Source organism: Balaenoptera musculus, chromosome 13 (genome assembly GCF_009873245.2).
Source record: "Balaenoptera musculus isolate JJ_BM4_2016_0621 chromosome 13, mBalMus1.pri.v3, whole genome shotgun sequence".
NCBI classification, from domain to species: Eukaryota; Metazoa; Chordata; class Mammalia; order Artiodactyla; family Balaenopteridae; genus Balaenoptera; species Balaenoptera musculus.
In genome coordinates this window covers 43,900,573-45,029,999 of record NC_045797.1, presented here as the reverse complement: position 1 = coordinate 45,029,999, position 1,129,427 = coordinate 43,900,573, and the positions used below count along the sequence as shown (strand labels likewise).

Below are 1,129,427 nucleotides of genomic sequence, written 5' to 3'. Positions count from 1 at the left end.
AGGAGCCAGGGGAAAGACTTAAATAAAGAAGGTGCAGAAGCAAAGAAAGGAAATTATTTAATTGGCTACAGCTTAAAGCCTAGTTAGCTGTTTGTGATTAGTTGTCCTTAATGTTTAGATTTCATAATCTTGAGGCATTTACACACTTAGACTTTGGTTTGCTTAAGTAGGCCACCAAAGCATTAGAGCCGCCTTAGTTCAATGGCCTCCTTGTTTAATTAGTTTAACAGTATGAAAAGAATAGGGCCCTGAACCAAACTCTAAAAGAACTCCATATTTAGGGATGGATAAAGAAAGAGAGAGACCACAAAGAATACTCACAAGAAGCAGTCTGAGAGGTAGGCGTTCTAGAAAAGTGGGCTTTTTACAAAAGAGTTTTCAGATGGAGGAATTGATTAACTATACCAAAGGTGACTGAGCGGTCAAATGAGATAAGACCAGAGAAGGGTTTATTGGAGTTATTGATAAAGCAGATAAGAACAGTTTCAGTGGAGTGTAGGGATGGAAACCAGATTACAGTGACAAAGGATGAGTGGGAAGTAAATAAATAGAGACATTAAAAGTGGACAACATTTTTTGATAGTTTGAGTGGGAAGAACAAGAGAAAAATGTTAGCTGAAATGAAAAGAGGAATTTTTGAAGGTGGGATATGTTATTTTTTATTTATTTATTTATTTATTTATGGCTGCTTTGGGTCTTCTTTGCTTCGCGCGGGCTTTCTCTAGTTGCGGTGAGCGGGGACTACTCTTCATTGCGGTGCGCGGGCTTCTCATTGTGGTGGCTTCTCTTGTGGAGCACGGGCTCTAGGCGCACGGGCTTCAGTAGTTGTGTGAAGGTGGGATATGTTTAAATATTGATGAGAAGGCACCAGTGGAGAGACAGGTTGAAGATATGTGGATGAAGATGACAGAGAGTGGGAGAGAGTGTGGAGTCATTGGCCCTTAGCAGTAAACCATACTCTCCTTCCGTTGTCAGAGGAGGAAAGCAGGGGAGAAGAGATGCAAAAGCAGAAAGGTTTGCAGGTGAAGTGCCTGGAAGTTGGAGTTCTTTCTGATGGTTTCTTTTTTTTTTTTTTTTCCCTGTGAACCAAGAGAATGAGAATGGTGCAAGGACATGGTGGATAGGAGATCTGAGGAGATTGGAGAAGGTTTAGAATAGTCTCAAAATTCAGAAAACTGATTAGAGAAACAGAATGCTTGGCAGTTAAGGCCAGAAGCATGAATTTACCATCATCTGTCTGTACAACTTAGTGACTTTCTCCAGTAATGTTTAGCAGCCCAGGATTGTATGATGTACAGGCTGATATGATAGACTGACAAAGAAGCTAGAGAATGTTATGTATGTTAGTGGTAGTGATGATAGTGGTTTTAGCTACCATTTCTTGAGCACTTCTCTCAGCCTGTGCTTTATCTACATTATCTCATTGAACAAGTGGAGATCATGGAGTTGAGAGTATTTGAAAGAGAATAGTTAACATCTAAATTGGTTGAAGTCTAAGAAGAGAGAAGAGGGCTGATAGAGAGTAGAGAGGTCAGGGGACTCAGATCCTGATGAGGTACAATAACAACATGAAAGGAGTAGCCTGAGCAAAGGATATGGAAGAACAGGAATGTTTAGATTTAAGATTTCAAAGAAGCAGTTCCAGGTGATCTCAGTTTCCCTGTGAATGGAGGTCCGAACTGGAAAAATCGAAAGAATTGTTGGAGCAAAAGGGATGAAGTCTCTTTCTGTTATTCTATATGAAGTTTAATAGCAAACACTATTCATACCTCTTCAGGGGAGATAGGTGGGAGACCTTAAATTTCTCTGGAAGACCTAGGCTACTCATCATTAGAGACGGTACCCAAAGTCTGGGGTTAATTTTCTCTTCTCAGACCAACTCCCAAGCATTTTTTAATCTCTTATGCTCAGGATACTCTGCCAAAGAACAACAACCCAGTAGGCTTTCAGTCAGACCCTGAGGGAGACATTGACTTCTTATCAGACTCCTCTAGGAAACAGACTATAATCACTTTTCTTGGAAGCCCCAGAAAGTGCAATAGCCCTTCATGGAAAATGTTCTGAAGAGAGAGGTTTCTCCTCAAGCTGGAGGAATTGGCAGAGATAATTATCAATCAAATATTTATGTCATTGATATACTTATTGGCCCACTACTTGATAAACCACTTATTAGTAGTGAACAAAAATGACAGGTTGTTAGTTTCATGCCTTCCCCTGCCTTAGTTTTTTCTGTATATGATGTATTTGGGATGGGGGCAGGGTGGGGTGGGGGAGCAGGGAGGTATATTGACAAGTAGATGAATCTCTGTTGTCAGAGCATAATATTTAGAAGTATTTGAATTATATTAGAATGACTAATATAATCAAATATCTAAACTCCTGTTGTGCTGCAGTTATTGAAGTCACAAGAATATTGGATCTGAGAAATGAGGATTTTTTTCCCTAGTTCCTATATGATTTTTTTTTTTAATAAATTTATTTATTTATTTTTGGCTGCGTTGGGTCTTCGTTGCTGCGCGCGGGCTTTCTCTAGTTGCCGTGAGCGGGGCAGGGGCTATTCTTCGTTGCGGTATGTGGGCTTCTCATTGCGGTGGCTTCTCTTGTTGCGGAGCACGGGCTCTAGGCACACAGGCTTCAGTAGTTGTGGCTCACAGGCTGTAGAGCGCAGGCTCAGTAGTTGTGGTGCACGGGCTTAGTTGCTCCGCGGCTTGTGGGATCTTCCCGGACCAGGGCTCGAACCCGTGTCCCCTGCATTGGCAGGCAGATTCTTAACCACTGCGCCACCAGGGAAGCCCCCCCATATGACTTTTAAGTTTTGAATTTTTCAGCCAAAAACCCTCCTCATCCAGCCATAGTATCCACTTCACCAATTAAACTAGAGTATATTTAGAGCTCAATTTTTAATAAGAAGGAAATCACAGCTAACAGAATGAACTTTTCTGTGATTATTTTACACTTTTTCCCTTTCTTGGGCATTTTGCCATTTCACTACAATGCAGCCAGGTGTAGGCTTCTTTTTATTTATCTTGCAGTGGATTTGTGTTTCTTAAATTGAAGATTCATATCATTCATCAGTCATGCAAAATTTTCAGCTATTTTCACAATTTTTTTTGTTCCTCTTCTCTCCTTGTAGAATTCCCATTAGACATATGTTGTACTTTCTCATTCTAGTCTAGATATTTCTTGATATTTTGCAAGTCTTTGTCTCTCTGCCTCATTCCAGATAACTTTACCATATCTATTTCTAATTCTTAGAATTCTTAGTTCATTTGTATTGATCTGCTGTTTAACTTGTCCATTGAGCTTCTAAGTCCAATGATTATGTTTTTAAGTTTGGAAGTTCTACTAAGTTTTTTTCAAATATCCCTATTCTATTTTTCATTGTGTTTTGTTCTTTACGGTCCCAATGACTTCTTTAATCATTTTAGACATACTTATTTAATTATTTTAGACAATCATATTTAGACATTCTATTATTTCAAATAATGTGCTATGTGTTTGTTGACTTTTGTTCATGATGGATCATTGTGTTTTATAACTTTTTATATTGTGAGGTCATCTTCACATGGCTTTTTTTCCCCTGTGGGCATCCCATGTGACCCAGAGCAATGTCTTTGTTTGCTTGTACCAGGTCCACAGAAATATCATAGGTATAGTACTAACCAATATTTATGTTCATTTTTCAGCTAGTGTAAACTTGGATTTCTATCCTATGCAAGTTACAGGCCTGGGAATTCAACCTATGGAGAGTTGTGTTTTTATGCAATATTTTATCAATACTTCCAACTCCCTTAGGTCCAGGGTTTCAACTTCTATCCTGGAGTAGATACTAAAGCCCAATTCACTTGCTGTTTCCAGATCAAATAACACTACCACAAAGCTGATGCAGAATTAACTAACACGCTTATCACTCTGGATTTCCTTTCCTCTTTGTTTCTAGGAGATATTCCTTTTCTGTGTGTGAGCTCATCTATGGTTATCTCTTGCTTTCATGTTTAACGTAGCATTCCTGTGTAAAAGGGTTTCTGCATTAACTCAGTCTGCCATGCTACTGGAACTGGAGACCTTTAAGGAAAAAACTTCTAACTCTAAGATATTAGACATCATGGGAGCAAAAGGGAGTGATTATGGGTAATTAAGAGCTTTTTTAGAATCCTCATATCACATAAGTGGCCATTGATGATGTCTATTCATCAAGCTGTAAAAATGAGTGATGATGATTAAAAAATAATTTACTTTTTATTATTTGTAAAACACCTATTTGATATTTAAAAGCAGAAGGGGTTTTTCAACACAACTGAAGCTCGCTCTTTTTGACAAGCTGTGAATAATGTAGGAGGTCACAGCTTCCCTCATAATCAAATATAGTAAAGAGATGTATTTTTTAACAGTAGTTGAAGAAATTAACAATAGAGTCATTGGAGAGATAATAACTAATGCACAAAGGGGATGTACACTCTTTCCACCTACCCTCAGTTTTTATATGTATAAATAGAACAGGCCTTGTTCATAGGCAGAGAATGGAATTGTCTGCATGAATAATATGAATACCAGCAAGACACTCACACATTATCAGGTACTTGAAATGCTACCCTTTTCAGCCTTTTACTTTGTACTAAGGAGAATCACTTTTGAAATTTACAGACTCATGAGAGGGATAATATATCAGATCCCTAATTCTCCATAGTGAATTATATATTCAGTAATTCAACAAACATTTATTGAGTGCCTCCTGAGTGCCAAGTGTGAGATCATAAGATGGATGACGCAGTACTTGTCCTTAAGGGGTTCACTGTCTAGTGGGGTGACAGACAAGTAAACAGATAAAATTGTAACCAAATGTCATCTGTGGTCTTTCTACCTCTTAAGATCTCTAGAAAAAAGTAATTTAAACTTCCTTCCATAGACTGTGAGAAGTCCAATGCCTCATCCAATAGTTCTGTCAGTTTTGGAGGATGGGGGCTTATGTTTTTATGGTCACTTCCAGCTCTAAACTTTCCTTCTGCTAAACTAGTTCAGTTTACAAAGCTTCTGTTGTCCCTGTTCCAGTACCACTTTAACCCAAACATGGAACCTGGCTTTTTTCCTTACTTTCCACCATTTCCATAAAATAAACCATTCACACAAGGCTCTGTGTGTGTGTGTGTGTGTGTGTGTGTGTGTGTGTTGCTTGTGTCAATAAAATGGAAACAGGTTCAAGGAGACCAAGGGATTTATATGATAGAAATAAAAACAACTTAAAATTTAACATAAAATATTTCCCTAAAAGATGTATTTCTGTGTGGTCCACGACATTATCGAGCTCACTATCTAATGGGGCAGTCAAACATTAAACAACTCATTCTGTAGGTATTTAATTATACTTTTCTTAGATGCTTTAGTAGAATAAAAGATGCTCTGATTGTATAAAACAGAGGGACCTAGCCTAGACTGGGAGGCCTAGAAAGATTACTTTGAGGAAGTAGTATTAGATGAATGAAGAGTTGGGGAGAAGGATATAGAAATGATCTGGCTAAGAAAACAGTATGAATGGAAGCTTGAGGTGGGGGAAGAACTTGGCTTGAGAAGCTCAGAAAAGACCAGTGTGCTCAGGGAGAGAAAGTAAGAGTGGCAGATGTGGCTGAGAAGGCAAGCAGAGTTAGATCATGGAATGCCTTGTAAGTTGGGTTAAGAATTCTGGAGTTTATCCTAAAAGCTATTTCAGATATACAAATACAGTGCTGCAGGCAGTAACCAAATACTTGGGGGAGCTGAAGGGGTGCTATTAGGGTCTTGAAGTCAACTGTATAGGTATACCCCGGGCAGAGACATCAGTATGTGGAAAGCTGTGGAGTTTTCAGTGGGCCCAGTTAGGCCAGGGAGCATTAAGTACATTGAGGTAGGAGCACAGAAAGTGTGGATAATGGCAAGAGAAGAGGCAAGACAGAGAATAGGTAACAAATAGTCATGTATCTATGTATGGTGGTATTGATGGTAGTAGTGTTAGCTCATACCTACCCATAGAGACTGGGCTGCCTTTCTGGACTCATAACCTAATTCATTTTTTCAGTTGCTGCTTTGTTTTGTAAATTAATCTTTTTCTTTTCTTTTTTTTTTTTTTTTGTGCACAGTGCGGCTTGCAGGATCTTAGTTCCCCGACCAAGGATCGAACCCTGGCCCCTGGCAGTGAGAACGCTGAGTCCTAACCACTGGTCCGCCCTGGAATTCCCGTAAATTAATCTTTTTATTTTGAGATAATTGTAGATTCACATGTAGTTGTAGAAATAATACAGAGAGATCCCTTATACTCTTTACCCAGTTTCCCAAAATTGGTATTATTTGTAGTCCAATATCACAATCAGGATATTTACATTGATACAGTCAAGCAAGATAAGAACATTTCCATCACCACAAGGATCCCTCCTGTTGCCCTTTATGGTCACATTCACTTTCCTGACCCCTCCCATGTCCTTAATACCTGGAAAATTACTAATCTGTTCTTTATATAATTTTATCATTTCAAGACGGTTATATAAATGGAATCATACAGGATGTAACTTTGTGGGATTGGCTCTTTTCTTTCACCATAATTCCATAAAGATTCATCCAAGTTGTTGCGTGTACCAATAGTTTGTTCCCTTTTATTGCTGAATAGCATTCCATGGTATAGATGTACCATAGTTTGTTTAGCCATTCACCGTTGAAGGACATCTGGGCTGTTTTTGCCTATTCCAAATAAAGCTGCTATGAACGTTCATCTACAGGTTTTTGTGTGAACATAAGCTTTAATTTCTCTGGGATAAATGCCCAGGAGTGCAATTGCTGGGTCATGCTGTGTTGCATGTTTAGTTTTAAACCTAAAAAACTACCCAACTGTTTTCCAGAGGGGCTGTACCATATTACATTCTCACCAGCAATATATGAGTAATCCAGTTTCTCTGCATCCTTTCTAACATTTGATGTTGTTACTGTTTATTTTAACCATTCTGATTAGTGTGAATGATATCTCATTATGGATTTAGTTTGCATTTTCCTTATGGCTAATATTGTTAATCATGTTTTCATGTGCTCGTGTGCTTATGAGCTACCTGAATGTCTTCTTTAGTGAAATCTCTGCTCGTGTTTTTTGCCTGCTTTCTAATTGGATTGCTTGGGTTTTTACTGTTGAGTTTTGAGCATTCTTTATGTATTCCAGTTGCTACTCCTTCATCAGATATGTGGCTTGCAAATATTTTCTCCTTGTTTGTAGCTTGTCTTTTCATCCTCTTAATAGGGTCTTTTGCAGAGTAAAAGTTTTTAATTTTGATGAGGTCCAATTTGTCAATTTTTCCTTTCATGGGTTAAACTTCTGGTGTCAAATCTAAGAACTCTGCCTAGTCCTAGAGTCAAAGATTTTTTTTCTATAAGTTTTATAGTTTTATGTTTTGCATGTAAGTCCATGATCCATTTTGAATTAACTTTTGTGTGAGGTGTGACATTTAGGTCAAAGTTAATATTTTTGCCTACGAATGTCCAATTAAGTCAGTTTTAAATAACACCACTTGAAGGCCGCCAAGAACCCAGTCATTTCATTTCATAGTCTTTACTCAAACATGCTGTGGAAAGGCGCATACTGGCACCATCCACTCTTGTGATCCACTGTGAGCCAATACTTGTATGAAAAGACATATCTTTCAAGAAAAAAGAGAAAATTTTATGGACAGTTCTTTTTTTTTTTTTTTTTTTAATTTTTGTCTGCGTTGCGTCTTTGTTGCTGCGCTCGGGCTTTCTCTAGTTGCGGCGAGCAGGGGCTACTCTTCGTTGCAGTGCGCAGGCTTCTCATTGCAGTGGCTTCTCTTCTTGTGGAGCATGGGCTCTAGGCATGCAGGCTTCAGTAGTTGTGGCACTTGGGCTCAGTAGTTGTCACTTGCGGGCTCTAGAGCACAGGCTCAGTAGTTGTGGCACGCGGGCTCAGTAGTTGTGCCTCGCGGGCTTAGTTGTTCCACGGCATGTGGGATCTTCCCAGACCAGGGCTCGAACCCGTGTCCCCTGCATTGGCAGGCGGATTCTTAACCACTGTGCCACCAGGGAAGTATGGGCAGTTCTTAAGTCCATAATTAGTAATACAAAGAATACATTTGACTAATTCTGCTAGAATATGGTCCTGCTAAAAATACACCCAATTTACTTTATTCAGAACACTTAAAGTAATGGGCATCTGTAATTGTCTTTGACTACTCAGCATCTGAACCCAGTTGCTAGATTTGGGAAATCCCCCGTTGTGTAAGTCTGGGTGAGAAGTAAGCTCCTACCTCTAACTTCAGAAGCCTAAGGAGTCACCCTCTAATCACTCCCCTGACAACCTTGTGATCCAGGTTTGGTCACCAGGTACTTTGAATCTTGAGCAAGTAGTGCCAAGATGAGGGGCTGATGGATGATATTGGATCTGTGGTAGCTATGGCATAGGCAGTCTGGCATTCATGGCTGTGTTATCAGGAGCAGTGGTTGCCTACAGTGACCACTGTGTCAAATAGAAGATATGGCGTACATTGGTGGTGGCAGCAGCATCTTAATCAGACTGTTTCGCTACCCTGACTCCCTTGATTCTAACCTCTTGTCTGATAATGTTTCTTATCATTTCTCATCAGGTCTGTGAGTTACCTGATACTTTCCAATAAATTTACCTTCAATTTAAGTTAGCCAGAGATGGTTACTGACAATAAAGAACCCTAGCTGATACTTTTAGCAAATGAGACTAAGGCAGTGGTCTCCCACCCCCAGAGTTTCTGATTCAGTAGATGTAAAGTGAGGCCTGAGAATTTGTACTCTAACAAATTCCCAGATGATGCTGATGGTCAAATGACCACACAATCTTCATCAAGTTTGGTGTGATTTTATTTTTCTCTCAAACACCTGCTGATTAGTGTTTCATTGTTTGAATATACCGCAAGGTTCTTATCCATTCATCAGATGATGGACATTTCAGTTATTTCCAGTTTCTGGCTATTACAAATAAAGCTGCTGTGAATGTTAATATACAAGTCTTTGTATGGACATATATTTCCTTTCCTTTGGGGTAAATACCTGGGAGTTGAATGTCTGGATCATATGATAGGTATATGTATAACTTTTTAAGAAACTGCAAGCTGTTTTCCAACGTAGTTATGCCATTTTACATTTTTGCCAACAGTGTATGATCAGTCTTTTTAACTTTAGCCTTTCTAGTAGGTGTGTAGTAATGCCTCATTGTGCTTCCAATTTGCATTTTCCTAATGACTAATAATGATGAGCATCTTTTTGAGTGCTAATTTAGCATCCATATATCTTTTTTGGTGAAGCATCTATTAAAATATTTTGTCCCCTTTTGGGGGCCTTGTTTTCTCATTATTGAGTTTTGAGAGTTCTCTATGTATTCTGGGGATAAATCCTGTACCATATATGTGATTTGCAAATCTTTTCTCCCAGTCTGTGGCCCTTTTTTTCCTTCATTCTCTTCACAGGCAGAGAGTCATTTTTGCAAAAATTATCAACAGCCTCATCAATTTTCCTAATGACCTCCCTTAACTGTTTGATATTCAAATGATTCCTTCTGGAAACACATTCCTTTTCTATTTTCTCTGCTTCTACTGTTAACCGGTATGATTGCAGAGCCTCAGTTGCCAACAGCATTGTATGTGATTTGAAGAATTCTCTAATATCACTTTCATAAACTTCATGAAATCTTGTACCTACTGCAAAATCTGTGGTTAAATTCTTTTTGATTCATATGATTTGGATTTGTTTGGTAGATATTTTTGGATGTTTACCATAATCTCAAAGTTCAAACCAATGAGGATGTCAACTGAAGGGCCACTGAATGATATAGAGTGGGGAAAATAAGCACTAGTGTTTAGTATGGAAAAATATTTAAGTAGGGGCTCATTTTATAAATTATCAAGTTCATTAGAGAACATTTTAGTGTTATATGACTTTTGCTTCCATATGCCACCACAGATTTGTGTAACAAATACTCAAAAACAAGGCCCTGAAAGAAAAGACCCCTTCCTCTCTTAATATTTTATCTCATATCTTGATCCCCTCTTCCCCCCTCATTCTGCTCCAGGTTCTCTGACCTTCTCTCAGTTCCTTGATCAAGCCAAGCTTTTTCACAATGCAAGAGAACCTACTCTTTCTTCTAATCTAATAAGTGGGCCAAGAATTTAGGTTTACTCTAAGTGCAGTAGAAATCTATAGACAAGTTTTTAATCAGGAAAGTAACATCATTTGATTTAAACTTTCCAAGGATGTCTCTGACTCTGAATAGAGTCAGATTATTCACAGATAAGAATGGGAATAAGGAGATGAATTAGGAGGCTATTTCAGCAGTCCAGTGAGAGATGATGATGGCTTGTATCAGGGTGAGAAAATGAGAAATGGTCAGATTTGAGAAATATCAATATTTTGGAGGTAGAACTAATGAGATTTGGTGATAGAATGTGGTGTGAGAGAAAGGAAAGAGTCACAGATGACTCCAAAATTTCTGCCTTTGGTAATAGCATGTATGGTAGGGTCATTCATTAAGATGGGAAAAACAGGATAGGACCAGGTTTGAGAAAAATCAATCATGAGTTCCATGCTGGCCATTTAAGTTTGCCTCCAAGATCCTATATGAAGATTCAAGCAGGCTTTTGGATATCAGTTTCTAGAGTTAGTGGCAGGAACTAGGCTGGAGCTATAAATTTGGAAGTAGTTAGCATATACATGATATTATATTTAATGTTAAGAGACCAAATAAGATCACCTAGAAAATAGTATAGATAGAAAAGAGAGTAAAACCTTGTGGCTCCAAGTGGGACAGAGCAAGAGAAACCAGTTGAGCCTGAGAAAAGGAAAAACCCATGTGTGATATTTCTGCCCAGGAAAGCCCATTAGAGAGTTGGTATCCAAGATTTTTACTGGGGTCTGATCATATAGGCACCCTCTACTTATAAAATTCCAGAGTTCCAGAAGGAAAGCAGGTGTTCAGTGTAAACCACATTGTTTATACAGTGTAGGCTCAGTGAGCCATCATTTTTCACTTAGGGAACAATGGGAACACTCCTCAAAATGAAGCTCCCAATTGCTAGCAAAGGGCCAACCTTGCAAACCCGTTCAAAAGCTAGCAGTCTCAGGGCTGCTATGTTAACTTTTTTCTGTACAGAACGGCATCACAGAAGCTAAGAGAAGAGAATGTTTCTAGGGAGAGACATGCTGCTAAGACTCCAGTAAGATAAGGACCAAAGTGGCCAGTGGAGCTGGCAATATAGAGGTCATTTTTGACCTTGACACACACAATTTCGGAGACATGCTAGGACAGGGAAGCTGGAGGGGGGAGGATTCAAGAGTGACTTGTTGGTGAAGGAGTGGAAACAGCATGTAGAGACAAGATATTTCAAAAAGTTTTCCGTGAGGGGAAGCAAAAGAAAGAAAGCTAGCTTAAAGAAGACACAAGTCAAAAAAGTTTTTTCACAGATGAAAGGTACTCGTACATGTTTGTTTGGGATCAAAATAATTCATTAGAAAGGGAGAGATGATGAAATGGAGAGAGAGGGATTAGGTCCAGAGCGGGAGTGAAATGATGGGAGGAGATCCTTCAGTGAAACGGGAGGGAAGGAGGAGAAAATTTTGTACAGGTGCAGGTAGAATAATAGATTGAGAATCAGAAGATGAGCAACTTCTGATGGCTTCTATTTTCTCAGAGAAGTATGAGGCAATGTCCTCATTTGAAAGTACAGGCTTGTGGAAAAGATGTGAAAGGTGTGAGGTTAAAGTAGAAAGTTGGGGATTTGTAGAGGAAGGAGGAAAACAATTTGGGAAAGAATGTAGAAGTTGGGAAGCTGGCAGGAGAGAGGTCATGCTAGGGGTTAAGGAGGACTCTAGAATTATATTTTAAATGTTTTATTAATGAAAAGCAATAAATTGAATTTATATCATTGAAATGTTTCAACCTCTACCAAGATCTACTTCAAAAGGAAACTATTGTATTAGGTAGCAGTTAAAAATAAGAATGAAATAATCAGGCCTTCAACCAAATAGTTCTTATTTATTAGTCTAAAACTACTTTAATGTAACAGTTTCATTCCTAAATTACCAGTGAACAACTAAAACTCAATGACTAACTAATCTCCCCCAGGTTCACACAAAGTATACCTCTAACATAATGCTATGACTTCCCCCATCAAACAAAACAGGAAGAATGGTTATGTTTAGCTGATAGTGTTAGATGGTGTGTCATGTAGAGTTTCCATTACATTCTGAATATCAAGTTGGTGAATTATGTGGAAGTTATTTATATATATGTATTTTTTTTTTCAACACTGCCATTACAGGAGTGTCTTTTCACTTTCACAGAAGTGTGTCATGAACACAAGACATAAAGTATATTCATAAGAAACTTCAAGAGGATTGACGTATACACACTACTATATATAAAATAGATAACTAATAAGAATCTACTGTATAGCACAGGGAACTCTACTCAATACTCTGTAATGACCTATATGGGAATAGAATCTAAAAAAGAGTGGATATATGTATATGTATAACTGATTCACTTTGCTGTAGAGCAGAAACTAACACAACATTGTAAATCAACTATACTCCAATAAAAATTAATTTAAAAAAAAGAAGCTTCAAGAACCTTTGCTATAATATGTCCTTCTAAGGACATATTATAGTGCATATACTGACTCTCATATTTGCTGAACCCCAGCTGCTGCACTTGTCTCAGAGAACTACTCCGCTCCTCCCATTTATCCTATTGTTACTTACAGTTGTGAGATGAAAATTTTCTCTTTAAAATAAATTGGCTTCTCTAAGTAAAGAAATGTCCAAATAGCTACTTTAGTCACTCATTTAATCTCAGGTTAAATCAGAAAAAAGATTTCAGTATGTAAAAAACTCATTTAAGCCTGCAGTGACCTTGGTGTTTTTCTCAATACATAAATCATTATTATCACATTTCTCATTTTTCTAGCTCATAAAATAATCAAACTCAGAATCTGCCTTTCCTAGACACAATTAATTCAGGGCTATAATTTTTACTTGTATGAATTTTATAATGTGTAACTCTGCGTATATTTCCAAAGTATTTTTATATTAATTGGGGAGTGGGTTGTAACACTTTGAGAGATAAAGGGGAAAGGAGAATTGAGTAGGGAAAGCCTTCAGAGCTGGTTGCTGATCTGACACTTGTGAAAGAAAAGTGGGGAGGAAACAGCATTGGACAGGGAGAGCAACAGACTTTGATGCAGATCTAGCAAAGTCTCAGTCAACCCAATGGGGAGCTCCAGAGCAAAGATCGCCTGATAGAGAAGTTCTGCACTTGGTAGAAACGGCGAGGTCTGGTAACACTGCTATGCTCAGTCATTGGTGGGTTGCTGCACTGAGAAGATGATGACCTCAGCTTGAATGTTGCTGTGGTAGGTCCCAAAGGTGCTGCAGCTGAAAGCTATTTGCTAACTGCATTCTTCCAGCTGAAGGGAGATCCAAGCAATGCATCTTCATGCCTGCTACACCAGCTGCGCCCCTTTTGCTAATGTTGCTCTCCTCCAACAGTTCAGTTCTGTAGTTCAAAAGCTCAGATCATGGGTTGTTGCAAGTCTCCAACTCTCCTCCTTTTGGGCAATCCCTCATCTCTCAATTAAGCACTCTTAACAGATTAATCTTCCTAAGAGACCATTTTTATCCTACCAGTCTTTTGCTCAAAAATATTCAGTGTCTCTCTATTTTTAACAAAATTAAGCCCAGACTCTTTAGCCTGGTACTCAAGGCTAACACAAGATTGGCCCCAACCTACCATTCTGTTTTTATCTAACTTTGTGTCCTCTCTAGTCATTCCATGGGGGGCCTACTTGTGATCTCCCCAGAATTTCATTTATATTTGCATATTTCTTGTTGCTCACATAATACTTTCTATTCCCTTTGACACACCATTCTCCCTTCTATCTGCCTATCAAAACCCAGCTCATCTTTCAAGGTCCAGTTTACACTCCCTGTCCAACAGAAAGCAGTGTCTGACCCTTCCTTGGAAACAGTTCAATATGTCTCCCACTTATTCATATTCTTCCTTATTTTATTACTTATGTTTTAATGTTAGTATGTCTCTTTCCACCTATACTGTCATTTCCTTTGGGATAAGAGGAGCATAATGTTGTTTTTTACTCTGCAAGTAGTTCATGATTTAATGAAGAGAGAGATGAATGAGGGAATATAGATAGATGGTAAGAAGCCACTACAGAAATGCGAACAATAGAAGAGAGACAGAACTTTAGCGTGATATAGAAAAATACACTGTCAAGTGAAAGAATACTCTGTGTAACTGTTTGGTGGGAATGGATGACCCTCTTTCTTAGGTATAAACCAGGGCAGAATTCTTTACCTAAGAGACAGAGATCTTTAGGCTATTGTGGATGGGCTTTGGGGGAGCTTGCTGATCAAAAACTCTGAAATTTATAAAAATTTGTATACATGTGTATGTAACTTTTCTGGGAGTAGGATCCACAGCTTTTATCTGATTTGATTTTCAAAGGGGTCATAAAAAGATTTAAAACCACTTGACTAGGGTTTGGGGCCATGGTAGGAGAGAGGTCAAACAGGATTGAGTGTGATGTGGCAAGTAGGAGATCATTGGTAATCTTAAAAAAAAAACAAACAGTTTCTAAAGAGTGAAGAAGGCAAAAGCCAGATTCCCTGGAATTAAGGAGTGAGTGGGTGATGAGGAAGTGGAGGTAGCATACATAGCTTTTCCTTCCAGAAATGTATCAGCGAATGAGAAGGGAGATCTATGATAATTTGAGGAACAGGAGAGTCAGGAGAAGGTGTTTTTGAAGGGGATAGGAGATACGTGAGCATATCTACAGAGGAAGAGGTGAAAAGGGAATAAATATTAGAGGAAGTAGGTGGGGAAGTGTCTTGGTAGTCTGGGTTTATGCTGTGGCAGCAGTCCCAAAAGAATAGTTACTCAAAACATAAAAGTTTATTTCTTGCTAATGCAAACTCTACTGTAGGTTTCTGTCCTCTGTGCCGAGACCCACTGATCCAGGTTGCTTCAGTCTTTGGGCTGCATGCCCATGACCAGAGGAGAAGAGAAAGGCAAGAGAGTGATACAGAGGGATCTCGCTGCCACTACTGCGAAGTGACACCTGTTACTTCTACTCATGTTTCACTAGCCAGAACTAGTCGCATGGTCACACGTAATGCCGGGGTTGGGGGGGGGCGGGAATGTAAAACAAATATGAAAAGGGATTTGGTGAGCATATAATTATCTTTGCTACATGAACGGATCAAGAAAAAAGCAAAAGGAATTCTGGGAAGTTGGAAATGGCATAGTTTGTGAATATCCCCATATCTTCCTACAAAAACAGGCCAAGTTGGGTAGCAAAACCTAAACCCCACAAACATCAATAACAAGTTTATGTAGCAAGCTATAAGCTCCCGCATATACACATCATGATAGCAACAAGATTCACATGAGGGAAGAAGCAGAAGGAGCCAAAACAAAACAAAACATCAAATTACCAAAAGATGCCCCTGAAAGAAGGAGTCCCACTTGGTGTATAAAGCTTAGAGAGTTCATTTGAGGGTAGAAGTCAAAATTGATGAGAAGCTTTGTGGACTCCATTTCTCAGGTGACAAAGGGAACCATGAGAAGATCAGATGGTGCTAGAATGGTCTAGGCCCTATGGGATGGTACGAGAATGGTCTAGGCTATACACACTCTCAAAACCAAACTGAGTTTCCTTCCAGGACCAAGACCTGCATGAGAGAGAAACTGCTAGGACAGGACTTAAAACAGGCCACATTTTATAACTACCACAAATAGTATTAATTATAGAAACTCCAAATCTGAAAATTCATCCCTTCATCTATTTCCATACCAATTATATTCAGTAATATTATCCAGTCTTACATATAAGAGGGCTTGCAATGAGATACATGGTACCATTAAGATACTTCAATAATAAAATGCAGTCATCACAGCAACCCTCCAAATTTGATCATAAATTCTCTCCCATTATCAAATGCCCAGGAAAAATTAAAGTCTGAAGATGAAAATTCCTTACACATTAAAGCCCAAAGAAATTAATGCCTGAAGTCAAATTCTCTTGCCTTTGAGATTTAAACTTCAAAGAAATTTATGTCCAGAATTCATTCTTTTCACTTCATATTTTACTCAGTCTTAATTAGAAGAGTACTTAAGGCTTAAATAGGTTTGGAATTTTTTGTAAGCAGTTGTAGCTTGTACAGAAATTGTATTAGTTTAACATTGTCTCCCACTGAGTTTCCAGAGAGTCAAAAAAGTCAGTGAGACACAAAATTATTACAGCACAGGCCCAACACCCATCAAATTTAGAAAGAGCTATTCCTCAGTCTCTGGTGTAGTTATTCCAGGCAAATTTGTGTTCCCAAAGCCCATTAATCAGTGTTGTCAAATACCAGGTCAGAGGGGTCAAGGATGAGAGGAAGAGAAATTCTGACTTTTAGCTTTACCAAGATAGTTGATCTGATATAAGGTTCTGGAATCCATGTCCTGTGAACATAAACTGAATTTGGAGATGTTAAATTTGGCACTTGGAATTTTCCATTTCTAGGGGGATAATTTGCTATCCATATTAACTCTTCTTTCAGAGAGTAATATTTGAGATAGATATTGTTGTCTTCTTGTGAAGCTTAGAAATTTATATAGCTTGAAGACTGTATTAGTCATGATAGGCTGGATTATGCTGCCATGACAAAGAAGCTCAAAATTTTAGTGGCTTGAAGCAACAACAGTTTATTTTTCACTCATACTATGTGTCCATCATGAATTGGCAGGGAGTTCTGTTCACATTGTATTCACTTAAGGAACTAGGATGACACAATCGCCGCAAGTTTTTCCATGATCTCCACAACAGGGACAAGGAAATGTGACTAATCGTTGTTCCCTGGCTCTTAAAATTCCTGCCCAGAAGTAGCACACATCTCTGCGACTCAGTCTTCCATTCACATACCATTGGCCAAAGCATATTGGAACATGGAAGGATAATCTTGCCTTTGAACTCCAAGTTCTTGCCCCTTCATTGCCACATTGAGAGTGAACTCTGTTTACTAATACTGCTTGTGTAATACCTTGTGAGCCGAAAAGTTAAGTCCTTGGCCATCAGTTGCTGTGACTGCTTCCAACTATAGAATAGTTTAAACCAATGTTTCCCAAACTTGTCTGACCAAAATAATCACCTGGGTGCTTATAATTAGTTAATAACTGGGTATAGTTATTAAAAATACTGATTCCTATGTCCTATTCCTGCAGAAATGATTCAGTAGATTTGGAATGAAGCCTAAGAATTTTAAAAAATACCCTCTGTTAGGCAAGGAAACCTTCTTCCTAGCATAGGTACTTTTAAAAGATTTTATTTTTGGAGTAGTTTTAAGTTCACAGAAAAATTGAGTGGAAAGTACAGAGAGTTCCCATATACCCCCTAACCCCACACATGCACAACTTGCCCCACTATCAACATCCTACACCAGAGTGATACATTCGTTATAATGCATGAACTCACACTGACACATCATTCCCACCCAAAGTCCATAGTTTACCTTAGGGTTCCCTTTTGGTGTTGTACATTCTATAGGTTTATCCACCATTATAGTATCATACAGAATTGTTTCACTCCTCTAAAAATCCTCTGTGCTCTGCCTATTCATTCCTTTCTTCTCCCTAACTCCCAGCAACCATTGATCTTTTAGTTGTCTCTACAACTTTGCCTCTTCCAGAATGTCATAGTTGGAATCATACAATATGTACCCTTTTTAGATGGGCTTCTTTCAGTTAGTATTATGCACTTAAGATACCTATATGTCTTTTCATGGCTTAATAACTCATTTATTTTTAGTGCTGAATAATATTCCATTGACTGGACCATAGTTTGTTTATCCATTCACCTACTGAAGGATATCCTGCTTGCTTTCAAGTTTTGGTCATTATGAATAAAGCTGCTCTAAACATCTGTGTACAGGTTTTTGTGTGAACATAAAGCTTTCAACTCCTTTGGGTAAATACTAATACCAAGTATGACTGCTGGATCATATGATAAGAGTATGCTTAGTTTTGGAAAGAAACTACCAAATAGTCTTCCAAAATGGAGAGATCATCTTGCATTCCCAACAGCAATGAAAGAGATTTCTGTTGCTCCACATCCTTGCCAGCATTTTGTGTTGTCAGTGTCCTGGATTTTGGCCTTTCTAATAGGTGTGTAGTGGATGTCATTGTTGTTTTAATTTACAGTTCCCTAATGATGTATTATGTTGAACAGTTTTTCATAAGCTTTTTTGCCATCTGTATATTTTCTTTGCGAGGTGTCCTTTCAGGTCCTTTACCCTTTTTTTTTTTTTGCTGCATAGTGCGGCTTGTGGGATCTTAGTTCCCCAACCAGGGATTGAATCCGCGCCCTCAGCAGTGAAAGCGCAGAGTCCTAACCACTGGACCGCCAGGGAATTCCCTCTTTTACCCATTTTTAATCAGGTTGTTTACTTTCTTATTTTTTAGTTTTTAGAGTTCTTTGTGTATTTTGGATAATGATCTTTTATCAGAGGTGTCTTTTGCAAGTATTTTCTCCCAGTCTGGGGCTTGCCTTCTCATTCTCTTACAGTGTCTTTCATAGAGCAGAAGTTTTTAATTTTAATGAGGTACAGCTTATCAATTTTTTCTTTCATGGATCATGCCTTTGATACTGTATCGAAGAAGTCACCACCATATCCAAGGTCACTTATGTTTTCCCCTAGGTTATCTTCTAGGAGTTTTATCATTTTACATTTTACATTTAGGTTTATAATCCATTTTGAGTTAATTTTTATGAGAGGTGTTAAATCTGTGTCTAGATTCACTGTTTTAGATGTGGCTATTAAGTTGTTCCAGCACCATTTGTTGAAAAGGCTATCTTTTCTCTATTGTATTGTCTTTGCCCTTTTGTCAAAGCTCAATTGACTTTATTTATATGGTCTATTTCTGTTTTCTCTATTCTGTTTCATTGATCTGTTTTTAAAATTCTTTCGCCAGTACCACACTGTCTTTTTTTCCTTCTAATTTTGTTGAGATATAATTGACATATAACCTGGGACTTCCCTGGTGGTCCAGTGGTTAAGACTGCGCTTCCAATGCAGGGGGTGCGGGTTCAATCCCTGGTCGGGGAACTAAGATCCCACATGCTGTGCAGGGCAGCCAAAAAAAATTTTTTTTAAATTGGCATATAACCACACTGTCTTGATTATTCTAGCTTTATAGTAAGTCTTGAAATCAGGTAGTATCAGTCCTCTGACTTTGTTCTTCTCCTTCAATATTGAATTGGCTATTCTGGGTCTTTTGCCTCCATATGAACTCCAGAATCAGCTTGTCAATATCCACAAAATAACTTGCTGGGGTTTTGATTAGGATTGTGTTGAATATATAAATCAAGTAGGGAAGAACTGACACCTTGACAATATTGAGTCTTCCTACCTATGATCATGGTATATCTCATTTATTTCTTTGTTTAATTTCATCAGAATTCTGTAGTTTTACTTACACAGGTATTGTACATATTTTGTTAGGTTTATATATAAGTATTTTATATCTTTTGGATGCTAATGTAAATAATATTATGTTTTTAATTTCATATTTCACTTTTTCTTTGCTGGTAAATAGGAAAGCAATTGACTTTTATATATTAATCTTGTATTGTACAACCTTGCTATAATTGCTTATCAGTTCCAGGACCTATTTTATTGACTCTTTTGGATTTTCTACATAGATAATCATGTCATTTGTGAACCAAGAATATTTTATTTCATCCTTCTCAATCTGTATACTTTTTATTTCCTTTTCTTGTTTTATTACATTAGCTAGGACTTCCAGTATGATGTTGAAAAGGAGTAGTAAGAAGGCACATCCTCGACTTGCTCCTGATCTTAGTGGGAAAGCTTCTAGCTTCTCACTTTTATTTTATTTTATTTTTTAAAATTATTTATTTTTATTTTATTATTTATTCTTTGGCTGCATCGGGTCTTAGTTGCAGCATGTGGGATCTTTAGCTGTGGTGCGCGGGCCTTGTTGCCCTGTGGCACGTGAGATCTTAGTTCCCTGACCAGGGATTGAACCCACGTCCCTGCATTGGAAGGTGGATTTTTAACCATTGGACCACCAGGGAAGTCCCTAGTTTCTCACTTTTAAGTATGATGTTACCTGTAGGTTTTTTGTAGATGTTCTTTATCAAGTTGAGGAAGTTCACCTCTATTCCTAGTTTGCTGAGAGTAGCATAGGTTTTTGTCTTATTCAGCTGAATAATCAGCAATAGTAGACTCCAAAATTGCTGTTCATGTTTCGAAAACCTGTACCCCTAGGACTCTAGACTCTAGTGAGGGTCAATACTTTTGCCAGGTGCTCTGTGAGACACTCTGTTTCTTCTGTTTTTGAATTTCATAAACTTCTCAGGTGTGTTCCCACAAGGCACAAAAATTCCTGCATGCCCATCTATAACTACCAAGTTGCCAGTAATTCTTACTGTATTTTCTACTCCTGAGTCTGTGGACAAGCCAAGTTCATAAAGTTTAGCCCCTTTAATTTTGTCCTTTGCCCTGAATGCCACTAACAACTGAAAGTTAGAACTTGTTTTGTTCTCTGAAAGGCATCCAGGACTTGGATTATATCAATAGTTTAAAAAACAACAAAGGCCTAAAAGGGTCTAATCCTGCCACCATCTAGCATTTGCAAGTTCACAGTGTTTACCTGTGTGGCCTCACCTTTCAGAGGGTGCAGAGGCCACTTACAGGTCATGTGCCCAAGACAAGGGTCTTGAGGTTCTGAAACCATGGAACTCAGATTGGGACTTGAACCCACATGCTGGGACTCAAACCCAGCCAAAACCCAGATTGGGACTTGAACCTGTGGTCTTTTAACTGAGATCACACACCTGGTCTCAGGACTTAATGAAGCTCAGGTTCTTGATGTCTCATCACAGAAAGGATTCAGTGGAGACAAAGTGGATTTATTTAGAGAGAAACACACTCCACAGACACAGCGTGGGCCATCTCAGAAGGCAAGAGTGACACCAGGGTATGGGGTTGTCAGTTTTTATAGGGGTGGATAATTTCATAGGCTAATGAGTGGGAGGAATATTACAGCTATTTTGGGGAAGGGGTGGGGATTTCCAGGAATTGGGCCACTGCCCACTTTTTGACCTTTATGGTCGGCCTTGGAACTGTCATGGCACCTGTGGGTGTGTCATTTAGCGTGCTGATGTGTTACAGTGAACATATACTGAGGCTCAAAGTCTAGTGGAAATCGACTCTTGGACCTATTTGGTTCTAATCAGTTTATGTCGTGTCCTCGGGCTATGTCATTCTTTTAAAGGTTGTGTCCTGCCTGAGCCTTTGCTCAGGCCTGCCTTTAAAAAAATACCCACTCGGTTGGACTTCCCTGGTGGTTGGACTTCCCTGGCGGCGCAGTGTTGAGAATCTGCCTGCCAATGCAGTGGGCATGGGTTCGAGCCCTGGTCCGGGAAGATCCCACATGCCGCGGAGCAACTAAGCCCTTGCATCACAGCTACTGACCCTGCGCTCTAGAGCCTGTGAGCCACAACTACTGAGCCCGCATAAAACAACTATTGAAGCCTGCATGCCTAGAGCCCATGCTCCGCAACAAGAGAAACCCCTACTCGCCACAACTAGAGAAAGTGCATGCGTAGCAAGGAAGACCCAACGCAGTCAAAAATAAATAAATAAATAAATAAATTTATAAAAAATAAAATAAACTAATAAAAAAAATTACCCACTTGGGGACACACTTGGGGACACATGGCAGGAGCCCTCTGTCTCCCCCTTTACCTGGCAAAGAAATAAAGCTATTCTTTTCTACTTCACCCCCCCAATAAAATAAAATAAATAAAAATTTTAAAATACAAAAATACCCACTCACCTATGGACCAAGCCTCCATAAACTACAGTCCCTTCCTATGATTAGAGTACTACATGCTCTGAGACTTACAGCCTCTTTCCCAGACTACAGCTGTTAAAAGCTCATACAACCGCCAAGGTCAAAACATTCTGTCCACACACTAAAGTCCACTCATACCACTAACTTTATATAGCTCTTCTATGTTCCCAGTTTGGGTCTTGATTTTTCAGTATTCCTCAACATCTGTCTGATTGGAGGTCTTCAAACTTTAGGGTTATACTCCCTTTTAAACTCCCTTGGGCAGATTTGCCCAAGCCCTACAGGCGTAGAGCTGATCTCCTGAGCACCTTGTATCCAGGGAGAGAGCAATTGGTTCAGGCCGTGTGGGCTGGCTGGCTACCTAGTGATCTAAAGGCTGGTTAGAGAATGCTGGTTTATTTGCACAAATTTACCAATCAGCTAAGTCATTGCACTTTCCCTAAGATAGAGTGAGTTCAGAGGCAAAGAAGCCAAGAGTTAGATTCTTTGGGTTCTCTCTGCATGGGAAGAAACAAAAGTATAGGAGAAGCATTTTCTGCTGAAAGGGTGGCCTCTTTCTTCTCAGTGAATTAGGAGACAACCTCATGTCATAAAAATATTTCAGGCAGGGGAAGATATGGGGCCTTGAGGAAAGTAGAGGTGGTTTAGAATAACTATTGTGAGGAGTGGAATAAGGACTCAGGAGAGATTATTTAAAAAATTCCTGAGTATCCCTGATGGTCCTACAAGATCCCAGAAGTAATCAAAGTTTGAATCAAGGAACTGAGATGAAAAAAGGTGACTAATGGAGGAGAGATAGCCAGGATGACTATGGTGATCAGGCGCTACAGAGGACAGTAAAGACAAATGAAATACTGATACTACTGGCTAATGTTCATCATGTATTTAATATGTGCCAGGTTTATGTGGATTATCTCATTTAACCTTCACAGGAATCCTGTGAGAAATTTAGAGCCTAGAGGGATTAAATAACTCATCCCTTATCACTCAAGTAGTGAACGGCAGAGTCAGGATTTAAACGTAGGCAGTTTGACTCTAAAATCTGTAGCCTTGAATATAAATAAAAATAATAAACAAACAAACTAATTAATTAAATCTATAGACATAACCACAACTACTGGTTGAGGGTTGATGGAATACATGTTACTCTGATTACAAATACCAGGTTCAATAGAATGGGAGAAGTAACAAGGCAAGAGGTGATGGCTGGGGATGGGCATTTCAGTTTAAAATCTTGGAGGTTGAGCAGATTCCATATCCAAGGAAGGCAGAGGGAAAGAAGTCAATAAGGCTGAGAAAATGTGAGGTCAGGCTGTGAAAAAGTCATGGACAGAAATGTTGAAGTTGTCAAGGATGATATCGTTGGAGAGAAAGAGGGAAGTTCCTAAAGCTATCGAGGAACATAAGGCATAGCCCCAAGGCTGGTAGACAAATTTGATAGGGAAGAGGGTATGTAAACATTTCAAAGGAAAGTATGTAATCTATTGTTCATTCTCTCTCTTTCAGTCTCTCTCTGTCTTCCTCTCAAACCGGGGAGGAAACCCCCTTTATTTTACTTTGGAGAAAAGTGAGGAACAAACAAAGGCTGAAAGATGTGTTGCATTGCTAATAATTATGGCTAGTTGATGACAAAGTCAAATATAAGATCTCGATAAATTGTTAAATCTTTGTTGTTTGGCTTGTCTCATTTTAACATTGAGAATCAAGCTATTAAATACCTAAGTAGTCATTTATTATGAGAATATACATAGTATAACATTTTATTCCCAGAATAGAAATATAACGCTTATTCCCACAAGCTGCTTTTCTGTTTTTCATTAAAATTTTTGTATGTATCTGACACAAGTGCCATTTAAATGTAATTTTTATTTCCTTGGATATTCTTTTTTTTTTTTGGCCAAGCTGCGTGACATGTGGGATCTTAGTTCCCCCACCAGGGACCGAACCGGTGCCCCCTGCAGTGGGAGCGCAGAGTCTTACCCACTGGACCACCAGGGAAGTCCCTGCTTGGATATTCTTGAATAAAACATTCTTGTGCTGTTCCCTGGCAGAAATAATATTCATTGGCACTGTTGGATGACATTTCAAAAATGTTTCCTTCTTCTCCGTTCTCAGATTTGTATAATCTTATCCTTCATGAATACATAGCATTTTTCGTAGTTTCCCTCTGGCATGCTCTCTCTCTCTCATAGTAATAATAATAATAATAATAATAGGAAGACCTCTGCTATGAAGTTCTTAATCTCTTTTAAAGTCACAAACATTTAATGCTGTAGTTTGCTTTTCTGTGTCCCTCTTTATTTCTGCTGATTCTCCTTTTCTCATTGGAAATGGTCTGTGTCATTTAACAATGAGCTAGCTTATGAGCTTTTATACTTTTGGTACTAGATCTTTATTGGAAACATCAGATGATAATCTGACACATTGTGACATCTAGCTGTATTTTCAGCTCTTTTCTATGTGTATCTGCTTTGATGTGGTTTTTTTTTTTTTAATCTAATCTCTAAATTCTGGGGCATTTTCTCTTTGAGTAAGATACTGTGTCAAATTTGTAAACACTTTCAGAGAATTTGATCTGAGTTTTAAATGGTTTCAAGGCTCTTCTGGTTTTCAGAATATCTACTCCTGAAAGTTTTTGTACTTGAAAAGTACCTAAAAGGCTTTACTGATTTAAAATACTCCTGAAATAAACAGTCCAATTCCCCTTAATAGATCAGTTTGTTGAATTTAAATTTGTTTTGCATTTGCCTTTCTGTTTTTCCCACGCCAAATTAAAGCATAACACTGTACCTCTTACTATAGTATTCAGAGAGTTATCAGAATCTGGTTACTCCTCCTATTCTCATGTTACCCTAAAACGGGGTTGGTCTCTTGGTGGGGTTGAGCCAAAGGACATAACCAAGCCAAAGATCAGGAGAAGGAAGGATTTATTACTTGCAGCAAGTAAGGAGAACACCAGGAATCTTTCCTAAAGCAGTATCTCCCCAAATTGCAAAACTGGGGAAGTTTTAAGCTAAGGGTACATGCATATTTATGAAGGGGCTTGGGAAGTCAGACAGAGTCCAAGCTTTAGTTGATTGAAGTCTGGAGAGTCAGAAAAGATCAACATCATCATCCCTAGGTTCCAATGGATCTGGTTGTTGAGGGCTTCAGGCTAATCTTTACCGTTGAAACAGAACTGGGAGTCTTTACAACTTGATATTTTATCTTTGCTGTTGTTAGTTCTCTTGCCTGATAAGTCATTTGTTTCTGCATTCTTTTGTTCCCTTAAGATCATTAATTACTGAGACCTGTTCAAGGGCGAGCATTGCTGCCAGGCTTAAATAACAAATTAGCTTAGGTCAAAAATGGTTTCTGTTATGTCAAGAAAGCCATGCCCGGTTCTCTTTCTCCGGGGACCCCCTACCCTATCTGCTTACACTCATTTCCTCTGCTGCCACCCTGACCCACAGTCCTTGTGTTGCAGGTATGGGGACCCCTTCCAGGGCCCAAGAGTGGGCTCTTGTCTAACACTCGGAAATGAATTGTCCGAGGAGACACATGTGCTGACAAAGCAAGAGACTTTATTGGCAAGGGGCGCCCCGGTGGAGAGCAGCAGGGTAAGGGAACTCAGGAGAACTGCTCTGCCACGTGGCTTGCATTCTCAGGTTTTACGGTAAATGGGTTAGTTTCCGGGTTGTCTCTGACTCAGGGTCTTCCCTGGTGGTGCGAGCATCACTCAGCCAAGATGGATTCCAGCGAGAAGGATTCTGGGAGGTTGATTGGACGTATGGACTGGCGTCTCCTCTCTCCTTTTGACCTTTCCCGAATTCTTCTGGTTGGTGGTAGCTTGTTAGTTCCTCATCCCTTACCAAGACCTCCTGTTTAAGATAACTCATGAAAGTGGTTACTATGGTGCCTGGCCAGGGCAGGCGGTTTCAGTCATGGTTCCCCTAACAATTGCCTCCATCATCTCTGGCCTGGACTGTTTCAAGAGCCTCCCAGCTAGTAGACTGCCCCGGCACTCCATCCCCTATCATCTTTCTTAAACAGCAGCCAGAATGATCCTGTTGAAATATGTCAGGTCATGTCACATCTTGGGCCTTGAATGGCTTCCCATCTCATTCAGAGTGAAAGCCAAAGTCCTCACAGTAGCCTACAAGGCCTGAAGTGATCTGGTCCTTCTTCCCTCTCAGACCTCACCTCTCTCTTTCTCCCTCTGCTCCAGCTACATTAACTCCTTACTGTCCCTTGACTATGCCAAGTTGCTCCTACCTCAAGACTTGTGCTGTCTTTGGAAAGATTTCCCCAAATATGTCTGCATGGCATGGGCCCTCAACTCTTTCACATCTTTGCTCAAAATGTCACCTTTAGGAGACCTTCTCTGACCCCCTATTTTATTTCTTTTTTAAATTTCTTTTTTTTTTGCCCGCACTGCGCAGCTTGTGGGATCTTAGTACCCATGCCCCCTGCAGTGGAAGCACGGAGTCCTAATCACTGGACCACCAGGGAATTCCCGGACCCCCTATTTTAAATCCCCCCCCAAGCACTCTCTGTTCCTTTCCCCTGCAATTGTTTTGTTAATGTAACATTTACCATCATCTGATATATTTTAATGGATATATTATTTATTACCTGCACTGCCACATGCTCAAATCTAAGTTTCATGAGGAGTTTGAGTTTATTGATTGAACAGTGCCAGACACAGGGAAGGCTCTACAAGAAAAAAAAAAAAAAGAATGAATTAATTTAACAGTTAACATGAGAAATGAGAATTGTTTACTAAACAAAGTAACACCTGGGACACTGGGTAAGAATCTGTGATTGTGCTTACAGTGGAACCTTTAAGAAGCTCAGTGGAATCCAGGCAGGTGGGACACGCTGGGGAACGCAAACCTTTGGTTTGTGTGGCTGGCTTCCCTCCTCAGCTTTTGGACTCCTTTGTTGAAGATAAGGATGGGGCTGGTGTCATGTTCATCTTTACTTAGTTTAGCTTAGGTAAATTGAGGCTGCAGGTATTGCATTTTACATGATTATATCAAAGTATGTGATACTATTCAGCTAGCTTCTCCATTATCCAGTCTGTCATAAACTTTCAGTAAGGAATCTTGTGTGGCTTTTACTGAAGTGAGAATATTTATATCTCTCCCTCACCTCCTGTCATTCTTTCTTGATTCATATATCCCTTTCCTAAAGATCTAATTCATTGGAGCATCTAGAGAGCTTTTTGTTGGGTTTTATACTCCAAATGAAGCACAGTTTTATCTCAAGAGAAAAATAGAAGTTGAAAAATGAACAAATCTTTAACTCCAAGTTCTGTTTTTAGGCTGCTAGACTGTTCTCCAGTTAATCAGTGCCTGGAATCTGCAGCCATCATTGGGATGACATAATTTTGCAAATGTAGTTGTTTCAAAGAACATGTTGTACTTAGTAGGGTGCAGGCAGGACCCTTCCCCACAATTCTCCATTTAAACCAGCTCTGAAGATTTACCCTTCTTCATACCTTGGGTCCCATACCTTTTAGGTAATTCTTGGATAGCAAAAAGTCTAGTCCATATTAGAGATTCACATTTGGATAGCATTACTCTTAAAAGGGGTGAGGATCTTTTTAATATAGGGCAGTTTCCTCCTGCAGGATCCCACTTTGTTCAAGTCCCACTCCCCCCTCCACATCAGTATGAATGTAGTTTACTCCTGGGACTGCATCTCTCTGTCCTTCTGTCCTTCCCTCCCTTCCTCTGCTCTGTCATCGCTAGATGATACAGCCACAGTCTTTCACTTTTAGGCTTTCCAAAGTGCAACTGCAATTCCCATGTACCCCCAAATTCTAGGAGACACAAGTCAAGTTCTCCAAATGAGTCTCTGGAAAACTCCCTCATTTGAGGGGTAGGAACTCCCCTCTCCAGTCTCTTGTGGGGGGGGTCGGGGGACGAATGAACAGATGCTGGGAGCAGACCTCACCACCTGCTTATTCAGCCTCAGTGAATTTTTCACCAACTCATGTAGTCTGGAGGTGGGTCATAACTTAAGGCTGATAAAACTGGTTTTTCAATGTTTTTAACATGTTCAGAAAAACATGGAAAATACTTGACATCTTGTGCAAACAATAGAGGCCTCAGCTGAACCCGAGATTCTCTCCCACCAGTCATTTTAGATCTGTTGATCAATTTGCCTGCCATCCCCAAGTCTCCCTCTTCATTTCACTCACAGTCCCTGAAATGTTATATGAAAGACTCTCTCTCTGTCCAGGTAACAGATGACTGAACTAGAGATGGACTCCTGACCTTGGGACCAATCCAAAGACTGGTCCAATCTGGTTCTCTCCTGAGAATATATACTGAGATTTAAGAGCCTGCAGTAAGATGGTGTTGGGTGCTTGAACTTAAAGTTATTTAGAGTCAGGACTGAGAGTCCTAATGGGCAAACTGCTGAATAAGCAGGAGAAGGAAGCAGACGGAGACAGGAAAGCATATAGCCAGAGACATGGAGAGAGCAGTGTCTATTCTCTTTCCATTTCCTGGAGACATTCTACCATACTGTCTGCATTTGTTTCTATGAATTTCTCCTATGTTCTTTTTTTATAGTCTCCCTTTTTATGTCAGCTGGTTGAGTGAGAAATGACTGCTCCTTGCAAAGAAATTGAACAGACTATAATAATAAACTTGTAAAAAATTATTTTTTTCTTTATGGCATGCTTTCTCTCCCTATTTCAATATTATGCCTCAATGGATAGCTTGAATTTAAAACCCTATCATGATCCCCCGCTACTCCAAGTACTGTCTGAGGACCAGCAGTCTAGGCCTCACTAGGAGTGTGTTAGAAATGCAGGATCTCAGCCTTCCCAGACCTACTGAATCAGAGGATCCCAGGTGATTTCATATTCATCTGATAGCTTGAGAAGCCCAACTGTAATTTACTCTACACATTTAGTCAAATCAGTCTTCCTAAAATACTGCTTTCATCATGTCCCTAGAATTTTAAATGGTTCCCCATTGCTCTCAGAAAAGTCAGATGCCCCGGCCTGACACTTAAGACCACAGTAAAATGGACCTAATCTACCTCTCCAATCTTTCTTATATCGATGTCCCACTCCAGCTAAATCAGTCTATTCAATTATTCTCCAAATGTGCCAAGTGTATTCAGGGTCTTTGCTCATGGCATTTGCCTGTCTGGAATTTTCATTCCCATCCCCCTACACATCCCTCCTTCAAAGACCAGTTCAGTTTCTACATCTCATCTCAGCTCACACTGTTGTTTCATCCTCTGAATATCTGTAAATCTACAGTGGCTATTCTAGGGTTGTGGGGGTTTTTTGTTTTTGTTTTTTTAATTTATAGCCTCTCCTCCTCATCAGTGCTTATCACAGTGCAGTGCATATAGCAGTGTTTTGATTCATTGGTTACATCTTTATTATTTAAAATGGTTTTTAATTGGGAAGAGACTTGTTACTTTATACAGCTCTAATTTTTCTAATTTCTTTGACCAAGCAGGGGTTAAGTCCAAACAGAAAGAAACTGAAAGCAGTGTGCTCATGTGCTTCAGTATTTGTAGGTGAAGTTTCATCACACTCTGAGAGTGCACTTATTTCCATGGCATTTTATTCCCCATCATTATACAAAGATGTGTTCTATTGATATATTAGCAAATGTTCTATAAGTGAAGGTTCTAATGGATCTCTTTTTAAAATATATTTAAGATATTATTGCAACTGATATTATACATACACATAGTTTAGGAGTCAATTGCTCTGTAATTCTTCTTGTGAAAAATAGTATCCCTCTCCATTCTCATCCTGCAATATCAGTCCTTGAGCTTTAGCTGAGTGAGGACTACATGAGTAGATGGCTCATGTGCTACTATGTTAAGTCCACATATGGGTTAGGCAGTTGGTCATGAGCCGGAGGAGTAGCAGATATGAGTGATTATAGGATTCCATTTGTAAGCCATTTTCACTCTCCCCTCCTTTAGATCTAAATTAGTAGAACATGGAAAAGCTGAGGAGACTTGAGATGGACCTGTACTAGGATCCAACAACCGAGAGTATGGTTCTCAAACCTGTGTGTGCATCAGTACCGCTTGGAGAGTTGTTACTGGGCCCTAACCCCAGTGATTCTGATTCAGGAGGTCTTGAGGTAAGGTCCCCAAATTTGCCTTTCTTTCTTCCTTCCTTCCTTCCTTCCTTTCTTTCTTAGCTAAGTTTTTCATTTGTTCATTTCTTGCATTTGAAGTACTCCTCAATGGCATCCTTTGCCTGAGACTCTTTGCCATAGTCCTTAACCAACATACAACTTCAGCCAACCACTTTATTGGGTTTTCCCTCTCAGTGAGTTTTACAGAGGCCTACTCATTCCTCTAGTTTCTTGTTGTCATCAACCTCAGTTAGGCTGGTTTGGTGTTAAGCACAAAGGGCCTCCACCAACTTGACATACATAGGCTCATCACAGTCGGATGCAAGCACACAAAGATGGACTTGGCACTTGTCTAAGGCTTTGGCAGCTTTGTGAGTTCCATGTGCTAGGCCATCATGGATGTAGATGGTCTTCAACACCTCTTGTAAAGCAGTATTAACGTCCATTATACCTCCAGCAGCAATGCCTTCCTTGACCATGGTGGTGGGTTATGGGTGCTGCCAATCTTGAATGCACCCGAGCCTCTGCCTCCACAGTGGTGGCAGGGAAACAGCAAGGGTTTTCCTTTCTAACAGATTCCTAGATGATTCCTAGCTGATGCTACTGCATCAGGAATCACTAGGACTGCATTTGAGACTGCATTTGAGAATGCAGGACTGCAAATGCAAGACTGCATTTGAGAATCACTAGTATAGTGGGGAGAAAAATATCAAAAGGGAAAAAGAGCCAAACTAGTATGATTTGTTAGTCCAGGTCCCTCTTGATATCTATTTTTTTGAAGGTGTGAAAATTGTAACATTAATTCAAATAACAGCATTTAATTTAACAAAGAGAAAAGGCATAGTTTGTTTAAATAGAGCTAGTTATGGTTTTTGCTCTTTACATCAAACATTTGCAAACATCAATCTCTATCTGTAGAAAGATTTTAGTTTTATTTATTAAAATTTGTGAATGTGAAGGAAATATGTTTTGATTTCATATGACAGTGAAATTAGTAAACAATGATATAAGTAGTCTACAGATTGCCTTCATCTTGTGTTCTCTTTGATGTTTTGGATAAACTGATTTTTTACCCACTAATTATTGGTCATGTTATCATTTTGCCATTGAATTTTTTGTGCTTGCTGTGTTTTATCTTTACTGGGTTTTTTTTTCCTTTTTACAAAGATTATATTGATACTAAGTGAGTTGCCCTCAGATTACTTCCTAAAGAATGGAATCTACAACGGTGCTCTTAGAGCAGTAGGATGATACATTGTGTTTTTATTTTTAATGATCATCTTAAAAATCAAGATACAGCTCCTGCTGAATAATGATAAAACTGTACTTGTTTTGTGATTGCTTCCCCTCTGGGAGAGGAAATATCAATGCAATACTTTCCTCAAATACAGTTTAAAAATATTGCTTTTATTTTTTTTTCTTTCCAGTTTTATAGAGATATAATTGACATATAGCACTGTATAAGTTTAAGGTATACAGCATAATGATTTGATTTACATATAATACATCATGAAGTTATTATCACAGTAAGTTTAGTGAACATCCATCATCTCATATAGGTACAAAATTTTAAAAATAGAAAAAAATTTTTTTCTCATGATGAGAACTCTTAGGATTTAGTTTTTAACAATTTTCATATATAAGAGGCAGCAGTGTTAATTATCATTGTACATTACATCCCTAGTACTTATTTGTCTTATAACTGGAATTTTGTACCTTTTGACTGCCTTCCTTCCTTCAACCAATTCCGCTTTCCCCACCCTCCACCTCTGCTAACCATAAATCTGATCTCCTTTTTTATGAGTTTGTTTGCTAATTTTTGAAATATGATTGACCTACAACACTATATTAGTTCCTGTTATGCAACAGAATGATTAGATATTTCTACATTTCAAACTCATCACCACAATGTCTAGTTACAATATGTTACCATACAAAGATATTACATAGTTATTGACTATATTCCCCACACTGTACATTTCATACCCATGACTCATTTATTTTGCAACTGGAAGTTTGTACCTGATAATCTCCCTCATTTCTTTCCTGCCCCTCCCCTTTGGCAAACACCTGATTGTTCTCTGTATCTGTAACTCTGTTTATGTTTTGTTATGTTTGTTCATTTGTTTTGTTTTTTGAGATTCCACTCATAAGTGAAGTCATATGGTATTTGTCTTTCTCTGTCTGACTTATTTCACTTAGCATAATAACCCTCTGGCTCCCTCCATGATGTCAAAAATGGCAAGATTTCATTCTTTTTTGTGGCTGAGTAATATTCCATTGTACACACACACACACACACACACACACACACAGATCTTTATCAATTCACCTATTGATGGGAACCTGTTGACGTTGCTTCCATGTTTTGGCTATTGTAAATAACGCTTCAATGAACATAGGGGTGCATATATCTTTTTTAATTAGTATTTTTGTTTTCTTCAGATAAATACCCAGGAGTGGTATTGCTGGATTGTATGATAGTTCTATTTTTAATGTTTTGAGGAATCTCCATACTGTTTTCCATAGTGGCTGCACCAATTTACATTCCCACCAACATTGTACAAGGATTCCCTTTTCTCCACATCCTTGCCAATATTTGTTATTTGTGGTCTTTTTTTTTTTTTTTTTTAAATAATTATTTATTTATGGCTGTGTTGGGTCTTCGTTTCTGTGCGAGGGCTTTCTCCAGTTGCGGCAAGCGGGGGCCACTCTTCATCGCGGTGCGCGGGCCTCTCACTATTGCGGCCTCTCTTGTTGCGGAGCACAGGCTCCAGGCGCACAGGCTCAGCTGTTGTGGCTCACGGGCCTAGTTGCTCCGCAGCATGCGGGATCTTCCCAGACCAGGGATCGAACCCGCGTCCCCTGCATTAGCAGGAAGATTCTCAACCACTGCACCACCAGGGAAGCCCTATTTGTGGTCTTTTTGATGATAGCCTTTCTCACAGGAGTGAGATGATATCTCATTGTGATTTTTAATTTGCATTTCTCTGATGATTAACAATGTTGAGTGTCTTTTCATGTGCCTGTTGGCCATTTGCATGTCTTCTTTGGAAAAATGTCTATTCAGATCTTTTGCCCGCTTTTAAATAAGGTTGTTTGTTTTTTTGACATTGAATTGCATGGGCTATTTATATATTTTGGATATTAACTCCTTATTGGTCATATCATTTGCAAATATTTTCTCCCATTCAGTAGGTTGTCTTTTTGTTTTGTTGATGGTTTCCTTTGCTGTGCCAAAGCTTTAAAGTTTAATTAGGTCCCATTTGTTTATTTTTGCTTTTGTTTCCTTTGCCTTAGGAAACAGATCTGAAAAAATATTGCTATGATTTATGTTAAAGAGTGTTCTGCCTATGTTTTCTTATAGGAATTTTATGGTTTAAGGTCTTACATTTAACTCTTTAATCTATTTTAAATTTATTTTTGTGCATGGTGTGAGAGAGTAGTCCAGTTTGATTCTTTTCCATGTAGCTATCCAGTTTTACCAGCACCATTTGTTGTTGAAGAGGCTGTCTTTTCCCCATTGTATATTCTTGCCTCCTTTGTCATAGATTAATTGACCATAAGTGTGTTGGTTTATTTCTGGGTTCTCTATTCTGTTCCACTGATCTATGTGTCTGTTTTTGTGCCAATACCACACTGTTCTGATGACTGTAGCTTTGTAGTATACTCTGAAGTCAGGGAGTGTAATCCCTCCAGCTCTGTTCTTCCTTCTCAAGATTGTTTTGGCTATTTGGGATCTTTTGTGGTTCCATACAAATTTTAGAATTATTTGTTCTAGTTCTGTGAAAAACGCCATTGGTATTTTGATAGGAATTGCATTGAATCTGTAGATTGCCTTGGATAGTATGGTCATTTTAACAATATTAATTCTTACAATCCATGAGCATAGTATATCTTTCCATCTGTTTGTGTTGTCTTCAGTTTCTTTCATCAGTGTCTTATAGTTTTCTGAGTACATGTCTTTTATGTCCTTTGTTAGATTTATTCCTGTGTATTTTATTCTTTTTGATGTGATGGTAAATAAAAATATTGCTTTTAAACAAGGTTTTAAAATACCTTACTAGTGACTATAAAACAGTAGGTGAAAAAAATTTTTAAGCCAAAAACTATATATCCCAGTAATTGCCGTCAATTTAGAAGGCAATATAGTTACTTCAGTTATTCTGTCATTACCTAAAACCAAGATCAACAAACTAGGGCCTGTGGACCAAATGTGTTCCACCAACTGTTTTTGTAAATAAACTTTATTGTAATACAGGTAAGTTCATTCATTTTAGTAGTGTCTTTTGCTGCTTTCACACTATAACAGGAGAGTTGATTTGTTGTGACAGAGACCATATGACCCACAAAGCCTAAAATGTTTACTATCTGAACCTTTACAGAAAATGTTTACCAACTCCTGGCCTACCATGTAGTTTTGGGGCCCTTATTTTGTTTTTTATTTTAGAGACATGGAAAGTTTTTTTGAATAGCATTTATGATGGCAATTTTTGATTTGTTAAGGTAGACTTGATATTTCAAAAATACCATTAGTCATTTGAGTTAAAGAAAGGTAAATAACTTGAGTGATCACATGTTCTGATGCCATTTTGTCCAAAATATAATGAGGATATATTTTAAATAACCACACTGATTTCATTAGCAGGTTTGTAAGTAGGCTCTGAAGAACCAAAGTGGGATTCCTAGAATGTTTGAACAACAGTAGCATTATTGAAATAAACAACAGGTTCCCAAGGGGATTATCCTTTTAAATTAACAATTAGTTGGCTTATCTTTATTGCCTATTTTGCTTTCTTTTTAAAAAATCAATCCTGAATAAAAATGTCTACATGATTCCAAAACAACTGGACAAATAAGTTGCGCATTATCTAGAGTACAAAAGAAGTTGTAGGATGGAACTTTTTATTTTACAGCTGGGTTGTACTGGTGTTAAGTGTATAACCCTAATTTAGTTGAACCATCTGAGCAAATTTTAATAAACAGTTCACAGTTTAATAAACAGTTCATGGTTCACAGACTATTCTGTGAAGACAGTCACATTTTAAGTGCTCAGGCTACATAAATACTTTGGCTAGCCTTTGCAATGAGCAAAGTAAAAAATAAAAATTGACCCCTAGAGAAATTCCTATCATCTTACCAGTGCTATTACTGAGTTTGCTTTTCCCCACAACTTTTTATTCTGAAAAATTTCAAATCTATAGAAAAGTTACAAGAATAACAGGACTCATATACTCTTTTTCTTGATTCACCAATTTTTAATATTTTGTCAATTCGCTTCTCTCTCTCCTTTCGTTCCTTCCTTCCTCCCTTCCTTTTTTCTTTTGCTGAATCATTTGAGAATAAGATGCAGACACAACATTTTACCCTTAAATATTTTAGCATAACCTAAGAGTATAAACCTATGGTTATTTCAAAAAGTTTTCATGAATTTCCAAGTGATTATGCTTTTTTGTTGTGTTGTTATTTTTGTGGTTGATGATATCATTTTACATCTTATGTATGTAGGTGTGAACATGTATTTTATTATTCTTGAGTAAATACCTAGGAGTGGAATTGCTGGATCCAGTGAAAAGTGTATGTTTAACTTTACAAAAAATCACCACACTTTTTTAAAGATTAAGTATCATTTTTGCATTCCCATAATCAATGTTGGAGAATTTCAGTTGCTCTGTATCCACAAGAACACTTGATTTTGCCAGTCTTTTGCATTTTAACCATTCTAATATGTTTGTAGTGGTATTGCATTATGAGAATTTGCATTTTTCTTATGACTAAACATGTTGAATTTTTTCATATTGCATTTATACACCATTTTGGGGGTGTATGGTGTCTATTTAAATATTTTGCCCATTAAAAAAAAAACTTTTAATTTTAGAACAGTTTTAGATTTACAGAAAAATTGCAAAGATTGTACCGAGAGTTCCCATATGCTCTGTACCCAGTTTCCTCTATTATTAACATCTTACATTAGCATGGTAACATTTGTTACAATGAATGAATCAATATTTATACATTATTATTAATGAATGTACATACATTATTCATATTTCCTTAGGTTTTACCTAATATCCTTTTTCTGTTTCAGAATCCGATCTAGGATATCAGATTACATTAGTCATCATGTCCTTTTGGCTCTTCTTGGCTACGACAGTTTCTCAGACTTTCCTTGTTTTTGATGACCTTAATAATTTTGAGGAGTACTCATTAGGTATTTTGTAGAATGTGGAATGCCCCTCCATTGGGATTTGTCTTATATTTTTCTTTTGATTAGACTGGGATTATGGTTTTGGGGAGGAATACTGCAGAGGTAAAGTGCCATTTTTATCACAATATAACAAGGATACATACTATCAAATGACATCACTGTTGATGTTGACCTTAATAACCTGGCTGAGGTGATGTTTGTCAGGTTTCTTATATTTTTTTTCTCAAAATGTGTTTTGTATTTTTCATTTTTATACATTTCCAAAATAATAGCTGATCATAATACTCCCAACCTCATTATTTCTTTCTCAAAAGTGTCCTTCAGTATAAACATGACAGTTCAGCTAATTTAGTCTTCGATGCTCTCCAACTTCCTTTTCCTCTAACAAGTCTAACAAGCTGTAACAGCGACCACAACACAGTCTGTGCCCTCAAGAAACTCATCGTTCAGGGAGTGGCTAGAGAAGTAAATCATTGCAATGCTATGGGACTGACATGTGCTATAATAGAGGAAATTTCGGGATGCTGTGGAGGATGCCATGTCTCATTGGTGTATAAAGAGGAGGCTTTATGGAGGAAATTATTTCTAGGCAGAGACCTGAATGAGAAGGAATTAGCCAGATAAAGCTGGAGAGGGGATGAGGAAGAGTTCCAGTTAGAGAAAGTGGCTTCTACAGACCAGTAAGCTACATAGACCATTGTGTGTATTGGATATTCAGGTAGTTTATGAGGATTAAAGTCCAAGGCAAACTGACCAGTGACAGTATTGGCTGGAGAGTGAAGAGAGTCCAGAATGCAAATACTTTACAAATCACATTAAAGAGTTTAGACCAGCAAGGGTGGGGGATAGGAGGAGGGCAGTACTGTCTCCACTCCCCAACAATTTATAGGATTTCTTGCTTCTAATGTAATCATGGCCAAGCATTTAAAAATTGAACTAATGTTGCTTATGTTAATTATTTTTATTTCCTCTTTATATTAAAGTTAGAGTGTTAGATTAAAATTATTTAAAAATTGTGTATATAGATAGGTTACTTTCTCTATGAGTTTCCTTTCAGGATAGTAAGGGGGGGGATAGTAAATTTGATGAAAATTATGTGTTATATAAAATTTTTCCTAATAGGTTGAGAGCCACTGGTATAGACCATGCTGAAGACATTGAAGAGTCCCTGAAAGGGTTTAAGTAGGGGAATGACATGATCAGATGTACATTTGGGTAAGATCATTCTGGCTATAATGTGGAGAACAGATTGGAAGGGGCCATCTTGGGAGAATGTAGGCCAGTGGGATGGCTATTGTGGTAATCCAGGTGAGAGTTGATGGTGGCCTGAAATAAGGTATTGGTCATGGAGACAGAAAGAACATAATTATGTTTTCCCCTGGATTCTCTAAAGAGTTAGCTTTACTTTTGCCATTATATTTGCTTTCAAGACCAAAAGAATATTTGAAATTTCAGGTATTTAAAAAAATAATGGGGAAATACTTTGCAGCAGAGATATTCCCCAAATTTCTTGAATCATATCAATAGTGTAATAATTTGGAGTCAGACTCTGGTTAAGAAGTCTGAGTCCTCACTGTGACATTGAATAGCCTTAGCCTTGGGCAAATTGCTTAACTTCTCTAGGCCTCAGTTTCTTCATCAGCAAAATGGGGATATTAATTATGTCTGCCATGTTGTAATTCCATGAGCATCAGTATTCACTTCACCTACTTATTAGACCAGCCCTGACTCTAGCTAAAAATAATTTCAGAGGCAAATTGCATAGTTATCTTTCAAGCAGTTGTATTGGACTTAACTATCTACATGGTCACATTTTTGTTCCATATTGGAACAAATTTCAGACAATTCTAAGATTGGAATGGCTGACCATGATTAGCAGCCATGAAAGAGTGAAACTTGTCTGTTGGCACCAGGCTTTAACCCAATGCCAGATGTTTCCCCTTTATAATTTGCTATCATCCTTTGGGGCCATGGAGAAGTATCTTCTAAGGACTTGTAAAGGAGGAAATAAAACTGCCCTCTGAGAATAAGCTGTAGGATCATGGCAGAAAAACATATAATTACCTGAAAGAGACACACTTGGGCCAGCTCTCAATAAAACGTCAATAACCTAATTGAAGATATTTTAATATGTCTAAAGATATCAGTCAATAAAGGATTGATTAGCCTTCAATCTCTAGATTTAAAAAAAACACACAGGCAAAACTGTCAGTACCCATCCAAGCTCAGATTAGGAAAGGAAATCTTAGCTTGCACGTTTCTGGTTCTGATTAGAGGTGGATGTAGGGATTACAGCTAATGGATTATTGAGGACTTTGATTCTTTTTGTAATATAATCTCAACTGAGATTGATGCTGTAGTAGGTATTGTAAGTTGTCATTATTTCTTTTCTTCTTTTTCCTTAGGAATAGGACCCTTTATTTTTCAATGAGCACAAAGTCACCCAGAATAAGGACCATATTTCCAGCTTCCTTTGAAACTAGGTGTGTCTATATGACCAATTGTTTGTCTATGGGATGCAAGCTGACATGGTGTGTGCAACATTCAGTAAGTTTCCATAAGAAAAGGGCATGCTTTCCTTTACCTTTTCCTTCTTCTGCCTGGTTAGAATGTGTATGTGATGGCTGGAGATTAAGCAGCTATCTTGAACTATGAAGTTGAAACCTTGTGTTGAGTATAGCCGAGCAACAAGGTAGAGGGAGCCTGGGAACCTGATAATGGTGGATCTGCTACATCAGTCTTGGACTATTTAATCTGGACTTTATTTTTATGAGAGATCATAACTTGTTCAAGCGTACTTTGTTCAAGCTCCTTATATTGATATTTGGGGATTTCTACTACTCACAGCTGAATCTAATCTTAACTAATACAGATGCCTCAGAGTCAGTATTTGTTTCCTTTTGCTGAATGAATTACCACAACCTAATGGCTTAAAATAATACATATTTATTCTATTATAATTCTGCAGGTCAGGAATCTAAAATGAGTCTCACTAAGCTAAAATCAAAGTGACAGCAGTGCTGCACTCCTTCTTGGAGACTTCAAGGGGAAATCCATTTCCTTGCCTTTGTAAGCTTCTTTAAGCTGCCTGTATTCTTTGGCTCATAGACCCCTCCCGGCATCACCCAAAGCTCTCGTTTCCATAGTCACATCTCTTCCTACTGCCTTTGACCTTCTTTTCTCTCTCTCATAAGGGTGCTTGCAATTATACTGGGCCTACCTCAATAATCAAGGATAATCCTCCCATCGCAAGATCCTTCATGTAATCACACCTGCAAAATCCTTTTGCTGTGTAAGGTAACATATTCACAGGTTCTGAGTATTAGGATGTAGACATCTTTGGGGGGGCCCAGAGATGTCTACATCCTATTCTGTCTGCCACAGAGTCTTTTAGTCTAGTTCCATATGTTTACCTATCTTTATTCTTATTACTGAGCAACATTTTGATTATGATTTGACTTCCCACTTAGGCTATCCCTGGGGAGAAAATATACACATCATACAGACACTGAGGTTTCTGTCCCTATGCAGAGATTTCTCATGGCAAATTAGTAAAGTACCTTCTGAGTATGAATTGTCTCTCTTTGCCTTGACTTCAAGGAGAAAATGCACTAATTATGCCAATGAGAGCATTCTGGTCCATGTGAGAGTTTAATTTCTCACTGCAAATGAATAAACTGGCATTTGGATGTCTACCTCTATCTCTTGTGCATGAGTCAACCTCTTGGAGCCTGTACCCAGCACACTGCCAGGAGTGAGTTTCTGGGTCAGATCCTGAAAACTGGCCAGATCTAATTGTGGTGCTTCTATGAATCCTGCCCAGCTCCTGCTGCCTTCCCTGGATGACCCCTTGACCACTTCCCTTTAATGTCCTTCTCCACTGATTTCTAGATCATTCAGTTAAAAGGAGTTAGTCAAAGGTGTGTGAAGTAATGTTGTCCTTATATAATGTTTTTTAATATAGAAAAAATATTAGAAAATATTTTAATGGACATTTGATTTGTTTTATTTTTTAAAAAATACTATTAGCTAGTATTTCTGACAATGTAACAATAAATAAAACATACTTTTAGTTAACTAATAAATGAATAGAGCATATGGAAAAATTGAAATTCATTAAACAAATGAATTCTAATGTAACATTTTAAAGTAAAACGGTTATCAGGGATCATATCAGCAGATAAGGTATTGTAAATACCAATCAACTATAAGAAACTTGAAGATTCTTTCAAGAATATTGATGTGACTTAGAACTAGCAGATTCTTTTCACCCAGTGCATCAGATTGGGATAAACATTTCCCAAGAGTGTAACAATCTCTAAAACTTTCTCTCCTACACAGTGAAATGACTATAATTTAATATTCAATGTTACCAACACCTTCGCTTACATAATAAAGAAATTAAAGAGTAAAGTAGGAAAAACAAGCTGGATTTATTGAGACAACTCCAGATCATCACTTCCTGGAAGGTGGGAGGACAGAGTTATTCTTATCTCTGAGCCTCCTGATTTAAACATTTGTTCTGTGTCCTTGGCCTGGAATGCCCTTCTTGTTGGTCTAGTAAACAGTTCTTCAGTCTCCAAGATTCACATTAAATATTACCTTCTCTGTGAAGGTTTCCTTGTGTCTAAGGGGAAATTAACCCTTCCCATCTTTGGTGCTACCACTATATACTCTGTACTTTTGGCAGATATGTGTATATATACATATAATTTAGTTTACTTAATATAGCACTTACTATAATACTATACTAGGCATTCTTCCAAGCACTGCATAAATATTCAGTCATTTAATCCCCATAACAGTCCCATGAGGTATATTATCTATCTATCTATTCAATATCTGTCTATCTATCTATCTATCTATCATTACATATATATATGATTTATTATAAGGAATTGGCTCATGTGATTATGGAGGCTGAGAAGGGGGCCCATAGGGGGGCTGAGAAGTCCCAGGATCTGCACTTGGCAAGCCGGAGACCTAGCAAAGCCAGTAGTGTGGTTCCAGTCCTAGTCTGAAAGCCAGCATAATGTTTGACCAAATGTCTGGGCACCCATGGCAGAGTCAAGTTGACACATAAAATGAGCCATCACAGACGTGTAAACAGAGAAGGGCTCGGGGCTTCCCTGGTGGTCCAGTGGGTAAGTCTCTGTGCTCCCAATGCAGGGGACCCAGGTTTGATCCTTGGTCAGGGAACTAGATCCTGCACGCATGCCGCAACTAAGAAGTCCGCAAGCTGCAAGGAAGATCCTGCGTGCCACAACGAAGACCCGGTGCAACCAAAATAAATAAATAAAAATAAATAAATGTTAAAAAAAAAAAAACAGAGAAGGGCTCAATGAGAAGGTGACATCTGAGGGAAGGAGGTGAGTGAGTGAGTCATGTCTTGGGGAAGAACATCCAGGATCAGCAAGTACAAGGGTCTTGAGATGCCTGTAAGTTTTAAGGAACGGAAACGCGTAGAGAGAGTCCTACTAGAATGGAACAGGCAGGGGAGAAGGAAGCTGGAGAAGCAATGGGCCAGGGCAGAGCATGAAGGGCTTTATAGGAATTTTAGGAGTTGAGCTTTTACTAAAAATGTCATTGGAAGGTTTTTGAGCAGAAGGGTGACCCTCTCTGATTTATGTTTTATCAGCATCACTCTGACTTGCGTGTTGAGAATAGTCTGAATGGTGTCAAAGATGGAAGATGGGAGGCTAGTTGGGAGGCTCCTGCAGTAATTTAGGTGAGAAACAGTGGTAGTGATAGTGGAAGTGATGAGAAGTGGTCAGATTCTGGACATATGTTGATGGTTAAGCTGACAAGTAAGATGTGGGGAATGAGAGGAAGAAAAGCATCAGGGATGACCTTCATGTCTTGGCTTGAGCAACTGGGGAAAAGTAGAAGAGGCACAGGGTTTGGCAGTAGGGAGGTAGCAAGAGGAGGTCAGGAGTTCAGTTTTGGACTTGTTAAATTGAGATGTCTATCAGTCATCCAAGTGGAGATTTAAGGAGGCAGCTGGATATGTGAGTCTGGAGTTCAGGGGAGAAATGCAGGCTGGACACACATATATTGGATCATATTTAAGACCATAAGACTAGATGAAATCACCAAATAAGTGAAGAAAATAAAGAGAAGAGGTCCAAGGACTGAATTTTGGAATACTCCAAGTTTTGGAGGTCAGAGACTTGAAGAGAACCCAACAAAGAAGACCGAGGAGGAACCAGAGATATAAGCGGAAGACCAGCCATAGTAAAGAAGCCCAGGACTTGGGCACTGATACAGGTGGTGGGTGTTTGTGGGAGCTCTCTTCTGACTCATTCTATTTCCTCAGTGAAATAGGAAGCAAGGTCATCAACAGAGAATGAAAGTGGGTGGTGAGTAGGTATTTGAGGTTTGAGGACAGAGGTAAAGGTATGAAATACCACCTGAGAGAGAGGGATAATAAAAGGATTCGAGAAATATAGTATGATTGCTGGCAGGATTAAGGGCCAACTCAAGGTTTATGATCATAAATTTAAAGTGGGATCTCTGCATGGTTTGGTTCTTCACCAGGCACATTTCGCTGCACAGGTGTAAGCATGGACTACAGGGAGCATTGCCTGTAACAAGGATCATTGTTTAGTCAAGTGAGCTTCTCAAAAGTGTCAGAAGGGGCAAGGGAGCTACGGGTACATGCAATGTATTTTAAGTGAAATTAAGCTGGGAAAGGAAACAAATGAATGTATGCATGAATGAATGAATGGTTTCCTTAGTTGGAACACATTTTTTTCTCTCCCATGGATTGATTCAAACTCGCTTTCTTCTTCTTCTTTTTTTTTTTTAATAAATTTATTTATTTATTTATTTTTGGCTGTGTTGGGTCTTCGTTTCTGTGCGAGGGCTTTCTCCAGTTGCGGCAAGCGGGGGCCACTCTTCATCGCGGTGCACGGGCCTCTTACTGTTGCGGCCTCTCCCGTTGCGGAGCACAGGCTACAGACGTGCAGGCTCAGTAGTTGTGGCTCACAGGCCTAGCCGCTCCACGGCATGTGGGATCTTCCCGGACCGGGGCACGAACCCGTGTCCCCTGCATTGGCAGGCGGATTCCTAACCACTGCGCCACCAGGGAAGCCCCCGCTTTCTTCTTAATGGCCCATGTAAGAACTGTACCACCCAGAAACCATGCTTGTGGTTAAACATGCTCTTGGATGAGCATAATCTAAGAGGGGCAAATGTTATATCATGGGTCATAGTGTAGAGGGATTTTGCTGTTTAAGTTTTCCCTTAGGTTGTTTAGAATTTTTCTTCCATTCAAATATTAGCTTGTTCTGGCAGCAAAACACTGAACTCTGGTAAATGCTAGAGGGTGAGTCACAGAAGTTTCCACAGACATTCAATTTTTTTTCCTTTTTCTTTTTGGCCATATCTCAGTATCTTTCTAAGTGTCTGGTGAATGATATTTGAATTGATCCTAATTAGGGGTGTATGTCAAGGGGCATGAGGATGAAGGGACTCTTATTCCCTTTGGGTCCCTGTTTGGCTTCAATTTTGTATTCAGCAGGCAGAGAGACAGCCTTTGTTTACAATGCAGAGTCTCCTTTAATCCAAGGTAAGTGTCAGAGAGGACCAAGAAACAAGGTACAAGGCCAACCAACGTATTACATCGACACACCCATCAATTCCACCTCCCTAAGTTTTAAATATGGCACAAAATAAATGCTCTTTCTACTTCACTCTACATAACCATCAGTCTATACATAGCATGGCCACTCCCTAACCAAAGCATCGTCACTGTTCGTGGTCAGAGACCTTGGTGTATGTGGCGTGTGTGTGTGTGTACTATTTTAAAACTGGTGTCCTAAAAATAGTTGTGTACAAATAGAAAATGCATGCTTGTTGAGTTCAGGCTTGTTAAGCCCTGGATCTCTTAGCCTGGGAGTATGGCAAGTATATCTTGTTCTATTACGTAGAAATCCTAACCAAGGGAGAATCCAAAGGAATCCAATACCCAGGCGCTCCTGCTTAGACCGGTGGTTCTCAACAGGGGCAGTACCACCTTTTAGGATGTGTTATGGGAAATGTGGGTGCATTTTTGGTTATTACAGTGATTGAAGACATGCTAACTGGTATTTGGTGGCTGAGGGCCAGGATTGACAGATGTTTGGAACAGTTCCATGGGACACAGAAATTGTCCTGCCCAACTATCAAATGTCCTTTAAGGCATTGGTGTGGGTGAAAAACCTATTTATAATTATCTGAACATAACCCTAACTCTAATTTTTATTTCTCCTTTATATCACACTTGGAGCATTATGTTAATTTTAAAAAGTTTTTTTTTTTTTTTTTTCTGTATGTTGGTAGGTTATATCATCTATGAATTCCCTTTGAGGACCATGAAGGGATATTTCATTATAAAAAGGGGGTAGTGGGTCTGATACAATTGAGAACTACTCTTCTAGATATTTTCTTGTGCCTTATTCTTTCCATGCAGAATTTATAAGTTATCTATAATCTCATTCAGCTTTATCCATGAGAGGTAGGGAGGCACCAATTTCAGGAGCCCATATTTAAGTCCTAAAGTATGAAGAGTCTCAGGTGGAGGCTGCCTGTGATTCCTCCCTTCTTACCCCGTATTAAGAAGAAAGATAGGAATAGTCAAAATTTCTTGTAGAGGGACTTCCCTGGTGGCGCAGTGGTTAAGAATCCACCTGCCAATGCAGCGGACACGGGTTCAAGCCCTGGTCTGGGAAGATCCCACATGCCGCGGCGCAACTAAGCCTGTGCACCACAACCACTGAGCCTGTGCTCTGGAGCTCGCGAGCCACAACTACTGAAGCCCGCATGCCACACTACTGGCGTCTGCGTGCCTAGAGCCCATGCTCCGCAACAAGAGAAGCCACCGCAATGAGAAGCCCGCGCACTGCAACAAAGAGTAGCCCCCTCTTGTCGCAACAAGAGAAAGCCCGCACACAGCAACGAAGACCCAACGCAGCCAAAAATAAATGAATAAAAATAAATTAATTAAATAATTTTAGAAAATTTCTTGTAGAAAAAGAAATCACAGTAAAAAGGTGTGTGAGCATGGGGTAGTCTGGGGCTAGGCATCAGATTAGGTGGAAAGCCCCACCAGGGGCAGGGATTATGCCTTCTCTGTCTTCTAGTCCTCAGGCTCCAAACTCTCCTCCACCACAGATATCCACACACAACCAGTTCCTTTCCCTAGAAATGTAACTTGCATGTCCCAGTTACTCTATAAACTCTGCAAACAGATTTCCTTTGTTCTCAAGATATGTGTTGGACGGTAAAAGGTTTACACTAAAACATGCCATCCACCAAGCTCCAGACATTCCACTTGAATGAAGGTGCCAAGTGAAAGGTTTGGAAAGATCTTCAAAAGGAGATCCAGAGAGGCAAAGAGCTCATTAATCAGGACCCTACAATTACGAGGATCTGAGGCCTTTTCCCATCATTAGGGTGAAGCAGCTGCAAATAATCACAGTGGGAAGGAGCAGTACATGACACTGTGATATTATATGCTTAAAATTGCAATGGAAATGGCTAAATTACTTATTTATTTTTTAAAAGAGGGAAGCAGACTAATTAAAAAGGAGGTGTTAGCTATGGAGAACAGTATGGAGGTTCCTTAAAAAACTAAAAATAGAACTACCATATGACCCAGCAATCCCACTATTGGGCATATACCCTGAGAAAACCATAATTCAAAAAGAGACATGTACCACAATGTTCATTGCAGCTCTATTTCCAGTAGCCAGGACATGGAAACAACCTAAGTGTCCATCGACAGATGAATGGATCAAGAAGATGTGGCACATATATACAATGGAATATTACTTAGCCATAAAAAGAAACAAAATTCAGTTATTTGTTGTTAGGTGGATGGACCTAGAGTCTGTCATACAGAGTGAAGTAAGTCAGAAAGAGAAAAACAAATACCGTATGCTATGGAATCTAAAAAAAATGGTTCTGATGAACCTAGGGGTAGGACAGGAATAAAGACGCAGACATAGAGAATGGATTGAGGACATGGGGGTGAGGGGAAGGAGAAGCTAGGACGAAGTGAGAGAGTAGCATTGACATATATACACTACCAAGTATAAAATTGATAGCTAGTGGAAAGCAGCTGCATAGCACAGGGAGATCAGCTCGGTGCTTTGTGACCACCTAGAGGGGTGGGATAAGGGAGGGTGGGAGGGAGGGGATATGGGGATATATGTGTGCATATAGCTGATTCACTTTGTTATACAGCAGAAACTAACACAACGTTGTAAAGCAACCATACTCCAATAAAGAAGTAAAATTAAAAAATTTTTTTAAAAAGGGAGGTGTTAGGGACCAACCAAAGAGAAGGTTGATATTCAAAACTCATAAAATTATGGGATACTTTCTGCTGTTGAGCATAATGTGAAATCTCAGCAAATAAAAGGATTGACTGAGAAATAAATGTTTGTCTCCAGCCTGGACATGTGTCTCTTAGGAATCCATGCAGGACCTGCAGGACCTCTTACAGTGGAGTTCTGTGTTGGACAAAATATTTGCTTAATTTGGTTGAGGCATGGGGATGAAGGACACGGCGGAGGGAAGTGATATGATTAAGAGCACTGCCAGCTCATGGGTGTATAACATGTGAAATCACACAGGGCCCTGTGCTTATTAATAATTTTTGAACAGGGATCCCCACATTTTCATTTTGTACTGGGCTTTTCAAATTATGTAACTGGTCCTGATCAAAAGACAACATCTGAGTCAGAGAGATCTGGTTTCAAATCCAAGCTCTACCACTGGCTAAGAGTATGATCTTGGGCAACTTATTTAACCTCTCTTCATCTGTAAAATAGGAACCATCATAGTATCTACCTCATAGGGCTGTTCTGATGACTACAAGAAACAACATAACAGTATTTAGTAAATATTATTAATGTTGTTATTAATGACAAAAATTTAGATGACATGGCAAAGGCACCAAGACACCAGCCATTGCTGGAGTAGACTGTTTTCTAAACTCATTTTTGCTAACATATTTATGCTCTGGATGTGTATATTGATGTCACCATCCTTGTGGCAAGACAGGCTAATATAACTTTCTTAATTGCAGGCTTCTCCAACACATTTTGTGCCAGAACCGAAGGAGAGTAGGTGTTACTTCAAATCTGTGAATCATCATATGCACTCATGCATCACATATTTCTTATAGATTTAAAAGTGTTGAACTCTAACCAAGATAATGGAGACATAATTTTAGAATGTAGAAAGATGCCCATATAAAGGCAACTTGCTATTGAGAATACTCCCTTCTCTGCGTGGGCCTGCCGAGTCATTTTATTTGCCATACAGTTATTTAAGGCAATATTCCCAAACAAAGAATGTGCAAATCAAAAAACTCACCAGGCCCACTTTGCTAGGACTACATACTAATGATCAACTTGTCATGATTAAACTGATTGTATTGTATTAGAAAATGGTTTGGGCTAAGTGAGGAATGAAATGTGGAAATAGGGCTGAGTGGAAGCATTTTCTTCCATTTTAACTGAATACCCCCTATTAGTTCCTTACTTATTACTATAATTAAAAGTAGTCTTTGGCAGTCCTTTTAAAATTATTTCTGAAATTGAGAATAAATTTTTAAAATGTGAAATGGATTTCTTAAAAAAGGTTTAATATATTAAATATGTCATGACCATTCTACTTAGTGGAAATACCTCAGCTACCATACCATGATAAGGAACTCTCCCCCAAAGAGTTGAGTCATAGTTCTAGAAGAAAACTCTTCAACTGTTAGGAAGACAAATTTGCCCCTGTGATGTGGGAAGTGAGTTCTTTCTTTCCAACCAAGGCTAGTTTCATAGTTGCAAGTGAAGGAAAAATTGGACTTCCACCTTTCCAAACATTTTAACCTTGGGGTTCACTCCATCACTAAAGATAATCTGATGAATACAGTGTCGTAGATTTAGGAACAACTCTCCTTTGTTTCATTTCATTTCGTTTTGTTTCATTTCATTTTATTTTTTGGCCATGTGCCTCACAGCTTGCAGGATTTTAGTTCCCTGACCAGGGATTGAACCCATGCCCTTGGCAGTGAAAGCATGGAGTCCTAACCACTGGACCAGCAGGGAATTCCCTCTCCCTAATTTTTTTTTTTTAATCAGTCATCAATTTTATACACATCACTTTATACATGTAAATCCCAATCGCCCAATTCAGCACACCACCATCCCCACCCCACCACAGTTTTCCCCCCTTGGTGTCCATACGTTTGTTCTCTACATCTGTGTCTCAACTTCTGCCCTGCAACCCGGTTCATCTGTACCATTTTTCTAGGTTCCACATACATGCGTTAATATACGATATTTGTTTTTCTCTTTCTGACTTACTTCACTCTGGATGACAGTCTCTAGATCCATCCACGTCTCAACAAATGACTCAATTTCGTTCCTTTTTATGGCTGAGTAATATTCCATTGTATATATGTACCACTACTTCTTTATCCATTCGTCTGTTGATGGGCATTTAGGTTGCTTCCATGACCTGGCTATTGTAAATAGTGCTGCAATGAACATTCAGGTGCATGTGTCTTTTTGAATTACGGTTTTCTCTGGGTCTATGCCCAGTAGTGGGATTGCTGGGTCATATGGTAATTCTATTTTTAGTTTTTTAAGGAACCTCCATATTGTTCTCCATAGTGGCTGTATCAATTTACATTCCCACCAACAGTGCAAGAGGGTTCCCTTTTCTCCACACCCTCTTCAGCATTTGTTGTTTGTAGATTTTCTGATGATGCCCATTCTAACTGGTGTGAGGTGATACCTCATTGTAGTTTTGATTTGCATTTCTCTAATAATTAGTGATGTTGAGCATCTTTTCATGTGCTTCTTGGCCATCTGTATGTCTTCTTTGGAGAAATGTCTATTTAGGTCTTCTGCCCATTTTTTGGATTGGGGTGTTTGTTTCTTTAATATTGACCTGAATGAGCTGTTTATATATTTTGGAGATTAATCCTTTTTCCGTTGATTCGTTTGCAAATATTTTCTCCCATTCTGAGGGTTGTCTTTTCGTCTTGTTTATGGTTTCCTTTGCTGTGCAAAAGCTTTTAAGTTTCATTAGGTCCCATTTGTTTATTTTTGTTTTTATTTCCATTACTCTAGGAGGTGGATCAAAAAAGATTTTGCTGTGATTTATGTCAAAGAGTGTTCTTCCTATGTTTTCCGCTAAGAGTTTTATAGTGTCCAGTCTTACATTTAGGTCTCTAATCCATTTTGAGTTTATTTTTGTGTATGGTGTTAGGGAGTATTCTAATTTCATTCTTTTACATGTAGCTGTCCAGTTTTCCCAGCACCACTTATTGAAGAGACTGTCTTTTCTCCATTGTATATCTTTGCCTCCTTTGTCATAGATTAGTTGACCATAGGTGTGTGGGTTTATCTCTGGGCTTTCTATCTTGTTCCATTGATCTATGTTTCTGTTTTTGTGCCAGTACCATATTGTCTTGATTACTGTAGCTTTGTAGTATAGTCTGAAGTCAGGGAGTCTGATTGCTCCAGCTCCGTTTTTTTCCCTCAAGACTGCTTTGGCTATTCGGGGTCTTTTATGTCTCCATACAAATTTTAAGATGATTTGTTCTACTTCCATAAAAAATTCCATTGGTAATTTGATAGGGATTGCATTGAATCTGTAGATTGCTTTGGGTAGTATAGTCATTTTCACAATGTTGATTCTTCCAATCCAAGAAAATGGTGTATCTCTCCATCTGTTGGTATCATCTTTAATTTCTTTCATCAGTATCTTATAGTTTTCTGAGTACAGGTCTTTTGTCTCCCTAGGTAGGTTTATTCCTAGGTATTTTATTCTTTTTGTTGCGATGGTAAATGGGAGTGTTTCCATAATTTCTCTTTCAGATTTTTCATCATTACTGTATAGGAATGCAAGCGATTTCTGTGCATTAATTTTGTATCCTACAACTTTACCAAACTCATTAATTAGCTCTAGCAGTTTTCTGGTGGCTGTTTTAGGGTTCTCTATGTATAGTATCATGTCATATGCAAACAGTGACAGTTTTACTTCTTCTTTTCCAATTTGTATTCTTTTTATTTCTTTTTCTTCTCTGATTGCCGTGGCTAGGACTTCCAGAACTATGTTGAATAATAGTGGTGAGAGTGGACATCCTTGTCTCGTTCCTGATCTTAGAGGAAATGCTTTCAGTTTTTCACCGTTGAGAATGATGTTTGCTGTGGGTTTGTCATATATGGCCTTTATTATGTTGAGGTAGGTTCCCTCTATGCCCACTTTCTGGAGAGTTTTTATCATAAATGGGTGTTGAATTTTGTCAAAAGCTTTTTCTGCATCTATTGAGATGATCATATGGTTTTTCTTCTTCAATTTGTTAATATGGTGTATCACATTGATTGATTTGTGTATATTGAAGAATCCTGTATCCCTGGGATAAATCCCACTTGATCGTGGTGTATGATCCTTTTAATGTGTTGTTGGATTCTGTTTGCTAGTATTTTGTTGAGGATTTTTGCATCTATATTCATCAGTGATATTGGTCTGTAATTTTCTTTTTTGTAGTGTCTTTGTCTGGTTTTGGTGTCAGGGTGATGGTGGCCTCATAGAATGAGTTTGGGTGTGTTCCTTCCTCTGCAATTTTTTGGAAGAGTCTGAGAAGGATAGGTGTTAGCTCTTCTCTAAATGTTTGATAGAATTCACCTGTGAAGCCATCTGGTCCTGGACTTTTGTTTGTTGGAAGATTTTTAATCACAGTTTCAATTTCATTACTTGTGATTGGTCTGTTCATAGTTTCTGTTTCTTCCTGGTTCAGTCTTGGAAGGTTATCCCTTTCTAAGAATTTGTCCATTTCTTCCAGGTTGTCCATTTTATTGGCATAGAGTTGCTTGTAGTAGTCTCTTAGGATGCTTTATATTTCTGCAGTGTCTGTTGTAACTTCTCCTTTTTCATTTCTGATTTTATTGATTTGAGTCCTCTCCCTCTTTTTCTTGATGAGTCTGGCTAATGGCTTATCAATTTTGTTTATCTTCTCAAAGAACCAGCTTTTAGTTTTATTGACCTTTGCTATTGTTTTCTTTGTTTCTATTTCATTTATTTCTGCTCTGATCTTTATGATTTCTTTCCTTCTGCTAACTTTGGGTTTTGTTTGTTCTTGTTTCTCTTGTTTCTTTAGGTGTAAGGTTAGATTGTTTACTTGAGATTTTTCTTGTTTCTTTAGGTAGGCTTTTATAACTATAAACTTCCCTCTTAGAACTGCTTTTGCTGCATCCCATAGGTTTTGGGTCGTCGTGTTTTCATTGTCATTTGTCTCTAGGTATTTTTTGATTTCCTCTTTGATTTCTTCAGTCATCTCTTGGTTATTTAGTAACGTATTATTTAGCCTCCATGTGTTTGTGTTTTTTACATATTTTTCCCTGTAATTCATTTCTAATCTCATAGCGTTGTGGTCAGAAAAGATGCTTGGTATGATTTCAATTTTCTTAAATTTACTGAGGCTTGATTTGTGACCCAAGATGTGATCTATCCTGGAGAATGTTCCGTGCGCACTTGAGAAGAACGTGTAATCTGCTGTTTTTGGATGGAATGTCCTATAAATATCAATTAAATCTATCTGGTCTATTGTGTCATTTAAAGCTTCTGTTTCCTTATTTATATTCATTTTGGATGATCTGTCCATTGGTGTAAGTGAGGTGTTAAAGTCCCCCACTATTATTGTGTTACTGTCGATTTCCTCTTTTATAGCTGTTAGCAGTTGCCTTATGTATTAAGGTGCTCCTATGTTGGGTGCATATATATTTATAATTGTTATATCTTCTTCTTGGATTGATCCCTTGATCATTATGTAGTGTCCTTCCTTGTCTCTTGTAACATTCTTTATTTTAAAGTCTATTTTATCTGATATGAGTATAGCTACTCCAGCTTTCTTTTGATTTCCATTTGCATGGAATATCTTTTTCCATCCCCTCACTTTCAGTCTGTATGTGTCCCTAGGTCTAAAGTGGGTCTCTTGTAGACAGCATATATATGGGTCTTGTTTTTGTATCCATTCAGCAAGCCTGTGTCTTTTGGTTGGAGCATTTAATCCATTCATGTTTGAGGTAATTATCGATATGTATGTTCCTGTGACCATTTTCTTAATTGTTTTGGGTTTGTGTTTGTAGGTCCTTTTCTTCTCTTGTGTTTCCCACTTAGAGAAGTCCCTTTAGCATTTGTTGTAGAGCTGGTTTGGTGGTGCTGAATTCTCTTAGCTTTTGCTTGTCTGTAAAGCTTTTGTTTTCTCCATCGAATCTGAATGAGATCCTTGCCGGGTAGAGTAATGTTGGTTGTAGGTTCTTCCCTTTCATCACTTTAAGTATATCATGCCATTCCCTTCTGGCTTGTAGAGTTTCTGCTGAGAAATCAGCTGTTAACCTTCTGGGAGTTCCCTTGTATGTTATTTGTCGTTTTTCCCTTGCTGCTTTCAATAATTTTTCTTTGTCTTTAATTTTTGCCACTTTGATTACTATGTGTCTCGGTGTGTTTCTCCTTGGGTTTATCCTGTATGGGACTCTCTTCGCTTCCTGGACTTGGGTGGCTATTTCCTTTCCCATGTTAGGGAAGTTTTCGACTATAATCTCTTCAAATATTTTCTCTGGTCCTTTCTCTCTCTCTCCTTCTTCTGGGACCCCTGTAATGCAAATGTTGTTGTGTTTAATGTTGTCCCACAGGTCTCTTAGGCTGTCTTCATTTCTTTTCATTCTTTTTTCTTTAGTCTGTTCCACAGCAGTGAATTCCACCATTCTGTCTTCCAGGTCACTTATCCGTTCTTCTGCCTCAGTTATTCTGCTATTGATTCCTTGTAGTGTAGTTTTCATTTCACTTATTGTATTGTTCATCTCTGTTTGTTTGTTCTTTAATTCTTCTAGGTCTTTGTTAATCATTTCTTGCATCTTCTCAATCTTTGCTTCCATTCTTATTCCGAGGTCCTGGATCATCTTCACTATCATTATTCTGAATTCTTTTTCTGGAAGGTTGCCTATCTCCACTTCATTTAGTTGTTTTTCCGGGGTTTTTTCTTGTTCCTTCATCTGGTACATAGCCCTCTGCCTTTTCATCTTGTCTATCTTTCTGTAAATGTGGTTTTTGTTCCACAGGCTGCAGGACTGTAGTTTTTCTTGCTTCTGCTGTCTGCCCTCTGGTAGTTGAGGCTATCTGAGAGGCTTGATGGGAGGCTCTGGTGGTGGGCAGAGCTGACTGTTGCTGTGGCGGTCAGAGCTCCGTAAAACTTTAATCCACTTGACTGTTGATGGTTGGGGCTGGGTTCCCTCCCTGTTGGTTGTTCGGCCTGAGGCAACCCAACACTGGAGCCTACCTGGGCTCTTTGGTGGGGCTAATGACAGACTCTGGGAGGGCTTACGCCAAGGAGTACTTCCCAGAACCTCCGCTGCCAGTGTCCTTGTCCCCACGGTGAAAGAGAGCCAGCCCCCGCCTCTGCAGGAGACCCTCCAACACTAGCAGGTAGGTCTGGTTCAGTCTCCCCCAGAGTCACTGCTCTTCCCCCCGGGTCCCAATGCGCACACTATTCCATGTTCGCCCTCCAAGAGTGGGGTCTCTGGTTCCCCCAGTCCTGTCGAAGTCCTGCAATCAATTCCCACTAGGCTTCAAAGTCTGATTCTCTAGGAATTCCTCCTCCCGGTGCCGGACCCCCTGGTTGGGAAGCCTGATTTGGGGCTCAGAACCTTCACTCCAGTGGGTGGACTTCTGTGGTATAAGTGTTCACCAGTCTGTGAGTCACCCACCCAGCAGTTATGGGATTTGATTTTACTGTGATTGCGCCCCTCCTACCGTCTCACTGTGGCTTCTCCTCTGTCCTTGGACGTGGGGTATCCTCCTTGGTGAAGTCCAGTGTCTTCCTGTCGATGATTGTCCAGCAGCCAGTTGTGATTCTGGTGTTCTCGCCCCTCTCCTTAACTTTATATCTTGCTTAAAAGAACCTTTTTTTTGTGGTAAAACCTATATAACATAAAATTTACCACTGCAACCATTTTTAAGTGTACAGTTCAGTGGCATTAAGTATATTCACATATCTTGCTTTTCTTTAAAAGAGGTCTTCAGCTTAAATCTGCAGAGTTGTTGCCAAATCTCTGTAGATAATTAGTGTAGACACTGACAAGGAAGTGACAGACTTGCCTATGACATTTTCAGGGAGTACACCCTTGTGGTTTATGAGAGAGCACCCCATACCAGGCAAGGGTGGGTGCACCTCAAGCTTCAGCAAGAAGCAAGAGGGAAACTGGACAGAGGTTTTCTGGGATTCTGCATGTGTCAGTCTCTGTCCTGGGGTAGGTTAGAAATAATGAGCTGACTAGTGCTATCCCCAGTCCTCTGTAAATCCTTCCAACAAACTTCAAGATTGCCTCCCCTCCTCAGACACTTACCTTAATCAATTGTTTCTTTCTCTTCCCTGTAGTTTTATTCTTTACCTCTATTGACTTTCTATCCACATGTAAACTAGCTAAGTGTCTTCCATTTTAATAAAACATAGAAACCAAACCAACCAAACAAAACCCTCTCTTGTCAAAATCTTCCCTTGTTAACCCCACATTCTTTTTGTTTGTTTGTTCTTTTCAGTATAGTTAAAAGTTTTCTTTCAAAGCTATATAAGCCAACATGGACATGGTTTAAAGTGTCAAATCATTTTCTAAGGCCTTTGACAGCAAACAACAGTCCCTGCCCCTCTGCTGCTTCTTACTCATCAGGAGCAACCACTTTCCACTATTAAAGGTATATTTCTTAAAAAAATTCATCTCCACATCTCAGAATAACATGCTTGTACAGATTTTTCCATCTTTGGCCATTGGGAGCTCTTTCAGGTTGGTTCCAGTGTCCCTTTTGTTGTCTGAGCACTTCCTTTCTTTCTGGCACTATACTTATCTTTCTCCAAGCTCATCTTATATCTTCCCTGCCTGCACCCTAGAATCAGCCATTTCTCTAAGGAGCCCTGGTTCCTTCTATTGGAAAATGGTTTTTAGAAACCAAGATCTGGGCACAGGTGTGCTCGTTGCTATTGGGGGAACACTGCTTCCCGGCTTTCTCAGTGGACAGAGCTAGGAAACATATGCACGTATTCCCATGTATACACAGATTATCTATAATTATCTATTTCTCTACTATCTATCCAAAGTATATAAAGTAAACATGTTATTTATACTGACGTCCCCAACTCTAACTTAGTATCACAGGGTTTAGTCTAGCTTCTCCCTTGTTTATTTGTAACTTTTTCCTCTAACTTTGAGGAACCTGGTTCCTATTATCTATTATTTATCATTTGTTCAACCCTAGTATAGATGTAAAGTACTTTCAGAATTCTTAACCTGTAACCCTGAAAGAAACTAATTTACAGACCAGAGCATTTATATACAGTTCTTTTTATCTTTAGCTTTATAGTATCTAGTCAAGATACCGTTTTCCAAAGTTACTTTAAGTCAGCTCCTTCCCCACCCTTCAAAAAGTCATGTCATGCATTTGTGATACAGTTGATTCATTCTCATAGTCTGTATTGCATTCTGTGATCCTCTAACATCCTAGTTAATTTTAAAAATTTGCAAACATTAAAGTCCACACTTGGTAGAGTTCTATGGGTTTTGAAAAATGCATAGAGTCATATATATACACCATGCCAGGGCCATACAGAACAATCCCATCACTCTAAAAATTGCCTAATCTTTAATTCAAATTTTGATTGCTCTTATCAAATTGCTTTAAAGAGCTGTGCAATACTGCATCTTCCTCTTGAGGGCTCCACTGGCTCACAATTATGAGCTACCCTCAACAGGGGCTGTAGAGAGATTTCTGATATATCTAACTGTAAATGGCTAGAGGGGCAGGTTAGAAGATCAGAGTTATTGGGGAGTTGATGGAAGCAGGTGGCACATAGGGACAAGTTAAATTCTAGGGGAAAGCAGAGAGAGCAATTAACTGGGCAGATCTGATTGCATGGAGGGCTTCAGCCAGAGGGAGAAAGTGCTCATTTTTAATTCATTGCTTGTCAGCTCCCTTCATTGACTAACCTGTTTAAATGGGTCTGGGCCCTGTAAATATTTTTCCTTTGGCATCTGGCCCAATATCTTATCAGTAGAGGGTGCTGGAGAGAGACATTGAAGGAGAAAGAGAGGTTTTCCTTCTTGGTTCTGATGGCTTGGTAGCCTCAAGAGCATGCTTCCTTTTTCACTGCTCAGCTCAGTGCTAAGGTCCTGTAGTGTGTAGCTTTTGCTGTATGTTTTATTCAGCTCTTGTGATAAACAGCAGCAGTGTGGCTGGGAGCTCCAGACAGCATAACCTTCACCCTAGCCCAGGTTGCTGCTCTGCATGGGCATGCTGGGACTCAGGCTGGCTGTCTAGTGAGCAAGATGCTCAATCTTTGTCCTGTTCAGTGGGTCAGAGCTGCTCTGTCCCAAGCCATACGCAGAGGTGCGCTAGGTTCCTGTAGAGGGAGGCTTCTCTAGGTCCCGGTCCCAGAAGTGCCCACAGTGGCAGCCCAGCTCCCTCTGTGTACCCACCCATTAGCTTCATCTCATCTGTGCCCCATAGAATTGTTTGCTGTGGCTGTCCTGACACGGACTCTGAGCATCCCAGGCCTCACACCTGCAGTGGCCATCTGACTCATCTGCCCCCTGACCCTCTCTGCGCCTCTTTCCCTCTGCACACACAGCCTGCCAATGAGCTCTGGCTGACCTGTGTCCAGAGGGTTGTTTCTGCTTTCCTGGCAACTCTGGGCCATGTCTGGCCTAGGCAACTTATCTGCATCAAGTGGGCTTTAACCATACCTTCTTCAGCAGACTTTGAAGCTTGATCTCCTCCAGGTTCCTCTTTTTTAGTTCTTTCCCTCAGTTCTTCAGCACCCTTTAGAGCTCTCATTCCATCTTTATAGTTACTCTCCTATCATTGCTCAATAATTCTTTATAGTGAGCTCCCCCTGTTTAGATTACTCTGTGGTTTCTGCTCTTGATTTGACTGTGGCTAATTAAAGTCTACTCTCACAGGGAGAGGGCAGAGGTGTTCTTGCTCTTTTATTAAATCTCATTTCAAGAAAGAGAAGAAAGCAATTTCCTGTCAGGAAACTTGATGATTATACTGGCCCAGGCTCTCTAAGTAGAGGATCAAGTCAACATAGAAACCCTAACCAGTAACTCAGGCCCTAGACCTTAGATCCTAGCTCGTAGCTCAAGGTTGAGTTCTGAGAAAGGGAGTTGCCTATATGACGAAGGGACTGCTACTGAGTGCATGTTATAACCTGGAACTGGTAAAGGTTCAAAATGTTTGTTGGACTTTTGCCTACAGTGGAATAAGATGAATTATTCTGGGAACAGTATACTGAGATGTAAAATTCGGCTTCTTTACTTTGAGCTTGGCACTTAAAAATGGCGTAATAGCCACATAGTTTCTAGATTAGGCATGTATTAACTTAAAAAAAAAAAGTTTCTTCTTTGCTTCTTTCTAATTCCTGCCAACAATGCATTTCTAAGTTTCTCTTTTAAAGAAAATTTCCTGGGTCTGAAAAGGAAGTTTGAAGTTCTTAAGAAATTCTGCTGACAGACTGATCTTACTTTAAATTTCTTGAATGTTCTATTTCTCTTATTCAGCAGATAATGGGTCACTTTAGTTTCTGGGTTTTACTTGGCTATGGTTTGAACAGTCTTCTTAACATAACAGTACTTTTTTTTTTTTTTTTGAGCAAGAAACTTCCTTTTAATGACAAAACTCAAAAATAAGCACACAACACTTTCCTTTACATCCCATTGGTCACAATCTAGTCACATGATCACACTTAGGGTGTCCTGGTGCTCAGCGAAAAGAATTCCATTACTAAAAGGAAGAAGTGGAGAATTGATTAGCATTAGCTTTAGACACAATGCTATGTTGTTTCACTAAGCAATTGAGTGGGAGGGGGTGGTGGTGTTGGGTGGAATTGGTGAGGTTAGAAAGGTAGCCTGAGTTAGAATATAAAGGAGGCTGTTTTGCAGGTTAAGGAATTCTGGCTTTCTTTGGGGGTGGTGGAGGGGTCACTGTTTTCATCAGACGTGTAACTTGTCTGATGGAGTTAATTTTTTAAAAAGAGCCCTCTGTTGACAGCAAGGAGTTGGGTTGATCAGGAAGGACTGGAGATCAGGTGGGCAGGTGGCTGACTTTTGCTGGTATCCAGCTGAGAGCCAGTGGGGGCCTGACCTGGGGCATTGGCATTGGAGACGGAGATGAAGTGACTAATTCAAGATATGTTAAATCAGTATTGAGATGAGAGTTCAGGAAAGTGTTGAGGATGACACTCCAGTTTCAAGCTAGACTCCTGGGTTTTGTGTTCAGAGGTCCAGGACACTGTGGAACTCTTCCAGCTCAGCCTAGAGGCAGTTTCTACACAAGAGAATGTATAACAGTACTATCTGTTAACCACGCTCTAATTAAAGAGTGAAGCTGAGGTCCTCGAATGTTTCTTAAAGATTTCCTTGGTTAACTCTGCCACATCCATAAATCTCTGATGATTATATCTGTAGCAGTTTTGCTCATAAAACAAGGTGTGTAAACAAGATGAGATGATTGTCCACATACCTAAAGAAAGAAGGAACAAATAACTCATCTGAATACAGGAGACTTTTGTTTAAAGCATTTGACATCTCTACCATTGTTTTTCTTTCTTTTTTTTTTTAATAAATTTATTTATTTTATTTTATTTTTATTTTTAGCTGCGTTGGGTCTTTGTTGTTGTGCATGGGCTTTCTCTAGTTGTGGCGAGCAGGGGCTACTCTTTGTTGCAGTGCGTGGGCTTATTGCGGTGCCTTCTCTTGTTGCAGAGCACAGTCTCTAGGCACACAGGCTCAGTAGTTGTGGCACATGGGCTTAGTTGCTCCACAGCATGTGGGATCTTCCCGGACCAGGGATCGAACCCATGTCCCCTGCATTGGCAGGCGGATTCTTAACCACTGCACCACCAGGGAAGTCCTCCCATTGTTTTTCTATATGTGTCCATAGTAATCTAGTGAGGCAGGAATTCTCTAGAGATAAGAAAACCAAGCTAAATAAATTAGGGAAAGAAATTGTTAGTGTTGGCACTCAGACTAGAAGAAGTCAAGTAGAAAAAGAGTGGCACAAACTAAAATTGAATATGTATTCTACAGCATGTATTGTGAGAAGCACACAGGCTTATAATGTAGATATAGTACCCTCAAGATATAGTACCATATATATATAATATAGATATTATTATTTCTCTCACTTTCTAGACATAGAAACTGAAGCTCAAGGGAGTTAAGTAAATTACCTAAATCTAGATCCCTCTGATTCCAAAATGTGTGCTCTTTTTGGATTAACGTAATTGAACTCAAGAGAGAAATCCATTTGGCAGTGTTCTTCAGGGAACAGGAAAAAGAGTTGGCCTTCTACCAGCTTGACCACAAAATGAGGCCCTCCTTTGAAAAGGATTATTGTATTATTAGATAGTGGAACCAACGTATTAGTAGAGAGTTCCACTGGTTGAACTAGTCATCTGTAAATCTGATAGGCAGCAAAGAAGACATCACTACTCATGGCCTGGTGACATGGGCAATGCTTCTGAGTTCTTTACCCATGGTCAAGGATACCCTTCAAATAAAATCATACATTCTCTTCACAAGTTTGTCAACATCAGTAGAACAGTTTAGGTTTGATCATATCCATTAGTAAGGGCATACGTTCATTGAGTTTAACAGAAGCATAATTGCCTGTACTACTTACATTTTTATTTCCCTTTTAAAAAAAAAATTTGCTGAGAATATGCAGTTGAATTCTAGATGGATAAATGAGTATTGAATGGACCCTCACTGTATTCTTTGATTGAATGGTGTCTCTCCCTGTGTTTATAATGATGTGTACTTCCAGTGACACATTTTGGATTTTCTGGGACAGTTTTGGGTTTCAAGTTATTTATTATTTTCCTCCCAAAGCATTTCTGCTTATCTGGGTCTAGATTTTTTATTCAGAAAATAGTAAGTATGTTGCATGTTGTGCCTGAAGGCATTTTAGTTGCCATCTGTCACCTGTACTTTGTTTTCTACTATATTACCTGTTGATTCCTACCTTAAGAATACACGGGAGTGGGACTTCCCTGGTGGTGCAGTGGTTAAGAATCCGCCTGCCAATGCAGGGGACACTGCGTCAAGCCCTGGTCCGGGAAGATCCCAATGCCGCGGAACAACTAAGCCCGTGTGCCACAACTACTGAGCCTGCACACCACAACTACTGAAGCCCACGTGCCTAGAGCTTGTGCTCCGCAACAAAGAGAAGCCACTGCAATGAGAAGCCCGCACACCGCAACAAAGAGTAGCCCCCACTCACCGCAACTAGAGAAAGCCCGTGCACAGCAACGAAGACCCAACGCAGCCAAAAAATAAATAAATTTATTTTTAAAAAAAGAGTACACGGGAGTAGTGTCTGACACATAATTTACCAAAACCTTCCTTACATTGAAAAATTAATTCCATTTATAAAATTAAATGGAAATTATAGCAATTATCCAAATAATTCAGGTAAAATTGCTTTCTAGTATATCCCTCTTGTCCCCTCAATATATAGGTTGCCAGGAAAGGCATATGAACTTCAAACTTGAACCATAAACTACACTACTTGATTAATTGATTTCATGAGATAACTAAGCAACCTGACCCTTGGGGTTTCCTGGTGTTGAAATTTTTCTTACTCTTCTTACATTTGGTTTTCCAGCTATACATTTCATGTATTATTTTCCAGCTACAAATCCATACAGTACCAGAGTTTGTTTCTTTGCCAAGTCATAATCATGAGCGAAGAACCATGGACGGAGAACGTTTTATTTGCTCCTCAACTGCTTTCTTAAAATCGCCAGTTTGCTACAGTGAGTCTTCAATATAAACACTAAATTTTAATGAATATGTCAACTTTATAGTTCCTCAGAAGGCTTTGGTATATAAAATTATCCTCAGTATGGCAGAATTTATCAGTTAGAAACATTCTGGGGAGAATACCCTCGTAAAATTTTTGGTTTTTTTTTTTTGGCAGTGCTGTGCGGTTTATGGGATCTTAGTTCCCTGACCAGGGATTGAACCCATACCCCAGCAGTGAAGTTGCCAAGTCCTAACCACAGGACCACCAGGGAATTCCCTAGAATATTTTTAAAAATTAAAAAAAAAAGAATATTGAGTCTATGTTTGATTAATTCAATTCTATGATAGTTATTTACTGTCACATAGTCTTCAGAAAAATACATTTTATTATGCTAAAAGTGTATTTACTCTAGATTGTTAATAGGTTCTGAATTTATAAACTTCTTTACTGTAATACATGTATATTTGTTGTTAGCAAAAATATGCACAATACTGTTGTTTATAAAACACTGAATGTTTGGCAATTTTTAAGGTGAAATGTAGGAATTACATAAATTAGGAGTTAGAGCAGAGAAGACCCTAAATGATGTAATGGAGTCATGACCTTAGAGGGGATTGAGGGAGAACCAGGCTAAGGCAAAGCAGAGTAAGGGAGGCTTTCATTTGGTTATCAAATGCCATGCAGAGGTGATGTAGTAAATATGAAGAATAAATGAACATTCAGAGAACAAATATTTTTAAATCATATTTCATGCTTTGGGATAGTCACTAATCACACACAGGAACTAGAAGAGAATGTTTTTTTTATCCACTGTGAGTAATTCAAATGTTGAATTACTTCAATATTTGAAGTAATTCAAATATCGAAATACTTCAATATTTAAAGTATTTCAAATACAATCTTTGAAAATTCAAATATTGGTCGCTGAAGGAGACAGGACATATGGAGCAATGAGCTTTTTTTAAATTCAGCAAATGTTGGATCTCCAAAGAGAATTTGAACCAAGTAGAGTGTTGGCATTAATGCATGGTACAAGCTAAAATATGAATAGTCTCTGGATTTATTCTCATTGGTTCTTTTCTTGGAGGGCAGTATAAATATTTTAAAAATCAAAATTATACAAAATGTTAAATAATACTACAAAGCTTATATTAAAAAATTTAAAAAGCAGTGCTTTCTCTCTCCCCTCAGCTGAGGCTTTTAAATCTTTGGCAGTTTTTCCTGATATAATATGCCTGTAGCTATACTGCTGTTTCTTGATTTATAAATTCTAGACTTTATTAATGCCACACCCACATATACTTCCCTTTCCCTATCCTCTTAATATAACCCTAATCTAATTTCTAGGTAATTCAGTATTTAGTATTTACATTATTATGTAAGTGTTGGTCATTAGTAAGCCAATTAAGCATACTTTCATTATTTTTCCTTCATTGTACAGCTGTTCGTTTTCTTTGGTGTTAAGAACTGCCTAGTTTTTCATCTTACCAGTTTTCTGTTACTCTAACCAAATGTTTAATTAGATTTTCAGAAGCTTATCAACACTACATTTACTATTTCAGATAATCTATTGATTATCTCTGTCCTCCTGCTCCTGTCTGGATTGGTTGCTACCTGGATTTTCATCCCAGGACTGAAGTCCCTCTAGTAGTTTTATGTATGACATTCTTTGTTTCCCAGCTTTCGTGTTTTCTTCTTTTTTGTTAGGTCCCTCATTTTACCGGGACCCATCTTCAGTAGTTTTCTGAGAAAGGGTGCACAGATGTCCTTCCATATTTACCCTCATAGTTGATTGTTACTTAATTCTAGGATGAAAATATCTTCTGCTCCAAACCAGAAAGGCTTTGCTTCATTGTTTTGTGAACTCCATTGCTATCAAGAAGTTTGATGCCTTTTCTGATTACTGATACGTTTTATGTAATTATCTCCTCCCCCAATCCCTTAGAAGTTTTAAGTTTATTCTTAGTACAGTAAGTCCCCCTACATACAAACCTTCAAGTTGCAAACTTTCAAAGATACGAATGTGCATTTGCATGTCCAATCATGTAAGTTAGTTCATGTGTCTGGCGTACATTGGCATGTGCATGCATCCTCTACAAATGGTTGTGCTTTTGTGTACTTCACAGAGTACAGTAGTACAGTATCTTTATTTCAAGCCCAGGATGCCCAGAAGCAAATGTAAAAGCAGCAGTGATGTAGCTGGTACTGCTAAGAAGTACTAACCGATAACACTGGAAACAAAGGTGAACATAATTGAGAGTGGAGCAAGGCTAAAAGATGGTAGATGTCACTCGTTCTTATAACATGAATTGTTCAACCATCGGCACGATTCTAAAGAACAAGGACAAGAGCGTGGAACATGTGAAGTCTGCTGTGCTAATGATGTTGACAATAATATCGAAGAAATGTGGAAAAGTGATGGAGGAGATAAATTTCTCAGTGTGTGGATGCAGGATCAGCATCAGCGTCAAGTCCTGCTCAGCTTAATGCTGATTCAAGAGAAAGCTAAAAGCCTTTATGAAGACTTGAAGAAGAAACACAGTGAAGAATCAGAGGGCGCATCTTTTAATGCCAGCCATGGCTGGTTTCATCAGTTCAAGGCTAGAGCCAACCTTCACAATGTAAAAGTAAGTGGCAAGGCAGTGAGTACAGATACGGTAGCTGCCTGGGAATTTCCTGAAACACTTTGAGAAATTATTGATGAAGGCACGTGTTTACCCGAGCAGGTTTTTAATGTGGATGAGACAGGACTGTACTGGAGGAGGATGCCAGACCAAAGTTATATCAGTAAGGAGGAGAACTTGATGCCAGGCTATAAAGCAGCAAAGGATAGGCTAACTTTGTAGTTTGGTGGCAATGCTTCCGGCGATATGAAGCTGAAGCCTCAGTTTACCATTCAGAGAACCCAAGAGCCCTTAGAAACATAGCCAAGAGCTCTCATTCTGTTATGTGGAAGGTAACCCCAAAGCCTGGGTTACACAGACCATTTTCCAGGACTGGTTTTTCCACCACTTTATGCCGGAGGTAGAGAAATATTGCTTGGAGAAGGACATCCCATTCAACATTTTTTGCTGCTCGACAGTGCTCCAGGCCACCCCCATTCATGGACAACTTTCATCCCAATGTCAAAATAGTGTATCTGCCACCAAATACTATGTCGCTCATGCAACCTATGGACTAGGGAGTTATAGCGACTTTCAAGAAATATTATTTACGTCACACTTTTTGTGAGGCAGTAAAGGCGAGTGACGAATCAGGAACAACCTTGTGACAATTTTGGAAGGACTATAATATCTACAAGGCCATAAAAACATTGACTCTGCTTGGCATGAGGTTACAATCGTCACCATGAATGGGGTTTGGAAGAACCTTTGCCCCCAGTTTGTTCACGATTTTTGTGGATTTGAGAAGGTGGATGAGGAGTCCAAAAAGGTCTTCAGCAACTTAGTGACCCTCAGCAAGAAGCTGGAGGTAGATCTGCAAGAGGATGGCTTTATTGAACTCCCTGCTGTGTAACATGAGGAGCTTACTAATGAAGACCTGATGGAATTGGAGGCCCAGAGAAAGGACGAAGAGAGACAAGAGGAAGAAGTAACTGAAGAACCGAAGAGAGTCACGACACAGAAAATGTCAAGGGGATTTTCTTTATTTGAGGAGGCACTGTTAGTGTTTGAGGCCCAGGACCCGAATGTGGAACGGTACACAAAAGTTGCAGCAGCCGTTCAGAATGCAATCCAGTGTTACCGTGTCATCTATGATGGGAAAAAAAGAGCTACTATCCAGACATCACTGGATCGTTTTTTCAAGAGGGTAGATAGAATTGAATCCACCAAGGAACCAGAACCTGTGCCATCAACGTCAGGTGTGAGTGAAATTGCAGCTTGCTTTCCATCTCCCATTGCTGACAATCCTTCAGCTCTACCATCTCCCACCTCCTCTCCCTCCTCCAGTCAGTAACGCTTCTTGCCTGTTCACTCGAATGCAAGCCCCTGCATGCCAGCTGTTGTACTGTACTACTGTCCTTTTCAAGGTACTGTACTGTAAGATTAAAAATGTTTTCTTTATTTGTTTGTTTGTTTTTTTATGTATTATTTGTGTGAAAAGTATTATAAACCTATTACAGTACAGCACTATATAGCCGATTGTGTTAGTTGGGTACCTAGGCTAACTTTGTGGACTTACGAACAAACTGGACTTACAATGGTGCGCTTGGAATGGAACTCAGTCGTGTGTAGGGGACTTACTGTATCCTGAAATTTCATTCTGTGACTTGGTGTCATTTTTTATTCATTGAGCTGGCATTTAGTGGGGCTTTTAGATCTGAGATTGCATGTCTAAATTGCATGTTTTTTAGTCCTTGGATATTTTCTTTGATTTATTTCCTGATTTCTTTCCATCCTTTTTTTTTTTTTTCTGTTTTCTCTTTCTGGAAATCCTATCAGTCAGATGTTGGACATTCTGTAATGATTCTTTAAGTGTCTTATTTTTCCCCTCTTATTGTCCATCTTTTTACCTTTTGATTTTACTTTTTATTTTTTTAACAGATTTTTATTGGAGTATAATTGCTTCACAATACTGTGTTAGTTTCTGTTGCACAACAAATCGAATCAGTCATATGCATACACATGTCCCCATACCCCTCCCTCTTGAGCCTCCATCCCATTCTCCCTATCCCACCCCTCCAGGTCATCGCAAAGCATTGAGGCGATCTCCCTGTGCTATGCTGCTGCTTCCCACCAGCCAACTATTTTACATTCGGTAGTGTATATATGTCGATACTAGTCTCACTTCGCCCCAGCTTTGCCCTAGCTTCGCCCTCCCACCCCATGTCCTCAAGTCCATTTTCTACATCTATCTCTTATTTATTTATTTATTTTTGGCTGCATTGGGTCTTCGTTGCTACACGCGGGCTTTCTTTAGTTGTGGTGAGCCGGGGCTACTCTACTTTGTGGTGCGTGGGCTTCTCATTGCGGTGGCTTCTTTTGTTGTGGAGCATGGGCCCTAGAGCATGTGGGCTTCAGTAGTTGTGGCACACAGGCTCAGTATTTGTGGCTCGTAGGGTCTAGAGTGCAGGCTCAGTAGTTGTGGCGCATGGGCTTAGTTGCTCCGCGGCATGTGGGATCTTCCCAGACCATGGCTCGAACCCACGTCCCCTGCATTGGCAGGTGGATTCTTAACCACTGTGCCACCAGGGAGGTCCCATATGTCTACCTCTTTATTCCTGCCCTGCAACTACGTTCATCAGTACCTTTTTTTTTTTTTTTTAGGATTCCATATATATGCGTTAGCACACTGTATTTGTTTTTCTCTTTCTCACTTACTTCACTCTGTATGACAGACTCTAGGTCCATCCACCTCACTACAAATAACTCAGTTTAGTTTCTTTTTATGGCTGAGTAATAGTCCATTGTATATATGTACCACATCTTCTTCTTTTTTTAATCTTCTTGATCCATTCATCTGTCAATTGACATTTAGGTTGGTTCCATGTCCTGGCTATTGTAAATAGTGCTGCAATGGACACTGTGGTACATGACTCTTTTTGAATTATGGTTTTCTCAGGGTATATGCCCAGTAGTGGGACTGCTAGGTCATAAGGTAGTTCTATTTTCAGTTTTTTAAGGAACCTCCATACTGTTTTCCATAGTAGTTGTATCAATTTACATTCCCACCAACAGTGCAGGAGGGTTCCCTTTTCTCCACACCCTCTCCAGCATTTATTGTTTGTAGATTTTTTGATGATGGCCATTCTGACCGGTGTGAGGTGATACCTCATTGTAGTTTTGATTTGCATTTCTCTAATGATTAGTGATGTTGAGCATCCTTTCATGTGTTTGTTGGCAGTCTGTATATCTTCTTTGGAGAAATGTCTATTTAGGTCTTCTGCCCATTTTTTGACTAGGTTGTTTGTTTTTTTGATATTGAGCTCCATGAGCTGTTTGTATATTTTGGAGATAAATCCTTTGTCTGTTGTTTCATTTGCAAATATTTTCTCCCATTCTGAGGGTTGTCTTTTCATCTTGTTTACAGTTTCCTTTGCTGTGCAAAAGCTTTTAAGTTTCATTAAGTCCCATTTGTTTATTTTTGTTTTTATTTCCATTACTCTAGGAGGTGGGTCAAAAAAGATCTTGCTGTGGTTTATGTCAAAGAGTGTTTTTCCCATGTTTTCCTGTAAGAATTTTATAGTGTCTGGTCTTATATTTAAGCCTTTAATCCATTTGGGGTTTATTTTTGTGTGTGGTGTTAGGTAGTTTTCTAATTTCATTCTTTTACATGTAGCTGTCCAGTTTTCCCAGCACCACTTATTGAAGAGGCTATCTTTTCCCCATTGTATGTTCTTGCCTCCTTTGTCATAAATTAGGTGCCTATATGTGTGTGGGTTTATCTCTGGGCTTTCTATCCTGTTCCATTGATCTATATTTCTGTTTTTGTACCAGTACCATACTGTCTTGATTACTGTAGCTTTGTGGTATAGTTTGAAGTCAGGGATCCTGATTCTTCCAACTCCGTTTTTCTTTCTCAAGATTGCTTTGGCTATTTGGGGTCTTTTGTGTTTCCATACGAATTGTAAAATTTTTTGTTCTAATTCTGTGAAGAATGCCATTGGTAGTTTGATAGGGATTGCATTGAATCTGTAGATTGCTTTGGGTAGTATAGTCATTTTCACAATATTGATTCTTCCAATCCAAGAACATGGTATATTTCTCCATCTGTTTATGTCATCTTTGATTTCTTTCATCAGTGTTTTATAGTTTTCTGAGTACAAGTCTTTCACCTCCTTAGGCAGGTTTATTCCTAGGTATTTTATTCTTTCTGTTGCAAGGGTAAATGGGAGTGTTTCTTTATTTTCTCTTTCTGATTTTTCATTGTTTGTGTATAGGAATGCCAGAGATTTCTGTGCATTAATTTTGTATCCTGCAACCTTAGCAACTTCATTGATTAGTTCTAGTAGTTTTCTGGTAGCATGTTTAGGATTTTCTATGTATAGTATCATGTCATCGGCAAACAGTGACAGTTTTACTTCTTTTCCAATATGTATTCCTTTTATTTCTGTTTCTTTTCTGATTGCTGTGCCTAGGACTTCCAAAACTATGTTGAATAAGAGAGGTGAGAGTGGACCTCCTTGTCTTGTTCCTGATCTTAGTGGAAATGCTTTCAGTTTTTCACCATTGAATATGATGCTTGCTGTGGGTTTGTCATATATGGCCTTTATTATGTTGAGGTAGGTTCCCTCTATTCCCATTTTCTGGAGAGTTTTTATCAAAAATTGGTGTTGAATTTTGTCAAAAGCTTTTTCTGCAACTATTGAGATGATCATATGGTTTTTATTCCTTAATTTGTTAATGTGGTGTATCACATTGACTGATTTGAGTATATTGAAGAATCACTGGGATAAATCCCACTTGATCATGGTGTATGATCCTTTTAATGTGCTGTTGGTTTCTGTTTGCTAGTATTTTGTTGAGGATTTTTGTATCTATGTTCATCAGTGATATTGGTCTATAATTTTCTTTTTTTGTGATATCTTTTCCTGGTTTTGGTATCAGGGTGATGGTGGCTTTGTAGGACGAATTTGGGAGTGTTTCTCTCTCTGCAACTTTTTGGAAGAGCTTGAGAAGGATGGGTGTTAGCTCTTCTCTAAATGTTTGATAGAATTCACCTGTGAAGCCCTCTGGTCCTGGACTTTTGTTTGTTGGAAAATTTTAGATTACGGTTTCAATTTCATTACTTGTGATAGGTCTGTTTGTATTTTCTAATTCTTCCCAGTTCAGTCTTGGAAAATTGTACCTTTCCAAGAATTTGTCCATTTCTTCCTGGTTGTCCATTTTATTGGCATATACTTCTTTGTAGTAGTCTCTTTTAATCCTTTGTATTTCTGCAGCGTCAGTTGTGATTTCTCCTTTTCTTTTCTAATTTTATTGATTTATGCCCTCTCCCTTTTTTTCTTGATGAGTCTGGCTAAGGGTTTGTCAATTTTGTTTATCTTCTCAAAGAACCAGCTTTTAGTTTTATTGCTCTTTGCTATTGTTTTCTTTGTTTCTATTTCATTTATTTCTGCTCTGATCTTTATGATTTCTTTCCTTCTACTAACTTTGTGTTTTCTTTGTTCTTCTTTCTCTAGTTGTTTTAAGTGTAGAGTTAGATTGTTTATTTGAGATTTTTCTTGTTTCTTGAGGTGAGATTGTATTGCTATAAACTTCCCTCTTAGAACTGCTTTTGCTGCATCTCATAGGTTTTGGGTCGTCGTGTTTTCATTGTCATTTGTTTCTATGTATTTTTTTATTTCTTCTTTGATTTCTTCAGTGATCTCTTGATCATTTAGTAACACACTGTTTAACCTACATGTATTTGTGTTTTTTACAGTTTTTTTCCTGTAACTGATTTCCAATCTCATAGTGTTGTGGTCAGAAAAGATGCTTGATACAATTTCATTTTTCTTAAATTTTCCAAGGCTTGATTTGTGACCCAAGATGTGATCTATCCTGGAGAATGTTCCATGGGCACTTGAGAAGAAAGTGTATTCTGCCACTTTTGGGTGGAATGTTCTATAAATATCAATTAGATCTATCTGATCTATTGTGTCATTTAAAGCTTGTGTTTCCTTATTTATTTTCTCTTTGGATGATCTGTCCATTGGTATGAGTGGGGTGTTAAAGACCCATACTATTATTGTGTTACTGTCGACTTCTCCTTTCACGGTTTTTAGCATTTGCCTTATGTATTGAGGTGCTCCTATGTTGGGTGCATAAATATTTATAATTGTTATATCTTCTTCTTGGATTGATCCTTTGATCATTATGTAGTGTCCCTCCTTATCTCTTGTAACAGTCTTTATTTTGAAGTCTATTTTATCTGATATGAATATTGCTACCCCAGCTTTCTTTTGATTTCCATTTGTATGGAATATCTTTTTCCATCCCTTCACTTTTAGTCTGTATGTGTCCTTAGGTCTGAAGTGGGTCTCTTGTAGATGGCATATATATGGGTCTTGTTTTTGTATCCATTCAGCCAGTCTGTGTCTTTTGGTTGGGGCATTTAATCCATTTACATTCAAGGTTATTATCAATATGTATGTTCCTATTACCATTTTCTTAATTGTTTTGGGTTTGTTTTTGTGGATCTTTTTCTTCTCTTGTGTTTCCTGCTTAGAGAAGTTTCTTTAGCATTTGTTGTAAAGCTTGTTTGGTGGTGCTGAATTCTCTTAGCTTTTGCTTGTCTGAAAAGCTCTTGACTTCTCCATCGAATCTGAATGAGATCCTTGCTGGGTGGAGTAATCTTGATTGTAGGTTTTTCTCTTTCATCACTTTAAGAATATCCTGCCACTCCCTTCTGGCCTGCAGAGTTTCCACTGAAAAATCAGCTGATAACCTTATGGGGATTCCTTTGTATGTTATTTTTTGTTTTTCCCTTGCTGCTTTTAATATTTTTTCTTTGAATTTAATTTTTATTAGTTTGATTAATATGTGTCTTGGTGTGTTTTTCCTAGGGTTTATCATGTATGGTACTCTCTGTGCTTCCTGGACTTGGGTGGCTATTTCCTTTCCCACGTTAGGGAAGTTTTCCACTATAATCTCTTCACATATTTTCTCAGACCCTTTCTTTTTCTCTTCTTCTTTTGGGACCCCTATAATTCGAATGTAGGTGCATTTAGTGTTGTTCCAGAGGACTCTGAGATTGTCTTCAATTCTTTTCATTCTTTTTTCTTTATCCTGCTCCTCGGCTGTTTTTTCCACCATTTTGTCTTCCAGCTGACGTATTCGTTCCTCTGCCTCAGTTATTCTGTTATTGATTCCTTCTAGTGTATTTTTCATTTCAGTTATTGTGTTATTCATCTCTGTTTGTTTGTTCTTTAGTTCTTCTAGATCTTTGTTAAACATTTCTTGTATTTTCTCAATCCTTGCCTCCATTCTATTTCCGAGTTTCTGGATCATCTTTACTATCATTACTCTGATTTCTTTTTCAGGTAGATTGCCTACTTCCTCTTCATTTATTTGGTCTTATAGGTTTTTACCTTGCTCCTTCATCTGTGACATATTTTTTTGCCATCTCGGTTTTTGTTTGTTTGTTTGTTTGTTTTTATTAATGGGATTGTGTTCCTGTCTTACTGATGGTTTGGCCTGAGGCTTCCAGCACTGGAGTTTGTAGGCTATTGGGTAGAGCTGGGTATTTGTGCTGAGATGAGGAACTCTGTGAGACCTCACTCTGATGAATATTCCCTGGGGTCTGAGGTTCTCTGTTACTCCAGTGGTTTGGACTCAGAGCTCCCACTGCAGGAGCTTTGGTCCCACCCTGGGCTCATGAACCAAGATCCCGCAAGCTGCCTGGGGTGGCAAAAAAAAAAAAAAAAGGAACAATAACAAAGTAACAAATAAAATTAGACTAAGAAACTAACAGATATGTTAGGAAGAATATAAAAATAAAAATATAGATGAATCAACCACAGGAAGGTACATCAGTACCACAATAGTAAAAGAGAGGAGGAGGGAAAAGAAAAAAAAAAGGGGAGGGGAAAGGCCTTGGCTGTGGAGGGCGGGACCTAAGCAAGGGCGAGGTTTGGGCAGTGGGCGGGGCCAATGCTCAGGACCCACAGGGCTGGAAAAGGTCCTGGGGGCTGTTGGGGGTGGGGCTTTGGCTCAAGGAACAGAAGGGGCCCAGGCATGCTCCCCACTCTGGTCTCAGAGGGCAGGGACCTCACCTGAGAGCCCAGAAGTCTTCGTGAGCTCGAGTGGGCGGGGCAAATGTCCTCCTCTCCTCTCCTGCTCCTCGGATCTGGGAAGGCCCCTCCCACCTGCCTCTCCTGATCTCCCCGGCCTCTGTCCTGTGCCCCCAAGGACCCATGCAGTGTGGAGGGGGCTTTGGGGGGGGGTACCAGCTTGGGAGCTCAGCAGGCTCCCTGGCCCATGTGGACCAGGCGATCGCCCTCTGCTCCTCTCCCGCTCTTCCTGGACAGTCCCTCCCTCCTGCCCCTCCTGATCTCCCTGGCCTCAGGAGCACCGATCCTGTCTGGCCTCCACTTCTCCCCACTCAGTCCCCCTACATTCTACCGGTTCACCTTGGGGTTCCTCCCATCTCCTTGGGTGTCAGAGTCCCCCATCAGTGGCCGGCAGGCACTCTAGTTGTGGGGAGATGCTAACTCTGCATCTTCCCACACTGACATCTTGACTCCACCTCCTGATTCTACTTTTTAGAAGATTTCCTGCTTTTATCTTCTAACCTTTTAATGGAGCATTTTTGTTTATTTCACAGCCATATATATATATATATATACATTTTTATTTTTTTTTCCTGCTGCGTTTGGTCTTCCTTGATGCACACAGGCTTTCTCTTGTGGTGAGTCTGAGTCGTGGCTTCTCTTGTTGTGGAGCACGGGATCTAGATGCTCGGGCTCCAGTAGTTGCAGCATGCAGACTCAGTAGTTGTGGCTTGTGGGCTCTAGAGTGCAGGCTCAGTAGTTGTGGTGCATGGGCTTAGTTGCTCCAAGGCATGTGGGATCTTCCTGGACCAGGACTCGAACCTATGTCCCCTGAATTGGCAGGCGGATTCTTAACCACTGCGTCACCAGGGAAGTCCCTCACAGCCATATTTTCAATTTCTATAAACTTATTCTTATTCTGATAATTTCTTTGTTAAAACAATCATCCTCCTCTTGTTTCATGAATATAATACATTCTTTTATCTCTCTGATGATATCAATTACAATTTTTAACAAAGTTTTGTTCTGTTCCTTGCATTATCTTTGTCTCCTCTGGGATTTGTTGTTGATATTGGAGGTTTTCCTCAAATATCTTGTAGTCATTGGTTAAATACTTATATTTTTAATAATCTAACAATTTTTTCCAGAGGTGAGTAGAGTATATGAATTTATTTGTTCAAATATCTTTTATATTTACATGACAGAATTTTATCAAATTCTCTATACACCCACATTTAATAATGAGGCACGAAATGCTTATTTTTATGCACAGGAAGTACTCATGCTTCTCAGCCCTTAGCCTTTCTGAATGTCTGAAGGGTAAACTGACTGTATGCTTTTTGGTATCTATTTTTTGGATACTTAGGCTTTACCTTCTTTTGCTTAGCAATGTCTTTACCATTCTTCCATCTGTTTCCTAGCTTTAAAAAATGTGTTGTTTTTTGTCTGCTAATGTTCATTACCAATTTGCTGTTAAGATTTTTACCATTTTTTTGGTGGAATTTCAGAAAAGAGACAAATACATGTAATTAATCTGCCATATTTAACTGGATGTTTTGTATTGGTTTTTGATTTTAACAATCTGACTTACTAGATATGAAGATCTCTTTTATGTCTCTGAAATATTAAACTAATAAAAATATGTTGGTTTTGACTGGCCAGTGTTATTTTCCTCCTTCCTCTGGTAAAAGCAGTTTCCTCATTACTTTGAGTGAATCCCCAACCCAAGTGGTTCTGGTGGGGCTGCCAATCATAGGTCCTCCACCCCCTGATTACAGGGATGGACGTGTGATCTAATCTGGAAAATTGGTTTTGCTCTCTTGAGAATATGACTCCTGAGAAGAGGCAAATAGAGACAGCATGCCTATATTGCTGAGTTTTCTTATTGGTAACCCCTAGAGGAATGGTCTCTGATTGTACAAGCCTGGGTCCTTTGTTGGGCAGAGTAGAAACCGACTCTGATTAGCTTCAGCAGGAAAGAGTTTTAATGGGAGTATATTGGGTAGTTTGTGAAGTTTATGAGAAGTTTTTCAACCTGATTTAGAGCCTGATCAGAAAATAATAAGTTACCAAGTGTATTAGTTTCCTAATGCTGCTGTAACAAATTACCACAAATGTAGTGGTTTAAAACAACACACATTTATTTTCTTATAGTTCTGGATGTTGAAAGTGTAAAATCAAGGTCTGTTCTTTCTGGAGTCTTCAGGAAATAATCTGTTTTCTTGCCTTTTTTCAGCTTCTAGGGGCTATCTTTCCTCGCATCCCTCTAGCCTCCTGCTTTTGTCGACATGTTTCCTCTCTCTCTGATCTCCTGCCTCCCTCTTATGAGGATTCTTGAAATTACATTAGGCCCACCCAGATAATCCTGGATAATCTCTCCATTTCAAGAACCTTAATTTAAGGTTCACATCTTCAAATTTCCTTGTACAATGTAAGGTAATATATTCATAGGTCCCAGGGAGTAGGACATGGCCATTATTCAGCCCACCACACCAAGGAAGACTAAACAGCCAAGAACACAGCTGTATTACAGCACAGCCCAGTCATAAATCCTCACTGCTACCAACACTGAATATACACACACAGTGCTGTCAACTGAAACCCCAGAGCTGCCCTGATTCGTCTTCTCCCCAAGCGGGGCACTGGTTATTGTTAGTTTATCATCCAGTGTCCATTCTCGTCTATTCTTCAGTAATTGGATTTTCATCTGGTCACGTAACCACCCAGAATAAACACTTTCTCAGTCTTCCTGCAGCTAGGAGTGGCCATATGACTAAGTTTTGGACAATGAGGTGTAAGTGAAATTTCTTGTGGCAGCTTCTGAGAACCTTCCTTAGGAGATAGTTGGGATTTGCCTGGTTCTTCATTCCTTCTTGCATTCTGCTGCCTCCTTGGACCATGAGAACCAGGGCCACACCCTAAGGATGGCAGAGAGTGAATAGAATGAGCTTGGGTCCCTGGGGACTTCATGGAGCAGAGCTGCTGTACCAACTCTGGACTTCTTGTCTCCAGGCTCAGTTTATGTGAGAGAGGATTAAAATTTTATCTGTTTAAACCACTGTTATTTTGGGTTTTCTATTATGTTTAGTGGAACTTAATTTTAAATGATACACTGAGGCTTTCTTATTCAGCTCTTCCTTCTACTGGGTGAACTGCTCCAGTATCTTGCTCACAAACTTTTTTTGCCTTAAGTTAGAAGGATTTTGTTTCTGGGCCTGCTGGAAGGAATTGTACCAGCCAAAGGAAGGTTTAGAATGTCACATACTGATAGCATCACAGTGATACTATCATAGTCAGAAAACTGATTACTGAATCCTCTAGCCCAGTAAGTCTCTGTAACAGAGGAGATACTATATACCCTTATGGCATTTTGGAAACTTGTAGACCCATTTTGGCTTGTTAAAATGATTGGAGGATGCACTGGCATTTCGTGGGCTGGAGCCAGAGGTATTTTGCAATGTAAAAGACTAACCCATACATCGAAAAATTGTTCCGTGAATTGAATGAGACTTCAAATGTTCTATAGAACTTTCATGTAAGTATAAAACTTATTTTCAAGTATCTGTGCCTAGAACTCAACTCCATTTTATATAAAGTTCTAAGTAGTTTTTACATATTTTTAAGATCGCTGAATTTTCCAGGAATGTAACTACTCTGTAAGCCAAGAGAAAATTGTACATTGTTTGCTGGGGAACTTTACTAAGAGGCATTCACTATTTTGAAAATACATGTGTGTGACAACAATGCCGCTCATGGCATTTGAGTCTCCAGTACAGATGAAATGCATTTGTGCTTGTTGCATTCACAGTGATTCTACCCATAGGTGTAAGTCTCTGAGTGCCTAGGAGTTTACATTCTGAGATATATATTACTTTATTATAAATATATTTTATTTATCCTTTATTTTATAGTTAGAGCATTACATTGGTTTAAAAAATGTTTTGTATAAATAATATTACCTATGAGTCCATTTCAGGATAGCAGAGGCAGCATTATAAATCTTTGTTATAAAAAGGGAGCATTGGGTCTGGTAGAGCTCCGGGCAATAAAAACAAGCACAATCCACTAGTGGAAGCAATGTCTGGGGGATGCTGAGTCTGTTTCCCAAAGGTTGGCATGAGTTCTTTGGACCTGGGAAAGAGCTGAGACTTGAAGGACTCCCTTGATAAGGCTCAGGGGCTTCTCTAAACATCTCTTACTAGCCCTCAATATTACCTTGACTCTGACCACCAAATCATGTATTATTCCTTTCTTCCTCCAGTGGATTACTTTGTAACTGACCTTGAACACCAGCCATCTCTGTTCAGCCTCCTTATCATTTCCTCTGTGACACTGGAAATCAGTATTTTTAGTTGCTGGATGCAGATAAACCTATACAGAGAAAGTAAATCTGGTTCCACTTTTACTTCCTGTACGGGATATCATTAGCATATTTTCCATATGAATAGGGACTGTCGGGAACCATATGTTATTTACCATATGGCATTATGCCTGTTTCAAGGCACATTTTAATATAGCACAAAGGCAAAGAGGTTTAAATTGAAATGCTTGCTGTGCATTATGGTTTAAAGTTTTTGATTATCGTGAAGCCTGAGTAAGTTAGCTCTCTTCATCTATTTCATAGAATGAGCTCTCAATAAATTACTTAGAAAATCAACTGAGCAGGAGAAACTTTGGGCAAAATAAAAGTAAATTATTAGCCTTTTAGCTCAATTTAAGGCAGGGATTCATAGATTTTGTGATTACATGCCATTTTATGAGGTGGACAAAGAAGACACTGGGAAAGAGTCTGGTTGACAAGGAAGAAGGAAGGCATGATTTCCCTATTCATGTTATTAAAGGCTCAAGAATTAGGCTATTTCCCATATTAAAGATACTTTCAATATATCCCATATTGAAGATACTTTCTTTAATTCAAGAAATATTAGGACTTCCCTGATGGCACAGCGGTTAAGAATCCGCCTGCCAATGTAGGGGACATGGGTTCGAGCCCTGGTCTGGGAAGATCCCACATGTCACAGAGCAACTAAGCCCATGTGCTACAACTACTGAGCCTGCGCTCTAGAGCCCGCAAGCCACAACTACTGAGCCCACATGCCACAACTACTGAAGCCGGTGCGCCTAGAGCACTCTTGTTGCTCCCCAACAAGAGAAGCCATCACAATGAGGAGCCTGCGCACCACAACGAGGGTAGCCCCCGCTTGCCACAACTAGAGAAATCCTGCACGCAGCAACAAAGACCCAACACAGCTAAAAAATAAATAAATTTATTTTTTAAAAAAAGAAATATTTTTTGAGGCCCTTTTGTGTTTTAGGTACTATGCTAGTTTCTGAGGAAACGGTGGTGAGCAAAGACACAATCCCTGACCTCAAGGAATTTAAAATTGTTATTAATACCTATTAATAATAATTTTAAAACCACTTATGATTATATAGTTACACATAGAGGTAAATACTGTTAAGGACTTTGTAACATATACAAATAGCCAATCATTATGTTGTACACCTGAAACCAATAAAATGTTGTATGTCAATTATACTGCAATAAAAAAAATTTTTTTTAAGTACTGTTAAGAAAAGGAACCTAAAACAGGAAACTGACTACCCTGGATTTTTTTCCAGTAGCCCTTCCGAATCCAACCTCCATCTTTCTTGACCCTGCCCTGTGTTCCAGGAGATTGCCTTGGTGGCCTCCAACAACAGGCGACTTGTCCCTCTGGCTTCAGTTTGGGTTTGGCCAATAAGAGGCATCAGCAGGAGGTTAGAGAGTGGGAGCAGAGTGAAATCAGGCTATTAACTCCCCCTCCCTGCCAGTATAAATTGACTTCGTTTCTTTGTTGGAGGCCACAGCTATTCGCTCTGGTTCCAGGAACACCCTCAGCATCCCCCAGAACACCTCATCCCTTACCCCTGTAATTGAGGGGTGATAGGGCTTCCTACTATTGCTAGCCAAGGATGCTTTACTACAGCTGGTGTGGCTGGCTTCCCTTAACAGGGCCCACATCTTTGTAAATGATCTCATTGAACTCACCTGTGAGTGTGCCATCGTTTTCCTAACAGTACCCGAACCTATACACTAGCCTGGACCAGAGTGAGGTAGGACTGCTGATAGATAAGGGAGCATTCTAGGCAGAGGGAAGAGCCATATGGGAGAAATGTTTGAAGGAAGGACAGTGTAGCTGGAGTACAGAGAGAGAGTGGGTGAGATGGTGCTGGAGGGGGAGACAAAGCCAAATCATAGGCCATAGGTTGTAGTGGACGTTACTCTTTCTTTCTTTCTCTTTATTTTGACCACTCAGCATTTGAAACTCCTTCTTGTGTTTGGGGAATTCCCCACTTAATGGTAGGTAGGGCCGACTTCCTGCTACAGAAGCTCAGCTCCAGGTGGCTAGGTATGGTCACATGACCTAGCCTCAGCCAATCAAGTGCACCCACTCAGTATTTGGGTCAGGAGCCAGATGCAAAGCAGTGAAGAATTCCCTTCTTGTTTTGGTAAGTGTGGCAGTGGCTCCAGCGATGGTTTCCAGGATATTGGCAGTACAAGCTGCAGCACCCATTTCCTCAGCTTGGCCCCCAGCCTTATGGGTGGCTCACATTTCTTTATAAGTTTCTCTCTTGTCTGAGTCAATTTCTTCCTAGTGGCAATATCCTTTTAATAAATTTCTTTGCTCTTTAAATCAGCCAGAGATAATTTCTGTTATTGGTAACTAAGGAACACTGTGGTAACTAAGACCATTATACTTTAATGACCACGACAAGTGTTTTGACCTTTATCATAGGAACAATGGGAAGCTATTGAAGCAGTAGGAATGGAGTGGTGGCAGTGACAGGATCAAGTTCACATTTTGGAGAAATCTGTCGGACTGTATCCAAGAAGATCTAACTTAAATGTAGGGAGACCAAGAAATGGGTGCTGTTGGCTTAGACTAATAGGGGTTGCAGTGGAGACAGAGAGAAGTCCATGGATGTAAGGGTAATTTAGCAGGTGAACTTGTTGTGATTGGATGTGGGGGAGGTTAAGGAAAGGTGAGGCATCAAGGTTAGTCCTCCATTTTCTGATCCCTGAACTTGGATTGACTGACTACATGCATTCAACTACTTTGTTTAAAGCCTTGATTGCTACCCAGGACTTAATGGCTAATCAAAATGATTTTTCCATCCTTTTATGCTTTATGTACACGCATAAACTCGTTGGAGTTGGATGCCAAATTGCACATAAATTGTCTTCAGATCCAGACTCTGAATTCAGGCCATGTTTCAAAGCTTGGCTATCACCAATGAGGAGAAACACAGTCAGTCTGAGTCACACTGTGAAGTAGTATTTTGTGCTGAAGATTCATCTGCAACACTTGAATCAACACATCCTTGGGCTCTTATGAGTAGGAGGCAAACCATTTAGAGAATCCAGAATTGGGCTGCCATCTGTTGTTCATGGGCTTTGCTTCTCGTGCATAACTGGGGAATAAAACATTTAACAGGCGGTATCTAGAAAGTGATGTACAGCATCTCCATTCATGAGAAAACTCTAAATTGTGTTTTCTGTTTAAGGACATTGTTTAAATATCCTTCTGGGCTTGTGTATGCATCCTCAGTTGAATGAATTATTGCCCGAAGTCCACTATCATCAACATGTACACCATGACCTAATATCCAGGAATTGTGAAACTAATATTTGTTGCTTACTGGTATTCACAGCCTCCTCAGTGTGAGTCAAGCCATGTTTAAGACCTCTTCCAAATTTGACTTATTTACAACTTTCCCCAACCAAGGCATAAAATTTCCATTTATTGTACACTTATTTTGTACCAATTACTCTGCCAACCACTAATAAATATATATTTATACACCCTCACACACACCATGTATTTATTTAACTCTCACTCTAACCATGTGAAGTAGGTATTATTGAGCATATTTTACACATAAGGGAATTGAGGTCCACATTTTGAAATCCTGATCTGAACCCAGATATGTATTACTGGGCCCATGCCAAATCACTGGGCCACAAAATCATCTGACTTATCATTTGTTACTCTCCTTTATTCTGTGTTCCCTCAACTGGTATCAATCCCGAATGTATTATATTATTTTGAAGTTGAAGACATCATGTAATGCATGTAATGCATTCTAATTGAGATAAAAGCATAGACAAATAAATTAATGGAGAAGTAAGGTGAGAAGATATATGCACCCCAATGTTCATTGCAGCATTATTTAAAATAGCCAAGATTTGGGAGCAACCTAAGTACTCATCAGTAGATGAGTGGATGAAGAAGATGTGGTGTGTGTATATACACACACACATATATACACAATGGAATATTACTCAGCCATAAAAAGCATGAAATCTTGCTATTTGCAACAATGTGAGTGGACCTAGAGTGTACTATGCTAAGTGAAATAAGTCAGAGAAAGACAAATACCATATGGTTTCATTTATATGTGGAATCTAAAAAAACCAAAAACAAATGAACAAATACAACTAAATAGAAACAGAGTCATAGATACAGAGAACAAACAGGTGGTTTCCAGAGGGGAGGTGGGGTGGGGGGGAGGAGAGAAATAGGTGAGGGAGATTATGAGGTACATAATCTATTAAAATAATTATTAAATTATTTTATTTAAGTTTAAATTAAAAATAAACCTAAAGTAATTTATTTTAAGTTACAAAATAAATGAGTTATGGGTATGAAATGTACAGTGTGGGGAATATAATCAACAATTATGTAATTTTTATATGGTGATGGCTGTAACTAGATTTATCATGGTGATCATTTTGAAAAGTATTGAAATAGTGAGTCACTGTGTTGTACACTAACATAGTGTTGTAGGTCAATTATACTTCAAAAACAAATAAACAAACAAATAAACATACTCAGAAAAACAGATCAGATTTGATCAGAGGCAGGAGGGGGAATCCGATGAAGGTGATCAAAAGGTACAAACTTCCAGTTGTAAGATAAATAAGTACTAGGGATGTAATATAAAACATGATAGGTATAATTAACACTGCTATATGCTATATATGAAAGTTTTAAACGGAGTAAATCCTAAGAGTTCTCATCACGAGGGAAAACATTTTTTTCTATTCCTTTAATTTTGTATCTATATGAGATGATAGATGTTCACTAAACTTGCTGTGGTGATTATTTCATGATGTATGTAAGTCAAATCATTGTACAGTACAACTTAAACTTATACAGTGCTGTATATCAATTGTATCGCAATAAAACTGGAAGAAGGAAAAAAGTAAGTAGGGTGAGGAGTTAAAGAAGTAGTTAAAAGAAGTCATCAGGATCTCTGATCAGTCCAGGAAAATTAGTGGAACACTTTTCAATTGATTCCTCCGTATGACACCTATGTTATAAGTTAAGGTGAGAAATAGAATCAGAAGATTTTTTAAAAAACATCAGACAAGCTCCACTACAATAAAGGGAAAATACTAGACCTGGAGTCAAAAGACAGGGTTTGAATTCCAGCTTTGAATTCTACGTTTACTACCAGTTGTGTGAACTTGGGTAAATCACTTGACATCTCAGAGTCTCTGTCTCCTCGGATGATAACACCTCTATTATGCAACATTTGTGAGGATTAAATGTTGCTCATTTCTGAAATTATTTATAAACTATAAAGCATTATACAAATGCAGATATTATTGTTAACCTACTTGAGACCTTAAAAGTTAAATTTCTGGAAGTCAAGTCAAGGGCAAATGATGTCCGTGTTTCTATAAGCAGGGCAACATCACTAGCAGCAATACCGACCATCATGGCAATGCTTATACTTGCTCAATTTTCACATTTTACTTCCTTCCTACAACAGCACTGTGAAGCATTGCAGTGTTATAACATTTACAGAACAGGAAGCTGAAATAGGAAGACCTCCAGTGTCAGAGAGAGAATAAGAAATAAAATTAGGATTTAATTCCACCTTACACTGTATTTCTCCTCTTTAGAATACCTTTGCTTAACACCATTTATGGAAAAAATTGTCACTACGCATCTGTGATTAAATTTAGCAGATACTGTTGAAAGGTGAGACTAAGAGAGCCTACTTAATATGAACTGTTATCTGCTAGGGGAAAAAATGGGTTTCAGGTATTCCTAGAGCTCAGTCTAGCAAATTATTCATCATTAAGGGGGGAAATCTGTGATAACTGTACCTACAATTCTTTTTTCAACATCTCAACTTTGAATTTATACCTGAAAGTGATTTATTTTTTCCTATGCAAGATGTCCCATACTTACTATGGCCATGTAGTGGACTAGCAAACCTTCAGGGGAAAGTAAAACTTAACAAAACAATAGATAATTATCAGTTCAGTGACTCTTTATAGTTAACATTTAAATCATTTGCCTTTTCCAAATAGAAGCTGTAGGCACAACCTGTTTTATTATTATCCTAAGTGCTTTGGTTATCTTTAGCATGAAGTATTTTTAGCTCTGTTTGTATAACCCATAGGATTTAAGTAAAACATTGAAGAAAGGAGACTGAATGCACATTGTTCAGTGTACGTTTCATTTTATAGGTTTATTTTGGCATGGAAGTTGTCTGGTTGAATGTTTCACTGATAGGCTGGCTTAGCTTCTTCTTACACTGTAACTGATATTTCTATGTGGAGGGACATTGATTTTTTTTTTTTAAATAAATTTATTTATTTATTTTTGGCTGTGTTGGGTCTTAGTTTCTGTGCGAGGGCTTTCTCTAGTTGTGGCAAGCGGGGGCCACTCTTCATCGCGGTGCGCGGGCCTCACTGTCGCGGCCTCTCCCGTTGCGGAGCACAGGCTCCAGACGCGCAGGCTCAGTAGTTGTGGCTCACGGGCCCAGTTGCTATGCGGCATGTGGGATCTTCCCAGACCAGGGCTCGAACCCGTGTCCCCTGCATCGACAGGCAGATTCCTAACCACTGCGCCACCAGGGAAGCCCCGGACATTGATTTTTTTTTAATAATATTGGGCCTTTCTCTGCTCCTTCAGTCACTTCATTCCAGGAGAGGAGGGATGACATTGTTTTGTTGAATTTGAGAGAGGAACGGAGTTTGCATAGTCTTATCCATCTGCAGTATACACTATTTGGTATGTCTTCCTAGCTTACAAGGAACCCTCAATACTTCCTTGCTTCCAGGGATGGACTGCACACAGCAGGATGATCACCTCCAGCCACAGGTGGAGGTGGGTGAATTTGGGCCAATGAGATTTCCTCTCTAGGGACTGATTAAAGAGAGTCAGTCAGTCTGGCCATGATACACATGTAAACTCAGGAGTTTGGGCGTGGCCATTGCTTTCCTCTGTAAAAATTAATAAAGGGAAACCTCACTAAAACGGAGTCAGGAGGCCAGAAGGGGGAGCTCTCCCTCCCATACCACTCTTCAGTACAGGTCCCAGCAGAAAGGGATGCACAATATTTTGCATCTCCAGCGGAAAGTGCCCTCACTTTACCACTGCCAGCTGGAGGAAGAAAGAATTCTCCTTGCCTGGCAACAGCTAAGCCAATGAGAGACTGTTGCACCTCAGCCAGTGAAAAGCCACTATGCTTCAAACTCCCAGTTTCATCCAATGGACTTTTTGTTTATAATAGCCCCTCCCAACTTTCTCTTCTCCTCTATAAAAGAGCTTTCTTTCTTTCGTTTTACCAGACTTGCATGTGGTTCACTATAGCTGCATGTCTCAAATTGCAATTCTTTCTATTCCCAAATAAAACCATTTTGTTGGTAAAGTAACTGGCTGTTTTGTTTTAGGTTAACACGTCCTATGTGGACGGAGAAGCAAAAACTACTCTGCTGAAAAAGGAAGATAAACTAGGTCCAAAGAAGATAACTGCTTGGATTCTGATGGCTTTTTAGTTCTTACTTCCAGTTCTTTTCTGGGGCCTGGTTGAATTCCTGACGTGGGTTCTATGAGATGCCTGTATCCTTATAATTATAAAATCCTCTTTTTGCTTTTGCTAAAGGTAGCACTAGTTGTTTTCTGTTACGTGTACCCAAAGTATCTTAATAAATACATTATTTAGTTGTGGTTAATAGAATAAATAATCATATACAGGCTGTTTGAGGAAGAGTCTCTACATGTATTTATTGGTACAGCCATTGTAGGTGGTGTAATGAAATTTTATTCTAACTATCCTTGTTTAGTTTAATTTATTAAATATTATAATATGTAAAGAGAGCATAAAATATAGTCATGTGAATGGGGCACTTTTAAGCAAACCTGGCTAGTTTTAGAAAGTAAGAATATATTTCTAACTAAAGAGAGTTTTGTTGTTGTTTTGTTTTGTGGAAGAAAACAATTGGGTTAGAACAATTAACCAAATAGTAAACTTCTTTTTTAAAATAAATAAATTTATTTATTTATTTATTTATTTATGGCTGCACTGGGTCTTTATTGCTGCGCATGGGCTTTTCTCTAGTGGAGGAGAGCGGGGGCTACTCTTTGTTGCAGCATGTGGGCTTCTCATTGCGGTGGCTTCTCTTGTTGTGGAGCATGGGGTCTAGGTGCGCAAGCTCAGTAGTTGTGGCTCGCGGGCTGTAGAGCGCAAGCTCAGTAGTTGTGGCGCATGGGCTTAGTTGCTCTGCAGTATGTGGAATCTTCCCGGACCAGGGCTCGAACCCGTGTCCCCTGCATTGGCATTGGCAGGCAGATTCTTAACCACTGCACCACCAGGGAAGTCCTTAACAAATATTGATAGATGGCACACACAGGGGATCAGAAGTAATCTGTTCAACATCGTCAGGAATATCTATGAAATACTTAAAGTAAGGAAATAAATGTGGTATTTAATAATGGTTTTTCTTATTAGCTACAGAATTATACAAAATGGCAATTCTTATTGAGTCAATAATATAATTCATTTTATGTTATAAACAAATAGGTGATCTTTGTCTCTTCATTCATTAACATGAGTTGTATTTGTCCAGGGGATATAGGGGTCATGAAGATGTAGTCCCTGCTCCAGAGTCACATGGAGATTCAGAAGTTGCAAATCAGCTAAATTCTGACTTGGGATTCCATTTAGCTGTATTTGCCATTGCCAGCCTATAGAATCCTTGATAGTAAATGGTCAGCCTCAAAATGTGCCCAATGACAGTAACCAAAGGGATGAAATATTTATATAACCCAACTGGAAGATAATGTGATTCAGCTTTTCCATACATGGGGATAATTTGCCTGATGTCCCCCACCTCCATTTCCCCAAGAACTTGCATAAATATCTCCCACTGCCCAAATGAAGCAAAAAATAGAATGAATAGTAGTTTGTATTTCTTAATCCTCTACCCCTATCCTGCCCCTCCTTCCTTCCCTCTCTGATTTGTTATAATCATTTGTTTGTTTTATTTTTGAGAGTCCACATATAAGTGATAATGTACAGTATTTGTCTTTCTCTGTCTGACTTATTTCACTAGACATAATACCCTCCAGGTCCATCTATGTTGTTGCAAATGGCAAAATTTCATTCTTCTTTATGGCTGAGTAGTTTTCCATGCATATATATACCACATCTTCTTTATCCATTCATCTGTTGATGGACACTTAGGTTGCTTCCATACCTTGGCTATTATAAATAATGCTACTATGAACATTTTGGGTACATGCATCTTTTCAAATTAGTGTTTTCATTGTCTTCGATACCCAGGAGTGGAATTGCTGGATCACATGGTAGTTCTAGTTTTAATTTTTTGAGGAACCTTCATGCAGTTTTCCATAGGGGCTGCACCAATTTACATTCCCACTAACAGTTTACAAGGGTTACCTTTTCTCCACATCCTCACCAACATTTGTAATTTGTGGTCTTTAAAAAAAAAAAAAAAAAAAATATATATATATATATATATATATATATATATATATATATATATATACTTTAAATATTTATTTATTTATTTATTTCGGTTGTGCCCGGTCTTAGTTGTGGCACGTGGGATCTTCGCTGCAGCATGTGGACTCTTAGTTGTGGCATGCGTGCAGGATCTAGTTCCCCGACCAGGGATGGAACCCGGGCCCACTGCACTGGGAGTGCGGAGTCCTACCCACAGGACCACCATGGAAGTCCCATAATTTGTGGTCTTTTTGATGATAGCCACTCTGACAGGGGTGAGATGATGTCTCATCACGGTTTTGATTTGCATTTCTCTGATGATTAGCAATGTTGAGGATCTTTTCATGTGCCTGTTGGCTATCTGTATGTCTTCTTTGGAAAAATGTCTATTCAGGTGTTCTATGCATTTTTTTTTTAATTTTTGGCTGTGTTGGGTCTTAGTTGCTGCGCGAGGGCTTTCTCTAGTTGTGGTGAGCAGGGGCTACTCATCATTGTGGTGTGTGGGCTTCTCATTGGGGTGGCTTCTCGTTGTGAAGCATGGGCTCTAGGCACGTGGGCTTCAGTAGTTGTGGCGCATGGGCTCAGTAGCTGTGGCTCACGGGTTCTAGAGTGCAGGCTCAGTAGTTGTGGTGCACAGGTTTAGTTGCTCTGCAGCATGTGGGATCTTCCCGGACCAGGGCTCGAACAAACCTGTGTCCCCTGCATTGGCAGGTGGATTCTTAACCACTGCACCACCAGGGAAGTCCCTCCATGCATTTTTTAATTGGGGATTTTTTTTTTTTTGAGACTGAGTTGTATGAGTTGTTTATATATTTTAGATGTTAACCCTTAATCAGGCATATCATTTGCAAATATTTTCTCCCATTCTGTCTTTTCGTTTTGCTGATGGTTTCCTTGATGTGCAAAAGCTCTTAAGTTTAATTAGGTCCAATCTGTTTATTTTTGCTTTTGTTTTCTTTGCCTTAGGAGACAGATCCAAAAACATTGCTACACCTTATGTCAAAGAGTGTTTTACCTATATTTTCTTCTAGGAATTTGATGGCTTCCAGTATTACATTTAGGACTTTAATCCATTTTGAGTTTATTTTAGTATATGGTGTGAGAAAATGCTCTAATTTCATTCTTTTACATGCAGTTGTCCAGTTTTTCCAGCACTGTTATTGAAGAGACTATCTTTTCCCTTGTATATTCTTGCCTCTTTTGTCATAGATTAATTGACCATAAGTGTGTTGGTTTATTTCTGGGTTCTCTATTCTGTTCCATTGATCTCTGTGTCTGTTTTTGTGTCTATACTATACTGTTTTGATTACTGTAACTTTGTAGTATACTCTAAAGTCAGGGAGTGTGATACCTCCAGCTCTGTTCTTTCTCAAGATTGTTTTGGATATTTGGGATCTTTAGTGTTTCCATACAGATTTAAAAGTTATTTGTTCCAGTTCTGTGGCAAATGCCATTGGTATTTTGATAGGGATTGCATTAAATCTGTAGATTGCCTTGGGTAGTATGGTCATTTTAACAATGTTAATTCTTTCAGTCCATGAACATGGAAATCTTACCATCTGTTTTTGTATCATCTTCAGTTTCTTTCATCAGTGTCAGTGTCCTACAGTTTTCTGAGTACAGGTCTTTTATCTCCTCGGTTAAGTTTATTCCTAGGTATTTTATTCTTTTAGATGTGATTGTAAATGGGATTGTTTCCTTTATCTCTCTTTCTGATAGTTCATTGTTATTGTATAGGAATGCAACAGATATTTCTGTATCTTAATTTTGCATCCTGCCACTCTACTGAATTCACTGATGAACTCTAGTAGTTTTTTGGTGGTGTCTTTAGGATCTTCTATGTATAGTATTATGACATCTGCAAACAGTGACAGTTTTACTTCTTCCTTTACAATTTGGATTCCTTATACTTCTTTTTCTTGTCTGATTTCTGTGTTTAGGATTTCCAATACTATGTTGAATAAAAGCACTGTGTGGGCATTCTTGTCTTGTTCCAGATCTTAGAGGAAATGCTTTCAGCTTTTCACTCTGAGTATGATGTTAGCTCTGGGCTTACCATATGTGGCCTTTATTATGTTAAGGTATGTTCCCTCTATGCCCACTTTGTGGAGAATTTGTTTCATAAATTGAAGTTGAATTCTGTCAAAAGCTTTTCTCCATTTATTGAGATGATCATATGATTTTTATTCTTCAGTTTGTTAATGTGTTATATCACAATGATCAGTTTGTTGATACTAGACCATCCTTGCCTACCTGGGATAAATCCCACTTGATCATGGTTTATGATCCTTTAAATGTATTGTTGGATTCAGATTGCTAATATTTTATTGAGGATTTTTGCATCTATGTTCATCAGTGATATTGGCCTGTGGTTTTCTTTTTTTGAAGTATCTTTGTCTGATTTTGGTATCAGGTTGATGCTGGCCTCATAGAATGAGTTTGGAAGTACTCCTTCCTCTGCAAATTTTTGGAATAGTTTGAGAAGGATAGGTGTTAACTCTCCTCTAAATGTTTGGCAGAATTCACCTATAAATTCACCTGGTCCTGGACTTTTCTTTGATAGGTTTTTTTAAAATTACTGATTAAATTTTATTACTGGTAATTGGTCTATTCATATTTTTTATTCCTGGAGCAGTCTTGGGAGATTGTATGTTTCTAGGAATTTTTCCATTTCTTCTAGATTGTCCATTTTATTGACATATAGTTGTTCTTAGTAATCTCTTATGATTCTTTGTATTTCTGTGACGTCAGTAATAACTTCTTCTCTTTCATTTCTGATTTTATTGATTTGTGCCCTCTCCCTTTTTCTCTTGATGAGTCTGGCTAAAGGTTTATCAATTTTGTTTATCTTTTCAAAGAAGCAGCTATTAGTTTCATTGATCTTTTCTGCTTTTTTTTTTTTAGTCTTTATTTCATTTATTTCTGTTCTAATCTTTGTGATTTCTTTCCTTCTACTACCTTTGGGTTTTGTTTGTTCTTCTTTTTCCAGTTCCTTTAGGTGTATGGTTAGGTTGTTTATTTGAGATTTTTCCTGTTTCCTGAGGTAGGCTTGTATCACTATAAACTTCCTTCTTAGAATTAGAACTGATTTTGCTGTGTCCCATTGATTGTGAAACATTGTGTTTTCATTTTCATTTGTCCCCAGGTATTTTTTATTACTTCTTTGATTTCTTTAGTGATCCATTGGTTGTTTAGTAGCATATAGTTTAGTCTCTATGTGTTTGAGTTTTTTGCATTTTTTTTCCTTATAGCTAATTTCTAGTCTCATAGTGTTGTGGTCAGAAAATATGCTTGATATGATTTCGATTTTCTTAAATTTACTGAGACTTTGTTTTATGACCTAGCATATGATCTATCCTGGAGAATGGTCCAAGTGCACTTGATGAGAATGTGTATTCTGCTGCTTTTGGATAGAATATTCTCTCTCTCTCTCTCTCTCTCTCTATATATATATATATAGAGAGAGAGAGAGAGAGAGAGAGGGTCCATCTGGTCTAATGTGTCATTTAAGGCCAGTGTTTTCTAATTGATTTTCAATCTGGATGATATAAGTGGGGTGTTAAAGTCCTCTGCTATTATTGTATTACTGTCAATTCGCACTTTATGTCTGCTTGTATTTGCTCTATATATTTAGGTGCTCCTATGTTGGGTGCCTATAATTGTTATATCTTCTTCTTGGATTTATCCCCTAACCGTTATGTAATGTTCTTCTTTGTCTCTTTTTACAATTTTTTTGTCTAAGTATTGCCACACTGCCTTTATTCCATTTTCATGGAGTAACTTTTTTCATCCCCTCACTTTCAGTCTGTGTGTATCTTTAGATCTGAAGTGAGTCTCTTTTTTTTTTTTTTAATTTATTTATGACTGTGTTGGGTCTTTGTTTCTACGCGAGGGCTTTCTCTACGCGCGGCAAGTGGGGGCCCCTCTTCATCGCACTGCGCGGGCCTCTCATTATCGTGGCCTCTCTTGTTGCGGAGCACAGGCTCCAGACACGCAGACTCAGTAATTGTGGCTCACCGGCCTAGTTGCTCTGCGGCATGTGGGATCTTCCCAGACCAGGGCTCGAATCTGTGACCCCTGCATTGGCAGGCAGATTCTCAACCACTGCACCACCAGGGAAGCCCTGAAGTGATTCTCTTGTAGGCAGCTTATATATGGGTCTTGTTTTGTATCCACTCAGCCAGTCTGTGTCTTTTGATTGGGGCATTTAGTCCATTTACATTTAAAGTAATTATAGAATTAACACAATATTGTAAGTCAACTATACTTCAATAAAAAATATAATTATTGATAGGTCTGCACTTACTGCCAGTTTGTTAGCTGTTTTGGGGCTTGTTTCTATAGTTCTTTTTTGTTCCTTTCTTCTTCTTTTGCTTTCTTCCAGTGTGATTTGATGGCTGTCTCTAGTGTTTGGATTACTTTCTCTTTTTTTTGTGTGTCTATCTATTATGGATTTCTGGTTTTTGCTGACCATGAGGTTAATATATAGTAATCTCTATATATACATGATTATTATTTTTTAATTTTTTTATACAGCAGGTTCTTATTAGTTATCCATTTTATACATATTAGTGTATATATGTCAATCCTTATCTCCCAATGCATGACACACACACACACACACACCTCACTCCCCCCGCCGCTTTCCCCCCTTGGTGTACATACGTTTGTTCTCTACATCTGTGTCTCAGTTTCTGCCCTGCAAACCGGTTCATCTGTACCATTTTTCTAGGTTCCACATATATGCGTTAATATATGATATTTGTTTTTCTCTTTCTGACTTACTTCACTCTGTATGACAGTCTCTAGGTTCATCCATGTCTCTACAAATGACCCAATTTCTTTCCTTTTTATGGCTGAGTAATACTCCATTGTATATATGTACCACATCTTCTTTATCCACTTGTCTGTCGATGGACATTTAGGTTGCTTCCATGACCTGGCTATTGTAAATAGTACTACAATGAATATTGGGGTGCATGTGTCTTTTTGAATTATGGTTTTCTCTGGGTATATGCCCAGTAGTGGGATTGTTGGGTCATATGATACTTCTTTTTTTAGTTTTTTAAGGAACCCCCATACTGTTCCCCATAGTGGCTGTATCAATTTACATTCCCACCAACAGTGCAAGAGGGTTCCCTTTTCTCCACACCCTCTCCAGCATTTGTTGTTTGTAGATTTTCTGACGATACCCATTCTAACTGGTGTGAGGTGATACCTCATTGTAGTTTTGATTTGCATTTCTCTTATAATTAGTGATGTTGACGAGCTTTTCATGTGCTTCTTGGCCATCTGTATGTCTTCTTTGGAGAAATGTCTATTTAGGTCTTCTGCCCATTTTTGGATTGGGTTGTTTGTTTTTCTAATATTCAGCTGCAGGAGCTGTTTATATATTTTGGAGATTAATCCTTTGTCCGTTGATTCATTTGCAAACATTTTCTCCCATTCGGAGGGTTGTCTTATTGTCTTGTTTGTAGTTTCCTTTGCTTTGCAAAAAGTATTAAGCTTCATTAGGTCCCATTTGTTTATTTTTGTTTTTATTTCCATTACTCTAGGAGGTGGATCAAAAAAGATCTTGCTGTGATTTATGTCAAAGAGTGTTCTTCCTATGTTTTCCTCTAAGAGTTTTATAGTGTCTGTTGTTATATTTAGGTCTCGAATCCATTTTGAGTTTATTTTTGTGTATGGTGTTAGGGAGTGTTCTAATTTCATTCTTTTACATGTAGCTGTCCAGTTTTCCCAGCACCACTTATTGAAGAGACTGTCTTTTCTCCATTGTATATCCTTATTTTCTTTGTCATAGATTAGTTGACCACAGGTGTGTGGGTTTATCTCTGGGCTTTCTATTTTGTTCCACTGATCTATATTTCTGTTTTTGTGCCAGTACCATATTGTCTTGATTAGTGTAGCTTTGTAGTATAGTCTGAAGTCAGGGAGTCTGATTCCTCCAGCTCCGTTTTTTTTCCCTCAAGACTGCTTTGCCTATTCAGAGTCTTTTGTGTCTCCTTACAAATTAAAAATTTTTTTCTTCTAGTTCTGTAAAAAATGCCATTGGTAATTTGATAGGGATTGCATTGAATCTGTAGATTGCTTTGGGTAGTATAGTCATTTTCACAATATTGATTCTTCCAATCCAAGAACATGGTATATCTCTCCATCTGTTTGTATCATCTTTAATTTCTTTCATCAGTTTCTTATAGTTTTCTGCATACAGGTCTTTTATCTCCCTAGGTAGGTTTATTCCTAGGTATTTTATTCTTTTTGTTGCAATGGTAAATGGGAGTGTTTCCTTAATTTCTCTTTCAGATTTTTCATCATTAGTGTATAGGAATGCAAGAGATTTCTGTGTATTAATTTTGTATCCTGCAAATTTACCAAATTCATTGATTAGCTCTAGTAGTTTTCTGATGGCATCTTTAGGATTCTCTATGTATAGTATCATGTCATCTGCAAACAGTGACAGTTTTACTTCTTCTTTTCCACTTTGTATTCCTTTTATTTCTTTTTCTTCTCTGATTACCGTGGCTAGGACTTCCAAAAGTATGTTGAATAAGAGTGGTGAGAGTGGGCTTCCTTGTTTTGTTCCTGACTTAGAGGAAATGCTTTCAGTTTTTCACCATTGAGAATGATGTTTGCTGTGGGTTTGTCATATATGGCCTTTATTATGTTGAGGTAGGTTCCCTCTATGCCCACTTTCTGGAGAGTTTTTATAATAAATGGGTGTTGAATTTTGTCAAAAGCTTTTTCTGCATCTATTGAGATGATCATATGGTTTTTCTTCTTCAATTTCTTAATGTGGTGTATCGCATTGATTGATTTGCATATATTGAAGAATCCTTGCATCCCTGGGATAAATCCCATTTGATCATGGTGTATGATCCTTTTAATGTGTTGTTGGATTTTGTTTGCTAGTATTTTGTTGAGGATTTTTGCATCTATATTCATCAGTGATATTGGTCTGTAATTTTCTTTCTTTGTAGTATCTCTGTCTGGTTTTGGTGTAAGGGTGATAGTGGCCTCATAGAATGAGTTTGGGAGTGTTCCTTCCTCTGCAATTTTTTGGAAGATATTGAAAAGAATGGGTGTTAGCTCTTCAGAATTCACCTGTGAAGCCATCTGGTCCTGGACTTTTTTTTGTTAGAAGATTTTAAATCACAGTTTCAATTTCATTACTTGTGATTGGTCCTCTCCCTCTTTTTCTTGTTGAGTTTGGCTAATGGTTCATCAATTTTGTTTATTTTCTCAAAGAACCAGCTTTTAGTTTTATTGATCTTTGCTATTGTTTTGTTTCTATTTCATTTATTTCTGCTCTGATCTTTATGATTTCTTTCCTTCTGCTAATTTTGTGTTTTGTTTATTCTTCTTTCTCTACTTCCTTTAGGTGTAAGGTTAGCTTGTTTGAGATTTTTCTTGTTTCTTGAGGTAGGTTTGTATTGCTATAAACTTCCCTCTTAGAACTGCTTTTGTTGCATCCCATAGGTTTTGGATCATCGTGTTTTCATTGTCATTTGTCTCTAGGTATTTTTTGATTTCCTCTTTGATTTCTTCAGTGATCTCTTGGTTATTTAGTAACGTATTGTTTATCATCCATGTGTTTGTGTTTTTTACTTTTTTTTCCCTGTAATTGATTTCTAATCTCATAGCTTTGAGGTCAGAAAAGATGCTTGGTATGATTTCAACTTTCTTAAATTTACTGAGGCTTGGTTTGTGACCCAAGATATGATCTATCCTGGAGAATGTTTTGTGCGCACTTGAGAAGAAAGTGTAATCTGCTGTTTGTTGATGGAATGTCCTATAAATATCAGTTAAGTCTATCTGGTCTATTGTGTCATTTAAAGCTTGTGTTTCCTTATTTATTTTCTGTTTGGATGATCTGTCCATTGGTGTAATTGAGGTTTTAAAGTCCCCCACTATTATTGTGTTACTGTTGATTTCCTCTTTTATAGCTGTTAACAATTGCTTTATGTATTGAGGTGCTCCTATGTTGGGTGCATATATATTTAGAATTGTTATATCTTCTTCTTGGATTGATCCCTTGATCATTATGTAGTGTCCTTCCTTGTCTCTTGTAACATTCTTTACTTTTTTTTTTTAATAGGAATTATTTATTTATTTATTTTTTTGGCTGTGTTGGGTCTTCATTTCTGTGCGAGGGCTTTCTCTAGTTCTGGCAAGCGGGGGCCACTCTTCATCGTGGTGTGTGGGCCTCTCACCATCACGGCCTCTCTTGTTGCGGATCACAGGCTCCAGTCGCGCAGGCTCAGTAGCTGTGGCTCACGGGCCCAGTTGCTCCGCGGCATGTGGGATCCTCCCAGACCAGGGCTCGAACCCGTGTCCCCTGCATTGGCAGGCAGATTCTCAACCACTGCGCCACCAGGGAAGCCCACATTCTTTACTTTTAAAGTCAGTTTTATCTGATATGAGTCTTGCTACTCCAGGTTTCTTTTGATATCCATTTGCATGGAATATCTTTTTCAATCCCCTCACTTTCAGTCTCTATGTGTCCCTAGGCCTGAATTGGGTCTCTTGTAGACAGCATATATATGGATCTTGTTTTTGTATTCATTCAGTGAGCCTGTATCTTTTGGTTGGAGCATTTAATCCATTCATGTTTAAGGTAATTATCGATATGTACATTCCTATTACCATTTTGTTAATTGTTTTGGGTTTGTGTTTGTAGGTCCTTTTCTTCTCTTGTGTTTCCCACTTAGGGAAGTTCCTTTAGCATTTGTTGTAGAGCTGGTTTGGTGGTGCTGAATTCTCTTAGCTTTTGCTTGTCTGTAAAGCTTTTGATTTCTCCATCGAATCTGAATGAGATTCTTGCCGGGTAGAGTAATCTTGGTTGTAGGTTCTTCCCTTTCATCACTTTAAATATGTCATACCACTCCTCTCTGACTTGTAGAGTTTCTGCTGAGAAATCAGCTGTTAACCTTATGGGAGTTCCCTTGTATGTTATTTGTCGTTTATCCCTTGCTGCTTTCAATAATTTTTCTTTGTCTTTAATTTTTGCCAATTTGATTACTATGTGTCTCGGCATGTTTCTCCTTGTGTTTCTCCTGTATGGGACTCTCTGCACTTCCTTGACTTGGGTGACTATTTCCTTTCCCATGTTAGGGAAGTTTTTGACTATAATCTCTTCAGATATTTTCTCGGGTCTTTTCTCTCTCTCTTCTCCTTCTGGGACCTCTATAATGTGAATGTTGTTGCATTTAATGTTGTCCCAGAGGTCTCTTAGGCTGTCTTCATTTCTTTTCATTCGTTTTTCTTTATTCTGTTCCACAGCAGTGAACTCAACCATTCTGTCTTCCAGCTCACTTATCCGTACTTCTGCCTCAGTTATTCTGCTATTGATTACTTCTAGTGTAGTTTTCATCTCAGTTATTGTATTGTTCATCTCTGTTTGTTTGTTCTTTAATTCTTCTATGTCTTTGTTAAACATTTCTTACAGCTTCTCGATCTTTGCCTCCATTCTTTTTCCGAGGTCCTGGATCATCTTCACTATCATTATTCTGAATTCTTTTTCTGGAAGGTTTCCTATCTCCACTTCATTTAGTTGTTTTTCTGTGGTTTTATCTTGTTCCTTCATCTGATACATAGCCCTCTGCCTTTTCATCTTGTCTATCTTTCTGTGAATGTGGTTTTTGTTCCACAGGCTGCAGGATTGTAGTTCTTCTTGCTTCTGCTGTCTGCCCTCTGGTGGATGAGGCTATCTAAGAGGCTTGTGCAAGTGTCCTGATGGGAGGGACTGGTGGGATTTTTAAAGCTGCTGATCTCTTAATTACAAGTGCACTTTAACAACCCTGCATTTTTTTTACTCCCCTGCCCCCATGATTACTCGTTTTTGACATCATACTTTACAACTTTTTCTTTTGTGTATACATTAACTACTTATTGTGGATAAAGATGTATGTCGTTGTATGTGGTTTACTTACTGTCTCTACTGGATTTCTGTCTTTACCAGTGAGAAAGAAAAAGAAGGAAGAAATAAAACCATCTGTTTACAGATGACATGATCTTGTATGTAGATAATCCAAAGGAATCTACAAATAACTCTTAGAGCTAATGAACAAGTTCAGCAAGTTTGTAGGATAGAAGTTTAGTATACAGAAATCAACTATATTTCTATACACTAGCAATGAGCAATCAAAAAATAATGTTAGAAAAATAAATCCATTTACAATAAAATCAAAAAAGAATACTTAGGAATGAAAATAACAAAAGAAGCACAAACTTTGTACTCTGAAAACTATAAAACATTGTTGAAAAGAATTAAAGAAGACCTAAATACATGAAATGACATCCATGTTCATAGATCAGAAGATTTAATATTGTTAAAATGGCAGTACTTTCCAAATGGATCTACAAATTCAATCCAATCCCTTTCACAATCCCTGCTGTTTTTTAAAAATGATAATTGAAGTTGATCCATGTATCAAAATTTATGTAGTAATGCAATGGATCAAAATAATCTTGAAAAAGGACAAAGTTGAAGAATTCACATTTTCTGGTTTCTAGGCTTACTACAAAGCTACATTAATCAAGAGAGTGGGGTACTAGCAAAAGGCTAAACATATAGCTCAATGGAATGAAATTGAGATTGTATAAATAAACTCTTATATTTACAGTTGATTGAATTTTTAAAATTAATTAATTAATTTGTTTATTTTGGCTGTGCCGGGTCTTAGTTGTGGCATGTGGGATGTTCTTTGTGGCGTGCAAGATCTTTAGTTGTGGCACGCAGACTTCTTAGTTGTGGCATGCGAACTCTTAGTTGTCGCATGTAGGCTTCTTAGTTTTGACATGCATGCAGGATCTAGTTCCCCGACCAGGGGTTGAACTCAGGTCCCCTGCATTGGGAGCGTGGAGTCTTACCCACTGGACCACCCGGGAAGTCCCTATGGTTGGTTGAATTTTGAGAAGTCTCCCAAGATAATTCCATGGAGAAAGAATATTCTTTTTAACAAATGATGCTGGGACAACTAGATATTGACATACCTCACACCATATACAAAAATTAATCCAAAATGGATCAAAGACCTAACTATCACAGCAAAAAGTATAAAACTCTTAGAAAAAAATAAACAGGTGTGAAAATTTATGACATTGGAATAGGCAGTGTTTTCTTAGATATGACAACAAAACCATAAGCAAGAAATTTTAAAGAATACTTTGGATTTCATAAAAATTGAAAACATTTGTGCTTCAAAAGACAACATCAAGAAACTGTAAAGACACCTTTTGGATTGGGAGAAAAATTTTGCAAATCTTATGTCTGATAAGGAATTTGTATTTAGAATATGTAAAGAATTTTTACAACTCAAAAATAAAAAGACAAATAACCCAAATAAAAGTGGGCAAAAGATCATAATAGACATTTGTGTAAAGTACTTGTACAGATGGCCAATAAACACATGAAAAGCTGCTTGATGTCATTAGCTATCAGGAAAATGAAAATCAAAACCACAGTGGGATACGATTGAACACCCACTAGGATGACTATAATCAAAATGACAGTCAATAACAATTGCTGGTGTGGATGTGGAGAAATTGGGACCCTCATACATAGCCAGTGGGAATGTAAAATGGTACAACTATATCTATATCTGTATTAGTCAGGATTTTCCAAAGAAACAGAACCAATGGAATGTGTATATCTCTCTATATTTATTATTAGGAATTGGCTCACATGATTATGGAGGCTGGAAAATCCAAAACCTACAGGGATGGGCAGACATTGCAGTCCAAGTCTGAAGGTCTCTGCTATAATTCCCTCTTGTTTGGGGAGGTCAGTCTTTTGTTCTACCCAGGCTTTCAACTGACTGAATGAGGCCCACCCACATTATGGAGGGTAATCTGCTTTACTCAAAGTCCATCAACTTAAATTTTAGTCTCATCCAAAAAATACCCCCATAGAAATATCCAGAGTAGTATTTGACCATATATTTTGGCATCATGGCTCAGTCAAGTTGACACATAAATGTTTCACAAAGGCCTATTTTTTCCCAGGTTCTCATTGGTCCCAGAGACTGGATAACTTTAGGGAATGGCATTATTAATTTGCCTAAAAAGCAGTTCTATATATAGCTTGCTGTGCACAATAAAAGTACCATGGACAGTATGAGCCTGACAGACTAATTAGGCTATTAATAGAGTTAATAATGGGGTGACAAAAATAATTCCTAGTAACAAACTGACATAATATCTACCTCTAGAAGTTTTCTTTTTCCTAAACTTCTTACACAACTAAAGGTTTTAAACTGTTATTCATGTTGACATTTCTTTTTAGTAACATTTATATTTTGTGAGTTCCTTGTAGCAGATAGTGTAAGTTTTACACTTTTAAAAGTGTTTTGATTTTAGATTTAACATTGCTTCTTCAACATTCACTAGAGCCCAGAAATGAAAATGTTCCCATCTGCAAAATTATACCTTTGAACACAAGTTAAGCTCTTATTTCTTTGTACAAAGGCTGCTTAGTTTTTTATATATAAAATATTAAACCTGGTAGAGAGCTTATGTAAATGCAAGGAAAGAGTTCTGGAAGAAGATATAGCAAAGTGATAATAATGGAGAGATGAAAAGAGAAATGGGATTGAGAAAATGCAGGGAGTACAAAGGGGACTTTAAACTCATTTGCATTATATTAAAAATTGATATGAAAAATATATACATTATCACTTTTGTAATTAGCAATGAAAAAATAATGTATCTGATCTGATTCCCATATTTTGCAGATTGTGTAATGAAGGCTTAGAGGTTGAGAGGCTCAAGAAAGGTTGCGCTGCTAGTTAATGGTAGAGACAGGACTAGGAGCCAGGTTTCCTGGCGCTCAGTCCCATGCTCTATTTAAATGATCTACCTAACCAGTAATGTACTAAAAAGATCAAAAATGACTTTCATACCTCAGAGAGATCATGGGTTTTTTTCCAGACCACTGTATTAAAGTGAATATCGCAATAAAGCAAGTCACACAAATTTTTTGGTTTCCTAATGCATATAAAAGTTATGTTTACACTATATTGTAGTATATTAAATATGCAATAGACTTATGCCTAAAAAATACACATACATTAAATAAAAAATACATTATTGCTGAAAAATGCTAACCATCATCTAAGCCTTCAGCAAGTTGTAGTAGTAACATCAAAGATCACTGATCACAGATCTCTGTAACAAATATAATAATAATGAAAAAGTTAGAAGTATTGTGAGAATTACCAAAATGTGACACAAAGAAATGAAGTGAGCACATGCTATTGGAAAAATGGTGCCAATAAACTTACTCAATTCAGGGCTGCCACCAACCTTCAATTTGCAAAAAAAAAAATGCATTATCTGCAATGTGCTATAAAATGAGATATGCCTTGTATTGAATATAGAAAATATTAACTAGTCAAGAAATTTAGTAGATTTTTAGGTAGAAACTCAATTGGAGGATTTAAATTAAATTAAATTTTATTAATTATTAAAAAAATTTTACAATATTATTTTATTTCTAAATTATACATTTCATTAATTTTATTAAGATTGTATTGTTTTATAAATATACTTAAAATTTATTTTTTATAATTTACAACAGATCCCTAGTAGCAGCACTCCATGCTTGTCTTTTGTAAAGCAGTTTCCCAATTTTTGAGTTCTTAATGTTAATTTGTACTACAGGGAACTGAAATATGTATTCAGGTATCTTTTTTCCAGGATGGTTATCATGCAATATATTTTTGACACCTTGTATTTCAGAGAATATCAATATGAAGATTTCAAATACATTTAATTTTATTTTTCAGAGCCAGCAGGAAAAAGACCAGATTTCCTTGGAGAAGGGACTTTGAAGAACTGGTGGGCCTGGAGATGGGCAAGGAGAGAGAGAAAGAGGGTACAGCAGGCATCTGGCTAAGCCTGGAGTGGAGGTGGGGCACAGACCAGGATCCCTTACAAGTGATCAAATATGGCTTCCATGAAGTGTAAGTAGGTAAGTAGAGGGTAAGTAAGATAGTGCTTAGCAGTCGCCTATACTGAATCTTGAAATTTCTCTTAGTAATTTCACCTCTGTGGACATGAAGATTTAAGTATTTCTGTTTAGCTCTAAACCTGAACCTTCGTTTTCAGGGTCTTCAAGTTAAGTGTTATTTGGAAATAAAACAGTATTTGAAGACACACTGACTAAAAGTGAAGGGATGGAAAAAGATGTTCCATGCAAATGGAAACCAAAAGAAAGCTAGGGTAGTTATACTCATATCAGACAAAATAGACTTTATTTATTTATTTATTTTAAATAGATTTATTTATTTATTTAAAATAAATCTATTTTAAATAAATTTATTTATTTTAAAATAAATAAATTTATTATTTATTAATTTTAAAGAAATCTATTTATTTATTATTTTATTTTTTAAAAATTTATTTATTTATTTATTTATCTTTGGCTGCATTGGGTCTTTGTTGCGGTGTGTGGGCTCCTCATTGCGGTGGCTTCTCTTGTTTGTGGAGCACAGGCTCTAGGCACACGGGCTTCAGTAGTTGCAGCTCATGGGCTCAGTAGTTGTGGCTCATGAGCTTAGTTGCTCCGTGGCATGTGGGTTCTTCCCGGACCAGGGCTCGAACCCATGTCACCTGCATTGGCAGGTGGATTCTTAGCCACTGTGCCACCAGGGAAGCCCCTATTTATTTATTTTTAAATAAATCTATTTATTTATTTTTAAATAAATCTATTTATTTATTTTTAAATAAATCTATTTTTAAATAAATCTATTTATTTTTAAATACATCTATTTGTTTATCTATTTTAAAATAAATTTATTTGTTTATTTATTTTTGGCTGCATTGGGTCTTCATTGCTGTTTGTGGGCTTTCTCTAGCTGCGGTGAGCGGGGAGCTACTCTTCATTGTGGTGCGCGGGCTTCTCATTGCGGTGGCTTCTCTTGTTGTGGAGCACGGGCTCTAGGCACATGGGCTTCAGTAGCTGTGGCACGTGGGCTCAGTAGTTGTGGCTCACAGGCTCTAGAGAGCCTGCTCAGTAGTTGCGGTGCATGGGCTTACTTGCTCTGTGGCATGTGGGATCTTCCCAGACCAGAGCTAAAACCTGTGCCCCCTGAATAGGAGGTGGATTCTTAACCACTGTGCCACCAAGTAAGTCCCGAAATAGACTTTAAAACAAAGACCGTAATAAGAAAAAAGAGCATTACATAATCATAAAGGGATCAATTCAATAAGAGGATATAACATTTGTAAATATTTTTGCACCCAATGTGGAAGCTCTAAATATATAAAGCAAATATTAACAGACCTAAAGGGAGAAATACTTAGCAATAGAATAATAGTAGGGAACTTTAATATCCCACTCATATCAATAGATACATCATCTAGACAGAATACCAATAAGGAAACATCAGCCTTAAACAACTCATTGGATCATATGAACTTAACAGATATGTACAGAACATTCCATCCAAAAGCAACAGAATAAACATTCTTCTCAAGTGCACGGAACATTCTCCAGGAGATCATATTTTGGCCTCAAGACAAGTCTTAACAAATTCACAAATACTGAAATCATATGAAGCATCTTTTCTTATCACTATAATATGAAACTAGAAATCAACTACAAGAAGAAAACTAGAAAATTCACAAATATGTGGGGATTAAACAGCATGCTACTGAATAACCAATGGGTCAATAAAGAAATCAAAAGAGAAATTTAAAATTACCTTGGGACAAATGAAAATGGAAATACAACATACCAAAGTTCATGGGATGCAGCAAAAGCAGTTCTAAGAGGGAAGTTCACAGCAATAAACACCTACATCAAGAAATAAGAAAGTTTTCTGAACAACCTAACTTTACACCCCAAGGAACTAGAAAAAGAAGAACAAATGAAGTCCAAAGTTAGAGGAAGGAAGGAAATAACAAAAATCAGATCAGGGGCTTCCCTGGTGGCACAGTGGTTGAGAATCTGCCTGCCAATGCAGGGGACACGGGTTCGAGCCCCGGTCAGGGAATATCCCACATGCCGTGGAGCGGCTGGTCCCGTGAGCCACAATTACTGAACCTGTGCGTCTGGAGCTTGTGCTCCACAATAAGAGAGGCTGTGATAGTGAGAGGCCACGATAGTGAGAGGCCCGTGCACCACAATGAAGAGTGGCCCCCACTTGCTGCAACTAGAGAAAGCCCTCGCACAGAAACGAAGACCCAACACAGCCAAAATAAATAAATTAATTAATTAATATTTAAAAAAATCAGATCAGAAATAAATGAAATACAAGACGTCCCCTACATACGATCCTGCAAGGTGCAAACTTTCAAAGATGTAAACATGTGTTTGCATGTCCAATCATGTAAGTTAGTTTGAGTGTCTGGCGTACATTGTCATGTGCGTGCATCCTCTACAAATGGTTGTGTTTTTGTGTACTTTACACAGTACAGTAGTACAGTATCTTTATTTCAAGCCCAGATGTCCAGAAGCAAGCGTAAATGCAGCAGTGATGTAGCTGGTACTGCTAAGAAGTGCCAAGCGATAACAATTGAAAGAAAAGTGAATACAATTGAGAGAGTGGAGCAAGGCGAAAAGATGGTAGACATCGCTTGTTCTTATAACATGAATCTTTCAACCATTGGCACGATTCTAAAGAACAAGGACAAGATCATGTAACATATGAAGTCTCCTGTGCCAATGATGTAGACAATAAAATTGAAGAAGCGTGGAAAAGTGATGGGGAAGATGGAGAAATTTCTCAGTTTTTGGATCAGGATCAGGATCAGCATCAGCATCAAGTCTTGCTCAGCTTAATGCTGATTCAAGAGAAAGCTAAAAGGCTGTATGAAGACGTAAAGAAGAAACATGGCGAAGAATCAGAGAGCGCATCTTTTAATGCCATCCATGGCTGGTTTCATTGGTTCCAGGCTAGAGCCAACCTTCACAACGTAAAAGTAAGTGGCGAGGCAGTGAGTGCAGATACCGTAGCTGCCCGGGAATTTCCTGAAACTCTTTGAGAAATTATTGATGAAGGCACATATTTACCCGAGCAGGTTTTTAATGTGGATGAGGCTGGACTGTACTGGAGGAGGATGCCAGACCAAAGTTACATCAGTAAGGAGGAGAACTTGATGCCAGGCTATAAAGCAGCAAAGGATAGGCTAACTCTGTTGTTTGGTGGCAATGCTTCTGGCGATATGAAGCTAAAGCCTCAGTTTATCATTCAGAGAACACAAGAGCCCTTAGAAACATAGCCAAGAGCTCTTTTCTTGTCATGTGGAAGGTAACCCCAAAGCCTGCGTTACACGGGCCGTTTTCCAGGACTGGTTTTTCCACCACTTTATCCCAGAGGTAGAGAAATATTGCTTGGAGAAGGACATCCCATTCAACATTCTTTTGCTGTTCGACAGTGCTCCAGGCCACCCCTATTCATGGACGACTTTCATCCCAACATCAAAATGGTGCATCTGCCACCAAAAACTACGTCACTCGTGCAACCTATGGATTAGGGAGTTATAGCGACTTTGAAGAAATATTATTTTTTTAACATCTTTATTGGAGTATAATTGCTTCACAATGATGTGTTAGTTTCTGCTGTATAAAAAAACGAATCAGCTATATGTGTCCATATATCCCCATATCTCCTCCCTCTTGCGTCTCCCTCCCACCCTCCTTATCCTACCCTTCTAGGTGGTCACAAAGCACTGAGCTGATCTCTCTGTGCTATGAGGCTGCTTCCCACTAGCTATCTATTTTACATTTGGTACTGTATATGTGTCCATGCCACTCTCTCACTTCGTCCCAACTTACTCTCCCCCCTCCCCGTGTCCTTAAGTCCACTCTCTACGTCTGCGTCTTTATTCCTGTCCTGCCCCTAGTTTCTTCAGAACAATTTTTTTTCTTTTTTTAGATTCCATATATATGTGTTAGCATACGATATTTGTTTTTCTCTTTCTGACTTACTTCACTCTGTGTGACAGACTCTAGGTCCATCACCCTACTACAAATAACTCAATTTCGTTTCATTTTATGGCTGAGTAATATTCCATTGTATATACGTGCCACGTCTTCTTTATCCATTCATCTGTCGATGGACACAGGTTGCTTCCATGTCCTGGCTACCATAAATAGGACTGCAATGAACACTGGTACATGACCCTTTTTGAATTATGGTTTTCTCAGGGTATGCCCAGTAGTGGGATTGCTGGGTCGTATGGTAGTTCTATTTTTAGTTTTTTAAGGAACCTCCATACTATTCTCCATAGTGGCTTTATCAATTTACATTCCCACCAACAGTGCAAGAGGGTTCCCTTTTCTCCACACCCTCTCCAACATTTATTGTTTGTAAATTTTTTGATGATGGCCATTCTGACCGGTGTGAGGTGATACCTCATTGTAGTTTTGATTTGCATTTCTCTAATAATTAGTGATGTTGAGCATCCTTTCATGTGTTTATTGGCAATCTGTATATCTTCCTTGGAGAAATGTCTATTTAGGTCTTCTGCCCATTTTTGGATTGGGTTGCTTGTTTTTTTTGATAGTGAGCTGCATGAGCTGCTTGTATATTTTGGAGATTAATCCTTTGTCAGTTGCTTCATTTGCAAATATTGTCTCCCATTCTGAGCATTGTCTTTTCATCTTGTTTATGGTTTCCTTTGCTGTGCAAAAGCTTTTAAGTTTCATTAGGTCCCATTTGTTTATTTTTGATTTTATTTCCCTTTCTCTAGGAGGTGGGTCAAAAAGGATCTTGCTGTGATTTATGTCATAGAGTTTTCTGCCTATGTTTTCCTCAAAGAGTTTTATAGTGTCTGGCCTTACATTTAGGTCTTTAATCCATTTTGAGTTTATTTTTGTGTATCATGTTAGGGAGTGTTCTAATTTCATTCTTTTACATGTAGCTGTCCAGTTTTCCCAGCACCATTTATTGAAGAGGCTGCCTTTTCTCCATTGTATATTCTTGCCTCCTTTATCAAAGATAAGGTGACCATATGTACGTGAGTTTATCTCTGGGCTTTCCGTTTTTCTTTCTCAAGATTGCTTTGGCTATTCAGGGTCTTTTGTGTTTCCATGCAAATTGTGAGATTTTTTGTTCAAATTCTGTGAAAAATGCCATTGGTAGTTTGATAGGGATTGCACTGAATCTGTAGATTGCTTTGGGTAGTATAGTCATTTTCACAATGTTGAATCTTCCAATCCAAGAACATGGTATATCTCTCCATTTGTTTGTATCATCTTTAATTTCTTTCATCAGTGTCTTATAGTTTTCTGCATACAGGTCTTTTGTCTCCTTAGGTAGGTTTATTCCTAGGTACTTTATTCTTTTTATTGCAGTGGTAAATGGGAGTGTTTCCTTAATTTTTCTTTCAGATTTTTCAGCATTAGTGTATAGGAATGCAAGAGATTTCTGTGCATTAATTTTGTATCCTGCAACTTTACGACATTCATTGATTAGCTCTAGTAGTTTTCTGGTAGCATCTTTAGGATTCTCTATGTGTAGTATCATGTCATCTGAAAACAGTGACAGTTTTACTTCTTCTTTTCCAATTAGGATTACTTTATTTCTTTTTCTTCTCCGATTGTTGTGGCGAAAACTTCTAAAACTATGTTGAATAACAGTGGTGAGAGTGGGCGACCTTGTCTTGTTCCTGATCTTAGTGGAAATGGTTTCAGTTTTTCACCATTGATAATGATGTTGGCTGTGGATTTGTCATATATGACCTTTATTATGCTGAGGAAATTTCCTTCTATGCCTACTTTCTGGATGGTTTTTCTCCAATTTGTTAATATTGTTTATCACATTGACTGATTTGTGTATATTGAACGATACTTTATCCTGGGATAAGCCCCACTTGATCATGGTGTATGATCCTTTTAATGTGCTGTTGGATTCTGTTTGCTAGTATTTTGTTGAAGATTTTTGCATCTATGTTCATCAGTGATATTGGCCTGTAGTTTTCTTTCTTTGTGACATCTTTGTCTGGTTTTGGTATCAGGGTGATTGTGGCCTCATAGAATGAGTTTGGACATGTTCCTCCCTCTGCTATATTTTGGAAGAGTTTGAGAAGAATAGGTGTTAGATCTTCTCTAAATGTTTGATAGAATTCACCTGTGAAGCCCTCTGGTCTTGGGCTTTTGTTTATTGGAAGATTTTTAATCACAGTTTCAATTTCGGTGCCTGTGATTGGTCTGTTTATATTTTCTATTTCTTCCTGGTTCAGTCTCAGAAGGTTGTGCTTTTCTAATTTGTCCATTTCTTCCAGGTTGTCCATTTTATTGGCATACAGTTGCTTGTAGTAATCTCTCATGATCCTTTGTATTTCTGCAGTGTCACTTGTTACTTCTCCATTTTCATTTCTAATTCTATTGATTTGAGTCTTCTCCCTTTTTTCTTGATGAGTCTGGCTAATGGTTTATCATTTTGTTTATCTTCTCAAAGAACCAGCTTTTAGTTTTATTGATCTTTGCTATTGTTTCCTTCATTTCTTTTTCATTTATTTCTGATCTGACTTTATGATTTCTTTCCTTCTGCTAACCTTGGGGTTTTTTTGTTCTCCTTTCTCTAATTGCTTTAGGTGTAAGTTTAGGTTGTTTATTTGAGGTTTTTCTTGTTTCTTGAGGTAGGCTTGTATTGCTGTAAACTTCCCTCTTAGAACTGCTTTTGCTGCATCCCATAGGTTTTGGGTTGTCGTGTTTTCATTGTCATTTGTTTCTAGGTAGTTTTTGATTTCCTCTTTGATTTCTTCAGTGATCTCTTGGTTATTTAGTAACGTATTGTTTAGCCTCCATGTGTTTGTGTTTTTTACGTTTTTTTCCCCTGTAATTGATTTCTAATCTCATAGTGTTGTGGTCAGAAAAGATGCTTGATATGATTCCGATTTTCTTAAATTTACCAAGGTTTGATTTGTGACCGAAGTTATGATCTATGCTGGAGGATGTTCCATGAGCACTTGAAAAGGAAGTGTATTCTCTTGTTTTTGAATGGCATGTCCTATAAATATCAATTAAGTCCATCTTGTTTAATGTATCATTTAAAGCTTGTGTTTCCTTATTTATTTTCATTTTGCTTGCTCTGTCCACTGGTGAAAGTGGGGTGTTAAAGTCCCCTACTATTGTTGTGTTACTGTCGATTTCTGCTTTCATGGCTGTTAGCATTTGCCTTATGTATTGAGGTGCTCCTGTGTTGGGTGCATAAGTATTTACAATTGTTATGTCTTCTTCTTGGATTGATCCCTTGATCATTATGTAGTGTCCTTCTTTGTCTCTTGTAACAGTCTTTATTTTAAAGTCTATTTTATCTGATATGAGAATTGCTACTCCAGCTTTCTTTTGATTTCCATTTGCATCGAATATCTTTTTCCATCCCCTCACTTTCAGTCTGTATGTGTCCCTAGGTCTGAAGTGGGTTTCTTGTAGACAGCATATATGTGGGTGTTGTTTTTGTATCCATTCAGCCAGTCTCTGTCTTTTGGTTGGAGGATTTAAACCATTTACATTAAAGGTAATTATCGATATGTATGTTCCTATTACCATTTTCTTAATTGTTTTGGGTTTGTAATTGTAAGTCTTTTCCTTCTCTTGTGTTTCCTGCCTTTAGCATTTGTTGTAAAGCTTGGTTGGTGGTGCTGAATTCTCTTAGCTTTTGCTTGTCTGTAAAGATTTTAATATCTCCATCAAATCTGAATGAGATCCTTGCTGGGTAGGGTAATCTTGGTTGTAGGTTTTTCCCTTTCATCACTTTAAATTTGTCCTGCTACTCCCTTCTGCCTTGCAGAGTTTCTGCTGAGAAATCAGCTGTTAACCTTATGGTGATTCCCTTGTATGTTATTTGTTGCTTTCCCTTGCTGCTTTTAATATTTTTTCTTTGTATTTAATTGTTGATAGTTTGATTAATATGTGTCTTGTTGTGTTTCTCCTTGGATTTGTCCTGGCTGGGACTCTCTGTGCTTCCTGGAGTTGTTGGACTATTTCCTTTCCCATATTAAGGAAGTTTTCAACTATAATCTCTTCAAATATTTTCTCAGACCCTTTCTTTTCCTCTTCTTCTTCGGGACCCCTATAATTCCAATGTTAGTGCATTTAATGTTGTCCCAGAGGTCTCTCACACTGTCCTCAATTCTTTTCATTCTTTTTTCTTTATTCTGCTCTGTGGTAGTTATTTCCACTATTTTATCTTCCAGGTCACTTATCAGTTCTTCTGCCTCAGTTATTCTGCTATTGATTCCTTCTAGAGAATTTTTAATTTCATTTATTGTGTTGTTCATCATTGTTTGTTTGCACTTTAGTTCTTCTAGGTCCTTGTTAAACGTTTCTTGTATTTTCTCCATTCTATTTCCAAAATTTTGGATCATCTTTGCTATCATTACTCTGAAGTCTTTTTCAGGTAGACTGCCTATTTCCTCATCATTTGTTTGGTCTGGTGGGTTTTTACCTTGCTCCTTCATCTGCTGTGTATTTCTCTGTCTTCTCATTTTGCTTAAGTTACTGTGTTTGGGGTCTTAGTTTCCCAGGCTGCTGGTTCATAGTTCCCGTTGTTTTTGGAGTCTGCCCCCAGTGGGTAAGGTTGGTTCAGTGCGTTGTGTAGTCTTCCTGGTGGAGCGTACTGGTGCCTGTTTTCTGGTGGGTGAGGCTGTATCTTGTCTTTCTGGTGGGCAAGACTGTGTCCTGTGGTGTGTTTTGGGGTGTCTGTGCACTTATGATGATTTTCGGCAGCCTGTCTGCCAATGGGTGGGGTTGTGTTCCTGTCTTGCTAGTTGTTTGGTATGAGGTGTCCAGCACTGTAGCTTGCTGGTTGTTGAGTGGAGCAGAGTCTTAGCATTTAGATGGAGATCTCTGGGAGATCTTTTGCCATTTGATATTACATGGGGCCGGGAGGTCTCTTGTGGTCCAATGTCCTGAATTTGGCTCTCCCACCTAAACGGTTCAGGCCTGACACCCGGCCAGAATACCAAGACCCTGTCAGCCACATGGCTCAGAAGAAAAGGGAGAAAAAATAAAAAAGAAAGAAAAATAAATAAATAAAATAAAGTTATTAAAATAAAAAATAAAAAATATTATTTAATAAATTAAAAGTAAAAAAAAATAAAAGTAAAGAAAAAGAAAGCGAGAAGAGAGCAACCAAATCAATAAACAAATCCACCAATGATAACAAGCACTAAAAACTGTACTACAAAACAATAAACAAAACAAAGAAACGGACAGAAAGAACCCTAGGACAAATGGTAAAAGCAAAGGTTTTGGGAAGTCTGAGGTCTTCTGCCAACTTTCAGTAGGTGTTCTGTAGGAGTTGTTCCACTTGTAGATGTATTTTTGATGTATTTTGGGGGAGGAAGGTGATCTCCACATCTTACTCCTCCACCATCTTGAAGGTCCTCCAAGAAATATTATTTATGTCACACTTTTCATCAGGCAATAAAGGCGAGTGACAAATCAGGAACAACCTTGTGACAATTTTGGAAGGACTGTAATATCTACAAGGCCATAAAAACTTTGACTCTGCTTGGAGTGAGGTTACAGCCGTCACCATGAATGGGGTTTGGAAGAACCTTTGCCCCCAGTTTGTTCACGATTTTTGTGGATTTGAGAAGGTGGATGAAGAGTCCAAAGAGGTCTTCAGCAACTTAGTGACCCTCAGCAAGAAGCTGGGGCTAGATCTGCAAGAGGATGGCTTTATTGAACTCCCTGCTGTGTAACATGAGGAGCTTACTAATGAAGACCTGATGGAATTGGAGGCCCAGGGAAAGGACAAAGAGAGACAAGAAGAAGAAGTAACTGAAGAACCGAAGAGAGTCACAACACAGGAAATGGCAAGGGGATTTTCTTTATTTGAGGAGGCACTGTTAGTGTTTGAGGCCCAGGACCCGAATGTGGAATGGTACACAAAGGTTGAAGCAGCCATTCAGAATGCAATCCAGTGCTACCGTGTCATCCATGATGGGAAAAAAAGAGCTACTACCCAGACATCACTGGATCGTTTTTCAAGAAGGTAGATAGAATTGAATCCAGCAAGGAACCAGAACCTGTGCCGTCAACTTTAGGTGTGAGAGAAATTGCAGCTTGCCTTCCATCTCCCATTGCTGACAATCCTTCAGCTCTACCATCTCCCATCTCCTCTTCCTCTTCCAGTCAGTAAGTCTTCTTGCCTGTTCACTCGAATGCCAACCCCTGTATGCCAGCTCTTGTACTGTACCACTGTACTTTTCAAGGTACTGTACCGTAAGATTAAAAATGTTTTCTTTATTTTTTTGTTTGTTTTTTATGTATTATTTGCTTGAAAAGTATGATAAACCTATTACAGTACAGTACTATATAGCCAGTTATCTTAGTTGGGTACCTAGGCTAATTTTGTTGGGCTTACGAAGAAATTGGACTTACAAATGCACTTTCGGAATGAAACTCATTCATATATCAGCGACTTACTGTAGAGACTGAAAAGACAATAGAAAAGATTAATGGAACCAACAGCTGTTTCTTTGAAAAGATAAACAAAATTGACAAACCTCTAGCTAGACTCATCAAGAAAAAAGAGAGAGGACTCAAATAAATAAAATCAGAAATGAAAGATGAAACATTACAACTGGTAACAAAGAAATACAAAGTATTATAAGTGACTACTATGAACAATTATACACCAACAAATTCGACAACCTAGAAGAAATGGATAAATTTCTAGAAACATACAACCTTCCAAGACTGAATCATGAAGAAATAGAAAATCTGAATAGCTTGATTACTAGGATGATTTTGAATCAGTAATCAAAAACTTCCCAAAAAACAAAAGTCCAGGACCAGACAGCTTAACAGATGAATTCTATGAAACATTCAAAGAAGAATTAATACCAATCCCTCTCAAACTCTTCCAAAACACGGAAGAAGAGGGAACTCTTCCAATCTCATTTTATGAGACCAGCATTGCCTTAATACCAAAACCAGACAAGGACACCACAAGAAAAGGAAAATACAGACCAATATCCCTGATGAACATAGATGCGAAAATTCTCAACAAAATTTTAGCAAACCAAATTCAACAATACATTAAAAGGATCATACACCATAATCAAGTGAAATTTATTCCATGGATGCAAGGATGGTCCAGTATCCATAAATCAATCAATGTGATACACCACATTAATAAAAGGAAGGATAAAAATGATCATCTCAATATATGCAGAAAAAGCATTTGACAAAATTCAAAATCGATGTATGATAAAAACTCTCAACAATCTGGTTATAGAGGCAACGTATACAGGCAACATAATATAGGCCATATATGGCAAGCCCACAGATAACACCATACTCAACAGTGAAAAGCTGAAAGCTTTTCCTCTAAGATCAGGAACAAGACAAGGATGCCCATCTTGCACTTCCATTCAACATAGTGTTGGAAGTCTGAGCCACAGCAATGAGGAGGAAAAAGTAATAAAAAGCATTCAAATTGGAAGGGAAGAAGTAAAACTGTCACTATTTGTAAATGACTTGATATTATATATAAAAAACCATAAAGACTACACCAAAAACCTGTGGGAACAGACAAAGGAATTCAGTAAAGTTGCAGGATACAAAATCAGTATAAAAAATCAGTTTTGCTTCTATACATTAATAATGAACTATTAGAAAGAGGAATTAAGAAAATTTTATTTACAAGTGCATCAAAACAGAATAAAATACCTAGGGATAAATTTAACCAGGGAGATGAAAAACCTGTACACTGAAAACTATGACATTGATGAAAGAAATAGAACCAACAATCCTAAAATTTGTATGGTACCACAAAAGATCTTGAATAACTAAAGCAATCTTGAGAAAGGAGAACAAACCTGGAAGCATGATGCTACTTTATTTCAAACTATATTACATAGCTATAGTAATCAAAACAGATATTACTGGTATTAAAAACCGACATATAGATCAATAAAACAGAATAGAGAACCCAAAAATAAACCATGCATATATGGTCAATTGATTTACAAAAAACGAGCGAAGAATATACAGTGGGGAAAGGACAGTCTCTTCAAGAAATGGTGTTGGGAAAACTGGACAACCACATGCAAAAGAATGAAAGTAGACTACTATATGACACCATACACAAAAATTAACTCTTACAGACTTGAACGTAAGACCTAAAACCATAAAACTCTTAAAAGAAAACATAAGCAGTAAGTTCCTTGACATCAGTCTTGGTGATGATTTTTTGGATCTGACTCCAAAAGCAAAGGCAACAAAGCAAAAATAAACAAGTGGGAGTACATCAAACTGAAAAGCTTCTGCACAGCAAAGGAAATCATTAATAAAATGAAAAGGCAACCTACGGAATGAGAGAAAATATTTGCAAATCATATATCTGATAAGGGTTAATATCCAAAATATATAACGAACTCATACAACTCAACATCAAAAAAACAAAACAAAACAAAAACAATATGAGTAAAAAAATGGGCAGATGATCTGAATAGACATTTTTCCAAAGAAGACATACCAACAAGTATATGAAAAGATGCTCACAACATCATTAATCATCAAAGAAATGCAAGGCAAAACCGCAATGAGATATCACCTCATACCTGTTAGAATGGCTATTATCAAAAAGACAAGAAATAACAGGTGTTGGTGAGGATGTGTAGAAAAAGGAACACGTGTGCCCTATTGGTGGGAATGTGAATTGGTGCAGTCATTATGGAAAACACTATGGAGGTTCCTCATGACTCAGCAATTTCACTTCCGGGTATTTGTCAAAAGAAAACAAAACTACTAAAACTAAAACTAAAACAAAACTACTAAAGATATATGCACTCCAGTGTTCATTGTAGCATTATTTACAATAGCCAAGATATAGAAGCAACCTAAGTGTCCATCGATAGATGAATGGATAAAGAAGATGTGGTTTATATATACAATTGAATACTATTCAGATGTAAAAAAAGAATGAAATCTCGCCATTTGCGACAACATGGATGAATCTAGAGGGTATTATGCTAAGTGAAATAAGTCAGACAGCGAAAGACAAATACTATATGATCTCACTTATATGCGGAATATAAAACAAACAAACAAGCTCATAGGTACAGAGAACAGATTGGTGGTTGCCTGAAGCAGGAAGTGCGGAATGGGTAAAATGGGTGAAAGGGGGGTGGGTCAGAGGGTACAAACTTCCAGTTATAAAATAAATGTCATGGGGATTTAATGTACAATATGATGTCTATAGTTAATAATACTGTATTGCATGTTTGAAAGTTGCTAAGAGAGTAGATGTTTAAAAGCCCTCATCAGAAGAAGAAAAAAAAATTTTTAACTATGTATGGGGACAGATGTTAACTGGACTTATTGTAGTGATCATTTTGTGATATATAATAATATCATCTCATTATGTTATATACCTGAAATTAATATAATGTTATATGTTAATTAGACCTCAATCAAAACAAAACAAAACAAACCAGTATTTAATTTTATTAAGCACACACACATATATATAAATTAAGTTTTCAATAACACAACCTATCCTCACTTTCAGTTACTTTTTTTTTTTGGCCGCCCAATGAGTATCTGTGCAATGAATGAATACAGAGGCTAAATGCAAAGCTAGGGATGGAGATTAAACAATTCTCAGTGCATGGAGCATGACTGATGGAAGTGGGCAAATAGTTACCAACAATTGCAAAACCAACCAATACAAGGAAGAGGGCTTCTGAGTAGAGGAAGTGGCAGTTACACAGAGAAATGGCTTGTGAATTGAGTGTCAGAGTGTCCAGCAAAATGATCCTACAAGGCAAGCAGCCCTTTAAGGCACCTATAAAGTATAGAACAGGGGAATGATCTGAATAGAAAATTGGTTTATGTTCTGAGTAAACTAAGGCTCAGAAAGATTATGACTTGCCCAGGGTGTTAGGTAAATTAGCAGAGTTGGGAATAGAAACCAAGTCTTCTAGCTCCTGGACTAATGTTCTTTCCATTGTACCACTTCACCTTCTTTAGAGACTAAGAGACAAAGTCATGAAATGCTAGACTCGGACTGTGTTCTATGCAAATCCCTCTTAGCCTACTGAAGTAGCAACTGTTGTGTTTTCTGTCTGATCTCTGACTTGGGGAAGTATGATCTCAACAAGAGAACTGAGTACTGATAATAACACAGCAGGTCAAAGTGCATGCTTGTATCTGCTTCCTATTTATCACCTAGCTTGGGAGTAATCACTAATAACAATCCCTGGTTGAAAGTGAAAATTCAAGTATATACTTTAGGCCAATGCCTGTCATCTACTTTCTCAGTAAGAATTAATAGCTTCCTTAAATATATATATATATATATATCCATACATAAATTTTTTTAACTCCTGTAGCTTTATTACCATCTGTACCAATCATCAGAAGCTATTCTCGTACTATCTTGAATCATTTCTTCTGTTGCCATCTTGAACAGATATTTATTTATTTTAGCTATTTAACCATTTTATACTTTAAATTTTTCATTTGTTTAAGACATCTCAACAAGTGTTTTAACTCATGATGTCAGAAACTGCATTTTGTGTCCCACTCCATGATGAGTATGCAGTTAGGCATGTGTTGTGTGTTTATTGAATAAGTGGAGACTTAAAAGTGGAATTTATTGAAGTTTCTAAATTCATTTTATAGTAGTATTAGAATCAGAGGTCCCAAATCCAATTTTTTTTTAAAAATGAAGAGTCTGCTTCAATTAAGAGGATCCAGGAAGTATCTATTTCTTATTCATCTTTATCATCCTGATATCTGACACTTGACACAGAATTGAGTCCATGGTATGTTCTAGGGGGATGGTTGTTGAATAAATGAATAACCATCTTACCCTTCTCATGTCTTCTCTCCACTGGACATGTATCATCTCCTCAGCATCATTTTTACCTTCACTGTGCACCAGCCAGAAGTTTTTGACAGGGGGTTGACCCCATTGCTATAATTCCATCCACCTTACTACAGTGAGTTGTTCAGGTAATCCAAACCTAAGCCAATTTGATTCAGGAAGGGGCAAGTAACCAATTCAGGCTAATGAATGGGGGCCTCTGTTTCAGAAGGTTCTCATTTGAGAGAACAGTGGAAAGTCAGTTGTCACTTTCCTTCTGAATAGAGTAGAATACAGAGGAAGGTTGGAACTCCTACAGCCATTTCATCACCATGAAGGAAGCAAGCATTAAGATTATGCTGACATCATAGATGTCAAAGCAGAGGGATGGAATGAAAGAAAATCCTTGGTGACATTGTTGAGTCTATATCAAGTGATACCCATCAAACTATCCTTGCATCTGGACCAGGCAGATCCAGGTCTAGGTTTGGAGTGGCTTGAAGCTTATACAATTTTGAGAGTTCTCTTGAAGAAAAGGAATACAAGATTACAAATGCGGAATTAGGTACAAATGTGAATATTTAATTAGAATGAGAAAAGAAATCACACAAATCACAAATGTTGAAAAGCTGACAAATATCACAAATATTCCCAAATCTAAAAGAACAATATTTTTGTCTTATTACCTGTCTGACACATCTCTATGGAACTTTTTCCTCCTACTTTTTGGGATCCACTTTCTTTGATATCCTTTTCATAAGACAATGTGCTCTTCATAAGACAATTGCATTAGAGAGATTTTGTAATCTTGGAGAGAATCCAGTGTTGATCAAAATTTGTTTTGTTTTGTTTCAATAACTTAAAAGAGTTTATTTTGGTTTTATACCATATATACTTTTTTGGCCATGCCCAGCTTGTGGGATCTCAGTTCCCTGACCAGGGATTGAACCTGGACCATGGCAGTGAAAGCCCAAAATCCTAACCACTAGGCCACCAGGGAACTCCCTATACCATATTTGTAATGACACACAAATTGTGCAGGTTTGTCAAATTTGGGAATCCCTCTATCACGTTTCATACATGATTTATAAGATTTCAGGACATTTCAAGTTTTCTTGAGCAACGATACTCTTAAATTGTAAATCTCAAAGTGTAAACCCTAGTGCACTTTGAGTTGATCACATATAATTTCCAATTGTCCTCAATGTCCTCTTTGTAGTGGCAGATTATGAATTTTATCTTATCCTCATTGATGTCAGAATCTTGGGGGGCTTGCATATGTGTGGCTTCCCTCACTTCTGTTTATAGTACTGCTCTGGTTTGGGCCCTGTAAGCACAGGGATTCTGATAAATTCTGTCTCAAATGATTCCCATCAAAAAGAAAAAAAAAAGCCTGGTGCCTTTTAAATTATATATGCTGCATCATCAAGTATATACCTGACAGGAGAGAGTTTCTGTCTTGACTAGGTATCTGCTTACGCTTTCATTCCTCTGATGGTCTGATCAACGAGGTGGTTCCCCTGTCATGAGTCAGCTCAGTTGTTCATTCATCAGTGCTGGATTGACTGGCCACTGTGTGCTGACTTGTGGTTGCCTGCTATCAGCTGGAGCAACAGGGATGATTAGAACCGTGTCTCTCGTCTTCCAGGAAACTTGCTTGGGCTTGTTCATGGGGCAGTCTCATTTCCAAGAGTCATAAGAGAGAGCAAGCTCTAATGCACAAGCAGTTTTCAAGTCTGCTTTCTTCTCGGATAGGACCACAAGAGCCTCACAAACCCTTTCCAATATTTGAGCCCTGCTCTGCTGCAGCCTGAAGCTGTTCTCCCTGAGTCCTAACCCCAATCCTAAAGGTGCATTACAGTAACTAGGTGGAGGGATATGAATTTAAAGGATCTCTAATGATGGAGCCAAATTTGAAAATATAAATCAGTTTTCAGTCAGAATACATAATTTACACACATATACACTTCTTTTTTTTAAAATAAATTTATTTATTTATTTATTTATTTTTGGCTGCATTGGGTCTTTGTTGCTGCACGTGGTCTTCTCATTGTGGTGGCTTCTCTTGTTACGAAGCATGGGCTCTAGGCGCGCAGGCTTCAGTAGTTGTGGCACGTGGGCTCAGTAGTTGTGGCTCACGGACTCTAGAGCTCGGGCTCAGTAGTTGTGGCTCATGGGCTTAGTTGTTCCGTGGCATGTGGGATCTTCCCGGACCAGGGCTCGAACCTGTGTCCCCTACATTGGCAGGTGGCTTCTTAACCACTGTACCACCAGGGAAACCCTACACTTCTTTTTTTAAACCATTTTTAAAATTGAAGTATAGTTAATTTACAATGTTGAGTTAGTTTCAGGTGTACAGCAAGGTGATTCAGTTATACATATATATATTCTTTTTCAGATTCTTTTCCATTATAAATTACTATAATATATTGAATATATTTCCCATGCTATATAGTAGGTCCTTGTTGTTTATCTGTTTTGTATGTAGTAATGTGTATGTGTTAATCTCAAACTCCTTATTTATCTACCTCCTCTCTCCCGCTATCTATCCCCTTTGGTAACCATAGTTTGTTTTCTATGTCTGTGAGTCTATTTCTGTTTTGTAAATAAGTTCATTTGTATCATTCTTTTAGATTCCACATTTAAGTGATATCGTATAATATTTGTCTTTCTCCATCTGACTTACTTCACTTAGTATGATAATCTCTAGGTCCATCCAGGTTGCTGCAAATGGCATTACTTCATTCTTTTTTATGGCTGAGTAATATTCCATTATATATATATATATATATATATATATCTCACATCTTCTTTATGCATTCATATGTCGATGGGCATTTAGGTTGCTTCCATCTCTTGGTTATTGTAAATAGTGCTGCTATGAACATTGGGGTGCATGTATCTTTTCAAATTAGAGTTTTCTCTGGATATACACCCAGAAGTAAGATTGCAGGATCATATGGTAACTCTACTTTTGGTTTTTAAGGAAACTTCATACTGTTCTCCATAGTGCTGAACCAATTTACATTCCCACCAACAGTGTAGGAGGGTTCCCTTTTCTCCTCACCCTCTCCAGCATTTATCGTTTGTAGAGGTTTGTTTTTTTAAAATTAATTAATTTATTTTTTGGCTGCATTGGGTTTTTGTTGCTGTGCACGGGCATTCTCTAGTTGCGGCAAGCAGGGGCTACTCTTCATTGCAGTGCGCAGGCTTCTCATTGCAGTGGCTTCTCTTGCTGTGGAGCACAGGCTCTAGGTGCACAGGCTTCAGTAGTTGTGGCTCATGGGCTCTACAGCACAGGCTCAGTAGTTGTGGCACATGAGCTTAGTTGCTCCACGGCATGTGGGATCTTCCCGGACTAGGGCTCGAACCCCTGTCCCCTGCACTGGCAGGCGGATTCTTAACCACTGCACCATCAGGAAAGTCCTGTTTGTAGAGTTTTTAATGATGGCCATTCTGACTGGTGTGAGGTGATACCTCACTGTAGTTTTGATTTACATTTCTCTAATAATTAGTGATATTGAGCATCGTTTCATGTGCTTGTTGGCCATCAGTATGTCTTATTTGGAAAAAATTCTATTTAGATCTTCTGCCCATTTTTTGTTTAGGTTGTTTACTTTTTTGATATTAAGCTATATGAGCTGTTTGTATATTTTGGAAATTAATCCCTTGTTGGAAGCATTGTTGGCAAATATTTTCTCCTAGTGCATAGGTTGTCTTTTTGTTTTGTTTATGGTTTCCTTTGCTGTGCAAAAGCTTTTAAACTTAATTAGGTCCCATTTGTTTATTTTTGTTTTTATTTCCATTCCTTTAGGAGAGAGATCCAAAAAAAATATTGCTGCAATTTATGTCAATGAGTGTTCTGCCTATATTTTCCTCTAGGAGTTTTATAGTATCTGGTCTTACATTTAGATCTTTAATCCATTTTGAGTTTATTTTTGTGTATGGTGTTAGAGAATGTTCTAATTTCATTCTTTTACATGTAGCTGTCCAGTTTTCCCAGCACCAGTTATTGAAGGGGCTGTCTTTTCTCCATTGTATATTCTTGCCTCCTTTGTTGTAGATTAATTGACCACAAGTGTGTGGGTTTATTTCTGGGCTTTCTATCCTATTCCACTGATCTATATGCCTGTTGTATGCCTGTATGTATTGTGCCAGCACCATACTGTTTTGATTACGGTAGCCTTGTAGTATAGCCTGAAGTCAGGGAATGTGATTCCTCCAGCTCTGTTCTTCTTTCTCAAGATTGTTTTGGCAGTTATGGGTCTTTTGTGTTTCCATACAAATTTTACAAATTTTTCTTCTAGTTCTATGGAAAATGCCATTGGTAATTTGATAAGGGTTGCACTGAATCAGTAGATTGCCTTGGGTAGTATGGTCACTTTAACAATATTGATTCTTCCAATCCAAGAATACAGTATATCTTTTCATCTGTTTGTGTTGTCTTCAGTTTCTTTCATCAATGTCTTATAGTTTTTGGAGTACACGTCTTTTGCCTTCTTAGGTAGGTTTATTCCTAGATATTTTATTCTTTTTGATGTGATGGTAAATGGGATTGTTTCTTTCATTTCTCTTTCTGATCTTTCATTGTTAGTGTATATAAATGCAAGAGATTTCTCTGTATTAATTTTGTATACAGCAACTTTACCGAATTCACTGGTAAATTCACTCATTTACTGATGAGCTCTAGTAATTTTCTGGTAGCATCTTTAGGATTTTTCTATGTATAACAACAAGTCCTCTTCAAACAGTGACGGTTTTACTTCTTCTTTTCCAATTTGGATTCCTTTTATTTCTTTCTCTTCTCTGATTGCTGTGGCTAGGACTTCCAGAACTATGTTGAATAAAAGTGATGAGAGTGGGCATTCTTTTTTTTTTCTTTCTTTTTAATTTTTGAATTTTATTTTATTTACTTTTTTATACAGAGTGGGCATTCTTCTTCCAGATCTTAGAGGAAATACTTTCAGCTTTTCACCATTGAGTATGATGTTAGCTGTGGATTTATCATATATGGCCTCTATTATGTTGAGGTATGTTCCCTATATGACCACTTTCTGTAGAGTTTTTATCATAAATGGATGTTGAATTTTATCAAAGGCTTTTTCTGCATTTATTGAGATGATCCTATGGTTTTTATTCTTCAATTTGTTAATGTGGTGTATCACCTTGATTGATTTGCAGATATTGAAAAATCCTTGCACCCCTGGAATAAATCCCATTTGATCATGATGAATGATCCTTTTAATGTATTGTTGGAGTCAGTTTGCTAGTATCTTGTTGAGGATTTTTGTATCTATGTTCATCAGTGATATTGGGCTGTAGTTCTCTTTTTTTGTGACATCTTTTTCTGGCTTTCATATTAGGGTGATGGTGGCCTCATAGAATGAGTTTGGAAGTGTTCCTTCCTCTGCAACTCTTTGGAATAGTTTGAGAAGGATAGGTGTTAACTGTTCTCTGAATGTTTGATAGAATTCACCTGTGAAGTCATCTGGTCCTGGACTTCTGTTTGTTGGAAATTTTTAAATTACTGATTCAATTTCAGTACTGGTAATTGGTCTGTTCATATTTTCTATTTCTTCCTGGTTCAGTCTTGGGAGATTTTACCTTTTTAGGAATTTGTTCATTTCTTCTAGGTTGTCCATTTTATTGGCATATAGTTGCTCATAGTAGTCTCTTATGATCCTTTGTATTTCTGTGGTGTCGGTTATAACTTCTTCTTTTTTGTTTCTGATTTTATTGATTTGGGCCTTCTCCCTTTTTGATGAGTCTGGCTAAAGGTTTATCAATTTTGTTTATCTTTTCAAAGAAGCAGCTGTTAGTTTCATTGATCTTTTCTGTTTTTTTTTAGTCTCTATTTCATTTATTTCTGTTCTGATCTTTATGATTTCTTTCCTTCTACTAACTTTGGGTTTTGTTTGTTCTTTCTCTAGTTGCTTTAGGTGTAAGGTTAGGTTGTTTATTTGAGATTTTTCTGTTTCCTGAGATAAACTCTTATCGCTATGAACTTCCCTCTTTTTTATTTTTTGGCTGTGCTGCGTGGCTTGTGGGATCTTATTTCCCTGACCAGAGATTGAACCTGGGCCCTCAGCGGTGAAAGCACAGAGTCCTAACCACTGGACTGCCAGGGAATTCCCTATAAACTTCCCTCTTAGAACTGCTTTAGCTGTGTGCCATAGGTTTTGGATTGTCATGTTTTCATTTTCATTTGTCTCTAGGTATTTTTAAATTTCCTGTTGATTTCTTCAGTTATCCATTGGTTGTTTAGCAGCATATTGTTTCACCTTTCTAGGTGAAAGGTGCACTTGATGAATAAAACTCTCCTACTGCGAAAAATACAAGAATGGTTTATATGCCAGCATCTTTAAAAGCCTGGAGAATATATCCATTTAAGGACTTGTCTATCCAAGGATTAGATCAAATCTTAGTATTTGGTTTAGCTCTTATTTTATAAATAATTCAGATTTGACTTCCTTCTTATGGGTTGCTGGAAGTACAAGTAACAGTCACAATCATTTAAGAGAGAAGTTTAATTACTCCTAACCATTTAATTGTATTAATTCCTAGGAAAGGAATACTACAAGAGTCAGCCAAAATGAGCTTCAGCTTCCAGGGCCTTCGCCACACAGTCAGTTGCTTGCCTTGCACTGCCCTCTTCCTGTCATCTGTGTACACCTTGAGGGGTGGTATTCAGAGAATCCCTCATTGAGAAAATTTAAATATAGACAGTATATTAGATGATACTATTAAATTTATGTCAGTTTTCTTAGATGTGATAATGCTATTGTGATTATGTAGGTGAATGTTCTTATTCTTAGATGAGGCATGTGGAATATTTAGGGGTGAAATTTTCCGATGTGTGCAACTTACTTTCAAAAAAACATAAATGGGGGGGCGGGGAAGAGAGAGAGAGTGACAGGGGTCAGGGGAGACAGGCAAATGCTGGAAAAGTTAACAATGATTTGATCTCAGTGAAGAATGTATGGCTATTAATTGTACTACTCTTTGCATTTTTTGGACAGTTTGAAAAATTTCAAAATAAATGTTGTGAAAAAAATTATGAAACGAATATGTAGTCCCTGACCTCTGGTGACTCTAGAAGTTTCTTTGAATTACTTCTCTACGTTCTTCAGAGCTGGAAGACTGACACTCATAAAGGCCTTTACAGCAGGCATCTGGTGATCCAGGCATTAGTTAGTTCAGGCATTGTTCTTCTAAAAACTGGAAAATAAAGGGGCAAGAGAGTCAGCGATAGACAGGACTCTGGGTAGCAGAGGGAGAGCCTGGAAAGGTTGTTTCATAGGCTCACTGGTCTCACAGGTGGACGTGGGAGGTGATGTTTAAGCACAAAGAATTATCCAAAGACGTAACCTGTTTAGGAGGTTAATATATTTCTCTTTTCTATATTTTGCTGCATCATTAATTATCACTTTGGTCTGAGAACCCAATCTGTCTTCCTGGTTTCAAAGAGCAACTTGTCACACCTAAAAGCAGGAAGTGCCATCCTAGGAGTTTCTGATAGGAGAGACAGGGAGTGTGTGTGTGTGTGCGAGCATGCGCACATGTGTGCACGTGCATGAACATTTGTTAGACATTTGAAACAAGTGGAGACTCCTTCAAGGGAGTGGATGAAATCACTGTTTCCTAAACTATGTTTCCATTTTTTTAAAAAAGGATTTTGTGATCAAATAAGTTTGGAAACACTGCATATTATATTATCCTTTTCAGATTCAAAATGCATTAGTTTATTAAAGATTCTAAGAAGAATTTAGTACAAGATTTTCCAAATTCACCAGGATATCTATATAACATTTTGCTACAGGCACAATTATGCAACTAGGAGAGCAACTGAAAACAATCATACAGCAATGTTTTCTAAGAAATTCTATTACTTTTAAATAAAAATTTAGAAATAATCATTTTCTTAGAAGCAGGCTTTGTACACACTACATTATGTAAAGTACAGGAAAGAATGGCCATTTAGAGTTCTGGGAGCCAATGCGACTCTTCAATGAAAGTGAGGCATTTAAAAATAATGATATATCTAACTTAAGAACGCACACTTGTGCACATTTCAAGACATATTTTAGAAGTCAAAGTATACCTCTGTTATTTTCCAATGCTAAATATTCTTAATCTTACTGGTATTGACATGCTAATTTCATTCTTTAACACTTTTCTTTCTGCTACTTTCTCCCACTCCATTCTTGCTCCCCTTTCCCTTTTTCAATGTAAGAATTTAATCTTACTAGTAATGTCACTTTAATATGTTCATGAAATCACCTAATAATTCAGCATTTTTTCCCACTGAATTGAACTATCAAATGTTTGTGGATCCATTCATCATTGCTTATTAACCTTAATAAACCACATGATGGGAAATGTCAGGAATTCTCTTCTTGGCATTCAAACCTATTTACACTCTGCTCTCACCTTGCTTTGCCCCCATATTTCCTGCTATTCTTCTCCATGAACCTCTTTTGCACTCAAACTGGGCTACTTGGCATTCTTAAAAATGCAGTATTTTCTCCCTTCCTGCCTTTGCTAATGCAATTTTCTCCTGTTTGGAGTGTTCTTCCTCTTCCTCTTTGCCCTTTGCCCTACCTACTCTTGCAACTTAAGGATATTTCTCAACCTCTGCCATCTCCTCTTCTGTGTTGTCCTGGACCAGGCCAGTGTGCAAGTACTTCTTCCTCTGACTCTTGTGGAATCTACCAGCCTGTATCACTAAGGAGGTATTCACTTGTTAACTTTTTGTGTGTATTTGCATGATTTCACCATCTAGATTTTGATATTTTGAAGGTAGGGATTCTATTTTAGACATCTTGGTCTCCCTAACATTGCCTTGGACGTAATGAGCACTGACATAATTTGTTGATTGATTTTAAATTGATTATTATATTTTAAAATAGGCAGGCAAATTGTACTAATGTTTCTCAAAAGGCAACACCCAGAAGAGGCTGTCTGGAATTACTGAAAATACAAGTGTTATCATATACCCTGATTAAAATTTTCAAAGTAATTCAAAGCCATATTTATTGGATGAATGAATGAAAAAAGCAAACACTGAGTATTTATTTAGTACATTTGTAATAGAACTATATTGGAGGATGGGGGAAAGAATGTGTGCATCAGTGTGGGGGACACAGAAAGAAAGCAGTATCTTTATCCTCCATAGTAGTGGGAAGTCAATGTATAATTTCTAAAATGTAAAAAAGTCAACAAAATAGCAGTGTAAATCTATTATTTAGGATAATGAAGGTAAATAGCAGAAGAGATAAAAAAGTACACAAAATGGTTGCCTCTGTAGACCCTTATCTTTTTCCTTTAAGCCTCCCTGGGAGTACATTTCAGGCTCCTGGTTTTAAATAGATAGATTTCCAATTCTGGATCTCTTAGTTTGTCTTTCTTTCTATACCTTTAGGATGTGTCCAGCTTAAAACTTAAGTGTAAACAGCTTACAAGTTAATGGTTTAAAAACTGAGGTCACCTCTCTCCCTTCTGTCATCCTAACAGTTTCCTACAACTTCTGTATCACTCCCAAAGGCATCATTTGTTGTTCCTTTCTCACCTTTCTCTAGTCATTCAACATATATTTATTGAATGCCTACCATATTTCAGCCACCGTGCTAGACCTTGGACAGTAAGTAGTAGATGAGTGAGCCCTCGTTAACTGGATGATTCTTTCTCCAGTGTTCCTTCAGTCTGCCTGTTTTGTTTCAATTTTTGCGTCCCTTCCCTAAAACAGATTCACAGCCATTGATTCATTGTTCAGGAAGAACATTTAGAATTGTGCATTCTCAGGCTATGATCATAAAATCTTGGCAGTTATCCTGAGGTCAGGCTAGGGAATATGGGTCAGTCAGCACACATCAGTTAACACTATTGGGAAACAATGCGAAGTATATGCTCAGCCACTGATGGTGGGTCAGATGCATCATGCCCTGAACAACATTTGTATATTTCATTCATTCATTTGACATTTTTTGATTATCTACTGTTTCTAGGAACTGTGAAAGTAATACAATGCATTGGGATCACAACCGAATATAGTACAAAACCATTGCAATTTAAAAAATATATTTCAGCCAGTTGTGTGTGTAAGGCAAATAAGCGAACATAATGTGATAAGAGTCTTAATAAAGGTATGGAAGAATTGCAGTGTGACCATGGGGCGAGAAGCAGCCAATCCTACCTATCAGGAAGGGTCAAAGGTGGAGTGAAGTAAATCTCCAAAGAGAAGTAGAGTCTGTCAGGAGACACGTGGGACAAGAGGTAGAACGGGCAAAGGCATGAGGCATGAAGGGAGCTTGTTACCTTTGAGCAGCTGCAAGCAACAAGCAGGTGCAGAGGGGAATGGAAGAGGAGTGAGTGGAGAAGTAGGAAGGAGCCAATTTGTGAAAAGCCTTTACACTGAAAGAGTTTTAAGCAAGGAAATGGTATACTTCTTAAAAGATGTGGTGTAATGTGGGTGGGAGGAGTGTGGGGGAGATTGGAGAAAGGAAGAGCAATTGGGAGGTTTTTGTAATAGTTCAGGTGAGAAATGATGAGCCCCTGAATAAGGATAGTGACTGTAGGGAGGGAGAATGAGGGAGACTTTAGAAGCTATTTAGGGGGTAGAATTTACAGAACTTGGTAGATTTAGAGGGTGAAGGAGGTAGAGGACCCAGAGATGAACCTGGTTTCCAGCACAGGAGCTGGATAGATGAAGGACGAAGAACGTGTGTATGAATGAAGAAAAAAAATCAGTTTAGTTTTGAAGATGTTGAACTTGCTGTGCTGAGGAACAGTGGGTTAGAGCTGTCTTACAGGCACTTGTTAAGTATGTGAGATGTGAAGGAGAGAAGAGTAGGGAAAGGAACCACATCCCGGCAGGAATAATGGATGCTGATCATCAGGAGAGGATGAGATTTCAGCTTCATGGTGGGGCAGAGAAGAATATGTTTGGTACTCAACTTATCCAGCAGAGCATCTATTCTTTCTCACCTGCCCAATTTTGACGGTAAGTGGGCAATGTAGCCAACCTAACCTGAGGAGGGCTTGGTGACCACAGACTTAGACTCCTCAGGAGTGGAGATTAGGGTTCCCCTACCCCCACCCCAGCTAAGACCAGCAGATGTGCTAGTTGAGGGTGAAGGGAATCTGAAATTGGTAGTAGAGGAGGGAGATAGTGAGTCTCAGATGTAGATTTGAGAGCATGTGCAGAGGCAAGGGCTGTAATTTGTCTCACCAACGTTCTTGTAAGGTTCTCCAAACGAAGGAACCAAACAGAAATCTGGGGGGTTAATTCCAAATAGAGTGAATCTACTGTAAGAAGTAAGTGGATCTGAGCCATGTAGGGGGTGGCCTGTGGTGGATGCAGTGGTGCTCTCCTCAAATTTCCATGCCAGGACTGACACTCATTCTCCACTTGTCAGAAGTATTGGCTGCTGGCAACTTACCTCCAAGTCCTTTTTCTGGAATTGGTCTCAGCTGAGGAGAAGTACCTTGTCTAATTTTATGTTCCCCAGCTTGCGTCAAATGACAGGTTGATGGTCAATGTTGGGATACAAAGGCGCAGCCCCCTTGTCTCAATTCATGACAACTATGAAGGGCTTTCCCAGCCACAGAGCTTCGGGGATGGGCTGAGACTTCTGTTGCAATTGCACAGGAGGTCACCTCCTCCCGCAGCTCAATCCTGCTGCTTTCACTTCTCCAGGGTTGTCCCCAAAGCCCCTGCCTACAAATCACTGGCTCAGAGTCAAGTGTCCTAACCTAAGACATTAGGGCAATTCAGATGGCTAAGTCCTCCCCTTTTATGGGAGACAGCAGAGAACATCTAAAGGTGATAAGATCGATGCATGGAGGTGTAAACGTATTATCTACAGTTACACAGACAACCACCAGAAGAGCTAAAAATGAAAATGATGAAAAAGTATTGTCCTTATAAAGTGACTGGGGATTGATTAGGTGGGAGACTTTCTTTTCCTCCTAAGATTTTCTGAAGTACCTGATTTAATATCATTTGGTAAGAGTACTTTGATTCAAATCTAATTTTAACATAGAAGAAGACTCTTAGAAACAACTAACTATGGAGAGGTAGTGGAGGTAACGTTTGTATTTGGAGAACGTGACCTAGAGTTCAGATGCTTTCTGATGTAGGTCACTTATTCTTTCAGATCCCTAGCTTTCTCATCTGGTAAGTGGAAATAATAATGATATTGAAATAAAAAACCACTCAAGTGGTGACCTGGATGGGAGAGAAATCCAAAAGGGAGGGGATATATGTATCCATAGGGCTGGTTCACTTTGCTGTGCAGCAGGAGCTAGCACAACATTGTAAAGCAACTATACCCCAATAAAAAAGAAAAAGAAAAAAAACAAAAAAACCCACTCAAGGTTATTGTAAATATGAATAAAATAATGAAAGTAAAAATGTTTAGTAAAGCTATAAAGAGCCATATTATATGAAGACAATAAAATGCATGTTAGAGTGACTAGAGATGTACAAGAAAACACACAAAAAAGCAGCTAATTCTAGCTGTGGCTGAAGAAGACCTCATGAAAGCTGATCACTTGAAGTTGGCCTGAAGAATAAAGGAGAATTTTGATAGGTAGAGAAGGAGGGAGATTTTTGTTTTAATTTTTAAAGTAATCTCTTTCAATTCTTTTTATCAAAGTAATCCATGGGTATAATCAAACAACCACAATTCAGAAGGGTTTATAATCTTCACCTTTTCCAAGTCTGTTCAAATGTTAAATTTTTCAATGAGACCTTTCTGACCCTGTTATTTAAAACTGCAGTGCAACCCTGGCCCCACTCCTGACCCTTCTTACCCTGCTTTATTCTTTCCTCATAGCACTAATTCACTTCTAACATATCAAAATTTATTTATGTCTACGTCTATGTTTTATTGTCTCTTTTCCCTGACTGGAATGTGAGCCCCACTAAAAAAGAAATTTTGATCTGTTCTGTTCATGTCCCCAAAGTGCCTGAACAGTGCCTCACATTGTAGGGACTCAACAAATATTCATTAAATAAATGAAAAATATAAAACAGTCTTGCCAGCACCACTGCTCCCCAAGCCCCATGCCACAACCCAGAGGCACCAGCTTTTTTAAAAAAATAAAACAAAAACAAAACAGTCTATTATTTTTAAAATTTTCAAACATACATAAAAGCAGAAAGTATGGTACAGTGAACCCCATGAACCCAGCTTTTACAATTATCACCCTTTGGCCAGTCTTGTTTCTCTATTCCCCCTATATTTTAAGGGTAGGAGGGATTGGCACTAAAGTATTTTAAAAGCAGATCCCAGACATCACGTTATTTTACCTAGAAACACTTCACTATGCTTCTAACTGCAAAAGATATTTTAAAATCTAATGTACATGCCAGTATCATACCTAACAAAATTAACAGTTTCTTATATCATCGTTTTATATCCAGCTGATAATCAGATTTTTCTGATTGTTTCAAAACTGGCCTAATAGGGATCCCAAATGAAGTCTCTACATTGAATTCGATTGTTTTGTTTCCTAAGTGTGATTTACTCTGTAACTCACGTTTTCCCCCACGCCATTGATTTATTAGAGAATCTAGGTCAGCCATCTCGTAGAACGTCCTATATTCTGGATCTGACTGATTGCTTCCTCGTGGTGTCCTTTTAACTTGTTCTCCAGAGGTAACTACTTTTAGCAGTTTCTGTTTTTAGTTCTTTTTGTGATTACCTTGATATCTCTACACGTGTTGTTTCTTGATGTAGCTGTCTTAATGGGTGCAAATTTATCTCACTTGCCTTGGCTCCCTCCTCTGCCGTCTCCCTCCTCCCAGCATAATTTTGTCACTAATCTCTGCTTCCTCCACCAGTCACCTCTTAGATTTCAGACAATATCCTTGAACCTCTCTCTGCTATTCCTTCAACCAAGAGAGCATCTTTTGTTGAGGACGTTTGTGCTTGGATGTTCCCCTTCATCTGCTCTTCTCCCTTTTTACTTCCCAAACTCTGCCAGCTGCAAATTTAAGTTTTCCAAGTGGATAACATATTCTTTTCTGTAATAACAATTTAGTCTTCTGTGATTTGTCTGTGAGTTTATTCTAAAATTGTAAAAAATGATATATGAAGATTTACATTGTTGTGGCTTTTCAAATTTAGTTCACTGTAGAACCAAAAAATACCCTTTGGTTTTCTCTTTATGGGGTCAATGTTAGAACCCCTGTTCCAGTCAGAGGAAAATGTCTCTAGTGTCACATTAAAATTTTTAACACTCCTCCAATTGTACAAAATCATGCCACGTTTTAACTTTCTTTATATTTGGTTCATGCCAGGAATGATATTCGAAACTGTGGTTTGACTTGACCATTCCATCATCACACTATTCATAAGAGACTACATTTTTGAACAATGACAGAGGAAAGTACCTAGTATTAAAAAAAATAGTTCCCTTTGAGTGAGAAATGAGGCTGGAACAATCAACTCAAACCACGTAATAGAAGGCCTTGAATACCATGCCAAGAAATTTAGACTTTGTAGGTCCTAGGAGGTGCTCGAGGGTTTTTAAGGAGTGCAAGGTATTTGGCCCTAAGCCTTCTTGAAAAGAATTTCCCAAAGAGGGTGACCTGCAGGGCAAGGGGATTCCAGAGTCCCACTGGTTGTGCCTATAGTACTCACCATGTCTGGGAGCTATGTGGTCAGAAGACCCCATAGGTCATCCAAGGAACCCACAGATGGCTCCCATGAGAGACCCAGCATTTGAACCCCTGAAGCTCATCCCTGGACCCTAGGTAAGAAGCCCCAATCAACATCAAAGACTTCATTCTCAAAGACTGCATATGAATCATCATTTATTTAACCTTTTTTTGGAAAACTGATGGATATTTGAGTAGATTCCAGTTCTAATTTTTTACTATAACAAACAACCTTGTCATGACAATTGTTTTATTTATATTCTTTGCATCCTTGCCCATTTTCTTCCCTTGGGAAAAATTTATAATTGCAGAACTGCTGGATAAACCATGTGTATTCCCCCCTTCCTTCCTCCCTCCCTCCCTCTCTCTCTCTCTCTCTTTCTTTCTTTCTTTCTTCCTTTCTTCCTTTATTTCTTTTTAATTAATAAACTTTATTTCTCAGAGCAGTTTTAGGTCAACAGAAAAGCTGAGAAAGTATAGAGAGCTCCCATCCATACCTCTGTGCCCACGCAGCTTCTCCTATTATTAATATCTTACATTGGTGTGGTACCTTTGTGGTTACAATAGATTAATGAATACTGATACATTATTATTAACTAAAGTCCATAGTTTATATCAGGGTTCACTCTTTGTATTATACAGGTTTATGGGTTTTGACAAATGTATAATGTCATGTTTTCACCATTATAGCATCATACAGAATAGTTCACTGACGTAAAAATACCTTAGTTTCTACTTATTCATCTCTTTCTCCCTCCTCCAACTATGTATAATTTTTAAGGCTTTTCAGGTCTATAGTCAAATTACTCTACAAAATGTTTGTATTCAAACACTAGCAGTGTGTGAGAATCCCTATTTTGGCACATTATCAATAAAATTGGGTATTATTATTTTCAATTTTAGGGTAATTGATACCTCATTTTTTTAGGACAAATACAAGTAAGATATTATTGTGTTAGGACTCTTGCCTACAATGACAGAGAATTAATACAAGCTGGCTTAAGCAAAATATGAGATTTATTGCCTCATTCATCAGGATGTTGGCCTCAGGGTTGACTTGGTTCAGGAACTCAGTTGATGTCAGAGAATGTGCCATCCTCATTGCTCTCCTATTACACACAGGCTTTTTCTAAAGAGGGAGATGTTGTTACAGGCAGCTCTGGGCTTACATCATTTCAGTCCAGGAGGTCTGGAGGAAAGAGAAATCTTTGTTCTCTTTGATTTAATTTTACAATAATCAGAGCTATTTGATCTCTTTGATAGAGACCCAACTTAAGTTGATTAAAGCAAAACATGTGAATATGTTGCCTCATGTAACTGAAAAGTCTAGGAAAGAATGCTGCTTTCAGGAACAACTAGATCCAGGGACTCAGGCAATGCCATTAGGACTTGCTGTTTATCTCTCGTCCCACTCTCTTTGTTGGCTTCATTCTCAGTAAACTTTCTCTGCCTGTTGAAAAAATGGTTCCTGGCAGCTTCAGGCTTAAATGACTCAGAAGCCTCATGACTCTCAAAGACAGTACCATTGTCCCTTGGTATCCGAGGAGGATTAGTTCCAGGACCCCCTGCAGGTAGCAAAATTGAGGATATTCAAGTCCCTTATATAAAATGGTACATATAACCTATGTGCCTCCTCCGGTGTATTTAAATCATCTCTAGATTACTTACAATACCTATTATAATGTAAATGCTATGTAATAGTTGCCTGCATGCATGCAGGAAATTCAAGTTTTGCTTTTTGGAACATCCTGGAATTTTTTTCCCCCAAATATCTTTGATCCACAGTTGGTTGAATCCCTGGGTGTGGAACTCAGTTACTGAGGGCCGACTGTACCTCATTTTTGATGTTTGAAGCAAAGATTCTAATGAAGACTTTGGTTGGCCTGGCTTGGATATTGTGTTCATCCCTGAGCCAATCATGGTGACAGGGGGGATGAGATAATCCGATCAGTTAGGACTGAGTCGTGTGTCACCCAGGCACAAGAACAGAGGCAGATATTAGCTCCAACAACAAGACCACAGGGACTCACAGGGGAGGCAGAGGATTTGTAAAAGAAAAAGGGAGGGTGGATGATACACCAACAGAAAGAACAGATGTCTATTACAAGTGTCATCAGCTCTCCCAGAACCACAGAGTTGGTATTTAGGAGAAAGATGTTTCATATCAAAAAAGGGGGAGAAGGAATAATGCATAGATAAAAAGTGACAGATATCCACCAAATCATGGTTTTAAATTTGTATTCACTAATAAACATTAGTTCATATATTTGTTGGCCATTTGTACTTGTTCTTCTTTGAGTTTCCTGACCGTTTTGCTGTGAAGGCAGCACTTTTATCTTACTGATTTGCAGGAGTTCCTAACATACTGATGTTAAGCCTCTCCAGTTATACATGCTGTGAATATTTCCCCCAGTTCATCATTTGTTTCTTAATTCTGTTATGTACCTTTTTACACAAATAAACAATTAAAAATTGCATATGGATCCACACAATGGTTATTGTACTTTTTATTCATCCTAATTCTAGCACTAAATAGTTCTGTGACTTACTCTGATTTAGCTTCTGTGGCCCAGTTTCCTCATCTGTAAAATGAGCAATAACTTTTCTTCCTTTACTTATAACATTGTATGACTATCAAATAGCATTAATTTATTTCAAAGTACAGATCTCAATATAGTGGATATGAAATATAAGAGAACAACACTCTGAGTCTATGCTGCCAGAGGATATTTAATGGTATCCCATAGGAAGTACCACGAGTGGTCCATTTACAGCTTGAAGTTACTCCTCTTGGCAAATAGAGCAGAATAAACTCTCTCCCCTTTCCCTAGCCAGCCAGGGCATGCAGCAGGCAGAGGAAATGCTTTCAGCTACAGAGAACACAGATGCCAGAGCCTGCAGGTTAGAGAGTTACGGGGCTACAGGGCTAAGCTGAACAGACCAAAGCTGGGTCCAGATGGAACAAGAAAGCAGGTAGCAAGTCTTTCCTGAGTATAACTGTGGGGACAGCCCCTATTTGTGGTAAAGACTTGGCACTAAAAATGAACTTTGAGCAGTTCCAAACATACAGATTAAGAACTGTCTGCAAGTAGAATTAGGATTCTGATACAAGATGCATCCTCACACAGTCTGCTGTGAGACAAGAGTAGCTTGATGCATGGATGAAAATCAGCAGAGTCTTGGAGGACAGAATCAGGACTGGATGAGAAAGAAACTATTCCTTTGATCATGATGACCAAGAGTTTTCATACATTCCTTCATGAGGAAGAACTGGAAATTGTTATCAGATTCCCCTACTATGTACCTTTGGTAGTTTATCACATATCTTTATTTTTAAATTAATGTATAGTGAAATGTAGATACCACAAAAGGTGAGCTTAGTCATGTTCCATAAGTTCTTTTATCATCTTTGTATAGAACTTTTCCATATATTGTCATAGAGCGATTTCTGAAGTGGTTAGATTCTGGGGCCTGAGTGGCAAACCAGATACACTGTTTACTGTGCAGACCACTGTGGCTTATTTTAGTTTGAGTATGTTGCACTTTATGAATATCACTTTGAAAAGGAGAAACTTTACATAAACATCATTTATCACAGTCCCTTAGATCTGTGGTTCACAACCGTGGCTAAACATTAGAACTGTCTGTGGGGTTTTTAAGAAAATGCTGAAGTCTGGCCCAACCCCACATTAATTAAATTAAAATCTCTGGAGGTGATAAAAAACTTCTGCAATTGATTATAACGTGCAGTTAGATTAAAAGGGCTGATAGGGCATTGCATAAAATGTGAGATCTTAAAGTCAGGTATTAGAGAATATTTGTATACACAGTGTAATACGCCAAACTGAGGCATAATTGAAGCATTCCCTTCCGAAATAATTCAATGATTATTTCAGTGAATAATTCAAGCATTCCCTTCCGAAACCATACAATTGTTGGTATATTATCTAGTTGTCTCTGGAAGAATTTTTTTTCTCTATTCAGACATTTTTGAATGTTGTTTTTAAAAATTCAGATATCTTGCAGGTGTTGAGATGGTCTGAGTTGGCAATGGGGGTGAATAGAGGGCATTTTATAAGAGGGGAAAGTCATATGGAACTTGGATATATCCAATGAGATTTTCTACTTTTTTTCTTTTTTCTTCTTTTCCCCAAGTTTGCGTTAAATTTATAATAATGCTCCTTTGCCCCTCCCTCTCTCTGTTGTACTTAACTGGCAAAACTCCAACTCTGGACATATTTATTTATGCTTGCACCTGTACATGTGAGAGCTTAAGTTTTGATTCTCTCAGAAGCAGACATTGAAACGAGGATTTGGGTTAAAAGAGTTCATTCGGGAAGTATAGATTATACTGGTTGAGAAATGGGGAAGTAACAAAGGAGGGAACACATCCAGCAGAGGATGTACTATTAAGCCAGCTACCCCAGTAGTTTCCATGGGGAAACTCTGGGAAACAGTGCAAAACACACACCTCAGAATTGTCTTACTTTGGCCTGTATTCACCATCTCCTGAGAATCATTATTTGAAGCACTTTGGGCCTGTTGTGAGCCCAAGCAGTAGAGGTTTTGAAAGTTCTGGAATAAATAATTCTTAAGCACAGGGCTAGAGATTCTGTTAGGAGTGGGCTAAGGCACACTGAAAGTCCAAGGGATAGGATGGCATTGTTGGTGGGGGGTGGGAGGAATCACACTGCTGAGCAGATTGGCATCAACAGAAATTCATCGTTTTCCAACCTCAGATAAACATTTCACATAGCTGGTAATCCCACAATATTTTTCTCATAAGCTTATACTCCTACTTAAAAAAAAAATCAATGTCTGATAACTGCCATATCTGGATTACTTGTGGGTCTGTTTCTATTGTCAGTTTTTCTCTTGCTTTTCTGTCTTTTGGTCCTATTTCCTGATGATGAAATAAAATTTATATTTTAAGGCAGGACAAGAAAATTCAAACATAAAATTCTCTCTGTCTGTCTGTTTGGGCCTCCTTCCTCTCTCCCTAGTGTGCAGTGTGCATCTGAATTATACAGTAACCAGACCTCCTCAAAGATGGGAGTGCCTGCTCGACCATAAAGATAAATTTTTTTTCCCCTTTCTTCGGACACTAGTAATGTAACTTCTTAAAAGATTGGCATTCTTTCCTAAGTCTGTAGGGGTCATGGTGGCTTGCTGCTCTCTTTGTTTGTGCTTACCTGGACTATATATCTTTGGTGAACCTTAAGTAAAAGGTCAGTATGTCATTTTGATGTTTGAGCCTTTGTCTCAAAAATGTGTATGACTGTGCCTTCGATTTCTAATAGGTGGAACAGTTCTCAGAACTTCTGAGAGTCTGTCTCCTGGGTTATAATCCCCAGTTTTGCTCAAATAAAATTCTCTTTTTTATCCTAACTTGATGGTTAATCAAATTTTCACCAAGACTAGCACGCCTGGTATTATTTTTAACTCCAATTTTTGAAAATTTGTTTGTTTATTTATTTATTTATTTATTTATATAGAGTCTGGTTGATGCTATCTTCCCCTAAAAGGATTTAACTTTCTTTTTGTCAGCAGTTAGAGTGGGGCCAGATCATATTGATGCTCTTGGGGATGGAGATAACTTTAGGCTGTTACAGGCTTTGTGAGAGTTGGTCTACTTTTACTTGCCCTTATTCCTAGAGTGTCTTGAGGAGTATCCTCAGAAATCTGGAGAGTTTATCAAGGTCCGTCTTCCTTGGTGGGCCCTAAACTATAATTTTTCTCTACTCAGTACCATGAAATCACCAAAAGCTCTGCTCATCTTTTTAGCAGATGATTTCTGCTTGGTTTCTTGCCTTCTCACCATTGTACAGCTTGAGACCTGGTAAATGTCCTAAGGGCAAAAGCCACATCAAATGTAGGGCTCACTTCTCAAGTGCTGTCTGCGTTTGTTTCCCTGAAGTCTAATTTTTGTTTTCCTGGATCTGTGGGACTGCTGAGAGCTCTACTTTGCCATATCTGCTACAAGCTAGCAGTGGGTTTCGTGGATTTTATTTTTTCCTTGAGGAGTTTGGCAAGGTCATCAGCTTAGAGAAGGAAGGACAATAAAGGAGGTGAGAGTGTTGAGGTAACTGAAGACAATGTAATACAGGCACTTGTTTATTGCACTTCACTTTATCTCACTTTGCAAATACTGTGTTTTTACAAATTGAAGTTTTGTGGCCCACAGGTGTTGAGCAAGTCTACTGGTGCCATTTTTCCAGCACCATTATTATTTTTTTCTTCCAGTTTTATTGAGATACAATTGACATGCAGCACTGTATAAGTTTAAGGTGTACAGCATAATGATTTGACTTACACTTGCACAATGAAATGATTACCGCAGTAAGTTTAGTGAACATCCATTATCTCATGTAGATACAACATGAAAAACATAGAGGACTTCCCTGGTGGCGCAGTGGTTAAGAATCCACCTGCCAATGCAGGGGACATGGGTTCGAGACCTGGTCTGGGAAGATCCTACATGCTGTGGAGCAACTAAGCCCATGCGCCACAACTACTGAGCCTGAGCTCTATAGCCTGCAAGCCACAACTACTGAAGCCTGCGCTCTAGAGCCTGTGAGCCACAACTACTGAGCCCATGTGACACAACTACTGAAGCCCACGTGCCACAACTACTGAAGCCCACGTGCCTAGAGCCCATTGCTCTGCAACAAGAGAAGCCACCGCAATGAGAAGCCTGCTCACCGCAACTAGAGATAGCCCTCGCGCAGCAACGAAGACCCAACGCAGACAAAAATAAATAAATAAATAAATAAATTTTAAAAAACCATTTTTTCCTTGTGATGAGAACTCCTAGTATTTGCTCTCTTAATAATTTTCATATATAATGCATAGCAGTGTTAATTATATTTATCATGTTGTACATTACATCCCTAGTACTTATTACTCCTATAACTGGAAGTTTATACCTTTTGACTACTTGCATCCAATTCCCCCTCTCCCCACCCCCCACCTCTGGTAACCACAAATCTGATCTCTTTTTCTATGAGTTTGTTTGTTTGTTTGTTTTTGAAGTATAACTGATCTACCACACTATATTAGTTCCTGGTACACAGCATAGTGATTCAATATTTCTATACATTTCAAAATGATCACCATGGTAAGTCTAGTTACCATCTGTTACCACACAATGATATTACTTAATTTTTGAATATATTCCCCACACTGCATATTTCATACCTGTGATTCATTTATCTTGTAACTGAAAGTTTGTACCTCATAATCTCCCTCACCTATTTTTCTCCTCCCCTGCCCCCAGCAAACCACCTGTTTGTTCTCTGTACCTGTGTTTTGTTTCTGTTTAGTTATGTTTGTCCATTTGTTTTGTTTCTTAGATTCTACATATAAGTGAAATCATAAAGTATTTGCCTTTGTCTGACATTTCACTTAACATAATACTCTCTAGGTCCATCCATGTTGTCACAAATGTCAAGATTTTGTTCTTTTTTATGGCTGGGTAATATTCCATTGTATATTTATACCGGATCTTCTTTATCCATTCATCTGTTGATGGGCACTTAGGTTGCTTCCATATCTTGGCTGTTGTAAATAGTGCTGCAATGAACACGGGAGTGCATATATCTTTTTGAATCAGTGTTTTCATTTTCTTTGAATAAATACCCAGGAGTGGAATTGCTGGATTGTATGGTAGTTCTATTTTTAATTTTTTAAGGAGTCCATTTACATTTAAAGTAATATTTGATAGGTATTTATTCCTTTCTTCTTCTTTTGCTCTTTTCCCTTGTGATTAGATGACTATCTTTAGTGTTATGTTTGGATTCCTCTCTCTTTTTTGTGTGTGTATCTATTGTTTTTGGTTTGTGGTTACCACGAGGTTTATATATAGCAATCTATATACATATGTCACTATTTTAATTTGCTGATCTCTTAAATTCAAATGCATTTTAACAACCCTGAATTTTTACTACCCCCCACCATGATTACTGTTTTTAACATCGTATTTTACATTCTTTTGTTTTGTGTATCCCTTAACTCTTTATTGTGGATATAGATAATTTTACTGCTTTTGTCTTTTAACCTTCCTACTAGCTTTATTAAGTGGTTAATCTACTGCCTTTGTTGTATATTTGCCTTTAAAAATGAGATTTTACCTTTTGTAATTTTCGTGTTTCTAGTTGTGGCCTTTTCTTTTTCACATAGAGAAATCTGTTTAACATTTCTTGTAAAGCTGGTTTTGTGGTGCTAAACTCTTTTAGCTTTTGCTTGTCTGTAAAACTTTTGATCTCTCCTTCAAATCTCAATGAAAACCTTGCCAGGTAGCATAATCTTGGTTGTAGGTTTTTTCCCTTTCATCATTTTAAATATTTCATGCCACTCTCTTTTGTCTCGCAGAGTTTCTGCTGACAAGTCAGTTGATAGCTTTATGGGAGTTCCTTTGGACATAGCTTTTTGCTTTTCCCTTGCTGCTTTTAATATTCTCTCTTTATCTTTAATTTTTGCCTTCTTAATTACAATGTGTCTTGTGTCCTCTTTGGGTTGATCCTGTTTAGGACTCTCTTGCTTCCTGCACCTGGATGTCTGTTTCCTTTCTCAGGTTAGGGAAGGTTTCAGCTATTCTGTATTCAAATATGTTCTCTGCCCCTTTCTGTCTCTTTTCTCCTTTTGCGACCTCTATAATGTAAATATTAGTGTGCTTGATGTTTGTCCCAAAGGTCTCTGAAACTGACTTTATTTTTTTTAAATTCTTTTTTCTTTTTTCTGGTCAGCTTGAGTGATTTCCACTACTCTGTCTTCCAGTTTACTGATAGATTCCTCTGTATCACCTAATCTACTGTTGAGTCCTTCTAGTTTTTAAATTTCAGTTATTGTATTCTTCAGCTCTGTTTGACTCTTCTTTATATCTTCTAACTTTTTGTTAAACTTCTCACTCTGTTCATCCATTCTTCTGAGTTCTTTGAACAACTTTATATCATTACCTTGAATTCTTTTTTTTTTTTTTTAAATTATTTATTTATTTATTTATTTTTGGCTGTGTTGGATCTTCGTTTCTGTGCGAGGGCCTTCTCTAGTTGTGGCAAGCGGGGGCCACTCTTCATCGCGGTGCGCGGGTCTCTCACCATCGCGGGCTCTCTTGTTGCGGAGCACAGGCTCCAGACGCGCAGGCTCAGTAGTTGTGGCTCACGGGCCTAGTTGCTCCGCGGCATGTGGGATCCTCCCAGACCAGGGCTCGAACCCGTGTCCCCTGCATCGGCAGGCAGATTCTCAACCACTGCGCCACCAGGGAAGCCCCATTACCTTGAATTCTTTATCAGGTACATTGCTTATCTCCACTTCACTTAGTTGTTTTGTTTGTTTGTTTCTTTGTTTTGCAGGGGCGGGTTATCTTGTTCCTTCATTTGGAACATATTCCTCTGTCACCTCATTTTGCCAAATTTGCTGTTTTTATTTTTATTTTTATTTTTTTTTATTTATTTATTTTTTATAAGGCATCTTTGAGAAGTTATCTTTTAAAATTTTTATTTATTTATTTTTTATTTATTTATGGCTGTGTCGGGTCTTCGTTTCTGTGCGAGGGCTTTCTCTAGTTGCGGCAAGTGGGGGCCACTCTTCATCGCGGTGCGTGGGCCTCTCATTATTGCGGCCTCTCTTGTTGCGGAGCACGGGCTCCAGATGCGCAGGCTCAGTAGTTGTGGCTCACGGGCCCAGTTGCTCTGCGGCATGTGGGATCTTCCCAGACCAGGGCTCGAACCCGTGTCCCCTGCATTGGCAGGCAGATTCTCAACCACTGCGCCACCAGGGAAGCCCTGCTGTTTTTATTTTTGTGTACCTGGTAGGTTGGTTAGGTTTCCCTATCTTGGAAAAGCATCCTAGGGAGGAATTATCTTATGGGGCCCAGCAATGCACTCTCCTCTGGTCACCAGAGCTATCTGCTCTAGGGATGCCCTCTGTGTGGACTGCATGGGTCCTTCTGTTGTGGTGGGCTGACTACTGTGGGCACACTGGGAGGTGTGGCTGGTCCCTGGTCCAGTTGGTTACCAGGCCCTGCCTTGTGTAGAGGCTACCAGCTGCTGGTGAGCAGGGCTTGGTCCTGGCATGGCTGGTTACATGGCCAGGGGAGTCCCGGTCCTGGTCCCAGCCCAGTGGTGGTGGGGCTGGGTCATGAGGTAGCTTGCTATGGAGCCCTGGGGGTACCCAGGGCTAGTGCTGGTCCATTGGTGGGTCGAGCCAGGTCCTGGGGTGGCTGGCTGTGGGGCTGGGAGTCTTGAAGTTAGTGCTGGCTGCTGATGCAGGGCCCTGTGGGTACCACGGCTAGTGCCAGCCCACTGGTGGGTGGGGTCGTGTCTAGGGGCAGCTAGGGGCTCAGGGACTTCAAGGCAGCCAGGCTGCTGGTGGGTGAGCCTGGGCCCCAGCACTGATAAGCTAGAGGGAGGATTCCAAAATGCTGCTTCCCAGCACCAGTGTCCTTGTGGTGGAATGAACGCCCCAAAATGGCTGCTGCCAGTGTCTGTGACTCCAGGGTGAGTCCCAGTTGCCTCCTGCCTCTCCACAAGGCTCTCCAAGATCAGCAAGTGTCTCTGATCCAGGTTCCTTTTGACTTACTGCTTCTGTCCTGGGTCCTGGAGCATGTGAGATTTTGTGTGTGCTCTTTAAGAGTGGTGTATTAAAGTAAACCCTCTGTCTCTCTTGAAAGTAAGCCCCACTGGCCTTCAAAACCAAACATTGTGGGAACTCATCTTCCTAGTGCAGGACCCTTTGTCTGGGCAGCCCATTGTGGGGCTTGGGCCCTTGCTTATTGGGGAGAAATTCTGCAATTGTAATTATCCTCCCATTTGTGGGTCGCCTACCTGGCGGTTTGGGTCTTGACTGTACTGCGTCTCCACCCCTTCTACCTGTCCTATGGTTCCGCCTTTAGATTTTTAGCTATAGAAAACCTTTACTGCTATTCTTCCTCATCAATAGTTGCTCTATTTTGGCGTGTCTGTGGGAGGATGTGAGCTCTAGGTCTTCCTACTCCACCATCTTGGCCACTTACCCTCCACATTTAAAAAAATTAAAGTATGTATATTGTTTGTTTAGACATAATGCTATTGCACACTTAATAGAATACAGCATAGTGTAAACATATTTTTTATATACTCTGGGAAACCAAAAAATTTGTGTGACTCAGTTTATTGCGATATTCGCCTTACTGCAGTGGTCTGGAGCCCACACTATCTCTGAGGTATGCCTGTAGTCTTCAGAGAAAGTGAGAGAAGACTTTTGCTTCAGGTTAGCTTATATCAGACCAAACACCAGCTGAGGACAGCTACCAAAACTGGATAAAAGCCAAACCAAACCAAATATCCAGATATTTGAAGAATTGGAAAGGAACTAAAGCATCCAGGACTTTATGTGACAAGATCTTGGGAGAGAATGGAAATGCACTGAAGTGAGCTGAACGGTTTATGCTGATGTCTCCCACTTTGGGAAATTTTCTGACTTGTAGCATGGGGCATAGAGCCTGAGCACCCTTCCCTGGCTTCCCACTATACTCAGAACAGAAACCAGCCTCTTTACCATGGCTTACGTAGCCTGGCACATATGGTTTCTTCTTGCCTGGACTGACAGCCCTATTTAATGCCACCTTCCCCCTTTTTAACAATACTTCACCACAATGGCCTTTCAATTCTTCCTTCTTGGGAAGCTCAGGCATTCTCCATCCTATTCCCTCTGCCTGGATTAAATTCTCCCACTTCCTTCCTGGCTCATTCCTTGTACATTTTTCAGGTATTACTTCCTTAGAGACCTTCCATGACAATCTCTCTATGCCCTATCCCACCCTGTCTCTGAATTAGAGACCACCTTCTCCCCAGCACCAACACATAGCACACAGTAAGCACTTGAGAGATATTTATTGAATGAGTGAACGAAAGACTACTTGAAGGTAGTGTGGCATAGTGGAAACAACTCTGAATTTTACCTAAGAAGGTCAGATTCTAGAGGGGGTCTCTTCCTGGGTGATCTTGGTCAGTCCCTTCAATGTTCTGAGGCTATTTCCTTGCCTCTGAAGTACAGATGGCACCTGGCCTACATAATTCACAGGTAACTGTAAACATCAAATTGGAGTTGGTATCTAAAAGGGTCTTAGTAATTGTAAAATGCTACTGCAAATGTGAGTTAGTATACTATTCACTGACTCAAAAGGAAATCACATATATTCAATCAGCAAAATATGTTTTAAGTGCTGAATTACTGACACTTTACTACACTCATCATCATTATCAACCTTTTTAAGACAAGATTTTATAAATGGTAGTGAAAAGTAAATAATTCTAGATGAAAATTTTTTGTATTGCAAAACAATCACAAATCAATAAATATAACAGATACCTTGTTATATTTATGTAACAAGATATCTCTGAAACACGTGATTTTTAAACAAGGCTAACTTTAAAGGATGCAGTAGATGAGTATACTGTAAACCATAACACTTAGTAGGAGTTCAACCAGCATTTACTGGATGACTTTTCTAGTAACTTTTGCTTTTCCTATACCATCCATATCTGATAGTAATTCATGGTCAAGATACTTTCATATTTAGTAATCTGTTGAGTGATGAGCCCTAACAAAACTTAAAAGGCTTATTATTTAAGGGTTTAGCACACACCTCAAAGGATTCTAGAAGTGTGACACTGAAATGAGAGAGAACTTAGGTGGCACTAACAACACTCCTGGAAGATTGGAATAGCAATCACATCCACATGACCTGCATTACCTTGGGTAGTTGGTAGGTGGCAGCAACAGACCAGAAATTATAGTTCATTTAACCAATCAGGGCATTGGAAGGTTTTTTTTTTTAATTAATTAATTAATTAATTTTTGGCTGCTTTGGGTCTTCATTGCTGTGCACCGGCTTTCTCTAGTTGCGGCGAGCAGGGTCTACTCTTTGTTGCAGTGAGCGGTCTTCTCATTGCCGTGGCTTCTCTTGTTGCAGAGCACAGGCTCTAGGTGCATGGGCTTCAGTACTTGTGGCTCGCAGGCTCAGTAGTTGTGGCTCACGGGCTTCAGTAGTTGCGGCGCACGGGCTCTACAGCGCAGGCTCAGTACTTGTGGCACACGGGCTTAGTTCCTCCGTGGCATGTGGGATCTTCCCGGACCAGGGCTTGAACCTGTGTCCCCTGCATTGGCAGGCAGATTCTTAACCAGTGCGCCACGAGAGAAGTCCTATAATCTTTCAATGGCAATTTATTTTTCAGAATTCTACGCTTTATTACCATTCTTGGCTTGCTTTTTCTTTTTTTTTATTTTTATAAATTTACTTATTTATTTATTTTTGGCTGCATTGCGTCTTCGTTGCTGTGCACGGGCTTTTCCTAGTTGTGGCGAGCGGGGGCTCCTCTTCCTTGAGGAGCACAGGCTTCTCATGGCGGTGGCTTCTCTTGTTGCGGAGCACAGGCTCTAGGCGCGTGGGCTTCAGTAGTTGTGGCACGCGGGCTTCAGTAGTTGTGGTTCGCGGCTCTAGAGTGCAGGCTCAGTAGCTGTGGCGCACGGGCTTAGTTGCTCTGCAGCATGTGGGACCTTCCCGGACCAGGGCTCGAACCCCTGTCCCCTGCATTGGCAGGCGGATTCTTAACCACTGCGCCACCAGGGAAGTCCCTTGGCTTGTTTCTTCTTACAGTCTTTATTTCTTCTGTTTGTAAACACTGAAAAAAAAAATTTTTTTTTGGCTGCACGTCGCAGCTTGCGGGATCTTAGTTCCCCGACCAGGGATTGAACCTGGGCCTACAGCAGTGAAAGTGCAGAATCCTAGCCACTGGACTGCCAGGGAATTCCTAGCACTGAAAATTTTAATGCTTCTTTATGGACAGGAGGAGGATGGCATATTTGAACTTTCATTCTGCTTAAACTTTGACCTACTCCTGTTGTGAAGATTTTGCTCCCAGACATTGCATTTGGTCAAGGTTTAGTTACAAAAAAACAACCAAAAACAACAACAACAAAACCCTTCTGGACAGTTAAAACAGACATAGATTTAACACTGGGTATTAAATAGCTTATGGAGTTGTTGGGAGGACTAATGAAAGAAAGAATCTCTGGGTCAGTGGTTCTCAACCTTAGCTTTGTGTCCCAAGCATCTGGGTTGTTTTTAAGAATATAGATTCTGGAATCCACTGCAGACATATTGAATCAAAACCTCAGGGCATGTGTATGTGTAGAATTAATAAGGTCCCCTGGTGATTTTAATATGTAGCCAGGGTTGAAAACCACTTTGAGGCTGAGGTTTCAGGATCAATCTCAAGCAGAACTGGGCCACCACGGGAGCTATGATTCTTCTGCAATCAGGAAACCATGTACTGAATTGGGAAGCTGCTGGCTTTAAAATTATGTCTTTCCTGCCACCATCAGGAAGCTGCCATGTTCTGGAAACTGCCACATCCTGGAAGCTGCTACTCCAGAATCCGGTACATGATACTAACTAGTAAAATGCACGTCCTGCACCCTGCCTCTCAGTGCCAAGAGACCGCAGTCATGGTGACCTCAGTTAATGCCACAGAAAAACTAAGCTCCTCCATTGTGCCTGTCATGGAACCAGCAGCAGAGGGCTCCGGCCTCGGTCACGCCCTCCCTCCACATCTAGCATGGTGTTTCTGATGGTGGATCCTCTATCACAGAAGGAATCCTAATTGCAAGGATGTAGCTTTAACCTCTCCAGCTCTACAGAATAGGAAAGCAAGCTAGAAGGAGATTGGAATGGATGTTGTATACCCATCCTGTGATCTAGCAAAGGCATCATGAAGTAGATGAGTTGTTTTAAACACTGGAGAAGGCTTGATGTCACACTAGCCCAGATCTAAGGGTAAATGTTATTCATACCTTTCAGGGAATAAGTGTGTGCGTGTGCATGTGTGTAGGTATGTACACTAAGGAGGAATCGGAAGGGATGTCTCCCCCCGATAGGCTCCTTGCTTCCGTAGGAAAAGCAGACCTGAGACTGGCTCAACTCTGTAAGTCTGTGCTTGGGAGAGGTTAGGAGGGGAAGGGCCTACGTTGCCTAATTTTTTGAGTTAGTGTCTGTTCCTTTCTCCTCTTCTCTGTCTTGCAGCTATAGCACAGAGCCTGGGCACATTCTGTTTAAAACTTGGCTTTGCTATTTGTTGCCTTTGTGATGTGTCCAAGTAGCAGTATCTGTCATTTTGTCCCCTCTTTAGCTAATCTTAACTTTATCCTTCCCTTATCAAGACCTCTAGATGCATATTTCATGTTTTCTAAAGCACACAGTGCTAAGCATAATGATATTTTCCCATAGTTTCCTCGCTTCTGGATATGTTGTTATTCCTTTTATATATTTTCTTCTTTTGGAAATGAATTATGTTTCCATAACACATTCTTTTCATTAATTGAGGTATGATTATATTTAATTATTTATTTGTGCTTCTTTATCCAGTTAAGATCTGCTTTAATGCTTTGAAAATCAACTGTTTAATCCTTAGTGTGAGTATGACTTACAAGTTCACTAAAAATTTAAATTATGTCCCATGTACTGAAATAGTTTAAAAATATTTTAAAATTAATAATGCTGTTCATGCACTACAGTGAGAAATCATTTTGAAATGTTATTATGTGAATATATAACAGGATATTAAAATGGACCTTTGAAAAATAAACTTTTTATTTTAGGACAGTTTTAAATTTATGAAAGTATTATGAGGGACTTCCCTGGTGGTCCAGTGGGTAAGACTCCACACTCCCAATGCAGGGGGCCCAGGTTTAGTCCCTGGTGGGGGAACTAGATCCCACATGCATGCCGCAACTAAGAGCCTGCATGCCGCAACAAAAGATCCTGCATGCTGCAACTAAAACATGCCGCAACTATTATGAAGCTAGTACAGAGAGTTCCTGTATACCCTACACCCAGTTTCCCCTATTATTAATGTCTTACATTAGTATGGTACATCATTTGTCACAGTTAATGAACCAACACTGAAACCTTACTATTAACTAAAGTTCATACTTTATTCAGATTTCATCAGTTTTTACCTAGTCCTTTTTCTGTTCCAGAATCCCATCCAGAATACACATTACATTTGGTCATCATGTCTCCTTTGGCTCCTCTTGGTTGTTTCTCAGGACATCCTTGTTTTTCTTGACCTTGATAGTTTTGAGTATTATTGGTCACATATTTTGCAGAATGAAATGGACCCTTACATTTTAAATTTTATTTTAAAATTTTACATAAAAATTTCAAACATACACAAAATTAGAGAATAGTATAATGAATCCCCATGTACCCCTGATGCAGCTTCAATAATTATCTCCAATTTACTAAGGTTGTTCTATCTACACTGTCGTACTCCCAACCCCGAGGGTTTTAAAGCAAGTGCCAAATATAACTTCATAGCACACATATATTTCAGTACATACCTCTAACAGGTAAGGCCATTTTAAAAAATACACCCTCAATGAATAATCACACAACAAATTTAAAGATAATTCTGTAATATTGAATTGTCAACCTGTGGTCAAATTTCCCCAGTGGTCTCACAAATGTGTTGAACTTATAAATTCAAATCAGGATCCAAAGGAGGTTTATATTGAATTCTGTTGATTTGAAAAATGGGACTTCTGTCTCAGTTTTAGCTGAGACCTGAGACTCAAAACAAATCAATAGTTATACCCACATTACAATCTGGGGTGCTAAACTAGCTATGTTGTCCAAAAGGGGTGTTTAAAGCTGGTTTTAAAATCCTGAGCCCAACACCCTCCTCAGGCTCAAGAGGATTTCATTGGGGAAAGCTTAGGGGAGCTGTGGCTTTTCCCTCTTTGCCCCTCTCCCACGATGGGATAGAGAAACGGGGTGTTTTCCCTTCACTGCATGCCTAGTGAGAGGGTCTTTAAAGGAACCACTTTGAGAGCTTGGCTTTTACTCCTTGAAGCTAGAAGGGACTGGTATTTGACCCAGACCCGTGGCAAGTAAAAAGGACAGGCTGTGGCTGGAGATACCTGAATAAAGCCTACCAAGTGGAGCAAAAAGAGGTGGTCAAATTCAGAGCAAACTGTGACTTCTATCAGTGGTAGGGCAGAAATATGAGTTCCCACAATTAGATGTGATGGGAAGGAGGGATCTGGTCTTGTGGTCATTTTAAAAGAAATCCCACCCATGCAGCCTTCTACCTGGGGGCTAGTCTCTCAGGGGAAACAGGTTGGAGGTATAGCCTTCAGTACTGAAGCTAGGACAGGGGTGTGAGTGCACAACTAAAGTGCAGGCATTGTCTATCAAGGGAGCAAAAGTCAGGAATTCCTCATGGAGAAAAGCTCTGAGTCCCTCCACCAGAAAGGATCCTGCAAAAGAATTAATCCGTTTTGAATATCTCCCAATCCTGGAAAGCCCCAAAGTACCTACCTGTTCCTTCCAATTCTCATCTAGGAAGAAGGAAACGTAAGGCGAGGGAAGGAATCAACCATGCCCTCTCCTACCCTAGCCTAAGCAGTACCAAGCTGGAAGAGGAATATCCTCCTGAGTTTGGAATATCAAACGGGACTGTGATAAAGAAAAAATTGTTTCAAACCCAGGACAGGATTTCCTTCTGGGAAGAAACATGCATTCCTGAGAAAAAGCTTAAGCAATTTTCTGATAAACTGTAATGAGATTAAAGGCTCTTCTGGGAAACCAGCTACTTCCTCGGCTGACTGACAGTCTGGTGTCTAATGATCTTGAATCCAGTATAGTTAATAATTATTTAACCATTTCTTTACCTGTAAAGTGTTCCCTCCACGAGGGAATCATTGAATATTTTTGTTTAATCCTCTTCAATTGTGGAAGTTAATGATTTGTATCCTGTTGAGTCCTGCTCTTTCAACAAAATAATTACAAAAATATTTCAGGGGTAGAAATATGTTGATGGATAAAATAATTTTCATTGTCCCTGGCATCAGTTATACCTCAATGTCAAATTTCTGAGAATCACTCTAGGAATTACTCTCAACTGACTGTCGTGACAAATTATAGAGATTTACAGGTGATACCACGTCAGTTCAAATGTCATTTGGACATAGAGACTGTATTGTCTGTCCCTGTTTCACAGGTTCTGGGACCTGGTCATTTTTCACACACATATCATATAGGCAGGATTTTCCTTTTCTATGTATTACCTTAAACATGATCCTGCATCACACACAAATTATTTTAAAGGGTTCAAGGAAGGGAATGCTATGACTAGGTTTTAATTTCAACCAGCAGTAACACAAAGCCAAAGTTATTGCTCAGGTTTCAAAATTAAAACTTTTCACCTAATTTAATCATGTATTGTATGTGAAGAGCTTGCTTACATCTGTTTGCATCAAAAGCCAAATAATCATATACTTATACAGTGTTGGTAATTGAATGTTTAAATTGGTACAGCTCTTTGAAAAATGATTTGGTAATGTGTATCAGAAACAATACACACTTATACGCTTTGATTTGGTATTCTAAATTCTACCCTAAATGATTTTTAAATATGGGAAAGAAGCTATATAAAGGAATATTTCCTTCACAATATTTTTTATGGTAGTGAAAAATTAGAGGCAACCTGAGTACGTAACAACAGGGACTTATTAGTAGGTAAACTTATGGTTATATCTACTTAATAGAGTATCATGAAATTACTAAAATATTCATTACAAAAAACTATAACATGGAAAAAGAAAGAATAAAAGTTGAATTTATACAACGATATTAACTACTTAAAACATATATATAAGAGAATACACAAAAAAGATATAAGTTGTGTTAGGGTTATGGATTTTTTTTTCTATTTTAAAAAATTTCTCTAATTATGCACAAATGTTTTTGTTGTTTAAAATTAGCTGAAGCATTAGCAACATTTGCTTAAAATTTTTAGTCTTAGAATCACATATATTGGCAATTCATGCTGAAATCGTACATAAAAATTTGTTTGCTAATTTCACCTGTTGGCAGACACAGTCAATTTTTTAGCTACGCAAATGTCAATTGTTGCCATTGTGCTTCTAAAATTACAATAAAGCTACATAATAATTGGCAGGAGTACTCTTGGGTAAATGTGGAGAAAAGTCAAAGATTGATTAAAAAAAGGAAAATGTCAACCTTCCCAGTCAGTGACAGGATCTTTGATAGGCAGGGACAGGACCCAGTTTGAGATCTTACTTCTTGGAAGGCACAGTACTAGTAGGGAAGACAGTAAATAATTAGGATGAAATCTGGTAAGCACTTGCACAGGCAACTGAACAGGATATGGGAAGATTTGGGAACTGGAACAGGTATTCCAGATAAAGTAGATCCAAGAGCAAAGATTTTTTTTAAAGTCAGGGTGTGTTCAGAGAGCTGAATAACTCAAAGTGTATTGACAATAGGTTACCTATAACCTATAGGATGGGTAGAAGCAGGTAATAAGAGGTTAGTGGAGGCTGAAGACCTTCAGTTTTATTTGGAATGCAGTGTAGAGACTTTGAAGATAAATCATTGAAAAGAATGACATAAGATCTATGTTGATTCTAGGGTCTGCATGGAGTGAACTGGAAGGGAGATGAGAGGAAGATGTAAGTTGTGAGGATTCTGCAATAAACCAGGATCTTCATTACATAAAATTACCGGATTAGCGCTTCCAGAATATATTTTACTGTAAATGATTTAACCACATTCCAAGAAAGTTTTAGATGATTTTTGGTGCTAATAGAATTGGCACATAATATTGAATCAGATTGCAGAGGATTATTTTAATTATATGGCCAGATGCAGAGAAATATGTAAGGATATCGAAGCCAACAAATATGTTGAGAAAGGCAAATTCTCACAAGTAAAAGGATTTTGATTTCTAGAAGGCAGCAGATTATCAATAACTGTATACAGATTCTCTGGAGTTGTGGGTTGCTTTAAGACTTCGTAACAGCTCACCAGGGAGTAAAATTTTCTAAAGTATAAACTGCTTTAACCTTCTAGGCAATTGGGGGCATTGCTGAACAATGATCAAGATCATAAAAAAGCTATATGAGTTCACAGCAGACAAGATTTTTTTGTTTCCATTAAAGTTTCTTGTCCCAGAATATATCACAATCCATTTAGAATATGGATTCAGGCCCAAAGCTTTTCTGACTCAATAGAAAAGAGGATGCAGATGGCACCTTAAGAACGGCTCAAAATCGCCTGATAGATTTAGCAGTTACCTAAACGTTTAATAAAAATTTACTCACTAACCAAATACTCTCAGTCATCGAGCTAGCAGGTCTTTCATTTCAAAAGAATCATTTTGGGGTACCAAACTATTGACATCTGGGCCAAGCCTCCGCTTTTATTTAAATACAAACACTGACAAAGAAGCGCAGCGGTTCGTTAAATCGCAGGGACGCGTAGCTGACATCCCTCCCGGGAAGCGAGTCTGGTTCCACCACGAGGGAGAGGCAGGGAAAGGAGACCTCGGGCGCCAGGCACCTAGCGGCTTCTTCCTTCCAGGCGTCCCGGGCTGCCCTCACTACCAGTCCCCGCCGTCTCATTTGCCGCCTTCCGACGCGTGACCCCGGCGCGCTCGCGTCCCGGGCCGGTGACAGGCGCGGGGTGCGCCGATCGGTCCCATGTGCGCCCTCCCTCTCGCGGCCGCTGCAGTCGCCGCGCCCCGAACCCAGCTCCGGCTCCTCGGCAGAGGCCTCGCCGCCGCCATGTCTACCGCCAGGCCACTCAAATCCGTGGACTACGAAGTGTTCGGGAGAGTGCAGGGTAGGGGACCCCCTTACAGTGGGAGATCAAAGAGGTGTTGGGGAGGAAGAGTAGAAAGCTTCGACAAGCACACCCCATCTTAAGGACGCCCTGCCCCGTAGCGGCTGGGACTTCCGCTCGGCCATGACACAGCAGCCACGGGTGGGAAGGAGGCGAAGGGCGCATGCGCAGCAGAAGAGCTGGGTGATGGGGGAGGGGAGCGGAGCCGGGGAAAGACTGGGAGAAGGAGGAACAGCGGGACGCAGGGAGTGGGCCACCTAAGGGGGTCCGGGGAGTGCGGACCGAGAGGACAAAATGAAGCGGGGGAAGGAATGAAGAGAGGGTCTTTGAACTAGTGGTCCCCGTTACTTACCACTGAAACTACTGCGCTTGACTTGAGTTCAGGATGGACATCTAAGATGGTGTTTGAGGGTTCTCTTTGTAGGAGATTAGACTTTTTTTTTTTTTTTTCCTGTATAGCTCCTAAGAGAATTATTAAGTTGTTATCTAATTTTTGTTTCATTATAAGTTTAAATCGTTGCAGAAGATGTCATGTCTGGCTTATTGTAACTATCGTTATTTCTAACTTAAAATGTTAAATCACTGAAATTTATCCAATGGAATATAAATATGGTAGTGATTTAATATTTGCCATCATTCATTCAAAGTAAAGCTTTTTAACAGTGGGAAATTTTGCATCATACCTTTTCCTCTTTGAATTTGATTTCCATTCCATTTCCCCCACAGAATTTTATCCCATTGTTATGCTTGAGCAATTTCTAATTGGTCACCTACCAAACTTTTCTGCAGTATGTATGTACATATGTATGTGTATATATATACACACATACATATATTTTCTTAATTTCCTTTGACCATAAAACTCTATTTTTTTTTCTTTTGGCTTGAGTTACTATTGTGACTATTATTAGAATACACTTGATGAAAATAATATAAATACATTTAAAAGTGTGATAAACATTATTAAAATTAAAAAGGTAAATTTGTTTTGGAAATTTATTTCTTAAGGGGAAAGCTGGGGGTTTTATGGAACATTGATTAAAGGGTTGAGTTATCTTTGTATTTTGGTATTCTAGAGGTTTTTACACTTTGGGGCAGCATACCAGGATAAGATAAAGGATGGTTGAGTGTATGCCTTTTGTAAAGAAATAGCTCTTTCTTTCAAAGGGTAACTGTGGAAAGGGAGGTAGGAAAGGAGAATCATGGCGGATTACAGGTGTCTCCTCAGACAAGTCAGTTTTAGGGAAAAAAAAAATATGGAAGTTCTAGATACAGAAATTGATTATTTAAAATTATTCATGCTTTGTACCCTTTAGAATGTCTTCGGTACACCCAGGGGTATGGTATTCTAGATTGAAAACTACCCCAAAAAGTCACTGAAACATGTATATAAAAATGAAAATGGTGGCAAAGATCACTTGACAAACTATTTGGTCTACTGGACAGAGACGGGAGTAGTTAAGGAGCGTGTGTGTGTGCGCGTGTGCACGCACATGTGTGACGTTTACTGAGGGTGTACCATGTGCTGAGCATCCTACTATTATTTACTTAATCTTCATCACAATTTTGTGAGATATATGTCTTAGTACTGTTTTAACAATGATAAAATAGGTAGAGTGTCAGTAACTTGGACAAGCCGTTAGTCGACAAATGGGATTTGATCCTGCATCTCTCTAACTCTAAAACCTGCACTTTCCCATTAGATGAGGTTGTCTGATAACACATAATGTATTTCTATTAATTTTAACTATGTAATTGCACTTTGTCCATCTGGTGGTCACATGGTGTATGAAGATCAATTTGGGGCAACAGTATACATAATAGGAAAGAGAAATGTAAGATATATAAACAGTGGGGTTTAAAAATCAGCTTTAGGGCAATAACTCTGTTGTTTACAGTATGCTAAATGGAAGAGAGTACATGCATACTATTGATTTATGAAGACCTAGTATGTGGGACAAATTCACAATCACATATTTGCACACATATACACCAACATTTGCTGAAAATTTAGGATGTGCCAAACTCTGTACTCATTTAATCGTCAACCCTATGACCTCAACCATTTTCCTCATTTAACAAATGGAGAAATTAAGGCATTAAGGTAACTTTCCCGGGTTATAGAGTGAGTTAAGTGGTGGCGCTGGGATTTGAACCTTGACAGTTTTATACCAGGGCCCATGCTTTTAATCACTATATCCTACTGATCCTCCTCTCAATACCTTTTCCACCTTTATTTTGCCTTCCTCCAAACCTGTGAACCGAACACATACATACACTGATGCAGGACATTTGGACCTGGCCATCTAGACCATTCCAGATGATTCTGAGGATGTTTTTATGGTCTTTTTGGCTCCAAGGAAGTTTGACCTTGTCAGTAGGCAGTCAGTACATTCAAAACTGCAGCCTCTGACTCTCTCTCTGTTGCTTGCTGGCACTGGCACTGTTGCTGTATATCAGTCTGCATCTCTCTGTGTCTCAGAACTGCTCACAATTTTTTAGTGGATTACCTAAGAAATAAATACAAACCACTAGCTTTTTGTCTGAGTCATAATGATAGTGTAGAAATAATTGACAATAAATGATAAAAAATTTTAATTTTATTTTAATAATGTAAAATGGAGAATGATTAAAGCGATCTTTAAAAAGTGTGGAATAATAAAATCTTAGTGAATACTCACTTGTTAGAAATAATGGCTATGAAGGTAAATTTACAATGGAGGAAGCTATAATTAGGAACATTGAGTATGGACAATATATAGATTGGTAAATAAAATTGTCATTAAAATATTTAAATGAAAAATATTCTTAATGAAAATTGCTTCAATGATATAAAAATTAATATGGAAAATGATTTAACTGTCTTGTTCTGATGGAAAATTGATCAGTGAATTGAATTAGCTTGACGGAGCTTATGACAGAAAATATTTTCTAACCAAAAACGGGGTATGCTGTTATATTTGTATTTAGAATGTTTGAATTTAAATCATCCTTGATGTCAAAATGGTATACTCTGCCTTGTTCTCCAATACACACACCCTAATTTGCATACAGATTGCATTTCAAGAACTAGTTTATAAATTGGTTGTTTGAAATTCAGGAAAATACATTTATAGAAATAATATTACAAATAGTGGGTTTATTTCTCAGGCCCTTCTGCAAAGTCCACTCATAGAGCTATAGGCTTGTTGACAGAAATAATCAATAAACAATTTATAATTGGAATAGAAAAGAGTTTTATTTCAGCCAAACTGAGGACTATAGCCGGGGAGACAGTCTCTCAGATAATTCTGAGGAACTGCTCTGGAGAAGCATGGTTTCCAGTACAGTTTTGTATCTTGTCAGAACAAAGAACCTCTAACAAATCAGTGATTCATTCCTTCAAGATTTCAAAAAAACAGATCAGCATGTACACAGTGAGCCAATATGTCCTTGGCACCTGGGAAGAGAGTCCTATCATCAAAGAAGTACCAGCATTGGCATCCCAGAAAGGGAGGCATTTAATCTTTATTTTTAACATGGACATTCTTTACTTCTGGTTAAGGTGCCCTTTTCTTTAACAGTTAAAGCAGATGTACAGTGTTTGATAAGCCACAAACAGGCTGTTTTAGTTAGCATAAAAGTCAAGTTAATTCCTGGATAAGCCAGAATGACTTCCCCATACCTCAATATGTGAACATTTCTTCCATCAGGCTGCTGCTGCTCTCCATTGCTGCTTCCTTCCCTCTATTTTTTTTAAAATAATTTTGTTTGTTTGTTTTAGAACAATTTTAGAATTATAGAAAAGTTAGAAAGATACTATAGAGAGTTCGTGTATACTCCACATCCAGTTTCCCCTACTGTAAACATCTTACATTAGTATGGTACATTTGTCACAACTGGTGAGCCAATATTGATACATTATTTTTAACTAAAGTCTATACTTTATTCAGATTTCCTTAGTTTTTACCTAAAGTCCTCTTCTGTTCAGGATTCATCTAGGCTATCACATTAGATTGGGTCATCTTGTCCCCTTAGGCTCCTTTACACTGTGATAGTTTCTCAAACTTGCCTTGTTTTCCATGACCTTGGCAGTTTGAAGGAGTACTTTGCTGCTAGGTACCTTGTAGAATGCTCCCACACTGGTATTTGTCTGGTATTTTTGTTGTAAGACTGAGGTTGTGGGTTATCAGGAAGAAGACCACAGAGGTAAAGTGCCATTCTCATCAGCATATCAAGGGTACATGACTTATCACTGTTGATGTTAACCTTGATCACCTGGCTGAGATAGTGTTTGTCCACTGTTAAGTTACTCTTTTTTTCCCCTCCCTTTCCATCCTCTACTTTATCTCCATATTCTCAAGAAGCTCCATGTTTTTTTCCCACCAACTTCTGTTACATTGGGGGCTTTGGGATGAGGGATAGGGGAGTAGGGAACTGACCTCCTGGGTTTTTAGAGCATTTGTAACTATGGCATGGCTTATAATGTTCCTATAAATGTTTAATTACAATTACATCAAGAATAATCTGAAAATTTGAAAGAGAAATTGATTAAGCTGTGTATAGATGCTTTACCAACTCTCAGGTAAATACTGACGACACCTGTAGAAATGGACTGTGGCAATCTGTTGGTTTACCTGTGCATTAGAAATTTAACAGTTTGTTTTTGATGGGATTGACTCAGATTTAGAATGGGAGTAACTTATTAGACTACAGAAATAAATAGCGATTTTCTTTAAGATTGCTTAAAATGAAAATTAGGATAATTACTAAATAGCTTTGTCAGACACCACATAATTTAGGTGTATACTTTTTTCCTTACGTAGACAGGTAAGTGGAAAAGTTATGTTTTAGAGGTTGAAAATTTTAGTACATTAAAGTCAAGAAATACGATTAACTCTAATTCCCTTTCTCATCTTTCTTCCTATAGCATTTCATTTGTAGTTCTGTTCTACTTCTTGTTTTTACTTCTCCAAATCCATCCTCCCTTTTTAAAAAAAATATTTATTTATTTGGTTATGCCGGCTCTTAGTTGTGGCACGTGGGCTCTTTAGTTGTGGCATGTGGGATCTTTAGTTGTGGCATGTGGGATCTAGTTCCCTGACCAGGGATCGAACCCGGGCCCCCTGCATTGGGAGCATGGAGTCTTACCCACTGGACCACCAGGGAAGTCCCTCTCCTTTCAACTATAGTTATTTGTATACACCTATCTGTGTCTCTCACTAGACAATAAGGATAGTATTGGGTGGGCCAAAAAGAGCCTTTGGTTTTTTAAGTAAAAATAAAAGACACATTTTTTTTATTTTCACCAAGAACTTTATTGAACAACGTATTCACCCTTTTGTTCCACTACCTTCTGCCATTTTTCAGGCAACTTCATGATTCCATCTTCCTAAAACTTTTTATCTTTTTGAGCAAAGAACTATTCCAGGTACCTTTTACAGTCTTCCAGGGAATTGAAATTTTTTCCATTAAGAGAATTTTGTAAAGACCGAAATAAAGGGAAATCTGAAGGTGCAATGTCTGGTGAATACGGTGGATGAATCAGAACTTCCCAGCCAAGCTGTAACAGTTTTTACCTGGTCATCAAAAAAACATGCGGTCTTGCGCTATCCTGATGGAAGATTATGCGTTTTCTGTTGACTAATTCTGGACACTTTTCGTCAGGTGCCACTTTCAGTTGGTCTAATTGGGAGCAGTACTTGTTGGAATTAATCGTTTGGTTTTCCAGAAGGAGCTCATATTAGAGGACTCCCTTCCAATCCCACCATATACACAACATCACCTTCTTTGGATGAAGGCCGGCCTTTGGTGTGGTTGGTGGTGGTTCATTTCGCTTGCCCCACGATCTCTTCCAGTCCATATTGTTGTGCAGTATCCACTTTTCATCGCCTGTCACAATTTGTTTTAAAAACAGAACGTTTTCATTACATTTAAGTAGAGAATCGCATGCGGAAATATGGTCAAGAAGGTTTTTTTTGCTTAGCTTATGTGGAACCCAAACATCAAAGCGATTCACATAACCAAGCTGGGGCAAATGATTTTCAGTGCTTGATTTGGATATTTTGAGTGTGTCGGCTATCTCCCGCGTGGTATAACATTGATTGTTCTCAATTATTGTTTCAATTTGATTGCTATCAACTTCAACTTGTCTATGCGACTGTGGAGCATCGTCCAGCGAGAAATCCCCAGCACGAAACTTCGCAAACCACTTTTGACACGTTCGATCTGTCATAGCACCTTCTCCACACACCACACAAATCTTTTTTGGCATTTCAGTTGCGTTTTTACCTTTCTTGAAATAATAAAGCATAATATGCTAAAAATGTTGCTTTTTTCTTCCATCTCCAATATTAAAATGGGTACACAAAAATTCACCAATTTTGATGTCTTTTTTTAAATGCTCGCTGATATGACAAATGTCACATACAATCTAACAAAATTGTTTTGAATGAAGTTAAAGATAACTAAGTGCTACTAGGGCCATCTTATGGAAAAAACTGAACTAACCTTTTGGCCCACCCAATATTTTAAAGGTCAAGCTAGCTTGTTTTTTTATCCCCTACAGGCTGTGCTTCTGGTGGGAACTTCCAAAGTATCTCAAATTAAATTCAAGTGCTTGGGGTAGTTGGCTTGGAGAAGAAACAGTAGTATATTTGCTGTTTCGACTGTTTGAAAGATGCCATGGTGTGTGGCTCCAGGGGACAGATCCTGGATGGATGTTGAAAGGTTAAAGTGAGGCAGAATTTTATTACATAGAAGGAAGGTCTTTCTAACAATTAAAGATGTTTAAAGTCATTAAGGGCTGCTTTGTAAGGTAGTGACTTGATGACTTCCTGCATTCAAAATTGACACATGCAGTTCGAGCCCAGGATGAAGGATTACAGTTTAATATGAAAATTTGATTTTACATGAAAGGATCCTGATGTTTAGAATTCATCGTATGGTTTCTTTAAACATCAATACTTCTTTGTAGATTTAAAGTATGATTTGCTTTGCAAATATTCACCTCAGAGTTTCTCCCTGACACATCTTTTCACAAAGCAAGCTCAAGTTGCAGCTGACTGAGCCTTGATCGAGTGGCATATTTTGTTTGAGTCTCTCATAACTGAAGCGGCTGATGTCTGGCCCAGTTTCCAGAGCAGTGTGTCTGTAAAAAAACTGCATGTGTCATATCAGCTTCCCTTCTCTTTAGCAAGCAGGGTGAAAGCAGTGCAGAGAGGCCATGGAAGCCCATGGAAGCAACTTCCCCAGTACAGGCCCTGTCCTGAGAGGGCTCAGTTCCAGTCAGTGCTACTCAACTGCAGAAAATCTGTGTCCACATTCACTTTTTTTTCTATATGGACCTCCCTCTGTTGCACAGAATGCTTCAAACTAGGGATGGGGACTCTCAGAAAGACTCTGAGAAAATTCCAGAGCTTTGAACAGTTAATTCCTGCATGGTTCACTGCTTCACAAAGTCAATGGGCTGGAGGTCCTGACACCTCTTGATACACATTCCTTCGAAGGCTTTAAAATATGGGTTGTGGTTGAGGGACCCAGTAAACAACACCCCTCTTCATTATGTGAGTTATTGACAAGTAAGACAATGAGTAAAGCAGAGTTTGGGGGATGTGTCTCAATCTTCAGGTAAGTAGACTTTGTAATAATCTGTACTGCAGAATTAAACACACCAACCAAGGCACCAGCAGGGCTCCCTCAACAGAACAGAAGGGATGATTCCTTGGAGTAACTAGTTCCCAGAAGGAAGAAGAGGAAGCACCTGGACTATGTATGTTTCTCCTTCCAAACTTAACCATTAGATAAGTCACTGCCTGTCCCCGAGGAGTTAGGAACAGGTAGAGAGAGGCTAGGAGTGACACACTAGTGGATATTTCTCCCCGTTAAAGGAACTATCACAAGGGCAAAGAAACTTTCTCTCCCAGAAATAAGCAATGACATCTAGAGGGAGCTCAACTATTTAGTTCTGGTTGTAGTACTTCAAGATGATCTGCAGAGCAGAGTTTTTTGGTGTGGAATGATAGAAGTCAGGGATGTTGTATGGAGAGCAAATTGGGGAATGACTGTCCTTGTTCTACAGAGAGAAATAGGAAGGATGACGTCACAGTCCTGTTTCCTGCTTTCCTTTTGTGTGTGTGTGACATAAAAAAAAATGAGATCTAATTCACATAATATTAAATTCACTCTTGTAACACGTTCAAACATACTAAATATACAGTGTTTTTTTACTGTATTCACAATGTTTTGCAGCTATCATCACTAATTTAGAATATTTCCATCACCCCAAAAAGAATCCCTGCCCCACAGTTCCCTTTACCAGTCATTCCCCATCCCCTACTTCCCCCATCCCTCAGGGATGTCGCCGCCAAGGTCTCTGTGATTTCCTTGGACTTTCCTTCATGGTTTCAAGATGGCTGCTATCGCTCCAATCATTACATTCACCCTACAGTCAGGAAGAGAGAGGGAAAAAGGATGAAACCACTGGCTGAGACAGCCCCTGTCAAAGAACTTTCTTGAAAGCTTCAACCAGTGACTTGGCTGAACCACTTGACATGGACCACCCCTTATAAAGAAGATCGGTAAATATAGAAGAGCATGTTGCTGCCTCAAGTAAAATCAGAATTCTGTTAGAAAAGCAGAAGGGGAAAATGGATTTTGTGTAGGCAGCTAACAGTGTCTGTCACAGATATTCATATATTAAATACATTTAACAGCATAGTAATTACATTTGGTAGTCTTTCCCAAGTAGTGATGCAAAAGGACATACTACAGAAAGACTTTGATCTCCCTGGTCTCAATCTCAAAATATTTGGTTTATAACCAAGACAACCTAAATTTCTGTTAAGTACATATTGAATCTTTCACATATGATTTATCTCAGTCTTATTTTTTTTCCATTTATCACTGCTTAAAGCAATGGGCAACACTTGTATTATCTACCCAATTTGTCAAGCAGTATGAACTTAGCCTAAAATTAAGTCTCTTAAACTTAAAGGACAATCCTTTAGTTATACTGTTTTAAGATCTGTTTAATAAATGTGTGTGTGCCCTTACCATTCATAGTTACAAATACAGCCACCATGTCCTGCTCTAGTCTTCTATCCCAAGTCCTCTAAGTTCTGTAAGACAACCAATTTAATCATTTCTTTTTTCAGTTCTTATGGTTGTTAAGCCATTATTTATAAACAACATGCTCATATTAATATTTCCTGATTTGTCAACTTAGGCATTATGTAGTGACTTCTTGCTACCCTTTGTAGTATATAGTATATTATATATAAATACACACATACACACATCAAACTATATATTATCATTTAGATAAAGCAGTAAAGTTCTGCTAGAATCAACACAGAAGTCTTATGATTCTTTCCAGCTTTGAGTGCAGTAAATTTATCATCATCACTTTGAAATTAAACTCTAATCAGTATGGTTGCATGTATATTTACAATGTTAATAATGAATTACTACAGGACAGTAAAACAGTTCACTTAAATATTTATCAACTGGTTTTTCTTTCATTCATTTATTCAACAACTATGTGCCAAGCTCTGGTCTAGGTGCTGGGGACACAGTGTTGAACAAGACAGAAAAAAAAAAAAAACAAATAAATACATAGTAATATCATATGGTAATCGGTTATGCATATCCAGGAAACATATAAGGATGCAGTGCTGTTTTAGATAAATTGGTCAGGGACTATTTCTCTATGGAGATGACATTGGTGCAGAGACATGAATGATGAGAAGGAGCCAGCCATGAGACGATCAGGGGGAAGAGCATTTCAGACAGAGGGAATAGTAAATGCAAAGGCCATGAGGCAGGAATATGCTTGGCATGTTGAGGGACACGAAGGAGAAAAATTTGGCTGGAATGGAATGAGCAGAGAGGAGTCCTAAGAGATGAGACAGAGCATTAGAAAGGGGCCTGGAGGCTGTGGTAACCAGAATGTATTTTATTTTGAGTGTGATAGGAAACCACCAGAGGGTTTTAGCTGGGAAAGGAAGTGATTTGATTTTACTTAAGGAAAGAAAACCACCTTGGCTGCTTTGTGGAGACTAGACTGTAGGAGGGCAGAACTAGACATAGGGAGACTAGTGAAGGGGCCATTGCTGTGGATTAGTTGAGAGATTATGATAACTTGGACTAGGGTGTAAAAACATTTTTACCCATTTTTCTAGAAACAGTTGAAACAGAATTAAACTATTTTTTAGCAAGTCTTGAAAATGAAGCTTGGGGCTAGAAATAATTGGTAAAATGAGTGCAATGACATGGTTTTGACTATTTAACTATGTGTGGTGTCGAAATAGGTCATGATCCTGATTTGGGGACTTTGCACATGCTCTTCCATCTTTAATGTTATTCCATTCTCATCATACTAATTTTTGCTCATCATTGAAGTATCAATGTCCCGTTTTCAATAAGCCTGCCCTAAAATTACTCAAGACTGGGTGGGTCATTTGTTTGTCCTGTGAACTCCCACTTGCATCCTGGTTTATGCATCTTTCAACTCATAATTGTTCTATGTTTTATTTACTTTTAAAGTTTTATTTATTATTCTTTTTTCCCCAGTTTTATTGAGATATAATTGCCATACAGCACTATATAAATTTAAGGTGTACAGCATGATTTGACTTACATCATGAAATGATTATCACAGTAAGTTTAGTGAATATCCATTATCTCATATAGATACAAAATAAAAGAAAAAGAAATATTTTTCCTTGTGATGAGAACTCTTATGAGTTACTCTCTTCCCAACTTTCGTATGTAACATAAGCATAAGTTAATTTTATTTATCATGTTGTACATCACATCCCTAGTACTTATGTATCTTATAACTGGAAGTTTGTACCTGTTGTCTTCTACATTTTAATTGCCATTTTACTTGTCTATCTTCCTCACTATACTGTAAGCTCCTAGATGGCAGGACTGTCTTATTTACTCATCTCATTCTCTGCAGAATTAGACAATGAATATTTGTTAAGTGAATAATCAGAATGTCTAAAAGTGTGCTTATTTTTTAAAAAAATATTTATTTATATATTTGGTTGCACCAGGTCTTAGTTGTGGCAGGTGGGCTCCTTAGTTGTGGCAGGTGGGCTCCTTAGTTGTGGCATGTGGGCTCCTTAGTTGTGGCATGCGAACTCTTAGTTGCCGCATGCATGTGGGACCTAGTTCCCTGACCAGGGATTGAACCCAGGCCCCCTGCATAGGGAGCGCGGAGACTTATCCGCTGCGCCACCAGGGAAGTCCCTAGCGTGCTTATTAAGTATATGAGTTGCCTGATTCTTAGATTATGTCTGTGTGAAAAGAACATTTCATTAGCAGACTGGAGTAGGTAATTTCCTTAACCCTGCAATGTGTTGGATAACTCTTTTAAAAATTCCTCAAATCCTGTCACCTTAAGCAAATGGCCTTTTTGTCATCAGTAAATAGATGGTGGAAGGGCTGCTGGGAATTCATAAATGTTGAAAGGATGTCGCTCTTCACCGGGGGTGGGGTGGGGTGGAGTGGGCAGCTTGTTGTTCACTTCTCTTTGTGGCAGCCCCGGTGTTTCTGGCAGTAAGTAGTGAGGGTGGAGGGAGCAACCTAAGCGACAGGCTGCCTGCCCTGCTCCAGCACCAAATCCCGTTAGAGTGCAGGACAGGGTTTTTTGTCTTTTCATTGTCCATGGTTCCTTTCAAGTAGCCCTGTTGACTTGTAAAATAGCTGAGGCAATATTGACATGCAAGTACATTATTTATTACCAACACGAATTTGAACAGCATGAGTGAGAAATGCATCAGACCTGCAGTACCCTACAAGAGTAGAGTTTTCCCCTTTGCGATGCAATCCTTCACCTGAAATATAAATCCTTTTCAAAGCTTTCCCAGACCTTCCTTTAAGGTGGAGCCAACCGTTGATTCTAAACTTCAGCGGGCATAAAAATCACCTGGAGAGCATGTTAAAATTGGATTCCTAGATGCAACCTGCAGAGTTTCTGTTTCTTTAGTCCTGGGGAGGAGCTTGACAATTTGATTTTCTAAAAACCTCTCAGGTGATGCTGGTGCCTCTGGTTCATGGACTGCTCTGAATAGGAAAGAGCTGGACCATATGTTTCCAATTTCTGTTTACTTCAGTTGCATGTGCTTTCTTTTCTTAATGCTAACATCATTTGGGGCTGTTCACTGTTGAGAAACTCAGAGGGGAATATGCACAATAGGCCTGGACCCAAACCTTCAACTCTGCTTAGTCAGTGTCTTCTGGGATCCCCTCACTCCAGGAAAAAATGACTGCACACTTCTCCACAGTTCTGCCTGTTTTGTCTCTTCTACATGGTCTGGTTAACCTGAAGTTTCTCTTGAATTTTCTGCCCATTCCTTTTATATCTACTGACTCATGTCTTTCCCTCCATCTATATAACAGATTACCTTTCTGGTTCTTCTTCAGATCAATACTCCCCACTCATCATTCCTCCACATTTATAGGTATCTTTTAAAATATTCTTTATAGCCCCATAAGAATTTCATTTGTGATACTATCCTGTCTTTGTTGCTCCACTACTCTTTTTTTCTTCATATTCATTTGGTACCACAATACACTACCCTCACGAAACAAATGATACTCCTTGTTATTATAAATCCGCTTACAAAACTACATAAAATTACCCAAGCCACTGATCTTGTCTTCTGTATTCTCTTAACCAGGCTCAATTGCTGTTTGGAGAAGCAGTATCTTTTGACCTCTCTGAGATTGATTTGATCTATCCCCTGTGATTTGCCTATTTTTTTTTTCTAATTTTTAAAAATTGAGGTATAATTTACATTCAGTAATATTCACCCTTTTTAGTATACAGTTCAATGAGTTTTGATAAATGCATACAGTCATGTAAACACCACCACTACCAGCACAATTGAGACATAAAATAGTCCAATCACCCCCAAAATTTCCCTCGTGCTCCTTTTCGGCACCCCACTCCTTCCCACTCCCGCCCTTGGCAATCACAGATCAGTTTCCTGTCCCTGTAGTTTTGCCTTTTCCAGAATGTGGAATTAAAATAGAAATGTTTTATTACATTTAAACTTGAATTTAGTCCTTGTATTTAAAGAAGACATTCTATTTATTTATTTATTTTATTTATTTATTTTTGGCTGCGTTGGGTCTTCGTTGCTGCACATGGGATTTCTCTAGTTGCAGCGAGTGGGGGCTACTCTTCGTTGCAGTGTGCGGGCTTCTTATTGCCATGGCGTCTCTTGTTGCGGAGCGTGGGCTGTAGGCACATGGGCTTCAGTAGTTGTGGCACGTGGGCTTCAGTAGTTGTGGCTCACGGGCTCTAGAGTGCAGGCTCAGTACTTGTGGTGCACGGGCTTAGTTGCTCTGTGGCAAGTGGGATCTTTCCAGATCAGGGCTTGAACCCATGTCCCCTGCATTGGCAGGTGGATTCTTAACCACTGTGCCACCAGGGAAGCCCCTAAAGAAGACATTCTAAAAGCTGAGGGTGGGTAAGTTTTATGCCAGCACACTCAACTGTTCTTGTAGTAATTATTTTGTTTTATTTAGCATTTTAAAATAGAAGGAATATGCAGTTTGGCGTTTCATTATACTTTGGTTTCAGAATATTATTCTTTTTCTCCAAAAATAATCTTCCTTTTCTCTTTTTGTTTTAAAAGAAATTTTAAAAAACACTTTCTGAATACATTCAGATATTAAAGGTTTTGTTCATTTCATTTACTATTTAATAAACTAGATGAAAGCTAAGTCAGGAAATATATAATTTTTTTAAAACTAGACAACCTGACATTTCTCTTCATCTTTCTCTTATACAGGTGTTTGCTTCAGGATGGTAAGTCAACAATCTGTTTATTATTTTTTGCCATCTCCCTCCCACCCCCACTGTTATTTAGTCACAGAGACAGAGCAGTTATCTACTTAGTGCTAATCTATTGCTAATTTCCTGTCCTTGACAGTGAATGAAGAAATATTTGTGTTTCTTTCAAGTTACTGGTTGAGATTTTTATTAAGGATGTCTTTTAAAAGTAGCCTATTAAAAACATTACAGCCTTCCTAGTTTTCCGTTAATATTTCTATGAATTTCGAAAGTACCTCTCTTGGGGTGATCCAATTAAACATTTTGATTAGGTATATTTAATACACAGTGTGGGGTCTTCCACTTGTTCTGGATGGAAGAATCTCTCCAGGCAAGGGTACATATCTTGAATTGCAAAATGAGAAAAGCCCATTGTTGCATAAGGAAGTGGTTCCTAGGTTTTTAAAGTTAAAACCCCTTGCTGCCTTTTAGATATTTATTTTAAAATATATATTTATTTTAAAATACTTTAAAAATATCTATTTTTAAAATATAGTACTCCTTTCCTAAAAGTTAAACGTGGCATGTATTCTCACCTACTGTTTGAGCTGGGAATCACTAGCTAGGTCTCTGTTCCTAACCTCTAAAAGTTCTAACAGGTTCCCACAAGTCAAGTCTCTGCCTTTTGAGATAGTCGCATCCCCTGGAGTTCAGATTGTCTCCTTTTTCATTATTATCTGTGAAGGCATGACATTTTCAGAACCCAGCCCTTCCAGCAATCCTAGCTGTAATCACCTTGGTTTGTGCTGCTTCATTTAGTTGGGGACGTGGAGTGTAGAGCTCTTGGTCACCCTGGCCTCCAAACAGGAGAAGAGCATGTTTCTAAAAAATGCTAGTATTCTGGCTCCGCAAGAATTTTACTGTGATGTAGTTAAAGTAATTCAAAATAAAAATGTTTCTAGGTCTGCATGTGCTGGTAGCATAATTGAATTTGGAATCAGGAAAAGGAATTTTTAAAAACTATTACGAATAATAGGAGAAATAAATTTACTCATAGGCAATTATAATATTTGCGTGGCAAGTCCAGAGTCAACAGAAAACATTGAAATCTTTTAATCCAATACTTTATATTGATCATAACTGGATATTTTTGCTCAGTGATTAAGAATCTTGGAGTGATCATCATTTGAAACCCAGATTGACTGTGTAATTTAGCATTAGCAGGTTGTAAGGGCAATGCAACTGAGTTTTATGGATTCCAAAACACATCGTGGAAATTGTTTTCTGAAATAATTCCCACCATCAGTTTATTTTCTCATAACATGCTTGTCTTTACTGAATGTGGAATTTAGCACACACACACAAAATACCATTTAAATGAAAGTTTTTGTAAATATAGGTATTACTATAGGTCAGCTACACAATCTTTGGCATAGACTATATTTTAAAGTAATCAGCTTTTTTGTGACCATACCTTTTTAAATGTTGGAATCAAGTATGTTGTAAATTCAGGCCTTTGACGATGGACTTCATCTCTCTTGTTTTCTCCTGAAACCAGTACACCGAAGATGAGGCCAGGAAAATAGGTGTGGTTGGCTGGGTGAAGAATACCAGCAAAGGCACTGTGACAGGCCAAGTGCAAGGCCCCGAAGAGAAAGTCAATTCCATGTAAGTAATAAGACGAATAACACACTCATGCAACTTATGAACTTATTTCAATGTTTGGTTGTACAATAAGAATAGAATTGATGGACCAAATTTAGTTTGTAGATTATCACTAAACCAACATGCTTTTAGGCAGACCAGCAAAGAAATTTTCAGAGTTGAGAGTGGAATTTCTACGTCTAGGAATGGATTTCCCACTTGGGCAGGCCCTCAGAAAGAGCAATGGCATCACTCTCCAATCTGTGCGAAATGTGTTCTGTTCAGTCTTCTCTAATACGAGGGAAACATCCAGGGTCAAGTATTTCTCATCTGAAGTGCCTGTGACAGAAGCATAGTGCTTTAGGATGCTTCTTGAAGTTCTTAAAGAGCCTGCAAGGCAAAAAGTTGCCATTTCCTTTGTATTGTTGAAGTATCTTATTTATCTAATTGTAGTTTTATTTTTACTGTCAATGAAAGTGTGTTTGATGAGCTGTATAGTTACCGTAATATGAGTCCTTGCAGCGCAAAGGAGATCAGATTCAGTTATAGGGAAAAAAGTGCCTTGTGTACACAGTATCATTTTCAAAGACATTATCTTTTCAGCTTCCTAATTTCCACTGCTCTCGGTAGTCTTTTTTTTTTTTTTAAATAAAACTTGCTCCTATTTATCGAGCATTTGCAACATGTTAGGTAATGTGCTAAACGCTTTACATGGATTATCTCATTTAATCTTCACAACAGGTCTTACGAGGTAACTACTCGTTAATACCCAATTTATTTTATTATTTGCAATTTATCTTTGTTTTCTTTACTTAATGTTTTCAGATTTCAAGAGCAATACTTTTTTACTTGTTGTAATAAGTGAAGTAATAAAATGTAGAGAGGTATGAAAGCAAAGTTAGTCATCGGCCCCTCCTTTCTACTTCCTTCCCCTTTGTGTAACCTGAGCCAGTGGCTTTGTGAATCCTATCCAAAACTTTCTTTTTCACTTAAAAATACTTAATTGTACGTTTAAAATTAGGGTTTTGTGTGTTTTTACTGAAATAGAATACTTCATGCGTATTTTTCTGTAACTGGTATTTTTTACTTTATGGACGTTCAACAATGAAGAAATATATAAGTACCAATTCCTTATTTTTTCTAATTTCTTTATGTATAGGTACATATTTGCATTTGTGCATAAACCGTACCCCAACTTGAAGAGTGGGGTCCAAAATTCAATTTCATAAAATGTGGGGTAACAATTAATGGAAAAATTATATTTTTCAGTAGGATGGTCACAAAATGCACAAATGAGAGGACTGTGAGACTTAACATTATACAGAACTAATAGTTCAATGGATGAGAAAATGCCAGATGACTATGATATAGTTTGAGAATGGGGACCACATGGAGGATGGACGCTCATGCCAATCATGTTAGACCCTAATCCATGTTGTAGCAAGTTTTTGATTAATTTCCTTAACATAATCATATCATACATTCTGCCCATTTTTCCTTTGCAACCCCTGCACACCCTTCTTCCCTGCCACGCTGCCAGTCATCTATGTTAGCAACCTGTGTGTGTTTCCTTCCATGTTTGTCTCCGTGTTTGCCTTTACACAGCACACACACACACACACACACACACACACACTCGAGTGCACATATATTTTGGGGTTTTGTTCAATGTTTGCTTTTTAAAAATGGGATTCTGGTGTATGCACCTCTCTACATCTCACTTTTATTTTTTTTTAATTTTTTAATTTTTATAAATTTATTTATTTATTTTTGGCTGTGTTGGGTCTTCGTTGCTGCGAGCGGGCTTTCCCTAGCCGGCTTTCACTGTGGCAAGCGGGGCTACTCTTTGTTGAGGTGCGTAGTCTTCTCATTGCGGTGGCTTCTCTTGCTGTGGAGCACGGGTTCTAGGCACGTGGGCTCTGTAGCTGTGGCTCGCGGGCTCCAGAGCACAGGCTCAGTAGTTGTGGCTCACGAGCTTAGTTGCTCTGCGGCATGTGAGATCTTCCCAGACCAGGGCTTGAACCCGTGTCCCCTGCATTGGCAGGCAGATTCTTAACCACTGCGCCACCAGGGAAGTCCCTGCATCTCACTTTTATCATTCAAAAATACATCCAGGAAAATCCCTCCAAGTCAAATGGTGTAACACTAATTCAATCTTTTTAATGGCTGCTTAATATTCTACAGTATAGATGTACCATTATTTATTACCTTATTGCTGGGAACTCATTTTGTTACTTTTTATTTTTATTTTTTTCCGCAGTAAGAGCAATGATGCAATAAACATTTTATTGGTGATTTTATTTTTATGGGATAGACTTCTAGGAGTGTGATTTGTTGGTTGAAGTGTCTTGTGTACTTTTAATTTAAAAATATTTGCCTGACTGCTTTTCAGAACAGCTGTAAACAATTACACTTTTTTCTATTCATCCTGTTGGCAATTGGTACTGTTGCGCTCTCATTTTTCTTTTATCTGATTTGGTGTAGAGTGATGTATTATCTTTTTTACTGTAGTTTGCATTTCTCTAATTGATAGTTAGTTGGAGCATCTTCATGCTATGTGGATTTGTTCTCATGGATTCCCTTTTCACATCCTTTACCAATTTTCTCACTGGATTGCTTGTGTCTTGCCAATTTTAAGAGCACTTTGTATATTGGTGATGACTACTAACTCATTATCTGTTATCTCTTTTTCAAGTATTCCCCAAATCTATCATTTGCCTATTAGTTTTGTTTATGGTAGCTTTTGCAACATAAATTGTTTTTCACTTTTATAAACTTAGATATGGCTATCTTTTCTTTCTGTTTAAAAAACAGATTGTGTGTTGTTTCCTAGCTTTCCTTCTTACTTTTTGATGCTTTATTTATTACATTAGGCATCTACTCCATCTGGAATTTGTTTCTTATTTATAATATGAGATTGAAGACTATTTTCTACCAGATGGATAGCAAGTTGTGCCAGCACCATTTATTAAATAGTCACTCTTTCCCCATTGAATTGAGATACATTTTTGTCATATATTAAAATCTCATATAAACTGGATTTTATTTCTGGATTTTCTGTTCTGGTCCACTGATTGATATATCTATTCTTATACTAATACTCCATATTGATTTAATTATAGTGGCTTTATAGTATATTTTCTGTCATTATTCTTTTTCATTCACTTTTTTGCTTTCTTGGGCATTTATTTTCTCTCTAAACTTTAAGATAATTTTATCTATTTAATTGGAATAATATTTGTTTGTTTTTTAAAATTTATTTATTTATTTATATTTATTTTTGACTGTGTTGGGTCTTCGTTTCTGCACGAGGGCTTTCTCCAGTTGCGGCGAGTGGGGGCCACTCTTCATCGCGGTGCGCGGGCCTCTCACCGTCACGGCCTCTCCCATTGCAGAGCACAGGCTCCAGACACGCAGGCTCAGTAGTTGTGGCTCACGGGCTTAGTCGGTCTGCGGCATGTGGGATCTTCCCAGACCAGGGCTCGAACCCGTGTCCCCTGCATTGGCAGGCAGACTCCTAACCACTGCGCCACCAGGGAAGCCCTGTTTTTTTAAACTTCCCTAATTGTCTTACAAATATGTTTTTTTAAAAAAGAAAACTTTCTTTTTTAAAACAGTTTTAGAGTTACAGAAGAATTGTGACAATAGTACAGAGGGTTTCCGTATACTCCTCACCCTTTCCCCATTAACATTTTACATTAGTATGATACATATGGTACAATTAATGAACCAGTACTGATGTACTGGGCATTAAGTAAAGTCCATAGTTTATTCAGATTTCCTCAGCTTTTACCTAATGTCTCTTTTCTCTTTTAGGAGCCCATATTTTACTTGCTTTTTAATTGCACATTTTTATGATATAAGAGAATTGTTATTAAATCTTTCCATATAAGAATATGGATATCTTTTCATTTGTTCAGATTTTAAAATTTATACTTCAATGTGATTTTATGGTTGTCGTCATATAAGTTTTGTGCTTTTCTTGCAGAGTTTATTCCTAAGTATTTGCCTTAGTCAGTTTGGGCTTCAGTAACAAAGCACCGTATAGAATAGGTGGTTTATAAACAACAGAAATTCTCAGAGTTATGGAGGATAGAAGTGCAAGATCAGGGTGCAAGCATGATCACGTTCTGGTGAGGGCCCTCTTCTGGGTTGCAGACTGTTGACTTCTCATTGTATTCTCCCATGGCACAAAGAGAGCTAGTTAGCTCTCTGGCGTGTTCTTATAAGGACACTAATCTCATTCATGAGAGTTCTATCCTCATGACCTAATTACCTCTCAAAGACCCCACCTCCAAATACCATCACATTGGAGATGAAGCATCAAGCTATAAATTTGGGGAGGACCCAAACATTCATTCCATAACAATATTTTATTGCTTTTTTTCACAATTATGTATGGAATATTTTTCCCATTTTTGTTTCTGGGTATTTATGCTAGAATAAGGAAAGCCTAATGATGTTTGTATATTTATCTTATATCATAGAGTTACCTTATCAAATATTCTCATTAATTGTACTAGATTTGATTGTTTGTTGTTTTTTTTGTAAACTATAGTCTATTAGATTTCCTAAGTATATAATTCTGTAATTAGCCAAAATAGTGTATCTTTTATCCAGTTTACTTCATTTGCTAGACCTCCTCACAGCAATGTTGAATAGTAATAGCCATAGCAAGCATTCCTGTCTGGTTTCTGATTTTATTTGAAATGGCTTTATTTTTTCACCATGATGATGAAGAATGATGTTTGCTGTTGATTTTTGGTAAATAAACTTCATTACATTGAATTTCACTCTTGCATTCCTTGAATTAAGCTCTGGTTGGTCACAGTGTGTTATTCTCTTGAGTCATTGCTGAATACTGCTTCCCGATGTTTTATTTAGAAATTTTGCATCTGTACTTATAAGTGAGATTATGGTTTCCTTTTTTTTGTGGGGGAGGGGTGTTACTGTATCAAGTTTTGGTGTTAAAAGTTCTGCTGGTTCATGAAATGTATTAGGAAGTTTCCCTTTTCATTCATTCTGGAATAATTTAAATAATACTGAGATTACTGTTCTTAGGTTAGCTGAAATAAGTTATGAAATCACTTGGTCCTGGTGCTTTCTTAATGATAGGCCTTTAATCACCTTTCCAATCTGGTCTATTGTAATTGGTGTATTTGGGTTTACCACTTGTTCCCAGATTCATTTATATTTTGCTAGGAAATTATCCAATTCTTTTTTGAAATTATCCCCTTGTCCTAGGGTTTCAAATTTGTGGTTATAGATTTTATAATTTTTAAAATCTCTTCTGTATCTGTGTTTATATCTCCTTTGAAAATTCCTAATCTTACATAGTTTATTCTCTCCTCATTTTTCTTTAATCAGTCTTAGAAGAGATTTATCTATTTTATTGGTATATCTTAAAAAGCAGCTTTTGGGTTTATTGATCATTTCTACTTTTTTGGTTTTCCATTTCCTTAATTTCAACTTTTATCTTTATTAATTCCCTCTTTTTTATTTCTTTGCTGCTTGGTCTCTAAGTCTTCAACATGAGTGGTAGTTGCCTTTAATTTTAGTCTTTTTACATTAAAGATGGTGATTTGGCATTTACCCTGAACACATCTTTTGAGTTGTTCCATAGGTTTTGGTAAAAAGTGTTCTTTTCATTGCTTTCTGGAGAGTTTGTATTTTCATGTTTTATTTCCTCTTTGAGCAAATATCCAATGGTATTCTGTGTATGTGTTTTTTAAGTTTCCAGCGGTTATGTTTTTTTAGTCACCTTTTATTACTTATTTCTATTTTTATTTGATGATGATCAGAGAATGGGGCCTAGAAGATCTCTACTTTAAAAAAATTGTTAAACCCTTCTGATGACATGATTTATTTTGGACAGATCAATTAGGATGGGTGATCCAATTAGGATGCTTTAGGTTGCAAGAAATAGAATATCTGTTAAAAGTAGCTTAATGAAGGGGCTGATTTTTCTCACTTTCCAAAAAGACTGTGGCAGGTAGTTCCCGGGTTGGTCCAGTTGCTCCATTATATTAGGGTTCTGGGGTCAGTTTCTCTGGGACCCTCCTGACTTTCTATCTCTTCTGCTTGCCTGCAAGTCCTTCACACCCTCACAGGATCAATTCAAAGCAGGAAGAATGTGAGACTTTTTCCCTTCTCTTCTAATAGAGGAAATTCTTAAAAGACCCTGGCAGATTGCTCTACAGGTTCCACTGGACAGAGCAAGGTCTCAAGCCTATGCCCTGGCTTCAAGTGATATTAGGGAAGTATCTGGCATTTTTAGCTTTCCTTCTAACAAGTGGGATTTGGCATCAAGAAGGAAGAAAGAGAGAGGAATGGCTGTTAGGGAGACACCCAACGATGTTTGCTGTAAAAGAGACCCGAAAGGAGCATATGTTCTCTTTCTGAGGCATATGAGATTTCATATCTATCTATCTTTCTATCTATCTATCTATCTATCTATCTATCTATCTATCTATCTATCTATCTATCTATCTATCTATCTACCTACCTATCTGTCTTTGAATGTGTTGATTATATTATTCCATTCTAGTATTTTTTGACAACTATATAATTTAATTATGAAAGAGGTGTATTTTGTTTTTGTTTTTGTTTTTCGGGGTTTTTTTGGCCGTGCCACACCACACCCAGCTTGTGGGATTTTAGTTCTCCGACCAGGGACTGAACCCAGACCCTCGGCAGGGAAAGCACGGAGTCTGAACCACTGGACCGCCAGGGAATTCCCATGAAAGAGGTGTATTGAAGTCTTTCTGTATAACTGTATTTTCATCGTTATCATTGCAGTTTAATTTTTCTTTACATTTCTTACTGTTGTGTTGTTTGATACTACAGATATATGACTTGTGTCATCTTCATAAACAGTGTCTTTTTTCATTACATAGTGTTTGTCTTTATACATTTTAATGCTTTTAAATTTAATTTCTACCTTGCTACTCCCTCTTTCTTTTAAATTTACATTTCATTGGTATTTCTATGTTTACCTTTATATTTTTATCCATTCTTGATCATTTTAGGGTGCTTTTAATAAACAACATAGAGCTATGTTTTGTTCTTTAGCACATTTTGAAAGTTTTTCTCTTAATGGCAGAGTTCAATCTTTTCAAATTTAGTGTAATAATTGGTTTGTACACTAACTTGGTTTCTTCATATTTAGTATAATAGTAGTTTGTAACAATTTTATTCTTCTATGTTACTTTACTATTATTACTTTTAGTTTTAATCATCAATACACTTTTTTTATAGTGAACTATAACACATATATAGAAAAATGCATAAGATATTAATGTGCAGGTTGATGAATTAGTATAAAGCAAAGATCTTTCTCCTGCAGTATCACCTTGGATCAAGTGTCCATGGACCATATGCATGGGTCTGTTTTTCTGGATTCTCTGTTCTGTTTCATTGGTCTGTTTGTCTATCCTTGCACCACTACCATCCCACGTTAATTATTGTAGCTTTATCATAAGTCCTGGCATCCGGTAGACAAGTTATTCTAACTTACTCTTTGTCAAAGTTGTGTTGGCTATTACAGTACCTTTCATTACCACGTAGATTTTAGATCAAGTTGTCAAGTTCCACGAAACAACCTGTTGACTTTTGACTGGGATTGCATTGAATGTAAAGATAAATTTAGGGAGAATTTTTGTCGTAAATGTGATAATCTCTCATTTATTTTGTTCTTGAATTCTCTCAATAGTATATTATAATTTTCTGCATAAAGGTCTTGCATATTTCCTCCCGAGGTATTTGATAGTTTTGATGCTATTATAAATGCTATCTTCTTAAGCATTTTTCCTGTTTATTGCTAATATATAGAAAATCAATTCAGTTTTGTGTATTGCCTTATATCCAGCGACTATGCTAGACTGACTTGTTGATTCTAATAATTTGCATGAAGATTCTTTTGAATTTTATTTTTTTGAATATTATCTGAGGATAATGAGAGTTTTATTTTTTCCTTTCCTACTCTTTCACCTTTTATTTCTTTTCCTTGCTCACTACACTGATTAGGACTTTAAATATAATATTGTGCAGAAGTAGCAGTAATAATTGGCATCCATGTCTTGTTACTGATCTCAAACTTTCAACATTTTACTTGTAAATAGTATACTTGGTAAAAGTTTTTCTGTAGGTACTATTTATCAGATTATTAAAATTTCCTTCTACTTTTAAAATCACAAATGGATACTGCATCCTAACAAATACTTTTTCTATATCAATTAATATGATGATATGATTTTTATCCTTTATTCTGTTATTGGGACAAATTATATTGATTGATATTCTAATATAATCAGTACTATATTCCTGGAATAAACTCAAATTAATCATGACTGATTTTCCTTTTTATATATCACTAGATATTGTTTGCTCACATTTTATTTAAGATTCTTACATGTATGTTCACATGAGAGATGGGTCTGTAATTTTCCTTTCTTATAATGTCAAAGTTAAGTTATGTTTGTCTAGAATTTTTATAATATTGATATTATTCTGTAAATAGTAGAATTCATCACCAATTAGTTCTGGGCCTGGAGTTTTCTTTGTCCCAGTGTTTTAAATTACAGATTGAATTCCTTTAACACTTATTATAAGACTTTTCATATTTTCTTTTCCTTTTGTCAATTTTGGTAAGTTGTATTTTAAAAAAAATTTGTCCATATTTTCTAAAATTTCCAATCTATTGGCATAAAATCTTATTATCTTTTTAATATTGCAGTATAAATAGTGCTGTTGACCTTTAATTTCTGACATTAGTTGTCTGTGCTTTTTTGTTTGTTTGTTTTTTGTTTTTTTTCTCCCTAGGCCTTTATCAGTCAATATTCTTAGTCTTTCAAAGAATCAACCTCTGCCTTTGTTGATCCTTTCTACATATGATGTTTCCTGTTTCATTAATTTTGTTGTTATAATTTTGCTGCAATTATTTTCTTCCTTCAATTTTCTTTGTAGTTAGTTTGCTGCTCTTTTTTTAACTTCTTGAGATGGATGCTTAGTGAATTGATTTTTTAGCTTTTCTTTTTAAAATATATAGCATTTTAAAAGCCATAATTTGCTTTCTAAGCAGTTTTAGCTGTATCTCATAAGTGTTTATATACAATTTAAAAATTATTTTGTTCAAGATACATTCTAATTTTCAGTGTAATTTTCTGTTTGACCTATCAATTATGTAGAAATATATTTATTAGTTTCTAAATATATCTAGCTTTTCTAGGTATCTTTTTGTTATTGATTTCTACCTAATTACCTTATAATCAGAGAACATCCTGTATATAATTTCAATCCTTTGAAGTTTGTTGAGACTGTTTTTATGGCCCAGTATATGATCATTTTTATAAAACTTCTCTATGCCTTACAAAGAATGTATATTCTGTAATCATTGGATATAGAGTTCTATATGTTCATTAAATCAAATTTGCCATATCATATTGTCTAAAACCCGTACTGGTTTTGTTTTTGACTGCTTGTCCAGTTATGATTGTGGACTTGCTTCTTTTTTCTGGTAGATTTGTCATATATCTTTTGAGTCCATGTTATTTGATGCATGCAAATTTAGAGTTGTTGTAGTCTCCTGGTGACTTAAGCCTTGTATCATTGTAAAGTGTTTCTCTCCATCTTTAATAATGCTTTTTGCCTTTAAGTTACTTTATCTGATATTAATAGAGTTATACAAGCTTAATTTATGAATGTGTTTGAATAGAATTATTTCCCGTTGTTTCATTTTCAATGTTTCTTTCTCATTATGTTTTATATGTGTCCATTTTAAACAGCATATAGTTGGGTTTTTTTTTCTTTATGTAGTCATATAACCTTTGTTTTTAAATTAGACTATTTAGTTCATTTAAGCTTAATGGAATTACTGGTATACTTAGAATTAAATTTATATCTTACTGTGTTCTTTCCACTTGTTTTATCAGTTCTATGTTGTTTCCTCTTTCTAGCCTTCATTCGGATTGACTATTTTTTATTATTCTTTTTTTTCTCTATTCGTTTAAAAGTTGTATATTCTTTTATTTCTCTTACTAGTGCTTTTCCTGGAGACACAACATACAACCATAACATATCCAAATTTGATATTAATTTAGGCCTTTATTCTTTTTTCCAACAATGCAAGATCTATAGCACCTTGTAAGGCCATTTATCTCCCTATTTACTTAGATGCTATTGTGGTGTATTTTAATTATCTATTTTAAAGTTCATAAGACATTATTTTTAAAAGTCAGTATTTGGCAGTTTTCCTATACATTTGCCATTTTTGTTGCTCTTTTCCCTCCTAAATTCTCTGGGCTTCTGTGTAGGAATATTTCCATTCTGCCAAAAGAATGTTCTTTAGTATTTTCTTTAATTTGGGCCTGCTGGTGATGTGTTACCTAAGAACTGTGGTTCAGTTTTTGTCTCTATGTGTTTTTATTTTACCTTCATTCTTGAAAAATATCTTTGTTGTGAGTAGAATTCTAACATGCCATTTATTTTTTTAAGTTCCTTGTGGATACCATGAGAGTGTCTGGCATCCATTGCTTTGCTGTGAAGCTGGCTGTTGGTTTTACACTTTGCTTCTTTAAAGTAACTTAGCTGCATTTAAGACAGCAACAATAGTAAAATTGCCAGTTAACAATTTGCAATAATAAATATAACATTAAGACTGTCAGGTTTAGGTTATTTTCTCCAGTAATATTTAGTTCTCTGGGTACAGATGCAGAGAAGGCAGGAGGTAGGGTTCATTCCAGAGCTGGTTGTTGCCAGCTACAAAGTGCAGAAGTCATAGAGCAGGGGCTTAAGGATATTTACAAGGGTGTGAATAGAATGATGAATCCCGGAATCTAGTTCGGACAAGAAGAGAAATGAACTGGGAGGTAACTGATGGGCAGTGAGAAATGATTGCCTTATTCAGTTTTGGATCTAAGCATTTGGAACAGCTGTCAGTAGTGTTTTGTTGCGCAATGCAATCCTAGAACAGTGGAATCAATATAAAGGAAGGGATGGAATGGGGGATGTGAAACATCCCTGATGTTGCTTAACCCACTGTGACTGATGATCCAGGGTAGATGAGCTCTTTCAAAAACTGACTTTTTCTGTGTCCAGTGGTTCTATAACTTAATCGGAGCATTGCTAAGTGGAAATTCCTCCAGGTGTTTGAAAGATTACTGAAATTTTGCCCATTTCTATGTTGTCATGACTTTCTTTTTCTTTCTTTTTTTTTTTTACTGCTTTTTACTATGGGATGGTCAAACATATACAGGACAATGAACCAACCCCATGTGTCTATTACCCAGTTTCAATAACAATATCTGACATCCTTGTTTCACATATTCCTCCAACTTTTCTTTTGTTTTTGTTATTGTTAGAGTTCTTGATGCAGATTTCCTGCATCATATTATTCACTGGTAGGTTACATTGAAAGGTATGAAACAGCCAATGTTGGACAAAATTTTGAGCTCTAAAACAGCAATTTCATATTGTTCAATCTAATACTTTACTATTTTTCTCTAAAAGAAACTCTATATACCTATCAATCTATTTTTCTAACCCCCACAGATGATCTACCTCCAAATGTCAAAGTGCATCTCATAACCTATCAGTTATACTTTTCCCTGGAAGCTTGTCTTCCTCCCAGTCTGGGTCTAGACCTGCTGAACAGCATTCATTCTGATGTTTAGCCTCTTGCCCCTTTCCTGGAGCAGGTTTCTGTTTCCTCAATTACATGTTTTCATTCCCTTGATTTAGTCCCTTATTTTGTTGACACATAATTCTCCATAAGCTTCCCCCAAAAAGGTGCCTTAGAGACAAAAAGTTCGTATCCTTCATCTGCCTGCCTTCATCTGTCCTCATACTTGATTGTTGGAGCTGTAAAATTTTATGCCGAAAATTATCTTCCACTGAGAACTTTGAAGGCATAATTCCATGACTTGCGTTGCTGTTGAGAGATTTGATGTCATTCTCATACAAAGGTTTGGGAGCTATACCTGTTTGTTCCTCTCAGAAAGCTTTTTAGATGTTCAGTTTCTCCCTCTTTTTCTGCATTTTCACAATCATCTGCCTTCATGCATGTTTTAATTTCACTTTAGATGTTGGGCTCTTGGAGGAGGAGAATTAATGTCTTCCTTTGACAATTTCTTTCTCTCTCTCTTCTTGGCTCTCCTCTTTTGAAATTTCTATGTCACCCTGATTCTCTAATTTTCAACTTTTCTCACCTAGTCTCCAAACTTTATTTCCTGGGAAATTGCCTCAACTTCATCTTCCAGCCTTCCTTTAATTTTGTTTGTTTCTGCTACAATATTTTGATTGTTTCTACTTTATAGCACCTTGTTCTTATTTTTTTTTTCCATATTTCTCTGAGGATAATGTGTTTTTCTTTTTGCTGTTTTCTTCTGATTTTTGCATTGTTTTTGTTTCCTTTAAGTTTTTTTTTTTTTCCTTTCACCCCTCCTTGTCTTTTCTTTTTTTCTGTTTGTTTTGCTTCTCTCTTTCATACCCAGGCTTTCCCTACAATCATATTTTCACTGACTTACTCATAAATATGAACAGACAGCCAAGAATAAACAGACTTTTAAGGAAATTTTCCAACATGTAATAGTAGACTTGTTGGCTTGAGGAATGGTGGTGACTGATGGAGAGCTGGCTTTTTGTTGGGGAAGCTCCAAATGCTAAATCTATAGGTCTTGTCTTCTGCAGTCCTTGGTGCCTCCAAATCCTGAGTCTACTGTGGGTTCCATGAGGTGAGCTGACTTGCTTCTCATTGTTTTTGCTTCTGCAAGTACTTGGGTTGTAGCATCCTTTGTTTTTCTGTGTAGTTACTCCTCCATCTGCTTTCCTTCTAATTTGTTGAAATCTGTTGTTCATATTATAGTTTTGTATCCAGTAGGAATGTTTTCAGCTGCAGGTTAGTAGAAAACCATACTGAAAATGGATATGACAAATAGGAGTTCATTTTTCTCAGTAACAAGAAGTCTGGAGGTAGATGGTTACTGGCCTTGATTCAGTAGCTCAGTGATATGAGTGCCAATGTCTCTGTGATTCTCTTGGCCTTTCCCTGACGGTCAAAATAATGAAAAGTGCAGCTGCACATAATATCCACTATTAAGTCAGGAAGAAGGCAGGAAAGGATAAGGATTGTGTTGCATTTCCTGAAATTCCCAAAACAGATATCTCCTTATGTTTCACTGGCTCCTATAGAGTCATGTTGTTGCTCCTTGCTGCAAAGAAAACTGAGATATCAGTTTGACGTATTGATACCCTGAACAAAATTGGTGTTCTCTTTGCCAGGAGGAAGGGCAGGGGAATGGGTACTAGGTAGTTAATGAATGATGTCTGTTACATATTTCATATTCTGATGCTATCATTTGAATGGGGTTTCAGGTAAAAGGAAACGAACCTGCCATGTTTAATGGCACTGTAAAGATTAAGTGAGAAAATCCATGTGAAGCACTCAGCACAGTGTGTGGAACATAACGAATAATCAATAAACATTCCCTATCATGAGATGACCCAGGGTGTTCCATCTTTGCACACGTTGTTTTAGTGGCAGTTAGAGTGTCCAGGTGGATGTGCCACTAGGCTCTTAGATATATGGGTCATCCCTGCAGAGAAACCGGGCTAGAGAAACAAATTTGGTTGTCATCAGTATGTGGATAGTGTTTGAAATCACGTACATGGATGAGATTACCCAGGGAGAGCTTTTGTGATGACAAGCAAGCAGGAAGCAGACACCAAGAGATTGTAAGTCAAGCTCAACAAACATTATGAATTGGGATGTCATTACAAATAAAAATATTTATACTTTAAAGAATGAATTTATTCCTGTAGTATCTACTATGTACAATATACTGTTTAAGGTACTGAATTATCCAAAAAATTAAACTACGGTAAGTTACAGAAACGGGTTGTAAAGTCAGACCAAATGTGGTGCATTTATAGCTATATAAATATGGACCTTTTTCTTCTTGTTATTAAAAAAAATTTTTTTAGGATGCTATGACAATAAGTCATGGAAATTAGAGCTAAATTGTCTTTAAAAACATGGATGTGGTTTCTTCCCAAGTTATTGAAATGTGGAATACAATAAGGAACATCATTTAGAGGTAGCCTGGCTATGACTGTAGCAGCCATGCTCTGTTCTTGCTAACAGGCCAGCAGCATCAAAGGACACACTGCAGATGTGTGTGTGTTTTCTTCCCCTTCTGTGCTTCATTTTCTCTGAAAAAATGACTGATGGTTTTCTTTTGTAATTTGCAGTATATGATTCCAATTGTAGAGGTAAATTCTGCCAACATTTTTTGATGTGTAGGAACCATTTTGAATTTATTGTTTTATTAAGACTACTTTTTTTTTTCAAAATGAAACAAAAAAGATTCTCTATATCTTGGTAATCATTTTAAATTAATGTATAGAGTTATGACACTGGGAATAAACCGTTGGCTATATCTACACAAAATATATTTTTCTTAAAGACTAAATGGTAATTTTGTCAAAACAAAAACCCCAGAAAACTAAAAACATTTGTATTTGGAGACAGTGAGCCAAATTCTAAAATTAAAATTCCATCTTGATTACTACATATTTTGAAAACCATATGTCATGTATCTGTATTCTGCACTTCAAAGGATAGTTAATGGACTGGAGTATGTATACAACAGGATGATCAGTTGGTCACATAGTCTGGAAAACTATGTCATAACAGGAGGAATGCTTGAAGGCGTGGGGGATATTTAGACTGGAGAGAGTACTACTTGAGGGAATCATGATTGTTTACTTCAAGTATTTGAAGGGCTGATACATGGCAAGGGATAAATGTTCTCTTGTTTCAGAATGCAATATTTTGTTTATAGCAATGGGTGAATTTGCTTATTTCAGTCCCCCCGACAAAGAATTTTCCTGTAAAGGTGTCTAATGTATCTAATGGAATTTTATAAATAACTGGGAGGGGTCTATATCAGCGGTTGGCATACTGTGGCCTTCTGGCCAGACCTGGCCTACTTCCTGTTTTGTAAATAAAGGTTTATTGGAGCACAGCCATGCCCATTTGTTCCTGTTTTGTCTGCTGTTGCTTTTGAGCTACAATGGCAAAGTATTTGCAACAGAGACTGGATGGGCACAAAATCTAAAGTATTTACTGTCTGGCCTTTTACAGAAAAAATTTTCAGACTTCTGGTGTAGATAACAGGCAAAGGTGTTATAGAAGATCTAACTCATTGGATAGTAAGTTAGTATAGGTGACCTCAAAGATCCTGTCCATAAGATTCTATGGATCTATACAGAGACAATATATATGTACTTAAAATGTGTTCATAGTTTGAGTCAGAAGTAGAATAGATGTGTTCACCAATATAGTTGTATTTATCTCTTCCAAAGATAACATTTGTATGAAATGTGAAATTTTAACAGCATTTTGCTTTACCTATGAAATGCCATTGTTTTAAATTTCCAGCTGTTACAGTAGTGGATTGGAATGAAGTAATGGATTTCATGAATAATTAGGTAGTGTCTTATTCAAAGTTATTTAATATTTGTAAAAATAACTTTTCTCTGACAGACCATTAGTGGCATGAATTTCTATGTTACCAGACTTGCTAGTTTTTCCTAACTTTTTCATCTGAGAATCTCAAAGCACTTTGCTAATATTTTTATACCTTATTCATTGAAGTCCTTCTTACACAAATAGTGTTATTAAGAAAGTTCCATTAGATGTTCTATTTGTGTGTATGTATGTGTGTGTGTGTGTGTGTGTGCGTGTATGTTTTCCATTGGATGTTCTATGGAAATAGAGAAGACTTGGACATTTTTCAGGAGAACAAAAATTCATTGAGGAGATGTAATTTTGGAAAAAAAGTTTAGTATAACCTATTTGACGTAAATTACTCTAATGGAAAACTAGAAACTGAAAAATATCTATAGTAGAGTCAGAGGTCTAATACCAGGTTTTAGACCTCAAATTCTAAGTCATTTATTTTCTTTTGGAATATAACATCTTTATTAAAAGTACTTAAATGCATGACTTTTGCTTTAAAGTTTACATTTTAAATATGTTAATTTAGTAAATCATATTTAATAAAGTAAATGCATAATGCAACACATTTTAAAAAAACTAATGGACTTTATTTTTTAGAGTGGTTTTAGGTTTACAGAAAAATTGAGCAGAAAGTACAGAGAGTTCCCATATATCTGTCCCCAGCTCATTTCCTCTATTATTAATATCTTGCATGAGTGTGATACATTTGCTGCAGTTGATGAGCCAATATTGATACACTATATTAACTAAAGCCCATAGTTTACATTAGGGTTCATTCTTCATGTTGTATATTCTATGGGTTTTGATAAATATATGATGACTTCTATCCATCATTACAGTGTCATACAGAATAATACTTCCACTGTCCCCCAAATCCCCTGTGCTCCATCTATTCATCCCTCCCTGCCTCTCCCATAACCCCTGGCAACTACTAATGTTTTTACTGTCTCCATAGTTTTGCCTTTTTTGGGGATGTCATATAGCTGGAATCATACAGTATATAGCCTTTTCAGATAGGCTTCCTTCATTTAGAAATACGCCTTCAAGATTCCTCCATGTCTTTCCATGACTTCATAGTTTATTTCTTTTCTGTGTGTGTGTGTGTGTGATTTTGAAATTTATTTCAAAAACAGATTTTGGTTAGACGATAATTGTATAGCTTTAGTTTAAAAAGTTACAGGAACATTTTTTTAACATTTCTTTTTTTAAAGACTTTGCTATTTTTAGAACAATTTTAGGTTTATAATAAAATTGAGAGGAAGGCATAGAAATTTTCCTGCCTCCACACATGCATTGCCTCCCCCATTATCAACATCACTCACCAGAGTGGTATATATATATTTTTTTTTACCAAGGGTGAACCTACATTGACACATCACAATCATCCAAAGTCCATAGTGTACCTTAGGGCTCGCTCTTGGTGTTGTACATTCTCTGGGTTTTGCTCATTTCTTTTAATTGCTGAGTAATAGTCCATTGTATAGTTATATTGCAGTTGGTTTATCCATTCACCTGTTGAAGGAGGTGCTTCCAAGTTCTGGCAGTTGTGAGGCTAATTCATTTTATAAAAGTTAATACTGTAAATAAAATAAACTTCTTAGTATTTATTTTTCTTTATTTTAAAGTTAATCTACAATTTTAAAATGTGAACATAAAATATTTTTGAAAAATATATCTCATATTTCCAAAAGCTTGAAACTCATTTCAGTCACCTCACTACAAAACAAACGTGGTAAATATTTTTTTAATTTGCAAAAGGTTTACATGGGTGTTCCAAAAATTCAAATGATACAGAATTGTATGGAGTAAGAGATGTAACCCCTGCCTGTCCTCCTAATACCATAGTCCTCCACGTCTTTTTCCCTATGTGTATAAAAACATGTATATATGTTAAAAAAAAATACATATAGTATAATATGGTATAATCTTTCATTGTAAAAAAAAACCCAACTATATATACCCATATAATTACATTTATCTCTATCATTTATAAAGATGGGATGATGCTACACATATTGTTCTGAAACTTTAAAAAATTTCACAGTACTATATATTGTCAGTATATTTTCATGGCAGTCAGTGTTCTTTTAAATCACTGCAGAGTATTCCATTGTATAGATAAATCATAATTTATTTAATCACTCATCTATTATTGGCCATTCAGGTCATTGCAGCTTTTTGCTATTATGAATCTCGTTACATGAGCATTCTTGTACATATGAATATGGAAATATTTTTCATTTATTCCACACTTATTTATTTGGAACCTATTCTGTATGCCAGGCACAGTCCAGGTGCTGGGATTCAGCAGTGAGCCAGAGATGATGTTCAATTTCTTGTGTGGGGATCCCCACAGAAAACACTAAATAAACTGGATATTTTCAGATAGTGGTAAATGCCGTGAAGAGAGTGGTGGTTTTCTTACTTTAGATGGACTGGTCAGGGAAGAGCTTTCCAGGGAGGTGACATCTGAGCTGAGGGCTGTTTGGTGAAAAAGAGGCTGCCAGTGCCCTGAATCTGCGTGGCAGGAACAGCATGCAGGGTGGAGTGCAGGCAATAAGGGTGCGTGTGTGCAGGGAACCTGAAAACAACCAACTGAAATCAGTCCACTTTTTATTACCATCATGTGCCACAATTCAGACCAATAAAATACTGCTCCCTGCTGCCGCCTCCACCACGACTCTGACATTAAGTGTTTGCCTTGCCCAGTATTTTTGAAGTGTTGATTCCTGGACGTGAGTTAAAGGCTATGTGCATTTTAAATTTAAACTTGGTGATTCACTTTTCATTATAAAATCTATGAAGTATTTTTCAAACAAATGCTGAGTAAAATAAGGACTCATGGATGAGGAAGTTTTGTTCTCCTTTGTAATTTGTAAGCAAGCAATTGGACTGATTTAGATAATTTAAGTGAATCAAGTCAATTATAAAAAAATTAAGAAATGGAAATTAAATAACCCACAACCTGCTGCTTAAAAACAAATATGGATAATATTTCAATGCATAATAGAACTATTTCTGCCTCTCTCTTTTGCTGGGGTGATAACATCAAGCTCCTTGTGATTTTAAAAAATACTCAAAAATCAGGAAATTGTAGAGCTGACAGGCTCATCAAAGGTCACCTAATATTTTAACCCCCATAAGGCTCTAATGGAGCAAGCATCTCATCCAATCATGTAAAGATGGCATACTGAGTGGGTGGTGGGACTCAATTGCAGAACTGGGCCTCAAAAACAGTCATGAGTTAGCCCCGTTATTGGATTAAATAGTTAAAATAGCCTATCATGATAATTTTTTCATTCGGTGAATATTTATTAGGTGTCTTTCCACGTCCCTTCGCTAGATGCTGGGGGTACAGAGATGATTAAAGGTATTGTGAAAAGTCCAAGCAGTCTAACTGGGGGAAAAGAGGGAAACAGGTGAATTCAGCACAGGATGGGAGGTACAAGGGTGGAGGCTGGGAATGGAGAGCTGAGCTGCACAGTGGAAGGTTCTCCCTCCTGCTTTGGGGAGCAGGCCAGGCCTTGCCTCTCTTTCTGGCCTCTTCTGCTGCTCTCCCTCTCATGGGCCTTTCAGTCCCCTTGCCACACCATGCGCTTCCTCTCTTAGGACTCTTGCGGAAGCTCTCCCCTCTGCCTGCTTTATCTCCAGGCCTCTCCCAACTCACCTGTTATCCCCTCTCACCACATGCTCTGCTTCTTCAAGTCACTTAGCACAGCTGTGTTGAAGAATTACTTGCTTACTATCTCCCACCTCCATCCCCAGAGATTGCTGTCAGCTGTAAGCAAGGGTATAAAGCTAGTGGCTCAAACAAACGGGGATTTGTTCTTCTCAGATATAAAGGGGCCTGGAGGTCAGTGGATGTTGTGCTTAGCTAGCTGATCCTCAATGTCAGGACCTGGGTCTGTGGGATTTTCTTGTTCTTTCCTTTGTGGTTGTAAAAGGACTGCTCCAACTTCCAACATTGCGACCACACTCAGGGCTGGAGGAAGGAATGGCTCTGGGTCTGTTCCCTTTTATTTGGGAAGCAAACTTTCCCACAAGCCTGCAGCACACTTCCATGTATATGCCATTGGCCATCTCTAGCTGAATCAGCATTCCCGGCCACTGGTAAGGAAGGTGAGTGTTTTGTGTTCTTTTATGAGATGGTCAGCCACCTAACTGAGGTAGCCTCACTGAAGCTCAGGAAAAAAAGCTTACTATGCTCACAGGTCCTAGAGACAGAAGGCATGGCATGCCATGCAGGGTCAAGGGGACAACACCAGGGAAGTCAGGATGGAGTGAGGGGAAGGGTTAGGCCAGAGCCTTTGTTGGGGTGTCTGTGGGGAGGGTAAGGCAAGGCAGGGCAGGTGAACAGTTTAGGATTGGCAAGTAGGAATTATTCTGGAGGGCTTTGGACTATAGGGGTGGTCCCCAGTTGCCTGAAATCTGACCCTGGGAAATTTAAAGGAGAGGACAATTGCCTCCTGGGATGCAGGGCCCCATGAAGGAGGTAGGGCTCTGGATTGGTTAGTTTGCATATTAAAGGCAGGCTCAGGGCTGAGCTCTTTGCTGTCTCTAAGAATTGACAAGTGCCCAGGAGGGGCAGTCTCTCTCCAGCTAGAAAGGCTTTTTAAGATGTCAAAACCTCATAATATATAGAAAATAAAAATATGTATTATACAGTGAGGAGGGTAATGGTGTTGGGTTCACTGCTCAACAATGCCTACCACACATCTCAAGACTCCTGAAGGGAAGGGGTTGTCCTGTTTGTCCTTGAATTGCCCAATTGAGGCTGGGAAGGAAGTTTGGGGTCAAACTGTGAAAAGCCTTGCGTGTCATGTTAGTTGGTCTTGTCTTCTGTCAGTGTTGGGGAGTCATTGAAAAGTTTTAGGCCGGGAGTAGCACAGGATTTTGGGGGCTAGGATGTTAACTTGGTAGGGTGGGCTAAGAACTGGAGGAAGAGAGCTTGGAATCAGGGAGACTAATTAACAATGCCATACTGTGGTTTGATAAAGTAGAGGGAAAGTAATACAAGGAATTCAGAAAATCTAATTTTGAGGTCACCATCTAGAACAGTGATTCTCAAAGTATGACTCTGGACCAGTAGCATCAGCATTACTGGCAACTTGTTGGAAATGCAAATTCTTGGGCCCCTACAGAATCAGAAGCCCTGGGGGTGAGTCCAGCAATCTGTGTTTTAACAAGACTTCCAGGTGACTCTGAAGTACCTAAAGCTGAAGAACCACTAACTAGAATAATAGGCTTGGGGGTGGAAGAGAGCTTGGCGAGTCACTGATCCAAAGCAGCCTAGCTGCATATTAGAATCACCTGGGGAGCTTTTTCATGGCAACTAGGTTGGGCCCCATAGTAGAACAACTAAATCGCAATCTCTGGGGTTGGGACCCAGGCATCAATTTCTTTCTATTGCTCCCAGATGCTTCCAATGTGCAGTCAGGGCTGAGAACCACTGATCTTATTTAACCCTCATTGATGAGACAACTCAGAGCTGGAAGGTGAGTTGCTCAAGTTCATACAGCAAGTTCAGGTAAGAATCCATTTTTTAAGCTTCTCCTTGATGCTTTAGACACTATCCCAACTTTTAAATAATTTGCTTTAAGACAATGGCTTCTAGATCATCCACAGTAACAAATATTACTGCCAAATTTTTAGAAGAAACATAGGTTACAGCATTATTAAAAACTCAGTTCTTTAGTTAACAATATTTCACACTTCAGAAAGTTATCCTTTTTATAAAGATTTCATAAAAATAGATATTTTCACCATAAACAAAAAAGAGTATAGATAAGATATGGGTAAATAGTGCTCTGTTATTTGTATTTGTGTGTGTTAAGTAATAACACTTTCTTCCAACTCTAGGTGGAGCTCTTTGGTTTATACATACATATATTGTTTTATTTATAATTTTGAGAGTCTTAGATTTAAAAAAAGAGGTATTTGAGATTATTTTTTTTTAATTTAAAAGTTTATGACATTCGCAACATTGCTCTGCTTTCCTTTTCTTCTTGTTTTAGAGTCATAGATCTAAAAACTCATTTTTATTTCACTGCTTGACCAAAGAATCCAAATCCAGGCCTCAGAGAGTCATTTTCAAAACCATCTTAAATCTGTATGGTTTTCCCATAGTCCTTAACGAATGGAATATGTTTCCTATAGCTTTTGTTTTTTATAAGTCTCAGTGTTGAAATAGAATTTCTGTAAGATGGGCTTCCTTTTCTGAATAATGTCAGTAGGAAAAAATCTGGTGGATAACATAGCTGTTGCTATAGTAATTTCTTCAACTATTTTTACCCCATTGTGTACAAAGGAATGTTAACAGCTACCTTCCTGTAACATAAATGAAACATTTTGCTGCCACTTCTTTTGCTCTTTCCTCTTTGCTATCTCAGTATTCTCCCTTCTACTGGGAGTGCACTTGAAGCAAAATTCCCAGAATATGCCGCATGTTATTTTTAGGTGATGTGAGCCAGTGGTTGTGGTTCCTGGACCAGCAGCATCACCATTGGCATCACCTGGAAGTTGGTTAGAAATGCAGATTCTGGGGTCCCACCCCAGAACTAGTGAGTGAGAAACCCTGGGGGTGGGGTCCCGCAAGTGTTGAACCACTGGTATATGCTATTTTGAAAGGAGAGAAATCCTATACTCACTGGTGCCAACATAAAAAAAAAAAACCCAAAAAACTCCTGTGCAATAATCTATGCCCATTTTGGGATTGTTCAAGGCTCTTAAAATCATCTAGGGATTTTGTTAAAAGGCAGAATTCTCATTCAGTAAGTTTGAGGTGGAGCCTGATACTCTGCATTTCTAACCCAAGCTCCCAAGTGATGTAGGTTTTGCTTATCCATGGAGCACATCTGGAGTATGGAGGATATTGACCAGACACGTAGCACGTGTTAAGACCATACTCATGCCCACATATCAAAGTTACCTATGATTTCTGAGTATATATTTTTGGTTTAATATATCTAAGGTCAATGAGTTTTTCCTTTTCAATCACAGTGGAAAGAGACAATTTCTGGAATATAGTGCTCATTTGTCTATAAAGTGACTCACCTTTATTAAATGCTACAAGAGGGTTTGTTTGCCAGGTTCTGTCTCTGAGACCCTCTACTGTATCAGAAGCAGGCACACTTGAGGAGTGCGTTATTTTTTAATTGAGAAACTTATTCATGGCATGATGAAGCTAGAAAGAAAGTCCTGAAGTTAGGTGATGTTTTCAGACAAAAAGAAGTGGTTCACAAATGTTTGGAATCATTCATTTATGTATTTATTTTTTTTATTGACGTGTAGTTGAATTACAATGTTGTATTACTTACTGCTGTACAGCAAAGTAACTCAGTTATACGTATATATACATTCTTTCTCATATTCTTTTCCATTATGGTTTATCACAAGATATTGAATATAGTTTCCTGTGCTATACAGTAGGACCTTGTTTTTTACCCATTCTGCATATACCAGTTTGCATCTGCTAATCCCAAACTCCCAATCTAACCCCTCTCACACCCCTCACCCCCTTGGCAACCATCATTCTCTTCTCTATGTCCCTGTGGAATCATTCATTGAGTGCTCCATATTTATTTAGCACCTGCCATGTGAAGCATTGTGCGAGGCACCTTGGGAAATTAAAAAAAAAAAAGTCCTTGACATTGAGATTATAATCTACCCAAGGAAGTAAAACCTATGCCTGTGAAAGTTAATTACCAGTATAGAGAGCATGCTGTCCAATGGTAAAGAAGTGTGGTAGAACCTCAGGAGACCAAAAGATAGTTATTGGCTGAAGAGGTTAAAACTACGGAGTCTGATTTGGACTTTGGGGTGGGTAGAATTAGGATATTCAGAGCAGAGTGAAGGAGGGGACTCCATAAAAGACAGGGTGGTAGGGCCAGGATGCAACTTCCAGAAGTGAACCACATGGGAATACAGGAATAGTTCAGACTACATGGAGTTTAGACTTTCTGTCTGGGAGAGATTTTAAAAGTGAGCTGGAGCCAGATTGGTCAGGATTTAACTGCCAGGCTTATGAGTTTACACTTAATCCCTTGTGCAGCAAGGAGACATTGAAGACTTTGAGCTGGGTGTGTGTATGTGTGTGTGTGTGTGTGTGTGTGAGAGAGAGAATGACCCAATCATAATGATTTAGAAAGAGTCATTAATGGAATGTGCAGGGTTAATTGAGATGACAGACTGGAGGCAGAAATTCTTGTTGGAAGGCCATTGCCTTGGGTGGCCTTGGCAGTACGCATGAGAGAACAATGCAGAAAATAAGAGATTTGGCAAAGGGGCAATATAAACTGAAAATATCAATGGATTAAAGAGAAGTTAAGATAATTTGATCAATATAAATGGAAACTAGGGGTTTTGCGACTATGTTTATTCTTCTGAAGTGCCCCTTGGGACAAACAGCCTTACTTTCCAACTAACAATCTTGTAGACACCGTATAGACAAATTGGGTTAAATGGTATTGCCTTTTTAATGGTTTGAAATTTATATATTTCACTCACATCTTTTTGGTTTTTTATCTCCTTATATGGTCCTTTGCCTTATTTTCTGCAATCAAGAGTATGTTTTGAATACTGCTAGTCATCACAAATTCCAAAGCTGGAATAGCATTGTTAGGTAGTACTATCAAAACAATCATTCTAAAACTTTAGATCTAGAAGGGACCTGAGAAGTTATCTAGTATCATACACACGTACAAACTCTATCTCTCACATACTCTTACACTTCAGAGACAACAAAAGTTTTCTAGGACTTGAGGCAGAAGGAAACTACACTTAAAGGCAATGCCAGGTATCACCATGCCCTATCCATGATAAGACGGTTCAGAGCTGTGTCACATCTGATCACCAGTGCCTCAGGCAAGAGAGGAGGGTTGGTACCAGGAGAGCACTCTGAACAAAAGCGTTTCCCTCCTACTCTGCCCCATGGGAAAGCTGATGCACCTTGGACGCTGGATGAAGAAATCTGGCAGGATATCTGGGTGGCTCTTTATCGACACTTACTGGCCATTTTGCAAAAAATTATAGCTCCCCAAATCCTTGGAACACAAGTAAGAGCACTGAGTCTGAACTACCCAGCCTAAATTGTTATAGAAAACACAGTGTCTTAATACGCCAAAACACACTCACATGACCCTCTCTCCTGAGATGTTTGCCGCTTTACATTCCAGTTTAGACAGTCATCTGGCAAAAGTGGAGCCTAGTCCATTGGTCCAGTGATGCCGCATTGTTGATGCTCTTATCTGGGGGCAGCCTCAATTATTGACATCATGCTGTTTGGTTGGCCAGGCAAAGAGACCCAAAGTATGTATATTCCATGTGGTCATGGTGTTGCCTTAGAGCATCCAGAGGACTGTAAGTCTTCAATACATCAGCTGATGCATAGATTATTGCCTGTAGCCTGTAGGAAAGAATTCATTCATTCCATGAACATTGTGAAGTATCTGCTATATGTCAGGTAGAGTGCTGGGAACTGTGGACACAAAGATGAGTAATACAGTCTCTGCCTTCCATAACAATGGAAACTTAAATCAAGATTCTACGACAATTTGGTTTTCGTAGTCCCACCTCCCATACCACTCCCTCTCCTTCCCTAGTTGCACATTTACCACCCCAGTGCCCATGGTAATAGTGCCCATGGTAATATCTTCTGACAAAGCTGACAGATGCAGCTCATAAGCAGGGAGAGCAACAGCTCCTCTTAATAATAAAAAACAAAACAAAAACCCTATTTTGTTTTCTTAATGCTTCCAACAGTTCCATTTGCTCTAGCTGTCACAAAAGCTAGATGGTAATCCTGAGGTCCCTTCTTCATTACTACATCTATTGACCTGTGACCTTCTGCTTCCAGCTCTTGTTGAACACTGGATATATTTTTATGTATCACCACTCATTTCTTTACCAGTTCTTGTTACATTTTTGGATCTTGATTCAGCTATCTAACACACTCATTGTTTCTCCCAGCTCATCAACTGAGAAATATTATAAATATCCTTTCTATATAATTGTCCAAATAATTATGACAATGTCAAACAGGACAGGGCTCAGTAGCATGAGTTAGAAACTTCCCACCTCTTTCACATATATAGACATATTTGCACAGATACAATGTCCAAAAGAATTACATCATTATATTATAAAAATTTTCAAATGCATAGAAAAGTAAGGGAAGAGCACAATGAACATCTACATCTAGATCTTATATTTGTAATATTTTTCCATATTTCTGTCACAAAAATAGACTGATTTCTTCTTCCCTAATTGGGACAAACCAGCTGTAAAAGACATTTGAGGTACTGATAGGGGACATTTGAATATGGCTTAGGTATTAAAGAATATTAAGGAATTAGTGCTAAATTTGTTAGGTCTGATAGTAACATCATGGTTATGTAGGAAAATGTCTTTATTTTTCAAAGCTGTGTTCTGAAGTATTTGGGTGAAAAGTCATGATGTCCGTAATCTTATTTATAGTACTTAAGACTGGCATGAAAATCCAATAGGAAGAGAGTTGGGTAGGAGATATATAAAGAGTCAGAATAATGGCTTAATGGTCTTCGTCACTCTATACTGATGAAATTGTTTTGAGTCTAGAATATTTTGATAAGTTCTAAATAAGAAACCAACTTTAAAAATTACCATATAATGTGCAAAAAAGAAATCCTCATCCTGTTCCTGGGCCCCATGCCATCCCAGAGCCTCACTCCATCCCATTTCTCCACTGCTGGTGTTATTGTAATTTATAATAAAAATTGTTTCTATATTTTGGTGTAGATTGCTCAAAACTGTTCTGTCAAAATGTTCACTTTGCCCCTTGGCTCCATCAGAACATGCCCCAGACAAAACCACTGTGTCAAATCTACATCAGAATGTCCGTTAAAGGAAAAAAGCAACACAAATGGTCAATTAGGGACCATAAAAAGTAATTGGATATTACCAAGGGAAGAGTTATTAATATAATTTTAGACACATTACTAGGATGATATTTAGACAGGTATAGAAGTCAACTATTGTTATATATTAGCTGAGTTATTTAAAAATATATATATGGTAATCATTGAATTAAAGTAAGAGAAACTCAAGATAATGAAGAGGAAGAGCTATGAAAATGAATATAAAGTATTTCTTTGGAAAGTATAAAATGGATAAGACACTACTAATTTAGAGGATGATTATTATAGATAATGCATTAACTCTAGTCTGGGTGTGTCTATTAGAAATACAGTTTTATGTATTGCCATTTTCTGGATAGCTAAGGATGATAAAGGCAAAATTTGTATTGCATACCAGAACCATAAATGCCATATAAAATGGTCAACCAAGATGACCAACATTGGTAAGATAAGCAAAAGCTCTGTTTTTGGCAGCAGTTTCCATTCCTTTAAATTTGATTTGTAAAACTTGATTTTGCTGCTGAAGAGCCAAATAGGAATGTTACAGAATTTCTTTTTTTAACCTAAACTATTTTAGATGGTATTCTTTCTAAAGTATATTACACTCATCCCTTACTTTTTCTCCTTCTAATTGGAAGCTATTTAACAAAAGTTAACCTTCTCCTGATGATGATTTCTGTCTATAATTTCAGCAGTGAATCTCCCAGGGCCAATTAACATGTGTAGTGCCATTTGTGCCAACACCAAAGGGCCACTGTGTTCTTGTGTCCCTGAATGTTATGCTTCTCTACTTTGTTCGGTGGGTCTACCTGGCTTTTATCTGCTTCTGTGACTTTGGGGCCTGCCCATGAGAGCCTTCCACTCTCCAGCCCCAAAACCCCTACTTTAATTTCTAATCTATGGGCTTTACTGACATACATACACATATACTCCCCTTTCTTTGGCCCTCACATTAGAATACTCACTAAACTGTAGGAATTTAAGACCAGTAGGAATTTAAGACCAGCTATTATCTATCAGCTATACCCATGTTACCCTAGGCATTTTTGACAAACAGCTCACAGAAAAGGTCCACAAAAATTATTAGGTTTTATCCCTAAATAAAAATATTGTCTTCTGTTTTTATGTTAATTTTGTTTTTTAAACAAAATAATACCTGCATATGTTTAAAAAGTCTAATAGTGCTAAAATATATTTTTTTAAAAAGGCAGGCACCCCTTTCCAACCCATCCCATCTCATTCCTCAGTCCTGTTTTAGTGATTTCTTTGGGCATTCCTCCCAATTTCAAAATAATATACTCAAACTGGTATGTCTTAAATCATTAATTTTAGCTATTATCTATTGACTTTCTATTATGATAGGTGAAGTCATAACTCTTATAGTACTTATACCACATATTCCTTCCCTCATTTCCCCAGTATGGTTGCATCTGACTTTTAGTTAAATGAATCAGCAGTCGGTTTTTATATTCTTAGCACTTTGTGTTCACCATTAAGCAAGGCAGTGTATTCCCCAAGAACATGGCACTTACCAAGCTGCCCTTGCAGGTGCCTGTGACTTGCCTCTCCCTTCTCAGATTCTTTTAAAGCTCGGAAGTTAGGTGTAGCTGTTCATCTTCCTCCTCAGAAGCCCCTGGCTCTAATTGTTCATTTCTCCTTTTAGAATTTGGTGATAATAATACTTGGTTGTCAATTCTGGGTACTAGGAAAACTTTTATTCCCAAATCCCTTTACACTTTATTAAAACATTTTGTCAGAATAGACACAATCTCTTAGATGGTTGGAAGCATGTTCATATCTCTGTCTAGACTGTGAAGAGTCTTGAGAGCAGGGATTGTGAATGTGGCTTCACAAAAAAGAGGGAGTTTGAGAAACAAAGGTTAGAATTGAGACAGGCAAAAGGAAGGAGAATATGCTTTATACTCTTGGTCTCCTGACCTCTTTATCTGAAGCCCTGGAGCTTCTGGAATGGAATGTAGTTAGGTAGTCAAAGGTGGGAGGAGGGTTCTCACTCAGGTCTAACCTTTAACTGCCCCTCTTCTATAGCTTAATCGTGGGGGGAGTGTTGGGAGCATGTGATTTTTGAGGCTCCTGAATTGATCGTATATTCCCAGAGTTTCCTGATGGTCTTCTTTCATGTCTGCTCTGTCTAGCCCCAAATGTGGACATTTTCCTCTCATACAACTACTTAGGACTTTATATATGAGCTCAATTTTCAATCACATGTTCCTTCCTCATACTGAAGATACTGAGTGGAATACAATGATGTTACAGAAGAATGACTTTACTGTTGTCTCTCTACTAAGTTTTAATTCCTAGTGACTGAAATTAGTTTTCTTTATTAAGTAAATTTTGGTGCCAGGAAATTATTATTTGCACAATTTCAGCAGACTATGGTGGCATTTCTGGTTATATAAGACTCACAATGTGTTGTTGGTTGCAAAATGCGGTATCAACTTGTTTGAGAGCAGCCCTGGCAATTTCTTTGTTCATGAAGGTAAATTTTCACTAATAAAAGAATCACAAACACAATTAACTGGGGAATTTAATTTTATCTCATATAAGAGGGTTTTTTTACCCCTTAAATTAGTTATTCTAAAAAATTGGAACTGGAAATTTTAATAATAGAGTAAGTAGATCTAAGCTTCTTTGGAAGTTGTACTTGTCAGTTCTATTTTTGGTTTCTTAGGAAATACGTTAAAAACAGCTTTTTAAACCTTACTACATTTCTTTCTCCCCTTTTGAGAGGCTTGTTTTTCTTTAAAAAGGTACTGACTTCTTTGCTTGTACTAATAGGATTATCGATTTTAAAAATTCATATTCCCTCCAACCATAGTCATTAAATATATATATAAATGCTCACAAAGGGAGAGCACAAAAGTCAGGTGCTTTATGTAAAGCTTTTGAAGTTGCTCAGAGTGATCACGTGTTATTATTTGTGAACACGTTTGTAACAACTGAAGTGACGGCCTGGGTTGAATTTCCTTCATGTCCCCGGACCATCAACCACACAACAGTGTGTATAACCCATGACAGTGAATGAGTGTGGAGACAAAGCTGGCTTCCCCACCTGGAGTAGGAGCAGTGTGAGAATGGGGGGAGCGGAGTGGGGGGAATTGAACCGCAGTGATCTCTCAGCTCCTATGTCTCTAGTTTGTAGCTCATGGACCTGGCATGTTGCAAGGTTTATGTGTTACTTTGACTGATTTCCACTCCTTTACTCACATCTTTTTTCAGATGCTTCAGAGATGAAAAGTGGGAGGAGAGAGGGGAATTTTGCAGATGATTTGCTGCCTCTTCTGGAGGTGTGAACTGAGGGAAATGGTAGAATCTCTTAGCCTGTCTGCCCTTTTGACACTGTCTTTTACATTGACCAAGTGGTTATGAACGACTCTTCAGCTGCTGTCACCACATTCCAGGGAGATTCTTATTGTTGCTGACAATCTTTAGAAAGAAGGGGAGCACATGAACTCTTGTATCACTCTTCCCTTGTTGTCCATACACCTGCCCCACTGGCCATCTTTTTACTTCCCTAATACTTAAAGCTTGAGGGGTCCCCGTCTTCACGTGGCTGTCTTCTTGTCATTCCGTTCCCCACTCAAATATCACTTCCTCAGAGAGGACCTTGTTGGACTCCATCTCAGTAGACCTGGCGTCAGTTGCTATCACATCATCCTTATTTTCCATAGCGCTTACTGCCGTTGGGTATTTCTGTGTGTGTTTGTTCTCTTATCTCCCTCCAGAAACTAAGCTCATATGAGAACTGAGCCTGTATCCTGACTTGTTCAGTGGTATATCCCATCAAGAGGAGAGGTTCAGCAAACTTTTTTTCTATAAAGGACCAGATAGCAAATAGTTTAGGCTTCATGGGCCTAATAGTCTCATTCACAATTATTCAATTCTATCATCATAGTATAAACGCAGCCATAGATGATGCGTAAACTAATGAATGAAGCTGTGTTCCAATAAAACTTTATTCATGGATGCTGAAATCTGAATTTCACATAACTTTTACGTGTCATGAACATTATTCCTTTTTCCTAACCGTTGTAATACATCAAAACTGTGCTTAGCTGTGGGCTGTACAAAAACAGATGGCTGGCCAGATTTGGCCAGATTTGGGCTGTAGCTCGTGGACTCCTGATGAGGAACACTGATTGGCCAGTAGTTACTACCAGCTGATAATGAATTAACTAATAGAGTGAAAGGGAGGAATTATTACATGAAGACATCAATATATTTACTCCTAAAAATAGAATGTGACAATATTCTTGAATCAGTAGATTGTTCCGGAAGGATAAGAATAATATCCTCTTTTGATGTCCCCTGTATTTGGCCTGGCTAGCGGAGTGCATGTTGCAAAATGAGCCTAAGCCAGTTTAGACATGCACGACTCTATTATTATTATTATTAAGGAGGTGGTGTGTTTAGCTACTCTGTCACAGACTTGCTACCAGGTAATAATAAAAGCAGGTTTCAAGCAAAATTCAGGGACACAAAAGGCAATTATTAACCAAGCATTTATTAGCAAGTGGCCCAAAGCAGTTCATTCAAACTTTCTGTAAACTCAGAGGAATCCTGCTGCTCTGTGGGATTCTTTTAAGTGCTTACACTTCATCTTGTATGCAAAACTCACTGAAGAAAGACGTGGCATCATTCAGTCAGAACTCCTCTGAAACCAGTAGCTAACTGTGGGACCAATTAAAGAATCAAACCCCTAATGTTGTCTCTAATAGTGCATGTTATGATTTGCTGGATTCTTATGTTTGTACAAGGACTGAGGGGTGTTTCTAAGTCATTCAAGCCAATCCACATATGTTGAATACTTTTAATTTCACCAGTGATAATATATATTTTGAACATAGGTTGACAAATAACTCACTAATTCGCCAATAAAATCCCATTAATAAAATACCCTAATAGTTAGCAGAGTGTCATTTCTTGATCTGAATGGTAGAAAGATTTGTAGAAGTTGCCCCTGGAATGTTGCCTTTTTTATGTAATGCCAGCTGATCACTCTGCATTGTGATTCTTGATAGCAAGTTACCTGACCAACCCCAGCATTAAAAGTTAAACTAACTGGCATGTACTTAACATCACACTAATAACACTGAAGTTATTAACAGACAATGTGTAACAGTGGCCTCTGACTTAAGCCCTTAATCCATGCTGTGGAATGTGTAGCCGAGGACACCAACCTTCTCTCATATGTATCTGCAACGCAGTGGGGATTATAAAAATCACAAGGGAAGAGAAAGTTTTGTTCTAAATCTTCTAGGAGTGTACAGATTACCAAACAGCAACAACTCTTACTTCCTTTTCTTTTCTTTTTTTTTTTTTACTGTAAATTTACTGATTATCAATACATATTGTGATAGATTGCCAGTTGTCTCCTAATATATTTTAGAACATTTGGAACAACATAAAAGTATTAAAGAACCCAAAAAACAAAGCAGGAAAATAACTCAACCATCAGCCGTTAGTAACTGCTATCTTAGTGGACATTGCGGCGTTCCCTCCTGCCCCGCCCTCCCCACCGCAGCACACACACCCGCTTGGGGATGATGCACTCAGTCACTGAGTGCTGGCAGTGTAGCTGCTAATGGCTCTACCTGATCTCGGGTGACCTTGGCCTGCAGCGGCTTGAAGCAGGATTTCGGTTCCCCGGCCAGAGATTGAAGTGAGGCTGTGGCAGTGAGAGCGCTGAATCCTAGCCACTAGACCACCAGGGGCCAGTGGCCAGTGACAAGGCCCTGGCCCGTCAGCTTTGTAGAAATAAATTTCCACAAGGAGAAAGTAGTGAAACCAGTAAAGTGTTTATTAGGAGGAAAAAGAGTACGTGTGAATAGACTCACACGGGCTGGCTCAGAGAGAGAGTCGTGCCCTCATGGTAGTTTGAATCACTTATATGGGGCATTTCTTCTGCGTTTCCTTTGGCCAATCATCTTGCTTTGCCTGGTTCTGAGTCCGTATTTGGTTTATCTCAGGGTCCTCCCATGTGTGTGCGCCCATCTCTTAGCCAAGATGGATTCCAGTGAAGAATCCTATGAGTAGGTTGACATGACTCCCTTTTTACCTCCAAGGAGCCTCTCTGCACATGTATAGTTGGGAAGGTCTCCTTGACCTCGAGAATGAGAAATATGTGGTCTCTTATCTGGGCAGGACTCATCTCCTCTTCATCTTGGAGTATCTGTCCAGAGGGGACAAACTCCAGATGCTCAGCCTGGGGCCCATCTATCTCCTGCCTCATACCCAGGCATTGCCCTTGGCCTCATGGGGCATCCTGCATTCAATAACCAGTTGTTCAGGGACTACCAAAGCCCACCCTTCTTGCCTCAATTGGGACAACTCTGAAGGGCCATCCCAGTTTCAGAGTTCCTTGTAGGAATGGCCAAGGCCTCTGTTATAACTGCGTTAAAGTTTAACCTCTTTCTCTGCCCAACCTGATTCTCTTCCCACTCACAGCCACCTTTCCCAGGAGCACTCCACAACAGACTTCCCACATGCAAATCTTAGTCTTTTTTTTTTTTTAATGTATTCTTTAGTATTGTACACAATTCATACTTTCACGTTCATTTATACATTAACATGTTCAAAAGCTATTTTTTTTAAACACCTTTGTTGGAGCATAATTGCTTTACATTGTTGTGTTAGTTCCTGCTGTATAACAAAGTGAATCAGCTATACGTATACGTATATCCCCATAAACCCTCCTGCTTGCGTCTCCCTCTCACCCTCCCTATCCCACCCCTCTAGGTGGTCACAAAGCACCGAGCTGATCTCCCAGTGCTATGTGGCTGCTTCCCACTAGCTATCTATTTTACATTTGGTAGTATATGTATGTCCATCCCACGCTCGCACTTCTTCCCAGCTTACCCTTCCTCCTCCCCGTATCCTCAAGTCCATTCTCTATGTCTGCGTCTTTATTCCTCTTCTGCCCCATGTTCTTCAGAAGCATTTTTTTTTTTAGATTCCATATATATGTGTTAGCATACGGTATTTGTTTTTCTCTTTCTGACTTCACTCTGAATGACAGACTCTAGGTCCATCCACCTCACTACAAATAACTCAATTTTGTTTCTTTTTATGGCTGAGTAATATTCCATTGTATATATGTGCCACATCTTCTTTATTCATTTATCTGTCAATGGACACTTAGGTTGCTTCCATGTCCTGGCTGTTGTAAATAGTGCTGCAGTGAACATTGTGGTACATGACTCTTTTTGAATTATGGTTTTCTCAGGGTATATGCCCAGTAGTGGGATTGCTGGGGCATATGGTAGTTCTATTTGTAGTTTTTTAAGGAACCTCCATACTGTTCTCCACAGTGACTGTATAAATTTACATTCCCACCAACAGTGCAAGAAGGTTCCCTTTTCTCCACACCCTTTCCAGCATTTATTGTTTGTACATTTTGTGATGATGGCCATTCTGACTGGTGTGAGGTGATACCTCATTGTTGTTTAGATTTGCATTTCTCTAATAATTAGTGATGTTGAGCATCCTTTCATGTGTTTGTTGGAAATCTGTATACCTTCTTTGTAGAAATGTCTATTTAGGTCTTCTGCCCATTTTTGGATTGGGTTGTTTGTTTTTTGGATATTGAGCTGCACGAGCTGCTTGTAAATTTTGGAGATTAATCCTTTGTCAGTTGCTTCATGTGCAAATATTTTCTCCCATTCTGAGGGTTGTCTTTTCATCTTGTTTACAGTTTCCTTTGCTGTGCAAAAGTTTTTAAGTTTCATTAGGTCCCATTTGTTTATTTTTGTTTTGATTTCCATTTCTCTAGGAGGTGGGTCAAAAAGGATCTTGCTGTGATTTATGTCATAGAGTGAGTGTTCTGCCTATGTTTTCCTCTAAGAGTTTTATAGTGTTTGGCTTACAGTTAGGTCTTTAATCCATTTTGAGTTTATTTTTGTGTATGGTGTTAGGGAGTGTTCTAATTTCATTCTTTTACATGTAGCTGTCCAGTTTTCCCAGCACTACTTATTGAAGAGGCTGTTTTTTCTCCACTGTGTATTCTTGCCTCCTTTATCAAAGATAAGGTGACCATATGTGCGTGGGTTTATCTTGGGCATTCTATCCTGTTCTGTTGATGTCTATTTCTGTTTTTGTGCCGGTACCATACTGTCTTGATTACTGTAGCTTTGTAGTATAGTCTGAAGTCCAGGAGCCTGATTCCTCCAGCTCCGTTTTTCTTTCTCAAAATTGCTTTGGCTACTTGGGGTCTTTTGTGTTTCCATACAAATTGTGAAATTTTTTGTTCTACTTCTGTGAAAAATGCCATTGGTAGTTTCTTAGGGATTGCATTGAATCTGAAGATTGCCTTGGGTAGTATAGTCATTTTCACAATGTTGATTCTTCCAATCCAAGAACATGGTATATCTCTCCATCTGTTTGTATCATCTTTAATTTCTTTCATCAGTGTCTTATAGTTTTCTGCATACAGGTCTTTTGTCTCCTTAGGTAGGTTTATTCCGAGGTATTTTATTATTTTTCTTGCAACGGTAAATGGGAGTGTTTCCTTAATTTCTCTTTCAGATTTTTCATCATTGGTGTATAGGAATGCAAGAGATTTCTGTGCATTAATTCTGTATCCTGATACTTTACTAAATTCATTGATTAGCTCTAGTAGTTTTCTGGTAGCATCTTTAGGATTCTGTACGTATAGTATCATGTCATCTGCAAACAGTGACAGTTTTACTTCTTTTCTGATTTGGATTCCTTTTATTTCTTTTTCTTCTCTGATTGCTGTGGCTAAAACTTCCAAAACTGTATTGAATAATAGTGGTGAGAGTGGGCAACCTTGTCTTCTTCCTGATCTTAGTGGAAATGGTTTCAGTTTTTCACCATTGAGAACGATGTTGCCTGTGGGTTTGTCATATGTGGACTTTATTATGTTGAGGTAATTTCCCTTTAGCCCTACTTTCTGCAGAGTTTTTATCACAAATGGGTGTTGGATTTTGTCGAAAGGTTTTTCTGCATCTACTGAGATTATCATATGGTTTTTATCCTTCAGTTTGTTAATATGGTTTATCACATTGATTGATTTGCATATATTGAAGAATCCTTGCATTCCTGGGATAAACCCCACTTGATCATGGTGTATGGTCCTTTTAATGTGCTGCTGGATTCTGCTTGCTAGTATTTTGTTGATGATTTTCGCATCTATGTTCATCAGTGATATTGGCCTGTAGTTTTCTTTTTTTGTGACATCTTTGTCTGCTTTTGGTATCAGGGTGATGGTGGCCTTGTAGAATAAGTTTGGGTGTGTTCCTCCCTCTACTATATTTTGGAAGAGTTTGAGAAGGTTAGGTGTTAGCTCTTCTCTAAATGTTTGATAGAATTCGCCTGTGAACCAGCTGGTCCTGACCTTTTGTTTATTGGAAGATTTTTAATCACAGTTTCAATTTCAGTGCTTGTGATTGGTCTGTTTATATTTTCTGTTTCTTCCTGGTTCAGTCTCGGAAGGTTTTGCTTTTCTAAGAATTTGTCCATTTCTTCCAGGTTGTCCATTTTACTGGCATATAGTTGCTTGTAGTAATCTCTCATGATTCTTTGTATTTCTGCAGTGTCAGTTGTTACTTCTCCTTTTTCATTTCCAAATCTATTGATTTGAGTCCTCTCCCTTTTTTTTCTTGATGAGTCTGGCTAATGGTTTATCAATTTTGTTTATCTTCTCAAAGAACCAGCTTTTAGTTGTATTGATCTTTGCTATTTCCTTCATTTATTTTTCATTTATTTTTGATCTGAACTTTATGATTTCTTTCCTTCTGCTAACTTTGGGTTTTGTTTGTTCTTCTTTCTGTAATTGCTTTACGTGTAAGATTAGGTTGTTTATTTGAGATGTTTCTTGTTTCTTGAGGTAGGATTGTATTGCTATAAAATTCCCTGTTAGAACTGCTTTTGCTTCATCCCATAGGTTTTGGGCTGTCGTGTTTTCATTGCCATTTGTTTCTAGGTAGTTTTTGATTTCCTCTTTGGTTTCTTCAGTGATCTCTTGGTTATTTAGTAGTGTATTGTTTAGCCTCCATGTGTTTGTATTTTTTGCAGTTTTTTTCCTGTAATTGATACCTAGTCTTATAGCGTTGCGGTTGGAAAAGATACTTGATACGATTTCAATTTTCTTAAATTTACCAAGGCTTGATGTGTGACCCAAGATATGATCTATCATGGAGAATGTTCCATGAACACTTGAGAAGAAAGTGTATTCTGTTGTTTTTGGATGGATTGTCCTATAAATATCAATGAAGTCCATCTTGTTTAATGTGTCATTTAAAGCTTGTGTTTCCTTATTTATTTTCATTTTGGTTGATCTGTCCATTGGTGAAAGTGGGGTGTTAAAGTCCCCTACTTTTATCGTGTTACTGTTGACTTCCCCTTTTATGGCTGTTAGCATTTGCTTTTTGTTGAGGTGCTGATGTATGGGGTGTATATATATTTATAATTGTTATATCTTCTTCTTGGGTTGATCCCTTGATCATTATGTAGTGTCTTCCCTTGTCTTTTGTAACATTCTTTATTTTAAAGTCTATTTTGTCTGATATGAGAATTGCTACTCCAGCTTTCTTTTTTTTTTTTTTTTTTTACACACACACACTGTATTTTATTTTTACAAGAGATAAATAGACTGACACCAAGCATTGTACATGGATGACCACAACAAAAGCAACAATGATTGCAATTACCAAACATGAAACACACTCATACTATGTCATAATATTGACATTCAGCCCAGCTACTCCAGCTTTCTTTTGATTTCCATTTGCATGGAATATCTTTTTCCATCCCCTCACTTTCAGTCTGTATGTGTCCCTAGGTCTGAAGTGGGTCTCTTGTAGACAGCATATATATGGGTCTTGTTTTTGTATCCATTCAGCCAGTCTGTGTCTTTTGGTGGGAGCATTTAAACCATTTACATTTAAGGTAATTATCGATATGTATATTCCTATTACCATTTTATTAATTGTTTTGGGTTTGTTATTGTAGGTCTTTTCCTTCCCTTGTGTTTCCTGCCTAGCGAACTTCCTTTAGCATTTGTTGTAAAGCTGGTTTGGTGGTGCTGAATTCTTTTAGCTTTTGCTTCTCTATAAAAGTTTTAATTTCTCCATCACATCTGAATGAGATCCTTGCTGGGTAGAGTAATCTTGGTTGAAGGTTTTTCCCTTTCATCACTTTAAATATGTCCTGCCACTCCCTTCTGGGTTGCAGAGTTTCTGCTGAAAGATCAGCTGTTAACCTTATGGGGATTCCCTTGTATGTTATTTGTTGCTTTTCCCTTGCTGCTTTTAATATTTTTTCTTTGTATTTAATTTTTGATAGTTTGATTAATATGTGTCTTGGCATGTTTCTCCTTGGATTTATCCTGTAAGGGATGCTCTGTGCTTCCTGGACTTGATTGACTATTTCCTTTCCCATATTAGGGAAGTTTTCAACTATAATCTCTTCAAATATTTTCTCAGTCCCTTTCTTTTTCTCTTCTTCTGGGACTCCTACAATTTGAATGTTGGTGTGTTTAATGTTGTCCCAGAGGTCTCTGAGACTGTCCTCAGTCCTTTTTATTCTTTTTTCTTTATTCTGCTCTGCTGTAGTTATTTCCACTGTTTCATCTTGCAGGTCACTTATCTGTTCTTCTGCCTCAGTTATTCTGCTATTGATTCCTTCTAGAGAATTTTTAATTTCATTTATTGTGTTGTTCATCATTGTTTGTTTGCACTTTAGTTCTTCTAGGTCCTTGTTAAACGTTTCTTGTATTTTCTCCATTCTATTTCCAAAATTTTGGATCATCTTTGCTATCATTACTCTGAAGTCTTTTTCAGGTAGACTGCCTATTTCCTCATCATTTGTTTGGTCTGGTGGGTTTTTACCTTGCTCCTTCATCTGCTGTGTATTTCTCTGTCTTCTCATTTTGCTTAACTTACTGTGTTTTGGGTCTCCTTTTCGCAGGCTGCAAGTTCGTAGTTCCCATTGTTTTTGGGGTCTGCCCCCAGTGGGTAAGGTTGGTTCAGTGGGTTGTGTAGGCTTCCTGGTGGAAGAGACTGGTGCCTGTGTTCTGGTGGATGAGGTTGAATCATGCCTTTCTGGTGGGTAGGACCGAGTCCGGTGGTGTGTTTTGGGGTCTCTGTGAACTTACTTTGATTTTAGGGAGCCTCTCTGCTAAAGGGTGGGGTTGTGTTCCTGTCTTGCTAGTTGTTTGGCATGGGGTGTCCAGTACTGTAGCTTGCTGGTCGTTGAGTGGAGCTGGTTCTTAGCATTGAGACGGAGATCTCTGGGAGAGCTCTCACCGACTGATATTACGTGTGGCCAGGAGGTCTCTGGTGGTCCAATGTCCTGAACTTGGCTCGCCCACCTCCGAGGCTCAGGCCTGACACCTGGCCGGAGCCCCAAGACCTTGTCAGCCACACGGCTCAGAAGAAAAGGGAGAAAAAGAAAGAAAGAAAAAAAATCATAAAATAAAATAAAGTTTTTAAAATAAAAAATATTATTAAAAGAAAAAATTTAAAAAGTGATTAAAAAAAACAAAGAGAGCATCCAAACCAATAAACAAACCCACCAATGATAACAAGCACTAAAAACTAAACAAATATAACCATATAAATCAGAAACTAGTCAGTTTCATACAGCAAACCCCAAGTCTACGGTTGCTCCCAAAGTCCACTGCCCCAATTTTGGGGTGATTCATCGTCTCTTCAGGTATTCCACAGATGCAGGGTACTGCAAGTTGATTGTGGGGATTCAATCCGCTGCTCCTGAGGCTGCACGGAGAAATTTCCCTTTGTCTCCTTTGTTCTCACAGCTCCTGGGGTTCATCTTTGGATTTTGCCCTGCCTCTGCATGTAGGTTGACCTCTGGCATCTCTTCTTCGCCCAGACAGGAGGGAGTTAAAGGAGCGGCTGATTAGGAGGCTCTGTCTCACTCAGGCCGGGGGGAGGGAGGGGTATGGAATGCGGGGCGAGCCTGCCGCGCGGCCAAGGCCAGCGTGACATTGCAACAGCCTGAGGTGTGCTGTGTGCTTTCCCAGGGAACTTGTCCCTGGATCACGGGACCCTGGCAGTGGTGGGCTTCACAGGCTCCTGGGAGGGGAGGTGTGGATAGTGACCTGTGCTTGCACATAGGATTCCTGGTGGCTGCAGCAGCAACGTTAGCATTTCATGCCCATCTCTGGTGTCTGCACTGATAGCCGTGGTTCACACCCATCTCTGAAGCTCGTTTGGGCGGTGCTCTGAATCTCCTCTCCTCACACACCCTGAAACAATGGTCTCTTGCCTCTTAGGCAGTTCCAGACTTTTTCCCGGACTCCCTCCCAGCTAACTGTGGCACACTAGCCCCCTTCAGGCTGTGTTCCCGCAGCCAACCCCAGTCCTCTCCTTGGGATCTGACTGCCGAAGCCAGAGCCTCAGCTCTCAGCCCCCGCCCGCCCCGGCGGGTGTGCAGACAAGCCTCTCAGCCTGGTGAGTGCTGGTCAGCACCGATCCTCTGTGTGGAAATCTCTCCACTTTTCCCTCTGCGTCCCTGTTGCTGTGCTCTCCTCTGTGGCTCCGAAGCTTCCCCCCCACTCCCCCCGTCTCCGCCAGTGAAGCGGCTTCCTAGTGCTTGGAACCTTTTCCTCCTTCACAGCTCCCTCCCAGAGGTACAGGTCCCGTCCCTATTCTTTTGTCTCTGTTTTTTCTTTTTTCTTTTGCCCTACCCAAGTACGTGGGGAGTTTCTTGCTTTTTGAGAAGTCAGAGGTCTTCTGCCAGCGTCCAGTAAGTGTTCTGTAGGAGCTGTTCCACATGTAGATGATGTATTTTTGATGTGTTTGTGGGGAGGAAGGTGATCTCCAGGTCTTACTCCTCTACCATCTTGAAGGTCCTCTCAATCTTAGTCTATTTGCTGCGGAACCTGACCTATGTATATTATTACAAATTTGGAATTATATTGTAATACTATATTGCAATCTGATTTTTCACTAAATATTGTGCTGGGTATTCTCCATTTGCTCCTTCAGATCCACACTCCACCCTCCTCCATCCAGCTCTGTTCTGGGAAGGTGACCTCTGTGGACTCCATCAGTGGGCTCCCTCACTCTTTGCCTTCCATTTGCGTTCTGCCAGCTGCAGGGGTTGGGGGATAGAAAGACTTGGGTATTTATTCTCCAGATCCCTCCTTGCCAGGCTTTGTGTTGGAAGGGGCATCATTTCTCTACCTAAGGCCATAGGTCCTGCCATGAGGCCCTCTTTTACAGCTACAGGTGTTACTGTGTTGTGTTCAGGTAATTGCTCCCTCCCTGCCCTTCCAGGCTGTTGATGGTAATGACTCCCCAGTGATGCTAGCACCCTGGGGTGTTTCTCATTTGTTTCCTTTATCCTTGCCCAATCCTTGGTAAATAGCCACTCTTCTCCATCACCCCATTTGAGTGTGCCATCTACTTCCTGGCAGGACCATGACTGATCGCAAAGATGAACTGAAAGCATTTCCCCCTTCTTTAAGTGTTCTCCTGAAACATGATTTTTATTGGCCACATAAAATTCCATCATGTAGACTTACTAGTGTTTTGTTCTTTAACAATTCCCTATCGTTGGAATATACATACAATTTTATACTGATTTTTTAATAACATATCAAAGCATTTATAATGCCATTAAAAACTCCCAATAAACACCTTATAAAATGACTGCTGTATTATGGGTAGAGCATGTTCCTTGAGTTGTTTATTCAGTAGTGATGGAGATTTTTTTCTAATTCATCTAATTTATTTTATACAGTGTCTATATTGACATAGGAAATGTATTTTCAAGGTGGTTGGCTGGCTGTGCTCTGTAGCTACCAGAGACTAAAGTAAGGCTATGGCCCAAACCCACAACGTGAAGGTCCTTAGTTCTGGGCTCTTAAAATAGTTGAATTGCTGTAAACAACACTTTTACTTGAATCTGGGATCTTTTCCATTTTCTGGTCGAGGCTTTGCTTGGATGTTGGATAATAGACTAGGTGACCCTTTTATATTCCTCATGTGTGCATAATTCTAGAATAATATAAAGCATTTAGTGGAAAGAATTTGAAAGGGAATGTAGGCTTTTTTTAAGTTTAATTTAATTTATTTTTTATACAGCAAGTTCTTATTGGTTATCTATTTTATACATATTAGTGTATATATGTCAATCCCAATTTCCCAATTCATCCCACCACTACCACCCCCCACCACCACTTTCCCCGCTTGGTGTCCATACGTTTGTTCTCTACAACTGTGTCTCAATTTCTGCCCGCATACTGGTTCATCTGTACCATTTTTCTAGTTTCCACATACATGCCTTAATATATATTGTATTAATATACAAATATATAATATTTGTTTTTCTCTTTCTAACTTACTTCACTCTGTATGACAGTCTCTAGATCCATCCACGTCTCAACAAATGACCCAATTTCATTCCTTTTTATGGCTGAGTAATATTCCATTGTATATATGTACCACTTCTTCTTTATCCATTCGTCTGTTGATGGGCATTTAGGTTGCTTCCATGACCTGGCTATTGTAAATAGTGCTGCAGTGAACATTGGGGTGCATGTGTCTTTTTGAATTATGGTTTTCTCTGGGTATATGCCCAGTAGTGGGATTGCTGGATCATATGGTAATTCTATTTTTAGTTTTTTAAGGAAGCTCCATACTGTTCTCCATAGTGGCTGTATCAAATTACATTCCCACCAACAGTGCAAGAGGGTTCCCTTTTCTCCACACCCTCTCCAGCATTTGTTGTTTGTAGATTTTCTGATGATGCCCATTCTAACTGGTGTGAGGTGATACTTCATTGTAGTTTTGATTTGCATTTCTCTAATAATTAGTGATGTTGAGCAGCTTTTCATGTGGTTCTTGGCCATCTGTATATCTTCTTTGGAGAAATGTCCATTTAGGTCTTCTGCCCATTTTTGGATTGTGTTGTTTGTTTTTTTGTTATTGAGCTGCATGGGCTGCTTGTAAATCTTGGAGATTAATCCTTTGTCAGTTGCTTCATTTGCAAATATTTTCTCCCATTCTGAGGGTTGTCTTTTGGTCTTGTTTATGGTTTCCTTTGCTGTGCAAAAGCTTTTAAGTTTCATTAGGTCCCATTTGTTTATTTTTGTTTTTATTTCCATTACTCTAGGAGGTGGATCAAAAAACGTCTTCCTGTGATTTATGTCAAAGAGTGTTCTTCCTATGTTTTCTTCTAAGGGTTTTATAGTGTCTGGTCTTACATTTAGGTCTCAATCCAATTTGAGTATGTTTTTGTATATGGTGTTAGGGAGCTTTCTAATTTCATTCTTTTAAATGTAGCTGTCCAGTTTTCCCAGCACCACTTATTGAAGAGGCTGTCTTTTCTCCATTGTATATCCTTGCCTCCTTTGTCATAGATTAGTTGACCATAGGTGCATGGGTTTATCTCTGGGCTTTCTATCTTGTTCCATTGATCTATGTTTCTGTTTTTGTGCCAGTACCATATTGTCTTGATTACTGTAGCTTTGTAGTATAGTCTGAAGTCAGGGAGTCTGATTCCTCCAGCTCCATTTTTTTCCCTCAAGACTGCTTTTGCTATTCGGGTTCTTTGTGTCTCCATACAAATTTTAAGATTTTTTGTTCTAGTTCTGTAAAAAATCCCACTGGTAATTTGATAGGGATTGCATTGAATCTGTGGATTGCATTGAATCTGTAGATTGCTTTGGGTAGTATAGTCATTTTCACAATGATTATTCTTCCAATTCAAGAACATGGTATATCTCTCCATCTGTTTGTGTCATCTTTGATTTCTTTTTTTTTTTTTTAATTGGGGTATAGTTGTTTTACAATGTTGTGTTAGCTTCTACTGTACAGCAAAGTGAAGTAAAGTTCCCTGTGCTTTACAGCAGGTTCTCATTAGTTATCTCATCTTTGATTTCTTTCATCAGTATCTTATAGTTTTCTGAGTACAGGTCTTTTGCCTCCTTAGGTAGGTTTATTCCTAGGTATTTTATTCTTTTTGATGTGATGGTAAATGGGATTGTTTCCTTAAGCTCTCTTTCTGATCTTTCATTGTTAGTGTATAGGAAGAGAGAAGTTTTTTCAACCATCAACTTGGCAAAGATTAAAAAGAATACCAGCATAACGTTGTGACTGTTCTAAATGCCACTGAATTCTTCACTTTAAAATGGTTGACTTTATGTTATGTGAAATTCAACTCAGTTTTGAAAGGGCGAAAAAAAGAATGATAATATCTAGTGTGGGAAGTATATGGGGAAATAGCCAGTCTCAGCCACTACAGTTTGTATTAAGAATTGGTATAAAAATTTCTGGAAGACAAACTAGCAGTATGTAGCAAAAAACCTTGAAAGTGTTTGTACCCTTTCTTTTCACTCTGTAATGCCACTTACAGGAATATACACCTAGGAAATAATTAGATGTGCTTAGATTTATGTATAAGCAAGTTATTTTTAATGGTGAAAATTACAGTTAATTACAGTGTTCAGTCATAGAGAATTGATTAAATTATAATATCCATATAATGAAATGTTCATTCATTAAAAATCATATAACCGAGTAATATTTTTGAGATGCTACACTATGGAAGGAGGAGGACGAAGGAACTGTTTAAATTTCAAATTATTTTTTAATCCATGGGGAAACATCTTAAAAGTCAGTCTTTGTTTCTAAATTCCAAAAGCTCCTCTTTGTTTCAGGAGGAAAATGCGGCAGTCTGAGTGTATAGTTTTATTGTAAGCCAAAATATAGGAGGGCTCTCGATCTGATGTACGCGTTCTTCCTGTCCCAAGGAAGGAAGGAAGCCTTTTAGGTCAGTCTGGGTACAGACAGCAGCAAGAGTTCAGATTGGAAAGTGTCTGTATTGCCCTCTTGTTAAAAATCTCAAAGAAGACGTGGGGTTTCTGAGAGCATAGGAGTGATACTTGACTTCCCTAACCCAGTCCACATGGCTTCGGGGCACAGAGCGGTGTTGCTGGAGGGAAATGTCTGGGTGGATGGCTCGAGATGTGCCTTGTGGGGGCCTACAGCCTGTGCACACAATGCTGGACGGCGGCTTCCTACAAAAAAAGCTGAGGGAATAAGTAACAGAAAGAGACCTGAGGAGGGATGAGGAAGGTGTAGACCAGAAACAAAAAGCAAGGTCCAAAGACTGGCATGTGTCCACCTAGTCCTGAAAGCAGCTGCTCTACAGCAGGTAGCACTGCCTGGTGCCTGGTGAGCCAGAGGGTCAAGGGGCATCTCAGCGGAGGCTGGTGAGGACCCAGAGGGTCACACCTGGAGAAGAGACTTTCCACCCCATCACCAGGATAGGACAAGCTCTCCCTTGCGCTCAGATGCCATCTTGGGGGGAAAAAGGAATGGAAAGGGAGCTTTTTGGAAGGGAAAAACACAGTCCTGATAGTCTGAACATTAAAATGATAGCATTTACCTAAAACACACTCTAAAATATTTTGAAAATATTTAAATGCCTCTTTTCAAAATGTTACTTATTTTAAAAAGGAACATTCCCCACCCCCCCACCATTACTAGGGATGGGAGCTGTAAAGCAAGATGTGGTCTGGTACAGAAACTCAATAAAGTTATATATTTTTTCCATATCAGTTTGTATATTTTGATCTCATTGAAATCATAGTTTAAAAATGTTTAAGGAAACTAGAAGGTTCTCAGTATATTTAAAAAGCAAGCAGTGAGATATAATGGGATTCTAATTTTCTAGAAAATAATAGAAAATAGAAAATAATATTTTCTATTATATACATAAACATTTAAACACATCAAAAAGCCTGGGAAGATGTACAGTTAAATATTAACAGTATTTCTGGGTATAGAATTATCTTATGTGGTAATTTTCATATTTATAAGATGAACATATATTTCTTCTTATAATCAGAAAGAAAGTATTTAAAAAAAACAAAGTGTAGAGCCTTGTTCACAAGTGTGGTCCATGGACAGCAGTGTCTGTATCACCTGGGATCATGTAAGAAATGCAGATTTTTGGGCCTCACTCTGACCTCCTGAATCAGCATCTTCATTTTAACCTGTTCCTTAGCCAGTATTTCCTATACAAGCAACACCGGCTCCTTTCTTACAGTTACTTGCTCAGGTCACAACCTTGGTCATCCATGACTCCTCTGTTTCTTTGACTTCCCATCTCCTATCCATCACTAAATTCTCTTCTACTTTCAAAATATACCCAGAATCATCCCCCCACCACAATGATCACCTAAGTCCAAACCACCATTTTTCTTCTGGGACCATTGCAGAGCCGTCAGACTTGGCTTCTGCTTTTATCTGTGTCCCCAATAGTCTATCCTCTGCACAGCAGCCAAAGGGATCCTTTTGAGACACAAATTGGGTCTTGATTCTCCTCTGCTCAGAATAGTTCAGTGACTGCCCATCTCACTCAGAATAAAACCCAAAGTCCTTACCGTGTATTTCAAGACCCATGTAAGCTGGCCCGCTTCTCCACGGTACCATCATCTCTCTGATCTGATCTTCTATTCCTGTCTCCCTTGCTCCACCCACTCCAGCCACAGTGGGCCCTCCTTGCTGTTTCTTGAGCATCCCAAGCACAGGCACTACCACTTAGGGTCTTTGCCCCTGTTGTTCCCTGAGAGGCAGTAGAGCATAGTGATGGTGGTTAAGAGCAAGACTTTGGAGCCAAACCCAATTCACCTCTGCTATTTACTAGCTGTGTGACTTATACAAGTTACCTTAACTCTCTGAGCCTCAGTTTCCTCATCTGTAAAATGGGGATCATAATAGTACCTACACGCAGTTGTTAAGGGGATTAAATGAGTTTACCTGTGTAAAGCAGTTAGAATACTGACTGGCACAGGAGAAAATGCTTCATGACTATTAACCATTATTATTCCCACAGGTATGCAAATGACTCACTCCCTCATTTTATTAACATCTCTGATCAAATGTGCCCTAGTTGAAGACTTCTCTGAATACCCTCCCTCCCCCCCATATCTCTCTGTCGTAACCTGCTTCATTTTTCTTCTTAGCACTAATCAATATCTGAACATGTTTGTTAATTTGTTTGGTATTGATCTCTACCCACTAGAATGTGGGTTCCAATGAGATCTGGGTATTGTTCTGGTTAATAGTGTCTGGCATGTGCAATTAAAGATATAAGATCTTAAATTTGTCAAATCTTGTTTGTATTTGAATCAGAGATTCCCAAATGTAAATCTAAGAACTAATCCGTGGAGAAATGAGACAAATTAGGATATACACTCAGAGAATAAATAAATATGGCCTCCCTATAAATCAGTATAGGGAGGCCAGCTATTCTTGCTTGGGAAAGAACTTTTTTTCTTAATCTGAAAGTATGTTTTTCCTCTTAGAGTGTCAAAATATTCTTTCTTTAATTAAATGCTTTAGATACTAGATTATAGTTTAAAAATTCCCCTATTATTCCTATTTTTATGCTCTATTTAAAAATATTCCAATTATCCCTGTTCTTAATTTTTTTAAATTTTGAAATATAAAAAGTTGTCAAACTTATGGTACTTTGGCAATATTTTTAAAATTTTGAACTCTGTGAAATCTAAAAATCTGAGAATGGCTCAAAATAAAAATGTAGATAACATATCCAATTTTATTGATACAAAGTTCTAACTCCAGCAAAAACCTGAGAAGTTGTTTTATTAATCAAAAAACCTTGGTGCCATTTTATTCATTGTATTTTGCCTGTTATTTTTAAAAAAATAGAGGATTGGAATATTTTTTAAATGAAAGAAGAAATCTGGGTGTCAATTATTATGCCTTATTATGAATAAAAGTATTAGGGATATGACTTAGGCATGAAACAAAAAATCTTCCCCATAATCTACACTTGGCTTCAGGTTAAAAGACTTGGTTTAAGTTATTTTAAGATCTATTGAGGTCTTTGCTGTCCTTAAAAGAAGGAAAAGGGTCTACATTCTCTGTTTATCAAATAATGCACATTTAAGCTTTATTATAACATAGAAGATAATAGCAGTATAGAAATAATAGGTACCATTTGCTGAATGCTTATGTATCTGTTATAACATTAATATATTTATTATTTCATTTAATTCCAAGACTAGCTTTATAAAATGGTAATTATTAAACTTTGTTGAGGAAACAGAAGTTTAGGGACGGTGAAGGAAATTGTTGAGACAGACATCATTTGTAGATGGTAGGGCTGGGATGAGCTCCCAGGGCTGACTCTACCATGGGTCTGAATCATGTACATAATTCCTGAACTGGCACACACTTATCCCACACTGATAAGTGCTCAAAGATAAAATGAAACTTTGTTTTCTCTTTGCTTTCTTTCAGGTGTGTTCTTGTTTTGCTTAAAAGGTCAAATTTTCATTTAATAATAATTATGTGGATTTATACTAATGATAAAAATCAACCTTATATTTTTTAGCCTACAATATTGTCTGGAATGTAGCCTGGAATGATTGACAACTATTGTCACACAAATAGCACATTCTAGTGGAATAATGGCAGCAATTTGTGTGTTTTGTAATTAGGATATTATTGTCTTTGTATTTGCAAGTGATAAATAATAATATATTAGAAAGTAGTTGACATTATGAATTGGGAGAAAATAGAAACATTCCCTTTTATGATTGATTTAAAGTTTGCTTTAAAATTATACAGTAAAATAATTCATTCATTTGGTTTTATTGGTACTTTGTTCAAAAAGATTTAAAAACCAGAGTTTTAAATAGGCATGACATGTGAATCCTCAAGACTGAAATCCTTCATCCCATCAGCATTTTCCTTGGGGAATGCTGTAAAATGGTGAAAAGACTTCCTGGACCCAATTCCAAAATGTAGGTATGGAGGCTTCCCCACACCAGCAAGCAATTCTCCGATGCCAGCAGAGTGTCTGAGAATTCAGCTCAATTCTGACACTATCTACTGGGATAGAATCAGGTTCCACAGGTAAAGGGCTCAGTCCCACAACATCACCCTCCATTCCAGAGGCCAGTTGCAAGCCCAGGTTACTACCTGTGCTTCTAACTGACTGGCTACAAACTGGAGGTTCCATTGATCTCCTCCAACTCAGTATGCCAGTTGCAAGTCCAGGTTGTTACCAGTACTTCTGACTGACTAGCTATGAAACAGAGGTTCCCATGACCCCCTCGTCAGGTTTGGTTAACTTTCCAGAAGGGCTCTCAGAACTCAGGAAAATCTGTTTACTCAATACATTACTGATTTATTATAAAAGGATATTAAAGGATACAAATCAATAGCCAGATGAAGAGATACACAGGGTGAGGTCTCAAACAATGGTGCTTCTGTCCTCATGGAGCTTGGGGCCGGGCATGGTTGCACATGGAAGTGTTCTGTTTCCCCCATGTGGAAGCACTCTGAAAAAGGGCCAGAAAACTGTCCTTTTGAGTTTTTATGGAGAATTCATTATATAATCATGATTGACTAAACTGTTAGGCAATGGTGATCAATTCAACCTCAAGCCCCTTTCCCCTCCTTGGATATCAGGGGATAGGACTGAAAGTTCACCCTCAAATCACGTGGTTGAGCCTCCTAGCAACCAGCCCCCACCCTGGGGGTGGGATCCAAAAGTCACCTTCATTAACGTAAACCCAATTGTGATGGATACTCCCATTGCTCTTATAGATCAGAAAATTCCTGGGGTTTTGGGAGTTGTGAGTCAGAAACTATGTATGAACACCAAATATATCTGAGAAATATATTTTGGTCATCTGAATGACCAAACGTATATATTTCTTATAAATCACAATATTGCAAATGGGTTTTAGTCAATTCTACAAGAAGACATCAACAATTAGAAATGAAAAAAAAATTAACCACATTTTTATTGAGTTAAAGCTTTTGTTCAACCTAGCTTTTTATCCATGAGGCATGCTATTCAAATCTTAAAAGCATTGATTGATATTTTCTTTTATCAGGAAGTTCATATAATATTATATGAGCACATAGTAAGTACAAATCATATTTGTAGAGTAGTAAGTACCATCAGTATTAAAGAAACATTAAAGATTTATTTTCTCAGCATTTAACTTAGTTTTTTCTTTCTATATCTTATCTATTTACAAGTTCTAACATTTTTTTCCTTCTTTTCTGTTGCTTTGTAACATTAAAATCAATTTCTTTCTAAGTGTAATTTTTGATATCCCTAGCTAGATATGAAAACTATTGAGGAATGAATTATCTTCTTCTTTTATACACCTTTACACCCAATTAAAATGCTATTCATGCAGTGGATGGTCATTCAACTATGATGTTACTTAAAGTATAAATATTCAGTTGGTATCACTAGTGAAAACTCTAGGAGCTATCTTAGGATGTTTTGCTTTCTGATAATGAATATTCAAGTGGAAGCAGGAAAAGAGAACCACATGCATTTGCCTGTTTGGGGGACCTCACCAAACTAAATCAGACTATAGACCTCAAAACTCAGTGACTAAACTGTATCACTTTCTTCTTTTTATTTAAATTTTCAGTGGCAGGTTTTTATCTTCACAAACAATGTGTGCATCTTCCTACAAGTTGGCATTTCTCTTCTGTTAGCTTTATTAGTTCCTCTGGGAATGTTGCTATTGTCAGGGGTGGAGTGTTAGGTTCCTATAGTGCTTCTAACATATATCTTCTTGACATTTAGTCATCTTTCATGACTGTGGTTCACAGATTTAATTTCTTGAGTAAGTGTTAGGAATAAGTTTAGCCGTATGTTACATAAAACCCAAGTAATATTGGCTGAAAGAAATATTGGCTGTTTTTCTCTTACGTAAGGGAAGTCCTGAGAATGCAGTTAAGGCTCACATGGCAGTTCTCTAGTCACAAGGATCCGGACTCCATCCTCCACGTCTCCTCATAGTTGCACGGTGGCCTCCACAGCTCCAGCTTTAGCATCCACAGTCCAGGCAGCAAGAAGGAAGGAGGAAAAAAGGCAAAAGGGTGTGCTTCCTGGCTGGGTCAACTGCCTTAAAAGCGATTTCTTAGGAGCCCCATTCAGTGACTTGTGCTTCATTAGCCACAGGAAAGATGGTAAATAAATTCTTTTAGCTGGGCATACTGCTGTGTCAATTAAAACTGGGGTTCTTTTACTACAGAAAAAGGGCTGAATGTGTATTATATGGGCATCTAGAAACTTCTGCCACACCTTGATATTTAACGCATTTTATTTTTAAGATTTGTCCTTTTTCTCCAACTGAGCCATGTTTCATATGGTTGTGTTTTTATGGTCAACATAAACAGACATTTTGTCAATTATGTCTTGACATAACCTTTTGAAATAATCACATCAGAAGAAGAAACTTATTTTTTAAAAAGCTTTGATTAATAACATTAAATAAACATTAAGCTCCTATCGTAACCAGGATATTGTGCTAGACAAGCTTTCTCAACCATGGCACTATTGCATTTGGACAGGATAATTCTTTATTGTGGGGAGCTGTCCTTTGCTGTAGGAGGTTTAGCAGTATCCCTGTAGCAACTGCCAGTTGTGACAACCAAAGTTGTCTCCACACATTGCCACATGTCACCTGGGAGACAGTCAACCCCACTGAGAACCACTTTGCTGGAAGGTAACCCCACATTTAATTGAATTGCCTGTTCGGTTTCCTGTAAAAGTATATCCCTGAGATTAAGTGTTACTTTAAGTGCCACTCACTCTCAGTGTTATGAACACAGTATTTGTTGAATTTTTGTTGTGTGCCAGACGCTGTGATGAGAACTTTACATATGTTACCTGATTTAATCCTTATAACAGCACTGCATTAGTAGAAGGTACTAATGATATTAGGTAGTATTATTACCCTCATGTTAGAGATGGGAAAATGAAACTTAGAGGTTATTTTCGCTGAATTCCCCTGAGAGCAGAGTCTGTGACCCAGGCTTGAGTGTGGGCCATTTATCTGGGAGGTGATCCCAGGAAGCAGAGTGATGCAGAAGGGAGAGTGAAACAGGGAAGGAAGAAAAGTCAGTGAAGGGTTGATGCTGAGCCGGGATCTGTTACCACAGGGCCACGGGCACTGTACCTCTGAGGACCCTCTGAACAGCCATGAAGAATGCATCTCTGAACAATTTCCCTCTCCCCACTCCATAGGTTGGGAAGAAGCTGGGAAACTTCTCCACTGACTCTCCCATTGGTTTTCCCCAGGGGGATTAAACCCCCTTCCCTTCACTGATAAAAGTGATGAACAATGTTCACAAAGACCCAGCCACTTTTCCCGTAGGGAGTGTTAGTTTTCTATCCCTATGTAACAAATTACTACAAAACTAATGTCTTAAAACAGCACCCATTTATTAATTCAGTGTTGTGGTCACATGTCTGACATGGTGTTGGGCTGCACCCTGCAGGCCTGCAAGTCCCGTACTTGCCCAGCCTTAAGACTGAAGAAAAAGCCCGGAATCAGTGACAGAGACATCAATAGTTTAATGGATGGGGGAGCTAACATGCCTGAAGCAAGGTCCTGGAGCACTGTGTGCTACAGATGGTAGGCAGGACATGGGGCAGCAGGTCGGGGTAGGAGGTTACCAGTTATAGGGGGAATTGACATCATCAGGTTGGCTCATCAGTTACCAGGGAAACCAGAGGACAACACTCCCCAACACCCCTTTGATAAGCTATCATAGGGGAGATGTTCTCATCTAAAGATTAGAACAATCACTAGCTGGGGTTGAGGGTAAGTATGTAGGCACTTACTGATTAGGCTCTATGATTAAGAAGGAAGGTCAGTCATGTGAGTAGGGTGTAGGTGGAGTAGGGACTGGTCGAGCAGGGGATGTACAGAGAGCAAGAGAACAGCCATCTTGGGTGGCCTGACCATACACATGGCATTGCTGGGTTCTCTGCTCAGGGTAAAACAAAGCTGAAAACAAGGTGTTGACTGGACTGAGTTCTCATCAGAAGGCACTGGGGAAAAACCCACCTCCAAGCACTTTCAAGTTGTTGGCAGAATTCAGTTTCCTGTGGTTGTAGGACCGGGGTTTCCACTTACTTGCTGGCTATTTTCTAGGGGTAACTCTTTTCTCCTAGGAGCCATGTGGTCCCCTCCATCTTTAAGCCAACAACCATGCATTGAATCCATTTTGTGCTTCAAATCTCTGACTTCCTCTTCTGCCATTTACAGAGAACAATTCAATGGTTTTTAGTATATTCACAAGATTGTACAACCATTATCTAATTCCAGAATATTTTCTTCACCCCATAAAGAAACCTTATACCCATTAGCAGTCACTCCCCCTTTCCTTGTACCCTCAATTCCTGGCAACCACTAACCTGCTTTCTGTCTCTATGGAATTGCCTGTTCATATAAATGTTATTTTATAATATGTGGTCCTTTGTGACTGCCTTCTTTCACTTAGCATAATGTTTTCCAAGATTTATCCATGTTGTGGCATGTATCAATACTTCATTCTTTTTTATGGCTGAATAATATTCCATCCTATAAATATACCACATCTTGTTTATCCATTCATCACTGCTTAGACATTTAGATCATTTCTACTTTTTGGTTATTATGAATAATGATGGTATGAACATTCATATTCACAGTTTTGTGTGGACATGTTTTTAGTTCTCTTGGGTATACTCCTAGGATTAGAATTGCTGTGTCCTTTGGTAACTCTATGTTGAACTTTTTGAGGAGTAGCAAGACTGTTTCCCAAAGTGAATGCACCATTTTACAAAGCAGTGTATGAGATTTTTTTTCTCCACATCCTCACCAATGCTTGTTATTGTCTTTTTTATTATATCAATAGCATCCTAGTGGGTATGTAGTGATATCTCATTGTGGTTTTGATTTGCATTTCCCTGATGGCTAATGATGCTGCACATTTTTCATGTGTTTATTAGCCATTCGTATATACGCTTAGGCGAAATTTCTGTCCAAATCCTTTGACTATTTTTAAAACATTTGGGTTATTTGTCTTTTTAATTGTTGAGTTGTTAGAGTTATTTTTACATTCCACATACTAAACCCCTATCAGATATAGAATTTGCAAATATTTTCTCCCTTTGTATGGATTCCTTTCATTTTCTTGATGGTGTCTTTGTAGCACAGCAGTCTTTTAATTTGATGATGTTCATGTTTCTTTTGCTGCTTATGTGCTTGTTGTCATACGTAAGAAATCTTGCTTAATCCAAAGTCATGAAAATTTACACCTATTTTTTTCTGAGTTTATATGTTAAGCTCTTATATTTGGGTCTTTAATTCATTTTGAGTTAATTTTTACATATGGTGTAAGGTTAGGGGTCCAACTTCATCCTTTTGCATTTAGATATCCAGTTGTCCCAGCACCATTTGTTAAAGAGACTATTCTTTCCCCATTAAATAATCTTGATACCCATGTAGAAAATCAGTTAACCATAGATACATAGGCATATTTCTGAACTTTCAATTCTATTCCATTGATCCATATATTTGTTCGTATGCCAGTACCACATAGTCTTGATTACTGGTTATAGTAAGTTTTGAAATCGGAAACTGTGAGTCTTCCAACTTTAGTCTTCTTTTTCAAGACATTTTTGGCTATTTGTAGTTCCTTGCAATTCTGTATGAGTTTTAGGACCAACTTGTCCATTTCTGCAAAAAAGAAAGTTGGAATTTTAATAGGGATTTCACTGAAACTGTAGATCAATTTGGGAGTATTGACATCTTAACAATATTGTCTTGGAATTCATAAACATGGGATTTCTTTTCATTGATTTAGTTAGGTCTTCTTTAATTTCTTTCAACAATGTTTTGTAGTTTTGCACTTCTTTTGTTAAATTTATTCCGAAGTATTTTATTCCTTTTGATTCTATTGTTAATAGAATTGTCTTCTTAATTTTGTTTTCAGATTTTTTCATTGCCAAGTATATAGAAATACAATTGATTTTGGGATTTGATCTTACATCCTGCAACCTTGCTGAACCCATTTATTGGTTCTGATAGTTTTTTAGGGGATTTCTTATGATTGTCTATATACAGGATCATGTCATCTGCAAATAGAAATAGTTTTACTTCTTCCTTTCCAATCTGGGTGCCTTTTATTTCTATTTCGTGCATAATTGCCCTGGCTAGACCCTCCAGTACAAGGTTGTATGAAGTAGTGAGGGCAGACATCTTGTCTTGTTCCTGATCTTAGGGGGAAGTCTTTCACCATTAAGTATAATGTTGGCTGTGGGTTTCTTGTAAATGTCTTTCGTAAGGTTGAGAAAGTTCCTTTTTATTCCTAGTTTGTTGAGTGGTTTTTAGTCATGAAAGGGTGCAAGATTTTGTCAAATGTTTTCTTTGCATCTGTTGAACTGGTCAGATGGTTGGTTTTTCCTTCTTTCTATTAATATGTATTAATTTTTTTATATGTTGAACGTAGTGTATTCTTCCAATACTTTTTTCTTCAAAAAAGGGTAAAAGAATGATTTGTTTTACAAGTCATTATAAGTCTGAAAATTTTCATTTCAGTTATGGATTATATCTTGCCTGGACATGAGGTTCTTGGAATGCAGTTCTGTTTTCTTTAAAGTCTGTATACATCTTTCAGGTTCCAGTTGTGGTATAAGAAAGATCCAGTGGCAGTCTGTTTATTTTACCTTTGTAAGTACTCTTTTCTTGCTCTCTATAAGACTTGATTTTTACTCTTAAAGTTCAAAAACTTCATCATAATTTGTCAATTGTGTGTTCCCCCCCCCCCTCCCCGCCACCCCTGCCCATTATAACTGCCTGGCATTTGGTGAACTCCTTTGATCTGAAAATTCAATAATTTCTTCAGCACAGAAGTTTTCCTATGTGATCATTGCTTCTTTTCGCTTTTTCTGAATATCCTAGTATTTGCATATTTGGCTTTCTGGATCTGTCTTGCATGCCTCCTATTTTTACCAATAATTTACATTTCTTTGTAATTTTTCCTTTATGATATGATAGTTCTTTTACTTCATTTTCCAGTTTACTAATTTGGTTTTCATTACTAGCCATTTTTTTCCCTCTACTGTAATTTTAACCCCAGGTTTCATGTTTGTTTTAGCCCCTCCCCTCCAAAATTTTTGTGGTTATTCTCTATGTGTATCCCCTGAAACATTCTTATTACCTTGTCATTGTTTCTTCCATTTACTTGGCCTTCGTAGAAGGTGACTATTCTGTCCATTCAGGTTTCCCTAGTTTGAACTGCTGCATAGTCCGTTAGATGTCTATGAGGTTTCTTTGCTTTCTTAGGTCAGGGGAGTGTGTTCTCCCAAACACCTGTAGAGGTGTGGTGGGTGAAGTCTGTCGGGCCATAGTGGATATTGCCAGTAACCTGCAGGAACTGAGCTCAAAAACTGTGAGACAGCATCTGGGTGTAGAGAGGCTATTTTAGTCAAAGGCAAGATGAAGAACAAGAAGAAACTAGTCAGCGTTGAAGAGGTAACACCCAGAGAGAAGAAGACAGGCCATGTGAGGATCAGAAACCTGTTCTTGACAGGGAGGCCTGCTGTTTTTTATTGTCCTTGGTTTCTCACGAAACCTTTGCGTATCCTCTTATGATACCAGTTATGTATCTCCTCTTCCTACCCACTCCTACTATACACCCACCCTCCACCCCTTTCCTGAGGTGGCTTGAGTTGATGTCTCTTCCCAGACCAGGCAGCAGTCACACCACTGTGGCTGTGAGATGCTTTCATCTTCACACAGGGCTCGGGAGAGGGTGGAGATCCATCTCTTCAACATCCTTTCTGTAGTGACTTAGACTTACTTCACCAGCTATCTCCTTTTAGTAATCTCTTCCAAACAATTTCATTCCTTTCCTAAATCCCTTTTCTGAAATTCTCCTTCAGTTCCTGAAGTTTAACTCTCTTCTTAGAGCCTTTTATCTGTACAGATTTACTAAAGTATCTCACATAATTGGGTCAGGGATACTCCTCTGCAGCTAATTTTGCACCTTTCACGTGATACAGGCTTTGCTTTAGGGTTAAATACATATCAGTAATTATGAGTAATGTACTAATCAAACAGAAATTCCCTTTTAGAGTATATTTCCTAGATATTTATGGTTATATCCTCTTTTACTAATTAATGTATTTACTGTTCTAATTTACTTCTTTATACTTCCCAGGTTTTTGTTAAGTCTCCTGACCTTGAAGGCATTTGGCTTTTAAGTCTGGGACCTTGGGCTCAAGATGTCATTGTAACTTATTTGCTTGCAAATATTTTTCTTAAATATTTATGATGGATAACATTGTGAATTAGAGGCACATGTCATGAATTGCAATTTAGATCTGTTATTTATTGTCATTGCTGGCTATGCTTACAGAATGACTTTGAATTGTTTTCCTATTCAATTAAAAAGTTTCTTTTTTCAAGTCTTGTGATGTTTCTAAAATGTTTATATCCCAAACATGTTATTATATGTTTTCATTTAATTAGGTTGTCTGTCACTTTGCTAAAGGTATAATTAGTAAATTCTATCTCTATTGTTTTTGATTCAAAACTAATCTACTAAAAGACACTTTGAAAACAGGATAATTTATCCTCCGTGCTTTGACAGACCTAAGACTTGTAGTTTTCACAAATGACATCCTTTATTTATATCAGGTGCCTATTAGTGTTATATAAATTCTCCATGATATTGGTGTCTCTGTTTCCTGAAACAGGTGTACCAATCCATTTCACTTTAGTTCAATTGAATCCTCTTTGTGATCTTTTCCATAATTACAGAGTAAGTGAAATTCACTTACTCCAAAATATAATTTGGAAATGCAAACTAAATGTTCCCCTGTAGGGGGTGCAATCTGTTTTAAACTCTTAATATGTGTAATAAAAGCTATAAACCATAGGGGGAACATTCGTAGGCTTTCTCCATGTTAACTCAGGTTATTTAAATGATTTGAAAACCTTGTATATTTTATGATAGCCAATGTTTTCCTCAAGTTATAAAATCTGCATAATGTTAGGATAAATGCAGTAAACTTACTCTTTGTTATGGTTTTGGGCATTATATTAATCAGTGTTCTTCAGAGAAGCAGAATCAATAGTATGTGTATATAGTATATTAATATATATATATGCACACAGTACACACACATACACACACCATATATTGATATCCATATGTGTATATGTATATGGAAAGAGAGAAAGAGTTTTTTATTGTGGGAGCTGGCAAATCTGAAATCTGTAGGGCAGGCTGGCTGACTGGAAATGTCTAAGTTGCAGGCTGGAGACAGAATTCCTTCTCTCAGAAATTTTAGTCTTTTCTCTTAAGGCCTTTAACTGATCAGATGAGGCTCACTCACATTATGGAGGATAATCTGCTTTACTTAAAGTCAACTGATTATAAATGTTAATCAAATCTAAAAAATAACTTTACAGCAACATTTAATCTAGTGTTTAACCAAACAACTGAGCACCATAGTCTAGCCATGTTGACACATAAAATTAATCATCACTGGCATCTTGCATACATTTTTGTCAATGCAGGTATGAATCACAATTAAAGATGATGGTAGCTAGATTTTCTGAGGTAGCTTGGAGTCAATATTTAGTACAACTCTGCAGTAATAAAGATGCAAATGTACACTTTAGTACTCCAAAGTTGAGTGGGTGGGACATAAAACATATAAACCATAAACTATCCTTTTTTAAATTTAATTTTTATTTTATATTAGAGTATAGTTGATTTACAATATTGTATTAGTTTCAGGTGTACAGCAAAGTGCTTCAGTTATGCACATATATACATCCATTCTTTTTTAGATTTATTTCCCGTAGAGGTTATTACATAATATTGAATAGAGTTCCCTGTGCTATATAGTAGGTCCTTGTTGATTATAAACCATCCTTCTTATCAGTTTGGACTTCTTCCATAATATTTTTTTGGGTAATCTATAATGGTATTGCTCCAGTTTTCCCTCTGAAACTTAACTTTCAAGTTCTTTGCGTACATTCAATATTGGGCATTTTTGAACACATAATTAGAATAGTGGCCAAAGTGTGGATTAGAGAAAGAAGGTTAATGAACTTGCTATCCTGTGGAATTTCTGAAATCCTAAAATTGTTACCACACAGAATGTTCCAGGACCTCCCACATACCCATAAAATGTATCTTCTGGGCTACGTTCCTCATGTGGTTTGTGTAAGCTTCCAGCGCAGGGAGATGTCAAGCTTACTTTTCCTTTGACCTCAGTTGGAGGTCTTCTAGTTGCATTCGCCCTCTAGTTTTTTTTGACTCTAAGTTTTTGTCTACTGTAGTTCAATTCACATTAAAAATATTTTTAGTTATTTTTTCCCCTGCAGTCCTGAAGTGGTTTCTCCCTCTGTCCATCTGTCTCCTTCCTCTCTTCTCTCTTTTTCTCTTTCAGTTCTGATCCTGATGTTAATAATATACTGTCCTTAATCTTGGACTTCTTATTTTCAACTTATGTGACAGTCTTCATCTATATTGTTTTTCCTAAGGTTACTACAATGTACTTTTAAAATCCTATAATGTTGAATGGAAGTGAGGGGTGTGTGTGTGTGTGTGTGTGTGTGTGTGTGTGTGTGTGTGTGTGTCTTTTTAATTGTTGGAGTTTAATCTCTAGATGACTTTCCATTAGCTTGGTATCATGTGACCCCCCCCAGGGTTGGGCAGGAGATTAGTTTTTGTCCAGAATAGCAGGATACAACAGAAATGATTTTCTTAGCTCCAAAGCCTTCTTTGCTGCAGAAGCACAAATTGAAATAGTGGCTTAGTGATTGACTTAACTCATTAGATAGCCTGCTGATAAGAATTTATGTTTAGACTTCAGAAGGAAAGGAGAGGTTTTTTGTTTGTTTGTTTTGTTTTTTTCAGGGCTTGCTATAGGTCCCAGTTACAGAGAACAGTAAAAAGAAAAAATGTGACTTTCATATAGTATTGAGCAATATTCCGTGTCATAAATCAAATTTTATAGGATTAGTCATTTGTCAGATTTTGTCCTTACACCCTATTGTGTGACTGTGTATGTGATTAGGTTTTACTTTGATTTCTCCATTATTAAAGAAAAATATTGAGGAAATTACAAAAACAAGTTTTGGGTTTTATTTATTAATTTTTTTGGCAAGCTCAGCTTTTTCAAGCTGTTTATTTTTGCAGATGTATTTCATAAGTTCTTAAGAATGAAACAAGGAATGTTTGTTGGCTTCCAGGTTAGTACCACCCAGAAATGTTTTTAAAATCTGTTTTCTTAAAATATAATTTTTTGTGGGGGATATGGATCTTTTCATTTTTATGAACTAGTGGATTTGAGAAAATATATTTAAATGATGCATTTTAAACACTACTTTTGAATATACTGCTTATTTTCATTCCATATTGGCTTTCTGACTTCTTTGGGGTATTCATTATTTCATAGTTAATGATTTTTATGGAAAGGAGGTGAAAGTTACTAATGTTTTTATTTTCTCTGGAAAATTTGAATGTACTGTTCGTGTCATTTTAGAATTGTTTCTTATCATCCAGAGAGCCTCCTACAGAGGTCAGTCTCCAAGGATATTGATAATTGCTAGTAGATTGTGACTATTTGATTCATCAACAACAACTATACACTTCTTGTAGAGTATTTCTTACACAGTTAAAATAACTATATTAAGACATTGTTCTGACGCACTTTGTTCGAACCAGACTGGAGTAAGAAGAGTTGAGAAAATGACCTTCATTTGGCAAACGTTTATTAAGCCTCCCAGTTGTGACAGGCTTTGACGCCATCCTGTCTCTACAGAAACTGACAGTTTAGACAAAAAATGAAAGCAATTATATTCAGTATAGTGACTGTTAGTATAGTATAGTGACTTTTCCTGAGGGTGTCCATTTCTGGCCATCTCCAGATGGCCTGCCACTTTGAGCTTTGAAGTTGGGGAACAAAGCAGAAGCAACAATGCAGAGCAGCTTACTTTGAAATAAAAAAGTAAAATTTAAGCTGCCATAGAGAAACATGGTGCTATGCTCTCTTTCTCTTAAATCCTAGATAAAATTAATGTACATCATGAAGCAGAGTTCCTCAAGTTGAGGGATGTATCCCACCCTCTTGAAGAAAAATAAAATAAAATCCCTGTGAACTTCCAGTATTGACTGAAATTGTTATTATAATATTACTTAAATTACTCATTTTACTTATTACTTATTATGTTAATTAGTATTCACAAACATAAAACTACATATTTTATGCTTATAACTCTTATTCTAAATAAAACCAAGACAAATGTACAAATTAAATAAGACTACAAAATCATTATAATTCAAATGAACATTACAATTCAGTTTAAATCAACATGGATTTAATGGGATGGGTGACACTGCTTTGCTGAAATAGCATTGATTTGGAGAATTATAGCTGAAAGATGTCACCCCAAGTCTAGTGTTGTGGTTCATCTGTTTTCTGTGTTTGGATTTTGATAATACTTACTCAGCAAATGCCTGTTTACATAAGTATGTTATTCAAACAATATTAATACCTTTATGTCTCTGATTGGAACTTGGGCAAATCAAACTTCAGTGAGTAGTCTTGAAACAGCACATTAAAGACATATCACTTGGCAACTCTGTAAAGTTTTATTACTGATACTTGGAGAAAAAGTTAGCCTAATTGATATCTTCATTAAATAGGTATCTAATGCAACTATTGCTAGGATCAGGGATAGAAGAACTCTTTTTGGAAAATTTAGACCATACTTATTTCCAATAAATTGATATGAGTTGGCACAGTCAAAAATGATATTGGGCTCTCCCACCACTTTGTTTATATAGAGCCTTCCAGTCAGCTATCCCTAGTGTTAATCAACAAACTCAGTTGCACATACAAACTACTGCATAAAAATCTTACAGCAATACACAGTTGCACGGGGTCATCCAAAAGATGCATACTATCTTTAAATTTCTTTTTAAAAGATGGTCGTCACCTAGAGGAGTGGGATAGGGAGGGTGGGAGGGAGAGAGACGCAAGAGGGAGGAGATATGGGGATATATGTATATGTATAGCTGATTCACTTTGTTATAAAGCAGAAACTAACACACCATTGTAAAGCAATTATACTCCAATAAAGATGTTCAAAAAAAAAAGATGGTCGTAAAAATTAAAAGAAAAAATTTTTTTAAAACATCGTCAAGAATTTGAAGACCTTTAATAATATATTCATAGATCTGAGCTTGAGAAATACTGCTATAGAGTACTCAGCAGTTCCTGATGGTGGAAAAAAAAGACTTTCACATCCTGATTTCTATCTGTTTAAGTAAGTTGGTAAATAGTTTCTCAATTCTAGATCCACTATTAAAGTATAGTATTACAATGATATTTAAATCTGATGTCCAGGACCTGACGTGAAATACAAAGAATTTAGGTATGTCCTAGGTTTTGAGACAAACCTAACTACTGTTAGCCCTAGTCCTGTGGAGGCTATGAGCATCCTGATCTACTTAGCTGGGGTGAAAGACTGACTATGAAGAACAGCTTTGATGCCTTCTATAACCAGACCTGGCTATGGGCAGTGTTGTTATTTCTATGTTTGAGTGTAGAATTTTTTTTTTTTAAACTTTGGGTTTGTTTGTTTGTTTGTTTGTTTGTTTGTTTATTTATTTATTTATTTATTTATGGCTGTGTTGGGTCTTCGTTTCTGCGCTAGGGCTTTCTCTAGTTGCGGCAAGCGGGGGCCACTCTTCATCGCGGTGCGCGGGCCTCTTACTATCGCGGCCTCTCACTATCGCCGCCTCTCACTATCGCGGCCTCTCTTGTTGCGGAGCACAGGCTCCAGACGCGCAGGCTCAGTAATCGTGGCTCACGGGCCTAGTTGCTCCGCGGCATGTGGGATCCTCAGAGACCAGGGCTCGAACCCGCGTCCCCCGCATTGGCAGGCAGACTCCCAACCACTGCGCCACCAGGGAAGCCCTAGAATTTTTATTTTACTTTGAGGACTATGATGTTCAATTTTCAGGTATTACTGGTTATATTTAATTCCTAAATATTATAAGTGATTCACTTACTAAAGAATAAATTTAACTCTAGTCTCACCAGCTTTTTTCCCTGCCCTTTCTGTGTTTCAGATATCTAAATGACATCTACCATTTCTCTATGTATTGCATTACAGTGCTCTCTTTCTTCTCAACTTTAAAACTCATTATTTCCATCTCAAATTGATCAGAAAGGTAGGATAATCAGAGCTTGAAAATTTAGTCAGAGCAAACCTGTATCTCTCATGATGCCAGGAATTCTGCTTTATTCCTTTTTTTTTTCCCCTCTCATTTATTTTTAGCTAATTTATATCTGGCAGGATTTTAATCAGGGGCATAACGTGTTTACATTTGATAAGGGGATGATTGTAAGCTCCACCTACTGCCTGCTTTAGTGCTTGGCACATAGTAGGTACTCATTGTAGGTGAATGAAGGAATAAACAAATGAAATGAATGAATTTGGTGTAGTAGTAGGGGTGATGGTGTGGCCGTATTAGATTTTTAGCAGGGCATACTTTAGATTGTTTTTCCATTTGAAGCTGGAGACTTTGTCTTCACTGATCTTCATATTGCCTGAGCTTTTACTTATTTTTGGAGATGCAGGAATCTTTTGGAAAAGTTGTTAATTCCTCTGGCTAATGACACTTAGGGTGAGCATGATCTTTGGATAACCATAGTGGATGGATTGCCTTTCACATTACAGGAAACAGTTGCCATAGATTACACATCAAACTGCACATAGAATTTCTACTGTTTTGCTTTTTAATTTTAGTTTGAGTTCATCTGCCATCCTGGAGCCTTAGATGTTATCTCCTTTTCCCTGAACTGCTGACTGAATGCATTTCTCTGTGCTTTACTGAGGCTGGAATAACCCAGTTATGATCATGCTAATAGTGGTCTGTCATGTAGGCCTTTACTATCTGCTTCCCTGCTCCCAGCATCAAAATAGGAGTGAAAACACAAGAAGAGTACAAAGAAAATGGCTTTATTTCTGACATTGCACACACAGCTTATTACATATGACCTTGGTGATAAGTATGAAAATGAGGAACGCAACTGCATTCTTCATTAGTCAATTCACCAACTGGGTTAGCAGATTTCCTTTTATAAAGTAGTTGTGTAATTTATAGCTGCACAGTAGCCAGATGCATTTGATAAATCAAGTTCATTTTGTTTTGACTAAAAGAGTAAATATATTCCTGTACAAAAATATTAAAAAACTTTATGTACAGAAGAAAATTTGTCACCTATAATCCTACCACCTGGAAATAACCACATTTTAATAGAAGCTATCTTTTTTTTTTGATGTGGACCATTTTTAAAGTCTTTCTTGAATTTGTTACAATATTGCTTCTGTTTTATGTTTTGGTTTTTTGGCTGTGAGGCATGTGGGATGTTAGCTCCCCGTCAGGGATCGAACCCACACCCCCTGCATTAGAAGGTAAAGTCTCAATGACTGGATGGCCAGGGAAGTCTCAAAGCTACCTTTTTTTTTTTTATGTCTTGGCTATTTTCACCACAAGAATTTAAAAATATATCTATTTTTTTTACTTTTTCTAAAAGTAAATTTATTTATTATAGATTTACTTTTAGAAAAATTAGAAGATATAGATTAAATAAAAAGAATACCCATTATAATACCACCTAGACATAACTGATATTAAGATTTTGTTACATATTCTTCCAGACTTTCAATTACATAATAAAATATGTAAATTTATGACTAGGTACATAATTTCTTATAAAAAGGAAGCACACCATACATACTTAGGTATAATTTATTTTTCAAATATCTTTCCATGTCAGTAAATATATATATCCCCATGATCATTACTATTGGCTATATGACATGCCATTTTTTTGATGTATAAAATAAATAAATATATTTAGCAAAGCTCACGATGATTACAAATTAGGCCATTAAAAAATTCTTTGATAATTGTTTATGGCAGAGTTTGTGCCATACATAATTCTTACATCTTTATGAATCCAATCTGTCAGTCTCATTATGGTTTCTGCCTTTGGGATCATGCTTAGGAATTCCTTCCCAATACAAATATTTTAAAATTATTCAGCTCTGTGTTCTTCTAGTACTTTGGTGTTTTCTATTTTAAAACTAAAAACTTCAACCAATATAGAATTTATCTTACATATTACGGGACAGGAATCTACTTTATTTTTTTTCTAAAATGCTTAAATAATCTATCCCTCTGCTAATTTAAACAATGATCTTTATAAATAAATGGATCTGTTCCTAGGCTTTAAAGTTTTGTTTCATTGATCTATTTCCATTCCTGTGCAAGATCCATACTATTTTAATTATTTTTTTTAATCCTATTTTTTTTTCCACACACACACACACTGCATTTTATTTTTACAAGAGATAAATAAACTGGCACCAAGCATTGTAAATGGATGACCACAACAAAAGCAAAAATGATTGCAATTACCAAACACGAAACACACTCATACTATGTCATAGTATTCACATTCAGTCCAGTAATCCTCCACTGTAACAGCTCCTTTACTTTGCAGTGAAAATTGATTTGTGTATTTTTTGCCTCTGAGTCCTTGTGGGATTTTTTTTTTATTCAAACAGAAAGTCACAAAAATTATAATCATCCTCATCAGTTCACTCAGTCCCATGTAATTAATTATTTTTTTTGTCTTGATCTTTTGTTAGCACTTTTAAGAATTCATCAGCTTTCCATTAGAGTTCTGAAAATGCTTATTCATTCAGTTCAGCAGTATAGTCAGTTACCAGAAACCTGTACTTGTCAGAGTCTTTTCCATGAATTCCTTGAAGATGAAACCCTTTTATAGGAACATTTTTGCAAAAGTATCAGAGTACACCTAGAACTGTCTGTAAATGACAAAAGACTTTAAAATGACCACAGTTAAAGATTTGATGAAAGTTCATAATAATGCAATTGACAAGGAAATTTAGTTATTTCTGAGATATACGTTTTAAAGTAATAACTAGAATTATGACTTATAACATTATACCAGAACATATAAGATTTTTAGAAATTTCATGTAATGTCTGAAATATTTATATTAACATATTTCCATACAAATAACCCAAAGAAAGTTTAGTATTAGTTGTTTTTTTGTTTGTTTATTTGTTTTTTTATACTGCAGGTTCTTATTAGTCATCAGTTTTATACAAATCAGTGTATACATGTCAATCCCAATCGCCCAATTCAGCACACCACCATCCCCACCCCACCGCGGTTTTCCCCCTTGGTGTCCATACGTGTGTTCTCTACATCTGTGTCTCAACTTCTGCCCTGCGAACCGGTTCATCTGTACCATTTTTCTAGGTTCCACATACATGCGTTAATATACGATATTTTTTTTTCTCCTTCTGACTTACTTCACTCTGTATGACAGTCTCTAGATCCATCCACGTCTCAAAAAATGACTCAATTTCGTTCCTTTTTATGGCTGAGTAATATTCCATTGTATATATGTACCACATCTTCTTTATCCATTCGTCTGTCGATGGGCATTTAGGTTGCTTCCATGACCTGGCTATTGTAAATAGTGCTGCAATGAACATTGGGGTGCATGTGTCTTTTTGAATTATGGTTTTCTCTGGGTATATGCCCAGTAGTGGGATTGCTGTATCATATGGTAATTCTATTTTTAGTTTTTTAAAGAACCTCCATACTGTTCTCCATAGTGACTGTATCAATTTACATTCCTACCAACAGTGCAAGAGGGTTCCCTTTTCTCCACACCCTCTCCAGCATTTGTTGTTTGTAGATTTTCTGATGATGCCCATTCTAACTGGTGTGAGGTGATACCTCAATGTAGTTTTGATTTGCATTTCTCTAATAATTAGTGATGTTGAGCAGCTTTTCGTGTGCTTCTTGGCCATCTATATGTCTTCTTTGGAGAAATGCCTATATAGGTCTTCTGCCCATTTTTGGATTGGGTTGTTTGTTTCGTTAATATTGAGCTGAATGACCTGTTTATATATTTTGGAGATTAATCCTTTGTCTGTTGATTCGTTTGCAAATATTTTCTCCCATTCTGAGAGTTGTCTTTTCGTCTTGTTTATGGTTTCCTTTTCTGTGCAAAAGCTTTGAACTTTCATTAGGTCCCATTTGTTTATTTCTGTTTTTATTTCCGTTACTCTAGGAGGTGGATCAAAAAAGATCTTGCTGTGATTTATGTCAAAGAGTGTTCTTCCCATGTTTTCCTCTAAGAGTTTTATAGTGTCCAGTCTCACATTTAGGCCTTAATCCATTTTGAGTTTATTTTTGTGTATGGTGTTAGGGAGCTTTCTAATTTCATTCTTTTACATGTAGCTGTCCAGTTTTCCCAGCACCACTTATTGAAGAGGCTGTCTTTTCTCCATTGTATATCTTTGCCTCCTTTGTCATAGATTAGTTGACCATAGGGGCGTAGGTTTATCTCTTGGCTTTCTATCTTGTTCCATTGATCTATGTTTCTGTTTTTGTGCCAGTACCGTATTGTCTTGATTACTGTAGCTTTGTAGTACAGTCTGAAGTCAGGGAGTCTGATTCCTCCAGCTCTGTTTCTTCCCTCAGTAACTTCCAGCTATTTGGGGTCTTTTGTGTCTCCATACAAATTTTAAGATTTTTTTTCTAGTTCGGTAAAAAATACCATTGGTAATTTGATAGGGATTGCATTGAATCTGTAGATTGCTTTGGGTAGTATAGTCATTTTCTCACTATTGATTCTTCCAATCCAAGAACATGGTATATCTCTCCATCTGTTGGTATCATCTTTAATTTCTTTCATCAGTGTCTGATAGTTTTCTGCATACAGGTCTTTTGTCTCCCTAGGTAGGTTTATTCCTAGGTATTTTATTCTTTTTGTTGCAATGGTAAATGGGAGTGTTTCCATAATTTCTCTTTCAGATTTCTCATCATTAGTGTATAGGAAGGCAAGAGATTTCTGTGCATTAATTTTGTATCCTGCAACTTTACCAAATTCATTGATTAGCCCTAGTAGTTTTCTGGTGGCATTTTTAGGATTCTCTATGTATAGTATCATGTCATCTGCAAACAGTGACAGTTTTACTTCTTTTCCAATTTGTATTCCTTTTATTTCTTTTTCTTCTCTGATTGCCGTGGCTAGGACTTCCAAAACTATGTTGAATAATAGTGGTGAGAGTGGACATCCTTGTCTCGTTCCTGATCTTAGAGGAAATGCTTTCAGTTTTTCACCATTGAGAATGATGTTTGCTGTGGGTTTGTCGTATATGGCCTTTATTATGTTGAGGTAGTTTCACTCTATGCCCATTTTCTGGAGAGTTTTTATCATAAATGGGTGTTGAATTTTGTCAAAAGCTTCATCTGCATCTATTGAGATGATCATATGGTTTTTCTTCTTCAGTTTGTTAATATGGTGTATCACATTGATTGATTTGCATATATTGAAGAATCTTTGCATCCCTGGGATAAATCCCACTTGATCATGGTGTACGATCCTTTTAATGTGTTGTTGGATTCTGTTTGCTAGTATTTTGTTGAGGATTTTGCATCTATATTCATCAGTGATATTGGTCTGTAATTTTCTTTTTTTGTAGTATCTTTGGTTTTGGTATCAGGGTGATGGTGGCCTCATAGAATGAGTTTGGGAGTGTTCCTTCCTCTGCAATTTTTTGGAAGAGTTTGAGAAGGATGGGTGGTAGCTCTTCTCTAAATGTTTGATAGAATTCACCTGTGAAGCCATCTGGTCCTGGACTTTATTTTGTTGGAAGATTTTAAATCACAGTTTCAATTTCATTACTTGTGATTGGTCTGTTCATATTTTCCATTTCTTCCTGGTTCATTCTTGGAAGGTTATACCTTTCTAAGAATTTGTCCATTTCTTCCAGGTTGTCCATTTTATTGGCATAAAGTTGCTTGTAGTAGTCTCTTAGGATGCTTTGTATTTCCGTGGTGTGTGTTGTAACTTCTCCTTTTTCATTTCTAATTTTATTGATTTGAGTCTTCTCCCTCTTTTTGTTGATGAGTCTGGCTAATGGTTTATCAGTTTTGTTTATCTTCTCAAAGAACCAGCTTTTAGTTTTATTGATCTTTGCTCTTGTTTTCTTTGTTTCTGTTTCATTTATTTCTGCTCTGATCTTTATGATTTCTTTCCTTCTGCTAACTTTAGGTTTTGTTTTTTCTTTTTTCTCTAGTTCTTTTAGGTGTAAGGTTAGATTGTTTACATGAGATTTTTTTGGTTTCTTGAGGTAGGCTTGTATAGCTATAAACTTCCCTCTTAGAACTGCTTTTGCTGCATCCCACAGGTTTTGGATCGTCGTGTTTTCACTGTCATTTGTCCCTAGCTATTCTTTGATTTCCTCTTTGATTTCTTCAGTGATCTCTTGGTTATTTAGTAAGATATTGTTTAGCCTCCATGTGTTTGTATTTTTTATGTTTTTTTCCCTGTAATTCACTTCTAATCTCATAGCATTGTGGTCAGAAAAGATGCTTGATATGATTTCAGTTTTCTTAAATTTACTGAGGCTTGATTTGTGACCCAAGATGTGATCTATCCTGGAGAATGTTCCGTGTGCACTTGAGAAGAAAGTGTAATCTGCTGTTTTTGGATGGAATGTCCTATAAATATCAATTAAATCTATCTGGTCTATTGTGTCACTCAAAACTTCTGTTTCCTTAGAAATTTTCTGTCTGGATGATCTGTCCATTGGTGTAAGTGAGGTGTTAAAGTCCCCCACTATTATTGTGTTACTGTTGATTTCCTCTTTTAGAGCTGTTAGCAATTGCCTTATGCATTGAGGTTCTCCTATGTTGGGTGCATATATATTTATAATTGTTTTATCTTCTTCTTGGATTGATCCCTTGATCATTATGCAGTGTCCTTCCTTGTCTCTTGTAACATTCTTTATTTTAAAGTTTATTTTATCTGATGTGAGTATAACTACTCCAGCTTTCTTTTGATTTCCATTTGCATGGAATATCTTTTTCCATCCCCTCACTTTCAGTCTGTATGTGTCCCTAGGTCTGAAGTGGGTCTCCTGTAGACAGCATATATATGGGTCTTGTTTTTGTATCCATTCAACAAGCCTGTGTCTTTTGGTTGGAGCATTTAATCCATTCACGTTTAAGGTAATTATCGATATGTATGTTCCTATGACCATTTTCTTAATTGTTTTGGGTTTGTTTTTGTAGGTCCTTTTCTTCTCTTGTGTTTCCCACTTAGAGAAGTTCCTTTAGCATTTGTTGTAGAGCTGGTTTGGTGGTGCTGAATTCTCTTAGCTTTTGCTTGTCTGTAAAGCTTTTGTTTTCTCCATCGAATCTGAATGAGATCCTTGCCGTGTAGAATAATCTTGGTTGTAGGTTCTTCCCTTTCATCACCTTAATTATATCATGCCACTCCCTTCTGGCTTGTAGAGTTTCTGCTGAGAAATCAGCTGTTAACCTTATGGGAGTTCCCTTGTATGTTATTTGTCGTTTTTCCCTTGCTGCTTTCAATAATTTTTCTGTGTCTTTAATTTTTGTCAACTTGATTACTATGTGTCTCGGCGTGTTTCTCCTTGGGTTTATCCTGTATGGGACTCTCTGCGCTTCCTGGACTTGGGTGGCTATTTCCTTTCCCATGCTAGTGAAGTTTTCGACTATAATCTCTTCAAATATTTTTTCTGGTCCTTTCTCTCTCTCTTCTCCTTCTGGGACCCGTATAATGTGAATGTTGTTGCATTTAATGTTGTCCCAGAGGTCTCTTAGGCTGTCTTCATTTCTTTTCGTTCTTTTTTCTTTATTCTGTTCTGCAGCAGTGAATTCCACCATTCTGTCTTCCAGGTCACTTATCCGTTCTTCTGCCTCAGTTATTCTGCTATTGATTCCTTCTAGTGTAGTTTTCATTTCAGTTATTGTATTGGTCATCTCTGTTTGTTTGTTCTTTAATTCTTCTAGGTCTTTGTTAAACGTTTCTTGCATCTTCTCGATCTTTGCCTCCACTCTTTTTCCGAGGTCCTGGATCATCTTCGCTATCATTATTCTGAATTCTTTTTCTGAAAGGTTGCCTATCTCCACTTCATTTAGTTTTTTGGGGGTTTTTTATCTTGTTCCTTCATCTGGTACATAGCCCTCTGCCTTTTCATCTTGTCTATCTTTCTGTAAATGTGGTTTTTGTTCCACAGGCTGCAGGACTGTAGTTTTTCTTGCTTCTGCTGTCTGCCCTCTGGTCTATTTTAATTATTGAATGTCTATAGTATGTGTCAATTGATGTCTGCTTGACCAAAACCTCTTAAAGTTTTTTGGCTAGTCTAACAGCTGGTCATCTTCCAGATAAATATGAGAATAATCTGTCAAGTTGCAAACATTCTTTGCAACTTGAATTTTTTATTAAAATTATGTTAAATGTAAAGATTAATTTGGGGAGATTGACATATTTATAATATCTTCTGATCAAATAATATAAAATATGGTGTCTATAGTTAACAGTACTGTATTCTATACTTGAAAGTTGCTGAGAGAGTAGATCTTAAATGTTCTTACCACACACACAAAATGGTAACAATATGAGGTGATGGATGTGTTATCTAACTTTATTGTGGTAATCATTGCACAATATATACATATACCAAATCATCATGTCGTATACCTTAAACTTACACAATGTTGTATGTCAATTATTTCTCAATAAATCTGGCAAAACATAAAATATATCTATTTATCTTTCTTTTTACTTCCTAATTATATTTTTAATTTTATTCATATAGCTATAGCACATTTTTGTTAAGGTGATTTCAAAATACTTTATCCTTTGTTGCAATTGTGAATAAGAGCTTTCTCTCTTATTTTCTGATTATTGCTAGTGCAGATATATATGAATTGATTACATTTGTTTTATCTTATTTTTAAAATCATTTATTCTACTAGACTTTTATTTTATTTTCCTGGGTTTTCCATTATTTAGATCTTATTTTCCTTTCTTGAACCATTGCATAGGCTCAAACCTACTCTAGAAAACTGTTGAAAATTTTGATGATAGCAGTGCTTTCTTGCCTTTTCCCTAACTTCAAAGGAAGGTTCCAGGTCATCACTATCCAATAGAACTTTCTGCAGGATAATTCTCCAATTGATCAATACATGTGGCCCTTGAGCACTTAAAATGTTGCTAATGATATTGAAAAACTGAATTTTAATTTAATTTTATTTTAATTAATTTAAATATAAACAGTCAACAGGCTTTAGTAGGGCCAATAGAGGCTACCATACTGGACAGCACAGCTCTAGGTTTTCATTGTTAATTATGTTGGGTGTTTATTTCAGATGGATTTTTAACTTGTTAAAGCTGACTTAGAGTAAAGATGATGGGGTAAAAGTGAGATTATCATGTATAATAGATAATTGCCAAACACATGCCTTTAGCAGGATGTGAAAGGGAGTAGAGGATTGAATGATAGGTGGAGTGAGATGAGGGTTGAAGCAAAGCTTGTTTTCCATATGTTGATTTTGTTATTAACATAAGTGTGGTCCCAAATCCAACCCTTTTTTATCCTCCCAAATACGTACTTTCTTCTATTTTCGTTATTTCTATTAATATTGTCACCATGATCTTAGCCCAAAACCTTGTTATAACTTTTTTGATTTTTCTCTCTTCCTTGTGCCCTAAAACTCAAATATTCCTTCACCCCACCTACATTTCCATGAGCCTACATCTTACCCATTCTTCAAGGTCTTCACAAGTGTACCTTCTGTATGAAATAACCCTTTCTTGATCTCATAAATTAAAAGTCGTTTTGGGCTTCCCTGGTGGTACAGTGGTTAAGAATACACCTGCCAATGTAGGGGACACAGGTTCGAGCCCTGGTCCGGGAAGATCCCACATGCCACGGAGCAACTAAGCCCGTGCGCCACAACTACTGAGCCTGCGCTCCACAACTACTGAAGCCTGCTCACCTAGAGCCCATACTCCACAACAAGAGAAGCCACTGCAATGGGAAGACTGCGCACCGCAACGAAGAGTTGCCCCCACTCGCCGCAACTAGAGAAAGCCCACGCGCAGAAACGAAGACCCAATGCAGCCAAAAATAAATATAAATAAAATAAATAAATTTATTTTTAAAAAAGTAGTTTTGTCTTCCTTGAAACTAGGATTTAATTTGTGCTTCCTTTTTATAGTGATTAGTCCTGCACATTTCCTTATAGCTTTTTATGAACATATCAGATACATATCTATGTCTATTGTATAGATATATTTTACAATTGATATTGTAAATGTTACAGTACATATCCATTGTAAGCTCTTTGAGGAAATAATCCTTGACTGATTTACCTTTCTGTCCTGAAGGGTCCCTCTGCTGGTATGCTGCGTAGCTATACATGCACTCAGTAAATATTTATTAAATGAGTCACATCCAACTTGTATTAATCATATGTTTTGTATGTCTTTTCTTCAATTAGTAACTTTTGTAGAGAAAGGCTCATATGTATTTATTTTTGTAGTCTGCAGACTAGCACAATGCTAAGCTTTGAATAATTGATAATTATTTAAAATCTTATTTATAAAAATAGTGTTAAGACATATCACTTAGAATTGCCGTTTGGCTGTATGTAATGGAAATCCAATTAGAGTAGCTTAACCAAACAGTTATTTTTCTCAAATAACAAGAAAGCTAGAGGTAGACAGTCTAGGACTGGTACAGTGGTGTCATGATATCATCAATGCCCCAGAATTTTTCTGTCCTTACGTTATAGCTCTTGTCTTTGTGGTCATATAAGGCTCTTCCACCTCCAAGCATCATATTCATGTTTCTGTCCCTTTCTATCAGGAAAACAGTAACTTTTCTGGAGGTTTCTACAAATAGACTTCTGCTCATTTTACAGAATTTGGGTCACATGGGCATTTTTCCACCTGCCAGGGGATTTTGGAAGGTATTTTTAAACAGGTGCATTGCCATACAAGCAAAATTTGTATTCTATTCATAAGGAAGAAAAAGAGAATGTATCTTGGATGGGTATGTATCTTGGATATAGAATTTACACGTAAAGCCATTATAATCTACAAAGGGGTGATAAGATACACGTGACAGGTTCAACAATTCGAGACAATTATATGATAAATTACATATACACAGTCAGACAATAAATGTTATCAAAGGTTAGAGGTAGAAGAGCTCCCTTGAAGATGGAGTTGACTAGGAAATCTTCAATGTAAGAGGTGGGAGTTGAACAGAGCCTTAAAAGATGGGTCAAATATTATACAGAGGTACTGGATGCCTATTTTGCAAGTGAGGAATTACATGCTTAAAGTGTGTTTTTGAATTACTAGACCAGCTTAGCAAGAATAATGCACTCATATCATAGGGCAATCGAAAATAAGTTGGGACAACATAATGGAGGATTATGTATGCCACCATGAGGAGTTTGGATTTGAGACTTGTTCAGATCAACAGATCTATTGGAGATTTCTGAAAAGAGGAATAATGAGGGAAAGTAGAATAGAAATGGTAACATGTTAGAGTTTAAAAGACTAATTCACAGATTAGTTCATTAAAATTAATTAATATCAAATGCTGTACCTCCTATCCAGTAGTTAAGATAGTTCATAGCATTTTCCACCAAAGCAGTTGGTCCTAAGGGGTCTCCAATACCTAAAATGGATATTTAATACTATCTCACTTGAAGCCCCGAATGTAGAACAATGGCACTCTAGAATTCAAATTTTCTATTAAACTTATTTTTTTTTATATTGCCAAGGAGTTCTTTGTTTCTGTTATCACCATAGGGATTTGAAATATTATGTCAGAATATTTTATCATATTAATACCTAAGTGTAATCTTTCTTAATTAAATCATTTCTCTAAACTTGCACTGAATAATTAATAAAATGATGATTGAAAACAGATTGGTGCTCCTTTGACTAAGTGTACTTTTTGTTGTCTATTTTCTCAACCAAGAATTTTAAGTCTGTTGAAAACGCTTAAACTTCAAAGCACTTACATTGAGCCAATGTTTTATTTTCCTTTTAAAATCAATCTTAATACATTTTGCAAAGTTTTTTTTTTTTTTTTTTTAAGATAATTGAGGTGTGTTAGAGCTTTCCCCAGATATACTTACGGATTTTTTTTAAATGACAGATATTTATTCTAAAAAATGACAGATATTTATTCAACTGTAAATCTCACTAAATAGTAAGGATTTCTTATCTTCTACTTTAATAATGATATCAATTACATTTGATGCTTTGACATAGCAGTTTGAGTAAAAAGACTGATTCAATCAAAACGTGTAAAACATGCTTGAAATTATTTCCTATATAATTTCAAATGAGCATCTGAAGCCTGAATTACCTCATTTATTTTGTAATTGGAATACCAGAAATTTTCATCTTCATTAGTGCCTCATCTCTCTCCTCCTTAATTACCATAAGATCTTTACTTTTAGAGTCCCATTAATATGAATTTAACTCCATGTAGAAATACAGATATAATGCAATTACACAAAACTAGTTAAAATTTCAGCATTCATTGTTGGGTACTTTTTTTTTTTTAATGTATATATGGGCTGTTTATGCAGCTTTATTTGTAATAACAAAAAAAGAGGAAAATTTCATTAAAAAAAACTAGAGCAATTAAATTAATTATGGTTCATTCAACTAGTGGAATACTTGTAGCTTTTAAAATAATTATCTAAATTTCAATTGATTAACACAAAAATTTGGTCACAACATAACTAAGTAAAAAAGGCAAAAGGCATAAAAGGTACCTCTGTATGTTGTATGTGTGTGTGTTAGCTCATGTCTCCCTAAGAAAATCTGGGAGGACTTATTCCAGTATGAAACTAATAATAAGGTTTACCTCTGGGTGGTATCTATGAATAATCTTTACTTCTATTGTTTTCCATATTGTAAAACTGTCTGTAATGACCATATATTACTTTTTTTTTTTTTTTAATAAATTTATTTATTTATTTATTTATTTTGGCTGTGTTGGGTCTTTGTTTCTGTGCGAGGGCTTTCTCCAGTTGCGGCGAGCGGGGGCCACTCCTCATCGCAGTGCGCGGGCCTCTCACTATTGCGGCCTCTCTTGTTGTGGAGCACAGGCTCCAGACGCGCAGGCTCAGTAGTTGTGGCTCATGGGCTTAGTTGCTCCGCAGCATGTGGGATCTTCCCAGACCAGGGCTCGAAGTTGGGTACTTTTTGACTATTGTTCAGCTCCCATAATTATATATGACTAAATTATCAGCTCCCTGCTTTATTAGTTGAAAAATAATAGCATGTAACACCAATCGAGAGATTCTCATGGTTAGTGACCATTGCAAATTTTAAGTAAAATGCCTGATATGAAGCACTTTCTTTTTTACAAACCTGGTTGGTACTTCAAATAATCACAAAATGGAGTGACCATAGGAGCCACGGCTAACATTTGTTGAGGGCCTGGCCACACATGTGCTTGGCATTCATGTCACATATTCTTTCACAGCAAACCTGTCAGTCGGTAAACACATATTTATTGAGCACTTGTTATATGCCAGATATTGCAAGGTGTATTGTGCTATTTTTGTTGAATGAAGAAACTGAGGCTCAGAAAAGTTAAGTGACTAGATCTAATCTCACAGCTAGGAAAGGGCAGAGCTAGGATTTGACTTGAGGTCTGATTTCAGAGATCATACGATTATCATCATTGGGTTCTTCATGTTTGGAAGAGTGGAAGTATGAGAAAAGATAGAATTTACAAACTGATTTCACTAATATGTGTTGGTGTGCGATTCCTAATAATCATTTGCTATATGACCCAGATATCACCTGGAATTGTCTCAGCATTTAGAGATCTGTGTATAATTAGCTTAGACCCCTGTCGTTTTATAGCCTTTGGAAGCCTGAAGCTCTCTCCACAATTTCTAATTCCCAGGTCTTACACTCTTATGGTCCCCCTCCTGTGTTTGTCTGGAGGCCACCTCGATTTGCCATGTCAATTGACATTTGCATGTCAATCTGGGTGTAAAGCTCCATCCTTTCAAGTTTTTATAGCACATGCCTTCACCAAGCATTTTATGAGTATTGGGAAGGATCCCCTTACAAACCACAAAGTCTTCCACCATCCCTTCCCTCTCAGCCTTGCCCCTTAATTGCAATGCCCTGCCTCTCTCCCCAAATTCTTCTCCTTCTGTTTTGCAGAATAGGTTTCCCTTTCCTTTGAAGCCAGGATATTCCAGGTACCTGACAACTTTGGGAGTCACATCTCTACCCCCAAGCTGGAGTGTCAGTGTGTGCCTTCCTTGTTTCTATCTCATTAAAAGCAAAAATCGTGAGATTCTCTTAGAAAACAGCAAAATTTGGAATTAGTCTCATCAGTCTGACAGCCCTCGTTTAGCTCAGTTTTAATTTGAATTTCATGGAATTTTCAACATCAACAATTTTGTTCAACTAACCTTAAATGGTGAGAACTGGAAACATCTAATACAAGAAAGAGCTACTCTTCTTAGATTAGATATAAAATACTTTACATAACTAAGAAAAAGCCTATCTTTAGATTTTTACTTACTTCCTACCTCTTTCCAAAAATGTGATTTACAAAATTACAGAATAAATTTGGATGTAAGCTTTTTCTGTACTTTTTTCCAGACCACTTTTTCTATTCAGAGTGAATTTCAGGAGTTTGAGAGCTTGGTTTGTTTATGAGCCCAGAATATAGAGGCTGGTATAAATTTAAATAGTCTGAAGCACTTGGTTCTACAACACTGTGTTAGAAGTGGTTGAAGAACTGCTTTCTACTTCCGGATAAGCCCAGACTGTTGTCTCATCTTACATGATTTGCCACTAAAATTTTAATTCCTGTCAGAATTATTTTATATGGAAGAAAGCTGAAAACACGTTGACCAAAAGAACTTTAGTTCTCACTCATTTCTAATATAATTTTAATTGGTTCATCTTTAATTTAGGAAGCAATTTCTCTAGTAATTAGGCAAACATTAATTCCTTTAAGTCAAACTATACTGAAGAAACTGCCTTAATGGTTTTTTGAGGAGCTCATGTTTTTTCATATTCCATGATTTACTGGCACTGTTTTTTATTTAACAAACATTATTTTCTTTATTAAAAATGTATTGCATTAGGATGTGTTTCTAACATGTAAGCAATAATAAGGGAGAGTAAGTGAAAAACGGGGCAGATCCTGAATGTGAGGTGCCTTTGGAAGTGGGATGTCTCAAGAATATTGGTGTTAAGATTCTGTTACTGTTAGTCTGGTCTTAATACTAAGATTGCAAAAAGAGCATTTTATCATTGTGTGACCTTGACCAAATTCTTTAACCTTCCTAAACTTTTCATTCCTTACGTGTTAAGTGGGGAGTATGTCTGCCTTACCTACCTCAAAAGATTGTTGTAAGCATTAAATGAAAACACTGTATGTGAAAGTACTTTGTATTGTGCGGAACCTACAGACATTAGGGATTATGTTTTTATTTTATTTTTTATACAGCAGGTTCTTATTAGTTATCTATTTTATACATATTAGTGTATATATGTCAATCCCAATATCCCAGTTCATCAAACCACCACCACCACCACCCCCCAACCCGCTTTCCCCCCTTGGTGTCCATATGTTTCTTCTCTACATCTCTGTCTCTATTTGTGCCCTGCAAACCGGTTCATCTGTACCATTTCTCTAGGTTCCACATATATGCGTTAATATACGATATTTGTTTTTCTCTTTCTGACTTACTTCAATCTGTATGACAGTCTCTAGATCCACCCACGTCTCTACAAATGACCCAATTTCGTTCCTTTTTATGGCTGAGTAATATTCCATTGTATATATGGAATATATACCACAACTTCCTTAACCATTCATCTGTTGATGGGCATTTAGGTTGCTTCCATGTCCTGGCTATTGTAAATAGTGCTGCAGTGAACATTGGGGTGCATGTGTCTTTTTGAATTATGGTTTCCTATGGGTATATGCCCAGTAGTGGGATTGCTGGGTCATATGGTAATTCTATTTTTAGTTTTTTAAGGAACCTCCGTACTGTTCTCCATAGTGGCTGTATCAATTTACATTCCCACCAACAGTGCAAGAGGGTTCCCTTTTCTCCACACCCTCTCCAGCATTTGTTGTTTGTAGATTTTCTGATGATGCCCAGTCTAACCGGTATGGATACCACATTGTAGTTTTGATTTGCATTTCTCTGATAATTAGAGATGTTGAGCAGCTTTTCATGTGCTTCTTGGCCATCTGTATGTCTTCTTTGGAGAAATGTCTATTTAGGTCTTCTGCCCATTTTTGGATTGGGTTGTTTGTTTTTTTAATATTGAGCTGCATGAGCTGTTTATATACTTTGGAGATTAATCCTTTGTCCATTGATTCGTTTGCAAATATTTTCTCCCATTCTGAGGGTTTTCTTTTCATCTTGTTTATGGTTTACTTTGCTGCGCAAAAGCTTTTAAGTTTCATTAAGTCCCATTTGTTTATTTTTGTTTTTATTTCCATTACTCTAGGAGTTGGGTCAAAAAAGATCTTGCTGTGATTTATGTAAAAGAGTGTTCTTGCTATGTTTTCCTTGAAGAGTTTTATAGTGTCTGGTCTTAATTTAGGTCTTTAACCCATTTGGAGTTTATTTTTGTGTATCGTATTAGGGAGTGTTCTAACTTCATTCTTTTACATGTAGCTGTCCAGTTTTCCCTGCACCACTTATTGAAGAGACTGTCTTTTCTCCATTGTATATCCTTCTTTCCTTTGTCATAGATTAGTTGACCATGGGTGCGTGGGTTTATCTCTGGGCTTTCTATCCTGTTCCATTGATACAGATCTCTGTTTTTGTGCCAGTACCATATTGTCTTGATTACTGTAGCTTTGTAGTATAGTCTGAAGTCAGGGAGTCTGATTCCTTCAGCTCTGTTTCTTCCCTCAGTAACTTCCAGCTATTTGGGATCTTGTGTGTCTCCATACAAATTTTAAGATTTTTTGTTCTAGTTCTGTAAAAAATGCCATTGGTTATTTGATAGGGATTGCATTAAATCTATAGATTGGTTTGGGTAGTATTAGTCATTTTCACAATATTGATTCTCCCAATCCAAGAACATTATATATCTCTCCATCTGTTTGTGTCACCTTTGATTTCTTTCATCAGTGTCTTATAGTTTTCTGAGTACAGGTCTTTTAACTCCTTAGTAGGTTTATTCCTAGGTATTTTATTCTTTTTGTAGCAATGGTGAATGGGATTGTTTCCTTAATTTCTCTTTCTGATCTTTCATTGTTAGTGTATAGGAATGCAAGAGATTTCTGTGCATTAATTTTGTATCCTGCAACTTTACCGAATTCATTGATTAGCTCTAGTAGTTTTCTGGTGGCATCTTTAGGATTATCTATGTATAGTATCATGTCATCTGCAAACAGTGACGATTTTACTTCTTTTCCAATTTGTATTCCTTTTTTTCTTTTTCTTCTCTGATTGCCATGGCTAGGACTTCCAAAAGTATGTTGAATAATAGTGGCGAGAGTGGACATCCTTGTCTCGTTCCTGATCTTAGAGGAAATGCTTTCAGCTTTTCACCATTGAGAATGATGTTTGTTGTGGGTTTGTCATATATGGCCTTTATTATGTTGAGGTAGGTTCCCTCTATGCCCACTTTCTGGAGAGTTTTTATCATAAATGGGTGTTGAATTTTGTCAAAAGCTTTATCTGCATCTATTGAGATGATCATATGGTTTTTCTTCTTCAATTTGTTAATATGGTTTATCACATTGATTGATTTGCATATATTGAAGAATCCTTGCATCCCTGGGATAAATCCCACTTGATCGTGGTGTATGATCCTTTTAATGTGTTGTTGGATTCTGTTTGCTAATATTTTGTTGAGGATTTTTGCATCTATATTCATCAGTGATATTGGTCTGTAATTTTCTTTTTTTGTAGTATCTTTGTCTGGTTTTGGTACCAGGGTGATGGTGGCCTCATAGAATGAGTTTGGGAGCGTTCCTTCCTCTGCAATTTTTTGGAAGAGTTTGAGAAGGATGGGTGGTAGCTCTTCTCTAAATGTTTGATAGAATTCACCTGTGAAGCCATCTGGTCCTGGACTTTTGTTTGTTGGAAGATTTTTAATCACAGTTTCAATTTCATTACTTGTGATTGGTCTGTTCATATTTTCCATTTCTTCCTGGTTCATTCTTGGAAGGTTATACCTTTCTAAGAATTTGTCCATTTCTTCCAGGTTGTCCATTTTACTGGCACAGAGTTGCTTGTAGTAGTCTCTTATGATGCTTTGTATTTCTGTGATGCCTGTTGTGACTTCTCCTTTTTCATTTCTAATTTTATTGATTTGAGTCTTCTCCCTCTTTTTCTTGATGAGTCTGGCTAAAGTTTTATCAATTTTGTTTATGTTCTCAAAGAACCAGCTTTCAGTTTTATTGATCTTTGCTATTGTTTTCTATCTTTCTATTTCAGTTATTTCTGCTATGATTTTTATGGTGTCTTTCCTTCTACTAACTTTGAGTTTTGTTTGTTCTTCTTTCTCTAGTTCCTTTTGGTGTAAGGTTAGGTTGTTTATTTGAGATTTTTCTTGTTTCTTGAGATAGGATTGTACTGCTATAAACTTCCCTCTTAGAACTGCTTTTGCTGCATCCCATAGGTTTTGGATTGTCATGTTTTCATTGTCATTGGTCTCTAGGTATTTTTTGATTTCCTCTTTGATTTCTTCAGTGATCTCTTGTTTATTTAGTAACGTATTGTTTAGCCTTCATGTGTTTGTGTTTTTTACGTTTTTTTCCCTGTAATTCACTTCTAATATCATAGCATTGTGGTTGGAAAGATGCTTGATGTGATTTCAATTTTCTTAAATTCACTGAGGCTTGATTTGTGACCCAAGATGTGATCTATCCTGGAGAATGTTCCATGTGCACTTGAAAATCTGCTGATTTGGGATGGAATGTCCTATAATATCAATTAAATCTACCTGGTCTATTGTGTCATTTAAAGTTTCTGTTTCCTTATTTATTTTCATTTTGGGTGATCTGTCCATTGGTGTAAGTGAGGTGTTAAAGTCCCCCACTATTACTGTGTTACTGTCGATTTCCTCTTTTAGAGCTGTTAACAGTTGCCTTATGTATTGAGGTGTTCCTATGTTGGGTACATATATATTTATAATTGTTATATGTTCTTCTTGGATTGATCCTTTGACCATTATGTAGTGTCCTTCCTTGTCTCTTGTAACATTCTTTATTTTAAAGTCTATTTTATCTGATGTGAGTATTGCTACTCCAGCTTTCTTTTGATTTCCATTTGCATGGAATATCTTTTTCCATCCCCTCACTTTCAGTCTGTATGTGTCCCTAGGTCTGAAGTGAGTCTCTTGTAGACAGCATATGTATGGGTCTTGTTTTTGTATCGATTCAGCGAGCCTGTGCCTTTTGGTTGGAGCATTTAATCCATTCACGTTTAAGGTAATTATCAATATGTATGTTCCTATGACCATTTTCTTAATTGTCTTGGGTTTGTTTTTGTAGGTTCTTTTCTTCTCTTGTGTTTCCCACTTAGAGAAGTTCCTTTAGCATTTATTGTAGAGCTGGTTTGGTGGTGCTGAATTCTCTTAGCTTTTGCTTGTCTGTAAAGCTTTTGATTTCTCCATCGAATTTGAATGAGATCCTTGCTGGGTAGAGCAATCTTGGTTGTAGGTTCTTCCCTTTCACCACTTTATATATATATTGTGCCACTCCCTTCTGGCTTGTAGAGTTTCTGCTGAGAAATCAGCTGTTAACTTTATGGGAGTTCCCTTGTATGTTATTTGTCGTTTTTCCCTTATTGCTTTTAATAATTTTTCTTTGTCTTTAAGTTTTGTCAACTTGATTACTATGTGTCTTGGCATGTTTCTCCTTGGGTTTATCCTGCCTGGGACTCTCTGCACTTCCTGGACTTGGGTGGCTATTTCTTTTCCCATGGTAGGAAAGTTTTCGACTATAATCTCTTCAAATATTTTCTCGGACCCTTTCTGTCTCTCTTCTCCTTCTGGGACCCCTATAATGTGAATGTTGGTGCATTTAATGTTGTCCCAGACGTCGCTTAGGCTGCCTTCATTTCTTTTCATTGTTTTCTCTTTATTCTGTTCTGCAGCAGTGAATTCCACCATTCTGTCTTCCAGGTCACATATCCATTCTTTTGCCTCCATTATTCTGCTTCTGGTTCCTTCTAGTGTATTTTTCATTTCATTTATTGTACTGTTCATCTCTGTTTGTTCTTTAATTCTTCTAGGTGTTTGTTCTTTAATTCTTCTAGGTCTTTATTAAACATTTCTTGCATCTTCTTCATCTTTGCCTCCATTCTTTTCCCAAGGTCCTGGATCATCTTCACTATCATTATTCTGAATTCCTTTTCTGGAAGGTTGCATATCTCCACTTCATTTAATTGTTTCTCTGGGGTTTTATCTTGTTCCTTCATCTGGTACATAGTCGTCTGCCTTTTCATTTTGTCTGTCTTTCTGTGAATGTTGTTTTCCTTCCACAGGCTGCAGGATTGTAGCTCTTCTTGCTTCTGCTGTCTGCCCTCTGCTGGTTGAGGCTTGTGCAAGCTTCCTGATGGGAGGGACTGGTGGTGGGTAGACCTGGGTGTTGCTCTGGTGGGCAGTGCTCAGTAAAACTTTAGTCCACTTGTCTGCTGATGGGTGGGGCTGAGTTCCCTTCCTGTTGGTTGTTTGGCCTGAGGTGACCCAGCACTGGAGCCTACAGTCTCTTTGGTGGGGCTATGGCAGACTCCGGGGGGGCTCATGCCAATGAGAACTTCCCAGAACTTCTGCTGCCAGTTTCCTTGTCCTGGCAGTGAGCCACAGCTGTCCCCCACCTCTGCAGGAGACCCTCCAACCCTAGCAGGTAGGTCTGGTTCAGTCTCCTACGGGGTCACTGCTCCTTACCCCTAGGTCCTGATGCGCACACTACTTTGTGTGTGCCCTCCACGAGTGGAGTCTCTGTTTCCCCCAGTCCTGGCAAAGTCCTGCAATCAAATCCCACTAGCTTTCAAAGTCTGATTCTCTAGGAATTCCTCCTCCTTTTGCTGGACCTCCAGGTTGGGAAGCCTGACGTGGGGCACAGAACCTTCACTCCAGTCGGTGGACCTCTGTGGTATAATTGTTCTCCAGTTTGTGAGTCACCCACCCAGCAGTTATGGGATTTGATTTTATTGTGTTTGTGTCCCTCCTACCGTCTCACTGTGGCTTTTCCTTTGTCTTTGGATGTGGGGTATCTTTTTTGGTGAGTTCCAGTGTCTTCCTGTCAATGATCATTCAGCAGTTAGTTCTGATTCTGGCACTCTCACAAGAGGGAGTGAGCACAGGTCCTTCTACTCTGCCATCTTGAACCAATCTCCCATTAGTGATTATGTTTGTGGGGCAAAAGAGTTGGCAGGATGGAGGAAGAGAAATAAGGTTGCTATTACATTTTTTCTGCAGTGTGTCTGAAAATGAATAGTCCTCAAATCCTAAATGGTTGAAAGATTGCTGGGGAAGGGACTATCAGCCAGGGGGGAAGCAATGACAGGGCTTGTTAACTGGTCCTCATGAAAGCCAATTCCAATCATTTCAGGTAATATTTGAGTATCTACAGTGTACCATGTTAGTTATTAGGGATACACACTATGACAAGATAAAGTCCTTGCCTTCCAAAAATTTCCAGTCCAGCTGTGGACAGCACAGCTGTGCATCTCTAGCTGAACTGGAAGAAGGGCTGGGCAGAGTGTGATTGGAACAGAAAAGGAGCTGGTTCTTGTAACTGGGTCTTGCATGTTTTTTCCATCATTTGATAGGATGATTTGAAAATAATTCATATTTTTAACTCTTTATATCACAAAGAAAAGAAAAATACTAAGGGTGTTTTAAACAGTTGGTTACAAACAAAATCCTGTAATAACATTTTTTTTCTTTTAATAGATGAGGAGTGATAGGTCTAGCTGCTTCTTTACAGTTTCATCACATTTCAGGTTTCTTGAATGCTCCTTTTAGGTTCCAGGGACATTATTGTCACCATGAGGTACAGCTGTCTTGCTTGTTTGTATTCTTCTTAAGGGACACTAACTCTTTGGGCATCATTTTTATTTCATCTTTTGTATTCAAAAGTTAAATTGCTAGTGATCTTTATCTTTGACAGTGTCCACAGGAAATAAGTGGATATTACATTATTCATACTACTGAGGCTCCAATGACAAAGATTCCTCCCAATTAGCGGTAATTATTTTTGACTCTGGAATGCCTTAAGGATTTTTTTTCCTATTTATTTCTTTCTTAGACAAATAATAAAATAGAACATTTTCTGAGTATAGAACAATGGAGGAGTGGGGCATTCCAGAAGATGCCAGGCAATACAAGGAAGCTAACCTAGGATTAAAAACTCATTGCAGAAAATCCAGAGGCTGAGAGGGTGGTTGGGGTGGGGGGGATTTGGTGTTGAATTAAATCCTCTACTGTATCTAATTAATGTTTTATTTCAGTAGAGTTGTCACTTTGGTGAGTACTTTAACTTAAATATTTAGAGAAAATATGGAAAGTTTGTGAGAAAATGAAGTCTTGTATAAACACAATGGTCTTAATTGTTTATATTTACTGCAGAAATCCCAGAGTCACATCAGTATGACCCAAGTACTCACCATCACCATTAATTCACATGGTATCCTGGATGCTTTGGGAGATGGTAGCCACATTCAGTATTCAAGACCAAAAATATTTAAATACCCAAGTCAGTAAAAACCGATTCTCCTGGATAAGTCTGGAGCCATCATTTAAAGATGTTGAGCGCCTGGAATTTTTATGTGCATTGGTGAGGCCGCAGTTTCCTCTAACAGATAATCTGCTGTTATTACTGGCTGTAGGCAGTAATAAAGGGCAGAGTCAGGAAGGACAAAGAATTTACAGTACAGAATTTTCAATAATGTGTTGATGTCAGGAAAAGAGTGGAGCCATTTCTGATAAGAAGGAAGTGTTAATTTTAAACAGCTGTGAATGTACTTTCTGTGATCTTCTCCTGAAAAGTAACAGCAGAGTAATTCATAGGCCGCAGGTCACAAGATGAGTTTGAGTAATCAATCCCTAAGTGAAACCAAAGAGAGGAGAAGTAAATACTGGAGGAGGTGACAGAGTTCAGCCCTGGAATGGAACACAGAGTCTTTTATGATTCCATGTTCTTGCCCCAGGTTGACATTTGGCAGTGGCCACTTCCCTCCTCTAAGCCTTTGCCACTCCCTTACAGTGAATCAACACTTATCAGTAACTATGAAAGCACAGGATAAAAATTACTCCTAAATTAGTTTCAGAAATGACATAGAATTTTTTTTTATATTGGCTAAAACTGTATACATTTTTTGAAATTGGCTAAAACTGCATGTATATATATATTTTTTGCATACATATGTCTATCTTTTTCTTTCTTTTTACTTTTTTTTAAAAAAATTTATTTATTTATTTTGTGCTGGGTCTTAGTTGCGACACACGGGATCTTCCTTTCAACATGTGGGATCTTTAGTTGCGGCATGCGGGAGCTTTTTTTAGTTGTGGCTTGTGGACTCTGAGTTGCAGCATGTATGAGGGATCTAGTTCCCCGACCAGGGATCGAACCCAGGCCCCCTGCATTGGGAGAGTAGAGTCTTACTCACTGGACCACCAGGGAAATCCCTCTATTCTTTTTCAAATTCTTTTCCCATTTAGGTTATTAAAGAATATTGAGCAGCATTCCCTGTGCTATACAGTAGGTCCTTGTTGGTTATCAATTTTAAATATAGCAGTGTGTACATGCCAATCCCAAACTCCCAATCTAGCCCTCCCCCTTCCCTTTCCCCTAGGTAACCATAAATTCGTTCTCTAAGTCTGTGAGTCTGTTTCTGTTTTGTAAATAAGTTCATTTGTATCATTTTTTTTTTAGGTTCCACATATAAGCGATATTGTATGATACTTGTCTTTCTATGTCTGACTTACTTCACTTAGTATGATAATCTACAGGTCCATCCATGTTGCTGCAAATGGCATTATTTCATTCTTTTTAATGGCTGAGTAATATTCAATTGTATATATACCACATCTTCTTATCCGTTCATCTGTCAATGGACATTGACATGTCTTGACTATTGTAAACAGTGCTGCAATGAACATTGGGGTGCATGTATCCTTTCGAACCATGTTTTTCTCTGGATATATGCCTAGGACTGGAATTGCTGAATCATATGGTAGCTCTATTTTTAGTTTCTAAAGGAGCCTCCATACTGTTCTCTATAGTGGCTGTACCAATTTACATTCCCACCAACAGTGTAAGAGGGTTCCCTTTTCTCCACACCCTTTCCAGCATTTATTGTTTGTAGATGTTTCAATGATGGCCATTCTGACTGGTGTGAGGTGATGTCTCATTGTAGTTTGGGTTTGCATTTCTCTAATAATTAGCAATGTTGAGCATCTTTTCATGTGCCTCTTGGCCATCCGTATGTCTTCTTTGGAGAAATGTCTATTTAGGTCTTCTGCCCTTTTTTTTTTTGGCCACACTGTGTGGCTTATGGGATCTTAGTTCCCCAACCAGGGATCGAACCAAGGCCCATGGCAGTGAAAGCACTGAGTCCTAACCACTGGACTGCCAGGGAATTCCTAGTCTTCTACCCATTTGTTGATTGGGTTGTTTGTTTTTTTTATATTGAGCCACATGAGCTGCTTGTAAATCTTGGAGACTAATCCCTTGTTGGTTGCATCATTTGCAAATATTTTCTCCCATTCTGTGGGTTGTCTTTTCATCTTGTTTATGGTTTCCTTTGCTGTACAAAAGCTTTGGAGTTTAATTAGGTCCCATTTGTTTATTTTTGCTTTTATTCCCATTACTCTAGGAGTTGGGTCAAAAAAGATCTTGCTGTGATTTATGTCAAAGAGTGTTCTGCCTATGTTTTCCTCTATGAGTTTTATAGTATCAGGTCTTACATTTAGGTCTTTAATCCATTTTGAGTTTATTTTTGTGTATGGTGTTAAAGAATGTTCTAATTTCATTTTTTTACATGTAGCTGTCCAGTTTTCCCAGCACCACTTATTGAAGAGACTGTCTTTCCTCTATTGTACAGTCTTGCCTCCTTTGTTGTAGATTAATTGACCATAGGTGCGAGGGTTTATTTCTGGGCTTTCTATCCTGTTCCATTGATATATATTTCTGTTTTTGTGCCAGTACCATACTCTTTTGATGACTGTAGCTTCGTAGTATAGTGTGAAGTCAGGAAGCCTGATTTCTCCAACCAGGTTGTTCTTTCTGAAGATTGCTTTGGTTATTTGGGGTCTTTTGTGTCTCCATACAAATTTTAAGACTTTTCTAGTTCTGTGAAAAAAGGCCATTGGTAATTTGATAAGGATTGCATTGAATCTGTAGATTGCCTTGGGTAGTATAGTCGTCATTTTGACAATATTGATTCTTCCAATCCAAGAACATGGTATATCTTTTCATCTGTTTGTGTTATGTTCAGTTTCTTTCATCAGTGTCTTATAGTTTTTGGATTACAGGTCTTTTGTCTCATTAGGTAGGTTTATTCCTAGGTATTTTATTCTTTTTGATGTGATGGTAAATGGGGTTGTTTCTTTAATTTCTCTTTGTGAGCTTACATTGTTAGTGTATAGAAATGCAAGAGATTTCTGTGTATTAATTTTGTATGCTGCAACTTTACCAAATTCATTGATGAGCTCTAGTAGTTTTCTGGTAGCATCTTTAGGATTTTCTATGAATAGTATCATGTTGTCTGCAAACAGTGACAGTTTTACATCTTTTCCAATTTTCATTCCTTTTCTTTTTCTTCTCTGATTGCCATGGCTAGGACTTCCAAAACTATGTTGAATAAAAGTGGTGAGAGTGGACATCCTTGTGTTGTTCCTGATCTTAGAGGAAATGCTTTCAGCTTTTCGCTGTTGAGAATGATGTTAGCTGTAGGTTTGTCATATATGGCCTTTATTATGTTGAAGTATGTTCCCTCTATGCCCACTGACATTGAAAATTATACAGCATTCCTACTACCCCAGCTAACTCTTAGGAGTACACTCATTTTGATCCTTAAAGAAATGTGATACAGTTTTTCTACACTGATTGAGAATTTTTATCAATACATTTTGCTGGAATAATGATAAGCTGCCTGAGTCTGTGAAATTGGGTAAGAGCTTGTTATTTTGGTGAAGGCGTATGTATTTTGAAGATCTATCTTCAAGCCACTAGGTACAAATACTGAATATGGTTTGAATTTGGAAGTTGAGTGCTTCATGGTTTCAAATTGGACCACTATTGTTAGGATACATTCACTTTTAAATCCAGCCTTAATACCTGTGTGTGTTTAGAGTATCTTTTTTCAAAGAATGAGTAACAATCCTCCCCCAGCCCCCTACCCCGGGGAAATTTACCTAAGTGCTAGGTGTTTAGGGACTGGGTTTTTTGTTTGATTCTTCTTTAGGAGTTTGGAGTAAATCCCTTTTTCTATCTCTCATTTCTTTGACTTGACTTAAATCAATAGAATATGCACAGTAATTCTGGCTCCCCTGCTTCTGAACTGTCACACATGTAACATTCTTTGTGATAAAGCCTTAAAATATCATGAATAAATAGTGATATTTTAAGACTTTATTAACCTAAGGTGTTGTTATGTGTATGAATAGTGGTACCAACATTGCATAGAATAAGAACAGAATCATGTAAATGGATGTTATATCATTTAATCTTTATTCTTATTCACATTTTATAAAAATTCCACAAATATTTGGGATTATGAAATGAGATGCAAAGTTCCACACATGACTATTTGCAAATTTCACCTCTGAGCTCACAGCTTAGAAATTCCAGGATTGAGGATCTAAGTGGCCTTGTAGGAATGGAACAGGCTGGTACTCAAAGCTGCCACCATTTTGGTTTGATTTTGCAAAACTTCCAAATCATCTGTTCAGAAAGCTTAGCTGCTTAGCTGAAACCCCAGCTGCTCTTCAAGATAAGCCATGATGACAGAGTGACTATAAAAGTAGCATCTCATAGATAAAGAGAAGCATGGACAAGCTCAGGCTGGTTGAACAATAGCTCCTTCCTCTTTGAAAGGAAAGGAAGATAGATGGAAATAATGAATTTCAGTGCCTTATTACTTTCTTTTGGGAAAGTGATCACATTTACTATAAATTAGGAAGGAGGAATTTACATAAAGTATGGAACAGGTCAGAAATGAGTAGACATATGGAATCAGGCAGTTCTCCAGCATTAAGCAAGGACTAAAGATAGTAATACAGACTATAATTCTGTAAATGGGTAGATAAAAACCATAATAATAACAGCAACAGCTAACATTTAAGGAGTGCTCAATATTTATTAGACACAGTAGTATGTATTACCTATAGGTTATTCGTGTGCAAGGCAGGTGCTATCTTTATCCCTGTTTTGGAGATGAGGAAATCAAGATATACAGAAATTAAGAATGTTACTCAAGGTCATTTGTAGCTCTGCTAGCTTTTAGACCCAGGGTACCTGATTGCAGAAACCATACTCTTAAACAGTATGCCATACTGCCTCCCATGAATTTGATAGTAGATTCAGAGTCCATCCATTGGTAGTGTTAATGGGGGAGGGGATGGTGCGGATTGGTGGAATATGGCCCTAACAGAGGCCAAGTTCTAGATCAGTGGTTCCCAACCTTTTTGACATCAGGGACTAGTTTCATGGAAGACCATTTTTCCACGGACAGGGTGGGGGGGATGGTTCACGCGGTAATGCGAGTGATGAGGGGGATAGTTCAGGCAGTAATGCGAGTGATGGGGAGCAGCAGAGGAAGCTTGGCTCGCTCGCCTGCTGCTCACCTCCTGCTGTGCAGCCCGATTCCTAACAGGATGGGGGCCAGTCCTGGTCCAGGGCCCGGGGGTTGGGGACCCCTGTTCTAGATTATTTAGGAAGTGGCACAAATACCTTAAATATCAAGGTAATCCTTAAAAAAAAAAAAAAAAAGGTTCATTCCAACAGACATTGGGTATTGTGGGAGTCTCCCTTTAAGTATTAGGGACCCAAAACAAGGAGACTGAGACTTCACAGTGAGAAACCCAGCCATGGGAAACTGGGATACAAGGCAAGGAACCCAGTCATGGTAGACTGGAGTAAAAATCAGAGGAACAATAATTCAGGGCAGAGGCAGGAAGATCTTGACAGAGGATTTCTTATGTTATCTCCCCTGCTGAGGGTGGAGCTGGTCCCAGAGTCAGATGCATAGCTGTGAGTCTGGTTAATTTAATATATTCAGCTCAGAGGGAAAGAGAAGCAGGGGCATGGAGACAGGTAGGCCATTACAAATGAACCCAAATGGGTTAGAGTTCCAGGCAAGAGGCTACTTTTACTAACATTACTTCTCCACCACGTCAGCTCCTGCCTCTATGGGAGATGGTGGGAAGTTGTGTGGCAGTGACATTTAAATACCCAAGGGCTGTGGAACAGGGAGATGAATTTTCATGCTATAATTACAAAATTCAATAGAATCCTTTCACATATGTCTTATGGCCTAATCTAAGTTGTTATTCTCTTATTTATTATTTTTTAAGAACCATAGTATGTTATGTAATATGTTGACTGTAGAGTTTGCTAAGCCATTTGGGAGATTATTAGAAAGAATAATTAGATACGAAATTGTTATTTAATTATTCATATCACTTGTTTATGCTGTTTTATAATAAGTTTTGGAGAATGTATATGATTTGGGGAGCTCTTGATTTGTATCCTTAAAGGATAGAGTGAACATTCAAGATAGTAGTACTTTGGAAAATCATTTATTTAAATAGTTTCCATTTGCTAGACTTGTCCTCTATTCCGTGGAAGAAAAAAGTAAAAAGCAAATAGTGTTTCTCCAACTCCCTCCATATTTTATCTCATAACAGCCCTAAAAACTATACAACTATCTGTTCTTTCTAAAGCTTATGATTTCCTAGATCTAATTGTAAGTGCTGTTAAAAATTGCCCCCAAAATTTGTTTAAGAGCCCAGTTTAGTTTCATTTGTGCTAGGAAGCTGTTTTCCAGATGACTGGCATGATAGAGGGCTGTTTCTATCCAAAAATATTTCTCTTGCTTAATCTGTGCATTTGTCACGTTCTGTCCAGTAAATAGCTTTGTTATAAAATGGGTCTGAGATGTATAAAAGGAAAAATGTTAAAATATAGAATGCTTCCAGGAAATGCAGTTACCTTCTGTTACGTAAATTCTCTAAATTGATAAGGTTCATATGCATTTTTGAGTCTCATCTCGCATTAGAGAGTTGGCCTGAGATGGAGAATGAGCATTGGTTTGAGTTGAGACCTGTGCTAAATGCCAGCATCACCTGTTTAAGGAGCCACCAAGTCAGTTCACCTCTGAGTTTGTTTCCTGCTGTGTCAGTTGGCAATAATACCTATCTTGCAGGGTCCTTGTGAAGAAACAAATGTATATAAAGTTGCAAATGTAGACTTTCAGTAAAAGCTAACTGTTACCACTCATTGGCACCCAAACTATTCACTCGAGAGTATCCACTCAAGACTATCTACTCAAGAGAGTTATATAATTTCAAATTAAAAGAAAATGCTTTTGATATAAAAGGCAGTTTCCTGTCTCCCTGGGCACTCCACACAGCCTGCTGCACCATTAGCTGTTGCTATCTGCAGTTAATGATGACAGTTTGGTATGCATCCGGTACTATGCTGAGTGATTTACATACATTATTTCATTTAATCATAACAGCAATCCTTTCAGGAAATTTTTGGTCTCTGACTTTCTGCCATGACTTTGACCTATGTGTGTTTTCTTTTAGAACATGTATTCTTTTGACTTTTATCTGCCTTAGTCTATGCATACTTTGCACTAATGACTTTATGCAACCAAACTATATCGGTTAGGAGGCTTTGGGATGCAAATAGAGAATCAGAACTGATCTGGCTCAAAAAAAATAAAGGGAATTTTTTTCACACACACAACTGAATAATTCTTCACTGGGCTCTATTTCTCTGTGATTCTTTTCACTCTGTCTCCCGTCATGGCTTCCCGCATTGTATTAGAAATGGCCGAAGCAGTTCCTGACATGACATCTTTATGCTACATTTTCCATGGGACTGGAGAGTTTCCATTCTCCCAGACAAAACTCTTGACTTACTTTGACTGGATCAGTTTCGACCTTGTGTTGCATTTGACATAATCACTGGGGCAGTGGGTGTTGGAGTGCATTGACTGGCTTATCCCTGCCCTTCCTTCAGTCAATCACTGGACAAGAGGAATAATGTTAATCTGCTTAGTTCAAGCCTAGACCTGAGGTTGTGGTCAGTGTCACCCAAATCACAGAGGGGCATGATGAAGCAGGGGGTGAAGTGGTACTGGGAAGATGGGAAGATAGATGTCTTTATCTTGTTTCTAATCTCACATGGAAAGCTTTCAACATTTTACCTTGAGTTATGATACTTTGCTATAGGTGCTTTTTTTTTTAATAAAGATATTCTTTATCAGTTTAAGGAAATTACCAACACAGTTAGCTAAGACTTATTTTTTAAAATCATGAATGAAAGTTGACTTTTATTAAATGTTTTTTCTAAATCTGTTCATGTGGATTCTTTATTCTGTTAATGTGATAGATTACACTGATCAGTTTTTAAAACAGCTTTAATAGGGTATAATAACATAAACTGCACGTGTTTGTAGTATATAGTTTGATCATTTTTCACATATATATATATACTTGTGAGACCATCACTGAAATCAAAATAATGAACATTTTTGTCACTCCCCTCCAAAACTTTCCTTAGGCCACTCTGTAACCCCTCTCTCCAGTCCCCTTCCTCTCATGCACCCCTCCTCACAGGCCCCCAGGCAACTGCTGATCTATCTTCTGTCACTGTAGATTAGTTGCATTACTGATTGAATTTTGAATGTTAAACTAACCTTCCATTTCTGAAGTAAACCAAATGTAATCATTATGTATTAACTCTTTTTCTTACATATTTCTGTGTTCCTTTACCTAAAATTTTGCTTCGGATTTTTGCATCTATGTTTATAAATGTGATCGGACTGTAATTTTTTCTTTCTACTAACACCCTCATCAAACTTTGGTATCAAAGTGAAGCTGGTTTCATAAAATGAACTGGCGGATGTTTTTCATTCTCTTTTCTATTCTCTGGGAGAATTTGTATAAGATAGATATTATTTTTTCCTTAAGTATTTGGTTTGAATCAACCAGAGAAACCAACCAGACCTACAGTTTTCATTGTGGGAATGTTTTTAAATAACGATTTGATTTTAAAACAGAGAACTGTTTGCATTTTGTTTCTTATGCTGTCAGTTTTTGTAAGATGCATGTTTTCTTGACCTTTTTATTGAAATATACACACAGTAATGTGTATAATATTAAGCATAAAGCTTGATGATTTTTTTACAAATGCACAATTTAAGATGTAAAGTTGTTCATAATAGTCTCTTATCATTTAATATCTGTAGGCTCTGTAATGATATCCCCTCCTTTATTCCTGATACTGATTATTTAAACTTACCCACTGTATTTCCTCATTTTTCTCCATCGGGGGTTTATAAACTTACTTGTCATTTCAAAGAACCAAGTTGTATCTTTGTTGATCTTCTCTATTGTATGTTTGTCTTCTATTTTATTTATTGCTGTTTTTATCTTTTTATTTCTGTCCTCTTATTTCTTTAGATATAAGTTGTTCTTTTTATAACTTCTTATAATTTTTAAGCTCATTGCCTTTCACCTTTCTTCTTCTCTAATATATGTATTTGGGAACAAATTTTCATCTTAAAGTGGGTTTAATGCGACTCATAAATTTTCATGAACATTCACTTCAAAATATGTTTTATTTTCATTGTGATTTCTTCTTTGACCCAGGGGTTATTAGGAGGTGTATTTCTTAATTTACAAGCATTATAGATTTTTCTAAGAATATTTTTGTCATTGATTTCTAGTCTTGATTCCTAAATGGTCAAAGAATTTACTTTGTATGAATTTGATTTGTTGGAATTTGTGACAATTTGCTTTCGCATATGGTTGATTTTTATAATGATCCATGTATATTGATTTATTTTATTTATTTAAATTTTTATTTTATTTTTGGCTGTGTTGGGTCTTTTGCTGCACGTGGGCTTTCTCTAGTTGTGGCGAGCGGGGGCTACTCTTTGTTGTGGTGCACAGTCTTCTCATTGCGGTGGCTTCTCTTCTGTTGTGGAGCATGGGCTCTAGGCGCACAGGCTTCAGTAGTTGTGGCACATGAGCTCAGTAGTTGTGGCTCACGGGCTCTAGAGCACAGGCTCAGTAGTTGTGGCACATGGGCTTAGTTGCTCTGTGGCATGTGGGATCTTCCCAGACCAGGGCTCGAACCTGTGCCCCTTGCATTGGCAGGCGGATTCTTAACCACTGTGCCACCAGGGAAGCCCAATCCACGTATATTTAAAAGCAATGTGTATTCTGCAGTTTGGGGGTACAGTGTAGTATGTGTGACTATTAGGTCACATATACAAATTGTGTTTTTCAAATCTTGTGTACCCTTATAAATTATTTTGTCTGATGTACGTGAAAAAGGTATGTTAAAATCTCTCTGATTTGTTTTTTTATTCCTCTATTTTGTTTTCTCAATATTTGCTTAATATATAATTTTGGGCTATGTTATTAGGTACATAAAATGTAGAATTATTATCTTTTACTAAAGAACTTAAACTTTTATCATTTTGAAGCATACCTATTTCTAATAATGGTTTTTGCCTTAAAGTCTCCTATGCTTGATACAAATATGGTTTATATGCTACGGTTTATGCATTTTCTTTTTATATATAAAATCCCCAAATATATTATCATATACTTAAAATCCCCTAATATATTATTATAACTATTGTTATATTCAGTTAATCAAAATTAAATCAAAATTCATTTAGATTTATCCACATTTGTCCTTTTTATCATTCTTTATTCCTTCCTGCATCTTTGAGCTCCCATCTGGGAGCTGAATACAGCCTTTAGTATTGTCTTTAAAGTAGGTGGTTGGTGAAAAACTCTACATCCCCCCCACCACGCCACAACATGAAAAATATCTTTTGTTCACTTCATTATTGAAGGGTAGCTTGTAGGGAATTCTAGATTTACAGTTATGTTCTTTCAGCACTTTGAAGCTACCATTTCATTTTCTTCTGGCTTCCCTCAGTTCTTTTGAGAGATGAGCTATTAGTCTAATATTTGCTCCTTTGAAGTTAATCTTTTTTTCTCTCAGTTTTCTTTTAATATTCTCTCTTTAACTTAATTTTCAACATTTTTACTATGATGTGCCACAGTGTGCTTTTCTTTTTATTTATCTTGCTTTAGGTTCAGAGAACTACTCGAATCTATGACTTTTGTCAGTTTGGGGAAAGTCTCAGCCATTATCTTCTCAAGTACTGCTTCTTTCTCATTCTCTCTTCCCTCCCTTCTGGAGACTTTCTCACTAACTTTCTGGTCAGACCTGAATGGATCCCTGGCAACCTATTTGATCCCATCCCCTGCCACACTCTATCTTGTTCACTTACTTGTTTCTAACTACCTTGCTGTTTTTCTAATAAGCCAAGCATACTGCTGCCTCAGGACTTTTGAAAATATTGCTTCCTTAGCCTGGAACACTTTTCCAGACATGTCCAAGACTCATTCCCTTACATGATTCAGGTCTCTGCTCAAATGTGGTCTTATCAGAGAGGCTTTCCCTGACCACGTTTTCAAAATTATTACCCAGACTCCTCCTCTTCTACTCACACTGTGCTCTAACCCTTTACCTGGTTTATGTTTCTTCATAACACTTATTAAATATGACACATTATATATTTAATATGTATTTGCTTATTCTCTGTCTCCTTTCATTAGAATATAAACTTCATGAGAGGGGAGACTTCTTTGCTCACAGCTATATCCCAATACCTGGAATTAGTATCTGGAGCAGAGTTAGGTGCTCAATAAATATCTATGGGATGAATGAATGACTAATAGATGATGGATATAGGAAGATAGAGTTCTCTATAGAAAGTGAAGAAAGCAGACAAGGAGAAATAAGCTAAGCAAGGATTTTAATTTTTGTAATCTATATTTTGTTCTTTTGCATGTAAAGATAGTATCTTTGATCACATTTCTTTCCATGATTCTTACCTAAAAGAGTAAAATGAAATATTAATATGTTCAAAAGTATTTCTTTCATTAGTTTAAATTAACTGGCATCTCATCATTTAGTTTCGACATGTACTCCATAAATTTTTAAAGGCTTTTAATTAAAAAAAAATTAAACCTGCTGCATTAGTTAGTTTGGACTGCCATAACAAAATACCATAGACCAGGTGGCTTAAACAACAGAAAATTATTTTCTCACGGTTCTGGAAGCTAGAAATCCAAGATCTGGGTGCCAGCATGGTCAGGTTCTGGTGAGGACTGTCCTCCTGGCTTACAGATGGCTCTTTTCTTACAGTGTTCTCATATGGCAGAGAGAGCGAGCTCTGGTGTCTCTTCCTCCTCTTGTAAGGGCACTAATCCCATCATTAGGGACCCAGCTCATGACCTCGTCTCAAACTAATTATCTCCCAGAGGCCCCATCTCCAAATACCATCACATTGGAGTTAGGGTTTCAACATACAAATTTTGGGAGTGTACAATTCAGTTCATAGCACCTACCAAATAATATGCATTATTTTCCAGTGAATTAATGAATAGGTATATTTGACTCTTCCAGTGTTTTTCATAGTGTGAAATTATTATGAGTGCACATAAAAACTGATTCAATTACTTTTGCAAAATATTGTGAATGCTTATAAGTACAAAGGCTAAATTGGCCAGCACCTGGGTAATGCCTGGTCTATTTCATTTGTGGTTTGTAGGGATATCTATTTATTACATAGCTCTCTAGGGACTCACATGAATACATCATTTTTTTATGGGCAAAAAAACTTAACTCTGATTTTCTACATGTCTTTTGTGCATTTATTTCCCTAAGTAAATCATAAATCCACCTCTAATGCCTAGACCTACACATAGTATGCAGGCATTATAGCTACTCAGAAAGAATCTGTCGTGTAGGTCAAAGCTCCTTGGCTGGAGAACTGACTCCTCTGATAGTAATGATTTTGCCTCACTGGCACCTACAGTATTTTTCTAGCTTGCCTGAGGTCAGCATGTCTTCCCGATGTTCATGGATTATGCTGCTTTTCCAAGAATGTCTCAAAGGGATCCTGCCTGAAAGAAAAGATGCCATACTCTCACATTTCACTGCCTATAAAGAGAGCAAGAATGGCCTCTGTCTTGTGCTTTTAGTCAGCTTCAAAACAGAAATGGAACTGACAGTCATCAACTCAGAGTCTCCCCCACCGCCCATGTATTTTCTAGTCTAGAATGAAGCTAATGAGGTAAATAAAATGAAGCTTCCTAGAAAAGTGAAGGAGGAGAGCATCCACCACCTCACTGCTCCTCCCATTCCTCACCCCTGAAACAGGATTGTTAGCATCTGCTATGATCTAGAGGAGTATTTGGGGCTGTGCCATCTGTCCTCATTAGAAGCACTGAGCTCATAATGACTAAGAAGCTCCAGGGGGTTGTCTAAGCCACCAAGGTTAGAAAGGGGCACAGCATTATCACAGCTGAGCTAAAATTTAATATGATTCTTACTTTACCACCTATGGCGACCTAAGAAGGTGAGATGGCAGACAAATAGAGGAGCTTAGTCATGGCTCACCAAAAAGCTAAAAAGCTGTCTTCATGATGGAATAGGGAAGAAGAAACTGGTAAATATTTCTAAATGTCATATGTTTACATACGAATTTATTTTTAGAATTCTTCTCTTGTGAGAACTATGTACTTTAAAAATAATCCCTAAATTTAAAGTATTTATATCAAAAATTGTACATATACTCACCAATTAAAACTTAGCAGTGTTCCCTAGAAGGAAGTGTAAACCCGGTGGTCCAGGGGCTGAGAATTCTGTCATTAGAGGTGGGGATTTCTTCTCAGAATGAAGTTAATGTGGTGTTCCTACCTGTGTGACCCCCTGGATGGTTGAGGGGGTCTGGGGTTATTCTTTATTTTTTATTTTTTCATTTTTAAAAAATAAATTTATTTATTTATTTATTTTTGTCTGTGTTGGGTCTTTGTTGCTGTGCGTGGGCTTTCTCTAGTTGCGGCGAGTGGGGGATACTCTTCTTTGCGGTGCACGGGCTTCTTATTGTGGTGGCTTCTCTTGTTGCAGAGCATGGGCTCTAGGTGCACAGGCATCAGTAGTTGTGGCTCACGGGCTCAGTAGTTGTGGTGCACGGGCTCAGTAGTTGTGGCTTGTGGGCTCTAGAGCGCAGGCTCAGTAGTTGTGGTTCACGGGCTTAGTTACTCCATGGCATGTGGGATCTTCCCGGACCAGGGCTCAAACCCGTGTCCCCTGCATTGGCAGGCAGATTCTTAAGCACTGCGCCACCAGGGAAGCCCTAAAAATCTCATTATTGATTAAGTTAGATCTTTACAGATTAATACAGTTGAGTATCTCTCCATATGTTTATTAGCCATCTGTATCTCTTCTATGAGTTTCCTATTATGTACTTTGTCCTTGTTGTGGTATTTTACTTTTTTGTTCTTGATTCGTAGGAGTTTTCATTTATTTTGGATAATGATTTTATCTATTACATATGTGGCAAATATTTCTTCCCAGTCTGTTGCTTGACTTTAATTTATTCATTAGTATTATTACTTTAAGTTGCAGAAATTTAACATTTTTACCTAGTTATATCTGCTAGTGGGTGGAGTAACTGTGGGGAGTTAAAAGTTGTTGTGCATGTGAATAAGGTCTCTTTGGACAATTCCATGGTTAGGTAAGATGTTGGTCTGGGGTTATTCTAATGAAGGTGGGTAGGATTGAGCGTCTCCACAGAAGTGTTGGGGGAAGGGAGTATCACCATATCTCAGTAGTGTATTTTTAGAAACTAAATTTTAGATGAGGAATGAAGTCACAATACTTGAACTAAGAAGAGAGTGAAAAACTAGGTATCAGTTGATTAATTCATGGTGGAAAACACACCTCATTCAGGAATCAGTCTACATGTGTACTGAAACATGGCAAGCAGAGAATCATAAAAGAAAATTGCCTTTTCCCAAAAAAGTAAAACTTGAAAACTTTTGTGGCCTAGAGAACTCACTCTCCTGTTCCAAAAAAGATATTTCTTTTTCCGACTAATAACTTGAAAAAGTTGTCTCTCATCAGAGCTCCTGTAGCACACCTGAAGACATCAGTACCTTTCTCATTCTCTAACTTTTAGTTTTCCCATTTTTATTGGTCCTCAGCAGTTTGTCGTTGCAGCATCCCCTGCCTCATCAATACCATAACAAGTGAAAATTCCCAAGACTGAGGCTTATATTACAAAGGGTGCAATTTAGACGAGCAACTCTGAGATGAGCAGCCCTCCCGCACATGGAGTGAGGAACACAATGATGTAGGAGTGAGAAACCCTGAGGGCTAGACCTAGGGCTTTTATTACCAAGCAGCCTGTGTTTTTCCGGCTTCAGTGGCTTAGGCTGCAAAATAAGATACCTTTTACTTTTGCCATGGAACCCAGATCTAGCACTTTATTTTATTTTAGTAATTCTGGAAAGAAAACATTTAGGCTGAAGGGATGCATTTCTGTTCTCACTGAGGTAAAGAGGTTTTGTACCTTTTTATTTTTCTTGGTAAAATCTTCACTTTTAATCTGGTAGCCTTTATTTTTGTTCTTTTCTCTTCCTTTGGCTAGCTGGAGAGCAAGTGCCATAGATGTGGCCCAAAGAATATATTCTTTTCACCCTTGGAGCAAGGAGTACCAGAGTGAAGCACCCTATCCCCTCTGGGCAAATGCCTGCGAGTAAAAACATTTTTAATTAAATCAGTTCAGTTATTATAAGTTGAATTAATCTGTAATTGTGGCATATCATGGGAAACTATTTATGACATAAGCCAGCTGACCCTTATCCAAGTTTCCATGGAAATAACAAGTATGTTCTTGGACTGTTCTAAAATTTCCAGCTGCTTTAAATGTGATATTGAAGCTAAGAAAGAAACCTTCTATTAATAACATGTATTTGAAATGTATTCTCAGGTACTCAAGAGGTAGGCCTAACTTGAAAAAAATTGACTGAAAAGATTCAAGGTGCAATAACCATGGGCTTTCCCTCAAACTTCTTTAATTGAAACCTCTGATATTATTGTGTTGTTTCTATCTGAAGTCAAATGGGGGAAGAGATTGCAAAAAAGTTTTGTTGTTTTGTATTTTTTCCTCTATGAGATAGAGACTTATCTATGTCAGGAGAAGAAGAAGTAGTCATAGTCTTCTCTTGAATGATCAAATAAAGTTTTTGTTCAAGAGATAAACCATATTCCATAGTACCAGATTTATTAATCAAATGTATTGCTGTTAAGAGTGTGAAAATGTTTCAGATGAAATGATAGTATATGGGAGAAATTACCTATGTATTTATACCAGGCCTAACAAAAGTGCAGACACCATGACTACATTGCATGCTTGGTGAAGGTAACGGCAGGTTTGCCGTATTCATAACATTTGAGTTAATCTGTGCAAATCCATGCACACCACTACAGAAATGACTTTCACAGTGAGGTCACTGCTGTCTGCAGCAATTACAGCAGAGCATCAAACAGGATGGAAACCACCAGGTTTGGTAAACAGGATATGCTTACAGAATTTAGTAATCCTGAGGTGATCCAGCCCATCACTGATGTCCTTGAGACAATTGCAGGCTTGTCTACTCATTTTGCCCCAGTGGTGGTGTGGTTATTGATTTCCTCCGTTAAAATGGAAAATAGGATTGTATTTGACATATACTTGGTGCTTTAGGTAAAGTATACAGTCATCCGTCAGTACTCGAGTGAGATTGGCTCCAGGACCACCCCCCTCCCCCATGGATACCAAAATCCGAGGATGCTCAAGGCACTTATATAAAATGGTGTACTGTTTGCATATAATCTATGTGCGTCCTCCTGTATACTTTAAATCATCTCTACATTACTTATAATACCTATTACAATGTAAATGCTATGTAAATAGTTGCTGGCATGTGGCAAATTCAAGTTTTGCTTTTTAGAACTTCCTAGAATTAAAAATATATATATATTTTCAATCTGTGATTGGTTGAATCTTTGGATGTGGAACCCATGGATACAGACGGCCAACTGTATAATCCAAAGTTAGCTTCCTTCTTTGGCAAATCCCTGAATCAGTGATTTGCAGCCCTTTAGTATACATCCTTTCTCACCATTCTAAAATTTGCTTGTTATGAATTTATGTATTTCCAGTTTGTGATTTTTCTTTTGACTTTCTTATGGGTTTTATTTTTACCATGTAGATTAAAAACTTTTTTCAAGTAGTTGTATTTATCAATATTTTCCTTTATGCCTCCAGATTTTAAATAATAGAAAGGCCTCCCCACTCCAAGTTAATAAAGAAGTTCTCCTTTGTGTTCTTATAGTATTTTTACTATTTTGTATTTTTAAAATTTAAATCTTTGCTCCTGTGGAATTTACCTGGTGTACAGCATGAGGCATGAATCCAACTTAATTTTATTAAAAATGTCTCTCCAGTTGTCTAGACAATTTTTTGAGTTGTCCATCTTTTCCTCACTTTCAGATGCCATGTTTATCATGCCATGTTTATACGCCAAATTCTGTATGCATTGGGGTCTATTTCTAGACTTCCTGTTCCATCCTATTGATTCATTTGTTTATTCTTGTGTCAGGACTACACTTTTAATTACTGTAGCTTTATATTATAATAAGTGTTAGAAATAGCCCCCTTGATTTGTATTTATTTTTGGAGGCTTGGCTTCGTTGACATCCTTTTTTTAATGTATTTTGGAATTTGCTTGTCTCTCCCCCACCCCTTCCTCAAGTTTTGGCCTTGTTATTGTAATTACAATACATTTCTAAGTTAGCTTAGGAAGAACAACTTTATGAGATTGAGACTTCCTATCTAAGAACTTGGCATGCTGTTCCGTTTGTCTCCTTCAGGAATGCTTTAAAATTGTATTCATAAATCTTACACATTTCTAAAGTATTTTTTATTAGATATTTCATCTTTCATTATTGCTATTGTAAATGGAGTCTTTCCCCATTTCACTTTAAACTCACTATGTTTGTTCATCTGAAATGTATTGATATCTATATAGTAATTCTGTATCATGCTACCTTACTAAATTTTCTTGTTTACAGTACTTTTTCAGTTGAATATCTCAGGTTTTCCATAATGATCACAAATTGTGATAGTTTTCATTTCCTTCTCTGAATTTCTGTACTTCTGGTTCCTTTCTCTTATTAACCATATTGTCTAACATCCAGTACTGTTAAGTAATAGTGGTGACAAGTGAACATCCTTCTTTGTTCCTGACTTTAGTGGGGATGCCTCTACTGTTGCCCCAGTAAGCTTGATGGTCACTTTAGGACCAGGGTATATTTTATCAAGTTAAGAAGGTATCCATCTATTTCTTAAGTTTAAACGTATTTCTAAATAATGAAGCCCCAGGCGTGTGTATCTGCAGCCTCCCTAGCATGATAAGATCAAAGCTCTAAAAGGAAACTTAAGACTTTCTAGTCCACCTCACTCCCATCATGAGTAATAAACTCCAGTCACAGTAATAAATTCCAATCACTTCCCCCCAGAAGTCCCAAAATTACATTGGAAAACAAGCTGGAGCTAAAAATCATTGTATCTTAGGTCTCACACCAGTGTTCTTTTGGGTACACAAAATTAACACTGAAAACTTATGATTATTTTTCTCTTCCATTGTGCATTTTCCTTGAGATTTTCCCATTTTATCCCTTTCTTTTCATCACATTGTTGGGACCTCACATGTGTGGCTTAGCTCTACATTCTTCCCCACTGCCGAGGAGCCAAGTTTATTAAGGATTTTTAGACAGTGACATAATCCCTTCCCCACCCCGAAGACCTCTGCGAGTTGGTCTTCTTGGACAAAGTGCATTGTCTTCCAAATACTGCTGGTTACTCCTGGAATTAAAGCCGAAAGCTTGCTGGAGCCACTTGAACACCTGAAAATATGCTTTAGCTGTGACAGTGCCTTTAGCAAAGGGATGTGAACTAACAGTAGATGTGTCATAAATGCCATTGTGTCTTATATTCATTTGTGAGTGGTATTCAGATATCAAAAGAAATTAGGTCATAATATGTTTACAATCGTCAAAGGAAAAAAACAATTATATTGTTAGTACTGTACTTCTGATTTTGATGTGTCATAACTTTAATAAACATAGAAATTAGTAAAACATTTTATATGCTAAGAAAATTTGTATACAAATGGGAAAAATCGTAACCATTTGGCAAATTATTTTCTACGGAAAAACAAGATAGTATTTCTATCCATGTATAGTTACTAGACTCTGGAGTCAGACCTGGGTTTGAGTCCTGGCTTTACCACTGCCTGGCTGACTGACTGAACACAAGTAACATAATCTCAACTGAGTCCTGTTTTCCTAATCTGCAAATGGAGTCAGGAATACCTTGTAGAGTTGTATAAGAAGAGAATAATGCACATGAAGTGCTTAGCACAGTGGTACCATGATGTAAGCCCTTAATAAATGAGAGCTATTATTAGTATAGCCTATTGTTAAGGGCCATAATACAGCCTGTTGTTTTTCTTTAAATTACATGAAGTTAGAGGTCAAGGAACAAATATCACAATTTTTACTCAGTTTGGATCTATAATTGCAAAACAGCTCAGTTACCGACATAGCCTCCTTTCTGAGACTTAGAACTAAGGTACTTGTAAGGATTTGACTGAAGTCTGCCCTGGCTCCTCTTTCTTGGGAATTATTTGGGCAGGCATGGCAATTAACACTTACCTAAAACCTCAAGCCTAAAAATATGTTATTACCTTTTTTAAATTAGGTTTTCAGTAGCCAATTATTTTTTGACCATTTTCCACCAATAAGTGGAATAAACCACTACAAAAGACTAATATGATTCATACTCTACACATTTAAAGCTATAAAGGACTCAGGCATCTTTTACTTACACATTCATTAAGTAATTTTGGAGCGCCTAATTTGTACTAGACATAAAATATATATCCTTAAAGATATATTAGAAGAAAAAATAGATTCCATACTGTGAAGAAGCTTACAGTCTAGTATGGTGTCTAGAGAGGAACTTAAAAGCCACCTTTTATAATATATGCCTTCCTTAATATTCCTAACTTCGGGGTGGGGGGGGGGCAGGATAGTCCTCTTATATGGTCCCATAGCACTCTATGCTTGCACTTATTTTACCATTTCTTACACTGTACATTGGCTCCCAAGCAAGACTGTAGGCTACTTGAAGACAGGGACTGTGTCTTACTCATCACAGAAGAAAAAGATACCTAAACATGATCTTGGCCCTTAAATAACTTAAAATTGGGAGACAAAGGCTTATCTACACTACTAACACATATAAAGAACTAACTTAAATATAAACTTGTATGAAATAAAATGCTATGGGAAGTAGGAGGTTTTAGAGGTTATTTAGAGGAGATGACATTTGAATTGAATTTAGAAGGAATGGTAGGATTTCCAAAGATAAGGATGTAGGGAAGAGAATCCAAGATGAGGGAACATCATGAGCAAAGGCACGGAGGCAAGACAGTGCATGGGCTGCTTGAGGAATAGCAAGGACTCCAACGTGAGTAGACACTGGCAAGAATGTTAGGGAGGGACTTGGCTGTAGCTGACCTTGAATGCAATAGTAGGGTGTTAGGACTTCCTTTTGCAGGGAGTGGTGTGTTGACAAGGATATTTGTACAAAAGGGATTAGATCACTTTGTCAGTAGTGTGAATGATGGGAAGAGAAAGATCAGATTCAGGAACAGAAGCCTAGAGATTTTTAGTAATGTAGACAAGAGATGTTGAAGTAAAAATAGATACGGAAAGGAAGAGAGCAATTCTGGAAACATTGTGCAAAAGGACATGTCAAACCCTGATCTTAGAGTAAGAGTTGGAGATTCCAATTTGAGTCATTTTCTCAAAGGTGATGGCAGAAGCTCTGGAAGTGGCTAAGGTCACCCAGGAAGAGCAGAGATAAAGTAAGCCAGGGGGAGGCCACAGAACCTTGGGGAAAGCTTATATTTAAGGGGTAAGTAAATCTTCAGATTTAGAAGAAATGATGCTTCAAACTTGTTACTAAAAAGATGAGGAAAACTGTGTCTTTAGAATTAATTGGTTTGCCTAGTTTACAGCAGAGCCCTTTAGAACCCAGGTGCCCCAACTTATAACTCAGTGCACTATTAGTTTAATGCTCTAGACTCTAGTTTAATGCTAAATTTAAAAATCCCACCTACCACCTTTCCCATCCTCATCTGTTTTGGTAAGACAGACTAAACTTGAATTTTAGACTCCTTTACATAAAGTATCCTGCATCTCTTATGCTTCTAGCTACCAATAGCAAAGAGAAAATTTTGCTATTGGAAAATTCAGGGCAAGCCATCCATATGGATGCCATTTAAAATTATAATGTGTGATATGAATTGATAGTAAGAATTGTAAAAAGCCTAATTAAATCTACCTTATGTTTCAAAGGCAATAAGTTAATCTTACATATTATTACATGTTTTTATATTCCTTATGTTAAAAAAAACAAACCTGCTGCCATTTTCAACACTGAATTATCCTTATTGTCCCCAGATACCTTGTTATATACAGAAATGGAAAGGTTTTGCTCAAATAAGCCAAACCAAATGATTTCTTTAGTTTTACAGAAGATTTTGTTGCTATTAGTACTGCAGTCTTCTATGGCATGTGCCAAAGGTGTAGTTTGAAATTCTGTTTTTAACTCAGTGAAATATTTATACCTCAAAGAGGGAGGGCTAAAAAGAAAGGATATGAAACTTTGATGCAGACCATCTTAAGAAGCAAGAATGTGATGGGGCCATCTCAGAAATAGCATCATCCTTGCTGAACAACAGAACTAAATAATATTTGGCTTTTATCATTTATTTAGCTGGAAGAACTAAGCTTTGAAAATGAACCATCACAAACCATAATTAAACTGTTTACAACTCAACTCTGATAAAAGTCAGTTGATAAAAAGATCAGGAGCAATATAAATACTAAAGGTTGATGGCCCATACCTAGATAAAAATTCCCCGCCCCCCAGGAAATGGATTTTAACCATTTGTGGTATAGTAAATGATCCTATTAGAATTCTAATATATGGACCTACAGCCTACCCCCCAAAAATCTGAGACATACTTTTAAATTGGCCAGTCATTTTCTAGCATTGAAGTTCCAGAAAGATGGTGGGGTTTTTTTTGTTGTTTTTGTTGTTTTATTTTTCTTTGCTTACTTTGGGTTTCTTTTAATTTTTGTTTTTCTTTTTTTGTTGTTGTATTGTGCTTTTTTTTTTTCTTTAATTTATTTTTTTTAATATTTATTTTTGGCTGTGTTGGGTCTTCGTTTCTGTGCGAGGGCTTTCTCTAGTTGTGGCAAGCGGGGGCCACTCTTCATCGCGGTGCGCGGGCCTCTCACTATCGCGGCCTCTCTTGTTGCAGAGCACAGGCTCCAGATGCGCAGGCTCAGTAGTTGTGGCTCACGGGCCCAGTTGCTCCATGGCATGTGGGATCCTCCCAGACCAGGGCTCGAACCCGTGTCCCCTGCATTGGCAGACAGATTCTCAACCACTGCACCACCAGGTAATCCCCTAATTTTTGTTTTCCTTAAGCAAGCATATTTTATTAAATATACATATAGAAAAATATGTTTCACAAATGTACAACTCAATGAAGTGTTGCAAATTGAATACACCCATGTATGTAGCATCCAGATCAAGACAGACATCCCCAGCCCTTCAGAATCCACCATCATCCTCCCTTCCAGCCAGTAGGTACCGCCCCCACCCCACAACTGTTGGGAGACAATTATCATGGGTCTCTGATACTTCTGCACATCTTGTGAGCAGAGATACCACCTGCCTTTGTTCAGAGTACCCTTTCAAGCTTATTTGAATAGCCTTGGAAGACAAGAGAGAGTGTTTTTCTCCAGAGAAAAGGGCAGTTTTGCTTAAGTCTTGAAAAAATAGAGATTGTGTCTCTTATTACTGTCTTTTATTATACTGTTTAGTATGTTAAAGATGTCTCCCTTCAAAGCAAAGGGTAGGCATGTTTACTTCCCATTATAAAACTGAGGTTACCCAAACTCAGGGTTCCTCTCCTGTAATGCAACCCAGCGTGTGTGCAGGTGTCACCTGACTTTCTTCATGTTGCATAATTAGGAAGTAGGGCTCAAGAAGCTGCTGCAATACTGACACTGGCTATTGAGTTGTAAGGTTCTTTGTCTCTTGACTCAGCAGCTGTTAACTAGGCAGGGAACATAATAGTTTGTAAGCAGGGTAAAATCTCAGACTCTTCACTGTTCTTGGTAGTAACCACTATTCCAACTTCTACCACTATAGACTAGTTTTACCTGTTCTTAAAATTCATATATAAATGGAATTACACAGCATGTACTCTTGTGACCGGCTTCCTTCATCCAACCTCATGTTTGTGAGATTCATTCACATTATTGCACGTAGGCAGTTTTTTTATTTCTCATAGTATTCCATTGTGTGAGTATTTCAAAACTTATTTTTCCTACTGTTGATGGATGCTGGGGCAGTCCCTGCTCTTAGAATTGTGCTGTTATAAACACTTTTATGCATGTCTTTGTGAATATATGCAATGCATGTATTTCTGTTGGGTATATTCCCAGAACTGGATCAGAGGGTGTGTACAGATACTGCCAAACAATTTTCTAAAGTATCTGTACTAAGCTACTCTTCCACTAGCAGCGTATGAGCATTCTGGTTTCTCTGTGTATTTTTCCACCCTTGTTATTTTTCATCCTTTTAGTTTAGTTTTGTTTTTTTTCCACACTGACGTGCATTTATTTTACCAAGGTGCATATAAGGAAAGATAAATATGCCAATGGTACACTTCCAATTTTACAGAGCAATCTCACAAGTATTTTTGCCATTTAGGAAAAGAGATACATCAATTACTAAGTTGTTACCAGGGTGGATTGTCAAGACAATCAGAGCCACAATTTTTTTGTAGGTTATTTTTCCATAAAGACAACAGTTCCCAAAGTCTTCAGAGTCTGATAAGACCAAGTTATTCAAATTATACTTCTAAAGATACAGTTTTAACAGAAACGAGTTGAAAACTGTGTGAATATTCACAAAAAGTCTCCATATTGTACCAGAAAGAAATTAACATTCTTCCAAATGTTCCTAACTGAAAGCAAAAGAAAATCTATACAACCACATCTTCCCAGTAAACAGAAACAGAGAAAGTAATAAGGTTTTACTAAATACTAGTGAAATTAAGGGCATGGTATTAATTTTCTACATAAAACACACAAAGTTGCATTGGTTGTATTTCTTTAAAAAAAATCATCTTTCGGCAACATAGTTAGCACTTCAACCACCTTCAATTCTCCCATCCCAATCCTGAGAAAAGTACTTCTCCTCCTATCACCACTGACAAGAGAAGGTATCCCTTCCTTGCAGGCTCTCAGTCAATCCTGTGTTTATTCTAGGCCCATATTTCCCCTGGCTCATTTCTGTCTCTGGCCGTCTGTTCAGTTTTCCTTCTCAAGGCTGGCATCCATCACAATATCTTTAGTTCTTCCATCCATTCATTCCATGTATGTCTTTCTTTAAACCAACTAGGCATTGCTATAGATGGGTGAGGGCTGGGAAGAAGGCAGAGAGGGACTAAGAGCTCTGGTAGTCTCCTTTACAGGATCATCTCTCTGCCTCTGGAAATGATAAAGAGCCAAGTTAAACCGAAAAGCCTGCTTCTGCAGATGCTTCTGAGCTACCACTTTTTAAAAAGAGATAGAAGTGATATGAGAAAGAGAGGGAGATGAGAAATAGAAGAGAAACTGTACACCTACCCTGGCACTGCTGGCACTTCTTCATATTCAGGATGAGGAAGGGAGACAAATAAAAGTACCTAACTTTTGTATGGCTTCACTGGTTGAGGCTGAGAAAGCCTGGTACTTAGCAAGGACACCATCATTATCCTTGCCATGCAAATAGGGTCTAACTTGTCACCTCAACCACTTGCCTGACAGTCAGTAGGGTTCCTGAGTGATGGTGAGGAATTGAGGTCTTTTAGGGGAGAAACAGAAAGGTCTTTTGTATGATGGCAGGAAGCCAGGGTCTACCACCAGTTCTGAAGATCCTTGTTTACCAAAAACCAGAAAGTGGAGCTGACAGTGGTCTAGAAAATGTTCATCCAGCAGGCGGCAGCCTAAGGGGGTGGGTGTAGCCAGTAGCAGGCAGCATTAGGTGATCGGAGAAGCAGGAAGAGCAACAGAGTGGCATAAACCGGAGACCAAGCAGCCCAATGCTTCTCTCTCTTGACTTTATTAATGCCCAGCAATTGTCCACACGCCATGTGCGGAGCAGAATGAGTAAAACGGGCTCTTAAAAATAGCTGGAGGGGCTTCCCTGGTGGCGCAGTGGTTGAGAGTCTGCCTGCCAATGCAGGGGACACGGGTTCGAGCCCTGGTCTGGGAGGATCCCACATGCCGCGGAGCAACTGGGCCCGTGAGCCACAACTACTGAGCCTGCGCGTCTGGAGCCTGTGCTCCCCAACAGGAGAGGCCGCGATAGTGAGAGGCCCGCGCACCGCGATGAAGAGTGGCCCCCGCTTGCCTCAGCTGGAGAAAGCCCTCGCACAGAAACGAAGACCCAACACAGCCAAAAAAAAAAAAAAAAAAAAGATTGTTTAAAAAAAAAAAAAATAGCTGGAAATCCAGATGGTAGTAACTAGACCAGAAGCCTTGGGAACAAACAGGGTCCAAGCGGTGCAGACAAAGGCAGTGCCATCTGTAGCATCATCTATTTGGCTTAGAAGAGTGTGAACTACCGCCATGCAGCATGTGATGTTAATGCACAACAGCACGCCACGGGGAAGTGGAGCAGCATAGCCACGAAGGTCTCAATCTTGAAAGCTGGGAGAGCTGAATGTCCAGTGGAGGGAAGGTGCAGAAAGGTGAGCACAAAATCAGCCAAAGGCACACCCTTGCAGTTGCTAAGGCCTAGGTCCGGCAGGAGGTGGTAGGGGACCTGTGTGGGAGTATTTCCAAGAGCAAAGGTTAACCAGATTGGAATCCAAAGGGCCTGGGTATCTCCACTGGCTCCCTTGTCTGGAGAAGTCTAGCCCTATGGGCTCCTTCATCCCATAGGTAGTATTGCAGTGGACTTGGCCAGAGGTCCTCTTTGATAATCTCAGCAATCCTGTCAGACTCTGGAAGGCTGTGGTCTGAAAACCAGGCAAAGAAGCTGCACATGAGGTCTTGGTTCCTACGAAGGAAGGCCTGGGGTTCATGGCCCGGGTGCCATATGATCGGAGTGGAAAGAAACACCACGTGCCCAGAGGATCTGACCTCGTATTCCTTCACAGTCCAGTTGTTTCTTCGAAAGAAGAATTATGGGTTTCTTCGAAAGAAGAACTTGAACTTGCACCCCATCCTAAGATGTCTGAGTTCCTTCACCTCCTAATTCGCTACTTACCTGAACATCTCTGCATCTCTGCCTCTAATCAGGGCAGATAGCTGTGGGTGGTTCCGAACGGTAGTGACTCAGAAGCCCGGGATGTTCCTCCACTGTAGGTAGTGTTGACGCATGCGCCCAAAATTGCGCCTGAACTGGAGGAAGGCCCGGTCAGCCTGAGGGGGTACAGTTCCAGCTGGATGGCCTCCAGGGGATTCAGGTGGAGACCCTCATTCTGGGCCGGGGCCTTGCCTCGTCCTTCACCTCGTTTACCCCTCTGTGCTCCTCCACCACTTCCATTTCTTCACCCACTGGCTTCTCCTCCACTTCAACCCTCTCCTCCTCGTCCACTGCTTCTGAGAAGATGGTGCCCCTTTCAGTCTTCGCTTCCGTGGCCTTCGCCCCAGTCATCATCAGCTCAGACCCCGACCGCTCTGGGCCACAGGCTTCTAGGGCCTTCTCCCCACCAGTTGCACGCTGAAAGCCATTTTTCAGGCTGCTGTCTGCTGCCGCAGAGGCAGAGGCTGCTTCCACATCCTCCCCGGGTGGCACGACCTCCTCCCGCCCCGCTTCGGCCGCTCCGTGGTCGCGACCCCCAGCGACTGGGATCTGGGGAGTACAGCCGCAGCCCGTGGGGCTCTGGGGGGCGGGGTGCTCCCCCCTCCACCGGAAGCTGGGGCGGTGGGAGTGCTTTGATCTCCAAGTTGCCCTCACTCGTCTCCACCATCACCTGCGTCATCTTGCTTTCCTCTAGAAGCTTCTGGCGCTGCTGTGGGTCCAGGTCACCCGGGGCATGGTCGGGAGTAGTGAGGTTGCGGGTTTGGGGGAGAGGGATCCCCTGGGCCCCATTAGGGACGCTTATGTTGGTAGCAGCCTGACCAGCTGTTTGTTGGCATCTGTTTTCCTAACCAAAGACTTACTCATGCAAACCAGCCTGTCGCGCAGCCCACCCTTCAATTCCCGATACTCACCCCTCAGTCTCTAGGCACCTGCTCTCGGTCTCAGAGAGTCTCTTTCTGTGGCTTCTGCCATCCTTTTTATTCGGATTATTCTGGTGTATGTGTGATGGTGTTACACGTGTGGTTTTAATTTGCATTTACCCAATGTCTAAGAAATTGGGAAGTTTTTCATGTGGTTTTGATTTTGCCATTTGGATATTCTCTTTTTGTGAAGTATCGGAGTCTTCTCCCCATTGCGTGTTCTATATTTTTCATGTTGATTTGTAGGAATGCATTATACATGCTAGATACAAGTCCTTTTTCAGATCTGTGTATTGCATATATCCTCTCCCTCTGTGAGTTGCTTTTTCACTATCTTAATGATGCCTTTTAATGAACAAAAGTTTTTAATCTTCATATATTCCAATTTATCATTTTCCCCTTTAAATTAGTGCTCTTTGTGTCCTGTTTAAGAAATCTTGCCTTTCTATCATCGTTCACATTTATATCTGCAATCCATTTGGAGTTGCTTTTTGTGAATGGTGTGAGGGGAGTCAAGATTCATTTTTCCTCCCATATGATTATCTGATTGACCAAGCAGTATTTATTGAAGAAACCATCCTTTCCCCATGCATAGGTTTTCAGATGTTTCCATTAAAAGTGACATATGTCATTGGCCAGAGCTAGTCAGATGGCCTTGCCTAGCTTCAAGGGGTCAGGGAAATATAATCCTCCTCTGAGATTGGAAGGTGAAGGAAACTGAAAATATTGGTGAGCACTGTATCACTCACTCATCATAGACTGTAACTTGAGTAGTGTGTACAAGACCAGCAGAGTTAAGCCAAAGAAAGTAGAGGTAATGATGAATAGAAGAGGAGAAATTAATGAAAGACAATAGAGAGTATCAACCAAAGGTTAATAATAAAAGGAGAGAGAATAAACAATATTTGGAATGAAAAATACAGTCACAATAGTGATTTAAGGAAATAGAACATGTTGGACAGACTTGTGCCAGTACATTTTCTTTTCTTTTTTTTTTTAATTTTTATTGGAGTATAGTTGATTTACAATGTTGTGTTAGTTTCAGGTGTACAGCAAAGTGAGTCAGTTTTATATATATATATATATATCCACTTTTTTTTTTAGATTCTTTTCCCATATAGGCCATTACAGAGTATTGAGTAGAGTTCCCTGTGCTATACAGCAGGTTCTTATTAGTTATCTATTTTATATATAGTAGTGTGTATATGTCAGTCCCAATGCCGGTACATTTTCAAACTTGGATGAAATATATGAATTCAAGGAAATGTATAACTCGTCAACACTGAAATTCAGTGAAAGGCCTAAATAGACATAGAAATAATAAATAGAATCAAGAATTTAAAAAGAATCTTTCTACAAAGTTAGCATGAGGCTAAATGATTTTGAGACAGATACTACCTAACCTTCAAGGAACATATAATCTATTTCTTTTTTTTATTAAACATTCAATAAATATTTATTGTGTGCCTGTAGCATGCCTGCTACTGTTCTAGGCCCTTAGGATACATTGTTAAACAGAACAAAGATTTCTTCCCTCTTGGAGTTTCTAGCAGAGGAGAAAGACAATAAATAATAATAATAATAAGTAAACGAAACATATTAGAAAGTGATAAGTGCTATGGATGAAACAATAGGTAGAGGTGAGTAAGGGGATTGAGAGTCCTGGGGGTAGGGAGTGGGGAGCAGATTGTCGTTTCAAATAGGGTAAGCAGAGGAAACTTCATTGAAAAGATAAAATTTTGGCAAAGATTCAAATAAGATGAGGGATTTAGCTAAGTGGATATTCTGAAGAAGAGCATTCTAGGAAGAGAGAAGAGCTAAGCAGAGGCCCTAGGACAGGAGCATGCTTAGGGTGTTCAAGGACTAAAAAGGAGATCAGTGTGACTGGAGCAGGGTGAATGAGAGAGGCCAGATCAAGTAGGATCTTACATGATATTGTAAGAAGTTTGGCTTTTATTCGTAGTGAAATGGGAAACCACTACAGGATCTTGAACAGAGGACTCAAAATTTGATTCATGTTTTGCATGGATCACTCTGGCTCCTGGGTGAAGAATAGACTGTGTGGGGCCAGTGGTAGATGTAGGGAGATCTTTTAGGAGTCTATCAAAGTAATACAGGTGAAAGATGATATTTCTTAGACCAGGTGGTAGCAGTGGAGGTGGATAGTGGTTACAGTATGATGGTAGAGCCAGCATGATTTCATGGTGAATTGGATGTGGGGTATAAGAGAAGGAAAGAAATCAAGGATGACTCTGTGGATTTTGACCTGAGCAGCTGATAGGATGGAGTTGCCAGAAGCAGAGATAGGGAAGGTTATGATAGAGCAGATCTTTGCAGGAAAATTAGACGTTTGCTTTTGGACATGTTAAGTTTGAGATGACTGTTGGACAACAGAGTTGAGATACCAAGTGGGTATTAGGAGTTTGGAGCACAGGAAAGGTCTGGGATGGGGATACATATTTGGAAATAATCAGCATACATGATATTTAAAGCTGTATTTAAAGCTTGCTGAAATCACCAAGGATGTGAGCAGCGATAGACCAAGCCCTGAGGCCTCCAAAATTACAAGGTCAGGGAGAAGAGGAAGAAACAGTAAGAGACTAAGGAGAGACCAGTGAAGTAGGAGGGAATCTGAAAATGTGCAGTACGCTGAAAGCCAAATGTATAAAGGAAAGTGTTCAACTGTGTGACGTGGTGCTGATAGGCCAAGTAAAACGAGAATTGACCAATGGATTTTACAACAAAAGTGATGGAGGTCAGAACAGGTTTTAAAGGGAATGGGAGGAAGGAAATTGGAGACAGTGAATATTGATAATTCTTTTGAGGAATTTGCCAAAAAGGGAAATAAATGGAGTCATCACTTGACAAGAACAGTTTTAGAGGAGTGGTAGGGTGACAGCTTGACTGTAATGGGTTTAAGAGAAAATCCATAAGGGAGAAAGTGGAAATAGCAAGTATATACGACTCTTGATGTTTTGCTCCAAAGAAATGGGATGGTGGCTGGTGGGGAGAGTGGGTCAAAGAAAACGTCTTTAAAATGGGAGAAAAAGAAGTATGTGTGCATGCTGATGCGAATGATTCAGCAGGGAGCAAAAATTAATAATGTAGGAGAGAGAAAGGAGAATCATTGGAGGGATGTCCTTGAATAGGTAAAAGCAGATGGAATCTAGTGCCTATGTAGGGGAGAAGGAGTCAGCCTTTAATAGGAGCATGACAAGTTCACCTATGGGAACCAGAAGGCAAAGTATGAGGGTGTAGTTGCTGGTTGGTGGGTAGAAGTGATGACGGAGTCTATGAAATTCTCTACTGTTTCCTTCAGTGTTCTCAGTAAAGGAGAAAGCAAGATTCAACTCATGTGAGAGGGAGAGAGGATGAGGCAGTGGGAATCTGGGGAGAGAGGGGTAGGAAATAGTTTTCTAGAGAATCAAAGAGTGACTGGACTACGACATATGGTATGATTGTCACACAGCATTAAGATCATGAATTTGAAGTGAGGCACATCGGCATGGTTGTGAATTTCTCTTCAGCCACATTCAGTTTACAGGTGCAGCATGAGTAAGCAGAGTTGGATTTAGTCAGAGCTGAAGCAAGAAGGGAAAGAGAATGATTATAATCTTGATCTTAGAATCTAAGCTAGAGGAGTAAAGGACATATAGGGATGGGGGGCAGTGAAAAGGTGGCCTGGTCAATGGATTGGAAGACCCAGGGAATTGAAGGGTCCCTGGGTTCAAGTACCAGAGTGAGCTAGAAGGATGAGAGATAGTGGTCTGAGAGTGGACTGCAGGGGATTGGTTAGAACCCTACTCCTCCATCCAACTTGGGCTCCAATGAGGCATAGTGAGGACGAGGTCATTGCAGGGGAGGTCAGTGTACCAAGAGGCCTGGGTGGGAAGGATCACCTATGTGTATATTGAAATCACTGAGAGATAAGATGAGAAAGAAGTGAGAATAAGCCAGGAGCTAAAATCCTTGAGAAATGAGGGAGAAATGACATGAGAATAGCAAGAATGCAGGGTATTAGGTGATTTAAACTGATGCCAGGAGATTTAAAGCTGGGTCTGTATTCTAGGGCTAAAGTTAATTATATAACACCACCTCCTTTGGCTAAATTAGTTAGTCAAAAGGCAAACACTTTTAGAATTTGATATTACTTAATGTCACAGAGCCTGTATTTTACTATTTTTTTCTTAAAGTGTGCAGAAGAAAATCACACATATGTTAGCTGATCAAAAACAAGGAATGTATATGTTTTTGAAAATTGGAAAGTGAGTAGTGATAATACTTTTTGAGTTCAGTGCGAAATGTTATTCTCTTTCGGAGTCTTTCATTCTGCTTGTGTCCTAGAGTATGGACGAGAAACTACTGAAAAGAACAAAATATGATTTTAACTTTGGGCTTGAAACATTCTGGCTATAAAAAAATGTTTTAAGGGGAGTAAGGGGAGCTACTACAAAATCTCAGAAATATCTAGTCAACCAGAGGCAGAAAGAGGGAAGGGGGAGGGAGAGAAAGAGAAAGAAAAAGGGAAGAAAAGAAGAAATATGAGTAAAGAAAGAAGATGGCTTTTGGGGAAGAGTACAGTTTAGCCACAAATCCGCACATCACAGAATTGTGAAGTGTTTAAATTCTCTGGGAAACAGAAACAGCATGATGTTTTAAAAGATAAACTTAATATAAGATGAATGAAGAGAGCCTGTGAATTGTATAGTCTTATTTTTCTTTGACTCCTCAAATATTGTTCGGTTCTTACTTGTTTTGAAAGGAATCTCTCATTCTTGACCTAAATTCTTTAAACAAGTGTGTTTGTTTAGTGACTTAGCATACAGAAATATTGTTCTTTGGGCTAGGCCACCCAGTTTAGAAAGCTGAGGGCCTCCGTATGTAAGACTCAAAAGAATGTTGGTAGACAAGAGAAGGAGATGTACACATTGTTAATTTCCTTTGTTTCCCATAGAAAGACCATTAAGCTGTGTTTGCAAAGGAAATGGTAAAAAAAGAAGCTTTGAGTGATTAACCAAGCAGCTTTATAGCTGCAGTCATCTCTATTGCCTCTTAGAAATAGCATATAAATATAGAAGTAGGGAGAAAATATTTGAGTTACCAGGGTGTGGGTAATGAGTTACTCTGGGAAAGTTAATAATTATGATTTAATCATTTTCTACCACTACAGCACTCATAGAGAGCAAATATACTTTATTGTGCCTAATGAAACTGTTAAGAGGCTGAGGTCTGTGTAGGGTGGGGGTACAGCCAGGTGACAGGGGTGACCAAATCAGCCAGGGATACACAGAGCCATCACAAAAATTCAGAATATAGGTCAAAACACTATGTAAAATGTTTATAATGTCTAAATGTTAAACATACATTATCATTCTAGCCTAATTGAGATAAAATTAATTATTAAAAATAATGAAATTGATACTGTAGCAAATGAATAAAATTTAGTTAATCATGAAAAATCAAAATAATATTATTGGATCTTTTAAAAAATAGTGTGATCTTAAAAAACAAAGTGCATTGATGGTGTCATCATTGCAGTATGAGCATAGTTTGGGGTCAGAAATTTCCAGCATCTTTAAAAACTCAGGCTCTACATTAGTAGCAGAATGGTGAACAGAGTTTTGCTCTAATTCTTAGTATTTTCTTCTTAGCTGTCATTTTAAAATAATTTCTCTTTTTGATCTTTTTTTCTTTAGAAACAGCAATATTTTTATGTTTTAGCACATTACATCCTCACTGCACCCTATGAACTAGCAGGTAGGAAAACTGAGGCACAGAAATAATAAGTAATTTGCTCGTGGACACATAGAAAATCGCAAAGTCAAGAAATGAACCCAGATAATCAGACTCCAAAGCTCTTCCTGTTAAACACTGCAGGGTACACTCTGAGCCTTTCTCAGCCTCAACTCTCTCATCTATAAAATATGGTCTATAATTCTTATTTCTCATGGTGGTTGCAACAATTAAATAAGATGTGGAGCATGGGCAGGGGAGATGTTCTTTATCTGTTTCTGTATTGCTGTCTTTATCTGTTTCTGTATTGTTTGATTTGTTATAATGAGCATGAATTATTCATGTATTTTTTAATCAAGAAAAAAAAATGTTAAGGCCTATAAGAGTGTCTGGCACAGAGAGGCACCCAATAAAGTCATTACTATGTCTGAGAGCAAAGTCAGAGTTTCCATTTGAATCAATAGGGATTTGTCATCTCTGGAAGCTTGGGTGCAAAGAGAAGAAATAAGATAGGGGAACAGCTAGAATAGAATTCAGGGTAGAGGTTTTTACTTGCCAGTGAGAGGGGCTTGTTCATATTAAAGTGAGGGGTGGGAACCATTGGGAGGGAGATCACACTGGTTTAGGCAAGTGGGAATTAACCAATGGAGCAAAGTTCCAAGGAATTTGGGGTTGGGGGAAGTCCTAGAACCTTGGATGAATTAACTTATTTTGGAGAAGATTAACAGTGACTTGTTAGTCAATAAGGCCCATTTTCTAAGGTAACAAAAATATCTATCATTTTGGAAAATGAGAAAGGAATTAAAAGAACTCTATGGTTTTCTTTATTTATCTGCCTGGTTCTGGGGGATGTGAGGATAGGTTTTCTGAAGAGGAGCCATCAGTTTATTTTTCCATTTGTGGATTACAATGGTAAAACGATTGTTGGCAAAAGAACATCTTTTCAAGCGGCTTCCCTTGGTGTAGGTCAGAGGGGCAACAAGAGGAGTTATTTCTGCAGCTGGAAAAAAGGTTCAGAGCTGTCTTCCTGGAGACAGCTCTCATTTCAGAGTCTAAAATAGATTTGAATTACTGTGCTATTGGGGAATCAGGGCCTATTCATTCTAAGCACATCTGTTGGTAACTGTTGAAATTCAAATAAATTCAAATAAAGTCCAAGTAATGCTCGTTTTACACTTATTGATTTCAAGGAGTGCTAAAAAACACATATACAGAAAACCTACACTCCAGTCACTGACACTGCCTAAGACACAACATGCAAAGCCTTGATTTTCTGCCAACCAGTTACTTTTAATCTGAGCCACCACATTTTAATTCCTTTAAAATGCTCCTTCCTCCCTACCTGAACTTTTCAACTGAGATTCATTTTCATTTCAAAAGTTTAAATATGAACTATATCAAACAGTTCTGTATTTTGATTTTGATCATTCCACAGCCTTCAGTAGTGAAATGAGGAGGTTAGACTATTAAACTCACAAAGCCAGGATTGAATAAATGCATTTTTCTCTTTGTCTCCTCTCCAGTTTTAGTAAATAAAAGATTTCAGTTAGGTGTTGTGATTAAGGAAACTTGGTATATCTATTTATTTATATATGACTCCAGTCCATAAAGGATTCAAGGCATCTTTAAGAAGGCAAACACAGGACAGAAGAATAAGGGAAATTCCTTTTTTTCAATTAAGCCATGACTCTCTTATAAGGAAATTTGATCTATCTAATGTATAGAAAGAAATAGAACCATTTTAAGGTTGTGAGTTTTAATTTTTTTCTTTATAGTTAAAATTTTGAATAGTGTTTCAAGTACCATATTTATGTCATTACCTTGGAGTTTACAGTGTTACAAGTAGATACCACACCAAGTACATTACGTGAATTATCTCCTTTAGTTTAAACCTCATAATTACCCTATGAAGTATTATTATTTCCATCTTATAGATAAAAGTATCCAAGTCCTACAAATAAATAATTTGCTCGAAGTCACATAACGAGTCAGGATTCAAATCCATGTCTGTTATTCTGAGTTATTAACTCCTAATCTAAATTATGCCTTATACATGGGAGGCAGTGAAAGAGAAGATCAAGGACCATAAAAGTAAATAGAAATATATTAGAAATTACAGAAAAGAAATTTACATGTAAAAGGAGACATTTGTCTAAATCCAGGCAAACATTTAAAGAAAGTATTATGGTAAAAATAAAGCATCAGGAAGGAAGAAGACAAACATGGTACCAACAGCCCAGAACAAGTCTCCACAGACAAAGGTGTGGCAAAATCACACACTCAGTTCTCAAGGTGTGTGCTTGCATTCTCTAGTGCCTTTGGGAAATGAGTGCTCTCTGTAAGGTTCTGGAGGGTTAAAGATCCTTACTCTAGGAAACTTAATAACTTACCAGCTGACACTAATATTTCTGGTTTCTTCTAACTCTTTGCTTTCATCTGTATGTTGAAAAATACAATCAATATTACAGTCTGTTTAATAACTAGTATTGTTCAACTGGTAATATCGGGGTTTCCTGCTTCCTTCCCAATCTTATTTACAGAAAAAATATTATCCATGATTCCACTATTCTTTGTCAATAGTGATATTCATTTTTGCCTTTTTTGATGTGCATAATAAGTAGAATTATTATTTGGCTCCCTTCCACCATTAAATAATAACATTTTTTCAGTTTTCATAATTACAATTCTAATGGCTATATAATAGTCTACTGAATTGATATAGTGTAATTATATTGGGCATTTTTTGTTTGTTTCCAGTATTTTGCTATTATAAATATCCTTCCAAGAACTGATTAATGTATATAATTTAATTGTATTTCTTCATAAGTGAATTGTATGTTTATATCCTTTGATCATTTATCTCTTGAGGTTTTAACATTTTTGAAAATTTGAGTAAGTTCTTTACATATTATATATACTACTTTTCTACCATGATCAATACAAATGTTTCCCAATTATGTTTCCCTTCTTTTAATTTTGTTAGTTGTTTATGACAACCATTTTTTTACTTGATGTTTTTGAGCTATTTATTTTTTCCTTTGTGATTTTCATTACTGCCCTAAGCGTTTCAAAGATACTATCCCTCTAAAGATTTCATTAATATTTGATTTTTTTTTTTTTCCTCATAGCTTTGCTAAGAATTAAAGCAAATATTTACTCTTTAATCCACTAGGGGCTTACTCTGGTAACGTGGTATAAGAGCTGATCTAAATCACTTTTTGTTTTGTTTTGTGTTTGTTTGCCAGTTACCCTGGCAATTATTAGAGTATAATTAGGCAATTATTAAATAGAATTAGGCAGTTATTAAATAAATATTATTTTCCTTAATTTTATGATAGTTATATAATACATTACATTTATTTCTATATGTCCCACACTTCTGTATTTTGATCATTTAATTAATATACTTTGTTTTAGGATTTCCTGGGAACTAGATCAGCATCATAACTTGTGGTTTCTTTGTTAGAAATTTAATATTAACAGTTAGAATTTTAATATTAACAGTTAGAATTTTAATATTAAACAAATAGTAAATTTTACTTGGTGAAATTTGTTTTCCTATATGATAACAGTATATATCTCAATTTGTTCATCTTGTTTTATATATTCTAATACACCTTTATAGTTTTATTTACATATAGCTCATAAGTCTTTATAATTTTCTTTATAACTGTCATGGGCAATTCTGTTAAGTTTATCCATCCCCTCTTTTTTTTTTTTTTGAATGGAATTTCTTTCCTTTTTATTACGTTATTGAGCTGGTGGTTACCAGGATAAAGAAAGCCCCTAATTATGGTAAATTCATTATAAACCCGGTCACTTTGATAAACTCATGGGATAATAAATTTAAATAGATTTCTTAGGATTTTTATATATGCAATGCTTTCTGCAGATAATCACAGTTTTCTCTCTCCCTTTAGTGTATCATTCTATTGGCACAAAGCAAATACCCACTAAATGGCAGTTGCCATTTGTGTATTAAAAAGAATATTAGGTGAGTCAGGAAACTTGAATCCTACTGTCAGTTCCTCAACTAAGAAGGCCATCTATGAAGCACCTTCTGTGGGTCAGGCACCATGCTAGGCACTTTACATAGTCCATCTTGCCTAAGGCTTAGAGTAAGCCTACAGAGTATATATACTGTTACATATCATAGGTAAGGGAACTGATAAGTAAGTTTAGCAGGTATAGAAGCCAAGGCTGGCCCATGCTAGGCCCCCAATAGCAATAAGAAATGGAACACGGAAGTGTCTAACTGTGGCAGTCTGTGTGTGAAAGGCCATGGGCCGGTGGCTCTGGAGTCCTTGACCTGGCAGGTTTTTTTCACTCCCTGGGGACAGCACTGACCACTGAACTTTGGCCAAGGGTCTGAGGAACTAGGGAGGCATGGAGAAGCTGCATCAGCTCACTTTCATCCTTATCTTGTACATACGCTTCACACTTCCTGCTTCCGGGTCACACAGTAAACGTGAGTGAAAGCAGTCCTGAAGGAAGTCTGTGTTCCCCTTCTCACCAGCCTTTCAACCCAGATCAGCCTTTTGAGGTCTGGCTTAGCTCAGTGGGTTAAGTAATTTGTCCAAGATTATCAGTGAGTGATGGGTAAGTGGCTTTCTCCACAGCCAGTGGTCTTGCGGTGTGGTTTGGGCAGGTCATTTCACCTCTCTGCTATAATTCCCTCATCTGTATAATGAAAGAGTCAGATAAATAATCCAGTTCTGACAGGCAGACTGTTGGTGAATACACCTTATACGCTTCTTCAAGACTGCAAATTCCTCAGAGACTATACTTTCCACGTTCTTGAATCACTCATATTACTTTGCACATAACAAATGCTCAATGAATATTTGTTGATGCAGAATGAATGAATGAATTGATCAATCAATTGAAGAAAATAGTCTTAATGTTTTTCTTTTCTTTCTTTTTTTAAAAATATTTATTTATTTATTTAATTTGGCTGCACCGGATCTTAGTTGCGGCATGCGGAACTTAGTACCCCCGACCAGGGATCGAACCCAGGCCCCCCGCCTTGGGAGCATGGAGTCTTACCCACTGGACCACCAGGGAAGTCCCTCTTAATGCTTTTCTCACAAGAGATTTTCAATGCTAGAACACAGGATCCTGCAGGGGCCCCTAAAATCTCATTTCACATTTCAACTGTGGAATCTTTTATAAAGATAGCATTTGTCATGAACCTTGTTATAAGAAGATGCTTAGCAGGGGTCAGCTTGTTTTCATCTGAAAAGAATAAAGAATTGAGGTTAGGAAAGCAGGAAGCCTAGAAAGGAGCCAGGTTGGGAGCTGTGGTAGGTAGACTTTCCTCTACCAAAGCTGTTTCGGCTGTTTTTATCTTTGTGCTGCTGTTCTAGCAACACTATGACAAAACTGTGACTATTCAAACTTAATAAGACTAGAGCCTGTCCAAACTGTGAGGAGCATACCTTAGCATCTCTGTTTGGGCATGCCGTAGAAAACTACCAAATCTTATGTTCTGTCTATAATTTAAACACACAATGTTTTAAATGCACCCTTAGAAGATATAATAAAATTACTTGCATATTATTTAATTATTAGTGTGTTCTCTTTTTATGCCAAAAAAAATCCAAAGGAAGCTACCCAGCCCTCTGGAGGCATAGAATCTGTGGATTTTGTAATTACTGATTTTAAACTTAAAATCTCATTGAAGTCACTAGTTAATATTTCTAAATCTTTATATCTGAAAACTTCTGAGCATATATTCCAACAACCTTCCTGCCCCCTCCGCCATCCCCAGCCAAAGGGGGGAGGGAGGGAAGACCTGTACTGCCAATAGTTACAAAGGTTATTTCTGGAATAAAAACAAGGAGTTGCAGCATGCACAAGTGTCTGGTTTTGTCTCTTGAGCTTTATAAAGACCAGCATCATACTGAGACTATAAAGTTATTGTTCTCTGAAACTAAAAGAAAAATCTAGGAAAATTAAGCATTTTTGTTGAAAATTACTGAAATGTCAAATTTTTTAAACTAAGTTGTTATATAAAAGGAAGCATACGGAGGAAAAGCTATAAGGAGTCAAACTGTTTTTTATGAGCCACAGTATTTGCAGGAAAAGAAAACATTACAGAGACCACACCAGTTTCTCTTAACATGGATACAAAGGAGAATCACGTCATCAAAGCAGCAGGTTTGTGCTGCCACAGTAAAGATCATCAGTGGTGCTTTCCATATCCTTCAACTAAACGAAAACACCTGCATTCAGTTGCAACCTGAGAAACAGGCAATAAAGTCACAAATGTCTTTACTTAAAAAAATTTTTTTTACCACTTTGTAATAGTGTTTAGTTTTATTGTCCCAGAACAGGAAAATGAAAACATCATGTTGATTAAATTTTTGTAATAACTTATTCATTATGGGCATAATTTTTACATCGTCAGTGTTATTTCAGTTTGCAAGAAGAGGTACGGGGCTCGGTTACAGAAAATGTCATGGCAACCTGAACTGAGATGGTCCTGAATTCTCTAGACTGTGTTTCAGGTTTCCTAATATTAAAGTTCTGTGCAAGGTAAGGTACGAAAGAAGAAAAAACACCTCATCTAAACAAGCTTGCTCTTAATAAATACAACAATAAAGTTTATTTTGACCTTGAGTTAAAATGATCCAGCTCTACTGGACGACTCTAATGGGGCTGCTCTTTTGTATTTATTCAAGTTAAATTTCAGATAAGCCCTTGAATTGTGTGAGCTCAACTATATTCTCTAAAAGAGAGCCAGACTAACATGAACCTGAATCCAAGTGTACTTTTCCAGTTACATCTGACTACTGGGATCTCATCTGTCGCGTTTTCTCACTATGTCACTCCCAACCACAGGAAACTGAGGACTAGCTCTCACTAGGAGAAACTGATAGCTCTCAGAGTATGGGTCAGCTTTGCAGGTATTTAACAATCCTTTTTCTAAGGAATATCAAGCTCTGAGAAATGATTAAGCAGATTTATAGATCTAACATATTAAGCGAAATCCATTTAGGAGAATTTGGAATGTCAGCATGTGCTGTCTTATAATGAACATCCAAGCCCTGCCTGGTTTGCCTAATAGAGTATTTATAAGGAAAAAGGAAGTTCCAGTTTAACGTAATTTCTTATTAGTTAATATTTAGTCAAACAATAAAATGCAACATTAAGCATATCCCTAACTATGTTTAGTATAGTAGTTTACATAGCAATTGTTATGGGTTCTATATTTATGTATCATACATCTTTTTCTGGAAAAAAAAATTGAAGCTGGCTTAAATAGCTTACATGTTTGCCCTTTCTATCGTTAGGAGAAATTCCTTAAGAAATTATAAATGCCCTAGGTATACTCTTTTTAATATTTACTCCCTCTAATCATCCTCTATGCGCACCTTGACTATTCATTCAGAAATACAGCTAGGTTCTCATCTTTTCAGAAAAAAATCCACATCCTTAGCAAGCTGTACAAGACCCTTCACCATCTAGCCATGGCCCCGATAATCCATTTTAATCTATAAGAATCTCCCACTCAAAATATCTGGTGTCTCCATGTTGTTAGTTCGGATATTTCAGCCACTATTTTCCTTTGTTAATAACACCTCATAAATATGTTAGTCTAACAGTTTTCAATATTATAAAACTTATTTACACACGGGGGAAAAATTGCTTCTTGCATTACCACATTGGAGTTACTAAACCATTGAAAAGACTTAATACCATTGGTAAAATATTACGTAGTATTTAACTCTGGATGTCATTACCTCCCAGCAAGATAAATTGCCAATAAAATTTCAACATTCATTGTAATGACTTTGACTTTGATCACAAAAGCCAAGTTTTATATTTCGATCTGTGTTCAGATTGTTCTTTCCCATAGGGAAGAGAAAAAAAAGAAGAAATGTTTTATTCCCTTAGGCATTTTTCAAACTCATTCATAATCTTTTATTAATTTAAAATTGATACATATTCATTGGAGAATTTTGAAAATAATTTGAAAACAAGCAAAGAAAAAACGAAAGAAAGGAAACTACCCATCTTTCAGGAGATACCCACTATTACCACTTTTTATGTCTTTCAAATATTTTTCTGTCAGTTTATTTTTTTTTACAAAAGTGAGGTCATACTATATACTGCAAAACTATACTGTTTTGCAACTTTTTTTTTTTTTTTTTTTTTTTTTTTTTTTTTTATTCACACACACACACACACTGTATTTTATTTTTACAAGACATAAATAGACTGACACCAAGCATTGTACATGGATGACCACAACAAAAGCAACAATGATTGCAATTACCAAACATGAAACACACTCATACTATGTCATAATATTGACATTCAGTCCAGTAATCCTCCACTGTAACAGCTCCTTTACTTTGCAGTGAAAATTGATTTGTATATTCTTTGCCTCTGAGTCCTTGTGGGATTTTTTTTTTTTTTTTTTTTTTAATTCAGACAGAAAGTCACAAAAATTATACTCATCCTCATCAGTTCACTCAGTCCCATGTAATTAATTTTTTTTTCATCTTGATCTTTTGTTAGCACTTTTATGAGTTCATCAGTTTTTCATTAGAGTTCTGAAAATGCTTATTCATTCAGTTCAGCAGTACAGTCAGTTACCAGAAACCTGTACTTGTCAGAGTCTTTTCCATGAATTTCTTGAAGATGAAACCCTTTTATAGGAACATATTTGCAAAATCATCAGAGTACACCCAGAACTGTCTGTAAATGACAAAAGACTTAAAAATGACCACGGTTAAAGATTTGATGAAAGTTCATAATAATGCAGTTGACAAGAAAATTAGTTATTTCTGAGATATACATTTTAAAGTAATAACTAGGATTATTACTTATAACATTATACCAGAACATATAAGATTTTTAGAAATTTCATGTAATGTCTGAAACATTTATATTAACATATTTCCATACATATTTCCATACAAATACAAATATAAGATTTTTAGAAATTTCATGTAATGTCTGAAACATTTATATTAACATATTTCCATACAAATAACCCAATGAAAGTTTAGTATTAGTTGTTTTGTTTGTTTTTTTATACTGCAGGTTCTTATTAGGCATCAGTTTCATACACATCAGTGTATACATGTCAATCCCAATTGCCCAATCCAGCACACCACCATCCCCACCTCACCGCAGTTTTCCCCCCTTGGTGCCCATATGACCATTCTCTACATTTGTGTCTCAACTTCTGCCCTGCAAACTGGCTCATCTGTACCATTTTTCTAGGTTCCGCATACATGCATTAATATACGATATTTGTTTTTCTCTTTCTGACTTACTTCACTCTGTATGACAGTCTCTAGATCCATCCATGTCTCAACAAATGACTCAATTTCGTTCCTTTTTATGGCTGAGTAATATTCCATTGTATATATGTACCACAACTTCTTTATCCATTCGTCTGTTGATGGGCATTTAGGTTGCTTCCATGACCTGGCTATTGTAAATAGTGCTGCAATGAACATTCGGGTGCATGTGTCTTTTTGAATTACGGTTTTCTCTGGGTATATGCCCAGTAGTGGGATTGCTGGGTCATATGGTAATTCTATTTTTAGTTTTTTAAGGAACCTCCATACTGTTCTCCATAGTGGCTGTATCAATTTACATTCCCACCAACAGTGCAAGAGGGTTCCCTTTTCTCCACACCCTCTCCAGCATTTGTTGTTTGTAGATTTTCTGATGATGCCCATTCTAACAGGAGTGAGGTGATACCTCATTGTAGTTTTGATTTGGATTTCTCTAATAATTAGTGATGTTGAGCATCTTTTCATGTGCTTCGTGGCCATCTGTATGTCTTCTTTGGAGAAATGTCTATTTAGGTCTTCTGCCCATTTTTGGATTGGGGTGTTTGTTTCTTTGATATTGAGCTGAATGAGCTGTTTATATATTTTGGAGATTAATCCTTTGTCCGTTGATTCATTTGCAAATATTTTCTCCCATTCTGAGGGTTGTCTTTTCGTCTTGTTTATGGTTTCCTTTGCTGTGCAAAAGCTTTGAAGTTTCATTAGGTCCCATTTGTTTATTTTTGTTTTTATTTCCATTACTCTAGGAGGTGGATCAAAAAAGATCTTGCTGTGATTTATGTCAAAGAGTGTTCTTCCTATGTTTTCCTCTAAGAGTTTTATAGTGTCCAGTCTTATATTTAGGTCTCTAATCCATTTTGAGTTTATTTTTGTGTATGGTGTTAGGGAGTATTCTAATTTCATTCTTTTACATGTAGCTGTCCAGTTTTCCCAGCACCACTTATTGAAGAGACTGTCTTTTCTCCATTGTATATCTTTGCCTCCTTTGTCATAGATTAGTTGACCATAGGTGCGTGGGTTAATCTCTGGGCTTTCTATCTTGTTCCATTGATCTATGTTTCTGTTTTTGTGCCAGTACCATACTGTCTTGATTACTGTAGCTTTGTAGTATAGTCTGAAGTCAGGGAGTCTGATTCCTCCAGCTCCATTTTTTTGCCTCAAGACTGCTTTGGCTATTCGGGGTCTTTTGTGCCTCCATACAAATTTTAAGATGATTTGTTCTAGCTCCGTAAAAAATGCCATTGGTAATTTGATAGGGATTGCATTGAATCTGTAGATTGCTTTGGGTAGTATACTCATTTTCACAATGTTGATTCTTCCAATCCAAGAACATGGTATATCTCTCCATCTGTTGGTATCATCTTTAATTTCTTTCATCAGTGTCTTATAGTTTTCTGCATACAGGTCTTTCGTCTCCCTAGGTAGGTTTATTCCTAGGTATTTTATTCTTTTTGTTGCAATGGTAAATGGGAGTGTTTCCATAATTTCTCTTTCAGATTTTTCATCATTAGTGTATAGGAATGCAAGAGATTTCTGTGCATTAATTTTGTATCCTGCAACTTTACCATATTCATTAATCAGCTCTAGCAGTTTTCTGGTGGCAGTTTTAGGATTCTCTATGTATAGTATCATGTCATCCGCAAACAGTGATAGTTTTACTTCTTCTTTTCCAATTTGTATTCCTTTTATTTCTTTTTCTTCTCTGATTGCCGTGGCTAGGACTTCCAGAACTATGTTGAATAATAGTGGTGAGAGTGGACATCCTTGTCTCGTTCCTGATCTTAGAGGAAATGCTTTCAGTTTTTCACCATTGAGAATGATGTTTGCTGTGGGTTTGTCATATATGGCCTTTATTATGTTGAGGTAGGTTCCCTCTATGCCCACTTTCTGGAGAGTTTTTATCAGAAATGGGTGTTGAATTTTGTCAAAAGCTTTTTCTGCATCTATTGAGATGATCATATGGTTTTTATTCTTCAGTTTGTTAATATGGTGTATCACATTGATTGATTTGCGTATATTGAAGAATCCTTGCATCCCTGGGATAAATCCCACTTGATCGTGGTGTATGATCCTTTTAATGTGTTGCTGGATTCTGTTTGCTAGTATTTTGTTGAGGATTTTTGCATCTATATTCATCAGTGATATTGGTCTGTAATTTTCTTTTTTTGTAGTGTCTTTGTCTGGTTTTGGTATCAGGGTGATGGTGGCCTCATAGAATGAGTTTGGGAGTGTTCCTTCCTCTGCAATTTTTTGGAAGAGTTTGAGAAGGATGGGTGTTAGCTCTTCTCTAAATGTTTGATAGAATTCACCTGTGAAGCCATCTGGTCCTGGACTTTTGTTTGTTGGAAGATTTTTAATCACAGTTTCAATTTCATTACTTGTGATTGGTCTGTTCATATTTTCTGTTTCTTCTTGATTCAGTCTGGGAAGGTTATACCTTTCTAAGAATTTGTCCATTTCTTCCAGGTTGTCCATTTTATTGGCATAAAGTTGCTTGTAGTAGTCTCTTAGGATGCTTTGTATTTCTGTGGTGTCTGTTGTAACTTCTCCTTTTTCATTTCTGATTTTATTGATTTGAGTCCTCTCCCTCTTTTTCTTGATGAGTCTGGCTAATGGCTTATCAATTTTGTTTATCTTCTCAAAGAACCAACTTTTAGTTTTATTGATCTTTGCTATTGTTTTCTTTGTTTCTATTTCATTTATTTCTGCTCTGATCTTTATGATTTCTTTCCTTCTGCTAACTTTGGGTTTTGTTTGTTCTTCTTTCTCTAGTTTCTTTAGGTGTAAGGTTAGATTGTTTACTTGAGATTTTTCTTGTTTCTTTAGGTAGGCTTGTATAGCTATAAACTTCCCTCTTAGAACTGCTTTTGCTGCATCCCATAGGTTTTGGGTCGTCGTGTTTTCATTGTCATTTGTCTCTAGGTATTTTTTGATTTCCTCTTTGATTTCTTCAGTGATCTCTTGGTTATTTAGTAACGTATTGTTTAGCCTCCATGTGTTTGTCCTTTTTACGTTTTTTTCCCTGTAATTCATTTCTAATCTCATAGCGTTGTGGTCAGAAAAGATGCTTGATATGATTTCAATTTTCTTAAATTTACTGAGGCTTGATTTGTGACCCAAGATGTGATCTATCCTGGAGAATGTTCCGTGCGCACTTGAGAAGAACGTGTAATCTGCTGTTTTTGGATGGAATGTCCTATATATATCAATTAAATCTATCTGGTCTATTGTGTCATTTAAAGCTTCTGTTTCCTTATTTATTTTCATTTTGGATGATCTGTCCATTGGTGTAAGTGAGGTGTTAAAGTCCCCCACTATTACTGTGTTACTGTCGATTTCCTCTTTTATAGCTGTTAGCAGTTGCCTTATGTATTGAGGTGCTCCTATGTTGGGTGCATATATATTTATAATTGTTATATCTTCTTCTTGGATTGATCCCTGGATCATTATGTAGTGTCCTTCCTTGTCTCTTGTAACATTCTTTATTTTAAAGTCTATTTTATCTGATATGAGTATAGCTACTCCAGCTTTCTTTTGATTTCCATTTGCATGGAATATCTTTTTCCATCCCCTCACTTTCAGTCTGTATGTGTCCCTAGGTCTAAAGTGGGTCTCTTGTAGACAGCATATATATGGGTCTTGTTTTTGTATCCATTCAGCCAGTCTATGTCTTTTGGTTGGGGCATTTAATCCATTCACGTTTAAGGTAATTACCGATATGTATGTTCCTATGACCATTTTCTTAATTGTTTTGGGTTTGTCTTTGTAGGTCCTTTTCTTCTCTTGTGTTTCCCACTTAGAGAAGTTCCTTTAGCATTTGTTGTAGAGCTGGTTTGGTGGTGCTGAATTCTCTTAGCTTTTGCTTGTCTGCAAAGCTTTTGATTTCTCCATCAAATCTAAATGAGATCCTTGCCGGGTAGAGTAATCTTGGTTGTAGGTTCTTCCCTTTCATCACTTTAAGTATATCATGCCACTCCCTTCTGGCTTGCAGAGTTTCTGCTGAGAAATCAACTGTTAACCTTATGGGAGTTCCCTTGTATGTTATTTGTCGTTTTTCCCTTGCTGCTTTCAATAATTTTTCTTTGTCTTTAATTTTTGCCACTTTGATTACTATGTGTCTCGGCGTGTTTCTCCTTGGGTTTATTCTGTATGGGACTCTCTGCGCTTCCTGGACTTGGGTGGCTATTTCCTTTCCCATGTTAGGGAAGTTTTCGACTATAATCTCTTCAAATATTTTCTCTGGTCCTTTCTCTCTCTCTTCTCCTTCTGGGACCCCTATAATGCGAATGTTGTTGCGTTTAATGTTGTCCCAGAGGTCTCTTAGGCTGTCTTCATTTCTTTTCATTCTTTTTTCTTTAGTCTGTTCTGCAGCAGTGAATTCCACCATTCTGTCTTCCAGGTCACTTATCCGTTCTTCTGCCTCAGTTATTCTGCTATTGATTCCTTCTAGTGTAGTTTTCATTTCAGTTATTGTATTGGTGATCTCTGTTTGTTTGTTCTTTAATTCTTCTAGGTCTTTGTTAATCATTTCTTGCATCTTCTCAATCTTTGCCTCCATTCTTATTCCGAGGTCCTGGATCATCTTCACTATCATTATTCTGAATTCTTTTTCTGGAAGGTTGCCTATCTCCACTTCATTTAGTTGTTTTTCTGGGGTTTTTTCTTGTTCCTTCATCTGGTGCATAGCCCTCTGCCTTTTCATCTTCTCTATCTTTCTGTAACTGTGGTTTTTGGTCCACAGGCTGCAGGATCGTAGTTTTTCTTGCTTCTGTTGTCTGCCCTCTGGTGGTTGAGGCTATCTAAGAGGCTTGATGGGAGGCTCTGGTGGTGGGTAGAGCTGACTGTTGCTGTGGCGGTCAGAGCTCAGTAAAACCTTAATCCACTTGACTGTTGATGGGTGGGGCTGGGTTCCCTCCCTGTTGCTGTGGCGGTCAGAGCTCAGTAAAACCTTAATCCACTTGACTGTTGATGGGTGGGGCTGGGTTCCCTCCCTGTTGGTTGTTTTGCCTGAGGCAACCCAACACTGGAGCCTACCGGTGCTCTTTGGTGGGGTCAATGGCAGACTCTGGGAGGGCTCACGCCAAGGAGAACTTCCCAGAGCCTCTGCTGCCAGTGTCCTTATCCCCACGGTGAAACAGAGCCACCACTCGCCTCTGCAGGAGACCCCCCAACACCGGCAGGTAGGTCCGGTTCAGTCTCCCCCAGGGTCACTGCTCCTTCCCCTGGGTCCCGATGCACACATTACTTTGTGTGTGCCCTCCAAGAGTGGGGTCTCTGTTTCCCCCAGTCCTGTCAAAGTCCTGCAATCAATTCCCTCTAGGCTTCAAAGTCTGATTCTCTAGGAATTCCTCCTCCCGTTGCCGGACCCCCAGGTTGGGAAGCCTGACGTGGGGCTCAGAACCTTCACTCCAGTGGGTGGAATTCTGTGGTATAAGTGTTCGCCAGTCTGTGAGTCACCCACCCAGCAGTTATGGGATTTGATTTTACTCTGATTGCGCCCCTCCTACCGTCTCACTGTGGCTTCTCCTCTGTCCTTGGACGCGGGGTATCCTCCTTGGTGAAGTCCAGAGTCTTCCTGTCAATGATTGTCCAGCAGCCAGTGGTGATTCTGGTGCTCTCGCAAGAGGGAGTGAGAGCACGTCCTTCTACTCCGCCATCTTGGTTAATCTCCTGTTTTGCAACTTTTAAAAAACTTAATACCGTATTTTTTTTTAATCTTATTTATTTATTTATTTTTGGCTGCGTTGGGTCTGTGTTGATGCACACGGGCTTTCTCTAGTTGTGGCGAGCAGGGGCTACTCTTCGTTGTGGTGCATGGGCTTCTCATTGCGGTGGCTTCTCTTGTTGCGGAACACGGGCTCTAGGCATGCAGGCTTTGGTAGTTGTGGCACGTGGGCTCAGTAGTTGTGGCTCACGGGCTTAGTAGCTCCGTGGCATGTGGGATCTTCCCGGACCAGGGCTCAAACCCGTGTCCCCTGCATTGGCAGGCGGAGTCTTAACCACTGCGCCACCAGGGCAGTCCCCAAAAAACTTAATACCGTATTAAAAATGTCTTTTTTGGTAAAAATTCATCTTCATAATTTTAACAGCTATCATTCCTTTATCTGGAAATACAGTAACTTATTTAACCAATTCCCAATTATTGGACATTTAAATTGCCTGAACTATTTTCCTGTTACATACAATACAATGTACATCCTTGAGGCAAAATCTTTATGTACATCCTCGATGATACTTTAGGATAAATTTTGAGGGGTAGAATCACTGAGTCACATTTTTTAAAATAACTTTTATTGTAGTATAGTTGATTTACAATGTTGTGTTAGTTTCTGCTCTACAGCAAAGTGAATAAGTTATACATATACACATATCCACTCTTTTTAAGATTCTTTTCCCATATAGATTATTACAGAGAATTGAGTAGAGTTCCCTGTTCTATACAGTAGGTCCTTACAATCTATTTTATATATAGAAGTGTATATATATCAATCCCAGTCTCCAAGTTTATCCCCCCCTTTCCCCCCATAACCATAAGTCTGTTTTCTACACCTGTGACTGTATTTCTGTTTTGTAAATAAGTTCATTTGTACCATATTTTTTTAGATTCCACATGTAAGTGATGTCATATGGTATTTGTCTTTCTCAGTCTGACTTACTTCACTCAGTATGACAATCTCTAGGTCCATCCGTGTGCTGCAATGGCATTATTTCTTTCTTTTTTATGGTTGAGTAATATTCCATTGTATATATGTACCACTACTTCTTTATCCATTTCTCTGCTGATGGACATGTAGGTTGCTTCCATGTCTTGGCTATTGTAAATAGTGCTGCAATGAACATTGGAGTGCATATATCTTTTCAAATTATGGTTTTCTCCGGATATATGCCCAGGAGTGGTATTGCTGGGTCATATGGTATTTCTATATTTAGTTTTTTGTTTTTTGTTTTCTGTTTTTGCAATTGACAAGGAAATTTAGTTATTTCTGAGATATACATTTTAAAGTAATAACTAGAATTATGGCTTTTAACATTATACCAGAACATACAAGATTTTTAGAAATTTCATGTAATGTCTGAAACATTTATATTAACATATTTCCATACAAATAACCCAAAGAAAGTTTAGTATTAGTTGCTTTTGTTTGTTTGTTTGTTTATATTGCAGGTTCTTAATAGTCATCAATTATATACACATCAGTGTATACATGTCAATCCAAATTGCCCAATTCAGGACACCACCATCCCCACCCCACCGCGGTTTTCCCCCCTTGGTGTCCATACGTTTGTCCTCTACATCTGTGTCTCAACTTCTACCCTGCAAACTGGTTCATCGGTACCATTTTTCTAGATTCCACATACATGCGTTAATATATGATATTTGTTTTTCTTTTTCTGACTTACTTCACTCTGTATGACAGTCTCTAGATCCATCCACGTCTCAACAAATGACTCAATTTCGTTCCTTTTTATGGCTGAGTAATATTCCATTGTATATATGTACCACTACTTCTTTATCCATTCATCTGTCGATGGGCATTTAGGTTGCTTCCATGACCTGGCTATTATAAATAGTGCAGCAATGAACATTGGGGTGCATGTGTCTTTTTGAATGATGGTTTTCTCTGGGTATATGCCCAGTAGTGGGATTGCTGGATCATATGGTAATTCTATTTTTAGTTTTTTAAGGAACCTCCATACAGTTCTCCATAGTGGCTGTATCAATTTACATTCCCACCAACAGTGCAAGAGAGTTCCCTTTTCTCCGCACCCTCTCCAGCATTTTTTGTTTGTAGATTTTCTGATGATGCCCATTCTAAACGGTGTGAGGTGATACCTCATTGTAGTTTTGATATGCATTTCTCTAATAATTAGTGATGTTGAGCAGCTTTTCATGTGCTTCTTGGCCATCTGTACGTCTTCTTTGGAGAAATGTCTATTTAGGTCTTCTGCCCATTTTTGGATTGTGTTGTTTGTTTCTTTAATACTGACCTGCATGAGCTGTTTATATATTTTGGAGATTAATCCTTTGTCCGTTGATTCGTTTGCAAATATTTTCTCCCATTCTGAAGGTTGTCTTTTCGTCTTGTTTATGGTTTCCTTTGCTGTGCAAAAGCTTTGAACTTTCATTAGGTCCCATTTGTTTATTTTTGTTTTTATTTCCGTTACTCTAGGAGGTGTATCAAAAAAGATCTTGCTGTGATTTATGTCAAAGAGTGTTCTTCCTATGTTTTCCGCTAAGAGTTTTATAGTGTCCGGTCTTACATTTAGGTCTTGAATCCAGTTTGAGTTTATTTTTGTGTATGGTGTTAGGGAGTGTTCCAATTCATTCTTTTACATGTAGCTGTCCAGTTTTCCCAGCACCACTTATTGAAGAGACTGTGTTTTCTCCATTGTATATCTTTGCCTCCTTTGTCATAGATTAGTTGACCATAGGTGCATGGGTTTATCTCTGGGCTTTCTATCTTGTTCCATTGATCTATGTTTCTGTTTTTGTGTGAGTACCATATTGTCTTGATTACTGTAGCTTTGTAGTATAGTCTGAAGTCAGGGAGTCTGATTCCTCCAGCTCTGTTTTGTTCCCTCAAGACTGCTTTGGCTATTCAGGGTCTTTTGTATCTCCATACAAATTTTAAGATGATTTGTTCTAGTTCCGTAAAAAATGCCATTGGTAATTTGATAGGGATTGCACTGAATCTGTAGATTGCTTTGGGTAGTATAGTCAGTTTCACAATATTGATTCTTCCAATCCAAGAACATGGTATATCTCTCCATCTGTTGGTATCACCTTTAATTTCTTTCATCAATGTCTGATAGTTTTCTGCATACAGGTCTTTTGTCTCCCAAGGTAGGTTTATTCCTAGGTATTTTATTCTTTTTGTTGCAATGGTAAATGGGAGTGTTTCCATAATTTCTCTTTCAGATTTTTCATCATTAGTGTATAGGAATGCAAGAGATTTCTGTGCATTAATTTTGTATCCTGCAACTTTACCAAATTCATTGATTAGCTCTAGTAGTTTTCTGGCGGCATTTTTAGGATTCTCTGTGTATAGTATCATGTCATCTGCAAACAGTAACAGTTTTACTCCTTCTTTTCCAATTTGTATTCCTTTTCTTTCTTTTTCTTCTCTGATTGCCGTGGCTAGGACTTCCAAAACTATGTTGAATAATAGTGGTGAGAGTGGACATCCTTGTCTCGTTCCTGATCTTAGAGGAAATGCTTTCAGTTTTTCACCATTGAGAATGATGTTTGCTGTGGGTTTGTCATATACGGCCTTTATTATGTTGAGGTAGTTTCCCTCTATGCCCACTTTCTGGAGAGTTTTTATCATAAATGGGTGTTGAATTTTGTCAAAAGCTTTTTCTGCATCTATTGAGATGATCATATTGTTTTTCTTCTTCAGTTTGTTAATATGGTGTATCACATTGATTGATTTGCGTATAATGAAGAATCCTTGCATCACTGGGATAAATCCCACTTGATCATGGTGTATGATCCTTTTAATGTGTTGTTGGATTCTGTTTGCTAGTATTTTGCTGAGGATTTTGCATCTATATTCATCAGTGATATTGGTCTGTAATTTTATTTTTTTGTAGTATCTTTGGTTTTGGTATCAGGGTGATGGTGGCCTCATAGAATGAGTTTGGGAGTGTTCCTTCCTCTGCAATTTTTTGGAAGAGTTTGAGAAGGATAGGTGTTAGCTCTTCTCTAAATGTTTGATAGAATTCACCTGTGAAGCCATCTGGTCCTGGACTTTTGCTTGTTGGAAGATTTTTAATCACAGTTTCAATTTCATTACTTGTGATTGGTCTGTTCATATTTTCTGTTTCTTCCTGGTTCAGTCTTGGAAGGTTATACCTTTCTAAAAATTTGTCCATTTCTTCCAGGTTGTCCATTTTATTGGCATAAAGTTGCTTGTAGTAGTCTCTTAGGATGCTTTGTATTTCTGCAGTGTCTGTTGTAACTTCTCCTTTTTCATTTCTGATTTTATTGATTTGAGTCCTCTCCGTCTTTTTCTTGATGAGTCTGGCTAATGGCTTTTCAATTTTGTTTATCTTCTCAAAGAACCAACTTTTAGTTTTATTGATCTTTGCTATTGTTTTCTTTGTTTCTTTTTCTTTTATTTCTGCTCTGATCTTTATGATTTCTTTCCTTCTGCTAACTTTGGGTTTTGTTTGTTCTTCTTTCTCTAGTTTCTTTAGGTGTAAGGTTAGATTGTTTACTTGAGTTTTTCTTGTTTCTTTAGGTAGGCTTGTATAGCTATAAACTTCCCTCTTAGAACTGCTTTCACTGCATCCCATAGGTTTTGGATCATCGTGTTTTCATTGTCATTTGTCTCTAGCTATTTTTTGATTTCCTCTTTGATTTCTTCAGTGATCTCTTGTTTATTTAGTAATGTATTGTTTAGCCTCCATGTGTTTGTGTTTTTTACGTTTTTTTTCCCTATAATTCATTTCTAATCTCATAGCGTGGTGGTCAGAAAAGATGCTTGATATGATTTCAATTTTCTTAAATTTACTGAGGCTTGATTTGTGACCCAAGATGTGATCTATCCTGGAGAATGTTCTGTGTGCACTTGAGAAGAAAGTGTAATCTGCTGTTTTTGGATGGAATGTCCTATAAATATCAATTAAATCTATCTGGTCTATTGTGTCACTTAAAGCTTCTGTTTCCTTATTTATTTTCATTTTGGATGATCTGTCCATTGGTGTAAATGAGGTGTTACAGTCCCCTAGTATTATTGTGTTACTGTCGATTTCCTCTTTTGTAGCTGTTAGCAGTTGCCTTATGTATTGAGGTACTCCTATGTTGGGTGCATATATATTCATAATTGCTTTATCTTCTTCTTGGATTGATCCCTTGATCATTATGTAGTGTCCTTCCTTGTCTCTTGTAACATTCTTTATTTTAAAATCTATTTTATCTGATGTGAGTATAGCTACTCCAGCTTTGTTTAGATTTCCATTTGCATGGAATATCTTTTTCCATCCCCTCACTTTCAGTCTGTATGTGTCCCTAGGTCTGAAGTGGGTCTCCTGTAGACAGCATATATATGGGTCTTGTTTTTGTATCCATTCAACAAGCCTGTGTCTTTTGGTTGGAGCATTTAATCCATTCACGTTTAAGGTAATTATCGATATGTATGTTCCTATGACCATTTTGTTAATTGTTTTGGGTTTGTTTTTGTAGGTCCTTTTCTTCTCTTGTGTTTCCCACTTAGAGAAGTTCCTTTAGCATTTGTTGTAGAGCTGGTTTGGTGGTGCTGAATTCTCTTAGCTTTTGCTTGTCTGTAAAGCTTTTGATTTCTCCATCGAATCTGAATGAGATCCTTGCCGGGTAGAGTAATCTTGGTTGTAGGTTCTTCCCTTTCATCACTTTAAGTATATCATGCCACTCCCTTCTGGCTTGTAGAGTTTCTGCGGAGAAATCAGCTGTTAACCTTATGGGAGTTCCCTTGTATGTTTTTTTGTTTGTTTGTTTTTCCCTTGCTGCTTTCAATAATGTTTCTTTGCCTTTAATTTTTGCCAATTTGATTACTATGTGTCTTGGCATGTTTCTCCTTGAGTTTATCCTGTATGGGACTTGCTGTGCTTCCTGGACTTGGGTGGCTATTTCCTTTCCCATGTTAAGGAAGTTTTCAACTATAATCTCTTCAAATATTTTCTCTGGTCCTTCCTCTCTCTCTCCTTCTTCTGGGACCCCTATAATGCGAATGTTGTTGCATTTAATATTGTCCCAGAGGTCTCTTAGGCTGTCTTCATTTCTTTTCATTCTTTTTTCTTTAGTCTGTTCTGCAGCAGTGAATTCCACCGTTCTGTGTTCCAGGTCACTTATCCGTTCTTCTGCCTCAGTTATTCTGCTATTGATTCCTTCTAGTGTAGTTTTCATTTCAGTTATTGTATTGTTCATCTCTGTTTGTTTGTTCTTTAATTCTTCTAGGTCTTTGTTAAACATTTCTTGCATCTTCTCCATCTTTGCCTCCATTCTTATTCCGAGGTCCTGGATCATCTTCACTATCATTATTCTGAATTCTTTTTCTGGAAGGTTGCCTATCTCCACTTCATTTAGTTGTTTTTCTGGGGTTCTATCTTGTTCCTTCATCTGGTACATAGCCCTCTGCCTTTTCATCTTGTCTTTCTGTGAATGTGGTTTTTGTTCCACAGGCTGCAGGATTGTAGTTCTTCTTGCTTCTGCTGTCTGCCCTCTGGTGGATGAGGCTATGTAAGAAGCTTGATGGGAGGGACTGGTGGTGGGTAGAGCTGAGTGTTGCTCTGGTGGACAGAGCTCAGTAAAACTTTAATCCACTTGACTGTTGATGGGTGGGGCTGGGTTCCCTCCCTGTTGGTTTTTTGGCCTGAGGCAACCCAAAACTGGAGCCTACCTGGGCTCTTTGGTGGGGCTAATGACAGACTCTGGGAGGGCTTACGCCAAGGAATACTTCTCAGAACTTCTGCTGCCAGTGTCCTTGTCCCCATGGTGAGCCACAGCTGCCCCCCGCCTCCGCAGGAGACCCTCCAACACTAGCCAGTAGGTCTGGTTCAGTCTCCCCTGGGGTCACTGCTCCTTCCCTTGGGTCCCGGTGCACACACTACTTTGTGTGTGCCCTCTAAGAGTGGAGTCTCTGTTTCCCCCAGTCCTGTCGAAGTCCTGCAATCAATTCCCACTAGGCTTCAAAGTCTGATTCTCTAGGAATTCCTCCTCCTGTTGCCGGACCCCAGGTTGGGAAGCCTGACGTGGGGCTCAGAACCTTCACTACAGTGGGTGGACTTCTGTGGTATAAGTGTTCGCCAGTCTTTGAGTCACCCACCCACCAGTTATGGGATTTGATTTTACTGTGATTGTGCCCCTCCTACCATCTCACTGTGGCTTCTTCTTTGTCTTTGGATGTGGGGTATCTTTTTTGGTGAGTTCCAGTGTCTTCCTGTCGATGATTGTCCAGCAGCTAGTTGTGATTCTGGTGTTCTCACAAGAGTGAGTGAGAGCACGTCCTTCTACTCCGCCATCTTGGTTCCTATATTTAGTTTTTTAAGGAACCTCCATACTATTCTCCATAATGGTTGTACCAATTTACATTTCCACCAACACTGTAGGAGGGTTCCCTTTTCTCCACACCTTCTCCAGCATTTATTGTTTGTAGATTTTTTGATGATGGCCAATCTGACCAGTGTGAGGTTGAATCACATTTTATTTATCTAATTAGGCAATACATGCTAGATGTACAAAAATTCAAAAGGAGCAATAGGATATTCATTGAAAAATAAGCCTTCCTCCTTGCCTTTCCTCCAGATATTCTTCTCCCTCCTGGAAGGCAGCTACTTTTAGTAGTTTTCATTTATTTTTGCAGAAATATTTCACGCATTTATAAGCTTTTACATATAAATCCTTCAGTATGCATATTAAGAAATTGGTAAAATGGTTTCAATAGTGAAATTTGCTTTATAATTTTATATGCTAGGTAATCATAGGCACAAAACTTTCTACAATAAAGCAACATTGAGTTATTTCAGTTCTGTATTATCCCTTAATTTAGGTTATACTTTTATATAATAATATGTCATTTATCAACTACCATTAATATTTTTATCTTCATGGTATACTTTTAAAACTTTTTATTATAGAAGGTTTCAAACACACCTGAAAGTAGAATAATACAATGAAGCCCCAAGTATCCAACTAGTATGCACATTTTAAGTCTTTTAAAAACAGTTCCAAGTTTTTCTCTATAAAAGTTTTTTACTGATTTATGCTCCTATCTACATATGAGATTTACATTATCTTCATTTTTGTACTGTTGAATTTTCTAGCTGCTGCATCCAATGTTATAGGTATATGTTTTTAAGTAAGAGTAACTCGGTGGCAGGGATGGAAAGTGATAGGAAAAATAAGGCATAGTAACTTTTGTTGCAATAGGACAATAGCTTTAATCTAACACAGTAATGCCAGTCAACTCAGTGTCGCTTCCTGGTTCAGTGTGTTTGGAAGAATGATGAGAACAGATGCAGGATCTGTGGGGAAAAGTGCTAGGATTGATTAACAATGTCTACTACAGAGAAAGCAGGGAGGACTGTTGGCATTCGAGTCATATAGTTTGCTGATTCTGCTTTAGCTTATAAGCATAGCAGCATGCTTTTGTAGCATTCTTTTGCTTAGTAGCCATAAAAACCAATTTGGCTTATTAAAAGGTGATGAGACATTTCTGTGTACCTATAGATTCCCCAATGCCTCCTGTCATATTGACAGGTTTTCTTAAAAATAAGTTGCTCTTTTTTTTTTTTTTTTTTTGGCTGCGTTGGGTCCTTGTTGCTGCACGTGGGCTTTCTCTAGTTGTGGCGAGCAGGGGCTACTCTTCGTTGTGGTGTGCGGGTCTCTCATTGCAGTGCCTTCTCTTGTTGTGGAGCATGGGCTCTAGGCGCACGGGCTTCAGTAGTTGTGCCATGCGGGCTCAGAATTTGTGGCGCGTGGGCTTCAGTAGTTGTGGCACATGGGCTCAGTAGTTGTGGCTCGTGGGCTCTAGAGCACAGGCTCAGTAGTTGTGGCGCACGGGCTTAGTTGCTCCACGGCATGTGGGATCTTCCTGGACCAGGGATCGAACCTGTGTCCCCTGCATTGGCAGGCGGATTCTCAACCACTGCACCACCAGGGAAGTGCCATACCTTGCTCTTTTGAAATGAACTCAGTGATGTTGGAACATATGTAAAGAGGATGCTGCTGCAGCATGATTAGGGGAGCAAGTGCAGGGGTTGTATTGTTAGAAGCAGGAAAAGATGACATTTGTCCAGTCACACAGCTTTACCTGGCTCCAAGCAGGAGCATGGATTTGTTGAAGTCTGTGGTGTGGTTTGTGGTCATGGAACAGAGAAGCTAACTGACCCAGAGTGAATCAAACCCCAAATCTTATCATTTTAAATTCCATGTTCTCATTTACTGAGCTAACCAGCCACAACAAGAGTAAACTAAAAACCAACATAAAGTATATCAAGTATTTGAGAACTGCTTTTTCATAAACCAATGGATTGGTAAATCTGGAAGGCATCTTGGAGATCATTTAGACCAGGCTTTGGCAAACTACATCCCAAGGGCCAAATACAGCCCACTGCCTGTTTTTGTAATTAGAGTTGTATTGTAATACAGCCAGGTCCATCTGTTTACATATTGCCTGTGGCTGCTTTTGCACTACAACAGCAGAGCTGAATAGTTGTGACAGACTATACTGACCACAAAGCCTGAAATATTTATTATCTGGCCCTTTATAGAAAAAAATTGCCAACCTCTTATTTAAACCAAACTTTTCATTTTAGAGACATGGAGATTGGGAATCAAGTAGGTAACTTGAGAAAACAGCTGGCAGAATTCCCCAAATCTCCAATGTCAGGATCCAGAGCTATCATCTCTTAAGATTTTGGTAAGATAGAGAGCATTTTTACATCTTCTGGAAGCCCTACTCTACCTTCTTAGACAGGGTGTCACTCCCTTCTCCACTGCCTTTCAGGCTTACTCAATGAAGACAATGAAAACGCCCTCCTCTACTCATACAATACCTCACACATTCCTTAATCATTGCATTTATCATGCTGAATTGTAATCATTTGCTTTTCCCACTAAACTCTGAGTTCATTGGAGGCAGGGACCATGCCATATTTGTCTTCGTAACCCAGATTACAGAATAGATATCTAATAACTATGTGCTCAGTGGTTTGTATTTGCCACTTCATCTTCTTCTGTGGCTATTTTAAGGTAAAGTTCAACTACTGTGAAGATAAAATGCAAACATTGTGATTTATAATTTTCTATTCCTGACCAACAACCCCCACTGAGATCCATCAGTAGGAGATGTCCAGAGCCAAATACTATGGATAGAAGGCAGAAGTCTCAAATATTTTCATTGTATTTGCTAAGTAATGGCCTCAGAGCCGGTCTTGACCTATATTCCTGGCAAACGGACAAGAGCCTGATGTAAATCAAGGACAATGAGGATGCAAAAGAGATGAAAGATGTTTAGAATCAATGGGACATTATGGTTGATGGACTGTGCATGGATGTTGAGCGTCAGAGACTCTCTAGATATCAAATTTCAGAATGCAGGAGGAAGAGCACATTGGATGAGGGAGGTGTGAGTGGGAAGGGGGTATAGGGTGTGGGTGGAGGTAGATACGGTACAATCAAGTGGGGAGATTCAGTGGACAGTGGATTATATGAATCTGGAACTTTCATGCTAAGTCTAGGTTTAGATGAAATCATTCAAAGAGTAGATAGAGATTAAGAGAGGAAGGGATTAGGAGCAGAAACCCAGAGATCACCAAAGTAAGGACTGAACACAGTAAGAGGAACTCCCACTGAGAAGGAACCCCTGGAGACGTAGGAGGAAGACAAAAGTTGGTGTCCTAGAAGCCTAGGTGGAGAGGAGAAATGCCAAGTAAAAATATTTTGAGGGAAAAAAATATATGATGCTTTGGATTTAGTGATTTGGAGGTGTCTGATAACCTTTTGTTTATCCGATCAATCCTCTCACATACTGGCAACTGGAAATATTTTGGAAGTAAAGGAAAACTTTTCTTATATGTCAGTCACTAAAAGTATAAAGCTGGTAGGAAAGATGATTTGCTTTTACACAAATTTGTTCAACAACTACCTATTCCAGAATATGTGTATCAAATGAGGATTTATACTTCCATTATCTCAGGCTTTTAATGAGTTCTAATAAAAACCCATTTGTGCTGTTCAGATTATACTCCTCTCCAAATGGACGACTTGTCATCATCTGATATTTTATGCTGATTTGAGTACTTTTATATGATGGGCCTAAAATAAAACAAAAACCTTCTCAATACATAAAATCATGTACAAATGGGAGACGTCTTGAGCTAGAATATCTAAAATCTTTTTTAAAAGGTTAAAAAGCAATGCTTACTTAGTGTATGGTAACAGTCAATAACTATTTGTTGAATGAATGTGTAAATAAATAAATGGTATATTCTCCTATAATTTTTCAACTATATATTGTGGTGATTTTAAAACAAGTCCACAAATTCTTTGACACTCCTCTCACTAAAAGTGGGGTCTAATTCCCATCCCCCTGAATAGGGACCAGTTTTAGTGACTGGCTTTTAACAGATAGAATGCAGTGGACCTGACCCTGAGAGTCTTCCAAGACTAGGTTAGAATATACAGCATGCACGGCAGGGGTGAGTTCTCCCCGCTAAGCTCTGTCCACATTGTAGACTTGTAAGCAGGATAAATATTAAGTCTCTAGGTTTGAGGGTAGCAACCACAGTAATGGGAACATTCCCTAATTGGAGCATCGGCTATATGTTGCCATGAGATTATTATTGCTTGATCGCCATGGAGAACATTATGATCCTTTAGCACATTCCCATTCTAGCTAATTCTCTCTGTGGCGAGGGGCATTCTTGCAGTCACCTACTACTCCAGTAGCCACTGGGTAGAACAGCCTTCATTTCCTTTACCTTTCCTAAATCTAGGGGAAAATATCAGAAATGTTGCCTTCTAAACTTGAAACAAGTAAAATCACCTCTTTCAAAGCAAACTGCTTTAAGATGGGGTTTGTATACATGATATAATAAGTGATAGGTTTTTCCTTGTCTCTGCCCTAAAAACAAGGACGTACTGGAATATGTTTCAGTATAATCAGAGAGTATCCTCAGGACAGGAACAAAGTAACTGTAAAGAAAACCACAGCCTCATTAACCTGTGTGAGGCAGTGATGTGGTAAGTGAAAAATGGTGGGTGGTGTAGAGTTTTTTCAAGGTGATCGATACAACCATTTCAGTGTTTTCTAGGGAAGAAGGTTTTATCATTATATATTTTCTAGGCCAAAATATGCCTAAACTGGAGAAAGAACAATCTATTGTAATTCTGTCTCATTAGCGTGCTTCCCCAATTGGAAAATTCTTGTATAGATGGATGATATATTTGACAAATAGAGCACCCAATATAAATGAATACATGGTATTGTATTTTTATAAATTGATCTCCTATGAATTTGGTTAGTATGCATTTGTTCCCCTGAACTTGATCATTTCAGAGAAAGCTTTTAATATCAATTTCCTAGACCACTGAAGACCACTGGCATCTCCACCAATGTAATGATGCCTCATAGGATTCTATAGGAAGCTGCTAGCTAGTTTCTTTCTTTCTTTGATGTAAGTTTAGCTACAGCAGGAAATGGTGTGTGATTAGAAGAGGCTCCCAAACATAAGTCCTCATCTGGATGACTGCCAGATCAAATAGTACTTTCTAGACCCAGTGTCAGGGAGTCTGGTTTCTTCCACAGCAGGACCCATCTTCTGGCTTTAGCTTCATAGTTATAACTTCTGAGACCTCAGACTTTTAATTCTATTCAAATGTAAACATACCACTCTGGTGAGTTTAGATTTACATGCCTAGTTTGAATGGCCTCATCTGCAAGTCATTTGGAAAACTAAATATGACAGCCGTTTACTATATAAGTAGCTTTCAATTCAAAAGAGGGAGATGTAATTAATTAAACTGCATTCTGATTCTAGTACTACACATTCTTTAATCATTTTATTAATCACTTCAGAGAAATCAAGCAATTTTAAAATGCAATATTAAAATTATGTAGAATTTTACCTTAGAAGAGGGGGAATCATTACATCTGTCAACGTCTTCCATTAAATCCTTTTCTTTCTTCTCCCTTTTAGCCTCTTATCCTTCCCTCTTTCACTTTGTCACCTCCCACTAGATAGGTAACTTGGATATACAGATGATGTCCTTTTATTTGTCTAAGATTAATCCAGCTGTTAATAAATTAGATTTTTTTATGAAAAATAAAACAGCTTTAAGTCATCCTACAAGCATATACTATTTAAATTTGTTATCAGGGCGACACCGCTTATGAGCTGAAATGGCCTTCTTACCTCCTATCATGAACCTCTCTATGAACTGAGTCACATGCTTACATTTAAAGATAAAACACCCTCCTAGGGGAAAACGAGAATGTAAAAATAATTTTTTTTTTAAACCCTGGGAAGTTCAAAAAGATAAGCCATTTCCCTGAGACATCTCCACAAAGAAGAGTTTCACTATTTTGATTTCCTGTTAGATATTTAAAGGTATTCTGAAAGCCCCCATCTTCAGGGTTAACATCTAAGTGCAGTAAGCTCTGTCACAGACGGTCCCTTTAAAACGCAGCCCAACGGTCTTCCATTAACATTTAATTTTTCTGATTTTCCACCTATCAAATCTCCTGCTTGATCAGTGGTACTTGGGTCATTAGCTGCCTCTCCATTCTACCTTCGAACTATTCTTTTGATCCAATTCCGCACAAATTATTTCAAAGTGACTGTCAGGGAGACGCTTTGTGAGTTCGTCTTTAAAGTCAGTGCAGGCACCTCTGGGCTGGCGGGCCTGGGAGAGCCGAGGCCCCCGCTCCTCCAGCAGCCGCAGCAAAGCGCTGCCCGCGGCGCTCCATCAGCACCACGCTCGCCGGAGGCTGCAGCCGGGTGGGTGCCCGCAGCGCCCACCCCGCGCTCAGCGGAGCATCCAGCCCGAAGCTGCCCTTGCCTGGGGGTGGCGGCTGAGAGTTCTCTGTCCGGTTGTTCAAGGCCCGGGTCAGGACGGCGGCCACGGAGACGGCTGCCCTGTAGATACATGTTTTTGTGACCTCAGAACGATGCGTGTCTCGCTGTAATGGAAAAGGTATCTAGCAAAGTCGGTTGTAAAACAAAACTCTATAAGTAAATCTCCATATCCCTGTCCAATAATTTCCTTTATAAAAACCAAGGAAACAGCATCAAGGAGAAAAAGAAAAAAGCAAAACACAATCCTCACAGCTTTATATGTTTAAACCTCACTTTGTTCCCAACATGACCTGAAGTGATTTGTAAGGCTATGTAAAACCGTAACAAGAGAGCGTACATTTACAAGTGGAAAAGGATAAAAAACAAGGGTGGAGACATAAAATAGAGCCAGGAACTAGGCTTTAAAAAATGTCTGAAATAATGGCCTCTGCTCTGGGCGGGTCACAATTTGGCTCTAAACTATCTAGTAGCCCTTTGTCAGCTAATGGCATCACCCCAACAATTCAATTTGCTTATGAGCATTTTGGGGGAGGTGGAGAGAGAGGTCAGGGTGAGGGGTGAAAATACAGGCGAGTCTGGCCAACTCCCTTCTCATTTGGCTCCATGTAGGAGTAGATTTTAACATATCGGGAACAGAAAACATCCTAGACCGTGTGTCCTTAAAGCAATCCTCCTTGACTATTGTTCTTCTGAGGCAAGGCGCTTGTAAATACTGGAAGGCATTGAATTCAGAGCAGAGGCAGGCTTGGCATGCCAAAAACAGAACCTTAAAGTTGTGTAAAGCTGCTGTGTCTCTCCTCTCCTCCACAGTCAGACAGCTCAAGAGATTGATCTGTTCTTGCTGTCTTCATTTCTTCACTTCCCCCTCACTCCTAAAACCATTCTAATCCGGATTCTACCCCCCACCACGTCACTGAATCTGATCTTGCAAAGGTCTCCAAAGTATCCTTCAGTTCATCTTTTATTTGGGTCTCAGGAGCATTTGGAAGTTGACGTCTCTCTCCTTCTTAAAAATATTCTTTGTACTTAGTTTTCCTAATGTTGCAGGAAGGGGAATCCCTTTCAGGGTCCAAGAGTGGGCCCTTGTCTAACACTGGGAAATGAATTGTCTGAGGAGACACACGTGCTGACAAAGCAAGAGACTTTATTGGCAAGGGGCACCTGGGCAGAGAGCAGCAGCCTAAGGGAACCCAGGAGAACTGCTCTGCCACGTGGCTCACAGTCTCAGGTTTTATGGTAATGGGGTTAGTTTCCCAGTTGTCTCTGGCCAATCATCTTGCTTGGCTCATAATTGGTCTGACTCAGGGTCCTTCCTGGTGGCGTGCGCATCTCTCAGACAAGATGGGTTCCAGCGAGAAGGATTCTGGGTGGTTGGTAGGATATATTATTGGCTGGCGTCTCCTCCCTCCTTTTGTCCCCTCCCAGATTCTCCCAGTTAGTTTTTGGTGACAGCACCACATTCCTTATCAGGACCTCCTGTTGTGAGACAACTCATGCAAGTGGTTATCATTGTGCCTGGCCAAGGCGGACCGTTTCCGTCAACAGTTCCCTAACACTAACACCACGCTTCGTGGTTATTTCCCTCTTCTCTGGTCATTCCTTCTACCCCTCCTCCATCTACTTCTCTTTTCCACCTGACCCTTCAATGTTGGTGTTCCTTGGGATTCTGTTCTAGTGCTGAAAAGAACTCCAGATCTGAGAGAGTTCACGAAAGTATTGCTGTCATACAGACCAGCAAAAATAATATTTCTCATCTTTTGTATCCCATAGTGTAGAGTTTCACGAAGTTCTTGTTAACCAAATAGCAGTGGTAGACATGGTATGTTGCCTTGCTCAACCTCTGTTCCAAATGCCTTCTGGTGCCTTTCCTTTACTGCAGACTCTGGAGAGCTAGGAGCTATGTTTCTCAGACTCCCTTGAAGCTAGAGTTTCAAATGTGATTTTGGTTTCATCAATCAGAAGTCCTCGTGTGAAATTTGAATTTGGAACTGAATTGGGTGGGGAGAGAAGCAGTGGGATCTGAGTCATCCATTTAGCAGGTGAGGATCTAGCAAACATTACAAGGCTCTGGAGCCAACAATTCTGGTAGGGCCTTCATGACTCCTGGACTGCAGTTGGGGTAGTGTGTTCATAAATGCAGCGATTTTGGTGGCAGCCTCCTGACTTCTAGCAGCTCCCTTAATGGGCCTATCAGAAGAAAAAAATTGTCCACGGTTTGGAAATGGAGATTAGGGGCTGTCTTTCAGGGAAGGTGCTGGGTATTGTCTAGTGGAGCTTTATGGAATTTTCAGGTGCTATACAAATGTTCACTTGATTGATTTTCTGTTGACCAGGTTATTTTACAACTCTGTAAGGTAGAAAGTTACTTGTAACAAACTACAGAAATGCAAACACTTCTTGTCCATAGCAAAGCAAATTAGTTTTTCTCTGATAGATATACAATCAGCTTTTGCCCTGAAAAAAAGATAATCCCAAACATTACTTTTTCATTGCCCTTGGAGTACACTAATGTAGGAACCACTAGCCACATGTGGCTGTTGGGCACTTTAACATGGCACGTTTGAATTGAGATGTGTTGTAAGTGTAAGATACACACAGATTTCAAAGACTCGATATAAAAGTGTGTAAAATAGCGTGTTCATTTTATTTATTGTTTATATAGATTATATCTTAATATTTTGGATATATTGGACTAAAAATATGTTGTTTAAATTAATTTACCTATTTATTTTTACTTTTAATGTGGGTCCTAGAAAATTTTTAATTATACATGAGGCCCACATTACAAGGCTGTTGGACAGTGCTGCCTTGTAGAATTTTAACCAATTTTGCATCTATTAGCAAGTTGAGTTCAGCATTCCTGATTGTATGCATGAATATATACGTGTGTGTGCCTAAATTCTCCTTTGAACCAGACGTAACATCTTCCAGGTTCCCTCATTAATTAATGTGTTGAATAGAAATCTTTGACACATGTCATATTGTATTTGCATGAGAATCACAGTTTTAACATTTTATACTTTAGCAGCCAATTCTACAGAGTTGCTCCAACAGGGCCATCCAAATCTGTTCTTCCAGCCCTTCCAGTGATTTTGTAAGGACCTACTTCGCTATATTAAATTCCATTGTAAAATAGCTAAGGTGGTTTTCATTACCTGCTACTGTACCCTGTCTGATGCAATAGCTAAAAATTATTGAGTGTTTACTATTCTCTAGATATTGTGTAAAATGCTTTACACAGATTCTCTCGTTTAATCTTCATAACAGCTCTCTGGGGTAGGCTATATACTCTCCTTTTTTACAGATGAGGCACTGAGAGTTTAAGAAAGTTGCCCAAGATGACCAGTTAAGAAGTGGTAACTGGATTCACATCCAAGCAGAATGACCCGAAAGTCCACTCCATTACCACTGTGCTGCCAGCATTTATTTTCTTTCTACAAGATGAAACAGAAGAGCATATCTGTCACTTTGTTGACCTGGAAACGGTGGTGTGGCAGAGAAGCTAGAGGTTTCAATCATGCCTTCACTTCTTCTGCCTTCTCTGCATCCAGGCCCTTGATTCAGATTGGCTGGTTCTCAGAATCTCAGACATAGCTCATGCCTGGGTAGTTCTTCCAGACTCTCCCCCAGATGAGGAGGTTGAGTGACATGCTATTTCCCACTGCAGCTGAGAAGCAACTCCACCAAGAACAAGAGGTTTTACTAGTGGAATTGCATTGAAGTGTGTGACTTGGAGGCTCACAGGGCTTGCTAAGCAGGCTGTCCATCATCTTTGGCAAAGGTAGAGAACAATTATGCTATAATAACTGCTTTTAAGGGCCTGCTGGGTGTCAGACATCGCATTAGGCAATTTATATACGTTCTCTTTAATCCTTTCAATAACTCAGTGAAGTGAGTATTATTATCCTGTTTTAAAGATGAGGAATCTGGTCTCAGCTTAATTATGGATATCCTAGGATTCCCTTTATAATCACTGAACTCTTCACTAATCATGGGCTACATATCTAACAGAAACTTTAGACATTATATCAAAATACATTCAAAATGCTTGTATTGATAATAAAGAAGTATATGATATTATTTGTCCACATGTAACTAAATAAGGAAACTTGCTAAAGAAAGGAGAACAGCAAAAATATTATATGCTATCCTTTCATTATTAATGCTAATTTGAAAGCTTGAAATGAGCAGACAACTCAATATTTTCCAACATGCATCACGTTAGCTTTTAATTCATTAGCTGTCTTTTCCTACTGTCTGCTTTCTTGCTGTGGTCTGCATTTTATACTGGTGCTACAGAGCTATGTGAAAGGATTATGCTGCCCCACTTTAGTCCCAGGAAATAGAACTGCTATGAATTATTAATAGTATTGGCTTTCTAATGCTTTAATTTCACCTCTTTGTTTCGGAGAAGGATATTAGTTAAATGGGATTTTTTTTTTTTTTTTTACTACTCCAGGAGCTTACTACATTTTGTAGGAAATGCTGACTTGAGTTATAGAAAAGATGGCCTTATGTTGATTTCCACCTCTACCTGTGATGGATCCTCCAACCATTCCATTCCTCTGTATCCTTGGTCAGTGATAGGCTAATAGGGAAGTTTTCAAACTGTGCTCTTCAGAGCCCTTGGGATTCCCCAGTGGTTCTCGAGGTGCAGCTGGCAGAGAGAAAGGCCTGGGGGGAAGATTCTGCACCCCCAGGCCCCAGCCATTCCCTTGTTCAGAGAAGCACTTCACTCCTGCTATAAGCAGTAAGCTTTTGTGCAAGATTATGTTGGAAGAAAGGTTTCTTTTCTTTAAAAAGGAGCTTAAAAATCCTGAATTAATACAGCAAATACAATAAATAGTAGGTGTCTGTACATCTTTGGGATACTAAGAAAAATGTCTAAGGATTTTTATTGGATAATCACAACATGTATGAGCATATACAACCAATTGTACGCTGAATTTGACCAAGGCGGCGGCATAGCAGGTGACTGGGTTTGCAGGATGGACTTGGCCCTCTCGTGGTGTTGGGATAGTCACCCTGAACTGAGTGAAGTTGGTTACTATGTTTATTTATGTAGTGAGTAAACGCACAATCACAAGAAATGCAGTAAAATCTGGGGGCTGGCAAAAATATTGATACATGGACAGATTCCCATGAACCACAGGCTTATATTCAGCTTATTAGGTCGATCCATAGGCTTCTAACTTTCTTTAAGAGACTGAATATTGTCATTATTTGAGTTATTTCATAGGGGACTTCCATCAGCAAAATATTTACTTATTTTCTGTAATAAGAGCAACCATTTCTTTACCTTTCAAAGAGTGGGGGGAAAAAAAACAGGAGGGTTTTGTTTTGTGTGAGGTAAAAATCAAAGAGTTAACAGGTCGTGCTCAGGGTTCCTTTCTGTGTGTGGACTGTGTAGACCCTAGAAATGCCCCTTCCTCTCATGCATGGAAGCTATAGACCTGAGGAGGGCAGGCAGATGACAAAGACTCCATTCATTCAGTAAATATGTATTGAGTGCCCATTATCACTGGGCATCATGCTAGATGTTGTGGATACAATAGTAAGACTCTGACCCTGCCTTCTTAGAATTTGCATTCTAATGTGGAGGAGGCACGTAGTGAATACATAAACAATCATATAAACATAGCAATTATAGAATGTGGCAATTCCCATGATATACACAATAGCATGGGAGTGGGGCCCTTTTTAGATAGGGGCAGTCAAAGTAAGGTCTCTGAGAGGGCAAAAACCTCAGTGCATTTTAGAAGGCCACAGCTGGCCTCTTTGCTGGCTGCGAAGGCCATAAATGTGTGGCACTTACTGTACTTGACAGCTAAATGAGTGCCATCTGCACCCACGAATTAGAGACAATGCTGTGGAAACCCTGAGGGGACCAATAGTTGCTGAGTCTCTGAACAGGAACAGAAAAACACAGCACAATTAATTTATTAAATGAAGAGATTTTTTCCTTGGTCACTTAACATTTATCAGCACTGTGTTTTATTCATTTCTTTTTAATTCAAAGATGGCCTGAAGAATACTTAAAAGTAATATGTGCAAGATCATTGTCCTTTGCCATTCCATAAAAAATTGTTCTCACAACTGTGTACAGTTCTCATCAACCATGTAAGAAATGTATCCATAATGGAATTCCTGTTTCTGTTATTTCTTTATAATTGTTAACGGCAACATGATTTTGGTAAGAGAATTAAACCTTACAAAAATTAGTTTTATTTTCAAAATTTCTACATAAGGCATTTATATTAGAGTGAAGGGAGAACGTGGTTGTCAAGTAACATGACTTCTGTCAATAGAATTTTCCAGTTTACATTCTCATTCTTTCATTTTTATTCATTGAACCTTCTTATTGTTTTTTAAAGCCTACCAGCGGATCATGTTGCTTAAATAAAAATACCTGAAAGATATATGCACACAAAGCAGACTCAGATTTACAGCAGAAATAATGGGCTTGAGTCTTGTTTGAGAAAATATAATTCACCCATCCATCCAACCATCCATTCAATATTTATTGAGTCTATGAAACTGATAGGTAAAATATGCTGGAGTTAAGAGCGTGTATTAGTGTATTATGATCGTGTTGGGCGCACAGAGTTCATGATTCAATCTTTCTCTGCATAGTTACTGTAGCAATTCTCTGAAAGGCATGTAAGTAGCCAACATGTGGCTAGAGAGGCTAAAATACAGAGCAATTTGAAATTATCCACTGTGTTAAAAATTGACTAACAGAATAAATTCTGGAAAAATACATGGGGTGGTTTACCTAGGCAACCACAAAGAAAAGAAAAGAGAAACTATTATATCACCAAGGAAGTTCAGTAAGCCATCTGATTACAATATGAGAAATCACTAGTTTCTCTGTATACCAGTTTAAAAACATGATGATTAAAAAGCATCTTGTTCAAAACAGGAAGAAAAATAGAACATATCCAAGTATAAACTTACCAAGAAATATACAGGACCTGAATTTAAGCAAACAAAATTTTAATGAGGAACATAAAGACTTGAACAAAAGTAGACAGAATTGTTACTTTTTTTAATACAGGTTTCTTGAAGTTTAATAATTTTTCGAAGTAATTCAAGAAGATCAGTCAAGAGAATGTATTTCTTTTTTCACAAAAGACATAGTTTGGTTTAATTCACTGTAATTGGTTTCTAAGTGGGTTTTTAAAAATAATTTACATAGATTTCTTTTTTGTCTTGCTTTATGAGAAATACTGATCAGCATATTGCTTCTTTGAAAAGAGGAGTCAAATCACCCAATTCTTTGTGAGAAATAAATAAAAATTAATTATTGACTTCACTTTATTCATAATCAATACTCTTCATAAATACTTTTTATTCATAAATATTCATGAAAAAGTAAAAGCAATATTGAATAATTTAAATACATATAACTTTAAAATTATTTTTAAATTTTTATTTTATATTGGAGTAGAGTTGATTAACAATGTTGTGTTAGTTTCAGGTATACAGCAACGTGATTCAGTTGTACATCTACATGTATCTATTCTTTTTCAAATTTTTTTCCCATTTAGGTTATTACAGAAGACTGAGCAGAGTTCCCTATGCTATACAGTAGGTCCTTGTTGGTCATCTATTTTAAATATAGCAGTGTGTATATGTCAATCCCAACCTCCCAGTTTTACCTTTTCCCTTTGGTAACCATAAGTTTGTTTTCTAAGTCTGTGAGTCTATTTCTGTTTTGTAAGTAAGTTCATTTGTATCATTTTTTTTTTAGATTCCACATATAAGTGATATCATATGATATTTATCTTTCTCTGTCTCACTTACTTCACTTAGTATGACAATCTCCAGGTCCAACCATGTTACTGCAAATGCATTATTTCATTCTTTTAATGGCTGAGTAATAATATTCCATTGTATATATGTACCACATCTTCTTTATCCATTCATCTTTTGATGGACATTTAGGTTGCTTCCATGTCTTGGCTATCATAGACAGTGCTGCAGTGAACATTGGAGTGCATGTATCCTTTCAAACCATGTTTCTCTCTGGATATATGCCCAGGAGGGGGATTGCTGGATCATATGGTACCTCTATCTCTAGTTTTTTAAGGAACGTCCATACTGTTCTCCATAGTGGATGTACCGATTTACATTCCCACCAACAGTGAACCTCACTTTTCCCCACACCTTCTCCAGCATTTATTGTTTGTAGACTTTTTGATGATGTCCATTCTCACCATTGTGAGGTGATATCTCATTATAGTTTTGATTTGCATTTCTCTAATAATTAGTGATGTTGAGCATCTTTTCATGTGCCTCTTGTTCATTTGTATGTCTTCTTTGGAGAAATGTCTATTTAGATCTTCTGCCTATTTTTTGATTGGGTTGTTTGTTTTTTTGATGTTGAGCTGCATGAGCTGTTTGCAGATTTTGGAGATTAATCCCTTGTCAGTCGCATCATTTTCAAATATTTTCTCGCATTCTGTGGGTTGTCTTTTCATTTTGTTTATGGTTTCCTTTGCTGTGCAAAAGCTTTGGAGTTTAATTAGGTCCCATTTGTTTATTTTTGTTTTTATTTCCATTACTCTAGGAGATGTATCAAAAAAGATATTGCTGTGATTTATGTCAAAGAGTGCTTTTCCTATGTTTTCCTCTAAGAGTTTATAGTATCAGTTCTTACATTTAGGTCTTTAATCCATTTTGAGTTTATTTTTGTGTATGGTGTTAAAGAACGTTCTAATTTCATTTTTTTGCAAGTAGCTGTCCAGTTTTCCCAGCACCACTTATTGAAGAGACTGTCTTTCCTCCATTGTACAGTCTTGCCTCCTTTATTGTAGATTAATTGACCATAGGTGTGTGGGTTTATTTCTGGGCTTTCTATCCTGTTCCATTGATCTATATTTCTGTTTTTGTGCCAGTACCATACTGTCTTGATGGCTGTAGCTTTGTAGTATAGTCTGAAGTCCGGGAGCCTGATTCCTCTGGCTCCATTTTTCTTTCTCAAGATTGCTTTGGCTATTCGGGGTCTTCTGTGTCTCCATACAAATTAAGATTTTTTTGTTCTAATTCTGTGAAAAATGCCATTGGTAATTTGATAGGGTTTGCACTGAATCTTTACATTGCCTTGGGTAGTAAAGTCATTTTGACAATATTGATTCTTCCAGTCCAAGAAATGGTATAGCTTTCCATCTGTTTGTGTCATCTTTGATTTCTTTCATTAGTGTCTTATAGTTTTTGGAGAACAGGACTTTTGTATCCTTAGGTAGTTTATTCCTAGGTATTTTATTCTTTTTGAGGTGATGGTAAATGGGATTGTTTCTTTAATTTCTCTTTCTGATCTTTCGTTGTTAGTGTATAGGAATGCAAGAGATTTCTGTGCCTTAATTTTGTATCCTGCAACTTTACCAAATTCATTGATGAGCTCTAGTAGTTTTCTGGTAGCATCTTTAGGATTTTCTATGTATAGTATCATGTTGTCTGCAAACAGTGACAGTTTCACGTCTTTTCCAATTTGGATTCCCTTTATTTCTTTTTCTTCTCTGATTGCCATGGCCAGGACTTCCAAAACTATGTTGAATAAAAGTGGTGAAAGTGGACATCCTTGCATTGTTCCTGACCTTAGAGGAAATGCTTTCAGCTTTTCACCATTGAGAATGATGTTAGCTGTGGGGTTTTCCTATATGGCCTTTATTATGTTGAGATATGTTCCCTCTACGCCCACTTTCAGAAGAGTTTTTATCATAAATGGGTGTTGAATTTTGTCAAAAGCTTTATCTGCATCTATTGAGATGATCATATGGTTTTTCTTCTTCAATTTGTTAATATGGTGTATCACATTGATTGATTTGCATATATTGAAGAATCCTTGCATCCCTGGGATAAATCCCACTTGATCATGGTGTATGATCCTTTTAATGTATTGTTACATTCAGTTCACTAGTACTTTGTTGATGATTTTTGCATCTATGTTCATCAGTGGTATTGGCCTGTAATTTTTTTTTCTGGTATCTTTGTCTGGTTTTGGTATCAGGGTGATGATGGCCTCAGAATGAGTGGGAGTGTTCCTTCCTCTGCAATTTTTTGGAATAGTTTCAGAAGGATAGGTGTTAACTTTTCTCTGAATGTTTGATAGAATTCACCTGTGAAGCCATCTAGTCCTGGACTTTTGTTTGTTGGGAGTTTTTAAATCATGGTTTCAATTTCAGTACTTGTGATTGGTCTGTTCAGATTTTCTGTTTCTTCCTGGTTCAGTCTTGGGAGATTGTACCTTTCTAAGAATTTGTCCATTTCTTCTACATTGTCCATTTTATTGGCATATAGTTGCTTGTAGTAGTCTCTTATGATCCTTTGTATTTCTGTGGTGTCCACTGTAACTTCTTTTTCATTTCTAATTTTATTGATTTGAGTCCTCTCTTTTTTTCTTGATGAGTCAGGCTAAAGGTTTATCAATTTTGTTTATCTTTTCAAAGAACTAGATTTTAGTTTCATTGATCTTTTCTATTTTTTTGTCTCTATTTCATTTATTTCTGCTTTGATCTTTATGATTCCTTTCCTTTTACTAACTTTGGGTTTTGTTTGTTGTTCTTTCTCTAGTTGCTTTAGATGTAAGGTTAGGTTGAGGAAAGAACCTCATTTTAAATGTCTATGTATGCACTCCAGTATCTAGAATATACTTTGCATACAGTGCTACTTAAATACTTATTGAATTGAATTAATGGGTATTATTGGATTATGTGGTTCTTTTACACATTAAGGGGGAGTGGGAAAAAATATATATCTCATTCCAATCACATCCTCACTAATTAGATATAAATTTGTGTAAAAATTTGTGACTAGTTATTTTTTGGCTAGGAGAACTCTTATGTCTGCCATCTCCAGACCTGAGCCACCCCTATCAAGGGCAAGGGCAGCACATGAAGAGTGAGGTCTTAGGGCTTGCCAAGTGACAGATGACCAGAATACTCCTAGGTGAGTAGGCAGGTCAGGCAAGGCAGTTCCTAGCAACATGGATGGCATGTGTGTAGCCATGGCACAGAGTGGCCCTCCCCAACACACACACACACACACACACACACACACACACACAGTGTAAACAGAGCTGACTCACCTAACAGCATGACCATTCTCCTACCAGTGGTGTAAATTCCTCCTTGGCCATAGGTCTAGCCAGTGAAGAAGTTCTTGGTGGTGTTGAAGATCAACTACAGGTAGATAGTCAAGCTCTCAACTAGTTAAATACACAGAGCTCAGGTGGATTAGTCATTGCAGCTTTGATGTCCACTAGTCCAAGTCCTGGACTCACTGGTTCCAGTTCCTCTCTTATTCTCTCTGGAGCCAATTCAAATATGGCTTTCACTCCACCAAAACTGTTCTTGTCAAGGTCATCAGTGACCCCTGTGTTGCTAAACACAATGGTCAATTCTCAGTCCTCACCTTACTTGACCTGCCAGCAGTGTTGCGCCAGTTGATCTCTCCCTGTTCCCAGAGGGCTTCATTTGGCTCTTAGGACACAATGCTCTCCCAGTTTTTCTCCTACCTCACTGGATGCTTTCTTTTCCTTTGCTGGTTCTTCTTCTACTTCCTGAGCTCTTAACATTAGGATGCCCTACAGTGCAGTCTGTGGACCTCTTTCCTTTTCTATCTACATTCATTTTCTTGGTGATCCCATCCATTCTTATGGCTTTCAATGCTGTCTATCTACAGACAAATTCCAAATTTCATCTCTCCAGCCAGATTCATAGATCCAGCTGCCTACTCAACATCTCATTTCGATGTTTAACAGACATCTCAAATTATTTAACATTCCATAACTGAACTTCTGATCTTTCCCCCAAATCTGCTCTTCTCTCAGTCTCTCCATTTCAGTAAATGACAATTCCATCCTGTAGTTGTTTTTCAAACCAATTGTAGTTTTTCAAACCAGTAAAACCCCGGTGTCATCCTTCAGTCTCCTCTTTTTCTCACACCCACATCCAATCTGTCAGCAAATCTATTGACGATACCTTCACAGTATATCCAGAATCTGATCACTGTCACCACCACCACTGCTCCTACCCTGGGCAAGTTACTTAACTCTTCTGTGTCTCTTTCCTCATCAATAACTTAGGAGGACTAATGGACTATAGCTTACAGGGTTAATGTGTGGATTAAAGGAAATAGTATGTGTAAAGAATTTAGCACGGTGCTGAGCAAACAGGTAGTGCTTCATAAATGTTAGCTTTTATTACTATTGGCCTTTCTTTTCTAGAAGGTTTCAAGGAGATTTGACTGGTAATATTGAAGCCATCAGCCCTTTTCATAATAACTGAACTTCGTTCTTCAACACATGCAATTTTGATTTTTAAGATTTCAACTAAATGAGTTGAAGAAAAGAAAATGTTGCTGTGCTGATGGCTTAGCTTATGAAAAAGAACAAAAGTAAAAGTTCACCTTACCCAGAAAAATTGTCACAAATAAGAATCAAAAAGGGGGTTAAAACAAACTACTATTTGTAAAATAAATAAGATACAAGGATGTAATGTACAGCACAGGGAACATAGCCAATATTTTATAATAACTTTAAGTGGAGTGTAATCTATAAAAATATTGAATCACTATGTTGTACACCTGAAACTAATACAATATTGTAAATCTACTATACGACAATAATAGAGTTAAATAACACAAGGGCAGTTTTGAATCATTGTCATTCTTCTCCAGCCTGATTAAGAGTAATTTACAGCTAGTCAGACAACTTTAGCTTAGAAAATAGTCTTAATTCAAGGTTATGTGAGATTGTTACATATGATACTGCACAGCTGTATACAGCACTAGCTTCACAACCTCAAAGACTTTTGGGGATATGAGGAAACTTGTAGACTTTCTACAACTGGGATAACAGCCATCATTTGTATAAAACTGCCTCCTATTATTATTAACCTGTAGTCCCACTTAATCTGTCACTCCAACTAATTATTAGTAGGTAGAAAGATTCTGGAAAATCCTTAACAATATCTGAGGTATTAGCAATATTACAGTAATCTTGGAATTTACATGAAGCATCTCAGGTAAGTACCAAATGTATAAATTATCACTTATTAGTGATATCACGTATAAATTAGACACATGATATCACTAATAAGAAAAAACACTATATAAGCAGAAAAAGTTTCAGAACATTTACTCTGTCTCTTTAATGCACTTTGCTAATATATGTGGTAAGAAATGGTTTTTGAATAGATAAGAAAAATATTCATCTAATTTTAATGTTTAAATAAAGAATAAATGTGATTTTTCCATATTCTTTCATTCTTTCTCTCTCTCTCTCTCATTCTGCACATACATATATATAATCTACCATGTGCTGGGTAAGGAGAAAAACCCATGGTGCATTGTTTTTCTTCTTTATAAAAATATTTTTATCCTTTTGCATACAAGAGCTAGGTAGTAATGGCATCAGATGTTTTAAGAGGAGGGAAATAACCCCAATATAAAATCATCTGGAGTTGACTGTGCTTAATTTGTCATTAGCTTTTCTTTGTCCACATTTAATTATATGTTAAACTCTGTGGTATTCTGATATAAAATTTTTACATTGTACAAATCATGTATATATTTCACATTATATGCAAAAGTTACTTAGTAAACGTAAACTCCCATTATTACTCATCGTGAGATCATTTTAGCTAGTCCATATATACTTAAATGCTAATTTTTATTTATTTGTTTATTTTTGTAGGAAGTCCTGGCTGAGCAATGTTGGAAGTCCTAGTTCTCGCATTGATCGCACGAACTTTTCCAATGAAAAAACCATCTCTAAACTTGAATACTCTAATTTTAATATTCGATACTAATAGGAGAGAACTTAAAATTGTAATGCTTATACTGCACAAAAGACACTGTATTCTTAAGTCTATATATTACAATGATAGTAGCAGAGTAGGGTTAAAAAAAAGGAACTTTCTGTTCTGAAAGCTACAACATTATGTTACTAAAAATGTCTGACACTGAAATAGTTTTACTCAAATATGTTTTTAACAAGCCAAAACTTAGCATTCTAAAATTTAAAATGTCATTACAAAATATTTAATATGAATATTTTACTGTATTTAACTTGTCTCATGGAATCTTTAATTCTAATATTATGGCATACATGTTATTTGGCTGGACATAAAATAAAGTTAACCATTTAAAAATTATTTTTAGGTATAGTTGTCTGAATTGCATTCTAAAATCTCTGAATAATAATTTGTTGTTAAAGTTGAATAATTTGTTTAATAACAACAACAACAAAATAACCAGTAGTTAGATGATATAAATGTACATGATGATCAGCATAGCCCTAAAATCAATAAAGAGTTTCAAAAACTCTGGTTAAATGAGAACATGATTCAGTACTTCGGTTGGAAGTACTTAATGCTTTCTAGGAACTATATTGTTCTGCACAGTGAACAGATGAGTGAAGAGCCCACACTGGTAGTGTAGCAAGCTGCAAGGTTTATATCCACAACCAACCACCCACAATGGATGTCCTATGAACCAGAAAAGGAACTGAGAGTCTAAATAAATCCTACTATCCCCCAAACTTGGCCTATCATCTGGGGATTTTCACATACAGTTGATAATTAAGCAGCATAGTATTTTAAGGGGAAGGTTTATTTCTATACTACAGAATTATACTCTGGAAAATGGGAGACTTTAACTCAAAATACTGGGGAATTTCAAATGTTGTAGGTATATACTTACGTATTCCTTCAATGATTTACGAGTTTTTATAACAATGGAATCCATTAAAACAAAGGTTTACATGGAATTTTATACATAAAGCAAGTGGAAAAGGACTAGTATGATTGAAATGGGGGTCCGTGGAGCCCTGCACACTTGGTCTCAATTTTCCCTCCTGCATCTTGTCCTCAGCAATTGTCCAGTAATTTCAAATGCCTTGGGAATACAGGCTAGAAACCACCATTCTGTATCTATGGAGCAAATCTCTATTGCTACACTCCATGGCATAGAGAAAGAATTCAGGCCTCTCTTCTCTACCTGCTGCAAGATTAGAATTAAGGAGATGAAGCATGGGCTGACTTTTGTTCACTTGAATGGTTAATTCGATGATAATATTGATATCAAATGTATATAAGACAATACAATTCCAGGGAATGACATTTTTTTAAAACTTTCCAAATACACTTAAAGGAGTAAAGAACTTTCCTACATTTTTAATACCATCACCATGTAAAGGAGACTCAACTGTGTTATTCATTTGGGTTTTCCTCTCCCTGTATTTCCCCACTCCTGATTCAAGGAAGGTCGACAAGTCTTTGAGCTCCTTTACCTCAAGGAGGGTTTTGGTGCCAGATCCCCTGAAGACAACTTTCCTTCCAAGGTTTCATTTTAAAGGGGACATTATGCTGTGAGTTGAGGAGAAAGACAAACACTATGCCTTTAGCAGGTAAAAGAGAAGCAGAAGTGGCAAGAGCCAAGGGGACAACAAGATTATCCAAGACTTTGGAAAGGGACCAAAGGCAATGGATTTTCCAAGAGATGGAGAACTGCACCTTTCTCCCCAACAGCACCTCTGGGGGATGGCCAAATCTGAGAAGGAAACAGCTGTGGTCCACCCAGAGAAACTAGATCCCAGGCCCAGGGGCTTCCAGTCCTAGCAAGATTCCTATCCCCAAAAGTGCTGCAAAGCATCCTGACTACAAGGGACCATGGTGGCTTGGATGGTAGTCATGGTAACTGGTATGGACAAGAGACTAGAGAAGTCTTTCCTGAATGTTCTCTCTACATTAGGCCCTTTACATGATCCTTTTGAGAGAGGGTACAAAGCACCAGGGATGAAAGATTTAACTTCTCACCTCCCAGACAGGATGGGACTTGAAGCAGGCTCAATTTGACTTAGGGAAAAGAATTTCTTGCACAGTCAAGTTGAAAATAAAATCTGTATCTCTACACATAGGAAGGCTAAATGATTTTAGAAAAATACGATCTCAGAAGTGACACCAATATGTCACTTTATTACCCTGATTTCCTCTGGTAGTTCCCTTCCCCAATCTCTTTACAAGAAAATCACACTTTACTGGCACAATCTTCTAACTGCACAAAGTGAATCACGTTAGTCAAGGTTGCTTAATGATTAATACATAACTAAGTTCTATTACGGGATGAAAAATATTGTAAATAATGATTAAAAATGGGTGTTCATGAATGGATAGAAAGCAAGAGGAAAAAAAAGTAAAGCAGGGCTTCCCTGGTGGCGCAGTGGTTGAGAGTCTGCCTGCCAATGCAGGGGACACGGGTTCGAGCCCTGGTCTGGGAAGATCCCACATGCCGCGGAGCGGCTCGGCCCGTGGGCCACAATTACTGAGCCTGCACGTCTGAAGCCTGTGCTCCGCAACAAGAGAGGCCGCGATAATGAGAGGCCTGCGCACCGCAATGAAGAGTGGCCCCCGCTTGCCGCAACTAGAGAAAACCCTCGCACAGAAACGAAGACCCAACACAGCCATAAATAAATAAATAAATAAATAATTTTAAAAAAAGAGACCAGGTTGAGACCTGGTTGAGACCAGGTAGCACATCTTAACAGTAAACTTAATGTGTCATTTCATATTGAACTTACACAGGGACTTTTAAATTTACATATCATATTTTAGATAATAACAAACCTTGATAGGTTTAATTTTGCCAGAATTAGGCATTTTACAAAACAAGAAAAAAAAAAACCAACTAAGCAAAAGATGGGTCTCTACTTCAATGACTGTCAGCCAGGAGTCTCAACACTCCACATGCCCACAACCTCCTCAAGAAACAACACATCAGAATTAGGGGTATACGATTTGTTAAAGCATGTAACTATTTTTCATATTTATAAAAAAATGCCTATCTTTTTAAAAAGCTAATTCAAGAAGTAAAGCACTTGGCTAGAGGGAAGATGTCAAAGACAGACTCTTTAGCAGTCTGGGTGCATAGAAGCAACAGGGGTGTAGTAGAAACAGGAGATTTTTCTATTAGGAAGGCTGTGGGCTTCTAAGCTTGAGAAGAAGCAATTCAACTTTCATGTGAGACTGGGAATCTCTAGGTACAGGGGAATTCCCTGCAGCCTGAAGAGGGCTTGTGCTTCAAAAGTAGGTGCTTATGTTAACAAAGAGCACAGAAGCACTGAAGGGGGAACTAAGAGGTGGAGGGTGGATATGGCCACAACACTCACTAGTTTGACTTTTCTGGAAGTTGGTCACCATTTTCACAATGAAGTATATTCAACTTTGTCTATCGAAGGAATCTTTCAGACGCACCTGTCTCTAAACTCATAAAGACAACAGAAAAAGCAATCCAATTCCAAAATTTAGCTTGTATTTGGAAATATATAGTCCACAAATATTTTTCATATAGTACTTCTCCCTGGCTTCCATTAATACAGATATCAAAGAATGTTCGCTACTTGTTAAAAGGACAAGATTTTCATGTCTGGAACTAATTTGGGGAACTGAATATAGGCAGTGTGGTATGGTAGAGGATATTCTGCTCTAGGAATCAGAACACCTGCATTCTGGGCCCAGCCCACCCATTAATTAGCTGTGTGCCTAGGTGCCCTCAATGGCAAAGTCAAGAATTGGGACTTCTCCCAGGATTCCAGTAAGACAGAGACCTCCCAGGAGGTGGTACCAGGAGAACTACAGAAAGGCAATGAGGAAGCTGGGCAGCCAAGAGTCCCAATCAGAGCCGTCCTACTCTCATCTCTTTCCTGTATTAGGATTCTCCATAAGACGTATTTTGAGAAGAATCCTGCCTCAAACAAAAAACTGAAAAGAAACAAAAACAACAAAGACACTGAATTTAGCATCCAGGGTCTTTTCTAAATTTTTATAAACGCTAAACTCAAATGCATTGCCCATTCTCTTGATTACTTTTGTCAAGCCAGTGTGGTAGGTATACTTTACCTGTAGCCATTTCCATTTTTGTGACAACTGAGCATTGAAAATAAATTTTTCTTTTCCATAGTGGCCTCCATAAAGGTCCATGATAACTAAGATATTTCTGAAAGTGATTTTCTGTTGTCTTTTGTTTCTATTTTGATGTTACCAAAATTTTAAATATATACAAGAGAAAATACAAATATATAATTAGTGGCTTAATTAAAAAGTGTTTTGTAAGCATATCTTGAAGATTTTAACTTAACATTTAGAATTATGTGTAAAAGGTAATTTTCCTCTTCTTAACAGGTTCAAGTGGTTTTGAATAAAACCAAAGTCTGATAAAAATTTAAAATTTTAGAATTAAAAAGTCTAGTTACTATGTGATCTCATTAGCAGATTTTTCTATAGAAACTGGGTTCTTCCCTCTTCTAGAGAGCAAGATTTATGCTTTCTCCTCCACTGAAAGGACAGTATACATTCTTGGTTGGATGTCTAAGATACTTCTTTCATCCTTAAACTACATTTTTCTTTCATTAGTTTTATTTTCCATGTTGCCACAATGAACTCTGCAAGAATCAGTGAATACAAGTTTCCAATGTGGTATCTTTTTTTTTTTCTTCTAGTTTTTTACAAATACTAGAAGACACATAGAGAAAGAGAAGATGCAGGAAATTCATTGTATTGGAAATGTGGTGTCTGCTTCAAAACAGTTCTAAAGATCAAAGATCATAGTCAGTCATTTGATCATTTGCAAGTATTAAAGCAGAATTTCCACTGAATTCAGTGCATATTAATCTGGATTAAGAACATGCCTGCAATATTTAACCATGAAATTGGCATAAAGTGGGTAGATGGTATGTACCATTATTTCTAAGATGCAGTATCTACAACTATGAGAAAAAGATGAGACAGAAATCCTTCTCCTCAGGTATTATTTTCCAGGGTAGTAAAAGAAGAATCAACCCTTCTCTCCCTTCTCTGATCCCAACTACTATCCTTTCTCCACTGATTGGGATAATAAAACTAAATCACAGCACACAGGGGAGAGAAGGAACAGGTAGTAGCCAATTGGGTAGTCCCTTTACTTAAAGCATGGAAGCCAAGGCAAGGTAGCTCTGTAAGTGTTCCTTTTATAATTATTCATACTTTATACGTTATTTTATATATCCTATATCTATGATGTATTTCATAATTTTTTTAAAAATTTAAGGTTCCTGAAAATCTCATAACAAAACAACAGCAAAATACTAGATTAGGGCAGATCAACCATTCTAAGGTTTTAGACCTGAGAGGGATAAACTGTCTGTTGGCAAATGCCAGTGTATAACCAAACTCTCCTCATTAAAAGATGAATAAATGGGAAAAAAAATCAATCTTGAAATTCAAAAGAGCACTACAGCCAAGGTAAATGGAATAATACCGTTTAGAATCAGAGGAAGTACCTATCTCTAAAAGTTATTTATTATAGGAAAAAATAAAATTTCAGGAAACATCTTCATATGTCCTCAATAGCATATAATGAAGGTTGATCTTTGAAAGAAGAGCAGGGAGCCACTGGGGCAAATACGTTCAGATTAAAATAAAATATATGGATTAAGGAAAATTAGTTGAAATATAAAATTCCATTCTGGAATTAGTAACTGGCAAATTTCAACAGTGATACAGAGCTGTGATTATCAAACCCAGCTGATTATCAGAATTACCTCGGGAGCATTTTAAATAGACTTATTACTAGGCTCCACCCCATACCTAATGAATCAGGATCTTCCAAGGGTTTTGTCCCTGAATCTGCAAGTTTAAAAATGTCCCCAGGTGATTTTGACAGTCTGGCAGTTTTAGGAAACACTGGTATAGAGAATAATCTAAAAAGTTCATCAGGAAAAAGAGATGAAAATGTGAAAAAGAAAATTATTAATTTAGAAGAAAGAGAGCACTTATCTAACCCATCAATAAATCAATGATAGAAATTCATCGGGAAAAAGCAGAATAATTGAAAGAGAAGGAAAAACCAGTTATGATAGAAGAAAACTTTCTTAACGTATATAACTATAACCTATACAGTATAAAGTTATACAGTTAGGAACAACTTAGGTTTTAAGCAAAAATTACTGAAAATAGGCCCATACATGGCTAAAAAATTAATTATTAAGATAAACAAAAAACCTCTAGCATTCACTTTAACAAGGACCTAATTGCTGCCCAGTAACTGTTCTGTTTCTCTAATCCATTTGCTCTCCCACCCTCCTAGACAACCATTTCATACCTACTCCTCACTCAGCCTTGGCTGTGATTTCTATTTCCAGCAGAAGAGAACTTCCCCAAGCTTCTACCACTGCATTTGCCTACCTACCCACATTTGTGCCCAAGTACTTCCTCTACCTTCCTGCCTGTTACCATAGGTGAATTGTCCGGACACCTGGATACCATACCCACAAGGATGCTGTTCCTGCCATCCTCACTTCCGCACCATCAATTTTTGTTTCCTATTGAATGAGTCTCTCCTATCCGTCTACACACATGCTGTTATGTGTTCCTCTCTTGACTCTTCCAACTACGGCCACATACCTCTTCCATTTATGGATAAACTCCTGGAAAATAGTTGTCTACACTTGCTGGAATCCAATCCCTCCATTCTCGAATCTGTTTCCATCATGCTTTTGCTCCCCCACCTATTAACACTCCTCGTATTACCCCTAATGATTTCAGTTCAGCGTTTCTAACTCCACTGGGCAGTTCTCTGTCCTCCTCTTTACTTTAACCTATCAGTACTTGTTTTTACTTGGCTTCCTGGACATCACACTTTCTTGATTTTCCTTTTACCTCATTACTCACACCTTTTCAGTCTTCTTTTGTGTGATTCCTCCTCATTTCTATAATCTCAACTTTGGAGGATCTGAGAGCTCAGGCCCTGGACATCTTCTCTTCTTAATCTGTACTCATCCCTCTGGTAATATTATCCAGTCTCATAAATTTAAATATTATGTACATGTTGACAACTCCAAAATTTACGTCTCCCACCCAGGCTTATTCTCGCAACTCCAGGTTCATCTACCCCACAGCCTAGTCCATTTCCAATTAGACTTCTATTAGGCATCTCAAATTTTAATGTCCCAAAATGAGTTCCTAATTTGCTCCTCTCACAGACTTACTTCACCTCAGCTGATGGCTCCTCCTACAAACTCTACACCTTTGTAGATGGTGGCAACACCTCATTTTGAGATGCTTAAGGCAAAAACTCAGGGCTAAAAAAATTCATCATTGACTTTTCTCTGTTGTTCATTCCCCTGTTGTCTCTGTCTTCAAATGTCCATAATCTGCTTAAAAATAATCCAGTAGAAAGAAGGGAGGGCCAGAAAGTGGATGGAGGTATAGATAAGACATGATTAAACATGAGTTGACAGCCACTATGTGGCTCATAGGGGTTCCGTAGACCATTCCCTCTCTTTTTGTTTGTTTATATTTTCCATAGTGAAAAGTTTAAAAATATATGCTCAAATCTAAGCATCTCTCACTAACTCTAAGGCAACACCCTTGATCTCAGTCACCATATAATAGCCTCCTAATTGAACTCCCTGCTTCTGCCTTTTCCCTTCTTCAGTCTATACTCAACACAGCATTGAGGGATACTGTTAAAAAGGAAATCAGATCATGTCACTCCTCAGCTCAAAACCCTCTGATAGCAATCTATTTTACGCTCAGTAAAAGCCCAGATCATTACTGGGCCCTAAACAATCTGGCCTCCCCTTGTTCTGTTGACCTTACCTCCTGCTGCTCTCTCCCTTGTTCCCCCTGCTCCAGCCACAAGGAACTCCTGGCTGTTCCTTGAATGCCCCAGGCACCCTCTGTGCCCAGCCCTTTCCACTTACTATCTTCTCTGACTTGAATGCTCTTCTCCCAGACATCCACAGATATCACTTCCTTTTGCTCTTTGGGTAAATGTCACTTTATCAATGAGTCCTTCCCTGGCCACCCTATTTAAATTGTCAAACACTCACTCCCCAAAATCCCTATTTACTTCTCTCCTTTACTTTCTCCATGGTGGTTATTACCATCTAACTAATATTCCATATTTTATTTATTTTCTTTCATCCCAATGTAAGCTACATTAGGGCAGGAATTTGTGTAAGTTTGTACCCTGCTGTATCTGTAGCATCTACAATAATGCATGGCCATAGTAAGTGCCCAATAGTATTTGTTGAGTTAAATACAGGAAAAGAAATGTTCCTCTAAGGGCTTAAACTATTTTAAGATGACAGAGGTAAGACTGCATATTCATGATAATATATAAAAAATAGGTTAAATTCCTCTATAACAATTCCTCACATAAGCCAAGCATAGACATATAGAATAGACATATAGAATAAGGTGAAAAAAACTTCCATTATTATCCACAATATAGCGATGGATTTAATCTCCCCTTGTAAACAATCAGAACACTGGACAAAATACATGGAACAACTGTTTTCAGACAGTGCGCAAAAGGCAGTGCAGGACCGTGATCCCTGAGAAAAGGGGAGCAAATGAAGTGAGTGCTGAAATTGCCACAATTTTCCACCTAAAGGTGATTTCCAGACTGCAAGAGCAGGAAGGGAAAATCCAAACAGGACCTGGACGCCTTGCTAAAGAGCAGAGACAGAGGATGGAGGCTAGGTTACATGTGGCTAGTGGTGACCATATTGGAGAGCACAACCCTAGATTGATGGGGGAAAATGGAAATAAATCCACTGAAATTGGACAGTGGTTATCTCCAGCTGGTAAGATTTTGCTTTATTTATATCTATGTTTACCAAATTTTTCTAGAATAAGTATGTATTCCTTTTATAATATGAAAAAAAAACCTATTTAAAAATGTATACATTAAATTCCTAATACCTAATTTGGACTGAAAAGTGGTGATTTCACCAGAAAATTTTTAGAATTAAACTATAATAGTATAAAAATTGAATTAGCACTTAATCCTTAAAAGTAGTGTCTTTCTCTGGATAGAAATTCCTATGCCAACAGAGGTTAGCAATGGAAATCTCATTTTACTTTAAGGAAATCAGTTTTAAGTTTTCATGTTAAAGTGAAATCAGTAGTTTCTTTACAACAACAATATTTTGTCTGCACAGTGATGGATCTCGATAGGATTATTTGCAAGAAATACAAGAAAAGACATTCTATCTCAGAGACATAATGGAATTCTCTGACAATATAAAAATCTGTTAAATGCTGAAACTTTCAGTCATTTGTCTAATTGTATATCATAACTAAAAGGAAAAGAATTTGCACTTCAGTTGCATAAAATTTAACAAATATTTTAATAATTATAGAAAATAAAATTAGTTTAATGGACCTAAATTGAGATGAATAAAATTAATATTAGATTTAATATTAGATTTTTTTAGAAAGTTGAGGGGAAATACTGTAAATTCTTCTAATCTGTCTATGACCTCCTTACATTCCCTCCTTCATACCAATTTGCTTCAATTTAGCAACAAAAAGACCTCTTAATTGGCCCCATTAGTGCCTACAATATGCAGTCTGAATAATACATTTGAGACATCAGCATTCTGGTGTTTAGGCTGTAGCTTAACTCTGATTTTTAAAAGAATGCCAATGTCCCATTCATTTTATTGTTTCATTCATTGTTTGAAAAGAGAGTGGGAAAAAAACCCATTAGCTCTTCTGAAATGTCAGCAAACGTGGGTAACTCTAAATGTTTAGAGCTGTCAATCCATGGCACATCACATGTCTTTAATTCAGCAGCCTGTGTATACGTGGGCATCTTTGCCAGCCATGAGTTCAAACTCGTTACTAATACAAGTTTAAATTCTACCTAGCATATCCTTCACTACTAAAAGTTTGGCTGCATTAAAAAAACTAACCATTTTTAAGACAAATCTTGGGTGTATTAAACAGTATTCACATGAGTAAATTTGAAAATATCACTGAGATGTGAAAGAAGAGATCATTTTAGTGTAAATATTTTCCCAAACCATAACGTGCATTGTTTTTGAAGTGCTGGTTGTCCCTGAGTAGCTCACAATTTCAATAGAAAACACATTCACAAACACACACCTAGAGTAAAATTCCAAGGTAACAAACAAATGATGTCATGGTACTATAGTCTGTATGGTGTAAGTCCTAGAATTAAGGCCTGATGTTGTGTGCTTCCTTGACATCTGATGACATCGGGAGGGTCTCAAATGGCCTATAAGTACAAGTTCTCTTTGCCAGTCTGCTCCCAGGGAAAGGGTCCTGTAGCCAAACAACCCTCCTTACAAGAGGCCAGATGCACTTCCTGCTGATCCCGGGGTACCAAGTTTCAGTTCCCTGCCAGCCTGCAAAATTATTCAAACAAGCCAATCACATCCCCCGGTGGGAACCAGGGTGACCTCATCCTCTTGACCCTCCAAACCAGCCTCCCAGAGCCCCTGGCTGTCCACTCTGTTCTGGAGTGCAGCTCCCATGTGGCTCTGTGTGGCGTGGCGCCCTGTCCCCTCGGCTGTGAGCACACATGCCTGATAAACTGCTGCCAGTCTCATCTGTCCTGTCCAGTGTCAGGTGTCATGGGTTCAGCCACCCACGTAACCCCAGGGCACGAACCTCTCCTTCGTGAGCAAGGTGAATAGGAGGTGACTGGAACAGGCTGTGAACCTTAGTACTGTAAAAGATCCGGTTTTAGAAAAAAGATCCTTACAATGGCTGTCTAAAAAGGTTTTGTGAAGTAGGTTGTTCTGGATGGAAAATGGTGTTGAGAATTTGGTTGTGCCTGTGGCTTTGGTCTCATTTCTGGAATTCTCTGCTGAAGGAACAGGTAGACAAGAAACAACAGCCAAATAACAAAGTACTGATTTCATTAACTGGACAAGGACCCAGTTAAACAAAGGAGTAAAAGTGACTTACAAGTAAAAGCTGGATTACAGAAACTCATTTAGAGTCGGCAGCCAAAGTGAGCCCTCTTTCTTCCTATGCCCCTTCCCTTGAATTCTATACCCTCTCCTAATAGCTGCACGGTTATGGATGATTGGTCCATCAGCTCCATCCAGCTGCAGGTAGAAGAGAGAGGGTTGAGTTGGCCAGGCCAGCTGAGACAGACCCTGTCTGGTTTGTCCAATTCCTGGAGACAGGAAGTACAAGAGAGGGCAGGGGTGTGCACCACCCCTGAGCATTGACCTTTATTCAGTGACACCGCCCTCTAGTAAAATGGTCCCAGTCAAGGTCCTGTTCTGACAGTCTGTGGAGCAAATCTGTTCTCCAGGGCAATGAAAGTGGGTAGAGAGAGGGGTGCCAGACACGGAGCAACAGTTTCCTTCTAACCTATAAATAAAGGTGAAAATAAATTCCTTACCCCCAAAAGAAGGGAAAGCAGCCCAGATAAGTATAACTATATCCACAAACAGAGCAAAGCAGAAATTAGGATGGCTTGTGGTAAAAGAATACACTCTTTGGACCAGAGGATCAAAACTGTGGAGCTGTGAGACACCTGGGGCCTGTGCTGAGACGAAGATTCATGCCTCTTGAGAGTGTGAAGTCCAAAGGAAAAGACAGCTGAAATAACACCCAAGGAAAAATATGCAGTCTGATTAAAACAATAAAACCTTTCTTGCCTAAACACAAAGGTCTCTCTGGAATAAAATGAAAACGCTAATTCGAAGAGATACATGCACCCCAATGTTCATAGCAGCATTATTTACAATAGCCAAAATATGGAAGCAACCTAAGTGTCCATCAACAGATGAATGGATAAAGAAGATGCTACACACACACACACACACACACAAATACTCAGTCATAAAAAAGAATGAAATTTTGCCGTTTGCAACAACATGGATCAACTTGGAGGGTATTATGCTTAGTGAAATAAGTCAGACAGAGAAAGGCAAATACTCAAATACTGTATGATATCACTTATGTGTGGAATCTGAAAAATAAAACAAACTAGTGAGTATAAAACAACGACAGAACAAGACACACAGATATAGAGAACAAACTAGTGGTTACCACTGGGGAGAGGGAAGTGGAGAGGGGAAAGAGAGGGGTAAGGGATTAAGAGGTACAAACTACTATGTATAAAATAAATAAGCTACAAGGATATATTGTACAACACAGGGAATATAGCCAATATTTTATAATAACCATAAATGGAGTATAACCTTTAAAAATTGTGAATCACTATGTTGTACACTTAAAACTTATATAATATTGTACATCAACTGTACCTCAAAAAAAAAATGAAAGTCTTAGGATACTCCAAGAGTTCAATTTCTGGTACCCATAACTCTCAGTGAAAAAATTCCAGAAGCAGGGAGAAACCAGTGGGCTGGCAGAGAAAGAGCAGGGACTGTATAAAACATACTGGATTTTTTTGCCATTTATTCTGGAGCATTTACTTAGAATGTGCCAGATGACAAGCACTGTGCCTGGGGCTGGGTGTACAGAGAGGAAGAAGATGAGACAATTTCAACTTTGAAGACATTTATATCCTGATGGTAATGCTGATAGAGAACCAGTGTCTGAGCACCGAGCATGTGGCAGGCAGTGTATTATGGACCATCATCTTATTTTAGCCTATGAGGAAGGCAGGTACGGTCATTATTACCACTTTACTATGAGGAAATTAAGGTTCAGAAAGATAAACTTGCTCAAAGTCATGTTGCTAACAGGTGGTCCAACTCCTGGGCACAGTTTGTGACCACTGTGCTATATTCCTTGAAATACTGAATGAGAAGCAAAGAGAATATTAAAAATAGGAAGTAGAATTTCAGTCCTCTCTATATTCAGTTCAGAAAAAAAGACTGTAATGGATCTAAGTAAAAAAGTATAAAAAATTCTTAGAGAAGGTTAAAATAAAATGTTTAAAAAGAAAAAAATCACAAGTCTCATATTACTATATATGAATAGAAAGTGACAGAAAGAAAACAATAAGTTTGGGATATAACCCCATGAAGTACACCCAAGATAAAATTATATGGTTTCTATATATTTTATTTTATGTAACCTCAACCATTCACTAGGGAAATAACATACTTAGAATCATTATATTTTCCCATGAGTGAGACTTCCTATTCTCATCCAACCTAATTAACCCATATTCCAGTTAAAACAAAACTCTAAAGGTAATTATTTGGTCTTATCTTCTATACTATTGTGGCCTGTCTTTAGAGAGAGAAGTATGAGTTTGGAGCAGATTATCTTGCGTATGAGCTTCTCGGCCGAATATTCTCACACAGATAAAATATGGCTTAAACTGAGGATTATCAGCAGGCTCAACAAACAAGCAGAACCTAAAATATAAACAAAAAGCAAAAGCAAATGCAAGTTTTGCAGGAGAGGCTGTTGCCAAAGTACATGCTGAGACAAACTGTACTTAACACACAGGGAGTTGCCTTGTCCTGTGAAACTAACCCCAAGAGGGTGAGGTTAGGACACTGCTATGGCCCAACTGATGCATTTAATAAAGGGCAGTTTAACAAAGCTCTTTTGTGTGTAACTGCTCCTTTAACCTTGTTGCTGCAAGTAGGATAGATGTTAGTAGCTAAGCATACAGCCAAAGGCACAGAGGCTCAGACAGGTCACACTGGGCCAATCTTTGTTTCCAACAAGGAAGCCCAGGCCCTTGTTCATTGTGGTAACTCATTACCTTCAACAATGGCTCAAAGTCTTCCCTGCAGTCCTCACAGGGTTGACTAGCCATTATCCAAATAAAGACTGTGATATTTCCCATATCTATTCTCTACCTGGCAAAAAATTTGCAGAAGTGCCAGGTTTCTTTCTAATGTTGCCTATGTTCTCTTAAAATATAGGAAAATCCTGTAAGATTTCTTTTCCTGAATCTTACAACCCATTATTAAAGCCTCAGAGGTTGGCAGAGGAAGGAAGGAAGGAAGGGAGGAAGATGGAAGGAGGAAGGAAGGAAGATGAAAGAAAGAAAGAGAGAGAGAGAGAGAGAGAGAGAGAGAGAGAGAGAGGGAGAGAGGGAGGGAGGGAGGGAGAAAAGAAAGACTTAAATCAGATAAATAGGTAAATAGTTTGCTTCCAGGCTTACTATAAGAGGATAAAAAGCATGGCTAAATTTCCAAACTCTTGCAAATCTTATAAATACCAAAATAATTAAATATAGCTTGAAGCATATAATACCATTATAATTACATACAGGGAAAAGGATATTTTAGAATAATAGTTTAAGAGTGATGACTTGTGAAATGTTCATTCGCCATACCATTTTGAAAGGAATGATAGAGGTCTAGGAGGTATTTGAGGTAAACTAAACTAAAGCTTATTAATTAAAAGTGTTGTACTTTTCTATTTAAAACCTCAACTGTGATTTCTTTTGAGGTATATTCTGTCTTCATTTTTCTTTAAATGGAAGCTTTAAGTTCGCTCCTAACTCTTCACTTTTGCTACAGAAGGAAAGAAAATTTTAATTTATTGTAGCTCTATATGGTAGACAAACCATCCATATCACAATGATTACTATTGTTTAGCAGTTCATTGGCATAGTCTGAAATTGTGGCGCCCTGTGAAGTCATGAGTTTACATGGAGTGGTGGTGATTTGTGATTGCGTCCTTTTCCTTGGATTGTTATTGTTCGTTTTACCAACAATGGCACCTAAACATCAGCTCTAACTGCTGCACATTTGTCAGAATGCATTGTGTATGGTGACATTTTACAAATAGATAGTGCAAACTTTCACTTTTCACACCCCCCTCCCCCCATCACTGAATGGTTATCATGGTCTCCTCCCCTAGCACACCTTCCTGTCTAGAAGGCTTCCACTCCTATAACATTGGCCAATATTACTCTTTCTAGTTATTTTTACCCACTCTCATAATACCATAGTGACATGAGGAAGACTTTATTTAGAGTTTTATGTTCAATTTTTATTGCCATGGTTTAAAGCAAGAGGTAGAGAAACTAGATGTAGAGGCAATGAGGTATAAAAAAGAGAGACTGATCTAAACCCCAATCCTAGCTATATCACTTTCTAGCTGGGTGACCTTCCACAAGGGGTAAAGATGGGGAAGAGTGGTGGGAAATGATACGTATTAAGTACCCACTTTGTGCCAGGTGCTTTATGCATATCTTATTTAACATAACAACGCTACAAGAGAAGTTCTTATCTCTACTCTTTTGGGGTCTTTTCTTATTCATTTATTTTTTAAAGATTAACAAGAGACATATTCAAAATCTAAAGCTCAAAGAATTTAAGTAACTTGCCCAGAGTCACAGAACTTTAATCACAGGGCTAGGACTTAAAACTCAGGTCTCCTAACTCTGAAGTTCAATAAATATTAGTTCTTTTTCCCAAGGGAAAAAACAGAGAATAGCAATTTGTATCAAAGGGATCAAAGGCAGATTTTTATGGGCAGAAGTTGAAGAATCTAAGTTGCTTAGCTTAATAAGTAGTTTTAAACATTAGAAATCAACTATACTTCAATAAAAAAATTCTTTTTAATTTAAAGGTCGTTTTAATTACCATTTTTAAAATGTGGAGCTTCTCTAAGGAATTTGTTGGACAATGATTGACTGTGTCCATAAAAAACACTTAAAAATGAAAAGTAATATATGTTTTGTAGGATACAAAGAAGAATTTTTCTGGGACAATTTTGCTCATAAGGCATATTGTTTGCAAGGTACTTTTCTAGGTGCTGAGAATCTCAAATGAATAAACTAAAGTCCATGGTCCAGTGAGAACAGGCCAGAGCATACAGGTGCTCAGTACATACTGGATTGCTCAATAATTAGATAAGATGTGGTAACAACCTTCAAGGAAGATGATTACATCTCTGGAAGTCTTCAAATAAAACAAGGGAAATAGCCTAGAAAAGAAGCTAGAAGACATCAAAAACCATCAAAAGTAGAGAGCTTAGACTAGTGTCCTTACTTTTTGATAATGGTAACACCCCAACCATGTTTCATTTTGCATTGTTCCTTCCTCAAGAAGTTATATATCCATAGCTATTCACAAATCTTTACTACACAATCACTCTACTTACAACACCACTATAGAGACCTCCCTGATGGTCCAGTGATTAAGAATCCATCTTGCAATGCAGGGGATGCCAGTTTGATCCATGGTCGGGGAAATAAGATCCCACATGCCGCAGGGCAACTAAGCCAGCGTGCCACAACTACAGAGCCCACACACCACAACTAGAGAGAGAAGACTGCACGCCACAAAAAGAGAGAAGCCCACACACCACAACGAAGGGAGGAGCCCGCGTGCCACAATGAAAGATCCTGCGTGCTGCAAAGATCCTACAATGAAAGACCCAACGCAGCCAAAAAATAAATAAATAAATATTTTTTTTAAAAAAAACAAAAAACCTCTATAGTACCAAAATGGCCCTCTACTGTTTTAGCCACCCAAGACCAGCTTTTCATTCATCCTTTGGTTATACAGCCTCTATGTACGTGACCATAGTTGGATTATTTCAAAATGAACCTAGAATCATGCAGTTATAGAGGTGGTTAGAACCCTCCAAATTCATAAAATACAGTCTTCTTCCTTCAATCAGGTGAATTTCCTAACTAATGATTTCTAACAATGATTTTGGAGTAACCCAGGCTGTAACTGTTTAAATTTCAAGAAATTTCATAAAATTTTTAAGATTTTAATTTATACATCTCTATGAATATGAACATACCCATGTATACATCCAGGATCACTTATATCAGCGTACTCTATATGATTTATACTAGAGATTTTTACTTTTTAAGAGATGTAACATGTCATACTTGTTTTGTAATCCCTCTCTCTTAAAAGTTAGATATAAAGTAATCCTTCTCTCTTAAAAGTGAGATATAAATCAATTAGCTTTGAACTTAGACCAGAGGAAAATTCAGAGTCCCTTTCATATCTGTAATTCATTTGAACCTATCCATCCTCAAAGATGAACAAACCTAACACTAACATTTCTCATTCCCATTGCCCTCAAATTAATGTATATTTTGGCTTAATAAAATTCTTAGAGTCTAAGGTAATGAAATAAAGACAATGTAATGCATGTACTTGATGAACTTTCTATCCTACTAATTATACGAATAGGAAGAATACTAACGCCAACTTTTAATGAGTGCTTACTATGTGCTAGGATAAGTTCTCTGCATGCATTTTGTCATTTAATCCCTACAACACATGTATATGAGGCAAAGAAAAAAAAAACCTATCTTTAAAACAATAAATAAAATTAGAGAGTGCTTTGTTCTTTTGCCATATTCTCAAGAGCCTCACCTGTATCCCATCACTGAAGAAAGAACTGAGAAGAAGCTGGATCTTCCTGAGCCTCAGCTTTCCTAGCAGGTTATACAACTGTACCTTCATTATTTTTGGCATTTTCCTATGGTTTGAAAAAAAGTGTTGACAATTTTCCGCATCTATAACATTTTGGATGAGCAATTTCCATCCTATTGTGTTTCCTCACATATGGTGTTCTAGCTCAAATAGCACTGGTATTTTTAACTTGCCCAATATTAGTACACCACTTTGACTTCTTCTTCACTGACAAGTATCCAAATTACCTAACACAAATGAGAAAATTTCATGTATTATTTAGGCCTGTGTGTTCATTGAGTTTTCAGACATAAATTTTCCTGTAGAATCACTGTATTTTACAGCTGGAAGGGATCATAAAGATGATCTAATCTGACTACCTCTCTTTACAAGTGAGATTTACAGCAGAGAGGTTTAAGTGTCTCTGCTAGGTCAGGTTAGTTAGTTAGTAGTAGAAAAAACTAATAGCAGTCCAGTGCTTTTTCTACATAAAAAAGTCAATAGTTATCTTAAAAATCCATATCATTTTGCAGTGCCCTACAGGGGATGTTCCAATAATAAATGATGTGCACATTTTTGTAATACTGTATTATTATCAGTACTGAAATTGGAAACTTGTGACTATCAGTTATATAATGCTCTTAAGTATTATTGCTGTTCAAAACTTTTTCCTGTATTCTAACTAGATTGTGACTTCCTTCTGGTAGACACAATTTCTTTTTTAAAAGTGTTTCTTATATCCCTTCATAAACCTACACATACACTGGTTAACAGCTAGAAAGAGATTGAAATAAATATATTTATATTTTAGACTAATACTATACGACTCAGAATCAAACAACTGTCATCCTGTTGAATGCAAGTGAATGTGTTTTTTTGAGAGGGAGAAACTTGAGAAAATTTCTCGTTTTTTCCTATCAAGCAGTTGGGATTGTCCCTGAGGGTGAGGGGTTCTAGGAGCCTTGAAGAGGTTGGTGAAGGTTGGAATAGAAATTAGAAGGAATGATGAGAGAGTTGACTGAGCCTTAAGACATCTGGTAACATATGCAGATCAAATCGCTCAATAAAAACAATAGCTAATAATAACCAAGGACTTACTACATGTTTGGCAGTCCTCTCTCTACTCTACCTGTGTTACGTCACCTACACCTTGCACTACCTTAGGTATTCTTTCCCCCATTTTGTGGATGAAGAAATTGAGGCTCAGAGAAGTTAGAACATTTGCCCTACTGAACCAGCTACTTAGCGGTGGAATCAGGATTCAAACACTGACTGCCCCGGAGGCCTATGCTCCTAATCACAGTTTGATAGGATAAAACCAGATAAGTAGGAGGCATTTAATACACTGCAGAGCAAATGCCTGGCTCCCAAGAAGGAGCTCATTAATGTTAATGCCCTGCTTTTGGTTTCAACTCACTCTCCCCATATTTATTTACCCAGCTGCTCCTTACTCCCAAGAACACATACACATAACCACATATTCACACACACTCCAGTCTTTTTACCAACAAGGTCCACCCTCAGGTGTCTAGGTTTGATACCTAGTTATCAAACTTCTATTCATATACTCTTCTTCCTCATGGGACTTAAGCTCACTTATGTACAATGAATCCTAGGACCAACCTCTGCTCTCCCACATTTTTCCAGGTAAATGTAAACACATGTTAAGACTGACTCTAGGTTACAAAATATGTGCACGTGCATAGCCCGATACATAACAGAATTCAATTCAAGAAGGAACTTTCTTTTCCCATTATCCAGGGAGATGCATGAGTTACCATAACAGATGCCAAAGACATTTGGCTCTGGCAGTGGAAATTGGGAAGCAATGGTGAAATGAGGTAAGAAATTCCAGGGCCAGAAGGTGGACGCAAGTCATCAACTGCTTTTCCCAGGAGCTTGCTCTTTTTGGAGAAGTGCTCCACGTACAAGCCCCAAGCTGCTGCCATAGCCTTCAGTCCCCTCTACCCAACTCTGAACCCCGCTCAGGCTGGAGCAGATGCACACACCGCAGGGAGCCTCATTTGTAGGAGATGAGTGTTCCCTTGTTTTATTTTAAGGCTTGCTCCCAGGCTGGGGAAAGAGGATGTGTCAGAAATCGTGGAGAACAGCGACAGCCAAGCTTTCTCATGCAAAGACTAAGCAGCCCAGGAGCAGCAAATGATGACTTGCACAGTATTTAATGGTTCATGGGAAAACAAGCTTCTCTCCTGCCTGCCCGCCCTTCTGGAGCCAGCTCCGGCAGACGTGGGCTAAGCCGGGGCGGCGTCCTGCGGGGCTCTGGAGGGCTGGCGAGGCAGGGATGCGAGCAGCTCAGCCCCCGGCGCCAGAGCCAAGGCCGCGGAGGAGGCTCCGGAATCGCCCCTTGCTGATCCCCAAGGATCCAGTGGGCCCTGATAAACACCCCGCCCGGCCGGATACGGGAAGGACAAGTTCAAACGCAGGGTGTAGAGCCTTGGGCGGGTCCGGCAAGTAGACCCTGTCCACCACCCACGCCCCGCCAGCCGCGCGCGCGCGCCCGCTGTGGACCCGACCGGGTTACTGCGCCTGCGCGCTCCGGGTCCTGCCCCCCCCCCCAAGACGCTTTCCGAGGCCTAGTGCCCAGTGCGCTGTCGCTTAGCAACGCACAAGTCACTGTCGCGGTTCTCCGCGCGCCCCTTCCTGGCAGGGCTTAGTCCCTGGTCTTCCCGTGAGGCTCCTCATGGAGCCCATGGAGGGAAAGAAGGATAAGCAGCAGTAAGTGCTGGTCTTTGTTTTTCTGTTTCCCCTTCCGAAAAATGTTTTCCTACTTCGGGGGAGGGTTAAGTGAGATACGATGGTCTTCGGGCCATCGGGGCTTTTCCTCTGCCAATCCCCTTCCCACCTCTCATTTCTAGTATGGAGCGCAATAATACTTTTAAAAACGCACTGTTTACTGGGCACCTACTATGTATCAGGCACTTTACATGCATAGCTTGGCCTAAAATTCTTAACGTCATCTTGAATCATCCACTACTTCCCACACCCCACATGAAATTTATTAGCAAATTCTGTAGGCTTTACCTTTAAAATATATCCAGGATCTACCACGATTCATCACTTCCACCGTCATTACCACCCTGGCCCAAGGACCAGCGTCTCTTACCTGCATCCTGCAGAAGTCTTTGCTGCGCCCCTCGCCCCTCTGCAGCCTCCTCAATGCAGTCTTCTGAGTGGTCATTTTACAACGTAAAGTTAGATCACTGTTCTCCCTTGGCCATTTCTGAGGAAAGGCTAAGGCTCCTACAGCGGCCAATGGGGTCTGCCAATGTGCGCCTTTGCCTTACTTGGCCTTGTCTGCTCCTTGCCTCCCTCTCCTCCAGCACTGAGGCCTCCCTGCGCCATCTGCAGTGATTTTCAAAGTGTGGTCCCCAGAACAGCATCAGCATCACCTGGGCGCTTATTTGAAATGCAGTTCTCAGGGGCTCCCCTCCACAGACATACCAAATCAGAAACTCTAGAAGAAGGGCATGATAATTGAGTTTTAACAAGACCTCCAGGTGATTCTGATGTACCCTAAATTTTGAGAACTATTAAATCAAGCAGCTTGTTACAGCTTGTTATGGTGTGGAGCCAGGGGTATGTGCTTCCAAACCTGTATTTTTGTCACTAAAACAGTGGTTCTCAAATTTTAACATGCATGAGAATCACCTAGAGAGCTGGTTAAAACAGTTTCCTCGGAACCTGCCCCAGAGATTATGATTTAGTAGGTTGGGAATGGGACCTGTGAATATGTATTTCTGACAAGCTGACAACTGATGCCAGGGCTGCTACTCCAAGAACTACGCTTGGAGAAGCACCGTCCTGAGGTCAGGTGCTTCTGCTTCCAAGCTTTGGCATTTACACTTCCCTCTGCTGGAATGTGCTTCCTTAGATATCCACTTAGCTCTCTCCCCTCTTTCCTGTCTTTTTTCAGTTGCCACCTTCATAACTGAGCCTCCACCTTATCTAAAAATGCCACCTACCTCCCATATACATGCACTTCTTTCCCCTATTCCCTGCTTTAATTTTGTCCTTAGTACTTAACACCATCTAACAAACTATATATTTTACTTTTTATCTCTCAACTGCCTTACCCCACTAGAATGTAGGCTCTGTTTCTTTTGTTACTCCTCTATCCTCAGTGCCTCAAACAGCACTGGACACATAGCTCAATAAATATTTATTGAAAGAATGAATTATTTAATGTTATTCTCACATGTCTCACAATAGCTGTTATTGTCCTTATCATGCAAAGGATTGGAAACCAAGGCTCAGATAGTAAATGGCAGAGCTGGGATTCCAACCCAGGTCTGACTTATTTCAGAGCCCGTTAGTATTTTTAACTGTGCTTTCCTTCTAGTAAGAGATTACTACAGAACCCTATATTTCACGTTTATGAGTCAGTCTGTAGCCACTCACACCACAGATCCTTCATCAGATGAATGCATCAGTATGTGAACAAATAGCTGCGGTCCTTTCCTTAAGGCCTGATTCTAGTACAAATTTATTGTTGGGTTACAACTATGAGAAGCAGATGGAAAAAACTGATGCCAGAAGTCTACAGTGATAAATCAATTAAGGCCTTTAAATAAATTCATCTCTGGAAAGATAACAGAAAAACCTCCAAAGTAATTTACACTTTACCAGTAATCATTTTTTCCAAATCCTTTGCAGAGAGCAACTTCTGCTGGGATGCAGAGAACTGAAATCCAAGGGTACTGAATGTTGTGTGTGTTTTGGATGAGGGTTGGGTGTGTACAGCTAACACAAAGCCAGAGTGAAAAACTAGTCCAGCAGATTCACCAGGAATGTGTAAATAGTATAATGCCAATCTGTTTACCTGCAACAATCAGGACACTTGTCCGGATGTTGGGTACATAATGATGAGTGAAACCCGATCGTCACCTTAATGGAACTTATTGGCTTGTACAGGATTATTTGTAGTGCTTACTAGAACACATAAACAAAGAGTAGGTACATAAATGATAAATCATAGTTTGTGTTATGAAAGAAATGAACAAAGTACTAAAACAGAGAATACATGGAGTGGGGAGGGGGAAATCTAGGAAAAGTTTCTGAGGAGATGACTTCAGCTGAGACCTGAATGGTAATGAGCCAGCTGTTCAGGGAGCTGGGGAAGAGCAGATGCCCTGAGGGGAGAGGAGACTGGTGTGTTCCAGGAACTGCAAGTAGGCAGGCTGGCTGGAGAAGGGAAGGGAGAGAGGCTTGAGTGGTTGAAGAGATTAGCTGGAGCAGGGTCACACAGGGCCTCAGAACTGCGATAAGGAGGAAGTGTTTTATCGTAAATGCAGTGGAAAGCCACTGGAGGCTTTTAATTGAAAAAAATGACATGGGGTAGAAGAGATGGACCTGCTTTGGTTTGAAGTAAGGTAGGGCCATGGACAAGGCTAAACAGAACTAATCACTTTCTCTATAAATTTCGAATCTTATTCACTCACCTTCCATGGGTCAGGGCTTTGATTTTTTTTTAATTTCTATGTAAAAAGAATCTAAATTCAAATATTTTGTTCTTACCTTTACTTTTCAAGTATGAAAAATTTTAAAATACTCCTATTACTCCTTATTTAAAAGGAGAAAAAATTTATAACTATTCCTTTTAAAATATTTTTTAACATTTAAAAATTTCAATAATTTTTATTTTTGTTCCAGGGTAGTTATTAGAAGCAAAAAATGATGAAATTGAATTAGCTGTTCTGATGTCTGCACAGTGGTCTTTTCCTGAAAAGATAAATAATAGTGCTCATTTGGTAGCTTTTATAAGTTTGCCAGGTGAGCCTTTAAAATTAAATAGTTATCCTTGTCCAGATAGCTAAATTTACTAGGTAACTAACTTTTAAAGAAGATGAGTTAAGATTAGCATGTAACTTAGGCACATGAAAAAATACTGTAAACATAATTTGTAAGAATGATCAAATCACTACTCTTTCTTAACTCCAAGCAAATGAATCTGTACACTACATTGGTATATGGTAATAAATAATCACTATTAACACAAATCTCTTTATCTTTTATATAATTTCGAATGAGAGGATACCCTCCCAAATTTTAATTGCACCAGCCCCTAATAGTTATTAATAAAGCCTAAATTGTCTTGATACTTGAAATATATTTAAATCTAATTTTATGTAATTATGACTCAGCACTGAAATGCTCATTGGATAAATGATATACTATTTAATTCTGTTTTTCAGACAGCATAAAATAGAAGATGCTGGTATACTGTATGTAACTGAAAAAAAAGAAGCGAAACATGAAAAAAAGCCTGGAAAAAGTATTCAACATTCAAAACCATGTTTTGGGAGAGGACATGTATATTATGCTAAATTCATTAACACAAATGTAAGAACATGCAATGAACCAGTTCCCTACATAGATCCCAAAAACGAGCCAGAAGATCAGGTTGGATTGATGTTCATTATTTACAAATATAGATTTAGATTCAGAAGTGTTTTGCAGGATAATTTTGTCACAGACTACTTAAAGGATATGACAGATCTCAGACTAATATTTTTTATAATCCAATAGTTAAAAGCAGTCAGCTGGAACTATCCTCGCTGATAATTTTGCATACAAACTATATATATAGGGAAGGAATCCAAATAATTGTTTTTCTAGATCGGGTCAGATTATAGTCACTCAGCGGTGCTTGCGGGGAGGAGGGGTTATTGAAGAAATCTCTAATATTGTATTTGTGACAGATAATATAAAAATTTCCCATGATACTCAGTAATTCAGATACTTTCTATAAAATAGCTACCATTTATTGAAAGTGTATGAAGTGCTAGGAATGAGCTAAGCGTTTTGTATAAGTTATATCCTTTAATCTACACAACTTCTAGGAGGTATTATTGGAAATAGTTTAGATGATAACATGCTCTAATATAGTAAATTAACATACCTGAGATTACATAGTAAGCAAATGTCACAGTCATGTTTCTGATCCAGGACTGTTGGTTTAGACAAATCACACTTTTATTCACTATCATATTAAATATATTCCATTCTTTTTTTTAGAATCAGGTTCATTGAGGTATAATTTATTGTATTAATTTCCTATGTTGCTGTTACAAATTACCACAAACTTAAACACTGGCTTAAAGCAACACAAATTTATTCTCAACAGTTCTGAAGCTCAAAAGTACATTATCAGTCTCATTGTCTATTGGGAGAGCTGGTTCCTTCAGGAGGCTCTAAGGAAGAATCCATTTCCTTGCCTTTTCCGCCTTCTAGAGGTTGCCTGCCTTGGCTCATGGCCCCTTCTTCAAAGCCAGCAACATACTATCTTCAAATCTATGACTGACTTCCCTGCCTCCTTCTTCTAAGGACCCTTGTTATTATATTGGGGTCGTCAGAAGAAGAGAATCTGGGATAATCTCTCTTTATCAAGATCCTTAACTTAATCACAGCTGCAAAGTCCCTTTTGCCATGTAAGGTTAGATGTAGTTGTGATTTAACTCAACATTTAAATGGAGATTGCTTTTTGTGAGCTCTCTTTACACTTATAACATCAACTGTTCTTGTCACAAAACAGCACACCATGGCCCTGTGTGTGAATGTGAGATCTTTTGGGGGCAGAAATTCCTGTAGTCAAATATGCTTTAATATCATGTAGTAAACCCTTACAAGGGCAGTTTTAAGGCTTTTTTGTTTTATAAACAAATAATTATTGAGGATTTAAAAGATATTGATAGAACATGCCTCTGGGGGAAATAAATGTGGTACAGAAATCCAGGTTAGTGAAGTCCTCATAATTCTTACAAAAGTTAATGAATGACTCTCCTGAGCTCTAGTTCAAGGCCAAGTTTAAACCAAACTGTTAACCCATCCTGAACCCCATAAGGAAAAGAAGCTGGTTTGAGAAGAGAATTATGAAACATAAAGAAATTTTAAAATAAATCTAATTTTCTCTTGTTCCTACTTTGTAGGTGTCTTGAAAAAAATAAATGTACAGAAGTGTTAGTAGCTGCTCTATCAACAAGACTGGGTGATAGCAGCAGTAGAATCTTTGTTTATTAGTGCTCAAAGCTCCATGAGTCAAAGACCTTAAATAGGTGGTGAAAGTGAGTCTGAAATGAAGTAAGAGGATAGGTAAGAGAGGTTCACAGTGGCTGAACAAGGAGGGCTGAACAAGGAGGTACAAAGACCAAAGATGCATCACAGAGCTAAGTGTTCACATTGGGCGTGGAGTGAAGGGAATGGTCATATTTAAACAAAACTAAACCACCCCCTCCAACAACAACAAAAAACCCTTAAATGTACTCATTTCCAAGTACCCAAGGAGTAATAAAGAATGCTCATTTCACATATCTGTAAACTTTGTTCTTTTATTTAAGATGACAGTTTTCTTTTTAAAGGTTAGCTCGGTTTAAAAAAATTAACTGGCTTATAGTAATACTGACTTTAAAATAAGAGTAAAGAAAATAAAGTTGCCTAAATATTTCAATTGACATATATCTGTTGTCTTATGTATTTTGCTAAGATAATATCTTTAGAATACCAGATTGGTCGGTTTTATTTATTTACAAGATTTTTAAATGAAATAATCAATTATACAGTTCTACATAGGGACATAAAATTGGTGGTGCTAGAAGAAGTAAAAAGGAGCTTTAGCTCAGTTATTTCCAATGAAAACTAATTTGGTTGTCTTTGTGTTTTTAAATATTGGTAAATATTGATATTTCAAAAAAGATTATACTGGGTCAGTATTTTCCAAAATGTATTTTTTTGGAGCACTAGCCCTTGCCTATGTGCTCAATAAAATAAAGTTCCGAAGTCAGATATGTTTTGGAAAACCTGTAATTTTATACACACTTCTCAGAGCTTCACAATTCACATTAGTAGATAAAGGTTCTTGAGAAATCCTGTGGTAAACTTGTTTAACTCAGTATTTGTCAAATTTCTTTAACTATGGAAACCTCTTTTATATAACACCTGTTAATGTGCTGCAGAACCAGTGTTCCACAGAACACAGTGCAGGAGTAACTGTTATTGTGAATTGTTATTATGAATTGCTTAAAAAGAGGTATTTTTCAGCATTCTTTCTGGTCCACAACAAAACAGAGAGGAACGTAGGTAGAGTGTAACTCTAGTGTTTGCTATAACACAACAAATTTTTTACAGCCACTGAGCTCTACTAAAAATATATGATCCTCTATGTGTAAGGTGTTGTCATAAGTCCACATTTCCCTAGGAATCCATCAAGTATAATTTGATATCCACAGATCACCACACCACCACAAGCAGCAGCAGCCGTCTTGGCCAGGGTGCCATAGAGCTTGGCACACCACCTCTTATATTCTCTTAACTGGTTCCTCCAGGATACCCCACTTACTTTTTACTACATTTCCCCTAGGATTCTCCCTTAGTGTCCCAAAGAATGGAAGTAAGTGATGTTTACTGATGCATTTCTGAAGGCAAAGGGCTGACAGAAGTATAACATAGACAGTGCCTCACGGTGGTTTCCAAATGCGGCTAAGGGGCCACAGCACAATGGCTCTTAGGCCTTCCAGCAGCCGGGGTTATAGGGAGCCTGTCGTCAGGAATCACCAGGCACCTCCCTACCATGGAGCCCCAGTGACGATCATCCTGCGGCAGGAAAAGAGACAGGCTTTGGGCTGGAAGGGAGGACTTCATCCTCTCTCTGGGTACAAAGTTTTGGGGAACAACTCTTTCTGTAGGCAAAACCCCCTCTACAATCTGCAAGATGTGATCTGACCCCCAAAACCTAGGCAAAGCAATAACATAGAGGACCTTTCCCGGTTTGGTTTATTTAATCATAAATAATTCCACATGCACCTCTCAATCCAATGTAAGTGATGGTACACAGAGCGGTACATTTTTATTCTTGGTCTTTCTCTTCGGTGTGAGGTGAAGGAAAAAAAATAAGCCTCTGCCTTTACCTTTTGTCTTATAATCTCTCTGAGCAAATGCTTGGACCAAAAAGGCATGCACATGTTGTCCGGGTGCATACACACTCTCTTCCAGGAAGGAACCAGACTTTTCAGGCATAGGGCAGACTATCCAGAAATAGAAAAGATAAACACAACAGTTTTTGAAACTGTAGGATTTCATTCTCCTGAAGTGAAGATTCATCCAATTGACAACACTAGTCAGAACACTCACCAACTATAAGGGTCTTGAAGTCATCAATCACACCTAAGGAAAAACTGCTCATTATTTCCTTTATACGTATTTGTGAAACCAAAGAGACCATTTTAGTAAAATTCTAAACTCAAGTCTTCTTGAAAGGTGAATTATCTCTGCTTTAAGGTAGCTTTTGCACTACACTCTTGTTTAAGAAAAAAAATTGAAGTCTGCCAGACATCGTGGTTCACTTATTCCAGAGTCACTTCTCCAGTAACTTGGATGTTAGCAAAATAAGTTTCAGATCAACAAAAGAAGATATAAAGAGTACGCCTTAAAACCTTGTCATAGAGGATTTCTCGGGATATTTACTTAGAGCCTCTTTATTTTTATTTTTGAAATAAGTTAAATAAATTTGTGTTTATCTGGCTTTGCCCTCCACAGCAGATTTCCTATAGCAATGTAGCACAGAAATTAGAGGCGTGCACAGACAAATGACGGACTGAATTGAGGCGGCTCTGCTACCTGTTAGTGATATACCTTGGGGAAGTTACTTTATCTCCCAGCAGTTTTCTCATCTGTACAGTGGGTGTACCCACCTCATAGAATTGTGATGAGAATAAGTGAGAAAAGGCCTAGACCTTGCAACGTAATAAGCACCGTGGTAATCATGGAGTTAGGAAGAGCTGCAAGAAGCAGGCACTCTGACAACAGTAAGACGTGACTATTTTGAGCCAGAGAGTGAGAAGACACCATCTGTGTAGTGATATGTTCTAGAATTCCTAGGATCTACATCAAGTAGATGTAATTCACCTTTAAGTCCATTCTGAAAAATGAGGCATTGGCTGATCTTTCCTACTCTCCAAAATTCCCCACTTCCTACATTTCTTTGATTTCTGCAAACATTCATTTTTACCCCTGGTTACAGGTTGTCATTGGCCTAGAAACTGGCCCTCATTTCCAGTTGCAAAGTGAGTTCGGACTCCGTCTTCATCTGTGCAGGGCTTAGTGCTCTCTTTGGTTCATGTCCACCCCATCTTTTTCAGTTTGAAGATGACTTCCCTGAATGAAGAACCTAAAGTTGAATAGCTCTGACTTTCAGCTCTAAGCAGGGTACTCTTCTCCAAATTCTAAGCCTTTCCTTGATTTCTTGCTACAACAGAATTTTTTCCCACAGAACGCCCTATTTTTGCTGCTTGGTATATTTCATGAATCTCTTCTAAGCTTCTTGACAGTCTCCTGACAAGCTGACTCCATTAAAGTGTTCCTCCTTTGAATCTGATTTTGTGCACCGCTTGTACACACACCTGTCTCCTTGAAAACTAAGCTCATTTGAAAGCTAACTGCCTATGTAGCCACACAAGTTTCTTTAGATGCCTCCTTCTTTTTATATCAATGTAGCTTCAATTGTATTTTCAGAATTTAATTTATTAGAATCTCATATTTCTCCACCTTGAATCATATTTTAAAGTCTCTGACAATGCAATCATAGTTGATCTTTTAAAAGGCTGATCTCTTCCCTTAAAGCCCCAGGTAGGTGTTGGAACATACCCAAGGTTACTTTCATTCTCTAATATCGAAGGACTCTGAGGTGTCAAGTTCCCTTTTCCCAAGGTTCTCTTCTACCTGATCAACCAGATTAAAAAAAATTCTTTTAGTCAGTACTAAGTTGAGTAACAATTCACCTCACTGCTTTCTGAACTTCTAAGAGATCAAACGTGCTAATGAAGAATCTTCATTTCCTGCATACTTAGTTCAGGTTTTATTATCAGAAATTCAGTAACATTGGAGATACTTCTGCTTAGAACAATGTTTCTCAAACTGAATCATTAGTGAGTTATAAATCAATGTGGACTGCAGCCAGCCTTATGAGATGAAATAGAAAAGTAATATAATAGAAAAATAGCCAAGTGCACTGAGTGTAGTAAGAATAAGTATTGTTTTGTGAAACCTCTAGTTTTATGTATATGTATGCAGTGGGTGCTCTTGCATGACATAAAATGTATTTCATGGTGTGGGTCATGGACTAAAAACTTTGAAAACCACCATCTTAGATGATAATACATTATTTGTATTGCCATAATGAAAAGTATAGAATATAAGTTTTAGATTAAATCATGTTTACTATATACATATGCATACGTGTGTACATATGCATATTTATATATATATAAATGGTAGTACAAAACATAGAAACATAACTATTTTGTTGATTTTTACCACTCCATCTGTTGATAGAAGGTAGTTTAAGAAATTAGCAGCTGTATTTTAGCTACAATTATATGACAATGCATTTTTAGGTGCCTCTTAGGAAATACAGTCTTTGTGAAAATATATTTAGTCCTAGATTGCAGAACTCTATTTTAGTACTAGAAAGTCCAATAACTTGTTGAATCAAATTACTGAGCATCAAACACATGAAAATGAAAATGTCCTACAATATCCAATTTTGTGTTTCCATTTTTTTTTTCCATGAAGGGTGACTGGTGGTCACATGGTAAAGGACTGGAAAATCCCTTCCAACCACCTTATGACACTAAGAGCACCCAGAGGAGTGACTTTAAAAAACCAACATGTCCATTTGTTTCTCCAGTCAAGTACAGCAAGTTGCTAAAGCCTTCTTATGGAATAGGTAAGGTTAGCAGTTCTCCACTGTCTCAGGTTACTGCTATCAAATTAAGATGTATTAGATGTGCTTGCACCTCCTGGGAAAATTAGTCCTCTACAGGAGTTGAAAATACACATGCAGCAAGTACAGCCCTTGACAAGTTTGTTCCTTGTCCCTTCCTAGTGGATAACTTAGCTCCAAATATGTTTAATACAGCAAAATAAAAATTGTAATGATCATTGATAACACCAGCTTCCAAGTCAGAAATTTAGTAGCATTCTGCTCATTATTGCCAGCAAACTTTAAAAATTATAACTGTTAGGCAACACTATAGGGCAGTATTTTTCAAAGTGCGCATTGAGGGGCACTGGTTTTTTTGGGGTTTTTTTTCCCGAATTTTTGAATTTTATTTTTTTATACAGCAGGTTCTTATTAGTTATCTATTTTATACATATTAGTGTATACATGTCAATCCCAATCTCCCAGTTCATCCCACCACCACCACCACCACCCCCCAACGCCGCTTTCCCCCCTTGGTGTCCATATGTTTCTTCTCTACATCTCTGTCTCTATTTCTGCCCTGCAAACTGGTTCATCTGTGCCATTTTTCTAGGTTCCACATATATGTGTTAATAGTATTTGTTTTTCTCTTTCTGACTTACTTCACTCTGTATGACAGTCTCTAGATCCATCCACGTCTCTACAAATGACCCAATTTCATTCCCTTTTATGGCTGAGTAATATTCCATTGTAGGTATGTACCACATCTTCTTTATCCATTTGTCTGTCGATGGGCATTTAGGTTGCTTCCATGACCTGGCTATTGTAAATAGTGCTGCAATGAACATTGGGGTACATGTGTCTTTTTGAATTATGGTTTTCTCTGGGTATATGCCCAGTAGTGGGATTGCTAGGTCATATGCAAATTCAATTTTAGTTTTTTAAGGAAGCTCCATACTGTTCTCCATAGTGGCTGTATCAATTTACATTCCCACCAACAGTGCAAGAGTGTTCCCTTTTCTCCACACCCTCTCCAGCATTTGTTGTTTGTAGATTTTCTGATGAGGAGCACTAGTTTTTATGATGTTTATAGCTACTGCTCAAAACACAGGGGAAGTCAAATAAGTTTTGGAAAAACTGAATTTATAAAGTTAAACAGTTTTTTTTTTTTTTTTTACTACAGAACTCTTAAAACCCTTATTCTAAGCATAAGCATAATGAATTTCCAAGAAGAGGAATAAAGAATGCTATGTTTTCCCAATATTGACAACTTTACCTTTTTTCAGATCATCTCACATGACTGGTATCCCACAAAACATAATTTAGGAAATACTGTTCTATACAGTATTCATACATTTTGAGATCTAAAATTTGTTTTACCTGACAATGTCATTATAATAATCTAAGTCTTTCACATTTATTCAAGTTGTATCTGTTTCTTAACCCAGTACTACTCATCTCTACCGCAGGAGTAGAATTTTTAGCAAGTCTTAAAGAAGTGCAGGATCAAGTCCAAACAAAAATGTATTTATTGAATACCCGCTCTGTTCTCACCCCATACAAAAGTTCACAAGATAAACATCAAATTTTCTGAACACGACAGTAGGCAGCGAAGGATTACTTTTAGACGTCAACAGTCCCTCAGTTTTAGCCTTCTGGCCTCTCTGATTGGCCAGTCTAATTAAGGATACAAAGGGCAGCTAGATTGAAGGCCAGGATATTAGAAAATGGTCATATTTAACATGATTTCCACCTCAAGGGTGGTAGTTAATAGGGAGGGCCTACTATTAGATAGTCTATAACAATGGCGTCTCTTTTAGAAAGGTAATAAAGTTTCCAATTCTGATTCAAGATGGTAGACTGAGCACAAACATCTAAATCCCCTGCCTCCCAAGACCCTATTGAATGATAGCAAAGCAGTCAACCCATAAAGGACCCATAAAGGTGAAAAGAATGGAAGGAAGAGCTTTCTGGATTTTGAGAAGGAATGGAAGACTGTTGATGGATAAAAAAGAGCACAGAAGCAATAGCCTAGGATATACAGAAGGAGATGCAGTGAAGAAGAGCCAATCTGCCTGAAACAAAACAAAACAAAACAAAAGTATCTGAAGCCTCAGTCAGCAGACAAAGCATAACAGAAACGGGGGAGGGGAGAATCAGAGGGTTATTTGAAAGTCTGTCTCTTAAATAACTGCTCCAGTCATGAGCACTCTACCCTCTCCCAACATTAAGACTGCTAGAGCCCATTGTCTCAGCTAGATGTCAACTACCACACTAGTTACTTTAGTATTTCAAACTGGTCTCCTATCCTATTCTTAATTTATGAATGGACAACCAAAGATTAGAATTATGCCAAATTATATATTTTTTAGGTCTGGAGGATAAAATCAAGGAAATATCACAGAGCATAAAATAACAACAACAACAAAACCTTAGAAAATATGAGAGAATAAAAGCAAAATGGAGAATCAGTCTTGGAGGTCCAACTTTTCCGGAGCTCCAGAAAAGAGTAAAAATGAAGGCGAGATAATTATATCCACACATAACATTTATTAAGCATATACTGTTTGCCAGGTACTTTATGGAACTTTCTAAATGTTTACTCATTCAATTCTCACACCAACCCTATGGCATATAGTAGTATAGTAATACTATTAATACTCTCATTTTTCAGATGAGAAAGCAAGCACAGAGTTTAAATAATTTGCCCAAGGCTACACAGCAAATAATTGGTGTTTGAACTTAGTCTGACTCTAGTACCTGTAAATATAACCAGTACTCTACACAGCCTCTAGAAAGATAATAAGAAGATAGTTTGCCAACATAAAGAAGAGCCATTGAAAGGGTCTACTGAGTGTATCTAAGTATGAAGGGAAAAAAGATACACACCTATACATCATTATGAAATTGCAAAATAATAATTATAAAGAGAAGATTCCAGAAGTTTCCATTAAAAGAAAACTAAGTCACCACCTAAGGAGTAAGTATATGGAATCAAGCAACACGGATGGAAGAGCACAATGGAGTTAATGTCTCCAAAGTTCTCGGGGGGGGGGGGGGGGGGCTTCCCTGGTGGCGCAGTGGTTGAGAGTCTGCCTGCCAACGCAGGGGACACGGGTTCAAGCCCTGGTCCGGGAGGATCCCACATGCCGCGGTGCAACGAAGCCCGTGCGCCACAACTACTGAGCCTGTGCTCTAAAGCCCGCGAGCCACAACTGCTGGGGCCCGTGCGCCTAGAACCCATGCTCCGCAACAAGAGAGGCCACTGCAATGAGAGGCCCGCGCCCCGCAACGGGGAGTGGCCCCCGCTCGCCGCAACTGGAGAGAGCCCAAGCGCAGCAACAAAGACCTGACACAGCCAAAAATAAAAAAGTTCTCAGGGGAAATCATTTTTAACCTAGAAAAGAGGATTTATTTGACATGTACACTAGAACCTTTTTTTTCCCCAAGTGGCACTGGTCATTGGACCCACTGAGAAAGAAATGTAGTCCTAGCACAACATTTGGCTCTTAAGTGAACAAAATTCATGTAATTGTATTGTAAGTGCTATTTAGTAGTTAACTTTTAGCATCATTCTATAGACACAATATGGAAAATTTTAATATGGTTACAGATCAGAATTATGTTATCAGCTGTAAGAAGAAAAATAAATATACAGTTGACAGAAGATGGGAAGTAGAAGAGGAGAAGGGTGCTAATATCACTATTTAACATATGAGTCCTCAAGAGAGACTACCCAAAATAGATGAAACACGGAATAGAAGATTAAGGCTGAAGTCAAAGGAATTAATACAAGTACCAATTTCTCTCTCCAGCCCTGGCTTCTTTCCTGAGCTTCAAGCCTGCATATCCAACCAACTACTTAACATCTCTTCCTGGATAACTAATCTCCTTTTCAAGCTTAACATAGCTAGAATAGAACATTTCATTTCTCCCATCCAAACCTATCCCCCCCATCTCAATTAATGTCATTTCTATTCCCCCAGATGCTCAAGTTTTGATACCTAGAAGTCATTCTAAAACTCCCTACCCTCTACAGCCAATCCATCTTGACACCTCTATCTCCAAATTCTATCCCAAATTATCTTACCAATATAGTGAAGCCACTACTATCCTGCTTCCTTTCTTCCTCCTCCATAATGTTTTCCACACCATCGTCAGACGGATCTTTTAAAAACATGAATGACATCACTCTTCCCCTTTGGAGGCTCTAGCTACTTCTCACTGTTTGTAGAGTAAATTTCAAATTCTTTGCCATGGCCTACATGGTCCTATTTGACCTGCCAAATCTACCTAACTCTCCTATTGCTCCTGATAGCTTGGTATGGGGATTTAGAGAAGGGGCACATAACTCAGACCAAGGAGGTAGAGAATACTCTCTGAAAGTCATGCTTGTTTCAGAACCAGTTTATGCCTGTGTACTTGTTACCGTATTTCTATAACTTAATTACATATTATAAATTAAAATCTGAGTAAGAAAAAAAGCAGTTGTTTCTATAAAATATTCAAAGTTGAATACTTTACAAAGACTTGCTAAAAGGTTAATCACTAACTTTAAAAATGCTAATTAAGCATGGGTAAAATAACTATAAAAGAGCTAGAGTGAATTTTTTAAATCTTGAAAGACGCTGTACTCATTTTCCTTCAGATGCATCCTTAAGTTTCCATTCTGTGTTAAAGAAACGGAAAATAAAAAGGATACGTTAGGGGTGTGGTTTTTGCAAGAAATACAAAGTGGAATTCCAACCAACAGACACTCCTCAAAGAAAATGCCTTTGCATTTCAATAAAATTTTGGTGAATGAACTGGTTAAAGGAAAATAAGTATGGTTTACATAATTTTCTATGATTCTTTGCCTTAACTGACTTTTTTGTTAACTAACCAGTCAGGTCTCAGTACTTTATCATAAGGAGCAGTTGTTTCTTCTCTAGTTCAATAAGGGATGTGGTGGAAGATGAGACAGAGAGATAGGCTTTGTTCTAGGATGATCAGGCACGGCACGGCCATTTCATAAGGGAACAACCATAATCAGTGTCTGTAGGTCTGTCAATTTTCCCTTAGAGGAATCCTCCAAGCCTCTGCCTGGAGTAGGGGACAGAAAATCTGGGAGTCTCTCAAACAATCTTCAGTTTACAGCTTCAACTTGTACCACTTCCCATGCTCCCTGCCTCAGAAGCTTCTGATGCCTCCAATTCCCCAGCCTCACTGGAAGGCTGTGGCATGAATCGGCTTGATTTTCACCCCCCCTCCTCCTCCACAAGCCCTTAGCTTCCAGTTTACTGGGCTCTACTCAACTCAATTGCCACTTATCCATCTGCTTTCCAGCTTCCAAATTTGTTAATATCTTTGCTCACATTTAGTTCTCTTTTTTCCTTAAGGCTTTAAGCCCTTTTAATTTCTTTACTATCATTGTACTATCTTCTTCCTCTCTCTCTCTGTTCTTTTACTGGTATTTCTCATTGCCAAAATCATTATTATATTCCAGGTCCTACCACTATGCCCAGACTCAACAAATATTTACTGATTAGTTTAATGATAATTACATATTATTCAACAGATTAAAGTCATAATATAATTTTAACTAATATACACACCACAATATAAACCTGCAATTTATTCATATTTTAGATGGTGTTTGGATACTAGATGAGAATGATATTTAAAAGAAAATATTTTATGTAACATTTAAAAATATGTATATAAACTAGTCTGTATATGCCAGATTTTTAATGTATATATATATATGTGTGTGTATACATATATGCATATAGGCAGAAAATATATAAACATGCATTAATAGCAAAAGTCATCTCATAGTCATTCTGTTCCATCAGCCTACTTAATTACGCCTGGTTTTTGGCATTTCAGCAATGTCATCTTGTACTGATAATGAAAGTGCCCTTTATGTCTTGTACCACCACACAATTTCCTGGCTGCCATCCATGGTCATTTCAACAAACGGCTATGCTCCATCATATCTGAGTTCCTGTAAGAATGAGTGTTCACTTTTGGTTTTATATAATAAAACTTTATGAATTGGAAAAGCTGATCTAATTGGTAAGGGAGGTGTTTCATACTTAAATAAAACTTTGGCTGTTTATCAATTACTTGATATTTTAACATTCTTTAAAATTATGAATTCAGATACGGTGCTAAAAATATTTTTCTAAAATAGGTTTTAGTTTGTGTTGCTTCTTTTGCATCAAGGTATAACATAACAATGATTTCTTGCTACAGTTGTATTCAAGTTTCTCTTTTTCACTGTATTGTGAAAATCTGTACTGTTATTTTTACATTAATAATCCTTTTATGTAAGATGAAAATAAATACTACTTAGAAGAATGGGGTTTCTAATAGAAAAATAATACTGATGAATGTTTTTTAAGTAGATACAAATGAAAAGTTAAGAAAATTTCTCAAAACAAAAGCTGCTAAATTCGCATCAATATGAGGAGGAAGTTGTGTGTTTGAATAAATCCTGGCTTTGTTGATAAAATATAGATGGCTAGACACCAACTTGTTTGGTGTATCCTTGTTTGGAAAATTCCTATTTTAATTAGAAGTTTCCAAGAAACAGAGAGTGGATTTCAAACATTCTTCATAGACTTTGGCTTACTTTTTGTAAGCCTCATCTAACAAGGCTTCTTTTAAGTAATTATTTTGGGTCCAATTTGAATTCTTAAGTAGAGTAACCACTAAGAACTTGAATATCTTCTTTGATGTTTTCCCACTTAGATGATCTTCACTATTGTGGGCTTCTTTAAAAATCACATATATTTGCATAAATGAACATGGTAGTTATGTCTACTTTTAATAGGTATAATGTCTGGGTAAGGAACTTCTTTCTATAATAGTTTAGATTACCTTTCTTGCCCCTTTATTAGTCCCCATGAAGATTTTTTTTAAGTTATTATTTTCAAGATTCTGGGAGGTTCTAGATCACTATATAAAAGATGATTCATTTTAATTGATTTAATTGACTTCCTTCTGAAGTCTTTCTGTTTGTTATCGCGTAACAAGTCACTCCAACATTTAGTTGCTTAAAACAACAATCATTTTATTTGCTCATGATTCTGCAGTCTGGGCTGGGCTCAGGTGGGCAGTTCTTTGGCTGTTCTTGCTGGTGGGCACTTGAGTGGCTGAATTTAGTTGGTAGGTCGTCTGGGGACTGAACTCAGCTGGGACACTGGAATGATTGGGCCTCTCCTTCTCCATTTGGTCTCTGCGTGTGGTTTCTCCAGCAGGGTAAATGGAACTGGCATAGTATTGCTTCTGCCACATCCTATTGGTTGAAGCTAATCACAAGGCCAGTGCACATTCACAAGGAGACTGTACAAGGATGCGAATACTGGGAGGCCTGATTCTTTGGGACCACCAATGTAACACCTTACTTCAATGTCTTTAAATAGTCCTTTCCATGAGAGTTTAGGAATGGCCAACTCTTCACTTTTCTTTGTCTGAAAAGGTCTTTAAATTGCCCTCACTCTTTAATAGATGAAAGTATAGCTGGGTATAGAATTCTAGATTCATAGTTACTTAGCTTTTACACTAGGAAGGTATTATTCCATTGTCATCTGTATTCTATTGTTATGTCAGGTCTGAAAGCAGTCCAGTTGTTAATCCTTTGAAGGTAACTTGTTTCAGTAGAAGATTTTTTATGTTCTATGGGGGTCTTTGCATACAGAAAGAGTTATTTATATTTATTTATGGTTAAATTAATATTCTAGTTTTAACATTATAAATTTAAAAATATTTCTTTAAGCCCTTAATTTTTAAATATTGTATAATATTAGAATAGTAAGTTTCACTTGTTCTTTGATGTTTAATTAACTCAGCTTGAACAAATGAAATACTCCTTAACAATGACTTATTTACAAACATAGTCAATTAAATTCCATTAATATTTTAAGCTGCGTTTGTTGATTTAATTATATTCTGTTTTCCTCTTAACACTTTAAATACCTAACAAGGAAAACGTAGAACTTTGACAATCAAAACCTTCCCAAACAATTAAAAAATTCTTGTAAATCTAATAAATTAAACCTATAAATATAGTAAATACAGATATGTCAAACATTTTAATACTGTTTATAAACTTAATCATATTTCCCTAAAACTGTCAACACTAGAAAACTATTAGATCAAATTTTCTTCTGACATATTATATAACAAATTATAGATTTAATTGTATTTGCTTTATCATCTCTGCATTTAATCCCAAACCTTCCCAAAATTAAAAGACTTACTGAATATTTATTTTAGAAGAACTGTGTTGGTTGGTAGAATACTGGTTTTGAATATTAGTAAAGTATTAAATTATTTGTTTTGAAAAAAAGTTACCCTGTGACCAATCTTTATTTGTTACCCTATATGAAAAATATGCAATATACTATTTGTATTAAATCTAGTTTATGGCGAGGTATTTTTGTTATCATTACAGAGGGCTTTTAATGATGGTACAGATTTTGCTCTATGCGTTTCTCTCACTAAGACATCAATTTGGTAACTTAAATTCATCATACTTTAAGTTTTCCTCACAGTAGGTGGATATGCCCTGTGTTGTCCAAGGATAGGTTCCTGTGTGGGAAATTGCTGGCATTGGATTTTAAGCAGGTAGGAGGCATAAAAGTTTCTAGTTTGGGTCAGCTTCTTGTTTGCCCCAACTATTATTGCCATTAAGGGCAGCTGCCCTGTTAAACAATTGCCCTTGATTGTTTTTGACAAATGCCTTTGGGGGAAAGGCTATTTACACTAAGAGAGGCTGAGTCATCGTCTATAAAGACAAGCCCTAGGAATGGAGTTTCCAAAGAACTGCCAGCCAGGTTAAATAACAATTCTTTGAGTTCATGTTTGTGGGAAGATCCAAAGCCAGTGGTTCTTTACAGTGGCTGCTAAGCTTCTTGCTGATTTTCACCATAAATTCAGGGCTGTTAGTTTCCAAGGCTTATGCCAAGGTGGGGAGAGGGGCATGAAAACTGGGCCAAAGGCCTGCTTTTATTACAGAGATTAAGCCATTTTTCTTCAATAAATGCTTCTCAGATTGTTGCAAGCCTTTGGTTAATTTCCAAAGTTCTGAAAAAGTTGATTTTGATTATTTTTGCCAATGTTCTCATTGCTTTTATGGAGAAGCAGTTTTTTTGGAGGTTTTTACTCTGCCATTCCCACTGATGTCCTATCCCTTTTAGTTTTCATGCTACAAATATTTTTTCCCAACCTATCATCTCCGTTAACTTTGCTCATGGTGTACAGAAATAAATTTTGATGTAATCAAGTTTATTAAGTTTTCACCTATGGTTTGTGCATTGGGTGTTTATGATGAGTTTTCCTACCCTTAGGTCACAAAAATATTCTCCTACGTTTTCTTCTCTTGGTTTTATCATTTTACCCTCCATAATTATGTATTTAACTCTATAGCCCAACTTTATGTGCAGTATTAAATAGGGAACCTATTCCATTTTTCTCCATGCAGTGAACAAGTTTTCTGGATGCCATCTACTAAACAATCTACACTTCCGTCATTAACTTGGGAGACCTCCTTAATTGTATGTTAGGGTTCCCTATATGAATAAGTCTGTCTCTGAACTCTCCGTTACATTCCTTAGGTTAATTTTCAGTCCTTGGATCATTACTAAAATGTTTTAATGATATAGATTTTTAGCTTGTCTTAATATCTGATAGGGAAATTCCTCATTCTTTGCTCTTCCTTTTCGCAGTTAAGCTCTCTATTTATGGACCTTTATTTTTCCATTTCAACTTTGGAATTTATGACATTTCTCAAAATATCCAGCTAGAATTTTGATTGGGTTGTGTTGACATTATAGATTAATTTAGGAAAAACTGTCACCTTTACAGTAACATACTATCCCGTCCTATCTAAGGGAATGGAAAGTCTATTCAGCTCAATTTTTGTCTTTGAGTTAAAAAATTTTCTCTATAGAGGTCTTGTGAAGTCTTACTTTCTATAAACTTTATACTGTATAGTTTTATTCCTACAGGGACTGTATCTTATTTTTCCTTTTGTTTTCTAGTAGGTTATTTTTATTATAGCAAAATGCTTTTGATTTTTGTACACTTGTCTGCTTGCCTTGCTACACCCTTATTCTCATTATTGATTCTAGTGGTTTTTCTATTCAGGTAATTATATTACCTACAAATAATGACAGTTTTTTCTTTTCCGTTGCAATCATTATACTACTTTTTTTCATTTTTTATAATACTCACCAGAATCTCCATTAATATGTTAAACAGTAGAGTTTTAGTTCTGAGTTATAGGTGTAATACTTATTTTTCTGTTCTTTAGTCATTGTCTTTTTAAGGAGGCAAAACGTTTTGTTATTTTCTTCCATATACCTTAGGCACCCTCCTTGATTTATTTCTATTCTTATTTGAGTTCTTCCTCTAGAAATTTTTTGAAGTGGTCTGTTTATGGGGAAACATTCTGAGGCCTTCTTTGCCTCCCAATATTTTTAAATTTTGGCTTCATGGTTAAACAACAGTTTGGTTGGATATAAAAATTCCAGGCTTAAAGTTTTTTTCCCTTTAATATTTAAAAAGCATTAATAAGTTATTATGTGTCCAATGTTGTCAAATTTGATATAAATCTGCTTCTTACTCCTTTGTAGGTAATCTACCTCTCCTCTTTGAAACACTTAGAATTTTTTCTTTGTCTCAGATGACCTTATATTTCTCTATAAAGTGTCTTACATGTGAGTTATTTCTTATCTACCATGCAGGACTGGGAGGAGAGTGAGCCAAGTGAGAGGTCTAGGGTGCAAAATGTAAGGAGGCACTCACTCCCAGGATCATGCAAGTGCCTCCTTACATTTTGCATCCCATGAGCCTCACTTGCCTCATCCTACTCCTGGCCCTGCTACCTGTTTGGTAATCTGTGAGCCCTTTCAATCTGAGGTCTTTGGGCTTTCTTTAATTCTTATGTATTTATCATCCTTATTTCTTTAAACATTTCCTTTTCTCTGTTTCTTCTTCTAGGTTTCCTGAATTCTAGTGTTGGTATTTCTACCATCAATGTCTCTTAGCTTTTCTATTTTTATTTCTTCATCCTTTCCAGATTCCTTCTGGGAGAGCGTCTCAGTCTGATTTTCTAGTTCATAAATCTTATTTTTATCTCATCATTTCTACTTCAACTATTATATTTTTATTTCTAATATTTTACATGATTCTTTTTTATGACCTCTTATTCTTGCTTTATATTAAGAATACCTTCTGTACCTTTGAGTATATTTGTTATGCTTATTTTATTCTTGGTACATAGGTTCTAATAACTCTGCTTCACATAGTGTATATTTTAAATCTTATTGTCTTTCTTTTACAGTGTCTCTCTAGTTTATCTTAGGTCATATTCCGCAAGGGGAATTATCAGCCCTGTGTGGGCAAAGGCTAAAGACCAGGGTCTGGCTTGTGTACCTCTCAATGAATTTAAGGAAAGAAGATGAAGGTCAGGCTGGAGAGGGTCAGGCCTGACAAAACCAGTTTTGACCATCTCCATTTGTTGTCCCTATTTGAGACCAATCCTCTACTCAGGGCTCCACTCCTTTCCCCTTTAAACTCCTAAAAAGAGGCATCACCGAGAGAAAGCAATCTCTTGACATTTTTAATCCACCAGCACTGATAGTTGCTCGGGGAGTGCTGGAGAAGGAAATGCCCAAGGGGCTGCATGCATCCATTTTCATCAGCTCCTTACCCTGGAGGGATTTCTGTGCTGCTCCAATGTTACTAAGTTGACAGCACATGGCTAGACTGTTGCTGCCAGTTTCTGCCGCCCTGAGGCAAACAGTGATCTTCCCAAAGCAATGTGGGGGAAAGTCAAGAGCAGATTTTAAAAGCTCTCCCAACCTATTCTCTACTGTCTACATCTGATCTCCCTACCCTCCAGCCCAAGCTGCCAACAACCCTTCATGGCAGTTTACTAAACCCTTTGGTTTTCTCCCAGCATTTTGATAGTTCATCACATTCATGCTTCTCCTCTTCCATGGTTTCCCTTTTGTCAGGATGCAAAAGAGCTTGCCCCTTGCCTAACTTAGAAGTCCTGTTCTAATTTGACCCAGCATTCTAGAGACTTTATAAACATTGTCTTTAATCCTCACAGCTCCGAAAGCAAATTATTATTATCCCCATTTTAGAGAGAAGAAATTGAATCTCAGTGAAGTTAAGTGATTTGTCCAAAGTGACACAGCTAGGAAATGCAGTAGAGCTGGAATTTGAAAGCATGTCTATCTTATCCCAAAGCCCATGCTTTGGATACTCCATTAATGCCACCTGATTAATGCCTAAATTTAGAGCTGCTTCATTTTATTCAAAGAGTTATCAGACTATGTTCCTGGAAACACTAACATTCTGTGAGCCAGACCATGGTGTTCACCCCAAAACTGATAGTCTTTTCCGATTTGGTGGAAAAATATAACTTATGGTCAGAATTTCTCAACGTAATAGTTGTCCACAGATTTATGTTAAATCTTTGGCACCTGCTATCTTTTGTGTGCTAGCAAATCCTAAAAGAAAGGTAATGATTAAGTAGAAAATGAGTTTTGAGTATCTGATCTCAATTACAAATCAAGGAAATGTTATCAATTAGCATTTTTCCCTGCTAGCTAGAAAAGATTGCCATCTCACATTATGTAATATATAAATGTTGGAATAATTATCATTCTAGCTAGTAAAATTAGTTTATATCAATGTCTGAATATTGAATTGAATTCATGAATACTTAATAAATGTGAATTTACTAACATATTTTTCCTTCTTATATATCCTCCGTAATTTTAAAGTCATGGTTTTTCAAAATTAAATCTTATTTTTTAATAGTTAATACAGGCATAACAGTACAAAATTCAAATGGTACAATAGGGGAAAGAGTGAAAGTGAATCCACCTTTCTCCACCTCTGTCCTCCAGTCAGCTGATTCTCTCCCCCTGTAACAACCACTGTTATCAGTTTCTTGTTATCACTTCATAGATATGGTAGGTGTACATATTATCTTATGTATATATTTTTCCATAAAAGGGAGAAATTTTTAATTTTTTCCTTGACAGAATTTTATGTCACTAAACTGGGTGTTACTCTGACTCCTTACATAACGTTGTGTGCTAAAAGCAAAACTAAAGTGAGTTTTTAAAATTATTAAAAATTTTAAACATAGAGAAACCAATATAATGAACCCCTATATAGCTATTACACAGATTGAAAGATTATTTAAAAGTGATTTTAAAAGAATTTAATACTCTCACAAAGTTTCAGAGCCTTTGTCAATGGGAAATGAAAAGAATTGTGTGTTCAACTCTAAGTGCAGCAGCTCTGGAATCTTCCAGTTCATTTGTCAGTGCTAGCAGGGAGCAACTTATGCATAAATTTCTCAAAGCCTTTTCAGTAGTAAAAATAAGTTGACAAATAAATTGTACTTATGCTTTTCCTAATACTTTGGTTGGTATATGTGCAAGAAGCGGATTTAACAGTTGATTTTTAAAAGCCATTATTACATTAGTATTAGTTTTTAAAATTACTAGCAATTCCACATGTGGGGCTAATTTGGTTGTTTTGATTTGGTTCTTTTCATGGAGAAAGACTGATGAATCTATTATAGTATTATTTAGATGTGTTTAGGTAACCTTTCATACGTAAAAGAATTTAGTTTCATTAACATTTTTGATAAAGCAAAAATATTATGAATACTGATTACATTTCCATATACAACTCTTTTATCCTGACTTCACAAAATCTCTTTTTTTCCCCTTAGTTCCACTTGCCTCTCCTGATGCATCAGCAGAACTCCAAAAGAATTTTATAGAACGCATCTCTTTTTCACATCAATATGATGCCAGGAAAACACCCAATGAGCCCATCTGGGGAAAGGTGAGTCAGTATTTAGAATCAATTACTTAATACTTTATGATGGGATAGATTTATGGTAGAAGTCTAAGCCTTTCAAGTCATAATCATATTTCTCAAAGTTGATTTAAACAAACTAACATGATTATTAGGAGGATAAAATCTTAACCACATGTCATAGTCAAAACCAAAGAATGATGTCATAATTTTGGATCAGTCTTTGGAATTTGGTTCAAGTTATTAAAATCATTCACTTAAGGTAATATCAAAGCAACTTGCTAAATTTTTTGATATGCTTATGTATGTGTGTGGTAGGGGGATGCATATAAGTTTTATAATTTGAACAGTAATGTAATAGTCAATTGCTGGATTTTTTCCCAACTACAGATGTTTCTTTTCATATTTCACCATAGCTAATAATAATAACATTTCACAACAACTATTAGTTGTTGGAAGTAATAGACGTTTGTGATGCAATCATAAATCCTTAGGTCTATGAACTGCAGTTTCTATCGTATCCATAGCAACCTGCAGAGCAAGAAATGAAATTGGATATGAATAGTCTCATACAACTCAAATGACAGAAAAATTGAGAATGGGAGATAATGAGATGCCTCTCCTTTGACTTTCTGTTTTTCCCTTCCTGTTCATTTTCTGGTGCACCCTTGTTCATAATTTGTTTAAATGGTTCACCAATAATTATTATGCTGCCGTCTTCAGTTTTGAACTAAGGTGACAGCCAATGAAGAGGCAGAGAAATAAGTGCCTGCTTCAATCAGGACTTGAGCTAATACATGAACTCAGGTCACAGCTGCATCTTCCAGCAACTTGTGTGCCCTGGTTAACATCAACTTTGTTTTCCTTTCCAGCGACATGGAGTTTTTGTGCAGACAGAGATAAAACCAGGGAGGAGGCCAACAGTTCCTAAGAGAACAGAGGTATTACTGAATGCTCCAGGGTCATGCTCATCAGAACAGTCCAAAAAAACAGAGAAAGGAAACTCAGCGGAAAGCAAAATGATCTCACCCGGTCTCTGCCGACAAAATTCCCAGGAGTTGTTAGAGACTAAAACTCACTTATCAGAAACAGACGTCAGAGAGGCAGCCAACACATGTCCCAGAAGTCTTGAGAGAAGGGAGAAGATTGCAGACGTCTTTCAAATAACTGCAGTAAATGCTCTTCTCACCAGGCATGATCCTTTAAGTCCACCAATAAAAAGTCAGGATAAATCAGGATAAACTACCTTCTTCAAATAAAAACATAGTCCTTAGAATGTAGACGATTTCAGAATCATTATACAGGCCCTCACATTTGCTTTTTCTGTTATCAATAACCTCAAAAATGACAATTTACATAAATGGGAAAATGAAAAAAAGTTAATAAAATACACCAAAAATTTAAGTGTGGTCTCCAGTGAGTGATGGATATGAGACATATTTCTATGTTAGACTGTTGCTAGCCATGGCTCTAGAATCAAACTGGGGTTGGAATTTTGGCTTCACCACATATAGGCTGTGTGACTTTGGGTAAATTACTTAACCTCTCTAGAGTTCAGTTTCCTCATCTGTAAAATTAGGATAATAGTAACTTCATAAGGATATTGAGCATGAGATCATACACATTGATCAGTGATCAATGTAATCACATTATCACTATTACTATAATTAAAATTTCAATTTAAGGATAACATTCTCCTATAAGCTTGAATTCTCCTCCTTATTCTAAAACTTTGAACCCTTCTATATACAATTAAGAGTGTAAAAACTAAAAATCTTTCTCCCAGTACAAGATACACACACACACTTTTAATTGAAAGGCATGAGTACCTAGAATATCAAAATATTTCCTAAATTGATTTCTATTTTATTTAAATTATTTCTAGCACTAACTCAACCTTTGCTTTTTGGCAGAGTTTGGTATGGGTAATTTTACCAGTTATTCTATTTGGTACATTTTTTTGTGCCAAAAATGTATCTACTATAAGCTGTGTTATGTTGCACACAAGTGGAAGTAGGTGAAGTATTCCTCTGCTGCCCCAAAGAGTATTTACATGCCCAACAAATTTCCACAGGAACATATCCGTTGTACACTATTATCTGTAGTACTACAGGTGTATCTTTATTCCTCCACTGAAGACATTTTAATATACTGCAAACAAATGAATGCCATTATTAAATATTTGCGTATTGGGAACTTCTGGTTCTTACAACATGGCAGATTAAGGCAAATAGTGAACCCCTTTCATTACAAACACCTTGAAATGCTGAATAAAATGCAACAATAAATAAACATATAGCCCAACTCACAAAACAGAGAAACCCTCATGTTTCAAAATAAAGAACTTGCTTATTTTATGTATTAATATATATCTTGAAGATCTTTTCTTGTCAACACATGTAGACTACCTCATTATTTTAACAGCAGCATAGTCTTCCATAGTATAGATATACTATATAACTGGAGCAATAAGAACACAAGCTTTGATGTGAGTGGGGGAAGGGAATGGAGGTTGTTAGCAGATCTGGGGAGAGGTCTTACAGGCTAGGGACCTGAAAAAATATTTTTTTAAAAGTGTACACTGTTTAAAAAGAAGACTATGGACTTGAATTTTAATTCACATTGGAACAGAGATGGAAATTTATGACCTCCAAAATAGAGAGATGGCATTGAAACCTGCATAAAGCTAGAACTTTGGAATAGCTGCTATCTTGGTACAAGGCAGACTAGAAGAACTCCACTCACTTAACTGTTAGCAAGAAAGTTTGCCGCTGCCTAGAGCTATAGATAGTGAATAAATCTTTGTGAGAAAGTAAAACCTCAAGCTTGCACCACATTCCAATTTGAAATATGAGTTTACATGCAGGTCATCTCATATGACAGAAAATTAACATAAAAAATAATCCTGCTGGTGATACCACTGAGGTGCCTGACAAAAGCAAATGCAACACACCCCCCCCACCCCTGGAAAGATATTTCCACAATCCACAGAAGAAACAGTCCCTGATAAAGGCGAGGTTACAAACAAAAACTACAAATCACACAAAGAAGAAAATCAGACTGAGCAAGAGTACAACAGTACAACAAAGAGAATGATTAAAACCTCACAACTGGAGAGAAAAGAATTAAAATACTTTCAGTTTGAAGATTCTTATCTTTCTTCCATTCTGGAAAATTTTATTCTGTAGCTTTTTCTGTTATTTCCATCCCGTCTATTCTCTCTCTTTCCTTCTGGGACAGCTACTAACAGAATGAACACTTGGATCTATCATCTAGGTCTTTTAACTTTTCTCTCATTATCCTTCTCATGGTACTTTACCACTAAGTAATGCAAGAATCCCTTGGCACTAACTTTCTACTAACTAATTTGCTTTTCAGACATGTCCATTGTTATGCTAGGTCATCTATTGAAATTTTAAATTTTTGACTGTATTTTTAATTTCCAAGATCTATACATGCTTCCTTAATACATAAGACTCTCCTTATATTATGGATACAAAAGCTGCTCTTATCTCTCTTAGAATATTGTACTTATGCTTGAAGTCTTTTGTTCGCTTTCTTAATTAACTTTTGTTTGTTTAGTGTGATGACTCACTTTCTTGGTATTATGCTTTTTCTCAAATGTTTGATGATTCTTAGTTATACAGTCTTATGCATGATATTTCCAAATCCCTATCAGTATAAGCTGTTTCTGTCTACTATAGCCTGACTTTGGAACAGGGCTGGGATATGCAGTCAGATAGTACCTGAGGATGATTTGTTTGATGGGCTCTTTGATCCCCCTGGGGGTTAGTAGCTACTTAGGCACTCACCTGCTTTTCTAGCTACAGTGTATGATTCAGTTCATACCACAGCTGCCCATTTCTTAGCACACAGAAGAGGGGATAACTAATTTGCTGCTCCACATGCAGTTCCCTAATTTTCCAAACTGATAAATGTACCAGGGCCCTTTCCACTTCTTAATATTCACTGACTCTAAGCTTGTAATTCTATCAGACTTAACTCCCCATCAGTTACCTCCACACGTGTTGGGCTTTTGTTTCATTTATTTTCGTTTTCCAAACAGTTGTTCTTGGTGATATCTTTCAGAATTTATTTTAAAAGTATTTCTTCTGATAGGAAGTTTCCCTGTTTTCCAATGCTATTAAACTGTATTTTATTATCAATATCTATTTACCTGTATCTTTATGAGATTTAGTACAGAGTAAGTGGTAGAGGTGTATGATCAGTCTGCCATCTCGAGTCAATCTTTCATTTTCTTTTAAGTAAATTATTTGCAAACTTAGTACTTTAACCATTAGTAAATCACAGATACTCTGCAATAGACCTCATAGTTGACTGCTAATCATGGAGGTTTGATACAATCCTTCTGTCTTAGAGAATATGTTTTAGTGAGACAAGGAGGGTTTGGAGCCAGTTAGTGGACTACTACCATAGGCTAGGTTGGTAGTTCTCAACATTTTCAAATATGAGGACATCTTTTCTGCATTAAATAAAGAGTTTATGTTTCCTCACAAAATATTAATTGAACTTTCAGTATCCGTTGTTTGAGAAAACACATAATAACAAAATGCAATGATGACTTCCAGGTTCGAGTCTCTGTTTTCTAACTGCTAAGAGTATATGTCTCCACAATGAATTCCATAGTCTATTAAAGTTATAACTGCCTGTCAGTACAAATGCTGCTCTTAAATTTCACAAGAAAATTTGAATGTTTCCAAGTAGTTCCCTTATTAGGTATTTTCATAGAATGATAGCATTTACCAGGATACAGGTTTTTTTTTTTTTTTTTAATTTACCAAACCAAACCAAAAATCCCATAATACTTCATATAGTATTTGAAAACTATCTTAATGAATGTGTTAATGGTTTTCAACCCTTGACATTGCTATTAATAATACCATAAATTTGTATGATGTGTTTTAAGTTTTAAAGCATTTTCAAACTTAGACCTAGAGATTATCATACCAAGTAAAGGAAGCCAGCCAAAGACAAATATCATATGATATCACTTACATGTGGACTCTAAAAAAAAAGATACAAATGAACTTATTTACAAAACAGAAATAGACCTGCCAACATAGAAAACAAACTTATGGTTACCAAACGGGAAAAGGTGGGGGAGGGATAAATTAGGAGTTTGGGATTAACATGTACACTGTACTATAAAATAAATAACCAACAAAGACCTACTGTATAGCACAGGGAACTATACTCAATATTTTGTAATAACCTATAAGGGAAAATAATCTGAAAAAGATATATATATATATATATATATATATCTGAATCACTTTGCTGTACACCAGAAACTAACACAACATTGCAAATCAACTATACTTCAATAAAAAAATAAAGCATTTTCAAATCCATTATCTCATTTGATCCTTACAATAATCATATGAAGCAGGACAAATAATAATATGCCAATTTTATGGCTAATCATAGGCTCAGAAAACTTAAGTAATTTCCTCAAGTTTGCAATTAGCAGGCAACAAAGCCAGGACCTGAACCAACTCAACCAACTCTATGCTCTATCCATTAATTCCTAAATGTCAACCCACAGGGCAATGCTGGCCCATTACAAATGAATAAACAAGGTTAGTATACTGAAGCAAATAATTTCAATACTTTTATTGAGAGATTTTTATTCTTCTGCTTTGGAGGATTTAAAATTCTTTTTGCCAGACTTTTTATCTTTTTATCAGACTTTTTATCTTTTTATCACTATGACAGACTAAGTTGATGTAGAAAGCACTCATCACTCCTTACACAGATAAATGCTCGATAAAATATAATAAAAACATTTGAAATACGCAACTAAGCACTAAACTAAGAAATTAAAATCCTCAAATACCAGAAATGAAGAGAACACTAAAAAGTGGTGAGCAAGAGGTGAGGCTAAACAGTCAACTGGAGAAGTGGAATCAGAAGTTGACTTAGGCGCTGGGATTTTAATACCTAAGCTGAAAGGGGAGTTGAGGTTCCAAGTGCAATGGCATTGGAGCTGAGCATAGAGCCAGGATCCCGGAAGAGCTTTGCTGATGTGAAAAGGATTCTAGAATATCTGCTCCCATTAACCTCAGAATTAGGGGAGAATGCAGACTGTTTACCACCACATGACATACCTCCCAAACTGAGCTATCCACAAGAGTGGAGGCCAAATGTGCATTCATGAATAGTGCAGGAAACCCAAGCTGAGGTAGCAACAGAAAAGCTGGCTTGAACCAGGGAAACCTGAAGACTGCTGGTAGAGACAAATACAAAACTGTTCCATAATAACCCTCTGCAATCCTGGACACATGAGACACCATGGAAAGAAATACCCAAGATGAGATAAAAATACACACACACACACACACACACACACACATATATACACCTACATACATATATATTTGTGTGTATATGTATATAGATATAGAAATATCTCTTCTATGGGTTAGTAGAATTCATCCCCCAAGAATTACAGACAGTAGAGCAAAGAGACTATGAAGTAAGTATGCTTAAATGATTTGAGACATAAAAGAATGAAAAAAACAGAAGAGCATAAAAAATAACAGGCATATTTCAGGGAAAAGTTATAGAAATTCTAAAGATAAAAAATATAGCATTTTTTGCAGCAGTGTGGATGGACCTAGAGAATATTATGCTTAGTGAAATAAGTCAGACAAAGACAAACACTTTATGATATCACTTATATGTGGAATTTAAAAAAATAATGCAAATGAATGTATATAGCAAAACAGAAACAGACTCACAGATACCAAAAACAAGTAGCTGTTACCAGAGGAGAGGGAAGGGGGGAGGGGCAAATTAGGGGTATGGGACTAAGAGATACAAACTACTATGTATAAAATAGATAAGCAACAAGGTTACATTGTATAGCACAGGAAACTATAGCCATTATCTTGTAATAACTTTTAATGGAGTATAATCTGTAAAAATACCGAATCACTATGCTGTATACCTGAAATTAATATAATATGGTAAATCAACTATACTTCAATAAAAATGTATAATTTTTAAAAAGCTTAACTCAGTAGACTAAACATAGCTTAAAAGAAAATCAGTAAATTGGAAGATTGAGCTGAAGAAGTCTCACAGAATATAACACAAAAAGATAAAAATATATTAAAAAGAAAGAGACAAAGACAATAGAATGTTACTAAGAGTTCCAGAAGGACATAATAGAGGGAATACGAGAGAAATTTGCAACCAAAAAAATGGCTATGATAGAGACTACTACTTGTTTCCAGTAACCAGTCTCCCCCTCTGCCTTATTCATGGGATCACCCATTTTTAGCTGGGAATTTAGCTGCCCAGGCGAAAGACAGGATTTCCCAGCTTCCCTTGTATCTGGATTGACAATATGACTATGTTCTGAGATGTAACTAAAACAGCAGAAACAACTTCCAGAAATGTACTTAGAGGGAGGAGGTAGGCCCTTCTCTGTACTTTTTCCTTCCTAGTAACTGGAATGCAGATGTTATGGTTTAAGTTTGAGTAGAGACTCTCCTTGCTGAGAATGGTGGAACAATAAAATAGAAGGGTCCCTGAGTCCCTGACATCATCAAACACCGCTTGGAAGGCCTAGTTTATATGAGAAAGAAACTTCTGTCTTGTGTAAATCACTCTGATTTAGAGTTTTTCTGTTTTTTGTTTGTTTGTTTTTATCACTTGCAGCAGAATCTTATCCTAATTTACACAATAATTGATAATTTTGTAGGATTGAAGGAAGATGTGAGTCTTCACTTTGAAGGAGCAAACAATTTTGAGCTGGGAAAATGAAGTTAAATTCACACATGAACACATAATAGTGAAACCACAAAATATCAAGTGTAAAGAGAAAAAGCTTTAAAGCAAGTAGAGAAAAGAGATTCTTGCCTATAAAGGAAAGGCAATCATAATGGCAATGGACTTCTCATCCACAACTATAGATGTAAGAAGATAGTGGAGTAATATCTTGAAAATACTGAAGGAAATAATGGTCAACATAGAATCCCATGCTTAACTAAACTGTAATTCAAGAATGAGGACAAAACATGGACACTTTTGACATATACAGATTAATAATAATAGCAAGTGCTATATAATACAATTTTACAAGGCACTGTACTAAGTGCTTTATATGTTTTTACTCAGTAATCCCCACAGCAACACTTCGAGATATTGTTAATATTACCTTATTAGAGATGATGAAACTAATATACAGGGAGGTTAAATAACTTGTCCAAGGTCATACAGCTAGTCAGTGGCCAAATGGGGATTCAAGCACAGGCATTCTGCCCCAGATTCCATGGTTTTAATCACTCACAGTAATGCAGTTTGTTCCTCACAGACCTTCACTGAAATTACTACTAAAAGACATATTGAACCTGAACAGAAAAGGTAGGATGTAAGCAGAAAAATAAGACAAATCAGTAAATCATATTGATTAACTCATATATTAACTACAAAAATATTCTTTTGTAAAATAATTCTGATACTAGATTCTGTGGGATTTTTTTTCCTTGTAGTGTCCTTACTTGGCAAAAGAAAATATTTGACAACTCTATGTTAGTTCTCCCAAAAAAAACTTTGGGAATTTTCCTAGTCTGTGAAATCACAAAGTCTGGAAACTATTGGCTTAATCTATTGTGCAACAAAGGTTTGTTTCTTTAAAAAGCAAATTATCCAAGTTAATTACTAATGTGTTATATAAAAAATATGTTTATTGGTAAGAGGATATTTTGCTGAGTATTTGAATTCATGGTGTGAGGAGGACAGGCTACATGTAACCATTAGGGAGAATCACTGTTCTCTTAGAGACACAGCTCAGCAAAGGGCATGCTATAAATCAAAATGTAAAAAAGGGGGGAAAAGGCTCTTTCCACCACAGAAATTCATTGCTAACTTATTAAGATTTATGGAGAGAATGCTTTTGGTTGATAAATTATCTCAAGATGATCTATAATATTTCAGCCAGGAAGGCAGAGCCCAGTGCTGTTATATGCCCAACAAAGTCAGAGATGGATAACCACACTAAACATCTCTGAAAGAGTGAATTTTGTGAGAAAGAGAGAAAACATGTTACTTTTTATTTGCTTGTAATGATTGACTTCTTTATTATAAAACTTTCTTCAAATGACTCTGTAAACTATCTTTTTTAATTCTGTAGATTAAGAATGCCTAATATTTTACTCTTAAGTAACCTTATAAGTCACACAATTTCCTCATTCTTTAGTCAACTTTGCACTAATGTCCCCAAAATGGTCCCAAGAGTTCTTAGCTCTTTGTTTCACAATCATAAACAAGTGTGTTGAAGAGACGTATGACCTAATGGAGTTTTTATGGCTAGAATCTTAATTGTAGCCCTAACAGAAGTTGAGTTTTCCAGATTAAGTTCTTCTGTAAAAACAATTTCATTATGTAGGTTGTTTTTGTTTCCTTTGTTTTTGTTTCTTTATAGTATCAGCTGCTTATGTATTTCATTGTGGTGGGAGCTGGGTATAGTGAGAAGGTATTTTTATTTATTTATTTATTTATTTTAAAATATTTTTGTTTACTTGGCTGTATCAGGTCTTAGTTGCAGCATGCGGGATCTTCATTTAGGCATGTGGGATCTTTCGTTGCAGCACATGGGGCTTCTCTCTAGTTGTGGCACGTGGGCTCCAGAGCATGCGGGCTCAGTAGTTGCAGCGCATGGGCTCAGTAGTTGTGGCATGCAGGCTGTAGAGCACACGGGCTTAGTTGCCCTGCAGCATGTAGGATCTTAGTTCCCCAACCAGGGATTGAACCTGCATCCCCTGCATTAGAAGGCAGATTCTTAACCACTGGACCACCAGGCAAGTCCCAAGAAGGTATTTTTAAAAGTTAAGCTATAAAGTAAAAAGTCCTTTGAAAGTCCGTCATGTAGCCCAGGATGTCTGGTATACAAAATTTTGTGTATAGTAATTCTTATATACACTAAAGTATCACTGAGCTATAAGGACAAAAGGAAAATCTCTATCAGATATCTGCCTGTCTTAAGGGTTTCCTTCATTCTGTTTTTTTAAATTAGGATTCTATAACCCTACATGCTTGTGTAGTGAAGGATTAACCTTGCCTAAAAATAGGACTGGCCTCTACCTTTGGCTCCTGTAAGGTCACTTCTAAGTGACCTTGGAATATCCTGCCTGATAAGAGTATCTTTGTTGACCTGGGAACCTTGGGCCATGCCAGATGGTCTATGCAACAGTGTGATTTATTGAGGGGTGTCTTGGGCTACGCAATATTAGTTTGATCTCTGGAGGGGCTGGAGACTAAGGTCAGCCATGCAGGCAGTCAACAATGGCTATATGACCAAGCTCAATAAAAACTCTGGACACCAAAACTCAGGTAAGCATCCTAGGTGGCAATATTTCATATGTCTATCATGCAGTACTGATGGAAGTTAACACTATCCACAACTGCACAAGGAGACAACAACTGGAAGCTCATTCCTGGATCTCTGCTGGACACTGCCCTATGTGCCTCTTTTCTCTGCTGATTTTAATGTGTGTCTTTTCACTGTAATAAACTATAACCATGAGTATAAGAGCTTTTAGTGAGTTCTGTGACTCCTAGCAAATTATTGAACCTACAGGTGATCTTGGGGACCCTTGAACTTGCAGTTAGTGTCAGAAGTGAAAGTGGTCTTGGGGGCTCTCAAACATTGCATTGCTGATTTATTTGTTGTGAGGATTAAACAAGATAATTAAGTCTATAGTGAAACTTCTTGGTAATGTAGAACCTCTCACTACATTAGATGGAGCTGGAATGATCGATAGAAGTTAACAATAAATTGCATTTGTTTAGTTCTAAAAATATTCCCAAGCATTTTCAACCAAGAAATTCTGAAATTTTAAAGGACAAAGTATTGATATTACTACAACTAACCTCGGTTATGATACAAGAAATGGCAAAACGAAGAAGAACTCTACATGAGTCGATAAAACTATCATTTCTTTAATCAATCCTATCAAAGGTCTTTTCGGCCTTGAAGTAGTAGTCACTATTTCTGGCTACGGTACAGCACCCTCCTTACTGACTTCTTTTAACTCTGCCCACAGCTTTGTAAATAATCCCTTTATTCTCCACATTCACCCTGTTTGAGTGGCCATTATTATCTAGCTGGACCAGACTGATACAGTGATTGGCACTATCACATATGATCACAGAATCTTCTCAGCACTGAGCTCCAGGTTGTAACTATGAATTGATTAAAGTTGACATTTGAAATGCATTTGTCATTCTTAGATTTGGGATGATATTCCTCTTGGTTTGAGCCTCCACCAAGAAACATGAAAACCATGCCTTATTATTGGACACTTGATGGCTCTCTCAATTTCAGTTCACTGAGGAAAAACTTCTAGTTAAACCACGTCTCAGGTACACCACTCTACCTGTGGCCTCAGTAAAGGGAATTTTAGCCCAATATATCTGTCTGTTAATATAACCTTGACAACCACCAAGATGCCCTGTGACCCAATGAACTTCTGCATCATACCTCTTTGTTTGAGTCACCTGCCTCTATACCTCAAATGTCCTCAGAGACCAGGCAGGTAAGCCAAAATAAGGCAGTGGTATAAATAAGAGACAGTTCTGATTTCTGATATGTCAGAGAAAAGACTTCAGAAAATCCATTCCTCCATGAAAGAAATGAGAACACTGACAAAAGCGGTTAAAATCAACTATTTCAAAACTTTGAAAATTAATCAAAGGCTTACAATAACTGGAAGAGCAGTCATTCAATAAAAATGACTGAATCTCTATGAGAACAGTGAGCTTTGTGGTGTTTTAACTCGCTCTATTTCCATCCCACTCTCAAAAAGAATAAAACACTTAGGAATAAGTGTATCAAAAAATTGCAAGTCTTTTAAACTGAAAACTATAAAATATTGTTGAAAGAAATTAGAGGATCTAAATAAGTGGAAAGAACATGCATGTTCATGGATTGGTACAACTGATATTGTTAAAATGCAACACTCCCCAGACTGGTTTACAGAGTCAACACAGTACGTTTCAAAATCCTAGGTGCCTTCTTTTGCAGAAATCAAAGCTGATCCCAAAATTCATATGGAAATGCAAGGGGCCCAGAATAGCCAAACAATCTTGAAAAAGAACAACAAAGTAAGTACTCACACTTCCTAGTTTCAAAACTTACCACAAAGCTACAGTAAATCAAGACGGTGTGGTACTAGGATAAGGATAGACATATAGACCCATGGAATAGAATTGAGATTCCAGAAATAAACTTATACATCTATGCTCAATTGATTTTCAAGAAGTATGCCAAGACAATTCAAAGGGGAAAGAATAGTCTTTTCAACAAATGGTGCTAGGCAGCTGGATAACCACATACAAAAGAATGAAGCTGGACCTCTTTTTTACACCTAACAAAAATCAATTCAAAATGGGTCACTGATCTAAATGTAAGAGCAAAAATTATAAAACTTGTAAAAATAAAACATAGGTATAAGTCTTTATCATCTTGGATTAGTCAATGGTTTCTTAGATATGACACCAAAAACACAAGGAACAAAAGAAAACATAGACAATCAGACTTTATCAAAACTTAAAGCATTTGTGCTTCAGAGAACACCATCAAGAAAGTAAAAAGTCAACCCACTGGAGAAAATATTTGCAAATCATATGAGAGACTTTTATCCAAAACATAAACAATTTGTAAACTCAACAATAAAAAAAAAAAGGCCCATTTAAAAAAAAACGGGCAAATGATTTGAATAACTATTTCTCCAAGAAAGCTATATAAATGGCCAATAAACACATGAAAAGATTCTTAACATCTTGGGTCATTAGGGAAATGCAAATCAAAACCACAATGAAAAGCCACTCCATACCCCCTAGGATGGTAAAATAAAAAAGAAGACAAGTGCTATTGAGAATGTGGAGAAATTGGAACCCTCATTCATTGCCGGTGGGTTTATAAAATGGTGCAGCCACTGTAAAAACAGTTTGGCAGTTCATCAAAAAGTTAAACACAGAGTTATCATACAACCCAGCAATCCCACTCGTAGATATATACCCAAGAAAACGGAAAACATGTCCACACAAAAACGTGTACACAAATGTTCCTGGCAGTGTTATTTATGAGGCAGAAGGCAGAAACAACCCAAATATCCATCAATTTTTGAATAAACCAAATGAAGTACAGATCTTCCTTGACTTACAGTGGTGTTAAGTCTCAATAAACCCATCTTAAGTTGAAAATAGAAGTCGAAATGCATTTAATAAACCTAACCTACCGACTATCATAGCCCAGTCTACCTTAAAGGTGCTCAGAACATTTACATTAGCCTACAATTGGGCAAAATCATCTAACAGAGCCTATTTTATAATAAAGTGTTGAATATCTCATGTAACTCATTGAATGCTGTACTGAAAGTAAAAAAAGAATGGGTGTATGGGTACAGAATTGTTGTACATGTATTGGTTGTTTACCCTTGTGATCATGTGGCTGATGGTTTCTGCTGAATGCGTATCACTTTCACACCACCTAAAGTCAAAAAATGCTTAAGCTGGGGGCCATCTGTATACGCATCCAATGGAAGATTTATCAGCCATAAAAAGAAATGAAGTACAGATACATGTTACGGCATGGACAAATGTTGAAAATATTATGCTAAGTGAAAGAAGTCAGACAAAAAAGGTCACAAGTTATATGATTCCATTTGTAGGCAATGTCCCAAATAGGCAAATCCACAGAGACAAAAAGAAGATTAGTGGTTGCCAGGGGCTGGGGGTGGGAGAGAAGGAGTGAGGAGTGACTGCAAGGTAAGAGGTTTTTTCTGAGGTGATGAAAATGTTCTGCAATTAGATAGTGGTGATCAACGCACAGCACTGAATTCTACACTTTAACATGGTGAATGGGGGGGGGGTATAAATTAGGAGTTTGGGTTTAACATATACACACTATTATATAAAAAATAGATAACCAACAAGGACCTACTGTGTAGCACAGGGAACTATACTCAATATTTTGTAATAACGTATAAGGAAAAAGAATCTGGAAAAGTATATACACACACATATATATATGAATCACTGTGGTGTACTTCTGAAACTAATACAACATTGTAAATCAACTATACTTCAATTTTAAAAAGGTGCATTTTTATTGCATGTGAATTATATCTCAATGAAGTTGTTATTACAAAAAAGACAATAGGCAGTGCTTAAATCTATAGAAAGCTCTGGAGTTCAGGCCCCTTCTAAAGATATAATTCAGAGACATTAAATATACAGGGCTCGTTAAATAAAATACAGATTCAGACTTAAGCCCCAAGTAAGCATCCTCTAAGAAGGTCTTTATCTCATCACACCAGCCCTCTTAGAGATTCTGACCTCTCAACTGGGAAGGAGAAAGGGAGGGGTTTTCCTCTGAAGTGAGTCATCACCTCTTGGCTGTCACCCCCTTTGTCTCCCATATGTGGGACCTGGTCAGGAGAACACCAAGAGTGAACCTGAGGTGTCTCCCTGTCACGTTACTCCCTTCTTTGTTGCCCCCTTGCCCACCTGGGATTACTGATTCCAGCTCCAGTAGGGTGGCTTAATCAAATCTAACCCAACCATCCTTCTAATCTTCTTGGAAATCTTGAATCCTCTCAAAACCAAGTCCCAGCTTCCTCAGGAGCTACCCAATCACTCTCATCTTCCTTATTGGCCCGTGGTGCCTCGTACCTCAGGCACGTGAAGCACAACTGGCCACAAGAAACTTCAACTGTCATACCAGCTCGTAGAATAATACTCCTCTCATAATAAGCACTTACATCCTCAGTTTACCAAAAAATAAAATTAAATTGACACAGGCAAAATGTTCAAGAATTTGTGTGGTGTGTGTCTGAAGCGAAATGATCCTAGACTTACAGACACTTTGACTAGAATCATCTGACAGTAATCCCTTCTCAGGGGGCTAAAAAAAAAAATATCCTGAACATTTCTGGGGAGGCAGCTTGGACCAAACCTGAACCAAATGCCGAAAAACCTGATTTCTAACCAAGGCAGGTCTTGGAGCAGGTTATCTCATCTATATAAACATCAGTTTTCTATTCCATGAAGTGAGAACGATTATATTCAGCTCTGCCTAAGTCACAGGTGATCTCGAGGATGAACTGGAAACAAAAATTGATTGGAAAGTGCTTTAAAATTCGTAAAGCATCAGACAGATGTGAGGTTTCATGACATCTTTGAAGTCATGATTCTATGAAAATTTTAATAGGCAAATAAAAATGGTTGTTTAAATAACTAGGACAATTCCTTGGTTACAGTGAAGCACTGTTTTAAAGGGAGAAAAAAGAATACTACTGAATGCACTTATTTTCATATATATATGAAATACATTCCTTCCTAGGCCACAGGGTAGTTTGTAAGTCAGTGTCATGCTGACATTTCTCATCACACCAATCACACCTAAGTTGCTAGAGTCTAAAAGAATTCAGTGACAGCAACGGAAGGGTGTCCCACTGCCTGATGGTCGAGTGGGAAGTTCCTTTCTTCATCTTGCTTCTAACGTTATTACCAGTAAATTCACACAGTACAAAAACACCTGGTAATTCTCTGCTACTTTAGTCTTATATTGTATTGCAGTGCTGCCAGCTATCAAAAAAAGTCAAAATTACATTTTCAGGGAAGGGAGAGGGAAAGGAGGTAAAATTTCCTACTACCTGTACAAAAATGTTGTAGAAATCATGAGAGGTTAATTATAAAAATAACTTTGCATATTCCTTTAAAAGTACATATTTCTTTTTAAAATACTAGTTATTTTAGTGCTTTGTAAAAAAAAAAAACACCATGTAAAGAAGAGTAGCAAGTTTATTAACTCAGACCTGTTGCTACACAGCTGATATTTTCTGGTTTTGCCATCCAGGATTCCACCTCTCAGAATCTGAATTGGGCTGGAACCCAAGTAACTTGTTGGAAACACACAAATCTGTGAAAGAGTTCAGCCTGGTGACTCCTCCTCGTCAGCTTAAACTGTGGGGAAAGGTGAAGTAGCCCCACTGGGTTTTAGAAGAAAAAAAGTTCCTTTTCAAAGGCCCCTTCCCTTGTGATGTGGGTGGAGAGGAAGCCTGGGTGGAGGGTGGGCTGGGACTCACGAAGACCAGACAGGGTTCCTGACGTTCTTGGGAACTTCCTGAGAGCCGTGAGAGGTGAGGCCCAGTCCCTGGAGGGACAGTCCGCCGGTCAGCTCTGGCCGTACCCAGGGCCGCCTGCCAAGGGAACTGTTTTTATTGTTACCAAATGTCACTCCACCCAAGGCAGGATTTTCAAAGATTCCTTAGATGAATGGAAACTTCTGGTTGCTCCTTGTTTTCCAAAGTGTGTTATGACAGGCATTTGATCTGTTCCTCCTTTGTAATTCAGGAAAAATTCCTCAGGGCCTAGAGGGTGACCTTTAACAGAAAGCAGCGGACATTGTTATTCCCTTCCCCACGGTTTCAGGGTCTCTGCTGGGCTGAGAGATTCATTTTCTCACAGATGCATCCATGTTTTAGGCTATTCAAGGAGGAAGAGAAAACCCCTCATTGCTCTGAATATTTCCTTGTCCGATTTTGAGCCCTCCAAATAGGAAGATGGGGTGGGTTGAGACTGGGAAAAGTATAAGCTGGGCCGCAGCCCCCAGGGAGTGAGAGGTACCACCCAGCTCGGACCACCACTGGGGGCTGCCAGCCTTCCCCAGGGTGCTGGCTTATGTTGGGTTTTTAGGGGAAAGGCAGGCCTATCTTACTCAGCACCCCTAACCTCCACAGCCATCTATGCTGGGAAAGGGGTCAGGGACACCTGGGCCTGGCATCTGCTCTGGTGCTGGGTCCGGAGGGGGCAGAGAGTACGTTGATGCGTCCAATCCCCAGTTCCTACTGGCTTTGGGGAAAGGGCTCCACCCCACACCCATCCCAGAGCAAATGCGACAGTCTGGAGGTTTCAAGCAGGGGGAGGCCGGGTGCCTGCAGGAGCCACACCTGCTGTCACAGTTGTCAGCTTCTCGCCTCTAGTAAATTTCAGACATGCCGGTGGTGGGCGAGGGCCGAGGTAGCCACGGCGGCGTCTCCCGGGAGGGTGACATCAGTGCCAGAAACACAGTGGCTTTGCCAGGAAGCTAATCCCACAGTGTGGGTGGGCGCGGGAGTGGGCTCTTGCCTGGGGAGCAGCTGTGCTGGCTGCCGTGGGAAGAGCTGAGTCTAGGGAAGCAGCAGAGCAGGTTTCCGAGTTCCAGCTCAGTCACCTTCCAGCTGTGTGACCTTGAGAATGTCACCTAAGCTCTCATTCCTTCATCTGTTAGACGATGATAACGCAAACAGCTACATCAGATGGTCCTAGTGAGGAATAAATGAGATGATGCATGTGGAATGCTTTGTAAACAATAATAACTGCTAACATGTATTGAAGGTGCCGTGTGCCCGGTACTATTCACAGGTCTTACTGGAATCCTCACCAGCCCTTTGAAGTAGGTTACTATGATTATACCCATTAAAATGGGATAATAGATAAGGCACACGGGACACAGAGATCAGTAACTCGCCTCTGGTCAAACTCTTCATATGCACTGGAGCTGGTATTCAAACCCAGGTAGTCTGATTCCAAGTCTGCCCTCTGGTCCTAGCAATAACGTTATAATGTGGGAAATTTCGATGTGCATATTCAGCTTTGAGGTTTCCTTCCTCCTTAACCTGATATTCCATCAGCTGCTGAGATCTGAAGAGTCTATTAGGGTCTCATATTTGTCCTCTTGTTTTTTTATTCTCTCTAACTTCTTGTGCTGGTTTTAACACATGGCCTGAAACTTTTCAATGTTCCCCCTATTGAGAGGAGTCTGTGTCCCCTCGCCCTGAATCTTTTTTTTTTTTTTTTTAAGAATTTCACTTTTATTTATTTTATTTTTTTTTTTTTTGTCTGTGTTGGGTCTTCGCGAGGGCTTTCTCTAGTTGCGGCAAGCGGGGGCCACGCTTCATCGCGGTGCGCGGGCCTCTCACTATCACCTCGCCTTGAATCTTAGTGGGCTTCTGACTACTTAGACCAATAGACCAAGGTGGAAGTGATGACATCAGACTTCTGAGGCTAGGTCATGAAAGGCCACTGTCCACTGGTACAGTAAACCACCATGTAAGAAGTTTGACTTCCCCAAGTCTGCCGTGCAGGGAAGGCTGCATGAGGGCCTTCCACCAGCCTGGGCTAAGCCCAGCCTTCCAGTCTTCTCCACTGAGGTGCCAGATACATGAATGAAACACTCGTCTTGGAAGTGGCTCCTGCCACTCTAGCTCTTCCTGTCCCAGCCATCTGAGTCATCCCCAGTCTCCAGCGGAGGCCCCAGATAGGGAACAGAGATGAGCCATGTCCACGGTATAATAAAATGATCATTATCGTTTGCCACTACGTTTGGAGTCATTTATTGCGCTGCGATAGATAACTGGAACACTCATCATGTCCCAGATCAGACTCACCCCTGCCTCCTATGTTCCCCCTCCCTTATTTCTGCCTTTAAGTTAATGGATCATAGGTTATCCAATGGGTCAGAAACTTTCATGTTCCATCTCTAGTTAGTCACCAAGTTCTATTTCATCCATCTGTTTCCTGTTTTCTATTTCCACTGCCTCTGCCTTACTTAGCTCAGGACTTAGCACTCACTCATCTACAGGCAATGCTTTCTGAACTGACCTGCCTGCCTTTAACTTCTCATACCCCGTGCACTCTCTGCACTGTGGCCAGATTTGGTCTTTGCAGATTCACCTAAGCCTGAGCAGTCTCAGCCTTGCTGAAAACCCTCTAAAAGCTCCCCACGGCTGCCAGAAGGCCTTACGGGATCTTCACAGCCAGGCCGCCTCTCTCCAGCCACCCGGGCCCCAGCCCAATGCCCTGTGCTCACACCTGGAGCTACTCATTCTTTCCAGAATATGCCAGGCATGTTCATGCTTCTGTGCCTTTATCCACACTGTTCCCTCTGCCTGGACCGCCCACACCTTCACACCTCCCCCACGTCTGTAACATTTTTTTATTCTTCCAAGGCCTAGCTCAGATATCACCCTCTCTGAAGCGCCCCCTCAACCAACCCCCAGCAGAACAAACTGTTCCTTCCTGTACATCCCATTGTTCCCCAGTTTGCATGTCACTTTGTAGCACGTACTTGATGTTTGTTTGTCTCTACACTCTGCATCTCCAGGGCATACTGTGCAGCCTGCCTGGCATACAATATGTATGTATCAATGCTTCTAGGATATCTACTGCTGCTGCCCTAATTCAGAGAATAATCTCCACCCTGTCTTCTTAAAATATAGCCCCCAACAGGCCACCTTCCCCTCAAAAATTTAGGTGGTTCTCCACCGAGTAGAGACAGAACTCCTTGGTATGACATCTGTGACGTACACCTATGTCTATGGGCTGGAGGAGACTCAGTAAAATGGTCAAACAGTTCAAGTTGCCCAATAAGTTGGGTGGGTGGTGCCCACCTCTGGGCTACTTCTGACCCTCTCTGCCCTTGTCTGTACCCAGATATTCTCCAGCATGGTCCTGACCTCAGTTTTTGAATTTCTGCTCATATATTTATCTTCCTAATAGTCTCTGTCTCTTGGACAACGTTTATCCTTCCATTCCTGTCATCGAGTCTCCACATCAAGTCTCAGGAATGCCCATGAGGTCATACTTAATTCTAGGTGCCAGACAGTAAGTTCACCTTCTTTATTGCCCATTGCCTAGGCAATGGCATATAGACACCTGGCGTCAGAAGTATTGGTTTTTTTGCTTCCTGTCCAATTATCTTAACTTGTATTTTACTATGCAGCGTGCCTCCTGCAATGCTCTTTTTTTCTTATCCTCAATACTCTCCATAGTAACTGGTTTTACAGTCTTGTCTGAGCATTCATTGCTCTACACTGTAATTCTTACAGATGGGTTCCTAAAATGTTGAAAATGAATGTCTTTTCTTCTTCTCTTTTTTTCTCATTGTATTATGAGATATTTCAAGCAATTATATACCCATGTACTGGGAGTCCTATTTAAAACAAGGTATTCTGCGTAATTAGATTTGAGTTATCTGGTTGAGGAATGATAGTTAATAATTGCTGGTACATTCACAGTTCCTTTGGTCATTGATGGGAGTTCAAGTAAAAAGAAAAACTATCTCAGGGCAAAAGGAGCATACGGATTTTAATATTTTAAGTAAAGACAAAATAATGCTTAGAGAACCAATAAACGTGCCCTAGGTTTCTCAGAGAATGACTAATTCCTTCCAGAATAACAGCATTGTTTGTTTCCATTTAAAGAACTTAAGCATCAACCAGCTCCCATTTTGGTCCCTTTAGAGGAATGTCATACACATTATTCTAAACGTGTGTTAGAAAGGGAAAACTGGGATAGACCTGGCCTTAAATACAGTGGTCACTTTTCAAACACAGAGCACTTGACAGATTTCTAATTCTCTTTCTTTTCTTTTTACGTGGCAAATAAAGGCAGAATAAGCCAGTGCTAAATTTTGGCTCCAGAGTGAACGATGAAACACGTACGTCAAGGCACCCTTTCCGTTTCCCATTTGCCTCCCTTACTCCATTCCCATACACGTTTACAGCAGCTTTCTACTCTGCATCATTTTCTTTCCTGATCTGTGAAAAAACATTTCTTAATCGTACTGGAAAATCATTTTTTGAGGTTTTGCTTCTGCATATAATAGAATATCTAGTGAAGTATTAAGTAAATGCTAGTTATTGTTTTATGACATTAATTAGTCAGACTTTCAAGGCTTCTCCTTAAGGCTTTCCCTTACCTTATCAGCCTTTAAAAAATATCCAAAATGAGACCCCCAAACCCAGAAGCCAGAAGGAACAGATCAGATTTTTCTACAAAAGAATGTTAAATGTTAACATGGCCAAAAATATAGTTCTAATAAAGTTAAAAGATAAATGGAAGAGAGAAAATATTTGTAACATATAATGAAATATTAATATATTCCCTAATATATAAAGATCTAAAAAGTTCTATATAAAGAACTCATACAAATCAGTAAAATAAAGTCATTCAAATAAATAGGAAAATGGGCAAAGGACATGAACAGGAAATTCAAAGAAGAAATACAAAAAAATGTGAAAACAATGTCAAATAATTGTAAAATAAGAACAAGATACAAGTTTTCACCTGAGTTGGGCCAAAATTTAAGATTGTTCATATAAAGTGTTGGTAAGGATGAGGGGGGGAAAGGTACTTTACTATAAGGTTGTAGGAGTATAAATAGGTACAACTCTTTTGAAGGGCAATTTGACAAAATCAAAAGTATAGATGCACAAACAGTTTTACCCTACAATTTTATTCCTTGGTAGCTACCCTACAGAAATATCTATACAAGTTAACAGGAGCATATTTATAAGGATGCTTATTTACTATATTATTTTAGTTGCAAATCATTGAAGAAAACTTCAATGTTCTTCAATAGAGAGCTATTTAAATACATTATGGTACGTTGACACAATTGAATTCTCTAATGTACACCCAAAGCATGGGTTAGATCTCTAAGATATGTTGTGAACTGAACGAGTCACCAAACTATTTATACAGATAGTATGATCCAAATTTTTACCCAAAAATTTTCAAATCATGTAGATGAGTTTGTGTGTGTGTGTAGATAAAGCTCTGAAAGGATACACATCATTGTGATTATCCCAGGAAAGTTGGGATAAAGAGGCAACTCCCTTTTTAGCTTTATAATCTTGAATATTGTTTAAAATTTTTACAGTGACATGAGTCACTTTCTAATTTTTTTTTTTTTTACAAAAATAATTGAAGAAGAGAAATAATATCCAAAGAAATCTTACCTATATTCCTGTCATGGGTATTGACCCACCAAGTTTGAGGTTCCCTAAGACCATATTTACCTTAAAATTTCAAGCTTACTTTATGGTTCCTTCTCTTGGCACTAGAGTAGAGGAATGATTTTACATTTGAGGCCTGGAGTTTTGTTTCTGAACCTCTTCCCAATTATTCTGAATTACTCATTCCCAGATACCTTATTCCCATGGAGGTAAATCTGACCTTTTGGGAAGGTTGCCTAGAATAAAACAGTGTACACACACTGGGGCAATGGGCTGGCAGTGCTCAGAATCAGGAGTCATACAGAGTGAGTTAAAGAAAGCCAGCCAGATACCATGTTCCACAACTTGCTGTGAGTGTGGGTCCACACACCTCACCAGCCAGGGCTGCCCTCTCTTGGCCATTAGCACTGAGGCCCAGGAAGAAGAGTATTCTGGGAAAAGCATTAGACACACTCCAGGGCTTCTGTCACGGTAAGCACAAGAAATTAGGCTTGGTTTTCCTGGATGGCAAAGGCTCTACCTTTCAGGGTCACTGTCAAGCTCACACAAGAGTCTTTGTGCCACAATTTTGTGAAAGAACAAGTCTTTACTACTCAGCCCACCAACATTCCAACAGACTTTCTGCTTTTTCTGACTTCCCAACCAAGTCTCTATTGAGTGGCTGGCACTAGTGGGCTTACGGAAGCTATTCATTAGTCCTTGCAGATTGCTTATTTCATGACAACACCTGTATGGGTTCTGCCCAGTGGTGTGTTGGTGAATGTATAACAACCGGCTCCTGGAGAAACTATGCCCTGGTTGGTAATATTTACTGATTTCCATAGTGTGGCTATAATTCCCATGGCCAAACTCAAACTACCAACAAAATGTCACTGAATGTCAGTTGGAAAGCAGTGTACACAGCAGCATACTGTTATGCAGTATTTCTACCTCAAAGTGTAAAGTGTAATAAAATATTAGGAAGCACTGAGTTGTAAGAATGACATTTGTTTTAATAAAATTTATTTAATTGTAAGTTTATATAAATGTATTTCTAATAATGGCTGGGCTTAACAACAAGCTCACAAAATTCCTGAAAATTTAGCAACCGACGCTTGCAAGCCAGTACAAGAAGGCTCCAGCACACTCCTGAAACCACCACATTGCGAGATTTTATGCATATTCTTTCTCCTGGAAAACTCAGTCATTATTTCCTTAATGGGAGCTCAGATCTCCCAGTGTTTTGGACAATACATATGTCTGTTTATATGTAGACAGGAGGTGTTTGTACATTGATGTGTGTCTGTATTTGTGCCTTCTTGGGCTTGGTGTTGGGACTGAATAGTGCAGTAGATGAAGAAAGGCATGGACATTGGAGTCAAATAGATCAGTGACTGCTCTGTGCCAATGTGCAATTTAATTAACCTTTAACTCTCAATTTAATAATATGTATTATCTATGGGATTGTTGGAAGAAGAAAGAGGAAAAGGAGGTAGAGAGTATACCTAAACACAGAGCAGGTGTGAGGTTTAAGGACTGACATTTGTAAAACACTTGGCACATAACAGGAGCTAAATACATGTCAATCCTTTTTCTCTTTAACAAGCATCTCCACGGATACCCAGGTAATTGCCCAGAGCACTTTAGGGAGATCTGCAGAGGCCAGGCAGCCTCAGGACACAGACAGGCTGAACTTGACTCTCTTTTTCTTTTTACGTGATTTGAGAATCAGGCTGGGAGACACACTGACTTTATCATTCCGGTGCCTGGCAACAGTCCACAGTTTAATCCTGTCAATTAGGGTTGTCATTGTGGGACAGAAAGTTCTAGAGATAGAACTCTCCTGGCTTTGTGGTGATAATATTCCTCTGGGTCACCAAGGTTGGATAAACAGTGCTACTCATTCTTGAGAAAAATCTCAGCCTCACATGCTTTGTGGCTGCACACTTATCCAGCATGCTAGGCCTGCACCTAGCCAAGCCTGAAAGCAGTTTAAAAAGTTTTTAAACAGGAAAACTATGTATTACAGCAATTTTAATTCTTCCTTAATGAATTGATCACATCAGATGCTTTATACATGCTAATGGATTTTTCTTTTAGAACATCAGAAATTCATTCTAAAATGTACTTGGGAAAATATGCAGGTGAAATTACCAGAAAAATTGTCTAGAAAGAAGAAATAAAGGAGTGCCCAGCTTTCCCCCAAAATAGAATATATTATAATTAACAATAAAGTTTGAATAACAACAAAATGCAGTAACACATCTAAAAACAGACTAAAGGGTATGCAATAACTCACAAAACAATACACAAAAAAGAGGTACTCAATGAAAGTAGAAAGCTGGAATGCCCTCCTCTTGCTCTGTCTATTCAAATCAACCCCCCTTTTCAAGTCCCAACCTGGTTGCCAAGGGCTCCAGTAAACCTTTTTGGACCCACATCTCCTGTATTCCTGCAGCTATAGAACTTGTTACTTCTACTGCCCAGTTTATACTTTCCTCTCATTCTGTATTGTTATTCTTTGTAGAGATTCAAATTGTTACATTTAACATCTGTTTTTGAGTGCAGAGAACATGTACTGTACTTTTATGTAAGCTTCGCGTAACAGGCAATTCATTTCATGAATGAATACATGAACCAATCAAGCAACAAATGAATGAACATCTATGGATTTGGGTAAAGCACAACTTCCGTGGCCCTCAGTTTCCTTGGCCTTACACAAGAAGATTACATTGATTCAGCTGAAAAACCAGGCTTTTGCTATAAATGTGGTTTACTGGCCTCAGGCCACTGGGACCGACATCTCTGGAAAGCAGTCTGGCTGCTCCTAACAACCCGTCCTCATCCACCTGGATAATAAAATAGCCAGAAAAAGACCCCTGCTATTCATCTGAGATCTTATCCTTTGACTTCTATTTTCTTCTCTAGTTCCTATGTCCTCCAGGACAATGTTTTTCAATGTGTGGTTGTCTGATCAACTCATCTGATCACCTGTGGCCCTATTTAAATATGCTGATTTCTGGGTCCTGTTTGCAGGCTACTGGCTCAGATTCTTGTGGGTGAGGCAAGGCCTGCATCCCCCAGGTGGCTCGTATGTTACTCTAAAGTTTGAGACTCTCTTATTGACAAGAGAGGGAAGGGAAATAAATGTGCTGTCTCCCACATGCCAGATGCTTCCTTTGATTCTCGCAACACCACTAAAGGTAGATTTTAGCATTTCTTTTGGTGATGAATCTCAGACACTAATGTATTGATGAGACAAATTGCCAAAGGCCCCACAGTGAGTTAGTACTAAGGCTGGATTCCAAAGTCCATCTGACCCCGTGTCTTCAGTTCCTTCCATGACAACATACTGCCTACCCCACCCCCACCCAGGACACCTTCCATTTGCACACATTCAAGATCCCAGAGTCCAGCTATTTCCTATATTGACCCAAAATGACCTCTGAGATGCTACTCCACAGCTCATTTGCCATAAGAGATAAAAGCTCAAAAAGCTCCTCAGTTTAGTCCCAACCATCAGCACTGTTTATACATCCTGACCATGGCTTAGAGAGTACAATTCAATTCAGTTCAGCAGGTCATCGTTAGGCCTGCCAAGCACTGGAATCCAAAAGAAGCAGGATTCCACTAGGCCTTGCAGATGTGAGGAGAGAAGACCTTGGCGGGGCGTGGAGCACCGCAGAAGGGTCAGAGCAGTCGTCACCAAGCCTGCCCCAACAGTGGTGGAGTACTGTGGGCAGCCTCTGAGATGGCCCCCAAATGTGGAATCCCCTTTCCCTGAATGTGGTCTGTGTTTAATGACTCACTTCTAACGAATAGAACACAGCAGAAGTGATGGGATGTCACCTCTGAGATTAGGTTATAAAAAGACTGCTGCCTCCATCCAGGGTATGAGAACGCAGGACCTGGTGAAGCAGAAGGAGGAATATAAACAATGTCCAGGTGTTTAGACTGAACACCTTAATGGATGTGGTGTCATTTACTGAGATGCTGAAGATTCAATTAAACTCAGCCATAAAAAAGAACGAAATAATGCCATTTGCAGCAACAAGGATGCAACTAGAGATTATCATACTAAGTGAAGTCAGAAAGAGAAAGACAAATATCATATGATATCACTTACATGTGGAATCTAAAATATGACACAAATGAACCTATTTATGAAACAGAAAGAGAATCACAGACTTAGAGAACAGCCTGGTGGTTGCCAAGGGGAAGGTGGTTGGGGGAGGGGTAGAGTGGGAGGTTGGGGTTAGCAGATGTAAGCTATCATATATAGAATGGATAAACAACAAGGTCCTACTGTAGAGCACAGGGAACTATATTCAATATCCTATGATAAACCATAATGGAAAAGGATATTAAAAAAAGAGTGTATATATATGTATAACTGAATCACTTTGCTGCACAGCAGTAATTAACACAACATTGTAAATCAACTATACTTCAATATAAAATAAAAATTTTAAAAATCAGTTTAAGAAGGAAAATGTTCTTAATCATGATTTTGGATTTGGATGTGAAGTTTGAGGTGTCTGTGTGACATGCAAATAAAAATGTCTGCTAAGCAGGTCGGATTTAGATCTGGAGCTCAGAAAAGAAGTTTGGGCTTGAGTGTAAATTTGGGAGTTTTCAGAAGAAAAAGAAAGCTCCTGGGGAGTCCTCATCCACATATGGATACTACATGGGACCATGTTCTTATACCCTCCCTCCCAACTGCAACAGCATGTGAACTGGGTGTGGGTCGTCCACACCTGCCCCCCCACCGACACACACGATTACGCCCATGCCTCTGGGTGTAATCACCCCTATAGACGTGTGCTGCCATGGGAACGCGGGCACAGAATGCGTAGCCGGTTCCCCTCTTTCCCTTATAGATATTTTCAAAACAGTGTTTCTTTGGTGATATCTTTTTTAGTCTCCTTGTTTCCCTGACTACAGATTGAGAACGATGAAAATCCTTTGGGTGCTTTTTAGTAGATCTTTCTCCACTGAGCACGGTGGCTGAATGACCGTATTCCTAGTCCTGATTCAAAGTCTGTTGTACTAATCATTCACCTATTTGCAACCAAATCTCAGAATACTTTTGCATAAACCACCACGCTGCCCGAGAATTAAGGTGCTTCGATCTCAAGCTCCTCTCCTGCTTTCAAGGGCTGCTATTGCCCTGCCCTGCTCTGCCCAAACCCTCCTCTGCCACCTCTGGTCCAGGCCCAGGTGATATTTCTGACCTCTATGCCTTTGTTCATGTGAGGTTCTTTATATTTATCTATTTATTTATTTATGGCTGCGTTGGGTCTTCGTTGCTGTGCACAGGCTTTCTCTAGTTGTGGCGAGTTGTGGCTACTCTTCGTTGCGGTGCATGGGCTTCTCATTGTGGTGGCTTCTCATTGCAGAGCACGGGCTCTAGGCACGTGGGCTTCAGTAGTTGTGGCATACGGGCTTCAGTAGTTGTGGCTCGGAGGCTCCAGAGCGCTGGCTCAATAGTTGTGGCGCACGGGCTTAGTTGCTCCACGGCATGTGGGATCTCCCCAGACCAGGGCTTGAACCCATGTCCCCTGCATTGGCAGATGGATTCTTAACCACTGCACCACCAGGGAAGCCCCTGTGAGGTTCTAATGTGAGTTTCTAATCCATTTCCTAACTATTGGGTTGGCCAAAAAGTTCATTTGGGTTTTTCCATAACATCTTCATGGAAGAACTCGAACGAACTTTTTGGCCAACCTAATAATTTCCTATGTTATTTTGAGCAAGTTGTTAAAACTCTCTCAGCCTGTTTCTTCCTTCGCCATGAAGAGGCTCCATTGATCCTTGGAGCTACCGTTTGCTGCCCTAAATATTTTATGCATGTTTTCTCAAATCCTCCTAATACCCGTTCAAAGGGATATAATTGTTCCCATTATACAGATGAAGAAACTGAGACTGAAAGAGACTAAGTAAATTGCCCGAAGATACACAACTACTGAGGAGCAAAGAAGGAATTAGAAGCTGTGAAAGGAAAACTTGTTTTCCTCTACTTTACTCACATCTGTGACCATTTGTGTGGGTTTTATCCCCACACCAATTTTCCAACACAGCTGGGCATCATGCAATTTGACCAGTTCTGACACCATCCACCTGGAGTTAGCATTCAGTCCCACAAACTGCCCTCTTACTTCAGATACCAACTGCATGTCTCCAGTTATCACCTGCACTTCTGATTGACTGGCTATAAATTGGGGTTCTCATGACCCCCTCCTCGGGTTTGATAATTTGCTAGAATGGTTCAATAGAACTCAGGGAAACACTTACTTACATTTACCAGTTTATTATATTATAAATGAAATAGATGAATAGCCAGATCAAGAGATACAAAGAGTAAGGTCTGGAAGGGTCCCAAGCATAAGAGTTTCTGTCCCCGTGGAGTTGGGCAGCACCACCCTCCTAGTACATGGATGTGTTCACCAATCAGGAAGCTCTCTGAATCCCATACTTTAGGGACTTTTGTGGAGGCTTCTATCATATAGGCATGATTGGTGATTAACGCAACCTCTAGCCCTTCTCCCTTAACTGGAGGTTGTAAGGAATGAGGCTGAAAGTTGGTTCCCCTAGCAACCAATGCCTCATCCTTAGTGGCTTTCAAAAAAACACCACATTAAAATTAAAATAAGCTCAGGTGTGCTTGAAAGGTGCTTTTTTTATAAGTAACAAAAGACACTCCTTAAACTTTTCTCTGCTCTCATCACTTAGGAAATTCCAAGGGTTTCGGGAGCTCTGTGCTCTATATATATTTGGTCCACAAATTCTTCAATACTCCTTTCAAGAATTGGAGCTTAATTCCTCTCCCCTTGAGTGTGGGTTGGACTGAGTGATTCTCTTTTAGTGAACAAATATAGCAAAAATGGCAGCATGAGACTCCTGCGACTAGATCATAACAAGCATTAGGGCTTCCTTTTTGTTCTCTCTCGGATCCCTGGCTCTGGGGGAAGCCAGCTGCCATGTTGTAAGAACACTCTGACAGCCCAATGGAAAGGTCCACATGGCAAGGAACTGAGACCTTCTGCCAACAGCCATGTGAGTAAGCTGTCCCGGAACAGGATCCTCCAACCTCATTCAAGTCTTCTGATGACTGCAGCCCAGCCGAATCTTGACTGCAGCCTCATGAGAGACCCAAAGCTAGAACCACCCAGGTAAGCTGCTCTAGAATTCCTGACCAATGAGATTATGAGTTGTTTTAAGCTGTTTAAGTTTGGAGCAATTTGTCACACAACAATAGATAACTAATAGACAAGCCTAGCTACAAAACATCCCAAGCAGTATTTCACACACACATCCTCCTTTTTCCTACTCACCTTCCTACTTTCTTTGTCCTTTTTCCTACATACTTTGAAGTGAATGATACTGAAGCTCTAGAAGGCCACAAGATGGAAGGAGCAAGGATCCCTGAGTCCCTTGGAGGAGAGGTAAACTCGAAAGTCATCCCTACCATGTTAAACCACAGGCTTGGGGCTTGTGTGTTACAGTACCTAGCATTACTTATATCTGCGGATACACCCTCCTTTCTACTTCTCCTAGCATGTGTGGTTCTTTACCACCTATGATATAATTATGAGCATAAATGTCTTTTTTCCATTCTGGCCTACAAATTGCTTTCTTTTTTAAATGAATATCAAATGAGCAATTAGAAGATGCTTATGCTTGGTAGTATGTGCTTTGCCAGCATATCTCAACTAATTCTCACAATAGCCCTATAAAGTAGATTCTGTTATTATTCTGATTTTTCAGATGTTGACTCTGGGGCTGAGAGAGGTTAACTGACTTGCTCAAGATCACAGAGCCCAGAAGAGGCAAAGCGGACAAATGTTCGGATTGCCAAATTTGAACTCTTAGCCACTCTGATCTCCTCCCTCAGGGACCCCTGGATCTCACACTGTGCCCAACAAAGTCTGTTGCATACTGTTGTTGCTTAATTAATGCCTGCAGTTGCATGAGTAAGTCAATAAACAAATGGTAATATGTTAAGAGGGGAAATGTCATGAAAGTTCACAAATAATAAAAAACTCTGTTGTCCTGAAATATTTTGTTCCTCATACAAATGTCTCTTTTTACTTGTATGCCTCTGAACTTCAGGGTGTTAGTGGCTGGGACACATAAAGAGATTCATTCACTGGATGAAAAGTATGCTTTAGAGAATAAGAAATTCTTCATAATGTCTACGTTTTCAGATAAAGAGCCACGAGTGCTTAGGACACCAAACACATTCAAGACTTTTCTGAAGAGCAGATTCATTAAGGAAAGCGGCTGAAATCCACAGGCACATCTTAAGGAGAAGACAGCAACTACCGTACAGCTGGGCCCCCCTTTCACCAAAACCCGCGTCCATTCACGGACCTCAGAAGCAGGACAAAGTCCGGATTGTTCTCTCCAGAACAACTACGATAGTGCAGTGGAAGAGTGGGCGCCCTGTGTACTGAGGGAAAAGGCAGTAAATGAGCCCCTGGCACTGCCACAACAGGTCAGCCTTGACAAAGAAGGGACAGAGCTCTTCGCCAAAAATCCCATCTCGGCTAGCTCGCTCTCTGAGAGAAGACTTGATCAGATTTAAACTAAAACCAGCTAAATTTCCAAACTCTGCAGCCAGTGCACCATGAGAAAAAGAAGACTGTCCATTCCTAGGGAGGGTAAGTAAGTAATAAATAGTCTCAAACTCTTTTAATGAAAGCCAAGCCCAGGCCTTCCTTTCTGATTTGTTCAGAAGTGGCATTAGCTTCAAGTCACCCCCCTGTTTCCATTACTAGTTGACACTTTTGTCTATTCCAATTCTCCCAAAGCAAAGCTTAAATTTTCCTACTGTAAACTTTTTTTTTTTTCCCTGAAATGAAAAATCTTGAAAGTGGTGGGCTCTGGGAAGAGAAAGGGAGATGGGAACAGAAAGAGGGAGATATTTGTTTTCTGTTTTTACCTTCTGGTATTCCTTTCTTTATTGTATTAATTATTTATTTTATTAATGTCAGAGTTCATCAGAGTTAGGATTATGACATTTTGGGTCTTCATTTTTCTATTACTTTGTTTCAAAAGAAGTCAAATATGCTTTCGTGTAAGTTTTGTAACCACAAATCTCTGCCCTAAAACAACACTTATTATTCCCATAAACAGAAGCCTTGATTCTCAGAGAAAAGTCCCTTCAGTGTGTGTTTCTTGCAGCAGAATGTTACAGAACACCTTCACTGAACAACAACAACAAAAAGTGGGTTATTGGGGTTTTCTGTTATTTTAGTATTGCTTAAGGTGGCATAAATATATATTACTCTTTAATATAGATTCATGGTTTCCAACTCAGGGTGATTTTTCCCCAGAGGACATTTGGTAATCTAGAAACAGTTTTTGTTGTCGTAACTAGGGAAGTGGGTCCTACTGGCAGCTGGTGGATAGAGGCCAGGGAAGCTGCTAATATCCCACAGTGCTCTGGACAGTCCTCACAACAGAGAACCATCTGGTCCAAAATGTCAATCGTGCCCAGGTTGAGAAACCCTGATATAGGTGTGATGACTCCACTGTTTAATATGTAGAAATTCACCCTAATGTTGTATTCACAGAATAACTGATTAGATTGGGGTGGGGAGGATGGTGATCTCCTGTTTGGATGACACACCAAGTGTGAGGTTGAGATTGACCAGAGTTAGGGGCAGCTGTTTGTGTCTGATCAAGGCACTCAATAAATACACATACAAGCCACTTGATAAATTCTTCAAAACAGAACTGAATCTATCCTTTATTCTTTATTCATTTATTTAACAAATATTTGTTGAATCTCTGCTATGCTATCAGGTAGACACAGCTTATAAGTGAAATCACACTCCAGCTAGGAGTGCATCTGTTCTTAATAAAAACTAGAAGTACCCAGGCCATGTCAAAATATTACAATCAATATTTTGGCCAAGATATGTCTTTGAAGAACTGAAACGAAATGAGAATGAAACTGACATGCTTAAATATCTTATATATTAAACATGCATACGATTAATTTCCAGCATGACTGATTTTGTCCTTCAGTCATTAAAAATAAACTCCTATTCCTTTAGAAAAGCCAGATCCTCAAAGGGCACCAATTCAGGGAGGCTAAAATAGGCTGAACAAGCCAAGTAAGAATTTAAGCCTGGGACATGGATGGCAGGAGCTTCTGGTACTTTCGCTTTGTATTTCTGACTGGTCCCCACCCTAACCAGTTGTCTTGGGACAGGCGGTGCTCCTGGACTTCCCTCCGCAGCTAGAATAGCCAGAAGGACATGACCGTGTGGTCCCAGGGGCTGGACTTGTCTCCTCACTCTGAATGGAGTCATTAGGAAAGTTCCTGAACTATCCCTCCCTAAGCAATCATAAATCCACACTTAATTCTCCCCCATCAAAGTAAGCCTCATAAAAATATTCTCCCTTAAAGAAACCCCAGCAGGATGAATTATCTCAGAAGTCGTAATAGTTGTAGCATTATTGATCCACGAACAATTGAATTCTTTGAATTTGTGCCTAAGAACACAAAAGAAGACCCTATACTTTTTCACAAGTCCCTGTAGCATTTCTCATTCCAATAAAAGCAAGTTTCACTTTTTTTGTTAATTTAGCAAGAGCACCATTTCCAACCGAACTAACCACTTAATATAGTTTTTTTACAATTCAGAAATTTTTTATAATAAAAAAAAGAAATGCAGCTAAAAAGTATTAAGATCAGAAAAAATCTATTTGCAAAAAATATATTGCAAATACAATTTTATCCTATTTTTGATTACCATCAAGGAAAACTTTAAGTTAGAAGAGCAGCATCGACACCCATTCAACTGGGTCAAAACAATAGCTGACCCAGAGTTGGGTGAGCCCACCAAGCTGAGGGCAGAGCAGGTCCAGCCTGACCTCCCTGCTGGGCAGGAGTCTGAGTAGGATTCTCTCTGTCTCAGATCACCCTGCCTGTGACTGCTCCTGATTAACCCTGCCTCCCACCCCCAGTGGATCTTAGCTTGGAGCCCAACTCTAGTTCTGTGCACGACCAAAGCTCTGGTCAGGGTCTAAAGCCTACTGTCATTCTCAAAGTTGAGGATGTCCTGGTCTGGCCTGGAAATAGCCCAGATTGTTTGGGACCATAGCAGTGGATGCTGGGTCCAGAATCAGCCAAGGAGTCTTGGATCAACCTCATAGCTACTCAAATCCAAGCATTTTGACTGGAACCAGAAAAAATATGGGGAATGCAGCAAACCATCTGTCTGGCTGCATTCAGCCCTCTGGGTCAGTCACAATAGGTGTTCAGAACCCCCAGTCCCGTGTAATCAATCAAAGACAGACAACTTCCCCTAAGAACTAAAAACCTGGGCAGGCTGTCTGGCTTTAAATCATGCCTTGTGTCACTTTGGAACTATGGAATGAGTTAAACCTCAGCATGCTCCTTGACTTTTAACTCATTCCAGTTTCTCAAATGAGAACAAAGAAAACATCAGAATGTATCCATCAGCAGCACGATAGGCTCCACACTGGACTAAGCACTGTATTTTCACCCCTAACTCAGAATTTCCTTTCACTTACAGATTTAATGCAAACCCTTTGTTTTGTTAAATGGTGGCACACGTATTTGTTTTTGTTTATTTACTGTGTGCTCAGAGGTGTCCTAAGTGCTTTATAAACATGAACATATTTATATATATTTATATATGTACATGTACATTTATCATAAAATGTACATATCATGGGGTTGCATAAATTCCAGCAAAGGATGCACTTTTTTACGTTTTATTCGTGACTGAATTTATTTTTTAAATATTTTTAATTGCTGAAGCAATATGTGCCCATTTTAAGAAAGTAAAGATAAGAAAGTTTTATGAAGAAAAAGTGAAAAATCTTGTTGTCCCCTTCTAGATCCATCCTTCCGAGGTAACACCGATGGTTAGAGTGGGATAAGCCTTCCGAAAGGAGTACGAGAAAGAGCCTTTGAAGGAAACCCAAGTCTCAAAGCAAACAATTAGCATGAGATAAAGAATGACATTCTTTTAAGTTAAGAAAAGAACTAAGAGATGAAGTGGAACACAAGATAAAGGAAAATGCTCCCAGCATGGAAAGAGGCTCAATAGCGTAGCTGAGACGAATGGATAAAGAAGATGTGGTACATATATACAATGGAATATTACTCAGCCATAAAAAGGAACGAAATTGGGTCATTTGTAGAGACATGGGTGGATCTAGAGACTGTCATACAGAGTGAAGTAAGTCAGAAAGAGAAAAACAAATATCGTATATTAACGCATATATGTGGAACCTAGAAAAATGGTACAGATGAACCAGTTTGCAGGGCAGAAATAGAGACACACATGTAGAGAATAAACGTATGGACACCAAGGGGGGAAAGTGGTGGGGGGGTGGGGTGGTGGTGGGATGAATTGGGAGATTGGGATTGACATATATACACTGATATGTATAAAATGGATAACTAGTAAGAACCTGCTGTATAAAAAAATAAAATAAAATTCAAAAAAAAAAGAATATTTAAATTAACACTGTTGAGGGAGGAATAGTGAAGAATGGACCATAAGTCAGCAGACCTGGGAGGTGGGTGGAGGGGACAATGTGACACTGCAGGCCTCCCATAATTGATCCGGGAGTTTCTAATGGTACAGAGAGAGCGCCTAGTAGTTCCTTTCAGCAGACGTTTCCTTGCAAGAGTTTAGGCGCGTGTCCTTTTCAAAACAGTCCAGTTACCCCAAGGAGCCCTGGGTTTGCATTTGAATGGTCTGGCAATGCAAAAAGGAAATCTCGTCCCTCTTCCCTGGAAAGAGGAATGCAATGGCCTAAAAGGCAAATCTGGAAAAGTTTGTCCACTGAGACCCAGCATCTCCCAAGAGCCTTCCTTCTCCCCTGTGACGTGTGCAGAAGGCATCTTGGCCTGACCTTCAAAAAGGCTTTGCAGGGCTTCCCTGGTGGCGCAGTGGTTGAGAATCTGCCTGCTAATGCAGGGGACACGGGTTCGAGCCCTGGTCTGGGAAGATCCCACATGCCGCAGAGCTGCTAGGCCCGTGAGCCACAATTACTGAGCCTGCGCGTCTGGAGCCTGTGCTCCGCAACAAGAGAGGCCGCGATAGTGAGAGGCCCGCGCACCGCGATGAAGAGTGGCCCCCGCTTGCCGCAACTAGAGAAAGCCCTCGCACAGAAACGAAGACCCAACACAGCCATAAATAAATAAATAGATAGATAGATAGATAGATAAATATAGCTTATTTAAAAAAAAAAAGTCTTTGCAGCTGAGGGAAGTTCACAGGTGCCCTGGAGAATGAGATCTAAAGTGGTCAGAGCCAAAGAATCCTTTGTGGAACCAAAACATAGCACAACATAGTGGAGAGGATTTTGAGTCGAGGGATCAACTGGAAGATAGAGAAGGTAGCAATCAGGATAGAAAAACACTGTAAATCCTTCGGGGGTCACGATTGCAAACCTCAGAATAAAATGAACGTTTCAGGCTCCAGGGACCACCCTTTCAGCTGCAAAAATGTTACAGACTGAGCATCTTTGTCTTTCAAGAAGACCAAAACAAAGATCAAATAATGGAGGGGGTGGGGAGGGAGAATACAGAACCCCCTAGCTCGCTGACCTTGACACTGCATGTGATTTGGAAGCTTTGTTGTATCACATAATAATCAGTCTCTTAGGCCTTTTAAAAATACATGTGTTAATAGTTATTCCATATCTGCATAGAGAACTCCTCTCCACATAGCTAATTAATAATTCTTAATGAGGGCAGGTGTCTTTAACTTCAAAATGTTGGAAATACTCATGGGACGTGGTGAAGATGGTATTTGTCCAAGGCAATGGTTCAGCACCCTGGCTGCACGTTAGAATCACATGGAGAGTTTTAAAACATTGATTCCTGGAATCTACCCTCAGAAATTCTGATTTAATTTAATTGTTCTGTGGCAAAGCCAGGTTATCTATATTATTTTTAGAACCTCCCCAGGTGATTTGAATGTGCAGGAAGCCATGAAAAACAGGTGTAGGATCATTGGGATCCTAAGCCCTTCTAAACAACGCTCCCCTTCCTATGAGGTACACAGAGAAAAAAACAAACCAAGTAACCCTTTACCAGCGGCTTGGGCCCCAAATCTCACTGCAGCACTGCAGTGAGCTGGGCTGGAGCTAGTGAAGAATGCTTTAGCACACACCTGAATAGCCAAAAACCAAAGCCAGATGAAGAGCTAACTCTTGCTCTCCATCCCCACATCCAAACCCAAGTCTGAGTTGTTACCACTCTAACAAGAGGGACAGCCACATCCACCAGCAAGAAGCAAAATAAACACAACATATTTGCAACTCATATTTTCAATGAAGAAAGGATTCGTTTCTCGAAATAGAATGAAATACAAATCAATAAGAAAAAGGCAACAACCCAATGGACAAGTGAGCAACGGGTATACACAGCTAATAAAAGAGTAGCCTTGAAAAACTAATAAATATATGAAAAGGTCTTCAATCTCATTAGTAATCAGGGAAATGCCAATGATAATAACAAATGAGATCGATACCACTTTACACTTACCAGAATGACTAAAATCCAAACGTTTGGTAATACCAAAGGTTAGCAGGCATGTTGAGGAACAAGAACTCTGCTATATTACTTGTTGGGGTATAAATCTCCACAACTTAGAAGAGCAGTTTTTCAATGTCTGCTAAATAATAATGTAGAAGATGCTCATACCCTTCAAGAAATCAATTTCCCTTTCAGGTATTTGCTGCTCAGACAGATACAGAAGGAGATACAACATAAGGTGTCCATCGTAGCATTCTTTGTAATGTGAATAGGTTGGAAGGGTTAATACCCTCCAAGAGTGGAACAGACAACTGTGGTTTCATCACCATAGGATGAAATAGTATACTCAGTTACAATGAATAAATAACATTTACGTATTCCAACACAGATTAATCTAAAAAGTAATGTTGAATGAAAAGTACAAGTTACACAAATTTTCAGTATGATACCCTTTATGTAAAATATTAAAACACAGAAACAATAATATATCTACTCATGAACAAATATGTAGAAAGAGTATAAAAGCATGAGCAGGAAAAATGTGCATGAACAATAAATAAGAAAGTTATTACCTTTGGGGAGAGGGAATATCTCCTCACTTGAGATTGGCAAGGTATTTCAACTGCCACTAAGATGTTTCCCTTCTCTTCCTTCCTTCCTTCCTTCCTTCCTTCTCTCCCTCCCTCCCTTCTTCCTGCCTCCCTCCCTGCCTTCCTGCCTGCCTTTTCTTACTGTTGTTTTTTAATTTGAAACAAATGTGGCCAAATGTTAATTCAAAAACCTGGGTATAGGTAAATGTGTGCTGTTACAGTTTTATTTGTATCTTATTATACATTTGAAATATATAAAAATTAACTTAAAATTTTTTTTCTTTCTTATTATTTTTCTTCTAATAATTAACTTTTTAAAAACTTTCTAAGGGGAAGATAAAGAAGCCATGAGCATCTCCTTCAATAGGAGTTTTGGTGTGTTTACTCTCTCTTCCTTTAATACTGAGATGGCAAAACAGCTGTGGTAAACAACCTGCTGCTGGCTGCCAGGACCCACTTGCTGATGGGGACGGAGACTTCAGGGCTCCCAGGTGGCCCACTCCATAGCCACCCCACCAGGCTCTTGCTGCATCATCAATGTCCGTTCAGTAACTCCACTTTGGAACGTGGGAGAGATTTAATCTGACTTCTAGAGGGACACACAAACCCTGGAGCGAAGGACCCTCCTTACTTACATAATTGGTATTTTATGAGGGGAAATTGACTTGTATTTAACCTACGTTTGATGTGTTTCAAATACCCTGGTCCCTACAAAGATCAGGTTATGAGTTATTGATGAGCAAGTTGAGGGCATATTGGGAGCAGCTGAGGTGTCAGTGCTGCGGAGCTTCTGATGGACAAGGAAACCGAGACTAGAGAAGCAGTGGGGCTTCGCAGAGCCTGCGGCTGTGCCACTGCTGGAGCCAAGGCCCCCGGGTCCATGACCCCCCTGCACAGTGCTCTGAGCCCCCAGGCTGCCAAGCTGTCCTTTTTATGGACAGGTGAGACATCCTCAGAGGAGAAAACTAGAAAAAGTTGAAACTTCTTGCCTGTTTCTTTTTCTCTCCATGGTGTTATTTTATTTCTACACTTAAAATTTACAGAAACCATGTGCTAAACGTTTTAGGTAAGCAGTTTATTTGAAGAGCCTTAAACTGAAGAAGGATATATAAGAAAGTGGCTTTATACATACTTCTATCATTGCTTTCAACCGTGTCCTGTCAAATCGTCCTTTCCATCACTTAGTGTCATTGTAGGCAGATTTGGTATCTCTCAGGTCACTTTTAGTTATTAAAATTTGTCCAAACTAATCTCATAAGGGATTGAAAGTTCTTCTCTCCTTCCCCAGGGTAGGCTTGGAGTGTGTGTGTGTTTGTGTGTGTGTATGTGTACATATTGGGCCTGGGGGATAGGACTTGGCTCTGACACTGCCAGGCCCTTGCTTCTCAGGCCCTAGCTTACTTGTTGGGGGCTTTTGAGAGGGACAGGGGAAGCTTAAGAAACGGGCTTCTGTGGCTAGTGGTCCTCTGTTGGGGATGGGGGCTGCTGGTGTCACACTGTTTTGTTGTGAATCTCTCTGAAACTAGAGGCCTCTGGTAATTTCAGGGCCACCAAGAATCCATATGGTGCCTAAGCCAATGAGAAACAGGTGCCCCCAGGAAACCTTCTGGGGTGGTGGGAATGTTTTATTCCCACCATCTCTAAGGCAGCCACAGGAATAGTCCAGGCTCTTCAGTGAAGCCCTTCAAGGCCAAGGGTAGCACAGAGAGCAGATTGTTGGAGAACACCGGCTATACATGCATGGATTTTCCGGGCTCCACTGCCATCCAAGCCCACAGAGGCATCAAGATGCCTTTCCTGATTCAGTGTAGCTGCCAGAAAGAGGCTGAGTCCCTCTCACATTCAGAAAAGGCCTTGCTTTTACCCTGAGAGAAGTCTGTTCTAATCTGTTAAACTAAGGACTGGCCATTGAATCCTCATGAATAATTTATCAGCACCTGTATCAATGTTTTTTCAGTGAGGAGTTAGGAAAAGAGGGGAAGAACAATGGGCCTCATCCATCCAGGTGGTAAAGTCTAACGGGGAGAGAGGAAGTGTTCAAAGCCTTCATTCCGATAGCTATTTTGTTGTTTGGTTGTAGGGAGGAAGGACAAGAGTGGAGGGGAAGGAAGACGTGCCTGTTCTAATAAAAAAAATTTTTTTTCAGAAAGAAGTTCACCAGGAAGTTACCTCTGGAGAAAGGGTAATCCCCTCATCTGACCATGTCCACTCCCTACAGCCTTTACCTGTCCTGCTATCCACTGACTTAGTTTAATGAAGCCTTTAGGTAGTGAGTCTTTCTGAAGCTGCTCTGCGTTTTAGGCTCCTCCATACCAAGGGGGCTGTGAGCATTCGACTCCTGAAAGGAAGCTGTCCTTAAAGAGAGGGCCGTCCATACCAAATGGCAGGTCTTTTGGCTCTTTGGACCTTGTTAGGGACCTTCCATTTTGGATGAAATGCACCACATTTTAATCCCTTTCAATTTAGAGACCTTAAGCAGTTAAGCCTCTGTTTCTTATGAGCTCTTATTTAAAATTCTGGTTTTAGTGTCAAAACTTTCAAACCTTAGAAGGGTCACTATATTTGTCTCTGGGTAGAAATTGATTTGAACTATATAGATCCTGAAATAATCCATGGAATACTTTGGTTAAGCACTACAATCCATATATTAATGTTATTTCAATATTTTTTATGTAACTGGGGTGTTCCATAATCAATACATGTTCTGTGCTCAAAAGATGTTTCCAGTTCACAGGGGTCAGAAGTTACAGAGCTCACAGTCAATATAAGTTGCACTTACACCTTCTAAGTGTAGAGGCCTAGCTTCTATCAAACATTAAAAATAACATTCTGAAGGTAATGCAGGATATCCAGGGAGAGATTTTGTTTCTTTATAGGGTCAACAAGAGTCCTTTTTACCAATTAAAACATGTATTTCTTTATTTTTTTCCTCTTAGTTTAAATTTTCAAGACGTTAATTTCCCTTTCAAATGTGTAGTCATTATTTACATTTTATGTCATTCATGTTAGTTAAAATTCTCCTCCCCTTAAAATATTGTCAAATACAATACTCTCTGGATTTCTGTTCAAGTTGTGAGGAGCAACCTGGTGTGCAATTCAGGGAGGAGAGGATGAATCACAATCATCTCAGACGAGAAGAGGACATGGATCTGAAATACTTATAATGTGGGCAGGTAAAGGATAAGTGCACTTGAGGGTGATTGTACGTATGCAATTAGCAGGATGATATATTAGCCTAATGATATATAGAAAAAGTGACAGTTACAAATAACATAAGCCTCTCTAGCTAAATATACGTCTTCCAAATGTCTCTAAAACATTTCAGAATGTCTGTCATTAGCAGTGATCACAGTGATGGTTTTAAAGAACTGCCACATCTCTTTGCACGAGTGGCTGGATGTGACTCAAGGCTGTAGTTTCCCATGAGAGAAAATTACGGGGTTGAAAAATGTGTGTGTGTGAGAGAGAGAGGCAGACAAGAATTCCAGGAACCCAATCACAAACCCACCATTGGGACCCCCAAGTTGCTAATACTGGCAGGTCACATATCATGGTGTATGACTTCACCTGACCCCTTAGGATGATTCAGCAGAGGCACCTTCTCTAGAGATATTGAGAACTGACCCAGGAGTGCTTATCAATAGGGAACTTTCCTTCAGCAGGAGTTTTAAAGCAGAGGAACTCCTTGGTTTTCTCTCCTGCACATCCCTGCTCCTCACTCAGAAAGAAGTCAGTGAAGACCTAAGTGTCCTTTCAGCTGGAGCTGTTATTGCTCTGGCTACTAGAGACCCCTCAAGGAAACTTCTTTTTCCCCTGGGGCAGTTCATATGCCTTTAGCACCCTTATTCTACTCAAGATGTCTATTAATTTTCTCTATATCTTTTTATATTTCGAAAAATTTATGCTGGGCTTTTAGTTTTTATACGCTCCGTCTCAGACTCTTTTTATCATGTGATGCGAAAATGCTCACATTTTCCCACCATCAATTAATTGATCTGGCTACTTGACTGTAAAGCACCTTCAGTGTTCCATTCAGAAACACAAGCGAGATGCTAATATTTTTACAGTCTACCCAGCTGCCTTTTTCTTCTCTGTGGTGAATGTGTATTGTGTCAGTTTAGCTAAGCTTGGACTACATTTCCCAGAATTCTCCTCCTTACACAGCTGGCTTGGGTCGGAAGAGAAATTTTGTTTGTGATTCAGAAGGCAGGCATGAAGCAGCCATATTCTTTCTGTGCTCAGCAGGTTGATGCTGGTGTGGGGTGTGGACGTCCCTCACAGGTGTCATCGCGGATTTGCTGGTTCCACTGGTTGGTGTGGGGCAGAAGCCTGGCCCACAGCTCCTCCGGATCCCACTAAGTCTCCTGGGTCAACTTCTCTGACTCCAGGGCCAGGTCCACGCTTCTTTGTGGACCTATCCTGCAGGTCCCCTGTATCCTAGAGTTGGAGCCTTGTAGGTAGTTGAGAGTCCAATTCGAGGTCCAGCCATTCTCATGGTTTCTGCCTCACGCTCACATGTTCCAGTGTGTCTGTGCTTCCCTTACTTCACACCCGTATTTCCTTCCCGAACTTCAAGTTCTAGCAGGCCCGAAGTAAAGCCTCACAGAGACATTTTAACCAGCTTCCACAACTGAATAAAGTCAAATCCCTAAAATGAATCCCTTATTATTATGTCACCCCTAGTTGTTGTGCTTCTCTGATAAAACCTTGATGTATACACTAACTTTACTTGCTTGGGTGTATTTTGGCGAATAAAGGAAAGAGGACTTAGACTACAGCTCTTAAGGACAAGGTTACCTGTCCCTTAGTCTCACCTGGATGGGAAATCCCCAGTCACACTTAAACATTTCTATTTGGGTCAAACACCTGGAAGTTGAACCAACAGTGTCATCAGCTTCCATTCTAGTACTCAGAGCATTTTAAGGTTTTTGTCAGCAACTTTACTTTACGTTCTCTGACATGAACAATCCCAGGATGGGTAAGTGGAGCACTGAGTGGCCAGGGTATAATCTTCACCTTTGGGAGTGTCCTGCTGCCAATCTTCCACTGAGGCTGGGCAGTTCAGGGCACCCTGAGGTCCTCTGACCTGCCCAGTCAGCCTCCCCACATTACAGGATGTGTTAAGAAGAGGACTTCTTAGGGAAAAAAGTAATCTTCTTGGGTAGCCAAGCAGTGAGAATTTATTTGACTCTTCTACATGGGTGGGTCTGTTGATTTTAAAGGATATGTTTTAAATTATGAGAGTTGCCTCAAAGCCACAAAAATACATTTTGGTTATACGCATGTTTATGCACAGAGAGCTGGTGGGATCTGGAAAACACTTTAGCAAACTCTCAGTATTGTTCCCATGGCTGAACTTTCTTGAATATAATGCCTTTTTTTTTTTCTTTTTTTATAAACATGAGAGTTTCTTTTGGATCTGCTTAAGTATATGGGTCATGACTTGTACAGGATCTTAAATAATCCCAAATCTAGATGAATAAGAGCAGTTTCCAAACACAGCTGCTTGCCAATGTTCTTTTTATGAAGGGAAGGAAAAGATATTTTCAGAAATCTGTTTTCTTTCCTCCTGGAGTTTGTTTTTCACTCAATTCAAGAATGAAGACTTACTTTTTGGTTAACTCCAAATATCCATCCTTGAAGTAATTTGAGGGTGGCTTTACTGCCTTAATCATCTTTACACCTTACCTAAACTATGCTGGATTCATTTTGTACAAGTTCAAGCAAAAAGACTAAAATCATATTGTGTTTAACGAAGTAAGTCAGAAAGAGAAAGACAAATGCTGTATGATATCACTTACATGTGGAATCTAAAAAATAATACAAATGAATTATATGCAAAACAGAAACAGACTCAAAGATATAGAAAACCCACTGGTGGTTACCAAAGGGGAGAGGGAAGTGGGGAGGGAGAAATTAGGGGTATGGGATTAACAGATACAAACTACTATGTACAAAACAGGTAAGTAATAAGGGTATACTGTAGAGCACAGGGAACTACAGACAGTACCTTGTAACAACCTATAATGGAGTCTAATCTGCAAAAATACTGAATCACTATGCTGTATACCTGAAACTAATATAATATTGTAAATCAACTATACTTCAATAAAAAATAAATTAAATAAAAGGGTTTATGATGTTGGGGAAAAAAAGACTAAAATCAGTCCAGCTGGGCATATACATGTTCAACTACATGATCCTGGCAGGAAAAAGGTCATAAATGGAAGTCAAACATTACCCAAACAAAGGAGACTACACCTTTTGATGCTATCTTCCACAGTCAAGTTTTCAGTGTGGATCATTAGAAACTTGAGTGTCCTCCGGCCATACCAGGCTGAGGATACACAGGGGTTCATGCATTTAGGGATATTAGGATGTTCATACATACTACCTATCTTTTACCCATCTGAGTTCAATAAAAATTAAGAGCTAGACACAGGTGTCGGAAAAATAACAATCAAAATTATCAGCTTTGTAACTGAGAAAGGCTAAGTTAGAGGACACAGCTGAGTTGTGCAACAGTAGGCTTATTCCATGCTGCCCCTGTCACCGGCACAGCTGGATAACCTCCATCCTCAAGCACAGGGTCAAGGGCTGTCCACTAAGCTTCCTGCATGATCAGGAACAGATGAGTCAGGAGACCCCAAGGGAGTGGAGGGAGGAAAGGAATGAGCTGAGCATGCCCAGTTCCTGCCACCAAAATCCCCCATCAGAGAAATCACTACTCCTCTTATACAGAAGATGGAGTAAGGGTTGGGGAGAGAGACCAAGATGTTGTTCTGGGGAAGTTCCTCCACTTGGACATTGCTGCCCTTCCTGAGCTCTGCTGCTGTCTCCTACCACGTTCCACCATGGTTTCTGGAGCTGTCAAGGAACCCAACAATCTTTAGCAAAGCAGGAGAGAATATATCCATACTTTTTATACTTTAGTGGCAGCATCTTGCTAACAGAGTCCCAATCTTGCTCAGGTTGGCAATGTAGCAAGCTAATTATTTTCTTCCCCAGCCCCTTTGCATCAATGGATGGTCATGTGACACAATTTGGACCAATGACACATTAACAGAAGTCTCCTAAATTTTTCTGTGAAATATTTCAAATTTTAAAAATACATATAGGTAGTAGTATCCTCCCCTCCCACTCCCATCTTCCTTGGATTGGAAATGATGGATCTATAGCCATCTTGCAATCACGAAGAGTCAAGGATGAGGATGAAAACTGGTGCATTAAGCATGGTGCAACAGATACATAGAGACTAGGTGCCTGGTGTTACTTTGATCAGCTGAGCTAAACAAGCATCAGACTACTTCTGGGTTTCTTGTTATGTGGGAAAACAAAATCAAAATAGAAAGACATTTGTATAAGACACTTTGAGATGGGTTTTCTGTTACTTGCAGATAATTGCGGTCTGAACTGATAGCAACTCTGTTTCCCCAGGCAGCTTCTTCAGGAAGGAATTTTGTGAAGCAGTAAAGGAGGAAGGAGGCTCCTCACGCTCTCTTCCCCCGTACCTCTCAGCCAGCCAGAGCACCCAAACCAACACCGGAGACCACAGGGATGAAACATGTTATGGCCATTTCACCCCTACTCAATCCTCATTTAATGACACTGTGGGGCAGAGCCAATTTCTTCACTCTTATCACCCATGTGCTACTTAAATCCCACTCTCCCTGCCTATACCAAGCCACCACCTCACCGACAATAATCACAGAGTCCATTCTCCTGGCTTTCTTGTTTAATCTAAAGGTCAGGGCTTCCCTGGTGGCGCAGTGGTTGAGAGTCCGCCTGCCAAGGCAGGGGACACGGGTTCGAGCCCTGGTCTGGGAAGATCCCACATGCCGCGGAGCAACTGGGCCCGTGAGCCACAATTGCTGAGCCTGCGCGTCTGGAGCCTGTGCTCCGCAACAAGAGAGGCTGCGATAGTGAGAGGCCCGCGCACCGCGATGAAGAGTGGCCCCCGCTTGCCGCAACTGGAGAAAGCCCTCGCACAGAAACGAAGACCCAACACACCCAAAAATAAATAAAGAAATAAATTAAAGGTCAGCTAACTTGCTAAGTCATCTACCATTTAGAAAAAATAGAAAAAAAATAATAAAAAGAAAAAGAAAAAATAAGTTAGAAATGTATTTCTAATAAAGAGTCCATTTACAACAAGCTATTTTGTCACCAATGTCTCTAGCTTTTAGACAATCAATTCCTTTCTCAGCCAACCCCAAAACTTATTATCTTCAAAACCAGATTTGTATTGAGTAGAGACAGAGGCTGAGTCGAAGAGATTCCCGATACTAGATCAATAAAGAAATCATATCTCACCCCCTAGGTGGTACATCCTCAAATCCCAGGGAGCTCCATCTTACATAATTGAGTAGTATTCTATGCTAGTCAAAGAGGTCGGAGGATATAGGGAGGGAGAAAAACCACCACCATATCATACCCTCATAGGCTGCTTCCTGACACATACAAACTTGAAAAAGATTACAAGCCAAAAGTGTCTGGATGCTTGTTTTATTTTAGTCAGAAATATAAAGTAATATTTTTTTCTACCAGGAAATATTAACAGATCCAAGGAGCCTTGCAACAAATAAATTCTTATTGGGTTATTGGTTTTTCACTTCCTTCTGTAAGAGTATAACACTTTTCAAATTAATCTGTATATTTGTTGTGATGTTTCCTGTCACTTTGTGGTTTCTATGCATTAGATAGGTCTGTGTGCCAATAAGTTTTGGGATTTTTTGTTTTGTTTTGTTTATGAATTTATTTATTTATTTATTTATAGCTGTTTTGGGTCCTCGTTGCTGAACGCGGGCTTTCTCTAGTTGCGGCGAGCGGGGGCTACTCTTCGTTGTGGTGCGCGGTCTTCTCATTGCAGTGGCTTCCCTTGTTGCGGAGCATGGGCTCTAGGCGCGCAGGCTTCAGTAGTTGTAGCACGCAGCCTCAGTAGTTGTGGCTCACGGGCTCTAGAGTGCAGGCTCAGTAGTTGTGGCGCACGGGCTTAGTTGCTCTGCAGCATGTGGGATCTTCCCAGACCACGGATCAAACCCGTGTCCCCTGCATTGGCAGGTGGATTCTTAACCACTGCGCCACCAGGGAAGCCCCAATAAGTTTTATTTTTGTCTGTCTGCATCAGTTAGAATGCACCGAGCTTCAAGTAACAGAAAACCTAATAGTGGTTCAAACCACAAGGACATTTACTGTTTAGTTATCAAGAAGTCTTGAGACAGTCTGTCCTGGAGTTTGTCCAGTGACTCAGTGACGTTGTAGACAACATCATGTACTAAGGCTCTTTCTATCATCCCACTCTGCCCTCCTCAAAGAGTTGGTGATGACTCAAAATGTCTGCCACAGCTTCCAGAACCAGTCCTCATAAGCAAAAAGACAGAGCAAAAAGACAAAGGCAAAAAGGATTTTCTTTATGGGTCTCACTTCTTTATCAAGGAGGAAACTTTTCACAACAGCACCCCAACAGGCTTGCCATTGGATTTCACTGGCCAGGAATGGATCACATGGCAAACACTGGCTGCAAAGGGGGCGGGGAAATCCAATATGGCATTTTCAACCTTGTGCGTAGGAGACAGGCAAAGAGGAAGGGCGTTGGGAACAGCTGCTGAGTAGGCCGTGAATATCTACCACAGATATAAACTTTTAGAGATTACCAATTCCATATTTTTATTTGCTCTCTGTGTCCTTTTGTAACCAAAAAAAAAACAAATTAAAACAATAATAACAGTGAATATATTCAAATAGTACTTTGAAAAAAGAAAAACAATCACCCGTAATTCCACCCCTATTACAAAGATTTCTTTTTTGTGCATTGTTTTCTATTCACTGTCCATAGTCCATATTCATAAACATTTTTTACCTATTTACAAATTAGTTTTATATTTTTTCATTTAATATCACATCATAATTATTTTCCTATTTTTTCTATATATTTTTCATAATTATAACTTTTAATGTAAAAATAATTTTTTATTAAGATTTATATATCACAATTTACTTAACCATTTCCCTGTTATTAGGGAACTCAGTTGATTTTCCATTTTTTGGCTAAAATAGATTATACTACAATAACATCTTTGTGTGTGGAAGTTTTCTGTGCAAGTAGCTTAAGTGCAAAAAAACTATGAAGTCATAGGGATGTAAGGTACAGCATGGTGACTATAGTTAATAACACTGTAGTGCAAATTTGAAAGTTGCTAAGAAAGTAGATCTTAAAAGTGCTCATCACATGAAGAAAAAATTTTAACTATGTGCGGTAACAGACGTTAACTAGACTTACTGTGGTGATCATTCTGCAGTATATACAAGTACAGAATTACTATGCTGTACACCAGAAACTAATGGTATATGTCAATTGTACCTCAAAGAAACTATGAATATTTTTATAACTTTTAAAATATTGTCATAATCTCATACAATCAGAATGACTGTTGCAGTTTAAAATACTACTAATCATATATATATATGCAAATTTCATCACAACCTCACTAGCATGGTGCCATCATTATTTAGATGCTTTTTTGTTCGTTTGTCTGCTTGTTTGCTGATTCACCAACTATAAAATGTTGCATTATATTTTATTTCCATTATTTTCCTTTTTCCTGGCAAGGAGACCAGAGGACTAAACCAGCCAGGGAGGATCTTATATGACTACAGTTGGGGCCAGATAGTTTCTTATGCAGAGCTAAGTTAAACCAAAATGCTAATAATCGTTTGAATCTTTCAGAAAAGTATGTGAGGGAGATTTTGTCTGATTTTTATTTTCTGCCTTGTTTTTTTCTAATTATATATACATATATTGAACAGGTATTACTTTGATAATGAGTCTAAAGCAATTACAATATATTATTTTACTTTCAACGAGTTGAACTTTGATAGTACTGGCATAGGTGTGCTAGTAAAGAAAAGGGTCCAAACAGGTCATCGGAACATGGTGCACCTAAGACAAGGATACACAGATGGATATACAGCCAAGGCTTGGGGAGTCCACGGAGACTGCAGTCTGGAGCAGCAGGCCAACTGAGCAGTCAGGAAGCTAAAACAAGGGCTTAGGGGCAGCTGCTTCTCATGAGCCCCTGAAGCAAAGCAGGAGACAGAACAGACCTTTAGACAGTGGAAAAAAGAGCAGATTGTATCTGTGATTACTGCCAAGGTGTCTTCTTACTGTTAACTGTTCTTGAGTGAATTGTCTATTCACATCCTAAAACATGCCTTTGTAATTATAATGGTCATTCATTCCACAAATATTTATTGAGCGCCCACTATGTACCAAGCATTGTGGTAAGCACTGGGATGCAGCATTAAACACAGTGGACAAAGTCCCTAACCACAGAGGAAGATTAACTGTCACAAAGAAAAGAAAAGAAGGATAAGTGTGTAGAGAGTGTCTGGGAGAAGAGGGAACCTCTTTCATGTGGCAGGTCCAAGAAGACATCTCTGATGAGGTGACGTTTGAATAGGACCTGGATGAAAGGAGGAAATAAGATATGCAAATATCTGAGCAAATGGTTTTCCAGACTGAGAAAACAGAAAGTAAAGAGGTCCTAAGACTTGAGGGTACTGGAAGTGTTCAGAAAAAGAACAAGTTCAGTGTGGCTGGTGGGTAAAGTGAGAGAGAAAGTGGTAAGAGAGGTGACTGGAGAGAAACCCAGAAGCCGCATCCCGTAGGCTTTCATAGGCCAAGGTAAGAATCTGAGGTTGTGTTCCCAGTATGAGAAAAGTAGCTGGGTTTGCAAAGAGTTACATTTTAAAGGAACCATACGTTGCTGTTTGGAGACTAGATTGGGGTGGGGGATGGTGAAGGCAAGAGTGAAACCTGAGACTTACTGCAATAGTCTAGGGGTTTGGACCGTGTTGGAGGCGATGGAGCTAGCGAACAGCTGTCAGATACTGGAGAGTTTTTCAGGATGGAGTTGCCAGAATTTGCTGATGGAGTATATGTGGCATGTGAGAGAAAAGGAGGAACACAGTGTGACTTCTAGGTTCTTGGCTAGGTGAATCTGTAGTCCTTTGTACTGCATTTTGGAACACTGGGGAAGGGGTTGGCTTAGAGAAGAAAATCAGAAGTTCAGCTCTCTTAAGTTTGAGATTAGGTATTCAAGTAAAGATGTTGAGTTGGCAATTGAATATATTTATCTGGTGTCCAGGGCAGAAATCGGGATTGGAGGTTTAATTTTTGAAGCATCAGGTATAGGTAGTCTTTAAAGCCAAGAGCCTGGATGGGATCACCAAGGGAGTGATTACAGGTGGAGAAGAGAAGCAGCTCTTTGTCAAGTGGGGACTGGGAAGTTGAGGAGGATCCGGCCAAGGTCACTAAGGAGTAGCCAGAGAGGTGGGACGAGAACCAGGTGGGTTCAGGGTCCTGGAAGCCAGATGAAGACACTGTTTCAAGAATTGCTTCAATTAACCATGCCAAATGCTACCAAAAAGTCTAGTAAGATGAAGACTAAGCATTGATCTGCACTTATGCTCTGGCGCTTGGTAATCTTGCACATGCCCAAGGTGAATCAAAAGCATGTAAAGCAATCCCAGCAACCATCTCTCCCTGGATGCTTCCAAAGTGACACCGGCAGGATTTGGATCTGTCTTTATGTAAGTAAGGACCAGTCGGCTGGTAGCTGGAAGTTCCACAAGTTGTTGTAATTCCTTGTTGGAGATGAATGCTCGGGTATTCCTGAGGTTATTCTGAGAGGATTAAATGGGCAATAAATGCAAAGTATGAGGCACAGGTCTGGCACATTGTAATTACTCAACAATGTCAGCGTAAGCTCTTATTGTAAGCCTAGTGAGTCTCATTTAAGGTTTAGCTCTCATTTCAGGCTGTTGCTTAGCAGTGTTCCAAAGATAAACACTATGTTTTCTGGAAATGATTGAAAGTAATCACAATGCCTTACAGCTGAAAGGAGTGTATGGATTAATTACTCCATTCTCTTCACTTGATAGATGAGAAAACAGAGATCCAGCAAGATTAGGTGACTTTCTCAAGGTCACCTACCAAATTTGTGGCAAGACTCAGACCAGAACACAGGTCTCCAAATGCAAAATCCTTGAGAATTAGAGTAAAGCTCACCATTAGAGAACTGAACATTCCATTCCAGGGAATATCTCTCATGTAACTGAAGCTTGTTCCTTTTAACCACTGAAACCTACCAACAATCATTAGCATCATCATTATCACTCTTAATTAAAATCTTCTACTGCTTTTGATTAAAACACTTCGGCACAGTGGAGTTATTTTAGTCTAAAAGATTTGAAATCCTGAAAGGCAGCTTTTCTTGTTACCTCATTTCTTTACCAGCTGCTTTAAGCTTTGAGCAACCCCTTTGACTTGTAAAGCAAGTGACAACTTCATATGGTAGTGTTACAATATTGTCAGATTGATCACTTGATATTTTCTGAAAGGACAGAACTCTAAGAAGTTAAGAACAGAAAGAAGCACATGACTGCATCTAAGAGGATCCATGATTATGAGTACATTTTTAAATATTATATTCAATATATGCATGTAGAATTGTAAGTGTATTATTATGGAGATTTCAGTGCTCAACACAGATCTGAAACTCATAGAGAAATTAATCTTAAATGAGTCTGTGTTATCGTTCCTTCAGTTTTTCAGAGTACACATGAAGCTCATATATATTTAGTTATTGAAAGAATTTGTGTCTGTAGCATTTTTCTGTAGAGAAATTCTGAATATCACTTCATTTAACACCTAAATACTCCTATGAGGGATGAGGAATCAGATATTACTATTCCTATTCTAGAAATGAGAAAACTAACATCCTCAAATGTTAACAGGCCCAGAGGACCTATATGAACAAGAAAAAAGTCCCTTTCTCCCTTCGCCTTCTCACCAGGCAATCTTTGAGTCTCATCCAGGAGTCTCAATTTAGCCCTCAGAACTTTCAGCTGTTCCAGGAATAGACCCTGTCAGAAAATAAAGCCCACTGATTCCTGGTGCTCACAAATCCAACCTCGACTTTTCCCATCACTAGTGACCTCAGGCTCAGCCTCTGCCTGCCTCTGAGGTCGTGGGGTCTCTGTTGCTACAACAACCGTGAATCCACCACATTTCACTATTACAGGTAAATTGCCAGTTACTTACATTCTGTCTGGTCTTGTTAGAGCAACCAAGTTGTGCATCTCTAGAGTGGATAGCAAATAACAGACCAGCAAAGGATTCCTTCTCTGCCTATTTAGATTTTGGTGCCTGTGAGTGACGAGAGATATTGGGCATGTGGAAAGTTCTGGAGGAAGAGATGACATATGGATAATTACAAGGTGGCTGAAAGGATTAACATTAAAGGAGATAACACATGTAAAGTGCTCACTAAAGGGTCTTGCTCAAAGAAAATGTTCAACAGATGTTAACAGTTGTTATTATTAGTATTTGTAGGTTAGCTGGTAGAATTTGGGAAGAGCTAATAATCGTAATCATGGTTGCCATTTATTAAAATAGACTTCAATTTCACAACAAGGTTACAAGGTGATTATCATTTTTCCCATTCCACAGATCAGAAAGTTGCAGACTTGGGATCTGACAAAGGTTTCTCTGATCTTAGCAAGCTTATTCATTCATTCACAAATACTAACTAAGCTACTGTGTACCAGGCTCTGAGCTAGGCAAAGAGGTGAACAAGACAGACCTGGTCCCTGTCCTCACAGGACGTGGAGCATAGGGAGGAGTACAGTCAGGTGAAACCCAATGTCATCATGTCCCAATGCTCACCCCCATTCTTGCTCTGCCACCTTGAATGCAAATCTCTGCCCTTCTCTTCATCCTCCTAAAATAAATCCATTCTATTAGGCAAGGAAGAAAAGGATATTTTACTGAAGAATGCATAGGGGAAGGAAGTTACACTTCAAAACACACATAATTTCTATCCATAAGTCCCCCATAAACTCTTTGTTTTTCCCACCAGATCAATCCTTAACCTCCTCACCCAACCCTACTCTACCCCCAGGCTCCCAGCCCGGGGACAGGCCCCTGGCCCAGGGTCACCCTGCAGGCCATTCTATGGCTCTTCCTTCCTTACGCAGACTATTTAAGTCTTACATCTCAGGTATCAAATAAAGGTCCTCTCATTAGCAAGATAAACTTCCTTAGAAGATGGCCAGGGGATTACAAATACATTATTTTTTTCTGGTCCCACAAGGAAACAGGCAGATCTACTGTGGTATAATCCCCTGTGTTAGAGGATCACAAAGAGGGTCTTGGAACTTGGACTTAGGAAAGCAGTTCAGGAGTCCTGGGAAAAGTAACATCTAAAGTGTGGTGGACATTATGGTTGCCTTCTCAACATCAGTTGTTCAACCCTTGGTAACTGCTCTAATTTGGTGGTAGAAATTGGAGTGGAGGGATACTTGTACCTCCTACATGAAGCCCACAAGCCTTGGGGGGAACAATTCCAAACCCCCACTCAAGTCTAAGCTAAATAGCGTAATTTCATCCCCGCCCACCCGACCTTGCCACAGTTACTGGTTCAGGGGTGAGCGAGGACATAAGCTTAGTCAATAAGACTGAAAAAAGATGTTGCGGAAAAGAGAAGGGGAGAAATGCGGGAAGGTCTAGAAAAGAAACAGTATCTTTAATGGACATAAATAAGGAAGTGCATAGGCTTAATCATTACTGTTGGCCCTCTGATCACCACAAGGACCACCAGCCTCAGCAGGAAGGCTATGTGGCCCAGCAGCGTGAAGAGCTAAAAAGAAATGAAACCCTTCATTACCTGGTAGAGCTGCCGAACTAACCTCCATGTTGTAAGCCTGTCTTGTGTAGGGCAGTTTTGGCTTGAGTTTTCTTCTACCTGCAATCAAACCCAGCCTAACTGACACAGGTGAGATTAGATCAACAAGTAGGTAGGCAAGTCCCAGATCTACAACTTAAAGTTCATTTAAATAAAGATTGGCAAACCTGTGAGGAAGAACTTTTTTTCCTTAAAACTTTATGAGGATTGGTAAAGAAAGAAAAAGGTAGGTAAATTCACATATAAATTTTAAACTTCTATACAATAAAAAATAGCAAAAACATAAAAAAACAAAAACAGAATATGACAAACATCTATATCATATGTTACAGACTATTGGGTCATAAATAAAATATAAAAGGAGCTTATTTAAATTTATTAGCTGTATTTCTTTACTCTGATAGATAAATGGGCAAAGAACATGAAGCAGCAATTCCCCCAAGGAGAAAAAGAAACAGTAAATAAACACCTGAGAAAATGTTTGGCCCTGGTAGTAATCAAAGAAATGCAAATTAAAGCAACCTTGAAATGTCATTTGACACCTACTAAATTAGCATTTTAAAAAATGAGGGGCTGGCAAGGTGACTGATATTGGCACCCTCATTCATTTCAGGTGGCACGGCAAACTAGTACTGCCTTTGAGAAAGCACTATGGCAACATGGAGAAGCATTTGTGCCTTTTGACCCAGTAATTCCAGTTTTTGTAATTAGCACTAAGGAGAATAATTTGACAGAAGCAAAGAGACACACTCAGCACCATTCTTCAGAGCCTTGGCCGAATCAATTAAATTCAATTAGCATATATTTTACACCTTCCACTGGCCAAGCAGGGGCAACAGGGACTCAGAAATTAGTAAGACACTGTATCTGACCTCAGGGGGCTCACAGTCTGGCAGAGGAGTCACGTAGGTAAATAAACGCATTACAGAATGGTTCAGTAAGTTCAGCAAGAAAACCACAGATGCAGTCAGATGAATTTGACTTTTATGATGGGGGGTAGGGTAGGTGAGCAGAGAGCAGGCAGCTTGACAGGAGGCTTACGAAGGGGACAAGGTGAAACTGTAGTTGAAGAGGCACAGAGAGTTAAAACAGGGACAATGAGTGTCCGGTACTGTGGGAACAGGGATTCCAGGAGGAAGCTTGTGGAAAACCAAGATTTGTGGCAGAGTGGAAAAAGAATTTTATTGCCCTTGTTTGACATCTATAATAGCAAAAATATGGAACATTCTTAAATCACCAACATTGGAAATACCTCTTTATGAATTATAATACACAGTGGACCATTATTCTACCATAAGAATGAAAATTATGAAAAGTGTATACTTCCCTGGTGGTGCAGTGGTTAAGAATCCACCTGCCAGTGCAGGGGACACGGGTTTGAGCCCTGGTCCGGGAAGATCCCACATGCCGCGGAGCAACTAAGCCCGTGCACCACAACTACTGAGCCCACGTGTCACAACTACTGAAGCCTGTGCCTAGAGTCGGTGCGCCACAACAAAAGAAGCCCACACACCGTAACGAAGAGTAGCCCCCGCTCACCACAACTAGAGAAAGCCTGCAGGCGGCAACAAAGACCCAGCTCAGCCAATAAATAAATAAATAAATTTATTTTTAAAAAAAGAAAGAAAAGTATATAAGACACTTAAAAACATTTATGATATGTGGGCAGGATACCTGGGGGAAGAGCAGCTGACCTTAACAGCCCTGAGCATTGCTCCAAAATTCTCCTTTCTCCCTTTTTCCCTCAAAATTTTTTAATTGAAATATAATTCACATACTATAAAATTCACTCAAAGTATACAAGCCAGTGCTTTTAATAATATATTCACGAAGCTGTGCAAAAATCACCACTAATTCCAAAACATTTTCATCACCTGGAAAAGGAACGCATTAGCAGTTACTCCTCATTCCTCCCAGACTTTGGCAACCACTAATCTACCTCCTGTGTCTGTAAGCTTGCCTATTCCTCACACCTTGCCCTTCGAGAAGCCTCCCAAACCTCTGCTGTCCTCCCCAGGCCTGGGTAGGCAGGGGCAACACCTATTCGATGCTCTGGCGCCAGTGTAGCTACTGGCCCTCCCCAGAGTGTAGCTGACTGAATGCAAGTAAACACCACCCATTACAGGCTCAGAGAGAACACAGGGAATTCAGCATAGACTCAAGTGAAACTGAAGACTCTGCTACAGGAACAGGTAACTTGCTCTGTGAGGCTCTCAAAGTCACCATGCTAACTTGAGCCCCTCCTGCCTGAGGCGAGCACTATCTTAGCTCCCACCCCGCAGCTTCCCTCTAATATATCGAGAGCCAAGAGAGCAGGACCAGTGAAATCCAGCGTGAGGAGAAAATGAGGGCAAGGCAGGAAGCACAGCGTCCTGGGCTAACACACGCAAAGGAAACCTGGGGGTGAATTTTCACTTTTCTACTATGGCACTTGCAGGAGGCATGGTTCATGTGGTGGCTTGGCCCCTGGCTGCCTTCACCAAGTTGATTAACTCTCTTCTCCAGCCTTATCTACTGCAGCACACTGTTTTATTCCTTTCTCGGGGATATTGAGTGTAAAAGTTCTAGTTCTCTATGGAAATGACTGCAGGTGAGTTTCCTTGCAATTTGTGTTTGCCGTGTTTTCCTGACCAGTTAAAGAGGATATTGCATATTTGATGAAGTTTGACTTTTTTTGTCACCACAACACATTTTCTTTGGTGGTCTCAGGGGTTAGAAGACCTTACTCTTCACAAACAAATAACAGTAATAATTTATCACCCCATTTCTCCCAGCCTCCTGATAACTATGAAGTGAAGATGGGGATGAACCAAAACATCATGTTGGGGCTTCCCTGGTGGCGCACTGGTTGAGAATCTGCCTGCCAATTCAGGGGACACGGGTTCGAGCCCTGGTCTGGGAAGATCCCACATGCCGCGGAGCGACTGGGCCTGTGAGCCACAACTACTGAGCCTGCACGTCTGGAGCCTGTGCTCTGCAACAAGAGAGGCCGCGATAGTGAGAGGCCCGCGCACCGCGATGAAGAGTGGCCCCCACTTGCCGCAACTGGAGAAAGCCCTCACACAGAAACGAAGATCCAACACAGCCAAAAATAAAGAAAGAAAGAAAGAATTATTTAAAAAAAAAAAAAATCGTGTCGCAAGTGCAAACACAGAGGCAGCCTGGTCATGTGTTAGGAGGAGCACTGACCAGGAGTCAGGTGGGTTTGGGATTAACCTCTCTGTTCTTGGTTCCTTCATTGATAAAGTGAGGGTTGGAATAGAAAGAGGCCCCAGCACTTGCCACTAAATTGAAATTCCATAGTTTCTCTAAATTAGTAAGGTAAGAACCAGGTCTCATTGTTTAGGAGATGTCTAGTCTCAGGGCCTTGTGAGAGAAAAAAATGGGGAGGGGAAGGAGAGTAGGGGGCAAGAAACAAGAGAGGAGGGGACCTATAGGAAGGGAGGGGAAGTTCAGGAGGTGATGGAGAGGAAGAGGACAAGAGGGGATGGGGAAGGACAGAAGGGGAGGGAGGGGTGGGGAGGAAGGGAGGGAGGGAACAAATGGAGAGAGGGAAGGGAACAGGTGGGGATGAGAGGAGAAAGGAAAGGAGGGAAGGGGACAGATGGACAGGAGGGGAGAGGAAGGGAATGGAGGGGAGGGAACAGAAATATGGAGGGGACAGGAGGAGAGAAGAATGGCAAATGAATGAGACTTCATTGGAGAGAAGATGGGAAGAAGAGAACTAACATTTCTGATATCCTATCAGATATCACTTCTCAAAATCACCTCCAAGGTAGAATGCTGATACTGCCCTTTCACTAATGAGGACCTGAAATTTCAAATTCTTCGGTACCCTCTCCTGTATGTTGGATGAGCAATACCCCTCTCCTCCAAGAGATTTCAGTGCAATCGGACAGGCTCTGCGACAAGATGGGCTAAGTAATTTGCCCAAAGTCTTACACTGATGCTGGAATTCAGACTCAGGTCTATCCAGTCCTGAGACATTGTTCTTTCCACTCTACTAGGCTGAGAAAAGAAAACACAAAGAGAAGTGAGGAAAGGTTTCAGAGTAGATACCTCTCCATGCACGTAATAAGAAATGAGCTAAGAAACCCTCTTAATAAAATCCACCCTCAAAAAAAAAAAAGGAGGAAGGAAAGAGTAGGCTAGTAAAATCTATTCAATTCAAGGGAACAGATTTAAGATAAAGTCTCAGAGGCATTCCTGGGACAACAGACTTTTTCCATAATTAATACGTCTCCCTCTGCACTGGGCTGGCAATAACTCTTACTGCCTATTCTTTAATAGTGATCTTGATTTAACAATAACGCTTTTCATTTTATAGCAAATTCACAATCTTTAAAACACTTTCACATTTATTACTCCTTTTGACCCTTAACATAATAATAACAATTATAAGAAGCAGAAGACCTGTTTTTGGAATAAGACCTCAGTTTGATTGTCATCCCTGAAACTTGTGAGCTGTGTGACCGTAGGCTGATTAATTAACCATTCTGTGCCTCAATCTTCTCTCCTATCAGATGGAATAATAAAAGTGCCTATCTCATAGGGTTGTGGTGAGCCTCCAAAGAGATAATACATGTCAAGTGTTGCTCAGCAAAGTGTCAGTGCTTAAGAAATGCTAGCCAAGTATTATTGTTATACACGTTTGTCAGAAAAATTATCTGACATTTGAAAATAGGCAGAGAAGGTTACTGGGCCTTCTTTCAGTGCAGCAATGGGATTGATTTTCTACTGTGCAGAGGCTAACTTGAAACTTTTTGTCTGGTGAAGATGCAAATAATGTCTGTTTAATAGAACAGATAAGCGCAAAGATTACAGTCTGTTGTCCTGTGGGACATTAACCAGTTTTGTATTTAACTTGCCAATCTTATTTTTTTTAATTGAATTGTATATACACACATCTCTAATGCTCTTTGGGCCAATTTTAACATCTTAATGTTCCCCTCGATAAATAAAATCTTTGACATGTATTCATATTATATTTGCCGGAGAGATGTGATTTTACCCTTTTATATTGTAACATATTAGCTAGTACAGATAGGCCTGCCCCATTTACCTGAGGAACTCTGAAACTCAAAGAGATTTCAAGTTGCCCAGAGTTAGGAACAGAAATTGGTTTTCTCAAATTCCAGTCCCATATTTTTTATTCTACCTTACACCTTTGCGCAAATGATATACGAAAATAGAACAATAACAATAAAGAATATAAGGCCTCCTCTTCTCTTAGGCTTCAGCAGTTTCCCAGCTATCTACACAGCCATCACTCAAAGAGGAATGGGAGAAACGTCACGTGAAGCTGCTTTCAAAATGTTCTGCTTCTCTAAATATTTTTCAAACATGTAGGGGAAAAGAACCCTCTGTAAAGACAGCAATGGTCTAGAAAAGGAATGAGGTGGGGAATCCAATAGTTCACTAACCTAGTTAATGGGAAATCAAAACTATTCTATGCAAAATACATTTAATCTATATTGATTAGGTAGAGGGAGACTGGGTTGAATCTATCTTGGAATTTGAGCAGACTCAGCGTCTCTGAAAATTTTATATTCTCTTTTGTCAGCATGAGAGGAAAGTAAGCTTTCCGAATTAGGGGGTAATTAATAGTGATCCCTGTTCCAGTGGGCTGAACTTGCTGTAATGCCCTTAATGCGGAAAGTAACCAAACCTAGCATGGTGCTCAGAATCCAGCAGGCCACTCTGTAAGGCAGGAGCAGCAAACAGAGCAGAACAGTGGGAAGGTGAGTGTGGAACCAGGGTTAATTTAAATGAAGCAGTGCCTGAATCAAGTGAAAGGAGCTCTCTGTACATTTACTACAACTGTGAGTTTATTAAAATTATATAAATGAAGAGAGGTTTTGGTATTTTAAAAATTCTACCAACACGGCATTTTGGCACAGTTGGCCACTCACTTGTGCAATTCTTTCGTCTCCAAATTTCCCTGGATTTCCTCCTATCTCTCTGGCTCTTTCTTCTCAATCTCCTGATTGTTCACCCTTAATTCCTCACTGTCAACTCACACAAGAGTCATTCCTTCCTTGGCCCTATCTTCTCATCCCTGCCTGATTTAAAAGTCATCCACAGACTGACGCTTCCCAAGTGTTATCTACAGCCTCACCCTCTTGCCTGAACTTAGAACTAATACATTCTGTTGCATATGTGAAATCCCCATCCGATGCCAATGATCAACTTAAAATTAATATGTTCAGAACAGAGTTTTGATTCTGTCCCCTAAAAGAACAAATTCCAGGTTAGGGCCTTTGCACAAGCTCTTCCCTGGGCCTGGAACACTCTTCTCCCAGTAATTTCATGGAAAGCTCCTCACTGTCATTCAGATCTTGTCCAAACATCGCTTCCTTCATGGAGCTGCCCCTGAGCCCCCATCTGAAGCAGGCTCTCCTTTCCCCGGCACCACCAGTCATTCAGCAGTCTTGGAGATAACCTGGAAACTGCTCCATAACCTCATATTTATCACTATATGGAATTCTATTACTTAAGTGTTGACCTGTTTCCTGTCACCCCCACCCCGCAGTTCTGCCCCCCACCCCAACAGAAAATGAGCCTTGCGGGAGCTGGGACCATGTGTCTTAGTCTCTGCTATTCCATCAACATCTAGGCGCTCAGCAAATTGTTATTGAATGTGTACATACATGCACAAATGCATCTCTGGAGGTCTGTTTTCCTGTATAACCCAAGGGTAATTATCACAAAAAGCATGCATGATGACTGGGAAGGAGGAAGATACCAGTGCAGGCATGACCTTCAATTTCTAAATTGATTCAGGGTTAACAAATGCCATTGGGATGGTGAGGAGAACAGAGGATGTGTGTAGGGGTTTGGAGGGGTGGGGGGAGGAGGGGTGAGCAAATAGAAGAACACAAGGAAGTGAATTGTTTACTTTCCAGACTTTGAGATTCCAATAATTCCTAAATGTCCAGAAAAACTAAGAGGTTGACATAGAGTAATCATTTTATTTTTATTTTGCCAAGTAAAAATATTAAGGGGAAAAGTTATCACCTACTGTCACCATCACCATCATAAAACAAAGAACATTTAATTTCCAAAAAGTAGAAAAGATGTACATTTCACAGTTTTTTCAAACTGAATAAACTTGGTTTGATGTAAACTTCCTATACTGACTTTATTTCTCATTGCTCTATGGTCCTTTGGAAGTGTCACCACTGACACTGTGAGAAACCATTGACTTAAATGAGAGTTCAAGGTCAATGGGCAATCACTGGGAAGTTTCCCAAGTCTGTACTTCTCAACATGTCTATGGCCAAGTAAAGCTCTCTGATAAGTATTCTCTTCTAGGGTATTGTAATGTGCACGTGTCCTCAGAAACTTGACTTTGAAATGTTACTTAGAATTTTTCTCATACATTAACCAATGATAAGGCCAGACATACAAAAAAAGGTAAGATATTTGAAATAAATAAATGAATACTTGTGCGTGCATGCATGGGTGTGTGAGTGTGCATGTGTATGTGTAATGTACTAAGGAAGAAGCTGGTGGTGGATATTCAATAGAGTTGTATTATGTAAAAAAGATTGGTAGTACCTACTGAAAATAATGACCAACATATCTCATATCATGGTTACATTACATAAAATGCAAAATAGAATTTCCTTTCATTTTACTATAAATTGTTTTAAAAATAAATATTTTTTAAAAGAATAAGATTAAAAGGTACACATAACAGAGACAACTGAAAAAAAATGTGTAGTCTCTTGGGGAAACTAAGAAACAAAACCACGTGAGGTGGATGACATCAGGGTTATTCACATTGACTGCTGAACCAATTTCTTCAGGAATAACACCCACATGAGAAGGAGAATATATTTTGAAAATGGAAATGTGAATAATTTCCTCAGATGGCTTACTTCATATGAAAAGAGAAAAATCTGCTTGCAGAGAATACGCAGAACACAAATGGCAGTGAGTAGAAACAAATTGTAAAGGGAGGAGAGAAATATCTGGGCAGAGGAGGCATCAGCCAGCCTGTATGTGAAAGAAGCAGGGGTGGCTGGGACATGCGTTACCGCCCATTAGATGCCACTTTAAGAAATTAATAATTCAGGGCTCAGGGGGAGCATTGGGTGACTGTAGTCATCCATATAAGTAAATAACAATAAGGACAAAGTGCTCTGGTCATTTCATTGACCTACGGGCTCCTGGAGGGCAGTAAACGGGGACTCGGTGTCTGGCTCTCTAGATAAACAACAATAATAAGAGGAAACAATAATAAGAGGAATAAAGGTTCCAGTCTGGAACTCTAGCTCTGCAGGGGGCAGCCACAAGTCAAGAAGTAAGAAAACTCAATTAGCAGCTGTCTCCCCACCCCCTCTGATGAGGGAAAGGAGTAAAATTTTCTCCCACACACTCTCTAAGCTGTAGGGGTGTCTTTTGAGCTTCTGAACAACAGTCAGGAAAAGAGGCTGTTCAGTAAGTTGATACTGTGAACCACAGGTCCTCTGAAGAGATTAAGTGGAAAATAATACTAGTAGATAGATTCAAATTCTCAGTAAAACCAAAGTTATTCTTCCTACTTAGTTCTAGTAGAAATTGTCATATTTTAAATAAGCACTGCACTACATTTGTGATTTAGAATCAAATTCAAAAGCTTACCTTTTGATGCAACAAGCAGGCAAGCCTTTTACTGGTACTCTGGATAAACTTGGTACCAAGTTTCCTGGACCATAGAATGCCCACCCGACATGCTCATCCTGGAACCATCTTGAAAGCAAAATGGCTCCCAGACCCTCTGGTTTCCCTTGGTTACGGCAGTCAGAGCCCTTCATGGGCTGAAATCCTGCATACTGTTGGAGATATATTCCCAAACAGAAGAGAATAGACCCAGGGACCCTGATTTATTTGAATATTAATAAAATGTTTGCAAAGACGCCTATCATTTTTTGCTTCAAGATTCATCTCAGCTGAACTCAGGTTAGTCTTTCACTCACAGGGAGAGTCTCTGTGAAGAGGTGGGGATGGCAGGAGAGAGAAGGTGTCGCGAGACCTTCCAGCGGCCAGCTGTGTGTTGGTGGTGGTCATGCGGTGGTCACTTACCTTCTCTGCACTTTCATTTCCTTGGCTGGATAATTAGGGTACTGATGATCTTTAAGTTTCTTTCTAGTTCCAAAATAATAGGATTTGATATTTATAACTCTGTGTGATTGGACACAAAGTTTGAATAGGTCTGTTGCCCAAGAATAAACTGGTGATATCATTCAGTTATTTGAAATGACCAAGATAACTAGATTAAAATAAATGCTTGGCTAATTATTTCAGCAACCTTAACACTGACTGGCTTGACCATGAAGCAGTCCTTTTGATTGCTTAAAATAGCTTTAAAAAATAAGAATAGCCATCCATCCTTCGGTCTCTGATCTTGTTTATGGATATCTTGAGACGTATATCCCACAGGGTTATTTTGTAAACTCTCCCCTATAGCAACATTTTTGCTGCATCCTGGATGCTTCTTCTTGTTCTATTTTACAACTTGTCTTTCTCTGCCCACTCCCTAAACGTTACTTCCTTAGCACTCCTCAGAAATTTTCCTCTTACTGTATTTGCCTTCTTTGGATGATTTCACCCTCAACCCACAAAAGTGTGTGGTAAATGTTAACAAACAGCTCTTCCAGGGGGATTAAAGAGCCCAGATTTGCAGTGTTTGCTGATTTCTGTGGTGTAACGTTCTCACCACTGTTGATTTCAAGCTACCAATCCTTGTGGAGTTGGGAATTGATGCACAAAATCAGCCCTTACCAGCTGTATGAGCCCACGCCAGCACACCACTGCACCCACCACTGCTACTACCACCTACAGGCTGAAATCCCTCCTCTCTCTCTCTCTCTCTCTCTCTCATTTGCACCAAACTCAAATCTACTTGAATGTCATATCTTCTCAACATCATCAAAGGCAAAATGGACACATGATCTTCCCATATACCTTTTCCTGTATTCCCAGTTTCTTATGGTAACCATGGATAAGAGTGATCTACCCAGCCTGTGGGAAATATGCTAACCTTGAACTATTGTGTAAATGCATCTTCTGAGCAATAGAATAAGACCACAGGCTGGTGAGTGGATATAGAGTTTTTCCCAGCAGAGAATGTATGTTTCTGCTCCATCGTCCTGTGATGTGGTTTCTCTTGGGACAGAAATGGGGGTGGGGGAATGCTCTAAACAGGAGGAGGAGAGAAAGATCTAGGGCCTAAGACCAACTGAGTCTAGATACAGAGGAGCCTAGCAGTCGTTCTGCTAGCAGAGTAACTGCTTCTATCACATGGAGGCAGTGAATGGTAACACCAAGTTTCTGATCTAGCGGCAACATGGAGGCTGGAAAAGCAAGGCCAAAAAAGAAAGAAAAGGTGGGGTTTGGAGTGGGGGGTGGGAAGCAGCTCTGGAGATGCCAAACTGAGGCAGCAAATGTGGACCTGGTTAGTCCCTAGAGGGTACATCCCGTTTCCGAGGCTGGAATGGGGGTCCATAGGCAGCAATACCCGTAAGTCATCTGATCCCCAAGAGCAGGGATCTCAGAATGGCATTAACAGTAGCAGCAACAATGAAGCAGCAAGATTAGGTTAGAGGGGAAGAACCCAAGGAACTTGCTCTGTAACTCAACTGAGATGCAGTTGCTCTAAGATACAGTCAGAATTAACAAACCAGACACTGACAGGAGCTGGTTTCCAGCAAGTAGTTCCAGGGCAGGCTCTATGCTATAAGGATTTAGATAGACTAGGGAAGAATCACTTTCTGTCGTAGTCACAGGCTAGTGGGGCCAGGGTATTCCATCTGGATTACATTTATTTCCATCTAAATCAGACCATTTACCCCAATGCCTAAGCCTGAGAACTAGGAGTCATTCTGTATTATCTGACCTACCCTGGATAATCAGTCACACAGCACTGTCAGTGCCATCACCCACATTTTCTTGAATCCATTTTTTTCTTTTCATGCTTACAGTCATTCCTTCAATTCAGGCCTTCATCCTTTCTCACGTGGATTACTCTGAGAGCCTCCCAACTAGTCTCCCCAGTTTCTGCCTTGCTTCCTCCAACCAGCCCACCTACCACATTGCTACAGAGTGATCTTCAAACAAAAACTTGTTCAAGTCACTCCTTTGCTAAAAATCCTTCAGGATGAAATCCAGACCCCTCGGGATGGTATATGAGATCCTTCATGATCTTTCTAGGTTCAGCTCATTCTCCCCTCTTCTTACCTCCAATACACAGAGTCAGCTAGGTATGGGAGGATGCTTTGAATCTTTTCCCTACCTCTTTTTTTATCTTAATAACGTGGTTTTAAACTCTCATGCTTTTTATTGTTGGTGGGAATGCACATTGGTACAGCCACTATGGAAAATAGCATGGAGATTCTCAAAAACTTAAAAATAGAACTACCATATGATCCAGCTATCTCACTTCTGGATATTTATCCAAAGAACACAAGACACTAATATGAAAAGATATATGCACCCTTATGTTCATTGCAGCATTATTTACAATAGCCAAGATATAGAAGCAACCTAAGTGCCCATCAACAGATGAATGGATAAAGATGTGGAGTATATACATACGCCATAAAAAGATGAAATCTTGCCATTTGCAACAACATGGATGGACCTTAAGGGTATTATGCTAAGTGAAATAAGTCAGTTGGAGAAAGACAAATACTATAGGATTTCACTCATGTGGAATATAAAAAACAAACAAAACAAAATAAATGAACAAATCAAACCAAACAAAAACAAACATGAAGATACAGAGAACAGAGTAGTGGTTACCAGAGGGGAAGGGGTGGTGAGTGGGAGGGTAAAGGGGATCAACTGTATGGTGACAGATGGAAATAAAATTTTTGGTGGTGAGCACACTGTAGAGTATACAGAAGTAGAAATATAGTGTTGTACATGTGAAACATATAATGTTATAAACCAATGTTACCTCAATTTTTAAAAATTGAAAAAAAATGAGGGCAAAACTCTCATGCTTTCTTCCATTATACACTCTCTTCTGGCTTTCTTCTTACATCCCTGATTGTTCCTTCTCACATTCTTCTTCCTCTACCCATCCCTTAAATGTTGATTTTCCCCAGGTTTCTTTCCTCAGATCTTTTTTCTCTCTTCCTGGAAAATGAAACTCATTTCTGGGGCATCTGCTTTCACCTAATACTGAATTCTCTTAAATCTTTGCCTCCAGATCAGACTGTACTTCTCAAGACCTCTACGCTATGTCTCTTAGTTATATTAAACTCCATATGTCTGAAACAGAGGTCTCCCACCTTCAGATAGGCTTTCCCTCCTATATTCTCTCCCCCAGTTTATGTCTCTGGAAGTTGTATCAGTTATTTACTGCTGCCTAACAAATCACTCCCAAATAGTGGCTTAATATAACAGTCATTTATTATTGCTCACAAGTCTATGGGTCAGCTGGGCATTTCTGCTGACCTGAGCCAGACTCAGCTGATCCTGGCTGGGCGCTCTCATGTCTGAGCCTCAGGTGGGACAACTGGGCTAACTGGGCACATATGGTCTCTCACCCTCCACCAAGTTAGCCTAGGTTTATTCACGTGGCAGAGGGGCAGAGTTCCAAGAAAGAAAGCAGAAACCATTCAAGACTTCTGGAAGACTAAGATGGGAATGAATACACTATCACTTCCGTTATATTCTATTGGCCAGAAGTCACAAAGCCCACCCAAGCTTAATGGATGGAGAAATACACACCAGCTCTTGACTGAAGAAACTGCAAAGTCAAATTGTAAGTGGTGTGTATACGCAGAGTGATGGAGAAGTGCAGTGATTTTTGCAATCTACCACAGAAGTAATCCCAAATACCTCCATAATGATAATGTGCTGCTGGTGGCGGTGGTGATGAAGGCAGCTAAGGTTTACTGAGTGCCTAGCATGTACCTTGCTCTGAGCTAATGTCAAGGAAAAGACAAATCCTGCATTGTGTTCAAAGTTATTCATTAAAATAATCTTTCATTTTATTTATAAGAAAATCTCAACATTATGGTATGATATAGGATACACGTACATTTAGTCAAATTATTTCACAAGGATTAAATCAAAACAAAATACTTGTCATTTAATGGTAGCTTTGATTTACTAATTCCTTGTCCTGGACTGGACTAACTATAGCTTTAAAGACTTTCTGGGTATTTTCACCTATACTTTTCATCAGCTAAATATGGGCAAAGAAAGCTGAGAGATGTAATCTTGTTGTCATCTTCAATAAAGTACATTTTCATATTTGCTAAAATATTGCATTTAGAATAGGATGCAAAATTTAGGATGCAAAATTTATATGTATTGCACAACTATATGTATTCACAAAGAAAATAATGGAAAATAAGTGCTCAGACTTTTAAAAAATGTCCTCATTCTTGCAAGTTTAATAATAATAAACTAATACATTTTAATAATAAAGAAATTGTAGCCTCTGGTTTCAACTTTAATTTTACTCAAGGCTAAATCAAATATATTTGGGGTTTATATTATTTTTTTTCCAAATAGGTACTTTTCATTATCTCATTTAGTCCTCACAGTAACTCTAGAAGGAAGTTATTATTTTTATTAATTCTTTAATTTATACTTGAAGTAATAGAAGTTTATTTAGTATGGTAAAATGTGAAACTCAAGGTCACACAGCTAGTAAATGATGGGGTCAGTGTTTGAGTTCACATAGCCTGACTCCAGCGCCTCTCTTAGACAAAATGCTAAATTGGCACCTCTTTCTCTTTACTCCCCATTAATCTGCCAATTCTACCTCTTTCTCATTTATTGACCTAACCCCTCCTATCCAACCCACTGGCCCTGAATTTGTTCAGGCTTTCTTAAACTCTTGCCTAGATTATTCCTTTAACTTTCTGATTAGTTTCCTTATTTCTAGTCCTGCAGCTAAAGTACAAATCTGATAACTTCCCTCTCTTATTTAAAAGACTATGAGGAATAACACACAAATTAAAACTGGAATGTTATTCCACAACTCTATTAGTCAGCTTGCCCTGCCATAACAAGATACCACAGACTGGGTGGCTTAAACAACAGACATTTGCTTCCTCCCAGGTCAGGAGACTGGAAGTTCAAAATCAAGGTTCCAGCAGTGTTTGTTTCTTATGAGGGCTCTGTTCCTGGCTTGCAGTCAGCTGCCTTCTCACTGTGTCTTCACATGGCTTTTCCTGTGTGTGTGTGTGTGTGTGTGTGTGTGCAGAGAAAGAGAGAGGTCTCTGGTGTCTCTTCCTCCTCTTATATGGACACTACTCCTATTATAGATTAGGGCCCCACTCTTATGACCCAATTTAACCTTAACTACCTCTGTAAAGGTTCTAACTCCAAATAGAGTCAGAATGGGGGATTAGGGCTTCAGTATATGAATTTGAGGGTGAGGCAAAATTCAGTCCATAACAATTACATACACACACACACACACACACCCTGGAACGGCTAAAATGAAAAGGACAATATCAATTGTTGGAAACTGGAACAGCTGGTACTCTTACACACTGCTGCTGGGGTTTTAAATTAGTCCAATCACTTTGTAAAACTGGCAGAATCCAATAAAGCTGAATATATACTCAGCTTATGACCCAGAGATTCCACGCCTGGGTATTTTAGCCAGTGGAAATGTACACATATACTTACCAAAAGACATGTTCAAGAATATTCACAGCAGCAGTATTCATAATAGCCTCAAACTGGGAAGAACTCAAATGTTAATACATAATAGAAAGGATAAATAAATTACGGCAAATTCATACAATGGGAAATTGTACAATAGTGAGATTGAATGAGCCACATCTCCATAAGACAGAATAGATGGTGCTCAGAAACATAGTGCTGGCTGGTAGAAGACACAGAAGACTACCTGTTTTACAATTCCACTTAAATAATGTTCAAAACAGGCAAAACAAATCTATCATGTTAGAAGTCAGGCCAGTGGTCCCCCTTCGAGAGGGAAGTAGTGACTAGAAGGGAACAAGAGGGGTCTTCAGGGGTCTTGGTTACATTATAACCTAGTTTCTGGCTACACAGCTGTGATGAGGTCATAAAAATTCATCCAGCTGAACACTTATCATATGTGCCCATTCCTGCATATATTTTATACTTCAGTAAAAATTTTTCTTAAAAAAGAAATATTCTGAAGACTCCATATCAACCCAGAATAAAGTTTCAATACTTTAGCCTGGCCTAAAGTCCTTTGTGACCTATTCCCAAGCCAACCTCTCCAGCCCTATCTGTACTACTCCTGGCCTAAACTCCAGCCAAAACTAGCCATCACCAATACCCACAATGCACCATGCTCTTTTGCTCTTTTCACGCTCTTCCCCTGCCTGCGTACCCTCCTCACTTCATCTACCTGCTTAACTCCTTTCTCAACTGTAAAAGTCAGCTCAGACCTCATTCTCCACCAGGAAGTTTCTCCTCACCCCACTCAACCCAGGCTGAGTTAGGAGTCCCTGCTCTGTCCTCCTTCAACATTCTATGTATTGTATTTATACCCTTAGTATATCACACTGTCATTTTTGGTTGATACATCTGTTTTCACTGCTGGTCTGTGAGTGTGATGAGGACAAGGACTGTATCCTTTACCTCTGCATTTGCATCCTCTAACGTAGTGTCCAGCACATAGTACATACCCAGTGAACAGCAAATGACTTAAGAAAGGGATTAATGAAATTCAGCTTGCATCTTGATTTTGGCACAGAATTTTTCTTTAGTCATTCTAACAAAAAAAAAAGAGAGAGATAGAAACTAATTTGGCAGCACAGATTATACCTTACCCAAAATTTAGTTTGCAATGAGTGTTTTGTTCCCCCTGAACATTAATGTCAGGAAAACCAAATACACATTTCTTAAAATATGTAATAGTAATATAGCCCATTCCCTAAAGACTATCCAACTGTACAAAATGATTGCATTCCTCTAGAATATGGGTGAAGTGTTAATGTTTTTGGTTGGCTTGAAACTCAAGAAATTCTTCTAACATCTAGATTGGCCATGTTTCTTGGTGAATCTGCCAAAAATTCCTCAGATATCCCAGTCTGGGATTTATGGACTGAGACGTTTATGATATTTTAGAGTGTAGAATAGGCTATTGTTTTACATATTAGACAAGTCAAGTAAATGCAGCAAAAGCTGTGATTGGGCTGGGGGCCCAAAAAATGAACCAAGTTGACAATAGTCATTTTCCGTGCAAGTTTCAAATAGGCTTAAACCAGGCAAAATGCTAAGCAGTCATCATATTGAATTCTCAACAATGTTTCTTCCTACTTTGAGTTTGGGTGAGAGATACGGCTCCATAATAGAAAGCCAGAAAAGGTATTAATGATGAAAGGTGGGATGATGAGGATATTGCCATGATGATGATTCATGTAAATAAGGGTACACGATGTGCAACAGAACAAGCACAGATGCGAAACCTGACCTCAAACTGCTTATCATCCAAAAATGTTAAGGCAAAGGTAAAGAGGTAGTAGTCTAACTATTTTAAATGTGTGTACAACCTGGGTCATGAACCTATGCCTACCTTTGGAACAGGGGTCCCTAATCCCTGGGACACGGACCACTACCAGTCCGTGGCCTGTTAGGAAACGGGCCGCCCAGCAGGAGGTGAGCGGCAGGCGAGTGAAGCTCCATCTGTATTTACAGCCGCCCCCATCGCTCTCATTACCGCCTGAGCTCCGCCTCCTGTCAGATCAGCGGCGGCATTAGATTCTCATAGGAGCGTGAACCCTACTGTGAACTGCGCATGCGAAGGATCTAGGTTGCACGTTCCTTATAAGAATCTAATGCCTGATGATTTGAGGTGGAGCTGAGGCGATGGTGCTAGCGCTGGGGAGCAGCTGCAGATACAGATTATCATTAGCAAAGAGGTTTGACTGCACAGAGACCATAATAAATCAATTGTTTGCAGGCTCATCAAAACCCTATCATTGAGTGGCAAGTGACAATTAAGCTGCATCTGGTGGCAGGCTTTATAGTGGCAAGTGAGTTGATGTACTTCAATTGTACAGCTGCATCTGGTAGCAGGCATTAAGTTAGAATCTGACACTTATTTTAGTCTGCAAGTGGCCCGCCCATTATTTTATTTACCACTTCCATCTTTGCCTCTTTTCTGCACTGCACACTTGTCTCAGTCACAGTTTTGGTAAGCCCACATGCTAACCCTAGCCAAAATGAGTAAAAAACAAATGTCACTGGAGAGCTTCTTTGAAAAGGAGGAAAGACCCAATGATGAGGCAGCAGAAGACGCTAAGACTGCCAACAAAAAAAGGCTGCATTTAAAAGAAAATACCAAGAGTCCTACTTAAATTACGGGTTCATTGCAACAGGTGATTCACATCCTCCAAGCCCACTTTGTATAACATGTGGCGACCGGTTATCCAACGAAACCATGAAACCTTCAAAACTGCTTTGCCACATGGAGACAAAGCACCCTGCATTAAAAGACAAGCCTCTGGAGTTTTGCAAAAGAAAAAAACGTAAACACGAAGAACAGAAGCAATTACTGAAGGCCACCATTTCATCAAGTGTGTCTGCACTGAGATCATCATTCTTAGTGGCTAACCACATTGCTAAAGCTAAGAAGCCCTTTACTATGGGTGAAGAGTTGATCCTGCCTGCTGCTAAGGACATTTGTCATGAACTTTTAGGAGAGGCTGCAGTTCAGAAGGTGGCACGTGTTCCTCTTTCGGCTTCCACCATAACTAGATGAATTGATGAAATAGCAGAAGATATGGGGGAGAATTATGGGGGAGAAAGGTGAACATTGGGATTTTTGACATGTTTCAAACATTAGCAGAGATTTTGAAAGAGCCAGGGCCTTCTTTCTCCCAGCTGGTGTATGATCACCTATCTCAGCTTTCAAAAGAGTTTGAGCATTACTACCCAAACACAAAAGACCCCCAAAATGGGAAGGAATGGATCCACGACCAATTTGTGAATAAGCCAGGTGAATCAACTTGTCTATGCTAGAAGAGGATCAGCTGCTTGAGATTGCAAATGACGGTGGCCTTAAAAGTATATTTGAGACAACTTCAAATCTCCATACGTTCTGGATTAAAGTCAAGGCGGAATATCCTGAGATTGCCACAAAAGCACCGAAAAGCCTGCTTCCATTTCCAGCATCCTATCTTCGTGAAGCAGGGTTTTCTGCAGTGACAGCAACCGAAATGAGATTATGGAGTAGACTGGACATAAGCAACACACTTTGGGTGTCACTGTCTCCCGTCACCCCCAGATGGGACCATCGAGTTGCAGGAAAACAAGCTCAGGGCTCCCAGTGATTCTGCATTATGGTGAGTTGTATAATTATTTCATTATATATTACAATGTAATAATAATAGAAATAAAGTGCACACTAAATGTAATGCGCATGAATCATCCCAAAACCATCCCCCCACCCCACCGTCCGTGGAAAAATTGTCTTCCACGAAACCAGTCCCTGGTGCCCAAAAGGTTGGGGACCACTACTTTAGAGCATTTGCCCACCCCCTCTTCATGAGGACTTCTCACCCACTCCACCCCAAGGATGTGACCTGCAGGTTTATTTGTACTGTCCCAGACTCTATCCATCCTCTTTAGCCACAGCCAATTGGACCAGACACGGGCACCTGACTCAGGCTGGACCAATCAGATGCTCTGGATTTGGAATTGAGCTGCAGTTAAACCAGAGCTCCAAACCAGAGGACATGCAGCGCTGCCTGCCCAGCTATTTGGGGTGCAGAGTAGTGGGGAAGCAGAGAAAAGTGGATTGCAGGGAGAAAGAAGAGACACAATAAACTATCGTGGTGGGATAGGGGTTGGCAAGAAGAAAGATCAGTTCCTGGTGCCTTTCATAATTCTGTTTCCAGTCCTCTGGAAAGATCTGATACATTCCCTGCTCAAGTCTGGCCTACTCTTTATGACAAAACACCATGTTTTGTTCATGTTGCTTTGAGTGGATTTCTGAGGTTCCAGGACTAGGACACAAAGGCTCTGGTACTTGGGCAGGTCTGTCTTCACTCCCCCAGTGCCTTTGGAAAAGGAGAGAGGGTGCTAATGAGCCCAGCCCTCGGATGAGTGGGAATGCCCTGCAGCAATCCGAATCCACGGGCATTGCCCGCTGGAGTTTTAGCTCTGAGTGCCGGGGCTTGCAAGCTGCTGGTGTGTCAGGGTGTTAAAGTGGTTCTTTAAAAAGGCAGCAAGACACCGTGAATGATGATATTTGAGTGTCAACAATACAAAATTAAGCCTGTGGAAAATTTTAATTATGATAACCAACACAGGAAATTGCATTTATGTATGGAAACTAAATTTAGAAGCCTGGACAGATTGACAGGCTCCTTCCTAAAACCATGTAAATAGCCCATGCCAGGTGCCAGGAAGCAACTGCAGTAGAGGGACTGGCTAGGCAGGCAGGCCTTTTGGCTGTGCTAAAGTCTGAAGAAAGAAAAACGGCTTTCTCTAGGTAAATTATTTTTTCAGAAGCGTTATCTTCCAGGGTTAGAGAGAATTAACAGATTTTAAAGGAAACATTTTCGAGGCAGTGCCTATTCTTTCTTTCGCCTTGTGTTCGTAAACAAGGAAGGGTGTGGTCAGGATTTGGATTTGCTCTGGGCAGTGTTTATGCAGCCTGTCCAGCTGCTAGAGGCAGGACCCAGTGGAAAAGGGAAAGTGTGAGAGTGGGTGAGGGGAAATCTCTGTGCCCCCTACTCTTAGGGCTCCTTCCTTCCCACGGCATTCCTCTTCAGCTTCAATTTCCAAATTGGGGTCAGAGGCAGAGGGGTGACATTAATGGTGGTTGAGTAGGGCAAGGACATTGGAGTCAGGCAGACATGTTTGAAGCCCTAGTACTGTGACCAGTGCTACTCTCAGAGCCAGGCAACTGGGCCCTCTGCCCTGGGCCATGAGCTCCAGAGGGTCCCACTGCCTGTGGCCCTCCTCAAGGCATGCTCCACCCCATGGAGTGAAGGTCAAAAACCAGGTCAAAAAACATGCCCACCAGGGCCCATATCCCTCCCCCTAGACCATAATAAGACACCAGAATTCCCCTGTCAGTAGCCCCAAGCCTGCTCCCAGGACCTGTGCAGGCCACTCCCAGGGGTGTCCTCCCCGGGGTATGCACACCCTAGGTTTCAGGGTGGCTTGGGGCAGCTGTTTGTAGAGAGTATGGACAGGAGTAGGTCATGCACACTAGAGTATCTGGATGTGAGTTTCAGGGGTGAGAAGAGAAGGGTACTGGGCCAGGAACTGGGGTATGACTCTCTGTGCCCCACCTCTTCTGGCTCAGACAAAGAAGTCTGAAAATTCTAAATTTGAATCTGGTCTTCCAGGTTGTTTTGAAGGTTTATTTGTCAAAACAACGGAAGAGAGCACATTTTGTTTAACTTTAGCTTGATGTAAGAGTTTTGCCGTGGAATATGGGTCTCTGTACTCTTGCTCCAGCTCCCCCAAATGTTAGGGGTGGGCCATGCCACCACTTCAACACTGTGTGACCTTCGATACATTACTTGCCTCTGAGCCTCAACTTTCTTCTCTGCACAATGAAGGTAATATCAGTAGTAGTTATTTTGAGAATTTAAAATGTAATTAGTTCAATTATTGTTACATGCCCTTTGCAAGTTACTTAAACTCTCTGTGCCTCAGTTTTTTCATCTGTCAAGTGGGAGGATACAAATAGTACCTGTCTTATAGGATGTTATCAGTGAGTGCATGTGCAAGTCTTAGAACAGTGTCTGGTGCATAGTAAATGCTATGTAAATGTTAGTTGTTGCTGTTGTTATTATTATCCACTGCCCACTATCACCACCTGGCCAATTGGATTAAAGGAAACAGCATATGCAATGTGTAGGTCACAGTGAAACACGCCCCTGCCACATATTTTAGTTACTTTGAGACTTGTCTCATACTCCAGACTCATCCTGTGATTTCAAAATCCCTACCAGACTTCTTAGGAAACATGAAGGCTGTTCCTGCTTCCAACTGTGACTGTTGCTTTGGCCAAGTATAATCTGATGAATACGGACTAAGAGTCCTGTCCTGGGATAACCCTTATTCGTGTCTGTAAAGGGCTTTGAGATTCACTCAGAAAGGTGCAAAATAAATCTTAAATCTCTGGGCAGAGACACGATGGTGGCAACGAGTGAAGAATGCAGCTGGGACATTGGCCCTTCTCTTGAGATCCACTGATTGCCATTCCTTGCTGTGGAAGGGTTTCTGCAGCCCTGTGCACTGGCAGGCTCTCAGGGCTGGGCTGGGTTTGGGAATTAACTTGAAATATTAATTTTGTAAATATTTAGAGAGGGCTGATGTTCCCTAAGAGGAGACTTGATCATATAGGAAGAAGCTATAAGCCACAGAAAGCTACAAAAGGGTTTGCCATCCACAAGTCGCATTTCTTTCTGCTACACAACACTGCTTCTGTGGCGCAGCAGCTCTTCCTTCTTCTCAGGACCCAGGAAGCTCACTCGGTTTGCTTCAGCTTTGTACGGGATCACCAACAGGCAGCTTAGACACCAGTGCTCTCCATGGGAATGAAACTTATGAGGGTTCCAAGGGAGGCCATTAGCAGAACATCAAGCATCAAGCCCTTAGCTCCTCACCTTCAAGAGCATTCTTTCCCCAAGGGTTCACTGCAGGCAGGTTCTTCCTACATCTCCAAGCTCTGTGGGTACTTTATCTTAGGAACATGCTATTCCTTACTCATATTAAGACACGGGTAACTAAGAACAGCATACAGTATTATACCTCTCTCAAATATTTTCATTTTAAAAAGGCTTATCAAAGCCCTAAGCCAAAGAAATAAGGCAATTTCAGACAGCATTTAGCAGTTAGAGAGGGTTTTTATCAGGATGGTAGTCCCAGGAACCGTAGGCCTATTCCAAAGTCCTTCTCATCTCAGGATCCATTTATTCAGCCTAGACAATTTTCTACCTGTGCTTTTAGGTATGATATTAGGGATCAACTCCACAAGGTCACTGACATCACTGTGGTTTGGGGCCAGTCATACAACAATTCCCCAGGGCCTATGAACAGTGACTGCTAAATCCATGTGGCCGTGGTTTCCAGTGAGGCCTTTGCTTTGGAGTTCCCTTCTCCTTATGGTCAACAGCTTTGAGTTCTATGGACACTCATGGAATGGTGCCTGTGCCACCTTTTACTTGTGTTTTGTGGTTCTGACCACATATATGCACTCCTACATCATAGGAATGGGATTATTTTAACATCTAGAAAAATGCTAGAGTGAGGAAAAGCAGAGCCATGGGGTTGCCAGTAAGGGTGCCTACTTTGATTGGCTTGAGCAGTGCCTTTAAGATCCTATTTGATGCTGGATGTAAATATGTAAGTTGATTTGCATGCTATGCTGAACAAGCCCAGCAATAAATTATAAACATCCTTGTGACATTTCTTAAAGGAAGTAGTTGCTATGTGTGACTAGTAACCACTTTTTCAAGAGTTAAGCATCTGAGCTATTTAAATTCCTCCACAAAGTATGAAAAGCAAATTAAGTCATCATGGCACAATCACTCAAATCAGAAGGATGAGGAGTGCAGTAGATTTTTTTTTTTTTTCTTTCTTCTAACTGGTGAGGTGGTAGGGGAACATCAAGTCAGATTGTCAAAATTCAGTCAAAATCTCTAGCAATTAAAATTTTTAGGAGATAAATATCCCTGACAGATGACTAGCTAGGATGAATATCCTTGTGGTACAATCAAATCAACATGTATAATATTTGAATGCTAACTGTTCGCTGTGTACTACAGAGTGTGTGTAAGTCCAGGGCGTGGGGAGACCATTGTATGAATGTGTTACGGGTGTGTCCATGAAGCAGCAGAAATATTTTTCTCAATGTTCTGTTTATGAAGCCTAGTTCATTGGACAGCTGCTGAGGAGTCCAACCAAAGGATATGATCGTCAGTATGTTTCATCCATAAGACCTAATTTGAACGAACTTAACAGTGGTACAATAGCCATATACTGTGCCAGCTCTTTTCTGTTCAAAAAAAACAGAGATATCGCTAGGTTATTTCCCATGAAGGAAAAGTTTTGATTCAATCCTGAGTGTACCTTGGTTTATTTGTAGAGCAATTTCCTGTTTTTCTTATCAAAATATTTCAGCTGTAGCTTAAATTCAGAAGGTATTGGTGGCTCTATCCCAACCAAGTCAGATGAGTGTGTTTAATAACAGCTCTCAAGCAGATCCACTATGTTAGCAAGAAAAAAAAATAAAGGGAAAAATATTTTTATTCCAGTGAGTATCTCCCATGGGAAAAAAGATGGAAAGAATAGCAGTAACGAGACAAAATTAATATATCCATATTATATAACAACCCAAAACGCTGCCATGTAACATTTCTATGTTTTCTTTTATAAATAATGTGCATTTTTTTCTTTGAATACGCGTTTATGCTTGAGTGGACAGCAGTCAAGCCTTAAAGGCATAGGCTAGATTATTGATTTCTGCCCCTTTAAGGAGATTTTACATATCTCTGCCCAGTGCCATTATGTGTTGATTTCAGAGTTTATCACTCAGAAAGTATGCTTGTTTCCTTATTTCCTATTTCTTGGCTGTATGTGTTTTTTTCTCTATTTCCTATTTCGTGGCTGTTTGGGGGGTTGGGTGTTGACATCTTACTTTTGCCCTCATGAACCTCATGATTTCACATATGTGAAATCAAATTCCGAGGTAATGTCTTCTAACTCCCTCTGAGCGACATACGAAAATGTTTTATTATCAGAGACTGAATGTATTTCAGATTGCTGACAGATCCAGCTCTGAGCTATCAAAAGTTAGAGACTTTTTTCCCTCTGTTTCTTTCTATAGAGGAGTCAATAGTATTGAACAAGAAAGAACTGCATTACTTTTAGGGCAGAGGAGTGCGGGCAGCTCTTAGGAGAAGTAAGAGAGTTAATCATGCGTCCTAAATGCAGCTGGCGGCCATGTACCTAGTGCATCCAGTTAACCAATCTTTCATTTTTGTACTGGGCACAGAGCCAGCACATCCAGGGACCAGGAGAGGTAATTAGGGAGAGCATTGTAAAACTGCTGAACGTAATTCCCTATCACCAAATATAGACATCTCTGAAGCTGACAATCTTATTCATAGGAAATGCAAGGACATGGTCCAAATTGTGAGAAAAGGAATCCAACTTGGTTGGGATAGGAAAGGCAAAATGAAAACAACAAAACTTTGGCCCACAAGTCCTTTCTGTTTGGAAAGATTTCTAAAGACTGAACTTAGGCCTGCAGTACCCCTAACAGCGCGATCTGCAGGCTGCTAGCGGGCCACCACGGAACCAAACCCAGCAGCTCAAGGTGGGAGAAAATTAAGTGGACAGAGTCTACCTTCTGAAGATGCTCTTCTTGTCAGAGCTTCCTGAGACCTTCCAGAGTGATGGGTTCCACACTATGTCCAGTCATTGTGGAGGGGGAGAGGGGAGATTTGGCCACCTGTGGACACTGGGTTTAATAATCTACAGCCTATTTCCAGCTTCAGAACAATTTCTGCTTCTACCTCATAACCCACCACAGCCCAATTTTAAAGAATCTTAATGTAGTTTATTTTTTTGAAAGAAAATGACCACAGAGAAAACATTTCTTAAAACAACCACTTTCAAATTATACATACAGTGTATGTATATGTATGAATACATATATTTTATTCACACTAGAGATTTAAGTCAAGCAGGTGTTCTGGCTCTTTTCCCTATATGGCAAGTTCAAAGAGGAGAATCTAAACATGGCTTCTTCCTAAGTTAGGCATATTCTTTGGAGCACATTTCACAGGATGTTACTTAGGTGCTCTAATTAGCTGGACAAAATAATAATTACAAGTACACAAAACAAATGGTTAATTTCTTTAGTATAAAAATGAGTCTTAGAAATCAATAAGTAAAGGATAATCCTGTAGGAAAATAGGCAAAGGATATATACAGATAGCTCAGAAAAAGGAACAAAAACAGGAAATAGACATACAAAAATATACTCAACTTCGCTCATAGTTTAAAAATTCAAATGATGATGAGATAGCAATTTTCACTTCCAATTGGCAAAGATTAAAAAGAGTAGTAATACCAGGATAAGATGTGAGGAAACAGTCACTCTCACGCATTGTTGGTGAATGTATTGATTGATGTAATGTTTTTGTGGTGGCAAGTTTGTAATATCAAAGTTGCTCCAGGAATTTTACTCCAGAAGGTGACCAGAAACACATAAGTACACAAAGACAAATTTACATGGATGATTGCAGCATAGTTCCTAATAGCCAGAAACTGGAAACAAACCACTAAAAAAAATGAGGTAGATCTACATGTACTCACACAGAAAGTGTTCTAAGATATGGCAACAAATGAAAACAGCAAGTTACAAAAATGATATAGAAAATGGTTCCATTTTTGTTATATGCAAATGAAAAAAATCTGATGGCATATATACTAAAATGTAAATACTAGTTATTTCTGTGGGTGACATTTTGGAGCACCTTCCATTTCTCCCTATGTATTTCTGTAATATTTGATCACATATTAAAGGTAAAATAAAAATAGTTTTAAAAAATAACAGTATGAACATCACTGAAGTCGTTTTTCTGACAAACAGATTAAATCTGAATCTCAACATGAGGAAACAATCCCGTAAATTCAGATTATGTAATATTCTACAGGACAATCAACCCAGACTCCTCAAATGTATCAATGTTATGAAAAATGGGAAGAGACTGTTCTAGATTAAGAGTAACTAAAGAGAACTAATAACTAGCAATGTGTGATCTTTGGATCCTGCACACATAAAAAACATTATAAAGGACCTTGTAGGGCACAATTGCCTTGGTGAATCTAGGTGAAAGAATAGGATTTCTAGAATTATATTTTGGGAAATATTAGTATAGGAAATGCCTCTTTAACTGAAATGTATTGATGGCCTATCGATGCTAGGTGGTCCCCTGGATATATTACCTCATAAAAAAGGAAGATGACTTCTTATTGTAGCTAAAACTCTAATTATTACTATTATTGCTGAGGGATACCAATAGATTCAATTCTAGAGTATCTGAGCTGGTTTATAGATTTCCAATTAGTGCCTAGATGCCAACTAGGATTTATTACGAAGTTGGGGAATTTCAGAGCTGGAGGGTTTCTTTCAGGTTGCATGGGCTCAACCTTCACGATTTTACAGATGAGCAAAAGGGACCCAGCTGGGCTATGATGTACCCATAGTCAGTTAAAAGGAAAACTGGTTTTGGAAATCTTGCCTTCAAATTTAGTACCCTTACAATAAACCCTAAAGCCTTATTTAACTCTAGCTGAAACATCAACAGGGACTAGGCATCATAATGGCCTGCCCTGAGATGGGCCCCTTCTGCATGGAAAAGGCTTAACACTTGGGGAAAAAAATGCATGATAATCCTCAAGGCACACAGAGCCTCCACCTCTTAGCACTTGTGATAATGCAGGCAGGCTGTGAGTCCAGGTCGAACCAAGACATGCCATTTGCTTGACTTTTTTATTACTTCAGAAAGCATGAGGGGGACATCCCTGGTGGTGTGGTGGTTGAGAATCTGCCTGCCAATGCAGGGGACACAGGTTCGATCCCTGGTCTGGGAAGATCCCACATGCTGCGGAGCAACTAAGCCTGTGTGCCTCAACTACTGAAGCCCACTCGCCTAGAGCCTGAGCTCTGCAACAAGAGAAGCCACCGCAATGAGAAGCCCACACACCGCAACGAAGAGTAGCCCCGGCTCACCGCAACTAGAGAAAGATCCTTGCAAAGATCCAATGCAGCCAAAAATTAATTAATTAATTAATTTTTTTAAAAAAAGCACGAGGAGTTCAAGCCAACACTTTTTTTCTCCCTAAGGAATACAAAAGAGAAAAGTGCCTGCTTATGGAAGGTAGATAACAAAAGAGTCCTAAGTGCTCTACTATCCTCCTGATAAACATCTCCCTCACAACATTCCCAGCAGGCCTCACCCCATCTGGTAGAATGGTAGGAGAGACAGTAAATCATTTATCCTTTATAAAAGTTCTGTACCTCCTTCTTGACTGGACTAAGACTCCAGATTTACATCCCTTATTTTATATTTCCTTCTGAGAATAACTCCTGCCCTACGCGGTGAATTTAAGGAAATCAAAACCCTCTGTTTGTAAAATGATTTCTCTGATTGACTTGTGCTGACTCCTCAGGGGCCAGTGGAATGTCCTATAATGGTGACGGTGAGAGTGTGACTTCTTGTAGTGGGGCAGGTACTGGGGGTGGGGCAGGCAAAGGGCTCTAGAGGACACAGAGCACAAAGGTGAACAAGGCTGATGTTTGTAGAGGGAAGCCCAAGTCAAATAGCTGGAAGAACACATACGATGTCAAGTCAGGAGGCTACTGAGATTGGGGTTGCTCAGTTTGGGACTGAATGGAAATGGGCCCGTAGGACAAACAGTTTAGAGCCAGGCAAGGTCTCTTGGAAAACAGTCCCAGATTCTAGCTGGCATATACAGCTCACCATTTGTGGCTGTCAGGGCCTGGTGTCTTGAAGCAACCAGGATCATGTGGACCCAGAAGAGCCACTGGTCAGTGAACAATAGTAAGAGCACCAGGGCCTGCATTAGGGTCTGGAGTGACAAGTGGATCCCCACGTAAAAGGAGATCAGCAGGATGTAAAGTCAGGGATAAACGCATCGTTGCCCCAATAATCAAATCAAGGGAGGAGCAAGAATGCAGCATGAAGCCCAGGATAGCAGGCAGCCAAGGGGTCAATCCTGGAGGAGTCCACACGGTGCTGGGGTGGGATGGGTTGAAGTGACGCCAGGGTCAAAGGGTGGATGGTACAGCCACTTTGCATTCTGTTCCTACTGCTCTGAATGGGATGTGTCTGTGCCATCCAAGTTCCATCAGAAAATTTGTTTTACTCTGTTTCCTTGCAATTAACTGGGAGTATGAAGGAACAAGGAAATGTTTGCTTATGGGGAAGAGTGTGATTGTGTTGACAGGAAGTTTGAGTTGAAAGGAACCCCAGAATTTCAATCCTGCAGGCATTTCTACTGGAATTTGCTGGAGCAGTAGGAAGGGGGGAATATGGCCACAGGGACTGCACCATGATCAGCTACACCGAGTTCTCCAACTGACTGGATGGGGATCCATGGGTCAGGTCAAGGTGTTCTGTTTAGAAAAACTGTGAGAATGCACTTGTTTTGGAGAGGGTGGGTAACGTTAGCACACACTCAGCTAATGAGACATTTAACAACTCAGCTAAAAGACATTTATGCTTAAGCCTGGAGAGAATGGAACAAAGGAACCTTGGGTTCTAAGGAAGGTTGAGGTTCCCAGCATGGAAGCCTGAGAACACAGGGCACCAAGCAGGTCAGGGGACAAAGGGAGCCTGCCCCTGGGGGTGCTCCAGGACCTGCTCAGAAGAGGTAGAGAGTAGGGTCCAGCTGACAGGATGCCAGTGTACCTACCTTTACCACAACTTCTACCACAGTAGGTCAACCTTTGTTTATTTTGCACATAGGGTTTCTGTGATTTTCTTTCGCTTGGCTTTAGATCACTTGAAAACCACCACCTTATACCAATAGCACTGAGTGCTGTCCATGTTCTCACCTCTGTGTTAGATGCTTTCTTGGTTATTCATGTAGGACCCTCTTCTCAAGGAGTTTACAGTCTCTGGAAATCCCAGTTTTATCTAATGGCAAAAAGGAGAGAACAGGACTTCCCTGCTGGCGCAGTGGTTAAGAATCCGCCTTCCAGTTCAGGGGACATGGGTTCGAGCCCTGGTCCGGGAAGATCCCACATGCTGCAGAGCAACTAAGCCCGCGAGCCACAACTACTGAGCCCGAGTGCCACAACTACTGAGACCGAGCCCGCACGCCTAGAACCTGTGCTCTGCAACAAGGAAGCCACCGCAATGAGAAGCCCATGCACCGCAACCAAGAGTAGCCCCCGCTCGCCACAGCTAGAGAAAGCCCACATGCAGCAATGAAGACCCAATGCAGCCAAAAATCAATCAATAAATGTATAGATTTATTTTTTAAAAAAGGAGAGAACAATAGGGGAGCACTTAAGTGCTAAGTGTTAGGGGCTAGAAGTGAATCACAATTGCAAGGAAAAAGAGATCCCTGGGTTATGGCGGTGAGGGGCCATGTCAAAAAGGTACGGAAATTTCTACCCAAAAAAGTGGCATTTGAGTTGAACCTTAAAGGAGAAGAGGATTTGGAAAAGTGGGGAGGGTATTCTTAGCTTTGAGAACAGCACAAGCAAAGGTATAGCAATAGGAACACTCAAGACCAGTTTGGAAAATAGTAGATAGAGAAAACATATGGATGACTGACAGTGTTTTCCATTTTCTAAATTACTTATTCAGACTGTATCCTGAGCAAGAACAATTTCCTGTGGTTTATAAATAGGTCCCAGTTATTTTAGTAGAATGTAATGCTGATGATCATTCATGGAATGTTCCACAGAGACTTCAGTGTCCCAAGGGCCAGGAGAAAATGTATAAATGTGTAAGACACGGTGCAGCACATGAAACATCATACATTACCGTAGGTTCATCAAGCCTAGCACAAAATTTATGCAGAAACTTAGTGCTACTAACCAGTAATTGTCTCTCTGTCTCATTCTCCCTCCTGGATTTGTTCCTGATTTACTATGCAAAGTGCATAAGGCTTCAGATGACATGTACCTCTGGATACAAAAGAATGAGAATAGAAATTGGGAGATTAAAAAAAAAAAAAAACAGGCACAAGAGATGAAGCCATTTGTCTGAGCTCACAGGGAGGGGGGTGCCAAGGTTACAATTCAGGATGCCCATTGCAAGTTTCCTTTCACCCAAGATCTTGAAAACAGAATTCCTACCCACCTCCATAAACTGAGAAGTCACCAGAATTGCACAGAATTCCAATTCCCATGATTCCTAAGATGAGGAGCTTTTCACAAGGCAGGTATGTTTCTTGGGGGCTGGGGATCCCAATTTCCTATACTTGAGAAACATTCCATTGCATACGTACATGCTATATGGTGTCCAAAAGAAAGAAGATATTTATATTGGTAAATAATTAGTTGAGGGATGGATCTGTATTTTGTTGCAATTAGCATTATCCTCAGTGTTCCTATTCTATTTTCCAATCTGCTTCACTAGTATTTGCATCGCTATATACTGTTCATTTTGGCCTAAGAAAGATAATGAATGAACACATTTTTTTATTTGTGTTTTTCCTTTGAGTTCCTCTTCCCATATAGACTAAGGACAAAAAATGAACTGATGATAATTCTCGATACTCCACCTTCTAGTCATAATGCAGTTGGTAAAAGAGGGAGCCTAGACTTCATTCAGTTTTGAGTGATGAAAATTAAGTTTGAGTAGCAGTAGCAGCAGCAGCAGACTACTTATTACAAAAAGTTTCTTAGGAAAAACATCCTACACTCAGTTCTGTCTTATATCTAAAGGGATCACTACCAAACATTCCCCAGACTATGAAATAACACTACAAGTGATTCTAGAAGTTTTTGCAAAATTTGGAGGCTTCACCCACACACCGGCTCTCTAAATAAGAACAAGTGTTAATACGTAGCCCTTCCATTCTTAAAATTAGGTCATCTTATTGAGTAATTAAAACCACCACCAATAGCATTTCTGGTCATTCCAATAATCCTCCCCCAAATTCTTAAAATACTACCAGAGTTGAAAAGGAAGTTCCACCCAACTTACCAAATGTAATAAAAACTGCCTACGAAAATGTCCTTTGACAGGCAGAATTTGTAGCCAGTCAAAGAGTATTATTTTCACACAGTGTTTAAGATTTACAGAATCCTTTCTTTTTTTAAAATTTATTTTATTCTTTGGCTGCGTTGGGTCTTCGTTGCTGCACACAGGCTTTCTCTAGTTGCAGCGAGCAGGGGCTACTCTTCATTGCGGTGCACGGGCTTCTCATTGCGGTGGCTTCTCTGGTTGTGGAGCTCTGGCTCTAGGCACGCGGGCTTCAGTAGTTGTGGCACGTGGGCTCAGTAGTTGTGGCTCGTGGGCTTAGTTGCTCTGCGGCATGTGGGATCTTCCTGGACCAGGGATCGAACCCGTGTTGCCTGCATTGGCAGGCAGATTCTTAACCACTGCACCACCAGGGAAGCCCCAGAATCCTTTCTTAATGCCTAAGGTTTTACTTGGTTCAGTCATGCTGGGTATAAGTTTTACACTTTATGAGGATTTTCGGAAGGGAGAGGGTAAAGGTATTCTTTTTTGGACATACCGTCTTTTAGAATGATATGATAGCAACACTGGATTATATATTAAACCACAAGCTAAATACAAATTAAGTTCACAGGCATAATCCAATCAAGCATGACCTACATATATTTTTGGGTTTTGACATCCCAACATCTTAACCTTAGGGTATGAGAGAACTAGACTAGGAATTGGGAGATTCTACCATAGAAATCAAATCAGGTTTTTCCATTCTGATCCCTAAAACAAACAAGGACAATTTATTTGTTTTAGGGATCAAAAATTAAACAAAGACAAAAACAAAAAACAAAACACACCAGCTTTCCGAGATGTGGAAGTTTAGATAATGTCTTTTCTGTGTTGTTCTCAGGAAGTAAGATTCAAGTGCCCTTTGTTTGTATTTGTAAAGAGTGGCCACACACCCAGGTGATCAGGAAACACACCTTTCCTTCCTTTCTCCAGTATGGTCTATGTAGGCTTTCCCAAACTAGTATCCTCCCAGCACTCTCTCCACTGAATGTGACTTGAACAAAGGGCTTGGGGGTGGTGGGAGAGGAGGGTATCGTGGTAAAACTAGCTTTGGAAATGTGAGACGTCCACCTTATGAAGCATGGTAGCCTATTAAAGTCTGAGAAAACCTGCAATTAAATTAACATCTGTTTTGGATTATCTGAGCATTTCCCAAGCCAGCTTCACCACGGAACTCCATTCCCCTCTAGGCCGTGCATTCTGTGGGCTACATTTAGATAAGCAAGAACACTAGCTTTCGCTCAGACACAGGTCCTCAAAGGCTTTCTTTGCCACTTGACAGCTTTGAGAATTTGGGTAAGTCACTTACCCTCTCAGAGTCCTGGTTTCCTCATCTGAATTATGCAGAAAAGAAATCTAGCTCTGCCAGCCAGCCCTTGGCTCCACCACCCCGCCGAGGAGCGAGCCTGGAAAGCCTACACTGGTGGGCCCCAAGCGGGACGCCCCCCCCCACCAGCTGCCGCCAGTCGCCTCAATGCCAGAGTAGAGCAGGGTTCCAAGTCTGTGGAAGACATAATCTTGTGCCTGCCTGCCCACCCCGCTCTCTGACCTTGCTTGTCTCTCAGGGTCTGAGACGCTGACCTTCACTGCTCAGCTAAGGGCTCCAGAGACTCTACTTTCTCTACACCCGTCCAGCTGAGTAAACCTAGGATGTTGTTACACCTGAGGGGAGTGAGGAGTGGGAGGTCAAGGCACCAGAGTAAGAGCCCTCTGGGGCCTCAGGCAGAGTGAAACTGTAACCATCAGGGGATGAGTGAATTTTGGCACAAACTGGGCTGCTGCGTGGTAGAGAAACCCCAGCTGAAGAAGAAGAGGAGGCGGCTTGACCAGGCCATGATTGGGGAGCCAATGAATTTTGTCCACCTGCCTCACATTGGCTCTAGGGAGATGGGGGTTGGAGATGGACTGGCCATGCCAGGTGCAGTTCAGGAGCAGATCAGATTCAAGGGAAACCAAGACAGGCTGTGGAGCAATTTTAGGGGCTTGTAGCTCCAATAGGAATGGTTCTGCTGTGTGTCCAAGCTTCACTCTGTCCAGCCCAGAAGAGATGCTGCCCCTACCAGTTTCCCTCCTAGAATCAGTGACCCCAGGGCCCCTCTTTTCCCTATCTAATTAATAGTGCCGCAAAAGGCTTGGGCGCTGGACTCCCTCTACTCCCTCTGGCTGTAGCCCCTCCTGGAGATGGGTTCAAGGCAGCAGGACTGACCAAGTGACTACTCGTTAGCCAGAGGAGCTCAGCTGAAGCCCTGAACACTCTCAGATCTGAGGTAGGAGTTTTCTTGGACTTGGAATGTGATCCCTTCTGCTGAATGACAGCCTAGGTGCCATATGCTTTTAAACTCTTAACCTGGAGCTCCTTAAATATGGTGGGTAGGTGAGATTACCAAAGCTGAAGCTGGCTTTGCTGAGATGCTCCCTACCTCCCTTCCCTTCTCTTTCCTCCTGGAATGAACTGAAGCAGATGTCAAGCAGGGGGCTGGGAGGGTGACCACTGGCTAGTCTACTCTTTCTCTTTAGATCTCAGACTTTAAACTCACAGTCCCTCAATATCTCTCTGCCAATACCAGGGTCTTTCTCTAGATAGGCCTCTTACCCTATGTTTCTGTAGCATTGCTGGCTCCCTAAGATCTTTCCTTTTTTTAAATTAATAAAAAATTGAATTAAAAAAAGAAAATAAATCTCTCATCATATTTTGAAGACATAGTATATACTCAATAAAGACTTGCCTCCTTCCCTTTGCAATCCATGGTAGTATAAATCTTTCTGTGTCTCACCAAGTGTTCCAGCATCCTCTCTAATGTGACCACTTTCTTTTTCCAGTCTCATCTCCCAGTAACAGGGAGAGGTGCTGACGCTCTTTTAAAGCCAGACTCTCTAGAATGTAAACTTACTAGCTGTGGGACTTAAGCCCAGTTACCTACCTTCTCTGTGCCCAAGTGTTCCCACCTGGAAAATGGGGCTAATAATGGTAACTGCTTCATAGGGTTGTGAAGATTAAAGGTTAATATTGATAAAGCACTCAGAATAACATCTGGCATAAGGTAAGTGCTCAATAATCTCATTAAAGCTACTAGTAGTTTTATTTTCTAATCATACACTATACTCCAGACACACTTGGCTCTTGGCTACACAAAGATACCTGATGCTTTCCCATGTCCATGTCTTTGCTCTTGCTGACCTCTTCACCTGGAATGTCCTTCTTCACCTGTTCAACCTGGTAAAATCCTATGCATTCTTCCAGGCCCAACCATGAATGCTACCTTCTTGATGAAGCCTTTCCAGATTTCCCCTAACCTGGTATCTTCCTCTTTGAAGGAATCCCCTCAGGGCTTTGTAGGGCTCTCTCCTGGCTCTTATCATGTTCAACTTTGTATTCAATGAGTTTTATACTCCTGGAGGAGCAATACACACACACACACACACACACACACACACACACACACACACACGCAGCACCCAGCAGTGTGATCTAGCAGGGAAAACTTCAGGCTGGGAACCAGGAAAACTGGGCTCTGGTCCCAGACCAACCACTCTGTAATCTTGGGTAAGTCACTTCATTGAGATTTGGTTTCCTCTTTCTTAAAACAGCGGGTTGGATTAGATGAGATCCGAAGCCTCTTCTATCTCTACCCTTCTGTAAGTCTAGTGTACACTCCTTGGACTGCCGTATACATGCCTGTGGGATTTCCAGTGAATAGAGGAACAAAGTTTGATCCAGAAATATCTGGTCACAAACCCTTGATTGCATTGTTTTAAAAGCAAAAGACTGAACAATCCAAATAAATAAAGTGTGGCATATAATGGAATAGTAAGCAGCTGTAACAAGAACAACAACATAGAATAAGGAAGCTTACCATGTGCTGAGAAAGAGAAAGCTTTAGGATGCATTAAGTGAAAAAAAAGGCAAGATACAGAACAGTGTTTGTAGTATGCTACCTGTTGTATAATAAAGGGAGAGAAGTAATAAAACTATATATTTGATTTTGTTTATACATGCCTAAAGAGACACTGGGCAGGTATCTCTTTTAGAGAGGTGCCCTGTTAGTGTACATAGAAATTTAAGAAGTGGTTGCCTATGGGGAATGGAGGTGGGGACAGGGTGAGAGTGAGAATTTCAATACATACCTTTCAATACCATTTTGATTATTTAAGAATGTGAATGTATTGCCTACGCAAAGAAAAAGCTAAAGTTAAAAGAGAAACCTCTGATGGTGACAGTATTTTTAAACAAAAACAGATATTTATCTTACTTGTTGATTTTCAGTTTTCAGTGAGGCTAGGGAAGAACTAAGGAATGATTTACTAATTTATTGCTGCAGCTTTGTACTGGAGTATGAATCCCTGTGGCAATATTGTCATTGGAAAGGTGAAACTTTGGCAGTTGAGATATTCCTGGAGTTTTCTTCTCAAGCCAACCACATTGATTCTCCAGTTCATACCACCTGACACAGGTGCTCAGAAACCAGAGGCCTCCATCTGTCTGGGATGTGGCCGGTGATTGTGTGAAAGGCCCACAACTACGGCATCAGCATCCTTACTCTTTCTGGAGGATCTGGGAGAATTCAGTTGAGGAGGAGGATGGGGGCAGCCTAGCAAATTCTCAGATCCTCTTGGAGGGCAAATTAACAGAAGAATGACTGGAGAAGGCTCTGAGTAGCACCTACATTGCCAATAGCTAAGACACAATTCAGAGAATGCTTTCGGAAAATTTTCCCAGCCTTCCCTAGAATCTACCCCTCAGATAGCATAAATCTTCCCACCAAATGGGTAAAATCCCCAGTTCTTCTCAGATTCAGTTAGCCCACTGCCTTAAGAAACTTAGACCTAAAAATATTTTTGTTCCTACCAGAGCCCTGTAGCAATTAGAAATCCAGTATATGATTTTCTCAGCTTGCTTTGGTCTAAGGTCCTCTTTGGAGAGAATCCTGAGAGTGTAAATTACTTGCAGCTGAGACAGGCCCATACTTACCCAGCAGGTATTGTATCAAACCCCAGCACTCCCTCTTGGCTGCTCCTGGGAAGGCCTCAGAAGAGCTTTTCAAAGCAGACCTCATAAAAACAAACACTCCCACCTCTACCCCCATCTCCTGTCCCTTTCGAAAAACAAACAATACCGCTCTGTTCACCAAACACAGGGGGATTTTCTGTTTAAAGTATTTTTTCTTATTCCATATTGGCAGCACTTATTAAGGAGCAGATGACTTTCAAGTTGGGTGAACTTTGAAACATAAACACATAAGAATCCAGGTGCTTGAAATTTTTTCAAACTTAGACACATCCTTACAGCCCTCATCTGAAAAATATCTTTTTAAAGTTTTATTAAAACTATGTCAGTTTTAAAAAAAGGGTGCCTTTGACCACATCTCGAGTCATTATGTTTGCTTTTAAAGCTTGTAGTAAAATGACTAAAATCCTATTGCCCTTTTCAAACTTTTGGAAACAGCTTTGGTGTCAGATGGACCTGAGTTTGAATTCTGTTTTCATCAGAATTCAAGACCTGTAAGACCTCAGGCAACTGACCCAATCTCTTTGCCTCAGTTTCCTCATCAATAAAATGGTGATAATTATGGTACGTACCACATAGATTAGCTGTGAGGATTAAATAAATACATGTAAAGTACTTAGAGTGCCTACATATATATGTAGTAAAAATAATAATGTTAAAACAAAAACCAAAAATTATTATACCTTGCATCTCATTTGGGGAAAATCCTTATTAACTGAAATTTAGCAAATATTTCCTCATTTTTGTGAGTCTTTAAGGGCCCACATTTCAGTCTTAAATAAAGGCTTATTATTAAAATTGAACTCTTGCTTCCTCTAACCTGTGTGTAAAAGAAAGAACCCAAGAGAAGAGACCAGCCTGCAAACCATGAGAAGCAAACAAAGACAGAATTTTATCGCCTCTATGGCAAATGTTCAGACAGTCTTAGTGTTTTTGTCATCCTCTGAGAATGAGGTGTAAAGTTTGTGCTGTGACCACACATCCCCACCCACTCAGTACCTGAGGACAGAGGATGGGAAAAGAAGATACCCCAATGTCAGAAGTATGATTAGAGGACAAGATCCAATCACTCAATCCAGACAGAAGAGTTTCTCTTCAGACCAGCTACACATTAAACTTCTCTGACCTCTGTGAGGGAGTGGTTTTTCTCTCTGTTTCTCTTTGTTCCTCACCCATCAGCCTATGAATTCTTGCAATTTCTTGAATGAATTCTAGGCATGAATCTAGCCCACTTCTGGAATCCTGTACATAGGCCAGCAAAGTATGTCAAATTGGGGTGGGTGGGTGGTTTATCTTGAGGCAATGGCAAGATGTCATTGCCAAGGTCGTCTTTGGACTTCCGAAAGAATGATACCAGTCATGAAAACATTAGCCCTGCCTGCCTCCTGCTCTCAAAAAGCATCTGGCTTGCTGCCCACAGATACCGAGGCCATTGTGATGGAGGCACTATGGGAAGCCTGGGGGTTGGAAATGACCTCACTTTGGAGTTCTTGCTTTGTGGCATATTCCAAATTCTAGTTGCTTTTCTTTTTTCCCAACCCTAAATAGTCAGAATGCCAGTGACCGAGGTCCCCATTGACAATGTCTGAAACAGCGTTGTCCAATAGAATTGTAAGGTGAGCCACATATATAATTTTAAAATTTTGCCATAGTTTTATTTGAAAAAAATAAAATAGAAATGGTGAAAATAATTTTTAAAATGTTTTATTTAATCCATTATACCCAAGATAATATCACTGCAATGTATAATTGACATTTTACAAATTGAGATATTTCACATTCTTTTTTTCTAAACTAAGTCTTTGAATTTGGTGTGTATATAGAGTTCATAAGATTTACAGTTAGAACAAGTAGTTTCAAATACCCAACTTGTTCTAAACATACTTAAAAGTTGTGTAATAACTAAACCAAGAATCAATTTTAAAATTTAAGTTAATTAAAATTAAAAATTCAGATTTTCTGCCACTCCAGCCATATTTCAAGTGCTCACTACCAGATGTGGCCTGGTGGCTACTGTATTGGACAGTGCAGGTTGGGACGATGAAGAAAAGTACACGTTGTTATATGGAGAGCCATCACACTCTGAGCTTTTCCCCTCCTCATTCTCAGCTGCTACTTACCAAAGGGAGATTCCAGAAAATTCTTTTTAAAAATTTCTACTTTGGTTTCAACAATAAGAACTCAGATCACTTTTATATTTCTGTAGTGGGATAATGAGAATCAAGCTGCCTGAAAATATGCAAGTGGAATAATTAGCTTATATCTGAGAGGTAAATTGTGATAAACCCTTTCTCAAGAGGAGCATGTAGGAAAGTTCTTTTTTTTTAAACTTTATTTTCTTTATTTTTTTGGCTGCATTGGGTCTTAGTTACGGCACGTGGGATCTTCGCTGAGGCACAAGGGGTCTTTCCTTGCGTGCACAGTCTCTTCATTGAGACGCTGGGGCTTCTCTCTAGTTGTGGAGCGTGGGCTCCAGGACACATGGGCTCTGTAGTTTGCGGCACGTGGGCTCTCTCGTTGAGGCGTGCAATCTCAGTAGTTGTGGCACACGGGCTTAGTTGCCTCACGGCATGTGGGATCTTAGTTCCCCGAACAGGGATTGAACCCAAGTCCCCTGCATTGGAAGGCGGATTCTTTACCACTGGACCACCAGGGAAGTCCTGGAAAGTTTTAAAGAACATGCAAAAGTCCGTTTACCTGATGTGACAAGTGGTTGGTTGGTTATGAAAAAATGATGTTAAGTGAGGAACTAACAAAAAAAAAGATTTTCAATCTTGAATTGCATTTTTTAAATTGAGATGAAATTCACATAACATAAAGTTATCCATTTTAAAGCAACCATTTCAGTGGTATTTAATATATTCAATATGTTATGCAATTACCGCCTCTATCTAAACATTTTCATGACTCCAAAATAAAACCCCATACCCTTTAAGCAGTTATACCCCATTCTCACCCAGCCCCTCACTCCAGCCCCTGGCAACCACAATCTGTTTTCTGTTTCTATGGATCTACCCATTCTGGATACTTCATATAAATGGAATCATACAATATGTGACTTTTGTGTTTGGCTTTTTTCACATTATGCTAAGTGTACATACGCTAAGTGTACATTGTAGCATGTACCAGTGCTTCATTCCTTTCATGGCTGAGTAGTATTCCATTGTATGTATCTATCACAGTTTGTTTATCCATCCATTGACGGACATTTGCGTTGTTTCCACCTATTGGCTATTGTGAAGAGTGCTACTATGAACATTTGTGCACAAGTGTTTGAGTACCTATTTTCAGTTCTTTTGGGACTATAGCTAGGAGTGGAATTGCTGTATTGTATGGTAATTCTATTTAACTTTTTGAAGGACTGCCAAACTCTTTTCCACAGCAGCTGTACCACTTTGTATTCCCACCAACAGTGCATGAGGATTCCAATTCCTCCACATTCTTGCCAATACTAGTTATTTTCTGCTGTTCCCCCAGTTTTGTTGACATATAATTGACATACAGCACTGTATAGGTTTAAGGTATACAGCATAATGATTTGACTTACATTTATTGTGAAATGATTACCACAAGTTTAGTTAACATCCATCATCTTCTATAGATACAAAATAAAGGAAAAACAATTTTTTTTCCTTATGATAAGAACTCTTAGGATTTACTGTCTCAACAACTTTCACATATATCATAGAGCAGTGTTAACTGTTGTCTTTGTGTTGTACAATTATTTATCTTACAACTGGAAATCTGTACCTCTTGACTATCTTTGTCCATCCTCCCCTCCACCCCCAACATCTCTGGTAACCACAAATCTGATCTCTTCCATTTTCTTGTTTTACTTTTTTTTTTTTTTTTTTTTAATTAAAGCTATACTAGTGGGTTGCATTTCCCTAATGACTAATGATATTGAACATATTTTCACGTGTTTGTTGATCACTTTAGTATCTTCTTTGGAGAAAAGTCTATTCAACTCTTTTGCCCATGTTTGAATGGGGTTGTTTGTCTTTTTGTTGTTGAGTTGTGAGTTCTTTATATATTCTGAATACTAGACCCTTATCAGATGTATGATTTGCAAATATTTTCTCCTATTCTGTATATTTTTTCACTTTCTTGATACTGTCCTTTGATGGACAAAAGTTTTAAATTTTGATGAAGTCCAATTTGTCTATTTTTGTTGCTGTTGTTCATGTTTTTGGTGTCATATCTAATGATTCATTGCCTAATCCTTGGAGCACATTTCAAAAGAAAAATAAAATTATAGCTGTATATCTGGAAAAAGGCAAAGTTTTGTTTTACTTGAAACATAAATTTATATTCACCTGTTAATCTGTTGAAAAACAAAGTGTTTCTCTGAACATGTTTACTGAGTGAAAGGTCACTTCTCTTTTGCAAAAGCCACAGCTATTTGATACACATTTTTGTCTTCTTTTAAGTTGATTAAGAACTTAGAGACACCTGCAAAGCAACCTGTCTCCTAATATTTCAAGGTTTTTATAATTTCCACCCTTTCTAATTTTTTACTGTTAGCTTGACCATGTGTAATTTGATGGCAATATTTTTAGCCTTTCTTGAGACATTTCAAAAATACTCATATTTAATTGGTGTATGTAATGCTTAATTATAATAAGTATAATTATTAGGTATAATAAGTATAACTGGCATAAACAAATTTGGGGACAAACACATCTGCCTTGGTAAATATATAACACAACTGGTAGGAGCTGAAATACACAGATGTAGAAGAGAATAGTCTACCAGCAGAGTATGTTTGTTGTGCCTTAGACATCAGTGTGCTTACAACACAGAGCGAGTGAACAATGTCATCCAACAAGTGGGCTAAGTGAAGAATCATTAAGAGAACGTCTACTCTACTATTCCAGAGGTTTAAATTCAGAATTACTTTAAGAACTTTAAAAAACCTGTGGTAACATATACATAATATTTACCATTTTAACCATTTTAAAATGTACAGTTCAATGGCATTAGTTCAGTCACATTGTTGTGCAACCATCACCACCACCCATCCCTAGAACTTTTTTTCATCTTGCAAAGAGAATTACTTTTTAATAATTAATATGCAATTCCCAGGCACACAGCTCTGATATACTAGCTTCCAAGTAGGTATCGTTGGCACTTAGTAGCTGTGTAAACTCGGACAACTCAACCTACCCATGTCTCAGTTTTCTCATTTGTAAAATGGGTTTGATATCTACCTCACAGAACTGACAAAAGGACAAGATAGTGTGGCATTTGCTAAAGCACTTTAAAAACTGTTAAGCATTTTATAGTTGCTACTTATGATCATTATTATTGTTAACAGAAAAATCTGAAGATCCTTTATAGAAAGCTGAGACTATTCTGACCATGTTACAAATATTATTTCTAAATATTTACATTACCATATAGTCAGATTGATCATCATACATATATTTTACTTGCTTATTGATTGATTGTACCCCCTACTACAATGGAAGATTCATGAAGGCAGTGATTTTTTACTGTTTTGCCCACTGCTCTATTTCCGAGCCTAGAACAGATTAAGGCATACATATTTCTTGAATAATTGAAAGAATGAATTATTTTATTCAGCAGTAAGTGTGTTGGTGCTCAAAAAGTATTCATTCATGGTAATGACAGTTTAAACATGTAAGTCTTTAGGTTCCCCCAGTGCAAAATTAATATGTGTAAGTCACCAAATGGAACATTTCTAATATGAGGAGACTTCCCAGACTAGTTCAAGGTTAAAAGGAAGTCAGGTTTAAGAATATTAGAAATGAAAAAAGTTATTCAAGTTTTCAAAATGTGTCCTGATTTTAAAATTTTAGAGTACTATTATTATAATAAAAGATGTGCTTTCTTTTTTTTAAATTTTTATTGTGGTAAAATATACATAACTTAGCATTTATAATCTGAATTATTTTTTTAGTTATTATAAAATATTGGCTATATTCCCCATGTTCAACAATATATCCTTAGCTTATTTTATACATAATAGTTTGTATGTATATGGGTATTGTGTTAATATAACCAAGGAAATAGTTAAAGTACCATTCTCTCTTTTCTAGATAAAACAGGTAGTGACAGACAACACTATTGCTCATTCATATCTCATTTCAAGTGTAGCCACATGACTTGCTTTGGCAAATGAAATGTGAGTGGAGGAAACCTTGTGTCATTTCTGGGCAGAAGTATTTAGTCACTGGTACTTAACCCTCCATTACATTCTTTCCTTGCAATGGATATTGTGGGAGTACCCATTGACATGAAGGTACCATAGTATTAAAGTATTCTGAAATGTTGAGCTGACACTTGGAAGACAGCTTCCCCAGAGAGTCTCTTGGAACCACAGTTGACTTTGTATAAGCAACAAATTAGTTTTTGTTGATTTGGAAAGTGCATATTATACTGAGATTTGGGAACTAGGTGTTATCGTAACACAGTCTATGGTGTTATCATAACAGTCTATAGTGACTAATGTATGTTGACAAGATTTTCCCCTAAATTTTGAATGGAAAGTTAAAATAACTATTTATATCTCAAAAATTTTGTAATGAAGTATTATTTCTATGGGAGACAAAGCCATATATACCCACATGGTTTTAAAAATGGAGAGTAGAATGTTACAGACAGGAAACCAAGGAGTTTAAGGTTCCTTTAAATCAACCTTGATTCTAATGTGAGGATAAACTTCAGCAAAGTTGCTTCTGAGATATTTGGGAATAATCCTTTTGAGTTACCATCATTATTGCCTAAAGTTTTTTCTTTTTCTAGATTCTTTCTTTCCACAGAGATATGTGTCTTCTCCAATAATCTCTCCAGATTTAGACTTTTTTTTTACTTGTTAATTTTTCTTGGTCAGTGATACACTGGGCTCTCCTGGGTGATGCTTCCCCCCCCACCCCCCACCCCCCACCAAAAGGTAAGAATTTGAAATTGCTAGTCAGGTATTTATAGTGAAACTCTGAATCCTTGTCTTTCACATGTTTGGAATACTTACTGCCACTTTACTAAAGTATCTTGCGAAAGTTATGTGTGGCTTTCCTTTTTGAAGGAAAATTTTAAAACTAAGTGGGAGTGGAATGGGGTAGGGGAGGTGACTCATGCATCAAATAAAGATTTATTCGAGTACTGTTATCTGTGATAAAGGAAGCAGTTAAGAGTCACAATTTCAGAATAACATTGAAAGAATTTAAACAGGCATTTCTCAGTACTGCCATTGTTTTCTTTGGTATTTCATTAACACTGTGGGTGGGGAGGTGCTGGGGGCTCTGGCACAAAATAAGTGAAAGGGAAACAACTTTTATTTCTAGTGGGTATCCAGCATTACCTAATAAGGGCAGCCACATACATGTTGATTCTGTTCAATTCAACAAATATTTTTTGAGTACCTTTTAAATGCCTGCTACGTACAAGCAGTGAACAAAGAACCCTGCCTTTCGAGAGTTTACCTGGTTGTGTTGATGAACCTTGTGAGAAAAATGTTAAATCATTTGCCGTCCTCAATTTTTTTCATATACATCAAATATAAACTTTTGGTCAAACATTCAAACTGATGGCGAAAGCCTAAAAGGAAGAATCATCTTCACTTTGCGGAGACTATTTTGTTTAGTTTTATTTTAAAAGATTCATGAAAAATACATACAAAAATATAAATCCATCATGTCTACTGATTTGAGACATAAGCATGATCCTAGCTGTTTGACTATTATCATCATTATTATTTATTTTTTGAAAAAATTTTTATTCAGGTATTGAGGGTCAGATCTTTAGGAGAAAAGCCTTAGGGCTTTTTTTAAACAACGGAGAAGGCCCCTCTTCGCTCTGAAGGCTTAGGGTGCCGCTTTGGGCACTTACAGAGCAGGCAGAAAGTCAGTTTCTCCAGGCTGTTTTCTAAAGAGCATTTCTATTCGTGGTCCTGGTGATGACACCATCTTTTCTCCTCAACAGTGGCGGTTCCAGAATTTCTACATAGCTTCGGGGATTGCGAGGGTAGGCAAGCTGGTTGAGAATCGGCTCTAGCACTTGCCAAGTCTCGAGGAAACGTCCCGTGTCCATCTCACGGTACATGGGTAGGGGGAGAACTCAAGCCCTCAGGCCATCGCGGGGCCTCCACCGCACCCGGGACGTCCCCACTTCCTAGGAGTGGCTCGGGAAGGGCACCCGAATCAGGCTAAAGTGAGCCGGCTTCACGGCGAGAGAGGCAAGAGTTGGACGAACCACTTGTAGGGTCTATTACCAGCTACCCCGAGGGAAAGGGTGAAAAATCACTCATAAAGGAGGAAGATCTTGACTTCGCCGAGGAACAACCGCCTTCCCTCCATCGCCCAGGTTTCCCACGGAGAGGTCACCACCGGTCTTCATCAGGCTGGGCAGAACCTATAAGGCATCACCACCTAGAACTAAAACTAAACAACCAAACGACTCTCCAAAGCCTCCCTCAACACGCTCTCTCCATTGCGTTCCAAACGCAAACATCGAGGGCCAAAAGAGGCTGCACGAGTCACGTAGAAAATTAGGCTGCCCTTTTCCATGGCGATAATCGAATTAGCCTCAAATTAAACATGAAATTGGCCCTTGCCGGCTGTGGGGACAAAGCCCCCATTGTCCCTTGACTCGGACAGCGCGGCGGCGGTGCCCACCCTGCCCAGGCCAGCCCCGGCCAGTCCCCGCGGCAGGGGACAAGGTCGGCGCTGGGCCAGGGCAGAGGCTCCGCGGGGAAAGCGTGGACGCGCCCGAGGTTCGGGTCGCGCGCGGAGCAGGCGCCGGGTGGGCGGCTGCGGGTCTCTCGGCGAGCGCGGAGGGCCGGCGGCAGAGGGAAACCGAGGAGGGAGGAGCGCAGCAGAGGGGTGGAGGGTGTGCGGGAGAGAGCGTGTGCGCGCGCGTGTGCGCGCACCCGGCGCCTGCCCGCGTCCGCGCCCTCCCTCTCCCCGCCCCTCGCCCCCTCCCTGCAGCTCCCTCCCGTCCTCCCCCCGCCCCGCGCTCCCGCCCAACCCCCGGAATCAGTGCAGCTGTTGCCGAGCAGGCTGCGGATTCCTCCAGTCCCTCCCTCGGCCGCCTCTCCGCCCGGAGCGAGCGCGCAGCCCCGCGCAACAGCGCCCACCGGTCCCGTCCTGTGAGCCCCGGCCCCAGCCGCGGACAGCCCCGCGGAGTCGCCTCCCGGCCCACCCGCCCGGCCGCCGAGGAGCGGGAGGAGGACGGGACCCCGGCGCCCCCACCCCCCTATCCGCGGGAGGTAGGTAGGGGGCCTGAGGCAGGAAGATGCCAACTCACTGGGGCTGTCTCCCGGGCTGGCTCCTGGGCGGCGGGAGGAGGGGCGCGGGCCCAGGCCGGGAGGACGCGGCTGTCCCGCCGTTGCCCTGCGCCCGGGGAGCGGGGTGGGGGCGGGGAAGCTGTAGAGCCCGGGCGGGGGCGGCGCGGGGAGCCGGGTCTCCAGTGGCGTCTGAGTACGCGGGCGGTGCGGGGCGGGGGGCGGGGGGCGGGGGGCGGCGGGCTCCGCAGTGAGGCGGTCGCAGAGCAGCCGTGCGCACCGCGGCCGCCCAGCCTCATCCCTGGACGCATTGGGGCCGATTCCTTCCCCGCCTCCGCCGCCTCCTCCCTCCAGCCGGGCGCAGCGGCCCCCGGCGCGGGGGTGGTTGCGAAGTGGGCAGACGGGAGGGTGTATTTTCGGGTGCCCTCTCTCTAGCCCCGGCTGGTGGCGAGCGGGGGCGGTGTTGACAGGGCCGGGCTTTGAGCGTAACGGTACGGGAGATGCGGCCAGGCGTGGTCCCGGCTGCGCCGCGCTGCAGCTGAAACGGAGGCGGCGGCCCGGCGCCCCCACCCCCGCCCATCCTCGCGCCCGCCCCCCGCCCTCCCTGCCGTCCCCGCTCTCCCAGGGCTGGGCGGGAGCCGCCTCGGGTCGCGGAGCCGCCGCGGCGCCCGCCCTTCAGCTCCTGCCACCCTCTCTTCAACAGGTTTGTGCCAGCGCGGGGACCCTCCGGGCTTGCCTTTGGGGAGGTGGGCTGGAAGCCCCTCTGGTCATCAGCCCTCGCACGACGCCCGCGGCCCTCTTTTTGGGGGGAGCCTTCCCTTTGTTTTTGTGATAGGAAAGATGCCAAGTGCCTGCCGTCAGATGGGGAGGGGGGAGTGTTGTGGGCATCGGTACACAAACCGTGTCCGTTATTTTTCCAGTCAAAAGCCGGGCCAGATAGTAAGTGAGGAGAGGGCGAGTATGGGGGTGCTTCGGCGGAGGAGAAAAATGGATTCGGTGGGGTTTATCTGGACGGGGATGTGATTTTTTTTGGCAAGATGGATGGCTCACGGTGCCCTTGCCGTGATGCAGCACAATGCAGCAGTATCGCAGCCTCCCCTGGTTCTCGCTGGCGGGGCTTGGCAAGGCCACTCGGCGCCTGCGGCCCCCGCCGGGCCCCACCCAGGCCCAGGGCTGCCATTGGCCGAGACTCGGAGCTGCTTCTACCTTGTCATGCTGCTTCAGCTGGATGTGGCGTCGGGAGGACCAGGTCACCTAGTAGTGAGGGAGGGGAGTCTTCTCTTTGGGTAACCCCCTCCCGCCTAGCCTGTTGGGCCGTGCTGGGATGAAGGGGTGTCCTGCAGTGCTAATGCGGGCAGAGGGAGTCGGCCTGCGGCTGCGGACCGGAATCTGATCTCCGACCGAGGGACCTGAACCGTAGGGAGGGGCTGCCGGGAGGACCGGGCCCAGTGGTGTGCGGAGGCAGTGGTGCAGTCTGTGTTGGGAGTCGCAGCGTCTTTTCACCCGTAATCCGTAAACCACAACCCAACTCTCCATCAATTTCATCATATGTGAAAGTTGATGTTTATTATTTGGTGCTTTACAGCTACGACATTACGGTACCTCTGTGTTTGATCAATACTAAGAGTATGAATTTTTCCTGTAGGAAACCATTTTTTGAAATGAAACCATTGATATATTTTAGTTCATATGTCCCTGAGACATTTTAAAAAATATTAACATTCAGTAAATTGTTTTAAAAAGAAGTTACATATGTTTTTGATGGATGGAAAATGATTTTTTTAACCTCTATTTGCTTTGTTTTCATCGTTTGCTTTTTCTGTAATCAAATACGTTTACATATTCGGATTCTTTATTAAGGATTATTTGGTAAATGTGTCATGGTTGATGGTAAATTGGTATTAAGATTGGCTTTGATAGCCAAGTTAAGTCTCCAGTCATGAATAATGGGATTGTGGTGGTAACTGATTGCATTTGTTTGTTTATATATATATGTACTTTTTATATACATATATTTTGCAGATGTGGCTGGGGAGGGGATTGTGAAGGGCAGACCACCAGGGCCTGTGTAGCTGGTATCTGGTCAGAAGGAGATGTTCCAACATCCTCATCTATTTAGTCTGGGGTAGTACCCAAGGAATTTCCTTTATAAATGCCACTTCTACAATTCAGTGTGGGATGGCAAATGAGATACATTTCAGATTTCACCCCAGGCTCTTCTAGAATGTATAGGTGAAAAAGAGAATTTCAGTATGTTAACTGGAAGGGAAGATCAGTGTTTCAAAGCAAGGGTGTGTCTGCTTTTATTTTTTAAATCTCTAATGAACCCAAGTTAGTGGCATTTGATTTTATGTGGCTCTGCAGAATAGAATTGACTGCAGATTGTGTGGTTTATGTGCATTATTTTCAGTAATAGAGGGCCATTAAAAGGTGGAATTTTTTAGATTTGGGCTAAATCTTTGTGCTGGTTGTATAAAATCATGTTGCATTATGATGTTTTGGAGTATTCCTTCCATAGATTATCCAGACATTTTGGATTTACTGTGTTGTAAGAAAATACCCTGTGTTGATGTCACAGGAAGTTTAGCTGTTCTGACTTACCAGGGGCAGAATTCTGTTAGGTTAAGCTCTTTGTAACTCTGTTGGCTCTGGATAGACCAAACCTTCATCAGAGAGAATGAGAAATACTGGGGCAGTGAAGAAACTGCTGTCACTTGGACGTCTTCTGCTGTGCAGGCTTTCGGTAAAGAGCATCTCTCGGATGAGAGTAGTAACAACTGTCTGTGATGTTGCAGGAGCAAGCGACAAGACCTCACTCTACTAGTGACACATCCTTAGCAGAGACTTGGCATTGGCAGAGTTTCCTTGGAAGGGTATGTGAGTGGTTATTTTGTCTTGCTGTATGAAAGTATGACTTTACATGTAGAAGTACTATTTTGAGATGGGAGGATTTTACTACTTCTAAACAGACATAGGCATGATGAGGGGAAATTATTCGGTGTGGTTTTTGTTGAGATAATAAGCTTTTCGTTTTAACAGCATATTCTTAGAGAGAATTTTAAAGCCCAACATATATATTTTTTACATGCAGTGATAGGATGCTCCTTTAATTTTGTGGGGCCCCCCACCAACATCTGCATGAAAATCAGGCCTTAATTAATGTTTTGTGAATATCTTTATGGTAGTCCTGGTTTCTTCCTTTGAGACTTTTGGGAATGTAAACCATTCTTCCATAAGGAAAGGGCTAATACCCCTGCTGGAAAAGCGATTTCTCTAGGTCTGTGGAGGTGAGTAAAACCTCTCCTGGAGTTCTCTTGGAAGTTTTCAGTCTTTGCTGTTTCTCAAAGCACCTTTTCTTTGCAAAAGACCTAGTTTAGTACTCTTGATTTTTTTCTGATAACAGGCATCCTGTATCCAAGTTTTTATAGTGTAGGAATAACGTCATCAATCTCTACTTTGGGGGAAAATGAAACGGTCTCAATTAGATACTCTCATATTTCTATTTTTAAACATCACCAGAGAAGGCATTTTCATGATGTCTCTTGCTACCATAGTGAGGTGAGGTTCGTGGGCCAGCAACATCAGGACAGGATCACTTACGAAGTAGGAGCTTGTTGTATATGTAAATCCTTAGAGGCTCAGTCCTTTCCAATCAAAATTTGCATTTTAACATGACCCCTAAGTGGTCTGTATGGACATTAAATTGAGAAACTGCTCTGCTCCTTCAGCTAAAAGGCTTCCATATCAAAAGGTTCTTACTAGTATCTTACTTTTGTCTTTTGCTGAAGTATCAGCACATTTTTTCCCCTTGCATCACTAAGAAATTGATGCATGTGTTGTAAGTTATTTAATACAGAAATATTTAATTTAAAATTCTTCTGTAATCTTTAGGTGGAAGAGCTCTATTTACTATGTTTATTTAGATTAATCAATTTTTTAGGTTCTTTTCTAAAACACCTCTAATGTTGAAAAAACAAACTCCCCACCCCCCCCAGAAGAAGGCATTAGTTTTGAGATAGCAGAACTGGAGTCCAGGAAGCTAAACCCCTGACCATAGGGTCCCCTCTACTACCTCTGCTCTCCTCTGGCATCTTGTTCTCTGTCATCAGCTATTTTTCCTGGTGTATTCAATATCCTGACCTTCTGGTTCATTTTTTTCCCTTAAAGTTGTTTTTTATTAAGTGATTTGTATATACAAAATAATGTTCATAAAAGATATATTACAGAATCACAAGCCAATGGACACTCAGGCAGCCACCACTTAGTTCAAGAAGAAGAACCTATTATACGTTCAGAGTCCCCTATGTGCCCCTCTGTCATCCCATCTGAAGCAACCACGGTCCTGAATTTTGTGTTTATCATTCCCTTGCTCTTCTTTATGGGTTATCCTTTTAAAAATTCTTATTTATTTTATATGTTTCAGAACTTTATATAAATGAAATTACACTTTACGTATTTTTCTGTGACTTGTCCTTTCAGATTAACATATTCCTGAGACTCCTTCATTTTGTTGCTGTAGTTCATTCATTTTCACTGCTGTGTAGTATTTCACCATGGCTTATTTATTCTTTCTACTGTAGATGGAGATTTGGATTGATTTTAGTTTTTTTTTTTTTCTTTGCTATATAAAAGGACTGCTATGAATGGGTCTCCTACAGTCCTTATTATGTATGTGGGGATACATGCACATGCACACAAACATATTATTTGTTTTTCTCTCTCTCAGGAATGAAATTTGCTGGCTCATAGGGTATATGCATCATCAACCTTACTAGATAATGCCAAACCTTATTAGATAATGCCAAAGAGATTGTATTGATTATATTCCTATTAGAAGTGTACAGATGTTATAGTTTTTCCACAACCTTGCCAGACTTCAGAATGTTGTCCAGTCATATTTGTGAAATGTTATCTCATTGTGCTTTTTATTTGCAATTTCCCTGATTATTGAGGTTAAGTATATATTTATAGTATTGACCTTTTGGGTTCCCTCTTTTGTTAAGTCCTTGTTTAGTCTTTTGTCTGTATGTCTTTTAGATATTTTTCTTATTGATTGATTTAATGTAGATTGCCTAATAATCCCTTGTGGATTATATGTGTTGCAAAAACTACCTCCCAGTTTGTGTTTTTTTTTTTTTAAACTCTTCGTGGTTTATTTTGATGAACAGTCACTCATAATTTCAGTAGAAACATAATCAAGTTTTTGTCCTTTAAGGTCTGTAAGGATGATTATGTTGTTGCAGAAAATTTTCCCTTAGTTTGGAAAGAGCTTGTGTTTTAGAGTCAAACAGATCTGGGCTCAAATCCTAATGCTATTGTATACCAGCGATGTGGTCACATCTAGGTCCTTGGGTTAGTTCATTACTCTTGGAATCACGATTTCCTCATCAGTAAAGTTGAAATAATAATACTTCCTCATACAGTTGTGAGATAGCAGTGTACAGTGCTAGGCACATAGTAGGTGTTCAGCTGATAACGGTTCCATTCCTTTCTCTTTGGACTATCCAAGCTATACCAGCCACTGACCCCTCTTGGAGTGCTTTCTCAAAACTACCTTAACATTTTTATGCCAAAAGAGCTATTATTCTTTTATTTTTTTAAATTCTGTGTTACCAATGGAATTTTTATATTTATTAACACAGGCTGTGCAAGACCACTTAGTGGAAACCCTTTGTCAGTTCAGTTTCCTGTTCTTGAAAGTAGTGTGATTATAGTTCTTTTACCAAGAAGCACTTATATGAATGTTATTCCTTTGCTGCTACTCTAAGATTACTTTGCAATATGGTTTTTAATGCAGTAAATAACTATTGGGTACCTTCTGTAGCCAAGGCTTGTCATTGGGTTAGGATGATGGTGGTGTGGGCTGGCTTAAAGGTGAATAAGAATTAGTTCCTGAATCCAAGGACTTTATACTCCTAACGTATAGAATATACTCTCTATATGTACACGGAAGGTAAAGATCTTTTATTGACCAGGTGTGTGACTTCAGCAAGCCATTAATCTTTCTGGTCTCAGATCTAAATTTATCAAATGAAAAACTTAGATGAAATCCTAGTGGGGGTTAAAACCTGGCACATGGGCACCACTCCCTGTGTCCCTGGGAGGCATAGAAAATCAATCAGGGTGCTCTTTCTGCAGAGCTGAGATGGGGCCCCAGGAACACCCTCAATACAGTGTTCGAGTCAGGAACTGCCAACTGATCGGATCTGGCACTTAGGTTTCAAGATCCTGTACACCTAAAATTCTGTGATGGTATTTGAGTAACACAACACTTTGGCAGTTGTTCAAAACACAGTGGAACAGGAAGAAACTGGAAGCAAGGAGACAGGAAAGAGGTGATGGTGAAGGTCCAGAGATTAAGGAAGCAATTGATGGTGGAGGCTGAGAGAATGAGGAGGAGGGGAGAGATGGGAGAAAGGTTGTGAAGACCCAATCCTTTGCTGACAATTTGCAGGGTGACTGGATGGGAGTGGACCTGAGTGGATAAGGAGCTAAAATAAAGGGTTCAGAATCGAATAATGACAAAGAGCATGGTTGTCACCATGATGACGGAAGTAGACAGGTTAAGGGGAAGAGTGGCTATCTGGTTGGGAAGAGAATCAGTTTTGTGTTTAAACATGTTGAATTTGAGGTTCTGGCAGAACCCTTCGTGGAGATAATGCTCAAGAAGTTGAAGGAGACAGGTCAGGGCTAGGGTGGCTGAGGAGAGGCTGTTGGATGCAGGAGTCCCGAGCCTTGGGCTCTGGAATTACTCCAACTTGTCACTCCATGCACTGGCTAATTGACCTTGGGCAAGCTGCCTTGACCTCTCTGTGAGCCTCAGTATCTTCATCTGCAAAATGGTGGTATTGACAGTTTCTGTCACAAAGGATTATGAAAGCTAAGTGGGATAATCCAGTGCCATCACAATACGTTTTAATTATCATAAAACGTGGAATTTTTGCTTAGTTTGTCTCACTTTTATGCTTCCTTTCAAATAATTTGATTTATTCAGAAAAGATACATTCCAGTAAACAATACCATCATGCAGATAAATAATGTTACGTCTATATTAAACTTGTCCTTATGTCTAATTAGTAGGAAGAGCAAACCTGATTAATACTTATTTTTAATAAATAAGAAAACGCTAAAACCCTAGTGCTTAGGGAAAGGATAGGAACATAGTTTGTAAAAGAAGACAGCATAGAAGCCAATAACCATATTCAATTGTTCAAACCCACCAGTAATATGAAATAAGAACTAAAACAATTAGATTAATTTTCCACTTAAATTGGTAGGTAATGCTCTCTGGGATGCTGTGAGATTGGGCCTCTGCATCACGTGTTGGGAGAATATTTGGATTAATACAAACTGAGTGGAAAACGGGGTCCTTTATATATAACAGAAAACTTAAATGTTTATGCCTTTTGGGCTGAAATTCCCCTTGTAGTTCTGTAATCTAAAGAAGGAATTAAAAAATAAGGACAGGCTTTTAAGCAGGGGATTTTCTTAGCAATATTAATAGTGAAAAAGCAAATGTGGCATAGTCAAAATAAATTATGGCACAGGCATAGGATAGAATTCAATGTACTGCTTAAAATAACGGTTTGTTAGAGTATTAACTGAAAAGGGAAAATGCTAACAATATAATATTCCGTGGAAATATCTGTATGCAAAGCCTGTACATATGGTATAACTCCAGTTTTGTTATATTAAAGACTGGAAGGAAATACATTAAAATATTAATGGTTTGCTTTAGATGGTGGGTTGATGGTGGATTTTCCTTTCATATAAGAAAGGAAATTCCTATGACTTAATGTTTCTCATTTGGAGTTTTGAAATATCTTACAAATAGAGAAGAGTACAGTAAATAATATAATAGACTAACCATGAGGATCATTTTTTAAGTAATAAAAAAAAGCAATCAACCATTTAGTTTTTAAAAAAGAAATGAAAAAAGTAGCCTGGCCAATTGGTAGATTATTGTTAGGGGATGGTTTAAGAGTCCGAAGGGTTGTCATATCTGTCCTCTGCACTTATCTAGAGCATGGGAAAACATCAGCATCTGTAAGTCACCTTCTGAAGGGTGTGGGTCTGAGAAGGGGTAGAGCATTCAGATGTAATGGAATGATAGCTAGACACCACTAGTCTGGGTCAGCTTAAAGAGTGGGGGAAGACCAGGTTTCTTTATTATTTCCAAACCGCACACTTGTGTGACGAGAGCAGTGGAATTCTGTGACATATTTGTTCTCACTTGTAGAAGCCCAACACTGCTGCTGGAACTAATTTTTGTAACCATTAGGCCACCAGGTTTCATTGGTATTGGTCAGAAATGTAGATAAAATTCCAAGTGAAATACTGTATGCTAACACATATATATGGAATCTAAAAAAAAAAAAAACAACGTTCTGAAGAACCTAGGGGCAGGACAGGAATAAAGACACAGATGTAGAGAATGGACTTGAGGACACGGAGAGGGGGAAGGGTAAGCTGGGACGAAGTGAGAGAGTGGCATGGACTTATATATACTACCAAATGTAAAATAGATAGCTAGCGGGAAGCAGCCGCATAGCACAGGGAGATAAGCTCGGTGCTTTGTGACCACCTAGAGGGGTGGGATAGGGAGGGTGGGAGGGAGGAAGACGTGAGAGGGAAGAGATATGGTGATATATGTATATGTATAACTGATTCACTTTGTTATACAGCAGAAACTAACACACCATTGTAAAGCAATTATACTCCAATAAAGATGTTAAAAAAAAAATTCTGAGTGAAAATTTTAAAATAAAAATGACTCCAGATTTAGATTACTTCCAATTAATGGTTTCTCAGCATCTCAGGAATATTCAGGCTAAGAGTGGGAGGAATGAATTTTAATGATACTCTTTCTTTTTTCTTATGAAAGAAATTCTTATATAATGTTATATATGACATTTATGTATGTATATAATGATATCTATTTTATCTGTCTATCACATAAATGAGAAAGAGAGATGTGTGTGATTGAGAAAGCTCCACCATGAAGGAGACAAAGGGCTATTTTAAGACTTTTTAAGTGGGGAATTTTATAGAGATAGTATTTTGAAGGAAGGTGAATCCCAGGAATGAGTCACTCTTTGTCCTTAGCTGGTGGAGGGAAATGTTTGAGAGGGAAATAGTACTTTCTGTTTATGGTCCACGTCCTCAACTGTATTGGTACTTTGTAAAATGTAGCATTATAAAAATGAACTAATTACGTCAGGAATTTGTATTTTTTCTCTGCCATGAACCTTTAAATGGGGGGGGGGGGGGGGGGGGTTGATTGAGGAGGGGTTCAGGTGAAGTGTGCTTTGAGATATGAAAGTAAGATGTTATAACTTCAAGATTGCTTTAAAATTGGCCCTTGTATAAGCATCATAATTCCATTCTTAGTGAACTCTAAAGAACCATTTGACATCTCTGCTCTAGGATCCTAGAGTTCCTTGCTGATTCTGATCTTTAACATATAAACTTGAAGCCATTACTTAGGCAGTAAAATCTGTATCAGAATATAACTACGAATTTTTTACTCAACAGATGAAATAGGAATGAAATTTAGAATGACATATGAATAGAATTTATTCTTTTGAAATATATATGTTCAGTGTTTAATTTGTATAATTAAATATGTCTCTGCTTAGTAAGTTCATTAGCCTAACAGTGGTTATCTCTGGGTGATGGGATTGTGGAGTTCTAATTTCATCTCTCCATGTATTCCAAATTTTTTGAAAATACTTACCAATAAACTTTTGATCTTTATTAAAAATATCCTAACACCAGAACCACACGTCATTTTAGCTGGATAAAAAACTAATGAGTGAAATGATTAATCAGCTAAATATACCCTCTGCTGTTCAATTTTTTTCTACCAGGGCTTTCAGAAAGGCAGCATTAATAGTACTGTGAAGGTGTAAAGAACGCCGAAGTTTTGAAAAGATTTTTTCATTCCTCATTTAAATGTGTCAGGTTTGTTAGAGCCTTGCCATTTCCGTGGAGTGTGGGAAAGATGTAGAAACTGGGCCCAAGGGAGCCTGACAGAAGCATCATCTGGGTGAGACCAGCCTCGAATGGCTACTGCCTTTGGTTCTGGATGAAATTTCTTGTTGTTTCCCTACCCTCTTGGATGGCTGTTTCAGGGATAATTTTGTCCTGGTGTGTTTGCTTCAAGGCCAAATCTAAATGTTTCAAGGGCTACACACATTTTTTCAAAGTGTTCTTCACCAGCTGTACAGAGTCTTGGGGTGGGATAATGCATACTTTTATCACGGTCTAGGGGCTTTTTTTCCGCCCCCCCCCCTTTTATCTTATTTAAAGGGAAAAAAACCTAGATTCTTCCCTAAGGCAATACTTATTATTTTCTCTGTGATGTTTAAACATTTTCCATTGTATTTTATAACCTGTAGCGTAGGAGTGCTTTATAGGGAGAACAATCATCTTAAAAGCTAAAATATTCATTTTCTTCACCTTTTAGAATCCCTGAATTTTTGAGTGTCTGCTACTATATACAGTATGTTAGGTTTTTTCTGAATAGTTTATGTAGAATATATACTTTCAAAAAGGTATAAATTAACATAAAATCATAACATAACAATTTCAAAATTTTCAAAATAATATTTATTACCAAAATAATAAATATTGTAGAGCATATGGAAAATAAAAATGAACACAAAGAAGAAAATTAAAATCACTGACCCCATTCAGTGACCCCAGAGACATGCAGTTATCATTTTGGTGTTTGTCTTTTAAACCTTTTTCCCTCTGTACATATTTGTTCGTCTCATGAATAAGGGTCAGTCCTCAAATCTCAAGCTAAAGATGTAAAGTTTTCACAGTCTGAATAATCCCTTGATGTTTATCACCCTTCCAGTTGGTACATGTAGCATGACAGAACATAATATCTTATTACTACTGGCAATATTTAAAACTGTGGCTTATGGATACTGTCGGTTTCCCTGAGTTGTTTCAGTGGCGGGGTATTAAGGAAAACGGCAAAGATTGAGAGAATCCCAAATTTGCTTATTGTAGATACTTCTCTTCTTTAAAAAAAATTGTTTTATAGTGGAAAAGTACCAGAAATTAAGCTATCATTAGATAATGTGTGCTGTTTGTTTTGAGAGGAATTCCCATCAGAGTTGCATTAATTCCCTGAGAGACATCTCCGTATGCTTCGGACAACATCTGATTTTACTTTTGTCTTCAGATTTCAGAGTTTTTGGAACCAGCTACCCTATAAAGTGTTGCAAATGGAATGGATGTGGTTATTATAATCTTGGTTTTAAATGTAATAAATTTTACTGGGCTGGATTTGGTTGTAATTGTTGAAAGCATACAGTATAGCTCAGCTTTCCTAGGGTATTTGTATTAGCTGAACTCTTTAAAATTCTATCTTCAGATCCGGGATCTATTTCAAGGAGAAAAAGCAATATACGTATTTGATTATGCAAACCAGTTTCTTAAGCCATGGGACCTCAGATGGATGGATGTGATGCAGGTGACTTGCTGGCACTTCTTTGTTGCCTTAATTCTAGTATAGTTGGCCTCTTCCTGAAGAAGGTGCTAATAGGGTTTCTTCATGTGCTGAGGGAAAGAGGGAGTGGGAAGAGGGGAGAAATACCTTTTCATTGGAAGAGAAAGAAAGCCCTTGCCAGCAATTTCTGTGAGGTACTTTGTGGTTGTTACTGGTCTCACTTGGGTTAGTTGGCCACAAGGAAAAATGGCAAATGATCTTCTTCCCAGGTTTAAACACTAAGGCCAGTGGTGGCACCTTGCACAGTTTAGAGGGGAAATCTGAGCTGGGCCTGGTGGTGGATGGAGCTGGGCTGGGTGATGGATGGAGCAGGGTTGGGTGATGGAGCTCAGGTACACTCTGGACTTCCTCTCTCCAAATGAGGGATTGTTCAGAAACTCCCAACCTGGTGGGAGTCATTCTCTTTGAGGGTGGCCAAAACCCATCAAGGGAAATGTTTGCTGGTTAATGTGCCTGGGCTGACTGAAGCCTGGAGTAGGGAGGGATCTCATCTTGACCTACAGGCAGCTTCAAACGTTGAGTCTTGGCACCTGGGGAGGCACTGAGCTGAGACAGTGCCCTGTGTCTGGTCCCGGTGCCCCAGGTTAGGGAGTGTAGGAGGCTTGAATGTAGCCTTATCTGGACCTTTGACTGGATGAGCACACCTGTCTCTATTTTAGGAGGCGAGTGGTTAGAGGTATCAGTTGGGTAACTTCTCTGAAAGGGGCCTGGTCCTTCTCACAGCGAGGCTGACAGCTCCGTGCTGCCAGCTGCCCTTAAATACCCGACTTATCTCCTGGGGCGGAGTCGAAGAAGCACCCTGATCCTGGAGCAGAGACATCTGTGTGCCATTTGAGCAGAAGAGAAACCAGTGCACACTTTGTGTTTTATTCTTTAACGTAGGTTTTTTTGTTTTGGGGGGTTTTTTTTTTGGTCTGTTTGTTTGTTTTTAAATCAACACCCACTGCAGAAGAAATTCCTGAATTTCCCTGATAATCAGGATGATTTCTCATTTCGAAAGGCTTGTTTTGCTTTTTAAGTATGTGTTCCTGACATTAAGAACATCAGCTTTCATCCTAGTTCTAAAAATCTTTGATTCAGAAAGGGTGAAAGTTTAATTAGACGGCAGGCTAATTTATTGTCTTGTTCCTGAGGAAGACTGTTCTTGTCTGTCAGTTGAATTTTATATATATTGATATACATATATATATATATATATATATATATATATATATATTTCCAGCTCTGAAGAATGATTTTGTTAGGGTATGTTTGCATGAATATTTTATTCTTAATTATAATATATTGTCCTTTGGACTATACCCTTGTTAAAGGAAACTTGTTCACATGAAATAAAAATATCTTTAGTGGGTCATGCTTGAGAACTGCTTCTCAGTCTTCTCAACTTTTGAAGTCAGTAGTTTTTTAATGTAAAGAGTGTATCGATAGCTGGCCCATCACTGGAATGTTGTGCAGCTGTGCAGACCATGAGGAGCAAATGTGCTAATTAAATATATTTTTTTTTTAGCAAGAATGGAATGTAACAGCATGTGGTTAACCATTCCAGTTTGTTTTTGAAGAGGACTTTTTTTTTGGCCAAATACTAACAATTAGAGAGTACATTGACTTAGAGGATGTAATGTTATGTTAAATCGTTCTTTTCACGGAAGTAATGGGACTCATTAAATCCTGAGTTTATCCTTTAAAATACACCCTGATTAATAATCTGCCTCAAAATGTAGGCAGTGGCTGCATGACCAGGGTCTAGCATCTGTAGTCGGGATTTGATCTTGTTTTTTTCCCTCTGTATCCGTTCTCCTTCCTTGGTTGGTGAGTATTCAGCCTTTCTCTGGGCACTGACACACAGCATTTCCTCCCAGCTTGAACAGTATTCCGATACTTGTTTTGGGGACCCATGTGAATTGGATCATTTGGATTAAGCTGCATCCACACAGATGGTGCTCTGATTTTTTTTTTTTTTTTTAGTCAGACATTGTTCAAAGTGAACGGATGGGAATAAATGGCAGGTTGGTTGTGTAATGTGGCAACATCTTACTTAGTGTGTCTTTAGAGATAAGTGGGGTGAGATTCCAGCAAGGCTGTGCATAAAAAATTAGAATGTGTTGGAGAACTGCCAAGAGATTGGGAGCAAGCTGTGTGACAAGCACCGATGCAGCTTTGTCCTGCCTTAAAATAGCTACAGTTTAACAAAATATCTTGAAACTTGTCATTTCACTTGAGCAAAGAATTGGAATAGAGGTGGTGGCTTTCCTCTTTAGCAAGGTTTATTTTTATTTATTTATCTTTTTGTTCCAGTAATCTTAAATCTTGTGACTATATGGAGGAAAACACTTCTGTGTAACATCAAATCTTGCATGGTTTTACCTGGACTAATGAGTAATGCGTTCTGCCAGACTTCACGTGGAGGTTCCCCTGCCCTACCTACTCCACTCACTGCAAAATATGCAGTCTTTGTGGTTTGAATGAAAATTGGGGCCCTGAAGGTTTTAAAAAAAAGTCCTATATTTTATGTATCTGACTGTCATTTGTATATGAATTATTGATGGTTGGATGCCAAAACATTGTAGAAGCAGAATAAAAGGCATTTGGTTAACTGTCATGCAAAATCTTGTTTTTTTCTTCGCTTACTCACTTTTTGACTTCGTGTCATTGGCCATTTGTCTGCAGTACTTGATTCTTGTGTGTAATTGATTTACTTCCTGACTGTGGTCTTTCAAAATTGTTTTTAATTGCAAGGCTTGTTTTTTTAAATCAGCATGGTAGAAACAAGGTGGGGGGGCGGGGCTGTGCAGTCTTTAGGAGGAGTCCCGTGCGGGGCGCTGGGAGCCTGATGGGGACATGAACAGGCCGGTGGGGGTGGTGGGTTGGGTGGCTGGGTGGAGGCGGGGGCTGCCTGTGGGGATAATCCAAAGAACCTGTTAGTTTGGGTTCTGTGAAGATGAAATCTTTAAAAATGCAGTATTTGGATTACTGAGTGGAACTAAAATAAGAACAGAGGATTTAGATGTTAACTGTAACAGGAAAACAGTGAGTGAACTTTATCTTAAAGCACTTATATACAAACCAAGTTCCTAGTAAGAATTTTCTGAAAGTTGGTATTAACAGATATCTTAATTATCCTCTAAAGTCTGTTAGAAGTTTGGACTTGGACTAATTGCAATAATTTTAAGCTTTTTAGAGTGCCCCGCAAATGGCTTTGTTTCTTTTATTTTGCTGTCTGCATATCTATAATATTTTGAATTTTGCTTTGCCACTTTTCGTATCTTACATGTATTTCAGAGGGCTTCTCCTTGTACGGAAACATTATTTCTGGCTCTATGTAAGTACCTTATACAGAGATTTATAGTTTCTAATTATTAGGTCTTTGGTCAGTAAAGTTAAGGTTACTTTTCTAGGTGTGTTTTCAGAATCTGTAAAAAACATTTTGTTTTTTTTTACAACATGAAAAATATTTTGTAGAAAATGTGGAGATACTTAGCTTCTGAGAAGTATTGATCTTTTTCATTCGTAAATGGCAAATGACTTCTCTATGTGGTATGGTTGATGTATTGGAAAATTTCTTGACGATTTCTAAACTTTTTAAATTATGCTTTTGCCTTTCCCTTCTTTTACACATTCCCTTTTTTTTAAAACATACTCTTGGATAGCCATGCTGGTAAGTTGAATTCAGAAGGTGTGAACCGTGAGCCAGAGCCACCAACCAGTTCCCTTTTTACTTAACACACCATTATCTGATCTGCTTGTGAAACTTGATTTTGGGTTATTTTCATCTCAGACCATTCTTTTAATCTTGCAAGAGAGTTCAGTCATTCAGTGTAAGCAGTGAAAAGCAGGCAAAAAGTAAAATATTTGAATATCCCTTTTCTGGATTATTGTCTAAATTAGAAAATCATTCATTTTAATTTTATACATGCATATAGCATAGTATCTCTCTTTGTATGCCTTGTATTGCCACAAGCTTATAAGACTAGGGACAAATAAGGTTAGCATTTAAAATATTCCAGACATAAAAATTTACGGAATTTGCTTATATATGTTGGGGGACACACAGAACAGACCCAGGGTTTTAATTGGCTCTTTGTGCCGTGTGAAGGCAGATGGAAACGTTACAGAAATCTGCTGCAGATGGCAGTGGGGTGGACAGGTGAGGACCACGTGGAAGTTCATACCAGGGGTAGGTGGAGCAGTGAGTTGGTTTATGAAATGCTAGCTGTCTTAGATGTTTCTACAGCTGTTGTCAGCTAGCTGAAAATAAATTGAACTTGTTAAAATGGTAACAGTTTTGCTGTCTGAATAGGTTTAGATAAAATATTGCTTTAGATGCCTATAAAGATGTTTATTGTTAACATTATTATTGTAATAGAAAAAAAATTGGTAAGAACCCAAATGTCCATCGTTGGTAGGTTAGAGGAAGGAATATTATGGAGGCAGTACAATGTAGTGGTTAAGAGTGCTCACCCAGGGGCTGCCTGGGTCTGGATCCCGACTCTCCCATGGATTCACTTTGTGACCTTGGGCAAGTCATTAACCCTACTCTGTCTCAGTTTCCTCGTCTGTAAGATGGGCACAATTGTAATACAGGCCTTAGAGAGTTATTGTCAGGATTAAATATGTTAACGTAAGTAAAGTGATTAGTCTAATACCTGGCAAATATATAACTATTAGTTATTATTATACTGATAAAAATATTATTATTATTGAAAACCTAATAACATAGAAAAGTTTTTAATATAAGGGGAAAAAAGCAGAACACAGGATTATATTAATGGTATGATCTCAACTATGTACAAAAACAAAGAAAAAGAAATAAGAAAATACTCCAAATATTAATTTTGGGAGAGAGTGGTAGGATTACTTGTGATTTTTATTTTTGTCTCCATGCTTTTCTGTATTTTCCAGTGTTCTACAATCAGTATGTCTTTTATAATTTAAAAAGATAAACTTTGTTTGGAAAAGTGAATGTTATCCATTGCAAGCAATTAGTATGTTAATTACAAGAACATCCTGTTTATTCTTTAAAAGCTCCAGGTCTTCCATTTGGCCAAAGTTTGCCCCCTTTTGATTCTACAATACTTTCACATTCTTACAAAGTGCATTAGAGTAATGACACGCCAAACTATTTTTTAAAAAATTTCATAGTTCAGGTGTTTCTACTAATTCAGACTAATGGTGTAATAAAAAGAATGTAGACAGGTATAGTTATATGAAAGCTGTTTATTGGTGGTATGATCTTAGACGAATTATGTAATAGAATTTTGGTTTTCTCATGTGAAAGGGAGATGATGCCAACAGTTATCATCTACCAACTATCACATTGTCAAGATTAAAAGCAGCAATCTGTACACTTTGTTTCTCAGGGTCTGGCACATTATAGGCACTCGGTAAGTGTTGTTGCTACCCTCACTGCCCACCCGTGCCAACAAACTAAACTGCAAACAGGCTAAACTTGGCCACTTCAAATAGTCCATACCATGGCATTTAGTTTTAGCTCACTGATCTTTAGATCTTTGAGATTCTGTAGACCAAAGTGGCCTTCTTAAAGATGCATCCTTGTTGTATGCTTATTGTACTATCTATCTCCCCATCCTTCAAATATTTCTATCTCTACATTTATTTTCTCACTTCAATTTATATTGTCACTTTAGTCAATTTATATTGACTTATTTAAGAAAATTTACCTCCATAGCATATCAGGCAGGTTAGGCTGGTGCTGCAGTAACATCTCCAAAATCTCAGTGGGTTAAACCCACAGAAGTGCATTCCTCATTCATATTTTATGTCCATCATAGGATGGCAGGGGTCTCTCCCCCATGTTTTTCTCCCTTAGGAACTCTGGCTGATGGGTCCTCTAAGTCAGTGACCAGAACTAGTCACACGACCTTGCCCAGCTGCAGGGGGGAGCAGGCAAGTGTAATCTACCCATGTGACCAGAAAGAGAAGAGACTGGCTATTATGAGCATTAGAAGTTTCTGACCAAACGTAGATGATGGTATAGGTAATACAGTCTAACTTGGCATTTCTTACCAAGTTTTTGAAGTACTAGTTTTGCAGTATGTTAACGTGTTATTTAAAAGAATGCTAGGTGAAGTAAAATGTAATGGGTTTCTTTAGTGAGGGACTTCTCAGAGCCTTTATAAGCTGATAGGCATTGTAGAGGGGAGAGTGATGTATGTTGTTTCCCAAATTTAGCTGACTTTGGAATTCTTTTTTTTTTTTTCATAGCCTCTCTTAGGCCAGGGTTTCATAGAATATGCTTTGGGATGCCCTCATCATCTAGTCTGTTCTCATACAAGGGAAAACTATTAGAATCACGTTTTAATTATTACATATGCTGGGGAGAAGCTTTGTATTTATTGTTTGCTAGAAGAGTTGATTATTTGAAGAGTCTGGTTTCTGCGATTATGAATCAAATTGCAGGCAATGTTGTTTTAAAATTTTAGTCATTGGTTACATGCCTGTGTTGAATCCGTAGGATTTTGTCTTCATTTAGTTGCTTTTGTGTTCTAAACTTACCACTGAAAAGAGAGAGGTAAACAAACCAGGACCGCACATCTTTGTGGTGATAAAAGATTAAATTGGTTTGAGCAGATGGCCCAAACACATATAATTGTTTATTGGTTTCTGCATTTTTCTTGATTCTCTCTGACTTTCCATAACAAATTTTCTAGAAGTTTTGACGTTACTGAAATGAGGGCTCTGATAAGAAGGAGAGGGACAACTTTTGTCAAGAGGTATTACTTATTTCTCTGCCAGAAGGCTTTGGATTTAAACGTGGTGTTTGTTGCCAGGGATTTATGCCTGCATATGTAACAAATCTCAATATGGAAGTTTTCACTGAAATGTGGCTGTAAACTTCATGCAGTAAAACTTCAGGTGAGAAGGTAAGGTGCTCCTCCTGTTTCATAACTATGCATGAGTAGAACTTTATCATGACTAACTCCCAGACCTTTGAGCTTATGGCTTTTTTTGTTAAGTGATGAAGTCAGTTTCTGTGAAAAATCATGTGAAATCCAGGCTGAGAATTCAGTCTTCATTTTCTGTTTTGTTTTTTTCCTTTGTGAGCGAAAGGACGTGAAGGGCCGTTGCTGTTACGTGACAGGAAGCACACTTGTAAAGCTATCGGTCAAATCAGCAGCCCCAATCCCGCCCCTTTCCCACTGCTTTTATAATCAGGACCTGACCAGCAGTAAACTTGCCTGTGAGGATTTGAGTCAGGAAAAAACCTTCTTTGGAGCCATGGTTCCTAGTTTTGTCCTTTTTGTTGATTTTAGTGTCGTTGTAGAAGAAGCATTCATGACCCACCACAAAAATAAACAGTAAAAAACATTTTTCACATGGGCTGGGGATGACAGGAGTCAAACTTAATATATCAAGGAGTATGACAGACATGAGAATGTCACTGTTCACCACAGGGCTGCTTCTGGGCCAGGTCACAGGACCGTTGTCTTTCAGGTGTTCGACCACCTCAGATGCTTGTGTTGGCTTTCAGTAAAGGTAGCTTTGGTGTAAGTCTGCTTTTGAGAGAGGAGCATTGATTTCCTCACCCTTGGGGACCTGTAGTGGTGTCCTTTCCTGGACCACCCTTGTGGACCAACCAGCTGAGAAGCCAGATGTTAGGAGGGTTTGCGGTGGAGCAGAGTTTTCACGTTGTAGGCCGCAGTGCACGGTCAGGAAGACTGTAGGGAGTATGTAGAATTGGACGTTTCAGGGCCAGGCAGGACCCTGTAGACCTTAGTCCGTCCACTCTATTGTATAAGGAGGAGATAAGCTAAGAGAGAGCAAGTAAAGTCACACAGCCTCAAGTGTTAAGGGCTGACATTACCATGTTAAGTGGGTGACACTTTCTTCTGAAGCATTTGCAGATATGTGGGAACACTTAGTCTGCTTGTGACCATTTCCTTGTGCTGAACCTTGAGAGGCATCTTACTTCTTGGACCACTTGTGATGCATTTCACAATTATGTATATGAGGAGAGCCTACAAGTTAATGCTCATGTTCTGTGTCTTCATGCTGTCAAACTAGCATTAATGTTTATTGGGAAAATAGTGTTTTGCCAAAGATTTTTTTTAAAAAAGAAGAGAGGTTTTTATTATAGGGAAAGAAGGAAAGCTCATTGTGTATGGAACTAAAAACCAGCACATAGAGCATGCGCACCTTTGTTTTAATATAAATAGCAACAACCAAGCCCTGGCTGCCCAGACCAGGTTGAAGGAAGATGAAGGTCATTCCAAAATAGAAAAGGATCTAGTTAAATATTACTCTGATTAGTCGAGTAAGTTTAAAAATTTTTAGACCCAGTGATGTGGATATAGGTTGGCTGAGGAATTCTCTCTGCTCACAGGTGATTTGTGCTGTGTATTATCAATGATTTAAAGGGAGATAAAGGACAGTTCTGAAAAACATGACCCTCACCTACCCCCTGCCTTCAACTCACTTTGATTTGTAACCCTGCGGGATGTCTAGTAAAAAGGTTAATCTCATCTCCTTTTGGAATCCTCTTCCTGGAATGTAGGACTTGGGAGGGAGTATGTTTCAGTGACTGGCTTCTGTTTCTGGAGCCACACTACCTGGATGGAACCCTGCGTCTGCTCGTTATTGACTGTGGGTCCTTGGTAGGTGACCATGTAATTTATCATCCAAACTGGGTAATTCATGAGCGTGATGAAAGGGGGTGCTTTTAATAATTGTACCAGGACAACAGGCATAAACTGGGACTGTCCGAGGCAAACCAGGAAATATGGTCCCCCTAGTCTTATCAAATTACCTAATCTCTGTGTCTCAGTTTCTTCACGTTGTAAAATGGGCATGATGATAGTACTCACTTTTTAGGGGATTAGAATTAAGTGCAATGAAACATGTAAAGTGTTTGGAATGTCGTTTGGCGCATAGTAACTGTTCAATAGAGTTAACTATTGTAAAAAATACTATTTAGGATGCTTAGTTCACATAATAACCCCTCATATATTCAGTTTACTTTCTGTTGTCTTCATATTGTTTCTCCATAGCAAATTTTGCTTTTAATTTTATTGAATAAATAATAACATTTACTAATGACTCCTGTTTAGGGTACCTACTCATACTTAATTACTTGCTTTATCTGAGCCCTTTACCCCTGGCACTGAGTTATATAATTAGCATCTGTGGTCCAGAGAAGGATGGGCATTGGGGCTATTGTTTATCAGATGGTGGCTAATTAGTAGCCACACTAGAGGGCAGAGTTGTCACAGTTGACCTTGAGATACTGGAATGGTTGGGTGGTAGCGTCCCCAAACTAGACTTCTTCCTTGCCTCTCTCAAATTGGATTTTCCTAGCATACTGATATGTAGGGTTGCCAGATTTAGGAAAAACAAAGAAACCAGAATACTCCATTAAATTTGAATTTCAGATATTTATCTGAAATTTAGCATATCTTTTTTAGTGGAAGTATGTCTCATGCAGTATTTGGCGTGTACTTTTGCTAAAAGTTTGTTTATCTGAAATTCAGCTTTAACTTGGCATCTTGTATTTATCTGGCAATTCAGTTATATAGTCGAAAGAGACTTTTTATCCTATAACCCACATTCAGATGTATTTACAAAAGTATAGTGCAGTTCCTGTTGTAAGTACTGTGTTACCTGTTAAAAAGTCCACGTTTTTTGTCCACCATTGCAATGGACAGTTGAGAAGTTGTTACTGTGTAGCTGCTTCTGGGTATCCACTAAGGCCAACACAAAATGGGCTTCAGTCTTCAGTTGCCACAGCAGCAGGACTTACATTTGCTCCATGAGAACTCCTTGTCTGTGAGTGTGGATGGACTCAAGCCAGCTCTTTTCTCTTTTAACGGGAGTCTATTGGTGAAGGTGACTTACTGAAGTCTTGGCTGACTCGGGGAGTTCTTGGTTTGAGATTGAATTACTTTAGTAATAATTTGGGGAAGGGGATTTAATTATGGATGATTTATATTTCACTTGTCAACATAGAGGCAACAACTTTTATTGTCATTAAGAGTGACCTTCAGACACTCTTCCCATTAAAATCTCTTCTTCCTGTTTTTGACTTTCAGTAGTGCTGCTTAGAAAATGCTGGTGAAGTTTTTGCATCAGCCTTGGAACTCTGTCAGCATTCAGCCAGAAGGGCACTGCATGCCTTTGGGAAATGCTGATTGGAAGGTTAGAGGCCACGGAAACCTGAGTGTCTGTTTGCATTTCTTACACTCTGGGTATGATGCCTCTGTTAAGCCAAGTCTTGGAGAAAAAGCTTCACCCCGTTAATGATACACTTGGGGAAATTAGTAATGGCAAGTGAAGGTTGCCATTGTGCCTGCTGGAGAAGAGTGAGCCAGAGAGAGCAGGTTTTGGACCAATGCTGGCTTTTTAATTGCTGCCATTTAAGAAGTTTAATGTACCCAGTGAAAAAGCACAGGTTTCAGATTATCCTTTGAAGAAAAATGCACAGTGGTGAGAGCTTACTCTGAGGCACAGATAGTGTGTGGGTGGATTATAGCCAAGGGAAAAAATCCGGTTAGAGCTGTTTGTTCAGAGTATCTGATTTTGAGGTGTATTTTGTTGTTAACTGGTGGCTTTCCAGAAAATAACTCATTTACATGTAAGGGCTCATGCTAGCCAGGCTTTGGATGCCGATAGTTATTTCAGAAAACTCTTCCTTTCCTTTCTGAGCGGTCTCCTTGTCTCCTCATTGCTTCCTTAGGTGACCCTTTGCCTTTGGACATGATTTGCTCTTCAGGCTGTCACAAGCCTGAGGTTTATCATAGTGTTGTAGAATTGATTTGCATGATGGGTGGAATATTTGGCCTAGTTGTTTAAATGGCTTAGTACTTGGAGGTGTCTGGTTGGATGAGGATTGGCTATTCATGGTGGAAATTTTCACCTCTTAGAGCAGTGATTCTCTATCTTGGCAGCCCTCGGGGAGATTTTAAAAATGCAGATATGTGGGTCCCACCCCCAGAGAATTTGGTTTAATTATCTGGGGTACCAAATGGGCACTGGGACTTTGAAGAGCTCCCCAGGTGATTCTAACCAAGTTTGCACGTTATCCTTTGGTGTACTCAGAACTATGGCTGTAGCCTATGCTGTTCGGTAGGGAAGCTAGGAGCCCCATGTGGCTACTAATATTGAAATTAATTAAGGAAAACTAAAACCTGAGGTCCTCAGTCACACTAGCCACGTTTCAAATACTCAGTTCTCACATAAGACTCATGGCTACCGTATTGGATTTTGCAGATACAGAATGTTTGCAACATGGCAGAAAGTTCTGGTGGACAGCCTACATTTAGGCTGTCTGTAGGATGTCAACAGAACAGGGTGGGGAGCCGTGAACATTTGAGAAGTCTGACACAGGACGGACAGGCTTGGAATAGAGCTAATCCAACGGGACTTGCCAGTACCAAATTGCCACATACATTTTTAGCAGCCTCTTTGTCAATGGTCTTTTGGCACCAGAAGCTCTGCCGCAGCTGGTGCAATGGATTAGGTGTCGCATCTTGTTGAAAGGCCCTGTTTAAAGCAGGCCAGCCTGAAGGGGTGTGGTGAACTCTGAGGGCAGGAGAATGTGAACCCCGGGGAGTCCAGGGCCAGCGAGGGGAGAATTAAGCTTTATTCTTGCAGAGCTGAGGAATGCCCTTTTAGGGACTGAAGCATGAGATTTGGGGTGAAACTAGGTAGAGCAGATTCTGTCCCTTCTGTTGAAGAGACACCTGCCTCAGTCATTTGCCTCTCCTGGCTCATCTCTAGTGTGTGGGAGAGAAGGATGGTGCTGGCACATATTTCTAGTGAAATAAAGTTCCATGTAGGCCCCTATGTTCTTGGGGCATTGAGCAGATAGGGGTTGAGAGGATGGGAACAGACTAAATCATTTTTATTCAGACATCTCACTTAGACAGCCAAGTTGGGTAGAGTCATGGAAAAGAGAAAGGATAGAGGAAGAATGAAGTATGCTAAAGGATGTGGATTTTCCAAAGGACGCTCCCCTCAGGCAAGTCCTCTGCAGGAGTAAGAAACCCGCAGGTGGAGAGGCTGTCATGAGGCTGGCACTTGAGTCTGTACCCTCCAGGCTGAACCCCCTGTCTCGCATTTCACTGGACATTAGCACCTCCCCAGGAACAGATTTCCATTGGTTTCTCTGAGCCCACCAAAAAGAAAATGTGAAGTGTTCATGGGCACAAGGAGAGCATGGGAAGAGCTCTGACAGTGTGTGAATCAAAAGCATGCAAGGGGTCCAGGGGTGTGTGTGTCCCAGCAGCTTAACAGGGTCTGTGAGTCACTTGAGGTTTTTCCTATTTTGTCATTGTCTGCTGTTAAATCGGGTGAAGTGTAAATGCCTGTCGCAGGCCTCATTTTCTCATTTTGGTACACTTTTGGCCAGTAAGTGTTCTTGACAGGGTAGTATCTAAATATCTGTACTGACAAATAATAACCACGCGGCACTGCCTGCTTTGTTTGCCCTGAGGAGTAGGTGATCAGGACCTCCCGCATTACTTCCAGTCTGCTTTATTTGGGGAGGGGGGGTTAATATTTTATTTTATTATTTTTAAAAATTAATTAATTTTTTTGGCTGCACAGTGCGGCTTGCAGGATCTTAGTTCCCCGACCAGGGATCGAACCCAGGCTCCCAGCAGTGGAAGCACAGAGCCCTAAGCACTGGGCCACCAGGGAATTCCCTAATATTTTTTTTTTTTTAATTTTTAAAAATTTACAATTTTTATTGAAGTATAGTTGATTTACAGTGTTGTGTTAGTTTCAGATGTATGGCAAAGTGATTCAGTTACATATATATGTACGTATATATTACATATATATTCTTTTCAGATTTTTTTCCCTTATAGGTTATTACAAAATATTGATTATAGTTCCTTGTGCTGTACAGTATCCCTGTGCTATCCTGTTGGTTATCTGTTTTGTATATAGTAGTGTGCATATTTTAATCCCCAAATCCTAATTTATCCCTCCCCACCCATTCCTATTTGATTACCATAAGTTTGTTTTCTATGTCTGTGAGTCTGTTTCTGTTTTGTAAATAAGTTCATTTGTATCATTTTTTTAGTATATTCCACATATAAGTGATATCATATGATATTTGTCTTTGGCTTACTTCACTTTTTATGATAATCTCTAGGTCCATCCATGTTGCTGCAAATGGCATTATTTCATTCTTTTTTATGGCTGAGTAACATTCCATTGTGTGTGTGTGTGTGTGTGTGTGTGTGTGTGTGTAGTATATAACACATCGTCTTTATCCATTCCTCCGTCGGTGGACATTTAGGTTGCTTCCATGTCTTCGCTATTGCAGATGGTGCTGCAGTGAACATTGTGGTGCATGTGTCTACTCTGCTTTTGACTGTTGGAGAAGAGGCATATTTCCTTTTCTTCCTATTGTCAATAATTTTTATGCATTTTGTTAATACCCATCTTTATTGAATTACGTTGAACACTTTTATTTTGCCTGATTTTGTATATTCTCTTTTCTCAAGCTCAGAGATCTAGATAGGAAATGTTAACTTTTTTTAAAAAGCAGGAAAATGGAAGATTGGAAAGGCCAAAAAGAAATGCTAAGGAGAATAATAGGAAAGCAAGCATTGACTCATCAATATCTTGTGTAGTAGGGAGCAATCCTGGTAACTTGAGTGCAGCTGGTCCTCTATTGCTTGTGGATTTCGGAGGTCTTTATAGAATTGAATTTTAAAGGGCAAGTAGAAAAGGTACCCCCAAGCCATTGAAAATTTGTGTTCTGAAATACCATAAGCTTTCAGTTTTTAGTATAGTACACAGAGAAATCCTCTAGAAATAAATAGACCTGGGTTCTCAACGGTGAGGTTAAATTGCAATGAAAAGGATGAGGTGGTACTTTAGAGATCATCTTGTTTGATGGTTTCCAGACATGTACATCAGAACCACCTGAGGGACTTTTTTAGAATTAGAGGTTCCAGCCACATCACACCCCTGTTGGATTAGAATTTCTAGGCACGGGGTCCAGGAATCTCTATTTAAAATTCCTAGGTGATTGTAGTGAGTAGCCAAGTTTGAGAACTACTTGCTTCAGTTTTCAGATGAGAACTGAGGACTAGGGAGGTACCGTTAAAGGTAGCCAGAGGAGGACTAGACCAGGGACCTGCCTAAGTCATCCACACCTCCCCACTCCCCTCGAGAATCAGTGACTCTCTAGTTTCACCTTAGGCAGATGTGATGTCTACCTCACTCTTTAGTCTTCTTTCTGAAATTGACATCATTTTATTTTAAAATTTTGGCTCTGTTGACTTCTCCCATTTCATTCCCAGAGTCCTTTTTTTTTTGCTTTATTTTAAAGGGTGGCATGTCACAGGTCCTGCGTGGTCACACTAGCTTGTGTGAGCTTTGAGGGTGATCTGTGGGACCTCTTTTCTCAGATTTCAGTGTTGTGTGTTGTCTCATCCTAGTGGCTTCTTTGTGGTTTACACTTTCTTTCTTCCTCTCATCATTAAAAAAAAAAGTCCTATCTCCTGATATATTTTTGGCTGCAGAATAACTCCAGATGGTACATTTTGTATAGGGAAAAAATAACAGAATTTTTCACACTTTTCCATGAATTATTTTCCTATTTTCAATTTTAATGAAGCTATTAATCTTACAAGGGACTCATTTTGTAAAGAGACTAAGCACTGAACAAACACAGTTGTATACAATATTTAATTCCACTGTTAACAATTAAGAGAATTGTTACTCCTACATCTTTACATCATTTGTTACTTTTTTACATCTTCAACACCAGATGTTAAAATAACAATACAATTTTCTAGATTTAGAAAATTTAGAAAAAGAACTTTTAATCCTTGGATTTGACATTGAGAAGTGAGTGCTGAAAATGCAATCAAATAAAGTGATGTAATTGAAAGTACTTTGAAAAATACCTGGCACTATACAGATCTAAGTTACTCATTTTTAAAATCACAGTTCTGACTTGAGAGCTGATCAGCTTCAGATGATTAAGAGCTTTTGCAAAGAGCATGCATACAGAAATCCCTAACTGGGAATGTTTTGCAAAATATTACTGAGTATATATATGAGTTATTTATAGAGAATGTTCTTTGAAATGATCTTTTCACTGTGATTTTTAATTAGTTGGATTTTTCTGGATCAAGGAGAGGACCTGTGATCTGTTCTTTGAGCCTAAAATATTTTTAATCCTAGCTGTGTGTTTCCATAGGAATAAGAGAGCACCTGAGCCTTAATCATTCATGCTGATCTCGCAGAGCCACCCCAAGTCTGTTTAATTTTGCTGGGTTGATGATGCAGAGGATAGAAAACAACTTCCTGGAGATTTTATAAACAGATCTTTTTAATTCTGAAAGTATTTAAAGGGTCTTTTCTGGTAATGCTTTAGGTAGGGTCCTAAGTTCAGGTAGGGTCCACCAAAAAAGGAAAATAGGACATTTGAACAATCTTGAAATCAACACTGAAATGGCGATAAGAGCATTCTTTCAAAAGGCAGTTTCTCCAGAAATTTTGCATTGAGAATAAGTTATTTTAAAATAACTGGATACTTTGATGAATGACCATGTTTGGGTTTCCCCTGAGTAGCGGATGTCTTTTATTGGACTAATAAGTAGGACCACTGCCTTACTAGCATCGATGGGCATGGAGCTTCAGTCAGAATGTCGAGTGCTTCCCATTGCTGAGCTCTGTGCGGACACCAGGGCACAGAAATGAGACAGTTCTGCCCTCACTGGGCTAGCGTTCAGAGGAGGAAACAGGGAACCAGTGACAAGTCCTTGTCTTGATTACTGTAAACTGTGGGCAGGTAGATTATGGTTGCAAGGGGATAGGAACACCTTTCTGAAGAAGGATGTTGCCTGAGATGACTCTTGAAGAATGAATGGTGTTAGCTGGAAAGGTTAGGGAGTGGGAGCATCCCAAGCAGGGTGAACAACTTGTACAAAGCCAGGGAGAGAGAAGAAGATGGTGTGCTTTGGGGGAAGGGTTCTGTTACGGCCAGAACAGAGGGAGCATGTTGAGGATGAAGGGAAATGAAACAAGGCGTAACGTCGTGTACCCCTTCAAAGGAAGTCTTACCCAAAAGATGAAGGGGGGAGGGTGGTGAAAGATTTTAGGAAAGTTTGTGTGTTTTTCAAAGCTCACTTGAGCTCCAGTACGGAAGAGAGTGAATTTCAGTAGGGCATAGTGATGGCAGAGTAAGCAATAATTAAGTCAAGAAACGCTATAACCAAAGTCAAGGTTATAGTTCATAATTTGGGGGGTGATCCAGAGAAATTGCTAATAATAAACCCGACTGACAGGAAACACTGCATCCTAGGGCATCATGGTCCACCACTGTGAGGATTTACTTTTTCTCCCACGTAGTCATATATTGTGAAGAGTCTCCAAATCCATATTCAAAGGTTGAAGATTTGCCCACGTTATTAACAGGACTTTATAATTTTCAAATGTGTTCTCTTTTGATTACAGTTTGGTAGAAAAAATTTTTCATTACCCACTGGATATTAAGATTTGAACTGTTTTGGTAGTCAGCATTCTTGGTGAAGAACTGGTCAGAAATTACTGGTCATATTATGTAAGAATAATTTTTTGGAGTCAGTATATTCCTGAAGAGTTGCATGTGAAGTAAAATTTTGAACATTGTATTTTAAGTGCCTTCTAACCATATGCATCATTTAAATTAATCTTTCTGAAACGTCTGTGGTTTGAAGAATCACTTTTATGTAATTTCCTTCTTTTTTTTCTCTTCTCTAAATCCAGATTTTCCTATTAGCCTTTGTTTATAGGCCCTTAAAGAAAATAACTCCTGATTATGAAAGTAATACCGTCCTGTAATCCCAGCGTAACTCTTGTTAACATTTTGATACACTTCTTCCTGGTCTTGCTTATTTGCAGTTACACACACACATACACTCACGTTCTTACATTACACTTTTTCATATAATTGTCCTCACTTTGTTACATTATGTGTTGTTTTCATGTTAAAAATGTCTTTTGGAAACTTTTTTTGTGGCTCTGTAAAGTACCCATACAGTCCCTTATTACCGGGCATTTAAGTTGTCTTCAGTATTTTTGCTGCAATAAAAAGTACAATGATGAAGAGCATCATTGAATTCAAATTTTTATCCGAAGTCACCTTTTCCCGTAGATTCCTGAGGGGGGAACTGCTGGATCTAAGGAGTTTCATTTAACACCTGTTTCTAAGGCTGTGCGTTCCAGTGACCTCCTTGCAGGTGTCTTACTTACTGCCCTTGTGTTGGCTGACTGACTCCTGTGGCAGATGCCTTCAGACTTAGGCAGGCTGGTAACATTTTATATGGGATTTGGTTTTTGCTGCTTAAAAGGTTTGCTTCTGGAACATTTATGTAAATCACAGTGGTCTTCATGTTGAGGACACATGGACATGTGTCTTATGTCTCAAGCAAAGATATTCCTAGCCTACAGTAGAAATGTAATTGACTACTGGGTGGATTTCCTTTCTTTTCATGTGGAATAAGAATGAGATTTATTGGCGTGTATAAACTAGAGCAGAAAAGTTAACAGAAATAGTAAAAGCTGTCAGACTCTGTTTAGCTCTATTATGCTTTTATACACAGATTCTTTTAAAACTATGTTTAGAAAATCATGTGCAGTTTAATGCGTCTACAAGAATATTGAATACAGTATTTACCAGAAAACCCAATCCTTTGAAGTTTAGATAGAACCAAAGAGCACTTTTCTTATAATCTCCCCGATGTTCCAGATTACTCATATTCTGTAAACTGTATGCTTTTATGTGTTCTGAATTTAAATAGGTTTAAGTTGGAGGTGAGGGTCCCAGCCTAAGTGCCAAGATAGAGTATTTCCATTTAGAATCGCTTTCTTTTTTCAGCCCATGTCGTATTCACTGCTGAATAGACCTCTTCAACAGAAGGCCTTTTAAATCTCACATCTAATTTTGGGTGCTGATAGGGTGGCTATCAAAAGACACAGAAAGTTAATATAACTCCCCCGAAGTCACATGAGCGGGTTCCTGTCTTTTCTTGGAGCACATACAAAGAAAGGATCCTTCTTCAAGACTGATATAATCACAACATCGTGCTCTTTCTCACAACACCACTGTAGAGAATGCCAGAGAGAGAAGCAATTAAGTGGTGCCGTCCAAATCCTGAAAAGAACAAGGCTCACCGTAGGGGAATTGGGCAGTGGAGGGAGCACAAATTTTTATGTAACTGTAATTAATATAGGCATGACTCATTTGATGTTAAAAAAACTTGTTATGTGAAGATTGAATTTTAAAAGTCACAGAGAATGATTATTCACACTGTAAAATGACTCATCCCTTATAAAAGGATTTATTATGTTTCTTTAAAAAGGATATTCCCCTGGTGCATTTGGGTACTTGTCTGCTCATTGTTTTTTGTTTTTTTTTAAATTTTGTTAGAATGTCCCATGGTTCAGTTTCTTAAAAAAAGTTACCATATGACCTATGATATGACCCAGGTGTTCCTAGGCATTTACCCAAGAGAAATGAAAGCACATGTCCACACAGCAACTTGTACACAAATGTTCATAGCAGACCTATTTGTGGCAGCTCTAAACTGTAAACAGCTCAAAAGTCCATCACAGGTAAATGGATACATAAACTGAGTTGTATCCATACAATTGAATACTCCTCAGCAATAAAAAAAGAATCAACTATTGTTATATGCAGCAACATGGGTGAATCTCAAAATAATCATGCTGAGTGAAGAAGTCAGACAGAAAAAGAGTTCATACTGAGTGATTCCATGTATATAGAAGTTACAAACTAATCTATACTGACAGAAAGCAGATCTGTGGTTGCCTGGGGGTCAGGGATGGGGATAAGCTGAGGTGGGCAAAGAGGAGTGGACTACAAAGGGGCATGAGGAAACTTTTTGGAGTGATGGATATGCTCATTTTCTTGATGGTGGTGATGGTTTCACAGGAGTATACATATATCAAAATTTGTCAAATTGTGTAATTTATATATGTGCAGTTCATTATAGTTATTATATGTCAACTCTACCTCAAGGAGCCCTCTCTCCGCTTGTCTACTGGCTCCACCACCCTGCTGTAACCCACCCAACCCACTCACAGTCAAGAAGGTGGGCAGGAATGGGCCAACGATTGTGGTCCAGTGTGCAGAATGCTGTCTAGATATGGGGCCAGGGGTACCGTGAAGCCCCCCTGCAGGAGATGAGGTTGAGCTGAGTGTAAACAAGGGTTTACACTCAGTGTGTGTGCAGAGTCTGGGAACTGCGAGAGGGTTGAGCTGCCTGGAATTAAGGGTGCGTGGGTTTGTGGCAGGGGATGACACTGGGGAAAAGCAGGGGCCTTGTGTGCTTATCAAATAGTTTGAAGCTTTGTTTTGAAAGCCTTGGGGCATCCTTGGTGGGTGGTAAGCAGGAGAAAGACAAAATCAGCTCAGGCCCTTTGCCCATGTCCGGGAGAATGTGGGGAGGTGGGAATCTCAGGTTCTGAGCTCAAGGAACCTTGATGAGATGCCACTCCCCAGCCTGTCCACAGAATGTTCCTGCTGGAGAGAACCTTGTTATCCAAGAGGGACCTGTCTCGCCAGACAGCTCTGCTCTGTCCAAGAAACTGCACACCGCATTGGAATCCCACCTGTACAAATACTTAAAATTTCTCATTTCAAAAATAAAGTGTTCTTTGTAGAAACTAGGGAAAACATGGTTTTGTTTAGAAAATAAGAAAATTTAAATTGCCTTTAATACCACCACCCAGTGCTAATAACTACTTTTAACATTTTGGTATATGTATTATTCCAGATAAAAGTATGTTTTCAAACAGAACTAGAATTGTCGTATGCTTATTTTGTTACCTGTTATTTCATCTGAGCACCATCCTGTTTTACACGTACATATAAAATATCATTGTTTTTATTGATGCTTGACAGTCTACATATTATATATATCATGATTTATTTAACTGAGCTCTGTTTTGGGATTTCTTTGTTGTTATAAAATTTTGTTATAAAATTTAAAAAATTCTGGAAAAATCAGAATTTTATTAAAAGTAAATCCAAGAATGTACAACTTATTAAAATTTAATTCAAATGTACTTTTGTTTATATTACAGAAAAATAGTCTTGGTCTAGTGGATATTATAACTAAATGAAGGAGACAGAGATCTACTTCTATAGAATTACACGTGGGTACATACAGTGGTTCTTTGTTACCCGGTGATAATAATTTCATCTGTGCTGTTCAGAAAAAGTAACCACCAAAGTGAACTTTATTGTTTCAAAGGAAGATTTCTTCCTTACCAGAAATAAGTTAAAAAGTATAAAGAATAATAAAACTTTTTTGAATTTTCCATGAATTGTTTTAAGCATTTTACATGCATTAACTCATTTAATTCTCAAAACAATGCTATGAGATATAGGTTCAATTATTATTCCTGTTTTACAGATAAATAAACTGAAGCACAGAGAGGTTAGTAATTTGCCCAAATAAGTGATCAGTTGAGATTATGAAAACATATTCAAGGTCACATCACTGGTAAGCAAAGATGTGCAATTAAAATAACAGTGAGATGTCACTTTAGAGATATCTCTTTTTTTTGTAGTGATCTTAACCTACTTGGTGTGATCATGGTGGAGGGGAAACGGGCCTTCTCCTGCAGTGCTGGTGGGAGGAGCCATTTTTGTAGGGCAGTAAGTTTCTGATCTAGAAATTTACCCTAACAAAATAATGGACAAGGTTACAATGATACTACCACATTCATGAAAATATTCTTGAGAATAGTGAACAATTATGTATCTTATAGTAGGGACTCGGTTAAATAAAGTTATGGTACATCCATAATGTACAGCAGTGCTCAGCAGAAGTTACGGACAATGATTTGGGCATACGGTTGTGGAAACAGTTGTTCGGGAAATTGTATTCTCGTCTCTCGGTATCCGGAGGGCATTGGTTCCAGGAACACTCTCCCACCCCATACAAAAATCTGCAGATGCTCAAGTCCCTTATATAAAATGGCATAGTACAGGCGGCCCTCCATATCCGTGGATGAACTCATGGGTGTGGAGGGCCAAGTGTAAACGGGGACAAACATACAGCATGGAACATGAAGAACCAACGTCTGTCCACAGTCTGAGCCCCTGGTTATAGGTATTCAGGCCCCAGCAGGAAGCCAGCATACTCAGCTCCCGCCTCTGTTTACTGCCAGAGAAACTTGTCATCTGTTGACCCATACGATGCGTGTCTGGTCAAGGAACCCCTAGGGTTTCTGTGGGGAACCTCTGGGGTTCTCTGAAAGTAAGCATCATAAAAATGCCTTGATTAGAAGAGGGAGAGAAGGAATGAATATATTTTGTTAGAGATCTTTTATTGACTTCATTTAACAAACGCAGAAATAGAATTTTAACAACCGGGAAGTCCAGCCACAGCAGAACTATGAATTAGTTTTGTTTTTCTGGTCTTCCTACTTTCATTCTTTTTCCCTTGATACTCCACCCAAAGAGTTTTTCTCTTTACTTCTTTATTTTCCTTGCCCTCAGTTCTGGGACTTGACTTTTTCTCCTACCAAAGTTTAGCTGTTCTGTGTCTCATTTCCCCTCAAGTTCTTTTGGATTCAGATGTTATGTTGAATAATGACTTGATGTGTTACCCTTCTTAGGTAATTAAACTTTCACAACTGCCTTTTCTCAAAGGTGTAGCTATTTTAGGAGTTGCAGAAATCGTAACACCCACCCCCATCCCACCCCTCAGGGGCAGCTCACCCTGAATCTTCCTCTGAGACAGGGAATTTAAAGGCTGCATTGATACCAAAAACTTTGTTTCCGTGTTACAGAAAGAACCTTTTGTGATGTACCTTCTGCGTTTTGAAAGAATGTCCGCAAATATTTTGGGAGCTGAATTTCGGGGAGGGCTACCCTCTGGCTGAACTCTACTTACAAAATCCATAAATCAGTGTTTCTGCCCTTCACAGCAGGACAGGTGCAAGTGTGCACCAGTGACCTAAGAGCCAGAGACCATTTCTGCAGACATCCTGTCAGGAGAAGAATAGAACATAACAAAGGAAAAAACCAAGCCAAGCTTTCTTGTTGAGGACGTTTATCAAGAATCAAGCTGCTGTTGACTTGTTTTTCTATACTTTTGCTTAAAGAATGGGCGTTAGAGAGTCCCAGTTGGAAAGCCCCTTTGTGTTATGTTTTATTAGGTTGGGGGCACAGCATGGAGATGGGAGTGCAGGGTCTGGAGCCACAGCCAGATGGAGAGGCAGCAGTTGAGCATTGCCTGAGAGCGTAGACCGTGCTTCCAGTGGGGCTTTCTGCCATGGTGGAATTGTTGCCCATCTTCGTTTTTCAGTACTGTCGCCCTGATCTGTATGTGGCTTCTGAGTGCACATGGCTAGTACATTGGAGGGCTGATATTTAATTTTTATTTAATTTTCATTCATTTGAATTTAAATAGCCTCATGTGACTCGTGGCAACCATTATTAGCACAGGATACACTCAGAAACTAGACCACTTGGTTTCAAATCCCAACTCCACTAACTTTACCTTCCTGACCTTAGGCAATTCCTTAACCACTCTGTGTCACAATTTTCTCATCTATAAAATGAGAAAGATAAGAGTGGCTACCACGAAAAGGATATTTTGAGGATTAAATGAGTTAGTATTTGTAAAGCTCTGAGGCCTGGCACATAGAGCTATGTAAGTGTTTGTTAAATAATGCAAATATACATACATCCATAAAATTAAAAATTAAAGCCAGATCCATGTTATATTTTCTCTCAGGAAGCATTTTTCTTAAAATCCTTCAACACTGTGGAGATCAGAAAAGTCGTTTATTCAGTAAATATTTATTGAGCCCTGACTTGTGTGCCCAGTGCTGTGCTGGAGATACACATCGTGGGGCATAAGAGACTTGGTTCTTATCCCTCATCCTAATAAAATAGGTAACAGAGTAGCAGAGTGTTCTCACCTAGTGGTTATGGGACTTTAGAACAGGAAGGTAATTCAGAAGTAGGGTAAATATCCAGGTATAGTTGCAGAAGCCTGGAGAAGCTTTGTGCTTGTTCCTGGTCAGCTAGCTGGTTTCAGCTTTCATCGTCTGACTACTGACTCATGCTTCCCTTTGCACCTCTGGGGCCAGGTGTGTCCTGGGGCGCTCCCTGCCCACTTTAGAAGCCTTGATGTAAAATCACCATTTGTTCTCTTCTGCAAAGGATTGATCTTTCAGTTCTCAGATTATGATGATGATCCTTCTCCTATTTTGAGTCTTCTTTATACAATAGTGGCGGTATCAGATAGTAGTTTTTCGTGTTTGTTTTAATTTTTACTCCTTACTTAATAAAAGTTAGAAACCCATGTTGGTCCCTCCAATTTTTTTTTGACTTTTAGAGGTTTGCGAGATTGAAAAGTCTGTACTGGACCATACCACTCCATTTGGTTTATATAAACATTTAAAGAAAATAACGTAAGCCCCAACATTTATGAAGTACTAGAAGTGAGAGGCTTTTGAGCCGTAATTGATTTGACAAGAAATGGATATAATGAAGGAAGGGGACTGACTGGTTGTTGGCCTGTTGATTTGCTTTCCCCACTTGCTAAAAAGTAGAGCGAGAAGGGGAGAAGATTGACCAGTTTGCTTTACATATGAAAAGTACTTTATAAAATGTCAGCATGGACCAGCCACTGACTTAAGAAAAATTGTTTAATGTTAAGTCTCTAAATGATGTCCTAAAAACATAACATTTGTAATTACCTAATTAAATTAATAAAGGCTACAGGTAATAGAAGTGATACAGGAGGCATTTTCTGGCAGATAAAGCTTCAGAAACTTTCACATCTGCACACGATTATGAAGACCCTGTTGTTACTTCGCTTTCTCCCTTCCTTAGCCCACATTTCTCGCTATTAACTAATAGTACGTAATAATAAAACCCTGGATGTCAGCCAGCCCAGAGTTCTGGCCAACTTTTAGAGTGTTTGTGAAAGTTGAAAAAGCAATGCAGCTGTTATACTGGGTACTTTCCAGCGGAGGATATGTTTTCCAGATGAAAGTGCAAATAGTAATTGAAATGTAATCAATATTTTTGGCATCTTGGTATTATAATTCTTTTTACTTTTTGTTATGTTAATTGTTCATTTCTTAGGACTTGTTTTATGTTTTTTTCTGTGGCCTATAATCAACTGAAAGTGAGGGAATGAACGAATGCTTAAGCAGATTTTCATTCTTTGTTTAAAAAAAAACCAAAAAAACAATGGCAGGCAGTCTCATTTGTTAGACGAAGACGTTATTTTAAAACAACCACAACATTTTCTTTTAAGATAGTTTATTGTGAGACTCACGTTTCAGGCAGCAGAGGGAAGAAAATCTAAATTCCAAATACGTTGTCCGAATTTTAGAGCTGACTGGACACTTCGAGATCCTTCAGGTAGGCTGCAGCCTCAGTGCTCATCAAGCATTTTCAGGGCCAGGTTGGCCCTACTCAGTGATGAGCTCGCTTTTTTCATCCCCATCCATCACCCTTTAGGGGGAGGGGTGCAGATGATTTCACTGATTTTTGGGGCTTAGGAAATTTTTGTTTTGTTTAAGGTAGAAAGGGCTCTAGTTGATCAGTTGTTCTCAACCCTTTTACAGATCCTGCTACCCACCCACACCTGACCCTAATTAAATCACAGAATCACCAAAAGTGATGGTGATGTGTACCCAGGGCTGGGAACCGCTGTTCCTCTCCAGTCCTCTCTCTTTACAGACGAGGAAACTGAGGCCCCGAGCCTCTCGGTGACTTGTCCCAAGGCCTCCCCTGGGACTGAGCTGAATGTGGGGTCATCGGCTTCTGGAAGGGATATCAGAGTCTCTGATTGCAGATCTCTGGTGATCTTCTCCCCAGAGGCCTGTGGATGGAGTCAGGCCAGGAAGCTGCAGGGAGCAGGATCCAGTGCACAGGATTGAACACTGAGGTCCCTGCCCCTTTCACCCATGTAGAAACCGCCCTCTGTTTTCCCACTAGAGCTACCTACGTTCCTCAGTGAGAGGGGAGATAAACTGCCTCAGGTGCTCCTTTTTTTTTTTCCGGAAACAAATAGGTTTGTAATTAGCTAAATGAGATGGCAGCTTCCAGACCACTTGCCTGTTTATCACCAAAGAGCCTTTTGAATAGCTGGTCCCCTCCTGCATCTCTCAGACGCTTCCTTCTCTCCTTTTAGGGAGCAGTATATATTAATTAGGCACAGTGTTTGGTGTAACTGACAATTGCTAATGCTGTGTTTTGTCTGTTAGGGATAACTTAGCTGGACAGCAAGGTGCAGGTATGTGTTATCCAAAAAGGGGGCCGGACCCGGTGCACTCTGAGTTTGTCATTTCCAGCCCTTCTTACGTCCGAGGCTTTGTCTACGATGCCCTCCTTACCTGTACTTCCGCTGCTTGCTGCTTGGGCAGGTGGGTGCTGCTGCTATAGCTGCGCACTGGACAGTGGTACTGAGGGTGATAACCCAGCTGACCCCCTCTCCTCGCACTGGGCACCTGTGGCGCACCCCACCTGGGGGAAGAAGCCTCTAGGAGAGGAGATCACAAAGCAGGGGGCCTGGGGAGTTGTGAGAGGAGAGGAAGCCAGGACGTGGAGCAATTTATGTGCACAGACACTTTCCTTGAGAAAAGTTTGAAGAAATTTTGGTAAGTATTTATAGCTCCCTGAAAATTTGTGCTGCAGGTGATGATTAGCATATTTTGGAGCGTTTAGTAGAAAAACATTTGCATTGTGAAGCAAGACTGGATTAAAGAGCTTTGGTTCATTTCCAGACCTGCCGTTTATTCTTGTAATATGACAGCATCCGTTTCCAAATGTGAAACTCGGAGAAATGAAGAAAAGAAAAAGGTTTGCGTTTTTCTTCTCAGGATGTCAGTCAGAGAATTCGCTCATCCTTTATTTAAAATACTAACTGGTGTCTGAAATAACCCTCCATCGCCACCCCCAAGAGGGAGACTGTGGCTGTGATGGGGAGGCTGGTGATTTTCTGCTTTCTGGCCCCGAAGGCCTCACCCCTGCTCTCATCTGGAAGCTGATGGTGAAGGTTTGTTACTCTTGTCAGGAGCCGGTAACAAGGACCTAAGGAATGTAGGCTGCAGTGGGCAGAGGGCATGAACTGAGCCCTGTGGGATGGTCAGGCTGCCAGAGTGGTCTGGCTCTACCTGCTTACCCACTGCTCTGTGAGGAGCTGGGTTACATCAGAGAAGGCTGCTCCTGACATCGCTATTTCTGGCAACAGAGGCGCAGCAGAGCTGGAAGAGGCCGCCTGCCATTTAGAGGAAGTCAGATAAATATTCACTTCAGAGAATGCGTCTTGAGGCCTGCATGTGTAGGCATGGGTGACAGCTCCCTGCCAGCTTTTCCTGCCCACGGTTCTGGATGTAGTTTAACGGACTTAGCCTGAAGTCAGTCAGAGGTGTGTTAATGAAAAATTTATCTCAATGCAAAACCAAGGGCAAGCACTGGCTTTGCTGGCCTTTTTTTCCTTCTTCTTCTGTTTGGAATGTACACTGAAAGCAAGGGGGAGGGGGCTCCTCATCCCTCACTGGGAAAGCCTGTTGAACTGGTTAGCAGGAACTTTCTGGAACTTCTAGAGGGAGGTTCCCGGAGAGTGTGTGAGCGGTGAGCAGTCGGGATGAAGAGGGGCTGTCCCTCATTCAGAGTCAGGCGGGAGCTCCGTACAGACTCCCGGGATAACACAGCAGCCCCCTGACCGCAGGGGAGAGCGCACTTGACACCACTGCACGTTCCCTCTGTGGTCATGAGCAAAGAGAGCCGATCCTCCCGGCCTGCGAAGCTGGAGTCTTTCCCGGCACAGCAGTCATTCTGGATTTTACACTAAGAGGGGTTTTAACAACTGGGTACATTCTTAGTCTTGTAGTAGCGATCCCTAAGTTAAAAAAAAAAAAAAAAATCCTTTTCCTGTGTGGAGCTTACTCTACTGAGCTTATTAATTAAAAAAAAAAAGGGGCTTCCCTGGTGGCGCAGTGGTTGAGAGTCTGCCTGCTAGTGCAGGGGACACGGGTTCGCGCCCTGGTCTGGGAGGATCCCGCATGCCGCGGAGCAGCTGGGCCCGTGAGCCACAACTACTGAGCCTGTGCGTCTGGAGCCTGTGCTCCGCAACAAGAGAGGCCGTGATAGTGAGAGGCCCGCGCACCGCGATGAAGAGTGGCCCCCGCTCGCCGCAACTAGAGAAAGCCCTCGCACAGAAACGAAGACCCAACATAGCAATCAATCAATCAATAAATAAATCTTTAAAAAAAAAGAAAAAAGGAAAAACATTTTTGGACCCTGGTCATACAGTCTCAACCTGCCCCCAAGACTGGAGTCTCCATTCTGATGTATTTTACTCGGTTTCTTTCCATCTGGAGGTATGAGAATGATCTCGCAGGAACTTGGCCAGTCTTTCAGCACACCGTGTAAGCCGACGGCTGCCTTCCTCTTCTCGGAAGACTAGGCATAGTGTGAGGGGTTTCTCTGCTCACCTGCTTAGGGCTTTTGCAGTCAGAGCAGAACCCTTCCTGTCATCCTTCTACAGGCCAGCGTGGGGCAAGATGCATTTTAGAGAAATCTCTTTGACACTGGCTCCCTACTCCCTCCCTTGGAGAATCTGAGAGATTTAAAAGGATCCAAGGCAAGAAGTGTCTCCATAAGCATGAAAATGACCATCCTTATAGGTCACCGTTTTGATCCATGCTCTCATCACTGGTCTTACAAACAGGCCTTCTCTTTCTAGTCTTTGAAAGTATCAGTCAGTTCTTTTTGAGCAGCACATCAATACAGAAAACATAGGCCCATTGCCATAAGGCAAAACCAACCAACTTCTGGCTGAGAAACTGCTAAATGCCTAACTCTTCATCATCCCGTAGCTGAGTGTGGTTACAAAGAATGGCTTTCCTGTATTTTCTTGATGCTTCCAAATGTATCAGTTCACTTTTTTCAGACGTGTTTTGGTGATATCATGATCTGCCTATAGAAAGTGAGCGAGATTAGGACACTTCTGGGAACTGCATTTAAAATAGCCATAATAAAACAAATTCTGCAGCCGGTGTGGTACCTTGTTTGTTTGATTTGGTTTGTCACCAACTCATCTTCTGAGTAACCCCGTAGTTATGCCAGCACTAAACTGTAAAATGACCGATGCTGGATATGTGAGCATTGACGTTTAAGTGAACTAGGTGGGAGTGATGTGGTCCAGTCCCCTCTGTTAGAGCAAAAATCTGATCAGGAGAATCACAGAGAAATTTCTTAGGGAAACTTGAAATGCAGTCCCCTTCTCCCCAAATTGAAGAAGCAAAGAGAGGTACAGAAGACTTGTGAAGCACAAACTGTTTTATATTCTGATATTCTTTGACTTTCTTAGATAAAAAACTTTTTACATTTTCACATCTATTTAGATAGCAGGACTGTCTCTACTTTTTGTGAAGGACAAATTCCCAGGCTCAGTAATATGCCCTCAAAAATATGTCACATCAGCATAGGCAGTATTTTCCAATGAAAAGTTTTTAAATAAACAGATGTTTTATTTGCTACCTTATGATATTAAAAAGTATAAAATTACCTAATAGAATAATTGTTTTGATAATAAATATTTCCAGTGGTACACTTAAAATTAATGTTTTCATCAAAATGTAAAAGCTATTTTCAAAACTTTTTGCCCGTTTTTTTCAGTGGGGTCGTGAAACCCAATGTAAATGTTTATAAATGTTTGCAGAAGAGTACTTTTGTTTTAAAGAGAATGCAAATGTTCTCTTAATGCGAAAACACCCCAACAAAGAATGGTTGTAATTAAAGTAATAGAGATTCAGTTAAAAATAGGAAAAAAACCATTCTTTTGGAATATCCTCAGCCCCCATGGAAGAGAGTGTGGTGTATACCTTGGGAACCAAGTTGTGAGTACTGTGGTATTACTACAGTGTGCTGATCAGAAGAACGGTAAACATTTTCTGGTTAACCAAATCACAGAGGCCTGTTAGTTGGGAGGGATCTTGGAATTCCTGAAGCCCAGCTTCGCACCCAGTGCTCTGTCCTACTGTGGCTGCCCTGTCAAGTGATACTTTCCCACCCAGGGTGAGCCTCTGGTGGTGCTGGTGAACTCCCTTGCTCTCGGGCCAGCCCTCTGCATTTTTGGACAGCTCTAGTTGTTCAGAAAGCTCCTTCTAACCCTGAGTCCCTATGAGTTTGTTGCTCACTGCCTGCCAAGGAGTCTGTGCCAGTGCCGACATGAGGGCTCCTGAAGCTACTTAAAGATAGTTGTCTGGTGTCTCTTTAAGACTTTTTTCCCCCGGAGGGTCCTAAGTGCTGGCCGGGACTCCCAGGTGTCTTACATCCTGGCTGCCCCCTTCTGGACACACTCGAGTTGCTCAGTACCACGGGTGGTTACTTCATGTCTAACAATTGCACTACCTTCTGCTGGTGATTTGTATTGAGCTGACCACGTTTTCTTTGCACTGCTGTCAGTTTTCGCCTCTTCTAACCTTGGGTACTTAAAAAATCTAAATGTAGGACTCGATGTATTCTTAGTCTCTTCTTGGTCCGGGGTCCTCCGTGGGTACTCAGTGTGCTTTCTGAGATCGTAAGGAAGGTTGTTGACTAGCTTGGGCCCTGGGTTATGAATTTGTCCCACCACTCTTTAATCTTCAAGTCAGCACCCTTTGAGTATGGCTGTTCAGCCAGCAATAAAGATTTGACTTGGGAAATCAGCCTCTGTAATTTAGATAGAAATTTGAGGTTGCCATTTGAAGTTTTTACTTTGGTGACTATGGGAAGTCAAAAATTCTAAGGTGGTAAGTAGAGTAGAAAAATTAAGATGTAGATAATCCTTTTATCATTTAGGGGTTTATTTCAGTTTTGTTTGTTTGATTTTTACTATTTCTAGCTTTAATTTGAACAAACTTACCATGGATAAACTGGAAAATTTTTCTTCTTGATAACAGCTGCTTTGGTAGGGAAAGTGCCTATCATACCCTTGGAAGATTAAAATTGTTAAGTATAAAGTTTATTCATTAAATGTTTACCGATTGCCTGCCATGTGCTAGGCATTATACCTAGGGATATATTGCTGAAAAAGAAATACCTAATAATTCATGGTGAGTACGGTATATAAAGTGAGATAGTTATTTAACAATTACACAGGTAATTTTTTAAACACTCTTGATACATGGCATGAGAAAAGATTGCAACAAGAGCATATAGCAGCAGGCCCTGGTCTGGGAGCTCCAGAAGAGCCTTCCTGGAGAAAGTAATGTTTAGGCTGACCTGTTTCTTGTTTATCTGTTGTCCCTATCTTTAAAAATCAGAAATTATTGAGAGAGAGCAACTCCACTGCTAATGAGAATAGAAAGCCTTCCTAATTGATACTTTTTGGGTTGGAATTGGCATTTAATGGCACGAAAGACAGCTTTAGGGTTCACTCAGACACCACTAAAAATCCAGCCACTGCTGGGGTGCCCACCCCTTGATTTTCTCTCTGTGCAGAATCATGGGATACTAACATAATTTGATTCCCTCCACTTCTGTAAATTGCCCTACTGTCCTGTTGTTCATTCTTCACTCTTGCTGAGTCTGACAAAAGAAACAGCGAACTTTTTGAAAGTGTTTGGAGGAAGGAAAAACAAAAGTACGTGTTACGTTGTAGATATTTTGGGAAGTAGAAAACTAGTTTATTAATAACATATTTCAAGGAGTTGAAAATACAGGCTTGATTTTGGTCAGGCAAGGAGTTCAAAAATACAGTTTCCAAAATCCCATCACGAGGGAGCTTTTAAAGAAGGAAATTCAGAGCAGTCTGGATGTTCTGGTTCTTGTTCTTTTAAGCCTGTATCCCCCTGTTGCGGAGACAAGGAAAGTTGCTGGTTTCCTTTGCTCTCGCACTCTCTCTTTTTTTTTTTAATTTAAAAAATTATTTATTTTTATTCAAGTATAGTTAATTTACAATATTATGTTAGTTTCAGGTGTGTAGCATAGTGATTCAGTATTTTTGCAGATTATACTCCATTTTAGGTTATTAGAAGATAATGGCTGTAATTCCCTGTGCTGTACGGTATATCGTTGTTGTTCCTTTGCTCTTGAACCTGATTGAGGACTTTACCAGCTAAGACCTCATTTTCATTTTGAAGTAATTTGAGCAATAGAGGGGGAGCCAAGCAAATATGAATTGCAGGCCCCTGCCCCTGTAGCTTTGGAAAGGCCGTGCTTGATCCTTTGCCTTTCTTCCAAGCTTGGAGTGATGGGCTGCTGGCAAGGTTGGATTATGGCCTGGCCCTGTGGTGGATGTGTGTGCTTGTGTCTGGTCACCTATGGTGAACGCATGCTCATAGTTCTGTATCAGAGAGCTCCTCTGTGATTCTAAACTTACGGCAGTATTTTAACCACTGTGGCTTATTTTTCTCGCGTGGCAGTGTTTAAATATTATGGAAAGCCAAAGTGAATCTCCACATTTGCCTTAACTGACCTTTGTTACCAAGCTTCATACCCAGCACCTTTGTAGTCAAGTTTTTAAAAATTAATGTGTGGAATTCTAATGGATTTCGGTTTGTATATGGTGTTAACAGTGTTTTTTTTTTTTTAAAACCCTTTTTTTCAAATTGATAGGTTTAAACAAGTTTTAGTAACAGAGGTTTGATCATGTTAAAATGGTAATTATTTGAATGTTTTTTCTGGGATTGATGTCACTTCTCCTTTTCAAGTATCATAGGCCAACCTTCACTCATTTTGTTTATTTGAAAGGTTACAGATTTCTAAATAGTTTGGGAATCATTTACCAACCATGCAGAGGGGGAAGGCTTGCTGCTGACATGTAAATCCAAGCAGTGAGGGTTGTTTGAACTGTTCTTTGAGACAATTTAACTAATAATATTTAAACCTTTGGAAATTTGGCTATTATTAGACAAGCCTGAGATTTAAGTCATTTTCCAGAGGAGAATGATTCTCAAAATATGACATATTAAAAGAAGTATGTTTGTTTATCCCAAATGAGATTGTGAAATTTGTGATTATTCCTTTCCTATCCAAATATGACCCTTCATATTTTGTTGGTTGAAAATAAATTTCTTATAAAAATGTATCCTTTGCTAAATGAATCTGGGTGAGGAGACTGTGGCCCCTTGCATAACAATTACAGTTTATCCTGATCCAGGATACATTATTATTTAGGCAGAAAGAAGCATTGTTCTTCAGCATTAGAATGCTCTGTGGTGACGCTTCCCCTGCCACCTGCCATTTTCTTTCACGATTGTTCTTGAGCATCTGCGGCGGCTTAAGTGCTGGTGCTGGGGATATAAAGATGAGCAGGACAGAGAGAACCCTGGCCCTCATGGAGCTTAGCGTGTGTGCCTCGTTCATCATTTCCTGTAGTGTTGCTTTTCATTGTGGTTTTACATATTTCTGTCATGTGATCATTATTCCAGGAAATTGTGATACGCATTTTCGCTTGATAAGATTTGCAGAGAATTTAGGCACTGGGCTGGGCTGTTCTGGGAGTAGAAGTCTGCTTCCAAACAGCATGTTATTGCTCCTCTGTTGTTCAGGCACTCAGGCCTTATAAAATTTCCCAGAGAGGAAGGCCATGAAGTGCCAAACTCACTGAAAGTCAGGACTGGCGTTTTGGCAGCAGTACCATTAGGCCTACACCCTAATGTAATTTAAAACTATTCTGGAAGTAAAGGGAAGACCAAAGTGGTGATTTATAGTGGCTCAGAAACCCCACGCTGGCCGTTAAGACCATGGTGTTAGGTCTGCATTGAGTTAATGATTTCACTTTTAATTGCTTTTCTCTGTTAATAGAACAAAAACAAGGATAGCCTTTAACTGCCAAGTATATGACGAAGCCTTGTATTTTAATAGGAATTATTTTTAAATGTTCTTGTTTGGTTCAAATTAGGTGATTTTGAGGCTTATAGATAGATACTGGAAAAGCTGACCTTACAGTATCTTGATCTATTTTTGAAATAAAGCTAGTGTTAAAAAATTTTAGGGCTTACAAATTTATATTTAGAATCTAGATAGTATCATATGTAGGCACAGAAAAGAAATAAGGTACTTTGTTTAAAATTTTAAAGTACAAATAGTACATAAGGATAAATTTCTATGCCATATATTAAGAATTTTTCTTTTGTTTAAGGCGCTCAAATAATGAATCTGTTTATAATTTTACTGTTCATTGTGCAGTTCACTCTGTAAAGTAGAGGGTCAGGGAGATGCCTTGTTATTCCCCCTACTTTCTACTTTTCCTTGTAGAAGAAATGTATTCTTGGTCATACTGTATAATGGTAAGTTCTTAAGCCACCCTGATGTAATCTTTTAAACAGATTGTTTTAAAATAAAACGAATTATGGTCAGTGTCTTTTCTGATAGTGAATCTTTTAAAATAAGTAATTTTCTTTATAGTTAGGGTAATTTTGCTACTCCAAGTAGTAGAACCTGGTTTAACCTGCCCATGTTAAAAAAAATAAAATTTGTCCCTACAGCTTTATTCATAAAATTAGAACTGGCCTTCCAGTGGCATCTTTGATCTGGGTAGGAAAGAGGTTACTTCTGAATACTGGGAATGAAGGTGTCTTAGTCTGTGTGAACTGCTGTTACAAAACGTCATAGACTGGGTGGCATATAAACAACATTTATTTCTCATAGTTCTAGAGGCTGGAAAGTCCACGAACAAGGTGCTGGCAAATTTGGTGTCTGGTGAGGGCCTGCTTCCTGGTTCATAGACTGCCGTCATCCTGCTGTGTCCTCACGTGATGGAAGGGGTGAGGTTACACTCTGGGGTTTCTCTTATAATTCCATTCATGAGGGCTCTGCCCTCATGATCTAATCACCTCCCGAAGGTCCCAACTCCAAATGCTGTCACATTGGGCCCTAGGAATTAACATGTGAATTTTATGGGGGAGAGGGACACAAACATTCAGTCGGTAGCAGCAGGCTTGTAATGAGTGCTTTAGTCTTTGAGTGTTGTAGGCAGAAGATGGCTAAATCATCACTGCTTCCCTGAAGTACATACGTTAGTCCTAGGGAGGAGTAGCCTAATGTGAGTTTTTATATCAGAGGCATGATAAATGGGACCCGTGGTGTATGAAATTCCAATTCTTTAGTACAGGGAAATGTACTCTTCGTGTTCCTGTCTTCTAAGGCCTGCCTTCAAGTCTTAATTTACCTGAAGGTGGTACACATCTTTCCTTTAGCTTGGACAGTGTTTCTTAACCTGTTTCTTCCCACTATTCTTTTCCTCCACCAGAAGTCTTTTAGACAGTTTGAAACTTTAATACCCATGAAATTTTAATACTACAGATATACTGTATCTGTGCTTACATAAAAGAAAGTTTTTTTGCCTCAACGCCCAAATGAATTTTCATCCTTTGGGACCAGTATTGCCCCATTGAGAATACATGAGCTAGGATACCTGGCTGGGTGGGTTGCTGCCCTACCTAGTAATTAGGCTTTGAAGGAGGCTAATCTATTATTTATTTAAGAACCTTGAGTCCGTTAGACAATTTTCTGATATGGACCGCTGTTAAAGGGCTGTTCCTCAAAGCACAAGCTATTTATTCATTCATGGAGTCATACACTTGTTTCAGACCCTCCTGGCTTCCTCATTTCCTTGCTGTGCCACCATGGGCAAAGCCTTAGTTTATTCATTTGTAAAGTAGGCAATAATAGTATCTACCTCAAAAGGTTGCTGGGGAAGACAAAAAGCGAGTAAAGCACAATGCTTGGCATAAAATAAGCCAGCAAAAAAATGAAGTTATTTCTAATAGTACTAGAGTTTTCTTTGGTTGTTAGTCTCATCAACTGTCTGCATTTTAAAGATCAGACAAGTTCTTACGGCTCTGGATTCAGTGGTGATAAAGATATTATAGATGTTGGGTTCATAGCTGTATGACTTGATCCAGTTGTTTAAATCTTCACACCCCAGTTTCCACATTTTGTTAAGATAGAAAGCAAGGTAAGTTGGTTGAAACTTCAAATATAGCAGTAATCCTAATAAATGTACATGGGTTATATTTGCCCACTAAATGACAGACTCTTGGATTGAATTAAAAAATAAGAGACATACCTAAGACAAAATGACTCTAGAAGGTTTAAAGAACAGAAAGGGGGTGGGGAGGGACAGGCAAATATTACTGTCAATAAAAATAGAATTAATATATGAATATGGAGGAAATAGACTATTTCATGTTAACAACCCACCAAGAAGATAAAATAATTATGATTTTGCATGTATCCAGGGAGTTACAAGGGAAATCTGTTAAAACCACAATCATAGTGGTAGATTTTAACATACTCTGTCACTGATAAATAAAACAGACAAAAGTTAGTATGACTATAGAGTATTTGAAGACCACCTTTATTAACGAGGTTTCATTTTAAACAAGTCTCTGAGTACCGTTCCCTCGCAAAATGGTCTGAGTCTATGAATTTTGGCTGGTTTATGCAGCCATATAATGCTCTTTGTACAGTAGATGTGTTCCTGTAAAGCTCCAAGTAAACTAGATAATTGTAAAAGTGAATGATAAACTTTTCTAAAGGACTTTGTATGCGTGTGATTTTTTCTTATGTTGTCAGCTGTCACACTAGGACTTTTTCTGTGTGTCCTGGTGTTTGTGAGCAGAGAACTTTGAATGTTTAGGTTGGACTCTTGAGCCTTTTTATGGAACTGGGTCTGTGAACCTGAGTAACGGTTGGTTAGCCAGATTTATTCATCACAGTGGGTCTAGATGTGGTTTCTTGCGGAGACTCCTCTTTTTTTTTTTTTTTAATTTTATTTATTTTATTTATTTATGGCTGTGTTGGGTCTTCGTTTCTGTGCGAGGGCTTTCTCTAGTTGAGGCAAGTGGGGGCCACTCTTCATCGCGGTGCGCGGGCCTCTCACTATCGCGGCCTCTCTTGTTGCGGAGCACAGGCTCCAGACGCGCAGGCTCAGTAGTTGTGGCTCACGGGCTTAGTCGCTCCGCGGCATGTGGGATCTTCCCAGACCAGGGCTCAAACCCGTGTCCCCTGCATTGGCAGGCAGATTCTCAACCACTGCACCACCAGGGAAGCCCAGAGACTCCTCTTTATTGGCCATTTACACGTGCTGCAGAATGCCTCGGTGGCAAACTGTAAACGGGGTGTGACCCTCTTGTTTTCTGGCTACTGAAGAGTTGAGAGGATTGAGGCAGAACTCTCAGAGGTCCCTTCCTGGAAACTCTCGGACATAGTTTGGTCCCTCCAGAGTCCCTGAGCAGGATCTTTTTTTTTTTTCTTCTTTTTTTTAAGGTGGCACACCAGCAGTCCAGTGTATGCTTTTTCAAGTTTTTTTTTTATGAGTGAAGTGGGAGGGTTTTTAAGCATCTGCAGAACACTTGGGTTTGTGAATTCTGTCGAAGTAATTGTTGGCATATGGTTTTCCTCCTCAAGAAGGGTTGGCAAATGTTAAGTCACCTTTTTCTTTAATTTATTTGAGCCTTTAATTAATATTGGGTATTAATGAAGTGTGTGTTTGTGCATGTGTGTAGCGCCAGTGAAAATTCCATTTATTCCCTGTTTGTTGCTTTGTTCTCTAGTTTGGACAAAAAATAAATTATTTTCATGGGTAAAAACTAAATTAAAAAGGAAAACATGCATTTTAATAAGTACGTAGAGAAGCACCTTATTAAATATAAGTTCGTGTTCATTAGCAGCCTAGTCTAAAAATGTGACTGCCTTGAGATTGAAGGCAGAGAGCCCAGCAGATCTGTGTAACTTAAAAGGGTATGTGTTCTGGGCTCTATGACTGATGGAGACGGTACCCCCGTGGCAGCTTGAATTGTCATTGCTCCTGTGGCCTCACCTTCCCATCCTCCATCCAGTCTCCCACCCTCCCAACCAGTCCATAAATAATTCACAAGCACTTACTGTTTCCAGGCACCTTGCTAGGAGTTGAGAAATATAAACACAGTATGATGGGGACATGACCTTAAGAGCCTGTGTCCTACTGATGATTAGTAAATAGAAGTTTTGTAATTATGAAACAGTCTTATGATGATAAGTGATAGGGCAGAGGTATATAAGGAGTCTAGGAAGGAGGACATATGTGGGTCGTCTAACTCAGACTAGGTGGTGGTGGTGGTGGTGGTGGTGGTGGAGGCATCAGGCGTGGCTTCTTGGATGAGGTGATACATCAGCTAGGATTTGTTGGAATAGGAGAGAGCTGTTCTAGGTAGTAGTTTTGGAGGTGAGACCGGAACATGACTTTTCCTTCAGGAGCTACAAGAGTTAAAGACAAGAATATTGAAACCAGGCTGGAGAGCTGGGCAGGCCCCTCATGAAGGCTCTCATTTCTCTTCAAAGGGTTCTGGGCATTATTCTGAAGGCATGGGGATTTATTATTCTGAAGGCGTGAGCATTGGTAGATTTTAGTCATGGGAATAAAGTGATTAGAATTACATTTTAGAAAGGTCCCTCTGGCGGCAATGTAGGGTGGCGGATTAGGGGTTAAAATGAGAGGTGAGGCACTGGAATAAGAAACTATTGCTTGAGCTGATTTATGAGATTTTCAGGAGGCGCAGGCAACCTTGGGGCCTGAATATGGGAGGAGAGAGAGAAATGAAGGATGACCGCAAGGTTTCTAGCTGAGGTCAGTGGGAGAAATGAGGGTGCTGTTCAGTGAGCGAGTGACAGAGGGAAAACAAGGTTTGGAGGGAGGAATTAGGAGTTTAGTTGTAGACACGGACTTGTTGATCCTTAGGAGACGCTGCCCTTAGCTGTCCAGGGAGTGGTTGTCAGCATAGGGTAGGTGGGTAACATCATCCAGGCAGACGGAAGAGGGCAGTGGAAGGAAGCCTGGAGATAAACTATAAAGAACAAAACCCTGTGTGTTGATCTAATACCCATGTGACAGGGAAAACAGATACGGTACCTTGGAAAATAAACAGATCAAGTGTTTTCCCTCTGGACTTTGCCAGGTGTTGACTTTCAGAATTTTAGTCAATGAAGAGAGCTATCAATAATAACTCCTAAAGCTGGGAGTGGTGAAGCTCCAGTTTTTTTTCCTGATGGTTATGACCTTGTGGTAGCATGTGCCAGTGCTGGAGGAACCTCTTTGCCTCTTTGGGTCTGTCTTTGTCTGCCAGTTTGAAGAAATAAAATTGTCTTCTTAATGAAGCAGAAAATGATAAAGCTTTTGGAATGTCTTTGTATTTTTGGAAAATTCCAGTTCATAGGAATTAGAGAAGGGCAGAGGATTAGAGAAGACTAATTTGTGGAGGGGGCTTGGCTTTTTTACTTATTCCTTATTTTTATACGCACACACACACACACACACACACACACACACACACACACACACAGAGTTAGGATGGAGAAGAGCAGGGAAGCAGTTTTAATCATCTTCCCAATGTCTGGCCACAGAAGACATGAGTATTATTCATATCACATCTGGGATATTAGTGATTTGTATTCACTCAAGGATTATTTAATGGGTTCCTGCCGTGGTGATCAAGTCAGAATTCGGGCCGCACCGAGCCAGCTGGGACAGTGAGAGCCCTTCTCTGGAGTGGAGATTGTCTTACCTCCCGCCACCCTTACGTAGTTCTCTCAAGCATTCCTAATGGCAGCCCCACCACCAGGCCCAGTTCCAAGATGGCCAGCCCTCCTCTCTTCTCTCCTCCTAATCTTCCCACAGCCATCGAAGTACAGATTGCTTCACTGGCCCTTGGGACACATGGCTGATAGCTAGCACCTTGGGAAAATCTAGCCCTTTATAGATAACCGCCTGGGGACACCTATAGGCGCGATGTAAGCTGCCCCCGCAGCTGGCACCGTCCTTTGTTGAAGTGGGTTAGGGGATAATGATGGTAGTAGCTTGCTGGGCTTTCTGGGATCCCTGTGCCATGGGCATGCTCTCGTCCATGCTCTTGCCTTGACTCTGACTGTTCCTTCACCCTCAGGTTCCTGCGTTGTTGCTGTTGAATACCTGGAAGCACCGTTTCACTATGGCCCTGGTGGGGATGTGGGACTTTTTTGCTTTGACATATCCCTGAAACTTAAAAAAAAAATTCTATCATTATGAAAACTCTTCTGTTTGGTGAGGATATTGCCTTAGGACAGAGAACGTTGAAGACAAAAATGCCCCTGATATCCAAGTTTTTAGACGCTCGAGTGAAACAATCGAATAAAAAGAGTAACTTATAGTCGATACTTCTTTTGTATACAGACTCATAGGAACTTTTGCACCCCAGTCACCTCTTTGTTTTGAGGAACAATGGCGTTATTAAAGAACAGCATTAAAGAAGAATTCTTAGGAAACATGTGCTGACATTCTCTAAATGACTTATTTTAAACTTAAGTCAAGGACTCAATGTTTGCTTGTTGAGAAATTTGTGGGTAAGTCAGTGGTAGGAAGAGATTCATGGGATGTAGTTGGGCTTACTCTGGAGTCAGGGGTGGTGGGAGCTGGAGCACAGGTTGCTTGCTGCCCTGGAGGCCTCGGTGTAGCTTGTTCTCGTTGGTCAGCAGGTGGCACCAAATAGCCAGGACGAATCTGGAGAGAGGTATGTGGTGTTCAGATTTCACCTTGGGTTGGGTTAAACATTTTGGAGTTAATAGCACTCTCACGTTTTTTCCCCCTAGAGATGGCATCCTCCAAGGCTGAATTTTGTAGAAGTCTTTGGTTTTGATAGAGTCATAAAACTTAACCATCTCCAAGGTCAAATGGTACATAACAATATTGATTTTTATTTTTTTGGAGGGTTATGACTCTGAATGCTAAAAACCAACTGTAAGATCCTTCTATAGAATATACTTACTGGCTTAAGTGTCTGAATTTTTTTGTCTTTTTATGAAATCTTTTCAATACGTTGCTAATGGAGGTGTTAAAATTGATCTACTGATAAATTTATGTTTTTGACCTTGATAATGTCTGCCTGATGGGAATCCAGGATTTTACTCCCATCCGAGATGTTTCTGTTTGACCAGAGATGGGTGACTCTGAGTTACAGATGGTGGTTCAGTTGTGAGGGGGACACGGAGGATGTGTTGGGGATATTCTTGGATATCTTGTGAGAAAACAGCTAATGACAAAAGAGGGGGCATGTTTGTGCTTTTGTCCCCAATTATTACACTACTTGAGGTGCAGTTCATTTGTTTCAGCTTAATTTATTGTCCACGGACACCTGGTTGCGTGTGCCTTGTGTGGTTCTGTGCTAGAACTTGAGAAAAGCTGCCTTTTGAAGCACAATAAGAGGAATGTTTCTTTTCTGCGTATGTGGCTTTGTTTATTTTCTTTGTTTGGTGCCATGTGTGGGGGAAAATGTGAGCTCGAGTGGTCCATTTGTGGTTGCCGGGTGGTGTCTGGTTTGATTAGTGCATGAGCTCCAGTGATTAGGCTTGCTAACTCTGGTCTGTGCGTGCATTCTTGGTGCATGCTGAATGAGGTTTTCACGAAACGAGCATCCAGGTACAAAATCTTATAATTAATTTTTGAGTCTTAAGATGGGGCCTGTGGGAAGGGATGGGAGGGGGAGATGACAAACATCTTTTCCCTTGGGATATCTTCCTACAACTAAGTGGGGGGAGTGTGCATCTTTCTTCCTCCTCTTCCTCCTCCTCTTTTTAAGTTACTTAGATAGGCTTGTATATAAAATATGCAGGAAGTTAACCACACCCATAGGAATTAAGCACATATCCTTGCCTCCTAGAATCCGTTTTTCACACAGCACCAGGATTGATCTTTTAAAAACATACATCCAGTGATGTCAGTTATTAGGTTAAAATCCTGCCGTGGCTTCCCTCACACTTAGGTTAACAGCCCTTTGTGGACTGGCTCCACCTAACCTTTCCAACCTCATCTCCTTGTATCTCTCCCTGCCCACCAGACTTGGGCCACACTGAGCTCTTCATTCCTCCAACAAGCCCTGCTGTTCTCACCTTAGAGCCTTTACATGAGTAGTTTCCTTTGCCTAGAATGTTATTCCTCTTGATCTGGGTGTGACAAGACCATTGAGAGCTCAGTTTAAATACCGACTGAGGCCTTCCCTGACCACCAGCTCTAAACTAGCCATTCCTTCCTTTTCTCTCTTTTATTTTTAAATTAAGATATAACAGACACATAATACTTTGTAAGTTTTAAGGTGTAAGATATGTTGATTTGATATGTTTATATATTGCAGTATGATTACCACTGTAGCATTAGCTAACACCTCTGTCGCTTCACATAATTATCATTTCTTTTTTGTAGTGAGGATGATTAAGTCTAGTCTCTTAGCAGCTTTGAAGTTTATAACACAGTATGATTGATGACTCACTCTGTGTCACATCACTCCAGTTTCATTTTATTTTCTTTCAACTATCTTGTCGTTTCTTGTGTGCTTTTTTTTGTCCAGCTCTTCCTAGTAGGATGTAAGCTTCACTAGAGCCAGGTCCTTATCTTGTTTACTGTTAACCCAGCATCTGGAACAGTGCTGAGCATGTACTAGGTCCCTGGAACATTTTGGTTCCATGAATGAATAATAACTGTATTGAGGGGAGAAGCTATATATTTAAAGCTAAATGTATCTCTCTTAATTCTCTGAGGGCACTGTGATAAAGATGGCAGTGGGCCAAACGTTGAGGCTGAAGTTCTTGTTTCCAATTTATCCCTGTAAAACGCTGTGGCCCTGGGTGGGTCCCTGAGACGTGGGTATTGGGGTGGGTAGTAGAATTTGTAGTAACACAGTCATATACATAATTTCAGTCATTATTCAGTCATTTTTTGGTATCTGTTAAACACTAGTACTGTCCTTGCTGCTGTATATTTACTATGTCATTTAATCTGAGGCATCAGTTTTCTAATATGTAAATGATAATGCTTAGATAAAATGATCTGTTAGTTCTCTTACATCACATTATATGAATTTCTAGGAGAAGCTAAAAGATTATAGTTTATGGTGACACACAATAGAAACAGATTAGTTCATGCAGAACCCCAAGGTAGGTATTCATCCAGCTCTAATAAAAACTTTAAAATTGCAAAGTTTAAACTTCAGAAAGGAGGAAGAAACCCACCCTTTGTTGGGTATCCGTCATCTCATTCAGTCTTCTCAACAACCTGTAGAGTATCTTCCCTCCTTAATGTCTGCGGAAGCGGAGGCTCAGAGATGTTGTGCCTTGGCCAAGGTCACACACATGTTACGGGGCAGTGCTGAAGTTCCCAGCCAGCTTCGATTGACTCCAGAGACCTGCTCTCAGCACGCAGGAGTTGTGTTATCTTCTGCTCACCTTTCCCCAGTAGGTTTTGTGGGGATCGACAGCTTAGACTTCTGACGAGGGTTTTCCTTCTGTTTCTCACAGACCTCTAAGAAGGAGCTGATGTGGAGAAGCAGCTGAGGCGGTCCAAGATGACGACCACAGTAGCCACAGACTATGACAACATTGAGATCCAGCAGCAGTACAGCGACGTCAACAACCGCTGGGACGTGGACGACTGGGACAACGAGAACAGCTCCGCGCGGCTCTTCGAGCGGTCCCGCATCAAGGCTCTGGCAGGTAGGGGGCCCTCATGTCCCGTCACAGGGGCCTGGGATGCCTTACAGGTCCCTTTGAAATCACCCACCCTGTCCCCCTCTCAAGATCAGCTCACCTCTGCTTGAACACGTCCCACCAGAGCAAGCTGACTGTTTCCATAAGGTGGCCAGTTTCCTATTTGGGGAACTGTCAGTCCCACAGCCAAAATGATTCAGAGCACCAGGTGGTTTTTATAGCCGTTCAGAAAGAGATGCCCTAGGCTTGTCAGAAATCTTTTATTTTTAACACATCTTACATTTCAATATATTGAAGTATACAATACCTTAGACACGAAAATACAGTTTGACCCTGGAACAGCATGGGGGTTAGGGGCACCAACCTGCTGCATGGTTGAAAATCCATGTATTTGACTCCCCCAGAACTTAGCTACTAATAGCCCACTGTTGACCTGAAGCCTTATCCGTAACATAAACAGTCGATTAACACATAATTTGTAAGTTATATGTATGATATACTGTATTCTTACTGTAAAGTAAGCTGGAGAAAAGAAAACATTATTAAGAAAATCATAAGGAAGGGAAAATACATTTACTGTACATGTATATATTTATTGAAAATAAATGTGTAAATGTAAGTGTAAGTGTACCTGCACAGTTCAAACGCTTGTTGTTCAAGGGTCAACTGTATACAAATTAACCTGTTTACTTAGGGCCTGTGATATATAAATTAACTTGACCTGTTACAGTACTTGCTTTGAGTGACCGAGGTTAGTTAGTATCACGTGCAAAGGTTTTGGATCTGAAAAGCAATAGCTTAATCTGATGAGGGCACATTTAATGCTATAACAGGTAAGTCTGCCATTGATAAAGTTAATAGGCACACATCCCTTACTTCATGATTTCTCACTCCCTTTTTGCTGTTGAATACTTAGGGCACACTTTTACCAGGGCCCTAGATGGGGTGGGAGTGTTTTATCTTGGAATTGCCCTGAAAAATCAGGAAGGGGTTCAGTCACAATGAAAGCTCAGCAGTACTGAGTATGTGTAAACCAAGGGGCCAATGTGGAGCTTATTCAAAAGCTTGCCTCTGTACTTTGAGACTCCAGATAAAATGATTTCCAAGTGAGAAAAGTGGGTTTATGTATTTTTTCCTAATATCTTTAATTATGACAGGTAAACGAAAGTCATGACTTAAACAAGTAAGTTTCCTGTTAATTGTGAAGATAGCTGACTTTTTTGTTACCTTTACAGTGTAATCTGTTTATGAGGCATGTATCATTTGGAGTTCTCTTGATTGTAAGTAAAAGGAAACCTAACCCAAAGTGGTTTAAATGACAAAGAGACATGACAGAGAGTAGTAGACAAATTCAACATTTAAGCCATACTTGCTTCTGGGCTTAGATGGTATGACCAGGATCCAGTTTCTTTCCACTTTTTGGCTTTCCTTGCTGGTGTGGACTCCACACCTGAGAATGGTAGGCTCTTGGGTCCCTGGAGTCCCAAGTTGGCTGCCCTGGGTCCCAAATCTGTAAGGACATCCAGTAGAAAAGAGCACCTCTGCTTGCCCAGTACTGTACTTCCACTATGGCCATGGGATCAGTCTCACTGGCTTGATTGACTGTGCTTGGGTCACGTGTCTCGCTCAGAACCTCTTTCCACTGGAGTCAGAAGAGGATATTGCTGATTGACATCAGCTAATCAGAATGCATCTTGGGGTGCAGGGAATTGGGGTTGGGAGTGGTGAGGGGTCAGTCCCACCCAAACAGCTTGGCTAGAAAATTTAGAATCTAACAGGAAGGAAGAAGAGGGAAATGGATGTTGAGAATGCAGGCAACTAAGTGCTATGGAAAAATTGTTCAGCTGCCTTAGGATAACTTGTTTTTTGAGTGGCGGTGATTTGTAGGTCTTTCTTGAGCTTGCCTGATTTGAGGGCATAAATGATTAACCAGATAGTCACTCTAGAATTAGAGAGTTATTTTCTAGCTTATTCATTAACATGGCACCTTATGAAAACCATGATCTTGTCTTGTGCTAGTGGATCGATTTGTACTTTAATGTCTTACCTCATTTTTCTTGAGGTTTCATTTGAGCCATTAGACCGGTATGATATTAGTGGCCAGTTATCTTTGATCATGAGTCATTTACTTTCTGGTTCCAGACTACCAGGTACAGTTGACCCTTGAACAACGAGGGTTTGAACTGTGTGGAGGATTGGTGCCCCTCACCCCCGTGTTGTTCAAGGGTCAACTGTAGTATTGCCCTATTAAGAATTTTACTCGCAAACTGCAGAGCAGTTCCTTGCTTTGTTCTTTTCTGTAGTTCCAGAGGAGATCCCCAGCTGTCCTTAGGATTAATTAGTTGTCCTTACACTTCCTAAGATGTCTTTCCCTCTGTGTTATCCAGGTCCTTGAACAAATGCTAATAATAGTAAGCATACTTACAGTGTGTCAGGCACTGTTTTAAATGCATTGCATATATTAACAGTTAATCCCGTAACAACTATGAGAGAGATTGTTATCTACAGTGTATAGGTGAGGAAACTGAGGCACAAAGAGGTTAAGTAGCTTGCTCAAGGTCACACCGCTGATAAGTGACTGAAGGCAGACTGGCTCCAAAGTGTATACTCTACTATTTTTTTTTATATTCAGTAAAATGCAGAATGATTCAAAGCCCACTGGTGTAGAGAATTGATGATGGGTAATGCAAACATGTTAAAAAGATCTTTAGCAGGCTCGGAAATGCATCCTGTGGCTTGAAGAGGCCATGAGCAACCACGGGAAGTTACTGAAAAGAAAACATGCTGCCTCCAGGATAAAGAACGTGGAAAAAAAAGAAAAGAAAAGAAAAACAAACAAAGAATTGCTTTTAGTGAATCCAGAAGATACCAGGAAAACCACCTGTTCATGGAAGAAATTATCTTGCTTATTATCTGACTTCCCAGTTCTGTGGGACAGAAAAGTCTCTGAGCTCTCTAAGAAGCCTTATAAGCTGATAGTGGGAGTAACAGATCAGACCAGCACCGTCTAGAACTGTGGTTCTAGAATTTGAGTGGTCTCCAGAATCACAGCACAGACTGTGGGCCCACCGCCAGAGTTTCTGATTCAGTAAGTCCAAGATGGTACTTGATAATTTACGTTTCTGACAGGTTCCCAGGTGATGCTGATGTGGCTGGTCTGGGGAATCCCATTTTGAGACTGGTGTAGAGTATCAGTGGTCATCTGGTCTACTTCCTTGGGTGTCTGAGGCCATTTCATCTAGAAACAAAACAAATGAACAAACAAACCAAAAACAAACTCACAGATACAGAGATCGTATTAGTGGTTACCACAGGGAAAGCGGGGTGGGTATGGGTGAAAGGGGGTCGACTGTATGGTGAATGGATGGTAACTAGAACTGTGCTGGTCATCACTTCATAGTGTATACAGATGAGGAATTCTATTGCTGTAAACCTGAAACTTACATATTAAAGAAACCCTTTAATCTTTTAAAGAAAGGTAAAAGCTAAACATTTTCTTTTTACAAGTGATGGGTGTTTATGGTTTAGGTTATATTTTGTGGAATCAACACAAAATATAGGGGAAGTAGGAAAAGTAGTCTTTTTAAAAGTGCAACATTTAGCTTGAAAATATTGATAAAGTAATTAAAATTAATATCTTTATATCAACACTCATAAATAGTGAATTTAAAAAATTAGGAGGCTGTGTACCAAAATATTCCATGTTTCTTTCTGAGTAACTTTTTTCTTATTTGTATTTGAACTTTTTCCTGAAATAAATGTGAACAATTTCGTAATTAGGAAAAAAAACAACATGAAAACATCTTAACATCTAATATCACATTCAAAAGTTTTGATTAATTTTTCTCCCAAAATAATGGCATAGAGAAGTAGTAGGAGAAAGCCTGTGTATGAATGAACATTTAAAAAAATGACAGAAATTAAAAACAAGATTACTTTGGGAGTTGTCACTTATTAGCATTTATGAGAGAAAATTTTGCAGGAGAGCCTTTCTGCTCAGGTATGGACATGGGAAAAGAAATTGACCTTGAGTTTATGTGGTTATGGGGGATTAAGGACAGCTGAGAAACATAGGAAAATGAGGTGAAAGCACGTAATTGTATCTTTTACATTACATGGATAGAGTAAATAACACTTATTAGTGGCTGTATGTGTAAGCCAGATTTCCTTTAAACATAAATATTTATTTGAGTGACCAAGAATTTTGGTGGAGCATTTAATCAGCTAAAGCAGTGATGTACTTTAAATGTCCAGATCAGTGCTGTCTGAAAGAAATATAATACTAGCCACATGTGACTTTAAATGTTCTAAGTAAGATATTTCACTTAATCAGACAATCCAAAAATATTGTATCAACATGTAATCAGTGTAAAAAACTTATTATAAATGAGATACTGTACATTTTTTTACTAAGTCTTTGAAATCCAGTATATATTTTATTTTCCATGTCTCACATGGTCATTTTTAGTCCCACATGGCCAGTGGCTGCCAGTTTGGACAGTGCATCTCTAGTGCCTTCACGTAGATGTTTTATTGGTGAAAACTTTATAGATCCTGCTGAACAAATGTGGGCTTTAAAAATCCCTATCACGAATTTGGTCTCGAGTATAGTTGTGAAGCCATGAGTAGTTGGCCACTTGGCTAAATGTGAATTTAAATTCTGATGAGGAATAACCCATCAACTGAATCATTATTTTTAAAATAATCACTCTTTATATGTGTGCCTTCCACTTCTAAACTTTTATTAAATGGATGCAAAGTAGCAACAAAGATCCTCCAACAACATCCACACTCTGCTGTTTCAGCTGAAAACTTTGGCGTTGTTCTTTAGCTCGAGCACTGTTTTGGAGGCAGAAGACTCAATAGCAAATAGACTTGTTTAAACATGCATATTCCAGGGTGTCCACGCTCCCTCCAAAAAATTGAGATTCACTTCAGTGGGAGGGAGCACAGGAATCTGCATTTTTAATGCATACAGTACTCTTTGAGAAACACTTTCCTGTGACATGGTCTGAAGTGTTCTCACTTAATATTCAAATCTTATTATCCTTGAGTATTCTCACCAAAGTGAAAATCAACTTTTCATCTCTCCTTTAAAATATTAGTCTGCCCTTTCCCCCCCAGTAAGTAGGTCACAGTTATGTTTTGATATCTCAGCACCTAAGAAGGCTTAATGTTCTGCCTGAACTGAGTAGAGAGCTGTCTCGTGGCAAGAGGAACACATTCTTGCTGTAATCCCTGCCCTCATTATAGCCCCTGTCTGGGGCATCTTCCTGCAGGAGGTGATGGAGGTTCCCCCGCCTAACCTTAGCCCCTAGAGTTGTTTGGGCCTTTTAATTTGTAGTCTCCAGGAGGGCAGAACATTTCTTGGGGGCCTAAATTAGCTCTCTAGTGCTAATTAAAATTAGTGAGGACTTTTCAAAAGTTATAGATAAAAAAATTCAGGCACAGGGTTTTCTCAGGAGGAAAAGACTTGGACTCCATACACTGAGAATCAAAGCAGAACTTGCCATCTACTTTCTGCCAGTTGACTGCAAATTTCAAGCTGTCATTAAGGTTATATGCTTAAATTATTTACTTAATCCCCAAATAGATAGACCTGTGCATATATGGTGGAAACTTATTTTAAAACTGTAAAAGATTTTTTAGTTTACCTTTTTTGAGAGATGTCTTATTGTCTTTTCTACCTATAATCATGAATTTTTAATTAGGTGGTTTAGATATTGGCTTCATATTTTTTAAGATCCCCTGTGCTACGGTGGTTTTACTTAGAAACTTCCCAGAATACGACTGTTAATTCACAGTCATTCCCCCCTGCCAAGACTGAATACACAAACAAACAAATATATGTAAAATATTTTACTTCCTTCTAGTGGAAGTATGGTGCCAGCTTGCTATTGAATATGCAAAGAGATCTATAAAACATGGTCTGGAATGATCTAATTAGGAAGATAAAACCTATTTACATGAAACGTGAACTAAACTTGTATGCAAGTGCCAAGAAAGTAGTGCGGGCAATTAGTGCTCTAGTAATTTAGAGGGAAGGATTGATCGCAAGAGGGAAAAAAAAAAAGGCATTTTAAGAGGATGGGTCAAGTAATGTAAAGAACATTGGAACTTGGAGAGAGAGAGAGAGTGGAGCCTGAACCTTGGCGTGGCTGCTTCCGTTTCCACTGCAGCAAAACAGAAGAGGCCTTTCACTAAAACAGAAAGTGCTTTTGGCTTCTCAAGAGGATACACCACCTTGAGCTTGGATTCGTTCCTTGAAAATTAAGCTAGAGCTTTTCTTATTTGCATACTCATCACCCTGTTCAGATGGAACACTTTTATGCCCCAAGGGAAAGGCTTCTTGCATGATGGAGTGGATTTTTATAGTTAGGATTAACAGATTTAATAGCTACCCCATCTTTTTCCCCATCTACTCTTGAGGCTGTTTGCCTAAATTATGCATTGTTTGGGATTATTTGTGAGAGCGGCATGGTCCCTAGTGCCACTAAATACACCACCCATTACTTGTGAAATCTGAATCTGAAAGAGCATTTCATATCAAAGAGGTTCATGCAGGCTAGTGAAGAGAAGGTCTGTTTAGGTCATTAGAAGTAGTCCTGGATTATACCCTCAATTTATTTTCTGTATACATAAGGCTTCAGTAGTTTCCTGACTGTAGGACTGCAGGAATCTTTTCTTTCTTTTTTGGGTAGAGGTTCCTCAGATTTCCCTCCCCTCTCTTTCTCCTTACTGCTGTAGATGACACCCTCCTGACTTTTGAAATCAGCTTGGATTTCCGCTCCTGTGCCTTATATTCTTCAAATTTTCTTCTCATCTCAGCAATGGCTGAAACTCCATAGCAGCTGAGATGAATGATCCTGGCTGGGAGAAACAGCCTACTATTCCTCTCCTTCATCAAACCTCTTAACCACACACCATTCCTCTTCCTAACCCAGCCCCCATTCCTGCCCTTCAGTCTCTTTCAAGTTTCATTCCTTAGGTCAGAGAACTTCTCAATCCTCATCCCCTTACTCATCTCTTACTGCACCTTAGCCTTTGTCTTAACTTCTCACCCCACCAGAATATTTTCCTTAAGTCAGCCCCTTACTTTTGAGGAACTCCAATCACCATTTCTAGGGGAGAATCCCATCTATTTTATGCTTGATTTGTGATTGAACTTAGGGAATGTGACCTGTCTTTTGTTGGAGACTGCCTAGGTAAGCAAAAGAGGAAAAATTCATGATTTTTCTCCTCTCTTCTACTTTTCCTGGCTCTCTCTGCATATGTGCACCCTCCACCCACCGCCATCTGTCTGTATTTTAAATATCAGCTTTATTGAGATATTATTTACATACCATAAAATTTTCCCCTAAGAAGTGTACAATTCAGTGATTTTTAATATACTCACAGAGTTGTGCGACTGTCACCACTAATCCCAGAACATTTTTATCACCCCCCAAAGAAGTCGCATACACATTAACAGTCACTTCCCATTTTCACTCCTCCCCAGCTCCAGGCAGCCAGCCACTAATCTAGTTACTGACTATGGATTTGTCTTTTCTGGACATTTTATCTAAATGGAATCATACAACATGTGGCCGTTTGTGACTGGTTTCTTTTACTTAGCAAAACATTTTCAAGGTGCATCCGTGTTGTATAGCATGTTACCAGTACCTCTCTGATTTCTCCCTCTGTTCTCTTATGTAAGTAATAGTGGTAGATTAGTGAGGAAGAACAGAAAAAATTCTATGAAAGTTACTGACAGCATAATACTGTGATTTTAGTTGGCAGTTGCCTGGGAGTAGATGGCAAATACCTCGTAGGCATCTGAAAGTACTGTAGAGTTAAGTACTTCTTCATTTACCTGGATGTGGTCATCAGATAAGCCTCCTGGTGGGTGTTTGGTGATCTCACATGGTCATGTTTGTTCCATCTGTTAAATTCACTTATACCGTTTAACTCTTTTGCCAGTTTTCTATCAAAGTGGACCTGTGAGCAGGTAAAGAAGAAAATATAAGAAGGTAAAAAGAAAATACATCATTTACATACAGGGCATTTATAAAGTCCTGTCCACTTTAAAAACATGTCCCACAATGAGAGCAAGCTAAAAATGTCATGAAGTAGGTTTTATATTAACAATGGCAATTCGGATAGCTAAGGTTTTTATTTAACCACCACCTGCGGCAGTAACATTCAATTTAATTTTCTAATTTGTAGAGAAAATTGATGCTGGGTATATGTTAAATAGTTTCTTAAATTATGTTTTGATGTTTGACACCAAGTTGATTAAAGAAGATGGCTTTGATTATTAAACTGCGTATTCGTCGGTAGTTTTGACACGATCACATAAATAGTAACCCAGTGGGAGGGTTCTGGGTAAGAAGGTAACAAGGTGGTGTGTGTCTGCTGATTGGCTTCTCTAGAAAGAATTCTGCATTCACAATTATTTGGGGTTAGTTCTTTCTGGTTTTCAGGAACAGGGATTCACTTGAGTGTCTGAATTAAAAAAAGATAGTGTGTGGTGGAGTGGGGGTGGGGAGGTTACTGCAGTTTCAGGTGCACGAGCCCCAGAAATCCATTAGTGACTGAGGCTGCTGTAGGGCTGGAGGTGATCTTCATCTTTCAGGTGGGGCGGGTACCTCATGGATGGGAGCCCCATGCATAGTGCTGGTATCTGCTCATCATAACTCAGCTCACCGATGGCTTTGGTATGTTGTGGTTCCAACTCTACCTCCTGCCAGTCTTTCTCTTTTGACATCATTGCTAAACGACTCAATATCCTGGCCCTCTCTGGTTCAGATCTCTGTGAGGTTGAGTATGGAGTTGGGGCTCTGATTGGCCCGGATAATATTTTTATACCAGGTCATGACCAACTGGTTACTTACGAATGATTACCTTTAAAAGAGTTACCCAGAACATTGGTGAAGAGCAGGAAGTCATATGTATAAAACATACTAGCTGCATTCATCCACGGATTAGAGGGGATTTGGCTGGTAGTCGGAGGCCATGGTTGGCATTTCTAATGCAGAATTGTGGTGTGGTGGGGGAAGGTATTTTATATTAGGACTTTCGGGGAAAGATATTGGTATATCTTGTGTGATCAAGGGAAGAGCTAAGCAGCCAGTCTGAGGGAAAGGCAAAGTGCAGACAGGCCCCGGAACAACAGAAATTAAGGCTTTCCATCTCTCAATCTCTTGATTTTAGCTTCTGTCTCTGCCCCTGCAGGTGGTCTTCCAGGTAGCAGGAGGTGTGGTTGCCATGTGCCCCTGGACTTTGCTATCCACCACTTGCCCCATTTTTCTAGTTCCAGTTGGAAACGTTGGGGCTGTTTGCTAAGGAGGATGTAATTTACGAGGCTTTGGTCACGGGGTGACTCCTGAACCTGTGCACTGTGGTGTAGGGTGTAGAGGGATGTAAGAACACGGTAGCTCTCCCTGGAACCACATGGAGGTCCTCCTGAAAAAGGGAGTGGGTGCTGGGCAGATGGCAGTATATAACAGTAAATGTTCACGGCATGTTTTCAGATAGATTGATGTCCTTGATTCAGAGGGAACACTATTTTATAAAAATGGCAAGATGATCTTCACCGCTGATGAATAGCTTCCTTAAAACAAAGCAACCAATAACCTTACAGCTTCCTTTAAGATCTTTGAAAATGTAAACAAAGAGAAATGAACATTAGCGTGTCAGTCTTTAGAATAAGCTGTTCAGTTTGAACCGAAGTTAATTTGTGAATTTGCTTGGTGATTTAGTGACTTGGAAACAGTTTATCCCATTCTTTCTTCTGGGGCCTCAAGGACCAGCACATTCTTAGAGTATGACAGGTGCCCAGTAATAGAGTGTCATTCCAGATTTTTTAGCAGTATAGTGATGTAAGTACAATATTAGCATGTTCCTTACCGACATGTAATCTGTTTCGGGAAAATAGACTGTATGTATAACAGTCAGTGCATGCGACAGTATTACACAAAAGTGTTGTGACACTTCCCCAAAACCTGAATCTTGGTCTCTTCATTTTCTGGTTGATAGAGATGTCCATTTTCCACAATTCTTATCTCTTCTAAAGTCTCATTAGGTAATTTTCAAGGGAAGTTTTGATCTCTTTCTTGCAAACCTGTGAATTTTCAGAACCCTAAGGTAGTGACATAATTGGGTGATGGGCACATGTTACTGGGTGAGGCTGATAAATATTTTGTCACATAGGTTTAAATTTCTGCAGACTCCTTTGATTTCTTGAACATGTATGTGAAATTGCTTTATTAGCCACATCATTGTGTCTGTAGGCATTGTAAGAAACAGATGGACTGAAGTCAGGGAGATGCTGGGCCATTTGCCAGGTCCCTGGACCCTCCCTGCCTTGCATGTTACCGTTTGGATCACCCTATAAGTCTTCAGCAAACCCAAGCCCTCTCCACTGGCTCCAGCCTGAGCCTTATTAATTTTGTGTGTGTGCTCAAGGTGGATGTATCCATACTTTGTCTCTCTGGCTGACTGCTAAACTCCTCAAAGACAGTGACAATGAGTAATGGTTTTTTTTCTGGCATTCCTCACATAAGTCAGAATGCGATTATGTACTTTTACTTGTCAGACTGAAGAACTGATTCATGATCAGAACTACTAAGTATCACTTCATTTGGGGAAAATTTCTCCCTAGTTTCTGTAATACCATTGAAAAATTAGTTCTACGTATTTAAGAATTTTACATTAAAATATATTATAAAATAATGCCTTGCATTGTATATTGTATGTTACAATGCATGCATTGTTAAAAAAAAAAAAAGAAAGAAAGTCCAAACACTACAGAAGTAGACAGTGAATGTTTCCCCTTCCCCAAACCTGTCTCCATCCCTAAAGATAATTCCTTTTAAAAGTTTGATGTGTATCTTTTGGGATATTTTCCATGTAAATTATTATAAACAGTAGCAGGACCAGTTGATTGTTAGAATCTGGAGTTTAGTCTTTTCCCCACCAAAGAGGACTGTCTTAGATTTTCGTTCTTGCAGGAGCCGATCTCCTTACTGCATTGTCACCTGAAGAGAGGCTTTTGGAAGTTTGGGGCATTGTTTGGAAGCTGGTACAAACCATTCTACAGTGGATCAGACATCCTTCCACGATGCTCTCAGGGTGGCACCTGCCTCCTTTTGTGCTGCACATGTCTGCCCCTAGGGTTTTATGCTTTTTGGCCAGAAGAGCTAAAGCTAAAGATTTCTTGATTTGTCTTCTCCTCTTTCATGTCACTGCAGTGTTTCTGGACCTCTTCTCTCGTTGTCTCTTTGCCTTGCATGTTTCTGGGATACTAGAGGTGCTCAATGGGGGGGCATCTCTAAAGAGGCCCTCACTCCTGGGTGGGCCTGCAGTTTGCCTGTGTTCTCCTGTGTGTCATCTTTAGCCTCAAGTGGGTGCCGGCAGTTGGAGTTTGATAATTTAAGGGTTCATCACAAACTTGTAAATGCTGGCCACAGTTTTCCTCCTGGAATACTGTATTGTGACTTTAAGGACATAGGGAATTTGGCGAATATGGTGGCCACACACGACAGAGAAGGAATTGCTATCATTGTAGTATATGTATGGTTCCTAGAATACTTCCATTTTGCTTCAACAGCCAAAGGCCACTCATCTGTCCCCTAGATTAGGCTCCAAGTGGACTCGAGTGCTGTTAATGATGGTTGTTTTCACTGATGTATAATTTAAGCCTTTTCTTCTGTGGTTAACAACAACAGAAACAATCTAGTAACTTTCTGAATCCATGGGGCTAGCGGCCTGTCATTTATCCAGCTTGGGCCCGTGGTCAGTTTTTACCTTTTCTCTAGCCAGGATGTGGGTTTGACAGTTCCATGGATTGATAGTCCTGAAGCTGTGTTATATACTGATGTTGGAAAAATAAGTTTACAGACCACATCTTTTAGCCCTTTGTGTGTCTCTACTGTGAAAATACAAAGTTTTGTACCTGGAACTGGTCGTCCTGCAGAGGATCAGTGTGAACCTCTTGCTTTTACCCTGAGCACCATCCGTGGAGCTGTCTCCAAGCATTTGAGGGAAGGCCAGTATTAGTAGGGATGCTTGTAAATAATGGAGAGGTATTTAAGACTGCCTTGAGAATTATGGGATGGAGAGGAGGCAAGGCTGGAGAAGGCACTTGATACTAATTTGAAACCCAAAACCCCTGACACTGAATTAACAGGTGTGCTTGTGCTTTCTTTGTGCATTTAATCAGCTGTAATCTTCAGGTGTGCCCACATGTAGGTTTTTTTTTTTTTTTTTTTTTTTTTAACTCCCTCACATTCAGGGAGCCATTTTAATTGACACACCCAACACCGTTATTATCTGAACTGAATTTTATCATGAACGATGAAGTTTCTATGTTTTTTAAACTGAATGGAGGACTTTAGAGTAATCACATTGATCTAATCTATAACTGACTTAAGATTTTGAAGGAAAAAAATTTGAGCAAAATATCAGTAAGAAATACAGTTTACACGGCAATCTAGTACACACATAAACTTATGTCCAGATCTTCACTGACTTACGATAAGGTTATGTCCTGATAAACCCATCAGCAAGTTGAAAATGTCATAAGTCCAAAAAAATGCATTTAATACACCTAACCTACTGAACACCATAGCTTAGCCTTGCCTACCTTAAACGTGCTCAGAACACTTACATTAGCCTGAATCTAACAAAGCCTATTTTATAATAAAGTGTTGTCTATCTCATGTAATGTATTGTTTGTGCTGTACTAAAAGTGAAAATGAGAATGGTTCTAAGTGTATTGGTCATTTACCCCTGTGACCGCCTGGTTGACAGGAGCTGCTGCCCAGCATCACGAGACAGTATCATACAGCATATTGCTAGCCCAGGAAAAGATCAAAATTCACAATTCAAAGTATGGTTTCTACTGAACGTGTACTGCTTTTGCAAAATCGAGTTGAACCATCGTAAGGAACTGTCTGTGGGTATATGTGTGTGTGTGTGTGCACCCACATTTCAATTTCACAAAGTAGTGTTTACGTGTATTTCATGAGATGCTGTGATATTTTTCATTCTATTTTTTTTAAATGCTAGTATTGATCCGCTAATTAGAGTTTATAACCAATAGTGTTGGAAAACCCTGTGATAACAGGTCCATTTGAAAGAACATCTAAGTGGTCTCTCTGTTTTTAAGCTTTATGAATCATGGTTATTAGAGTGATTATTTGATGTTTTTGTTTCATTCATTTATTAGTGAATGAATGAATGAATGAAATCTTTATTGAGCACCTACTATGTACCAGGCACTGTGATTAACATTAGAAATGCAGTTGACCCTTGAACAACGTGGGGGTTAGTGATGCCGACCTTCTGTGTCAGTGAGAAATCCGAGTACTGTGTAACTTTACAGTTAGCCTTCTGTATCATGGTTCCTCTGTATGTGTGGTTTTGCATCTGCTGGATTCAACCAACCGTGGATCATGTAACACTGTAGTGTAGTATCTACTGTTGGAAAAAATACACATAGAAGTGGACCTGCACAGTTCAAACCCACGTTGTTCAAGGGTCAACTGTATAGAGATAGGTTATGAAGTGAAAACAAGCTTGTGGCCAGCAGAAAAGATTTTCACTTCTTGCAGAGGAGAGGCAATGTCAGTAGCTGGAAGGGAGCTACAGGCTGAACAGGTGGTGCCCAGAGTGGCACGACCGTGCCCGGCTGTCTTGGGGAGCCACGCAGAAGTGCAGAAGGAGCTAGAGGGAGAAGCCTAGAAGTGCACGAGGAGGGCCTCGAATGCCACGCCAAGGAGTTGTCTTTATCCTTAAATTTAGCCCGTGGGTTTCAACATTGAGTTTGGGAGAATTGTTATTTTTAAGTAGAATTGTGTTTGCTACCTCAATATGTAAAATGGCAAACTTGGAGCCACTCTGGATGAAACAGAGTGGCCTCACCTGGATTTCTACCCCCAGGGGTACTGAGCCTGAAGAACCATTGGTAGGATGGCACTTGGGTCTCAGCAGGAGCCCTCTGGAGACACCATGGAGGAAGGCCTAGGAGAAAAGCTAGATAGAGGGAAGCCATTTGGGGAGACTGTCCTGTTTGTCTGGAGGAGATGAATAGGAGGCCCTGAAACTGGGGCGGTCGCCAAGGGTTTGAGAGAGCAAGGACTTAAACTGTTAATCAGAATCCCTAGGACTTGCTCCCCAGTGGGCTGTGGAGGGGATGGGAAAGGAAGGTGGGAGGAGCATGAGTTTGGTTTTGGTTATATGAAACCTCATGCTAAGTTTTTTCTTCTGGGTTCCAGATGCTTGGGGTATCTTGAGAGCTGTATGGGGTATTTTGGTCACAAATATGCAAGGCAGGCCCACTGTTCAATATTTTGTTTTTGCTCTATCACGTGGCCTCTAGTTTTCAGGATTATACCACGTTTTCCTTAGCTTGCATTTGCCCATATTCTCCCCAGCCTTTGGAAAACACATGGGCCCCGAGCTCTCTCATCTGCCTCTCCGCATGCCCATGTGCGGGTCCTCCTAGGACCTGAGCACCTGGCTATTCCTAGGCTTGGATTCAGGCATCCAGGACCATCCGTCACAGGGCTGATGCTGAGAAAGGAAGAGTGGCTTTCAAGGCCTGGGGTCTGAGATTAAATCCCTGCTCTGCTACTTACTAGCTGTAAGGTAGTGGGCAAAGTTACTTCTATAGGATGAGAATCATAATATCCTCCCTGTGGGATTGTTGCAAGAACTTTAATGTGGAAGCTGCCTAGCTCAGTGTCTGCACAAGGTAGGCATGCGTGGGAGGTGCTAATTATAACCTTGCACTAGGAAGATAAATCTTCTGAAGAGAGGTCTCCTCTCTCCTCCTGCAAGGAGGCCTTCCATATTAAGAAATGCTACATTAATACACGGTCGGAAGATCAGAAGTCAAGGTGGAAAAGCAAGAACATTCAAAGGACGCCTGTCTGATGGCCTAAAAATAGTGCCGACCTGTGGCTTTGTTTGCTGTGGTGTTTAGAGGGCATTTGTGATTCCAGGCCTTCTTCTGGGGAGTGGGAAAAGCATTGGAAAAGCCTCCTTTTTAATTAAAAAAAATCCCTAATATGTTCTTTGCATTTGCATCTTCTCTGGCTGCATTTTCCTGTTTTGAGCTTGTACTCGGTGCACATTAAAATAATCGGAACCCTAAACATTCATTGAGAGAATGATTTAGGGGAAAAGTTCCATAAAAACATTTTAAAACTTTTCTTGGAGTGGAGGTTGAGAAATTTATTTATTTTTTTCCCTGCAAATAACCAAGATTGGAGGGAGGGAGCGATGGAGATGGGATTGGGAGCCCTGTGTTGCTTGGAGGGGGTGGGGGGAGCTCAGCATAGAACATCCAAGTCAAGTAGGCCGGCCCTTGCTGGGAGAGGGTTGATCCTTTATGGGGGTGATGAGGTTTGGTGCTCTTTCCTTCTTGTTGAGACAGCTGTAGTTTGGCATCAGGGGATAATAAAGAAGAAATATTGCTAGATTTTCAGGGGGATTATTTGTAATGCTTAAAATTTGTGTATCACTTTCATCTTGGGGAAGATTATAAAAATATTACTTAAATATTAAGAGCAGTCTTCAGTAGGGGGCATTAGCCCCCATTTCACAGATTTCAGTCGGAGATTTTCTGAATTAGGTTGTTATTTGCCCCAGCCTTCCTACTTTAGTAGTAATATAAATCAGAGGCCCCTGCGTTCCAGGGCAGTAATTGAAAGCCTCTGATGCCTATCTTTGACCTATCTTCTCTTACTCTCTTGTAAATTGCCCTCCTTCGCATAAGTATTTGTAGGTATCTGAATGCCTTTTAATTCATGAAAAAAAAAATCTTGTACCTTTCCCTACAGTTACTCCATATCAGAGAATTATGAGTAAGACTCTGAGATACCTTGCATAAACTTAGAAGATTAGAACTGCTGGAGGAACAGAAATTAGAGCAAAGTTTTTAGAGTTTTTTTTTTTTTTTTTTAAGTAATGAATACTCATTTGTGACATCAGTGGTGATTGAGCTTATTTTAAAAGCTTTCCCGATAGAGCCAAACATTACCTATGTTTAACAGGAAAGCTGAATCAAGAATCAGATATTTTACAGAGTTCTTTCTTCTGATTGTCACGCGCAAGAGAAATGTGACCAGTTTAAAAAGGGAGGCCTAAGTGACTTATTTTTAAAAAAGGTCAAACATTTATCTGTGTTAAATAGTATAGTACAAAGATATGGTGGTATGAATTACCTTATAAGGTATGGAGGTATAAAATATATCCTAGATATGACTGTTGGTAGGTTGTAGAAACAACTTGAAAAACATTTTTAGAAAAGGGGTATGTTTATATTTAAGGAAGGATGAAATTAAATAAGTGAAGGTATCCTGGGATACCTGGGCACTTTATTTAACGTGCCTACTATTCCATTGCTCTTCTACTGTTAGAGGAAAGCCAGGCATTGAAGATGGGCATTATATTCCAGGGAAAACTTTTTTTAGGTCCCAAAGCTTTTTACGGCATTGACAAAAGGGCTTCAGCTGGGAGGCTGTTTTCAGTATTGTTTCTGCAGCCAGGAGATGGAGGTGCTGCTGGGCTTGGCTGGTTGAGACTTTAGAGAAATGGTGCAGCCTCTCTCAGCTTCACTTTCATTTGAAAAACGAGGGACAGGCTGGTTAGGTATTCCAAGGTCCCGTAGGCCTCCAGGAGCGTGTGTGGGCTCCTGAGGAGTTAGCAGGCTGCCTTCCTGTGGTTGCCAAGGTGAGTTTTTGGCCTCTTTTCCCAGTGGTTTCTGTGTACACAGTGAGATGCAAACTGTGTATAGGGATGATAGCAAACTTTGTCCTTCTCCAGGAAATGATAAATGCCATGTGACTCTGACTCAAGTCCTAGTCTCTTGTTAATTTTTTGTAAACTTTTTATGTTTGATGAGTCAGAAATGCAGGCTCTTGTAGAGTGTTAACAAGACTTTTGATTATAATCACTTCGAACTGCAGGCCCGTCTCCTGTGTAATGATTTTTGCCATTCGCCTTTCCATAATCTTACATAGGCAGGATAGAAGGACACTTTGATCAGTAAGAACTGTGCTCTGTTGCTTCATGAGCCCTTGTTACACTAAAATTATTCTTAACAGAAAACTATGTATGTGCGCACATTAAGAGGATATCAGCAAGTCTGAATATTTCATGAGAGTTGATGGAGTATCACAGAACCTTAGGAGTACAGAAAACTTCTGTGTTAATATCGGCCAAGGTGATCCTGCGCACATGTGGGCCTGCTCGTGGATGCACACACCACACCCACACCCAAATTGTGTAGATGTGTGCATGCCTGCTTAACTATGATGTGTTGCTACTGAGTCTTCCTAAACTACCAAAAACTACTACTGCAAATTTGTGTTTTGGGGATTCAGTCTCAAAGAGGCTGACTGAAAAAATAGTTTTTGAACAATTTCATGAAGGGTGGACTTGCAGAGATCAGAAGGCCTGACCCTAGGCGTAACTGCAGTACATGGAGGTTACTCTACAGCACTATGTACACAGACATGAGGCTTGGAGGCAATTTGGAGTCAATAAGTACTTTATTGGGACTTTTGTTGTAAAAAATGAGAGTTGGCAGGATTCCAGTGCAGTTTTTTTTTTCTTAAGAGTTGAAGAGAGGACTTGGAGGGATCAGTGTGTTGGTTGATAGCATTTGAGAACATTTTGTTTGAGTTTGGAGTCATAGACGCGTAACATGGCCTTAGATCAGCTTTTCTTCCCATACCCAGTAGTGGATTCCCACAGAGTCAGTAGCAAAGCTTTTTAATTTCATTTAACTTTATTTTTAATTGTGGTAAAAAACACATAACATAAAATTTACCATGTTAACCATTTTTAAGTGTACAGTTCAATAGTGTTAACTATATCGACATTGTTATGTAGCAAATCTCTAGAACTTTTTCATCTTGCAAAACTGAAACTCAAAACCCATTAAACAACAACTCCCCAATTCCCCCTCCCCCAGCTCCTGGCAACCTCCATTCTACTTTCTGTTTCCTTGAGTTTCACTAATAGATACCCCACGTAAGTGGAATCATACAGTACCCGTCATTTTATGACTGGCTTATTTCATAATGTCCTCATAATGACTTAGCAGAATGTCCTCAAGGTTCATCCATCTTGAAGCATGTGACAGGATTTCCTTTTTTAAGGCTGAATAGTATCCCATTGTATGTATGTACCACATTTTCTTTATCCATTCATTCATTTGTAGACATTTGGATTACTTCCACCTCTTGGCTCTTGTGAATAATGCTGCAGTGAACATGCGTGTGCAAATATCTCTTTGAGATTCTGCTTTCAGTTCTTTTGGATAAGCCCAGAATTGGGGTTGCTGGATCATATGTAATTCTGTTTTTAATTCTTTGAGAAACCATCATACTGTTTTTCACAGCAGCTTCACCATTTTACATTCCCACCAACGGTGCACAAGGGTTCCAATTTCTCCCCATCCTTTACTGAAACTTTTATTGTTTTTAAGATAAGATGTAGTGGAAAAAAGATACCATCGTGGTCACAATTCGTGGTTTTCCTGGTGGATGGTAATTTAAAAGGGTGATAGAAATGGTAATAAAAAGGTGAGTGGAGAGGTGGTTAGAGGTGAGCATGGCAAGTTTTAGAAAAGAGCTTAGTCTCTCTCTTCTCTCACTTCATTCTTTACCTGTCGTTAAAGTGCTAGTTATAATGAATAGATTCATTCATCAGATGTGTTTTAAAAAATGCCTCCTGAGTAAACTATTCCCTCTGAACATCATAAGAATAACAGAGGACTTCTCTGGTGGCACAGTGGTTAAGAATCCGTCTGCCAATGCAGGAGACACAGGTTCGATCCCTAGTCTGGGGAATATCCCACATGCCGCGGAGCAAGTAAGCCCGTGCGCCATAACTACTGAGCCTGAGCTCTAGAGCCTGCGAGCCACAACTATTGAGCCTGTGTGCTGCAACTACTGAGCCCGTGTGCTGCAACTACTGAAGCCCACACACCTAGAGCCTGTGCTCTGCAACAAGTGAAGCCACTGCAATGAGAAGCCCGTGCACCGCAACGAAGAGTGGCTCCCGCTCGCTGCATCTAGAGAAAGCCCGTGCACAGCAACGAAGACCCAATGCAGCCAAAAAAAAAAAAAAAGAATAATAGAGAAAAATCCAGTGAAGAAAACCAAGAGAAAGGGGGTCTTTGAACAACAGACCTTGGGATTCAGTTTGTTTGGGGCTGACTGTGTGTTTGGGTCTCTGCTGGCCTGGGAGGGTGAGATCAAAGGGGCCAGTACCACAGTCTGGGGCCTCCTTGTCTCTCAGCTGGTACAAGTTGGATGTCAGAGAACACACGGAAAGATATGGGTCATCTGCCACTTAGTACAAGCCTGTCGGCTCCAACTTGGTGTTGGATCCTGGAAGGGAGGTGGGAGAGGGGATGAGGATGCCCTTTCTCTGATTTCAAGCCCTGGGCCCGCTTCACTGACTGAAAGGCTCAAGAAATGCATGCCACTGCCTTTGTCCTCAGCCCCTGATACCTTCACGTTTTCCTGGGAAATGAAAGAGGCAGCAGGAATTCAGAAGGCCTGCTTTCTGATTGCTGGTGTGCAGTAACTTACTCTGTGTCTGTGGGCATGCTGCTCTATGCTTCATTTTCCTTCTCTGTAAATGAGATGGTTGGCTCAGGTGGGTGAATTTTGAAAAGGACCTTCTTGACACCTGTTCAGAGTTCTAGCTCTCATCTCCTTGTGAAGGATTAAGGTACGGATGGGGGGGTGTGTTACATAAGGTGGAACAGGCCCTGCGGTTTACCATATGGTGTCAAGTATCTCATAGAGCCCTTGCTCTGTTCAGGCTTCTGTTCAGTGTGCAGGCTTCTGAAATGCCTAAGTCGCTTTTGAACAGTTGTTTCTTAGAGGATACTGGGCTAGGTGTGGAGTGAAGGTTATGTAAGACTTGCATCTGCCCTAAAACAGATCATGATGTATTTCCAAGAGCATTATATCCAGAGAACCCTGGAGATTTTCTATTTTATATCTCTTCATTTTTAGGGAGAGCATTGTGAGAAGCCAAGGGCCGGGCTCTGGGTCAGCAAGGCCAGTCAGTGTCAGAAGTTGAGACTGGAGTCCACTTTTGACTTCTCTTGAGTCTGTAACGGGTGCATTCTCCATTATTTTAATTAGGTAGATAAGACTGGTGCCCAAGAAGAGATAAGCAATACTCTAAGGCAGCACACAAAAGGTGCCAGACGATGCAGGGCTGACAGTATGGGTATAGGGTTTCTGAAAAGGAGCAATCATCCCAGCTGGGATAATCTGGGAAGCCTTCCTTGAGGAGGGAAGTTTTGAGTTGGGCTTGAAGGATGGGTGGACTTTAGACGGAGAGGGAGAGGAGAGGGGAGCGCCAGGACAGGAGCAGAGGCGTGGAGATGAGAAAGCCCGAGACAGGCTGGGGCAGAGAGACAGGAAGGAGGAGGGGACGAGGACTGACATTTATTGAGCATCTGTCTGGCGTCAGGCACAGTGTCTGGCCCTTCACCTGTGTCATCTCAGCATGCTGAGTGGGGGAATGACATCCTCATCAAGCGCTCATTTGAGGACGTCACTTTCTCCCCTCCCCATCTGTACTTGGGACCTGTCCTCCTTAGAGTAAAAGTCAGTTACACTTTGATCTGGTGGGAAAGTACCTGGTTTCAAATGGGGAGAAAAAAAAAAACCAGGGAAGGATTGTCAGGTTCTGTAAAGAAGGTCTCTGAGGCGGTTGATAGTATTTCATTCTTCTACTGTAAGCCTGGAGCCTGCCTCCCAGTTAATGGCAGCTGGCGGGCCTTGGCGCTCCTGAGTAACTGGGCTGACCATGAATTATTCAGGGCCTGTACCCAACGAGTGGCTGCCTGGCCAAGCCCTGTGGGAAGGAGGCTGTGCTATGTCATTGAGGGACCAGCAGAGGCTCAGGTGCAGAGGATGAAGAAATGACGGCACCCTTAAAATATTTCACGCTTTAACATGCCAGGGCTGCATGCACTGTTCCGTGGCCCTGCAGCTGGGTAATCGGGGCCTGTTTTTCAGAGTGAGAAATCACGTCCCCCACTCCCAATTAATAAGTGCAGTAACCTACACACTCATGTTAGCATGGCACATGTTGTCAGGGATTTGGTGAGAAGCCACATTAAAATTGCAGATAGGATGGTATGGCAACAGAGAGCATTCGGGTGGAAGGAACCCCACTCTGCTCTGTTCTTTTCTCAGCCAAGGAGAAGAATGCTGTCGTTGATCCATTCAGAGTGGTACTCACACCAACTCTCACCAACCTCACTCGTCATGCATTACCACATCTTTGCATTTGTGTGTACATGCCTGTGTGCGTTTGTGTGTCCTGTTTCCTCCTCTGGGCCGAAGGTGCCTGCAGAGAAGAAATCACTTCTTAATGACGCTGTGGGTCCCTCAGATGGCCTGAGCTGAGAACATGGTAGGGCTGAGAACTTGTTGGATGGGTTGGCTTTTGCTCTGTGCAAACCAGGAGCGGCGGGGCCTGTGTCTTGATGAGGTTTGCAGTCCCTCACTCCCTTCCTTTTCTTCCCTTCCTCTCCAGGTGCTTGTTCAACCTGCTCTTTTCACCCTATCTCATTACAGCCAGTCTGTGTTAAGCTCCTGGAAAAGATAACCTGGGTGTGGATACCTGTGGGCAGGGTCCAAAGGCCTATTTTCACAAAGAATAGATTTGTATTTCCTCTTTTCCCATTTCTTTCCCAACAGCCGGTAGCTGTTGCTACCAGGAAACAGCGTCTTGTCACTGTTCCATCTGCCCCTTTGTAAAACGCTGGCCCGATGGCTCTGAATACCTGTGTGTGTCAGCCTTTTCCCTCCAAGTTGGAGGTGGGGAGCAGAATCAAAAATCCTGGGCAAGAGCAGACCTGGCCCCAACTGCATTCCTCAGATGTTCTTTCCTGTGAACCATTCTACCTGTGTGGAGGAGCCCAGTCTTGGCTCTGGCTGGTGTTACATATTCACAGGCATAGCAACACCTGTTTGCCAAAGGTGGGGCCTCTGGACTGGAGCATTTCTTTTGCTGGTGAAGCTTTGCATGTGCAGATAACAGATGAGATAAGAATGCAGGATAAGGTTTGGCTGGGGTAGAAGATTCAATAAACTGCATTCCTTCCTTGCCCCGGGGCCTTGGGTGCTGGTTACTGAGTGTAACTTGCCATTTTTTCTCCTTCTCAGCAGAGATGTCAGTGCTTTGTATTCAGTTCTGCTGTGACCAGTGGAACAAGAAACAGGAAAAGGATATGAATAAAAATTAGATTTGCCCTGGTATTTCAGCCATAAAACTATATGATTTTGTGGGAGGGGTGAGTGTGTGTGTGTGTGTGTGTATAAAAAGGGAGAGAGATCCATTTGTCCATCCATCCATCCATCCATATCCTCCAAGGCACAGAGAGAGCAACTGTTGTGGATGGAAATACCTTTAGCCTTCCCTTTAACCTTTGTTCTACTTACTCTGAGTCCCGAAGTATCAAATCTGATAGCCCCACCTCAAACAAACATTGGCCTTGGTAAAAACATAGGCCTTTTATAACTTGTTTCATAGTGAGTATTGTGTTCTTACTATCTCTGCGATATTGCTACTTTTATGACTATAAAATACGATTTTGAATATTCCCAGTGCATAATGGGGTGAGTTAAAGAGAGGGAATGGGGTTTGTGAGTACTTCCCAGGTGGAGGACTGGTCCTGCTATTCCGAACTGTCCTTGTCCCAAAATCCAAAGGGGTTCCCAGCCTGAGGACAGTGATTCCGCGTGGAACCTATCACATCCTCCAGCTGGTAGCCGCCTTGGTGAAGAGGTGGGGCAGAATTAGTTTTTGAGATTTCCTCTATGAGAAGTTTAAAGACTAGTAATCATAGCTGCTGTGATGGTGCTAAAACCTTTCTAAACATTTAACTCAATTATAGAAAAACTCTTTGAGGTTGGTTGCATTATTGGGCCAGTTTTTCAGGCTCAGAATCACAAAGTTAGAAAGTGGCAGAGCCAGCTTCCTAGATTCCAAGTCTGTTTTTAACCACCTTTCCTCCTCTAGCTTTGCATTTCCAAACCCTGACCCAAACACTCAGTGGGCAGTGCTCTAGGGGTAAATATGGGGGTGGTCTCAGCCCTGATCTAGGAGTCCTGTGGGTTGTGAGGGGAGGGGAAGTGCTGCCGACTGCTTCCAGCCGCCCAGGCTGTAGGCCCTGAGAACAGAGACATTCTGGAGGGCTTGGCAGGCACGGAAATGCCAGTGTCACAGATGTGCCTGCCAGTGGGACTTGGTGAAAATTGTTCTTTGGGGTGGGAAAAGGAGGTTTCAGATAATTTTTTTGTTTTCTGGTTTTGGCTGGATTTCATGGTTGTGTGCTTGGTTGGTTGGTTGAGTTTTCTGGTAAGTGGGGCCGTTTCCATTGAAAAAGGGATGGGTTCTAAGAGAAGGTGCATCCTGAGGCAGGCTTTGGGGAGTAAGGCCAGCAGTAACTAGGTAGTTATCGGGTGGGCGGCTCTCCAGGCATTATATAGTAGAAGTAGAAGGAGAATGGTCACAGTTAAGGTTCAAGACTGGGGGAGGTGGGCAGGAGGCTCCTGGAGGAGGGAATGGGTGGGCCAGAGAGGTAAGACAGAAGGAAAATTGGGGAGACGAGACAGAAAGATAAGTTTCAGCTGCAGGGAGCATAAACACAGCAGTATGGTTTGGAGCCCGCTTGTCTATTTGGCCACATGCGTGGAAGAGGATTATTTTAGTAGTAGTATTTTGGTTTCCTATAAAGAAAGGCTCAGGAGAAATTGGCTGTGGTCGTCCAGCTGTCAAGGGATTTGACCGCGATGCACACGAAAGGCAGATGTGGAAACAGCAGTAGAAAGCGGCAGAGAATTTGGCAAGATAGTTTGTATGTGAAACCTTGTTGTTTCACTCCCTGTTCCTACCACTTCTTTCCCAGCTCTTTGGGTTGGCTTTTCAAGTCCTTGAATGTGTACAAATCCCATCACATCTTAGCATTTTGGCCATCCTCTCCCAGACATTTCAATCTTGCTGATGTTTAGATGTTCAGGAAATGAACACCCCACGGTTTACCCTTTCAAGCTTGCTGTAATGCAGGAAAAGCAATATATATATATTTTTTCTTTTGACCTCCCAGACTACATAAAGCCTCTTGGAACAAACAGAGGTTTAATCTCACTCCCTTAGTGTTCCCCTTCACGTGCTACATGCTAAATCATACAGAATCTTAGTTATAGGTCCACCAAGTATGAGAAAAGGAATAAAACAAGACCAGACAAAACCCATTCACAACAAGGGAACCCTCCAAGTAAGTAGCAACTTCTTTGTGAACCAGCAGAGAATGTGCCTGATCCTGACCCAAACTAAGTGTTGTCTAGGTTCGTGTGGAGGCTTGCTTGGGTTTTAGGTTTACCTTGAACCATTTATTGAGTCTTAGGGTTTTCTGAAAAGCGTAGACACCATTTGTAAGCTGATATTATACTCTGAGTACACAGGAGAAACATTGCTAGACCGGCAGTTCTGCCGTCCAGGTGTGGCTCTGCCTCAGCAGCTGTGCAGCCTGGGGCAAGACACTGTATCTCTCTGAACCTCGGTTGCCTTGTCTGCAAAATGGACACAGTAACTACCTCACTTGAGAAAATGTATATGAAAGCTACAGGGTGCTGTAATAATGTGATGTTGTTGTTATTATGGCTGTTCAGTTTATGTGGAGATTGCACTCAAATCACTCATACGTTTAGAACCAGAAGGAGTTTTTATGACCATAGATTCCAACCTGTTGGATTTGTGGGCGAGGATTGCAAGGCCCAGGGAGGTAAGGCACCTGTGCGATTACTTAGCTCCTTGGTGGCCCTCAGGAGTTGGGGTGAGCCTGAGAATCTGACTGTGGTCTTGAGTCTTTCCACCACACCACAGCACTTCTGATTTGTGCCGTCTACAGATAACCATAGTGACTTGGCTTTGCCTTTCTGGCATCACAAGGATAGCAGATACATGTTACTTGGGCTTCAGTTGCTTCAGTCCCATAGCTGACTTGACCAGTCAATCGTGGCCATCTTTCATTACGCCTTGGAATCTTTTTCTTTTTTTTTTTGGCTGTGTCGTGCGGCTTGTGGAATCTTAGTTCCCTGACCAGGGATTGAACCCGCGCCCTTGTCAGTGAGAGCACCAAGTCCTAACCACTGGACTGCCAGGGAATTCTCACGCCTTGGAATCTTGATGCAGCTTGAAGGCAGGCACAACCACTTAGCAGGGTTGGCCACATGTGTTGATATCCTTGGCGTTGGGGAGGGACAGTAATTTTTCAGATTAGGTAAGATTGAGGGGAGAGGCCGAGATGTCAGGGTCTGTTTCTGGGGGAAGCTTGACTGTTGAGCATTCTGAACCCCGCCCCCCGCATTAATGTTCCCATTCACACGCTGCGTGTTTCTGTCATAGGTGTCTTCAGGATTCTTTTTCTCAGATCACTAGAAATAAAACTGTGACTCGGACCCCTGGCCTCTTGCTTTATTGAGTTAGAGCTGGGCAAGCTCCTTTAAATTCCTACATTCCTCCTCAGAACGTCTCCGTCCTTGCCCGCCTGCCTCTGAAGGTTAGTGGGCCTCCTCTTGGCTGAGGCTGCCTGTGCCACCCACACCTGTGAGCCATTGCCCACCAGCCTTTTCCTGCCCGTGCCACCTTGGGGCTGAAGCCTGTGCGCGGAGGACATGCCAGCTCGGCCCGCCCCAAAACCCTTCCCTGGTCCTGTAGCTCCCTTCCCTCATCTTGCCTTCACCACCTCTACCTTCTTGTCCTCCATCTTCTGTTTTCTCGTTCTCCAACTCCCTGTGACCTCACTTCAGCTTGTATTATCCCTGTGACCTCCTAATTCACACACTGGATCACCTGTTCTCTGTTCCCTGTTCTTTCTGCAGCACGTGCTGCCATCCGTCTACCACCTTTCCTGCTTGAATATCTCTCCCCTCTCTAGAACTTTCATTCTATGAATCCCTTGGTATCTCCACTGTTGTTTCTCCCTCCTCCCAGATGCTGGCCTTCCCCAGGGCTCTCTGCTCGGCCGCTTGCCTCTTACATCCCTTCCTAGACTTCAGCCCACTGCAGTCTCAACTCTCAGTCTGTGCACGGGTTGTATCTTCAGCCTTGAGCTCTGTTTCCACGTCCCTGACTGCTTCTGGACATGTCACCCTGTGGAGTTGCAGCCTGTCTGGAAGAAAATGTTCATTCCCCCCCTGTACCCCACAGCCAGCTCTAAAAACCCCAGAGTCTGAAGTTCACCCCTAGCCTTTGAACCTCCCAAAGACTTTGAAGTCCCATAGGACTTGAATTGGTTACCAAAGTCCTATGGATTAACTCTTGCATCATCCCATTCCTTTCTGCTCCTGTTGCTGTACCCTGACTAGCCCTTTGACCTGGACAACTGCAGTGACCACCTTGCTGCCTTTAATGTCTCTCTCCTTTCAACCCATTCTAATCTACCACTGCCAGATTAATCGTCCTTAGAGCCCAACCCAGAACCCGTCCTCCTCTGGCTCAAAAATCTCCAGTGGCTCCAAGCCTGCCTCCCTTGGCTTTCCTCCTGCCTGACCCTAGTGCCTTATGTTTCAGTCAAACGGTAGCACCCGCTGGTGCTGTTCCCCCGACAGTCCAGTTGGTGCCTTTACTTGGGCTGCTTTCCCCCAACTAGGAGAAGAGCTTCCCCCTCATCCCAGCCTGTTGATAGTCTACCTGTGCTTCAAGATCTGGTCAAATGCCAGTCCCTCCTGGAGTTGTTCTTCCTGCCTTCCTATGCAGATGTGACCTCCTTGTCCACTGAACTCTTGCAGCTCCCCTACCTACTCCTCACTCTGTTCTGGTTTTGGACTATTGGCGTATCTGTCCCATCTCCTTTGGCTACCATCTCTCCCAGTTATCTTTGACTCCTCCAAAACACCAGGCAGTGTGCCCTGCGTATAGTTGGCATCCAGGAAATACTGCGTGGAATAAAGAATGAGTGCTCTGGCCTTCCTTTACCTCCTCCCGCTGCTGAGGTGGAGGTGGTCACGTGAGCCATTAGGGTTGGGTCCTCTTCTTCCCTGGTCCCATCACACCACAGCATTCCCACATCTTACCCCCTGCCCCTGTGGGGCTATTAAACCCTTTCCTAGCCTCAAAACCTTTCTTTCTAATATTTACATGTGTCCACTTCACCTGGCTTGTTCTAAGTCTGCTCTTGAGGATCCAGTGTGGCTACACGAGCCCCAGCCTCTCCCTCCATCACATCGCATGTAACCTGGCGAATTAGAAAGCTTACTTTACCTACTTCCCTGTACCAGAGGGAACTAAAAGGGAGACTTAGAGTGGTGACTCATACTCTGTTCACTAAGTGGCTTAAAGATTAAAAATGTGTTGTAAATTGTCAAGCACTTTGCAGTCTCATGTTGTGTGCCCATAGCTAGACACTTAGAGACTTACCATATCACCAGTATATTTAATAGTGAAGAGGGGCCTGTTAAAAAGATCTCAAATGAGAAAATTCTCCATTCTCCTCTTTGTAGCCTTGATGTGATACGTGGGGGAAAAATCAAGAAGAGGTGCATTTTGCAAAACACACTTCTAATTTTGAATAGTATGACCATTTTTAGGGCATTTTCACATCATCCCCTCAGTAATCTTGTAGGTAGGCATTAATTATCCCTTTCTGACAGCAGAGGTTTAGAAAGAATCCAGGGTTTCTTCTAAGGTCATAAGTGATTAAGAGGCTTGGCCAGGACTAGAAACTCAGGTCTTGGGAATCCTAGTCAAGTGCTTCTTCCAAGACCCTGCATTTTGCCACCTTGCTGTCAGTGTTTTGAATTGCAGTAGAGGGGCTTTAGAAAATGCGCTACATCTTGGATGTGGAGAAATATCTTCGAATCCTGGGCCTGGCTTTAGAAAGCTCAAGGTTGACACTGGATGCATTAAAAACCCAGCAGTGTGGATGGAAGGAGTGGGGTTGTTCTGAGTTGAGCAGTTAGCTAGACTCTGGGTTTGTTTTAACTTTAGCCCTGAACAGGATGCAGTTGCTTGAATTACAAGTGCCCTGGGGACTAAAGTAAACCTGTGGTGGAGGCCCATCTCTTCAGGGCAGATTGGAATCCCTTAGGAATGAAATTACCTTCTTCAGTGAGTATGGCTGCAAGGCTACACACTTGAAACGCTAAATTTGTAATTTGTTGTCTGCCTGTAGTTACTGAGAAAGGGGATTGGTGGGTGGGTGGGTAACTAGGGTCAGTTATTTCCCAAGAACACATTTTGACCACTGATATTGTCTATGTAGAGGATTTTGTTTTTGGTTGAGACTGGTGGGAGAAGTTAGCAAGGAGAGTTTTAAATTTTTGAAGAACTCAGAAGTTTAAAGGCTTTGTTTTACAAATCACAGTAGATTTCAGGGTGATTTCTTTTATCTCCTCATTGGTTCCTAAAATCATCCAGGTCAGGGATCCTGGAGGTGTTTACCTGTGTACCTTTCTCCCACAATGCCTTGCAAGTCGGTGCTCCCATAAAGCTTGCATTGAGTTACTGTTATAGGGCCGGTGTTATCCCGGAAAACCTACGCTTAACGTCTCGTACTGGCAGCGGCGGGTCTGCTGAGAAGATCCTTCCGTGAGCCTGAACTTACACGCTCCCCCCCGCCCCCCTCGCTGTGGCCTTGCCCAACGCCCAGAGGGACTTTTACTTTGACCCGCTGGCACGGCCGGGCCGCCTCCGCGTGGTCGGCGCCCGCGCGGTGAGGACGCTGAGCGCCCAGGTGCGCGGCCCGCATGGCTGCGTGAGCTCCTGAAGCTAAATAGTGTAGGAGCCGCCCCGGCCGGGGACCTGCGGGGCGCCTTACCCTACCGGGCCGCCTCCTTTTCATGAGATAGTAATCGGAGACTTTTCCGTTACGTGAGGCTCTCAACAAAAGATTGTAATTCCAGCAGCTTTGCTTTGGGAAGGTACCACCGCTGCAGGCGCGTCCTGGGCCCGACCCGGGGGTCGGCGGCTCCGCGGCGGCCGTTGGGTGGGGGCCGCGGCCGGCCGGCCTCCCCCGCGCCCCTCGTGGTACAGCCTGCGTTTCCTCTACAATGCAGTTATGCTAATCAGGTGACATCACCACCCAGCGCACGGCGAGTGGCTCCTGATTAAATTACAAACCGGCGGCCGCCAAGGGCAGCCGGGAGGAGGTGTGTGCGCTGTGCCCGAGAGCTCCCGGGCTCGGCGACCGAGGCGTGTTTAGGGTTGGCCGTATTTTTAAAAAATTTTAAGAAGGACTTGCGCCTCCCTCCTTCCGTCCTCCCGCCCCTCCTCGGTAATTTATTTCAAGCCTAGAGCCAAGGGCCACAAAAGGAAGGAAAGCCACAAGGAATTAGATGCGTGAGTGGCCTAAGGTGTACCCTCCTGCGGCCAACTTCCTATCAGATCTGCCTGCTGGACTTTCACACCGGGATGGGGCTTGCCTAAGGTCCAGCCCTTTTAGCCGGGGCCGGGAGCCAAGCGTTGCGGAAGCTGCTGCGTGTTGGATGGGGGTAGGAAGGGGCCGGAGCGGGATTTCCACCGTGCAGCCCGCCGGGGCGTTACGCTAGGCATAATGGAATTGCAGAGGACGTCAAGCATCTCCGGGCCGCTGTCGCCGGCTTACACGGGGCAGGTGCCTTACAACTACAACCAGCTGGAAGGGAGATTCAAGCAGCTACAAGGTAAACTCCCGTCTCAAAGGCCGGGCCTGCCCGGGGGCCGTGCTGCCTCCAGGGGTTCTGAGGGTTTATTTGTGCCATATGGTACGTGACCCTAATGAAGACCGGCGGCCGCGCGCCCGGCCCCAAAGCCTCTGGTTGGCTGCGAGCACCCCATTCACTACTTAAAGGAGACAGTTTCTCACTCTTTACTCCAGAAAAGCCACCATTTGGAGTCTTTCTCTCCAGTTTCCCTTGGGCTCTCTTGGTTGTCAGGTATCTGCTGCCCACTGCCCACACATTTTCTTTCTTTTTAGCTGTCTTTGCATTTTAGTAGATCAATGATAATAGACCTATTTGTATGCAAGTATTTGATTCCGGGTCGCCTCCGTTTCCCGGCCCCCAGCCTTTTACCTCTGGGAAGCCTAAAGGTGTAAAGTACACTGCTGGACACCCTGTAGAACAATAGCAAAGGGAAGGAGGGAGTGGTCTTTTTGTTCCTAAGACTTGGATAAATTACAGTTTTGATTCCGAAGCTTCATTTTAACTCTTTTGATGTATTGTGTTGGGATAGAGCCTTGCCATCAATTTAGTGAGCTATGTAATTTATAATGAAAACCAGTTATTGTCATTCCAGTGCTATTGGGTTAGATTAGTTGGATCAATTACAGGTTTCTTGGAGTCTGTATTAATCTCAAACAGTTGAATGAATCTAATATTTTTATGGAGAGCATTGTGTGGGGTGATGGGCCTGCTGCCTGCGGCCGAAGTGGCCCCTGCAGCCCCCTTGGCTGTCCCTGCCCAGCCAGCAGGCCTGGCCGGTGGTGTCTCGGAGCTTATACATGAAAAACGATTTGTAACTGAAAACAGAACTCCTTCTGTTAGGAAGCCTCTGGAATCGGTAATAGGCTGGGAATGATTCTAGTGCTGTGAAAAAGTAGCCTTTGCAGACGGTGTATGTTTCTTATTTTAACTCTTCTTGGTGCCTCAAATGTGGATCCTGGGAGGAGGAGGAGGAAGGAAGGAAGCAGCTCAGTCTTAGAATGTTTTCACTGGGGAGAGGGGGAGGCTATATTTCATTCACAGGTTTATTTGTCTTGTGAAATAGTTGACAGTAATGACACTTTTCTGGAAAACAAGAGGCAGAACAGGACATGATTTTAAACATTTGCTAGGCTGTGCTGCATTCCTTGGGCAGTTAGCTAAGAGGAAGCTGCATTCCCTCTAGGGAATGGTTGTGTGTCTTTGCTTCATCCCTCTTGAGCTCTTCGAAGGTAGAAATTGCTTTTTTGGAAAACTTAGGGGGGGCCAGAGCTGGTGGGCGGGGTGGAGACTTGAAGATGGTAAATAGAGGAGTGGGGTGTGTCCATTATCTTCTGGGTGTGTGGTCAAAGGCCCACAGTTTGAGGTTTGAGGTTCTGAGAATTCAGAATGCACTTCTTCTTCAAATGACCCAGGCTCCTCACTTCATTGTATCATACTGCCAAGGAGAAAGCACCAAGGAGGATCCTCGATCTGAAAACCTATTACTGAGGTCCAGTCAACCCCCTCCTGTAGTCTCAGAAGAAATGAAAACCAAGGAGAAAATACAAGAAGGTGTGGGGACCAGTGTGCCCACAGGCCCACCCATAACAAAAGGCTGTCACTCTGAAAGGTTTGAGGACGGTTGTAAAACTGCTCACTGAGGAGGGTGGAGCTTACACACAGGAAATGTCTTAAACTGTCCTCTCTGGAAAAGTAAAATTTAAATTAAAAAAAATCACCGTGTGCCTTTGATATTTTACCTCGTGTTTCCCAAGGAAATTCCTTCTAAAGGGGTGAGCTCCACATTTTGTGTGGTGATTTTTTTAAATGACCTTTGCCCCCTAATTTAGTTGCAGATAACTTTCTTATTTCTAAATATTGCGGTTTAGAAGTTGCACAAGTTTAGTGTTGGTATTTCTTCTATAACAGAAAACCACCCGTGTTGAGGAACTGAGACAGGGTGAATTAACTCTCAAGTATGGTGGATCCCAGGAGAATTACAAACAGTTGGCATCATCCTTAGTTACACATGGAATTGATTGCATTTTAAGCAACTTGAGGAAAATTTTTGATAAAACCTTTTCCCGTCCCCACCTACCCCCGATCCCCGTCTGGTATTTGTTACTTATTGTTTAGTATTTGTAGTTCTTCCAATCATCACATCTCTGATAACTTATAGATTCTGTCTGCTGATTTAATTTTGTACATGCCTACTAAGCTGCCTTTTTCCTCTTTTTAATCCTTCCTAGTACTTATAACCCAATACTGGCAAACGGCACCTCTGAATCTGTATCGATTTTTTTTTTTAGTGCCTCTTATATGAACTTATTCATTTAGCGTCTGTACCTTAGAGTCTGAGAGTACTGTGATTTTGTAGGAGATATTTGTGCAGTTTTCTTGGTTTCAAATATTTTCACACTGGATCCTAAAAATCTCAGGAGGGGGCGGAGTTTTAATGTTCTAGCTAAGGGAAATACAGTGTTAAAATGAGTCTGGTCTTTTAGATAAAATAGTTTATAGAGATTTATCAGTAAGTAAATAAGTGTGATTAGAAACAAAACCTCACTGAGGGGCTTAAGGGGCCGAGGTGCAGAGTGATGTCTTTCACACTGATGCTCCTGGCATAAGAGATAGGACCTTCCACCTCTGATGGCTTCAAACATTAACCGCCGATGCCCAGCACACACCTGACAGGCACACACCTGACAGGCATATCCACTGCACACTCGAGATCTCTTTCGAATTTCACCTGCAAGATTAAGTTACCACCTTCCTGAGAATCTGTTCGTGTATCTTATGCAGTTAGATTTGTTGTTTTGCTTTTCTTTTTTAAATAAGAGAGGACTGCTGAAACACAACAAAACTCAACCTCACATGTTTTTAAAAAATGTGTTTGTAGTAGCAGAGAAGTTCACGATGATACCTTTTCTCCAGTTTCACACCAGCCAGCTCCACTCCTTATCAGACGATACTCCTGCTCCTCCTCTACTCAGAGGCTGTTGTGCCTGCCTCTTGCGTAAATTAAATTCCAGGCTCCTTAGCCTGGCATTCAGGACCCTCCCCCAAATGGCCCCAGACACGAAATTCCTATTCCAGCTCTTACATTCCAACCAAATAAATCTTCCAGGTGGGCAGGCCTGCAGTTCCTCATGAAACCCAGCCCTGGGTTTTTCCTTCATTGTCTACCTTCTGCCTCAAAGGCTCTGCCCTTCCATTTTACCAATAGAAATCCTTCCTACAATTTTTTTAAGACTATGCTTACATTCCATTATTCAAGAAAGCTTCTCCTTGTCTCCTCCGTTGGGTAGTGGGAAAAAGATTTCACGGAGTGCTCACCATGCACCAGACGTGTTTAGTGGGAGCTTTGTCTGTATCTCATCTTGTGTTCATAGCACACTTAGGAGATTTTTTTTTTTAATTGAAGTCTAATTGACGTACAATATATGTTACATGTGTACAATATAGTGATTCACAGTTTCAAAGGTTATACTCCATTTATAACTAGTATAAAATATTGGCTTATTTCCTGTGTTTTACAATACATCCTTGTAGCTTACTTTATATATAGTAGTTTGTACCTCTTAATCCCTTGCCCCTATATTGCCCCTCCCCCCCCCCCCCAAGGTTTTAAAGATGAAAAGGTAGAGTCAAATAGCTTGTTCCAGGTCCCAGGCGCTGTTGAGCTCAGGCTGAACATTGTTGTTCTCGAACTTTCTCCTCCCAGACTTCTAGATATTAATATTATTTTATTTCTGCAAAAAAGAGAGAGAAGGTGACCTTGTGAAATGCCAGCCCCAACCTGCTTCTCTCTTCTTCCTACCTGCCCCCTCAGAGCACTGATTCTATCAGTTCTGGCAGTGGAGTTGTAATGAAGACAGAATCTAGTTTAAATACACCAACATGAACTTTCTCTGCCTTCTTTGCAGCCTGACCCTGACATCCAGCACCTGGTGTTTCTGGAGAAGGTGCTTTCTCTTAGCTATTCTGGCTCAATGAATTTTTCCAGCTGTCCAGAAGGAATCATGGAGTCACCTGTCTTCATTGGGACATAGAGGGAGACTAAAGAGTTGCAGGCTGTGGGAACGTGTTACACTCAAGTTTATTACGTGCTCTCTCAGGGTTGCCTCCTTGAATTTCTTCATTTTTTTGGTTTTGATTTCTAAACTGTTAGGGAAAGAATTTTGCTAGTTTTATACCCGCAGATCACGGGGAAAATGCATTCTTAAGTGTTTAAAAAGAACTTTCCAGTTTGTTATGGTACCTAGATGTTTGTCTTGTGTAATTTCGTAAACCACAGAGAGAGAAGATTGCTGGGTTTACACCTGCTTGTCATGAAGAAAACTTTAAGTTCTTAGATATAAAGTAATAGCCTTCAAATATTTCCCATTGTGGCAGTGAAAAGAGTTGGTGACAAATGGTAACCCTGTTTTTTTTGGGGTGGCCAAGATTTATAAGAACACTTTCTGGGCTCTGGTCTGGATACCTGCCAATGCTGTACTATGATACTATAGATTTTTCTAAGCCCAGATAACTTTGTGGGATAAGTCACCAATTAAAAAAAAAACCTCTTTTCACCAGTTTACCACAGTTTCAGCTCAAAATTTAGAACTTCCAAGCAGATTTGTGAATTAGAATCTTTTTTGAGTGATGTACTACTATTAATTATTATTAATATTTATAGCACTTAACTATAATATGTACCATCTTGCTTAATTAACTCTATGAGATTATTCAGAGTACCCAGCATGGGAGCCAGTACTCAGTAAGTTCTAAATAAGTGGGCGTTTCCTTAGTACTAATAATAATCCTGTGGGGTATTCTCTTCCTTTTTATAAAGAAATAGATCATTGGATTAAGATCAACCAGTATGAGGCTACCTCTCCAGAATCCAGGTTTTCTGACTCCAAATTTGATCTTCTCCTATAGGACCACAAAGTGTAGGTTAGGTATGAGCCACGATACCCATTACCCAGATATCATGAATACATTCTGGCGGCATGGAAAATTAACGAGCACAGAACTGCTCAGATTTCTTGACATGTGGTGCCCTCAGTTTTTGGTGGTCTAGGAACACCGACAGTCAAGGGAACACTGATTCTTTTAGCTTAAGTCCAATGTTTGACTGGGATGACTGTAAAAAGGACTTTTGGAGACCGGTTAGGAAGAAGAGGAGGGGGAGATAGTTACTCCGTTTGAGGAAAAGATACCACTTACGGTAGTGAAAGAATGGGACTCTAAACGTCCTGGCTACTGAGGAAGCTTTCTGGATGATTGTGTTCCCAATTTTCGCCTCTTCTCATGCCTTGGGCCTAGAAAGGGGTCTGTTCACAGCCCCACTGCTGCCTCCTCTGTGTTAGTCTCTTTCCGTGGTTTCCTAATGCCCCCCCCCACCCCCATGCAGCTGCCCCAGCCTCCCTAAATGCAGGCTCTGATAAGAGATCTCCCTGCAAAAACTTGGGATTTGACTCCAGCTGACCTTCCCACCTCCAGCTCCTGCTATTCCTTACTCCACGGTACTCATGATTCCCTAAACCTACCCTGCATTTTCCTGCTCTCCTGGTTTCTTCCCCTTAGGAATTATTTCTTGTGTCAGGATCTTTTTTTTTGTTTTTTTTTTTTCAGGTTCAGTTCAGATGCCACTTAATTCAGGGGAGAGGTGATCAGAATCTCTGCTTGGATTCTTTTCCTTTAAGATTTAAAGTTTAAGCACTTGGTCATTCTCCTGTGATTTTCACATCCTGCCTTTGGTTACAGTTTGAGTATCTGCCTCTCTGCTTTCCTTACATTTCACAAAGTCTGGGAGCGTAAAGACAAAAGTCTGATACAGCCTGTCTTACCCATAGAAGTCACTAAGTATTTATTAAGGAGTAAATGAAGTAGTATTATGGAATACTTTGTTTCAGTGGTTCTCAAAATGAGGTTCCTAGACCAGTAGCAGCATCATGACCTGGGAACTTGCTAGAAATATAAATTACCAGGCGCTGCTTCTGACCTACTGAATCAGAAACTCTCCGGGTGAGGCCTAGTCATAAGTTTTTAACTAGCATGCCTGGTGACTGTGATGTACACTCAAGTTTGAGAAACGCTCCCTTATTGGATCATTTGTACCCTCTTTGCAATTTGGGGGGTGGGAGGATTTGGGAAGGACAGATTGCATGAATTGCTCCCAGATAGGAGCAAATACTGTATCTGATTTCTTATTGAAGAATGAAGAGTTAGGGAAAAGTATGTTTTAGAACAAAATTGTGTAGTAGTGGAAAAGGTATTTAGCTAGTCAGGAATGAGCTCTACCCTGCTAAACTAGAGGAGCCATTTAACATCTGCAGGCCTCAGCCAACTCATGACTGCCAAATGGGGCCAATAATCTGTCAGAGCGTCAAGTTTCCAGTGAACCAGAGCTTCACAGCCATTCATCTGTTCCTACTGGAATCATACTTGTGCACATTATCAAAAATACGCCAGGTAGATCCCAGCCATTTTTAGATCTTAGTGCCTTTTCTCCCTTTTGCCTGACAAGTTTCTATCAACTCTTAGAAGCCCCAGCCATGAAAAACTAATGACAGGGGGAAATAAATGATGGGGGCATTGTAAAGCCTTTTTCTAACTTCAGTATTCTTTGCTTGATTGGCTTACTTAAAAATCTGGCAGTTGTTTGTATATCATGGGTGCAAAGGACTTGCCATTTAAAAGCTCAGTAGTTGGTTACTAATCTAGGCTATTTTAAAGCAAGAAGACTCCTAAGAAATAAAATGATAAAAGTGTTTTAAGCAGTATAGGGCATGCTTTTTTGTTCTCTTTGTTTATTAACACATATTTATTGATCGCCTGCTCTTCAGTAAGCAGCTGTCCTCTGGCTAGGAAGTGTATGAGTAAGCGTGGCTCAGCTATGCTGCCGAGCTGACTGATGAGTAGAAGCAAGTGGAGAAATAAACTTGTTCCATGTGGGGACCCAGGTAGGGGAATTCAAGCAGGGCCAGGGTGGCGGAGCTTAGAGTCCAGAGTGAGGAAGGGTTGGTAGGAGGGGTACTAGAAGGGATAGTAAACAAAGGCCAGAGGGTGCACGGTCCTGTAAATCAAGTTAAGGAGTTGGGAAGGCAGTGGGAGGCTACTGAAGGATTTTAAATATGGGAGTGACTTGTTCTGATTTTTTTCTCCTTAAGGAAAGGCCAGTCTGATTCCTGAGTATGATTGTTTTGGAAGGTGGGTGGTGGTCAAGAGAAGAGGCAGGAGACCACTTAGGAGGCTGTTGCATTTGTTGTGATGAAAAACAGAAACAGCATAACCTCCTTGAATTTTGAACTGCAGGGTACTTATAACCTTATGACTCAGTGTGTTCTGTAGATGACCTGGGAGTTTGTTAGAAATGCAGACTCTCAGGCTCGCCCCAAACCCACTAAGTCATAATTTCCTTTTAGCAAGATCCCCAAGTGGTTTGTATGCACAGACAAGTCTAAGAAGTGCTGCCTTGGAAATAATCTCTGCCTGCTCCCCCACCCCTTGAGCCGAGAAGGAAATAGTCCTAAAGAGGCTATGACCTTTCTGAGGTTTAACGTTTGTGTTTCATATATAGTCTGCTTTAAAGGAAGGAGGAGTGTGTGTGTGTGTGTGTGTGTGTGTGTGTGTTTCTTAAGTAAACTGGATCATTTTAACTGTAAAAATAATATAGTATCCAAATGAATAATAGTTAATTAAAGAAAGTTTAGCATTACCCTAGGAGATTACAGGGCTTTAAAGCATGTTTGGTTAATTCCTAGCTTTATAAATCTTTGTAGAGTTTGGCTAGGATTCTCTTACTTGCTAATCCTGCAGTTCTAGAAATTTGTGAAGTTAAAAAAAAGTTTCTTTTCATTTATCCATTTGGTTTTAATGGAGAATTACAAAAATAATCTGGGCTACTTTCTCTAAGTTCTTCCAGAATTTCAACATGGTATCCTGGGAAGTAGAGGCTTATTAATTAAGTCCATACTTGCTTCATGACTTAAACCTTTGATATACTTCTAAACTAATTTTTAAAGCAAAAATACCCCCTCCTCCCCACACTCCATCTTACTAAAATGATCCTAATTAAATGAATGTTGGTGTTCTTGCAGTTGGTGAGACTTTAGTCTGGTTTCATATATATCAAACTTACCCAGCAAGTGCCTTCAGGTTTTGGTGTTAAAGCTGGATTTGAAATACATTAAATATCTGTTACTTGATAAGCGCTCATTTCCTGTGAGTCTGCAGGTGAAGCTTTAAAATTACTGGTTATTGATTAGGTAGGGGAGAAAAAGCACCTGCTGAAACTTGTTGGCCAGAATTTTTTGCCCCTTAGAAGAAAGAAAAGGGGTGGGGAGATAAGTGACTTCTGTTCTGACTGGCATCACTCCAGAACCTTTCTGACAGGGGAAGGGGTGTGGGTAATGAAAGCAGTAGTATTCAGATGGTGTTCTTTCAAAGGCAAGGTTGAAGGTTATTAATAGACACAAATTAAATTTCTAGCTGTTCTTTGTATTACTCCAACATTTTTTATATTATTTCACAACCGTATCAGGTCATCTCCAGAAGAAATAAAAATGAAAGAATAATTCATGTAAAATCCCGCAGTCCCAACAAATCTTAACTTTCTGATAGTTCTTGTTTATATACAGTTTAACAGTGTTATAGTCATTATATAGATTCAGTTTTGTCTTGGCATCTTTTTATTTTTTTACTTAACATTATATGACAAACATTTCATATGTGGTTATTTTCTGTGCCTCTTGCCAAATTGCTTTCCAAATCCGGGCAATTTATTTACCAACCTGAACCTGCTGTCTCTTCTGTGGGATGGGAGTAATACAACTTCTGTGTAATAATAAGATTGTTGGAAGAGTAAGCGAGATTCTCCACGGAAATTGTTCCGGCACACGGTGGGCCCTCAGTAGTCAACAACAGCCTTTATTATTACAGGTCCTGGTTAAAAGGCAAAGCAGTACCCTGCAGCGGCAAGTCTTTTGAACTTGAGTTGAATGCCTCAACCCCGCCCCTGCCCCCGAAACCTGTTCTGGGTGTGGCTTCCTTCAGCATGTGTAGAAGAGCGTTGAGTTTGCCTGAAAATGCACCCAGCCGAAAACACCCCCTTTTATGTTGCCCTTTAGAAAGTACACAGGGTTGGCAGCAGTCCCTTGAGCCTGGTGACTTTTGATGTTGGTTGAGGACACAGTGGTGGTGCCTCTCCCAAGTTCATAAAAAGCGTGCGGAGCACTTAGTGCTGCAGCCAGAGCGTCCAGCACGTCGTCAGAAGAGACTCCTGTAGCCAGACTCACATTAGCTGCCCTCTGTAGAATGCCTCTACTGTGTTTGCTTTTGAAAGGCCTCTCTTAGCCTTTCTCTCTCTCTCTCTCTCCCCCAGCCTTGTTTTCAAGAGGCACAGGACCTTTGAGTAGCAAATCCGGTAATCACACACAGTAGCATGGAGACACAGGCTGGCCTATATTTGGTCTCACAAAGGCCTTGTGAACGATCTGGCCTTAAAGTCTTTTTTTAATGCTTAAATGATGCAAGTGGAAAGTTAATTCGAGGATCACTGAGGCACGCTTCATTCATGAAGAATGTGAGCAAAACGTAAAACGTCCGGAGGCTCTGTTCTTCTCTGGTGGCAAGGAAATTACATAGGCTGTGTCATTATTTGGGTGAATTTTACCCCCCCACTGAGAGTGCAGTTGTGTTGGAATTTTGGAGTGAGAGCTGTGGGTTTAAGCACGACTAGTTGCAGGAGTGTGTGTGTGTGTGTGTGTGTGTGTGTGTGGCCTGAAATCCTTATACAAACCATAGACATTATTTTGGCCACACTGACAAGCAAATGGTGGTTATCCCTTGGAATGTGGCCTTGGCATTTTGAATTAGGTTTGTTTTTTAAAGAGAAACTTTGAAGGTCTGGTTTAAAGTGGATAGAGCCTTTGAAAATCTGCCTAGTCTGTTTGAACTGTTAAATGCCAGTGAGTTTCTGTAGATTGCTAGCTTGATTGTATAGTAGTTGAGAGGTGAATACAAGTCTAGTGCAAAGTGTGTTTCTGGTGCTTGAAAACAGTGCCCTGATTTCTATTGAGGAAGACATTTATTCCTACAGAGGTTTAAACGACTTGCTATAAAAAAAATTCAGTCTTGCAGTGGTAGAGGGAGATTATGTATTATCTGCGAACAACTGCCAAGCAGATGAAATCCCAGCTGCACAGAGTTTGTGGTGGAGAGTGGGTGGCAGTGACCAGGGGAGAAGCAGGCGGTCGTGAGAAGGGCTGTGTTCAGAATTAGGACATTTTATCTCTCATTTTAGAAACTCAACGGTGGTGGAAAGTTCATGGGCTGTGGATTCATATAAGCCAGCATTCAAATCCTGGCTCCACCATTGACCTCACTGAGCCCCATTTTCTTCATCTGTAAAAACTGGGAAGAATAAATAGCCCTTGGGGGTGGTTGGGAAGCTTAAATTCGTATATTGTATAAATAGGGTGACCAAACTCATCCTGGTTTGACAGAGACTTCCCCAGTTTAGCACTGGTTGTCCCACATCCAGGGAATCTCCCAGATTCTAGGGGAGAGAGAATCTCTCTTAGAGTACCAGGCAAGCTGGGCGCTAGGTCACCCTAATTATATATAAAAGCACCTATTACTGTGTATAGAGGACAGAGATGATGTATGTGTTACTTCACCCCTGCATTCCTTCCTAGTGCTTGGCACATAAATAAATGTCTCATAAATAAAGGAGTGTATGAATGAATGAGTAAAGTAGTGAAGGCAGTAGTAACACGTATAGAGTAGTTTTAAAGTGAGTTAGCGGCTCTTCTTCCCTGTTGACTCTTATTCCCTGAGAAGAGGTGGCCTCACCAGCCACATGGTAAATAATGTGCTGAACGAAAGAATGAATCACTCATGATAATGATTTTGGCTCTATGATGTGGCTAAACTATAACTTCAGGAAGAGCTTATCTGAGTCTGTCTCCTTTTTTGATAAAATGAGATTTTGATAGGACCCTAGGGACCTCCCTCATGTAGTCCCTGTACCCTACAGGGCACTGGGGAATTGACTTAACTTTGGTGGGAAGGAGAGGAGAGGGGAGCCCACGGCATTACGGTACTAGTAGAGAGAGGAACCGGTCCTTGGAAATTAATTAGGCATCAGGTTGTCTCTTCATTTTTGTTGCTTTTCTTTTTCCTTTGAGTGGGTGGGCAAGAGTAGTTGGACCAGGAGAAAAGTTCAAGGGTGACACTAGGACATAGCAAAAGAGGTAAAAGTGTACCCCGTGAAACTGCAGTCCATTCTTCTAGGTGTGGTAGCCATTCAGAGCTTTATATTGTGTGGCTGTAAATAAAATGAATGCGATTTCTCTAATGTGAATATGCCTTTTTACTCAGAGTGATGCCTCATGAGTAATGCTTTTCTGGAAGCCAGGCAGTTAATAATACTCTGAGCAAATCAAGGCACAGCCTCAGAAGTTTAGATACCAGCTAAATGTGCAAGCTTGGTCTTTTAAACTGAAGAAACAGTCATGGAGAAAACTAATTTTGGCCCAAGAACTACTACTTACCACCCCTCAGTGCCTTACAATCTCCACCCCCAACACCCACCCACCCCCACCCCCCCTTTAAAAAAATCTTTGGTTTTCCTCTGCAAATATATATGATTTCAATTTTGAGACAGGAGGTTATTTTTTCACTTGAAACACAAGGAAGCAATTTTTTAAAGTCATACTCACTCCGCAGTGGGCTTGACTGTAGCTGGACTTGACTAGGAGTTCTTGGCCACAGAACCACATGCACTGTTTATCAGGGTAGTAAATTCAGATGGCTTTTGGGGAAGGGAGAGGGTTGGAGTTGAGGGAGGTGCACTAGAGCGAGATCTGCTGGGCCGGCCAGATCTGGCGCTGGCTGTCTCTGTGAGGGTTTGCCCCTGGCGTGCTGGGGGTCCGATGGGAGGGCGGACCCAGATGTTCATCTCCGCCGTTGTCATCCAGGGATTCTGAAATGACCTTTCTTACCTCGTTTTCCTAAGAGCTCATAATTGTCTGCACACATAAATTGTGTCCTGGGTCCTGGCTCCCTCTTTGTTTGATCAGGAGCTGCTCTTCTGCTCAGTGCTTTTTTGGGAGAGTAAAGCGAGGCCCAGGTCATTCTGTGATGCAGCAGTTGATTTGGGATCTTCTGTCATTGTTCCCCCTCCCGCAGTGGGAATTCACACTGTAACTCATCTTCTAAGGTTCCCTGCCTTAAAAACCCACAAACAAAACTCCTATTGGAGTAGGAGCCCTGATCATTAGAATAATGAATGGTGTTACTCAACCCCTGTTGAATATTCTGCCTGACGGAGGGCCTCTGTCTGTAGCTCTTTGCTAGGCACTGGGGTACAGTTTCTTTTCCTGTCCTCAAGAAGCTCACAAACAAGTCAAGACACAGGAAAACAGTTTTTGTAATAGGATTTGAATGGGTATATATGAGGAGGGGGGGGGGGCTGCTTTATACACCTGCATAGTGAAGAAACACCGGCCCTCCCTTCTCTTCCCGGTTTGCTGTGACAATCAGTTACATCATAATTCGCGAACTCCCTATGAAAAATACAAATTCATAATCGATTCTAGGAAGTTTTTGTTGGGGAAACAATGGCGTGGCTGTCCTTGTGCTCAGGTACACTCAGCTGGTATGGTGTTCACTGAGGAAGGAAGCAGAGACCTTTCAGTAACAATAGCCAACATTTATTCTTCAGTACCTGACTCTGTGCCATTTATTACATGCATTACCTCACTGCATACTCGGGAGAATGCTGGAGATGGGCACAGATCTGTTTACAGATGAGGAAACTAAGCCTTGGAGAGATGAAGCAACTTGCTCAGTGGCAGACGGCTAGTAAGCGGTGGGCCGGGCCGGGCCTGGCAGTCGCGCCCGGCTGTGTGTTCACCGAGCCCTACTCCACACTGCCTCTCCTAGGTGCTTATCTTCCTGGGAGGATCTAGGTGTGGCTGGGTGTGGAGGGAGCAGTTGGACCACATCTTCTAGCAGCAGCCTGCACAGTGTCATGTCTGCTTTGAAGCATCTCCCTCAGCCCTAGCTCCTCAGAAAGCATCCTCCCCTCTGGGGGTGAGATTTATGATGTGGTTTCCTTCCTCCTCCCTCTGGAGGTCAGCTCTTCTCCCCCAGGGTCAGAAAGCCCCTCGGTTGCTGATAGTCGGCCCTGCTGGAGTCGCTGCCCGCCCTGTGTTCAGGATGGGTCATGCTTGTGTCACCACGCGGTAAGCGGGGGGTGCTGTGAGGGCCGGATCAATGCGGTCTGGTTTGGAATTGCAGGTCACACCCTTTCCACCACATTGCTCATGAAGCTGCTGATGCCTGTGATGTAAAAGTGAAACCACAAGCTGCTTTCTCTTGCCCTGAACGTGACTTTTAAAAAAGTTTTTGTCGGCTTTCCAGCCTGAGCTCTAGGTATAAGTCAGGTACCTTCACCTACATATGGTTTATCCATTCAGTAGCCCTGTGAGGTAGGTGGTATAACGTCTGCTGTGTGGATTGAGAAACCTGAGGATCAGAAAGGTGAAGTAAGGTGGCAAGGTTCTTAGCCAGCATGTGACAAAAAGGGTGACTTTGTGAAATCCTGCAGCAAGGAGGGGCCTTTTTCAACACCTCTTTGAACTTAGAGCAGGTGCTTTTTCTAAATAGGTGGAGTCACATAGCAAGGCGTATAGTGTACGTGTCTGTCAGCACATGTGTGGATTGCATTGATTTTAATTTTTGTTTTAAATTTTGTTTAAAACGTGTATTTAATTATTCTTATTTGACATCTAGCCAAATTCACAGGTGTTTAAAAGTGTACCATCTAGGGACTTGCCTGGTGACGCAGTGGTTAAGAGTCCGCCTGGCAATGCAGAGGACCCAGGTTCGAGCCCTGGTCTAGGAAGATCCCACACGCAGCGGAGCAGCTAAGCCCGTGAGCCACAACTACTGAGCCTGCGCACCTAGAGTCCGTGAGCCACAACTACTGAGCCTGCGCACCTAGAGCCCGTGCTCTGCAACAAAGAGAAGCCACCGCAATGAGAAACCCATGCACCACAAGGAAGAGTGGATCCCGCTCGCCGCAACTAGAGAAAGCCCGTGCGCAGCAACAAAAACCCAATGCAGCCAAAAATAAATAAGTTAATTAATTAAAAAAAAAAAAAAGTGTACCACCTAACCTAGCAACAAATCGAATACACAGCTTGAAAATGGAAGGCTCACCAATAGGTTTCTCATGTGTCAATTTCTGATAAGAGTGTTGCTATTGCTGAGTAAATCCTTCCATTAAAAACAATGCAGTCTGCTTATTTGCTTATCTTTGATATTGCAAGGGGCATAATATTGTGGGGATGGGTAACGTATCTACATATCTTAAAGGACAGAGCAGACATTCACCCACGTGTGGATACAGCGTTTGGTAAATGCAGTTAGGCTATTTGGGGGATGTTGAGCCATGTAATAGCCTAAATTCAGGTGATTTTGAGCCTTGGCGTATCAGGATCCTCTTGAACGTAGTTAATAGACATGGATATAGATCCACTGCTAATACCATGAGGGCGCTGGATCCCAAATTGTTGGAGATGAAATACCTGCAGCCAAGCATCTCTTTTTTTTTTTTTTTTTAAGAAATTCACGTTCTTTTATTTATTTATTTATTTATTTATTTATTTATGACTGTGTTGAGTCTTCGTTTCTGTGCAAGGGCCTTCTCCAGTTGCGGCAAGTGGGGACCACTCTTCATCGCAGTGCGCGGGCCTCTCACCACCGCGGCCTCTCTTGTTGCGGAGCACAGGCTCCAGACGCGCAGGCTCAGCAATTGTGGCTCACGGGCCCAGCCGCTCCGCGGCATGTGGGATCTTCCCAGACCAGGGCTCGAACCCGTGTCCCCTGCATTGGCAGGCAGACTCTCAACCACTGCGCCACCAGGGAAGCCCCAAGCATCTCTTGATGCAGTGATGTGGTGGTGACTCAGTGACAGCCAGACTGCTCGGCTTCTAGGTACCAATGACTCATTTGAACCTGCCCACAAGCCTCTGAACCAAAAGGAGAGGGAAAATGTGCTTACCTACATTTGGAAAACTGGGTCCCAACACACCTCTGCTTAGCCCGTCATGAAAACCTTGTCTTTCTTCCTTTATCCTGGGTGAGACAGGAATTAACTTGCAGCACAAAAGAAACATGTTTGGGTGGGTGCTTAGGGCAGCCTCCAGAATCTGGTTCAGTTTAGGTTATGGCAGCAGAGTAAGAGGGAAAGGTGGGTACGGTGATGGTCTGTGTTAATTCTTGTCATCACCCAGATCTGTTTCTTCTTTCTGCTGCTCCCGTGGCTCACGTAATGACTTAAAGCTAGAATGTTGATAGGAGGTGTATGTAGACCCAGTTTTTTCACTGTTGGCTCTAGTTTCTTCACTTTGGTGATAAATATTGTTATCTAGAACTTGTCTTCAAAACTCAACTGTCGGGGGACTTCCCTGGTGGCGCAGTGGTTAAGAATCCACCTGCCAATGCAGGGGACGTGGGTTCGAGCCCCGGTCCGGGAAGATCCCACATGCCGCGGAGCAACTAAGCCCATGCGCCACAACTACTGAGCCCGTGCGCCACGACTACTGAAGCCCGCATGCCTAGAGCCCGTGCTCCGCAACAAGAGAAGCCACCGCAATGAGAAGCCCACGCACCACAACGAAGAGTAGCCCCCGCTCGCTGAAACTAGAGAAAGCCCATGTGCAGCAATGAAGACCCAATGCAACCAAAAATAAATTTAAAAAATATTTTTTAAAAACTCAACTGTCAAAAAATCTGGAAGTCAGTTGCTTATAATATGCTGTAGTTGATCTCCCAGTTCATATTGGCTGTTGGAGTAGAATAGCGTGCACCTCCTCAGTAATGAAGAATAAGTGCTGTGGATGAAGGCAGGGTATGTTTTTAGAACACCTTCATAGCTCTAAGATCTCTAAAGGAGCCAACAAGTGTGTCCACCCATGCAGTCGTTCAACAAGCACAAGTGAGCAAGTTGCAGTGCTAATAAGCACATTAGAAACACAGAGGTGTAACAGACAGCCACTGTCTGAAGTTACATTCTAAAAGAGAATACTAGGTAGAAAGTGGCAGGTGTTCGAAGACATGCACATAGCATTCCTGGGTTGTGGGATGTGAGAGAGGCTTTTTGGAGGAGTTGACATTTGAGCTGCAACTTTAATTAAGTATGACCAGGATTAGGTAATGAGATGGTGGGTGCCTGGGGGTGGGGATGGGATATGACCAGAGGGGGCTGCAGAACCGTGAGGGATGCTGGGGGAACGGCTAGACTTTGGCTAGGATATGATGTATATTTTTTCCCTTCCATTTCAATTATTAATGCTTATTACTATTAGTTGGGGTTTTTGCCTCCTTTTTGTTAGCCAGCATTCAGCTAGTGTTGGCATAGGTTCAGGGAATCAGGTGCTTAGCAGCTGATGTTGGTGAAATGACCTTGCACAAGCAACTTGTATCTCACTTCTGTTACCTGTTACGAAGGGTTGTTAGATCATCATTGGTTGCAGATTTAAGGACCTCTTCAAATAAATGCATGGAGGGTCCTACTGGCCATCTTCGGTAACTTTCATTTCACCAAACGCTTCTATGAGGTTCTGCTGGGTAGATGCCCACTGCTTTAAAAAAATGGCTCCTCTGTTCTCTGGGCTCACAGAACCAGTCCTGCGGTAGAACTAACAGGCTAGCAAGGAGAGGGAAAGCAAAAGAAAAGTATGTCCTCATGCAAACACAGAAGGAAGGTAGGTCCCTCCTTAAACTCTAGCCCAGAAGTGGTAGTGGCTGTAATAGTAATACAGCTAAAACTTCTTGATACTTAACCCTGGGCCAGTGCTGTTCTAATGCTCCTCACAGCACCCCTGTGAGATAAGAATTATTTCCACTGTGGAGGTGAGGAAACTGAGGTACAAGGGATGCTTTGCCCAAGAACACATAGCTAGTAAGTGGTAGAGTCGTGGATCCCAACCCAGGCAGGCTGCTTCTGGACTCTGAATCCTTAACCACTTTGCTGTACTGCCTCTCAAGAGTGTTTCCCACAGGATGCTGGAAGCCTGGGTGTTTGTAGATCTTGGATTAGCATTTTGTTAGGACCCGGGAAACCTTGGTTTGGTGAAAGCCATTGCCGAGAAGTGGAAATTCCTGATCCTATTCCAACTGTAAAGGATTTGTTGACTTTTGCTCTTAATTGGCAGCGATGGTGAGGGGCAGCATGGTAGATGTGATGTAAAATTCAAGCCTTGCTTAATCTTGGAAGGCTTTGTTTCCTTTTCTTTGATGGTAGTTTACTTTGGCAATTCTGGCAGAATAAGGGACTGAACTGACAGCGCAGACTCTGATTTTTTCCCCAGTGGTACAAGTTATTTGTCACCGTATCATAAACTCACCATTTCTGTTCTCGCAGTATTGAGTTTTTTGTTGTTTAGATATTTTGGTTTTGGTAGTGGTGTTTTTGTTTGTATTTTTCTGGTATCTTGCTAGTATATAAAATTATCTGTAAAGGAACTTTGAGAACGTGGAATGAAGGGTACCAGCCCTGAAGTAGAATTTTGGAGTTAGAAGTCTGATCTTGACTCCTTGGTACAGGCTATACAGAAGGGAACCCTGGAGCAATTTTCAACAGCGATGGCATTACCTAGGAGCATGACGTTGAGCCCAAACCCACGTTTTAAGTTCAGATTGTTGGAATTTGCTGATTTTCCTTGACTTTTAAACATTTTCAGCTGCTGGAGCATTTGCTGCTGTATTTAGGCCAAGTTGCCTTTTGTTCTGTGATTTCCAACGTGTGAATAAAGTATATAATCCCTGTTCCTGGTTCGGCTGCTGCCAAGAATATGTGAAGACTTCCAGCTGCTATTCACATTTTTTTCCAGGCCACCTTTTGAGTCTCCCTGTGGCAGATAGAAAAATAGGTTTTAAGAGGGACACCTGTTCATCCTTACTTGTTGTTATACCCTAAAAAACACAAGCTTGATTTTGTTTGCCATCTATTGTGTTGTGAATTTGGCATAAGAGAAGCAAGTCATTTATGTTTGTTTATACCCCATCTCGTTCGAGAAATGATTTAATTTGGCTTAGGCAGGTGTCTCCTGATGGTTTTGTGTGTGTGTGTGTGTGCTGTGCATGTGTGTGTGTGATGATAAGTCTGCTGCTGCAGAGTCTGGAATCACAAGACTCGTCATGGGATCGTTGGGTTGGTGAACTCTAGGTTTGCTCTCTTCCTGGGCGCCTCTATCTAGAAAAACGTGAATGTCTTTCGTCTTTCTTGGGAAGGTCTGACATTATTAGACTGAAAGGTGCCATGTCACTGCTACATGTTTTCCCCAAGAAATTTTCTGTTGGGGGTGCTGTAGAAGAACCTTCCTGTGTGGTGAGTGTGTATGTTGTAAACTCCCATTTTGATCTCTTTTGAGAGTAAAGCTTTTTTTATGATTTTTATAGTTCGACTGATCTCTTTCACCTTCTCTTTGAGCTGCAGTGTACTTAAAATGTAGAAGGAGCATGCAGTCAGAGTGAATTATAGTAGCTTCCATTCAGCATGGGGTGCCTCACAGGTGTAAGAATGTCACCCAGAGGGAGAGAATACAGGATTATCAGTTACCATTTTTTGAGATTGATTCTGTGGAGATGACAGCTAGTGTGTTTGTGATTGTGATTGTGTTTGTGTTTGTGATATTATATGCTGTATGGGTAAACCATATCATATTATCACAAACCAGGGTTTCTAAAAACACCTAACCCGCCATCTTTCACATTTCACACGGAGGGTCTGTAGCACCCAATGAGGGTTGCTTCTTCTCTTTACAGTAGGAACAGCACAGTAGACAGGAAACTACTGCTCTCCTAATACCAACAACAGTCTGGATGGAGCAGATCCTCACTGGCTGGGGCACGTGGCTCCAGGTGGGGCACATCAGGGGAGTTGAGCGCTGCTGCCCAGTTCTGCTTTTGAATTGGGAACACGTATCTGCTGTGTGGGGTTCTGAAACGCACCTTTGTGAGTCTCTGTAACTCCTGACTGTTGACCTTTGGGTGTAGATAGAGTGTCAGTCTCGGAGGGAACCAGTTCTGGCCACTGCATGAAGACTTAATGACTGTATTGTGTGTTAGAGCTTTTGAGAAAGTACAATGTGACAGAGATCCTAAAACTGTAAAAGTAAGTAACCTCAAGCAGTTGACTGTATTTAGTTTGGAAACAGGTTATAAACCCAAAGCTCTGCTGAACGAATGAGCGTTTCTTTTCTTCTTTCCAGGCCGGAGTAAAAGTTGCTGGCGAGACCTGCTCTCTGGTGTCGCTAGGACAAGCCTGTATGACCTTCTTCATGTCAATAATTAACAGTGGAATATTTTCATTTATGCTACGGCCATATAAGAAAGTGGTTTCCAGGCTGGTTCTGACAGCCTCTGGCCCAAGGGGAAAGGAAGCTAATGCTGAAAAAAATGCAGGCTTCCCCCTAGAATATCCTCTTCATGGCAGTGATGGCTGCAAGGCTTCTTTTCTTTGAAGTAAACACCCAGCGTGTGAAGGTTACTCTGGGGTGACTTTATTGTTACATAAGGAGTAGATTTTTGCCTCTTGCTGGTGTGCTGAGTGGTGGAGGTTAAAGGTAGAACTTTGTGTGGAACTAAAAGGCACCTGAAACTGTTAGAAAACCGGCAACATTTAGAGGCTTCTGGCCCACTCTGGCCGAGCACTTTTCACTTTTAAGGCCTACACTGGCTCTTCCCAGCCTATTTCTTAAGTACGTAAAGAGCAGATTCACCCACATTATTGGGGAAACAGTTTGAAGCACAGGCCTTGTCAGTTGGGAAGATCAATATTATTGCCATCAGCTGCTTATTTGTGTGTTTGTGTGGAGGGGAGAGATTATAATCCCAGTATCGTCAGATTTCTCTTTGAACAGAGAAAGTTCCCTCCCTCACTGTTTCTTGACAGAATGAGAAATTTGCTGCCAGTAACTAGTTACTTCTGAAAGAATTTGGGTTCCTACTGTGCAGTTCTTAAATGATGATCCAAGTGCAGGATGTAGAGCAAAAAGAGTTGTCCGTTGTCATTAAGTGCTTCTCCTTCATAATTAATAACCTTCTAAATATTCTTAGTATTGGGGAGCAGGGGACGCTCAGAACTGAGAATCCTCAGCAAGGTCTTCAGTGAGACACAAGATGGTGACTGTCCAGCTTGCCCAGGATGTGGTCATCCTTTGATGCCGACAGAATTTGGTGTCGCTCCCCAGGGAACCGTGCTGGCCCTGAGCAGCCACGGCCTCTGCGCTCCCACAGTTACTCCTTCGCAGCTGGAAGCCAGCGTTCATGCTTTGGTTCCTTTGCCTTTGTAAAAAAAAAATTTATTTGCCCTGGGACCACTTGGAGGCTTTTCAGGAATTTTCCTGGGGGCACAGCCCCACAGTTGAGGAAAACTGTCCAAGGCCTGAGCTCATAACAAGAATAAAACCCTTTTTCCCTTGTCAGTACTGCTTCCTCTTCACTGACTAATTAGCCAGCTGCTGCAGGTCTCATTACACTTCATTAATTCTGAGCGTCATCTGCCTATTGGAACTGCCTCAAGATAAAAAGGGGACACTCAGCTGAACATTTTTGTTGCTGCTGCTAATTACCCCAAGCTATATTTTTTTTTTATTAATTAATTGCTCTACTTACTTTCAAATCTGAATGAAGACTTTTCCCCATGCCAGACAACAGACATTTCACTCTCCCCTGGCTGCAGAGGTGCTGCTCTGTGGTTTGGTACATGGAGTGCCTATAATTATCAGGGCCAGGAATAGGGTGGCTCTGGAAACCAAGGTAAAAGAAAAACACACCTGGCAGTCTGGCTGTGTATAACCTAGGCTTGTTCAAAGTTTTCAATTGATATTGATGCTTTTTTAAAAACAGGTACAATCTTAAATGATCTCATCTGTTTGTTAAAATACATGATGGTAAAACAGTTACAAAGCTAGTTTTCTTGACTCAGTGGTTCCAGAGTCTAAAAAATAATTGAAACGGGGGTCAGGATAGGAGAGAGTCATGGACATTTCTATGCTGTGGCTAAAGGTGATGTCTGAGAAGGAAAGTGTTGATCTTGGGTTTGGATAGGTGGTGACCGGGAGCAAGGTGAATTACACTTCTCCCAGGTGTGAGGCAGGGGAGAGGAGCACCTCCCCTGATGGGACTTGAAGAGAGACCCTGATGGAATTGAAAGAACAGTTGAAAAGCTGGAGGGCTTTCCGATGAGGCCTTCTGCTATCACTGAATTATAAGTAAAACGGTTGGTTTTAGAATTGTCAGGAATTAAGGTGCTTGGAACTAAGAGACTTAGTTCCACGTGCTCCCTGTAGGTGGGGAGGAAGCTAATTTAATGTTCAGGCTTGAGCCCCGTTTCATATCAATTGCACCGCAGGGTCCGTGCCAGTGTAGAATTCTGTTTGGAGCCGTAGGGGCTGTGGCGTCAGACCTTGGGTCAGACTTCTGGGGCCGCGCTTGCCTTGTAGCCATGGCAAGCCACGGAACCTCTCGGAACCTTACTGTTTATTCTTAGGCAAGATACGTGTGACGAAAGAGTGCCTGCTGCACAGAGCAGTTGTGGGAATTAAATAAGTTTGGGTGAAGTGCTTAGAAGGGTGTTGGTCCCTTCTAGTAAGTGCTCCATAAACTCTTAAGTATGCGGGTGGATGTGGGAGATGACGCTGGAATTCCCCATGATTCAGGATCCCGTCCATGGAACTTGCCACTTGTGTAGCTGGAGTACTGGTGGACCAACCCCAGCAGGCTCTGATCCTCTCCTTGCTGCTGATTCATGATGTCTTCTTGAGTCAAATCTCAGCTGTGAAGCTTTGACCGCTTGACTCACCTCCACTTGGTTGATCCCTCTGTGCTTTGTTTGTTCCTCATTACCGCACAATATAATTACCTGTCGTCGAGGGTGGCGTGTCATTAAACTGTAAACTGCTCCAGCATCTCTCTTTATTTCCCATCGCTTAGTACAGCGATGTACAAACATTTTTTAAAAATGGAATTTGTTTTTCCCCTAGATTAAATCTGAGGTGGGATTCCAGTAAATAAAGGGTGTAAAATGAAGTGTTTCTGACCAAAGTACAGGTGAGAAGGTGGTACTTGGAGCCTGACCTCCAGGAACCTGGTTTGAAAACTGCTTCCCTAGACCTCAGTGTTTCTTCAGTGATTGTCACTTATTTTTGTGTTAATAGCCTCAGTTCCACGTCTATTGAAAGGAAGTATTAATAGTCATTTGCCTTATTTTGCTTATAAGTGTTGTATAAGGTTAAATACTGATTTAGTATTCTCCAGAAGAAAGACATGAAAATTCAGGGTGGCATTTTATTTATTTTAGAGTACTCATTGAAGACAGCATTTCACATATGACCTCTTGTGGTGCCCTGGGAGACTTTGTTTTCCTCCAGTGAGTGCCCTTTTTATTCGTGCTCGTCAATCTCAGACCCATTGGTGAACCTTAGTTCTCTTATCAAATAAAAATGAATTGTCTGTTTTCCCTTCAAATAGAAATGCCCTTTACATATTTAAAAAATGGTATGTGCTCATTAAAGGAAAAAAAAAAACAGTAAACAGTGCAGAAATACAGAAGCGGAAATGCCTTCTGCATCTGCTCCTACTCCCTTGGGACAATTAGAGTTAATAGTTTGGAAAGTATCCTCCTGTACTTTTTTATGTGATTACTTACATTGAAATAAATAAATAAATATTCATAGGATCATACCAAATATATATATATATACTATTCTGTAAGTAACTCTTTATTCATTTCCCTTACTCTTTTTAGAGTGTACATACTGTTCTTTCATATGAATGCATCTTTTTTTTTTTTTTCTCTGCTGCGCCGCATAGCATGCGGGATCTTAGTTCCCCGATCCGGGATCAAACCTGTGCCCCCTGCAGTGGAAGCGTGGAGTCTTAACCACTGGACTGCCAGGGAAGTGCCTGAATGCATCATATTTTAATAAATCAGTATATTAATATATTTACTTGTTTCTGGTCTTTTTATGTTGTTCTCGCTACCTATTTTTTACAATTATTTTAAAAATCTGCACTTCATATCCTGTACATCTTTTTTTTTTTAAGGTTTGTGCATTTTATTGAATGTGAGTTATAATTCAATTTTTAAAATTTTTTTATTTTTTTGAGGTGATACCTCATTGTTTTTTTTCCCTTGAATTTTATTTTATTTTATTTTTTATACAGCAGGTTCTTATTAGTTATCCATTTTATACATATTAGTGTATATATGTCAATCCCAATCTCCCAATTCATTCCACCACCACCCTCCCCCCACCCTCCCCCCTGGTGTCCGCACACCTGCTCTCCACATCTGTGTCTCTACTTCTGCTGTGCAAACTGGTCCATCTGTACCATTTTTCTAGATTCCACATATATGCGTTAATATACGATATTTGTTTTTCTCTTTCTGACTTCACTCTGTATGACAGTCTCTAGGTCCATCCATGTCTCTATAAATGACGCAATTTCATTCCTTTTTATGGCTGAGGAATAGTCCATTTTATATATGTACCACATCTTCTTTATCCATTTGTCTGTCGATGGGCATTTAGGTTGCTTCCATGACCTGGGTATCGTAAACAGTGCTGCAATGAACATTGGGGTGTTTGTGTCTTTTTGAATTATGGTTTTCTCTGAGTATATGCCCAGTAGTGGGATTGCTGGGTCATATGGTAATTCTATTTTTAGTTTTTTAAGGAACCTCCTTACTGTTCTCCATAGTGGCTGTATCAATTTACATTCCCACCACAGTGCAAGACGGTTCTCTTTTGTCCACACCATCTCCAGCATTTGTTGTTTATAGATTTTCTGATGATGCCCATTCTAACTGGTGTGAGGTGATACCTCATTGTAGTTTTGATTTGTATTTCTCTAATAATGAGTGATGTTGAGCATCTTTTCATGTGCCTCTTGGCCATCTGTGTCTTCTTTGGAGAAATGTCTATTTAGGTCTTCTGCCCATTTTTGGATTGGGTTGTTTGTTTTTTTAATATTGAGCTGCATGAGCTGTTTATATATTTTGGAGATTAATCCTTTGTCCATTGGTTCATTTGCAAATATTTTCTCCCATTCTGAGGGTTGTCTTTTCGTCTTGTTGATGGTGTCCTTTGCTGTGCAAAAGCTTTGAAGTTTCATTAGGTCCCATTTGTTTATTTTTGTTTTTATTTCCATTACTCTAGGAGGTGGATCAAAAAAGATCTTCCTGTGATTTATGTAAAAGAGTGTTTTTCCTATGTTTTCCTCTAAGAGTTTTATAGTGTCTGGTCTTACATTTGGGTCTTTAATCCATTTGGAGTTTATTTTTGTGTAAGGATGGTGTTAGGGAGTGTTCTAATTTCATTCTTTTACATGTAGCTGACCAGTTTTCCCAGCACCACTTATTGAAGAGACTGTCTTTTCTCCATTGTATATCCTTGCCTCCTTTGTCATAGATTAGGTGATCATAGGTGCGTGGGTTTATCTCTGGGCTTCCTGTGCTAGTCTATTGATCTATATTTCTGTTTTTGTGCCAGTCCCATGCTGTCTTGATTACTGCAGCTTTGTAGCATAGTCTGAAGTCTGGGAGTGTGATTCCTCCAGCTCCGTGTTTTTCCCTCAAGATTGCTTTGGCTATTCGGGGTCTTTTGTGTCTCCATACAAATTTTAAGATTTTTTTGTTCTAGTTCTGTAAAAAATGCCATTGGTGATTTGATAGGGATTGCACTGAATCCGTAGATGGCTTTGGGTAGTTTAGTCATTTTCACAATATTGATTCTTCCAGTCCAAGAACATGGTATATATCTCTCCTTCTGCTTGTGTCATCTTTGATTTCTTTCATCAGTGTCTTATAGTTTTCTGAGTACAGGTCTTTTACTTCCTTGGGTAGGTTTATTCCTAGGTATTTTATTCTTTTTGTTGCAGTGATAAATGGGATTGTTTCCTTAACTTCTCTTTCTGATCTTTCATTGTTAGTGTATAGGAATGAAAGAGATTTCTGTGCATTAATTTTGTATCCTGCAACCTTACCAAATTCACTGATTAGTAGTTTTCTGGTGGCATCTTTAGGATTATCTATGTATAGTATCATGTCATCTGCAAATGGTGACAGTTTTACTTTTTCTTTTCCAGTTTGTATTCCTTTTATTTCTTTTTCTTCTCTGATTGCCGTGGCTAGGACTTCCAAAACTATGTTGAATAATAGTGGCGAGAGTGGACATCCTTGTCTTGTTCCTGATCTTAGGGGAAATGCTTTCAGTTTTTCACCATTGAGAATGATGTTTGCTGTGGGTTTGTCATATATGGCCTTTATTATGTTGAGGTAGGTTCCCTCGATGCCCAGTTTCTGGAGAGTTTTTATCATAAATGGGTGTTGAATTTTGTCAGAAGCTTTTTCTGCATCCATTGAGATGATCATATGGTTTTTCTTCTTCAGTTTGTTAATATGGTGTATCAGGTTGACTGATTTGTGTGTACTGAAGAATCCTTGCGTCCCTGGGATAAATCCCACTTGATCATGTTGTATGATCCTTCTAATGTGTTGTTGGATTCTGTTTGCTAGTATTTTGTTGAGGATTTTTGCATCTATATTCATCAGTGATATTGGTCTTTAATTTTCTTTTTTTGTAGTATCTTTGTCTGGTTTTGGTATCAGGGTGATGGTGGCCTCGTAGAATGAGTTTGGGAGCGTTCCTTCCTCTGCAATTTTTTGGAAAAGTTTGAGAAGAATGGGTGTTAGCTCTTCTCTAAATGTTTGATAGAATTCACCTGTGAAGCCCTCTCGTCCTGGACTCTAGTTTGTTGGAAGATTTTTAATCACAGTTTCAATTTCATTACTTGTGATTGGTCTGTTCATATTTTCTGTTTCTTCCTGGTCCAGTCTTGGAAGGTTATACCTTTCTAAGAATTTATGCATTTCTTCCAGGTTGTCCATTTTATTTGCATAGAGTTGCTTGTAGTAGTCATTAAGATGCTTTGTATTTCTGAGGTGTCCATTGTAACTTCTCCTTTTTCATTTCTAATTTTACTGATTTGAGTCCTCTCGCTCTTTTTCTTGATGAGTCTGGCTAAAGGTTTATCAATTTTGTTTATCTTGGTATTGTTTTTTTTGTTTCTATTTCATTTATTTCTGCTCTTTATGATTTCTTTCCTTTTGCTAACTTTGGGTTTTGTTTGTTCTTCTTTCTCTAGCTCCTTTAGGTGTAAGGTTAGATTGTTTATTTGAGATTTTTCTTGTTTCTTCAGGTAGGATTGTATTGCTATAAACTTCCCTCTTAGAAGTGCTTTTGCTGCATCCCATAGGTGTTGGATCATCATGTTTTCATTGGCATTTGTCTCTAGGTATTTTTTGATTTTCTCTTTGATTCCTTCAGTGATCTCTTGATTATTTAGTAATGTATTGTTTAGCCTCTATGTGTTTGTGTTTTTTATGTTTTTTCCCCCCTGTAATTGATTTCTAATCTCATAGCGTTGTGGTCGGAAAAGATGCTTTTATGATTTCAGTTTTCTTAAATTTACTGAGGCTTGATTTGTGACCCAAGATGTGATCTATCCTGGAGAATGTTCCATGAGCACTTGAGAAGAAAGTGTAATCTGCTGTCCTATATGTCCTGAATGTCCTATAAATATCAATTAAATCTATCTGGTCTCTTTTGTCATTTAAAGCTTGTGTTTCCATATTAATTTTCTTTCAGGATGATCTGTCCATTGGTGTAAGTGAGGTGTTAAAGTCCCCCACTATTATTGTGTCGATTTCCTCTTTTATTGCTGTTAGCATTTGCCTTACATATTTAGGTGCTCCTGTGTAGGGTGCATGTATATTTATAATTGTTATATCTTCTTCTTGGATTGATCCCTTGATCATTATGCAGTGTCCTTCCTTGTCTCTCGTAACATTCTTTATTTTAGTGTTTATTTTATCGTATATGAGTATTGCTGCTCCAGCTTTCTTTTGATTTCCATTTGCATGGAATATCTTTTTCCATCCACTCACTTTCAGTTTGTACGTGTCCCTAAGTCTGACGTGGGTCTCTTGTGGAGAGCATATATATGGGTCCTGTTTTTGTATCCATTCAGCAAGCCTGTGTCTTTTGGTTGGAGCATTTAATCCATTCACGTTTAAGGTAATTATCGATATGTATGTTCCTGTGACCATTTTCTTAATTGTTATGGGTTTGTTTTCGTACGTCCTTTTCTTTTCTTGTGTTTCCCACTTAGAGAAGTTCCTTTAGCATTTGTTGTAGAGTTGGTTTGGTGGTGCTGAATTCTCTTAGCTGTTGCTTGTCTATAAAGCTTTTGATTTCTCCATTGAATCTGAGTGAGATCCTTGCTGGGTAGAGTAATCTTGGTTGTAGATTCTTCCCTTTCATCACTTTAAATATATCGTGCCACTCCCTTCTGGCTTGTAGAGTTTCTGCTGAGAAATCAGCTGTTAACATTATCGGACTTTCCTTGTATGTTATTTGTTGTTTTTCCCTTGTTGCTTTTAATAAGTTTTCTTTGCCTTTAATTTTTTTCAAGTTGATTACTGTGTGTCTCAGCGTGTTTCTCCTTGGGTTTATCCTGCCTGGGACTCTCTGCGCTTCCTGGACTTGGGTGGCTGTTCTTTTCCCATGTTAGGGAAGTTTTCGGCTATAATCTCTTCAGATATTTTCTCGGGTCCTTTCTCTCTCTTCTTCTTCTTCTGGGACCCCTATAATGCGAATGTTGGTATATTTAATGTTGTCCCAGAGGTCTCTTAGGCTGTCTTCATTTCTTTTCATTGTTTTCTCTTTATTCTGTTCTGCAGCAGTGAATTCCACCATTCTGTGTTCCAGGTCACTTAACCATTCTTCTGCCTCCATTATTCTGCTATTGATTCCTTCTAATGATTTTTTCATTTCAGTTATTGTATTGTTCATCTCTGTTTGTTTGTTCTTTAATTCTTTTTTTTAAATTAATTAATTAATTAATTTCTTTATTTATTTATAGCTGTGTTGGGTCTTCGTTTCTGTGCGAGGGCTTTCTCTAATTGTGGCAAGTGGGGGCCACTCTTCATCGCAGTGCGCGGGCCTCTCACTATCGCGGCCTCTCTTGTTGCGGAGCACAAGCTCCAGACGCGCAGGCTCAGTAACTGTGGCTCACAGGCCTAGCTGCTCTGCGGCATGTGGGCTCTTCCCAGACCATGGCTCGAACCCGTGTCCCCTGCATTGGCAGGCAGATTCTCAACCACTGCGCCACCAGGGAAGCCCTGTTCTTTAATTCTTTTAGTTGTTTGTTCTTTAATTCTTCTATATCTTTGTTTAAACATTTCTTGTGTCTTCTTGATCTTTGCCTCCATTTTTTTTTCTGAGGTCCTGGATCATCTTCACTATCATTATTCTGAATTCCTTTTCTGGAAGGTTGCCTGTCTCCACTTCATTTAGTTGTTTTTCTGGGGTTTTATCTTGTTCCTTCATCTGGTACGTAGTCCTCTGCCTTTGCATTTTGTCTGTCTTTCTGTGAATGTGGTTTTTGTTCCACAGGCTACAGGATTGTAGTTCTTCTTGCTTCTGCTCTCTGGCCTCTGGTGGATGAGGCTGTCTGAGAGGCTTATGCAAGTTTCCTGATGGGAGGGAATGGTGGTAGGTAGAGCTAGGTGTTGCTCTGGTGGGCAGTGCTCAGTAAAACTTTAATCTACTTGTCTGCTGATGGGTGGGGTTGTGTTCCCTCCCTGTTGGTTGTTTGGCCTGCGGCGACCCAGCACTGGAGGCTACAGGCTCTTTGGTGGGGCTGGTGGTGGACTCTGGGAGGTCTCACGCCAAGGAGCACTTCCCAGAACTTCCGCTGCCAGTGTCCCCGTCCCCATGGTGAGCCACAGCCAACTTCCGCCTCCACAGGAGACCCTCTAACAACAGCAGGTAGGTCTGGCCCAGTCTCTTATGGGGTCACTGCTCCTTCCCCCTGGGTTCTGATGCTCACACCGCCTTGTGTGTGCCCTCCAAGAGTGAGGTCTCTGCTTCCCCCAGTCCTGTTGAAGCCCTGCAGTCAAATCCCGCTAGCCTTCAAAGTCCGATTCTCTGGGAATTCCTCCTCCCGTTGCCAGACCCCCCAGGCCTGGAAGCCTGACGTGGGGCTCAGAACCTTCACTCCAGTGGGTGGACTTCTGTGGTGTAAGTGTTCTCCAGTTTGTGAGTCACCCACCCAGCAGTTATGGGATTTGATTTTATTGTGATTGCGCCCCTCTTACCATCTCATTGTGGTTTCTCTGCTGTCCTTGAATGTGGTGTATCTTTTTTGGTGAGTTCCAGTGTCTTCCTCTCGATGATTGTTCAGCAGTTAGTTGTGATTCTAGTGCTCTTGCAAGAGGGAGTGAGCGCATGTCCCTCTACTCCTCCATCTTGAACCAATCTCCCTTCATATCCTGTACATCTTTATGTGCAAGTATTTCTAGAAAGTATCTAAGGTGTGATTGGTAGGTGGAGAAAATGCATTTTAATAATTTTGATATTGCCCACTTACCCTCCCACCAGCTACATACTAGTGTGTCCATTTCTCTGTGTCTTCAGACAAGATTTGTTTTTCAAATTCAAGGAACAGAGTTTATTTTCGCCTACTTTCACCTAGTCCTGGAAGTGGAACTTTTGCTGTCTGACGCCCCAATGGAACCTCTCTGGGCCTCCAGCCCTTCCCACTCAATTCCAAGATTATTATCTTTATAGAGGCTGTTGAGGAGGAACTGCCAAGGACTTTATGAAGCAATAAAATGTCCCAAAGAACAAATCAGCTATAGCAGTAGGTTTCCCAGGCCACGTCCAGGTAATAGGAGTAATACTTACCCTGTGACAGGCCCATTCCCCTACATACAGGCAAAACTACAGCAAACAGGGACTTCCCTGGCAGTCCAATGGTTAAGACTTTGCCTTCCAATGCCGGGGGTACGGGTTTGATCCCTGGTCAGGGAGCTGAGATCCCCATGCCTCAGGGCCACAAAACCAAAACATAAAACAGAAGCAGTATTGTAACAAATTCAGTAAAGAGCTTAAAAATGGTCCACACCCAAAAAAAAAAAAAAAAAACTTAAAAAAACCCCAAAAAACGAAACTACAGCAGCCAAGTTTCGCACACCTGTTGTTAAGCTCCCAGTTTTGTGGAGTGAGAGTTAATGCCTTGTTAGTGGGGGTGGGGGCCTGCATGGGGGGGTTGTGTACTTTGGGACATCATAAAGCTTCTGTGGGAAGACACTTACATTTAAGTTAAGCGGCACTGGGCAACAGGTTTAAGTTTCCAAATCAAACAACAACAGAAAAACCAATCTCCCCATTTATGCCCCGTTTTTGCGTTTTCACTTGAAAAAATTAAATTAAGGTAGATGACCAGCTGTAAGCTAGGAAGATTCAGTGTGATCCAGGGCACATCTTGTGCATTAGCTTCTGTAAAGCTATGCTTAAATCTTTGATGAGGGTTCCTATCAATGAGAAATAGGTACTGATTTAAAAAAAAAAAAATAGTATCAACCGTTCACTGTCCTGCCCTCCTTTGATTAGTGTGAGCCACCCACCTGTTGACTAGATCATTACAGGGGTTGACTCTGAGGTCATTTCCTCCTCCAGTTTTTCTGTCCTCCTTTATTAAAACAAGGTACTGTACATTGTGTACTTATAGAATCTGCCCGCCAAAACTCTGTGCCGCTTGGCTTTGTAAGAAATTTTGTGTGGCCATTTATTCTATGTGTGGGGTTGAGGAAAGCCACAGAGGAAGCTAGCAGAATTGTTGCGTATTTGATGCTGTGAGTGATAACTTTCTCTTCATTTTGACACCTTAAAAATAACTAAATGGTAGTTGAATATGGGTATCAATTATCTACTGCTGTGAATTTCCAAGGAATTGAAAATTGCTGGTGAACTTTTTAAAACTGAAATACAGTTGATGTACAGTATTGTTAGTTTTAGGTGTACTACATAATGATTTGACATTTGGGTATATTATGAAATGATCACCGTAAGGTAAGAACTCTTAATGCTTTTAGGTGCTCTTTCCAATGCCTTCATAGCGTTTACTCAATAAATGGTTGCTCATTGGTTGACAGATTGATCCAAGATGAAAAAAAAGACAGTAGACCTGTATGGCTGAATGTCAAATACTAGTGTGTAGACCATTTGCTCTTCTGTATGGAATCAATTTCCAGTGAAGTAGTTGGCTGAGTTACATATATAATCGAGGATTGGGTCAGCATTTATCATTCAGTAATTACTTCTTGGATGAAGGATATGCATCGTGAGAAGTGAAATTTTGGTTTGATGCATTGTGATATCATTTAGAAAGTAGTGCTAAGCTCTGAAATTATTTAGTTCAGTCCAGAGAGCAGGTCATCTTTATAACATTGTGCATTTTGTATTTTCATCTTGGCACAACTACTAGTTATTTCTGAAATCCAAGTGTAGTTTGGACACCTTTCTCCCAAACACACATGAAAGCTTGGGCTTATTTAATTTTGGAGTTTGGCGCTGAAGTTGAGAGACAGTCTTACTTAATTTATTCTGCCATTTCAACCCTCATAGTTTTTGTGGTGCATCATGGTTATTGGCAAGAAGGGGTTTAGGTGACTAATTTGTAATGCTCTCTAGGGCAGAAGCCAGTTTTAAAATTCTTTTGTTTCATTTGTTTTTAAATATAATTTCTCTTCTCATTAAGTGGAACCTTGTCATCATTATATAGATCCAAGTGATAACGGCATCACCGTGGCTTTCTTTGTTCCAAAATGCCAATCCTTTGTAGATTAAATTTACACACATAGCCTTATTTGGAGGACTTCCATGATATCTTAGATTTTCTTACATAGGTGCTTCAGTAATCAATTCATTCAGAAATGATTATTTTAGTAAACACTATACTATCCATGAAAAGCAGACAGCTTTTTAGGGTGACTTTTAGGTCTTTGACTGTTCCTTCTTGTTTGTGTGTCTTTCTAGTTTAAAAAAAAGAGTCCCTTGGATCTGAGCTTTTTGGACTCAGTGAATTACAGTTAATTTGGACAGCCTCATTATACAGGAGGGTTATCAGGAACTGTCCTGAGTGGCTGCAGTTGGTGCATTCATCTTGTTGGCCGCCTCAGCCTCTTTGAAAACACTGAGTAGTAAGTGTCCTCTTGCATCTTGAGTGTCTGACGGTAATGTGACTCTCGTGTATGAAAGAGAGTTCTGTTTTCCTCCCTGCACTGTTGACCTTAAGAATTCTGGAAGGCTGGAAAAGATAGAAAAATCATAAGCAAGGGCCAGGGCACACACTATTTGATTTTTAATATACTGGTTTAGACCAACTACATACAGTACACAGAACAGAACTGCTCCCTTTTTTGTTCATTGCATGAAAAAAGAGGCATAGTAAACTTCTCTCTCACCACCTGCACTTAATCCCGAGACTCCTATAATAAAAACCTACCTTTAAGCCCTTGAAAATGAAATACAGGATTTTGTCTTTACCAGTGAATTTGTGTGCCACATAATAGTCTGGTTTAGAGTATATTATTTACTGCTTTTTTAGTTGTTGCTTAGAAAAAGTAATACCACACAGACACACACCTTCATATATTACAATTAAAGTACCTTCATAAAGTCTTATCTTTAGTGTACCTATTATATTTGTTGCCCCTTAAAAAATTCTCTCCTAGTCTGTATTAATGTGAGCATTCTGCCATATAAGTTTAATAATTAAGGATATGGTATCTGTTTAGGTCCAAGCCTTTTCCATCTTTTGAGGATATTACAAATTACCCTCAGTCTACCTTGACTTAATAGTTCGTAGTCTTCCTTCCAGGGAGGATTGGGGAGGAGAGGTGGTGGCGAATAAAGTGTCCTTCAGGGTAGGAATTGAGGACCTGAAGCTTGTGTACCTGGAGAGGCGGGTGGGAAATCTGGTCTCCAGCCTCCTGGCTCTTCCTCATCCTTTGAAGGGGAAGAGAAGGTGTGGCCTTGAGTTCCGGGAGCCTGCGGTGCACATCATGCTTCGTCCCTCCTGACAGCTGGGGTAGCGCTGTTAATCCTGTTGTGTCGTGGTAACCAGATAAATACCCCTCAGCTGAGAGGGCCCTGAATTGTCCCCCACAGCACCCCGTGCCCCTACTGACCTGACATGTGGGCAGCGTCCTAGTGAAATAAAAAGAAAAAAAAAGCACATGTGGCTAGAGCACGTCACCCTGGCCTCATGTCCTTGAAAATGGAAGCTAACAAATAGGATGTGGGACCAATGACATTATAAAAGGTGTTTTAAACCAGGATTTGACAAACTTCTTCTGTAAAGGGCCAGATCGTAACTATGTTAGGCTCTGCGGGCCACGTGGGGCTCTCTATCTTATCTCCTCATCCTCCTCGGGGATGCCCCTCCCCGACCCTCAGAAGAGGGAAAAACCCTCTACCTCCCAGGCTGTACAGAAACAGACTATGTAACGCCCGAGTTTGCTGATGCCTGTTTTAAATTTCAGTCATGAAGGAACTGAGCTGAGATGGATGGCAGTGATTTTTGTGCTGTGTGGGGAGGTGGCATCATGTTTTCCGCAGGCACTGTTGGATGGGATGTGCGTAGGAGCTTCGGGATTCTTTAGGGTTCGGCTCCTGGGTGGGCCTTTGCTGGCTGTATGCCCTCAGGAGAATCCCTAGAACCTTTCTGGGCCTTGTCTAGTTAGAACTGACGGCCTCCACCAGTGCGTAGGAGCAAAGGAGGACTGACTTCATCCTTCGTCCTCCTGATTCTCCTTGGCTGCGGTTTCAGGCTGGTTCCTGCTGGCCTGTCCCACAGAGGTGGAGTAGCAGGGCAGCGGGCTCATGGGATGGTTTCCTGTCTGTGAAGGCATTTTGAAGCATGCCACCCATTTTCAGGCAAATGGAGCGGGCGGTTTCTGAATATTTCTTCCTGAGGTCCTGACTCTGTGTTTTAAGGCACTTAGTCTCCCCTCCTGGTTTGGGCATTGTGCGCTACTTCCTTCAGCCTCATTCTCATCGCAGAGGGGTCGGTGCTGTTGCTCTGCCGTGTGCTTTCGGAGCTGGCCCCCGTCGTTACCTCCACGTCCTCCACGGCCTCGGCGGCGTTGGTGGTTTGTGACCTTGAGGAGATAACCGTGGCAGGGGCGGCGGGGGGCCCTGGAGTGTGGCTTGCTTTCTCAGTTCATCACTGCAGGCTCTCCTCCAGAGCTTCCCCGTGCAGTGCCTTGGTTTCCACGCTGGCAAAGCAGGGGCTGTGCTGCTCCGAAGAAAGACCCTCTGGAAGCTGTGAGCCGGGCCTGCTCAGCTGACGTAAGCCGTGGGTGCCGGGTTACAGGGAGTTCATGCTTGTTTTATAGTTTGCACATCAGAGTGTTAAGTACGAGCAGAGAATTGCATGCTTGCTACACATGCATTTAGAACAGATGTTTACATGTGTTTTGTCCATGAAGCTGGCTAAACTGTTAGGAAAAGTATTTCAACTCAAGTTCTATTTATATACAAGTCAGCAAACATAAATTAAAGGCCCCCAGACTAATCCGTCACAGGGCCTTCAGTCAAAAGATTAGTTTCCTTCCTTTTGCTGCCTCAGGATAACAGTTTGATTCTCTATTATCAGTACAGCCAGTTGCCTGTTTCCGGTTTCCTGTTCTGTGTGTTTTGCATGTTGCTCTTGGGAAATGATTTATTTATTTTTTCAAGCCAAGGCACATATGGGGACTCCACCCTACTGTATTCTTTTGTTTTGAATTAGAATTCTTTTTTTTTTTTTTTTTACCAACTCAAGAATTGAGCTTTAATGGATAAATTGTTAAAATTAGAATAAATTAAGTCTTGTGACTATTGGCTTGTTTGGGTCATGTTAAAATCATGTTATAATTATACCCTTATATGTTTTGCAGCTTTGCACTCTTACTGTATGGGCGTGTGGTTGCCATTGCCCCCAAAACAAAATAAAAACAAACAAAATTTTGTGAAACTTTTTAGGTTAGCTTTGGATCCCTTTGAGTCTGAAAGACAGTACCACAAAATTGCATTTTTATCATTTATCAGACCCTGAAGAACAATTACAGTTCAGGTGTTAAAAGTTTTTAGTGACAGGCAATGATAAAGTTTAACCGCTTAGGGCCTGTCTATGTGATTTGGAAAATGTCTTTCCTCGTTAACAATGGGGGCCGCCATCAGCAGCAAGACTTATTGGGAGCCTATTTGTTGGGCACTGGAGGTTTGTTTATTCATTCAACAAGCGTGTATTGTGATGTGCGCCACCCCCCTGCCCCCTGCCCCACAGTCCCCAGGCACATGCTGAGGCCCTAAATGGATATAGAATTGGAGGCAGTTACAGGCTAGCTGAGGAGATAGGACACAGGATACATAATAAAAAGATGAGAGGGACAGAGACCTCATCCCACCAAGTGAGATCCTCTTGGAAGAACGACTCTTGGCCTGGGTCTTAAAAGAAGGGCGAAAGAAGAGCAAGTACGTTCCAGGTTAGGAGAATGGTGTAAGCAAAGGTGGGAAGAAGGAATGTGCAAGGTGAGAGTTGAGAACACGATGAATGAAGATCTGTTGGGTTGGATTGGAACACAGAGATGGGTGGGTGTCGGGGAAGATCCAGACGAAGCAGGTGCCCTGGGGGAGGCTGCTGAGGAGGCTTGAACGCCAGGCTCAGATTTGGACCCTCTTGTAGATGGCTGGGGTCCTTTGAAGGTGTTGGGTTCAGTGGTATAACTTTGAAAAACCACTGTTTGGGGGAAGACGACTATGGCAGTGATGTTTAAGCAGAGTAAGAATGGGAAAGGCAGAAGGCCGGGGATTTTAGTAACTGTTGGATGACGGGACCCGAAACCATCCTAATTGTAGTGAGTTTTTTCTTCCAAACACCCAAAAATACATTGTTGAAATCATTCTCTTGGCACCTGATCCTGTACTGTTTTGTAATATCTTTTGTTATTTCTTTAACTTTCCATGTAGAAAGTTTCCCCAGCTAGACTTCTAGTCCATTGAGGGCAGGAGAGCTTGTCTTATATAGAGAGTTCTGCATGCAGTATGCACTTTGTAAAATGTTGGAGTATTGTTGATTTAAATAGCCACTTGTGGGGATGTGTTCATGGGACACTTGCTTTACCATCTCCTTTTGATGTCTTTTCCGCTTCCATCCTTGTACCTCCTTTCCTTCTATGAACCCAACTCTGTACCTAATTTAGCTATGTGTTTATATGGAGAAAAAAGTAAGGGATTGCCAGCCCTTGCTTAAGATAGGCCATTTATCTTAGCACAATTGAGGAAGATCCTGATAGAAAACATTATTGGGTTATATCAGCAGCTTCAGACTGTTTGAAAAGTAGAAGAAAGATTTGCTCTCTTCCGCCAGGTATAAATTCAGTCTTTGAGGGAATAATAAATGGGGTCATTGGTCAGTTCCCGTTTCTGTATTTCCCTTATTTTCCATCCAGAGATGGTTACATGCCTTCAGGCCTTTCTTCATCCCTGGCCCCTGGCCCTTTCCATAGCTGGAGCTGTGGCATATGGTGAATGTGGTTATGTTTAGCATTCTGTACAGAGGGTGTTGCAGAAAGATACTGTACAATCATTTCCATAACACAATGCCCTTCTGTTCATCAAAGCTATTTCTGTATCCTGTAGCTTAACTCATGCTAACACAATGTTCATTTTTCCAGTTACAGCCAATTCTCCAGAGTAAGTAAGTTTTGAAGTGTTCCAGCCTTCCAATATTGATCATAGTCATTCCCTAAAGAGAAAGGAAGTTGATTATGTGCTTCTAGAAGGGGAGGATGGAGAGGATATTCACAGCCCTTTGGTTGATCCTAAGCAAGTACGGTTCTCTGTTCTGAATATCTCCTCCTCTTTCTGTAAGACGTCTTCTAAAAATTTCAAGTTAGGTATCACCAACAAAAGACAAGTGAGTCTAGATACTCAGAGGAAAGGATCCTAATCCTTCTTAGCCTAAACAGTGGAAGAGACAGAACAACACCCAAAGACACCCACCCGGCACTCCCAGTGTCACTGCTGGCTGGTGACACTGAGCAGCCCCCCACCTCACCAAGCCTTGGGCTTTGCTGGAGATCACGCTGGTGTCCCACCTCCCTGACGGAGTTGGTGTGCAGATCTAGTGAGCTTTGAGAAAGCGTAAATTGCTCTTCAGATGCATGATGGTGCATTGCAGGCACATCATCTTGTGAAAATCTGTTTTCGGGAAAGAGCACCATAATAGAAAGCCATTTATAATTCAGTCCTTCCAATCAGAGGCCAACGCAGATGTTGTCACCCATTCAAGGTTGGGTTTCTTGTTTGCTTCCCAGTGGTCCTCATTGACCAGGTGGTTGGCTAGTTCATGTCTGAGGCTGTGGAGCTAAGAAGACTTAGCTGGCTGGATCTTCACACTTGGAACGGCTCTGGTTCCTAGGTTCTCGGGGTTCCACGGACGTTCTGGGAGAATTTGTGGTTCTGGCAAACTTATTTTTGAGAGCTGCTTTAAGAGCCGTTCCTGACTACCACCCCTGCACTGACACACAAACTGCCTCACCAGGCTCTCTCCCGCAGAGGGCTGCTGGGTTCTTTTTGCCCTTTCCTCACGTGGTTCCCCACTTTTGTTGCCTCCGGACTGCTGCTGCTGTGGCTGCCTCAAGTCCCGGCTTGTATCGGTTAGGTGTGCGGTAGGTAGGCTTGTATCGGTTAGGTGTGCGGTAGGTAGGCTTGTATCAGTTAGGTGTGCGGTAGGTAGGCTTGTATCGGTAGGCCACCAAGAGGTGGCTGTGTCTTCAGGTACCATCTTGGGTTCCACGCTGCCCACCACATTGTGACAGTCATGCAAAGAGGGGTCGGTGAGGAGTGTTCACACCTGAAGGCCTTTACGTGGAGGAGTGAGGAGCCCTATTCTCTGTAGCTTCAAAGGTGGAGCAAGCTTCCTCGGCAGGTCACAGAGCCAGATCTCGTCTCGATGGAGACGGCATCCCAGCGATTGGAGCTACCCAGTGATGGAGTGGACCCTTTCACAAAATAAAGACTTGGGTTAGGATGGTGAGATTACGGGTGATTCTATATGTTGTATCATTGAAACTTTTTTTTTTTTTAATGTTGTGGTAGAGACGTTATTGTATAGTGACTGAACCTGGGCTTTGGAGCCAGCCTGCCCTGGAGAGTTAACAGATCCTAACTAATGGAGTAGTTAGGAGTGTAAAGCACACAGATCAGTACCAGGGACGTAGTAAGTACGCTGTGTATGCTATTATTATTTTAATAAGAAAGAACGAGTCGTTTTCTTTCTGTACAACTATTAACCTCCTGCTGTGTACACACACAGTTCCCCCCCTCCTTTTTTTGGAATTTTAAAATAGCTGGTCCAGGTGCAGGAGGAGGGAGTTTTTGCTTTTGGAAGAAAGCTGATTCAGATGACTTGTAAAGCCTTGTTTCACCCTGAGATGATATGATTCCATGATCCCTGGTAAGTTTCTTGAATAGTTTGAGTTGTTGAAAGGGCTGCTTTGCTGGGGAAAGGGAGAGGGAACCAAGGTATGAGAGTTACAACACGCTGGGCACTTTGACGTCCTCGCATTGAATGCCAGAGCAAGCTTTAGGTGAGTCCCTCCACATAAGTATCATGTGGGGGAGAGGGGCAAGTACAGCTGAAGGATACTCACAGGGAGCAGCTGTGGGGTCCCCGTTCCTCGGAGGCACCACTGCTGAGTTTGGGGCAGAGACGGGTGGGAACCTGCCGCAGCATCAGGCTCATCCAGGTGAATTCTCCTCGGGGGGAGATGCGGGCATGCTTTGGCTTGATTAACAGCAATACAAGGCCCTGAAAGGGAAAAGGAGGACAGAAATGGCACGGGGGACAGAAATGCCCATGTCACACTGACCCAGACCGAGCCCACCCCCGCGGTTGTCCTTCTGCCTTGCAAGGAAGGAGCCAGCTCTTTGTGGAATTGGATGGGCCTGAGGGCAGGGAGTTTCTGCTGCCATCAGCTAACAGGCACACCATCCGGATCAAAAAGCCTTTGATGCAGACGTAGGGAGTCATGAATGAATAGTACCCCAACTCGGGTGTCCTAATGTCAACTCCAGTTGGTGTAAGCCCAGAATGTCTCAAGCAGGGTTTCTCAACCCAGCTCAGGCACTGCTGACATTCGGGGCTGGATAACCCTTTGTTGTAGGGGCCGCCCTTCGCACTGTAGGGTGTTTAGCAGCGTCCCTGGCTCCTACCCACTGTGTGCCAGTGGCACCTGCCCCCCCCCAGTTATGACAATCAATCAAAAATGTCTCCAGACATTGCCCAGTGTCCCCTGGGGAGCAGAATTGCCCCCAGTTGGGAACTACTGGTCTAAATAACCAGATCAAGTGGAGCTTGTGAGGACTCCCAGAGCTGCTCATACTTGTAGAACTAGAAGGTGGGCGCTCTTCTCTCTGCTGCTCCCACCACCTCCTCACATAGCTCGGGCACAGTGACAGCAGCTTGAAGTTGGGAACACGCCTCTGGACTGTCTTCCATTGTCTGCGTCAAGGGCCTCCAGCTCCTCGGGCAGGCGTCTGGCCTGGCTTCACTGGGTTGGGAGTGGAGGGGTGATGTCACTGCGCCTTCCCAGGAAGGGTGGAACAAAGGACGGAGTCCCCAAGGACAGGCAGCCTCATCCTCAGCTGGCCCGCTGGGTAGGTTTTTTCCCTCCCTTTCCCTCCTTCCGGTTTCAGAAGCATTTGTTGTTCACCAAGTGCTCCATTGTAAGAGGACACGCTGAGTTGGCTGGGCTTTGTGTCTCTCGGCTGAGCCCATTTCCTGCCCCTTGTGTGTCGTAAGGGTGTTGATTCTGGTCCAGTCCCTGGATGGAATCTTCCATGCCTTTTCCAGTAAGCCCGAGGAACTTGAGACCTCCGTGATTTTTCTAGCATGCTCATGCTACCTGGAGCCTGCTCCTGAGGTGGGGGTGGGCAGAGTAGAGAGCTGGGAAGCAGGAGAGCAAGCGCTCATTCCTTCTGTTTAATTTTATTTTTGAACTTCTCTTCCTTCTCTTCTTTCCTCCCTTCTTCCAGGAGGTTCTGAGGACCCCGGCAGCCCTGGGGAGCCGTCCTCTCACAGATCCTCAGCCTGTCCTGTTACCACTCAGTTCCCTCTGCGCCACCCGTGGCCTCTTTGCTTGCTTGCGTCTTCATGGGGAGGAGGGTTGGGGTCAGCCTCCAGCTCTTCAGGACGGGGCGCTGTGGGAGCGCACTGTCTTTAGGAGGAGATCCTCGAATCTGCTTGTAAAGGAACCTGTTAATTCAGAAGCTGAAGGAAGCCGGGGGTGTTTCTGTAATGTGAGATTCACCCAAAGCAGTGACAGTTGGCTGGGGACACATTTGGTACTTGTTTATTTAGAAATAACTTAATCCAAGCAGGTTTTCATTTTGACCTTGTTCCCGTGATAGGCTGGGTGTGGTAGCGATTTGGAGCCCCAGACCCTTTAATAACAACCTAGGATACCCATCAAGGGCTTTATTAAAGACATTTCCAACTGTGTAGCACGTAAAAGATATTATAATTTAGAAAAAAATTAGTTGACCCTAAATGCACCTGAACCTCGAGTTACTTGCCATCTGTGACGTGTCCCTAGGAGAAGCTTCGTGTGTCTGTGTACTCTGCTCTGGACCTGCTCTTTCCAAACAGCCAACCTTCGGCCAAAAAATACAGCTTCTGTGTCGCTGTCATAAAGTTACCGTCCATCATGATGATTGTGTGATGAATAATGCATGGGATCTTTTCTCTGCGACCGATCATGATGTTATTGGTGCAGTGCCTTTTTCAGTCTGCACTGTGCCCCTCACTGCCTTTTTCCTTGTTCCCCCATCCTGCCCTTTCTGATCCCTTGCTTTCAGTTGGCCTTTGCTGCGAGGCAAGGCCCTCTTTCCCTCTGGCGGGCTGTTCCCTCGGGGGAAGGCTGGGCCAGGAGGAGCTGCTGGCTTCGAAGGTGGGCGGCTGTCTTGGCAGGTGGCCCGGTGGCCTCACCTGCCAGGTTGGCAGCAGTAAAGGCTCATCTCTTGTTGCCTCTGCCTCATTCCCTCCCTGTGGTGGGTGGAGGCCTCAGCAGAGCCTTCCCTGCAGACATTCCCAGGATACCCTGGGCAGCCTGGGAACCCAGTACACCCAGGCCACCAAGTTCATGCCCCATCAGCAAGGGTGGCTTTTTAGCTGTCACTCAGTGATGCTGAAATACACAAAAAGTTGTTGGAGTCTGCTCCCTTTTTTGTAGATTGGTTCATAAGCATCTTGGTGGGTTTGGGCCTAACGCTGAAAGGAGGAAGTCTTGGGTCCTTTTAGGACAGATTTATGCTGATGGAACTGGAAGTGGGGTGAGTATGTGACCAAAGGGTAGCTCAGTAGAGAACAGTCAGGGAGTGTGAGTCGGTGGGTCCAGGGCACATTCTGTGGATCCCTGTCGAAGATCTTCAACAGCCTGCATTTAGAACACTCTGCAGAGGCAAGAAGATGGGAAGCCTATTTGTATGAAATGTGAAGGGCCGGTTCTAGGCACGTGTGTCTAGAGTTTTGTGCTTTGAATTGGACAGAACTTGATCACTGAGGCTTGAAAAACTTAATACTGTTTCCTGGATGATTTAGATGTGCAGCTACCCCACCTTGGACCATAAACCAGCAGTTGCATTTTCAAGGAATGGTTGAAGTTTGGAGATGATAGTCGTCTACTCACTTTACGGAAGGGAACACTGAGCCCAGGGTCTCAGCACATTTTTGACGAAACCTCAACCTCGGGCCCAGGCCCTGCTCTCCCAGTGCCTGGCCAGGTCTCCTTGTACTCTGCCATATTGCCCACCATTGTTTCTGCTGTTCACTGAACATCCCACTCAGCAGGTGAAAGGGTCATTGCAGATCAAGGTCATGAGTGAATTTATCTCGTCAGGTGTTGCCTGATCCTTTGTACCTGAGGGAAGCAATTTCTGGCTGTCTCCTGAGCTCTTCTGCCCCACGTCCTTCTGTGTACTGTGTGCGTCCCCCACACTGGGGAGGAATAATAGCTGACGCCCACGTTAGAAACTTTACCAGCCAAGTATTATACTATCGGGCAGGGCTGCAAAGGACCCCACCATGACCTTCTCTGTCGTGTTGCCTCTTCAGCAGAGGTGGGAGGAAATGAGATGAGTGCGAGCGAAGGATGCTCTGCTGGTGGTTATGCTTAGGGGCTCCAGTGTTCAGGGATTGTATGGTTCCTCTATTCCCGAGTTGCTGACCGTGCTTTAGAGGAGCTAAGGTTCATTACAGTTGAGTTTTGCTCTTCTTCCTTTGGCCAGTGTCTCATGCCCCCACTGACACACACCCACCACTGCCCAGGCTGTGGTTGGTGGTAAAGTGAGCTCTCCTCTGCTTGCAGATGAACGTGAAGCCGTGCAGAAGAAGACCTTCACCAAGTGGGTCAACTCCCACCTCGCCCGGGTGTCCTGCCGGATCACAGACCTGTACACTGACCTTCGGGATGGACGGATGCTCATCAAGCTGCTGGAGGTCCTCTCTGGAGAGAGACTGGTAAGAGGGGATGTGAAGTGTGGTGCACTGTAGGTGGGAAAATGTTTTTTTGAAAAATCAAGTGTGGAGTTGTCTCCTGTTGATTTCTGCAGTTAACGGTTGATATTTTTGAGGAGGAGACTCTTGATAAGTGAGATGAGCACGCTGGGGAAAGCTCCAGGGTAACATTCTGAATCTGGGTGATTTTCTTGAACTGTAGTGAAGCGGCTTCATTCTGGTTATTTGCAAGGTTACTACCTTTGGTCAGAAAGGTCTTGGCTGGTGTCCCCTGTTGAACAGGGCACGGTGCTGGAAATTTAAGGGCCAGCCTTGGGTGCTGGCTCCAGGATGTACCTGTATCCCTTGAAATCACGGAATAATTTTCAATTTGTGTCTTACTGATTCTCTGGAAAATCTGAGCTGCTGTTTTAAGGTGGCAGGAATTGAATTCAGTGGTCCCTGGTGTTTTTTTGGTTTCTTCCGTGCACACTTTTTGTTTTGGGGGTGGAGGGAGAGGCTGGTGCTGTGTCTCCTTGGAAACTTGGAGCTTTGATGAATTCCCCCGAGCCGCCTTTTTGGGCAGGGGAGTTGTCAGCCTACAGTGAAACTGTTCTCCCCATTCTGTTTCCCAGAGCTGCCATGGCTGTCTCTGATGTGACTTTTGTCTATGGACCTTAAACTGAGGAATCTTAAACCAGTCACTGTAACTGACCCAACAGGTTTTGTCTCGCCTTGGTGTGGAAATGGGTGCTGTCTTCTGCCAGAGCACAGGCGGTTCCATAGGTGCTGGTGGGGGCCCAGCCAAAGGCAGGCTGACGCCCAGGGATCGAGCCCACATCTGCCGTGACATCACCAGGAAAACATGATGCTGGTGGTTGGCAGGGCTGCCAGAAAGCCTCACTTTTAACTCGAGCTCCACCCTGTAACTTGACAGCCGCGGTGGGTCTGCATGCAGACCGACCCACACACCTCTGACCACAGGCCAGGGGCTGCGGTTGCACCCTGTCCTGTCATTAGCCCACAGGCAGAATGGCCCCTTTGAGCCCGGGTAAGAACATCAGGTTTCCCTTTCCCTGCCCCTCCGTTCAAGCACAGCCTCCTCTAAGAGACAGTGAAGCCCCGCCTCATCCTCAGTGCCTGTGGTCCACACGCTCTTTGTTCCCTGAGCGTGCACGTTTTGTTGCCTCGTTTTCTTGAGAGGTTGTGGGTCAAGCTAGACACGCTGGAGAAACAAAGGAGGCTCCTGCCTCCGTGACCGTGATGCTGCCCTGAAGGCGGTGTGTAAGGTGCAAGTGGGAGCAGTGGGTCCACAGGGGGAGGGCCGGTCATTTTGGTTTGTTTTTTTGACGTGAGTCTAGGCCAGAATTATTGTGATATTCATCTTTAAATGCAATTTTGGTAACCAGACTTTCTCAACCGCCCCACATTTTTTTCCCTTTTAATGTTTAACCTAGTATGATTGTCTATTGATTTTTGGTTTTTTTTGAATGATGTTTTGAAAGTAGCTAAAAAAAAAAAAATCATTAAAGGTCACCTGAAACTAGAAATTAGTTTGAACATTAATTTTTGTCCCAATAGGGTCCCGTCTTCAGGGCTGTGGGGAGTAAATTGTTCACCCTGAAAGGTCCATAATTCTTTCATACCAAGAAGATTGTGTCCTTGATAATGTCCACATAATAAACGGGATCAGACCCTTCGCCCTTTATTCTGGAAAGGGCAACAAAAACATTAGGGAGAAAAAAAGCAACCAGCAAAGCATAATTCTTGGTTGTTTGCAGATACCTCCCACTCCTCTGTTTATTTGCTGCCAGCAGTATATATATTTATATATATATATTTTTTGCAGTGACCCAGAGGCCTGGGAGAGTAGAGATAGAGAAGCATGAGAGGGCTGCCATCTCCATCCTCTCAGGCAGTCAGTGGCAGAAGCTGTGTTTAGCCATGACTTACCACTTTGTAAAACCCCAAGAGCCTTGACTTCTTTTATTTTCCTTTCCTCACAGCCAACTCTGACTATAGGTTGGGCAGTCTGATTAATCTTCTTATTCCAAAAGTAAGGATACCATAGATAGAGTGAGCTACAGCTCTTGTTCATTTGTACTGGAGATTTTCGGCCTCTTTGGCCCCGTGGTTTATTTGGTTCATGGAGCCTTCTGGAAGGGACACAGACCACACTCTGCTGTTGGCTGCAGAAGCTGCCAGGGACTCAACGTTAGAGACCCTCCCCGCAGGAGAGGACATCCATCCATGAGGGCTTACCCCAAAGGATTCTTGCATCTTCAGATTCCAAAACGAATGAGGTTGCTAGAGCTTCCAGGCCTGGGTAAATTTAATGTCCACAGCTAAACGGTTGTATCATCAGATAACGTTCAGTCAGCACTGGGCTTTCTGCACCAGTGATCCAAAGCCCGGGGTCACATAAACATTTGCACTCCATCTGGAGCCATGTCTCCATCGGCGTTTCAGCGCCAGCACTTACCACCAGCTTGGCAGTAGGTGGTAGATAAATGTTTGAGGCACTGCGGTATCTAAATTTATTTTATTAATAGATTCTTGGAGCCAACTCATCCCTCTTTACAGAGGGGGAGATTTGTCTTATTTTTACTAAGTTCAAAGAAATACATTAGCTTAATGATCCAGAGCATTCCACCCTAACCCCACCCTGCACTTTGGCTTAATAAAATTTGAGTTAGATTTGAGCAGGTTTTGGGTAGGCATTTTGGGTTATCAAGGCACTTGATTCCAGTGTACTGGGGAACATGAGAGGGCAGGAATCCTCACATCTGCTCCTGACTTGGGCGGGATCTGTGTCCGGAAGTTGTCGCTCTCTTTGCCGCAAGGTATGTCAGATCCTGGAGCAGTGAGGAAACTCTTTGGCTGAGCCCGGAAGCTGCTGCTAATCGGGATTGGGTTGATGACAAAGAAAACCTTTTCTTTCCAATGTGTTACTCTGAAATTACCATGTACTATAAGTTCATAAATGTCTTGCTTTAAAGTTCCATAAAGAATATAGACCACCCTTTACGACATCAACTGACCAGGTAGAAGTGGTCACTGTGCTGGTCACTTTGTCATTGGTCCTAGGTCCCAGGGCCAGATGAGAAATGGGACTTGAGGGGTAAAGGTTTGTCCTGCGCAACCCACTGACATTTGGAGGGAGTGGGGCCTCTGGACTTCAGGGGTGAAGTGGAGCCCACGGGTCCTCATCCAGGTTCGAAGTTGGCCAGTGCCTGCCCCCTTCCCTCCGTGGGCCTCGGCATGAAGGATGGTTCTGAATAAGACAGTTTCCTGCCTTGCTCCTGCCAGACTGAGCCCTCGCCTCTGACCAAGAGGACAAGGTTTTCTGAACGCTTCTGCCCTCCCCCCAGCCCCTGCCATTTCCAATAGTGGGTACCACTGATTTTTGGTTGCTTGATGTTTTCCTGATATTCTGTCTTCTTATTCTGTTAATCAATCTCAAAGAAGACAATGCAACAAAAAGAGGATTTTTTTTTTTTTTTTTTTTTTACCACCGTTAATTCCAAAACAGGCTGAGCTAGGTGGAGAAGATAGATTTACCATGAGATTTGCTAAGCCTTAGACAAATCCCACGTTGAACTACCCTGAGTGCGTTTTACATAGAGCCTTTGTTAGGAGAACATGCTGGCATGTATTGTTATAGAAACGGGGTTTTATGGACTGGCCACAGAACCTGCCTGTTGTTTGTAATGTCTGTTGTGTGGGAGAATTTGCTTTTGTTCTAAACAACCAGACACAGAAGAATGCCCCTGTTAAATTCGGGTCTAATTGCACAAATACTAAAAGTGAATTAATAGTAACAGGTAATAGTAATACCATGTGACAAAGTACTGAATGAATGGCCCCAAAGCCCTAGAGTTCAGAAGGGGAAACAGGCCTTCTGGATGGGGTGTCAAGGAGGGGCCGCGTGTCAGCCGTGAGGAAGAGTGAAGAGAGCGCTTGAGGGTGGGTGGCAGGAGGGAACAGGTGTAGGGAAAGCATCCTGGCTGAATTGGAGTTTGTTTTTGGAAGGAGTGATGATGGTCAGTCACTTTTAGTGTTTTCTGTCACATGCATAATGTGTTTAGTTCTCACAGTCTAATCAAGGGGACAGCTTACGCTTTATAGGAGAAACAGGCAGTGAGTGACCAGGGCCTCGCCCAAGGCCAGTATCACTACTGAGGAATATAACTTGGACTCCAGCCTACTCTCCTGTCTCTTGGTCCCCTCCTTTCTCATTGAGTCTTGCTAAAGGAGAAGATTCTCCTTGGGAGTGGGTCCCAACCAGGAAGGAGGCGGGCAGGAATTAATGGAACAAAGTATGTTGTTTCCTGTTTAATTTTAATTGGGCAAGAATCGTTTATACTCTTCTTAAAGCTCAAAGTGTGATGTGTAGGGAGGTGTTTGGGGACATAATGTGAAATGAGTTTGGCTGTTGTATCAGAGGAGATTTTGGAGTTCCTATCCCCAAATCCCAAATTGCTATCCCATCCTACCCTCTGTATTAAGTAGAGGTGTGTGTGTGTGTGTGTGTGTGTGTGTGTGTGTGTGTGTGTGTGTGTGTAGCAAACACTGATTTTTGATTAAAAGGCAAAAATATAAGCTAGTATCCATTGCTCTGATACACTGAGACCAGTAGTGTCTCTTCTCTATTTCTTCTTCACCTAAACGAGAGATCAGGAGGCACTTTAGAATTCACCTTGCATGCTAGCGAGTCTTTCACCCTCCAACACATAGGTTGTATCTTACAGCTGGAAGGGACTTTAGTGGCCACTAAGTTAGATCCCTGGATTTCATAGGTCCTGTAACAGCCTCAGCAGCCATCAAGCCCACCCAGCTGGCACGTGGCAGTCGGCCTCTCCCAATTCCCAGGATTGGTGTTCTGTCCACCCTGCAACCCTTGGAGAGCTGTTGCTCCAGGTGGCTTCAAGGTGGCTTTGGATACCCATGAAGAAAATCAGAGGGAGTGGGGCTTAACCAGGGTAGAAGAGTGGCCCAGCTCCCCAGGGTCCTCCCAAAATACCCTGCCAGGAATCCTCCTTTATGTCTTCCTCTTCTATTCAAGGAGGCTAAAGATGGCTCCAGGAAACATTTGCTTTTTCTTTTCCATCTCTAGACTCTGACAAAAAGCCTGCCATCGTGATTACTCCACAGTTCTGCAAATCCTGATGCCCCACAGCGTGCAATCGATCCAAACTCCAGGCTGAGTGACAGTCGGGGCAGAGCCATGGGGGGGGGGGCGGCATCCAGCCCCCTCCTTCCTTTCTCAGGGCCTTGGGCCCACTTGGCGAATTTGCCCAGGACCACACCGCTTCTCGGGGGCAGGGCTCGGACTAGCTGCTCTAATAAGCAATCAGGAATATATTGTCAGTTTCTGGAGGTTGGTTATTTAGCCCTGTAATTCCCACTCCTCCTTTGGAGTTGGAAAGAAGATGGGTCTGGAGTAAGGCCCAGATGGGTTGGAGCTGTGGTTGATAGAGATTTGGGACTAGAAGGGACAGAAGGGACCTTGGGAAGGGGAAACAGGAAAAGCGCCCGCAAGACACAGGCCCACGGGCCCTGGTGCGGAAGAGCAGGGACACTTGTTAGGTTGATTTAAAGGAGGATCCGTAAAAATCGGCATTTCCTCAGAGGAGCCTGCGCCTGCAGAGCCCCACTTGCTTGAGTTGCACGCGAGTCTGGTATTGATCCTTGCCTCCTCCTAAGTGGCATCTCAAACTGCCCCATCAGAAAGGACACAGAGGACAGAAATGCTCATGTTGCCGTGGAAACGGACCTGTGTCGCACTAGGAACTTGACAATAATTAATGGAGACGAGACAGGGAAGGTTCCTTTTCTCGGCAGGGCGAGCCACTCTTGGGGCGAGGCTTGCGTTTATCCCTGAGCGATGCACCCCTCCCCCAGTTGCTCGGTGTTCAGTTCTCTCCATTGTTATCTCTTCTTCCTCTTGAGAAGATGGAGGTTGAGTAAAATAAAAATAGCTCTTTTAAAAAAAAAGGAAAACTGTCTGCCAGATGGGAACCGAGCCTCGTAATTTCCTTTCACGTAGACGTGTGTGTGTACTGCCCTTGGTTCCCGGTGTAGCCTGAAGAGGGCGCGCTCTGGAATCCCGGCTCACCGCACACCAGCCAGCCGCGCACCATCACCTCACCCCTCTAAGCCGGCATGTTCTCATCTGCAAAACGACAAGAATAATAATAATTATTGCTGTGCACTGTTAGTGTGAGGATTAAATAAATGTAAACCACCTAACAGATAGGTTAACATAGTGGCACAGGAAATGGCAGCTAAGAATTTTTAGATCTTGGGAGTTTTGCCGTTTATATGACCCAGTGTGTTTCAGTGTATATAGTTCTGTGCAGTCATTAACCCTTCTAAAATAAATTCCCTGTAATGATTGCCCCCTAAACTTGCCCAGGTACCGTGCCTTAAAACACTTCAGAAGCCCTCTCTGAAGCAGATACAGCATGAGTTTCAGGAGTTGGTATTCTTGAGTTTTAGTCTTGATTCTTACTCCCCCCTCATTGTGCTACCCGTACATCATCTAATCACGCCACATCTGGTTTATTCTTTTGGTTTAAAAAGGGGTTAATATGTCACCGAAGATGAGTGAGCTTCGATTGAGATGCAATGTGGGAAAGTGTTTGAAAAACATAGAGAGGTATAGTGAGGCAATGAAGCAACTTTCACCGCACAACATTTAGCCTAGTTTGAATTACTAGCTGCACAGCATAATAGTAATATTTAAAATATCTCTGTAAATCGTGCTTTCCAGCCTTGTTTCCTAGTAAGCTCTGAGTCATAGAGGTCTTACTGTGTATAGAGGCCTTAAGTGTTGAGGTTTGGGTGTTTTCACATCCTCTCCGCTCTCTCGTCCTATCTCCCCTCCCTCCAGGCAGCAGCCAGTCATAAGTTTTCTCTACCACCTTTTCCTTTTATTTCTGTCCAGAGTTTAATTTGGGGTGTCAGGATTAGAAGAGTAATATCATTACCATTATTTGGGAGCACATTCCCTTCTGGTATTAAATTTGCCTTTCAGTTGACGTATACCAACTTCTCTGCCTCTCAGTGGGAGAGTTCTATCTAGACCCTGAACATTTCCTGTTGTCTAACAGAGAGGTGTGTTATTTCTAAACAGTTTGAAGCCCAAGTGGCATGGAGAGGGGGAGCCCCCTCTTTTAAGTAGAATCGTTGGGAGGAAAATCCTTGAGGCACCCCTGTTGGTAGACACACTTTGTGGGTTTGAGAACACCATAGTCATTAGTTCACCATTTCATTTATGTAGCAGCCCTTTGAGATAATTATTCATATTATCCCCATGTTATGGATAAACAGACATTTGAGAAGTAAGGCGCTGATTGGCTAGAAAGTGGGGAAATTGTAACTTAAATGTGGGCATGTTAACATTAGCATCATCTTCTACGCTGAATTGCCCAACAGAAGCATATACAGAGATCCGGTTTGTTCATGTTTTATGTTTTAAAAGATATAAAGGCCAGGAGCAGTAGGAAAATTAAAAATAAAAAAGCTTTAGGGGGAGAAGAGCAGAGTATCATCCCCCCCGAATCTTGGTTTGATTTTTGGGAGAATTGCAAAAAAAAAAAAAACCAAGTGGGGTAAGGGGGGGTCTCCTGAAAGTTTTCCATTTCCTCTGACTTTTGGAAATTGGTGAGGTTTGTTTTTTAACCATTGGAAGAAGTCTGATCATTTACCCAAAGGTGTTTCTCTGCCGTTTTTATTTTAGTTCCTTCCTTTGTGTTCCCATGCACTAGTGTTTCTGATGGCTGGTGCTGGAGGGGACTTAACGTTGTGCCCAGGTCTGGGGTGAACCGTCCTCAGATCCCACCTGGCATGGCCAGTCAGCATCAGCACGGCGTCCCTGCCACGTGGCGCTGGGCTTTTCCAGCCTGCAGGAAGGCGTTTGGACCCCTCTCGCAGTCCTCCCCCTCCCACACCCTTGCACCCCATACTCACGTGGAAACGCACACACAGTCGGCTGGGATTTTGTAACGAGAGAACAGAGGCTTGAGCGGTGTCTCACACACGTTTGAAGTTGAGTGTTTCAAGATAAAGTCTAAAAGGACCAACTGTAGTTACGCCTGCTGCAACCTGGGAAGGTCCTGACAGCCCCCCAGCCTGTTCCTTGTTCTCCTGCTGCTCAGGTCCTTCTGTCAGATGACAGAACTAGACAATTTAGTAAAGAGTTTGATGTCTTTTATTCAAGGGGACACAGTCCGTGGACAGAGGAGTGCCGTGCCTCACAAGTGGTGGAGCATGCTTCCCTAGGGATTTGGGGCGAGAGCAGGTTTCCAGAGGTTAGAAAAGGGGCAGGGCGGGAGCAGGGCGTGACTGGCTAGGAGGTTGGAGGCTTCCTTAGGAGGCGAGCGGGTCCTGTTTTCTGGGGCGAGGTGAGCTGGAGGACTGGGATGGGTGTGTGTTTGGGCTCCTTGACAACTGTTTCCCTCAAGGGCAGTCCGACTTAGGTTTGTGACGTGGGCCGAGCCACTGGGGTGGCCTCTCTTTTGTGGGTCCTGGTACTCGAATTAACTTTACCAATTCTAATTCCATCCACACTGTTCCTCTCACGCTCAGTTAGGACATAACCTCTTCTGGCCTCGCAGATACCTGCTGCCATTAGGAGAATGCTTCCGTCCCTCTTGCTCTGCGGTCCTGGGCGTATGGTGCCTGACACACGCTGTTTGGTCACAGGCTCACTGGTCAGGGCGCAGGCATTAAAGAGACGAGAGGAAGAGGCATCCGTAGAGCAATGAGAAATGTCAGGAGCCCCTGCCCCAGAATTCACATGCTTCCTTAGAGGCAGTTAATCCCCACCCCTCGACTTTGAACAGAGTTTCAGCAGGAGCCACCTGGACACGAGAAGAACAAGGGACCGCTGTGGGTGGTCACTTTGTCAACCTCAAGAAATGACCGCTGATCCAGAGAAAATGAGAAGAACCGAAAGCTGGCCCGCGAGAACCAGGTGCAGAGTCCGGGGACTTCTCCCCCCGCGGGCTCTGGGCACACCGCTCCATCAGGGCCATCTCCCCTGTTAGGAGGGGACCCAGGGGAGGAGGCTGCTGGGCGCGCCTTGGAAGAGGGGGGCTCCAGTGTCGGCCTCAGACCGTGTCTGCACAGTCGCTCACGGAATCTTAGATGGAGTCCACCGCTTTCTGTTTTAAATATCTGACCTTTTTCTTACCTCGCCATATTGCTTGATTTTGATGTAATGTTATCACTTGACCTAACATGAATAACAAATCCTAGCATTTCTGACATACCTGAAATGTATTAGTTGTGAAGTTTCTGAGAGAGGATGCCTTTTTGCGGGGGGGTGGTGGGAGGTTGTAAGTAAACTATTATAATGCAGACTTCCCTCGATGCCCAAAGAGGGATTGGTTCCAGGACTTGCCGCCCGCAGGGACGGAGGGCCAACTGGAGCGTGAAAAGCTTGACTTTCAGAGACGTTTCTTTTTCCATTGCTATTATTTGAAAAAATCTGCCACTTGTGGTAAGGCCTCTGGCCATAATCTTATTTCCTCGGGGTCAAGGCACATTCTTCTATGCTTGCCAGTCCTTTTTTGTAGAAGAGAAAGTCGAGAAAAAAATAACATAATCTGAGACTGGGTACTTAACGTGGTCACTTGTTAGCCAAGTTATCTTCTCTTTACATGTTTTCCATCTAGCACTTAACTGAGGATCTCAGCTACAGAGGGTAAAGTGGGAAGCAGGCAAGACCTTACGTACCGTAGGACTAGCTGCCGCCCACACCTGCGTGTGCCCAGGTTGCTGCACACCTGGCTGCCTTTCCTCTGTGAGGCCGGCTCATAGCACACACCGTTGCCCAGTCCATCTGTGGGCGTTCAGGTCACTCCATGTAGGCCCTGGGTGCTGAACCAAACCAGAGACCACCGAGGATATAGCAGGCATATAAAGCATCATCCCTGCTCTCAAGGCAGTAGTCAAGTTGGAAGTAATAAAAACAACACATACGAAATAACAGCAAAAATATAAGATATGTGATTAGTTCCTGAACTCTGTGGTCCAGACAGAGACCACAGACGTATAGGTTTTGGGGGGAAGGGGAGACCTGTGAGAACTGGAATGGTTGGAAATGACTCCTAGAAGGAAAGATGTGCCTTGACCTGAACCTTGAAAGGTGGGTAGGGTACAATGAGTTGGCTGAGGAGGTAGGATGGCAGCCAGGCCAGGTTCATCTTCTGGCCAGGGGCGTGTGGGCAACCTGGTGGCAGCTCTGTGGAGCAGTGAGATCAGCCTGAGGTGCACCCTCAGCTAGAAGGGGGAGTAACGGGCGACAGAGAGGAGGGTGGGAAGGATGGAGGCGGGCGATGGAGGCATGAGCTTGTTCTTGACACAGGAGATGATAGAGACCCGTTGAAAATTTCGAGTGTGTGTGTGTGTATCTTTACCTATTGCTTTGTTTATTTAAAACGCTCACCTTGAAAACGCCTTTTTTTGATTTTGATATAACTGATTAAAAGGAATAGACATTTGAGGTAGTCAAATTAGACTACTCTCATATTTTTTTTTTTTTTACTTTATCCTTTCTTTCCAGTAAGTCACACCCTTTTACTCAACCCCCCTCCATCATCCTCACAAAACCAGCACTTGAAAATTCCGCTGATTGGGTGGAGTGTCCCCCCTTTTTCATCTTGAGCCAACCTTGGGAAACGACCCGAACCAGCAGGTGGCAAACCTGTTTTTACGTTTAAAGCAGCCAGGAAGTCCTCAGAGGTGTTTTCGCTGTGCATCTGCAAAAATTATATGGATGGCAGTAGTAGCTCTGAAATTCTTTATGAAAACTGGGTTCCTTTTTCTCTAAGCTTCCAGCTTCTGTGCTCATTTGTAAATTGTGTCACTTCCATGATTAAACAAAAACCTCTGAAGAGTGATCGGTTACCATCCCTTAAGTAAACTTTTCTAAGGCTGTTAGATAAACTCTGTCCTTGGACTGAATGAGCACGTTTTTTTTAACGTTTTGGTATGGGTCGGAAAGCGCTGCATGAATGGGCACGTGTGCACTTTCTGGGCTGTAGTTCTGAGCTGGTTTCTGCCCTCTTGGATGATGTGTTTCCACCTTCTGCTCATCTGTTTTAGCCTAAACCCACCAAGGGACGAATGCGCATCCACTGTCTGGAGAACGTGGACAAGGCCCTTCAGTTCCTGAAGGAGCAGAGAGTCCATCTTGAGAACATGGGGTCCCACGACATCGTGGATGGGAACCACCGGCTGACCCTCGGCCTCATCTGGACCATCATCCTGCGCTTCCAGGTAAGGGACTTGGCCCGGCGATTCGGCCTCCCTCCTGGGCATGAGCATCCCTGTGAAACTGGCCTCCCCATTCCAGAGGGACCAGGAAGACCAGGTTGAAATGTCATCTCAGAGTCAGCTGTGCAGAGCGGCGGGTCACATTTGGCTGCCCTGTAGGCATGTGGCAGCTAGCCACATCCTCCCTCAGTTTTGCTAGCCCCTGAAAGTCTTGACTCTCCTGGCAAATAAGAGGGTTTCTGGGCTGCGTCCCAGCCCACCACTTCGCCGACACCTACTGTAGACGTCTGGTGTCTGCTGCTCAGCGTTCAGGAGCAGAGGTGTAAGGGTGTGGTCGATGCTAGGTTACTACCACTAGACTGTGTGAACTTTGCCAGATTGTGGCATGCATCATAGAATATCTTTAGGCAAAGCTGCTTAGGATCATGACACATGCGTGGGCTCTGTTTTCACCTTCTCCTTCTCCTTTGGATGTGAGGAAGCAGTTTTCAGGGGGGATGTGCCAAAAAGCCTTCTGCTTGTTTGAATTGATGACGATTTTATGGGTTTGTTATACCCGAGGGAAAGGTTCTAAGTATAGGAATACTGTAAGCCAGAAGGTGCTCTCAAGGTCACTTTGTCCCGTTCCTTCACTTTATGAGGGAAGGGAGGAGCCTTGCCAGGGATCACACAGCCAGTCAGGGCTGCTGTGCGCGCTCCTGACCCCTTGGAAGAGAGCTCAGCCTTTCTCGTCTGTGAAGCACCTCCGGCCCGATGACTGGTTCTTTCTCCAGGCTGTTGCTTCATGCCCCTGCTTTTCAGTTAAAATCTGAAATTCAGGAAACACTTCTTACCATGGCGTCAGGTTACCCTGCAAACAAAAGTCCGAACAGTCCTGTCTCCACTGTGGCTGTGTTCTCTGTATCTTCCCTTCCTGTTAAGCCCCTTTGATGAAGTTTGATTGTTTTTTTTTTTTTCCCTACGTAAATAAAAATCTCACCAACAAAGGGCCATGTCAGAAATCAAATTATAGCTCTCTTTGTATTCTTACTAAAACGCTGAAATCAACCTCTAACCAATCGTTTTCCTTCTCGCTTCCCTCGGGATCGGGCAGCTCTAGTTCAGTGGTCTGGGTGGGTATGTGGGAGGAGGGAGGGGGTAGGGGACCAAACCAGAGCTGTACAGAGACACTCCCTGCATGGGGGGTTCCTAAGCCTGGACCTGCCTTGGGAAAGCCGTTTACTCATTCAGGTTCCCTGGTCCCAGCCCCAGCGCTTCTAATTAAATAGGTCTGAGGCGGGGAACCACTGTGAAGGTGACATCGTTAGTGGAGATTTAATTGCAACAATCAGTGACTTTATTTTGCAAACAGAACTCTTCTGCAGGTTTCTGTCATTTAGTTCCTGAATGATTTGAAAACAGAGTGAATACCATTACATTCACTAACTATTGCTCTTGGCCTTAGGCCAACAGGACTCTCCTGGAGCATCGCCTCAGTTCTGTAGAGTAAAAAGTCCTATTTCTCTTGCCTTTGGCCTGTAGTAATCAGAGCGTGGAAGGGCGTCCTGGCAGCAGCTTCTCTTGACAGCGGGTCTGTGCCCGTGGCGGGGAGCTGGCACACACAGCCCTTTCCAGGATTCTCCACATGAATTGGGTTGCGTCATTGACTAATTAGCTTCCTGCCAGCTTGCCTTTTTCTGTGCTTGAACCTGTAAATGCTGATACGTAGTTTCTCCCTTTCCTTTGAGGCTGATGTCACTGCATGGCCTGCAGGGTTGGTGTCTGACATGACCCCACCTCCCGCAGCAGTTTTATCAAATCATCCCCCGCTCCACAAACATGTATTGATTCTGCACCAGCCAAGGCCCAGCTCACATTCTGCGTCCTCCGTGAAGCGTCCCACGTATCTACAAAGATCTCTCTCCCCACCGCCCCCCAGCTCCTGAATGTGCAACCTTGTCTTACATTTCCTCTGTGTGTGTGTGTGTGTGTCTCCAGAGTCCCCAAGACGTGGCCTGCCCTGATGTGTGTAGCAGGTGTGCATTAAATACCGATGATGACAGACAGGTTTTATGCTGCTTTCCCTTAAAAGAGAGTAAAAGATGGTGTGAGAAACTGGAATGAAAGTTGTCGAGTTTGCCTAGTCCACATAGGGAGCTGTCTTCACTTCAGAAGGGTAGATTTTGTTTCTAAAAGAACAAGTCTGGAAACAGATTCCCTTCACACTGAGGCATAGGAAAGCTGACGGGGGTTAATGTGTAAAATTCCACCTGCCTTTCTTGGTGAGTTTGTGTCTTACTCCTTGAGCAAAGGTTATTCTTGCACACTGTTTGGAGTTTGGAGTTTATGCAAGCTCAGACTTCACTTAACAACAGTTAAAAATGCAGAATTTTTTTTAGAAGTGTAATTATTTCAATTTCTAGGTGTTTTTCCTAGTTGAAAGTTTCTAACTTTTTAATCTTACATGTATGTATTTTATCCTCCTCCTACCTCTTTCTCTTAAAAAGAATTCTGGGGCGTGTTTCTAGATTAAATGGAAAGACCTTTGACAGGGGCCAGGACAGGGAAGCTTGGAATGGTTAGAGCTGAAAGAGAGGCCAACACCCTTTCCCCTGACTCCATCCCACATTTTATCATTATAATCAAGGAACTAAAGGCAAAGGGGTATTTAGAGCATTTGTTTAAAATCACGTAACTGGTAGGCAGCCCGTCATCCAAAGAGCTGACGTGTATGGATCCTTACTAAGAGCCCAGCCCTTCATACTTTGCATTTGTTCAAGTGTACAGCAGCGCTCCGAGATAGCCACCCCTCAGAGGGGAAGCCGAGGAACTAGCCCAAGGACACGCAGTAGGTGGGGGAGCCTGGATTCAGACGCAGAGAGTCTGACTTTGGTGCCAGTAGACCAGGCTCTATGTCCTGTTGAGAATCAGCGGCCTCTGAGTAGCTGATGAATACAGGCTGTCTTAGTCCATGCAGGCTGCTAAAACAAAGTACCACAGATTGGGTGGCTTCCAAACAATAGAAATTTATTGCTTACGGTTCTGGAGGCTGTAAGTCTGAGATCAGGGTGCTAGCGTGGTCAGGTGAGGGCCCTCTTCCGGGTTGCATACGTCTCATTGTGTCCTTACATGGTGGAAGGCGCTAGGGATCTCTCTGGAGCCTCTTTTATAAGGCACAAATCCCATTTATGAGGGCTCTACCCTCATAACTTAAGCATCTCCCAAAGACCCTATCTCTTAACGCCATCACCTGTGTGGCTTAGGATTTCAACATAAGAATTGGTGAGGGTGTGGGAGACAAACATTCAGACCATGGAAGCACAGCATTTAAGGGCACTCTTTCTCTGAGAGTTTGGGTCAGTTTTCAGGAAATGGTGCACGCACTGTCCTCATCAACGAAGGACTCACTCACCCTGGTGTAAAAATATCTTTGGTTGTGAGAAAACAAACGGTATTTTTCTAGGGTCTGCTGAGGTTCAAGGTGTACCGTATGCACCACTGTTCTAGCTTGTAGTTGGAGAAGACGGGCTATGTTGGGGGTAGAAATGACCCCTAATAGGTTCTTGGAAGTCAGGCAGGTAACTAGTCTTCACTTCAGTCTTATCTTTGTGCAAAATAGAGAACCTAGTTCTGGTTGGTGTTTCTAAGAAGTGAACCCTGGCTTCAGAAAGCAGTTCTCATTGACCCTCGGAGTAGGCAGTCTGCAGGGCTAGGTGTTGATCTAAAGTTTACTCTTTATGTATATGCAGACCTGTTCTTCTGTGGCTTTCATTAGGAAGCTAACGCATCTATTGGTCTAATATTTCTTTGTAAATCTCAGATCCAGGATATCAGCGTGGAAACTGAAGACAACAAAGAGAAGAAATCTGCCAAGGATGCATTGCTGTTGTGGTGCCAGATGAAGACAGCTGGGTGAGCACGAACTCAGGGGGTTAGGGGCTGCTTCTCCCAGGACTAAGTTCTACCAGAGTCATCACTTACAAGGTGTTGACGAGTATCTTTTTCCACCACTTCCACTGAGACGTCTTGTTGACTCGTAAGTAGTTGATGCGCTGACATTTCAGCTAGCTCTCAGAACAGGAGTGGATTTATATCCTGGACCTGTCTGTCATTTGCACAATCAGTTTCCCTCTGTTTATTAAGGAAGTTCCAGAGAGAAGTTAATCTTGAATTTTAAAACCCTGAAACCATGTTTAAGAATCTCATCCATGACATTTGTAAAAAGTTGTGGGTTTTCTCCTCTCTTTAATTTCTGTTGCTTTGGGAAGCTCTGTGCATTAAACTTAAGGGTGGGTGGTCTTTGTACGTTTTCTCAGTTTCCCTTTCTTTTATTCTCTCATTGAAATTTCAGTGAAGATATTTTTTAGAGAATCGCATCTTGCTTATTGCTCACTGAAACTGTCGGAGCTCCTCGGTACTAATTGAGAATTGGTTTTGTGCCAGGTTAATTTTGCACCAAGTCAGGACTACTTGGAGGACAGATGTAACTAATGGACATGATCAGTCAGTGGTAACTATGGAAACTATAAAGAGTGTAAGGCTTAGTAAGGGGATCAAGTTAGGAATGAACTTTTAATCAACCACAGGTAGAAAGTTATTAATAATCAATGTGGTGTAGAGTAGCTGATTGACTGCGGGTAAGTTTCAAACATAGGGAATTGTTTCGGGGAGGTACTAGATTTACAAAACTTCATCCAGTTCAGTGGGATAAGGAAGAAGGAGAGCTGAGCCTTTGAACAGGTAATCCCAGCTACTCCCTCTCCCGGAGTGCCGTGTGAACTCGGGTCTTGGTGTCTGCAGGGTTCTGATAGCTGTGCTGGGGGCGTGGAAAGCCAGTGAAGCAGGGAGACGTCAGAGGCATCTAGTTGTGGTCACTTTTTTCTCAGTAAGCCTGGTGTTTTCAGTCAAGGACGCAGATCACAGATCGAATTACCAAGAAAGAAAAGCCATGTGGACGTGTGTTTTATTCTTATTTTCCAACAAGGAGAAGTTGAGGCGGATCTTAGCTTCGATTTGATTGTCCTTATTGATATTCACTGCCCGACATTTTCGCAGTGCCTACAGACTTTTTCTTTTTTTTTTAAACACTGTGTTTAGCAAAAGCACAGACCTTTATTTGATAATTGTGTCGCTCTTGTCTCGTGCCTCGTGTTTGTTAGGTACCCCAACGTCAACATTCACAATTTCACCACTAGCTGGAGGGACGGCATGGCCTTCAATGCACTGATACACAAACACCGGTGAGTCCTTAGAGGTCATGCTAACAATTTGGGGGTGGAATGTTGACATCCTTGTGTAGCAGATCTGGGTGACTTTCAGTCCTCATGTCCGTTGCCCTCGCTGTTGCATCACAGTGGAAATTCCTGCCTTCCCCGTGAGGAAGGTGAGAGAGAATGTTTAAATTCTCCCAAACAAAAGAAACAAGTTCACCCGTTCTCTTCCATTCTCTTCATAAACTTTGAGGTTGTTTATTCAAAAATCGGGTTTCATTGTTTGATGATTAACTAATATCGTAGGCTTTTACTCTGCTAAGTGGACACTTTTGGAGTAGTAATCGAGTCCCACGGGTCACACGGTGTGTTTTCAAGCCACGGTTTCTGTTGTGTTCCACTGTTGTTCTACACAGGCCTGACCTGATAGATTTTGACAAGCTAAAGAAATCCAATGCACACTACAATCTGCAGAATGCATTTAACCTTGCAGAGCAGCACCTCGGCCTCACTAAACTGTTGGACCCCGAAGGTAAGGACTCAAGGGGTAAAAGGTGGGACTGTCGGTATCTCTTGCACTGAGGGGTAAATATAAAATCTGCTTTGTGTCAGTTTGTTGTATTCATACAGTGTGCTTTGGGAATTACCTAAGGAAGAGGAGTTTAATTTTGGTGTGGGAGTTACTTGAGGATTTGTGTAAAGGATTACATCTGAAAAGGCCTTGAAAGATGAGTATGATTTAAACGTGTGCCAGAGGAGAGGGCAGGGCAGGCAGAGGGATCTGTGTGAGCAAAGGAACCAGGAAAGAGGAAGGTGTGATTGGGGACTAACAGTTTATTGGGGGTGGTGTTAGCGTGATGTTGGGAAAAATACAACTGGAAAGGTGGGTGGGGGCCCAACAGGTTACAGTCTTTAGAGGTTATTCAGCAGACAGTGGGGAGTCATTGAAGCCCCCTAGCCTCTGTGCTCAAGGAAGAGAACCTGCCTTAGGCTCTCATACATGCTTGTTGACTGGCGTTCATCCCACGGTGGCGAGAGCGTGGTTTGGCCTGGGTAGAGATAGGGGCAGGGGCCTCCTTAGGAGACTGTGCGGTGTTTGCTCCTGAGCAAGAAGCGCTTCAGTGAGGAAGGTGCACCCGGAACGTGTGGGTGGCAGAAGGAGTAACACGCGCAGTCCCTCCTCGTGGCTGGCTGCTTGGCGGCCCAGTCTCTGCACAGAACCAACCTCTCTGCTCTGTGGATCCCTGCAGCAGGACCCTGAAGACTGACTGCAGGTGACATGGAGCAGACCTGTGTGGGACAGTCCCATAGGTTGTAAATCCCTTGCTTACCAAAATCCTTACTGTAGGCTTCATCTTAGCATGAGCTATCACAGGAACGTTCTCTGATGTCGAGAAGCATTTAAAACGTAAGAGGATTTGTTTGTAGGGCTGGAGCTCTTTAGACCCTCTCAGCTGTTAGCAAATATTAGAGAGAAAAAACTGTATGTGAGTGAAAGTTTAAAGCTCTTATAAATATAGAACAGGAAGTTGAACTCCCCAGGGGCAGATCGAGGTCGTGAGGCTGCCAGGCAGGCGTCTTGCTATTTTCCAGTGCGTCAGATGCACTGATAGTTTCACTACAGGAAGCTGAGATAAAATTATCTTTGTGCTAGCCCATTAAATGATTTCTCAATATAAACACAAAACTAAAATTCCTTGGACTGTGATAAATCTTTGTGCTTAACCCCTGCCTTACTCTGGAAAGGCATCCTCCCTGAGCCCGGGCTCTTTGTGCTTGGATAAAGAATCTTCTTTTTTTTTTTAATCACTATGACAAAAAGAAATTTAATAAGTTGCTCATTAGTTACTCTTGCTAATCACCACCCACTACGAAAAGGGGATTGATGTTCCCCAGATCATTGGAAGACAAGGAGCTAAAAAAAGCAGTCGATGTCACTTATTCTGTGGGTTTGATCTTGATTATTAGTTGTCCTTAGCTGCTGTTAGTTGTCCGGTGCCCCAGAGAGCATCAGTTAAAATAAAATTGTAAACAAGTTAAAAAAGGTTTTGCTTGCTCAATCTTTCCCAGTTATGTCGACATTTTGTGTTTATTAAATTGCATACAGGGATGGCATTTTTTCCTGGCCTTCCTCCAATTCTGTATCCACGGGGCCCACTTTGATGGGGCCAAACAGACACAGGAGTTGGCCACAGGGGCCCTGGGGTGGGAACAGTAGCTGTGGCCCCCACTGCCATCAGCTGCCTCAGTGACTCTGGGCAGGGAGCTTTCCCGCCCTGTGCCCTGGTAGTCAAGTCTTTAAAACAAGAGAAACAACCTGCCTCACACAGGGCTGCCAGGAGGATAGAAGTGAAGGCGCGTGTGCGGATGCACATTGAAAAAAGAGCCCCATACGTCAACAAAGAGCCATCTGTGTGTTCTCTCCTCCGTCTTATCCTGAGTTGAGTACTTCCCTCAACATTGCCATACCCCGAAGACTGACCACCTTCATTCATTTGCTCCCTCCCTCGATAAATATTTATTGACCACCCACCCTGTATATTAGACAGCACGTTAGGAGGTGGGGAGGCACGGTGGCCCAGGGCTTCCCAAGACTGGGTTCCTGCCTTGGAAACTCAGTCTTGTAAGACTAATGAAATGTGCATAAGTAATCATAGGACCTAGCAGAAAGCAAACCATAAACAAAGCCCTTTAGGGAACAGTCATTCCAGCTGTAGGGATCGGAAATGGCTGTGTTGGAGTGGTGGCTTCTGAGCTGGACCTGAAGGGTAGGAAGAAGGTGGTGTGCTGGGGAAGGCCCTTTCAGACAAAGGGAGGCTGTAACTGGAAAGAATATTGGGAATTGAGGGGTGGTAAATAGTCCAGTTTGGTTTAGATCTATAGTGCCTTAGAAGAACCAGTAGGCTGTAGAATGAGAAATGTCTAGAATGGCACTTGGCACTTAGAGGAAGCTTGATAAATATTCGATGGATAGATGGAAGGAAGGGAGGGAGGGAAAGAAAGTTAGGGCAAATTGCAGAGGCCTTTGGGGTTTATACTTTATTTTTCAGGCTGCAGGGCACTTCTGAGTAATTTGGGCTTGGAGGGAGCTGTGCTTCACAGCTGTGCTTCTGGAAGATAAGCCAGGCACAGTGTGTAAAGTGAATCGAGTAGCAGGGAGACCCAGTGAGGAAGCCATTGCTTCAGGTCTGGTTATGTGACCGTGAGAGCTGGACCCGAGAGTGACAGTAAGGATTCCATAAATAGAATCATCAGGTCTCAGACCCGGTGACTAACTGGATATGGGTAACAAGGAGATAAAGATGTCCATGGTCTCAGTGGCCGGGAAAGATTCTGGTGCCACTGGCAGAAATAAGGACCACAGAGAAACACAGACCAGCTTAAGGGTCGGGGAGGCAGGGAGGTGAATGTGGTGTGTCTGGGTGGTAACCACATCACTGAGATATCTGACTCAGTTCTTACTTTGTTCTTCATTTCTGTGTAGTAGTTTTGTATATATTTTGTCATCTCAGTAGCCTGGGATCCTCTAGAGAAAGGATCATGTCTGTTAAGACTTTTATGTCCTTCTGTCATACAGAGTGAAGTAAGTCCGAAAGAGAAAAACAGATACCGTATGCTAACACATACATACGGAATCTAAAAAAAAAAAAAAAAAGTGGTTCTGATGAACCTAGGAGCAGGACAGGAATAAAGACGCAGATATAGAGAATGGACTTGAGGACACGGGGAGGGGGAAGGGTAAGCTGGGACGAAGTGAGAGAGTGGCATGGACATATATACAGTACCAAATGTAAAACAGATAGCTGGTGGGAAGCAGCCGCATAGCACAGGGAGATCAGCTTGGTGCTTTGTGTCTACCTAGAAGGGTGGGATAGGGAGGGTAGGAGGGAGACCCAAGAGGGAGGAGATATGGGCATATACGTACACATATAGCTGATTCACTTTGTTATACAGCAGCAACTAACACACCATTGTAAAGCAATTATACTTCAATAAAGATGTTAAAAAAAAAAAGACTTTTATGTCCTTATTGCAGTAGAAGGCACTTATGAATGTTCATATAATAAAAGCGCCAGGGAGGTGATTTCATCCCTGTTAGTTAACTTTATAATTAACACACTGATGGCAGAACTCTCAAGCCCAAAAAATGAAGATACGGGCCTGTGCAGTGCTGAGCAGCTGTTCCGGGTTGTTCCTGCTGCCTGGGTGGCGGTGCCGTGAGCAGAGTACTGAACAGAATCTTCTCTGGGTTGCAGATATCAGTGTGGACCACCCCGATGAGAAGTCCATTATCACTTACGTGGTGACTTATTACCACTACTTCTCAAAGATGAAGGCCTTGGCTGTTGAAGGAAAACGAATTGGAAAGGTGAGCTCACACCACTTTTGTAAGTTGTGAGACGTAATTAAGGTTCGCATCTTAATGTGCCGCCACCACGCACTCAGACGTTTAGCTATTGGGAGTTCGTGGCAGGTTCTCCACACGGCAGGGAAGTGGGCAGCAGCCTCTCGATCCCAAAGAGTAACAGGAGGCAGGAGTGGTGGGTGGCTAAAATACTGAGGAAGGGATTTCAGGGGGATCTCAGACCCAGAAACACCCCTCCCCTCAACCTTGCCAGAAAATTGGGTATTGAAAATCTGATTGAGTTGCCTGATGTCATGGACGTGAAAATCCTACTTACCATGCTTGGAAAGTCCTCATCAGTATTACACTTTTTTAATTTTTTTGTTTGGCTGATGTTCCCCTGCCATATATTTCAAAACAGCAGATCAGATGACATTGTCTTCTCAGTGCAATGGAATGGAAAATTCATGGGCATTGGCATTCATGGGACAGCACCAAGCAAAATAGAGCCCTTTTTGTTCCTGTAGGAATTTCAGAGCTGAGGTATCAGGAGTCATTCAGGATCTGAAACCCTTTGCCTGGGGGGTAGGGAGGTTACAGAACCAATTACAGTTGAGTTAAGTTGTCATTGCTCACAAATGATAGCCACGGTCTGAGTGCTTATTAGCACATGGTTCTTGGAGTTTTAAAAACTCTTGTGCCTAAGTCTCATAGAACCGTTTCAGAGCCAGTGCTGAAGTGTGTGCGGGCTCCCATAGGGCTGCAGTCATGTCTCCCTTACGCAGGGATACGATCTTGTTTTTCCATTTTTCTGACTCTTGTTTACAGGTGCTCGACAATGCTATTGAAACAGAAAAAATGATTGAAAAGTATGAATCCCTTGCCTCTGACCTTCTGGAGTGGATTGAACAAACCATCATTATTTTGAACAATCGCAAATTTGCCAACTCGCTGGTTGGGGTTCAACAACAGCTTCAGGCCTTCAACACCTACCGCACTGTGGAAAAGCCGCCCAAGTAAGATGCAGAGTGTAATGCATTGCCCTTCTTATGGGGAGAGAGGTGATTGCAGCCGCAGACCCCTGTTTTCTGACTTGCATGGTCTCATCTCTCAATGAATGCCTCTCGCCAGCGGCCTGTCCTCCTCCTTTTAATCTGAGCCTGTGTTGCTGAGATGTATTCCAAATTATACCCTCTGTGAGCCCTTTCCAGCAGAAATGTGCCACTGGTACGTGTGATACGTGAGAGTCCCAAGAAACGGTGCAGGTCCCCAGTTCCTCATCCAAAGCTCTTGTGCCTAATGTGTTTCAGAATTCCATCGTTTCTGGATTTTAGAGAAGTAACAGGGTACATGCCAGGTGGTTCTGAGGCAGTTAACTCATATCAGGCCTCCTCACATATCGGTAGCAAAACATGTAATTATTCACATTGTGTGAATTAAAAAAACAATAGTTTCATATCCTATCCGTTCAGATCAGGTTTTGCTGCCCCCAGAAGTCTGATTTTTCACATATTTTAAAGATACGTAGTTGTCCAGTAAATATTGTGGCCCTTATCTCTTGCTTATTATGACAAGAGTCATCCCTCCTTTTTCTGAAAACTTCACTCAGTTGTGAATTCCTGGCTGAGGTCTCCACAACCCATTGACAGTGACCCTAGGTGGGCGTTTGAAATGATCCTTGTTGAATGCATTCAGCTGTGCTCTCCGAATGAAGCCAGTTCATCGTCCAGGGCTTGGGGTCTAAATCTTGATTGAGTTGATTAACAAAAGAGTAGCATTCTGTGCCCCTGACTGTAAATCTCAGCAACAACAACGAACCACAAGAAAAACCCCACAGTTTGGCACATACTGAGGTCTTCAGTACCCAAAAACTAACCCACTGCTCTAACACGCACGCGTTTCACACAAAAGTCAGACTGGAGATAAATGCCTTTTAAAATTGTGAGGCTGCACGAAGTGTGTTTATTTATTTATTTATTTATTGACTGTGTTGGTTCTTCATTTCTGTGTGAGGGCTTTCTCCAGTTGTGGCAAGCGGGGGCCACTCTTCATCGCGGTGCGCAGGCCTCTCACTGTCGCGGCCTCTCGTTGCGGAGCACAGCTCCAGACGCGCAGGCTCAGTAGTTGTGGTGCACGGGCTTTAGTTGCTCCGCGGCATGTGGGATCTTCCCGGACCAGGGCTCGAACCCGTGTCCCCTGCATTGGCAGGCAGACTCTCAACCACTGCGCCACCAGGGAAGCCCCGAAGTGTGTTTTTTTATTTTATTTTATTTTATTTTATTTTATTTTTTTCTCTAGAAGCAGATGCGTTTTTCCTTTTGAAAGAACAAAATATAGTATAATGTTTATGGCTGGTTTTCTCTGCTTAGATTTACTGAGAAGGGGAACTTGGAAGTCCTGCTTTTCACTATTCAGAGCAAGATGAGGGCCAATAACCAGAAGGTCTACATGCCCCGGGAGGGGAAACTCATCTCTGACATTAACAAGGTAAAACCGATCCGTCTGGCCTCCTTCGTGGGCCCTGTCCTCCTGTGTGGGCGCCAGCCTCCTGTAGGTTTTCAGGTTCTATCAGTGGGTCTTGATTGCTAAGAGATCTTGAAAGGCTTCCTTCCTGGCCTGCCGAGTTGATAAGCGGCAGTCGTTGCTCACGTAGTGCTGAGGGTCAAGGGAGTGCTTGTGGTGGTTTGGGGGCAGGTGGCTGGCGGTGTATGTGTGTGTGTGTGTTAGATTTTATCAAACCAGGTTCAGCCTGCTTACCTTGTCACTCAGATACATAATCAGTTTACCTGTCATTTGTCCCAGGCAATTGGCTCAAACATCTTTAAATTGCAAAAGGGAGAATTCAAAACCTTATTTCATGTATCTGGAATCCCTAGAGGTGAGAGCTTAGGATTTTGACTCCTTCCGTCAGAGAAGCTGTCAAAAAATTTGTTTCCATGCCTGTTATATCTGCAATTATAGAATTTCATGGTGGGCATTATTTCCAAGCAGAAATCTGAAAAATCTAGAACTGTGGTCAGTTGTACACATTTAGATTCTTTTAAGTGGAATTTTTTTTTTAATGTGAAGTAAGATATATTTCATAGGAATGAATTTAATTGGTGAGTATTTTGGAAAAAAAATACTCAGATATGTGAATTAAAAATAAGTGACTTCAGAGTGGGGTGAATGAGAGATTCATAGTATGATTTCTTAGAAGATGTCATTTATCTTTTTTACATCAGAGCTGTTGAAGATACTTTGCTTCCTCTCAATTAAAGTTAAGGGCTTTGTAACTTAGCTACATTGCTCCATATCTACACTGTTTTGTTTCCCAGATGTGACATAGGATCTTTAGATTTAGATAGGGGAGAGTGTTCCCATGGGGCTCAACTGAGAGAAAATGATTTTTTTCCCAAGGCTTAAGAGTCAGTGAGGTTGGGAATGGGATTTCCCTTTCAAGTTCTCAGGTCTTTTTGAGAAGCACTGGCTGTTAACTGCAGCCTAGGATTGTTCCTTGAACGTAGCAGGAAACTGTTCTCTTTCATCTCTGTAGGCCTGGGAAAGACTGGAAAAAGCGGAACACGAGCGAGAACTGGCCCTGCGGAACGAGCTCATAAGACAGGAGAAACTGGAACAGCTTGCCCGCAGATTCGACCGCAAGGCAGCTATGAGGGAGACCTGGCTGAGCGAGAACCAGCGTCTGGTGTCCCAGGTCCTGCTCTAGAACAGTGTTCAAGAAAACTGCTCCCGGGGTCCGCTAGAACCTAGACCACGCTCAGGGGCCTTAGGACAGCTGTTTGTCAACATCCAGTGTCCTGCAGCAGCTGTCAAGTCATCTCACCCACTTCCCATGAAGAGGATGTTTATAATTTCTAATATATTTTCTCTTCTATTTATCTGACTTTTTATAGATCTGGAAGTAGTTCAAACAAAGTTTGTTGAGAGCCAGTGAGTGTGTGTGAACCGTTCATATTTAAAAATTTGTCTCCTTCTCCCAGTCTTTGGCCTTCAAGGCAGCTAGACTGGCCATGAAATAAGTAAGTGGCTTCTTTTCTACTTGGCTTAACCAAAGCCATCGCCTGCTCCAGTCTCGTAAGTCGGGTGCTACCTATGTGCTGCACCCCTCTGTAAAGTGAGAAGTTGCTGGTTTGCTTTGGGGGCAGCATTTGAGCCCAAGCACAGTTCTAAGGGCCCCCAGGAAGGAGAAGACCAGTGGGGGTCGGGACTCGGGAGTCAGTGTTTGGCTTTGGGACACCCTCCCCCACCCCGCCCCCGCCAAGATTAAGGGGTGTGCCCAGGACTCCACCTCCGTTTTCTGTTTCTTTGTTCCAAATTGGATGGCTTTTGAATTTTGTGCTTCTTTTCTTTTTGTTCCCTTTTCTCTTAGGACAACTTTGGATTTGACCTTCCTGCCGTCGAGGCTGCCACGAAGAAGCACGAGGCCATTGAGACGGACATTGCCGCGTACGAGGAGCGCGTGCAGGCCGTGGTGGCCGTGGCCAGGGAGCTAGAAGCGGAGAACTACCACGACATCAAGCGCATCGCGGCGAGGAAGGACAACGTCATCCGGCTCTGGGAGTACCTGCTGGAGCTGCTCAGGGCCCGGCGGCAGCGCCTCGAGATGAACCTGGGGCTGCAGAAGATATTCCAGGAAATGCTCTACATTATGGACTGGATGGATGAAATGAAGGTAAAACGTGCCAGCGTGGAGGCCAGAGCCCATCCAGTCAGGCCTGTCTCGTCTGGGACCCGCCCACTAACCCCTCAACACACAGCCATGCCCCTGGTCTGATCGCCCACTTACAGCCAGAGAAGGGCCATGTCACCCACGGGAAGGTTGTTAGCTCACAAGTTAAATGAGACGTGAAGTGAGAAGAAGTTGTGACAAAGGTCAGTTCCGTAGCTGGAGGGCTGCCGCGGTGACTCAGGTCTAATTTAGGTTATATCCCCTGGTAGGGGGTCAATCAAATTGTGGTCTTCTGTGGTTTTAACTTTTTAGAGTTGGGGCTGCCTTTCCGTCTCGTTGGTCTATGTGTGAGTGGCTCTTCTTTGGGGAGAGGCCAGGCGGGTGGTACGGAAGAGTAGTAGGCAGTGTGGACAGAACGCATCCCGGGAACCAGGCAGCCAGCGTTCAGATGGTGAGCGCCGGAGCTTCCCGATCTCCTTGAGCCTCCTTCCTTCACCTGTAAGCGGAGAGCTTACTTACCATCTGCCTCATCTACCTCATCCGGTTATAGCGAGAATTAAGCGCAAGATATGTGTATGTATCACAGGACGGCGCGCTGGTTGGAGAGGGCTGCCAGTGCCGATTTGTGCCTCCCCTTCCTTTACTGACAGCTCTGGGCATGGTGTTCCCACCTTTCCCCCCAGCCCAGGAAGAGACCTGCCGTTGTGCCGTAGTCCTGTGCCTGTCTGTGTCCTCTGATGCAGGCCTCTTAGGAAAGCTCATCCGTGTCAAGCAGTTCTCCAGCTGGCAGGCCTTTAGCCACATAGCTAGGACAGAACAGGGCAGATTTCAGGCCGTACCCTGAAGCCTCCTTTATCTCAACACGCTGTGTTCCCCAGCTTGACCTCATGCGAGGGGTTTCCTTCCTGGGATGTGTAAGCCCTTGTCTTTTGCTTACCTCTTGAACTGTTCCTGGCAGGGGGAGCAAGGTCTCTTCATACCATGAGTTTTCCCTCTTATTGTCCCAGGTTTATGATGTTCTCATGTATGGTCTGTCTTGACCTCTTAAAATAGAAATGTTCATAAAATCTAGCAGAGACCGCGATGAAGAGTGGCCCCCACTTGCCGCAACTGGAGAAAGCCCTTGCACAGAAACGAAGACCCAACACAGCCAAAAATAAATAAATAAATAAATAAATAATTAAAAAAAAAAAATCTAGCAGAGATGTGCTTTTCATTTTAGAATTCGTCATGCACTTTATAATTCAGATTGGGCCAGAGACGTCCTCATAAGTAAGAATGAAGTAGAAATTCCATCTGGAGAGGATGTGTGATGAGAGCCCCAAATTGGGCTGATGGAAAAAATGAAAGAAAATATTATTGGGTCCAAACTTAAACCAGAGATGTTGCTCGGGACCTCCGAAGTGTGACAGTCACCTGACCCTGTTAGAGATTTGGTTAGAGATGTGGTTTGTAAGCTTTTCAACTAGGTGTTTCTCCCGTTGATTGTGTAAGTATCGCAGAGGTGTACCAATGAGCTTGCAGGTGAGGAGAGCATCCAGTTAAGGGGTCAGCAACTTCTAGGAGACTTCTTTAAACCTTGACATGAAACAGCTCTGTTACCTTTATCTTATCTTCTTGAATGGTTGTTATTGCAGGCACTTCCTTCTTGGAGGCTCAGTTTATATTTCATACTGGTTCCTCCTCTCTTCCTTTTTTTTTTTTTTTTTTTTTTTTTTTTCTTTTTTCTATTCTTTATAGTATAGGTTTGACTTCTTATTCCAAGGTAGATGGTCCTTAGTTTATAATGTCTCTCCTGCTACAGGCTTCTGGGTTTGTTTTGCTCTGGTTTGCATGCCATCATCTTCCCCTAAAGATATGGGGAGGATGGCTGGCTGGAGGGAGGGTGCAGCTTGGTTGCTGGTTCCCATCCCATCCAAAGATTATGAGACACTGACGTCAAGGTTGTATTCATGGATGTCTTTTTTGTTGCCTCTTGCGCGCAGGTGCTATTATTGTCTCAAGACTATGGCAAACACTTGCTCGGCGTGGAAGACCTGTTACAGAAGCACGCCCTGGTTGAAGCGGACATTGGCATCCAGGCAGAGCGGGTGAGAGGTGTCAATGCCTCCGCCCAGAAGTTTGCAACAGACGGGGAAGGTAAAGACAGACCGTTCAAGATGTTACCCCCTCGTCACCAAAAGTCCATCTCCAGAGATGTAGATCGGTTATGTGTGGCAGTGGGACCTTTAAAGTTACCTTGCTATTGTGGGTTCCCAGTGGGCCGTGTCGTGGGTATAATGAGATGCAGTAGGGTGGCCTTCCATTACATTTTAACTCTGTCTTGCTATTCTGACTTGGACCTGTCTTTTCCTTGAGTACTCGAGTGCTGCTTGGCTTTTAATGGCTTGATGTTGGCCACTGAAATCTGCCAGACCACACTCTGCACACCGATAGCCTGGTGTGTCTCTCAGACACCTCATGGCTTTCACACCTGGCTGTGCATATCTTTGTTTAAAGGATGTTTGGAAGGATTTGGTTTTGTTCTGTTTTAGAAACAATTAAATGCAGCTGCCTCCTTTCTTACAATTTACCTGCTTTTTTGGTTCCTAAGTGATCAAAAAAAAATAATGCTTGGGGCAAAAAAAAAAAAAAAAAAAGAAAGCAGTTATCCTTTCCTCTCCCCCCTCATCCAGTCAAGATCCTAGAAGGTGCTCCATTGCCCCATCACGTGGCCCTGCACTTAGCGTAAACTGGTGATCTAGGAGGGAGAGCGGGGGTGTAGCCGACTGCCTGCAAACGCGCAGGAGCCTGTGCTGCCGCTGTCACACCCACGTGCCTGCCTTGGCGTTAAACAGGTTACAAGCCCTGCGACCCCCAGGTGATCCGAGACCGCGTGGCCCACATGGAGTTCTGTTACCAAGAGCTTTGCCAGCTGGCGGCCGAGCGCCGGGCCCGCCTGGAAGAGTCCCGTCGCCTCTGGAAGTTCTTCTGGGAGATGGCCGAGGAGGAAGGCTGGATCCGGGAGAAGGAGAAGATCCTGTCCTCCGACGACTATGGCAAGGACCTCACCAGCGTCGTGCGGCTGCTCAGCAAGCACCGGGCGTTCGAGGACGAGATGAGCGGCCGCAGCGGCCACTTCGAGCAGGCCATCAAGGAGGGCGAAGACATGATCGCCGAGGAGCACTTCGGGTCGGAGAAGATCCGGGAGCGGATCGCCTACATTCGCGAGCAGTGGGCCCACCTGGAGCAGCTCTCGGCCATCCGCAAGAAGCGCCTGGAGGAGGCCTCGCTGCTGCATCAGTTCCAGGCGGACGCCGACGACATCGACGCCTGGATGCTGGACATCCTCAAGATCGTCTCCAGCAGCGACGTGGGCCACGACGAGTACTCCACCCAGTCCCTGGTCAAGAAGCACAAGGACGTGGCAGAGGAGATCGCCAACTACCGGCCCACCATCGACTCGCTGCACGAGCAGGCCGGCGCCCTCCCCCAGGAGCACGCCGAGTCTCCCGACGTGCAGGGCCGACTGGCGGGCATCGAGGAGCGCTACAAGGAGGTGGCCGAGCTGACGCGGCTGCGGAAGCAGGCGCTGCAGGACACCCTGGCCCTGTACAAGATGTTCAGCGAGGCCGACGCCTGCGAGCTCTGGATCGACGAGAAGGAGCAGTGGCTCAACAACATGCAGATCCCAGAGAAGCTGGAGGACCTGGAGGTCATCCAGCACAGGTGAGCGGCTGCTGCGGGGACACCGGCCCGCCCGCCCGCCCCTCGCAGCCAAGGTGACCGAGCCGGTGACCCCCCTGTTGAATTGCCTCTGCAGATTCGAGAGCCTAGAACCAGAGATGAACAACCAGGCTTCCCGGGTGGCGGTGGTGAACCAGATCGCTCGGCAGCTGATGCACAGCGGTCACCCGAGTGAGAAGGAGATCAAGGCCCAGCAGGACAAGCTCAACACGAGGTAAGCGTGAGGCAGGCGGCGGGCCGGCTCCCTGTGTGCCGGGCCGGGATGGCGAGGTCACCTGCTGAGCCTCGCGGTCAGGAATTTCCTGCACAGGGTCACTGACACTGTGGCGCTGACGCCATGATGTCGGCATCTGCCTTTCGACATACCCTGGTTTTTCAAGAAGTGTCTCTGTGGGGAGGGGGGTGGGCGACATCGTTCGGGGCAGCCCCTCCCGACGTGGGAAGCGAGGGCCTGGGTGTGAGACCTGTGCCCAGCGTGGTGGATCACAGCATCAAGGCGGCACCTGTCCTGTGTCTTTTAAAATGATTTCTGGAACAGGGAGGGTTTTAGCATGTTTGAGACGTAATTGGTGGATGAAAGTCCTGATTATCAAGGTGGACCTTTGTCCCCGTCTTATCTTTCTGTTGAATAAATACATTTGAGTAGGTCATGGTGGCAAGCTGGCCTTGGTTCTGAAGCCTTTGGGTGTGGGAAACGTTCATCAGGTGCAGCTCGGAGATGAGTAAAATGTGCATTGCAGACATGAATTAAGTGACTCTTTGGGGGATAGATGTGTTGTCACTGCTGACTTTGCAGCTCCTTCGACAAGTCCCCCCTCTTGTCAGCCTCTTTCCCGATTATAGCGTGTCTCTGAGCTGTTTCGATGGTGATATTTGGTGTCCATATACTGAGGGAGATGATTTTCCAAAGCGCACGTAGTCAAAGCAGAGTTGGAGGGGGAGCCGCAGCTTCGACCATCGCTGTTAATTTCCTTGCCCAGCCGTGAGCTTCCGGCCTCCCTCCCACTCTGCTCTCTCCTCCGCCCCTGCGCCCACAGGTGGAGTCAGTTCAGGGAGCTGGTGGACCGGAAGAAGGACGCTCTCCTCTCCGCCCTGAGCATCCAGAACTACCACCTCGAGTGCAACGAAACCAAGTCCTGGATTCGGGAGAAGACCAAGGTCATTGAGTCCACCCAGGACCTGGGCAACGACCTGGCGGGAGTCATGGCCCTGCAGCGCAAGCTGACCGGCATGGAGCGGGACCTGGTGGCCATCGAGGCAAAGCTGAGCGACCTGCAGAAGGAGGCCGAGAAGCTGGAGTCCGAGCACCCCGACCAGGCCCAGGCCATCCTGTCTCGGCTGGCCGAGATCAGCGACGTGTGGGAGGAGATGAAGACCACGCTGAAGAACCGCGAGGCCTCCTTGGGAGAGGCCAGCAAGCTGCAGCAGTTCCTGCGGGACCTGGACGACTTCCAGTCCTGGCTCTCCAGGACCCAGACGGCCATCGCCTCGGAGGACATGCCCAACACCCTGACCGAGGCCGAGAAGCTCCTCACGCAGCACGAGAACATCAAAAACGAGATCGACAACTACGAGGAGGACTACCAGAAGATGAGGGACATGGGTGAGATGGTCACCCAGGGCCAGACCGACGCCCAGTACATGTTCTTGCGGCAGCGGCTGCAGGCCCTGGACACTGGGTGGAATGAGCTCCACAAGATGTGGGAGAACAGGCAGAACCTTCTCTCCCAGTCCCACGCCTACCAGCAGTTCCTGCGGGACACCAAGCAGGCCGAAGCCTTCCTTAACAACCAGGTAACGTCCCTCCTTGCCTTGGCTTCCTTCCTGTCGGGGCAGGCCCTGGCTGCCTTTGGAGGCGTTTCTGCCGGGGCTGCTGGTTTAAACCTCACCTGTGGGAAATGAGAAGAATGATGGAAAGACATTGGTTTTTTTCCTGACATCTAAGGCACTGAAACCCATCACAACGTAGGGGATAGAGTTGAAGATTTCCACAGGGGCTATCATCTTGCCTTGCAAAGTACAGTTCCACTGCAGTTACGGTCGAGGACCTCTTAGTGTGTTCATAGTACGTATGTCCTCATAGCAGTTCATTAAATTAGCGACATTCTGAGAGGTGTTAATTCAATCTAAAAAGTATTGGGTTGGCCAAAAAGTTCGGGTTTTTCCATGAGATTACAGAAAAATCCAAACGAACTTTTTGGCCAACCCAATATTTTAGGGGATTTTTTTTTTTTTTTCTTTTCTTTTTTTTCTGAATGGTTCTGTCTTCGTTGCTCTAGAAAGGTCAGGGACTTGACCCAAGGACATTAGAGATTAGAGAAAGAGAAAGAGCTAAGGATGGTCACCAACATTGTGGTTGATAATCCCTCTTAAAAGATTGGGTTTGAACAGTCTGTTGCTGTCACCTTATGGGCACATGAGTGGACCCTTGTGGCTGATGCACAAACCTTTGTTCACTTCCCTCACTGTCTTTGGGAAAAAAATTAGAGCATTTAACCACTTAGTTTAGTTTAGTCACTTGCGGTGTCCCACTGGGATTTTTTTTCCCGCCCAACTTTTTGTGTTATCTGACTCCATAGATAATTTCACATAAGTGTGACGAAGCAACTGTTGCAAAGTATGTTGCGTGGAAATGCAGGATGTAGGAAAGAGCGCTTTTTTGTTGTTGTTCTGAAAGCAAGTTGTATTTCATGATTTCTCATCCTGCTCTGATTTTGTTTTTCCCTTTTTAAATAAGGAGTATGTTTTGGCCCATACTGAAATGCCCACCACCTTGGAAGGAGCTGAAGCAGCTATTAAAAAACAAGAGGACTTCATGACCACCATGGACGCCAACGAGGAGAAGATCAATGCGGTCGTGGAGACGGGCCGGAGGCTGGTGAGCGATGGGAACATCAGTTCGGACCGCATCCAGGAGAAGGTGGACTCTATCGATGACAGGTGCGGCATCCTGAGGTTCTCAAGCGAGTCATGCACCCTGGGGCTGTCAAACGTCTGAAACACTGGCCAACGTCTTTGGGGCTGTGGGTATAAATTCCCCCGGTGGGCAGGACGTGGGCACCTAGCAAAATTTAATCTACAATAGAAAGAAAGCCTGAGACGCCAGACTAATTCTTAACCAAAGACTTAGGAGAGCCAGAGTGCTGAGTAGCGGTGGGGTGTGAGCCTTGCCCTGTGAGAGGTGACACGTAGCGTGTCACCCAGTGGGACCCCGAAAGCCAGACGCTTCCGCAGCCAAGCCCACATTCACCTTCATCCACACAAGGCTCCTCTGAGGCCTTTCAGGAGGGGACAGGGAAGAAGGGCAAAGTTGGCTTGTCCTGAGTACCTGGCAGAGGCAAAAGTGAACACCATCAGGCCTTTCTTGGAAAATTGGCTTGGGTAATGCTGTAATAGGATCTTTCTCAAAATAAGAAACAAGACTCTTTTCCTCCTTTTCTGCCAAGGCCTCTCCAAGATTAGATGCTCTTGTTTTATTTTTATTTATTTATTTATTTATTTATTTATTTGCAGTTCCAAAAGATTTTTCTCCCTGGCCAGTGTTCTCTGTTAGACCCTCACCCCTGACTCCTAACTCTGCCTTGGTTATTACTGAAGTAGGAGGTCTGGGCAGATCTGGTTTGGAAGCACAACCTGAGCGGGCCCTGGCTTGGTTCTGGACTGGCCACTTCTCTCTGGGTGTGGCCCATCTGGGTCGGTCACTAGCCTCTGCTCCAGCTGATCTTCTCCGGTGCCAGTGAGCCCTGGGCCAGATTTAAGGGCTTGTTGTGAGACTGATGTCATCGAGAAACAACCTCTTCCTCAAGGGTCCTCTGGCCTTCAAGTGCAGCGAAGAGGAAGAACTTCTTGCTGAGAGCGTTTCCTTACTTACCGTCTTACCATGTCTGAGAGGGTCTCCTGGGACCCTGGGCCAGATGAACGTTTTACAGTGTGCAGTGGAGAGGAGAATTGCTCTTGCCCTGTAAAGATTGAGCTCCTGGCTTTAACCAGTCTGTCCTTTGCACTGATTCAGATCCTAAACCATATGCTCTCAGGGTGGTACTATGGAATAGGATGTAAGGTATATTAATTATAATTTTGTATCTGTTGCTTTTTTAAAACAGCTGCGAAAAAGAAAAAAACATCCCTCCACCAGGCCCTTCTTCAGTGAGTGTGAGAAGCAAGGATTGGGCAAGACAGGCTTAACCTGGAGGAGAAAGGATTTCTTTTAAATCTCGTGTTGTTTTGTAAACATGATACACCATGTTCTTCCATGTTAGGTGCACACAGCTGGTCTCCTGAAGGCAGGCCGGGCCACTGGGGACACTTGTGTTCAGGCAGGCGTGCAGCTGCCTGGCAGCTTCCTCAGTGTGTTCATCCGTCCCCTGATGCTGCAGCTGCAAGGGCTTGTTGGAAGCAGTTGACTCTGTCAAGACCGGAGGCTCCTGGGTGTGAGAGAATGCTTCAGCAGCTCTCAAGTGCTGGCTTAACCTTCCTTTTGTCCTTGAGTGAGAGCCTGGGCCCGTGGGGTTCCAAGGCCTCCTGGGGATTTCTGTTGTTAAAAAAGCATTGGGAAGAAGATTCCCTACTATCCATAAGCATAAGAGAGATGGAAGGGGGATGGGGCTTTCCAGTGATCTGCCCTCAGGAGGACTACATTTTCTTATTTTCCTCAGCACGTGTTAACCGAATTCTGGTTTCACTTTAATATCCCCAGAGGCCTCAAGATCTGAAACTTGACCCCAGAGGACACTGGTCTGTTATAAAAAAAAAATACACAAACCTGAGTTCCAGGTGGTGTCAGGGCGCAAGCTAAGTAAATATCTAACTCTTCGGATCTGATCCCCGTCCAGAAACATTCTGACGCTCCCGTGAAGCTATTTTTGTAGAAAGCAAAATCATCATAACCTGCTTACGTTCCGGAAATCTCATCGATTACCACTGAAGTTTGTTGAGAAGAAGAAGTACTAGAACAAAGACACTGACTCTTAACAGATGTGGGTGGGGGCGTGAGTGTCCTTTAAAGGGCTTGTGACTGGATGGAAAGGAGCCTCCTGTCCAAGCCTGCTCAGGGGGGGTGTGAACGGGTGAGCTTCCTGGCTCAGAGGGAAATTCGAGCCCCAGTGCAGTCCTGGGAGAAAAGGAAAAGTGCCCAGTTTCATAAAGCCAGACCTGATCTCACGTGGGAAAAAAAGCTTAAAAATCACCAACCCACTTTACTTAGGTACCTGTGGTTCTTTATTTTCCGTAAGAAACACAGTTAAGCCCAATACCTGCCTCATGTGGTGAGGAGCTTTTGAGTCTCATTATAGGGGTAGGTGGTGAGAGATGGAAAGAAAGCAAGAGATTTAACCTTGCCCCAAAGAGCACTCTTAGGAGTGTGGAAAGCTACGGCCGAGTTTAAGAAGGTCCTTCCCTATAACTAAATCCGCGATCACCCCTTGAAAGACCTTCCCAAGTTTCACTTCCCGTGAATACCATTGGTGACCACCAATGCACGGTTAAGCCACGCTCACTTCTCTCCAGGGTTTTCTGAAGCAGCAGCCATCTCAGCTGCCTGTGTAGCTGTTTTTCGTTCCGCAGAGCACATCACTCAGAGGCCATCCTCATGCCCTCCTGATCTGTGTTGTTTGGACATGAGGCCTTAAATCACCATTTGGCCTTTCCCTCCTTCATGCACCCACCGAAAGAGGAAAATTGTCCAGGCAGAAGTCTACTGGGCACGTGTGAGTCTTGATTATATAAGAGAGACATTCAAGATTCCGTCCGGTGGTATTTCTCTCTTAGTAAATTTTCTCAGTGTTTGAAGTTATTTTTACTCCTATTATTTCTACGAGCTTCAAAGTTGCATGTCCTGGTTTAACTGCCCGTGTCTCTGATTACTCCTTGCCTTCGTAGCATTTTTGTGTGACGCTGGGGAAGGGAATGGGAACTTTCATTCAAGGCCTTTGGCTAAAGGCAGGACTCTTGCATTTTGTGACTTAACTCCAACTCAAATTACCTTCCTCCTGAAGGTTTGCTTTATTTGCTTTCTTTCTCTTAAACCCCCCTACAAATAGTGACTGGAATTTGAGGGTTGGGAACTTGAAGAACTTTTCTTGACATTCCTTCCCCACCCACATTTTTCGATGACTAATTCCTTTAGTCCGAAATCACTAACAATCTTTAAAAAACATTTTAAAAAAATTTTTGATCGTTGAGAAAGGATAGCAATGAAGTAAAGGGGCTTTGGCCTTTATTTTTTATTATAAAAGCTACAATGTTAAAAATTCGGAGGGGAGGTGGAAACTACTACTTTTTAATCTCACCCTTAGCACGTGCCATTTTAGTTTTTGCTTTTCCAGTTTGTGCCTTGGAGTTTTGTATCATTGGCTGTACATAAACTCTTTTCATTTAGCATTATATGAGAAGTACTTTTCTATTGTTGCATTTTGCCTAAGTGGTATGAACATATTAAGACCCCTTTTCCTGAAGGTATGAAACCCCTTTCAACCGAAAAAAAAAAAAAAAAAGTCATCCTATGTATCAAGTAATTCCCTGACAGTATTATTTCCATTCGTGTTATTGCTGTGTTCTGTAGTCGCCGGTACCTGTAGGAACAGAGGGCGTTTCCCTTTGGTCCCCAGGCAAGATGGTGGCTACAGTGCTGCCCCTGTCCCTTGTTGCCAGCAGCCACTGCAGGCCTGTGTGACACATGCATCACTGTAAGGTCTTTCTTGCTCTTGAAGAAGGTTCTTTAAAAGCCAGTTGGCATGAGGTGCTGCTCCCTGAGCTGCCTTTTCTTGGTGTTGTAGAGAATCAGAGGTCGTGTTCTTCTTCCTCTCTGCCAGGGGGGCGGGCAGGGCTGGTGGAGAGACCTTGCCCAGGCACTGCAGCAAGAAATTGCTTTGGGAATTGGAATGAAAAACCTAACCTCCCCATTTGCACTCTTCCTTTGCCCTTCTTCGTACCCTTCGCTTCGGCTGGCTGGCGCTTGGGTCCCTTGGGAATATGGGGGAGCTGTGTTAGGGTGGTGCTTCTCGATTCTCAGTGTGGTACGGCTCTGCCCCATGGCAGTAGAACCACGTGAAGGTAGCCCTTTCCATGGCACTCATGGCACTCACAGCGTTCACATAGCTCTCCTTCACAGTCTGGTGGAGAAGCCCCTGGGCGGCGCGTAAAGGAGGCTTGCAGGGGAGTTCTGGCACCTCCGCAGCGTGTGCCAAGAAGCCCTATGCCCAGCATCCGGGCTGGGGAGCGAGCACTCCACGTCCCTTGTTGTTCCCCGAGTTCAGCAGCTCCTTCCAGTTCTTTTAAGTTTTTCCGTTAAGGTTTTGTGCTTTAACTTCTTTAAACCTTGGTGACCCTTATCTCTTAATGAAGAGTGGGATTGAGTTAGGTGTGTGATATCACAGGTCTAAAAATTTTCATTCTTGGTTTATTGTTGATTTGGGTGAGTTTTTCTCCTGACGAGAATCTCATTATCAGGGAAGGTTCCTTTAAGCCAGTTGCATGGTTTTATGCATTTTCTTAGCCATGTACATGGCCTGTCACCCAGGTATGAGTTTCTTAAAGATCAATTTCATATTCTCACATAGTTCCTAAAATGGAGACCCTTACTCAGCACATGCTCAGCGTTTTTCTCCCCTAACACCAGATTTGTGAAGCTCTTTTGCCTGCATCCTGGCCTGTTGTGTGGCTGGGACAGGTGTGATGGTCTCTTGTACCGTGGCTTACTCATTTGGAGGATGCTAAACTCTCTTGGTTATCTTGTCTCCTTGACATGATTGAGAACTGTAGGCAAACTGTTTCCAGCATATATTGAGACCCAGGAAAGAAGCCGAGTTGTAAATTCTGCATTTCAAGATTCCCTACTTCCTCTTTTAAAAATTATTTTTCTTATCTTTGTAACAGACATAGGAAGAATCGTGAGGCAGCCAGTGAGCTGCTGATGAGACTGAAGGACAACAGGGATCTTCAGAAATTCCTGCAAGATTGTCAGGAGGTGCGTCTCCTTTTAACCCCTCCTTTCCTCTCTTCTCACAAGAGCCGCCGAGCATTTGGCATAAGAGCCCTTGGAATTATAAAATTAACTGAGGCCAGAAATTCATATCACGTATATAATTGGCAGGTGGGGCAGTGTCAGTTCTCCAGCCTACAAGCTACCACTCAGAGTAACCAGATTATTACAATCTAGAATATTGTAGTCTAGAACTGTGCTGTCCAATACAGTAGACACTAGCTACATGTGGCTGTCTCATTTTAAATCAAATGAAATTAAGAGTGTAGTTCCTCCATCATACTCGCTGTATTTTAAGTGCTCGGTAGCCAGCTGTGATTCGTGGCTGCCATATCACATGGACAATGCAGATGTAGAACATTTCCATCGTCAAAGACAGTGATATTCTCATTCTCAAGTATTCCGTAACCTAAAAGCATCTAATATTATATTTTAAACTATTTACAATAACGCACATTTAATAGTACAGAAGGAAAGAACTAAAAGGAACTGCAGTTGGCTACCCAGGTAAGAAGAAAGATTTTAAAAAATACAAACTGACTTTCTTGTTCACTGAAGACCTTGAAATATCCATCTTTCAGGCTCCTCAGGTGTCTGATATGCCAAGAGCAGTAATCCTGATTTCAAGCTCTTGAGTTTCAGCATGTGGTATTAATCTGATGATTCTCAAACTATTTCATGCTCCCCTGATACATGCATAAACAAACTGGGGAAACTAAAGTTAGCCAGAAAAATGCAATCTCTCTGCAAGCTAGTTGGAAAAAAGCGTCTAGCTGACTTCACATGTGTGAGATCACGAGCACATCGTATTTCACTGTCTGCCAGAGAACCACAGTGAGACCCGGTCCTCTCTGGTTTATTAGACTTAAATCCCACTGGAGGCAGAAATGGGATGAAGAATATCCAAGTGAAGCTGCAGGGACCTTGGGGACGGGGAGTTTGAGGGGTGGGGAGAGGATCAAGGTCATGTGCTAAAAATATGACTGGACTCATCACGAATCCCTCACATGCAAACTTATAGCTGTGTGTTAAAAGAAATGTGGCTCTAATAACAGCTGAGTCAGAGAGACGGTGACAGAAGCGATCCTTCGTGTCCATTAAACTGCTGTCTTACTGTGAATCTTAAAATATGCTCTAGTAGCTAAACCTTGAGAAGGGAAGAAAGCCCCTCAACTATGTGGCTTAGGGTCTGCTGGCTTTCAGGGCCACACTGATGGATCTAGGTCTCTCGGGGTTTGCCTGGAGCCAGACAGGCTGAGGACAGGAGTGCCTCTTCAAGTGACACCTGAGCATTAATAACCCATTTGAATAGGATGCTCATTTAAAGAGGCATTCACGTCCCCAGACAAGGCATAGGGAAGAGTAACGGGCTCCAAGGTTGGCTGTGTAGAGTTGCATGATGTGCTGCAGTGAATACCAAGTGGCCCTTCAGCGATGGAGGGAGTGAAAGTTGTCAGGAGACGTTTGCAGCCTGGGCTGTGCCTTCCCCAGATCGAAGGTCCCTGAAGTACCTTGACGTTTCCCTTGAAGCACCACCAGTGACTTGTTCTAACCTCAAGACATACTGGAAGTGTTGTGCTGGGGAAATCAGTGGGATTCCATACCCTTGCTTAAAGGACAAATTACTGAGATGAAATTCATTGACCTGAACATGGCGAAACCTGGACTAAATTTGGGAAAAAGAATGCCAGGAAATGAGCAGGAAGTGAGAGGTCGGAGGAACCTTTGAGAGAAGCTCAGTTGAAATTTCCAGCCCCCGATTTTCCATTTACATACGTGTGGATTCGAAAATAGAAATGTGTGGGAAAAGTAAGCTGATAAAACGATAGTCCTTCCCAGTTGAATCACAGGAAATAGTTTTAGTAGATTTTTAGATCTTTGTTAACGCTTGTTCCAAATTAGCATCCTTAGTTACAAGGAGTTCCCTCCTTAACACACACCAGTGACTGTTAGGCACGCCCAGAGGGCTCAGCCCTGCACGATTTCCCCTCGAAGTATGCACAAAGGTTTTGACCGGGCTTTTTTGTCCTGGAGATGATTCGCAGGTCTCTTTGTGACTGCTCGGCCAAGTCTCCCTGGTTTATCTTTCTCTCCTTGAACCTCATTAAGAGTTAGCACAACCATAGGATCTGCTGGGGGTACCACATCAGCATATATAGTTTCCACATAGTGACGGAATTTAGGTCAGGTTTGGGGCTCCAAAACCCTCAGTGTAGCAGTACAAGCAAAGGGGTGATATTATTATTAAGAGATAACTATTCTTTGACTATAAACTTTCCATCATTCAGCCTCATTAAAATACACCCCTTTTAAGCCAGAACCTCCGAGAATGGAGCTTGTGTGTGGACCAGCCCAGCATTTGAAAACCTATCTATTATTGTGCTGGTGGATTTTTACAGAGCACCCAGAGGTCAGACTTAATACCATTGCTGGCTGTTGGTATTGTTCAAGGTCTAGAGAATCCAGGTTGTCTGGCTGTCATGCTCCCTTCCTCGTGGGTTAGAGGCTAGAGGGGGCTGGGTTGTGAAATCTGCCGTCATTGCTAACCCCCCACAAACACTTCCTGGATGGGGAAATTTATCGCAGCGGTGCCGTGGGAATGAGCAGGGCCCACCTAGTCCCAGTTATAGATAGCGATACAAAGAGCATCATAATTTTTGTACTGTTATTTTAATGTGATATCCTGAAAAATGAATGATTTAAAAGGTACTGCTTTTCTGTTTTATTCCCTCCCACCATACCTCCTGTTTTCTGAAATTGATTTCTTTTTTCCCCAGGAGGACAGTATAACTAGACGTGGTGGCACAGGGATAGCGAGTTCAGTGCTCTGCTTTGAGCTTAATTCAGTGATCAAAGCATTTTTTTCCTATCCTTTTCCAATCTGCGCAGTGTTCTGTTCTGCAGAGAATGAGTATATTCTTAAATGACCTTTGTAAATGCCCACAAATAATAACTGTGGTTCTGATTCCAGAATGCTGATGGAGGGTTGATAAGCTAGCAAGTTCCGTAGCTCCATTTCATTGTGCTGCATTGCACGCTGCTTTATCTGTAGGATGATGTGTTCAGCAAAGAGCAGATTTGTTTATAAGCCTCTGATTTTTATGTAGCTCTTTTTTTAAAAGTCTCTCTTGGGTAGCTGTTTATGAATAGCGCAAATATGTGAATGTCCTTTGCACTTCGGATAAATGCCTTTTATTGTGTTTAGTGTGTGTGTACAGAGTACAGGGGAAAGTTTTACCATTTGCTTTCCTTTTAACCTCTTTTCTCCTTAGATTGAATGGCCATAGCATTTCAGATCTTAGTTACTCAGGTAACTGGAAGGAAAATAGGTAATGCTTTTAAAGTAGGAAATTTAGTGTCTCGGCTGTTGTGTAACAAATCTATGCTCCTTGCTTACAAAGGGCTTTATGAGATTTACTGGGTTTTTTTCTCTTAATAAAGCGTGACATCAAAGATCTCACCACCTTTTGCTTTCAACCCCACTCCCTCCTGTGTGGTGGGTGAGTATCCTGAGGAAAGTAGGGATGGTGCCTGGGGGGTTCACCCATGTGCAGAGCCCGGGTGCTCCCATGACCCGCATCACCCTCCTTGACATCATTTTCAAAGAACAGACTTTGTATTGTTGAAGCAAATTTATGGGGAAGGCTTTCCTAGCAGCAGCCCAGGGTGCAAGTGAATGGCCTCGGAATTGTTGATTCTGTAAGCGTTTCTGTTGGTTTTATGCACCATTTCTAAACCTTTGGTGATGGGACCATGAAGCAGTTTGGGTGCAGATTCGTTGTGGCAGCAACTGGTGTAAGAGTGGCTTCTTGTGGTCACATTAGGAGAAAGGGCACAGCCCCTGAAGACGTTTGCTTCTGGTTCCAGGCTGATCCTGCGTTTGTTTGCGTATCTTTCGCCTGGGCAAACAAAAGCTCTTCCTGGTTAGTGCTGGTGTGGCCAACTACAGGCAGGCAGTGAGGAGCCAGGCAAATCAGGATGAAATCCAGCAAGAGAAGTGTGTCCAGGAGCCAGGTTGGGCTGACTCCCGCCCCAGGCGTCTCAGATCTGTCTGTCAGTGGCTGGCAGGCTCTGTGAAGAGGCTTCCTAGAGTTCAGATCCAAGCAAGACATGTTGGGTCTCAGAATCAAGTCCTGTGAAGTGTTCTTGGTCTGAATGGAAGGTTCTTTACAGACAGAGGCTATAGAAGAAAAGGCGAAGGTGACTCAGACTTGAAGGGAGCATTGAGAGGGCATCGTTGCTGCCTTACCCCTATAGTGAGCAAGTTACTTATGCTTTTTGGCATCCCCATAGATAGGCCTGTGAAGGAAAAGGGAGGGATAAAAGAGTAGGGGCTTTGGTTTTTTTTTAAATAAAAGAACTAAAAGAGTAAAAAGATTACCGAACAGAGTGGAAGACACTTAATCATGATTAACATGGTATAGCTGGCACGGCTATTTGACGGAGAAAGAAGGTTGTGACTTAGCCTGGTTAGGGCAGAATTTTAAACACAAGCCTTTGGGGGAAAAGCTGGTTAAGGGTGCCAAGCAGTTTGAAAGCTGGCTCGGGGCACTTTTGTACTCCTGGATTTAATGTTAGATACATAGTTAGGAGCAAGGCTCCAGTACAGCGTCCAGACAGTGGGGATAACCTGCTGTGACGGGTCAGAGTTGTAAAGTGAACGTTTGGCTGTCTGTTGACATGGAAGCATGGAGTGTGTGTAGTACGACATAATGGCTCTTTCCGGGCACAAGAGAGGCTGATGTCTGTGATCACAGTCTCTGAAACCTTCCTGATTTTTTTTTTTCTTTCCTAGCTGTCTCTCTGGATCAATGAAAAGATGCTTACAGCCCAGGACATGTCTTATGATGAAGCCAGAAATCTGCACAGTAAATGGTTAAAACATCAAGCCTTTATGGCAGAACTCGCATCCAACAAAGAATGGCTTGACAAAATTGAGAAGGTGAGTTAAGATGTTTGATGGGGCTCCGTCAGTGTGGCCGTGGTGAGTAAACGAACTGGGTGGAAATGAGCTCCTTTGTATTTAGCACGTTTTCCAGCATATTTGAGTCATATCTGACCACATAGACAGAAGTTACACAGCCGGGAGCAGTCCCACCTCCACCTACCAACTCCTGACTTCAACCCAGCAGAAGGGAGAAAAGCAGAAACCCAACCAGGTGGCACAAAATGCCTGCTTTGTCTTTTTTTTTTTTAATTTATTTACTTATTTATTTATTTATGGCTGTGTTGGGTCTTCGTTTCTGTGCGAGGGCTTTCTCTAGTTGCGGCAAGTGGGGGCCACTCTTCATCGCGGTGCGCGGGCCTCTCACTATCGCGGCCTCTCTTGTTGCGGAGCACAAGCTCCAGACGCGCAGGCTCAGTAGTTGTGGCTCACGGGCCCAGTCGCTCCGCGGCATGTGGGATCTTCCCAGACCAGGGCTCGAACCCGTGTCCCCTGCACTGGCAGGCAGATTCTCAACCACTGCGCCACCAGGGAAGCCCTGCTTTGTCTTTTGATGACTACTAGGAGTTGAGTTTCTGTCGTGTGTCTCATCTGCTGCACCTGATGGACCGCAAACCCCTGGGGCGGCGTCCTCACTCTGTTGATCATGTTATGTGTGCTGGACTGTGACAGAGACTGAGCGGATCCACAGAACTTAGAAATATTATATATTTTAAATAATCTAAAATGTGTTGCTTCGGCACAGGGAGGTTCTCTTCAGCACAGTAGAACACGAATGTGACATTCCCCACCCACCCTTCTCTTCCTTCACACTCTATATTGTTTCAAACTCTTAACAGTTAAAATAATGTATTATGGTCTCTTGGGGGTGATGTGGAGGGGATGGAGTTTTAGGTTATTGGCATTAAGTGTCCCTAAGCCCCAGCAATCACTTGGTGCTCCACGCCTGTGAAAACCACAGTAGGCCAGGCCATTGTCAGTTTTGTTGAGCAGTTAACTCTACGTGGAAAGGCTGCGTGTGCGTGCGTGTATGTGTGTGTGTGTGTGTTGAATGAATAGGAAACTCACAGATCAAATATCTCAGGTTTGTTTTTCACAGTGACACCTATTCTCCTGCAAACTGCACGTATGTGTGTTTTCCAGGAAGGAATGCAGCTCATTTCAGAAAAGCCAGAGACGGAAGCCGTGGTGAAGGAGAAACTCACAGGTTTACATAAAATGTGGGAAGTCCTTGAGTCTACCACACAGACCAAGGCCCAGCGGCTCTTCGATGCAAACAGAGCTGAACTCTTCACCCAGAGCTGTGCAGATCTGGACAAATGGCTGCACGGCCTGGAGAGTCAGATTCAATCTGACGACTATGGCAAAGACCTCACCAGTGTCAACATCCTGCTGAAAAAGCAACAGGCAAGTGGCTGTTTCCCTGCCGTGGTCCTGATAGTCTTAACTCGCCCACCGTGTTCTCAGACATCCCCTTGGTGTGGGAAGGGATTTTAACCCAGCACAGCGGGCTCTGACAGCATCGTGGGACATTTCCAGAATCAACTGGAAAGACACATTAGCAGTGTTGGGTGTCCATGCATGGAAATATTCTTTCATTATCATCTTGGTTGATGGATAGTATCACCACTTAACAGTTGAGTAAATATTAATTTCATTTAGTCCGCAATTTACATGACGGAAAGTTATTGTGTTTGCATACTTCGCTGTATAACGTCTAGATATGTGATAGTTACCTGAGTTGTTCAGGGCACTTTATAAATAATAAAAGAAATTTGGGGTTTTTTGCATCACAGTTAAAGCCCTTCTAAGGGCCAATGAATTTACTCTGAATTGAGGAGGAAACAGCTCTGGTGAGGTTGAGCAAGCAAGTTGGTGGCAGAACCTGGCAGGAGCTCCCTGGGCCAGGTTTGCAGTGTGTGGCCGAGTCCTCCCCTACCTAAGGAAAGAGTCAGTCTATTCTCAGACGCCAGCCCCTTGTCTCTAAGCCGGCAGTGTGTGGGCTTCCCAGGGTGGTCTTTCCTGAGTGAGAGACCTCTGCTTCTGCTTTTGCTCGTGTTCCTCATGTAAATACACAGTTAGGATGTTTTTAGCCATTATCCAGTGTTTTAAAAAAGAATAATCAGCTTTCTGATTGAAGAAGTCAAGAGAAGATGGTAACATTGGCTGTCCTTCTGGCCTAAAAGAACTGGAAGCAGAAGACCTGACTCCTTCCTGGGGGTTAAACTGGTTTCCAGCGTTGTTACGGCTTCTGAACAGGCAGATGAAGACTGGCCTTTCCCCATAATTAATTCTTGTTTCCCCTGTCATTTGCCTCCTAAGTTCCTGGATAGGTTGACTATCAGTTGACTAACAGTTGACTGTTGCTCCCAAGTTGAAAAAAATCTTTCTAGGGATTTTTTTTTTGAAAGATCAGCTGACGAAGTGGAGAGCTAATTGCTGGTTCACTGGCTGTGCGGAACCATTTCTTGGGCTCTCCACTGTATCAGTGAATATTCTTGGGTCTTCCATTTTGGCCAGTGCCCACAAGGGAACATTTTACAGCACCCTCCGTGTGTCCATCGTCTCGGGTGTGAAGGTGGGTCTGTCTTCGCCCTCAGATGCTGGAGAATCAGATGGAGGTGCGGAAGAAGGAGATCGAAGAGCTCCAGAGCCAGGCGCAGGCCCTGAGCCAGGAGGGGAAGAGCACGGACGAGGTGGACAGCAGGCGCCTCACCGTGCAGACCAAGTTCACGGAGCTGCTGGAGCCCCTGAGCGAGAGGAAGCAGAACCTGCTGGCCTCCAAAGAGATCCATCAGTTCAACAGGGACGTGGAGGATGAGATCGTGAGTACTTCCCCGCCTGGCCAGCCTGGTGCCCGTGTTCTCACTTCTGGGCCTGACCCACCTCGGTCACGTCAGTGGGCTGAGCCGTCCCAACCCTGCTCCGTATATCCACACAAAATGTAACTCTGTTTTTCTGTCGGGTTTTCTAAAGATAACTCAAGGGTTTAATGCCCCTAGAATGGTAGTTTTAAAAACAATGAATGAGGACTCACGGAGAGTCCGGTATTGAGGATGAAGTGAGGTCTGGAAGACTGGCCCGTGCCCTGTATCGGAGAAGAAGGGCAGGCTCCCCAGGCCGCCCTTCCCAGTGGGATTCTTTTTCTTTTTCTAAATTTTATTAAAGTATAGTTGATTTATAACGTTGTGTTAATTTCCGCTGTACAGCAGAGTGACTCAGTTATACACGTATATGTCCTTTTTCATATTCCTTTCCATTACGGTTTATCACAGGATATTGAATACGGTTCACTGTGCTGTACGGTAGGACCTTGTTGTTTATCCCCCAGTGGGGTTGAACACACTTCCTCTCTCACGTTGGCCTCCCTGCTCTCCCCTCCTGCCCTCGTTTGCATCAAATATTTGTTCTTTTTGAGTGGCCCTGACCACCTGTTTACAATTCCTTCCAGTTGTGGGTTGGAGAGAGGATGCCTTTGGCAACTTCCACGGATCACGGCCACAACCTCCAGACCGTGCAGCTGTTAATAAAGAAAAATCAGGTAAGCGTGTCTGCTGGGGCTGGCTCCTCCTGGTAGATCGGCGCCACGCTACGAGGCGGTGAGCGGGAGAGCTCTGAGGGCTGGCGGTTCCTCCTCGGCCCCCGCGGCGCGGCGCAAGCAGCGAGCTGCCGCGGCTTAGCGCGCCTCCGGCGTGTGTGCCCTGCTCCCGCAGACCCTGCAGAAGGAGATCCAGGGGCACCAGCCCCGCATCGACGACGTCTTTGAGAGGAGCCAGAGCATCGTCACGGACAGCACCCTCAACGCCGAGGCCATCCGGCAGAGGCTGGCCGACCTGAAGCAGCTGTGGAACCTCCTCATCGAGGAGACGGAGAAGCGGCACCGGCGGCTGGAGGAGGCGCACAAGGCCCAGCAGTACTACTTTGACGCGGCCGAGGCCGAGGCGTGGATGAGCGAGCAGGAGCTGTACATGATGTCCGAGGAGAAGGCCAAGGTGAGGCGGGGGGGGGGGGCGAGCCCCCCCCCCCCCGGCCCTGCCGCCGGAGAGCCTCAGACTCAGAGCCTGAGCTTGTGGGCCGTGGGGGCGACGTCCTCGTGAAACGTGTCGTTGCCGCCTTGGTCGTGGGGGCAGTGTGGTGCGTACCGGTGGCTGGAACCTGGCTCTTTGCCCCTCGACGCAGAATTTTCTTGTCTGAATCCCGGTATTGTCGTTAAGACTGGATTCATCATGCCCTCCGCTTTTTTAAATAGAAATTTGCCAAAGTCTGTCTTTTACAGTATACTAGATGCTTTTGTTTTGAGACAATCTAGAAGTATTTGAAAGTATTCTCACCAGAATGCTGTTACCTACATCTGTTAGACCGTGGAGAGTGTTTCAGCCAGCCAGGATGCACTAGGTTTGCCTGGGCTTTACCTTATACTTCAGCGGGTCCCCGTCACCCTGCGTCATCCTCACGTCCGTCTTTCAGAGGCTCCCACGGGCCAGTCCACATTGATGCTCATGGAGCGCTCCGTGTTCCAGCGCCCATATCACACGTGTGGCTTTTTTCTTTCTGCCAAGTCTTCCTCCTGCCACACCACGCAGTCAGCCGGGCGCCCCTCTTCCGGGGGGTTTTGGGTCAGGGGCGGGGGCACGGCTGTGGTTGTGACGGCCCCCTCTCTAATCAGGATGAGCAGAGTGCCGTCTCCATGCTGAAGAAGCACCAGATTCTAGAACAAGCCGTGGAGGACTACGCGGAGACGGTGCATCAGCTCTCCAAGACCAGCCGGGCCCTGGTGGCCGACAGCCATCCTGAAAGGTGAGTGCCGTTCTGTGAAGGTGAGACTGGCCTGTCAGTTCCTCCCCAGTCAGGGCCTCTTGCTCGAGTAACTGGTAACGTAGATCTTTGGGAAGCATTTTTAAAGCAGACCCAGTAGGCCTGTGCTGAACAGGAAGGGTGCACGGTTACATTACAGGAGCTCACTCTTGCGGGTTGATTATCTCCTGCTGGCCAAGCCCTATTGAGAAGATTATTGGTGTCATGCGTCAGAAGTACCGATTGACTTGCATGGATATACAGGTGATAAAAGCACCTACCCTTGGGTTTAAAAAGTCATCCAGTTTAGGAAAGTAATTACTAGTTTTAATAGAGCCATGGATAAGGATACTTGGACCTGTAAATTAAAAGGGCTGCCGGGAGAAGAAAATGATGCTGCCTCTGAACTCTTATACATTGAGTCTTGAGAATGCCTCAGGAATAAGAAAAAGGAGTGTGTGGTACTCCTGCCCTGTTACAGACCAGGCTTACACGCTCACTTCGGTGGCAGTCATTTTAGGCTTTCTCTGGAACTGCCTGTTACGACTCAGGCAGACAAGAATCGGCTTTGTGCGTTAACCAAGGCAAGTTGGAGATGAGGTCAGTGGCTGGGTTGGTACAGGGATTCCTTCAGGTGTTTGTGATCAGGACTCCCAGGAAAGTGGCCTTCCTCATCGCCCAAGGACAGGCATCAATAAGTCCTTGTCTGACTGCTTTCATGCTGGAAGACTGTCATTCTGGGAGAAGTTGGAGGGAGGGGGACGGATGCTGCACCCCCAGGACCCAGGAAATGGGAGCAGCAGGGCCCGCCCTCCTGGCAGAGAAGAGCATACAGCCCAGAGAAGGTCAGGGTGTGTGCAGACGGGGATGTTATCTGTCCCTTTGACAGCATGGCACCTGAGAACAGATCCTGGGTTAACTTCTAATGTCAGAGGAAATCCTGACATACGGAGCCAGCAGCGCAGAGTGTTTCGATTTCTCTCCCCTCCCTCTGTCATCACGGTCGGGATGGCCTTTGTCCTTGATTACTGTGTTTTGTTACACGTTGGCTCTTCATTACTTGAGGTCAAATTTCAGAGTGTTCTTTTTTAGGCTAAATAGGTTAACTTGAAGTTTCCTTTGAGAAATGTTGTAGAACGTGATCTCTTGGCATTTCTCCTCATTTACTGTCCCCCTGAAGAACATGTCCCCCTCATCTCACCCCCCGCAGTGAGCGCATCAGCATGCGGCAGTCCAAGGTGGACAAGCTGTATGCGGGTCTCAAGGACCTGGCGGAGGAGAGGAGGGGCAAGCTGGACGAGAGGCACCGGCTGTTCCAGCTCAACCGGGAGGTGGACGACCTGGAGCAGTGGATCGCCGAGAGGGAGGTGGTCGCAGGGTCGCACGAGCTGGGGCAGGACTACGAGCACGTCACGGCAAGTACCGCGGGCAGAGCCCGGGCGGTAGTGCGGCGCGCGCGGGCTGTGGAGGGCCCCTTGCGTGCCTTGTCTGCGAGCGGAGAACGCACCCCAGACTCGAGCCAAAGATGGCGGGGTTTCGTTTCAGTTTGACACTTTGATCACCGGGCGACTTGGGGATGGTTGAACCTCTCTGCTGCGTGCGCCCTGTCCTCCTCTGGTCAGAGGAGATGGAGCCCGTGCCTTACTCGGCGGCAGTGAGCAAGGAGGAAGCCTGATTGATACGAGACTTTGGAGCTGAGATCTGTTAAGTCAGGCATTTCTCTCCAAAGGACATTCGCGTGATCAAGAAATAAAGTGTTCACAGTAGTCTCACTGATTTCTTGGTGCTCATCCCTGTTTCAGATGCTACAAGAGCGATTCCGGGAATTCGCCCGGGACACAGGGAACATTGGGCAGGAGCGCGTGGACACGGTCAATCACATGGCAGATGAACTCATCAACTCTGGACACTCGGATGCCGCCACCATCGCCGAGTGGAAGGACGGGCTCAACGAAGCCTGGGCTGACCTCCTGGAGCTCATCGACACGAGGACACAGATCCTCGCCGCCTCCTATGAACTGCACAAGTTTTACCACGATGCCAAGGAGATCTTTGGGCGCATCCAGGACAAGCACAAGAAACTCCCCGAGGAGCTCGGGAGAGATCAGAACACAGTGGAGACCTTACAGAGAATGCACACCACGTTCGAGCACGACATCCAGGCTCTGGGCACTCAGGTGGGTGAGGCGCTGCGCAGCGGTGGTGGCAGGGGTTCTTTCTGTACAGCGTCTTTGTGCCTCTCTGAGCATCTCTCTCCATTCCTTGGCTCCTCCAAACATGCCTCAAAGAATTGCCCAAATTAAAGGGACATGCGTGTGCACACACACATATTACACACATTGTTGTAACGCTCCATTTGGGAGAATTTACCAGTCCGTAACATTCTCAGTTTGCCATATTTTGCAGACACTGTTGGATGAACAGTGTTTATGATTAAAATAAACAACCCAGACACGTACACAAACATTGACAAGTTTTAGGCCTTCTCAACAAGAATTGAATTACGTTGGCATATCCATCCAGAATAATTGCCAAAATGATACCTCATTATTTTCCGTCAAACAGAGTCTGAGTTATGTATTGGAGAAGAGAGAAAACAAGACTCTAACGTTTTACTATGCCCGGTCTTCCCCTCCCGCCATGAAGTGGTTAACACTAAGGCTTTGTTTAAGAGCTGTCTGGCAAAGTGATAACGATATAACAGTAACGATCTGTAGTATAATCACTCTCTAATTCACACTCTCATTCCTGCACAGTTTACTGCTTAGTCTTATGTCTACTAGATGAAAAATAAATTTTATCTGCCTTTTCCCTTAAATTTCAAGATCTTAGAGAAGAAGTTCGTTTTCTTAAAGATATCAGCCCTGAGGATATCAGGAGGTTTGTTTTTACCTTTTAGAAGCACATCAGTGATCTAGTGCAGGGGTTGGCAGACTTCTTCTGTAGAAGCCCAGACAGTACAGATCTTTGGTTTTGTGGGACATACAGTCCGTTACAATTACTCAGCTCCGCCATCGTAGCATAAAGCAGCCACGGACAGTCCGAAAGTGAAGGGCGTGGCTGTGTGCCAGCAAAGCTTTATAAAAACAGGGAGCCCACATTTGCCGTGGGCCAGCCCCTGATCTAGTGTGCCAGCCTTGTCTGCTGTGCTTTGGGGTTTGTTCTGTGGAAGGACCACCTTTACTGCTGTTGTCTTCCCCTTAATTTGCCCCTTCTAGAAGCAAAGGTAGGTCACAGCTGGGGCTCCATTCACGTTAAGTGGCTTCCCCTTTTCCATCCTGGAGGTAGAAGGTGTGGAGGGGATAATTTAAGAGATTTGTGGAGTGGCTGAGGGTCTGCATCAGGCAGAATTTAAAAGCGCCCACCATGCGTTGTGCGGGTTTCCAGTCTTTCCTTCACGGCTGGTGGATTCTCCATTCAGAAGCTTGTCAGCTTCCTGTTCAGTGGCTCTCACTGCGTGTAAGGCCCTGGAGCACCATGTGAGCGCGTAAGGATCCTGAGCCGTGCACTTAGAGCATGGCCACCAGAGAAGGGCCGACCCTGGCTTGAATTGAGCCTGTCACGCTGTATCGCTGCAAGTTTAATTTCCTTCCGAAGCTTCGGTTCCCTAATGCTTTAAGGACTGCAGTGTGTATTGTTACAGTTTTTAAAAAGCTTAAGAGAACTTCTGGAATGCCTGGAAGCCTTATTAGCAGCAGGTCTTTCCTCTGCACCTATAAAATCATTTACTTTTAGAACTTCAGGAGACTCCAGAGATGGTAGAGTTGCTCCTTCATTTTTTGTTTTTCATTAAATCCCTTCACTTTGTGAGGCTCAGAGAGATGCAGGAGCCCACTGAGAGTCCAGGAACGTCCAGGGCAGGAATCTGTTCCGTCAAGCCTGATAGTCTGCACCTCACCATACCTGCTGGGACGGGCCATTTCAGCCACAAAAGTATGCATGCCCCTCCTGCAGTTAGAGCAGAAGGGAGGGCTCCCGGTGCAGCCTCCAGAAGCCGATGGTGTTTCCTCCTTGGCTGCTTTACTCTTAATGCCAGCTGACCCGCCACCATCCTCCATTCTGTGCAGGAACAGTGGACATGAGGGAACCTGATGATGGTCTGCAGTGACTCCTCAAAGCAGTAGTTAATTCTAGCGGGAATTTCTGCTTTTGCTCTCCTCATCTACCTTGGTTTGTTGTTGCGAGAACAAATTGAAAACAGCTGGAGGCCCAGGAAATTTTTTTTTTTTTTTAACTTGTTTGGAAAGATTTGGTTAGTCATATAGGAGATAAGCTTTTCAAATAATTTCCTAGGAACTTGCTTATTGTCATTTGAGTTAATACCTGAGCCATATTTAAAGAATGTTTCCAAAAGTCTCTTAGGATATGGAAATCAAATCACCAGGGAAACCAAACCCCGTTGATTCTTCTTTGCATCTCTTGCAGAAATTTGTTTTTCCTTACCTACCACCACCTAGAGCCTTTTGAGTGATCAGGGTCGGTACACCTCCCCGCAAGCCCCAGTGTCCATTCCCCCCGTGATGTTTGTCCACATACTCCCCTCACGGACCTCTGAAGGCTGCTATCATTCAGGATGGCTGTTGTCTTCAGACTTTGATCAGTAAATGAAGATTGAGTGTGCGCTCCCCATACGTGTGTATTTTAAATTAGATGTTGTGCACGAGTATGGCATTACTAATACGTACTTTATATAAAACATAAGAGAAGGAAATTACAAAATAAGCCACGGTTATTAGTTTCTCTTGTAAAGGTGTATCTGCCCTCCACCACCACCCTTGCCCCCAACAAAAAGGTGAAAGCCGTTTCTTGGTTTTTTCCCCCTTTTTACACAGAAAGTATTGATATTATGTACACTCTCTGGGCTTTGCTTTCTCTACATAGTCGTCATCTTGGAGTACTTCTCATATGAGTACACAGAGCCCTTCCGCATTCTTTTTCATGACTGCCTGGGAGCCTGCTGTATGAATGTGCCATTGTCATTTAACCAGTCCCTCATGGACGAACAGACACTTTATTTTCAGTCTTTTGCGTTTACAGACATTGGTGCAATAAATAACCTTATGTGTATTTCATTTCCTAAAAGTGCAAGAGTATATGTAGGATAAATTCCCCAAAGTGGAATCATAAAATCAAAGGGCACACGCATTTGTAAGTTTGGTGGGTACTGCGTGTGCCTGCTTGTAGGAGCTGTAACCTTTTGTCCCATCAGCAGTGAATCAGCTCACTGACATATACATCATCAAGCTTGATTTTTTGCCATCTAGGAGGTGACAAATTACAGTATCTCCGTGTAGCATATTTTCATATGACTCATTGGCATTTCTTGTTCTCCAGAGTTTTTATTGAAGTTTGGCTGGTTAAGATTTTACCTTCTTTGGCGTCAGCATTTTTAACTACATTAAATGCTGCTTTTATGTTTCTCACGTTGGAATGTGCCGTTGTGGGAGCGCTTACAGGTGATACCTACATTGTTTTCAACAGCAACGTCACATAGCTAATGGAAAAGGTGTTTTCAAAATGAGTTCTCGATGGGAGTTTCTCATTCCTGATTAAAAAAAACACTGTCTGTACCATGCAGGAGCAGATTAGGTGTTTATCCTTTACTGTACCTGGGTGCATACCGTGTGTTTCTGTGCCGTCTTCACATCCTGGGCCACCTCCGGGGACCTTTCCCGACCAGGGCTCCCATCAGCGCGAAGGCAGAATGGTGTGCAGAGGGGGAGCGGGAGGCCGGGTGGTGGCGCGGAGGCCCAGCTCTGAGCCGTCTCGTCTGCTGGCGGCTTCACAGGTGAGACAGCTGCAGGACGATGCAGCCCGCCTCCAGGCCGCCTATGCGGGCGACAAGGCCGAGGACATCCAGAAGCGGGAGAACGAGGTCCTGGAAGCCTGGAAGGCCCTGCTGGACGCCTGCGAGGGCCGCAGGGTGCGGCTGGTGGACACGGGGGACAAGTTCCGCTTCTTCAGCATGGTGCGCGACCTCATGCTGTGGATGGAGGATGTCATCCGGCAGATCGAAGCCCAGGAGAAGCCACGGTAACGCTGCCGGCCTCCCGGCTGGGCCCTGCCCCAGAGCTTCGAGGCCAGAGCGGGGGCGGGGAGGGGTTTCGGGGGCGCCGCCGCTGTTCCACTTGACTCCTGCACACGGTTGTCAGGGAACGAGGGGCCCAGTGTAGTCGAGCCCTGTGGAGCCCTCCCCATTTCTCCCCGACCCTGTCCCCTGGGTCCACGCTCACCCAGGCCCGCCTGCTCTCATCTGTGGGCCTCGTGCCTCAAAGCAGCCGCATGCCTGGGACCGGACTAGCTCTACCTCACCGCTGGCATGAGATGGCTTTTCTGAGTTCTTTTTCTATGTCTGTCAGATCAAAAACCACTCTATCCCTTTTCAGACATATTACTAAAGGTGCCTCTTACACTCTGCATCTGCTTTAATGGTGTCTCGGGATTCGTATTTAGTATTTGTTCTGTGTCTTCTCTTTGGCCATGTTTCATGCAAAGCGGTGAAGAGGAGCTAGTGGGCGTACAAGCAGGGACACATATAGCCTCCTGTTCCCCACTGCCAGCTCCAGCCCTCACCGTAACTGAGAAATGGACTGTGCCCCAAAAGAAGAAATACGGTTATTATATACATGAAGCAGTTGTGTTTCCTTAGGTCAGGGCTTCCCAGTCAGTCGGTTTTGATGGATGAGACGTTCTCACGGCTCTGCCAGTCGCTGATTGCTTGGCTGGTTCCTGCTCTGTGTGTCTTCAGGTCTAAATAAGGAGACAGTGTTTGCTGCTCTTTAGAACACACACGTCCTGAACCTTGGGCAGCTAACTCAACTGGGGTACAACTGGGAACACCTGTACCTTCTTGAAGAGTCTGTACCTTCTTGAAGAGTCTGAAGTGCATTTCAAAGTAAAAGGTTGAACAGAGATCCAGTGGTTTTTCTGGTCTCCACCTAGAAAAATTGTTTAAGCGCACACACAAAAATAAAAGTAGCCGTATTCTCAGTGTTAGGTTGTGAAGCTGTGCCTGAGTTACACCATCGTTGTGCTGCAGCTCAGTGACCCAGCCTGCGCTCAGACTGTGAATCAGATACGGTGCCGCCAGTTTCCTTCAAATTAATTACGTGTTTTGAAACCTACACGTTTATTTGAAAAGCTTGGTCTCCTAAAGGAAGTATCGTTTGTGTAATTTTAGGGATGTGTCCTCTGTTGAACTATTAATGAATAATCATCAAGGTATCAAAGCTGAAATCGATGCTCGTAATGACAGTTTCACGACCTGCATTGAACTTGGGAAATCGCTGCTGGCGAGGAAGCACTACGCATCAGAGGAGGTAGGATGCCGCTTCGCTTTGGGGCCCCTGGGGTGAGCGCAGCTGGTGTTCAGATGTACAGTGACTCACTCTTGTGAGCGTATGAGTATACACACTTGTGTGTGTATGTGTGTGTGGGCATATATAGACACACACACACACAGAAATCTGTGCTTACGTTCACACACACACACATGCACACACTTATATGTGTTTCAGAGCTCCTTGCTTCTTTCTTGTATGTGTAGAATAAGACAGGCAAGTCTCTAGGTGTAGAGCCAATCAATCCATGGCACAGAAGACAATTTTTGAGGGCCTCTGGCCAAGGGTTCGTCCTCTCTCACCTCCTCCATCAGTTCTCGAAGGTGCCACCCCTTCTCTGTCACCTGTGCCCTAGATCTGTTTGCTCTTTAGTGGATGGTTGCTAAGTCGAGTTGGGAGGCTGGTGACACAGAGGTGACTGGTTATCAGTGTGAGGCCTCCGAGAGCTCAGGGCTTTGCCCCTCTCACCGCCCCCCGCTCTTAACTTGAGTATCTTCACCACAGCGAGCCCCGGAGTCTGGAGGGGGCTCAGTGCATTGTAGGCCTCCTCACGACAGAGCAGCTTTGGGTGGAGCCCGGCCTACCTCCCAGCCCCTTCTGGAAGGAACGTCGCCGTGCTTTTCTCTCCTCTCCCAGTACGCAGATCGACTGAGCAGTCCTTAGATCTTTCCTGCCTTAGTGGTGGTCTCTACATAAAAAGTGTTTTTCTTAGATGAAGCGGCCCATCAAGGGGCAGACTAGGAGGATGTGATCTACTCTATTAAGATGTCCTTGGGGTCCTCTCTTCTCACAGATCAAGGAGAAGTTACTGCAGTTGACGGAAAAGAGGAAAGAAATGATTGACAAGTGGGAAGACCGATGGGAATGGTTAAGACTGAGTAAGGATGTACCTAATCTCTCTGCTCTTTTTGGGTCCCCACTGAAAGCAAGCCAGTTTATTTACCTGCTTTAATTGATTTGATATGATGTTATCTCTTAATGATTTTTGGAGTCTTTCTGAATGCTGCTTTTTTAATGTCCTATTTCACCATTTCCTGCTAATAAGTATTTTTAAGTAGTTCCCTGTGACATATTCATTATCTTTCATCTCATGATTGACCTCAGTGTTGTGAGTGTGTAGGAACAGTATGGGGACGACAGGATGTGGCATCCCTCTGGGAGAATGCAGACAGGAGCCCCTTCTCCTCCAGTTATCTTAAAGAAGAATTGTTACTGTGGAGTCAAGAAGATGGAAAGTTGGCTTGTTAGGTCTTATGAAAGCTAACAACGATAAAGATTTTGCCGTGAACCAGGCATTATTCTAAGTGTTTTATATGTTTTTCTTTATTGACTTCCCACAATAACCCTCTGAGGTAGATTCTATTTTTAATCTCATTTTATAAAGGGACTATGTAAGCTAACACAGAGTTTATAATATACAGTATTGGGAATAGCATTTATGATTGGTATGAACTGCAAAGGTAGCCCAACTGAAGCATTATTTACCATACTTTGCCATTCTGTGTTTGGGGCTCCGGGCTCTGTCCTTATATTATATTATATAACCTTATTCTCAGGCACCAGGAGTGCTTTCTAGAAGCAGAATCCAAGGGGCCTTTTCTGAAAGGTGTGTAAGAGACCTAGTGGAGGCATCTCGATTCTTTTGAAAAAGAAATCCCACTTTTGATCATTCTTTGGATGAGGATTTGGTCTGTAAATTTTGCCAGCTCCCAGGGCAGGTTCAGTTCAGTTCAGTTCAGCAGAACCCAGATTACACTCCACTGTGAACTAGGCACCAGGGTGCATGCTGGGCATTCCTGATGAGGTGACAAGTCTCTCGAGCAGTGGGGGCATCTTCTTGTGCCATGTTGGAGGCCGCCAGGGTGACACCAGTGCTGCCCGCAGTCTTGATTTCTTACCTGAATGACCCCAACCTTTGCTGCTTAAGGTATAATGAAAATGCCAGCCATAGCGCAGGCAGAGCGGAGGTCTGGCCTGCCTTCTCACAGCTGCAGTGCGTGGAGGTCATGCTGTGTTTCCTCACGTGTGGAAGGACAGAATGAATAAAGCAGAAGCCTTAGCCCATACTGTCCCTACTTTCCATACTGCCTCCAGATCCTTCCCTGCCTCTCAACCCCCCAAAGTAAAACATAGCATTTTCACCCGAGAAAGGGTGATTGGTGAATGGCTCTCCCATCAAGAGTAATCTGGTTATATGTAGACTGTGAGTTCTTCAGGGCTCTGAGGCTTACCTCACTGAAGTAGGGCTGAGTGAGCAGAGCATACCTCCTGGCCCTGCATGGCCGTATAGTATAGCCACTGCCCACATGGGGCTCTTCAGAACTTGCAACATGGCTGGTCCAAATTAAGATGTGCTCCAAGTATAAAATACATGTCGGATTTCAAAGACAGAGGAAAAAAAAGATGTAACACAACTCCGTTAATTTTTATACTGATTACGTGTTGAAATAACAGTTACATCAGGTTGTCTAAAATATGCATTTGAAATCAACTTCACCTGTTTTTAATGCGGCTGCTGGGAAGGTTAAAGTTGTACACGTGTGGCTCACATGACGTTTATGTGGACAGCGCAGGTCTAGACTAGACTGTAAGCTGGTTGTGCCAGCAGCTGCCAGCAGAGGGCAGCGCCACCCCGAGCTGCCGAGTCACCCTGCCCTCCACACTCACTCTTGGCTCCCTGTGCAGTCTTGGAGGTCCATCAGTTCTCAAGGGACGCCAGTGTGGCCGAGGCCTGGCTGCTCGGACAGGAGCCCTACCTCTCCAGCCGAGAAATAGGCCAGAGCGTGGACGAGGTGGAGAAGCTCATCAAGCGCCACGAGGCTTTTGAAAAGTCTGCAGCGACCTGGGACGAGAGGTTCTCCGCCCTGGAAAGGCTGACGACAGTAAGTGGGCCCTGGGAGCCGGGGTGCTCTGCCGTGGTTCCCGTGGGCAGCCTCTTCTTCCTGCTCACCTCCTAGGCTAGGGAGCTCAGGTCATTGCTCTGACTTTAAAAGCAGTAAGGATCTTCCTGGAGTTGGTGTTTCTCTTGGTACAGGACATGGGGAGATGGTCCAGGGCTCCTGCCCCCTCAACCACTTGCTGGGCACCTAGGTCTGTGGTCACTTCCTGTCTGGGAATTGATCGATTGGGATTTGCTTTTCTCTTTTGATCTACTTTTCTTCCTGTATCTCACAGAAGCCGTGGAGCATAGCCTTACAGTTTTCTTCCGATTTCAGGATTAGAATTCCCATCAAGCACTAGTAGCTCGATCTTAGACCCCTGAAAACTCTCCCCAGTCCTGGTAATCTCTTCTGCCAAAATAAAGGCCTTAGAATAGGCCTTGCTCACTGGTGTTTTCTCTCCCAAGACACTTGCACTCCTGGTGGAAAGCTGATTCTTTATGGTGTGCTTCCCGATTTCTACAGTTGTGGGCATCTAAAATGTACCTGTACACGTGTGTTAAAACGGAATACTTCTGGTACATGCATATTGCTCATGAAATGGCTTAGTTCCAGTTAGTCTGTTTCGTGGCTTTTTTTAATGTGTTATTGGGGCTTGGCTGAACCTGAATCCCTACCGCAGCACAAGAAGCCTCTGTGGGAATTATTGCAGCTCTAACTCAGTGGTGTCTGTCTGATCTCTGATGAGAAGTCCAGCACGGACCCTCATGCTCAGGTGCTTTCTTCCTCAGCAAGGTTGAGAGCTGCAGAGTTCATTTAGAAACTAAACCCGATGTCCCAGGGGCACACACAACTCACAGGGCTTCTGCCAGCCCATAGAATGGATCTGTTTCATCACTCAGACCTCTGTTTCCTGTGGTTTGAGGTTGTAGCTGCAGTTCTTACGACCTTAACGAGATCTTGCTTAGGATGTTAGAGCTTCTGGTTGTCCCGCGTGATCCAGCGTAGACCACTCAGAGAGGAGGGTTTGCCTGGAGCCCTCTCCTTAAAAGAGGCAGAGTCCGGGGCTCTGCCACACATCGGCGTATTCTCCCTCAGTTGGAGCTACTGGAAGTGCGCAGACAGCAAGAGGAAGAGGAGAGGAAGAGGCGGCCGCCTTCTCCTGAGCCGAGCTCGAAGGTTTCCGAGGACACCGAGTCCCAGCAGCAGTGGTGAGTCACGGGGCAGCCCGCCCACTTCAGTCTCAGCTTCAGTGACAAGAGAGGTTTAGGGAGCACACTTTCTAAGCCCGTGCTGATGTGCCCTTCCTGTTAGTCACTTCCGAAGACTCCTGAGACTCTCTCTGTACAGTCACCCCCGGATAATATTTGAGGACAGTGACTTGTCCACAGTCTCACATTGCTATGTTGGTAGCGGAAGTGGAATGTCGACAGCAGCCATCTCTGCTGTGCACATGTGTGTGTACACACACACACACACACACACACACACACTTAGAATTTCCACATGAGTAAATGGATGGAGTGAACTACCCAGATTTCAGGCCAGTGATTGTGTGGTGATGCTTTCTGAAAGTTCTGGGTGACTTTCACACGAAGGGCAGAAATTACTCTGTATTTCTGAAAGGCTGATTATTTAGCTGGGGTCCAAGCTCCATGACAACCCTGAATGCCACCTTTATGGGCAGGGATGCCTGTGGTCTTACTCTCTATCTAGAGTCAATTTGAAACACTTAAAGAGTTTTTAGAAAGAAATCACGTCATGTGAAAGAGGGGTGCATATGTTTTCCTGAGAGGGGGGCTCTAATAAAGTTGACTTGTGTTCTCCCCCGTCTTCTTCTCTTTCTCCTCCTCTTTTCTTCCCCCCTCCCCTCCCTCCTTCCCCCTTTCCTCCTCTTCTCTCCTCTGTCTTCTTTCTTCCCCTTCCCCAACAGGGATACTTCAAAAGGAGAGCAAGTTTCCCAGAATGGTTTGCCGGCTGAACAGGGATCTCCACGGGTTAGTTACCGCTCTCAAACCTACCAAAACTACAAAAACTTTAATAGCAGACGGACAGCCAGTGACCAGCCGTGGTCTGGACTGTGAAGTTCGCTACCATTTGTCAAGAACCACTCTTTCCAAATCCTGTTGGTTTGACCTTTTGGCTTCCACTTCACCCACAGTGTTAAAAATTTTACTTAAATCATAGCCTTCCTTGGTTTCATATTTGTTTGCATTTAATTCATGTTTATTTGAGTTTTTTAACTGATGGATGCTCAGTTGCCTGAAAGCAACATACGTATTTTTTGTTTATTTATCGTGAGCTTTTTACTTTATTAAGATTTTGCAGCGAAAGCCTTACGTGAGTAATTGAAATTAAATGAGATTACAGCAAAATGAAGAAGAAAACTAGAATCTGACAGGTATGACACATCCAGTTATACTAACAGGGTGCAGTCCTGCACTATACGTAGCCCCCTTTACAGAGTTATTAACCTGCAATAGTTCACTAGGAATTGAGGAGGGAGACTTCCAGTACTAAGATTAAAACCTAGAGTCAGCTGTGTAACATTCCATGAAGGATGCATTCATTTATTGAAAATGATTTAAAAAAAAAAAAAAAAGTTGAATCTACTTGGGAGGGTTTTTTAAACTTTAGGCGCAGAATCTGAACGGTTTTGAGACCCTCGGATCATTTATTACTTTTTTACAAACCAGGTCCTCTCTTTATTTTTTCCTGCCAAGTCCTGAACTGAGAATTGTAGGCTCGCTTGCAGCAGATAATGCAGCCAGCCTCAGGGGTCAGGGGCCCACTGACTGCTGCCACCGCCTCTGTCTGGGTCACTGTCGGCACCGCCGGGACGTGGGATGTGGCAGGTGTGGCAGCGCTTCTCGGCCCGTTGGGGAAGCCTGCCTACCAGACTTCCACGCCTCTCCGTTCAGTTGATGACTTCAGGGTGTCAAACTGTTTAAATTTTTCAAACACATGGAACAAAAGCCATTCTGGTTCACCCTGATTACTTGAACGACGCACTTGGGGGAACCACCCCAGGAGGTGTTGCCTGCCTCCAGGCTCCAGAAGTCCTTCAGTGTCTCTGTAGACAGAAACTCCGTTGTATGTCTTGTATCGATCTTCTGATTCATTTTTCGTTTTCTTCTGACCTTTTGTGACGCTCTCTAATAAAGAGTCGTTTAGGATGACATTTATCAGACCACCAGCAGGGATTTGAAAATGTCTTAACAGAAATTCTGTTCACCAAACCAAGCCCATATTACATCAAAGCCTTGTGAGACATTCACTTGCTCATTTGCCATATTTAGATGTTAGTGGAATCAGAAAACCTGTTTTGATATGTGTTCTCCATGAGTTAAGTCTAATTTGTCTTTTCATTTCATGATGCATGTCTTTTTTTTTTCTTTTGTCAGGATAACATCATATAGCATCTTGTTTGTTGTTTCCTCATTTCTATGTACATATCTATCTACTTGCGACCGTAGATGGGTATATAGATAGATGCCAAGCTTCTTATGTTCTGGGAGTAGTATGCACCATTATTGGGTCTCTGCCTTAAAAACACACCAAAATTCATTTTAGAAAAGAAACTACTGCTTCATCTTTGGTGATTAGGGAGCCCTGACGTGTGTTTCTGGCTCCAAATGATATGTGTCATTGATTTATATGTATATATGTGGTGTGCCCATATATATATGTTTAAATTTTGTATCATGAGGACTAATACCCAATTTTATGCCTTTCGTATTCAGAAGACCAAAAACAAAACAAAACAAAACAAAGCCACATAAGCACACAGGAAAGGAGTGCTGTGATGCTTTTGGCATTTATTCTCATGCCTATTTTTATCTAGATTTTTAAATTGTAGCTTGCCAGACAAATTTTTAATTGTAATTGGATTGTATCAGAAGAAGAAAAGCTCTTTTCATTCTTCTGAGTTACGGTGCAGAGACTCAAGTTAATGAACTTGAAAACAGTGTTGCTTCTTGCACTTAGAAAACCAATCAGGTGTCCCTTGTGCTACTAGTTGTCACGTTGCATTTATGTTCACCTCCTGATTGAAATATTCTCAGGTGTACGCAGCCACTAATCGCTAAAGAGAAGCAACGTGGGGTGGGGGTAGGGGTGTATCCACATGTACCCACTGTTTGGTCACAGCACTACGATTTGCTTTTGATGTTTGTCTCTAGTGGCGTGTTGTCTGTTGGCATGCTTAAGCACATGTCCATTAAAATTCATTTTGTTCCTTTTATTTTCCTTGTTTTCTTGGTTAGTGATTCATTTGCATAAACATTAATTATCTCTGCATACTGGTTTGGGGTTTTCTCTTTCCTTCTAACTCTAAAGAAAAAAATTTTTGCTGCAGAACTTCCCCCAGAAGGGGCTTCCCCTGGCCGTCACCTACTTTGAAGTTTGACCAAGTGTGATAAATTTTAGCCTTTTTCCAGTAAACATTCCTCTATCCAGGTCACTGCTGTCACTAGCAGTTTTTGAGTCACACCTGCAGCACTAATTTTTTTTTGTTTAACCTGGTTTCTATAGACACTAACCCCATGTCTCCCTGGACTCATGCCTGGCACAGGCCTTCCAGACCGATCTCATACTTCCTCCCAACCAGAAGTTTCCTGAAATCTCACACTAGAACAGATGTGTCAACCTTAAAATCCACTCACTTACTTTTGACTCGGGGGTTTTGTTTTTTTGGTTACTATTTCCCCTTTGTCTCTCCTTTAAAAGGGAAAGGCAAGAGAGAGATTTAAATAGCATATTTCTTATAAGCACTGGTCGACAGGCTGTCACTTGCAAGGCCAGGATAATCACCGTGCATCTCCTCCCTGTGCCTTTCTACCCTAAGAATCCTTTTTCCACGTTGCTGTGTGGATAAAGGGTTCTAATCACAGACACCCTTCAAGTGCGTAGCCTCTAGTCTTACCTTAACCCCCCGCTGCAGACAGTGATCGTTTGTATAGACAGAGTATAAACTTGACTCCCAGCCCACCACTTAGATAAGGCCCAACAGAGACATCCCAGTTCCTGGGAGTTGACATATCGGATGTTCAAGCGGTGGTAGGCAGTCTCCCCTTGATCCTGTTGAGGTTGTTGCTGCTAATTTTGCTGTCACCTGGTTCTGGGCAGCAGAGGTGGGGGACGTATCTAATGAGCGTGCCGTTGACACCTCCATGTTTGTCCGTGTACGAAGGGTGCAGGTTGTCTGTAATCCACTAAAGCATCAGCCACACCCAGCTTTAGTAACTCGCTAATCCCACACCCTGGGCGTATCAGCCAGGGACCGCTTCAGTTCATGGTACACAGTTGATGGCACACAGGCTGAAAGCGATAATGAATGGAGACCCTACTGCATTTCCCAAGCCGAAAAGCCATGAGGGTTACAATATAAATGAGCTTGGGAAGGAACAGCTCCCGAAGACGTCTCCAGCCCGAAGGGTCAGAGCCGCTGGAAGCCTGGCTGTCTGGGCTTTCTCGTCTCAGTGCAGCAAGGCACCGTGATCAACCAGCACGTGATGGGGAAGGCCCTGGTTCTGTCTTTGTTTGGGGGTAAATAGCTGTGTGGTGTTGAGTGACTGTGATTGGCTTTTCCAGCTCCTTTAACACAAACTACAACCCACTCACGATACAACTTCGGCAGATGTGGTTAAATTGATGTTCGTTGACTTGCCTCATTTCCTTCCAGCTCTTAAGTTCCAAAGTCTAACGGGGATGGTAGATGTGAAATGCATGATTGCCGTCCTAATTTCTGCATGTGTTTATGACGATGTGTCGAGGGGTGGTGGGAGGAGAGCCGAAGAGCATTTTCAGAAACCAAAGGTCTTTCTTGTCTGACTTTGGGGGAATGCCGTGTAGTACTGATAGAGTTGTCTATCCATCTGTTTGTGAATGCCCTTTCGCTTCAACTTCCAGCCCTTCTGGTGGCGTCCTTGGTTGTAAGGTGGCTGCTGTATAACGTCCACTCTCTCATATTTAATATGTGTGATTGTTAACTGTTGTCCTTTTGTTTTAAAGTAACCATAAGAGGAAATGATCTGAGTTCTATTAGAGAAAATGGATTGATCAGAGGAACAGAGTGCAGTAAAACTCATCCTGGCATTTCGCTTTTCTCATTTCCCCGTAAACGGGCGGGTATTAATCCATTCCCACCTTCTAATGTCCTTGGTGTCCAGCTGGCTTTGTGGGATGTGCAATGGTTTTACTGTACTGCCTCGATCTGTGCCAGGCATTTATACACAGCCACGTGTGCGAGTCAGAGCGTATGTGGTCACCCCCGGGGCTCACGGGGTTAGCTGAACGGCCTCTCCGCTGTCCCTAGATGGCAGAAATGGTGGACACGAGCGAAATGGTCAATGGCGCTGCAGAACAGAGGACAAGCTCGAAAGAGTCCAGCCCCATCCCCTCTCCCACCTCCGAGCGCAAAGCCAAGACTGCCCTCCCGGCCCAGAGCGCTGCCACCTTGCCGGCCAGGACCCAGGAGACGCCTTTGGCCCAGATGGAAGGCTTCCTGAATCGGAAGCACGAGTGGGAGGCCCACAATAAGAAGGCCTCAAGCAGGTAACAGCACAGAGGCTGAGGCGGTCCCGGGGGAAGTCGGCCCATTAAGAGGTGGAGGTGGGCCACTCTTGATCGAAAGGGGAGTGTGTGTTTATGTGGCTGATTTGTTCTGTAGCTTCCCGGGCATTACATCCTTCTCGGGACTGACGTTGGGAAGTGGGAGTAGTGTGCTTTTTTTATTCACCGAGAGAAGGAAGAGTTAAGTGTGTGTGGGAACAGCAAGAAGAGGCCTTAGTAGTTCCTCCTGAGAAGGAATATTGCTAGATTGAGGGGGGGGGGGGGAGTCTTCCCTAGAGTGAAATGATTTCACTGTTGTTTCCCTCCTGGGGGATGTTTTAAGACATTCACCATTTCCCCTACCTTATCGCCATATCAGTCTTTATACTCGTTATCTCCCAGTAGCCCTACTTGTATTATCTCCATTTTACAAATGAAGAAACTGAGGCTCTGGGAGGTTAAGAAAGCTCACTCTGTGTAGTAACTTAGTAAATGGCACAGCTAGGGTAAAACTCATCTGACTCCACAGCCTGTGTGCTTAACCAGTAAACCAAACTGCCTGGAACCACCATGTACAGTTGTACAGGTTGTACACTGTACAAGGGAATCCCATCTAAGAGCTGCCATCCACATTGGGGACATTATAGATTTATTTGTTAATACAGGCAGGTGGCAGTAAAGTGTCTTGTTCTAATAAAGGCAGTATATTAGGACAGTTTGCCATACCCTGGGGGAAAGGCTACCTTTTTCTAATTCAGCCAGTGTACCATAAGTGCTAGTGGCCCTGGGTCTGCCTCCCCCTCCCTGTCACGTTGCCAGGCCACTTCATTACAGAATGAAGCTGAGGTGGAAGAGCTGCTTAAGGACAGGCATGTTTCCAGTAAGGAGCTTGGCCTGTACCCTGTTACCACACGAGTGTACCAAACACCAGCAAAAGTCTTTCCCGTCAGAGCCAAGAGTACCTTTATTTAATGAAAGAGGGCACTGTGGTTTTCTTCAAACTCAGAGTGAGAAGTGGCCCTCAAAAACCTGCCACTAGCAGTACGTGTCTTGTCTTGGGAGTCCACAGAGGAATTCTGTTCCATTGCGTATTTTTAGCAGGATTTAGGAAGGGCCTTTAACAGGGGATCATGCCATGTTGTGTGAGGATCGTTTTCGTGTTAATCAGACCCTTAGTTCTTGAAGGTAGTGTGGAGCAGAAACTTGAAGTTCCTTTTTTTTTTACTGCTCAGGTCCTGGCACAACGTTTACTGTGTCATAAATAACCAAGAAATGGGTTTCTACAAAGATGCAAAGACAGCTGCTTCCGGAATTCCCTACCACAGCGAGGTCCCTGTGAGTTTGAAAGAAGCCATCTGTGAAGTGGCCCTTGATTACAAAAAGAAGAAGCACGTGTTCAAGCTAAGGTGAGCGTTGCCAGAGAGTGGGTGTGTGTTTATTTTCACTCTGGGGGTTGGTTTTCTTAGATAGATGCTGTGATCAGTTGATTCCTCTCCTCTGCCGTTTAAAAAATCACCGACAAAGTGACAAACTGGATAGGCACACGTCTTGGTTAGGATCTCTGGGCTTGGTGGCCGGTTAATGGCACAACTGAACATGGAAGAAAAGGAGCTTTCCTTTTTGTAAGCTGGAACTTAGTGTTTCCTGAGACAAGGTGAGCTAGTCACTTTTCACAGTTTAAGGGGAGCTTAGAAAAATAGTTTCCCCGTCTTTGCAGCTAATCCAGACCCAGGAGTTGCTGTTCTTTGCTCATGACTTATCTGGAGATGGGTCAAGTGAGTCATCCCGGAGCCAGGTGGAGACAAACAGGAAGGGGCGGGTGCTCCCCTGACTCACCCAGCGGATGTTCCAGATGCCTCTGGAACCATTCAGTTCCAAATGTCTCTACCCTGTACAACACATACGACTCCCAACAGAGTGGATCCAAGCTCTGAAGTTCTGCTTGTACTTGGGAATGGGCAGAAAAATCCGTTTTTCTTTTAAAAGCGTGAAAAGCAAACATGTTAGTGGTTAGGACGATACTTAGTCTGATACTAACTTGATCTGTTGCTTTGGAATTTGAAAAGCAAACTTTGGTCCTCAGTTACACGTGAGTCTCATGCCAGCTGGACGAGGCCAAGGACCGCAAATGAGAGCAGTTCAAATAGGGTGATTCTTTGAGCCCTGGACGGGCACTGGAGGCAGGCCTCAGGGACCTGGGACGCTTTACACGCTGTAAGACCAGGCGCGGCCAGCCTGGCACCCACCCTGGCTGCACGCCCACTTTGTACTTCCTTGATGCGGCTTCAGAGCGTCGGGATATCGGCAGAGGGCATTTACCTCCTCTGCACCGGCAGCACCCGCTTCCTCTGGACGCAGCAGAGAAGGAGGGGCCCTCCCAGCCAGCGTCCTCTCTGTGTCACAGCGATAGCCCGGCCAGGGCAGTTTCTCTTGTTCTGAGAGGTGTATAAGAAGAGAAGTCTAGGAGAACTTTTCTGGGTGTCAGTTCAGAAAGCCTGGTATTTGTTAACGTGGGGGCTGTAAGTCCAGTGGCAGAATTTCAGGAGGGCCCGTGAGTTTTAAAGAGCTTTCTTCTGTGTTCAGTTTAGAGCAGTGATCGGTCATCCCAGTGGTCTTTGCCCCAACAGATCCAGGTGTTGACATGTTCGGAGCTTTTTGGATCCTTCCAGTGATTGAAACACCCATGTTACCTGTGCATATTGGCCCAATTATATGGCTTCTTGATGCCCCGGGGCGCGGCTGCTGGGCCCGTGCAGGCCCCCCGGCACGGTGGGCGACGTGTGCAGGGTTCTCACGGGCATTTCTGGTGTGATTCCTGCGGCTTGCTTGTATCCCACATGAGAGTTGAGGGATTTTTTTTTTTTTTTTTTCCTTAAGTTATATTGTGACTGAGTTTCTTCCTTCAAATTACAGACTAAATGACGGCAATGAGTACCTCTTCCAAGCCAAAGACGATGTAAGTTTCTAAGTTTCATTTTTTTTCAAATACTTAGAAGTTTGCAAGTGTTGGTGGCCCGATGAGCTTTATTTATGGTGTTCTTCACATAAGTAATGATCCAGTGGTGGCTTCTGTCCTCTGGCCTCCACGGTCATGAACGCTGGCAGGTGTTTGGTTCTCCTGTATCTTCTCAGAGGCAGTGAATGTCATCTCGCCGTCCTCCCACCGCGGCAGGAGAGCTAGTGCAGGGTCCCTTGAAGTCCGCGGAGGAGACCTGTGGGTGAAGCAGAGGGAGCAGGTCCCAGCACTGGGTGTGGATCCTGCAGCCCAGCCAGGAGCCTCCCCGTTGCACCCACTGCGCCCCGCTGCCTTTAACCAACCATTGCATGGCTGTGCTCCTCCTTGAGAGGAGAGGGGGTCGGCCGATGGGAAAACAACACGTATGCAGGGCTTTACATTCGAAAAAAGCAACTTCTGTTAAATTTATACAATGTTATGCGTCAAATATATTTCAGTTTAAAAAAGGAAAAGAAAAAGCACCTTCTAGGGTGGGACCTGACACCCTACTGTAGACCCGTCTTCCAGCTCGTCCACATTTGTTAGGGCCACATACTAGAGTGAGGACCTTCAGGTACCGTAAACCGAATTCTGGTGAGCGTTCAATCATGTTCACTCCTGTCCTGACAAAGCAGAGGTTCGTTTGGGAACTGCTTTGCCCTCTCAGGCAGACACACCGTTCCCAAGCCTTCCAGCCCCCAGAGGCTCACACAGTCACCCAGGGGGACTGAAGAGCGTCTCGTGCCCGTCCCTCTTAGTTGAGTCTCACCTGTGTCCCCTCCTTCATCCAGGAGGAAATGAACACGTGGATCCAGGCCATCTCCTCTGCCATCTCCTCCGATAAACACGAGGTGTCCGCCAGCACCCAGAGCACGCCAGCGTCCAGCCGGGCTCAGACCTTGCCCACCAGCGTTGTCACCATCACCAGCGAGTCCAGTCCCGGCAAACGGGAGAAGGACAAAGAGAAAGACAAAGAAAAGAGGTTCAGCCTTTTTGGCAAAAAGAAGTGAACTCCTTTCCGTCACCTCCTGCCCTTCTCTTAACCTTTTCAGTGAAATTCCAGCATGCAAGCTCAGAACCAACACATTACTCTCTGTGCCTAAATGTTCCTCAATGTGGTTGATTTTTTTCTTTTAATTTATAGAGCATTTCTCGGGGGGGGCGGGAGGGGAAAATACACCTAAACACTTTATCTCCAAGTTACAAAAAAGCTTGAGGTGCAGAGGGAAGACCAGATTTTTTTAAACGAAATTATATAGATTAGATCTCAATATTTAAACTGTTCCTCAATTTTGTGAGGCTGTGTTGGAAATAACCCGCCTCTAGTGCTGTTGGTATGCAAGGCAGCGGTGCTTAAACAGTATTTCCTGTGCTCACCACAGACAAAATGTACCAAGTTCCCAACACCATTCTCTTCCATTTACTTCCAGTGGTTACCTTGAGTCTTGACTATTGGAAGTGCCCACGATGGGTCTAACCTGGAATAAACAGATTGTGTATTATGATCTCACTGCAGCCACAGTGCAGCTCCATTGTTAACTCTACAGACCAAACCGTTTGTATCTGGCATCACTTACTAACACACGACATGCGGCTCTTCTGCATCAACCTGGACGACGGTTAAGAATGTCGGGATCCAAGAAGGAATAGAAAACTGATACTGTTTTAAATAATCTGTAATTTCAATTTTTTTTTTTTTTTTTTTTTTTGCTGAAATACATTATATTGTATGTTTGAGATAATTCTAGTACAAAGTATAATAAAACTAGATGTATAATAAACCCTTTAAATCATTGGTAAGTGTACAAGTGGAACTGAAGCATTTACTGGACAAAGTCCTGTTACCCTAATGGTTACTTGCTTGTGCGTTGCCACACTGTGTTATAATTTGCTTCATTACCTTGCTATTTGGTACATAGTGTGCATTTCTCTGTCACTGTAACGATTGTAATGACAAATTTTCATCTTACTGCACAATCAAAATGGCATTGATAGGAATGAACTCCACAGAGGCTGGGCCTGAGCAGGGAGGTGGTCACTCAGGCCCGGTGCTCAGTCGTTATGACCTGTACCTCTCGACTTTTGCCCTCTCTGTTCAATATATGCTATGTCATTAAATGCTTTTAAATCTAGCATGGTGGGTAATTGTTGTTTTTCCTCTCCTTGCATGCACGCCATGTAGGGAATTTGCAAAGTGAGAAACAGCAAACGGGAAACATTAGACTGTCCATCTGGGTTCCTATTTCGCATTCTTGTGCATGTCTGGTACCCCAGCTTTGAAAGTTACAATAAGCGGTGTAATAAATATGGAATGTTTTGCAGCCCTACATCCAGATTTTATCTTCTATTTATGAAAAAGTTATCAGAGAGCTTGCTAAACCTGAGCTCTGAGGCAAGGGTTAGAAAACGTTTTCAGCAAATGGCCAGAGATAAGTAAATGTCTTAGGCTCTGTAGGCCGTACTCTCTCTGTTGAAACTCTGCCATTGTGTAACACAGAGGCAGCCATCGATGATACATAACCAGTGGGCACGACTGTGTTCCGGTAAAACCTTATGTGTGGACACAGGTTTGAATTTCGTTCAATTTTCATGTGCCACACCATAGTCATTTTTGATTCTTTAAAAACATTTAAAACGTAAAATCTATTTTACACAGATTGTACAAAAACAGATGACAGGCCAGGTGTGGCCCGTGGGCCAGGTTGCTGATGCCAGCGTAGGATCGTGGGTTAGAGACGTGTGTTGTACTTGTCCTAGTTTATCTGTGTGTATCGACTCCGTACCACTTGCGTGTTTTCTTACATAGAGTAGCAATGGGTGCTAGTATTATAGACTTTTCAGTAGTTTATTCCCCGGAGGACATGCCTACCATGACATCAGTCCCGGGCCTCACAGCTGACTAGCATCAGGGCTTTCTGTTACCCTCAGGTGAACTGAGACCTCACTGTTTATTCCCCCTACCCCCACCTGCACCCCCCCAAGCACCCAAGGCCATTGATCTCACCATGACACTCCCTTGCCCTCGCCTTACTCAGGATTGGAATCAAGTTGTTCAATTCGCAACAGGTGAACCTCTGACCAAAATGTTTACTTAAGAAAAAGCATCTTAGAAAATAATCATGATTAAACTACAATGAGGTATCACCTCACACCAGTCAGAATGGCCGTCATCAAAAAATCTACAAACAGTAAATGCTGGAGAGGGTGTGGAGAAAAGGGAACCCTCTTGCACTGTTGGTGGCGATGTAAATTGATGCCGTCACTATGGAGAACAGTATGGAGGTTCCTTAAAAAAAAAAACTAAAAATAGAACTACCATATGACCCAGCAATCCCACTACTGGGCATATACCCTGAGAAAACCATAATTCAAAAAGAGTCATGTACCACAAAGTTCATTGCAGCTCTATTTACAATAGCCAGGACATGGAAGCAACCTACGTGTCCATCGACAGATGAATGGATCAAGAAGATGTGACACATATATACAATGGAATATTACTCAGCCATAAAAAGAAACAAAATTGAGTTATTTGTAATGAGGTGTAGAAAGTCAGAAAGAGAAAAATAAATACCATATGCTAACATATATGGAATCAAAAAAAAAAAAAAAAGGTTCTGAAGAACCTAGGGGCAGGACAGGAATAAAGACGCACATGTAGAGAATGGACTTGAGGACACGGGGAGGGGGAAGGGTAAGCTGGGACGAAGTGAGAGAGTGGCATGGGCATATATACACTACCAAATGTAAAATAGATAGCTAGTGGGAAGCAGCCACATAGCACAGGGAGATCAGCTCGGTGCTTTGTGACCACCTAGAGGGGTGGGATAGGGAGGGTGGGAGGGAGATGCAAGAGGGAGGGGATATGGGGATGTATGTATACGTATAGCTGATTCAGTTTGTTATAAAGCAGAAACTAACACACCATTGTAAAGCAATTATACTCCAATAAAGATGTTAAAAAAAATAATAATAAACGTGATTGATTACAGCCTACCTGACAAAGCCAGGCAGGTGGCAGGCAGGCCACACTCAAAGGGAAACTAACCAGCAATCCCAGATTTCCATAGAAAGTAGATGTGGATGGAACATTTTGCATGTAATTCCAGAGGCTTGCAGACCCCCGATACCTGGTTTTGGTGGTACATGCTCTCCTCACTGCCCTTGCTGAGGATGCCTGAGGCCTGAAAGTGGAAGATGATGGGTGGCAGGAGGAGAAGCAGCTGCAGAAGAATGGCTTCTGTGGGTCATCAGGAGCTGATGTCAGCACATGTGATTAGAAAATCCGAATGAAGACATGTTCACAGGGGGAAGTTACAGGCCATATAAGATCGTGATCTTCAATCCTGTCACGGTAAATAATGGATTTTTGTAAAAATCATGCACTGCTTAACATTTTGAGAATTGTGCACATTTATTTTTGTTGCTATAATGTACTATTTTACCTGAATTTTTAGTGGTACAGGATGGGTAATAAAACTGGTCTTTCTGTGTATACATCTGAGAATTGAGAAGCAGTAAATTAAGACTTTCAGGACATGAAGGAGGCATTCTTGATTGATGAAAGGCCGCTTTTGTCACATTTGAACATCTCTGAAGTTGGAATGCATCTTCAATTCCCAAGCCTCAGCGTTGTGTTTTCTTGGCGGTACTTAGAGTGATGATTCTTTGTACAACCTACAGGTCTTCAGTCAATGAAATAGAGTATATCAGGCTGAGCAGTGGACACATGGCTATCTTCTCACCAACTTTTTGGCACTTTTAGGGTTAGTAGTGTATGGGGTTGGGGGGCAGCTATGATATTTCCCTCTGGATACATTCTCTTCATTTATTAGTTGGAATATTTGAATATTTCATCTAGTGGTAGAATTCATATAGGAAAGACAGGGTAAATGCCTGAGTCTTTACCATGATTTAAGCTGGTCTTTCTAAGCATGATCATAACCCAAAAAAGCATAAATTAAAGAAAAAAAGTAAAACTTCTATCCACCAAAGCTCAGGACTTTTCTCACCATTGAGAGTCATGGTGAAATCATTCACTTCCCACTTCCCAACACTGACCACTGATGAAATTACCCTTTTTGAAATTTAAAGATGTCCCATCTTTGGCTGGTGGAAGTCCCTTCAAGTTGGCTTCTGAGTCCTTTTGATATCCCCTTCCTCCTTATCTGGCATGACACACTGTCCCAGGCTCATCCAGTACGTGTCTTGCCCCCGGACCTGCAATCAGAGATTCCTCTTAAGAAAACCTGGTTTCTTTTAGTGTAAAATGGTATTTTGAAAACCGTAATTTGTGTGCTAGCAATGCTCATTGCTCCTGGGTTGGTCCTTGTTTTCTAGGCGTATCAGTAGATAGAGCTAAGAAAAAATAACTCGAATTCAGGATTGTACAGGTTTTTCCTGTATTGTGTACTAAGCATTTTCACTCAGGATCGTGGCTTTCAAGGATACAGGAGCCATAGAGTTAGAATATCCTATAATTACTCATGTGCTTTATCCCAAATTACATGCATCAACTCAGAATACCAATAATACTACCACCAATATAATTGCTGAGAACAGTTTTTATTTTTTTAATTAAACTTTTAAATTTTGTGACCATTGTAGATTCACATGGGGTTGTAAGAAGTAATTCGGTACCGTTTACCCAGTTTCCCCCAGTGGTGTCATCTTGCAAAACTGTAGCACAGTATCACATCCAGAATATTTGATATACTCAAGGTACAGAACATGTCCATCACCACAAAGATCCTTCCTGCTGCCCTTTTATGTAGCCACACCTGCTTTCCAGCCCCGCTGCCTTCAACCTCTGCCAACCCCGAGTCTGTTTTCCATTGCTATAAATTTGTCATTTCAAGAATGATGTATAGGGGCTTCCCTGGTGGTGCAGTGGTTGAGAATCTGCCTGCTAATGCAGGGGACACGGGTTCGAGCCCTGGTCTGGGAAGATCCCACATGCCGCGGAGCAACTAGGCCCGTGAGCCACAACTGCTGAGCCTGCGCGTCTGGAGCCTGTGCTCCGCAACAAGAGAGGCCACGATAGTGAGAGGCCCGCGCACCGCGATGAAGAGTGGCCCCCGCTTGCCGCAACTGGAGGAAGCCCTCGCACAGAAACGAAGACCCAACACAGCCAAAATAAAATAAAATAAAATAAATAATAATTAAAGGTGCTAATAATTAAAAAAAAAAAAACCTTTAAAAAAAAAAAAAAAGAATGATGTATAAATGGAATCACCCAGGATGTAATCTTTTAGGATTGGCCTTTTTTCACTCGGCATACTTCTCTGGAGATTTATCCAGGTTATTGTGTGTATTGTACGTATCCATACCTTTTTTTATTGCTGAGTGCTATTAAATGGGGTGGATATACCACCATTTGCTTAATCATTCACTTACTGAAGGACATCTGGATAATTTCTAGTTTTGGGCTGTTACAAATAGAGCTGCTGTAAACATTTATGTGTGGGTTTTTGTGTGAGCATACACCTTCATTTCTCTGGGATAAAAATTTTTGCCCAGGAGTGCTGAGAACAATTTTTAAAAACATTTTGTATGTGGTCTCTCCGTTCTCCCCTTTACCCCACTTCTAGGTCGTTTCATTGTATCTAAAATGTCTGAGCAAGTAGTTCTGCTCTCTCCCTCTGAACCCCCTGTAGTCTTAGTTCTACAAATAATTGTTATATTTAATGCTCACCCCCCCCCATCCATATGTGGGTGTTCCCTAGTCATTTTGGCTGTCTGAAGCTCCTTACCTTGGTGTGGTTTATGTATATATGTAAGTTTTTTAATTAGTTTCTCTAACTTTCCACGCCCCCCCTCCCCCCAGCAACCTTCCTTATTTTTGGCCAGTTTGCTAGGTCAAGGGCTTAATGTGAAGTGCTCTTCTGTTACTTTCAGAACTGAGTAAAGACTTTCCAAGGGAGAAATAAATGTGAGCTTCAAAGTTTTTCAAAGGTTAAAGAATGCAGGCCACTCTAGAAAAATAAGTTTTTCAACTTGTTAAAAAAAAAAGAAATTCCCAGTTGGCCTGACTTTGAGAAAGAATGTTATATCCTGTTTGGAGCTCTGTATGTTTTTGTAAAAGGCCCTCCTTCTAAAAGGAGGGATTCAGGAAGTGGAATTGGAGGGACCTACTCTCTCCCATTACTTTAAATTAGGAGTCAAGACGTGAGAAACTGATGCTTCTCTCCTATGCTGTTCAGGGAATTTTCACTCAAGCTGAGGCTGTGCCACCGACCCAAGACTCACATGAACTGGGGTGATTTAGGGGGTTGGTGACAGTGGGTAGAATTATTTGTAGAATTCAGATTTTTCCGAGGTAGCACCTCATTTGTCTCTTTCCTCTGCAGAGGAGCTTGGAAGACCAGTGTCCTCAGAAACACCCCAGTTTCTAATCCCCAAACGTGGGGTTTGTTGCCTGAGCTGCCCTGGTTGTCAGTGTTCACTTCAAACTCACATAATTGCTGGAGGGGCAGGGACACAGCAGGGCTCCCCCCTGCCTCGCCCCCTGCCCTGCTCCCCACACACAGCTATCCCGCAGGGCTCCACATCCGGGCCCCAGCACAAGTTTCCACTTGTGCCTTCCAATGTTTATCACACTCTGGGGACCCACTGTGTCTGGGAGTGGGAATGGAGGAGGCAGAACATTAGTGGAGTTTCCTGGAACTGCTGCTTTAAAGGGAAAGGGAATTTTCTCTTCCCTAAGCCCACAGGGACTTTCTCCAGGGGTGGGGCATCCTGCCTTCCGGAGCCTGGGCCTTCCTCCACGGAGCTGAGGAAGCCCTGGCTCACAGCCCTCTCCCTGGAGGATCTGCTCCATTCAGTCACCATTTGAGTTTCCCTGTCACAGAGGATGATTTCCAGCGTTCCTGTTCCTCAAGCTTTGGTTTTGTGAGGGAGACAATCTCTCAAGGTTTTAATCTCCCACCCAGGTCTGCCATCCTAGGGACAGGTGCCAGGGCTGCAGCTAAAAAGGCCTCGAAGAGTGTGCGTCTGCTGCCGTGTTTGCTGGTGTGCTGGCGGGCCCTTTCCCACTGCCATCTGTTCCATGCGTCTGTCACATCTCTCCCCTGGGCTTTCCTGGGTACCTGATCTGAGTGCTGTATCTGGCTTGCCTGGCCTTTGCTCTTCTGGGGAAGAGCGTGGGCTCTGAGCCCAGACCGGTTACTGTGCAGCCAAGTGACGAATATTCCCTCATCACCTTGGCAAAGCGCCTACTAAGTGCCAGCTCTAGGGGAGCTTCAGTATGCTATACTCCATACCATGGGCTTTATCAGAGGCTGAGTCATGTTTTCTTTACAAGGGGCTTGAAGAAATGAGTCTGCTCTCACTGCCAGGAGGAGGCTCTCTGTGGTTTTTTTTCCAAAGATGATTTTATTAGAGTGCTTCCCAGTTCAATAACAAGAACTCCACATCCCAGTGCAGTGAATAACAGACTTTGTCAGCTCATACAACTAAAACATCCTGGGGTAGAGCCAGTCCATGGGTTGATTTGCTCCAGAAATTCTCCATCTTCTCAGGACTGCAGGTGATATCTCTGTATTCTGTCAACCCCACCCTCCTCCATGGGTCAGTTTTGGCCTCAGCCTGGCTTCCCTCCCGGGGGTGGGGACTGCCAGCACCTCCGAGGCCACGTCCTTGTTCACATCTAGGAGGAGCGAGAGGGCTCCTCTTCCCCCAAACACAGAACAAAGCCCTGAGTTTCACTCTGAAAGGATTCATTTAGGTTTTGCACCATCCCTGAACCACACCTAAGCAAGCGGTATCACTCAGGCAACCAGGGTGCCTTCCCGATATCCAAACCACCGGCCATTACAGTGGACATGGGTGGGATGGGCCCCCATTGTCCATTACGACGTAAGACTGAGAAAGCCACATCAATGAATAACAACCTCAAGGGGTGGCTTGGGTGAGGGGGGTGGAGGAGGTTGATGGAGATTATGTGTGAGTGTTGGGGTGCTAAAGCCCCCACTTTCTTCCTGGTTCCTCAAATGTCGCATATCTCACCATGAGAGTGCTGGCCCCCAAAGAGGGGTGGGGTTTGGGGAAAGGGGGAGCTTCTCTGAAAGCTACTTTTTCTTTTAAAAAAGGAGGAACAATAGTTCTAGAAGAAACCTCTTGGAATGAGGCCTGAAGCTCCCTCCATTTAAAGCACCTGCTAATGTATCCAAGCTTGCTCCCTGACTGCACGGTGGGCCCTGGGCTTTCCCTCCAAGGTGCTTGTTTGGGATGCACCTGGCTTCAGAGAACAGATGCCGGTTGATGAGTCAGAAGAGGCCCTAAGGGTCTAGTCCTGCTTGCTCGCATCTGCAGGGCTCCCTTCTCCAGCAGTCAGTGGGGGGTTACTTCAGACATTGGCACAGCTCAGCAGGGAAAGGAGCTGATGTTGGGATGCTGTAAATTTATGCATTAACCAAATGCTTGGCTAAAGAATTGGACTTTTTTTTTCTTTTGAAGTAAAGCCCTCACCTTTGAAGGTGCTAATTATCTGTTTCTCTGGGGAGTGCCGAGTGCCTGAGTCGGTGGTTGGAACCTCATTTGGTCGAAAGACAATCTGTGAGGGTCTGCACGCTGTCCCTGGGGGCCCTACATCATGAGGGAGCTGCTCCCTTGCCACTCAGCACCGTATTTCTTACAAAATCTCTCGTCACTGACAGGAGGTAGAAGTACCCAGGATATGAATGACTCAAAAGGCCAAGGGTGTCCCATGGGACCGGGCTGGGGTGCTGAGGCAGGGTTCAGGGGAAGCCATTCGCTTGGGTCAGAGGTCTGGGTGGACGAGGCTGCACTGGTCTTTGGAAAAGAAGGGGAGGCAGAATCCTTGGCATTCCTCAGTTAGGAGGGGGAGGACTTAAATTCCATAGCAGAACAGTTTGCAGAGATGAACCTGTCTGCACATTATCTTTTTAATTGTGACACTTGGCATTTCCGTCATTTCTCTATCACAGCTGCTTCTGAGGGGAGCAGCCTGGCTGTGGGAACATCATCACATGCCTCCCCTCGTGTCTCAGATCTTTGGGATGTGAGCCGGGAGAAGTGGAGGGCCCGCGTTCCACCCCAGGGCTGTCGTCATAGCTCTTGGGGCCCAACCAAGAGGAGTGCTATTTCTGCCCCAGCTGTGACTGGTGGCCAGCTTGCTGAGCTCTTACTGTATGCATCAGGTGCCACCTCAGCATTTCACACGTGCTAATTCAGCTAACCTCACAGTGACCCTGTGAAGCAGACACTTGTTACGGGGGTGTTGTTATAGCTGAGGCCAGAAGTGTCACTGCAGGGAACAGAAGACAGTGAGCCCCGCCCGAGCTAGGAGAAGCAAGCCCACAGCGCCTCCGAGTGTCCTGAAGCTCTGACAAGTTCTAGCTGACGCCGTGACCACCCCGGCCCCCTGCCTCACCCCCCACTCAGCTGTGTTACCTTCAGCTTCTAGAAAGGGTGTCGGCCCGGATCTCGCTGGCATCCTGCACGGCCAGCCCGGGCTCTGTGGAAGTGGGTGTGTGGGTGTGAACGTACCCCAGAGGAAAGGGAGAAGGTCTTTGCTGAGAAACGAGGAGCACAAGCTGGATCTGAATGTGCCAGAACCACTGGTTGTGTAACAGGGGTGGGGCAGGCGCACAGCCATTAGCGCGGCACCCTGAGGGCTGCAGCTCCGCCGACGCTCAGCTCCCAGCGGTCCTCGCGGCAGAGAGCGCAGCGCGGGGCGGGGCGGGGCGGGGCGGGGCAGGGCGGGGCTGCGGGTCTCGGCTTCTCCCCGGGGCCCTCGGGGCCCTCCAGGCCGTCCAGGCCCTCCGGCCTCGAGGCCGGCAGGTGAGCCTGGGGCCCCAGGGACAGGCCAAGGGCTGTGTCCTGCAGAGCTCCAGAGCCCTCGCCACGGCTGCCCACTGGCCGGACCCAGGACGTGAAGTCCGAGGCCTAATGGCGGCAGCGGTCTCCATGGGTCGCGGTCAGCGGAGGTCTCGGCAGCGGGAGTATATGGACACTGGCATTAAGGTAACAGCTTCAACCAGCTTCAGTCTCTCCCTTCAAGTGTCAAAAGCTGATACAGCTTAGGTCAGTTGTCTACTCCTAGGAGGTGGCCAGAGGTCAGGGTTAAGTTGCAGGGACATGGCGCATCATGACTTCAGGTCCACCTCTGTGGTGGGGCTCTTAAATAGGGGCAATTGTTGTGAGCTGGGAATTCACCTGTTTGCTATTTGCTACAACATGTATTCCTATTGATCCCATACAAATGATTCTCTCCAGTTTAAATGAAAAAGCCTGAGGGCCGGCTGGGTGCTGGGTGCCTGGCTCCCTCAGTGATGACGGCTGGGCGGGGTCTAGAGACAGGCTTACGAGGTGTGTGCCCAGGCAGGTGATCAAAGGGGAGTATGGCCTGTGAAATGGCCCTCCTTGGAGGGAGTTCATGCCCCCAGAGAACTGCCGCTGGGAAGAACGAAGTCAGAGCTTGGTCAGCTCCACCTTTGTGGAGATGTTCTCTCTGGGGATTCACTGCCCTTTCCAGCTCTGGGTCTTGACCTTGGTCACCTGACAGCTTCAGGAACTTTACATTTCGGGGAAACTGAGATTGGGTCTTTATCTCTTGCTCCCTAAAATCTTCTGGGGTCCTAATGCAAATTTTATCATTCCCAACCCAACACATTTTAAGCCTGCATCAGTAGTCTCTCTCACAAATACACAAATAATTGTTTCATCTTACCACACACTTTGCCACATTTTATTGGTATGGTAGGTCAAAAGCTAAGAACATGTTTACAGATTTTACTTCATTTTCATATTACTGCTTTCCAAACAATTCATCTGTTTATTTACTAGCTGTAAACAAAAGTAACCTTCTTGCCACAAAAACGATTGTTTTTATTTTTAGTAATTATAATACAGCAATCTCGAGCTTGCTTTGAGTTTCTTTGACTACCAGCTAGGTAAACTTCCTCTCCTGAATATGACAATTTCTTTTTCCTTTTGAATAATTATCTGTTCATACCTGGTTCACTGAGGCTTTGAGTCACAATCCACAAATACCAACTCTGGCTAATTAGGCAGAAAAGGAACTTATTAAGGCTCCCAGCATCCTCCAGGAGGGCCAGGGCACCAGGCTTACAGTTTTTACAGCCATGCAGATGCATATATTTGGTAGACATGAGGCCATGGCCCCGTGCCCTCACTCACTGCAAGGGAGGTCAGGAAAAGGCATTCTAATTTTCTATTAGGGAGGGTTCTGCCTCAAGAGGTGATGGACTCCAACAATGTAGGAATGCGGTTAAAAAACTGAGTGGCAGTATGAGTTTCCCTTTGCTGCCTTAACAAGTTACCATAAACTTGAGACTGAAAACAGTACAATCTTATTCTCTTAGAGTTCTGTAAGTTAGAAGTTGGACACAAGTGTCAGTGGGCTGAGATCAAGGTGTCAGCAGGGCTGACTTTCTGAAGGCTCTAGGGAAGAATTTGTTTCCTTGCCTTTTCCAGCTTCTAGGGGAGCTGAATTCTTTGACTTGTGACCCCTTCCTCCATCTTCAAAGCCAGCAACAGTGGACGCAAATCCTTCTCACGACACCGTCTGAACATCTACATCTCTCTTCCATTTTTAAGGACCCCTGTGATGACATTGCACCCACCTGCATAATCCAGGATAATCTCCCTGTTTTAAGGTCAGTTCATTAGCAACCTTAATTTCTCTCTGTCGTGTAATGAATGTAACATATTCCTAGGTTCTGGGATTAGGATGTGGATATCTTTGTGGGGGGCATTGTTCAGCAGAACAATGAAAAAGTGTGTCTGCTAGGTCAGCACGCATGTGGAACCTCAAAGACTGTTTGATTAGTCCTTAATTTCATTTTTAATCAATAACATCTAACCCACCGATAGTCTACAGTATGGTGGAAATTTGGGGGTAGAACCTGAGGCCTGTTAAACTTATTTGCAAATTTGTCTTCACAAGCATACATTACACTTTTGTCCTGGGTATAAATAAAATAGCTCTCTTAGAAAATATAATAAAAATAATTTTACTTTTTCACTTTTTACACATTTATCTCAGTTTATATTTTTGATTTTGTCCTTATGGAGGTATATTTATCAAGATAGGAGGATAAAGCATATTTATCTATCAGTTTCCTAGACTGATTATAACTTTTAAAAATCATTTTCATGATATGTGGCTTCCATCTGTACTTGTGCCCCAAGCCCTGCAGGTGTTAGTGGCAGAGCTGTCTGTCTATTGATGTAATCATGTGTGTTTTTTCTCCTTTAATTTGTGGAAAATGAATTACGATAGTGATATTATCTAGCCCAAACTTTCATTCCTAAGATAAACTAGTCATGATGTATTACTTTGTTTGTTTTTACATAGCTATATTTGGTTACTAAATTAGTTTTAGGATTTTTGCAGTCACGTTCATGAGTGAGCCTGGCATCATTTTCCTTTCTTATACTGTTGCTTCATGTTTGTGGTGTCAAGGTTATGAGAGCTTCACAAATTGAGTTGGGATTATTCTATCAATATTGCTTTATGTTGTTTCAAGCTTCATATTAAGTCTCTACAAGTTTTAGAATTTTTATTATCTTCCTGATGAATCGAAGTTTAGAATTTTATGTAGTTACCTTCTTTCTGTCTAGTAATGATTTTGCCTTAAATTTTATTTGTCTGATATTATTTCATTCAGTAGTAAAGAAATTTCATTTGGCTAACGTTTATTTTTCCATTCTTCCCTGACCCTCCCCCCAACCTAGGTCTTTCTATTATTTTATGTTTTAGGCATGTCTCCTGTAACATTACCTGGATTCTTAAAAATTTAGTCTGGTGATCTCTGTTTTTTAATCCTTTATATTTATGTAACTACTCACATATTAGATTTATTCTACCATTTTATTGTGTCTTTAAAACAAAATCTCTCTACGTGGCTATATTAGTCTGCTCAGGCTGCCATAACAAAATACCCAGACTTGGTGGAGTAAACAATAGAAGTATATTTCTCATAGTTTTGGAGGCTAGAAGTCAGATCAAGGTGCTGGCAGATTCAGTTTCTGGTGAGGACTCTCTTCCTAGCCTGTAGATAGCCCCCATCTCTCTGTGTGTTCGCGTGACCTGTCAGTGTACACAGAGAGAAGCAGTTGGGAGGGGAAACTCTCCCGTGTGTCTTCTTATAAATAAGGACACTAATCCCGTTGGATCAGGACGCCACCTTTAATTACTTACTTAGAGGCCTCATCTCCAAATACAGCCACACTGGGGGCTAGGGCTTCAACATATGAATTGGTGGGGGCAGGGGGGCATATTTAGTCCATAACAGTGGCATTCTACATAATCTCTCTGTATTCCAGCTTTCAAATTCTTTCTTCTGTTGTATGCCCTGTCCCAAGAGGATCTTAAATTTTAATGGTGACACCCCAGACAATTAACAATACAATGTATAATATTAGGTGCTCTTAAGTGCTGACGAGAGATTAAAGAGGTGCATGTATTTGGTGGAGGTGTGGGATGGATTGCAGTTTAGGTAGGGGGTCCAGCGATGGCCTTACTGAGAAGATGACATTTGGGTAAATATCAAAGAAGGTAAGGAAATGAGTCATACAGCTAAATGAGGAAAAATTGTTCCAGAAAGAGGGAACAGCCAGGGCAGAGATTTTGAGGACAAATGTGCCTGGTTGTTAGAGCAACAAAACAGGCCAGAATGGCTGGAGATAAGTGAGCAAGGGAAGGGTAGGAGGAAGAGGTTAGAGAGGGTAGCAAGGGACTAGACCATAGGCAGATGCCATTAGTCTAACCCACCCATTTTGTAATCTAAACCATGTTTGTATTTCAGTAGGCCATGGTAAGGACTTTGGCTTTTACTCTGAGAGTGATGGGGAGTCGTGGAGGGTTCTGAGCAGAGAAGAGTATCTGGTTTTTATTTCACAGCATATTCGGCTACTGGATGGAAAATCAACTTGGGAAGAGGTGAGAATGAGAAATGAGACACAGACATGGATCCTGCAGAGCACTAGCATTTAGTGAAGAAGATAAGGTGGGCTTTGAGGTGTTTCTCTCATCTGAAGACAGTTCAGTATGTTGAAGGCTGAGAGAGAGTTGTCAGTGAGGATGAAGACTGTTTAACTGCCTTGAAGTAGAAATGGAAGGGGTGGACCTTGGAAGGTTGAGGGCTCTGATAAATTTGCCTCTTCCCAGCCATGGTCCAAGCCAACTGAGAAATAAGATGAGGTATTCTTTGGAGAAAGGCCAAAATATCAACTTTATTACTGCGTCAAGTCTAGGTTGGAGGAAGTGAACTTTCTTAGGGCAAATGAGCTTTTTTGAATTGAATCTGAGCATTAGACAGACATACCTGCCCAGTTACAGAGGTGCTGGACCATCTCAGGCCTCCTCCAGTGAGGGCAGGACATTTGCTGTTAAGCCTACAGCTTGGTCAAGAGCAGGAAATCTGAGCTCCAAGCAGGCAAGGAAGATTTCCAAGAGCAAAAGATGGAGGGGCTGAGCTGAGCTGAGCTTGAATTCAGACAAAGAGCAAAAAACCATACTAATTTAGCTCCAAGAGGAGGTGGGTGCATTTCCTCTTAGCATTACCCAACTTTTCATTCTGTTGACTTCTCAGGTTTAATCACTGTTATGTACTCTATAATTTACTTTAAATTCTTTAGCATAGGCACTGTGGTCTAAGTATGCATGTTTGCTTTAATCTATACTCTGTATTCAGTTTTCCTAATTCAGGAATATATACTGCAAGGGTCATTAAGCTGCTAAAAAAGCTTCAGCTATCTTTATCTTGGACTAGCAATAGAGGCTCTGTTACTTAGACAAATGGATGTCATCAGTAAAATGAGAGGTATACAAGATGTGGGTTGGAAATTACAGACATTCCCACTCTTACCTAAACAGGGTTTAAAATTTTAGTGATAATGGATAACCACCCATTGAATAACATTCTGTGAGTTCATAAATAAATAAATAAATAAATAAATAAATAAATAAATAAATAAATAAATATTCTTTCTCATAATAGAAATTCAACAATAAAAATAAAAGAAACGATGGAATTAGAAACTCACCAATGTTGCCCAAAATAGTGGGTGAGTTTCATGATGAACCATATATTTATGTAGGCTCACAATGTCTTCCTGGATATTGTTTATTAAATATGAAGGGGGGAAGCAGTAATTTTATAGTGAGGAATCTTGGCGTGCCCATCTCAACTAAGCCATCAAAATTAACATCACCCAGTAATGGAGCAAGCCATTATCATGTGCCTCCTGATATGGTGCGCTGAGGACACAGCATCACTTCTGTAGCATTCCTACCGAAAATGCATAACCTTAATCTAATCATGAAACATCAGGCAAAGCCAAAATGAGGAAGATTCTATAAACGAATTGGTCTTTACTCTTCAAAATGTCAAGGTCAAGAAAGGCAAAAAATGACTGAGGAACTGTTCCAGGTTAAAAAAGCAGGCAATGTGTTGATGACTAAATGCAGTGTGTGATCCTGGAGTGGATCCTGGACCGAGGCAAAAAAGCTACGAAGGACATGACTGAGACAATGACAAAATTTGAATATGGACTGAGAATTAGATAATAGGTTTGTATCAAAGTTAAATTTCCTGATTTTAATATTGGTACTGTTCTTATGTAGGAGAATACCCTTATTCTTAGCAAACAAAAAACCAACACTCTGAAATATTTAGTGGGTGATTCATGTGCCTGAATCTGACTATATCCTGTAACCAGAATATTGTGACATTTGCATCTAGTTAACCTTCCATGCACAGAACAGAGCTGGGACTTCACAGAGGTCCCAGAATAGGTTGTAGGACTGTTTCTTGCCTGCCTGCTAATTAGCATTTGCATGGGTGGCAGAACTCAAATCTAAGAATTACTTTCATTGTATCTTGGTAGGGAGGTTACAGAGGAGACCATAGATGTTCATCAAAGGAGCCTGTTGTGAATAAGCAAATTGTTTTAGGTGAGTTTGCAACAACCGTTAAGCCTGTGGTCAGCCAGGGGTGTGGCTCTCTTGGGGGAGACCAGCAACTCATCAGGAGGGTCCTGCTCCCATCTTTGTGGACTAGCCACTGTTTTGGGGGGGTACCCTGCACACCGCTGGTGGGCAGCAGAGGTGGATTTATCACAAAGCTGAGGACGCTGACGCTTCATGACCCCTCACTTGCTCAGGCCCCTACCAGGGCCCTATACCTGATTTTGTATTCATCAACTTATGTTCTTTTTTCCTTAAACTGCTCCCTTCCTGAAAATTGTATAAGCTTCAGGCTTCAAAAAATCTGCTGGCATTTTAGGTTTTGCCTGCAGAAGGCTCTGAGATGGGTCAGAACCGCACAGTGAGCTCACAAAGCTGGACACTCACTCCCCATTCTCTTTCTGACCCCCATTTAAATCAGTCACATTGTCTATCGTCAGAGGTTCTTTGATGAGAGCAAATGATCACATTAAAATATTCCACAAATAAAATGCAAACATTATAAGGAGGTCCCAGGTGTGAATATAAATCCGTTTTCCATTACAAATTCTCAGGGAGAAATGAAGTTGAAAGGTTAGACCTACTTGCATATTAAAGTCCAAAGACAATGAAGTTTTGAAGGAATTAAATTTCGAAATCAAATTATCTTGCCCTTGTGAGTTGAAGTTCAAATAAGTGAAAGTCTAAAATTGATAAAATCCATCTCCCCATCCCAAACCCAGTTGCTAACGGCTCCATCTCAGCTAGAGATGTCTCAAGGCCTGGGTGGCGTTGAGGCCCTTCTGACAGCTGTAGCCTGGGCCAGCTCTTCCAGGAAAAGAGGTGGTTCCTTAAGACACAGCCTTGCTCCCCTCCAAAGTAAGAAAACGAGTGACTCTCCAGTCCTGGATCAATTTTCTCAGGAAAAAGCCTGTTTTAGGTGTTGACAGAAATCACAGCAGAGACTCAATGGTATCTGAGGAAAGCAGGATAGAAGAAAAGTCCCTTTTCCCTCTGTATCAAACCCCAGTTCTGAAACAGTGTTCTGAAGGATGGGAAGTCCTGTGGAGCCTCAGGAATGAGCAGACACAAAGTGGAAAATACGGTTTGATGTGAGCCTTCATTCAATAATGATTGTGTGTCCAATGGTGTCATGCACTGTGTCATGCTCTGGGGGGCAGTGGTGAGCAAGGCAAGCAAGGCCCTTCCTGGAAAGGATGAGGCCTGTGCATCCGCAAGTGCAGGAGGTCAGTTCGTTCAGAGCTTGGAGGAAGAACATTTACCAGCACAGGAGATCGCTTTGAACTCATTTCTCCCCAGGTAACCGAGAATGACAGTTCATCCTGATTTTATACCAGAGCGAGCCACAAAGAGAGCAGCCGTCTAAGAGAAGGAAGGGAGGGAGACTCTGGGTCAGAACACACAAATAAAGAAGAAAAGAAGCTGAATGCTTGTCTCCTCTGGCCTTCCAGGCACTGAGCTACATCAGCCTGAGGGGGCTTCTCCTCTGAGTGGCATGCCACTGTGCTTCCTGACTCTGAGTTTCTGGGCAGGGGTCCCTTGTCACAGATCTTGTCAGAGAGATTGCCAGCTTTACTTTTACTTCCCGATTGTAAAAAAATGACCTTTTTCTATCATCTTCCAACTGCTTCTCAGAGCACAAGTCATTTCTCTTACCTCTTTACTAGCCGTGTTACTTTGAAACTCCTAACATTTGATTGGCATTGCTCAGTGGAAATATTCCTGCTAATGCATGTGCACCCCTCGAACTTTCATCCTCTGCCAGATTGCTGCTCCAGCTGGACTTTTCACTCACCTTTTCGACAGAAACAGGAGCTTTAAATAAATGCGGCAACTCACATGTTATGGCCCTTTCTCTTCACCTTTCTCCAGAGAATGGAGAGTCACATCTTAGGTAACCCCTCAACCAGGCCTTTAGCAGTTGGAAGGCAGGAAGTTACAGCCATTATCAGAAGGAAAATCTGACTTTTAGATGCTGGAGGATACACAGAGTGCAGAGGGTGGATTATAACAGGTCTTTTTTTTTTTTACCCTTAAGACATCTATCAGTCCATACTAAGCTTTTCTCAGCTTCCCTCCCCACTCCTAATTGTCCTCTCAGTGTTTTTATCCCCTGCCCTCCTGCGGGTGTTCCTTGGAGTAGAATGTCCTGCTCCCATCTCTCTTCATCCTTGTTGTCAGGGGCTTGAGCAGGGCGGCTTCTCCCCGGAGAGGCAGCACGGTTGCCATGTTGGCTCCTGGGACAAAACGAAAGGAGCCAGAACCCACTTCCATGTGTTTCTAGAGGAGACTTGTGATGAAGAGGACAAAGAGGGACCTTGTTTCCGGGCTAAGATGAAGGCAATAATGGGTATCTCCATAGCAGCACTAAGGGATACATATCCATAAAGCCAATGCCTTTCCGATTCTTTTAGGAATCTGTCTGTACAAAGGTGGCACCAAACCTATCTATACAAAGTTAGAGCCAGTTAAATGTGGAATGGACTCAGACATCTGGGCAGACTGAACCCACCACTGATCAGTCATTCTGCTGATTTCTTCAATTTCCTTTCCATTTTAGGATTCTCACTTCTCCTCACCTGCGATTGTCAACACAGTGAGAGTTAGCTGGGTGCCCTGCGCATATCTAACTCAAGAACTGTTATTGTACTTGTAATTCATCAGCATACATTAACATTTCTAGTTTTACAAGATTCCATGCTAACATCCCTAAAACAGGCTGTGTCCACAAAACAGTGTAAAGTAAACATTCAAATCAACCAGTTGATTGGCCATTGTGATACCATTAATGATTTTTGTTTACTCCATGAATTAACAGAGTTCCAGGCCCACTTAAGTGTCAAAGCAACTTGTATTTCCAGAAAACCTAAACTGGAAATCGTTTCCCAGTGTGATAGTAGAGCCACCAAAGGGGCCAGATTCGAGGTAAATACACGATCAATAACATTCCTCTATATAAGGAATAATCAGTTAGAAAAATATAATAAAAAGAGACCCCATTCACAATAGAAACAAGACCCATAAAGTACCAAGGAATACTTTTAATGTGAAATATATGTGACCTGTGAGCAGAAAACCAACCAACCAACCAACTAACCAACTGAATAAACAAACAAAAATGTGGTGAGCTACAAGAAGGCCTGACTGAATGAATATAAGAAATGTGCTCCTTTTGGAGGCAAGAACATCTTACAGAAACAATTTCTACTTAAACTAATTTATAGATTTATACAAATTTCCAGTGAACACCATGGAACATTTTTGAAAGATAAAATTATTACCTGAAATAGAATGAATAAACATCAAAGAAAGAGATGGCATCAAAGAAAATGATTGTGATCGTCCTAATGGGTACTAGGGCTGCCATTTATGAAAAGATATTCTCAAACTATGTAAAGCGTATGATACTGATGCAAATCAATGGAACATAGTACTTACTACAGAAATGGACACTAGTATGTGTAAGAAACAAAAATATTATAAAGAAAGTTACATGATCAATGGGAAAAGGAAAGATTATTCAATAAATGCTATTAAGGAATTTGGATGTCTTTAAAATACCTATTCAAATCCTCTTCTAACATTGCACAGAAATTAATTCTAAGTAAGTTAAAGAAGTTTTTAAGAATCTAAATATATCAAATAGAAGAAAATAAAATGGAATCTTGATTAGGCCTCTGATGGAAGGGATCCATGCAAAGCATATAAGCTAGATATGAATACATAAAAACCAACACTCTGAAATGCAATAAAATAAAGCAAAACAAGATGCAGAAGACAGATGAAAAATATTTCCAATGAAAAAGACAGACAAGGTCTAACACTTGCTAATAACTAAAATATGTTTAAAAAAGACATAAACAAAGCAAAACCTCTGAGATGTCAATGTGGGCAAAGGACTTGAAAAAAAAAAGATTTTTAGGGAGAAATTAAACAGGTCAACACAAATATAAAAATGTTCATCTTCATTAATTGCAAAAGAAATGTAAAGACATTATAAAGAGGTTCATATTTGGCCTATTAGCAAAGATTTTAAAAATGTTAATCAATGCTAGTGATAATTTAATGAACCTGGCATTCTCATACATTTCTACTGACAACAATCCGTTTGGAAAACATTTAGACAGTATATATCAAGCTTCTGAAAATATTTATACCCTTTGAAACAGAATTTCACTTTTGACGATTTATCCCACAGATAAATACTTTTTGTACAAACAGATTTATTGCATCATTATTTATGAAAGGATACAACAAAAAATATCAAAGTGTTCAGCTGTAGGAAAATGGTTAAGTAAACCTTGGTATATTCAGATAAGAGATTCCAGACTGTATATGTCTGTGATTACAAAGCTTATGCATAAAAAATAATAATGGATTGAACAATGGGACTATCAATGGATTTTTTTTCTTTATTCAATAGGTTTTAAATACTGCTTTTTAAATTACATGAAAAAATAGGAAATACAAATAAACAAAAGAAAAAATACATGTGAAAACCTACCACCCAGAGTCAATCACTGTTTTTAGTTATCGTCTCCCCAAACTTCAACACCTTACTTCATATTTTGAAATGATAGTACATTCACATGGTTTAAAAACCAGAAAGTAGGGCTTCCCTGGTGGCGCAGTGATTGAGAATCTGCCTGCCAATGCAGGGGACACGGGTTCGAGCCCTGGTCTGGGAAAATCCCACATGCCGCGGAGCAACTAGGCCTGTGAGCCACAACTACTGAGCCTGCGCGTCTGGAGCCTGTGCTCCGAAACAAGAGAGGCCGCGACAGTGAGAGGCCCGCGCACCGCGATGAAGAGTGGCCCCCGCTTGCCACAACTAGAGAAAGCCCTTGCACAGAAACGAAGACCCAACACAGCCAAAAATAAATAAATAAATAAGTAAAAAAAACAAAAAAACCAGAAAGTATAAAAAGGTGCATGGGGAAAAGTCCCCTTCTTGTGCTTAATCCCCCAGTGTCAGTTTCCCACTCGTCAGATTTTTAAATATATTACACATACATGCAAATACAAATCTAGATTTCTCACCCTTTTTGCCCAAAGGGAAACATAACATATACACTTTTCTGAAACTTGCTTTTTTTCATTTAACAATATTATCTAGAAGTTCTTTCCATATCGGCTCAAGAGGACTTGCTCATTTTTTTATAGTTACGTAGCACTGCATTGTGTAGACATACTGGAGTTTATTTAACTAGTCCACAGTTAGTGTTCATACTTTTTCTATAGGTAAACTTTCCCTTTATAGGTTTCTCTAGTTTCATAATTACCTTTCATAAATGTACATTTTAATGAAAAAGGAAACTTTATTAAAACTATTGATTGAGCTATTAAAGTTTCATCAAAATTTGCAGATATTAATTATAATTCAGAGATACTGACTTTCCAATTTCAAGGATTCAACATAAACAGTTATAAATATCTAAAAAGACAGGACCAATCCCTGCAGAAATCTGCTATCATGAAGACAGCTCAAGATTCAGTGACACAGATGACGATATTCTGTGAAACAATCTGTCAGCATTTTCAGAAATAAGATACGCAATGCCTGGAGCACCAGCCAGCCAGGCTCCCTGGAAGAGATGTCAGTGAGGACAGAGCTGCCCTGGGTGACATGTTTTTAAATAGCTCAGAGGCCAAAAGCACACTGCAGGGTGTCAGGCATCCTTCTGACATTTCCGTTGGTTATAAGTTGAGTTGAATCTTTATCAAAATGAAATGTGTATACAGTAATGCTTTCCTAAGAGGAAACCTAGCGTAAGCACCACGTGTAATTAAGAAGATAACTTTTTAGCACGTTTTGCTGTTTATTGCTGTATAACAAGCCATCCCAAAATGTAGCTAAACAACAATCTATTATTTCTCGTGATTCTGTGGGTTGACTCAGCTCCATTGAGAGGAACTTCTGCTCTGTGTTGTGTGGCTGAGGACACTCATGCTGTTGCATTCTGTTGGCAGCTTGGTTGGAACTGGAATGTCCAAATGGCCTCCAGGGCCCCTCTCCACTTGGCCTTTCACCCTTCAGGGGTCTAGCTCCAAGATGAAGCATTCCAAGAGGGCAAGCTCCCATGTGCAAGTGCTTATTAAACCTCTGCTATCACCACATTTGCTCATGTCCCATTGGCCAAAGCAAGTTACACGGTCAAGGCCAGAGCCAAGGACTTGAGTACACAAGGGCATGAATGCCACAGAGTGTTTTTCACTGGGGCCACCAGAGTAACATACTGACACACCATGTTTTTCTCTAATGTTTTGTTTGGCAGGATGGGCTTACTTCCCTCTGATAAAGTCACTAGTAGGAAACAAGTGAAACACTGAACCTGTACCAGAGATCACACAGGTGAAGTTTCTCTGACTTTAAGAAACATCCCTCAAAAATCTTAGAGTACGGCCAAGTAGTGTTGATTATAAAGGTAAAATGTGTAAACTGCAGCATAGTTTTAGAAAGCATCAGTTTATCCAGCTATTGGGAGACAAGCTTTACTACACAGATGGGTCCTTTTGACTCTCTTTGCCCAGGATTCATAGGAGGATCTCTGTCTGTGGCCACAGATGTCTCTGCAGTTCTTGCCATCAGGCTGAAGCAGGGGGACATGAGTGTGGATGGATGGTATAGTGCCAATCATCACTGCCACCAAAGGGCTTGAGTCTCACTGTTAGTGAGTAGACCAATATGAGAAATGATTCCATCCAGTGTAAAACATTCAAATTCAAAAAGACAACTCTGTGTAGGGGATAAATTATTAGCCAAGGGATGCTAACAGGAAAATTGGAATTTTATGGTTAAGTTGAATCTGTTTAGAAGAAAAACAAAACAGACTAAATCAACAGACTAACTGAATCTCGACCAGCAGGGAGCAGGCATATTGCCTGTTAATATGAAAAATTATTTTGACAATTCTAAAAAAATCAATGACGGTGGAGTGAATGTTGAAAGAACTGCTTAAATCCTAATATAGTTAACAGTATCAAGAAAGAAAGGCAAAAAGAGGATAGTAGTAAAATAAAACCAAGCATCTCCTGCGAATACGAGATGATTGGACTTGCTCTTTAAGGTCATGTAATTTGGAAAATGGTGCTTATTTTTATTCTTTTTTTTTTCCCTAGTAATTACAGAGTAAATGTTGATAGAAACATGGATTGGGGTATGTAAAAATCTATTTAAAAGAAGAAATAGGTTGGTAAAAATGTGGTCTTCTGCATAAATTTGCTTTATGTAATATTTAGTTAAAGCAAAAATTATAAAGATTTGAAATGACAAACAGAATAGAGTGATTCATCCATCCATTTATTTGATTGCATTAAAATGAAAAACTGAACAATTTATTTTAAGTAATGAGTCAAAGATATTCAAATTATATAATACTCTTTAGCCCCTATTGGGATTGGCCAATACCAAGAACCATGCTTCTTCCTGAAATATGGTGAAAGAAATGCTTTGATGAGTCTTCCTAGGTAGCACAGACATGACCATGATAGTGGTTTTGTGATGACTGCTAATTTATTGCATGTGTAGTGTGTGCCAGGCACTGTGTTAAGTGCTTTACATGCTTATTCTCAGTAATCATCATCCCCAAATTACAAATGAGGAAACTGAGGCACAAAGGTATATGTTTAAATCACATGTTGACAGTTTAGTAAAAGGCGAAGATGGGATTTGAAGCAGGCACTCTGCCTGCAGCTCCAACATCCCACTGACTTTCAAGCTGTATCAAAACAAGGGCTGGGGGACTTCCCTGGTGGCACAGTGATTAAGAATCCACCTGCCAACACAGGGGACACGGGTTTGAGCCCTGGTCCGGGAAGATCCCACATGCCGTGGAGCAGCTAAGCCCGTGTGCCACAACTACTGAGCCTGTGCTCTAGAGCCGCAAACCACAACTACTGAAGCCTGTGCGCCACAACTGCTGAAACCCGTGCGTCTAGAGCCCGTGCTCCACAGCAAGAGAAGCCACCACAATAAGAAGCTCGTGCACCACAATGAAGAGTAGCCCCCACTCACCGCAACTAGAGAAAGCCCGCCTGCAGCAACGAAGACCCAACATAGCCAAAAATAAGATAAATAAAATAAATTTATAAGAAAACAAGGGCTGGGATGAATAAAACTGTGAGTTACCATAGCAACCAAAGAAAGGAAGCTGAAGAGTTGTTGACATACCCAGCTCAATAAATAATCTGCTACCCCAATTTTCTTCTTTCTACTCACATCCTTTTATTTTTCTACTGTTACTTTTACAAAGCAAAAAAGCTATCCAAACAGTCCACCCTTTAAACTAACAGGAGACTAGAAAAATCTAGTCCTGTAGATATCATTTATTTGCACTTTTCTTCCTTTGTAGATTCAATAAGAAAACAAATTCTGTATTTTCCATTTAATTTAATGGAATTAAATTACGGTTGATCTCTTGGGACGCAGGAGAGCGCCCTGTTTTAAAGACATAGTCCTATGTCGCCATCTGGAGGAAGAAATATAAAAATCTCTTTTATCTTTACTTGGGCTGTCAATTTTTAGCAGTTTCATGATTCAAACAAAGATTATTTATTACGTACAAAGAGATAAAAGCAGAATTTAAAAAACAAAATTTTTAGTGCACTTGGAATCAAACATTTCAAGAGTATTACAAACTGGACTACGGTTTAGAGAAATAAGAGTATTATGAAAAGTTGATTCTTGTATTTTTAAGGAAGATTTGGCGTTTTCATCAAGTTCTAATGTACTGAACTGTTTTTTTTCATAAAATATACTTGTGAGCATGGTCCTTTCTTTTTTTTAAAATTTTATGTATTTATTTATTTATTTTTGGCTGTGTTGGGTCTTTGTTGCTGCTCACGGGCTTTCTCTAGTTGCGGCGAGCGAGGGCTACTCTTCATTGCGGTGCGTGGGCTTCTCATTGCGGTGGCTTCTCTTGCTGTGGAGCACGGGCTCTAGACGCACGGGCTTCAGTAGTTGTGGTGCGCAGGCTTCAGTAGTTGTGGCTCGCAGGCTCTAGAGTGCAGACTCAGTAGTTGTGGCACACGGGATTAGTTGCTCCCGGCATGTGGGATCTTCCCAGACCAGGGCTCGAACCCGTGTCCCCCTGCATTGGCAGGTGGATTCTTAACCACTGCGCCTCCAGGGAAGTCCTGGTTTTTCTTTCTAAAGGTTTAGGTTCAAGGAGCAGAAGACAAACTGCATCTCTTTCTTTTTTTTTTTTTTTTTTTAAAGTTTTTTTTTTTTTTTTTAAAGTTTTTTCCTTTGTGATGAGAACTCTTTTTTTTTTTAATTAATTAATTAATTAATTAATTTATGGCTGTGTTGGGTCTTCGTTTCTGTGCGAGGGCTTTCTCTAGTTGTGGCAAGTTGGGGCCACTCTTCATCGCGGTGCGCGGGCCTCTCATTATCACAGGCTCTCTTGTTGCGGAGCACAGGCTCCAGACGCGCAGGCTCAGCAGTTGTGGCGCACGGGTCCAGTTGCTCCGCGGCATGTGGGATCCTCCCAGACCAGGGCTCGAACCCGTGTCCCCTGCATTGGCAGGCAGATTCTCAACCACTGCGCCACCAGGGAAGCCCAAACTGCATCTCTTTCTAAGGTTACTTCTGTTGGCGTGGCACCAACAGAAGTTTAGAACATACCTGAACTCTTTGCTGGCAGGACCCTATGGATCTCACTCACTTTCCATCCCCAGCAACCAGAGAAGTTCTGGCCCATTGTTGGTACTCAATAAACACTTGTCAAGTGAATGTTTTCCTTCTTGTGTTCTATAAGTAATCAACCTTTGCTGTGTAACTGTGCAGATAACCTAGAATAAACCAAAAATCCTGGTCAGGACCCAGCCAGTGAGTAAAATGAGATTTCTTTAAGGCAAGTAAGCCTCCAGAGTTAAAAAAGAAATATCCCTTAATTTTCACAGAGCCTAAAATTCCGTTATGAACAACTCACCTCTTTGAGTGATACCTTTTAACAATATCCTATTAAAAGTTCACACTTCATAGGAAAATTAACATCTTAAGTGCTATTAACTCTAAATTTGGCTGGGTCAAGGGCAGACCTAACCCCTAGGTACAACAGGGATTGTGAAAGGTGATGGGTTGAGATATGGGAGGAAAATATTAGAAGTTCTATTGATGGCATCTTTAAAATGTCTTTGTTTTGCATGATTTATAAGATACATAATAATACAGTAGTATATGTACATAAACATTGGAATATTCATTCAAAATTTTTTCCTAATAAATTTTTTTAAAAATTAATTAATTTATTTAGTTTTGGCTGTGTTGGGTCTTCGTTGCTGCATGCGGGCTTTCTCTAGTTGCGGTGAGCTGGGGCTGCTCTTCATTGCAGTGCGCGGGCTTCTCATTGCAATGGCTTCTCTTGTTGTGGAGCACAGGCTCTAGGTGCACAGGCTCCAGTAGTTGTGGCGTGTGGGCTCAGTAGTTGTGGCACATGGGTTTAGTTGCTCCGCAGCATGTGGGATCTTCCTAGATCAGGGATCGAACCCTTGTCCCCTGCATTGGCAGGCGGATTCTTAACCACTGTGCCACCAGGGAAGTCCCTTTCCTAATAAATTTGAAGACCACTGGTGAAAACATGACTTTGGAGTCTGGCCTAAGCACGAAGTCCTGCTCTGTCCTTATCAGGCTGTGGGAAACTGGACAAATTCTTTAACCTCTTTAAGCCTTTATTTTCTCTTTCATAAGAGGGGATAATAATATTACTTTTGCAACATTGTGGTGGAAATTGAATGAGTTGTCTGTAAAGTGTTCAGCCCTGGGCCTAGAAAATCTTAAAAGTTTGATAAATACAGCCGACTTCACAGGTGTGTGACCTGTGCAGTTGCACAGGGCCCCACTCAGTAGGGGCTCAAGTTTGGTTTAATGCTCTGCTGTCTCTGTCTTGAGATTTTAACAATTTTTTGATCAAGTGCCTTGCATTTTCATTTTGTCCTGGGCCATGCAAATTATGTAGCCAGTCTTGGTAAAGGGTAATTCTCGATGTTGGTCTAGCTAAATTTGCCATCCATGTTTTCTTAGTTTAGTTGTAAAAGTTCATACTTTGGTCCACATCCCCATTTAAGCTTCTTTAGGTCACCAAGAATACTCCCTGGGGGATGAGCAGTCTTTAAAAAAAATTTTTTTTCTTGAGGTGTAATTCACATACCATAAAACTTAGCATTTAAAAGTGTACAATTCTGTTGTTTTAACCCCCTCCCCCAGTTTCACTGAGATATAATTGACAACATTATTTTAAGTCTAGTCACAAGGTTAGCCTGGTCTTTCTAAAGAGCCCTAGATTGGGAGTGAATAGCGCTGATTCTCTCGTTTTCACCATTTTTGAAGTAGAATCTCAACGAATGATGTGTGGTTGGACTGTACTACTTCCCTGAAACACGTTTTACCAGTAACAGACTAATGCTCTTAATTACCCATAACATTTTAGAGGTGGAAGAGATCCTACAGATTATTCATCGTACAGCTGAGTAAACTGAGACCTGAAGAGATTGAGTGCCTGTTCAATGCAGTGCAGGAAGTGATTAGGGCTGGAACTCAGGTCTTGTTTTCATTCCATGTGCCCCTGGCTCGATAATTCTGTCCTCTATTCAGATTGCTCACCTTTCCTCAGTGGAATCAAAACCTTTTCTAATATGGAAGATTAGGTATTTGTGGGTACCAGCACCAGGGTTCACAAAAGGACATTTTTTAGTCTCCTTTCCATTAGTAAAATGTTTTCAGGAATTCAGGATTTCAGGGGTCAGGATATTTGTATTATAAATATTTCTCTAACTTTCCTCACTCTAGGGCACGACTAATTGATTCTGAGGGCTTCACGTTACCATTCATTTGATGACCTTACTGTGCCTTCTGTGTACCATTTTGAACTTATTACAGTCTATAATGGTAGTGATTTAATGAACTTGTGGCATATTATTCAGCTCATTAAAGTCTTTGCATTTAAGCAATGTTGATGCTTTTAAGACTGTGGAGAATTATTAGTTCGATGCAGCATTAGTTCCGATATATTCTACAATTTGGCAGAAAACTTTGGTTTAGAGAACAGACACCAATTTCATGGCCGGGCAGCATATAAACACAACAATAGTAACTCAGGCAATCACATAGACACATGCATAATTAAGTCCAAATCTTATTTTAAATTCTTTGGGAGCCTTCTGTGGGAGGATATTTTAAATAGTGATTATATATAATATTATTAACCATAAAAATATTTTGAATATTTACCATGTGCTAGGCATTCTAAACATACATTATTTCATCCACAACATATTTATGAAGTGGGTTATTATTTCTATCTCCATTTTACAGATGAAGAAACCAAGATGTTAGGAGGTAAATAACTTGCCCAGGGTCTCATATCCAGATGGCAGAGGTGGATGTGATTGTAAGCATCTGACTCCAGAGCCTGAATCCCTAACCATCACCATGCGCTTCCTATTTCTCATTGGATGAAGTAATAAACCAAGATTTTACTTGTCCTATTTTAATGAAAATGTAATAAAGAAAACACTTGCAGGGATAATGAATAAACACCTTCAGATGAAAATAAGTCCAAGAGAAGATTCTGCAGGGGATGCTACTTTTTTGACTGTGCCACTTGGAACCCTGGCTGGAGCAGTCAGAGAGGATGGGCCCTGTTCAGAATCCTGGCTCTAACAATATTTGAAGCAGTTTTTTAAAAAATTGGAAATATGAAATATTTAAAGAATTTTAAACATATACAAAAGAAGAGAGAATAGTATAGGGAACCTGTCCATAGCCGTTACCCAGCTTCAGTAATTATCAGCTCAGAGCAGATCTAATTTCATCTCCTACCCTCTACAGATTACTTTTAAGCAAATTCAGACCTCAAAATTTTTCACACATAAATATTTCAGCATGTATCTCTAAAAGATAAGGATTCACTTTAAAAAGCATAATCACAATGCTATTATAACACCTGAAAATTCTAATACCTTAAAATAATCAAATATTGAGTATTCACATTTCCGTGTTTATCTCATAGTGGTTCTTTTTTTTTTTAATGGTTTGTTCAAATCAGAATCCAAGTAAACTCCATGAGATTGGTATGTATTTTAAGTATCTTCTTACAGTTTCCCCCTCCATCTGACATTTTTATTTCTTGTAATTTATTTGATTAAAATAAAAATAACCAAAACAGGTTTCCTTTGGAATTGCCCAAAACTGGATTTTGCTGATTGCATTTCTGCGGTACAATTTATTATGCTCCAATATGATGACTGAAAACGTTTTAATTTTTATAACTTTAGAATCTATCCTCAGGGACATAACCATTTTATTTTATTTTTTTGCCTTCAGGTACATCCTTGGGAATGTACAGTCAATCTTCTTTGTTTTAAAATAGTGGAGTTTTAATTTGCATTTCTCTTATTTTGAGCATTTCTTTTTTTCCATATTATTAAGGACCATTTTTATTTCTTCTTACGTAGACTGCCTATTCATATTTTTCCATAGAGTTAGTAGGCTTATTTTTTTTATCAAAAGAAGTTCATATATTAGAGATATTTATCCCTTCTCTGTGATTTTGATTACAAATATTTTCCCCAGTTAATCATTTTTCTTTTCACTTTCTTATGCTATTCTCTGCCATGCAAGAGTTTCTTAATTTTTTTTTTTTTTTTTTTTTAGTTATTGAGTGTATCAATTTTTGCCCATATTACTTCTGGATTTTGCATCATAGTTAGAAATATTTTTCCACGTTGTAGGTGAATTAACTCACGTTTTCTTTCAGTGCTTGATGATTTTATGTTTACATTTACAGTTGACTCTTGAACGACAGGGGTTTGAACTGTGAGAGCCCACTTACACGCAGATTTTTTTTCAATAGTAAATACTATAGAACTAGACAATTCCTGGTTGGTTGAATCCGGGGATACGGAACCATGAAGACAGGGGAGTTGCATATACAGAGGACCAACTATAAATTATACTTGAATTTTTTGACTCCCCAGAGGTTTGGATGCCCCTAACCCCTGTGTTGTTCAAAGGTCAACTGTATATTTCTGTATACATGTATTTAATGTATATAACGGTGTCAGGTGGAATGAATCAAATTCTATCTTCTTGAGAGCAGGTTTTAAAATTCAGGACTTAATAAAAATAACAAAGTGATCTGTTGGGAAGGCGTGGGCCCACATTTTCTGGTATAATCCAAGCAGAGAAGTAAAAGCCCACAGCGGGTTCTGCTCTGCACCTGTGGCTCATTCTTCCTGAAGAGCTGGCGTTGACACTTAGGCCCTCAGGCTACTAGAATAATTCATGCTCTGGTCCACTCATGGCTGGCTGCTTCTCCTCCCTGGCCCTCTGGTCACCCTCTTGTCCTAAGGGCACTTACCCTGTCACTCGTGCTGCAAGTGCTGACACTGAGTCCATGCTTAGTAGGGAATCTCTGTCAGTTGATCTTGGCAGAGGGCTTTGCCTCCCTCCGTGTCACTCTCACTAACCTGAAAAGTGGTTGGGCCTCTGCTTGGACCTTTAGAAATCTGTAATCTGAGTGCTTGCACACCAGTGTTCTCTTGGTAGACTGTGTTCTCTCAGATTAGTGGGGAAAGGAAAGCTTCTATTTTGTTACCGTTTGTGAGAAGAGTCACTTTCTTACAGTAATAACGACAATAATACTGGTTAAAATGCATGGACTTGGTGGGAATGTAAATTGATACAACCACTATGGAAAACAGTATGGAGGTTCCTTAAAAAACTAAAAATAGAACTACCATATGACCCAGCAATCCCACTACTGGGCATATACCCTGAGAAAACGATAATTCAAAAAGAGTCATGTACCACTATGTTCATTGCAGCACTATTTACAATAGCCAGGACATGGAATCAACCTAAATGTCCATCTACAGATGAATGGATAAAGAAGATGTGGCACATAAGTACAACGGAATATTAGCCATTAAAGGAAACGAAATTGAGTTATTTGTAGTGAGGTGGATGGACCTAGAGTTTGTCATACAGAGTGAAGTAAGTCAGAAAGAGAAAAACAAATACTGTATGCTAACACATATATATGGAATCAAAAAAAAAAAAAGGTACTGATGAACCTAGCTGCAGGGCAGGAATAAAGAGGTAGACATAGAGAATGGACTTGAGGATGTGGTGGGGGAGGGGAGAGTTGGGGCGAAGTGAGAGTAGCATCAACATATATACACTACCAAATGTAAGATAGATAGCTAGTGGGAAGCAGCAGCATAGCACAGGGAGATCAGCTCAGTGCTTTGTGACCACCTAGAGGGGTGGGATAGGGAGGATGGGAGGGAGGCTCAAGAGGGAGGGCATATGGGGACATATGTATGCATATGGCTGATTCACTTTTGTGTACAACAGAAACTAACAGTATTGTGAAGCAATTATACTCCAATAAAGTTCTATTTTTAAAAAAAGATAAAAATAAAATAAAATGTATGGAATGCTTACTGTGTACAAGGCACCAGGCATACCCTAACACTCGTGGGGGCAGGGCAAGAACACTCCAGGAGTTCATTCCATATGTCTACATGCTTGAAAGTTAGATATCGAGCAAGCTGTCTCTTACCATGTCAAATATGCTTTCATAGCAACCTGGAAGGACAGAGTCAAATGTAGAATTCTTAGACTCCCTTGAGCTCCATGCCAGAATGTGGCAGTGTGAGGAGAAGTGGCCCCCTGCCTTCAGGCTGCCTTCCTTCTCATCCCACCTCCTACTCCGTCCGCACCACCAGGGGCCTTGAGCACAAATTTGCGTGCACTCGGCCCATACAGCCAAGCTTCAGATTCATGCCTTCCCACCCCACAGATAGCATGCCTTCACATCATCCTTTAACTTAGGAGAGTACACCCCAGCAGAGCAGTCCAGAAGAGAGCCCTGTATGCGGACTCAGGCATTTTTGCACAGGTAATTCTAGGGTCTCAGATGCCTGTAGTAAAGGGAGGGAGGAGTATGGGTTCTGGGTGGAAATGTCTCCTTGGCCCTGAAAAATCTTTACCCATAAGGAAGAGGAGAGTTCATACGGGGCCTCAGGTTGCTTATGTATTTAACTCATTCAGTCCTTACCGACAGTCCTATGAGATAGATGCTATTATGTCCATTTTTCAGATGAGGAAACTGAGGCTTGGATTAGGTAACCTGTCCAAGGCCAAAAGACTACTAAGTGACAGAGTAAGGATTACAATTTGGTCAGTCTGCCTCCAGAACCTTGTCTTCTGAACTGAAAGGATTTCCCCATATCACACTATCCCCATGATACTTTCTGTGCAGCATTATTAATCCCTCCCCACAGCAGTACTCAGGAATTATCTGTTTGATAACTATACAAGCAGTCAATAAAGTTGTTATTGTGGATTTTCTTCATTCTTGGCCATGACCTGAGCCTCCTTTAGTAGTAAAATTTAGGTATTTCTAAGTTACTTTCCAGCTCTAGAATCCTGTGATTCTTTTTTTTTTTTTAATTAATTAATTATTTATTTGGTTGCACCGGGTCTTAGCTGTGACATGTGGGCTCCTTAGTTGCAGCTCACAGACTCCTTAGCTGCTGCTTGCTGACTTCTTAGTTGCAGCATGTGAACTCTTAGTTGTGGCATGCATGTGGGATCTAGTTCCCTGACCAGGGATTGAAACCGGGCCCCTGCATTGGGAGTGCGGAGTCTTATCCACTGCACCACCAGGGAAGTCCCTAGAATCCTGTGATTCTTAAGTGGAGATGATTATGATTTCCCCTTCAGTGTAAGCTTAAGCAGTGTTCTAGAAAGTATACCTGAAGGTAACACAAAACTACTAATAATTAAGAATTATAATTAGAAATAATAATTAAATTATTATCATAGAAACCTACCTATCAGTGAGTTTGCCATACATCTTTAAAGTTTTGGAACACAACATCTTCTATGGGAACCTCTCATTGTTCTCACTAGGAAATACTGCAAAAATTTTAGAGAAGGCACATTAATTAGCCTATAGGGTTCACTTAGGAAGAATATGTAGTGATGTCAGCTTCAATGATCCAGATCTAACAACTAGATGTTACCCCTAATATAATCAACCTAAAACATTTAAAATGTACTGAATGTATAGCATATGTTATTAGCTATGTGACTAATTTTTCATATTCTCTCTTTGAGATTAGAAATCTCATGCAAGAGTTTCAGTAGGGGCTTTATTAGAGAGGAACACTATGACTAAATTATTACCAGGAGCAGAAAAAAAGAATTATTGCCAGGGCTAATGTTTGGATTAAGAAATATCAAATGATGTGCTGAAGTTGTAGATGTCTGTATGTTGCAAGTTGGTCTTCAGGTAAACTAGACTTTACATAGAGTCATAGCTAGTTACATTTTAAAGGCAGACTTTCTGTGTATCTAGGAATGCTTTTTAGAATGGGTCCTTTTCAAGCATGGATTTAAAAGGCCTTTTCTTACTTGTCTGATCGGATTCTTTCATGTTATCTCGATTGAATAGGGAATATACAGGAATTCTATCTTCAATAAAAAATCATGGAAGCTTTTCATTGATTAGATCTCCTCTTGGACTGTAGTGTCTACTTCTAGCTCAATAGACAGAACCTCTTTATCCTTTGTTAAAAATGTTTGAAAAGAGACGGGGGAAAAACTTTAAAAGTTCTTTCTCTACGAGTTAATGATAATCGCCCATTCCTTTTAGACCTAGCATTTACATCTTCCAATGTGACCTGTATAGTTTACCTAAAATGTTTAATATTCCTATAAAACATTAAACATAGGATAAGTTCTGAATGATAGATTAAAACCATGAACTTTAATTTAAAAATCTTTTCCTCTATGAATATGAAATAATTTCTGCTGTAAGAATGACTGGCATTTAAGGAATCAAAAAGCAAGAAATTATTAATATGTATAATAGGAAATCTGCATGTAACAACCAAGTAAAATGAGTCAAACTTTGTTTTTATTTTTATTCTTAATAGCTTTGATATATAATTTACATACTATAAATTCATCCATTTAAAGTGTACAATTCAGTGGTTTTCAGTATATAAAGAATTGAGCAATCATCAACACAATCTAATTTTAGAACATTTTTATCACCCTCCCATACCACAATCCCATACTCATTAGTAGTTATTCACATTTCCCCCACCTACCCATCTTCTTCTCTAGTGAACCACTAATCTACTTTATGTCTATACAAATTTGCCTCTTCTGAATATTCCATCTGGAAATAGAATCATACAATGTGTGGTCTTTTGCAACTGGCTTCTTTCATCTAGAATAACATTTTCAAGGTTCTATGTTGTAACTTGTAACAATTCTTCATTTCTTTTCATTGAGGAATAATATTCCATTATATGGATGTATATATTTTACTTATCCATTCATTGATTGATGGGCATTTAGATTAATTACACTTTTTGACTATTGTGGATAATGCTGCTATGAACATTCATGTATTGGGTTGGCCAAGAAGTGCCTTCGGTTTTTTAAATAAAAATAAAAGACACATTTCTCATTTTCACCAAGACCTTTATTGAACAATGTATTCACCCTTTGGTCCCACTACCTTCTGCCATTTTTCAGGCAACTTCATAATTCCATCTTCCCCAAACTTTTTATCTTTTTGAGCAAAGAACTGTTCCAGGTGCCTTTTACAGTCTTTCAGGGAATTGAAATTTTTTCCGTTAAGAGAATTTTGTAAAGACCGAAGTAAATGGAAATCCGAAGATGCAATGTCTGATGAAAATGGCGGATGAGTCAGAACTTCCCAGCCAAGCTGTAACAGTTTTTACCTCGTCATCAAAGAAACATGTGGTCTTGCGTTAATCCTGATGGAAGATTACGCGTTTTCTGTTGACTAATTCTGGACGCTTTTCGTCAAGTGCTGCTTTCAGTTGGTCTTATTGGGAGCAGTGCTTGTTGGAATTAATCGTTTGCTTTTCTGGAAGGAGCTCATAATAGAGGACTCATAATAGAGGAGCTCATAATAGAGGACTACTTTCCAATCCCACCATATACACAACATCACCTTCTTTGGATGAAGACGGGCCTTTGGTGTGGTTGGTGGTGGTTCATTTTGCTTGCCCCACGATCTCTTCTGTTCCACATTATTGTACAGTATTCACTTTTCTTTGCCCGTCACAATTTGTTTTAAAAACGGAACGTTTTCATTACGTTTAAGTAGAGAATCTCATGAGGAAATACAGTCAAGAAGATTTTTTTGCTTAACTTATGTGGAACCCAAACATCAAAGTGATTAACATAACCAAGCTGGTGCAAATGATTTTCAATGCTTGATTTGGATATTTTGAGTATGTCGGCTATCTCCTGCGTGGTATAACGTTGATTGTTCTCAATTAATGTCTGAATTTGATCGCTATCAACTTCAACTGGTCTACCCGACCATGGAGCATCGTCCAGTGAGAAATCTCCAGCACAAAACTTCGCAAACCACTTTTGACACATTAGATCAGTCACAGCACCTTCTCCATACACTGCACAAATCTTTTTTTTTTTTTTGCATTTCGGTTGCGTTTTTATCTTTCTTGAAATAATAAAGCATAATATGCCGGAAATGCTTTTTTCTTCCATCTTCAATATTAAAATGGCTACACCAATTCACCAATTTTGATAAGTCTTTTTTTAAATGCTCGCTGATTTGACAGCTGTCACATACAATCTAACAAAATTGTTTCTAATGAAGTTAAAGACAACTAAGTGCTAGTAGAGCCATCTTATGGAAAAAAATGAATGAACCTTTTGGCTAACGCAGTAAAAGTTTTTGTGTGGATGTATTTCTCTTGGGTATATATCTAGAAATGGGATTGCTGGATGACATGGTGACTCCATGTTTAACTTTTGGAGGAACTGCCAGATTGTTTTCCAAAGCAGCTGCATCATTTTACATTCTCACCAGCAGTGTATGAGGGTTCCAGTGTCTCCACATCCTCTCTGATGCTTGTAATTGTCTTATTACAGCAGGTGTGAAGTGGTATTTCATTGTGGTTTTGATTGCATTTCCGTGGTAGCTAATGATGTAGAGAATCTTTTCATGTGCTGTTTTTATTTTTAAGTATTTTACTTGGTTAAAAATGTGGACTCTGGGCTTCCCTGGTGGCGCAGTGGTTGAGAGTCTGCCTGCTAATGCAGGGGACACGGGTTCGAGCCCTGGTCTGGGAAGATCCCACATGCCACGGAGCAGCTGGGCCCGTGAGCCACAACTACTGAGCCTGCGCGTCTGGAGCCTGTGCCCCGCAACGGGAGGGGCCGTGATAGTGAAAGGCCCGCGCACCGCGATGAAGAGCGGTCCCCGCACAGCGATGAAGAGTGGCCCCCGCTTGCCGCAACTAGAGAAAGCCCTTGCACAAACCGAAGACCCAACACAGCCAAAAATAAATAAATAAATAAATAAATTAAAAAAAAAAAATGTGGACTCTAACCCCATTAGTTGATTGCTGGTGAAATATCATCGTCAATTTTTTGTAGTTCAATGGTATCTAAAGTATAATGCTAATGAGGTCAAGGCTACACGGTCTAGCTCCAAATAAATTGGTTATCTTTTACAGAGAAAACTCTGGTTAAACAACTACACTCATATGCCCTAACTCTGTTCAATGATCTGACAGGCTCTTGATATTGCCAATTAACAGAGTCTAGAAAGATCAACCGAAGGGTTTGTCCTAATGACTACAAATATCATTTCAAGAAAAATACAGTCTATCATCAACAGATATTTTTAAGAGCAATGACTTATTTTTTTTTGAAGTATCGTTGACTTACAATATTATATTAGTTTCAGGTGGACAGCATAGTGATTCAATACGTTTATAGATTATACTCTGTTTAAAGTTATTACAAAATAGTGGTTATATTTCTCTGTTCTGTACAATATATCCTTGTACTTATTTTATACATAGTAGTTTGTATCTCTTAATCCCATACCCCTATCTGGCCCTTTCCCCTTCCTTGTTCCCACTGGTATCCACTAGTTTGTTTTCTATGTCTGTCAGTCTGTTTTTGTTTTGTTATATACATTTGCTTGTTTTATTTTTTAGATTCCACATATAAGTGATAACATAGAGTATTTGTCTTTCTCCGTCTGACTTATTTCACTAAGCATAATACTCTCTAAGTCCATCCACGTTGTTTCAAATGGCATAATTTCATTCTTTTATATGGCTAATATTCCATTGTGTGTGTGTGTGTGTGTGTGTGTGTGTATAAATATATATCACATCTTCTTTATCCACTTATCTGTTAATGGACACTTGAGTTGCTTCCATGTCTTGGCTATTGTAAATAATGCTGCTATGAACATTGGGGTGCATGTATATTTTCAAAACAGTGGCTTTTTTTTCAGATATATACCCAGGAGTATATATTCCAGGAGTGGAATTGGTGGATCATATGGTAGTTACATTTTTAGTTTTTTGAGGAACCTCTGTATTGTTTTCCATAGTGGCTGCACCAATTTACATTCCCTTCAACAGTGTACAAGGGTTTCCTTTTCTCCACATTCTCGCCAACATTTGATATTTGTAGACTTTTTGATGATAGCCATTCTGACAGGTGTGAGGTGATATCTCATTGTAGTTTTGATTTGCATTTCTCTAATAGAGATGTTGAGCATCTTTTCATGCTTGTTAGCCATCTATATGTCTTCTCTGGAAAAATGTTTATCCAGATCTTCCACTCATTTTAAAATCGTGTTGCTTTTTGATATTGAGCTATGTGAGCTGTTAATGTATTTTGGCTGTCAACTTCTTGTCAGTCATATCATTTGCAAATATTTTCTCCCATTCAGTAGGTTGTCTTTTCACTTTGTTGATGGTTTCCTTTGCTGTGCAAAAGATTTTAAGTTTAATTAGATCCCATTTATTTATTTTTGTTTTTATTTCTTTTGCCTTTGGAGATGGATCCAAAAATTATTGCTATGGTTTATATCAAAGAGTGTTCTGCCTATGTTCTCTTCTAGGAGTTTTATGGTTTCAGGTCTTTTATTTAGGTCTTTAATCCATTCTGAGCTTATTTTTGTATATGGTGTGAGGAAATGTTCTAATCTCATTCTTTTACATGTAGCTGTCCAGTTTTCCCAGAACCCCTTATTGAAGAGACTGTCTTTTCTCCATAGTATATTGTTGCCTCCTTTGCTGTAGATTAATTGACCATAGATGCATGGATAATGACTTATTGTTTTAATAAAAATGGTACATGCTCATTTCAAATATTTTTGAAAAATCAGAAAGGTCCAAAAGAAGGCAAAAAGTTATTCTAAATCTCACTGCTCCAGAAATAACTAGGTTAGGTTTTGGTGAACTATATTACAATATCTCTATACAGACATAGTTAGATGCATGGCAGATAACTAAATGGATAGAAATAATTTCATGAGAATGGAATTATACCATTCTCATGAATTTTTTTTAAATAAAGGGTTTCAACTAATTTCACTTAATAACAAAAAAAAAAGTGAAACTGAAGAATGAATGAGGAGAACTGTTTCCTTAATAAACTGATTCATTGCTCCCCTCCCATCTTTTTACCATGCTTTACCATTTCTGATTCTTTTGTTCACTTCTTGCACGGCTGGATATCATTGTCAGGTAGTTTTTTTATGAATGTGTTAGCAGAAACTTCTGGTGAACACCAACATTGCTTTTCCATTTCCTTCTTAGTAAAATTTTCCTGATTTTAAATGTACACACTGCCCCCATTATATATTGTATAATCCTAGCCTCCCTTGCAGCTAGATGCACTCTAAGTTCTGGCCAATGTGATGTAAGCAGAAGTGTATGAAACTTACAGAAAATATTCTTAAAGGGAGGGGATCTTCTTTTCTCCTTCCTGCTAGCTGTATTGCAAATGTAAATGCTGAAGTTTGATCTGTCATCTTAAACCATGAGGTGAAAGATCTGTATTAATGTGTAACAAGACAGGAAGATTCTGGGTATCTGAAAATTTCCTTAATCTGCTATACTTCCAAACATTTTATGTGGTAGAGAAATTTCTACCTTCTTTAATGGTTTATTTGGGTTCTTTAGTCACTTGCCATTAAACTTCATTATAACTGTCACAAGGGCTAAAAAATGCCCTGAAGTTCTTTAATGTCAGAGAATGTCTGCCTGTTGCTTTTACACTTAACAGTTTAGCTGGGTATAATTCTAACATTATACTTTCCTTCTCTATCAGAACTTATAAATACTGCTCCATTTTTTCTGGCATTGGAGGTTGCAGTGCAGAATGTGAGGCCAGCCTGATTTCTACACACATCCTCCATTTTTGTTTCTGCCTAGATCCTTGAGAAACATTTTCCCAGTCTTTTATAATAAAAAATTTCAGACATACAGAAAAAAGATACATAAAGCAACTGCTAATATTTGCCATATTTGCTTTATCTCTCCTGTGCATGTGTGTTTGTATGTACATAGAGAACACATTTCTTCCTGAATCACTTGAAGGTAAGTTGTAGATGTAACATTTTATTCCTAAATGCTTCAGGATGTGTTTCCTTAGAATACAATTTTCCAAAGAATAAGAACAGTAATTCCCTAATATCCGCTAGAACAGGGGTCCCCAACCCCAGGGCCTTGGACTAGTACGGGTCCTCAGCCTGTTAGGAACCCGGCCGCACAGTAGGAGGTGAGCAGCGGGCGAGCCAGAGAAGCTTCGTCTGCTGCTCGCTCCCCATCGCTCCCCATCGCTCGCATTACTGCCTGAATCATCCCCCCCACATCCGTGGAAAAATTGTCTTCCACGAAACCGGTCCCTGGTGCCAAAAAGGTTGGGGACCACTGCTCTAGAATAATCCTTTTTGTATTAAAATTCTCCAATTGTTCGTTCTCCTACATTGTCTTTTGTGGCCTTAAAAAAAAAAATCAGGATCCAAGATCCAATCAGGAGTCACCCATTGTATTTGGTTGTTATATCTCTTTAGTCTCTTTTAACCAAGAATAATCCCCCACCTTTTTGTTATGTATTTTTTGTTTCATTACATTTGCTTTTTTGATCAAGCCAGACCACTTGTGTTGTATGCTGCCCTATTTTCTGGCTTTACCTGATTGTTTACCTATGGTTTCAGTTAACTTGTTCATCTATCCCATATTTTCTGTAAACTTAGAGTTAAGTCATAAGGCTTGATTAGACTTGAGTTAGTTATTTGGCCAAAAATGTTTTATGCAGTATTTCATACTGCATCACATCAGGAGGCAGAAGGAGCAGATTGTGCCAGTACTGGTGATACTAAGTTTGATAATTTAATTGAGATGGTGACCTCCAGAGCACTCCATTTAAAGTTACATAATTTGTAGGGTGATTCTTTAGCATTATGGGAAGGAATATCCTCTCATCTAATCATTTTGGTATACATTTACAACCTTTTCCTGCATCAGTTACATCATTGGATGATTTTCTAAATCTATTATTTTCCCTACATTTATTAGCTAGCATTCTTATGTAAATAGCTTTCCTTTATCAACTGAGGATAAACTTCAGTTCCTCCAAGAAGACAAAGTAAATGCTTAAATGTTTCTCTTTAACTACTAATTGGCAGGGGTGGTATAACAGTCCTCTCTAAAGTTGGCAAATGATTTTGAAATATTATTTATTCTTGAAGTTAAATAATTTTGCTAGGATATGCCTCCAAGGAGACTATTCTATATCATCTTTTTTTTTTCTTATATACAGTGTACCACTTTAATCTGCAGATTCAGTTAATATATTTCTCTATTTTATTTTCTGTTCCATTTGTTGGCTTCTCTAATTTAGGAATGCCAATGATCTGTAGGTTGGGTTAGCTTTGCTGTCGCAAGCATTATCTATTTTAATATCCTTGGCTTTTTCCTCTGCATTTCTTGTGATAATTTCTGGTGTTTCCTCCATACTGGTAATATGATTTCCATTTTTTTTTTCTGTTGTTTCAAATGTATTCATTAGATCTGAAACTGTGTTCATATTTGATTACTTCTTTAGCTTGGCTTTTATTTTTAGTATCCATCTTTAAGCTCTTGATATTTTGAATTCATATTGTAACTAAGTTCTTCTTTGGTAGAGAATCTGCTTCTTTGACATAAATTTTCTTCATCAATCTTTCGCATATAATGTACCTTTCTTTCAAGATTTTGGTTTGCTTTTGCTATGCCCTTACTTTTTTTTTTAAAGGTATTTTTAAAAAAATTATTATTTTTAACATTTATTTATTATTAATTAATTAATTTATTTTTGGCTGCGTTGGGTCTTCGTTGCTACGTGCGGGCTTTCTCTAGTTGCCGCGAGCGGGGGCTACTCCTCGCTGCGGTGCGTGGGCCTCTCATTGTGGTGGCTTCTCTTGTTGCAGAGCACGGGCTCTAGGTGCATGGGCTTCAGTAGTTCTGGCGCATGGGCTCAGTAGTCGTGCGTGGGCTCAGTAGTTGTGCCTCACGGGCTCCAGAGCGCAGGCTCAGTAGTTGTGGTGCACGGGCTTAGTTGCTCTGTGGCATGTGGGATCTTCCCAGACCAAGGATCGAACCCATGTCTTCTGCGTTGGCAGGCAGATTCCTAACCACTGTGGCACCAGGGAAGTCCCTGCCCTTACTTTTTTTGTTGCTTATGTTTGATGGGGCAGCTCTTTCCAAATCATTTATTCAGATACATTATGTATGAATTCTTCTAGACATTCTTCTCACCTTATCTGAGAATAAGTTGATCTTCTCAGAGCTATAGTGGCTGGATATTGCTTTTTATCCACTTTCCTGTAGCCTAAAATTGGAAAAGGGTTGAGTAGGAAAAACAGTGAGATCTATTGGGATTGAGCATAGCTTCTGCTAGGGAATAGGCCTTTGCTATTTCTTGAGATCCTGTGAAATGTCCAGTTCCAGAGCCCCTTCCATGCAGCCAAAGGTGTATCTCACTCCTGTGGATTCTGGCTTATTCTCTTGACTCTGCAGAGTGCCCTGATGATGGCAGATACTGGTAAAACATTTGATTTCTGTTGAAGACCCAAGGTAATACACAGGGTCTTCTTCTCTAAAAGTATCCTCTCTACAACCTGGAAACTATACACTTACTCTCTCGTTTTACTTTTATAAATGGAAGTATTTTAGTGAGAATTTTCATGAGTTCCTGAACTTACCTTATGTCCTTAATACTGTTTCTTGAGAATATTTTTCCCTCTCATTGTCTAAGAAACATGAGGTGGAAAATTCTCTAACTGTGCCTTACTCTGCTGTATTTTCTCATCAGTTGTTTAATAATAAATAGATCTATGTCTTGAATTGGGAGGTATAGGTATACTCATTTAACTAAAAGTACAATATGGTATAGCATGGTGGTCACTAGTTATATTAAAGGTAACTGAGGAAATGAACATGTCATGTTATATCCATTTCTATTTGTTGAGGAGACTCTTTTCAACATCCTTTTGTAATTTTTCTGGAAGATGTCCCTTCCTTTCTGGACCATTGCTACTACCTCTAATGTAGAACCCCAACCAAGGTCTACCTTAAGCCTCTAATACCCAAAGCTTTGACTACTGGTGTTTTCATTGTTATTCCCTTCTTCCCCGCCCCCCGAAAAAATCCAATGGCCTTCCATTATTTTAAGAATATGGTGCAAACCTCTAGGTTCAGCTCCATTCACAATTTAACCTTTCAGGTTTATGTCCCCTTCTCATCTTACACGAATTCTCTCTTGCACCAGTTCTATTCTCTAAATCTTTGTTTTTCTGTATCTACCCTTTTACTCTATAGACCCATGCAGAGTGCTTTCAATTTATGTTTACTTATCTCAATTCTACCTTTATTTCCTATTTCCTCCATGAAGTCCTTCCTGACTTATAGCTGGAAAAGCTCTTCATCTTGTGAATTTTTATATAGAATTTACTGTCTCTATTTAATTCATTGGCACTGTTTTATGGCATGGCATTATTGGTCATTATATTTTAGCTTATGTCTCAGATCTTTCAGACCATGTTTTTTTGTTTGTTTTTGTTTTTACATTTGGTAGTGCCCTTATTGTCTAGCACAGCGCGACTTCATGGATTTGTAGATCTTTGTTTACTTAAAAAGAATGATGAGACCAATTCACATCCTCTTCACTGCTGCAGGCAGCAACCGCTCATCCAAACTCTGGCACTTCTAATCTCCTAGAGGCTTTCCTACCATTCAGAGGGCTGTGCTAAAGCTTGAGGTAGTTGAAGAACTGAGTAAGGGATTACTCTGAGAGCACAGAAAGGAAAGGGCATGCTAAAAATGTCCCTTTAATCGTCCTTCTGCAGCTTTTTAGTCAGTGAGATTTTGAAGCCTCTTCTCGCAGGTCAGCTGTTGCCCGGATTTGAAAAGAGGCTACTTCAGAACACACTGGAATTCACAGTTCACTTGGATAGATGCCACTGGCTTCTGCGTTTGAGGGTCAAGGTTAGTTGTTCGTGGCGTGAGCACCTTCCCATTTGCAAAATCTGGTTATCCTTAACTACCCAAGTCTTATGAAGCAGCTCATAGGAAGGCGCTGGTTCTTAGGACAAAGTGAGACCACATCCCCAGCATTTTTCTTAAACGCGGCATTACTGCACTTTAACAGATTAGAATCCATCTGAATAAAAACTAAAACTGAAGTGGGAAACAAACTTGGGCTTGAGTCGGCTACAGTAGCCCTCAGGGACAGGTGCAGAAGAAATTCTCGACGTGGGCAGTAGAGATGTTATGGTCTCTATTCCTGCTCCACTGCTCTTCTTTTTAGATACACACGCACGCGGGCCGGCAGCCTTAGTCACTAGGTAACGCAGGTCGCTGGCCAGCGGTCGCCCTTGGTGCGCCTTCCTCTGCTCAGCAAAGAACAGCAAGCACCGCGGACGCAGTTAACGGCCTCTCTACGGACCACTCTGGGCGCGCGGAATCCTGGGACTTGTGGTCCGGCTCCGTGCGCTCCCTGTCCGGGCCCGCGTGGAGAGGACTACATTTCCCAGGATGCATCGGAGGAAGGAGGCAACAGGGGAGGTGGAAGGAGGGGGCGGTCCCAGCGCTCAGGGGCACCGCCGTTTCCAAGCGCCGAGATCTCGCCTAGTAACCCGCAGCCGCGGTTCCCGAAAGCGGCGCTGTGGCCCCGCCCCCGGAGCCTCGGCTGGAGGAAGAACCTGTCTCCCGCGGCGCCCCAGTGACGAAGCCTATCCTCGGGTGCGGGAGGCGGGGAAGGGTTGGGAAGTGGGGGACAAGCAGAGGATTTCGCTCGCCCGTGCGAGATCCAGGACGTGCTCGCGGCTGCCGCTCAGAGCAGAGGTTAGGGGCGGCAGAGCCGGGATGCTCCGCAGGCTAGCCTGGATCGGGTGTGGGAGGAGTGCAGGACGCCGCCAAGGCGGCACTGTGCGCGGGCCGGGGTGTCCCCTGGGGCCGGCATCCCTCAGGTCGGCAGCGACCAATGCCTGGGATGTGTGTGCGCGTATGTGGGGGCTCGCCGTCCCCAGTGGTTCCTCGGGCGCTCCTGCCCCACGCCGGGCTAGAGGCGTGACCCTTGCTCCTGCGGGACCCCATAGCTAGCGCAGACCTTCCTGGGGAGAGGTACAAGATTTTGGTCACTTGTTAATTAATTAATTTCTTGTGGACTGGGAGCGTTTGTAGGTTGAGCTTTCCTGCCTCTACCTGCACTAGTGTCTCAGTTTCCTCCGATTCAGAAAAATCTTTTATGGCGCTTTCAATTGGAGTTGCTAATTAGTAAGAGCTGCTAAGTTTTTGTGGTTTTCTCGGCCAAGAGACGGTTCACGGAGGATATGAATTATGAACACATACACGACAACTAATTGGAACATCTAAAAAATGACCGTTGCATATTTGCCCTGGCTCAGTGGGGAAACAGCAAATGTTCTTTTTTGGGTTTTTTTTTTAACATCTTTATTGGAGTATAATTGCTTTACAATGGTGTGTTAGCTTCTGCTTTATAACAAAGTGAATCAGCTATACATATACATATATCCCCATATCTCCTCCCTCTTGCAGCAAATATTCTTTCAAATTGTATCGGCAGCCACCAGCCAGCAGCATTTAGGGCATATTTCATATCATTAAAAAGATGGATCTGGAGGGAGAGAGGAGGAATAGTTGACAATTTTTTAAAAACTTGGTTTAGTTTGGGGATCATTTTCTTGGACTGGGTGACTTACGCAAAATATGTTTCTTTCTTCCTCGCTCTCGCATCCTGGATGTAGACTGTCAGTTTCGGATCCAAGGATGGCGATGGCAAAGCTTACTCGAGTTCCTTGTCAAATTAAAGCTGTCACAGAATAAATCCCGCTGCCTGCTGCGAGGCCCCCCGGGCACAGCAAACTTCAGTGAGTGAACTGGTAATCAGTGTTTGGATATGCAGAGCCATGATTTAAAAGGCGGGGTGACCCTCCCAAAAACCTTTCACGGGGGCCGTAGCCCGCAGGTGCAGTGAGGCGTGCGCGCGCGAGTGCTGGCGCCCCAGAAGACGCCTCTCCCGTGGAGAGGGAGCCGGAGAGCCCGGCGAGGTCTGGCGGCCGCGCACCTGGCGGCTTGTCTCCGGCGGCGGCGGCGGCGGATGATGGTTGCGGCCGGCGCGCTGGTCTGTGTCTGTGCGTCGCCGCGGAAATCAGAGCCCGGCGCTGCACGCTGAGCCCTTGCAGGTCCTCCGCATCCCGAGCCTTGGCGAGGACAGACCCGGAGCCCAGGGGCCGCGGACCTGCGTGCGGAGGGACCGGGGGGCGAGTGGGGTCAGCTTATCATGGCGGATCGGACAGCTCCCAGCTGCCAGCTCCGGCTGGAGTGGGTGTACGGGTACCGGGGTCACCAGTGCCGCAACAACCTGTACTACACCGCCGGCAAGGAAGTGGTCTACTTTGTGGCTGGCGTCGGGGTGGTTTACAGCACCCGCGAGCACAGCCAAAAATTCTTCTTGGGACACAACGACGACATTATCAGGTAAGGAGGTGGCCTGGGGCGGTGGGGAGGGGTTGGGTGTGAAGGTTGGAAGGGTGAGGAGAAGGATGACCAACTGGGCTTTCCTGGGGTCAGATCCGGAAGCCCCATGGAATAAAGGAGTCTCTCTGGAACCTCATGGAATTACAGACGGGCTACTGATTCTAAGGCTGGGGCAGAAGCAGGGTAGGGGGTGCAGGTGTGGAGGGAGAGATTTCTTTTTATTCCTCCGGAAGTCTTTTAAATCTCTAAGGAGTTAAGGGTCCTGATGCTTTTTTGGTGTTCATTCCGGCTACAAGTGGAAGGATCCTGGGTAAACTATCAAACACTTCTCCTTCACTCCCTAACTAGGAAAATGTAAGACCAATAACCTGAACTGTGGGTATCATCTTTGGGGGGCTCTTTAGGAGGTTCCTCAGCAAGCAAGAGGATTGAAAAAAAAAAAACCCTAAAAGAAATTTTGCTAAAGGTAATTGGGATCTTCATTCCAGATGCTTTGAAACTAAGAAATTTCTGCTGTGGGTGGGGAGTTTGTTCTCTAATATTTCCCTTGGTAGTGACTTAGTGCCAAAAAGCATATTTATGGATGCTTCCACACCATCACTGAGGTTATAAAAGGCTGGCAGTTGCTGGACCACAAAACCCTACCAGCCAGCCCACAGAATGACCAACATCTAGTAGCGGATGGCGGGACTGATTAGAAGAACAAAACTGGATGAATAGACATTTTAGGGGTCCTCCTTATTAAATTGTAGAGGGGTATATTTTGATTTTTGGCCCTGTCCTCTCATCTTTGGACCAGACGCGTTTTCCTCCAGCCCTTGTCAGCTTCTTGTGTGACCAAACAAGGTGTGGTCCAGATGCTGTTCACAGGGAATCCTTTTTAGCCTTCAGCAGTTAGGGAAGATTTCCACGATATGGGAGCCTCAGCCCACAGGGAAAATGACTTGCTGAGGATGGACCACAACTGACAGAGACCATATTTGTACCTTCCAGACTTGTGTGTTCATTGATGCAGAACACACTAACATCACGTTTCAGAATATTGCCACTTGTGCTCTAAGTTTCCTTTCATAATGAAGTAAATGGTTAAGTGGTGTAATGATAATGGTCTTAATGTCTCTGTGGGAAGAATGATTTTTAAAAACTAGCTTTTTCCCCTCTTACAGTGTTGTGATTATTCTGTATTCTGGAGCCTTCTTTCCCCCCAAGCCCTAAAGTTGAAAAAATTGTTACAGAAAGTAAAAACTTAATATTTGAAAATGCAGTGAGATATATTTTTTAAAAAGTCTTGAATTTTAGAAGATGAAGATTTTAAGTACTAGGAGCTCTACCGTTCTCAAGATTGGGTGGAACTGACATGTAAAACTTTCTTCATGTCACGTATGACAGAATAGCTTTCTTCTCTCCCTGCTATGGTAATGGTTGTGATTGGGGCATCCTTACCTAGTCCCATCCTGGAGATTTTGCTTCTGTAATTGCTGAACTCATTATTAAAGTCACAGGTGCAAATGATTAACAGTGACTCGTGAAAAGGTTAGATATTTAAAAATTAAAACCCATTATGTTTTTGCTCTTTCTTAATGCAGTGCTTTCCATTACACCATCAAAATAAGTTGTAGTCCTTTGGGGGAAGGGAGAGAGTGGCAATTAAACAGAAAATTCCCTGCAGTTAAATAATAGTAATGTGACAGTTCACTGAACTACTTTGAGGATTTGAACTCCTAATCTTAATTTTTTTTCTCTAATAGGAAAAAAAATTAAATGCACTGTTGAAACTGAAGGTGGGAAAAGGGTGGAGTTGCAGTGAACCACTGTTATGACAGGCTATCGGACTAGTGGGGATGTGATGATATCTGGCTTAGTTGAAGAAACACTCAGATTTGAAGATAAGGTGAATGAAGTTATTTGTGTAACTGGGTTTGCAAGGAGCTTCAGTTTCGAAAAGAAAAAAAAAGATGATTTAGCTTCTGGTCTTTTTATTAAGATAGTTATATCCTTATGCTTTACAGTGACATAGTAGCAAGGCTGCCTGCAGAGAAAGGACTTTATTGCTAAATTTTCGATGATATTTGGTTGGGTCTGAGTATAGGTGAGCAGAGTTCTTTAATATCCATGTATGTGTTTGCACATAGGAATAAAATTAAGTCCAACAGATTAAAAAACACAGACCACAGATCATTATATAATTAAGAGCTGTAAAATTAGAGAATGTAGAATGTTTATGTTGTTATTTTGCTTTATCGTCTATATGTAAATATCTTTTTCCGGTGAAGGTAGTACACAAGCAATATTTCTTTTTATCCTTAGTATATGGGACTCTTAAGTGCCATTTCCTTCATAATTTTATTCCCAGAAACATACTAGATGTTTGAAATTAGTATTGTAAAATGTTAGGAATATTAATGTATTAACTGTATATATGGAAAGGAAATTTGTACTCTTATCTTTATGAATTTCAACTCATTTCTGTATAGCCAGTTATACTACTGATTTTCTATTTAAAATATTGACGTTTCTCATTGAATGAGGAGGACTAAACCTAAGGTACTAGTGCAGAAATGTTTGGGGTTTTTTGGAATCATGACATAAATATTAAAACTTCCAACTCTTGATTCCATCAAACGAGATAATGTAAGTAATTGTCCACATAGCTTTTGCATTAGTTTGAAAGATATATTCATAATGCATACATTTCCCACTGTTTTATTTATTGTGCTACTTTCCCGAGAATATTAACTAGAAAGCAGCCCAACAAATATTGATACCACACTCCATTTTAGAAAACCGTGTCATCTCTGAGATCACGATGAACTTTAATAATAATACTGTAGGATTTGGCAGAGCTCATTAGAGTTCAGCGTATGTTTCCTCCTGATTTGACAGACTATGTGTTTAAGTCAGATTTTTTAAGATGTTAATATGTGAAGCATAATGTGATTTATTGGATATGGAGGCTTAGTTTTATTCTCTTGAGTGACTACACTTCAATACAGTTAACAGATTAGCGGATGATGCCATATTTTAGCTCTGATAACATTGTGATGGGACAAATAAATATTAAAGCAACACTCAAATCAGGGCTTGAAGGCAAGGACAGTAATACAGGCAGGAATAATTACTAACTTGGTTTCTGCTGCAGGTAGCAGACCATGACACAGAACTGGAGCAAATGAAAGAAAAGGTCATGAACACATTTGCTCTCTGTCACTTCCCGTCCATTTTCACGGTGACTCCAGTTGAGACATTTCTCTCCTTACTCTGGATCCCTATTTTGCGTCTGACTAGTCCCCTGTCTCCCTTTTCGTTTCTCTTATTTTTCAGCTCTCTGTTGCAAGGGAGGTTCTTCGGGCAGTACCATTTTAGGGGAAAGGGCGCTGACTTTGATTTCACACCCACTTGGGTTTGAGCCCACTCTGCTGTTTGTTTACTAGAGGCATCCGAGTGAGTGGCTTGACCTCTCAGGGCCTTGTTTGTTTGTGGAAGGGTGGGTAACAACACCTAAGTTGCAGAATTGTAACTATTAGAAGTAATGTTTGCAAATAGTTTAGCATGGGGCCTGGCCCTTTATCGTTGCTCAGTAAATGCTCTTAGTAATGATAGTAGTAGTACAGTATTTAATCAAAAACACACACGTACACCAAAGACATAAAAATGTTTCCTCACTGTCCATAGTCTGAAGTCCAAAATTCTGAGTTTTCCATTCTGCCTGGTCTTAACCCACCTTTCTACCTTCATTTTCCTTTTCTTTAAAAAAAATCATAAATTGTTTGCTTCCCACTTGCCATGTAATAAGATTACTATGTTCTTTCCTGTCTCACGCTGCGATGATTTATCTCCCCCTTCGTCCTTCTTCTCCTGATCCCTTTCCCTCAGTGGCATAGTGGTGGGAGCATGGGCCTTGGTCAGACAGACCTGATTTTGAACCTAGATGTGCCACCAGTTGGGTGGCTTGGGGAAGCTACTAAACCTGTGTGAGTCTCAACTATCATCAGTAAAATAGCTTCTCATACATGCAATGGAGGTTTAGAGGTACCTAACTTGTAGCTTGTGGAGATAACATACAAGGTTCCCCACAGTATTTGGCAAATAGGAAGTGCCCGCCGCAGGGAGCCTATTGGTATCTATGTCTCGCATGGCCCCATCCATTTCAATCTCACCTGTCCCATGAGACCTTTTACCATCCTTAGATGAAGGGGTGCCTTAGATGAAGGAATGCCTTGCACTCCTAAAATTTTGCATCTTTCGTGACCGATGCTACTCACTTGATATATATCATTTAGTGCCGTTGTTTCACTCTGAATATTTTCATTTGTAAATGTATGTAAGACCCTTGAGGCTGAGAATGAATTTAATAATCAGAGCCAACATTTCCTGAGTGCAGACTCGGTGCTAAATGTGTGTACAGATTTATCTCTTCCATCTTCTCGACAACCCCATGACATTGGTACTGTGGTTAGCCTCAGTTCCCTGGTGAGGAAACTGAGGCACAGAGAGGTTAAAGATGTTGCCCATGGTCACTATTTAGCAGATTGTAGAATGGGAATTGGAACCCAAGTCAGTCTGATTCCAAAACCCAGAGCTATCACTTCACTGCTTTACACACTTTTTTATTTTTCTCGGTTACTGTGGTCCCTACCATCGTGCCTTGTTTCTAACCAGAACTCAGTAAGTTTGTGATTCCTTGTAACTGTTTTTCAACCTCATGCTTTATTTAAGGGTATTTGAAGCAGATCACAAGAACTCTGTTTAGAAATGGAACCATGTTCAAGTTCACTTTAGGAACATCACCAGCTTTGAAGCAATGATCTGAAACAATGAACTGCTGGAGATGTTTTTTTTTTTTTTTTAATATTTACATTTATCATCTTTTATTTTATTCCCTCAGCAGGGAGTGACCTAAGATATTCTTCCTTCACTTAAAATCTCTCAAAGGCTTGCCACTACTTTTTTTTTTTTTTTTTTAATTAATAGCTACTCTATTTATTTATTTATTTATTTTTAGCTGTGTCGGGTCTTCGTTTCGTGCGAGGGCTTTCTCTAGTTGAGTGGGAGTATGGGAGCTACCTTAGATAAGGTTTCCAGAGCAGCTGTCTAGGGAGATGGCATTTAAGCTGAGACCTGAAGGATGAGAAGGGGTAGGTAAGCGAAGATGTGATGGAGACGAGCGGTTATGTGTAACGGCACCAGGGTGAGAAATAACTTGGTGTGCCCAGAATTCTGGTGTAGATATCCAGAGAAAGACCAAGGTCATAGTACTTCTCATCCAGGTCATTAATGCCTCATGGGTTTTGACACCATATGTCCTAGATTTCGCAGGACAGTCACAAATATTCCATTCAGTTATTGTTATGGGTATACTTGCTATTGTCATGTCATTATTCTCTTTTTAATTCAGAATATATGACCATGTTTTTATTTTTAAAATATGGTTACTATATAATGGATCACTGCTTGAAAAACATTACACTGGAGTATGCTCTCTTATAAAGAATTATATTGGCTCTACCACCAACAGTCAATCAGAATGTAGATTATACTGTGGTAAGTGAAAAACTGTTTCATGGCAGCATCTCTAAGCAGGGCTGTTCTAGGGCCTCTCCTACTCACAAGGATGTGGATCTCAATAACTTTGCAATGTAGGTGATGTATTTGCCAACAATAAAGAAAATGCAAGCTGTTGAGAAGGTTACCTTGCTGACTCTGCTGCTGGAACTGACTTTCCCCAATAAGCTGGAGCCGCATAGAAAGCTATCCTTTAGCCAGCAGACCTACACATCTTCAGCAGTCAGCCTCCTCTTGTAGGTTTAACTCGATTTGTCATATGTGGATTGGACTTAAATGTAATTAAAATGTTTGACAGCAAACAGTTCTTCTCAAATATCATTGTGCATAGGAGTCACCCAAGCACTCACTAATAAAATCCAGATTCTGATTCAGTAAGTCTGGTGGTGAGGGCTGACATCCTGCATTTCTAACCAGCTCCCAGGTGATGCTGATGCTGCTGGTCTACTCTGCAGCAAGATGTTCAGATCCTCATTTGTATGTTTCAGATCTCAGTAGACCAGTGTTTTTTTTTTTTTTCAACCCAAAAGATGTTGCCATCTTGTGAAATAGACTTTTAATAATATATGTATATATGACTCATTAAATTCTTAAATTAACAGAATCAATTTTTTCATTAAGTTGGCACCTAGCCCAGTGTTCTTTTTTTTTTTAACATCTTTATTGGAGTATAATTGCTTTACAATGGAGTGCTAATTTCTGCTGTATAAAAAAGTGAATTAGCTATACATATGCATATATCCCCATATCCCCTCCTCTTGTGTCTCCCTCCTGCACTCCCTATCCCACCCCTCTAGGTGCACACAAAGCACCGTGCTGATCTCCCTCTGCTATGCGGCTGCTTCCCACTAACTATCTATTTTACATTTGGTAGTGTATATATGTCCATGCCACTCTCTCACTTCGTCCCACCTTACCCTTCCCCCCACCCCACCATGTCCTCAAGTCCATTCTCTATGTCTGCGTCTTTATTCCTGTCCTGGCCCTAGGTTCTTCAGAACCTTTTTTTTTTAGATTCCATATATATATGTGTTAGCATACGGTATTTGTTTTTCTCTTTCTGACTTACTTCACTCTGTATGACAGTCTCTAGGTCCATCCACCTCACTACAAATAACTCAATTTCGTTTCTTTTTATGGCTGAGTAATATTCCATTGTATATATGTGCCACATCTTCTTTATCCATTCATCTGTCGATGGACACTTAGGTTGCTTCCATGTCCTGGCTATTGTAAATAGAGCTGCACTGAACATTGTGGTACATGACTCTTTTTGAATTATGGTTTTTTCAGGGTACATGCCCCGTAGTGGGATTGCTGTGTTGTATGGTAGTTCTATTTTTAGTTTTTTAAGGAACCTGCATACTGTTCTCCATAGTGGCTGTATCAATTTACATTCCCACCAACTGTGCAAGAGGGTTCTCTTTTCTCCACACGCTCTCCAGCATTTGTACATTTTTTGATGATGGCCATTCTGATTGGTATTGGGTAATACCTCATTGTAGTTTTGATTTGCATTTCTCTAACGATTAGTGATGTTGAGCATCCTTTCATGTGTTTGTTGGCAATCTGTGTATTTTCTTTGGAGAAATGTCTATTTAGGTCTTCTGCCCATTTTTGGATTGGATTGTTTGTTTTTTTGATATTGAGCTGCATAACCTGCTTGTATATTTTGGAGATTAATCCTTCGTCAGTTGCTTCATGTGCAGATATTTTCTCCCATTCTGAGGGTTGTCTTTTCATCTTCTTTATGGTTTCCTTTGCTGTGCAAAAGCTTTTAAGTTTCATTAGGTCCCATTAGTTATTTTTGTTTTTATTTCCCTTCCTCTATGAGGTGGTTCAAAAAGGATCTTGCTGTGATTTATGTCAAAGAGTGTTCTGACTGTGTTTTCCTCTAAGAGTTTTATACTGTCTGGCCTTACATTTAGGTCTTTAATCCATTTTCAGTATATTTTTGTGTATGGTGTTGGGGAGTGTTCTAATTTCATTCTTTTACATGTAGCTGTCCAATTTTCCCAGCACCACTTATTGAAGAGGCTGTCATTTCTCCATTGTATATTCTTGCATCCTTTATCAAAGATAAGGTGACCATATGTACGTGGGTTTGTCTCTGGGCTTTCTATCCTGTTCCATTGATCCATATTTCTGTTTATGTGCCAGTACCATACTGTCTTGATTACTGTATCTTTGTAGTATAGTCTTAAGTCAGGGAGCCTGATTCCTCCAGCTCCGTTTTTCTTTCTCAAGATTCTTTTGACTATTTGGGGTCTTTTGTGTTTCCATACAAATTGTGAAACTTTTTGTTCGAGTTCTGTGCAAAATGCCATTGGTAGTTTGATAGGGATTGCATTGAATCTGTAGATTGCTTTGGGTAGTATAGTCATTTTCACAATGTTGATTCTTCCAATCCAAGAACAAGGTATATCTCTCCATCTGTTTGCATCATCTTTAATTTCTTTCATCAGTGTCTTGTAGTTTTCTGCGTACATGTCTTTTGTCAGGTAGGTGTTTTCCTAGGTATTTTATTCTTTTTGTTGCAATGGTAAATGGGAATGTTTTCTTAATTTCTCTGTCAGATTTTTCATCATTAGTGTATAGGAATGCAAGAGATTTCTGTGCATTAATTTTGTATCCTGCTACTTTACCAAATTCATTGATTAACTCTAGTAGTTTTCTGGTAGCTTCTTTAGGGTTCTCTATGTATAGTATCATGTCATCTGCAAACAGTGACAGTTTTACTTCTTCCTTTCCTATCTGGATTCCTTTTATTTCTTTTTCTTCTCTGATTGCTGTGGCTAAAACTTCCAAAACTATGTTGAATAATAGTGGTGAGAGTGGGCAACCTTGTCTTGTTCCTATTCTTAGTGGGAATTGTTTCAGTTTTTCACCATTGAGAATGATGTTGGCTGTGGGTTTGTCATATATGGCAAACCATGTATGGCTTACCTTATTATGTTGAGGAAAGTTCCCTCTATGCTTACTTTCTGGAGAGTTTTTATCATAAATGGATATTGAATATTGTCGAAAGCTTTTTCTGCATCTATTGAGATTATCATATGGTTTTTATCCTTCAATTTGATAATATGGTGTATCACATTGATTGATTTGTGTATATTGAAGAATCCTTGCATTCCTGGGGTAAACCCCACTTGATCATGGTGTATGATCCTTGTAATGTGCTGTTGAATTCTATTTGCTAGTATTTTGTTGAGGATTTTTGCATCTATGTTCATCAGTGATATTGGCCTGTAGTTTTCTTTCTTTGTGACATCTTTGTCTGGTTTTGGTATCAGGGTGGTGGTGGCCTCATAGAATGAGTTTGGGAGTATTCCTCCCTCTGCTATATTTTAGAAGAGTTTGAGAAGGATAGGTGTTAGCTCTTCTCTAAATGATAGAATTCGCCTGTGAAGCCATCTGGTCTGGGGCTTTTGTTTGTTGGAAAATTTTTAATCACAGTCTCAATTTCAGTGCTTGTGATTGGTCTGTTCATATTTTCTATTTCTTCCTGGTTCAGTCTCAGAAGGTTGTGCTTTTCTAAGAATTTGTCCATTTCTTCCAGGTTGTCCATTTCATTGGCATATAGTTGCTTGTAGTAATCTCTCATGATCCTTTGTATTTCTGCAGTGTCAGTTGTTACTATTTTTTCATTTCTAATTCTATTGATTTGAGCCTTCTCCCTTTTATTCTTGATGAGTATGGCTAATGGTTTATCAATTTTGTTTATCTTCTCAAAGAGCCAGCTTTTAGTTTTATTGATCTTTGCTATTGTTTCCTTCATTTCTTTTTCACTTATTTCTGATCTGATCTTTATGATTTCTTTCCTTCTGCTAAGTTTGGGGTTTTTTTGTTCTTCTTTCTCTAATTGCTTTAGGTGTAAGGTTAGGTTGTTTATTTGACATGTTTCTTGTTTCTTGAGGTAGGATTGTATTACTATAAACTTCCCTCTTAGAACTGCTTTTGCTGCATCCCATAGGTTTTGGGTCATCGTGTTTTCATTGTCATTTGTTTCTAGGTATTTTTTGATTTCCTCTTTGATTTCTTCTGTGATCTCTTGGTTATTTAGTAGTGTATTGTTTAGCCTCCATGTGCTTGTATTTTTTACAGATTTTTTTCCTGTAATTGATATCTAGTCTCATAGCGTTGTGGTCGGAAAAGATATTTGATATGATTTCAATTTCTTAAATTTACTGAGGCTTGATTTGTGACCCAGGATATGATCTGTCCTGGAGCGTGTTCCATGAGCACTTGAGAAGAAAGTGTATTCTGTTGTTTTTGGATGGAATGTCCTATAAATATCAATTAAATCCATTTTGTTTAATGTGTCATTTAAAGCTTGTGTTTCCTTATTTATTTTCATTTTGAATGATATGTCCATTGATGAAAATGGGGTGTTAAAGTCCCCTACTATGATTGTGTTACTGTCGATTTCCCTTTTTATGGCTGTTAGCATTAGCCTTATGTATTGAGGTTCTCCTATGTTGGGTGCATAAATATTTACAATTGTTATATGTTCTTCTTGGATTGATCCCTTGATCATTATGTAGTGTTCTTCTTTGTCTCTTGTAATAGTCTTTATTTTAAAGTCTATTTTGTCTGATATGAGAACTGCTACTCCAGCTTTCTTTTGATTTCCAGTTGCATGGAATATCTTTTTCCATCTCCTCAGTTTCAGTGTGTAGGTGTCTCTAGGTCTGAAGTGGGTCTCTTGTAGACAGCATATATGTGGGTCTTGTTTTTGTATCCATTCAGCAAGCCTGTGTCTTTTGGTTGGAGCATTTAATCCATTTACATTTAAGGTAGTTATCGATGTATATGTTCCTATTACCATTTTCTTAATTGTTTTGGGTTTGTTTTTGTAGGTCTTATTCTTCCTTGTTTTTCCTGCCTAGAGAAGTTCCTTTACCATTTGTTGTAAAGCTGGTTTCTTGGTGCTGAATTCTCTTAGCTTTTGCTTATCTGTAAAGGTTTTTAATTTCTCCATCGAATCTGAATGAGATCCTTGCTGTGTAGAGTTATCTTGTTTGTAGGTTTTTCCCTTTCATCACTTTACATATGGCCTGCCACTCGCTTCTGGCTTGCAGAGTTTCTGCTGAAAGATCAGCTGTTAACCTTATGGGGATTCCCTTGTATGTTATCTGTTGCTTTTCCCTTGCTGCTTTTAATATTTTTTATTTGTATTTAATTTTTGATAGTTTGATTAATATGTGTCTTGGTGTGTTTCTCCTTGGATTTATCCTGTATGGGACTGTCTGTGCTTCCTGGGCTTGATTGACTATTTCCTTTCCCATATTAAGGAAATTTTCAACTATAATCTCTTCAAATATTTTTTCAGACCGTTTTTTTTCTCTTCTTCTTCTGGGACCCCTATAATTTGAATGTTGGTGCAGTTAATGTTCACCCAAAGGTCTCTGAGACTGTCCCAATTCTTTTCATTCTTTTTTCTTTATTCTGCTCTGCGGTAGTTATTTCCACTATTTTATCTTCCAGGTCACATATCCTTTCTTCTGCCTTAGTTATTCTGCTATTGATTATTTCTAGAGAGTTTTAAATTTCATTTATTATGTTGTTCATCATTGTTTGTTTGCTCTTTAGTTCTTCTAGGTCCTTGTTAAACGTTTCTTGTATTTTTTCCATTCTATTTCCAAGATTTTGGATCATCTTTGCTATCATTACTCTGAAGTCTTTTTCAGGTAGACTGCCTATTTCCTCTTCATTTGTTTGGTCTGGTGGGTTTTTACCTTGTTCCTTCATCTGCTGTGTATTTCTCTGTCTTCTCATTTTGGTTAACTTACTGTGTTTGGGGTCTCCTTTTCACAGTCTCCAAGTTCGTACTTCCCATTGTTTTTGGTGTCTGCCCCCAGTGGGTAAGGTTGATTCAGTGGGTTGTGTAGGCTTCCTGGTGGAGGGGACTGGTGCCTGTGCTCTGGTAGATGAGGCTGGATCTTATCTTTCTCTTGGGCAGGACCGAGTCCGGTGGTGTGTTTTGGGGTGTCTGTGACCTTATTATGATTTTAGGTAGCCTCTCTGCTCATGGATGGTGTTGTGTTCCTGTCTTGTTAGTTGTTTGGCATAGGGTGTCCAGCACTGTAGCTTGCTGGTCGTTGAGTGGAGCTGGGTCTTAGCATTGAGATGGAGATCTCTGGGAGAGCTTTCACTGTTTGATATTACATGGGGCCGGGAGGTGTCTGGAGGACCAATGTCCTGAACTTGGCTCTCCTACCTCAGAGGCTCAGGCCTGACACCCAGCTGGAGCACTAAGACCCTGTCAGCCACACTGCTCAGAAGAAAAGGAGAAGAGAAAGAAAGAAAAATAAGTAAATAAAGATATTAAAATAAAAAAATTTTTTTAAATAAAAAAATTTAAAAAGTAATAAAGAAAGAAAAGAAGAGAGCAACCAAACCAAAAAACAAATCCACCAATGATAACAAGTGCTAAAAACTATACAAAAACGACAACAAAAAAACGGACAGACAGAACCCTAGGACAAATGGTAAAAGCAAAGCCATACAGACAAAGTCACACAAAGAAGTATACACATACACACACAAAAAAGAGAAAATGAAAAAAATATATACATAAAAAAAAGGAAGAGAGCAACCAAATCAGTAAACAAATCTACCAATGATAATAAGCTCTAAATTCTAAACTAAGATAAACATAAAACCAGAAACAAATTAGATGCAGGAAGGAAACCCCATGTCTACAGTTGCTCCCAAAGTCCACTGCCTCAATTTGGGATGATTCATTGTCTATTCAGGTATTCCACAGATGCAGGGTACATCAAGTTGATTGTGGAGATTTAATCCTCTGCTCCTGAGGCTGCTGGGAGAGATTTCCCTTTCTCTTCTTTGTTTGCACAGCTCCTGGGGTTCAGCTTTGGATTTGGCCCTACCTCTGCATGTAGGTCGCCTGAGGGCGTCTGTTCCCACCCAGACAGGACAGGGTTAAAGGAGCAGCTGATTAGGGGGCTCTGGCTCCCTCAGACCGGGGGGAGGGAGGGGTATGGAATGCGGGGTGAGCCTGCGGCAGCAGAGGCCAGCATGACATTGCAACAGCCTGAGGTGCACCGTGTGATCTCCCAGGGAAGTTGTCCCTGGATCACGGGACCCTGGCAGTGGTGGGCTGCACAGGCTCCTGGGAGGGGAGGTGTGGATAGTGACCTGTGCTTGCACACAGGCTTCTTGGTGGTGGCAGCAGCAGCCTTAGTGTTTCATGCCCGTCTCTGGTGTCTGCGCTGATAGCCACAGCTCGCGCCTGTCTCTGGAGCTTGTTTAGATGGTGCTCTGAATCCCCTTTCCTCGTGCACCCCAAAACAATGGTGTCTTCCCTCTTAGGCAGGCCCAGACTTTTTCTTGGACTCCCTCCCAGCTAGCTGTGGTGCACTAGTCCCCTTCAGGATGTGTTCACGCAGCCAACCCTAGTCCTCTCCCTGGGATCTGACCTCTGAAGCCAGAGCCTCAGCTCCTATCCCCCGCCCGCCCTGGCAGGTGAGCAGACAAGCCTCTCAGGCTGGTGAGTGCTGGTAGGCACCGATCCTCTGTGCGGGAGTCTCTCTGCTTTGCCCTCTGCACCCCTGTTGCTGCGCTCTCCTCTATGGCTCCGAAGCTTCCTCCCCGCCACCCCCCATCTCTGCCAGTGGAGGGGCTTCCTAGTGTGTGGAAACTTTTCCTCCTTCACAGCTCCCTCCCTGAGGTGCAGGTACTGTCCCTATTCTTTTGTTTCTGTTTTTCTTTTTTTCTTTTGCCCTACCCAGGTACGTGGGGAGTTCCTTGCCTTTTGGGAAGTCTGAGGTCTTCTGCCAGCGTTCAGTAGGTGTTCTGTAGGAGTTGTTCCACATGTACATGTTTGTTTGATGTATTTGTGGGGAGGAAGGTGATTTCCATGTCTTACTCCTCTGCCATCTTGAAGTTCCCCCTAGCCCAGTGTTCTTTCTTCTCCAGAAAGAACCAAGCAGGAACTGGTTGGAACAAGTTAAGGAGATGGCTAGGGTGCCCCTGTGAGCAGCAGATGAGTATGCCACAGCCTTTGTGTAGACATATGGTTTCTAGTCTCTTGAGTATATACCTAGGAGTGGAATTGCTGTGTCTTATAGTAACTCTATGTGTAACTTTTTGAAGTACTGCCAAATTGTTTTCCAAACAATTTCATCAGCAGTGTATGAGAGTTCCAATTCCACTACATCCTTACTGACACTTGTTATTGTCTTTTTGACTATAGCCATCCTGTGGGTGAGAAGTAGTATCTCATTGTGGTTTTAATTTTCATTCCCTAACAACTAATAATACTGATCACTGTTTCATAATTTTTTTGGCCATTTGTATATTCTTTGGAGAAAAGATCTATTCATATCCTTTTCCCATTTTTAATTGGCTTGTCTTCTTATTGTTGTAAGAGTTCTTTATATATTCTGAATATAAGTCCCTCATCTGATATATTATTTGCAAGCATTTTCTCCCATTCAGTAAGTTATCTTTTCACTTTCTTGATGGTGTCCTTTGAAGCACAAAAGTTTAAAATTTTGATGATGTCAAATTTATTTATCTTTTTCTTTTGTCACTTACACTTTTAGTGTTATATCTAAGAAACCATCACCTAATCCAAGGTCATGAAGATTTATTTCTGTGTTTTCTTCTGAAAGTTTTATAGTTTTAGCTTTGACATTTAGGCAGATAATACATTTTGAGTGTGAGATAGGGGGTCCAACTTCATTTTTTTGCATGTGGATATCCAGTGGTCACAACACCGTTTGTTGAAAAGACTTTTCTTTTCCCGTTAAATTGTCTTAGATGTCTATAGCCTTTGAATTGCCCTACCAGGCAGCCCATTCCTTGTACACAGAAGATACTGAACGTTTGGGGACCCAGAAACAATCATTAAAAAGATTAACCTAGAAGTAATAGAAATTTGAGGCTTTGGTTACCATTCTGTGTTTGTAAAGATGCCATTATATCCTATGAAAGATATATAGATTTTTGTTTTAACATGTTTATTGGAGTATAATTGTTTTACGATGGTGTGTTAGTTTCTGCTTTATAACAAAGTGAATCAGCTATACATATACATATATCCCCATAGCTCTTCCCTCTTGCATCTCCCTCCCTCCCAGCATCCCTACCCCGCCACTCTAGGTTGTCACAAAGCACCGAGCTGATCTCCCTGTGCTATGTGGCTGCTTCCCACTAGCTATCTATTTTACATTTGGTAGTGTATATATGTCCATGCCACTCTCTCACTTTGTCCCAGCTTACCCTTCCCCCTCCCCGTGTCCTCAAGTCCATTCTCTAGTAGGTCTGCGTCTTTATTCCTGTCCTGCCCCTAGGTTCTTCATAACCTTTTTTTTAGCAACTGCTGGTTTAAGGACCAGCAACAGTCTATACATTGGCTTTGTTTACTTCTAGAGATTCTTGGTTTTTGAAAATGAACTTGTAGTCTTCAGTCTTGCTGCTGGAGACAGACCTACTGAGACAGCTGAGGGGTTGGAGGTGGTCTGGAAAGCAAAGAGACTGGTCAGAGAGGGTACCCCTTGACCTCTTTATCAGTTTACTCCTTTCTTCCCTCAATGGGAGGCAGACACCTGGATGGCCTCAACCTAGAAGTTGAAGGATTCTAAGATTGCCCACTAATTCTCCACCATTCCTTTTCCTATCAGCATGAAGGAGGGGAGTGGCAGGCCAGCTCTACCTCCCTGAGAGGAAAGAAGCTTTCTTTGGACTGGTAGTACATCAATAGGCTGGCCAGAGAATTATTCTAAGGTTATTCAAAATTATTTTAAGACATGAGGATTTTTGTTTAGTTTAACTCCTGTTTAATAATGTCATTAAATTTTTTTTCTGTGTTCGTTATGAATTGATTTCATGGGTAAGAATAAAGCAAGTTCTACCAATGACAGGATGCCTTCTAAGTAAGAGATTATTAGTTGCAAGAAACTGAAATTTTCTCAGAGAAACACAAGGAGGGGATCATAAGATGACAAGAGAACCTTTGGGAACTCAGTTACAGAGAGTGTGGCTGGCCTCTCAGACACTGCACAGTTATCAAGCGGCTACTCTGTTCCTATTTCTTTCTCTTGCAAGTGTTCCCATCATCACAGGGATTCACATCTCTGCTTCTCTCTGGATAAAATATGCTTTGATTTCCTCCTACTGCAGACTGGCTTCTTAACTTGATGATCCATTTTGCACATAGCCACCAAAAAAATAAAAAAGCCATCTTGACCCCCTCACTGTACGTGACTACGCAGCTTGATCCTACAAAACCAATTGATTGGACACAGTGGGGGAAGGGGAGGGTGGGATGAATTGGGAGATTAGGTTTGACATAAATACACTACCATGTGTAAAATAGATAGTTAGTGGGACTCTGCGATATAGCACAGGGAGCTCAGCTCGGTGCTCTGTGATGACCTAGATGGGCGGGATTGGGGGGATGGGAGGGAGGTCCAAGAGGGAGGGGATATATGTATGCATATAGTGATTCACTTCATTGTACAGCAGAAACTAACACGACATTGTAAAGCAATTATACTCAAAAAAAACCCCCAAAAAACCCAGTTGATTAGGTCTTATGAGTCTTAATTCCAGATTTCCAGGAAATAGAATCTAATTGGCCTAGCAGGGTCAGCAGGGTCAGGATGTCCACCAGTTCCATCATCTGTAGCCTGGAGGGTGGGACTAGGTTTCAAAGGGCTGCCCCTTTAAGGAAGATTGTCTAATAAGGGAGATAAGGACTGAGGAAGAATGAATGGCAGCTCTACTATAGGAGGTGGATTGGAAGAGGAGGTGGCAAATGGTTTTTTGATGGACAGAACAGAGCAGGACAATGATGAGAAATACTGAGTTGAGGGCAAGAAGAGGTCAGGAAAGAGATATTAAGAGGTTTTAAAAACAAAATACTGGGGACTTCCCTGGTGGTGCAGTGGTTAAGAATCTGCCTGCCAATGCAGGGAACATGGGTTCGATCCCTGGTCCAGGAAGATCCCACATGCTGCGGAGCAGCTAAGTCCGTGCACCACAACTACTGAGCCTGCGCTGTAGAGCCTGCAAGCAACAACTACTGAGCCCATGTGCCACAACTACTGAAGCCCATGCACCTAGAGCCCGTGCTCCGCAACAAGAGAAGCCACTGCAATGAGAAGCCACGCACCACAACAAGAGTAGACCCCGCTCGCCGCAACTAGAGAAAGCCCGCACGCAGCAATGAAGACCCAATGCAGCCAAAAATAAAATAAATAAATAAATTTATTTAAAAAAAAAACAAAAAAACCCCACAAAATACTGGTGATACAATTCATCATGGAATTTTCAGTTCTCATAAGAGGCCATGCGAGGGAGTCCCTGGGAAATGCTGGCCAATGGCTGGTAACCACAGCCTTGGAGGGCTAGGTGGACATCAAGCGTTTGCCTACTGGGGTGCCAGTGCTCCTACTAAGAGTGTTCCCTCTCCTGCTGGGGTCTGGTGGTAGGGGTGGTGGCGGAGGGGAGCATATGGGAATGGGGCTGATGGTAGCAAGCACCAGACAAATGGCCTGATGGCATGCACAGGAGGCTTCCTGGAGCTGGTGCAGGCTGCCCAGGTGAGGGAGGTGAGACTTGGGGCAGCAGCTGTTTACCAGCTGGTGAAGAACTATTTCCATACTTTAGCTGGCACAGATACTGGTGCATACCTGCTGAACACCAGCCTTGGCAATGAGTGAAAAAGTTGCATGAGTGAACCCTGGATGATTTAGTGAGCTTGGCCATCTTACAGACATTGAAAAAGAATCTTCCTCAAGCCAGACTTAAAATCTACCTACAGTTCCCCATTACCAGCAGGATAAGGTTCAAGCTTATCCATGCTCCTTCAGCGTGGTCTCCTAGGGCTATTATGATCTGGTCCCTCTCTCTTCCTCCAGCTTGATGTCCCTCCCCATCCTAACATCCTCCAGCCACATCAAACTCCTTGCAGTTCCCTGGACCCAGCATCCTATTTTGTGTATCCTCATCCTCGCACATGCCAATTTAAAAAATAATTTTTATTGGAGTATAGTTGATTCACAATGTTGTATTAGTTTCTGCAGTACAGCAAAGTGAATCAGTTAGACATATCCATATATCCACTCTTTTTTAGACCCTTTTCCCATGTAGGCCATTACAGAGTTTTGAGTAGAGTTCCCTGTGTTATACAGTAGATCCTTATTAGTTATCTATTTTATATATAGTAGTGTATATATGCCAATCCCAATCTTCCAATTTATCCCTCCTCCCCCTTTCTCCCCCTGATGACCATAAGTTTGTTTTCTACATCTTGCACATGCCATTTTGACTGCCTGAAATGACCCCTCACTTGTCCACTTATACAGTCTTTTTCTTCCTTCAATCTCAGTGCAGTGTCATCTCCCCTGAAGGCTTACCTTGACAGCTCAAGACTATTTAGGCCCTTCTTTCTCTGTGCGTCCAGGCCACCATGCAAGGACCTCCCTGCTGGAGTCATTGCATTCATTGTTTTGCATTTATTGACTTACCTATCTCTCCACCTGATCCGTGATCCATGTGTCCCCTGCCTAACACCTGTCGTGGACATAGTAAGTGCTCAATGTATTGTTATTTGTTGTTAGTTCTTTATATCTCAAATTATTTGGAAGGAGCAAGGTATGAAATGGGGATGAGAGTTCTATAGAACTCATTCTGTACATACTTTGTAAGGAGAAAATCCTGAAAATATATTCTCAGTTGGCACTTAGAGGCAGGATTAAGAATCATCTTTTCAAAAAAATATTTGAATGGCAGCAGTTACCAATTACTTCATTGCTCTTAAGTCAGATACCAAATTCTGTGTGGCTTCCTCCTTCTATGGCTCTCCTGGTCTAGATGGAAAAACAACCATTGAAAACATATATCCATGGATCCATTGAAATATATCCATGGATCACAGTGAAACATTCCTTTTGAATGACTTAAGATTTTTTGACTGTATTATAAGGAAAATCTTAATTTGTATCCCTTTAGATTTAGGAAACACCAGTGTCTTTTAAGCACCTTTTGACAATATGATGGAACATTTGTAGGGGGGATGTCTGCAGAGATTGTAAGGTAACACCTGTCAACTCTAAATAAATTTAAGTCCTTTCTGGCCCAGAAGAGTTTCACCCAAAGGGACAGAAGTAGGTGTTCAAAGGCAGGCCTCCTGGAGAAAGTGGTTTTTGAAGGATGAAGAGCAATTTGGCAGGCAAGTGGAAAGGGAATAGGGAAAGGAGGGAACACCAGGGAGGGAACAGTTTGTGCAAAGGGTCTCCTGAAGGGAGAGGAGTTGAGTGTTGCTAGAGTGAGGAATATATTGTGGGAGAAGAAGCTGGAGAAGTGGGCTGGATTTACAGCTCACCCCACAACTTACAGGGACCAGGGAGAGGATTTAAACAGAATGAGACAAGGCCAATTTACATTTTAGGAAGATCACTGAAGGCATAGGATTTCTACTTCACTTATATTAACCTTTTCTTTGTGATTCTTCTCCACACTCTTTTCCTTTAATGCCAGACTTCTTAGAAAGGGAGCAAGGCATTGTACGAGGGGATTGGGTCCCATGGAATTTAACACTGCTCTGGCTCTGTCTCTAACCAGACGTGTGACTTTGGGCCTGGGACTTAACATGGACCTCAGTTTCCTCCTCTACAAATGAGCAGGCTGACTCACTACATGATCTTGAAGATCCTTCTGAAATCCTTTCTAAATCAAAGTGTTGAGATTCTGAGTTGTTGCCATTTACTGCCTCCTTTTTTTAATCTTTTGATCACTCTTCAACATAATGAACTGGTTTCTACTTCCACCAGCCACTGGAGTCATTCTCTGGAGCAACTCCCGTGACCTCCAGTGCTAAATGGGGCCGCCCCCTGCATAACATCTTCACTGCACTGGGTAGAGTTGATCACCTTTTACTCAATATCCTCCCTTTTCTCTCCTTGAGATTGTAGCCTCTGTAGCCTCCTGCCTCCCTGACTGACCTCTGTCTCCTCCCCCTAGGCCCACCTTTTACACAAAGGGGCTCCTCAACATCGCTTATCATATTTTCCTGCCAAAAATGCATGACCTGAAGCTAATCATGAGGAAACAGATGAATACAAATTGAGGGACAGTCTACACCACAACTGGCCTGTACTTTGCAAAAAAATGTCATTCTCACAAAAGACACTGTTCCAGATTAAAGGAGACTAAAAACACAGCAGTAAATGCAATATGTGATCCTGGATTTGGGTGGGTAGGGATTGCTATAAATGACAGTATTGGGACAGTGAGTGAAATTTGAACATGGGACTATATGTCAGGTAATAGCATTGTGTCCACATTAAAATTCTGAATTTGATTGTGCGGTTATTTAAGAGAAAGTACTTGTCTTAGGAGATATGTGCTGAGATATTTAGGAGTGAAGAGTTATGAAGCTGCAGATTGCTCTCACAAGGTTCAGTAGCAACAGCAACAACAGTGATAAGGTGTCTGTGTGTGTTTGTGTTTCTTGTGGCATCTCTTCTCTCCTCTTCTCGTTTCATGATCTTTTTCCAAGACCTCTTACCCACTGCTTCCTCCCTGCTTCCATCCTTGCCCTCCCTTTTTATTCTCAACACAGCAGCCAGTTGATCTGGCTGCAATGTAAGTCAAGTCATGTTAATTCCTGCTCAGAACTCTCAGAGTAAAGACAGAGTCCTTATAATGGCCTCTAAGACTCTTTGGGGATTTGGTCTCCTGTTACTGCTATGATCTAATCTATTTTCTCCCCATCCCTTGCTCCACTCCAGACACACTGGCCTCCCAGCTGCTGCTTGAATACCTAAGCACTCTTCTGCCCCAGGGCCTTTGCACTGGCTCTTCCCACCTTTTGGCTCCTCCTTCTTCCAGATGTCACATGACTCCCCTCCATTAGGTCCCTGCTCAGTGTCATCTTCTCAGTGAGGCCTTTCCTGACTACCCTTTTTAAAATTCAGACCCCTCCCCAACACACTCCTTATTACCCATCCCTGTTTTATGTTTCCCCTTAGCTCTTTTTTATTTTGAGTTTTGTTGACTCTCTTCACTAGATTATAAGCTCTACTTGGGCAGAGTTTTTTGTTCACTGCCCTGCCTACAGTGCCCCAAATGATGCCTGGTATGTATCAACAGAAGACACTTAGTAAGTATTTATTGAATGAATAAATGACTAGTATATGTTGACTTTCGCTTGTTTTGAGATAACCCCTTTGGAATTTCTGCTTAGAATAGGGTTTTTTTTGGGCGGGGGTGGCGGGATTGCCTTTGACAGACTGTGAAGCTTGTGGATCCCATCTCAGAATAATAGGTTTGTTTGTTCTGCTTTATCCTTTTACCAAAGTACAATCTAGATAAAGAAAAGTGCACATATCATAGTGTACAGCTGGATCAATTCTCACAACCCAAATGCACCTGTAACCCTCACCCACATCAAGAAATAGAACCTTACCAGCATGACAGAGACCCCTGAGCACCCCCTTTCAGTCACAATCCCCACTGTGAAGGTGACCTCTATCCTGACTTTTAACACTGTAGATTAGTTTTGCCTGATGTTGTACTTTTAAAAGGAATGGTACAGTATGCATTTTTTTGTGTCTGGCTACTTTCGATCAACATTATGTTATGAGATTTATCTGTGCTTCTGCATGTTTATTCTCAGTTCCATATTTTCCATTGTGTAGAAATATCATAATTTATCCATTCTACTGTAGATGGGCATTTGGATGGCTTCTAGTTTCTTTCAGCTACTATTAACATTCTAGTACAAGTGAACATATATATGCAATTCTACCTAGGAGTGGTATTTCTGGGGCATGGGGTGCATATATGATCAGTTTTTCTTGGCACTGCCATACACTTTTCCAAAGTGGATATATCAAATTATACTGCCACTATCATGGAATAATGTTTCCTAGTACATAAAATAAAATACATAAATAGGATTACAAAGAAAATTAACTATTCTGAAATATAATTATAAAAATATTTTTAATATGTTGTGATGTATTACATGTGTTTCTTTATTAACTCACACAATTGAAAGGTCTAGCAGTTCTAATAATTATCATGATTTCAAAGTAGTGATGAGTATACATGATGTTTGAAAGATCTGTAACAACTGTAATATGATATGAAAATATCTGTGATTTTATTGAGCTCTAGGTCACAGGTACTACTATAGTTTGTTGCCTACATTCTGAATGATAGGAAATACTAAAGTCTGTTACAAGTTAGTGAAAAATAAAGATTTTTAGTAATTTTTAGACTATCTAAATACATAAACCCTCCTGAATTCTATTAAGGGGTACATGGACTCTAGGTTAACAATCCCTGGATTAGAGGAACAAAAATGGTTTACATCAAATATTTCCTAGGTGTCTTACTGCGTGTCATATACTGTGCTAGGCACTGGGGACCCAACAGTGAATAATATGTATCTCTTCTCAAGGAACTTATAATCATGAGGGCAATATTCATAAATAAGTTGGCAGCTGGGTATGTGTGTTCAGGTCTGCGATAGTTAGCCCAGGACATATCCCTAACCCATGCATGGGAGTGCATGGTGGTCAGAGAAGGTTTTCTGGAGGAGGGAGCGTCATTAGCTTTGGGCTCTGGGCTGGTCACTCTGGCTGCAGTGTGAATAGTGGATTGTTGGAAGGGAAGTCTGGAGGCACTTGAAGTGATACAGCTGTGAGATCATTATGATAGTATGCAAGGAGAGCAATGAATATATTCTGGAGGTTCTAGATTCCTGGTGATTGACTGGATATAGGTGAGTGGGGAGAAGGAAGGTGTAAGGTGGTAATCAGCTGGTTGGATGGTGGTTATCTTTCACTGAAATAGAATGAGGAGCAGGCTCAAGGCCAAGGAGTGATGAATTCAGCTTTGAACATGTTTAGGTTGAAGTGTCTGTGGAACATCCGAGAGGTAATCACCATCTATGTGGGTCTCTTGCTCAGGAGAGAGCAAGAGAAGCAGAACTAGGTTTGAATCTGATTCTACCGCTTCTTAGTTGTTCCCAGCCAAGCTCAGCTTCTTCCTCTAGATCTACTGATAGGTTATTAGGAGAATTCAGTTAAATAAAGCATGTAAGGGGCTTTGCAAAGTGAGTTAAAAAGAAATAAAGGGAAGAAAAACCCACCATATATGTGGGTCTCTTGCTCAGGAGAGAGCCTTGTGAGTTGCAGGGGGCATGTGGGAGTGGATGAGATAACCCGGAAAGCACACGGAGGAAAGAGAAGAGGCCAGGCTTAGGATTTTGAGGAAGATCAACTTTCAGGGGATCAGCAAAGAAAGAAGTGCTTGTGAACAATGAGAATAGTCACAGGGGTAGGAGGAAAACCAGGAAAGTGGAGCGCCCTGGAAGCCAAGACAGAGACAGTGTCAAGGAGATGCTCAACAGTTTCACTAGAGTGCAACAAGATTAAGTCTAGAAAAGGGCCCTGTGGATTTAGCAATGAGAAGATCATTGATGAATTGCTTTTACTACAAAAACACTGGGAATGATTTTTTTCCTCGAGGTTGTACTTTTATCTGGGTTTTAAAGTTTCCATTATAGCAGTTAGAATTCTAAGGGCCATTTCCTTTTAGCTTTACTTTTCTTCCTACATCTCTTCTATACATTTCGCTCATGCTCCAGTGACTTTTATGCTGCACTGATGGTAAGCAGTCATCTTGGCTTAATGACTTTTATCTCTAACAAACTCTAGCCCCTTTTTTTTTTTTTTTTTGGACAATGAGAGATATGGCTACAGACATTGCTTCTTAAAAAGGCTTCCAGGTCTGGGCTTCCCTGGTGGCGCAGTGGTTGAGAATCTGCCTGCCAATGCAGGGGACACGGGTTCGAGCCCTGGTCTGGGAAGATCCCACATGCCGCGAAGCAACTAGGCCCATGAGCCACAATTACTGAGCTTGCGCATCTGGAGCCTGTGCTCCGCAACAAGAGAGGCCGCGATATTAAGAGGCCCGTGCACCGCAATGAAGAGTGGCCCCCGCTTGCCGCAACTAGAGAAAGCCCTCGCACAGAAACGAAGACCCAACACAGCCATAAATAAATTAATTAATTAAAAAAAAAAAAAAAAAGGCTTCCAGGTCTGTTATTCTGCATAGTAGACATGAGCGCAGTCACTTGAACGCAATCTCTTTGGCCAGGCCGTGTTTATCTGTGTGGGAGCCTTGCCTGCTGACAATGAATTCATGTCATCCTTCTTGTTTTGAGTAACACTCAGTTTTTAGTCCATATGATAAAATATAATGGAGGAGATATAAATTCTAGAATGTTTCATAATTATTTTCTTCCCAGAATGTCACTTGGATTTTTATACAAACTATAGGAGCAAAGTGGGAAGATGTTCAATGAAATAAGCCTGTGTTCAGTTCTGACTGTGTAAATGACAGTGTTAACAGGCCACAGCGATAACAGTCCTCCAAGAAGGAGGCCTTGAGTGCCTGTTACCCCCTTCTCTTTCACCTCCATTATCCATCAGCCCCAAGTCCAGTTGGCCACGTCCTCTCTGTCTTGCTGCTTCTGCCCTAGTTCACACCCCTGTTAACCTATGTCAGAACAGTTATAGAGCTTCTTAACTAGTCTTCCTGCCTCTACTATCACTCCCCTGGTCGATCCTCTGTTTGAAAACCTGGCTAAACTTAAAAAAATACAGATTTATGAGCCTGCTCCTAAAGATTCTGATTCAGTAGGTCCAGCAAGAGTCCCCAAAGTCTATATTTTAAAGAAATTTCCCACAGAAATATAGATATAGGTGTATATAAGTGCATATACAGTGTGTATATGCACTTATATACACCTATATCTATATTTCTGTGGGAAATCAGAGACTTGCCTTGCTCTGTCCACTGAGAGGACTGACAAGCAATGACACATCACTAGGAGGCACACACCTAGCACCCAGAACTTGTTTCTAAATATCATTCTCCACAACAAAAAATTAGAACTCCTTATAAATAGAGCTGATGCCAGGCCTGGGGCAGGGAAAATGCAAGATGAGTCTGAAACAGAAAGTATAGCAGTGCTTAAAGAATAAAGGGAGATATTAAAATGACATAAGAGGGAGATTAACCAAGATGGCGGAGTAGAAGGACGTGCTCTCACTCCCTCTTGCGAGAGCACCAGAATCACCACTGGCTGCTGGACAATCATTGACAGGAAGACCCTGGACTTCACCAAGGAGGATACCCCGCGTCCAAGGACAGAGGAGAAGCCACAGTGAGACGGTAGGAGGGGCGCAATCAGAGTAAAATCAAATCCCATAACTGCTGGGTGGGTGACTCACAGACTGGCGAACACTTATACCACAGAATTCCACCCACTGGAGTGAAGGTTCTGAGCCCCACGTCAGGCTTCCCAACCTGGGGGTCCGGCAACGGGAGGAGGAATTCCTAGAGAATCAGACTTTGAAGCCTAGAGGGAATTGATTGCAGGACTTTGACAGGACTGGGGGAAACAGAGACCCCACTCTTGGAGGGCACACACAAAGTAATGTGTGCATCGGGACCCAGGGGAAGGAGCAGTGACCCTGGGGGAGACTGAACCGGACCTACCTGCTGGTGTTGGGGGGTCTCCTGCAGAGGCGAGTGGTGGCTCTGTTTCACCGTGGGGATAAGGACACTGGCAGCAGAGGCTCTGGGAAGTTCTCCTTGGCGTGAGCCCTCCCAGAGTCTGCCATTGACCCCACCAAAGAGCACCGGTAGGCTCCAGTGTTGGGTTGCCTCAGGCAAAACAACCAACAGGGAGGGAACCCAGCCCCACCCATCAACAGTCAAGTGGATTAAGGTTTTACTGAGCTCTGACCGCCACAGCAACAGGGAGGGAACCCAGCCCCACCCATCAACAGTCAAGTGGATTAAGGTTTTACTGAGCTCTGACCGCCACAGCAACAGTCAGCTCTACCCACCACCAGAGCCTCCCATCAAGCCTCTTAGATAGCCTCAACCACCAGAGGGCAGACAACAGAAGCAAGAAAAACTACGATCCTGCAGCCTGTGGACCAAAAACCACAGTTACAGAAAGATAGAGAAGATGAAAAGGCAGAGGGCTATGCACCAGATGAAGGAACAAGAAAAAACCCCAGAAAAACAACTAAATGAAGTGGAGATAGGCAACCTTCCAGAAAAAGAATTCAGAATAATGATAGTGAAGATGATCCAGGACCTCGGAATAAGAATGGAGGCAAAGATTGAGAAGATGCAAGAAATGATTAACAAAGACCTAGAAGAATTAAAGAACAAACAAACAGAGATCACCAATACAATAACTGAAATGAAAACTACACTAGAAGGAATCAATAGCAGAATAACTGAGGCAGAAGAACGGATAAGTGACCTGGAAGACAGAATGGTGGAATTCACTGCTGCAGAACAGACTAAAGAAAAAAGAATGAAAAGAAATGAAGACAGCCTAAGAGACCTCTGGGACAACATTAAACGCAACAACATTCGCATTATAGGGGTCCCAGAAGGAGAAGAGAGAGAGAAAGGACCAGAGAAAATATTTGAAGAGATTATAGTCGAAAACTTCCCTAACATGGGAAAGGAAATAGCCACCCAAGTCCAGGAAGCGCAGAGAGTCCCATACAGAATAAACCCAAGGAGAAACACGCCGAGACACATAGTAATCAAAGTGGCAAAAATTAAAGACAAAGAAAAATTATTGAAAGCAGCAAGGGAAAAACGACAAATAACATACAAGGGAACTCCCATAAGGTTAACAGCTGATTTCTCAGCAGAAACTCTGCAAGCCAGAAGGGAGTGGCATGATATACTTAAAGTGATGAAAGGGAAGAACCTACAACCAAGATTACTCTACCCGGCAAGGATCTCATTTAGATTTGATGGAGAAATCAAAAGCTTTGCAGACAAGCAAAAGCTAAGAGAATTCAGCACCACCAAACCAGCTCTACAACAAATGCTAAAGGAACTTCTCTAAGTGGGAAACACAAGAGAAGAAAAGGACCTACAAAGACAAATCCAAAACAATTAAGAAAATGGTCATAGGAACATACATATCGGTAATTACCTTAAACGTGAATGGATTAAATGCCCCAACCAAAAGACATAGACTGGCTGAATGGATACAAAAACAAGACCCATATATATGCTGTCTACAAGAGACCCACTTTAGACCTAGGGACACATACAGACTGAAAGTGAGGGGATGGAAAAAGATATTCCATGCAAATGGAAATCAAAAGAAAGCTGGAGTAGCTATACTCATATCAGATAAAATAGACTTTAAAATAAAGAATGTTACAAGAGACAAGGAAGGACACTACATAATGATCCAGGGATCAATCCAAGAAGAAGATATAACAATTATAAATATATATGCACCCAACATAGGAGCACCTCAATACATAAGGCAACTGCTAACAGCTATAAAAGAGGAAATCGACAGTAACACAATAATAGTGGGGGACTTTAACACCTCACTTACACCAATGGACAGATCATCCAAAATGAAAATAAATAAGGAAACAGAAGCTTTAAATGACACAATAGACCAGATAGATTTAATTGATATATATAGGACATTCCATCCAAAAACAGCAGATTACACGTTCTTCTCAAGTGCGCACGGAACATTCTCCAGGATAGATCACATCTTGGGTCACAAATCAAGCCTCAGTAAATTTAAGAAAATTGAAATCATATCAAGCATCTTTTCTGACCACAACGCTATGAGATTAGAAATGAATTACAGGGAAAAAAACGTAAAAAGGACAAACACATGGAGGCTAAACAATACGTTACTAAATAACCAAGAGATCACTGAAGAAATCAAAGAGGAAATCAAAAAATACCTAGAGACAAATGACAATGAAAACACGACGACCCAAAACCTATGGGATGCAGCAAAAGCGGTTCTAAGAGGGAAGTTTATAGCTATACAAGCCTACCTAAAGAAACAAGAAAAATCTCAAGTAAACAATCTAACCTTACACCTAAAGAAACTAGAGAAAGAAGAACAAACAAAACCCAAAGTTAGCAGAAGGAAAGAAATCATAAAGATCAGAGCAGAAATAAATGAAATAGAAACAAAGAAAACAATAGCAAAGATCAATAAAACTAAAAGTTGGTTCTTTGAGAAGATAAACAAAATTGATAAGCCATTAGCCAGACTCATCAAGAAAAAGAGGGAGAGGACTCAAATCAATAAAATCAGAAATGAAAAAGGAGAAGTTACAACAGACACCACAGAAATACAAAGCATCCTAAGAGACTACTACAAGCAACTTTATGCCAATAAAATGGACAACCTGGAAGAAATGGACAAATTCTTAGAAAGGTATAACCTTCCCAGACTGAATCAGGAAGAAACAGAAAATATGAACAGACCAATCACAAGTAATGAAATTGAAACTGTGATTAAAAATCTTCCAACAAACAAAAGTCCAGGACCAGATGGCTTCACAGGTGAATTCTATCAAACATTTAGAGAAGAGCTAACACCCATCCTTCTCAAACTCTTCCAAAAAATTGCAGAGGAAGGAACACTCCCAAACTCATTCTATGAGGCCACCATCACCCTGATACCAAAACCAGACAAAGACACTACAAAAAAAGAAAATTACAGACCAATATCACTGATGAATATAGATGCAAAAATCCTCAACAAAATACTAGCAAACAGAATCCAGCAACACATTAAAAGGATCATACACCACGATCAAGTGGGATTTATCCCAGGGATGCAAGGATTCTTCAATATACGCAAATCAATCAATGTGATACACCATATTAACAAATTGAAGAATAAAAACCATATGATCATCTCAATAGATGCAGAAAAAGCTTTTGACAAAATTCAACACCCATTTCTGATAAAAACTCTCCAGAAAGTGGGCATAGAGGGAACCTACCTCAACATAATAAAGGCCATATATGACAAACCCACAGCAAACATCATTCTCAATGGTGAAAAACTGAAAGCATTTCCTCTAAGATCAGGAACGAGACAAGGATGTCCACTCTCACCACTATTATTCAACATAGTTCTGGAAGTCCTAGCCACGGCAATCAGAGAAGAAAAAGAAATAAAAGGAATACAAATTGGAAAAGAAGAAGTAAAACTGTCACTGTTTGCGGATGACATGATACTATACATAGAGAATCCTAAAACTGCCACCAGAAAACTGCTAGAGCTGATTAATGAATATGGTAAAGTTGCAGGATACAAAATTAATGCACAGAAATCTCTTGCATTCCTATACACTAATGATGAAAAATCTGAAAGAGAAATTATGGAAACACTCCCATTTACCATTGCAACAAAAAGAATAAAATACCTAGGAATAAACCTACCTAGGGAGACGAAAGACCTATATGCAGAAAACTATAAGACACTGATGAAAGAAATTAAAGATGATACCAACAGATGGAGAGATATACCATGTTCTTGGATTGGAAGAATCAACATTGTGAAAATGAGTATACTACCCAAAGCAATCTACAGATTCAATGCAATCCCTATCAAATTACCAATGGCATTTTTTACGGAGCTAGAACAAATCATCTTAAAATTTGTATGGAGACACAAAAGACCCCGAATAGCCAAAGCAGTCTTGAGGGAAAACAATGGAGCTGGAGGAATCAGACTCCCAGACTTCAGACTATACTACAAAGCTACAGTAATCAAGACAGTATGGTACTGGCACAAAAACAGAAACATAGATCAATGGAACAAGATAGAAAGCCCAGAGATTAACCCACGCACCTATGGTCAACTAATCTATGACAAAGGAGGCAAAGATATACAATGGAGAAAAGACAGTCTCTTCAATAAGTGGTGCTGGGAAAACTGGACAGCTACATGTAAAAGAATGAAATTAGAATACTCCCTAACACCATACACAAAAATAAACTCAAAATGGATTAGAGACCTAAATATAAGACTGGACACTATAAAACTCTTAGAGGAAAACATAGGAAGAACACTCTTTGACATAAATCACAGCAAGATCTTTTTTGATCCACCTCCTAGAGTAATGGAAATAAAAACAAAAATAAACAAATGGGACCTAATGAAACTTCAAAGCTTTTGCACAGCAAAGGAAACCATAAACAAGACGAAAAGACAACCCTCAGAATGGGAGAAAATATTTGCAAATGAATCAACGGACAAAGGCTTAATCTCCAAAATATATAAACAGCTCATTCAGCTCAATATCAAAGAAACAAACACCCCAATCCAAAAATGGGCAGAAGACCTAAATAGACATTTCTCCAAAGAAGACATACAGATGGCCACGAAGCACATGAAAAGATGCTCAACATCACTAATTATTAGAGAAATGCAAATCAAAACTACAATGAGGTATCACCTCACTCCTGTTAGAATGGGCATCATCAGAAAATCTACAAACAACAAATGCTGGAGAGGGTGTGGAGAAAAGGGAACCCTCTTGCACTGTTGGTGGGAATGTAAATTGATACAGCCACTATGGAGAACAGTATGGAGGTTCCTTAAAAAACTAAAAATAGAATTACCATATGACCCAGCAATCCCACTACTGGGCATATACCCAGAGAAAACCGTAATTCAAAAAGACACATGCACCCGAATGTTCATTGCAGCACTATTTACAATAGCCAGGTCATGGAAGCAACCTAAATGCCCATCAACAGACGAATGGATAAAGAAGTTGTGGTACATATATACAATGGAATATTACTCAGCCATAAAAAGGAACGAAATTGAGTCATTTGTTGAGACATGGATGGATCTAGAGACTGTCATACAGAGTGAAGTAAGTCAGAAAGAGAAAAACAAATATCGTATATTAATGCATGTATGCGGAACCTAGAAAAATGGTACAGATGAGCCAGTTTGCAGGGCAGAAGTTGAGACACAAATGTAGAGAATGGTCATATGGGCACCAAGGGGGGAAAACTGCGGTGAGGTGGGGATGGTGGTGTGCTGGATTGGGCAATTGGGATTGACATGTATACACTGATGTGTATGAAACTGATGCCTAATAAGAACCTGCAGTATAAAAAAACAAACAAAACAACTAATACTAAACTTTCATTGGGTTATTTGTATGGAAATATGTTAATATAAATGTTTCAGACATTACATGAAATTTCTAAAAATCTTATATTTGTATTTGTATGGAAATATGTATGGAAATATGTTAATATAAATGTTTCAGACATTACATGAAATTTCTAAAAATCTTATATTTGTATTTGTATGGAAATATGTATGGAAATATGTTAATATAAATGTTTCAGACATTACATGAAATTTCTAAAAATCTTATATGTTCTGGTATAATGTTATAAGTAATAATCCTAGTTATTACTTTAAAATGTATATCTCAGAAATAACTAATTTTCTTGTCAACTGCATTATTATGAACTTTCATCAAATCTTTAACCGTGGTCATTTTTAAGTCTTTTGTCATTTACAGACAGTTCTGGGTGTACTCTGATGATTTTGCAAATATGTTCCTATAAAAGGGTTTCATCTTCAAGAAATTCATGGAAAAGACTCTGACAAGTACAGGTTTCTGGTAACTGACTGTACTGCTAAACTGAATGAATAAGCATTTTCAGAACTCTAATGAAAAACTGATGAACTCATAAAAGTGCTAACAAAAGATCAAGATGAAAAAAAAATTAATTACATGGGACTGAGTGAACTGATGAGGATGAGTATAATTTTTGTGACTTTCTGTCTGAATTTAAAAAAAAAAAATCCCACAAGGACTCAGAGGCAAAGAATATACAAATCAATTTTCACTGCAAAGTAAAGGAGCTGTTACAGTGGAGGATTACTGGACTGAATGTCAATATTATGACATAGTATGAGTGTGTTTCATGTTTGGTAATTGCAATCATTGTTGCTTTTGTTGTGGTCATCCATGTACAATGCTTGGTGTCAGTCTATTTATGTCTTGTAAAAATAAAATACAGTGTGTGTGTGTGTGAATAAAAAAACAAAAAAAAAAGAAAAATAAAAAATAAAATAAAATGACATAAGAGCCAGCTTGAAAGGACTTCCTTGGGTCACATCTGGAATAATTTGAGCATTAATTATAATCCACTGAATAAAATAAAAAACCCATGTATCTATAGTGATATAAAAAACTAATGGGGAGAAGAGAAAGCTCTCCCTTGAGTAGAACATCAACTATTAAATATAAATGGAACGATGGAGTTAGAAAATCAGTTGATGTAGTAACTAGGATGAAAGTTTGTTGAGGAACGTGGTACTTACATAGTACTTCACCACAAGATACTTGCTAATTACAGTGGGCAAACAATAACTACAGTGGACAACCTTGGCAGACACCACCTTAACAAAATGATCAAACATTCACAATAAAGGAACAAACCAAGCCATTAAAAAAAGAGGTTCCCCAAGTGGTTCTGGGTTCCAGAATCCCTGCACTATGCTAGCATTGGGATTAGCTTTCGAAACTACAGATCTGATCTCTCCCTGTCCTGCTTCAAAACTCCTGCCAGCTCTGTTGCTTCTGGAAGGGGCTTCAAACGCTCGGGCCTGGCCCCGCCCTACCTTTTTGCCATCTTCTCCTACCACAGCTCTGTTCTCCACCTTTCCTTGCTTTTGCTCCCGTCACACCATACTCCTTGCGGTGACTCACACGGTTTCATCTCTCTGTTACTGCACACGACCCTGCTGCTTAGAATTTCCTACCCGGTCGGTCTGTCTGTGGGGCAGATTCATGTTGTCCAAGAGACAACTCCATCACACCGTCTCTGAAGCCCTCCGTGATTTCCTGAGGCAGAAGCAGTGTCTCTTTCCTCAGGAGCCCCATAGCGTTTTCTCCATACCTCTCTCACAGCACTTCTCATGTTACGCTGTGATTTTCCGTTTGTATGTCTCCTCACCCCACCCACCTAGCATCCTGGAGGCACTTTATGCGATGGAAAGAACTAGGACTTTAAAGCCAGCAGACCTAGGTTTGAATCTGATTCTACCACTTCTTAGTTGTTCCCAGCCAAGCTCAGCTTCTTCCTCTAGATCTACTGATAGGTTATTAGGAGAATTCAATTAAATAAGCATGTAAGGGGCTTTGCAAAGTGAGTTAAAAAGAAATAAAGGGAAGAAAAACCAACCAAACAAACCTCACTAGGCCCTGAGTAAGTTTTAAATAATATAAACATACAGATATTTTACATGTATACATTTTCCCCTGTAATCCTGCAGAATTTCAAAGGTATATAGTTACATAGCTAGTAATTGACAGACCCCAGATTTGAATCCATCTGACTCCAAAGCCATGCTCTTTCTGTTACGTGGAGACTATAAACCAGAAGGGAGAGACAGAGAGGGCCACAATTACCTGAAATAATCCCATTGTGGAAAATGTCACACTAGAGCCATAGACTCCAACCCATTCATGGGAGTTGTAGTCTCTCAGCCATTCATCAGGGGGACATGGTGGTCAGAGAAGGTAGTTGGATGGAGATCCAGATTAGATAGTCTCTTATATGGGTGGCCGCCAGAATGGATGAGGGTGAGATTCTTCTTACAGATATTGATTGAGTGCCTGCCAGAGACCCTCATGGTGATCATCATATGTGTGAGATTGAAGGAGAGCATGAGAAGTGAAAAGGACGAGGGCTTAAGATAGAACCCCAGGATACACCCTTACCTTTAAATTCTAAAGCACAAAGGGGCCCGAGAAGGGGCAGAGTGACAGGAAGAATTGAGGGAGTGCAGGGACATGGAAGGCTAGGGGGAAGCAAACACCTGTCTCTCTGTGTTTCGGTGGGCCTGGTGGTGAGGGCCACTGGAAGGCTCCTCCGTGGAGCCCAGCAAAGAGATGGGCCAGGATTGGGACTCAAAAGAGGGCAAGGGAAGAGCATTTTCATTCCGGTCATGTGGGGGCAGAATTCAGATTGCTGGAACAATGAGTAAGAATCAAAATCTGGGGCAAGAGGAAAGTGTAGACTAATTAGGGCTATATTCCCACGGACTTGGGCAAAACGCTTCCTGAGATCTGGAAGATTTAAGAGTCATCTTGCTCATAGGCACCTATTCTGGGAGATTAAGCACCCCCAAGATGCCATCTGTTTCAGTAGGGAATACTGAACGAAAATGCGAGTTGACCACCAGCTATGTCTCTTCCTCCCCAAAGTTTCCTTAACCAAGAGGCATGTCTGCTTTAATGGAGCTGCAAACCATAGGTTTAAAAATCTATTTATTGTTTTCCTAAGGACAGGCTTGTGATTTCATCTGGTTTTGTAGTGATCTATTATTTCTTTTCAAGACTTAGCATACTGTTTAAATGGTTTAGCAAAATAAATAAAGGAAAACAGGCTTGTTTGGGGGTTTTTGGTATGTTTATTAATCCTTATACTCTGTCACACTGCAAAGATTAAATTATGGACTCAAATTTCACATAATTCAGAGTTCTGGGTTTTTTTTTCTGAGCTAGAGCAGATTTTCTCTTTAAGTGATAATATTTTTGTTATTTTGTAGATGAAAAATGATTATCTGTTTATAGGTATATTTAATTCCGTATGTGACCTACTTTCATCTAAATCTCTCACGAATCTCAGAAGCTAATTCAGCAGCTAGGTTTTTCCTTCTGGGTGCCACAAAAAAGTGGAAATCATATTTCCAGAAATAAATCAATGAAAGTATTGAACAGTAGCATGCCACGAGTAATCACACAGAGGTGCCGTAACAAGGAGGCGATCACACTGGGATGGAAAACATCCCAGAAGTGGTTACAGGTTGTCAGTTACTGGATGTCTAAGTTACTTGTCTCCTGCCCTGTACGTACTTCAAAGAGACTGCAATATAGGCACTGTGTATTTTCCACAGCCTATGCTCATTCAGAGTGAACACACATCCTTGACCTTTTCCCTTATGTATTCTTAGGAATTCTAACTGTAGGGTTTTAAAAAGTGTTTTTTAAAAAAATATCAAAGAGATATGGAACATTTTGGTAAATATGTGTAAAGTGTAAATAATAATAATTTTAGAACTTCACCATACGTCCACCATGTTGGTGGATAAAATGTTTACATAATTAGACCATCCTATACAGTGATTTGAGAGTCTAAGGTCCTCACATATTCAGAGCAGGCCACTTCACCTTCCTTAACCACAAAAGAATCACGTCCAGGAAAGGACATCCTTCTTTTCATGCCAAGTGTGCTTTCTGGATAATAAAGTGAAAGGTCTGCTAGATTGGTATTTCAGTGGTAGCAGATGAAAATAGGTAGAGAAAATATATTATAACAAGGCAATCTCCCAGAAATTCAGAACAGTGGAAGTTAATAATGAGATGTTAAAACTCAATTTTTAAAAAAATTTAGATTAGCCTTGTTTGGGGGTTCCAAAAATCCTGATACAGGAACTAAACAAATATTTGTGAAGTGACAGAAAACAAAATTGTTAGCTCTCTTTAGATTTCTGCTATAACTTTGCTTGTCACTACGCTATGCGGAAACTACCATGTATGTCTGAAGCCCACATAATGAATGACCTTAATTCTTATTTAAGACTAATACGGCAATATTGAATGGAAATGGTAAGGGAAATGGGAACTTGGTAAATTATTTCAGGCTCTTTGTTTTATTTTATTTGGGCCCTAAGCAAAGCTGTACTAATTGTCATGATTGCTTTTATGATGTGATATTTATCCTTGAAATATGTGAAATTATGGGGAATAAAATCCTTGACATATACATGGAAGAATGTGAAACAGTTCTTGTTTCTATTAGTATCTTGTTTTAATGTTGTTTATTCATAACTAAATTATAGAAATTTATCTAGGAGTACTACTTTATATTAGTACTTGATTACAGAACTGAGCTATTATTACTTACCCCAATTTTGCACCTGATTGTATTTTTTTATAATTTATCGGTTAAGAAAGTTTCACTTTAATACGTGCAAGGTGTTCCAGTAATTCTAGAGGAAACCGATTCCTTTTAGTGCAATTTATTACAAAAATTATAAGGGATAAAATTGTTTATTGATTTTTAGCAAGACACCAGAAAGCAATTACAGCTATTTGACAGAAAACTCAGGAGAGATAAACAGTAAGATGACATAAGAAATGATCAAAACTATGATTATGTGATGCCAGACAAAGGCTCAATGAAGATTTATTTCCGTTTCATACAAAAGTTTGCCCCAGTGCTTTCAGTGGGCATAATTGATCCTTAGTTGAAGTTATAAACTAAAAATCACGTGTGTTACTAAAAACAATCTTATAAGAACCTCCTTGGATTGGGAGAATATGGAATCTGGTTTTGGGTTTTCTTCTTCTGGCTAAAGGGCCAGAGTCTATCTTGGTCACCATTGTCCTTACACGCCTAGCACAAGGCCTGGCATGGGGAGGACAATCAATGAATTTTTGTTGAATGATTCAGAGGCCAGTGTTCACCTACATGTGGCTTTTGGAAGAATCCCTGGACTTCTAGTTTGTCAACTCAGTCTCTGTTCTGTGTCTCAGCATTCCTATTGATGGGTACTTTGTCCACTATTACAAGCAATACTGTAGCAGCCATACTTATATGTGCTTTTCTGGAGCGTATGCATGGGTATTTCTGTAGCTGATATTTCTAGAAGTAGAATGGCTGGGGTTGAAGAATGTGTACATTTTATATTGTGATAGATACTGACAAACTGCCTCCCCAAAAGAGATGTACCAATGTATGTGTAGGACAGTGACATACGTTGGCTTCTGCTGATCTTGTATGAGATTAATTTTAACTCTCCTGAAGTCAGAAAGTGTGGACATTTTATAATTCAAGAAAGTGAGGCATTTCTGGATGACAGTAAACATAAAGTTTCTTCTTTTCTGTTTGGTCCTTTTAATGGTGATGCCTACATCCTATACATGTGAAGATGCACAGAGATAGATTCAATTAAAATATTCAATAATAAATATTATGTTCAAATATCTTCGGCTTGATGATTTCATATGTCATAGTTTCATTGCTATCATAATGTTATAAATAAGGATTTATTTTATGATAGTGCCTGTAGAATAGTTCTGCTAATATATATTGTTGATGTAGAGAGAAGATAAAAATCAACATTTTGTATATGTACTTCGTTGATTAATAATGTATTATTATGTGCTGGGCACTTTGCTGAGCATTTTGTGTACATTATCCTATTTATTCCTCACAAGTCCTTAAGGTAGGCACTATTATTCCCTTTTTACTAAAGGAGAAACTGAGGCCTAGAGAATTTAAGTAATTTGCCCAAGGAGAATAGCTAGTAACTGTCAAGATGGGATTCAAACCCAGGTGTCTCTTGCCCCAGGGCCTAGTTGCCTAATTTACCATTTGCCTAATTGCCCGGCCTGTTTTTGTCACTCAGTTATTGTCATCTGACGGTGAGAATCAAGGATATTTTCTAATAATAATAATAATAAGTCTAACATGAATACCCATTAAGGTATATCCATTCATGTCTCTCAGAGTGGTCCCTGTTGAAAAATCTAGATCTCTCCTCCTAAGAACTTCTGCTTGGTTCTAGGTCCAGATTAACTTTTTTCCCTTGATGGATCTGCTGAAAGCAAAGGTAACAATCCCTATCACCTGTTTCTTGAACACGGAGGGATCAGTTACTTTGCACGGAATAGACATTGGTGATGACAGAAACACGTGCTTCAGCACAGGGCAGGGCCCATGGCTGTCCATGCTCACCACACAGCATCCCCTGAGCCTGGCCGCCCAGCATGAAAGCCTGGAGTCTGGCTTCTGTGTGGGGCCCACAGAGAACTCAGGGGACATGCAGATTGGTAATCCTGGGCTCCTGGGACTGGATTCGCTTTTTAGACCTGGAATGGTCGACCTGAGAATCTCCCATTCAGAATGGCTCCACAGCCACCTACTCACTGGCCAGTCCACGCCCTGAGATACTCGCTCCTCCGGTTAGCTGTAGGGAGCTGGGGAGAGCAGCTAGTGATTGGCATCACCACCACTGCAGGGTTTTGGTGCTTTAAGACTTTGGTTCAGGGTAACAGAACCCAATTTAAATTGGCCTGAGGAAACAAAGGAATTTAGTGGTTTATGTCACTGGAAAATTCCAGATTGGTGCTGACATTGGCCTACGGGGACTCACGTGACACTGTCAGTATTCTCTTAGGCTCTCTCTTTCTCCATCTCTTGGCTGTGTTTCTCTCTGGTCATTGGCCTCTTTCACTCCTTTTGCTGATAGATTTCTTTCAAGCTATGGGAGCAGGCAGCCTAGTGATGCCGTGACCAAGGATGGCTGCAGGTTTCCAGCCTCTCAGCTAGAGACATCAGAGGACACAGGGAACTTTTCCGGCACTAGCGTATACCATTCCAGGGAAGCACACTCTGATTGTGCACATGGGTCCTGTGTCCATCCTTTGGACCTGTCACTGTAGCCAAGAATTGAGTATCATGCTTGTCTAGCCCGTGTAAGGAATTGTGATTGGCAGTCCTCCCAGAGCCACGTGGGATGGGGAAAGGTTAATTCCTACAAAAAAGGAGAAGTGTTATTACCAGAAGGAGAGAGAAATGTTGGGCTTATTAAAACAGTAGATATTTCAAAGTGGTAGTCACAAGAAAGCCTGGAAAATGATAGGGGACTGAGCTTGAAGTATCGGTCAGAGAATAGATGAGTCCAGGGAGCAATAGATCTGTTTGTTATCCTTTTGAATGGGGTGGTCAGCTCCCCATTGTCTTTTTAGATTGAGAGTTAGAGCCATTTTTATGGTGACAGAGACGGTTTGCTTGGGAATTTCCCTGGTGGTCCAGTGGTTAGAACTCCGCGCTTTCACTGCCAAGGGTGTGGGTTCAATCCCTGGTCAGGAAACTAAGATCCTGCAAGCCACATGGTGCGCGGCCAACAACAACAACAACAAAAAAATCAGTTTGCTTAAGCAGAGCGCAGAATGATATGGGGCATGTTAAATAGCAAATAAGAAACCAACTACTGGTGTGGAGAACAGGGACCACTTCCTTGGATTAATTCCTGAGAAACATACAAAGGCATAAGGGAGTTTGGGCATGAGCTTGCTCTCAGCTTGGAGGGCCCTAATGGAGTACAGATAAATGGAAGCTTCTGAACAGAAGAGTCCCTTTAGAATACTGAGTAGAAAGTTCACAATAAACTTTAGTTATTTCATGCAAAACACAAGGGAACAGAGAGGAATAAATTAGAGTTTCTACTTCTAGAAAAAAAATATGATTACATTTGAAGAAAGAGAAATTTACAAAAGGAAGGACAAATGCTCTGCAACATACAGTACACACATCCCTCCTCATTGCCCTGTCCCCATATCCTTATTAAATTTTAGGTTCATTTTTAAAAATCCGTGAGGTTATCTCATTGGGTTATATTTAAATTTTATTTTTCAGTTCAGACAAAATATGTTACTCCATGTTGGCATATGGTAGCTTAAAAGTTTTCATGACTCATCATGCAAGGTTTGTTATTCAGAAGATATTGTGCCATTTATTGTAGACTTTTGGGCTAATAAGTGCCTTCAGTTTGCTTTCTGAAAGCTAAGACAGTAAGAGAGTATCAAAAATAGAATGTGAATTTTGTAATCAAGTTTCAAGAAAAAAGGGCAATAGAATTTGGGATTTCATGATACCCCAAATACTTTAAAAGTCTGGATATCACATGATTAACTGTTTTGAAGGTAAACTTTAACATCCTCTATTTGTAACTTAGCCTTCCAAACCTTTATTTCTTCTTCCCCACCTTAAGGATGAATTCATTCTAGGTAATCATTTTCAGCATGTCTAGCAGCCCAGTGTTTTTCAGTTACACTGTGTTTAAATTACACCCAGTACTTAGATTTGGTGGGAAACTCACAGAATCTCAGTTCTGCTATTTTTTAAAAGTTGCTTCCCCCCCATTATTTCCATATATGCTCATTAAACAAATTTTTGAAAGTAAGGCCAGAAAGAAAGAAAAAATTGTCCATAGTTAACACCAAATCTCTCTCTACATTTTATTTTATTTTATTTTTTTTATTTATTTTTATTTTTTGGCTGCGTTGGGTCTTCGTTGCCGCGCGCGGGCTTTCTTTAGTTGCAGTGAGCAGGGGCTACTCTTCGTTGCGGTGCGCAGGCTTCTCATTGTGGTGGCTTCTCTTGTTGCGGAGCACGGGCTCTAGACACGCGGGCTCAGTAGTTGTGGCACACGGGCTCAGTAGCTGTGTCTCATGGGCTCTAGAGCGCAGGCTCGGTAGTTATGGCTCACGGGCTTAGCTGCTCCGCGGCATGTGGGATCTTCCCGGACCAGGGCTTGAACCCGTGTCCCCTGCATTGGCAGGCGGATTCTTAACCACTGAGCCACCAGGGAAGCCCTCTCTCTACATTTTTATAAACTTTAAAATTCAAATACACACATATTAAAAAGCACACAAATTGTCAGTATTCAGCTTGATGAAATTTAGCAAAGCAAATACACCCATGTAACCATCATACAGATCAAGAAATATAACATTACTGCATTCTAGAACCTGTCACCTACTACTTCCTAGGCATTATCCCCTCTGGAAGGTAACCACTATTCTGACCACTTTCATTTAGATAAGTTTTCCCTGTTGGTGAACTTTATATAAATTTATTTTTTGATTTTTGAATTTTATTTTATTTTTTTATACAGCAGGTTCTTATTAGTTATCCATTTCATACATATTAGTGTATATATGTCAATCCCAATCTCCCAATTCATCACACCACCACCTCCCCCCGCCACTTCCCCCCTTGGCGTTCACCCGTTTGTTCTCTACATCTGTGTCTCAACTTCTGCCCTGCAAACCGGTTCATCTGTACCATTGTTCTAGGTTTCACATATATGTGTTAATATACGATATTTGTTTTTCTCTTTCCGACTTCACTCTGTACGACAGTCTCTAGATCCATCCACGTCTTTACAAATGACCCAATTTCGTTCCTTTTTATGGCTGAGTAATATTCCATTGTATATATGTACCACATCTTCTTTATCCATTCGTCTGTCGATGGGCATTTAGGTTGCTTCCATGTCCTGGCTATTGTAAATAGTGCTGCAATGAACATTGGGGTGCATGTGTCTTTTTGAATTATGGTTTTCTCTGGGTATATGCCCAGAAGTGGGATTGCTGGGTCATATGGTAATTCTATTTTTAGTTTTTTAAGGAACCTCCATACTGTTCTCCATACTGGCTGTATCAATTTACATTCCCACCAACAGTGCAAGAGGGTTCCCTTTTCTCCACACCCTCTCCAGCATTTGTTGTTTGTAGATTTTCTGATGATGCCCATTCTAACTGGTGAGAGGTGATAACCTCATTGTCGTTTTGATTTGCATTTCTCTAATAATTAGTGATGTTGAGCAGCTTTTCATGTGCTTCTTGGCCATCTGTATGTCTTCTTTGGAGAAATGTCTATTTAGATCTTCTGCCCATTTTTGGATTGGGTTGTTTGTTTTTTTAATATTGAGCTGCATGAGCTGTTTATATATTTTGGAGGTTAATCCTTTGTCCGTTGATTCGTTTGCAAATATTTTCTCCCATTCTGAGGGTTGTCTTTTTGTCTTGTTTATGGTTTCCTTTGCTGTGCAAAAGCTTTGAAGTTTCATTAGGTCCCATTTGTTAATTTTTGTTTTTATTTCCATTACTCTAGGAGGTGGATCAAAAAAGATCTTGCTGTGATTTATGTCAAAGAGTGTTCTGCCTATGTTTTCCTCTAAGAGTTTTATAGTGTCCAGTCTTACATTTAGGTCTCGAATCCATTTTGAGTTTATTTTTGTGTATGGTGTTAGGGAGTGTTCTAATTTCATTCTTTTACATGTAGCTGTCCAGTTTTCCCAGCACCACTTATTGAAGAGACTGTCTTTTCTCCATTGTATATCCTTGCCTCCTTTGTCATAGATTAGTTAGCCATAGGTGTGTGGGTTTATCTTTGGGCTTTCTATCCTGTTCCATTGATCTATATTTCTGTTTTTGTGCCAGTACCATATTGTCTCGATTGCTGTAGCTTTGTATTACAGTCTGAAGTCAGGGAGTCTGATTCCTGCAGCTCCATTTTTTTTCCCTCAAGACTGCTTTGACTATTTGGGGTCTTCTGTGTCTCCAAACGTATTTTAAGATTTTTTGTTCTAGTTCTGTAAAAACTGCCATTGGTAATTTGATAGGGATTGCATTGAATCTGTAGATTGCTTTGGGTAGTATAGTCATTTTCACAGTATTGATTCTTCCAATCCAAGAACATGGTATATCTCTCCATCTGTTTGTACCATCTTTAATTTCTTTCATCAGTGTCTTATAGTTTTCTGCATACAGGTCTTTTGTCTCCCTAGGTAGGTTTATTCCTAGGTATTTTATTCTTTTTGTTGCAATGGTAAATGGGAGTGTTTCCTTAATTTCTCTTTCAGATTTTTCATCATTAGTATATAGGAATGCAAGAGATTTCTGTGCATTAATTTTGTATCCTGCAACTTTACCAGATTCATTGATTAGCTCTAATAGTTTTCTGGTGGCATCTTTAGGATTCTGTATGTATAGTATCATGTCATCTGCAAACAGTGACAGTTTTACTTCTTCTTTTCCAATTTGTATTCCTTTTATTTCTTTTTCTTCTCTGATTGCTGTGGCTAGGACTTCCAAACCTGTGTTGAATAATAATGGTGAGCATGGACATCCTTGTTCCTGATCTTAGAGGAAATGCTTTTGGTTTTTCACCTTTGAGAATGATGTTTGCTGTGTGGTTGTCGTATATGGCCTTTATTATGTTGAGGTAGGTTCCCTCTATGCCCACTTTCTGGAGAGTTTTTATCATAAATGGGTGTTGAGTTTTGTCAAAAGCTTTTTCTGCAGCTATTGAGAGGATCATATGGTTTTTCTTCATCATTTTGTTAATATGGTGTATCACATTGATTGATTTGCGTATATTGAAGAATCCTTGCACCCCTGGGATAAATCCCACTTGATCATGGCGTATGATCCTTTTAATGTGGTGTTGGATTCTGTTTGCTAGTATTTTGTTGAGGATTTTTGCATCTGTATTCATCAGTGATATTGGCCTGTAGTTTTCTTTTTTTGTGACATCTTTGTCTGGTTTTGGTATCAGGGTGATGGTAGCCTCATAGAATGAGTTTGGGAGTGTTCCATCCTCTGAAATGTTTTGGAAGGGTTTTAGAAGGATGGGTGTTAGCTCTTCTCTAAATGTTTGATAGAATTCCCCTGTGAAGCCATCTGGTCCTGGACTTTTGTTTGTTGGAAGATTTTTAATCACAGTTTCAATTTCATTACTTGTGATTGGTCTGTTCATATTTTCTATTTCTTCCTGGCTCACTCTTGGAAAGTTATACCTTCCTAAGAATTTGTCCATTTCTTCCAGGTTGTCCATTTTATTGGCATAGAGTTGCTTGTAGTAGTCTCTTAGGATGCTTTGTATTTCTGCAGTGTCTGTTGTAACTTCTCCTTTTTCATTTCTAATTTTATTGATTTGAGTCCTCTCCCTCTTTTTCTTGATGAGTCTGGCTAATGGTTTATCAATTTTGTTTATCTTCTCAAAGAACCAGCTTTTAGTTTTATTGATCTTTGCTATTGTTTTCTTTCTTTCTATTTCATTTATTTCTGCTCTGACCTTTATGATTTCTTTCCTTCTACTAACTTTGGGTTTTGTTTGTTCTTCTTTCTCTAGTTCCTTTAGATGTAAGGTTAGACTGTTTATTTGAGTTGTTTGTTGTTTCTTGAAGTAGGATTGTATTGCTATAAACTTCCCTCTTAGAACTGCTTTTGCTGCATCCCATAGGTTTTGGGTCGTCGTGTTTTCATTGTCATTTGTCTCTAGGTATTTTTTTATTTCCTCTTTGATTTCTTCAGTGATCTCTTGGTTATTTAGTAATGTATTGTTGACCCTCCATGTGTTTGTGTTTTTACGTTATTTTCCCTCTAATTGATTTCTAATCTCATAGCGTTGTGGTCAGAAAAGGTGCTTGATATGATTTTAATTTTCTTAAATTTTCTGAGGCTTGATTTGTGACCCAAGATGTGATCTATCCTGGAGAATTTTCCGTGCACACTTGAGAAGAAAGTGTAATCTGCTGTTTTTGGATGGAATGTCCTATAAATATCAATTAAATCTATCTAGTCTATTGTATCATTTAAAGCTTGTGTTTTCTTATTAATTTTCTGTTTGGATGATCTGTCCCTTGGTGTAAGTGAGGTGTTAAAGTCTCCCACTATTGTCGTGTTACTGTCGATTTCCTCTTTTATAGCTGTTAGCATTTGCCTTATGTATTGAGGTGCTCCTATGTTGGGTGCATATATATTTATAATTGTTGTATCTTCTTCTTGGATTGATCCCTTGATCATTATGTAGTGTCCTTCCTCGTCTCTTGTAACATTCTTTATTTTAAAGTCTATTTTATCTGATATGAGTTTTGCTACTCCAGCTTTCTTTTGATTTCCATTTACATGTAATATCTTTTTCCATCCCCTCACTCTCAGTCTGTATGTGTCCCTAGGTCTGAATGGGTCTCTTGTAGAGAGCATATAGATGGGTCTTGTTTTTGTATCCATTCAGCAAGCCTGTGTCTTTTGGTTGGAGCATTTAATCCATTCATGTTTAAGGTAATTATCGATATGTATGTTCCTAAGACCATTTTCTTAAATTGTTTTGGGTTTGTTTTTGTAGGTCCTTTTCTTCTCTTGTGTTTCCCACTTAGAGAAGTTCCTTTAGCATTTGTTGTAGAGTTGGTTTGGTGGTGCTGAATTCTGTTCGCTTTTGCTTGTCTGTAAAGCTTTTGATTTCTCCATCGAATCTGAATGAGATCCTTGCCGGGTAGAGTAATCTTGGTTGTAGGTTCTTCCCTTTCATCACTTTAAGTATATCATGCCACTCCCTTCTGGCTTGTCGAGTTTCTGCAGAGAAATCAGCTGTTAACCTTATGGGAGTTCCCTTGTATGTTATTTGTCGTTTTTCCCTTGCTGCTTTCAGTAATTTTTCTTTGTCTTTAATTTTTGCCAATTTGATTACTATGTGTCTCGGCGTGTTTCTCATTGGGTTTATCCTGTATGGGACTTGCTGCACTTCCTGGACTTGGGTGGCTATTTCTGTTCCCATGTTAGGGAAGTTTTCGACTATAATCTCTTCAAATATTTTCTCAGGTCCTTTCTCTCTCTCTTGTCCTTCTGGGACCCCTATAATGAGAATGTTGTTGAGTTTAATGTTGTCCCAGAGGTCTCTTAGGCTGTCTTCATTTCTTTTCATTCTTTTTTCTTTATTCTGTTCCCCAGCAATGAATTCCACCGTTCTGTCTTCCAGGTCCCTTATCCATTCTTCTGCCTCAGTTATTCTGCTATTGATTCCTTCTAGTGTATTTTTCATTTCAGTTATTGTATTGTTCATCTCTGTTTGTTTGTTCTTTAATTCTTCTAGCTCTTTGTTAAACATTTCTTGCATCTTCTTGATCTTTGCCTGTATTCTTTTTCCGAAGTCCTGGATCATCTTCACTATCATTATTCTGAATTCTTTTTCTGGAAGGTTGCCTATCTCCACTTCATTTAGTTGTTTTTCTGGGGTTTTATCTTGTTCCTTCATATGGTACATAGCCCTCTGCCTTTTCATCTTGTCTATCTTTCTATGAATGTGGGTTTTGTTCCACAGGCTGCAGGATTGTAGTTCTTCTTGCTTCTGCTGTCTGCCCTCTGGTGGATGAGGCTATCTAAGAGGCTTGTGCAAGTTTCCTGATGGGAGGGACTGATGGTGGGTAGAGCTGCTGTTCCTCTGGTGGGCAGAGCTCAGTAAAACTTTAATCCGCTTGTCTTCTAATGTGTGGGGCTGGGTTCCCTCCCTGTTGGTTGTTTGGCCTGAGGTGACCCAACACTGGAGCCTTCCCGGGCTCTTTGGTGAGGCTAATAGTGGACTCTGGGAGGGCTCACACCAAGGAGTACTTCCCAGAACTTCTGCTGCCAGTGTCCTTGTCCTCACAGTGAGACACAGCTACCCCCCACCTCTGCAGGAGACCCTCTGACACTAGCAGGTAGGTCTGGTTCAGTCTCCTGTGGGGTCACTGCTCCTTCCCCTGGGTCCCGATGTGCACACTACTTTGTGTGTGCCCTCCAAGAGTGGAGTCTCTGTTTCCCCCAGTCCTGTCAAAGTCCTGCAGTCAAATCCCAGTAGCCTTCAAAGTCTGTTTCTCTAGGAATTCCTCCTCCCATTGCCGGACCCCCAGGTTGGGAAGCCTGATGTGGGGCTCAGAACCTTCACTCCAGTGGGTGGACTTCTGTGGTATAAGTGTTCTCCGGTTTGTGAGTCACCCACCCAGCAGTTATGGGTTTTGAGTTTATTGTGATTGTGCCCCTCCTACTGTCTCACTGTGGCCTCTCCTTTGTCTTTGGATGTGGGGTATCTTTTTTGGTGAGTTCCAGTGTCTTCCTGTCGATGATTGTTCAGCAGTTAGTTGTGATTCCGGTGCTCTTGCAAGAGGGAGTGAGAGCACGTCCTTCTATTCCGCCATCAACTTTATATAAATTGAATCATACAGTATGTGCTCTTTTATGTGGGGCTTGACTTGCTCACCAGTCTGTCTATGAGATTCATACATGTTGTTGCATGTAGTTCATTCTTTTTCATTGTAGCTGTCTAGTATTCTACTGTGTGAATATAATTTACTCTGTTCACTACTGGACATTTGGGTGGTTTCCAGTTTGGGGCTACTGGAAGTAATGCTTCTTTGAACATAGTTAAACATGTCTTTTGGAGGATGAATGTACTTTTCTTTTGGTGTGTACCATAGGGCATGTATCAATACATGTTTAGTTTTAATAGATACACTACTAAACAGTTTCCCCAAATGGTTGTATTAATTCATGCGCCAGCAATATATGAGAGTTCTAGTTCCTATACATTCTTGCTAACAGCTAGTATTGTGTGTCTTTTTCTGTTTTAGCCATCCTTGTGGTTAGTATAGAACATTGTGTTTTTAATTTGAGTTTCTCTGATGATCAGTAAAGTTGAGCACATTGTAGTCAGAATAGTGTCCCCTCTGAAGATGTCCATGTCCTAATCCCTGGAACCTGTGAATATGTGACTTTCCATGGCAGAAGGGACATTGTTGATGTCATTAAGTTAAGGATTTTAGAATGAGGAGATTGTCCTGGATTATCCCAGCAGGCCCAATGTAATCATAAGGGTCCTTATAAGTGAAAGAGAGTGGAAGGAGAGTTAGGGAAGGTGTCATGATGGAAGCAGTGATGCAGCATGAGAAGGACTCAACTAGCTTTGAAATGCAAGGGGCCCACTAGCCAAGGAATGTGGGCAACCTCTAGAAGGAGAAAACAAAGGAACAGATCCTCCCCTAGAGTCTCCAGAAAGAACACAGCCCTGAGGATATCTCAGTTTTTGCCCATTGAGGCCTATTTTGAACTCCTGGCTTCCAGAACTGTAAGATAATAAATTTGTGATGCTTTAAGTCACCAGGTTTATGGTAATTTCCTATTACAGCAGCAAGAGGAAACTGATACTGGCACCTTTTCATAGGCTTCTTGATCATTTGGGAACCCTCTTTTGTGAAGTGCCTGTTCAGGTCTTTTGACCGTTTAAAATAACTGAGTTGTCTTTTTCTTACTGATATATAGGAATTATTTGTATATTCTGGGTATGAATCCTTTGTCAAATTTATATAGCAAATATCTTCTTCCACCTTGTAGCTTGCACTTTTTACTCCGAACAGTGCCTTTTGATAATTAGAAGTTCATCATTTAATGAAGTTCAATTTAACAGTCTTTCTCAATCTTATACTTTATGGTTAATGCTTTCTGTGTCCTGTTTATACAAATTTGAGTCCTGATTTTATATTGTTGTATATAACAAAGTTTCCTTAACTATTTCCCTTATAGTTGGACATACAGGTTGTTTCCTTTACTTTCCTTTTCATAAATGATGCTCTGATGAGCACTTTATAAAAATCCTAGTCCAGATTTGGAATTTCTTTTAAGTAGAATTACTCATTTATTTCTGTTGTTGTTTGTTATTTTCTCTGAAGCTTTTAGGATCTTCTCTTTATTCTTGGCATGCTGAAATTTAACAATAATATGCCTTTGTTTGAATCTCTATCCATTTTTCTAGCTTCTCGTGGAAACTTTCAGTCTCCAAACTTGTGAGCCTCAGTTCTGGAGTATTTTCTTGCATTGTTGCTGCGATAATGTCTTCCTCTCCATTGTCTCTGCTCTTTCTTTCTTTTTTTTTTTTTTAAATATTTATTTATTTACTTATTTTATTTTTGGTTGTGTTGGGTCTTCGTTTCTGTGTGAGGGCTTTCTCTAGTTGCGGCAAGCGGGGGCCACTCTTCATTGCGGTGCACGGGCCTCTCACTATCGCGGCCTCTCTTGTTGCGGAGCACAGGCTCCAGATGCGCAGGCTCAGTAGTTGTGGCTCACGGGCCTAGTTGCTCCACAGCATGTGGGATCTTCCCAGACCAGGGCTCGAACCCGTGTCCCCTGCATTGGCAGGCAGATTCTCAACCACTGCGCCACCAGGGAAGCCCCTCTGCTCTTTCTTTTACAAAGTCCCCTTAGTAGTTTTGGGACCTCCTGGGTTCATCTGTAATTGTAATCATATTTTCCATATCATTGTTATGTTTCCTATTTTCTGTTAATTTTTTTCAATTTTATCTTCTAGACTTTCCATCAAATTTTAATTTCTATTACCATATTTTATATTTTGAAATGTTGTTTTACATTTACTGAATGTTTCTTTTCTAATAGCTTCTGATTCTTGTTTCAGCATATTGCAATACTTTCTCTTATTTCTCTGAGGATATTAATTATGTTGTTTTTAAATTTTCTTCTATCCCCTTCATTGTCTCTATTACCTCAGCATTCCTTTTTCCACCCTATTCATTTGTATTGGTGTTTATCTTACAGGTTCAAGGCTTTCATCACACAACTTTTGGCTTTCCTTTTGTACTTAAGAGCAAGACTCTGTAAAACTGGTTGGAAGCATGGTGTGCGGGGTAGGGTTTGTTGAGTGGCTTTACCATAGAGTGCTAAGTTGGTGGGCCAGCTTTTCACTGAAGGATGAGAACATGTAAGAACTGAGAGGTATTTTCTCTTGTGTTGGCCAGTCTCCCTAGAAAGATATCCCTGAATCTCTTGCCTGGGGTAGGATGGGCAGCTCTAAGCCTAAATGCCAGGGTTGTAGGAGCCGAATGGGGAGGGTTCTAGGATTAAGCAGACTCTTGCTTCACTGCCTGAACGCGCCTTAGCCCTCTCCTTAGCTGGGCAGCCTCCCAGAAAGTAAACCTCCAGACGTCTGCTAGGTGGGAGGATATCTGGTGGACAAACTCCTCTACAAACCACAAACTCTAAGCTGGCCCTCCTACCTTCCCACACCCTCCACTCCTGCCTGCAGAGCTATCTCATGTCTCCAAGCCCTGAGCCTTTGCAGGTTTCTGGCTGTGAACCGGCTTCTTCTTTCTGGCTTCCCCCTCCCTCCTCCCACTCCAACCCCGGTTAGGCTTAGATTTCAGCTTTCCTAGGGCTCTAAAATCAGTCACCACTTAATCATTTGCTTTCCAGCTCCTTTTTTAAAATTTTCTCTTGTATATTTTCTCCTTTCCTGTTCTCTTTGTGAGTTTATGTCTTTTAAAATAACTCCCTATCCTTTTAGTTTGGTTTTAGAAAGAAGCATAGATAAATGTTTTAAAACTAGAAGTTTTGCATTGGTTTTGAATGTCAGTGATGATACTTTCTACAAATTCTATTTGATTTTCAGTGTTCTTTGTTCTGTTTTCTTCTGTATTATTCTTGCCTTGTGGTGTCTATACCTTCTTTTATGTTTTTACTGACTTTAAATATACATAGAATCTTTCAAATTGTTCTATAATTTCCAAGTCTTTGGGTGTATGTGTGTGTGCTCATTCTCTTGTTTGCTATGTCTCCTGACTCTTCCTCAAGGTGGGTTCTTTCCCTCTGTAGTATGTAACATTGTTTTTGGTGGGAATCCTGCTGGCCCTGATTATAGAGACTTCCTACAGAGTAAGCTTAGCCTTTGCTTCTGCTTGTCCAGAATGCACCCTTATAGTTTCTCTAATTTCTGGACCTCTACACATGTGGTTTCTGGAATGTTCTGTTTTCTTACCTTTGCTTGGCTGTTACTCATCTCTCAGGGCTCAGTTTAGGAGTGATTTTCCTGGGACACTTTTCCTGATATCCTATTCCCAATATTCTCCTCTAGTAGCCTTGTACTTCTTCCATCATAGTATTTATTATTCTGTAGTACAGTCATGCATTTATTTCTCTTTCTCTTCTGTATGCCTAGACTAACTTCTGGGAGGCCAGGATCATGTTATCTTGTTCACCATTAAATATCCAGTTTCTATCAAAGTATCTGGCTGAAACCAGGTGTCAGTAAATATTTCTTAAATGAGTATGATGCTCATTTCTTAAATGAGCATCTTATTTTAAGATGCTTGTGGGGATGGGTTACAGATTGGTCTGGGGACATTGTTCTTGTCCAGGTTTTGCTGCGCTCCAGCTGAAATGTAGGGTGTAGGCTATCTGGTGGACTAACTACTCTTTATACAAAGTGTGGGGCAGTGTAGGTGGTGCAGGGATGCTGCTCTCCAAGCATAAAATGTGAATGGTTCATAAGTTGATTTTTAGTGTATAGGGGTTCTTCCTGTTATCACGTCCATATAAGTCAATGGATCACAAGCTTGACAACAAAACATTGTGATGGAATGCTTGGCACTCAGCATATGGCACAGCTTCCTGTGTGGCTCACTCTTATACACAATGAAGCAGCTTCCATTAAGTGAATGTTTTCGATTTCTTTTTCATTTGTGAAATGCGTGACTTCAGAACAGTTGTGTACTAATCTGTTGTTGTATCTATAGTGCCCTCTTTTCAGGTAGTAAGAAATGGCAAGTTCATATTGGATAAATAATATATGCATATCTGATAATTAGGCCCACAGTTTACAGTGACTTTGACTTGTATTTCTTGTAGCTACCCTCAAAATTTGAGTTTAGGAATACTGTCTAAGGTTTTTGTATATTTTTTCAATAGCTAAATAAATAAATGACTTTAGTTTTCTGGAGGATTTCTTATGGTAATAGTGGAATGAAGAATAATGGTGGTGACTTGTAAGCTTGTAAGGATTCGCTTTTTTTGGAAATAGAATAATAGTATTTGCTAACGCTTATTGAGTGCTTACTATGTGCCAGCCAGCCTTCTAAAAACTTTACACGTGCCAACTCATTTAAATCCAAAGAAAAGTTGGATTTACATCAGTAAATCTTCATCATTAAGCTAGTATGTGAATGTTTAGGAGAGAGAGCATCAGAACCTTTTTGGAATTGGATACATTGTAATTACATCCAAATGTTAGACTGTGCTAAGGTGATTACTGCTGCTGTAATTCTTTAACTGTTTTTGAGTATACTTACTCTTAAGTTTCCAGTAATGCCTAGTAATTCCAGGCAGTGTAATTTGGACTAGTTCTCCCAATGAAGACAACCAAAAAGTTTAGATGAAATATAAAAATAAAATCTTCTAAAAAGCTTCAAAAAGATAGTAAGATAGTAGTTACTGGGGCTGAGATTTCAGAGAAGCTGAGAGTCCAGAGGAGAGAAGCTGTTTTTCCCCTGGGGGTGCCTCTATAGGAGGCTGAAGAGCTGGGCTTTTGGAGGCTGTAACGGGTTAGGGTGACAAAAATTGGACTCTGGTATGAATTCATGAATCCTGGTACATTAATCCTCTGCTTTGAGCTGCACCCTTGGAATAAAGATGAACTGGAAGCAAAGTAGCCCTCATACAGCTTGAATCCTGGATTCCTGTCATTTAAGTAATTCAGGGAACCCGAAGTGAGGAGCTTGGCTTGATAGGCCTTCTAGGGCCTCAGGAGTCAAGAAGAAGGAAGCAAAAGTCCTCTGTGGAGAATAATGGCATCCACACTTCAAGTTACTTCTACAAATAATCTTTCAAATTTAGTGTCCAGTCACTGGTCAGAGTTGACCAGGCATATGAGTAGACAAAACAAAAGGAACAAAAGTCAGACAAAATGTCTAGCATATATTCATTTGGTGACTTAAAAGAATAGGAAGAGAGAGAGAGAATGAGGGTAGAAGCAGTATTTTAGGATATAATTGCTGAAAATTCCATAACTGATAGGAGACATCAACCCTGGTACTTAAGATGCCAAAAGAATTCTAATCAGGATAAATAAATTCACACCTAGACATATGGTAGTGAAACTGCAGATAATCAAAGATGAAGAGAAAATCAGGACAGTCTCCAGAGAAAGAACATCAGCTACCTTTATAAGAAAGCAGTTAGACTGATAGCTAACTTCTCAATAGGACAGTGGAAGAGAAAGGGGAAATAAGACATTTTCAGACTTAAAAATCAAAAAACAAAAAACAGAGGATTTGCCACCAGCAGACCCACACTAAGAAGAATACCCTTTAGAATTTGTTTTAGTGTGGGTCTGCTGTTAGCAGCAATTCCTCGCAGTTTTAATTTTAGTGTTCTTCACACAGAAGGAAAATGATCCCAGTAGGAAAGAGAGGTAACAGAAAGACTAGTGGTAAATATGTGCATAAACAAACACTGTATGAAACAATAGTAAGTTTTCAAAATGTGTGTAATATTTTAAAAATGCATAACAACAATACCATTTAAGTTGAAAGGGACTAAATGGGCTTAAAGTGTTCCAAGTTCTTTCTGGAAAGAGGGGAAAGGTATGGATTAACATTAAGATTTAGGAGTCAAGGTTATATGCTGTAATTTATGGAGGTAACCACCAGAAGAACTTACAAACTATCACATGAAATAAATGTAATAATAAACTTCTCAGCTTTTACAGAAGATAGCAAATTTGCCAACACAGCTACTCTGTGTCTTCTCTTCCTAGTGCTACTTTCTTTTGCATTTAAGGAAATAAATTGACATATGTGAGCAAACGGTTCCTTAAGTTTTACTTATTAAGTTCAGAGCAAGATGTAAATTAATGTACCCATCTTCTCTCAGTGGAAATTATTAAAAATAAATGGATTCCTTCATCTTCCTAACTGCCTACTTGTCCTAAATGTATTTCCCTAGGCTTTGGGAGTTATTTCCATATTGTCTATTGAAAAAGAGTTGATATTTTCAACTCTCTAGAGTCTAGCATTCTCAAGGTCTCTGTAGGAGAATGTCCCCCTGCCTCCTTGTTTTGCTTTATTTTAAATCAAAGATCTTTTTGGAGAGAATTTTCTGCTGGTATTCCTCTCCCCACCACTCAAATGTTATACATGATTCAATATTGAAGTTTGAAGTCAGACAAATAAACAAAATTAGACTTATCACTTGGGGAAACTTCTCTCCCTCCCTTTCTTCCTTCTTTTCCTTCCTTCTCTCTCCTTTCTTCTTAAGAATGGGTTTCTTGGGCTTCCCTGGTGGCGCAGTGGTTGGGAGTCTGCCTGCCGGTGCAGGGGACGCGGGTTGGGGCCCTGGTCTGGGAGGATCCCGCATGCCGCGGAGCGGCTGGGCCCGTGAGCCACGGCTGCTGGGCCTGCGTGTCTGGAGCTTGTGCTCCGCAGCAGGAGAGGCCGCGATGGTGAGAGGCCTGCGCACCGCGATGAGGAGTGGCCCCCGCTTGCCGCAGCTGGAGAAAGCCCTCGCGCAGAAGCGAGGACCCAACACAGCCATAAATAAAATAAATAAATAAATAAATAAACCCAAAGTTTTAAACAAACAAACAAAAAAGAATGGGTTTCTTAAAAATTTTAAGTACAGATGAGAAGTAAGATAGTTAACTCTCTTTAGGAATTGGTAGGATTCATTATATGCATCAAGATCAAGATTCAGACTCTGACTCTGGGCCATTGCGCTGATGTATTAAAAATGTTAGTAGTTCAAACTTAGTCTAATTAGTATTTCTCAGTTTCCATCATTTTCTAGTCGAAGTGATCTCTGTCTTAGATTTACTTGGTGTTTAACTTGATTCTTTTTTTAATCTTTCAAAATTAATTTTTAATTACTTAAGTAATACATAAATGCATTTTCCCTTAAACTTTAGAACATCTCAGATTTAAACTTTAGTTTCCATTCCTGATCTCCCTCCACAATCCCCAGAGGTAACCACTGCTATGAGTTTGATGTGTATCTTTTTAGATCTTCACATATCTATCCCCGAATGTACATAGAATTCTTTGTGCATGTGTTTCTTCTCTTTCTAAATAAGTTCTCTTGCTGAAAGAGATTTAGGTTCTTTTGCTTTTCAAACAGTGTTTTGGTAAATACCCGTATACATGGGGAGTGTCCTTCTAGGGAGATATATGGAGGTAGATTTAGTTAGTCATAGCAATGCCCATTTTCAGGTTAATATATTCTGCAGAATTGCACTACCAAGAGGCAGCAGGCTTGAAGAGGACCTGTTTCCCCATTACCTTGCCAGTATATGATCTTATCAAATTTAATTCTTTTTGCCAAATGTGAGTCTATCTGGGTTTCCTTTCTTGTATGAAAAAGTGAGTTTGTGAATGTCCTGTCTTTTCCTCTCAAAGTGAATCTTGAAGCCAACTGCTACTCTTTTTTTTTTTTTTTAAACACTTTTATTATTTATTTATTTATTTATTTATTGGCTGTGTTGGGTCTTCGTTTCTGTGCGAGGGCTTTCTCTAGTTGTGGCAAGTGGGGGCCACTCTTCATCGCGGTGCGCGGGCCTCTCACTATCGCGGCCTCTCTTGTTGCGGAGCACAGGCTCCAGACGCGCAGGCTCAGTAGTTGTGGCTCACGGGCCTAGTTCCTCCGCGGCATGTGGGATCTTCCCAGACCAGGGCTCGAACCCGTGTCCCCTGCATTGGCAGGCAGATTCTCAACCACTGCGCCGCCAGGGAAGCCCCCAACTGCTACTCTTGACCGAGAATTTAGATTTCAAAGATGATGGAGGTGCACATGAGACTTGTCCCCCACCTCAAGCCTCTCCCTCCCAACCTCTTCCTATTGCTTTGAAATGAAGGGGATGCATTTACTAGGCGAAGAATCGGGGACAGATGGAAAGAATGGAGGTTACCCTCTGGGTCTCGGGGAGCCTGGAAATACAAACTTCCTGAATATAGAAGAGATGAGGCTTAGCATGATGAATGGTGATCAATGATGTTTTTATTAATCTGGGAAATTCTGAGTTCAGTAATCAGTATTTTTGAGGTTTATGCTAGTGAAGTTAATACCAAGTTATTTTAAAAACTAGATTTTTGGCTTCTTAGCTTTATGATTTTAATTCCCATTTTATTCTCATTAGTAGTGCAGCTGAATGACAATGAGTCTCATCATTTTTGAGAAATTAGGGAATTGTTTTCCATGCAGGTATTTCAAATAGAGAATATAATTTTAAATGGATTACAAATGTCATTAATACTCCCAGTTTGTGGAGTGGTCTTGTTCAATGTTATAAACCTGAATTTTGCATAATTTTATAAACCGGAAAGTAGACTAGTAAACAATATGTTTTGTCTTTTAATAAATGCTTAATTGAAAACAAAGCATAAATTTAGGTGCCTATTTCCACTAATTTTGGGGGAAGTATCAGGAATTTTAAACATTTTGGTACTTCCATGTTTATAATTACTAATAAGAAAGTCAGGTAAGGTATTTTGCATTTTCAGAGCAGTTTACCAGTTTAAAGTATGCTTTAACATATGACTGCAACAAATTAAAATATAAAATATTTGGTTAATCATTTTGAAAAATCACAAAGGCATAAAGTAGACATTGATGAATCAGATGTAATTTGATTGAAAGTGCTTCTTTCACTAATGTAAATTATAAACTCTGTGGATATAGCTTGACTTTAATTTGTCTGAATTATAATATGGAAACATTTTTAGGGGTTTAGAAAAACTAGTTGTAGGTACCTATACTTTAAATTCAAACTATAAACTCTCAATTTTTAGTTTTGGAATAATTTCAAACTTACAGAAAAATAGCAAGAATAGCTCACAGATTTCACCCATCTTTAGTATTTCTGACACAATTGCCTTATCAGTCTTCCTCTTTATAGATATATATTAATATTGCTTTTTTCTGAATCACTTGAAAGCAAGTTTCAAGCATTATTCCCTTTATTCCTAATATTAAAACATACAACTTTAAGAATAAAGACATTATCTTATGAAGCCATAGTACAGTTATTAAATTCAGGAAATTTAATATTGGCATAATACTATTATCTATACATTCTATAAATCAGTCTATATTCTAATTTAGTCAATTGTCCCAGTAATTTCCTTTAGGGCATTTTTTTCTAGTACAGGTCCCAGTTCAGATCATGTGTTGAACTTAGTTGTCATGTCTCTTTAGTCTCCTTTCATCTGGAAAGGCATCTCAGCCTTTTTTTGTTTTTTAGGAAATTGATACTTTTTAAGAATCCAGGCAGTTATTTTACAGAATAAAGTTCAAGTTGGGTTTATCTGATGTTTCCTCATGAATAGCTTCAGGGTATGCATTTTTGCCAGGAGTGCCTCAGGAGTGACATGAGTCCTCCTCAGGGCCTCCTATCCAGAGCTTCAGGGTGTCTATTCGCCTGTTATTGGCAATGTTAAATTTTATCATTAAAGTGTTATCCATTTGCTCCGCTGTGTATTTACTATTTTTTCTTTTGTAATTAATAAGTAATTTGTGCGGAAACACTTTAAGACTGTATAAATATCTTATTCCTCATCAAGCTTTTCCCATCCCCAGATTTAGTATCCACTGCTACTAATTTATGTCTGAATTTATGATTTTTTAAAACTTTATCATTCCTTCCATATTAGTCAGCATTCTGCTAAAAAGCAGTGCCTCCTGCTTTTAATTATTTGGATGTTCAAATTATCCCCAGGGCCAGTAGGAAGCCCCTTTATTTCCTGCATCCTTTTGATAGGCTCTTGTAATTTTTTTAAAGCACTATTGCTGTTTGGCATAATTAGCTGTTCCAGGTCCATCTAGTACTTTCCGTGCCCTAGCACTGGAATCACCTGTTTCTCCAAGGAGCCCTGGTTCTTTTAGTGAGGATTGTAATTATTGCTGTGGTAGAATGTCATCGCTTCTTGACCTTTTCAACAGACAGAGCTTGGAAATACATATACTACACACTCTCATAGATGCAGCTAAAAAGATGGAGATATATTTTTAAATCCCAAGTTTATACTGATACTTACAACTTAGAGCCCCACCCCAAGTTCTTCCTTGCCTCCCCCCATTCTTATCTGTATCTCCCTTCTTCCACTGTGATTACTCATTTGATCAGTCCTGTAATACACATAAAATAGTTTCAGGATTGCTATACCCAAGGACTATAAAAAACAAACCTACTAAGAAGAGTTCAAGATTCTTTGCAGTTCTTTTATTTTTCTTTACATTGAGAGTAGTCAAAGTTCTGTGTTCAGATGTTACTTGGATTAGGTCTAGTTTTAAAAATTCAGTGTGGTAATGTTATTCATTTTAAATATAGTTGGGTTCATTTATTTTAGTTTGCATTCAGTTTTAGGATCCTTCCCCCATCTTTGATGGTTTAATTTTATATTTGACTATGTGGAAAATTAACATGATTCTAAAATTCAAGACTACAAAGCAAGATATACTCAGAGAAGTGTTACAAGTTTCTTTTATTTTTTATTTTTACGTTCCTATTCTGCTACTAAGGCATATTGATAATTTAAAGTCAAACATAGTGTATGGTTGGATGTGTCTGTGTTGCTTTTTCACGGGTATGTGGGTAGAGGATATTGACTATTCTCCAAGACATAGGTAAAACGTACAAGTGAAATATCAGGAGCCTAAAAGAGTGAATGTAGTTCAAAATGGTTAAGGTACAAATTGGGAATTACATTAATTTCATTGGAGAAAAGCCTCAGCAGTCTTGGAGCAGGGTGCTCCAAAAGGCTGTGGTGCATTCTTTGTGGGACACTAGGGGGCGCATTGGCTCAGACGCGCCTTCAGGCCTCCTCCTCTGCCAAGCTGAGGCTGGGAGGTTAGGTTCAAGACCCCCGGACCTGGAGGCCTCCCAAAACTATCTTGGTGGTTCTGTGCCACCTCTTAAGGTTTTGACCCAAGATTTGGGTGAAAGTTAAGAGAGAAGGTCATTATCAGGCCTCTGGTCTTCTCCTCTTTGATCATATCTTCTTGCCTTTTAGTTAACGTTTTATTTTTTAGGTTGGCAAAAATGACTAAGAGTTAAGTAACCTGTCCAAGGTCATAATTCAAACTCCATGTCTAATTCTTTTCATTCTGCCATTTGAGAATGTCTCTTTCTGCATGTAAAATAAGATCAAGCCCATATAATTTCCTAATATAAAACAAACTGGCACAAAGTGGACATGGAGAAATATTATTAGTCACATGTTATGAAATCAGAAAATTCAAATGAGATCCAATTAAAGTAAATATGGAATTAATGAGATTAGGCCAAGAGGAAAAAAAGTCCAACTGATAATTAACTCAACATCTGATTCCCCAAAAGTAATCATAAATAAATTCATTATCTCTATTGCTTGTGAAACCTTGGGGCACTCCACTTGTGTAAGGAATCTGAAGTACATTAACCTTAAATTGCTCTTGTTTGCCTCTTGTTGCTGATCTAGGCTTATTTGCATTGCTTCCATCAATGCTTAGTTACTCAATGGCTAAAGCGATGTCCTCCAGCTTTCACTTTGGGGGAGACAAAATTAAACTGTGCCCTCATCAGTAAATACAAGGATGAGCTGAAAGATGAACTTGATTTTTAAGAACATCACCTATCTTATCAGTGCAGTGACTAGTTAAATAATATTCTGCTCAGGGTAGAATCAAACCCAAGTTGGAGAAATGGGGCAGCAAAGGGCCAAGGTGGCTTTTTCAGCTTTATTTCCATTCCGTGTATGAGTGTAGGAGATGCCAGCTTCTCCTGTTTAACCTCTTCTATTTACCAGATCACTTATGCTAAAACTTATCCGTTGAGTGCTTCCATTAAAGCTTTTAGTGGATTTTCTTCATCTGGGGTTGTTGACGTTTGATTAGTGCGAAATGGTTAAGTCACACATGTGAATAATTAGCTACTGTTTGTGCCGGCAGTGTATATTTATTTCGTTTTTTAAAAATTAATTAATTAATTTATTTATTTTTGGCTGCATTGGGTCGTCATTGCTGCGTGCGGGCTTTCTCTAGTTGCGGCAAGTGGGGGCTACTCTTCGTTGCGGTGCGCGGGCTTCTCGTTGTGGTGGCTTCTCTTGCTGCGGAGCACGGGCTCTAGGGCTTGTGGGCTGCAGTATTTGTGGCACGTGGGCTCAGTAGTTGTGGCTCGTGGGCTCTAGAGTGCAGACTCAGTAGTTGTGGCCCATGAGCTTAGTTGCTCCTTGGCCTGTGGGATCTTCCCGGACCAGGGCTCAAACCTGTGTTCTCTGCATTGGCAGGCCTATTCTTAACCACTGCGCCACCAGGGAAGTCCCTATATTTATTACTATTAAAATTTTTTTTCTTTCTTTCACCATCATTAGGATATTTCTTCTATTTCCATTTTGTTATAATAACATTTTCTGGATATCTTACTTTGAGTGGAAAAAGTACCTGCATTTCAAATCCAAGTGATTGTAGAAGTTTTGGAAACAGTAAATATTTTATTATATCTGGTCTCTAAATTCTTGTGTGTAATTATATGCATACATGAGATACCTTTTGAAGTTATTTACAAGTGTGTTTGTAAGAACAGAAATGCTGATAGGTCTTATATTTTTGGTATGGTTTATCATTATTTTAAATCCTAAACAGTGGCTCAAAATTGTTATGAATTAGTTATGCACACCTAAAATCTTTAGCACTTAATTATATATCTACTCTTTTGAACTGTTCTCTGATTATTTTATTATATTAATCCTCTTTCCTCTATAAGTTTAAGGGCAAGAACATTTCATGCACTCTTCTTAGTATAGTCCCTACAGCACCTGGCACTGTCTCTATCACATAATAGGTATTTACTCTCAATTATTATTTTTAATCCTTAGTAAAAACTTGTACCATTCTTTATGTATATATGTTCTACTTTCTTTTTTAGTTTACTTTTTATTTTGAAATAATTTCAGACTTACAGGAAAGTTCCAAGACTAATACGAAGAATACCCATGTACCCTTCACCCAGATTGCCCAAATGTTAATATTTTGCCATTTTTGCTTTAATATTCTCTCTCTTGCTCTCTCCCTTCTGCTTCCTCCTTTCATCCCTTTCATCCTCCCTCCCTCTCTTCTTTCCTTCCTTCCTTCATCTATCTATCTATCTACCTACCTATCTGACTGCCCACAATGTATCCATCCATTCATCTGTCCATCTATAATACATACATACACACATGCGTACATATATGCATATATATATAATATATATATATATATATATATATATGCATATATTTTTTCTTGAACCATTTAGAATAAGTTGCAGACCTGATGGCCCTTTTCCCTTGAATACTTCACTGTGTAGTTCCTAAAAGCAAGGACATTCTTTTGTATAACTATACTACAATACTCAAAATCAGTGAATTAACATTTAAACAATATTATTATTTGCTCTACAAATCCGATTAATATTTTGGCAATTATCCCAATAATGTCATTTAGAGCAAAAGAAAATCCCAGGTCATGTGTTACATTTATATATCAAGTCTCTTTAGTGTTGTTTAATCTAGAACATTTGCTCCATCCTTCATGAGCTTGATATTTCTGATGAGTACAGGCCAGTTATTTTGTAGAATGCCTCTCAGTTTGTGTTTGTCCAATTTTCCTCATGATTTGGGTTATACATTTTGGGCAGAAATATCATAGAAGTGATGTTGTATTCTTCTCTGTACATATTATCAAGAGGCACATAACGTTGATTTGTACTATTACTGATGATGTTAGCTTTGGTCACCTGGTTTAGGTGGTGTCTGCCAGATTTCTCTACTGTAAAGTTACTATTTTTTCCTTTGTAATCAATAAGTATCTTGTGGGAAGATATTTCGAGACTATGTAAATGTATGTTTCTTATCAAACTTTCATCCAAGAGTTTTAGGATCAGTTGATGATTCATGCTTTAATCATCATTGGTCGCCAAAGGGTGATTTTCTAATTAGATTCTATGTTTTTTATTTTGAGTATAACTATCCTTGTTATGCCAGAATTCTCTTGTAGTTCTCTTAGCACTATGCCTTATTCTGTTTGTGCAATACCCGTGTTTACCACAAATAAAAAACTTCATAACCAATACTTTTTATAATAGTAGGATCATCTGTTCCACTTTGTTTGAAATTACAGCTAAAAGTAGCATCTAATATATTAAATATTTTTAGCAGAGTAGCCTGTGTTTACATAATTTTGTCAAAATTACTCTCCGTGAGTGAGGTAAAGTCAGTTTTTGTAGAGCATCTATTTGCTGTTGCTGTTTCTCTGAAGCATCTTGAATCTTCTTCTGACACTGTTGTTGTGACAAAGTATTAACTGTTGCAGCATAAACACAATTTAACTTAGTATTAACATGACAGTTTGACAGTTTCTAATCTGTTCAAGATGTATATCAATGAAGAAGAACCTGCAGCTGGAAAAAACCTAGATTCTCACAGATCAACATATAGTTTTTTAGTTTTATTATATGACGATAAAGTAGAATCTACTAGATAAAAATAAATACCATGTACGTTGGTATTTTTATCAAGACTGGAAAACATATTTTATCTAAAAAGCCACTCGAGCTTATACTTTTAGTCTGAAGTCTAAAAAGCTGTTTCACATGCAGATTATTTTATTTATACTGTTTCTATTTCAAATCAGTTCTGTGTAATGCATATTTATTGGGCCTATGCAGTAATTAGGTAATGTGAAAAATATATACATATGTGTATATATGATACACACACACAAACTATTGTGATAACTTTAACTTGCATTAAAATACTGGAAGAAGTACTTCTGATTTAATTTTAAATTCTGCTTACAAACATCTGCATGAGATTGCATTCTGGATAAAGATTCTTAGGCTTTGCAGAAATTATGGAATTGCCTTCTAAGTAAATTTTTTACATTGGTTCAGTCGACCTCCTGAAAGGTAGCATGGATGAGATATTCGAAGGCCTCTTCTTGATTGGTGATACCTTGGTTCAGTTCTCATCATAGGTCCTAAATAGATCAGAAAAACATTTTTGATGATTCACTGGTCTTTAAGAAAAATGGTCTTTAAGAAAAATTTAGCTTTAGCTGATCTCAGAGATACCACTCATTTAGGTACTCATTTTTTAACTAAAAAGATTCAGCAACTGTCAAAGAATCAAACTGATTTAGCAATGTTCTGGCTTCTTATTGCTAGAACCTACTGAGAGATAAGCATCTCAAGGAGTCCTATGTGCAAGGCCTTTTCTCAGTCTGCCCCACTGCTGTTCTTCCCAGTGTGAGTGGAGGCATTCTGAATTGACTCTTGTAAAGTTTTCAGGGTGGCAGGCAACGCAACGATGAGAACACTTGTAAACAGTTTATTTATATCAAGTAGATTGTATTTTATAATTGTATAGTCAACATGCATAAATGTCTCTTTATGGGGTGTCCATGAGAGTTCACTTTGTTCGTGGTAAGCAACATGGCAGAGATGCTGAGTCAGGAGACCAGATTCTAGTCCAAGGTCTGCTATTGACATTGTGTGTGATCTTGGACAAGCCATTATCTCCTCTGAATCTGTTTTTTCATCTACAAAAAAGATAGATTAGATCATCTCTAAGGATTCTTGCATCTCTAAAACTTTTCTAGTTCAATATATATTTGTACATATTTGATTCTACTTAAAATTATCTCTTTTTTCAGAAAATTAATGGGATTTTGGCTTCTATACAGATGAAAATCACACAAAAATTTTAAATCCAAATATATGATTTATTGATTCTGATTTAGATAATATACGTAATTATATCTACATAATGCCAACACATATGGATAATGATGACTTAGACTTTTAACATGACTTGGAAAAATATGGGATAGTTTCTGTTGTAAATAGGGCTCACATAGCTGCCCTGAAATTTCTTGCTTCTGCATCACAGAGGTGAGTTGGGACAGGTTCATGTGGCAGTGAGAGCTGCAGAGACTATTTGCATAAGATTTTGGCTGTGTGGATCTTAGCCTATAGCTGAAAGCTGGGCAGCTAAGAACCACACTAGCCAAGATGGTAAGTGACTTATTTTAATTAATCAAAATACAATGTACAGATAAACTGGTTGAGACACCAGAATCTGACAGGACTTTGTAAATAAACTGGCAAAGATTTATATGAGCCAGTCCAGCTGCAGTGTGTACCTGGAGGGTTGTCAGGAGGCTTTGATGAATTAGTAGTCATGTCAGGAGACTTCACCATAATTCAAGGCTTGAGTATTGCCATAGAGGATGCTGCAGAGGACATCTGGATTCACTTCAGTTTATGTGTCAGAGGCAACAGCATCGGGTACTATGGAACCAGATCTGGAAATACAGATTTTGTTACTGTGCATCTGATCTATCAAGGATTCTTATTTTTGAGAAATGGTTAAGTATCGGTTTAAATAAATTTTAAAAATTTGAATTACAAAAGTAGTGTATGTTCACTGTAAAAATAAAACATTGAAAACTACTGAAGTAGTATAAAATAAAAGGTAAGAGCTCTTACCCGCATCCACCCGAGCTCTCACTCCCTATGAGCAGCCGCTATGAACAGTTTTATGTGGGTCCTCCTAGGTCTTTTTCTAAAGCACACCACCATTTTTTGTATACTATGATTTAATATTAACTGTTACATTATGTTATTGTAATTTAGGATTCAGTACTTGACAATATAATTTTGTATTCTATGAAATAGTATAATGAAACCTTTAATATTTCCCCAGTAAATTGATATTCTACCAACATAATCAGATATTTGCCCTTAGCTTCTTGCCTGGAACCAGTCTTGGGCAGTTTTCTAACTTAAATAGTGATCTTAACTTCACTTAAGTGATAGGGCTTGTCCAGTGTTGGGTAAGAAGACAGTGAACTATAAATAGAGAAAAGATAGAATTTATTATCCAAACCAGGACACTTTGAGAGTCCTTAATAATTACTCTGGGACAACAGATATAAACTGGGACTGTCCAGATATACGTCACTCTAAAGGTTGCCGTCAGTGCACCGGGGACCACTTGTTCCATGGTTCCTGGTTCCTGTTGAGTGACAGGGCTGTGAACTCTACTGTACCTGGGCACTAACTAAATGAATTGATGACTGATTCCTTTCATGCTCTTTGGTTTTTCTTATAGGGAATCTTCGGTAGTTCTTAGGGGAACCTGTTAGCACTCAGACCTCAGATTGTTAAATTTCTTGATTCTTAATGTAAGGATAGTCTAGCATCCCTCTTTTCCACTTCTCACTTCCTGTTCTCTTCTCAGTCGGCTCCAGCTGGGCTTCTCCTGCCACCACTCCACCAGACCTGCCCTTATTAACATCATTAGTAAGCTCCATGTTCACGAATCCAGGGTAGTCACATCTCTGTTCTTATTTGATACAGTTGATCATTCCTTCCGTCTTAGAATGTGTTCTTCTCCTTATTTATGTGACCCCCACACTCTTCTGGCTTCTCTCCCCTTTCCAGTGTCGCCTTCTTGGTATCTTTGGCTGGAGGCTTCTTGCTCAACCTCTCAGCATCACGATGCCCCTGGACTCTCCCCATCCACAGTCTCAGTTTCGTACCTGTAATTATCATCTTCACATTGACGCCCATGTTGGTATCTTCAATCCTGATCCTTCCACTGAACTCAAGACTCATGTATCTAAGTGCCCACTTGACATCTTCATCTGAGGATATAAACCTGACACGGTCAGAACAGAACCTTTGATCTCCTCCCACCCCCATCACACCTAATCCTCTTCCAGTCTTTCCGTTTCAGTACATGGCACCACCATTCATCCACTTGCTCAAGCCCAAGACCCAGCCATCATCTTTGATTCCTTCCAATGCCACCCTTCCCTTCTTCCCAGCAAGTCCTGTCAACTTCATCTTTAATATTCTGTTCACTCTGCTGCTACCCCTCTGGAGCACACCACCATCATTGGTGGCCTAAAGTTTGTCAGTAACCTTCTAACAAGTCTCCCTGTGTCCTCTTTTGCCTTCCTGCAGCCCGTTTTCTACATCATGGCTAGAGAGTTTTTAAGTTACTTTCCTCCTCAGAATCTGCTTGCGGCATCATATTGCAGATAGAAAAAGAATCCAAACTCCTTGCACGACCTGTGGCTTTCTGTTTAGCCTCTTCTCTTGCTCACCTCTGATTTGCTGGACACGGGCTCGTTGGTCCTCAGCACCACCCAGCTCACCCTGTGTCACAGCCTTTGCACCTGCTGCTCCTTCTGCCCTGGGCTTTGCACGACTGATTCCTTCTTGTTCAGGTTTCAGCCTCCCTTCCTCTCCTCAAAGAGGCCTTTGCTGACCAGATAGTAATAGTCTCCCTCCAAATCACTGTTTATGCCATTACTTTATGTACTTTCTTTATAAAGTAGGTATTTGTTGTCATCGCCCTCCTCCTTTACCTACTAGAATGTAAACTTCTTAACAGCAGGGATCGTGACTGTTTTGTTTACTTTCTTGTCTTGGCACATAGAACAGTGCCTGGCACATGTGAGGCACTTGATTCTTGCTGAATGAATAAACAATGGTCACTGCGAACCAGGATGACTTGTGTCCCGGCAGCTCTTCAACATCATCAGTGACCCATTTTCATTTCAAAATCAGCATTGTTTATTGCTCTGTGTCTATCTCCTCTATTTCCTGTTCCACTCTGCATGGTCTTCCTGCTCCAGGCCTTCGTAAGCTTTGTACATGCTTTTTCTTGTTACCAAATCATCGCTTTGCCCATGGTGTTTATGTGGAGGCTGATCCACTCGTTAGGAGACCATTTTATTCTGTTTACCAGGTTAAACTGATCTAAGCACCCAAGTAGTCACTTTGAAAATTGGTTCCTTAACTCCCCTTACCTATTCCTAAGGAGGTTCTATTAACTCAGTGCTTTCTGGAGATGACAAAAGAATTAGTCAAGAAAAACTGAGCCTTGTCATCCAACCTATGTAATTTACTGTGCCACTAATCTTAATGGTATGCTACAAACTTTTGCAGTTATAATTACAGTTAGGGGTTCACCACCTTCTCACCAAATTACCCCTAAAGCCCTTAACCTGGACTGGCCAGATTAAGTGTCCTTTGGTATTGTGGTATCCAATTCTTTCCTTCTTATCATACTCATTCCCTGTCATCCTCTGAGTCACCATGTCACCTGTAGTGCCACAAGCAACCATTTCTACTTATACTGGAGCAGATACGTTAACTGTAGATATATCACATCCTGTCTGCTGTTATTCAAAAGCCAGTCTTTATGTAACTTTTCTGTCTCAACTAATCTTCACCAACTGTTTATCAGCTGCATTTCTATTGCTAATTGCATAAATAAATGCAAATGCAGGTAATTTGAGATGCAAGATGCCTTCTGTGAAAATGAATTCTGTTAATGCCATTTTCAAAATGTCTGCTCCAAAATACCTTCTATAAAATGGTAGCTATCACATATGTGTGTGTGTGTGTGTGTATGTATGTATGTTAACATACACATAGGCATATCCATAATTGGGGTTGAGGCTGTTCTTAAGTTGTCCAATAATCTGTTGACTGATGTTGTATCCACATAGTTTCCTTGATGTATAAAACAACTGTACACTGGGCAGCAACACTGAAGCCTGTTTTTCTACTCTGATAGTTTCATTTGTGTTACCTCTTCAACATAAGGATTAGAATTAAATTGACTAGGCAAGCAAAGCTGCAAATTGAATTAATTTCAGATTTGTAATGAAAAATGGGATCTCTCTTACTCAGTGTTAACTAGGACCCTGTGGGCTATGCAAACTAAATTGACAATCTCTCATTCAAATGATATTTTCTCCAGTGAAATGTACTGGCACTAAATAGTCTCTGAAATGCTTTGTGCTCCAAGATCCCAGCTGCCATCAGGATTTTGGATCTCAGGGCAATTTTTATGAAACCCATAGAATCCACAGCATTTATTAAATTCAATGCTATTTTGCCAGGTATTTGTGGAATTCCTACTCTGTGCTAGACGCTGTGCTGGGCAATTAGGATTAAGGATGACTAGCTCATGATTCTTGTCATCCAAGGCCTTCCAGTCTAATAGGAGAAACAGCTATACATTAAACCAAGCTTCAAGTGACTTGTTTAGTGATGTGAGAGATGTCCTGTGGAAATATTGATGGAGAGGGACTAATTCCATCTGGTTAGTTTGGACAAAAAAAGAAATAGGTGATAATAGATTTGGACTTTGATGGATTTCACCAGGCAGAGAATGGTCATCCAGGACTGTGGAACTTACAAAACGTTTCATGAAAAGTAAAATACGATGGATACCAATTCAATTTTTATTTTAACTGTATTGTTTACCTTTAAGGAGATTTGATAATTTCGTTCCAAAATAAAATTTTTCCTGAACTGAGGCTACATTTTGGTTCATGAGAATGAAAAACATTTGTTGAATACCTACAATGCGATGGATGTCTTATGCACATTCACTGATACTACTCAACAGCAGCTCAGCAATGTAGGTAAGATTATCAATATAGGCTTGCTGATGGTTACACAGCTGGTAAATGGCAAAGCTGGGCTTCACACCCAGGTCTGTTCTACTTTAGAGACCACTCCCCACACCCCTCCCTGCCCCTCACACACAAAATACTGTCTCTTTCACACACAACTGTTACAATCATGACTGCTGATTGGTGAAGGTGATGACATTGGCAGAGTCCTCGTGTACTATTCTGGATTAATTTAACCAAATGCTACATTTGAACGAGGCTTGGAACCGGGCACTTTTCAGTATTTTGGTGGCTTGGGTACTAACAGTTTAGGCCCAAGACATGACAACACTGGCCTGTTTCACTGTTCCCATGTCAGAGGGTAACTGACTCATGCAGGATGAGGCCCAGATGCTTAAGAGAGCAGAGGGCCCCTCCTGATCCCAGATGCGTCTCCTTAGTAGGGGTCAGTATGTGGGTGGTCTTCATGAGCTAACTGTCCAGCTAGAGGCTGTGACTCTTCCCTGAGGCGCTGATTCTGCAGACCCCTGGCTCCTCTAAGAGAAATCTTTTCTCTCCAGAGGAACCAGAGCTATAGTGAATGACCTTAGGATCAGAAGGCACCACTCAGCAATGAGGCCCAGTGTGTAGCCCAAAGCTGAGAGGACAAGGTGTTTCAGACAAGCTTCAGAACTGCTTTCCCTGGTGCTTCTTGTGTGCCTACACCTCTCTCTGTCAGCGTTCTCAGCCACGCTGTCACATTGCTTATCTCAGGTCCCTAACTGAGCCTGTTCTTCCTCTCCTGGGCCAGTAGCCTGGCCAGTATGGCTGGGATGACCACTACTCCCTTCCTCCCCCGTGCCACTCCTGAAGGTCTGAGCTTTCTTCCACCCCGCTTTACGAAAGATAGGAAAAGGCATTGCTCGTGTTTAGAAAGAAATTGCAGGCCTAGAAGGAGATTTCCGAGCTGACGTCTGTATCTCTACGCAAAGCATCGCTAGATAATTACTTCCCATTTACATTGCCTAATCTCTCGGCTCTTCATGGAAGGAGCCATCTCTCTGTCCTCTCTTCTCTAATCTCCTACAATATTTACAACTGGGAACCTCTTTCTTGCAGCTAACTTAAAGTCTGTGTAATGGATTTGAATATCCATATCTCTTAATTATGTGCTCAGAAGAAATGGATAATCATAATTTACGCTTTTCCTAAGCAAAATTATCACTAAATTTCTTCCCAGAGGCTCAGTCTGGCATAGGAGCATAAACTTTGGAATCAGATTTGGATTCAAATCTAGTTTTGCTGCTTATTTTCAGTTTGCCTTTGGACCCAATGTTTAACTCTTGGTCAGTTTCTTCGCTTGTAAAGTGGGGCAGTATTACCTACCTCACAGGATTAAGTATAAAATGCCCCCACCGATGACTGGCACAGAGCCTCCTTTTTGTCTTGTTGCTTTGCTATCCTCAAGAAGATGGCTGCTCCCACTCCAGCCCTCATGTCTGCATTCCAGCTGACAGGAAGGAGAAAAGGGGGCACAGGGGAGGGCCCTTCTCCTCCCATTTCCTGGAAATTGCACACATAACTTCCATGTTCATCCCATTGGTGGGAGCTCTGTTGCATGGCCACACTTGAGTGGTTCCAAGGGAAGCTGGGAAATGTAGTCTTTATTCCTGGCATTTATTCACATGCCCAGCTGACATTTAAATGTTCTATTTCTGAGAAAGAAGAGGAGTATTATAGGTTGATTTCCCCAGGAGACAGACTGAGACCAAGTCTAGCTTGCATGATGTTTATTAAGGGGTGCTCTATGGGTCAAAGGCGATGGATAGGAGGATAGAAGGAAAAGTCAAGCCACAATGCTGGTCCCATGACAGCCTTGGGGGGGCCCCAGAGGTTGCTCTGGAGCTGGGATGGCCTTTATATACTTGTATTGATCAGCTGTTAGGTATGGACTGGCCTGGGAATAGGTGTGATCTTGGGCAAGGCAACTCTTGGGAGTTGAAGTGACCCCTGAAGAGACTGACAACTGAAGGATGGACCAGTTGGGCCAACAAGTCCTTCATGAAAGGGGATTCTGGGTGACTCAGCGTCCAGTGCAGAGAGAAAGGGAGAACTAGCATATCTGCTACCCTACATCTTAGAGTGGTTGTGAGGGTCAAACAGCATAAAACATAGAGGGCTTTTGCAGAGGACCTGACCTATGGTAAGCACCCAGTCAGTCTTAGCTGTGGTTTTAGCATTTCCCAAAGTTATTTTAACAGAATATTTTTCTCCTAGAGCATCCTGTGGGACTAAAAGAATTGGTCATCCCTGGTCTAATGATCAAACTTAGGAAATGTTATGTTGCCAAATCTTTAATTTCTACTTCATGTTGGCCAGTGTTCAGTCAAGGCCTCTTCTAATAAGTTGCGTTAGAAAAGATAGTGTTGACATTGCTCGTGCCTTTGGTTTTCTCCAAAGTGGAGATACAGAAATGCTTCCTGTGTTTCAGATTCTGTGTTACTGATATCCATCACTTCTGTTGACAAATCTGGTACATAAAAATTTCCTGAAAATAGGATCAAGAAATGAAAAAAATCATTCCTTAAACGAATGCTTACTGAGCACACATCTGTGGGTGGGGCCATCCCATCCAATCCAAGCCAGTGTTTCTCACTTGGGCCTCACTAGCAGTCTCCTAACTGGTCTTCCTGTTTCCATTTTTGCTCCCTTTATGGTCTGTTCATTACAGCAGCCAGAGTGATCCTTTAAAAATTTTTAATCAGTCTTATCACTCCCTTTACTCTCAACCCTCTAATAGCTGCCCAGTGTACTTGTAGTGAAATTCCAAGTCCTGGCCCTGCACGCTCTGGCCCTTAGCCACCTCTCTGACCTCATTTCTGTCCTGGCCATTTTGTTTCAGCCACACTGGCTGCTGCTGTCTCTCAGACATCCAGGCAAGTTCCTGACTCAAGACTTTTGCGCTTGTTGTTCTCTGTGCCTGGAATGCTCTTCCCCTAGGTTCACGTTTGGCCCCCTCCCTTCACGCAGATCTCTGTGCCCCTGTCGCCTCATCAGACAGGCCTTTCTGGCTTGTCTCTCTAAAGTGGCCACACTGGCCCTCTCTCTTTTACCCTCACTCTCTCACGCTACTTAATTTTTCTTCTTATTACTACCTGCAATTGTATATTCATTTGTTTATTGTTCATTCTCTATCTCCCTGACCAGACTGTAGGATCTGAGAGAGCAGGACTTGGTTTTTGTTTACTGGTGTGTCCCAGAAGAGTATCAGTAAATTTTTGTGAGGGAAGGAGTATGCTAGTTTCTCAGAACATAATGATAAATAAGACAGTCATGGACTGTGCCCTCATAGAATATATAGGCTACAACCAAGGCCCTTTCCAATGGAGGAGGCAATAAAAATGATAGAATTTTCTCTCTTAATATATTATAGTAGTAAATAATTATACAGATATACCCCAGAGATATTGTGGGTTCAGTTCCAGACCACTGCAGTCAAGTGAATATCACTATAAGTGAGTCATGTGAATTTTTTTGTTTCCCAATGCATTTAAAGCTATGTTCACCCTACAGTACAGTCTATTTTTTTTTTAGTAGATCTTTATTGGAGTGTAATTGCTTCACAATACCATGTTAGTTTCTGTTGCACAACAAAGTGAATCAGCCATATGCATACACATGTCCCCATATCCCATCCCTCTTGAGCCTCCCTCCCATCTTCCCTATCCCACCCCTCTAGGTCATCGCAAAGCACTGAACCAATCTTCCTGTGCTATGCTGCTACTTCCCACCAGCCAACTGTTTTACATTCGGTAGTATATATATGTCGATGCTACTCTCACTTCGCTCCAGCTTTGCCCTGCCACCCCATGTCATCAAGTCCATTCTCTATGTCTACCTCTTTATTCCTGCCCTGCAACTAGGTTCATCAGTACCATTTTTTTTTTTTTAGATTCCATATACATGCGTTAGCACACGATATTTATTTTTCTCTTTCTGACTTACTTCACTCTGTATGACAGACTCTATGTCCATACACCTCACTACAAATAACTCAATTTCGTTTCTTTTTATGGCTGAGTAATATTCCATTGTATATATGTGCCACATCTTCCTTATCCATTCATCTGTCGATGGACATTTAGGTTGGTTCCATGTCCTGGCTATTGTAAATAGTGCTGCAATGAACATTGTGGTGCATGTCTCTTTTTGAATTATTGTTTTCTCAGGGTATATGCCCAGTAGTGGGATTGCTGGGTCATATGGTAGTTCTATTTTTAGTTTTTTAAGGACCCTTCATATTGTTTTCCATAGTGGTTGTATCAAGTTGCATTCCCAACAACAGTGTAGGAGGGTTCCCTTTTCACCACACCCTTTCCAGCATTTATTGTTTCTACCTTTTTTGATAATGGCCATTCTGACTGGTGTGAGGTGATACCTCATTGTAGTTTTGATTTGCATTTCTCTAATAATTAGTGATGTTGAGCATCTTTTCATGTACCTCTTGGCCATCTGTATGTCTTCCTTGGTGAAATGTCTATTTAGGTCTTCCGCCCATTTTTTAACTGGATTGTTTGTTTTTTTGATATTGAGCTGCATGAGATATTTGTATATTTTGGAGATTAATACTTTGTCTGTTGTTTCATTTGCAAATATTTTCTTCCATTCTGAGGGTTGTCTTTTTGTCTTGTTTATGGTTTCCTTTGCTGTGAAAAAGCTTTTAAGTTTCAATAGGTCCCATTTGTTTATATTTGTTTTATTTCTGTTACTCTAGGAGGTGGGTCAAAAAAGATCTTGCTGTGGTTTATGTCAAAGAGTGTTTTTCCTGTTTTCCTCTAAAAGTTTTATAGTGTCTGGTCTTACATTTAAGTCTTTAATCCATTTGGAGTTTATTTTTGTGTACGGTGTTAGGGAGTGTTCTAATTTCATTCTTTTACAGGTAGCTGTCCAGTTTTCCCAGCACCACTTATTGAAGAGGCTGTCTTTTCTCCATTGTATGTTCTTGCCTCCTTTGTTGTAAATTAGGTGCCCATATGTGCGTGGGTTTATTGCTGGGCATTCTATCCTGTACCATTGATCTATATTTCTGTTTTTGTGCCAGTACCATACTGTCTTGATTACTGTAGCTTTGTGGTATAGTTTGAAGTCAGGGAGCCTGATTCCTCCAACTCCGTTTTTCTTTCTCAAGATTGCTTTGCTATTCTCGGTCTTTTGTGTTTCCATACGAATTGTAAGATTTTTTGTTCTAATTCTGTGAAGAATGCCATTGGTAGTTTGATAGGGATTGCATTGAATCTGTAGATTGCTTTGGGTAGTATAGTCATTTTCACAATATTGATTCTTCCAGTCCAAGAACATGGTATATTTCTCCATCTGTTTATGTCATCTTTGATTTCTTTTGTCAGTGCTTTATAGTTTTCTGTGTACAAGTCTTTCACCTCCATAGGCAGGTTTATTCCTAGGTATTTTATTCTATTTGTTGCAACGGTAAATGGGAATGTTTCCTTAATTTCTCTTTCTGATTTTTCATTGTTGGTGTATAAGAATGCCAGAGATTTCTGTGCATTAATTTTGTATCCTGCAACCTTAGCAAATTCATTGATTAGTTCTAGTAGTTTTCTGGTGGCATCTTTAGGATTTTCTATGTATAGTATCATGTCATCGGAAAATAGTGACAATTTTACTTCTTCTTTTCCAATTTATATTCCTTTTATTTCTTTTTCTTGTCTGATTGCTGTGGCTAGTACTTCCAAAGCTATGTTGAATAAGGGTGGCGAGAGTGGACATCCTTGTCTTGTTTCTGATCCTAGTGGAAATGCTTTCGGTTTTTCACCATTGAGTATGATGCTTGCTGTGGGTTTGTCATATATGGCCTTTATTATGTTGAGGTAGGTTCCCTCAGTGCCCATTTTCTGGAGAGTTTTTATCATAAGTGGGTGTTGAATTTTGTCAAAACCTTTTTCTGCATCTATTGAGATGATCATATGGTTTTTATTCCTTAATTTGTTAATGTGGTGTATCACATTGATTGATTTGCATATATTGAAGAATCCTTGCATCCCTGGGATAAATCCCACTTGATCACAGTGTATGATCCTTTTAATGTGCTGTTGGATTCTGTTTGCTAGTAATTTGTTGAGAATTTTTGCATCTATGTTCCTCAGTGATATTGGTGTATAATTTTCGTTTTTTGTGATATCTTTTTCTGGTTTCGGTATCAGGGTGATGGTGGCTTCGTAGAATGAATTTGGGAGTGTTTCTCCCTCTGCAATGTTTTGGAAGAGTTTGTGAAGGATAGATGTTAGCTCTTCTCTAAATGTTTGATAGAATTTGCCTGTGAAGCTATCTGGTCCTGGACTTTTGTTTGTTGGAAGATTTTGAATTACGGTTTCAATTTCATTACTTGTGATAGGTCTGCTTATATTTTCTAATTCTTCCTGGATCAGTCTTGGAAAATTGTACCTTTCCAAGAATTTGTCCATTTCTTCGTGGTTGTCCATTTTATTTGCATATAGTTGTTTGTAGTAGTCTCTTATAATCCTTTGTACTTCTGTAGTGTCAGTTGTGATTTCTCTTTTTTCATTTCTAATTTTATTGATTTGTATCATCTCCCTTTTTTTCTTGATGTGTCTGGCTAAGGGTTTATCAATTTTATCTTCTCAAAGAACCAGCTTTTAGTTTTAGTGATCTCTGCTATTGTTTTCTTCATTTCTATTTCATTTATTTCTGCTCCGGTCTTTATGATTTCTTTCCTTCTACTGACTTTGGGTTTTCTTTGTTCTTCTTTCTCTAGTTGTTTTCAGTGTAGGGCTAGATTGTTTGTTTGAGATTTTTCTTGTTTCTTGAGGTGAGATTGAATTGCTATAAACTTCTCTCCTAGAACTGCTTTTGCTGCATCCCATAGGTTTTGGGTCATTGTGTTTTCCATTTGTTTCTATGTATTTTTTTATTTCTTCTTTGATTTCTTCAGTGATCTCTTGGTTATTTAGTAGTGCACTGTTTAGCCTCCATGTATTTGTGTTTTTTACAGTTTTTTTCCTGTAATTGATTTCCAATCTCATAGTGTTGTGGTCAGAAAAGATGCTTGATAACGATTTCAATTTTCTTAAATTTTCCATGGCTTGATTTGTGACCCAAGATGTGATCTATCCTCGAGAATGTTCCATGTGCACTTGAGAAGAAAGTGTATTCTGTCACTTTTGGGTGGAATGTTCTATAAATATACATTAGATCTGTCTGGCCTATTGTGTCATTTAAAGCTTGTGTTTCCTTATTTATTTTCTGTTTGGATGATATGTCCATTGGTGTAAGTGGTGTGTTAAAGTTCCCTACTATTATTGTGTTACTGTCGATTTCTCCTTTTATGGGTGTTAGCATTTGCCTTATGTATTGACGTGCTCCTATGTTGGGTGCATAAACATTTATAATTGTTATATCTTCTTCTTGGATTGATCCCTTGATCATTATGTAGTGTCCCTCCTTATCTCTTGTAACAGTCTTTATTTTAAAGTCTATTTTATCTGATATGAGTATTGCTACTCCAGCTTTCTTTTGATTTCCATTTGCATGGAATATCTTTTTCCATCCCCTCACTTTCAGTCTGTATGTGTCCCTAGGTCTGAAGTGGGTCTCTTGTAGACAGCATATAGATGGGTCTTGTTTTTGTATCCATTCAGCCAGTCTGTGTCTTTTGCTTGGGGGCATTTAATCCATTTACCTTCAAGTTATTATCGATTATTATTATCGACATGTATGTTCCTATTACCATTTTCTTAATTGTTTTGGGTTTGTTTTGGTGGGTCTTTTTCCTCTCTTGTGTTTCCTGCTTAGAGAAGTTTCTTTAGCATTTGTTGTAAAGCTGGTTTGGTGGTGCTGAATTCTCTTGGCTTTTGCTTGTCTGAAAAGCGTTTGATTTCTCTGTCGAATCTGAATGAGATCCTTGCTTGGTAGAGTAATCTTGGTTGTAGGTTTTTCTCTTTCATCACTATAAGTATATCCTGCCACTGCCTTCTGGCCTGCAGAGTTTCCACTGAAAAATCAGCTGATAACCTTATGGGGATTCCTTTGTATGTTATTTTTTGTTTTTCCCTTGATGCTTTTAATATTTTTTCTTTGAATTTAATTTATATTAGTTTGATTAATATGTGTTTTGGTGCGTTTTTCCTAGGGTTTATCCTGTATGGGACTCTCTGTGCTTCCTGGACTTGGCTATTTCCTTTCCCATGTTAGGGAAGTTTTCCACTATAATCTCTTCAAATATTTTCTCAGACCGTTTCTTTTTCTCTTCTTCTTCTGGGACCCCTATAATTCGAATGTTGGTGCATTTAGTGTTGTCCCAGAAGTCTCTGAGATTGTCTTCAATTCTTTTCATTCTTTTTTCTTTATTCTGCTCCTTGGCAGTTGTTTCCACCATTTTGTCTTCCAGCTCACTTGTTCATTCTTCTGCCTCTGTTATTCTGTTATTGATTCCTTCTAGTGTATTTTTCATTTCAGTTATTGTGTTGTTCATCTCTGTTTGTTTGCCCTTTAGTTCTTCTAGATCTTTGTTAAACATTTCTTGTATTTTCTCAATTTGTGCTTCCATTCTATTTCCGAGATTCTGGATCATCTTTACTATAATTACTCTGAATTCTTTTTCAGGTAGATTCCCTGTTTCTTCTTCATTTATTTGGTCTTGTAGGTTTTTACCTTGCTGCTTCACCTGTGACATATTTTTTTGCCATCTCATTTTTTTTTTTTTTAATGAGTGGGATTGTGTTCCTGTTTTACTGGTTGTTTGGCCTGAGGCTTCCAACACTGGAGTTTGTAGGCTATTGGGTAGAGCTGGGTCTTGGTGCTGAGATGAGGAACTCTGTGAGACCTCACTCTGATGAATATTCACTGGGGTCTGGGGTTCTCTGTTAGTCCAGTGGTTCGGACTTGGAGCTCCCACTGCAGGAGCTTCCACCTGACCCCAGCCTCGTGAACCAAGATCCTGCAGGCCACGTGGGGTGGCAAAAAAAAAAAAGAAAAAAAAGAAAGAAAGAACAATAACAAATTGAAAAATAAAATTAGACTAGGAAACTAACAGATATGTTAGAAAGAATGTAAAAATAAAAATATAGATGAATCAACAACCGGAAGGTACCTCAGTACCACAATAGTAAAAAAGAGGAGGAGGGAAAAGAAAAAAAAAGGGAGGGGAGGGGAGACCTTGGTTGTGGAGAGCAGGGCCTAAGCAAGGGTGAGGTTTGGGCAGTGGGTGGGGCCAATGCTCAGGACCCACAAGGCTGGAAAAGGCTGTGGGTGGGTGGGGCTTAGGCTCAAGGAACAGAAGGGGCCCAGGCGTGTCCCCCACCCCTGGTTTCAGAGGGCAGGGGATCTCACCTGGGAGCCCAGCAGGCTTCCTGGGCTAGAGTGGGTGAGGGAAACGCCCTCCTCTCCTCTCCTGCTCCTCCGGTCTGGAGTCTGAGAGGGCCTCTCTTGCCTGCCTCTCCTGATTCCTCCAGCCTCCCTCCGGTGCCCCCAGTACCAGTGTGGCCAGGGGTGAATTGGGGGCCTTGGAGGGCAGGGGATTGGCCTGGGAGCTCAGCGGGCTCCCCGGGCCCAAGTGGGCAGGGCAAACACCTCCACTCCTCTCCTGCTCCTCCTGGAGTGCCCCTCCTGCCTGCCTCTCCTGATCTCCCCGACCTCCCTCCTATGCCCCCAGGACCCACGCAGCCTGGAGGGGGCTTGGAGGGCAGGGGATTGGCCTGGGAGCTCAGCAGGCACCCCGGGCCCGCATGGGCAGGGCAAATGCCCTCCACTCGTCTCCTGCTCCTCCTGGATGGCTCCTCCCGCCTGCCTCTCCTGATCTCCCTGGCCTCAGGGGCGCTGATCTTGTCTGGCCTCCACTTCTCCTGCCCCTTCAGTCCCCCTGTGTCCTACCGGTTCATTTTGGGGTTCTCCCGTCTCCTTGGGTGTCAGAGTTCCCCACCAGCAGCCGGCAGGTGCCCTAGTTGTGGGGAGACGCTGACTCCATGTCTTCCCACACCGCCATCTTGACTCCTCCTATAGTACAGTCTATTAAGTTTGCAATAGCATTATGTCTAGGAGAAAACAATGTACATACCTTAATTTAAAAATATGTTGTTGCTGGGAATTTCCTGGTGGTCCAGTGGTTAGGACTCCACACTTCCACTGCAGGGGGCAAGGGTTCGATCCATGGTTGGGGAACTAAGATCCTGCAAGACATGCAGCATGGCCAAAAAATATATATATACGTTATTGCTAAAAAATACTAACCATCATCTGAGCCGTCAGTGAGTTGTCATCTTTTTGCGATAGTAACACCAAAGATCACTGATCCCAGATAACCATTAACAAATGTAATAATGTTGAAAAAGTTTGAAATATTATGAGAATTACCAAAATGTGATACAGAGACATGAAGTGAGCAAATGCTGTTGGAAAAATGGCTCCAATTGACGTGTGCAAGGCAGGGTTGTCACGAACCTTCAATTTGTGTAAAAAAAAAAAAAAAAAGAAAGAAAAATGCAGTATCTACCAAGTGCAATAAAGTGAAGCAACATAAAATGAGGTATGCCTGTAATAGAATCTCTAATGTTGAACTATCCTTGCATTCTTTTGACAACCTCACTTGGTCATGATATATAATTCTTTTAATATACTATTCTTAAGATTCAGTTTGCTGTTATGTATTTTATTTCATAGTGGCATGTAAGGATGATTTTCTGTAATTTTCCACTGTCTTCATCCAGTTTTGATAACCATTAGTGTTAATGGTGCCAGCCTTATAGGAGTACTTGGGATGCTATCTATCTCTTTCTGTTTTCTGGAGCAGTTTAAAGAACATTGGAATCCCTGTTTAATCTAGGTATGGTAGAACTTGCCTATTAAACTGCCTGGGTTTGGTACCTGCATGCTGGGTAGAAGTTTGATCATCTTTATAATTTTTATAATTTTTGGTCTATTCAATTATTTTCCTTCTCTTGAGTCAATTTCTATAATTTTATATTCTAGAAAAGTTTTCCTTTTATCTAGGTTTTCATATATTTTTTAAATAGTAGGCTCTTAAGATCTCCTTGTATCTATAATTGTGTCCCCTTTATCATTCCTAACATTGCTTGTTTGTGTTTTCTTTCATTGGTCTTAAGCTTAGCGAAGTTTTAACTACTTTATTGTTATTTCAGAAAACCACCCTTGATTTTATTAATCAAGTCTACTTTGTTGTTGTTGTTGTAGTTGTTTTATTCTCTGTTTCACTGGGGTCTCTGTTTATTCTACCACAATTGTCAAAGTAAGGACAACTGTACTCCTAGACACAGCTTTTCTGTCCACCTCCATCTCTACCCAGTGGAGGTCTGGAGTTACAACAGCCTCTACCCTGCTTCTCTTTGACCTCAACACTCAGAGAAGGGAAGTCTCCCAGCCTTGAAGATGCTTCATTTGGTGCAGATCTTAAGGTTTTAGCATGGAGCCAAACGCCTTTTCACTGTCAGCTACTTGTTTAGGGCGGGTGGGGGTCGGGCAGTTATGATGGCACAGTGATGGGGAGGAACTTATAATTGGTCCAGCTGTTCTGCATTTGGTCATTTAATTGAGGATCCCAGTGACTTTAAGACCACTTCTGCTTCTTATGTTTGTTTGACTCTGAGCTTGGACTTTTATGCCCATTTTTAGGTTGCAGGTTTTTTGCTTTGGGTTCCATGTAAACTTGAACCCTTTGCTTTCTGTGTTCTAGATACACTAAAGTTGTTGTCTGCTATTAGCACCCTTTCTCAGTATTTAATTTTTTAGCAAAACAAGATTCTAGTGTGATCTTTGACAGTGCAGAAAAAGCTCTGGAAACCAGAAACATACTTATTATTTTGTTGTGTCTTTAAGGGGCCTCATTTAACTTCCGTATGTTTTAATTGGCCATTTGAGAGAGAGAGGGTCATGAGTTCCATCCAGCACTGGATTTCTGTCCTCACACTGAGAGTGATGACCCACTGTTAGTTCAGCAATTCCAGTGACAGAAAGAGCCCTTTCCATGCTTGCACATTTCAAACTGGCATGAAATGTTATATTAGTGAAAGATATCATCTCACACCTATCAGAATGGCTGTTATCAAAAAGGCAAGAAGTAACAAGTATTGGAGAGGGTGTGGAGAAAAGGGAACCCTTGTGCACTGTTGGTGGGATTGTAAATTGGCACACCCACCTTGGAAAACAGTATGGAGGAGCCTCAGAAAATTAAAATAGAACTACCATATGATCCAGCAATTACGCTTCTGAGTATTTTTCACCAAAAAACCCAAAACAGTAATTTGAAAAGATATATGCACCCCTACGTATATTGCAGCATTATTCACAATAGCTAAGATATGGAAACAACCTAAGTTCCCATTGATAGGTGAATGGGTAAAGAGGATGTGGTGTACATACGCGCGCACACACACACACACACACACACACACACACACACACACACACACATAACGGAGTATTACTCAGCCATAAAAAAGAACAAAATCTTGCCATTTGTGACAACATGCATGGACCTTGAGGATATTATGCTAAGTGAAATAAGTCAGACAGAAAGGCAAATACTATATGATCTCACTTATATGTGGAATATAAAAAATAAAACAAATGAACAAATGTAACAAAAGAGAAACAGAGTCACAGATAGAGCAAACAGGTAGTTGACAGAGGGGTGGGAATAGGTGAGAAAGTGGGATGAGAGAAATAGGTGAGGGAGATTAAGAGGCACAAACTTCCAGTTACAAAATAAATGAGTCACGAGGATGAAATGTATAGCATGGGGAATATAGTCAATAATAATACAGTATCACTATATGGTGACAGATGGTAACTAGCCTTACAGTGGTGATCATTTTGTGATGTATAGAAATATTGAATTACTATGTTGTGCACCAGGAACTAACATAGTGCTACGGGTCAATTACACTTCAACAAACAAACAAACTCATGGAAAAAGAGATCAGATTTATGGTTACTGGAGGCAGGGGGATGGGGGGAAGGGGAACTGGATGAAGGTGATCAAAAGGCACAAACTTCCAGTTATAAGTAAGTACTAGGGATGTAATGTACATGATTAATATAATTAACACTTCTTATGTTATATATGAAAGTTGTTAAGAGAGTAAATCCTGAGAGTTCTCATCACAAGGAAAAATATTTATTTCTTTTTCATTTATTTTATATCTATATGAGATGATGGATATTCACTAAATTTATTGTGGTAATCATTTTATTATGTATGTAAGTCAAATCATTATGATATATACCTTAAACTTATATAGTGCTGTATATCAGTTATATATCAATAAAACTGGAAGATAAAAAAATGAATTAAAAAAAAGTTATTTGAAAGTACCCATATTTTCTTTGGTAAATAAACTGTCTTAAAATTCAATTAATGAATTATTTTGTAATGTGATTTATTTGCAACAGATTTCTACTGCCTTCAAAATAGACTTTCTAAAATTATTGATAACATTATTGGGAAATATTTACATGTGAACAAATATTAATGGTTCTATTTTCAAATGTAAGCTTATAGAGAGAAAGAAAAGTTGAAGAAAAATGTTTAAAACAAAAGATAATCAGATGTTTATCACCTAAGTGTTCAGAGATTGGAAATATCAACTTGACTAGACTTTCTCTTTTCTCCCCAACTGTTTGGAGTTGTTTAGGCATGTAGGGGTAAGAGTTCACTTCTGTTTGTATGTGCCTGTGAATCTCTATATGTTTGGTTTCTTTGGGATTATGTCAGAGTGTGCAAATCCAGAATTAATTCTCAAAAGAAAATGTGATGAAATCAGTTTAAGATGACAGGTGAAGGATTTGAATTAGATTGCAGTAAAGCTTATTAAGTGCCAAAATTTATTACTAAAAAAGGCTCTGAGGTTTGTGCTAAATATATACATATAGAGAGAGGGAGAGACAGGAAGAGTGGTGAGAGGAGAGAGAGAAAAGTGTTTTCCGTCTGGGATGATGAGAAAGTTCTATACTCCCTCTTAAATTGGGGCTGACCTGTAATTCTAACCCCTAAGAGGTGCTACATTTCCAAATGGTGATTATGATTAGTCTGTTGTTTTTTTAAAGTATAGTTGACTTGGAATATTATATCAGTTTCAGGTGGGCAGCATAGTGATTCAGTATTTTTATAGATTATACTCCATTTAAAGTTATTACAAAATAACAGCTATAATTCCCTGTGCTGTACAATATATCCTTGTTGCTTTTCTATTTTATACATAATAGTTTGTACCTCTTAACTCCATACTCCTATCTTGCCCCTTCCCCTTTTCTCTCCCTATTGGTAACCACTAGTTTGTTTTCTATATCTGTAAGTCTGTAGCTGTTTTGTTATATACATTTGTTTTATTTTTTTGAGTCCACCAATAAGTGATATCATACAGTATTTGTCTTTCTCTGTCCAACTTGTTTCACTAAGCATAATATTCTCTAGGTCCATCCACATTGCTGCAAATGGCAGAATTTCATTCTTTTTTATGGCTGAGTAATATTCCATTGTGTATATGTATGTATGTGTGTGTGTGTGTGTGTATATATATATATATATATATATATATATATATATATATATATATATAGGCATCTTCTTAAGCCAGTTGTCTGTTGATGGACGCGAGTTGCTTCCGTATCTTGGCTGTTGTAAATAGTGCTGCTGTGAACAATGGGGTGAATGTATCTTTTTGAATTAGTGTTCTTGTTTTTTCTGGGTGTATACCCAGGAATTGCTGGGTCATATGGTAGTTCTATTTTTAGTTTTTTGAGAAACCTCCATACTGTTTTCCATAGTGGCTGCACCAATTCACATTCCCACCAACAATGTACAATGGTTCCCTTTTCTCCACACCCTCGCCAACATTTGTTATTTGTAAACTTTTTGATGATAGCCATTCTGACGTGTGTGAGGTGATATCTCATTGTGGTTTTGATTTGCATTTCTCTAGTAATTAGTGATGTTGAGCACTTTTTCATGTGCTTGTTAGCCATCTGTATGTTTTCTTCGGAAAAATATTCTGGTGTTCTGTCCATTTTTTGATTGGATTGTTTGTTTAGGGATTTTTTTGATATTAAGTTGTATGAGCTGTTTATATATTTTTAATAGTAACTCCTTGTCAATCATATCATTTGCAAATATTTTCTCCCCTTCAGTAGGTTGTCGTTGCATTTTGTTGAAGGTTTCCTTTGCTGTGCGAAAGCTTTTAAGTTTGATTAGGTCTCATTTGTTTATTTTTGCTTTTATTTCTTTTGCTTTAGGAGACAGATCCAAAAAAGTATGCTATGTTTTATGTCAAAGAATGTTCTATCTATGTTCTCTTCTAGGAGTTTTATGGTTTCAGGTCTTATATTTAGGCCTTTAATCCATTTTGAGTTTATTTTTGTGTATGGTGTGGGGAAATGTTCTCATCTCCTTCTTTTACATGTAGCTGTTCAGTTTCCCCAGCACCACTTATTGAACAGACCGTCTTTTCTCCATTGTATATTCTTGCCTCCTTTGTTGTAGATTAATTGACCATAGGTGCATGGTTTTATTTCTGGGCTCTCAATTCTGTTCCACTGATCTATGTGTCTGTTTTTGTGCCAGTACCATGGTATTTTGATTACTGTAGTTTTGTAGTATCTGAAGTCAGGGAGCATGATACCTTCAGCTTTGTTTTTTTCTCAGGATTGCTTTGGCAATTCCATACACATTTTAGGATTATTTGTTGTAGTTCTATGGAAAATGTCGTGGGTATTTTAATAGGTATTGCATTGAATCTGTTAATTGCTTTGGGTAGTATGGCCATTTTAACAATGTTAATTCTTCTAGTCCAAGAGCACAGGATATCTTTCCATATCTTTGTATCATCTTCAGTTTCCTTCATCAGTGTTTTATTTTTTTCAGAGTATAAATCTTTCACCTCCTTGGTTAAGTTTATTCCTAGATATTATTCTTTTTGATGTGATTTTAAACAGAATTCTTTTTTTTTTGCTTTCTCTTTCTGATAGTTCATTATTGGTGTATAGAAAGGCAACAGATTTCTATATATCAGTCTTGTAACCTGCAACTTTTCTGAATTCATTTATTAGTTCTAATAATTTTCTGGTGGAAATTTTAGAAAAAAATATTTTTTCTGTATATAAAGTATCATGTCATCTGCAAATAGTAATAGTTTTACTTCTTCCTTTTCAATTTGGATGGCTTTTGTTTCTTTTTCTTGTCTGATTGCTGATCACAGTCTGTTTTATCACTTTGCTTGAGATACTGAAGCCATGTGCTAAGTCAGGTTCCACTTATTTCTTTTTATTGTGGTAAGAAAGAAGAGAAAAGACTGAAATAGAACTAGAAGTTCAATGTAAAGAGTAAAATTAATATATATTAAATGTATAAAGGATCCTACTTTACATTCTTTATAATTGTGATAGTAAGAATGAATAAATTCTCGGTATTCCCACCTGAGAAATGACAGATGTTCAGAATTTTATTTCTTTAAGACAGTGTTAGTGAAATCTGAGTAGATATTTCAAATGACAGACACAACAGGAGGGGAAAACCATTTTGGTCACAGTCTCATGAACTTGTCAGTGGTAGAACTGCAGAAGAGAATCCAAGATTTTTGACATGTTTTTCTCAACCCTATCTGACATGGCACTAACTTGTTCTTTTAGAATATCTTTAAAAAAATCTTTACAGAAGTTGAAAAAGTGAAACAAGATGGTTGTAAAACCTTCAAATAATACAGAAATGTACAGTGTGAAATAAGACTCCCCCATACCCCCCACCAGCTTATCCTGCTTTCTAAAAGTCCCTACTATTTACAGTTGGGTGTATATCTTTAGAGGCATTTATCTATGCAGATGCCAACACATATGCATTTAATCAGCTGAGAGACATTTAGTTATTTACAGTTTTTGTAATATTTGTAATATTACAAATATTACACAGCAAAGTGCCTTTTAACCCAAATAGTATAATATCTGTTAAAATGTAATTGGAAATGAATAATTAATTAGAAATGATAAAAATGATTCCAGTCTGTACTTTTACATAAGTCTAAACAATTTACTAGACTGGATTGTTTAAAATGGTAGTGGTAGTTCAAAAACTAGAGCGATTTAAAAAGTTCAAAAACCAGAGTGATTTACTCTCCCTTAGCATTTAGAATCCATTGACAAAAATGATGTTTATAGCTTTAGACTTACACAAATAGATGATCGACTGTCCAAGAGAGTAATTGACTTTCAAGGGAAAGATTGTCTTTACATATGCTTGCTTTCCAAAGGGGGCTGTCCTGGGCTGTCAATGGTTAAAAAAGGCCCTTATTTCTCCCTATATTCTCTGTTTTTCCCAGTAATTAAAGAGACTATCATACTGGAGACCTGGAGGAGAATTCAAGGTTAATAAACAAAAGCAAATAAAGAGTGATTATGTCATTCTCTAAGGTGAGGTATAATAATTACAATTCTTTAGGGAAATATCTCAAATGTACTACACGCTTTTCTAGTGGAATAATTGCACCCTTGCAGTAAATGTGGAATGACGACCTGAACAAGATATTTTCAAAGAAACATGGCTAAAGGATAGTGCTTAAGAATAAACTGCCTTTTTGCTTGTGTATCACATAAATAATAATTTGAATTTTGTGAATGCTGGAATTGTTGCAGAAGTTTGATAGATGGTTCATTCTTGCCACTGAGCATTTGACATGCTAATTAATTATAAAGGTTCAAAGCCTACGCTTATTTCTAATTTTTCTTTGGGCAGTAGGAAAGGAATTATTATCTCTGGTATTATGCGTTTGTATGTAAAATTTTAAAAGATAATCATAGTGTACAGTTCTGTGTACATGCGGATATACTACTGAATAATAAAAATAACAATTTACCTTGATTGAGTGATTACTATGTGCCTGCACTGCTCTGAGCAGTTAAACATTGAGTGATTCCAATAACCGTACTAGATATACCTATTATTATCCCACTTTACACATGAGGCATGGAAAGAGTAAGTATCCTGGCCAAGGACCCACAGCCAGTGAGTGGCCAAGCTGGCCTAGGTGTTGAGAGACTTTTCTGGTAGTGATAACAGATTTACAATGAGCCAGCTCTTCACTCACATTCTTTTTTTGCTTTTTTAAAATTTATTTATCTTTATTTTTGGCTGTGTTGGGTCTTCGTTGCTGTGTGCGGGCTTTCTCTAGTTACGGCGAGCGGGGGCTACTCTTCGTTGCGGTGTGTGGGCTTCTCATTGTGGTGGCTTCTCTTGTTGCGGAGCACGGGCATGCGGGCTTCAGTAGTTGTGGCGCATGGGCTCAGTAGTTGTGGCTCGTGGGCTCTAGAGCGCAGGCTCAGTAGTTGTGGTGCACGGGCTTAGTTGCTCTGCGACATGTGGGATCTTCCTGGACCAGGGCTTGAACCCGTGTCCCCTGCATTGGCAGGTGGATTCTTAACCACTGCACCGCCAGGGAAGCCCCTTCACCCACATTCTTGACCAGACCCTTCTGTGGCCAGTGAATGGCAGTTTTTCTCTACTGGTGAAAAATTTGAAATATAATTGTATGTAGACAGTGCTGATAAATTATTGAAGTTAGAGAATCCTAAATATGTTTTAAAACTTATGTCTAATACTAAAAACATACAAGTGTTATAGTGAAGTGCATGTATAAATTTACAAATAAATTTTAAAAATTTAAAAATTTGTTAATATGGAGTTATCTTTGCCACTTTTAATTATAGTACATGTAACAAAAAGGTTTATGTCTTTTGTGCCAACCAAACTTCATTCTCTATTATATAGAAATTAGGCATAAAATAATAAAATATATTTTTAAAAATCTATGCTTTCACTAAGTTATATTCTAAATTTCTGTACCACCTAATAAGTATCTTTCTGCACTTGTGTTAAATTTTACCTCAAATATTAAATTTTCCTTCATTGCTTCATTGGTGGTTAGTTCCTTTCCCTTGGTGTTTTCCTAATACTAAACAAAAACTTTAAAAATATTTACAAAATGTCATTTTATTTCTTATGAAATATTTTGTATTTTTAAAGTCAAACATATATTGGGAAGCATGATAAATAAAAGTTAGATTTTAGAGTAATTGACATAGTATTTTGAAATATTAGGAAGATTTCTTAGGGAAATTGAAAAAGACATGATTTTTCTAAATTGGAATTATTTTATTTTTCTTGTCAAATTCAAGGCTTGCTTTTAAATTCATAGGATCTGTTCTTCTTGCTTCTAGAGGCCAAGTAAGATATATGCAATGATTATCTGTTAATTACTTTGGTCTACTGGATACTTTTTCAGCTTCTCAACTCTTTTTGCAACAAGAATAAGGATGTGTCTAATCAAATCATAAGGGTTATAAATAACTCTACTGGATCAACTTAAATTTTTTTTTTTTTTACTAAGTTCTATCTTCCTGTCTTCTTTTCCAAGATGTTTCAGCATTCTTACCTTCATTCACTGTGCATCCCCACCACTATCTCCATTTTGTAAACCCCTTACTTTTTGATTAAAAGCCATAACCTCCACTGTGGAGAAGGTTTGCAGGGGATGTTAGGGTGTTTTGATTAATTGAACTTCTCAGTTAGTTGAGGGCTAATTAAAAAAAAACTTTTATTGCAACCCAGGTTTGAAGTTGTTTTAAATGCATTTTCATTTCCCCCTGGAAACTATATACTGAATATAAGCATAAAGGTTAATAATTGTGGGGTCAGACAATATTGTATTTTAGACCTTCACCACCTCCCGTCTCTTGTGTAACCCATGGCAAGCCCCAGGTGTCTCATTAGTAAAGAGATGATGAAGCTAGCACCTGACTCAGGGCTGCTGGGATGATTAAATGAAGTAATCCGTGTAAAGGGTTTAGCATCCTGACCAATGCATAGTAAAAGTCCAGTAAATTATAGATGTTTTTATTGCTGTCAGTGACCATTAGCTTTGTTCCTGTGGATTATTCTACCTGATGGAGAAGTTAATGTATGTATGTATGCATGCATACATTATGTCAATCAGTAAATAATAGCTGATAAAATTTATAACATACCCTATCACATCCTACATGGAAAATACTTTATTATAATGCCTGCAAAATGTCACTCACTGACCTCGTATCTTGTTTTATGAAACAAGAAATTATTCATATTCCATGGCAATTGATGTATATGCATATTTCTTTTTTATTGTTATGGATATTATATAAGGATGTAATGAAACATTAGCAAGCAAAAACTAAGCTTAAGTCTATATTTTTAATTTATACTTTAAAATCTTCTCTTTAGTCAATATATTAAATAATCCTCAGAACATTGCAAATAGTTTTCTGTATTGCCATATGGTCAATTTGTACCCAGTCTGTAAAATCTTTCTCCACGTCTGGAACAAAATTATATTTGATTTTAGGAGCTTGTCTAACTAGATAAGGAGATGAAATAGAGATATATATACCTCTTCTCAATCTGATTTTTTTAATGTAATTAAGCATGAATATCTGGTGTTGCACAGAAAAATGTCCCTAAAGTTAACTGTGGTGTATAATGAATTGATGTGATCTTGACCACACAAGGACAGAATTATATACATTGAAAAATTTTGAGGCTTGATTTTTTTAAAAAAATAGATTTTAGAAAGACAAGGCTTTTAAATGTGAGATTAAAATCACTCACTTTTTTCACTACCCTAAAAAATTGACCATTTTTCTTTTTGCATAATACTATCTGTATTGGTATATGTCAAAATATAGTTCTAATGAGACTGTACATGCTATTTTGTATTCTGTTTTCATTTAATATTAATATCACTGTAATGTAATTATTATTTTAAATATCTGCATTCTGGCATAACATGTTTATGTTCCATAATTTATTAAACCATTTCCTTAATGTTCGATCTTTATGTAGTTATAAACTTTTAAATCAATTAGCGAGCAATTAACTTTATAGTGCCTGTCTCTTTTATATTGAATTAGAATAAATACTTATGAGTAGTTATCATGTAAATGAGTATAACTACTAATAAAGGTTTTACTACATTTTACCATATTTCTAAAAGTGCTGTAATGTTTTCCTGAACCACCAATAGTGAATTGCTTTGCCTACATTGGGTGTTATATTTTTTTGCAGCTTAGGAGTGTAAAATGACATTTAAAGGTACTCTAATTTTGTTGATAGGGAATAAAAACTTCAGTTTTCTTTCGACTTCTCCTTGGGTGAACTGTTTATCCAGCAGCACTGCCACCTTCAGAGCTCTCATTTCCTCAGTCCTTTGTCATGTGCCAGGCTTCGTGCTAATGCTCCCAACAGCCCTGTGAACTAAGAATTCTTATGTCCTCATTTTACAGATGAGGAAACTGAGGCTTAAAGAGGAGTTAGTTGCTCAAAGTTACCCAGCTAATAAATAGTAATTAGAGGTTGGCCATCAAGCCCTAGGATTCCAGAGTTAAAACCCTAAACTCCTCCTCCATATCGTACAGATTTTGACATTGGTTACATTTAATGCAAGTATTTCTATCAGTCTTTGTCTTTTTGGTTTTGTTCTTATTCTACTGTGTAAATGTTTAATTGTGGTTTCTTTTTGGAAATCATGATCTTTTTCTTGGTGTCTGTTGCTTCAAAGCTGAAAAAGTTATCATCCTTGTACATATCTGATATGCCACATTTTTGCCAGTCTACAATTTAAATTATTGTATTTACTTAAGCTTTTTAGTTTCCTCTGCAGTTTATTTTGGTGCATTTTAACTCCCCCACCTAAGATAATATTTTAAATACTCCTTCCTTGTTCTTTGTCTTAGAAATAAAAATTTATAAGCTATTAGTTTATATGTATATCTCTCTGTCTCTATATTTTGGCTATTTCTTAACTCTCCATTTTTTTCCCTTGCTCTGTATTTGTCACATTTCTTTTTCTGGTGATTGGTTGTGATTTCGGCATACGTAGACGAATGTGTCAGTTTACTACACAGTTCATCATTGCTTTTGGAACTCTCTTGCTTGGTCATGGTGAATTAGAATCCTGGACCTTTTTGTTATTTTAGCTCTACCACAGTAATTGTAGAGCCAGAAGACCACAGGATGGATTAACATGTCATAGACAAAATTCTACCATCTACCTTCCATCTAAGATGGCAGCTTTTCTCAATAGGAATGAGGCATGAATCACAGGGCATCTGTGGCCTGGACACCCCTTACCTGGTCTTTGCTTGTTTTAAATAAGGACCATGGTGGGAGGGATAAGAACAGACCTTTGAGAGTGCACTGCACCAAGGGTAACACAAGACCTTGGGCTGGGTGGGTTTGGTTTGTTTGCAAAGATAAGTTCAGTTCTTCAGTGCCTCACTTTTCATAAAGTGAGCATAAAGGCCACATAATGTGTTATTTTAATTCTATTTAAAAAAACTAAGATCATAAGGGATACAGTATTGTAAGTTTCTTAGGGAATCTCCTATGATTTTATATGATTTAACCTCAATTTGTGTATTTTGCATTATCATGATTAAGATCATTGAATTGTTGTGCAGGATTATTGCATGACTGTTTCGTTTGTAAAATTAAGCTATTGGAGGTGTAAACTGAGAATACTTGTTGAATTTGAAACCTGTCTCTACTTCCTAGCCTGTCTAGACCTGCTCTCTACCGCCACCCTTCCAACCAAACCCAATTCTGGAAACCTTGCTGAATAACATCAATCCTGGTTCTAGGTTTTCTTAAAGAAGTTTCAGGGGTTTTACAGCATGTCATTGAGCAAAATATCCTAAAATTCTAGTTCATTCATCCATCTTCCCAAAGGGTTTGCCCAGTCTTGCCCCTCTTTGTTCACCATTCATGTTTATTTCTATCATATCCTCCTTCTGTGCCTCAATTTCTCCCCACCCCAGTCCCACCTTCCTTTCTTTTTTTTTTTTCTTTTCATTTTTTTAAACATCTTTATTGGAGTATAATTGCTTTACAATGCTGTGTTAGTTTCTGCTGTATAACAAACTGAATCAGCTATACATATACATACATCCCTATATCTCCTCCCTCTTGTGTCTCCCTCCCACCCTCACTAACCCACCTCTCTAGGTGGACACAAAGCACTGAGCTGATCTCCCTGTGCTATGCGGCTGCTTCCCACTAGCTATCTATCTTACATTTGGTAGTGTATATATGTCCATGCCACTCTCTCACTTCATCCCAGCTTATCCTTCCCCCTCCCCGTGTCCTCAAGTCCATTCTCTACGTCTGGGTCTTTATGCCTGTACTGCCCCTAGGTTCTTCAGAACCTTTTTTTTTTTTTAGATTCCATGTATATGTGTTAGCATACAGTATTTGTTTTTCTCTTTCTGACTTACTTCACTCTGTATGACAGTCTCTAGGTCCATCCACCTCACTACAAATAACTCAATTTCGTTTCTTTTTATGGCTGAGTAATATTCCATTGTATATATGTGCCACATCTTCTTTATCCATTCATCTGTCGATGGACATTTAGGTTGCTTCCATGTCCTGGCTATTGTAAATAGAGCTGCAAAAACACTGTGGTACATGACTCTTTTTGAATTCTGTTTTTTCTCAGGGTATATGCCCAGTAGTGGGATTGCTGGGTCATATGGTAGTTCTATTTTTAGCTTTTTAAGGAACCTCCATACTGTTCTCCATAGTGGCTGTATCAATTTCCATTCCCACCAACAGTGCAAGAGACTTCCCTTTTCTCCACACCCTCTCCAGCATTTATTGTCTGTAGATATTATGATAATGGCCATTCTGACCAGTGTGAGGTGATACCTTGATACCTCATTGTAGTTTTGATTTGCATTTCTCTAATGATTAGTGATGTTGAGCATCCTTTCATGTATTTGTTGGCAATCTGTATATCTTCTTTGGAGAAATGTCTATTTAGGTCTTCTGCCCATGTTTGGATTGGATTGTTTGTTTTTTTGATATTGAGCTGCATAACCTGCTTGTATATTTTGGAGATTAATCCTTTGTCAGTTGCTTCATTTGCAAATATTTTCTTCCATTCTGAGGGTTGTCTTTTCATATTCTTTATGGTTTCCTTTGCTGTGCAAAAGCTTTTAAGTTTCATTAGGTCCCATTTGTTTTTTTTTTGTTTTTATTTCCATTTCTCTAGGAGGTGGGTCAAAAAGGATCTTGTTGTGATTTATGTTGTAGAGTGTTCTGCCTATGTTTTTCTCTAAGAGTTTTATAGTGTCTGGCCTTATGTTTAGGTCTTTAATCCATTTTGAGTATATTTTTGTGTATGGTGTTAGGGAGTGTTCTAATTTCATTCTTTTACATGTAGCTGTCCAGTTTTCCCAGCACCATTTATTGAAGAGGCTGTCATTTCTCCATTGTATATTCTTGCCTCCTTTATCAAAGATAAGGTGACCATATGTGTGTAGGTTTATCTCTGGGCTTTCTATCCTGTCCCATTGATCTATATTTCTGTTTTTGTGCCAGTACCATATTGTCTTGATTACTGTAGCTTTGTAGTATTGTCTGAAGTCCGGAAGCCTGATTCCTCCAGCTCCGTTTTTCTTTCTCAAGGTTGTTTTGGCTATTTGGGGTCTTTTGTGTTTCCATGCAAATTGTGCAATTTTTTGTTCTAGTTCTGTGAAAAATGCCATTGGTAATTTGATAGGGATTGCATTGAATCTGTAGATTGCTTTGGGTAGTGTAGTCATTTTCACAATGTTGACTCTTCCAATCCAAGAACACGGTATATCTCTCCATCTGTTTGTATCATCTTTAATTTCTTTCATCAGTGTCTTATAGTTTTCTGCATACAGGTCTTTTGTCTCCTTAGGTAGGTTTATTCCTAGGTATTTTATTCTTTTTGTTGCAGTGGTAAATAGGAGTGCTCCCTTAATTTCTCTTTCAGATTTTTCATCATTAGTGTATAGGAACGTGAGAAATTTCTGTGCATTACTTTTGTATCCTGCAACTTTACCAAATTCATTGATTAGCTCTAGTAGTTTTCTGGTAGCATCTTTAGGATTCTCTATGTATAGTATCATGTCATCTGCAAATATTGACAGTTTTACTTCTTCTTTTCTGATTTGGATTACTTTTATTTCTTTTTCTTCTCTGATTGCCATGTCTAAAGCTTCCAAAACTATGTTGAATAATAGTGGTGAGAGTGGGCAGCCTTGTCTTCTTCCTAATCTTAGTGGAAATGGTTTCAGTTTTTCGACACTGAGAACGATGTTGGCTGTGGGTTTGTCATATATGGTGTTTATTATGTTGAGGCAAGTTCCCTCTATGCCTACTTTCTGGAGGATTTTTACCATAAATGGGTGTTGAATTTTGTTGAAAGCTTTTTCTGCATCTATTGAGATGATCATATGGTTTTTATCCTTCAGTTTGTTAATATGATTTATCACATTGATTGATTTGCATATATTGAAGAATCCTTGCATCCCTGGGATAAATCCCACTTGATCATGGTGTATGATCCTTTTAATGTGCTGTTGGATTCTGTTTGCTAGTATTTTATTGAGGATATTTGCATCTATGTTCATCAGTGATATTGGCCTGTAGTTTTTCTTTTTTGTGACATCTTTGTCTGGTTTTGGTATCAGGGTGATGGTGGCCTCGTAGAATGAGTTTGGGAGTGTTCCTCCCTCTGCTATATTCTGGAAGAGTTTGTGAAGGATAGATGTTAGCTCTTCTCTAAATGTTTGATAGAATTTGGTCCTGGGCTTTTGTTTGTTGGAAGATTTTTAATGACAGTCTCAATTTCAGTGCTTGTGATTGGTCTGTTTATATTTTCTGTTTCTTCCTGGTTCAGTCTCAGAAGGTAGTGCTTTTCTAAGAATTTGTCCATTTCTTCCAGGTTGTCCATTTTATTGGCATAGAGTTGCTTGTAGTAATCTCTCATGATCCTTTGTATTTCTACAGTGTCAGTTGTTACTTCTTCTTTTTCATTTCTAATTCTCTTGATTTGAGTCTTCTCCCTTTTTTTCTGGATGAGTCTGGCTAATGGTTTATCAATTTTGTTTATCTTCTCAAAGAACCAGCTTTTAGTTTTATTGATCTTTGCTCTTGTTTCCTTCATTTCTTTTTCATTTATTTCTGATCTGATCTTTATGATTTCTTTCCTTCTGCTAACTTTGGGGGTTTTTTGTTCTTCTTTCTCTAGTTGCTTTAGGTGTAAGGTTAGGTTGTTTATTTGAGATGTTTCTTGATTCCTGAGGTAGGATTGTATTGCTATAAACTTCCCTCTTAGAACTGCTTTTGCTGCATCCCATAGGTTTTGGGTTGTCGTGTTTTCATTGTCATTTGTTTCTAGGTATTTTCTGATTTCCTCTTTGATTTCTTCAGTGAGCTCTTGGTTATTTAATAATGTATTGTTTAGCCTCCATGTGTTTGTTTTTTTTGCAGTTTTTTTCCTGTAATTGATATCTAGTTTCATAGCGTTGTGATCAGAAAACATATTGGATACCATTTCAATTTTCTTAAATTTACCAAGACTTGATTTGTTATGCAAGATACGATCTATCCTGGAGAATGTTCCATGAGCACTTGAGAAGAAAGTGTAATCTGCTGTTTTCGGATGGAATGTCCTATAAATATCAATTAAGTCCATCTTGTTTAATGTATCATTTAAAGCTTGTGTTTCCTTATTTATTTGCATTTTGGTTGGTCTGTCCAGTGGTGAAAGTGGGGTGTTAAAGTCCCGTGCTATGACTGTGTTACTGTCGATTTCCTCTTTTATTGCTGTTAGCATTTGCCTTATGTATTGAGGTGCTCCTATGTTGGGTGCATAAATATTTGCAATTGTCATATCTTCTTCTTGGATTGATCCCTTGATCGTTATGTAGTGTCCTTCTTTGTCTCTTGTAATAGTCTTTATTTTAAAGTCTGTTTTGTCTGATATGAGAATTGCTACTCCATTTTTCTTTTGATTTCCATTTATATGGAATATCGTTTTCCATCCCCTCACTTTCAGTCTGTATGTGTCCCTGGGTCTGAAGTGGGTCTCTTGTAGACAGTATATATATGGGTCTTGTTTTTGTATTCATTCAGCCAGTCTATGTCTTTTGGTTGGAGCATTTAATCCATTTACATTTAAGGTAGTTATCAATATGTATGTTCCTATTACCATTTTCTTAATTGTTTTGGGTTTGTTATTGTAGATCTTTTCCTTCTCTTGTGTTTCCTGCCCAGAGAAGTTTCTTTAGCATTTGCTGTAGAGCTGGTTTTGTGGTGCTGAATTCTCTTAGCTTTTGCTTGTCTGTAAAGGTTTTAATTTCTCTGTCAAATCTGAATGACATCCTTGCTGGGTAGAGTAATCTTGGTTGTAGGTTTTTCCCTTTCATCACTTTAAATATGTCCTGCCACTCCCTTCTGGCTTGCAGAGTTTCTGCTGAAAGATCAGCTGCTAACCTCATGGGGATTCCCTTGTTTGTTATCTGTGGCTTTTCCCTTGCTGCTGTTAATATTTTTTCTTTGTATTTAATTTTTGATAGTTTGATTAATATGTGTCTTGGCATGTTTCTCCTTGGATTTATCCTGTATGGGACTCTCTGCACTTCCTGGGCTTGATTGACTATTTCCTTACCCATAATAGGGAAATTTTCAACTATAATCTCTTCAACTATTTTCTCAGTCCCTTTTTTTTCTCTTCTTCTTCTGGGACCCCTATAATTCGAATGTTGGTGTGTTTAATGTTGTCCCAAAGGTCTCTGAGATTGTCCTCAATTCTTTTCATTCTTTTTTCTTTATTCTGCTCTGTGGTAGTTATTTCCACTATTTTATCTTCCAGGTCACTTACCCATTCTTCTGCCTCAGTTATTCTGCTATTGATTCCTTCTAGAGTATTTTAAATTTCATTTATTGTATTTTTCATCATTGTTTGTTTGCTCTTTAGTTCTTCTGGGTCCTTGTTAAACATTTTTTATATTTTCTCCATTCTGTTTCCAAGAATTTGGATCATCTTTACTATCATTACTCTGAATTCTTTTTCAGGTAGACTGCCTATTTCCTCTTCATTATTTTGACCTGGTGGGTTTTTAACCTTGCTCCTTCATCTGCTGTGTATTTCTCTGTGTTCTCATTTTGCTTAACTTACTGTGTTTGGGCTCTCCTTTTCACAGGCTGCAGGTTCTTAGTTCCTGTTGTTTTTGGTGTCTGCCCCCAGTGGGTAAGGTTGGTTCAGTGGGTTGTGTAGGCTTCCTGGTGGAGGGGACTGGTGCCTGAGTTCTGGTGGATGAGGCTGGATCTTGTCTTTCTGGTGGGCAGGAAAGGTGGTGTGTTTTGGGGTGTCTGTGAACTTACTATGATTTTCGGCAGCCTCTCTACTAATGGGTGGGTTTGTGTTCCTGTCTTGCTAGTTGTTTGGCATAGGGTGTCTAGCACTGTAGCTTGCTGGTCGTTGAGTGGAGCTGGGTCTTAGCATTGAGATGGAGATCTCTGGGAGAGCTTTAGCCATTTTATATTATGTGGGGCTGCAAGGTCTCTGGTGGACCAGTGTCCTGAACTTGGGTGTCCCACCTCAGAGGCTCAGGCCTGACACCCGGCCAGAGCACCAAGACCATGTCAGCCACAAGTCTCTTTGGCATAAATTACAGTTCCCCAGAGGTCAACTCACAAAGCCTGTTTTGCGACTTCCCTGGCGCTCCAGTGGTTAAAACTCCACAGTTCCACTGCAGGGGGTGCGGGTTCAATCCCTGGTCGAGGAACTAGGATCTCGCATGTTGGTCTTGGAGCTCATCAGCTCGTCCAGATGCATATTTCTGTTCCACCAAGGAAAAAGCATAGGTTGGCAGCCAGTGCTGAGCAGGGGAGAAACAGGGGGGATCCCCAAACCAAATGGTTTTGGCAGGTGCTCGGAACATCCCCCCAAACCCCCCTCCTGGGGACAGTGAGCCAGGAGCAGCGGCTCCTCATAGCCACCCCTGTGAGTTTTCATCCCACCTTCCTTTCTTTCCCTTTATTTTTACTTCTTCCCTGCAACTCTTTCCTGACTCATGACCCTCCCTGCTGGGTGCAGCCCCTTGGGAAGTACAGTCTGGTTTCCAGCTTTACCTGCTTTTCTCTCAGGAGATACAGAGCAAAAATCCTGGTTAATAAAATCCTCTGCCTTGTTACAGGAGGTGACGAAGAACAATAATGAATATTCAAGGGGCCTTGGTCTTATAAGCAATTGACACACACAAGTCAGTTTCTTCAGGAAGAGGCCAGGGCGGTTGTGACCAGGAGCATCAGTAGGAGAGACAAAATGGCCAGGCCTGGGCAGCAGCACAGGGAATGCTGGGTATGGTTAGGGGTGACAGGGGGTGGAGGGGCTGTCCAGAGAGCTATGGTGAAAGAGTTAACTGAGAGCATCCATTGTAGAGAAACTTATGTTTTCTCTGGTATAATCAACTTGGGGTACCCCAGGGCTGGCAGTAGAGAGGATGAGATGACTGTACCTTGTGGCTCCTCTGCTTTCCCTAGAAGATTTCTCTCTGCTCTATCTTCAAGAAGGGCTCCTCCAGCTTTAAGTCTTTGGTTCCAGCCCTCCTTAGCTGCTCTTGTCTTAATCTCCCTAGCTTCAGCAGAGAATGCCCTGGACTGAGGTCTCAGAGTTCTTGGCCTCAAAGAGAATCAACTCTAGGTGCTATAAACAGAGAAGTAAAGGGTATTGGGAGTTCATTGAATCTCTAGGAGGGCCAGAGACCACACAGCCCAGAACAGTGCCCAGCCATAGGGGGCTCCCTAATTCAGGTGCTGTACTGCACCCCTATCCAGCCCTGCAGTATGTTCTGGTGAAAGAAGAGTCAGCTGTGCCCTCTCAGAGGGTCAGTGAACAGTTCACACAAGATAAAATCCACAACACACATCTCAGAGTCTTTGGGTTCCTTCCTCTCCATTATACTAGGGAGTTTCTGGCAAATAGTGTAGTTCACCACTGAGTCCACATTTCAGTGAAGAAATGGAGCAAACAATTAGAATGACTCCTAGTTGCTTGAGTCCATATTGAGTCCAGAAGACCTGTTAAGACAGTTGATCTATAAAGCCTAAGTTAAAATCATGTTCTTCCTTTTCCTCAGATTCCCACATAGATTCCCCAAGTTTATACGGGCTGAGTGAAATTTGACAAACTTATAAAGTTTGTAAGTTTGCAAAATACTGCCATTCTTTTGTTGTGTTAGCCTTTTCTCTCTGGTTTGACCTTTTTTTTTGGCCCCCAGTGCAGCTGGTATCTGATTCTGATTATGGGTCTGGAAACAAGGGGGCAGGTGGAAATGGAACATGAGAAGACAGGTTCCCCTTGTAAGGTAGGTGCCTCAGGTGTGCTCTTACCTTGTCCCCAAGCAAGGCAGGTACTGCCAGTGGAGACTCAGCAGGGCTCCAAGGAGTCATGGATTGTGGATAGCGGGGAGAGGGCACTGGAGGAGGCCATTCAGAGGCTGGTAGTGTTCAAATTGACAAATGCTCTCATTTTCTCATCAGTATCCTAACTTATATTAAAAATGTGGCTCTCCCATGGTCTGGGCCTTGTCAGTGAGAGAGATGAAAGAGAGAAATAAAATTTTATTTGTACCTAGATGTCAGGTTTTATAAGAATTTCAAGCATATTTGTATTTTAAGAAGGAACCAGAGGAAGACTAAATTGTGAAAGGACTGTGAAGCCATACAGACCCTAATCTGAATCCTGGCTCTGCCACGTGTAGGCTTTGTGACCTTGGGCAAGTTCCTTAACCTTTCTGAGTCTCAGTATACTTGGGTGTAGGGGGGGATAAGTATTCTTATTCCACTGGATTGTTCTTGAGGATTAAATGAGATCATGTGTAAAGTAACACATATTGATCTATAAATAGTAGATAATACTCATTCAATGATTAATAAATGCTTACAGAATTTAATGCAATCTTTAACGATAAAGTGGAGCAACTTTCTGATGAGGAGCTTAGAGTCACATGTGTGGAGCTGTCTTTTGACCTGCAGGCTTTCTTGAGGTCTCCAATTCAGATTTTATAGGAGAAAGTTTGCTTCACCTGTCTAAGGTAGCCTGAGTGTTTAAATGGAATTTGTTTAAATGTCTTTGAAAGTTAGAAAAACGATCAAACAAAATTTTTCACTAAAGTAACTGGTTATTTGGCTGGTTTTCCTAGTTTGTAGAGTCTAACAGACTGGTAGACCAGTCATGATATTGGAAATTCCTAAAGGTGTTATTTCTGTACTTGCTTGGTTGGAAAGTGGTGATGAACATTAATTGGCTTTTAAAAAAAATAGGACCAAACTTTTTAAAAACATCTATTTCAGAAGCTGAAAATTTAATTCTCCTGAAGTTTTAATAACCCTTCCATTTTTAATATCCGTTAGTCAATAAGTACAAAGAGAACTTTAGAATAAAGAATATCTACAAGTATAGACTGATTTCTCTGGCTCTTGGACACATAAGTTAGAGCAAGCTTCAGCGTGTGTGTGGGGGGAGGGGGGGTGTTTCACCTCCTTTTGCAAAGCTATATACACATTTGTCTTATATTATTTTTAAATGATGAAAAATGTAAAGATAACCTGTGCACTATTTGCTTGAAGAAGGTTTTCCCAAAATATTGAATAGATAATAATAGTAATTTATATATCTTAAAACTCATTAATTACTAGTGGTCTTATGTAGTAAAGATTGAATAGTGGGTAGTTATTTCTAATGAGCCAGTTAAAAAATTGGATAATTTGCTGTGTGTGCAATGGCAAGTCACCCATTTTATAATAATATTTTATCTCTCACAGTTTTTCCACATGTATATATACTGTTTTTGTTGATATATTACTGAGTTAATTAGGTTAAAATTTTTATATTGTGCCCAAGAGAATGTTTGGATAATTAATTTCAGATTTACCGTTGGGGGTAAAAAGCATCTTAACTGTGAGTTGTGCTCTGAATAATAGAAGAAATTTCTGATGAGTGGAAATCATAAATGACATTTACGTGCTATCCACTCTTAATCTGTGTATGCCCTACCATTTCTGTTCTTTATTGTCACCACCCATTTCAAAGCTAGAGGGCCTATTCTTATCTTGTATCATGATATTTAAATATGAACATTTGGGAACCAAGGACATAAATTCTAATGCACTTGGATGCAAAATCAAAATTGGTTATATTTTAAAAATACTTAGCACCAGAATCCTGTGGTTGATCAGTCACATCCATGTCAGTATCAGGACTCCATAATATGTGATACATATTTGTAATTCACTTTTTAAACTTGAAAACGTAAACATTAGCCACAGGCCTAAGTTATTGCATTGCCACCAGCATTTCTTCTGAATAAACATTACAAAATAAAATAGGTATAGACATACATTCAGAGTGGGGTATAAAGTTTTCAACTTTATTTTCTGCTTCTCCTGAGTTGTGTATGAGAACACAGATGATATGATGAGTGAACGCCTGATCAGAAGGTGCTATAGACTGTATGTTTGTGTCCCCCACAAATTCAAGTGCTGGAACCAAATCCCCAGTGGGTTGGTATTAGGAGATGGGACCTCTGGAAGGTGATTAGGTCGTGAGGGTGGGGCCATCATGAATGAGATTAGCTCTCTTATAGTCACACCTGTAGTCCCACTGCGTGTTCATTCAGGAGGGTCTTTTTCTCATCTCCTTTCAAGATAGTTTATCAGGGAGATGTCCACATTCTTTCCAGTTAGGGATTTCATTGGTGGTTTGCCAAGATGAGAATGAGTCCAAGTTTTTGGGTTTTTTTTTAACTGAACTCTATGCACCTTCAAAATTAAAAGAAATCCAGCAGTACTCCTCCACTTTGTACCTGTGATACAAGATTATTCCTCCCTGGTTGAGTTCTCTAACAATAGAGAACTCGGTTGATTGATTTCCCCCCACTTCTAGTTCTAGTCAGTGCATTCTATAATTAGAAGGAAGAATTGCTGAGGTGCTGTAATAAAATATTTACCTTAAACAAACAAAAAGCCACACAGCTACCCCTTTTGTTCCTCTCTATGTCCCTAGATAAACATTATACCTGCCATGTTGGCCTGTGTGCTAGAGCCATTGAGAATTTAATATTTATATATGTAGGAAAAAAAAGCTTCTCTCTGCTTCCCTTCCCGGTTCTTTAGTTGGTCTAATGATTTAATTGAAATAAAACAGATTACCAGGAGAAAAACAAATTTAAATTTGTATGTACAAGAGCTCATAGAAATATGAGACTCAAAGAATTGACCAAAGCAGACAGCTTTTATACCTTTTAGACAAAGAAATAATAGATTTGTGAAGAATTAGCAAAACGAAGGGGTTTGGGCTTAGGGCAGCTAATTAATGAAGAAGTAACAAGGTTTGTTTAAACAGCATTCTCGACCCTCAGTTCCCCATCTCTGGTGATAAGGATGCCTCCCTGCCAGATGCAGGGAGGGTACCCCTCACATGGGAAATATATTTGCTGCTTTCAGTGGGACAAAGGAGGGTCACAGTACTGTTCTTGTTCTGGCTGTTTCTTAAGTAACTGTAACTTAAAATAATCCCTATGCCATATTATGGGATGGTGTATTCTGTTTTCATTCGTGTAACAAAATTATATGAGAAGTTCCATAATTTCCACCCCTCTATTCACCTTCCCCTTGTGGGGTCCAGCCCTGGGCTCTACCATGAAGTAGCTGTGCTCTTGGGCAAGTGATTTCTCCTCTCTGGCTTTTGTTTTCTTCTAATCTGTGAACTGAGAGAGTGGGATGAGATTATATTTGAGTTTCCTTTTAGTTCTGATTCTAGGAAGAAGTGATATGTCTTCTTTGACTCAGAAAATCCCAACATTTCTTTAAGATTTATTGTATCATTTATTACAGTGAGCTCCTCTTTAGAAGCTTCCACATAAGCAAATATCAGAATGCACCATGACCTCCTAAGGTCATCCCTGTTCTCTTCAACAACGTTTTTAAAGTTCAGAAATGTGATTTGAAGGAAGAGTAATAGAAGGAAGTATAAATTACAGCACCATTGGGAATACATTTATCTTAAAACCGTGTATTTCCTTATTGCTTTTCAACATCTAATATTTCCTCTTATTTCCGTTGTGTTGGGCACAATGAAAAATAGATCTTGATACATTTTGTCCCTTCACTTCTAGCCTACTTTGTTAATGTCCCTTGGGCTATCTCTTAAAGTATTGGTGCCAGTTTCTCTTTTTAGTAACTTATTATGCAGATCTTTGGGGATGACTGTCAAAGTGCTTAATAAAAACTTGATATCTAAGCTAACTCTTGATTTGGGGCTTTGAATAAATATCTGGTGACCCAGCAATACTACTCCTAGATATTTACTCAAGTGAAATTAAAACTTATGTTCACACAAAAACCTGTATAGAAATATTTATAGCAGCTGTATTGGTAATTGCCAAATACAAGGGGAGCGGTTGACTAAAAAGAGGCACAGACAGAACTGGTGGGGGGATGATAGAACTGTTATATATCTTGATTGCAGTGGTGGTGGTTACCTGACCACAGATGTTTGTCAAAACTCATGGAACTGTACACTAAAAAAGGGTAAATTTTCCTTTATGTAAATTATAGCTCAATTTTTAAAAAATGAAAAACATTACTGTTCAAAAAAAGTATCTGGAAAGAAATAAATATTTCAAATATTTATTGAAGTATTTTTTAATACTTAATATTCCATTGGGCACTTTGGGATAAAATAGAAATATAGATGTTATATAAATATAAGACATTGTTCACAAGGACCTTATACTTTATTTAAGAGATAGAAATTTAGGATTTTTAAAAGACATGTTATTAGAACACAAAGGTGTTTGGAAGCAGTCTTTTTTTTTTTAACAGACAACTGAAGAGATCACTCAAGATATAAACAGTTTTAAAGTATGGCATCTGGATTATTTTATATCTTGATTTAAATTTTTTAATCTTTCAATTCTTGGGGAACAGGAGAGGGGAGGAGAACCAAATCATAAAATAAGTAATAAAACACAGATTAACCTTGTTTTTCTGAAAGGATACAAGGTAAATACTTATGAATTGATTTTTGGTCCCAACATATAATAAAAACTACTTTAAATTTGTTTGTTTATAATTAAAGTATAATTGACATACAATATCATATTAATTTCAGGTGTACAGCATAGTGATTTGATATTTATATACATTTCAAAATGGTCATCATGATAAGACTAGGTACCATCTGTCACCATACAAAATTATTACAATATTATTGTTTATATTCCCTATGCTGTACATTATGTCCCCATGACTTATTTATTTTACAGCTGAAAGTTTGTACCTCTTAATATCCTTCACCTATACACCCCTCCCAACCATTTCTTCTCTAGCAATTACCAGTTTTTTTCTCTGTATCTATGAGTCTGTTTCTGTTTTGTTTGTTCCTTTGTTTTGTTTTTTAGATTCCACATATAAGTGAAATCATACTTTCTTTACTTTTCTCTGTCTGATTTATTTCACTTAGCATAGTACTGTCAAGGTCCATCCGTGCTGTTACAAATGGCAAGAGGTCACTTTTTTATGGCTGAGTAACATTCTACTGTGTGTATATATATATATACTTTATCTTCTTTATTCATTCATTTACTGACAGGCACTTAGGTCTCTTCCATATCTTGGCTATTGTGAATAATGTTGCAATGAACATAGGCGTACATATATTTTTTTGAATTAGTGTTTTTGTTTTCTTTGGAATAATACCCAGAATTGGAATTGCTGTGTTGTATGGTAGTTCTATTTTTAGTTTTTTAAGGAACCTCCATACTGTTCTCCATAGTGGCTGCATCAATGTACATTCACCAACAGTGTACACCAACAGTGCATGAGGGTTCCCCTTTCTCCACATCCTCACCAACACTTGTTATTTAATAAAAGCTACTTTTGATCATCTTCATTTCAAAGAACATTTGTATTATGAAAGCAAACCTATGTATATTTAATTTTTCTGTGCAATTCAAAGAACACATGATTACTGTGAGCATTAAATCCTGTTGAACTTCTTTACATACACCCAACACAGCAATTATCATTTCAAGGACTGTGGAAGAGACTGCCAGTTGTGTACAAATATCTAGTCTCCCCTTCCTTAGCAACAGCCTCAGATTTTTCCAGAGAAGCAATGTGTCCCCCCCAGTGACATTCCCCAGACTTCTTTGGAGTCAGTTGTGGCTGGGTGGCTACATAAGTGTTGTGTGGACTTCCAGGAAGGCACTTATAGTGGGAGCTGGCTCCTCTAGGCTGGTGGGAGTTGTGGGACCTCTGTGTCTTCCCCATTCCTGCTGCCTGGAATACAGATATGATGGCTGGAGCTCCAACCTAGGTTGATTCTCTCGCCTCCCCTGCCCCTTGTCAATAAACCCCTAGGACACAGTTCCCTCTTCACTGAGAGAAGAAACCTTTACTTAACAGTTGATGGAACAGTCTTCATCACGGGTTTCCCTTTAATGGCTCTTTGGTCAGCCCCCTTGACTTGCCTGGCCCAGTAAACATGACCAAAGCTGACCCTGGCTGAGCATTTTTCACTTTCCCTCAGTGCACTAAGCACATTCCATACGTCATCTCATACAAAGCTCACATCCCTAGGAAGAAAATCCAATTAGTACCCACATTTCACAGAAAAAGCAATTCAATGGCTAGGCCAGATTACCTAGCTGGCCTTACAGCTTTGTCACACAGTGGGGGAGCTGGCATATCAGCTGAGGCGTCTTTGCTTCCAGACCGTGCCATTACACTATGCTGCCTATTCATCTTCACTCACACACTTGTCACTACATTTAGATCATTTAAATACTTAAAGACACCAATTCAGCATTATGGAGTCCTATTCACCTCTTTCTCTGTCCCTGAGTATCCTTATCCTGTATTATAAAAATTTTTCATAGAAAAAGTCTTACTTTGACCACTTGCTGACCATGTGATTTCATTATTAAAACACCAGTCCTCAGTCCTCTTCTCTGGCAGAAACATCTGGGAGTGTGTGTTTGGGGGATGGGGGTGATGGTAGGGCAGCATCTATTCAGTTCTCCTTAATTCAAACCCCTCCCACTACACCCCTATGGGCTCCCTAAACTGACTGATCCAGAGGCCCCACTAGGGATCCTGTCTGCCTAACATTTTCTCCATAAAAGCTTCTCAGTGTCCAACAGCCTCTTTTTCCTTTAAGTGGAATAAAGTCTCGGTCATCTATAAATGTTTAGTGAGCTCAGGGATTAACTTTAATAATAAAAAGATCCTAAGCATTCTTACATGACTAGTGTCATATTTATCATGTTTAGCAAATGCCTGAAAGAGGGTCATTGGAGATGAATTTGCAGTCTTCAGTAGGTTCTGATGCCAAGACTGGCCCCGTCTTTATGACAGCAACTAAACATTTCAGGATGCTGACTCATTTGTTAATCTTCTTTGACCACACCAGCTGCCACTGACCTATGCTTCTTTAAACTCCTTTCTCATTTATAGCCTTTACCCCAGGATTTTACCATGCCATTCTACTATTGGGCAACTATTTCTCTGGGTTGCTTTTCCTTCTTCAACTAGGTTGTAAACTTCTTGTGGGTATAAAAGTAGTATAGTGAGTCTCATCAAACACACATTTCCCACATCTTTCCTGGAGAGGGAGAGGAGGGGGATGGGGAGAGAGAACGACTTAAACAGCATGGCTGGGCCTCTTGTCACCTCTTGCAAGGAGTCTGTGCCCTGAAGGACTGTCTAGTTTCCTCAGTGGGTCTCAGTACTATACAGAGTCATAGACACAGACCACGTGCATGCACTATACTGTCCCTGATGGTGGGCTAAGGGACCGACCACAAGCAAATTGCAGAATCCAACCTCTCATAGAAGATGAGACTCCCTCATATTCAAAACTTGATAACTGAGTGAGCCCAATTCCCTGGAGAAAACAGTGATGACACGCAGAGGAGCAGTTAAGGAGGTACAGCTTCAGCATTTAAGACAAATGTTACTCATTTGGCTTCAAAAGAAGCTACTTCTGTGGAATTTGCATAATTTCTATTTCATAGACATGCTTATCAGCAAGTTATAATTGTTAGCATTAAAAAGTCAGCTCCAAAGTCTAGATGACATGTTCTCATTATCTAAATTTATTAAAAAACATTGGGACTTGATAAAATTATATAAATAAATGAAACTATAATCTTCCTGTGTGAGAAAGTTTAAGGAGATAAAGGTTTCAAAAGATTCTAAAAAAGTAAATGCAAGTAGATACAAAACCCATCTAGTATATAAGTAAAATCTCTATGGTATCTATCTATATATGGCATCTCTGTGTCTATATATCTATATCTAATTTTAACCAGAAGAAATCCCCCTGGGAATCAGTCTGATTAATGGATTCTAAAAATGACTGATGAGAGATAAAATAGCTCCTTCTGAATTTTCCTATTTTATTCAGTCTTATTACACTCAGAATAACACAATAAGAGCATAAAGAAGCTAAATGACCTATTTCTTTAGAGAACCTATTTTTTTTTTTAATTTTATTTATTTATTTATTTATTTTTGGCTGTGTTGGGTCTTCATTTCTGTGCGAGGGCTTTCTCTAGCTGTGGCGAGCGGGGGCCACTCTTCATCGCGGTGCGCGGGCCTCTCACTATCGTGGCCTCTCTTGTTGCGGAGCACAAGCTCCAGACGCGCAGGCTCAGTAGTTGTGGCTCACGGGCCCAGTCGCTCCGCGGCATGTGGGATCTTCCCAGACCGGGGCTCGAACCCGTGTCCCCTGCATTGGCAGGCGGACTCTCAACCACTGCGCCACCGGGGAAGCCCTAAAGAACCTATTTCTTAAAGGAGAAATGAAATATTCCCACTCAAGGTAGACTTCTCATTTATATAATTTGTGCCTTTTTGAAGAGCATTAAGTAAATTGAGGGTTTTGTTATGGTTTTGGTGGATTTTTTTGTAAATTGAATCCTATTTTAAATATTCTTGGAGAGTTTGCTATTTTAAAGGAAGCCTTGGGACTTCCCTGGTGGCTCAGTGGTTAAGAATCTGCCTGCCAATGCAGGGGACACAGGTTTGATCCTTGGTCCAGGAAGATCCCATATGCCGCGGAACAACTAAGCCCGTGCACGTGCCACAACTACTGAGCCTGTGCTCCAGAGCCCTCGAGCCACAACTACTGAACCCGCGTGCCACAGCTACTGAAGCCTGCACACCTAGAGCCTGTGCTCCGCAACAAGAGAAGCCACCACAATGAGAAGCCCATGCGTTGCAAGGAAGAGTAGCCCCTGCTCACCGCAACTAGAGAAAGCCCGCGTGCAGCAATGAAGACCCAGTGCAGCCAAAAATAAATAAATAAGTAAATGAATAAATTTATAAATAAATAAAGGAAGACTTGATCCTTTTATAATGAAAATTGAATATATTAAACATTCACACGCACATATACACACACAGACACACACACATTTAAGTAGCTGTCACTGACTCAGCACCAGAAGGCTTTAAGCCTAGTACGCTTAACATATCAGTAAAGTTTGGGGGGATTAATGCAGGCCCTACTTGGAAGAAAATTTCAGTTCTGTTGTGGTGACATGAAGTGAATGTGTAGAATGTGTAGAAACTGTTTTAGAGCATCACCAGGCCATATATGATTAAGTGCAGGAGTAAGTGATTCAGACCAGCAATTCTCACCCTGAAATGCTTCTCACTTTAAAGCTCAAGTCACTGGGACAATCTTTTTAAAAGATAAACTCTGATCTTATAGTCTGAGGTGGGGCCTGAGCCTCCGCATTTGTGTTTAATAAGCCTCAGCTGTCGTGAATGCTACTGGTCTGAGGACCACACTTTGAGTGGCAAGGAGCTAGCGTAGAACAGTCACAATCATAGGAGTTTAAAACAGGGAGAATTAATAAGATCTGGCATGGAAACCTCTCCCTAACCCTGTTTAGCTTTAGTAATATGAATAGTCACATCTTAATTTCTCTGCTTAGTATAAACACACACACACACACACACACACACACATTTAAGCAGACACATTAGAGCATCATGACCATATATATCTCTATCTATCTATCTATCTATCTAGTCTTAGTCTGTTCAGGCTGCTATAACAAAAATACCATAGACTGGGTGGCTTATAAACAACAGAAACTTATTTCTCACAGTTCTGGAGGCTGGAAAGTCCAAGATCAAGGGGCCAGCAGATTCAATGTCCTGTAAGTGTCCACTTTGGGGTTGCAGACTGCTGACTTCTCTCTGTGTCCTCACATGGCAGAAGGGATGAGGGAGCTCTCTTGGGCCTCTTTTATAAGGGTGCCAGTCCCATTCATGAGGGTGCTGCCCTCTGAATGTTTGTGTGTGTCCCCCCAAAATCCATATGTAGAAATCTTAAACTCCAAGGTGATGGTATTAGGAGGTGGGGCCTTTGGGAGGTAAGTAGGTCATGAGGGCAGCGGGAAATCATTTAGTGACTTAGAATTTTCTTGGGAGTTGTTTTACAGGCTGGTGGTCAGTGTTCTGAAGTTTCTTAGTGCCTGTCTCGAGGATTTTTGGTGCTGTTCACATTTGATTATCTAATTGAACATGATTGTCTTGGGCAGTGCATGGAGGTTTAGGCCCAACTGTACAGTTGGAGGATACAGCCTCCACACAAGACCACCCTTCCCTCTGGCACCAACTGAAGTGTGGGGTTCCCAAAACCACTCTCAGTTTGAGAGTGGAAAGAATCACAGGACTCACTGAAAACGGTTACACTCAGAGTTATGGTTTATTAGCAGGAAAGGATACAGATTAAGATCAGCCAAAGGAAAAGACACATAGGACAGAGTCCAGGAAAGTTCCAAATGCAGAGCTTTCATTGACTTCTCTGTGGAGTCAGGACGTGTTACTCTCCTGGTATTGATGCGTGAGAATACACACAATGTCTCGAACCAGGGAGGCTCACTCAGGCTTCAGTGTTCAGAGTCTTTACTGGGGCTCCATGATTGATTGGTTGCCCATGTGTTTGATCTCAGTCTCCAGATGGACTGATACCGTGGGACCTAAAGCCATATTGTTGGTCTCTCTGGTGTGGCCACCCCCCACCCTAAGTCATATCGTTAGACTCTGCATCACCCAGCGTTCCCTGGCAAACAAAGCCATTCTTACCAGGCATGACATTCTAAGGATCCAGAGGTTGTCCCCAGAAGTAGAGGGCAAAGTTCTGACGTTCTGTTTGGACAAGACCAAATTCTTTACTATACTTGGATGAGTTTTTCAAAGTTCTGGTTGAGGCCCATCAGTGGCCAGTGAAATCAATTTAAATAGTCTCCAATGGCATTTCACTGAAGGTCACATTTTAAAAGTTTGAACAACATTGACTTAGAGTAATTAATGTAAATGAAATTGGAACTGCGTTACTTAACTTAGGAGTAGTTCAGGTGAGACGCTGTTGCCTCACTCGGGAGTGACCAGACCCTTGTATAAACACCTTAGGGGTTTTAATATTCTTGTTTTGATAAGTGCTTATGCATGCTTACAGGGGGCTAATGCTTTAAGATCTATCTGTCACTTTAAAACAAAATGTACATTGATTTTTACAGTAATGCATCAAAAGTATCAAAAATAAGAATATAAAAAAAGGCAACCATAAACACATTCTTGCCGTGAATAATTCATTTACATATGTATGTGTGAAAAGAACTTGTAAGCTGTAAATACTTTCTACATTTTAGTGGTTATTTGGTTTCCTACGGTTTGGTTCAGCTACCAAACAGCTTATTACACTTGGTTCTGGAATCAAGCAGGTATGGATTCAAATCCCAACCCTTTTACTGATACACTGTGTGACTTGGACAAGTCACTTATCTTCTCTCAGCCTCAGTTTTCTCATCTGTAAAATTAGGATAATAATAGCTGCTCTTTTTTGACTGTTGTGAGGGTTAAATATAAGTGAATCGTTTAACACAATGACTGATATGTAGTAGGTGCTTAACAAATGTTGGCTATTATTATTATTATTAACATCAAAAATTTTTAGGCTGCTGTTGATAGGAAGGGGTCTATGGGAAGCAGTTGGTTTGTAGTGAGACTGTGTTGTGGAGAAGGAGTCTGTATAGTGGTTACAAGCACAAGCTCTAGAACCTGACGACTGGAGTACAAATCCCATCTCTACCACTTACCAGCTCTGCAATCTTGGGCAAGTTACTCAACTTCTCTGGACTTCCGTTTTATAGATACATTTGTCTATCCTTATGCCAATACCACCTTTTCTTAATTACTGTAGCTTTATAGTAAATCTTGAAATCAATAGTGTGAGTCCTCTAAATTGGTTGTTTTTTCAAGATCATTATGGCTGTTCTAGAACCTTTGCACTTCCACTTAAAGGTTTGAAGACAAAAAGACAACCCTCAGAATGGGAGAATATACTTGCAGATGAAACAACAGACAAAGAATTAATCTCCAAAATATACGAACAGCTCATGGAGCTCAATATCAAAAAAACAAACAACCCAATTTAAAAATGGGCCTGTTGGAATTTTGATTGAGATTGCATTGAATTGGTTAATGTCGGTTACAGCTCATCAATGAAACCATCCAGGCTTAGAGTTTTCTTTGTGGGAAAATTTTTGATTATGAATTTGCAGTGATATCCCTTCTTTCATTCCTGATAATTCTTAATAATTTCTGTTCTCTCTTTCTGTCTCTCTTAAATCAGTATTTTTGGTGGCTTTTCTTTTTTTTTTCTTTTTTTTCTTTCTTTTGGCTGTGTTGGGTCTTCTTTGCTGTGCGTGGTCTTTCTCTAGTTGTAGCAAGAGGGGGCTACTCTTCATTGCGGTGCGCGGGCTTCTCATTGTGGTGGCTTCTCTTGTTGCGGAGCAGGGGCTCTAGGCGCTCAGGCCCAGTAGATGTGGCGCAAGGGCTTGGTTGCTCTGCGGCATGTGGGATCTTCCCGGACCAGGGATTGAACCTGTGTCCCCTGCACTGGCAGGCAGATTCTTAACCACTGCACCACCAGGGAAGTCCCATCTGGTGGCTTATCATTTTTATTAATCTTTTCAGAGAACCAAATTTTGGCTCTGTTAATTTTCTGTATCGTTTTTCAGTTTTCTATTTCATTGATTTCTGTTCTTTGTTTCTTCCTTCCTCTTATTTTTGTAATAATTTGCAGAAGCCATTTTAAGGGTAATATATTCCAATATTTTCAATTCTTTTTACTTGCCATGATTTGACATTTGGGTAGTTCTGAAAATTTATAATTTTTGAGAGGTTTTGATTTTCTGATAGGTTTGCCCATTCATGCTTTAAGGGATATTATCTACTCCCTGGACACTGCTTAGATAAGAAAATAATTTGACTTTTTTTCCTATTTAAATTAGCAGTTTAGGTAAAACCTGAGTGAGTGAAAAAAATTTCTGTTTGATAATTATGTAGGACTCCTACATCTTCTCTTTTTCTGCAGATGTAATCATTAAAGAGAGTGCAGCTTTTGGAGATATGCAGTGAATAAGAAACTTGGCCCATTATTAGACTTTATATGTCATGAAAATTCTGTATGAATCAGTGCAATAAATGATTACTCTTTGCCATTAACATTAATATTTAGATTTAAGTTTAAAAGAATATCTTGCACTCAATTCAAAACTGAGTTAACTTTAGCTTCAATCAATAATCTAGAAACCATCCATCTGTGAGTTCCTGTCAGCCCTTCTTCTCCCCCTGGCTCTGCAGTACCCATGTCACCCACATCTAAGTCCATTGCATCCTCAACCTGCAGACTGTTCTGGCTTAGCTCCTGAGACAACTCTGATGGAGGTAGTTCTAGCCTCTTCCCTGGCTACTTGAACCTTCTACCTACGGGCTTGTGCACTGTTCCCCACTTCCATACCTGTGAATTGAAGTTGCTACTGTGCACTCCATTTTTAGGTTCCCCTAAGGCCTCCCAGGGACTCTGGAGAACTGGGGCTTTATCATGTCCTTATTAGTTCCTTCGCTAATACCAGGGCCTTGCTCCTGAGCCTCACCTAGTGCCTGGGGCCTTGCTGAACACAGGTTATTCTTCCTCAGCCCTCCCTGCCTGCCGTGGTTCTGGAGCACCATGCCTGGCTGATCTTCATCCATCTCCCCACCTGCCAAACCACAGCTCCCAGGGAGCCTGGGTCTCCTGTCATATGTCTGCTTGTCTGTCCCTCACTGTGAGCCCCTGTAGCCAAGTCTGCACAGCTCCTGGTTCTCCCAGTGAAATCCCAGGCTGCTTCACACCTTTCTGCCCAAAGCCTTCTTCACTTCAAGTAAATGGCTTGGCTTTGCCACAGCCCAAGAAATAAATATTCCAAACTATTTGTACAACTTTAGAAATTTGAACTCTAATAATATTCTTTGATGGTGAAATTTCAATAATATGTCAGATATTTAAAATTATTTATGCTGAATCTGTTTAATCTTTTCATGCACATTAGAACTTCATCTCTGTGAATTTATTCAGATGTATAAGCATCTGATGCCTGTACCCAAAAGAGGAACTCAATAAATATTGTTTAATTTTAGTTTCCTTTGCTATATGAGGTAGAAATTTCTCTTGGGGATTTGTAATGGATGACAAATTCCTTTTCATAAAAATTTATTCTATATAGATTTTGTTAACATTTAATAAAGTACTCTTTCCAAGCATTGTTTAACACAACATACTAATCTTATCAAATCCGCTACTTCTGGAAACACAAGCTTGTCACATTTGAGGTAATAATAATAATCCTGAGTTAATTGATAAGAATTGATTAATCCATGTATGTTTATTATTGGAGGAAAAAACATACCATTGTCATTTCACAACGTATCATAATCTTCCTGGCTTAATGAGAAAGAATGCTTCGGAGCTGGAATGCCTCAGTGTGCGGTGGCCGTGTGTAGGCTGAAAGAACAGTGCCCTAGAGTCTCCTACAATCAGAAGGAGAGTATTTGCTATAACTTAATAGGACATTTTAAGGATGACCATGAAGGAGAGAAGCAAACCAAGGCATGTCGAAACCACTGAGAAAGCTAAAACCAGGAAGGCCAGGCTCATGAGACTGAAGACATATCCTTTGGTGTTGACATGATCTTCATTATGTAACTTCAGTTCCGTGTCTTCAGCCTTCACCTCTCTCCAGAGCACCAGAATGAAATTTCAAAACCCTTGCTAGACCTTCTGAAGCTGCCTAAAACTCAGCATATCCAAAATGGAAGTATATTCGTTACTTGAGCAGGTATCGTCAGACCCCACTGTGTGTCAGGCATGGAACACAAGAGGCACGGTCCCTGCCTGCAGTTCATCTTCTCTCCCTATGGGCTTCCCTTCCTGGGCTCCTTCCCAGTCCTCCCCTGGGAGCAATTCCCCTGCCCCATCCACCCCTCCTGCTGATCCCATCTCCTTGGTTTACCTCCCTACCCATCCTCTCTTTTTCATCCCTTCTAACACTGCCCTGGTTCAGGGGCTTCCTAATAGCTTTCTTTATTTTTTCTTTTCTTTTTAAAAGTCGTGGTATTTAACATGAGATTTACCCTCTTAAAGTTTTAAGTGTACATTACAGTATTGTTAACTATAGGCATGATGTTGTACAGCACATCTCTAGAGCTTATTCATCTGATTTATGAGCATATTCATATAACTGAAACTCTGTACCTTTTGAATAGCAACTCCCCATTTCTCAATAGATTTCTGAAAGGTCCCAGTATCCACTCTCTTGCTTCTCCATTCTCCTGTGCTTACTCTTTGCTACATGGACCCCAAAACTCATTTTATTTGCTTGCTTGTCTGTCTCCTTAAGGATACTCTGAGCTATGTGGAATTACAGACTATTTTATTCATGAGTATATCCCCAGCACCTACCACAGAGTCAGTCAGTAAATATCTGTTGAATGAATGAATGAATGAATGAATGAAAAATCAGTTTGAGTCGTGTCTTGGTAATGTGGTTAGTGTGATTTGGCATGAGATTTGAATTCAAGCCCCCTCCTTCTCTATGCTGTGACATAGGCCTCAATTGCCTCATATTTATAGTAGGGGTATCAACACTGTATCTTGTCAGAGTTTGTGTGAGGGTTAAATGTAGATAACATGACTCAGAAAATTACCAAGCTGCTTAAATGTTGTTACTAATGCACAAAACATTTTTTTTTTTGGTGGGCTCCTGCTTTCTAAATTGAAATTTGTTGTTAGAGTATTTCTGCTCAGCACGGTCTGGACCATTCAGCTTCCTTTCTGTCTACATCTATCTGAACTTTCTACATACTTACTGCTTCCCATTTCCTGGACACTCTGGACACCCCCTGCAGGTGCATGCCCAGCACCTTTGCTTACCTTGTTCCTCAGCCTAGATTGTCTTCCCACCCCACAGCCTTCACCTAATACAACCCTTCAAGTTCCCCTTAAGTGCCACTGGCCTTCCTGAAGACCTCTGTGTCCCAGTCAGATTTAATAATCCTTCTTTTCTCCAACACCATTCAGTACCTTGATTATTTTCCTCTTATTATACAGTAATTGGTCCTTGTGTTGTCATTGATGCTGTTCACAGATATTCCAGTACTCTCTCCTTCTTGGGACAGGGTGGGATTGCACCTCCTTTCCCACTTAGAGTTAGGTGTGGCCATGTGGCTTGCATTAGCCAATGAAATATGAGTAGAAGTAACATGTGTTGCTTAAGCTTTAAATGCCAGTGTTCACCATGTGTTTTTCCCCTTGGCGTATTCAGGATAGTGACCATTGTACCAGCCTGGGTCCCTGAGAGAGTCCCTCTGCTGACCCACGTGGTCATGTAACACAAGGAGGGAACAAGCCACTGAGACTATGAGGTTCTCGGTGACTGCAGCATAACCTAGCCTATCTTATGCAGTTGTTGATATGTGTGTCTTCCTCACTGCATTATAAATCCCTTAAAGGCAGGCTCTGCATCTAACTCACTTTGTACCCACACTCACTTCTAACCTCCCTGCACCTAGTGGGTGCTCAAAGTAGTTTTACTTGAATCTTCCTGGAACACTGGAGGAAGGATATGAATTTGGGAAGAGCTGGGAATGAATACTATTTTAGAAAGACTACATAGTACATGTTGGAGTAAATATCCCATTTCAGACCCTTAGATTTTTAATTTAAAATTTAAAATTTATTAAATATTATTTAAACTCACGAACATTTAAAAAATATTTACTACCTGACCCTTAGAAGGAAACAAATTTCAGGAAGAAAAGAAGAGCTACATGGTACAGGCATTGAGATGGATTAACTTCGCCACCTCACTGGCAGTGTCACTAGGGAACACTGACTTTGTGCTTTTAACGTTGGCAAACAAGTTCTAGAAAGACACTTGAAGCTTAGCTTTATCCCAACATATTTTTCATGAAGTTATAAGATGCACATGCCACATTTTTTTTCTTTTTCTTTTTCTTTCTAAACACTTTTTCTTCATTTCTAAGTCAACCAGTGATTTGCAGTGAATTTTAAAGTCATTAGTATGAATTAATGCAGCATTGTACTGATACTATTTTCTAGATTTATTAGTGAGATATCTGTTTTAACATTAAGTTAGGGAAGTAAATTTTTTTTATGGAGAAAGGCAAAGGACCTGAGTCATTCTAATGAGATAAATGTACAATTTTAATAGCACTAATAGAGCTATTCATTTTACTGGCTTGAAAAGAAGACTAATGGTTTATATCACTTGACTTTCTCAACTTGTCATGTCTATGATTCACTAATGTACCTTCTGAGCAGCTGGATTTGGGCCTCCATGGCCCAGCTCTGTAAGTCCCTTTTCCCAGAAGAGGAGATACTTTCAGGGAATGAAAATCTGTGCCCTCCCCCCAACTCCTGCCCCCAGCATTACACTCTCCAAAGGAATTCACCTGCAGCTTCTCTCTCTTTCTATCAGTGAACCCTATGTATACAGATCATATTTGTGATTGTTACTCCCCAGGAGACATGTTTTTATTAAAAAGATTTTGGCATTTATTTTAAAATATATTCTTTATTAGAAATAGACTGATAGACTCTTTATTAGAAATCTAATTTATATTTTTAGTTAGAAATCTATCTTTATATCATTTAAATTTACTCCTGAATAGTATTTCATATACCATGCTGTCATTATCCATTCTCTTGTGAATAGACATATTGCTTGCTTGCTTGCTTTTTCCCTCCCTCCCTTCCTTCCTTCCTTCCCTTCTTCTCTCCCTCCCTCCCTCTCTCCCTCCCTCCCTCCCTCCCTTCCTTCCTTCCTTCCTTCCTTCCTTCCTTCCTTCCTTCCTTCCTTCCTTCCTTCCTTCTTTCCTTCCTTTTGTACAGCTACACCAAATGTGGATACAATCTCCAACATTATGTTGAGTGAAAGAAAGCAAGTTCCAGAATACATACACTATTTAAATAAAGTCCAAACACAAATCTGCATACATGCAGAGTAAAACTATATATTAAAAACACTAGGAAACAATGAAGACAAAATTCAGGATAGTGGCATTTTCATGGGGAGAGAGGAGGATGTGCCTGGGGAGGGGAACATAGGAGCATCATTGTTTGGTAATGTGTTTCTTAAAGTGGGTGGTGGGCCCACCGGTGTTCATTTTATTTTCCTTCACGTGTATGTATGAGCGTGTATTTGTACTTACATGTTTGAAATATAAGAGAAAAGAAAGTTATTTTCTCTTGTAAGCCATGTGCTCAATGTCAAAATCGTGGATTTTCCTGCTGAGAAGTAAAACTACCCTTCGGCAAACTAGATTTTTTAATTGGCTTCTTAATTGGCTGTTGGCATCCGGTAGATACTAAAAGTAGGATGGTATAACTCAGAAGTTGGGAAACAACAGCCCACAGGACAAATCTGGTGGACTCTGTTTTTGTATGGCCCATGAGCTGAGAATGGCTTTACATTTTAAAGTCCATTTTAAAACGTAATTTTCATTTTAAATGAAGAAATTTCAAAGAAGCATAGTATTTCGTGACACATGAAAATTAGATGATATTCAAATTGCAGTGTCCATAAATAAAGTTTTACTGGAACACAGATGTGTTCATTCGTTTATGGATCATCCGTGGCTGCCTTCACACTACCATGACAGAGTCAAGCAGTTGCAACAGAGACACTGTGGCCTTCAAAGACTGAAATATTTATTATCTGATCCTTTGCAGGAAAAGTATAATGTAAAAGAAGCTGATGTTAAAAGAGGTAAAATTAATTAGCTCTTACATTTTCAGAATCAGGCAAACCTCAGTTTGAATCTTCACTCAATTCCTTACTAAATGGAGCTCTCTGATCCTCAACAGAAATTATTTAATAAGACAGTGAATGAGAAAATGCCTAGCAAACCAACTGGCACACATTAGGGACTTAATTGTTTCTTTTCTTTTGAGATTAAAGTTCTGGCTGATATTAGCCCAAAGGGTCTGAGCAAGACTTCTCTTTATTCTTTGCACATTCATATTAGTTATGTTTGGGTAACTTGCCTCTATGGACTGAGCTTAGACAGGTCCCCTCATATTCTGAGCCTCAGTTTCCCCATCTATAAAGTGAGAGTAATAATAACAATCTCCCAAGGTTATGCGGAGGATTAGCAATAACAATGGTTGTTACGGTTACTGGCTCAGATCCCTTGCTCACAATCTGGTTATTTATGTGGTACATTTCTCCAGAGAACATGTTGCTCATTGAAAATCCAGACTTTTTTTGTTTTTTAATTTATTTTTGGCTGCATTGGGTCTTCATTGCTGCGTGTGGGCTTTCTCTAGTTGCGGCGAGGGGGGGCTACTCTTCGTTGCGGTGTGCGGGGCTTCTCATTGTAGTGGCTTCTCTTGCTGCGGAACGCAGGCTCTAGGCACATGGGCTTCAGTAGCTGTGGCACGCAGGCTCAGTAGTTGTGGCTTGCGGGCTCTAGAGCGCAGGCTCAGTAGTTGTGGCTCATGGGCTTAGGTGCTCCGCGGCATGTGGGATCCTCCCGGACCGGGGATCGAACCTGTGTCCCCTACATTGGCAGGCAGATCCTTAACCACTGCACCACCAGGGAAGACCCCAAAATCCAGCCTTTTTAAAGGCTGTCAACAGAGCTGAACTACAGGCTAGGGGTAAAGCTGATCTAGAGCTCTGCCACTAACTGGGAGATTCTGAGCACACCACTTAACTACTCTCCACTTTATTCTTTGCATATTTGAAGAAGGATCAGATAGCTTCCTAGATAGCTCAGGATTTATGTGTTAAAGCTATCATCCACTATTCTATCAAAATGAAGCTTGAGTTAAGGAGTACAGTTTGACCAGATTTTTTTGGAGTACCAGTTTAAAGAATATGGACATTTTTCATCATCAAAAATGTTCTAACATAATCACAGTCTTTAGAAACCCCCACCACATGGGTGCTTTCATTATTTTTCTTAAAACTAGCATGAATTGACTTAGAGGATAACTCAAGGATGTAATTCTACCCCCCAAGATGGTAAAGTCTCTCATGGGTCTGCTGGCCCTCATCACAGCCTGTGTTCCTTGTACTCTCACTCCAACCCCTGGCATATCAAATATTTGGATGCGTGGATGGATGAACCAGAGTCTGGGAATATGAAGTAATGCAAGCAGGCTAGGCCAGCCTGGGCGTTGAAGTGCTGCTTACATGAATTTCCATCACTGGAAGGACACTTGTTTTTCATGCTGGACTCCCCAGTGTGATGTGGGGATTGAAGAGGACCTAACTCCGTGCCCCTGTGCTGAGGAGGGCATGATTGTCCTTTTTTGTGGAATAATAGAATATAGATAAAGCTCCTTTTCCCCATGAAACCATTCGTGCTGAACTAAAGTACAAAGGAAAATCAGTGACCTTGAATGAAGCTTGTTTGCAGTGTTCTTGGCTTTCAAAGACCCTTTCTTCAATGCTATTTAACATTTTTTTGCTATGCAAATGTAAGGAATCTAATATGCTATTTTTCAAAAGCAGTATCACAAACATGGTTGTTTTTTATTTTATAACCTAATTTAGTTAGAAAAGTGTAAGTCTCTATGAATTACAATGTTATGCCATCATTCTCAGAATGGCACTTTTAAAAATTGGATTTTGAGCTTCTGGATAATTTTAAATAAATATTTTTGAGGAACTATTAATATTGAGTACAAAGGACATTTTTCATGATCTTTCTTGTCAGGAATTATATGCATGAAAGGTGCCTATATCAATTAATGTGTTTTTTCAACCATCTTACTTTTATTCAGGTATCTGGAACTATGTATGTTTACTTATTTACTCATACAACAAATATTCATAAAGCATCCATTAGATGCTAGGCACTCCGCTATTCCAATGTCATTAATGAAAAAAAACAGACTAAAATCCCTGCCCTCTTGTAGCTAACATTCATTTAAAATACTGATAATCACTGAATTGGAACTAATGATCCCAGTAAGAGAAAAAGTGAGAAAAAGATATTCATTTCAGTTTTTATTTTCCACATCTGAAAATCAAAATAAGTAACTTATCTAGTATGTTTAAGTTTTTAATTTGGTTCACTTGATAATAAATAATTTTAGTTGTCATGCTAAAGGGACTTGTCACTTATAGCTACTATGTATTGAGTACTCATTGAGTCCCAGATCCTGTACTAAGTGTTTACGTTTACCCCATTTGGCAGATGAGAAAATTGAGACCCAGAGACATAATTTAACTTTTGACCTTCCTACAGTCAGTAAATGGTAGAGATTCAAACCAAATGCAGGTCTGTCTTATCCATTGCACACACTCTCTCCAAGCAGGGTCACAGATAAGAAGCAGAAATCAATGAAATTATAGTATGTACTCAGAACAAAATCCCAGATGATGGCCAAATCCAGAAATCACAGAGTTCACAAAACCAGTGATCTAGACTTAAGTTAGGTATTAGAAGTTAAAGATGTGAAAATGAAATTTGATTCAACTAGGCTATATTGAGCATTTCCTATGCAAGGTGCAGTTTTATACAGTGTGTGTGGATAAGAACATGTAAGTCTGTGTGTATGAGGCTGAGTGGATGAGTATGTGTGAGTGGGTGAGCGTGCATGTGTAAGTGTGAGTATGTGAGTGTGTGTGCTTGTGTGGATGGTGGCATTGTGAAATAATAATCAATAAATTGCACTGTTTGTTCCTGTAGAGCTCACAACATGAGAGACACATGTTTTAAAACAGGCCTAATTATAATTCTAGGTAGATTATGATAAGTGGAGTAAAAGATTACGAAGTGATTTCTAAACAGTAGGAAGGAGCCTAAACCACAGCAGTGGTAGTGGGATTGCAAAGGAAGGGACAGACAAACTTCATATTTTTAGTAGTATGCACCATCAGATAACCTGAACAATCCTCCTGTTGAGATCAATTTAAAATGTTAGATAAAATATTAAAATGCATTTCAAAATTTATTTCTGAGATGATAAATCAAGTAATACATAGAAGCTGAAAATGAATTGAAGATTGAAACCCAGAAAGATAAGTCAGTACTCAAGATGGTCTTACCTCTGGAGCATGTGCTGAACTCTTCCATTTGGAAGAGTTCATGTGCGTTCCACTTGGAGGGCCTTGTGGGATGTAGGGGACAGGAGACAAAACAGGGCATCCAATGGTAAATGCTGGTATAGTTAGAACCATGAAGACTTGGACCCAAATTATAATAGTGTATTAGCCAACAAAACAAAACAAAAAAATCTCCCATGCATAAGGGGGAAGTGGGGAAGGGAAAATAAAATTTTCTTCTTGAAAATTCTTGATCACAAGTTGGCTGTCATATAGGCTTGAAACACAAATTCACACTTTCTGTGTGGTCTAACAAAACCTCACACAATGATCCTAGGACAATGGTGTCCCCAGGTGCCCAGAGAAGCAAATGCAGATCTGCTGGAGGAATAATGCACTTTTACCCTGAGTCTCAAAGAATTCCCACAGATAAAATTCCAAGAAGCATTAGCTTTCAGTTAAAAAAATCACACTACCTATAAGAAAATAAGACATCATAAGAGCAGACAGGAGAAGAGCAGGCAACAGAATCAGAACAAAGAACTTTAGATATTGGAAATGAGTATGATTTATATGTTTAAAAAAAATAAAAGAAGGAATTAAAATATAAATTAAGAACAAGACACTCTTTAAAACAAGTAAGATTTGAATAAGAACCAGTAGAACTTCAGAATAAATAGCAGGTCAAACACAGTTGAAGAAGGACTTAGTGAATTGGAAGATATATCTAAATAAATTGTCTAGGACAGAAAGGTTTAAAAATATGGAGGATAGAACAAGAGGGCATATTAGGATTATGTATCTGGTGAGATTGTATTTCAAGAACAGGGACAAAATAGTGTCTCAGTTAAACATGAACTTTTTCAGACCTCCACTAAATGAATGTTAAAGATATACTTCAGGTAGAAGGAAAATGATCCTAGATGAACTGTCTGAGAGGCAAGAGAAATGTGAGCAAAGTAATTGATAAATGTGTAGATAACTAAGTAAACATCAATTGCATGAAACAATAACAGTAATGTGTAACTTGTATGTTAAAAAAAAAACAACAATTCAATAATGGTAGAATTAGAATGTGAGCCAGGCAAGATGGGAGTTAAAGTGTTCTCAGGTTCTTATATGGTTAAGGAGGAAGGTACAGATAATTCTCAACTTTAGATTTTTGTAAGAATGCATATTAACCCTTCTAGAATAATCACAAAAGGAATAGAAAAAGAACCAACAACTTTTAAACTAGTACAGTGGAAAAATAGAATAAGAGAAAAATAAATTTTAAAAAAAGGTAAAAAAGGGAAGAAAAACTAGAAAAGAAAAAACAGGATGAATAATGCATAAAATAAGTGGTAGAAACAAACCCAAATATTTCAGTGATTACACTAAATACAGATAGACTGAACTCTTAAAATCCAGCTATATGCTTTTGCAAGAGACACCCTTAAAGGTTAAGAACATGGAAAAATGGAAAGTAAAAAGATAGGAAAAGTATACCAGACAAATTCTAGCCAAAAGGAAGCTGATACAGCTCAGTTAATACCTGACAAAATAGAATTTAAAGCAAGATCAAATATTAGAGTAATTACATGATGATAAATTTATTTACTACAAAAATAAAAAGTTCTAAGTTTGTATTATGTACCTAATAACATAGCCTAAAAATGTAAAGCAAAACTCAGCAGAACTACTTGGAGAAGTTGACCCATCTGCAATCAGTGAGAGGTATTGGCACTCCTTTCTGTAGTTGATAGATCAGTCAGAAAAATAGCAGAGGAAGGAACAGCTAAAGAGACATTTCAGAGATTGGATATGTCTGTTTGTTTATTTATTTATTTATTATTAGGGTAACATTGGTTTATAATATTATGTAAGTTTCATGTGTACAACATATTGCTACTTCTGTATACCCTACAGTGTGTTCACCACCAAAAATTTAGTTTCTATCCATTACTATACAGTTGATCCCATTTACGCATTTCACCCTCCCCCACCGACACTTCCCTTCCAATAACCACTACTCTATTCTCTGTAACTACCTGTTTGTTTCTGTTTGGTTTGTTCATGTATTTGGGGGGTTTTTTTTGTGTTTTTTTTTGTTTGTTGGTTTTTTATATTCCACATGTGAGTGAAAGTATACAGTGTCTTTCTCTGTCTGAATTATTTCACTTAGCACAATACCCTCAAGGTCCATCCATGTTGTTGCAAATGGCAAGATTCGATCTTTTTTTTGACTGAGTAGTATTCCATTGTGCATATATGTGTGTGTGTGTGTGTGTGTATGACATCTTCCTTATCCATTCATTTCTTGGTGGGCACTTAGGTTATTTCCATATCTTGGCTATTGTAAATAATGCTATAATGAACATAGGGGTGTATGTATCTTTTCAAATTAGTGTTTTCATTTTCTTTGCATAAATACCCAGGAGTGGGATAGCTGGATCATATGGTAGCTCTGTTCTTAATTTTTTGAGGAATCTCCATACTGTTTTCCATAGCAGCTGCACCAATTTATATTCCCACTGACAGTGTATAAGGTTCTCTTTTCTCCACATCCTTGCCAACACTTCTTATTTCTTGCCTTTTTGATAATAGTCATTCTAACAGGCATGAGACGAGATCTGACTGTGGTTTTTGACTTGCATTTTCCGTAATAATTAGTGATGTTGAACATCTTTTCATGTGCCTGTTGGCCATCCGTATGCCTTCTTTGGAAAAACATCCAGTCAGCTCCTCTGCCCACTTTTAAATCGGTTGTCGTTTTGTTGTTGTTGTTGAGTTGCATGAGTTCTCTATATATTTTGGATATTAACCCCTTATTGGTGGATAGCGGTCTTTTGAAAGCCCAGGCATCAGAGGGTTCTCCTCTGGGAGGGTGCTCCTTCTCCCTTCTCTTCTGGCACAGCAGAGTCTGTGCTGCCACTAGTCCTTGCCCTGAGAGCCAGGAGGTTTGATGGCACCCTTCTGCATCTCATCTCCTAAGGGCAGAGGTGCTAGGCACTTGCTCAGCACTTTCTTATGGAAATCACCCTTCCTCACGCTAATTTGGACCCACACGAAAAAGCCAGTTTGCTCATCCTGGCCCCTTCTGCCTGGGCCTCTCACAGACTCTCACTTTACTATAGGGCACAGGTGGTTTGAAGATGGATGATCCTGAACCCCATTTTGATCTTTCTGGCCTGTTGCCCATATTTCACTGAAGGGGTCTGCAGTGATGAGAGAGTAGCAGGGGCGAGGGCATCAGTCTGTGACCATCTCTGTACTCAGTGGAAATACAGATGCTCTTACACATGTGGAATCTTAAAAAGGTTTGAATTAGTCATTTATCCCATGTTCACAGTGGTAGTCCCACAATGATAGAATTCAGCTGTTGAAAATTGAGGGTGGTGGTGAAGTGTCAAGCATGGACTTCCAGTTCTGGCAACATGTGGTACTGAGGTGACAGAGACACATACCTTCCCACCCTCCCCACTCCTATCCAAACACATAGAAATGCTGGATAAAATATAATACCCAATGTAAAGACAGAGTAAAACTTTAAAGGGAAGGAAAGAGGGGAAGGAAGAGGAATAAAATAAAAACAAAGGGAAGAGGTCGTACTGGTAACCAAGAGCCTTCAATGCTAGAGTTGCTGTAGTGTGGTACCCCTAGTTCCCAGATGCTCAGGGGATAGCCTTGGAAGCAACAGTTCCCCGAATATAAATTCCATCTGATCACAGTCAACTCCGTCAATTAGATATGCAACTCTGGCCTTTATTAGGAAAGAGTGGGGCTTCAGCTCAACCTAATGCTTAGCCTTAGAATATACTTAAGGGGTTGGAGGTTGAGTGGCAATAAAATGTTGGGCTCTTTTCTAGGCTTTATCTTTGCTTCATATCTTCATCAAGCCACCTTCAGACCCTCCTCCAGCAGCTCCAAGCCCCTAGTTATCACCTGGGTTTAAGTGTTTACCTTAGACACCAACCGGTTAAGTGACTGTATTAAAGTTGCCATTGTCAGTGCTTTGGAGAATATCTTGCATTTTGACCCAGCTGGTTAGGGAATTGGTAAGTCAAAGGTTACCTCTGCATGGTCGAAGAACCAAAACAACTTAAGATTGTCATTTTAAGGTACTCTCACAAAGCTGTACAGCTCTGTAATTTTAAAGAATCAAAACTGGTCACTTTTCCATTTAGATGACTATCCCCATGGAGGAAGTACTTCCAGGGTTCTCCTCATCTTGGAGTATTATAATCTCATGGGTGTGAAATCTCACTGTGGTTCTGACTCTCTAGCCACAAATGGAGCACCATCTGAAATGTTTCATGAGAACCTTTTGAGGAAACGGAAATGATGAAATCAATTGAATTCAACAGTAAAACAACAGGCCGTTGAACACAGCCTTGAAATCTTGTGGCTCAGTTGGCATGGTGTAACACAATTGTCAGGCTTGCCTTCCGCCTTCCAGATTCTTTGATAATGTAAACTAGCAAATTAAGACTTACCCTGAAAATAACTGTATGCTATGATACAATAGAGGTATTGATAGAATATTCCAAGAACAAAACAGATAGAGGTAGTAACATTTTGCCATCTGGCACAGCCACTAGACCAGATGGATTCACTAATGACTTCTCTGAAGTATTTAATCAGACCTTACTGAAACACATGACTGGCATATTTAATTATCCTAAATTAACAGGACTTCTGCCAAATATAACCCTCAATGCTTGAGTCATGCTCCTTACTTGAAGAAGAAAAAAGAGATGAATAGCTCCAGAAAGCTGGATTTCACATAGACCCCATTCATTAGTGAAACTTCTCATTACCAAATTGTTGTGTTAGAGTCTTAAGGTATTATTTCTTATTTTTCAAAGAATGAATTGTAAGACTAGCCATGCTGGTCAAATTCATTTTATCAGTAACAATTATACTTGATGAGAACATCTGGGGGTTGATAAATCTGATATAGTCATCAGACATCCCTTCCTACTTCCTGCCTGTGGAAAACTTCTCAACCACCAGATATGGTCTTTTTTGCATAAGTTAATCAATTTTTATTTCTCTGTAACTATTTTTTTGTTTTTATCTGGCTTAATTTTCATGTTTGTATCGAAGCAGTATTGACCCACATGTCAAAAATTACAGAAGGCTTTATGATGAAAAGCTGCCCCTGCCCCACACTTTGCCGTCCCCAATCCACTTTCCAAAGGAACACTTAATTCTTATGACTGTTTTTTCTGGTGATTACGTACCTACATCTCAAAAAACTTTGATTAATTGCTATTTTTTTATTTATCTGTTTTAGACATGGTCAACTTCCTTTTAAGACATGAGGATGTAGCTTACATATGCCATTCTTACATCCCTTCTCTTATCCTCTTCAAAGGGTTATTTCATATTTTTAATTCCCTTAACATTTACCTTTGTAGCTTTTATATTTTTATATCTTTATTTTGGGGGTCATCAACTATAGGCAGTGTCTCTGGGCTCCTAACTTTGTATGATGAAGATCTTAGTGACATGAGTATTCCACTGAATGCTCCAGGATTCTTTCACTCGGTACAATGTTTTTGAGATTCATCTGCATTGTTGTGTGTATCAGTACTTAGTTTATTCCTTTTTTTGCTGAAAACGATTCCATTGTATAAATATACAATAATTTGTTTATCCATTCACCTGTTGATGAATATTTGAGTTATTCCCAGTTTTTGACTACTATAAATAAAGCAGCTAGGAACATTTGTGTATGTCTTTGTTTAGAGACATAATTTTATTTCTCTTGGGTAAATACCTAGGAATGAAATTGCTAGGTCATATGGTAACTGTATGCTTAACTTTATAAGAAACTGCCAAACTACTTTCCAAAGTGATTGATCATTTTACATCCCCATCAACAATGTGTGTACATTCCAGTTGCTCTACATCCTCAGCAACTCTTGGTATTGTCAGCCTTTTCAATTTAGTTGTCTTTGACAATGTTCAAGTCTTTGGGCCATATTTTAAGTTGGGTTGTCTTCTTACTATTGAATTGTAAGCATTCTTTGTATGTTCTGGGTACAAGTCCTTTGAGAATTTTCTTTACCAGTCGATGACTTCCCTTTTCATTTTCCTAATGGTGTCTTTCAAAGAGCAGAAGTTTTAATTTTGAAGTCCCAATTTATCAATTGTTTTTTTTTTTATGGCTAATGCTTTCTGTTTCTTCTTTAAAAAAACATTGTCTTTCAAAGGTCACAAAGGTTTTCTCATGTGTTTTTCTATCAGTTGTATGGTTTTAGTTCTTATATTTAGATCTCTGGTCATTTGAGGTGATTTTTGTGAATGATGAGAAGTAAGTGTTGAGGTTTATTTTTTTCCATATGGATGTCCAGTTGTTCCATTATTCATTGAAAAAACTATCCTTCCCCTTTGAGTTACCTTAACACTTTCACTGGAAATCAATTGACCATATGAGTGTGAGTCTATTGATGGACTCAATAGTGTTCCATCGATCTATATGTCTATCCTTATGCCAACACTCTACTTTCTTAATTGTCACTCCTTTTTATAAAGGCTTTACACAGAACTTCCCCTTCTATTAACATTCTACTCATATTTATTAATTTCAGTGTTCGAGTCCAGATTCTCTCACTGTCGATCATGACTGGATACAATTTTCAAACTTCTTGCCTAGGATATTTTCTCCTTAGATGACTTCTTTAGATAACCAATCTTGTCCATTTCATGTGGTTTTTACCAGTTTAATTCTCAGAGGGTAGTCTTATTTTTAAGCTTTGGAGATTAGTTCACAGTAGCTCTCTATGTACATGAGTTTCCCTGTCTTAGAATGCCAATCCTCAGGGGTTTCACATGTGATTGTTTTGAGCAGATTCTATCACATGACAGTTAGTTAATACTAACGACACCTATATACTGCTCACTATGTTTTAAGCACTCTTGTTTTAATCACTGTTTTAGGATTTATTAAATCCTCACAATAGTACCTACCTTCTTTCAGGTAGGTACTGTTATTATTCGTATTTTATGGATGAGAAACTGAGGCACAGAGAGATTGAGTAATTTGCTGAAGGTGATTTGTGAGAAACTTACATGCCAGTAAGTAGAGGAGATATGCTTCAGTGATGTACTGATAACTGTTTAAGAACAAGCTCTCCAAGAGAAAATGTATGTATGCATATACATTCATAAGTTTTTTGGTAAATTTTGCTGATATAAATGATGTGTTGCACACAATTTACAAATAATAATGAAATATATAATACTGTTTATTGTAAATCCCATATAGCCAATTAATTGTCATAAAATTCTTTCCTTGCTTTTTGCTGAACTCTTGTATCTGTGGCCAACCTATGGTTGCAGTTCAACCATGATTTGACAAAATCAGATGAGGAATAAATGCTTGATTACTATCTAGTTCAGAAATGAAGTCCCTCACATCATTGACAAATGAGTATAGTTCTGACATGAATGTTAGTTGATATTTTTGTTTATATTGATAAGAGAAAAGTGACACAACAAAGACTTATGTCAGAACTTTAATCATTAGCCAATGATGTGAGTGACTTACTTGCTAACTGGATAATACTTTTTGAATATTGGAAGAATATTTTCTCAATTTTTTGTGTTATTCGTAATGTAACAGCTATAAACATGACACACTTTTAAGTTTATTCTGCATTGTTCACATTTTATCCTTCTATATTTTAAGTCTAGACAACTGAAAAAACAACAAATCAAGCGCTGATTTGCAGCATTTGTTGATTTCCATGATGTAAAAACTCCCACAGCAGTTGATTTCAAACCACTAATGTGACATCATTGAAAACAGTTGGAAAGAGATGTGCAGAGGTACATCATTCTATATAGTATTTCTACCACACAGGCTGGCAATCAATATCCTTAAGACGATATATAATAGTAAAATTAGTAAAATAATTAGGAAGTGATGAATTTTAGTGTGTATTACCTTTGTTTTTATTTTTTGTTTTTCTTATCATAGTAATTGTAATAGTTAATATTTATTGCCATTTAATATATGTCAGGCACTGATTTAGGGTCTTTATTTAATGAATGTTGATCTTTAGCATTGAATGATTTCAACCCCAAAGAATTAAAATTGTAAGTTTAGTGTTTTGCCGTTATAAGACCTGTCAACTAGTGTGTCATTGGAGTTCTTCTTTCCTAGAAATTTCTCTTATATAGAAACTATTATATGATGCAGTTGACAAACATAAGGAAGGGAGTGTGGATACGAAAACTCTATGATCAGCTCCTAGACCATTAAAGACTGAGTCATTATTTTATAACATAAGCCAAAACTGTTTGTTTTTGCTGTCTTTCATTAGTGTTTTGTTTAGGCACCGAGGGTAGGGCAACAACTCCTCCTCCTACTACAAAAGCTCCAGGCTTTACCTTCTATCACCTTATCTTTTTTTCCTTATTATCTATTTTATACATATTAGTGTATACATGTCAATCCCAATCTCCCAGTTCATCACACCACAACCCCCACCCCCCGCCGCTTTCCCCCCTGGTGTCCATACGTTTGTTCTCTACATCTGTGTCTCAATTTCTGCCCTGCAAACTGGTTCATCTGTACCATTTTTCTAGGTTCCACATATATACGTTAATATACGATATTTGTTTTTCTCTTTCTGGCTTACTTCACTCTGTATGATAGTCTCTAGATCCATCCACGTCCCTACAAATGTCCCAGTTTCGTTCCATTTTATGGCTGAGTAATATTCCATTGTATATATGTACCACATCTTCTTTATCCATTTGTCTGTTGATGGGCATTTAGGTTGCTTCCATGACCTGGCTATTGTAAATAGTGCTGCAGTGAACATTGGGGTGCATGTGTCTTTTTGAATTACGGTTTTCTCAGGATATATGCCCAGTAGTGGGATTGCTGTGTCATATGGCAATTCTATTTTTAGTTTTTTAAGGAACCTCCATACTGTTCTCCATAGTGGCTGTATCAATTTACATTCCCACCAACAGGGCAAGAGGGTTCCCTTTTGTCCACACCCTCTCCAGCATTTGTTGTTTGTAGATTTTCTGATGATGCCCATTCTAACTGGTGTGAGGTGATACCTCATTGTAGTTTTGATTTGCATTTCTCTAATAATTAGTGATGTTGAGCAGCTTTTCATGTTCTTCTTGGCCATCTGTATGTCTTCTTTGGAGAAATGTCAATTTAGGTTTTCTGCCCGTTTTTGGATTGGGTTGTTTGTTTTTTTAATATTGAGCTGCATGAGCTGTTTATATATTTTGGAGATTAATCCTTTGTCCATTGATTTGTTTGCAACTATTTTCTCCCATTCTGAGGGTTGTCTTTTCATCTTGTTTGTAGTTCCCTTTGCTGTGAAAAGCTTTTACGTTTCATTAGGGACCATTTGTTTATTTTTGTTTTTATTTCCATTACTCTAAGAGGTGGGTCAAAAAAGATGTTGCTGTGATTTATGTTGGAAAGTGGTCTTCCTATGTTTTCCTCTAAGAGTTTTATAGTGTCCGGTCTTACATTTAGGTCTCTAATCCATTTTGAGTTTATTTTTGTGTATGGTGTTAGGGAGTGTTCTAATTTCATTCTTTTACATGTAGCTGTCCAGTTTTCCCAACACCACTTACTGAAGAGACTGTCTTTTCTCCATTGTATATCCTTGCCTCCTTTGTCATAGATTAGTTGACCATATATGCATGGGTTTTTCTCTGGGCTTTCTATCCTGTTCCATTGATCTATATTTCTGTTTTTGTGCCAGTACCATATTGTCTTGATTACTGTAGCTTTGTAGTATAGTCTGAAGTCAGGGAGTGTGATTCCTCCAGCTCCATTTTTCTTTCTCAAGATTGCTTTGGCTATTCGGGGTCTTTTGTGTTTCCATACAGATTTTAAGATTTTTTTGTTCTAGTTCTGTAAAAAATGCCACTGGTAATTTGATAGGGATTGCATTGAATATGTAGATTGCTTTGGGTAGTATAGTCATTTTCACAATATTGATTCTTCCAATCCAAGAACATGGTATATCTCTCCATCTGTTTGTGTCATCTTTGATTTCTTTCATCAGTGTCTTATAGTTTTCTGAGTACAGGTCTTTTACCTCCTTACATAGGTTACCTTTGTTTTTAATATAGTTTATTTAGTTGCAAGTTTATATAATTTAATTGTAAACAGTGGCTGTGTTTAACAACTGATGTTCAAAATGTTTGAAATTTAACAATCAGTTCTTGCTGGCTCCAGCATGCTACTGCATGCTTTGATCTCAGGCAGCCAAACTACTATGCCCTTAGCCATTCTTTTATGTGGTATTAAGGTATTACTAGAATATGGTTCCATACCAATACCCATGTGGCAACACTCAGCATGCAAGATATATTGTATGTCTTTATTTTTCTAAATCACATTAATTCTCATTAGATGTACCACTCATCAAGGTTGTTGAGAAGTCCAATTTGAGGGACCACTGCTCAACCACGGATTATACAGGTACCCATGGACTTACACAGTTCAAGGACAATGGCAGTGGACCCTGGTGGTCTGTTGACATTGCTGTCACTTCCATATGTCCTGCCCAGGCCCACCTAGAGGGCGGGGCTGTCTCCGTGGTGTGAGGTGAGATCACAGTCCCAGTGGTGGTACTCCAGTGCCAAGTGCAGCTCTGGGGACAAGGACTGAAGCACAGCCACCCCCATCTGAGGTCCCACTACCACCAGCCCACTATTTTCAAAAAAGTCTTCCTTTGCCTTTTCTTTCTCACAGATGAGCATCCACTGAGGTTGGGCCACTCCCTCTTCAGCCCAGAAAGCAGCAGCCTCCCCCTCTGCCCTCAGACAGTCCAGCCTAATCATCACTTTGATGCACTTATACCTCCAACACTGGAAAATTCTCTCAGGGTTATTTTCAGAGAAAGGAGAGAGAAGGCTTTCATGCTTTCCTGGTGAGACTACTGGAAAAAAAAAAAAAGCTACTACCGTATAAAGTTATTACTGAGAGAATCCCTAAAGCAGCCTGGGCAAAAATGAAATAAGGCTTTAAAAAGCAAAGTCCAAATCATGAACATTTTTTTAAATGCTGCACTTGGAACAAATACTCAAATATAATTTTTTTGCCTTCAGGAATTGAGAATGATTAGTGTTGATGAGAGTTTTTTGTTTAACCTCATAAGGCTACCTCTTTTCATGACCCTATTAATTCTCATTTTCTCCCCACACAACATTTTGGGAAATCTTCCTGATCTTATCTGACATCAGAAAGACATGCTTTTGCCCTTGGAGAAACAAATCAATTCCTTCTCCCCGATAGGGTGATGAAAGTTCTTCTCTGCAGTGCTTTCTATTGCTATGGCAACAGAAGATGGGATTTCCCAATGGAACTAGATTTATATATACACAGAGAAAAGCAGTTCTTTAAAAGCTTGATCCCTTTTTTGTTGCCATGTGTACAATACAATCAATGCAATAAACTAACTACCAAGGAAAGGACACCAAACCTTTTTATGTAGGTGTGGAATGAGACCTCTGTGGTATTGAGACCCTCAGTGAAAGGGAGTCAATTTTGAAAGTTTTAACACTGTGACATTGCTGTTGTAGCCATAATAATCTGTAAAATTTGTAATGTGCAAGTTTTCTTAGAAAAGCAGAGATTTGGCTTTATGGACTCTCAAATGGAAGACATAAAATATAAGTAAGCAGTATCGATACTTCCAGTCACAGAAAGAACCCAACACTATGTTATGGTAAAGAACATGATGGGAAGCCCAGAGTGGACCAAATATTTTGTGTAGTGGTGGTACTTTCCACTTCTGTAATTTCTTCATGGAAGAACACAACAGTTGGCCATTTCTGATAAAATCTTATCAGAAGGAATTCAGGGGGCATGATAATTTTCATCACGGCCCCTTAATAGGATAAGGAGACCCACCCTCCTATAATCTGTTGGTTGATCTAAAGGCAATACTTAAGGTAGCTTCTTAGGCTTAGGGTGTCTCTGTAGGAGAAGGAAAGAGCAGTTTTGAAGTATGCAGTAGGGGGCCAATTTGGAATCTGTATCTATCTATCTATCTATCTATCTATCTATCTATCTATCTATCTATCTATCTATCTATCTCATTTAAACGCTTCTGAACTAAAATTCCAAATATGTTTTGGGATTAGATGAAAGCAGATCCTGCTCAAAATGACTTTTCATGAAATTCTTGAATTCCTAAATGCAGACAAGTGAGAAGGGAATAGATAACTTGATGGTAGCTTCAAATATGCTTATTAAATAAATGCTTCTGTAACTTCACCCTTACCGATACCTTATGTGCAAATCCAGTGATTAAGGTTGCTGGGGTTTTCCCCTGCTTTCTTACGAGGATTAAAAACTGCTGTTGAATGATATGACATATTTAAAACAAAAGTAAATGCCACTTGGCTCTGCTCTAAAAGATACACGGATGCTGTCATTCTATTACCCAGGTGGAAGGAGTGAAGTTTCTGGGAAGCTGATGGGAAAATGGCAAAGTGAGTAGAGGTGGTTGTCTGTTTGCCCTATTCTTGCCATGGACGTGGATAAATAGGAACATTATGAGTCATTGCATTGTTGCATGCAAGCCAGAGAAGCGAGGTCAGAGACTTGGCTTATAAAAGGAGAAAAGGATAATTTTGTTAATATATTCAAATGGTAAAGGAAGAACTTAGATAAATGGCATATCATGGGCTGGGAAAAGATGGTTTAAAGACCAGTGGTAAAGAAACTTCTAGGGAAAAAAATCCAGTATGGACATTTTAATAAACGTGATAAATTTATATGCTTTAAGATGAATGAAAAGGATGATAAAAACCAGAGTAAAAATATTTCAGGGGCTTCCCTGGTGGCGCAGTGGTTGAGAGTCTGCCTGCCAATGCAGAGGACACGGGTTCGAGCCCTGGTCTGGGAGGATCCCACATGCCACGGAGCAACTGGGCCCGTGAGCCACAATTACTGAGCCTGCGCGTCTGGAGCCTGTGCTCCGCAACAAGAGAGGCCGCGATAGTGAGAGGCCCGCGCACCGCGATGAAGAGTGGCCCCTGCTCACCGCAACTAGAGAAAGCCCTTGCACAGAAACGAAGACCCAACACAGCCAAAAATAAATAAATAAATAAAAAATTTTAATTAAAAAAAAAAAAAAAAAATATTTCAAATCCATAATGGGATGTTTTGGGGTCACGCTGATAATTGAGTAACATACACTGATAAAATATTTTGAAGGCCTCTCTAAAGATTTGTTGAAAGTGTTTTTTTCATTTCCCCCCTCATTCAAGGAATGAGAAAAGTCAGGAATCTTGAAATTATAGTTAGAACAATTGCCTGGAATAGCGATGTTTTTATTCTTCATTGTTTAGAACCCCAGAAATTTACCAAGTCTCTCAAGCATTTTAATTAGAAGCTGTAATCACAGCAAAAGAGTTTCATTTGTGTCTCTTGAAAATGTCTCTCAGCCTCTAGGGGAAATATGCTCAATCCTCTTTATTCTCCAGTCCCGGGTAGAACCTGTGCCTGTAGCAGGAGGGAGAGGCAATACAGCAGCCATGACCGTTGGCCTCCTTCACTCCCTCTTCAGAAAGCACCTTGTTTGTTTGTTTTTTAACATCTTTTATTGGAGTATAATTGCTTTACAATGGTGTGTTAGTTTCTGCTTTATAAAAAGTGAATCAGCTATACATATACATACATCCCCATATCTCCTCCCTCTTGTGTCTCCCTCCCACCCTCCCTATCCCACCCCTCTAGGTGGACACAGAGCACCAAGCTGATATCACTGTGCTATGTGGCCGCTTCCCACTAGCTAGCTATTTTACATTTGGTAGTGTAATATGTCCATGCCACTCTCTCACTTTGTCTCACTCCCAGTTTACCCTTCCCCCTCCCCGTGTCCTTAAGTCCACTCTCTACGTCTGTGTCTTTATTCCTGTCTTGCCCCTAGGTTCTTCAGAACCACTTTTTTTTTTTAGATTCCTTATATACGTGTTAGCATATGGTATTTGTTTTTCTCTTTCTGCCTTACTTCACTCTGTATGACAGACTCTAGGTCCATCAATCTCACTACAAATAACTCAATTTCATTTCTTTTTATGGCGGAGTAATATTCCACTGTATATATGTGCCACATCTTCTTCATCCATTCATCTGTTGATGGACACTTAGGTTGCTTCCATATCCTAGCTATTGTAAATAGAGCTGCAGTGAACATTGTGGTACATGACTCTTTTTGAATTATGGTTTTTTCAGGGTATATGCCCAGAAGTGGGATTGCTGGGTCGTATGGTAGTTCTGTTTTTAGTTTTTTAAGGAACCTCCATACTGTTCTCCATAGTGGCTGTATCAATTTACATTCCCACCAACAGTGCGGGAGGGTTCCCTTTTCTCCACACCCTCTCCAGCATTTATTGTTTGTAGATTTTTTGATGATGGCCATTCTGACTGGTGTGAGGTGATACCTCATTGTAGTTTTGATTTGCATTTCTCTAATGATTAGTGATGTTGAGAATCCTTTCGTGTGTTTGTTGGCAATCTGTATATCTTCTTTGGAGAAATATCTATTTAGGTCTTCTGCTCACTTTTGGATTGGGTTGTTTGTTTTTGTTGATACTGAGCTGCATGAGCTGCTTGTAAATTTTGAAGATTGATCCTTTGTGCGTTGCTTCATTTGCAAATCTTTTCTCCCATTCTGAGGGTTATCTTTTCGTCTTGTTTATGGTTTCCTTTGCTGTGCAAAGGCTTTTAAGTTTCATTAGGTCCCATTTGTTTATTTTTGTTTTTATTTCCATTTCTCTAGGAGGTGGATCAAAAAGGATCTTGCTGTGATTTATGTCATAGAGTGTTCTGCCTATGTTTTCCTCTTAGAGTTGTATAGTGTCTGGCCCTACATTTAGGTCTTTAATCCATTTTGAGTTTATTTTTGTGTATGGTGTTAGGGAGTGTTCTAATTTCATTCTTTTACATGTAGCTGTCCAGTTGTCCCAGCACCACTTATTGAAGAGGCTGTCTTTTCTCCATTGTATATTCTTGCCTCCTTTATCAAAAATAAGGTGACCATATGTGCATGCGTTTATCTCTGGGTTTTCTGTCCTGTTCCATTGATCTATAATCTGTTTTTGTGCCAGTACCATACTGTCTTGATTACTGTAGGTTTGTAGTATAGTCTGAAGTCCAGGAGCCTGATTCCTCCAGCTCCATTTTTCTTTCTCAAGATTGCTTTGGCTATTCGGGGTCTTTTTTGTTTCCATACAAATTGTGAAATTTTTTGTTCTAGTTCTGTGAAAAATGCCATTGGTAGTTTGATAGGGATTGCATTGAATCTGTAGATTGCTTTGGGTACTAGAGTCATTTTCACAGTGTTGATTCTTCCAATCCAAGAACATGGTATATCTCTCCATCTGTTTGTATTATCTTTAATTTCTTTCATCAGTGTCTTATAGTTTTCAGCATACAGGTCTTTTGTCTCCTTAGGTAGGTTTATTCCTAGGTATTTTATTCTTTTTGTTGCAGTGGTAAATGGGAGGGTTTCCTTAATTTCTCTTTCAGATTTTTCATCATTAGTGTATAGGAATGCAAGAGATTTCTGTGCATTAATTTTGTATCCTGCTACTTTACCAAATTCATTGATTAGCTCTACTAGTTTTCTGGTAGCATCTTTAGGATTCCCTATGTATAGTATCATGTCATCTGCAAACAGTGACAGCTTTACTTTTTCTTTTCTGATTTGGATTTCTTTTATTTCTTTTTCTTCTCTGATTGCTGTGGCTAAAACTTCCAAAACTATATTGAATAATAGTGGTGCGAGTGGACAACCTTTTCTTGTTCCTGATCTTAGAGGAAATGGTTTCAGTTTTTCACCATTGAGAACGATGTTGGCTGTGGGTTTGTCATATATGGCCTTTATTATGTTGAGGAAAGTTCCCTCTGTGCCTACTTTCTGGAGGGTTACATCATAAATGGGTGTTGAATTTTGTTGAAAGCCTTTTCTGCATCTATTGAGATGATCATATGGTTTTCCTCCTTCAATTTGTTAATACGGTGTATCACATTGATTGATTTGCGTATATTGAAGAATCCTTGCATTCCTGGGATAAACCCCACTTGATCATGGTGTATGATCCTTTTAATGTGCTTTTGGATTCTGTTTGCTAGTATTTTGTTGAGGATTTTTGCATCTATGTTCATCAGTGATACTGGCCTGTAGTTTTCTCCCTTTGTGACATCTTTGTCTGGTTTTGGTATCAGGGGGATGGTGGCCTTGTAGAATGACTTTGGGAGTGTTCCTCTCTCTGCAATTTTTTCGAAGAGTTTGAGAAGGATAGGTGTTAGCTCTTGTCTAAATGTTTGATAAAATTCACTTGTGAAGCCATCTGGTCCTGGGCTTTTGTTTGTTGGAAGATTTTTAATCACAGTCTCAATTTCAGTGCTTGTGATTGGTCTGTTTATATTTTCTATTTCTTCCTGGTTCAGTCTCAGAAGGTTGTGCTTTTCTAAGAATTTGTCCATTTCTTCCAGGTTGTCCATTTTATTGGCACATAGTTGCTTGTAATCTCTCATGATCCTTTGTGTTTCCGCAGTGTCAGTTGTTACGTCTCCTTTTTCATTTCTAATTCTATTGATTTGAGTCTTCTCCCTTTTTTTCTGGATGAGTCTGGCTAATGGTTTATCAATTTTGTTTATCTTCTCAAAGAACCAGCTTTTAGTTTCATTGATCTTTGCTATTGTTTCCTTCATTTCTTTTTCATTTATTTCTGCTCTGATCTTTATGATTTCTTTCCTTATGCTGACTTTAGGGTTTTTTTGTTCTTCTTTCTCTAATTGCTTTAGGTGTAAGGTTAGGTTGTTTATTTGAGATGTTTCTTGTTTCTTGAGGTAGGAATGTATTGCTATAAACTTCCCTCTTAGAACTGCTTTTGCTGCATCCCATAGGTTTTGGGTTGTCGAGTTTTCATTGTCATTTGTTTCTAGGTATTTTTTGATTTCCTCTTTGATTTCTTCAGTGAGCTCTTGGTTATTTAGTAGTGTATTGTTTAGCCTCCATGTGCTTGTATTTTTTACGGATTTTTTCCTGTAATTGATATCTAGTCTCATAGCGTTGTGGTCAGAAAAGATACTTGTTATGATTTCAATTTTCTTAAATTTACCAGGGCTTGATTTGTGACCCAAGATATGATCTGTCCTGAAGAATGTTGCATGAGCACTTGAGAAGAAAGTGTATTCTGTTGTTTTGGATGGAATGTCCTATAAATGTCAATTAAATCTATCTGGTCTATTGTGTCATATAAAGCTTGTGTTTCCTTATTAATTTTCTCTCTGGATGATCTCCATTGGTGTAAGTGAGGTGTTAAAGTCCCCTGCTATTATTGTGTTACTGTCAATTCCTCTTTTATAGCTGTTAGCAGTTGCCTTATGTATTGAGGTTCTCCTATGTTGGGTACATATATATTTATAATTGTTATATCTTCTTCTGGGATTGATCCCTTGATCATTATGTAGTGTCCTTCCTTGTCTCTTGTAACATTCTTTATTTTAAAATCTATTTTGTCTGATATGAGAACTGCTACTCCAGCTTTCTTTTGATTCCCATTTGCATGGAATATCTTTTTCCATCCCCTCACTTTCAGTCTCTATGTGTCCCTAGGTCTGAAGTGGGTCTCTTGTAGACAGCATATATATGAGTCTCATTTTTGTATCCATTCAGCCAGTCTATGTCTTCTGGTTGGAGCATTTAATCCCTTTACATTTAAGGTAATTATTGATATATATGTATGTTCCTATTACCATTTTCTTAATTGTTTTGGGTTTGTTATTGTAGGTCTTTTCCTTCTCTTGTGTTTCCTGCCTAGAGAAGTTCCTTTAGCATTTGTTGTAAAGCTGGTTTGGTTGTGCTGAATTCTCTTAGCTTTTGCTGTCTGTAAAGCTTTGAATTTCTCCGTCAAATCTGAATTAGTTCCTTGCTGGGTAGAGTAATCTTGGTTGTAGGTTTTTCCCTTTCATCACTTTAAATATGTCCTGCCACTCTCTTCTGGCTTGCAGAGTTTCTGCTGAAAGATCAGCTGTTAACATACAGGGGAATCCCCATAAGTTTATTTGTTGTTTTTCCCTTGCTGCTTTTAATATTTTTTCTTTGTATTTAATTTTTGATAGTTTGATTAATATGTGTCTTGGCATGTTTCTCCTTGGATTTATCCTGTATGGGACTCTCTGTGCTTCCTGGACTTGATTGACTATTTCCTTTCCCATATTAAGGAAATTTTCAACTATAATCTCTTCAAATATTTTCTCAGTCCCTTTTTTTTCTCTTCTTCTTCTGGGACCCCTATAATTCGAATGTTGGTGTGTTAAATGTTGTCCCAGAGGTCTCTGAGACTGTCCTCAATTCTTTTCATTCTTTTTTCTTTATTCTGCTCTGCAGTGGTTATTTGCACTATTTTATTTTCCAGGTCAGTTATCCGTTCTTTTGCATCAGTTATTCTGCTCTTGATTCCTTCTAGAGAGCTTTAAATTTCATTTATTGTGTTGTTCATCATTGTTTGTTTGCTCTTTAGTTCTTCTAAGTCCTTGTTAAACGTTTCTTTTATTTTCTCCATTCTATTTCCAAGATTTTGGATAATCTTTACTATCATTACTCTGAATTCTTTTTCAGGTAGACTGCCTATTTCCTCTTCATTTGTTTGATCTGGTGGGCTTTTACCTTGCTCCTTCATCAGCTGTGTGTTTCTCTGTCTTCTCATTTTGCTTAACTTACTGTGTTTGGGGTCTCCTTTTTGCAGGCTGCAGGTTCGTAGTTCCAGTTGTTTTTGGTGTCTGCCCCCAGTGGCCAAGGTTGGTTCAGTGGGCTGTGTAGGCTTCCGGATGGAGGGGACTGGTTCCTGTGTTCTGGTGGATGAGGCTGGATCTTGTCTTTCTGGTGGGCAGGACCGAGTCCAGTGGTGTGTTTTGGGGTATCTGTGACCTTATCATGATTTCAGGCAGCCTCTCTGCTAATGGGTAGGTTTGTGGTCCTGTCTTGCTAGTTGTTTGGCATAGGGTGTTCAGCAGTGTAGCTTGCTGGTCGTTGAATGGAGGTGGGTCTTAGCGTTGAGATGGAGATCTCTGGGAGAGCTTTCACCGTTTGTTATTACATGGAGCCGGGAGGTCCGTGGTGGACCAATGTGCAGAACTCGGCTCTCCCACCTCAGAGGCACAGGCCTGATACGCGGCTAGAGCACCAAGACCCTGTCAGCCACATGGCTTCCTTCAACCAAGAAATGTTGTTTTTGTCATTTTCAAAATGCTCAGCTGTTCTGACTTTATCTTTTCCAGCTCAGTTTCTGACATCTGTTTGTTCCCAAGGGAGGAGGCCCAAGGCATGGGATCGGGGAGCAGCGTGGTGATGCTCTGGGCATCCTCCCTTCTCATCTCTCGATGTCCAGCATTCCTCTCTCAAGCACCTTGTTAATGCTTACTCTGCCACGATGTTTCAGGACCACGTAGAGTGATAGAAACAGCCCTTGCCCTCATGAAACAGACAGTCTAATCAAATCCTCTTCTTCATAGCTCTTGGGACTTCAGGTGTGATGTAACCTGGGGAGTCTCTTTGGTGGAGACTAAGGTCGAGTTAAGGCCATCTTTTTCCCAGGATCAGGCTTCAAACTCTAATGCTGCCAAGCTCTGTGATTTATCAGCCCAGTTGCCTAAGCAAAAAACTGTCAGGTTTCACATGTTCAAGCTTTTCCTTAGCCTCAAACACCCTCACCCTGTCTCTCTCTTGCTCTCTTTCCCTTACATATCTCTTGACTCTTCCTCTCCATCCTCTCTGCCCCTGTCTTACCTCACTCTCTCACCTAGTCTCTGGCCTCTCTGCTTCCTCTCCTAACAGCCCTCACCCATCTGTTCTTCCCACTGTTCCTCACTGCTACTAGGTTTACCTTCCTGACATGTGAAACTATTTATGTTGTATCCTGCTCATGACTGTCAGTGGTGCCCTAACTCTCTGGCCCGATTAAAAGGGCTTTCAAGGCTGCCCTGGCCTGCCCGTTATTGGTTTACGTGTCTGTCCTTCCTTTTAAGGTGGGCTTCTTGAAAGAGGGGCAGTGTATTTTCTGTTTTTGTTATCTATGGCACCACCTGACATTTCATAGGTCCTTAAATAAGGGTTTGTTGAATGAATGAATGAATGAATGAACTAAAATATACCAAATTGTCATAGGGTTTTCATAGACTGCTTCCATCCACTCTTTTAATGAAACAAGTATGACACTCCATAATCTACTTGCAATTTTCTAGAACATCTAGAAACTATCAAGGACCAGATGTATCCCAGCAAAATTGATATTGAGAGGGTACTTTTATACTTTATTGGTCTTCTCTCACCAACTCTGAATGCTAAAGTGTTCTACAAGCTTAAAATGTTTTAAAGCCTCTAACAGTCACCTATTGTGAAAAAACTACCCTTTTATGTGTGTTTTCTTTTTATATTACTCCTCATAATGATCCCAGAGGATATATTTTCCAGCAAGTACTAAGATGGCCAACTCAGACTCAGGGCACCCAGGTGTTTTTCATCCCAGCCCATACTCTCCTCCCTTCCCCTCCATCAGGACCCTCGTTCACTCCCAACACAGCTGAAGCCAGGAAATCACCTGCACCTTGTTTGCCTTCCCGGGAAACCCCACACTCCCCCGTCCAGACCAGGCCTGGCCCAGACCCATAGACTGCCTGACAGAGTTCGAAAGAGGAGCACATTTCCTTATGGAGGGGCTTGCCTGGATCGGCCGGCTCCCCCATCGCAGGGTGCAGCAGTTGGACTGGGTCAGAAAGGGAGAGCAATGCCTGAGGTGGTGCTGCAGGGGAAAGGCTTGAGGAAAAGGCAGCCATGGTCTCCTGGGGTGAATTCTAGACACCTCGCTGCTGCCAGGAGGAACAACTGGCCCCCGAGGATGTGCAGTGACATGGTGCATAAGGGTTGCTGCAGCCTTGGACCATGGCAGATATTGGATTTGTCCTTCCTCTTCCTGAAAGGTGATAGACTTTCGGCCCGCCTGCGTGCATTTCACTCCCAAGTTCTGAACTCGGGCAGTCTCCCCCCTGCACAGCCTTTGGGCCAGAGCCTGGTCCCCTGGCCAGGCCCCTGGGGAGAGTGCCCTGTGACTATGGCTGGCGGTGGGGGGTAGGGGATAGGGGGGTGGGGGTAGGGCAGGTGAGGCAGATTGAAATTTGCTTGATTGGTAGTGTGAGCCGAACTCCTTTCTGACTGGAGCGTCCTCACTGGCACCTGGAGCACGCAGGTGTTTCTCATCCCAGGAAGCCTCTGCCTCCGCAGAACTCGCGAGATCCCGTGAGATGGGGCTGCTTCTTGGAAGGGCGGTGGCGGCAGAAGCTCCTGGGCTTGATTCCTCTGAGACGCCCCGAAGGTCAGCGCTCCCAACCCATCCTCTTCCTCCTCCTCCATTTGGACCCACACTCCACACTCCCACCCCGCAACCCTGCAGCCAAAACCACAAAGCTCACCCTCCAGGCAGCTCCAACTCCACCCTCTTTGCTTACAAAGAAAAAGGAAAAACCAAAACTCGATGAAGTATCCAGCCTCGTAGGGAGAGTGCAAGTGGAGCCGACCTCCAGCTTAGGAGGCATCACAGGGACTGAAGACCTGTGGATGGGGGCACTGGGAGCTCCTGGGAAGGCCAGCCGCACCCCGGCGCCAGGGTACAAGGGCCTGGGAGGGCCAACGGTAAGGAAAGGGAGCCAACACTCGGGGTCCTGTGCAAAAGATGGTACTAGGTTTGGTGGGAGACCCAGGAAGTGAGCACAGTGGGATGAGAGACACCAGAACAGACTGTGGGGCTTGGTGGTTGCAGAATTGGGGGCCGGGGCACACATGGAGCCAAGGGAGAAGCAGAAAGTAGTTTGTTTCTGAAAGGAACACCCATATCCACAGAGACAGGCCTATGTTGGTTGTATCTTTCTGTTGCCAGTTACACAAATAATGATGGTAATGAAACTTGAGTGCTTACTCTGTGCTAAATGCTCTATATTCATTATATCATCTATTTTCATATATTATCTTCATTTTAAAGATGAGGAACCTGAGGGCAAAAGAGATCAAGTAATATGTCCAAGGAACTAGAGGTAGTGAGGGGCAGCCAATGTGCAAATCCAGGTGTCTGATTCCAGAGCATATATTCTTATCAAAATCAAGCTGAAAGTTGAAAAGGAAAAAAAAATTCTACTTCTGTTAACTGTAAACAGATGCTGAAATTGAAAAGGAAAAAAATTCTACTTTTGTTTATTGTGTAAACAGTCATCTGCTAGTTTTTTATATAGGTCTTTCGTTTAATTCCCAACACCTATTTTTAGAAAGGCACAACTTCTTTACACACCGAATTTAAAACGTTCAAGTGATTTCTCATCTAGGAGTAATAATGATTACATTTCTCCCTCTTAACTGCTACAGATTCCTTGAAATTCTAGTTGGTATTTGACAGTTTTATTTTGATTGGACTACAGATGTAGGAAAAATTCTACACAAACCACAGGCATAGTAATTTGCGGTTCTCTTAGTGTCAGTGATTTGTGTAAAATAGAAATTTTCATTTAAAATACATAATCTGTGGCAGCAGATACAGAAACAGCACTTGACTCTGAGACCCCCTCCATGCTTTGAAATCCTAATGAGGGTGGTATCCAGAGCTTCTGCAAGCAGGTTTAATTAATTCTGAGAAGTGCACTTTCTCCTGGCAACAGCATTTTTTTTTCAACTTAAAGTCAAAAGTTAATTTGAAAGCTGAGTACAGTAAGTAAATACCATAACATAAGGCAATTATAGAATATAGAGTTATAACAGTTGTCTGATTTTCAAGGTTACCAAGCAGGTAAGATGAGATGAAATTATTGTTAAACTGTGCTAAGCCTCTCTTTGCCAAAGTTGAACATTTCTATTAGACCAATCAGCTAATTCATTACTTTGGGGACAGTTTGGACTCTTTCTCTTGGGATTATCTTGTTAGATGATTAAAATGAGAAATGTGGATAAAAGATGATCAGTGTTTTTTTTAACTTTGTTCAATAGGAAGATGTGAAAGAGGCCTTTTTCTTTTTCAGCCTTGCCTTACACCCAGATAAAACCCTTGTTGCAACTGGCCAAGTTGGGAAGGAGCCATATATATGTATATGGGACTCCTATAATGTCCAGACTGTGTCTATTCTTAAAGATGTCCATACACATGGAGTCGCCTGCCTGGCTTTCGACTCGGATGGACAGGTATGTATCTTTTTGCATTTTCTTTTTCTTTAATGACTTCTCACAAGTCACCTAGAATTATAATGCACATAGCCTATAGGCTCAGAAGGTCTGTCAACCCTCCCTATCTCCCCTTGTCAGCCTCTTAGAACCCTCATATGTTTGGTCCTTTTCCACACTCATGGTACTGACATCCAGCTCTGGATAGGACCCAGTTTTGGTTCCCCCAGTCTCACTATTAGGTTAAAAAGCCTCCAGAAAGGAAGTTGTGAACTTCATGTTGATTGGGTTCATAGTGACTCAGTGATTCTACTTTGTCTTCCATTGTTAGCTTCCTATTTGGAATGAGGGTTGCACCGAACCTTTTTCACTGACCTCAAGCCCTGAGTATCTCCTTGATTCCCCTTGCTTTCAGAAGATAGCATCACCTCCTAATAATTCATTGAGAAGATTCTATTTGATTCTTTAACCTTGAGGTGACTTCTAACTCCTTTCCTCTACCCATTCACCTCAATTCAAGCAGTCACTGATCCATGTGTATTTATTAGTTTCTTTACAGTGACTCTGACATTCATTCTCTCCTTCCCATTCTCCCTGCCACCATCCTTTAAGTTCCAAATCTGTGTCATGCCTGACAGTTTAAGTAACCTCTTAACTGGTCTTCACACAGTCAATTTCTTGCTAATGCATTTCACCAACTGAAAAAAGTGTCAGAACGTTGTTTAAAAACAACAGAAGCTTGGAGTACCCCCTGAATGAAGTCCACACTTTGTGGCCGGGCATTCTAGGCTGACCAACTTTTCTAGCCTTCTCTTCACTATTCCCTTGCAGTCAAGTTGGACAAGTCAGCAAGATTCCTCTATCAGACCAGGTACTTTGGCACGTCCAGACACTTTCTCATGCTGCCCTCTTCACCTCCAGTGCCCTGCTCACCCTGTTTGCCCCTTAAAATGACTCATTCTTCCAAGACACTTCATAGGTCTTCATGAAGCCCTCCCAGTCTCCCCGTCCAACAAAGTGTCTCTCTTTCTGTGGACTTCCAGCAACACTTGATAGAAAAGATTTGTTAATGTGTTATAGATACCAACTCTATCTCAATTTTTAAAAGATGTTAAAGAGAAGGGAGTGGAAGCGTAGAGGCCTCATTCCTGGCTCTCCCTGCATTCACCTCCTCACGAAGGCCGTGCCTTTTCTTCCTGGCCTTCTCCACATTCCTAGGATGCCCTTCCTCTGTCTCTTTCACTCTTGTATTAATGCCAGTTAGTTCCTTCAGTCTGTTTTTTGGTAAATTTTAGAGTTACTTCTCTAAGTCCATATTGTGGAAAGACCTGTGAAATTATTCATAGAAGATTGACCAAACTGAGAGTTTGCAGGTAGTTCAGATAGGACTTGACCTGGTTTGGGTCACTTTTTAAACAGTTAAGATTTACTTTGTGTTTTCTGGTATTTTGAGAGAGTAGTGATCATTCTATTCATTTTTCTTTCCAGAATTAGATTCAATACATATGTGGACCCCTGGTATATATGTTTTTGATTTAACTACTCTATAATCTTGTCCAGTTTAGTCAGGATAATGCATAAGTTCTATTGTATATCCAGATCTAAAGAGAAATAGTTAGATAGTAACATTTATTCAGATTTGCAGTTATTAACTTCCTGACAAAACTGAATGAATGTGTCAGGATGCATATGTATGTACAAGTGTAAATGAATGCTTTGATGTGAACTTACATGCACATTGTCTAATCTGATTTTGCTTTTCTAGCAAACGTTTATCAAAATTCTAGCAAACATTCTTTATCAATGTTCTAGCAAACATTCTTTATCAAAATCACAAGAAAAATGTAATGTAGCAGGGGGAAATCCAGCTGTAACTTTTAGTTCTTTGTTCATGTTATTTTGTGTTAGAATCCTAGCTATTTTTTTAGGTTCCATTTTGAAGGTAGAGACAGGGATGGACTGCATGGTACTTTCACAACTGTCAGTTGAGAAAAATAACCTCCTATTTGTTTGCTGTGATGGATTTCGTGGCTTGTTGATGCCTATTGCTTCAGATCTGCCTTTTTCCCTGGACAGAGTTCACTGGAATCGAGTGATATTTAGAAAATGACAAATGGACCATCACCTCACAAGCATCAAAAGGCAATTGAAATGCTTTTCAGGTAGCGATAGGGTCTGTCACTGCAAATGAACAGAATAGATTTCTTTTGGCTTTTTCTCAATCTTCTTCACATTTCTTATGTGGGTTTTACTTTAGTGCCCATGTTTATGTTAACTGCTTTTTCTGTTTAAGTAAAGAGAAAAGAAAAAAATAAGCTGAATGGAATTCACCCACTTCAAATTTTCGTATATAGATAAAAATACAACCATGTCTTATAATCATTTCCATTACTGCAACTCTCAATTGAAAATTACAGCAAAGACCTCCTTTCATTAAGCACCAGTTTTAAAACCTCCAACTATATGTTTTTTATACTAAATATTCCTAATGGAAGCTGCCTTTAGTGAAGAAACCTGAATAATCTCTGCATAACAGTACATGTATACATTTAGCCATATATGGCTGTCTATCATTGCATATATATGCACATACACACACAGTGAAATACATAAGCTCACATACTGTTATACTTGGGTAATGATGTTTTTAAAACCTTTTGACTTACATTATTTCACTGATCCATACAACAATACTACTTTGTAGACAGAAAAAATATTTTACACTCATTTTACAGTTGAAAAAATTGAAATTTAAGGAGTTTAATTTTCTAAGGCTTTACGTCTGACTAATCATGAAGTCAAAAGGGAAGCCAAGGGCTTCCCTGGTGGTGCAGTTGTTGAGAGTCTGCCCGCCAATGCAGGGGACACGGGTTCGAGCCCTGGTCTGGGAGGATCCCACATGCCGCGGACCAACTGGGCCCGTGAGCCACAACTGCTGAGCCTGCGCGTCTGGAGCCTGTGCTCCCAACAAGAGAGGCCATGATGGTGAGAGGCCCGCGCACCACGATGAAGAGTGGCCCCCGCTCGCCACAACTGGAGAGAGCCCTCGCACAGAGACGAGGACCCAACACAGCCAAAAATAAATAAAATAAATAAGTAAAATTTAAAAAAAAAAAAAAAAAGGGGGAAGCCAAATCTACTTACTCCCAGCCCAGACCTCTCTCTATTACATAGTGTTGTTTCTATGCTGCTAGAAGCTCTGATTTTGGTGTCCCTAATATGTGTTTTGACCCTATTAATTTTGTATATACTCAGGTGTGGAATTTTTTTTCCCTTTGAGGACAAGGTCTGATCTGAATCCAGTGAATTTAGACTGGGAGATGAAGTACCAGAGTACTTTTACTAAAATTATGTATCCTTCTGTGGTCACTCCAAATGTTTGTGAAATTATGAAAATTAAGAAGAATGAAGATAATGTTCATTTATGGGATTTCTTCTCCATGTGTTTGTCAAACCCTTTCATTTTAACAGTTTGGTGAGGCTTTTAGACTACAGAATCCTAGATGCTCTTAAAACCGTATTAAGATCTTAAATTTGAAATTTTAAATCCTGCCTTCTAGTTCTGTTCCTATGATTTCCACTGATTAATCAGAGACTTCATGAGATTTTGCATGTTTCCTATGTTTAAGAAGGACAAATTGGTTGTAGGTTTTAGGTTGTCGAAATTTTAGTATATGCTAATGGAATAATATCTACTGTGATATGTTTAGTTTTGGATTTAAGATGGATTTTGAGAAATCATTTTTTTCACAAGAAATTCAATACTTGGCCCATAGTAGGTAATAAGAACTATTTATCGAAAGACAGAATGGATAATAGGAAGTTTTCCCATCATTTTCTGGTATTAAATTATTGTTCTTATTCTTAGCGTTTAGCCTCTGTGGGATTGGATGCCAAAAACACAGTCTGCATTTGGGACTGGAGGAAGGGAAAACTTCTGGCCTCAGCCACTGGCCACTCTGACCGGGTAAGACCTTGTTGGATCAAGCCATGCAGGTTTCATTACTGTGGGGGAACTGTGATGTAGCTTCTCAGAGTTGTAGTATTTTTTAAAATAAAATTTTCAAGTGTAGATTTTCCCTCCATATGCAACTTAAAATCTTACTGTTTATAAAAATTAATTTATGATTAGTAGCTATGTCGGCATGATCGCTTCTGGTGATCAGATGCTTTATTTAAATTGTTACTGTTATTCATAGGCAAAACAAATTTTTGATACTGGCATTTAGCTTCATAAAATAAAAATAGAATTGAATTTGAAATTATATGCACTGTTTAGGTGTATTCATTTAGAAATGGAAATAGTTGTTAGAAAATAATATTCACAAGATATGTTTACAAGTGTATACATTTGAATTTCAAATGAATGTAATGACAACTGTGTGATTCTTTGTTATAGTCAAGAAACTGGAATATAAATTGTGGCCTGCTTACCATTCATATTGAAGTCATTGTGATCATAGATGATAATTCCATGTAGCCATAGCTGGCAAGATGGGGTAGGAAGCAGGCATGTGCATTAGCTGGTCAGAAATCTATTCCTCCAGTGTCTGGAATAATTAAAATAATTTGGCTATTTTATTGTCTTGATTTTCTAATTGTAAAAAAAATGAATTTGCATGACTGTCTTACATTGATTCCTAGTTGTTCTGTATTTCTGCAAAGTATAACTCCATGCAGAATGAGACCCTAATTAAATGTAAATTCACTGCCTCTTGATTGGTGTGAACTCTAAAAGATTTCTTTATATGAATGGCATATTCATCTAGGGAGAATTCTCATTTTAAGGGCCCCCCTAGCTTTTACTGAACATTTGGGCAAATTGTATTCGAGGATTAAGTCCTCAGAAAGTCCAGGAGTGATCAGCAATGGAACGTTAGTGTTGGAAGAGGCCTGGCACCCCTCTGGTGCAATGGTTCCCACCAGTGGCTACACATAAGAATCCCCTGGGCAGATTTCAGACTATAGTGATGCTTGGGCTTTACCCGCAGGTATTGATATTAACTTACTGCTATTTAATTGGTATTAACTTAGTACTTAATGAACAGGTTGAAAATATTTGTGATTCTTGCATTTGGTTTTTTTTTTCCTACATTAAATTATATCAATATTTATTCTCAATTTATTAATTTTATTTACTTATTTATTTTTAATATTTTTATTTTATATTAAAGTATAGTTGATTTACAATGTTATATTAGTTTCAGGTGTACAGCAAAGTGATTCAGTTATACATATACATATATCCATTCTTTTTCAGATTCTTTTCCAATATAGGTTATTATACAATATTGAGTATAGTTCCCTGTGCTATACAGTAGGTCCTTGTTGATGGTCTATTTTATATATAATAGTGTGTATATGTTAATCCCAAACTCATAACTTATTCCCCCCCACACCTTTCCCCTATGGTAACCATAAGTTTGTTTTCGAAGGCTGTGAGCCTGTTTCTGTTTTGTAAATAAGTTCACTTGTATCATTTTTTTAGGTTCCACATATAAGTAATATCATATATATTTGTCTTTCTCTGTCTGACTTACATCACTTAGTATGGTAATCTCTAGGTCCATCCATGTTGCTGCAAATGGCATTATTTCATTCTTTTTTATGGCTGAGTAGTATTCCATTGTACTTATACCACATCTTCTTTATCCATTCCTCTGTTAATGGACATTTAGGTTACTTCCATGTCTTGGCTTTTGTAAATAGTGCTGCAATGAACATTGGAGTGCATGTATCATTTCGAATTATGGTTTTGTCTGGATATATGCCCAGGAGTGGGATTGCTGGATCATATGGTAGTTCTATTTTTAGTGGTGTAAGGAACCTCCATGCTGTTCTCCATAGTGGTTATACCAATTTACATTCTTTTGTACCAATTTACATTCCCACCAACAGTGTGGGAGGGTTCCCTTTTCTCCACACCCTCTCTAGCATTTATTGTTTGTAGAATTTTTCATGATGGCCATTCTGACTGGTGCGAGGTGATACCTCATTGTAGTTTTGATTTGCATTTCTCTAATAATTAGTGATGTTGAGCATCTTTTCATGTGCTTTTTGGCCATCTGTATGTCTTCTTTAGAGAAATATCTATTTAGATCTTCTGCCCATTTTTTTTTATTTGGTTGGTTGTTTTTTGATATGGAGCTGCATGAGGTGTTTGTATATTTTGGGATTAATCCCTTGTTGGTTGCTTCCTTTGCAAATATTTTCTCCCATTCTGTAGGTTGTCTTTTCCTTTTGTTTATGGTTTCCTTTGCTATGCAAAAGCGTTTTACGTTTCATTAACCCCCATTTGTTTATTTTTGTTTTTATTTTCATTACTCTGAGAGGTGGATCCAAAAGATCTTGCTGAGATTTATGTCAGAGAGTGTTCTGCCTATGTTTTCCTCTAAGAATTTTATAGTATCCAGTCTTACATTTAGGTCTTTAACCCATTTTGAGTTTATTTTTGCATATGGTGTTAGGGAGTGTTCTAATTTCATTCTTTTACATGTTGCTGTCCAGTTTTCCCAGCACTACTTATTGAAGAGACTGTCTTTTCTCCATTGTATATTCTTGCTTCCTTTGTCTTAGATTAATTGACCATAGGTGCAGTGGTTTATTTCTGGACTTTCTATCCTGTTCCATTGATCTATATTTCTGTTTTTGTGCCAGTACCATACTGTTTTGATTACTGCAGATTTGTAGTATAGTCTGAGGTCAGGGAGCCCGATTCCTCCAGCTCTGTTTTTCTTTCTCAGGATTGCTTTGGCCATTCAGGGTCTTTTGTGTTTCCAAACAAAGTTAAAAATTTTTTGTTTACCAAATTTATTGATGAGCTGTAGTAGTTTTCTGGTAGCATCTTTAGGATTTTCTATGTATAGTATCATGTCATCTGAAAACAGTGACAGTTTTCCTTCTCCTTTTCCAATTTGGATTCCTTTTATTTTTCTTCTCTGATTGCCATGGCTAGGGCTTCCAAAACTATGTTGAATAAAAATGGCGAGAGTGGATATCCTTGTCTTGTTCCTGATCTTAGAGGAAATGCTTTCGGCTTTTAACCATTGAGAATGATGTTAGCTGTGGGTTTGTCATATATGGCCTTTATTAGGTTTAAATAGTTTCCCTCTGTGCCCACTTTCTGGAGAGTTTTTATCATAAACGGGTGTTGAATTTTGTCAGAGCTTTTTCTGCATCTACTGAGGTGATCATAGGTTTTTTTTTTTTAAATTGGAGTATAGTTGCTTTACAATGTTGTGTTAGTTTCTGCTTTACAGCAAAGTGAATCAGCCATATGTATACATATATCCCCTTCCTCCCAGATTTCCTTCCCATCTAGGTCACCACAGAGCACAGAGTAGAGTTCCCTATGCTATACAGTAGGTTCTCACTAGTTATCTATTTTATACATAGTAGTGTATATATGTCAATCCCAGTCTCCCAATTCATCTTTGCTAGTATTTTGTTGAGGATTTTTGTGTCTATGTTCATCAGTGATATTGGCCTGTAATTTTCTTTTTTTGTGGTATCTTTGTCTATTTTTTTGTATCAGGGTGATGGTGGCCTCATAGAATGAGTTTGGGAGTGTTCCTTCCTCTGCAATTTTTTGGAAGAGTTTCAGAAGGATAGGTGTTAACTCTTCTCTAAATGTTTGATAGAATTCACCTGTGAAGCCATCTGGTCCTGGACTTCTGTTTGTTGGAAGATTTTTAATCACAGTTTCAATTTCAGTACTTGTGATTGGTCTGTTCATATTTTCTATTTCTTCCTGGTTCAGTCTTGGAAGGCTATACCTTTCTAAGAATTTGTCCATTTCTTCCAGGTTGTCCATTTGATTGGCATGGTGTTGCTTGTAGTGGTCTCTTATGATCCTTTGTATTTCTGTAGTGTCAGTTGTAACTTCTTTTTCATTTCTAATTTTATTGATTTGAGCCCTCTCCCTTCTTTTCTTGATGAGACTGGCTTAAGGCTTGTCAGTTTTGTTTATCTTTTCAAAGAACCAGCTTTTAGTTTCATTGATCTTTGCTATCGTTTCCTTCATTTCTTTTTCATTTATTTCTTCTCTGATCTTTATGATTTCTTTCCTTCTACTAACTTTGGGTTTTGTTTGTTCTTCTTTCTCTAGTTGCTTTAGGTGTAAGATTAAGTTGTTTATTTGAGATTTTTCTTGTTTCCTGAAGTAAGATTGTATTGCTATAAACTTCTCTCTTAGAACTGCTTTTGCTGCATCCCATAGTTTTTGGATTGTAATCTTTTCATTGTCATTTGTCTCCAGTTATTCTTTTATTTCCTCTTTGATTTCTTCAGTGATCCTTTGGTTGTTTAGTAACATGTTGTTTAGCCTCCATGTGTTTGTGTTTTTTACAGTTTGTGTGTGTGTGTGTGTGTGTGTGTGTGTGTGTGTGTGATTGATTTCTAATCTCATAGCATTGTGGTCAGAAAAGATACTTGATATGATTTCAGTTTTTTTAAAATTTACTGAGGCTTGATTTGTGGCCCAGCATGTGATCTATCCTGGAGAATGTTCCATGTGCACTTGAGAAGAATGTTTATTCTGCTGCTTTCTATAAATATCAATTAAGTCCATCTGGTCAAATGTGTCATTTAAGGCCTGTGGTTCCTTATTGATCTTCTGTCTGGATGATCTGTACATTCATGTAAACTGGGGTGTTAAAGTCCCCCACTATTACTGTGTTACTGTTGATTTCTGCTTTTACGGCTGTTAGCATTTGCCTTATATATTGAGGTGCTCCTATGTTGGGTGCATATATATTTACAGTTGTTATATCTTCTTCTTGGATTGATCCCTTGATCATTATGTAGTGTCCTTCTTTGTCTCTTATAACAGTCTTTATTTTAAAGTCTATTTTGTCTGATGTGAGTATTGCTACTCCAGCTTTCTTTTGATTTCCGTTTACATGGGATATTTCCATCCCCTCACTTTCAGTCTGTATGTGTCTTTTGGTTGGAGTATTTAATCCATTTACACTTAAGGTAATTATCCATATGTATGTTCTTATTGCCATCTTGTTAATTGTTTTGGATTTGTTTTTGTAGGTATTTTTTCTTCTCTCTCTTTTGTTCTCTTGTGATTTGATGACCATCTTTAGTGTTGTGTTTGGGTTGCTTTTTATTTTTTGTGTGTGTATCTATTGTAGATTTTTGGTTTGTGGTTCCCGTGAGGTTTTGATATAGCAGTCTATATATATACAAGATTGTTTTAAGTTGCTGGTCTCTTAATTTCAAATGCATTTCCAATATCCTGCATTTGTACTCTCCTCATGATTGCTGGTTTTGGTATCATATTTGTGTGTGAATGATTTCCTACATTTACTGTACGTTTGCCTTTACTGGTGAGGTTTCCCATTCGTAATTCTTTTGTTTCTAGTTGTGACCTTTTCTTTTCCGGCTAGAGAATTTCCTTTAGCATTTGTTGTAAAGCTGGTTTGGTGGTGCTGAATTCTCTTAGCCTTTGCTTGTTTGTAAAGCTTTTGATTTCTCCACTGAATCTGAATGAGAGCCTTGCTGGGAAGAGTATTCTTGTAGGCTGTAGGTTTTTGCCTTTCATCACTTTAAATATATCATGCCATGCCCTCCTTTTTCAGGTAAATTGACTTCTTTTTCAGGTAGATTGACTTCATTTTCAGGTAGACTGACCATCTCTACTTCACTTAGTTGTTCTTCTGAGGTTTTATCTTGTTCCTTCATCTGGAATATATTTCTCTGCCATCTCATTTTGTCAAACTTTCTGTGTTTGTGGTCTCTGTTCCTCAGGCTGCAGGATTGCAATTCTTGCTTCTGGTGTCTGCCCATTGGTGGGTGAGGTTGGTCCAGGGGCTTGTGGAAGCTTTCTTGTAGGAGGGATTAGTGCCTGCCCACTGGTGGGTGGAGCTGTGTCTTGTCCCTCTGTTGCGCAGGGCCCTGTCAAGGGTTGAATTTATAGGCGATTGTTGGCTCAAGACAACTTTAGACAGCCTGTCTGCTGATGGGTGGGGCTGTGTTTCCCCCCCACCCCCACCGCTGGTTGTTTGGCCTGAGGCATCCCAGCACTGGAGCCTGCAAGCTGTTTGGTAGGGCCAGATCTCGGTGCCAAAATAGCAACATCTGGGAGAGCTCATGCCAATAAATATTCCCTGGGGCCTCTGCCACCAGTGTCCTTGCCCCCACAGTGAGCCACAGCCAACCCCTGCCTCTCCAGGAGAGCCTCCAAGACCTGCAGGTAGGTCTGGCCCAGGATCCTATGGAGTCACTGCTTTGCCCTGGGTCCCAGTGCATATGAAACCTTGTGTGCACCCTCCAAGAGTGCAGTCTCTGTTTCCCCCAGTCGTGTGGAACTCCTGCACTCAAGTCCCACTGGCCTTCAAAGCCAAATGCTCTGGGGGCTCCTCCTCCCAATGCCAGACCCCCAGGCTGGAGAGCCTGACATGGGGCTCAGATCTCTCACTCCTGTGGGAGAACCTCTGTGATATAATTATTTTCCAGCTTTTGGTCTCCCACCCAGTGGGTATGGCACTTGATTATATCATGAACGTACCCCTGCTACTGTCTTGTTGTGGCTTCTTTTTTGTCTTTGGGTGTGGAATATCTTTTTTGGTAGGTTCGAGTCTTTTTCGTAGGTGGTTGTTCAGCAGTTAGTTGTGATTTTGGTGTTTTCATGAGAGGAGGTGAGCTCAAGTCCTTCTACTCTACCATCTTGTCTCCTGCTCATACCTTGCATTTTGGATATTACTGTTTCTGCTGTTCCGTGATCCCATTATATCTTATCTTACAAAGTGGTTGAATTGGACTGGATCAATACATGAATTTCCTGTTGTTTTGCCGATGAACTGTACATTTTCCAGTTAGGAGTAGATTGTAAAAAGTACAATGCTATCTAGTGAGAACTCTGTAATTTTAAGAGCCTAGAATGTTTTAATGAAATACTGCTTTTAGAACACTGTTCTCCCAGACTCCATAATTTGTATCACACAGTTTTACTCTTTATTGTTGAGGTCAGTATAAATTATTATTGGTTGCTTATGGGCAAATGATTATTTTCAAGATTATTTTAGTGGCTAAAATACTTAGCCCCTAGCACTAATTTGTATAATCGGTGCTTTGTAGTCTGCAAAATGATCGTACATACATTATCTTAATTGACCTCACAACAGAACTGAGATGGTGTCATTCATTCATTTTTGAGATGCTGAGGTTAAGGTTAGAGATGCTAAGACTTGCCTGAGCTCACATAGATAAAATGGGTACTTGGACCTTATTCATACTTGGTCCTTAGACCAAGTGTTCTTTCTTCAGCGCTGTTTCTGTGGTCCATAATTGTTCCTTTCTACCTAACCAAAGGTCCTCCTTCTTTGTCTGATGATTGGAGCAATAGCTTCCTACTTGATGAGAAGGTAGCAGCCTCTTTCTCTAGTCTAGTCTCTGCCCCTACAGTTGGTCCTTCTTTCTATTAGAGCTTCACAGAATGTGGTCCATGGACCACCTGCATCAGAATCTCCTGGGCTGTGTTTTTTTTTTTTTTTTTTTTTTAATTTATTTATTTATGGCTGTGTTGGGTCTTCGTTTCTGTGCGAGGGCTTTCTCCAGTTGTGGCAAGTGGGGGCCACTCTTCATCGCGGTGCACGGGCCTCTCACTATCATGGCCTCTCTTGTCGCGGAGCACAGGCTCCAGACGCGCAGGCTCAGTAATTGTGGCTCACGGGCCCAGCCGCTCCACGGCATGTGGAATCTTCCGGGACCAGGGCTCGAACCCGTGTCCCCTGCATTGGCAGGCGGATTCTTAACCACTGCGCCACCAGGGAAGCCCTGGGCTGTGTTTTAAAATGCATGTGCCTGGACCTAATTTCCAGTCCACTAAATCAGAATCTCTGACATGGACTGGGGGAATATGCACTTTAAACAATTGCCATTCTCTTTGTTTTCATTGTAAAGCTATCTCAAAAGTGTGTTATTAGCATTGTGGAGAGCCACCAAAAATTTGATCAAAAAACTATCCTAAATCATCACAGTTTATTTACCTTAGATGGACAAAGTTAAAAATGTGATACCAGTTTGTTCTCAATGATTGTGGTTAATTATTACTTATTCATTCAGGACTAAGGTAAGTAGATACAAGGTGCTAAAATGTGTATTAGCAATTCCTGACTCATCTCCATAGCCAAATACTCCATTTGGGTAGGTAACATTGTGCTCTGAATGTTAGGGTAGAGTCTTGGCAATTGGACAGTATCTGAAAGAAGGCAAAAACACATGAATGATCAACAGAGCAACTTTTTATCTTTTTTAAACAGATTTTTGATATTTCCTGGGATCCATATCAGCCAAACAGAGTGGTTAGCTGTGGAGTGAAACATATAAAGGTAAAGTAGTTATTTTAAAGAAATTTTGGTACCTTGTATGAAAATAATTCCAGATGTTTATATATATAATTTGGTGTTGAGAAACTGCTTGACTTTACATTTTTTCCCCTTAAATTTGGAGGCTTCTTACCTGCATCTCTGATCCCAGAGCACACTAACATCAGGTGATGGGCCTCCCTTTTAGAAATGCAGTATAAAAACAATCAAGCGAAGTGCTCAGCAGGCAGCTGAAAAGGAAACTTTATGTTAATTAAATATTATACAGAAGTCAGAAAACTCATAATACTTTTAGGATTGCATGTTTTAAAACAGTTCTGATTTTAATTTTGTGAATTAAGTTTTTTCATTATGAATGTTTATACATATTGCATGTCAAAACTTTTTGACATGTTGATATGTTCTTTTAGAAGAAAGATGCCATGTTGTGTTGGACCTAGAAGGAGAGGGATACATAGTACAAACCTACCTGGGCCATTGGCTTTTAAATGCCTATCTTCCTGTAGACTACACAGCCTGGAATACTACTAGTGGAGCAGGACCTGCCTCTGTCTATTTGCTCCTCTCTATTTTGTTACACAGGTAGCAAAATTAACACCATAGACATCCTTTCCTCTGACATAGCAAAAATTTCTCCTGGACCCTGGGATACGGCCCAGGATCTTCTGTCTATAGGTTTGTAGATAATATAAGTTAAAGTCCGTAAAGAAAAGAGTGTAAGGGTTACTTGCTTGAACAGAGCATGTGTGCATCTCTGCTGCTACAAAAATGGTGCATTTCTGTGTGAACAGAGTAAATGTCTGTGTTACTCCTCCAACCAACTCCTCCTGTTTCCCAGTTCTTTTGTTCTTCTTTTAGTCTAGTTTTTCATGATCCTTCCCATTATTCCTACTTAATGGTTAGAAAGGGACACACAATAAAATGCTCAGAAATAAACATAACAAGAAATATGCAAGACCTAATTTTAAAACTATTATAAAACTTTATAGAGGAATGTAAAAGAAGACTTGGGCAAATGGAGAGAGACAACTTTGATTCTGGACATGAAGTGTAAAAATTATAAATGCATTATTTATCTCCAAGTTAATTTATATTTAATACAAGTTCAATTAAAATCTTTATAAGCTTTATTGTTATCTGACAACATTTCCCTTTAAGTTATTCTAAGTTAATCTATGAGAATGAAAGAGTGAGAATAACCAAGAACTTTGGCACAAAAAAGAATAATGAAAAGGAAAATGCACTACAATTTACTAAAGCATATTATGAAGTTTCAAAAATTAAAATGGTACAAGACTGGGGTAAGGATAAATAAACACCAACCAAAGAGAAACTAAGCTGAGAAATAGACCTTAATATGTATGACAATTTAGAATATAATAATAGTACATCTGACAAGTGGGCACTAGAAAAATTTATTATTCTAGTTGTATGTCGTTACTTCATAGCATATACTAAAATTATTTATGAATTAAAGAGTTAAATGTTAAAAAAAACTACAAAATAGAGGAATATATATGTAAATATTTAATTTCTCTCAAGTTGGAGAAAGGTGTTTCTAAATGTAAAAGCAAACAAAGAAACCATAAAGGTGTTTGACACAAATAACCAATAAACAATCTACAGTAAGGAATAGAAGGGAGTTTTATTTCAGCCAAGCTGAGGACTAGACCGGGAGTGCAGTCTCCACCAAGGAAGAAAGCACTCTGGAGAAACATGGTTTTCAACACAGTTTTATATTTTGTCTGAACAAAGAACATACATACATCAAACATGACAGGGTACATTCCTTCAAGCTTTCAACAGAGATGTGTAGTTTCAGATTAGCACATACACAGAGAGTCAGCATGACCTTGACCTCTGGGAAGGGAACTTTGTCTTCAAAGGAGTACTAACATGGGCATCATGGAAGGGGAGGCATTTACTCCTATGTTCAACGAGGACATTCTTTACTTCTGGATAATGCATTCTTTTCTTTAATGGTTAAAGCAAATGTACAATGTATGTTTGACAGGCCATAAGTCAGGCTGTTCTAGTTCACATAAAATTCAGGCCAAATCACGTATAAGCCAGAATGGCTTCCCCACACCCTAAACGGTGAAAATTTCTTCCATCAAAGGATAATACTATAGATTCAACTATATAAATATTAAAATATTCTGTTTACCTTCCCACTACCCCCAAGAAACAAAAGAGGCAGACCACAAACTAGTAAAGTATAGGCAAGAAGCATAGAATGTTGGCTTGTTCTTGAAATATAAAGAATTCTAGCAAATCTATAGAATGGACAAAGAACGTCCACAATATTTTTATTTTTGTCAATTGTCTGCTAATAGACACATGAAAATGCTAACTCTCATTAATAATTAAGGAATAGACATTTTAAAATAACAATGTTTTTAATATATCAAAATGATGATTAAAATGTATCCAGTATTGGGAAAGATTTGGGGAATGAACACTCTCAAACCTTGCTGGTGGAAGGATAAATGAGTATAGTCTTTCAGTCCAGAAATTTGGCAATACCTGTCAATTACCTTAGAAATGTTGATACCCTTTGAAACAATAATTTCATCCCAATTTTAGTATATGTGCTGCCAAAGTAAGCACAGCCAGTAATCTCATATCTTGTAATTTATCCCAAGGAAATTCTTAGGAGTATGAACCAAGCACTGGTTCATTGCTGAATAACTTATCAATAGCAAATAAAACCAAATAAAAGACGACCTGAAACCCCCTAACTGCCCTCAGGTGGTTAAATAAAATATGGTATATCCATATGAAGAAACACTGTGCAATCATAAGTCATGTTTTAGAGGATTATTTAATGTTATTGGACATATTTAAGATCTATTTACAGTCTACTTCTGGGTGGGATAAATTTGTGGCTTTGATTTTTTTTACTTTAAAAGTATATTTTTGTGTAGGAAATAAATTGGAAGGCTATCCCAAAACATTAAACAGTTATCTTGGGTAGTGAGTTGATGGTTTTTAAATTTTCCCTTTATTTAAAAATTATTTTACAATACACGCATTTCTTCCAAAATAAGAAAAAAGTAATGGAAAAGCAGGGGACAAAAAGATAAGTCTATAGGTTCTACTCTTCAAAGGTGTCACATGTCCTTAGGGCTTCATAAACATTTTATAATCCTTGTGCAAAGAGCTGATTTTAACCTGAGACTATGTTTGCTGAAATGAAGGCACTTTTTGCTTCAACAGTAGTTGGAGGATCCTCTCTCATAATTTATACAGTCCAACTGAAAGACTAGAAAACTCATTAAATTTGATAAACATTAGTTGAGTTTGTACCATGTGATAGAATAAAAACTGACCCGATTTTCAATTTGCTTAAAATTGAGCAATTAAAACATTGAAATAGAACATTCTGTAAGAGAGGCAAAACCAAAATTCTCTAGGGATAACGGAGAGATCCCAACTGGTTAGAGGAATGTTGAGTGTTTCAGGAAGGGATGCTATTTGAGCTGAGCCTTAATGGATAGGTGAGTTTGGTAGGGTGGGCTTGGAAGGCAGCAGAACCCAGGGGAGGGTTTGCCCTTCAGTCAGGAGTTAATAGGCAGGGACTGGTCACCCATCGAATCATAGGTCTGGGGAGCAGAAGGATCCTTGCCCCATTGACGTGTTCACAGATTATCAACTTTTTCATCACCAAAGAACATCTTCATTTTCTTTCCAAGGGAACAAATATTTTGAAAAATTTTGGCCATGAAATACATGGTAGCCATTACATCTTAATTCCCTTAACAGTTTTTAATTAATCAAGGATATATATCTGCTAACATGAGTTTCTGATCATAACATATGGAAGAGGCACTGAGTTGTTCTTTCAGCCACAAGCAAAGAAATACATGAGCTCAAGATGAGCTGGATTCCATTAGTCCATGGTGGCTCTCTGGAAGTCTGGGACCCTGACCAGGGAGCCTTCAGCCAACTTGCATATTCCACAGTGAGGAAGCCAAGACCTAGGAGGTTGTTTGACTTTGAATCCTGGTTCTGTCTCACTCTACTTGATTCTGGGAAAGCTATTTTATCTCCGAGACTGAATTTCTTTCTTTCCCAAAAAAACAAAAACAAAAAAGACAGGATAAAAAGGGGGTAGGGATAACTACCTCCTGAATTTAAGAGTTACATTAAACAGTGTATGGAACCAGTAGCGGCACAATAATATTAATTTCTTTTCCCATTTCCTAGGACTACAAAAATAGTGGCACAGATAAGATTTAAACTCCCAGCTCCCTTTCCAGCTCCCTTTCCAGCTCCCTTTGACAAGCTCTTTTCTCTTAGCAATTATTTCTTTAATGATCTATCTTGGCTTAACTCCCCACCCCCCAACTAGATTATCAAAGATAATAGATTAACTGCTTTAATTGGTAGATTCATCCAGTTTCCCTGTTTGTTTCCATCTTTGGTTAACTCTTTTAATCAGTTGATTCTAAAAGCAGAGACAGATAAAACCCTGGAACTTCATTTGAAAACACTAAGAGCTGTTTGTCCTGTTAAATTTGTTAATTGTGTTTCGGCAGACTTAGGCATATTTTCTAACCAAAAACAAGCATTTTTACCTCAAATGGAAGAATCTGCAAATGCAGATTCTTTATTAATTCTGTCATTCTTTATTCTTTATTAATTTTGTTTAGAAGGAAATCCACAACAAATTTCAGCAGGCTTTAACAAATTATTTTCACTATCTGTATTTTCTACATCCAATTCCAGGACCCCCACCTTTTCTTCCCAAAGCTGCCTAACATCAAACGAATCATTCCAGTCACAAGGTGAATGCAGAATCTCTGATGCACTCCAAGAAAATATTTTTATGTGAAATTTTTGTAGCTAGGGTAAAATCCTTTCTCATTTTGCCATCCCCAGTGTTTGGCAAACAGGCAAATTATGATTATCTGAAATGAATGCTTGAAAAACAGTAGCAGTTGAGCATTTTCTGCTTGGTTGGTTTTACAGGAAATGAGTCTACCAGGTTTGTTGGCTGTTATTATTGCTTTTTCTCCATTCTCTAGTCACAGACAGAAGGGACCTCAGGGATTACTTAGGGCCAGATGAGCTCCCAAGTACCTGCCAGTTCTAACAGAATTTGCATTACAATCTGTGAATGGAGATTGGAGAAGATAAACAGTGTCTTTTCATTTGATGTGGAGTTAATGGTGTGTTGCTACCCTAATCCATCACTGTTTTCCAAATATGAAGTGCTTCTCAAGAAGAGATAATGTCTCAGATTTGCCATTTTCTGCAGAAAATCTCATGCCTATCCTGTCATTACAGCTATATATGCCTTTTTAGAGAATCATCTGATTCTCTAAATTATCTGGAATGTTTCATGTTGACATTATGCCATCTGACTGGGTGATTTCATCAGAAAAATCTTTGTTTAGGGATAAGTCTCTCTTTTTTGTGGTTGTCCATCTAGAAATATTTCAGTAACTCAGGCCAAAGTACACATCCCAAGTTAAAGGGATAATAATTACCAAATAGTTACGCTTCCTTTAATTTTCATACATGGGGAGATATAGAAGGATAAATGTCTGCCTTAAGCATCACCATGGAACAGCAAGTTCTTTGGCATGTAGGTACAACCAGTAGGTACTACCAGTAGTTGTTTATGTCTCATAGTTTGTTCAGGTTCAAAGTTAATACTTAAATGTTTTCCCAAAGCATATATCTAACTATCTTTCCCCAGATTGTTCTTATTCTTTTGATGTATACTTTAGTGCCTTTTTGTAAAAACAGTAATAGCCAAAGAAACAAATCACCAGAGTTGATACTTAATGAGAGAAGAATCTTGTATAGTCTCAAATGATGGCACATCTTTCTCTCATTCTCCCCAAGGGCCACCACCTCCACAGCTGCCTGAGTCCTGGTCCTCCTGGGGGGTGCATCCATCTAGAACTGCTTCCTCGAATACGCAGCTACTCTGAGAGGACCGTCATTTTTCCTCTCCTGCAGGCACAGAGTATTAGGGTTGTCACTAATTTTTCCTCACACATTTCCTGTCACTTGGATTCACCTAACCCTGCTCTCCTAAACCACAATGCAGTTTCTTCCTCACCACTAATCCAAATCCTATTCTTGCTCATTCCAGTTAATTCAACATGGTTCTCTATCTTCGAATTTCCTTACCACTTGTATGCAGTCTGAATATGCTGCCTTAAAATGATCTTTTTTGTTTTATATGTATCTTCATTGGATTTAAAGTTCTCAAGGCAAATATTTCAATACTTTCTCATGTATAACCCCTGTGAACCTTTGGCAAGTCACTTATGCCTTCTTTCTCTCCCTTCCAAATGGGTGTAATAATAATATCTGCCTTAGCCTATTCGTAAGGGTATTATGAAGATCAAATAAGTAAACATATGTAAAGAGCCTTTATAAATTGTGAGAGGCTACGTACATGGCAGTGAAATTATACCAGTTCACATACTGAAAAAAAAAATATGTCAGAGTGAAATACTTAATTTCTACATAACCATGGGAGTCTCCCTGCTGCTGTCTATAAAGCAGCTCAACCTTTATGCTTATGGTCTCCCACATGATAAATTATGCAACTAAAACTGAAAAGCCTAGTCAATTATTTGGCTATATGAAATATAACTTATATTTAGAAACATTTCTGAGTAATGTTTTTACAGTGAAGATTTATATAATTTTTAGTTAGAAATTATTTCTAAATGCATATATATATATATATATATATGCAACAAAAATACCTAGAAGATATATCAACACGTTAACAGGAGGTTGTGAATAATTCCAATTTTCCTCTTTTCACTTTTCTCTGTTTCTAAACTTCTCTGCAATGAACCTATACTAGTGCTATAACTTGACAAGAAATTAAACAAAAAAATGAACATTAAACATTTAGCAAAGTTTTGGAATTTTGGAACTTTGAAACTTTAAAAAATATTGTTATAAGTTTTTTTTTTTTTTACTGCTAGTAGTTGGCGAAAATGTTTTGCAGTTCTCTGCTGTTATAACAAAACAAGTTAAATTATGTGTATCTAGTGCACCTATAGCAAATTATGTAAAATGTATTGAAACATTAGCAAATAAATACCAATAATGAGATGCATCAGAATACTCTTTTTTTTTTGGATCCATTTATTTTATCACTTATTTTCTAGTTTTGGACACTATGTGGAAATGCCCTGACTGCAAAAAGAGGGATATTTGGCAAAACAGGGGATCTTCAGACCATCCTTTGCCTTGCATGTGCCAAAGAAGACATCACCTACTCTGGTGCTTTAAATGGCGACATCTATGTCTGGAAAGGGCTCAATTTAGTCCGCACCATTCAAGGAGCACATAGTGTAAGTATTCCCGTATAGAAATTTGGGAATGACTTATTAAATAAGTTAAAGTCACAAATCTCTGTATTTTTTCCCAGTTGCTTTAGGATCAGCCAGTTCTGCTGAACACTCACTAAACATTCATGAAGGATTTCCCTAATTATTTTTGTTCACCTGGAAGAAATTAATATTTCAAAAGCTTAATAACTTAATTAGCCTTCGTCTCAATTATTGATTGACTGATTAGTGTTGTAATTCATCAGCAGCAGCTTGACAGAAACTAGAAGTATTTCATCGTCAGTTTCATCTTCTAGACAAGGATTTCTCAAATGTAATGTGCCTATGAATCTCCTGGAGATCTTGTTAAAATGCAGGCTGTCAATATCACTGATGAACATAGATGCAAAAATCCTCAACAAAATACTAGCAAACAGAATCCAATAGCACATTAAAAGGATCATACATCGTGATCAAGTGGGGTTTATCCCAGGAATGCAAGAGTTCTTCAATATACACAAATCCATCAATGTGATAAATCATATTAACAAATTGAAGGAGAAAAACCATATGATCATCTCAATAGATGCAGAAAAAGCTTTCAACAAAATTCGACACCCATTTATGATAAAAACTCTCCACTCTCCAGACAGTGGACATAGAGGGAGCTTACCTCAACATAATAAAGACCATATATGACAAACGCACAGCCAACCTCGTTCTCAGTGGTGAAAAACTGAAACCATTTCCACTAAGATCAGGAAAAAGACAAGGTTGCCCACTCTCACCACTATTATAAAACATAGTTTTGGAAGATTTAGCCAATACAGTCAGAGAAGAAAAAGAAAGAAAAGGAACCCAAATCAGAAAAGAAGAAGTAAAGCTGTCACTATTTGCAGATGACATGATACTAAACATAGGGAATCCTAAAGATGCTACCAGAAAACTACTAGAGCTAATCAATGAACTTGGTAAAATAGCAGGATACAAAATTAGTGCACAGAAATCCCTTGCATTCCTATACACTAATGATGAAAAATCTGAAAGACAAATTGAAACACTCCCATTTACCACTGCAACAAAAAGAATAAAATACCTAAAACCTACCTAAGGAGACAAAAGACCTGTATGCAGAAAACTATAAGACACTGATGAAAGAAATTAAAGATGATACAAACAGATGGAGAGATATACCATGTTCTTGGATTGGAAGAATCAGTATTGTGAAAATGACTATACTACCCAAAGCAATCTGCAGATTCAATGCAATCCCTATCATACTACCAATGGCATTTTTCATAGAACTAGAACAAAAAACTTCACAATTTGTATGGAAACACAAAAGACCCCGAAGAGCCAAAGCAATCTTGAGAAAGAAAAATGGAGCTGGAGGAATCAGGATCCTGACATCAGACTATACTACAAAGCTACAGTAATCAAGACAGTATGATACTGGCACAAAAACAGAAATATAGATCAATGGAACAGAATGGAAAGGCCAGAGATAAACCCACACACATATGGTCACCTTATCTTTGATAAAGGAGGCAAGAATATACAATGGAGAAAAGACAGCCTCTTCAATAAGTGGTGCTGGGAAAACTGGACAGCTACATGTAAAAGAATGAAATTAGAACACTCCCCAACACCCTACACAAAATAAACTCAAAATGGATTAAAGACCTAAATGTAAGGCCAGACACTATCAAACTCTTAGAGGAAAACATAGGCAGAACACTCTATGACATAAATCAACAGCAAGATCCTTTTTGACCCACCTCCTAGAGAAATGGAAATAAAAACAAAAATAAACAAATGGGACCTAATGAAACTTCAAAGCTTTTGCACAGCAAAGGAAACCATAAACAAGACAAAAAGACAACCCTTAGAATGGGCGACAATATTTGCAAATGAAGCAGCTGACAAAGGATTAATCTCCAGAATATACAAGCAGCTTATGCAGCTCAATATCAAAAAAACAACCCAATCCAAAAATGGGCAGAAGACCTAAATCGACATTTCTCCAGAGAAGATGTACAGATTGCCAACAAACACATGAAAGGATGCTCAACATCGCTAATCATTAGAGAAATGCAAATTAAAAGTACAATGAGGTATCACCTCACACTGGCCAGAATGGCCATCATCAGAAAATCTACAAACAATAAATCCTGGAGAGAGAGTACAGAAAAGGAAACCCTCTTGCACTGTTGGTGGGAATGTAAATTGATACAGCCACTGTGGAGAACAGTATGGAGGTTCCTTAAAAAACTGAAAGTAGAACTACCATATGACCCAGCAATCCCACTACTGAGCATATACCCTGAGAAAACCATAATTCAAAAGGAGTCATGTACCACAATGTTCATTGCAGCACTATTTACAATAGCCAGGATATGGAAGCAACCTAAGTGTCCATCGACAGATGAATGGATGAAGAAGATGTGGCACGTATATACAATGGAATATTACTCAGCCATAAAAAGAAATGAAATTGAGTCATTTGTAGTGAGGTGGATGGACCTAGAGTCTGTCACACAGACCAAAGTAAGTCAGAAAGAGAAAAACAAATACCGTATGCTAACACATATATATGGAATTTTTAAAAAAGTGGTTCTGAAGAACCTAGGGGCAGGACAGGCATAAAGGCGCAGACGTAGAGAGCGGACTTAAGGACATGGGGGGGGGAAGGGTAAGCTGGGATGAAGTGAGAGAGTGGCATGGACATATATACACTACCAAACGTAAAATAGATAGCTGGTGGGAAGCAGCCACATAGCACAGGGAGATCAGCTCGGTGCTTTGTGACCACCTAGAGGGGTGGGATAGGGAGGGTGGGAGGGAGACGCAAGAGGGAGGGGATATGGGGATATAAGTATACGTATAGCTGATTCACTTTGTTGTACAGCAGAAACTAATAGAACAGTATAAAGCAATTATACTCCAATAAATATGTTAAAAAAAAATGTGGGCTGTGACTCAGTGGGTCTGGGATGACGTTACTGCTCCTGGCCTGTGGCCCATATGTTGAATAGCAAGGGTGGAGACAACTATTATTTTTATAGTGGTTAATAATGTAGATTTTCCTCATCCTGAGTGAGAGAGCGTCACCTCCATGTCCACATCACAAGTTCTTAAAATGCAAAGAAAAACCACTGATAAATTCTTTTGATGGTCTGCTCTGTAAGAACAAGGACAAACTTGACTCTGACCACTCTGCTCAATTCTGACATATATTAAAATAGTTATATTGCTGTGTCTATAGATGATAAAGTAGAAATGCCCAGAAGAATGGGGAGATGATGTGAAAGGTAAAGCCTGTTGTAATAAATGGAAATTTGGTACAATGTTATCAGAAACTCAACAGACCTTTGCTTCTTGCCCTATTACTGTGAACATGAAGAAAAGTTTCAGCAACTCTTAGCAAAAGAGCTATGAGATTTTAGATCTTTCACTGTCTTGTATGTTGAAGATCAATTTTCTTGGCTTCGCTAATTGTGAAACAGCTCTTGAAACAAAAGGTCAGTATTGGTCCTCATTCATAAAAACAGCTGCGTTAGTAACCTAATTTCTCTTTACACTGGATATTATGTCAACATTATACTCTTGTAACACATTTTCCCGTGGAAAAGCATCTTTAAGTTGTGAAACCACATGAGATGTGAAAAGCATCTTCAAATAATGCTTAACAAGCTAACACAAGTGTAATTTATGCTTCCATTTAGGCTCAGATGGTGCTTGCTTGAGCTCATTGGGATGCATTTCTGTCCCCATTGTACCTATAGAAGTGTTTGTGTTCCTAGCCCACATATCTTTACTTGTTTTGGGAAGGAATTTATATGAAACACCTCCACAATTGTCTTTATAATGATTAGCTGTCACAGAAAGAAATTTATGATTTTTATATTTGCTTTAGCCAAGGAATTCCTGAATTTTTTTTACAACCTGTCATTAGTTTAATCATGGCAAAGGAGCACTTGAACTAGTTTGCTTTAGTGGTATTATGAATTTTTAATCTAGCTAAAATGGCTGTTACAAATGGCTACTTGTTCTATTGCCAGGATTTCAATACAGAACAAGAGATTTGTTTTTTGTTTTGTTTTTGCTTTGTTTTGTATTTTTATCATAAAGATCCAACTATAATGACTGTTTAGAACGATTGCATCATTGAGTATTATCTGCCTTAATCAACAGGCTGGAATCTTCAGCATGTATGCTTGCGAAGAAGGCTTTGCCACTGGTGGACGAGATGGGTGTATACGATTATGGGATACTGATTTCAAACCAATAACCAAAATTGATCTCAGGGAGACAGAACAAGGATATAAAGGTAACACATGTATTAATACTTACCCATAGATCTTAATGTGTTAAATACAGCGTGAAAGTTTGTTTCTATATTTGTTTCTCTTACCCCATCTTATACCATGAAGGATTTAAGGTAGTTTACATAAATGTAATGAATACAAGATTAAAAGTATGTTGAATGTAAATGGATACCCCTTTTTCCTAATTTGCACAAAGGTATCTATATGTACAAGCAGTGGTCCTGCTGCAAAGATAAACAACATAATAATGAAACTACTTAGTGGTAACCTGAGAGATGGGCCTTTCAGTTATAAAACTGGGAAGTTTTGGGTAAGTTAGTGACCCTAAATGTAACTGCATGCAGCCTCTGAAAATAAATAAATAAATAAATAATAGGAAAAACAAGAGAAATTATTTTTTTTAAAATAGCTTTAGTGGAGTAGCTACCATAGTAGTAGGAGTTAAGAGCCCGGGCTCAGAGTCAGGGAGCCTGGGTTCAAATCCAAGTTTTACCTGTGATAGATTGGAGACCTTGGTCAAATTTCTTAACATCTCCGGGCCTCAGTTTCCTCATCTGTAAAATGGGGATAATACCAGCACCAACCTCATAGAGTTCTATGAGGATTAAATACACTTGCAAAGTGCTTAGAGTAAGTCATGGTGCATGGTCAGCACTCAGTAAATGTTGGCTACTGTTACAATATATTAAGTATGTGTACCAGAGAATACAAAGCAGTTTATATACATCTTTTTAAATTCTCATGATAGGCTTATTATCTCATTTTTCATATAAAGAATTTGGCACTGAGAGAGATTAAAATGGAAAATGTAAATAGGAAAGATAAGACGAAGTAAGTCACAAGTGATGTTAGTCCACTGAGCACATGTGGGGAGTTCTGTTCACGTGAGAATTTAGTGTCCACTTCATTGCATGGACAGTCAAGGCCCTCGAGTTCTCTGCCAGAGAACATGGGCCAATGTAACTTTATCCAGAAAAATACTTAAGGCGGATATAAGCAAGTAAGCGCCCATAAAAGCAATGTTAAAAATGCTAGTAAAGCAGCCAAAAATGTTTGACCTTGAACCGTGAAACTTCTTGGTGTATCCCTCAAGGTAAACTGGAAGCAAAACATATACTTAGATAACTCATGAGTTAACTTACTAGATGGGATTATTGACCATAAACTGGCTAGATGTTGGGGAGCATCAACCAGAAATAATGATTCCTTTTTGGCAGTCACTTTATCCAGCTCATCCCAAAATTGTATCACATAATTAAGGTATAAATTTTAAAGTGTGAGGATCAGGGCAGAAGCCATATTTACCCTGCTATACTTTTCTACCTGATACCCAGTCCCTGACTTCAGGCTCTCAAAGGAGAGTTCAGGAGCCGGTTCAGAACAAGCATCTATATAGCCAGGGATTTGTATTGATTGTACAAAGCCAACCCCATGGTCAACTCCTATCCCCAGAGTCAAGGGAAGATGGTCAGGGACATGTTCTGTTTTCTATCAGTCTCAACTGATTCCCACACACACTTGCTTGCCGAGATCAAAGAGGATATAGGTGGGGCACAGTGGACAGAAGGACCTTAAGCAAGCCTACACCTCATAGGTGTGGCCTGTAGCACCTGGGCTTACAGATATCAGGGGAGGGATTAGCATGTATTTTTAGATGGATGGCCAGTGGAACAATAGCCTACATTTCAGGAGGAGTAGCGGACTATGCTTTTAAAGGACTGGATAGACCATGCTGCTGTTCAGGACCCATGAGAATGGGTGCCGTTTTCTTGCCACCTTCTTCATTTTTGCAGTCTCAGCTCACTACCAATACTCTTCTTTACTTCGTGTTTTACTTTAAATGGATGTTAATGCACCTCTTTCTCTCTTCTTTTTTTTAACTTCTCCTCATAAGCAATAATATCTGTGAAATTATGGCTTTAATATACTGTTTATTTATATATATATTTTTTACTTGTTACGGTAAGTTCTAGCTATTGGATTAAAAAATTTTATCCCTGTAGCATCTTCACCATCAGTGGCGCCTTTGCCTGTCACACTTTTGGCAACACTGTAACAGAAGTCTACTATGTACTATCAAACTTCCAAAGAATTGCCGGCATTTTTTCCAGCCCTTAGTGGAAAACAGGATAAATGTCTAGAGTCAAACAAATGAAAGGCTCGTGGTTGAAGTGTTGGTAACAACCCCAAATCTGGCTCACTCTTCACCCTCAACTCAGCTAGTTCTCGAGCCTGTGTGGACAGGGCCTTGCAGGGGGAACCTGCCACGATCCTGAACCACCCTCAGGGACTTTCTCTTGCCCTCAGCCGGGCCTTGGCGCCATCATCACACTGAAGCAGGGCCGGGGGGCCGTTGAGTTGAGAAGCCGAGTCTCAGAACAGGCCCTCCATGATGTTCTCTGAGACCAGCTGCCAGGGCCACCCTGTCACAGGGGTGTACTCTAGGGCACCTGAAGGTGAGAGTGAGGCCAGAGTGAGCTAGGAGACCCAGCACAAGTATAAGGATTAAAATATGTAGGATTGCAGGTGAGGATTAAAAGTAGTTGAAATGTATACAGTTTTCTGTTCCAGCTTCCTCTTCAACCAGCCAATACCATACATGCCCTTGCTCTTCTGAACATTTGCAGACAGTGTGGATAAAAGGGGAGTGAAGGAGAGACTGTGGGGAGAGGCTGAAACAGGAGGAAGAAGGCAGAGTGGACAGGACTTTGGGTGTACTTTGTCCCACCCTGTCCTGCCCTGCACACTCCCCGCCCCCCTGCCGTCATTCCCCCCAAAAGAAGTCTTGACTTTTCCTCCACCTTCAGGCTCTGCCTCAAAATGGAAACAAAGTGCCATTTGAAAGGAGCAGATTCAAGCAAAGCACTGTTAGAACTAGTTACCAACCAGGGTTCTTGGCCTCCTTAATCAATAGAAATTGATAAGAGGCCAGTCAAGAAGTTCAGGCAAGGCTTTATTGGGGCTCCTGCTGCAGCACGAGGGAGCGAAAACAAGTAACACGTTCCCTTGCTCCCTCCCTGAGCGGGGGTAAACTGCTTCCTTATATGCGGTGAGGGTAGGGGTGGGTCCAGGGGTCGGGCCGGAGGGGTGGCTTAGGCGGTCTGCCCGCCCCCTTGGTGGTGCTGTGTGCAGGGGGGGCATGCGCAATACACTGCTTTTCCTCTGAGCTCGTTGGAAGTGGCAGTTGGGTTTTTGGTCTTTTTGTATCTTGTTCATAATTTAGCCCAACTGTGCACGCACACAGTTATTTTTAGTTCCTTATAGTTTCTTTGTATTTTGTTGCTGGAGGAGACATTTGTCCAGGTGCAAGCGCTGCAACAAAGTGTCCCAGGTTTCAGGTCCAAGCCTGTCTTACTACTTTGCTCTCAATTTGGACATGAAGCTACATGTATGGACGGTTTTATTCTAGTAAAAATTTCTTGATATGAATGAGCCTTCTTCGATATTTTTGCTGTTTGTATAGCAATGACTCTTGAATTCATTTCTGTGGAAATATAGTGACTTCTCATATTACTCAAACAACTATTTAAATAAATTTAGCAAGAGAATTAATTATGGCCATGTCCCAATTCCCATGACATAGTACCGATATTCTGTAGTCCTTAAATTTATAAACTTACTAGTAAAACTTCAGAAACTGCTACTTACGTTTGGTAATCTGAGTCTGTTTGTAACGATCACACTTACTATGTCACCTGTAAAAATTTCTACTGCCCTTCCTATAGACTTCCAGAAGATCTACAAAATGAATCTGGCAATTTCCAAGTTGTTTTATGTAAATATTCATAAGATTTACCTATATTTGCATCTTCTGATAACTATTAATTGCTAAAAAACAAGAAAGAGAACAGTTTTTAGATGAACTAAGATTAACACTAAGCTCAGAAAAAAAAAAAAAACCCAAAATGATATTACAGCTTTATTATAAAGTGATGGTATTAATCAGTTCTCCTAGATCTTTATAGTCAAACTTGAGCTAATTAAGACTTTGACTTCTACTGAAAACAATTAACCCTTCGTTAAACTGAGGGTGAACCAGCTTGGAGATAGGTCATTGTCATATCAACAAGAATCTGTACAGCCAGAGCTGATTCTCAGGGCTCCTTGTCCTCTCCCCAAGTCTTAGTCAAAGAAAATGGACTTCATAAGCCCAGAGGACCATTCCTCGATCAAAGGAATAGTAGTGTTTTATTTATACCAGTCACATACAACTTCTGCGAGTGGTGAGTCTGCAAACAAGTTTTTACTAACACTACATGCTGATATAAACCAGCAATCTAATTCATCCAGGATCCCTTATCTACAATTCTGAAGTCAAAAAACTCAGAATGCCAAAATGTATATATATTTTTTATGAGAGCAACCAACTTTTTTATTGTGGTAAGATATACACAATACACAATAAAATTCACCATTTTAACCATTTTTTAAGTAAACATATGAGTGCATTAATTAAGTACAGTCACATTATGCAGCCATCACGACCATCCATCTCCAGAACATTTTTCATCTTTCCAAACTGAAACATCATACCCATTAAACAACAACTCCCCGTTCCCTTCTCGTCCTGGCCCTGGCAGCCCCCATTCTACTTTCTGTCTCTGTGAATTTGCCTGTTCTAATTTGCCTATTCTTATTCTCATATAAGTGGAATTATGCAGTATTTGCTCTTTTGTGACTGGCTTATTTCTCTTAGCATAACGTCTTCAAGGTTCATCCATGTTGTAGCATGTGTCAGAATTTCCTTTGTTCTTAAGGCTGAATGATATTTCATTGTATACCACATTTTGTTTATCCATTCATCTGTTAATGGATACTTGGGTTGCTTCCACCTTTTGGCTATTGTGAATAATGCTGCAATGAACATGGGTACGCAAATGTCTCTTTGAGACTCTGCTTTCAATTCCTTGGGATATATATCCAGAAGTGGAATTATTGGATCATATGGTATTTCTATTTTTTAATATTTTTGAGGAACTTCCATACTGTTTTCCATAACAGCTGCACCATTGTTATATTCCTACCAGCAGTGCACAAGGATTTCAATTTCTCCACATCCTCACCGACACTTTCTTTCTGGTTTTTTGAAAATAGCTATTCTGATATATGTGAAGTGGTATTTCCTTGTGGTTTTCATTTGCATTTCCCTAATGATTTTTGATGTTAAGCATCTTTCATAAGCTTGTTGGCCATTTGTATATCATCTTTGGAGAAATTTCTATTCAAGTCCTTTGCCCAATTTTTTTTTTTCACACACACACACACTGTATTTTATTTTTACAAAAGATAAATAAACTGACACCAAGCATTGTAAATGGATGACCACAACAAAAGCAACAATGATTGCAACTACCAAACACGAAACACACTCATACTATGTCATAATATTGACATTCAGTCCAGTAACCCTCCACTGTAACAGCTCCTTTACTTTGCAGATATACATTTTAAAGTAATAACTAGAATTATGACTTATAACATTATACCAGAACATATAAGATTTTTAGAAATTTCATGTAATGTCTGAAACATTTATATTAACATACTTCCATACAAATAACCCAAAGAAAGTTTAGTATTAGTTGTTTTTTGTTTGTTTGTTTGTTTATACTGCAGGTTCTTATTAGTCATCAATTTTATACACATCAGAGTATACATGTCAATCCCAATCGCCCAATTCAGCACACCATCATCCCCACCCCACCGCGGTTTTCCCCCCTTGGTATCCATACGTTTGTTCTCTACATCTGTGTCTCAACTTCTGCCCTGCAAACCGGTTCATCTGTACCATTTTTCTAGGTTCCACATATATGCGTTAACATACAATATTTGTTTTTCTCTTTCTGACTTACTTCACTCTGTATGACAGTCTCTAGATCCATCCACGTCTCAACAAATGACTCAATTTCATTCTTTTTTATGGCTGAGTAATATTCCATTGTATATAAGTACCACAACTTCTTTATCCATTCATCTATCGGTGGGCATTTAGGTTGCTTCCATGACCTGGCTATTGTAAATAGTGCTGCAGTGAACATTGGGGTGCATGTGTCTTTTTGAATTATGGTTTTCTCTGGGTATATGCCCAGTAGTGGGATTGCTGGGTCATATGGTAATACTATTTTTAGTTTTTTAAGGAAGCTCCATACTGTTCTCCATACTGGCTGTATCAATTTACATTGCCACCAACAGTGCAAGAGGGTTCCCTTTTGTCCACACCCTCTCCAGCATTTGTTGTTTGTAGATTTTCTGATGATGTCCATTCTAACTGGTGTGAGGTGATACCTCATTGTAGTTTTGATTTGCATTTCTCTAATAATTAGTGATGTTGAGCAGCTTTTCATGTGCTTCTTGGCCATCTGTATGTCTTCTTTGGAGAAATGTCTATTTAGGTCTTTGGCCCATTTTTGGATTGGGGTGTTTGTTTCTTTAATATTGAGATGAATGAGCTGTTTATATATATTGAAGATTAATCCTTTGTCCATTGATTCGTTTGCAAATATTTTCTCCCATTCTGAGGGTTGTCTTTTTGTCTTGTCTTTGGTTTCCTTTGCTGGGCAAAAGCTTTTAAGTTTCATTAGGTCCCATTTGTTTATTTTTGTTTTTATTTCCATTACTCTAGGAGATGGATCAAAAAAGATCTTGCTGTGATTTATGTCAAAGAGTGTTCTTCCTATGTTTTCCTCTAAGAGTTTTATAGTGCCCGGTCTTACATTTAGGTCTCTAATCCATTTTTTTTTTTTAAACATCTTTATTGAAGTATAATTGCCTTACAATGGTGTGTTACCTTCTGCTTTATAACAAAGTGAATCAGTTACACATATACAATATGTTCCCATTTCTCTTCCCTCTTGCATCTCCCTCCCTCCCACCCTCCCCATCCCACCCCTCTAGGTGGTCACAAAGCACCGAGCTGATCTCCCTGTGCTATGCGGCTGCTTCCCACTAGCTATCTATTTTACATTTGGTAGTGTATATATGTCCATGACACTCTCTTACCCTGTCACATCTCACCCCACCCCCTCCCCATATCCTCAAGTCCATTCTCTAGTAGGTCTGTGTCTTTATTCCCGTCTTGCCACTAGGTTCTTCATGGCCTTTTTTTTTTTTTTTCCTTAGATTCCATATATATGTGTTAGCATACTGTATTTGTTTTTCTCTTTCTGACTTACTTCACTCTGTATGACAGATTCTAACTCCATCCACCTCATTACAAATACCTCCATTTCATTTCTTTTTATGGCTGAGTAATATTCCATTGTATATATGTGCCACATCTTCTTTATCCATTCATCTGTCGATGGACATTTAGGTTGCTTCCATGTCCTGGCTATTGTAAATAGAGCTGCAATGAACATTTCGGTACATGACTCTTTTTGACCTATGGTTTTCTCAGGGTATATGCCCAGTAGTGGGATTGCTGGGTCGTATGGTAGTTCTATTTTTCGTTTTTTAAGGAACCTCCATACTGTTCTCCATAGTGGCTGTATCAATTTACATTCCCACCAACAGTGCAAGAGTGTTCCCTTTCCTCCACACCCTCTCCAGCATTTATTGTTTCTAGATTTTTTGATGATGGCCATTCTGACCGGTGTGAGATGATATCTCATTGTAGTTTTGATTTGCATTTCTCTAATGATTAATGATGTTGAGCATTCTTTCATGTGTCTGTAGGCCATCTGTATATCTTCTTTGGAGAAATGTCTATTTAGGTCTTCTGCCCATTTTTGGATTGGGTTGTTTGTGTTTTTGTTATTGAGCTGCATGAGCTGCTTGTAAATCTTGGAGATTAATCCTTTGTCAGTTGCTTCATTTGCAAATATTTTCTCCCATTCTGATGGTTGTCTTTTGGTCTTGTTTATGGTTTCCTTTGCTGTGCAAAAGCTTTTAAGTTTCATTAGGTCCCATTTGTTTATTTGTGTTCTTATTTCCATTTCTCTGGGAGCTGGGTCAAAAAGAATCTTGCTGTGATGTATGTCATAGAGTGTTCTGCCTATGTTTTCCTCTAAGAGTTTGATAGTGTCTGCCCTTACACTTAGGTCTTTAATCCATTTTGAGTTTATTTTTGTGCATGGTGTCAGGGAGTGTTCTAATTTCATACTTTTACATGTACCTGTCCAATTTTCCCAGCACCACTTATTGAAGAGGCTATCTTTTCTCCACTGTATATGCTTGTCTCCTTTATCAAAGATAAGGTGACCATATGTGTGTGGGTTTATCTCTGGGCTTTCTATCCTGTTCCATTGATCTATATTTCTGTTTTTGTGCCAGTACCAAACTGTCTTGATTACTGAAGCTTTGTAATATAGTCTGAAGTCAGGGAGCCTGATTCCCCCAGCTCCATTTTTCGTTCTCAAGATTGCTTTGGCTATTCAGGGTCTTTAGTGTTTCCATACAAATTGTGAAATTTTTTGTTCTAGTTCTGTGAAAAATGCCAGTGGTAGTTTGATAGGGATTGCATTGAATCTGTAGATTGCTTTGGGTAGTGGAGTCATTTTCACAATGTTGATTCTTCCAATCCAGGAACATGGTATATCTCTCCATCTATTTGTATCATCTTTAATTTCTTTCATCAGTGTCCTATAATTTTCTGCATACAGGTCTTTTGTCTCCTTAGGTAGGTTTATTCCTAGATATTTTATTCTTTTTGTTGCAATGGTAAACGGGAGTGTTTTCTTAATTTCACTTTCAGATTTTTCGTCATTAGTGTATAGAAATGCAAGAGATTTCTGTGCATTAATTTTGTATCCTGCTACTTTACCAAATTCATTGATTAGCTCTAGGAGTTTTCTGGTAGCATCTTTAGGATTCTCTATGTATAGTATCATGTCATCTGCAAATAGTGACAGCTTAACTTCTTCTTTTCCGATTTGGATTCCTTTTATTTCTTTGTCTTCTCTGATTGCTGTGGCTAACACTTCCAAAACTATGTTGAATAATAGTGGTGAGAGTGGGCAACCTTGTCTTGTTCCCGATCTTAGTGGAAATGGTTTCAGTTTTTCACCATTGAGGACAATGTTGGCTGTGGGTTTGTCATATATGGCCTTTATTATGTTGAGGAAAGTTCCCTCTATGCCTACTTTCTGCAGGGCTTTTATCATAAATGGGTGTTGAATTTTGTCGAAAGCTTTCTCTGCATCTATTGAGATGATCATATGGTTTTTCTCCTTCAATTTGTTAATATGGTGTATCACACTGATTGATTTGCGTATATTGAAGAATCCTTGCATTCCTGGAATAAACCCCACTTGATCATGGTGTATGATCCTTTTAATGTGCTGTTGGATTCTGTTTGCTAGTATTTTGTTGAGGATTTTTGCATCTATGTTCATCAGTGATATTGGCCTGTAGTTTTCTTTCTTTGTGACATCTTTGTCTGGTTTTGGTATCAGGGTGATGGTGGCCTCGTAGAATGAGTTTGGGAGTGTTCCTCCCTCTGCAATATTTTGGAAGAGTTTGAGAAGGATAGGTGTTAGCTCTTCTCTAAATGTTTGATAGAATTCGCCTGTGAAGCCATCTGGTCCTGGGCTTTTGTTTGTTGGAAGGTTTTTAATCACAGTTTCAATTTCAGTGCTTGTGATTGGTCTGTTCATATTTTCTCTTTCTTCCTGGTTCAGTCTCGGCAGTTTGTGCATTTCTAAGAATCTGTCCATTTCTTCCAGGTTGTCCATTTTATTGGCATAGAGTTGCTTGTAGTAATCTCTCATGATCTTTTGTATTTCTGCAGTGTCAGTGGTTACTTCTCCTTTTTCATTTCTAATTCTATTGATTTGAGCCTTCTCCCTTTTTCTCTTGATGAGTCTGGCTAATGGTTTATCAATTTTGTTTATCTTCTCAAAGAACCAGCTTTTAGTTTCATTGATTTTTGCTATTGTTTCCTTCATTTCTTTTTCATTTATTTCTGACCTCATCTTTATGATTTCTTTCCTTCTGCTGGCTTTGGGGTGTTTTTGTTCTTCTTTCTATAATTGCTTTAGGTGCAAGGTTAGGTTGTTTATTCGAGATGTTTCCTGTTTCTTGAGGTAGGCTTGTATTGCTATATACTTCCCTCTTAGCACTGCTTTTGCTGCGTCCCATAGGTTTTGGGTCGTCGTATCTCCATTGTCATTTGTTTCTAGGTATTTTTTGATTTCCCCTTTGATTTCTTCAGTGATCACTTCGTTATTAAGTAGTGCATTGAGTAGCCTCCATGTGTTTGTATTTTTTACAGATCTTTTCCTGTAATTGATATCTAGTCTTATAGCGTTGTGGTCGGAAAAGATACTTGATACGATTTCAATTTTCTTAAATTTACCAAGGCTTGATTTGTGACCCAAGATATGATCTATCCTGGAGAACGTTCCATGAGCACTTGAGAAAAATGTGTATTCTGTTGTTTTTGGGTGGAATGTCCTATAAATATCAATTAAGTCCATCTTGTTTAATGTATCATTTAAAGCTTGTGTTTCCTTATTTATTTTCATGTTGGATGATCTGTCCATTGGTGAAAGTGGAGTGTTAAAGTCCCCTACTATGATTGTGTTGCTGTTGATTTCCCCTTTTATGGCTGTTAGGATTTGCCTTATGTATTGAGGTGCTCCTATGTTGGGTGCATAAATATTTACAATTGTTATACCTTCCTCTTGGATCGATTCCTTGATCATTATATAGTGTCCTTCTTTGTCTCTTGTAATAGTCTTTATTTTAAAGTCTATTTTGTCTGATATGAGAATTGCTACTCCAGCTTTCTTGTGATTTCCATTTGCATGGAATATCTTTTTCCATCCCCTCACTTTCAGTCTGTATGTGTCTCTAGGTCTGAAGTGGGTCTCTTGTAGACAGCATATATATGGGTCTTGTTTTTGTATCCATTCAGCCAGCCTGTGTCTTTTGGTGGGAGCATTTAATCCATTTACATTCAAGGTAATTATCGATATGTATGTTCCTATTCCCATTTTCTTAAATGTTTTGGGTTTGTTATTGTAGGTGTTTTCCTTCTCTTGTGTTTCTTGCCTAGAGAAGTTCCTTTAGCATTTGTTGTAAAGCTGGTTTGGTGGTGCTGAATTCTCTCAGCTTTTGCTTGTCTGTAAAGGTTTTAATTTCTCCATCACATCTGAATGAGATCCTTGCTGGGTAGAGTAATCTTGGTTGTAGGTTTTTCTCCTTCATCACTTTAAATATATCCTGCCACTCCCTTCTGGCTTGCAGAGTTTCTGCTGAAAGATCAGCTGTTAACCTTATGGGGATTCCCTTGTGTGTTATTTGTTGTTTTTCCCTTGCTGCTTTTAATATGTTTTCCTTATATTTAATTTTTGACAGTTTGATTAATATGTGTCTTGGCGTGTTTCCTCTTGGGTTTATCCTGTATGGGACTCTCTGTGCTTCCAGGACTTGATTAACTATTTCCTTTCCCATATTAGGGAAGTTTTCAACTATAATCTCTTCAAATATTTTCTCAGTCCCTTTCTTTTTCTCTTCTTCTTCTGGGACCCCTATAATTCAAATGTTGGTGCGTTTAATGTTGTCCCAGAGGTCTCTGAGACTGTCCTCAGTTCTTTTCATTCTTTTTTCTTTATCCTGCTCTGCAGTAGTTATTTCCACCATTTTATCTTCCAGGTCACTTATCCTTTCTTCTGCCTCAGTTATTCTGCTATTGATCCCATCTAGAGTATTTTTAATTTCATTTATTGTGTTTTTCATCGTTGCTTGGTTCCTCTTTAGTTCTTCTACGTCCTTGTTAAATGTTTCTTGCATTTTGTCTATTCTATTTCCAAGATTTTGGATCATCCTTACTGTCATTACTCTGAATTCTTTTTCAGGTAGACTACCTATTTCCTCTTCATTTGTTAGGTCTGGTGTGTTTTGACCCTGCTCCTTCATCTGCTGTGTGTTTTTCTGTCGTCTCATTTTGCTTATCTTACTGTGTTTGGGGTCTCCTTTTCACAGGCTGCAGGTTCGTAGTTCCCGTTGTTTTTGGTATCTGTCCCCAGTGGCTAAGGTTGGTTCAGTGGGTTGTGTAGGCTTCCTGGTGGAGGGAACTAGTGCCTGAGTTCTGGTGGATGAGGCTGGATCTTGTCTTTCTGGTGGGCACGTCCACGTCTGGTGGTGTATTTTGGGGTGTCTGTGGCCTTATTATGATTTTAGGTAGCCTCTCTGCTAATGGATAGGGCTGTGCTCCTGTCTTGCTAGTTGTTTGGCATAGGGTGTTCAGCACTGTAGCTTGCGGGTCATTGAGTGATGCTGGGTCTTGATGTTGAGATGGAGATCTCTGAGAGATTTTTGCCGTTTGATATTACGTGGAGCTGGGAGGTCTCTTGTGGACCAGTGTCCTGAAGTTGGCTCTCCTACCTCAGAGCCACAGCCCTGATGCCTGGCTGGAGCACCAAGAGCCTTTCATCCACATGGCTCAGAATAAAAGGGAGAAAAAATAGAAAGAAAAAAAAGAAAGAGGAATAAATAAAATAAAGTAAGATAAAATAAAGTAATTAAAATAAAAAACTAAAAAATAATTATTAAGAAAAAAAGAAAAATAATTTTAAAGTTAAAAAAAAACCCAAAAAACGGACAGACAGAATCCTATGACAAATGGTGAAAGCAAAGCTATACAGACAAAATCTCACACAGAAGCATACACATACACACTCACAAAAAGAGGAAAAGGGGGAAAAATAATATATCTTGCTCCCAAAGTCCCCCTCCTCAATTTGGGATGATTCGTTGTCTATTCAGGTATTCCCCAGATGCAGGAACATCAAGTTGTTTGTGGAGCTTTAATCCGTTGCTTCTGAGGCTGCTGGGAGAAATTTCCCTTTCTCTTCTTTGTTCGTACAGCTCCCGGGTTTCAGCTGTGGATTTGGACCCGCCTCTGCGTGTAGGTCGCCTGAGGGCGTCTCTTCTTCACTCAGGACACGGTTAAAGGAACAGCTGATTCGGGGGCTCTGGCTCACTCAGGCCGGGGGAGGGAGGGGTACAGAGGAGGCGGGGCGAGCCTGCGGCGGCAGAGGCCTGCGTGACGTTGCAGCAGCCTGCGGAGCGCCGTGCGTTTTCCCGGGGAAGTTGTCCCTGGATCACCGGACCCTGACAGTGGTGGGCTGCAGGCTTCCAGGAGGGGAGGTGTGGATAGTGACCTGTGCTTGCACACAGGCTTCTTGGTGGCGGCAGCTGCAGCCTTAGCATCTCATGCCCGTCCGTGGGGTCCGCGCTGATAGCCGCGGCTTGCGCCCATCTCTGGAGCTCGTTTAGGCGGCGCTCTGAATCCCCTCTCCTCGCGCACTAGGAAACAAAGAGGCAAGACAAAGTCTCTTGCCTGTTCGGCAGCCCCAGACCTTTTCCCGGACTCCCTCCCGGCTAGCTGTGGTGCGCTAACCCCTTCAGGCTGTGTTCACACCACCAACCCCAGTCCTCTCCCTGCGATCCAACCGAAGCCTGGGCCTCAGCTCCCAGCCCCCGCCCGCCCTGGCAGGTGAGCAGACAAGCCTCTCGGGCTGGTGAGTGCTGGTCGGCAGTTATCCTCTGCGGAAATCTCTCTGCTTTGCCCTCCGCACCCCTGTTGCTGCGCTCTCCTCTGTGGTTCCGAAGCTTCCCCCCTCTGCCACTCGCAGTCTCTGCCCGCGAACGGCCTTCCTAGTGTGTGGAAACCTTTCCTCCTTCACAGCTCCCTCCCACTGGTGCAGGTCCCGTCCCTATTCTTTTGTCTCTGTTGTTGCTTTTTTTTTTTTTTTTTCCCCTACCCCAGTACGTGGGGAGTTTCTTGCCTTCTGGGAGGTCTGACGTCTTCTGCCAGCGTTCAGTGGGTGTTCTATAGGAGCAGTTCCACGTGTAGATGTATTTCTGATGTATCTGTGGGGAGGAAGCTGATCTCCGTGTCTTACTCTTCCGCCATCTTCTCCCCTACCTCCTGTTGGAAGATTTTTAATCATAGTTTCAATTTCATTACTTGTGATTGGTCTGTTCATATTTTCTGTTTCTTCCTGGTTCAGTCTTGGAAAGTTATACCTTTCTAAGAATTTGTCCATTTCTTCCAGGTTGTCCATTTTATTGGCATAGAATTGCTTGTAGTAGTCTCTTAGGATGCTTTGTATTTCTGAGGTGTCTGTTGTGATTTCTCCTTTTTCATTTCTAAATTTATTGATTTGAGTCCTCTCCCTCTTTTTCTTGATGAGTCTGGCTAATGGTTTATCAATTTTGTTTATCTTCTCAAAGAACCAGCTTTTAGTTTTATTGATCTTTGCTATTGTTTTCTTTGTTTCTATTTCATTTATTTCTGCTCTGATCTTTATGATTTCTTTCCTTCTGCTGACTTTGGGTTTTGTTTGTTCTTCTTTCTCTAGTTCCTTTAGGTGTAAGGTTAGATTGTTTACTTGAGATTTTTCTTGTTTCTAGAGGTGGGCTTGCATAGCTATAAACTTCCCTCTTAGAACTGCTTTTGCTGCATCCCATAGGTTTTGGATCGTCGTGTTTTCATTGTCATTTGTCTCTAGGTAGTTTTTGATTTCCTCTTTGATTTTTTCAGTGATCTCTTGGTTATTTAGTAACGTATTGTTTAGCCTCCATGTGTTGGTGTCTTTTACGTTTTTTTCCCTGTAATTCATTTCTAATCTCATAGCATTGTGGTCAGAAAAGATGCTTGATATGATTTCAATTTTCTTAAATTTACTGAGGCTTGATTTGTGACCCAAGATGTGATCTATCCTGGAGAATGTTCCATGCGCACTTGAGAAGAGAGTGTAATCTGCTGTTTTTGGATGGAATGTCCTATAAATATCAATTAAATCTATCTGGTCTGTTGTGTCATTTAAAGCTTCTGTTTCCTTATTTATTTTCATTTTGGATGATCTGTCCATTGGTGTAAGTGAGGTGTTAAAGTCCCCCACTATTATTGTGTTACTGTCAATTTCCTCTTTTATAGCTGCTAGCAGTTGCCTTATGTATTGAGGTGCTCCTATGTTGGGTGCATATATATTTATAATTGTTATATCTTCTTCTTGGATTGATCCCTTGATCATTATGTAGTGTCCTTCCTTGTCTCTTGTAACATTCTTTATTTTAAAGTCTATTTTATCTGATATGAGTATTGCTACTCCAGCTTTCTTTTGATTTCCATTTGCGTGGAATATCTTTTTCCATCCCCTCACTCTCAGTCTGTATGTGTCCCTAACTCTGAAGTGGGTCTTCTGTAGACAGCATATATATGGGTCTTGTTTCTGTATCCATTCAGCAAGCCTGTGTCTTTTGGTTGGAGCATTTAATCCATTCATGTTTAAGGTAATTATCGATATGTATGTTCCTATGACTATTTTCTTAATTGTTTTGGGTTTGTTTTTGTAGGTCCTTTTCTTCTCTTGTGTTTCCCACTTAGAGAAGTTCCTTTAGCATTTGTTGTGGAGCTGGTTTGGTCATGCTGAATTCTCTTTGCTTTTGCTTGTCTGTAAAGCTTTTGATTTCTCCATCAAATCTGAATGAGATCCTTGCCAGGTAGCGTAATCTTGGTTGTAGGTTCTTCTCTTTCATCACTTTAAGTATATCATGCCACTCCCTTCTGGCTTGTAGAGTTTCTGCGGAGAAATCAGCTGTTAACCTTATGGGAGTTCCCTTGTATGTTATTTGTCGTTTTTCCCTTGCTGCTTTCAATAATTTTTCTGTCTTTAATTTTTGCCAATTTGATTCCTATGTGTCTCGGCGTGTTTCTCCTTGGGTTTATCCTGTATGGGACTCGCTGCGCTTCCTGGACTTGGGTGGCTATTTCCTTTCCCATGTTAGGGAAATTTTCGACTATAATCTCTTCAAATATTTTCTCTGGTGCTTTCTCTCTCTCTTCTCCCTCTGGAACCCCTATAATGCGAATGTTGTTGCATTTAATGTTGTCCCAGAGGTCTCTTAGGCTGTCTTCATTTCTTTTCATTCTTTTTTCTTTATTCTTTTCCACAGCAGTGAATTCCACCATTCTGTCTTCCAGGTCCCTTATCCGTTCTTCTGCCTCAGTTATTCTGCTATTGGTTCCTTCTAGTGTAGTTTTCATTTCAGTTCTTGTATTGTTCATCTCTGTTTGTTTGTTCTTTAATTCTTCTAGGTCTTTGTTAAACATTTCTTGCATCTTCTCAATCTTTGCCTCCATTCTTTTTCCGAGGTCCTGGATCATCTTCACTATCATTATTCTGAATTCTTTTTCTGGAAGGTTGCCTATCTCCACTTCATTTAGTTGTTTTTCTGGGGTTTTATCTTGTTCCTTTATCTGGTGTATAGCCCTCTGCCTTTTCGTCTTGTCTATCTTTCTGTGAATGTGGTTTTTGTTCCACAGCCTGCAGGATTGTAGTTCTTCTTGCTTCTGCTGTCTGCCCTCTGGTGGATGAGGCTATCTAAGAGGCCTGATGGGAGGGACTGGTAGTGGGTAGAGCTGACTGTTGCTCTGGTGGGCAGAGCTCAGTAAAACTTTAATCCACTTGACTGTTGATGGGTGGGGCTGGGTTCCCTCCCTGTTGGTTGTTTGGCCTGAGGCACCCCAACACTGGAGCCTACTTGGGCTCTTTGGTGGGGCTAATGACAGACTCTGGAAGGGCTCAAGGCAAGGAGTACTTCCCAGAACTTCTGCTGCCAGTGTCCTTGTCCCCACGGTGAGCCACAGCCGCCCCCGACTCTGCAGGAGACCCTCCAACACTAGCAGGTAGGTCTGCTTCAGTCTCCTGTGGGTCACTTCTCCTTCCCCTGGGTCCCAATGCGCACACTACTTTTTGTGTGCCCTCCAAGAGTGGAATCTCTGTTTCCCCCAGTCCTGTCGAAGTCCTGCAATCAATTCCCACTAGGCTTCAGAGTCTGATTCTCTAGGAATTCCTCCTCCTGTTGCCGGACGCCAGGTTGGGAAGCCTGACGTGGGGCTCAGAACCTCCACTCCAGTGGGTGGACTTCTGTGGTATAACTGTTCGCCAGTCTGTGAGTCACCCACCCACCAGTTATGGGATTTGATTTTACTGTGATTGCGCCCCTTCTACCATCTCATTTTGGCTTCTCCTTTGTCTTTGGATGTGGGGTATCTTTTTTGGTGAGTTCCAGTGTCTTCCTGTCGATGATTGTCCAGCAGCTAGTTGTGATTCTGGTGTTCTCACAAGAGAGAGTGAGAGCACATCCTTCTACTCCGCCATTTTGTTTTTGAGTCCCTTTGTCCATTTTTAAATCAGGTTATTTGTTATTTTGTTGCCAAGCTGTAAGTGTTCTTTATATATCTTAGATATTAACCCCATTATCAGATACATGATTTGTAAATATTTTCTCCCATTGAATAGGTTGCCTTCTCACTCTGTTGATTATGTCCTATGATGCATAAATGTTTTTAATTTTGATGTAATCCAATATATCTATTTTTCTCTGTTGTTACCTGTGCTTTTGGTGTCATAGGAAGAAATTATTGCCAAATACAATACAGTTTCATGAAGATCTCTCAAGATTTCTTATAAGTGTTTTATGGTTTGGGCTCTTATATTTAGGTCTTTGATCCATTTTTGAGGTAATTTTTGCATATGGTGTTAGGTAAGGGTGCAACTTTTTTTTCCAAAATATTTTTTATAACTAATTTGGCAGCAAAACATGACTTACACTTATTATGAAGCTGTTTATTGTCTTCATATGTGTGAATATTCATACCCTTCAGTGCAGAAATATTTGATTTCAAGGTGCTGCCCCAGACTCCACTGGATCTATTACATGAGTTCAAAATCCAAAATTTTCAAAATTCCAAAACGTGCCTACCACCAAAAATTTCAGATATATGGTTTGGTGGACCTCCAATACATTTTTCAGTGAATATCAAGTTCTGGAATTTTCAAGCTGGGAGAGACATAGAGTTCCACATGATGTCATCACGTGGAACTCTATTACCTTATGGATGAATAGAATGAAGCTCAGGGCCATTGTAGGATTAGAGCTGTAACTCAAGTCTCACACCAAACTCAACAGAAGTGCATTTTGAGTCTGATCATTTTTAAAACAAATTTATGATGTAGGTAAAATAATGAAGCTTAAATGACTTACAGTGGCAGCAAGAAAGGCCAAAAATAATTCTTAAAGCAAGGCAATCAAAATGAATTACATCTATGGTAATAAAATACTTTGAGCTAATGGCTGTAAATGATTATGTCTAAAGGAGTACAGTAATTAGTCACACAGTATAAGATGCATTATTCATTTACTTATCCATTCAATAGGCATTTATTAAGCATCTACTAAGTGTCAGATATGTACCTAGGAACTAGATAGGCTCTTCTAAAAAGTGTGCTTCACGCATTTTATTGGAGTTTTTTGTTTGTTTATTTTAACTCCCAACACATATTTATTGAATCGTTGCTATGTCTAATGAACTGTAGACTCTGAATCTGGAGATATCTTGCATTAGGTCAAGCAGCATTCCCTCAGTGTTGAGCAAGAGAAGGAGGCTGAAGTCTCAAGGATACGAGATGCCTCTTCTTAGCCTTCTCACCATCTCTGCTGCCCCCTCACTGGTCTGAATCACCATCTTGCGCATGGTCTACTGCAGTTGCTTTATGACTTGTGTCCCTGCTTCAACCATTATTCTCAGAATAGCAGATGGAGGGAGTTGTTGGAAATTTACATGAGCCAGGTCACATTTCCTCAAAACCCTGCCATGATTCCCATTTTCCGAAGAAAAAGAGTACACATCCTTAGGATGGCCTACCAGCCCCTTCCCCCTCAGGCCTCCCGCCCTCTGCTCTGCCCTCTGCCCAGGCTGCTCCCGCTGCCTGCATCACTCTCCCCAGGAATCTGCATGATTACTAGCCCTCTCCTTTGCTCAAGTGAAGCTGCCCTGATGACCTTATTTAAAATTGCAACCCACTCTGCCTCCACCATCCCGGCACTCCTGATCCTCTCCTCACAGATCTTCTTTTCACCTTGTAACAAACAGTATAACTTACCTGTTTGTGATGCTTATGGCCGTTGCCTATTTCTGCAAGGGCAGTAGCCTCTTTGTTCACTGATGCCTCCCAAGCAAGCGCTTAGAACAGTGTCTGGCACACGCAGGCACCCTGGAAACGGACGAATGATGAAGAGTGCATCGTGTGACTGGAGTGCAGTGACAGGTGACAGGCTTCAGAGGGAGGAACAGATATTTCTGTGTTCAAGCTTGGCCCCCACGGACCAGCAGTAGGAGGTCATAGAAAGGCTTAAGGGGGTGAGTGTCATGGTCAGGGCTCCACCTGCTCCAGAGCAGAGAGTGGACCAGAGTGGGGCAGGATTAGAGGTGGGAGCCCAGGTGACTCTTCCCCACTACCCGTTCTTCTTATTACCATTTTTCTTCCTCAGAGTACATTGAGGATCATTCTGTCCAGTGATTCTCAAACAGGGGCGTTTTTATCTTCTGCAAGACATTTGGCATTGCATGGAGACATTTTTGATTATCAGCTGGGAGAGTGCTACCGGCATTCCTGAGGCCAGGGGCGCTGCTAAACATCCTAAAATGACATATTGCAATGTTAGACACCTCGACGAAGAATTATCCAGCCCCTTATGTTAACAGTGCCGCAATTGAGAAACCCTGGTATAGAAGGTTCAAAGGACCAACTCTCAAATCTGAAAGCAGCCTTGTTGACGATAGAAACAAAGCAAGTATCTTCTGCGGTTCTCCTGGTCCCTTGAGTGCTTCATTGCTCACCTCCACTCCCATCGCATCCATCACCTCTCTCCCTGTCTGCTCACCTTTGTCCTTTACGGCCTCCTGCGTCACTGGTGTTCTGAGCAAGTGGAAGCCCTGCAGAGGAACGTGCAGGAGCTGCGGATGGTGAGGTGTGCCACCAGAGGAGCGTCGGCTGTTGCTTGTTCAGCCTTGGTGTGGAATGTGGTGTCAGAGAAACAGAGGCTGACTGTCTGGTTTGTTCTGGTAGTAATTCCCCTGTAAACACTCTGACCGAGCCGGCCTCCTATAAAGACCAGCCTGGGTGTTCCTTCCCTGGGGTGAAGGCAGTGGGCTTGGCAGTGTGTTCCTGTCCTCTGGGGTCCCATTAGGCTGTGTGGATCCTTCAGTGTTCCTGAGGCAATGGGATTTGGGATCCTGTGGAGTGGATTTTGTAAAGAGTATCTGCTGGAAGTTCTCAGGCAGAGAGCCCTTGTAAACAGGAGCAGCAGGCCGTGGGCACTTCATGCTGCAGGCTCGTGGTGCTTTGTGCTAGGTGCTCTGCATGCAGGATCCCGTATTTCCTGCAGCAGCTCTGGGGGTCCCCAGGCATGGCTGGCTCCTGGGGCATGAGCTCTGCCTACTTGCAGGAGGACCCTACACTTGGTTTAGTGCTTGCTGTCATCATCTTGAAATTCTTAATCATTTTTGAACAAGGGGACCCCACATTTCCATTTTGTACTGGGCTCTGTGAATCATAAAGCCAGTCCTGTTCCCCAGTCATTGGTGCTCACGAATCCCTGGGGAGATGCACGCCTTCCCTCCCTCTTGTTTCCCTTAGGTTCCGAACTCTGCCTTCCACATTACGCTAGGCTGCCAGAGCCCCTGGCCCACCTCCAGACTCCCTAGGCACCTCAGCCACCCCGTGCTGGGGGGGGGACCCTGCAGTTTTCCCACACCTCCTCCCAACACTCCCTCTTCCCTCTTTTTTGTTTTTTTGATTTGATTCATTTTTTTTAACATCTTTATTGGAGTATAATTGCTTTATAATGGTGTGTTAGTTTCTGCTTTATAACAAAGTGAATCAGTTATACATATACATATATCCCCATATCTCTTCCCTCTTGCGTCTCCCTCCCTCCCATCCTCCCTATCCCACCCCTCTAGGTGGTCACAAACCACTGAGCTGATCTCCCTGTGCTATGCGGCTGCTTCCCACTAGCTATCTATTTTACATTTGGTAGTGTATATATGTCCATGCCACTCTCTCACTTTGTCACATCTTACCCTTCCCCCTCCCCATATCCTCAAGTCCATTCTCTAGTAGGTCTGTGTCTTTATTTCCGTCTTGCCACTAGGTTCTTCATGACCTTTTTTTTTTTCCCCCTTAGATTCCATATATACGTGTTAGCCTACTGTATTTGTTTTTCTCTTTCTGACTTACTTCACTCTGTATGACAGACTCTAACTCCATCCACCTCACTACAAATAACTCCATTTCGTTTCTTTTTATCGCTGAGTAATATTCCATTGTATATATGTGCCACATCTTCTTTATCCATTCATCCAATGATGGACATTTAAGTTGCTTCCATGTCCTGGCTATTGTAAATAGAGCTGCAGTGAACATTTTGGTACATGACTCTTTTTGAATTATGGTTTTCTCAGGATATATGCCCAGTAGTGGGATTGCTGGGTCGTATGGTAGTTCTAGTTTTCGTTTTTTAAGGAACCTCCATACTGTTCTCCATAGTGGCTGTATCAATTTACATTCCCACCAACAGTGCAAGAGTGTTCCCTTTTCTCCACACCCTCTCCAGCATTTATTGTTTCTAGATTTTTTGATGATGGCCATTCTGACCGGTGTGAGATGATATCTCATTGTAGTTTTGATTTGCATTTCTCTAATGATTAATGATGTTGAGCATTCTTTCATGTGTTTGTTGGCAATCTGTATATCTTCTTTGGAGAAATGTCTGTTTAGATCTTCTGCCCATTTTTGGATTGGGTTGTTTGTTTTTTTGATATTGAGCTGCATGGCAAGAATATACAGTGGAGAAAAGACAGCCTCTTCAATAAGTGGTGCTGGGAAAACTGGACAGGTACGTGTAAAAGTATGAAATTAGAACACTCCCTAACACCATACACAAAAATAAACTCAAAATGGATTAAAGACCTAAATGTAAGGCCAGACACTATCAAACTCTTAGAGGAAAACATGGGCAGAACACTCTGACATAAATCACAGCAAGATCCTTTTTGACCCAGCTCCTCGAGAAATGGAAATAAAAACAAAAATAAACAAATGGGACCTAATGAAACTTAAAAGCTTTTGCACAGCAAAGGAAATCATAAACAAGACCAAAAGACAACCCTCAGAATGGGAGAAAAGATTTGCAAATGAAGCAACTGACAAAGGATTAATCTCCAAAATTTACAAGCAGCTCCCTCTTCCCTCTGTGTGAAATCTCTTTCCCTCTTGTCCTTTTATTACCTTTTACCTGGCGTGCTCCGTAGTACTGCACCTTTAATAAGATTGGTTGATAGGAGAAGGCCATCATGCTCTCTTGTTTGATCTTTGGTACCATGTCCTGGGTGCACATCCGCAGAGAAGGGAAATACCTTTGTGGGGAAGAGAGTTTGCTCCAGACTTGCACTGCCTGAATCCTCATTTTATCTCCATCACCTGCTCGCTCTGGGACTTGGGGCAAATAAGGTAAACTGTCTGTGCTGTAATTTCCTCATTTATATATTTCCTGTCCCCACCTACAGCCTGGTGGTGTCCGAGGGCCTCCTCCTGAGTCACTGTGAGCCTTCCTGGGCATGTGTGCAAAGCTCTGGGTGCAGGGCTGGGAATGTCTGGGAGAACCGTTCCTGCCCATTTACAGAACTTGCTTGTTTGACTCCGAAAAGATTTCTCAAAGTTGCACTTATTTTTGGCTATCTGCTCATCAGGCCTTCAGCTTTCTAATCTACTAGAGTGGAGTTTTCCAGTGTTTGGTTGAAGAACCACTGCATTGAATGAGCCTGGAAATCTGAATTTTCAGCAGTCTGACTAGTCTGAGAACACACACTAGTTTGGGAACAGCTTGATAGTGGTTGGTTCTCAACAAGTGGTTCTCAGCCCTGGTGAGCTAAAAATAACTATGCCCAGCTCCACTCCAGAGCAATTGAGAGGAATTTCTGAGTAAGGTCCAGGCATCCATGTTTTATTTTGTTTTGTTTTGCCCATGCCGCGAGGCTTGTGGGGATCTTAGTTCCCTGACCAGGGATCGAACCCGCCCCCTCAGCAGTGAAAGCACAGAGTCCTAATCACTGGACTGCCAGGGAATTCCCCGGACATCCCTGTTTTATTTTATTTTATTTTATTTTATTTTTTTTATTATTTTTTTTAGAATGTTAGTCCTTTACTATATAACTTGCCTTTTTCCTTAACAACAGGCCACAAACATCTCTCCAGTATATACAGTTCTCACATGTACTTTTTAAAAAATTAATTAATTAATTAATTTTTAACATCTTTATTGGAGTATAATTGCTTTACAATGGTGTGTTATATAACTGATTCATCCCTCTTTTAAAAATACTTTCTATGTAGTTTCTGATGGACAGTAAGTGTTGGAGCAACTGCTCTTGGCCCTTTACCATATATCAGGCCTCGGTGCACCAGATTTAAGAACACTAATAAGTATCAATACCAACCCCCTCCCAGCTGTCAGTCTTCCCTTCTTGGGCCAAACAATTGAGGGAAAAAAACCATTTTATTCCCCAAAGAGTTCTCTTTGTCAGATATAGCCTTTCCTTCTGAGAGTCGGCAGTGCTAGCAAGTCAAAATGACCTAGAGGGGTGGGATAGGGAGGATGGGAGGGAGGCTCAAGAGGGAGGGGATATGGGGACATATGTATACATATGGCTGATTCACTTTGGTGTACAACAGAAACTAGCACAGTATTGTGAAGCAATTATACTCCAGTAAAGATCTATTTTAAAAAATGGTAACAAACAACAAATAGGTTGTAACACAAGGATGTAACTAAGAGACTCAAGGAAAGGCACAAGCAGCAACTTCATAGCTCCTGGTGCTGACCCTGCCTGGGGAGGGAATCTGACCACACGCACAGCAAGGTGTTCTCCATTGAGATGTGAACTTAATAAAAACCTGCTGGTTAAAAATAATAACAACTGATATTTATTGATTAGTTTCCTAAGTACCAGACACTGGGTCAAGTGTTTAAATATATGATTGCATTGCATCCTCGTAACAGTGCTGTGATGTGTGAGTGCTAATATTCTCTGCAATTTACAGGTAGGGCAACTGAAGCTTTGAAAGGTTAAATACTTGGCATGTCACAGAGCTGGGATATAAATCCAGTCCATGTACTTAACCATTCAATGAACTAGTGGAAAATAAGCAATGTCCTTTAGGTCTGTGTTGATACTCATGACACTCATGGACTAGACCTCCCATGCCCAGGTTTCAGGACTGTCACAGAGAGGATTGAAAGGATACTGTTTCCCACTCCCTGCTCTGAATATAAAATCCGGGCAAAGGACTGGTGAGAATTTGACCTTAGCCTCTAGGATTTTTATGTTGAGGTGGGTGATTGCTCTCTACTGCCATCTGCTGGCTCTCTGGACCAAGCACAGGCCAGAACCCCACATTTCTCATAGTAGGAGTGGCAGAGAAGGCCCCCGTGTCCAAAATGTGCACCCCTCACTAATTCAGCAAAATGCCTTCAGTTCATTCTGTCAAAAGTCTCTGAAACATGCACTTTTTAAGAAGAAAGGAGAATTTCTGTAGTTTAAAATAATTAGGATGGTTTTCCCTGGCTCTCTTTTCACTCTTGGTGGATTTCTAACCGTAGTCCAAATAATACCTTATATTTGTGTGACTCCCAGAGCAGAAGATAAAGAAACAAAGCCAACTTAATACTTCCCAATGCAATGGTCACCTCGGCCAGCCCGAGGTGACCAATAACGTTCCTAAACGGGACGTTATTAGGAAACTTGAATACAGCTGTCTACCCACTGAGGTGTCCTTAGGAAGTCATTCCTATTTTAAATGGTTCTCTGGGAAGTGAGAGTGGCCTAGCATCCTGTCTGTCTCTGTAGGTAGACCCCTGGGGTCGACTTGTCTGATGTGACAAAATCCAATTTATCTCTTTGAAGAACTGAGTGTTTGTGGAGAGCCTGAGTTGGTCTACAGAGAAAATGTTCACAGCTCATTAGGTTTATGTTGCAAACAATGAAAATGAAATGACTCCTCCCCTGGTTCTCTCTCTCTCCTTCTTCCCCTGCCCCTACTTAGTCAGAAATAATCCGTATCAGTTTAACTTCATTGCCTTTGCCACGTGTAAAGCTTCTCCCTTTTGTTGGTTAGTTCAGTGGAACGCTTTTTTCAAATGAAATCTGCTAGAAAACACAAACTGTGAGTTGTTGAGGGAGAAGCAGGGGTTGGATCCTCAGACTCTGCCTCTCGCCCCTCATTTCCCTGTGCTCTCCTTGCCAGGCCCCTGCGGCTCTTCTAGGAATCCAAGAACTCCCTGGGCACAGTCTGCAAACACAGCTGGGTGCTGTGCAGCTGGACTGCCTCATCAGTCTAGGCTGAGGTGGAAGCTTCTTTTTTGTTCTAAACCTCTTAAAGACAAAGCAAATATTTTAAAAATGTTAACACATTGATTCCATGTGATGGGTTGTTTGTTATAATATTCTTGACCTTTCTGAATTTGTTCCCCAAACAAGAAGTTAAAAAATAGTGGGGGTGGTGGGGAGAAAAATGTTTGTACACTGGATCAAATACAGTGCTGGTCCTTTGGGAGAAATTCTGTTTTCAAGCCATTTAGTCTTAGGGGATGGGACACACTGTTGGAGGAAAACGGGAAGAACTGGCCTGTTCATGCTTGTAGTAGCGCCTTGGGTGCCAGGCCTGCTTGGAAAGGGTGAGTCTTTAGGACAGTCAATGGAATTATAAAAGAATTGTGCTTTGAGTATTTTGATAACAGTTAAAATATGTAACATTGCTAAGATATATAAGATGTGTATATATATATATAGCTGTATATATGTATGTATATATCATTTTTACTGATATAATTGACATATAACAGTTTCAGATATACAACATAATGATTATATACAGTGTGTATATATATAATATATATATTACATATAATATTATATATGTATTGTCTATACATAATGTACATATTTGTCTCAAAGTGATGACCACAATAAGCCTAGTTAATGTACGTCACCACACATAGTTACAAATTTTTTTTCTTATGATGAAAACTTTTAAAATCCACTTTCAAGATACATTAGCTACTTTCAAATATACATTACAGTATTACTAAATGTACATTGTACATGTTCATCATGCTGTACATTACACCCCCAGGACCTATTTATTTTATAACTGGAAGTTTGTGCCTTTGACTACCTTCACCCATTTTGCCTACTGCCCACCCCTGCCTCTGGCAATCACCAATCTTGTTCTCTGTATCTGTGAGTTTTGGAGGTTTGTTTTTACTTTTATATTTTAGATTCCACATAAAAGTGAGATCATACAATATTTGTCTTTCTCTGTCTGACTTATTTTGCTTAGCAGTATGCCCTCAAAAGTCACCCATGTTGTCCCAAATAGCAATAATTCCTTTTTTTGTAGCTGAATGATATTCTATTGTGTATGTATATATCACATTTTCTTTATGCATTGATGGACGCTTAGGTTGTTTGCATGTCATGGCTATTGTGAGTAATGTTGCAGTGAACATGGGGGTGCAGATACCTTTTAGAGTTAGTGTTTTTGTTTGCTTCGGAAGCAGAAGTGTTGGATCATACAGTAGTTCTATTTTTCATTTTTGAGGAGCCTCCATGGTGTTACCCATAGTGGCCGTACCAATTTACATTCCCACAGTGCCCAAGGGTTCCCTTTGCCCCACATTCTTGCCAACACTTGTTATTTCTTGTCTTTTTGAAAAAATAATAGCCATTGTAATAAGTATGAGATAATATCTCATTATGGTTTTTGTGTTTTGTTTTTGTTGTTTTGGCTGCACCATGCAGCCTGCAGGGTCTTAGTCCCCTGACCAGGGATCAAACCCCTGCCCCCTGCAGTGGAAGCACGGCGTCCTAACCACTGGACCTCCAAGGAATTCCCTCACTGTGGTTTTGATTTGCAGTTCTCTGATGATTAGGGATGTGGAGCATCTTTTCATGTATCCGTTGACTATCTGTATGTCTTCTTTGGAAAAATGTCTATTCAGATCCTCTGCCCATTTTTTTAATCACATTGTTTGGGGTTTTTTTGCTATTGAGTTGTATGAGTTCTCTATATATTTTGGATATTAACCCCTTATCAGTTGTATGATTTGCAAATATCTTCTCCCATTTGGTAGGTTGCATTACCATTTTGTAGATGGTTTCCTTTGCTATGCAGAAGCTTTCTAGTTTGATGTAGTCTCACTTGTTTACTTTTGCTTTTGTTGTTTTTGCTTTTGGTGTCAGAGCCAAAAAATTATAGCCAAGACTGATGTCAAAGAGCTTACCACCTGTGTTTTCATCTAGGAGTTTTATGGTTTCAGCTCTTATGTTCAAGTCTTTAATCCATTTTTAGTTTATTTTTATATGTTTCTTTCGCATGTGGCTGTCTAGTTTTCCCAACACCATTTATGGAAGAGACGGTCCTTTCCCTATTGTATATTCATACAATGAATATATATATCTCTGCTTACAAATGTCTGGCTCCTCCTTAGAATGCAAAATCCATGAGGGCATGAGCCTGGCTTGTTTACCGTTCAAGCTCCAGTCTTGGGCATGTAATAGGTGCTCAATAAAAATTTTTTGTATAAATGAATGAATATATCCCTCCTTCTTTGAACGGTCTCGTTGAGGATGGAGATGTTGTCTTTTATTTCTTGGTATCTCCAAGACTCGAGAAGTGTTTGTGATTTGAATGTTTTATTTTATTCATTCATCAATTCTTATTGAGCATCTACCACATGCCAGACACTGTGCTAGATACTGAGGATACAGCAGTGTATAAAACTGAGAAAACTCTTGTTTTCACAGACATTAGTGAGAGGAAATGGACAATGAATATAATAAACTAGTAAATTCTTTGATTTTTTTTTGCCAATTTTGGAATATAATTAATATCCCTATTTACTTCCTATTTCTGAAGAACAAAGTATTATACCTTTCCTGTAATAAAATTGTAGATGATGCAAAGCCTGCTGGGGAGACAACAAATTCACCCCCTTCCTAGAGAAAATAAGAACATGTTAATAATAAGGCATGGGAAAAAGATAAGGACAAGAAAGGGACAGTAGCAAAAGGATTGTTTCCTCCTTAGCTGAGCTTCCTGCCCTGTCAGCCTGCCATCTTATCCCGACTGCTTTCCCCACACATCTGTCCTTTTCAACCTTGAAAGCCCGTCGTGATGTTTGCAGTGGAGGATTCTGAGTGACCCTGAACTAGCCGTTGCCAAGGTATCCCTACTTACTACTCACAGCAGGAATAATAAATCTGCCTGTGTGCTGTCTCCTTCCATTTCAAGACACATAACAATGAATTCAGAGCAGGAAGTAAAGAGAGTTCTCTCATGTAATAATAGCCTTGTACCTTAAAAAAAAATACTTTTTGTAAATAAATTCATTATCTCCTTGGATGCTTTCAAGACCACAGTTAGTTAAGATGAGGATTTCAGGAACTTCCCTGGTGGCGCAGTGGTTAAGAATCCGCCTGCCAATGCAGGAGACACGGGTTCGAGCCCTGGTCCAGGAAGATCCCACATGCCACAGAGCAGCTAAGCCCGTGCACCACAACTACTGAGCCTGTGCTCTGGAGCCCGCGAGCCACAACTACTGAGCCTGTGTGCCACAACTACTGAAGCCCACATGCCTAGAGCCCATGCTCCACAACAAGAGAAGCCACTGCAATGAGAAGCCCGTGCACTGCAATGAAGAGTAGCGCCCGCTCACCGCAACTAGAGAAAGCCCGTGCACAGCAGTGAAGACCCAACACAGCCAAAAATAAATATTAAAAAAAAAAAATGAGGATTTCAGTTATGGTGTCCAGATACCCCCAGTTAAACCTTATATTGTCCCAGCATTTGTCCTGGATTTTTTTTAATAGACTTTATTTTTTTTAGAGCAGTTTTAGGTTCACAGCAAAATTGAATGGAACGTACAGAGATTTCTCATATACCTCTGTCCTCACATACACACAGCCTCCCTATTAACATTGCCCACCAGAATGGTACATTGGTTACAATGGATGAACCTGCATTGACATATCATCACCGAAAGCCTATAGCTCACATTAGGGTTCACTGTTGGTGTTGTATATTCTGTGAGTTTTGACACATGTATAATAACATGTATCTACCATTATAGGTCCTACGGAGTTTCATGGCCCTAAAAATCTTCTGTGTGTCTGCCTACTCGTCCCTCTGTCCTAGACCTTTCATTCTGCAATAAAGTGTCATTATAATTTTAGATTTGAAAATATTTTTGATAGAATTATTTAATAGGTTTTTCAATATAGTAAAGCTGCTTTCTTGGTTAATAAATATTTTTAAAACTTATGTAAATTTAATTATTTTTAGAACCTACTTTTACTTGCAGAGGGGTCCTGATTTGGATGATAAATTACATGGTCTCCATAATTACAATCTGCATTTATGGGGAGAAAAACTGGTCCCCAGAGAAAAGGGGACTCTTCCTGGTGTGTCTGGCCAATCGGGTGTAGAGCAGGACTGAAGTCCAGGTGTTCTGACTTCTGGTACTTTCTGCACAAAAGACACAAAGCCAGATGGGGAGACAACTCAGATCTCAAAGCTTATCACATCCTTAAGTAGTTTAAAGTAATTATGAAAGTGGGATTGCTTCTGTATTTCTAATTCAGATGTGAGAAAATTCACTATGTAAGTAAATAATGTAGCCGGTGAGGAATAGAACAGACTGAGAGAAGCCCAGATCAACACTCAGGCAGGCAAGTGGGGATCTGCCTAAAGAGGATGGAATAATACGAAGGAAGGTTGGATTTAAAAGGGAGTACTGTGCTTTTAGAGAAGATTCCATAAATCGTAAGTCAGTGAGGAAAAACATCTTCAGATGTTTGATGGTATTCTGAGACTGAAATTAGAGTTTCATTTGCATATTTCTGGGACATGGTGCATCTATTTATCCAGCAGAATGAGTCTAGGTTCTGAGCAAATACATACTAAACTTGCCTAATATGATAATTAACCGTTCTGTAGTATCACCCACGTATAATTTTATTACAATGTTAGCATCCTAAAGATTGAAGTGATTTAACTTTTCCATAGCAAATCAGAAGGAAATTGTTTCAAAGAGGGTTAGGTTTTCATAAAGACCAATTCCTGTTCTTATATTCACTTTAAGATGTTGTATTTAATATAGACCCTGCTGTAGAAACACACAGTTAGCCTAAGTCAGACAGGAAAGAGCAATCACTCTTTTACAAAATAAATCACAAGGGGTCGGGGGAACAACTAACACACAGAAGGCAGCGGTCAATAACACAGGGTGGTGTGTGGAGTTGATTCTTCACCCCCAGGCATTGTTCAGATGTGTTGCCTTAGATGCTATCCCGGTGACAGGGTATTAACTTTAGGTGTTTTATTTGTGAATGGTGTGGAGATATGCGTTTATTTTATTCGTTTATTTTCGTCAGGCCTCTCTATCCGGAGTGTGTGCTGGAAAGCAGACCGCCTTCTAGCAGGGACCCAGGACAGTGAGATATTTGAAGTGATCGTGCGAGAACGGGACAAGCCAATGCTGATCCTGCAGGGCCACTGTGAGGGGGAGCTCTGGGCTCTGGCCCTGCACCCCAAGAAGCCGCTGGCTGTGACAGGCAGCGATGACCGCTCTGTCAGGTGAGGCCCCGGCAGTGGTGGCTGTAACCTCACTCACCTCCCTGGGGTAACAGATTGATTTTGCCCAAATTTGTTTATTACTTGAAGAGAAGGATAACCCACAGTGCAGAACCTCACCATTTCCGAACAGAATGTTAAGCCGTTTTGCTTAACAACAGTTGGCTTCTTGACCTTTTGTTGTTGCTATCTTTCTTTGGCTCCATCTTAAGTCAAGAAAATGTTCTTAGAAGTGAAAATTCACTACTGCTGGTTAGATTGGCCTCCAGGTCTCTTCCAGCTGAAGATGTAAGCTGAGTGCACTCATCTGTAATAAGATCATGTTTCTTCCTCGTACCTTCAGTCCTGCTGGAGTCAGCTTGGCAATTTCACAGCTGAGTCACTCATCATCAGTTTAGTCACAGACTAAACATCACCAAGAGAACTGAAATTCTGATTTTCAAAGTCGTCTTTAGCAAGCGAGTCATTAATTCTTTCTTTGCTCAAAATTCCCTGTGAGAATTTACAATGTCTTCAAATCAAAGGAAAGTGCGGGTTCCTAAGAAAATATGCCCATGTTTTTAGGGCCTCAAGTGTTCTCGCTATGGATCACTTGTTATTTGAGAACACGACAGTAGTAAAATGAGCAAAATGATTATGCTTCCAATGTTCTTGAGACTGTTGAAAGACTGATTTGAAAGTGTGCGATGAAGACTATTACACTGATTCCAGTATTTCCGTACTACTGAGCTTTAAGTGTGCTCAACAACAAGCAGGCCAGAGAGAGAGTCTGTGACAGTGAGAGGAAGAGACTGATTGATAATCAGTTGATGGATTACTGCTTCTGGGTTTGACTAGCTAAAGTGGAGCACTGTATACTAGACTAAATGTCACTGCTCCCCCTCCCCCCGCCCTTATTCTGTATGTTTGTGAATCGAATCAAGATGCAATGAGTATACTCGTTAGAAAAGCATAAATCCGAAGATAAAACCATTTTTGAGTTTCTACTGAGCATTAAAGCTTCATCAATCTAAAAATCAGTGAAAACAATTCCAATGATCTCTTCATGTGACATAAATGTTTATTTGGCTTATACTTCTCTTTACTCACTTCCTCCTCCTCTGTTCCTTTTCTTTCCATTACTCTGAGCCAAACCAATGCCAAGTTATTCAAACACCCAAGAAACTCGATTCATACCCATCCAGATAGAAAGGATTTCAAGAAAGTTTTTGGCTTTTATATTTTAACAACTGTGTTGAGTCTTAGAATTGCAAAGAGCCCTTACTGCCAGAATTTGTATTACTCTCCTTAACCATTAATTTGGCTAAAATTTTAAATGGAATTTTTACACTGAGTATTGAAATTTAGGAAGGGTATAAGTCATAATTTCTTGATAAAGATTAGCTTAGTGGCTTTATAAGATTAGTGCAGTTTGCTGAGGAGTGATGGTTTCTTCATGCTAGTTAAGCAAAGCTTACATTGCTTAAAATAGTACAAGGCTAAAAACAGCATGAGATTATGAATAATGGACAAGGTATTGAAAGCATACCATAAGCTTTAGGCTGAACAGTGCAGGCTGCCTAAGGGATCAGTAAACTATTCACTGCGCAGCCCTGCAATGCAAGGTGCATGCCACCATCCCTCCTGAAGGTGGAATGCATTTAGAGAAATTGCACCGCATTTGACTTACTCGTGTTTCTTTATCACAGAACTTAGATTCTCAGACCCCCTCACAGATATTGTTGTTTGCACGTTAAGAGAAGACTGTCTTCAGAGTAGTAACAGAGAGAGGTCAGATGCCGCAATTGCATCTCACATGGAAACCCTTATTTGTGTCTTCAAATATTTAGTTTGTGTTCTCTCAGTTTGAGGTGCCTGGATTAGGTGTTCCAAGGAGCTGCGGGAAATTCTGTGTTAGTGGCACTTGCACTTGACCTCTGTCTCTCCAGCAGTAGCTGTGCTCATCAGCCACGGGCATGGCGAAGTATCCCCCCCGCCCCAGCCCCAACCAAGAGGGGACCTATCAGCAGTGGGGTGCCCAGGGAGCTCATGAGGAGTGACAGCATATGACTGTGTACAGCCAACTTTGGAACCATCCTGGGCAGGGGTATCATTCGTTCTTCTCCATCTAAAATAACTTCTTCTTGCTCAGGAGGCCAACAAATGTAATGTGTATTTCAATCTGTATGTGCTTACATAACACAGTTACTAGAAGGGAACTCGTATTTTTTTTTTTTTTAAAAAAGCAATAACAGCATCTAGTAGTACTTCTTATCCTATAAGTGTTATTAACAGCCATTGGTATAAATTCAGAACAATTTTTAATCTCCAAAGAGAAAAGTATAATTTTGTGTGAAGTAGTGTTTAAAATTTCCTTATTTTATGAATCTCAAAATCTTTGGAAATGTTATCTCTTTTTATATTTCTTGCTGGGTATTTCAAATGGTGAAAATCACATAAAGATAGGCTAAACACTTTCACAGATTCCCAGACATGCCAAGAGGAAGGACACTGGTGTGAGGTTACTGCAGTCTTTCTTGTTATTATCGCAGTGGTGAACAGGCCTTGGGCTGGCTGATGACTATGAGAAGTTGTTTTGTTTTGTCTTTGACTTTGAACTGTGCTTAGGCTGTGGAGCCTAGCAGACCATGCCTTGATCGCCCGCTGTAACATGGAGGAAGCGGTTCGAAGCGTTGCTTTCAGCCCTGATGGATCTCAGTTGGCCCTGGGCATGAAGGACGGATCTTTCATTGTTCTCCGAGTCAGGCACGTACTGGTACTGGAAATGACATTAGAGATATTCTTTTGTTAAAATTAATTCTCCTGGTCAGAATGTATGCCAGGGCCTTAGGCAAAATGCATTTACTGTTTTGAATAGGAACACTGTAGATTCACAACCGCCTGTCTATAATTCCAAAATCCAAACACTCTGAGCGTCCGAAGTTCTTTGGTAACTTATTTGTCAGCACTGCCTGACCCAGTGAACTGGATGTGAGATAGTTTACAGTCTATTAATCTCTTAGTAGGGATAGTCATGTATCATGTGATTTGCTGCAAAAATATTAATGTGTTCAAAAGGGGTTGCTGCCTTAGCTCCTACTGGGGATGTTATGTAATAGATAGTATGCAAACCTTTCTAAAATCCAATGAATAATGAACTCCCAAGCTTGTCTTGTCCCAGGGGTTTTAGATAAGAGATTATGGGTTTGTAATAAACCAAGAAGAGAGGAAGAAAGAAGAAAGCAGCCTCCAACAGCACTAAATTTTTAGAGATAAACTTAAGTAAAAAATTTTCTACCTATAATCACCAATAAAATGGAACATTTCATACTTATTAACCTCCTATATTATTTCTACTGGACAAAAATTATGGCCCACCCTTGTAATTCTTTGAACACATTGGTTATTCTTTTGGATTACACATTTTGTGATTACAGAAAGGAAATACAGCTGTGGAGTAGATACTGCATTTCTCACACACAGCAAATTTTATATAGCTCTTGGCATGGTTTACTACACTAAATTCTCATAACCAGCCACACAACTTATTACCAAATGGGTGGGCAACATTTTCTTTCTTTGCTTAGTGATGTGTGAAAAGATAGCTAATTACCAAATTTTCTTTTTGATGGATTTCCCAAGCCAAAAAAAAATCCTCCCACACCTATTTTATGGCATTATAGTAAACTATAATGCTATTAGTAAATGATAGCAGGTATGAGAAATTATTATGTAGAAGCAAATATTTGGCATTATTTATGCATTCAGTTCATTTTAGAGTTGATGAAGGCATCATTACTAGCTCAGGGGACCTGCTAGTCATAATCTTGTCTTATAGCTATGGGGGAAAAGCCTCAGTGAGCTTTCAAATAAGAGTAGAAATTCTTACCAGAAACTTATCAGAAAGGACACAGAATATTCCAGTGATTCAATGTAAGCATTATTGACCTTTCATAGTGAAAGTTAAATAGTTACATAAAAATTCAACATTAAAAAAATAGTTTTCCTCTTCTGCTTTTTGGACTTGCTCTTTTTACAATAAGCATCAAGCTTAACAGTCACTGGTTTCTTGTTCTTAAAGTATTAGGAAGATAGTTTATTTTATGTTAACCTTGATATGTTTTACCGTTCTCTGTGACATATTTTTTAAATAATTTTACAAACCCCGAATTTTAATAAAAAGTTTTAGAGAAAAATAATACATATAACTTAACATGAAAGTGAAAATGCATTTCATTAAAATTGTTTTGTTTTTTACTTTGGGAGCCCAAAATATTATTTTAAATGTTTAATTTCTCCTACGTTGGCCATGAACTAAATAATATTTTATATGTTTCCATAAAAGTTAATTCTCTAATTCCTGTAGTTTTTCTCTCCCTTTCAAAGTAATTTTTTTCTGTGGCACACAGATTTTAAAACATGACTTGGGGTTCCTATCTCTAGATTTGCTGCTTATTGCTTTGCTTTTCTATTCTTATAGAGATATGACAGAAGTGGTTCATATCAAAGATCGAAAAGAAGTCATTCACGAAATGAAATTTTCTCCAGATGGTTCTTATCTGGCAGTGGGATCCAATGACGGCCCAGTAGATATCTACGCTGTCGCCCAGCGGTATAAGAAAATTGGAGAATGCAACAAGTCTCTCAGTTTCATCACACACATCGACTGGTCTTTGGATAGTAAATACTTGCAAACTAATGACGGTGCCGGAGAACGGCTGTTCTACAAAATGCCATGTAAGTCACAAGGGCAATGAATGTTTGTACAAAGCGCAACTCTGAACCATGGCAGAAAATATATGAGGATATTCTTAGGACCTCAGAGCAAGGAATGTTTTCTGAAACAAGACCCTCAAACCACAGACTCTCAAAGAAAAGATTCATAAATTGGAACACATTAAAATAAAAAATTATTGCACAACAAAAGAGACCATGATGGGCATAGATACTTGGAATTGTTATAATAGACAAAGGATACACATGAACAATACAAGTTTGAACTGCACCAGTCTACTTCTGTGCAGATTTTTTTAGTAGTAAATACTACAGTACTACATGGTAGGAGGTTGGTTGAATCTGTGGTTGTGGAACCATGGATGCAGAGGGTCAACTCTAAGTTATACATGGATTTTTCAATAGCGTGGAGAGTTGGTGGCCCTAGCCCTCAAGTTGTTCGAGGGTCAACTGTACACCTATAATATATAAAGAATGCCTAAAGATAAGCAAAAGGAAAAAATACTAGGAAAATACTAAAAAAATACTGAAGATTTGAGGATCACAGTCAACTACTGTGATTCCTTTCATCTCTTTTGTGTCCTTCATAATTGGAAGCCCTTATTATACGATTATTTGGTGAAATGTGCTCATTGGGATTTAGAAAAACCCACAAATTTTATTGGTAACCCCCACTATAACTTCTATAAGAGATTCATCTTATTCATCTTATTTATATAATACTCATTTAGTAACATTTAATTTGTAATGTTAAAATGTCATAAATAAAAGACAGATTTCTGTATTACAGTCTTTGATTAATGATTTTTTATAATGTAAAAGGAAAAATTTAATACTTAACATGACTCTTGACCTCAAATAATTATATTTTAATTTTTTATTGAAAAATCAATTTTACTATAAAACAAGGTTATGACATAACTTCAACATTTTTAAGAGTCTCTGCCCTATCAATTCATCAATATACCTTTACTAGGTGCATATTTCTTTGTGTCTACTTTCTCTGCTTGACAGTATTTCATACATATTTTCATACGTGAAAAAATATGGAACACATTTTTGTCGTTTGCAGTAACAAAGTAACACCCTACTCAGTGATATCAAAGATACCAGTGTATCTTTGCTGGTACACACAGTGCAGATCCAAATATCTTTGTAGAGGTGGGATTTTCTCTTGTGAATTACTTCCTTGGACTATATTCTTTAAAGCAGGAGCACTGGATCCAAGACTATGTTCAGACTGTAAACTCTCCGATTCTGTGGTCTTCATAATGGATTTTTATATAATTCTGTGTTAGAGTCTAGAATTGCCAATTTGACAATGCACCAGTAATGTATAAGAGCATCTATTCTCATAGGTTCTTTATTTGAAAATATTTGTTATTTTTGAGGGGGAAAGTATGAGGTAATACACTTAATTGTCTTGATTTTGAATTTTTAAATTGTGCATGACTAAGCATTTTTCCAAACATTTCTTTATCCATGGGCTTCCTCCTTTTTGTGCTCCCTGGGAACATCCCTTACCAGCTGCTGGTGAAAACTGGGTATTGTGCCCCACACATAAGACCATACCTAGAACAATTGTCAGGACTATTTTCCCCAACTAATTACATTTATTTCATCAAAATTTGGTGGATTTTCATTGTCTAGCACTTTAAAATTTAAATAGAAAATCCATTCATTTTTTTCACTAATTAATTGAGGCTGACTTTTAAAAAATCACTTCTATGGTTCCTTGAATTATGAAAAGTAGTTCAGAATAAACTCTTTAAAAACCTGGCAAAATGTTAGTAACTAAATATGATAAAATATAATTTAATAATAGTCATTTCATCAATAACACAAAGCATAATATCATCTCTATCTAAATAATTAAGGTCAAGTAAGTATCAGTAGTTTAAGACATTAGATGTACCATGATCATTTTCTTTCTCCTATCTGAGTTTTGAGCATGTGCTTCCTTTAAACCCTGCTAGAAAAAAAAATCACCATTTGGGGAAAGAGATTAGAATTTATAGTTCCCTTGGTTTATAAACATTTTAAAACAAAGGTTTTAGACCTTTATGAGAAAAATGAATAAAGTAAATTAGAATATGATTTTATTTAAATGTAACATTATATTAAAATTTATTGATTATTTTCAGCTGGGAAGCCTTTAACAAGTAAAGAAGAAATCAAAGGGATTCCCTGGGCCTCCTGGACATGTGTGAATGGCCCAGAAGTGAGTGGGATTTGGCCAAAATACACTGATGTCACTGACATCAACTCAGTGGATGCAAATTACAACAACTCAGTACTGGTGTCTGGAGATGATTTTGGACTGGTTAAATTGTTTAAGTTTCCTTGTCTCAAGAAAGGTAAGGCCAAAAGAAATGTTTCATTGAATGAAGATTTGATCTAGAATATATATACAGTATAATTAAGGCTTATTTTCTTGATGTCTGTTACTGCAGACTATTCATTTTATCTTTATATTTACTCTAACACTTTTCAATAGTTTGCTGTCTTCTGCTTTTGACATTCTGAAACGTGGTTTTGCAAATTTAAGTCAGCATTTGTTAACAGAGATGTTACTCAACATTTCGTGATTCATAAATTTCATGTTTCATGTTTTAAACAAGTTGTATTCTATTTTATTTATATCTACGTAAATATAATTTAAATTACATGTTACATTAAAATATTGTAATTAAAATTCTTTTATGCATTACAGCTAATTGTGCTTATACATAGGAAGCAAAGCAAATCCTTATAGACATACTTAAAATGAAATCTGAAAGTGATTGTTGTGGTGATAATACAGTTTGTGGACCCCTTCTGATAGCACTAATTTTGCGCACCAGACTTACATAACTGGTGAATTTTTTTTATTGAAGTGTAATTGATATACAATGTTGTGTTAATTTCTGCTGTGCAGAAAGTGAATTAGTTATACAAATATACACACTCTTTTTAAAATTCTTTTCCATTTTGGTTTATCACAGGATATCAAATATAGTTCCCTGTGCTATATATTAGGACCTTGTGGTTTATCCGTTCTGTATATTAATAGTTTGCATCTGCTAATCCCAAACTCCCAATCCATTCCTCCCCCAACCCCCTCCCCCTTGGTAACCACAGATCTGTTCTCTGTGTGTGTGAGTCTGTTCCTGTTTGGTAGATAAGTTCATTTGTGTCATATTTTAGATTCCACGTATAAGTGATATCATATGGTATTTGTCTCTTTCTGACTTACTTCACTTAGTATGATAATCTCTAGTTGCATCCATGTTGCTGCAAATGGCATTATTTCATTCTTTTTTATGGCTGAGTAATATTCCATTGTATATATGTACCACATCTTCTTTATCCATTCATCTGTCAGTGGACATTTAGGTTGCTTCCCTGTCTTGGCTATTGTGAATAATGCTGCTATGAACATTGGGGTGCGTGTATCTTTTTGAATTGTAGTTTTGTCTGCATATATGCCCAGGAATGGGATTGCAGGATCATATGGTAACTCTATTTTTTTGAGGAACTCTAAAAAAACTCTAGTTTTTTGAGGAACCTCCGTACTGTTTTCCATAGTAGCTGCACCAACAATGCAACAGTGTTTCCTTTTTTCCACACCATCTCCAGCATTTGTTATTTGTAGATTTTTTAATGATGGCCATTCTGATCGGTGCGAGGTGGTACCTCATTGTAATTTTGATTTGCATTGCTGTAATAATTAGCAATGTTGAGCATCTTTTCATGTGCCTGGTGGCCATCTGTATGTCTTCTTTGGAAAAATGTCTATTTAGATCTTCCGCCCGTTTTTTGATCAGGTTGTTTGTTTTGTTATTGTTGAGTTGTATAAGCTGTTTGTATATTTTGGAAGTTAAGCCCTGTTGGTTGCATTATTTGTAAATATTTTCTCCTACTCTTTAGGTTCTTTTCATTTTGTTTATGGTTTCCTTTGCTGTGCAAAAGCTTGTAAGTTTGATTAGGTCCCATTTGTTTATTTTTGCTTTTGGGAGACTGATAACTGGTGAAATTTTTGAGAGAGTTTGATTCAAAACAACCCTTTCTGCCCTTGCATTTTGTTCTTTTGTTTTATTGTTGTTAAAATCTTGTCACTTCAATTTTTCTGGCACTGTCAGGCTTTGTAGAATGTGACTGAATTAATCATGTAATGACCCTGTCCTCTTCCTTCAAAAGTTCAGGCAAAGCCCATACACAGGCTTTTCTGAGACTCCCTGCCTGCACCCTGAAAATCTGATCAGCAGTAGGGATATGCTGTTGCCTGAAAACCCTTTCACTTGAACGATTTTTAGAATAATCAAGGAAAGGGATTGAAAATGTCATCAGAAAGTCATTTTCAGCTAACTGGCTGTTTTGAAGCAGTGACAATTATGGTAAAAAATTGAACATAAAATGCATAACAAAACCACCATCACTTCCACTTGGCAAAATGACCATCAGATTAAAATGCTTGAGGTACAACATTACCTCATCATGCCTAATTCAAACTGTTCTCTTTCTCCATAATGGGTCTTTTGAGTAATAGGGCGTGTCTTGTTAAATTGAGTAATGTACTTGCAGAAGTTAAGTTAGGCAACCAGAAGGTATCTGGAAATTCAGGATTCAGAAGAAACATCATGAGGGTCAGAAGCAATACTATTGGTCTCAAGTATCAGGACTTGGGAATTCAGTGAGAGTTTGTATTTCCTGTGAGTCATTGAGACTTGTAGGATAGACTTGGGTCTAGAAAATAGCAATGGAAATGTAAATCTTGGGTTAGCATATTAGGATGGGGGAGGCAGGTAGGGAGGTACAGTGAGTAGTGCTGTTTGTCAAAATGAGATACCCTTATATGTAAAACAACCCTGAGGATGAAGGCAGCCAGGAGACATCTGAATGAACAAGGAGACATTGACAGCCAGAGTGACAGTATGGTGAGAGTAATAAAACCCACCTCAACAATCTGCAGAAGTATGCATGTCCTCATAGCAAACTGACTTGTTCTACTTTTCATGACACATTGTTTATACATCTTGCAATTTGCCTCAGAGTCATTTAGGCTCTTGGAGCCTTTTTGTGCTAAAGCTACTGGTGGAGAAGTTTATAACAGAGTGTTGCTGATGAGAATGGTAACAGTTGGTGGAACTTGTCTCCCTATAACCAAGGTACCAGTGACAAGTATTCCCCCAACTTTTGAACATGTAAACACCCAAATATTAGCAGGGGCTGATGACTATGAGAAAGTGTGGAGACTGAGTAAACATTATAGTTTTCCACTGTGATTAAATAAAACTCACAAGTTAATTGACACATTTATGATTATGTGTACATAGTATTCTTTTGCATAATAATTAGACATAAGTGTTCTGCAGTTAATGAAAATGACTACAATTCATATTATTTTTACATAGCTGAACCAATTTGTTTTCCTCATTTCCTTTTGACAGTTTTCAAATCTTAAAATAATTAGGATCCATACTGATAATTTTCCCTGATATCATTTAGAGTGCATCCTGTTTGACCATCACCCCCGAGACACTGACATGAGGTAAAATCCAAATCCTTGCTCATTGGCATTTACCATATCTTAACACCCTTGGCATCTACCCATGCTCCTAGGGGAGGCTCAAGGCCAAGGATCTCCATGTTTCACTTGTGTGCTGCCATTCCATTAATCCTTCACACACACACACACACATACACACACACATACACACACATACACATAGTCCTTGAACAACTACCTCCTATGACAAGTGTCCTGGATACTGTAAGACTTGAGTTGCAGAAACCCTAGACCTTGGAGGGGAAAGTGCTGGCCTTCAGTAGAGCTTGGATGAGCTTGATGCAGGAACAGAAAGGTCAGTGTGTCTAGAGCATGATGAACGAGGGGAGAGCTGTGCACTCCAAGGCTGGAAGGGCAGTGGGGGCCAGGCATGAAGGGCCTTGAAGCAACTGTTAGAAATGTGGGTCTTATTCTAAGTGCAGTGGAAAACTATTGAGGGTTTTAAATGGAAGAGTGACATGAGCAATTTAAGTTTTTAAAATACCACTTTGATATTGTGTGGGATGGAATAGGGAAGGGGAGGCTTCAAGTAGAGAGATTATTGCAAGAGCCCGGGTAAAAGATGATGTGACTTGGACAAAGGTGTCAGGAACAGACCTGAAGAGAGGTGGTTGAGATTAGGAAACAGTGTCAAGGTAGAGCTGAAGGTCTTGCTGATGGGTTGGGTGTGGGAATAGAGGGAAAGAGAAGAATTGAGGAAGACTCCTAAGTTTTAGGTTTGAGCAACGGGGTGGATGGTAGCACCATCTATAGAGATGGGAAAATGAGAAAGGAATAGGTTTTGTGCGTGTGTGTGTGTGTTTTATGGTGGTAACAGAGTAGGAGGGGAAGGGGAAACTCCTGGTTTTTCTGTGATAAGTTTGAGGCGCCTATTAGACATCCAAGTGGGCATAGCACACAAGCTGTCAACACTCTTGGGAGCGTTCAGGGTTGGAGATGAATGTTTGGCAGCTGAGGGAATATCAACAGTATTTAAAGCCAAGGAGAAAGAATCAATAGAGAGGAGATGAGGGCTGAGGGCTGAGCCTTCCTTAGGGTCCAGAGAATAAAGGGGGGCCTTGTAGAGTCACTCATTGTCCTAAGGAAAACCTTGGAAGAGATGGATGTGGCCTTCATTTATTCAATAAATATTTAAGTGCTATTCTAGAGGCTGGAGATATGTCAATGAATAAAACAAGCACAAGTCCCTGGAGCTCTTGTTCTACTGAGGGGACCCAGTCAATAAACAAGACAATATAAACACATCTGATGGTGAGAAGTGCTGTGATGAAAAATAAAGCAAACAATGGGAGTAAAGAGTGCTCAGGTCGGGCAGTGTAGTATTGCTGTTTTAAGTAGGATGGTCAAAGCAGGGCTCACTGATAGTTTCATTTGACTAGAAACCTGAAGGAGGTAAGAGAACCAGCCATTCAGAGATGCAGGGAAAGAGCATTCCAGACTGAGGGAACACAAGTGCAAAAGCCTAGAGACAGAAGAGGGCCTGGCATGCAAAGAGGCCAGTGAGCCTAGAGTAGAGCAAGTGAGGGAGAGAGAGGAAGAATGATCAGAGAGATAAGGCCTAAATATTGATGACAGAAATGCTTTTGCAGGTTCTAGTTCCAGCCTCCCAATGGTGTATGAGCTAGCTATTGCTGTAAAACAAATTCCCCTCCCTCCCAAATTTAGCAGCTTAAATCAATAATCATTTATTATCTCACAGTTTTGGGTAGTCAGGAATTCAGGAGCAGCTTAGCCGGCTCTCCAGGTCTCTCATGAAGCTGCAGTCATCTGAAGGCTAGACTGAAGCCAAAGATCCACTTCCAAGATGCTCACTCACCTGGCTCTTGCCTGGAGGCCTCAGTTCCTTGTGAGCCTCTCCATAGGCTGCTTGAGTGTCCTTATCACATGGTATCTAGAGATCCAAGAAAGAGCAAGGAGGCATCTGCAGTGCCTTTTATAACCTCCTCTTGGATGTCACATACCTTCACTTTTGACATACTCTGTTTTGATTTGTATCAAATAATTTGTGGACATATTTTTTCCAGCTTTACTGAGATAAAATTGACAAATAATATTGTGTAAGTTTAAAGTATACAACATGGTGATTTCATATATGTGTATATGTTGTGAAATGATTACTACTTTAAAGTTAGTTAACATATCCATCAACTCAGTTAGTTATCCTGTGTGTGTGTGTGCGTGTGTGTGTGTGTGTTTAGTGAGAACATTTAAGATCTACTTTCTTGGCAACTTTCAAATATACAATACGGTATTATTAACTACAGTCACCATGGTGTACGTTAGATCCCCAGAACTTATTCATCTTATAACTGAAAGTGTATCTTTGACCAGCATCTCCCCATTTCCCCCTAGGTCCCTGATAACTGCAAATCTACCATGTGCTTTTATGAGTTTAACATTTTTTTAGAATTGTGGACATTTTTTAAACAACTCCAAAGAGATGGTTTAAATCATTTCTGAGGAGGGTCTAAAGGTCAGGGCAGCAAAGAATAGCCCAACAAGATCTATAGAGATATGGGAAGAATATATATTTACTTCATAATTATTGATTTATCATCAGCCAGCATTTCCAGCTGACCGGAGTTGGAATCTGTTTGACTTCATTAAATTACCAAAACTGATTTAGAAAACTCTTTGAAATGGGCATGGTTGCTTTTGAGACTCAAGTCCTTGCTTTCCCCTTCTGTGGCAGCATTCCCCTTGTCTTTTTTGGAAGCCTTGATATAATAAGACCTCACCTGGTCAGAACACGCTGTCAGGGAAGGGACATGTGTCAGTCATTTCCGCCTACATATAAATTTAAATCATTATCTCTCCAGTGGGTATTTTAATTTTAAACATGTGATAGTTGAAGAGATGGCCCTTTCCCCCATTAAAGAGATTTCGTTTAGAGGGGCTGTAATAGGTAGAAGTATTTCTGAAGGAGGGATAGTGTGCTTGTTGGCCCCAGAAATCTCTCATAGTCTTTGGGGTCCTAGGCCTCCACATGATAAGATGGATCTTGCTTATTTCCATGAGTGCCTTTATGCTCCTATGTACTCACCATACACTGGAGACTTTGCTGCAGTTATTCAACCACAAATATATGTTCACATAGCTTTTCTGTTGCATTCACTACCTGGGGATGGTGTTTACTGAGTAAAGCAATCAATTTAAGTGAAAAAAAATTCATTCTCCCAACTCTACATCTACATGACTCCAAACCACAATTTTACTACCCCCACCCCGCCGCAGAAGTATTTTCCATTTCCCAGTTAAAGGATTGCCTGTTGCATCTTGTATTTAAATAAGAATGTGTAAGATGTTCATTCTTTAGCATTTATTTTCAGAATCAGTGAAGCAGTAGGTGTTATTTGGAACAGGTTCAGAAGTGTCTTTAGACACAGGGCTTAAATTTTAAGATCCAGTTTTAGCTTAATCCATACTGGAATGTTTGAGATATCTTTTGGAGCCTTTGATTATTTGTTATTATATATAAGATTGAAATTATATTTTCTAATATATTTAAAGCTTTTACTTCTCAACATGAATAGAATGTAATTTTTTAACCAACAAATTCTATTTTTTGCACAACTAATCTTCTCCTCAAAAATATCTTTTCAGGAGCCAAATTTAGAAAGTATGTGGGTCATTCTGCACATGTCACAAACGTCCGCTGGTCTCATGACTTTCAGTGGGTATTAAGCACAGGAGGGGCTGACCACTCGGTTTTCCAGTGGAGATTTATTCCAGAAGGTGTCAGCAATGGCCTGCTGGAAACAGCACCCCAGGGTAAAACCAGTAATAATTTTTCAACATCTATTTATTTTTCAATAAAAATTTCAAAGAATGGTCTAACATCTCTTCTTAAGGTAAAGAGTTAAAGCTGTTTTGAAAAATTCATTCCTACAATAAATTTAAAAGAACAGAAAAAACTTTTGAGATATGGGCCAATTGAATATGGGTCAGTTGGATAATTTCCTTCAAAGGATTTTGCTTATACCAAATGCAAGTTGAAGGTCTAAGGCTTACATGAAGAATTAACTTTTGAGAATAACACGAACAGATACATCTCGGCCTCCTTAGGACGATTCTAACAGGTGGTGGGTCTGCTGGGTCAGGTGACAAGGTAACATTTGGAATAGAAGTTGCTTCCTGAATGGGATTCAGAGAATGGTCCACAATCACGGCCACTGTGTTCCAGTTCAATGGATGTGTATAGTCCTTTAATTTACTGTGATGTTGGTAGGAATGATCATGTAATATGTGAGGAGATGTTCTTATTGGGAGGGGTTCTGCAGCAATTTTGACCATGGCAATTACCAACATGGGTGGGCATGTTAACAGGCTAATGAGGATCTTTACTGAACTGAGTGGTTGGATTTCCTTCTGTCCCAGCCTTCTCCTTGGGAAAACCTAGCCCCGCCGCCCCCTTTTTTTCACTTTCAAAACAAAATTTAAAACCCAAAGATCTGTTATCTAATAGAAGTGTGGAAATAGTGGGGGGAGTTATCCTAGTCTGGTAATACTCCTGAAAAGGGGGTTAGAGGTATGGTGAACTTAACAAAAAGATGAAAAATAAAGGTGTTTTAAGAATCTACAACAAATGAAAACTATGGTGTAGTTATTTTTATTGACCTCAATAGGAGAGGAAAAAATTTTAAATAAAATTTTTAGCCATTTAGAGTCTCAGAATTTCTGCTTGTTTCTCACGGGGTGTTTCTGCAGAAGGTGGCTCCGATTCCTATAGTGAAGAATCTGATTCGGATTTATCTGACGTGCCGGAGTTGGACTCTGATATTGAGCAAGAAACTCAAATCAATTATGATCGCCAGGTCAGTAAACAGGGAGCCTCATTACAAATGCCTTATAACCCCAAATCTCGATCTCATTGAATTTGGACATTGCACTCAAATTGGTTAGTGCTTAGGCAGAAGAAAATCAAGAAAAGAATTAGGAAAATTGCCTACTTCTTATCTTTAAATACAGATTTGAAATAAGGCATTTACTGGATCATATCAGTAAAAAAATTTTAAGTAGAGGTAGTAGCAAATTTTCAAAACGGAACCTATGACAGTTTGGGTTTTCTGCCTTCCTAGCAGCTAAAACTTTAAAATATTTTTTACAGAAAAATGTGCAAGTAAGTTACAAGATTTTTCATTTTCTTAGCAGATCATTAAAGCATGTGTTTTCTTTATAGAATAGGTATCCCTGGAGGCATGGTTGTTTGCAAATGAGCTGTTGTCCTGATTTCTCTCTTAATTTATGGAGACCGTTATCCATTTAATTAAAGTAAAAGCCCAAATACAATGCACATTATCCTTCCAGTCAGAAATCATCTTTAGTAGAAAAGTTGGACAATTACAACCAAATTTTTTGAAAATAGGCACTTAATTTTAGCACTAAATTGTATTAAAGCGCGTAATCCTTCATTGGAATCTGGACAGGTATCACCTTCTTAATGGTGATAACCCTAGGGGTTCTATTTTCTTCCTTGTCATTTAACAGAGGTATGTGAAGCGGATTCCATACATGAACATGGAGTGAATAAGATTTCAGATTTCAGACACAGCAACCGTCAGTGTTGCCCCATGGAAACTTACCACACAGGCCTATGGCAGCTGCCATGTATCAGGTGTCTCTATGGGGCCAGATCCTGTGCTTTACATACACCGAATCCAACCCCACAGTAACCCCTGAGAGGCTGAGTACTTTGCCCACATCCACATTGCCTGTAGTGGATCTGGGCTTCTCTCCAAAGCACACATTGTACGTGCTACTTGGCTTTGCCTCTACGTAAGCTCTGAATGTACAACTTTTCAGATGATGACTTTTTTTACCAACCCATAATTGTCACTCACTGATTCAGTATTTGAAAAATTAGATTAGTACAAAAGTAGTCCAACTGATGGTTTAGGTTAACTTCAAGACTAAATCGGTTTGACTGTGTATTGGTACAATATATTATGCTATAAAACTACTAAAGATAAAGATTTGAAAGGAAATTATTAATATCATGCAAATATTAAACAATATTATACCCTAATATCAAGGGGAAATGGAATTTAAGCAAAATAAACATACAATTTAGGGAAAAAGAAATGCAATTTTTTTAGTTGGGATGTTTCTATTTAATAAAAATAGTGCTAGTAAAAGAATGAAAAGGAATGACTCAATTGCAATTCATGCCTAGGATTTATATATTCTCCCTGACATCTTACTTTCTAAAGCTTTCACCTAGATTATTTAATTCATGTTGTCTATATTTGATTCCTGAGTTGTTCCTGAGCAGGGAGTCTGTTCTACAGATGGGACTTTGAGGCCCACAGAGGTTATGAGACTTGTTCAAATAAGCAGTAGAAATACCAAGACTAGAATTCAGTTCTCTAAAGTAGTTGATGAACTGATGAAAGCATCATGAATTCAGATGAATAATTATCATTAGATTTTAAAAGCTTAGTTCACTGCATCTGTAATAGACAAGGCAGTAGTGAGATATCTTCTGACTTCCATTTTTTTTAAACGATTTTTGGTCAAATCCTAAATATGAACTTCATTATAATATTTTCATGATTTTTTTGTAATGTAGTTTGATTAAATGAAAACTTTCCTATATGAAGATGAGAAATTATGAATTGTATTTCATTTAAATGTGTTAAATTTATATCTCTTGATAGTAGGGCATAAATACATGATAGACAAAATTTTATCTACATGATTTTATCTACATTTAAATTATCGAGAATGTTGTCTCAGTCAGCAGCACATTTTAGGTCCTAGGTTAGACCAAGAGCTTTGCTCTGTATCCCAGAGTCTGATCTGAAAGATTCATGAGGTCATGAAAGAAGGATAATTCCAAAGAGTGATCACCATGATTCATGTGGCCCACATTTCACACATTTCTGAATCATCAAGAGATTTCTTGCCTTAAAAGAAATTACAACAAAATATTTAAATTATATTTTATTGATAATTTTATTTAATAATTTCCTTTCTTATTTATCAGAAAAGTAATATATTTTCTGGATATAAATTGATTTAGAAACATAATAGCAAAATTTTTTTAAAAATTCTTTTAAATCCCAATGATTTAAAAGACATTTCAAGTTAGTTTTGTTCATTAGAAAAAAGTAAAATTCAATCTCATGTCTTATGTTCTCAATTTTGTTTGTCTTTTCAAAGAACCAACTCTTAGTTTTGTTAATTTTTTCTGTTGTTTTCCTATTCTCTATTTCATGTATTTCTGTGCTAATCTCTATTACTTCCTTTCTTCTGCTAACTTTGGACTTAGTGTCCAAACTAAGTCCAAACTTTTTTTTCTAGTTCCTTGAGGTATAATATTAAGTTCTTTATCTGAGATCTTTCTTTTTCCTTAATGTATATGTTTATTAACTACAAAATTTCCCCTGAGAAATGCTTTTGCTGTATCCTGTAAGTTCTGGTATGTTGCGTTTCCATTTTCATTTGTGTCAAGATTTTTTAAAATTTCCTTTTTGATTTCTTCTTTGATCCATTAGTTGTTGAGGAGTGTGTTGATTTTTGTATATTTGTGACTTTCCCAGCTTTCTTCCTGTTACTTATTTCTAGTTTCATACTATAGTGGTCAGAAAATATACTTGATATAATTTCAATCTTCTTAAATTTATTGAGCCTTGTTTTGTGGTCTAACATGATCTGTCCTAGAAAATGTTCCTTGTGTGCTTGAGAAGAATGTATGTTCTGCTGCTGATAGATGAAATGTTCTGTATTTGTTAGGATATTTGGTCTGTAGTATTGTTCAAATCTGCTCTTTCATTATTGATTCTCTGTCTGGATGATCAGTCCTTTGTTGGGAGTGGGGTTTTACAGTTTCCAACTATTATTGTATTGATATTTATTTCTTCTTTTAGTTGTTAATATATGCTTTGTATATTTAGATGCTCTGATGTCGGGTACATAAATATTTACCATTGTTATATCTTCTTGATGAGTTGACCCCTTTATCATTATATAATGCCCTTCTTTGTCTCTTGTGACCATTTTTAGCTTCTTATGTTTTAAAAAACTTGAGTTCCTGCAATTAAAGATTTCCTGAGAATGTCAAGACATTAATATATTTGAAACCTGAAGAGTCTCTAACTAAATGTTTCTGTTATGCTTGAAGGTTTACAAAGAAGATCTACCTCAGCTAAAGCAACAAAGTAAAGAGAAAAACCATGCAGTGTCCTTCCTCAAACGAGAAAAGGCTCCTGAGGACAGCTTGAAACTCCAGTTCATACATGGGTGGGTGGCCTGTCACCAGCCTTATCACCTTGTCATCCTTCTCAGTGCTACCCCAATTCAGGCTGGCTCTTCTCTCCAGTTTGCACTTACCTGCGGTTAATATTTTAACCACGACTCTCTGTCCAGTTTTCTCAGTGTTCTATGGCCATCTCAGTGTGTGTATCTAGATTTTTCACACTTCATGTACTTTCGTGTTGCATGTGTTACTGCCACTCATTGTTATTTCATTTCATTCTCTCCATCTCTGCTTCCTTTATGCCATAACTCCTGCTCTATTCAGCTGGTTTCCCAGGACAGTATTTCCTTCAAATGCTTTTGTTCACGTGTACCCCAAATAATTTTGAATTTTGAAAATCATGTACAACCTTCCACACTTTAAGTTGACATCTAAGATTTTTCAACCTAAGCTTAAATGGTTGTGAAGAATATATCTTGTGTTTTATAAATACTCACATTATTTATTTAGATGGCTCCAGTGGAACCCAAATGCCATAGATATTTGATTCCCATTATCATCAATATAACAAATACATGAACTCATATTTCTATTCTACTTCTCCCACAGAATTTTACCCTAATATAATACTTTTATGCTTGTAAGTCTTTTTTTGATTACCCTGTCATAACTTCAACAAGGAAAAAACATATCTATATGTTCAATTTAAATTTAATTCCCTGTGACCATAAGTCTCTAACTCTGTGCTGTCTGGTACGATATCTACTTGTAGCCAATGATCACTTGAAATGTGGCTGGTCTAAATGTGCTGTATGTGGAAAATGCACACCAGAGTTTGAAGACTTAGCATGAAAAAGAAATTTACCTCATTAAAATGTTTTATACTGATTACATGTGGACATTATAATATTTTGGACATAATGGGTTAAATGTTCTTAAGATAAGTTTCATCTTTCCCTTTTTTTTTTTTAATGTGACAATTAGAAAATTTTTCAATTACCTATGTGACTCACATAATAGTTCTGTTGGACAGTGCTACTCTAAGCATTAACAATTTTTTTCTGGATTTAATTATTGTTATAACTATTAGTAATAAATAGCTGGCCAAATCAACATAAATATAGTACAAATTCTGATAGTTATTAAACATAAATAATTTTATTGGAAAAATTCTTTTAATAAGATAGAATTCTTTCAGTGAGTTCAGATATATGTGCATATATATTTCTTATTGCTAGAGGGTAACAGTTTAGCATTGAATCTATTCCATTTTTTCACTTTTTAATATAAGCACTAAGAAAGCTTATTCATATCTAGCTACTTAAGTAGATGAGAATAGAGGCAGTTTTATCACAGCAATGGTAATCAATTCTTTAAACTCCTCTTTGTTATAGGCCAAAAATATGTGTCGTGATTTTGATATATCACACAAAAATGTAGTTTAATGATCCATCAGCTAACAATTCAGTTAAATCACTGTTCAAATTTGTTAAAAGCAAAGAATTGGAAGTCACTTGACTCGCAAAAGGATTTCTTACCCAATTGTTAGAGTTATTCACTTTCAACATCCATCCGCACTTGTATTTGTTTTGGTGTCCCTGGAAGGTTTGACATTCCAGGGTAATATACCATAGTAAGAGTCCCGATGGATGAGAGGAATGACTTCCTAAATTGGGAGGAAGGCGATTAGGAAAGGGGAGGTGGGAAAGGAAAACCAGTACCTCATCACAGGTGTGTTCTCAGACTAGTCAGTTTTAAGAGAAAGCACATATAGTAGCTGAGGATCTGGAAATAGATTCTGTTAAAATTATCAGTGTCCATTTGCCCCTTAGAAAGTCATCACATGCCCTCAGAGGTCCTCATTACCCCCATTGAAGATCACTGTCCTAGGCAACTGTGGAGACACCTGGGTTCTGCTTGTCCATGTCCATATTAACATGTTAACTTTATCTTCTCACAACTTCTGCTCTGTTCATTCACTGTGCGTTCAACTACTGTGCATTTCTTGGACCTGTGCTTCAGCTATAGAGGCTACGATTGTAGAAACAATCTGTTCTACACACAAGCTGGAGAAGTGGTCTATCACATTGCTGCAGTTGCTGTCGTGTACAATAGGCAACAACACTCCCAGAGGCTGTACCTGGGACACGATGATGACATTCTCAGCCTGACCATCCATCCAGTGAAGGACTATGTGGCCACTGGGCAGGTATATATCTCTCCTGTAAGATGGGAGTTTAGCCAAAGAGAGGATTTAATTTTGAATTCAGTTTACATATGAGAAATTCAAGAAATACCTGGTAGAAATAAACATAAGGCAGGAAGCTGAAAGTGCAGTGAATGCTGGATCATTTCATGATGGTGGGAGAGTCAACCAATACATTCCAGCACTTTTGGGAAGACTTTGAGGGATTCTTATTCTAACATGATGAGATCTATGAATAGGATTAGGTAAAACAAGAGTATTGTAAATCCCATGAAGTCTTAATATATTCTCCTCATTACTGTTTACCCAGAACTTAGTATATCCTAGGTACTCAATAAATGTTTATTGAATGAACCATCTTTTATACTACTGTAACATCCAGTGTATAGTTATTTTTGTAAAACTTAGTCATATGAACTTTGGCTAGTTTATTATATTTTAACCTTCAAAAAACTAAACTTTATATGAACCATTTTGGAATGCCTAAACTTTGGATTGAGTCTATAATTGAAAAGCTGCTCAAAATAGAGCCCTGTAGTCAATCATTTTGTGTGGAAAAGGAGGAGGATAGAAGTAAACTCAGTAAACAGAGAATCTGTTAAACTCAGATTTATTGTCTTGCTGGTAAAGCAGTAATATTGTCAACAGTATTTTCAGTGTTGTGCTCTTTTCTACCAATGTATAGATTACATTTTTGTTCAGTTTTATCATGGGCTTTTAACTGTAGGTAATACTTCACCTGATCCTCAACATCTAAGTGGCAAATTCCAAGAAAAACTACTGGTATGAGGGTCAAAGATTAACATGAGACAACGAACTATTTCTGAGACTTGACATACAGGAGGTAGAAGTGTTTGAACAGGGTTTATAGCCTGATGTTCATGAGATCCATGGATGAAACTGAGGGCCTGACGGGAGTCAACCCCCAGAAATGTGCATTTGGGGGGAGAAGAGTTCGTAGCTCTTATATTTGTAAAAGGATTACAGTCCTCCATAACGGAAGAGCCATTAATTGAAACACTGGTTTGCTGCTCCTCCAACTGCAAATTAGACCATCTATTCTGACATTATTTTATAAGTAATTGATCACTACTTTGCCTTTTCACTCTTTCCTGCCCCCTCCCCCTTTATTGTCTTTCTTAGAAACAGAAGATGCTTTATTCATGGGTGTTTAATAGTCTTCCTTTGAAAGAAAAAACAGAGATTGGTTCTTTACATAAACCCCTGAGGAGATACCACACTCTATACTGTAATTGGGAGGCAGACCAGTATGCCAATAGCCACTCCAGGGGTAACTGGGCCTCCACAGGCCAGTGTAGGAGTTGGCCAGACTCTGCTCAGTTATGTGCATGGCTTTATGTCCCATTTTCCCTTTTAGAGTCATCATACCCAAAAGGGTTTTTTCTCCCTATGCATTATAAGTGAGGAAAACCACCTTAGTATTACAGTTTTCTCTGTTGTTGGGAATTGGTATGATAGAAGCTTGTGTCCCCTTGAGGAGAAGCCACCTTAATGACAGAGAGTTAAGCCATGAAACTTTCATTTCCCAGGGGGAGAAGTAGGGCCAGGCCTTCTTGAGGTGGGTAAATAATTGAGGTGGGTAAAAGAACTCTGAGGATAGTGCCATGAAAACATACAGCTGAGTGGAATCATGTGTGGAGTTGAGAAGGCAGAAGGGAAGGGTAGAACTAACTGACAAAAACAAAGCACAGTGGACATTTGAACCAGAGTTTTAAATATCTCTTAACTGGGAGACATGTACCAGGTTAGATTCTGCTGGCACCCACCTTGATGCCAGAACAAGACCCTTAGACCCTGTGCCTCAGTTTCCTCATCTGGAAGACAGTGGAGTTGGACCAGATGACTTCCCAGGGTCTTCCTACTCTCCAAATGTGTGGGTTTTGATTTCTGAGCGGCACTTGACTCTAAGGAACAAAATCATTCTTATTATAATTTATAATTTGTTAATAACACTCATCCTGTAATTTCAGGTTGGGAGAGATGCTGCTATTCATGTGTGGGACACGCAGACTCTAAAATGTTTGTCACTGTTGAAAGGACAACATCAGAGAGGAGTGTGTGCGCTCGATTTTTCAGGTAAGCACCAGTTTGCCACCGGAGTCGTTGACAGATGCTTCCATATTTATTTTGGGTTTGTTTTTAAAAAAAAAAAAATCCTTTTATTTAGTTTAGTCCTGCTTGTAAGGAGGTAAGCCCTTCGTGTGTCAGCTACCCAGTCTTAGACTGGAAATCAGATGTGTGAATATGATCACACTTCCTTTCCTCATCTTCCTCATTTTCTCTCTGCCAACTCATTACCCAGAGCTCACACTGTGTTCTGCATTTGCTTGAGAGATTTGAAATCCAGAGCAGCTGTTACCATTGAAAGACTTAGTTGCAAATGTCTGGCAGTGACTCAGAACATCAATTTCATCTCTCCAAATAAGTGGGAACACAGCACCTGTGATTTAAAATGTAAAGAACTAGAGCGAGGGGTGCAAATTTTCTGCAAAGGTCCACTTTACATCACTGGTGTTTTGGAAATAAAATTTCATACTGAAAAAATAGAACTGAAGTTTCCACCTCCTTAATTTAAAATTTTAACACAGTGCTGTTAAAAAAAATACTAACTTATAAATATAATTTTCTTTAGAGTAACGCCATTTCTTTATGCTAGAATTGAAGAATGAGGGCCTATCGCAAAAGGTGTTTTCAATCTAGAAATTTTTAATAACCCCAATGTAGATATTAGATCTGTAGAAAAAGTTTCTAAGCTTTCTACAGAAAACTGATTCTGTAATTTCCTTTTTCTAAATTCCGTTCAAATGTTTAATATGTGCAATGTGTATAATGTTGGTTGTTACATTCCATTTCACAACCCCAGTCTCTCTCTTATGTACCTCCCTCTCTACTCTCCTTGTTCAGGCCCGAACTTCCTCTCGTCTGTGCATGGTGGTTATGCTGGTCTCTGATTCCATCCCCACTTTGTCCAATCCATCCTGCCCATTTCTGGAGTCTTCTGGAAGTGCAATTACATTGCTACCACATGAACTCCCCTTGGTTGACTGACTCAGGGCTGAGCCCGTGGTTGGACATTCATGGCCTTCTATGATCTGGCCTCAACCTTCCTTTGCAGTGTTTTCACCCACTAACCCACTCGTGCTCCTTTCCATCTACCTAACTGTAGAACCTAAATGCACTCCTGTCCTTCTTTTTGCCTGTGTTCCTTTGCTCATGCTGTTCCCATGTGTCTGTTCAAGTCCAACCATCCTTTAAGACCAAGCTGAAAGTTTTCTCCTCCATCCTTCCAGGGAGAAATGTCCTGTGCCTTCTTCTGCATCCCTTAGCCCATTTGTTGTCATTGCTCTTGTGGTACCTGTTAGAGTCTATGTGGTACAGTAGTTATGTGTGTTAGCAGCTCCTATGCCCTTCTCAGACAGTAAACTACTCATCTAGCCCATCTCTCTGTTCCCCACTGCACATGCTGCAGACACAGAAGCTACTCCAAAAATGTGAATGAATGAATGAATAAATGAATGAAGTTTTGCTTAATGCGCTCTGTCTTGCCTTTCACTACTGCTACTAGAACTTCACATTGTAAACCATCTTTGGATGAAAGTTATCTTTATTGTCTGACCAATCACATGGTACAGATTTGTGTGAGTGTCACATGCTTATTCTCATACGCTGTAAACTACTATACAAATCTGAGTTGTTATATCACTATTAGAAGTTATTCAATACTTTGGTTATTGAATTAGTAAAAATCAAAGCAAAATTGTTCATACTCTACACTGGTGGGCATGTGAGGTACATAAGGCATGAGTAGCAAGGAAGAGAGAATTACTTGGCTACCACCTGCCAGTTGAAGGCCCAGATAATGCACCTGATAAACGGTGAATGCAAAGTCCTAAACTTCCAGGAGTTTGATGTACATACAACTTTAGTAAGTGTACCATGTATCCTTGATAAAGCAGTAAAATCTAAAATGAAACTATAATTTGAGTTCAAATAAGATTCTATTCCAAAGATGTGATTGGATTTCTGCTTTTTTTTTTTTTAATAGTTCTACCTGATGGCTGAACTGTGTTCTTTTCCTAAATTAACTTGCTAGCAGATACACATGTGTATACTTAATATAAAAATTATATTAATAAGTATGTTCTAGAAGAGTGGTAAGATACCCATTAAATAAAATAATAAAACCTAAATGTGTACTAAATTATGGAGACTTTCATATTCATATTGTCAGCAACGTTGCAAATTGACTCAATTATTCTAGGAGACAATTTGGCACTGTTTAACAAAAGCTGTAATTCAAAATGACAAGTATGTGGACCATGTGTATTTCATACACATTTCTATGTATCAAGTTAAGAAAAAGAGTAGAACTCAAAATATCATCTACTCACTGACTTCACCTGAAATGTGTGTATGTGTATTAATGTGTAAACAGTGGCAGGAAATTTAGAATACTAGAAATAGAATTCAATAATCATCAGATTATTTTTTCTAGAGAATTGATTAAATTTTTGGTTTTTAAATTTAGGAAAATCAGAAGAGCCAACTCATGCTGAATACCTTTAGAGAAGAGATTAGAGGAATGTTGATCAAAAGCATTGATTATGAGGCAAGTTAGTAGCAATAAGCTGGGACCCAGTAACTTGATCTCTGCATTTCTGAGAGCTTATGTCTCTTCTGGGCTTAGTAGTTTTATAAAAGGAAGATCGAGAAATTAGCTGCACTTAGAAATCTTCCCCTCGTAAGGCAGCCCCTAAATCATTGCCCGGGATAGAGAAACCAGGCACTCTGGAAGAGGCTGAGAAGCTGATTCTGTCACTGCCTCTAATTCCCATTTTGGGCAAATAAAGAAATGCCCAGATATAAAATATTTTCTGCATAAAAAGGATATTTCAGTTTTAACAATACATTCTCTATTCCCCAGATAATAGTCACTAAGAAAGAGCCCATTTATGCCGCAAATGTGGTATTTTTGCTTGTGGAAAATTATATTTTTGTCTCAGAGTTGAAATACGATGTTAATTTATAAATGGCAGAAAGGAAGCTAGGTGATAGTTTGAGAAAGCGCTAACATTAAGGACTATTCAGGAAGTAAGGAAGTATGTACTGTGTTTGATCCATCACCGTGTATGGTTACATGCAGATGAACTGTGGTCGATTGATCTTTGTGGTCTCTATGGCCCTACTGAAGGTGTGGCCTGAAGCCTCTTTGATTTAATTTATATTGATAGTAGTACCTTGTGTCATAGTGATACAGCTTTAGTCTTAAACAGATGCCTGCACCACTTTATAGGCCAAGAATGAAGATCCAGAGAGTTTGGTTGTATGGCTGCGGTAAAAGTCAGACAGTGGCAGATCCAGAGCGAGGACCCAGGTCTCCTGGCTCTCAGTCCCGTGAGAAAGCCACCAGGCCTGGGGCCGTCAGCTGGTGGAAGCTGTGCCGGCTGTGCTCTCCCTCTCAGTCCTCCTGCCCTTTCCTGCCCCTGCCCTCCACCAGGGCTGGTGTGAACTTTTAGCATGAGAGTCGTACCTGGACCACTCATTGTGCCCCCCTACTTCCTCACTCCTTCTACCTGATGGCCGTGCCTGCAGCTGCCTCCACCCCTACTCTCCAGTGTAAAGGTGGTGTGGGCATGGTGGGGCATAGAGGCTGCCACGTGGAACAGCACCCTCGTGAAAAGAGACCCCTGTCCTAGAACAGCCCTGAGTCAAACACTTTCATGAGCAGAAGCATCTATCCCTTCTTTTTGGATACTTGCAGTAAAGTGAGGAGTTCAAGTCAAAATGCTGAGAGAGAAGATGATTTAGGTTTCCCAGTTTCACCATGTAAACAGGACACCTACATTGGTTATTACCTAGCTGGTGGCCCCATCTGCGTATCTCAGTGTATCTCCACACCCACCTGTCTCTTACACGTCAGCTCATCTTGGGGGGTGTTGTGGAGACCTACCGATAATAGAAAGAAATTAGAGAAAGAGATTGTCATGGAAATACAAAGCAGGCAAATGATGTGAAAACTAGACAGCAGATAAGCAGTTATACCTAGGAATTTAGATTAATCTATTCTTGCCACTCTTCCAAAGCAAACAAAAAAGATGACATTTTTAATCAAAAACATTTCTAACAACACAACCCATACCTCTAAATTATGTCAACTAGAAGGAATGAATTTATATTGTGTCACTTAATTGAGCAACTCGTTGTGGATTTATTATCACTGTCTAGGGAAAACGGAGCCGTCCTTGCTTCTGTACTTGCAGTCAGGAAAGTGCTTCCACATGAACAGAAAGCCAATTAGAAAGAGAAAGGTTCAGATATAAATATTTTCTAGCCTAAATATCATCCTCATATTTTTAAAAACCTTCATTGAATAATACCGATTTCCACAAGGGCACATCTAAGACTAGTGTGATTTCATTGTGTCAGTTCCAAAAACCTATGCATTTTTTATGAGCCCTGAATACAGGACCAACTTGTAATTGTCTGGGTAAAATATTTCTCTTTCTAATTTGCCCTTTACTGTTGACATTAAGCTCCTTAGAATTATTTCTGGACTATGTCACAAAATATCCATAATTAATACATACTGTGACTGGAAAGATTTGAAAGGACATTACCTAAACCCTAAAAATATGGTTGAAAATCAAAAACTCCGACTAAATGGTCAAGGAACAATGGATATTGTTGCAGATATTTCCAAACTGTGTGGTATGTAGAAATTGCCCACACCTGCAGAATTCAAGAAAAAGTCACCATCCTAAAGAAGAGGTATGGTTGTTGAGGCACCTCTAGATTTGTTCTGCTGCTTCATTGCTACTCATAGTCACAAACTGGGGTAGAAAGGTGGTATAACTGTGAAGACAAGCTGATGGGGCCTTGCAGAAATTCCAATAAAAAGAAGCCAAAAAAAAAAAAAAATCAACTTACCCTGAGGACTTCTTCAAAAGACATAAAATGTAAAAAAAAAACCTATCATTTAAAATGTGTGGATGTTTGCATTCTAAGAAAGACATACTAATATAGCTACACAGGTTACAAAAGAAAACAAAATGTAGAATTAACAAATGCAAAAAAAAAAGAGACACTGAATATCTGTGCAGTGTTTTTGATTAAAATTTTTATATAACAGAATATTCCCATTCCCTCTGCACCATCCATAGGCATATTCCATTTTTATCTCCCTCATCCTCCTGATGTCACCAGTATCATCAGAATTCATTGAAAACCATCTCAGTACGAGGATCATGTTGGAAATGTGATACAAGTACTGTAAGTCTTAAATAAGAGTTTAGGATCTAAAAAGGAAGAGAGAACTCTCTAATAAAAAGAAAATCACCAAATACAGAGACATGCTAATATGGAAATATAACCAGACCACACCAAGAGGTACAGGAAAGGTAATGTTGCTGGTAATGAATCGGAAGTCATCACCAGTCCCTTCTCCCAAATGCATGAAAAGAGACGGGGCACAGTTTAAAGCCTGGTAACATTTAAGCATAAGGACATATTGTGATTGAGAAGACACATTTGTTTATAGTACTCACCTGGTGGTGATTTAGGCCTTTGGCAAAGTGTTACTGTCTTCACCTACTGTAGTCTAGGAGCTTGAAAGGGTTAATGTAACTTTCAAATCCTTGCCTCATACTTGGTGGTAGTAGAGGATTGCGGAGGATTTGGTTGGTTAAGCCAGGCTCTTACTCTCCTTTTTCCTCCAGAAAAGGAGCAGACTACCGTTCCCAGTTGGTCGGGGGAGGGTCTGTGGAACAAGTAAGGGCACCCAAGGGTTGGGCATTAGTTAACCAGCATTTGGGGAGGGTCACCAGATATAGCAAATAAAAATACAGGAGGCCCAATTAAATTTGAATTTCAGATAAGCAACAAATAATTTCTTAGTACAAGTATGTCCCATGCAATATAATTGCATGCAATATAACATTGCAAGGGGCATACTTGTACTAAGAAATTATTCGTTGCTTATCTGAAATTCCAATTTGACTAGGCGCCTTTATTTTCCCTGGCAATCCTAATTTGGCATCTACCCCAGGGCTGTCTTTGAAAATACCAGTTGAAACCCTGAGTGGGCTGTGGAGAAACAGTTTATCACATACTCACGTTTCTTTACCCTAAGGCCATTGGCTGTGTGTCACCAGAGAATACACCCTGCTAAACTGAGCCTTGGTGAGCTTGGCCACCCGTCTCCTAGCCCACTCCAGGCTAGGGAGGAACTGCTGACCTGAGATGCTTCTCCTGTGAAGCTTTGTGAGGAGGCAGCAAAGGAAGGACTTACTGACTGTACCTCTTCTTCTGTCTTGAAATGAGAAAGCAAATTAACTATTTTGATTTCAAATTCAATTACATATCATATATTTTTTTTTATTTTGGAAAACAACCTGTCTGAATTATAGTAATTATTGATAGTATTATAAATAATATTTAATACTAAGGGAAAATGTTCATCATATAACAAGTAAAAAAAATTAAGTAATAGTATGTTCACTATGATCCTGGTTTTGTCTTTTCAAAGCACGTTTAGGTAGAGAAACTGATAGGATGTATATCAAATGTAGGCCTAGAAATTTGGATGATTTTTAAATTTCCTTTGTCCGTATCTTCTAAATGTCCTACAACAAGCATATTACATTTGAAACAGGGAAACTAAGAAATTAAGATTTTTTTTAAATTATAAAATCATCTTTTGAAAGAATTTTCCAAGTTAGTTTCTATAATGCTCTTATCTTGGAGGGTTGAACAGAACCAGTTGTTTTTTTTTTAGAGCGAAGTAGACTGAGTCACAAAGTTAAATGGCTCTTCTAGTAAATGTCATGAGATTTTTCTGACACAAAATAGACAAGGTTTTGGTGACTTACCTGAGAAGCTCCCCACAGCCCTGTGTCTCAGATTGGAATGTTGGGTCAGCGATTTAATTCAGCAACCAGTTATTATACATTGAGAACCTCCACTATTAGTAGTTACGCATTTCATTTAGTGAGGTCCCCTTAGTGTATTATTCTCCTAACGTATTTGAGCCTAAATAATATTCTTAAGATCAATTTCTTGTTCCTCTTTACAGTATATAAAATGTTGTGGTTTTTCATTGAGAAATGAGTCATTTGACATTTGTGTTGTTTTCATACAGCCGATGGAAAATGTCTGGTGTCGGTTGGTTTAGACGATTTTCACAGTATTGTATTTTGGGACTGGAAAAAGGGAGAAAAGATAGCCACCACCAGGTAAGAAGCTGCCGAGGTCTTAACGGCATCCTGCCAATGATCACACTGCAGTAAAAGTTAATAGTTTGCATTTTCTGGTAAGATTTCATCTTCAAACTCAGATGAAGTTCACATAGAAAGCTTTACACCTAAGTAAAAACATATTGTAATATTTCATGGTGACAAACCTGACATAGAGGAATTAATGTTTGTTTCAGGCAATTGGAAAATTCTGAAATCCTTTCCAGAGAGTTATTCATCACTTTGCTTTTAGTAATATATGCATTATCTATATCAAAGCTTCTTCCCAGCAGTAGGAAAGCAGCTTTCCTCAGACTTGTGCCTTGCCCCTTGTTTTTCCACTATCTTAGCATCTAGTGAAGGACTGTCAATGTCACTGGAGTCAGAAGTTCCACTTGTCATGAGGCTGCAGCATGCAGGAAAGGAGGCCCGGCGTGTGCACCTGCCACTCGCTTTCAAAGCAGGCAAATTGTTGCCCTAATCTCCCCATCTTATAAATAGACCTTCTAAGACCACCTGCTATTTATAGACCACCTGTCCTCCCTTGCCCCAGCCTCCCTCCCTGCTGAATCAGCCCTAAGTCTGAACACTGCTTTCCACTCCTGCTTACATTGGTCTTAGCTGTCTGCCTGGCCATAGTCAGAGGTCAAAATAGTTGACCACCAAGGCCCAGCAATACAATTTGTTGCCCAAGGCATGTTATCAGTTTATCTCTCTACTGGTTCTTCCCTGCATAAACCAACTTCCTTTTTATCTGGCACCATAAAATCATTTTTAAATTAATGACTTTGAACCCCAATATTCACTTTTTAAATTGATGTTTTAAATTATATAGGAAAAAAGTGTTTTTTTGGCAATTTGATTTAATGAATGAAGACCTATAGATTGCTGGAGACTCAGAGGAGGAGCAAATGGAGCCTTGAGGACTCCAGCTGACCGTCTTAGGAGAGAAAGAGGAGCTTTTCTGATGACTGCTATTGAGATGGAATTCTTGGCAGCAAATGACAGCTCATAAATCTGCCTACCCAAGCGGTTTTTCTTTTGCTCTCTCTAGTATTCCTCACGGTTATATCACTCCCCGCTAATACTCAGATTCAGCTTCTAATCAGAAGTCCACTTTCCTCCTAGATTAATGTACTGAATTTTACTTTAATATTTCTGATAACATATCATCTGCATTACAGATAATCTCAGGCAAAGCACACGTCTGCATTTCAAAAGCAACAGAAACGCAGTTTTCCTGCTAGAAAACCCTCTGCAAATGTGGGTAGCTCACCTGTTATATATCGGAAACAGTAATAGAAATGGAAGAAAGAAATATTTATTAATATTTTAGAAGTATATATTTGATATGTTTGGTAGTGCTACTTCTATTTAATTAACACAAAGTGACTTAACACCATTATGTTAATAATACAGTTTATTTTTAGAATTGTTCCCAAGCCATATGTCACATTCCCCTAACAGGACACCTGCAGAGTTGTCTTCAGAGACCAATTCTGCAATTGTAACATTCACCATTGCTCTATCCAAAGAGTATCAGAGATTGTTAAAGTTCTTTGGATGAATACTAGATTTTTAAATAATAAATAAATAATATTTACACAATATTATCAATCATAAATATTCATGTAAATAAGTAACCAAACAAATTAAAATTCTATTTATGGCCTGAGATTAAGGTGCTTAAGTAGATAGAAACTTTAAAAACAGGGGCATGAAAGAAGTGACAAAGAAAAAGGAGTAATACTTTACCAGTGGGACCTTACTGTCTTCCAGGAGTCAGTGTAGCTCCTCCAAGGGTCTAATTTACTCTCAGAAGATGGCTGATTCAGTGACACCCCTCACTCTGCACTTCTGTGTCTCAATCATGGCCTGCATCGCCACTAGCAAGGCTTAACAACAAACCTGCTTCCCGCAGGTTGTGTGGTTCTGGCAGGTAAAGTTCTGCAGTAGCACCCGTCACTCAGGATGTGAGATTTCCCCATGGGGGGAGGGGCACAGTCAGTGGCTGTGATGGCATCACCGGCAGCACCGCTGCTGCCCAAGGCTAACGTGGACCCCCTGCACTCAAAAGCCGCCCTTCAGTTGGGAACATGTTGAAGTGAACCTATGTTTTTATCAGCTCAGAGAAATTAGAGAAGTTTGGAATTGGCCCATAAAGATCTTATTACAAGATCTTGATGAGACTTGATCCAATCTCTTTGCAGTTTTTTTTGATCTTTGCTAATTTTCATGAATGACTTCAGTCCCCTCCATTACAAATGAATTTTTTAGTCTCTTTTTCCTTGTAAAGATTGTTCAGATTTTAGTCTAATATACAAGTAACCTATGTAATAACAAAGAGTAATCTCTTATGGGCAGTAGTGAAATAGCCTGATATCAGCGTCAATCAGGGCAGAACAATGAGATAATTAATCAGGCACCTCTATGTCCCTTTATTTAGATTTCCATCACACCAGTAACATGACTGGGGGGCAATGGCTAATTATTATTGACAAGCTTCATCTCAGAAGTTTGAACAGTGGGGATACTAAGCAAAAGGTACAGTTATCAAGGTGCATAACAAGATTACTTCAATGTTAATGAGAAATAGTTGTGCTACTAAAAAGCTTAGGGACAAAACATAGGCCCGCATGGAGCAGGTACATAGACCTTCAGAGTATGTATTAGCTCCACTGCTTGTTCTATTTTAGGTCCCTACCCTTACATACATTTAGTGAATATGATCAGGCCTCCTGCATACCAAATTGAGATCTTTCTCACTTTCCTTTTTTAATTTTTCCTGTTTTCAAAATAATACATGATTATTAAAAAGTTAGAAAGCACAGAAAATCACCAAAAAGAAAATGAAAATGATTCATAATTCCACTACCCAGACATAGCCATGGCTAACATTTTAGCATATGTTCTCTGGTATATATGCTGCTAATATTTTTATCCATTTTTATTCATATGTGGGGTATTATGCATACTGCTCTGTAACTTGCTTTTTTTTTTATTTTTCACTCACCAGTGTATCATTTTCCTTTCTTCTTCTCAATGTTACCTGGCTTATTCTATGTTATTCTATATTGTAAGCCATTTTAAATCTTTTTTAGAACTGGGGTATAAATCAAACATTCATTCAGTCTTCCACTTGTGGGCTACCTTCACAAAAAAGGAGAAAACCAAATCACATACACCGAGACTGGGCCTCTATGCAAATGAGAGGGTTTTGAATAGAAGATTGGGAAACCAACTCACGTCGTGTGCAGCTGCCTTTGGCTTCTAGAAGAGGAGCATTTCTTCCCTTTTCCCCTGTACTTGCTGATAGAGTTTAAAATGTAGCCCTACGTGGTGAATTACCTATGACTCAGGTGATAGGAATCGTCCTGTATTAGGGCAGCAGTATGGACTCTCCTACATTCTTATTCCATCAGGGTAGGACCTGAAACTCTTTTCATTTTGTTTTTCTTACACACACACACACAGTTGTAGGCAACTTCTCTACAAATTTAACAAGCGTCTAAAGGGAAAAATAACAGGTATTCAAAGAATGTTCTTTATTTAGGTGTTGACATTAACTAAACATTTACGTGCCATCACTAGTCAGTTTAGAATTTTAGCTACAAGAGAAACAACATTGGTGTTTTTATGACACCAAGAAATTAGGTGAAAACTAAAGTGTGCTCTCAAAAAAGACTTTTCCAACCATCTAATTGTTTGACCTTGTATAGACACTAGCAAACAAAACAATGCTCTTTTCTATGTAGGGGATGTAATTTGTGATATCTGTTCTCAATTTTCATTTCAGTTTTCTCTAGCGTCTTCTCTCTAAAATTTATATTATTGATTTAGGAGCTGTGGGGATTTTCCTCCAATCAAGAAATCTTTGGATGTTTAATGTTTCTTATGGTTATCTGGTTCACTTCTCCTCTTTATGTTAAGCACATTTTCTCTTCTCTTTTATCTAAACCTTTTTCTCACTGTCCTAATTGTTCCTGATACTTTCAGTGATATATCTTGGCCCTGGTGTCCAAGCTTCACTTTTGACTTTCAAAGAAACAAAGAGAGAAAGTTCAAAAATCAGTTTCTCCTCCTTTCCCTGCCTTTCACTGTAAGGCCTACATAATAGTTGTGGAGATGCTCTGTTCTTTCTTTACTTTTCTTTTAACTTTTTATTATGGAAATTTTAAACGTTACACACAAGCGGAGGAAATATCATAAAGAACTCCCTTATACCCATCACCCAGCTGCAACATCCTACAAATGATACAAAGCTCTTCCCCCTCCCCTCATTTTTTACTTTTACTTTCTTTTTTGCTATAAAATTTTAAAGAAAACTCAAGACATTGTGTCACTTGACCAGTATGTACTTCATTAGGCATTTCTAACTGAAAAGACTTATTTTTAAAAACCACCATTCCATTATCACAACTAACTAAAGCAACAGTAATTTCTTTCTTTAATTTATTACTCTATTTAAAATCAAACATATCTGACTGTTTCAAAAATGAGAGTTGGTTTGTTCAAATCTGCATCCAAACAGGGCCCATTTATTACGTTTGATTGTCATCTCCCTTAAGCCTCTTTTATTTTATAGCAGTCCCCCTCCCACCTTATTCTTGCCATGGATGCATTTGAGAAGCCGGGTCATTTGACCTATAGAATGTGTCACATTCTAAACTTGACTGGGTCTTCATGAAAGCATATCAAGCATTTCCCTGTATTTCCTATAAATGGTAGTTAGATCCATAGGCTTGATTAGATTCACATTCAGCTTTTTTTTCCTTAATACTAGTATTATTGATAAATCATATACCATACAATTCACCCATTTTAAAGTGTACAGTTCAATCACTTTGTAGTGTATACAGATGTCAACTTATAATGCTGTACACTTGAAACTTATATAATAAAAATAAATGAATAAAGTGCATAATTTGATGTTTTTTAGCATATTTACAGAGTTGTGCAATCATTAACACTATTTAATTTCAGAACACTTTCACCACCCCAAAAAGAAATCCCATACTCATTAGCACTAATCTACTTTCAGTCTCTCTGGATTTTTGTATTCTGGACATTTCGTATAAATGGAATCACGTGAGGTTCTTTGTGACTGGCTTCTTTCATGTAGCATAATATTGGGTGGGCCAAAATGTTCGTTCGGATTTTTCTGTAAGATGGCTCTAGTAGCACTTAGTTGTCTTTAACTTCATTCGAAGCAATTTTGTTAGATTGTATGTGACAGCTGTCATATCAGCGTGCATTTTAAAAGACTTACCAAAATTGGGAATTTTTGTGTAGCCATTTTAATATTGAAGATGGAAGAAAACAACATTTTTGGCACATTATGCTTTATTATTTCAAGAAAGGTAAAAACGGGACCGAAATGCAAAAAAAGATTTGTGCAGTGTATGGAGAAGGTGCTGTGACTGATCAAATGTGTCAAAAGTGGTTTGCGAAGTTTCGTGCTGGAGATTTCTCACTGGACATTGCTCCACGGTTGGGTAGACCAGTTGAAGTCGATAGCGATCAAATCGAGACATTAATTGAGAACAATCAACGTTATACCACGCAGGAGATAGCTGACATACTCAAAATATCCAAATCAGGTGTTGAAAACCATTTGCACCAGCTTGGTTTTGTGAATTGCTTTGATGTTTGGGTTCCACGTAAGTTAAGCGAAAAAAGCCTCCTTGACCATATTTCCTCATGCGAGTCTCTACCTAAACGTAATGAACACGTTCTGTTTTTTAAAACAAATTGTGACAGGTGATGAAAAGTGGATACTGTACAATAAGGTGGAATGGAAGAGATCGTGGGGCAAGCGAAATGAACCACCACCAACCGCACCAAAGGCCCGTCTTCATCCAAAGAAGGTGATGTTGTGTATATGGTGGGATTGGAAGGGAGTCCTCTACTATGAGCTCCTTCTGGAAAAGCAAACAATTAATTCCAACAAGTACTGCTCCCAATTAGACCAACTGAAAGCAGCACTCGACGAAAAGCATCCAGAATTAGTCAACAGAAAAACGCATAATCTTCCAAAAGGATAACGCAAGACTGCATGTTTCTTTGATGACCAGGCAAAAACTGTTACAGTTTGGCTGGGAAGTTCTGATTTGTCCGCCGTATTCACAAGACACTGCACCTTCGGATTTCCATTTACTTAGATCTTTACAAAATTCTCTTAATGGAAAAAATTTCAAATCCCTGGAAGACTGTAAAAGACACCTGGAACAGTTCTTTGCTCAAAATGATAAAAAGTTTTGGGAAGATGGAATTATGAAGTTGCCTGAAAAATGGCAGAAGGTAGTGGAACAAAAGGGTGAATACATTGTTCAATAAAGTTCTTGGTGAAAATGAAGAATGTGTCTTTTATTTTTACTTAAAAACCGAAGGCACTTTTTGGCCAACCCAATATTTGAAGGTTCATCTATGTCATAACAAGGATCAGTATTTCATTCCTTTTCATTGTGTGGATCCTACCATGCTTCATTTATCTGTTCATCAGTTGATGGATAGTTGGGTTGTTTCCTCCTTTTGGCTATTGTGAATAATGCTGCTGTGAACATTTGTGTGCAAGGTTTTAAGTAAACATATGTTTAATTTCTCTTAGGTATATACCTAGGAGTAGAATTGCTGGGTCATATAGTAACTTAGTATTTAACATTTTGAGGCACTGCCAAAATACAGTTCTAAGTGGGTGCGCTATTTTTCATTCCCACCAGCAAGGAATGAACATTCCAATTTCTCCACATACTTGCCAACACCTATTATTGTCTGTCACTTCATTATAGCCATCCTAGTAGATATGAAGTGATATCTAATTAAGGTTTTGATTTTCATTTCCCCAATGGCTAATGATACTGAGCATCTTTTCATGTGTTTACTGGCCATTTGTATAACTTCTTTGTAGAAATGTCTATTTAGATATCAGTATTTTGCTCATTTTTAACAGGGTTATTTGTCTTTTTATTATTGAGTTATAAGGGTTTCTAAAAATTTATTCCGAATATAAGTCCCTTATCAGATATATGATTTGCAGATATTTTCTCCTAAGTTCAATTTTTTAGTCAAGAGTACCTGATATGTACTTCATGTTTCACTCTATCAGAAGAAACATAATCAGTGGCATACCAGATGGTGGGGGCAGTGGGAGTAGTACTTGACAGGTGCAAGCAATAGGGCTTCTATTATCTGTAGGAATTTTTTAAAGCATAAGAAGATCAACTAAAAGCCAATCTGCTTTTTATTACTCTCCTGAGCCAGCAATTCTAAACAATGTCAGGGATGGAATTCCTCTTTCTCAGGAATTCCAGTCCACCCCATGGTGTGCCACTGCCCCAAATGTCTGGTTCTCCTACTCTTAGTAATACTAAGCTCCATTGTGGGTTCTGGTACTATCAGCCTCATCCTTCCATTGAAAGCTTCCCATCAATGTATTAACTAATGGTTGTAGCATCCATTTACAACTGTGGGCTAAATTGATTATTTAATTAGGGATTGAAAATGATAATTTTCTAATTCTATTATTTATTCTTCGTATTAGCTAGAATTCTTCTATAAATAAGAGTTTTCTCTCATGAACCACTTGGTTTCTCTGAAATACAATTCACACAGGAAGTAGTCCTTTAAATATTAAGGGCTAATAATATTTGTTGTCTATAACTTGCAGATATTTCCCCTAGTCTGTCATTTGTCTTTTGAGTTTGATATGATGTTTTTCATCATGCAAAGGCTTTTATTTTTATGTGGTCAAATTTATCAGTCTTTACCACTTCAAGATTTTGAGACTGATTAAGGAAAGTGTTCCCTGTCCTCTGGTTAAAAGGAAATTACTTGTGATTTCTTCTAATCTGCTGTGGCTTCATCTTTACATTTAGATCTCTAAACCATTTGGAATTTATCCCAGTATCTCGTATGAGGAACAGATTCAATTTTTTCCTTTCTCTATATGGCTATCAAGGTGTTCCAAACACCATTTTCCTTTTCCCTTTTATATAGACTATTTTTTAGAACAGGTTTAAGTTCACAGCAAAATTGAGCAGAAAATACAGAGTTTCTGTATACCCACTCTCCCAGCCACCTTCAAATCCCCACCTGGCACCAGAGTGGTATATTTGTTATAATAGATGAAGCTACATTGACACATCATTATCACCCAAAGTCCACAGTTTACATTAGGGTTCATTCTTAGTGTTGCACATTCAATGCGTTTTGACAAGTGTATAATGACATGTATCCACCATTATAGTATCATGCAGAATAGTTTCACTATTCACTGCCCTAAAAACCCTTTGTGTTCTGGCTGTTTGTCCCTCCCTCCCCTCTGTCCTGGAAACCACTAATCTTTTTACTGTCTCCATAGTTCTGCCTTTTCCAGAATGTCATTTAGTTGGAATTATACAGCATGTAGCCTTTTCAGATTGTCTTCCTTCACTTAGTAATATCCATTTAAAGTTCCTCCATGTCTCTTCATGGCTTGATAGCTCATTTCTTTTTAGCACTGAATAATACTCCGTTGTCTGGATGTACTAGTTTTTTTAATCCATTCACCTACTGAAGAACATCTTGGTTGCTTCCAAGTTTTGGCAATTATGATTAAAGCTGCTGTAAGCATCTATGTGCAGGTTTTTGTGTGGACGTAAGTTTTCAACTCCTTTGGATAAATACCAAGGAACATGATTGCTGGATCTTATGGTAAGAACATGTTTAGTTTTGTTAGAAACTGCCATAATGTCTTCCAAAGTAGCTGTACTATCTTGCATTCCCACCAGCAATGAATGAGAATTCCTGTTGCTCCACATCCTTGCCAGCATGTGGTAACATACACCATTTATTTTAAGTATTAATTTTTCCCCCATTGATTTGAGACCTGTCTTTATTACCTACTACATTTAAATATTGGGTCTCTTTCTAGATTTTCTATTTTGCCATTGGTTTGTCAGTCACTTTGTGCACCAATACCACACTGTTTTAATCACGAAGGCTTTATAAATTGTTTTAATATCTAGGAGAGCTACTCTTCCCACTTTGCTTTTCTTTTTCAGACTTTTCCTGGCCATTACTGCTGTTTTATTCTTCCATAAGAACTTTAAAATCAAGGTGTCTAACTCCAGATTAAAGAACAGACACTAAATGCTCTTTTTTATTGGAATCAAGTTGAATTTATAAGCAAAGCTAGGAGAATTAACATCTTTATGATTGAGTTTTCAAACCCAAGAACATGGAATGTGTTTCCATTTTTTTAAGTCTACTTTTCTATCTTACAAATATGGGGTGTTTTGTGGTTGTTGTACTCATTTGCATATAGTGCACAGTTCTTGTTAAATTTATGCCTTGATATTTTTATTGTTTATAAATAGAGTCCTTTCTTCCAGTATATTTTTCAACTGGATATTATATATATTAAGGTTATTGATTCTGTATTTAATTTTATATACTGCAACTTTCCTAAATTATCTTATTTGTAGTTATTTTTATGTTATTTTCTTTTGAATTTTTTAGACATATAATTATTATCATTTGCAAAAAGAAATCGTTTTACCTCTTCCATTCCAGCTCCTGTGCCTTTAATTTTTTTAAACCTTGTCTAATTGCATTAGGTAATATGTTCAGTACAATGTTAAATGGTAGTGGTGATAGTCTTGTTCCTGACTTTATTGGGAATAACATTAAGTAAGAATCTGACTTTCGAGTTCACACACACACACACACAAACACACCATGAATAAGGTACTGTTCCAGCACATTCTGTTTTTAAAAAAAGGATAATGGCACACAGCATCTGAAGAGCCAGTCTGTGTATAATTGGTCTTGAATGAATTTGTGTTTCTCAATGAGAGTCAAGAACTGCAGGGAAATATAAAAGTCTAAGAAATAACTCTAAAACATCCATTAATTCCTACTTTATTGAGTGTTAGTTGAGTACTTTTTTAATCACAAGTGACCGTTAGATTTTTTTTGTGAAATGCCCTTTTGGCATCTGTGAAAATAACATAATTTTTCTCATGTATTAATATGATGTATTATTTGATTCCTTAATAATTAACCACCCTTGCATTTGGTCATAATGTACTGTTTTTTAAATATGTTGTTGGATTCTCCTTGCTAGTATTTTATTTAAGATTTTTGTATCTGTATTCATAAGGGAGACTAGTCAGTCATGTTCTTTATGTTAATTGCTTTTCTTTTACATAATGAAAGTTAGGTCCTAGTATACGAGAGAAGACCATCAAATAGTCCATTAAGACCAGTAAATCCTTAGATTCTAATGTGATTACTTTATACTCTAAACCAGAAATTTCCCTGGCACTGTGGAATGCTGGTCTACAGCTCCAGCCTACAGTCAGTCCTCACTTTTATATTTGTCCTTCTGCCTCTTGGGTTATAAACTTACATTTCTGAATGCACAGCATCCTTGAGTGCCTTAAATCGATAGACGACAGCCTTTCTCTCTCCATGGATGTGAGCCAGGGGCTTTGGCTTCTTGTGAATACATTTCTAGCTGAAACTGTTTAACCCAAAGTTATGCCTTCCCCAGCAAGAATATTACATTTGAAGCTTCTCATTAATACTTTTACAGTATCTTCTCCCTCCTCTTATACAAGACCTCTGTATCCCAAGAATTACAATTCTATAGTTGTGGCATTAATTTTATCTTATGGAGACATTCTGATCCATTTAAAATATTTCATTCATTTGTTTAAAGCATAATTAAGTAGATTTTGGTAGCAATGGTAGGGTAAGAAGAAAGGGCTCAAACATGCGAAGAAAAACCAAAACTCATTATTTTAGTGTAGACCCCATGTGTATTTTAAATCGTCTTCTAATTTACTTGTCCTATTAGATGTGCTTAATGAAAGTTAGACTAAATGCATGCTTTTAATAAAACTCTCTAGCAGTGCTGTCATGAAAACTGGAATTTTTCCCCTATTTGTCTCTTACAGAGGACATAAAGATAAGATATTTGTGGTAAAGTGTAACCCACACCATGTTGACAGACTGGTTACGGTTGGGATCAAGCACATCAAATTCTGGCAACAAGCAGGTACTATTGTTAGGGTTTATCCTTTATGTGGTTGAAAGTTTTACTCCAGCTGGGAAAAAAAAACCAACCAACACCACTACCTAGCGTATCTCTGCAATCTAAAATTAAAGTATGCCTAAAAGACGTTTGCTCCCAAATAATGTTTGAGCTGTGAAGCTTAGAACACTCTATATGATGCCGTGTATATTCATCAATATCTAGAAAGCTTTGGGAAATGTTCTGCTGTGAAAATAATTATTTTTATATTCAGTCATCAGTCCTGAAAGCAGTGATTATGTTGGACTACTGAGCAGGAAATAATCACTTTAGTTGGGTGAATACAATTTTCAATATTTTGAGGGTTCTTTTATTAGTTTATAACTGCATTTAGCACATGAATTAAATATGACACACAGTACACACAGTAAGTGGTCAAAATAAATACTTGTGGTTTATAATGCTGATAATAAGGACGAGTAAATAAGCAGGACAAAACATGGAAGGATATCTTGTTTTTCTCACTAATAGGTCAGACCTTTCATTGGGACTGTTTCTGAATTCTTAGTATCAACTTTGGTACCAAGCCCAATCTTTTACTGGGCAAAACATAAATAAGCTACTGTTCCAATGCCTTCTGCTTTTGAAGAAAGGGTCATGGCACCCACCATGTCTGGAGAGCCAGCCTGCCTACAATTGTCTGGAATGAGTCTGGGTTTCTCAGTGCTAATAAGAAAGTACAGGGAAATGTGAACATTTAAGGAACAAATCTGATGTACTTCTCCTACACAGTGATTCATTTTTCTCACCCCAAAGTCACTGTGATAAAAATTGAGGCGAAACATACATAAAACATGTTTACATTTTACATTACAGCCACTGCTGTTTTCACTCCCTTTGGTCAGCATTCAGGAAGACTTGCCTGGCTCCCCAGGGCACTCAGTCACCCCTTCCTCTGGCTGGCACAGAACTTGCGCTGAACCTTGGTTAGAGATGTATATCACGTTCTCTCCCCGACCAGACCTTAAGTTCCTTGAAGGCAGGAACTCTTCCCCGTTATACCCCAGTGTCAACCACTGTGCCCGCCACAAAGTAGGGATTCAACAAGCGCTGAATTAATGCGTGAAGGAGAAAACCTTTTATAATGTTTTTGTTATGATATTTTCTGCCATTTTAATACATCTTTATGTAGACACATAATGTAGACACACTGGGTTTTTCACTGAAGATAGTCATTCTAAATGTCCATAGAAGGTGTCAATTTTTCAAAAAGTAATAAATACTCTTGGTCCACTCCAGGTGGGGGCTTCACCTCTAAAAGAGGAATTTTTGGAAGTGTTGGAAAGTTAGAAACAATGATGTGCGTTTCTTATGGACGAATGGAAGATCTGGTGTTCTCAGGAGCAGCTACTGGAGATATTTTTATTTGGAAGGATGTTCTCCTACTAAAGACAGTGAAAGCTCATGACGGGCCCGTGTTTGCTATGTATGCATTGGATAAGGTATAGTCTATTTTCCTCATTAGCTTTCTAAAAGTTTAAGTTAGGCTTAGGAAGGTCCACACCAACAGGATGCCTGTGTGTAAAAACAGTACCCTTTGAATTAGGAAGTAGTTGTCATGAATGGAGAGGAGCACAAATGGTCTTTAAATTTCTCTTTTGTTTATAATTATTTCTTTATGTGCAACTTCTCTCTTCTGTTTTCGCACTTTTTCTTCCTGGCTGTCACTCCTAAGAACCCCTTAAGAAGTGTTGGGATAAATGCAGACACGCAGTAGCAAGAGAGTCCTGAGAAATATTTCAACATAGTCTTCCACCTCGGTGGCACAATGAGCAGAGACCTGGAAGTGCCTGGTGTTTGGATTATTGTCCCTCCCATCAGTATGACCTGAAGTTATGTTGATAACGAGCTTGTTCCTGTGTAGACAGGCTCAGTTTTAACAAGCGTGTCAGAGTGAAGTCTTTTCACTGGCTGTGTTAGTCAGGGTCCTCCAGAGAAACCGAACCAGTAGGATGTAGATATAGACAGAGATATACACATACATATACATATACAAAAAGGAGATTTATTATAAGGAGTTGTCTCATGGAATTATGGAGGCTGAGAAGTCCCACTTAAGCCATCTGCAAGCTGGAGACCCAGAAAAACCGATGGTGTAATTCACTTCAAGTCCAAAGACCTGAGAACCAGGGGAGCCAATGGTGTAAATCCCAGTCTGAGGGTGGGAAAAGATAAGATGTCCCAGCTCAATCAGTGAGACAGGAAAAAGGAGGGTGATTTTGTCCTTCCTCTACCTTTTGTTCTATTCAAGCTCTCAATGAATTTGATGATGTCCGTCTACATTGGGGAAGGCAGTTTACTGAATCCAGCGATTCAAATACTGACCTTATCGAGAAACACCCTCACAGACACACACAGGAATCATATTTAATCTGGGCACCCTGTGGCCAGTCAGTTGACACATAAAATTAACCATCACACCAGCTGTATTTCTACTCAAGCTCGTCTTTGTCCTGATCTGTCCCCTGCCTTGCAGTGTTGTTGTTTTAAATAAAGATCACACTTGGGAATTCCCCAGTAGTCCAGCGGTTAGGACTCCGTGCTTCCACTGCAGGGGGCACGGTTCGATCCCTGGTTGGGGAACTAAGATCCTGCATGCCTCGAGGCATGGCAAAAAAAATAAAAATAAATAGATCACACTTACCTTCAGTGCCCTTAAAACACTTTCTTCAATCAATTTGCCAGAAAATATCAATTTTTTGTTCACTGCTAGTTTGCTGATGGTACCAGTTTATGTGTGCTCTCTGACCTCCAAACAGTCTAAGCCACCTAATACACCTTATTGAGCCAAGCCTCATTTTGCATTTACCTGTTCCCAGGTAAATATGCTGATCCCGCTATGGAAGTAGGTTCTTGTTAGATGTGCAACTACAATGGTTGTTGTAGTGGTTAAGATGTTTTTCACTAGCAAATTTGTTTTTGATTAAACTTCAAGTTTTAGAAAAGATTAAAGCAGAATGCAAAGTTTTTTGTAGACTCAGAAGTTGATGTGATATAACTTGTTTAAACTCTTTTATTGCTTGGTAACTTAAGCTGAAAAATCATGGGAAACGGCAGGGATATCACATTATAATATACTGCATTTAAATTTAATTTGGAGAGTGAATGTCCCCAGGTTCACAATCTATAATAAGGATAAATAAGGATATTTAATGTAATAAACTTCCACAATATTAATTCCTTGTAAACTTCATTGAAATGAAGTACATTAGAAGTTTCTGAGAAAACAGAATGAATTACTCAGTATTTTTCTTTAAAAAAAAAAAAAAACCAACTTTTTAAAGAACAGTTTGTATATATAAGTTGCCAAAAAGGAAAACTAATAAAGCCAAGAAATCATAAGCTTAGAACAAGAGTAAAAATCATCATCTAGCAAAAAATACCCAATATGTTAAGCTTTTTCCTTTCCAGGTTTTGTAAAAATTAATCTGGATTTTAATTATTGTGGAAATTGTTGTGTATTGAACAAAATAGCAGGATAGTTTTGTTATATGAAATACCTAAGTTACTCTTAGTAATAAATAATGATGTTTTTCCTGGAAGTAAATATTTTAAAATATTTAACAGTCATTTTTAATTGTGATGTTAATTCCAATTCATTCAGCAGGAGTATATGAGATTCCAGAAACTCTGCCAGGCTTTGAGGTTGGTCCTGTTCTGTAAGAATCCACATTCCAGTCAGGGGACTGGGCACAGAAATGACCGTCCATGATTCAGGGTGCCAAATTCCAACCAATGGTCTGAAGAAAGTGAAATGGACACACAATGAGAAAGTGTTTAATCCTGCTAGAGAAATAGGGGAGAGATGCTTCCAGAAAATATTATATTAATATTATGTTTTCATTCAGATTTTTCAGCCTCCTATACTTAGGAAGAAAACACAAACAAAGCTTCTTTACCCAAGGGGAAATCCTTTTGAGGCTGGGTGGGTACCTTGTCATTTTGATGTGTATATAATTCTTCTGATGTGTGCCTTCACAGGGTTTTGTAACAGGTGGAAAGGATGGAATTGTGGAACTCTGGGATGATATGTTTGAAAGATGCTTGAAGACTTATGCCATTAAAAGAGCAGCATTGTCAACCAGCTCAAAAGGTGCCACTCCTGAGTATGCAGTAGAAATCTTTCTGTTCATAGAGATGGAAAAGATAGTACTAAGTTCTTGGAAAACCATTACCAAATCAACTGTCTTTTTTTCTTCCACATTCAGAGCCCTTGGCTCCTGGTAGAAATATCAAGGATAATTGCCTAGTACCTAGTACTTTGGAACTATAAAAACAGAATTTATATAATCATTACAATCGTTTTATTTTTTATTATATTAAATACAACATTTGCAGTATTAAATGCAATTTTTCCTCCTCAGGCTTGCTTTTGGAAGATAACCCTTCAATTCGTGCCATCACTTTGGGACATGGACATATCCTGGTGGGAACGAAAAATGGAGAGATCCTGGAAATTGATAAGAACGGCCCAATGACACTGCTCATTCAGGTACTGTGTTTGCACACATCCTAAACCACAATTCACACCAGAGCTGGAACCAGGGTGAGGCAATGGGGGTCACTTAGGGTGCAAAATTTAAGGAGACACTCACTTTCAGGGTCTGGCAAATGCTGTATTAGTCATCTATTGCTGTATAACAAATTGTCACAAACTTAGCAGCTTAAAACAAAAACATTCCTTATCTTATGGTTTCTGTAGGTCAGGAGTCTGAACACAGTTTAACTGGGTCCTCTGTTTAAGGTTTTGTAAGGCTGCAGTGAGGGCCAGGGCTGTGGTCTCATCTGAGGCTTAGCTGTGGAAGGATCTGCTCCAAGGTCACTCGAGTTGTTGGCAGAGTTCAGTTCGTTGGGGGTGCAGGACTGAGGGCTTCCGTTTCTTGCTGGCTATTGGCCAGAGGCCACCCTCAGCTCTCAGAGGCTGCCTACAGTTCCTCGTCACATGGGGTTCCCCAGCATGGCTGCTTGCTTCCTCAGAGAGAGCAAGGGAAAGAGGAAAAACGGGTACTACTGTGCCTTTAAGTAACTTTAAATAACATAATCATATCATCACATATGTGTAATCATGAACATCCATCCCCTTTGCCATATTTTATTGGTTGGTAACAAGCCACAGACTATACCGCACTCAAAGGGAGGTGGTTACACAAGAGTGTGAAAACCAGGAGCATCATGAGGGTCACCTGTCCAGCACAGTCTGCCCTCTGGCCACCAACTATCATGTCCCTACCACATGCAAAATACATCCCCCTTCCCAAGGTCCCCAAGAGCCTTATCCCATCATAGTATCTGTTCAAAGTCCATAATCTCATTGTCTAAATCAGGTCCAGGTGTGGGTGGGGCTTCTTGGGTATATTTCCTCTTGATCTGTCAAAATCTGTCAAACTAATAAAAATTATTTGCTCTGTATACACCAAATATATGTGTCTCCTTAGATTTTGTGCATCATTCTAGTCTCAGCCTTGATTCACATAAACATATAACATAGTCTTTACACTTCCTCTCCCCTCAAAATGTTATTCAGGTAAAATCAGATTAAAATAAACATCAGCAGAATCCTCTAAGATCGAAGAAGTGATCACACGTCACCTGAGGGGGTGGGAGTCTGTGGAGGTGAGGAGGTAGTCCTGTCCAATTTGGTGATGGATAGGCCATAGTTACAGATGGAAGAGGCACGGGCAGGGATGAGGGTGTGGGTTCAGAAGGTGGAGTGGAAAGAATATGCACTGGTTATCTAAGCTTTAGGACTTCTGTGGGTCTGAGGAGCTAGGCCTCCTTCCCTGACCTGATGCATGCCTGCAGCCTTGCTGTATTAGGACTAGCCCCCAAAATCCCACTGAAAGGGGCCCTCTGATTTGCTACACCTGAGAGCAGGTCTGCACACACATCACGGATCAGGTTTTTAAAGTGCATGTGCTCAGGTCCCACCCTGGATATCTTGAATAAGAATCTGTGTTTTAAAAAAAGTTCTGTGTTAGAAGCAAACCTCAGAAGCTCTGTAGCTGATTGCTACAGGCAGCCCAGATTGAGAACTGTGCTGAGATGCGTCCTTGAGGGGCGATTTCCTTATTCTGCAGCTGCACTTGCCTTCGTTTTCCTTCCAAGCTAATTTCTTTTTCTTTCTGACCATGACTTTTTATTTAATTTTATTGAAAGTTCAGTGTTTCTTTCTTTTTAATCCTCAGATTTTTGAGACTTTAAACTGTTTGCCACATGCTATATTGCTAAGTATGTTGTAAGATTTATACTACAATATGATTTAAATAGCACCGTAAGATTTTAACTCTACATTTTCAAATTTTAAAAAGTAAATAATAGCTGAGCTAATTTTGTTTAAATATGTTTTAAACTTGACAATAAAGGCTTTTCACTTTTTCATTCTCTACAACTCTATTCTTTACTGTATTTGTTTCTGTTGTTCTAATAATGCAAATAACCACAGGTGCCATTTATTGAGCACCTACTATGTGTCAGGCAATACTGTTGTACAAAATTCCTCTCTCATCTCCATGACAGCTTTGCTTAGTTGTAATTGTTTTATAGATGAGGGGCTCAAAACCCAGTAAACTGCCCACAGCCAAATGCTAAGAACTGCAGGGCTGGGATTCACACCAAACTCTGTCAGGTACCAGAGCCTTTTCTTTGTCACTCCACCAGACTGTTCTCCACACGCCTCAGCATGGAGACTGCATGAAAACAGTGCAGAAGGCATGGCCCCCTAAGCACTAGGCAGGCAGGCGGTGGAGCTGGGAGGACCATCTTCTCTCCTTACACGTGTGCCATTCTTTTCCTTTATCTCAGCATCTCTCTTTCCTCTTCCAGTCTATCAATCATTTGCCCTCTCCTCCTAGGTAGAACTCAGTAGTTCAGTTCAATCAGTGTTCGTTGGGCTCCTGCCAAGACCAGCCCTGTGCTCTGTGCGGTGGAATAGGGCTTACTCTAGGGGCTGACAGTCCTGTCCTGAGAGGTGGACGCCGAGGGAAAGTTTAGGAATAGTAGAGGCAGCGTGGTTAAGCCCATCAACTATCCTGCTGTGTGGAGATTTCAGAACCATTTTTCCAGTTTCTGTAGCACGGCAATTCAATGTTACTTGGAATAGATTGCTTTTTTTTTTTTTTTTTTTTTTTTTTTAAGAGAATAGGCTGGGGGGAGGAGAGAAGAGACAGGAGGTGAGTTCTGAAAATCCCCATTGTACACACTTTGAATATAATCAACTGTCAATTATGCAGCTGGTTATTATTAGCTTTAGGGTGGTCAGGAGGAAAGTAAGGTCCCAAGCTCATTTCCTTGTGCCACTCAAGAGACTTCCAGCCTGCCTCACTCACTGTCCGTTCCTATAGGATCCAGGAATTAAAGTACATAATCATATTAGATTAAAGAAATACCATTTTAAATCAATATATGATGCAGTGGTTTGAAAGGGTCTCAGAGCCCCACAACCCTGTCCTCTGTGTGCAAAAGGACTCAGTCTGTAAAAGAGCCCCAGGCAGATCCAGTCTGGTGGAGAACAAGGGAGGGCTCACACCTGACCCATCCTCTGACCGTGGCCTTGGGGGTGGGAGGCTTCTAAAGGGTAGAAAACTGGGGATGTTGGGTGCTCCAAATCTAATAAATTCAAAACCAATATCTACGCCCTTCTCAGATATTTGAATGTCAGCTGTATTGGGAACTTTGTATCTTCTGCCAAATTACTGTTTTACTCAAACAGCTTCCCAGTTAAACCGGAATCTTCCAGTTTCTCTTTGGAGAGCCACCTGTTCCCGAAAGCGTTCCAACTACAAACACCTTTCAGATGCCTGTGTATGGTCTTCCTTCTTGCTTTACTAAGCAAAGCCTTTTTATAATTAGCCACTAAAAGCAGAAATTCAGTAAACAATCTGGTCTGTTTTATTGTTCCGTATCTAATCTGTTCTTTACACTGCTTTACTGAGTGATGAGTTAGAAAAATCAGATTCATTTTCTCCCTGATTGTTCATTCGTTAAACACTGTTTCATCTCAGTTATTATTCTAAGCCAGTTAAGTGTGTTTTTGGTAAGACGTCGGCATGTGGAATTGGTCCAATGCCTATCAAGCCCCTTTCGGTTTTCTGTGCTCCCTGGATAGAACAATTTGTGAATAAATGCTAACCCTGAGCTATACCCAGGACACTTGAAATGAAAATTTAGCTCTCTCTAATCTGCTCTGCCAAATCTGTGCATTCAAAGAACTGAAATAGAATTAATTAACAAGAATATTGCTGTCCAATTCCTCTGACAGAGATAAGTGGTACCTCCATTTTTTAGAATATGGTTTTATGGAAGAAAGTGGTTTGTGTCATTGTGACCAAGCTGTTTTATGAAAAGATGCATATATACTGTGTTTATTCAATGTCAAACAACAGGATAAAATGAGAGCAGTTCCTTATTTACTCGGATGTCTCTAAATGGAAAGATGTTCGGCATCATATTAACAAAACTTAGGAGCAATGTGAGTCCCTACTTTGCTTTCCAAATGAATGCTTTAGCATCACGCAGGCCCAGCTCTAGATTCAAGTTCAATCGAAAACTTTATCCAGTACAATCACTTTGGCTCCAGGAAACTCAAACTGTGTTTGTTCATATTTGAACCTGTTTGGGACACTTGCGGGAAGGGCTAGCCGAGAAGCATGAACTGGTTTTTGTTGCCCCGTTTCCTCCCCTACAGGGGCACATGGAAGGAGAAGTATGGGGGCTGGCGGCTCACCCTCGCCTGCCTGTCTGCGCAACAGTGAGCGACGATAAAACACTGCGGATCTGGGAACTATCCTCCCAGCACCGTATGCTGGCAGTACGGAAACTCAAAAAAGGTACGTGACGTCCCCGTACACATCTGTACAAGTATTTACATCCGAAAGTATTGGATTCATTCATCTGTTCATCCAGCTAATATTTACCGAGCACACCTATTACATGCCCCCAGATATGCTGGGTGATGGGGATTTAGTGTTTGTTGCTACACATATAGCTAATCACCTGCAGAATCGTTCCAGAAGGCTGGCCTGATCTACCAGTGCCCAACTCTATTCTTTATTTCCTTGCACTGCACAGACATTTGCCACCTGGGGGCAATATGTCCTTCCTCTTCTCATCTAGAACTGTGGGAGTCAGTTGAAACTCATCAGCTTGTAAAGAATGCTGCTTATTTTTATACCTAACAGTCTCCAGAACTGATTTTATTACTGAAAAATGAAAGTCAGTTTAAAAATAATAGTTAATATCAAGAAACGAATAAATGTGTATTGAACACCCGTATGCACTAGAACTAAGAGGTATACCAAGAAGTGCAAATTCAGCAAACATTTATTGAGCAGCTTCAGTATATCAGGCGCCGGGGATCCCAGGATGAACAGTCACGTCTCTAGTGTCAGAGACGGACAAGATTTGAACAGATTCCCAGCAACGGCTGGTCCATTCAAATTGGGTAACTTGAGGAGCATCTCAGAACGGGACTATTTATAAAGGGGTGGGCAGGGTATAGGAAATGACCAGGGCTGGTGCAGCACGATGCAGCTAGTAACAGCCGGGTACCATTGCCAGCCCTGGGCCTGAAGGGACAAGAGGAGGGGCAGTTGCTGGAACCTTGAAAGTGAGAGCCGTGTGAGATGACAGCCTGGCAGGGGCTGTGATCGTCAGCCCGGAGATTCAGCCGGCATGCAGTGACCCCACAGGGAGGCAGCCAAGGGGGCACATGCCGCAGCCTCCCCGTGCTTTATCCTTCCTTCCCCGTTACCCTCCCTCCAGTCTCCTGCTCCTGCTGCCCCTTGACCAAATGAATCAGAAGCCAGGGGGTGAGAGGCCCACTGATAGAGTCCAGGCAGGCTAATTCCCGGCACAGAGCAGGGTGGAGAGTGGGTGAGGACAGACAAACAAAAGATCTCTGGCACAAACAAGGTATCATGGAGGCTCAGGGTTAAGGCCCACTGCCAGAGACAACTCCATCAGGGAGGAAACCTAAGAGCCGAGGCTCAAAGGATTTGTGAAAGTTAAGACAGGAAAGGGTGAGATCGGGGCCTGGCCCTAGAGTATCTGTGCTAGGTACTTTTATAAATAGACATGGGGAGAGTATTCTAGGGGGATAAGATGAAAAAAGGTGTCAAGACAGTAGTGACAGTAAAGACAGTGGCTAATATTGCTGAGCCAGTAACCGTGCTAGCACTTTGCCTTTGGTCTTCATGGGAACCCAATGAGTGAGGCCTTTATTATTTTCCACTTACAAATGAGGAAGCTGAGGCACAGAGAACTTAAGTCATTTGCCCAAAGTTGCACAGCTAGTAAGTGATGGAACTGAATTCACACTCAGGCAGCATGGCTTCAGAGAGCACGCCTGTGACCGCTGCATGACGGTGCCTTCCTCCACCACATTGCCTGTCTTCACACTGGACTTCTGGGCCTTAGTAAGTGGTGGAGCCAGGATTCCAACCCAAGTCTGACTCCAAAGCCCACGCTCTTACCCACTACAGGACTGAATAATTCGGCCACTGATCTGTACTGGGGAAATAACAGACCAAGTCCTCGCTGTGAGTGACTTGAATATCAGCCAATGGACTTTATTCACTAGGTTAAAAATTAGTTCAAAAGAACAACTAACACATCTGAGTTAGGATGGCCATTCAACCCAGTTTACAGCTGGTGTCCTGGTGTAATTATTAATAGCTCTCCCTTTTACTGTCCCTTTTATCATTCGTACAATAAATATTTATGCTTAACCTAATCTTGCTGTCCCTCCTCAAGGGCTGGTCTTTCTGTTCTTTCAGCACTAGCACCGTGCCTGATTCGTAGTAGGTAAATAACTGCAAAGTGAATGGATGAAGAAAGGAAGGAAGGTATATTATACTTCAGATGAGCCAATTTAAAGTTATTGGTGTGAACGTGGCTTTTCAGCCTGCTCTGAACAGTGGCTGAGGGGTGGGTGTGGAAGCTCACTTCGGAATGCCTTAGCACAAGGCTGCATGACTGTCCCATCCTAGGGCTGTGCTCACCAAAGTCTTGACAATGAGAAGAACAGGGCCAGGGAGGGGCATATCCTTAAATAGGATTCTTATTAAATATACCCCCCACCGAGTCCATACTCTTTGTTCGGAAATGTCTCCCTGTGACCCTACAAAGCAGTAGAAAGCATCGATCATGTAGCCCCCTCAGCCCAGTTTTGTAGACACCCTTGGAGAGAATGTCCATATTCCGTTCTTCTCATGACAGAAGAGACAGGAACAAAATCTTCCACCTCTAGAATTATGGATTATAATCCACGGATCGGAGAATTAGAGTGACTAAAAGTAGAACACCAAGGTGCTCTAAAGTAAGTTCTGTGTGTAAAGCATGATATGAAAAAAATTCGTTTCCAGAAATTTTATTACAGAACTCCCATTCTTAAGTATCACATCTTGGGAGCAGAAATACTGGTTATATTAATCCTTTATTCCTTTTCCCCCTTCACTCTACTTGTCTTTTGAAAACTCCAGGTATTCAGATACGAAGAAATGAATGGATAAACCTCAAAGAAATTGAAAACTTATTTTTAATATTATGATCATTGTCCTTGGGTTTGGAGGGAAGAGATGTTTTAAATTATGAAGTTTTAGTTCTTCTCACCAGGAGTGCTAATTTAAAGACACAGTCACATGTCCATGAACATATGCACATTTCCCCATCTCTTCATTTGCTTTGTTTGGTAGCAAAGTTGCGGATCACAACAGTGCTCTTTGTGGATTCTTTTGTAGGTGGAAGATGCTGTGCCTTCTCCCCTGATGGGAAAGCCTTAGCAGTTGGCTTGAATGATGGGAGTTTCCTGGTTGTAAATGCCGACACTGTTGAAGACATGGTCTCCTTCCATCACAGAAAAGAAATGATCTCTGACATTAAATTTTCAAAAGGTGAAGATGACAGCAAAAACTTTTTAAAACGTGTTGGGACAAAAAGTTACAAGAGTGGACCCTTTTAAAATATTTCCTTGACCTTTAACCCATTTAAAAATGCTAAGTTCCTGGAAGTAAATTCCCACATAAAATGTTTTGGTGTTAACCACTCATTTTTTCTTTATAGATACAGGAAAATACCTCGCTGTGGCGTCCCACGATAACTTTGTGGATATTTACAACGTCCTTACAAGCAAAAGGGTTGGCATCTGTAAAGGTGCTTCTAGTTACATTACACACATTGACTGGGACTCTAGAGGTAAAGTATATTGTGGCTTTTAAAAATATAATTTCAGTTTTTAAAAATCATGTCCATTCATATGCTGTTTCCAGAGCAAATGGCAGTTGAGTTTTAAAGAAAAACAGAGGGGGAAACTCACAACAGAACTGGTTGTAATTTTAGAACCGAGAGGCAGCTGCTGTTAACATTTTGAGTACTTTTCCATATTATTATTATTTTTATTACTACCACTGCTACTACTATTATTACTACCACTACTATAATTATTATTATTTTAATTATTTTATTTATTTTTGGCTGCGTTGGGTCTTCGTTGCTGCGCGTGGGCTTTCTATAGTTGCGGCGAGCGGGAGCTACTCTTCATTGCGGTGCATGGGCTTCTCATTGTGGTGGCTTCTCTTTGTTGCAGAGCACGGGCTCTAGGTGCACAGGCTTCCGTAGTTGTAGCACGTGGGCTCAGTAGTTGTGGCATGTGGGCTCTAGAGCGCAGGCTCAGTAGTTGTGGCACACGGGCTTAGTTGCTCCACGGCACGTGGGATCCTCCCGGACTAGGGCTCAAACCCGTGTCTCCTGCACTGGCAGGCAGATTCTTAACCACTGCGCCACCAGGGAAGTCCCTATAATTATTATTAACTCAAGCCATTGAGTTTTAAGACTGCTGAAGATATATGCTACCTTCTATTACCATAGCAAGCCACCACTTCACCTCTGAGTATGGCATGCTGTGTCCTTGCCTTGTATCTCCTCCTTACTGTGTTCCCTTTTCCTACCAATTCTCCATCTCCCAGAGAACTGCCCAAGAGGTTTCAAGTAATTTTCATCCTCCACTGGAGGTAGGAAGCTACATTCAGCTCACCTAGAGTTTCTCTGGTTTCTCTCAAAACTCCCAACCTACCCCCTACCTCCTCCAAGTCATGCCCACAGATGCCATGGGGATTTGTCTGTTTATTTATGTAATAAATCTAGCTCTTGCCATGTGCAGTCTTAAGCCATAAAATGTGGAGGATCCAGAAGGGAGTGATACGTGGTTCCTACTCTCTACAAAGTTTATAACTTCGTGCGGGAGACATGCTTGTACCTGAACAATATAAGAGCACAGACTGGGTAAAGCAAGGGAGTAAGAAATGGTGGGTCACAGGGGAAGTGGTGAGCAGGGGCTCAGAGTGGGCCAAGCCAGCATCAAGTACCCAGGGTGCAGCATCCGTGCTCTAGGGTGGGTCACTTTTAAAACCCATCCCGGGGACTTGGCTGATGTTGGAGTCCGGGGCAGATTTGCTTTGGAACAGGCAGGGTCCCAGCTTTCAGAGAAGTTTTAGTCTATTGTGGTAGTAAGTGGTGTCTCTGAGGAAAGAGCTCCCAGGGCAATCCATGGAGCCTTCATAGAAGGAGTGACCTTTGAGATGGATCTTGAAAGCTGAGTAGAAGTTCACCAGATGGTGACATCTGAGACGAGCATTCCAGGCTCTGAAGGATCAGGGTGTGCCACTATGTGCAGGTGGGAAGAAGAACGGGGGATTAAGAAACAGTAATGCTGAGTGGCTGAGAGCGGGAAGGGCAGGGAATGCGGAGAGGCCAAGACCGCAAATAAAGGAACTGTTACCTCACGCTAGGAAGTTTAACCCCGAACTTTATCCTGTAGGCATTAGGTAACTCTGAGGGATTAGAGTGAGGCATTCCCTGCCGTCCTGGGGAGGGTGAGTGAGGCTGGAGTTGGAAAGCAACTGAAATAAACCAGGAGAAAGAGATGATGAGGGCCTTGACCAAAAAGGGGTTATTTCAGAGATGCCAGAATATTTTGTTTCACGTGTTTCTTGAAGTAGTGGCCGTAGACTGATCCTTCTGCCAGGCAGGAATTTACTTGTAGCTGTACTTGCTGCACCAGAATTTGGACTTAAATGTTACAACCCGCAGGCGTTTTACACAGTGCAATAGATGGGAAGAAGGCATGCATGTCATTTATTGTGAGAGGTGCAAGTCCCAAGAAGGGCAAAGGGAGATCAGATAAGTTCCTCTCACTTTCACGTCAGGACCATCCGGATACAGTGCCGAGGGCTTAGGCTGGCATGTATGATCAAGCAGGACACTGACCTGGGAGACATCTAGGAACCAGTGAGGTCCAGGGGGTGAATGGAAGCAGCTGCTTCTCACCCACCTTCTTTGATATTCTATGCTTTATCGTTTTTTTATCGTTTTATCATTTTTTTTTAAAAAGCAAGGATTTCACCCTATTTGTTCTCTGGCTAACATCCCTAGATATGCCCCTTTGTGAGAAAGCTTTAGAACAGTGAGGGTCATCTTTATGCATATGTAGAATAGAGTGTGGTGAGTTTTATTTAGAACCCAACACACACACACACACACAGCACCTGACACAATATGTGAATCCCACCACTACGATGACCATTAGGGGGTTAAAACCAATTATTATTTACGTTTTATGGAGTGAAGGACCAAGAGAAATTGGGGCATAGGAAGAATATGTTTTGATTGGGAAGATTTCTTTAAAGTTATTTTTAATTGTGGTAAAATACACCTAGCATAAAATTTACTATCTTAACCATTTTGAGTATAGAGTTCAGTGGCATTAAATATATCCACATTATCGTGCAGCCACCATCCCCATCCATCTCTAGAACTCTTTTCATCTTATCAAATTGAAACCCTATACCCATTAAATAGTAATCCCCCCTTCTCCATCCCCTAGTCCCCGACAAGCACCATTCCACTTCATGTCTCTATGAATTTGACTATTCTAGGTACTTTATATAAGTGGAATCATACAGTATCTGTCTTTTTGTAACTGGCTTATTTCATTTCACATAATGTCCTGAAGGTTCATCCATGTTGTAACATGTGTCAGAATTACTTTCCTTTTTAAGGCTGAATAAGATTCCATTGTGTGTATATACCACATTTTGTTTATCCATTCATCCATCAGTGGTTACATGGGTTGCCTACAACTTTTGGCTATTGTGAATAATGCTGCTATGAACAGGGTGTACAGTTCTTTTGAGTATATGCCCAGAAGTGAAATTTCTGGAAAAAATGACAATTCCACTTTTAATATTTTGAGGAACCACCATACTGTCTTCCACAGCAGGCTGCACCATTTTACATTCCCACCAACAGTGCACAAGGGTTTCAACTTCTCTGCATCCTCACCAACACCTGTTATTTTCTGTTTTGTTTTGTTTTTGATAGTAGCTATCCTAAATGGCGATGAGATGGGACATTGCAGTTGCATTTACATTTGGGGAAGGTTATTTTTTTTTCATTCTTCAAACGTGTTGTAGGCCCTGTGTCAGATATAGGGATATAAAGAGGAATAAACCCCGGATGGGAGGAATAAGCCCCGGATGGGAGGAATAAGCCCTTGGCGGGATCAGTGGGCTGCCACCATAGAGGGGCCTGGGCGGAGATCGGTATTAAGGTCCTCAATGTGGAGCCATCAGTTTGCAGGGAGAGAGGCAAACCTCACTATTTCCATAATTCTGCCCAAAGCCAGAGTCTGTGGTCCAACTAGCACGTAGGGTGATGGGAAAGACAGTGAGAGTAAGGAGGCCAAGGTCTTTAAAAAGCCACTTTGCCTCTCATCCTAAGTGGCCCCTTCAGTCAGTTAAGAGGATCAGACCAAATGGTTTCTGTGGCCTGAGAAGAGAACAGAATATTTTTGATTTTTAGGGAGGAGTTACGCCATCTGGAGAATAAGAGCAAGTGTACCCGTGAATCTTCCCTGGTTTAACTCCAATTTTGTTGCCATGAGACATGCGTCATACTGATATTCTTCTGCTCCTGATATCCCAGTTCCTAAAATGCCTACCCTCCAGCATGTGCCAGCCTGCCTCAAGATCAGCCTAGCTTTTCACAGCAGGACCTCGAGCGCCTACAGAGGGTAGAGAGCAGAACTTAGGAGCAGGGATCTGTTTCATTCCTTTGATCTTGTCAAAAATAGTGAACACACTTGCCGGAGCCAGCTGGCTCGTCCCGGGTGGGGAATGGCACAGCCGCCAGCCTCCGCAGCCTTCCGTGTCCATGGCAACCTCAGGTCCCAGGAAAACTGAGAAGCTCATCAGGCTTTTGCAGGAACAGCAGCTACTCCTGAATAAAAGCTCCTGCACAGAATGCCTGAGAAAGAAAAAATATATATGGAAAGAGAGAAAACATGGAAGGGTATTTTCTAGCTGCTGTTAGTTCATTTCCAGAAATATCAGGACTGTAAGATCTTTTACCAACTAACAGTTTGAGCCATGATAGGACATCTCATTCCCATTTTCATTGCAAATGGCCTGATGTGTTTGGTATATTTAGTACCAATTTTGGAATTGTTCTAACTTGTAAATTATATAGCAACTGGGGTGACATGTATGAATCGCTCTGGATTATAAAGCTCTAGGCACCTGCAATATGTGTGATTTACTGTACCTGCTTAGTGATGGGGACGGCTATCTCTTTCAATTCTCTTATTCTGTGTGAATAGGCATTTCCAGTTAATAAAAATGTGAGGATTCTAAAAGAATAGGGTTACTGTTATTCAGGGGCAAATTATACTTTTTGCTCTTTGCTTCTGCTCCTGTCCTCACAATATTTCCGTGGTTATATATTACAGAGCAGCAGGCAGTGGGGAAAAAAAAGGAGTGGTGACCTAAATAGTTCCTCTGTGCTTCAAAAAAAAAAAAAAATACCGTTTAATAACAGTAGTAAAGAAAATTTGGAGGAAAAACACGCCCATAATTCTACCTTCCTAACACAAGAATAATTGATTTTTAAAAAATTTCTTCATATCCTTGATTTCAGAAACCCACTCAAGCCAGCTTAAATTTAAAAATAAGAATAAAGAATGACTTTATTGGGAAGATACGGATATTTCATAGAATCCAAGAGCAGGAAGCAACATCTCCCAAGAAACTGGCTTTAGGAATGAATCAGAAGACGCCTAGAACCCAGCCGGGGAGCTCCCCTCCCCTCCCCTCCTCTCCCCTCCTCTCCTGCTCTGAAGCAGCCCATCTCAGTGCCCACTGCTCTCCTGGGTCTGGTGCCTGCTTGTGGCCCCTCTCTCCGCACAGGCCGGCTTTCCCTAATTCATTTGCACAAGGCCCACTTTCTGTTGCCCCCAAATGCCACCCCCAGTCCCAAAGGCTACATCTCCTCCCAGCAAGGCATCCACTGGTTCAGCCTAAGATTCCAATTTCCCAGGAGAGAGGATTTGACTGCCTAGCCCAGTCTCCAGCCTGGTCGCTCCTGGGTCAACCTCCACCTCCAGAGTGCAGACAAGACCGCAGGGGCCCAGTCCACGGTCGAGGGCAGTTCTCAGGGAAGGGCGTGGGCTTGGTAGGTACCCACAGGTGTCTGTGGAGCTGCAAAGCATTTCTGGTGCTTGCAGAAGTGGTTTTGTAAACATTCCTGCAGTCAGAAAATACTTCACTGAGCTATTTTTATAGTTTTTGGTTTGTTTTTAAAGTAAGGTATGATCTTTGAAACTGTGGTGTAAAGTGAGTTGTTAGGATTATCCGAGAGCTACAGTCCTTTGAGTTCTCTTAGTATCGATCTCGTGGCCAAAAACATCTAAAATTATCTATATTCAAAGAATGTTTTCATTGAATCTTTTAATCCTTTTCCCACATCCTTCGTTATTTGCAGTCACTCTTGAGAATTCTAAAAGTATACTTTGCAGATATATCTAGTTCATTGGAAAAATACTGATTACTCATTTTCATATAATGCTGACTAGTCAAAGCTGATTTAACTCCCTTTTTTCTTTTCTGATTTGTGTATGTTGAGCCATAAAGTCAGGAAGATGGGCCCATTTCAGAGAAAACGTTTTCAAATTTACTTGCTCCTCACAGCCAAGGCAAACCCCCTAATCACTATTTTATATAACTCAGCGAACTGGAAATGATTCAGGTTTCATTTAGGAAATGAGAGAACCTTGTTTTTAATTAGTCACTTAGAAACAGACCTGCAACTCCTGAAGTTTAGCCAAACTAGATTTCAGACCTAGGTGGTGCCCACTTAAACTTTAAAGAACATGATGTAACACGGAGTTCTTATTTTGCTATTATTTTTTCCATGAAGGACATTTCAAGGCAACTAGATATAAATAGTTATGGAAGAAAGCGAGAGAGTAGGAAATGTTAGTGTGCATATGTACGCTGAATTATTTGCAGATGAAATGTTAGGATATCTGACATTTGCTTCAAAGTCATCTGGGGTGAGGGAATAAGGAGGTGCCTGCAACAGGGCCATCCATGTGCTAATGACCATTGAGGCTGGACATTGGCCCCATAGGGCTTTTTTATACTATTACTTCCATATATGTTTGAGACTTTCCATCGTTTAAAACACGCTGAAAAAATACTAGAAAGTAGATCTTTTGAGTCATTTAAATTTTCAGGCCATCAAGGATCATTGATATGATAGGAGGAGAATTAAGAAATCTAATCTTTTTCAACGTTAATCAAAATGAATCCAAGATTAAAACTTTACGTACGACCGAAAGACTATTTTTGCTCAACATTTTGTTTTGGGAAAAGTCTTGGATTTCTTTATAAATTTTCAAGTAAAAAAAGGAAGGGGGGAATGGAATGAGCATTTACAGTTTGTTGTATGTGTCCTTGTCTTCCTGTTTCTAAATGTTAAAGGGCAAATTTAGAATTTATATCCTAGTAAGCACAAATGCTTACGAGGTTCTTGCTTCCAGTGCCATAATTCTTGCCAAAGCAGTTTGCTTTTACTACATTTCTGTGCTAGGAGGCAACAGGGGAAAAGAGCAAAAAAAAAATTTTTGTCAGGCTTTGGAAAAATAGCTACTTTCAGTGCAACAGAGTAAAACACAGCAAGCTTGATTCTTCTAGTTTTGAAGGATGTCCAAGGTCAGATTTTATGAGGTTCATATTTTTAAAAATCATAGCTTTGGAGTTTGTACCCCGCCATGTAATTGTCTTTACATGCACTTCTGGATCATTCAACATATATTTACTCAGTTTATGAGACTTTGAATAAAATGAATCAAAATAGTTGCAATCATGCTCATCACTTTATAACAAAAAGATAAATGCAGAGTTTAATTGTCTTCCTACTTTATTCTATCATAACAGGGAAATTACTGCAAGTTAATTCAGGTGCCAAAGAACAACTCTTTTTTGAAGCTCCAAGAGGCAAACGGCATATAATAAGACCTTCAGAGGTAACAATCAGACACAAAGCTTTTTAAAAAGTATTTCATGAAAATTTAGTATGTGCATTTTAACAAAACCTATCAATTATTATTCACTAATATGAGTTATAATTTGTGTATCTTTAAGCTTGACCATTTTTTAAATCTGACTGCTTAGCCTGGCTTCCTACTTTCTGAGGACATATGGATTTACTATACCACAAACGTAGCAATGCACAGTTGGCATTCTGCTTAATTTTTCTCTGCCAGAAGACAATGACTGAGCTAACAATTTGGATGCTACATATTACTTTTCCCATTCTACATGTCCGGTCATTTTATGCAAAGCTTTTTATGAACATAAAGTTTTGAAACGTGCTTTCTCAATGGTTACTGTTTGTAATAGTAAAAATACCTTCTACAACAAGAGAAATTATTTTTCAAAACAAAACATTCCACAACCTGACCATCCTAATGTAGCAGACTGTTTCCTTTTTCCATATTTTCCTCGTGCTCTTAGCCACATACACCATTTTTTAATTGCTGAAGTCAAAGCCTAGATAAAATTTTTGAATCCATGAACTAACGCCTTCCTAAAAGCTCTTCCTAAAGGCTTGCTGCTTTTGTCTTTCAGTCTGCACAGTGCTTCCATGTAGTGAACCCTGATGGCCAAAAAGTCATTGCCTGATTAGCACTAAGGACATCCTTTTAGTCCCAGGAGACAATCTGACTCATTTTTTCGCTATGTAACCTTCGATGAAAGAAAAGGATATATTGCTTCCTTAGAGGAAAAAGGGTCAAGGGTACGCCACTGAGGGACAGGCGTCTTCCTCTCTCTAGCTTCAGTTAGCCAGTAATATAAACAAATCCCGGTATTCTAATGTACTCCCAGAGACATCTGGACTCATGTCCATTCATAATATTTTCATTGTTTCTAAAGGAAATATATGTGCAGTACATAAGAAACCCAAGTTGTTATGGATAATGGCATTGTATTAATGGAAACTGTTAATGGATCGATTGATCTCACTCTCCAACTCCAGTTTATTTATCTTTGATCAGTCTTCATTTTAACTTATTTATATGGGGAAACTTTAATAGCCTTGAGTAAGGGATATTTTAAATTATGTCATTCCTTCACTGAACATCTGTGGAAAGTGCCGGGCACTTCATATACCTATAATCCAATCCTCACAACAGCCTCGCCTGATATTTATCAGTCTCATTTTACAGACAGGGAAATTAAGGCTCCAAGAAAGTAAAAGGACCTTGCAGCTGTGATCCTAGCCTAGAGGGGTCTGTGTGTGACTCCACAGCCTAGACAATGCAGCATTTTCCATCACTTCACCTGTTCTAGTGCCCCAAATAAGTATACTACTGATAAAATAAGATGCAATCGGACCAAATGGTGAAGAGAGGATGAGGCCAACTTGGGACAGATGAGCAATTATTATGTTTAAAAAAAAACCTACCAAAGGGGAATTTATGTTAAGTCTTCCTGAAGTGCCAGGCTCTGGCTATGAAGAGTTAATTTGTCCCTCTGCAGTGTACAGTTATTGTTCCAGAGGCTGATCTCTGGTGCTGTTGGTTGGGGAGTCCCTCCAGCTAATGTCTCCTCAGCCTGGCCACCCTGGTATTGGCACAGTACTAAGAGGTCCAAAGAGGTAGTTCATCATTTTACTTACCAATATTATCAGGCTCTTCAATTAAGTATGAAGGATTTTGAAAATTTCCTTTTCAAAAAAGATTTTTTTTTTTTTTTTAAGAAACAGTCATGGTGAAACTAACACAAAGCTTACCCAGCAAATTGCTAACTATGACAAATATTAAAATGTCCATTTATATTCATCTGACGCAGCATGGTGCAGATAAGCCGGCTCTATACTAGCAACCCAAGTCTCTGGAGCTCGGCTTTCCCTCTGCTCGCCAAGCAGGCTGGGATTTAAGTGACTAACCTCTCTGTGGGCCCCAGTCACTGCCTCTGCAAAATGATGATGATAGTGACATACCTGCCTGGGGCAAGGTGCTGTGGAAGACACCCCTGGAGGACTCTTCTGCCATCTAAAGTCCAGGGGTTTTAACAAGTTTATTTACCCCTTTTGGGTTTTGTCAGTTACAGGGAATCATTCTTTTTTTTTTTTTTAATTTATTTTATTGAAGTATAATTGATTCCCAATGTTGCGTTCATTTCTGCTGTACAGCAAAGTGACTCAGTTACTCAGTTATACATATATATACCTTTTTTTTTCATATTCTTTTCCATTATGGTTTATCACAGGATATTGAGTATAGTTACGGGGATCACTCCTAATGTTCCACTTTAAATGTGATTTCTGTAGCTTCCCACACGTTAGACATACTTCCCCTGGAGAGCACAGTGTCCAGATCTGGCCAAGGGTGTTCTGTTGGGGTGACTGTAGGGTGAGCAATACCAGCTCACCGCCCATTCCTCCCTATATAATGAGGTCAGGAAAGGTGCCCCCCAGAGAGGTGGCATTGGGGATGGACAAAGAAGGTGTCAGAAATGGAATCTCGTATCTGTAAGGGAGTCAGTGGCCAGAAAGCCCGTTTCTAGAACTAGAGGGGAGGTTCCCTGCTTCTTTTCTTGTGGCGGTCAGTTGAAGGTGTCATAAGGAGCTGGGGAGACTCCACTTGCACCTCAGAAAACTGAGGTAATTGTTGGGGAACCACTTCACGTCACCTGAGTCTGTGGCCCTGCCTCAGGCACCCCAAGTCACTGGGTGAACCGCAGCTTTTTGGTTCCAATTCTGCATGTGTCCAGAAGAAACACAGAATATTAAATGAGTAATTTGAGTGGCCAAAATATGTATAGCACCTCCCCACGTTGTGACTAAAATCCTGGCTGCATCTTTATCTTGTCATTTCCCTTCTAGGCAGTGGTACCAAACAGAAAACAACAGAAATGGAGGCGAGGTGCGTTAACAACGTGCACCAGAAAGCAGTTTCCAGATCCAAAGAGAGCAATCTGGCCTTTAATTTTAGCTAGAATTCTCTAATGATTTTTTATACCCTTTTAAACAGTGCTTTAAAGTGCTTATGTAAAGAAACTGTAACATTAAGGTATACTAGCAGATCTTGAATGAAAGTAAATGAGATCAAATCCCCCAGGAAAGTCTAATAACAAAGTGTTATTGTTACTGTTTTCTTTTTTAAAAAAAGAAAGAAAATCCTCAGTTTTATCAGAATTTAACCTACATGAATTGCAAATCTTCTGTTTGGGAATTTCAGACAAAACAGTGTTAAAGGATAAAATGTATATTCGTGGCAATACAATATGAACAGCTCTTCCAGCTTTTAAGATGGTCTCTCTAGAGCATAAAGAATATTAAGAATCTTATTACTGCAGAATCTTATTACTCTTTCCTCCAAGGAAGCAGTCCTTTGAAAAGTTATGTCCTGTGACTTTTAAAAATAATTTGCTAAATGATCAACCCCATCGACCAATCTAGCTCAGTGGTTCTCAATTGGGATCAATTTGCCCCCTCTCCCAGGGATATTTGACAGTGTCTGGGGACAACCTGGGGAGGTGGTGCTACTGGCATCCAGTAGGTAGAGGACAGGGATGCCGCTAAAAAGGACGGCCCCTGACAATAAAGAATTATCCCTCCTAAGATGTCAATAGGGCTGATGCTGAGAAACCCTGATCTAGCTTATGGCATATACAGTGATAAATGTCTAGGTAAGAACTAAAAACCTTTGGTATTGTCAGGTGTCCATAATTCCAACATGTTCACTTTATCTAGGGGAACATATATGGAGGTTTGACTACAGTGTTATTGAGACAATGCATATACCACTTTAAAAATGCAGCTGAGAACTTAGGCACCGCAGCATACAACAAATGCCTGGTGTTGGCAAAGTCATAATTTAGAACTGTTCAGCCTCCATTTGTTTCTTTTAAATAAAACAAAAAGATCTCTAGGTTTTACGAAAATATATTAATTTTCCTTCCTTCTTTTCAAGATTGAGAAGATAGAGTGGGACGCTTGGACCTGTGTGCTGGGGCCCACCTGTGAGGGCATCTGGCCAGTGCACAGTGATGTGACTGATGTGAATGCTGCCAGTCTCACCAAAGACCATTCCCTCTTAGCCACAGGAGATGATTTTGGTTTTGTTAAGCTTTTTTCATATCCTGTCAAGGTAATATTGCATGTTTATTATATATACTTGCTCAGTCTCATTAATAACCCCAAATCTATATATTGTATCCAAGTGGATTTTTAAATATTGAAGGAATAAGCAGTCAATAGTGTAATCTACAGTGTCATGGTTATTTACGCTGTGTAGAAAGCTTCATGACATTATGTATACTAGTGGGAGTCAGAGTCTCGTGGAGTAGAATTCCTCCTTGAAAGGCCGTCAGTGGACATCAAATCCAGCATCTCACAAACTGCAAAGTGAGAATCTTCTGTACATCTTGGACTGGTGTCTTTACTAGCATACTTCTAGAGATGAAGAACTTACTACCACACAAAGCAGCCCAATTCATTTGTAAATCGCTCCACTGTTAAAATGCTTTGCTCTATATTGAGCTGAATTTTTTCCTTTAGCCGAAGTTCTGCCTTCTGAATCATTGTTGAATGAGTCCAGTCTTCTGACAGCCTTTTCTCCAGCCTAAACATCTCCAATTCCTTCAGCCACTTCCCGAGTGACATGGTGTCTAGCTCCCTCCTCCCTCTAAGCATAATCCATTTTATCAAGTCCATTAACAAATTTTTTTTGTTTCTTCTTCTTTCAGTTTTATTGAGATATAACTGACGTATAACACTGTGTAAGTTTAAGGTGTACAGCATAATGATTTGTCATATACACCTCATGAAATGATTATCACGATAAGTTTAGTGAACATCTATCATCTAATACAGATACAAAACAACAGAAAAAGAAAAAAATTTTTTTTTCCTTGTGATGAGAACTCTTAGGATTTACTTTCTTAACAACTTTCATTATATCATACAGCAGAGTTCGCTATAGTCATCATGTTGTAACATTATATCCCTAGTACTTATTTATCTTATAACTGGAAGTTTGTACCTATTGACTGCCTTCATCCAATCCCCACACACACACCCCTCACCTCTGGTAACTACAAATTGTGATCTCTTTTTCCATGAGTTTATTTGTTTGTTTGTTTGTTTTGAAGTATAATTGACCTAAAACACTGTGTTTGTTCAGATATTACATTATTATTGACTATATTCCCCACTCTGTACGTTTCATCCCCCTGACTCATTTATTTTGTAACTGGAAGTTTGTGACTCTTAATCTCCCTTACCCATTTCAATTCCATTTTAAACTGTCTCATCTAAAACCAAATTCAGGTCCAGCCAGGTTGCTGCAAATGGCATTATTTCATTCTTCTTAATGGCTGAATGATATTCCATTGTATACATGTACCACATCTTCTTTACCCATTCATCTGTCAGTGGACATTTAGGTTGCTTCCATGTCCTGGCTATTGTAAATAGCACTGCAATGAACATTGGGGTGCGTGTATCCTTTCAAACCATGTTTTTCTCTGGATATATGCCCAGGGAACCTCCATACTGTTCTCCATAGTAGCTGTACACCTGAAAGTAGCACAACATTGTTAATCAACTATACTCCAATATAAAATAAAAATTAAAAAAAGTAAAACCAAATTTGGTGATTCAGATGCACTCTGACCAGCTCAGGGTACAGTAGGACTCATCTTCTTGTTTTGATTTTATTTTTGTATTAAAACAAACTTAAGATGGCATCAACTCTTTTGGCTGCCACACCACACAACTGAATCATAGACATTATCCCCCCAAATGTTAAGGTTATCCCCTATCTTGGACTTATACAATTGATTTTCTAAAATCTGAGTACAGAACTTTGTATTTGTACCAAATAAGATGTATCTTATTTATTTTCCCTCGTTCCAACCTGTCAACATCTTTGAAATACCTTTTCAAAGTATTTACTTTCCCTTCCAGCATCCTCTGATTTCACAAGTGTGAGTTCCAAATCATGGAAAGAAAAAAGACAGAACAACTAAACACCACCACCACCAAGAGCCCCCTTTCATTTTGGCATTCTATTCATTAATGCACACGTATCAGTAACAGACATTTAAATCTGTCTGACCATGCCCTCATGGAGATCACATTTCTGTCTCTAATCCAACAAGACATCATTAAAGCTTAGCAGATGTCTTGCTGAAAGCCAAATTGTGTCGCTGGTATCCCTAATCTCTCCTAATAAACCAACCAATAAAAAATAAGCAGTTAGTTCACAGTGAACTCCTGTTGCTACCTAATCATCATTACTTCCTTTTCCAAGTGCTTATCAACCGTGTGTGTAATAATTCACCCTAGAATTTTCCAGGGATTGCATCAACTCATGAATCAGTATTTGCCAGAGTCTACTTGTTTTCCCTTTTGGATACAGGAACCTTTCTTTTTGGATGCCACCTCTCCTGGTTTCTAAACTCTCAGCTATTACTGACCTTATTTCTATGGTCACATTTAAACGTGTCTGTACTCAAGGGCAGGAGCTCTCTTTGGCCCTTTCTGGTTTGAAGAGCGTTCCCTTTAATAGAGGAGATCATTAAATCTGCTTTCTGTTCATATTAAACCATCTGATGTAAGAAGTGTTCCTAACTTTTCTCTCTTTTTCTTCTAGCCCTAAATACATCCTTTTTTTTTTTTTTTGTATTTCCAATAGTTCACTTTATATTAAAAAAATTTTTTTTTCACATCTTTATTGGAGTATAATTGCTTTACAATGTTGTGTTAGTTTCTGCTGTATAACAAAGTGAATCAGCTATACGTATACATATATCCCCATATCCCCTCCCTCTTGCGTCTCCCCCCCACCCTCCCTATCCCACCCCTCTAGGTGGTCACAAAGCACGGAGCTGATCTCCCTGTGCTATGCAGCTGCTTCCCACTAGCTATCTATTTTACATTTGGTAGTGTATATATGTCAGTGCTACTCTCTCACTTTGTCCCAGCTTACCTTTCCCGCTCCCCGTGTCCTCAAGTCCATTCTCTATGTCTGCGTCTTTATTCCTGTCCTGCCCCTAAATTCATCAGAACCATTTTTTTTCTTTTTTTTTTAGATTCCATATATATGTGTTAGCGTACGGTATTTGTTTTTCTCTTTCTCGCCTACTTCACTCTGTATGATAGACTCTAGGTCCATCCACCTCACTACAAATAACTCAATTTTGTTTCTTTTTATGGCTGAGTAATATTTCATTGTATATATGTGCCACATCTTCTTTATCCATTCATCTGTCGATGGACACTTAGGTTGCTTCCATGTCCTGGCTATTGTAAATAGTGCTGCAATGAACATTGTGGTACATGTCTCTTTTTGAATTATGGTTTTCTCAGGATATATGCCCAGCAGTGGGATTGCTGGATCATATGGTAGTTCTATTTTTAGTTTTTTAAGGAACCTCCATACTGTTCTCCATAGTGGCTGTATCAATTTACATTCTCACCAACAGTGCAAGAGGGTTCCCTTTCTCCACACCCTCTCCAGCATGTATTGTTCATAGATTTTTTGATGATGGCCATTCTGACCGGTGTGAAGTGATACCTCATTGTTAGTTTTGATTTGCATTTCTCTAATGATTAGTGATGTTGAGTGTCCTTTCATGTGTTTGTTGGCAGTCTGTATATCTTCTTTGGAGAAATGTCTATTTAGATCTTCTGCCCATTTTTGGATTGGGTTGATTGTTTTTTTGATATTGAGCTGCATGAGCTGCTTATATATTTTGGAGATTAAACCTTGTTAGTTGCTTCATTTGCAAATATTTTCTCCCATTCTGAGGGTTGTCTTTTCATTTTGTTTATGGTCTCCTCTGCTGTGCAAAAGCTTTTAAGTTTCATTAGGTCCCATTTGTTTATTTTTGTTTTTATTTCCATTTCTCTAGGAGGTGGGTCAAAAAGGATCTTGCTGTGATTTATGTCATAGAATGTTCTGCCTATGTTTTCCTCTAAGAGTTGTATAGTATCTGGCCTTACGTTTAGGTCTTTAATCCATTTTGAGTTTATTTTTGTGTATGGTGTTAGGAAGTGTTCTAATTTCATTCTTTCGCATGTAGCTGTCCAGTTTTCCCAGCACCACTTTATTGAAGAGGCTGTCTTTTCTCCATTGTATATTCTTGCCTCCCTTATCATAGATAAGGTGACCATATGTGCGTGGGTTTACATCTTTAAAATCCTTTTCAGTTGTCTTAGTTTTTGACTTTTGCTTTCTTGAAATGGTACTAAAGTTGTCTGTAGAAGACTTTTGTGTTCATCCCTGGTTATTTGCTCCAACTACCTCTTCAGCCACTTTGGTTTCTTTAGATGCCTTCCTCTTTCCTTCTTCATTTGTTAGAATCTCATCAGATTATCATTTTGGGTAGCCTTTTCTAATATACACTTCTGATTATGTCCAGTGTTCCCTTCATTGTCCATCCCTAATCCCAAAGCCATCTGGTAGCCTTCTCCCAATGACTCATCACTTTACTGTCACCTATCAGCCCTTCCTATTTGATAAGAACTCAGTTCTGTGTATCAATTTTCCTCACTACTTCTATGTTTTTTGAATTGAGACTGCTAGCAGGACAAGTCAAGAAGTTAATGATACCCTGGTTTTAGTGGACTAAGGTTTGGGCAGGTGTTTAGATACCTGAAATCTCCATGGTACTATTGCATCTTGCTCCTGAGCTAGATTTAGTGTTGGTCTTGGGAGTTCATCATCCACATCCCCAGCCTGAGCAGGAGGGCTGTCTATCTATCGCAGTAATTTCAAGCTGTGTTCTTCCACCTCCCAGAGTTCCAGGAAGGCTCCTCAGGAACAACCCCAGAAAACAAGGTAGGGGCTCTGGGGCCCCACTCCTGCTCCAACCAGAGTCACTCTGTGTTTTTGTATTTTATACATTGAGCTTCTGTGTAAGATTTTTTCCAAGATTTTGTTATGAAAATTTTCAAGCATACAGGTAAGATGAAAGAATGATACAGTGAACTCCCAGAAACCCACCCCTTAGATTCTGTGATTCATAGTAAATTGTTGACATCAGGATACTTACCCCTAATTGTTTCAACTTGCATGTCATTACCTAGGGTTCAATATTTTTTTAGTATTTTTTAAGTAAAATTTATGTATAGTTGAGATGCACCAATTTTAAGGTTCCTTTTGATGAGCCTTGACAAACACATACACCTATATAATCCAAACACCTCTCAAGATATAGAATATTATCATCACCCCAGGAAGTTTCCTCATGCTAACTTCTGGGTCAATCCCCACCCCCACTCCACCCTCAGATGAAAAAAACCATTCCGAGGTTTTTTTTTTAACCATAGATTAGTTTTCCCTGTTTCAGAACTTCATATAAATGGAATGATGAATTAGGAACTATTGTTTCTGGCTTCTTTCACTCAGATAATGTTTCTGAGATTTCTTCATGTTGTGTGTAACAATAATCCTTTCCTTTTTTAGCTGAGTGGAATTCCATTGTGTGGATATAGCAAAGTTTGTTTATCCACACAGCTGTTGGTAGATACAGGCTTTTCCCATGTTTGGTTATAATGAAGCTGCTATGAACATTTTTGGACAAATCTCTGTGGACATATATTTTCTTTCTTTTAAATAAATATATAGGAGTGGAATTTCTGGGTTATTGGGAAAAATGTGTGTTTAGCTTTTTAAGAAACTGCCAGATCTTTTTCCAAAATGATTGTATCATTTTACGTTTTCACCAAAAATGCAAGAGATTTCCAGTTGATAATTCAGTGTTGTCAGACTTGTAAAATTTAGCTGTCCTGAGGAGTAGATAGTGTGATCTTATTGTGTTTGTAACTTACGTTTCCCTGATGACTAATCATGCTAAGCACTTTTTCGTTTGCTTATTGGTCATTTGTGAAGTGTTTGTACAAATCTTTTGTCCACTATTTTACATTGGGTTGTTTCTCTTTTTATTCTTGAGTTCTACTGTGTAAGATTTGATTGAAGAAAAAGTTTCATAATTTAAAAGCATTTGAAAATCACTAAACCATATAAACCACTTTGATAGTATCATTTCTCTCCTTTTTTTCCATCTGATTTTCCTGGCACTCTTTCCCTCCCAAATTCATGGACCCAGGCCGATGAACATTTCTAGCATAGTCACTCCTCCAATGCTCTGTGTGTGTTGGCCACACTTCACCCTCTGTTATGGACTGAATGTTTGCATCCCTGCCAAAGTTCATATGTTGAAGCCCTAACATCCAATGTGACTGGATATGTAGAGAGGGCATTTACAGAAATAATTAAGGTAAAATGAGGTCGTAAGTGTGGGGCCCTGATCCAATAGGATTAGTGTCCTTATAAGAAGAGACACCAGTGAGCTCACTCCCTCTCCCCATGCACACTCACAATGAGGAAAGGCTAGATAGGAACTTTCTATGTGCTCAATATAAGGGGTCCACAAGCCAGCGGGAGAGCCCACACCAGAAGCCAAATTGGCTGGCACCTTGATCTTAAACTTCCCAGCCTGCAGAACCATGAGAAATAAATATCTGTTGTTTAAGTCACCCAACATGTGGATTTTTTTTATGGCAGCCCTACCAGACTAAGACAGCATCCCATTGCAGTGTTCTAGCACTGAATACCATGTCTTCAAGTCTTGGTGATGCCTATGAGACTGTATTATCATCACGTAGCTCTTTGTCCAAAATTCAAGTTCCATTTGTTAGAGTCTAATGTCATGTCTTCTTCTTAACCCTTTTCCTTGTTCTCCTTTCATATGAGTTACTAGATCTCTCTTCTAGGCATTTTTCAATCCATGACAAACATAAGTCCTTATATATGCAGTTTTACAGTTTAAAATCTCAATGTGGGTATTAGTCCCCTGATAATCACATTGTTTCCAGCCTCCATAAGATAGACTCTCCTTTGTCAGAGCCCACCCATTTGTCCAGTACCTTAAACCACATCCCAGAAAACCTGATGCTGTCCTTTAACTCCATGTGTATAGCTAGCCAATTGCTTTCCATAGCCTCCCTTCCTTTCCAGTGCTGTTCCCCTTCACTCTATCAGAGAGGTTAAGATACCACCATGTCGTTTACATTTTTTATTTTATTTATTTTTTTAAACATCTTTATTGGAGTATAATTACTTTACAGTGGTGTGTTAGTTTCTGCTTTATAACAAAGTGAATCAGCTATACATATATCCCCATATCTCCTCCCTCTTGCATCTCCCACCCTCCCTATCCCACCCCTCTAGGTGGTCACCAAGCACCGAGCTGATCTCCCTGTGCTATGCGGCTGCTTCCCACCAGCTATTTATTTTACATTTGGTAGTGTATATATGTCCATGCCACTCTCTCACTTAGTCCCAGCCCACCCTTCCCACTCCCCATGTCCTCAAGTCCGTTCTCTACATCTGTGTCTTTATTCCTATCCTGCCCCTAGGTTCTTCAGAACCATTTTTTCTTTTTTTTTTAGATTCCATATATATGTGTTAGCATACGGTATTTATTTCTCTCTTTCTGACTTACTTCACTCTGTATGACAGACTCTAGGTCCATCCACCTCACTACGTATAATTCAGTTTCGTTTCTTTTTATGGCTGAGTAATATTCCATTCTATACATGTGCCACATCTTCTTTATCCATTCATCTGTCGATGGACACCTAGGTTGCTTCCATGTCCTGGCTATTGTAAATAGAGATGCAATGAACATTGTGGTACATGACTCTTTTTGAATTATGGTTTTCTCTGGGTATATGCCCAGTAGTGGGGTTGCTGGGTCGTATGGTAGTTCTATTTTTAGTTTTTTTCAGGAACCTCCATACTGTTCTCCATAGTGGCAGTATCAATTTACATTCCCAAACATTTTTAAAATCCACCCTCAAGTTGTTAAGTTTCCTTCTCAGAATGTCAAAGGCTCTAGAGAATGGTTCTTCAAAGAAGAACCTTGTACGTATAATTTTACAGAGAAACTATATGTAAAATGTTGTGAATGTGGGACAAGGGTACATAGCTTTCATCAGATTCTCAGGAATTTCTCACCTAAAAGCAGTTAACAACCAGCATTCTGGAGACATATTCTAGATTCTCTATTCTTTCATGACCCAATGGAAGAGGAAGGTTGTGGTAGTGAGTCCTGATGGGTGTTACAAAAATGCATAGTTTGGCATGATGACCCAGAAAGACAGCTCATCTGACCTGCTGTGCCAGGTCTCCAGGAGACTCCGTCCCTAGGCCCTCAGGGAACCACCAAACACCCTGCTCCTGGGGGAGCAGCTAGCTTCCTGGAACCTTCTAGTAACTGTGAATTCCCATTATTGTGCTGTGGAGCAGTGATCTTGTTTCCTATTCTGAGAATCTTGAATCATCTCTGCTAAAAGAATCTCAGCTTTGTTAAACAGCTTCAGTGACTTAGAACTTTTTCCTCTTTCTCTTTCTCCTGTTTGGCACTTTCTTTTGCCCTGCTACCTAATTCTGATCACTTTAGAATATTTTTTTCCTTCGTATCTTTCTTTTTGGTTTCTTCTATCCTATCTTGATGTAGGAGTATAGAGAGGCATTTCTCAAGCTCTTTCACTTTCTCCTCTTCTCAAGAGACCAGCTTACATTTGTAGTTGATAAAATGGGTCGGTTCCCACTTCCAGGAGGAAGACCAGCAGGACACATGGCTGTAGCCACTCCGACTGTCCTCTTTGTTTCCATGCCTTCTGGATCTCACGTGGTCACACAGTTGTTTCCCTTGGAAATCCTTACTTTGCTCTGCCTATTCTCTAGCAAATAGTGGCTCTGAAGGGCTTCCTAGAAATGCTGCCTGCCTGCTTGCTTCCCTAATCTTTCTAGACTTAGTACTCTGCCGAGGGGTGGGCACTTCCACTCTGCTGTCAGCTAGGGGTCAGCCAAACACACAGAGATCTTGACCAAGAGTTTTCAAAGTCACACACTCTCCTGCCATGCCTCTGGGCTGGTTTCAGGTTTCCCAGCATGCCCGTCCAAAACCATCTGGAAGCCTCTTGTCAATGATTGAATAAAGTTTTCATCTGAGACACCAGTGGCCCTCGCGTGACCTCAGAAAGTGCATGCAGCTTCCCACGTTGCCTAAGGTATTCCCTGGGAGTCACTGAGAGGATGGAAAAACTCTGCCTCTCTCAGTGGCTCCTGCTGGAGCTGTTTTTGCCAGGCTGTTGTTCGTGTGTCAAAAATGGAAGCTGGTCTCTGGTGCCAGCATGGGCTTCTCACCACTTGTCAGGACTGCACCGGGGTGAGCAGCTGCTCTCACCTCACCCTCACCCTTCCCCACTGGAGTGCTGTGGCCTGGGTGCCAGTCTGAAGAGCTTTCAGTAGTGACTGATAAATTGGGTTCCGTTTATTTGGTTACGTTTGTTTAAAAAGGAGCTTACTTTGTTTTTTCGTGTTTGTTTTTTGTTTTTTTAAGGTGCCACGTCAACTTGTTTATTAATTGGATTTTTCAGTTCATGTCCTTTATTTTGAGGGGGGTTGATGTTGTTTGTTTTTTCCTTTTCCTTTGAGCTTACTTTGTTTTAACATCAATTACTTGAGCGTATCTAGTGTTAGGAATTGTTTCCAGTGTCTGTGGCAGAAACTGTTGAGTTCATTTTAAATCTTACTTGCTGCCCCAGGATCATAAGAAGGCCCTTGCTCTTCTGTCACAGCCTGGGCTGTGGTACCAAACCCACTGTGGGGGATGACTAGGGAGACACTTCTGATCTCAAATTTCAACCAGACTCGCCATCAGGAGTTTGCACTAGAGACCTATGGAGAATGCACATTTGATACTTGAGAGGAGCAGAAGCAAGCTTTTTATACTTTCTTAGACTCCTTCCAGAAATAGGTTCTGTAGCTTACATTTTATTCATTCCCTCACAGACTATCTGTTGAGGACCTACGAGGCAGGAAATGCTTTAGGGAAGAAAGAGAGCTAATCCCTGCCCTCGTGGAGCTTACACTCCAGAAAAATATAGGGAAATTACTACTCACATGAATCGTTTCCTTTGTATCCAGTGGAAACCACTCTAGAGAGTAATAGGGATGAAAGAGTCCAGAAACAGGAACAATGAGACTCCCAGTGGGGTCATCGCCACTTTCCGGCTTTGCAGGGCCAGCACGCGAGATTCAAGAAGTACGTGGGGCACAGTGCCCACGTCACAAACGTGAGATGGCTGCACAACGACTCTGTGCTGCTCACGGTGGGCGGTGCCGACACGGCCCTGATGATCTGGACGAGGGAGTTTGTGGGGACCCAGGAGAGCAAGCTGGTGGACAGTGAGGAGTCGGACACTGACGCAGAGGAGGACGGAGGTGAGCCCAGCGCCTTGTGCCGACCGCGCCTTCCTCCACACCCCCTCCTGCACCACCGCAAGCCAACTCTGCTCCCTTCCCGTGTCTTTCTGTTTGAGGCTATGACAGTGACGTTGCTAGAGAAAAGGCCATCGATTACACCACCAAGATCTATGCTGTGAGCATCAGGGAAATGGAAGGCACCAAACCACACCAGCAGATGAAAGAAGTTTCAGTGGAAGAAAGGTATGGTGTTGCCAGGTTTGCTTGCATTTATTACACTTGACAAGAAACTCGTTGAAACCAGAGTGCATTTTCTTTGCCCTCAAAGTTGCTACTTAAGCTAGTCTTTATTTATGTATATGCAGAGTCTTAACCTACACACAGGCTTAAGCTGAGGGAAACTGCCCACAGCCTTTAATGTGAGAAAAGGGTGGGTTACACTTTGCAGAAGTTGTTTATGGAAAATGACTTGCTTAGACATGAGATTTGGTTAAGCCAGGCTTCCCTTTGCCTAGAGAGGATGTCAGGGCAGCCCAAACCTGTCCTGAATGTGACGGCTGATGGGGGAGCATGCTGACTCGGGAGGTGGGGGCAAGGCAGGCTTCTAAGGTCTAGGAGGAATATCTGTGGATTGTGAAAAATAATCTTCCATTCTGCCCAGAGTCTGAGCACTACACTGTATCACTTGGTGTGCCTTCTCTTACTGTGTCTTCATCTGCCCAAATTTGTTCAGGCGTGTTTGACCATTCCAGGCCTAACCAATTTGATTTTGTTGCTGTGGATCCTCTGTGTAGAAAGAGGGTTTCTGGTATTATTTTGGTGTGCTTTCTGATGTGCTACTGTAAGTATTGATAAAACACTTTAGCATTTCTAAAAAACAAACAGAAACTCATAATTACTACAATTACTTGATTTACCATATTCATACTAAGGAGGATAAATATTGAATAAAAACTCTAACATCTAAAGAGAATTTCATGGATCTCAAAGATATTTAAGAATTCTCTGTGGGCTCTTTCCACTGACATGGGTTCAGTGTTTACATGTACCCTGGTCCCATGATGTATAATTAATGTGGTTCAAGTTGTTTTTTGCATTCAGCATGGCTTTCTGCCTAATAAGTATTTACTAAATCTAATCTATCACCTTTTACTATTAGGTGGAAATTTAAATACAAAGAAATAAAATGTCATTTCCCCTCCTGCTTCAGTTTAGTGCCAGATGTTAAAATAAGCCTGATAAATGGTGGGTGTGCTACAGGCAAGAAGATTGAATTGGTGCAAAAAAAAAAAAAAACACCCTAATTCTTCCCTAGCATCTTTGTTAAATGTTACTATGAGGGTTCAGAGTTCTCTTTTAATGAAAAAAAAAAAAAAAAAAGAGATTTTTCTGCAATAGTCTGTAAATTATAGTTTATTTTGCTTGTGACATGGTTTTTTAGTGGCCACAAAGAGGAAATATTTTTAAAGGAACTAACTCTAAGAATAAAGAAGGAAAATTTTTAAAAAATCATATGCACATAAGTACATGAATAAGCTTCCCACTTAAATAATCCACTCTAAAATAAACATTTGGTCTAAATTACACATTCTTTAAAAAAAAAAAATACCCAGCCTTGCCAATTTCACATAACATTATGAAATGAGTTGACTTGGCTATTATTCCAAGGTTGCTTCTGGCTGACTGCTGCAACTCAGTGATTCATCATGCTGAGATTCAGACTGGCCACTAAGATATAGAAATCTAATCACATTCCTAAATCCAAACACTACAGCTAGTTTCTAACCTAAAGTAAGGTTCACCTGAGCCTCTCTTGGTCTTGGTGTCTCTTTGGGCAGGTCTGTAAAAACTTCATACCTGCCCAATTTAGGAAGAGGTAAGAAAGGTGAAGATAGAGAGGACCCTAAGAATTTTCAGTCTTAAAATCCAGAATTTTGAAGCTCCCTCATTTTCTTCACCACACAAGATCGTCGTAGATTAGCATACACAGGATTGACTTTTTTTTAATATGAAAGAAAAAAATGCTTCATAGTGTTATGAGATACAGGGGTAGGCATTTCACCACTTTACTGGCATTTAAAAAAATAATTCACACCAGGGTGTAGTGAAGAAAACATGCAGTGAAGAATACAATTTTAAGATATAAATACAGGGTCCAAAGGAATAGTCAAGCCTTTTCTATACATAGCAATGTCTTCGATAACTTTAAGAAGCCTTGACAGCATCAGTTCCCAGAGGGGGCTGTAACCATAGAGCAGGATGCCAGCTGCACAGCATGCTGGGAGCTAAGCAGGACCACACCAGGAATGGGCGAGGGGAGAAGGGGCAGTCCGTGGTGTCTGAATTAGCAGCCTCCATGGGCATGAGTCAGTTCCTAATCAGAACTGAGAACAAGTAGTCTCCTCCAATCCTTGTCAGTAATTTTAGGGAAGCTTGAACCTCAGAGACAGGACTGTAGGCAGCTTCCAAGCTGCAAAAGAAAGGGGTGCCAGGCAAGGCAGGCATTCAGAGAATTTGTGAGAAAGCAGGATGAGAGAGGGAATGTGGGGCAGGACCAAGCCCTTGGGGTAGGGGGGACTCCAAACAATAAGTCAGGCAGACAGCTTACCCGAGTCCTCCACCTGGAGTGCAAAATGGGCTTCACAGACTCCAGCATGCCAGGCATGAGAGAGAGGCAAATGCTCAGCATCTCAGACGTCAGGTGCAGGGGGCCAGGCAGCACCCACGTTCTCCCTGGGAATATTCAGGACTGTCAACCTTGACACTGCTCCCTTTGACTACTTCAAGCCCTACTGACCAGGGACTGTCCTTGAGCTTCCCTTCATTGTTCCCTTCTGTGTCTACATTCAGATACCTGGGTGCCTGTTCTATGTACCTGTGCCGAGGCATGCACCAATAAGACTAACGGGAGACAAATACTTGAGGACCACAAGAGATACGAGCTTGGAACACCCACTCAGTGCAGGGACTTATTTTGCCTCCTACCAATGTTTCAGGCAGTCCTACTTCTGGTTTAAATCCCTTTCCGCCTTAGAACCTGTGAGATGAGTGTGGCGTCTGTCAAATTGAGAACAGTGCCTTGAAGGCAGCTGCACATTATGTATCAGTCAGTTTTTAAGCAACTGAATTCCTACTTCCTAAAATTTATGATAGTCATAGATTGTTTCTAAGTAGACTCATTTGATTTTTAAGTAGCTGGAAGGCTTTTGATTATGCTTTTTTGTATAATTCTAACACATAGTGAGTTCTTATTCTTCAGAAGCCATACGATCTTTAGTTTCAGTCTTTCAAGAGGTGGGAAAGCTGAGAGAAATGTGTAATTGCTCTCAGAAGAATACTAGGCTACGCCTACCAATATGTAGTCCCTTCCAGGTGCTTACCGAGCATCCTGGTGACCCACTTCAGCTTTGCTTTAGCACGCCGGACTGCCCTGCTTCCTTGACCCAGCCACACGTGTCCAGCTAGCCCCTAGCCTTGCGTGAGCTGTTGGGTCATCCTGGCGCTCAGCAGCCATCTGTGGCATGTGGCTGGGGAAGGTCAGGAAGTCTTTTCCAACGTCAGGAATCCATGCTTCCAGAACCTCGTCTAGTGCTCAGAATGCACGCTCATCTTTGGTTTTCCTGTCCCAAGCAGGGAAGCTGGTCTCTGTTGAGTGCACATTAGTTTGTTCCCCATAACTACTAGAGATCGCTTTAATTATTGTAGACCTGAAATAGAAAACAGTACTCTCAAAAAGTCATAAGGTTATATGGATATTTTAAATGTAACTTTTTTTTTTGCTTTGTTTGAATAGGAGCTTTTTTCCTGTCTTTGCACCATGTTATGTATTATATTTCTAAAGACTACATTGGATACTCTTGTCTAAAACTTCAGAAATCTTTCTTTTCTGGTTTTGATTCTTGGCTCAGGCTCCCTAGAGTTGGCTTCAAAGAATATATAAATAATAAGACACCTAATATCTTAGATAGAATTTCATAAAAGTGGTAGACAGTGAAAGGAATAACCTAAGTCTTTCACACTTGGCCTAAACTCTCTGTGTCAGTTGTGACCCCAGCAAGAAAGAAAGATACTCTGAAAAGGAAGTAATTTGGGGAGAGCTTAAGGAAGGGACTGTTAGCAAAGGTGTGGGCAGGATTAAAAGAAACAATAGGGGGGCTTCCCTGGTGGCACAGTTGTTAAGAATCTGCCTGCCAATGCAGGGGACACGGGTTCGAGCCCTGGTCCGGAAAGATCCCACATACCGCGGAGCAACTAAGCCCATGCGCCACAACTACTGAGCCTGCGCTCTAGAGCCCGTGAGCCACAACTACTGAGCCCATGTGCCACAGCTACTGAAGCCTGTGCGCCTAGAGCCCATGCTCTGCAACAAGAGAAGCCACTGCAATGAGAAGCCCTCGCACCGCAACGAAGAGTAGCCCCCGCTCACCACATCTAGAGAAAGCCCACATGCAGCAACGAAGACCCAACACAGCCAAAAAATAAAATAATAAAATAAATTTTAAAAAAAAAGAAAAGAAAAGAAACAATAGGGATGGGGTAGCACCTTGGGGATAGTAAGTCATTACCATCCCAGGGACAGAAGGGGCAAGGGCAGGAAGCTCTTGCCAGACATGGAGAAGGTAGCTGTGGGAGCAGGCCACCTTACAGGAGCTGAGACCCAAGGGGGAGGGTTGAAGGTAACTAGCGTGAGTCCCAGCAAGGAGGTACTGAAGGAATAGATGCCTCAATTGCATTCTCCTCTCACTCACTAATCTTCTACTGGTGCCTCTCTTTAGCTGAATCCAGTCAGAACCTGAAGGGCAAGACAGTCCATTGATACAGTCCACAACAGCCCAGCCATGGAGGGCACAGAACAGGAGAGAAGGGTGGAGGGTAGATTTTGGAGGGGCGCATGGAAAATATCGGCTCATTCTCCTTTAATTTTTTTCCTAATGGAAACTGGTGTTATTATCACAGGAGAGAACTTCAGGCCATTTTAATATTGAACAGTAATTACTATCCTTTATAAATGCCTTTGAATGTGTAAAGGTGTTTATTACCTAATATTATAACTGTATATATACAATCAAAGATGGCAGTAAATACAGCCAAATCAATATCAAGAATTATTAGAGACACTTAAAACTTTACCTAATTTAAGTGGGACAGTTTTGATGAGCCATAGTTTTTACACCACTGTCTAGGAGTGCCTCAAGAATCGACTCATAAAAGATGAGAATTACAGCTTTTTATAAAATCAATATTTTATAGTCACATTATATTTTTATATTCCACAGTATCATTTTTGCATTATTTTATTTTATTTATTTATTTATTTTAATGGATCTTTATTGGAGCATAATTGCTTCACAATACTGTTTTAGTTTCTGTTGCACACCAAAGCAAATCAGCCATATGCATACACATGTCCCCATATGCCCTCCCTCTTGAGCCTCCCTCCCATCCTCCCTATCCCACCCCTCTAGGTCATCGCGCAAAGCACCAAGCCAATCTCCTTGCGCTATGCTGCTGCTTCCCACCAGCCAACTATTTTACACTTGGTAGTGTATATATGTTGTTGCTACTCTCACTTTGCCCCAGCTTCCCCCTCCCACCCCAAGTCCTCAAGTCCATTCTCTATGTCTACCTCTTTATTCCTGCCCTGAAACTAGATTCATCAGTACCATTTTTTTTCTTTTAGATTCCATATATATGCGTTAGTGTGTGGTATTTGTTTTTCTCTTTCTGACTTACTTCACTCTGTATGACAGACTCTAGGTCCAGCCACCTCACTACAAATAACTCAATTTCATTTCTTTTTTATGGCTGAGTAATATTCCATTGTATATATGTGCCACATCTTCTTTATCCATTCATCTGTCAACGGACATTTAGGTTGGTTCCATGTCCTGGCTATTGTAAATAGTGCTGCAATGAACATTGTGGTACATGTCTCTTTTTGAATTATGGTTTTCTCAGGGTATATGCCCAGTAGTGGGATTGCTGGGTCATATGGTAGTTCTATTTGTAGTTTTTTAAGGAATCCACATACTGTTTTCCATAGTGGTTGTATCAATTTACATTCCCACCAGCAGTGCAGAAGGTTTCCCTTTTCTCCACACCCTTTCCAGCATTTATTGTTTCTAGCTTTTTTGATAATGGCCATTCTGAGTGGTGTGAGGTGATACCTCATTGTAGTTTTGATTTGCATTTCTCTAATAATTAGTGATGTTGAGCATCTTTTCATGTGCCTCTTGGCCATCTGTATGTCTTCCTTGGTGAAATGTCTATTTAGGTCTTCCACCCATTTTTTAACTGGGTTTTTTGTTTTTTGATGTTGAGCTGCATGAGCTGTTTGTGTATTTTGGAGATTAATCCTTTGTCTGTTGTTTCATTTGCAAATATTTTCTCCCATTCTGAGGGTTGTCTTTTCGTCTTGTTTATGGTTTCCTTTGCTGTGCAAAAGCTTTTAAGTTTAATTAAGTCCCATTTGTTTATTTTTGTTTTTATTTCCATTACTCTAGGAGGTTCCACAGTATCTTTAAAAATAGTGTTTAAACATCTTTGGCCCATCTCCAGAGATTTTTATTTTCACATTAAGACAAAAAAACAGAAGTTAGAAACTTAAAACTATGGAAATGTTTGGTACCAATATCCATTTTCTTGTGTGGATCAAAATACCATGCAACCCCAGTTTTGCCTCCTGTGGTAACTGGGTGATGACCACAGAAATGAATCACAAAAGCATTTTCTTAATTTCTAGATAGGATCTAATAATATCTCCAAATGTGGGATATGGTCTTTTATTAAAATCCAAATATGCGGCTTCCCTGGTGGCACAGTGGTTAGGAATCCACCTGCTAATGCAGAGGACACAGGTTCGAGCCCTGGTCCGGGAAGATCCCACATGCCACAGAGCAACTAAGCCTATGTGCCACAACTACTGAGCCTGTGCTCTAGAGCCTGCGTGTCACAACTACTGAAGCCTGCGTGCCTAGAGCCCGTGCTCCACAACAAGAGAAGCCATTGCAATGAGAAGCCCGCGCACCGCAATGAAGAGTAGCCTCCACTCACCACAACTAGAGAAAGCCCATGCAACAACGAAGACCCAACACAGCCAAAACTAAAATAAATAAAAATTAAAAAATAATTTAAAAAAAAAAACATTAATTAAAAAAAATCCAAATATGCTGACCAGCCATTAGTCTTCCTAGTTGCACCTGGTGGGGCCATGTCCCCACCTCCTCCTCACCTAACTGCTTAGATTAACCATCTGCATGGGGAACAGTAATAATGGAGATTTTTATTTAATTTATTCAGTTGGAACCTGTATTCAGACAAAACTCCAACTTTATGATAAAAGATACAAAATAAATACAAATTAAACTATTTTTATGGAAATTGGCATTAAAGTATTCACTAATTTTTATTTTTCTAAGTGGATGTAATAGTTAGCTGAGGGATTGTTTTCTCAGTGCACCTCAGTCAGCAGTCTGTATTTTTCCAGGGTCCTTTATTAACAAGTGCTGAGGCTTGCAGCTTCTGGCTATCTGTCCAGGGATGAATAAAAGAATGTGGGACTTAACCCCTTCTATTTCTACACCATCTTTATAACATCGTCTTGCGTGTTATAGCATTTTCCACCTTTTACGAAAAGAATGAGAGGTTCAAACCCTCCACCCCTGTTTTCTCACCTTAGAAGCTGCGTAACTTACAGTCACAAATCACAAATCAAAATACCAAGCTAAAGCATATTTTTTTCTTCCCTCAGAAAGGCTTTGGGCTTCCTGCTAGCCTCTACTGTTTATCTCAGACTGACAAGGTCATCTCTCCCTTAAAAAAAAAAAATCTGAATTAGAAAAGTTAGCTTTTAACACTTAAATTGTATTGTCTTAGCACTGGTTTGATGTAGTTTACTTATAAATTATGGGTAACTCTAGTAATTGTGTGTATGTGTGTATACCACAACTTCTTTGTCCATTTCATTCATTGATGGGCACTTAGGTTGTTTCTATGTCTTGACTCTTGTAAGTAATGCTACTGTGCATATAGGGGTACAGATATATTTTCGAGTTAGTGTTTTTCATTTCCTTTGGATACAATCCAGAAGTGTAATTGCTGGATCATATGGTAGTTCTATTTTTAATTTTTTGAGGCTCCTCCGTACTTTTTTCCATAGTGGTTGCACCAATTTACATTCCCACCAACAGTGCACAAGGGATCCCTTTTCTTCACATCCATGCCAGCATTTGTTATCTCTTGTCTTTTTGATGATGGCCATTCTAACAGGCATGAAGTGATATCTCATTATGGTTTTAATTTGTATTTCCCTAATGACTAGTGATGTTGAGCATATTTTCATGTACCTGTTGGCCTTTCATGTATTTTCTTTGGAGAAATGTCTATTCAGGTCCTTTGCCCATTTTTTAATGGGGTTATTTGGTTTTTTGTTATTGAGTTGTATGAGTTTTTAAATATATTTTGGATATTAACCCTTTGTCAATATATGGTTTGCAAATTTTTTCCCATTCCATAGATTGTCTCTTCACTTTGTTGATGATTTCCTTTACTGTGCAGAAGCTTTTTAGTTTAGTTTAGTCTTATTTTTTATTTTGTTTCTTGCCCTTTAGGTGTTGTATCCAAAAAATCATTACCAAGACTCATATCAAAGAGCTTTGTTCCTATATTTTCTTCTAAGAGTTTCGTGGTTTCAGGTCTTACATTTAAATGTCTTTAATCCATTTGGAGTTAATTTTTGTGAGTGGTGTAAGCTATGGGTCTGGTTTCATTCTTTTACATGTGACTATCCAATTATCCCAGAACCATTTATTGAAGACACTGTCTTTTCTCCATTGAGTATTCTTGGCTCCCTTGTCAAATGTTAGTTTACTGTATATGCTTGGGTTTATATCTGGTCTCTTGATTCTGTTCCATTGGTCTATTTGTCTGCTTTTATGTTGATACCATACTGTTTTGATGACTATAGCTTTATAGTATAGCTTGAAGTCAGGAAGTGTGATGCCTCCTGCTTTGTTCTTCTTTCTTAGGATTTCTTTGAGTATTCAGGGTCTTTTGTGGTTCTGGATAAATTTTAGGAGTGTTCTACTTCTGTAAAAAATGCCATTGGAATCTTTTTTTTTTAATATAAATTTTTATTTATTTATTTATTTATTTATTTATTGTTGGCTGTGTTGGGGCTTCATTGCTGCGTGCAGGCTTTCTCTAGTTGCAGCGAACAGGGGCTTCTCTTTGTTGCGGTGCATGGACTTCTCATTGCGGTGGCTTCTCTTGTTGTGGAGCACAGGCTCTAGGCATGCAGGCTTCAGTAGCTGTGGCACATGTGCTCAGTAGTTGTGGCTCATGGACTCTAGAGTGCAGGCTCAGTAGTTGTGGCACAGGGGCTTAGTTACTCTGCAGCATGTGGGATCTTCCTGGACCAGGGCTCAAACCCATGTCCCCTGCATTCGCAGGCAGATTCTTAACCAGTGCGCCACATGGGAAGTCCCACCATTGGAACCTTGATAGGGGTTGCATTTAATCTATAGATGGCTTTTGTAGTATTGACAATTTAACAATACTCTTCTAATGCATGAACATGAGATACCTTTCCATTTATTTGCCTCTTCCTCAATTTCTTTTATCAGTGTCTTGTAGTTTTCAGAGTAGAGATCTTTCACCTCCATAATTAAATTTATTCCTGAGTATTTTGTTTTTGATGCTCTTGTAAATGTGGTTGATCTCTTTATTCCTTCTTCTGAAAGTTTGTTGTTAGTATATAGAAACACTACTGATTTTTCTGTGTTAATTTGTATCATGTAACTTTACTGAAATCATTGATTAGATTTAACAGGTTTATGGTTGTCTTTAGGATTTTCTGTATGTAAAATCATGTCATCTGAATATAGAGACAATTTTATTTCTTCCTTTCCAATTCTGATACTTTTATTTCTTTTTCTTACCTGATTACTCTAGCTAGGACTTCCAGTACTATGTTGAATAGTGTGGCACCCTTGTCTTGTTCCTGATATTAGAGGAAAAGCTTTTAACCTTTCACCATTAAGTATGATATTAGCTATGGGCCTGTCTTATGTGGCCTTTATTTTGTTGAGATATGTTCCTTCTATTCCTAATTTGTTAATAGTTTTTATCATGAATGGATGTTGAATTTTGTAAAATGCTTTTTCCACGTCTATTGAGATTATCATATATTTCTTTTCTTTCATTCTGTTAATATGATGTATCACACTGATTGATTTGCATATGTTGAACCATCCTTGCATCCCCAGGATAAATCCCCCTTGATCATGGTGAATGATTCTTTTAATGTGCTGCTGAATTCGGTTTGCTAGTATGTGATTGAGAATTTTTACATCTGTATTCATCAGAGATATTGGCCTATACTTTTCTTTTCTAGTAGTGTTCTTTTCTGTTTTTGGTATCAGGATAATGCTGGTCTCATAAAATGAGTTTGGGAGTGTTCCCTCCTCTTCGTTTTTTTGGAAAAGTTTGAGAAGGATTGGTGTTAATTCTTCTTTACATGTTTGGTAGAATTTACCAGCGAAGCCATCTAATTCTGGGCTTTTCTTCAGTGGGATAGTACACATATTTTAAAGTAGAAATCCTCACATTTAAAATTTTTAATTTGAAATCAGTCTCCATCTTGGCCATTTTTTAAAGTAAAAGTTAGTTAATGACAGTTTTATATCAACTTTATTATTACTACCATTACCTCCCCAACATTTGAAACCTTTCACATCTTTCCATTTCCCTTGTTTTTTTGTTCTCGCATCTCTGACTTTTACAAAAAGAGTTGGCTCAGTGAGAGTCAAAGCAAAATTTAGCTGCCCTTGGATTTTCTCTTACCCCTTAAAACCTTAGTAGATATCCAGTGTTTACCTGGAAAGTGGCTGACTGCATTCTGGCAAGGGCTTCAGGCAATCAGAAGTGGGATTGGTGGACTTCCTTGGTGGTCTGGTGGTTAAGACTCTGAGCTTCCACTGCACGGGTTGTGGTTTGATCCCTAAACCAGGGATCAGGGAAGTTCTGCATGCCATGGGTGGCAGCCAAAAATAAAAATAAAAAAAAAAACAAGAAGTGGGATGTGGGATTGGTGTCAGAAGTGGGATTAATGCCACTTCTTTTTTAATCCTAGTCCTGTTGGATGGAGGTCTGAGGATTGCCTTAAGAGTTGAACAATCACAGGCCTTTGTTGTTTACCAGATTAGGAGATTCTTCTTAACCCCTCTCCTCAAACTAGGATGTCATCTCTGTGAAAGCAAAACTTCTGATATACTACTTTATCTCCAAATTTGATAACAGTGCCAGCACTCCGTAAATATTTGTTGAATGAATGAATAAACTCCTTAACAACAAGATTTAGGTTGATTTCCAGTTGATTTCCAACTGACACCCATGGATTAGATATCAAAGTCTAAGGTCTTGTCAGCATCTTGTCTTTATATTCATAATGCAGTTTGGAAATTTCTGTCTCTAAATAATGGACACTCCTGGCCCCTTCCAGCTCTCAGGTTAAAGGATTCTGCCTTTAGGCAATTTCAAACAGCAGCCTTAAGTGGAGAGACCCTTACTCCTAAGCTACATCTCTGTGGCATTGAGGGTCATTGTCTCCTTTGGCAGGGAGAATATGACAGTGAGTGTTTAGGAGGGATCTAGGGGATCAGGCAACTTCCCTGCTCAGTCATATATGCTACAAGTTTCCTTTCATGTGGTTGAATGAGCAGTGCCTCCAACAGTTCCCATGGACAGGGACTCATCCCCAGGCACCAGGGGCCCCTTGCAATATTCACCCATTTGGCTGTCAGCATCTCATTATCTTTCAGTAACCCCTACTTGTGGATTTGCAGGCAAATCAGGATCCTGAAGGGTGATCTTTGTCCTCCCCCTCCCTCTAGTGCCTCACTCTGGGGAGTGTGGTTTGAGCACCCCCAGGCATGTATTGAAGGTGGGGAGGGGGTTGTGTCCTGAGTGGAATCCTTCTCCCAATCCTCCATGGTGAGGGGACGGGAAAAGAATGTTTTCCACTCCACAGACTGCCTTCCCCCACAAGGCAACCTCACCCTTCATCCATTTCAGCTAGCCAGTATGAGGAAACACTGAGGTGGCAGTGCCAGAACTATTCTTAGCAGGGGATTATAAAGAAGGAATCTGTGAATACTCTTACATTAATCTTTCAGTCCCTCTGGTACATATTTACTCTCAATCTAGGCCATATGTTCCTTAGGAAATCAAGAAGCTTTTACAAACAAAGATTAGAAGCAGATTCTGAGCCTTCTATAAATGGTGGCCCCCTCTTCTCTGAATTGACAGGTCCCAGCACCAAATGACCTCAAAACAGAGTGGTCTAGCACTAGGGTTTTCCAAACTTTTTCTTAAACCATGCTTATGGCTGAATGGGGAAGGCTCTAAAGCTTATCTACTTCTATTATCTCATATCCTTTCCAAATCAATTTGTACAGATTTGTGAACTTAAACAAAAAGAAAATCCTATGAAGAAAACTGTACAACATGTTTAGGGGGATTGGTTTGCTTTAGTTTTATGTTTTTCGTTTCAGCCCCAAATTAATAGCTGCCTTTAATCCTTAGTTCCTTAATATATGGGTCCATGGTATCAAGCTAGTTAAAGTTCCACTGAATTATAAACTTTGTCTATGCGACTCTCAGTTTATCAAGGGTCAGTCCTGTGTCTATCATGGTCACCACCATGTGCCTCACACAGTGCCTTGTACATAGTGAACAAATATTTCTTCAGTGAGTAGATGCATGGACGCATTTACTTAGCCTGCTTCTCTGCATATTTAAGTAAATTAATCTGTCCTCAAAGTGGTCTACAAATCTGTTTTTTGTCAGCAAACCACTTTTACCTTCGTTTTGTTAGCACCGATGGGTGGTCTTACTTTTGTGGTGAAAGGTGTGACCCATGTAGAATTGAATGATGTCCCATCTTGCCATGGAACTGCTCTTGGTTAAATGATTTTTTATCTTCATACCCTCCGTCCATTAGGAATTAAATGTTTATTTGGTTTAAATCTATTTAAATAACCCGAGGCAAAAAGAACTGAAAAGTTCTTTTTATAGACAAATCTTCTTAGTCAGCAGATTTACAATGAAACAAAGAACATGCTCCCAAGTGGCAAAGTGTAAAAATATGGGAAAGGTTTAGATAGAGTTCCCTGAATTGAAACAAACCACCATCTATAGGTAATCCCAGTTTCTCTTTTTACCTTTCGTGCTATGTGTGAGGACAGAAGTCTGCTGAGAGAACCTGCCCCCAATTTTTGAAAAATGCCTTATTTTAATCAGTAAATCCACATTTCAAGTTTGCCTGAGGCTTGATGAGCATGATGAAGCGGGACAATGCTCCCATCCATGGTGACATCAACGAATAAACAGCCCAGCTCTCCTGGCACTTTCCTCAGCTTCCCTGGCCTGACAGAAGCCCTTTGTCATCATTGATCAGTAGACGCTTTGTGAGCTTGTAGTGTAAGAGTTTCTAAGAACTGACAGTCATGCTAGCAGGTGCTGCTGAATTTACCGTACTGAGATCTGTTAAAACCACTCCATCCCACGGTGGAGGGACCGTAAAGAGCCTAAGATTTGGTACAGAGCCCTGCAGTTGCATATATGTTGCATGTGAGCTAAGCTCAAATCTCATTCTGGGAGGGTGATTGCGCATGTGGAGGGCAAACAGGGCAATGCTCTGCTACTCCAGAACATTTCTCTCCAGGCTAAATTATTCTTCTTCACTGAATCCCTTAATTCTGTGAGAGTTCTACACTCAGAGCTGCCCTGAGCAGGTGGAAGGTGGCAAGTTTCTTGTTCTCTAACGAGGTGGAAGGAACTGAAGTTACAATATCTATTAAACCCCGATATGCTGAAATTAATCATTTCAAAGGCCTGTTGTTTGCCATGTAACTCTTCTGAAAGCTGAATGGTTAGTGATTTTTTTAAGGGAATTTAATGCTACCTTCATAAATGATTTTCCCTTTTCACACCCCTTGATTTTCTGTGTTGTTTGAAGCAAAGTAATGACTTCTATGTAACTGATAATTTTAGGAACTTAGCCTGCCATTCATTAGAAAATAATTTGCTCATTTTTTATTACAAAGAATGTTCCAGGGCATAAAAATGCAGAGGTGCTATGAAGTGCTAAAAAATGACTTTTTAATAGATTAACACACCTAGGAAATCATACTCCTACAGTGGAATCAGTTGACTCAAACCCACTCGCACATGGAGCTAAAGAACATATCACAAATGGGTAAGCGCTTTTCTACCAAGAGGGAGTTTCTCTCTCTCTCTCAGAAGACACTGGCAGAGTTGGGTCCTATTATTTTAATCAAGTCTCTGAACATCTCTCAGACCTCCGTTTGGAGGAATGGGTGATACTAGGGTCGTTTACCCTCCTGCTTTTTACCACTGTGTGGTCCTGATGTGATAACTGAGAAGGTATTTGCAGAAGCAGTTGTTAGGGTGCACGATTTGTGCCCCTTGAAACGATGTCACTGGGTGTAAGGTGTGGAGGATCCGGCTTTCTTGCAGGTGTGTGTGACGCATATCGGCATGCTCTCTAACCAGCCCCACCCACTCCTTTGAAGTTCACATCATGCTCTGCCATCTTCTCCCCCTCCCAGTTCCTGTTGTTTATCAACTTCCTGTCTCTGTTTGGCTAGTGGTCAACTGGCCGACCCCAGTCCTGCTGTGCTGTGGCTTACGTCATCACCCGTAGCTCCTCTCTCCATGACTTACCCTTCTCTCCTCTAGATTTCTCGTTCCCAGAACACCTAATCTTCATCCTCATCAAGACAGCCAGTGTCTAGACACCTCCATTTTTTTAATCAGCTCCCTCCTGGCCTCACTTTTTGCCTCCTTAAATGCCACTCTTCCAGTCCTCTCCACTCTCCATTCCTATATTTCTCCTACAACCCCATGCCTCCACTCTTTTGACTAGAAAATCACATTGGTACCGATTACCCTTACCAGAGTCCTTTCTATTCTCCACCCCACAAAAACTATTCACCTCCTTCCTTCTCCTCCCAGAGGAAGTGAGTCCCTCCTCCTCTTCAAGGCTGGTCCCTCCTTCAACCTGGTGCTTGGACCCCAGCCTCCCATCCATCTGAGCTCCCTCATCATCTCTCCTCTTTCCTATGTCTCCTCTGCCACTTGCCCAAAACTGGATCCATGTCCTCAGCCAAGAAACACATTCCAGTCTTTCCCATCCCCACCTAACTCTCTTCAGGAGAAAAACAAGACCTTTGGCTGAGCTTTTACACTTATACACATATTCCCACCCTCACGTTCCCTCCCTTTTCTCCTTCTCACCAAGACCTTACCATGTCTCTCCATCACTCTCCAGCCATTCCATCTGTCATGGTGACTCTCTAATTCCCAAATCCAATCCATTCTCCTCTTTGTCTTGTTTAAAGGACAAACTTGTTTCTTCTAGAGTAGCATTGTTCAATAGAAATGTAATGCAAGCCATGTATATGATTTTTCTAGTAGCCAGATTGCAAAAATTAAAAGAGATGGTGAAACTAATTTTAATAATGTATTTTATTTAACCCAAAATATAAAAATGTCTTTTTGATGTGTAATCGATATAAAAATAATTCATATTTTATATTCTTTTTAAATTATTTTTACTAGGTCTTCGAAACCTGGTGTGTATTTTGCAGTTATAACACATCTTAATGTGGACAAGCCACAGTTCAAGTGCTCAAGAGCCGCATGTGGCCAGTGCTACCATATTGGACAGTGCGGTTTTAGATATTCTTCTGTCACTTACCTTTTGGAAACAATCTCTTCTGGCCCTCCTCCAACCTCTCCAACCATTCCTTCTCAGGGCCCCATCTCTGCTTCCTCTTCCAGCCCCTCACATGCTGTTGGTCCTTAGGATTTCACCTTTGGCCATTCTCTTTTTTCACCTTACACTCTCTCCCTGATTCATATATTCCACCTATTGGCTGATGATTCCCAAAGTCATATGTCTGAGTCCCACCTCTCAGTTTAACCTCCAGCTAGTATAGCCAACCCACAGATGTCCAAAGTTTGACATGCCAAAATGGAACTCATCATCTTCCCTCAAAAATCTTCTCCTGTCTCAGTCAGTGGTGCCACCATCCACCTAGAGGCCCAAGCAGAAAACTGGTGTTCCACTTGAATTGCTCTTCCGCCTTCATCCCCTAGAGCTAATCAATTATAAAGTCTTTGCAGTATACTTCACCAATATTTCCTTAAATATTCACTTGTTTCCTTCTCCACAACCACTGCTTTAGTCCAGATATACATCGTCCCTCTCTTGGATTATTGCACTGGCCTCTTCAGTAGTCTTCACCTTTACTTGTACTTCCTCTACGCCATCCTTTATGCCCTCAATTTTTCACCCAAATAATTTGATGTTCACCTAAAATGGCCAAGTCTGGGACTATACCTCTATTTTGTTAAAAAGGGCTGTGTTATAGGCTTCAGTCAAGAGCATTTTCAAGACAGAAGGGTTCTCTTAGGGTAGCGCATAGTTCCCCTGCCTGACACCCTTCTTTCAACTTCACTTCTTCACTGAGCAGCTCTACAGATGGTTCTAGAAAACATGGGAATACATTTAACAGAATCCAGTTCCTTTTGTTTTGATAATAGAGAGCTCCCATGGCTTTGGAGACTTTTCCTAAACCTGGACTCTTCCTGGAGCAGTGGTTCTTAATTGATCCCAATCCCCCTCTCTGTCTGTCTGTCTGTCTGTCTGTCTCTCCCTACAGACATCTTTGAAAATATAATTAAAACATGCCTCCTTTCCCCAGCAAAATGTACATGTACAAACACAATTTGGCATGCATGTCAGGGGTTTCACTGAGTCCCTGCAGCCCATCCATGTGGGTGATAGATCTTGTTGGAGGACAGTTCTAAAACAGTTCTCACATCACCCGCTGGTTCCCACCTGGAACCAGGATCAAGGATAGCTGGGTTTCCCAAGACATTTTGAAAACTCTTAGAGCATTTTCATAGCACATTTTGGAATCTGAAGAAAGCTACGTTTCCTCCAAGGACACTTTGAACATCGTCTGACTAACTACGCTAAAAACAATTCCAAACTTGCATTTCTTGGCGAAATGTAGCTGAGTTCCTCCACACCCGCACCTCTCTTTATAGAAGCTGCTTGGAACGACTTTGTTTCTCACAGGCTTTCTGAGCCTTCCTCCCTAGTTGGCTCTCACGTTGCGCTCGTCTTGGGTCGTGACTGACTTCCTTGACCTCCTCAGTCATTTCAGAAGCTGCCCTAAGAGCCCTGGCATTGAACCCTCTTTTGTGCATCTCAGGTCATCGTGTACTCTGCTCCACCCCTTGCTCTGCCAGCCCAGCACCCCAGGGAGGGATGATGGGCGGGGAGGTGAATACCTGGGCGCTGGCTACCCTTGGGGCCCTTTGTGGGCTGAGAGCCTGTGTCAGGGTAACACTCACATGTCTTCAAGTGTATCTAAGCTTTCTCTTCAGCAGCCGAGCTGCTGGTCAGTGGGGTTGCAGCCGGGATTGACCTGTCACAGTCCTTCCATGCCCACAGAGAGCATGGGGCCTGGGGTGGTGACTCCACTCACGGGAGTGGGGTGGGTCTCCAGCAGCTTGCACCCCCAGCACTGGGGAGCAATAGGGCTGCCTCGTGACTTAACACCACGTCACACACTTGAGCTCCCAGGCCTCTCCTCCACCCTCTCTTACTCGAATAGCTGAACTCCCGCCCTCTCCAAGCTCAAGCCTGTCCTTCCTCCTCTCTCCTGATTATCCAATTCGCTTGCTCTCTTGCCAGGTTCCCTCCTTAAATTTCTTTCCCAATGGAAACTCTTTCTCCTTTGTTTCCCCAAGTCTCTTCAGAGCCCCACTTGCCCCCCTGAGGCCCCTTCGTGTCTCTGCTCCTCCCACCCCTCACCCCACCGCTCGCCTTCCCAGCCCTTAACCTCTCTGCACCTCCCTGCTGATTCCCAGTTGCACTCACAGCCTTCCTCCCTCTCCCGTCCTGTGTGCCAGCTGGGAACAACCAGCTATAAAGAGTTTATTGGACTGAAAATTGAGTGAATGTTCTCACACACTCTACTCTTTCCCACCTCAGCAAAGCTTTTCAGAGTCACATTTCCAAAGGAATCTGAATCTGGAAGGATTTAGATCCACTGAAAAATGCTAAACCTCCAGCGTTTGGCTGTGTTTGAAATTGTTGGCAGTCCCTACCACATCTGATGTTATGAACACGGTTTAGAGATGCCTGGAAAGAAGCCTTTAATGCTTGTATTGTGTTTTAACTTGCTTTCCTTTGGAGGCAGGGAATTGTCAAGTAAGTATGCACAGCACTCTGCAAAAGCCCAGGTGTTCGATGAGCATCTAGAACTAAGCGTTCATGCAGAATTCACAACCGTGAAGGGTCTATACTTACACTCTGCTGAATTTGCCACAATGCAGGTTTCTGCCTTTTGCCCCCTCATCTTCAGTTTTGAAGCAATACAGCTGTAAACATGCTTGTGAAATAAGAAAGAAACATTCTGAGATTGCTTTACTTTTCAGTTTTTAACTGAAAATCAAGGTGAAAAAAAGCATCGGATTGCCTCTACGTGTATATATATACACAATCTCCTGTATATATAAATACACAGTGGTTGTGCTTGTATGCATACTCTGTATACATTGTATAATATGTGACATATTATACAACCTGTGTATGCCCTGAAAACGAGCCCTGCGTGTAATCTCAAATTCTGCCTTATGAACCGTGCTCTAGTCCCAGTGTCCCCTTGCTCCCATCTCAGACCTTGGCTTGCTTTTGTCATACATTCAAACACTCTTAGGTGGAAGAAGAAACCCACGGATTTCATTTAAAAGTTCCACTAAAACAGAATAAAGAGCAGATGTCCCGGGAAGCGATAATTAATGCGAAGGCAGTCTAATTGTGAAAACTGGCCTGCCCCCGGCCTCCCGCTTTTGCTCAATTTGGCGGCGATGATGTCAGCCGGGGGTGTCGTTTTGCAGAGATGCGCTCTCTCCCCATTCTTCAGTGGTGATTATGATGCCATTTGGTCCAATTATCACTTATGATTGCATAACATGTTTTGACTGAAGAGTTTCTGAGAAAATAAAGCTCCCTTGTTTCACCCCAGCACAAAAAACGCAAGCCGTTCCAGCAGGCAAGCTGCCCTCCCAAGAAACACTGCGAATTATTAGGCTAAATTATTAGTTGAACTTGATTCAGAAACAAAGCAGCCATTGTGCCTAACTAACTCCCAACGACACCCAGGAGGATGTGATTGTTTTTCTGACAACAAGTTTCTCCCCAGCACACTCTAAAATAAGCAGAGGCCCCAGGCGCATTGGCAAAGTCCGTAGAGGGTGCGGAAGCAGTGACAAGGCTTCCTTTTTTCTCCCTATCCTGTAGGCGCTTTAGTGCAGAGTTTGCCCAGAGACGCCAGGGTATGAGCTTTCTGAATTTGTAGAGCGGTGCACTTTCATTTCTGCTTTAGTCCTTTGCTGGCATGCTCGGGAAGCATGGTGTGTGCCACACAGGAATGTCTGTTCACTTGGACGATGCTTGTGCATGAGTGAGACGGTTGCTAGTGTGGCTCTGACCTGTACTAAGTCTCTCACTTGGCTTTGTGTGCTGCTTGCAAGGGGATCCAGGTAATCCTTTTACTTTGCATAGCCCGAGAGCCGTAGCTAACGGATTTGAACAAGCGGCGGGAGCGGGTGCAGGTCCCTTCTGTCCATCCCTGGGCCCCTAAACTCCGAGAGGTCTGATATGAGGGACGTCCATGTTACCAAAAGATCGCCCTCCTCGTGTACAAGTCCTTGAGGGCTTACCCATTAAAGAAATCTCTTAATTAAAATTGGAGGCCCAGATCTCCAAAACCAAGCAGGGAAAAGTAACCTCGGGCATGGTGGTAGCAGCTGAATGTAGACCATGGCCCTGAGGGACAGGGCATTGGAAGAGTTTCTTCTGTCTTTCATGCCTTTGCTTCCTACATGCCCTTTTGTGTGGCAAGAATGACCTGGGCACTTGGCCTTCAGGGCCCGTTCCCAGGCCTGGCTTGTAAGTCCTACTTCACAACACGCCATGATCTCTGACCACCTAATTCTGAACAGTGTTGGTACATCCCTGTCTGAAGAATGGCCGGTGGGTTCAGGAAGTGTGGCCTCTTCCTTCCCAGACTTAGACTCCTCTTTAGTTTTAAAACCAGCCCCTCTGGCTCACACATTCTTCCTGGCTCCCAGGAGAAAGGGACTGACCCTGACTGTGATGCCTTACGTGTGGGGAAGCCCAACCCGGTGCCTGTGAATCCAGGACCCAAAATGTCAGAAACAGCTTTTCCTGGCGGGGAGGGGGGGAGGGGGCAGGACAGATCAAACCCAGGCGTGGGGTCCTCCAAGTGGGGGAGGGGAGAGAGCCTGGCACTGGTCTTAGCTGACCTCGCTGGACAAGCAACTTTGCTGCCTTTTGTTCAACACTGTGCTTCTTTTGGCCACTCTCTGTTCTAGACCACCCGTTAGCAGAGCGGCTCCCCAGCCTGAGAAACTCCAGAAGAACAATATCACCAAAAAAAAGAAACTGGTTGAGGTGAGGAGGTTAAACGATTTTGCTTTTAATCTGATATCGATGTTCTAAGATCTGCCTGGTGGACATCACCATCTGCAAGTCCCACACAGCAGTCCCCAACCTTTTGGGCACCAGGGACTGGTTTCGTGGAAGACAGTTTTTCCACGGATTGGGGGGGGGGGAGGTGTGGATGGTTTTGGGATGATTCAAGTGCATTACATTTATTGTGCACTTTATTATTACATTGTAATATTTAATGAAATAATTATACAACTCACCATAATGCAGAATCAGTGGGAGCCCTGAGCTTGTTTTCACTTGCCACTCACTGATAGGGTTTTGATGTGAGTCTGCAAGCAATTGATTTATTATGGTCTCTGTGCAGTCAGATCTCTCTGCTAATGATAATCTGTATTTGCAGCCGCTCCCCAGCACTAGCATCACTGCCTCAGCTCCACCTCAGATCATCAGGCATCAGATTCTCATAAGGAGCGCACAACCTAGATCCCTCGCATGCACAGTTCACAGTAGGGTTCATGCTCCTATGAGAATCTAATGCCGCCGCTGATCTGACAGGACACGGAGCTCAGATGGTAATGCGAGCAATAGGGAGTGGCTGTAAATACAGATGAAGCTTCTGTCGCTCACCCGCTGCTCACCTCCTGCTGTGTGGCCGGGTTCCTAACAGGCAGTGGTCTGTGGCCTGGGGGTTGGGGACCCCTGCCACAGATGCCTTCAAGTGACCCTGACTGGTCCCGATGGCTCTCCCTTATCCTCTCTCCCTTCCACACAGTACTGTGTCCCCCAGCAGTGACCAGAGTCACATCCCCACATCCCCTGGGTCACGTTCCTTCAGCCCTGCCACCAGATCCTACAGGTACTAACTCAAAAATGTCCCATGTCCTTCAGACCTGGCCCCTTTTCCCTGTACCTAGTACCACTCAGGGATTGGGGTGCGTGAAGAGTGCGAGCTTATTCACTGTCTCTAATGTTGTGTGAGCCCTTGCTGTGTGCCAGTACCTTGCTGTATATATACTTCCCACCAAGTATTTCACACATGCCTCACATCTACAAGGTAGGTACCATTATTGTTCCATTTTACAGATGAGAACACTATAGCTCAGAGAAGTCAAGTGATATGTTAGGCCCCAGCCCAAGATCACCAAGCCAGTAAGTGGAGAGGGCTTTGAACTCAGTTGTTAGGATGGCAGCTCCAGGGGACCTGCTGTTTTCTGAAAGAGGCCTCCTAACTGTTCTTTCTGCCTTCAGACGTTTCCCTTTCCTCTTTGACACATGCCTTGCTGCCCACAGAGTTAGCTCTTGAAAATACAACTCTTCATGCCCCACCCCAGCTTTAAGACCCAGGAGGTTCCCACATTCCTGATGGGATCCAAGCTCATGGTTTCAGAACCTCACCCGGGAGCCCCCTTCCTAGCTCATCACCTGAGATTCTCCACTGCAACTCATGTCTCTAACCCCAAAGCCATGGATGCTCTCTGAAGCTGCCTGGGACTTTCAGGCCCCTGTGATTTCAAGCTCCTTATACTCAGAAGGCTCCTCCTCTTCCCTCCCCACACCCCACCCTTCCAAGCCCTCCTCTGTGCAATCTTCCCTGACGCTCCCCACTCTAAACCTGTACTCCACCCTCCCCACACCCCCTCCTCCACACCCTTGTCAGGGCTCTACTACCATTGTTTCTTACTCATCTCTCTTCTCTGCTGCACTCCGAACTCCTGAGGCAGAAAAATCTATCTGAAACATTTGTATTGGAAAAGGGAAATATATTGCAGGGGGGTTATTATAGAACAGAGCACAGGTCAGGAAATACAGCTGAACTTCAGGACAGACAGGGTCCAGGAGCTGAAAAGCTGCCCTAAGCCAAGATGGTGCCTCTTTCTGCCCAGCAGGGCCTTGTGCATGCCTGACGCATTCGTCTCTTTTCCTGCAGACTTCTTGAACTTCTTTAGTAGACTGTGGTGCTATCCAGTGCCCAAGTTTTACATCTCCTACCAGTGTCCTCAATTCTGAATTCCTGGGAGAAACTATCTAATTGGCCCAGCTTGAGTCAGTTGTCCACCTAGACTGGGGATCACATATTACACACGCAGTTTCTGGGAAACACATGGGGTGGGGAAGAGACTAGGGGTGGGTAGCCGCTCGCTCAGTTGAAAGGAGGAGAAGGGCTTTCCAGGTGAGAGATAATTAAAAAAAAAAAAAAAAAAGAGTCATAAAAATAGGAAAGCTCCTGATACATGGGCTAAATGCACATGTCAGCTTGACTAAGGGTCACAGGAGATGTGAGAGCAGGGCCTGATTGTGCCAACTTAAGGAGTTTGGACTTTCCCATAGGTAGTGAAAGTCAGTGAATGCTTTTGAGTAAGGAGGTGTTGTGGTATTTTAGAATTAATCTGATGTTTGCAATTCGCAAGCTTTGGAGAGAGAAAAGGCTAGAATCAGGGAACCTAGAGAAAAGGGACCCACATCTTCTTAATCTTGTATCCCTCCCCCACCAAGCCCCAGCCAGCAAAGTGCCCGGTGCAGAAGAGCTGCCAACAATACAGGTGTGTCAAGTCGAATTAAAGGACAGATCTGATCTGAATTAGTCACTGCTTTTGTCATGGAAGACAAGACAGGAAAAAGAGAAAGACTGTAAACCTAGAACAGTATCTGGTTGTTGGGGAAAAAAGAATGCAAATGGTATAGAAACTTTGTAGGGCAAGCACCAAGCAACAGAATGAGCATGGCATTTGCCTCAGTGCTGTGCTCTGCCGGTCCCGGCTGCGTCTGGGCGAATCAGAGCAGAGCTCTGAGACACCATTCAGCACACCTTCGAGAGCACCTGCCAAGGCGCAGACGTAAAACTTCTGGGTAACCTTTACCGGATATCACCTTGGTAGGCTTTGCCTCGCCTGAGAAGCAAGGAAGCAAATATTTTTTATTTCGAAAACTCACTGTAATTCTACATGTTAGCCTGTCCCCCTAGCATGTCAAGGAAGTAAAGAAAGGGCTGCACTGTATCCCCAGCTGGTCAAGGAGTGAGTGGTTGGCTCTCTCACCAGCCTCATGGTTCCCATGACATGCGTGGCTTTCCCGAAGTGCGGGTTTGTTCCTGTGCTGTTACTTCCTCTAAGGACCCTTTCATCCTTGTGTGGGAATGTAGGAGCTGGCTCTCGACCACGTGTTTGGCTACAGAGGGTTTGACTGTCGCAATAACCTGCATTACCTGAATGACGGTGCTGACATCATCTTCCACGCAGCCGCGGCCGGCATCGTTCAGAACCTGTCCACAGGTAAATGGGTTGGGAGAAACCACCATCTGAACACAGGCTTTAATTTTAGCCCTTTTATGCACTTTCCCACTGGTTAGATGCCCCAAAGCTTAAGCTCTCTTTTCCCTTTAGAGCCATTCCACTCCATTCCAGACTGGTGCCATTTAGTCCTGGGAGATGCTCAGGCCCACGTTCACAGAGTCAGACCCTCTTTCTCTTTACCCCTCACCCAGCCACATCTCATCTCAGGCCCTGGAAGGGAGGTGTCCGTGTTTCCATCAGCTCCAGGGAGGCTGAGAGGGACGGAGGGAAGCCAGAAAGAGGGTGTGGGTAGTAGAGAAACCCTTACAGACAGTAACCAAGAACAAAGCATGGGGGAACTTTTCTCATTGATTTTTAACAGTCACCAAATTTTTTAGCAACTCAGATTTTCAAGTTTTGTTTGTTTTGAATAGTTAACCACATTCACAATGAGAATGAGAACAATAAAACAATATACAAAAATACCTAAAATGTCCCTTAACTATAGAATGACTCTTAAATTAAAAAAAAAAGTTTAAAAAGGAACACCTCAAGCAAAAAGAATCATTCAGAAACTAATTTAATAGACACCCTTATCTTTACCACAAGATTTAAACATGGTAACATGTTGCCTTTATTTGCTTTATATCTTAAAACAAACCTTTTCTTCCCCTCAAATTTTTATGCTCCTTCATAGTTCTCTATAGTTCATGCATAGATTTTTTTAGACAGTAAAATCACTGGGCACATAATGATTTGTTTTTGGGGGGCGAGGAGGGCCTTGGAATTTTCTATACATTTTTCTCAATTTTCTAGCCACATGTTACCAGGTTAGTAGCAATGTGCTGTATTCCATGCCATCACTCACCTCTCAGTTCCTGTGCATTTGGGTGGGTTTACAGTGACCACCTGGGCAGTCAGCAAACTGTTTGCTGCAATAGACAATAAAGCTTTTCCTGTCCTTTCTTCCACTTCCTGTGACACATGTTGACTTAGGGCTTCAGGGGGGTGAAGCCATCACCTGTGCTATCCAGGCACCCAGAAGATTAGCACTTTGATAGATAAAGATGATTAAAAGGGATTTCTTAAGTATTCTCCTGTTTAGTCTTCCCTTTCCAATGAGTACGTGGTGCCATTTTGCTCAGTAAAGCGCTATCTCCAGGTGCCCGCTCCCTGCCCTGCCCAGAGGAAGAGACACTGAGAGGCCGTGGGTCCTGGGCTGCAGGAGGAGGAACCGTTCTGGACTCTGGAAGCCTGTGCACTTGGACTGTGCTGTGGCGCCACCCAGGATGCAGGAGGATTGAAGTGGGACTTGTGTGTTAGATACGGATTAGGTAACAGACACCAGCTCTCCTCCCGATCCTGGGACAGAATGTGTCAATGTGAAAAAGGATCTCCCGTCTCCCTAAGGATGATTCCGAAAGTGAGAGTTCGGCACTTTTAAGCTCTCGCTTCTACGAGGCCTTTCCAAAGACTCACACAAAGCTTTGAGGTTGCCCCAAGAGCTCTCTCAGGCCCCTGCTCACCCTGCCCCATCTCTCCTAGGGAGCCAGAGCTTCTACCTGGAGCACACGGATGACATCCTCTGCCTCACGGTGAACCAGCACCCCAAGTACAGAAACGTGGTGGCCACCAGCCAGATAGGTAGGAGGGTCCTGCAGCTGCCGAGGCTCTCCCAGCTGAGCAGAGACGTTGACTTAGCAGCAGTTATTGGGGAGGCAGCGGGCAGGTCATTGGTATCCACCCTTTCTCGATGTCACTCTTGATTATTTGAGCCCTGAATGTATCTATGTCGCCTGAGTTGACACAACCAGTGATTGGTGACCTGAGGGACCATTAAGTCAGACCAGAGCCTCATCATCCAAATAAACGGGTGGCCCCCATCCCTGGAGACTTGTGAGAATAATTTTTCAGAGCCCAGGTGTCAGGTGAAGAGCCCCACATCTGAAGCCTGGAGGTTGCGCTTGGCAAGGGCAGATTCCAATATGTGTGCCTGGCTCTTCTCACCCTAGGAAACTGCTAATGACAAATGTGAACTGATTCACATTCGCGAAGAGTGGTGGTTGTTTTTTTTAACTCTGTCATTTCAAAGGCAATTTTTCCAAACATATCTTCCTGCTTGTTTTCATTGAGCCCATGCCCATTTTAAAATTTAATTTGGAACTTTCTGATGCTGGTGTTAAGTTCTTCACTCTTAGAAACATGACTTATTTTAGCTATTGTTTTCCCTTGACGCTTCCTCATTGCCATTGCTCATCCAATGCAGGTGATATTACGGAGACCCCAGGTAAGGCTGTTCCATCCGTGAGTAGTTTGAATCTGCACAGCAAAACCATGTCGATGTACCTCGTTTGCTGATTGTACCTGGCTGAGTTGCAGATAACAAATCATTGACCTCACCAGTTTCCTTTGTGTAAACTCCACCTCGAGTGTGTGTGTTGGACATAAACACCCTTAGGTCTCTGCCTCTGAAAGCACAGCAGATGTTTCCCGTTGTCTCTCACCTCCGGCCAGGCCAGGCCAGGCCATAGGTCTCTTAGCCCCCGTCACTGTAACGCCCCGAACACCTGTCCTAAAGCGGCTTTTAGGTGAGCGTCAGCGTTGCCTCGGCTCCGCCATTCCCCAGCCTTAGCTCTTCGTCGTACCTCCCACATTCAGGAGCAACACCTTCCATCCACGTGTGGGACGCCATGACCAAACACACCCTCTCCGTGCTGCGGTGCTTCCACTCGAAGGGGGTGAATTACATCAACTTCAGCGCAACCGGGAAGCTGCTGGTGTCGGTGGGCGTGGACCCCGAGCACACCATCACCGTCTGGCGCTGGCAGGAGGGTAAGGGAAGCGGGCTTTCTGTCCCTCTGGGAGGCTTGCTTGTGGCATGGGCTGGGCTCCAACCTAGATCTGCCTCACTCCACGGCCCACCATAGGTGCTGCTGCCGCATCAGCAGAAACCAGGGCTCTTGGGATCCTAGGGAAGCTGCTCATCAGCTGCCACTGCATCCCTGGACCCCATGGCCTCTGGAGTCCTGAGCTGGTCAGTGAAGGGTCTTTGGGCACTTTGGGAAAGTGGCTCAGTGCTGGCTGGCTCCCTCCTCAGACAGAAGGCAGCAGCCTCCACCATTTCTGTCCTAATCACCCACCTACCCAAACTTCCTTGTCCGTCTGGTGACCCCTGGATCCTGCTGCAGCTTTGTCACCCTGATTGCCTTCTTACAGGAACTGGGATGGGGTTTTATCACCATAGTCTTAGAAACTCTATTTATTAACATTTTTGAAATGGGGCTTCACCTTATAATTAAGGCTTACATTTAATGTGACAAGATTTCTATCTTGGGTTACCCCAATATGTGCACGCACATAGGCTGCTACTAAATTTACGGTCTTCTTTGAATCAAATATATGCAATCTTCCGTGTATATTTTCAGGGTGGCAAAAGTGGATCCAGTTAGTTAAGACATTAATGAGGTCCGTCTCCAGCCGGGCCGCCTGTATCTGGGGCATGCTGAGCCAGGCAGGCACAGGGGAAGCACTTCTCCAATCCAGGGCTTCTCGAGTCCCATGATCTCAGAGGGAGATCTGTGCATGATCTCAGGCACAGTACCTGCCCCAGCACAGTACCTACCCCAGCACAGTACCTGCCCCAGCACAGCACCTGCCCCAGCGCAGTACCTGCCCCAGCACAGTACCTGCCCCAGCACAGTACCTGCCCCTGCCTTGCCTCTTGCTCACCTAGGGCCCCTTCTGACTTCCCAAGAGTGGATTGGTGGAGCCAGGACTTTTAAATAAGCTCCCAGGAAAAAGAGAAGTCTTCCCTTTGGTAATTTTCTCCCATTATCTTTGTTGGAACCAGCACTTGTCTGTATGGAAGGGTTCTGAGTCAGCGATAATGTCTCATAGCCTGACACCAACCAGCAGCTCTTCTGAGCTGATTATGTGTGGTTTTTGCCTTCACTTCAAGTCCTGCTTACAGATAAATAATGTGGTTTTGAGGGAGGTTTATATCCATTCTTTGTTATCATTGGAGAGCGTTATTATTCATTTCTCATTTGTCTTTAACAAATTATCTTGTGGAACCCTTGGGGGGGTGTGTGTGTGTGTGAAACAAAATTAAATGGATTAAAAAAATGAGCTTAATATATAAAATGTATGTTGTCAGGTCCTAGATACTTGTATGAAATTTGTTCTGAGCAACCTGGAAGCCAGGGCAAAGAGGGAGACAGGCATCTTCACAATTAGAAGTGTCCATGAGATTAAAACAAAGCAAAAGCAAGCAGTGGATTAGAAGAAATGTGCATGTTATTTATTTTATATTTTCCCCATGATTGCTGAAATTAATCCTCTTTCCATCTCTTTATTGGCCACTTACATTGCTTCTTCTGCAGTTCAGCTGTTCAAATCCTTTTTCTACTGTGGGTGGGAGGGTTGTCTTTTGCTTATGCTTTGTAGCTCTTTACTGATTGTCTTTTAAAGCATTGCATATGTTTTCTCCCAGTCTGTTGTTTGTTTTTTAAATTAGTTTATAGTATCCTTGGAGACCATGGTTTTTAAAAGCTCTGAGCCCTAGGTAGTGAGGAATCTGTACCAGTAAGTCAGGCATTCCATCTGCAGGGAGAGAATTACTGCCCCAAGAGGTAACCTGAGGGTCTCCCCAGCCACTCCTGGGAAGGGATTCCAGGAGGGCGTGTCTGAGGGCTGGCTACGGGCCCAGCCATGTTAAGAACCCACCACTACACTAATAGCCATTTAAAAGTAAATAAATACAAGTGATGAGGAAGAGGGGAAGAAAAAAAATATGTGAGTAAATAATATAGGGAGATTGATTAAGAGGAAGTTGGAATTAAGACATTAAGAATAAGAAGAAAATGGAAAGAAAAGAAGTTTAAAATAAACATTAAAAACTCAAGGGAGGACCTTCAAGATGGCGGAAGAGTTAAGACGTGGAGATCACCTCCCTCCCCACAAATACATCAGAAATACATCTACATGTGGAACAACCCCTACAGAACACGTACTGAACGCTGGCAGAAGACCTCGGACCTCCCAAAAGGCAAGAAACTCCACACGTACCTGGACAGAGCAAAAGGAATAAAGAAAAAACAGAGACAAAAGAATAGGGACAGGACCTGCACCTCCAGGAGGAACCTGTGAAGGGGGAAAAGCTTCCACACACTAGGAAGCCCCTTCACTGGTGGAAATGGGGAGTGGGCAGGGGGGAAGCTTCGAAGCCATGGAGGAGAGCACAGCAACAGGGGTGCAGAGGGCAAAGTGGAGAGATTTCTGCACAGAGGATCGCTGCTGACCAGCACTCACCAGCCCGAGAGGCTTGTCTGCTCACCCACTGGGGCAGGTGGGGGCTGAGAGCTGAGACTCGGGCTTCGGAGGTCAGATCCCAGGGAGAGGACTGGGGTTGACTGCGTGAACACAGCCTGAAGGGGGCTAGTGCGCAACGGCTAGCTGGGAGGGAGTCTGGGAAAAAGTCTGGAACTGCCTAAGAGGCAAGAGACCGTTGTTTCCGGGTGCGTGAGGAGAGGGGATTCAGAGCACCGCCTAAACAAGCTCCAGAGATGGACGCGAGCTGCAGCTATCAGCGCAGACACCAGAGACGGGCATGAAATGCTAAGGATGCTCCTGCAGCCACCAAGAAGCCTGTGTGCAAGCACAGGTCACTATCCACACTTCCACTCCCGGGACCCTGTGCAGCCCGCCACTGCCAGGGTCCCGTGATCCAGGGACAACTTCCCCGGGAGAACACACGGTGCGCCTCAGGCTGTAGCAACATCACGCTGGCCTCTGCCGCTGCAGGCTCGCCCCGCATCCGTAACCCTCCCTCCCCCTGGCCTGAGTGAGCCAGAGCCCCCTAATCAGCTACTACTTTAACCCCGTCCTGTCTGAGCGATGAACAGACACCCTCAGGTGACCTACACGCAGAGGCAGGGCCAAATCCAAAGCTGAAGCCCAGGAGCTGTGCGAACAAAGAAGAGAAAGGGAAATCTCTCCCAGCAGCCTCAGGAACAGTGGATTAAATCTCCACAGTCAACTTGAGGTACCCTGCATCTGTGGAATACCTGAATAGACAATGAATCATCCCAAAACTGAGGTGGTGGACTTTGGGAGCAACAGTAGACTTAAGGTTTGCTTTCTACATATAATTTGTTTCTGGTTTTATGTTTATCTTAGTTTGGTATTGAGAGCTTACTATCATTGGTAGATTTGTTTATTGGCTTGGTTGCTCTCTTCTTTTTTTTTATTACTTTTTTGTTTTAATCATTTTTTTAATTTTAATGTTAATAACGATTTTATTTTATTTTACTTTTTTTTTCTTTCCTTCTTTTTTTCTCCCTTTTCTTCTGAGACGTGTGGCTGACAGGGTCTTGGTGCTCTGGCCGGGTGTCAGGCCTGAGCCTCAGTGGTGAGAGAGCCGAGTTCAGGACATTGCTCCACCTCCTGGCTCCACATAATATCAATCAGCAAGAGCTCTCCCAGAGATCTCCATCTCAATACTAAGGCCCAGCTCCACTCAACAACCAGCAAGCTCCAGTGATGGACACCCCATGCCAAACAACTAGCAAGACAGGAACACAACCCCACCCATTAGCAGAGAGACTGACTAAAATCATAATAAGTTCACAGACACCCCAAAACACACCACCGGACTCAGTCCTGCCCACCAGAAAGATAAGCTCCAGCCTCATCCACCAGAACACAGGAACCAGTCCCCTCTACCAGGAAGCCTACACAACCCACTGAACCAACCTTGCCCACTGGGGACAGACACCAAAAGCAATGGGAACTAAGAACCTGCAGCCTGTGAAAAGGAGACCCCAAACACAGTAAGTTAAGCAAAATGAGAAGACAGAGAAATATGCAGCAGATGAAGGAGCAAGGTAAAAACCCACCAGACCAAACAAATGAAGAGGAAATAGGCAGTCTACCTGAAAAATAATTCAGAGTAATGATAGTGAAGATGATCCAAAATCTTGGAAATGGAATGGAGAAAATACAAGAAACATTTAACAAGGACTTAGAAGAACTAAAGAGCAAACAAACCATGATGAACAACACAATAAACGAAATTTTAAATTCTCTAGAAGGAATCAACAGCAGAATAACTGAGGCAGAAGAATGGAAAAGTGACCTGGAAGATAAAATAGTGGAAATAACTACTGCAGAGCAGAATAAAGAACAAAGAATAAAAAGAATTGAGGACAGTCTCAGAGACCTCTGGGACAACATTAAATGCACCACCATTTGAATTATAGGGGTTCCAGAAGAAGAAGAGAAAAAAAAGGGACTGAGAAAATATTTGAAGAGATTATAGTTGAAAACTTCCCTAATATGGGAAAGGAAATAGTCAGTCAAGTCCAGGAAGCACAGAGAGTCCCATACAGGATAAATCCAAGGAGAAACATACCAAGACACATATTAATCAAACTAACAAAAATTAAACACAAAGAAAAAATATTAAAAGCAGCAAGGGAAAAGCAACAAATAACATACAAAGGAATCCCCATAAGGTTAACAGCTGATCTTTCAGCAGAAACTCTGCAAGCCAGAAGGGAGTGGCAGGACATATTTAAAGTGATGAAAGGGAAAAACCTACAACCAAGATTACTCTACCCAGCAAGGATCTCATTCAGATTTGAAGGAGAAATTAAAACCTTTACAGACAAGCAAAAGCTGAGAGAGTTCAGCACCACCAAACCAGCTTTACAACAAATGCTAAAGGAACTTCTCTAGGCAGGAAAAACAAGAGAAAGAAAAGACCTACAATAACAAACCCAAAACGTTTAAGAAAATGGTAATAGGAACATACATATTGATAATTACCTTAAATGTAAATGGATTAAATGCTCCAACCAGAAGACATAGACTGGCTGAATGGATACAAAAACAAGACCCATATATATGCTGTCTACAAGAGACCCACTTCAGACCTAAGGACACATACAGACTGAAAGTGAGGGGATGGAAAAAGATATTCCATGCAAATGGAAATCAAAGAAAGCTGGAGTAGCACTACTCTTATCAGACAAAATAGACTTTAAAGACTATTACCAGAGACAGAGAAGGACACTACATAATGATCAAGCGATCAATCCAAGAAGAAGATATAAAATTATAAATATTTATGCACCTGACGTAGGAGCACCTCAGTACATAAGGCAAATGCTACCAGCCATAAAAGAGGAAATTGACAGTAACACAATTATAGTAGGGAAATTTAACACCCCACTTTCACCAATGGACAGGTCAACCAAAATGAAAATAAATAAGGAAACACAAGCTTTAAATGACACATTAAACAAGATGGACTTCATTGATATTTATAGGACATTCCATCCAAAAACAACAGAAAACACTTTCTTCTCAAGTTCTCATGGAACATTCTCCAGGATAGATCATATCTTGGGTCACAAATGAAGCCTTGGTGAATTTAAGAAAATTGAAATTGTATCAAGTATCTTTTCCGACCATAACACTATGAGACTAGATTATCAGTTACAAGATAAAAAATACAAACACATGGAGGCTAAACAATACACTACTAAATAACCAAGAGATCACTGAAGAAATCAAAGAGGAAATCAAAAAATACCCAGAAACAAATGACAATGAAAACACGACGACCCAAAACCTATGGGATGCAGCAAAAGCAGTTCTAAGAGGGAAGTTTATAGCAATACAATCCTACCTCAAGAAACAAGAAACATGTCAAATAAACAACCTAACCTTACACCTAAATCAATTAGAGAAAGAAGAACCAAAAAAACCCTAAAGTTAGCAGAAGGAAAGAAATCATAAAGATCAGATCAGAAATAAGTGAAAAAGAAATGAAGGAAACGATAGCAAAGATAAAAAAAAACTAAAAGCTGGTTTTTTGAGAAGATAAACAAAATTGATAAACCATTAGCCAGACTCATCAAGAAAAAAAGGGAGAAGACTCAAATCAACAGAATTAGAAATGAAAAAAGGAGAAGTAACAACTGACACTGCAGAAATACAAAGGATCATGAGAGATTACTAGAAACAACTCTATGCCAATAAAATGGACAACCTGGAAGAAATGGACAAATTCTTAGAAAAGCGCAACCTTCTGAGACTGAACCAGCAAAAAACAGAAAATATAAACAGACCAATCACAAGCACTGAAATTGAGACTGTGATTTAAAATCTTCCAACAAACAAAAGCCCAGGACCAGAGGGCTTCACAGGCGAATTCTATCAAACATTTAGAGAAAAGCTAACACCCATCCTTCTCAAACTCTTCCAAAATATAGTAGAGGGAGGAACACTCCCAAACTCATTCTATGAGGCCATAATCACCATGATACCACAACCAGACAAAGATGTCACAAAAAAAGAAAACTACAGGCCAATATCACTGATGAACATAGATGCAAAAATCTTCAACAAAATACTAGCAAACAGAATCCAGCAGCACATTAAAAGGATCATACACCATGATCAAGTGGGGTTTATCCCAGGAACGCAAGGATTCTTCAATATATGCAAATCCATATATGTGATAAACCATATTGACAAATTGAAGGAGAAAAACCATATGATCATCTCAGTAGATGCAGAAAAAGCTATTGACAAAATTCAACACCCATTTATGATAAAAACCCTTCAGAAAGTAGGCATAGAGGGAACTTACCTCAACATAATAAAGGCCATATATGACAAACCCACAGCCAACATCATTCTTAATGGTGAAAAACTGAAACCATTTCCACTAAGATCAGGAAAAGACAAGGTTGCCCACTCTCACCACTATTATTCAACATAGTTTTGGAAGTTTTAGCCACAGCAGTCAGAGAAGAAAAAGAAATAAAAGGAATCCAGATCGGAAAAGAAGTAAAACTGCCACTGTTTGCAGATGACATGATACTATACATAGAGAATCCTAAAGATGCTACCAGAAAACTACTAGAGCTAATCAATGAATTTGGCAAAGTAGCAGGATACAAAATCAATGCACAGAAATCTCTTGCATTCCTATACACTAATGATGAAATATCTGAAAGAGAAATTAAGGAAACACTCCCATTTACCATTGCAACAAAAAGAATAAAATACCTCGGAATAAACCTACCTAAGGAGACAAAAGACCTGTATGCTGAAAACTATAAGACACTGATGAAAGAAATTAAAGATAATACAAACAGATAGAGAGATATAGCATGTTCTTGGATTGGAAGAATCAATACTGTGAAAACGACTGTACTACCCAAGCAATCTACAGATTCAATGCAATCCGTATCAAGCTACCAATGGCATTTTTCACAGAACTAGAACAAAAAATTTTACAATTTGTATGGAAACACAAAAGACCCCGAATAGATAAAGCAATCTTGAGAAAGAAAAACAGAGCCGGAGGAATCAGGCTCCCTGACTTCAGACTATACTACAGAGCTACAGTAATCAAGACAGTATAGTACTGGCACAAAAACAGAAATATAGATCAATGGAACAGGATAGAAAGCCCAGAGATAAACCCACACACATATGGTCACCTTATTTTTGATAAAGGAGGCAAGAACATACAATGGAGAAAAGACACCCTCTTCAATAAGTGGTGCTGGGAAAACTGGACAGCTACATGTAAAAGAATGAAATTAGAACACTCCCTAACACCATACACAAAAATAAACTCAAAATGGATTAAAGACCTAAATGTAAGGCCAGACACCATAAAACTCTTAGAGGAAAACATAGGCAGAACGCTCTATGATATAAATCACAGCAAGATCCTTTTTGACCCACCTTCTAGAGAAATGGAAATAAAAACCAAAATAAACAAATGGGACCTAATGAAACTTAAAAGCTTTTGCACAGCAAAGGAAACCATAAACACGATGAAAAGACAACCCTCAGAATGGGAGAAAATATTTGCAAATGAAGCAACTGACAGAGGATTAATCTCCAAAATATACAAGCAGCTCATGCAGCTCAATATCAAAAAAACAAAGAACCCAATCCAAAAATGGGCAGAAGACCTAAATAGATATTTCTCCAAAGAAGATATACAGATGGCCAACAAACACATGAAAGGGTGCTCAACATCATTAATCATTAGAGAAATGCAAATCAAAACTACAATGAGGTATCACCTCACACCAGTCAGAATGGCCATCATCAAAAAATGTACAAACAATAAATGCTGGAGAGGGTGTGGAGAAAAGGGAACCCTCCTACACTGTTGGTGGGAATGTATATTGATACAGCCACTATGGAGAACAGTATGGAGGTTCCTTAAAAAACTAAAAATAGAACTACCATGCAACCCAGCAATCCCACTACTGGGCAGGTACCCTGAGAAAACCATAATTCAAAAAGAGTCATGTACCAAAATGTTCATTGCATCACTATTTACAATAGCCAGGACATGGAAGCAACCTAAGTGTCCATCGACAGATGAATGGATAAAGAAGATGTGGCACATATATACAATGGAATATTACTCAGTCATAACAAGAAACGAAATTGAGTTATTTGTAGTGACGTGGCTGGATCTAGAGTGTGTCATACAGAGTGAAGTAAGTCAGAAAGAGAAAAACAAATATTGTATGCTAACACATATATATGGAATCTAAAAAAAAAAAAAAAGTCATGAAGAACCTAGGGGCAGGACAGGAGTAAAGATGCATATGGCATATGTAGAGAATGGACTTGAGGACACGGAGAGGGGGAAGGGTAAGCTGGGAAGAAGTGAGAGAGTGACATGGACTTATCTGTTTTACATTTGGTAGTGTATATAGCTAGTGGGAAGCAGCTGCATAGCACAGGGAGATCAGCTCGGTGCTTTGAGACAACCTAGAGGTATGGGATAGGGAGGGTGGGAGGGAGATGCAAGAGGGAGGGGATATGGGGATATATATATACGTGTAGCTGATTCACTTTGTTATACAGCAGAAACTAACACAATAATGTAAAGCAATTATACTCCAATAAAGATGTTAAAAAAAATAAAACCTCAAGGACTGGAAAATAATGATGAGATAAAAATAGATGAGATAAGAGTAGAAGCTCAGAGATTTTAAAAGGAGCTAAAAGAGCAATAAAAATAACTAACTGTAGTTACTGCTTACAGAACCCTCACTGCACCAAGCCTTTTCTAAGGGCTTCCCTTTTATCAATTCTTTTAATCGTCACAACACCTTATAAAGTGGGAACTATTATTATCCCCAATTTACAGATAAGGAAACTGAGGCACAGAGAGGTTAAAATAATTTTTCCAAAATTGTTGTGCAGATAAATGGTGGAGCTGAGATTTGATTAAGACAAAGGTTAAATACAACTCAGGACAGAAATCAAAAACATAAATAAATGAGGTTGAGGGAAAGAACTAGTAATATAAAAGGTAAGCATTTTAAACCTAAAAACCGTGAAAGAAAAAGGAATGTGGGGATCTTTTTAAAGAAATTAAAAGCAGAGGAATCTTGGAGAAAAACAGCAACGGTCTGAAGGAATGTGTCTGCCGTGGCTCTGTGGGGAGGCTGCGGCTTCCTGTGGGGTGGATCCTGTTGGAGGTGGCAAGGCGGGGATGCCCTTAAGCCGTTTTGCCCTTTTCTCGTATCTGGAAACTTCCGTCTCCTGGGCCATCCTTTCCTCCTCTGTTCACAGATGCCTGGATGTGGCTCGTGGCTTGTGGGGACGGGGTAGAGTTAGGTTGGGGGTTCTGTTAGCAGCACCTGCTGCTCTGGAAATTTCCCAGACAAGGTCTCTTTCCCACCCTGGGAGTAGTGTCTGAAGGTGGGAGGGAGCAGCTGAAGAAGGAACCAGAAGTGTGCCCTGGGCCTTGCTGGGACAGAGAGCCCTCTGTCCTGGGCTGCAGCTCCCCAGCCTGGCCTGGGAGCGTAGGACCCACATCACCAGACTCTCTCACCCACGCAGGTGCCAAGGTTGCTAGCCGAGGGGGCCACCTGGAGCGCATATTCGTGGTGGAGTTTCGCCCTGACTCAGACACACAGTTTGTGTCTGTCGGAGTCAAGCACATGAAGTTCTGGACCCTGGCAGGCAGTGCCCTGCTTTATAAGAAAGGGGTCATCGGGTCCATGGAGGCTGCCAAGATGCAGACGATGCTCTCCGTGGCCTTCGGTGCTGTGAGTTTCAGCAGAAGCTTCCTGACGGGACCCTGAACCCCTGGGCATGGGCATGGGGGGCAGGTATATCCTAGAAGCTGTGAACAGCAAGGAAGCCATTTCCACAGATCTCCTTTACTGGATTATTTGCAACCACTGTTTTGTTTCCTTAGCACAGATGGGTGAGTTGACTGTATTTTTCCCCTCAAAATGTTAATCAGAAAAAAGCAGGACCCCGACCCAGGGCTGGAGTTTCATTATTCCAGAGCCAGATTGACTTGCAGGCCTGTCCGACTAGGCTAGATGGCCACAGAGGCTGAGGGGCATTTCCACCACTGGACAGCATCCCTTTCCCCCCAGTCCTCTTGTGCCATAAATCCCCTGACACCCTTACACAGGCTGTGGGCTGCCCTCAGCCAACACAAGCTCCCCCTGGGGAAATTTTGGAACACAGCCAACTCTTGGTCCTCCAGGTGTGGATTTACCCTCCTTGTAGATGAGGCCAGAAAAGTCTCCTCGCAGACTGGGGTCCCGCCCTTCCCTGCAGTCACCTGGGGCTGCTCACAGAATGGAAGTGCATTAAAAAGCGGAGCTGTGCTCAGTGGGGAAATCAACTGTTCCCCAAACTAACACCATAGAGTGAATTGCAAAGCTAGGTGATTTCCTTACCATACGCTCTTTTGAGAGTTCTTTCGCCTTCCCTTGGCACAGAAGGTCAATTTGAGTGTGTTATGTTTCTCCGGCTCTGGTGCCTTAGCAGTGGGGTGGGTGGCTGGGAGGGAACCCTCTCGAGGGCTGCAGGAAGTGTCCTGGTGTGGAAGGTGTCCCTTTGTTTACAGAACAACCTCACTTTCACGGGTGCCATCAACGGCGACGTCTACGTGTGGAAGGACCACTTCCTTGTCCGGCTGGTGGGCAAGGCTCACACAGGCCCCGTCTTCACAATGTACACGACCCTTCGGGACGGGCTCATAGTGACCGGTGGAAAAGAGCGGCCGTAAGCCCGAACTCCTCTGGGAACAACTGGTCTTTTTGGATTGTCTTGGGAGAAACGGACAGAAGCATCTCCAACTTGGAGAAAATGCAGATTTTCACTCTCCTGTCTTTTCTGCATCACGGAGATGAGACTGCTGTCTCTCCCAGAGGGCCCTGGGTCAGAACCTTCAGAAGTCAGGGTCAGAGAGGTGGTACCTTGGTAGTTGAAAAACCGGAGAGGTGTTCTCAAACAGACCAGGTGACTCTGCTGTCCAACAGGTGTTACTGTCAGTGGCTCTTTGGGAGGAGGCAGGAGGGGTGAGAAGAGGGGGGATGTCCAGTGCAGACCGGGACCATGTGAAAGCCAAGCTGCAAAATAGGAGAAACATTTCTCTTCGTCGTTCGATCTGATAAAAACATAGTTTGATTTTTTTAGATTTCGATTCTCCTTCCTCCCACGGTGGTGGCATTTGAAAGCAGTCTAGGAAATCTGCAAGTTCAAGGGGTTCTGGTAGCTCATCAGCAGGGCTTATGAAAGGGGCCACCCCAGAAGGTCTGTCCTGCTGGGCCTGGGGATGAGGGGATGGGACCTTGAGGAGATGACAGGGAGAGAGGGCAGCGGAGGGTCCTGGGCGGTCTTAGGATGAGGGCTAACGTGCTAAGTTCTTGATCTTTTTCAGGACCAAAGAAGGAGGTGCTGTGAAACTGTGGGACCAGGAGATGAAGCGCTGCCGGGCCTTCCAACTGGAGACGGGGCAGCTGGTGGAGTGTGTGCGCTCCGTGTGCCGCGGCAAAGTGAGCACCGGGCGGGGCGGGCCTTTCCCAGCGGCGCCCTGAGCTCGTCCAGCACCTTCCCAGCTGGACATTTGCCCTGTGCTGAGTGGTTGAGTCCTTAGAACAAGCCTCCCGGGTGTGACTTAGTGCAGAGGGGAAGCAGCTTAGCACAGTCAGACACACCTGGGTGCAGAGTGTGACTCACCCAGTAGAACTGGCTGTGTGACCTTGGCTGTGTCGCTTAGCCTTTCTGTGTCCAGCACACGGGTTGTTGTGAGGACTGCATGCATCATACATGCACAGCGTCTTTCATTGTGCCTGGCACATGGCCACAGTCAGTAGATGCTAGCTGCTGTTGTTATAGACGATGTTATTTTAGGCACAGGGATACTAAGTAGTTGCCCATGCCCAAGGGTACGCAGCCGGGAAGGGGAAGGACTGCCAAACTGTCTGACTCAAAGCCATTGGTTTTCAAGTTGTACCTGAGCTAAATATCACACACAACTGTGGAGTTTTGTTTTTGTCTTTTAAACATGGATATCCAGGCTCATATCCAGAGCCGCCAAGTCAGAATCTCGGGAGTGGGGCCCTGACCTTGATGTGTGTTTTCCTTTTCTTCTTCTTTATTTTTAATTCCCCAAGAGATTCTGAAGCACTTGAAAACAAATCTCTTAACCTCTGTTTAATACCTTGTATTTATATTTTGGAATTGGTATCAGTCTAAGAATTTGCTTTCTAGATGCTCTCCACTAAAAAGGCAAACCTGACTTGGAGTCTACATAATTGGAAAATGGGAATTTTGTTTTTAAATAGATACACAACAATCATCCGGAAGGGTAACTAGACATACAGGAGATGAAGGCAGAACGAGGCCCAGAACCTGGAAGTCAGCTGCAGATGGATTCTGTTCAGTGCGAGGAAGAACTTAGGAAGAGTTTGGGCTGTCCAAGAGCAGAAACTGGCTGCCCTGCTCTGCAGTGAGCTTGCAATCACTGGACCGTTCAGCAGAGACGAGATGATGGAGAGCTCTGGTGGAACTCTCCCCAAGGTGGCGGGGGGAGTACAGGTCAAGTGAGGGGCTCGCTTAAGGCTGGCAAATCAGTGGCTAAGAACAAAACACTTCTTGGCTCTTCCTATTTTATTACCAGTGCCAGCAAAGGCACTTTCCCAAGTTACTCTAATAGTGTTTTTTAATATTATTTTAAATTGTGACAAAATATAGAGAACATAAAATTTACCATTTAACCATTTTTAAGTGTACAATTCAGTGGTATTAAATACATTCACATAGTTGTGCAACTATCACCACCACCCCTCCCCAGAACATTTTTCATCTTGTGAAACAGAGGCTCGGTGTCTAGTAAACAATAACTCCCTTTGTCCCATCCCCCCAGCCCCTGGAAACCACCATTCTACTTTGTCTCTATGAGTCTGAGTATTCTAGGTACTTCATATGAGTGGGATCCTGTAGTGTTTGTCTTTCTTGTCATAGTGTTTTGATTACAACAGGGAAAGATTTTAGTGGGAACCAAGGATGGAGAAATCATTGAAGTTGGTGAAAAAAATGCTGCTTCCAACATCCTGATTGATGGACACATGGAAGGGGAGATCTGGGGCCTGGCCACACACCCCTCCAAGGACATCTTCATCTCTGCCAGTAACGACGGCACAGCCCGAATCTGGGACCTGGCTGACAAGGTGAGGGCCCGACGCTGCACAGGCTCGGATGCCCCAGGTGGGCCTCAGAGCAGTGACAGCCCTGGGCAAGGGGAGGTTCGGCCAGGGTCAGGCCGGAGTGGGGGATGGGGCTGGGCAGGAGATCGGCCACAGGGCAGCAATTAAGTTAGAGGGACTGATAATAAAAGAAGTCCTGTTCACACACACCCATTCTATATATATATATATATATATATATATATATATATCTTAGCTGTATATCCATCTATGAATATTTATATTACAGGAATAATATAATTGAGAATGATTATTCTCTTGTCATGAAAGAACGCACAAAACTAAAAAACAGAGATAAATCATGTCTTCCCTGGATGGGAAGACTAAAAATGATTTAAAATGTCAAATGTTCCCAAACAGAACATTTCAATCAAAATCCCAACAAGGTTTCTCTTAGCATTTGGAAAAACAATTTAAAAATACAAAAAATTTCAAAAAAATAACTTGTCTGGAGTAAAAATGTCAAATAGGAAATCTGGGGGGAAAAAAGATTGTTATCAAGCCTTAGCTGATAGTAAAACAAGTACTTAAGTTCTAATAATTAAAATACTTGGTTTCATTACAAGATGGCTAGTAAATGTTTCAGTCGTATTTTCAGTGTAAGGATCATAGAACAGACATGGGGAAGGCTAAGTGTGGTGGTTATACTCCTTAGTTCATAATGATTATGTTTATTAACACCCACTACATACCCGGTGCTTCATATATGCTATCGTTAATGCTTACAACACCTTGCAAGACCAATACTAACATCGATTCTCTACACATGGGAAAACGGAGAAGTAACTTACCCAAACACACCCAGCTAGGGACAGAGCCAGGATTTGGGATCTGAACTAACACATGCTGAAGCTCAAACTCTTCCCCCGAACAAGAGGTCAGCAAGCTGCAGCCCAAGGGTCAAGTCTGCCTGCTGCCCCTTTCTGCAAAGTAAGCCATGCTTTTTGTTTATGTTGGTGTCCATGGCTGCCTTTGTGCTTCACTGGCAGAGCTGACTGGTTGTGAGAGACCATATGGACCCCAAAGCCTAAAAATATTTACTCCCAAACCATTCACAGAAAAAGTTCGCCAACCTCTGTCCTAAACCGTGTTGTCTCTCCAGCTGCTCAATCAAAACATACTGCCCCCCTCAGCCACTCAGGGACACTTACTATTAGACGCAAGAGGTTTGCAGCCTCCCTAGAGGCAGCCTGGCTCTGGCCTGGGTGCAGGATTTCCCCTGGAGACCAGCTGAGGCGGCCAAGGGCTCAGGTGGTATTACTTTGTTCTACGATGTAGAAGCTGCTAAACAAGGTGAACCTGGGCCACGCGGCCAGGTGTGCAGCCTACAGCCCTGACGGGGAGATGGTGGCCATTGGCATGAAGAATGGAGAGTTTGTCGTCTTGTTGGTGAACAGCCTGAAAGTTTGGGGGAAGAAACGAGACCGGAAATCTGCTATCCAAGATATCAGGTACATAGCAGGCAGTCTGGGCAGGGAGGAGAAAGGCGGGCATTCATTCTCCCTCCCATGGTTCCCATTCCAGGAGGGTCATGGCTGGAATGAAGAACTCACTTGTGAGAGGGTCCCTTTCAGTGAGCCAGCTATGGAAGGAGACCCTCTCACACGTTAGTTCTCAGACATGTCTTTGCTAATTCCCATAAGAGTGTGGTAAAAACTTCTTATAAAATGCCTTCTACAAAAGACTGCACACATCCATTTACTTACTTCCGGGGGATTTGATCCAGAGAAGCTGTCGAATTCCATAGACTTTAGGAAAAGCTAACCACATGTGAATCATGATGTGTGATCTAATTGCCTTTGAGCTTGGGAGGCCTGTGCCAGAGCAGACCTCATGCCTGACCGGCCCTAGACAGCCCTCCTCACGGACCGTGCTCTTGGATTGCTTTTTCTAGAATCAGCCCAGACAGCAGATTCTTAGCTGTTGGTTCTTCTGAACACACAGTTGACTTCTATGACCTCACTCAGGGCACGAGTCTGAACCGCATCGGCTACTGCAAAGATATCCCAAGCTTTGTCATTCAGATGGATTTTTCCGCGGATGGCAAATACATCCAGGTATGCTTTGGCTTTACTGATATCTGGGGTAACCATTAATAATAGTATTACAAACAATGGCTTGTATGAAATCAGTGCTTACTCTGTGTCAGGAAATGTGTTCACTGGAACTGTTTAAGTACTGTTAGTTTCCCTCCTATTTTATAAATGAAGAAACAGAGGCTTAGAGAACTTAAGAAAGTCGAATAGAATTTAAAATTGTACTTATTCTTCAGTAGGAAAGGAGGAAACAAGCCCTAATCATCTTGATCCTCCTCTCACCACCACCCCTTCAAAGCTTCCTAATTCCTAGTTCTCTGGGGCTGCACGGAAGCCTGTGTTGCTTCTTACACTTACTCATCTCAATTCCAGATCCCATGGGTAGTGTGGTCCCTCCAACTTGGGACCCGGACTCCAGACAGTCAGCCTGGAGTGAGAGCCCATCACTGGCCCCTGGGAAGACTGACAAGCGGGGAGGGATCGAGAGGGGTCCCACTCTTGGCACTTAGAGCTGAAAATAGAACAATGATTTCTCCAGCACTTTGAACAAATATTATGCATTTGTGAGCCAGCCTGGAGTCGGGTAGTCTTTGTGAAAGGAGAGAGGACACTTCATTCATCAAGTGTGGACTGAACCAGGCACTATGCCAGGCTTTTGGGTGTATGAAATGGGTGGGCCTGGTCCCTGCTCTCCTGGAGCTTGCCTTGTCGTGGACAAGACAAGCATTAAACAAATCATCACAAAATACACCTATAACTACAAATTGTGATTATGTGCCGAGAAGGAAAAGTACAGTGCCCTGCGGGAGCATTTAACAGGCACTGACTGTTGAATAGATGCACTGACATCCTCTCCGTACGGTGCTGTTTAAGCTGAGGTCTGCAGGGTGTGTAGGAGTTTAGCCACCCAAGGGGGGCGGGAACATGGTTGAAGGCCTTCTGCATGAAGGCCCTGATGTGGGAAAGATCTCAGCTCATTCCTGTACAGCAGGGAAATCTGGGGTGGCTGGCCTAGCACCCCAGGGAGAGGGGGCTGGCGATGGAGGCAGCGGCCATTGGCTGGAAAATGGTCAATTGCCTCTAGAAGTTTCCCAGAGAAGCCAGGATCCGGTCCTAATACTTCAGAAATCATCTCCGTCAGCTGCCGTCCATAAGACTTGCCTCAGCTCTGTTGCACAGGACCTTGGTTCTCTGAGAACAGGGGTTCCCAAACGTGAGCGCGCACCAGAATCACCTGGAGGCTTTGTGAAAGCCTGCTGGGCCCCGCCCTCAGATTGTCCGACTGGGTAGGTCTAGGGTGGGGCCCAAGAATGTGCATCTCTAACCAGTGTCCAGCTGAGGCTGACGGTGCCGGTCAAGAACCACACTTGGAGAACCGCTGCCTTAGGACTTTGGAAAATAGCAAGAAAACGGAGGGAAAAATGCCCTGCTTATGTGAACTTTGCCGCGGGCTGACCACAGGCTTTGCAGCCTGGAGCTCAGCTTGGGTTTGGTGAAAAGTCCTGGGGATGCAGAGGTTGGGAAACAATACACCCAAAGGGGAGTCCTTTGGACAGGAAAGAAAGTTGATAGGCCTGGCTGCTTCCCACTTGCAGGTGTCAACAGGAGCCTACAAGCGCCAGGTGCATGAGGTGCCCCTGGGGAAGCAGGTCACCGAAGCCACGGTCATTGAGAAGATCACCTGGGCCTCCTGGACAAGGTGACTGGAGGAAAACTCTTCTGGAGGAAAAGGTCACAAGGGAGACTCTCATCCCAGCCTCAGCCTCCAAGTTTGTGTGTGGCTGGGATCCGAAGCAGCTCAGAGACAGAGAGCTCTTTCCTTTGCGGGGTCAGGGCGGGAGGCCTCTTGCTCCCAGTCTGGGCCGCTGGCTTTGGTCTGATCAGGGCTTCTGAAACGCAAAGTCCCTCTTGTTGTGTAATCTGTTCTACTCATCCCCAACCCCATCTAGCAAGTTCAAAGGGAAACCATCCCCCAGCTCTTGGCCAAACCCCCTGCGGTGTAGTGAGGCCTCCTCCAATCCCTGGGAGGGAGAGGGAGGGCTGGAAGTGCCGGGTAGCAGGGTAAGCAGCAGGGCCCTGCCACGTCAAGGGAAAAGAGGCCACCAACCCGTGAGCTTGAAGAGCCCCGCACTTCTCCCAAGCTACATATACTCAGAAGCATCATAGGGAAGAGGGAGAGAATCAAAGATGGAGGTAACTTTTCTTTTTAGGGTGAAAGGGACTGGGGCAGAGAATAGTAGTAGCTGGGGCAGGTATACAAAGGGGGAGGGGACAGGTGCCATCCTGCCAGAGGAGCCGCGTGACCACGCTGAATTTTCCTCTCATTCCTGGGAGAGGATGCCTGACTGCACGAAGCCTTCTCACCCATCTCACACCTCTTCCTGTTGGAACAGCATTCTGGGAGACGAAGTCATTGGCATCTGGCCGCGAAACGCAGACAAGGCTGATGTCAACTGCGCGTGTGTGACCCACGCTGGCCTGAACATTGTCACGGGAGACGACTTTGGGCTCGTGAAGCTCTTTGATTTTCCATGCACAGAGAAATTTGTGAGTTTTCCTTAGAGTAACTCCCTGTGCTGCCTCCAGGCTGGCTGATCTTCTGCAGCCTGCTGGAAATCGTGGCCACATCCACATGGCCATCTAGAATCTAGAACAAGAGGAATCTTGTCACAGCCCTGGGGAGACTTGGCAACACCTAACCTTTTCCTCTCCCTCAGGAGGGGAAGTCCTGGAAGCCAGGAGGATGGAGCGGGGACAGAGTGGCCACAAGTGGGGCAGGAATGAGTCAGGAAGCCAGTGAAGGGCTTGCTCACAGAGATGTTCAGACCCAACGGGCATCCCATGGGTGAAGGGAGGTCCTAGGAGGGGGGAACTGAGTCCTGGAAGTGGTCCATGGTGGCTGAAGGAACAGGGTCTCTTAGTCGTCTCCATTCACTTTTGCTCACAGGCCAAGCATAAGCGTTACTTCGGTCACTCGGCTCACGTGACGAACATCCGTTTCTCTCATGACGACAAGTACGTGGTCAGCACTGGAGGAGACGACTGCAGGTACCAGCCTGATTCTTCTGGCTCTGCCCCCAGGCCTAGCCTTCACCCCCTCCCGTCCCCACCTCAGGTGTCAGCTCCTCCCAGGGGCATGTGGAGGGGCTGAGGTGGGATAGTGAACCGGAGATCCAGTGCCGACTTTCCCAGTAGAAGGGCTTTAGTCTCTGGTGACTCCCAACCCAATTCTTGATGGGCCTCTGTCCCCACTAGAGCTGTCCTGGGATTGGTGAGAAGCCAAGGGCATGCAACAGCTACTCTGAGCATTGCTGGCTGGAGGGGCAGGTGATGAGAGGCCCGAGATACTGATTCCAGTAGGAGCTGTTGGACAGCCCACGGCGTCCACTGCATATAATCAGGAGGTTAGAATGACCTTGATCCATAGGCCTTTTAACTCAGAACTTCCAATTCATCACCAGAGTTCTTAACATGGATCATTAATCCACAACCAAGAGAGGTTTAAAAATAGTAATACAGAGCCTCAGTCACCCCGAGAAACGAGCAGGACATATGTTACCCGATTTTACACATGAGATCAGATAAGGGGTGAAGCCGTTAGGGCCAGTGCTATTTAGTAGCAGGAGAACCTCAACCAGCTATGTGGATTCCTGAGCCAGGGCTGCTACTGACCTTAAGCACTGCTCACTGTGAAACAGGCCCATTGTCCTGTGAGGCATGGCCGGTCTTCCAGTGTTTTGGTAGGACCCCTACCAGCCTGCTCCAGAGATGACATCAGCATTTCCAAGAAGGCAGCTTTCTCCTGTCCCTCCACCGAGGGCGTTTCTTATTTGGAGTGTGGAGGAACAGGATGAGTTCATTTGAAGTCACTCAGCTTCTCCACATCTAATGTAGTTGAAGGGCTTTATCGAAACATGAATATTGGTTTCTGTTCAGCCCAGGCAGAACTCCTGGGGGGGATCAAGAAGAAATGCATGCATTCCAGATTTATTTTTAGTGGTCTGAGTGAGGTTGTAGAAAAGGCACCTGAAGAGAATTTCAGCCCACCTCCTACCCAAAAGCACTGTGTAGAAAATGGCCCCAAAAGATGCTTTCTGATGGCCTGCCTGGGAGCCCCCGTCTCCAGGCTGCTGTGCCAACCGCTGCTGGCACTTAGAGCCCTTGAGATAGTACTGACAGCAGCTCCCTGTGGGGCGCAAACACCCATTCAAAGCGGCATCCGCCGAACTGTGAACAGGCCCCCACCGGGAGACGTAAGCGAACCTGTCCCCAGGAGATACGAGGGGACTCTTGATTACTAAAAAAGGCTTAGATGTCACCTTTCCAGTGCAGGGCCCCCTTGGCCTTTGCAGTCATGGGAGCCTACCGCAATCCCTGGCCCCGTGCTGAGCACCGGGAAGGGCTCTCCTACTCGAGTGGAACTGATAAAACCTTTTCAGTAGTAACAAGAGAGTGTGAAGTCAGGCTGCCAAAAGTCCTCCCGTTCAGAAGGGACAGGCAGGCTGCTGAAAGAGCCAAACGAAACAAAAAACAATAGACCTTTTAAAAAAGCAACAGACCTTTAATTGGTGGCAAGATCCCTGGTTTGTTTTTTGAAACTGAAATCAAAATGTTCACTACATCACCTGGGCTTGACTCCGGAGCACTTGGCAAAGTTGGTTTTTGTCACTTGACAAAAGCATGATGTCCAGCCCTGCAAAATGACTATTTGGTCTGCCTTTTCAGCGTGTTCGTGTGGCGATGCCTGGAAGTGCCAGAGTCCTCTTACTTTATTGCTGCTGCTGCCGCCAGCCACCGTGGAGGCAGTGATGAGGTGCCTCCTGGCCGCCAGCTGCTGGGAAAGGCCTACGACACCGCAGGCCGCACGAGCTCCAAGTGCTAGTGAAGTGGTGTGACTGCGCCCATCGCCTGGAATCTCCAAAACCGTCGGGCCAAAAAGGAAGGTCAGTTCTAACAAGTTAAGACTGCTTGCCTCTGTTCCTGAGACTAAAAACTATACGTACTAACTACACTGACAAAGAAATCCTATCTGACAATGTAGCCCACTGACAAAATTTAAAGCCTCAGTTACCCTAACCAATATGTAGCTTTTGATTTGCATCAAAACTTTTACAGAAGATGTTTTGCTAGTATGTTTCTATATGCTTTAAAAATGTTCATTTTTACAAATAAGGAAGTTGAACAGGACAGCTTAAGTTAGATTCACTGAACTAGAAATATTGATAGCCTCTGTTCTCCACATTTAGCTTTCAAAACCAAATGAGCCATGTATAAACAAGTTGAGACACTTAATTTTTTAACGTTTCATTTGCAGAGTTTTATATCCATTAAGTGCCTTTGAAAGCTTCCAGGTTTGTGGGCTGCTGTCTCCCCTCCCCCAGGTTGTCTCCTTTCTACATATGGTGCTAAAACGTCAAAACTGAGGAGGGCTACAGGACCCTCAGCAGACTCCTGGTCTGTCACCCAGGTCAGGTATTTAGTTAGGTCAGGGCTTCCTAAATGAAAGACATCAGTTACCTGCTTGGGAAACAGTGGCTATTTGAAGTTGAGCAGCAAAGAAACTTAGATTCAGGAGTCGGAGGGTGGGTGGGTAGAACGGGTTTTCATCATATTGAGTGCCAAACCCACAACATCCAAAACATTTCAAATAAAACAAACCTCTACTACAGAACAGAAGGGAAAAAAAAAAAAAAAAAAAAAAGCTCAAGTAGGTCCAGGAAGATGAGCTGATTTATCTCATTAAACCTAAAATGGTGATAAATGAGGTGACCTGAGGCTGTGCTGGGTTTACCACTCCCAGAGTGGGGTGGACTTGGCCCCAGTGATTTGTGTCACGTGAACTACATAGGTCAAGTCTGGGTTTTTAAAAACTCTCTGCGGAACAAATTCCTAAGCCCAAATAATATTTGACAACTCAAGATTATAAAACAAAATCATCTAGCTTAGAGTTCCTCAGAGTTGGCTGGATGACAGAATGTGACTTGGCCAGCAAACCCAGAAGGTGTCCTAAACCACCTCCGTCGTACTTGACACCTGGCCGACCGCTGACAACGGCGAGGGCTGACGGCGCGCTCGGGACGGCAGGCTGGGGAGGGACTGGGGCTCTGAGCTCGTATACCAGTTAGTCCTTCCAGTCAGTGAACTAAAAAATTCTGCATCTTGAGTCCCTGGCTATTTGCAGTTGTCAGTTTACAGGAAAGGTGAAACGAAGCATTTTCAATTAAATAGATTAACAAACATTTACCACAGAAGTGCTTCAGCATTCTAAATGGATTAGATCACACGTTAAGCTATTTTTATATGCCAACTTATTAATGCCTTACATGAATCCACTGATAGGTCGTTGGGCCCCCAGTTAGAGTCCCTATGCAGCCCTAATTCTGTGTTCCGTAACCACGTGACTGGTGATGCTGAGTGATAACCACGTCTGCCTATACTGTACCACTGACCTTTCATACTGATCGGATCCCGCATTGAATCACCACGTGAAGAACAATAAATTGATCAATGAGGACATGTACACTATATTTAAAGAGCAATAGTGTCTGTGTCAAGAAAAGTTCTTAAATCTGATTTGTAAACATTTATATGGTATGATGATTTTCCGTATGTTCATAAATCCTGCACTGTATTCTGTGTTAAAATATTGGTGCATGTATTTATTTTCAATTATCAAAGTATAAATATATAATTTAAAAACATTTTGGTATGTGTCAAATAAATTTGATTATATAAATTGTTCTTTTTGTTTTCAAAATAAATGTAGCTGTACTCTGAGCTTAAAACCTTTCTGAAAGTACAAGCCACTGCACACTCGTGGAAGTGAAGTCTACCATTTTGATCTGCAGCACGTTCAGGAAACCAAAATACCAAACATATTTTAAGTCTATAAGCTTTATTGATACTTCGCTTTTACAGTTCACAATGCATTCCACAGATTTATAGTTCAGTACAGCTTAAACCACAATTGTATAAATCGTCATTTTATAATTAATTTCTTGCATAACAATGTTTGATATTTGCAAACAACACTTTTGGAAGCATTAGATTCAGTCCAGGGTTTGTGACAAAATTAACTACAGTAAGACTGTGTGATGAAGTTGATGTCGAGGAGTTCTATTGGCATGGCATCGTTTCATGTTGAAAACAGATGGTAGTGCTCCTAGAAATATATGTTCTTTTTCTAGCTTAGGTGCTTTGGAACTACACACATGAAACCAACGACTGAAATATCAAGCACTGTGGGGCAGCTGGAAAGGTAGGTAGGTAGAGGGCTAAGCTTTGTGAAACACTATATATAGATAGATATATAATCTATATTTACTTATATTGGCAATTAATATAACAGTAAAATTCACAATACACCTAGAACATACCAGCAAGGCGAGCCTTTTCACTCCTGCTTTGGTGGTATGATCTCGTCTAAACATTTCATTTCAGAAAATCTGCATCAATCTACACAGACCATACACAGTGCACAAACTGTGAAAAGGGTTATTTTTTCAGCTCCACTTTCTCTGCAATTCCCCAAATACAGCAAGACTACCTGCAACAAAGTATAATATACAGCTTCCTCAGATCTTTTTTTATTCACCAGTGCCTCATACAGGAAAAACAAATAATATGATTACTGTTTAAATCCATACATAGCAGCTTACAACACTTAAGATGATGAACACAGGGTAGTCAAGACAGGTCATTTTTCCTCAGATACTGTGTTGCTAAAATAAAGATCTGTGAAACTGCACTGCAATGTCAAGGCTTCATTCTTCCCTGACCCTCCCCCATGGAATCAAATGAATATCCCCTTTAAAGATAAACTCCTATTGTTAATTATTTCGGGCTTTTTCATTCCGCTTTGCGCTTCAATCCAGGGATTTTTGCTTGGATTCTACAAATGAAAAGGAGGGGGAAAAGGTCAATGTAAATATTTTGAAATTTTAATATTTTGTTTTCTGCTTAAAATGTCTGTCCTTCAAGAATTACTTGTACATTGCTCAGCTTATACAAGAAATAAAATCCTAAGGCTGTCAAACTATGAACTATAATTTTGCCACCCTGGCCTCACAAATTAGACTTAAATACATATAAGTACACATAGAAATTAATGATCCAAATGTTAGGAAAAAAAATCTTTTGGCAACTCTGTCACACTTTAGGTCTGATTGAAATTGACTACTCATTATGTCTTAAATATGAGAATACTGCACTGTTGTCAAAGCCAGTACATCTATCCTTAGTGTTAAAAAAAAAAAAAAAAAGATTTTAAATACTCACTTAGCCATAGCATCTTTAACATTCTTATTTGCAAGTCCTAGATAATGATCTATTTGCGCCTGAAAGAGAGGTAGAAAGAAGTTACTAGAAAATTACCATTGCTAAAAAATCTTATTAAACATATTAAAGGCTTAAGAAACCACCACATTTCTCATTTTTATAAGGCTGTGGAAGCTGGCACTGATCCATTTCTAAGTTCCATATAAGAGCGTGTGCTCTGTATTCTGAAATCTGCAGTTAAATTACCTGATGCCGTTCATAAATAACAGGAACACTGAAGAGTGAAATCAGAGCTGAAAAAGGAAATACACAACCTTTAAAATAGACTGGTATGATTTAGGGAACAAACACTACAAAGCCATCAAACTGGCAGCACTCTTAAGATAGAAGTGTTCCTAATGAGGAAGACACAAGCATCTCCTGGATGCACCTGCTGCTGGGGAGCCACCGCAGGGCACTGAGTTAACCAAGGGAGGCTGCAGGGACCATTCCTGGCTTCAAATCACATCATGCAGACTTTATAAAATACAGGCATCCCTGGTCTCGGTTAGTTAGATCTATGACTGCACCATCAAATAAGGCCACCCTTGATCTGGTTTATCACTGTTAGTTGGAGTAGTCTTCAGGAAGTAAAGTGGCATTTCCATAAACAGTATCAGTATTAGCAATTTATTTAAAGAGATCACAATCTCTAACCTATATCCTCTATTTTTCCTATAATATTAGGATATTCTCCCCTAAAATGTCTTTAAGCTCCTTGCACACCATCTTTTTTTTTTGGCTGTGCTGTGTGGCATGTGAGATCTTAGTTCCCTGACCAGGGATCGAACCCACGCCCCCTGCAGTGGAAGCACAGAGTCTTAACCACTGGACCGCCAGGGATAGTCCCCCATCCTTTTTTTTTTTTTTTTTAAGTAATTTTTCATTCCAATGGTTTTGTAGACTTACCCAAGATCAGTAGCGTGAGACCATTGAACAAGGCACCAACATAGGTAAATACCCACATCAACACTGCAAACTATAAGAAAATAACATTAGCCACTTAAAAACAAAATTCAAGTAAAGTTTCTTTTTTTTTTTAAGATTTTTTTTTGATGTGGACCATCATTAAAGTCTTTATTGAACTTGTTACAATATTGCTTCTGTTTTATATTTTGTTTTTTTTGGCCAGGAGGCATGTGGGATCTTAGCTCCACCGCCCAGGTGTCGAACCACCCGCACCCCCTGCATTGGTAGGCAAAGTCTTAACCACTGGACCGCCAGGGAAGTCCCCAAGTAAAGTTTCTTAATTAAGCCTTCAAATAAAAACAACCCATCTAAATGCCAAACTACTAGAGGCATACTCCTTGGAGACTTGGTAAAATAATATGGGTATTTCACTTCTAAGTTGCCAGTCTCCATTCAGGAATTTCTGAATCTAATTAATTAATAGACTCAATTCATTTTTCTCTGGACTACACTACCAAACAGTTGATTCTGTTTTCTCTGGGATCAGAAAACATACCAAAGGTACACCACCTTACCCCTCCAGCTCTTCCATAGCACTTAGCTTCTAAATGGGAAGACTGGAAAGCTATCATGAGAATTAGCTATGTTAAAACTGATTTTAAAGTACTAACAAGTGATTCAAGATCTGTAAGAGCTGAATAATTCAGACATTAAAATCTCAGACATCTGAATAAGCAATAATGGTGCAGGAAGACTTATTATCAGGGAGACTAGGTTTCAGGTACCAAAAATATCAGCTTTAGCATTTTATTAAGGATCAGAGGCACTGTCTCTCCAGTGATACATGTTTTAACAGCCAATGAGGACCCCTTGGAATGAGGACTCCTCTAACTTTTATACCTATTAATAAAATTGACCGTTATTATTCTTTTAGCCACTGCCTTCTTTATTTATTTAGCAAACACTAATCCAGTTCTTACCATATTAGTGCCAGGCACTGTTTTAAATGCTTTACAAATACAAACTCATTTATTCCTCCTAATAACTTTATGAGGTAGGCACTGCTATCATTACCACAGCAGATGCAGACACTAAAAAAATAGAGTGTAGTAACTTGCCCAAGTTGAGGTAATACTTCACTCATATTTCATATTTCACTGTCCCCTCCAGGGGACTGGGGACTGCAGTGAACTGACTAAACTCTCCTATTTTAGTAATCTGGTCTCAAAATCTGGGATTTTTTTTTTTTTTAATCATTAAATACAGCAGTTTGGGAAAGGCCTTGTTTCTAAAAAGTGATTTCATTTTGAGAAGTCCTTTATTTCCTCTCCATACTTTAGTTTACTCATGAATGGTTGAAAAAGAGAATTTCAAAGATTTCTTCCAGTTCTTGGTGACATCATATAGTAAAAACTCAATGCCATGTTCAGAGCAGTTCTTGAAGACTTATAAACACAAGGTCAGTCAGGATTTTATTCAGCATTCAGCAGGAGCAGATCCTTTGCTTCCTATTAAGAGCCTTCATGTGTCTGGCAATCTCTCTGCCATATTTAGTAGGTCACAAACATACCACCATGATGCCACCATCTACAACAACTATTTAGGTACCAATAACAAAGTATATATGAAAAGAAGGAGAGGAGAGAGGAGTTAGCACGTCCATCATCTAAAGCAGTTACCAGCAAACTTTTTCTGTGAAGAAAGACAGTAAAATAATAAACATTTTCGGTTTTGTGGGCCACAAGGGATCTCTTGTCACATATTCTTTGAATATTATCCTTTAAAAACATAAAAGCTATTCTTAGCTCCCAGGCTGTACAAAAACAGGCCATGGGACAGACAGGCAGTAGTTTGCCTACCCTTATCTAAAGCGTATCTTTGTCCATGTGTTCATTCTCTCAACAAAATCTGGTTGAACGCCTACTATCAGCTGGGTACGGAGCAGTAATTAAAGTATTCAGACTCTAGTCATTATCTTTACTGCAGGTTAGGAAGACCCTTTGGATTCCTGCAGCAACTGTCAGTTCTACAAACAGCAACACTCTGCTTACCCCTACAACTGAATTTAATGTTCAAGTGAGCAAATATCAAGCCTTCTTAACACTCATCAATTGAAAATCAAAAATTAAATGCTGCCCTGGTCTTTGCAACCGCTATGAAACCACTGATAGAAAGGTTTGAAGCATGACTCCAGTTAGCAAGCCTTTTCCCTCTCACACAGTTTTAGACTCCTATTGCAAAAGCTAAATATAACTGCTGCACTTGAGCAAGTCTACCATAGAGCAACAGAGCTATTTTCATCCATCACCACCCACAAGTCGACAGGGAAGAGTCGACCTTCTACATTTTAGAAGAAATTGCTTTAGCAATAAAGACACCCTTACCATGACAAAATTCAGAAACTAACACACAAGCTAGAAATAAGTCCTAATTTGGTCATTAAGTCACCGACAAGGCTGCACTCCAAAGCCACAAAGAAAGACCCTTCACACCTAGGTGATCTAAGGGGCTCAAATATCACTAGACTTGCCTCTTGGAGGACACTCTTTCTAAAAGCCAGACTATCCAGACACAAAGAGAGGAACGGAGAGAGGCTTCAAACGTCTATGGGGCCAGGCAGGTGACATAAACACATGAGAGCCCTGGTAAGGACTGAGGCAGATATGTGCATTCTCCCTCTCAAGGAGCACACACAATCCAGCTCCACAGACTGTTGCCAAGCAAGTATTCCAGGCTAATGTTGCCAAATTTTCCCATTTAAAGAGACCAGAAATTCACATTTTTATGTGCTATCACAGAATTTTTAAATGTTGCAGCTAAGTTTGGAGAAAATTTAACAGTTCAGGGGCCCAAAACAAAAATATTGGGTAAGGGTTTCCAGAGAACACACCATCAGAAGAGAAAGGAGTTAAGAACCAGCATCTAGCAATTGCACAATTACTAAAACTGTCAATAACAACATCAGCTAACAAATTTTTGAACATACATTAGGTCAGTTAATCTCATCATAACCCCAAAAGTTAAATACTGTTATTATCCCCATAGAAGAGAAAAACCAAGACACAGAAAGATTAAGCAAGTTGCCAGACTAGATGTGACAGTGGTCTCAGGTTTATCTGACTCCATAATCTCTGCTCTGCTATACAGTAAAACCATTTACAGAGTAATCATTTATTAATGGTCATGAATGTGCACGCTATTACAAAGAGGCAGGGAAAAGGTCAATAAACACTTTAAACCTACAAATTCTATGCTCTTCCATGGCAAATTCTTGGCAACACTGCAGCCAATGCATATTAATTGAGGAAGTCAAAGGCTCATCTCTCTTTAGGCACTAATGAGACTAGAGGAAAGAGGGGCAAAGTACAATGGAGGTCTAGTAAATACTTACCAGAAGAGGGCAAGGGCCATTTCTTGTTTGTCTTTTGTCCAGGGGAATAGGGAATTCAATTTAAGTGCATATCACATACATATCTCATTGAAAAGCTCTGCAGATCTTTTTATTAGATGATGTCTCCGTGGGGTGGGGAGGCATTTTTAAGGAAAACGGGTGGAGGGTGTTTAACAGAATTTCAGAAATTACTTTAGCAATTCTGACACTTTCAAACTTTTTCTGAAGTTTTAAACACTGAAAATCATTTGACTTTTGACATCTTCAGCCTTATTCATTAGTATCACATTTTCCCCAGCCAACTTCCTGTCTAATTTTTCTGTGAGCCAAAGAAACCAGAAAGGAAACTGTCAAAATGCGTATGTTAATAAATGCCTAAGAGCCTGAGGGCTAGATTTTAATGTCCTTTTGGGTCAGCTATTTCTGGAATTCAGGCCTTTTTTGCTCACTTTCAGATTTCAGACTGAATTCTGGAACATTATGGTTACCTGATGATCAGACAACCATAGCTAAAAATTTTCTTATAATTTTAACGTATATTTTCACTGAAAGTCACAGAACTACTGTCATAAAGAATCCAGTCTTTATCACCCAAAGCCATATGACAGAAAAATAAGAACCTCTGCCGAAAACACCTAGTCTTAGTATCTAGTAAATAAAAGTATTAGACTTTTTCTTGGGATTTGAGGTTTCAAAAGGCAGAACCCCCTACTAAAGCTGAGCCTTACTCAAGAAGTCCCAAAGCTGACCCCAGCGGAGACTGTCACATGCTTTTCTTTTATAATAAAAGGGGTGCAGAAGTAAGCGTAGGGGGAAAACTATAGCCCAGGGTTTACAGCTTCAAGTCATAACTTTTAAAAACAGTGTTCTCCAAACAGTGTCCTTAGAAAAATTAAATCACAATTTCAGGGGATGGGACCCCCAGCCCTTCCCCTTCCCAAGTATTATTAAATTTTATAGCTCCCCAGTGGTTCCAACGTGCAGCCAAGACTGAGAACCATTGTTTTACAACAAGAGCCCCTTTCAAAGACAGCTTATACAGAAGGTCAATCACAGAAATGGAATTAAACCTCAACTAGGTGGTTTAAATTTGTTCAACTATCTTATACTAGTTTTCTGGTGGTAATGGGTTATTTAAACACAGTTGACGAGTATCACTAGGTTAAAGAAAGTTATCCGGGCTCTTCTGGACTTCTCAGAGACTAATAAAGTGATATACACTAGGCTCGTCAAGAAAAGGACATATATACAGGTTTCACAGCTTAATTTTACTAGAGAACACTCCTCCTTTACTTCCCTTTCCATTCATTCTCCTTCCCTTCCCTTATGTCTGGCATGCAACATAACAAACCCACTTTAAAACAAATCCTGAGGATTGATCAAAACATTTGCCTGTGGTAAAATTTTACACTAATGTCTGAAATAAATCCTACTGAATGGAATTAGAAATATTTTTTCAGTGATTTTGCCCATAATATTTGACTAGAATTAATCTTTTGGGAAATGGATTGTTGCTCAATCTATGGACAGTTGAAAACTTTTCTAGGATTTAGAAGCTTGCAGGTAACTGCAAAGAAGCAAAACAAATGGAACAATTACAGTTGACCTTTGAACACAAGAGTCTGAACTACACAGGTCCACTTGTCAGCATATTTTTTTCAATAGTAAATACTACAGTACTACACAATCCACAGTTGGTTGAATCCATGAATATGGAACCAGGGATACCAGAGGAACCACAGATACAGAGGAGCCTTGGATAAGGAGGAACTGGGGATATGGAGAGCCAACTATAAACTGTACATGGATTTTCAACTGTGAGGAGGGTCAGTGCTCCTAATCCCCACACTGTTTAAGGGTCAACTGTACACAAGAATTTAAAAGGAGAAATCTGCAGAACATGTCTTATTTTTATTTGTCCAAGTCAACCACCAAAAAGAGATCTAGACCAGGCACAGATGATGAACCACTACCTCACATCAAATCTTTTCCAACAGGCCTGATGAACCTTGGGGTTTGGTTATTTCTTTAGAATAACGTATAGAATAGCCTCTCTCACACAGTACCAAAAAAACGATAATAAGCAAAAAGAAGAAAAATTTCACATGGTAAGAATAGTGGCTCTATATTTTTTAACTTCTGAGGAAGAAGGTTTCAAATAGAAGTAGTGGTAATTATGACCCAGAATCTCGAAATGTAGATTATATAAATTTGAGGGCATGAAATACTTATAAAGACAGTGAGTTATAGAGAAACCTCTTTCAAATTTTAAAAAGCTATTATTTTAAAAAAGCCACAGAGCTTGATACAATGTCAATTTTCTAAATGAAAAAAGATTTATAAATGAGACTAATTCCCACTGCATTTTCTTGAAATCAGGGTGGTTTCCATTTTCCTAGCTATGAACCATATGATAAAAGAAATCCAAATCAAAAGCTGGATCCTATAAATTTTTTTAAAACTCTGTTATTTAACAAGATCACAAATTCATCTGGAAACTGGAGAGACTGGGGCTATTTGTTAGCAAACTTTCCAAATTTAAAATCTGAATATAAGGAAATAAAATCAGTTTAACAGAGCAAATTGATTTTTCCTTTACATTGAAAAAGTGAAAGAAAAAAAAAAAACTGCAAAAACCATTTTTGCTTGCTTTAGGGAGGAAGAATATGATTCTCCTGCCAACTGCTGTAGCTAAAAGGCAAAAAGTAGCAGAGTTAGAGGGAAAATAATTTTCTTTTTAAAAATGCTCTCTATACGTACAAAAACTATGGGGGATAAGAGTGGCAAATGCTCAAGGAACTCTCTCTAGAAAAAGAATACTATTCAGTCATTTTGAAAAGAGACAAGTGTTTTTTTCTCAGCTTTTTCCAATTAAGACATATTAAGCAAGTATCCTGTGTTTCTATAGTACCCTTAATTCAGTGAAAAGAAACAAATGAAATCTATACTACTCACACACAATGACATAAGGTTTAAAAGTCCCCCCACGTAGAATCACAAAGAACCACAAAGTTCATCTAGGAAGACCCTTCATGTATATTATCAGAGGGTTTTGCATTGGGAGAATAAGACTAACACCCTACCTTATTCTTTGCCTCAACAGATTTTGAGACCTAAATGCAAAGTTCATTCTAAGTGTTAATATGCTGAAACAACTATTATTTATTTGGAGCCCTGAATGAATTGCCATCTGGAGAAGTCACCAAGCAGCTTTCCTTGAGCTCTGGGCTTGCCAAAAACACTACTCGGGAAAACCATTCAAATAAGTTTTATTTTTCTCTTTTCTAATCCTTAAGGAGAAAAAGTAGTAAACTACACTTCTAATGCAACTCTTTTTTCCCCCAATATTAAGAAACAAAGAATGTTTTAAAAATATAAGAAAAACTCATAAAAATAAAGCATTCCAGAAAGTAACCTATCTCGTTATGTGCCACTTCCCGTTACTTTCAAATTAGCAAAATCACTCAAGACAAGAATTTACCAAGTTGTTTCTCTCATTTATGCTAGCTTCCTCATAATAACACAATTGTTTAAAAAAAACAAACAAACAAAAACCCAAGGTAATTTTCAAAAGAAATTTTTAAAATGAGATTTAACAGCAAAAAGAAATTATCTCATAAATGTAATTTATTAATAAAATTTCCTCATATTCTATTTTCAAATACCTGTGCAAATCAGATTTTAAACGCTTTCTAAAGTATTTAATCAGTCCTCCTCTAACATTTTCTCACTTCCTTAGCCTTTGCAAATATTTCCACACCTATATTACCGTCTACACAGAGGACTGTGTATAGATGACAATAAACTCTGAAAGAACAAATAAGTTTTCAACTGATTAAAGACACGGGGAAACTTTAAATTGTAATTTGTAAAAACTGGAATACAATGAATGAATCATTCCCAGATCAATTTGTTTTCTTTTTAAACAGATATCTTCAAGAATGCCTCTTCTCTCAAGAAAAATGTTAAATTAGACATACATAGCTACCTTCACTGCTATACGCTGCAAACATGATGACTTTTAGTTTCTTTTTTGTTGCAGTTTTTATTAAGTCTATCAAAACAGTGACTCCTCAATCAAGTTTCATGATGCCTTTGTTTGAAGTCAGCCCCCGCAACAATTTCTGACTGCCAAATTCAGAGATGGCCCTTTGCTGTTTGAAGCTCTGTTATCATTATTTACAGTGTTTCTTCTCAATCAACTCCTACCCACACAACCCTTCATCTTAAACTGCACTAGTACCTTCCCCTCAATAATTTTTCAAACATGTTCTACCCCAGCACTCAAGCTATATATTGTGAATACCACTTCAATAAATAGGAGCTGGTTTCTTCTAGGACCCACGTGTACAAGGTTCTATTTGATTTACTCCCAAATATTATTTGTTCCCTTTTGAAACTAATCAAACATCCCAAATGACATAACTATGATCTTTTTATTTATAGACTGACATCAGATTATTTCAAAGCACTACTACAGAATGAGTCACTAAATGCAAGCAATCTACACAAGAGATAATAATAAAAGGAAACTAAATTATTTACCATTAATATTATTAGTAACGGACATTCCAAGCCTTAATAGACTGAGAGAAGCACACAGCTGAAAATAATGTCCATTTACTGGCCTATTAAGGCTAAGATATTTGTCAAAAGCATTTTGAGCATTTAAACCTATTCTGACCAGTTCAGAAATTGTTTCACTGAATCTAAAGACCCAATCATCCAGTTGCTATGACATCCTTGGTTTGCACAATAAACTGCAAACTTGTACATATCTATTGGAAAAGAGAAATTATGGTAATTACTACCACAGTACATTTCTACCCAGACTTAGATTGGAAACAAGTCCGTCTTAAGTCACCGGCAATAATACACACAACACAAACGGCAGGTTCCACATAAAGGAAAAGCACTAAAGTCCCAATGCTAGGGGTTCACATTACGTGACGAGTTTAGTGCTCGCTTTAAATCAGTCTGAACTTTGGGGAGCTGATTTGCAAGGTGAGACTCTAACAGCTGCTATGTAGCAAGATCCAAAAACTAAAGAAAATTCCAAAGTTTACCAACTGGTGATTAGTCCAAGTGTTTCAGAATATTAAAGTTTTTCCAGAATAAAGATCCCAAGAAAGTATAAAAAAATATGAAATAGCTTATATGTATGTATGAATCACATACAAGCTAAGAAATTAAGTCCTAGTCTCTAAAACAAAGTCAAGCAGATGAAATCATATCTGGTAATAACTCTATTAGATAATCTTTATTCTTACAGTCAACACTCTCTTTAATCTTCTTTTAATCCTTATGATTTCCAAAAGTATGAATTTATAACATTTTCCTTTAAAAAGGAATTGTCTTTCCTCCATCTTAAATATTTGATCAGATTCTGAATTTTGGAACCCAAGTTTACAGTAATGATTTCATTACATCTTTATCATTTACTTTAATATAGAAAATAGAATTTTACTCTCTTAACTCTGATATTAAATTCTGGGTATGCCAAAGAATGGAAAGCAAGTAAATTTACCTTCAGAGAATCAACTAAATCATCAACTAAGAAGAGGCGCCTGAGTTCTTTTATCGTGCAGTTCACATGGCCAAGAGCAGAATTACTGTACTTCTGAACCAACTCCTCAGATATACCAACTTCAGATTCCAAATACGCCCTAGAAAACAAAACACATAACTGTCACTGACTGGATGATTTTCCCTGGATGTCTGTCAATCAGCAATTATATATCTGTAAAAGAGGACATTAGTAAAATATTTTACTATGGAAGCCTACTCTTTCCAAATTAAGCACAATGTAAAAACTCACCAAGCATGGGGTATTTCATTGATAACACAGGTATAGAAAACAAGCATACGCTTTGAAATCAGACCTATCTGAGCTTGAATCTTAAGCTCTACCACTTACCTGGCTGTGTAACTTCTGAAAGTTATTTAGTCATCCCTCTAACCTCAGTCTCCTCACTTATACAATGGAGATTATCTTGAGATTTCAGTGAGTAAAGTGCTTAACACAATCAGGCACAAAGACGCACTCAATAAATGGTAGTTATTATTATGGATTTGGTTTTTTCAGGAGCACATAATGTTATCTCATCAAGTTTTCCTAACAAAACTTCTACTCATTTCCAAATACTATACTCTCTCAGCCTAATCTTTAGGGGAAACTATCCAATAAGTCAAGCCCCCAATTGTGAAACGGCTGCCAAAAGTCAAAAGGCAATCTCAGTAGAACACAATAGTTCCTGTCCATTTAGATGCCCCAATCTATACTGAGATCTAGCTGGAGTTGTTAAATTTAAGAAGACAACTGTAATGGGGGGAACAAGTCAAGTAGGCAAGAATGCAAGGAATTGTTTCATTAGTTACTATTTCAAAGAAGCCATTTATCTTAGAGCAATCAGAAGTGCTAAGGATTCTCTCTTATCTGTTGGAAGCAACTCTTTACCCAGTCCCTCCTCAAAAACTCCCCATATCCGTGGACCCTAGTTACACTGGAAATTACAGTCCTCTATGATAACTCCTTGTCTCATAGTTTTACCCCTGAAATATGCCCCAAATGTGCCTCCTCGTTTTCATTCGCTATACTATCACTATAGTTTAAGTGCTCATTATTTAAAAACTGGAATAGTCTATCAGTGTCCAAACCAGTCTCTAATCTATCTTCTGATTCACTCCTTCAGCCAATGCCAGATGCGTTTTATTTGAGCTATACTAGATAGTGTTATTTAGGTTGAACTCAGGTGGGAATTAGGAGACATGCTACCACCTAGCTATGTAAACCTTGCAAAAGGCATTGAACTTCTTTGGGTCATGGGTCCAACTCTACAAAATTAAAAAACAGACTTCCTGAATCCATTCAGACTCAAACAGTCTATGATTCTATGGTTCCAACTTTTCAACCACAGCCCTCCTAAATCCTTCCAACCTTATTTCTCACTACAATGTTGTAGCTCAAACTTGAGCCATTCACCAAACATTTTTCATGTTAATGTGAAGTTTTGTTCCTCACACTGTTTTCCCAATCCACAGTGCTCTCCTCTCACCTCTGGAGATAGCACACCATCAGTAAGCACCATCTCAATTCCATCCATACATGATGCCTCTCCTGACCCTACTATGTAACTCTAACAATGCTTTCTTTTGTATTATTCTTATAGTAATTACCATATCCAGCCCTGAAATATAAACATGTGTATACTTGTATATTTTTTTCTACTAGAGTATAAACTGTCAAGGACTAGGAATATATCTTCATTAGTACAATGTCTAGCATAGGACGCTTGTTATTTATTAGCCAACAAATAGCAAGTTATTATTATCAAGTTAAAAACGGTCAAACATTCACACCTACCCTTAAGTCAGCAAAAAATTTATTTATGCAGCTTTAAGAAATATAGAAAAGTGGCTGATACAACTTTAGCTGGTATTCTGCTTCTTTGTACCACTGCTTTTGTTCTTGCTGAAGACAAGATGCCTGGCCAGCAGGCCACAAAGGCAGAACTCTCCATCAATGACACCCTGTGGATATTTACATTCATTCAACTGGCATTTATGTGATATTAATGCAATGCCAGCACAGTCGTCACTCTTTTCCAATGACCACAGGTTATTACATAAGAACTGTATGATATTAACTTTACTAATGTGACTGGAGAACTTGGAAAACTGTCCAAAAGGCTTGTTAAATTGGCATGTTGGCTGAATTTACTTTATAATAACTATAAAAGGCCTTTGAGCTAAGGACAGTGTTTCTAAGGAAATAAAGAATAAAGAAATCACTAGTTTCTTCTAAACGTCTTCTTTAAAAATCAAACAGTATGTAAAATTTATAGATAATTTAGAATTGTTGGCTTGACAATGTTTTTATATATTTCAGTAACTAATTAAAAATCATATTCCTTTACGATTTGTGGCATGATATAACTCTGCTATTTTGAAGTTGCAATTTCAAGTTACTGAATTCAAAGTTTGTTTCCCCATCTGTAAGATGGAGTAGTATCTATTCTCATAGAGTTTCATGAAAACCAGGAGCCTGAAATTAGGATAATAGTGGTGTTAACTGATAGAAATTGACAAGTCTGAGATAAAAGACTCATTTAAAGACATGATGAATTAGTGGCTATGGGGGGCTGGGTGGGGAGTGACTGCGAGAGGTACTGATGCAGAGTGTCTTTTGGGTGTGATGAAAATGTCTGGAATGAAATGGTGACAGTTGTACAATTCAGTGAATATACTGAAAGCCACTGAATTTTACAGTATGTGAATTATACTTATCTCAATTTTTAAAGGGAGGTGAGGGTGGGGAACGTGATGAGTATGAAGTGAGGTCGGAAGACCCAAGCTGAGGTGCGTCCACCCCATTAGCAACTGGAGAGATAATGCTACTTGTCAAAATAAGGTAAGAAGATGACAGTTTAGAGACAAGGAGATGCTGAAATAAAGGAGCTATCCAAAGGATAATACAAAAGTAATGCCTTAGGGAAGGAGAAGAAAAAACTAGATAGAGAAGGAATGGTAAGAAAAGACATAGACATGATGAGGAAGCATAACAGAAAAACATTAACATACTATTGGAAAGAAAGGTATTTCTAATATCAGACAGCATAAAAAGTAAGCAATAAAGAAAATATAACTCTCACCGATCCCAAACATGTTAAAAAGATACAGCTTCCATAAAAGTAAAATTAGGTAACCAATACCTACTTCTAATAAATAAATATTACTAACAAGTAGTAGCGTTAGGCAAATGATACATAAACCCAGTCTTTTCCATCATGAGCCTATGAAATGACTGTTAGGAAATCTTAAAAGCAGATGCTTTTGGTATAGGTTTTCAGCAAACATTTGCAATTATCTTTTAGCAGTAAAAAATGCATGTCTGTAACTCTACAGATAGAGTGAAGTCTCAATAGTACTCTTGTTTACAGTGCTGCCAACATGTGCCTTGTTTTCCAAACATCTCACCTGAATGGGTGGCCTTCATCAGATTTCTGGATAGCCTGGATCACACCCTTATATATCCTAAAGCTGATAGTCACAGAGAGCAGGGCCAAGGCAATGTAGGCCGTTACACTCACAATGCTGAATACCGTCAATGAAAGCAGCAGGAATAAGCTGGCACCAAACACCACTCCAGTCTTCTTAATGTCTCTCCAGTAGAGAAGGTCAACAACTAAAAATTTAAAAAGAAATCTGAAATTAGAACATTACTTTACCCATTTTTATTTGGCACATTTATATTTACTCCACCCACAAAAGTAAAAAGGCCTCTAGATAAAGCAAAACCAAAACCTAAAATACTAAAGAAAGATTAACTTTATAAGCTAAAATTTAAACCCACCCTAAGCTGTATATTAGCATAACACCTTATATTGATTTCCACTTCCCATAAAATATTTCTCATTCAAATCTGTTTCCTACATGTCCAAGTCATTCTGGCTATACAAGATTATTAAATCTCTCAAGCCCAACACAGCAGGATGCCTAATCTAAAACAAGAGGTTTCTTAAAAATCATCTTGAGGGTTTTTACCTTCACAAAATGCATGATATATACATTCAAATAACAGAAAAAGTATCTTATGCACTCACTAAAATAAGATACTTCACTGACCTAAAATATATTTATCTGCAGAAAAATCACTAATTCAAAACATGCCAAGAAACTAAAACTTTACTAAAAACTACACAGATGAGTTTCACAGCTCTGCTTTTAAAAGATCTCTGAGAAACTTAACAAAATTGTAACCTAACTTGGCTATCATTAAACAAAAATTTCCTGCAAAGCAAATAACAGAGGGAAACAGCCTTTAGATTACCCAAAAAGCTATTTCCCTCTAGGAGTAGGTACATGCAATGCCATAAAACTTTAGGTGTCAAAGAAAAAATGTGTTGCAGTGTTATATAACGTTTATTAATAGTAAGGAGTCAGACAAAGCTAACCTAGCAAGTCTGCTCTTGGCCCATGGACACAGGCCACTGTGGGGATCAAATAACCAGACCTGTGGTTTCAAGATCAGGTTATGTACAACCCAAGGAGAATTCTGCAGTGTGCCAAGGGGCTCTTGAATTCACAGGCTAAACATAATTCATCTCCTTCTGGACTGTGGACAGTTAGGGTGGGGGGAGCAATCTTACAGTAAAATAAATATGGATATACTCTCGAGTACAATTTTAAATAGTTGTTCATTTTCAAGATGAAGGAGGTGACAAAGAAAAATCACATTTCTGGGGGCTGCTTTGGTCTTGATCCCCAGGTCCTTGAAGGTATTTGACTTTCCTTTACTGTTAAGGGTACTTTTGTGGGAAAAATTATGCATGTGAACTGTAAAATGTTAGATATTATTATGAAGCCCTAAATTCCCATTAGCAAATATCATTTGAATACTGATTAAGATATTTTAAATGCCCATCACAGTGTGTCGCACATAACAGGGGTTCAACAACATTTATTATGTTTAGGGAACATTTATTCCATTCTCCTAAATAGGATTTGATTTGAATGCTATTAATTTAACATCCTATATATGATTTATGGCTTTGTTTTCAAACTCTGATTTCAATTATTTATTAAAGTTTTCCCTATTTCAAGTTCGCTCCAACTCTGCCGAAAACATCTACATCAGTTTTGTTCGATTCAACTAGTTTCTACTACTGTACCAAGATACTAACACAACTGCGACCGGACCAGAAATAGTGTATCTACACTATGAATAATAAACACTGAATAAAGAAATAACAGCAATGCTAATAGTTTTCTGACATTCAGCACTCATTGAGCTGATACTGTTCAAAAAATTCAACCTAGTAGAATGAATTTAAAAACCTGAAAATGGGGACGTGGACTTTTCTTTAAGCCCTGTCCAACTCTAAAACACTATAATTCTAGGAAGATGGTAAGACATGAAAACAGTATCAGTAAATTCTAAAATAAATATCACACTATTGTGAGAATTTAGAAAAGGAAAAAGACTGGAGGACACTTTAAGAGACTGTGAAAGAGACATACTGAGCTGGGTCTTGAAGAATGGGTAGGAATCTAGAAAACCTATAGGGACAGGCCTAATTATAAGGGTCTGCTAGCAAGGGCTCTAATAACTAATGTCGTTTTCTTTTCTTTCTTTAAGCAGCGTACAGCAAGAGGGCAGGGCAAGCAATGACAAAGTCAGCCTTTGATAACATTCTTTCCTGGAGGCTCCCCTGTGCCCCACAATAGTGGCTCATACAAGATAAAGCACTTAGACTCCGGAGGCGACTCACCTAGACTCAACCACTGGCTCCATAACATACTAGCTATGTGACTTCAGGCAAGTCACTAAATCCCTCTATACTTCAGCTTCTTCCTCTATAAAATATGTATACAAATAGGAATGATCTTACTGAGATACTGTAAGGATTAAGTGAGATAATGAATTAACAAAACTCTTCATTAATCAGATAATGAATATAATACATTTAATATAGTATATAACATATAATAAATTCTTAATAAATGTCAAAGCTGTTATTTTTTTTTGTTATTATTATAAATACCACCACAATCATTATCACCTTTCTTATCCAGGTATTTAAATAATAAATATACAGAGAAAAAGAAAACAAAATGTCAACCTATGAGTAACTTTAAATAAACTGTATTGCTGTGTTATGTCACAAACATGTTACTTTATAAACCACATGGAAAAGGATTTTAAAACTTATCTAAGTTTTCACTATTACAGGGCACCTAAAAGTTGACAACCTAGAAGAATGAGCAAGTATGGTACACCCCAAACCTACTTTTATATGAAAAAAACCCTCCTTTGTAAAAATGTCTGGTCCTCAAAGTGCTCCAAAACATTAACCTTCAAAATCCCTATTAGTGATAAAAAATAAATGCAGATATCCTCACTATTCCTTACCATCATTAAAAACTAGTCAGTACCGGAATAAAGACGCGGACGTAGAGAATGGACTGGAGGGCATGGGGAGGGGGAAGGGTAAGCTGGGACGAAGTGAGAGAGTGGCACTGACATATATACACTACCAAATGTCAAACAGATAGCTAGTGGGAAGCAGCTGCATAGCACAGGGAGATCAGCTCGTGCTTTGTGTCCACCTAGAGGGGTGGGATAGGGAGGGTGGGAGGGAGACGCAAGAGGGAGGAGATATGGGGATATATGTATATGTATAGTTGATTCACTTTGTTATACAGCAGAAACTAACACACCATTGTAAAGCAATTATACTCCAATAAAGATGCTAAAAAGAAAACTAGTCAGTAAAACCTGATTATGAAATAAATGACTTTAGACTTAGAGGTATATACAACATATATTAATGTCTAACCAAATTACCTAATAAAATAGAGTTACTGTTTGAACAGTTTCAATGACTAGATAAAGAATTATTTATAAGTAGTCTATGATTTCTATATAGATGGCTATGGTACAAGGAAATATCAGTGACTGGGACTCAAGAGACCCACATCCTAGTACTGGCTCTGCATTGTATAACTCTGGATGAGGCTCTACTTCCTCTAGACTCACAGAAACTAACATGATTCACAGTTAGTACAAAGATACATATCAATCTTGCATTCAAATTCCTAGTCAGTGCGTCCAAATTAGTGAGATTTAATGCTGTATTATCTGTGCCAAATAAAATTTTAAAATATCTGCTTCCTTTCTCGATCTAGATTTACTGGGGGGAGGGAGGCTTAAATATTTTTATTTATATCAGTCTTTTTGAAATGAACCTTCCTAGAAACTCTTTCTTTTTTGGTCAAACATTATTAAAGCTTTAGGAAAACAACAAATTCATATTCCTATAATTTTTCAAGTGATCATGAACTATGTCACTATGACAACAGTATGAGAGGAGCCAAAAAAAGACTGAAAAGCTATACACTTTTTACGCCTGAGAAATGTTTTCCAGGTTGCTGATCTACATTCTCCACATATCCCTTTATTTCCTGAGTCAACATTTACTGGGCACTTAAATTATACCAAATACTGTCTGTAGACATTACCTCTTTCAATTTTTAAAACCCTATGAGGCAGGCTTTCAGACAAGAAAGTGAGAGCCAGCTCTTACATGATTGGACCCAAATCATTTAATTAATAAGTGGTAGAACATGAATTTTTAACACAGGCTTCCTATTGATGAAACTCACACTCCTCATGTATGATGCCAAATTAAAGGCTCAGCACATTAAAGTCCTTCAAAATGTTACACATTTGCACATGTAATGAACAGGCAGAGTATAAGCAGATAATTATTACATGTGAGATGAATCATAAAGGCCAAGAAGAAAGTAAAATTAACAAGATAGGTTAATTAATAAGGAACTTGTAAATTTTAATGTATATACTTCACCTACAGTTAAATCCAAAAAGGAGAAAAGAGCTCTATTCCAATATTCTTGACCTGTATGTTTCCATAGTAGAAAACTATAATTAATCAAGCTGTTGAAAGCATCTTTTAAGAACCATGTGAATCTGATTAAGAGTGTGGTTTTCCCAGTAGGCTTTCCTATTGGGAAGAGAATACCCTCCCTGCTAGCTTAATATTTACATACAGCTGATAGTTAAAATTCTGGTGCTTTGGGTATAATCAAGTCAATTTCCCCAAAGTTGATGATATGGGAATAGTCATGTATATGATCCAGCAGTATTCAGTGACTGCAGCCTAATATAAATCTAACTGCATGAAAGTACAGTAAACCATAACCTACTACTTCCTTTCCACCTATTAAATGGTTCCTAGAAATGAGATCTTTTCAATAAATGGAAGAGCTCTGAAAATCTTGTATGCAAGTCGATACATATTGTATGAAAATACGTAAATAGCTATACAAGAGTTCTCAAAGTAGATACCATGAGAGTCTTGTGGAAATAAACCCCAGGGATGCCCTGGTGGAGCCTTAAAGCACAGAGGAGGAACAAAGGGAAGAAGAGTCAAGAGAGACAGGACAACTAGGTACTGATAGGCACACGTAAGACAAAAGTAATATTTCCTAGAATAGGAAGGTCTGAGAGGCAATCTATACTGTTATCACAGTCATTGCGCAAAGTATAGAAGGATTTCAATCTTTTTTTGTAAAGGAATTTAAGAAATTGTTAGTGAAGCTGTTAAGGATGAAAAAATATTAGTTTCTAGCCACCTTAATTGATGCTCACCAATATTTCAGGTCTCAGATTCCTTAAATTGGTTTAAATGAAAAAACTTTGGAAGATTAAGTTTATCCAGGATTGTTGATTCTCAATGGAGGGAGTCATAAAGTTTTATTAAAACCCTTTCTGAGAAATATATTGAAATACTATTGCTTCTAATATCCATCAAGAAATTTATATCTATTAGTTGAGTTAGATGTTTGCTCAATCCTGATACCAAAATCAGGCAGACACATCACAAGAAAAGAAAACTACACACCAAGATTCCTTATGAATACAGACAAAATAATCCTCAACAAAGTACTAGCAATCTGAATCTAGCAACACATAAAAAGGATTATACACCATGGCCAAGTGGTATTTATCACAGGGATACAAGGTTGGTTCAACATATGAAAACCAATCAATAATACACCATATTAAAAGAATCAAGGACGAAACCCCACATGATCATCACAACTAGACACAGAAGAAGCATCTGACAAAATCCAAGACCCTTTCTTTATAAAAACACCTGACAAACTAAGAATAGGAATGGAAGGAATGTCCTCAAGCTGATAAAGGTTATCTACAAAATACCCACAGCTAACATCATACTTAATGATGAAAGACTGAAAGCGTTCCCACCCACTAAGGCCAAGAACTAGGCTAGGATATCCCCTCTTTCAACTTCTATTCAACACTGTCCTGGGGGTATGGAGGCAGGGCAATTAGTCAAGAAAAAAAATAAAAGATGTGCAGATTGTAAAGGAAGAAATTCAACAATCTCTATTTGCAAATAACATGATGTTGTAGGTGGAAAATCCTAAGGAATCCACCAAAAAGCTACTAGAACTAATGAACAAGTCCAGAAAGGTTGTAGGATAAAAAAAAAAAAAAATCAATATACAAAAATCAATTGTATTTCTATACTAGCAACAAACGATCTGAAAATGGATTAAGAAAATAATTCCATTTACAATAGCATCAAAAAGAGTTTAAAAAGAGTGAAAGACTCAAACTGAAAACTACAAAATATTGTTGAAAGAAATTAAAGAAGACAAATAAATGGAAAGACATCCCATGTTTATGGATTAAAAGGCATTATTATTAAAACGGTAATTGATCTACAGAGCAATCTCTATCAGAATCTTAGCTGCCATTTAGCAAAAACTGACATACCAGTTGCAGAATTCCTATAGAAATGCAAGAGATCCAGAATAGACAAAAACAATTCTGAAAAACAACAAAGTTGGATAATTCACACTTCCCCTTTTCAAAACTTCCAACAAAGCTACAGTGATCAGTTTGGTAGCTGCAGAAGGATGGACAGATAGATTATGGAACAAAATTAAGAGTCCAGAAATTACATTTACATTATGGTCAACTGATTTTGACAAGGATGCCAAGACATTCAATGGGGAAAAGAATAGTTTTTTCAACAAATGGTGCTGGGACAACTGGATATCTAACTACAAAAGACTGAAGTTGCACCCATACATTACACCATATACAAAAATTAACAAAATGGATTAAAGACCTAAAGAGTTTAAAGTACAAAACTCTTAGAAGAAAAAAATAGGTATAAATCTTCATGATTTGGGATTAGGCAATGGTTTCTTAGATATGTCACCGACAGCAGAAGCAGTTTAAAAAAAAAAACAAAAACAGATAAATTGACCTCAATAAATTAAAAACTTTTGTGCTTTAAAGGACACTATCAAGGTGAAAGTTCAACCACAAAATGGGAGAAAATATTTACAAATTAAATATCTGATAAAAGACTTGTATTCAGAATATATTATAAAAACTTCTTACAACTCAACAATAAAAAGACAAACCAATTAAAAACGGGCAAAGGATTTGAATATTAATTTCTCCAAAGAATACATACAAATGGCCAGTAAGCAATGAAAAGATGCTCAACATCATTAGTCATTAGAGAAATGCAAACCAAAACCACAATCAGATACCACTTCAGACACACGAGGATGGCTAAAATAAAAAAGATGGACAGTGACAAATGCTGGTAAGAGTGATGATTATTGGAATCCTCTTACACTGCTGATGGGAATGTAAAATTCAGCCACCGTGAAAAACTGTTTCGCAATTCCTCAGAAAGTTAAACAGAGAGTTACCATATGACCCAGCAATTCCACACCTAGGAATTTCCAACCAAAAGACCAGAAAAAAATCTATGTACACAAATGTTCACAGCAGCATTATTCATAATAACCCAAAGAGGAAACAACCCAAATGTCCATCAACTAATGAATAAACAAAATATTCATACAATGGACTATTACTGGGCAATAAAAAGGAATGAAGTACTGATAACATGCTACAGCATGGATGAGCCTTGAAAATATTACGCTAAGTTAAAGAAGGCAAACACAAAAGGTTACACAGTTGTATGGTTCTGTTTACATGAAGTGTCTAGAATAGGCAGTTCTACAGAGGCAGAAAGTAGATTTGTGGTTGCCAGTAACTGGGAGGAGGAGAGATGGGGAGTGACTGATGATGGGTTTAAGATTTTTGGGGGGGGGGGGGGGGGGCGATGGAAACGTTCTGAAATTAAATGATGATGATGGCTGCACAATTCCGTAAATATACTAAAAGTCAATGAGTTGTATGTACACTTAATTAAAAAATTTTAAAAAAAATTACTTATTTTAAACATGTTTCTCTGCTGGGTTGTAAGCTCCAGAAGACAGCATGTTATCTTACTACTACAACATCTCCAGAGCTGAGCACAAAGCCTGAACCAACTAAACCTTCAATAAATATTACTAATTGATTACAATGAATGCACACTTAATGCCAGTTTAAAGCATGCACTAATCCTAATTATTCAAAAAATGTTTCTGTGCTTTGGATTTAACATTTGTTTTATTTAAACTACCGTCAGATATCCACACTTATTAAATAACAAATAGCAATGCTTTCAGATAATTTATAAAACAGTAAATATTGTTTTACAGGCTTGTCTCTCCTTACTAGACCCTGAAGGGCTGCTAAATGCATTGCATCTTTATATTCTCATTACCTGCTTCATTAAATTTGCTGCACTGTCTGAATAGTGGCCAGATTAAAATGTTTCTATTTCTAAGAATAATTAAAGACTGTAATATTTTCAAATTAAAATAAAGGACATCTTTAAATAAGAACTATAGGGTCACTAAAATGTTAATTTTGGATTCCTCTGTAATCACTTTATTAGTTCTGTTTATGAAGGAAGAGTTCAATGGCCTCTTTATTCTTGAGAAACCAAAATTAAGACAAAGGGCTTGTACAAGGAAAATTTAAACCTTCAAGGTTCCTGAAGTTTCCTTCTACACTGCAGAATGGAGTGTTAATCATGCAAGGCAACCTACTGTGACGTAAACTTTATTCTTAAATAAAATGTTCATGAAATATCCTTTTAAAGATCTGAAATTAATCTAACAGTACTTTTTCCTCTTATAACAATGGAGGATGCTTATGGATTACTAAAATAATTTTGATCAATTTAAACAAATTTTTGTCACTTAGAAAAAAGTGATTTATTCCCTGCAGTGCTTCCACTTTTGTTTTCCAAATGAAAATATGAAAAATCTTTATTTTGATAGTGCTTTAAGCAGTAGCAATTTATCAAACTAAAATTTTAATTTAAAATAATTCAGTACACTATAATCTCTTATTCAAAAGAAACACTTCTGGCCCAATGCAGAGTAAGATGAGTTGCCTACATCTGGTAATCATAAACTGTCATCTGTCATAGTTAAAAATAGTGCCAGTCTTACATGCAGGAGCCATCCAATTACATTTTGCCTCAAATCAAATTCTTACTGTAGCTCTTCCTTGAACAGCCTGAAGTCAGGTTTCAATTTTTAAATCTTTTGTCTGGGTGGAAAAAAACATTGAACTAGGTGGTCCCAAAAATACTGAGAGAACAAGGAACAGCTAGCAGTAAAATGCCTACTTCCTAAACAAAAGCAAATATTAAGTTCTCTTTAATAAAGTCAGGTGAAGAATGAGAAAGGGAGAAAGGCAGTTAAGAAGGAAGTTAATAAATAAATATATAAATATTAGAATGATACTAAATTTTCAGTTGTTATTTTTCACAACCATGGTCTTTATATTAATAAATAATTATGTATTTATTAGAAATCACAATCCTTAAATCAAATTCTTCCCAATTGCCAGGAAACGTGACTAGAATTCAGAGTTGATCATTTATTACCACATAGTAAGCATTTTATCTCCATATGATAACCATTCACTTGGCTAAAAAATGACAGGTGACGGTCCACAAAAATATCTGTGCAGAGCGGGAGCTTAACTCTTTCAGCAAACACGGTAAGAGGAGCTTGAGTTCTATTTCTTCCTTCTTACCATCATGTAAAATTAGAAAAATGATAGCCACCTAACAAGTTAGTTGAAAATGAAAGGAGATTTCACACATGGAAATGCTTGACGAATTAAACACACTAAATAAAAGTAATGTCTGAAGAGATAAAGTCAAGCAAGGCAATCAAATATTAAATACGATGCTTAACTAAGCTCTGATTTTTTAAAAGGTGAGTTCAACTTTCTCTGAAAGCACTGCTAACTTGGTTTCAGTTAGCAAGTTTCAGGTTGAAGGATACCTAGTATTGCTACAAAGTATCTCAACCAAATACTTGGCAAACCAGCATCTCTCTTGGCCATCTCTCCTCATCCTGTAGCTAGAGTTTTTAAAAGATACAATTTCAGGTCCTTGTCTCTTTCATCACTAAATCTTCCCTGTCTTACTTCTGACAACTTTACAGTATGTTGTCCATTTCAACAACCACACATCTAAGGAAGAAACATTTCACATAAAACTAGCATAAATTCTATATTTGCCCTTTCTATAAAAGTTTAGTAATCCCCTATTCTGAGCAAGGAACTGTGCAAGTACTTTACATACATTATCACTAATCACAACAACTCTATAAAGTGTTTATTATCTGCACTTTATACATAAGGCAACCAAGGCTTAGAAGTATTATTAAATAAATTGTGCAGGGTTACTGATTGAAATTCAGGTCTGACTGTGAAGGTCTCACTCTTTCCATCATACCGCATATTTTGTATTTAAAGGAATTTATCAGTACTCAAGTTTGCTTTTCACCCTACTTGAGGATTCCAAATAGTGTTTCAACCCCAATTTAAATAACTGAGAAGAGAGAAGTAATTAACTAACACCATGAGCAGAGTTATATATACACCAGTAAATTCCAGTAACATAGATTCAGTAATAGGAGTAAATCATGTTCTGTTCAAATTGCAAATCGTGGTTCCTAGAAGCCATCTAAATTGTCCCTCTCGCTGAAAATAATAAATTAAAACTGTAAATAGCTATAGATAGATAGATATTAATAGATAAGACAACACAAATCAACCAGAACACAGAACTGCAGATCTTCCTAATAATGTAGCATTTTTGTACAGTTAATGTTTTGAGTGATGTTGGAGAATTACTCCAAAAGAGATTGACAGTCCAATAGGCACTTCAAAACAGAATATCTGACCTCAAAAGATAAGAGAAGCCACCAGGAAAGTCATTAAAACCCTTGAACATTTTTGTGAAAGGACATTACATGTGATCCACTGTGAAAATTCAACCACAAAAATGTCACGTTGTGCTACCAAACAATTTTGTAGTAAAAAATACACACCAAAAAGCCCAAAATCTTGATTCATCTCTGTTCATTCTAAGACTTATGCACAGCTGTGATTACAACCTAAATTTTGTTAAAAATAAACTAAAACTTATTTTCATAACTGTTGGTTTTATGTTTCAAGACAGTCTTAACCAAATCTTTTTCCCTCCGTTATTTGCCATGAAATTTGAGCTTACTTTAAGTGCTTGTTTCTCTTCTATTAAGTATCCTCAAGTAGAAAATGTCTCAATATACTGAAGGAAGGTAAAACTACCTATGACTGTTGCTGCCTTCTTAGGAAAATCCAAATTTCTCTGAGACAGAAAACAGTGAGGTTCAATAACCACCACACCAATTTATTTAATTAATTAGTTCATGTTGTTTTCAACACTTCCTTTAATCCCACATTCCATTTCCAGCTTTATTAGAAGATGACCAAAAATACAGCAGAAAATAATTCTAACTTCCCACTTCCAACTTTACTTCTTGTTGGCATACACACATTACAATAGGCACCAAACCTTAGAAATAGGAAATTGCTGCCAAAATCCTGTTTTCTACTAATAAAAACTAAATGGAAAACATACTGTTCCGTAACTCTATAAACCTGAAAAGCTTAATAAACTGGAATAGGGGAAAAGTCTGAGCAAATTACTAGTTTAAAAAGAGAATCAATTTCACTAGTAGGTAAACTAGTTATAGTTATACTTCTATAACCTTACACACCTATGGCACACACTCAGTATAAATGCTCAATGAATAGCTAATAGTACAGATAATGAAATAAGGTAAAGTATTCACATCACTGACCAGAATAATCTATTTTAATTTTAGATTATTTAAGTGGAAAAAATACACAATTGAGTATATACAACTATATACTAGCAACAGCTATTCTTATGGAAAATCAGAATTTTGGCAAATCTGTAATCTGAGAGTAGTAATTCCTAGATCTGTCTCAATTGCCAACTCTTAACAATAGACTTGAAGAAGTAACATTAACATTTAATAATTTTTTAATCTTAAATTGCTTTGAGCTACGCAGAATAAATATAAGATCGTGGTACTGAGGAGAAACAACAGTATTTTAGTGTCTAGCAATACCTTACATAAATGCCTAAAAGGTGATTGATTAAAAAGTTTGAAAGCAATGAGGCAAATTTAAATAGATATACATTATATACACATAAATACACATCCAGTAACATAAATGAGCATTATCCATGATAATGACCCTATGCCACTAGCTGTCTAGTCCTGAACAAATAATTTAATCTCTTTAGTTTTCTTGGTTTCCTTACCCATAAAACAAGAATAAATGACTATTAAGATGTCTTATCTGTGGGTATGATCTAAAAATCCTGGATTTACAAAAGCTGCTTAAGTTACTTAATTGCTCCTTTAAAAAGGGGTAAGGTAGGGGATTCATTTTATTTCTCCCGTTTGAAAAAACATCTTAAAAAATTTCCAAGAATGGATGTATAAGGCTCAAGGCCAGGAGTAAACCTGGCTGAACATCAAAGTTCTCATCCTGTCACTTTGTTGAAAAGCTGTGCGGAGTCAATGAGGAGACCGAGTGATAAGGCCACCACTGTTTCTTCTGCCTTCAAGGAATTTACAGACTAGAAAAAAAAGCCAATATTTATTTATTTTTATATATATATATATATATATATATATATAATTACATATATACATATATATTACATTATTACATGTATTATATACATATATATTAGTTATATATAACTGTAATATATATATAGATATAGATATATAACTGTAACAGAAGGCACAAAATGAAAACCAAGAGATAGGAGTTCTGAGGAATACTGGATTCCCTCCACCTGGAAGGTGAATACTTCAGGAAGGATTGGGCCTTTGACAAGACTTGGGCAAAATGAAATGGGAAGGGGGATTTTAGACAGAGAGAAAAACACAAGCAAATGCAAAGAACAGGCATGTTTAGGAAACAAGTCCTTCAATATGGCTGGAGACAGAGTAATGGCAGATGGGATTACAAAGGCTAGGACTAGACCATGGAATGCCTCTTAAAAGTCCAGGATAGTATGAACTTAATTTGAAAAGTAAAGGAAAACCCCTTAAGTGCTATGATTAGAGCCATACTTTAGGAAGATTAATTTGGCTTAACACATAGGATTTAGTGGAAAAACCAGTTAGAAGTTCTGACGAGGAATTAAGAGTACCCGGATTTGGGTAAATAAAGAAAACAGAGAAGATATTTCCATTGCTCCCACTACTTATCCATGCAAGACTTTAAACCATATATAGGAGAAAAAAATTACAAATTTACTCTTTTTCAATTTAAACCTGGTTCTCATCAAGTAATTTACTTACAACTGACAAAACAGCTATCTTAAAAAGAGTTAAAACCATCAGAAATGCATATGTAGTACTTAATCTTGGCCAAGGTTTCAGGACAGACACTCCTATACATTACTCAAAATAATTTGTATCTTTCTGAAGAGAAGTTCTGCAACATGAACCAAAAGCCTAAATACTATAACCCAGCAATTTGGAAATAATTATGAATAAGAACAATAATTTATATTCAATTATATTCATTTTAGCATTCATGTTTGCAAAAAATTTAGGAATAACTTGAATATTTAACTATAAGGGATTAACAGTACATACTTAGAATACTACACCCATTAAAACAATGTAGAATATTTCTAAATGAAAGGTATTTCCCCATTTAGTGTGAGAAAAATGATTACAGAACAAAATGTACCATACGTAACCCCAACACATACACACACCGTTAGAAATACACACCAAAACCACTCTGTGAAGTGATAGTTTTATTCTTCCACAGACCTTCTAAATTTTCTACAACATACACACATACATACACACACACAGTGTTGCACTACTAAACCAAGATCTAGAAGAAATATCTAACGAAATGACTAAATGCTGGGTTTCAACTAAGTTTAGAACTGAAAAGCAGGAGACTTCCTCCAATCAATAGGTCTCGCAATTGATTAACACCCAAGTTGCCTTCTCAGGATTTTTTTTTTGGGGGGGGGGGGATTCCCAGGGGCATTTATTTCAAGCAGCCAAGACCCCTTCTCCTCTCTACCTGAATGTATGAGCGTACACCTTTACCCATATCCTCAGTAACCTTAAGCTTTGAAAGAAATTGAAAGTGACTTAGCAAAAGTAAAGATAAGGGAGCCCTACATACCTACAAGTATGCTCCAGAAATGGTCCAAAGTCAGTTTTTGTCTTGCTGTATAATCAAACTGTATTTAAATGCTAGAAACATTTCTGTCCCCATCCTACACAAACTCCTCTCAAAGGTCACCTACAGTATGTTAACTGCCAAATCCCAAAAACACTAGTAATAATGGGTAGTGTTGTACATATTCCTAAAATTCAACAGGGTCTGCAATCATTTCTCAATCTTCACATTAAATGGCTTCTCTCTAGTATTTAACCATCCATTCCCTCTTGAAAAACCTCTCCTTCCCTAATATCAGGGAACCAGCCCTAACCTGCTTCTTTTACTGCTCTGACTGTAACTTCCTGATCCCTCCTTGTGCTGCATGTCCCCAAAACACAGGTTTTAGGCTCTCCTTCCTTAATCTTCTGTTCTTTTTATGCAAATATCCTCACAGTATTCATCTGTCTCGCTTTGCATTCAATTCCCAATTCTTCATTCATCATTAAGCCTGTCATTTCTCTGAGCTTCAAATTTGAAGTTTCCAAAACAGAACTTGACATCATTTCTACCTACTTTAGCTCTATTTCTACTGACACTAGAGCACTAGCATTGCCAAGGTTGCACTCTGACTGAAATTTCATGTTGTCCTTTGAGCCCCTCCCTTACCCTAGTCCCACAAATCTATGTCAAATATCAAGTATTCCTTTCTAAGTTTCTCAAACCTGTCACCTCCTTTTCATTCCTACTTCAGGCCAAGTTCAGGCACATCTGGGCACAAAAAGAGTCATCCTGTTCTGCCTCTAAGTTCTTCTCCAATTTATCTTATATAGCACCCCAAAACAGTCTTTCAAACCTGCTGTCATTTTACCACTCCCTACTTTAAAACTTCCAAAGGCTCTTTATTTCCTTTATGATAAAATCCAAAAGTCAATGTCTTCTGCAACCTGACCCAGGGTATCTTTTCATAAAACCAGAGAACATCAAAACTGGAACACTAGAAATCATGCAGAAGAGGAAACTGAGGACCAAAAACAGTAAGATTCTCACTCTGGCCAAAATCAAAACATACGAGAACAGAAACTTTAAAACCTAGGTTGGTGTTTCCTACATTTGCCTAATATTAACATAACCCTTTGTCAAGGTGCTTAATATATTGCCATGCCTTTCCCTTATAAATTATGATTTGGTAGATCTGAATAGGGTCACAGAAATAAAAATAAAGAAGCACTAGGTGATTCTCCTCTTCAGGGAAGTTTGAGGAAACCTGACCTAGATCTTACAAGTCTTCTACATTCTTTACTTATACCAATCTTATCTTTCAACTACTATCCTATAAATATTCTGTTCTACCCAGAAAGCTCTATTCACTGTCTAAATTACACCTTGTTTAGTGGTTAAATCATTCTCCCACCCCATCCAAACCCCCAAACCTACCCAATTCCTTCTATTTTAAGCTCTTGAAAATCTTTTGACTGTCTTAATCAATGCTTTCCATTTTAACCCCAATAATCAAGTACTTCATAGATTTCATTTGTTGTAAGTATCCCGCTAAGAACAACAGAAAATCCAAGATGAAAAATGTATAAAATATAAATTATTAATTTTGGTCTTAGTCTGCAAGATAAAATGTCTTAAGTACTAGTTAATCAGCTAAAAAAACAAAAAAAAAAAACAAACTCTTTTAATATCTCTCACTTCTTTACACCCTTACATGTTACCATAATCAGATGTACCAACTGGATGTGTTTCAACCATGGGACTTAAGGGGGGAACAAGGGTGGCAAAAGAGTAGAATAATATATGGGCTTAAGTTTGTTTTTTAATATACCTAGAGAGCTTAGATTCTTTCCTCTATCACCACACTTCTCATAAAATGAGGAAAAACTCACTCCATGGCAGTTTCAGCTTCTCACGGATTTCCATTTAAGTCGTAACCTCTAATCTGCAACGTTAAAATTAGCTGCTGATAAATACTAAAATATAACTTAAGCAATGAATTAGAACAATAGGTAAAGTTAGTCTTCCCAAGCAAAAGAGCCAAAAACAAACACTAAAAAAATATCAGGTCATTCCACTTACATACAAAATGAGGCTCCCCAGAGACAGACATTCAAGAGTAAATTTGATTTTATATTTAGTACCTAAAAATAATCAAAATAAATGTCTGGTATAATAATATGGACTATACTGGATCTTAATTTCTCCAATCTCAAAATATTCCTAAATTAGTTTAGCAAATAAAGAACTTAAGATGTTATTAAATGGTCTAAGACTCAAATTATTAATACAGAGCCTTAATAGTTGCTGAGTAGGCCCTGATGTGACTTTTGACCTATTTTTAAAGTCTGGATTTATTGTATTGTTATCACTACTATCAGTTTTACTTATCAAAAACTAGTATAGCAATTTACTTTCCCTTTGTAATGTTAATGGTCAGAAGGATGAAGAAATAAAAATCCTTCTGTTCATTGAATTCACATGTAAAGAAACCATAAAGGTAAAAATCCAAAGCTATATTATTTTCTATTAAGTGTTAACTATAAAATCTTTCCAATGTCTCAATATGAACTCAATCTTAAGCTCACCTTTTCCCCACGATACTTTATTGAACCAATTTTTAAAAGGATGTTGTAAAGGTTCCTGTAATTAGCTCCACATATTGCTTTTAGAAACATTATCACCAATCCTGCTAACAATTCTGCTATAGAAATAATTTTTTTTTTAATTATAAAACTTGGATGTGGCCAGAAAAACAAACTGCTTGTGTGGAATATCTAATTGGACTACTTAAAAATAGCTCTAATAATTTTTAAGACAATTTATTATAAGGTCAGATACACAGCCTACCCACCTTCCCTTTTTCTTAAAATGGCACATTTAACCATCTACATAATAAAATATTTTAAAAATATTCATTACACTTACGAGCTTAAATTCTTACACAACCCCAATCCACTGAGACTTGAAAGGATCTGGGCTTTCAAGGGGGAGGAAAGGGGATCAAGATCACTGATTGGTTATTACAAGGACAAAGGTTAGTGACTTAAACATAGACACACATTTAAAACTACTGTGTATACATTTTAACCATTTTAAGATATATAAAATTATAATCTAATTAAAAGGTGACTGGTAATAACTTTAAAGGTTCAATAATATTTCCAAAGAAGAAGACAGGCTTACTGCAAACACAGGATCTTGCTATCTACAAACCTTTGGATAGAATTTCAACTACACCAAGTCAGATTTTTTAAAAAAATACTTAGTCACAGAAAATATGTCATTATGGAATACAAACATGGCTATGTAGATTTATCACACCAAAGTGACCAAATGAAATTATGTTAAAACTATATTGTTCACAACGTGCAAGATTAAAGAATAGAACCTAATCAACGATAGGACTGCAAACATTAAATCAAATGCCAGTGAAACAGAACAGCGTGACATTTTCTCATATATAACGAACTGCCAAAACACATTTGAAATAGCTGTTTTAATCCTTTACTCTTAAACCCTTCATAGGCTTCATTTTCAATCCAAAATATATCTAAATGCAAAGCTTATTCATAGAAATATATATTACTGGTCACATTAAAAAATGAATAAAAGATTAAAAAGCAGATATACCCTTGTCCTTCCAATTTTTCTTCTGACCGTCCATCTCTTGTCACGATCTGCCCTACAGATGCAATTATCAGTTATGCATACCAACAGAAAAGCTGTAACTGCAAAAATCTACCCCCTGAGACATGAAATATCCGTTTCCTCAACCGTATCTGCAGTCTCCTCTGCTGCACAACTGCAGCAGGACTGAAGTCACCTGACGCCTTCTGGGTGTGGAGCAGTCTGACGCAGTGCAATCTGTAACTAGGCTACTAATACTCAGGCACTACCGCCTTCCTCTATCTGTTTATTGTTCTAGTCTTTTGCTTGTTGCTCACACCAAATGGAGCTACTTTTGCAGGGGGAGGGGAAGGCCACCAAAAGAAAAGAAAGAAAAGAGGGTTGTTCTTCTGGCAGAGTAAACCACTGAATATATTTGAAATGCACTTAACGCCATGTACAGTTTTTTAAAAATTTTATTTTTATTTATTTATTTTTTGACAGATAAGGGAATTATGCTGCTGGTTTCCAGCTTCATTTAAAACTTTAAAATCAATGGTTACCTCATAAGATAAAAATGGACTGATCCAAAGAAGGGTAACAGCTTAAATTTCAAGCCTGGGAAATGCGAGTCTCTTCTTACTTTCTCTTAAATTATCAGCATTTTGCACCCTTATGAGGGTGTGACAGGAGAATCACAAAGTCAAATTATTAATGTTTACTGAATATGTTAAATAGAAAAAAGTTTTTACTTAATTTCAGCAATCTCATATTTCTAAGGTAATGCTATCTCTTCTTTTGCAACTACAGAAATCCAGAGACTTGCAAATATATACTTATTCTTAATTACCACCTGCTCCAACTCGATCTTTCAATAAATATCTATTAGACACCACTGCAGGTACTATTAATAGACTCTTTGCTTGAGGAGAAATATTCACGTGCTAATTATATCATTTGCTTTGGGAAAGTGACATAAGACCAAAGTAAAATTTTACTGATAAAACAAAAACAAATCTATATAAGAAATTTCTGAAATTTTTGTTCAACTTTATAAAACTGGCATTCGAATATTCCAGTGCAGAATATTACGTCTTTACTAACGTTTCACAACTGTTTTAACTGATACTACCATTTGACTTAGCAGAAAAGGCAACATATAATGACAAATCAGGGAAAATATTTTTAAATGTGAGATATGCTGAAGCATTATAAGATATGGAGCCTATGTACGAAACTACATACTTCAGAAGACTATATAGCTACACTGAAATAGGTATGATATTTTTTGGAACTTGCTGTAAAACTGTGTGGGCTGCAAAACCCTGCAAAATTCTTCAAGTCAGAAGTGGCCTGAATATCAAGAACTCAGTTCTTTTCCTCTCTGCCTCTCTAACTCCAAACATAAATAAAGCAAAGCAATTTTTAAAGACAGTCTAGTATTCTCAGCTCAGAAGTTAATATTTAACTTTAAACTTTATTCACTGGACCCTTGTATAATGAGATATTTGAGAACACTTGTCACCAAGTCATATCACAGCTGAAAATCTCTGGCCTCTTCATGCGATAGTTAGAAATCCCAAACTATTCACTAACTACATAATATTTCCAAAATAGTATTTTCTAATAATGAATCCCTTAAGACTGAAGGCCAATAAATACTTTAGCATTAGAATAATGCACTCAAAGACATCACCCAAACACTGTTTTGAAGTCAGAGATTACTACACTAATAGTAGAGGGGAAAAAAGATTTCTTGAGACAAAGGGTATTTACCATTCATTTTATTCACATCTTCCAGTACTTGACTTGGTGTAACAATTTTTAAAAATCATCTGAGAGGGCAAGAACGTATAATAACACCCATTCATCTAAACGTTAAACATACTTAATAGCTCCCCTGGCAGATTAAGAAGTCAAAATAGGAGCCCTGAAATTAGACCTTACATAGTAATATCTAATTCTTTAGCTTTTATGATCTTTGCAATTTAGGCTATTAAGTTTACAGGGAAAACTAACTAAGATAAATCAATTTACATTTTGCCCATTTCTTTCTTAGAAAGTTTTAAAACTAGAGTTGTTTTAAGTTTGGTAATCTAAGGAAAAAGTGCTTAAATTTGAAAATCTGATGAGACCAATCTGTTAAAAATGTAAAGCCACTGGGCTAGGCTTATTGTGATGAGAGGATCAAATGAGTTTGTGTATGCAAAAGACCTTAGGACAATGCCTGATAAAAAGTGGCCCTATGTAAGTGCTATTTATTATTATTATGCTAAAAATTTTAACCGTTAAACCACAAGGAAATAAAGCCTGTAAATCATATCTAAGAAAGGGCATATATTAAGCCATTCAATTCTATGCAATAACCCAATACCCTCTTTAAAAAGAAGCGCCCCACCACCACCACCACACACACACACACACACACACACACACACACACACAAATTACTGTGCTTTGTTATTATAGTTCTATTCTCCTCCAGCTGAGAAAAAATTTTATATGGGTAGATTATAGGTCCGATTCCATATTAAATCCCAAGATAACAGGCAAATAGAGAACATAAATCTGTTAAAAACTTATCATTTGTTTCCCTTCAAGTATTTAACATTTTGTTTAAAAATGAAAAATTATTTCAAGGACAATTTTCAAATAGAGCAGATATATACACCACATTGATTATTTGGGATAGGAACTTATTTTCCCTTAAAAGTAAAGGCTTCCAAAGGAGAGGAGCACAGAAGATTCCTTTATTTATAATACAAGCAAATAAAAGTGCTGTCTGAATTCTAAGTCCTACTGCATATTGTGCATGGGGTTAGGGAGGGGGGGAATTCTTCTTTTCCTAAACTGAAAATCAGCCTTACACTGAACTTTTGAAATCATCTGTTCTGAGTTCATGATTGGCAACGTCTCATTCCTCAATGTCCATATACCCAGTACCTCCCCCAAGCATGACAAAAACACCAATGACCAAAACCGCCCCAAACACACCCCTAACTCCTTTCCAAACGGTACCCATGCTCTAAAATTACCTACACTCTCTACGTTTCTCTTCTCTTTATATCTCAGATCAAAACTCTCATTTTCTTCGCGCACTTACCTCATTAGCAGGAAAATTATATGATTAAAATAAGTCCTACTAAAGAATAAAAAACTCCTTTCTCTATAACACTCTCATAAACGCGCGCGCGCGCGCGTGTGTGTGTGTGTGTGTCTTGTACCTAAGTGGCAGGATTTCAAACAGTAGAGGACTGTATTTTGGAATAGGCAACAATATGTAAACTGTAAGACCTCCCAAGCCAGCTCTCCCAAGATATTCCTCTTTTTCCATTTCTTTCCTTCCTCTAATTCTGAACCCCAGAAAAACTCAAGTTTTTGTTTTGCTTTGTTTGCTTTACAATGTTTAGAAATGAAGGCAAATAAGGTGAGAAAGAGGTGGTCATTTGGATTGAAAGTGCTACTCTCTAAACTGGGGGTTGCTTGTATACAATTCTTGATAGCTAAAAAAATTATTTCTACTTTCCAGCAATAGACAACAGGACTTTTTAATTAAAAAAAAAATTACAGCTACACAGTAGTTTTAAACTTACTTCAAAATTTAATTATTCTGAGCTATACAAAAGTATAAAACTAAACATATGTCCCATTACTGAAAGATATTAAATAATGCTGTTTAATACCATATGCTGTAACATAATGCCCTCTATGGACTAAATTACAGCACTTCAGCACTAACTACTGAATTGAACCTTAAGACATGAACAAAGACTTTAGTCTAGAAAATGAATGACAAGTTAAAAAATAACCAAAATATAATGAGCATTTTAAGGTCTATAAACAATTTCATATAAGCTGATAAAAATACATACTAAAAAATCATACAGAAAGAAACTGAAAGTGATACTATTCAATGAGAACTAAATAAATGTTGATTTCTTATATTATAATCTAAAATAAATACACAGATAATCCAAAAGATCCAAAGCATTTTTAAATCTGGAATTTAAAAATTTAATAGTCATTGGGTTTTGAACAGATCTTTTAAAACTTTTAAGTTTTCACTCAAGTACATGTTTGGGGGAATCTTCAAGATCATTTCATAATGTTTATCATAGCATGATTCAAGCATTTGTTTGATTCAGTACAATGTGTCAAAATTCAAAATCCTTTTATAAAGTCATTTTCAAAGTCATTTGTTAGTGTGAAGCAAATATCCACAACTCACTAAATTTCTCGGCCCAACTGAGTTTCCATATGGTCAATTACAGAGCATTCCACAGACATCGTTTTCTATCTACAACACTAGATGGCACCAACACCCATAGTACCGTTGACTGTCCAACCCAAAGCATGCACTCTGGCTAAAACTGTCCTCAATTTTCTGGCTCTTCCTTAGGATTGCTGCCTGGTACTAGGGAACTATCAGAGTGTGATACGGATAGGAAAACAACTCCAACACTAAAAAGGCATGTGGGATAAAATGATCTCTGACCAGAATTCAAAATCAATTTTGAACAGATCAGAATTAAACATAAAAATGAAACTATAAATTAGTAAATAAAAAGTTATAAATTTTCCCACGTGAAAACTGAAAATATCCACCAAAATGTAAAGTAACATAAAAATTATTTAGAAAACTAAGGGAAATCTGTAACATGACAAGAATTTGCATCCACTCTATATAAAGAACTCTCATAAAATCAGAAAGAGGTGATTCTAAATTTTAAAATGGGCAAAGGGTATGAACAGGCAATTCACAAAAGAAATACAAATAGCCAATAAATATGTGGAACATGCTCACTTTCACTAATAATCAAAGATCGAAACAGCAAGATAACTACTTTAACCTAATCCAACTGGTAAAGGTTTTAAAAAAAAAAAAAAGCCAAGTATACAACGTGTGGAAGGATACATAAGAAGTTAAGTCCTAGTAAATGACTCTAGGAAAGAGCACTAGGCAGCTTAGTAAAGACAGGAAGAAGACTTACTGTAATAGTACTTTTTGAATTTTGTATAATGTGTAAGTCCTTAGCTATCAAAATTTTCTGATTAAAAAAATAATATTAATAAATAATACTAATTGTTGGTGATCAATAGAGAAATGGGTTGTCTTACTCCATTAGAAGGGTAAAAATTAGTACAAGTTTTGACAAGGGATTCATCTGCAAAATATACAAAGAGATCATGCAGCTCAATATCAAAAAAAAAAAACAACCAATCAAAAACTGGGCAGAAGATCTAAATAGATATTTTTCCAAAGAAGATATACAGATGGCCAAAAAGCACATGAAAAGATGCTCAATGTCACTATTAGAGAAATGCAAATCAAAACTACAATGAGGCATTACCTCACACCAGTCAGAATAGCCATCATCAAAAAGTCTATAAACAATAAATGCTGGAGAGGGTGTGGAGAAAAGGGCACCCTCCTACACTGTTGGGGGGAATGTAAATTGATACAGCCACCATGGAGAACAATATGGAGGTTCCTTAAAAAACTAAATATAGAACTGCCTATGATCCAGCAATCCCACTCCTGGGCATATAACCGGAGAAAACTGTAGTTTGAAAAGATACATGCACCCAAATGTTTATTGCAACACTATTTACAATAGCCAGGACATGGAAGCAACCTAAATGCCCATCAACAGAGGAATGGATAAAGAAGATGTGGTACATATATACAATGGAATATTACTCAGCCATAAAAAGAAACAAAATTGTGCCATTTGTACAGACATGGATGGACCCAGAGACTGTCATACAAAGTGAAGTCAGAAAGAGAAAAACAAACATCATTAGCTTATATGTGGAATCTAGAAAAATGATACAGATGAACTTATTTGCAAAGCAGAAATAGAGACACAGACATAGAGGACAAACGTACGGATACTAAGGGGGAAAGGGGTGGGTGGGATGAATTGGGAGATCGGGATTGACATATATACACTACTATGTAAAAAACAGATAACTAATGAGAACCTACTGTATAGCACAGGGAACTCTACTCAGTGGCCTGTGGTGACCTAAATGGGAAGGAAATCCAAAAAAGAGGGGATATATGTATACGTATAGGTGATTCACTTTGCTGTACAGCAGAAACTAACACAACGTTGTAAAGCAACTATATTCCAATAAAAAAATTTTAAAAATTAGTACAAGTTTTCTGACAGCCAATTTTTGTCAAAACGCTTAAAAATGCACATACCCATTTCCTAGGGTTTTATTTCTAGTAATTTATGGAAAAGAATAATTCAGAGGTATGTACAACATATTTAAACATAAAGAGGTTAATAACTGCATTATTTATAAATTTAAAAAACTGGAGACAATCTAAGGATCCTAGAGAACTGATTAAATTATAATATATCCAATACCAAGGAACACTAAACATTAAATAATCACCCAGCAGAAAAATAAAGACATGGAAATTTTGGCACTGTACAATATAATATATTGCTGAATTTTGTAAAGCAATAAACAATATGTAAAGTATGATCCCAGTTTGGAAAAACACTTTTTTTCACTGCATTCATAAAGTATCCATATGCATAGAAATAGACTAGAAGAATATATTCTAACATATTAGCAATGATTTTGTCTGGGCAATACAATTACAATTTTTTTTTCATCTAAATGCTTTTCTCTACTTCGCAAATTTGTACAATTAGCATATATTACTTCAGATTGCTTCATGTACTGCTACCCTGACTGACAGCATGTTCTTGAGAGAAATTCTGACTACTAAATTTAACTGAAGCTCAAATAGATTAAAACATCTGCCCAGGGTCATACAGCTAATCGGTAATAAAGCCAGGATTAGATCTTAGGTGTGTAAGATGCCCAAGATGAAGTTCTTTCAACCATATTATATGCAGCAATATCTATCTTTTATAAAGGTTCATATTTCATATTTATTTTCAATCTGTATTGGACCCACGGTAAGCACTAAATAAATCCACACTAATTTGATAATGTCAAACATTTACGTAAATATAATCATTTCCTTATTAATAAGTCAGTTTCTAATTTGGCTACACTTATATTTACTCAAAGCCTTCCAGTTAAAGATAATTCTACTCAATGTGTTAGATTAAACATTTTCATTTTTCAGGGTACTTAAATTTCTACTTTCATCAGATTAACTGCTCACTGTCCTAATCAAAATCCAACTAATAATATTCAAGAAGCATCCTATATATGCTCACTAAAAATGTATTTTACCAAAATACTTAATATCTATAATGCTTTACTGAGAAAGCCCAAAAGCTATATAATCAATTTTTAAAATTAATATAAGAAAAATGTTTTAAGTTATAAACATCATCAAAAGAAAGTTCTTATTCATGAACACATTTAAGAAGTATCTATAAATTGGCAAAGGATTAATTTTTAATTCTTTACCTAGATAAATGGGCCATTTTTCAGCAAGTTCTTTATTACGGCAATACTATTTGGTTATTCCTGGAAAGCACATACTTTAAGTATAATGAATAATTAACTTCTGGTTGGTTTACACTTCACTCACCAATAGTTACAACAGGTCAGCAAAACACAATCTATACTATGATTATGAACTTAAAACGTTCTGTGCACTAGTGGCAAACTAAGCAACCAACAACATGTATTAAGCAATCACTATCATTAAGTCAAGATCTCAGTGGTTTGGATGGGAGACATTAGCACCTTTCTTCACCAATGACCCACCAACAAAAAAGACAGCAGTTGTCCAGCACAATAGGGTTATTCAGTCTCCACATGGAAGCAACAGAATGTTACCCTCATTCTAATATCCCTACTTATAGAAGACCACATGAGAAAATGTACACAGTAACCAATGTTCCTGACGTTTTTAAAATGCCTTGCATTGGTTAATGCCCCCAACACAATAGGTATGTAATAAAAGCAGCAGCACCCTGGTTGTCTGCTATTTAGACAATAACTGCTTGCTCCAAAACTGTGAAGGGGACAAAACCTAGGTCACATCCCAGTTCTTCACTTGTCGGAAAAAATATCTCCTTTGTAGAATCGGGTAAGAACTAATATAAATAAGAAAGTCAACTAATCTATGACAAAGGAGGCAAGAATATACAGAAAAGACAGTCTCTTCAATAAGTGGTGCTGGGAAAACTGGACAGCCACATATAAAAGAATCAAATTAGAACACTCTCTAACACCATACACAAAAATAAACTCAAGATGGATTAAAGAGCTAAATGCAAGGCCAGAAACTATAAAACTCTTAGAGGAAAACATAGGCAGAACACTCTCTGACATAAATCGCAGCAAGATCTTTTTTGATTCACCTCCTAATGAAAATAAAAACAAAAATAAACAAATGAAACCTAATGAAACTTAAAAGTTTTTGCACAGCAAAGGAAACCATAAATAAAACAAAGACACCCCACAGAATGAGAGAAAATATTTACAAACAAACCAACCAACAAAGGATTAATCTCCAAAATATATAAACAGCTTATGCAGCTCAACATCAAAAAAACAAACACCACAATCAAAAAATGGGCGGAAGATCTAAATAGACATTTCTCCAAAGAAGACATACAGATGGCAAAAAGCACATGAAAAGATGATCAACAATACTAATTATTAAAGAAATGCAAATCAGAACTACAATGAGGTATCACATCACACCAGTCAGAATGCCATCATCAAAAAAACTACAAACAATAAATGCTGGGGAGGGTGTGGAGAAAAGGGAACCCTCCTACACTGTTGGTGGGAAAGTAAACTGGTACAACCATTATGGAGAACAGTATGTAGGTTCCTTAAAAAACTAAATATAGAACTAACATATGATCCAGCAATCCCACTCCTGGGCATATATCCGGAGAAAACTGTAATTCGAAAAGACACATGCACCCCAACGTTCATTGCAGCACCATTTACAATAGCCATACATGGAAGCAACCTAAATGTCCATCGACAGAGGAGTGGATAAAGAAGATGTGGTACACATATACAATGGAATATTACTCAGCCATAAAAAAGGACAAAATAATGCCATTTGCAGAAACATGGATGGACCTAGAGATTATCATACTGAGTGAAGTCACACAGAAAAAGACAAATATCATATGATATCGCTTATATGTGATCTAACCAAAAAAAATGGTACAAATTATTTACAAAACAGAAATAGAGTCACAGATGTAGGAAACAAACTTATGGTTACCAGAGTGTAAGGGGTGGGGGGGGGAGGGATAAATTGAGAGATTGGGACTGACATATACACACTACCATATGTAAAATAGATAACTAATAAGGACCTACTGTATAGCACAGGGAATTCTACTCAATACTCTGCAGTGACCCATATGGGAAAAGAATCTAAAAAAGAGTGGATATATGTATATGTGTAACTGATTCACTTAGCTGTACACCTGAAACACAACATTGTAAATCAACTAGACGCCAATAAAAATTAAAAAAAAAAGTTAGCCCAATGTCTGGAACACAATAGAAGCTCAAAAGTATTGTGCTTACTACCTAATTGGCTATGCAACCTCGGTAAAGTTTCTTAACATCCCTAGATTTAGGTTTTGTCATCCATGAAATGATTCCTTCTTTTAGATTATGGTGAAGACTAAATGAGATGACTATGTGAAAGTGCTTGGTGCTTAAAAGATTTCCCATAAATGGTAGTCTCCCCTTTCCAGGTAAAATGCAAAGAATTCAGCTTCTTTTCTCAGCCTTTCAAAATTCTTAATTTAAAAATGTCCTAAATAGAGAGAAAGAAAACCTAAAACTGAAAGCAAACTGAAACAAATCTAACTTTATTTCAAATGAGTATTATAACCACACTGAAGGTGGGGGAAGGTAGAAGGAAAAGGGAAAATAAAACTAATCCGAGTAACCTGGGCAGGGTTGAGGGAGGTGGATTTGAAAAATAATCCTGAACCCTTTATGTTTATTATAATGATATTATAAAACATTCTAAAACTATTTTAGGTGTACTCAAGGATTAAACAAATTAATAAATGTATTGGTAGTGTTAGAAGCCACGTTCTCACTATAGAAGGAACATACAAATGTGAAATGAGGGAAGAAAGAAATAGTCCTCTGGGAATGTTTTGGATTTGGAGGTATCTACGTAAACACATGATTTCATAAATATGTGTATGTTTATTTGCATGTATGTATACAAGTACTTCCTACCTCGGCCCACTGAAAGGGCTAAAATGGAAAGACCCCACAGGAGCAAAGTACAATTAGCATCCAGCTCTTGATCACTGAAAGGAATCAGGGATCCTTGGAGAAACTGCTGACTTCAGGGCTGGGACACAGTGGGCAAAAGATGAGCCTACAACATTTCGTTATGCTAGAAAGTAAGAAGTGCTTCCTTCTCCACTCAAAAAAAAAAAAAAAGGACAGCTGCATGTCCTTGAGCCAATTTGAAGGGGAGCCCTCCAAATCTGTGGCAATTGACAACCAAAATAATTAAGTACAGTAATGAATTATAAACCATTGGGGGGAAAAGAGAAATTCATGAATCCATACTGATAATTAATTAGTTAGTTAATGGAAAAGGAGAGCTCTTGCTAAGAGTAGAATGCCAGGGTTGATGGATAAATGTGGAGGAAGCATTAGAACTGAAAAATCATCTTTTGCAAACTTAATGGTAAAGAATAAATCAATCAAGAATCATCAATAGATACTAAATCTAGGGAGGGAATTTTGATAGAGGGCAGGATATTTACACGGTCTTGAAGTGTCACCCATCAGACTGCTTATTAGTTGTCAGGAAGGAAGAAAGATAGTAATTATACAATAAGGAAATCAGGAACCACCTTGACCAGATGGTGTAAATTAAACCTCATCAATGAGGGACTGATGGATAGTAGGTACCTCCAAATTGCTATGAGAGGGGCACTACATTATCTTCATTTTGGCCATGAATCTACAAACTCAATCTAATCACTAAGAAACATTAGACAAATGCAAAACAAGGAACTTTCTACTAAAAAGGAAGAAGGGAAACGGCCTGTGTCCTTTAAAAATGTTACAATCATAAGAGATAAAGACTGGAAATGTCCCAGATTAAAGGAGCCAAAGGTAACATAACTAAATGCAAAACCTGGCACTAGACTGGACCTTATAGTAGAGGACACTACAAAGAACATTATTAGGTCAACTAACACAACTAGAATATGGATGGTAGATTAGAAAAAAGTATTGTATGAATGTAAAATTTACAAAGTTATAGCTGTACTGAGGTTATATAAGAGAATATCCCTTTTTAAAGTATTTAGGGATAAAACCGAATGTATATAACTTAGTCTCAAATGGTTCAGGGAAAAAAAGGATATACTGTATCTATGTATCCATTGTCTAGTTATCTATAAAAAGAGAGATCATAAATAATAACGTAAGTGGAGAAATGTTAGTAGGTAAATTTAGATGAAGAGTATAAGACATTCTTTGTACTACTTTTATTTTTGCAATTGTTTTTAAGTTTGAACTTATTTCCAAATGAAAGTTAATTTTTAAAAAGCAATCATCCTTTTCTTAAAAGAAACTCTCTAAATGAGACCATAAGTTTTAAAAAAATTCTGCTTAATTCCAGTCAGAGAAAATTTAGCATCCAATGTATCATAAACCCTCCTTTAGCATAGATTGGTTTTTCAGTTTAGTTCTGAATAAACCTGAATGTTTCTTTTCACTGAGTCACCCATGGCCAGTCTCAAATCCATCTGTGTCCCTAGCTTCAAGTGACTAGCTTGAATAGCTTCAGTTTCTACATACTGACCATAATACCCACACATATATACCTGCCCCAAAAATACCAAAACAGAATCTGGAAAACTTTTATTATATTTATATAAATGAACAGGTCTATGTGTTTACTCACATTTGCTAACTGTAGCTTTTATAGAAGCATCTCTTTGTGAAGCCATTCCTAATATTCCAAGGTAGAGACAGCCTCTCTATGCCCTTAGTGTGTGTTGATGATCTTCCACTTCCAATCATACACTTATATCCCTAAACTGTCATTCTATGCCAAACTGGGACTTCCATGCATCCTCTGAGAAAAACATTTCAACTGTCATCTGGTAGTGCTGCCTATCAATTAACTATTCTTTTCATAAGTTTCACTAACTGGGTCTATATTTAGTAGTATAAATTTAAGCAATTATTAGAATATTGTAACTTATACATTTATATTCAAAATGAGTGGAAAGTGAAAAATTAAAGTGTCAGTGATAATCATAATGTATTTTAAATAAAAATGGAAACCATCAGGGTACTAAAAGCATAAATCTTTAGCCACAAATTTTTTTAAAAGTAAATAAAAACATATGAAACGTTGAGCCTCTAAATAATGACGTACAGTGAAAGAAAAAACAGAATGAATGTTCATAATTATGAACTGAGAAAAATCAGTATTTACATTTCATTGTTAAGAATACAGTTTGACAGAATTCCCTGGTGGTCCAGTAGTTAGACCTCGGTGCTTTCACTGCTGTGACCTGGGTTCAATCCCTGGTTGGGGAACTAAGCTCCCACAAGCCACATGGCGTGGCCAAAAAAAAAAAAAGAATACAGTTTGATAAAATATCCTTATCAAGGGAGAAGACTAGTATTCCTTTTTCCCATAACAAATTTTATCCAAAAATATCAATAAGGCATCAATGTCTGCATCAATAATACCTTGCTCATCTCCCTTACAAAATCAGCCTTTCTTCCCAAAATTAAAATTGAATTCTGCCTACAAATGTCATTTTAAGAAAACAAGGAGAACAAACTGGAGATAATAAATTATCTGAGCAAGTTTTATTTATTATTTAATACTTATCAATACTTTCATGTTTAAATAAGAATAAGAATCAGACTTACTGAATCTGATTCAGTAATAAGAATCAGAAAAATTTTAAAAAACACCTAAATATATCATAATCAAGGATGTAGAAAACCGTTAACCATTTGAGAACAGGGATTACCATTATAACACCTTCCCTCCCTTCTGACAAATTCTCAATCCTTATCTTAACTGAGCTCTCTAGTATTTGATAATGTTGATCAGTTCCTCCAACTTTAAATCTTCCTCTTCCCTCGGCTCCCCCTAGTTGATGTCTGTGGCTTTAATTACAATCTCTGAGCCCATGGTAAATACACACATACATTCAAGGTCTCTCTCAAGAGCTTCATGTTTAATATCCATCATTCTTGGATGTCTCATAGGTACCTTAATTACAACATATTCAAAACTGAGTTTTTTATTTTCTCCCACTTTATTTTCTCATGTTGCCTAACTCAGTTTCTCATACTGCCATGTATTTGCACATACAAGAAACCCAGGTTTCCTGGAGTAAGCTTTAACTCCTCCCCTTAACCTTCATGTCCAATTCCAATCAAACACTAAGTACTATGTCTCCATGCTCATCCCATTGCCTTATGTTCATAATTTCCTCTTTCTTCAATTACAGCAACTCTAAACTGGTCTCTGCCACCAGTACTACCTATCTCCAGTGCATAAGGATATTCAGTAAATACACAGTCATCATCTAAATTAGAATGCTAAATAAAAAACACATGTACAAATCACTTTACACAAATCAGATATGTGGGAAGTGTAGAGTCAAAAAAATAAGAATTAGCACTTTTCAGGAGAATTAAAAATAGCATACCCAATTTATACTTTTCAACAAAACGTCTAATACTCAATATGCTTAACTTTATACCTTTTACTGGAAATTATTCCATTATATTGAAAGATTAGAAACAGGTAACAGATATGTTTGTCAAAATTTTAAAATGAAGATACTTCTGGGAAAACAAAAGTAAACACATCTGAAAATATTTTGTTTGAATACCTCTTGCTCTTCATGCTATCAGGAAACACTAAAGCAAAAGAAAAGAAGGGAACAGACATTGAAGCCAATTCTAAAAAAAGTTTTTTCTAGTTCCATGGTGCAATATAAAAATGACCAACAAATAATTGTGTGGAAAAGTTAAGAGCAAGGGTGCATGATGAGTGCAAGAGGGCTAGAAAAAGCACTAAAATCTTAAACTGAGACAGTAAAAAGAATTCTTATCAATGTGATATATCAGACACTATAAATGTAACATACTACACAAAATGTAGTAGAATGTTCCATAGGTCAAAAGGTGGCAAGAAAGCACAAAATAATGTTTGGATTGATTACCTGAAGTTTTACTCAGCTCTGCTGAAAATATAGCAGATGGTGGTCTGTGCTCTTTTTCTGTATCAGAAGGAAGTTTTTTCTCAGCTTCTTTCACAAGAACTTTGGGTTTAACTATACTGCCTATCCCTGTTTGAGCATCCAAAGCAGAAACATCTGGAGGCAGTAAGGGCACCTTTGAAATATCAGCCCTATCTTTGGAGAACTCATCTGGGACATGAACTTCTTCTTCATCTTTAGGCTGTACACTCTTGACAGAAACGTCATGGGGTAATTCTGAGCAAGGCAACGACCCAGCTCCATCCTGGACACTAGCAACTTCACTTTTGTAGGATATTTCTAGGTCAGTGTATTCCCTGGCTAATGTAGGAGAATAATCTGTTTTAGAACTGACAAATGTAGGGAACTCATCTATAATCTCAATTGGAGATGAATCTGAAAATGTTTCACTCTCTCTTATTTTTGCTTCCTTAACAATAAATAAGCCATCATTTGAATAAACTGCAGTGTTGAGCTCCTCCATCTGCAAAGGAATTTTCTCCTTTTGGATCAATGTTGAAACTTCATTAGATGATAAGGTATCTTTTGTGGTATCTAAATTGGGCTGAAAAGATTCCAAATACGGCTTTCCCCCCTCAGGTGGTGGTGAAGCACTGAGTTTTTCCTTATTTTCATGTTCTATCATTGATTCAGATGAAGTTTCAAGGAGATTTTCTTTTACAAGTATCACTGCTTCATCTTGTTTTTGTGGAACTTCAGGAATTGAATCATCACTAAACAAGTCAACTGGTTCAGAATCAGGTGAGGAATCTTCAACTAGCTCAGAATGAGTGGGCACCAGCTGTGCAACTTTTGCTATTTCTGAATAACTAGAGAAATCTGGAGTTGGTTCAGTAGAGAGCTTTGTTTCTTTAATTAAATCACATGCAATAGATATATAAGGAGCTTCTGTTTCTTGAACAGCTACACTAATACTTTCAGGCTCTTTAATTTCTTCATTCATTCCTGATACTTTTTTTAGTGATACATTCATGGCCTCTTCATATGGTGGGGGATTTTCAGGCTCAAGTTTTATGCTTTCATAATTAACCGAAGGAGGAGCTTCTAATGGTGATGAACTGACCTGCACTGCAGAAGCACCAGCACTAGGAACTATAGAATTTAATGGTGCTTCCATGACAATGTCAGGCAAAACTGGTGAAGGAGTAGCTTCAGATTCTTCAAAGGATGGGCAAAGCTGTGCTACAGGGTAAAGTGACTCCTGCATAGCTTCTGAAGTTTGAACCAAGTCCATTTTTGTTTCGAAGGCAATTTTTGTACCTGTAGCTTCACTCAACTCACTTTCACATGCTTCCTGTACTAAATCTGGGGTTAGACCTTCAGGCATGTTTGCCACTACTTCCTCAGTCACCTCTGATAAATGATCTGTTGTGTCATAATCTGTCTTAGAATCCTGTGTTGCCACAAGGAAAAGATTTGATGTTTTGGCACTAGCATTCTTCTCTGTTACAATTTGGGCCTTTTTTTCTTCTATTTTTTTTTCATCTGTCTTATTTTCTGAAGTATGATCTTCCAACAAGGGAAAAATGTTTGCTGAAGGGTTAAAGGGAGCACATGTGATATATGCTCCTGAACCATCTTTTATAGCTTCTGGTGTACTAGGAAATGAAGTATCATCATTACTGCTTTCACTATCTTTTTCATGATTTGTTTGTTCAAGGCTATCTGAAAAACGTTTCTTATCCACTTTACCTTCCAATTTGCTCTCTATATTACCTCCTGCGGCCAAAACATCACTATCTTGCTTATAGGTATCTTTTACTTCCCATACTCGCTCAAATGGTTTGAAGTCTGCATATTCCTCCCTCAGAGGAGCTTCTGCTACAATTCCCTTTTCATTAAAACTGTCTTTTGTTTTTTCTGGAGACATAACTCTATCCTCTTCTTTAACTGATTTGGTAAGGACTATAGGTAACTCTTGCTGAGTACGAAGGATGTTATTACTAACTAAGTCCTCTTCTTCATCTTTATTCTTCACAATTATTTCTTCCCTAGGATTTGCTACTGTTATGGCAGATTCTGCTCTTGGAGAGCCACTGAATGATGATCCCATTTCTGAGTATTCCAATTCTGAAAACTCTGGTAAATCTCTGTCTACAAATGGTTTTTTTGCCTTCTCTGAGAATTCTTTAGAAGCTTCATCTGAAATTTCTCGAAGTGTTCCTTCGGTAGGTAGTACTGCTGGTAAATTACCAAGGTATTCATGTTGTTTAAAAGAAGCAGCTGAGAGAGGAGCTAAAGAAGGAAGAGAAGCAGCAGTTTCAAGCAGGACAGATGGAAAATCCTCTTGACCAGCAGAAACAGTGTTACCTGGCTGCTCCTTCCAATCCATAATTTTGTCTGTGACCATGGACAGAAAGGAAAGTTAGAGAATGCCAGCGTTCTCAGATTTAATGCAAGTTTTATGACAGATTCAAAAATACTGTTAGTAAAGACTTACTGTTAACTAAAATGCTAATAACATTTAGTTAATAAACAATAATCAAGTAGACTGAATCATAATTGAAAAATTAAAGCTATTGTCAAAAAACATGTGCATGGCTAAAGAGGCTATTAGATACTATGCAAAGACATCAAGTCTGAGAAAAACCTCACGTACAATTAACTGAGAAAAGCTACTTCTAACTAGTCTCAGAGGAAGAAATGAGGATTATTTGAGAAGAGAGTTTGAGTGACAGCATAAGAAGGGCACTGGATAATTAACTGTCATAGGCTGACATTCTTTTCTATGAAAGTCTGTCAGCTATAAGCAAATAAACTGTATTTGGAAAAAATGACTAGTCAATATGTAAACATAAATCAAAGGGCCAAGAATTCCTTATACATTTCCAGTTATTAATTAGGTTTCTGCCCATTTCTCTCTTGGACACAGCATATAAAATGCAAATTTCAACTTGGTCAGTAGACAAACATTCTTGGAACCATGCTTATTTTTGGTAAATTCAAACTACTAAGCATAGAGTGAACATAACTAAAGAATTAAAGTTAGAATACACAGAGGATAAAAGGCTAGCAGAAAGAACTTGCCTGCAGAGGAGTGTATCACAGGCTCAGATGCAGCAGGAAGAGCAAAAAGTGTCTCATCTGAAAAACAAATAGAATATAACCTCAGCAGAAATAAAGACAGAGTTGGAAGGAGACTAAAGAGGAACAAGCAAGGGGTTCAGTTTGTAATGAGTTAACACAAAATTTTATCTACAGAGAAAAAGCCATGATGGAAAGGAAAAAGTAGTACCATTAGTAGTATCATTAATCCAGATTAAATTATAATATATATTATAAAATTGATTAAATGATATCTATAGAACCTATCATTTTTCAAGAGGCAATAACATGTTTATGTTAAAGAAACTTCATGAACCAAAGTGGCTTTAATATACTAATCTTCTTATCTTTTTTTATTGGTATATGTTCAATTTAGAACACTTTCAGAAAATCATGCATATTCTCTACTTGTTATTCTAAGTGATTTACATGATGCAAGAACTCATTTTACTCCTTATGACTCTACTGTTACAAGTGTTGCTGTTAATATCTCATTTAACAGATTTTAAAAAAAAAGAGTGATAGACAAGTAACTCACTCAACAGATAAGCAGTGAGACTCAGACAATTCAACTCCAGAGCTCACTTTCTTAACCAATATATGCTGTATGTTATAAATTGAATGTTTGTGTTTCCCCTAAAATTCATTATGTTCAAGCCCTAAGGTTCAATGTGTTGTTTGGAGATGGGGCCTTTCGGAAGTAATTAGGAATACATGAGGTCATGAGGGTGGGACCATCGTCACAGGAAGAGATCATGTGAGCACACTGAAGGCAGCAACCTATAAGCCAAGAAAAGAGGCCTCAGAATGAAACCTAACTTGCCCACATTTTGATATTAAGACTTCCCAGCCTTCAGAACTGTAAGAAATAAATTTCTGTTGTTTAAGCCACCTAGTCTATGGTATTTTGGTATAGAAGCCCAAGTCAACTAACACACTATATATTGGTATATTAACCTTGTACAATGTCATTTCATACCTGCAGTTGGGAGATCTTGAGCTAAAGATCTTCTGGGGTTTATACTAGAGAAAGGGCTCTAGCAAAAGACAATGTGAAATAGTCTGAGAGACGACAGGAGGTATTCCTTTAGTGTAGAGGACCTAATAAATTTGGACACTTCTATCTGGAAGAACAAGCTAGACAAGCCTGATTAATAGAAGAAAAAAAAAGAAATCAGAGATGTGGCTATCATGAACATGGAACTTGTCTTCCAAGGGTATTCCTTTTGATGAATAGGAGAGTTAAATTCATAATGTCACGTAAATTTAAAATTCATACTAAGTATGATGTCATATCTAAAGGATTCTTAGATGGGGTGGAGAGGGGAAATCCATGACATGCATTTAAAAGAGTCTCCTATAACCTAGAACAACAGGTTGAATGGGCCACTCATCCAAACCAGTAAGACACACTGCCTTATGAGATTTTATAAAATGTACACATATGTGTACACACTTTTTAAAGATGACTTGTTATATAATCTTAAATTATACAGTTCTCATTTGTAAAATGACAATTTGAAAATTCTTTCAGCTAAAATAATGAATTATAATGTTGTACAAACTGAGATCTGGGGGTCAAAGAGCAGAACCAAATAATTACACAGCTGCTCCACCTAAATAAAAGGAAGCAAATCCTTAACAAAATGGTTGTCTTTTTCATCTAGACAATATAGTTAAAAGCCAACTAATTCAGAGACAGTCTACTTGGAAAGTGAACTAGAAACATGTTAAAATCAGAGGGAAACCAAACTATATCTAAAACTGTGCCAAAATTTTAAAGTATTTTTAAAAAATATATCCTTATGCCTATCTAATACCAGAATCTCTCTTATAGCAAAAACTATATTCCTGGCACTTGGTCAAGTGAGAAAGTTTACAAATTGGTAGTTGAAATATTCACAAATTTCCAAAAAAAAAAAAAATCCTCATTTTGTAAAATGAGACTCAATCCAAAATTAGCCACAAAACAAGTATTCCATTTCTAAAAGCACTTAGAAAAAAATCCAGAAGAGGTCATTACCATTTTGCCTTCAAGAAGAGAGTTGCTCAGGGACTCCTACTAAGGCCCATCATGAATCATGGGATCAAACTGCCTGGGTCCAAACCCCAGATCCATCACATATTACACAATATAAATGTGTAACCCTGAGAAAGTTACTACTTAGCCTTTCTGTGCTTCATTTCCTCATTTGCAAAATAAGAGTAACTACCTCAAAATGTTGTGAGGGAGGGAAGGGGAAAAAAGAAACAATTTGCCCTAAGTTACAGAGCTAGGAGGCCAGAGAGCCAGGATTTGAATAGGTCTAACTCCCAAGTTCATGGGCTGTATCCTATGCACAAGTGCTATAATAAATTACGTATTCCTACTTTATCAGCCCCATAAATTTGAGCTCCTGAAACAAGATAAACAGTCACCCAGCAAATACCCTGTAATTATCCAAAATACTTAACTGATTGTTTGCTTTTACTTCACCATATAACAACATTTATAGAGATGTTAACGATGGCCAGGCACATTTATTTCACATGGTCTTTTAATACTCAAAACCACCCTGTAAAATAAGTACTACTGTTATCTTGATTTCACAGATGAGGAAACAGAGGCATAAAAAGGCTAAGTAACTTCCCCAGAGTCACAAAACTGAAAAAAGTGATGTATCTGAGACTGAATCCATAGTTTACCAGTCCATGCTCTTTTCTTTAACCGCTCTGCAGTACTTCTTTTCTAGACTTTACTATATAAATTTAGAATTTGAAAATGACTAATAAAACTAATGATGTCAAAAGAAAATTTTGATCAACAATACTTATATATCACAAAAGCTACCAAATTCTAAGGCTAAAACACCTAAAAATTATTTATTTCCTGTTCTGAAAAAGAATTACTGATTTTCATCTTCCTTTTTCTGCAAAAGACCCTCACTTTCACAAGTGAATAAACTATTTTATAATAAGGGATCCTACATTAAGTAAAAAGTAAAATGTTCTGAATTACTGAGATACATTACACATACACTTACATTACTGGGCTTACAAAAAAGGTAAACAACTCCCCTTCTTTCTATGATCTACTCATAATGCCAAATTCTAACTACTGAATGAAATTAAAACCTTAGTCATCAATCTCATTTGTACTACTTGAACAGAAAGCCAGAAGAAACAATAAATCTTAAGGACTTAATTATATATATCCACACTAAGTAAAAACATAATGTCATATTACAAAAAAAAAAGTTTTCACTAAATAGGCAAAAGGGAAGCCAGAACTCTATTACGTCTCTCCTCTACAGCCATCAAAAAGGACAATTCTATATATTTTTCTTGCTCGAAAACATTTAAAAGCTCCCAGTTACATACTGAATTACACCAAAAATTCTTAGTCAGATATATTAAGGCCCTGCACTATATGGCCCCAATTTAACTGTCTAAACTTATCTCAACATCTCCTTACATGTCATCTATGCTAACAAAATAAACTTCTTCCTAATCAAACCCATGCTTCCCCCTCCTGCATATGAATGCTGACATCCACTAATGCTCAAATTCACCATATTCAGCCTCACTAACTCTCTTTGTAAAACATACTCATTCTTAAATTATTTTTGTTAATCTTCTACATTTCCAGGCACCTAAGCTCAGAGAATAAAGCAACTTATTCAAAGTCACATAGCTTAATGACAAAGCTAGAAAATAATTTAAACTATAATCATATATATATTTTTATTTCCTTATTACCCTCAGCAAAATGAATAGAATCACTGAACTACTTATAATGACAGTATGAAAGATTTCCAAATGATCTATTCCTCATGTTGGCCCTAATGCTAGATTCTTTTCCTTACCTAAGCCTAAAACTAGAATATAAGTTTCGATTAATTGCCTCAGGGCTACAAACTTTGAACGCTAATTACTTCCACCACACAAGAATCAGTTGCAAAATTAAAGTTCACTGAAGAAATTTTTTTTTTTTTTTAGTAAATCACTTTTCAAGAAAGTAAAAATGGCATTATCAGTTTTGAATTTATTACTGGTCAATTCAAAAAATATATATATGCTATCACAATCTCACCAATGTCCACACACTCTTATACCGAGTATTTTCCTTGACACGTTCATTTCAAAACCTGTTTATCAACCAAAAGTATAAAAGGTCAGGGCTTCCCTGGTGGCGCTGTGGGTAAGAATCCGCCTGCCAATGCAGGGGACACAGGTTCCAGCGCTGGTCCGGGAAGATCCCACATGCCACGGAGCAACTAAGCCCGTGCGCCACAACTACTGAGCCTGCGCTCTAGAGCCCGTGAGCCACAACTACTAAAGCCCACATGCCTAGAGCCCGTGCTCCGCAACAAGAGAAGCCACCTCAATGAGAAGCCCGCGCACCGCAACGAAGAGTAGCCCCCGCTCGCCGCAACTAGAGAAAGCCCACGCTCAGCAACAAAGACCCAACGCAGCCAAACATAAATAAATAAATAAAATAAACTGTAAAAAAAAAGTATAAGTGGTCAGTAAAATCATATCTAATTTATAAGACAAGAAAAATAAACTGCACTTTAAAATCATAGAGAAGAACCTCTGCTTCTAGCCATGAAAGTAATTTTATCACACTAACCCTTCCAACATAAACAACTATAAAGCTGGGCAAAATATATGAAGCAACTGTCCTGAGACACTGGACCACATGCAGAAGAGTAATTCCTGAGAAGAGGGAAGCACACCAGAGGAATGCCCTGGCTTTCTGTCTGAAAGCACTTTCTGTCAACAGCACATGGCAGAGGAGCCCAAGGATACTGCGCTCTTGCTGGGCAGAGGAAGCTGTTGATTTGTCTGGGATTTGTGGGGCAGGGTGACATACAAAGGAAAGCTTCAAAGAAAAGGAGCTCCAGAAATCTAGATAGATGTTCCCTTTAAACCTTTGGCTGAATACAATGCTGCACATATAGATCACAAGACTTACCAAGACCCAACAGACAAATCTATGATATAGAGTTGTGAGCTGAATGGATATTCTGGAGGTCAGACTGTGCTGGAAGACCTGACCTAAAGTTCTGGCCAGTCAGAGTGGAGAGATCTCATAAACACCCCAAGCATAAAAGTGAGATTCCAGAAAAGGTACACCTTAAGAGTGGGACTACTATAACCCTAAAGTAAAGGATACTCTAGACCAAGAATCAGCAAAACATGGCTCATGGGCCAAAGTTGTATTGGGAGAAAGTCATGTCCGTTCATATGATGTATTATCTATGGCTACTTCTGCATTATAATAGCAAAGATGAGTAGTTAAGATAGAACCTGCAGGACCCACAAGCCTAAAATATTTACTACTTTGCCCTTAAAGGAAAATGTCAGCCAGCCACTGCTCTAGACCCACCCTAACTTTAAAATCAAGACTTAAAAAGATCAAGGTGATTTGCCAGCAAATCAATTGCCTTCCAGAACAAAACTATCACCGCATCCATGACAAGCAGTATAAAATAAAAAATTACTGGACATGAAAAGAAGAAAATTTGAGCATAAATAAGAAAAAACAGCTTATATAAACAAAAAGAAATAGTGTAAATGTTGGATTAATGAATACTAAAATGGAAATTTAAACAGCTTTTAAAAGTTCCTAAGTATGTACAGTAAAAGACATAATGAGTGAACAGAGAATCTTGGTAGAAAAACATGGACTAGAAAAAGAACCAAATGGAAATGCTGTAACTGAAAATTACATTAACCTAAAGAAAATTTCACCAGATGAGCTTAAAAGTAGATTGGACAATGGAGAAGAAAAGATCAATAAACTTAAAGAGCAACAGAAAAAAAATATCCAAACTGAAGCACAGCATGAAGAACAAAAAGCTGGGGGGAAAAAAATGAACAGTCTCAATGACCTATGAGATAATCAAGCAGTTAAAGCATACATAACTGGAGTCCCCTCAAAGACAATAATGACTGAAACAGGAAAATAAAGTTTTAAGATATAATGGCCTAAAATTTGAAAATAGTGATAGAAAATACCAGCCCACAGATCCAAGAAGCTCAATGAACCACAAGCAGGATAAACACAAAACCACAAAGAACTACACCGTAGAGGCCAAACTGCTGAAACCCAAGAAAGAGAAAAATCTTAAAAACAGAGGGAAAAGGCAGGTAACCAATAAGAATGACCTGACTGCTCATGGCAAACAACGCAATCCAAAAGATAATAAAACATTCTTTAAAATGATGGAAAAAACTGCAAACCTAGAATTGCACGCAGTCAACCCTCATAATCTGATTCCTTAATTTGCCAACTGGTCTACTCACTAAATTGATAAACCCAAAATCAGTACTTACAGCAGCAGGCACATGCAGAATAGCCAAACATTCCAGTCCCCCAACATATGTTGCCAGGTGAGGTCAAACAAGGCAACCCTATGCCTTCTTGTTTCAGCTCACATACAGTAAACAAGTATTCTTTTAGCAGTCTATTTAGTGCCCTACTGTTTGCATTTCTGTGCTTTCTGTTGGTGATTCTGATATGGCCCATAAGCACAATGCTGAAGTGCTGTCTAGTGTTCTTAACAGCAAGAAGGCTATGATGTACCTTACAGAGGAAACCCATGTGTTAGATAAGGTTCATTCAGACATCAGTTATAGTGCTGTTAGCCATGAGTTCAATGTTAATGAGTCTACAATATATATTAAATAATGTGTTTCTTTAAATAGAAACACACCTAAAACAAAGTTATATACTGACGAGTAACAAAAATGCTATGACTAAAAGGTTCACAGGAACCTAACCCTGTATTTCTCCTCGGGACAATGATTCAGTATCTGCTAATTCAGTATTTTCTGTGACTTTATAGACCATAACCACCACAAATAACAAAATTGATTATATTCATCAAAAAATCCTTCAAAAGTAAAGCTGAATTAAGATATTAACAGACAAACAAAAGATGAAAACAAAAGCTGAAAGAAATCATCACCAAGGGACCTGTACAATAAGAAATGTTAAATGAAGTTCTTCACAATGAAGGAAAAAGATGCCAGACAGAAACCCAAATCTTCATGAAGGAATGAAGAAGGGCAGAAATAGTAAATGTATGTGTAGATACAAAATATTCCCATTCCCTGAGTTCTTGAAAGAAATGGTAAATATATGAGTAGATATAAAGTATTCTCATACCTTAATTTCCTTCAAGAATAATTGACTTTTGAAGGAATACAAATTTGAAAAGAAGAAGTAAAACTGTCACTATGTGCAGATGACATACTATACATAGAGAATCCTAAAGATGCTACCAGAAAACTACTAGAGCTAATCAATGAATTTGGTAAAGTAGCAGGATACAAAATTAATGCACAGAAATCTCTTGCAGTCCTATACACTAATGATGAAAAATCTGAAAGAGAAATTAAGGAAGCACTCCCATTTACCATTGCAACAAAAAGAATAAAATACCTAGGAATAAAAAAAAAAACCTGACTTTTGAAGCTTAAATAATTAAAATATATAATAATATATGTAGAAGTAAAATGTATGACAATAAAAGCACAAAGGATGGAAGGAATATGTAGAAGTACAAAAAAAACAGAAGCAGATGGGACAAAGAGAAAAGAGACTTAAATGGGGACTTGCCTGGTGGTCCAGTGCTTAAGAATCCATCTTACAATGCAGGGGACGCTGGTTCAATCCCTGGTGGGGGAACTAAGATCCCACATGCTGTGGGGCAACTAAACCCACGCGCCACAACTAGAGAGAAGCCCACGCATCGCAATGGAGAATCCCACATACTACAACTGAGACCCGAAGCAGCCAATAAATAAATAAACAGACTTAAATGAATCATATTAATAATTACACTGAATGTAGTAAACGGCCCCAATTAAAAGGCAGAGGTTTTCAGGCTAGATAAAAACCTTACTATGTGTCACTTAACAGGACACACACTTTAAACATAAAAACACAGGTAGGTTAAAAGTAAAAGAATGTAAAAGGATATATGATCCAAGCACTTATCCTACAAAATCTGGAATGGCTATACTAATGTCGAGCAAAGTAGATTCAAACACAAGGAGTATTATCTTGAGATTACCAGAGGTAAAGAGGGGCATTTGATAATGAAAAAGGAGTAATCAGACATAACACTAAATAGATATAACAACACTAAAGGTATATGGAAAAGGTGTTAATGGAAGTACATGAAGCAAAAACTAAAGAGAGACAAAGACAAATCTACAAATATTATTTAAAAATTTTAACACTCAACTCTCAGTTAATTGACAGACTGGACACACATGCACATACACACACACTCAATAAACAAGGATATAGATGATTTAGACAACATTCCAATGAACTGACTTTTATAGAGCACTACAACCAACAACAAAATATACATTCTTCTCAAGTACACATGGAACATACACCAAGATAAACCATTTCCTGGTCTATAAAGCAAATCTCAATAAATTTAAAAGGATTGAAATCATGCAGCATATGTTCTTTGACCACGTGAATTAAATTGAAATCAATAAAACAGAAAAATTCTGGAAAATGCCCAAATGTTTGGAAATTAAACACACAATTCTAAATAACTCACGGATCAAAGAATATATCAAAAGAAAAATTAAAGAATAATTTAAATCAAATGATGATGGAAATCTGCAGGATACAGCTAAAGCAATGCTTAGAGAGAAATTTATAGCTCTAAATGCTTTTAGAAAAAAGGGTTAAATTCAAAGTTTAAAGCTTCCACCTAATGAAACCAGAAAAAGAGCAAGTTAAACCCAAATAAGTAAATATAAATAGAGCTGCAATGAACATTTTGATACATGACTCTTTGAATTACGGTTTTCTCAGGGTATATGCCCAGTAGTGGGATTGCTGGGTTGTATGGTAGTTCTATCTGTAGTTTTTTAAGGAAACTCCATACTGTTCTCCATATTTACGATAGTCAGGACATGGACGCAACCTAAGTGTCCATCAACAGATGAATGGATAAAGAAGATGTGGCACATATATACAATGGAATATTACTCAGCCATAAAAAGAAACAAAATTGAGTTATTTGTAGTGAGGTGGATGGACCTAGAGTCTGTCATACAGAGTGAAGTCAGAAAGAGAAAAACAAATACCGTATGCTAACACATATATATGGAATCTAAGAAAAAAAAAAAAAAAGGTCATGAAGAACCTAGGGGTAAGACGGGAATAAAGACACAGACCTACTAGAGAATGGACTTGAGGATATGGGAAGGGGGAAGGGTAAGCTGTAACAAAGTGAGAGAGTGGCATGGACATATATACACTACCAAACGTAAGATAGATAGTGGGAGGCAGCCACATAGCACAGGGAGATCAGCTTGGTGGTTTGTGACCACCTAGAGGGGTGAGATGGGGAGGGTGGGAGGGAGGGAGACCCAAGAAGGAAGAGATATGGGAACGTATGTATATGTATAACTGATTCACTTTGTTATAGAGCAGAAACTAACACACCATTGTAAAGCAATTATACTCCAATAAAGATGTTAAAAAAAAAAAACCTAAATAAGTAACAGAAAATAAATAACAGCAGAAATCAATGATATAGGAAACATGCAAACTACAGAGAAAAATCAATGAAACCAAAAGTTGGTTCCTTGAAAAGATCAATAGAATTGATAATCCCTAAAATGATCAAGAAAAAGAGAAAAATAAGTATTGGAAATAAAAGAGGGACTATCACTATAAATCCTAAATAATAAGAGAATATTATGAATAAGTTTATGCCAGTAAATTAGACACTTAGGTGAGCAGACAAATTCCTTGATGTCCACTCATCAAGATGAAATAGTCAAGTTCCTTGAAAGGCATACATTTCCAAAACTGACACAAGCAGAAATAGAAAATCTGAATAGCCTTACATCACTTAAAAAAAGTATACCCATAATTTAAAACCATCACCACAAAGAGAACTCCAAGGCCAGATGGCTTCATTAGTAAATTCTATAAACATTGAAGGATGCTTATGAAACTCTTTCAGCAAATTAAGGAAGAGCAAGCACTTCTCAAAATGTTTCAGACTTATGCACTAATACCAAAACCAGACAAGGCTATTACAAGAAAATAAAAATACAGAAAAATATTCCTTACACAGGCATGCAAAATTCTTTAACAAAATATTAGCAAACTGAATCCAGAACTTGGTAGAATAATAAAACTCTCAATAATTTAATAATGATGGCGATTAGTTGAGACTGAAAAGTTATAAAGGCTATTTGTGAAAGAGATTTATATGATAGGTTTAAGTGTATTTAATAAACCCCCTTAGAACAAAGATGAACAGAATTTTAAACAAGTAAATTCCCTTCTTTTCTGAAACCAAAGACTCCAGTAGATTAAAAAAAAATTTTTAATGCTTTAGGTCAGCTTCACCTAGGGCTGTCAGAACACCGAGATAAATAAATTTAACAATGGCACCTTCCAATTAGCCAAATTTACACATCAGTCTATAAAGTTGGGGAGAAAAAAAACAAGCGATTTTTTTTCTCTTTTCACAAAGGCAGATGACGGAACATAAATATATAATTGCCCCTACAGTACAACCACAAGAGTCCCCTGTGTGCTAATTTTTTCTTAATATTGAACTTCCAAGGGACCACCAATATAACCAGACTATTGCCAAATCTGTGTGAACAACAAAACTTTATAAGCCTTCTTCATCTATGGTAATAAGAACAAGTCATTAAAGAAATAATGTGTTTTTTTTTTAAACTAGAGGGCCACCTAAGCAAAGGACTCAGGGACTGCTAAAAAGATAATCCAATATTTAGCAGCTTACAGCTCCTACTATAAGAGCAGGAGTGGTACCTATTGTTTGGCATTATCTATCAACATTTTCAATGTATATACCCTTTGGATCAATAATTCCACTTACGTGAATTTATCCTACAATGCATATATCCTACAACACATATATAAATTTCTATGCGTGTATTTGCAAAGAGGTATATATAAAGGTGTTCACAGCAATGTTATTTACAACAGAAAAAGCTGATAGACAACCTCATATAACCATCAATAAGAGACTGATTAAATAAAATAGGGTACATCCATATACCTTGTATATGTAAATAAATTAATGCTTTAATTCAAAAGACTTGGGTTTTTTTTTTTCTTTTTTCTTTCTGGCCACACCACGATGCAGAACTTCCCTGTCCACGGAATGGAACCCATGCCCCCTGCAGTGGATGCATAGTCTTAACCACCGGACCGCCAGGGAAGTCCCAAGACTTGGGATTTTTATTTGAGAGAAAATATTGCAGTAATTCTAGAACGATACAGAATATAGATCAGGATTCATCTATAATGTTATATTCATTCAACAAATATCTGAGTGCCTATGCCACATCTAAGGCACTGTGCTCAGCAATGCAAATATGTCATACAGTCCTTTTCCTCAAGGAAAAAACGTAATACAGCCCCTTTCCTCAAGGAGCATATAGTCTGGTGAATAGAAATGAGTAAACATACTATTCCCACATATATAGTATGATACATATGATGAGGTAAGAAAAGAATGTTACGGGAACACATGAGTAAAGCAACTTAAAAATTAAGAATCACCATTCCAAGAAACAAAAAACCATCAATTTAGATGTGAGATTATCAATTACCCTTTAGAGTTGAAAAGAATGATGAGGCCATTGGTCTGAGAACACCTTAGCATAAGTAGAGCTGGGTCCTACCATTCTGCATGCCTACGTCCTACATTAGCTAGCCACAAAGGTCACACTCACCCATTTAAACACTGCTGATGAATTATGGTTCTGCCCTTACAGTTCCCATCCTTGGTGCTACCACCCCCAGAGGGACCTTCTAGGGTCTACATTTAGAAACAGGAACAAAAAGTCTCAAAGAATGTACTGTAAGAATAGTTTATCTGCCAATATTTACTTCTACTTAGAGGTCCCAGGGAAAAATCAAGAAATATTATCTATTTGGTTGGTACTTTTACCTTGGGCTAGCAAAGTACCTTTAAAATGTGCCATTTAAATTGGGGCCTTGCAACAGCAGTGATTCAAATAAACTGCTTTTAGGTATATAATGAAACAACTACACATAAAACAGAGTCAATTACTGAACAATAGAAAATATGTTCCTTTTTGGAAATGTTTCATATAACATAGCAAATCTTCCAAGTTTACAGAAATATAGTGCTCAAATAACATGTTTTCTAAATACTATTCCACATAATTAGACATGTATCAAAGGTTCAATATATATTCAGCACTTCATTTTAAAAAGGATTTGAGGAAGCTCATGAGTTACTAAAAAGAACTATAAATTTGACACTGAGCTTCCTAGGAACCAATGTGAAATGTAATTCACTTTATCCTTAAGGAGCACACCACTTGTTCCCAACTGTTATTCCTAGTCAGAAAATTAGAAATGGTTAACAAGAGAATTATTCAGAATCTCTAAATTCATCAGTTCCATTCTTTGTTATCATTTTCTAGATAATAATAGGAGGAGAGAGGATGGGGAATGGATTATGGCATGACATCTCTTTCTTTAGAGGCAACTACTTCCTGGGAGTGTCACATCATTGTTTACTTGAACTTTATGTTAAGGACTGATACTTAAGATTTAAACTATATATCACTCAAAATCTTTTAACATTTCTAATATGTGCTCCTATGCTGATATAAATAATCATATAATAAATGACTTTGTAAAAGACGAATAATTTTTAATCCTTAAGCCATAACCTATACTTATGAGCAATATTCAATTCTATACAAGCTTCCACTGCAACAACAACTTTGGACAATCTCTGAAATTGATTTAATAAGCATCAACATTCTTTTCTTTGTATTTATATCCATGGCCTCCAAGTCCTATCAATTTTTCTTTCATAAAACGTCTTATTAACCTAACTATAAAAACAGAGATTCAGAGCCAAAAAAATCATGCTTCCTAGAGTTTCTTATATTCCTCCCTGTATTCCATTTTCACTGAATGAACTAGTTCAGGCTCTACTCATCTCTCTCAGAACTACTGTGAAAGATTTCTAAATAGTTCCCCTATTTTTCTTTCCAACCTATCTTGAATATTGTCACCAATTCACTTTTCTAACACTGCTTTCATGATGCCATGCCTCAGTTCAATAATCTTCAGTGGCTTCCCAATGCCTAAAGCAGTAATTCAGAAGGATGAAAAATAATGAAATAACTTTATATTTTGGAAACAACGACAACAAAAACATTTTTTGTTTCATTATTTAAATTGCCAAAAGCAAAGGCAACTGTGAATGGCACAGCAAGGATAAAAGCAAGATGATAAAACCCTAATTCCTTAATTTGGCATTCAACACCCTTCAGAATCCAGATCTACCACACATTTTCAATCTTAATTAACACTGGCTTAGAACATGTCCAGATACCAGCTCAATGCCATCCTTAATGAATGTTTGCATATCCTCAAAGCCTAGGTTAACCAACCACCTTTTTAACCTGAAGCCAATGTTTCTCCATGAAAAATGGTCAGCAGGGGAGAGGCTTCAGTCTCACTTCAGTTACTTCACGGCAATGGGGATGCTCCAAGCACAACAGCAAACAGCAAAATTACAACTTACCAAGTAAGGGAAATCAGCATTTACTCAAAAAATAGGGTAAACAACAATGTTAAATACACAACTGTCAGGGATCTACCATATTCACTAACATAAACCCTCTGCCAGTCAGACTGCTCTATGTTTCTAACCATGTTCTGCACATCTCTCAGCTCTTTGTCTTTACTCACATCAGTCCTTTTGGTTTCTCTAAATCTTCAAAACTATATTTCTGCTCCAAAATCCCAATATAAATATTTAAGAAGCACATTTCTAAAATAAACAACATTTTAAAAAGCAAAAATTTTTTTTTTAAAGTGAGACATGGTTTTATCAACGCATTTTTTTTTTAATTTTATTTATTTATTTATTTATGGCTGTGTTGGGTCTTCGTTTCTGCGCGAGGGCTTTCTATAGTTGCGGCAAGTGGGGGCCACTCTTCATCGCCGTGCGCGGGCCTCTCACTATCGCGGCCTCTCTTGTTGCGGAGCACAGGCTCCAGACGCGCAGGCTCTGTAGTTGTGGCTCACGGGCCTAGTCGCTCCACGGCATGTGGGATCTTCCCAGGCCAGGGCTCGAACCCGTGTCCCCTGCATTGGCAGGCAGATTCTCAACCACTGCACCACCAGGGAAGCCCAAAAAACAAAATTTTTTACCATGGCCTGTTAGAGACCTCAAATGATCTAAGTGTAGTCCACCTCCCCACGCTCACCTTATACCACTCTCCCCCTAGTTTTTCTCACTAGTCTTCTTACTAGATTCTCAAACATACAAAGCTTATTACTGCCTCAGGGCTTTTGCCTCCTAGGAGCTTCTTGGAAATTTTTTATATCTGCAGCTTAAATCTCACCTCCTCGGAAAGGGCTCTCTCAGTGCCGCCCTACCTAAAAAGGCTCCCACACATCTCAAGTCATTTTCCACACCATCATTCTGCTTATTTTCCTCATAACACTTAACACTAATCTGACTTCCTTAATTATGTGCATATTATCTGTACTCCCCCCACGGGGAACACATGTGTCTTGCTTATTGCTATATCCTCGTAGCCTAGAATAGTGCCTCTTTGTAGGTAATCAATAATCAGTTGAATGAATGAACTCGTTAAGAAACCTAGACTCAGTGAAATGCCTTAACTATCTGTGCCCATAAATCATAATGTTCCTGTATTTACTAAAGGAACTAAACTTTCCAAATAGGCAACATCAATACAGAATTAGGGAACTATGTAAAGATAGAGTCACTGAGTAGGCAATATTCTTTCTCCTTTGTCTTCCAAACTTAGTATTCCAAAAGTCAAAATTCCAAGAGAATGCTGTCACCTCCTGAATCTCCAAGGTTCAAAGAACAGAACTCTTTTCTTTGTTTCCATGAAGGAACACAAGAGAACAAATTAGTATGCCTTTCTTAATCATTAAATTTATCATTTGCAAATTTCTTATTTATTTTTCTACCTCCCCTTAGTTTCTCTAAAATGTGTTTTTACCCAGAAAAAGGAAAATTTGAATTACTCCTCAGATTCTAATATCTTTTGTGTAGTAATTAATGTTTTCAGTAATGTTTTGGGGTATGTCAATATCAAAATGTTATTCAGAAACATCACTATTGGCTTATTTTCCCCACTGTGGAGCGGGAGTGAATTGAAGAAAAAAAAAATTCTTCCGTGATCTCCCACTGAGTTCCTTTTTCTAGAAAAAGAACCATTTCTAAAATCCTACAAGGCTATGACAATTTCTCAGCAGGCTGTTACACTACCTGATTCTTGATTCTTGCCCTTTTATACATAAAAATCCTACTACTAGTGGGACACTTTCTGTCCCAAAAGTAACAAGCTATTTGTTAATAAGTTAATTAACGTGTCTAATAAGATGAATTCTCAATCTCTAACGAACTTGATTTTTTCTCTTCCAAAATAAAGTTTCCCAAGATGAAAAGGGTAATAAAACAATGTCCCTACTAATAATAACACACAATCAGATGCTCGTGAATGAAAAGATTTGAAAACTATTTATAGACTACGCAGATTTGTCTCTGCAGACCTAAAACATTACTTCTACGAAGCAGTATTTCTAACTAGTAAACGAAAACGTCTGTCTCAAAACATTTCATGAAGTCTCATGGTAAATCTGCCACAAGTTCAATTGGCCTATTCCCGATAAGGAATCCCCAGGTTTCCCCTTCTTTAGGAATGTCAACCATTTTGCCTTTTCCTCTTTTCTCTACGATTCAATCACGATGCCTTAAGAGGCTAAACCTGTCCATCCTAACGGCAATTCCCCTCGCCCTGCGGCAGAGCCCCTGGCAGCACTGCGCCCCCTCGGAACACGACGCCCAGGTCCTACTTCCCTGGCTCGGTTAAGCCGGGAGAAGGGGGAGACGCCACATCACAACCCGGTAAGCTGGGCGGTGGCAGGTCTTCGCCAGAACTCTTCTCCACGCGCCACACCACTGGAGGCGCTCTCCCTTCACTGCAGTCGGGTCAAAGTGGACGTTCTCCACTGGACCAGCGCGGGAGGGGGGGTGGGGATGAAGCGCATGGGGCCACCCAAGCCGAGGGAGGGTTGAGGAAGGGGGCCAGAGTTGAATGCAGGCAAAGACCAACAGCAAAACTGCGTCTTTTCCCCAGGAGCAACCCAGACGGGCAGACAATAGATTAGGCCGCCAAGGCCTTCCATCCTCACCCCGGAACCGAGCCAGCCCGATGAATCCGCACCCCTAGTTCCTCGATACACACCCAGCTCCTGCAAGGGGTGGGTTCCTAACTTCCCGGACGCGGTGAAATGGAGACCTGAGAGAACCTGGGAGCGGGCGGGGTGCACGTGTTCCCCAACACCCAGACGGACAATAAAGAACAAGCCCGAGCTTCCTCGGCCGCCCCACCCTGTTCCCCGCGGCTCCCACCAGCGGGGGCGCCTTCGCCCCGAGGTCCGCAGACAAAGCCCCCTCCGGGCGGAGAGGAAGGCTGGGCCCAGGCTTTGGGGGCTGCGCACAAAAGAGGGAGGGGCGCGAGGGGCGGCGCGAGGCGAAGGGCGCGGCACTTACCCACTGAGCCGGAGGAGCCCCTGCGTTTGGGCGCGGCCGGCGTAGAGGGGGGCGCGGCGGGGGCAGGGGCGGCCGGGGTCCACGCGGGCTCCGCCTGAGGGCTCACGTCGGCCGGGGGAGGAGGGGGAGGCCGGGCTGGAGGCTCATCGTCCTCAGAGAGCTGGGAGGGCGAGGTTGCGGTAATGGAGGGTAGGGAGGGCGCTGGCTCCGCCGACGACGCGGGGCTCGGGTCCCAAGACGGCTGCCGCTCCGGGGCGGCGAGGGGCGCTGCCGGCAGGGGCCCCCGGGGCGCCGGGGGCACGAAGTCACTGCCGAAGTCCAGCAGGGGCGCGCCAGCCGGGGTGGCGGCGGCGGCGGCGGCGGCGGCGGGCACCGGGGCCGCCGACAGCGCGGCGGCGGGCTTCCTCTCGAGCACCTCCAGCTCCTCCAGGTCCTCGTCCTCGTCCTCGTCTTCCTCCTCCTCTTCCTCTTCGTCCTCGGGCTCCTTCACGAACTGGTACTTGAACGCGGGCTGAGGCCGTGGCGGGCTGTCCGAGGACGAGACCAGAGGCGACTGGTCTATGTCTTCCATTGCTGGCGGGAGAGAGATGATGCTGCAGCTGCTGCCTCCGCGGGAGACGCTTCTCCTCACAGCCGCGGGCAGTTGTGGGGGGTGGGGAGGACTGAGAGGGGCAGGGCCCAACGAGCCGAGGGACCTGCAGTGGCGACGGCTCCCGGAACAATGAGACTGCTCCTCCTGCCTCCGCGCCCGTGATGCGCCACCCGCCCCGTCCCCAGTTGCCGCCGCCGCCGCCGCCCAGACGAACGAAGAAGAGAGGCCAGTCGACTCTCCGCCCAGTTTGGCGTGACTCACCCTCCTGCCAGGGAGAGGCAGGCACTAACGCGGGAGGGAGCGAGCCAATCGGCTAAGAGATAGAGTTGACGGGCAACCAGCCGGCCCAACGGAAAAGGAAAAAGACGTAAAGTGGGTGGGTGTTACTGCACTTTCTCTCTTTTACCGGCCAGGCCGGGTTCGATGGGCGGGGTTTGGAGCTGGGAGCCCCACAGTCAGCCTAGGGTAGTTGAGGGTCGAACTGGGGGCTTGGGCTTGCCCACAGCTGGAGGTCAGTTTGTTTAATTAGAGTACTGGGAAAGCGAGCCGGCTGCCTGCCTGCCCTGAGGGGTCGGAGACGCTCCTGGCGCGCCACCGGAAGGGCGTTATCTTGGGGACTGGGAGTGGAAACTTTCCTCCCAGGAAAGGGAAAAAAGCCCAGAGCGTAGAAAGGTACTAAATAACGGGACCGTGGAGTAGCCTTAAGGATTGAAGTATCCGTTAAATTTTAGATTTTGAAATAAAAGACTGTCTTTTTTCAAACTTAAATTCCCAAACCACCTTATCACTACTACCATCACCACCTTAAAAGAAAAAATAATATTTTTGACAGTTTTAAGATCAGTCCCAGTCTAAACTGCAGACCCTGGATGACGTAGGCAAAACAGCTGGGCTGGACGATCTAGGGACTGGGGCAGACCATTTGAAAGTCTGCTCATCTCCTTCAAAGAGGGTTTGGGGATCTGCCCGCTACTGGACTCTTACTTGGTAGAAGGATGAGTCACCCAAAGAGGAAGGGAAGAGAGGAAAGTGGAAAGAGAACGATGCCTTGGAGGGCAAATTTGATTCACATTATATTTCGGTCACTTTAGGCTCATGAGTCAACATTTCGGATGATTCAGGCTTTCTGGGAGTCAGGAAGCCAAATACATACTCATTTCTTTGGTATGCCAGAATGAGCATAATCCCCATTCCACTTTTTCCAGAACTGGAGGGTTTAAAGAAAGTGGTTGCAGAACATTTAAGTATCAGCATCCAGAGGTTTAGAGATCCCTCTTATCTTTCTGATATACCTTCCAAAAATATTCCCTTCCTGCCTAATCTGGAGGCCCTGGAGAGAGGAGGTTAGCTTGCTTTCAAGTTGCTCACAGTCTAGGCCTGCACTGTTCAATGCCTTAGTCATTGGCTACTCCTGGCTACTGAGCACTTGAAATGTGAGTCATCTGAAATGAGATGTGCTGTAAGTTTGAAATGCACACTAGATTTTGAGAGTTAGTACAAAAAAATTTAAATATCTCAATTTTTATATTGGTTACGTGTTGGATTGATAATATTTTGGCTATATTGGGATAAGTGTAATATATTATTAAATTAATTTCATTTGTTTCTTACATTTTAATGCATCATCTAGAAATTTTTAAATATATATGGCTTATATTTTATTTCTATTGAACAGTGCTAGTCTGAATTGACGATTAAGATATGTTGATTGGGACTTCCCTGGTGGTGCAGTGGTTAAGAATCCGCCTGCCAATGCAGGAGACACGGGTTCGAGCCCTGGTCCAGGAAGATCACTCATGAGCAACTAAGCCCGTGTGCCACAACTACTGAGCCTGCGCCCTAGAGCCCGTGAGTCACAACTACTGAGCCTGCATGCCACAACTACTGAAGCCCGCACGCCTAGAGCCCATGCACCCCAACAAGAGAAGCCACCTCAATGAGAAGCCCACGCACCGCAACAAAGAGTATCCCCGGCTTGCTGCAACTAGAGAAAGCCCATGTGCAGCAACGAAAACCCAGTGCAGCCAAAAATACATAAATAAATTTATTTTTTAAAAAAAAAGGAAATGTTGATTGCCATGGGGAATCACGGGTTATTAAAGCAAATTCTTAGCTCCAACTAATTAATATTACCCTAGGCTCAATTTGGGTATTAAAAAGGAAAAGCAGGGGTTGTGGGGAGGGAGGAGGGACACGTAGGTGGAACACAGGAGATTTTTAGGGCAGTGAAACTATTCTGTATGACACTGTGATGATGGATACATGACATTTTACATTTGGCAAAACTCAGAACCGTACAACACAAAGAGTGAACCGTAATGTAAACTGTGGACTTTAGTAATATATCAATATTGGTTCATCACACCAATGAAAGATGTTAGTTATAGGGGAAACCGATTGGGAGGCGGGCATGGGAGTGTATAAGAACACTCTTTGCTGTTCAATTCTTCTGTAAATGTAAAACTAATAAATAAACTTTATTATTATTTTTTTAAAGGAAAGGTAGAACAAGATTTCCTGGCAGTGTTACCTGATCAGGTTAGTTATCAACAACACATTCAAGACCTGACTTATCGGGGCTGCCCTGGTGGTGCAGTGGTTAAGAATCCACCTGCCAATGCAGGGGACACGGGTTCCAGCCCTGGTCCAGGAAGATCCCACATGCCACGGAGCAACTAAGCCCGTGCACCACAGCTACTGAGCCTGCGCTCTACAGCCCGCAAGCCACAACTACTGAAGCCTGCGCACCTAGAGCCTGTGCTCCACAACAAGAGAAGCCACCGCAATGAGAAGCCCTCGCACCACAAGGAAGAGTAGCCCCCGCAGGCCGCAACTAGAGAAAGCCCGCATGCAGCAGCAACGAAGACCCAACGCAGCCAAAAATTAATTAATTAATTAATTAAATAAATCTATTCAAAAAAAAAAGACCTGACTTATCAGTCCCACAGAGATGAACTGGCTTTATTTTTAGAAAATTGTTGTGAGTTGCTTTGAGTTTATTTGTTTTTAGAAGGGTTGGGAAGAGTAGGAAGAGAGAAGTGTTAGTGTAGAATTTGGGGGCAGGAGGTTTAATGCCAAAGTAAAAATTTTTAACAAAACAGATTCCTCAATAATAACTAAAACAGTCCTGTTTCAAGTATTTGTCAAATATTTGTCAAAAATTATCAAAAACATACATGATTTTTCAACTAAGTCCATACATATACAAAAATATACTAGCAAAATTCTATGGTATGAACTTTTCTATTAAATCACAATTTAGCCATCAGCAGTTCAGTCTTTCCCATACTGTTTTTCCTACTGTGATTGTTCTGAAACTCCTTAATGGAAAGTTTCACAGGGTTTTAACATATTAATTGTAAGTTGCTTATATGATATTTCTGCATTCGTATATCTCTGTATCTGCTATTACTAAAATAGTCACAAAGGAATATCTTTAAATTTATTTATTTATTTATTTATTTTTGGCTGTGTTCGGTCTTCGTTTCTGCGCGAGGGCTTTCTACAGTTGCGGCAAGCGGGGGCCACTCTTCATCGCCGTGTGCGGGCCTCTCACTATCGTGGCCTCTCTTGTTGCGGAGCACAGGCTCCAGATGCGCAGGCTCAGTAGTTGTGGCTCACAGGCCTAGTTGCTCTGCGGCCTGTGGGATCTTCCCAGACCAGGGCTCGAACCCGTGTCCCCTGCATTAGCAGGCAGATTCTCAACCACTGTGCCACCAGGGAAGCCCCTAGGAATATCTTCAATTTATTAAAATTGTCATAAAAGAATGATTACAGAAAAGTGGTAGATTTATAATTTTAATAGTAAATAGCATTAAATATTGAGGCAATAATATAAGCACTCTCCTCTGACACAGGAGAAAAATAAGAATTTTATATTGTTATCTCAGTGACTTCTAAAAAATTAAGTATTTGATGGATGAATAAGAATAAAGAGCTTATCCAGTGTTCATAGAATGGTCAACAAAGCATAAGGAAAGGAGAATGTTGCTGCTATACCAGAATTAAAAGTAGTGTTAGTGACACATTAGGGTAACTAGATGTAAATACCACTCTCACTAACAAGAACATTTTGGTAGGTATTTGAAATGGTTAAAGGAAGAGTATAAATTCTAGGTCATAATAATAGAAAATAATTATTCAATGAATTATCTTTGAAATTATCTTACCAGATGTAGAAGTTTAAAGTTTCCAGTTACAATGGGTTAATAACTGTTCTCTCTTAGAACATTATAAAATATCCATTGATGCTGGTGGAATCTCAGAGTTGGAAGAACTCTGGGAAATCAGCTTGACCAATCTCCCTCCCATTAGAAGAATTCCCTACAGAAGGTTTTTTAAACTTGGTCATCTGTGGTAGATTAAAAATAGCTACAAACTCTGCAAGGACACCCATCAAGAAGTTGGGTCAATTTCCCCATCTGGATCTGGCCTTGTGACTTTTTTGTCCAGTAGAATATGCTGGAAATGTTCCAAGCCTAACCAGCAGAAGTATTACAGCTTCCACACTCTCTCTCTTGGAATGCTGAGGCCCCAGATGAGAGACATGGAGAGAAAGACCTAGCCATCCCAGCCACAGAGCTTATGTCCCAGAAATATGAGACCATCTCAGAATGTTCAACCAACCCACAGAATCATGATAAATAATGAATCACTGTTTTAAACTACTACCTTTTGGGATGGTTCATTACGCAGCAAAAGCTAACTGAAACATCAGCCATTTTGTGCTTCCATTATGTGCTTAATTCATTCATACATGATATATATATATATATATATATATATATATATATATATATATATATATATATATATATATACACACACACACACACACATACACATTGGGTATTTACTCTGCACCAAGCACTGTTCAAGACTCTGAACAACGGCACTGAACAAATCAGACACAAATGTGCATGAACACTTTCAGTAAAGGGAGACTCACTACTTAGGGAAATAGCCCATTCCATTTCTGTAGTAGTATACCTTATTGTAGAGTGTCGAATTGACACCTAATCTGGTATACATACATAGAACAGGTTAATTGTCCTTGCATCATGTATGCCCCCTGAGAGAGTTAAAAGCGTGGGATGGGTGTACTCTTGTCTACATACTGTAGGATGTAGACTGGAGAGTAGATTCAGCAACCATGGGGGAAAGATGAAAGGTAGATTCTTGACAAATCTGTTTCAAGAAGCTGTGCATCACAGCTTTTTTGCCTACAGAGAAAGACTTGCTTGTGTTCAAAGAGCACCAATGAGTTACATTCAACCTTTTATTCAAAAAAGACTAAAACATCATTTTGGCACTCTTTAGGGAAAAATTAACAGCTTGCTATGTCATTGTCCCTACCATTTCACTGGGATTTTAGATTTCATGAAATGTACCTTTTTGTGAAATGCAGTTTATGGTTCTGGCTAACATCTTGACATACACTAAGTTCATCTGTAATAAGAATAGACATATAAATAGCATAAGGTCAACGTCTTTGGCCATGCTAGTTATACACTGACAATTAGAGTTGGACCTAAAATTAAAATTTCAAGTTTCAAAGAGAAATCATATAATATGCAAGTGAAAGTCGTAAGGCCCAAGAAGGTCCTCTGTGTTAATACTGCATTTCCTTCCTAGTTTAATATGCATCATTTCTCTGGTGATATTTATTTTGATCTAGCAAAAAAACTATTTTTGATCAGTTGATCTAAGCATCACAAATCCAAGCAAAGAAATTCCTAAACCATCTTAGAGAAATAAAAGAAAATCTGTCCTCATGAGAAAAAAAGAACTACAAAGAAGAGTTTACAAAATTATCTGGGTTATAAATAACTCATTCTAGTAGGTATCCCACTCTTCCTAATACCTAAACATTGAGGTACAAATTTTGTTATTTTATTGTGAATGGAAATAGAAACCAGGTGGTCACTATCTTTAAAATAAACATTATTCATTTCTTCAACTAAAATCTATTGAGCATCTGGGGTTTGGTGATAAAGAGTAAATAAAACACATTTCCTAACATCAAGGAACATATAGTCTAGTTTACATAAGAATATATAGGTATATATACATATGTGTGTATACACATTCATATATGTGTGTATGTATGTATGTATATACATATGTGTATGAATATATATTATATGTATCAATATATAATAGAGAGAGGGAGACAGACAGACTGGTTTAAGTGAAACATAACTATTGCTTACGGTTCAGGCAGAAGTTGATGAGAGCCTAAACTAATAGCATAGGAAATAGGAAAAGATAAATTTGAAAAACATTTAAGTTGCATTCATAGAATTTGGTGACTAATAGGATGGAGAGGCTGAAGAAAGAAAATCTGATTCTAAGGTTTAAGTTTAGGTGACAAGGTAAATTGGTACTGCCGTTATTAAAGAAAAGAAGTCAGCAGAGGAGCACAGAATGGGTGAGTAACGCTGGGGAGAATATAATGACCTAAGTTTTTAGATACATTGAACTTGAGTTGCCTGAAGAACACTGGAGTAGTAGAAATAATCAAGAGACAGCTGGAAAACTAGGGCTGGAGCTTAGATCTAGTCTGGAGAGCAGGTAGCTAAACCTGTTGGTTAGGTTTCATGGGTAAGTATCTGAGGAAAAATGGTGGGGTAAAGGAGAGGATGGCCAAGCAGGTTGGTGGATACTGTCTACTGCCCATGGGAGAAAAAGGCCTAGAATAGAGCCCTGGGAAAGATCAACATGAAGTATCTCTGGACATATTTGAACAATGTTATTTCCACTGATCCTTTTCTTTTCCTAGACCATACAAATCAAAACAAAACAAAAAACTCCAATAGGTCCAGTTTTTAAATAGGCACTCATTTTGTTTTCTCCATTCACCTTAAACTCAGAACTCAAAATAATATTCCAGTAAGTGCCAAGTATAATGCTATTCAGCACTATAATCTATAGTAATAGGGACAGCACCAATAATTTAAGCCACAGATAATTCTTAAACCCTCATTAAACTGGTGACTCCAGCCGCTTAGCCAATAACAAGTGGTAGAATTGCCTGGTAGACTTTTGCCTCTTTCTGTAACTAACCAGCCACTAATGAAGATGCTAAAGAGAAGGAAATGGCTGAAAGAAAGGCAATAATAGATGAAGCAAACTCTATAAATTACAAAATTAAACAATAAATGATTCTTTTATATACTACTTATATTTATGAGGTATATGATTTTTTTAAATCAACAGATCTATATTGCTCATATTCAACTTTTTTTGTACTTTCCCGAGAACTGAGAAACACATTCATCACTGGAAATGCTATAGTATATTGCCCTGCATGTGTCTTTTTTGAAATTCATTTTCCTTTTATTACTACAAACTTATTATGATCTATTATTTCCATTTTATCTGAGTTTTATTTATTGTCCGGAGTGGAAATTTTTCCTGTCAGGTGGTAAAAGTAATGTTGTAAATCACTTATGAAATGATAAATACTATTTACTCTAATGAGTTAAATATGGTGTGTCATGTGTTCATTTCCTCTTCCTCCTAAAACCCCATTAAAATGCCAGTAAAGAAATAAAAATGGTATTAACCAACAAAGACAAAGAGACTAACAGAGGAGACAACAGTGTATAAAATATTTCAACACATTTTTGGAAGACAAAGCAGATAGAGGAGCAGTTAGTGATTTAGCAGACTGTGAAGTTACAACCTAAACACCTCTCAAGGGGCAATATCAACTAGAAGTAAGCCATTTTGTGCCATAAATCCTTGAGATGCTCAGCCCTTGGAGGTGCTAGTATTGAAAACAAGTGGATTAAGTAAGAGAGGAATCCTCAGCCCCTTTGTCCCCTTCCTACACCCAGAAAGCCTGCAGCAAGGCTTAAACATATCACCACTGCCCCACCATCACTGCTCCCCCAGCCCCTGCTGTCCCCTATACCTCATTCTCCTCCAGAAAGGAAGTTGGAGAATTCATTTGTGGAGAAACAAAATGGTTCCAATGAAAATTTCTCAAAGTATTGGCATTTGGAGTACCCCAGTAAAAAGACCTGACGAGCCCCACCTGCCCCCTTCTCCCCACAAAGCTTCCATCCATTTTTTAAAATTCTCTACTCTTAAACATAAAACAAAACACAAGAACCACCAGTCATTTCACAAAAACCTTGAATGGAAACTAAAAATGAAAATAAACAGAAAAAGAAACTTGAGGGAACAGAGGCATACAGAAAACAGAAGAAAACATCATAGAAACGTTAATATTTACAGGGAGATAACAGAATATATCACTCCATAAAACAAAAAACAGAAATAACAAAAAAGAAAAAAAATCAAAGAACATGAGTGAGTTCACAAATTAAAACCAATTTCATGTTCATAGCAGCATTATTTACAATAGCCAAAAGGTAGAAACAACCCAGGGTCTATTAATGAATGAATGCAAAAACAAAATGTGATATATACATACAATGGAATACTATTCAGCCTTAAAAAGGAATGAAATTCTGATACATGCTACAACATGGTTGAACCTTGAAGACTAAGTGAAATAAACCAGACACAAAGGGACAAGTAATGTATGATTCCACTTATATGAGGTACCTAGAATAGTCAAATACATAGAGACAGAAAGTACAACAGTGGGTACCAGAGCTAAGGGAAGGTGGAAATGGGGAGTTAGTATTTAGAGAGTATTTGGTATATACAGAGTTTCATTATGGGATGATGAAGAAGTTCTGGAGATGGATAGTGGTGATAGTTGCACAACAATGTGAATGCATTTAATGCCACTGAACTGTTCACTTAAAAGTGGTTATAATGGTAAATTTCATTTTACTACATCAAAAAGATTTTAACTGCAACTTTAAAAAATTAAAGTTTTGGAAGGTACATTTGTAAAACTTCCCCGGGAAATAGAAAAAAGAACGAAAAGATGTATTAGTAACAAACAAATGGAAATTGAAGTGTTTTTTTTTTTAAAAAGCAACACCATTTACAATAGCCTTAGAAAACATGAAATATTTAAGGATAGATTTAACAAAATATGCCCAAGGCCATTACACTACAAACATTGCTAGAGTAATTAAAGAAACTAGAAGGACTTCAACTTGACTTCAAAATTTATAATAAAGCTACAATAATTAAGACAGTGTAGTACTGGCATAAAAATGGACAAACAGATCAGTGGAACAGAATAGAGTCCAGAAATAGACTCATAGACCCATATATATATAGTCAGGTTTTTACACTGGTGTCAAAGTATTTCAGTGGGGAAAGCATAGTCTTTTCAACAAATTGTGCTGGAAAAACTGGACATCCATATGCAAACACACACACACACACACACATACACACACATGACCTTTGATCCTTATCTCACATCATAATAAAAAAATTAGTTCAAAATGAATCATGTACATAAATAAAACAGTCAAAGCTATAAAATTTGGCAAGAATACATAATGAATGTTCTTGCAAGTATAAAATGGTACCACCAATTTGGAAAATCATTTGGTAATTACTTATAAAGTTAAACATACCTAATGATATGACTCAGCAATTTTACTCCTGGATATTTATCCAAGAGAAATGAAAACTGGAAACAACCCAAACGTCCATCAACTAATGAATGGATAAACATATTGTGGCTTTGGAATCCTACTCAGCAATAAAAAGGAATAAACTATTGATAAACACAGCATGGAGGAAACTCAAAAGGATTATATTAATGAAAGAAGCAAGACACAAAAGCCTCCATACCCTATAATTCTGTTTATGTGATTCTTAAAAGGGCAAAACCACCAGGGGCAGGGGGAGGGGAGGGAGTGATTGCAGAGGGGACAAGGAAACTTCTTGGAGTGATAGTGTTGATGGTTACACGACTATATACACTGTCAAAACTCATTGAACTATATGATTAAAATGAGTGAACTTTGTTGGATAAAAATTATATCTCAGTAAAACTGATTATTTTTCTTAAAAAAGACAAAGATGTAATACAGAAGACAAAAGATGAAAAAGCTAGAAGATAAATTTGGGAGGCCTGTGAATCACTAATAAGATATCCAGAAAGAAAGAACAGAAAAAACACAAAGTTTCCTGTTAACCTAATTTGTCCTCTGGAAAGGTGAACTTGCAGTACGGTACTTCAGCTCCATGACAGAGCATTATTTAAGAGTTTACATTTTAACTTAACCTTATAAATGTGTGCAGACTTTTCTGAGTGTCAATAAATGTTTTAAGACTATTTCTTAAACAATTTTCCTTCTCTAAATCACCTTCTATCTCTATGAAATTGATAGTGCTGTAAATAAAACTAAGTCTAGCTTAAGTTGTTATTTAGATCTTAGAATTGGGGCTAGTTGCTGTTCACAGGTGACTAAGTACCATGGAATTTTTTTAAAAGAAACTATTATTTAAAATGAATGTTTCCTAAGCATATTGTACTTTCATTGCTGAACCTCTGAAACCCAGCCATTAATCTTTTTTCAAACAGCTTTATTGAGGTATAATTCTCATACCATACAATTCATGCATTTAAAGTGTACAACTCAGTGCCAACTATTCTTCACCTTTTGTACAAGTTTTGAATAAGATATAGAAGAAAATACGATGTGATTCAGTAGAGCAAGATTCTAGATCCCCAGCTTGGTGAACTTCAGGAGCCTCTGGGCTCCAATATCCTCATCTGTGAATCAGGGGGTTAAAACTAATGACTCTCTCACTCTGATCTACCTTCAAGATCATTTTTTATTGTTTATTTTTAGCCTTTAATTTCTCTCTAGTGCCAACATCAAATACTGGGATAAGCAGCTCAGAAAGATGTATTTTACAGTAGGAGAGTTGCAACAATGCTCAGAATTAAAGATGATGCCGGCAGATTTATTACGGCATTTGGAAGTCTTTATAAATGTAACGAGATTCTTTAGAGCCTTTCTTGAAAGAAGACAGTTTCCTTTTATACGTTTCAAAGTAAGAAAAAAAAGAGAAAGAGGAGAGTCACATGGTGTGTTTAACTTAGATGAGCTTCTCTTCTAACTTTATCTTTCTCATTTCTAAAAGCAAATATGAAAACTATATAGAAAGTTGAACAGGCTTGGAAATATATTCAAGAACACTATATCAAATTCAGTGATTCAGCCAAATATCTTAATCAAAAATATAAAAAATATTGCCTTCCAAGCTTTCGCTGAAGTAGAAATTTGACAGAAAATTTTGACATGCAAAATTTTATCATTGCAGATTTTAATAGTATATTCCTTCATTTGTTTCTTTTCTCTATTTCAAATAACAAAGGTAAAGTTACGTTTTTAAATTAATATGCCTATATTCCTAAAAAGCTTACAAGGGATTTCTTAGTAACTAGATATTGCTGTGGGTTGAATAGTGTCCTCCCAAAATATATGTTAAAGTCCTAACCCCAGTACCCCAGAATGTGACCTTATTTGAAAATAGGGTCATCACAGATGTAGTTAGTGAAGATGAGGTCATAATGGAGTAGGGTGGGCCCTTAATCCAATATGATTGGGGTCCTTTTAAGAAAAGTAGAAGACAGAGACACATAGGGAAGACAGCCATGTGAAGATGGGGCAGAAATTGGAGTCATACTGCCACAAGCCAAGGAACACCAAGGCTTCCAGAATCTGGAAGAGGCAAGGAAGGATCCTAGAGGCATTGGAGGGAGCATGGCCCAGTCAACACGTTGATTTCCTACATCTAGCCTCCAAAAGTGTGAGAGAATACATTTCTGTTTCTTTAAAACACCCAGTTTGTGGTATTTTGTTATGGCAGCCGTAGGAAACTAATACAAACATAGCCAAATTTTACATGCATGCGGATGTGCACGCACAAAAAGAGAACACTCATTTTAGTCAAATTATTGGATTTCAAAATATCTAATATAATCAGTGTGAACTTGAGTAATTAATTAAAATAATGCATGATGCCTTATAAACCTTTACACAATCTCTTGAAGACATTGCCTTTCTAAATTTTGTGTTATGTAAGGGAACTAAGCTGAAAAGGAAAGGAAAGGAAAGGAAAGGAAAAAGGAAAGGAAAGGAAAAAGGAAAGGGGAGGGGAGGGAAGGGAAGGGAAGGGGAGGGGAGGGGAGGGGAGGGGAGGGAAGGGAAGGGAAGGGAAGGGAAGGGAAGGGAAGGGAAGGGAAGGTGTATTTTTCCAAGGGAGATATAACACAATATCTCTGAGAGAGGCAAGACAGCCTACTCAAAGGATAAAAACTCAGAAAACAGCTACAAGAGAACTATTTCTAAATCGGCAGCCAAGTTACAGCATTTGTTATTACTAAACCATTTGAGTCTCAAAGGAAGAATTTGAGATAGTAATAATTTATTTCATAATTTTATGATGAAACCTAGATGGAAAATTTTCATAAGACAGCTTTAACTATGAAAATACTGAACAAGGAAGTGATAGACAATTTTTCTTCATGTCCATTGTTGCTAGATTTAGTACATGTGATTTCTTTTATTTATTTATTTTTTGGAGAAAAATTTAAAACCTCATTAAAAGATATTACAGAGACAAAGATATGAAGAGTTATAAGAAGATTCAGTATCATAAAGGAGGCAATTAGTCCCAAACTGATTAGTATGGTCAAGGAAGTTCAAATCAAAATCACAAGACTTTTATATGAAACTTGACAAGATACTTCAAAAATTTACATAGAAGAACAAACAGTTGAGAATAGCAAAGACTCTCTCAACTCTCTTCCCCTATCTAGCTTGGCGAAACCACAATCTCAGTTAAATCCAAACCTGCTTTCTCTATTCTTGCACCATCATAACTTAAAGTGGCTGAAGAAAAGCATACAGCTCTGCCGCCCAGTCTGAATTTGTATTCCTCCTCACTAATCTCAAATGTACCCTAACTCGATACGTCAGTCATTATGTATGTGTATATGATTTTATTGGAAATCTCTCTGAGAACATATTTAGGGAGTCGTGAGCCCTGTAGGGTCTTAGCTTGTAGATTATGATTCAAGCATGGCATTCCTGCCTGTTGTCTTTATAGGGTCATACTGATTCTCCAAATCTTTACAAACAGTTCACAATCACTTTCCATATTTAGATCAAAACCTCTCCAAAGCAGTAACCCATCTTGTCCTATTCCATTCTCAAGTTTCACCAAGCTTAGTTATCAATTTTACTTTCATCTCTTTTGCCACTTCCAAGCAGAGCTCTGCTGTTATAGCCAGTACGAGTGACCACCACCTAGGAGAAGAGAAGCATTCAAGTGAGCAATGTTATTACAAATAATAACAACTTGGAAGGGAAAATATTATGTCGATTTGGAGCTAGAATGCTCTTAAAGAATTTTTTATTCACAAACAGTTTCCAAATGTAAAGCTTGTGAGAAAGGTGGCATTTGCCAAAGGTAAGCCCTAAAGAAATGACTAGAGAGGTAAACGACAACCAGACCGGTTCAGACACACTTCATTCTGTGGCCTCACAAATGAACTGCATCGGCAGATTTGTCATTCCCGTTAAGTGTGCCCCCAGAATATTTTCTAAAACATGTTAAACAATTTGACAATCACTGTTTTGAAGAATCGCCTTCACTCTGAGATAGTGAAGGTAGGGGTTAAAAGCATAGATTCTAGAGCCAAACGTCTTAGGTTGAAATCCTGACAGTCCCACTTACTAGGTTTGTGATTTTGAACAATTATTTTCTCTGTGCCTCATTCCTCATCTGTAAAATAGGGATAATAATCGTGGCCACCTCAAAGACTGGTTTCAAGGATTAGTTGAGTAATCATAAAATACTTATAAGAGCACACGGAAGTACACTACGCAGTTTAGTTTTTATTCATAAACATTATGTAGGATATTTTATGCAGTGAAATAAGAATTTCAGACAGTACAAGTCCTGGGAAGTTCTGAGAAGATGCTGCTATATTTAGAAGGAAGGAAGGATGTAAGGAAGGAAAGATGGATGGAAGACTGCTAACATTTGTTCTGCTGGAAAATCTCACCTAAAAAGACAGTACCTCTTTTGCTTTTCTCAAATAGCTTCTACTAATACCATGCTGAGCTCATAGATAAGAAAAGTATTGAGAAGAAATAACATCCGTGAAGTTCATTTAGCACCATTATGACATATAAGTACTTTAGAGCCATATTCCTTATGTATTAAAATTTGGTATTGTTACTTAGGCAATACTTGTCTTTCTTAGTGGCATTCACCCCCACCTTCTTCAAAACAGAGACGGAAGGAAGGATCTGGTATGAGCTACACATTACTCTGTGCTGTTATAATTGGTGATTAGGCAGTGGTCCTTGTTCCTGACTAGGAGACATCCAGGAGGTAACCAGAGGTGATAATATAAGCATCAGCTAGTGTGAGAACAGCACATAGTAGCCAACGTAAATTAACCCAGGGAAACTTTAAATAAAAATAGGATAAGCGGGGGAGTTCCCTGGTGGCCTAGTGGTTAGGATTCTGGGGTTTCACTGCCATGGCCTAGGTTCAATCCCTGGTCAGAAAACTGAGATTCCGCAAGCCGCATGGTGCGGCCAAAAAAAAAAAAATTAGGATAAGCAGTCCTCCAGGTCTCAGGAGAGTATGCTACCCATACTCTGGGTTGTTTCCTGCCAAAACGAAAAGAGATCATCAGCACTGGGTACCTATCTGAACCAAAGGTGGCCTCAGGGCCATGAAAATTAAAAGCTAGTTGACCAAGACTGCTTTGGTAGGCACTTTGGGGGATATTAGGCTGGTCCACACCCCTTTGCTTTAACTTCCCTACACAGGGCTTAATCCCTGGCATCTATGTTTGTATTGTTTCCCTGCTCGCCTGTCCAGAGCTGATCAACCAAGGATGCACACGTGACCCTAGTCAGGCCAAACAGCACCTCAATCTCTCTGTCTCTGTCTCTCTGTCTGTCTCTAAGAATTAGCCCTGAGACATAAGAAGCTGGGGTGGTCATCTGAACTGAGGATGAGTATACTCAGGAGCAAGGGGGTAGCTATGTTTGGCCTTATGCAGCCAAAGCAACCAAGTCAATTTGGAAAGAGAGAAAGAGAGAGGACTGAAGCCAACGAGCACAGTAAGTCAGACAAAAATTGCTTGTGTTCTTGATGGATTCCCAACTCCTGGTTCTAATCCTTCCTGAAACCTGGGGTACTATCTGCCTTCCTTGAGATACTCCATTCTTTAAAGAAATTTCTTTTTGTTGTTGTTTACACTGGTATGAAATAAATTTCTGTTACTTGCAAACAAAAGAGCGTTGATGGATGTAGCTACAGACATTATTGTATTATCTATAGTATTAAAATCTTTTTTGATGATCGTTATCTGTAAAAGGCAGTTAGGAGTGAGACTTCACTGGTTATCCTTTTTATGTAGCTTTGACCTTCAAACTGTGTAATTGTATTACCTATTCAAAAATATTTAATTTAAAATTATTGTTGAAATAAGCTCTGCATATAGTGATAGTATTTTCCACATCAAAATTCAGGACACCTCATTTAATACAGAGTGAAAAAACAGATCAGAATTTTAAAACTCAGGCCCATGCACCTTAGCTAGAAGTTTTTTTTACAGTGGAGGATCATAGGGTATGCAATAAGATATATATTTCCTATGTTTAAGCAGGAATGACTGACAGTATGGCTTGGTATCCAGAGAGTAACTCAACCCCCTCAGTGGACTTCTTTGGGATGCTATGAGATCTCCTGACCTAGGAAAAAGGCACAAATGCAAAACATACTATCTTAAATGGTTCATGCACCCTTTGAAGCCCATCCATGGCTGCCAATATATGACAACTTACAGGAGGTAAATTTACATACCTGAAATGACTAAATAATCATACGGTGGTATTAAACATCTTAGTAGAATTTGGGGACATAGAAGATATAGAAATAGAGCACACTATAGAAAAGAGCAATGCCTACGTGGGAAACATAAGGACACAGGACTAGTTGGAGCAAGAGTTTGCATTAGCAAATTGAATAGGGACAGCACATAACACAGAGTCTGCGATTTGGGTACTCAATTAATAGCAATTATTATTGTTGTTAGGAAATAATAATAATTATTATTATTAGGAAAGCAAGATAAGGTCACATAGGTAAGGGGAGACCATATTCTAGAGGACCTGGAATGTCAGAGCAGCTAAGGCTTTACAAGTCATTGTATGTTTGCGCTGGAAAAGAACTTGATTCAACAAAACTATGTGGAACATGAAAAGAATAACTTGGAGAAAGTGAAGGGAAAATGGGTAGTAAGAGTATTTCATTGGGTTTTTTGTAGTACTAAAGATGAAAAGAACTTAAACAAGGGTGGTAGAGTGGAAATAAATAATATATTTGAGGGACTTAAAAAAAATGGAGAGACCTCAGGGACTCATTAGCGATATACAGGGGATAAAGGAGAGGGGAAAGTCAGGGAAGATATTTTTTTGATTTATTGTATTTTTATTATTTACTTATTATTAAATATTACTAAATTGATTTTCTATTTTATGGACTCTACAAGTGTTGCACTATGGGAATGCGTGTTCTGGGTAAAGGGTATAAACATTCTTGATGAAGCCGCCCACAGCTCACACCAAAACGAAGCTGAGATATGACGTGGGAGGGAATCAGGGGTTTCTCTTCAGCCATGAACAGCTTTTAACTGACTGTGTAGGTGGTGATAATGTTAAATGCACCACTCAAAATCACAGATTCTTTTTTACTCCTAAGGGATTACTATGGTACACATGCCAGCTACCAGCCACTTTCAGTTGGCATGCATTTCACAGCTTTGCTGTTTGGAGGAAATTTTAGCTGAAGTTCTCCTAGTAGAATCCACAATGTTCTGTTATTGGGTTAAGCACGATTCATGGTAGTTGGAGGTTTTCTTTCTCTCTGGATGATCACATTGGACACAGCTGCAGGAGCTCAGCCAGGAGAACAGGGAAAATAAAGTGGTGCTTCTTGGTTGCTAAGAAAAATGGGGAAAAAAATCCCACAGAAAGGACAGAAAGCTTTAGAAATCATCTCTAAGTCAAAATGTACTTCAATCATAAGGTAGATCAGTTAGTTGTCCTTGGCACACCGCAGAGTCAAAAATGCAATGCTGGTCTTAAGTTTTGGCTTTCAGAAGGTAGTGCCATACATAAGGGATGTGGGACAGAGTCAGAAAACAAGGCTTCTGGGCTTCCTTGGTGGTGCAGTGGTTAAGAATCCACCTGCCAATGCAGGGAACAAGGGTTCGAGCCCTGGTCTGGGAAGATCCCACATGCCATGGAGCAACTAAGCCTGTGCGCCACAACTACTGAGCCTGCGCTCTAGAGCTTGCGAGACACAACTACTGAGCCTGCGTGTCACAACTACTGAAACCCGTGCGCCTAGAGCCCATGTTCTGCAACAAAAGAAGCCATCACAATGAGAACCCTGCGCACCGCAATGAAGAGTAGCACCCGCTCGCCACAACTAGAGAAAGCCCGTGCACAGCAATGAAGACCCAATGCAGCCAAAAAAAAAGAAAAAAAGAAAACAAGCCTTCTGATACCAGATTTCTCTCTAACTACGGAGAGGACCTTGAGCAAGTCAATTAATCTCTTGTTATTCAGCCTGCAGCAAGGTATCATTTCAGGAATAAATGAAATTTTGTTTTCAAAGCTCTTTGTAAATGTAAAGCACGAGGGAAAAATAAGGTATTTTTGGCATTTTTTACTTTTGTTTTACCTGTGTTGATCCTGACTCCCTGAGAATAAGATCTATGATTTAGACTTAATCAGTTTTTTTCTTTTTTAAAAAATAACTTCATACATATAGTAAAAATTTAATCATTACTTTTCAATTAAAGATGCCAGAAAGGAGAAAACTCTCCTGGAATGTAGTTGGCTAATCAGTAGGAGATACAGCCAGCAAATGGTGTTACTGAACCAAATTTGGGTCCACCAGCCCAAAGCACAATAAAGCCAATCTACTGACATCAGATTATGGTGAAGGAAAGTACAGTGTTTATTGCAAGGCCAAGCAAGGCACATGGGTAGCTACTGCTCAAAACTGCCGAATGGCTCTCAGGGAAGGATTTTTAAAGGCAAGGTGAGGAAGAGGGTCGAGGGCTGCCTGATCAGCTTGTGGACATTCTTCTGATTGGTTGATGGTGAGGTAACAGGGTGATGTTACAGGGGTCAGTGTTATCAATCCTCAGGCTCCAGCATCTGGGGGCTACATGCTCATGGTCATCACGCAGTTAGCTTCTTCTATCTGGTGGGAGATTTAGTATCTGCAAAACAACTCAAGGATATGGCTCAGGATGTTATTTATAGCCCCTGAGGAGGAACTAAAGGTCCTTGACTTTGTTTTATGGCTAAACTATTATTATTTGTCTTGCTTGACTGTTTTCCTTTGTTTCTGCAGGTGTTTTGGGGGGTTTTTTGTTTGTTCTTTTCACTCCTCTGATTAAATTTGCTCTTTGGAATTCAGGGAAGGCCTAGGAGGCTAAAGCTTTTTTACAAACTAGGGGACACAGGGGGTCTGTCCCTGGGAAGGCCCCGCAGGGTCTTGCTCTGTTTCAGTGAGTGTCTGGCTATGTTACTATTGCAGGAGTAGGAAGAAGAGAGAAGGTGGGGAGTAAGGAGAAGAAAAATATCTACTTGAATTTCTAACAATCTCATGAAAAACACATGAAATTTAGTTTTTCATATTTGGTTATTTTTCTTTTATTACAAAATGACAGTTCAATGTCCTGGACTCCAAAAGAAATAGGTACAGGGCAATAAAATTAATAATAGTATCCTGCTCATTATTATTTTACCATTTTAATGTTTTCTACCTTTGGGGATTTGGGGTTGCTTTTTTTGAAGTTTTATAGTTTTTCTTATCTTTTTAATTACAATTATAGCACATGGTTATGTTTCAGTAGTACTTATTTTTCAAGTACCATGATCTCTTAAGCGATGTCTGCTGAATTTTCAGTGTCAGTGGAAGTCATGGATAATTTCTGCATTTCTTTCCCATACTCATTTATTCCTTCATTTAACAAATATATCTGAAGGGCCTACTCCATGCTGGGCCCTACGTTACACAGTGGTTATGGAGTGGGAAGCAAAATAGGCATAGTCCCTGCCCTCATACAGTTTACAGTCTAGTGGTGGACTTCTTGTTGGCCCCCAGTATCCATTATCCCCTTCTTCTTGAGAAATAGACCCCCAATTTGTTATGCTGAAGAATTTTAAGTAAATAGCACTCATCATTCTTCCCCTAAATTTTAATATGCATCCTTTAAATTGAGAACATTTTCCTACATAGCCAAAATAACATAATCACAGCTGATTATTAATAATTCCTTAACAGTATATCATATCTTAATACCCACCCATATTGACATTTCTCCAGTTGTCTACACAATGCCATTTATAGCTGGTTAGTCCAAACCAGGATCCAATTGAGGACCACACATCACATCTAGTTGTTATGTTCCCTCAGTCTTCTTAAAATAAATTAGTCCGTATATTCATGATACTGAAATATTAAAGAGACAGAGACAGTGACAATTGTTCCAATTCCTCAATCTATCTGATTGCTTCCCCAGGGTATCATTTAGTTCATTTCTCTTTTCCTTGTAATTCCTATAAAACTGGAAGTTATAACAAAAGGTCCAATTAGACTCAAACATTTTTGGCAAGATTACATCACAGGTGGTACTGTGTACTTCAGTCACATCAAGAGGCACAGCATATTTGACTACGGTACTGCGTTAAACTGATGATGGCCTGACTCCTCCACTATAAAGCTACTTTTTCTCCTCATGGACAAAAAGAAATCTGTGTAGAGTTTTGGAGGGCACTTTATGGAGGTCCTTTTCTCATCAGCCATTTACCTAAAATAGTTTTAACACCAATTGCTAATCTTTGCTTGAACCAACATTAAAGAACTCACGACTTTTAACTGTGTTTATGACCTCCCCCACCTTGCAAAAAGACCACATTTACCTTCCTGATTCCTGATGGAGGAAATAAAAGCATGATGGCTGGAGCTTGAGCAACCACTTTGAACTGTGAGGTGGAAGCCACATGATGAATTCAGTGGAGCAGCTAGAGAGAAGGAACCTAGATCTCTTAGGATCATAGAGCTATCATACTAACCTTGATCTACCTATCTCTAAACTTTGTTTATATGAGAGAAAAATGAACCACTATCTTTTCCAGCCACTGTATTTTGGTTGGCAGTTGAACCAAATCTTAACTGATGCAACAAAGAAGATAATAAATAAGAAAATACATATATATTTACAATTTTGGGTAAGTGCTACTTAAAAACTAGAGTAGGAGAATAGAAGATAGTGGGCTACTTAGATCAGGCGATGAGGAAAGGCCACTCCAAGGAGGTTAGAGTTAAGCTAAGAATGGAATGCTGAGAAGGAGCAAACCATGTGTGATGGTAGGGAGTCTCATAAGGAGAGGAAACTGCATGTGAAAAGGGATGAGGGGGGAAAGGGCTTGCACGACAGGCTCAAGGAATTAAAAGGAGGCCATGTAGCTAGAGCTTAATGGCACCAGATGGGGTGGGACAGGTTAGTAGATGCCACATTATTCTGGATTAGTAGGCCATGGTAATGAGTTGAATTTCTTTTTCAGATGTTATGGTAAGAGTTGTAAGCAGGAGAATAAAATTGATTTATGTTGTTAGAAATTATTCTGACTGCTCTGTGGGGAACAGACAGAGGGTGTCAAAAGTGAAAACACCTGGAAATTCCCTGGTGGTCCAGTGGTTAAGACTCGGCACTTTCACTGCCTGGGCCCAGGTTCGATCCCTGGTCAGGGAACTAAGATCCCGGAAGCCTCGTGGCGCAGCCAAAAAAAAAAAAAAAAAGTGAAACCACCATCACCAGAAAAGAGCCTATTTTGGAGGTCTGGGCAAGAAAAGCTAGTGGCTTGGGCTACTGTTGCACTGAGATGGGGAAGGAGAGAACAAATAAGAGATGGTTATGAGGGGGAAATGACAGAACTCCCTGATGGATGGAATGTAAGAAGAGGACGGAATCCGAAATAAAGCTTGGGATTCTGGCTTAAGCAACGGGTAAGTGGGTGAGCCTTTTTCTGAAGTGAGGAAGACTGGAAGAGGAACAGGTGGGAAGTGGGGAGAGGAGAGAAGTACATTAGAAAGGGGTGGGAAGTCAGGATTCCATTTTAGAACTTTTGAGCTCCAGATGTTGAAGCAGAGGTGTCAAGTAGGCAATTTAATATAAACACCTAGAGCATGAGAGCAATGTATGGTTTCCAGTGTTTTTAAAAATTCCCCATCCATAAATTACCACAGGTGATACTTTATTTTAAAAATATACTTTGGTCACTCAGTATTTAATCAAAAGAAAGAAACCATACTAATAAACCTATTTCCAGTAATATTAACTTATTAATAGTTGTAGTTTCAAGCAGTGAATAACCAGAACCATGTTTATGTTTAGAAACAGGTGATAATGTCAGATTGTTCTAAATGTTAAGTTTGTTTGTTAGTTTGTTGTAAGTTGTAAGTTAAGTTTGTTAAGTTTATTCTAAATGTTGTAGTTTGTTTAAAGATTAATCCAAAAAAATAATTTGCTAAAAATTACTATTGAGTGTAATTTTGGTAAAAAAGGTTAACACAAAAGTTCCTAAATCATCAAAGAATAAATTGGAATATTTTATTTGGTATATTCTATCATTTGGTAAAATATACCAAATAAAATGAATGGATATGTCCACTAAAAGACGTGTAAAGAATGCTCATGAAAGCTTTATTCATAACATCTAAAACTTTAAAAATAAAAAACCAAATGTCTATCAACAGTAGAATGGATAAATTCATGCAATGGAAGACTATAGAGCAATAAAAAGGAACAAACTACTACTACACACAATAATGTGGATTGATCTCAGAGAACTGATGTTGAGCAAAAGAAATCAGGCACTCACACACCAAAAACATACAGTATGAGGAAGTTTAAGAACAGACAAAATCAAACTATGCTGATAAAAATCAGAATAATGGTGGCTGGGTTGGGGTGGTATTGGCTGGGAACTGCTGGGGAGCAAAATTTGCCACCCCAAAAGGTCTCTCTGGTATGTGGATTATTTTGAGCTGAAAACAATCAAGGCCCAAAAGACTCAGGAAGGAAACTTTGACCTTCCCCCTAACTGCCTAAAGAATGTAGATGGAGGAGCTGTTCCAGGACGGGAGCGATCAGCATAGAAAACTATAAAATGAACTAGGTGTATAGACAGGGAAGAACCTAGCAAAGTCTGTTTCTTAAAGTTCCTCTCTGTGTCCCATTGTCTCTGTATGGCCCAGCAAACATTTATTTACCAAACTTTTGCTTTTCTATCTCCCTGTAAATTGCATTCCACCCCCCTGAAGTCCCAAACCACTACTCCCTGTTGTTATTATTAACAACATTAACAACATTCTCTTTTGTCTTTAGCTGAAGATGGTATTTAAGATGAGGGCTTCAGCCATTTTGAAGAGTTACTCAGTTTTTCTGGGTCTCTCCCATGTTAACATGTTATTAAACTTCTGTGTGATTTTCTCCTGTTAATATGTCTCATGTCAATTTAATTCTTAGACCAGTCAGAAGAACCTAGAAGGATAGAGGAAAATTTCTTCCTTCCCAAAAAAACAACTTGGTGGAGTCTTCTAGAATGCTGGGAATATTCTATACTTTGATCTAGGTGGCAGTTACACAGGTATACATACACATGTAGAAATTAATGTACATGCACATGTATATACACATGCAGAAAATAAACTTTAAGATTAGTGCATTTTACCATATGGATATTATTATTGTCAATATTTTTTAAATTCAGTAGTCAATTATTGTACATCCTCCAATAGATTAACAGAACTTTAAAAAAGGAATAGAACTACATATATGAATCAAATGAAATGATATCCAAACATATTAAGCAAGAAAAGCAATTTGCAGAGTAGTTTGTTTAGTATGATTCCACTTGTGTGTATGTTTTAGCAGATATATGTATGATTGTGTATCCATGGACAATTTGTAAAAGGATATACAGGAAATTGTTGGCAGTAGTTATCTCAGAATGCTGGGGTATGGGACTAGGAGTTGGGGTTTCTACATAGGCTGTTTTTTATTCAGTCTATACTTTTTCATACTTTTTATATAATTTTAAACCTAATTTAAAAGATTTCATTAATCTTCTGTGTTTTCAAAATTGCATTAAGTTGAGCCACATGAAGTTGTCATTTTTATGTCAAAAAAGGAGAGAATATTGACAGTTTCTCATAGTTAAATCTAATACAATGGACAGATATAAAGAGGTTATAAAAAACATTCATTTAGATATTACTAATTCAGAATTTGAAATAATCTGCATGTCAGCATAAAGAGCATAACTCAAACCCAGTATGATTTGAAAATATATTTGAGTTTAATATTGGTCACCTGAAGGTAATTTAATAACCCCTTTTTCAAACTGATGATAATTTGAATTGTTCACATGCTAATAATTTCTAACAGTTTCTGAACCTATATGGTAGTATTTCAAAAATATGATGAAATTTAAAATTGGAAAATCTGAGGTCAGATCTCATTCTTTTACTAGCTCTCTGACCTAAGATAAGCTGCCTGATTGCTCTGGACCTCTTTTCTTTTCTTTTCTTTTCTTTTTAATAACATGGAGAAAACAATACCTGACCTATAAGATTACTCAAAAGATTAATTCGTTGATGCATATAAAAGCACTTTGGAAAGTACAAAATACTATCCATATGTAATCATTATTGTTTTAAATGAGGAAAGGAAGTAGCCCATATTTGCTTTGAAGAGATCGTTTGCAGTGCCCATACTGCAATTTATGGTATTCTAGATCAGTGGTTCCCAAATCATTGTTCTCAGGACCCCTTTACACTCTTTGTGATGTGGATTTTAGCTATTAACATTCACTGCAATATAAATTAAAACAGAAAGTTGGGGCTTCCCTGGTGGTGCAGTGGTTGAGAATCTGCCTGCTAGTGCAGGGGACATGGGTTCGGGCCCTGGTCCGGGAGGATCCCGCATGCCGCGGAGCAACTGGGCCCGTGAGCCACAACTACTGAGCCTGTGCGTCTGGAGCCTGTGCTCCGCAGCAAGAGAGGCCGCGACGGTGGGAGGCCCGCGCACTGCGATGAGGGGTGGCCCCCGCTCGCCGCAACTAGAGAAAGCCCTCACACAGAAACGAAGACCCAGCACAGCCAAAAATAAATAATTTAAAAAAAAAAAAACAGAAAGTTTTTACATACCTATTTTAAAATAATATTAATAGGGGCTCGTGCGCGGGAGTCCATGTGGGCGCTGGCGCGGCAGGGAGCAGAGCGGGGTTGCCATGGCGGAGCTGCAGCAGCTCCGGGCGCAGGAGGCGGTGGACTCTATGATGAAGAGTCTGGAGAGAGAGAACATCTGGAAGATGCAGGGCCTCATGTACCGGTGCAGCGGCGGCTGTTGTGAGGATAGCCAGGCCTCCATGCAGCAAGTGCACCAGTGCATTGAGCGCTGCCATGCACCTCTGGCTCAAGCCCAGGCCCTGGTGACCAGCGAGCTGGAGAAGTTCCAGGACAGCCTGGCCCGGTGCACTATGCATTGCAACGACAAAGCCAAAGATTCAATAGATGCGGGGAGTAAAGAGCTTCAGGTGAAGCGGCAGCTGGAGAGCTGTGTGACCTAGAGTGTGGATGACCACATGAACCTCATCCCAACCATGACCAAGAAGATGAAGGAGTCTCTCTCATCCACCGGGAAATAGATGTCTGCTATTGGCCATCGGGGCTGAAGGCAGGAATCTGTTTAAAAAGAGGAATGGGGATTTGGGTTTTCTAAGGAAAGTTTATGAATGAGGAAATTAAGGATGGCAGCAAGTTTAAGGCCTATGTCACTTGCCTCTGGACACTGGTTCCTTTGTGTTTGAATCCTAGAAAGTGAAAAAAACTGGTGCTAAAATTTGGGTCATAGATAGCACAGGAGAGTTTTTATGAGCCTGAATTTCACGTGGCAAGTGCTTATCCTGGCAACAGGGAGTCTCCCTTGTACCAAACCAGAGCCCTCCAAGGTACCACATTCTCTTAGTACACAGATACCAACAGGCTGGCAGGTTCATCTGACCTGCTTATGATCTGGTGGAGTGTGAGGAGAGGTGTTTCTGTTTGTTGCCAACCTCCTGTTAACCAGAAGGATCACTACAACATTTCCCACAAAGTGGAAGTAAAACAAAATTCATGAGGTCACTAATTTAGAAGGGGAAAGGGGGCTTCTGGGGATTTGTTTTGCTTGGTTTCGTTTTATATACAAGGGCATGAAGTTACTTTAAGATGTAGAGTTGGGAGAGGCAGTTTGGATAAAAACTTTGAAAGGGTCCTTGCGGATATTCATTTCTGGCCATCAAAATGTGGATGCGCATTCCTTAAAATTCTCACACATGACATATTTCAGCCTGGAGACCCTGCAAAAATATAAGAAGCGCTATCACAATGGTAAGGGAAGCAAACCTTCCCTCTAACTGGCAGCCATGATGAGCCCTGAGGCTGTCTGCAGCAGAGTCAGTCAAGTGACAAGACAATCTTGCAGTGACACTCACCCTTGAAGGGAAAGGGGATTTTGATTGTGCTATATGCTAGTATTCAGGAATGAACAGCGAAAGAGGAATTGTTAGCTGCTTAATTAAGAGAGGTATGAAGCACTGGCTTTGGAAAAATCTGGTTTTCATAAAACAAAATAGAATGAAAGCCTAAACCCAGTATTGCTTACTTTGCCCCCTGTAATAACAGAGCTCTGTTGAAACAATCCCTTGGCAACACAAAGGTCAAAGGAGAAAAAGTAAGCAACTCAGGGGCAAACTGTGACTCCTTTAGAGCAAAAAACAGGACAGCCCCCCGTTACCAAATACCACTTTTGCGACATGTTGTTCTTGCCCCAGTTTTGGCACCTTATCATTTTATTAAGGACCTTGTTGTGTTTTTACCAACTTATGACTTGATAATATAGCCTGTCTGTTTGCTGTTTCAAGACTGTGATATATTTTCCTAGTGGTTTGGTTTTAAAAATAAATAAGACAATTTTTCTTCCAAAAAAAAAATAATATGAATATATCCATTCATTACATGTTAACATAACTAAGTTTTGTGAGAAAGAGCTATTTTTCCCTAAAACAAAGAATAATTAGTGAGAAGAGAGATACTATTTTACATTTTGCAAAGGTCTTTAAAGTCTAGCTTAATACAGGACAGTTGGATTCTCACATCTACTTCTGCATTCCATCTGTTGCAACATGTTGTTTTGGTTGAAGTATATGAAGAAAATTTGGCCTTACATAGATATGTATTTGGAAAAGGAAGGAGTATATTAATAGCCTTTTCAGATAATTGTTAATATGACTATTTGATACTACACCAAAACCCAGTAAGTTGTGGTATTTTAAAGGTTATTTGCAGTCTGAATCTGAAACCAACAAACTTGGTTCATTGCTTTTTTGTGAACAAAAAGTTCACATCAATGAACTTCTCCTACTCTGCTACATTAAAATCCATTGGTCTGTCTTGTACTTTGAATGAATCTTCCACCCATCCATGATTTGGTAACATTATTCATTGGTTATATCAAAAATATCAGTACAAAGATTTATTCAGGTCTTCCCAATGTTGACACGTTTCCTTATACAATACTATACAATCTAATTAATATCACCACTCATCTTATTAGAAAAGTCTTTTAGTATTCAGAAACTGTCAAACTCACAGTGGTGGATACAAGTTTTCCAAAATTCTGATTTTTGCTTAAAAACTCAAATTTTAACTTTAGAAAATATTGTAGTTTTTTTTTTCAATTGAAATAATAGGTTCACTTCATTTATTTTTTTGAAACGTTCTACCAAACACCCAAGTTTGAATAACCATAGTTTGTATTTCAGTAGTTCTTCCAAGTAAACATGGTGCTCCATGGAAAAATTGGCTAGTTCAGCTTGCAACTCAAACAACTGTGCAGTGCTTTTTCTCAAGACAACTACTGCACTTCTGTACTTCAATATGTAGCCACAGTGTTTTATGTGTACTTCCCATTTTGTCAACCAGAATATTAAAAATATGGGTATTCAAGGGTCAAGATTTGACAGAAATTAATAATTTCTACTGCTTCAATAGGATCTTAAGTAAAATTTTAAGTGAAACTGAATTTTCTTTTTACTGCGAGTGCATGGAGGTGAGGAAGACATTGGAAACTAGTACACTTGAAAGCCACTGCTTGAGTTGTGCCAAGGCACCAGGGGTTCTCATTACCATTCCTTTGCAAAATGAGTGAGGAGAGTGGTACAGAAAAAAGAAAAGCAAATAATTTCTTAATATCATTATGAGAAAAATTTGGACCTTTCAGATTCTCTTAAAGCATCTCACGAGGCCCCAGGGGTATGGGGGCCACACTTTGAGAACTGCTGAGCTAGATGAAAATTCAGCTGAAGAAACTGATACATTTTACCTAGTTCAGAGCCAACCCTAATGAGACTGATTAAAATAGTCGTGGTTAGCCCAATCACGTTCAAGAAGTCACTTCTTTAAGACATGTAGTTCTAATCTTTATTACTGAGATGTGGATAATGTTTCTCATCCATGTCAGCATTCTTTTGGAAAATAAAATACCAAAATAATTTGGCCCTCTCTACCTCCTTCCTTCCCCCAAAATCGGAAACTCTCTTTAATACTCTAATTGCTCCTCTTATTTAGTACATTCAATTCTGCCACTGTCTAAGAGCAAGCTGAAAATATCTGAATGTCCAGAGACTACCTATGCATAGTTCACTAATATTAAGCAAATAGGGTTACAATGTGTAGGGCAGTGTGGAATATAATTGTTTGTCCTCTTCCCAAGAGAAGCATAGTTTACTCTGCTTTTGGGAAAATTAGCCTGTGGGTTTTCTTTAAGGCACTCTGGGCAGGCTTTCAAAAATAATAGCAGAAGCTCTGAGATAGGCAGTTCCCAAGAGAGGCCCAGTCAGCATTCCTGGTGGTGCCTCCAAGGGCCTGCAACTTCATCCATCACTCAGTCTCTTCCAGACTGTGTGCTCAGTCAGAGAGCAAGTGAGAGGGGCCAGAGTGGAGAGGTACCGCATCAGTTTGACATCAACGAGGAAAAGGCTGGGGGAAACACGGAAATATGAATTAAGCCGGGGAGGTGGGGAAGATGACAACTGGGGAGCAAGGACTGAGCAAGGAGGTGAAGAATTAAGAGGAAGAACCATATGGGACGGAAAGGGAACACATTATTGAACTCTCTTTTTAAAAGTTTTGCCCATCATTAGTTTATGTAATTCTGATGGCAGAGACTGAACATGTGACTAATTGAGAGCATGCCAACCACCATTAACCAAGGCAGAGAGACATCTAGAGCAGGGTTCCTCAAGTCTCAGCACTGGTGACATTATGAACAGGATAATTCTTTGTTGTGGGGTCTGTCCTGTGCTTTGTAGGATATTTAGCAGGAGGCCTAGCTGCTACCCATGAGATGCCAGTAATACTCCCTCCCAGTTAAGACAATCAAAAATGTCTCCAGGCATTGCCAGATATCCCTGGGGAGAGGGTTGAGGGGAGGGGGCAAAATTGTCCCTGGTTATAAACCACTGGTCTAGATGTATCATTACCTCAGCATAGAAAACTCTCCATTTCTTTGTCTCCATCAAAGACAAACAGCTACTCTGACTTTTTTTTTTTAATGGAACTGCAAAACTATAAGCCCAAGCTGAGTCCCTGGAAATAGTTTCACATTCTACCTCACTTCTATAGTAATAATTTACTGGCTAGAGGGGCTCCTGCTTGTGATCTATAAGAGAAAATGTCCAGCTCAGAGTCAGTCACCCTGCGTCCTATTACTGCTCTACAATTAAATCCTTGTGTCTCGGTTTCATCATTTCTCAAACGGGTGCAATAATATGTCACCTACCTTCTGTACGGGTGATTATAAGGATACAATGAAAGGAGATGTAAAAGTGCTTTAAAAAATTAAGGGAAAATATACTCAGATGTAATTAGTCATGTTCTTTGCAAAAAGGGAAACCCATTAACAAGCAGCCTCAAAGTGTTTGGTGCCCTTTTCTACTTTTAACTGCATATGATTTGCCTTGCCAGTGTAGGAGTGGGACAATTTGCCACTAAAAATATCAGTTGTTTGCTACTGCTAGTGCACAGAACAAATGTGATCTGATTCTATGAAAAATACTGCAGGCACTCACTGACTTCAAACACTTAATTTCTAGATCATCTCTTCTTAGAAAACAGTAACACAAACCCTTCATCAGAATCCCAGCACTGCTGCCATGTTGTGATTGTAATGAAAAAAATCCAAACAAAAACCCAGAATCTTTTGAGAGATTCTGTGGATTTATTAGTGAAGGAAGGGAAGAATCATAACAGTTTAGGAGAGATGAGTCTACATAACTTTGTGACATAGAGGTGTTATAGTGACTGAGTTAGCTTGAGGATTTTAGAATCCAAGAGGAGAGAGAAGAACAGAAAGGAAAGTTGAAAGATTTCTAAGATAAACTTCATTTATCTGAGAATTTTCCAGAATACAAGAAAGTAGAAATGTTCACCATACTCCTCCCCCTGCTTCCTGCACTAAATGGCCCCCATCCTATCCTGTATCTTTAAAATAGTCTCCCTTTGTATGGGTGTGCACAATTTATGTAAACAATTACTTATTGATGGAAATGTGAGTCATTTCTAGTTTTTCTTTCTTTCTCTTTTTAATTATAAATAAAACTGACTAAATACCATCAAAGAAAATGGTCATGTGTATCTATATTTCCTTGGGATGCATTCTTGATCACGAAGTTTCTGCATCACGGGGCACACACATCTTTAAAGCTTTCATTTTTGATAATAAGTTTTTTGAGGAAGTCCCTTTCTTTAATTATCATGGTGCCATCTTGGTGTTCTAGATATATCTCCACCACTTAGCACTTGAGTACATGCCTAATGAGACTTGATATACATTCTAATTTTGAAACTGTCCAAAGGAATGTTTACATGATCTTCAAATTTGGAAATCTCTAAATATAAAGATCATAATTATAGCCATTCTTCATCTTCTTTTTCAGGGTTATCATTTGTGCTTTATACTTCCTCAAATGTGCCATATTTCTTTCAGATAATCAAAAGATAAATTGTTAGTGTTCTTGGGGCTTCCCTGGTGGCACAGTGGTTAAGAATCCGCCTGCCAATGCAAGGGACATGGGTTCGAGCCGTGGTTCGGGAAGATCCCACATGCCGCAGAGCAACTAAGTCCATGCACCACAACTACTGAGCCTGCGTTCTAGAGCCTGCCTGCCACAACTACTGAGCCCACATGCTGCAACTACTGAAGCCTGTGCGCCTAGAGCCCGTGCTCTGCAACAAGAAAAGCCACCGCAATGAGAAGCCCGTGAACCGCAACAAAGAGTAGCCCCCGCTCACCGCAACTAGAGAAAGCCTGCGCACAGCAATGAAGACTCAACGCAGCCAAAAATAAAATAAAATAAAGTTATAAAAAAGAAAAAAAAATTGTTAGTGTTCTTTCTGTAACTCTACCCCCTGAAACAAGATTCTTCAGTTGCTGTGCTTTACCATTTTTTCTCTTATTCAATTGCCTCTTCTAGTTTCGATTCCCCAACACAATTATTTATTTCTGCAGTTTTATTAGGCAATGCTACTAAGAGGTTAAGCTGAACTTCATATATTTTAAAATAAATCATAAAGAAAAGTTTTACTGTACATACTATACAACAAAAAACAAGACAATTCTAACTATCTCTATTTCCCACAGAAACCATTTTTAAACGGAGTTTATTGCTATGCATACACTTAGATGACCTTTTTCTTTCCTGCTGGGGATAACCTTTAGCTCAATCTCATTATTTATTTCTCTCTATAAATATCAAACAACCAAGAGTATCAATTTAATCAGTGTGCATCTCATCATATTTAACTATCTATGGTATTGTCTACAAATAACTTTATAGGAAACATAAATATGCAGTAGCATAACTTTTGGTTGTGACCATTAGAAGAAACAGTGTAGTAGTTCAATTCTCATGTGCTGTCCACAGGGCTAAGAGTAGAAGGAGAAAGGGGAATTTGGCAACAAATCGGTTTACTTAAGGAAATGGTTAATGACTGCTCCAACATCTTCTGGGAATTATAGCAGAATGCTAATATGTGAAATCTATATGAAGCTATATCATGGTGTCAATGTACAAAAATTCCAGGGATCCATTAGGTACCACTTTAAATACAATCTCTAGAATTCCCATTTGTCTTCAGACTGCTCATACCAAGGGCTTTCTGAAAACATTTGCTGAATCGTGTACTGAAAATTATAATCTAACAGCCTGATTCACAGATATTGAGAACTGAAAAGAACTCTACAGGTAAAGCACAATTTTCTTCACTTAAAGGCAAAGAAAGAGACTGATAAACTTGTCCAGATCACTCATTGGTAAGTGGCAGTGCCAGAACCTGAGCCTCAGTCTCCAACATGAGATCTGGCACACCACTCACATCACCACACGACCTGAGTGCCACCTGCCCCAGTCACTTCACCAGGTTATATTAATTGTAAGGCTAAGCCAAAGCCACAGCATGTCCCAAAGCAACTCACTTGCCTAACCCAATCAATGAAATTAGGTGGCAACCTTAGCACAATCCACCCTTGGCATAAGTTTCAAGTCTTCTCTCAGACACTCACATTCATGAAGGTGATGTGCTTCAGTAATTCACTTGCATTGCAGGATGTTGTGAAAGGTGGTAGTGACTCTAAAGCTAGCTCACAGATGAGCATCATAGAATAAGAAAACATCGGAGACCTTCAAGATGGTGGAGGAGTAAGACGTGGAGATCACCTTCCTCCCCACAAATACATCAGAACTACATCTACATGTGGAACAACTCCTACAGAACACCTACTGAACACTGGCAGAAGACCTCAGACTTCCCAAAAGTCGTGTGGCTGACAGGATCTTTGTGCTCCAGCCGGGTGTCAGGCCTGTGCCTCTGAGGTGGGAGAGCTCAGTTCAAGACATTCGCCCACCAGAGACCTCCGGGCTCCACGTAATACCAAACGGTGAAAGCTCCCCCAGAGATCTCCATATAATCGCTAAGACCCAGCTCTACTCAATGACCAGCAAGCTACAGTGCTGGACACCCTATGCCAAACAACTAGCAAAACAGGAACACAACCCCACCTATTAGCAGAGAGGCTGCCTAAAATTATAATAAGGTCACAAACACCCCAAAACACACAACCGGATGGGGTCCTGCCCACCAGAAAGACAAGATCCAGCCTCATTCACCAGACACAGGCACCAGTCCCCTCCACCAGGAAGCCTATACAACCCACTGAACCAACCTTAGCCACTGGGGGCAAACACCAAAAACAATGGGAACTATGAAACGGCAGCATGTGAAAAGGAGACCCCAAACACATTAAGTTAAGCAAAATGAGAAGACAGAGAAATACGCAGCAGATGAAGGAGCAAGGTAAAAACCCACCAGACCAAACAAATGAAGAGGAAATAGGCAGTCTACCTGAAAAAGAATTCAGAGTAATGATAGTAAAGATGATCCAAAATCTTGGAAATAGAATGGAGAAAATACAAGAAACGTTTAACAAGGAACTAGGAGAACTAAAGAGCAAACAAACAATGATGAACAACACAATAAATGAAATTTAAAATTCTCTAGAAGGAATCAATAGCAGAATAACTGAGGCAGAAGAAAGGATAAGTGACCTGGAAGATAAAATAGTGGAAATAACTACCACAGAGCAGAATAAAGAAAAAAGAATGAAAAGAATTGAGGAGAGTCTTAGAGACCCCTGGGACAACATTAAATGCACCAACATTCGAATTATAGGGGTGCCAAAAGAAGAAGAGAGAAAGAAAGGGAATGGGAAAATATTTGAAGAAATTATAGTTGAAAACTTCCCTAATATGGGAAAGGAAATAGTCAATCAAGTCCAGGAAGCACAGAGAGTCCCATACTGGATAAATCCAAGGAGAAACATGCCAAGACACATATTAATCAAACTATCAAAAATTAAATACAAAGAAAAAATATTAAAAGCAGCAAGGGAAAAATAACATAAAAGGGAATCATAACAGCTGATCTCTCAGCAGAAACTCTGCAAGCCAGAAGGGAGTGGCAGGACATATTTAAACTGATAAAAGGAAAAAACTTACAACCAAGATTACTCTACCCAGCAAGGATCTCATTCAGATTTGAAGGAGAAATTAAAACCTTTACAGACAAGCAAAAGTTAAGAGAATTCAGCACCACCAAACCAGCCTTACAACAAATGCTAAAGGAACTTCTCTAGGCAGGAAACACAAGAAAAGGAAAAGACCTACAATAACAAACCCAAAACAATTAAGAAAATGGTAATAGGAACATACCTATCGATAATTACATTAAATGTAAATGGATTAAATGCTCCAACCAAAAGACATAGACTGGCTGAATGGATACAAAAAGAAGACCCGTATATATGTTGCCTACAAGAGACCCACTTCAGACCTAGGGACACATACAGACTGAAAGTGACAGGATGGGAAAAGATATTCCATGCAAATGGAAATCAAAGAAAGCTGGAGTAGCACTACTCTTATCAGACAAAATAGACTTTAAAATAAAGACTATTACCAGAGACAAAGAGGGATACTACATAATGATCAAGGGATCAATCCAAGAAGAAGATATAAAATTGTAAATATTTATGCACCCGACATAGGAGCACCTCAATACATAAGGCAAATGCTAGCAGCCATAAAAAGGGAAATTGACAGTAACACAATTATAGTAGGGAAATTTAACACCCCACTTTCACCAATGGACAGGTCAACCAAAATGAAAATAAATAAGGAAACACAAGCTTTAAATGACACATTAAACAAAATGGACTTTATTGATATTTATAGGACATTCCATCCAAAAACAACAGAATACACTTTCTTCTCAAGTGCTCATGGGACATTCTGCAGGATAGATCATATCTTGGGTCACAAATCAAGCCTTGGTAAATTTAAGAAAACTGAAATTGTATCAAGTATCTTATCCTACCACAACACTATGAGACGATATCAATTACAGGAAAAATTCTGTAAAAAATATAAACACATGGAGGCTAAACAATACACTACTAAATAACCAAGAGATCACTGAAGAAATCAAAGAGGAAATCAAAAAATACCTAGAAACAAATGACAATGAAAACACGACGACCTAAAACCTATGGGATGCAGCAAAAGCAGTTTTAAGAAGGAAGTTTATAGCAATACAATCCTACCTCAAGAAACAAGAAACATCTCAAATAAACAACCTAACCTTACACCTAAAGCAATTAGAGAAAGAAGAACCAAAAAAACCCTAAAGTTAGCAGAAGGAAAGAAATCATAAAGATCAGATCAGAAATAAGTGAAAAAGAAATGAAGGAAACGATAGCAAAGATAAAGAAATCTAAAATCTGGTTCTTTGAGAAGATAAACAAAATTGATAAACCATTAGCCAGACTCATCAAGAAAAAAAGGGAGAAGACTCAAATTAACAGAATTAGAAATGAAAAACGAGAAGTAACAACTGACACTGCAGAAATACAAAGGATCATGAGAGATTACTACAAACAACTCTATGCCAATAAAATGGACAACCTGGAAGAAATGGACAAATTCTTAGAAAAGCGCAACCTTCTGAGACTGAACCAGGAAGAAATAGAAAATATAAACAGACCAATCACAAGCACTGAAATTGAGACTGTGACTTAAAATCTTCCAACAAACAAAAGCCCAGGACCAGAGGGCTTCACAGGCGAATTCTATCAAACATTTAGAGAAGAGTTAACACCCATCCTTCTCAAACTCTTCCAAAATATAGCAGAGGGAGGAACACTCCCAAACTCATTCTACACGGCCAAAATCACCATGATACCAAAACCAGACAAAGATGTCACAAAAAAAGAAAACTACAGGCCAATATCACTGATGAACATAGATGCAAAAATCCTCAACAAAATACCAGCAAACAGAATCCAGCAGCACATTAAAAGCATCATATACCATGATCAAGTGGGGTTTATCCCAGGAATGCAAAAATTCTTCAATATACGCAAATCAATCAAAGTGATACACCATATTAACAAACTGAAGGAGAAAAACCATATGATCATCTCAATAGATGCAGAAAAAGCTTTCGACAAAATTCAACAC

General features: G+C 39.8%; 9 protein-coding genes and 1 pseudogene across 24 annotated transcripts; 6 read left to right on the top strand and 4 right to left on the bottom strand.

Moving 5' to 3' along the window:
- Window positions 1-30,110: 30,110 nt before the first annotated feature.
- LOC118906481 lies at window positions 30,111-30,509 on the bottom strand (annotated as a pseudogene).
- A 118,814-nt stretch (window positions 30,510-149,323) lies between these two features.
- Window positions 149,324-325,743, top strand: ACYP2 (acylphosphatase 2). The gene is made up of 4 exons (XM_036874057.1): window positions 149,324-149,721; window positions 163,509-163,525; window positions 165,048-165,157; window positions 325,122-325,743. Exons 1-4 carry the CDS (start codon window positions 149,580-149,582, stop codon window positions 325,234-325,236), a joined length of 384 nt encoding a protein of 127 aa, XP_036729952.1. The 5' UTR covers window positions 149,324-149,579; the 3' UTR covers window positions 325,237-325,743.
- Window positions 275,439-323,000, bottom strand: TSPYL6 (TSPY like 6). The gene is given in 5 exon segments (XM_036873732.1): window positions 275,439-276,028; window positions 276,031-276,072; window positions 276,075-276,508; window positions 311,234-311,526; window positions 322,941-323,000. Coding segments are annotated over 5 exon segments (1,419 nt in total).
- A 19,524-nt stretch (window positions 325,744-345,267) lies between the features above and the next one.
- On the top strand, window positions 345,268-370,388 carry C13H2orf73 (chromosome 13 C2orf73 homolog). Its single transcript, XM_036873829.1, has 5 exons — window positions 345,268-345,293; window positions 348,770-348,977; window positions 355,140-355,293; window positions 369,020-369,135; window positions 369,981-370,388. The coding sequence occupies exons 1-5, from the start codon at window positions 345,268-345,270 to the stop codon at window positions 370,347-370,349; spliced, it is 873 nt and encodes a 290-aa protein (XP_036729724.1). The 3' UTR covers window positions 370,350-370,388.
- An 83,848-nt stretch (window positions 370,389-454,236) lies between these two features.
- Window positions 454,237-454,523, top strand: LOC118906443 (CDC42 small effector protein 1-like). Its single transcript, XM_036873990.1, has one exon. The coding sequence runs from the start codon at window positions 454,237-454,239 to the stop codon at window positions 454,474-454,476; it is 240 nt and encodes a 79-aa protein (XP_036729885.1). The 3' UTR covers window positions 454,477-454,523.
- Window positions 454,524-465,083: 10,560 nt separating this feature from the next.
- On the bottom strand, window positions 465,084-467,916 carry LOC118905760 (translation initiation factor IF-2-like). The gene is made up of 3 exons (XM_036872564.1): window positions 467,798-467,916; window positions 466,760-467,409; window positions 465,084-465,865 (listed from the first exon to the last, which is right to left on the bottom strand). The coding sequence occupies exons 1-3, from the start codon at window positions 467,914-467,916 to the stop codon at window positions 465,834-465,836; spliced, it is 801 nt and encodes a 266-aa protein (XP_036728459.1). The 3' UTR covers window positions 465,084-465,833.
- On the top strand, window positions 466,503-661,691 carry SPTBN1 (spectrin beta, non-erythrocytic 1). Of its 7 annotated transcripts, XM_036872636.1 has the most exons (37): window positions 467,384-467,439; window positions 469,532-469,609; window positions 520,514-520,708; window positions 592,733-592,884; window positions 603,976-604,149; window positions 607,946-608,037; window positions 609,285-609,365; window positions 609,752-609,867; window positions 613,592-613,704; window positions 614,509-614,696; window positions 616,050-616,167; window positions 617,216-617,374; window positions 618,050-618,352; window positions 620,335-620,488; window positions 621,187-622,057; window positions 622,152-622,289; window positions 623,113-623,869; window positions 624,813-625,015; window positions 629,948-630,038; window positions 634,849-634,995; window positions 636,142-636,405; window positions 637,599-637,823; window positions 638,450-638,539; window positions 638,712-638,990; window positions 639,665-639,795; window positions 641,003-641,207; window positions 641,595-641,969; window positions 645,581-645,825; window positions 646,973-647,111; window positions 647,926-648,010; window positions 649,818-650,014; window positions 651,110-651,222; window positions 651,945-652,008; window positions 656,328-656,566; window positions 657,796-657,969; window positions 659,477-659,519; window positions 660,350-660,568. In XM_036872636.1, the coding sequence occupies exons 3-37, from the start codon at window positions 520,561-520,563 to the stop codon at window positions 660,566-660,568; spliced, it is 7,092 nt and encodes a 2,363-aa protein (XP_036728531.1). In that variant the 5' UTR covers window positions 467,384-467,439; window positions 469,532-469,609; window positions 520,514-520,560. The 7 variants fall into 7 exon arrangements, with proteins under 7 accessions (XP_036728529.1, XP_036728530.1, XP_036728531.1 ...); XM_036872634.1 differs by lacking the exons at window positions 467,384-467,439; window positions 469,532-469,609 and adding an exon at window positions 466,503-466,721; XM_036872635.1 differs by lacking the exon at window positions 469,532-469,609 and having other exon boundaries at window positions 467,317-467,439.
- An 8,603-nt stretch (window positions 661,692-670,294) lies between these two features.
- On the top strand, window positions 670,295-1,027,200 carry EML6 (EMAP like 6). Of its 7 annotated transcripts, XM_036873384.1 has the most exons (48): window positions 670,295-670,544; window positions 672,071-672,199; window positions 674,354-674,487; window positions 675,942-676,119; window positions 676,437-676,503; window positions 705,660-706,392; window positions 848,887-849,046; window positions 852,894-852,992; window positions 861,295-861,363; window positions 867,217-867,348; window positions 868,509-868,694; window positions 872,865-873,000; window positions 903,291-903,492; window positions 906,097-906,234; window positions 907,949-908,205; window positions 910,347-910,559; window positions 917,354-917,521; window positions 918,458-918,564; window positions 921,873-921,991; window positions 923,970-924,156; window positions 926,145-926,250; window positions 933,311-933,404; window positions 944,345-944,445; window positions 945,721-945,923; window positions 948,463-948,574; window positions 948,846-948,973; window positions 953,165-953,306; window positions 956,217-956,369; window positions 956,539-956,670; window positions 963,747-963,835; window positions 967,790-967,966; window positions 977,920-978,121; window positions 978,220-978,346; window positions 998,603-998,681; window positions 1,001,821-1,001,950; window positions 1,003,496-1,003,594; window positions 1,004,609-1,004,782; window positions 1,014,848-1,015,056; window positions 1,015,875-1,016,032; window positions 1,016,691-1,016,805; window positions 1,018,294-1,018,482; window positions 1,019,797-1,019,969; window positions 1,020,413-1,020,575; window positions 1,022,150-1,022,253; window positions 1,022,948-1,023,101; window positions 1,023,502-1,023,602; window positions 1,025,280-1,025,497; window positions 1,025,869-1,027,200. In XM_036873384.1, the coding sequence occupies exons 6-47, from the start codon at window positions 706,196-706,198 to the stop codon at window positions 1,025,434-1,025,436; spliced, it is 6,141 nt and encodes a 2,046-aa protein (XP_036729279.1). In that variant the 5' UTR covers window positions 670,295-670,544; window positions 672,071-672,199; window positions 674,354-674,487; window positions 675,942-676,119; window positions 676,437-676,503; window positions 705,660-706,195; the 3' UTR covers window positions 1,025,437-1,025,497; window positions 1,025,869-1,027,200. The 7 variants fall into 7 exon arrangements, with proteins under 7 accessions (XP_036729279.1, XP_036729278.1, XP_036729277.1 ...); XM_036873383.1 differs by lacking the exon at window positions 675,942-676,119; XM_036873382.1 differs by lacking the exons at window positions 674,354-674,487; window positions 675,942-676,119.
- A 230-nt stretch (window positions 1,027,201-1,027,430) lies between these two features.
- On the bottom strand, window positions 1,027,431-1,094,487 carry RTN4 (reticulon 4). 4 transcript variants are annotated; one of them, XM_036873389.1, is made up of 9 exons: window positions 1,093,650-1,094,487; window positions 1,077,028-1,077,084; window positions 1,073,944-1,076,340; window positions 1,042,147-1,042,354; window positions 1,038,698-1,038,836; window positions 1,029,780-1,029,849; window positions 1,029,078-1,029,124; window positions 1,028,832-1,028,890; window positions 1,027,431-1,028,445 (listed from the first exon to the last, which is right to left on the bottom strand). In XM_036873389.1, exons 1-9 carry the CDS (start codon window positions 1,094,218-1,094,220, stop codon window positions 1,028,403-1,028,405), a joined length of 3,591 nt encoding a protein of 1,196 aa, XP_036729284.1. In that variant the 5' UTR covers window positions 1,094,221-1,094,487; the 3' UTR covers window positions 1,027,431-1,028,402. The 4 variants fall into 4 exon arrangements, with proteins under 4 accessions (XP_036729284.1, XP_036729285.1, XP_036729286.1 ...); XM_036873390.1 differs by lacking the exon at window positions 1,073,944-1,076,340 and having other exon boundaries at window positions 1,093,650-1,094,404; XM_036873391.1 differs by lacking the exons at window positions 1,073,944-1,076,340; window positions 1,077,028-1,077,084 and having other exon boundaries at window positions 1,093,650-1,094,433.
- Window positions 1,094,488-1,118,541: 24,054 nt separating this feature from the next.
- Window positions 1,118,542-1,118,882, top strand: LOC118906103 (protein FAM136A-like). The gene has a single exon (XM_036873393.1). It carries the CDS (start codon window positions 1,118,544-1,118,546, stop codon window positions 1,118,880-1,118,882), a length of 339 nt encoding a protein of 112 aa, XP_036729288.1. The 5' UTR covers window positions 1,118,542-1,118,543.
- The last annotated feature ends 10,545 nt before the right edge of the window (window positions 1,118,883-1,129,427 follow it).

What these genes read in the sequence shown, in the direction of transcription:
- ACYP2 (XM_036874057.1), top strand. Translation starts at nt 149,580, where the DNA reads ATGTGCGCCCTCCCTCTCGCGGCCGCTGCAGTCGCCGCGCCCCGAACC. An exon ending in GAAGAGAAAGTCAATTCCAT is followed by an intron (nt 165,158 to 325,121) that starts GTAAGTAATAAG and finishes TTATTTTTGTAG; the next exon opens with GAAGTCCTGGCTGAGCAATG.
- C13H2orf73 (XM_036873829.1), top strand. Translation starts at nt 345,268, where the DNA reads ATGGAGGGAAAGAAGGATAAGCAGCA. An exon ending in AAAGCCTTCTTATGGAATAG is followed by an intron (nt 355,294 to 369,019) that starts GTAAGGTTAGCA and finishes TTTTCCCCTTAG; the next exon opens with TTCCACTTGCCTCTCCTGAT. An exon ending in ATGAGCCCATCTGGGGAAAG is followed by an intron (nt 369,136 to 369,980) that starts GTGAGTCAGTAT and finishes TTTCCTTTCCAG; the next exon opens with CGACATGGAGTTTTTGTGCA.
- LOC118906443 (XM_036873990.1), top strand. Translation starts at nt 454,237, where the DNA reads ATGAGTGAATTTTGGCACAAACTGGGCTGCTGCGTGGTAGAGAAACCC.
- LOC118905760 (XM_036872564.1), bottom strand. Translation starts at nt 467,916, where the DNA reads ATGGCAGCCCTGGGCCTGGGTGGGGCCCGGCGGGGGCCGCAGGCGCCG. An exon ending in CTGCATTGTGCTGCATCACG is followed by an intron (nt 467,410 to 467,797) that starts GCAAGGGCACCG and finishes CAGGAGCTGAAG; the next exon opens with GGCGGGCGCCGCGGCGGCTC. An exon ending in CAGCCCGGGAGACAGCCCCA is followed by an intron (nt 465,866 to 466,759) that starts GTGAGTTGGCAT and finishes GATGCCTTATAG; the next exon opens with GTTCTGCCCAGCCTGATGAA.
- SPTBN1 (XM_036872638.1), top strand. Translation starts at nt 520,561, where the DNA reads ATGACGACCACAGTAGCCACAGACTATGACAACATTGAGATCCAGCAG. An exon ending in TCCTCTCTGGAGAGAGACTG is followed by an intron (nt 592,885 to 603,975) that starts GTAAGAGGGGAT and finishes CATCTGTTTTAG; the next exon opens with CCTAAACCCACCAAGGGACG. An exon ending in AGGACTACGAGCACGTCACG is followed by an intron (nt 641,208 to 641,594) that starts GCAAGTACCGCG and finishes TCCCTGTTTCAG; the next exon opens with ATGCTACAAGAGCGATTCCG.
- EML6 (XM_036873381.1), top strand. Translation starts at nt 706,196, where the DNA reads ATGGCGGATCGGACAGCTCCCAGCTGCCAGCTCCGGCTGGAGTGGGTG. An exon ending in AGCGATGACCGCTCTGTCAG is followed by an intron (nt 903,493 to 906,096) that starts GTGAGGCCCCGG and finishes AACTGTGCTTAG; the next exon opens with GCTGTGGAGCCTAGCAGACC. An exon ending in TTTTTTCATATCCTGTCAAG is followed by an intron (nt 967,967 to 977,919) that starts GTAATATTGCAT and finishes CCGGCTTTGCAG; the next exon opens with GGCCAGCACGCGAGATTCAA.
- RTN4 (XM_036873389.1), bottom strand. Translation starts at nt 1,094,220, where the DNA reads ATGGAAGACATAGACCAGTCGCCTCTGGTCTCGTCCTCGGACAGCCCG. An exon ending in GGGCTCCTCCGGCTCAGTGG is followed by an intron (nt 1,077,085 to 1,093,649) that starts GTAAGTGCCGCG and finishes TTTGTTTTTCAG; the next exon opens with ATGAGACACTTTTTGCTCTT. An exon ending in TGTGATACACTCCTCTGCAG is followed by an intron (nt 1,076,341 to 1,077,027) that starts GCAAGTTCTTTC and finishes CCATGGTCACAG; the next exon opens with ACAAAATTATGGATTGGAAG.
- LOC118906103 (XM_036873393.1), top strand. Translation starts at nt 1,118,544, where the DNA reads ATGGCGGAGCTGCAGCAGCTCCGGGCGCAGGAGGCGGTGGACTCTATG.